Source organism: Stenella coeruleoalba, assembly GCF_951394435.1.
Source record: "Stenella coeruleoalba genome assembly, chromosome: 3".
NCBI lineage: Eukaryota > Metazoa > Chordata > Mammalia > Artiodactyla > Delphinidae > Stenella > Stenella coeruleoalba.
Window position 1 is genome coordinate 7,194,833 of NC_137148.1, and position 1,140,779 is coordinate 8,335,611.

At 40.5% G+C, this 1,140,779-nt stretch overlaps 2 protein-coding genes and 1 pseudogene across 8 annotated transcripts; 1 reads left to right on the forward strand and 2 right to left on the reverse strand.

The window, feature by feature from the left end:
• The first annotated feature begins 76,864 nt into the window (after positions 1 to 76,864).
• LOC307184351 (methionine aminopeptidase 1-like) lies at positions 76,865 to 78,017 on the forward strand (annotated as a pseudogene). The gene has a single exon. The product of its transcript is annotated as a methionine aminopeptidase 1-like (transcript).
• A 348,833-nt stretch (positions 78,018 to 426,850) lies between these two features.
• On the reverse strand, positions 426,851 to 904,724 carry SEMA5A (semaphorin 5A). Of its 6 annotated transcripts, none has more exons than XM_079918532.1 (24): positions 904,244 to 904,724; positions 787,760 to 787,826; positions 782,580 to 782,674; positions 730,916 to 731,112; positions 684,428 to 684,527; positions 667,380 to 667,425; positions 605,378 to 605,440; positions 594,442 to 594,540; positions 592,623 to 592,836; positions 573,148 to 573,433; positions 568,124 to 568,259; positions 559,616 to 559,820; positions 529,185 to 529,392; positions 513,545 to 513,662; positions 505,156 to 505,337; positions 499,505 to 499,648; positions 488,868 to 489,015; positions 455,143 to 455,368; positions 453,685 to 453,903; positions 449,904 to 450,074; positions 448,227 to 448,382; positions 446,780 to 446,827; positions 441,772 to 441,983; positions 426,851 to 434,383 (listed from the first exon to the last, which is right to left on the reverse strand). In XM_079918532.1, exons 4-24 carry the CDS (start codon positions 731,034 to 731,036, stop codon positions 434,264 to 434,266), a joined length of 3,222 nt encoding a protein of 1,073 aa, XP_079774658.1. In that variant the 5' UTR covers positions 731,037 to 731,112; positions 782,580 to 782,674; positions 787,760 to 787,826; positions 904,244 to 904,724; the 3' UTR covers positions 426,851 to 434,263. The 6 variants fall into 6 exon arrangements, with proteins under 6 accessions (XP_079774658.1, XP_079774660.1, XP_079774659.1 ...); XM_079918534.1 differs by lacking the exon at positions 904,244 to 904,724 and adding an exon at positions 798,461 to 799,175; XM_079918533.1 differs by lacking the exon at positions 904,244 to 904,724 and adding an exon at positions 795,185 to 795,944.
• An 80,511-nt stretch (positions 904,725 to 985,235) lies between these two features.
• TAS2R1 (taste 2 receptor member 1) lies at positions 985,236 to 986,131 on the reverse strand (the record flags this gene model as incomplete). Its single annotated transcript, XM_079917519.1, is given in 4 exon segments — positions 985,236 to 985,517; positions 985,521 to 985,597; positions 985,600 to 985,849; positions 985,853 to 986,131. Coding segments are annotated over 4 exon segments (888 nt in total).
• Positions 986,132 to 1,140,779: the final 154,648 nt, after the last annotated feature.

The window sequence follows — 1,140,779 nt, forward strand, 5'->3', positions numbered from 1 at the left end:
CAGATGGGTTCAAACTCAGGCCGTGTGTCTTTAGAGACTGAATGTTTCATATTTGTTGAACAAATGAATGCTGTTAGTTAAGATCAAAATTTTTTAAAAAAAGGACGAGAAGGAACAGGGAGGGAGGGAGGAAAGGAAGGAAGGAAGGAAGGGAGGGAGGGAGGGAGGGAGGGATGGAGGAAGGAAGGGAGGGAGGGAGGGAGGGGGAGGGAGGAAGGAAGGAAGGGAGGGAGGGAGGGAGGGAGGGAGGGAGGGGAGAGGGGAAGGAAGGAAGGAAGGGAGGGAGGGAGGAAGGAAGGGAGGGAGGGGGAGGAAGGAAGGAAAGAAGGAAGGAAGGAAGGAAGGGAGGGAGGGAGTGGAGAGGGGAAGGAAGGAAGGGAGGGAGGGAGGGAGGGGAGAGAGGAAGGAAGGAAGGAAGGAAGGGAGGAAGGGAGGGAGGAAGGGAGGGAGGGAGGAAGGAAGCAAGGAAGGGAGGAAGGAAGGAAGGGAGGGAGGGAGGGAGGAAGGGAGGGAGGGAGGAAGGAAGCAAGGAAGGGAAGAAGGAAGGAAGGGAGGGAGGGAGGGAGGAAGGGAGGGAGAAAACCCAAGGGGAAGATGTTTTACGAATTCTTTGGATAAAATGGTCGAATTTCGGATAGGTCAAGGCAGGCAGGGGCGGCCTCCTGAGATAAGTCTCCTCGGAAACCAGGGTCATGTCTGTCTGAGGAAGAAAAAGCTCTGCCTCAGCAAATAGGAGGAAAAAAAGAAAGAAGTAGTAAAATAAAGGACAATGAGTGGGTAAGAGGCGGAGAGGCCTGGCCTGACCTAAACACCCCACTGGACTACATGGGGGCGTGTCAGGAACTCAAAGGGGAGGGGACCCCAGCGGCCGCGTCGCTCCCATTGAAGAAAGGACCTTGCATCCCACGGGCCGGACGTCCCAGGTCACCTGCGCTCGCACCCCGGGCGGCCGGACACCTGGACCCGAGGAGAAGCCTCAGCCATCATCCAAGTCTTCAAGCTGACAGACCCGCTCCCACCAATGCCGGGGGGCGGGGCGGCCGCCCAGGCACCGCCCACATGCCGGGCGCACTGTGATTGGCCCCAGCGCTGCCACAGGCACAGCTTCCTATTGGTCGTGCGCGGGCGCAGCTGGAGGGGGTGCAGCTGGCGCAGTCGCCGCTCTACCGGGGCGTCCAGGCTGGGCGTACTCACGTGCGGACCTGTTTTCCTTTTCTCCCCGATGCGTGCGCCCCCCCAGCATGGACCCGAGGTTGAGCGGCTCGGGGTTGGCGAGGGCACCGGCTTCCCGGGCCCCGCGTCCCTTCCCCGGCCGGGCTGGCCGCGCGTGGGTCGGTCAGGACCCCGGCCCCTCGTGGCTGCGGGCGGCGCGCGCGGAGGGCGGGCTGCGCCGGGGACTTGGCCTTGAGGCTTCCCACTGCCTCTGGGAGCGGGTCCCCGGCGGCGCCGCGGCGTTTGCACAGCGGAGCCGGTCCCGCAGGTCCCTGTGGGCCCTTCCTCTGTCGGCGTCTTGGTTCGGAACACTTTTCTAGATGGGGTCAAAGGGCACATCGGGGTGCAGGGTCAGGCGAGCGTGTCCGGATGGGGCGCCGGAGCGTCAGGAATGTTGAGAGTGCGGACCCGGCCGGACGCAGGCTCATACTCCGCTGTTTCTCCGCCGGGCCTTGCCCTGCGGTTGCCGGCGAGCCGCCGCCGAGAAATGCGGGGTGCAGTAGCGGCTCTACGAGGTCGTTATGGGGCTGAGGGGCTCATGCTCTGAAGCTCCTAGGACCGTGCGTGGCTCCTGGGAAGTGCTCCAAGTTGTCAGCTGTCCTAAGAAACTGTGTGTTTATCATCACATTTTCCCAATACACGGTGATCCCTAACTGTGTTTTGCCTTTTCTGTATTATTTGGGGGGAGTTAGAGTGTCATTCATGCATTTATCAAATAAGTATTGACATTTAATGTCATTCATTCATTTAACAAATTTGTACCTGCTGTTTGCCCAGTGCTGGTCTGATGCCTGGGAGCAGAGTTGAGGTAGATATATTTAGCGAATTTACTTTTTAATATGTTGTCTAACATGATGATTTTACTAATTACTTTCTTTAAGGTTTAGTTTGCTTTTAGTCAGACGTAATTGTCCAGTGGAGCATAAATTTGATTTTAATTCTCAGCAGTCCAAAAGCCTAAATTAACGGTTTGAGTTTTAGTTTAAATCTTTCTTTATGATCCTTTCCTGACAGTTCCCCAAGATGTAGATACCGTGTAATGAGTGTCAGAGTTCTAGGAATGAGTTTTATTTTACTCTTGGTAATCTCCTGTGGAAAAGCATAAATGTTTGAGTGTATTGGAATGTTTTTCAATAATATGCTCTTTTTGAGTATACTTATTGTGTACGACAATTAGTTTGCTCGGCACTAGAATGAAAGGTCCATCAAGAAACCTTCAATTGTACTTGAATTTTTTTTTTTCTTTCTGGAAAGAGCAAGAACAACAAGAAAGCCTGTTTTTGTAAGCTACACCATGTTGCAATCACTAATTGCATTTAGCAGATAAATATTGTTATTTTCCCCACTTTAAAGATGAGTCCTCTAAGACCGGGTCAGTTTGGTAGCTTGCTCAAAGTTACACATCTCATGCATGGCACATTCCAGGGTTCAAACCCATGGAGTCTGGATTCTGACTTTGAAATTGGCGCTTCTGAATTAGGGATTAATTTCTCTATTACTCCTAGTTTAATGGTGAAGATTCTCTCTTTTTAAAATAATTTAGAGTTAATGTCATTAACTCTAGTCACAAGTCTAATTTAGCACATCTTCAGCAGAGTAGGTACAGATTTATCTTACTCTTGAATTTTTGTGCCACAGTATGACTTGCTTGTCTTCTTTTGTGAATGAAGGGACATTTCTTCATTTACAAAAGAAGGACATTTTCCTGTTGTTAAATATGGCCCTTTTGGCCCTTCCTTCATCATATATGCTCTGAAGGGCCAAAAGCATCTCAGAGGAAAGGGAGATAAATCTAGTATATTTTTACTAAAACAAAATTTTATTTGCATTTTTATGTGGATATTGTTGCAGTCTTCCAGAGTTGAGAAACTTGATATCTTGCAAGTCTGTTAACTGTTTAACAGTAAATTTTATTTTTATTTTTATGCTATGTAGCCTATAGCAATCAAAGTCTCCTCATCGCTTTACAGACATGCTATATGATGACAATTGTTTTTTTTTTTTTTTTTTCCAGTACGCAGGCCTCTCACTGTTGTGGCCTGTCCCGCTGCGGAGCACAGGCTCCGGACGCGCAGGCTCAGCGGCCATGGCTCACCGACCCAGCCGCTCCACGGCACGTGGGATCCTCCCGGACCGGGGCACGAACCTGCGTCCCCTGCATCGGCAGGCGGACTCCCAACCACTGCACCACCAGGGAAGCCCCTATGATGACAATTTTTAAACCTTTCTTAGAGGAATGGCCATTTGTGACCTTGTGTTTATGTCCTCTTTTAGAGAGGAATTGTTTCTTGAGTCTTTGGAACACCCTCACCTAGCGGTGTAGAATCTTGATAGGTGTTCATATAAACACCTTCATCTGGTGCCTGATTCTTAACTAGAGCAACCCATCAGAATCTCCATGGGACCCTTTACACACGACATGTCTAAGTCCTACTTTCTTCCTAGAGTCCAATTCAGTAACTTTACTGAGGGAACCCAAGCCCCGTCAGTGGGTTATTTTGATACGGATTGAGGACCATTTGTGTAAATTTGCTGCATGCTTTTTTTTTTGCTAATCACATGACTCTGAATCCATGCTAAATTTTGCAAATCACGTGAAGTAGCATTACTACTAAGCTTTAGCATTAGTAAGCATTGGACTGGGATTTAAGATTGTTTATGGACTTACAAGTTTGTTGCCAAAGGTTATTGGAAAAATTCCCTGAAGGAGAGAGAGAGGATGGTAGTAAATCCAGGCTTATAAGTAGATGTACACATGCCTGTGGTGATCTAATGACCCCACTCTACACGCTTGGCCAGTCAAGCTTCTGCAGAAGTTACTGCCCAGGGCTACCAAAGACCTATAGAGCAGTTTCATGTTCTAAATCGAGCTCTTTGTCTTTAGACTTTCACATTATACTGTTTCAGACAGTTCAGGCTACAGTAACTAGCAGAGGCTTTTATACCACAAAATGACTTGTGAGCCACTATAATTAGCAGCCGTGGTACTTCAAAACTTATCCCACCAATACTCCTACAACACGGAAGTCAAGAAGAGTGTCTCAAAGGAGGAGAGTAGTCAACTGTGTTGAATGCTGCAAAGAAATTGGATTTAGCAACTGGTGACCTTGGGGAGGCCAGTTTCAGTGGGGCAGGAATAGAACCACAAAGGGGTTGAGGACAAGGTGAATAATACAAAGAACTTAAAAAATATATATTTTGCTATGACGTGCCAGGTTTGAATCAAATCCATTAATTCACTGCATACTAAATGCCAGGCACTGTTAGGATGTTGGGTGACACAGGATGAACATGATACATGCCCTACCCTCAGGGACTTACTAACTGTTGGGAAAGTCACAAGAATACTTAGGACAGTAAGTGTTTTGTAAGGGGCTACCAGAGCACCCGGGGGCGGGGGACTTCACCCTGTCTTGTGAGTTGAGTTCAGACATGTAAGCCACTTAGAAAAGGACCAGGCACATAGTAAGTCCTCAATGTGTCATTAATAACAATAGCAACATATACATAGCACATATTGTATATTAGCATAAATGAGTTGTAACTCACTTAATCTTTACACCATTCGTAATCAATATTATTCCCATTTACAGACAAAGAAACTGAGGCATAGAGAGAAAAGTGCCAAAGGTCTCACAGCCCTTTAGTGTCAAAGCCAGTATTTGTCTCTGTGCAGTCTGATTTCAGTCAGGGTAACTTAACCCACTAAGCTATGCTGCCTCTTTGTGAGGGTGTATGTGTAAATGTAATAGCTAATGGCATTTCCTGGAGATGCATCCAAGCTGAGATCTAAAGCCCAATGAAATGGCTGCGGGTGGAGACGGTCCAAGCCGAGGGGCAAAAGTGACAAAGGCTTAGAGGTGTGAAGAAGAGCTTGGTACTTTCAGGATGAGTAAGTCCTGAAGTGTGCCCAGAGAAATGAGACAGGAAATGAGCACAGGTTAGCAAGACCCAGGTCCTGAAAGTCCTTCGACTCCTATTAAAGAGTTTAGTTTTACTCTGGGGCAATAGGGAGGAAGCATTTGAAAGACTTTAAGTGTGGAAGGACTTGACCAAATTTGCATTTAAAACCGTCTCCCTGACTGCAGACCTGAGGGTAAGTGCCCGGAGATGAGTCCGGGGGAGGGACTGGTTAGGAAATGTTCAGTTTTCGAAAGAAAGAACCGAAGGGGTGATCTGGTGACTTAGCACAGGGGAGAGAGTTTAGTGAACTAGGGGGATTTGGTAAGAAATTTGTTGTAAAAAATTCTGCACCCTGGGCTTCCCTGGTGGCGCAGTGGTTGAGAGTCCGCCTGCCGATGCAGGGGACGCGGGTTCGTGCCCCGGTCCGGGAGGATCCCACATGCCGCGGAGCGGCTGGGCCCGTGAGCCTTGGCCGCTGAGCCTGCGCGTCCGGAGCCTGTGCTCCGCAACGGGAAAGGCCACAACAGTGAGAGGCCCGCGTACCGCAAAAAAAAAAAAAAAAAAAAAAAAAAAATTCTGCACCCTAAATTATTAGTCTTTATTTTTTTCTTTCTCCGTTTTCTTCCTTTCTTCCTTCCTTCCTTCCCCTCCCTCCCTCCCTCCCTCTTTCTTTTCTTTCTTTCCTTCTTTTTTCTAGGCATGATAAATAGCCAAGGATTTAAGTGATGAATAGCTGGAGCTAAAAACCTGTGAGCACTGAAAACTGTTGACTACTTAAAGCAAAGGGAAACAGTATCTTCAGGACTTTGGGTCAATAAAATCAAAAATTAAAAGAAGATAAGGTCTTTTTTGGCTGAAAACTCTGAAAGACCATTTTTTTCTGAAGCTACAACTTCCTTTTTTAACATTTCCATTTTTGTGGAAGGGGGTGGGTAAACACTTAACAACAAAAAAGAAACCCTCCTGATTTGATATTGCATATTCCTCATCTGCCGTCTCCTCCCTTCCTGTGCCTGTGACCCTCCCCAAACCGGTCTAAGGCTCACTGATTCTGAAAGGCGTGACCCTCCTTGACTCTGATGGATGTGCTGATAGTACAGTGACTGCAACACAAAGAAACCAGATAGCAAACAGGTTGATTCTGTCTTTCTATGTGACAACTTAAAGGGTTTTTTGTTGTTGTTGTTTGTTTTCTAAGTTAAAAAAAATATTAACTGCAAGTTGTAAATTTTGGTTTATAAAGTACAAATTTTAGTTCGAAAATGAAATATTTTTCTAAATTTGTATAAGAACTTTAAACTGAGACTTACTTTTCCTTTTTGTTATTCTAAACACTAATGACTGAATCAAGTTACTGCATGATTATTACTATTACCAAGTATTGCATTGATTATACTTTTGTTTATCCTGAAGAGAGTGTTAAACCACATGCTCTGGGGACCAGATACGTTAGATTCTTGGTTAAGAGTTTGATATGATATCGCTTATATGTGGAATCTAAAAAAAAATGATACAAATGAACTTATTTACCCAACAGAAACAGGCTCACAGACTTAGAGAACAAACTTATGCTTACCAGGGGAAGGGTGGTGGGGAGGGATAGATTGGGAGTTTGGGATTGATATGTACACACTGCTATATTTAAAATAGATAACCAACCAACAAACAAAAAAAGTGCCATCAGAGCAAATTCAGATTCTGCCACATTGTGGCAGACCTTGGGCAAGTGATTTACCTCCCAAACCCAGGGTTTATCATCTGTGAAATGCGAATTATCCTAGTTCCTGTCTCATAAGGTTATTGAGAAGTAAAATTGTCCCAGCACATAGAAAAAAGGAAAGCCATTGCCTATAGGAAGTTCAGGTCTTCTGAGCAGGAGCTGTCTTTACTCCTTGCTTGGCACCCTGTAAATAAACCCCCTACTTTGCTGAAAAAAAAAGAGTTTGGGGAGAGGAGGAAGTAGCAAATGAGACTGAGAAGAATGGCCAGTTAGGAAACTCAAGAGTATGATGCACTAGAGAACCATAAAGTGTTTCAGGGAGAACGTTAGCGGCGTCTGGGTGCATCACTGTGATAGGTGTAAGGGGCAAACTGAGAAGTATCTATAGGATTTAACAACATTCAGGTCACAGTGACCGACAAGCAATTATAGTGGAGTGGAGGGCACAAAGCCTGACTAGAATGGTTGTAAAAAAAGCCACCAGGGGGAGAATGGGAGTCCCTGGCTATTAACATACAATCCACTTGTATGCGTGAATTCAAGACACTGAAAGTAGATAAACAGATCTTTAAACTTAGAGAGTTTAATAAAAAGAATAGTGGGATAAAGAAGAAGGAAGGAAATGAGGGAAAATTAAGCAGAGTAGAAAAAAATTTAAGTTAATCATTAAAATCCAAATCTAAGTTCTTTGAAATGATGAATAAAGACAATGAAGGAAAAGAAGAGAAATAAGCATCATGGTGGGAAATATTATCCAATGGGGGTTCTGCTGCTGTAGCAAAGGAAAGACTCCTTTAATCAGAATACCAGCAATCTGGGGAGGTGGTAGACTCAACGTCCCCACAAAACTATCTCCAAAGATTCTGCTCGGCCATGAACCTTTTAAAGGGAAGCAGGGAAGTAATCCCAGTTAATCACTGAGATAGGGTCAGGGTTGTCACCATCCCCAGCTGTGTGCAGGCTTGTGGACTCCTCATGATTACGCTCTAGACGTTATCTTGTTCACACAGCTTGGTCATACAGTTTGTTCAGGAGTTTACTGAGGGGAAGCTAGGGAAGAGATCTGGTCATTGGTTAATTACTTAATCTTCATTTCTACTTCTTTGATCCAAGGAAAGAACCGACAAATTAAGCAAGGTATTGTGTGATTAAAAGATTTAAAAGGTGTGCCAGAGATGAGCAGAGCATGAGGGGTGCCTGTTTTAAAAGCTAGTTACGGGCTTCCCTGGTGGCGCAGTGGTTGAGAGTCCGCCTGCCGATGCAGGGGACACGGGATCGTGCCCGGGTCTGGGAAGATCCCACATGCCCGTGGAGTGGCTGGGCCCGTGAGCCATGGCCGCTGAGCCTGCGCGTCCGGAGTCTGTGCTCCACAACGGGAGGGGCCACAGCAGTGAGAGGCCCGCGTACCGCAAAAAAAAAAAAAAAAAAAAAAAAGCTAGTTACAATATAGCTTTGCTAAAGTGACCCGAAAGTGACGCGAGACAAAAGGGCTTCCTGCTGAGGGCGGTTTCCTGCTAAGAGCTGCTTACAGAAAGGGGGACATAACTGTGTGTGTTTTAGTTTCTACATATATGAGAATTTTTTTGTGTATATTATGTTATTAACCACTAATTTAATTAAAATTTTTTTCAGAGCATGTAGTGTATATAATATCAATTGTCCAAATTCTGTGGTAACTTTATCTAGGTCTAGTTTATGTTTAGTCTTTTTTTAAAGTTTCATGTGTGTTTATGAAGAATATTTATTCACGATTTGTCAAGTGGACAATTTTATATAATATATGTATATATGTGTATATATGTATATAAACACCCTTATTAAGTCAAACATTAATTATATTTTTTAAATCTGTAATTCGTCTAATTTTTGGATTACTTAACCTAAAATTATTAAAATACATATGTTATATTTCTGCCTATAATGATGTCTGTACCCTTTTTTCTCTGTAGTTTTGTCTGTTGACCTTCTGAGAGCATCTCTGACACTAGATTAACCCTCGGGGAAACACTGCATTTTGCATTTGTTCACTCCCCCTACACTCTTATAAGGTTTAAGCTCACTTTTCTATTTTTCTTTCATGAAGGAAACTGGGAGTGGTCATGACAAGAGCCTTCTTTCACTTATGGCAAGTTTAGAGTGATAGATTGAATTACTGGTCCCAATTCTCTGCTTTGGAGAATGGCCTCACGATAGGCAGAGTGCACTTGCACACTCCTTGACTTTAGGCTTGTCCAAGTGACTTGCATTGGTCAGTAGGGTAGTAGTAGATTTGATGCAAATGGAGGTTTGAATGGTACTTGTGTGGAGCTTGCCCTCTTAAGCTCCAACAATCTGCCATGAAACGAGTATATCCCAGGCAGCCACTGACATTCAGCCTAGCCCCCAGAATGAGACACATGTCACAGACCAGATGCTGTGAGCATTAGCTGGTCCAAGAAGGATGAGAGGTACGTGAAATGAAATTGAACCTTAACTTCAGCATGGATCCTAGAACCCAGCACCTGGATAGAGTTCAGTCTTCCCTGGCCAAGTGAAGTCAATTCATGAATCAATGAGATGAGAATAAATAATTGTTATTTGAAGCCACCGAAATTGGGTGGTTTGTTACATATTGCAGTTGTGCCTATACCTGGCTAATATGCCCAGCAAATCATTAAAATATGTTTTATTTAATGTGTAGATACTTAAGCAAAGAAGGAGTCTTCACAATATCTACTAGAAACAGAAAAACAATTTTCCATTACTTGGTCCTACTTCCTACAATGATGTATGCTTCTTCATCCAAAAGAGTTAGTTGAAAAGCCTTAACCTACATATCAAGTTATGTAACAAAATTATATAACTTAGTAATTTATATAATCACATATATATCAAACTGCAGGTAACACAGAGCATGGCTGCAGTGCGTTTCTGGTATCAACCACCAAGCAGCCCAGCCTGACCAGGTGTTAGATGCTGTCTGGGGACTTCTTAACAACAATTACCCTACTTGCGTAGATAGGACAGAGTGAATTGTGATTGCTCTAGGTCAGTTTTAGTAATTCAACTACACCTGCGGGAGACTGACTTGGAAATAGACAGACACATGATCTACCCCTTGTCCATGATGTAATAACTATCATTTACTGAGCATTTACCATGTGCCAGGCACTGTGCTAAAGATATTTCATTGATTAACCCAATCTCCAAAGCAACTTAAGAGATTCGCACTAATCTTATCCCACTGGGATAAGTTAAATGGCAGGGATAAGATATAGACCTAGGTGATTTTCAGGGTCTGCACTAGTCACCATGCCTCTCCTTTGCCACGTCTATTCATTCTTTCACCCAACCAGCAGACTGACATCCTTGGAGATACGGCGTGCCATGGTCTGTATAGGTGGAATGGAGGAGAGAATAAGAACACAAGGTGACCCCTCTTCCTGAGATTTGCACTTTAGTCAGGGGAAAAAACATGTTAACAAGTAAACGGATTGTGTGTATATGTGTGTATAATATAAAACTGGAAGAGAGAGAGTCTGGGGTGATGAGTTTGGAGTTTATTTTAAATAGGATTATCTGGAAAGACTTCTCTGAGTAGATGCCCTTTGAGAAAAGAGTAGATTCCACTGAGGGAGTGACAATGGGGAAGAACAAATCTGACTCCACACTGGATCTGTTTCTTTAACCTTTGTATTCTATTGCTTTCGCTACAAGTTAGTCACTAAAGGGATGTTGCCTTCAGCTTAAAGTAAACATAATGGCCCATCTCCAGGACATTGCCTCCTATACCTGAGTGTTAAGCTAAAATAGCTTTGTTTAGCTCACTGGAAACACCCTGACCAGGCGCAACTGTGAATAACCGCAGGAAAGAAGAAATTAACACATCCCCTCCAGAGTCTGGGTGGAACCAGGATAAATTTGCAACGTGTTGCCTATTTTACTTTACCTCCTCACCTCCCCCTCTTTGCTCTATAAAAGAAACTAGCATCCAAACCCAGGCAAGGTGGGTCTTTGGGACACCAGTCCACCATCTTCTTGGTCTGCTGGCTTTCCTAATCAAGTCGCTACTTCTTGCTCCACAAGTCATCTCTTGACTTATTGGCCTGTGGTGCAGAGGGCAGTACGAGCTTGGACTCAGTAACAGTGTCAAGATCTTGAGGAAGAGCATTTTATTTATTTATTTATTTTGGCCCTGCTGTGCAGCATGTGGGGTCTTAGCTCCGTGACCAGGGATCGAACTCCTACCCCCTGCAGTGGAGGCACAGAATCCTAACCACTGGACCACCAGGGAAGTCCCAGAAGATCATTTTAGAGATACTCTGTTGTACTGTTTGATTCCTAGCATCAAATGGTATTCATAACTATAGAGATTTTTGAAACTTTATTGCCCAGACTACTATACATATTCTGCTTTGCTGTAATTTTGATGCAACTAGCTGTTGCACACAGTTCTTCTTAAGGCACTGCCAATTCTGGTCATATCAGTGACTGCTGGACGGGATTTTGCAAGCCTCTGTGCCTCTCAACAGGGAAAAGCCCACCTTCCTGTCTGAGGCATAACTCAAACACTCTGCTACTTTAATTTTAAATATGAAGTCAATGCCAGAAAAAACAATACACACAAACTTTACTTAAAATTCCAGATGCTCTGCTAAACAATCTTCTTTAATTATCTCACTCCTCACAACCACCCTGTGATGTGTCTGCTATGAAAACTCTTGAGATTTGGCTATTTCCTCTCACTATTGGACTGGTCATACAGCAGTCATTAAAAGTCATCTCCTTCTTGCTAGCTTTTTATTTCACTGTTCACAGCTGCTCTCCATGGATTTTAGGGTTGGCTGCTGATACACCTGTTATGGATGTATTATAGAATGTAAAAGTAAAACTGAGACAGGCTTGAGAGAGATTTTGGTTTGGGAGAACAGGATTTTGACGAAATTAGTACTTATCCCCATCACTCCTAGGGTAGATGGATAGAAAATGTCTGTACAGAGGAGTTTGTCCATTGAGGTTGCCAAACCTACAGAGAATGCAGTGGTAGCATGAAGGAGGCCCAGATAAGCATAGCTTTCCAGTTCTTTCTACTAAACATGATGCTTAGAAAGAGGCTTCCTTCCTGGGAAATATCCTGTCCTGTGGTGCTGACATGTTCCAGAGGATTAAACTCAGGCATAAATGTCAGCATCGTGTTTCCATGTGGATTATCTTCTACGTGAAAAACGCATTTTTTAAAAATATTTCCTTAAGACCATAAAATTTTCTTCAACTTTCTTTACTTTCTGCTAGTTACAGTTTCAGTCAGTTTTGTGGCATCACATTTTGTTGTTATCCCTCCTAAAAATTGTTTTAAAATATTTCTTTTTTATCCATCTTTGTATTTTGGGGGGATTTTTTTAAATCACCATCATCATCATATTTTTAAGTGGCCACAAAATTAACATGTAGTTCTTATATCTCATAAATTATAGTATCTCCTTTTGTCCAGTGTTGCAGGGTTGTCATGCTATTCTTTCTACGTTTAAGTTAAAATAGAGACTCAGTTTCACTGCCTTTATCTGATCAGCCTTGATAGCTCACGGTAATGGCCAATGATAGAGGTTAAGTTTAAGATAATGATTAAGTTTAAGATTTTGATAAATTTGTAAAGGCTTAATTCAGTTTCACATAGTGTTAAGAGAGCATCACACTTGGACTCACATGACCTGTATTCAAAGTGCTTGTGCATTCTGCAACATAGGATGAGCGCTTTTTTATTCTCCAGGCTTCAATTTTCTCATTTGTGAAATGAATCTCTGGCTTCTCTTTCCACACCACTAACTCAGTGGCCAGCTTTCCCTCAAAATAATGCTGCTTCACTCAGTGACTCAATTGTCCTGTAAAAATCACACCAACCTCCTTTCAAAAATTATTTGAGGACATCATTGAAGAGTCCATGAGAAACCAGTAACATTGATTGTCTTCAAGGAGAGGAACAGCAAGGCTGGGAGACAAGAGGAGAAATGAGATTTTTCATTGCACCCTATAAACCTCATGACTTTTGTTCATATAGACTTACTACCTGTTATCACAAGGAAACAAACAAAAAGCAAAATTATAAATAGGAGAAGTGACCTGCGGGGGAAAAAGCAGTCTGCTCTGTTCGGTTCTATGGTTACGGTGACTCAAAACAACACTTTACTAAAGCTGTAAGGGTAGAAAAAAATATCATTAGAATTTTCTTCTGTCTTTACTATTCTACCAGTAGGAAGAAGAGCTAATGAGCAACAAAACAGCCAGAAGAAAGACTGAAAAATATGAATAACGTATTAAGCCTCTCAGCATTGGAATTCTTGCATTTATTCAATATTTGTTTGGTGTATATATTTCAGTGAGAACACTGACAAATCTAGAGCTAAAACTTGAGATCCTAACAGTCTTACCACACACACCCCAGGAAGTTGTTCCACAAAATATTTACTCCCATCTTACCATAGACCCCAAACATTAACTGAGCAGTTACTATATGCCAGGCATGATGCTACCCTCCGTGGGTAAAGACATTTACTCATTTATTTTTACAAGGATTTAAGGCAGAAAATGAGAGACCTTGTTTCCAGTTCTTTGGGAAACAGGATCCAATTCAACACTAATTTTTTGTAATCGCTTTGAGTAAATAGACACATTTTAAACCCTCTTGTACATTTTTGACAAATAATCATGAATTTTTTTTTGAAAGTATTCTGGAGGAAAGTTGTGTTTGAACACCTGTTCAGTGGAATTAACAGATTGTAATATAGAGTGAATGGTATCTATTCTGGCCATTGCTTATTCTGGCACATAGACATGGAAACATTTTATTTTGTTAAGGATAATTAATCTGTACTGAGACTTCTCAGAGAAGTGAATACATAAGAATCATATTTTAAAATGTACTTTAATTTTGGAAAAATATCCTTTGCTATGTACTGTTAAACATGTTTATGTCAACATAAATAGTACAAAAGTTACAACCATGACTTATATTCCATGAATATTCCTTAACTGCCTGCACTGAGATTCAAAACTGAAAAATAAAAAAAAGCACCTCATTATACCATAAATTGAACTCCATGGTCTCTACCCAGACCCTCTGCAATCTCAAAACCTCTCACTGATTTCTGAAAATCCCCCCACTTTGGGAAGAGAAAAAAAGTCTTGGCATTTAATTCAGGACCAGACAAGATAAAGAGAAGTGAGCCATTTAGCTTTTGAATGATGGATGGTCATGGGTTTACGTTTTAGATAAGATTTCTAAGAGAATGACTTAAATATAGGTTTTTACTGGGAAAATCTTAATGAATTCTCACTCTTCTTTTTTCCCTTGACTGATATTCCTGCCCAGCTGGAGACTCTCAATTTAATGAGGTGATACTCTATTTCTGAGCAGCAGGTCCTGCTTTGAAACAGTCCTGTTCTCTTCTGAAAACTCGAAGATGCTTTCATGCAAGGACTACCGATTAAGAAATTAGTCCTTCAAATGAAGAAAAGAAAAGTTCCATAAGGGGCTTAGCATTGAGAAAGTTTAATTTTTAAAGAAAAAATCCTCCCCTTCCCTAATCTTCCTGGATGCTCTGACTTTGAAGGTATTTCCATTAACAGTAACCATAGTTCTATGCTTTATTTTCAGTCATCATCTTATATTTCTGAATCTGTAATTTGCATTTCATAGAGATAACAGGCAAAAGGGCATTTCTGGCCTTCTGAATAATTAATCATAACTTTCTAGCAGTGCATTCCAAAAAGCCAGGAGGGAATAACTATTTACAATAAAAGCTGAAGAGTAAGGATGTGACTTACTGAGTTATCTCAGTCATTCAGACACATACATGGACCACCTGAACTTGGAAATTTACCTAACCTAACCTTAACCCTCCTAACCCTACCCCTAGCCCCTAACCCCATGGTTTTGAGCTTAAATTATAGGTGTCTTTTGTATTAGTTTGACAGAGGGATGGTTTAAGTGTCCTTTAAAATGCTTTTTATGGTATAATAGTTTATTGGTCAAGAATTAATGACTGATTCTAAGAATGACCTCAACGAAAATTAGCATGAGTCTATTCAAGTTCTATTCTACTCTCGTACTTTCCACTATAATTATTTTCAGACTCTAGAAAAAATTTATTATCTGCTATTTATTTTTGAAACATCTACAAGAGTAAATGGTAGATCTTAAATGTATTATATGTATAGAAGATTTAATTACAATTTAACCGTTAAACATTCTTTAAAAATCTTTGTTGAACTGTTGCCACTCCTCTTCTCTCAATGTAAGGGCAATACAAATTAAAATTAAGAGCTTAATTCTCCTGATTAAAAATAAAGAATTTACTTAGGAAAACATGTGCCTGTAAGTTCTTTCTTTCTTTCTTTTTTTTTTTTTTTTGTTTTTATTGTGGTATGCGGACCTCTCACTGCTGTGGCTTCTCCCATTGCCGAGCACAGGCTCCAGATGTACAGGCTCTACAGGCCATGGCTCACGGGCCCAGCCGCTCCATGGCATGTGGGATCTTCCCGGACCGGGGCACGAACCCATGTCCCCTGCATCGGCAGGCGGACTCTCAACCACTGCGCCACCAGGGAAGCCTTGTGCCTGTAAGTTCTTTCTGTCTCTTTGAAAGGTACGTAAATCTTTTTACAAGCTAAATAGGCCTCTTGACAACTTTATAACCCTAGAATATCTTTCTCCAGGCCCTGGGAACGGTCTCCTTGAAATAAAATCATCTAGGAAGATATGTTCCTATCTCCCAGTTTCAGGCAAGTGTAGGAACCTAACTTTGGTGGGCACCTGACTCCAAGTTGCAAAACTGCTTCTGTCATAAAGATATGAGGAGTCTATTTTCCTTTGGATAAGGCCAATTAACTAACAAATGGTAACCTCCATTAACAAGTGTATTTAGGATGAACTATGTGTGACAAATAGAGCCGTCAACTTAAGGACAAGTTATTGATTATTGAGGACGTAGGAAAGAATTTTCTCTCTCCTTCAAAGGTTCCTTTGGCTGGTCTAATTATCAAATCGACCTGAGACAGATTAACAGGAAAAAAAAAATTTAATTTTGTATGTATGTGAACCTCACATATCTAAGAGGTTCAAAGACCTCCACATACATGAGAGGTTTATTTAAAGACAAGTAGGTGGGCTTCCCTGGTGGCGCAGTGGTTGAGAGTCCGCCTGTCGATGCAGGGGACACAGGTTCGTGCCCCAGTCCGGGAGGATCCCGTACGCCGCGGAGCGGCTGGGCCCGTGAGTGAGCCGTGGCCGCTGAGCCTGCGCGTCCGGAGCCAGAGGCCGCAAGAGTGAGAAGCCCGCGTACCACAAAATAAATAAATAAAGACAGATAGGTAAAATGAGGTGTATATGCCATCCTAAGCTAAGGAATGAGATAGGGACCTGGGGTTTCTAAGGACAGGAGGGTAAGTCAGAGGATGATAAGAAGAAGAGTAGATGCTGGGTAATTAGATGTTTGCCCTGCCATACAGTGGGCCACTCAGATAAAGTTTATCAGTTTATCTCTGGTAGTAACTATTATGCTGGGAAGGACCCCCAATTTAAGTCTTTCTAGATAGTTAAAGGGAGGCAGAGTTTTCTCTTGAGCCTGGAGTGTCTCTATTGCCTTTGGCTCAACATAATCCACATGTCAAGGTGCCACACTTTGGGAAGCTCTTTCTGAACCCCTTCAAGAACAAATATGTAGTGGACTGTATGGGCTTTGTTATATAAAATGCGAGATTTTTTCTTTCTTTGAAGTCTGAGCAGATGGCCTGTGATGTACATCACATTCTGGTTTAATGCTAATTCAATAATAAGACTGTTTTCTTTCTATATTACCTTTTTGAAGAGGTCTTCTGGGTTGGGAGAAGGTTTTGTTTTTAATTATATTTCCCCAACATCAACAATAATACTCCCGCCATTACTCTCTCCCCACATACAATTCACACAATTTCTACAGAAATAGCCTGTGACAAATCTGGGGACCGAGGGAGGCAGGAACTCAAGTACTGGATCTCTAAAATACCGCAGTGATAACTTTTACTAAACCTTATGCTCATATGACAGAGAAGAAGATAGTGACAATGGGTAAAAAGTGCATCGCACACTGAGAACATGCACCTGTGGCCATCATTTATCGTGGAGATTACTGGACAGTGGTGGTGAGATTTGTCTCTTCTCTCGATTTCTGGGACACTAAAAGGAGTATAGCTAGCCAGTGTCACAAAGAATGAGTTAAATATGTTTTTTATCTTATGTACCTCTTTTTCTTAAATTTATTTGCCTTTTTCTTCCATATAAACATAATATTTCCACCTCTTCCCAATAATAATAGTAAAAGACAGAACAGAGAAGCCCAAACACATTTTTTTCCCAACAGTTATTTTGCCAAATATATCTCCTTTTGACATCCATTTCTTGTGAAATCCCAACTATAGTATTTTGTGTACATCTTTGTGATCTTTAAGTGGAAATGACAATGTTCCCTGCTTTTAACCTGGGTGTGTTAGGATATGTGCAGCCAGGGTCTTTGTCTCACCGAAAATGGGAGAAAAATCTTACAAGTCATTGTTTTAGGAAGTGTTAGAAAAGCAAACACAGTCATTAAGCACAGTTAGTGACTATTTTCCTTTATTCTGTACATAATAGATTTGTTTTCTTTCTGTTTCTTTTCACAGGAGTCAATAGCCTTGATAGTCCTTCTTTTGGGTTCAATTTCAAAGAAGTTGTGCCTGCTTTTAAACTTTCAAAGTCAGGCTTAATTATTCAAGCAGATGCTGACTGCTCTGTGAGACTGTCAGACAGAAACTACTTAAGGAAAAACCACTCACCCCATGGTGAGCTCAGTTCCTCCAGAGAAGAAAATTTCTGGAGAAATGTCTGGCACCAGTCGCTAACGTGCACTGTTAAAATACTACAAAAAAATCGTGTAGTTTTCTTAGGTTTAAGTTTCACATATCATCAATTCACAGATGAGGACTCTTCTATAATATGTGGTCAGGTAGTAACATTTACAATGAAATACTTTATCCAGAGAGTCCAATTATCTATCATTTGGCTTTTAAAATACCATGGTCATAATAAATCCTAGTGTTTATACTCCTCTAATAATAAGGCTGTTGGAATTCTCCTACCTTCACAAAAGCCATCTGGTTCTGATTTTCCCAGAGAATTTCAATAGAAAAAGAAGTCTGAATACTATATCAGAGCAACCCTGCTTACACAAACTTTTGAGAGATGTAATCAAGGGCTTCCGTCCCTTAAAAATAATATAAAAATGGTTACGTACCTATTCCAGCTCAAAAATAACTCCTCAGCAATGTTTCATGCTAATCTGTCCTTAACTTAATTTAGTGCTGTGATTTCACATTGCAATACATGTATCAGAGATTATTTCTGATAACATAATGAGGTTTAATTTAAACTTTGTAATTACAAGTTCGAAATTAGCTTTGTTGCCAGGGTCTTGACTGTGTTCTGTTCTAATGAAAAGATAAGGGGATGAAGTTCTAATATATCTGTTTCTAATTCTTCCAAGGGTCAGAACTAGTGTGGAGGAAACCCCAGTACATTTGGAGAGCAGCATATCCCTGTGAATTCTGCTATCCATTCCACAGGTAACTAGGGACTTGTGTCCGGTGTCCTGTACTAGTCTGGGACTGAGGCTACAGAGATTCCCTATGGATCTTTGACCTTGGTATTCTAGTGAAGGACAGAGAAGCAGAGTGCTCTGGGAGCCCAGAGGAGGGGTGCCTGGGAGGGGCTACTCAGGGTGAGGGAGGGAAAAACATGTGACAAGAGGATACAGGGCACTTCAGCAAAGGGGAGCAGAGGTGGGGAGACATTGGGCAGCATTTTACACAGAGGGCACTTGGCACAGTTAGGAGGCCTCCTCAGAGGGAACAGGGGCTGCAAAGGGCTAGTGGCAGGTGATGGTGGGGGGAGAAGTAGGCAAAGGCCAGTCCAGACGAGCATATGTGACACTACAGACCTCTATCCCCAGATGATGAAGGTATGCTTTACTGGTCTCTTGTGAATACATTTACTAACATCAGTAATATGCCTGGTTTATAATTGATAATGAATAATAATAATATAATATTTTAAAAGCTTTTATCAGTTTTAAGCTACTATGTGTATAATATAAACATATATATACAGTTGGGCGTGAATGTGCAGGTCCACTTATACATGCATTTTTTCCAATAAATACATACTACAGTACTATACAATCCTTGGTTGGTTGAATTGTTAGATGCAGAACTGAAGATTACTGTACATTATATGTGGATTTTCCACTGTGCGTGAGTCGGCATCCCTAAGCCCCGTGTCGTTCAAGGGTCATCTGCAGTCTTAATCCTCCCAGCTAATATTAGTGCAAAGTCAGTTGACATATATGTTCTTATGATGCACACAGAAACATTGCAAACTGAACAGGCACAAATTTCTTTCTTTCTTTCTTTTTGTTTTTACTTTTTGTTTTAAGTTCACTTGTTTAGTCTTTTTAAAAAAATTTTGTTGGAGTCTAGTTGATTTTCAACGGCGTGTTAGTGATAGGTGTACAGCAAAGTGAATCAGTTATACATACACATATATCCATTCTCTTTTAGATTCTTTTCCCATACAGGTCATTACAGAGTATTGAGTAGAGTTCCCTGTGCTCTACAGTAGGTCCTTATTAGTTATCTATTTTATATATAGTAGTGTGTATATGTCAATCCCAGTCTCCCAATTTATCCCCTCCTCTTCCCCCCTGGTAACCATAAGTTTATTTTCAACCTCTGTGACTCTATTTGTGTTTTGTAAATAAGTTCATTTGTGTCATAGTTTAGATTCCACATATAAGTGATATCGTATGATATTTGTCTTTCTCTGTCTGACTTCACTTCACTTAGTATGATAATCTCTAGGTCCATCCATGCTACTGCAAATGGCATTATTTCGTTCTTTTTTATGGCTGAGTAACATTCCATTCTATATATGTCATTTCTTTCTTTTTGTATAAATCAGATGTAAGAAGCTTGCTATTTGTATATTTTATAGATAAAAAAAAACTCTGGGTTTTTTTGCCTTTTTGAAAAAGTATTTTCAAAGACTGGCTCATAATCAGTCATTTCATATGAGGGTTTTTGACTCTTCCCAGCTCCATTTTCTCACAACTACCGCTCTTTATTTAACAGTGCATCAAGCCAGACTTCAGTAAAATGCCATGGAGTAGGTCTCTGAGTCTGACTTGTGCTTCTCTGGCAGCATCAGGCCTTACTCTAGGCAATATGTGTTGGTTGAACCCACGTGGGCGTGGGATCATGCAGTGATGTCCAGCCCTGACTGCTCATTTGAATCAGCTGAGGGCCTTTTAATGTAGCATCTTAAGCAAAAGAGAAAAAGTAAAGTGTTTTACTTTTTGAGAATGACATTCTGAGAACAGAAATATTGCAACATTGAGAAACCAACCAGCAAAATTAGCCTCAAGCTCTACTATTTATCATTTCTGACCTGTAGAATCAACTCTATTCCAGAAAACTGACAGGTGCAGGGCTTGACTTATGATTTACTTATGCCAAGACCTAAAAGAAACTTTTAAGACCCTAGATACTAATAGCTCATACACTGACCTATAAGATATTGGATCAATGAAATTCAAAGTAAATTCACACTTGAGTTGCAAAACCACATTGTACTAAACAAAGTCATCTATCTCAATGTCTTGTTTAAAATATTTCATATCTTGTCATTAGACTGCATTTTAATAAGATGGCCTGAAATGATTTGGAGGCACAGAGATTTAGGAATAATTAAAATATAACCCAAAACCCTGTTCTTTCCAAAGCTTATTATAACCACTTTTTCTAATTGCTTAAAATAAGATCATCTCGGTCATGCCAGCTGTGAGTAAATTAATTAATTCATTTTAAGAATAAAAAAAATATCTGGAGAATATAGCTACCACTGAGCAGATTGCTCTTCGTGCTTTTAAGAAATGGAAAAATAATGCATTGATAAATAACCACCATAGATAAATTTGTCTTGGCTTTATTAAAATGAGATTTCCCCCCAACATTAGTTATATTTAATATTCTTAACTCTCAAGGTAAACAATGATAATAGTTTGGTATATATTCTTTCACACCTTTCTCTGTACTCCTACAGATGTATGCTAACATATATGGGTGTTTTTTAATAATTCCTATTTAAAAAAATTTATTTATTTATTTATTTTATTTTTGGCTGTGTTGGGTCTTCACTGCTGTGTGCGGGCTTTCTCTAGTTGCGGCGAGCAGAGGCTACTCTTCGTTGTGGTGCGCAGGCTTCTCATTGTGGTGGCTTCTCTTGTTGTGGAGCACAGGATCTAGGTGCGCAGGCTTCAGTAGTTGTGGCACGCAGCCTCTGTAGTTGTGGCCCACAGGCTGTAGAGCACAGGCTCAGTAGTTGTGGTGCACGGGCTTAGCTGCTCCGCCACATGTGGGATCTTCCCAGACCAGGGCTCGAACCCGTGTCCCTTGCATTGGCAGGCAGATTCTTAACCACTACGCTACCAGAGAAGCCCTTAGATGGGCTTTTTTTATGGGCTTTTGTTTCCTATTTACAAAAACAGAATCTTAATTAACATATTATTACTTTTACTTTATTATTATTGCATACTATTACTTATTATTAGTCTGCAATCTGCTTTCTTTGAAATCAACTTTACCAAGGTATAGTTTACATACAATAAAGCACTCTCATTTTAAGTGTACAGTTCAATGAGGTTTGATATAAACTTATGTAACCATCATTATAGTCAACATATAGAACATTTTCATCACCTCAAAACATTCCTTTGTGCCCAAAGCATCTCCCACCCAACACCCTGACCCAAGCAAACACTGATATGATATACTTTTTGTTACTGTAGATTAGATTTGTCTTTTCTAGAGTTTCATGTACCTAGAATTACAAAGTATACATCCTTTTGTGTCTGCATTCTTTTGTTCAGCATGATGTTTTTGAGATTCATCCATGTTGTTGTGTATATCAGTAGTTTACTACTTTCTATTGCTAGGTAGTATTAGTTTATATGAATATACCACAATTGTTCTTATATTTCCCTGGTGATAGACATTGAGGTTATTTCCAGTTTGAGCTATTATGAGTGTATCTGCTGTGAATATTCTGGAACAAGTCTTTGTGAGAATGTATACATATTTTTTCTCTTGGGTAAGCACCTAGGAGTGGAATTTCTGGATCATATGGTAGGTATGTAAGAAAGTACCAGACTGTTTTCCAAAGTAGTTGTACCATTTTACCAGCAAGGAATGAGAGTTACAGTTTCTCCATATCCTTTCTCACCAACGCTTGGTATCAATACTGGGTTTTGTTTGTTTGTTTGTTTAACCATTTTAATGAATCTGTAGTGGTGTCTCTACAATGAGATTTTGTTTGAGTAACTGTTTGAAATTAAAGGGAAGAAGAATGATTTTGATTAAGATGTTAGAAATTAATGTATGATACTAACTTGTTAATCCTATAAATACTCTCCTCTTCTCTTGGAAGTAAGGGTGCAGAAAGACCAGTCATTATAATCCTTTATGTCCTCATGCAATTTCTTCACTAGAAGCTGGAGAGCCAGTTCAGATTCAAGTGCTAAAACAATATGCTTTTACTCTTCATTTGGGACTGTAACAATTAGGATACAGACAGTTGCAAGTAACATCAGTGGCTTAAACCTAAGGACACGTTGATTACTTAACCTGAAGCAAAAGGCATGTTGTCCCTAGGGTATTAATTTTCCCACAGTGGCAGGACTGTGATTGATGCTAAGCAACACCATGACTTTTTGGCTCTTCCCCCTCAGGGTTCCAAAAAGGCTGCAACAATTTTAGCATCATTTCTCATGTGACCACCTGTGTGGTAGGAAGTAGCATAGTTGGGCAGTATGAGATTCCTCTGACTGACTGGACTCTCAGTCCCTTCCAGAAGCCCCCAGCTGACTTCCCCACAGTTCCCATTAAAAGAGCCAGACCTGGAGGCCACTCCCACAATAGAATATAGGATGTGAGCCTCCCTGGCCTCTGTAGTTGGAGGTAGTTCAGGCAGGAGGGCCTGGGAGGGCCTGGTGGCAGCCGTTCCTACCGTGGGTATTACAGAGACTTTTGGAAGGAAGCGCATTCTAGAGAACAGTGAGACACACCACTATGGTGTGAATAAAAACAGTAGCTGGATTACCTGAACTGTTAAATTAAACATGCCTAATGAATCTTTCTGAGCTGCTCTGCTTCTAGCAAGCATGTCTCTTCCTGTCAGTCACATGAGGTCTTAAGTAATAGGGACTCCACATCTACACACCGACCTGGGTCAGAATATCCAGGGAAGGTTGCTGAAGGCATATCTCTGGGTTTGCAAACCCTGGATAACTGGATTGTTCAGCCCTGAATTTGGGTATCATTTGGAAGGAGAAAACTTTTAAATTCCTTCTTAGTAGGGAAACTTATTCTTAGCACCTTCACTTCCACCACCTTGTTTTAGGACTTCATTACCTCTTTCCTAAATAATTGTAATAGCCTCTTGACTGATTCCCCTCACCCATCCTTCCTGCCTTCAAGTTATATTGCAAAGATCTACCAAAATAACACAAGAGCAATGATTATCACATACCTTTAGTGACCTGCTCTGTCTACAAGATAAAATCAAATCTTCTTTTCTGGCATTGATCTTCTTTTTCACATGTTGGCTCTAATATGCAATTTCAGCCCCATCTCTCATCATACTTCAGCCAAGCTGGGGTCCTCACTTTTCCCTTTCTGTCACCTGTGATTGCCCATCTGTTCCTTTGTTTATCCCATTTCTGTTTCCTGGAATAAAGTTCACCATGTCTGTATGGAAAAGTCCTTCCTATTGCAAGTGGAAAGCTGCCATTTTTTCCATGTCCAACATACATTTTTCAGAGACCAACATCCAAATTTTTTAACTCTGCTCCAGCTATTCACAATTTGTGGGAAGATTGGTCAACGTGAGATGTCTACTCTGGGAACAGGTGGGTGTGGGACCCAAGACAGACTTGTGGACCCTTCCAGAAAGGTGCCTGTTAAACAGGTAGCACCAAACACAAATGGCATTCACCCATGACGTAATCACCCCAGAGGCAGCACCCTGATGAGAATCTCTGTTCATTTTCCTTTCAGAGCCCAGCCCTTGGAAGCCTCTAAGCTTACTGCCTTTCTGAGCATGGCTGTTCCACCCCCTTTCTCTGAGTTGCCTCACTCACTTCCTGTACCTCACTTTTTGTTATATTTCTTAGGCAGAGTAAATTGTGTTTCATGCAAGCAAAGGTTCTGGTCCCCTGTTTCAAAGACTGAGTCAATATCTCTGAGTGCTTTCCACAGTATTCTGAACAGACGTGCTTTCCTACTGTGCACAATTTTTCTTTGTGTGGTCACTTTTGCTTCCTTGTATAGCAGTTATCTGTGCAGGTTATTGACGTGTTCTGACGAGGATGTGATGTGAGTCTGTCAGAGACGGAAACCGCATCTCAGTCATTTCTGCACCTGGTCGCCATCATCAGCACTCTGGAGCTCTCTGTGGAAGGAATAAGGACAGTTTTTGCCAGGACTCTCTTGTGTTTTGATACATTGCCTCACAAGCTTGGTTATTTCCTGAATGTTCCATGTCTTGGCAAAATATGTGTATTAGGATGTCTCTGGCTGCTGTAACAAATTAACACAAATATAATGGCTTAAAACAACATATATCTGTCCCTTTCCAGTGATGGAAGCCAGACATCTGAAATCAGTATCCCTGGGCTAACGTCAGTGTATCAACAGGGCTGGGTTCTTCTAGAGGTGCCAGGGAAAGTGATTTCCTTGGCTTTTCCAGCTTCTGGTGGCCCCCTGCATTCTTTGTCTCACGGCCTCTTCCCCACAGCGTTCCAACCTCTTGTCTCTGGCCAGGGATCGGCAGCCCAAGAATGAGGGACTGGCATTGGGCAGGTCCTTTCTTCTCTGTGGGGCTGTCATGGGCGGAACTGTGTCCCCCTCAAATTCACATGTTGAAGTCCTAACCCCAGCACCTCAGAATGTGACTGTATTTGGAGACAGAGCCATTAAAGAGGCAATTAAGGTATAATGAAATGAGATCACTAGTGTGAACTCTAATTCAATATGAATGGTGTCCCCATAAGAAGAGGAGATTAGGACACATACACACACAGAAAGAAGATCAGGTTAGAACGCATCTATCCATAAGCTGAGGATAGCAATCTCAGGAGGAACCAACCCGGCCAACACCTTGATCGTGGACTTCCAGCCTCCAGAATTGTGAGGCTATAAATTTCTATTGTTTAAGCTACCCAGTTGCTGCTACTATGTTACAGCAGACCTAGTGATACAGACTGAATGTTTATGTCCCCCCAAAATTCATATGTTGAAGCCTAATTTCCAATATAAGGGGATTTGGGAGTGAGGCTTTGGAGGGTAATTAGGTGATGAATATTATTAGTGCCCTTATAAAAGAAACCCCAGAGAGTTCCCTTGCCTCTTCTGCAAAGCAAGGACACAGCAAAAAGACCACCCTCCCTGAAGTGGGAAGCTCTCACTGGGCACCAAGTACACTGGCGCCTTTATCGCAGACTTCCAGTCTTCCAATCTGTGAGAAACAGATTTCTGCTGTTTATAAGCCACCAGTCTATGGCATTTTGTTACAGCAGCCCAAATGCACTAAGACACCTCGCTAACTAATACAGGGGCATAGTGTGTTGAGCAGGGAAACTCAGTTGAAGCCTAGTAGCTCCATTGGCTGAACTGGGAAACATCTGAGAGATGAAGAGAGAAGGCTCAACTCAATGGCCACAGGGACACAAGGCTCTTTCCAGGGTCACATGAGGCCTTGGCTCAGGAACCCAAGAGTTTCCAGAACCTTGGTCAGGGTTGATTCACATTTGGTTTAGGCCCAGCCTGCAAGTGAAAGTCCCATGGCTTGTGGGTCTGTAAAGGCTTTATGATGAGTAAGTTATGAAATATTTTTTTGTGTTGCTTTTGTGTATCTAGAAAATAATGGACAATGCTTGTGATGCAACACAAATAAAAAAGCACTGCTTAAAACTATATAATCTATATGAAATTAAATTAAAAATTTGTCCATATCGATGTAAAAGTATATTTTAAGTTCTCCTCAATTTCTCTTACAATTGTTCCTGGGGGGCTCAGGGGTGCTATGCATTTTCCAACAATTCTAGAAGAGTCTGCAGTTTACCAAAGCACACAAAATTCAAAGCACTGTTTAAATATAAGTTTATAAATTTTAAAAAAGTTTAGTAGAGGTAACTGAGTGTTATCCAAATGTTAAGGAGGATATTATGAATCAAAAGAGCCTACATCTATGGAAAAGAAAATATCATTTGTTACCTATCAAGTCTCACCTCTTCATGTACTGTCAGGTCACATTCCTGGATTTTTTGTCAGGTTTTGATTTGTTCCTCATAAGTCATCTTTTTATCTTTTCATGAGTTCATTAGAAAGAGTGTAAAACCATGATTCCTCAGGCACAATTTCCTCCAACAAGGTGGCTGGGGACAGTTTTAATAAAACATTCATTTCAGGTCAGTTTGCTGTTCATGGTGCAGTCAGCTGGTCTGGGAACCGATGCTTCTTTTTGGTGTTATTGACATTAGGACAGGAAGCACTAAGCAAAGTCTGAATGTATGTCCTGATCTGGAAATATCTTTAAAGATTTATTGGGCCAGATACCCTGAACGTTCCTATTTAAAATCATGCAATACAAATAAATATCCATTCCCTTGATGATACTGACAAACAGAAAATAAGCAACCTCTCAAGTTTTTCCTGAAATCGCCCTCAACTTCTCTGGACCTTGCTCATAGGGTTCTTAACAGTAAATGACTTAAGCAAACATGCCGAATATCTCATCTTATTTTTCTCATTATCCTACCCTCCTGTCTGTCAGAGGGAACAGGACTGGTAAGCTTGCCAGTCACTGTGAATAAAATAATGGAACAAAGAAAAATGTTCTGGGGCTCCCCTGGTGGCGCAGTGGTTGAGAGTCCACCTGCCGATGCAGGGGACACGGGTTTGTGTCCCGGTTCAGGAAGATCCCACATGCCGCAGAGTGGCTGGGCCCGTGAGCCATGACCGCTGAGCCTGCGCATCCGGAGCCTGTGCTCTGCAACGCGAGAGGTCACAACAGTGAGAGGCCCGCATACCGCAAAAAAAAAGAAAAAAGAAAAATGTTCTGGGTAGTATTAGCTATAATTTTTTCAGTGTGGGCCATATGCCAGACAGCAGCCTGGGCACTCTCATGCTTTGTTTTCACAATATTTCAGCAAAGCTAGTATGAACTGATCCATTTTACAGAAGGAGCAGGATAAAATAATTGTCAAGGCACTTTCTGAGTCAACATGCCTTCCCTATATGGCACTGAATCTAACTGAGGATGGGGTGCTGAGGAATTGGGTCTTGTGGATATTGCGCCACCATGATTGAATTGTATGTAAATACGTGTTTAATTAACCATCTTTCCACTAGACTTGAGTTTCACAAAGGCAGGGATGGTGAATGACTTTTGGGAATGTATTCCCAAAATATGGTAAGAGTTCTGGGACTTAAGGGAGGTTCAAGCCATATTTAAGAACGAATGAGTGTATTGGGTTTTCAGTGCTCCTAACATCTCTACTGAGAAGACTGCCTTGAATAGCAACCTCTACTATGGAGTGAACCCACCATCTGCTTACTCTTCATCCTGCACCAGTTTACTCTTATTTACCAGATTCCACTCACAGTTGCTGGCTCTGTCTCCTTTACTCTGAGGGACCTGCCCTCCCATCTTGGCTTAACAGTTGCTGTAACATTTGGGAAAGAGGAAGGTTTGTCTCTCATCTGCTTTCAGGCCACCCACTTGTCTGCGGTTCCTTGAGTATCTGTATCATGACTGACCCCCACGTTCTTTAAAGGCTGTGGGTCACCAGCTTCGCACTGGATTGTGCAATCTTCAGACCTCAATTTCCCTCATGTGATGCTGATCTCTTGAAAACAGACACCGAGAGTCCTTGATGTTCCAGGTGGACACACATCAGCTCACACGAGCTCTTCCTGCCCAAAGGAGTAGCAGGTGTGGCCCATTTGGGGTTCAGTGTCCAGAGGGTCATTGGTGGGTAAAACATGTGTTATCTATGGACAAACTTGGATACAGCAAGAGAACTGACCATGGAGAGAAAGAGAAGCCTCTCCCTAAGATTCCCATAATGAGCAGGGGGGCCCACCCTCACAAGGCGAGAATTCACCAGGAGACAGATCAGCTTCTTCTCTTACTGCTTCTCCACATTCATAACATACTCCATGGACCTCCTGGGAAAATACCACCACCTCCACCCTCAAAACCAGTGTCATGTGCCTGTCTATGACAGCAAGCAATGCAACCTTACACTTACACCAGGATTCAGATTTAAACTTGTTTACTACCTTTTATTGATCTTTCAGTGGAGAAAGTGTGCTTCTACCAGCCATCTTTGCTAACGGTACTGGAAAATAGAGAATGATTTGTAAGGTTAAAGAGAATAAATCTTGCTAAAAGTGATCGTAACTTTCATTTTAGACACAGAAAAATGTGAAATAAACCCAATGGCTAGTATTGGATTTATTTTCCTGAGTTCTGTTATATATAAGCGTTAAATCTTTGTGTAAGCCATTTGCATACAAACGCTGGACGTGCCCACAGTGGGATGCAAACTTGGTGACACAGTTACACTGGAAGAAGCCTAAGTGACTGAATTACATAATTATACCATTTGCAGTGATAGCATTTGACTCTTCTCATTGGAAAAAAATGTATTGGTACCATTTTTGCATTTTTCCGTTGAATATTCTTCAGGGGTTACATTTTTTTCTTTGTGGTTTTGGGCTTGTTGAGAACTCCTCACCTCCTGCATATGTAGCTATAAAAGGACTTGTGTGTCCCTTGTGGCTTATTAAGGTCAAGATGCTATTAGGTATAGCCTGGTCATTTAAGGTTTTAATTTCCATGCCCATTTTCTCAAGTGCTCCTGTAGTTTGGCATCCTTAAGCAACTAGGCTAATGAGGTCCTTTACCCTTGGAGATCACTTTTTTTGAAAGGAGAAATTCTCTCACCTCTGTTGGGTTTCATCTTCTCAGTCAACTTTCACATCAAGGTAGGAATCACAGTGCTGTAGCGAGACCAGCCTCTTCCAGGTCTAGATTGAGCATGAAAGCCACCTATGAAGCTTTCTCTTGTTTTGTTTCTGTGTTTCTTCAAAGCTGTTCTGTCACCTGTATATTCTGGTTAAGCAGTTCAAGCTCCCCTTGCATCTTTGCAGTGGGGTCCTGACATCAGGGCAGCCTTCAGGAGCCCATGCTCAGAAGGATCCCGGGAGTGGTGCAGTGCTCTGCCATTGTTGGCTTGAGTCTTAATTTTTAAAGAAAGGGCTCTGCATTTTCATTTTGCACTGGAACCCACAAATTCTGTAGCTGGTTCTGCCTAGAGTCGAGACCTAGGTAACCTCCTGAAGCAGGCTTAGCATTAGTCCTAATCACTTCTTCCACCTTGACTTTGTAGGAATCTCCAAGTTTCTCCATGGCATCCTCTTTGGGATTCATGTCTCACCTTTTTGAAATTTCTGCCTTCTTTGGGGGTCAGTGAGCTGGGAGGATAGTACTCAATTATCTCAGGAATAGCTTACTGTCCAATGAGTTACCCAGCCCAACCGTGTGACATTTTACATGGGAAGAGTGGTGACTAATGATGACCAATTCTGGAATTTCAGATGTCCCACATGAATTGTGTGATACTTTCGTCTAGAGGGAAATGTGTTCACCCCTAGTGGTAACTGCCAAGGACACTTTTCAAGTACCTACCCTGTGTAAATGCTGGTCCCTTACTGTATTTATTCTCTCCTTATCTCTCCCTCCCACTTCCACGCTCCATGCAAAGGACATGCTTAGTGAACGTCTGGACTATTTTAAATAAATGAAATGCTCCGTGTCCAGACTATTCTGCAGAGAGGAGAAAGGGGTCAAGAACTGCAAATCTGAGGGAGAATTAAGAAAATAGCTCTGACTTCTCAAGGTGCTGGCACCTGCTCATCCCCCATTTACAAACCCTCCCTGTTCTGTGTCCTAGTTTCTCTTTCCCTGTCATCACCCTCTGTCTCTCCTTCCTCTCAGCTACTCTCTTCAGGATCCCTTCTGCGGAATCACTGTTTGGGTACAAAGTTGTCTTTCTTTTCTTTAGTGGGAGGAGGAAGTGCCTATTCTCCATCTTCGTCCATCTGCAAATGTGGCCTTGGGTGTCTCCCTGAGATGCTTGGTTAGAATCTCTCACCTTCTGGGCATGCTCCCTATAAAAACACTCATGTATACCTTGGGACACCTTTGCCTGAGAACTCCCATCTGGGGCTAAAGATTAATTTAAATCTGCTTCTTATAATATATCGACGTGGCTGTTGTATCTTGGTCAAGACATATTTTCCTTTTTGTAACACAGGCCTTCTGAAAGTATCCACTTTCTCCCCTGGTTTCTAGTTATGACCTACTTATATTAACCCAGCAGGAAGCATCCCCTAATCTGGATTATGTTGGTGTTTATTAAAGGAAATTTTAACCAAATAATATGCATTTTTGCAGTTTCATATTATAGTATTCAAAGTTGAAACATGTTACCTTCCTGCTATCACATTTAAATATGGAGCAGGGAATGGACATCTCCCAAAGAAACTCCATGTTCTTTCTTTGATGTTTAAAATTCTATAAATATCTCATATTGTCTACTTTCTGAAAAAATAGTCTGCCTCAGCTCCAGTAATGAGCCCTTCATTTATAGTGATTAATTTTGAATGTTAAAGATTAGTGTAAGAACCTGTTTAAACATTTGCCAGGAGCTAAAAAATTAATTTAAAATAATTGATTTGAAAGCCTGTAGAGACATTCGTTTCAAGGTCAGATTCCCTGGCAAACATTCAGCCACTTCTGTGAAGATCTGGATGGTCCTGGAAAAGTAGAGTCAATCATCACAGTGAGGTGTGCTTTAAAGGGCACTTAAAACCTGCACCCAGAAGTCCATTTCACTGGGCTGCTGTGGAGATTCCTGCTGCCTTATCTTATCCCCACAGTTATTCCCATGGTTACCTGGCTAACTATGCTTTACCTATGCAATGCAGTTTTTTTTAAAGAGTGAGATATAGCTATATAGCCAAGATACATGACTACTTTAAAAAGAAAAATCAGAAGCGTGTGGAGTTTGATTATTGTTTTAGTAACAGTTTTTGCATGACATATTTTTTCTGGAAGGAGACATTGGAAACGTAGTCGTGGTTAATATTACAAAGAGATTGAACTTTGTGGTTTTATTTTATTAATTATAAATTTTTGAACTGTTTGAACTTGTAATCATTAGCACAAGTAACATTTTTATTAACATCAATATGGTGTGTATTCATACAGGCATAGCTTATGCAGAAATACCCCAACATCTCAAGGACTTCACATCACAAAAGATTATTTCTCACTCCATGTGGTTTGGCAGGAGGTCTTGGCCCTCATGGTGGAGGTCCTGCCATCTGGACCACATGGCCAGATGGAAGAGGGAGAGAGGCTGGATTGGAATCAGCACAAGCTCTCCAACAAGGAAGCAGTAAGTAGGCATGACACTCCTACTCAAATTCTGTTCCCTGGTACTGGTTTCAAGACCCTACCCAATTGCAAGGAAGGCTGAGAATTATAAACGTCCTTTAAATAATTCCCAACCTTAGGGGACATTACTGTGTTAGGCAGATAGATATTGTTTCTGAGACTACAACAGATGGCATAAAAATGTTTCTTGGGGGGCGCCTCTGATAACTGGCATTTTCCTGTTACTACAATGTAATGGTTTCATGTGCTATGTCCTATTTACCATTTCAGTGAGGATACTTCCATTTCAGGTGTGGCTCTGGCAATATGGCTGCCAGATCTCTTAATATCATGTCCTCGTGCAACTACATTAAATGGTATGAAGAGAAATTTTTTTACTTACTAGTTTCTCTTAGTCAGCATATTAATAAGGGTTAGGTTCAGCTGTATGGCTCCAAAAGCTAAATTTTGCAGTGGCTCAAATACACGAGATGAAATATTATCAAGCTGATGGAAGCAGGGGTGTTCTTACACTTTTATAACTCTATCGAGTCCCAGGTTTCTTGCACTATTACACTCTGCCAACCCTAGGGTTTGCCTTGTACACCATGGTACATGGTGGCCACAGGAGGCTCAGTAGTTATACCTGCTTCATACAAGCAGGGATAAGAAAAGAAACTAATAAAAAGAGACAAAGTTCTACACATGCTGTCTTTTGAGGGAGATTCCCAGGAGCTTCCCCTGACTCTTTGCTTACTCACCATTTTCCAGAGCTCAGTGATATCATCCTACTTGATTGGGAGAACCTTGGTAACACTACAGAATACCATACTGTTTTTGTAGGATGCTTAAAAACGCTTTCATCTTCTATTTTCAAATATGAACCTGGCCTTTAACTAGAGGATTGTTGGAGTGTTTGGTGACACTGATTCCAGAGTTTTGCCTCTGTGTTTCTGTGAGACTTCTAGCACTGATACTTATTAGCCACTTAGAAAATTTAGTGTGTGTCATTCTTCCCAGATGTTACTTTCCCAGTGGTTTCCACTGAATAGAACCTGGGCCTTTTAGAGGGCCATTGACTGAGATCATAGTCAGAAATTGAACCTTGAAAAACTAATAATTAGTATCAGTTAGGATAAGCCAAGCTTATCAAAAGAGTTTACTGACTAATACCCCAAATATGGAGATAAATAAGCACAGGAGGAATGGTAGAAGTAGAAGGCCAAAATTTTGAGACCTCTAATAAAACAACAGTTAGGCAACTGACTGCCAGCCATGGCTGCTAATACAATAGCATCAGTGAACAGTTGATTGTCATCTGGGTGATGGATATACTAGGCAGAAGCACTGAAACACACTAATTGTAACATCAGTAAGAGTGGCATAAAGAGAAACCATTTATCCTCTGATAACGATGCAACTGAGAAGCACTAATGGAACAGATTTTTGGCATCGTTACCACCTGCACCATATGGACTGAAAATAGAGTGTTTTCCTAAAGGAGTACCCCCAAACCTACATCTTTCCAAAAGCATAGTTGGGTACGAATTGGGAGGAACTGCATGTTGTGTTGAACCAGAATATCTCTTCCTTGTTTCTACTCACTGGGAGACAGACGTTTCCCACTTTCTTCCCTGAGCATTCACCTTCATACCAACACAGCCAAGATGTAAATGATGAAATTAAAGAGAGGCAGTGACAGGTATAGACACAAACACGTTGGTACAAATCGTGAGAGAATGCAAACACTAAACTTCTGCAATTGAAATTAACAGACAATAAAACTTTCTTCATCAAAAGACTCTAATTTAAAAATATGCCTAATTACATGTAAACCAGTTAAGGGATAGAGACAGAGAATAGGAAAAGTTTCCTATGGTTGTAAAGGACGGGGTCTCCTTGGATTACTTAAATCAAGGGAGAGGGTTAGGAGATATGGTGGACGGTTAGTGGTGGTGGCAGTCATCCTAAGAACATATGAGTCCATTAAAGGGGGAGGGGGAGGGATAAATGAAGAGTTGGGGATTATCAGATACACACACTATATAAAGTAGATAAACAACAAGGACCTACTGTATAGCACAGGGAACTATATTTAATATCTTGTAATAACCTATAATGGAAAAGAATCTGAAAAATATGTATATATAAATGTATAACTGAATCACTTTGCTGTATACCTGAAACTAACCCAACATTGTAAATCAACTATAGCTAAATAAAAAAAAAAAAGAATATATGAGAAATCAAGAAACTTTGGTCTTATGCTGAGACCTCTTGGAAACCCATAAAGTTGCATAAGCAGTTTCTCTGAAGCATTGGTCAGCTGTGCAGACAGGCTGCAGAGAGCTGGGAAATACAGTTCAGTATAACACAATCACCCCAGTGCCTTCCTAAAATCCTCTCACTCAAAATGAAACCCACATGGTTTGTAGTCTCTCAGGCCTCATCGCAACCCACTGGCATCCTCTTCACTCTGCAATAACTATGGGGATTTATCTGTGTTCATCAACTCACCCAGGGGCCCATCTTGCTCTTCCTTCTGCCTGGAAGACTCTCCTTCCAAGTCACGGTCTTTGGCCGCACACTCAGTCCCCATTTCATAGATCTCCTCCAAGAGGACTGTCCTGACCACTCTTGCTAAAGCCTCCTTTTCCCCAGTTTCTCACTGTTGTACCCTTAATTCTAGCACTGCTCTCATCTATGGTTACCAATGAAATTTTCTTTTCAATGGACCTGAATGAGTGTAATCTATAAGCGCAGACATTTCATAATCTGAAAGAAATGAATTTAAAAAGATGAGAAACATTGATTAAGGACCACAATTGCAGCCTGATTTTATGCTGTTGGTTATAGCATGACTGTGCTAATGAGGGTAAGGAGAACTTGTTATGCGCATTACGGCTGCTTTCTGTGAGTGAGAGCTGGCGAGATCACGGAAGTGTAAAGTGTAAAGTGAAAAATGTGACCAGAAATAATAGTTCTGCAGTGACAAAATGAAAAAGGCCATAACAGCTATTGCACCCCGTGAAGGCTGGATTTAATAAAAAGCCCGCATGTGCACAGTAATAGTTTTTATGGTTAGACATTTATAGCTACTAAAATCATTATCAAGTAATTTCCCACAGAAGACAGCTTTGTTTCTGTGAGTCTGAAATCCTCCCCAGACTCCATTTAAAATCACTGATTTTATGATTTTATTTTTGTAACACTTTTTTTAACTGTAATTTCAAATTTACAGAAAGATTTCAAGATTAGTATAAGGAACTTTCATATACCCTTGACTCAAATTCAGGAATTGTTTGTTTTGCCCCATTTGCTTTCTTCTTCTCTCTCTCTCTCTCTCTCTCTGTGTGTGTGTGTGTGTGTGTGTCTGTCTGTCACACACACATAAATATTTTTGTATCTCTTTTTCAGAACCATTTGAGAGCAATCTGGGGACATTCTATATTCCCTCACTAAACTTCTTCTCTTGTTTCCTTGTCTAGTGAGGTGACCCAAACCTCATTCCTGAAGAGTCTGGATCATTAGCAGTCCTGCCTGAATTGGATTATTATAGTTTCCCATCAACTTTAATTACATACTTGAAAGTCCTAAAAGATGCCCTTGATGACTGCTTTCCAGACACACTCCTCCCTGCCTGCATTATGCGGTAGTTACCCACTTTTCCCTTCATAGTCAAGGTCATCACCACCACCAGCACAGTGACCGCCTTCTCTGTCTGTTGACCCAGAGGAATGAGATGCTCAAAGAGCCCAGGAGGCAGTGCTAACTTCCAGTTTGATGGGATCATCTGTCGTGCCCCCTTGTGAAAACATTCCTCCCTTTGGACTTAAGACCTCTAAACAGCAGAACCTAAAATCCTAGCCAGGCAGGCAAATAAACCACTGCTGAAGTCAAATTAAGGAGCACTTTTTTCTATATAAGGTAGGGTGATGTATGTCAGGGTGTGCTGATATATAATAGTAATGGAATACTCAGAGCAATGAACCCAAAGATGGCAGCTCTGAGTTGCAAAAAGCTACCTGTCAAGCAGTGATTAAAATTAGTGGCTGCCGGGCTTCCCTGGTGGCGCAGTGGTTGAGAGTCCGCCTGCTGATGCAGGGGACACAGGTTCAAGCCCCAGTCCGGGAAGATCCCACATGCCGCAGAGCGGCTAGGCCCGTGAGCCATGGCTGCTGAGCCTGCGCGGCCGGAGCCTGTGCTCCACAACGGGAGAGGCCACAACAGTGAGAGGCCCGTGAACCGCAAAAAAAAAAAAAAAAAAAAAAATTAGTGGCTGCCATTTGCAGACAGAGAAATCAATACTGATGACTGTAAGATTTGCCTTCCAGGCTGGAAACAAATGGTACACAGCACTGCAGTGAGAGTCCCTACCAGGAGCTCCTTACACAGCAAAGAGCCCATGTATGGGGGCTTCTGTATTCTTTTTGATGCTCATGACCCAGAGGCAGTCTTTAGTCAATCTGGAAACACAGCAAATAAACCATAGGGAATTTTTTAAAGACTAGAGTTCTCTTGTTTCTAATTTTTAATCCTTCCATTCATTTTTAATAGAAACCTGTGTTTCTACCTACCACATAAGTAGACAAAAATGATGGAAACTTCAGTAATAACAGTACTTTCTGAATGATTGTTCTACAAAATAAAATATTAGGAATATCACAGTGTATATGGGTAGTCCTGAGAAAGAGATGCAAAAGTTTATGTGATTTAGAAAATGTACCCAGAGGTCTTGAGAACTATTACTTTTAAATAGAATTTTTAATTTAGATAATTGTAGATTTACATGCAGTTGGAAGAAATAATACGAAAATATTCCATGAACCCTTGGCCCGGTTTCTCCCAATGGTAAACATCTTGTAAATGTGGTTGTGTAAATTATCACAACCAAGGTATTAACACTGATATAAATCACTGATCTTATTCAGATTTCCTCAGTTTTATATGTACTTGTGTGTGGTATATGTTCAGGAGAATGTGCATTTTAGTTCTATATGATTTTAACACGAGTATAATTTGTGTATCAGTATCACAATCAAGATTCTAAACAGTCCCATCATCATAAGGGTCTCTCATGTTGCCTTTAATAACCCCTCCACCATCATCCCTAACATATAATGATCAGTGATCTATCTTCTATTTCTAGAATTTTACCATTTCAAAAAAATATTACACACATGAAATCATGTGGTACACAACATGTTGGTATGGGTATTTTTCATTCAGCACGATGTAGTCTATCCACAGTATTCTGACGCATACTACAACATGGATCAAACTTGAGGACAACATGTTGACTGAAATAAGCCAGTTACTGATAGACAAATAGTATATAATTCCACTTAAATGAGGTATCTACAGTAGTCAGGTTCACAGAAACAGAAAATAAAATGGTGGTGGCCAGGGGCTGGGGAGGGGAAATGGACAGCTATGGTTTAATGGGTACAGAGTTTTCAGTTTTTCAGAAAAAAAAGTTCTGGAGATTGGTTGCACAACAATGTGAATATCTGTAATCCTACTCAACTGTACACTTATTAGAATTGGTTAAGATGGTAAATTTTATGTTATGTGTTCTTTATCACAATTAAAAAATAATAAAAATTGTATAAAGACATATAAAGGACTAATACCTATCTTTCTCAAACTATTGCAAAAAATTGAAGAGGAGGCAACACTACCAAATTCATTCTATGAGGCCACCATTACCCTAATACCCAAACCAGGCAAAGACACTACAATCTGAAAAGGCTACATACTGTGTGTTTCCAGCTACAGTAAGTCCCCTACATTAGAGCCTTCAAGTTGCGAACTTTCAAAGATGCGAACATGCATTTCATCCACTTCAGGCGTGAGTGAAATTGCAGCTTGCCCTCCGTCTCTTATTGCTGATGATCCTTCAGTTCTACCATCTCCCACCTCTTCTCCCTTCTCCAGTCAGTAGCTCTTCCTGCCTGTCCACGTGATGCCAGCCCCTGGATGCCAGCTATTGTACTGCACTACTGTACTTTTTCAAGGTACTGTACTGTAATATTAAACATGTTTTCTTTATTTTTTTGTTTGTTTTTCTGTATTATTTGTGTGAAAAGTATTATAAACCTATAACAGTACAGTACTGTATAGCCAATTGTGTTAGTTGGGTACCTAGGCTAACTTTGTTGGACTTATGAACAAATTGGACTTACAAATTCACTCTTGGAATGGAACTCATTGGTACTGTATATACATTCTAGAAAAGGCAAAACAAAAGAAACAGTAAAATTATCAGCGGTTGCCAGGGGTTGGGGGTGTGGGGATGAGAGATGAATAGTCAGAGCACAGAGGATTTTTAGGGAAGTGAAAATACTGTATCTGATACTCTCATAATTGGTACCTGTATGCATTTGTCCAAATCCATACAATGTACACCACCAAGAGTGAATCTTACTGTAAACTGTGGACTGTGGGTGATTATGATGTGTCAGTCGGTGTAGGTTCATCAGTTGTAACAAATGCTGCACTCTGGGGGGGGACGTTGATAGTGGGGGAGGTCAAGTGATGGAGGGGCAGGAGGAATAAGGGGAACCTCTGTACCTTACTCTCAGTTTTGCTATGAACCTGAAAAAGCCCTAAAAAATAAAGTCTTCCAAAAATTATAGAATTCACAGACAAAGAAAAAACTCTAATGAGTTCAAGAGAACATGAGCTGATAGCAGTGGGGAGAAGGAAAAAAAGGAGCATGAAGGCTTAAGAGACCAAAGGCAAAGGCACAAGAATGAAGGAGAGGAAGTGTGAGTTAGGAGATCAGTTAGGAGCAGAAGATGCACCTTTAACCCAGTTAATCTGTACAAATGCAGCATTGACCTTCACTCAGGTTTTCTTTTACAGGCTCCCAGCAGGGGGCAGACTTCAGTCTTATTTCCATCCCCCTCTGTCTTCAGGTTCACAAAGCTTTCTCACATCCTAAACGATCACAACTGTCTATTACAACCTTCTCAAGGTCTTTCATTAGAACCCAACTGTTATTGGCCTGATATAAATGGGAACGACTGTGCATTTGTCGGCAGCAACCTGTGGCTTATGCAGAAGTGAATACTGTGTATATCTATAAGGTGCTATTATCTCCTTGAGCACCAACAGCAGCCTCCTTGGCATGCCTAGAAGAATCGACAAGCACTCATGTCCATAGCTGGACTCATGGACTCATGTCCATAGCTGACCCCGAGCTATGCTCTGGGACTAAACAAAGACTCCTCTCTGCTTGTTGAAAAGGCCTGGTGAGCTGGATGAGCAACTCAGATCAAATAAAGTTGGGGAAAAAGAGCAACTCTGTAGAGAGGATGTCTCAGCAAGCTGACCACTTAAAAAGAAAAGTAAATACTGCACTGATGAATATTATGAAGAAAGGCTTTAGGTAAGCGGAACTATTCTCTTAAGAAAATAGCAATTAACACATATGAGATAGTTGCAGAAAAAATTTTAAAAGAAAGAAAAGATATTGATTTCTTCCTCTTCTGTAATAGTAATAGAATAAGAATAATGCCAAACCTCTAAATGATGATTTAGCAGTTTTACTGAAAGCTAAAGACGAAACAATTTCAAAATAAAAATGACAACAGGAATCCCTAAATACTATCTCCTTTTTAGCTAGGCTCCAGAATAAGGAAAAAACAGAGTAGCAAGAAAATGAAATCTTTATCATTAAGGCTGGTTTCATAGTCTCTGTAAACCCTGGAACCAATGAAAAGAAAAAAAAATCCAAAGAGGGAGTATTTAGTTATTTAATGAATAACATATGATCTTTCTCCATGTCCCTTGAAAGGAAGAGGGTAAAACTTTATACCTTTCATCCCATAAATCAGTGGTTCCAGGATGTGGTTCCCAGTCCAACAGCATCATCACTTGGAACTTGTTCAAAATGCAAATTCTGTGCCTCTATCCCAGGCCTACTGATCCAGAAACTCAAGGGAGCATCTCATCAACATGTGTTAACAAGCCCCCAACTGTTTCTGATACACACTAAAGTTTGAGATCTACTGCCCTAAACCATGTCCATATTCCATTTTTAAGCCTTTCTGAAGATTGTGTAAGATGGAAAATATCATATAACTGGACTCAATGCATTTATAATTCGCACTTCCAGAGACTTACAACTTGGGAGTCGTACTGACACCTCCCTACTACAGGAATACTGGCATTTGAACAATGATGTCCTGGGAGAATTTTCCAGCAATGAAGAAAATGGGTGTGAAAAGTAAGAGGGAGTTTTATCACTCAAAATCATCCCATTGTCCAGAATCAAGACAATGTTCCAGGACTTTTCTCTGGGGATCATCCTCTTCCTGAGAAGTGGGACAGGAGAGAGATCATTATAATCAATACAGACTAAAGCAACATGAATTCAAAGAGGATCTTAGCGCTGTGGTTGACAGGTTTGTGATTGGAAAGTAGCTCACCAGATAATGTTTGTCGTGGTGATATTTTATATACATTTGTCTCCAGTATCCAAGGGGTTGGTTCCAGGACCCCTGCTGATACAAAAATCCCTGGGTGTTCAAGTCCCTTAATATAAAATACTAGTATTCAGCCCTCCATATTTGCTGGTTCTGCATCCAAGGACTCAACCAACCTCGGATGTATTTTCTGATTGATTGGCAGCTGCAAAACCTGCCAATAGGAGGGCTGGCTCTATTCACTACTTTCTTTCTTATTTATGACTTTTAATGATTTTCCCTTAATTTCCTGTGAGTGAAGAGTTTGATGATTCTGGGAGTCTTTCTCTCTCCCTGTTCCTCCCATAATGTTCCAATATATTTCAGTTTACTTGAAAAAAAATTTTTAAAGGCTTTAAAAAATGATACAAATGAACTTATATACAAAACAGAAATAGACCCACAGACATAGAAAACAAACTTATGGTTACCAAAGAGGAAGCGGGGGAGGGATAAATTAGGAATTTGAAATTAACATAGACACACTACTATATATAAAATAGATAAACAACAAGGACCTACCATATAATACAGGGAACTATACTCAGTATTCTGTAATAACCTATAAGGGAAAAGAATCTAAAGGGAAATAGAAATATATGTATGTATAATTGAATCACTTTGCTGTACACCTGAAACTAACACGACATTGTAAATCAACTATACTTCAATTTTAAAAAGGCTTATTTTTTGCACTTTGTGAGAGCAATTTAATATTTTTAAATTTAGATTTATTAATATTTAATATACCATAAAGCAGTCCTTCTAAAGTGTACAGTTCAGTGGATTTTATTATATTTAGAAAGTTGTGTAGGCATCATCACCAATTCTATAACTGGGAAATGCAGCAGTTTCCTTTTTTATTCCTGTGAAATATGTTGCTTCTCTTTAGTGTCCTCATGAGGAAGCTTCAGAGAGTGGAGTGAATTCAGGTGCATGTGGTAGCACCTGTTGTAGACTCCCAGGAAGCAGTAAGTAAATCTGAAAAGCACAATAGCATCAACTAGATAATAGCTTGAGTTTTACAGTCAGCCCTCCATATTTAAAGGTTTCACATACAAGGATTCAATCAGCCACAGATCTAGATTATTTGGAAAAACTTTTCAGAAAGTTCCAAAGAGCAAAACTTGAATTTGCTGCATTTGGGCACCTGTTTACATAGCATTTACATTGTATTTACTACTATTGACATAGCATTTCCATTTATTAGGCATTATAAATAATCTAGAGATGATTTAAAGTATATGGGAGCATGTGTGCAAGTTATATCCAAATACTGCACCTTTTATAGAAGGGACTTGAGCATCGCAGATTTTGGTAACCATGGGCATCCTGGAACCAATTCCCTGCAGATACTAATGGACAAACTACTGTACTTTGCTTCTTAATTTCTGTAGTACTTGAACATAGAAATTCCAGATGATTACATAAATGGCATGATTTTCACTCGTCTTTTGGTATAGATCTGCAGGATTTAGAGAAATGCCAATCTTTTAAACTTCACAGAAACAAGAGTGAAAATGAAAGGATCTCCAAACTTTCCTCCTTTTCCCAGATGTTTGCTATTATCTAGTTCTTATCTACCAGGCAAGAAGGCTGGCAAGAATCAAGGGCACCTTGGAAGGGAACCGCTCTGAGGCCCAAGCATTAGGTCTGCAGCATGAGGGAGACCAGATGTATCTCTCTGCTGCCTGCACGCACTGCACCTCACATCCTTCTGGATCTGTGTCTTCCCCCTCTCTGAGTTAACATCTGTGATCCTACCAAGTCTCATGTGACCAAATTATGTCAGCTTTGATCCTGCATAATTGTTTGGAGCTCTCTTCTCTGAATCCAGATGACCAATCCTGCAAACATAGTCAAAATGTCTGAGCATTTCCCAATCCTCCTGGAGGCCATTCAGCCAGATACTGTCCAATACATCCACCTGGGAAACTGAAGCAGAGGGAGATCCATTTTGATGAAACACAGAGCAAGACAGTTTTGATATTAATATGAATGAACATAGAGAGATGTAAACCATGACAGAGTCTTCTGCTGTCTGGCCTCTGAGGCTTAAGTAAGAGCAACTACTTCACATTGTTTGATCAACACAGTAAGCCACAAGGTCACCCCAGACATGCAGAGGGCCAGGGTTTCTGAGGGGACACCAGGACGCTCAGCATCCAGTCCCTTATTCCAAAGCTGTGCCTGACTGCTGCTGTGCCGGTGCTACATGAGAACTGTGTTACCTGGGCCACGCTTCTCTCATGCAGGGGAGCGAGAAACCAAGGCCTGAAAATTTGCACAACTCAGAGACCCTGAGGCCACCCCACAGACCTAAGTCCTTTTATCTCAAATCAGAAGAGAATTTCAAAGGGTTGGGACTATAACAACACTGATTGTTGTTATCTGGTTGATTGGGATTAAGGAAGACATGCATTTAATGGTTTTCCAACTTGGTAAAAGAGTGAAGGTAGCATGTATTAGAGATAGCAAAATTAAATACATTTATCGAGAGCCTGAGAATCAGACACCATTAAATTACTCCCAAATTTACATTTTTTGAAACTTTTTGAAGATGCATTTTCCTATGTGATTTTTAAGAAGGGGGTCTTTTTCTAAGAACTAACTGAAAGTTATTTATTTGGCATCCAAGAATCATCATGAGTGTTCATTCATTTATTTATCCACTCATTTATTTATTCACAAATATAATAAATTTTACAGAGCTTCTACCATATTCTCTGCCTTGTGCTGGTTGGTGGGGAGATGGGGCAGCCATGGGCTACTTAGTGGGGAAACTCAACATTACTTCTAGAAAACGCAGGCAGATCCTAAATGTCCCTTAGATTTCTCCCCTCCCCCCACCTTTTATTCCTGCTGATTGACCTCTCTACCCTAAATAATTGAGGTATTAATTATTGACACTCTGACAAAAGACGGATTCACATTTTCCCCTCCCAATCCAAGGAAATAATATTCAATATTGAAGCTCAATTTCATTTACATGGAGAAAAGATTTACTCAAGAAAGATATTTCCCTGGGCTCTAAATTTTTAGATAATTTTTTCAAACTCACAAGAAAGGAAAATATTATTTAAATACAATTTGGAAAATAGATATATCTTTATTAACATAATTCTAAAATCATCAAATTTCAGATGAAAACATTTCTAGTTTGAAAATTTAAGGATATAAGCCCAAGCTCTAATGGATTTAAATATAAAAGTGTAGAGGTGGCACTGTTAGAGATTTTCTTCACAAGTGGATATGATGGATTTTGTAGTGCAAGAGAGCTCCTGAACGTCTGCGACGCTGAATCATATTTTAACCCTTAGCTTTATGACAGAAGAAAACATTAACTGTAATCTTACTTACATTGCTTTTGCAGGTTTCAGAGTTTCTCATAAAATCCTGGAATCTTCAATCAACACTCCGAAGCACAATTGTCCTATTCAGGCTTAGTCTTGTGCTTCAGCTGCTTCTGAGATAGGACCCTGGGAGGTGCTAATAGTGACAGGCTTTTAATCTGTCTTTTTTAATAGTCACATTTTTTATAAGGTCCCTGCTGCTGCAGCACTTACTGGAATAGCATTTTGAAGTTTGAATATGGTGTTGTATTTAGTCTGAATATGTGAGGACCCCAAAGGCGTAATGAGGTACAATTAACTCTCTCTCCATTCAGACAATGCATCCAACCCTATTAAGCATGGAGTTGGATGGTCAGATGTAGCTAGTTTGCATATACCAACATCCCTCAGGGATATATGCAAAATGACACATCTGTAGGATATTGGCAGGAATCATCACTAATAGATATAATAAAGCGTGCCAAATAACATTAGGAAAAACTAAAATTTGGGAAGGGCAGACTAAAATGTCAGAAATAGACACAGTGCCACCATATATTGTGATGTTTAATTGTATGGGAGTTGCCATGCGTTGTCAAAGCATGCTGATCTTAATCCACTGCTAAAAGTAGATTTCACACACACACACAAAAGGTAACTCTTTGAGGAGTTGGATATGTTAATTAGCTTGACCATAGTAATAATTATAATCATTTCACTGTGTATATCAAATCATCACATTGTACACCTTAAATATGTGTAATTTTTGTTTAAAATTTTCTACTAAAAATTATTTTAAAAGTGACCATAATTCATAGTGTCTTTGGCATCCCAAGAGATTAAAATGTTTGTACTGGAACTAAGTAGCCTTTCCACAGGGCTGGTTTCAGAGTTAGGGTGTGACATATGAATAGTGTAAGAAAATTTATTCTGTAATATTTTATGCAGTTTTGTGCCATTTTGAATTTATTATGCCAGGGACTTTCAATCTGATTTATTTCTTAAGTTTCAAAACCCACTAAATTTGAGGAAAGAACAAAACTTTTTGGCACTGTGCAACTGCTAACAAATTCATCTTAAATATTCCACTGAGTACCTAAAGAAAAGCTTGAGTGCACTTGAGGAATTCAGTCATGTATTGGACATCAGACATACTCTGGTATGCTAACAGAAAACTACTATAGCTATTCAATGAATTTGGTAAGTAGCAGGATACAAAATTTATGCACAGAAATATCTGGCATTCCTTTACACTAATGATGAAAAATCTGAAAGAGAAACTAAGGAAACACTTCCATTTACCATTGCAACAAAAAGAATAAAATATCTAGGAATAAACCTACTTAAGGAGACAAAAAACCTGTATGCAGAAAACTATAAGACACTGATGAAAGAAATTAAAGATGATACAAATAGAGGGAGAGATATACCATGTTCTTGGATTGGAAGAATCAACATTGTGAAAATGACTATACTACTCAAAGCAGTCTACAGGTTCAATGCAATCCCTATCAAGGTACCGAGAGCATATTTCACAGAACTAGAACAAAACATGTCACAGTTTGTATGGAAACACAAAAGACCCCGAACAGTCAAAACAATCTTGAGAAAGAAAAATGGACCTGGAGGAAACAGACACTCTGACTTCGGACTATACTACAAAACTACAGTAATCCAGACTGTATGGTACTGGCACGAAAACAGAAATATAGATCAATGGAACAGGATAGGAACCCAGAGATAAACCCACGCACATATGGTCACCTTATCTTTGATAAAGGAGACAAGAACATACAATGGAGAAAAGACAGCCTCTTCAATAAGTGGTGCTGGGAAAACTGGACAGCTACATGTAAAAGAATGAAATTAGAACACTCCCTAACACCATATACAAAAATATACTCCAAATGAAATAAAGACCTAAATGTAAGGCCAGACACTGTAAAACTCTTAGAGGAAAACATAGGCAGAACACTCTATGACATAAATCACAGCAAGAACCTTTTTTACCCACCTCCTAGAGACATGGAAATAAAAACAAAAATAAACAAATGGGACCTAATGAAACTTAAAAGCTTTTGCACAGTAAAGGAAACCATAAAAAAGATGTAAAGACAACCCTCGGAATGGGAGAAAATATTTGTAAATGAAGCAACTAACAAAGGATTAATCTTCAAATTTTACTAGCAGCTCATGCAGCTCAATATCAAAAAATCAAACAACCCAATCCAAAAATGAACAGAAGACCTAAACAGACATTACTCCAAAGAATGTATACAGATTACCAACAAACACATGAAAGGATGCTCAACATCACTAATCATTAGAGAAATGTAAATCAAAACTACAATGATGTATCATCTCACACTGGTCAGGATGGCCATCATCAAAAAATCTACAAACAGTAAATGCTGGAGAGGGTGTGGGGGAAAGGGAACCCTCTTGCACTGTTGGTGGGAATGTAAATTGATATAGCCACTATGGAGAACAGTATGGAAGTTCCTTAAAAAACTAAAAATAGAGCTACCATATGACCCAGCAATTCCACTACTGGGCATATACCCTGAGAAAACCATAATTCAAAAAGAGTCATGTACCAAAATGTTCATTGCAGCTCTATTTACAATACCCAGGAAATGGAAGCAACCTAAGTGTCCATCTACAAATGAATGGGTAAAGAGGATGTGGCACATATATACAATGGAATATTACTCAGCCATAAACAGAAACGAAATTGAGTTATTTGTAGTGAGGTGGATGGACCCAGAGACTGTCATACAGAGTGAAGTAAGTCAGAAGAAGAAAAACAAATACCATATGCTGACACATATATATGCAATCTAATAAAAAAGGTTCTGAAAAACCTAGGGGCAGGACAGGCATAAAGATGAAGATGTAGAAAACGGACTTGAGGACACAGGGAGGGGGAAGGGTAAGCTGGGACGAAGTGAGAGGGTGACATGGATATACATACACTGCCAACTCTAAAATAGATAGCTAGTGGGAAGCAGCTGCATGGCACAGGGAGATCAGCTCAGAGCTTTGCAACCACCGAAGGGGTGGGATAAGAAGGGTGGGAGGGAGATGCAAGAGGGAGGAAATATGGGGATATTCATGTGCATATAGCTGATTCACTTTGTCATATAGCAGTACCTAACACAACACTGTAAAACAATTATACTCCAATAAAGATGTTAAAAAAAACAAAGAAAAAATATACAGCATATCAAAATATGTTGAAATCAAATAAAGTTGTGCTAAAAATGAAAGTAACAGCACTTAGAAATGAAGAAATGTCTGAAATCAATTATTTTACTTCATAGAAAAGAAGAACAAGAACAAAGTAAATAAAAAACAAGAAGGAAGTGAATAAAAAATAAGAACAGAAATCACTGAAAATAAAAACAGAAAAGTAGAGAAAAATCAGCAAACTCAAACTGATCCTTTGAAAAGATCAGAGATCAGTAAAACTGAGAAACCTCTAGCAAGACTGATAATGAAAAGAGAACACCCAAGTTACAAATATTTGGAATGAAGAAGGATTTTCACGACCAGTCTCACAGACGTTACAAAAATAAGATACTACTACAAATTGCACTATGCACATAAATTAGACAACTTTGATAAAATGGATTAATTCCTTGAAGAGTACAAACTATCAAAACTCACCCACGATAGACCAAATAATTGAATAGTCCTACTAATATAATGAAAATTTAATTAGTAGTTAAAAACTTTCCAGAAAAGAAATTATCAGATTTAGATCGCCTCACTGGTGGAGTCTACCAAACTTTAGAGAAGCAATAACAAGAACTCTGTCCAATCTCTTCCTGAAAATAGAAAAACCACTTCCAAAATTATTTTTGAGTGCCTCATCTTCCTGATACCAGAACCAGGCAAAGACACTACTTTAAAAAAATAAATAGAATTATAGACCAATATTATTCCTCAGGAACATAAACACAAAAAGTCTCAACAAAATATTAGCAAACTAAATCTATATCTATATATCTAAATCTATATATCTATATCTATTTATGTATCTCTCTCTCTCTCTCTCTCTCTCTCTCTCTCTCTCTCTCTCTCTCTCTCTCTCTCTCTCTCTCTCTCTCTATATATATATATATATATATATATATATATATATATATATATATATATATAGTGTAAGCCCTTGCCACCAAATTGGGGAGTTTGGTTTACTCCTGTGAAAAAAAGATAGTCTACTATTTAAAAAATATCAATCAATATAATTTACCACATTAATATTCTAAAGAAAAAATGCCACATGATCATATCAGTTGATGGAGAAAAAGCATTTGGTAAAATTCAACATCTGTTTGTGATAAAAAAAAATCTCAGCAACCTAGAAATAAAAGAGAATCATTTAATTCTGAAGAAGAGCATCTACAAAAGCCTACAGCTAACATCACACATACATTGAAGGGTACAGGAGCTCCGAATGGGCAACGCTGGAACAATTTGGGCAAAATAAATAGACAAAGTATCATTAAACTATAACACAAAGTATAAAATAAATATCAATGAGTTCATACTAATATAATAATTGAATAAATTAATAAATGATGGAGAAGAGACCAATTTTTTGTGAAGAAGAATGCTGAATAATTTATGTAGATTCTTCACCCTCAAGAAGAGGGAGCCCAAGCCCCATTCCTTACACATAGGCTGTGCAGGTGGCTTCCTTCCAAAGAGTACATCATGGAAAGGGAGGAATAAAGAGTCACTTTACTATGGAGAAACTTGCAAACACAACTTCCACCAGTGATCGTCAAAATCAACAGTGGTAAAACATGTTGATAATATATGTCCCTGATGTGATAAAAATGGCACTTAAACTCTGGTTTTCCTCTCCAAGATCCATAACCCCAGTTTAATCATTAGAAAAATATAAGGAAAAAGTCAAATACAGGGACATTCTCTAATACCTCACCAGTACTCTTCAAATTGGTCAAAGTCATCAATGTCAAAGAAAATCTGAGAAAATTTTACAGCCAAGAGGAGTCTCAGGAGAAATGACAAATAAATACAATGTGGTATCCTGGAGGGGATCCTAAAACTGAAAAAGGACATTAGGTAAAAACCAAGACAATATGAATAAAATATGGGCTTTAGTTTAAAATAACATATCAATATTGGTTCATTAATTGTAGCAAATGAACTATACTCATATAAGGTATTAATAATAGGGGATACTGGATGCAGGGTATATGGGAGCTCTCTGTAATATCTTCTCAAACTTTCTGTAAATCTAAAACTGTTCCAAAAGCTAAAACTGATTTGAAATCAGCTAATGCATTCCACCATCTTATGAGAATAAATGAGAAAAAACATAATCTTATAATGTATACATAAAAATAACTTGACAAAATCCAACAACCATTTATGATGAAATCTCTTAGCCAAATTGAAATAGAACATTCTAAATCTGATAAAGAGCATATAAAAAACCCTACAACTAGCATCACATTTAATGATCAAATATTGAATTCTCATCTCACTATGATCAAGCACAAGACAAGATGAAACTCTTACTTCTCCTACACATTAACAAAAAATGGACCAAATATTTTAATAGACATTCCACAAAGCAATATGTATGAATTGCCAATAAACACATTAAAAAGTTATCAATCTCATTTATCATTGGGGAAATCTAAATTAAATCCATGATGAGATATCATCTCAAACTGAAAAATGACCACCAAAATGGCTAAAGTTTAAAAGATCTAAACCACCAAATGTTGGTGAGGAACAGGGGAGCTGGAACTCTCATGCAATGTTATTAGGAATGTAATATGGTACAAACACTTGAAAATGTTCTGGCACAGAAGATATTTGGATGGTTTCTTAAAAAGCCTAACATATGCCTTTTCTACGACCCAGAATTCTTCTCCTATTATTTGTTCCAGAGAAATGAAAACATGTTTATGGAAAGACTTTCCCAAGAATGTCCATAGCAGCTATATTTATAATAGTTAAAAACTGGAAAACATCACTTGTATCCATTGATAGATGAATGGATAAATAAACTTCGGTACATTCCTGCAATGCAACATTACAATGAATAGGAACAAATGTGTGACCTATGCAAGACCATGGATGAATCACAAAAATATGCTGGGCAAAAAGCCCTACACACAATAGACTACACGATTCTATTACACTTATACGAAATTCTACACAAGAAAAACTGATCTTGGAAAACAAATCTGAACAATGATTGCCAATTTGAGTGAAGTAGAAATGAATACTGACTGGGAAGCGGCATAAGGAAACTTCCTGTGGTGAGATTAATATTGTATATTTTGATAGGGGTTTAGATTACATGTATACCTTTGGAAAAACATCAAATGTAGACTTATTATTTTTTCATAGTGTATAAATTTTACAGAGTCTCTATAAACAAATATTGAAATCTAGTTATTGGCATACATGTTTAAGCATCTAAAAAGTTGTGTACTGATGTCTGCAATTTATTCTGAAGTGCTTCAGAAATTAAGTGATCAATATCAATATGTGATAAAGCATGCATAATAAAATGATAATGGTAAAATCTAGGTGGAGGTACTTAGATATTCATTGTAAATATTTTTCAATGTTCTGTTTTTGCAATTTTTCGAAATCAAATCTTGGAAAAATTACAATTCTTTATACAAATGTCATTTTCCCACCAAAGCAGAAGAGAGGCTGATGCAGAAACTGCTTTTAATCAACTCACTCAATCTTAATAAGGTCACTGAGCCCCTTGTTTACCATTTTATATTTTTATATTTTATATTCATAACTTTCCCTATCTCTCCTACTGCTGTAATCCAACAATAAATTTATGTACTTTTAAAGATTATGATATCCGGGCTTCCCTGGTGGCGCAGTGGTTGAGAGTCCGCCTGCCGATGCAGGGGACATGGGTTCGTGCCCCGGTCCGGGAAGATCCCACATGCCGCAGAGCGGCTGGGCCCGTGAGCCATGGCCGCTGAGCCTGCGCGTCCGGAGCCTGTGCTCTGCAACGGGAGAGGCCACAACAGTGAGAGCCCCGCATACTGAAAAAAAATAAAATAAAAAAAAAAAATAAAAAGGATTATGATATCCCAAGAGACTTCAGACTAGCAAACCTAATTGTTTGGAAGGCTCTTATTTACTGACCTATATTTATGTGCCGTGTGTGTATGGTGGGGAGCATACAAACAACAGTAATTCTCCACCAGGAGGCACATTTTAATAACTGCTTTAAGGGAGCAAAGGCTTACAGGGTCTGCTTCCAGCATGTTTCTTATTTACTCTAGGGTCTTAGCTAAGATTTTAAACCCTGAATATAGCAAAGAGACTACATCTTACCAGAGTGCTGTGAAATTACTCATGTATTAGAGTTACACTATTTTCTCCATCTATTATCTTCTCAGCCAGCACATGGTATCCATGCCCTTGAAATCGAAGTGGAAAAGTTTTTCACAATTGGACAGAAAAGGTGGTTTTTAAGGACTACTCTTTGAAGTTGAGTTAGGATGTTCTAAAAGAACGTGTACAGGGGTGGTCTATTGAGGGCTGTCGATTGGGGCAGTTACTGTTAATGTGCCTCCATTTGTACAAATAGTATGATTAGTGTAGGGAACCTCAAGGTGTATGAGGTCATGCTTTGGTTATTGCTGTTAGCAACCCCCTTAAAACTTAGTGGTTTAAAATATGATTTATTTACGCATGATTCTGCAATGTAGGCAGGGCTTAGAGGGGAAAGCAGTACTCTGCTCTACGTGGTGTCACCAGGTGGCTCGACTGGTCTGTAGTATTTGTTTCCAAGATGGTCTTAATCACATGGCTAGCAGGTTGGTCTGGGTTCTGCTACTTGTGGGTGCCTTGTTTTCCTCTGTGCCTCTCCCCATCACTTACAGCATGGCAGTCTTGAGGAAATTAGAAGTCTTATCTGGTAAACTGGCTTATCCCAGAGCACAAGAGTCAAAGCTGCCAGATATTTTTAATAACTGAGCTTGGAAGTCTCAGAACATCACTTCTGCCACATTCTACTGTTTAGAGCGCTCAAGGGCTAATCCAGATTCCCAGGGAAGGAAATAGATTCCCCTTTTGAATCAGGGGTCAGGAGAGACAAGAAACCATTGCCAAAGAGCATATGTGTTGAGAGATAGCATTGTGGCCATTTCCCTAACACAATCTACCACATGTACCACATCTAACACAGTCAGGTTTTAATGCATTCATTACATCCTATTACTCATAGGTTTCCTGACTAAAGGGAGACAACATTGCAGAAAAGCCAGCTAACCAAGGATGCAGAAATTTATTCTCCAACAATTCTCCTTACGTATGTACGGATTCCTCTCACCTCACCTCTCCTAAATCTCTGCTCCTCAAATACACCTCTTGCTGGGCTCAAGAGAAATTTGTCTTGACTTTTAAAATTAGACATTGAAGTGTCTTTGCTTTACCTTAACTTGTATCTATAATAGTTATTTAGATTTCTCAGTGGTAAGATTTGTCTTTTCCCTCATCTTTTTATCACACTTCCTCTTTATTAGCTTTTGCCTAAGGCCGCCAAAGTTACCCCTTTCCTGATTCATGCCCCAGCTATTTTTCTAATCAAGGAGGATCACATCTTTATACCATGTAAGCCACTCTTTGAATCCCAAGTCAAAAAGTGGGGGTAGCAGGAGAAGGGGGCGTCAGAATTCTTGAAGGGCCAAAGAATACGTAGCACCACATATGTTAATTTAGTGAAGTTAAGAGATGTTGTTAGTCAATTAAAATAGCCTGTACACACTGCTGTATTTAAAATGGATAACTAACAAGGACCTATTGTATAGCACAGGGAACTCTGCTCAATACTATGTAACAACATAAATGGGAAAATAATTTGAAAAAGAATAGATACATGTATATGTACACCTGAATCACTTTGCTGTACACGTGAAATGAACACAACATTGTTAATCAATGATACTCCAATATAAAATAAAAAGTTAAAAAAATAGCCTGTAAATTGGCTCAAATTTTCCCAAGGCTTCCAAACTTCCAACAAGTTCAACCATACTCCAAGGATAATGAACAGCATCATCAATTTCTCCTCATTTCATCTAATAAAGAAAATTAGTGTCTGACAACAGCCAAACACCCTAGTCCTCACAAATCACCTTGGGCTTCTTGTGCACATGAAATTATATAAAAATAAGAAGATGTAAAGGAATTTCTTGCTTATCTTAGGAAAGACCACCTCTAACAGGTTGAAGTTTGGAGGTGACTAACATGCAAGTTATGGAGATCATTTTTTTTTCTATTTTCTAGTCTTTGCTTCTTCTTTGTAATCAATTTTTGCCCTGTCATAAAACTGGCCATCTTGTGTTTTAACTTCACTTCCCCTCCATTTGCTGAAGTGAAGTAAGGGGAAGGATGAAAAAATAGAAGACAATTTTCAAAAGTATCATGGGCCATTGAGTAACCTAGTTTTGTGTCTCTTGGCTTCTACCTCAACAAAATTACTCTCCTTTTTAAAAAACCTTTTATTTTGTATTGGAGTATAGCTGATTAACAACGTTGTGATAGTTCGTGTGCACAGCAAAGCAACTCAGCCATACATATACATGTATCCATTCCCCCCAAAAATTCCCTCCCATCCAGCCTGCCACATAACATTGAGCAGAGTTCCCTGTGCTATACAGTAGGTCCTTGTTGGTTATCTGTTTTAAATATAGCAGTGTGTACATGTCGATCCCAAACTCCCTAACTGTCCCTTTCCCCCACCCTTCCCCCCAGTAACCATAAGTTTGTTCTCTAAGTCTGTGAGTCTCAACGAAATTACTCTGATGAGCTTATCTGGTTAATATATACCTGCACACAAACATACACACACACAAAGGCATATGCACATATTTCTCTTTGCTTTCCTCTTTCATAGCTTAAAATATTTTATTACTTGATTTGTGCCTCAACTTTGGATTTGTAAATTCTCAGATTTCATGTCAAATATATTTCTTTTCACAGATAATGAGTTTGAAGTCTTTATGAACATGTAAAGGTATTATGCTATTTTATCCTGGTAATGAGAGTAGAGGAGAATAAATGAGAAATGTGACTCAATTATGATGCAAATTAGAGTTATCAGATTAGGGGAAGAATTATGGCAAGATGGGGTAGAAGAGAAAAAATAAACTATGCTAAGACTGGTCATAAGCAGAGCAGATTTGGGGTAAAATACAGAACCTTTAGATTTCCTGTCAAAATCATCACAAGATTCATCAGTGGTTTGAAAGAGGCAGATGTGTGAGCAAATAATCATGGTAAATGTTGTCCCTGATCTAACAGAAATCTTTAAAGATGCTATGAGAAGAAGATGAAGAAACCAGAACACTTGAAAAAGATTTCCTGGAGGAGGTAGAATTCAATCTGATTAATTAGGAGGATGAGAAGTGGTAATGGCCCTTTGGGAAGCTGGACGAGCAAGTGCAAAGTATAGAGATACCCAGAGCACTGCCTGGTTAAGAAGTGGTGGAAATCCTGTGTTCTGGTAGCTTCAGGTGCATGTCCTGGAGAGGTTGGGAAAGGATATTGGGGCTCACGCACCTGACAATGTTGAATAGGCAGAGCTGCTCCTCACTCTAGGAAAGAGAAACTGAGGACAATGAGGCTCAAACATTGGTGCTGGGGTCAACAAAAGGCTGGTGGAGTTTCAGAGAAGGATGGAGAGAAATGGGCTAATGATTTGAACTTACTATGAGGGCAAAGGCAGCAAAGCTGAAATGACTTTGTGGGCAGTGTCCCCAGACCCCTAATTTTCCCTCCAAGAGAAATAACCCAAGTTTGATTTTGGGGACATTTGAACAGAAGGTGTAGGGAGGAATTTCCCCGAATCCACACTGCCTGGAAAGAGAAGAGAAGGGAGAGAGTGACAACTAGCTGAGAAAAGAGACAAGAGCAGAAAAGGCATGTGCATCTGCCCGTGAGGTGGCAGTCAAAAACAGGAGCTTTGGTGGCAGAGGTGACAGCTGAGGGAGAGAAGAGGACCCCAAGTGGGAGCAGGACTGAGACCTGCAGTGGAACCCCCGTCTGCAGCATCTGCACAAATATTAACTCTCCAGCCTGACAGAGAAACTGTTGGAACTAGTAAAATTTTATTTTATTACAAAATAAAAGCATATGTACGGACATTGCAATAAAGCATATCAGGGAGTTATTAGAAATCTTCAGAGAGTTAAAATCTCTTGTTTTGAAAACTGCTGCAAAACTGCAAAGCAAATACCCACAAGCTTAAAAGTAGAAATTAAATTTAAGGATATCATATTCGATGGTAAATAACACTATCTCATATGAACCTTTAGATGAACCTATTATTGATGAGGAGGATACTTTTAAAATGAATTGCTATGTTATTGAAGATACAGTGATTAACTGCAGAAACAGAAGTTTTGAATTGTGTGCAAATCATGAATCTGCTTTTGGGTTCTTGTATTTCATCCACAAGTTACAGGAAATGCCAGAGGAAACATTAAAACATGATCATGGAAATTTACTTTTAAAATGAAATCGGTACACACAAGAACCTGCACACAGGTTCTTGTTTATAGCAGCTTTATCCATAATCACTAAGACTTGGAAGCAACCAAGATATCCTTCAGTAGATGAATGGATAAACAAACTATGGAACATTTAGACAACGGAATGTTATTTAGTGCTAAAAGGAAATGAGCTATTAAGCCATAAAAAGACATGGAGGGACTTTGAATGTTTATTACTAACTGAAAGAAGCCAATCTGAAAAGATGATTCCAACTTTATGATATTCTGGAAAAAGCAACTACAGAGACGGTAAATAGATCAGTGGTTTCCAGAGGCTGAAGGAAGGAAAGGATGGAATTGGAGGAAGGGAGATGGGACACAGAGGATTTGTAGGGCAGCAAAACAGTTCTGTATGATACTATAAAGGTGGGTTCATGTTACACATTTGCCCAAGCCCACAGAATACAGAATACCAAAAGGGAACCCTGAAGTTAACTATGGACACTGAGTGATTATGATGTGTCAGTGTAGGTTAATGGACTATAATAAATGTATCATCTGGTGGGGGATGTAGGTAGTAGGAGAGGCAATGCATGCGGGGGCAGAAACTCTCTGCACTTTCTGCTCAATTTTGCCTTGAACATAAAACTGCTGTACTATATAAAGTTTATTTTTTAAAAATAGCAAACTGAATTTATATTCGAATACAAAGCTCATAATATTTTTAAAAATTGTTCCACAAAAATGATTATTTTTAGGTATACTAAAAAATGTATTTCTTTTTTTTGAACACTGAAAAATTTATTTAAAACCATACAATTTATGACCAAGTGACAATACATTTTAAATTCAAAGTGTTTGCTGACACGTTAGTACTTATTTTTATTAATTAAATTTTTTTAAATCATATTTCAAAATAATTTAACAGAAATTTATCCTACAGTTTTCACAGCATATAATAACCTTCAGTCATAGTTGCATCAACAAAAGATTCTACTTAAAATTAAAAAATAAAAAAAAAGTTTTGTGACCTTTCATTTGTCAAGAGCAAGTGATGTTGCTGTCAATTATGTCAATAGAAAATTAAATTGTTTTTCTGAAGAAACAAGAAAAGTCTCAAACAATCTAACCTTACACCTAAAGGAACAAGAGAAAGAAGAACAAACAAAACCCAAAGTTAGTAGAAGGAAAGAAATCATAAAGATCAGAGCAGAAAAAAATGAAATAGAGACAAAGAAAACAATAGCAAAGATCAATAAAACTAAAAGCTGGTTCTTTGAGAAGACAAACAAAACTGATAAATGATTAGCCAGACTCATCAAGAAAAAGAGGGAGAGGACTCAAATCAATAAAAATGAAAACGAAGAAGTTGCAATGGACACAGCAGAAATACAAAGCATCATAAGAGACTATTACAAGCAACTCTATGCAATAAAATGGAAAACCTGGAAGAAATGGACAAATTCTTAGAAAGGTATACCCTTCCAAGACTGAACCAGGGAGAAATAGAAAATATAAACAGACCAATCACAAGTAATGAAATTGAAACTGTGATTAAAAATCTTCCAACAAACAAAAGTCCAGGACCAGATGGCTTCACAGGTGAATTCTATCAAACATTTAGAGAACAGCTAACACCCATCCTTCTCAATCTCTTCCAAAAAATTGCAGAGGAAGGAACACTCCCAAATTAATTCTACGAGGTCACCATCATCCTGATACCAAAACCAGACAAAGATACTACAAAAAAAGAAAATTACAGATCAATATCACTGTTGAATATAGAAGCAAAGGTCCTCAACAAAATATTAGCAAACAGAATCCAACAACACATTAAAAGGATCATCCACCATGATCAAATGGGATTTATCCCAGGGATGAAGGATTCTTCAATATACACAAATCAATCAATGTGATACACCATATTAACAAACTGAAGAATAAAAACCGTATGATCATCTCAATAGATGCAGAAAAAGCTTTTGACAAAATTCAACACGTATTTATGAAAAAACTCTCCAGAAAGTAAGCATAGAGGGAACCTACCTCAACATAATAAAGGCCATATATGACAGACCCACAGCAAACATCATTCTCAATGGTGAAAAACTGAAAACATTTCCTCTAAAATCAGGAACAAGACAAGGATGTCCACTCTCACCACTATTATGCAACATAGTTTTGGAAGTCCTACCAATGACAATCAGAGTAGTAAAAGAAATAAAAGGAATGAAAACCAGAAAAGAAGTAAAACTGTCACTGTTTGCAGATGACATGATACTATACATAGATAATCCTAAAGATGTCACCAGAAAACTAATCAATGAATTTGGTAAAGTTGCAGGATACAAAATTAATACACAGAAATCCCTTGCGTTCCTATACACTAACAATGAAAGATCAGAAAGAGAAGTCAAAGAAACAATCCCATTCACCATTGCAATGAAAAGAATAAAATGCGTAAGAATAAACCTATCTAAGGAGGTAAAAGACCTGTACTCAGAAAACTATACGACAGTGATGAAAGAAATCAAAGACGACACAAACAAATGGAGATATATACTATGATTCTTCACATGGAAGAATCAACCATGTGAAAATGACTATACTACCCAAAGCAATCTACAGGTTCAATGCAATCCCTATTAAAGTACCAATGGCATTTTTCACAGAACTAGAACAAAAAAGTTCACAATTTGTATGGAAAAACAAAAGACCCTGAATAGCCAAAACAATCTTGAGAAAGAAAAACGGAGCTGGAGGCATCAGACTCCCTGACTTCAGACTATACTACAAAGCTACAGTAATCAAGACAGTATGGTACTGGCACAAAAACTGAAATATAGATCAATGGAACAGGATAGAAAGCCAAGAAACCCACACACCTATGGTCAACTAATCTATGACAAAGGAAGTAAGGATATGCAATGGAGAAAAGACAGTCTCTTCAATAAGTGGTTCTGGGAAAACTGGACAGCTACATGTAAAAGAGTGAAATTAGAACACTCCCTAACATTATACACAAAAATAAACTCCAAATGGATTAAAGACCTAAATATTTAGACCAGACACTATAAAACTCTTAGAGGAAAACAAAGGCAGGCCACTCTTTGACATAAATTACAGCAAGATCTTTTTTGACCCACTTCCTAGAGTAATGGAAATAAAAATAAACAAATGGGACCTAATGAAACTTAAAAGCTTTTGCATAGCAAAGGAAAGTATAAACAAGGTGAAAAGACAACCCTCAGAATGGGAGAAAATATTTGCAAATGAATCAATGGACAAAGGATTAATCTCCAAAATATATAAACAGCTCATGCAGCTCAATATTAAAACAAACAAACAACCCAATCCAAAAATGCGCAGAAGACCTAAATAGACATTTCTCCAAAGGAGACATACAGATGGCCAAAAGTCACATGAAAAGATGCTCAACAACACTAATTATTAGAGAAATGCAAATCAAAACTACAACGAGGTATCCCCTCACACTTGTTAGAATGGGCATCATCAGAAAATCTACAAACAATAAATGCTGGAGAAGATGTGGAGAAAAGGGAACCCTCTTGCACTGTTGGTGTGAATATAAATTGATACAGTCACTATGGAGTACAGTATGGAGGTTCCTTAAAAAACTAAAAATAGAATTACCATGTGACTCATTAATCCCACTACTGGGCATATACCCTGAGAAAACCATAATTCAAAAAGACACATGCACCCCAATGTTCATTGCAGCACTATGTACAATAGCCAGGTCATGGAAGCAACCTAAATGCCCATCAGCAGACAAATGGATAAAGAAGATGTGGTACATATATACAATGGAATATTACTCAGCCATAAAAAGGAAATGAAATTGAGTCATTTGTAGAGACATGGATGGACCTAGAGACTGTCATACGGAGTGAAGTAAGTCAGAAAGAGGAAAACAAATATCTTATATTAACACATATATGTGGCATCTAGAAAAATGGTACAGATGAACTGGTTTGCAACACAGAAATAGAGACACAGATGTAGAGAACAAACGTATGGACACTAAGGGGGGAAAATGGGGTGGAAGGTGGTGAGGTGAATTGGGAGATTGGGATTGACATATATACACTAATAGGTATACAATGGTAAGTAATAAGAACCTGCTGTATAACATAAATAAATATATAAAATTCAAAAAAAAAGAAAGTTAAATTGCTTTGGATACTCATTTTGATGAGTTAGTAAAGGTATTTTCAGAAAAGGGAGACACAGAAACCTTATGCTCAGTCAAGATATCAAATTAATGAAATATTTTTATTATTTATTTGTTTTATAAAATTATTGCACCAGAATATATTTTTCAATTTATGTTTGTGTTGTTGCTTTTGTATAAAATTACTCCTATGAAATTGTATTAATAATAAAATATTTCTAAATAAAAAGAGTCTCTGTTTTAGTACCTTTAACTGTACTTTTTTTTTCCTGCTTTTTGAACAAGAGGGCCCACATTTTATTTTTGCAGGAGCTCTACAAATTATGTCTCTGGTTGTATTGGGTTGGCCAAAAAGTTCATTTGTTTTTTTTCTGTAGGAGTTATGGAAATGTACTTATAAATGTACTAAATACATAGGATATATTTATTTGTCTACCTCAAATGTATTTTCATTTCTTCATAGAGGTAGTTTAAGCTGCTCAGCTTCCTCCACATTACTAATGTATTCTGGCTAATTTTCTCTTTCAGATTAATTACTCTGGATGAATTGCATGGGCCTATAGGGTAAACAAGTCTAATAATTTGTCAACTTCCTCCAGCCCTCTGTGTGCTGTAGTTTGTAATAGAACTTGTCACTAATGTATTTGTTCACGTTTGTGAACGTTTCTTCCTCCCAGTGAATACAGGAACGTTGAACCCATCAGCCTGAGGTGGTGTTGCCTAATCCCCAGTTTAAATATGAGCTGGCAGAGCATCAACACTGGTTCTTCAGGAACCATCCCCAGGACTGGTTCTTGGATACCACGAATGAGTTTGCATCTGGAGTCTGTGGGCCCAGAAACTGAGGGGAACTTCCTTAAACACTACTTTGATCCCAGCTGTCCCCTGGCTTGTAGCAGATGCCAGTGCTGTGCCAACTCACTCTGTGTCACACCAGGCCTTGAAGATCCTAAGAACAGGGCACTACTGTCCCTTCAAATTGGGAGAGAGTGTGCTTCAGGCCTGGCCAGCAGCGTGGCTGGTCTAGGGGAGCCGTGGAGAAAGTGCATGGACAGGGTTCAACAACCAACCTTCCAGGGTGTGAGTTCATACAAATTCTGATTAGTGACTACTGCTACTGTTTTAGGAGAAGGGGAGAGATACTCTGCCATGTGATATAGGATGAATAGTCAATCTCGGAATCTAAACTATTTTGTTAGAAGAGGCAGAGAGGTGGTGATGGGAGTGGCCTGGGGAGATGTGAGTTGCCCCACAATCTCATACTCACTCCCAATCCAAGATATGACAAACCTACAATATAAGAAATATAAAAAGCAGAGGATGTTTTCAGATAAGCACTCCGAGACCCCTCCTTACACCCAGGTTGCTTCCCTAAGCCCTTTCTATACAGAAATTCTAGAACCTCCCCTGGGGAAGAGGACTGATGGGAGGCACGGAGGCAGACAGTGCCCTCCCAGGAGAAGCGTAGATTCCTGATGTTCTGTGATATGGAAGGTTCTGGAGCCAGGTACAGAGGGAAATTTGCTCACACCATGGTGACCTGGTGCCCTTTTGGTAGTCCAACAGAGACGGAGGTCTCAACATAACCGTGCAGTGTTTACTCAGCGTGAGGCTGGTCTTTCTCCAAGACGTGATTTGGCAGTCTGCTCACAATTCTCTGTATCCTCTGAAGACTTAACTGCCACTCTGTTCTCTGCTTTGGATGCTTAACTTCAGATCTCTAGCTGAGAAGTGCCAGTGCCTTCCTTTGACTACACACCATACATAATTTATCTGTAACAAATCTCTCATATCAGCCCTTATTATCTCTCTTAGCTTTGATTTATGACATAAGACGTATAACTGTGTCTTTTACTCAGTTCTCCAAACTGATATGGAATTTCTCCTTCAGTAGTAAATGTAAGGCTCCGTTTTCTGAGAGAAAATTTATTAAACATGATCCAAGCAGAGGTGGATTGCTGGGGGGCCGGTTTTCTTCCTGTGAAGAATACATGGGCTATAGGTCTGTAACCATCTCTTCAGCATCCTGCCGGGAGGGAGAGGAGTGACTCCCCTGATTGGCCAGTTCCGGAGAGTAACCATGCATGCTCAGCTAGGATCTGTTCTCTGCCTTGGGAACAAGCTAGCTGAGGCCACCGCTGTCCAATGTAAACTGAGACTCAATGAGAACATCTGTCTTATTCTGGAATGCAGTGATCTCTCACATAAGCTACATCCTCCAATTTAGCCCCTAGCAATAAACAGGTTATAATTTAACCACCATCTTTATTGAAGGTAGATAAAGGGAGAGAGGTAAGTAGAGCATTGCTATTTATTGTAGGCCATGGGATAACCCAATGTGTGTTTTTTGGTTAGCAGAGTCAGTTGAATTCCACACCCATTTACCACTGAACAGTACAGTTGTCTCTACTGGGTGAAGATTAACTTGACCTAAAATTGCTTAGTTTTCCTCACAATTATTTACAGAAGTATAATTTGCATACATCCCAAGAAACCCTTAAGGATGAAACCCTTAAGGCTAGTTAATGTTTGAAGATGAAGCACGGGATAGTGATTATTTCTGGACAATTCAATTATGAAGAATGTATGCATCTAGGCGGTGTTGCCTCTGGGTCCTTCCTGCTTTCAGGGTTTCTGGCAGAAATCTACGATGAAGGACCTGCTACTGGTGAACTAGTAATTGCTGGGTTCAAGTGTGTGTGGTGGCCCATACTTCATCCCTACAGAAAGCTGCTCTGCTACTTTGAGATCCTCATTATTGCATTTTGTTAATCCCAGCATTTCAGAATTAATCCGTGCTTCATCCAAATGCAAAATAGGTGTTAGTGCTGCAAATGAGCAGAAAGCCAAGAGGAAAACAAAGAACAATGACTGAGAAAGAACCAGTCATGAGACAGGTTTTTGATGAATTGTGGAGCAGTCTTGGTGGTAATGTCATGGTTAACAAATCACTTGTTGCTGCACTATTACACTATTTTTATCCACAAAATGTAGTCACTATATTTTCAGCAAAATTTATTCTAAATCTAGCATAGATGGGGAATTCAAAAGGTGCTCCTTGATTTGAAGGACTCATGGGTGTGGAGAAACTTGCCTCTGAAACTCAAACAAGTAGAATTCTACACTTGTGCAAGAGATCAGCTGAAGGTACAAGAAACTTCCCTGAGAGGTGATTTAAATTCTGTTAATAAAACCAGTGTATCTTGTCATTAAATCAGTAAGATGAGATGGTTTTGAAAATATGTAGCATTCTTGTATTTTCTAATGATGTGTAATCAATTACTACAGTGTTATCATGGCCTACCTGGATTCTCTGTTCTGGGTCAATCCAGGTTACAATTTGATGTCTGTTGGGATGCATTCTCATCTGAAGGCTTGGCTATGGAAGAATCCATGTCCATCTCATTCAGGTGGACAGAATTCATCTCCATGGACTGTATGACGGAGGGTCCTGCTTCCTAATGAATGGAGGCTGCCCCCAGAATTGAGAGGCCACCCACAGTTTTCTGCCACATGGTTCTCTCCATAGGAAGTCGTGACATGGCAGTTTGCTTCTTCCAGTCCAAAAGGAGCCTTTCCTCATAAGTTCTATTTCCTTATAAGGTCTCCAGTTGTCTTTTAAGGGTTTTCACCTGATTATGTAAGGCCCACTCAAGATAAGCTCCCTTTTGCTTAACTCTAAAAAATCAGCTAATTTATGATTTAATTATCTGCAAAACCCATCAATTTTGCCTTACCATGTAACTTAATGAAGGGAGTGAAAACTATTCCTTTTGCCAATAACATAGCCTAATCAAAGGATTGACATCTATCACGTGTCATATTCTATTGGTTAGAACCAAGTCACATTTTCTGTCACACTCAAGAGGAGGGGATGAATCCTCGAAGGTCAGCATCAAGCGTATCTGCCACAATACTTTATAGTTTACAATATTTGCTATAACTTGTTATGTGGCAAATTGAGTAGATTTTAGAAAGAGAGAATTCAATATCTTCTTAGATTTACCCAGTTCGTCCCAGAGAAATGAGGATTTGACTCTAGCAAATTTTTATTGGTTATGTGAACAGATAAATACCACTCAAGTTTTCCTTGACTAATGAAAGTACCCCTTAAGAAAGTCACTCCCTCCATTCTAACTCTGCTCATCAAACAAGGTTGTAATTTACATTTCGTTCTTCTGAATGAACATACACATCACAAGAGGCTGTTCTCAGAAAATTAATAATACCAACAGCTCTAACCCTGTTGTGAATGATTAAATTGTCACTCTGTTTTTCTCTCCATTTTGAAATGTTTTTAGTTGAGATACTGCCTCCATGCTTGATCAACTGGAGTGAGCTAACTTTTTCCCGTAGAGACCCATATAAAATACCTGCACTGAGCAGCTCTGTCTGAAGTGAGCAGGACAGTTTCTTCTTCAGCATCACTCTATCTGCATTGCCTCTCTCTGCACTAATGTAATCTTCACGGTCTTCTGTCAACACGGATCTAGAATCCATGTTCTTCTGTTAAGGGAATGGTCTCTCAACAGGGCCTTTTAGCAGTAGAAACATCTCCCAATACAGAACCATTTCTAGGTGGTGATAAATGAGGGAAATTAGTATAGAAGCAGACAGCTGACAGAAACCAAAGTGTCTGGGTCTGGCTTTAAAACAACATAGTGTTAAGACACAGGTAGAGTGTTTTTCTCTGTCCTGCTGCTGTTACCCCTTTAAGAGTGGAGGCAGTGACTCCCCCCTCTGCCCCCAGAGCTGTCACTTAGGGAGTCATGGCAGTCCTGACTTGTCAGCTTTGAAAATTCTCCAAAAGCCTTTCCATGCATTGCATGTTACTGCTGCACACAGTAGGTCCCCCTTGGGAACTCACAGGCATTTCAGGTTTGAAGGAATGGGGCTCAGTCTCTACATGCACCACAACTAACTAACTGAATATCAAGACCCTGGATCCAGCTTTTTGGACCCAGAAATCTTGATTTCTGAACCAACACTCTCACCAACCACTGCTGTCTCTGGCCTTAGATTTCCCAGCCTGAAATGCAAATCACATTAGTGCAAATTTACCAGCTCCATTTGAACTCAGCCTCAGAGAGCTGAGCAACATCATTAATAGTGAACTACGTACTTCCTTACCAGTTTCCTCTCCCATCCTAAGTATGGGGGAAGCTCTGGAGATCAGGCCTTCCTTGTGTGTCTTCGTTTGAAGGACTTTTCCTTCCCCACCTCATGTCCTTCAGTGTTTGTTAAGATCCCACCACGTTTATTCTCTCTAGTCTTCTCCCTTTATTCCTCTAACTACATTTCCCTTGTATTGGGGATGAATCTGTCCACCACTCCAGTCCCTGTTTAAGATTTCTTCATTCCCTCATCAAGAGAAACACTCTTGAAGATACCCAATCCAGTAGGAACAGACATTAAGTAGTATTTTTGCAGAAGATTTTAAGAATTTAAGGGTATCATGAAGGTGTTCTCTGGCTTTTGTAGTTCATCTACGTTGCCAAGACATAATATTAAAAGATCATACATTCTCCAATACATCATACTTGACAAGTGAGCTCTTTTTGAATATATATGATTCTTAACATTTGCTCCATTTACAAAAAAAATTATTTTTTCCTAAGGCTAGATGAAGTAAACGGTCAAAACCAAAACACCAGAAAAGAATTACTGTAATGAACAAATTTTCTAAGATTTGGAATCTTAGAACTGGAATCTCAGTATGACAAACTGTCTAATTCTAAGAATGCAGTATTGATTTCAATCAAGTTACCTATTTGAAGGTCAAAGTGGAAAGTACACACAGAGTGACACCTGGAACATCTTTTATTTTATTAAATGACACAATAGGATGTCTTACCCACCTTTCACAGAGATCTTGGGAGAATTCCCCATGTTCAGTAAGTTACAGTTAAACGAAACTATGTGAAACACATGGTAAAGCCAAATTCAGTGACTACCTTGTTTAGAACACTCATCTCTGGACCCTCCCCCAAAATGGCACAAGCACGAGAAACTTCCCAGGAAATACCATCCAGCACTCCTGCTGCACAATCTCTCCACCTGTTGTCTTTTGGCCAGTAATCCTGAATCACTAGTTCCCAAAATAAGTTGTGTTCGAGTATCTTTTTAGCTTAATTTCACATTGTTAAGCCTAAGAACACAAATGTCGCATATCTGTAAGCAATCATCTGAATCAGGTTTTGTTTTCTGTCTTTGGAGTCTGACAGTTAAGGCCTTCTCTGGCGTGGAAAATTCTGTAATTCTCTTTTTGGACAGAAGAGTCCATAATCAACCTAAGGATGTGCTATGTTCAAGGAGAGACAAATGTCGACCTGAGACAGACAGAAGAATTTATTTGATGGAATAGAGAATGCAGCTTCTGCCAGAAGCTCCTGATGATTTTTGTTCTTCAGCCGCTGTTCTCAACAATTAATTAATCCACTAATAAATATGTACTGAGTCCCATTATTAAATATCTATTACATTTATACTTGTGTTAAAGGCTCCAAAGGGAACAGAAATTAGATTGATGAGATATGCATAATGATGATTGCAGAAGTCTCAGAGAATTTGCAATAACAGCCACCTCTGTTTCTTGTTTTCCTTCCATGTGCTGGACACTTTTCTAGGGGCTTCACACAAATTATCTGAAATTGTCCTTGGGGTGGTATTACTAGCCATCTTCTAAAAACAAGGATGGTGGGACTTCCCTGCTGGCACAATGCTTAAGAATACTCCTGCCAATGCAGGGGACATGGGTTTGAGCCCTGGTCCGGGCATATTCCACATGCTGTGGAGCAACTAAGCCCATGCATCACAGCTACTGATCCTGCACTCTAGAGCCCACGAGCCACAACTACTGAGCCCATGTGCCACAACTACTGAGCCCGCAAGCCTAGAGCCCATGCTCCATAACAAGAGAAGCCACCACAATGAGAAGCCCACACACTGCTACGAAGAGTAGCCCCCACTCGCCCAACTAGAGAAAAGCCCATGTGCAGCAATGAAGATCCAACGCAGCCAAAAATAAATAAAAATTTTTAAAAAACATACAAATAAAAAAATTAAATTAAATTAAATTGAAACAAGGAAGGCAAGGCTCAGAATAAATTTACCCAAATCTTCACATACATAATACATGAAAAAGAAAGCATCACTATTATATTAGCATGACGATATAACCAACAGATAATTGGTGAGGGCTTCTTATGCAAGTGGGATTATCAGAGGAAGAGATGTGTATCTGAGGAGTTGGAATGAAAATAGGATGGATTTGAATTGAATAGTTCAAGTTTTTTCAGGCTAAGATGGAATAGTTTTAATCTTGGGACCTGAAAATTAGAGAACATTTATCTAGCCATGGTCTTGGTATTGAAAATAGGTTACTTAATATCTATAAGCCAATTTGTTTTTCCACTGAACTGGATAGAAATGGCCAATTTTAACCTCTGTGATTATGCTGTTTTCTTTATGTTTTATGACATTTCCAATTTTTGAAGCTAATGATGAAAAACAACGAAGATGTCAATGATAGAAAACAACCATGGACAGAGCACATTGTATGTTATTTGCCAAAAGTATGAGAGTGGGGGAGGCAGTTATCTTCACTTTCCTCAGCTGTAGAAAAAGGAATAACTAATATACATGATGTGAAAATGAATGAGATGATATATGTAAAGTACTCAGTATCTTTGAGGCATATGTAAAGATAGAATTAGTAGATATTACCTTTGGATGGGAAAATTCGTCTTTGTCTAATTGCCGTCAAATTCAGCTTTCAAAATAAAAGTTCTTGGGTAGTATCTCAATTCATTTTCCTGGTGAGATCCTCCTCTCAAATAAATCCACCAGTTTTCAAAAGATCAGGCAAATTATGTAGCCAACTTTTCATCTTGCTCAAATTTCAGCACATTTGAAGATTTCTGATATCAGTTTCCCAGCACCAGTTATTGAAGAGAGTGTCTTTCCTCCATCTAGAGAAAATGCTAATCCAAAAAGATACATGCAGCTCAATATCAAAAATACAAACAACCCAATCCAAAAATGGACAGAAGATTTAAATAGACATTTCTCCAAAGAAGATATACAGATTGCCAACAAACACATGAAAGGATGCTCAACATCACTAATCATTAGAGAAATGCAAATCAAAACTACAGTGAGGTATCACCTCACACCAGTCAGAACGGCCATCATCAAAAAATCTACAAACAATAAATGCTGGAGAGGGTGTGGAGAAAAGGGAACTTTCTTGCACTGTTGGTGGGAATGTAAATTGATATAGCCACTATGGAGAACAGTATGGAAGTTCCTTAAAAAACTAAAAATAGAACTACCATATGACCCAGCAATCCCACTACTGGGAATATACCCTGAGAAAAACATAATTCAAAAAGAGTCATGTACCACAATGTTCACTGCAGCTCTATTTACAATAACCAGGACATGGAAGTGACCTAAGTGTCCATAAACAGATGAATGGATAAAGAAGATGTGGTACATATATACAATGGAATATAACTCACCCATAAAAATAAATGAAATTGAGTTATTTGTAGTGAGGTGGATGGACCTAGAGTCTGTCATACAGAGTGAAGTAAGTCAGAAAGAGAAAAACAAAAACTATATGCTAACACATATATATGGAATCTTAAAAAAAAATGGTTCTGAAGAACGTAGGGGCAGGACAGGAATAAAGATGCAGGCATAGAGAATGGACTTGAGGACACAGGGAGGGGGAAGGGTAAGCTGGGACGAAGTAAGAGAGTGGCATGGACATATATACACTACCAAATGTAAAATAGATAGCTAGTGGGAAGCAGCCACATAGCACAGGGAGATCAGCTCAGTGCTTTGTGACCACTTAGAGGGATGGGATAGGGAGGGAGACGCAAGAGGGAATAGATATGGGGATATATGTATATGTATAGCTGATTGATTCAGTTTGCTATAAAGCAGAAACTAACACACCATTGTAAAGCAATTATACTCCAATAGAGATGTTAAAAAAAAAAGATACATGCACCCCAATGTTCATAGCAGCACTATTTATAATAGCCAAGGCATGGAAGCAACCTAATTGTCCATCCACGGATGAATGGATAAAGAAGATGTGGTATATATACACAATGGAATATTACTCAGCTATAAAAAAAGAATGAAATAATTCCATTTGCAATATGGATGGACCTAGAGATTATCATATTAAGTGCAGTAAGCCAGACAATTATCATATGATATCACTTATATGTAGAATCTAAAAAAATAATACAAGTGAATGTATTTACAAAACAGAAGTAGACTCACAGGCATAGAAAACAAACTTATGTTACCAAAGAGGATAGTGGGGGGAGGAAAGATAAATTAGAAGTTTGGGATTAACATATACACACTACTATATATAAAATAGATAAATGACAAGGACCTACTGTATAGCACAGGGAAGTACACTCAATATTTTGTAGTAACCTATCATGGAAAAATATCTGAAAAATTATATATATATATGTGTATATATACACACACACATACACACACACACACACACACACACGTATAACTGAGTCACTTTGCTGTATACTTGAAACTAACACAACACTGTAAATTAACTATAGTTAAATAAAAATAAAGATTGCAGAAAGTCAAAAAAAAAAATCTTTAGGAATGTCCAAGGTTATAAACTAGTGCTGGTATTGAAAAGTTTTGCTTTTGGTGGTGTTTATCATCAATGAATTTAATATTATTCACCATTAGGAGTTCTTGGCAAATGATATATCATACACACAGTTAAAACATGAAAAAGAATGAGGCCTTTAAAGAGTTCTAAGGACCTAAACAAAACTTAGACCTGGCTTTAAATTCTGACTCCCTCAGAGATCTTTTCAGATTGGAAATAATTATCTTCCCTTCAGGAAAAAATGGAATGAAATCTCTGCATTCTGGTATCTCTTTCTACTTCTACCTGGAGGATTAAACTGACGGAAACTGTAATCAAAATGTTGGATCTCAGTTAACAGTTCTAGGACAGGAAGCTTGATCTGACCCAGACAGAGACAATTCTCAGTGAAATCTCTTTCTCATTTTGTTGGCGCAAGGTCCCATTTGAACAAAGTTAAATTCAGAGAGTAAGTGGCTTTTCAGGTATGCTTTTCGGGGTGGGAGGGACAAAGTCTAGCTTGATGTCATGATGGTGAAAATTTGTAAGACTATATTTTCTGTAAAACCTTTTACAAACAACTTTTCAATGACAGCTTTAATAAACAAATCTTAAATCATGCAGAGTTCTTTAACTATTGTATTGGAATATTTTGTTCCTTTGAAAAAACTTTAACGCTCATTGGAATATTCTGTATCAATTCCAGTGAAAGCAAGGAGTTCTTTTTCAGTCGTCATCTCTATCCTACCAAGGAAACAGAATCTTCTTAATAAATAAGGCCAGTAATGGTAATACCATGACACTCTCAACTGCAAACTTGCATTTACCAGATGAATGGGGAGCTATTCTGGCTGTTCCCTTACTTCCACAAAGAATCTAAAATTTTAAGAATTGAGCAAAGAAGATTCATAGAGAAGGAAAGGAAATATTACAATTTGTAGGACTGAAAAATGTGTACTAGCTCTATTCCCATAGACTATTTTGGATTTTTTTGAGATGCGAAGGATTTAGCCACCAACTCGTACCATCCCAGAATCTCATCAAAGAAAGATATCAGGCTTATGTTTTGAAGCCAAGAAGAACCAAGTCACAAATTGTGGTCAGAAGGATGCCTGGAAGAATATTGCTGACTCTTAGTTTAGGTCCACAGTCAAGCTCTTAAAAAAAAAATCCTAGCTTCTCACTGTTTACTGGGAACCAGCAGGTTGGGTCCCCTGGTCTGAATACACCTGCTGTAGGTCACCTATTCTCTTTGCACCTAATTTCTATTTTTATAAAATGAGACTAGCCTCCAAGATGCTTTGCAGTTCTATAGCATCAAAGTGGAAAAATGTGCATGACAACAGTGAACTATTCAACACATACTTATTAAACATCTGCTACAGAAGAAGCTGGACAATCTAAAAATGAACAAAACATAGTCTCCTTTTATTTATTTATTTATTTATTTATTGGCTGCATTGGATCTTTGTTGCTGTGCGCAGGCTTTCTCTAGTTGCGGCGAGAGGGAGTTACTATTCATTGCGGTGCATGGGTTTCTCATTGCGGTGCCTTCTCTTGTTGTGGAGCATGGGCTCTAGGTGTGCAGGATTCAGTAGTTGTGGTGCACAGGCTTAGTTGCTCTGTGGCATGTGGGATCTTCCTGGACCAGGGCTCAAACCTGTGTCCCCTGCACCACCAGGGAAGTCCTAGTTTCTGACTTCTAAAGCTTATAGATAGTAGTCTCTGTTGAAAATTATCATTTGAAAATTTAATTATTTTTCTAACTACTATTCTTAGGATAAATTACTGGTTTCACCTCACTGTACAGAGTTGGAATAAATTACTGTCTCAGCTCTCTTTCCATATATTTTACATTAACAAGTGTCATTTAAGAGAATTTTTAATGTAACACACCAGGTAACATAACCAGGTAAAACATTAAAATTTAGTTCTTGGAAATTTAAGATTTATTGCATCCCTCCACCAGTGGGGGACTACTAAATAACCAAAGGGAATTTCCATCTAGGAGACCACATGCTGGAGTAGACAAATAAGGAAGATAAGATTACAAACCAATAAATAAAAACACCTGCATGATTTGACTTTACAAGGGCAATGTGCTCTATGATGGAAGGTGAAGACGTTGATTATACAAATCAAACATACAACGAAGAGAAGAACCTGGAATCTGAGAAGAGGATCCACAATATGTTCTGGATATTTTTGCAAGAATGCATGTTCTCTCCTTTCCCTTCCTATATGAGCTGTTCCAGAAATGCCAGAGATTATGCTTTTGGGTGGAGCTACAGTCTTTGTCCAGGTGATAAACTCTGTTCCCTATGCTACCATAAATGTGTACTGCCCTCCTGCCCAAGTGGGTTTTGGAAAGCAATTGGAGAAAGAGAACAGATGTGAAATGTTTAAGTTGTAAATGACTGCAAAGTATGATTCTACTTCTTAAAAAACAAAACTGGTAACACAAAATTATATTTGTTCTTTGAGAAAAACATCTAGGTATTGTATTGGTTGTCAGTGACTTAACAAGATGGGAATACAATAAGATTCCTTCCAATGCCAAGATATTTATGGTTTTCATGTGAATGATATTCATTCAACACTTTGTGAACACAATTGTTTATAAACTGACACTTGTAAAAGTGATTTGTTCTATGTCATGCCTTTTGTTTTCTGTCTGTTATCTGTCCAATTCTTCTGAGATACTGAGAAATCAGAATTTGTCCACCTCAAAAGGAGAATATTTATCTTACATCCTCTAAGACCTCCATATAAGAATAAGCTCCAACCAAGTATATAAAATTTTTCTGGATGGTTAAGTAGTTGAAAATATTAGCTGAAATTATGAATTGTATTGATTTCACCAGATGTTGTTCCAATATATAGAGTATTTTTAAAATAATTTTAAGGTCAATAGGAGCCTCTATACTGTGCTTCAGTACACAGCTTTCTCTATTCAGGTGAAACTTGCAAATCAGCTGCGTGTTGCTTTCTTGGCATTCCTTGCAGCCCTCAGCCTTAGAGCCCTGTAGAGAGCAGGCAACCAGTGAACCATGTGGAAGTAAATGCTTCATCTTCACAATGCTGGTGAAAAGAAAATATACTTCAGTTTTTATCTCATTAAACAATGTAATTTGGAAATTGATAAGATCAAAATAAAGAGGTTAAAAATAAGGACAAATAATCAGAAGAGTGAAAGGAACAGTTAAATGCAATCTGGAAACCATCCAGTTTTTTTTTGCCCAGTGCTTTTTATAGACTGTTGTTTGTTCCAATGAAAGTCATCACTGAATTGTCTGGTAGAAATAATCTAAATCTATCTTTTCAAATAAAACTTTTGATTTAAAAATAGATTAGGAGAAATGTCTATTTAGGTCTTCTGCCCATTTTTGGATTGGTTTGTTTGTGTTTTTTTTTTAGTATTGAGCTGCATAAGCTGCTTGTATATTTTGGAGATTAATCCTTTGTCACTTGCTTCGTTTGCAAATATTTTCTCCCATTCTGAGGGTTGTCTTTTCATCTTGTTTATGGTTTCCTTTGCTGTGTAAAAGCTTTTAAGTTTCAGTAGGTCCCATTTGTTTATTTTTGTTTTTATTTCCATTTCTCTAAGAGGTGGGTCAAAAAGGATCTTGCTGTGATTTATGTCATAGAGTGTTCTGCCTATGTTTTCCACTACGAGTTTGATAGTGTCTGGCCTTACATTTAAGTGTTTAATCCATTTTGAGTTTATTTTTGTGTATGGTGTTAGGGAGGGTTCTAATTTCATTCTTTTACATGTAACCATCCAGTTTTCCCAGCACCACTTATTGAAGAGACTGTCTTTTCTCCATTGTATATTCTTGCTTCCTTTATCAAAGATAAGGTGACCATATGTACGTGGGTTTATCTCTGGGCTTTCTATCCTATTTCATTGATCTATATTTCTATTTTTGTGCCAGTACCATACTGTCTTGATTACTGTAGCTTTGTACTATAATCTGAAGTCAGGGAGCCTGATTCCTCCAGCTCCGTTTTTCTTTCTCAAGATGCAAATCAAAACTACAAGGAGGTATCACCTCACACTGATCAGAATGGTCATCATCAAAAAATGTACAAACAATAAATGCTGGAGAGGATGTGGAGAAAAGGGAACCCTCTTGCACTGTTGGTGGGAAAGTAAATTGATACAGCCACTATGGAGAACAGTATGGAAGTTCCTTAAAAAACTAAAAATAAAACTACCATATGACCCAGCAATCCCACTACTGGGCATATACCCAGAGAAAACCATAATTCAAAAAGAAACATGTACCACAATGTTCATTGCAGTGCTATTTACAAGAGCCAGGACATGGAAGCAACCTAAATGTCCATCGACAAGTGAATGGATAAAGAAGATGTGGCACATACATACAATGGAATATTATTCAGCCATAAAAAGAAACAAAATTGAGTTATTTGTAGTGAGGTGGATGGACCTAGAGTCTGTCATACAGAGTGAAGTAAGTCAGAAAGAGAAAAATAAATAGTGCATGCTAGCACATATATATGGAATCTAAAAAAAAAAAAAAACTGTTCTGATGAACTTAGGGGCAGGACAGGAATAAACATGCAGATGTAGAGAATGGACTTGAGGACATGGAGGGGGGAAGGGTAAACTGGGACAAAGTGAGAGAGTAGCATTGACATATATACACTACCAAATGTAAAATAGATAGCTAGTGGGAAGCAGCTGCATAGCACAGGGAGATCAGCTCAGTGCTTTGTGACCACCTAAAGGGGTGGGTTAAAGAGGAGGGTGGGAGGGAGACGTAAGAGGGAGGAAATATGGGGAGATATATATATATATATATATATATATATATATATATATATATATATATATATATACATATAACTGATTCACTTTTTTATACAGCAGAAACTAACACAACAATGTAAAGCAATTATACTCCAATAAAGATGTTAAAAATAATACCAAACAACTCTTGGAAGTTTATCAATTAGAAAGAAGCACAATTTCCCGTATTGCCTTTCTCTCCTAATTGCCTCCGTAATTGCCCTTTCCTATTATTTTTTACCCTTGTAATACAATACCCTCTTAACTGGTGTCTCTAACTTTTGTGTCTCCCTTCCCCAGTCTTTATTCCACATAGCAAATAAAGAATTATGTTTGTGAAGCACACAAAAAAATAAATAAGTTAAATTAAATTAAAATAGATTACGATTTACAGAACATTTGTAAAGATAGTACAGAGAGTCCCCATATGTCCTACACCTAATTTCTCCTATTATAAACATTTTATATTAGTAATGTAAAGTTATTAAAATTAATCAACCAATATTGATATGTTTTCTCTTAACAAAGGCCATACTTTATTTGAATTTCCTTGGCTTTTACCTGATGCCTTTTGGTAACAATACAAGGATTTTTAGTCTAGGATTCCACAACACATGTATCTGTCATGTCCCTTAAGGCTTCACTTGGCTGTGACAATGTCCCAGTCATTTTCATCACATCATATCTAGGGTACATTTATCACCATGACTTACCACTGTTGACGTTAATCTTGATCATCTGCCTGAGGAGTGTTTGTAGTGTTTTTCTGCTGCAGAGTTACTCCCTCCTATTTCTGTGTTGTACTTTTTGAGACGTCACTATACACAACCCACAACCAAGGAGTGGGGAGTTATATTCTACCTCCTTGAGGTTGAAGTAACTACATAAATTATTTGAGCTTCTTCTGAAAGGAAATTTATCTGTTCTTCAATTTTATTTTCTTACACAGTCATTAGTTTATATTGATATGGACTCATAACTGTCTGGTGTACACTGGGTTACAATACAATACTTATTAATTTTGTTGTTAAAATTCTACAGCTTTAGCCATTAGGAGCTCTTTTAGTCTCCTGTATCTCTTTGATGTACTCTCATCACTGGGCTTTTTCAAACACTTGCTTTCTGGCACTATAAAATGCTCTAGGATTATCTAGGATTTTTCCATGTCCCAGTCCTAGAATCAGAATTTTTTTTCAAGTATCCTTGGTTCTTTTCATTGCAGAATGGTATTAGAAAACAAGACCTGCCTGATAGGTGTGCTTGTTGCTACTGAGGTGTCATTGCTTCTGGACCCTCTCAACTGACAGAGCAAGGAAATATATGTGTTTATACTAACCTGTCTATATGCACATATCTGTAAATATCTCTGTATGTATGTGTATATATATTCATACTGATTTTTACCACATGGATCATTCATGCCTTCCCCCTTTGCTTATCTATAACCTTCTATTCCAATAAGCAGAAATCTGGTTCCCACCATCTGCTATCCATTTATTTAATTATTCAATGCCAGTTGTTCAATTCCAGTCCACGTATATAATGGCTTCACAATTTTTAACCTGTAGGGAACAACTTAATCAGCTATAGCATAGTACTTATGTACAGTTTCCTTTGCTTTTTCTGCATCAGTTGATAAAGTCATAAGATTTTTATTTTTTATATATGATAAATTACACTGATTTTTGAACTATGAGCCAGTCTTGCATACTTGGAAAAAAAATGTCACTTGGGTCATGATATATAATACTTTCTATATATTGTCAGGTAAAATTTGCTAATATGTTTTGAGAATCATTTTGTTTACATTCATGAGAGATATTGTTGTGCAGTTTTCTTATGATGTCTTCATCTGATTTTATTGTTAGAGTAATGCTGGACTTGGATAGTAGGTTAGGAAGTATTCTTTTGCTTCTAATTTTTGGAATAAATTGTGCAAACTTGGTATTATTTTGCCTATGTCAAAGGCAGAAGTATTTATCTAAGGAAATTTACAGGAAAACTTTGATGGGATACATTAGATTTGTTTCCATTACAGCAGATTCTTTCAGAGTGAATAAAAGTTACTATCAGTTCTCATGATTTCCTGAAAGAATTTGAGATTACTAAAAAATAAAATCAATGTAAAGCAACTTCACATTATATTATAGATTTGAAGAATATGCTTGTTTCAGGGAAAATTTACTGAGATTAGTCTAATCAACATGCTGTAGTCTGGTGCAGGAAGAAGGAAGAATGAGGATTTCTGCTTAGCTGATAAGTTAGACTACTTCATACCTGAGAAGCAACAATGAGTATAGATGGAGGTTTCTTCTTTACTCAGAACGGTGTCGACTCTCACCATGATTTACCAAGTATGGTCTCATTTTTCCTATTGTCCAATCAACTTGTCCAGTTTGGCATTAGTCCTGGATTTTTTATTTTTAAAGAAGTATTGTTAATGGTTGTATGAAAATAAATTCAGATGTTTGAGCCAGACTTCCACAGTGTACATCCAGCTTCTCCTTTGGTTGTCATCTAACCCCATAAATAAACCTATATGTTCTACATGACACTAATTTTTTTTAAATAAACAAGTCCTCTATGTTTTGCTTGTTTTTGTTAAAACCCGTTTGGAAATAGTTAATCAAATATCAAATAAATGTTGGATCGAAAGACATCAACTTTGAAAGCTTTGAGTGAGTTCCAGGTAGGGAAAATGAAGTTTACATGTAGAAAGCATTTATCTCTATGAAAACATGGAAGAGACTACAACATACATAGATTTATAATTGCACTGTGGAATACTTGGCCTTGTGGGAAGAGTCTTTTGGTGGAGTTTCCATTTTTAATTTGATATGTTATTACTAAGTACTGCAACAGAATATTAAAATACCTGTGGACTTTCGGCATTTAGACTTGACAAAACTTTCAAAAAATCGTAAACACAAGGAATAGTACTCTGGAAAACTGAAGGTGCTCTTTGTACATGGGAAATATTCACACATTCACTTTAAATATTTTTGTGTTGAGAATACGCTCTACTGAACAGATTTTGCTCTTAGGTTAGCAGGTACTATGGCACTTAGAGAAATAATATTTTTTCTATTAAAACTATTATGATCTATGGAAAAGAGTCAAAGTTGTTAACAATTTCAAATGTGCTAATCATAAGACGCAATTTTGAAAATTAAGACTAATATAACCATATTAATAAAATACACTCTCATAATTATGCACTTTTGATGTGAACCAAAAAATATTATATATTTGAATATGAATTGTGGTGGTGGTAAAAGCATTAACAGACTAGACGGGGGGTGTGGGTAGGTACTGCTGTTGGGAGCTGAGAAAAGAAACTATGGCTGCTCTCTTGTGTGCACCATATTTTGAGTCTGAAAAGAGGAAGCCAAAGCTGGGAGGAGCTCGGTGAGGGGGTCCTCCAGCAGCCAGGCAGCATGGCAGCCTTGGAGATGCGTGTGTGCGAGACGGATGGTTGCAGCAGCGAGGCCAAGCTCCAGTGTCCCACCTGCATCAAGCTGGGCATCCAGGACTCGTACTTCCGCTCACGGGAATGTTTTCAAGGAAGTTGGGTTACTCACAAGTTACTACATATGAAAGTAAAAGATGAAAAGGCCAAGCAAGAAGTGTCTTCCTGGACTGTGGAAGGGGATATCAACACTGACCCATGGGCATGTTATTGATATACTAGTAAACTCAGACCACATTATCCACTGATATCAAGGCCAGTGCCAAGTCATAGTCCAAGACCAGATTATGCTGATCACCCTGTCTGAATCTGAGCAGGCTCTTAAAGGTACTTCTCAAGTTAAGTTACTCTCATCTGAAGATATAGAAGGGATGCTACTGCTATGTAGGCTTGCTAGAGAAGACTATGTGGACATTGATGCTGGGGTGATTAAACCAGGTGAAACTACTGAAGAAATAGATCATGCTGTACACTTAGCATGCATTGCAAGAAATTGCTATCCTTCTCCCCTGAATTATTATAATTTTCCAAAGTCTTGTTGTACTTCAGTGAATGAAGTGATCTGCCATGGAATTCCAGACAGATGGCCCTTGCAAGAAGGTGATATTGTTAATGTGAACATCACTCTTTATCACAATGTTTATCATGAGGACCTGAATGAGATGTTTTTTGTTTGAGACGTGGATGAGCAAGCATGGAAACTTGTTCAGACCACGTGTGAGTGCCTGATGCAAGCCACTGATGCAGTGAAACTTGGTGTTCAATACAGAGAATTGGGAAACATTATCCAGAAGCATGACCAAGCAAATGAATTTTCAGTTGTTCAAAGCTATTGTGGGCATGGAATCCACAAACTTTTTCATACAGCCCTCAATGCACCTCACTAGGCCAAAAATAAAGCAGCTGGAGTGATGAAGGCCAGCCACATATTTACAATTGAGCCAATAATTTGTGAAGGTGGAAGGCAAGATGAAACCTGGATGGATGGCTGGACAGCAGTGATGAGAGATGGGAAGCTGTCTGCCCAGTTTGAGCACAACCTGCTGGTCACGGACACTAGCTATGAAATCCTAACCGCGTGACTCGATAGCTCGTGGCCTCATTTCATGTCCCAATTTTAATTTCTCCTGAGATGGTACATCTTGGTGATAACTTCTGGCTGTACTTTGCATTTTATTGAGAGTACAGAATAGAAGATGAAATTTTTTAATTACTTGTTTTGTTTTGATTATAGATAAGGAAGGACTACAGCATTTGATGTGTGTCCTCAAGAACTTGTCTTGGGTCTGAAAAAGCCAAGAAGAATAAAGGAAGCATTTCTCCATTCTTCTCAATGTTCCCCTCTCCCCACAAAAAAAGTCTCTGCACACCCATTTTCTTATGTTCCCTTTGAGCAATTTTACTTAAACCTGCTCCTAAGTTGATTTTATCACTGCCACAACTGGGTCATTAGAGTCAGCTTTTTTCCAGGTGAATGTTGGAGACGAGAATCCTTGAAACTTTATCAGCATACATTGCTCCCGATTTTTTTATTATATATGTATGGAACTATATATGTATACATTTTAAATTCCATATATGTAATTACTGAACACTATATGACCTGGGGTTTGTGTTGATTCTGCTCTGACAAGGTCAAAAGCTGTCATGAATGGACTTGTCATTTCCAGTGATTTAATCCCCATCTGGGAATTAGCCTCCCTTCCCCCTGCTAATTATTTACTTTATAATTGTGTGTAAGGAAGCACTCGGTCAGCGAGACTTGCCAATGTGGATTCTGTGAGTGAATGGATGTGGAAAAATTCACTTTGGAAAAAGGTTATCAGATTTTAAAAAATCTAGTTTATGGCAAAAATAGCCATGTTCCAAGTGGAAGCTGGCTGTGCAGAGAATGAGATTTTTTGTAATCCATTGCTATTTCAGACCTCTGTTTGGTTCTAATGGGAGGAAAAATGCTCCCTTCCCCTCTCTGTCTTATTGCAAGGTCATCCCTTGGAGATATTCAGAAAAAGGTGGAAGGTGCACTGTGGATGTCGATGGGGAAAGACAGTTCTGAAATCTCTCCAGCAGTGAGCAGAGTCTGGAAATTCTAACGTTTAGTAAACCTGGTGGTGATGAGAAACGAACCTCTTTGGAGACTGGACTGTTCCCTTGCAGAAGGGTTACAGTTGTCCTTGGTGTGCTGAAAACACACTTCTCCTTTACAAAGTTTGGAATCTCATTAGAAATGACCTCAGCTGCCCAACATCTGTGTTCCTTTCAGTAGTTCAGTCCAAATGGGAGTGTATCCGGTGAAGACATATCAGATCAAAGTCATTGTCATTAGAGTGTACTTGATTACTGGGTATCTGGTAACTTTATTGTAAGATAATTTGATATCACTGACATGTTACACTTGTACAAGAACACCTTTCCCAGAGTGCCTCAGACCTTTATCACTTTAAAGGAATTATGATAATGTTTTCATTACTTTTATTATTTTAATGATTTAGTAAAGTGGCTGAATTTGGTATAGACTTTTGGGGGTATGTGTGTGAAGCTTTTTAACAAACTGTAATATTTGTGAATGGAATGCCTTGCAACATGAATGTTAATGTAATGTGTAAAGTGAGATTTTAAAAGTTTGAATGATTATCCTGCCAAAAGAAAAAAAAAAGCTGATAAGGGATTGTGTACACCCAGGTGGAGGGTGTAGTCATGCATTCACATACAGCCTGCACGTGAAGCAAGCGGACCATGCAGAAACAAATGGCTTCATGATTTCATTAGCTCCATGATCAGAAACAATATTAATTAATTGAAGGGAGAGCCAGACCCACCTCCTATTCCCACTGAGATACAGATACTGTCACATAATTGCATTTCTTCCCCACACCCAACTCATCCCTACTCCTGGAGAAGTGAGAAGATGCAGGTCGCACCACACCTTGTCTTCTCTCTCTCTCGAGAGCTCACTATAACTGGGCAGAAGAGAAGAAATGGCAATGATTGATTCCTAAATGTAAGAGTATTATTTACCCCAATAGAAGTGATATTTAATAACTGCATTAAACTACAAACTCCAAAATGACTTTATTTTTTTTTAATCTAATCTCTAGAATGAATGGGGAAGAGTGAGTAGGACAATGGCAATGTGGCTTAAAAGGGGCAAGGTTGATAATGATTACTAGAATAAAACCTGTCCTATCTTTGCACTTCATTGAATTCACAAGAAAAGATAAAATACTCTGAACATCCACCCACATTCTAATGCCAGATGATTCAGAATTGGCCTTTACCTTTCCTTATTCTCTGTCTTACAAGCCTTATTGATTTTATTGGGTTGTTTTGTTTTTGTTTTTATATTGAGCTATAGAAGCTGTTGGTATATTTTGGGAATTAAGCCTGTGTCAGTCACATCGTTCACAAATATTTTCTCCCATTCCATACGTTGTCTTTTCATTTTGTTTATGGTTTCCCTTGCTGTGCACAAGCTTTTAAGTTTAATTAGGTCCCATTTGCTTATTTTTGCTTTTGTTTCCATTACTCTAGGAGGTGGATTATAAAAGGTCTTCCTGCAATTTATGTCAGAGAGTGTTCTGCCTGTTTTCCTCTAGGAGTTTTATAGTATTTGGTCTTACATTTGGGTCTTTAATCCATTTTGAGTTTATTTTTGTGTATGGTATTAGAGAATGTTCTAATTTCATGCCTTCATATGTAGCTGTCCAGTTTTCCCAGCACCATTTATTGAAGAGACTGTCTTTTCTCCATTGTATATTTTTGCCTCCTTTATCATAGACTAATTGACTATCAGTGTGTGGATTTATCTCTGGGCTTTCTATCCTGTTCCATTGATCTATTTGTCTATCTTTGTGCCAGTACCATACTGTCTTGATTATTGTAGCTTTGTAGTGTCTTTTCCTTTCTGTGTATTTCCTGAGAATGTTAACTTCTTTCCAGCACCACCACCATCAGCCCTCACCAGAATTAATGCAGTTTTCTCCCAACTGTTCTCCCTGTCTCCATGTTAGCTCCTCTCCAAGTTATATTCCACACAGCAACCATAATAACATTAAAGAGCATAACCACACAGGAATTAATCAATTCAATCTATTGCTCTTTTATTTCTATGAAGTGGCTTCTTCAGAAAATAAAATCCAAGGTCATTTACATGATCTATTTGGCTCTGTGAACGACCTTTATCTACTGTTTCAGCTTCATTTCCTACCACTCAATTTTTTTCTCACTATACCCCAGGTGTACCTATCTTCTATTTCCTGATAATCCAACATCAACTCTTATCTCCCAGTACCTTCATACTTGCCCTCTACCTGGGTTGTTCATCTGCTATGCTTCACCTGGATAACTCCTACTAATCCTTCCTGCTTCAACTAAGTATCACTTCCTTCATCTTCCCACGCTTGAATTCTCCCAGACCATTTTTAGTCTGCTAGAATTAGCTATTTTCACTTTGCACAGTTCATTATGATTTTAGTTAAATACATTGTGCCACTATGTGTTTCATATCTGTTTTGCTTTTAGACCATAATTTTTATAGCAGAATGAGAAGGAGTGAGGGGAAACCCACACCAGCCTTGTTAACTGAATATTTGAAAGGACATGGACCAGATGGCATTCTTGAGTGTGTTATCTGGGAAAGAAAATTCTCTGTTATCCAAGTGGTGATGGAAGCATTGGCCATTCAACACCATGGGGAGTCTCCCTCTTTCCCAGTGGTTTTATAACTTCTTATAAGTCATTTTGTCAGCCCCTCCAGAGCCCAGCATAAGCTGACAGAGTCAGGAATCTAAGCTGGAAAAGTGTGACTCTGTTGACTAACACATGAATCCATTCCAGAAAACAAGGATTGTATTACCAGTTTCGTTAGTAATTTTCTCTGTGCTCCTGAGCAAAGTACTCAGCATTTTCAAGCACAACTTCATCCCTTCAGCAAAATGCTGACTTGGCTCCTTAGGGAAATAATATATTGTAGTGCATTTCAGATTTTAAAAAAATGGTATTGAAATGCAAAGCAATTACTTTCTTATGATGTAATATTGATCATAATCCAGCTATCTTATTGACCCAACAACACATTAATTATTGATATCAATTGTTTGTCTGAATCTAATTCAATTAAATGTTGTCGTCATCACCCTCATGGTAAAGTTGCGTTTATCACCAGGACTGCTAGACAGTTTGAATGCCCTGCCAGGTGTTGCTTTGTGAGTGGGTTGCTTCATAGCTAAACACATGCCAGAGAATGATGGGCTTGATTCTAGTAGGATGTGAAGGGCACACTCAAATGCCTCACTAGATTTCTCCTAAATTGTGACATGTTCAGTAAAACACTTAAACTATTAAAGGGACTCCTTCCAAATACTCCAAGGGGGCGGGGGCTTGGCTGCTTCCCCAAATTTCTAAAGGCACCTAATTCTTCTTGATTTAAAAGAGTATCACTACTTAGCAAACTATATGTTAAGTAGATTCAAATTAACTAAACTAGACCACCTGATTTTATTTTTATTGTCTTATATATCCAAGCTTGTTAACAGAAATTACAGTGCCAGAAAAAGAAAGGAAGAAAAACTACCTTGCTTTCTACCACAAGCAAGAAAGCAAGAAAAACTACCACAAGCAAGGTGATGAATGTTAACTAGATTCATTGTAGTGATCATTTTGCAATATATACAGAGTCATTATATTGTACACCTGAAACTAATATAATGTTAAATGTAAATTGTACTTCAGTTACAAAAGAGAAAGTCCAATGATATATAACCAAATTCATCATTAAAAAATAATATATTCTTGAGATGAACACTCTCCTGTACCAGGCAATTGATTTTGTTTAATATATAGAAAAATCAAATATATATTTGTGGATTTTGACATTGGGACCAATTCACAAGAATTATACAGCACCATATATTGGTTTAATAAAAAGAAAAGCTTTAAATGATCCAAGAATAAGGTGAACTATATAGTGAATTCCTGGTCATAGGGAATATAGGCCTAATGGTCACTGTCAGATAAAAATCCCATATGATCCAGATGGTTTATTAAAGGATGTCTGATAGCACCCCTGCCTTCAAAGTTCCAAATGTGGGCCATAGAAATAAATTCTGCCCCTAGCTAACATTCACAGCCTTGACTATTGCTATATTAGTTATCCACAAGAGAGTTCATGTTCAGAGTCTCTAATGAACTTGCAGTCAGATGGTGCCTGGAGCTGCAGTACTCTGAAGGCTTAAATGGGCTGATGGATCCAATTTCAAGGTGTCTCTCTTGCATGCATGGCAAACTGGTGCTGGCTGCTGGCCAGGAGACCCAGTTCCTCTCAATGTGGGCTATTTCACAGGAGTACTTGGATGTCCTCATGACGTGGTGCTCACCCCAAAGGTGAAAAATCCAAAAGGTCAAGGAAGAAGCTACAATGCCTTTATAACTTAGTCTCAAAAGGCACATATTGGCACTTGGATAAATGTGGGAGGGAACGACAGATTGGCATAGATATTAGGAAGCAAGGCTCATTGGAAGCCATCTTGGAGATTAGCTACTCTAGTCCAGCTTCTGCGTTCAATCTTTCCTGTCTATCTCACATGTAAAGCACACGTATGCTTCGTTGAGAGACAATTCTTCAAAGGTCTTTCACATTTGTGCACACCTTATGAGCAGAAGGACTGACTGCCTTTTGTTTCACACTCTCTTTTCGGGGGTGTTTGTATAATGAGCACCATGAACAATACAGTTTTTTTCCTCTAGAGGAAAAGACAGGTTTGTTTATAACCTTAAAATGTAGTATCTTCCTCTGAAGCAAAGTAGATGAATGCTTATTTTATGGTAAGATAAATATAATGTCTTCCTCTGGACGAAGGACAGGGAAGCTTTCTGTTATTTAAAAATATGGGTTTCCTAAACTCAGTGTTTCTCTCCTGTAATGCAACCAACTCTGCGTGCAGATACCTACCTGAGCCTAACTGCATTGTCTCCATGCTACTTGGGTGTAGGGAACTGACACCATTATACTTATGGTCATGCTTCTTGCTGTGCATTGAGTAATAAAGTGCTTTTTCTCTGACCAGGGTACCAGCATCCTTGAAATTGTGGCAAGGCAACATGTTACCATGTAAGTATGGTACACCATCCCCCAGTCTTATCCCATTACAGCATCAGCTTGAAGACCAGGATCCTGGCATCCAAATCAGATCCAGGTGCACAGGTGTAACCTCAGATACAGCTCTGCGAGGGCAGCTCCTTGAATTTAGTTCCTCTCAGTCTGAAGACCTATGAACTAGAGGCAAGTTATGTCTCCATATACTCAGCATGCAGTGGGGACAGGTGTAGCATAACTGCTGTAGACCGTCCTCTTCAAAAAGGGGGAATAGGAGGCACACATGAATAATTTCCCCATTGTAAAAATCTCCATAGGAAAATCCTGTGGGGCACATAATGCCAGTTCCTTGACGAGGGCTCAGTATGACTGCCTGAAACCTTGGTAAAGTCTCTGGGCTCTTGATTCTGACCTCTTAGGCATCCTTCCTTTTGGATTAGAGATAGCTAGTGTTTGCCCTGAACTACCTGAGTAGCTTTCCTAGGTTGCTTTTTGTTCATAGTAATTGAGGAATCCACAGCCTCTTTGTATTTTATACTGACTCTGTCCGTTTTAGTCCAAGCTGGTGGTGTCTCATCTAGTACAATTATAGTAAAAGTTTGTGGGTCTTTTATGGATTTTTCAGGGATTCATTTTACTGGAAAATAGACACACAATTCTTTTGCTTCCTATAAGCCTGCTGTAGGACAATGCCTTATGATTCTTAGAATTTGTATTTGTTTTTAAATTGATGATACATGGGATGTATGCCCTTAATATCATTAGAGGGGCTTTGGTCTGTTCGAGGCTTCATCTTACATATTTCTGGGATCATTACAAAAAGCTCAACATTTACATCCTGGACTTTACCAGTGAACAATGTTTTACTGACAGTGTCCTGGGTTTGATCTTTGCCTGGAAGCCTTTTTAAAATTTTAGGATCTTTTACTATCTGGAAGACTAGCGATGAGAAATAGTTTTATATTTGAACCCAACAGCCCTGGTTCCTTTACCTTTAGCAGTTTTTTTTTTTTGTTTTCCTTTACCTTTCTCTCCTCTCTTACGTGTTGCTATTTGTTGCTACAGGAAGCTGGGCAGCACTTCAATACCTTGCCTAGAAATCTCCTTAGATAGATCATTAAGTTAATTATGTACTCTGGTGGGGGGTTGTGGTTTCCCACCTTACACAGGAAATAGTATTACTAAATTTCCTGCCATTTTAAAAATGTGATCTCTCTCCTCCATTTTCCTCAAATTATGTTAAACACTCACTGAGAGCCTTCATGAAGGCCATCACTCACGTTTAACAGTCTCTTCAAAGCTTCTTAGGATTTTATTAACACTCTTCCAAGGTACTTGCAGCTTCTGCCCACTGCTGGGTTGCACCACCAATCCCACATGTTTTAGAATTTTTTTTTTTTTTAATCACATCACTTCACTTGTTTGTACCAAAATCTGTACTAGTTACCTATTTTTGTGTAGCAAACCATCCGAAATTTGTATCTTAAAAAATAATCATTCATTATCTCCCAAGGTTTCTGGCAGTCAAGAATTCAAGAACAGTTTGGTAGAGAAGTTCTGACTTGAAGTCTTTTGTTGAGTTCCAGTCAGATTCTGGCCTGGGTTAAAGCTATTTGAAGGTTTGACTGGATCTGGGTTATTTTCTTTCAAGATGTTTCCCTGACTTTTCTATGAAATAGTCACTGGCTTTGGGTCAAGGACCTCTATTCCTCTCCATATGGGTCTCTCCTTGGGGATGTTTGGGTGACCCTACAGAACAGTGTCTGGTTTAGCCCAAAGAAAGTGATTTGAGAGACCAGGGTGGAAAGTGTAATATTTTTAATGACCTAGTGATAACTTCCATAAACTTCACTGATCACACCAAGCCAGCTCTGACTCAATGTGATGGCATGTAGACCACATTAAAGAAGTGAGGACCACTGGAGATCTTCTTGCAGGACCACTATTACTGCTACCAGTCATGAATCTAGAAATTTAAGAGTTCTCCATGACCCATGAAGAAGAAAGTGGTGAGAAGAAAACCATTTATGTGCTGGGTATTGTTGATCAGAGGACTATAGTCAGACTCAAAATTTTGCAATTCAAATGTGGAAACAAGGGATGATCCCAAATCCTGTTATCAGGTTGAAATGTGCATGTCTGTATGTCTGTGTTTTTAACTTTTTTACATGAAACATGAGATTTAAAAAAAATATATAGATATAAGCCATTTATTTTGAAATAATTTCAGATTTATAGAGAAGCTGTAAAGATAGTATGGCGTTCCTGTATACCTTTCACCCAGTTTTCCCTAATATTAACATCTCATATAACTGTGGTACATTTGCCAAAACCAAAACATTAACGTTGGTGAATCATACGGATTAAACTGCAGTTTAGTTTGGATTTCACCAGTTTTTCCACTGATGTCCTTTTTCTGTTCCAAGATTCAGCCTAGGAAACCACATTACATTTAGAGAATGTAAAGTGTCACATCCCCCTCTTGAACCACATCTCATGTTCCCAGCTCTCCTGCTCCCTCTCTCCCACCACAATCATTTCAAACCTTATTGAGATGTCCAGTCCCTCATCTCTTTCCTTTTTCCATTCATTCTCCTCTTGGCTTTACTTAATTCTCTATACACCTGGACCACAGGTTTCACTACACTGGTGGTCATTCAGTTTTCACTGTATCAGTTCTCCACCTTCCACAGGTTTTCACTGTCCATCAACAGAAAACTCCATCTCTGGATAAATGAAGTCTCCAAATCTCCCCCCAACCCATCCTTACATTGGTGAGCACTCTTAGAGAATACATACCTGCAGATTAGGACCTCTGAAAGTTCACACTGTCTAATCACCAAGTTTCCTCAGTGCTCCCTGGCAGTTCTCCTGAATAGCCCTCATCACCATCCCCTATTTAGAATGGCTCTAAGAGTCAATCACTATTTTACACTTTTTATACTATTACACCTACCCCCATCACCATTCAGAAAACTCTCTCTCCAACTTCACTTAGGAAATACAGGAATTAGGAAGAACGTACCAGACTTCTTCCATAGCTGTACCCACCCTGACTCCACACTTTCTGGCACCTGCTCTCATCTTTCCTTACCCCCTGCTCAGTGGAGGAGGCTCTGATTTTGACCATGGACGGTCATCCACATCATACTTGTGATGTACACTCCTTCTGCTCCTTGGAACCTCACCCCATGAGTCATCCCAGCTCTGCATCAATCTGTAACCTCTCCCCACTTGCTGCTCTGCTTCCTCCTGCCCATGGATTCGTGTTCATTTCCTGCCTCAGAAAAACTCTCCTGCAATCCTACTTCCCCCCCTTGCCTACTGCCCTAAAGACATTTCTTTGGTTTTCAGATGCTGTCTTGGGACCTACATGCATTGTTTTGGCTTCACTTTTCATCATTCACTCCTCAATCTTGACAGTAGAGCATATGTCCCATTGCTCCATGAAGCTGATCTTGCTGAGAACACTAGAACCCGTATACTGTCAAATGTCACTGCACATCATCAATTATTTTTCCTGAGCCTGCTGCAGGATTGGACTCAATGACCTAGTCTTCCTTCCAAGGCACTCTGTCCTTTAGCATCTAGATGACAAGGACTCTCTCCTCTCCTGATCTTGCGGGTTGTTTTTTCTTCCTCTTAATTCTCTTTCTCAATCTCCTTTGCAAGCTTCTTCTTTTCCACTTTTAATATTGGGGTTTCATCCTGGCTTCATTTTCTATTCTTTCTTCATGGTTAATGAAATGATCATACCAACCCCTCCTATAAACTATCACCCCTCTGGCTCCAGAATAAAATATACCAGGCTTAGGTTTCTTCATACCTAATTTATTTATAGAGCATGGATTTTCAAGTAAATAAGTTTTTTAAAACTTTTTTTTCTGAAAACACATGTGTGAAAGTTACAAATATTCAAAAATATTTGAATTTGAAATAATTATTAAATTAAAATAATTTTAAAATTTCTTAAATTTTACTGACATTTTCTAAAAACTGGTTAATTACAGTTTGATATTATTTGAATGCTATTTCCTAGAGATACATATAGGGTAAAATTTTAAATACTTGTCATTTCTTCTTTTATTTTCACTCTTTCCTCATAAAAAATGTCAAATATTTATTCCTATTTGTGTTCTTCCCAGTGGTATTGCAAACTTTGGAAATATCATCAAAGTTATACCTGCAATTTGAATTTTCTATGTAATACTTATGCCAGAAATTTTAGTTTTTGCATAACTTAATACTCAAAAAAAGTTAGCCATAGTATTAGTCAATTTTTCCTGTATAAGAAACAACCACAAACTTTCAGTAGTTTACAGGGGTCCTGGGTCTGAAGGTGAGCTGTGGCTAAGCTGCTTTGGGCTGAGCTCAGCTAAGTCATACATTCCAGGCCTCCAGAATGTTTCCGGGGTGCTTTCCAGGTCTTCATTTGGGGGGCACAGGCTGAATAGGACAGGGACCACCTGAGGCCCAAGAGCCAAGCCCAACTTCACAAACACATTTAAAACTTCTGTTGGATCAAGTCCATTAATGTTCCCTTGGCTAATATAAGTCACATGGTCAAGTCCATCACCGATTTGGTAGAGAGGTGCATTCCACCCCAAGGAAAGGCACTGCACTGTTCCTTCCACATATAGTCCTACTATGGTGAGACAGTGCAGAATAAAGATATAATCTGACCCGCCAATACCAGTGTATAGCTATTAGGGTGGCTCTTGAATGACCATTCTGATCATGGGGCATGAGCAGGAATCTGGCCTTCTTTCACTATAAACACTAAACTTATGTTCAAGAAAATCATCTCCAGCATCTTCCCTCTTTATCAGCCAGAGACAGATCCTCCAAAATATGTATTATGCTCCAGCTTTTTTCAAGACACCAAAAATTCCACAAAAATATTTGACCTTTTCAGTGTACTGGCTTTTATCTTTTTAATTTAATTTTCTATAATTTGTTTCTGATGTGCCCTATATGGGAACTCACTCAATTTAAACTATCAGAAATCTATGGGTAATGAAAAATCACCAACAATTTTGAAAGACTGCCAAGACACAGACCAATTCTCCAACCCTGTTCTCAGACCCTTGAAAAAAGATGTACTCCAGCACAATTATGTCAGGGGGAAATAAGGAAGAAATGACCACTTCACCCAGTTCTAAAACATATCAGATATAGCAAATATGGAGTTACTCCCTATAATGCAATCTGTGATATTCTTAGGGTTAAAAGAATGAGCAAAAATTCCTCGGTATCTCATTCCCTGGATTATATTTTACTCAGTAAGACTGATTTTCATAAATCCATTTGGTCAGGAGTTTCCATTTACAGCCTATTTCCCCATAGCAATTTCATAAAATCCTACATTAATAAAGTCTTAATAAGCATTATCACCTCTCCCAAATGCCAAACACATTTGGGGAATTGTTAAAACAAGTTATTTGTTATGAGTTTAATCAGAAGATTGAATCAACTAAAAGGCTTTCAACTTCCGAGAGGAAATACAGATGTTCATGGTTTCCCATATGCACTGGACCCCAGACTCTTTTCCTGTGGAGCATCTTAGACAATAGATTTCTGTAGAACAAGAAAGGGAAAGGCTTATCTAGGGAATGACCCATGAGAACATAACCCATATGCAGGGGGTGCTATCATGGTGATTGGTCTCCAGTGGGGCTTCCTACTGGGAAAGCAGTGTATGCCCAGCCTCAAGGGACTGACAGACCCCACCCGCTTCAGATGAATACCTTAAGAACAGAATTTCATTAATGAGAAAATGTAGGGGGAGAGGGACGGGCCCTGGGATCCCAACCATTGCACGTTGCCTGAGAGGGTCCTCAGGTTCAGGTGGGGTCATTGTCTGTAATCACCTATTTGTCCCTTCACCAGTGTTGCATTTGTTCTGTTTCTAACAGACTTTGAAAACCAAATCAATTAGTCTTTTCTCTTCTAGATTCAGCCTCTTCCTATCACACATGGAGTTAATTTGTAGGCAGAATAGAAGCCTGTGTTCCACTCCATCTAAATTCTCCTTTCTGCTGTGAGCTTGAGCCCAAATAGTGGAAGGCAATATGATGATACTGTCTAATAAGGCAGACAACAAAGTACAATGAAGATGTTTCTCCTTATGTCTATAAATGAGCTATTATCAGAGGTGGAATCAGCAGGAAATCCTTAATGGAAAGAGATGAAGGTAGATTAGATAGACCATCCTGCACAGGCAACAGGGGTTGCACAGGTAGCTGAAGGACAGGGGGGAGGGTAGTAACTATGTCTATCCCTGGCACAAGGGACTGAATGTGGTGCAGACTCAACAGACTGCTTTTAAATAAATGGTAACTACAAAGAACTGAGAATTGTCCAGCAGATGCCTCAGACGTAGAGTCTGATGAATGTTGTGGGAGATGAAAAAAATTCTATTTTTGAATAAAATTTCCAGAGCAAGTGTTAGGTGATTTGCCAAAAAGCACAGTTTATCTTGATAAACCGTAATATTAAAAAAGGCAAAAAGTACAGCTGGCATGATCATTTCCCAGGTAATCAATGCATATGGAAAGAGGGATCCTAAAAAGGGGAAATGATGAAACCTGGATATTAATGTTAAAACCGAGACAATCTTCTGCCTTTCGTTATCATAAAGTGGCAGGCAATTAAATTAAGAGGGAAAACTTTTCTTAATTAGAACTATGCCTTGGCTCAGGGACATTCAAAAATGATATTTTGCAATAACATGCCCACAAGAAATCACACCCTTTCTGAAAAACAATCTGAGATTAAAACTATATTTTTAACATATTAAAATTCAAACCCTATATGAGAATATAAATTAAAAAGTATTTGTACATGTGTTCAGCTGTCTGGAGATTCCCCCTGACCCCAGCTGCCTCCAGTCATATGCTCCTGCAGGTAATAACTTTCAACAGGCTCTAGTTTCCTCATTCCTCAGATGGCTGTCATTATAACATTAATCATCATAAAATAATTTACGTTTTATGCTGACATTTAAATGTGCTTATATATCTATATCAGATTCTCTACCTCTAAGATAAACAATTTCTCATATTGGATAGGAGAAGAGCAGAGTGGGGGAGAGACAAAATGAGTGTGTATTGTCAACTTAAAAAATATGTACAACCTAGAAGTTGAGGGTTATGTTTTATTACTATTTTTTTTATTGAAGTGTGATTTTATTGAAGGTTGATTTACAATGCTGTGCAATCTCTGCTACACAGCAAAGTGACTCAGTTATACACATCTAGACATTCTTTTTTTATATTCTTTTCCATTATGGTTTATCTGTGGTGACCTAAATGAGAAGGAAATCCAAAACAGAGGGGGATATATGTATACATATAGCTGATTCGCTTTGTTGTACAGTAGAAACTAGCACAATATTGTCAACCAACTAGACTCCAATGAAAAAAAACAAAAAAGAGTAATCCTAAGAGTTCTCATCACGAGGAAAAAATTTTTTTCCATTTCTTTAATTTTGTATCCATATGTCATGATGGATGGTCACTAAACTTATTGAGGTAATCATTTCATGAGGTATGTAAGTCAAATCATTTTGCTGTACACCTTGAACTCACAGTGCTGTACGTCAATTATGTCTCAATAAAGCATGAAGAAAAAAAATAGAATAGTTTGCATCTACCAACCCCAAACTTCTAGTCCATCCCTCTCTCCTTCCCGACTCCCTTGGCAATCACAAGTCTGTTCTCTCTGTCTGTGAGTCTGTTTCTGTTTTATAGATCGGTTCATTTGTGCTGAGAGTTATGTTTTATTTGGAGAAATTTTTAGGACTCCAGGCCCAGGAGAGAGCATATCAAGTAAGGGAACTGCTCCGAAGAGGTAAGGGGAGAGCTAATATATATAGGAGTTTTGCAACAAAGGGCAGGTAGTCTGAACTTCAAAAGATTATTGTTAATTAAAGAAACTAGATATCTCATGTTAAGGTATTTAGTGCTTTTCTATGTATGGGAAGGTGCAAGAATCTGGGCTCACTGCAATCATTCCTTTGATATGCACCTTAGCTACATCCTGAGTTTCCTCAGGGCTCACCGTGAGGAGTGGCTGCAGTGTAATGGCTGCTGGGTGGCAGGTGTTCTTTCTTTCCTTCCTGAGTTCCCTCAGGACTCACCAAATCACATCGTCACTGATGAGCCTGACATCCTTTGTTTACTGATATGGCAAGTAATATTCTATTTCTCAGTATAATATGTATAAAATTGAGAGCATTTCAAACATCCTCCCATGTGCTTGAATAAACACACCAAATAAATTATGAATTACAGTTAAGATTGACTCTAATCTTTCTCAAATTGGGAATTTAACACAGCACTGAACAAATATCATTATTCCCCTGAGATAGTAAGGGCTGGGTTACACAAAACCTGCAGCCTTCCTGCTCAATGAAAATAAAAATATTGCAAATCTAAGTCTAGGGGATTTAAATTTACAAGTTCAAATTTAAATACGCCACATGCTCAGGTATTTTTCTCTTCTTCTTTTCTTGAGCTGCAGTGATACATTTTGCAGAAATTCAGAAGTGCTGTTACCCCCTTAAAAGTAACTGCCAAAAATTACACTGCTGCCAGCCAATACACGCCTTGGAGTGAAGAAAACAGCAGGCTGAAACCTCTAATCCAATCTGAGTGAGATGGCATGGACTCCATTTCCTGCTTTGTCCCAGTAGCTGTTTCAGATGTGGCAGCTGACCCACCAATGGAATTGTTGTTTGTGCTTGTAAGGAATGTCACACACATGTGTCAGGGTTGGCCTTGTTCCCAGTGGCCACCTCGCTGTGATTCCAGGGTTCCTGTGGAGGCTCATCACCCTTCTCCAAATCTCCTCTTTTTCTCCACTCCCTTGCCAAAGTAAAAAAAATGCACAACGTGAGAGGTGTGAGTTAAGTTTTATGTGGGGGAAAATGAGGACTACAGTCTGGGAGACAGCATTTCAGATAGCTCTGAACAACTGCTCCCAAGAGGCGGGGGGGTAAGTTCAGTATAGATGTGATTTTGGTGAAGGGGGAGTCCATGCAATCAAGCACTTTTTTTTTTTTTTTTTTGCCGTACGCGGGCCTCTCACTGTTGTGGCCTCTCCCGTTGCAGAGCACAGGCTCCGGACGCGCAGGCTCAGCGGCCATGGCTCACGGGCCCAGCCGCTCCACGGCATGTGGGATCCTCCCGGACCCGGGCACGAACCCGTGTCCCCTGCATCGGCAGGTGGACTCTCAACCACTGCGCCACCAGGGAAACCCAAGCACATATTTTTTGCAGAATGTTCTGCTAGTCTCATGAAAGTTTCTGCTAGTCACAAGTAGACATCACCATGAAGGATTTTAGTGCTTTTCTAGATACGAGGAGATGGAAGAATTGGGCTCATTAAATTGTCTCCTGAAAATATCTAACTATCTGAAGACCTGTTCTGCGAGTTTTTACCAGAGCACAGAGGGCGTCATTTCTGCTCTCACCCTGAACTCCTTTCACGGGGTGTTGAAAATCAGCATCTACAGCGGCTCATGAGAGGTAGATGGCAAGTGACAATTTGTAGTTGACACCCTGAATCTTTTACTGTCTCAGCATTATAATCTTATAATAAAGGCCATTGTTGTGTGGATTATTTCCAAGATTAAGGTAAGGGCCAGCACTCTTTATCCAATTTTACTGTAGTTGGATATTTCCCATTCCTCTACATTCACAGTTTTAATAAATAGGACCAGACCCATGACTGAGGGTTTGTCAGAGAGAGTAGGGTGGGTCCGCGGGAGAAAAAGTGGATATGTGAAGTACCAGTACACAATTTTTCTTCTTTGAACATCTGTCAAAAAGCTAACATCTGTCAAAAAGCTTTCTAGAACTTCATGGGGGAAAAACAGATGGAATTTGCTCATAAATTAGTCCAAAAGGAAATCCATAGTCAGATTCAGAGTGGAGTTGAGCTTCCTTCTCAGTATTACACGTGGAAAGAATAACCGTGCTTTTGATCATCAAGGTCCATTTGGCAGACGCTTCTTATGGTCACACATTCCTTTGATGAGGAATTGGGACTTTGATCATTTGGGATTGACATTCAGCATTCTGTTTGCTCAGGCAGTCCTGGGTGTCATTTCAAAATCTAATTTGGATTTTGATTTGATTGGGAAAATGCTTTTCTCATTTGGATGTATAGTCCTCTGATGCTGGTAAAACTAATAATAACATTCTTAATGAGCGAAGTTGGTAGAGCAATTATTAACGAACTTTGGTCAGAATTGACATTAAGATCAAGTAAGATGGGACAAACAGAGAACCAATAGTAATTATAGTCTGTGTTAAACACTACAAATCTAAAAGGAAACAAGCAGTGAATTAAGTAAGAGAGTTTAATCTATATAGATGCAAAAGACCTGTCTCAAACTGCAGAATTAAAAAAAAAAAAAGACAATTTAAAATCCTTGGAGACCATTAGGTCACAAAGTTCATTTTCCAGCTCTGGACTCCTGATTTTTCAGTTATTTGGGGATTTTTTAAAAATGTATTTTATTTTTAACTTTCCTAAGCAGAGATTTCATAGCTATTCAGATCACCCTTTAATATTAATGTGAAGCAACAGTGGCTCTGACGCCATAGGATTTAATTTAGACGGGGTGGTTTCATAAATCTATCAACAGTACTGGGGTGGAGAACCAATTTAGTTATTTTCTCCTTTGGGAGACTATAGCATGCTGCAGTGATAATTTGAGATGCTGAGCCTTGAGTGGACCTTGTTTTCTATGCTGAGGAGCTAGCATTTTTTGATAGCTGTTTTATGTTACTGTCTAGACGAGATTACCCTTATATGAGACCCAGAGGAAAAAGGCATTAGTTCTAAGGGAGGGAACCATAATTTGTTCAGGGGAGGGGGGATTTCAGTTTGGAAATACTGATAATCAGTGGATGTTAGGATATGGTGATAGTCAGGGGAGCGCTAATGACATTTTGATAGGTGCATTCTTTATGGTAGATTACCATCCCCCACACTGTAGGACTTTTAGTAAACCTACCCTCCTCCCCATTGTGTCCCACTCAGGCATTACAGCAACCGAAATAGCTCTGCACACTTCTCCCACAGAGGGCAGTATTAACCACACTTGGGGTTGAGGGTCTTACTGGGACTAGACCATGTAGAGCTTTCGATCATGTTGGTTTAGAGTCTCTGAGAAAGAGATCTCAATCCCACAGCCACATGACATTTTATTTTAAAGGGTCCCTATGGGCTATGGCTGCATGCGTTTGGGTCAGAGCCAATTCTCACAGGCTGCAACAAAGTTGTCGAGCTAAGCTGGCCTAGGCCAAGCACAGGCCATTCATTCTCAATAAAACCAAAAAGGCACTTGGGTACCAGCAAATAAGTATGTCTTGGGGGTGATCATAAGCAATGGTAGGCATGTGAGCTGTCACTTGACATTGAACTACAAGGGCAAAGACATTGGGCCACAGAAACCTGAAAAGGCATTGTGGTCCACAGAGGGCTTGATTAGCAGGTGTACCTAAGGCAGGGCCTCCTGGTATAAATGCTTAAGGGGACAGTCTATTCCTCTCCAACAGACACCATGAGGAGGCCCAGCTCTACACATGACTGGGTGGGAAATTTTACCTAATTCAGGAGTTCAATATTGCCATCTGATCTAAGATACATTTTCCAGTTGCTCTCCTGGGTAGGAACACATAGGAAGTGACCTCAAAGCCCCAACAGTTTCCCTGCTCAACAGAGATTCACATTCTGTAACTCACGCAAACTGTTGAGTATATTGTGATGATCAATTAATCTGAAATGAAGCCCTCACACACTAGGGTTTTGAGGGCTGGTGGAACTGCTGGAAATATTGGGTGGATTATTCTGAGGAACATTATGGCTTCACAGAGGAAGGAATTAAATTAATATCATTATGTCATAAAGTATGAGAGTTTGGACAGAGAATGTTAATGGTTTCATATTAGATTTCATATTAGATAAACGTGATTTCAAAGACTGAAGATAGCATCTGACATGAGAAGTGAAAGGGAGTTATAATATGGGTTAAAACAAGACTTCACATCTGTGTTGCTTTGTTTCTTTATACAGCAGGTACACAAAAAGACCAAGTCACGTTTTGGGAGAATTGGTGTGGAATTTGGTAATGAAGAGTTCTGTTTCACTGAATTGTTTGAAGCTCTTTTGAGACAACATTTGCTGTAGTATTATCAAAATTCACCTGTGATCCAGCTCAGAAGTGAAGACTTTGGAGCATAATATGATGGCAGGTGTTAGTACCTTCTGGAAGGCAGTCACGCTGCTGAACAGTTTGCGCTGGTCAGGGGTGCTAGAGGAATGTGGACTAGTGTGTGGATGAGTTGGCCTCAGAACACAGAGATGGAATCCTTTAGATCCTTTTGATTGTTGCCCATTTCCCAGTTGCCCATGTCCTTTTGGCCATATCAGCCACAGCAGTGTAAATATTCATAGTCTATTAGCTTTAATCATCAATCAGTACGTAGGACCTACTCCACCTACTGATACTGGTAGCTACCCAATATCACTATCAATTCCAATATCCAATATGAATATCAACCCCAGAGTAGCAATTATGATACACAGCTCAAAATGGTTCGTTTTCTAATCTTCAGAGGTATTGACATTTGAATAATTTTTTAAAAGCCAGCGTAAAATTTCCCAGTTTCTCTCCTAAGCTAATCCTCTGCAATCCCATCAGGGATGTGAACCTTATCTTTAGTAATCACTGCACAGTACCACTCGGAATCTTAAAGCTCCTGTGGTTTGTAGCCACCTGGATCTCAGAGGCACCATCTCCCAGACAAGGGGACACAGGTTCCCTGTGGTTTCCCAGCTCCGTGGAGACATCTGGGTTCTGGGCATGGCCCAAGGCCCAGGAGGATTTAGTGTCATTGGTGCTTTAAGATCTTGAGAGTGTTTCCCTGAAGTGCAGACGGCCTCTCCTCACCATTCTCAAGATGATGCATTTGATCAGTGCCTTGGGAAAAACTAAAGCAGGGGTCACTTTAATCTTCATAAACCATCTTTATGGCTCCTCTGGGGGTTAGACTTATGGCTTCCTCTTGTGGAAAACCCCTTTAAAGAAACAAAATGCTAAGCAGAAATGCTCATGTCAGATGTACACAAATCCTTTGTGAAACTGAAAAAAAAAATTCAGAGGATTTTTATTAATCTTTACAAACTGACAGAATGAGAAGGACCATTTTTGATGTTATGTCCCATGTAATGACGGCTTCCTGTCTTAGTCTGCTCAGGGTGTCATAACAGAATACCATAGACGGGGTGGTTTAAACAGCAGGATTTTATTTTCTCACAGTTCTGGAGGCTAGAAGTCCAGGAACAAGGTGCCAGCAGGGCTGGTTTCTCCTGAGGTCTCTGTCCTTGGCTTCCAGACCATCACCTTCTCTTGCTGCGTCCTTGTGCGGCCTTTCCTCTGTGAGCACACACTCCTGGTGTCTCTTCCTCTTATTTGTCCTGTTGGATTAGGGCCCCGCCCTTATAATCTTATTTAGTCTTAATTACCTTCATAATGGCTCTATTTCCAAAGACAGTCACATTGAGGATTAAGCTTCAACCTATGAATTTTGGGGGGACAAAATTCAGTCCAGGAAACCCTTCATGCTATGGGCTTTCTGCTTGTGGCATATGATGTGCTCATGTTGGAAATCAGGCTGCAGGGTTCACACTTAATTGTGCTCATGTTAAAAGCATTAGGAGGGAGCTTCCCTGGTGGCGCAGTGGTTGAGAGTCCGCCTGCCGATGCAGGGGACACGGGTTCGTGCCCTGGTCCAAGAAGATCCCACATGCCGCGGAGCGGCTGGCCCCATGAGCCATGGCCGCTGAGCCTGCGCGTCTGGAGCCCGTGCTCTGCGGCGGGAGAGGCCGCAGCAGTGAGAGGCCCGCGTACCGCAAAAAAAAAAAAAAAAAAAAAAAAAAAGAGCATTAGGAGGCTCGTCATGTTAACAAGCTTGTATCTGTCTGTTGGTCTCAGATCACTTGAATTGTATAGGGATGGACAGGAAATGTAATAAAATGAGATAGAGAAATGCATTCCCAGCACATTTCCGAGCGACTTAGGGTCATGTCATAGTTAGCTTCATGAGTCAGAGGCTGGCACTAACAGGGCTCTGAAATCAGGATACCACATGGGTCAAATAACATCTCAGAGATGCGAATTCGGATACATGTTCCCAGGAGACACCACAGACCGAGGTCCTTCCCAGAAACGCCTCCTCCAATCATCTGAGTTAGAGAAAGCTGATCCATTGTCACTACCTTAATAAGAACCCGAGGTATAAGCCTTTGAAATAATGTGTTCGTAAGACTGTATTTTTCTTCTGTTGAAAATTTCCCTGGCCCTTTCACAATAAAATAAGTCTGTGAGATGGACAAGAGTGGCACCCAGCTTCCTCATTCTCCCTGGACTGCAGGGTCCACCTGGGATCTCTCAGACTTTAATTCTAGGATGTATAGATATAGAGGGACTGGCTGCATGTGGGGGTAGTCGTTGATCCCTTGCTCCATTACTCCCCAGATGCTACTCCTTTAACATCGCGAAAGGCTCAGGCCCTGGGGCCCCTCCACCTGTCACCAGGAGCTTGTGCTGGATTCACTTCCTTCCCAACGGCCCTTGTCCTTTGGCAGTACCTGCCTGACAAAACCCCAACCTTGGAGGAGCCCCTTTCTCTCCCAGCACCTGGACAAGTAAACACTCTGAGAAATTAACTGATCCATATGGGATCCAGATTTCAGAGCCTTGTTGGTCCCAGACTCTGACCCATGGAGCTAAACACACACAGGATTTAAACTTGCTTGGACGTGTTCTTGCAATTTCTTTTTCATCTCATTTTATTACCTTTTCAGCCAGTCCCTGTACAACTCAGATGATCTGAGACCGATTGACAAATACAAGCCTGTTAACCTGCTGCTCTCCATAATGTTCCGATATGAGTCTAAATGAGAGTGAATCCTATAGCCTGGGCCAGACTTTCCCTCATTTCCAGGGCGAGCACATCATTTTTCACAGGCAGAAAGACTTGATGTGACTGACCGTTATTCAGTGGACATACGTTAAAAATGGCTCTCAATTTGTCAATTTGCATAAATTAATAAAAATGCTCTGATTTTTTTTCCGTTTCATGAAGGATTTGTGCAATCTGAAATGAACAATTCTGCTTCGAGTTGTCTTTCTTTAAAGATGTTTTTCCATAAGGGGACCCCGTAAGCCTAACCCCTGGGATGTCTCACCCATGCTTAGTCATGCACACCATCATCACTACTGCACATAACTCCCTCTACACAGATCACCAGTTTCTCTCTTCTCCATAGCAACCAATCTATGTCAAAATGTCTCCAGTCTCCTCAACTCCTTGACGCCTCTGTTGCCCTCACTCTCAGCCTGTAGAGGAAATGGGAACCAGCAGGAATGATCACCCTCAGTTGCTCTGACCCCGACCTTACCTGCATCCTTCCCTCCTGTTACCTGGGGTGCATGTGTTTCCTTCCACCCAGCCCAGTTCCTCCTCTGAGACTCTAGACCCCATTACCTCTTCTCTGTTAGGAGTGTAGATGAACGTAATGTTTCTAAATGTTCTAATCATTTTATTAGAGCAAATTATTAGTGATTGAATGGCAGGAGACACACTGTTTGAGAATTTTGGTGTATGTTGGTAAATGGCCTCCAGGTAACCTGAACCACTTCACCTCATACTGACTGTGCATGAGTGTACCCACTGCCTTACCTACTCCCTAATTCATTCTGGGTGTTGTAATTGAAAAAAACAAAACCAAAAAACTTTTGCCTGCCCAGTAAGGGGGAACTGGTATTTTATTATTTAAAATTTGTAACATTATACTAGGGAGTAGACATTTCTTACCATTTTTTTTCTTTGCAAGTGCTTATTGACCTTTATTTCATTTTTTCTCTTTTGTCATTGTCTAGTATTCTTTATCCCTTCTCCAGAACACTTTTAAATATTCCACGGTGGCATCCATAAGAGGTTTTCAAGATTACAAACAGATGAAATATTAACACCTTTTCTGTGCTTATTAGGTTTTAGGAATAATTCTTAGTACTTTTATTCTTTTATCTTATTTAATACAGTAGCAATGGCCAGAGCTGAACTTTTTACTCTATCAGGTTTCCCCAATGTGTATATAATTGTCCCCATCCTATCCAATACTCAGCCTTGCAAATGAATTTGTAATGAATCTCTATTGGTTTCATAAATGAACAAGTCAATGAAAGTATGGACGTTTATATGTGACAGTCCAGATCTGAGTATTTTCTTGCAAACTTCATATGGCTCAACTCATCTGCTGAATTATAAATCACTATTTGATTTATATGAATGTAGTAGACAACACGAATGTCGTTTTTATTTTCATTTTTTGGCTAAGACCAAAGAAACAGATAAGAGTCTAGAGGTAGCAAGCAGATGCTGATAATAAAAGACCAGGATGCCCTGTTGTGAACTCTAAGCGCCGCTCCCTGCGGAGGGCGCCCCCTTTAGGCAACATTGGGCACCTCACGTTCGCTGAAACCAGCAGAGGCTCCACTACCAGCAGCACCCCGGCGGGTGTAGTCACAGGCCTCCAGCTCTGAGCATAAGCCTCAGGTTTCCTTATTGGTTTGAAACACACTGGGCCCTAACTGGGCAGATAAGAGAGCGGATACCTGAGAAGCTGTGTTAAGTTTTCCTAAGTAGCATGATGCGCGCGCGTTTGGAGAGTCCGACGTTAAGGATCTCAGCTTCTTCGGCTTCTTTACCTGCGCCAGGTGTGCCCTTTGCGGACGGCCGGTCTCTCTCCGACTCGGCTGGGCTGCAGGCCCCCACCTCGCCGACGTAGCCCCCGAGCTGAGGGTGGAAAGTGAATCTGTGAGGCTCTCAGGTGCGGGAACGACGGTCCTGGGCCAGTTCCTGCATTTCCCGCCGAGAAAGCTGTGACTGAGGGTCCGAGGCGTCTCTTTTTTTTTTTTTTTAAACAAATTTATTTATTTATTTATTTATTTATTTATTTATTTATTTAGGCTGCGTTGGACGAGGCGTCTCTTGACTCCCGCGGGGCCGAGCCTCCCCGGGGCCCAGGCGCCCGCGGCCATTTCCCTCCACGGAGCCCAGGCCCCTCCGGACAAGGGCTGGGAAGGTCAGGAGCTTGGCCAGACCAGCCGATCCTCGGTCCCTCGGGGCCGTGTCTCTGCTGAGTCGCTTCAGTCAAAAAGCACCCATGTCACCCAATTTATTGTCAATGTTACAACCTTACCGATTGCCATTTTGATACAGGATTTTAGCCGAATCTCCCTTTACAGGTCATAACTTTGCCAGATAAAGTTGACTCATTCTTTTTCTTTAAAGTTCAGTTGTCAAATTCCATTGCAGCTTCGAGTTATCAAAGTACACTTTTTTTTTTTGGATGGCCTCAAAGTTGTTTTTTCCTCCTACCTTTTGGAAAGTTGCCCTGCATGGAACTGAGAAGTCCCAGGGGAATGACCCTGATCACAGCCAGATCTGCTGTGTGAGATGCTTGAACAGGGCAGGTTCCAATCCCCGGGCTGCTGGGTTGAATGACACACGAGTGGGATGTGCTCCTTGACAGCACAGATCACCGGCACTTGCAAATCGTCTATTAGAAATTACAGGTGATGTGACGGTTCCTAGTGGTGTTTGTTACCATAACTGTACAAAGTGGGAAACCCAACAGTACCAACCAACATAGGCTTATTCAAAGTGGGAAACCCAACAGTACCAACCAACATAGGTTTATTCAAAGTGGGAAACCCAACAGTACCAACCAACACAGGTTTATTCAAACCTAACATATTGAAAGACTTTGAATTTAGAAATAATGGCATTTATGAAATCATTCCCTAAATGTTTATTGAACACTTGTGATGTGCAGTTACACATCTTCCGGGTAGAAACAAGACCTCCTCTTCTTTCTCTTGTTTCTGTATTTTTCCATGTCCACAGCTTCACAGGTTCCAGCAGGTTTCCGACCCCAGCAGGGGCCAGCGCAGTCCTGGGGGCCTGATGGGCAGGTACACCCTCTCCCCCTCCTCACATCACGTGACTGAGGCTGAGCCCAGCTCCTCCCATCAGCTCCATCTGGTCTGTCAATCACATTATCATTTCCTCAGGTCAGGAGTTTGCACGTTACCAGGGTTTGCCTTCACCGGGGTCACTTTGGATTCAGCATTTCCTTGCACACCTATCCACACATCTAGAGAATTCTTCACGTTCTCTTTTCCTTCTGTAATTTCTGCTCCTTCCACCACCACCTGACACTCACCTGACACTCCTCCTGTTACCTGGATCATTGCAAGTGTTCCTTAACTAACCCCGACTTCATTATTGTTCCTCCAGTTTCCCTCCCAGCCTCCTCCTACCTTTCCCTAATACACGTCTATCCAACCTGCTGCAGCCAAGTTGATCCACTTCGATTGTCAGGTTCACAAAACGTCACGAGATTTAGGACCATTTGCAATATGGCTCCAGCATTTAGTTCCATCTTTCTTTCCAAACTCTTCTTTCCACCAAATCTCTGCTTCAGACTCATTGATTAATCTGGGACCTTTAAAATATGCCAGGTGCTTTGCGTTCATTCTCTTCTCTACTCTTTGTTGTCTTTCTCCTCCTATCATTTTTTTGAAGTTAAGCTTGTTCACACTTTGTGAGTCTGTCCATCTCGCATAGCTCTGATTTTCCTAGCCTTCCGTCATCCTCCTCTTCTGGGCTCTAAATTATCGTCTGCTCCATTAACTGGGCCTTTTCAGTCATGCCTGTGTGTTTTCATAGCTTCCAAAAAACTACAGATGAGCTTTCCTGTGTCATCAGTTATCCTGCCTCCATCCAGGGCTGGGCAATATGGCCTTTTCTCTTCATCTTCATCGGTTTATGCCCCTTCATTAGCTTAGCATAGCTTAGCATACATTCATTAGGCATCTATTACAGCATAGGCCCTCTGCTAGGTGCTGGAGTTATAAATACTGTAACTTCCCTGGTCCCAGGACACTCACATTGAAGTAATGGCTACCCACATAAAAATAGGCAAATACATTTCAATGAAGAACATGTTGCTATCATATCATAGCACCCATCATCATAGGGTGCTATGATAATAGGTTTGAGTCTAAAGCGTACTGATTTTAATCAATTATTTTTATTGAAGTATAGTTGATATACAATGTTGTGTTAATTTCTGCTGTACAGCAAAGTGATTCAGTTATACACATACAGACACATATATATATATTCTTTTTTTAAATATTCTTTTCTATTATGGTTTATCATAGGATATTGAATAGGTCTCTGTGCTATACAATAGGACCTTGTTGTGTATCCATTCTCTATACAACAGCTTACATCCGCTGATCCCAACCTCCCACTCCATCCTTCCCCCAACCCCCTCCCCCTTGGCAACCACCAGTGTGCTCTCTATGTGTGTGATTCTGTTTCTGTTTCGAAGATAGGTTCATTTGTGTTATATTCTAGGTTCCACATATAAGTGATATCATATGGTATTTGTCTTTCTTTTTCTGACTTACTTCACTTAGTATGATAATCTCTAGTTGCATCCATGTTGCTGCAAATGACATTATTTGTTCTTTTTTATGGCTGAGTAGTATTCCATTGTATATATGTACTACTTCTTCTTTATCCATTCATCTGTTGATGGACATTTAGGTTGTTTCCATGTCTTGCCTATTGTGAATAGTGAAGTATATTGATTTTAAAACCTGCTCTATTATTTATTATTTCTCTCTCACATAGTGTCTGTGTTCAGTTATCTTCTCACTAAGATGAAATGAACAATAGCTCTATCACATGGTGATTGTGAAGATGAACATGATAATTTGATGCAGCACTTAGCTCAGCACCTGGCACCTTATACAAGCACAACAATGGTCCAGATTGTCATTATAACTCAGCCCAAGCACCAGGGAAACCATCTGAGACTTACGAGCAGGGAATGAGGCAGGGGGTGTGGGGATACAGGCATTAGGGTTACAGGGTAAGATTTGAAAACTTAGTAAAAATTATTTTCTCTGCTGCTATTCTGACTACTTATTCTCCTGATAAAAATTTGCTCCACAGAAAGATTTGATACAAAATCAAGAAAGGGGGAAAAATGAATTAAAATTCAGTTTTAGAACACACAATGTGTTTAGGCAGCAGTATTATTCCTGGAAATACTCTTTTAGGAGAGAAATTTTCATATTCCTGTGTAACTCCTCCTTAGAAATGTTAAGGAATAAACTTGGATAACCCAGTCTGTAAAATTCTCCTCTAGTTCAAAAACACACCCCTTCTCCCACTTGGGACAGTAGAAATCAAAGAGAAGTCCACTCTTTCCCAGCCAAGGAACTGTGGGGAGGAAGGATAGGAGGCATTGGTTCTGCTTTTCCCACCCCTGGAAAGTCAGGAAACCCCTCTCCCCAACCCCACAATGATGTGTGAGTCCAATATCCTCTCCCCTGAAACCTGGACTTCCATGAGGTAGAGAAACAAGGAGGGCAGCCCTCATAGACACTGGGCAATTTCTGAATGAACTAAATGAGTTGTTGGTAAGATGTTTGGGCACCGAGTAAGCTGTTTGGGTATGGAGCTCAACAGGACAAAAAGATAAGTTTTGGACAAAGAAAGAGATTAAAATTTCTTTGCACATTTTTTTCTTAGTCAAATTTGCACCATCATTCCATTAGTGGGGACAGAGATGAGAAGTAGCATAATGACTGTGGGAAAAACACTCAAATTCTGCAGTCAGAATAAGGCTGGATGTGTCATCTCTCTTACAGTCATGTCCAACGTGTAAACCCTCAAGCGATGACAAGAATATAAGTGACCTACTGGGAGTGTGTGCTTTGTGCATTCCAGGGCTGGGCCGAGTTGTATTTATTTTTATTTTATGACTTCTACTGGCAAATGGAAGACCTCCCTAAAGTAAAAATAGCTTCCTTTGTCATCTTATCATGGTTTGTTTCTTGTCTAATATTTTGCCTCATAATTTGTTGCTAGCATGATATATTTGGAAGCCAAGAGCAGGACACAGCAGTTAAGGGGGTCACAGGTCATGAGAAGGAAGGAGGAGATCTTTTCACAGAGAGGATAGAGTGGGGGAAAAATTTGAGAAAGCTCTGGTTATAATTGCATATTTTTGAAAAAAAAATACAGTAAAGTGTTCTGAAATATTGCCACATCCACTGTTCTCAGGGATTAGTGAGTGTTGGAAAGGAGCTGGGAGAAGGAAGCTTAGAGAAGAAACCAGACGTGATGTCCTGGTACAGCTGGTATCCTGCCTGCCATGACTGAATGTTTGTATCTCCCCCAAATTCACCTGTTGAAGTTCTGCCCTCAGTATGATGGTATTTAGAGGTGGGACCATTGGGAGGCCGTGAGGATAGAGCATTCATGATGAAATTAGTGTCCTTACAGAAGAGCAGAAGGTGGCTACCTGCAAACCAGGAAGCAGGCTCTTACCAGACACCAAATCTGTCAGTACCTTCATCTTGGACTCCCCAGCCTCCAGAACTGTGAGAAATAAATATCTGTCATTTAAGGCACCTAGTCTGTGGTATTTTGTTATAGCAGCTCAGGCAGACTGAGACACTGTTGTTGTCTTCTGCCTGCCTTTGGGTGTGCCCAGGCATTAACACTGCAAGCCCAGGTTGGAAAGAGCCCTGTGTGCTTATTTCTCAGGGATTTGCTGCCAATGACAGTGTGAATGAAACATTCTTTTGTTAAACAGATTGTACCATGGTTCCTCAATGATTTTGATGCAAAAGTATGACCTCCCAGGGCACAAAGTTAGCAGGTTGGCAGATAATCACTGATGACCACGGGGTGGACATGATGTAGGCTGGTCTCTCCTGAGTGTAGGTAGGAGCTATGACTGCCTGGACATCTCAAGACTGCCCACTGCCTTTTTCAGCCACCTCATCCACTGGCCCCTTAAACGTGCCCAAAATCCCCAGAGTCAGAATCTGTGTCAGTCAGGCTCCAACCAGGAAAAGAAAAAACAATCTCAACATTGAAAAGCTTAGAGATTTAGCTACACAGGAAACAGAAGATGGGAGAAGCCAATGGGAGATAGTAAGACAGCTAAAGAAATTTCTCCACACGGTCTGGGGGCACTCACAGAGGGGCTGGTGTTTCTGGAGCCCAGGAACTGGGGTTGCCTGGCAGAAGCTAAGATATGGCCAGTCCGTTGAGTGAAGCTGGATCTAGAAAGACCAGCTGTTACTAGAGATGACACTTGGAGCAGAGGAAAAAGGTGGGGAGTTTCCTGGTTTCTTCCTTCCTCCTGCTCTGCAGTTGCCCCATTGGCAGGAGCCAGGGAAGAGGGAGCCTGGGATCGGCAACCCTCTGCACACGGAGCTCAGGGAGTGAAATGCCTAAGGATCAACCCAGGATGACAAAGTATTTATTGAGCATTAGCCAAATCCAGCGTTGTGTCAGGCACCCCTGGAACATGCAATAGAATCAGACTGTGAAGAGCTTATGGCCTAATGGGGGGTTGGAGCTGCCCACAAAAATCAGAGTGGAAAGTCGTAAATGCCAGGAGACACTGCAGGTTAAGTGCTGTGGGAATTTAAAAAAGGGAAGAGTTTACATCTCACTAGGAGATCACGAAATTGACATGGCAAAGTAGAATCTGAGGTGCATCTTAAGAAGAGGCTGAGTTTGTGTGTGTGAACATGGGGGAAACACACCCAATCCAGGCTGAGCGAATGGGAGATGAGATGGCACAGGGCTTGTGCAGGGAACTCTGGATGGGTCATTTGGGCTGGAGCCCTGGATTGTGAGGGGGGAGGTGGAAGGGTGGCGGGCCTTGAAACCAGGCTGGGGGATGCTTTACATGGAGTGCCATCAAGTCCACTGATGGAACAAGGGTCACAGGGAGTACCACCCTGGAGTAGACGCTATGCATTTTCTCTGTCTCAGAGCAGGCAAGAAAGGTCAATGTCAGTCCTACAAGAAGCCCCAAGGATGGACCTGGAGGGTGCCCCAGGATGAGAGGAACTTGGGGTATGCTGAAGGAGGAGGTGATATTGAAGGGAAGACTGATTCAGGACTTGTATAAAATCCCCCTTCCAAAGAACTGTGGAATTTTATCAACTTTCCTGTTCTGTAGAATGGGACTGACTTCTTCCCTGGGTGGTTTGGAAGGATTAGATGAAGCAATGTGCAAAGTTGCTGCTGCAGTTCCAGCCACAGCAGGCACAAGTCACATGATAGTTTTATTCTGCTTTGGTAAAACGCAGATTTGAGGAACTAGGACTCCGTTTTCCTAGGACAGTTTTTCTGTTTTCGTAGGAACTAGGATTCTGCTTTCCTAGGAAACGAGATGGCTGGGGGTCCCACCCTGTCTTGCATCATGAAGCTGATGTAAATGAAGCTGTGAGCCTGCTGAGTGTCCCCTCCCAGGCAGGATGACCCAGGAAGGTGTATATGGTCAGCATCCACTGTATGGTATACATTTCTCACTCCTGCTGGGTGTGGGACCATCTCCACTGGAAGAGGCTGAGTACAAGCCACACATGGGATTTTGGCATGTCTCAGTGACTTTTTCCCAGATTCTCTCCCTGATTCACCAGACATAGCCTCTTCCACCATCAGCATCCTCCACCAGGGTGGTATATTTGTTACAACTGATGAACCTACACTGCTACATCATTATCACCCCAAGTCCATAGTTTACATTAGGGTTCACTATTGGTGTTGAGCATTCTATGGGTTTGGACAAATGTATAATGACATGTATCTACCATTGTACTATCATAAGGAGTAGTTTGCTCCACCTACTCGTCCCTCCCTCTCCCCAAACCCCTGGAAACCACTGATCTTTTCACTGCCTCCATAGTTTGCCTTTTCCATAATGTCATATACTTGAAATCATACAGTATGTGGGCTTTTAAGACTGGTTTTTTTCACTTAGTAACATGCATTTAGGTTTGCTTCATGACTCTTCATGGCTTTATAGCTCTTTTCTTTTTATCACTGCATAATATTCCATTGTCTGTATTAACCACAGCAATAGATCCTTTTTAAATAGGAGAGTCTTATTTTTTAATTACAAAAGTAATACCTATATAATTGCTTTAAAGAGCAATTTATAAAACAAAGTTGTATTGTTGGTCCTATAAACTATAGAATTTTAATATGTTTGACAGTAAAAGCACCAAGGAGATGCATAGAACAGAGCCATATTGGAGTAAGAAATGGCATCATTTGGTAACTTGAATACACAGGAATAACTAAAAAAACAGGACTAATAAATAAGAAGGTTCATATACAAACACTACAAATATATACTTGTTCTCCTTTCTTCTCTCAGCTTCTTTAAAATATGTGAAAATATATAAAGTAATAATCATAACAAAGCACTTCTGGGTTGAAAACATTAATAGTGGGAAAATTTGATACCTCACTTTCAGTAATAGATAGAACTACTAGGCAGAAGATAAATAAAGAAATAGAAGACTTACACTATGGAATAAAGCAGACTTAACAGGCATCTATAGGACACTTCATTCAACAACAGCAAAATACACATTCTTTACAAGTGCACCTGGAGCATTCTCCAGAATAGACCATATATTAGACCAAGAAACAAGCCTCAATACATATAAAAGTACAAAAATCCTACAAATTATGTCCCTGAATATAATAGAATGAAGTTGAACATAAATAACAAAAAGGAATTTTGGGAATTCACAAATATATGGGAATTAAACAATGTACTTCTATGTAACCAATTATTCAAAAAAGAAATAACAAAGGAAATTTAAAAATACTTTGTGATAAATGAAAAGGAAGACAAAACATATCAGTACCTAAGAACTGTAGCTGAAACAGTAGTGAGAATGAAATACAGAGTTTTAAATGCATATATCAAAAAAAAAGAAAAGAACTCAAATCAATAACTTAACCTTCCACCATAAAACCTTGGGAAAAGAAGATGAAATTAAACATAAATAAAGCAGAAGGAAGGACATACTTAAGGTTAGAATGGAAATACATAAAATAAAAAATAGAAAAACAATATAGAAAATGAACAAAACTAAAATTTGTTCTATGAAAAGATCAACAAAGTTGACAAGCCTATAGCTAGACTAATAAGAAAAAAAAAGACTCCACTTTCTAAATCAGGAATAAAAAGGGAATAATAACACTAATTTCAGATAAATAAAATATCATAAGGGAATACTATAAACTGCTATAGGCTAACAAATTAAATAAGTAAATAAAATGGAAAAAGTTCCTAGAAGGACACAAACTACTGAAACTGACTCAAAAAGAAATAGAAAATCTGACTAGATGTACAACAAGTAAACAGATTGAATTAGTACATTACAAACTTCTCACAAGTAAATGCCAGGCCTAGATGGCTTTACAGAATACTTATAATTAACATTTAATAAAGAATTAGAATTCTTCACAAACATTTCTAAAAGCTAGAAGAGGTGAAAACATTTCCAAAGTCATCCTATAAGGTTGGTATTAACGTGATACCAAAACCAGACTATGGCATGACAAAGAAAAATTCTACCCTCCAATGTCTCTTATAAATATAGATGCAAAAATTCTAAAAAAAATACCAGTAAACAAAAAGATACGTCATGTCTAAATGAGATTTATCTCTGGAATGGAAGGCTGATCTAGCATATGACAATCAATTATTTTAATACACCATATCTGTAGACAAACTTTTAAGTACACACACACACACACACACACACACACACACACACACACACACACCCTGATATCTAAACTTCCTGCAAAGCCACAACAATTAAGACAGTGTGGCACTGACATAAAGGCAGACATATAGGTCAAAGGAAATTGAGTTTTCAGACATAAACCCTCACATTTATGATCAACTGATTTTTGACAAAGGTACCAAAACAATTCAATGGGGGAAATAATATTCTTTTCAAAAATGGTCCCGGGACAACTAGATGTGCATATGCAAAAGAACAAAATTGGACCTCTACCTCATACCACACATGGAAAGTTGTCAAAACAGATTGAAAACCTAATGTAAAAGCTAAAAGTATAAAATTCCTAGAAGAAAACACAGGAGTAAATCTTTGTGACCTTGCATTAGGCAGTCCTCTTATATATGACACCAAAGCCACAAAAGCATCAACAACAACAAAAATAGCTATACTGGATTTCATCAAGATTAAAAACTCTGTGCTGTAAATGATACAATCAAGAAATAAACAGGGCTTCCCTGGTGGCGCAGTGGTTGAGGGTCCGTCTGCCGATGCAGGGGACGCGGGTTCGTGCCCCGGTCCGGAAGGATCCCACATGCCGCGGAGCGGCTGGGGCCGTGAGCCATGGCCGCTGAGCCTGCGTGTCCGGAGCCTGTGCTCCGCAACGGGAGAGGCCCCAACAGTGAGAGGCCCGCGTACCACAGAAAAAAAAAAAAAAAAAAAGAAAGAAAAAAAAAAGAAAATAAACAGTCCACAGAAAGGAAGAAAATAATTTTCAAAAAATATATATATGATATGAGCTTTTAACCAGGATATATAAAGAGCTCTGACAACTCAAAAAAAAATAAAAGTAAAAATTGGCAAAAGGATCTAAACAGATGTTCAAATGGCCAATAAGAACAAGAAAAGATATTCAGGGATTCCCTGATGGTGCAGTGGTTGAGAGCCCACCTGCCAATGCAGGGGACATGGGTTTGTGTCCCGGTCCGGGAAGATCCCACATGCCGCGGAGCGGCTGCACCTGTGAGCCATGGCCGCTGAGCCTGCGCATCCGGAGCCTGTGCTCCGCAACGGGAGAGGCCACAACAGTGAGAGGCCCGCATACCGCAAAAAAAAAAAAAAAGAAAAGAAAAGATATTCAATATCGCTAGTCATCAGGGAAATGCAAATCAAAACCACAATGAAAGATCACATCACTTACACCAAGATGTTTAAATTAAATTAAAAAACAAAAGAAAATAACAAGTGTTGAAGATGTGGAGGAACTGGAACTCTTATTGTAAAACATTGAATCTACGTGGGAAAACAGTCTGGACGTGCCTCAAAAATTTAAACATAGAGTTACTATATGACCCAGAAGTTTCACTCCCAAGAGAAATGAAATATATGTCTACACAAAAACTTGTACATGCATGTTTATATCAGCATTATTCGTAAGAGTCAAAAAGTGGAAGAAATCCAAATGTCCATGTGGTATATTCATGCAAAAGAATATTATTCTGCAATAAAAAGAAATAAAGTCCTGTATATCCTACAAAATAGATGAACGTTGAAAACATTATGCTAAGTGAAAAAATCCATAAGGTAAAAGACACACCCCTCACTCTATGATTTTCATGCCTGTGACATAACAGCTATTCTCAACCAAAATCAATGATCAAACAGCATTATTAGTTATCTTTATAATTAACTGCAAAAACAAAGTACTATAGTGCAGAAGTCGAAGAATACACTAGAATGCATAGTGTTCAAATAGAAATAAAGAGGCAATAAGAGAAAGTCAAAGTTTTCTCAGGACAATTGATCCTTTCTTAATTTAATTTTTAAAATTCCTACAGCTATTTTTGTTTCTTATTCTTCTGGATTTTTAAAAACTTTTTCCCCCAAATTTATCTTTGTAAATAAATTTATAATTACCAACTTTAATCCAAGAGCAAGCAGTTCATACATTTTCATGAAAATCAATATATAGTAAAATGACCAAATTATAACTATTTATAAAGTCTATCATACATACAGGCACAAGCTACTTTTTATAAATGTTACATACTAAGAAAACAAACTTTGTACGGCTGTAAAGATTCATATTTTCATGGATATTAGTCCACAAAACATATTTATCTGAATTTAATTGAATGATGGGCCTGAAAGTTATTCTTAATACACAGACACATAATTAATTTATTTATCTAGTCTGGATTTCCTATTAAAACTTCTTTTTTGTTTGTTTGTTTTTGTGGTATGTGAGCCTCTCACTGTTGTGGCCTCTCCCGTTGTAGAGCACAGGCTCTGGACGCGCAGGCTCAGCGGCCATGGCTCACGGGCCCAGCCGCTCCGCGGCACGTGGGATCTTCCTGGACCAGGGCACGAACCCGTGTCTCCTGCATCAGCAGGTGGACTCTCAACCACTGTGCCACCAGGGAAGCCCCTATTAAAACTTCTTATAGGCTGTGGTCGAGTAAACTTTATAGTGACCGATAAAAAATTATAGGACTGTCTTCTGAAGTGTGGATTCGAGCACAACTTGGATGTACCAATAAATGAATTCTGGGTATTTTGGGACACAGCAACTCCAAAGAAAAGCTGTTGAATTCTCAAAAGTGCATTTGTATGGTCTACATCCTACATTTAGCTTTCTCCAGCACGAATTCTTGAAAAAACTGGTGCCTCAGTTTCTCACTTTGAACAGGTGGCCTAGCTTCCAGAAGGAATATTTTTCAGTGCCTGGAATACTGAGCAGAGTAACGTACACCCTGATACCGCGCAGGGCCAGCTCGTACCAACTCCCAAGGGCCAGTTGTGAAATTTTCAGGAATTTTGTGAGCTGGTTGACATCAAGCTAGTAGCTTGAAATAGGCCATCGTGGGACTATATACACCACAGACATTGGCAAGGACACTTTTACTCCACTCCTCGGAAGGGGAATATTGAAGGAACACTTCCAACTTCTCTCTTTCCCTCCAGAGAGACTTTCCAGAGTCTGAACTGAGCCTGAGTGTCTTTGGATCTCTGTACTTCACCTCATTCCAGACCAGCTACCCCCGGAAGCTCTTGTCCAGTGTGTGCTTGGCTTATCAGGGTGGCCACTGGTCTGAGACTGTACAGTTCTGGCTGTCATTGCACATGTTTCTTCCTGGTGGAATATTAGGAAGCCCACAGTGGCCACACATCTAGATCAGTTGGGGCAGCAGTAACCATGGTTACATGAGGTTATATCTATCAGATCCTGGATCTATCTACACATGGTTACATCTATCAGAATCCTGGATCTGTCTTCAGTTGGTGCCAAACTCAGAAGGGGAAGAAAGATGCATAGCTTTGGCCTTCAAAGATACTCCCAATATTTTCCTCTTCAAATTAACCACTTTCTTATTTTGTAATTAAAGTTCTCCCAAATTCACCATCTCTCCCCAAAACACAAATCCATAAATTCAATTCCCTTCTACTTCTTCTCCATTACAAACTTTACTTTTTTTAATAATTTTTTCAAAGACTCAACAGCCTTGTCTTCAATTTTCTGCAATCCAGTGTCCTTCACTTGTAATTATCTTGTGTTATACTCTGACACATTTGCTTGGATCTGAATCATCCAGCCCCACTAGCTGGAAATGACTTCCTTTCCTTTCATTTTTGTCTCTCACATTTCCCAGATTCCAGGTCGTCCTAACCTTCTGCTTTTTAAATCTGAAAGTCCTGTGTAGGAGCCTTACTGTGAAGGTTAATTTTATGTGTCAACTTGGCTAGACAACGGTGTGCCGATATTTGGTCCAACATTATTGTGGATGTTTCTGTGAAGGTGCTTTCAAAGATGAAATTAACATTTAAATCATTGGACTTTGAGTAAAGAAGATTATCCCCCATAATGTGAATGGGCCTCATCCAATCAGTTGAAGGTCGTAACAAAGACTGACCTCCCTTGAATAAGAAGAAATTCTGCCTCCAGACAGCCCTTGAACTTGAACTGCAACTCTTTCCTGAGGCTTCCCCAGTTATGTTTTGGACTCTCCGAAGTAGAGAGAGTCAATTTCTCAAATAGAGAGAGAGAGAGAGAGGTCATTATCTTTCACACACCTCCCAGTTCAAACGCCATTGTTCTCCTGGAACTGTTCATTTTTCCCCATCTAAACCTTTTCTGCAGTTATGGTTTCAGCACTGAGGGAGTGAGGATTTGGGGCCTAGATATAGAATCGCCATCGTTTTCTCTGAAACCTAATTATTTCAGAGACCTCTCACTTAATATTGGTTTCTTTGCAGATGCAAATCTCAGTTCAGATACCTTGTTCCCACGAATAAGACTTACAGTAAATTATGTTCTTAGAGATTAATTAATAAAACTGATAATCTGGCCTTCCCTGCATATAGTTTCTTGGAAGCTGGCCTCGTATTTGTCTGCAAACTCCTCAGCACACATCTCCTCTGGGAAGGGTTTTCCTGCTGCTCCCCTCACCCCTTCCTCCAGACTTTGGAGAGGACCCATGCACAGAGGGCAGAAGCTACCTTCCTCTCTGTTTGCTTTCCTCACCTCCACTTGTCACTGTCCTGTGCCTACTTTTCTTCCTGGCATCCCCGTCTTTCATAGCAGACGTTTAACGTGCACAATCCACTCCTTCCAACCACACACATATACACACTTAGACTTGATATTCACTGCTCAGTGCAAACTCTAGAAAAATCAGCATAATTATCTGCATTTAATGGATGAGAAGACTGAGACAAAGACTTCCCTCAACACTCACATCTACTAAGTGACAGAATGGAAGATGCTACTTTTGTCCTGCCCCTACACACATCTGACCAGGTACCCCAAGGGTCTTTCTATCCAGTCTACTGACCTGTAACTTCCCAGGATGAAGTTCCTTTCTTGACACTGAATGGATGGTAAGAGAATCCTGACTTCTTCCAAAATATGCGGCAAACCATGGACCTGCATTACTCAAAAGTAGCCTTTTAGGGCTTCCCTGGTGGCGCAGTGGTTGAGAGTCCGTCTGCTGATGCAGGAGACACGGGTTCGTGCCCCGATCCGGGAGGATCCCACATGCCGCGGAACAGCTGGGACCATGAGCCATGGCCACTGAGCCTGAGGTCCAGAGCCTGTGCTCCGCAACAGGAGAGGTCACAACAGCGAGAGGCCCGTGTACCGCAAAAAAAAAAAAAAAAAAAGTAGCCTTTTAAATAAATTAATTACAGTTATCTCTACATTTCTGGTATAGAATGACCAATGACTATTAAAAAAACTTTGTGAAAATATTTTTTAAAATCAGATGTATAAGTATTTGTTTTCCAACTCACAAGGGATTCCCACTATGGCTTCTCTCTAGCTCCTACAGCTATGTCTTTAACATTAGATTAAATATTTAGAACTAAATTATTGTTTAAGAATGAATTGGACTGATTATGATTTTTAATACATTCAGTTGGACAAAAATCAGTTTGTAATCCACTATGAATATTTATAAGTGAATTGCTTCAACCAGGGCCAACCTAAGATGCCTTAGAGGCTGAGTCCCATCTGCTTTTTGATGTTGCATATTTTCTGAAAAAACCAAGGAATATGGAAGTATAATTTGCAGTTAAAAATAAAAATTTACACTAATGCTCAGATTTTATGATGGAAAATCTAAATCTTCCAGATAAAGTATAAATAGGCATAGTTACACATGCAGAGTCTTATGTATACAACTCCATTCACACAGCCCCATACACACACACACACACACACACACACACACACAGAGTCACTCAGTTGTGTACATACACATGCATTCACATGCATAAACTCCTTCCTCTTACATTGTGAAAGAATAAATGAAAGTTATTATGAGAAACTAAAAAGCATATCAACAATTAAACCACAAATATGACAACAGCAACAAAACAGCTTAAAACTAAGTCCCATGTGACCTCTCTGCCTTGGCTTTAATGCTAGTGGACATGAACTTAGCCAGTCTGACTTCACCTGGGATGCTCTCACATTTATCTATCAGCGCCTTTGAGGAGCAAACACAGATATGCTCTTTTGTTTCTCGTGCTCTTTACCTCAAATCTACATTTCACATTAGAAAATAATCCAACTTAATGGCTTCTCCTGGGACATATCTCTAGATTTATACATTTATTGATAGAGTGGTCGAATGGAAATTTAATCTAATGTACATTTAAGTGGAAAGAATAAGAACAGGCACATTCATTATTTCTATTTATCCCAAGTTAATGTTTTGAGACTCTACAGCTGAATATTTTTTAATGAGTATTAAGTGAAACAGAGATTGCCTCATAATTTAATGTTTCTGCTAATGTGTTTCTTGATTTTAAACTACTATAAATTCATTGCAATTAAGTGGCAGAATTATTTAATGTGATTTTGCCCGTCTGAATCGATTATCGTTTGTCCACAAGAAGCTGTCTGGCAAATACCAAGAATGTATATCACTGACAGGCAAATGGATTTCCCCTCTGAGCAAAGCGTAACATGTAATTTTAATTCATTATCTGAGGATGTAAGATCACATTAAATATATAGAAAATAATCATCCTGACCAGGAGCAGCTGAATTTCCACTATCAAAATATTTATCTCTATCACGTAACACTTTATCTTGAAAAACAGAAGAAAAGTGCTATTTTTATCAGATTCGCCATGTGTATTTGTCAGATTCTAGAATGTGTCCTACATTTGTCCACAACTCTTTAGCATTAAGCCAATAAAGAGACCACATGACTCCCTCTTTCTACTACGTGGACTAGCTGCTGGTCCCCCTTCTACCTCTGTATGTTGTATGAGTACCAACATCCTAAAAGCCCTTTAAACTCTGATATTTTATTAGTTTCTGAAAACAGATCTGTTGGCTTTTTAGCACACCAGAGTTCCATTCAGGATACTTCCTTCGATTCTAGAACATTCAAGTGGAAAGCAATCTACAAAATCTGTCCACTGGCCCATTTACCAGATAAGAACATTGAGGCCAAGAACTGGCAAATGACTTGCTCTTGTGTAGCAGCACAGCAGCTTTGAGTGTTTAGTATATATTTCTTTCCCTGGGCTGCCTCTTCAGGTACATCTTACCTGTCCTTCTCCACTGTCCATGCTGAATAGGTCAGCACAGACCTCTTCCCCTGAGGGCTGCCTACCCTAGGAAAGACTTCTGAGACCTCAGAGGGCTGTGACTGGTGGCCCCAGGGTGGTTCTCAGCAGCAGCCAGGCTTCAGGCTGACCTTCTCCATGAGGCCCCAGACTCACTCCATCATGTGCCCACTGGAAACATTCCCCATGCCTCACCTACTGCTGACTCATCACCAACCTCAGTGAATTTCCAAAGGGAAATCCACAGGAGGGTCTTGCTGAACCTCCTACTGGCAACTGCAGAATCACAACCACCTTTTGAAAGTCAAGATTCCCTGAAGGAGCTCACTCAGAACTCTCCACAACTGAGCACATGAAAGAGAGACACACACACAGGCACAACAGGCTCCCATCACATTCCTTCATTCAGGAAATGTTTATGGGGCAACTACTGTGTAGGCTTTGGGGATAGATACATTGGTGAATGTGGACGACACAGTCCCTGCCCTCATGGTGGTGGGGAGGGAGCAGATTATAGAACTAGTCAGTATGTAACAAACAATATTACTGCAGAAATTGTAAGTTTTCCAAAGGAAATAGTCAAGGTGAGGAAAACAAGACAGGTTGAGAAAGCTCTACATCAGGTGGATCTTGGCTCTAAGGAGGTGATGTTTGAGCTGAATTCAGAAGCATAAAAATAAGCTTCTCAAACTCCAGTCACTTTTACCTTGACCCATGAAGCTCCTGCCTCAGTGGCCTCCACTGAGAACCCTGAATCTCCAAACTTGTTGCTGCCTCAGGGCATTTGCTTGAGTGTTTCTCATTCCCAAGGTGCTTCCCTAGAAATCTCAAGGTCAGCTCCTTCTAATCTGGCTCTCAAGTTTCATGTGACCTTCTCAAAGAGGTGGGCCCCACTACTCCATATAAAGTAGCCCTTGATGTTCTCAAACACACCACCCTGTTTCCTTAATTTTTCTTAGGATTCCAGAAATAAATTATATGACCTATCTTTTATCCAACTTTGGTTAAAATTCTAGTTGAAACTGGAAATGTGTAGCAGTTAAAAAAATTTTTGAGAGAAACTAGGAGTAGAAGTTATCAAGAAATATAGTGGACAAAAATATATTAAGTGTATAGACATAATTTTTATAATGTTGATAAGTTAATATATATAGTATAAACATATTAAGTGTAATGTAAATTCTACACCTCTTTAAATATTAATTAAAACCATTTTTCTGGTTATAGAAAGTATATGCCATCATAAAAACATTTTGAAAAGGTAAGAAAAAAAATTGTAACAAGAGGATGTCTCATTACCAATAAACAGAGACAAGTGAAAGACCCAGTAGCTCCTAGTAACTGCTCTGATGGAGCAGAGGTGATCCACAAGTGTCAGTCAGTGCAACACTCATTAAGTGGTTTGGTTATATCCAGTCAAGCTGAAGAAGAGCAAGCTCACAACGCAGCCATGCTCCCAGGTAGATAACCTAGGAGACTTTACACTCCTGCACAAGGACATGTGCACAACAAGTTCATATTGGCATTGGGGATGCAAAAACAGGAAACTACTTCAATTCTTATCAGTAAAATGGAAAAAAAAAATTTTTGTCTATTTCTTCACATGTGCAATTTTGTAGAAGAGTGATTATAGCCGTACACATCAACATGAAAAATCTCACAAACGTGGCATAGACCGAATGAAGCAAATCCCAGAATACATATGTAGAGTTTAAAAACCTTCAACACATTTTGTTTAGCTATATAAACCTACACAAATACATATATTATAAGACTACTATGTACTGACTATTAAAAAAAGCGACACGAGAAACAGGAATTTCAGAATGGTGGCTCCCTCCTGAGACAGGAAGGGGAATGGGATTGGGAAGGAATACAGAGGGCTTCCAAGGTGTGGGGATTGCCCACATATCAGGTTGAGTGGATGGTATGGGAGCATTTGTTGTGTTGTTATGTTAGTTGCGTATGTAATTCATATAAATTCATTTATGAAACATTTCATAATGAAAACGGGGTCTAGAAGAAGAGAAACCAATATAAGAGCTTTTAGAATACAAAATTCTGAGTTAACTATTAAATTAATATAGACATAAGGAAACACAGAGACTATGAACATATCAGTTCTCCTTAAAAAAATTAAATCTCTACTTTCTCTGTATCTTTTTTTAAGATGTTGGGGGTAGGAGTTTATTAATTAATTAATTTATTTTTACTGTGTCGGGTCTTCGTTTCTGCACGAGGGTTTTCTCTAGTTGTGGCAAGCGGGAGCCACTCTTCATTGCGGTGCACGGGCCTCTCACTATCGCGGCCTCTTGTTGTAGAGCACAGGCTCCAGATGCGCAGGCTCAGTAGTTGTGGCTCACAGGCCTAGTTGCTCCACGGCATGTGGGATCCTTCCAGACCAGGGCTCGAACCTGTGTCCCCTGCATTAGAAGGCAGATTCTCAACCACTGCGCCACCAGGGAAGCCCCATCTCCGTATCTTTTCATTGTCGTTAATTAATTTTGAAACTTTTATTTTTCACCCCCTCTCAAAATACTGGTTTTTAACACAGGCTTTTGGGCTTAAAAACAATATTTTCCCTTTTTTAAAATTGAGGTATAATTGAGGTATAATATAATTATATTAGTTTAGATGTACAACATAATTATTGGGTGTTTGTATATATTACAAAATGATCGCCACAATAAGTCCAGTTAACCTGTTGCCATACATAGTTAACAAATTTCTTTTCTTGTCATGAGAACTTTTACGATTTAGTCTCTTAGCAACTTCCAAATATGCAGCACAGTATTGTTCACTATAGTCACCATGCTGTTCATTGCATCCCCATGACTGACTTGTTTTATAACTGGACCTTTTGACCTCCTTCACCTATCTTGCCCACTCCTCAGTATATATATCAAGTAAACTTGCCAAAACCTTTGTCACTGAAATTTCTCTTAAATTTATAAACTGCTTGTCTTGGAGTTCATTTTGATCACCAACCTTCTGCTAATTAAGAAGGGAGAATGACTTCTCTACTGCGGTTAAAATGAATTTAACCAGCTTTCAACAAGTTAGTCTTCAAAAATAAATTACTAGATATACGAGGGTAACTGCAAAATGCAATGTTTACTCAATTTCCTAGAGCTCTGTTACGATAATTTCCTGTTTGTCTACTTGATTATTTTTCCACCCCCTCATAGAATGTAGACATTATGAGAGGAAGTTTCCCCTGTGACACAGTTCTTAGAATAGTATCTAGCTCCTAGTGAGCCTAGATAAATATTTGCTGAATACATAAAAATTAAAAAAAAAAAAAAAAACCTCTTCAGAGATTTTATAGGCAATGGGCATACATCACAAGAGAGTCAAGTAAAGCCCAAGTCTGAGCTTGCTACACACAGAGAAAGTTTTCAAAATTATTGTCAACTAAAATTTTAATGAATACTCTTCATTCCTCATGACTTTCCCCTAAGAATAAAAGATGATATTTCTGATGTTCTTAACTTGAAGGGCCATGGTTTTCCCATTAACTTTCTAAATAGTCGATGGCCATTATCCTTGGTGCCAAATATCAAGCAGTGTATTTTTATAGAAATTGTTGCAATGATTCTATAGACCTTCAGTCCTGAATCCTCACATATAATTTTATCAATATTTTTCTACATATTTCTACTGATTTTTTCCTTAGGTGACTATGTTCCAATTCCTGTTATCAGCTTCAGAGAAGATAGAACTAGCTTTTGAGTCACACCTGAGCATGGAAGATCTACCTTGTTCATCTCCCTATCCCCCAATCCCGGTTCAGATGCTGACCAGTGGCCCATGAGCGCTTTGACAGAAGGAAGCAGCAGTTACCAGGGGTAAGAGAAATCACAAAGGACTACCACAAAGGGCATTAAGATAAATCAAAATAGACATTTTAAAATTCTTATGCCAGACAAAATGGCAGGAGTCGCCATGGCTTTGAAGCCATTGAACAGGTAACTGAACAAGATGAGGATGAAAACTGTCAATACAGAAAGAACTGAGCTGTTAAAATGGCAGGTTTAGAAGGTTCAGGATGAGAAAGCAGATGCTGAATAGACAATGAGTTATAAAACTGGCTAATGTATGCAGTTTGATGAGTTTGGACGCATGCATAACCCATAAGGCCATCACCATAAACAAAGTAATAAATGTATCATGGGCGTGTGTATATGCCAAAACTCTTTAAGTTGTGTACATTAAATATGTTTTTTTGGTATATCAATAATATCTTAATAAAGCTGTGAAAAAAGAATTTTGGCAAAAAAAAAATCCCTCTACACTGAAATGTAGACTATAGGAAATGGAAAGATTCCATTATCTTACATAATGCAGAATTCAAACACAGTCAAGAGAAGTACAAGGAAAAAAATTATATAGGCCATTCTCACTTATGAACACTAGTTTTAATCCTAAGTGAAACATCAGCAAACTGAAAAAAAATTGGCTAAGCTTTTGTAACTTTGAGAAAGTGTAGGTTATGTAAAGCAGACATCATTGTATGGCATGAAGATAATCAGATAATATAAAAGGCTACACTTAAAGATTTGACAATTTTTTTTAAATGGCTAAATATAAGAGTGAAAATTAAAGGGAGATGAGACTGGTTAACTAATAAAAGCAGTAGGTAATTTTTTAGCGTTAATTTTGGTTTACATGGGATATCATTTCCAGTAACTCTACTGTATATGCCTACTGGATAATTTATTCATTCCTGCTTTCTAATCAGCTGTTTATTGGAGGTCAACCACATGCCAGGAACTGGGGGTTGAAGGTTGAATAAGTTTCCACCTACAACCCCAAGAAATACATGGTGTTATCTGAATAATCTTTTTGTACTGTATCCTTGTTGAAAAAATATTCCACCATTATACATTCATCTTATTTTTTAATTTGCTGTACTGTTAAAATACGAATACTCCTGTGTGGGATGCTAACATTGTAAATATAACCAGTCATACACACTTCTAACAATTCTAAAAAGTAAGTTAAAGAAAAAATAGCAAGCATTATCACCCTCTTTCTTGACAGCAGATTTATTGGGAGTGATGGAGAGGACAGAAGAGAAGGCTATGAGAGCTTTGGGCGTCTCTCCAGGTAGAGGTACAGAGGCCCCTGCCATGTATAATGTATGGAAATAGTCTCAGAAATGTCTACCTTATATTTAAAATTTTTCTTAGCACTGAAAACGAACATGATTCTTCATGATAATATAACACATTTTAAATTGCATATTTTGATTAGAATCTTCATAGAATTTGACTCATTTGCTAATAAATAGCTGAATTAAATATGCTAATTGTTATGGATTGAATTGTTTCTCCCATAAATTCCTACTTGGAAGTCCTAAGTCCAGTACCTCAGAATGTAACCTCGTTTGGTATAGGTTCTTTACAGAATTAAGATGAGGTCATTAGGTCAGGCCCTAATATGACCGGTGTCCTTATAAGAAAGGGAAATTTGATACAGGGAGAACCCCATGTGAATACAAAGATAAACATCTGCAAGCCAAGGAGAGAGGCCTGGAACAGATCCTCACTCATAGCCCTCAGAGAAAAAAAAAAAATCTGCTTACATTTTAATTTCAGACTTCTAGTTTTCAGAACTGTGAGGAAATAAATCTGTATTGCTTAAGGCACCCAGTTTGTCATGCTCTTGTGACAGCCCTTGCAAAGTAATATACTAACAATATCTATTGCAGAAATAACTTTGCTTTATTAAATATCAGACTTACATTCATATAGCTTGTGGTTTAGAAGGGCTATGTTTAATGTATACTGGGATATTTACAAAGATCATAGAAAATCCATGGAGTTCACTGTGACTATTCTCTAAGTGATCACTTCTAGCAAATTAGGAGGCTTGCAGTTTTGAACTGGTTTTTCAAAATTTCTGGATTCTGTTGTTATAATTCACAAAATGAAAGAATTTGGTATAAATGTAACAAAATATGTATAATATCTATATAGGAAAAACTACAAAACTCTGATGAAAGAAATCACAGAAGAATTAAATAAATAAAGAGATATTCCATATTCATGGATAGGATGACTCAATATTGTCAAGATGTCAGTTCTTCCCAACTTGATCTATAGGTTCAATGTAATCTCATTCAAAATCCAAGTAGGTTATTTTGTGGATATCAAAACATATTCTAAAGTTTATGTGAAGAGGCAAAAGACCCAGAATAGCCAAAGCGATATTGAAGAAAAACAAAGTTGGAGGATTGATGCTCTGCAACTTAAGACTTACTATGAAGCCACAATAATCAAGGCACTGTGATATTGGTGAAAGCATAGACAAATAGATTAATGGAACAGAATAAGCCCAGAAATAGAACCATATACATTTAGTCAACTGATCTTTGACAAAGGAGCAAAGCAATACAATGGGGGAAAAATAGTCTTTTGAACAAGTGGTACTGGAAGAGCTGACATCTACATGCAAAAAAAGGAAAAAAGTCTAGACACAGGCCTTACACTCTGCACAAAAATTAACTCAAAATGTGGATCAAAGACTTAAAAATGTAAAACTTAAAACTATAAAACTCCCAGAAGATAACATAGGAGACAACCTAGATGATCTAGGGTATGACCAGGGTATTTTAGATACAACACCAAAGGAACAATCCATGAAAGCAATAATTGATCAGCTGGACTTCATTAAAACTAAAAACGTGTTCTCTGAGAAAGACAGTGTTAAGAGAGTGAGAAGACAAACCACAGACTGGGAAGAAGTATTTGTGAAAGACACATCTGATAAAGTACTATTATCCAAAACATACAAAGACCTCCTAAAACTCAGCAATAAGAAAACAAACAACCCAATTAAAAAGTGGGTCAAATATTTTAACAGACAAGCCACCAAAGAAGATACAGATGTAGAATAAGCATATGAAAATATTCTCCACATCATGTGTCATCTGTGAAATGTATAAAAAAATGACACCACTACATACCTATTAGAAAACCCAAAATCCAGAACACTGACAACACCAAATGCTGACAAGGATGTGGAACAACAAGAGCTCTCATTCATTTTTAATGGGAATGCAAAAGGTACAGTCACTTTGTAAGACAGTTTGGCAATTCTTATAAAACTAAACATATGTTTATCATATGATCTAGCAATCACACTTCTTGGTATTTACCCAAAGGAGTTGAAAACTTGAGTCCCCACAAAATCCTGTATTTTAATATGTATATAGCTTTATTCATAATAGCCTAAACTTGGAAGCAACCAAGATGTCCTTCAGTAGGTGAGTGGTGCATGGCACAACCTGACAGTGAAATATTATTCAACACTAAAAACAAATGAGCTATCAAGCCATTAAAAGACATGGAGAAGCCTTAACTTCATATTCTAAGTGAAAAAAGTCAATCTAAAAAGCTATATACTATATGATTCCAACTATGTGACATTCTGGAAAAGGTACAGCTATGAAGACAGGAAAAAAATCAATGGTATCCAGGGGTTGGGGAGGGGAGAGAGAGATAAATAAGCAGAGCACAGAGAATTATGCAATTATGAGAGATATGTCATTATATATTTGTACAAAACCATGGAATGTACAACAACATGAGTGAACCATAATGTAAACTATGGACTTTGATTAATTATAAACCACTGTAGATTCATCAGTTGTAATAAATGCACCAATCTCTTGGGAAAGGTTTTCTTTTTTTTTTTTGCGGTACGCGGGCCTCCCACTGTTGTGGCCTCTCCCGTTGCAGAACACAGGCTCCTAACGCGCAGGCTCAGCGGCCATGGCTCACGGGCCCAGCCGCTCCGCTGCATGTGGGATCTTCCCGGACCGGGGCACGAACCCGTGTCCCCTGAATCGGCAGGTGGACTCTCAACCGCTGCGCCACCAGGGAAGGGAAGCCCACCAAGTCTCTTTTTCTAAACGTAAGTGGTCTTCAAAGAAATGTTTAGCTCAAACATTTCAATAAATTTACTTCAGCCATTTGAAAGCCAGCAAAACTTTTGAACATAGATCAAACTTGCCAGAGTAAAGAGAAATCAGCCACAGAAGTTTGAATAGGGTTAAAGCCTGCTCTTAACTACAAAACCTTTTGATTTTATTCCCTCACCTAGCACAGGGCTGCTCTCAGCATAGATCCACAAACTTTATTTTATCTTTAGACACTGTTTTATAAACTCTGTATCCTCCTTAACACTGTGCTGTCCCCATTGACTGAAATATCCAGTTGCAGGGGACACATTTGCTCAGGGTCTTCAGCTCTGCTCTTCAGCTCTGCTCACACCTGGTGGGAAGGTATGCCCTGATTCTGGCTCAGCTAGACCTGGGCCCCAGGCCTTCTCTTCTTGTTCTAGGGCCTCCTGCACATCCTTTAATTCCTCTGTGCCTCAGTTTCTACAGTTGCATAATAGCACAACTCTTTGATGATAATACAGCTGTTTGATAAAAATAAAACTATATTCAACAGGCATAGAATTTTTCAGGTGAGCACCTGAGGCCCTGAGATAAGGAACAGTTTCCCTAATCTAGTGGCAGAGGTGGGACTGAATCCAGGTTCCCTTCTCTTAACCTGCGAGTTTTATAGGGCACTGTCACGGCCCTTTCCTAGACTAACCAAACTGGGAATCACTCCTAAATTTCCTATGAGAAATTTGGTGTGTAAAATGTGGTGGACAGTCCTTAGGATATTATTCATATTTTATGAAATGATGGTGTCAGATTTGGATGGCGCCCTTTAAAGAACAAGGTGTAAAAAGTGAAGGATGAATCCTGCTCAGAAAGAATGTCTCCAATGATACAATGAGGCAAACGCTTGGATAGAGTTTTCTCCCATTCTGCCTACACTCAAGCCGAGAAATTTTTGTACCAAAAAAAAACAGCCGTCACTGAAAATCCAAGACCCACTAGCTGAGGCTTTCCTACAATGCAAAGGAGTAAATCCTTCCCATTTTCACTCAGTCCAGGGTGTGTCCGCAGTAAATGCATTTGAAATGCACTTACAAATCTCTTAGACTCATTACACTAATGAAATTCATGACTTTGCCCTTGAAATGTTCTCATGCATAGTGTGTGGCCTTGCAAATGTTCTCATGCATGGTGGCTCTTGATTTTTCTAAAATCCTTTGGCTTTGGCTATGATCCACACAATTTAGCTGTGGGTTATCATGTATTATTTTATAATTGATTCACATTGTTCTCTAACTGATTTCTGTCTGAGTCACGTCACTGAAACCATGTCAAGAATCTCTCCAGAAGCTTAAAGAGACTGAAGGAAAATTACCATCTTCTACTGGGAAAATCATATAAGCAAACCACTACTATAGATAAATAAACATGAATATATATATTCATATATATGAATGTTAAGACCAAGATGGTCTTATAACATTTCCTTCAGCTTGACTAAATTTAAACAGGCTTCTTTTTGACTCCAGACCTGACCTCCCTTTACTTAGAGCGTTTACTTGGGAAAATTTACCAATTGTTTTCCGTTCTCTTTGAGATGTCAATTTTTAAAAGGCCTCTTGCCAGTTTTGCAGGCCAGGGATGCCTTTCTCAAGGACCTGGGAGCGATCTCTCTGAAGTGCAATCAGCAAGGAGGGTAGCACCCCTACCCCCAGTCTCTGTGGGAGGGTAGGAACCTAGCTGGAAGGCTCTTTGCTCCAAGTTGTAAAACCACCTCCTCACATGAAGATAGAGGAAAGTCCACATTTTGTCAATGAGCTTTGAAACCCTTTCCCAGTTTCCTAACTCTTACCCTTCCCAAAGGCAGCAGTCACCATGAACCTAAAGCACTGCTTCTGGTGTCCCTGGGAAAGGGAAGAAAGAGACACAGCTTATAAACCAAGACAGCTGTGACGGGTCCTGAGTAATGTCCACATCCTGCTGGGTTGGAAGAGCAAGACTCACTGCCCTGGCAGAGGAGTCGTCTCCAAGGTGGTAACCTGCCCACTGGAATCCCTTCCCTTGCCTGTTGTTCTCCAAGGACCCTTTGGAGAGACGCAGGGGAGGCTGTCCCTTCTGGAAAAGCACCACTTAGAAACCTGTTTCTAAACCTGTTTCAGGTTGGGGCCTCAGGGTCACCATAGGGTATAAGCAACCCCAATTCTTTGTTTTCAGCGGACCCCCCGTGTCTTTGAGAAAACAGTCCTGTGAAGGTAGATTGTCTTTCTGTTGATTTGCATTTGGTCAACACAATTAATTAGGGACCAATGCTGAAATATTGTTCCTGGATCAAGGGCAAGTCTGGGATATTCTGCCTCTTAGAAATAGACCTGAATATGGGCCCAGCTCCACAAAGTTCAGTTTAATATGTATCTTGCTCTCTGCCTCAAAACAACAGTTAAGAAACAATGGAGAGTCTGCACTTTGTCTGGAGGTGGAATCCTAGAGGAGGCCATGCACAATTCTGATATTTGTTAGACGGGGATTGGGCCTGGGAGAAGCAGACATGAGCCAGATGCCCTTCGCATCTTCAGATATATTTCCTGCCCTGGAACTGCTATTGGCACTGTAAAAAATTAATAAACAGAAACTTCAATTAAATAGAGTCAGGAGACCAGAAGGGGGAGCTCTCATGCCCTGTGACTATAGCAGAGTCCAAGAGGAAGAAGGAAGATGCCTCTTCTTTCCTAGCAAGGATCCAGCCAATGAAAAGCCATGGACTCTTTATTTACTATGGCCCTTCCAACTTTCTTTTCCCCTGTATGGAATTGCCCTCCTTCCCTGGCTGTGAGGGGACTAACACGTGGCTCACCATGGTTGCAGACCAGAATTGCAATTCTCTGCTGATCCCAGATAAATACATCTTTGCTGGAGAACTATCTGACAATTTATCTGTTTTATGTCAACAGTACCAATTTTAGTTTAGGAGTTGGGAGCTGGACTTTTCCAACATTAAATACTATGATCTCAATGGCCATCCTAGATTACGGTCCTAAGGAGAAAGGTCTTCTTTCAGCAAAGCTGTGTTTTCTCCCTCTTCTAATTTATTTCCAATGCCTTAAATGTTTTCTATCAAGTCCTTGAAAGTTCAGCCACCATTGACACTTGGTGTGCATTCCAAAACAACAACAGCAAAAAATTTAACAAAATGCTGTGCTCACCCATAGCAGGCTTTCCTGCTCTGTCCTCGGGAAAAGCCTGGAGTGAAAAATGACCTTTGCTTCCTCCACGTGTCTTGCCTCAGCCAAGCCCACAGTTAGCATCTCTCACTTGTCCCACCTCAGCTGCAGGTGTCATTCTCTGGACCAGTTAGAGTTTCCTGAGTGCAACTGACACACTGCCACTCTGGCTAATTGTGATTCCGGGAGGCTGAACAATGAATCCTCAGAAGGACAAGAGCCAGAGAACAGTGGAGTCCTGGGAAATGAGATGCAATGGACAGTCCCTTAAAGGTGCAGAGATTCATATATTTTTATCCTTGATTCTATCTCGCAGTCAAGATTCAAGTTCCAGAACAGGGAAACTCTGATTGGCCTTGTTTAAGTCTCATGCTATCTCCTGTGACCAGGGGTTATGGAGAGGGCAGTTTGATAGATATTCTCACTGTGCAGGATTTGGGGGAAATGGGATGACCAATGCTTGATTTTTCTGGGAATTGCCCAGTTTTATAACTAAAAGTCCTACACACTGGGAACCCTATCAGTCCCATGAAAAGTGGGGTTAGCTGCTCACACTGAGGGAGCCACTCACCTCCTCAGGGAGGGCTTGCTTCTCATAGGAAACTGAGACACTATTACCTTAGGCAGAGTGAATGATGGGCTGGCCTAAAACTGTTACTATCCATGACCAAAAAACAAAAATTAGTGTTATTACCAAAATACGTATGGATTCTGGGCAGGCCCCAAATTGTAAGTGTTAACTCGTGCCCTCTTTTGATTTCTGTTGTGGTATGTAATTTTCTACATGCTACTGGGTCACCAGAGTGGGAAACATGCGAAAGAATGAGAGCGCCAACATGTGGACTTAGTTTTCCATCCTTGGAGCTCTAGACTCCTTTAAAAGGAGGGAGAGTTCATTAGTTAGCCAGGAACATCAAAGCACTGTCATCGCCTTTTTCCTTGTGTTTTTTTTCTGATTCTAAAACAAGTTTCCTTAAAAAGCATGGGTTTGAAGGACAGTGTGTACCTGCTCCACACGGACCACATTGTGCTGTCAACAAATTCAGGATACATCAGCTCTAACTCAGCATCTGTTCAAAAACAGGCACAAAAACTCACGTGGAGTTACAAACATGACCAGGCTCTAGACCACAGCTCTGAGGAGCATGCAATGGAGTGGCCCCAGTCATGGAATCAATTTCCTTGGAATCAGTTAACTTTGCTGAGTTTCACGGCCACAAACTGTACCTTCCACCTCCTGCAAACCTCCCTCCAGTGAGTCTCCAGGAGTCCAGAGGAGTAAGTTTCCACACATCTTTGAAACTATCCTGCCTCTCCTGTGAAATCTGTAGACCTCTTGTTCTCCTTAGTACAGTCTGTGAATATGGAGTGTTCCATACCTACATTGCACAATTAAATGTAATTTCTGTGTCATGATTAAAATTACCAGGTGACTAATATTTAATGATACATCAACTTCACATTTCATCAGAATTCTTACTTCTATTTCCTATTTCATCAGAAAAGGTATATTTTAATATGTACAACTGAGGTAGCTACACTGGGGACACCTAGGAACTCAGCATTGCCAAAGTCATATGTGATGTCTGTTCAACAATTGCTGAACATTGTTTTTAAAAAGCCAAATTTTAAAAAGCCTCCTTGAAAATTTAACTTACGCTTCTACTCAGAAGATTTTGGAATGTAAGAGCTAAAATATTAGTCCTTAGCTATTCCTTTAGACTTAAGAGGATTTACTCATTTTTACTTCGTTTTGATTTTTTTTGCTTATGTCCAGATGCTTCTTAATTGTTGTAAAAGTAGATCTTTCTATTTTATTATATTCTTTGCATTCTTTAATCCTAAAGCCATGCACATCCCAAATTTGCAAGGGATGTCCCAATTTATATTATTCCATTTTCTGCATCAGAAAAATTAATCAGATATTCCAATGTTCAGTGTTCAAAGCACATCTCATGGACAACCTCTTGCAATAAAAATGGCACAAAGCTGATGTATTGTACAATTTGCCCCAATTTTTGTTTGGGAGAAGAGGATGATACTCTACAGATGTTGCCCTGAGAAACCAAGGCAGGAGCTTCAGCTGTCTCTCTGTCTGAAAGTTGCTAATATTAAGAGCAACTTTGATGATCACGGGAGCATGGACAACATACACTGTGTTTTGTTTTTAGTGAACAAAGATGCATAATGTAATGAGTGTACAGATCCTGCAATTAGCCAGAACATTTCCTGTGAGGCAGGTAAATGTTCAACATATTACTTGGCGTAAAGAAGATACAACAAAAACGGGGGACACAATGCTTTGTGTTACGGGGTGAATTGTGTCCTCCCCAAAGAAAAGTTAAATCACTAAACCCCAGTACCTATGAACGTGATCTTATTTGGAAATTGGGTCTTTGCAGATATAATCAAGTTAAGATGGGGTCATCAGTGTTAACCCTAATCCGGTATGATTGGTATCCTTATGAGAAGATGGAAGTTCAGATTTAGACACAGACACACATGTGATGACAAGGCAGAGATTAAGGTGATAAAGCTGCAAGCCAAGGAAAGTCGAGGACTGTCAGCCACCAGAGCGAAAAAAGAGTAAAGGAAGGATTCTCCCCTACAGCTTTCTGAGGGAGCGTGGACCTACTGACACCTTGATTTTGGACGTCTAACTTCCAGGACTGTGAAACAATAAAAGTCTGTTGTTTCAAGCAGCCAGTTTGTGCTACTTTGTTACAGCAGCCCTAGGAAACTAATACCTCATCTTTAAAAAACAGCACTGCACAGAGATTTGTTGATCACCAGCTTTGTAATAGACAGTGGGTAATTTCTGGGGATGCAAAGACGAATAAAATGTGGCTGACTTCTGGAAGAAGTGTGTATATTTTACACTAGTTGGACGTTTTGCACAGCTGGGCATGATGGCTGACGGAAGCCCTAAAAGGCAGTTTTGATTTCTTGGTGCCGTCATGCACTTTAAAACAATAATTGTATTGTGAACCTCTTCCCAGGGCTGTAAGATATTTCAAAAAGGTGTCGATTTATAATGATAAAACCTAACGACAGACTGTTATGCTAACTGTAGTTTTCAGCTCCTATATTAAGGAGAAATTTCTGTAGACTAGAAGATTAAGGGTGGGGATTATAAATCATTGCTTCTCAATATGTTATTTTGAAATCTCCTGTAGGACTCCAGAAAAGAGAAATCTGTGTTCTTTACTGCCGTCTGGTCCTGAGTCTGTATTTCTTGTTGGTAATAGCTCTTGATTTTTGCATAGCGGCTTTGTGGAAGTATATCTCTTTCTGTCAAACGTGTGATGTTTGATCTTAGGAAAATATTAGTGGCAACTGGTAAATTTGGGATGTCTACCTTTGAAATTGCATTAAAGGCAAAAATACCGTCTATCGTCTAAGGCTTTTATTTAATCCCAATTATCAGAATCTTTAATAGGAAAGTAAATTTGAGGATAAATCCACAGTGTAAGGAATCCTGAGAGATTCTGGCACTATGGGGAGGATTGCTTTAAAATTATTGCATGGATTCCTCTTTTAGTTTTTAACCCTTAACAATGGTGTCATGACAAAGTAGATCACGATGGATCCATCTTTCTTCCATATGTTCTCACTGTTTAATATTAACACCCGCCCTGGGGTCTTGTAAACTAGCCGTACACTTTTCTTAAGGAATATTACAAGTAAAAGAAAGGTTAGCCAACATTTCTCACCCCATTTTATGCAAATGCACTAAATTATGAGCTCTGAAAAAATTAGGAAGGCTATGGAATCAAATACTATCTCTTTCATTGAGAAAATTAAAATTTAATACTTAGAGATATCATGCAACTACTGGGTATTGAACTCTGTCTCTTTTTTTCACAGAAACATATCTGGAAAAGTTCAAATAAGGACTTAGATTTAGATATTATCTTCTTACCCTCCTTCCATTGGAAAAAATACATATCAGGCCCAGAGTAGTGATGTTTTTATGATTATACAAATGGAATTATATATACTGAAACCAAGAGTGTCGTTTTAAAATATACCCTAATATTTATTTGGGGTAACCCATAATATGAATTATACTGACATCTGAGAGTGTGATATTTCATTTCCTATAGAATAATAGAAGAAAATTAATTTTGATTACTCTGTGAGAAAAAGAAATTTTGGTGAATATTTTCGTGTCTATAGTTAAAGCTATACTTTTAAAAAGCAAATAGAATTTAATATTGACCAGATAGTATCATATCAGTAGTATCATTATTCTTCTAAGCACTAAGCCAACTTTCACACAGAATCCTAGAGTTTAGAGCTTCCCCTGTCCCATGCAGAGATCCTGATGGGAGTGAGGGAGCTGCTGTGCTACACCTACCAAATAGGGTGATAACACCGCCCCCATAATTACATTGCAAAACACCACCTGACCCCAAGCACATGGACTGGTTTGATTAAATTCTGGCTGATCCCTGTGGCATTTGATGATTGTGTCCCTCTTAGGCAGTGATGTTGGGGGAGTCATTTAATTTCAAATATTTTCAGTCTATGACTTGGGAAAACTAGCAATTTGTCACCAGTTTCCATCAGAGAATATGCAGAGCTCAGTGGTTTTTGTTTGTCTGTTCCGAATCCTGAACAAGACTTTTCACATTTGGAATGATTTGGGAATCTTGCAGAAACACAAGGGAGGAGCCGTAACACTTCTGCATCTCCCCGTTGAGCATGGCCCCAGTATTATTATTTATTTCATGCTCCTTTGGAGTAACTATAAAATCACTTCAAAAGGTAGCAGCTTGGGCTTCCCTGGTGGCACAGTGGTTGAGTCCGCCTGCCGACGTAGGGGACACGGGCTCGTGCCCCGGTCCGGGAAGATCCCACATGCCGTGGAGCGGCTGGGCCCGTGAGCCATGGCCGCTGAGCCTGCGCGTCTGGAGCCTGTGCTCCGCAACGGGAGAGGCCACAACAGTGAGAGGCCACCGTACCGCAAAAAAAAAAAAAAAAAAAAAAGGCCTGCGTACAGCAAAAAAAAAAGGTAGCAGCAACATTTAACCTACGTAAAGTATTTTTTGTTATTGCCAATAAAAGTATAGACATATATAAAAGATATATTTTGAAGAGTTCTACTTTGCTTTGAATTAATTATTTGATAAACTGCTAAATTAAAAGAAATACACATAACATGTGAAAAGAAGACAGGAAAGAGGAACTTGGATCTTAGTCAAAACAAAAGACTTTAGCTTCATAAGGAGATTGGGATTGACATGTATACACTGATGTGCATAAAATGGATGACTAACAAGAGCCTGCTGTATACAAAAATAAATAAAATAAAATTCAAAAATTCAAAAAAAAATATATATACAATATGTTTATCTGGCAATTGGAAATAAATATCAGAGCAGTGTTTAAATAATATGTTTGTTAGTTTACTAAAATACTTCCCCAGCAATTACCTTGGGGAATTTATTTTAAAAATATGATTCTTTAAGGACTCTTGTTAGGAAGAAAAGTAGTGTTAATTATCAAATGAAACAACTATGTACCTGTTGCTAGCTAAAACCCGTTTGAATTTACTACAACTACAGATCTTCCTCAACTTATAAGTGTTATCCTGATAAGTCCATCATAAGTGGAAGATACTGTAAGTCCAAAATGCATTTAATACACCTAACCTACAGAACATCTTGGCTTAGCCTAACCTACCTTACACGTGCCCAGAGCACCTACATTAGCCTACAGTTGGTCAGTATCACCTAACACAAGACCTATTTTATAATAAGGTGTTGAATGTCTCATGCAATTGATTGAATATTGTACTGAAAGTGAAAAGCAGAATGGTTGTCTGTACAGAATGGTTGTGAGTATATCACTTGTTTACCCTCATAATCATGTGACTGACTGGGACCTGTGTCTGCTACCACTGCCACGCATCAGGAGAGAGTAAGTATCACACCAAATATCACTAGCCTGGGAAAAGATCAAAATTCAAAGTATGTTTTCTACTGAATGCATATCACCTTCCCATCATAATAAAGTTGAAAAATTGAAGTGGAATTATGTTAAGTCACGAACCGCCTGCATAACTGAGGGCAATATTTTTAAGGGGATTCTGACTTATTAGTGTTAACTTTTAAACCATAGTTTAAAATAGATTAATGCTAGTGAATATAGACAATAATAATGAACATATGTTAATGCCTACTCCAGCAAGTTACCTAACTTCTATTAGTATATAAAACGAGGTTGAAACAATACGTGTCTCCTTGGGTTGCTGGGAGGAGTAAATGAGTTGATATGCTATAGCAGTATTGATTAGTATTGCTATTGATCAAAGAATGTGTGTGTGTGCGTGTGTGTGTGTGTGTAATGTAAATAGCCCTACACACTAATTTTCACTTCTCATCATACCATATACATTTTCACATTGTGCTACAAATTACCCTTCTATCAATGTCTATGTATAAATCTTTTCAAAAATAGATTCTTAGAAAGTTCTAACATCAAGAAAACAATTGCTGTACAAAAAATGTAGGCACCTAGAACATGTTACCCAATTACATAACAAATATCTATATAAAACAAATATCTATAATATAAATATATAAATACATATAAATAAATATATAAAAATATATGAATTATGTATATATATATATATTTCCTTTTTTTTTTTTTTTTTTTTTTTTTTTTGCGGGCCTCTCACTGTTGTGGCCTCTCCCGTTGCGGAGCACAGGCTCCGGACGCGCAGGCTCAGCGGCCATGGCTCACGGGCCCAGCCGCTCTGCGGCATGTGGGATCTTCCCGGACTGGGGCACAAACCCACATCCCCTGCATCGGCAGGCGGACTCTCAACCGCCGCATCACCAGGGAAGCCCTATACATTTCCTTTTCACTTCAAAGTAAAAAGTGAGTTGATGGCCTAAAAGATGGAGGCCTGGATAATACACCTTTTACAGGTCTAGACTCTGTTTTGGTCAAGTGTGCAGAACCCGACCAATGCGGGGGGCCTTACCTAAGTGCTCCTCTTCTTGCAGCCTTCCCCATCAGCCCTCCACACTGGGGTCAATGCCATTGTCAGCTCTTTGATTCTTTAGTTTGCAGCTTCTCTAGGGCAACAGCTACCTCAGATTTACCTTTAATGAGTCTATCTGGTTCCCATTCAAGTCCTGTGAAGTTGCCCATGAGGACAGGCAAGTTTAAGTGGGTCAGACATGCATGTAAGGGGAGGTGTTAATAGGTTACAAAATGACTGGACGTTGGCGGATGCTCCTGAGTGAATCAGGGAGGTCTGGGCAGTCAAGGAAAGAGTTGCGGAAATAAAGACTAGCTGGTGGGAATGAGCACCGTCTAGTTATTCACAGCTTTTGCTACAGCAAAAGTGAGTCACCATCACTTGCATTTGGCAGAAATGTCTCATCGTGGAGAACAAGGAAGGCCTGTGCCCTGAATGGAGGCTTTTGGCATGGGGAAGCTGGAGGTGGGCTAACTAGAAGCAGAGGGCATCCTTTGTGACTGGTTAGGGTGCATATTTCTCTGGTTCGTCCTATGTGGGAAGTAGGGACAAAAATTAGGGACGTTGTCAGTTATTAACCAAATCCTACCCATTTGGGGCTAACGGTTACAGGGGTCATTGTTTGGCTTCCCAGATTATTGCTAGAGACAGTGGTCTGACTTCCTACAAGTCTGATGTAGACAGCAGGCTGGCTTCCTGAGCTGGTTCCTTGGTTTCCTGGGCTGGTTGCTGCAGATGGTGGGTGGGTCCGAGTTCTATTGCTCCATATGGTCCGTGTATTCAGTCTCTCAGCCCGAAGACTATGGAGGCTCCTCAAGGCACAGAAATGGGGTCTGACACACATGTCACAAACACAGCTTTCATTGCTTTGCCCCTTAAATACACCATGGCTGCTCCAAGCAGTTGTGGGGTTTAGCAAACTGATAATCTAAGATCTCAGAATTTCTCTCACCCCAGCTTCCACACATTGCCCTGCAGAAGTGTTTCTGTAAAGAGAGATCATTATTCATCTTCGTTCTGTTTATGGCAAAGGAAAAATACAAATGCTGTACTTATCGAGAGATTGAAAGGATGACAGACGAAAATTTCCTCTTCCCCTGAGACTTTACCGAATTTCACTAATAATGTTCTAATTCAAAACAACAAAATCTCAGTTTTTATCAAAGAAGAGCAGACTTACATCATTTCTAGCAAAATAAAAGTTGGTTTGTGAGTTTGAATTTACATTCCCCACATCACCTGAAATTCTTAATCCCAGCAGGTATGTAATTAAGTGATTTTCCCCCGACTGCAGAAATAGCAGATCCTTGCTTCTTTTGCTGGCTGTCGTACCAATGTGCTTTGTCTGCATTATGGATACATCAAACCTCACAAGTTTGGCATTTTGACAAAATCTTTGACCCCGAGTCTTGATGGTACTCATTACTGGCTTGCTCTGTCTATGTTTCTGCGAGCTGTATCTTGAGAGAAGGCTCTGTTGCACTGGCTGAAGCTTTTCTGAGCCTTGCAGTGAAATCTGGCAGTGACCTAACATTGACCTCCCTGGGCTGGGGTCTTGCCTTCAGGAATGTGATCTAAAAGAACATATCAGCAGCCTGCATCCCAGACTCCTATTAAACACCAGATGTAAGTTCATGAATAATTTTCACAATCCTGACTCAACTACGTGATGATTTGGAATCTATGCTGCTGTCTCTTCTAGAACAGAGTGTTTGTAATATCTACATGTTGAAATGTGCAAATTGTGTTTTCTGAGAGCCAGTGGAATAATCATTGTATTTTGTGAGGTGGCTGAGTGAGATGTGTTGGCACCTTCCTTTGGGTGACCATTCCAGTGAACTGCTAGAAGTTCATTATCTGTGATTTGTACATCCAGTGGGCAGTCTCTCTCCAAGGACTTTTCCCTGATCGGAACATTAATCCATCAAATAACTTCAAAAAGGAAAGCTGGTGTGAGAGGTGACAGGGAGAGGTGAAACAAGATGAGAGACCTCATGCAGAAGAGTCACAGGTTTGAGCAGGAATCAGTCTACAGACTTAGGGACCAGAATGAACAAAGAAAAGACATAAATTGTGTGCGAGTTTATTCGCAAGGATCAACAGACTGACAAAATTATTTTGTGATAAATAAATAAGCAAGGCTAATGAGTTCCATTTCTTTGATTCATTCAGAAAATATTATGTCACTTATCAATCATGTGTTGGGCCTCTCTAGGCACCATAAGGGATACAGAGAAAAGACACACAAGCTGAGCACAGACACCATGAAAACTTTTAAAGTAAGGGAGGAGAAACTTGAGTCCGAAACCTTTTCCTGAAGACAAAGTGAAAGCTCCTGGAGAATGGGTAACAATGATTGTTTTAGAATTCAAGAATCCGATAAGTATCCTGGGGGAGGTGTTACTTGAGACAGGCCTTGAAGATGAGATGGATTTCAATAGGCAGAAGAGGGGGGAGGAAACAGCTGATATTCCAGAGAAAAGTAATGACATGAGCAGAGACAGAGGCAGAAAAGTGGAAATTTGTTGAGTACATTAAGTTGTGGGTAATAAACAGGGTGAGTATATGAGAAGATTCTCATCTGTCAGATACCTTAGGTGGTTTGTGTCTTCAATGTTAGAACATTTCACACAAGCTATTACAGATTCCAGTGAGCTTTCATATTTAAACAGAAGCAATGCTATTTTTTCTACCACCCCTCACAATTTGATTCTTAGTTTTTGTACTACTTGTGTTGAGAAAAAACTTTGCACACATCTTAACTGCACAGTTTGGTAAGTGCATACAGGCGTGCAATGCGCATTCCTGCACTGATACAGAACACTTCTATCTTCCCAGAAATCCCCACCCCTATTCCTCCGCAGCCAATCATCATCCCCATCCAGAGGCAACCGCCATTCTTATTTCTTCATCTAGGTTAGTTCTATATAACTAAGATCATACAGTGTGAATGTTTTTATGTCCGGCATATTTCACTCAGATTTATCCATGTTGTTTTGCGTATCAGAAGTTTTGTTTTTAACTGGTCAGTAGTAATTCATTGAGTTAATATAACTCAATGTGTTAATCAATTCTCCTGTTGATGGGTATTAGGTCTGTTTTCAGTTTTGGGTATTGTAAGTAAACTCAAGTCACTTTGTGGAATATTCTCCAAGCATATTATTAAAATGATTGTGAAGTTCATCCATGTTTCTATGTGTATCTGTAGTAGTTGTTCTTTTTTACTGCTGAGTAATATGGGTTGCATTGATATACTACAATTTTTTAAATCTATTTACCAGTTGATGGACATTAGAATTGTTTCGGGTTTTGACCATAATTAGATAATATGAATATACACATACAGGTTGAATTGTAGCTATCTGTTTTCATTTCTCCTGAGTAAATACTAAGGAGTGGGATGGTGGAGTCCCATAAGCACATGGTAAATATATGTTCAACTTTGTAAGAAACTTCCAAACTGTATTCTCAAACTGGCTGTACCGTTCTGCATTTCCACTAGGTAAGCTTGAGAGTTTCAGTCATCCTTCTTCTTCACCAAGACATGGAATAATCAATCCTTTTGATTTTAGTTATAATAATGGTATGTATAGTGGTATCATATTATGGTTTTAATTTGTGTTTTCCTAACATCTAATGATGCTGAGCATCTTTTCTTATGCTTGTTGGCCATTCTCATATCTTCTTTGGTGAGATGTCTGTTCAAATATCTTGCCAATGTTTAAAAATTGAGTTAGTTGTTCTCATTATTATATAAGATATTGTTCCCTTATTATTATATGAGTGATTATTGAGTAAAGTTCTTTCATATTCTGGATACAAGTTTTTCATCTGATGTGTGCTTTGCAAATATTTTCTTCTTAAACTCTGGCCTGTTCTTTATTATGTTAAAATATTTTTTTAAAGAACAGAAATGTTTGATGTTGATGAGCATCAATTTATCTCTATAAGATATTTACAGTTTACAATGAGGTAAATTTGTCCATATAGGTAACCATTTTTTTGCACCATTTGTTAAAATACTTTGCTTTTCCCCTTGAATATCTTTGAAAACTTTGTTAACAACCAATAGTCAGAATAAGTGTGGGTCTATTTTTGGACATTTTATTCTGTTTCTTTGTTCTACTTTTGTATCTTTTTGCTTTAATATTATTTTAACTGGTTCATTCATCAAGTTACTGGAGAATATATCAATATTTCCCTCAATAATTAATGTCTTAAAACATTTGTTCAGTTACTCTATTTATTTGTGATTGACTTCTCAAGTTCTTGACTTCTCCGAAGGGGCATATTCAGATGAAAAACAGACTTAAATCATGCCGATGTGAAACTGGAGTTTAACTTTTGTATATGATGTAAGTGATTAATTCCTCATTTATCTGCCATTTTGAATAGTGTATAATTATGTTATTCTTTTCATCTCCTTTTTCTAAAATTAAGGAGGCTTTAAGTTGACATTTCTTACTGTTTTCTCAGACTACTGATAGGCTTTAGTGCATACACCTCAAGAAATAGTGCCTGGGTTGAACACAGCTTTGTCAATCTACTACACAGTTCAATTTCTCCTGCTGCCTAATCTTGCTGCCTCCCTATTCGTTTCATAGGTGTCGATCCCTAATTTCCAATTTATATCCCAAACTCAAATCAAGCATCTGATTATGGAGAAACTGATTTGAGTCAGGAACATAAATCTGTCAGAAGGGGGTTTAAAATAGAACATTCAGTGAAGACTCCTTACTTCATCTATCTTGTAACAACTTCATCAGTTCCTTCATACTAATGCTTTCATCAAATGACCAATTTTGGGGGGGAGAATGTGTTCTCTTTTTGACACAGAAAGATGAACTGTGTTTGTACAGTTTGGGGGACGAGGGAATCAGTCAGCATCTGTGTCATTAGTTTTGACTCACTGATGATCACTGCTGCCAGTCAGCCTCTCTGGAGCTCCACAGAACAGTGTTATACGTGTCATAGGTGTGTGATACTTTGGGAGTCATTGTGATCCTTACCCTATTTTGTTTTACCATGCATGTTTGCTAAGATTGTGCAGAGTTTCTGAGAACAAACCAACAGATAACAAACAAGGCACCACTTTTTCCTGTCAATCATTCACTCAATTATGGCAAAATGCCCCACGGATGATGGAAGGTAGACAGCTACCTTATTGGAGATACCTCCTTTGTGTCAGCTTAGATGTGTCCCCGAGAGGAGGGGGAATAAAAACCAGGAGTAAAGTCAGTTCAGTCTTGTGAAGATGGACCCAAAGTTCCAGTCTCTTGTGAGGCAGATATCTCCCCATGTTCTGGTACCTCCCTTTCCATCTGCCCACATCACCCACTGCACTTCCAGCACTTGAATTTAACAGACACTGAGTGAGGCCTTCACCATTTCAGATGCCCCTCCCTGCCTCCTTCCCCCTGCCCAGGGGTGGAATCCACAGATAGGTCATGGTTGAAAAAGGAACCAGAAACTTAAAAAAGAGGCCAAAAACAGGGCAAAATGGGTTCAGAAATATAGGCCATGAGGACTTGAAACCAGGAAGTTTAATGCCAACTATACAAATTAGACCTCAACTGGAGAAATTTCCTCTAAGATTTGTTTTTATATTGTACTTTTTTGTTTTAATTAATTTTTATTGGAGTATAGTTACTTTACAATGTTGTGTTAGTTTCAGGTGCACAGCAAAGTGAATCAGTTATACATATACATATATCCACTCTTTTTTAGATTCTATTCCCTTATAGGTCATTACAGAGTACTGAGTAGGGCTCCCTGTGCTATACAGTAGGTTCTTATTAGTTATCTATTTTATATATAGTAGTGTGTATATGTCAATCCCAATCTCCCAATTTATCCCTCCCCGTTCCTTTCCCCCTTGGTAATCATAAGATTGTTTCTACATCTGTGACTCTATTTCTGCTTTGTAAATAAGTTCGTTTGTAAGATTCCATATATAAGCGATATCATATGATATTTGTCTTTCTCTGTCTGACTTACTTCACTCAGTGTGACAATATCTAGGTCCAGCCATAATTTCCAAACCTTTGATTAGGGAGCTCAAGAGGATTTCAGTTCACGGAATTTTGGCGATGGGCTCTGAACTAGAGTTTGGATTAATTTCTGAGGGCATCTCTTGAGGGGTGATGTGCCAGGAAGATCAAAAAGAAACCACTTGCCTTTGGGCACAATGGGAATTCCAGGGACAGTGGTCATCATTGGAGGGCATTACTTTAGGCCCAGGCTATAAACTCAAACCTGAGATTTTGGAGACTCAATAATTCCTTTTCATTGGTTATTGAATGCGGCAGGGGTCAGTGACAATCCAGGTGGAAATGAAATACAAACAAGAGATGTGAGGGGCTCATTTTCCTGACCCAGATCCACTGCCCCAAGTAATACATCTTCTGAAAAACAATAGAGATTAAAATTTTAAAGGTTTCTAGGCAGCAAGAAAAATGGAAAAATGAACCGCTTTTTGATGGTTTAGGAAGTTTGAGGAGGAAAAGTCATTTCTAGACCTATAATTATGAATACATTTCACATATTTATTTTCTTAAATTAGCACTGAGTACTGGATTTTATGTGTGTGTGCACTCTCTTTTTACAATTGATTGGCATGTGTTGACATTTTTCACATTTTCACAGCAACCAATTACCTGGAAAATATTTAATGTTTACAGAAAATGTATTCAGTGATTATGTAATGGATTGTTAGCCCCTGCTCTTCTTGTTTATAAATAGCTATTTCCTTTTATTGTTCTTCGGGTTTGCTACCAGAGTCCAGAACATGTAAAGTTGATTTTTTTGGTACTCAGGGGACAGTAGATGCTGTTAGCAGGTGAGTGTGTGGGGATTGAAACTGGAGGATGGGAGATGGCATTTCCCTTCACAGAAAATCTTTCTCATCTAAAGTAAGGATGTGGTAAGAAATATGTCCAGTGCTGGGGATGATGTGGAAGACTACACTGATGCTCCTACAAAGTTGGGTTACGTATCAGAAGAGGCACATAATTTCTAAATCAACAAGAATATTTGTATAGTGGCTTTCATCTGTGATGGTTACTTTTATGGGAAACCTGACTGGGTTAAAAGATGTGTTAAAACATTATTTCTGGGTGTATCCATGAGGGCATTTCAGGTAGATATTAGCATTTGAATCAGTAGACAGAGTAAAAATGACCACCTCCACCAATGCAGATGGGCACCACCCACTCTGTTGACAGACTTAATAGAACAAAAAGGTAGAGGAAGGATGAACTCACTCTCTCTGCTTGAGCTGGGACATCCATCTTCTCTGTCCTCAGACACAGGTACTCTTGGTTCTCCAGTCTTTGGACTCTGACCAGGAATTATACCTTCCGTCCCCTGATACTCAGGTAACTGACTCCAGTTGGGACTCACACTATCAGTTCCCCTGGTTCTTATGCCTTTGGACTTGAATGGAATGACTCCAGCAGTTTTCCTGGTTCTCCAGCTGGCAGACAGAAGATCCTGAGACTTTTCACCTCCATAACCTGGTGAACCAATTCCTGTAATAAATCTCTCCTTACATATCTCCCTATACATCCTAGTTGTCCTGTTTCTCTAGAAACCTTAATTCAGCATCTCTCTTTCCTGCTAGTCTATCCCACGACATGGAGAACACAGGTGGAGTAGATCTTACGATTATCTCAGCACTTAAATGAAGAGGCAGATCAGAGAACTTAGGAGCCTGCCTGAGGGAACTCAGGACCTTGGACTTCACACTCAGAACACCCCTCACCAGCCTTGGACAAGGTTTGTTCTCCTGCTCCTAGAACAAGTCCAGGCTGTAATAAGCCATTGTTTAGCTTCCTCATGAGAACCTGGTGAGGCCGTCAGGGCTGGACCCCAACAGGCTTTCCACAGGCAAGGAGCTCCCCATCAGTCCTGTGAGGTCTGAGGAGAAGGGTCTAGTTTTAAGTAAAAAGCTGCATTCACTCACAATGAATTCACACCCTTGTTTCTCATTGAGAAGTTTTCTTTAGCTTTTCAATGTTAATTTTTATAAGAATATCATTGGGTGATTGAAGTGAAAAGAACGTTAGAAGAAGCAAGACAGCTGCTTCCAACTTTCTTATGGTTTCTTTTTCTAATGGAATAAGTAACATCGCCTCTAAATGTATTTTCTAATTAAAAGTAACACATATCTACAAACGATGAATGCTGGAGAGGGTGTGGAGAAAAGGGAACTGTCTTGCACTGTTAGTGGGAATGTAAATTGATACAGCCACTCTGGAGAACAGTATGGAGGTTCCTTAAAAAACTAAAAATAGAACTACCATATGATCCAGCAATCCCACTACTGGGCATATACCCTGAGAAAACCATAATTCAAAAAGAGTCACGTACCACAATGTTCATTGCAGCTCTATTTACAATAGTCAGGACATGGAAGTAACCTAAGCGTCCATCAACAAATGAATGGATAAAGAAGATGTGGCACATATATACAATGGAATATTACTCAGCCATAAAAAGAAAGGAAATTGAGTTATTTGTAGTGAGGTGGATGGACGTAGAGTCTGTCATGCAGAGTGAAGTAAGTCAGAAAGAGAAAAACAAATACCATATGCTAACACATATATATATGGAATCTAAAAATAATGGTTCTGAAGAACCTAGGGGCAGGACAGGAATAAAGACGCAGACATAGAGAATGAACTTGAGGATATGGGGAGGGGGAAGGGTAAGCTGGGATGAAGCGAGAGAGTGGCATTTTACCAAATGTAAAATAGATACTAGTGGGAAGCAGCCTCATAGCACAGGGAGATCAGCTCAGTGCTTTGTGACCACCTAGAGGGGTGGGATATGGAGGGTGGGAAGGAGGGAGACGCAAGAGGGAGGAGATATGGGGATATATGTATATGTGAAACTGATTCAGTTTGTTATACAGCAGGAACTAACACAACATTGTAAAGCAATTATACTCCAATAAAGATGTTTTAAGAAAAGGAAGGTATTACTCCAAATAAATTATGCATTTGCTTTGTAGGTACCTCACAAAGAAAAGAAAAAGTAACACATCATGTTTGGTTTTTGCTTTTGCTTTTTGGATCCCTATTTGGCTAGTTATGTCAAAGGAGATTTGAAAAATTAAGTGGAACTACTTTCTACTTGCTGTATTTTTCTCTAGGAAATATTTCTGCCTTATCTGTTCCTGTTCCGCCTTTATCCATCTTCTAAATACATGTTCTTTTTCCTACAGAATACTACACATTTCTTCCTGTGCTTGAAGGAACATCAGACCTGAGAAAGAGAGAATTGGAAGAGCTCTTACATCACCGGGTCCATGTCTTTATTTCTCCAGGAATCACTTTATTTCATTTCTTTTTCCTTGGGTTTCGAGCCGCCCCACCATTTACCGAAGTTCAATTACTTCATATGGTCTATTTCTTTCCTGACTTTATTTGCTTATTGAATATATTAATTCATACTTATAATGAATATATTAATTCATACTTATGATAGTCATTGGACAATATACTTATTTTTAATGAAAAAATAAGTGAGGTAGGTAGAACAATAGACCCCCCAAAAACCTCCATGTCAAATTGCCCACAGTTGGTGAATGTGATATGTTACATGGAATTAAGGTTGCAAATGCAAGTAAGGTTGCTAATTAGCTGACTTTAAAATAGGGCAATTGTCCTGGGTTATCCTGGTGGGCCCAATGTAATCACACAGGCCCTTAAAAGCTGAAGAGGATGGAGGCAGGAGAGTGAGTTAGAGGGATAGGACAAAGGAAAAAGAGGTCAGAGAGATATGAGGTGTGAAAGGGACATGACACACTATTGCTGGATTTGGCAGGGGAGGAAGGGCCTGAGGACAAGGAATGCAGGCAGCCTCTGGAAACTGGAAGAACAAGAAAATGGATTCTCCCTTACAACCTGCAGAAAGAAACCAGACCAGCCAACACCTTGATTTTGGGCCAGGGACACCCATTTCAGACCTCTGGCCTCCAGAATAGTAAGGGAATGAATTTGTATTAAGCCTCCAAGGGATGGTTTGTTAGAACAGCCATAGGAAACTAATCCAATGAAGAAGATAAAGGCACGTGGGAAGGTGACAGTCATGATTAAACCACAGCTCTCTAGTAACGAGCTAGCTGCTCTGTTGCCTCTGAGTCCATCCCGAGGAGATGGAGCCTGCATGGATAGGGGACTGGTTGTCATGGGAACATATGTGCAAAAGCCTTCGAATTAACATGACCTTTTCTTCAAATGATATATAATGATTGCATTTGTGTGTGTGTGTGTGTGTGTGTGTGTGTGGTGGTGTGTTCTAAAATTTTGTTTTGACATTCATATACATTTTTAATATGCCAGGAGCCTAAACACTGGGTATGGGGAAGTTCAGTGATGTCCCACTGAGCATTTCTGAGAATCTTCATCTTCAGAGAGCCTGCCATCAATCTCTGAGTGTTTTATTACAGTGATTTTGCCATTGTTCCCTCAGGCAATTAAGACCAAGAAATGCAGCATATTTTCTTCTTATCTTTGGGGAACTTTTTATTCCCTTTCTAACTATACACAAAACTATGGATAACACTGCAGGCTCCTTTCCTACGTTTTCCATATATACATTTATATTTATATATATTTTATATTTTCAAAATATAAAGCTTGAAGAAATGAACAAAATAAATGTAATCATCTGTGTAAAATAAAATTTAAATGATAAATCAACTGCCTCTTTAAGCAATGAATGCATAAGATTATATAGAGTATACAGTAGTTCCTGGCATTTAAATTATTCTGTAGAGTTAAACCAGTGGCAAATATTTTCCTGCTGTAGAGTAGTCTGTTTATATTTTCACAGCTATTTATCTTTTTTCCATGTTTGGTTAAAATTATTATTCTTGAGGTGCTCTATACATTCTATGTTTTGGAAACCCTGCCTGTCTTGTATTTGTGGTGTTTTTAGTGAGCACAGCTAGCACGACATGACACTATTGCCTGTCCTTTATCCTTTATTGAATTAAAAGGTATAAATACATAATATGAGACTGTGTTTATAAATATTCATGGAAAGGCAATGTGATTGGTGTCACCAATTTTATGCAAATTTCAAATTTCCATCCTTAAACACTTTTTGTGATCGTTATGAAAATTAGTGAGAACCATGCATAACCCCATCACAGCAGATTATCTGTGTGGATATTTTTTTACACTAACTTACTGAGACCTTGAATTCTATTTTTATTATCTTCAAATGACTGACTTAATCTTTCCAGATAGCTGTATAACCATTGATATAGACAAAGAAAATATGCTGAGAATTTTATAAATTATTACGTTCTTAGACATTAGGAGTTGAAGTTTGTCCCCACTCCCAGCCCAAATTCGTATGTCTAAGTCCTAACCCACCAGTACCTCAGAGTGTGACTGTACCTGGAGATGAGGCCTTTAAAGAGGTAATTAGATTAGATGAGGTCATTAAAGTGGGTCCTAATCCAATGTGACAGGTGTTCTTGAGGAAGAGATTAGGACACAGGCACACACAGAGTGAAGATGATATGAAGATACAGGGAGAAGAAGGCCATGTATAGGCCAGGGAGAGAGGCCTCAGGAGAAACACCCCTGTGGACTTCTTGATCTCAGACTTCCAGCCTCCATAATTTGAGCAAATACATTTCTGTTGTTTGAACCTCTTAGTCTGTGGTACTTTGTGATGGCAGGCCTAGCAAACCAATAGACTAGATCAGGATCTTGAAAACCAGCAACTCAGCTCCTCCAAATGAAGCAGAGGATGGAGGCTGTCGTTCAATAACTACCATTTCTTCTAGACAACTCGCTAAGAAAATTGGTGACATTGACAGTGATTTTACAAGTTTTAGAATTTTTAACTTATTTTTTTACATTTTGACTAATATGTCCCTGAAATACATTCAAAACTAACTAGAACTTAAAAACATATACATTTTACATGAATTTATTTTACTTTTGTTTTCCATTAATACTCGTATTAAATTTTCTTAATCTGTTTGATCTCTTTTATTTTCTAGATTTCAAGTTTATATTTTTGTCCAACCTTTGGATTTCAGAAATTCCCAGGCAAGAATAACTGGAGAAACCAGAGTCTCAACTATTTTTAACATTTGCAAGCATTATACGCTTGTTTATAATGAGAGTGTTCATTCAAATTAGCATAGATGATGAGAGTTCCCACTTTTATTTTTTTCTTCAACTATGGGTTCTACCCTTTCTAACTATAGAAGATTAAAATTAGCCATAGGAGGCAAGAAATCACTGGAAAATTGAGTAAGGGAAAGAAATAAATTGGAAAACGGTAAAAGTAGGATGAGGTAAAGATACTTTGGCATGTGCACTTCAAAACAAAAGCAATTTTGGACAATAATTTTCAAAGTTACTTTCTTATTGCAGTTGAGAGCAGTGACAGCCCAGGATTTTTATTATTTATTATTTCTTCAACCTTTTTCAAATTTCTTTAACATTTTGGTCATGTAGCTATTTACCATATTTGGAAAGATTCTCTAAACAATTGTTCATTGTCTCAAAAACTACCAGTGTTTAAACCATGCAGATGCATTTAGGTAAAAAAATAAATAGAGGCAAGACTGGGTTTAAACAACATGAACTATAAACATTAAAAACATGGTTCACTGATTGTTGGCTACTAATGCATTGATTGTGTATTTGCTTGTTTTTGTCCACAGGGGTAAGAAAAGTAGTAAGGCAAGTGTGCTATTGATTACTTTCTTCAAGGAGGTTTTTTTGATTTGATCACCTCTGGGTTACAATCTTTTTCTGACCTTTAGAGTAATTTATAATTAATGCCTATTTAGAAGTAAAAAAAAGTCATGGATATTTAATGTATAATAACTTAAGTGTTCAGAGTCAATTAACCATTGTACCATGACCCAAGGATAAATGAATTGCTGGAAAGAACAGTGCTATTCCAGTTTGTTCAACAGGGCTGTGAGCATGAGCTGTTTTCCCTTTAAAATTGTTCTATGAGCTTCTAAAATGTGAAGGCTGCCACATGCCCTTTATTTTTCCAATAATCATCTTTTTTTGACAAACAATAATTAATTCTGTGGTCTCCCTTGGCATTATTAAATATTTCTGCTAATACAGACTAATTGCATTGGAAAAGTAGACCAATCCTGGCAAAAATTATAAATGTACAGGTAATATCTAAAATTGTCTTTTTTTTTACTTTTCAATGAATAAAAAGAAATTCTATGTATATAACTCTTAAAAGTGACTTAGGGGGCTTCCCTGGTGGTGCAGTGGTTGAGAATCTGCCTGCCAATGCAGGGGACACAGGTTCGAGCCCTTGTCCAGGAAGATCTCACATGCCGCGGAGCAACTAAGCCCGTGTGCCACAACTATTGAGCCTGCTTGCCACAACTACTGAAGCCCGTGCACCTAGAGCCTGTGCTCCGCAACAAGAGAAGCCACCGCAATGAGAAGCCCGTGCACCACAAGGAAGACTAGCCCCCGCTCCTTGCAACTAGAGAAAGCCCACACACAGCAATGAAGACCCAACACAGCCAAAAATAAATAAATAAATTTTCTTTAAAAAAGTGACTTAGGGCATTTTTAAAATTCTACATTTACCTTAAAAGTTTTCTTCTGAATTTTGAGCTGTTATTTTATTTTTACTTGTATTAATTTATTAAAAAATTTGTTTTGAACACCTACTATATAGCAGGCTATCTTCTAAGCTCTAATATGTTACTTAAAATATACCAGTTCCCAATGAAAACAATTTAAATTGAACTAAGAGGAATATCTGATCATCTGTCTAAACTTATTAGACTCTCTAGATTGTCCTGATGTATTCTCTGACATCTCAACTAAGTTGTCTCATTTTTACTTCTGTTACAGGCATATAATAGTTCTAATATTGATTACAGATTAATATGGTAGATTACTCTTGGGTCATAGTAGGAAATCAGTTGATGCCATCCAAAATTCAAACACAGTTAAAATAGCAACAGCAAAAATAATTCCAAATTTTATGTTTGTGATAATCCTATTTATTAGCCTTAGAGAATTTTCTAGAAATTATTCCTTCTTAAAGTTAAGAGAGATCTAATATAAATTCAACAATTTTTTCAACGTTGCATCTTCTAAATTCAAGTAAAACCAAATAAAATATAATACTTTAATTACAATTGTTCTATACAATCAAATATATATCTTTATATTATTGTTTTTCTATTCATTCTTCTGTATGATTCTAGGCAGAGGGTATTGTAGGATGATATTTAGGTAACATTAACAATGGTTATTTATGGGTCAGGAGATAATTATTGATGTTAAATTTCTTCTTTGAACTTTCTATACTGCAAGGGAATATCTGAGTGATAATGCAGTATTCCAAAATGAAAATAGGGATTAATTTCCTCCCCAATAAGTGTATGACTTTATTATAAAGCAAAAGTCTAGTCATGTTATCTAATGGTACAAGTAAAATTTAACCATACTTAGTTGATAATTTAAATGCATTGATTTACATTCTAAAAAATTGTGTTTAGGCCTATTTCCTTAAAATCTCCAAAATATACTTAATCACTCCAAGGGTATATTTCTGGATGCACTTGACCAACTCTAAATGACTGCTTTGGATGAAGGTACATGATAATGGCGAAGAAAGAATCATCAAAAGTAGGAAAACACAAAGCCTGTTTTGGGAGGCAGGAACAGCCCATGTGGTCTCAGGACTAAGCCGCAGTAGGTATCCCTAGGGGACCCCGGTCTTTAAGGTGGGGTGCAGACAGACTGCGGGGGATTTTCCGTGTGAGGTCCATGAGTTTGTGGCCAATTACGGAACCACTGGACGTTTTGATGAATAGAACCTCATTCACTCGCTCATTCATTCACTCAACAATCGTTTGCCGGCCGCCTCTCCAGCAACATAATGATGGAGACAAACGGGAGAAAGTCATGGCTCCTGCCCTCGTGAAAGTCTGAGTCCCCAAAAGGAGACAGGACAGTGAGCCAATAATGAAAGTCCCGGGAGTTAAGGATTAATAAGGACACGTGAACAGGAGCCCAAGGTGGGTGGGATGAGTTTTCCGGGGGCTCATCCTTGAACCCGGGCAATAAGGGCCCCGTGTGTTCTGTGGGCCACCGGGTCCTCAGGGATCCACGTGCAACAGTGCGTTCAGTGCGCACCAGGCCGGTGGACTTACCCCTCGCTGCCCTCGGATGCAGAAGCACAGAGAGGGCAGGAAACTGCCCAGGTGCACACAGCCCTTCTGCGGTGCAGGTGGAATCCTTACCGCACACGAATGCACTGGTAGACCCCATAGCCTACTGTGTGCATTCTGATTTTCATTCGATATGAAAATTTGAGTAAACTGCCGAAATTTAATTCGTTCATTCGGAGTGTTTTGATTCTGCAGAGTTAGACAGGAAATGGTAGTGCTCTTCGACTGTTTTTTCAGCCATGTATCCTAGAGCAGAGGTCAACGCCAATTCTTTGAGGAAGACATTAAAGAAGGAAAAAGATTATCAGATTAAGTTCTGAATTTTCCCCCAGTCTTCAACAACTCTTTTGTTTCTACTGGCTGTTTTGAAAGAATTGAAATTCAAAGCTATTGGAAAGAGGAAAATAGGTTGATTTAAACCAAATGTCTTACTAATTCTGTCTGTCTGAAATATCTACAGTTCCTTAGTGGCACATACATTTACGCTAGAGGAAGGAGCCTTGCGGGTCACGAAGAGGTCATAGTGCTTCCAAAAATGCAAACAGCTCCACTGCTCCCACCTAAAACTTGTCCCAGGGCACAGGGATGGGGGCGGCTGCTGCATCAGGGGGGCGAACACGGAGCTGAAGGTCCAGGAGGAGACTCTGGGGCTTACAAAGCACCCGCTCCCGAGTTATCCTGTTTGTTCCTCATGAGGGTCCCACGAGGTACGGGACTGCATCATCTCCATGTGACAGATGTGGAAGGAGGGATTCTGAAGGGCCGGGCTCCTTGCCCAGAGCAGTGTGGCTCAGTTAGGGGCACAGATGTGGAAGGAGGGATTCTGAAGGGCCGGGCTCCTTGCCCAGAGCAGTGTGGCTCAGTTAGGGGCACAGATGTGGAAGGAGGGATTCTGAAGGGCCGGGCTCCTTGCCCAGAGCAGTGTGGCTCAGTTAGGGGCACAAGGGTGGGAGACGGGCTGTGGAGAGGCGCCCCCAAGAAGGATGCAGCCCAGGGATGGCACTGGGGAGCAGGTCCGCAGCTGCAGGTGCACCCACACCGCTACTGCTGCTCAAGGCCTGCTGGCTGGAAATACATTATTAGACGCCAATTAGACTCTCTAATTACAAGAACGTTTATGTTCTTTTTGCAAAAAGAACCCATGGATTATGACTAGTTAACTCCTGTAATCTATTGTGTCCCAAATCCTATGTAGCTGGCCTGTGCTGACTTACAGGTTTAAATGAGTTTGCAGTGTCAGCCACATCATAGAATGTGTTTTCTTGTTTGGGTCATAAATTGTACCTAAGTGCAGTGTTGAAAGGTCAGTGTATGTTTTAACAGCACCGTAAATGTAAACTTGGTACAACAGAGTGTCGTATTGGCTTCAAGGAAGAAGTAGCATTCAGTAACTTTGGGATATATTCCATTTTTAAATTGCTCTCTATTGTGAATATTTCTATGAACTTGGCCAAGTTTTCATTTTAACCAGGATATTTCTCTCAGGAGCCAGCCACCTGTATCATTCTTTGTTAAGTAGATACAGAATCAAAATAGGCTAAACAATATTACTGGTATTTATGCTACAGAAGACATTTCTGTCCATAGTTACTCAGACCTCAGTCATGCCTCCTGCATGACTAATAAATGTAAGGGTTTTTTAACTGATCGTTTGCTGCATAGATCTTTGGATGGAAGTAGCTTACACTGTGGCAGGAAGACACATTTTTGAGCAGCCTTTTGCCTGGATTTCAAGGCATCTTTTTGTAGTATGGGAATCTGAGTTGGGGAAACATTTGAGAACATATTTTGCCTGAATATTAATCATCTTTTGAATGTGGAGTTTTCTGCATTAAGAGAAAAAACACAGCAAAACTTTTGTTTCATTAAATAAAAAATTATCATAAATGATATATTTACTAAACCAGAGCTTGCTGGAAACCTGGGACACATGAAGGTCACCCTGTTTTTCTCTACTTTGGGGACATCTGCAGCAGAGGCACGGGAACATCCTGATATTTGTAAACACTGCTGCAGAAGTCTGGTCACTAAGAGGGGACAACAATTCCTCAGTTACTTACCCTGGAAGGAAGATCAGCAAGGCAGAATGGCATGTCTCTGTGGTGTTTTGCTTTCACGGAAAACTCTCAGGTGTGATAGTTCATTGGATACGTAAGACTGCCTTTTGTTAATCTTCCCTAACTCTATACAAAGCACGGGACACTGGTACCTTTGAAGAAGAAAAATACAAGTTATGTTTGAATTGGTTTGAACCGGGGCTGAGAACAGCAGGATATTTGCTGGGAGATGGAGGACCAGGTCGGCCTCCGTCTGTTGCTCTGGGATCAGAGGATTCTCACAGTCAGATCTGGAAGACCGCAATTGTCACTGTATCCTTTTTTTCCTTCTAGAAAGTTCTTTCTTCTCCTCCATAACAGACTTCTAAAAAGCATCTGTCATAAGTACCAATTATTTTCTTTGTGTTTAAATTCGTTTTTCTGAAGCCCTTCTGTTGGAGAACTGAGTTGCATTTTTTCCCAAAGACTGGAAAGCAATGTATGTATTGAAACATTGTCTGTTTGTCACCTCTGAGGGCCTGGTCATAGTGGGGCAGGCTAGATCAGAGATGACCATGAGCGCAGAGACCCGGACTGGTCAGGGGCAAGCTGTGATGCCAGAGAGGTCCCAGGAGCAGGCAGTGGGAGAGACTGCTTAGGTTCAGCAGGGAGGTGCCCCAGCCAAAGGAGAGAATGTGTCTTAGTAAGTACTTTTATTCTGCATGTAGTTAAGTGTAATATGATGAGACCATGAACCAGGAAGAAAGCAGGAGACTCCTTAATCTGAGCAAAAGCTTACATAATGACATTGAACACAATGTTCTTTCTTGTCATCTGGCCGTGTATCTTACCAGATCTCCCTGTCTGGTAAGATCTCCTGACAATATAAGCCCTCCTTCTCAAATATTCTCTCCTACTTGACCAACCTCTCTGAGATCAATCAGTGTAATCAAAGAGGGGACTATAATTTTCATATTTAGAACTGAGCGATCATCTTCATACATCATGCAAAGTAGAGAGTGGTTCCAAGTTAAGAAGACAATGGGACGTATATAAACAAACAAGCAAAGAATGCCAAATGTTCTAGCCAGCACTGAAGACTTAAGCTGAAACAACGAACACTGACATATTTAATGTTTTTGAGTTTCAAAACCTTGGAAGCAAGTCTTCTGAATTTCCTGACAAAGATAAAATATAATAAGTTTCCAGGAAGATGCATGAGCTACACCTAGGCTTAGAAGGATTTGCACCCTTTCCTGTAAATTTGGGTAAGAAGACTGAAATAATGGACGCTTATCTAGATGAGAGGGTAAAACACTCACACACACACACACACACACACACACACACACACACACACACAAAGACTGATATTCTTTGGGCTGATGCAGTGAATGGAGTGAGATAAAACCAAGTTTTAACTTTAGGTTCAAAATTGAAATTAGCTAAATTTTTCCTAAGTTGGCTTTTTAGTGTTGAACTATTTGACAGCTCAATAATAATTAATTTCAGACCTAGTTTTGTTCACAAAATTATCATAAATTACAAGAAAAACAGATAACTGTAATTTTGATCAATAAAATATATGTTTAAAACTTTCTAAATAAAGCATATATTTTGTGGTACAGAAAGTCATGATATCTATTCAACATCTTTCTAACTGCTGAACTTAAAAAGAATAATGGCTTATGTTATTTTATTTTATTTTTTTATTATTTTATTTAGGCTTATTTATTTTAAATTTTGCCCTGTGAGAATGCACTTGTGTCTCTGTATATATAAAGAATATTTCTACTTTGTGTACATTTTATAAAAATAATACAATTCACCTTCCTTTCTCAAGAATTCAGATATTTTGCAATATTTTTGACAAAATTCTTTCACAGATAAGGAGAAAAGAAATAAGCATTGGAGAAATGATTACAGAGACTTTTATTCTGAGGAGAGACCTCAGGAAGAATATTGAGCTATATATTTTTTTCAAATTGTCAAGGTTTTTCAAAGATGACATCACCTCTGCAAATGAAGCCCATAGATGTTTCACCTGACATTGTCCAGAAGGTGAACATTATGTACAATCAAACAGCAAATGATTCTTCTTACTCTTCATCTGTCATATGATTCATCTTATGGTCTGCAGATCCATAAGGAAGGTGGTATTAAAAAGTTTAATGCATCCCACATTTAAAAATCAGCTAGTAGGGCTTCCCTGGTGGTGCAGTGGTTGAGAATCTGCCTGCTGATGCAGGAGACACGGGTTCGTGCCCTGGTGCAGGAGGATCCCACATGCCGCGGAGCGGCTGGGCCCGTGAGCCATGGCCGCTAAGCCTGCGCGTCCAGAGCCTGTGCTCTGCAACGGGAGAGGCCACAACAGTAAGAGGTCTGCGTACCGCAAAAAAATAAAAAATAAAATAAATAAAATAAAATAAAAATCAGCTAGTAAATGCCACTTCTGTAAAGGCAGCCAACAACCCTCTAAAATCTACTCCTCCATATAAGCAATAAGAACACTGGCAAAAATTGGCAACACCAACATTTTCAAAACTCTGGAAATTAACCAAGTTTTAAAAAAATTTATTCTACATAATAACCGAATATTGGTAAAAAAACAGTGGTATTTTAATGTAATGTAACTTGGCTGATTTCTATCACCCTCCATGATAGCCTTAGAAATGAACAGCCTAGCAATCACTGTAGCAATGAAAAACAGCATTCTAGAAGTCACTGAAAAGGGCACAACAGGTGGAACTCCCCAAAACCCCATCCTAGAGAATTGTTATTATTTGGCCTGTCAATTTTCTATCAATAGATACCCCAACTCATAGGCCTACTCCTGACCCAGGGTTCAGTCAGTATGAACAGCCTTTCCCCTGGGATTGTTTCTTGAAAACAATTAGCAGTAGTTGGTTAACACTGCAGCTGCCTAAGGTGAACCAGTTGGGACAAACAAGAAGTTGACTACAGAATTTAAAAGGAAAAACTCTAATCTCTCACCTGTGGCTAGCCTTGAGGCTTGGCACAGCAGGAATAAAAGGAAAGGCCAAGTTGTAAACTGCCTGCTGGAGAAATTAAAGCATGCCCCAACACGCACAGAGAGCCCCTCAGCAAAAGCTGGGGGACTTCTGGGTTTAAGTCATTCTGGAAAACTTCTGTCAAAGAGTTAGGTGACCACCAAGCTTACTGAACAGAGACTTCAGTTGTCATACACAATAAAGAATATGGCCTTTGTTGAATTACTTCAGGAAAGTCAGTAAACAAGCAAAGAGAAAAAATAACAACAAATCCCTGAGAAGGGGAAGATGCTGATTTCCACAGTTGGCACGTTAAATGTTTTTAAATGTCCAATTTTCAACAATAAATTATTTTTTCCATTTTATTTTATTTTTTAATTAATTTATTTTTTTAACATCTTCATTGGAGTATAATTGCTTTACAGTGTTGTGTTAGTTTCTGCTGTATAACAAAGTGAATCAGCTATACATAAACATATATCCCCATATCTCCTCCCTCTTGCATCTCCCTCCCACCTCCCACCCCCCATCCCACCCATCTAGGTCATCACAGAGCACCGAGCTGAGCTTCCTGTGCTTTATATCATGTTCCTGCTAGCCATCTATTTTACGCATGGTAGTGTATATATGTCAATCCTAATCTCCCAATTCGTCCCACCCTCTGTCCTTTCTCTACGTCTGCATCTCTATTCCTGCCCTGCAAGTAGGTTCATCTGTACCAGTTTTCTAGATTCCACATACATGCTTTAATGTCTGATAGAAGCTATTGTGTATTCAAAGAACTAGGTATCTAAAGAACTGAAGGAAAATAGAAACAATGTCTCACCAAATAGAAAATATAAATGCAGCAACAGAAATTGGGGGAAGAGGGGTAGTGGAAAAACCAAATAGAATTCTGGAGTTGAAAGTACACAAACTAAAACTAATAAGCATATTTGAGGGAACAGATAAAAGAATCACTGAAAATTAAGATAGGACAATTTAGATTATCTATCGTGAGGAACAGAAAGAAAAAAAATAAAGAAAAATAAAAAGCACCTCAGACACTTGCAGGACACCAATAAGAATGTACATTATGCATAATGGAAGTCCCAGGTAAAGAGGTAGAGAAACGGGCAGAGGAAAATTTAAAAATACTAATGGTCTAAAATTTCACAAATGGGATGAAAAACTTTATCTGAGAAAAAGAAACCCAGTGAACTCCAAAGTGGATAAACTTAAAGAGATTCACACCAAGATACATTGTGTTAAAACTGTTGAAAGCCTAAACAGAATCTCAAAAGCAGCAAAACAGAAGCACCTTATTGCATGCAAGCAACCCTCAATAAACTAAATGGCTGGTATCTCATCAGAATCCGTGGTGATCAGAAAGCAGTAGAATGACTTACTCAACGTGCTGAAAGTCTGTCAGCCAATATTTCTATATAAAACAAACAACACCATCCCCTTCATAACTGAACATTCCCAGGCAAACAAAAACGAGGAGAATTAGTTACTAGGAGTAATGTCCTACCAATAATACTACAGGGAGTCATTCAGGCCCCTGACCTGTCTCCCTAAGTCCCTGATCAGCACCCGACTCCTGGGTATAGCCGCTCCAGTAAGAGTTTGTTCCCACAGGTGGTTTGTCTTTTCAGGGGCGGCCGAGGAGCGCTGAGAAGCTGGAGCGGGTCTGTGGGTTGCACCTTCCCGGGTGGGGGCGGAGCCAAGAAGAAGGAGGAGCTTTGGCTGATGGGCCCCAAGTCCTGGGCTCTCAAGATATGGCTCGACCTCCCTTAGTGGCGATGGCCTTGCGCAACTACAGGGACTGCCTTTTCTAGGCCCCAGGGTCCCTGAGATATTTTGTTCATATAGAGCCTATGAAGCTCTTAAAAAGTGACTAGGGAGATCAGCTTGGTGCTTTGTGACCATCTAGAGCGGTCGGATAGAGAGGTTGGGAGGGAGACGCAAGAGGGAGGAGATATGGGGATATATGTATATGTGTAACTGATTCAGTTTGTTATACAGCAGGAACTAACACGACATTGTAAAGCAATTATACTCCAATAAAGATTTTTTTTAAAAAGTAAATGATTAAATTCTGAAAAATAAAAAAGCAAATAACAAATAAAGGCATGCTCTCTCTCTCTCTCTCTCTCTCTCTCTCTCTCTCTCTCTCTCTCTCTCCCCACCTCCCCTTCTCCCCCCCCCAACACTCTCTCTCACCTTCTTACCTCCTGCTTCACTGATTTCAATTCTCTCATTTTGGTCTGCCACCATAACATGTAAAATGACAAAGTCCTTTATTCAGTGAGAGGAAGGTACAATTTAGATCCAAGATGATTATCTCAGAATCTGCTTTGTGTGTGTTGCTCACTGTAGCTGTGAAAATTCCTTTATGTTTTTTCTTTCTCATAATAACTATGCTTTCATTCTCCACAGTATGAATTAACTGACAGGACCTCCTGCTGCTTATTATCTTCAGTTATTAGGTGGAGGTTTAGTTACTAAGATACCTGATACCTCATCTCTCTCCAGGCCTCATTATATGCATGTGCAGCTCTCCAGGAAGATTTAGAACATAATCACACCATCTTTATTTAAAATAGACAATTCTGTTAAAAAATACCTAAATGTTTATCATAAATAAGCCATCAGTTTTCTCTAGTGTCTTCTAAACTTACTTTTATGATAGACACAGATATTTTCTTAGCTATTTTTCCAGCCAGAGAATTGTAAGAGGCTTGAAGATGATGGCTGGAACTCAATGTCCAATTCATGAAAATGTACAGAGAAGGAGAAAAGGCTCCAGCAATTAAATCACCCATGAATCTTATGAACAGAGTCAGTAATGTTATCCACAGCCTTATCTTCATCCCAGGTGCCTGCTGTTACCAACACATCTGTCACTCCTCCATGATACAGCACTTCTTCTGCCACCGTATCTTTAATTGAAGAAAATTTGTACTCTGAATGATGATTGCTCATAGGAAGCCGTGAACTGTCAATCACTACTTTGAAATTGAGTCTCTTCTAACCTTGTGCTTGTCCATGGTTAGCTTACTTTCTATGTTTGGGTTTTGTCATTGAGTGTTTCTTTTTTAATGTTTTCTTTGATCTTTCAAATTTGATTCCCTAAGACAGAAAACAGGGAAATCCGCACATACACAACTTACAGCAGCAGGCTAGTTTAGTGCAGTGGCTGAATGGGTGGACTCCGTGTATACTGACCAGTTTCAAGATATGACTCTGGCACTTCCAAGCTGTGCAACCTTGGGAAATTACTTAACCTCTCTGTGACTGCCAGTTAATTTTATGCATCAACTTGGCTAGGCTTTGGTGCCAAGTTTTTTGGTCAAACATCAGTCTAGATGTTGTTGTGAAGGTGATTTTTAGACATGATTACATTTAAATCTCTAGACTTCGAGTAATTCAGATTACTCTCCATAGTGTGGGTGGGCCTCATCCTCATCCAATCAGTTGAAGTCCTTAAGAACAAAGACTGAGGTTTCTTGAAGAAAAGGGAATTCTACCTCGAGAATGCAACACAGGAACCCTACCTGAGTTTCCCACCGACTGTCCTGCAGAATTTGGATTCAATACTGCAACATCAAATCTTCCCTGAATTTCCAGCTTGCCAGCCTGCCCTACAGATTTCAGACTTGCTTGATTCCACAAGCATATGACCCAATATCTTAAAATCCTTCCCTCTCTCTGTAGTTCCCTCACCTAAAACCCAGTCATTACCTCACAGAAGAAGTGTAATGATATGCTGCCCTCATTTTAATTTTTTTCTTTGTTTATGCATGAAAACAAACATTTATGGGAACTAGGGATATAGAAATTCAGGATCTAATGAAACAAGAATGAACACAACTCTACGTGTGAAACTTTGAAATAGACCATGATTATGGATTATAATTAAGGCTATTATGGTAGAAGAAATATTATCTCCCGTTCCTCTCCCACATCCTGTGGGTAAGTTGGGCTTGATAACTGAGCTTATGGACACAGAAGTCATTTGTGCAAATGTCTTTGAAGAAAAAGGTACAAAGAATCACATGGAGGTGAATTTTACAAGAGGAGGAATGGTGCAGAAAGACCTTTAAAAGGGACTAGGCACCAACTGTGCATGAATTGTGTGGTGCATAACATTCCATAAGAACATTTATGCTTCTGGTCAAGGTGGGACAAACTATAGATCTTAATCCTCAAGGCAGGAAGTTTGTACTTGATCCAACCTCTTCCTTAGTGTCTAGAGTTTATCAATTGAACTTGTATGGAAATACAAAACAGGAATTTGTGATTGGTTCATTTCCTTGGTCAACATGAAGATCATATAAAGAAGTTCCAATAATTTTTCTTTGGACTCTGTCATTATTGTCTTATCCTACTCTTTCATTAAACCATGCACAAAGCTTTACTGAGTCTCCCACCTTCTACCCTCCACCCCCTTGTTAGACCCTGAGCCAAGCACTGAAAGCACAGCAACTGAGATATGATTTTGTTTCCGTGACTCATTGAAACTCAAATTTTAGTGAATCAGCAGAACTTTCTAAGATGGCCTTCTTCACTTACATGCTTAGATTTTAGTGGCTTTGCTGTTGCAGAGAGAATTCATTTGTAATTTCTCCAGACTTCATCATTCTGCACTTCCAAGTTGATATTTCTTTCTATCCTCTTGCGATTGATCCTAATGAAAGACATGTTTTTTCCATGATAATTATACAATGGCTCTCAGTCATAAGGACTGATTCCCCAGGTGGAATGGGGTATTTTTTTTAATAGGTAGGGGTTTGCCCATCTTCTATGGAAAGTTCGAACTTTGCAGTGGTAGAAGCTTATATTGCATGGCTTCCAAGAAACCTTTACCAACGGACCCAGGTCTACCCTCCTAGGAGTCAACACCTTTCCAAGCTTCAGGTGGAGTTGGAGTGGGGACAAAGGGTCCTTTACTAGGTTGCCCAGTGCTGGGAAGACTTGCTTGGATAGCGCTTATATCCAGACCTTTTTTCGGTCTGTCTGTTATAAGTAATTTGTTGTGTTGAAAGGAACAAAACCTGGGCATCAGATGGACCTTACTTTGAGTTTTAGCTTCACCAATTACCATTTGTATAATCTTTAGAAAATTACTTATATATGGTAATCCTCAGTTCCTTCAATGTAAAGTAGAATTGAAAATATCTACCTTGAATTACTCCAGTGATTAAATTACAGAACAATAACTCTAACGTCCATGCCGTGACCCAAGCTTGCGTATATGTAGGGAATAGAAATGATCCACATGGTGAATGGATTTCAGAAACTTCATATATGTGTCTGAATCTCAGTGGAGAGATCGGGGCCAAAATATAAAAATGGAGCCTTCAGCATATAGGTGAGAACAGAAGACATAGATTGAGAGGAGATGAGAAATGAATGTGAAACCCTGAAGGGCCCCCAAATGAAAAGAACCGGCAGGAAAAGTAGAAACCAGGTGTAATGGCTAAGATCAAATCAAGGAAAAGAATGCCAAGTGTAGCCAAAAATTTAAAACTAAAATACACTTTAAGTTCTACTCAAAAAAAAAAAAAACTTTCACAACACAAATGAAGGAAAATATACAAGAAAAAAAATCATATTAAATGTTTTGCTTTTGCCATTATAACAACAGTATTAGGTGAGCAAGCTCACATCATTGCTTTGACCCTTCAGGGAAGAACATAAGACGGTCCATCAAAGCTATGATGAATTGGATTAAAGGATGAGATAATGTAGAAATTTCACAATTCCACTGTCTCTCCATTTTGCTTGTTTTAGTGTAATGGTCTAATGCAATAAAATGTAAGCAATATGTATGACTTTTATAAAAACATGACACGAATACAGTAACAGAACAAACTCTTAAAGGTTTCATTATTTCAATATGTATTTTGGCAAAAATCAACACTTTTCTGTGGGTGTGAAAATAATAGCAGTAATTACTGCAGGAATGATAACTCACATTAAAGTTGTGAATATCAAAGTGTGGTAAAATAGTATCTTTAAAAAGTGATTGATTGACATACCATACAAGCCAACAACTTTATTAAAGAATCACATTTATTTGAAGGTACTTCAGTGATATTAGTAACAACATGGCAATATGTTCCAAAATTTACTGTTTCTGTCAAATTCCACTGGCTATTTTGAGGCTAAGTATGAGCACAAATATTATAAATTTTCTCAAAGAAACCCAGTACACAATTTCCTGTCAAATAAAACATTTTGTGGAATTCTTACTGATATTTTCAAAGAGTGAATATGATCAATGGGGCAAATTCAAGATTTCTGTTACCATGTTTCAATCTGAGATTAAATCGTGATGAAATTGGAACATGAAGTTTTCACTGAGGAATAAGGACATAAAAAATAGAATATTTTGAAACTTGGACTGCCTGTTAAAAACATAAAGCACTGAGCATCTAATATTTAAAAAATAATTTTGTTAAATATTTTGTTAAATTAGGGAGTCTAAAACTCTCTAATGGTGGTGATAATTTGTTTTAATGTAATCTTGATAGCTGTTGTGAACGTAATTTTGTACAAATATGTTTAAAATGTATTTTAAACATATTTTGATAATTTTTAGTAAGGTTGAAAATTTGTATATTCTACAGCCCAGTAATTACATTAGTAGATAAACTTTAGCTCCTTTTACCAGAAGTTAAGAATATTCAAGAGGCTGTTCACAAGAGCAAACTATTCAGATGGCAACGGGATGATGGATTCACACCTTGGAATATTAAACAGTCCTGAAAAGGAATTTACCACAGCTACAAGCTGTAGCATGAATTAAATTTTGTGACGACATTGAAAAAAGAAAAAAAAAACAAATACATGAAGACTAGATATAGTAAATTAGCCTTGGAATAAAATTAAGCAAAGTGGTAACAAAGCAAAATGATATTCTTTTAGGCATATACATATATATGGCTAGATAATACACAGGTTCTAAAGTTTGCTCTTGGAAGAGGTGAAGTGCCTTTGGTGTTCAAATTGTATCCCCTCATTTCTTGGTACAACTTTGGCTGTATCCATATCTGTGTGGACTCAGCCCCCTGTCATGTAGGGGGACAATAACAGAGGCTTTCTGTATGCTTCTCAGTAGCTCTTTGCATAATCAAGTCCCTGTGACCTAGAGCAGTGACCTTGAAAATCCACCCACTAAGATTGTCAACTTTGGTGGGTTGGCATGGGTTAGGAGTGGAAGGTGAAGAATAGTCTTGTAAAGGAATAACCATTTAGATATTATAAGAACAAGAAAATAGCTCTGCAAACAATTGCTACCAAAAGCAGCTTACAAAATATTTAAAATAAACCCCAGCAAGGAATGTTAAAATCCTTTTGTTAAAAAATATTAAACTATATTGAGTAGAGTTTCCTGTGCTATACAGTAGGCCCATGTTGGTTATCCATTTTAAATATAGCAGTGTACACATGTCAATACCAATATTATGTAACAACCTAAATGGGAAAAGAATTTGAAAAAGAATAGATACATGCATATGTATAACTGAATCACTTTGCTGTACACCTGAAACTAACACAACATTGTTAATCAACTATACTCCAATATAAAATAAAAAGTTAAAAAAAAAACAAAAAATATTAAACTATATAAAACCTATCTGCGCCCTGAATGCATGGAGAGATATACAGTCTTCCCATTTAGGCAGACTCAAGAGTGAAAAGAAAGCAATCTGGCCATAATTATAATATAAAATCAACAAATTTTGATATTTACCTTGATAATTTTTTTTTTTTTTTTTTTTTTTTTTTTTTTGCGGTATGCGGGCCTCTCACTGTCGTGGCCTCTCCCATTGTAGAGCACAGGCTCCGGACGCACAGGCTCAGCAGCCATGGCTCACGGGCGCAGCCGCTCTGCGGCACGTGGGATCTTCCCAGACTGGGACATGAACCCGTGTCCCCTGCATCGGTAGGCAGACTCTCAACCACTGTGCCACCAGGGAAGCCCTATTTTTTTATTTTAGTTTATCTAAGGTGTTTTACAATGTTGTGTTAGTTTTTGCTGTACAGCAAAGTAAATCAGTTACCCACATACATATATCCACTCTTTTTTAGATTCTTTTCCAATACAGGTCATTACACAGTATTTAGTAGAGTTCCCTGTGCTATACAGTTGATAACTTAATTTTAAATTCATTTAGAAAAAATCCCCAACAATGATCAAAGACATGTAAAACAATAAAGGGACTTGCCTTACCAAGTAGCAAGGTACATTATAAATCCAGACTAATTAAAACATGATATTGATATATAAATATGAAATTCAGTCATTGAAACACAATGAGATAATAAAAATAACATGATAATGAGATAATACATATATATGAAAGCAATTCATCATAAAGATAATATTTCAAATCAGTGATGAATAAAGGAATACCAAAAATAAATTCCACAAGAAAGCAAGTAATAAATGTAAAAGAAAGCAAAGCTATAAATGTATTATAAGAAAATAAAAGGAATTACTTTTTAATTTTGAGGTAAAAATAATTTTGTAAGCAAATAAAAAATGGGAGTTTTTCCCTTTATCTCAATAACGATAAGAAAACAAAGGTAAATTTGACATCATGAAAATATGCTTGAATAAACAAAGTCACTATAAATTTAAATATGAACTAAAGACAAGAAATATTTGCAGCATGTATAAGGAAAAATGATTAATATTTAGAGTATATTTAAAAATCTATAAGTATTCAAAAAACATAAAAATCCAATAGACCAGGGGACCATGAGTGGAGAAAGAGAATTCAGAAAGGAGGAAACCTCAAGGATCCACAAATAGACACAGGGTCCAATTCTATGCCTCAGAGCGAGAGATGTGAAAATAATATCAAGATTTCTTTTTCTGTAAGATTTGCAAGATCAAAAAATGTAAGAATGGCACCATCTAATTTTGTTGACAATGTAGGGAAACAAGCACTGTCATTCACTGTGATGGATTGGTCCAGCCTACAAAGGACAACTTGAGTCTTTATAGACATGACCAATGTGCTTCACTTTTAATTCATTATTTTCACTTCTCTGTATCAAATCTTAAAACATACTTGCATGGGAAAAAAACAAGATAGTAACAAAGTTTTCATTGCACCTTTGTACTTAATATTAAAATATGGGGGGAAAACATTTTGACAGTCATCTCCAGGGGAATAGTTATACATCCACATCATGAAGAAGTACAGGGCAGTCTCCACATTAGTCAACCTCTCACAAATTCCATATTCCTCAAATGTAGCTATGCTAAAGTGTAGTGTCTGTCTTCCTTGAACTTTAAATATAACATTCCAGAGTTTTATTTGGAAGTTATATATACATATATGTGTAGGCATATACACAAATTTGTATATGTATGCATATAAACCTTTAATGTGTAAATGTATATATAAATAATAAATAAATTTGCTTCATATATGTTTTTTAAACACAAAGCACTTTTCTAGCTATATTGTTTTGTAATTTGTATTTTTTTAGTTATTAAGGTTGTGGAAATATTCCTATAAAACCCATACGATTTTTCCTTATTTGTATTAACCTTGGTTTAAAAACTCTTAATTGACTATAAAGCACAGGAGAATGATGTGTGTGTGTACATGTGTGTATGCATGTATGTGTACTTGTGTCTGTGCATATTAATTTTTAATTGTTAAACCAAACTTGAATTCCTGGATAAACCCAAATTGATCATGTGCATTTACTTTTTTCCTTTGTTTATTTCATTTTTCACTTTTTAAAAACTGAAACATAGTTTATTTACAATATTATATTAGTTTCAGGTGTACAACATAGTGATTCAATATTTTTATAGATTATACTCCATTGAAAGTTATTACAAAATAATGGCTATATTTCTTTGTACTGTATTATATATCCTTGTTGCTTATTTATTTTATTTTATTTATTTTTTTAAAAATTTTATTGGAGTATAGTTGCTTTACAACGATGTGTTAGTTTCAGGTGTACAGCAAAGTGAATCAGTTATATATATTTCCATTCTTTTACAGATTCTTTTCCCATATAGGTTATTACAGAATATTGAGTAGAGTTCCCTGTGCTGTGCAGTAGGTCCTTATTAGTATCTATTTTGTATATATAGTACTGTGTATATGTCAGTCTCAATCTCCTAATTTATCACTTCCCCCTCCGTTTCCCCTTTGGTAACCATAAGTTTGATTTCAAGATCTGTGAGTCTGTTTCTGTTTTGTGTTTTTGTTTTTCATTTTAACTTGCTGACTTTGTTAACAATTTGTGCAGAATTTTTGTATGCACATTCAAGAAAGAGATTGTCCTGTCTTTCTTTTCTATCACTGTCCTTCCGAGTATTAGCAGCAGTATTTTAAAATTCATGTTTTTGTATTTTCTGTGTGATCTAACAGAGGCTTATGCTTATTTACTATTCAATATGCTTATTGGCTCATACTGCTTATTTGCGACATAATACAGTTATTATACTTTTCATTATACTCTAATAATAATAATACTGGTATTCGCCCTGGAACTCTTATTTTGTGGATATATTGTAATTTATTCAGCTTTAACCCTGAGCACAAAATCTTTGTTCTTGTGAGTCCATTCATTCTGTGTGGCTTTAATGAGCTCTGTGTTAATGGGCCTCATGGTAAAAACATCATGCACTGCTTTGAAGGGTGAGAGGCAAAGGTGGAAAATAATTAGTATCTATTTTAGGCCTCAAGGTCTTTCAGTGACAATAGGAAGAGGAGAGGGCAAAACAGAATAATGAGGAAAGAACTTTGCCCAGCAGGACACTGGCGTAATTAATTTAACCCAAGTTAATCTGAAAAGAGTGGAAAATGGACTCAAGATGCTTATACTCACATGCATGTATTTTTTAATCACTAAGTTTTTATTGGAAATTTTGCTTTATCCCAGTAAATAACAAATTTATTTACTTTAATGAAGATACTCTATAAACCTGAAGCAAAAAAAAGGAACACTATCATTTATTCATTTTAATGCATCCATTCTTTTTTTAACCAAATGATAAACATTGACAATAAAGGCATAAAATATGAAATAAAATGGAAGGGAAATACTTCTAAACAAATATTGTTCCAGCAATAATAAAGTCATTTTCTTCATGCTTTATCAAGATGACTCATATGTGATTTTTAGTTATGCTTATTCTTTAATTAGTATTTTTGTGATGTTTTCAATTGGGACCATAAAGCAGATTTAAGGTCCTGTGTGCATTTCAAATAGCCCTGAGTGATCAGGAAAAATATGGAGAGTTCTTTACTAGTTCCAAAGAAGAGAAAAAATAATTTAAACAATATATGAGCATTACAAAGAGATTCAGTCTTGGGTTTGTAGATTTTTCTAAGAAACAACTTTCTGAAGAGATTACAACCCAAGACAATATCAAAGTGAAGCAATTAAGTAATTTATCATGATGTCTCAATGAAAGAGTCTCTCCAAAATCAAAGACTTCTAATGGTCTCTTTTCATCTCAGTTCCTGACCTGGAAACTTCACCGAGCCCCTTCTTGCATGAGGACCTCTTTATTAAGAATATGTGCACAACACGTGCTGTAAGTAACGTCACAACGTACAGCAAACTAGTCCATGATCCACTGCATGGTTGTATGATGAGCAGCTGTGATGGTGAATAAAGCAATGAGAGACGCACAATCACAGAGACTCACTTTCTCAACGGTGTCCATTTAGAAAGCCCCGTGACCTTTCTAGTATCATTTCCTCAATTGTAAAATAGACATTATTAGTCTCACTTTATGGGATTTTTAGTAAAAAGGATCTTTTCTTGGAAAACTTTCCTCACTATGGTAGTATTAATTTTAATTAGGTTACATCAAATATTTCCTAAATTCCCATCTTAAGATACTGCAACTGATACTTTGGAGTGATGCTGCCAATCATTTCTCATGAAGTACTAGGTATTGGATCTTACTCCGGGCATAAATCTCGGGATAAACAGATTTATCTGTGGATTTATCTGTAGCCTGTGGACTCCTGTGGGTGGGTGTACATTTGGAAGGAGTGAAGTGCACTGAACTTAAACCAGGAAAATGGTATGTTTCCTTTCAACTACTGAGATAATTGTAGATTCACATGCTATCTCAGTTTGGGCTGCTGTAACAAACTATCACGGGTGACTTAAACAATAAACTTCTTTTTCTCATATTTCTGGAGCCTGATATGTCTTATACCAAGGTGTCAGCAGATTCAGTGGCTGGTTAGGGCTCTCTTCCTTGTTCATAGATGGCCATTTTCTCATGGTGACCTCACATGGTGACCTCTCAATGGCAGATTGAGAAAGAGAGGGAGACAGAGAGACAGAGAGACAGAGAGAGAGAGAGAGAGAGAGATTGATTGGCTGAGACCACTAGCACTTGTTTCATGATAAATAAATTTGGTTTATCTTCATTTTCTTCTCAGCTCCTAGGTTGTGATAACTACCAACAAACTTTTTTGTCATTTGATTCCCAGCTTTTGTAAAGGTTACTCTATGCATAGCATCAATTTTGGATCAGGATATGACCATCTGCCTTCCTAAATGCCCCTAAATGACATCTGAGCTTCTGATAACCTTCACTGCTCCTGATCTCACACCCCTGCTGAGAAGCACCTGTTTCTACGCTACACTCAATGCCCAGTGCCCACTGGGGTGACACAGGAATGATTTTTGTGTCAGTTCCTCCAGACCTCCACAGACCATGCTGGGAGCTGCCTTCAGATGGTTATTATTCTCAGCTTCAGCCATGGCCCCATTAAAGGCAGAACTTTAGAGATAAAACTTCCTGGATCTCATTATCCGTCCCTACTTCAGACATGAACTCTGAAATTTGAAGTATCTTCACGTGGCTTCTGCACCTTAAAGACGCCATCAGTATCTCCTACCTGAATGAAGCCTGCACAAATCATGGCCCTGAGATGCACAACTATCTTTCAGTTAATTGAGTTCATTTTCTAGTTTGCAAAAAACACAATTAAGAAATTGTGTATGTTATATTTTTTTGCAGGTCAACTTTGAAATGATAGGTGTTTGATCTGCTCTAAATAAAATGAGAAAAACAGTCCATGCTGAACTATTCATAGGCAGAGGTGATGAACATATGTTTCTAATTTGAGCTAGGAGAAAAGCAAAAATATACAATTTTAGCAAAAGCTTAGCTCTTGACAACCACTCACAATATATTTCAGCTAAGAAATGAGCATATGTTTCAAAGTATAAAGAAACTAGCTGGCTTGATATGGAAATGAAGCTCCTAGGCTCAGTTTCATGACTGCTGTAGTCTTGTTCTTTTCTGAGGTTGAGTCTCCAATATTTTCTGCAGATTCTCCCATCAGCAAAAGGAGGCTGCTGATCCATGCAGGTGAGTACTGTTGGGATGGCACGGGTGCCATCACTATTTTATATCACACTTTAGGTGGGATGAGTTTCACAAGGAGATTATTAGGTATCTTCAGAGCTGCCACATCTGGATGTGATCAGGTAGCTTGATTTACTTCAGGGAAGTGTGAAGTGTGATGGGAGAGGTTATTGATTGCCATCTGAATGGCAAGGAAATATGGGCTCAAAGTGGAGAAGGAGTTTGGCCACTATGATGCTTGGCTTCTTTTTCAGCCAGAATTGCTTTATTCCAGTCAAACTATGGGCAATTTATTTTATTTTTAGCACATCTGTTTTTTTTTAATTCCTAACCCTAGGTATACAATACTGGCTTTGCATTGTAATTTATAGATAAAACATTGCTTTTAAGCTATCTCTAATGACTGAGTCAGACTCTGAGATGTACAAGGTCCTTAGATGACCCCTGCACACATTACAGTTGAGGAGTGGCAGGAGGCACAGTAACAGTCCCAGCTATTTTCCACTTGTCTCTTAAAGGGCAGCTGAGCCAGGAGCAGAGGACTGGAGTTGAGGCCATGCACAGACTCCTCTGCAGAGGGGGTGGCAGAGGTCCCAACATCATACCCACTTTGACCTCAGCTAGCCTCTTGCTTGGTGACCCATCCCTTTGGTGTTGCCTCACGTACTGATTATGTATCACCAGCTTCCCTGGAGTCATAATTCATTAAGATGCCAGCACTTTCTTTCCAAATAGCATTCTTCAAATGCTGCTTCTCATCCCAGCAGTAATGGCCAGGTATGTTCTTTATGTCTCTCCTACACCCTCACCCTTCTCAGACCACTGGGATTTTTATGAAGCTGTATCTTCCTCTGTAGTTGCAAGGAGACCCTTGTCTGAGGCTTGTCTTCTTCCCTGCACCACTCACTGGAATGTGACCACAGGTTCTCTGCTCCCAGAACCTGGTTTTTTAAAGAAGGCTCTGTAGTATCTTCTCTTGGGGGGCTGGAGGCTAGAGGAAATATCCTCCAAATTCATTTAGATCTAACTCTTATCTTTTCCAAAATTATTTCTCTCTAAACCTTCAATTCCATTCAGGCAGAAACCCTGTTCTGTCTGCCTGGATCCTCTCTAAGACCCTTCCATCCCCTCTTGGATATATACTAACTTTAACTGATTTCACTCCTGAGTTGGAGGTGAATGGCCATCTCTGTCTCTCACCTGCACTGAGGTGGTCATAAGTGAAAAGAAACAAAGGTGTGGGCTATTTTCTCAAATTTACTTTCTCCTATGAAGATTAAAGCAGCTGATATGAGGGGTCCTGCCATCTACAAGATGAACTTTGCCAACCCTGTTATCTAGACCCCGCTTGAGGTCTAGAAAGATGATAAGCACATTTATCTCTAGAAAGAGATAAGCACATTTTGGGTTTTAAAGAAGTGGCTCTAGATGCAGGATGAGTAGAGGTCAGGAGAAAGATAAAGACAAGACCAAAGGGCTGGAGGCTTTCACCAAGGACTGGGTCCAGATCTGCCCCCGGGTGCCACATCAGTGGACTGCCTGTGCTGTAGACAGTGGGTTAGGCTAACCTAATTCCAATTGTCTACTAGCTTACTTAGTTGGGAAAAACCATTTTGAGTAGCGGAGTTACTTTACAACCCAAATGCTATTTGGTTTCCCATTATTTCTGCAGTCCTTAAAGTGAGTAGTGGTCTACTATCAGACTTTGCAGACAGGCTTCGTTCCTGAGAGTGCACAGCACACCTGCTCATTGGGAGTACAGGTTTGTTTGCACAGGTGTGTAAGTGTCCAGCTCCTTTGGGGGGACTGGCCTGTACAGGATGGTTCCCCCTCATGGTTCATGAGTGTTGAGACCTCACTGGTGAGCAACACTAGTCTTCCACTTCCTCAGAATGGAGGCCTTGTCTTTACTTCTCTCTCCTCATCCCCTGCAAGGGAGTTAGAAAGGACTCACTTCTCCTTATGCCTTCGATTGAAAAATATCATGGTAGGATGTGTCAATCATTCTCTCAACCAATACTATGACTAACCTTTCCAAATAAGGTGTGGAATTCGAGCTATAGAGCATTCCATAAACACATTCCATAAACACAAAACAGCATAAAGTCTGACTCCTGGTGTTTAGTGACATGTGGGACTTTGTCTCACCCACAAGTAGAACTGGAGTAGTTTATGTTCTGGGATGGACCCCAGACTGTGTGCTTGAGGACATGTCTCTGAAGAACCCACCCCCCGCACTGTACACACAACTGTGTACATCTTTTCTCATATCTTCCCAGAGCCCTTTTCACTTCTCTTCCCACCTGTGCTATAAATCTCTTTTGTGGGGGTCAGCTGAATTATTTACCACAATTTGCTGAAAAAATGCCCATAAACCAGATTTGCTAGAATGACCTTCCCATCCATCAACTTGGCCCTACGAATCATCCCAGTTAAATGGTTGGACAAAGTTTCTTGGAAACTGACATTATCTTCAGAGTATGCTCCCTGAAAATGGAGCAAGAGAGAACTTCTACAGGAAACTGTTATTTAAAGGGAATTAGATGTGTACTTGTGTTTCTCAAGCCCATCCCCACAAATAAAAAGAGACTCGTGATCTGTCACTTTTGTTTCATGGACAAGAGACTGCTGCTCATAATGGTAAAATTAGGTGCTCAGATGCTCGTGAGAGTGTAAAAAGTGTGTTAGTCTGTAAACCAGCTACTGCTGGAAAGAACCTGTGCATTTGAAAATAACAAGAGTTGATGGCTAACCAGCATCCTTGGAGTACTTATTATCCCAGTGAAACCAATCATTGTATAATTGAGCCACAAAGATCTTTCAGGCCACTGAAAAGGTGTCACCTCTTACTACACAGCAAGAACAAAGCTTGTAGGAAAATACTTTTGTTTGGAAAAATTACTGGAGATTCTGGAAGCAAAAATGAACTTCCACGTCACATGTTGTATTTCAAACGTATACACCTTGAAATGTAAGTTACTTTTATATAAGAATATATACCTTGCTCTTTAGTTATCTAGAGGATAAAAGGGACTTTTAATATCTACTTCTATAATTCTTTATTGAAGGTAGGTGAAGTTCAGAAATTTTGATTAAAAAAATTATTGTGGCGTCTTTGTGGATCAGTTGAGGTAAGTAAATCCGTGGGCTGCCTCATGTTCTTCCTTTAGTCATGTGTCTTGATTTTAGTTATTTTGTAGGGTGTGGTTGTAAGGCTGCACGATATATTAATATTTTTATTTGGTTGTAGGATTATTGTCTCAAAGTTGCATCTTTAAATTACCTTCAGCTCAGAATGATTCCTTTCTCACTTGTTAGAATAACAGTATTAATAGATAGTCTTAATAGCATGATAGTCTTAATAGAATTTGATACTTGAGAAGTGAAAATATACTTCAATGCAATCCATCTGAGCTTTAAGTTTATATGAGATTATAATATCAGGCCTTGTGAAGGGAGTAAAAAGATAAGGGAAAAATTATTACATCCATTGGCAGTAGTAAATCAGTTAATTTAGTAATTTATTCAATAAAATGTTTGGGTTTCAATTATGTCTTTGCTCCTGTGTTCGCTGGGTATAAAACTTCAGAGGCTACAATCTGTGCCCTGCCAAAGCTCTTAGTCCAGTACAGAGTTACCCAAACTCAACACTATTGATATTTTGGTCAGGATGATTCTCTGTTGCAGTGGAGAGTGTTGTGTGCAATTCAGCATGTTTAGCAGCATCCCTGGCCTCCACCCACTAGATGTCAGTAGAATTCCCGACCCCAGTTAAGACAACCAAACAAGTCTTCAGAGTTTGTCAAATGTCCCCTGGGAGGCACAATCATGGGTGACTGTCCTAGTTGGACAGAGAGTTTAAGGTCAATGAGAGGTGATAAGTGCTAGGAGAGCACAGGGTGCCTAAAGAAAGCTGTGAACTGACCTCACATCAGGGCTAAGAGAGGCAGAGTGTCCTTAATGGCTTGTTTTGATGACAGTTCATTCAGTAGAAGTAGGCTAAAATTTTTAACTTAATCTGGTAGAAACTGAGATATTGTGCTGGCCAAAAAGTTTGTTTGGGTTTTTCCATACCATGTTATGGAAAAACCCAAATGAACTTTTTGGACAACCCGGTACCTCTAAAGCCTTATTCTCCCTGAAGTGATAAGATGAACATTTTTGTTATCAGCCAATTTCTCTGTTCTGAGACTTGAAACTTGTTTATGACTTTAAGATGGGGAAGATTTTCCTAAATATTGTCCTAAGCTTTTTCACAAGTGTTTTGCTTCTTACATTCATACAATATATTCCCACAATTTTAGACTGAGGCATTGATCCAATTTTATTTCCTTCATGTGGTGAGCAAGTTTTTCAGCCTGGTGATCCTGATTGGTGGTGCTAGGCTCTAAACAACTGTGGTTTGCACTCTACACTTCTTCTATTCTTCCTTATTAGCGCATTTATCTGTATCTTCCTAAGAGCCAGTCTTTGGCTTTGTAATATTACCTCCTATCTAGTAGAATAAGTCCTCTCTTTTTCTTTTTCAGAATTGGTTCATAAATCTAGGAAAACTTGTACTACCATAAATTTGAAAACCATCCAGTCTCCCCAAAATCGTTTAGGTTTCTATCAGTCACATTAATATTTTTTTGTTTTATTTGGGAAGGATGGATATCTTAACAATGTTTTTCCATACACCTTTTATCTACACTTTATTTCACTAAATAACTTACTTTCTAAAGAGCCAGTATGCCTAGGGTAATTCCTGGCTATGTGAAAATCTAATGTTTATGCAAACAGTATACCTTACTGAATTTTCTAATAACATTTTCTGCATTGCCTTAGGTTTATGTTTTGACCGTTATTGCTACTTTGTACTCACACTTTATCAGTATTCTGTTGATTCTTCTGATTTTTGTATGTATCATATTTAAATATACCCTGCAGATAACAATATTTGACTTTTTTCTCCTAATTCTTATGCTCCTTATTTTTCTTTTCTTGAATAAAATTATCTAAATGAAAATCTTTATAGATTCAGCTACATTATAATTGGAGAAAAAAAACAGAAACAAGAGGCAAGTGATTATCCAGAAATTTATATTTCTTATATAAATTGACATATGACTATTATCTAAAATATTGTAGTAATTCTTAAAATCAATATGGATAAAGAAACATAATCCGGTAGATTAATTATCAATAAATCTAAAAAGGCAACTCATGGTTTAAAAAATCTGAATACCCAATAAGTTTGAGCATCTCTCCATATGCTTATTAATAAATGAGAGGATAGTACATTTAAACTTGAAATATTATTCTGTCTCCCAATTGTTAAAGTTTAAACAATTACAAAACTCATTGCCAAGGAAATATGTAAGCAAAGTTTTAGTGAGAGCCTGAACTAATGCAGCAAATCTGAAACAAAATTCAAGCATTTAAATAAACCAGGGTATATGTTTAACTTAAAACACAGTGGTTCCACTACCAAGGAATATACTCGAAGGGAGTTCTGAGTGAATAATTTATTGTGCATAGTGGAATGAAAAGGAGATGTTAAAATTATCTGATCTACAGCAGGCATAAACCATGATCGCCCCAGGCAAACCTGGATTATCTGGTCACCCTCCCCATGGAACGCTCATGTAAGTTCAAAGACATCTAAAGAATGCTAATTTCACCATTGTAATATTGAAAAAATGGAAAAGTCTAGATCTATCAATAAACTGGACAAATAAATCCTGGCATATAAATATCTTGAAATACCATAAGATAGCCCAAAGTAGTACATGTCTACATATCAATATAGATTTACCTGAAAAGCAAATTGGAGATGAAAAAAATGTAATCTCTTATATATGGAATTATATGTTTCTATAAAACATATACATCAAAAACACTATTTGCTCATTATTTATTTGTATATACATAGTATCTTAGTCTGTTTGGGTTGCCATAACAAAATACCATAGACTGGGTGGCTTAAACAACAGAAATTTTCTCGCAGTTCTGGAGGCTGGAAGTCTGGGTGGCCAGCATGGCCAGGTAATAGTGAGAGCTCCCTTCCTGGCTTGTAGATTGCTCTTCCCTGCTAATGCTCACATGGCCTTTCCTCAGTGTGTGTGAGATCGATCTCTCTCTTCCTCTTCTTATAAGGCCACAAATCCTATTGGATTAGGACCCTACTATTATGACCTAATTTAACCTTAATTACCTCATAAAAGCCAACAGCTACATTGGGAGTTAGGGCTTCGTCATATGAACTTGGATGAAAGGAACAAAATTTAGTCCATAGAATATAGTAAATCAATAGATTTTTATTCATTTATTATAAGTATCCTTTATGAAGTTTTTATGTAGACATTGGTTTATATGAACACTAGTGTTTCACACATATAAGTATATAGTACATATAAGTATATAAGTACTTATATACTTATAAGTATATAAGTATTTATAAGTACACATATAAGTATATAGTACATACTATAAATACTTATAAGTACATAAGTACTTATAAGTATACATATAAGTATATAGTACATGGGAAATAGATTAGGATTCAACATATTCAAGTTGCTGTCCATGTGGAAAGGGTAATAAAATAAAGATGCAGAGGAAAGGGTCAAAAAATAAGGCTGTCCATGGACTGATGGATGACAATGTATCCTATACTGGGAAATATAATTGATGGTATAAATTCAATTCTATACCAGTGAGGATAAGCAGATTACAATATATGAATTTAAAACTCTAACAGTGTGTAGAATGAAAAGTCCTTTGGTAATATATCTTGGAAAACTCCCAAGTCTAATTCAAGGTTTTGCTTATTTTGACCAGAGATGGCGGTTAGCAATTATCATTTCATCCATTGTACCCTGCATGGATTCCAAAGAAAATAAAGCTAAAATTCAGTGCAATGTTTTTTTTTTTCAATCTAGTGTTCCGTGAAAAATAAATAACATGGTATCACAGTAAAAAGAATAAAAATCTAACAGTGTGAAATGTAATCAAGTGCATGAAAGTGTGGAGGGGAGTAAAAATGAAGGGTAAAATGAAACTATTATGAACCAGCAAAGTTGAATTCATGAGAACTTACAATTGTACTCTAAGTAAAAATAAGGTCATATTTTAATAGATGTTAAGTGGTAGAAATAATACCAGTTGAAAGCTAGCACACATGCATGATTTTGCCCCATTTAGATGAGGGCAAATCCATTAATATTTGTGATATTTGTAGCAATTAATAACTTGAAGATAAGATATAAATAAAATGAAGAACTCTAATTTAGATGTGGTGTACTTAATGTGATTCATTTATGATAGAATAACATTTTCACTTATAAGATTAGCACAGGCACATGCTTTCTTTAATCCAGGACAATTCTCATCAGCATCTCATATAACCTCCATGTTGTCACGCCCCATGCTTACTTCCCTGTTCTCATCTTACTAATTTTTGACACAACAGATATTTCTCTAAAAAACTTTTTTTTCCCTACTTCCTCATCTGTTTCTTTCCAATCTCACTTGCTGGGTTGTTGTGGGTTTTTTTCCCCTCTTCAAACCTGCCTGGGGCTGCTGTTCTCTCTTCTCTCTTCCCTTCATCTGTACGTTCTCTCCGTAAGTGGTTTAATCCATCATATGCTGCTGACTCACAAATCTGTATCTATAGTCCTACCTTTCTCTGGATCCCTGGTCTTCTACAAACAACTGCACACTTGATATCTCTCCTAGGATGTCAGATATGTATATCACATCTAACATACCCCATATATAACTCTTGACATCTCCCAACTTAGTTCTATGATTTCCTCATGTTAAGAAACAGCACCAGAATTCACTGAGTTGCTGAAATCCCAAACTTGAGTCATCTTCCTTACCCACCCACTTCTAAACTCTTAGCGTGTCCTGGTGAGGAGGTCCTGAACTATGCATCTTTCTGCATTCTCACTGCTCTCTCTCTAGTCCATCATCTCTAACCCAGATGCTTGATGGGGAATGGTCCCTGCTTCCAATCTTGCCTTCCCTGTAGTGTCCCTTCCATGTAGTAGGTAAAATGACCTTTCAAAAATGTTAATCAGATCATATAATTCTCCAGTTTAAAAGCCTCCCAGGGTTTCTGATCTTACTAAGGATGAACTACCAACTCCTTACCTGGGCGATTCTGGATCTATAGCAGTTGGTCACCGTCTGACGTTCTGACCTTCATTCACTGGGCTCCCTGCTGATGTCATGTCCCAGACACACAGGCATTCTTCGTACACTGCAGTGCACCGCTGTGTGGCATTTATGGCTCTAGCTCCCTCTGCCTGGGATTCTCTTCCCTTGGAGCTATACCTGGCTGATGCTGGCATGTCATTCAGTTCGCAGGCCAAATGCTTCCCCTGAAGAGAAGTCTTCCCACATAATCCAATCTAAGCAGGACCCTCACAGCCCTTCCCCACACCGATCTTGCTATCACGTTGCCTGGATGTATTTTTTTCATATTATGTTTTCCTTTTTTATTGTAATTATAATTATCGTCTTTACTTCTTGAAGTCCTTTGGAGTCTCCTTTATCCACTAGAACTAAATTTCACGGAGACAAAGATTGTCTCTTCCATTCATTAATATATATTAATATGTTCCTGCTGTGTAGAAGGGACCTGGCATATGGGGAACAGAAGGGCTGATATATTTGAATGCTTGTTATGAACCAGACATGGTTCAAAGAGTGTTACCTTAAATCACTTATTGCTTTAAACAACCCTGTGCAGTAGATGTGATTAGGATTCTGTATTACAGAGGAGCTGTAGTAGACAAGGACAACGGGCTTCCTGGGGATGTATTGCTAATAACAAGCAGAGCTTGGATTTTAACCTAATACGTCTATGTCCAGAGCCCATACTCTACATGGAACATTGTTACTGTGTCTAAGTGTAATGAACTAAGTTGAATGAAAGAACAAATAAAAATCTTTTATTCATGCTGTCATATATTATGTTAGTTCTTATTTTAAGACTGTTCAGATTACCTAGTACCCTCAATGTTAAATGTTGGAAATGCCCCAGCCACTGGAGGTGGGAACAGTATATATTATATAAACAAAACTGAAACCATAAAATCCATTGATAAAGTACTATGTATGCTTATTTCCTCATGAACAACTGGAAACATTGAGAGTAATGATTTATACCCACTACCCTGAACTTACAGGCTAAGATCCAAGAGGCCTGAGATCCCTCAGTGAATCCTAAATTATCCAATGTTTTAGGAACGTTGTCCTGAGCATAGATTTTTCTTACATGTAATTATTCTGTCTTTGTGGCATAGTCTTCCATGCTCCTCTTCAGTTTCAGTGGATGACTGTACCTGGATGGTGGTGAGCCAAGGTGCAGCTTACTCCCAGCCCCTTCAGAAAATCAACCCAACACCCAAAGTGTGAGATGTGTTTATTCTTATCATTGTCCCCAGTCTCCCATCCGCCATTGCTACTAATAGTCATTAATGAACAATACCAATAGGTGGATCCATGAGTCTAAACCTGTGCCTTTAATTCATGATTTATGCCTTGTATATTACAATGTATACCGTGTGGACCCCCTGTGCAGATTCTACTTCACTTTGTGACTTTGCTTTCATATGTGCATAACCGCAAGGAAGTCAGACAAAATGACATTCCTGCTAACTACCGAATTTCAGCAAAACTCCTATAAGGCTGCTTATTTTGGACAAAACTTCTGTTCATTTTAGCTGTCAGTTAATAACATACATCATCATGGCAACACACTCTAGGTTTATAGAACTGAGGCGTAAGATTTCACTTTTAGCTACTGAAATAGCAATTTTCATCTTAAAGAATACTGAAGTATGAAAGCTTTTGAAGAAAGGTTTCATATGATTGTATAAAAAAGGGATTCTAATAGGCATAAATCTATCTCTACAGACCCGTTTGCTTTTACTGAGCCTGGCCTTATTTCAGTATGTATCATTATTCCTTAAGACAGGCTTTATGCTTCCTTCTCTATATTGAGCTATTTATGAAGGATGTCTCTGAATTGAGATAAGGTTAATGAGAAAAAAATATCACCTACAGCATCTGAACCAGGGAAGGGACATAACCTCATGTCAATTTTTTTTAAGTATGGTCAAGGAAAAAGACCTTCTGGAGAGGAGAAGGTAATACAACATGGCTTTTCCCCTAACCACAGCCCTATTTGTGTCACAGAGCTGTACTGTGAACTGATTCAGTCCCAGCAGTGCTCACTAATACTAAGACTTGGAAATAATCAAAATGAAGTTTCATGATTAACTTCTTCCTCTTCTGACTGGGGGAAAATGAGTGAAAATGAGTGAGTTAGGAAAGCAGACAAGAAGACTGCTCTCCTCTGTCTGAGTTGAGACTCCATAGCTCCATGGTGAATTGAGAAATGATTTGAAAAATTAGGGTATTACCCTTAGGGAACACACACACACTCACAAACACAACACAGTATATAGTAATGGCCCTGATCTAGAATATTTAACATACTCAAAGGAAAAAACCACAGCCAAGTGATCTAGGTAAAGAGGAGACCACCAAGGTGGGGTTCTCTCCTCTCCAGCACCCAAGTCATTCCCACAGGCTACATGCAAGGGCACTGCAATTCTGGACAGAAAATAAACTGCTACCCCATAGGATGGGAAGAGAGTCATATAGCTAGCATATTACCTCGAGAGGACCAATAGGATGCCTGCCCAGATTTGATTATCATGAACAGGATAGAATGTTGAATATGCAAACATAGAACAAGGAGAAATATACATCAAAGGGGACAGGAGAAAACAGAAAAAATTAGGACAAAACTTAACCCAGGATGGAGGAAAATGCTATTAATTATTTCCTGATATGAAACTCAATAAAAAAATTCATATGAGAAGCTTAGATATAAGACAATAGGAAAATGAAATGCCGTGGGAGATTTCCAATAAGGAGAATAATGTTATGATTTAAAACACCATGATTATAGATCGAAATAATGGATTAGATCAAGGAACAGAATAGTATTATAAATATTTAATCACTAACATAGAGGAAAGATTGAGATCATGATAGAACATATATGAAAACAACAAATTAAGAAAATGTGGATGAATATGGAAGACATACAGTAATTTTTATTCCTAAATTATACATTTCAGCATATGAAACAGATATACTTAAAGACATATTAAAATTTTCTCCAGAAATTAAAATATACTGAATCAACAAGTCAATTGATAACATCATACTCCATGGTACTTGGATACAAAATGCTAAATACTAGCACATATTTGAGTTAAGTGATTAAATCTCAAGGAAAAAATCCTTGAGGCATCCAGGGAGAAAATTAGGCAGGTCATATTGTCAAGATTTGAATATTGGTCTAGGCAACAACCATAAAGTTCTGGGTGTGTGTGACTTAAGGACACTCTACATAACGAAGCCTGAGATAGCTCAGGAAACATTACTCTAGAAGCCCTCAGAAAAACTAAACTGACTTAACAATGAAATTCTTCCAGTTAGAGATAAATCAAAATAAATATCTCAGAGACTGAGAAACCATGAAAAGTTGAGTAATAAATTCATTTAGATATGGCACTAAAATATGTTCACATGATATTTTAAAAGCTATAGAAATAAAATTAGCATGAATACTAAATTTGTGTAACATTTACAAAGCTAGAGAAATTATAGCTGTGGAATGTGAATATTCTATAGTGACCAAAGATCACTTCAATACTTGATTATGTTAGGACTTCCCTGGTGGTCCAGTGGTTAAGACTCCAGACTCCCAATGCAGGGGACACAGGTTGGATCCCTGGTCAGGGAAGTTCTGCATGCCATGGGGTGTGGCCAAAAATAATAAGTAAATAAATAAATGGCATAAAAAATAATTGATTACATTAAACAAAGAAAATGTATATTCTAGGTTTGGGAAATATAAATAAATGTTTATACTCATTTTTTAATTTCTAAAAATAAAAATGTAGAATTATTTTGGTGATGAGTAGGTAACTTTGTAAGTTTTAAGAAAATGAGGTTAATATATAGAATTTCTTACAACAGAAAAAAAGAGAATGGATGGAATGGCTAATGACGATTTCATAGAAATTGGAAATCACAAGTATCTCTAAATTACGGTAATAAGTGGCCTTAAATATAGTCTTTTCTCTTTCCCACACAGATATTAATGATATCTCTCTATGCAGAATATGGAGGTGAAAGCTAAGTTTTATCAGCTTTGCAACCAGCCAGTTCAATTTGCCTGATTGTTTTGCAAGTGAGCCTTGTATCCTGTGCCATTCCATGACTTCGGCTGACTTCCTTTGTGTTCCTTGTCAGAGTTGTTCCAATGCTTTGGGGGATATGAAAATAACATACAAAGCCCTGATTTTCCCCAAATGACTCCATCCTGTAGCCAACTGTTGCCATTATTAAGGTCACCCATGGGCTGGTGACTGAAAGAAAGGACAATATTTCCAAAAGCCCGTAGTAAACTAATACTTCTCATATATCACTCGCATATTTACCTAAATTCATTATCTCATTGACAGTGATCCATCTGTGATCCTGTTGAAATACTGAACTTGATTTAAAATCTTGGTACCTCAACAGGATTAGCTCAACACCAAATTAATGGGCCAGTAATAGAATTGGCCACAATTAAGAGCAAGCATCTTGCTCCAAAGCCATCAGCACCCAGTCTGTGAATGGGAGGCTGATGTTTTTCAGTACTGCTGCTCTATTCTGTAAGCTTTAAATGGCTTAGCTTAAATTTTATTGGATCTATTTATGTTTAAATATTTTACAAAACAATGTCATTAATTTGCTTTCTGTTATTAAACACACACACACACACACACACACACACACACACACACACAAATGGTTTGTTTATCCTTCTGAAATCCTCTCTGGAAGATGAATTCAGAGATAGAGACTTGAGGAGTTTTACTTCCTACCAATAAGAACTTTCACACAAAGTTGCCTATTTTAAAATATTATTGGAAGTGCTCAGTAGAAATAGACATGTTATTTTGGGTAACTTTATTAGGCAAAACTCTCATGCAGCTTTATTTTCTAGTCTTCCTATCCTATTTCCATCTCCCTCTAGTGATCCCGTACTCACACTCTAAGGCAAGGTTGGCATCACTTCTTGGCCTTAGCTCCAGACACTATCCCACACCAAACCAGTCACCTGAAAATGTATTCCTACTATTCTTTGTGAGCTAAGGTAAACATTAAAGTCTAAAGATTCTCTTCCTCCCAAAACCTTTTCTTTTCATTCCAACCCCAATCATCTCCCCCTTTTGTGAATTTCTGGAGCATTTAGTTACCCCAGTGAAACCTAGTTCCAGGTCATGTGTTAGGTTTCACTTTCTACTGTTTCTAGCGGGCCATCTATGTCTTGTCTCTAAGCGGCTAGACCATGTCTAGAAGAGGCAGGGCCCATGCTCCTGCAGACCTGAACACAAAGCTGAGACCCTCTGTGTACTAGACCGTCTTAACTGTACAGTGTCACAGCCAGGAGGATTCTAGCTAAAAGCTTCCTGGCCTGAGACTCTAACAAGGCTCTCATCAAAATTTATAAAATAAAATAATGTCAGAACCCAGATAAAGCGTCCAAACATATACACTTGTTTTAGATAGCATGTGATTGGCTCCAGCCTTTGTTCACAAATCTGTATCCCAAAATAATTACCCAACAGTTCTGAATAAAGAAAATATTCTCATTTGAGAAATGTTTTATTACATTTCAAGGCAGGTGCATTATGTCTTCTTTTAAAATCCAGTATTCAGCAAGAGTGCAATTTTATATGTGTTGGTTTATAGAGTCTAAACATGGTTTATGAACAAAATGAGAGAAACAAGGTGTCAGACAATATGAACGATCTCCCTCCCAACCCCAGACAGGAAAAGCAAAAAAACAAAACAACCCTGGCGTAATATGCCAAATGTGTCACCATAATGTTAGGTGTCTACAGTCTACATAAAAAATATGTTAAAATTCACAAAGTTCAAAATGATGAGTCTTTTCACTAGATTTTCCTCCCTCAGGGAAATTTAATCTTACAGATTTCAGTGGGAAACACACTTTGAAATAAAAAAGGACACTACTTTATCTTCCTCAGCAAAGCTGTCACACGATTCTCTGCACGAGAAGAAACACTTATATTAGTGCAGACTTGTTTGCAGGATGTAAATGTTAGTTGTTAAAAAATAACCTTTCTTTTAACTTTTTAAAGTTATTCTTCTAGAATTTATTCTTCAAAAAAGACACTTTAAGCCATCTGAATAGCATCTTCGAAATTATAGCATCCTAAAATCCTTAGAGTTTTTATTTCTTCACTTTTCACACATATTTGAGATTCTAAGCAAATATTAGAACATATTCAATCAACAGAAGCAATTTGTTAAGTACCTACTATGTGCCAAGCATTGCGATGGATGCTGGGAATATGCTAGTGAACAGGACATCCCATCTTCCTGGGAGACAGACAATGAAACCTGTAAAGCTTAATCATGTGATAATGTGAGACACACAGGGAACTAGGGAATGTGACCAAGGTCAACTCAGCCAGGTCTAAAGATCAGAGGAGGGGGCCCTGATAAAGATATATTTAAATTGAGCACTGAACCAGAGGTGAAGGATGCAAGTGGGGGAAGACTGTTCCAGGTGGAGGACACAGCAGAGATGAGAGAGAATATGGCAACTTTGGGACAAATGAAGGAAGTCAGCAGACCCGAACCCTGGAGAGGAAGAGTGATGACAATGAGGGAGGAGAGGCCAGATCTGGAGGGTTTTAGAGAGCCCGGTAGTTTGTACATAGTCTACACAGTAATGGGAGGCCATTAAAGAGTTTAAGTACCAAAATTATGTTTATAACCATCCCTCTGCTGTAGCATCTAGAAAGGCAGAACTGGAGGCTCATGATAAATCAGAGAGCTGGATCTATAGTCCAGGAAAAAGATGACTATAGGTCCTGCCAGAATTGAATAGGAAAAAAATGGAGGGTTGCAAGAGATATTCCAGAAGTAGAGTTAAACATATTAGGTGATTGTAAGGACTTTGACGATGAGGAAGAAGGAGAATATTAGCATACCCCGTAAGGCTGTGCAGGTTGGGCACTGAGCAACCCGGGGTACCATTGTCATCACATCTATATTAAAGTCTCTTGATGAAGCTATGCATTATGGTGGAATCTGAGAGACCGATGATGAAAGGCTATGTCTTGTTCTCTAGCCTGGCCAAATGAAAATGGTGGTGCCATTTATTGCAAGGTAGGAGGCAAATCAGGTTCATGATGGGTAGGTGGGTAGTGGTGGTAATGACCAGGGGAGATGACAAGGTGACTGCTAAACAGTTTGAATGAAGATGGATGCTAGTCAAGTGTCTGTGTGTCTGCTATTCAGGATACTGGCATGATGGTGTATGTTTGAAGAATCTCCACATTCAGATGATAATGGAAGCAAGAAAGTTTCCTGAGATGAGACAAAGAGTGTGTAGGGACTAAAAAACCTTTGGAATTTCAACATTCATTGGTAAGGGAGAAGCAAAGGATGAAGAGGTGGGAGAGGTAACTGAGAAACCAGGGAAGGTTGGGGACACAGGGTCCATGGATGAGAGGGAGGAAGGGGCAAAGTAGCTGAGTTTAAAAAAGGGAAAGTGTCCGCAGGGTATAATGACACAAGGGTGGCCTTGATTAGAATGGTTCCATTAGAAAGAGGAGCAGCATCCAGGCTCTAATGGCTTGAGGATGGAATAGAAAATGCAGAAATAGAAACAGGAGGTGTTGACAACTCTTTCATGCAGTTTAATTAAGGAAATTAGGGTGAGTAGGGCAGTAGCAGAGGGAAAGGTAGAGTAAAGGGAGGTTTTAAAAATGCAAAACAGGAGTAATTTCTTTTTAGCAGGTTAAGCAAGCAAAGTTGAAGCGATTAGCTTCCTGTTGAAGCAGATACATATCGTGCTTTGTAATAAGAGAGAATGTTATCCCACACACTTCTTATTTCTGTTTCACTTGAGTTAGCTCAAATCAAAAGGAAATAAACTGATACAGAAAGACATGCAGAAAGAAAATTTTCAGGAAACAGCTTGAAAAATCGTATGTTCCCTAATACAATTACTATTTTATCACTTTTTGGAGAAGTTCTTTTTCCCTTTTCAATTTACCTGCTCGGTGGCTTATAAAATTTTAATATTAGTAGTACAGGAAACTCAAATAGTGATACATACACGGCAGCAAAAGAATATCAGTTTTATACCAAGTTAGTTATAGAAACCTTGAAGCTGAATTTCGAAGCAGTAGCTGGATTTTTTTTTTTTTTTTTTTTTTTTAGGTACGCAGGCCTCTCACTGTTGCGGCCTTTCCCATTGCGGAGCACAGGCTCCGGACGCGAAGGCTCAGCGGCCATGGCTCACAGGCCCAGCCACTCCGCGGCATGTGGGATCTTCCCGAACCGGGGCACGAACCCGCGTCCCCTGCATCGGCAGGCGGACTCTCAACCACTGCACCACCTGGGAAGCCCCTGGATTCTTGAAAGAAGCGTCCTCTGCTACACATCCACAGCCTGGCAACCAGAAGTCCACATTTTTTTTCTCATAATATTCAAGGAAAGAGTAAAAATTAGTTATAAATAGAAATCCAACAATTTTTGATCAGAAAAGAAATTTCAATACTTTGAGTACTTTCAATATATATTAAAAAGAAGAGAGATTATAAATATTGTATTTATCATTTCAAGAAATTATCCAGGGAAAGATTATTTCCAAGAAAAAGTATTTGAAGAAGTTTCACAGATTACTTCATGAGAACAACACATATAATACTTTTGAAAATAGTAATTTTAAATAACTTGTGATTGCTTCTGTTGAAATAGTTTAATTCCTGTTGAAGGAATTTTCATGTTAGAATTGGAGAAACTGTCTAACTCAGTATTCATTGCAGGACCTAAAGCAGCAATTCCATATAATTAAATGCTATTACATTATATATTTGGTTTTCCAAGCCATTTTCTTTCTCTTGAAGATTTGGTGATAATTCGTTCTTTCTCAAATGTATGCCTTTCATTTACACCAGGGAATTTGGGGGGTCTTCTGTGTGATTCATTTTCAGTGTCTGCGTTGGCACATCCAAATGGATGGTCCATTAGCTGGGAAGCATCCAGCCTGTCTGCATTTGGCATCTTAGTCACCTGGAGCACCACCTGTCAGGCTAACATGCTGGCATTCTCCCATATTATAATCAGGTTGCAAAGCCCTACTCTCCGTTAGTGTGAGTTCACTGATTTCTCTTGAGGTGCTAGATTTCTTCAGCTTGATGTTTGTGTATGATGGATGAAATAATCGAATCCAAGCATGGCTTCAGAGACACTGTATTGTCCAGTAAATTATTTTTATTTTGTAGAAACTGTCCCATTCTGTTCTCTTTACTCCTGCAGTGTTTAAGAAATTTTCTGTTTTGCTACATCAGTTTACCAAATTGGAGAGAAATGACAGAATATTTAATGATAATATATGGGAAGAATAATTATAAATAATTAATACATAAGGTGATACATTTGTTATTGCCTAATTATTAGGAACATTGCTCGTTTTGATTCTTTTTGCATTCTAACTTTTTAATGCATTTTTTGTATTTCCACTTCCCAACATAGCAAAATATAAGCAAAATTATGTGACATTTCACATAAGAATAAGAAGCACTTTTCTGTCAACCCTCATCACCTGACAGTCAGTTCCTGGCTCTATCACCCCATAATAATTGCTTCTAATTGACAAGAAACAGTAGGATTTTAACCACTGTTAAAAACAAAACTGTTAAAACAAAACTGTTAAAACTGTTAAAAAACAAAATTTTTTTTGATTCCTTACGTTAGAAGTTTTTGCTATTCTAAACAAAACTCTACTCATTTTTGAGTAGCAAAATCACAGAGGCAAGATAATTCCATATATAATATATATAATATATGTAGTTCTCTCCAAAGATCCTGATTTTTTTTCTTAAATTAAGTAAACAAAGTGATGCAAAGTATAAAAGGCTCCTAAAGCATATTAACCATGGTCAGCACACTATTCCTCCAGAGTGTCTCTTAGTTGAGAAGGACATGTTCATTCTCAACAACCAAAACAAATCTCTGCATTTGTTAGTCCCCAAATACAAGATTCTTGCTGTTAACTGAATAGCAAGGCTGGTTTTGAGGGTAGGAGGGATGAAAATCATTGGCCTCATTCCCCTCTTTTACTAAAGGAGGCTCTTGTTAGCATCTCCTTTGCATTCTCTTGCACTGGGTGTAATTTTTGATGAAGGCTCATACTTAGAAAGAACTCGTATATTTGTTGAATTGAAAATAATGTTCACATTTCTGTATTGACACCGTCTGAGACTTTGTGGGAAGGAATTAAGGAACCAGAGGGACACTGTCCTCTCAAAAACTCAAGCAGAATCTCACATGACCCAAGACATCAGAAGGGATGGCAGGAAGTAGCAGACTGAGAGGGGAGGGCCGAGGACAAATCTGAAAAGGCTTTTCTGTAATAACTAATACAGAACCTCAAGGCATCACACAATAAAGTGTTCCACTGCAGACAACACTCCAGGGCATTTGTTGATCTAGGCATCCTCCATCTTGTCATGCTGCCACCTCAACATACGACTTTGAGTCTGTCACTTGTGGGAAGAGAGAGAGAGAGTCACTCAGTAGGTCTTAAATGTTCATGCTCAGAAGAGACAGGGACCATGCTGCTTGTATCACATTGGCCAGAATTTGTCACATGTCCTTACCGGAGAGCAAGGAGGCTGGAAATGTGGATGAGGTTTGGGCTGTCCAAAACACCGGGGATACCTCTGATGCACCAGATTAGATGCTTTGCCTGGGGTTTTTCTATCAAGTGCATCATGTCTAAACCTTTATCAAGATGTCACATGTGGTGTGTCAAATCTCTCCTCCTCTCTCTCTCTATTTTTCTGCTCTGTGTAAAGTAGTCAGACAAGGAAAGGTGGCCATGCAAATAGGAAGTGAGATATCATTTTCTCATTTTTGAAAGCTATGTTCTTTAGAAAATATTAATTGAGGTCTTCAGTTGAGGATGTGAAAGATTTGAAATTTAAGGAGAGCAAATATGGTGTGGAGGTCCGAGGAAGAGTAGTAGGGTTGTCTCATAGGGTAGAGTGTCTTCCTGAGATTTGCTTGTGGGTCCTCATTTGAAGTGAGTCTGGCCGGTACAGACACCGTTTTCTCAGTAATCTCTCAGCCGTGTGTGTGCACTTGTCTTCAATTCTGGGAAATGCTTTTCTATTGTTTAACTATTGTCTTCTCTTCATTCACTGTTTTATCTCCTTCTGGTGCTCTCATTAGAAAGATATTCGAAGATCTGTTCTTTCCTCATGCCTTAACTTTTCCTTCATTCTGTCAGTTTAACACTCTTGCTCTGTGTTCTGAGAAAATTCCTCACTTCCATTTTCCAGCTTCACTGATTTTCTACCTATTTTGTATTTAAACTACCTATCACATATCTGTTTTGTAAAAACTGCTAATTTCCTAGTCTCTCTATGATACCCTTTTCTCTTAATACAATATTCTCTTTATACAATCTGGGATGATGACTACATTAATTTTTAATGTCTACTTTGTTGGTTTTTAGACTTTTGTTTCTTTCTTTAAGAGGGTACACACTTCCATTGCTCTATTTCATTCTTGGATCCATTTCACCACATCACAAAGATGCTTGTGGATAAATGTTCACCAACCTATAGTCTTAATTGATATTTATTTTACACGTGTTAATATGGAAATAGAAATATTTTATATTTATGTTTCTTTGCCCATATATTAACATTTATATACAAATATTTGAGTCATTTATAGTCCTTCTAACTACCTTGTAGTTTTCCTCATATATTCAGTATATCTTTGTTTTTGGTTGAATTGGCCAGTCTCTTAATGAAACTGGTTTTTCTGTGTTCTTTTTATGTACTACAGTCTATTTTTTGATTTACAGCTTATAACCTAGAAAATCACATGCTTTCAGTGTCAAGACTTCAAAACTATCTGCTAATGTTGGATGATTTTCTCTCTTGTGAGTTTCCAGCTTTGGCTGCAGTTGTAGCATTTTTTTCTGGGTTATTTTCAAATATTGAGCTATAGTCTCTACTCCTTCTCAACAGCCCACTTTTACTTTTCAAAACGTTAATACCTCTTTAACAAAAAGTGTACATGATTGGGCACATGGACGGTCATAAGGTCAAATATTCTCATGACTTGTGTGTTATTTCCTAGCAATGATGGATATGACCAGTGACAGATGTGATATTAAATGATTCTGTTAGAAACACAACTTGGCTACCTTGTACCTCAGTTTTTAGTTGCCTTTGTTGCTCATTCAGGCAAAGAGTTTTGAAGGGAAATTTTCCTTAACACATTACCTAAATAGACAGGAAGCACTCCCTAAGAGTACCAATGGCCCCCCAAATTGGGGTTTACTCTTCTCCTTTCTTCTTCCATCTCAAAACTTCCCTAGGGCTCCAGTTACTGGAACAGGACTTGATTCTTCTATCTGACCCTTCTCTAATCCTGTTTATCATATCTGCGCTATGGGGAGGGTTTGGGAATAAGCTGGTTATGAAGTTTCACTGACATATTTATAAGTGAGGCACAGAGAAATCATCGGTTTATCATTGACTCAACTGCACTAATTTAAGGAGAAAACTTAAGCAAATTGTGGGTTTTCTTGTATCTAAGGCTAGTTTTAGGGTCCCTCATTAATTTAATCAGCCTCTTCTCGAGGGAAGAAATATACTACAAATAATACATCAATTATAAGGTACCATCTAATTTTTTAAATATTAAATGCTTTAAAAATTATGTTTTAGAATAAAGGTATGCAATTGTGAAATTATGTCTCATTTTGATTCAAGATATATATTGTATGCAATACCTATCAATTATCTGAATTCTGGTATTTCAGAGAAAGGGTACAAAAACAACATTTGGTCAGGGCTGGCTACATAATTTGTAGGATGAAGTAGAAAATAAAAATGTAGGCTTCTTGTTGAGAAAGCAGAAAAAAATATGTGAAATGCTAAAATATGAAGGTTTTTCCTTTGTTCTGTGGTATCTTTATTTGTTATACTGCTTTTTGTATTTAATGTCACTGTAAGTAACAACAGTAAAAATGATAAATGATTAGCAGGTGTTTTACCATTCATTTTTATATTATGCAATACCAATGTTAAATTCAAATATAAAAGAATTTAATTCATTTGCAGAATCACCGAAATTATACAATTCATATTTTATATCTCATACACACATGCATCTTTTGCTCTTATCAGAAACACTGTACAACATTAAATCACCTGCTTTTTGGTTTTTGTCTTCACTTCTTGATGTGCCTGCTTTTTACCAACATTCTCTACCTCTGGCTTATCGATGAGTGAGGAAGGACTGAAAGGAAAAGAGAACATGGATTATTCTATTTTTCTCTTTCCTTGTCATCATTTTTAGCATAAGTGGTTGACTAATACAGGAAAGTAACATAGGTTAAAAAAAAGATATGATTATGTTCCCTTATCAATTGTGTTTCTTACAATAATATTGCCTTCTTTCTCTGTTTGAAGCAAATTCTTGTTCAAAGCAAAGTCTGGTTTGAATGGAAAGATTGGCTTCTCAGGGCTGCCAGTGCCCCCATTTACTTAACTGTAGACCTAACATGCTCACCTTGTGTTCATGTTGAACCTAATTGAACCACCAGCACCATGAGTCCGCAGAAATGCTGTGCTCATTGAATATTAAGAAGGCTATCTGGACACAGACTGTACACCCTTCCTAAGAATAACTCAGAATGGATCACAGACCTAAATGTAAGATGAAAACTATAAAACACCCAGAAGATAACATAGGAGAAAACTTAGATGACCTTGGGTATGGCAATGACTTTTCAGATGCAACATCAAAAGCACGACCCATGAAAGAAATAACTGATAAGCTGGTCTTCATTAAAATTGTGTTATGGTAAAGATAATGTTAAGAGTCAGAAGACAAGCCACAGTCTGGGAGAAAAGATTTGCAAACAACATATCTGATAAAGGCCTCTTATCTAAAATACATAAAGAACTTTTAAAACTCAACAATAAAACAACAAATTTTTTAATGTACCAGGAACATAGGAGGGAAAAAACCCAGTACACAAGGTGGCACCCTTGCCAGACTAACTGTGCATTTAGATAACCATAAACAGAACTTAAAGAAAAAACCCCCTATTTAAGAAAAAGCAGTGGACCCACACATTTGTGTCTTTTAATTTCACTCCCAAGCTTTAAAGAACCTAGTGATTGTTTCCCTGTGTCTGCTGATGAATCAAAAGCAAAATAATCTTTCCTGAGTGGCGCCTGAATTCTGTCAGTTCTGCGGCATATTCTCCGTACTTGCTTCAAGGAAAACTTTTCATGAACTCACCTCCCAAGCCACCTACTTTCTGAATCACTTTCTGAATAACAAATCTTAAAATAGAATTAACTCTTCTGGCTCTGGTTGGCTCTAAGAACTTTGATGACCTTAAAGGAACATGAGATATTGACTATCTTCTGCTTTATACATATACTTATTTTTACACGTTTTGTAATTCTAATTCAACGGTAAATGAAATACAAGACAAAAATGTCTTTTTTCATTTTATTGGTAGGAAGGTACCTAATTTATCTCTTTATGTAACTCGTTAGCGTGCATCTAGTTTTATTTCTTATAGCCTATACCTGTGTCTTAAACCTCTAAAGGTTATTTCTGGGTATGTGATAAAATAAATGTGCTTCCAGGCTAATTGCCACCAATTATAGAATTGAAGTGAGAATATCAAAAATTGATGATTGGGACTTCCCTGGTGGTGCAGAAGTTAAGAATCTGCCTGCCAATGCAGGGGACATGGTTTCAGGCCCTGGTCCGGGAAGATCCCACATGCCGCAGAGCAACTAAGCCTGAGCTCCACAACTACTGAAGCCCACACGCTTAGAGCCCACGCTCTGCAACAAGAGAAGCTACCGCAATGAGAAGCCCACGCACTGCAACGAAGAGTAGCCTCCACTCGCCTCAACTAGAGAAAGCCCGCGCAGCAACAAAAGACCCAATGCAGCCAAAAATAAATAAATAAATTTATTTTTTTAAATTGATGATTAATGTATTTAAATTGTATTAAAGACAGAATGTAAACAAAAAAGAACATTGCCCTCCTTCAAGCCAGCACTGATGCTGCAGCTCTCACCCGTGTTCAGGTTATTCTTTAATCCCATGCTCACCAGTTTTCTCACCAAAGCTGCATCTCCAGTGCTGGACATCCACACTCCGATTTGTCAGCCTCACCTAGAGTTCAACAAATGCAAAAACAGATTCACCATCTAACTTCTCCTCCTCTGACTCTTCCCTTTTCCTAAGGATACAACTTTTTCAGTCCATCACCCTTGGTTGAAGCCTTGTCATCTTTTTTTTTTTTTTTTTTTGCGGTACGCGGGCCTCTCACTGTTGTGGCCTCTCCCGTTGCAGAGCACAGGCTCCGGACGCGCAGGCTCAGTGGCCACAGCCCACGGGCCTAGCCACTCTGTGGCATGTGGGATGCTCCCGGACCGGGGCATGAACCCGTGTCCCCTGCATCGGCAGGCGGACTCTCAACCACTGTGCCCCCAGGGAAGCCCACCTGTCATCTTTTTTTAAACTGTGATCCTCATTTTTGATTGATCAATTTCTTTCATCCCCTTGGGCCATCCAGCCACCAAACCTTTTCCCTTCTACCCACTGCACAGGAATTAACATATCAGACCTGAGACTTCTATCCTTAGAAAGACCTGCTTGCAAGGTTGGTTCCTGGCTGGAGTCTGGGAACTTGGCTGGTATACAGTGCCCTGCACTGATACAGAACTTCCCCTAAATGATAAGAATGGCTCACAGTGCCTAGGCTGTTTGTACAAACAATGTGGTCCATGCTGAACTAGTCCTTTCCTCGTGGGAGTCAGGGATTATACATGGTAGGCAGAGAATGCCTACTTGAGCAGCCCCTTAGGAAAACCCTGGGCACTGAGTCTCTAGTGAAGCTTCCTTGGTAGATGACACTTCTCACACACTGTCCCAACTTATTGCTGGAGGAATTAAGCACATCCTGTGTGACTTCACTGGAGAGGACTGTTGGAAACTTGAGCCTGGTTTCTTCCAGGTTTATCTCCCTGTACGTTTTCCCTTCACTGATCTTGCTTTGTTTCCTTTTGTTGTAATAAATCTTAGCTGGGAGTTTAACTCTATCCTGAGTCCTGGAGTCTTCCTAGTGAATCCCTGAACCTGGGAGTGGTCTTGGCGACCACTGACACACGAGTCATTTTGTCCCACTCTTTTCACTCCTCTTTAGATCTTTATTGTACATCATATGCTTCTATTTATTTGAGCCAAAACCCTAGCTTGCCTCTCTGGCTCTTGTCTTTCCACCTTCAAAATAACTCTAGATTATTATTATTATTAATCTTATAATAATTAATTATTATTAATAATTATTGTTATTCTAATTCTTAAATGTAGTTCACGTCTCTTTATTACCCCACTTTCTCACTGGGGCCGTTGTGGAGGAGGGTCCATCTGCAACCATCGGGCCCTCATCTTGCCTAGTCCATCTTTCCTAATTTTCTAAAATAACCCATGACAGACACAAGTATAATCACGATATCCCCCATTCATGACACTACAAAGGCTCCCTGAATGACAGTCGCCTGATATGTCTCTGGAGGCCCCATGTCCCTAACTTATCACTTACTGAGTCTTAGCTTGTCCCTATAACCCACCCATAGCTACCAGTCACGTCAAACTGCTCCCTGTGTCCTGGATACACCAGATCACTTAATTGCTTCGGGTCTCTGAAAAATGCTCCGTCTCCCAGGGATATTTCCACCTTACAGCAACACCTGAATTTCCAGAACTCACATGAAGAGTATTCTCCTTGTGAAGACCTTCTTATATCCCATTATCCTCAGGAAGATTTGACCATTTTCTGTGTGTTGTGCATCCACTCCTGGCATGGCTTCCTTCTGTTCTAAGACTCATGTTTGTATACGGGTGTGTGTGTGTGTGCCCACGTTCACAGGCACACATATATCCTTCCTCACAAGAAGCCCAGATGCCCCATACATGCTCATCCTGAGTCACTCATGCCAGCTCAGTTACTGTCCTGGATTAAGCATATAAACCTCACTGAGGACTGAATGATTTTGCTCACCCTCTTCATCATAAAAATTCATTAAGACCCAGGAAAAGGAAACATGGCAGCAACTTCAGCATGAATTAAAAATAAAATTAAAGTTGTGAAACGAAATAGGTGTAATGTAGACAGGATGCTGTTTTCATTCCTTTTTGATATAGATATATCCAGGCAAATAGTGTGAAGTTATTTTCAATAGTCAGGTACATAAGGTAAATGATTCATATTTGTTTCAGATGAAGCTGTTTAGGATAATGCTTTCATATTACCTTTCACTGTTTAAAGCAGATTGCCAAAATATATACAATGATTTATTTCTGTGGTTGAACTGGAGAAAATCTGCAATATATCGTATAGAGAATAATAAAAAAATAAGGGCATGAATGATTCTGATGTTTTAACTTGTGTGATATCACATATTTCATAAGGTAAAATAACACATTTTTTCTTTAAAAGGAAGAAGAAGATACAATTTGGACCAGTAAATAAAAATGTACCAGAAATTACAAGGAAGTATGTTTAGCCATATGAATATGAAAGTTGAATTAATGATAATAAAATAGCAAAAATTTTGAATTCTTAAAGTAAACGTAATAAAAGACAAACTTTCATTCAACAACCTCCTGGCAAAAGAAAAGTGGGTGAATTTGTTACCGGGTTGGCGTGCATTGTGTCAAATAGCTTCAACCGAGGAGGTTAACAGGAAGATCCGGACCCGCAATCTCGGTCCTTGTGATAGCAAGCAAAGAATTGCAGACTACCCCTTCTGGTAAGGGCAAAGCAAAGGGAGAGCAGGCTGTTTCTGCCAAGTGAAACCAGAACTCCTGCACAGCCTTAAGGGTGTTTATAAGGAGCTTTCTGCAAGGAGGCGGTGGGGTCGGAGGGGGACGGGGTGGGGGCAGCGATTATGGATGAGAGACAGGTGATCATTATTTGATTGACAGTCCCGAGCTACGTAACAAGTTCATTATTGCGCATGCCCTTACCCATGAGTCGCTAAAAAAAAAAAAAAAAAAAAAGCCCACGGTGTGTGTGGGGGTTGGGAACACATGCAGATTTTATTATAATGATGGTATAATGAGTTTGGGTTTACTATGGGTCAAATGCCTGTCTGGTCTGGGCATGCGCAGCCCAGGGAGGTTCCCTCATGTTCCTGTGCTCTGTCTTTAAGTTGCCCACCACCCGACAATAGTTTCATCCATTCTAGGTGTGGTCACAGGAAGGTCCCCAGACGGTTGGGATGTGACTTAACTCTTCCCCTCTTGTCTTTTTGCCACTGTCACCTCCTTGCTGTTCATGTCTGACTACCTAACAAATTGGTTGTGAATATTGAATTTAATGTACATTATTAGGTATTATATGAGTTTTCCTCACTGAGTTAAATGTAGGTGAATGCAGGTAAATATAAAAGGTTGAAAAATCATTGAGTTCATAAAATCAGCATCTGAAAGAGTTTCACATTGTGCAGAGTAAGATTTGATAGTTGTTGAAGTTCAGAATTGTTATCATTACAATAGGACCTACACAATCTTTTTAAATATACACAAGGTACATGTGTTATGACTATTGACTTAAAAATCAGTCTGATTAGAACTAGCTAGAAACCTGATTCCACAGGGCTCTCAGCTATAGTTCTGGACTGTAGCTCACGAGCAAGTTTCTCCAAAGCACTCTTATGTGATCAGTAGGCCCTGGGTGTCTTGATTGTGCTTGAGTAGTTTCCTGAGGTTGCATTCAGGATCAGAGTGAGATTTGGTTATCACTTAGAAATTAGGACTTGGAAGAGGGAAAAGATATGGGAACATATGTATATGTATAACTGATGCACTTTGTTATCAAGCAGAAACAAAACACCATTGTAAAGCAATTATACTCCAATAAAGATGTAAAAAAAAAAAAGAGACATGTTAAAAAAAAAAAAAGACATTAGGACTTGGAAGGGGTGGGAAACTGCTAAGGACTGTGTATTTGCCATCTGTGCTCTGGATCTGATATCTAGGTCATTTCTGGTATGTTTTATTTATTGGTTCAAAAGTATACCTTCTTTTTAAATAAAAAAATATTATTTTACCTTATGAAATGTATATGAGATTACACAATATCTAGCACAGCATATGAATAGCAAACATTTGTAGAATAGTGAATAAAATTTAAAAATTAAAATTAACTTTATAATAAGAGGAATATTTTGGGCTATATCTGGACCTCTGATAACTGTTGAAGAAATTGGAGCTTCGTGAAAAGTGTCATAGCCAGCTCATAATTCTCCAATAAAAATCTTGACCAGGAAAACCTGAGTATTTTGATCTCAATAACTTAGATTTCCATGTATTTCAGAGAGTACAAAAAATAATCAAGTCATTCTATAATAAATCCAGAAAAAAGTGTACAAATTAGGTTCAATTTTCTTTATCATTTAATTGATATTCTAACCTACAAGAGTAATCTATTTAATAAATTTAAAGTGAAGTCATCATAATTTTTTGTAACATTCAGAATCACTTTCTTTTTAAAGTGAGTATACTCGAATTGGAACCAGAAAGTTTTTTTGTTTGTCTGTTTAAACTTTATTTATTTATTTATTTTTGACCACCTGGCATGGATTGAGGGATCTTAGTTCCCCAACAAGAGACTGAACCCAGGCCACCACAGTGAAAGTGCTGAGTCTTAACCATTAGACTGACAGGGAATTGAGTATATATGTATGGGTTTAAAAAAGAAGAAAAAATAGGTTAGAAAATACTGAGAACAAGCAGATTATGTAGTATCTTGCTGACAGGAATTCAATCTGAGTAAAACTCAAAGGTATTTGGAGGGTTTTGAGCAGAGGATTTGCATGATGTCATTTACATTGTAAAGGATCACTCTGACTGCTGTGTTGATAGCAGACTTTGGCGGGGGGCGGTCATGGTTGGAAACAAAGACCATTATTATTGTTACATGTACTAGTTCAGTAATTCATGTATGAAATGATGGCGGCTTGAACCTGAATGATATCAGGAAAGGTGCTGAGAAGTAGTCATATCATAAGTGTATTTTGAGATGGATTTGCCAGAGAACATTTCCTGATAAATCAGATGTGGAGTGCTGGAGAAAAGGAGGGGTAGGGGGGGGCTCAGAAATGAATACCATACTTTTGCTTGAGCAAGTGGAAAGATGGAGCTCCCACCAGAATTTGGGTAGGTGGCATAATTATGGGGAATTATTGAGTTCTGTTTTGTACACATTAAGTTTAAGGTGTGTATTAGATGTTCCAGTGGATGTTGAAGAAGGAGCCAGTGATATGAACCTGAGAGCTTGAGAGAGAGATGTGATCTAGTACATAGATGCATTTGAAGTCAGGAAAGTAAAGGAAATCTAAGAAAAGACTATTGATTAAGAAAGCAAAGAGGACCAGGGACTTGGAGCCTTGAGTTTCTCCAACACTAAACATCAGGGAGAAAGGGAGAAAACGTTAAAAGGGACTGAAGGAGGAAACTAAGGGTGAGGTGTCCTCAAAGCCAGGTTACTAAGGATGAAGAAGTGATGCAGCTATGTCAAATGTTGCCAAATAGTGTAAGGACTGAGAATTGATCCTCGGAATTCACAGCACGGAGATTATTGCTGATCTTGGAGAACAGTTATGGTGGAATGGTGGGGCGAAGCCTGCTTGAAGCAGGTTTAAAAGATAACAGGAACATAGGAATCCAAGACAGCTTGTACAGAAAACTCTTTGGAGAAATGTCATTATAATGGGAAGCAAGGAAAGGGGCAGTTGTTGATGGGAAAGTGTAGTGAAGAGAATATTATTTTTTAAGGTAGAAGATGAAACACCATGTTTGTGTAATAATGTGAATGATCCTATAGAAAGAGAAAGTTTGATGATGAAAGAAAGAGGAGAGGGGAGATGTATCAATTTTTGCTCTGGAGTAGGTAGAGGAGAGGAGAACAAAAGTACCAGTGGAGGTACCTGTGCTAGAAAGGAGTTGTGTAGTTCATAAGTACAACAGGAAGTTGGGGTAGGTGGGTGCAGTTGGTGGTTGATGTGTGTAACTGCTAGTGGGCATCTGTGAAAGTTGTTTTTATCAGTGAAGGGTCCTGGTCATCTGCTGAGGGTCAGTGTGGGAAAGGAGAAGTGGCATTGTTTGAGAAGAGAGCCCAAGGTATGAAATGCTCACATAAGAGAGTGGCTAAACAAATGGAAAAGAATATGTAGTATGATCACCAGGTAGCATCGAGGGCCCAGTTGACGTTGATGATCATGAATTAGATACAACGCCATTCAGGGTGTTGTTGCATTTTTATCCAACCTTGATCAACTGCTTGGGTGCAGTGCAGAGCTGGCAGAAAGCCAGCAACGAACTAGAGCACAGCAAGAGAGGCACAGGAATTTCAAAGATGTATGATGCAGTAAGAATATAATTTTACTGCCTTAGCTTAGGATTATATTTTTAACTTCATTTCTTATTTGTTTTACTTCTTTACCTTCACATAGTTTGGTCTTTACAAAGTGGCATATGTTCTTCTAAAATTGCCAAGCAGCTCTTAGAAATGTCTGTCCTCTTTAAGAGTTTATTTTCCAACATATTACCTTTGTGTTGGTCTTCAGCACTTTCTCAGAAAACTGTTTTTCCTCATTTCCTTCAGTTATCCTAAAACAAGGCCAACCTTGGTCCACGATATCAGAAGACACCTTGGATTGATCACTAATGTATGGTTGACAGCTAGAGTCTCTTCTTCAACCCATAGTGAGAGAGACAGAAGGATGCTCACAACTCCCATTCTTATTACCATTTTTTCCACATATATTAATTTTAGTATTTACTGTATCTAACTGTAACTAGGTGCTTTTAATTTTTGTTTTTAAATTATGATTCCCATTTTCAGGGGTAAGAAAACTGAAGTTTAGAGTAGTGAAGCCACACTGATATCTGCTTTGAAAATTCCTGTGTAATAGCCATGGAATTTAAACTTTCTTTTTGTTGTGTTGATGACCAGATCATCTTTACAACCATTCTATAATATTGTTTGCCTGTAGTTACATCTACAAGTCCAAACCTATAAGTGAGTTTGTCATCCCTACTATGGATTTCCCAAATTTCCTAGCCATGGAATCTCTGAGAAAAACAATATAGTTTGTCATAACAGAAAGATAATTAGAAGAACAAGTTAATTCACTGCGATCTATGCTGATCACAGATTGCTTCTTTTTCTTTTTTTTTTGAATTTTATTTTATTATTTTTTTTATTTTTTTTGCGGTACGCGGGCCTCTCACTGTTGTGGTCTCTCCCATTGCGGGGCACAGGCTCCAGACGCACAGGCTCAGCAGCCATGGCTCACGAGCCCAGCCGATCCGTAGCATGTGGGATCTTCCCGGACTGGGGCATGAACCCATGTACCCTGAATCGGCAGGTGGACTGTCAACCACTGTGCCACCAGGGAAGCACCTGAATATTATTTTATTTTATTTTTTATACAGCAGGTTCTTATTAGTTATCCATTTTATATGTATTAGTGTATATATGTCAATCTCAATCTCCCAATTCTTCATGGACCAAACTTGCAGCTCTTGGCCACAGATAATGTCTTGGCAAAAAGTCCTACTGCAGCTTTCTTGGTCAGAAGTACTCTTAAATACTCTCTTATTCTAGCTTTCATTGAGTAAACATATGCTCATTTATCATTTCTTCCCCAATACTGAAAAATGATTTTCATTATGTTAAATGCTTCTTTATTTTTCAAACTATGAATTATTCATTTCAAACTTATTGCCTTGAGTGAGAATATTTATTATATATATATATTTTTGTTGCTGATGCCAAATTAACAAGTTTTAGAATATAATGATAGCAATTATTTCTACCCAAGTCTTTTGGACATTTGAACATATGGCTATTATGTGCATGGTTTTTCATTGTGTAGCATAATTTTGCACTAAATCAAAGATGTTTTTGGCAAGATCATTATGGAAAAGCCAATAGGATTTTGAGATGTGTGTAGGTGCCACTTGGTTCAAGTTTTTGTCCAATATATTTTAATTTTGAGGCTGATAAATGCTTAATTGTCACATTATATCCAGACACAGTGAATATAAAAAAGCTGTGGCTGAAATCTAAAATGAATGGAAGGGTTCTTTAATCTCATTAGGATTAAAATAGGAAAACAGTCTGCACATCTATTTCAATAATCTCTTGTATAAAATTTTAAATTATTTTAAAAGTGTTTACTTGAAGATTATAGACTTTCCAAATCACAAGTAAACTTCAAGATCATAATGGACTTTAACTTTTTTAAAAGAAGTTTCATAGATGTTTGTTTTGTTGTTGTTGCTGTTTGTTTGCTTCTTAGATTTTGCTTTGAATGATTTTTCACTCTGACTATTTTGTTACTCTCAGTTCCTTGATTCATAACCTTTATCTCAAGGGCTCTGAATCCCCAGAGCATGAGTATTTGAAGTGAAGACTAAGAATGCCATATGACCTGGATACTATACGCATGACACTAAAGAAGTCAAGGTCAAAGGTTTAATCTTCATAAATTCAAGTTAATACCACACAAATTAAAATGAAACAAAATGATATGTACAGTTCAAAAGAAAATTGTATAGTTCAATGTAACCCCTCATACCTACCAAAACTAAGTAAATAAACAAACATATGTCTGTATTAACGATGGTCTGATAACGTACTTCTAAATGAATTCCCCACAGTAATATACAATAATTAAAATTAGGTCCTATTAGGTTTATTTGTTCTTCTAATTATCTTTCTGGTATAACAAACCATTTTGTTCTCAGGGATTCCATGGCTCAGAAGTTTAGGAAGTCCATGGTAGGGATGACACACATCTCTCTCCTGGATGTCTGGGGGCTGGGGGCACAGCTGAGAAGACCTTCATGACAGGAAGGTGGGACACCTTGTTCCTGGTAAATTTTTGGAATTTGGAGATGAGATAGGGAGGTTAAGAAAGTAAAGTGAGGATTTATTTAAGCAAGAATATGGTCTCAGAGGGAAAGTAGGCAGACTGGTGAGGAGATGCTTCCCTGGGTTTCTTTGGCAAGCCTATTATGAGGGGCATACAAACGAAGGGGTGGAATATTCACTGGGGAAGGAGGAGTTTGGGGATCATATTCCCTGATTTCCATCCCAGCTCCATCTTTCTGAGTGGAAGAAGGATTTTTGTCCTTAATTAGCTTAGTTCAGAAGTGTCATGGTGTCAGTGCGTGATGGGTACTTCTTATCTGCAAGGCTGATTTTATTATAATGAGAGAATAATGAGCAAAGGTTACATTAAGACACAAGAGATTCCCACCTTTCTCCACATTTCTTTGTCTTTTTCCAGGACATTTATCACCCAAAATGTGTGGTTTCCTCTCAGTCTGGAGGTTCCTGCTTTTCTTTGCTGCCCATTGACCCCCGGGGTTTACAAGATGCTTGACTTCCTGCCACCTGGCCTGTGCCCCTCTTTCTCTTCTCATATCTAGTTACCTGCCTGCTGTAACAACCTGGCTAGAAACTCACTTCCAAGGTGGCTTTCACCCTCATTGTTCTGATGCCTAGACTGATACTACCCGAAGGCTGTTACCACTGAGGACCTTTCTCCAAGTACCCAAATGAAGCCTCTCCACATGACTTGGGCTTCTCACAGCATAATAACTGAGTTCTGAAAAAGAGCATGTTCAGGTGGGGCCTCAGGAAAGAGAGCTTCCCCATGATACAAGCAGAGGTTACATGACTTTCTGACATAGCCTCAGAAGTCAGGTGTGGATTCCATTCACTGTATTCTACTGGATGCAGGAGAAAATAGTCCACTCAGATTCAAGGGGAGGGGACATGCCTCCACCACTTCCTGGGAAGCATGACAAGGTCATGTGGTATAAGAAGATGTGGAAGGGCAATGATGCTGCAGCCACTTGGAGAATACAGTTTGTACACCTGAACGCTATTACCATTTGCTTCCATCTCCCAGGATAGTCACATGTATACAGAACACATTCAAACACCACATATGAAGCCACGCCTATGCAAATAACACAAATATCCTGAAATCTCCCTTGAGCCCTCTGATGCTGCCACTTGGATCTTGGCTTACTCTTGAGATACCTTACATGAATTATTTATTAAAAAATCCATATTTAGTTATACTATGACAACAATTCTCTTGAGCATGTTAACAGCACGTGTACAACACAGAGTAATGAAGATGAAAATCAGTGTTAATGATCTCAGTTCCAGACCAAAAGTGGTGAGATACATTTTAAAGTGAAATGGAGCCAAATCAAAGGATATGTACTATCATCTATTTTTTAAGTGTTAGGAGGGAATTGGGGCAAATATAAGATGTTTTGTAATATTTTCTATATGCACTGTAAATTGATGTTATATCAAAAATAATCTAAGAAAAAGTATTCAACCACAGCCTACTATAATATACATTTTTGTCATTTCCTTCTGCATAAATATGAAAGAGTTCTCTGAGCACAGAGGGTCTGCTGAGAGCAATTTGCTTTGCTTAGACTGCATTTTTTAGTTCACTACTTAGAAGTTTTAAAATAAAATATGTTACATACATGGAATATATGAAAACATACAGAATTCTACCATACTATATACCTTTTTTATTTTTACTGAATGAAAGTCCTTCCCCCTTCAGGAAAACTTCTGTAGTCAAGTGAATATATGCATGTAATTAATTGGATTACCAAAATATAATTTATTGGATAAAATAGATACATATATGTATTGAGACTAAATAACTGTCCTTTAGATTATTGCATAAAGCAGTACTATAGTACCTGCAGTTGACTTATTAAAAGAGTAACATAAATTTTAAAAATTAAACTATTTAATTAGGTACGTTGGTGACACCTAAGCCTAATCAAAAGTAATAAAACAATATTTATGGAGGAACTGTTTATTATTTTTGGTCATGACATTTTTTTATTAGACATCAGAATCCATGCAGATACCTACACCATTTAAAGAACATCTATATTGGGGTCGAAGGGAAGATGGCGGAAGAGTAAGACGCGGAGATCACCTTCCTCTCCACAGATACACCAGAAATACATCTACACGTGGAACAACTCCTGCAGAACACCTACTGAAGGCTGGCAGAAGACCTCAGACCTCCCAAAAGGCAAGAAACTCCCCACGTACCTGGGTAGGGCAAAAGGAAAAAAGAATAAACAGAGACAAAAGAATAGGGACGGCACCTGCACCAGTGGGAGGGAGCTGTGAAGGAGGAAAAGTTTCCACACACTAGGAAGCCCCTTCGCGGGCGGAGACTGCGGGAGGCGGAGGGGGGAGCTTCGAAGCCGCGGAGGAGTGCACAGCAACGGGTGCGGAGGGCAAAGCGGGGAGATTCCCGCACAGAGGATCGGTGCCGACCGGCACTCACCAGCCCGAGAGGCTTGTTTGCTCACCCGCCGGGACGGGCGGGGCTGCGAGCTGAGGCTCTGAGGCTAGGGTTTCGGTTTCGGACGGAGCGCAGGGAGAGGACTGGGGTTGGCGGCTTGAACATAGCCTGAAGGGGTTAGTGCACCACAGCTAGCCGGGAGGGAGTCCGGGGAAAAGCCGGCACCTGCCGAAGAGGCAAGAGACTTTTTCTTCCCTCTTTGTTTCCTGGTGCGTGAGGAGAGGGGTTTAAGAACGCTGCTTAAAGGAACTCCAGAGACGGGCGCGAGCCGCGGCTAAAAGCGCGAACCCCAGTGACGGGCGCGAGCCGCGGCTGAAAGCGCGGACCCCAGAGACGGGCGCGAGCCGCGGCTGAAAGCGCGGACCCCAGAGACGGGCGCGAGCCGCGGCTGAAAGCGCGGACTCCAGAGACGGGCGCGAGCCGCGGCTGAAAGCGCGGACCCCAGAGACGGGCGCGAGCCGCGGCTGAGGGCGCGGACCCCAGAGACGGGTGCGAGCCGCGGCTGAGGGCGCGGACCCCAGAGACAGGCGCGAGCCGCGGCTGAGGGCGCTGACTCCAGAGACGGGCGCAAGCCGCGGCTGGAGGCGCGGACCCCAAGGCGGGCGGGAGACGTTGGGGCTGCTGCTGCCGCCACCAAGGGGCCTGTGCGCGAGCGCAGGTCGCTCTCCACTCCCCTCTTCCGCGGAGCCTGTGCAGCCCGCCACTGCCGGGTTCCCGGGATCCGGAGACGACTTCCCCGGGAGAGCGCACGGCGGGCCTCGGGCTGGTGCAGAGTCACGCCGGACTTTGCCGCCGCAGGCCCGCCCCGCATTCCGTGCCCCTCCCTCCCCGCCGCCGGCCTCCGTACGCCAGAACCCCCGAATCAGCGGCTCCTTTAACCCCGTCCTGTCTGAGCAAAAAACAGACGCCCTCCAGCGACCTACACGCAGAGGCAGGGCCAAATCCAAAGCTGAGCCCCTGGGAGCTGTGAGAACAAAGAAGAGAAAGGGAAATCTCTCCCAGCAGCCTCAGAAGCAGCGGATTAAAGCTCCACAATCAACTTGATGTACCCTGCATCTGTGGAATACATGAATAGACAGCCAATCATCCCAAATTAAGGAGGTGGACTTTGGGAGCAAGATCTATGATTTTTCTCCCTATTCCTCTTTTTGTGAATGTGTATGTGTATGCTTCTGTGTGAGATCTTGTCTGTATAGTCTTGCTTCCACCATTTGTCCTAGGTTCTATCCGTCCATGGTTTTTTTTTAAAATTTTTTTTTCTTAATAATCAATTTTAATTTTAAGAACGTTATTATACTTTACCTTCGTCCTTTCTATCTTTCTTTCTTTCCTTCCTTCCTTCCCTCCTTTAGACAACGAATCATCCCAAATTGAGGAGGTGGTCTCTGACAGCAAGATTTATGATTTTTCCCCCTTTACCTCTTTTTGTGAGGGTGTATGTGTACGCTTCTGTGTAAGACTTTGTCTGTATAGCTTTGCTTCCAACATTTGTCCTAAGGTTCTATCCGTCCCTTTTTTTTTTTTTTTTTTTTTTCTAATTAAGAATTTTTTAATTCAATAACTTTATTATACTCTATTTTATTTTTACTGTATCTTCTTTCTGTTTTCCCTTCTTTCCCTCCTCCCTTCCTTCCTCCCTCTCTCCTTTCGTTCCTTCTTGCCTTCTTTCCTTCCTTGCTTCTTTCTTTCTTCCTTCCTTCCTTCCTTCCTTCCCTCCTTCCTTCCCTCCTTTAGACAACGAATTATCCCAAATTGAGGAGGTGGTCTCTGACAGCAAGATTTATGATTTTTCCCCCTTTACCTCTTTTTGTGAGGGTGTATGTGTACGCTTCTGTGTAAGACTTTGTCTGTACAGCTTTGCTTCCAACATTTGTCCTAAGGTTCTATCCGTCCTTTTTTTTTTTTTTTTTTCTAATTAAGAATTTTTTAATTCAATAACTTTATTATACTCTATTTTATTTTTACTGTATCTTCTTTCTGTTTTCCCTTCTTTCCCTCCTTCCTTCCTTCCTCCCTCCCTCCTTTCGTTCCTTCTTGCCTTCTTTCCTTCCTTGCTTCTTTCTTTCTTCCTTCCTTCCTTCCTTCCCTCCTTCCTTCCCTCCTTTAGACAACGAATTATCCCAAATTGAGGAGGTGGTCTCTGACAGCAAGATTTATGATTTTTCCCCCTTTACCTCTTTTTGTGAGGGTGTATGTGTACGCTTCTGTGTAAGACTTTGTCTGTACAGCATTGCTTCCAACATTTGTCCTAAGGTTCTATCCGTCCTTTTTTTTTTTTTCTAATTAAGAATTTTTTAATTCAATAACTTTATTATACTTTATTTTATTTTTACTGTATCTTCTTTCTTTTTGTTTTTACTTCTTTCCCTCCTTCCTTCCTCCCTCCCTCCCTCCCTCCTTTCGTTCCTTCTTGCCTTCTTTCCTTCTTTGCTTCTTTCTTTCTTTCTTCCTTCCTTCCTTCCTTCCTTCCCTCCTTCCTTCCCTCCTTTCCTTCTTTCTTTCCTCATACGTCTACTAATTCCCTCTACTTTTTCTCCCTTTTATTCTGAGCCGTGTGGATGAAAGGCTCTTGGTGCTCCAGCCAGGAGGCAGGGCTCTCCCTCTGAGGTAGGAGAGCCAACTTCAAGACACTGGTTCACAAGAGACCTCCCAGCTCCAGATAATATCAAACGGCGAAAATCTCCCAGAGACCTGCATCTTAACACCAGCACCCAGCTTCACTCAACGACCAGCAAGCCACAGTGCTGGACAACCTGTGCCAAACAACTAGCAAAACAGGAACACAACCCCACCCATTAGCAGAGAGGCTGCCTAAAATCATAATAAGGCCACAGACACCCCAAAACACACCACCAGACGTGAACCTGCCCACTAGAGAGACAAGATCCAGCCCCTTCCACCACAACACAGGCACTAGTCCCCTTCACCAGGAAGCCTACACAACCCACTGAACCAACCTTAGCCACTGGAGACAGACATCAAAAACAGGAGGAACTACAAACCTGCAGCCTGCAAAAAGGAGACCCCAAACACAGTAAGATAAGCAAAATGAGAAAACAGAAAAACACACAGCAGATAAAGGAGCAAGATAAAAATGCACCAGACCTAACAAATGAAGAGGAAATAGGCAGTCTACCTGAAAAAGAATTCAGAATAATGATAGTAAGGTTGATCCGAAATCTTGGAGATAGAATGGACAATAGAATGGACAAAATGCAAGAATCAGTTAACAAGGACCTAGAAGAACTAAAGATGAAACAAGCAATGATGAACAACACAATAAATGAAATTAAAAATACTCTAGATGGGATCAATAGCAGAATAACTGAGGCAGAAGAACGGATAAGTGACCTGGAAGATAAAATAGTGGAAATAACTACTGCAGAGCAGAATAAAGAAAAAAGAATGAAAAGAACTGAGGACAGTCTCAGAGACCTCTGGGACAACATTAAACGCACCAACATTCGAATTATAGGGGTTCCAGAAGAAGAAGAGAAAAAGAAAGGGACTGAGAAAATATTTGAAGAGATTATAGTTGAAAACTTCCCTAATATGGGAAATGAAATAGTTAATCAAGTCCAGGAAGCACAGAGAGTCCCATACAGGATAAATACAAGGAGAAATACGCCAAGACACATATTAATCAAACTGTCAAAAATTAAATACAAAGAAAGCATATTAAAAGCAGCAAGGGAAAAACAACAAATAACACATAAGGGAATCCCCATAAGGTTAACTGCTGATCTTTCAGCAGAAACCCTACAAGCCAGAAGGGAGTGGCAGGACATACTGAAAGTGATGAAGGAGAAAAACCTGCAACCAAGACTACTCTACCCAGCAAGGATCTCATTCAGATTTGATGGAGAAATAAAAACCTTTACAGAAAAGCAAAAGCTGAGAGAGTTCAGCACCACTAAACCAGCTTTACAACAAATGCTAAAGGATCTTCTCTAGGCAAGAAACACAAGAGAAGGAAAAGACCTATAATAACGAACCCAAAACAATATAGAAAATGGGAATAGGAACATACATATCGATAATTACCTTAAATGTAAATGGACTAAATGCTCCCACCAAAAGACACAGATTAGCTGAATGGATACAAAAACAAGACCCTTACATATGCTGTCTACAAGAGACCCACTTCAGACCTAGAGACACATACAGACTAAAAGTAAGGGGATGGAAAAAGATATTCCATGCAAATGGAAACCAAAAGAAAGCTGGAGTAGCAATTCTCATATCAGACAAAATAGACTTTAAAATAAGGACTATTAAAAGAGACAAAGAAGGACACTACATAATGATCAAGGGATCGATCCAAGAAGAAGATATAACAATTGTAAATATTTATGCACCCAACATAGGAGCACCTCAATACATAAGGCAAATACTAACAGCCATAAAAGGGGAAATTGACAGTAACACATTCATAGTAGGGGACTTAAACACCCCACTTTCATCCATGGACAGATCATCCAAAATGAAAATAAATAAGGAAACACAAGCTTTAAATGATACATTAAACAAGATGGACTTAATTGATATTTATAGGACACTCCATCCAAAAACAACAGAATACACATTTTTCTCAAGTGCTCACGGAACATTCTCCAGGATAGATCATATCTTGGGTCACAAATCAAGCCTTGGCAAATTTAAGAAAATTGAAATTGTATCAAGTATCTTTTCTGACCACAACGCCATGAGACTAGATATCAATTACAGGAAAAGATCTGTAAAAAATACAAACACATGGAGGCTAAACAATACACTACTTAATAATGAAGTGATCACTGAAGAAATCAAAGAGGAAATCAAAAAATACCTAGAAACAAATGACAATGGAGACACAACGACCCAAAACCTGTGGGATGCAGCAAAAGCAGTTCTAAGGGGGAAGTTTATAGCAATACAAGCCCACCTTAAGAAGCAGGAGACATCTAGAATAAACAACCTAACCTTGCACCTCAAGCAATTAGAGAAAGAAGAACAAAAAAACCCCAAAGCTAGCAGAAGGAAAGAAATCATAAAAATCAGATCAGAAATAAATGAAAAAGAAATGAAGGAAACAATAGCAAAGATCAATGAAACTAAAAGCTGGTTCTTTGAGAAGATAAACAAAATAGATAAACCACTAGCCAGACTTATCAAGAAAAAAAGGGAGAAGACTCAAATCAATAGAATTAGAAATGAAAAAGGAGAGGTAACAACTGACACTGCAGAAATAAAAGAGATCATGAGAGATTACTACAAGCAACTCTATGCCAATAAAATGGACAATCTGGAAGAAATGGACAAATTCTTAGAAATGCACAACCTGCCAAGACTGAATCAGGAAGAAATAGAAAATATGAACAGACCAATCACAAGCACTGAAATTGAAACTGTGATTAAAAATCTTCCAACAAAGAAAAGCCCAGGACCAGATGGCTTCACAGGCGAATTCTATCAAACATTTAGAGAAGAGCTAACACCTATCCTTCTCAAACTCTTCCAAAATATAGCAGAGGGAGGAACACTCCCAAACTCATTCTACGAGGCCACCATCACCTTGATACCAAAACCAGGCAAGGATGTCACAAAGAAAGAAAACTACAGACCAATATCACTGATGAACATAGATGCAAAAATCCTCAACAAAATACTAGCAAACAGAATCCAACAGCACATTAAAAGGATCATACACCATGATCAGGTGGGGTTTGTTCCAGGAATGCAAGGATTCTTCAATATACGCAAATCTATCAATGTGATAAACCATATTAACAAACTGAAGGAGAAAAACCATATGATCATCTCAATAGATGCAGAGAAAGCTTTTGACAAAATTCAACACCCATTTATGATAAAAACCCTGCAGAAAGTAGGCATAGAGGGAACTTTCCTCAACATAATAAAGGCCATATACGACAAGCCCACAGCAAACATCATCCTCAATGGTGAAAAACTGAAAGCATTTCCACTAAGATCAGGAACAAGACAAGGGTGCCCACTCTCACCACTCTTATTCAACATAGTTTTGGAAGTTTTAGCCACAGCAATCAGAGAAGAGAAGGAAATAAAAGGAATACAAATCGGAAAAGAAGAAGTAAAGCTGTCACTGTTTGCAGATGACATGATCCTATACATAGAGAAGCCTAAAGATGCTACCAGAAAACTACTAGAGCTAATCAATGAATTTGGTAAAGTAGCAGGATACAAAATTAATGCACAGAAATCTCTGGCATTCCTATATACTAATGATGAAAAATCTGAAAGTGAAATCAAGAAAACACTCCCATTTACCATTGCAACAAAAAGAATAAAATATCTAGGAATAAACCTACCTAAGGAGACAAAAGACCTGTATGCAGAAAACTATAAGACACTGATGAAAGAAATTAAAGATGATACAAATAGATGGAGACATATACCATGTTCTTGGATTGGAAGAATCAACATTGTGAAAATGACTCTACTACCCAAAGCAATCTATAGATTCAATGCAATCCCTATCAAACTACCACTGGCATTTTTCACAGAACTAGAACAAAAAATTTCGCAATTTGTATGGAAACACAAAAGACCCCGAATAGCCAAAGCAATCTTGAGAACAAAAAAAGGAACTGGAGGAATCAGGCTCCCTGACTTCAGACTATACTACAAAGCTACAGTTATCAAGACAGTATGGTACTGGCACAAAAACAGAAAGATAGATCAATGGAACAGGATAGAAAGCCCAGAGATAAACCCATGCACATATGGACACCTTATCTTTGATAAAGGTGGCAGGAATGTACAGTGGAAAAAGGACAGCCTCTTCAATAAATGGTGCTGGGAAAACTGGACAGGTACATGTAAAAGAATGAAATTAGAACACTCCCTAACACCATACACAAAAATAAGCTCAAAATGGATTAAAGACCTAAATATAAGGCCAGAAACTATCAAACTATTAGAGGAAAACATAGGCAGAACACTCTATGACATAAATCACAGCAAGATTCTTTCTGACCCACCCCCTAGAGTAATGGAAATAAAAACAAAAATAAACAAATGGGACCTAATGAAACTTCAAAGCTTTTGCACAGCAAAGGAAACCATAAACAAGACCAAAAGACAACCCTCAGAATGGGAGAAAATATTTGCAAATGAAGCAACTGACAAAGGATTAATCTCCAAAATTTACAAGCAGCTCATGCAGCTCAACAACAAAAAAACAAACAACCCAATCCAAAAATGGGCAGAAGACCTAAATAGACATTTCTCCAAAGAAGATATACAGACTGCCAACAAACACATGAAAGAATGCTCAACATCATTAATCATTAGAGAAATGCAAATCAAAACTACAATGAGATATCATCTCACACCAGTCAGAATGGCCATCATCAATAAATCTAGAAACAATAAATGCTGGAGAGGGTGTGGAGAAAAGGGAACCCTCTTGCACTGCTGGTGGGAATGTGAATTGGTTCAGCCACTATGGAGAACAGTATGGAGGTTCCTTAAAAAACTACAAATAGAACTACCATATGACCCAGCAATCCCACTACTGGGCATATACCCTGAGAAAACCGAAATTCAAAAAGAGTCATGTACCAAAATGTTCATCGCAGCTCTATTTACAATAGCCCGGAGATGGAAACAACCTAAGTGCCCATCATCGGATGAATGGATAAAGAAGATGTGGCACATATATACAATGGAATATTACTCAGCCATAAAAAGAAACGAAACTGAGCTATTTGTAATGAGGTGGATAGACCTAGAGTCTGTCATACACAGTGAAGTAAGTCAGAACGAAAAAGACAAATACAGTATGCTAACACATATATATGGAATTTAAGGAAAAAAAAAAAAATGTCATGAAGAACCTAGGGGTAAGGCAGGAATAAAGACGCAGACCTCTTAGAGAACGGACTTGAGGTTATGGGGAGGGGGAAGGGTGAGCTGTGACAGGGCGAGAGAGAGTCATGGACATATACACACTAACAAACGTAGTAAGGTAGATAGCTAGAGGGAAACAGCCGCATGGCACAGGGATATTGGCTCGGTGCTCTGTGACAGCCTGGAGGGGTGGGATAGGGAGGGTGGGAGGGAGGGAGACGCAAGAGGGAAGAGATATGGGAACTTATGTATATGTATAACTGATTCACTTTGTTATAAAGCAGAAACTAACACACCATTGTAAAGTAATTATACCCCAATAAAGATGTTAATAAAAAAAAAAAAAAAAAAAAAAAAAAAAAAAAAAAGAACATCTATATTTTCAGAACTGATTTGTAAAGTGTCCAAATAAAGCTCTGACCTTGTACTGCTTCTTTCAGACTGAATGGGGTCAAAAGTTATTTGCTCTTCTCTCTCTCTCTCTCTCTCTGTCTGTATTTTATTATTGTGTATTCCATGCCATGTTATTACAGCTCATGTATCTGCTACTGCACTTGACTATCCAATCAAGTCCATTACTGCACTTGATTATCCACTGCACTTGATTATCCATTATCTATACTGCACTTGATTATCCATCTTTCCATCCCCAGTGTCTAGCCCCATGAATAACAATCTCCTACCAAAAACAGGAATATTCAGTCAAATTTATTATTTGGTTGAATAAATGAAAGTATGAATGTTAATTCACTTCTGAATCTGCTACAAAAATTGCTATTATCTATCAATTTTCTAATTTTTTTTCTGGTAAAATCGATCATATTAAATTTATTAGAGTTATCCAATTAGATAACCCAGTTAAAGCTAGGTTTCAGTCATTTCTTAACCTGGACTTGTACTGGATATCCAGTGAGAATTGTTTTATCAAGTCACAGTGTTCCCAGGGTTTTCAGAGTGATCCAATCCTTACCTTTCATTAATAAGCGAGTGAGGCAAAGCTTAAAATATATCTACTATATTCATTTTTCCTATTTATTAGATATTTGGTACAATACTATACACACATGTGTTCACCCTGGATTTTTGTACTAATACACATAGCTGATCATTCCAAAAGAAGATGTAGAGTTGTTTTTAGTCATTTTCATAACTGCAGAGGTCTCCACTGGGAGAATGTATTCATGCAACCAGGCTGCTACACATGGACATAGTTTTAATCATTTTTGGTATTACAAAAAGTGCTGCAGTAAACAGCTCTATGTATATATCTTTAATTTTCTGCTAGTTTATCTTTGGGATAGATTTTGAAAAAAAGTTTTGAAGACATGCTAAATTGTGCTGTATTTTCAAATACCCCTCTGACGGATAAATACTCAGAAGTGGGATTACTGGATCATATAGTAGCTTTTGTTTTTTTTTAATTTTCTGAGGACTCTTCATACTGCTTTTCATCATGGCTCCATTTTACATTCCCACCAACAACAGTGCACAAGGGATCCAATTTCTCCACATCCTCAGCAACATTAATCTTTAAAAGAAAAAAGCAATCCTAACAAGTTGTAGTGTCAACCCTGCCTGACCCTTGGGTTTTCTCTTTTTTGTAATGCCAGTGCCTGACTTAAGCTTTGATTCCTGAGGCATCTACTTCAAAGACAGCTATCTCTAATAAACACGTTGCCACCACAAGACTAGATAAACACTCAGAAAGACAAATATCACGGGATACCGCTTATATGTGGAATCTAAAAAAGGGTACAGATGAACTTATTTACAAAACAGAAATAGAGTCACAGATGTAGGAAACAAACTTATGGTTACGGGCAGGGGTGGGGGCAGAGAAGTGTGTGAGCGGAGAGGGATAAATTGGGAGATTGGGATTGACATATATACACTACTATATATAAGTAGATAACTAATAAGGACCTACTGTATAGCACAGGGAACTCTTCTCAATACTCTGTAATGACCTATATGGGAAAAAAAATCTAAAAAAGAGTATATATATATATATATATATATATATATATATATATATATATATATATATGCATAACTGATACACTGCTGTACAGCAGAAACTAACACAACATTCTAAATCAACTATACTCCAGTAAAAATTTTAAAAAAACAAAAACAAACAAACAAAAGAAGACTCAGTTCTCCTCCCTAAGTCCCCTACCCCCAGGCTCCTTTGTTTTAGAGATTTTGATTGATTTCATTAACTGACTATTCCTATCACTTGTTTTAATCTTCCTGCACTTTCATTCCCACTCTTAGGTTGTAAATTCACCAATGAAGCGTGAGCCTGGGAGACCCTAGGCCCTGACCCTCAACCCCAATAAAAGCAGAACCCCAGACCTGGGTTCTCCCTCTCTGTCTCTACCAGGTACCTCCCTGGGCGGCCCCACATATGGCAGGTAATTTCCGGATCTGTGAGCAGCAAAACTTTGTTTCCCCAAAGTTTCTTGGTTATTCCTGAGAGTGTCTTGCAATCATAATAAGAACCACAAGGACCAGTCCAGCCATGAATTTGATTAATAATAGTTTGAGACCTGAAACAAAAGACAGGTGTGAGGTGATCTTTCATTGTAGTTTTGTAACAGGGAAGAGCCAATTTTGACTCCATGTTGCATCTGTTTTTTTGACTTTAGCCTTTGCTTTTCATTGCTTTTGTTATTATAATCATACGTAAATGACCTGCCATAGGGAACCCTACCCACCTGTGGATGGCCGCAAGAAACGAGAAATTAACACATCCCCTCCCGAGGCTGGCCATTCCAGATGTTTTGCAAGACCCTGGCCCTTTTTACTTTACTTCCTCCCTGCTTCTCCCTCTCTATTCTGCCTTTCCACTTTACTCCCCTGTCTGATTCCATAAAAGAAACTGACATCCAGGGCCCGGTAAGATGGTTTTGGGGGACCCTACTCTGCCATCTTCTTGGTCTGCCGGCTTTCCGAATAAAGTCGTACACCTTGCTTCTACACCTCGTCTCCGATTCATTGGCCTGTCGTGTGGCGAGCAGAGCGGGCTTGGACTCGGTAACAGTTTTGAGTTGCATTTCCCTGATAATTTGTGGTATGTGAATGTAGACTGAAAAAATACACGCAACCTGAAAGTTGAGAGTTATGCTTTATTGGGCAGAAATTGTTAGGACTTCAAGCCTGAGAGGCAGCATCTCAAGTAACCCTGAGAAAACTGCTCCGAGGAAGCGAGGGGGGAGCCAGGTTATATAGAAGTTTTGCAACAAAGGGCAGGGAGTCTGAAAGTCAAAAGATGATTGTAAATTAAAGAAAACCAGATAGCCCAAGTTAAGGAATTTAGCGCCTTTCTATGTATGGGAAGATGCAAGAGTCTGGGCTCACTGAAATCATTCCTGTGACATGCACCTCAGCTATCTGGGGCCAGTATCCTGTGCTTTCCCATCCTGAGTTTCCTCAGGGCTCTCTGTGGGGAGTGGTTGCAGTGTGATGGCTGCTAGATGGCAGGCATTATTTCCTTCCTGAGTTCTCTCAGGGCTCACGCTGGAGGCCTGCAATTGCTGATGGCTGTGACATCCCTTGTTTACTGATATGGCAGGCAATATTTCATTTCTCATGAATGCTCCCTCAATAAAGCTGCTAAAATTAAGATAAATACAAGTTATAAGCTATATTAACAAACTTTCAAAGGTACAAGACTTCGTTGGCAGGGTTAAACTGGTAGGCAGGACAAGGTATTCAATGGAGCACCTCTTGATTTCCTTTGACCAAAGGTTGGGTACAGTATTCACTAGGGAAGGTGATTTTAGCAAGCGGCTTCAGAGTCTAACATGCGTTATATCAAGACCCAGTTCCCATTTTTGCCCTCAATTAGGGAGTGTGATATTTTCCTTTCTAATTTGTAAATAAAATTTCAACATTTGTGTATTCCAGTGGAAACCCTTATAGATTTTTTTCTATCCCTGAATTTATTCAGAAGCCATAGGTGTATCTGCAGAGTCTCAGAGCTGAGAGGGAAGTTATTAGTCAATAAGTCAAGAAGTATGACCATAGTCTTCCGAAATGAGAAAATATACGTCTAGATGTTTTTGTTGTTTGCCAAGTCAGAGGCTACTGGATTCTGGAATAGAAACTCATTATTTCAGTTCAAAACAGCTGTCCCACTGTATGGGGTGGAGGGCGGTTCCAGGAGCTGTCCCTCCCAGCCCCCAATCTCAGCCTTCCCCCCAGTCCGCAGATGCTCACATGCTTTATATAAAGTGGCAGAGTACAGTTGGCACTCCATATCCATGGGTTTCCCATCTGCAGTTTCAACAAACCACAGATCAAAATTTTGAAATTTCCACCCTCTCTTGAATCCACAGTTCTGAAACCCTTGGATACGGAGGGCTGATTGTCTAAACAAAACACAGGGAGAAATGGTTTCATAAGCCAGCATTTGAGAAGTAATAAGAGCCTATAGGACATAAGCCCTAACAACAACAGCAACAAAAATACACCAGGTAAGTACAATTTGGCTATACGTGTTTGTAGTTACCTGATAAATCCAGTTAGTGGCATTTCCTATCATTTTGAAAAGAAGCTTACGAAATCCACTTATGGGATAATATAACACCTCATTTGCCTGAGCAAATTTTTTCAGGAAATAAGCCAACATGCTATAACATTATGTAGATTATTTAAATCTAGCTTCTTTTTTTTTTTTTTTTTTTTTTTTTTCTGCAGTACGCGGGTCTCTCACTATTGTAGCCTCTCCCGTTGCAGAGCACAGGTTCCGGACGCGCAGGCTCAGCGGTCATGGCTCACGGGCCCAGCCGCTCCGCGGCATGTGGGATCCTCCCGGACCGGGGCACGAACCCGCGTCCCCTGCATCGGCAGGCGGACTCTCAACCACTGCTCCAACAGGGAAGCCCTAAATCTAGCTTTGACAATGCTGTTTCCCATGATATTTTTTACCTTTATTTACTTTTTAATCATCATTTTGCCCTAGAAATAAATATGTGTGTGTTTGTGTATATATATATATATATATATATATATATATATATATATATATATATATATATATAATTTACTATACAGGCTACTATTGTACTTTTTATTCTAATGCTCATAAGAGCTAAAAATTATATTCACTTTCATCGTGGTTTCACCAATTTACATTCCCACTAATAGTATATGAGGATTCCCTTTTCTTTATATCCTTGCCAACATTTGTTATCTGTGTTCTTATTGATGATGGCCATTCTGACAGGTGTGAGGTGATATCTCATTGTGGTTTTCATTTGCATTTCCTTGATGATTAGCAATGTTGAGCATCTTTTCATGTGCCTGTTGGCCATCTGCACTTGTTTTTTGGAAAAATGTCTCATCAGTTCTTCTGCTTGTTGTTTAATTGGGTTGTTTGATTTTTTGATGTCTAATCAGTTCTTCTGCCTGTTGTTTAATTGGGTTGTTTGATTTTTTGATGTTGAGTTGTATGAGCTGTTTATACTTGTTGGATAGTAATCCCTTATCCCAGTGTGAATTGGTGCAGCCGCTGTGGAAAACAGAACTACCGTTTGAGCCAGCCATTCCACTCCTGGGTATATAGCTGAAAACAAAAACACTACTTTGAAAAGATACATGAACCCCAATGTTCATAGCAGCATTATTTATAATTGCCAAGATGTGGAAGCAACCTAAGTGTCCATCAACAGATGAATGGATAAAGAAGTTGTGATATATATATATATATTCAGTGGGATACTACTAAGCCATAAAAAAGAATGATTTTTGCCGTTTGCAGCAACATGGATGGATTTGGAGGGCATTATGTTAAGTGAAATAAGGCAGACAGAGAAAGACAAATACTGTATGATATCACATGTGGAATCTAAAAAATACAACAGGGATTCCCAGGTGGCTCAGTGGTTGAGAGTCCGCCTGCCAATGCAGGGGACACGGGTTCGTGCCCCGGTCCGGGAAGATCCCACATGCCACGGAGGGGCTGGGCCCGTGAGCCACGGCCACTGAGCCTGCGTGTCCGGAGCCTGTGCTCCACAACAGGAGAGGCCACAACAGTGAGAGGCCTGTGTACCGCAAAAAAAATAAATAAATAAAAATAAAATAAAAAATACAACAAACTAGTGAATATAACAAAAAAATAAGCAGACTCAGAGATATAGAGAACAAACTAGTGGTTGGTTACCAGCCAGGGTGAGGAGGGGCAGTATAGGTGTGAGGCAGTGGGAGGTACAAACTATTGGGTGTAAGATAGGCTACAAGGATGTATTGTACAACATGGGGAATATAATCAATATTTTGTAACTGCAAATGGGGTGTAAACTTTAAAAACTGTATAAAAAATTTAAACATCATTGTGGTTTCAATAAAAATCATAAATACCACTGTTCACTTTATTGGACGTTCAGATACCAATGACAAATTGAAATTATAATGGAGTAATCATAGTTCAGGCATACAAAACTGGAGGAGGTCAGCCACTGAGTTTCTGTTCTCAGACACATCCCTGCACCACTGAGAACTTGAAATTTCTGTGAACTATACCTAACCCAAGGACATCAGTGCTTTTAAAACAATATCTTCTAGCTTCTACCTTGTCTCTTAAGGTTGTTTCCCTTGTAACTATGCAACCATTTTGGGCCCCAACCAATCCCTACTTAACAAGCACCCACTTACCTCTTACCAGCTTCAATATAATTCTTGATAAACCACTCACGTAATTAACTGTGACCTTGTGGGTTTTGCTTTTATAAGCCTCCCCTATTTTGTAGTCCGGCGGAACAATTCAAGTCCTTCTTGAATCTGTGTCTCATGGGCTGCCGTCCTAACCAACCCCAAATAGATGCCTTTTTATTTCAGTCAAGTCTCCATTTCTTTGAATTTTGGTTAACGATACTAACATGACTTCATTTTCTGTAACTGATTTTATTCTGGCCATCTGCTTTTACTAGACTTTTTTTTTCAATAAATCTGTATAAGAAGACCCAAAGCTGTTGGAATTAATTTCAATATATAATCAATTTATTGTATATATGTTTGTTTCTCACTTTTTCAGTGACATTATTTGAAATAACAAGTTTATATTCATTATTTGAACTTTGGATCTGTCCTATAGTAGGTGTACCAAGTCAGTATTGACAATATTAGCAGCTATTAATTGGCTGGCTTTACATTTGTGTTAGTTCTGTCTGCATAGTGTTTATTCTTAACTCATGGTTAAGAAAACTATTACTTATAGATGTTTCTGACATATTAACTTCTTTTTGATAGTGCCAGTCTTGGTTATTATTGTTGTTGTTCCATGGTTGTGGTTCTGGTTTCCATGACAATTTTTACATGTCATTGTACCATTATGATCTATGAACAATCACTAGATAAACTATGAAAATTATATTTTTTCATTACATGAGTTATTAGTCTTCATTTTAAATTTTACTTTCATTGGAATTAGAGTAGTTTTTATTATTGTTAGCAAAAAATGACCTTTCCATTATAACAACTCAAAGGGAAGCATACTAAAATCATAGCTATAGCTATGTTCCTTTAATTAATTAGGACTTTAGTCTCTATCCATGTTCTTAAGGGAAGTAAAAATGTATTTTTTGACATTTAACAAAAGCGTAGGAGAGAGCTTCTTGCTTTCTGTTAGATTTAATGTTAGATTTAAATACTTTCGTACATACCAATATGTTCAATGACTATTCAAAAAATAATATAGACTATTTTATGGCAAATTATTAATTGCATCTGCAATTAATAATTGCATCTAATTATTAATTGCATCTAATTATTAATTGCAAAATTCTCTCCTGACTTGAATCCCATCATTATGAGATTCTAATTCGAATATCCATTAGTATCCAATTTGGTCTTTCTGAGAAATATTGGTTTGAATACACAACATTGATTCTTTCTTGTTGGACATCTTGCTCATTGTTCTTCATCCCAGGAAGGCTGCTGTCTTAGAATTTCAGTGGCTCTTTTATTGTCTGTTTTAGACCTCCCTATAAAGTTTTTGAGGCTCCTTCCACAAATGGCAGAGTCTAACTTCTCTCCCCTTGAATGTGGACATTTGTAATGAAAAAAGAAGCAAAATTAAAATTACATTACCGCTGAGACAAGGTTAGATATAGTGATACTGCTTTTGCCTGGCACTCTCTCCCTCTTCAGATATGTGCCTTGGAAACCCTAAGGCAACTAGTAAGAAATTTGCCTACTGTGAAGACACCATGCTGGAGAGGCCTCATGGAGAGGACACATAGAAGGAGAGATGCCCAAGGCTTAGCAGTGCCCATCTGTTTGAGTCTTAGCTCAATCCTCTGACGTGGGTGGGCAAATCTTCAGATTATTCCAGTCGATTTTAAGGCTGCCCTACTTACTGAAACTCCTGAGATGACCCTGCCCCTTTCTGCCCTGTCAAAATTCCTGTTCCATAAAGTCTGTAAGCATAAAAGATGATAGCTATATGCCAAAAAGTGTGTATTTGTTTTGCAGTCATAGTAACTGAAACCTTTCTGAAATACATTCTTTAAAAGACCTAATTAATCCATTGATATCACAGGTCCCTTCAGATGTTCTTTCTCTCTCCCATCTCTTAATTTAAATCAACTTGCTAATCAATAATGGAGTATAAAGGACATATCTGAACAATAAAATAAATAACTTTATTTTATTTTAGAAGCTAAGTATAAAGCTACTAATCTTTTCTACACTTTGAACATATTTAATTCCAATAAAATATAACCTTTATTTACATTTATCTTTAAATATTACCTCTTTCCTTTTTAGACAATGATCATTTGAGTTGGAATAAAGCCCATAAGTGTTTTCTAAGAGACAAATTTTATATGCAAATCATTGAGCCTCCTTCTTAATGAAGTTTATCATTCAATATCCGGATAGGTGAAATTGTTCAGCAATGAGTACCAAGTGCTGCTGAATATTTACAAAGATGAGGAATGAGAGAGACTACAGGTTAATAGTAGCCTTTGTGAGAGACACTTGAATGGAATTTCATGATAACCAGGAGTTTGAAGGATTAATAAGATATGGAAAGTAAAGATAGTGAGTATAGCCAATTCAAGATTTTAGCTGTGAAGTTGAGAAGAGATATAAAACTGCAATTCCTAGCAAACGTGGAACCAAAGGAAGGTGCTGATTTCCTTTTTGTTCTTTTTAAGATGACAAATACTTGAGCAGGTTTAAATTCTTTATTGAAGGACTCAGTTGGAGAGAAAGATTGACAATACAGGTTTTAGCAAAGACAGAAAAGAGATCAAGATCCCTAACTAAGGGAAAATAGGCTTCCTCATTTCCTACTGAGCTCACAAGGACGGATTTGTTTAGAGAAGAATAAAGGGTATCGCTTTATGTAAGATAAAATAATATTAAGTGCTAAATAGAAGATTAAACTGAATTTGCCAAAAAATATAAATCCTAGAGTCTTGAAAGGATGAAAGGAGATAGAGAATAATCTAGAAAAAGATTTCTATATTAAAGGACTTGCACTAGGATACTAAAGACTATGACTTCTAGTAAAAGAAAAGATGGGGAAACTCTTCCATCTCCAGCTCTTCCAAGCTAAGACTAAAGAACTACAAATATTTAAAGTATCTTCCACAGCTAACAAGGAGGACTTCTGGCAGAGATGTCCATCAGGTGTCCTTCCTTTTCTCCTCCTAAAAGAAGTAAAAACGATATTTTCATATTTTTAATGATCGAAGCCCTCAATTCCAGGAATATATTATACTACTCTTTTGACAGTATTTCTTTGACATGATGCAAATGAATAAATCTTCTAAATATGATAATATTTGCCACTACCTTTTTGTCAAGTCATAAAGAAACTACATTAAGTTGTATAATTAGAAGATCCACTTTATACCTACAAAATGTATATTCTGTGTATGTACCCATGAATCTATGAATAAAGATAAAATATACATATAGCATTTTCACTTACATTCAATTGCTTTGACAAATAAAGCTATGGATTGGTTTAAAATTCCAAAAAAACTTTGCGGAGAGTGAAGAAGTGCTATAACACAGTAACATTTTGGAGCCATTTCTATTGCACATAGGTGTTTAGGTAGTATTTATTTCTCAAACAGACTTATCTCAAAAACACTATGGAATAAACGAGATTTAAAACGTCTTATTATCTTTGCTATGTGTAAAATTATTGTGTTTGTTGGTTAAAACCTCCAGCCATAACACAAAAAACAAATCATAAATAAACATTTATGAGACTCTAATTTGGAAGTATTCTTCAATTTCATCAACTTGCATTGTGCCATGGAAGTAACCCCTACTTCCACCAAATATCATTTGGACATTACTGTCTAAAAAAACTATTTTTATCTAGGCAGTCCTTATTATTTTTCAAGCATAAAGCAAGTAACTTTAGCATTTTTTTCTGTCAGACTTTATCATTATTACATTTTATTTCTTAACATCATTCTGAGTTTGAGTGACAGGAGGAGTCTGCTGAAGATCTAGTCCATGGTCCACACTAAAATCCTTAACTATAGGAACTTTGTGGAAGTATAACTGTAGTTATTAGCATTTGTTTGTTTATACTTGCACCCCAGCTCACACATGCACAATATACAAGGAATAAAACAAAGACAAGATGTAGAAAACTGTCAGGAAAGGAACCCAAATGAAAAGATAAAGTAGTCCCAGAAGTTCAGCAATGTCTGGACACACAGGGTCTTATAAAGGAAAGACAGAAATGAAGTGAACAAGAATAATGGTTGTTACTGAGAGGTCAGAACCAGTACTTGTGAGTGCAAAGGTAGCCAGTCATCTCTAGGGGACAAGATAAACAAGGCTTACCTGCCATTAGAAGTTGGTATTGTTGAAAGAGCCATTGGCTTGTCAACTAACTGATTGTTACAATCAGCAAATCACTCAATCCTTTGAGGTTCAGCTGCTTCATCTGTAGAATGCCTGGGACTGGTAAAACAGGAAATATAAATTTAAAGGCAGTAGTACAGGATAGAGAAGTCCAAAGAGTAGACATTAGAAGCAGAAATTCTGCTTTGCCTGCTTCTTCGTCAACATCACTTGGATAAGGAGATATATAGATATATAGATATATATATACACACACTCACACACACATATATACACATATATAATTTCATAAACACACATATATGTATATGTATTTGATTTACTGAAAATTTGTTTAGAATATTTGTCTCGATGTTCATAAGGGATATTGGTCAGTGGTTTTCTTTTCATGTGATTTTTTTTTTTTTGGTTTTGATATTAGTGTATTAGGTGCTATATAATGAGGTGAGAATTATTCCCTCCTTTTCAATCTTCTAGAATAGTTTGTACAGATTTGGTATTAATTACGTGTTTCTTAGAATTCTCATTGAAGCTATATGGGTTTGGTGTTTACTTTATGGAAAGGATTTTACCTATATACTCAATTCCTTTGATAGGTAGAGTTCCACTTAATTTTTTAATTTCTTCTTGAATAGGTTTGGTAATTTATTTCATGCAGTTGTTCAGTTTTATCTAAGTTATGAAACACTGTCACAAAATTAATCATAATATTCCCGTATTATTCTTTTAATATTTTAAAATTTTAGGGCTTCCCTGGTGGCACGGTGGTTAAGAATCCGCCTGCCAATTCAGGGGACATGGGTTCGAGTCCTGATCTGGGAAGATCCCACATGCCGTGGAGCAACTAAGCCCATGCATCGTAACTACTGAGCCTGCTCTCTAGAGCCCGTGAGCCACAACTACTGAGCCTGCGTGCCACAACTACTGAAGCCCGCGCTCCACAAGAGAAGCCGCTGCAATGAGAAGCCCGCGCACCGCAATGAAGAAAGTAGCCCCCACTTGCCGCAACTAGAGAAAGCCCGCGTGCAGCAACGAAGACCCAACACAGCCAAAAATAAATAAATAAAATAAATAAATTTATTTTAAAAATTAAAAAAATAAAAATTTTATAGGGGGGACCTTGAAGATGGCGGAAGAGTAAGACGCGGAGATCACCTTCCTCCCCACAGATACACCAGAAATACATCTACACGTGGAACAACTCCTACAGAACACCTACTGAAGGCTGGCAGAAGACCTCAGACCTCCCAAAAGGCAAGAAACTCCCCACGTACCTGGGTAGGGAAAAAGGAAAAACAGAGACAAAAGAATAGGGACGGCACCTGCACCAGTGGGAGGGAGCTGTGAAGGAGGAAAAGTTTCCACACACTAGGAAGCCCCTTCGCAGGCGGAGACTGCGGGAGGCGGAGGGGGGAGCTTCGAAGCCGCGGAGGAGTGCACAGCAACGGGTGCGGAGGGCAAAGCGGGGAGATTCCCGCATAGAGGATCGGTGCCGACCGGCACTCACCAGCCCGAGAGGCTTGTCTGCTCACCCGCCGGGGCGGGCGGGGCTGCGAGCTGAGGCTCTGAGGCTCGGGTTTCGGTTTCGGATGGAGCGCAGGCAGAGGACTGGGGTTGGCGCCTTGAACATAGCCTGAAGGGGTTAGTGCACCACGGCTAGCCGGGAGGGAGTCCGGGGAAAAGTCTGCACCTGCCGAAGAGGCAAGAGACTTTTTCTTCCCTCTTTGTTTCCTGGTGCGTGAGGAGAGGGGTTTAAGAAAGCTGCTTAAAGGAACTCCAGAGATGGGCGCGAGCCGCGGCTGAAAGCTCGAACCCCAGAGACGGGCGCAAGCCGCGGCTAAAAGCGCGGACCCCAGAGACGGGCGGGAGACGCTAAGGCTGCTCCTGCCGCCACCAAGGGGCCTGTGTGCGAGCACAGGTCACTCTCCACACCCCTCTTCCGCGGAGCCTGTGCAGCCCGCCACTGCCAGGTTCCCGGGATCCAGGGACAACTTCCCCGGGAGAACGCACAGCGCGCCTCAGGCTGGTGCAAAGTCACGCCGGCCTCTGCCGCCGCAGGCCCGCCCCGCACTCCATGCCCTCCCTCCCCGCCGGCCTGAGCGCGCCAGAGCCCCCGAATCAGCGGCTCCTTTAACCCCGTCCTGTCTGAGCAAAAAACAGACGCCCTCCAGCGACCTACACGCAGAGGCAGGGCCAAATCCAAAGCTGAGCCCCGGTGAGCTGTGAGAACAAAGAAGAGAAAGGGAAGTCTCTCCCAGCAGCCTCAGAAGCAGCGGATTAAAGCTCCACAATCAACTTGATACACCCTGCATCTGTGGAATACATAAATAGACAACCAATCATCCCAAATTAAGGAAGTGGACTTTAGGAGCAAGATCTATGATTTTTTTCCCTTTTCCTCTTTTTGTGAATGTGTATGTGTATGCTTCTGTGTGAGATCTTGTCTGTATAGTCTTGCTTCCACCATTTGTCCTAGGGTTCTATCCGTCCATGGTTTTTTTTTAAATTTTTTTCTTAATAATTTTAATAACGTTATTATACTTTACCTTCGTTCTTTCTTTCTTTCTTCGTTCGTTCTTTCTTTCTTTCTTTCCTTCGTTCTTTCTTTCTTTCTTTCCTTCGTTCTTTCTTTCTTTCTTTCCTTCCTTCCTTCCCTCCTTTAGACAACGAATCATCCCAAATTGAGGAGGTGGTCTCTGAGAGCAAGATTTATGATTTTTCCCCCTTTACCTCTCTTAGTGAGGGTGTATGTGTATGCTTCTGTGTAAGATTTTGTCTGTATAGCTTTGCCTCCAACATTTGTCCTAAGGTTCTGTCCGTCCCTTTTTTTTTTCTAAATAAGAATTTTTTAATTCAGTAACTTTATTATACTTTATTTTATTTTTACTGTATCTTCTTTCTTTCTGTCTTTTTTCCTTCTTTCCCTCCTTCCTTCCTTCCTCCCTCTCTCCCTCCCTCCTTTCTTTCCTTCTTACCTTCTTTCCTTCTTTGTTTCTTTCTTTCTTTCTTCCTTCCTTCCTTCCTTCCTTCCTTCCCTCCTTTCCTTCTTTCTTTCCTCATACTTCTACTAATTCTCTCTGCTTTTTCTCCCTTTTATTCTGAGCCGTGTGGATGAAAGGCTCTTGGTGCTCCAGCCAGGAGTCAGGACTCTGCCTCTGAGATAGGAGAGCCAACTTCAGGACACTGGTCAACAAGAGACCTCCCAGCTCCACATAATATCAAATGGCAAAAGTCTCCCAGAGGCCTCCATCTTAACACCAGCACCCAGCTTCACTCAACGACCAGCAAGCCACAGTGCTGGACAACCTATGTCAAACAACTAGCAAAACAGGAACACAACCCCACCCATTAGCAGAGAGGCTGCCTAAAATCATAATAAGGCCACAGACACCCCAAAACACACCACCAAACGTGAACCTGCCCACTAGAGAGACAAGATCCAGCCTCATCCACCACAACACAGGCACTAGTCCCCTCCACCAGGAAGCCTACACAACCCACTGAACCAACCTTAGCCACTGGAGACAGACATCAAAAACAGCAGGAACTATGAACCTGCAGTCTGCAAAAAGGAGACCCCAAACACAGTAAGATAAGAAAAATGAGAAGACAGAAAAACACACAGCAGATAAAGGAAAAAGATAAAAATGCACCAGACCTAACAAATGAAGAGGAAATAGGCAGTCTACCTGAAAAAGAATTCAGAATAATGATAGTAAGGTTGATCCGAAATCTTGGAACTAGAATGGACAAAATGCAAGAAACAGTTAACAAGGACCTAGAAGAAATGAAGATGAAACAAGCAATGATGAACAACACAATAAATGAAATTAAAAGTACTCTAGATGGGATCAATAGCAGAATAACTGAGGCAGAAGAACGGATAAGTGACCTGGAAGATAAAATAGTGGAAATAACTACTGCAGAGCAGAATAAAGAAAAAAGAATGAAAAGAACTGAGGACAGTCTCAGAGACCTCTGGGACAACATTAAACGCACCAACATTCGAATTATAGGGGTTCCAGAAGGAGAAGAGAAAAAGAAAGGGACTGAGAAAATATTTGAAGAGATTATAGTTGAAAACTTCCCTAATATGGGAAAGGAAATAGTTAATCAAGTCCAGGAAGCACAGAGAGTCCCATACAGGATAAATACAAGGAGAAATATGCCAAGACACATATTAATCAAACTGTCAAAAATTAAATACAAAGAAAGCATATTAAAAGCAGCAAGGGAAAAACAACAAATAACACATAAGGGAATCTCCATAAGGTTAACAGCTGATCTCTCAGCAGAAACCCTACAAGCCAGAAGGGAGTGGCAGGACATACTGAAAGTGATGAAGGAGAAAAACCTGTAGCCAAGACTACTCTACCCAGCAAGGATCTCATTCAGATTTGATGGAGAAATTAAAACCTTTACAGACAAACAAAAGCTGAGAGAGTTCAGCACCACCAAACCAGCTTTACAATAAATGCTAAAGGAACTTCTCTAGACAAGAAACACAACAGAAGGAAAAGACCTATAATAACAAACCCAAAACAATTTAGAAAATGGGAATAGGAACATACATATCAATAATGATCTTAAATGTAAATGGACTAAATGCTCCCATCAAAAGACACAGATTGGCTGAATGGATACAAAAACAAGACCCTTATATATGCTGTCTACAAGAGACCCACCTCAGACCTAGAGACACATACAGACTGAAAGTAAGGGGATGGAAAAAGATATTCCATGCAAATGGAAACCAAAAGAAAGCTGGAGTAGCAATTCTCATATCAGACAAAATAGACTTTAAAATAAGGACTATTAAAAGAGACAGAGAAGAACACTACATAATGATCAAGGGATCGATCCAAGAAGAAGATATAACAATTGTAAATATTTATGCACCCAACATAGGAGCACCTCAATACATAAGGCAAATACTAACAGCCATAAAAGTGGAAATTGACAGTAACACATTCATAGTAGGGGACTTAAACACCCCACTTTCTCCCATGGACAATTCATCCAAAATGAAAATAAATAAGGAAACATAAGCTTTAAATGATACATTAAACAAGATGGACTTAATTGATATTTATAGGACACTCCATCCAAAAACAACAGAATATACATTTTTCTCAAGTGCTCATGGAACATTCTCCAGGATAGATCATATCTTGGGTCACAAATGAAGCCTTGGTAAATTTAAGAAAATTGAAATTGTATCAAGTATATTTTCTGACCACAACGCCATGAGACTAGATATCAATTACAGGAAAAGATCTGTAAAAAATACAAACACATCAAGGCTAAACAATACACTACTTAATAATGAAGTGATCACTGAAGAAATCAAAGAGGAAATAAAAAAATACCTAGAAACAAATGACAATGGAGACACAACGACCCAAAACCTGTGGGATGCAGCAAAAGCAGTTCTAAGGGGGAAGTTTATAGCAATACAAGCCCACCTTAAGAAGCAGGAAACATCTCAAACAAACAACCTAACCTTGCACCTCAAGCAATTAGAGAAAGAAGAACAAAAAAACCCCAAAGCTAGCAGAAGGAAAGAAATCATAAAAATCAGATCAGAAATAAATGAAAAAGAAATGAAGGAAACAATAGCAAAGATCAATAAAACTAAAAGCTGGTTCTTTGAGAAGATAAACAAAATAGATAAACCACTAGCCAGACTCATCAAGAAAAAAAGGGAGAAGACTCAAATCAATAGAATTAGAAATGAAAACGGAGAGGTAACAACTGACACTGCAGAAATAAAAAAGATCATGAGAGATTACTACAAGCAACTCTATGACAATAAAATGGACAATCTGGAAGAAATGGACAAATTCTTAGAAATGCACAACATGCCAAGACTGAATCAGGAAGAAATAGAAAATATGAACAGACCAATCACAAGCACTGAAATTGAAACTGTGATTAAAAATCTTCCAACAAACAAAAGCCCAGGACCAGATGGCTTCACAGGCGAATTCTATCAAACATTTAGAGAAGTGCTAACACCTATCCTTCTCAAACTCTTCCAAAATATAGCAGAGGGAGGAACACTCCCAAATTCCTTCTACGAGGCCACCATCACCTTGATACCAAAACCAGACAAGGATGTCACAAAGAAAGAAAACTACAGGCCGATATCACTGATGAACATAGATGCAAAAATCCTCAACAAAATGCTAGCAAACAGAATCCAACAGCACATTAAAAGGATCATACACCATGATCAAGTGGGGTTTATTCCAGGAATGCAAGGATTCTTCAATATACGCAAATCTATCAATGTGATAAACCATATTAACAAATTAAAGGAGAAAAACCATATGATCATCTCAATAGATGCAGAGAAAGCTTTTGACAAAATTCAACACCCATTTATGATAAAAACCCTGCAGAAAGTAGGCATAGAGGGAATTTCCTCAGCATAATAAAGGCCATATATGACAAGCCCACAGCAAACATCATCCTCAATGGTGAAAAACTGAAAGCATTTCCACTAAGATCAGGAACAAGACAAGGCTGCCCACTCTCACCACTCTTATTCAACATAGTTTTGGAAGTTTTAGCCACAGCAATCAGAGAAGAAAAGGAAATAAAAGGAATCCAAATCGGAAAAGAAGAAGTAAAGCTGTCACTCTTTGCAGATGACATGATCCTATACATAGAGAATCCTAAAGATGCTACCAGAAAACTACTAGAGCTAATCAATGAATTTGGTAAAGTGGCAGGATACAAAATTAATGCACAGAAATCTCTGGCATTCCTATATACTAATGATGAAAAATCTGAAAGTGAAATCAAGAAAACACTCCCATTTACCATTGCAACAAAAAGGATAAAATATCTAGGAATAAACCTACCTAAGGAGACAAAAGACCTGTATGCAGAAAATTATAAGACACTGATGAAAGAAATTAAAGATGATACAAATAGATGGAGAGATATACCATGTTCTTGGATTGGAAGAGTCAACATTGTGAAAATGACTCTACTACCCAAAGCAATCTATAGATTCAATGCAATCCCTATCAAACTACCACTGGCATTTTCCACAGAACTAGAACAAAAAATTTCACAATTTGTATGGAAACACAAAAGACCCTGAATAGCCAAAGCAATCTTGAGAACGAAAAAAGGAGCTGGAGGAATCAGGCTTCCTGACTTCAGACTATACTACAAAGCTACAGTAATCAAGACAGTATGGTACTGGCACAAAAACAGAAAGATAGATCAATGGAACAGGATAGAAAGCCCAGAGATAAACCCACACACATCTGGACACCTTATCTTTGATAAACGTGGCAGTAATGTACAGTGAAGAAAGGACAGCCTCTTCAATAAATGGTGCTGGGAAAACTGGACAGGTACATGTAAAAGTATGAGATTAGATCACTCCCTAATACCATACACAAAAATAAGCTCAAAATGGATTAAAGACCTAAATGTAAGACCAGAAACTATCAAACTCTTAGAGGAAAACATAGGCAGAACACTCTATGACATAAATCACAGCAAGATCCTTTCTGACCCACCTCCTAGAGTAATGGAAATAAAAACAAAAATAAACAAATGGGACCTAATGAAACTTCAAAGTTTTTGCACAGCAAAGGAAACCATAAACAAGACCAAAAGACAACCCTCAGAATGGGAGAAAATATCTGCAAATGAAGCAACCGACAAAGGATTAATCTCCAAAATTTACAAGCAGCTCATGCAGCTCAATAACAAAAAAACAAACAACCCAATCCAAAAATGGGCAGAAGGCCTAAATAGACATTTCTCCAAAGAAGATATACAGACTGCCAACAAACACATGAAAGAATGCTCAACATCATTAATCATTAGAGAAATGCAAATCAAAACTACAATGAGGGCTTCCCTGGTGGCGCAGTGGTTGAGAGTCCGCCTGCTTATGCAGGGGACACGGGTTCGTGCCCTGGTCTGGGAAGATCCCACGTGCCGCGGAGCGGCTGGGCCCGTGAGCCGCGGCCGCTGAGCCTTCGCGTCCGGAGCCTGTGCTCTGCAATGGGAGAGGCCACAACAGTGAGAGGCCCGCGTACCGCAAAAAAAAAAAAAAAAAAAAAAAAAAAAAAACTACAATGAGATATCATCTCACACAAGTCAGAATGGCCATCATCAAAAAATTTAGAAACAATAAATGCTGGAGAGGGTGTGGAGAAAAGGGAACACTCTTGCACTGCTGGTGTGAATGTGAATTGGTTCAGCCACTATGGAGAACAGTATGGAGGTTCTTTAAAAAACTACAAATAGAACTACCATATGACCCAGCAATCCCACTACTGGGCATATACCCTGAGAAAACCAAAATTCAAAAAGAGTCATGTACCAAAATGTTCATTGCAGCTCTATTTACAATAGCCCGGAGATGGAAACAACCTAAGTGCTCATCATCGGATGAATGGATAAAGAAGATGTGGCACATATATACAATGGAATATTACTCAGCCATAAAAAGAAACGAAATTGAGCTATTTGTAATGAGGTGGATAGACCTAGAGTCTGTCATACAGAGTGAAGTAAGTCAGAAAGAAAAAGACAAATACCATATGCTAACACATATATATGGAATTTAAGAAAAAAAAAATGTCATGAAGAACCTACGGGTAAGGCAGGAATAAAGACGCAGACTTACTAGAGAACGGACTTGAGATTATGGGGAGGGGAAGGGTGAGCTGTGACAGGGCGAGAGAGAGTCATGGACATATACACACTAACAAACGTAGTAAGTTAGATAGCTAGTGGGAAGCAGCCGCATGGCAGAGGGATATTGGCTCGGTGCTTTGTGACAGCCTGGAGGGGTGGGATAGGGAGGGTGGGAGGGAGGGAGACACAAGAGGGAAGAGATATGGGAACATATGTATATGTATAACTGATTCACTTTTTTATAAAGCAGAAACTAACACACCATTGTAAAGCAATTATACCCCAATAAAGATGTTAAAAAAAATTTATAGTAATGTCCTCTCTATTATTTTGATAATTTTCATCTTCTCTTTTTCCCCTAATCTGTCTAGCTAGACATTTATCAACTGTATTGATCTTCTTAAAGGATAAAAATTTTATTTTGTTGATAATTTATTTTGCTGTTATCTATTTTATTATTTCTGTTTTTTTAGCATTATTATGTTTTCTGCTTACTTTACTTTGATGTGATATTACTTTTCTAGTTTCTTAAGGTAAAAGCTAAGGTCATTGATTTTATACCTTTCTTTTTTCAATAAAGAGTTTATTAGTATAAATAGAATTCCCTATGTATACTGCTTTAGCTATATCTCAGAAGTTCTATCTGTTGTATTTTAATTTTCCTTCAGTACCAAAAATTTATAATTTCCCTTTTGATTCCTTTTTGCCTGATGTATTATTAAGAAATGTGTTTTAGTTTCAGAATGTCTGAGGATGTTTCTCAGATATCTTTCTGTTAGTATTATACAAATCAATTGTATTTGGGTCACAAAACCTACTTTAAACCACTGAAACTCTTAGGAATTTATTGATGCTTGATAATATGGCTGACACCATGGTCTACATGGCTTGCCTCCATATTTGCAGGTTCTGCATCTGCTGCTTCAACCAACTTCAGATTGAAAATATTCAGAAAAGATTCCAGAAATTTCAAAAAGCACAACTTGAATTTGCCATACACTGACAACTATTTACATAGCATTTACAATGTATGTACTGGGTTAGCCAAAGCATTCATTCGGGTTTTTCCATATGGAACAATACAGCTATTTATATTGCCTTTATCTTGTATTATAAATAATCTAGAGATTATTTAAGACATATAGAAAGATTGTGTGTAGGTTTTATGCAAATACTACATCATTTTAGTTAAGGGACTTGAGAATTCACTGATATCAAGGGATGACTGTGTTGGAAAATGTTCTGTGTTCACTAAGATTGTGTATTCTGGTGTGTGGAATGTTCTAGAAATGTTGATCAGATCGAGTTTGTTGCTTTAAGTCTTCATCCTTACTAATTTTCTGTCTTACCTGCTCTATCAATTATTGGGTACTGAGTGTTGAAGTACCAACTATAATTGTGGACTTGTCTCTCTCTCCTTTCTAAAGTGCTGTAAGTGGGTGCATGGTATAAATTATTGTGTCATCTTGTTGATTAGACATCTGAGAGTAATCAGAAAAAGTGAACAGAAATCTATTATCTCAATTGCCTTCGAATGAAGTTGACCGTATTTAAAAGGAAGTTGTTTTTCTGTTTAAGACACTGATGAGTTTACACAGACAAATTAGTGATTTAAAGGATACAAGATGGAGAGGCAATTTAAGCTCTGGGGGGAAGCTCAAAGGGAAGATGCAAGAGTCAGCATATTGATCAGGGCTTTGCAGAGAGAGGGGATCAAGAGGGTACCCAGTGGCAGGGGGACCAAAATGGTACCTTGCAGAGTTGAAATGTCTAAGATGGGACTGGTGTTTTCTGTGGGGTGTCTGGCATAAATCTTTCCTAAAACTGATGCACAGAATCTTCATTAAATTCTGCTTTTATACTAATGCTCTCTGTTCGAACAGCAACTTTTTGCTCAATTCAGAACAGTTTTGAGTTTTAAGTCTGAGTCACCATGGTGAGGCCCAAAGACTGACCAAGTGCAAGAACACTGGGTCAGTGTGGCCATCAGAATGGGGATGCCTGAGAGTCTGAGGGAATTTAGGAAGCTTTGGACTTTTTCAAACCATGGAATTTATGGCTGAAGGTATTCACATATGTTCTAGCTGGAAGAAAAAGTTACAGCAAAAGAAAGGATTTTTAATCATTAAATACACTAGATTTACCCTTTTCAGAAGTGGATACAAGGGCAGTCCTAAATTTAAAAATTCTAAAAATTGTACTGCTTCCTGTACTTACTAGACGAAATCTCAATGGTGAAGCATATCACTGCAACTTTGAATGATTTGCCATTTGTCTGTGGTCAGATGTTTTCTGGTTATAGTTTTGAGAACCACAATATATATAGGCTTACGCATTTATTGACATCAGAGGTTCCACACATGTGCTTATAATGAGTCACAGGGTCATTTGAAGGAAATTTACATTTAGCTGAGGAAGCCTTAAGAGCCATTACTTAACATGTTTTGAGTTTTGTTTAGAGTTTTCCATATGTCCAGACTTTAACAATCTGTCACCCAGATTAAAAAAATCAGTTGCAATCACCCAAGTTTGCTTCAGCATAAAGAATATATACCCAGAAATGTTTGAAGATAATTAAAATGAAAACCAGCAGCTTAGAGCATACTATGAATTAAGGTATGCTACCTGATTGAAGTGAGAATTTTTTTGAGAAACAGGTGGGCACTTTTCTAAAATGTCAATAGCTTTCACTGATGTACAGGGTCTTTAACTCATTCAGTCCAAATGTGGAGATGGTGCTGTGGGAAAACGAGCGTGGGTGTGTTGCCAGCCGTGAAATGCCCCCAAAGATGGAATGTTCTCAGAATAAATGTTGAAAAGTGAGTAACAGTTTTTAATAAGTTAATTTGGAGACATCATGAAAAACTCAAAAATTCAACACCCATGCCTCATTCAACCTGTGGAATTGGGGCTAGTTCTTCCCAATATAACTTTACTGTATTTGAAATATACAAAGAAGTTTAAAAACAGAGCAGACAAAAATCTATAATTATACTGGAAGCTGGTTTATAAGAATGATCAAAGCACTGGCTTCGTATTTTGCTGCAATAGGACCTCATCATGTATCTGTAGGGCTGTTATTTCACTTCTCTGAGGATGACTGGTTCTTCATCTAGAAGACAGAGATGACGATTTCCTCTCCTGATGAGGTTACTTTGAGAACTAAACCAACATGGTACACGTGGAAAAAACCTCAGAACCAGGCACTGTACATGGTCAGTGTTTAATAAATGCTTGCTCACATTGTGAGCAAATTCCCTTGTCAGAGGAAGGACATTTGGCACCTTTTGTACTGATTCTATGGCACACTACACCTCGGGGACGTACGTTTTAATGGCTTTCATAAATATCTAAGTAAAGGCTTTTCGTTCATAGCTTTTTAAAATCATTCAAAACATTTAAGCACTGGGAAAATGGGTCTGTGTCCTGAGTAAATATAAGCAAAAGGCATAATAAGGGGTCGGTTTATTGTTTGGGAGAGAAAATGATCATTGCCTTAAGGCATCAACCTCTATTATTATGTTAGTGCAGGAACTTTTTGTTATGAAGTACTTACAGGATGGAAATTCAGGGACATGCAGTTTACTCCATCTCACTAATTGTCACACTAAAATGAATGAATGGTTTACTTTATAAGCTTAATGAACTGTTATAAAGGTCTGATTTACTAGATTATATCCCTACCATAGAGATTAAGTAAAGGCATTTGATTTTGCAGTACAGTAAAATTGTGTCATCGGGCAATAAGTGAGGTCCAACAGATTCAATCATGTAAAAATGCAGGTTGTATTTTTATGAAATTAGAAGAAAAAGATACTTTGCTGTTCATACATGTCATCATGAAAAGCTCCAAATAAAAGCTAGTGAAACATACAGCAGCCACTGAACTTTCTCTGAATGGAGGAAATCCACAACATCAGACATCAATCACTTCTTATCAAGTTCCCTGTAATGAAGAGCTTGAACCCAACCGCATTTGACAACTGGGGCTAACAGAAGGACAGAGGTTGCCGGTGTGTGTTCTTGAATTGGAATTTACTGTCTGTTTCAATGCATCTCTTCTTGCCAGTCCATGTGCAGTGAGGATCTTTTACCAGCTCCCACTCAGATGTGAACCTCATTGTTAAGATGACACTCACTTTTCTCTGACTAAATTACGTGGTCAACGACCGTTCTCGCTTGAGGGTGAATTGTCAGTAAAATCTAAAATTCATGTAACTCAGCTCTGGCTGGATTGTCACACTCCAAAGCTCCTCAGCCCTTCGGAAGAGGGGATCCCAGAAGGCACCTATGCCCCACACCTCCTGGGAGGGTGACCATGGTCTTCATAGAGCAGGATTCTGCCCTGTGACTACACTGAGGTTGACACCTGGTGACAGTTCTCTGCAAGCCCAGGTAACCTCCCACAAGCACCATGGTCCATTCTGTGGGACTCAGTGGTCCTTGGGTGTAGCCTGGGCTGGACATTAGGACTTCTCGTCAGCCAGGACAATTTGGTGTGAAGAGTCAGATTCCCAGCTCTCTCATTTGTCTGCACAATACTGAGGTGAGCTCTACAGGAGGGTTGAGTACTAGTCTACATCTACTAATGCCGCCAAAATCTGTAGGGGATTCTTTTTAAAACTGTGCTTCTCTCAGTCAGGGTGCCATTTTTTTTTCATCCATAATTCTCCATATATATACATGAAGGAAATACAAAATAATAATAAGAGGGCTATTTGGGTTACCTGTAACTTATATTCTTCTAAACTCTAAATGAATGAATGAATGGATGAATGAATGAATAGCCCTCTCTCTTTCAGAATAGGTCTCTGACCAAATATAACCTCCCTAAAGAGGCATCTGCTGACCTCCAATTTAAATTAGGATTCCTGTGACTCTTTAGGAAAGGATAAGTGCTTTTCTTCAGAACACTCATCTCTACCTAACATCGTATTTTAATGTAATAGTAAGAATTATATTTTTCTATCTCTCCTGCCAGAATGCTACTCCTTTAAGGCAAGTGACTGTCTCTTTGGTCCCCTGTCACATTTCAGCACCTGGAAGAGCACCCGGCACAAATAACAAGCTCAGAAATATTAGATGCATAAATCCCTGGATAAATAAATGAGTGATTTGAGCACAGGCAATGATGATTCCAGCGCTCAGCATTTCCCCATGGTAACAGTGCTTTGAGGATCCAAAGGTGATTAAGACAGATCCCTGCCATCAAGCCACTAATTCTCCTGGAGTACATTGGCCAAGCTACGATTTTTAACAACTTTATTGAACTCTAATTTGCATACCAATATTCCACCCACTGAAAATGGACCCAGTGATTTTAGAAAATGTCAATAATCAAGCAGTCACCATCCCAGTTCAGTTTTAGAACACTTCCTTCAACCCCAAAAGATTCCTTGTGCCTATTTTGCAGGTAATGCCCACTCCCAGCCTCCACCCCAGGCAACCATGAATCTGGCTTCTGTCTCTATATTTGTGCCTTTCCTAGAAATTTCATATAAATGGAATCATATAATAAGTAGTCTTTGCCTCTGGCTTCTTGGACTTAGCATAATCTTCTTGAGGCTCACCTCTGCTGTTGCATATATCAGTAGTTTATTCCATTTTATTAATGAGAAGCATTACAATGCATGGTTATGCCTCATATTGTTTATCCATTTAACATTGGATGGACATGTTTTGGCTGTTGTGAATAATACTGCTTTGAACATTCACGTACAATCTTTGTGTGGACCTAGGTTTTCATTTCTCTTGGGTAGTTACCTGAGATGGAATTTTTGGGTCATCTGATAAATGTATGTTTAATATTCGGAGAAGCTACCAAACTGTTTTCCAAAGTGCTGTTTTACATTCCTACCAGCAAGGTACGATAGATCTACTTTTTGTAAATCTTTGCCAACAATTGGTATTGTCCGTCTTGTTGATTACAGCTTCTCTAGTATGTATGCAGAGTTTTCTCACTGCAGTTTTAATTTCCATTTTCCTAATAATGTTGAACATTTTTGCATGTGCTTATTAGTTATCCTCATATCTTCTTTGGTGAAGTGTTTTATCAAATATTTTCCCATTTTTTAACTTGATTATTTTATTTTTATTATCGAATTGTAACAGTGCTTTATGTATTCTGGTTATGAGTTCTTTACCAGATAAATGGCTTGCAAATATTTTCTCCTAATTTGAAGAAGTCCAATTATCAATGTTATTTTACAGATCATGTTTGTAATACCATACGTGAAAGTCATTGCCTATCCTGAGATAAAATCAATTTCATCCTCTTTTCTTTTAGAAGCCAGATAGTTTTGACCTTGTAGCTATTAGTTTTCCTTCACCTGTTGTCTTTTCTCTCATCTATCACTTTTATTCATTGAAAACTTTTCCTCAGATTTTTGCAACCCAGGAATAATGGGGATCCCATTCTCTTCTTTAAATAGAATGAGCAGCTGTCATTTGTTTGTGTTTGCTTGCTTTATCTGTTTGTTGTGGTGAGAAATTGCCTGGATGCAATGGTAGCTTCCACGTGTGACAGCCAGGCTCCTCCAGGGGCTATGGAAAAGAAAGAGACACTGATCATTTGAGCTACATGAATCACATGGGGTGTATATTTTTAATTTTTCTGGCTTTACTGAGGTATACTGGACAAATAAAAATTATATAGGTTTAAGGTGTACAACATGATATTTTGTTATACATATACACTGTGAAATGATTACACCACAATCAAACTAATTAACATATTCATCACCTCGCATAATCATAATTTTTTGTGTGGAGGGGGAAAACACTAAAAATCTCTCTTGGCAAACTTTAAGTATACAATACAGTGTATACCTATTACCTATACTCACCACACTCTACATTAGAGCTCCAGAACTTATTCAATACCAATCCTTTGTATCCTTTCACCAACATCTCCCAATTTTTCCCACCCTGCTGCCCCTGGCAGCCATAATTCTATTCTCTTCTTTTGTACTTAGACTTTTTTTAAGATTCCACATGTAAATACAATCATACAGAATTTTCTTTCTGTTTCTGGTTTATTTCACTTAGCATAATGTCCTCCAGGTTCAGATATGGAAATGAGCGTCCATTGATGGATGATCAGATAAACATATGACATATCTAATGAACTTAAAACATACAGCAAGAAGCAAGAAGAAAAAGAAGCAAGGGGGAAGAGAGTAGGATACACGCACAGTGTCAGGAGTTCAGCTGATCTGGGAGAGAGAGAAGCAAACTGTCAGGTGTGGCAGTAGCTGATTCAAGCAGGAAACCCAGAATGAAAGAGGCAAGCCTTAATCACTTACTGTGATTAAAGCAAGTGTCCAAAACTGGAGAAAGTGTCAACTTGCCATGTTCCATTTGTCTCATGGAGAAGCACACCAATCCTGGGTCAGGTGGTCAGTGCAGACATGGGGGCCATTTACTTTTGAGGGAGCCCTGAACAAAGGCTCCGGCAGATTTATGGGCCCTGTTTTATGGGCCCTGAGGTCAGAGGAAGGGCACAGAATTGAACAGTACTAGGTACTGAGTCAGATTAGAGAAGGCATTTCAAGGTTTCCTGCTTCTCCCCTTCACGAGGAGGTCTCAGCAGAGAGGTCAGAAGAGGACTTCTGTGGAAGGCTGCAGGAAAAGAGACAGGAATGAAGAACAAACAAACACTGGGCTTGCCAATAACCAGTTGAGCAACTGTAGCTTTTATCTGAGAGCCTCAGACAACAAACATGGAGCCAGATGTTTCTACTAGAGAGTGGCTAGTTTAAGGATAGCGTAGCTTTCAATCTGAGGTGACAAGATCAGTGCCTTATGCAGAGATACAATTTACTTGGTTCATCCATTCTTCCCCATTGAATTCCAGCACAGACCTAACACATCTTACAAGCTACTTGCTTCTTTTTATTTTGTTTTGTTTTGTTTTTAAGCAGGATGGAATATTCCATCATCTCAAGATCTTGGAAGAAAAACCACTGTTGTCCTCGTATATGAATAACACGCACAAGATTTTGTCAAATTACATTGACAGTATTTAAGAAGTACATCAAAATAAGCTTGGATTCTTAACACTGTAAAATCAAAATTAAAACCAGAAGATGGTATATGACAACTGTCTAATTATTAGACAACTGTCTACATAAGCAATTCAAAATGATTGGATTTTTTTAAATGTAGAATGAAGAGGAAATTTTTTAAACTACTTTCAAATTCATTTGCTAATTAAAATTTTGCTTTGTTAAATAAAAAATGACATATGATTTTTATTTAGGTAGAGAAAAAACTCAGCAATGAGGAATAAAAAAAGGAATCATTGAAAGAAATGTTCAAAGCAGTGGGAACATGTGTCATTTCATAGCTGTATTCATATCAATCTTTTCAAAGTAAATTTTAAGTTTTCATAGACTGTAGGGGAAATTAACATATATATGGCAATACATGAATATATGATTTATGTGGGTCCATACATTCATTAGTCTTTTTTCCACAAGAGAAATGAGAAAGTCCACAGAAGACCTTACAAAATTGGCACATCTATCTTCAAACCTGAATGTCTTTTTCATGCTTTCTTGTGTGTCTTCTAGTATATATATAATAAATTACTTTTCCCAAAGTATTACAACGGTAGGTATGGTAATTAGAGTGAAACAAATTGCAGTGGTCATTTAGTAAGATGATAAATTGGTCAGAACCAATTAGAGGCAGAAAACTTAACATTAAGACTATGATGAATGGGTGAGTGATGGTAAGACTTATCTATGAGATGGAGCTTGACAAGAACTAACTCTCCATATTCAAAGCAACAAACTCTTCATGGTGAAATTGAAGATGCCCGTAAGTTGAAGGGAGATGGATTTCAATTTCAATATATCATGCCAAGTACTTCATTTTATGGCAAAATTACCTTTCCCCTAAAAAGAGGACCCTTACTCCTTCAAAAAACAAACTGCATATTTGAAAAAAATCCTATCCTTTATCTTTTTATCCCAGAAAATTACTTTTTACTTCTATGGCAAAAGAGACATTCCTTGAACTCTTATTTTACTTCTCTACTATCTTTAAAGTTTTTAAATGGATTAAATTCCTCCCCATCCCATCATACGACTTTGTTGATCCTGTACCATTAAATAGCTTTTAATTTTATCCAATGGAAACTGTATTAAGATTACTGAAAAGAATAAACTTATAGTAGAAATTTCAAATATACTCTGAATCTAAAAATGTGGTAGTGAATGTGACTGCAAAAGGGAAAACTATTATTTTAAAAGTAATAATTAATTAAAATCTCAAATGAGGACTTCCCTGGTGGTTCAGTGGCTAGGAATCCGCCTGCCAATGCAGGTGACACGGGTTCGAGCCCTGGTCCGGGAAGATCCCACATGCCGTGGAGCAACTAAGCCCCTGCACCACAACTACTGAACCTGCACTCTAGAGCCCATGAGCCACAACTACTGAGCCCACGTGCCACAACTACTGAAGCCTGCAGGCCTAGAGCCCATGCTCCGCAACAAGAGAAGCCACTGCAGTGAGAAGTCCGTGCACCGCAACGAAGAGTAACCCCTACTCACTGCAACTAGAGAAAGCCCAAGTGCAGCAACGAAGACCCAACACAGCCAAAAATAAATAAATAAAATAAATAAATTTATATTAAAAAAAAATCTCTAATGATTTTATGACATTGACTTGTAGAGTATTGTTAAATGCAAATACATACAAATATACCTGTATCCTTTTGAATGAGAATTCTCATCCACTACCAATAGTACCTTCTTCTGGAATTAAAGAGAGCTCCAAGTTGATTCAAATTAATCTTTTACTTGTACCAACTTAAAACTATAAAACTATTTATGGGTAAAATTATCTGTAGAAGTGACAGATTACTAAAGATTAATATTTGAAAATACATTATAACTTAATGCATTTTTTACTCATTATTGCAGTAACTAAAAGTAAATTACATCAGCTGTGTAACAATGGTTACAAGAAGGTTCTTTTTCCCACACACACAGGATTGTTACAGATAAGGCCATGTAAATGCAGTGAATGTCAGCTCCATCTCTGTGATTGAATAAAAGATGGTCAAAATTAATCAGCTTTTAAAAACTAGGAAGGTAGACCCAATTTCACTCCATTTCTTTTGCTGTTTTTTTTTTCTGTGCTTAATCAAGAAAAGAAAATTTTTTTCACATTTAGTTTATTCACATAATTAATTACATCTAAATATGGATACCTTTTTGATAAGTCCCCTAGAGATATTAAAAATGTCACAGTAGGACTTCCCTGGTGGCACAGTGGTTAAGAATCTACCTGCCAATGCAGGGGACACGGGTTTGATCCCTGATCCAGGAAGATCCCACATGTCGTGGAGCAACTAGGCCCGTGCACCAGAACTACGGAGCCCGCGCACCTAGAGTCCATGCTCTGCAACAAGAGAAGCCTCTGTAGTGACAAGCCCACGCACCACAACAAACAGTAGCCCCTGTTCACCACAACTAGAGAAAGCCCATGCATAGCAATGAAGACCCAACACAGCCAAAAATTAGTTAATTAATTTTTTAAAAATGTCACAGTACACCACCATTTCTCACAGCATACTCTACTAGAGCTATTATAACAAATAATTAAAAAGTAATTCAACAAGAGTAATTTTAAACTTTTGAATGATGGCTGACAAATGGGGTATGGGCTGATGATTCATGGGCAGGTGAGAACAAGTCAGGTTCCTTATAACCTTGCTCATGGATGCTTAGACTTTCTGGTGTCGTATTCTAACTTTAAGCTTTCCTTGTCAGATAGATTTCTACAACACATTATAAGCACCTCCAAAAAGATAAGAAATTTATGAACATCATACATATGTGAAAATGGGGTCAAGACAGCAAGGTAAAGTTCTGATAAGCTATCAGCATTTTAATTTCCCCACTTTTCTATGAAAAAGAGTGGATAGTTAATTTAAATTCTCTTTTCAAACAGTTACCAGAATGTAGAATGTCACTTGCTCTGGATAATCTTTAAGAGCTTTATTTGGCATTGTATTTGTTCACTTTCCTTTCTTCAAATCTAATAATGTTACCAAGTCCAACACTGTATTGCTTGCCAAATGACAGGCCAATAAGTCAAGAGACGAGTTGATAGGGAAAGGAATAGTGACTTTATTTGGAAAGCCTGAGAAGATGGTGGACTAGTGTCCCAAAGAACCATCTTACCCAAGTTGGAATTCAGGCTTCTTCTTTTTTAAAAAAAAATAATTTATTAATTTATTTATTTTTGGCTGCATTGGGTCTTCGTTGCTACGTGCGAGCTTTCTCTAGTTGTGGTGAGCGGGGGCTACTCTTTGTTGCAGCACGCAGGCTTCTCATTGCAGAGGCTTCTCTTGTTGCTGAGCATGGGCTCCAGGCATGTGGGCTCAGTAGTTGTGGCATGTGAGCTCAGTAGTTGTGGCTCACAGGCTTTAGAGCACCGGCTCAGTAGTTATGGCGCATGGGCTTAGTTGCTCCGCGGCATGTAGGGTCTTCCCGGACCAGGGCTTGAACCCATGTCCCCTGCATTGGCAGGCATATTCTTAACCACTGAGCCACCAGGGAAGCCCCTCAGGCTTCTTTTATACTAAAAATGGAGGGAGTGTGGCTGGTTGCTGTAAACTTCTTGGTGCCAGAATCCTTTGTTCTTGCAGCTGTCCCCATAGGTCTGGTAACAATGCTCCTATAAACCTCCAACAAGACAAATGTTATTCTCTGTTCTGCTACTTTTTATCTACACAGTGGGAAAGTGTTATACCTTTAAAGGTCAGGGCCTTGAGAATGGCCTACCCTGTATATTTCAGGCTATAGGCAGCATTCTTTTACAGAAGGTGCAGAGCCAGCATGACTAAGCACAGGCAACAGAGCACAAGGGTTAGAGCTAAAAGAATAGATCCAATATGGAGTCACGTTTCTTCTTCTTTATTACAGTAAGATAAATCAAAGGCTTGCCCATAGTAAAAACAGAGCCATGTGATATTCCGGGCTCCACAGGCCCCCTGCAATTAAAGGACCCAGGGGATCAGGCATTTTCAACACTGATAATGGATTCTATGAATGCTGACAATATCCATAAGGATTGTTTGGTCCTTCTGACTATACTCTAGGATTTCTAGGCCCCTTGATCCTAGAGAGGGTGCCCTAGCTGAGGGATACCCAAATTCATCTTTGGTTTGTCCTGGTACACCTCCTATAGTGCATGAATGCTCTGTGGATAGCAGTTAGAAGAACAAGATGCAGATGATCAGGGAGATCTTCAATTCCTGAATCCTATCATCTTCTCTTCATGGCAACTTGAAGAAGATCCAGAGAGCTGTGGACCCACAGAAGACAAGCCTGACAAGAGAATACATATTGTACCATTAAGTCAGCACTCCATGGCCTGAAGGCATGGTCCAGTGCCACCCCCTAGGAACTGGAACTGTAGTTAACAAACATACTTTGCAGGGCTGGAGGCAGGCCCAGGGCTGGCTGAGCTGCTTCCTGCACACCTTTCCATCTTGACTTGCCCCTGAGTCAAGGATTTTATTGACCCTCTGATGATGATGAAGTCAGTCTCAGGAAAGCAGGACAGTCATCAAGAGGAAGGTAGCCTAAGGGCAGGAGAGCAAGGCTGACCCTTCCTCATGAGTTAATTTTCTGACTATTCCTGCAAAGCTCTCATGTTTGGTAAATCTATATTTCATCTCTGCAGATCCAGAAAGGACACTTCCTGGGCATAATCTTGGAAAACAAATAAATCAATATGGAATTCAATACAAAACAGGAAGAAAAATGAAGTACTATCTGCCATCTTTTTTACATTGTAAAACCAAATTCCAGCCAGTAGAACTGGAGACACAAGAACCCATTGGGTGAAATCAAATTATGTGATTTACCCTTAGCACGTTATACTTGATCTAGGGAGCAGTTGTCTATGAGAAACTGAGGGCATTAATCCCTAATCAAACTTGGGATAAGGCTAAATGTGTAAAATCCCTTCTACACTTTTGACTTTGCTAGAAAGATCTTGCTTAGAATGACCTATTAATTTGGAGCTCTACCCCAAGATAAAGTCAGCTGGGGTAAATAAATAAACCATGTAAGCAGAATAATGGTTAGAAACACTTCTCACTGGTGATTCTATTTCACTGCTGAGAGAACTTTTCTGGTAAAAAACAGAGTTAATGGGATACTTAGCTCATCTGGAAACTTAATTCTCTTGAATGAGCTGAGAGGAAGTTAACCAGGTGTGTTATCCCGATTTTACTTCATCTCTAATATTCCGTTGCCTGCCCCAGGTCCTACATTCAGTTCACCCCCATGCTTTTGCTTTATCTTCTCCATATTTTCCTGGACTGGCATTGTCATGAATGCTGCTGAGTTCTCACCTTATGTATGAATACAGTATGTAATAAATTAGGATGACATTAAAAAGAGGTGGCTCATTAAATCGTGATAGGATCTTACTATTTATCATCCATGTTTGATCATTCTTCTTTCAACTTACTGCCCTCTGGCCCCATCAGGGTTGATGTGAAGCCTGTTTTAGTCACACTGGGCTCTTCCAGCTGTGTCCTCACATGTCCCTCTTCATCACCCTCCCACATCTTTGCCCAGACTTGAAAACTGCAAAGAGTATTAATCTGATGATCACGGGCTACTTTTTCCTGCAGATGTGGGGTCTGGCCCTGGTCAGCATCTGGGTGGCCTTGGACAAGTAGATAACCAGAGTCTCAGCGTCTAAAGGAGATGATAGTTCCAGTCTCAAAGGCAGCTGAAATGAAACGACTCAGTGCATGTGAAAGACTTACCTATATTTCCACATTGTTGGCTATCATTAAGGTTCCCCACCCCCACACTCAGCACCACTGAAGTTTGCTCCTCCTTTTCTGGACATCTTTAACATCCTCGTGCCTCAAATTTATGTCCCACTTCTTTCTTACAGCCTTTCTTTGAAATTCCAGTCCCCACTGGTCTCTCATTTCCTTGAACTTCTACAAAGACAGTGGCTCCTAACTTTATACCTGATTCTATTCTTCCTAGGTTTGCTATGTCCTTGAGTCTGGATCTGAGTTGTCTTCATTCAGGATGTGTCTAGGCAAAGCCAGATTATATAATGTAGTTTTCAGCTGAATGAGTAGAGGCTGGGCATGCTCCTGACTCTCTTTCTGCTCTCCATTGTCCTTCATAGGTTCTCCGTACCTTGAGTAAGAAAACATTGCTTATTAAAAGTCTGTAATGGGCATGTAGTGGGCATCATACACCCTCTTGGTTTCATAGGTGACTGTTAATTAGCAGACAACATAAAACTTTTTTTTATTTTTTTAATTTTTAAATTTTTTTATCATAACAGGATTTTATTTATCTTTTAAAATTTATATTGGAGTATAGTTGATTTACAATGTTGTGTTCATTTCTGCTGTACAGAGAAAGACAAATATCATATGATATCGCTTATATATGGAATCTAAAAATATGGTACAAAGGAACTTATTTACAAAATGGAAATAGAGTCACAGATGAAGGTGGGATTTGACCTAGTAAATAATTCATGCTTAGGCATCAATAACATGAGCTTTTAGGAAAGAGCAATAAAATAAACCTTAGTATAACCGCTTTTGTGATTGGCATCTAATCAGATTTGGACTCTTTTAAATCGGCATCTAATTAGATTTGGACTCTTTTAAATATGTTAGATATGCCAAATCACCATATTTGCTTACAAGTAGCCTGTGTATTATGTAGCTTCTTAAAATATTTTCTTTCAATTAGAATTGTATCTTATTGTCATGCTTTATTCCTACTAACTTAGAAGTCTGCCTTTAGGAACAAAATAAAAACGTAGGGATTTTCCAAGTTTTAAATACATCCACAATTATTTGCTATATAAGTATGCCCAGAATGCTATTAGTTGCCAAATTAGGCCAGAAAGAAATGAACTATATTTGAAAATTCTCGGAAATACAGTCTATCCAGATATAAGCAGTTTCCAGAAGCCAAATAATTGTGATTGTCCAAAAGTTCTTTGATAATTTGTCTGCCACTCTATAGAGGGCTTTCAGGAAATCTTGTTCAACACTCACAACCAACACCCTAATAATTATGAATGCCTGCACCATGCCCTAGGGGTGGAGAATGCCATCATTTTCTGGAACTCCATAGTTTATTTGCATTTACTGATATCTATGTTTTTTCATATCATGTAGAATGAACAACTTGAATAGTTTAAAGTGCTCTCCCAGACATTATTAAAAAACTCACAACATTCCTTCCAGATAAATAACTGAGCAAACAAACCTCTCACTTTGTTATTTATTTAGACACAAGGTTAATAGATAGTAAAATCTAAAAAGAAAGATGCTAAGACAACAAAAAAAGATAGCAGCCTGGAAACTGCAGGGCATCTTTTTGAGGCAAGCTAGACCTAAAGTCTTGATCTGTGAATGATGTAGAGAAAGGCCTGGGACAGCAGTGGGAATACTTCCACCAGCTCACGTGCTTGGCAAGTTCTCTGCATCCAGGAATCAAGTTCTCTCCATGTGCTCCTGCCTAGGGAGCTGCAGGCAGCGGGCTCCAGTTGTCCTTCTGTGTTCACTGAGAAACATACAGGCTCCAGCATTCTGAGGTCTTCCCCAGAAGGCTGATGACTTCACTTGGCAAGATTCTTTAACATTGTTAATTGCTGGGGACCCTCAACTCTACTTGGTTCTACCACTGCTTAGGGTACCTGCACCTCCCTTCGGCCTTATCTGTATCAACCAAGTTCTCTTCTCACAGCTGTGGCCCCATTGGGTCCTGATGGTGCAAAACTGAGATCTGAAACTGCACATTCATCCCTCTGAATTCTTATCTCCCTGAATGAATAGAATTAATAAAAAGAACCCATCTTCCTACTCCTTGTAGTTGACATATAGATTGTAAACATTCATTAAGATATTTGTTTTAACTGTGTGTGCTTTTTATCTATTACGATTTATTTGCTTTTTGAGTTATCAGACAGTCCCTCTCCTCCCCACTTTTTTAATGTGCTTCAGTCCATCAGTTTTTTTGATCAGAAACATTCTCCCATCTGCATCCCTATAAATATTTTTAAGCTTTGTTCTGTGACACAGTTTCTTAGAAAGTTACTTAGAGACTCGTTGATGTTTTGGGGTCTTGCTTTTTAAGACTTAAAAGCAGGGGAAGAGCTGTTTAGTCCAGGGCTGATTATTTCAAACCAGAGGCAAGACGCTTCTGAGTATTCCACCCAATGACCCAGGAATTAAGAAATGTTTGAGTCTGGAAATGCACACTATTTTCACCCCTGTGTGACTTTCAAGTAGAGGTCTCGCCAATGATTTCAGGAGAGTCTTCCGTTACGTGCATGTGCTGATAGCTCTCTGCTGAATAAAGGTCCTCCACGGGTCTCCAGAGTTCCCGTTAGAGGCAGGATCTCTCCCCTTTGGTGTTCTGTCCTAAGAACTACGATCACCTTGCTCTCGCCAGATTTCTGACTCTATCTCCTTAATGAAGGAAGACCACTGAGTTCCCGCTGAGATCCCAATCCCTGCCCCAAGGCAGGGAAATTCTCCGCCAGCAGGAAGCTGGAGAAATTTCACTGCTCACCTCATTTGGATCCTGTCTCTGAGGAACCAAACCCTTGGTTTCTCAATGTCTATTTCACATATTTTGCTTTGCCATATTTGTCTACATATTTCTGTTGTTTCAGACAGGAGTGTAAATCTACTCCCTTTTGCTCCATCTTGGCCAGAAGCAGAATCCAAGTACCATTCTATTTTAATTACTATTCCTTTCTGTTACGTGGTTGACATCAGGGGGTCTTGTTCAAGCTTGTTCCACTGCAGTTTTGGAAACATTACACCAATTCATACACATTTATTTTTCAAAAGTTCTTTAGAATCAGTTTATCTATATATAAAAACAATCCTCTTTCATTTATTGGTGTCCATTAAAGGCATAGGCTAATTTCTGGAAAAATGGTTTCCATACAATAAAACCTTTTATATTCCAAGAATAGGATGTGCTTTCTTATTATTCCAATCTTGTACACATTCCTCAGGAGCATTTTTAAATTGTATTCCTATGGAATGGGTACGTATTTTGGTTTATTCCTACATATTTACCCACTTTTGTTGGTTTTGAAACTTGATTCTATTGTTTCTTTATATTTATTGTGTTGTTTCTATTTGGGAAAGTTATTGATTTTTGCGTATTAGTTTTGTACACAGGAACTGACTGAATTCTGTTATTTATTCAAAAGTTTTTATTTGCATGTTTTGTTATCTTTTCATACAGTTCTATATATCATAGATACCTACTCTGAAATAATGTATTATTCGTTTGTATATTTCAATATGCACACAGCCTAGGTCCCCTTGCTTTTGGACAACCTTTATTTCTATAAAGTTACTAAGTCCTGGTTCTACCTCTCACTTTTCTCCACGTCGGTTAGAAAATTGTAGTTTGAGGGCTTCCCTGGTGGCGCAGTGGTTGGGAGTCCACCTGCCGATGCAGGGGACACGGCTTCGTGCCCCGGTCCGGGAAGATCCCACATGCCGCGGAGCGGCTGGGCCCGTGGGCCATGGTTGCTGAGCCTGCGCGTCCGGAGCCTGTGCTCCGCAACGGGAGAGGCCACAACAGTGAGAGGCTCGCGTACAGAAGAAAAAAAAAAAAAAAATTGTAGTTTGTGAAAAATCTCATTGATAATTCCTCTTTGCTCTTACCTATTCTTTTCCACTTCAAAGGAGTATCACGTGAATATATAAGGTAAATTTCTTGAAATGATTAAGACTGTTCAAGAGAGAGATTTTGCTTAAGTATTAAGAGTTAGCAGAGTGCTTTGTCTTATAAATGTTCACAAATAAAGAGATAGTAACATAAGAATGGTAAGTGGGTTTGGCTGTGTTAAGAATTTAAGCTACGTGTTCACGAATTAAAGATTCATTCTCCTAATTTACATTAGGAGACATTTAGGTACATGACTTGGAGAAATTCAAATGCAAATATGTGTCATCTCATGTTGCGCACTGAGAAAGGACACAAAAGAAAGTAGACGTGCTGAGGGTTACAAGGGTGAACAATTTTCACTGTATGCCAATTTTTTAAAATTTTCTACAAATATTGTGATGTTTATTAACTATAACAGATTAATGCTACAGGGGATAATCAATATCCAAACTTTCAGCAGTTCACCATAGAAATTTGTTCATGCATTTCAAGGATCAGTTGGGATAACAGAAGCAACACTAAGCATTTTGGATATAAAAGGTTTAATATAGGAAATAGCATCTTATACAACTTCTGAAGATCCAGAAAGCTGCCATGGCCGTCTCAGGCAGCCTGATACACTGAAGTGTTTCTTAGTCTCACCTGGAAGCTGCAGAAGTTCTCAGAATCTCCAAGAAGCTCCTGTCAGCTGTGGGGGTCAGTGGCAGTGTGGAGAGCACTCTTCAAGGGATCACTGGCAAGCCACAGTGAACCTTGCATCCACCCAGAATCTGCCTGTAGCTGGTTCTGAGGTGATGGCTCCTCCTCTGCTGTCTTCTAAGTCATGTACGTATACTCTCTGTGGCAAACTCTAACCTGGACCCAGACAGGAAAGGGAAGTCTCTGCTTCAGCAACACAGAGGTGTTTACAAAGGGGTGATAGACAACAGAGAAAAAGGCAAACTCATGTAACGGTGCAGAGGGTAGTGGGTAGTCCTGGCTGGTGTGCTCTCTGGTAGTTGGGAGGATGAGGTAATACTCGCCTGTCCACACATGTTCACTTTCGTCCCCAGCACTTCACCACTTTCCAATAACAGGGATAGGCTATATGGCTCCACCCAGCCACAAAAGGGGCTGTCTCTCAGTGACTATCCATAAGACGGAAGGAGGAAGAGTAATATGAGTGAAAAGTTAGATTAACAAGTAAATAATTTAAAGAAAAAAATTCAATTAACCTACAATCGGCAAAAAAATAATGCTGGATCTAGTATGTAATATGAAATAATAATTTATCAAACATAAATTATACTGTTCACACCTTAGATTTTCTTATTCGTTGAATGATTACTTCTAATATCTTAGAAACAGTCTAGTGTTTTCTTAGGATACAAATATTAGTGCTGAAAATCAAAGCTGCAATGAGGTACCACCTTACACCACTCAGAATGACCATCATTAAAAAGTGTACAAGTAACAAATGCTGGAGAGGGTGTGGAGAAAAAGGAACCCTCCTACACTGTTGGTGGGAATTAAGTTGGTGTAGCCACTATGGAGAACAGTATGGAGGTTCCTCAAAAAACTAAAAATCAAGCTACCATATGATCCAGCAATCCCACTTCTGGGCATATAACTGGACAAAACTATAATTTTCAAAGATACATGCACCCCTATGTTCACAGAAGCACTGTTTACAATAGCCAAGACATGGAAACAACCTAAATGTCCACCGACAGATAAATGGATAAAGAAGATGTGTTATATATACACAATGGAATACTACTCAGCCATAAAAAAAGAATAAAACAATTCCATTTGAAGTAACATGGATGGACCTAGAGATTATCATACTAAGTGAAGTAAGCCAGACAAAGACAAATACCATATGAGATCACTTATATGTGGAATCTAAAATATGATGCAAATGAACTTATTTACAAAACAAACTCACAGACATAGAGAACAGACTTGTGGTTGCCAAAGGGAAGGGCATTGAGTGAGGAATGGAATGGAGTTTGAGGTTAGCAGATGCAAACTATTATATAGAGAATGGATAAACAACAAGGTGCTATGCTATAGCACTGGGAACTATATTCAATATCCTGTAATGAACCTTAATGGAAAAGAATATGAAAAAGAAAATGTGTATATATGTAAATGTATAACTGAATCACTTTGTTGTACACCAGAAAGTAATACAACATTGTAAATCAACTATACTTCAATAAAATTAATTTTTAAAATAAATAAATAATTAAAAAACAAATATTAATGCTGAACTAACCCCAAATTTTATTTTTTTATATTTTTTTTACATCTTTATTAGAGTATAATTGCTTTACAATGGTGTGTTAGTTTCTGCTTTATAACAAAGTGGATCACTTATACATATACATATGTTCCCACAACTCTTCCCTCTTGTGTCTCCCTCCCTCTCACCCTCCCTATCCCACCCCTCTAGGTGGTCACAAAGCACCGAGCTGATCTCCCTGTGCTATGCAGCTGCTTCCCACTAGCTACCTATTTTACGTTTGGTAGTGTATATATGTCCGTGCCATTCTCTCACTTTGTCACAGCTTACACTTCCCCCTCCCCATATCCTCAAGTCCATTCTCTAGTAGGTCTGTGTCTTTATTCCTGTCTTACCCCTAGGTTCTTCATGACATTTTTTTTCTTAAATTCCATATATATGTGTTAGCATATGGAATTTGTCTTTCTCTTTCTGACTTACTTCACTCTGTATGGCAGACTCTAGGCCTATCCACCTCATTACAAATAGCTCAATTTTGCTTCTTTTATGGCTGAGTAATATTCCATTGTATATATGTGCCACATCTTCTTTATCCATTCATCCAATGATGGACACTTATAACCCCAAATTTTGTTGTATAAAAGTATTGAATTAATATGCTAACTTTTCTCTGCTGACAGTCACAATGATCCTTGTCCTTAAGGGAATGGTCACATTTCTGGGAACTTGCAGAAAACCTACCTACACTATAAAGTGACGAAGAAGATCTGAAGTTTGCTGATAAAACACAATTTTTGTACAAACATAAAGGAGACCCTTTTGAGCTTTACTCGATCACATATAGTATGATTATGTGAAGTTTTACAAATAAATCATTTTATAACCTTGTTTTGGCTAGAAAATAGAGTCTTGGATTTCACTCATTATTGTGAGAAAAATTAGAGGTTACCTGTGGAAACTTTTAGTAAGCCATGAGAGAATGAACATATTTATGTTTTCTGAAGCACCTTCTATTAAGTCTGGAAGGAGATTTGAAAAATTACTTAAGCTAGGAACATGTTATACATTTAATTCACCTAAATACATCTCACTGAATGGTTTCTGAATGAATGGATGAAGTAAATTATTTATGTAATGTGTTTACTTCTCTGTCTCTATAACAAGGCTCTCAAAATCAGATATTTTATTGCCTTCACCTAACAATATCTGCCACATTAATTTTTGTGAATGAATAAAAGTGGAAATTACAGTCAGATGTGCCTGATCGGCCCTTTTCCTCTCAAATAAATATCCTAATATTTCTCTGTGCAAAAGGATCTTAATTATGCATTCACATCACACCAATTTACTTCTCTTATGCTACTGTCCCCTTACGCTATTGAAGTTCAAATAAAATCTACATCATTAATATTACCCAGTCACCTACTCTATATTTACCTTGCAATGTCACATGCATTCTTACTACAAAAATACTACAGAGATAGATACACTGTGTTTCCCCAAAGCAGCACTACTTTTTAAAAGCACAAGAAGAGTTTTACTGTATGTCTCCAGTTCATCTTGAGTTATTACCTAAATAGCCTTAACCATTAGTAGCTGCCTGAATTATAGCTTCTTCAGGGATTATCTGAAATTTGTTTAAAATTTGAGAACAATTAACAGAAACACTGCATTATGGTGGACAATAATTACAGCTCTGACAAAGGTATTTTACAGATCATATATTTCCAAACAATTTTTTTGTTCTAAAATAAACTTAGCACAAAAAGTCTTGTCTTGTAGATGTGTTATCTAAAACTTTTAGGCAAAGTGGATTTAAAAGTGAATAAACCACAAGATAATAAAAGCACATTTCCATGTAATCTAAGGTTGAGAGTAATATAATTTAAATTCTACAAAGCAACTTTTCATGTATGGGGTTTTCATACATGTAATTGTAAAATGCAATTCACAATGGTGAATGGAAGTGGCACATATAGAGTTTGTGGATAGTCAGGTCAGGGACAATCTAAGCTTATAGGAAATTGAGTACCTGTCACTTTATGTGTTTGTAAAGAAAACCTAAAATGAAAGGTAGTAACAGAAATTCATAACTTCCTCGAAAAGGGGACATGAAGTGTGTGTGTGCGTGTGTGTGTGTGTGTGTGTGTGTGTGTGTGTGTATACAGACCTTGAGAGCAGGTGCATCTTACAGCCCTCTCAGAACTGTGTTGCCAGGTAGAATAGATTCCCTAGTGTACTTTCCACTGTGACTTACAGTAATAGAGGCAGTTTCTCAGGATAGATTGTAGCATCCTCGGCATTACTGTGTTACTGGTCCTAATCAGCTGTTACATCGGTGTTAGTTTTGGTCATATAAATAGGACTGCATTTTTAAATTATTATGACATATTAAGTAAATAAAAATATAATTGAGTGGGATTAATGTTGTTATTTTAATCTAAAATCTGATAATATATTCTGTCACTGGCACATATTTTAATTTGTCACTAGGCCTCCATGACAATAGAGAAGGTAAACCTGTTATTTGAGATATCTATGCCTTTCCCCTAATTAACTATGGAGAAATCAATTATTACAGAAGGCACACAGTAATTATTGTCTTGTAATTTTATCTCATAGATGACTAAACATTTTGAAGACTTAACTATAAATTAACAAAGAAAAGATAGACATGATAAGGAATATTACAACAGGTTATTGCACCTGTTAATTAAGCAGAGGAAATTGATATTTGTCCACCAGGAAATATCTGTAATCACATAGTATTATATAGAAAACAATTATATTGTCTTGATGAATAAATGAAAATTGATGTTTTTATACCCCAAATTGTTGGTCTATATTTTACCTACATTTGATGATTTTTGAAACATGAATGAAGTTATTCACTCTGTTAAAATGCTAAATTCACTCTATAATTATACTAAAGGATAGTATGCCAACTTTCTGTTCTTTGGCAGATTTTTAGATTAATGAAATAATAGCTTAGCATTTATTATAGTTTTGTATTTCTTATATAGTAATAAAACAAACTAGTAAAGCTTACTTAAAGCAATCTATTTAAATAATTGAAAGTCTACAGAAAGATCTAGACAGAATGTGCAGCTCAAATTGCAAATACTCCATCAGAGCTAATACCAATGTAAACTCTGGTCTGCATGAAATCATTACAAACTAAACTGAAAAAAACTGATATGCACTTGACTGAGCTATTCAGTGTTTAATACCTCCTCACGTGTGCATTTTATTTTTCGATGCATATTTTTGTCAGTTCCTTAGTGCATTTATATAGGAACACTTTTTTTCCCTGGATTAAATTGAATATAAAGCTCCTTAAGGACATTATGTTGAAAAATACTGAGTAGCATTACAAACTTTCCACATAAGAATTTAACCTACAGGAACAGCAGAGGTTTCAAATGTTGTGAATTATTTTAGCAACGCCAAACCCTGTCAAACAACACTCAAACTTTGCTTAAGGTTAAACATTTTTACTTATAGGGATAGAAATTAACATTTAAATATTTAAGTTGTATTTTTTATGTTTCAAATTTTTGAATTTTACATATTTTTTATTTTATTATGTATTTATTGACTAGTAACAAAGTCATATTCTTATGCATGGCAGAATTTGCTTTTTTATATACAAAGAAGTGACAAAAATAACTTTGAATTGAAACACTTTTTTTGTACATTTTTTAAACATCTTTATTGGAGTATAATTGCTTTACAGTGGTGTGTTAGTTTCTGCTTTATAACAAAGTGAATCAGCTATACATATACATACATCCCCATATCTCCTCCCTCCTGTGTCTCCCTCCCACCCTCCCTATCCCACCCCTCTAAGTGGTCACAAAGCACCAAGCTGGTCTCCCTGTGCTATGCAGTTGCTTCCCACTAGCTATCTATTTTACATTTGGTAGTGTATATATGTGTTTGCCACTCTCTCACTTTGTCCCAGCTTCCCCTCCTCACCCCGTGTCCTCAAGTCCATTGTCTATGTCTGCGTCTTTATTCCTGTTCTGCCCCTAGGTTCTTCAGAACCTTTTTTTTTTTTTTTTTTAGAGACACATGTTTATAAGTATGCCACTGGTAAAGACAAAAGACATAGCAGAAAAAAGAGGAGAGTAATTTCAAAGAGGAAGAAAAGACAGAGGTGTAAGCACCAGGTAAGAGACTGTGGGCATAGTGTTTTGGTTTTAACATTTGCAGGATCATCACCCTTTTTGGTGAGCACTCTCTGTTAGGACCCTGATAAAACACAACTAATCTCTTCAGCACCCTCAGGCAAGCCCACGGAGGAGCTCTGGAGCCAGTTTGTTCATTCGCCGCTATTCATCTAACTTCTGAAAAGACCCAGTTATGTTTGTGTCATAGGAACATCTTTAACACTTAATTTTATTACTATAAAAATGCCAATCCATTGTTTCTGACTTCCATTGCTTCCATTAAGAAGTTAGCTGTCAGCCTTGGGGTTTTTCCTTTGAAGATCATGTGTCTTTTATTATTTCAGTAATGCCAAATTTAAATGTTATATTTCCTTTGATTTTCAACAGTTTTACTATGATGTTCCCAGGTGTTGTTTTCATTGTGTTTTTCTTTTCTGGGGGTTCTCCAAAGTTTTTAATATGTGGGTTGGTCATCTGCATCATCATGACTTTGATTTTTGCTCTGTATCCATTCTCCCTCTTCACTTTTTAAATTGGTTATGTATTTATTTTATTTAATATTATATGGTAGCTCTATTTTTAGTTTTTTGAGGACCTTCCATACTGTTCTCCATAGTGGCTGCACCAATTTACATTCCCACCAACAGTGCAAGAGGGTTCCCTTTTCTCCACACCCTCTCCAGCATTTATTGTTTGTAGATTTTTTGATGATGGCCATTCTGACTGGTGTGAGGTGATGCCTCATTGTAGCTTTGATTTGCATTTTTCTAACGATTAGTGATGTTGAGCATCTTTTCATGTGCCTCTTGGACATCTGTATGACCCAGCAATCCCACTACTGGGCATATACCCTGAGAAAACCATAATTCAAAGAGACACATGTACCCCAATGTTCATTGCAGCTCTATTTACAATAGCCAGGACATGGAAGCAACCTAAATGTCCATCAACAGAGGAATGGATAAAGAAGATGTGGTACATATGTACAATGGAATATTATTCAGCCATAGAAAGGAATGAAATTGGGTCATTTGTAGAGATGTGGATGGACTTAATGTCTGTCATATAGAGTGAAGTAAGTCAGAAAAAGAAAAATGAATATCCTATATTAATGCATATATGTGGAATCTAGAAAAATAGTATAGATGAACCTATATCCAGGGCAGGAATAGGGGTGCAGATGTAGAGAATGGACGTGTGGACACAGGGTGGGAAAGGGAGGGTGGGATGAATTGGGAGATTATGTTTTACATAGAAACACTACCACGTGTAAAATAGATAGCTAGTGGGATGCTGCTCTATAGCACAGGGAGCTCAGCCCAGTGCTCTGTGATGACCTAGATAGTCAGGACTGTGGGGGTGGGGGTGGGTGGGAGGGAGGTCCAAGAGGGAGGGGATATGTATATACATATAGCTGTCCACTTTGTCATACAGCAGAAACTAACGCAACATTGTAAAACAATTACACTCCAATAAAAAATATTATATATAAAATACATACATACATACATATATACATGTATAAATATAAGTTTCTGCTGGTTTAATACTGAGTCCATTGTTTCAGATATATATATATATTTTTCACCTTTTGAATGTCCTTTGGCTAATTTTGTAAATTCTCAATTCTCCATTCTTTCATATAGTTTGTATATATTTTTTAATATTTTCTTGAACATATAAAGAAAGTTTTTATAGATCCTTTTGTACCAGCTCCAATGTCTGAACCAAATATGATCCGGCCTCCTTGGGTTGTTTTCTTTTTCTTTTTTTATTTGACATGTAATTTTTTTTTACCTTTTCATGTCTCATATTTGTTTCTTATTTTATGTTAGACACGGTATAGAAAAAAAAACTTTGGGGCCTTCAGATGCAGCTGTCTCCAAAAGGAAAGATTTTAGTTGAAGGGCTGGTAACCTCAATCCAGTCAGGATGTGGGGCTGGGCTAAGATTTAGTCCTATTCACTTTTATTCTCATTTGTTCCTGTTCCCTAGGTGTAGTTTTCTAGGATTTTAACTGTGGATATCCATCGCCTTAACTCTAAAAGTACTGTTGGAAATTCAGCTTTGCCCTTTAGAAATTACCAGCTTGACTGTTGGGCCCACACACTGTGGTAATTTACTAATATCATGCAGAAGAGACCAGATGTGTGTTTGAGGAATTCCCCCAGATTGGGGCTTTGTTCCTAAACACTGCAAGACTATAAGATATTTTACTGTGCATTGGAAAAGCCTCTAATATAGCTCTGACATATTTTTCTTCTTTGTATTACTAACATCCTTCCTGGCATTTGGTGTATGTTAAGGTTATTTACATTTTTATCCATTCTTTCCAATAATTCTACTTCACATGGCGTATGATATTTTCTTGTTTTTATTTCATAATTTTTTTTTTTTACCGTGGGGTAGCTAATTCATGGCTAGTTTATTTGAGGAGCAATTTCAGAAAGCCCATGAAAGAGAGTGGGGAGAGTAAGGTTGCTACTTATTGTTGCACAGCAAATGAACACCAAACTTAGATTCTTAAAATTACCGTTTCTTTGTTTTGGGGGGTAGGGGTTGTTGGTATTTTTGTGGGATTTTTTTTTTTTTTTTTTGCTCTTGAATTTTTGGATTAGGAATTTGGGCTGGACTGCTAGAGCCCACATTTTGTCCATCAATAAATTACATTTCTTCCACATGAAAAATTCACTTATCTCTACCCAAGAACCATCAAAATTTTCATCCTGTTATAGCAATGGTCCTTGGATTGTTACTACCCACATCACCTGAGAACTTGTTAGAAATGCACATTTTCACTAACTCTCTCCCCAGATCTACTGAATCAGACCCTTTGGCAATGATCCCAGCTATCTCTATTTTAAGAAGCCCTCCCAGTGAATAAGATGCACCTATTTAACATTGACTAAGAACGTAGTGCTGAAGTTTCCAACATTTCTGGTTTGAGTGAATGAATGCATCAGCTATGATTCGGGGAAACACAATTTGAAGTCTGTAAAGAGTCTTGATTTAAACACATTGGGTTTTTTGTGCTTATAGCATATCCAAATGACCATATCCCAGCGGAAAACTGAATACATGCCCCTAAAACTGAAGGCAGTGATAAGGGTTGAAGTTTTAAATTTGAGAATAATTAGCAAACTGTTGAATAAAACTGCTATTTTGGACAAGGTTGCCCAAGGAAGGCATGCAGAAAGAGAATAACAATGGACCAAAAATATAATTCTGGGGATTCACATTGTACAGTAGGTATACAGAGAGATGGAGAAGAGAGATCTGAGAAAGGTAAAGATAAGGAAAGATTGGAATTAATGGAAAAAAGCCAGGAAAGAGGAGAGGTATGCAAAATTTATTAGTCAGATGGTTTCAGTTCCCTATCAGTAAAAATCCATTCAATTTTTGTAGGCCAAAGGCGGAAATTAGTTCATTTAAGTAATAGGGACATGTGAACGAGGATTGCTTCAGCTCAGATGCCTTCAGCAGTTCAAAAGGCGCATTAATATAGTTTGTTCTCGGTCTCCCTTAGCTTTACTTCCTCAGTCTCAGGCTGATTCCTGCCTTGGGGTGACCATCAGCAGCTTCAGTGCACATTCTGAGAGATTCAAGTTTAGTTGAAAGGAATGTTTTATTTTCCAAGAAAATTCTGGGAATCAGTCTGATGGCATCATCCTTGAATCAAACACCAAACACAAAACTCAATGCTTGCCTGGGACGAAGCGAGAGAGAGGCATGGACATATATACACTACCAAACGTAAAATAGATAGATAGTGGGAAGCAGCCACATGGCACAGGGAGATCAGCTCAGTGCTTTGTGACCACTTAGAGGGGTGGGATAGGGAGGGTGGGAGGGAGGGAGACGCAAGAGGGAAGACATATGGGAACATATGTATATGTATAGCTGATTCACTTTGTTTTACAGCAGAAACTAACACACCATTGCAAAGCAATTATACTCCAATAAAGATGTTAAAAAAGAAAAATTCAACGCCTGCTTTGCTTTGGCCTGGGTTACATACCCATCCCCTAAAGCCAGGATTAGCCACCAAAACACCATACACTAAAAACACAAGGTGTGTAATTCTTCATGGAAAATACAGGTTATTTTAATGAATAAGAGGCAAGTGTTGCCAAAACTCGATCTCTGTTCACTGGTGCCGAATAAAAACGTGGAGACAGTTTTGGGTGAAGTAGAAAAGAATAGCTTTTATTGCTTTTCCAGGCCAAGGGGGCCACATTGGGCTACTGCCCTCAAGACTGTGTGTCCCACCCTGGAGGGGGTAGTGAGGGGTCTTATAGTGTTAAATGAGCAGGGTGTGGTCAGCTCATGGACATTCCTCTGATTGGTTGGTGGTGAGGTAATCAAGAGTTAGCATCATCAGCTTTCTGGTTCCAACTGGTCTGGGGTCTAGGTGCTTGTGGGCAGCATACAGTTAACTTCTCCCACCTGGTGGGCGTTTCAGTATCTGCAAAACAGTTCAAAGGACAGGGCTCAGAATATTATATATAGTCCTTGAGGAAGAACTAAATGTGCTTGACTTTGTTTAATGGTTAAAGTATTATTACTTTGTCTTGCTTGCTGTTTTCCTTTCTTTCTGCATTTTCTCACTTCTCTGATTAAATTTATTCATTGACTAAAGTTTTCCTACAGACAAAAGGCAGGTGGAGGACGTGGGTGGGGATGTATTCTGGGAAGGCCTCATAGGGTCCTGCTCGGTTACACAAGAAGCACACATATGCCCACAGAACATAATCAACGGAAGTAACCGAGTAAACATCTTCAAGGGGTGAGCTATTGGTAGTGGCAAATTCTACAGAAAGATTCATGAAAATCATACTGACTAGTGTTAGTGGGTCATTATCCTCCCAAATATTATTGTCTTTAAAACTACTAATGCAATTGTTTTCCAACACCTGTATTAAACACGGGGTTTTTTTTCACACAAGCTAACTTTTTTCTTGCAGTACCCAACTAGATTATTATTTCAACTCTTTAGAATATATTATTTTTTGAATCAAGTTTTGTCTGATAGAGACATTTGTAACAATTTCTCCCAAATAGCTCTGATATAAAGGCAGTCCTGTTCAATATTATTTGCCAAGATAAATAAAATTTAGTTATATTTTTAAAATCATCTTTTCAAAGATTGATCTTGACATCATAATAGCAAAAAAAATGTATTTACTGAACCACCATAAAGATGTTTAAATTGAAACCCAAACACATTAGTGAATTAGTCCATTATTTTCTATTTGTTTTCCTTACCAACACACATATTGAAACGTTCAATATGTTTCACATATTTTGGTAACTATAAATTTTTCAATATTTTCTTCTTAAATAAGTTTGTTATTTAACAATTATTTAAAATTGAATACAGGAAATAGTTGATTTGGAAGAATCAGTCAAGAATAATAAAAAAAAAATAACTAAATTTCCGCTGCTCTGATGACAGACCCAGCTTTGTGTTCAGATGCAGATATTTTCTTTCATAATGTTTTCTTAATTTTTCTCCTCCCCTCACTTTATTATTCAGCTTAAAAAATTGCTTGTGAATATTATTGTTTGGGGGCAGTTCGCTATAAACTCCTTCAATTTATTTGAGAATAATATATTTAAAATGACTGAAACGTGAGTAAATTGTTGAATTATGAATTTTTCAATTTAGTGTGTCACTGATGGTATTTTGTAATGTAGCTTTCCATACTCAAATGAGGTTGTAGGTTGTTATGTGACACTCGTTCGTGACATTTCGCATTCTATGTGCTGTCATAAAACCTTGCTCTTTCTTTAAACCCCCTAGTGGCAAAGTGAGAAAGGCTGGAGAATTAGCAGAAATAATTTGTCTCTCTAGGACTTAAAAGAAAATCTTTCTTTAGTTTACGTACTTTTAAAATTTGAGGCAGTGTCTTACTCATTTGTTTGTTTTCAGGAAATATACTGAAGCCTTTCCACACTCGTGAACTCTGATCAGAGCTGAGGGTCTCTTTATAGGAGTGGTAATTATACCACATATCTGCATAAGGAAATAAATATCCATAACACTATCCTCTAACAGTCAATGTTTTCAAGGGATTATTGTTAATGCAGAAATCTCTTTCTGCATATTTTTTTCTCATGAAGTAACATTTTAAGTTATCACTAATGAATGACTGATGCTTCTTTCAACGTATATTTTACAGTTTTCTAAAATAATGTAGGGAAACCAGCTAACTGCCAAATTCATTTTGCAACCATTAATACTCTATAAATCCAGGGTAAAGATGATTTTTAAGGATACTTATTCAAGTTTTCTCAGTCATGATATTTTACGTTCAACAAGGTAATATTTTAGTTTGATGATTTCAGTGACTTATGGTCACATTATGCTAGCGATTTACAAAGATTTATTTGATTAGCTTCCAATTTTTCTCTCTCTTCTCTTTCCTAATTGAAAATATCTTTAACTCATCTCAGTCATGATCATATTTTATATGATTTTCTATATACAGTGTTCTGACCTTTCTATATCAATTCAGATTTACTTTCAGCTCCTAGTAACAAAAACCTGACTTCAGACGTCTGTACTCATAAGGATTCATTCCCTCACATAAAAGGGCAGTGGAAGGAAGTTGGCTGTCCAGGGCTCAGAAAGCAGCTCCACTAAGTTGTGAGAGATCTAACGTATATGAATCTTCTATCTATTTTGCCACTTTTAGCATAAAGCTTCCAGCTATAAGAACACCTCATGTACCAGGATGGCAGCTAGAACAGCAGCACCCATGCCCATCACATCAATATTCCTGAATGTTGATAAAAGGAAGCCTGCTGTTAGTATATTCCCCCATGTTGGACACCAAAGTTAATGAGATAAAGACAAATTTTTAGAGTGAGAGTGAATACAATGTTGAAAACATAAATTTTTACTCACAAAGTTTCTTAAATGAGTAATTAGATGAAAGATATGTTTGGACAATGTGAAGGTTCCTGAAAAACAATTTCATTTTATTACAGGCAGAGAGTTTTCCAGATCTATGTTTATAAACATGGTCATATAAAATTGTGGTTTAACAAATCATTCCTTCAGAAAATTTAAGCTCTTTTTTTTTCCTTTTTCAGGAGATTCAAACCTCAAACGTCAATGCTGCCAAAAATGGTAATGAACTGAAGATGGTCTACATCAATGAGTATAATTTGCACACCCCTGTGTTAGCAATCTATTGATCATATCCAGCAATAAGAAAGTACATCACCAGTGACTTACAATATATTTGGACCATTAACAGTTTAACTTGTCAATCACCCTACCAAACTGATTTATCCCTGAAGATGCATATTTATTTATAAGATTTATTAAAATATTCCTACCTATCTATATGCAGGGCATAAAGTTTATAGTGGTTGGACTATTAAATAGTTATAAATTGTTACCTCATAGAAATTAATTTTATTTAATGGCCGTTGATTTCCCAATAAACAGCTTATTATGCACTTCAGCATCTTGTGAAATACGCATCTTCATAGTTCAGTGAATATATGAAGCACTTAAAGTGAATATTCTTCTAGTGGAAGCAGTAATGTTCTCAGTAACAATATTGTAAATTGCTCGTGCTTTGCTAGCATATTTCTCTCCACATGCTTCTGCCACACATACTTTATTAATGCGTTACATCTGCCATTAAAATAAAGTGACTTAAATCACTCAAAACAGTACTATCCACTTAAGTTATTCATCCCATTTCAAATACTTTGTGCAAAGGGGAAAGTTAAATTAACACTCTGAAACTCATGAAATCCATGCCCAAGATGGTTTTTCATGGATTATTCTGAAAATAGCCTGGTATTAAGTTTATGCCTCGTTTATTATTTGTCTTGGAATCTCTGAAGATTTTGAGGTGCCTATGGCTTCATTTGAAATCCACCCTCTCCTTAATATTTTCTTCTTAAATTAACTCAAAGAATTCTGAGAATTTTAGCACCTGTGTGCTGAAGTGAGCACAGAAACACGAGGACTGTCTTCTCAATCTAGTTTGAGATTTTAGTGCTCTGCTTTGAAATGTATCTACTATTGGTGCTATCAAATCTAAAGAATTCTAGTCCTGGACTGCCTTGCCTATAAGCGTGTCATGTTTCATAAATGGATTTTTCAAGTGTTTTTGTCTCAGTTAATCACATTCAGTCAATTAACAAGTATTGACTTAATATCTGTTGTATCTGAGGCATAACATTTACATCTGAACTGTGTCTTCTGCTGACATCTTACCGTCTTAGAGACTTTGCTCCTGTATTTGAGCCGCTTTTTTAAGCTCCACATCTGTGCTGATCTAAAACTTTACCTGCTGATGACTTTCCACACACCTGCCTCTAGGACAAGCCTGGCTCTTCACCTTCTCCCAAAGACCTCCATTCCACTCAACCTATTCGTTTAGAAAATTCCAGCATGTTCCTGGTGTTTCTTAAATTACTCCTGAGCAAGTTTATCCAACTACATATTTCATTTGCTAGTGTGAGGAAATAAATTCATAGATAAGTTTGAATCAACTGCATGTAAAAATCATCAATAAGAACAGGGAATGGGATTTTATTCTGGGATTTAGAACTGAAACCCTAATGAATTTCTGATAATTATTTATAATAGTTTATCAGATAGATTGTATTGCTTAATTCATGGTGTTCTCATGATCTTCTTCTTTTTTTTTTCATTTTTTGTGGTACGTGGGCCTCTCATTGTTGTGGCCCCTCCCGCTGCAGAGCACAGGCTCCGGACGCGCAGGCTCAGCAACCATGGCCCATGGGCCCAGCCGCTCCGCGACATGTGGGATCTTCCCGGATCGGGGCACGAACCTGTGTCCCCTGCATCGGCAGGCGGACTCTCAACCACTGCGACACCAGGGAAGCCCCATGATCTTCTTTTAATAGTACATGGAAACCAATGAGTGTATTGTCTAAGCTTTATATACTTCTACTCACTAAAAGCCAACAAGCTTCTGACAGAGCTATATATTCTTGTGGGGAAAAAAACAGATTTTAAGTGCTGGACAATAACTTGTCATTTTCCTTGACTTCTTATCCAGCTTTGTCTTTGGCACTTGCCATTTAGAATAAAGCATTTTACATTCATTACACTTTTGTGACCCTTGACTACTCTTGTTGGAAAAGCCAAGCACTTCGAGGAATAAAATTGTACTGAAAAAATCCATGAGATCATCTCATCTCTCTAGGCTGTCAATTCAAGTCCTAGTTCCTTTGGGAAATTGTTCAAAGGGACCTCAATGTCATTTCGATACAAGGATACTGAAATGTGTCTTTCATTTCACAGGAAATAGGAAAAATAAGGGGAAATTACTCATACCTCTATGATTTCACGGCACCTTCAACAGACCCAGTGGAGTGTATTTTTCTGTGTTTACTTGATTTGGCATCTAACTCCCCAGTAAGGCTATAGTTTTTTTTGAGGGACCGTTAAAAAATATAAAACCTCTCCAGTATCTAGCATAATATTTGTTATATCAATAGTGATCAACACTCACTTGAATAGAGAAATATCATAGCTGCTAATACACAGTACAGATGCCTGCTTTTAATTGATTTGTTAGATGCCATTTCTAGTTTAGTTTAGGTAAAGTTTTTATTTCTTATTCATTTAGGCTTGGTGCAAACTTGTACTTTGTACATGATAGTCATGTAGCTGAGAATATATGCTTTTTCTTTTTGTGTTGATATGCAACACTGCAGCTCAGCAGCCTTACACAAAGTTTCCATCCTATGGCTGAAGGTCTTCAAAGAGGAGATACGGGCTAGATATATTTTAGCGGGATGTTCCTATTTTCTTGATACTCTTGGCTCAGTGAGAAGTATTGTTTGTCCTTTACTCTTTGTTAAATGCAAGAATGAGTATGGACTTCTAAGAAATGCTTTTTCATGTAAACTTCTAAATATTGCCTCACATTCACAGCTTTATTAATTTTGAACTTCTCGTGTTTCTGTAACTAACATTACTTTGTCTTATGTGCTGTCCTTCTTAGATCTTACTAGATTTCACGGTAAAGGCTTTTACGGATTTTTGTATTCATATACAGATTTTAATGCTAGCACATATTAATCTGAATAAGATAAGCTATGTTGAAGTAATGAACAAACTCCCAGTCTCAGTAGCTTAAGCAAGAAAGGTCTATTTTTAGCTGATGGTATAGATGCAATGCTGTTGAGCAGGGGACTCCATAAAATCACTCAGGGACTCTAATCCAAAAAGTCATATTCATCCTTTTCTGGCCCCATCAACAGGAGCATGAGACCTTCAGGGTCACTGAGGCAGAGAGAAAGCATAGGAGTCTATGCTTTCTTTCCAGCCGAATGTCAGTTCTTGCAGCCACTGGCTTGAAGTGTGGACGTGTGGCTCACTAAGAGGTTGGGTTGTGTAGTCTTTCTTGTGCCTGAATGCAGAATTGCATATTGGTAAGCCATGGTAATGTGGAACATGTTTCTATATGTGTTATGTTCTGGAAGAATTGCAATAATTTATAGTGGCTACTTCCTAGGATTTCTGTGATGATTAAATAAGTTAATATATGTAAAGCAAATAGAGCTAGGCACATAGTAAGTACGAAAACCTGGCTGCTGGTATAATTATTATACCAATTAGGAGGAATAATGGTGGTGGTATAGTGGTCAAGATAGTAACAACAATCGCATTTACGTTAGTAGCAAGAGTAGTAATATTGGCAATAGCAGTAGCAGCAGCAGCAGTAATAATAGCGACCGTGGGGATAGTAGGAGTAGCAGTAGCAGTAGTCATACAAGCAGTGGTGGCAGTAGTTGTAGTGGGAGTACTAGTAATAGTAACAGTAGTAGTAGGAGTAGTATCAGCAGCAATGGCAGCAGCAGCAGTAGTATCAGGGGAGCAGTAGTATTTGAACTACAGACAGACCTTGGGGATATTGCAGGTTTGGTTCCAGACCATTGCAATAAAGATAATATCGCCGTAAAGCCAGCCACACAGATTTTTTGGTTTCCCAGTGCATGTAAAAGTTATGTTTACACTATTCTGTAGTCTATTATGTGTGCAATAGCATTATGTCTAAAAAGACAATGTACATGCCTTAATTTAAAAATACTTAACTGCTAAAAAATTCTAACCATCATCTGAGCTTTCAGTGAGTCACAGTAGTAACATCAAAGGTCACTGATCACAGGTCACTATAACAAATATAATAATAATGAAAGTTTGAAATATTGCAAGAATTACCAAAATGGGACACAGAGACACAAAGTGAGCAAATGATGCTGGAAAAATGGCGCCAATAGGCTTGCTCAATGCAGGGGTGCCCCCAAACCTTGAACTTGTAAAAAGCTCAATGAAGTGAAATGCAATGAAACAAGCTGTCTGTAGAGCAAGAGTGGGGTTAGTAGAAGCAGGAGTGGCAGTAATAGTAAGGTAGCCACAGCAGCGGTCGTAATAACTGTACTATCAGCTCCCTCAGCACTTGGCAAAACTCGTGTATGTAGGCATATATACAGCCCTTTACTTTTTTAACACTTAGCTCTTAGATTCCATATTCCATTTTCAATTTGCTTAGTTTATTGTTCTATTCAACTTTCCATTAGACATTTAGTTAAGCATTAACATTTTTACCTTCATTTATTTAAAAAAAATGTTGAAATATTCATTCTGTGATTGCACCTTATATGCTCACAAGACCGTTCTAATATCCTCTGAGGTGCTTAGATTCTTGGATACCAAAACTAGATTTTTCTGGGCTTTGGTGCTGGCTCCCACTCCTGAGTTTTCTCTGTTTCCTCAACTATAAAGTGTGAATCACAATAGTACCAACTTTGTAGAATTGTTTTAAGGATTAAATGAGTTATATATATGTGAAGTACTTTGAACGGTGGCAAGCCTAAAACAATTGCTCACTGAGAATTAGTTCTTACTGTTACTTAGATGGTGTCTCTTTTCCTGTGCTATTTATTTGCATCTGCTCTCTTTCTCTCTTAATCAGACTTGTCAAAGATTTCTCTATCTTTCACTTAATTGATTGCTTTTAGTTTCTGGCTCTTATATTTTGTAATCCACTCTCTTCTGCTTTCTTTGGCATTTTTCAGTTGTTTTCACCAAAGTCCTACAGTTGTGTAATTAGTGAATTTAATTTCAGTGTTTGTTCTCTCAATATAGGCATTTAGAGCTATACTTCTTTTCCCTAACAGTTTGCTTTGTATTTCCTTAAGGACCAATAACGTACAGTATTTTGTCATGTCCTTATTGGCCATTCATATGTCTTCTTTGTGTTGTGTCTGTTTAAATCTTTTGCCCATATTTATTAGGTTTTTTATTATTGAATAGTAAAATATTTTATTATTTATATTATATATTATGTTATACATATTTATATAATCTAGGTATACATTCTAGATGCTGCAAATATCTTCTAGTTTATGACTTATGTTTTCATTTTTTTATGACATCTTTAGGAGTGTACACATTTTTTATTTACATTTCCTTTACCATTTTTGATTTTTGTATTCTAAGAAACTTTTGTGTGCCCCAAGGTCACAAAGATTTTCTTCTATATTTTCTTTTAGAAGTCTTACAATTTTACACTTAGGTCTTTGTATGGGGTGAGATAGAGTCTATCCTCCCACACCCCCTGCATATAGGGACATCCTACTGCTTTAATACCGTTTCTTGAAAATAATACACCTGTATCTATTATTTTACTGTTTGTTTTCTTTTGATCTCACCAATCTGATATATCTTTTTTGTTTCCTCTTTTAATTTCTTTTGGATTAATTCATTAATTATCATTATCTGCTCTTTAGTTGTACACTCTTTTACATTCAGGAGTTGCTTTAAAGATTAACAACATACTTCAATGAATTATTTTATCTTAAAATAAGTTATTTTATCTATATCTTCTTATACTAGTATTTGAGAATACTTTAACTTCATTTACATCAAAGACTTTTTAAAATTTTATTGTGCTTGCCTATTTTATATTTACACATATTTTATATACTACATGACATTATTATTGTTGTTTTATAATGTTAAAATTCATTTATATTTACCAATAGATTTATTCTTTCTGTTGTCCTTGATTCTATTCTAATTTCTTTTTTCCATCTTGGATTATTTTACTCTGGCGAGAAAACTACCTTTAATATTCCTTTTAGGGGATATCTGCAGGTGATAATTCTGTTTTCATTCACTTTGTCTTTATTTATTTTAACTGCATATTTGTAGGGTGTTTCCACTTGATATGGGAATTCTAGATTGGAAATTATTTTCTTCAGCTTTTAATACTGTCATTTTATTTTCTTCTGACTTCCTTTATGTGCTGACAATAGCAGCTGTCAGTCTTAATCTTGCTCTTTGGAAAGTGCTGTATATTTTTACTTCTGTCTGCTTTTCATAATCTCATCATTTTTTACCAGGACTTGTCTAGGTGTGGTTATTTTGTATTTAAGCTGCTTGCACTTACTAAACTTCTTGAATCTGTAGAGAGTGATCCCTTTATTGATTTGGGGAAATTATCAGATTCCTAACTCTTTCTCTCCTTTTCTTCTGGAATTCTGATTATATGGAAGTCAGACCTTTTGACTAAGCAACCCCCTCCCAGTTTAAACTTGGGATATTATCTTATTCCAGAAAAGGTTCACCCTATCCTATGGTAGCTAGCTGGAGTGAAGCAAATAATTTTGTTCCAGTATAGATCTGGCTCAAATTTATGTTGAAATTTGGAAACTTCTGCCTACCGCTGATTCACCACTGCTACTACTGCATAGCTCTTCAGTTGTCAGACTTAGAGTCTAATGTATTGCCAGGGTTCCAAGCACATCTTAGGTACTCAGCTCTAGTTTCTACCTCCTCTACATTGCAAATCAACTGAAAAATACTCTCTGGTGTTCAGCTTTTATCAGCTTCGTTCCTCATGCTTCACCTGTGCAGTTTAAGAGTTTTGCACTGCTCAACCCTTCTCTTTTCTCCAAGATTTTGGCCTCTTGAACATGAATTGTCTACCATTTTGGTTCCAATTATGCCTTTGGAATAAAATTCTAGCATAGCAATTATTGGGTAAACGTCTTAACATTAATAAAATTTTGACACATGTTGCTAAATTGTCTTTCACAAAGATTGAATCAATTCACTCTTTTACCAAAGTGTATGGCATAAAGTGTATTTACTTGTAAAGTGATTATTTTCTATAGTCTCTTGCATCAATATAGGCAATAAATGAAGATGAACAAAATTGAAGGAGTGGTTTTATCTGTAAGAAAATCCTTCCATAAGTAAGAGGGGAAATGAGTGGCAGAGATTCCTTTTAGCTTAATAAGAGAAGATAAACTAATGGCGCTTCCTTGATGAATCACAAGCATCATATAGACATCACCATAAATTTAGCATTAGACAGTATATCAAAGACTCATGTTACAGAGAATTTATCATTTCACTCACATCATTTGGCTGTGAGAAGAGATAAGTCTTTGCTTTTTCCTTCTACGGGTTTGTGTATATTTTTATCAAGGCATAAATGTTTATGTGTTTTAATAGACTCTAAATTATCTGAGGTTTGGGACTCTGTCAGTTCTCCTCCAGTTACATGTCACAGCACCCAGTGCACTGTGGGTATTTAATAAAAGTGTGTTGAGTGAATATTTCTGGAAGGATGCAGACTTAGCAACATCAGCAAAATCTTTAACCTAAAATATGTCATCATATTTGCCTTTTTCTAAGAAATATCTCATAAGTTGGTAATAGATTCCTCTTTGTAGGTCAAAAAACATTACTGGAGCATCCAAGACACAGAGAAGCCTGGACCAGTCAAATGGGTCAATTATCTTGTTAAACATATTATCTTATAATTTTAAATTTCAGAATCTTTTCTTGCTAGTACAGCTAGTATCCGAACAAGAGGGAATTGTTTGTTTTTACAATATTAAAATTAAGACTTAAAAATATGGTCTGGGAGGGCTTCCCTGGTGGCGCAGTAGTTGAGAGTCCACCTGCCGATATAGGGGACATGGGTTCGTGCCCCGGTCCGGGAAGATCTCACATGCCACAGAGTGGCTGGGCCTGTGAGCCATGACTGCTGAGCCTGCATGTCCGGAGCCTGTGCTCCGCAATGGGAGAGACCACAGCAGTGAGAGGCCCACGTACTGCAAAAAAAAAAAAAAAGAGTATGGTCTGGGAATCTTTCATGATTCATGCCCTCAGACTCCCAGGGTCTATAAAGTATGGACACATATGAGCCTGAGAACAAATTGTGACTCATGCAAACTAGAGGAAAGGACTCAGATCACACACACACACCCCACAGTGTAGTGGGGACGTCTGAAGAATTATTCACAACTGTTTCACTCACATCTTTTAGTCAAAGTTCCCCTTGTCCCATAATAAAGGCCACATGGCTTTGTTCACCCTGATAGATTAAATGTGTCTGCAGAGCTTCAGGCACATCCTCACAAATATTCTCTCCAACCACACGTTTTACAGGGCAATGGAGCCCAAAGTATCGGTGAAACTATTAATCAGTATTATTCTTTAGAACTCTTAAATTACAGCCTTTAATATCCTTGTGACAGTCATGATTTGAAAGGACCTAGACTTCACTGTTTTTATTTGGTTAAAAATTCCCCCAAATTCTCAAAAACTTAATGTCTTAAGACACAAAGTTTCTTCCAAAATACAGGCATTTTGTAGAATTAAATTAGAAGAGTATCAGGCCTTAAGGGAAAGTCCTTGTCAAATAACCATCTCAACAATGTTGGGGAAAGATTGTTTCTGCTTCAATGATTGGGTCACCATTTACTATTTCGCTAAGCCAGGTGCAAGTATAGTTATAATTGGAAAGTAGTTTACCATATAAGATTAAAAAGCAACATGAAATGTATGGACACCAAGGGGAGAGAGTGGTGGGGGGGTGGTGGTGGTATGAATTGGGAGATTGGGATTGACATGTATACACTAATATGTATAAAATGGATGACTAATAAGAACCTGCTGTATTAAATAAATAAATAAAATATAATTCAAAAATTAAAAGAAATAAAAATAGAAATAAAATAAAAGATATAACTTGCACTTTGCTGAGTGCACAAATCTTAAAAAAAAAAAAAAAGCAACGTGGTGCACATTTAACGATAGTCAGGTTTATGATCAGGCGTGCTCTTACCTATAAAGCTGCTAACTTTCAAACCTTAAAGGGAAAAGATAAACACCAGTGGCCAAAACACCAGTGTTTTGGTTATACAACAAGAAAGCCTGGACAATGAGAATTTTTTCTGGGTTGGTTCCACTGATGCTTTGTCCTTGAAGTCAGAAAGTACCTTATCATTAAGCGACTGCATTTGAAAATTCTATTGATATTGAACAACTCCTCTGGCCACACAGAACCCCATGAGTTCAACACCAAAGACAGTGAAGTGGTCTACTTGGCCCCAAACAAAACGTCTTTAACTCAGCCCCTGGATCAGAGGGACATAAAAGCCCTTAAGGCTCATTACACATGGTACTCTATGGAAAGCGTTGTCAATGCTGTGGAAGAGAACCCCGACAGAGAGGACATCATAAAAGCTGGGAAGGATTACACCACTGAAGATGCCGTCATTGTTATAGAAAAATCCACAAAAGCCATCGATCCTGAAACAATAAGCTCCTGCTGGAGAAGTTTGTGTCCAGATGTTGTCCATGATTTCACAGGACTTACAACAGAGCCAATTAAGGAAATCATGAAAGAGATTGTGACGATGGCTAAAAAGGCAGAGGAGAGAAGGGTTTCAAGATATGGATCTTGGAGAAATTCAAGAGCTAATAGACACGCCACCAGAGGGATGAACAGAAGACAACTTGATGGAGATGAGAGCTTCCGAACCAGCCTAGACAACAAGGAAGAAGACGTAGAGGAATCAGTGACAGTGGGAATTCCCTGGTGGTCCAGTGTTAGGACTCTGCACTCTCATTGCTGATGGCCCAGGTTCAATCCCTGGTAGGGGAACTGAAATCCAAAAAGTCGCTCGGCATGGCCAAAAAGAAAAAAAAAAATGTAAAAGCAGCAGTGCCAGCAAACAAGTTGACATTAGACAATCTGGCAGAAGGGTTCCAATTAATCAAGATTGTTTTTGGCTTCTTTTACAATGGGGACCCTTCTATGATATAGGCACTGAAACTAAAGCAAACAGTGGAAGAAGGCTTGGTACCACATAGAAACATTTTTAGAGAAATGAAAAGCCACAAAGTCAGAAATTACGAGATATTTCTGTAGAGTTACACCAAGTGTGCCTGCCTGTCCTGCAACCCCTTCCACCTCTGCCACCTCCTCCGCCAACCCCAAGACAACAGGACACACCCCCTTCTCCTCCTCTGCCTGCTCTGCATGAAAACAATGAGGATGAAGACCCTGATGATGATCCACTTCCACTTAATGAACAGTAAATAATCTCATGCTGTACAGTTAAGAGACGCACCTCTTGTGTATGTGTGTGTCTTCATGTGAAATCTAGTAACTGTATGGCAAGAACCGTATGAGATGCTTTTGTACCATCCTCATCATCGCCTAAGTATTCATTGTGTAGAGCATTGTATGTAAGACTTGTACCAAGGCTACACTTACATGGCACAAGGTGAGTGATATTTAACATAAAATTAATAACATGCTATTTTTCTTACTGCTTTATAACTTTGCTTTCAAAGAATTACATTGTTGTACAGTGTGCCTCTCTCTTACTTGGAGAAACTGAGTATCAGCCTATCATCACAGCTAGGTAGGTGTTTTTTTTAATGTAACAATGTTTCCAATACTGTATTATAAATATGACTGTAATACTGTATGCCATAAAAATTTTATAATGACTTAGTCATTAGAGTATAGGCTAAGCTACCATGAAGCAGTTGTATCAATTACACTAGGCTACCCTAAAGCAATCTTATTGCTGCTTCTTCATTATCAATGCGTAAGTTGTTATACCTGCAAATAAATATGAATTTATTTTTCACACGGTCTTTTCATTTTGGCATCTAGTGTTGTAATACATATAATGACTACATTGTTTTGTATCATGTAAGATAATACTGATGTAGGTACTGATAGATAATTCATCTTGTAAACAGATGATGTAAACGTACGTTATCAATACAGTACAGTATTGTAAATATATTTTCTCTTCCTTATGATTTTCTTAATAACGTTTTTTTCTCTAGCTTACTTTATTCTAAGAATACAGTATATAATACATAAACATGCAAAATGCGTGTTAATCGACTGCTTATGCTATTGATAAGGCTTCCAGTCAACAATAGGCTAAGTTTTGGGTTAGTCAAAAGTGATATGTGACTTTTGCCTTTACCTACCCAGAGATCATAAAGATACTTTTATATGCTAAAAAAAAGGGAAAAAAAAGTAAATAAAAAGCTCTCTCCATCAAAAAAAAAGTCTACAAATAACAAATGCTGCAGAGGATGTGGAGAAAAGGGAACCCTCCTACACTGTTGGTGGGAATGTATATTGGTGCAGCCACTATGGAAAACAGTATGGAGGTTCCTCAAAAAACTAAAAGTAGGGCTTCCCTGGTGGCGCAGTGGTTGAGAGTCCACCTGCCGATGCAGGGGACATGGGTTCGTGCCCCAGTCCGGGAAGATCCCACATGCCGCAGACCGGCTAGGCCCGTGAGCCATGGTCACTGAGCCTGCGCGTCCGGAGCCTGTGCTCCACAATGGGAGAGGCCACCACAGTGAGAGGCCCGCGTACCACACACACAAAAAAAAACAAAAACAAACTAAAAGTAGAGTTGCTATATGATCCTGCAATCCCACTCCTGGGCATTTATGTAGAGAAAACTATAATTTGAAAAGATACATGCTGTTCACTGCAGCACTATTTACAATAGCCAAGACATGGAAAAAGCCTAAATGTCCATGGACAGATGAACGGATAAAGAAGATGTAGTACATATATACAATGGAATACTACTCAGCCATAAAAAGAATGAAGTAATGCCATTTGCAGCAACATGTATGGACCTAGAGATTATCATACTAAGTGAAGTAAGTCAGAAAGAGAAAGACAAATACCATATGATATCACTTATATGTGAAATCTAAAATACAACACAAATGAACTTATCTATGAAACAGAAACAGATTCACAGACATAGAGAACAAACTTGTGGTTGCCAAGGGGGGACAGTGGGTGAGGGATGGATTGGGATTTTGGGAAAAGCAGATGCAAACTGTTATATATAGAATGGATAAACAACAAGGTCCTACTGTATAGCACAAGGAACTATAATCAATATCCTGTGATAAAACATAATGGAAAGAATATGAAAAAAGAATTTATATATATGTATAACTGCATCACTTTGCTGTATGGTAGAAATTAACATTGTAAATCAGCTATAGTTCAATGAAATACATTTAAAAAAAATAAAATAAAAATACAGAAAAAAAGTGATATGTGAACTTTCACCTGCTTAGGAGGTCGACACCCCTGACCCCAAGTTGTTCAAAGTGGGGGCTGTATACTTAAACCGTTTACTTAAAAGGAGATAAACTTGAAACCTCAAGACAATCCAGAGAACACGTTTTAATAACTGGCACCAACATGATACCTAGAGTAAATAGGAAGAAGAAATAATTGACTAATGGGTGTTTTCTCTCCCTCCCTCCCTCCCTCCCTCCCTCTCCCTCTCTCTCTCTCTCTCCCCCCCCTCTGTCTCTCTCCGTCTCTGTCTCTGTCTCTGTCTGTCTCTCTCTCTCTCTCTCTCCATCTCTCCCTCTCTCTCTTCAGTATTGCATACTTGAAATAGTACGTAGGAGTCTGTAGGAAGAAGCAAAAATAGTAGCATATCCGGGATAATTCTCAATCTAAATAATAACACCCCAATGCTCTTATTTGGCTTAAAATTATCTCTCTGTACGTAGAAATGGAAGGGCTGGAATTTCTAATAAAATATACAGGTTCCATATAATATCCTGGTATTGTTTTAAAATTGAGGACACACAAACTCTTACAAGTGGGAAAACTCTCATGACACTGTGTCTATCCAGTGTGTTTGGAGCAGTTGAATTATTCAACTCTATGCCTATAGAGTTACCCTACAAGTAATAGAGTATACCCCTATTACCCCTGCCTTACCTAAAGTCGTCATTAGGTAAGATAAGCAATGCCAAACACTGAGAGGAGGCAGAATTTTTCAAATGCCTATTTCAAATATTTGTGTCAGTAGCTGGAGAATGGGGGAGGACTCTTTTTCTCCCCAGCTTTACTGAGATATAATTGGCATATATCATTGTGTAAGTTTAAAGCATACAATGTGTTGATTTGATACATTTATATGTTGTGAAATGATTATCACAGTAAGGCTAGTTAACACTCCTATCACCTCACATAATTATCGTGTGTGTGTGTGTGTGTGTGTGTGTGTGGTAAGAACATTCTCTTAGCGATGTTCAAGTATATAATAGAGTATTGTTAACTATAATTACCCTGCTGTGCATTAAATCTCCAGAATTTACTTATCTTATAACTAGAGGTTTGTACCATTTTGACCAACATCTCCTCATTTCTTCCCATCCTCAACCCATAGCTATCACCATTCTACTCTCTGTTTCCATGAGTTCGGCTTTTTTATACTCACTACATAAGTGAGATCATACAGTATTTGTCTTTCTCCCTCTGATTTATTTCACTTATTTCAATACCCTTCAGTCCATCCATGTGGTCACAAATGGCAGGATTTCCTTCTTTTTATGGTTGAATAATATTCCATTTTATGAATATACCACATTTTCTTTATTCATCCATCTGTCAAGAGACACTTAGGTGGTCTCCATGTCTTGGATGTTGTAAATAATGCTGCAATGAATATGGATGTGCAGTTAATCCCTTCGAGATAGTGATTTCATTTCCTTTGGATGTATACACAGAAACGAGAATGTTGGATCATATGGTAGTTCTATTTTTAATTTTTTGAGGAACTTTTGGGAGCACTTTTGAAACCTGAAAATTTCTCTTGTATATTCATTAAAATTTCACATTGTTCCTGGTCTTATTCCATATCTTCTCTACTGATGTATGAAATACTCCTTAATGCATCTAAATACAAAATATTTTCTTTACATAAATTGGTAAGCAATCATATAGTTATTCCCATTTAGAACTTGTTAAATGCAGTAACATACACAAACAAGATAAGGTACTTGGGGATATGACACTGTCAGTGGATTATATGATCTGTGCCAGTTTTTTTTTTAAACACAGATTCCTCCTAATCTTCCTCTCATTTCTGATGACGTCTTTATAAGTCACCAGCTGAAAATTACGTATCAAAAATATTTGTTTAATATACTAGTTGGATCCCATTTCCCTATTGGTAAACTTGCTTAGAAAATTAAAAACACAAAGTACTTTAAAAAATATATTTTCTTGGAAATGTTTCATATTTAGAGAGAACAGCATTTACAGCAAAGCAACAAAGAATTAGATGTCAAGATTGAGGATTTTTGGAATTTTCTTCTTAGATTTTTAGTGTAACATTTTAAGCATGTCACTTATGGTGTTAAACCAAATATGACAATGACATTATATATTTTGAAGATAGATACTTTACATTGGAGTTCTGGGAGTTAAAAATGCTGCTCTTCCATCATTAAAAATCCTGAAATTGCTGTTTTAAGAATGCTCTGTTCAGTAATACATTTATTTTCAGACATCCCTATTTAGATGAATTTAACTGCTGTCACAATAGTGAGTCGCTGAAGTCAGATAGAACATTTTGCTGACAAATCCTAATTTTCTTATATTGTTTGTATTCCATAAAAAATATTCAACATATTTGAGGCCATGTTAACCATAAAATAAAATATTAATGATATGTTTTCCTGTGGATATCTGGAGCATCACTACATATGGTTTTGTTGTCAGTTGCATAAAAGTATAAATCATAGGTACTTAAATATTGATATATGCATCAGTCCTACTCTACTCCATTTACACTTCCAATTTAAAAAATATTAATTTTTACCAATGCAGTAAATGAATGTTTCCATATAATCATATCTTTACAATCTGATTTATAAAATTATATCATTGCCTGAAATCCCCACGTTTATATACTACCTTCATTCACTGCAAATGTAAGATGCCGCAGATAGTGCTAGCGGTGCTAACATGTCTGCATGGAAGGATAGAGTATGGATATTCTGAGGGGAGAGAATAGCAAGTTTGTCTTTCACTGACAGTAATAGGCAATATAGCTAGATTCTTTCACATGACAGCCACTGACCCTGGGCCATGCATGAAGTCCAATTCACTGGGAAAGTTAAAGCAGTTTATCCACCAGACTGCAGAGACATTTTGTAGTTAGACAGTCATTTCCCAGCATGTTCCCTTGTGTATTGTCGTTGATTTGAATTCTTGTGGGCCAGCATCCCACTAACCAAATCTGAATTTCTTTTCTTTGACATAGCTGATGTCTGGTGCTCTGACGGCAGACACCCTAGGTCACCTATCGTGTTTAGTACATGCATTCAAAAGTGGAGTGTTACTGTCCTGTGTTCTTCTAGGCTACTGCTACATCTAAGTGCTTATATAATATTTGAAGGCTCAAATTAAGAAATTTATGCCCTCCATACATTTCCCAAAGAAATGTGCATTAACTGATCATATCAAAACTTACACTCAAATATCCTATTCTAAACTTTGCTCCTAAATATTTACTTTGGTTTGTTTTTGAGGGATAATAAAAATTACACCAATTTGTCACTTTTATGTCACTATATTTATCATAGGAAAGTAAAAGGGAGGAACTGGGAAGGAATGGTGAAGAAACCAGTCATACCCTCCAAAAAGGGTATTTAGTAAGCAGTAGCTTTAGGAAAATACCTTTTTCTCCTAGCTGATGGAGAAGCTTTATAATGACTTAATTTCCAATAAAGTTCATATAATTAATAAAGTTGTCACTAAGTAAAAGTTGGTCAAAAACAAGAATGCTTCTTTTATCTGTGGAATTTAAAAAATGCTTTTTTATATACTAAGGTGATCTAGATCATTTTAAATACAATGAAAAACATACCCACTTTGCTGAAACTAAAGTTTCAAAAGCATTATCAGATTAAGTGCTTAAATGGCATACAGCAAACATAGCCTTGATGACTTGAGGCTATTCATAGGAACATTAAGTTTTGCGATGTCCCAGGAACTATAGGCCTTTCAGATGTGGCACTGTTCTCATTAGCCTATATTTGCCTCTGCTCTTGAGCTACCTCGGCTCGGATTCTCAATCTTACCTTCACCAGTTTAAATCCTCTGGTTGTCTTTTGCTCCCCAAATCATCCTCCTAGGCATGTCTTTATCAAATGCAAGTTAGTACAGTCAAACTTCCCTATTTCTTTCATTCTGATCTCATGTGACTGCCACCCATAGCTATTTATAGCCAGTTCTCTGTCAACAAGACATTGCAGGTAGAGGTCAGGGAGCAGCTTACTATTTAGTCTGAGGCTCATAGAAGGGGTCAAGGCTGGAGACTGACATTTAGAAGTCATCAATGTGGAGACAGTATTTGGTGCCTATACATTTAGCGTCACTGGATAGTGTCTTAGTTCGGGCTACTATAACATAATACCATAGACTGGGTGGCTCAAACAACAAACACTTATTTCTCACAGTTCTCAGGCTGGACATCCAAGATCAGGATGCCAACGTGGTTGGTTCTCATGACAGCCCTCCATCTTGTTCAGACAGCTGTTTTCTCATTCTGTTTCACATGGACAGGAGAGCAGAGAAAGAGCAAGCTCCCATGTCTTCTCTTATAAAGGCACTAATCTCATCACAGGGGCTCCAACTTCATGACCTAATTACCCCCCAAACTCCCCACCTCCTAAAATTATGACCCTGGAGTTTAGGATTTCAACATACAGATTTCAGAGGGACACATTCAGTTCATAACAGATAACCTGTGATTTCCTGAGAGGGAGAAGCACCAAGGTCTGAACTCTGAGTTACTCAACCATGTAAAGGTTTTACCAAGAGATTGGGACCAGCAGAGGAACTTCTCAAGGACTGGCCAGTAAGAACAATTGAAAACCAAGAGAATAGGTCTCAGAGAAGCTGAGAAGTATAGTGTTTCAGGAAGGAAGGAGATGTCAAAGGTTGAAAAGTTTATGAAGAAGAGGATTTTAGGCAAAAAATGGTAAACTCATTCTCCTTTAAGGCATTGGTGCTTTGGAAGATCAACTGTCCATGCACACAATGAAAATACCTACAACTCTATCATAAATGTAGGACACTCTTTCTCTCTCTCATTAATGTGAATAATTATAAATCTCTTCATCACAGGTATTTTAGAAAATGTTAGTTTAAAACCTTTCTAGTATACTTTGAAGGCTAGAAGCCAAGTTGGAAAAGCATTTACTGTCATGGAACCATCTTCTGTGCCAACTGGCTTAGTGGGAAAGGTGCTGATGCACAGCCAGCCAATATAAAACAAAAACAAAAGCAAAACCCTTAACTGATCATTGAGATAAAAGCAGATGTTGTAATGGCGTAACAGAGGAAATGAGACTAGAAGGTAACCATTCATTCTCTCAAGGTGCCTGGGTTTCATCCTCTGTGGTGCAGTAAAAGAGCACCCTTTGATGTCAGTCGTAGAGACAGGACTCTGATTCTGATTAATCTCTCACAAGCTGTGTGATGCTGGCCAAGCAGATCAACTTCTCTCATCCTGTTTTCTTGCCTGGAAAATGGGGGAAATCATATCTACTTCATGGAGTTTGTATGTAGACTAAATTAGATATTTCTGTAAAAAGTTTAGAAGGGCATTCAACTGTCCCTCAATAAACATCCTCACCCCCAACATATATTGATATATTTCCACGTTATCTGAATAACAACTAACCTTTAATATATTTTTAGATGAATAAGTAAAATAAATTTCTCTTATTATATACTAACCTTACTCATAATCTCCTATATGCTTGTTAAATAATGATGGAAAGATAATCTTTGTCTCCTCTCTGTTATGTTTTAGCTCCTGTATCCCCCAACTCTTAATATTTTAGTTGATTTTTTTTTCTCAACGTATTTTGCAAATAAAAAAGCTTCAGGTCATAGAGGTTGAGGGACTGGCTCATAATCATATAAACAGTTTGGAATGAACAAGGGAAGGGAAGTTCATCCAAACCTTCTGTTCTGTTCACTAGTCAGAGATTCCGGAAAGCATGAAGATTGTATCAGATTAGTTAAAACTGTTGCACCGCTAGTTGTATGTTTACCCTAATATTGTGTACTTGTGGGTGTTTAAGACATCATATCTGTAATTTAGACCTTTATAATACTTAGGAAAATTGGGATAAACCCCATAAGGCCCTATTAGGAGTTATTCACATAAACTTGCAGAAGAGGGACATTCAGTGATCACAGATAGTTATCTTGAACAGCACCCAGAAGTGACTTTTTATCAGTTATCATTTATTTTAGAGATATTAAAATTTTTTTGGTTAATACTACTTTGAGGATCTAAATAATTCATTTTTGCTGTTATTTTTCTGTCATCTCACAGCCAAAATCCATTCAACTTATTTTTAACATGAGACATTAAGTGGGAGGTTTAATTAATTTTACAATAGTGAATCACATGATTGAGTTTTTTAAAGTGTGTTGTCTTCATTTAAAAGTTCACTGTAATTTCATGACAAAAGATTAAATCCCAAAGTCACTTTACATAAACTGGAGAAACAATTTGGCTTTCCAGGTGTGTGGGATGTTTTTACTTTAACAATTAACTGACCGAAAAATAAACATTGTCACCTAAAGATGCCAATTACTGTTGTCTGTTGGCATGGAGGATTTGACTCAATATGCCTTGTCTAGAAGCACTTTGTTATCGATAACATACTGCTGCTGTACCTTCTCAAATTCAGAGCTAATCCCATAATATGCTTTAACTTTCATTGAAAGTTAAACTGGTTCCAAACCAGTTTAATTAAAGCTTTGAGGTGTTATCATTATTAATATTTTAAAGCTAAATATTATAGATCATGTTCATCCACACACAGTTTATAATCAAAGAGAATTAATCATCCTTGATAACCCGCTGACAGGTCAATTTGAAAGCCTGCCCCATTTCTTAGTTCAATTTTAACCTAAATAATCAGCCACGTTTCCTAGTTCATATTTGAAAGTGCTGTCATCCATGTGCCTGAAATTATAAATAAATGGATGAATGAAAAAATAAAGAAGATGAAACAATACCTCCTTTGTCCTGTATAGAAGTATTATCAGCATATAATATAAAATTTAAAGATACAGAACACAAAGACAAAAGCATCACATTCAATGCCCTCTCCTGAGAAAAATCACTTTTTACCACTTTTACAACTGTGATGTTTTCTGCCTGTAACAGTGTATTTATAGAGGTGCGTATGTACCTACGTGTGCGAAGTTATACAAACACAAGAGGATGTTTCCACATACATATGGGTATAGATAGTCGTTTTGCATATTCTATGTTCTATTTTTCTATCAGATATTTCTATTATCTTTCATTTTCTAATACGTGCTTATGTTCACTTAAGTGGTAAATACAGTCCCTATGCAAAATCCACCTCAGGCTCTTCAGCAGCTTGTTCCTGCCGCGCGGGAGAGTCTACCTGAAGGTGAGGGTACTACCAACTTTACTGTCACTTCTGTTCAGCAGCCACGCTAGCCCACAGTCTGCACCATATTTCATTTTACCCATAGCATCTTAAACCCTGCTTTCTAAGGACATGGTCTTTTTATCTCGCTCTCTTTGGAAACAAGACTCAAATTATACTCTTAAATTTTGGATTTTTTGCCCTTTGGTTTCTCAGAGTGAGAGTGATCAAAGAAAAAGACCACATGAAAGGAAACATTAAAAATTCTGTACATTTTTTCTCTGCCCCAGACAACACTGTTTTGCAAAGGAGAATATGCTTATGATACTAATAGAAACATTTATCTCAATAAAATGAGTATTGTCATTGTAGAGATTGTTATTAAGGGCAGAGGTGGTATTTTATATGTCTTGAGAGGTCAATTCTTTTCTCTTTTTGGAAATTTATTTCTTTTGGCTGTGTTGGGTCTTAGTTGCTGCACGCAAGCTTTCTCTAGCTGCGGCGAGAGGGGGCTACTCTTCATTGCAGTGTGCGGGCTTCTCATTGCCGTGGCTTCTCTTGTTGCAGAACATGGGCTCTGGGCACGCAGGCTTCAGTAGTTGTGGCACGTGGGCTCAGTAGTTGTGGCTCACGGGCTTAGCTGCTCCTCAGCATGTGGGATCTTCACGGACCAGGGCTCGACCCCATGTCCCCTGCATTGGTAGGCGGAGAGGTCAATTCTTATTTTAAAAGTTTGGTGTTTTTCATTGGTAAATCTGTGTTTTGTTATTTATTAGTGCATTGATCTCTTAACGTCATTATTAATAACATATTTACAGTAAATAGAATTCTCTCTCTCTCTCTCTGTCTCTCCCTCCCACTTTCTCTTCTCCCTCTCTTTTTTTCTCTCCTTATTCTGACCTTCCAAATGTCTTCTCCACCCAGCTAATTCTAACACTGTGCTCTTGGACTTCAAATATTCCTGAGCTAGGGATAAGAGAAAAAGAACAAAATTTAATTTTTTTTTTCCCCAAGGACAAAAGAAACAAGGTTCTGTGACAGGGCAGAGAAGACAGCAAGTTAAATAATTTATCAAAGAAAAGAAAGCCCTGCCCATCAGCCTACAGAGAAGTTGTCAGCTCATTATCTCTGTGCTGACTGGTGAACACACTGCTATACCAAGGTTAAAACCAAAAGCGGTCACCTCACATTGTCTTCAGGCAAAATATTCCCAAAAGATAAAGCACAACTTTTTAATTTCTCCTGAGGTTAAAAAATAAAGGTAAGAAAATGAGCCAATTTATTTAGGAATAATCAAAAACAATGTTTTCTTTATTAATCTAAAATGTTTAATTACTTACCATACCATTTGACTATTATACATTGATCACATGATTAATCTAATGATCTTGATATTCATAGTAAGAAAATCTTGTATAATATGCACAAAGTGAATCTAGTGAGTTGAGTTTAAGTTGGAATGATATTTAAAATTTTTGAAAGAAGAAAACTTAAGAAACATATAAAGATATGTGACAGATTTGCATAATTATATAATATTTTTATAAGTTACAGAATATGTAAGATGGGCCATGATTCATGATTTAAGAATGCATCACATCTATTTCCTAGACTGCATTTCTCTCCTAGGGTCCTAGGAGTTTTGCTTTAAGACGAGGTGTGTCTACTTCATAAAGAGGGACCATGAGAACTGTGCATTTCATAGTCTACAGAGACTTTGAGCCTGGCTTGAATACATTGGGTTCTCTTATCTGATTTCACCCTCAGCTTATGATTAACTTTGAAAAATGTATATAAAGATACAATGTAAGTAAACACTGGGAAACATGCCACACCTCCACCCAACAACAATGCTTATATGTAGAATGTTAGAGGTTTCAGGCATTTTCATATTATTTGCTAAGAGTTTTTAACTTTGGCATTCATAGTGAATAGATTGTTCAATATTTATTCCCTCCAAAAAACTATTTTTTTTCCTTTACAAATTTCTAATGGATACTTTTCAAAAAATGTTAATAGTTTTCCTTTTTTATTAAGTGAATGAATGCACATATGAATGTATTTTTAGTAGAGCCTATCAGACATCTTAACCTTGGAAGCCTCAGAGATGTCAAGTCAGACAACACATATTGAATAATTCCATGATGCAAAAGCAATTTCAGAAACTGTTTGTCCCAGCCTGAAGCATTCCATACTGTGTTGCTCCTTGAGTTATTACATTTGCTCTTTATGTTTTTTTTTCTTCTTCTTCTTCTGCTGTCTGCTGACATTGCTCAATGCCAAGCATATCCATTCATTGAGGAATCTTTTCAATGATGTATGGTATCTGCTGTGTTCTGGGAAGCTGCATGCCCAAACTGAAAGTACGGGAAGAAAGTAAATGAGATATCTGAGAAGAGGCACATCGTGTAGTGCCAGAAGCTAAGTGCTCAAAGAAAAAAGGAAGAAAGAAAGAAAAGACTAGAATAGAAATGGGAACACACTGTCAACTGGACACAGGAGCCAACTGAAATAACCAATAACCAAAGCTGGAACAATCTGGGCATCAAAATTAATAAATAAGTAATGGATTATAACCCAAAGTAGAAAATAAATATCCATGAGTGTATATTAATATAAATAAATGATTGAATAAGTAAATAAATGGGAGGAAAAATTTCCTATGCAGAAAAATTCCAAATAAATTATGTTTATACTCTGTCCTCCTTCAGGTGGAGTTTACTCCCCACTCCTTAGATGTGATCTTCACATAGTGACCTTCCAATTGTACAGCAGGGAAAGAGGAGATAAAAGAATAACTTTACAGAAGAGAAATCTGACAAACGCCATCTCAGCCAGTTGAATAAGGTCACCAACGGCCATAAATCATGTTGAGATTATATACCCTTGATATTATGTGATGAGAATGGCACTTTGCCTCTGTGGTCTTTGTCCCAATAATCCATAACCCCCATCTAACCACAAGAAAAATGTCAGACAAACCCAAACTGTGGGATGTTCTACAAACTACCCGACCAATACTCCTCAAAACTGTCAAGGTCAACACAAAATACAGAAGTCCTGACAAACTGTCACAGCCAAGAGAAGCCTTACTAGATATGATGGCTAAATGTAATGTGGTATGCTAGATTAGGATCCTGGGACAGAAAAAGACATTAAATACAAACCAAGGGAAATCCAAAATAAATTGGGACAACTGCATAAAATAACTTGAGTTAAGAATAATCTATTGGGCTTTCCTGGTGGCACAGTGGTTAAGAATCTGCCTGCCAATGCAGGGGACACGGGTTCAAGCCATAGTCCGGGAAGATCCCACATGCCATGGAGCAATTAAGCCTGTGCACCACAACTACTGAGCCTGCGCTCTAGAGCCCACGAGCCACAACTACTGAGCCCACGTGCTGCAACTACTGAAGCCCGCGTGGCGAGAGCCCGTGCTCTGAAACAAAGAGAAGCCACCGCAGTGAGAAGCCCGCACACTGCAACAAAGAGTAGCCCCCGCTCGCAGCAACTAGAGAAAGCCCGCGCACAGCAATGAAGACCCAACGCAGCCAAAATTTTTAAAAAGTAAATACAAATAAATGTATTTATTTAAAAAAGAATAATCTATTAACGTTTGTTCGTTAGCTGGGATAAATGTATCATACTAATATGTGCAATGTTAGGAATATGCAAGCTGGGTTGGGGTATACGGCAACCCTCTATACTATCTTTGCAAATTTTCTGTTAGTCTAAAACTATCCTAAAATAGTTTACTATTTAAAAATAGCAACAGCTTATTTCATAATACTTGAGTGTGTTAAATCCCCCTATTATTTATGGGAGGTGTCATATAATCTGCCACTTTAAATCAGTGTTTCCCAAACTCTAATCTGCGTAAGAATCACTAAAGTCTCTGTTACAATCTTATAAATAGTTCAAAACTGCTGTATGTTGGCTTTCCCTGTAAAACTACCTATTCCCGCACCCCTCACTGAGAGACTTTAATTTATTTGCTCTGGTGTGTGCCTGGACAACAGGATTTTTAACCACTCCCCAGTGATTTTGACGTACTGACAACAATGTGAAGCCCTGTCTTCGTCTTATATTGCAGATGATAGCAGTGTTTTTTCCCCCTCAGGATGTGAATAGCTGACCAGTTTTTTACACATGAACCTTCCCGGTTTCTACTCCACAAGTTAGAATGATGATCTCAAGGTTTAGGTCAAGAAATTCCAATTTAGCAGCAAATTGCTCTTATCCCTGTGTGACTTTCAATTGGTTGATAGTGTAGAGTCTTAAGGAAAGAGAGAAGCGTGGGGGGAGAGAATGATTTAGGGAGGGAGGAAAGAGGAGGGGGGACAGAGGGGAGCCAAAAGCAATGGAAAATAAATTTTAAAGACTGAGAAGAGAATAAGAAGACAGAGGAAGAAGCCAAAGTAAAGAAAATAGGAACTAAAAGTTATTGGGTTTATGTTTATCCATCTTCCATATATTATGTTCAATATATTGCCTTATTAAAGTCTCATAAGAACACATTTTTGGTGGTATTGTTGTTCCTATTTTACACATGAGGAAAAGACTCAGTGAGGGTTAATAACTTGCCTTGAGAGAGTCTGTGGAGCTGGGAGTCTAGCAAGCACCGAGGAGGGGTGGGAGAGAGGGGTGTGAAGCAGGTGTTGCCTGCTGCCTGGGAGAGGACAGAGGGAGTTGATGATGCAGCTGGAAGATTTATATCATCAAAGCAATAAAGTCAGGCAAACCCACAGCAATTCTTGTGTCTGAGTCAGTGCTTCTATGGAGAAGTGCTCTTGTAAAGTCAATACACCCATTAAATAGCTTAATATTAGAATAACTGCATGGATCGACGTAACGAGTGCTTGTCTTGACCTTTCATTGGTGTTTTACTTAAGTTGTTAAGTATTTCCTTTTTGAAATAATGTTTTGTTTAATATAATCATAAAGAATGTGTGCATTCACCATGTATTATCTAGCTGTGGATGCTTCCTCTCTTTTCCAGGGGGGTTTCTTCTAGCGCACCTGTAAAGAAGTACCTGAGTCAGGGGGACTTGTATCAGAAGAGGTAATAACCCCATGTGGGCTCTTCTGCGCGGGGCACTGCACCAGCTGGGATGAGTACATGGTAGGAGTAAGTATACATGAACATGAGTGTTTCAGGTCCCAGGATCGAATTCTGAGAAGTGATTGGGAAAAGCTGTTGCAGAAATGGCCACAATAAGGAATGAGAATATTTAATGATCCTGTAGAATATGTAGACACTAATTGCAAATGAGAAACATCAGGAAAAATACCTCTTCCTATTTGGAAACATTATCGTAGTGATACGTGCTTTGCTTAGGGAGAGAACTATAGTACTATTTAGCTCAGGAAACATGAAGAGAAATGTGTTCTAAGAAGAATTGGGAAGCATCCCTTGATAATGATGAAGAGCTCAGCATATGCCAAATGGAGGAACTCATTCATCAATGGGTACCACTTGTATTGCTATATTCAGATGAAATGAGGGTCTTGGCTGCAGACAGTGAAAAGGAAACAAATGGGGCCAGCTGTATAAATGACTTCAGAGGGAGATTCCCTCTCAAGCTACCTGAAAGACAACAGAAGAGAAAGCAAAATCCTGCGGTGGGTGTTAAGGTTTCATTCACAAAACTCTCTGATGTTGCTAACTGTTTACATGGAAAGAAATTAGTCTACAAATGACTGAAAAAAACCAGGAAATCAGGGGGTTAGGGAGAAAGGCACGATAAAAGAAATGAAAATAGAACTTCATAAAGATAAGAAATTTACATTTGTGGAGATATTTTCAGAAGAGAACACATGCTGGAGTAATTCCCTTTTTTTTTTTTTTTTCACTTTTTGTTATTGTTTCCTATGAGTGGCAAACCAGGCATGTTTTGGGTTCACTCCTTTGTATATATTAAAATATGGTATATATATGCAATGAAATGTTATCCAGCCTTTAAAAAAGGAAATTCCACCATATACAACTACATGGATAAACCTGGAGGACATTATGCTCAGTGAAATAAGCCAGACACAGAAAGACAAATACTGTATGATTTCACTTACATGAGGTACCTACAGTAGTGTGACCCTGATCTTGAATTAAAGTTGTTGAAGTGTATGACAAATATTGACAGCCATGTATGTACAGAGCTGTGAATTGTTCATTCATTAACAGCATGAAAACAATAAGATAATTCCCTACTGCTGACCTAGTGCCCTGGCAGGTAGACAGGGAGTGTAACTCTGGGTTCCCCACTTGGAGGTCTGGTACCATGAGGATGTGCGTGCCCTCTGGTAGGCTACTCCACGGCAGCATGCCCTGAGTCCACTGACAGACCTGCCCTGGGGATGTCTTCCCAACCTCAGACCTCAGATGATGCAGACTCGTGTGTGTGTGTGTGTGTGTGTGTGTGAGAGAGAGAGAGAGAGAGCGAGAGAGAGAGAGCGAGAGTCTAATTATCAGCCAATATCTAATTGATTTTGTCTAATTATCAGCCTCCTTTCAGTTTCAGCCCCACTTCATCCTTAGGAAACCCAGGGTTTCCTGGTTCCTGATATAAGACAGCATTAACTGAGTCACTGTGATAACTTGCTTAATATGGTCAACAATTTGTGGAAATAACAGAACCAATACCACTCATCTACTAACCTGAAGTGCTAACGTTACCAGAGATGTGCCGTGGCTTGTCCATCTCCCTAGATGTTGTATAAAAATATTTGAGAAAATAATGTGTAAAAATCATTCTGGTGGGCTTCCCTGGTGGCACAGTGGTTGAGAGTCCGCCTGCCGATGCAGGGGACATGGGTTCGTGCCCCAGTCCGGGAAGATCCCACATGCCGCGGAGCGGCTGGGCCTGTGGTCCATGGCCGCTGAGCCTGTGGTCCATGGCCGCTGAGCCTGAGCGTCTGGAGCCTGTGCTCCGCAATGGGAGAGGCCACAACAGTGAGAGGCCCGCGTACCGCAAAAAAAAAAAAAAATCATTCTGGCATTATTAAATGCCAGAAGCTATTTAATATTAGAGACTGGTGAGGTTAGATCTTGACCATATAGTTCAAAATGCTGATTTAGACTGAAAGGCATCCAGGCCAATATAATTAAATTCAATTTATTAAAGTAGGAATCTTTATTATAAATATTCATATTTAACATATTCCATAGAATTTTTAACTTAAATTAGGTAATATTCAACCATAAATCATTTTAGAGGTCAACCTTTTCTTTTTGTATTTTGAACTGGAATGGAGGGAGTGACCCTGGGAGGTGACTGTTTTGTATAATACATAGCTTTGTTGAAGTATAATTGATATACAAGAAACTGCACATATTTAAAGTATACAAGTCAGTTAACCCCAATATATACACCTGCAAAACCAGCCACAATCAAAGCAATAGCATACTCATCACCTCTAAATTTCCTCCTGTTCCTTTGTGTTTGTTTTATTTTTCATTGTGGTAAGAACATTTAACATGAGATCTACTCTCAAAATTTTAAGGGCACAATACGGTATTGTTGACTACAGGCACAATGTTGCACATCAGATCTCTACTCTTTATTCATCTTACACAGTAGAAATGTTATACCCATGAATAGCAACTCCCCATTTCCCCCTACCCCCAACCCCTGGCAACCACCATTCTACTCTCTGCTCCTATAAGTTTCACTTCTGTAGGTACCTCATGTAAGTGAAATCATACAGTATTTGTCTTTCCGTGTCTGGCTTACTTCACTGAGCATAACGTCCTCCAGTTTTATCCATGTTGTGGTATATGGTGGGATTTCCTTTTTTAAAGGCTGAATAACATTTCATGGTATGTATGTACCATATTTTCTTTATCCATTAATCCATAAATAAACATTTAGGTTGATATCTTGGATATGACACCAAAGACAAGGGCAACAAAAACAAAAATAGACAAGTGGGACTACACTAAACTAAAAAGCTTCTGCACAGCAAAGGAAACAACAGAATAAAAAGGCATCCTACAGAATGGGAGAAAATATTTGCAAAACATGTATCTGCTAATAAGCTGATATCCAAAATATATAAGAAACTCCTACAACTCAATAGCAAAAAACCACCAACTAATCCAATCAAAATGGGCAAAGAATTTGAATAGACATTTCTCCAGAGAAGACATACAAATGGCCAACAGCTATATGAAAAGGTACTCACTATCACTAATCATCAGGGAAATGCAAATCAAAACTACAATGAGATAGCACTTCACATCTGTCAGAATGGCTATTATAGAAAAAAAAAAAAATACTGGTGAAGATGTGGAGAAATTGTGCATTGTTGGTGTGAATGTATTGATAAAATGGTGCAGCCACTATGGAAAACAGTATAGAGGTCTCTCAAGAAATTGAAAATAGAACAACCATATGATCCAGCAATCCCACCTTTAGGTACATATCTAGAATAATTGAAATCGGGATTGAAAAGATCTCTGAACTCCCATGTCAATTGCAGCACTGCTCACAATAGTCAAGACTCTGGGAGATCTTGCTGCCACATTAACTTAACACATCCAAACATGAACTCACAAGTTCTTGAGCAGACCAGTTCCCAGACCAACCATCTGTTGACCATCAATTTTCTACCTGAACATCTCTCAGGTTCTTTCTCTCTCTCTCTCCACCCATTCTCCTGGCTATCCATTTGGGACCCCGTTGGAAGAGGTGTGGACACAACCCAGTAGATAGAAGCCCCCATCAGAGCTAGTCAGCAGTCGACTGGGGGAAATGATGGTCAGGATTCCTGGGGTTGCAAAAAAGCTTGCTAGAGGGTGAGCACCATCGTGGGTACCCCAGGCATACCTTTGGTAGCCTTGAAGCAAGCAAGTAGGAAGCCCACTGGTATAAATATTTTTAAAGCCCTTTCTCATGCAGTGTCCCTCCAGCGTCCCACCTCCTGACATAGTTTAACATCTTCTTAGTTGGAAAAGGAGAGCTACTTAATGTTGCTTGTTATTTTATCATGGAGCAAGATGAGGGTGTATTTGGAGACGAGGGGCAATAAATTGATAAGTGACCCAGCTGCTTTCCTGGCATTGTCTTTGGTGTGTTTTATTGGCTCATACATTTTTATTTTGTGTTTTCTGTCTTCCAGAGTACTTAAATCTGACCAATGGAGGCCCATCTCAGCACTAGAAGACTGAGGACTGGTTCACACAAAAGGCACTCACAACATGGCAAATGAATTGATAATTCAGTAAAGAAAGCAGGACGTGGCGTGCATCTGTGGATGAGAAGAGCTTAGTCATCGTGATTCATTTGTTCAACAATACTGGAGTGTTTAGAAGTGTCACTGTCAGAGAAAAATGTGAGCACCTTAGTTTGTATAAAAGAATCATTCATTTTAATAACAAGGATATAAACATATAAACAACATATTTACACATAAGAACTTGGTTATAATCACAATCAATAAATTTTTGTATTGTACTGGGGACCTCATTACCAAAGTGTAAATCGATCTCAATCTCTCTCTCTCTCTCTCAGAATATTTTCATAATATGAATAATGTCATAAAGTATGTTTCACAAATTCAAAATTGTAACACTCTACTTTCATAAAACTAGATGATCATGAAACTGGTTATGCCAAATATATTGAAAATCACCTCTCTGCCCACTTGTGATTGTGGCTGAACCTGGATCATTCTTCACTGATAATGCCAGGCCATTATCTTCATAAAGTTACTGTCTCCTGCCTAGGGAGGACAGGATGAGAGATGGCTTTAACTTCCCCTGACAATCAATGCCAGAGTGTGGAGACAAGCCCACCACATAAGCCAGCAAACCCAAACTCTTATTCAAACAAGAGCCTGGATTGGAATCCGCTGAAAATATCCTGAAGGATGTTAAGAGTTGCCATAATCTATGTAATGAATTGGGCTTTTACAACTCCTCCCGAGAAAGGCTTCCTCCTAACTGGTATTCGAGGAGTTTTTTGAGACATGTACTGTTTCACTGTGAAATAAATAGTGACCAAAGTATAAGTGTGGGGAGATGTAAGGAAGGGGAGCTAGAGAGTTGGGGGAGGGTGTCAGTCTTATTGGAATGAGGACCAGGACAGCCACTTATTTGGCCATTCAGCGGTTTAATTTGTGCTACGGTTACTTGGGAAAAATGGAAAAATCTTTACTCCAAGAATTGTATTTCTTTTTAGATATGACTAAGTCTTGATGACAAAAAAATTAAGTTAAATGAATTATTTTGTTTAAAATCGGTAAAATAAGTTACAATATTTTCTTCCAAGAACGACCTAAAATAACTGTTTATATATTCAGCTTCAGTAAAATGCCACCAGACCTCATATAAATATAGGATATCCAGCACTTAATGATGCATGAAAGATTAGGAATGATTACAGACCTTCCTATTAGTTTTATTCACATGGTAGAAGCTCATTAAATGCTGAATAATTGACAGAACCTGTAGACTGAGACACTGGACTGGAAATCAAATTCCATAGGTAATTTTTTTTTCCCCTGGATGATTCCTCCACATTGCAATTCCTGAGTTGTGAGGAAGCTCTCAAAAGAGATGTCAGTGTCCTTTGGAGGATTATTTACATTTCCAATATAGTGTGAGTTAAAAGACCCTCAAAGAAAAATGGCATAAAATAACCTGGGCCCCAGGGGACCCCATAGGAGGATGCGACTGGAGTGAGTTACTTGAAGAATGTAAGGCAAATACCACCCTGTCAATAAAGACAAGCTCTTTCAGAAGATGAGTTGTGGGAGAATGAATCATAAATAGGTTTTCAGGTGTCTATCAGGAAATAAGCCATTACTTTTTCCCAAGTGAAGCAGTTGGGGGCAACAGAGCAGAATATTGCATATCTGGAAGCTGCCATGAGCTCTGGGTACCATGACAACCAGGACAGCATTGGGAGTAACAATCATTCCCAAAGTAAATGGATCACAACAGGTTTCCCTTCTGAACTCAGAGTACAGAGGCTAAGAGGTATAAATGGATCATTTATTTCACTAACTTCATGCATGACATTCTGAGAATGTCCAGAGTTCTGGAGACCATCAGGCAGGTCCAGGGCTATGGGTGGGTGATGGAGAGCTAATTCAAGCAGTCTCTCTTCCCTCCCTTGCTCTGTGAAACCTAGCAGCATCTCACTTTCACCCTGTACAGAACAGCACGGCTCAGAATCTTTACCAACTGCCACTGGGAAGCAGACAATAAGGGAATGAAGTGGAGATATTTTGAAATCAAACAACTTCAGATAACTTATATTTTGCATAGAATGTGAGTTATTTGCTATTATAGAATGATAATTTTGAAATTCCAAAGACTTTCATCACCCATTCTTCCTGGGATCTTAGTAACAAGAAGAGCTGGGTGGCAGGACACTGAGTGATCCCCTTGAATTAGTTCTTTGATTCTTATTTTTGAGTGGCATTTCTTTTAAGATAATAAAAACAAAAAGCTCGGATCTGGGCTTATGGAAATACGAGTGGACCAGAATCAGAATGTACCACATGAGACATATTGATTGAAAATTTAATGTGCTATTTGCATTCTTCCTTCTATCACAGTTTTCTCTGCATTAAAGTGGCAATCTGTCTGTTAAAGGCTAAATGAATTAGTTTTTGGTATAGTCAGGATCACTCCACAGCCTATTTAAAAAAATACTTTTGAACTCCCTTACTCCAGACCCTCTCAAGTTATGGCTACAATTCTGTACCCAGTTCTGATGTGTGGGATTTTCCCGCACACCAAGCAATTCTTCTCACCAGCTGGATAGCCTAGGATTCAACTCAGTTCTGATGCTATCTACCTGAAGACAGCATCAGATTCCACAGGTTAAAGGTTCAGTCCTACAAGACTGGTGACGTGGTGTCCACGTCAGACACCAATCAAAAGGCCAGGTTGTTATCTGGGCTTCTGACCAATTTGCTATGGTTTGGAGGTTCCCACAACTGCATCCTTGGTTCAGTTAATGTGCTAGAGCAACTCACAGAACTCGGAGAAATATTTTACTTACTAGACTATCAGTTTATTATAAAAGGATATACCTCAGGAACAGGCAGAGGGAAGAGACACATAGGGCAATGTATGGGGGAAAGTGCGAAGCTTCCATGCTCTCTCCAAGTGTACCATTCTATCAGAATATCCACATGTTCACCAACCTGGAAGTTGTCTGAACCCCATCCTTTTGTGTTTTTATGGAGACTTCTTCACATAGGCATGGTTGATTAAATCTCCAACCTCTTTTCTCTCCCTGGAGGTCAAGGGGGTGGGGTTGAAAGTTCCAACCCTCCAATCTCAAGGTTAGTTCCCCTGGTAACCAGCCCCATCCTTAGGTGCTTGTCAAAATTCACCTCATCGACATAAACTCAAGTGTGGTTGAAAGGTGTTTGTTATAATTATAAATTCCAAGGGTTTAGGAGCTCTGTGCCAGGAATGGGGACCAAGACAAAACACATATTTCTAATTATAAATCACAATATTTTAGTGACTCATATGTTCCTGTGGGCCCAAGGCATCTTCTCAGATACAAGAATTCTGTAAAATCTTTATCATGTTGTGTTTTTATCTCATTGAGAGTCCTGATTTTTTCTGTATTTTAAGGAAAACCTTTTCTTTTAAATTTATAATCTGTGTTGAAGGATCTTTTCATAGAATAATTGATACTTGATACTTCAGTATTCTATTCTATTTCATAGAATAATTGATACTTCAGTAAGTCTTTTGCAAAGTGGGATTGCATGTTCTTGCTATTTTATTTCAACTTTAAAGGAAAATATTACTCAAGTTGGGGAAATGTGCTCTGTTCACATCTATGCACCACTTGTTCCCAGAACTTTGGCATATAACCCAGAAATACTAAGCAATTTGCCTCTTCCTGGGAGTCCAACATGACTGCCTTGTTTCACCCACTCTCCTGAATGCTAAAATCAGCACCTGTTAACACCAACATTGAACAGTAAAATACTAATACTAAAAGTGAACAGTAAAATCTAACAGGTGTTGAGAAAGTATCAACCTGTACGCTTTTTTTTTTTTTTTTTTTTTTTTTTTTGGCGGTACACGGGTCTCTTACTGCTGTGGCCTCTCCCATTGCGGAGCACAGGCTCAGCGGCCATGGCTCATGGGCACAGCCGCTCCGCGGCATGTGGGATCTTCCCGGACCGGGGCACGAACCTGTGTCCCCTGCATCGGCAGGCAGACTCTCAACTACTGCCCCACCAGGGAAGCCCCAATCTGTACGCTTTTAACGCAAAGAAAACACTTCAGATTTTTACTTTCAGTATTCAAAGATGTGGACAGGGAACAGAGAATATGACTAGAGCAAAAAAAATAAACTATTTGGAGGCTGAGTAAATAAATATATGACTGCTGATTAGTTGTAAATCCATTCAAGCATTAGAATTAAACCAGAGTGTTAGGAGACAATCCTCCATGTATTTCTCAAGTCTCTGAGAGTCATGTGAACCAATTCGATAATTGACTTTATTCTGGACTATCTTTCCAAGGAAGTTTGTATAGCAAACAGCTTTAGAAGATAGTGATAGAGGGCACACTTACTGCTTAGTAAAATAAAGACAGCTTCTCCCCCCAAGCAAAGAGTAGGCATGTTTACTGCCTATTTTAAGAGATTCGGGTTCCTGAAGCACAGAATTCCTCTTTTCGAATGCAATCCATGTGTGGGTACAAATATCATCTAGCCCTCCTCACATCTTCCTGTCGCAAGTGAAAAATGTGTGCTTGAGCTCATCTAATATGAAATAACAGAGATATATAGCTATGGAATTCAGTTAACGAAAGGTTAATGCAGACTGCTCTGGTTCCAAAGACAGACCTGAAAACAACTGGAGGGATTTGCAGGAAGGTCAGCTTCTGGAAATTCTGAGCTCATCAGAATTGAATTGGTTAGTTTTTGAGGAAGTGTACCCCCAGGTTTTTAGCAGAGTCTGCACAGTTATGTGAAGAGATGGGATCTGTGCCTCTGGTGGTATTCGTTAAATGAGCTCCAAGTGGCCTCATTATATTCCTTTACTCTGTGGCTGGAGGACCTGGCTGTTGAGAATGTGGAAACCACAAAGGCTCAGCGCTCAGACCAATGTGTTCTGCTTATTCCGTATTAAAGCACTTGCAGCCACTGAAAACACTACTAAGAATGCTAGCAATGTGCCTGCTTTCCTATCCTATCACCTTATCATCGCGAATCATCTTTGTGTTACCGAGTCCACTCCCTCTGCTAGCCGCAGGACAGGCCACTGAATCGGAGAGGAGATGTTGAAGCAGGGAGTACGACTTTATTCGGAAAGCTGGCAGACTAGGGTCCCCCCAAAAACCATCTAATCGGGGTCTGGATGCCAGTTTCTTTTATAGAATCAGAGAGGGAGAGGCAGTGAGGAAGTAAAGTAAAAGGGCCATCAGTCTTTCACATCACCTGGAATGACCAGCATCGGCGAGGGTATGTGTTAGTTTCTTCTTTGCTGCAGCCATCAGAGGTGGGCAGGGTCAGGTTGTCCCCCAGTGAGCTGAACTGCAGAGGGGCAGGGTTCCTTGAGGCAGGCCGTTATGTATGAGTATAATAACAAAAGCAACGGAAAACCAAAGGTTAAATTCAAAGAAACAGATCCAACATGGAGTCTTTGCTCTTAGCTCTTCCCTGTTACTTTTGTTTCCTTTTTTCTTCTGGATAAATAACGGGAAACATTCATATTGAGAGGAAGATCATTCATCAATAAAATATGTCATATGCCATTTATCTGGGATTCACCTTTAAGGATTATCCCAGTATAAATTTTCATGGTGGTTACACAACACTCTGCATTTGTCAAAACTCAGAAATATACCCCCAAAAGAGTAAATTTTACTGTAGATTAATTAAAACATAAGTTTTTTAAAGCTGACTTCTAAGATTTCTTCCAGATCTAACAGTCTTTATTTAAAGGAAGATTTTCACTTCCCAGAAATGTTTTCCAACATTTCAGCAGAGACTGCCTTTGAAGGTTTGCCTTAGTAGGGTCCTGACTTATACTGGAGATCTAATTAATATTGAGAGAGGGCTACACCGTATTTTTCTTGGGCTGAAAAGAGTTTCAAATTAGTAGTAGTCATGAAGTTGGCTTTCGAAGGAATGGAGTCACTGACTGAGTTGAAATAGCTTCCATTGGAGTTTGCAGAAACGCAGCATGTTTATTTGATGCAAAGTAACACCTGGTGGTGTTTTTTACTTCCATAAATGACTGAAAACAAATTTCTAAATATACTGACACTAACAATCTTGGGGCGCTGTGCAAAATGTTTCAAGTGGATTGTTACACTTAACCCTCACAACAAATTTGCAGCCTTGATACTGTATGTTATTTTCGTCTTTTGCAGAGGAATAAAATTAATTCACTCATGCATGATCATTCAACTATAACAGACAAGGCTGAGATTTGAACCCAGGTCTGGCTGTCTCAGAAGCTCACCTTGTCAATGACATACAGTAGGTCACATACATCTCAGTTTCTCTGAGCTCTATTTAAATTGATTTTGAAGCTCTCTCAGAGGCTGGATAAACTTTGTAGCCTTCTTAGAAAGCAATAGGAACTCACCCCTCTGTTAAGCATAAAATCCTACAAATAGGGTGTGGAAATGCTGCTTTCTATGACTTAAATAATCACTTTACTTGACTTTTTTTTTTTAATCTTCTTTTAAATTTTTAAAAGTTTTGGGCCACGTTGTGTGGCACGTGGGATCTTAGTTCCCCGACCAGGGATCGAACTCGTGCCCCCTGCAAAGGAAGCACGGACTCTTAACCAGGGGAAGTCCCTGACTTAAATTTTAAATCAACATTTAAATCCACCATTGTTGCTTCCCATTTGAAATAAGGAAACAAAGCACTCTTTGGGATTGTGAACATTCTCAGCCAATGTGCCTGCCTATGAGGTTTAACAAACCCTTTGTGATTCTCCTGAAGTGAGACGTGCCCCATGGATGCCTGGAGGCTCCAGGGCTGGGATCTGACGACATCATCCAGTGGCTGCCCTTAGTTTTCCTGGAGGGACAATATGTGGCTTGGGGGCCAGCAGGGGGTGACACATTAAGGTGTTCAGCCATATGTTTGCTTCTGCACGTTACACTGAACCAGAAGTCACTCTCCTCTGTGTTTGTCATGTTAAGTTGTCTTTGACAGATTATTTTTTTTGTCTTTGTTATTTTTTCTGTCTTTGACAGATTATTTTTTCCAAATTATTTCTGGAAAAGTTCAGTGGCTTGTGAACTTCATGCTTTTTTTCTGATCTATAGGCAAAGAAGTTCTGTTCGTGATTCAGCGATCGGGGGTGGGGAGAGGAGGGGATCCTTCTTTGCCTGTGAAGCCTCCAGGTGACCATCCTGTACAACGACGGGAATTGAAATTACTGACCTCGGTAATTCAATCTATGTTGCTGTTTAATCACTTTCATACCATTGCTTTAGGGAGGTTCCAAAGTCCTTTTCATGTGTTTTCTACAGATTCCTTTCCCACAACCATATTCTGTTCCCCCTATAAAATTACCAGTACTTGGGAAATATTCAATACAAGGAAAGCTTCTGTATTTTCCATTACTACCACTTTGTTTTCTGTTATAACAATCTGGTTTATGAAGCAATAGAAAGGACCTATGTTCACTTAAGAAAAGAGAATAATAAAGTCACCCCAATCCATTCAGTTTCTTAGTGTCAAGGTTTAGGTGAAAGGGAGATAAGTCTATGATAATGGCTTTAAGATATTTCTCTTCTTCCACAAAGCTATGTTCACATATCTATGGACCTTGCTCAGCAACTGTCTGGAGAACAGGAGCCACTCCATAAAACATGCTGCGTTGTGTGTGTGAGGGAGGTTTTTCCTTTTGCCTAATTTGGAAATGCATGTTGCAGTGGTTCCGTACAGAACATTAAAATCACAGGGCTGTGAAGCGTGAGTTCCTCTCACTAATTTATCATTTATTTGCACTTGGATCATTCTCTGACACTGAACATCTGGTCAGGAGCTTACTGGGCCCAACACGTCCCCCCAGAGCTTCTCTAGCAGGAGAGCAGCAGGCTGGCCTCAAGACCAGTCCAAATGAAACTCTGTGCGTTTCCTTTTAGTAGCAGGTGCTGCCTGAGCTACCATAAGCCTGACAACTTAGAGAAGGAGAGAAAAAATACAAAGCGATAATGCCACAAAAAGTAACTGCTGGCTCAGTCTCTTAAGACTCGTAATTTCACAACTTCTGCTGAGAACATGAATGGGGAATTAATTAGCCATTGTTGTGACTGATACTGAAGTCCATAATTTTTCTTTTTATGGGACCGATGTGTTATCTAGGCTAGTTTGCAGAAGTTTTATAACAAGAGGTTTCACACCAGCATGAAAAATAAATCACATGTGATGAAAACCTATTAAAAACATTCAAATAATCAGTCTGCAAACTGCCACTCCCAGTCACTGAAGTTCATCAAAAGATAACCAAACAAAGGAATCCATTGAGAGCTTCAGCTCAAATTCCACATTAAAAAAAAGGACGGGCTTCCCTGGTGGCGCAGGGGACAAGGGTTCGTGTCCCGGTCCGGGAAGATCCCACATGCCGCGGAGCGGCTGGGCCCGTGATCCATGGTCGCTGAGCCTGCGCGTCCGGAGCCTGTGCTCCGCAGCGGGAGAGGCCACAACAGTGAGAAGCCCGCGTACCGTAAAAAAAAAAAAAAAGCAAGCCTGATCCTATCACTTTTCTGCTTAAAATCTTCTAATGAATTCTTATCAGATTTAGGGTAAACGTCAAACGCTGGCTCATCAAGGATCTGTATGTCTGGTTCTGCCATTTCTCCAACCTCCAGCCTCACCACTCTCCCCTCTCCCACTGCAATCTGACGTGAGAGCCTTCTTTTTGTTCCTCAGCCACCTCAAAGAGCCCATTTGTAGGACCTTGGGAATAACTATCATCCCTGCTTGATCTCTACATAGCTGGCTTCTTCCTGCCACTCAAATCACAGCTTAAATGTCACTCTTTAGAAAAATGTTGTCTGCCCCACCTCCATCACATAACGCTATCGAAACTCTCATTATTACTCTCCTTACTGGCATTGTTCTTGTTAATTTGCTTGTTGTTTATAGGCTGCCTCTCCCAAATGTAATTAAGGTACATGAAAACGGGCTCTGTTCTCTTTGATCAAGTCAGACTGTGCCTGACACCTAGAAACTCAAATACTATTTAAACAAATTAATTGTTGTTTCCCCAGTACCTCACAACCGCACTTGGCACGTTCAGTGAAGGTTTTGAAGGTTTTTTTTTTAATAAATGAATCCTGGAAAAAAGAGCCCAAAAGACACTCAAGAGTCATCCAAGTGTCTCATTTCTCTTCACTGTATCACTTGAGTAGGCAGTAACATGTAATTTTCATAATCTTTGAATCAAAATACCTCTGTGACAGCTGGCAGCCGAGTACTCTGATATGCCTAATATTCTCCTTCCGTTTTGGACATAGAAGCCTTATCTCAAGATTTTCAACCCGATTTGTCATGTATTGTTAAAAATTGTCACTAAGTGTTATCGTCCCCCATGAATCACAACCATGTGTCCTGTTTGCCTGAGGATGGAGATTAGTGCACCTGTCTCATCAAAAGAAGATTAGACTCCTCTTTAACTGGGTAGGGGGGCATTTCCTTCTCTACTGGGAAACATTTCACTCTCAGATGCAGCAGTCTGATTAGAAAAATAGGAGCGTATTTGCAGATAGGCTGCAATAAGCATTTATTGTAGAATAAATAAGTAAATTAAGTAGATATTCCTTTACTTCCCCACAGAAAGCAAAAAGCTAGTTCAGTCTGAATAATGCACACAAACAGATCTCACTAAAACAGCCATTTATCAAACTGACTCTTGCACTCATGGGGATGAGGGAGGAGAAGAGGAAAATGAGGGTATTGAAAACATCATCACCCAACTGGGGTCTGAGCCCGAGAGTACAATAAGGTGGTCAGCAGTCTCGGGATAAACACGGCTTATTATACTGCAGCACTGATTTATCTCAAATTTTGGAGAAAATGTTAGGCAATTAAACTTACAAGTTAAGATCATCATTTTTTTAATTAAAATAACACATTCTTAGGAATGCTAAGAAACAGAATGCATGTTCACAAGAATTTATGTGATACAAGATGAAACTGTAAAGGGAGACCCTTTAGGCTTAAGGACTGTTTAGGTTATATAATCTGGGCCTCTGGGGAGTTCCCACTGCCATTCATTTCCCACTGCTATTAGAAATTTCAGCAGAAAAATTCAAGAAGCCCAATGATGAACAAGACCACCTTCCTACTGCCTTTGCCCTAAACCCCAACAGACACATCCACCTTCCAGCTGTGCTCTTTCCTTTCTTGGCAAACCCTAACTGGCTCCTCCATGACCTGCTCATGGGCATTCCCTCAAGGAGATTTTACCATAAGGAAGACACGTAAAGTACCCACCTCACATTCCACAAGCTGCCTAGACTTGCCCATTCCACTGGCCTTCACGATCTGCTCCACCACCAGGATGGAAGCTCCATCACTCAAGCAGCCAAGGTTCATCTCTGCATTCCTGACTTCTGGTACCATCAGGCCTCGATAAATGCCTGAAGATTTCATGGACTTACTTTTCTTCTTAGATAATTGTGCTGGACCCGACGATAGAATAGTGGACAAGAAAGTCTTATGAGCAAAAAGAAGCGTAAAGAGGGTAGGATGTGAGGGGTATAACGATGTGAGATGATACTGGAGAGGTAAGGAAAATCAGACCATGCAGAGCCTAGAAGGTCAAGGCAAGGGCTTTGGACTCAGAAGAGGTGCAATAAGAAGCCTTGAGAGTTTTCATGGAGGGCACCCATAAATTAGCAAGTTATTGCAATGTGCATATGATGGCTGAAGGACATTTTGCAAAGTACTTTTAAATCTTAAATTCATATAGTCTAAAATAATCTTAAATGTGTAGAGTTTATATGCAATTAAATGGATGCAGAAAAAGCTGGAATAGGAAGTGGTTTCATTTATTTTAAATATTTAATATGATTTAATTAAATTTTCTTTAAATTTAAGTAAAATTTTAGCATCAATAAAAAATTTGACATAAAATATTGTATTCAATAATTATGTTTATATTCTCTTCTAATTTAGATGCGTAATTCTTAATGTCTAACTTTTTGTCACATTTCCTTTAATTTAGATGTTTGAGGAAAATAAATTCAACTTTGTATACTTCAAATACAATTACATTTTACTTTTAGTCTTCTAGATTATGAATATCGATAGGCTAAAAAGTGAATTTGTGTCTCACAAAATTGGTGTGAAAATCTTGACTATAAAAACAGTAATTTTGTCTCAATGTTATTATTTATCCAAATATTGTCATCCTACTAACAGAATACTCAGACATAGGCAATTATAATTTGTTTCAGTTATTTTAATATTTTGTTCACTTTCAGTTATGTAAAAAACATACCTTTATTCTTTTTCAATGTAATCATTTTAACAATATATCTGGAAATGTAGGATGAGAGAACATATTTTATTGGACAAATTGTTAGCTTGATTTATATGTATTATCTGCGACATGGTTTGTCCCCTTGTCATGGGTTCTGCAATGTTAGGGACAGATCCACTGCCCTTCACAGTGAAGCACGATCAACTCTTACCCAAACTGGTGATTCTTTGCCTTTGTCTTTCTACTTCAACTCTGATCCAAACCCTGACTGTGATTAACACAACCGTATTTCATGTGCCTCCTACACCTGGGAGCTGATCTGGGTGGGGCAGGGTCTGGGTGGGAGTTTGGGAATTCAGAATCATACAGATGGAGCTACCACAAATTGGTCCTGTCACATTGATTGGCCCCTCAGTGCTTCACCACAGATACTGTGTATCCCATAAGGCTGTTTCTCCTCTGATGATGATGATTATTTCCATCCTCTGCTCCTCTCCAAAGTGAATGCTAATGAGTCAGAAGAGTTCATTGACAAGAACAAGTATCTGAATTCTATCTCCACTATTTATTTAACTTGGGTAAATTCCAGAGCTTCTCAGAGCTCAAGATTCCTCACTTGTAAAATAGAGATAATAACCTCTATCCTTCAGGGTCACCATAAGGATTAGACATAATCAATAGAAGGTGCCAGTCACACTTGATATGATACGTAAATGGTAAGAGTGTTACCAGATCCCCCTCCTCAAAAAACTCTCAAAGAAGACGTCATTACTTCCCACTAACAGAAAACAGGAGCCATGGAGCAAGATCTTTCTCAACTTCCTGAGTGACCTGTTAGTAATTACTCATTTTTTTTCTCCCTTCTCTTCTGTTGCAGATTGTCCCTGCCCCCCATAATGTAAATTTCATACTCTTACTTTCAATGACTACATATCCTCATCCAATCCCCACTTTATTGTATCTTTATCTTCCACTGCCTATTGGTTGATACTTATTGGCTTTTAAACTAGCTTATACAATACAAAACCCAACAATTTTCTCCAAAGGAACATTTTGTGGCTTAGGTCTTCTGTCCCAAACCATCCCTCCTCCCTTATGATCACATTCTTTATGTGGTTTTACTGGTAGTGATTTTTACTAAGGTGTGCCCATGGAAGTGAACAGGTCAGATGGGTTTTACCCTTGATTCTACCAGAGTTTCTGGTTTCATCAATCCAGGGCCACTTTGTGTGGTCTTGTTGCACTTCATATGGTTGGTATTCCTGATCTGTGCAGGTAATGCAAATTCAGACTCCACACCGCTGTGTGGCCAGAACTCAATATTAATTTTCCATAATTCAACAGCTATTAACTGAGCACCTGTGATGTATGAGGCACTGTTCTGGATGCTGGTTACAGCCTTGAACCAAAGAGGTAAAAGACCCTGTCCTCATGAAGCTTACATTTTCAGAGGGTATAGGGTCTCTTACCCTGGGTTACAGGAGGAGAGCAAGCTCTTTTGCCAGTTCTGGGTGGTGGTGGTTTTCCTTACATACTTGGACTGGCAGCATTGAAAGAGCTCCGTCTCTGGCCGGGCAGTCAGCTCTATTTCCCCTTCTTGGGTAGACTCAAGGCCACAAAACCACCTTCCCATGGGAACACTATCTATGCAGGATATATGTTTAGAACCCTATCCCCTTGTGCTGGTATCCAGATCCTATATCACCTTAACCTGCTATGGATTCAGCTTGAGTTCTGCAACAGTCAGTGTTTCTCTTACTTTTGAGCTAAGCAATTTATTAAGGTCATTTTTATTATTTAGTACATCTCAGGGTATCCACAGAGCCTGGAAATAAAGATTTTTTTATACTAAAGATGCCCTAGATGATGTTTCATATATTAATCTATGTTTGCAGACTTTATGGACACAACTGTCTGTAGAGAGCAGGTTTTGATTCCACTCAGTCCACCAAGCCACTGAAGATACATTCAGAAATCCTGCAGTCTTCACATTGGGTACCCTGTCCACCTTCCCACTTCTCACTTTAGCACATTCTTATTGTGGAGCAGTAGAAAAGGAATGAGTCACAGACCCTGTCCTGATGAGGATATACCACTCTGCACAGTCTAAGGAGCCAACGCTCTCTCCTCCTTCTCTTTCAGGACTGTGATCTCTGAGTCCATCCATTGTATGTTCTCTATTTTCTTCCAGGGTTTTGTCTCTGCCACCTAAGCACTGGTGGGCTATAAGCCTTTGTCCTCAGGACTCTTTGTTTCTCACTCTCCCCTAGGTGGTAAACAATATTTGTTCTGCGTGCCCAGCATCTCTTCCTCCATCCTTGGTTACAGTGGTCCTCTCCACCTAGGGAACTCTTTTCTTCCTCCTCCATGGTTGCTGGTGGGACTGTTACCATGAGTGCTCTGCTCTCCATGACAACAGGAGGGGAAGAGTGAGCCAACCTGGCCCATTGTATAGCAACTCCAATATTTCAGGTATGACAGCTGGGCAGTAAAATACCCCAAAACTCAGATTCTTAAAACCACCTTAATTTATATTCAGTAATGTGTTCTGTGAGATCATAGAGTAGGTCTTCTGCTCTAAGTGAAGTAATCTGGTGCTGGTAGATGTTCCACCTGTAATTCCTTAGGTCTGTCCACTTCTCAGTCTCCTTCTCCTGTAGCCAATTTACATCCCTCATCAATTCTTATGGCAACAGACTCCTTCCATTCATCTTATCCTATCCCAGTGCTGTTCACACTGTTGTCATGGTGATATTCCTGAAGCACACATTTGATCATGTCCCTTGCAGGACAGAATCCTGCAAAGTCTCCACTTAGACTTCAAAGAAAATCCAATATGATGATGTAGCATGAACAAACCTGTAATCTGCTCACTTCTGTTATCTTTTCCAGCCACACCCCTTACCATATTTCCCCTTGCTTCCTCTGGGCTTCACCCATACTGAAATTGCTTCAATTCTCTAAATATATTGCACTTTCTCTAGAAACAGGGTTTTGGAACTCTGACTAGATTCCCTTTTTGTCCTTTCATCTGATCCCCCCACTGAGACCACTATAATGCTTGTGTCCAGGGGGTTTTGGTAAGATTGAGGCAGCAAGTGGGAAGGAAACTATGAGATGAATATTAATCCAATATAAAAATGGACTTATCCCTGGACTCAAAAATTATACTTCTAGTTACCTAGTAGAAAAATTACTCAGAGTTGCTCCAAAATTATTTCACTGAAACATATTCCATCACAGCAAAAATTACAAACCATCTACATGTCTCTCCCTAGAGAACAAATGTATGGATACCAAGGGGGAAGAGAGGGGTGGGAGGAATTAGGAAATTGGGATTGAAATATATACACTAATATGCATAAAATAGATAACTAATAAGAACCTGCTGTATAAAAAATAAATAAAATAAAATTCAAAAATAAAAGAACCTATACGTCTCTTGATAAGAGACTGATTAAAAAATGTTTTGCACATTTATACAATGAAATATAATACTAGGCCCCTGCTAGAGCCATATGTAATAGGACTAAGAGAAAAATATTATTAAAGAATATGAAGAAGCAGGGAAGCTGAGCACTTGGGAATGCTGCACATAAGAGACTGTTACTTTCTCTGTTGATTGGAATTTTATTATTTATTATCAGAAAGAATGTATATGTCATTTCTGGAACATAGAGGTAGAAATGAGTTTAGATGTATCAGCAAACAAGTCTTAACTTCTAGGTCAGAATTAGAAAACTTTCATCCTATAATAAAATCGTCTATTTTTCCCTTTGACTCTTTCTAGTTTAATTTTCTGTCTGCATTTTGCTGCTAAGGTGCATGAAAGATCTATGGAAAACAATCAGCTATGTTTGAGGAGTCACTTATATTCTAAACTCTTGTCCTTAGTCACTTATAACTTCTTGAAAAATATTAGGTTTGGACCTAAAATTTCTCTAGCTGCCTTCAAGCCAACAATAAATTTTATTTTAGAAAACTTAAAGGGGGAAAAAACTTAGCTCCTTTCAGTTATTAATATTTAAACCAACTGTGGTTCTTTATGCACAGAGAGAAAAAAGTAACATTTAAAGCCTTCTGCCCTTATTGATTAAAACCTGAAAAGGTTTCCATTGAATTGACCTCAGATGAGCATGGTTGCAGTCTGAATTTTTTTTTAGTTTTCTCTATTTGTACCTACATCCACATGAGTAAAAGTGAGCAGTATTGCCTTTGTGACTTCTCTGTATAAACATCAATTTCCATGTGGATCCATGCAGATAAATAAGTCTTTTCATGGAACCAGACCATTGTTTAAGTCTTTCCTTACATGAACACATTTCTTTATGCTTGCTTTTAATTATGGCAGCAAGTCAATATGGCATCTCTCATATTTTTACATTATTCTCTCTCTCTCTCTCTCTCTCTCTCTCTCTCTCTCTCTCTCTCTCCCTCTCCCATCTGTTCTTTGACTCCAGTAGACATTTTTTCTCTTAAAATGATGAACGCTAACATGGGTCTATTTTATAGGATACTATTTATCTAAACATTTCTTTCCACCTTCCTTATTTTAGCTCCTTTGTTCCCATGCCCTGTGATGCTAGATGGTGCCAACTTGTAAGCCATTTGAAGAATCTGCCATGTAAACTGAGTAAACTGAGGTTCCCACCTTCTCTCAACATGCTTTTAGAGTAGATGTGTTCTTCCTCAAATCACAACATTATCTGGAAGCCTCGGGTGTCCCAGGTCTGTCATCAGCATCTTCTTCCAGATTCCAAAACCCCTTTGCTCTTGTGGCCTCTCCCGTGTTTTGTGTCTTTTTAAAACTAGTTCTGTTGTGATTTCTGGAGGGAACAGATTTACTTCTTATAGCTTGAATTCCATCTTCCAACTTATCCTAGAAGTTGTGTATAAACTTTAATATGAGTGCAATGTAATTCTGCCTTGTAAGTGGTTCTGGTAAGCTGAAATGGGCAAAGAAAATTTGACCATGACATCCACGATTGATTCCTTATTATCTTAGGCAGAATATAGGCTAAACTCTTCAGAACTACGTGTAATAGACAGAATAGCATTTTATACAATAACAAATTAAACATATTCCAAAGCAGCAGTACTAATGCATCTAAGTTCCTGTGTTACTGAAATATTAAAGAATCATTTAATATCTTACATGTTAAGATGCAAAGTTAAAACCTTACCTGTAAAATATACAAATAAGTTAAAAGAGAATTATGTAATGTCTCTGCATGAGGTGGATAATTATTGATAACTTCCCAGCTCTAAGGTATTTGTTCTAAACCATGAACTAGAGGAACATTTGAAGTGAGTTTTATGGTACATTTTTTATTATACAATTCAACTTCTCCTAAAAGTACAATTAGAAATTTATGAGAAAGGAATCAGAACTCATTAAAGAGTAAAGCTGATATCAAATTTCTAATTTGTGGACTTTCAAACTTTTGGCCTTCTAAATTTACTTCTGAAAAACATAACTCATTCCAAATATGTTTTTTTGGAAAATGGGTCTATACTCCTTAAAAGTGCATAGAATGAGGAATGCTGGAAAAAAAGTATGGCAATTATACTCAGAATGAAGGTAACTGTAAATTGAAGAAAGGAGAATTAAAGAAAACAATTTTATTTATTTCAGCTTTCCACTGAATTTCTCATTTTGCATAAGCAGTCACACAGAAAATTAATTTAATACATGATTAAAATTTTGAAACATTTCTAATTGTTTTGTTCTTCACTGATTCCTAAAGTGCTTTATGAGAATAAAATTCATGGTTATAGCCATTGAAAAGATGCATGTTTTTTTGCACTATCCAGAAATAGCATACATTATTTTCAGTCCTCCTCAGACAGTTATTGGAAATATGCTTGTACATTATCAAAGTGTTTCTGCATTGATATAATAATAATTATTCTTCTGTCCTGTGACATACAAGTTTTGAGTTTAGTCAACAGAGTTTAAATGTAACAACTTCTAGATTTGTCCCCATTCAATTAATAGTTGCAAATATCTTAGATATATATAAAGTAAAAGGTTACTGTTTTTTAGAAGGATGACAAATTCTTTTGACTTTCAAAAATACAAAAACATAGTGCATGCATTTTATCTCAGAGAAATACTAACGTATGGCATATTGTAGTAAATTTCTATTTATGTGAAATTCTCTCTCTTTAAAAAAAATTCAGGGGGTATATCATAACATTCAGTATTCAGAGTGACGTTTCTAAGGCCCTGCAAAATCTTGACTCTTAGATAAATGAATGCTTCTCAACCTGCCAGTTTCTCCCAGGATCCCAATCAATTAAGAACTTCTGAAAATGGGGCTCAGGCATAAATTTATTTTTTAAATTTCCCTAATCATAATGTGGATACAAGGTTGATAATTATTGACAAAGTTCATCAAATAGAGGTGTCTGTTATATCTCAATTGTTATTTTTCTGATAAATGTATATATGATAAATAAATACATGTTTGCATATCAACTATTAATCAGAAATTTAATTCCAAATAATCCTGGATAAGTTTGTATTTTATATTTGTTTGTTTGATAGAATATATTAAAAATAAAAATTTAATCTAAATACACACTGTAGAAATGAGCTCCAAGGCCCTCAGAGAAACTATAGAGCAGAGAAAGGATTTATCTCAGTGATAAAACTCACCTACAGATCCTGGCTGAAAATTAAATGACCTCAGATGAATTATTTGCTTTTTTCTTTTGTTTACTTCTGAATATTTCAATTTTTAAATAAAGTGATGCATGTAAAACTAAAAAAAAAAATAAAAAATAAGGAATAAAAATTTAATATAGAATAATAAGGTAAAACTAGGGTGCCTTGACATATATCATACAAGAGAATAAATATAAACTCACTGAGTTCCTCCAAAAACACTATGAACTTAAGGGACAAAACTACTGCCATTTTAAGGTAAGGAAACCAAAGCACCGAATAGCAAAGTAACTTGCCCATAGTCACAGGAGAGGGAGGAACCAAGGATGAACCCAGACAGCTGGCTTCAGAAGTCCCTTCCTTTACACTTACACCCATACTTTCCTACTCATATAGCAGTGATTTCCAATGAAAAATAACCTTCCTGGAACATCCATTCCAAAGATGTCTTCCTTCTGAGTCTCATAACTCCTGAATTGTTTTCTATTACTACCTCTCAAGATAACCAGAGAAAATATTTTCATTCTTTTTTCTAAGGACAGTACCCCCGAGTCTTGGTCCCTATTATTTCTATGGGGTATCCTGGCTCAATTTACCATGTACACACAGTTCACCAGTAGCTCCTTCAAACAGCTTCTACTCTACAGCAACGTGAATGTGGCAGATGCTCCAAGTCCATGCCCATATCCCCTAAGGCCACCCAGAATTTACCTGCAGCTTTGGAAGAGAGCTTCCAAATTCACCTATGGCATCATTGCTCATGAACCCTTGTCCTTCTGCCTAAGGGCTGTTACTGAGAGCAGGAGTGTCTAGACTCACACAAGTGGCAGGGAGTTGATGTTTCAAAAAACAATCCTTTACCATGAAGGGAGGGAGAACAGTGGATAAGAACCCAAGGTTCCTTCCTCCTCAGTGGTATAATTCTGTGTTGTGTTTTACACATTCTCTCAGAGGTTGCCCAGTGAGAGCCCTCTACCCTGTAGCCCATGGTGATCGCCCCCTTATTAATGCATCCCTTACTGGCTTTCCCTATTCCCACTTTGTGCTCCTGGGGTCACCTTCAAATAGATTACATGCACCAAATTCTTGATTCGGAGTCATTTCTTGGGGGAACCCAAACTAAGGTGATGATAGATCACTCTTCTTGTTCTCCCCTTCCATTCCTTGTTACTCTCTGTCCACCTCCTAAGGAAGCTCTTCTTGCTCTGTCCATTACTTGAAGGATGGTATCCTCAGGATGCTGCATGGACCCTATTCTCATCTCACTTCCAGAGGGAGCTCATCCTTTCAAAATTAAATTATCTTAAATTACCATCTGTATGTTTATTGTTCCAAAATCATTAACTTCAGCTCACATGCCTCTCCTCTGTTTTATCATTGTCTTTCCAGTCAGTTATTCCACAGTATTAACTACACACTTAGGTTGTGTCTGGCACTGTTCCGGCCATGAATATGAGAGCTTCAAACAAAAATCCTACCTCAGGGGGTTCCCATCCCATTATGGAGAGAGAGAACACCAACAGACAATTACAAAGTATAACTGACAAGATTATCTACTGAGCATAATAGAAATACAATGGAAATTGTGTCAGAGATTCATGGAGTTGAAGGCGAACTTTGGCTAAGATGGCCCAGGAAGACCTTCTGCAAAGTTAGTACCTGAGATGAAACCTGAGTTGAACAATGCCATCAGGTACCAGATTGTCTTTGTGAGAGCTCCACTTAGGTGTCTAGCTATTGAAAACTGAGCACAACCAATACTAAATGTGTGATTTTCACCCAGCTATGCTTTTTCTGCATTCTTCCCCATGGTCAATTCTATCGGTCCAGTTTCTCTGGACAAGGGAAAAACGAATGACCCATTTAATTCTTGCTTTTATGATAAGTTAGGTGCGACCAGGGCAGTGTTTAATGTAGACTTAAGTATTCCTCACTATGAAGGCAGGACCCTTTGAGCATAACTCTGTCTCTGTGAATTAGATGTTGTAGTCTGGGTCATGGGAGCAGGTGCTCTTCTATCTGATTCTCTTGGCTGTTTCCTCCCCCAGATTTGAGGAGTTTATTTATACATATACACTATTCAGTACTCTGTGAAACATACTCTGTGAACATCTCCAGATCAAGACCCTCTGAAGACCTCTGGGTTTCTTTCTCTCTACAGGTCTTTTTCCTCTCTGATTCTCTGTCCTGGCAACTCTAGCCAGCTTGGTCTTCTGCTGATATTGGAGGAAGTAGTCAATTGATGTCAATTATATCCAGTTGATTGATGGTGCTATTGAATTCAACTGTGTCCTTCCAGATTTTATGCCTCCTGGGTAGCATGTGTCTACTTCTGATAGGGGGTGTTTCCAGCTATAATAGATTCATTTATTTCTCCTGTATTTCTATCAGTTTTTCCTCATATATTTTGATGCTCTGTTTTTAGATGTATACACATTAAGGATTACTATATCCTCTTGGAGAATTGACCCTTTATTGTTATATAACACCCCTCTTTACCCTTAATAATTTTCCTTGGGCTGAAATCTGCTCTGTCTGAAATTAATACCGCTACTTCTGCTTTCTCTTGAATAATACTAACATTGTATGTCTTTCTCCTTCCCTTTACTTTTAATCTATACCTGTCTTTATATTTTAAATAGGTTTCATCTAGACAGCAGACTTGGGTCTTATGGTCCACTATGAGCATCTCTTTTAATTGGTATACTTATAACGTTTACACTTAATATGATTATTGATGTAGTTGGATTAATATCTACCATATTTATTGAGATATAATTGACATAGAACTTTGTATAGTTTTAGGCATACAACATAATGATTTGATATATGTATATATTGTGAAATGATTACCTCAGAAATTTAGTTAACATGCATCACCTCACATAGGCACTAATTACATTCTTTGTCACGAGAACTTTTAAGATCTTCTCTCCTAGCAACTTTCATATAAGCAATACAGTATTGTTGACTATATCACCATGCTGTGCATTACATCCCCAGAATTTATTCACTTGTAACTGCAAGTTTGTGCCTTTTGACCACCTTCACACAAAGCTTTCTGTTTTTATTTGTCATCCTTGTGTTTGTTCCTATTTTTATCTTCCACTCTTTGTATGCCTTTTTTTGTTTTAATTGAGCATTATATATATTCTATTTTCTCTTCTTTATTAGCATATCAGTTATATTTTTCTTTACCTTTTTAGTGGTTGCTCAAGAGTTGGCAATATACATTTACAACTGATTCAACTCCACATTCAAATAACATCATACCACTTTATAGATAGTGCAAGTACATTATAACAACAAGAAATTCCTAGTTCTTCCTTCCCATCCCTTGTATCATTACTGTCATACATTTTACTTATACATAGGACATATATATTTGCATAAATAATCAAATGCATTGTTGCTATTATTTCTAACAAAATGTTATCTGTTAGATTAATTAAAGGTAAGAAAAATAAAAGTTTTTATTTTACCTTAACTGATCCCTTCTTCCATACTCTTCCTTTCTTTGGGTAGATTCTACTTTCTGAACAATATCATTTTTCTTCCCCTTGAATAACTTATTTTAAAATTTCTTGCAAGAAAAGTCAACTGGCAACAAATTCTCCTAATTTTTGTTTGTCTAAGTTAATCTTTATTTCTCTTTCACATCTGAAAGATACTTTTGCTGATCATAGAGTTCTAGATTGGTGGGTTGTTTTTTTCTCTCAACAATTTAAATATTTCTTTCCATTTTCTTTTTGCTTATATGGATTATGAGGAGCTGACGTATGTAATTCTTATCTTTGCTCCTCTGTAGGTAAGGTGTTTTTTCCTCTGGCTTCTAGCAAGATTTTATCTTTGATTTTCTGAAGTTCGAGTAATATATGCCTAAGTGTATATTTATTGGCATTTATCCTGCTTGGTGTTCTCTGAGCTTCCTGGATCTGTAGTTTACAATCTGACACTAACTGGGGAAAATTCTCAGTCCTTATTGCTTCAAATATTTCTTCTGTTCTTCTCTCTCTTCTTCTTCTGGTATTCTTTTATGCATATGTTACACATTTTATGTTATCCCACAGTTCTTGGATATTCTGTTCCATTATTTTTTGCCTTTTTTTTCTCTTCTCTTTTCTGTTTTGGAAGTTTCTCATGACATATCCTCTAGCTCAGAGATTCTTTCCTCAACTGTGTACAGTATATTAATGAGTTCATCAGAGGCATTCTTCACTTTTGTTACATTGTGTTTGTTCTCTAGCATTTTGCTTTGATTTTTTTCCTTAGAATTTTCATCTCTCTGCTCACATTACCCATATGTTCTTGCATGTTTCTACTCTTTCCATTAGAGCCCTTATTATATAGATCATAGTTGTTTTAAGTTCACAGTCTGACAATTTCAACATCCCTGCCATATCTGGATCTCAGTCTGACACTTTCTCTGACTCATCACATTGTGTTTTTTACCTTTCTGTTTGTGTTATAATTTTTCTTGAAAGGTGGACATGATATACTGGGTAAAAGGAACTGCAGTAAATAGATCTTTAGTAATGTAGTGGTAAGGTGTGAGGGAAGGGAAGTGTTCTATAGTTCTATGATTAGTTCTGAGTCTTTTATTGAGCAAGTGCCCTTGGACTGTGAACTTCCACCAGTGCTTCTCAGTTATTATTCCCCTCCTAGGTGGGCCAGGATGGCTAGAGGGGGCTGGATTTGGATATTTCCCTTTCTTCATGTTCAAGGCTAGAGGGAACTAGAGTTGGGCATTTCCCTTCCCCCAGGCTTCTTAGGCTCTAATAAAACCCCAGTAAGGTAGGCTCTGGTAAAATAATTGCTCTTGAAGGCAAACCTTGTTAAGAAGATAGAATGCTCTGATGTATTTCAAGATGCTTACTTTTCCTCTCTCCCTGCTGGAAGCCAAGGGGATTTTTCTTAGATCTCCACTGTGAGAATCTGTTAGAGTTCTAGGAAGTAAAGCTCACAAATGCATGGGGACCTCCCTATGACCATGTCCCCCTGAAGTTTTTAACTCACAGATCTGTCCATACTTAGTCTCCAGCAATTTGTCAATTACTGTTAATGTTTTCCTACCCCAGCACCGGTTCTCTGGGAGATTTCTGCTCAGGGGTTTCTGTGTAGGTTAGTTGTGATTCTCTGCATCTGCCTGTCTTTCCAAATTTGGAGGCAACAGTTTGCCCTGTGATCTCACATCTCTGAAGGATCTAAGAAGAGTTGTTGATTTTTCAGATTGCTCAGCTTTTCACATGTTGTCAGGAAGTAGTGGCCAATTCTGAACTCCTTAAATGACAGACCAGAAAACAGGGGTCTCTGATTCCACTTTGATTTTTATGCTACTTCATAGATTAACAAGTAAGGAAAAGAATAAAATTTTAAATATAAACTCACTTTTTAAATGATTAAAGTGCCATGAGCTGGATATACAGTTTTCTTGGTTGCTTTTTTATTTTATTTTTTTTTCTGGTGTGATGTATATGGTTTGAAAAGAAAAGAAAAAAAACAATTCAGTATTTATAAGTCCTGGTATTAAATGTATCTTCATTGAACACTATATTATGCTTTTAGCCAACACTGAAGAGTAACTTATAGGACTATATCCAGAAGCATGTTATTAAATATCTATGAAATAGATATTTTATACTTTTTGGAGTCTTTGCTCACTTGGTAAGACTTCTTAGCAGAAAAGGAGGATATAAAATTTGGATCCTTTGTGAAACTTGATTCTATTTAAGAGGTGTTTCCCCCCACACACACACAAATCAGGCATCAAATCAGTAGTCAGATATTTTAATGGACAACACTATATTAATTTTAAGATGAGTTTTAGGAAAGGAAGACATTTCTGATATTAGAGAAACATACTATCTTTGTTAAGAGTGCTTCTGTAGAGCCTGCTGTCCATGGAAAAAGGAGACTTTCACACACCTGGCCATCTCACTGTGGAGTTAACCCAGGTCAAAGGAAATTCTCCGAAAAGACAGTTCCCAATTGTACCATCTCTTTAAAAGGTCATGTCACATTTAACCACAGCCTGACATGAATATATTGAGCAAAATGTTTTTTAAAAAAATTTAAAACGTTTGGCGCAATATGTGAAGAAATCAGATTAATACTTTACTTAGAGTCTTTTTGAAGTGATTGTCATATGTGGGTACATCACTATTGACTAACCCAAAAACCTCTTTGCACTTAAATAGACAAGATGCAAATATATGTCCTCAACCTCCAATCAGGTCTCATTGCTCTCTCTTTTCCTTGGTTTCTTCTCTCTCTCTGTATCTCTCTCACACACACACATGCACACACACATATACACACACAAACAAGAAAATCTAAATTCAGTTATCAAAATTCATCCCTTCTCGCATCTTATATTAATTGTTCACAAGTGTTAAAGAAAGTTTATATGGTGATCTCTGAGTTATTCAGATAAAACTTCAAAATATTTTCTAATTATATTCTGTTATATTAAATTAAATTAGTTCTCTAATTTAATAATATTGTGTTACTGTGTAATCAGTTACAGAAGATAAATGATTTCTACACAAAGTCCTCAGTTTGATCCTTCATATAATGAATAAATATGAAATGGGACTTTTAAAATATTTATGTTTGCATTATTTAAAAAAATACTTATTTTTTAATATGAAAACATTGAGAAATCTAAAAGAAAATTGTCCTGAAATTTTGTCTAGAATTAAGATTAAGAGTAAAAAGTAGTTATTTGATCATTCCACAGACAAAATATAGAAAGTTCAGAGTGAAATTCTCTATTATTATTAAAATTGCAAAATTTTATACCACAAAAAACATTATTTCACTAAAACATAGAAAGGATAAAATTATCATTCTGTTCATGCTGCTTTTTGATGAATAGACTATGAAATATGTAAATGCAATTTAATATACAAAACAAAAATTAATATTAATTCCTTTACATGTATCAATACTTTTATTAAGATCATTGTCTGCATTTAATTATATTTTCATTTTGTTTGAAGCTCTAAATTCTTACTAAAAATACCACTTAAAACACACTATAAAATAACAGTTGTGGGCTTCCCTGGTGGTGCAGTGGTTGGGAGTCTGCCTGCTGATGCAGGGGACGTGGGTTCGTGCCCCGGTCTGGGAGGATCCCACATACGTGGAGCAGCTGGGCCCGTGAGCCATGGCCGCTGAGCCTGCGCGTCCAGAGCCTGTGCTCCGCAACGGGAGAGGCCACAACGGTGAGAGGCCCGTGTACTGCAAAAAAAAAAAAACAAACAAACAGTTGTTAGAATAATAGCCTTTTGTAATTAAAAAGGTTTTTTGAGGAAAATCATATAATATTGTACCAAATATTTCATTAGTTTCCCAATATGCACTTTTTCAGAAGTTATCATTTATAACAGGGGAATTAATCCAGAAAATTCATCCTGAGTTATTTTTTCCCTACTGATCAATGGCAGAGCTAAATACTGATGCAATTGGAATATTTCCTACTTACATATATTTTTCCTGAGGATAGTTTGAAATTACTTACATTTCAGTCATTAATTTAAATAGCTTGTATCACAAAAAATTCAAACAGGACACACAGAGCAGCTCCTTGTTTATGGTTTACTTGTTGATTGATTGAGCCATTGATTGATTCACACCGTATGTACTTTCAGAAAGGCTTTAAGGCAGTTCGCATTAACGCACACGATGTAGTAAGATAAAATACAATTAAAGCTCAACTGGAGCTGGAGAGTGGGCCATTCTTTCACTCGTGTGCCTCTATCCTGCCTTCCTCCACAGGTCACACAGTGTTACTCAAAATCCCTAATTCTTTGAGAGAAAAAAAAAGGACCCACCAAAGCGAGTCGAATCTGACTAAGACACATGGTGCTGAATGTTCTAGAATGTCCCCTGTGGGAATTCTGACCATTCATGGGTCTACAATTTGGGCAATTTTGCATCTGACAGACGTATTTCACACGCGACCACCTGACTATTCTTGTATTATACCTCTTTGCAGACTCTTTTACTTCACTTTTTAAAGTGGAGAGGTTGTCTTCCTAATCACAAGCTCACACAGAAGGAATAAGAACTGGAATTTATAATACTAGTGTTGCAGAAGCTTAGAAAATGCAGACTGAAATGCTCTGTGCTGTGGGACCAACACCTGCTGGCCATCCAAGATAAATAGCCATAAGCACCTGGAGCAACGAAGGAGAAAGCCACAGCCTCTGGCCAGGCCACCAACACATTCACTTTCTCAGGGAATCAACTCAAATAGGGCCTAATCAAAAGATAATTATAGCTACACACGACCTCTTGATCTGTCCTATTTGGTAACATAAAAATTTCCACCAATAAAATTATATTCATTACTTTTATAAAAGTCTCCATTACTTGAGCAAATTTACTTGCTTCATAGATGTGTAGTTTTATACCACTTCTCAAAAGTGAGGCAAAATGAAAATTTTCGCAGGATAAAAATTTGTCCACCTTGACAAACTGGTGGTTTATCCTTTTCTTTCCTAAAGCTGATTGGACAAGTGAATCCTAGAAAATGTCATCAGACCTCTGTGTTTTCCCTGAATTCTATTCTGTCCCCTCTTCACTCAGACCACCAGTCAACTGATTATCCACCAGGTGCTTAGGGTGTGGGAGACCCATGCTAGATCTCAAAGACACAAACCCTACAGCACCTATCTCCATCTAGGTGTTCCTGAAGCTCTAGGTCCATCGGAGTAGATTGTCCAAACAAGTAAGTAAGTAAATCAATAGGGAAATGATTAGAAACTGTGATGTGCATTACAAAAGCATGAGAACAGTGATGTGGAGTGAACCGCACAAGTCCCAGGAGGCTGGGCTCTGGGTTGGGCCCCCAGCAGGGTAAGAATCCAGAGGTAAGAGATGGGGGTGGGGGAGTGGATTAGGAATTAAAAGCGACTTCTAGAGGTTGTCATACCGAGTGAAGTAAGTCAGACAGAGAGAGACAAATATCATATGATATCGCTTATATGTGGAATCTAAGAAAATGGTACCAATGAGTTTATTTACAAAACAGATATAGAGTCACAGATGTATTTAAACAAACTTATGGTTACCCAGGGGGAAACGGGGTGCAGGGAGTGATAAATTGGGAGATTGGGATTGATATATACATACTACTACAGTATATATAAAATAGATAACTAATAACAACCTACTGTATAGCGCAGGGAACTCTACTCAATACTCTGTAAGACCTATATGGGAAAAGAATCTAAAAAAGAGTGCATATATGTATTCGTATAACTGATTCACTTTGCTGTACAGCAGAAACTAACATAACATTGTAAATCAACTATACTCCAATAAAAATTAATTTTTTTAAAAAAGTGACTTCTAACTCTATGACCCTGGGCTAATAACCTCTGACCTGTTTCCTCACACTGTGACTATTGAACTTGACATATAATACAGTAGGAGTGAGTAAATATTTAGTCTGTTCACCTTCCCTTTCCATTGCTCTCCCTTTTACAGTGCACTTCTTCTCACCTCCATTCATACCCCAACCTGCATTTCTCTCTATTCTTGAAGAACTCACTGGGTCCAACCCAGGACTCATCCTACTCTTTAAGTCCTTTCTAATCCGATGACCAGGGAACCCCATATATACCTGAGTTCATCTAAACAGGAGACGTGCCCTATGCCAACATAGCCTTTAGTCCAGCTTTCCCTTAAGTCAGCCACACAGGAGTCCAAACTGGGGAGCTATGGAAGGAGACAGTCACAGAGAACACTGCCATTTCCAGCTTCAGAGCAACAAACCTACACATGGCCTGTGAACATTCCAGGGCTTTTGCTGTACTGATGAGGGCACATCCTTTTTACCTGAGGATTAGCTACCAGTGCTCCCAGTCACAGGTGATCTAGGGTCCTCGATTCTTCTGTTACAGACAAACTGGCCCTTGAATTTTATGTGTAATATATATATACCTGCACTCCCCACTAGTGAGAGTTATTGTATTTTTTATTATAAATCTGTGTTGTAGACAGAATAATGCCCCTCAAAAATGTCCACATTCTAATCCCTTGGTCCTGAGAATGTCACCTTACATGAAAAACCAGGGGCTTTGCAGATGAGATTACATTAAGGATCTTGAGATGGGGAGAAAATCCTGGATTTCCTGAGTGAGTCCAATCTAATGAAATAAGTCCTTGAAAGCAGAGAACCTTTCCAGGCTGTGGTCAGAGAACTACGTGACCACAGAAGATGGATCAGAGAAATACAATGCTGCTGGCTTGGAAGAAGGAGGGAGGATGTTTTGTATTCTTTCATGGATGGTCAGTCAGGTATGACCAGAAGAAGACACACAGGAGAGATGCAGGAAAGCAAAGTGTATCTCACTACAGGTCCTAGAGAGACAGAGTTACCATACATCATGAGGGAGTCACATGGAGGGAGGACGAAGGGAGATGACTCCACCCAGCAGGGGGGGAGCCCAGAGTGAGGACCCTGGACCAGTGCCTTTAATGGGGTCAGGGTGAAGTACATGAGCAAAGGGCACGAGGGGGTCTCATTGGTGCATGTGAATGTCACTAGGTCACAGTCAGGGGAGGACAAGAGGGGAAGCTGGTCTCCTGGGAGGAGTATTCACAGTGTGTTGGTGGGAACCTTCAGGCAGCAGGAAAATACTGTAAGTTAAAATTCATAAAACTGATGTAAATGGGAAGGAAACCTAACAAAGAGTCGATATATGTATATGTATGATTGATTCACTTTGCTGTACAACAAGAAAATAACACAACATTGTAAAGCAACTGTACTCCAACAAAAATTAATTTTAAAAAATTAAATAGATAAGTCAATATAATTTATTTATTTTTGTGGTGCTTCAACATCAACAATACTAATTGGGATGGATGACACTTGCCACCTGGGTTGTGGAGAAGTTTAGGTGACTAGGACCATGTGACACAGCCCCTGAAGGCAAACTTTGATAAAGGCAACAACTAGGAAGAGTCCCGTTAGGCATATGATGAGGGTTTAGTTCCCACTTAGTACTTTGTGGGAAGAAGTACTCAGGCTCCTCTCGATTAAGGGAATCTGTTGGAAGACTTGGTTATGTTATGAAAGACCTTTATCTCTTGGCCTATTCCTCATACCTTGGCCTGCACCCGCGTTTTATGTACATTCAGCTGGAGGTACCCTGAATGGCACAAACCCCTCCTTCCCTGGCTAGTAAAACCAGTCACGAGCCAGTCTCTTACCTATACCCTTGGCCCCTGGGGACCCTGGCAAATATGGGAGAAACGTCTGACGTCCAAAGCTGCCAGGGGTGCTGATATAACCAATGACCCTCCTAACATATGTCAGCCTGACCACTCTCCTCCCTTTGGTCCCCTCCCAGTGCTACAGAAGCAGAGGATCCCCATGCGGGCTCTATCTGGAGATATGCCAGGGTTGAAATCTCTGTTCATCACCTCTGGATGTGACCTGGGCAATTACTGAGCCTCCCTTGACTTTAGCTTTGTCCTCTCTAAGATGGGGATAATAAGTAGTATCTACCTTCTTGTGTTACCATGAGAATTAAATGAGTTGATATATTTAACTGCTTAGAAAGAGAGTGAGCATGTAGTTAGGGCCAGTAAACTGTATTTTTCCCATGGTAATTATACCTCCTGACATTCATCTGAAAGGGGAAAATTTAGAGGAAAAACAAAAGCAGTCAAAAAACACAAGCACAAAAAACATTGGTTTAGATGCAGAAAATTTTAGGACAGAAAGAATCGTAGATATACTATCTAATCCAAATTCCTCATTTTCTGAAGTAAGGAGGAAACTGTTTTGTACTGAGTACCCTCAGTGAGTTAGCAGCAGGACCTGGCTGGAATGAAAAATGGAACCAAGTGCTGGATCAATGCCCTTTCTATACCACTGAGACTTCTCTGCAGACTCTTCTTCCAGAATCCAAGTGGAGAATTTATTTGAAAACCACCAGGGAAAACCAGGGTGACAGCATGTACATTCTGATGAGATATATTTGCTTTTCTCTCTTATAATTCATTTTTTATTTCTAGTTTTCTACCTATGAGAAAAAAGAGGAAGAACTACTTACTATCAACTATTCCACATTGTGCAGAGACGTTAAATTGTCTATAAACATCTTCTAAATCAGCCTGGATAAAGAAAAACCATCTAAGTCATTTATCTTCTGCAGCACACCAAGTTCTGACAACTCTGTAAATGTCACAAGACAAAGATTTTGTTGTCACCTGTTGGGTTCAACAGGTCTTTGAACTCTTCATATGAGAAGGGCTTTTAAAAAATTCTTCAAACACCAGGACACACACAAAGACAATTATACCAAGGAAACAGTTAGAATTGGGTGGTCTAGCTCTCATTCTAGGCGCTTACCAAGAGTATTCTAAGTAAAATGGGTAAATATTTACATGATGAGGATTGAGAGATGCATGAGAATTGCCCTTTAAAAGTCAAAAATTTCCTTTTGCCCCCAAGAAAATAAAATTTTATTTCTTGGGTACCTGGAAGCAGAGGTCTGGAGGAAAGGAGTGAATACATATAGGGCTGACCTTCCTGATTTTAAATTACTGAGATAAGCTTGGGGTCAAATAAAAATATATCTCTTGTCACAGATGTAGAGAACAAACTTATGGTTACCAAGGTGGGGAGGGATAAATTGGGAGATAGCGATTGACATATACACACTACTATATATAAAATTGATAACTAATAAGAACCTACTGCATAACACAAGGGACTCTACTCAATACTCTGCAATGACCTACATGGGAATAGAATCTAAAAAAGAGTGGATTTATGTATATGTGTAACTGATTCACTTTGCCATATAACAGAAACTAACAAAACATTGTAAATCAACTATATTCTAATAAAAATTAATTAAAAAAAGAAAATGTAGGGACTTTCCCGGTGGTCCAGTGGTAAAGAATCCACCTTCCAATGCAGGGGATGCAGGTTTTCTCCCTGATTGGGGAACTAAGATCTCACAGGCCACGGGGCAACGAAGCCCGTGCGCCACAAATACTGAGCCCCTGCACCTAAACCAAACATCCTGCATGCTGCAACTAAGACCCGACACAGCCAAAAATAAAAAACAAATAAATTAATAAATTAAAAAAAATATATATATATATATATATATATTTTTTTTTTCTTTGCAGTACGCGGGCCTCTCACTGTTGTGGCCTCTCCCATTGTGGAGCACAGGCTCCGGACGTGCAGGCCCAGCGGCCATGGCCCACGGGCCCAGCCACTCCGCGGCACGTGGGATCCTCCCGGACCGGGGCACAAACCCGTGTCCCCAGCACCGGCAGGCGGACTCTCAACCACTGCGCCACCAGGGAAGCCCAATAAAATATTTTTAAAAAGGGAAAAAGTACCTCTTACCCCAGATGTGCAAATTATAAATGTTTTAAGTTTCTTTTTGCTTCCCAGGCTGTTGCTAAGGTGCTATTTGGTCCCTATGCACTGGGTCGCTTCCTCTCTCCCCAGCACAGTTTGGCTCATTACTTTTTGTTTGTTTAGCTTGGCTTATTCCTGTTGTTTCCCAACCTCAACTTCAGGTGTCACTTCCTCCAAGACACCTAGCTGACCCTCACTGTAGAGGGCTGGGGGTTCTTCTGTATGAGACCCTGTTCAACCACTGTCATAATGATTATCACACTGTGTCTCCATTGTTTTGTCTATCTGTTCCTCTGAGCAGTGAACTCCTAGAGCACAGGAGTCTTCCATCTCTGTCTCCATGGCACAGAACACAACTCCTGGGGCATAATGGACGTTCGGAGAAGACTTTACTCAAACTCCAGCCCTTTCTACTCTCTGACACCATCAGGGCACATGCGCTAGCTTCCATACCAACCCTTTATTATCCCCTCCTGAAAGAGTTATTCGAATGCAAGTGATGGAGGGTCAGGTTCTAAGGGTAGCACTCCATCAACTTTGATATACAATAAACAAAGAGATACTATGAAGCCACTCTAACTAGTAACAGATGGCTTGTAAAACACCTCATGTCAGATTACAATTTATAGGTGTTTTACTAATCTGGAGCTGATAAACTAGTACTCGTGGATAAGGAAAAAGAAAGTTCTGTGGAACAGATATGTCCCCAAAACCCATGAAGACACAAATATTACCTTGGCTCGAGCATGTTACCTATGTTCCCCCATATTACCCATGTTAAACACAAAGATATGGGGTGAGGGGAGCAACTCTCAAGAATCCCAAGTTAAATGTTACTTTACAATAATATAAGTGTCTGCCTATAGCAAATATATAATGACTCCCCTCCAAGGTATGCTAAGTACTAACCATAGAGGGATAAGGTATAGTGAATTCAGGAACTACTTCTGCTATATCTACTTAGATTTATTTGGTAGCCAAGTCTACCCTGTTTTCCTGACTGTGATTTTAAAAATGTAAATATTGACTCATACTATAAACTCAGATCACAGTCCTAGTTCACAGAACTACAACAGGAGTTGAGTAAAATCGGTTGAGGAATTAACATCAAGAGAAACTTTAGGAGATGAATTCTAAGCTGAAAAGAAATGTTCTGCCTTTGTTCCATGGTCATCAAAGTGAAAAGCGTTCTAGGCGCCATGGAGTGCACCTAATGACCATCCACGTGGAGGGACCCATCCTGTATTCAGTTGTCTCCTGGCAGTCATGTGTGTACAGAGCACCAAACTGGAGATGTCAGCCCCCTTAAGGGAGAGCCAGATGTCAGTGCAGGGTTTCAGAATCAACACTGGCAGAGAGAGATGATGCTTTAAAATCAAAATGCTGTTCAGAATTTTTAAACATCTACTTTCTCCATGGAGGTCAGTGCTGATGGCATCTCCCATGGTAATTCAGTCCTGTGAAACCCCAGTTTGATGTTCAGTTCTGTTGTGGTGCATTTGCTATTACCCTGTGTGAGGGTGTGGACCTCACAGGGGGAGCTGGGCAGGGAACATAAAGGCCAGGCTCCAGCCTGGCCCCCATATTGCACTTGGGTGCAGGAAGCTCTCTGCGCTGAGTTTCGTCCAGTGACGATGACGGTGAGGGAGGACCTCAGCCCAGAGAGTCCACCAGAGAGAAATATCTGTCAGGATCCCTTGGGGTGTTTGAAACAGAAGAGAGCATGAGAAATGGACACTGACAAGGAGTGAATGATGATTAAAAGCATCAGATATGAAAACCAGGGTGCAGTTTTACCTCAATTGTTTCAATGCTGCTCTCTCATTAAAGTCCATGAACAACAAATGTCTACATCTTAAGGCTTAAGGAGACTCATAAGAGTGAAGGCAACTAACTTACGCAATAAGTTGCAATAATTTTTCTGAGATATCGAGGCCTCACTATCGTCTGTCCCTGGGTGAGGTAAATCATAAGAACGTTACTTTTCTACACTGATGTCCCCTGTGAGCCCCCATCCAAGCCCATGTGAGCAAAGCTTCAATAGCAGCTTTCCGTGAATGTGATTTACTGGCTCATGGAGAACTGACAGGAATGCTATGGACTTGCACATCAATGTCTCAGTCTTTTGTGTAAAAACCTTCAACATCACATAAAAGGTATACAATTAAACATGCGGGATGTTACAAAAGGCAATGTTCCACATATAACAGAAAATGTGCCAGCCCTCTTGGGAAAACAGAGCCCATCAGTAAAGTGGGTTATATTTTTACTCTGAAATTACTGGTTAAAATCAGAAAGTAAACAGGAGAGAGAAAAGGGGAGAGATGAGAGAATTTCATTATATTTGGATTTTTAGTTCATGTATAATTATTTCTGTAGGCTGTTGGATTTTTTCCATTGGGATATGGAATTGGTCCAATATTTTTTATTTAATAATAACTATATTATGAGATCAGCAGAGATATCGTGCGTGTATTAAGGACTTTGTTCTTTTTATCCTACAAGCACTGAAAAAAATCATTGGAAGGTTTTATTAAGGGCAAGACATGATTAAATTTACTTCAGAATCTAAAAGAACATTCCCCATAGCGTACAGAAAATGGATTAGAGGATCAAGAAAGCTTGTGTTGTTGGATTGGACTATTTCCATGTTCCTCTTTGGCATTAAATGTCATGATTCTAAGATGAGGGTCTCAAAGCAGCCTTTTTTCCTTGTATGTGAGTCACATGAACTTGACTAAAAGTTACATTCTGTAAAAACCCTTGAAGGAATGGTATTACTTTTTCCAAAGATGCAAAGAACAGCTTTGAATCTATAAGACAGCAGGAATTCTAAGAGGCCAACAACAAATTCAAACAGGGTATTCAACAAATTCTGCAGCTAACAGAATATCAGTGTTCTGTATCGAATGCCTTTCAGGATGGCGAGATTTCAAGAAAGTTTATATGACAACTGCAAAGATCAAGATCGTATTGTATTGTAGGTCATTTTAGAAACAGTATGATATATATATATATGTCATTTGCCAAAACTGAGAATTTCAATATAGGGCATTTACTAAAAGGATGGAAATTGTGTGGATGAACTAACTTAGTACTTTCATTGGACCAAACTCAAGGAGGTTTTGTGAATACTCAGATGTTCCTTTCCCCCAATCAATCAGCTATGACGTTCTGGTTATCTATTGCTGAGTAACAGCTAACTGTATTAAAACAATTTGTCATCATCTCTCACAGCTCTGCCAATTGATTCACAGTTCTGGTTCATCTGGGTATCTCCTTCTTGGGGTCCCCATCAGTTGAGGCAGGTCAGGGCTGAGCCTGGAGACATCTGAGGCCCTCTTACTACATGCTTGGCATCGGTCCTGGACCCAAGATGGATAGAAAAGCTGGGGGTAGACCAAGCACCTCTTTCCATTTGTTAAAAACAATCTTGGGATCCTTGCATACACAGTAGTTTCAAGGGGTCAAACATCTTACATGGCATTTGGATTGCACCAGCGCAAATGGTCTGAGAAATCAGGCACAAGTTTCATAGTGTCATTTAGGTTTCTTGTAACTTAGTCTCAGAAGTCAGACAGCATCACTGACACTACATTCTTTTGGTTACACAGAGTCAGCTTGACTTAATGTAGGAGAGAGCTACCCAAGGGGCGTGAATGCCAGTAGGCATGGTTAGGCATGGTTCATTGTGTCATTGTTCATCAGGGCCATCTGGAAGACTAGTTACAAGGAGGTTATATACATCTACTGGAGGCTAGTGGAGCAAAGAAGCTGTGACAATAAGAGAGTATAGGTTTTCAGCCGAATTTCTTTGAATAAGAGGGATGTGTGTTACACAGTATATCAGTGCCGTGATGCCTCATTGAGCACACCCCACACTGGAAGCCAGTTTAATTAAAAAGGAAACTCATTATTATTTAATATTTGTTCATATTTTGGGAGGAAGCAGAGAGTAAGATAGGCACTGAGCATTGCTATATCTTCCTCCTAGAAAAGGATTAAACAACTGAAATATCTCTTGGAGTCAGCAGGTTAAATTTACTTGATAAACATTTCAGGAATGGTTATTTATTGCCAGGAAGTGAGGAACCAGCCCACTTCTTAGAATCTATCAGACCCTTGAATAGTCCCAGCAGTCAAGGAAACTAGTAAATGCTTTACCTGGAAACCAGAAATGTCATTTGCCTCTATCACCAATCAGGAAGATGTCCTCTTGAGATGTTGTAAAATGTGCCGCCTGGTAAAAATTAGCCCCGATGATGGATCTCTTTCTCCTCATTTTCCTCATCCTTTGGTGGCTACTGTCACAGGAATCACTCCAGAAACTCAAAAGCCCCAGGGCCTTTCTGTTAAACGCTGCAGTTATCTAAATTCTCATGATTATGAAAGCTGAATGTCAAAAGAAAAAGAACAATTCCAAAAGTGGTCTAAAAGTACCTCCTTGTTTAATTTGTCTGCCAGACAAGTCAGCTAGTCTCCAGCAGGACAGAAGCCGCCAGCAGGACAGAAGCCGCCTTTTCAGGAAGTGTGGAAGCCGATGACTAATACAAAGCAACTCGACGTGAGAATTTAAGTCAGGAAAGAAAAATGCATATGCGATTGGAATCCCAAGAAGGAGAATCTCTATGGGCACCAGGAATGATTCCAAACTCTGGAGAAGAGCCTGTGAGGCCCGAGGCCCCAGGAAGACCTGGGCTTAGATGCTCAGGGGGAACCTCAGCCATGGGAAGACCCGCCCACCACCGGGCCCCGCCAGTGGGGTTCTGGGGCTGTGGAGGGGAGCTCCTTTGCCACCTGCTGGGCCACTGAAGACCCAGGAAGGTGCAGCGATAAGCAGTAGGACAAGAGGGATGCTGCACACATACACAGAAGGTAGAAGCATCTGAGGACGAGCTAGTTTATGGACGTGTTCTCAGGGGATGAGACTCAATGTGGATTTGCAAATACGTGAAAGAAAGTCATCAGGTTACTCACATGCCACATATTTAAGCTTTTCCTTTTTTGCTAGTTCTAGAATCTGAAGTGAGTCAGTGTATAAATTGACTCTGTCTTGGAGCAGTTTAACAAACAGGAATAGATACGCAAGGCAAGCAGCACATCTCCACCCGGAGGACCAGGAGAGCAGCCGAAGGCGGGGCAGGCAACCAGGCTCATTTCTCTTCTCACCAAAGTCCTCTTTGTGTTGGGCGAAGGGGATGCTTTGTGTCACCTCCCAGGGAAGGACGTGCTGGGGTGCTGGCGCCTTCAGGGCCCGGTCACCCTCACTCCTCAACCAGGGACACCACGCGTGCTAGGGAAATGGCACATTCAGGCCCAAACTGACCTCAGGAAACAAAAGTATGTTTGGCTCTGAATGGACTCTGTCAACACAAGGACTGTTCCCAGCAGCCGTGCAAGGCTATTAGTGAACACAGTCAGCACTATTCTTGGTTGATTTATTTCTCCTTATTTCACTTTGCTAAGTCTCCCCAAATTCCCGGGATCAACAGAAGAATGCAGTGTGGGGAGGGGTAGACACAGAACCCTGCGCTGGGCCTTAGGACTTGTTTCTAGAACTTTGTAGTTTTACAGCCTTGCTTGTCAACTCCATCCATTTGGATTTCATCCTCCTTAAACAAAAACACAGGGTTTGGACCAGCAGATCTCTGACCTTCTGTGGCATTTAGAGGAAGCCATGAAGGATCATGAAGCATAATCAGGATATTGTTGATTTCATTCATTCATCATTCACTTATTCCATGTATGGCTTTAAAGCCTGACATATGCCAGAAAGTTATGATAACAGAGATGATACAATGTGGCCCTGGTTCTCAAGCAGCCACCACCATAATGAAGAAACAGAGGCACAATGTCTTTGATTATATTAACTGATATATTAAAAGTAATTAAAGTTTAATGTTTACTAGAAAAAAGAATGACCTCTGACCTGACTCTTCACAATTTGACACCACTTGATTCCACGGCTGTCAAAGACCCACACCCATGAAGCTCCTGTGATAACGGGAGGAGTGAAACCAGGCATCTCTTAATACAGCTTGTAGGGGTTCAATGAAACAATAGCTCATCAGGTGAGCAGGACAGATTAAAGTCCTACTACCTTCTCTGTCACACTTTTGACAGGTCACTAAACCCTGAGACAGTTATAGGATCCAACTCAGAAATTAAGACGTCTAAAGGATACCCCCAAAGTGAGACTTCAATAAAAGTGTGACAAACACTCTACATGACACGCGACATTCCCCCAGCCACTGTCACGTGCGATATTGCATTTGATTATGTCAGAATCGTGTGAGGTACACAAATGAGAACAAGCTAGGTTCTGGGAGTTTAGTCTTCCCAAATTTTCCCAGCTGGTAAATGGTCTCCGTGAAGTTCTTTCAGGTGGAAATGCTGTCCTGTTTGTTGAAACAAAGGATGCCAACCCCAATCTGGCCTTCGTTCACTTAATGTTTTTACCCGGGGTTCACTACTTGGGGTGTGTTATCAGAAGTCCCGCTCACAGGCACAAGAGAACAGCTTCTCGTGATGAACTCTAGCCTGCTCCCCCAAGGCAGCCACTTTAGCATTTATAGCCACTTCTTAATCCTCATGGCTTTTGCCCTGTGTCGCTTTTGCTTGACCTCTAGAGTTCAAGCTGTTCTATGCTGGGTTTTGCTTTTTTGTTTTTGTTTTCTTTTCCACTAGGCATGCTCTGTGAGGCATCAGCTCTCTGCACAGAGTGAGCTCAGGGTGACTGTCATTCGAATCTATGGGCAAAGGTCTAGAGAGAGACCACGCTTCACGGAGAAGCTCAACACACTAAGCTGTTCGCAGGTCATCAGGGAGAGGACTCAGATGTCAAGGGCGATCAGATGTCCTCCTATAAGGTCAGAGCTGAGAACCACAGACTCCAGTAAACTGGGAGGAGAGGGGGTTGGCTGGGCTTGGCTCTGTCACCGTCCCACTCCCACGTTAGCACGGGAGGGGAAAGGCAAGGCTGTGGGAAAGTCTGGGTACAGGCCCTTGACCGCCCAGAGTGTGTGGGCAGCGCTGGGTCCTGCAGGCGTGCCTCCTAATTCCCAGCCCAGAGCCCTTTGACCTCCCTGGGACCCTGTGCCTGGCTTTTCCCTTTGTCAGTTACAATGACCACATTTATCCAAGAATGGTGCCCATGGGGCTTTTCAGAGGACCTTGGGGAAAGGGTATTTCTTGCGAGGTCAGGATCCTTGACACTTAGAGCTGAAGACTGACGTGAGACTAAACCACACAAGCCACTTGTTCCCAACAGATACGCACCTCAGTGCTTGTTGTGGGAGCCTTGCAGGTGGAGCTGGGGCACGTTCTCTGCAGCCCTTACTTCTCCTGAGCTGCAGGAGGCTGAATGCAGTCATTCCGGGGATGAGAAGTGAACCGGGGAGTCTCAACTTTCCTCCACATCCAACAGCCTCTGACGGGGCGGGTCCCACACAGGCTGGGGCTGAGACCCCGGGCTGAGGAATCAACAGAGCAGGGCAAGTGCGTGAGTGCACGTGTGTGTGTGTGTGTGTGTGCATGTGTGTGTGTGTGTGTGTGTGTGTGTGTGAAGGGGAGGGAGGAGAGAGAGGTGCGTGGGAAATGCCTCTGAGAGTATGTGTGTTTTTAGCATAGGTTTGAAAATGTGTTTGCTGAGTGGATGATGAGTGTAAGAGAGTGTGAGTGGGTGCGTATGAGAGTGTGCAAGTGTGTCTGTGAGCACCTTGTGAGTTTGTGTGGACGTGAGTGAACCGTATATGAAAATGCGAGATTGTACTTGTGACTAGACGGATGGGTGTAAGTGTGTAGGAGAGCGTGAGAGCGTATTTGTGTGTCTGTGAGTGAGTATGAGTATGTGGATGTGAGAGAGCTTCTGTGTGAAAGGGGGTGTGTGTTTGCGTGTTCTATAGGATTGGGGAAACGTGGTGAGAAGGGACGTAGAGTCAGGCATTTTCCTAGGAAAACACAGACCCTGGCATTTCCCCTAACTCATGCTCGTATGTCTTGCTGAACCACAGGCTCCGAAAGCCTGTAAAAATGATGTGGCAACCCTACAAAATGAAAAATAGGATCCCTTGTAAATACAGTGTCCCGGTGTGCATTCTTGTCCTGGCCCTGCAGCAGGCAGCTCTCAATCCAGGTGTGGGTTTGCAGTGTGGCTGGAAAGAAAGTCCGCTAGAACCACCTGTGCAGATCTGGTGTCCTGCTCTCTTGTTTTTTCAGCCTGTCCTGTAGTCCCTTCATACTTTCAGAACATATGATGCTAATCACTTCTGGGCAATAACTTTCAAATAGAAATGATTTGGAAAAGGTCTGTTTGCTTGTTTTAGATTCTGCTTCCATACACCTGTTAAAGCAACTTACGTAACAAAATCAGCAGAGACTAGAAAAATTTATGAATTTGCTGTTTCTGTTTTGCCCTGAAGGAATCCCCATAATTGGGCACTGGCAGCTCATTTGAAATTGTTAACCGGGGAGCACGGCTGCACTATTTTCCCTTGTAGACAGAACACCCCTCCCCTGCTGGGGAAGGTCTTTCTCTCATGGGCATTGAAGGGCTGCCATGGAGCAAAGGAAAACTCTCATCACGGCCACCTCTTCTGCCTAATCTCTCTGAGAAAATGAGTGTTGTCAGCTCACATCCCCCCAGACAGCTTCTTTCAATCCAGGACTTCTCTAGAAGAAGGAAATGCATTCACTTAGGGAGAAGGCAAAGATGCAGGAACAAGGAAAGAAGACAGACTGTTGGAACGTCCCATGGGTGAGAACCTGGGCCCAGGAGTCAGGACCCAAGGTTTCCTCTTCAGGCTTGCATCTTGACATGTGATTCCAATTCTGAAATATTGACATCCCATATAGATACATTTAATAATTATTTTGAGAAATCTTGCCTTAGTCTATGAGAATCAAAGATCATGTTATAAAAGTCTATTTAACTACAGACTATTGAGTCACAGACAAAGAGCTATCAGTGGTAGCACCTCAACATGGGAAAGTTTCTGTGTCGATGATGCTGAACTACAGGCCCAGGCAAATGAGGATGGAGACATTTCAACCTTTCCGTTGGCCTTTGTCTTGGGTCCATTCTGCAGCTCCCTACGGTGGCCACTGCGGTCATGGTGTCAGGAAATGACCTATACAAAGAGAAGGCAGAGCTGGGTCAGGGTCTCCGTGCTCCCAGACATTGTGACCCCGCCCTGTAATTACTTGGTCTTGGCTGCTTTTTCTTTTCTGAAAATGCAAATAATGTCTCTCCTTTATCTATTCATATCGGTATATGTGTCATTGATATAGTTGATCCTACTGGAAGAATATTCCTCCTGATTTGTTTCTTTATGGATTTTCGCTTTTACGACCCCCATGGTTCTAAGATTCAACTCAGAGCCAAAGAGAACATACCTGCTAATACTGAGAAAGGCATTTCAGTGTCATTTCTAACATTTTAAGAAGCCAAGATATTTTCATTTCCAAGAAGAACAGCACCTGCAGCAGGGACTATGCCTTGAGCTTTTCTTACTGACTAAAAATAGAGACCCGGGGCTTCCCTGGTGGCGCAGTGGTTGAGAGTCCGCCTTCCGATGCAGGGGACACGGGTTCGTGCCCCGGTCCGGGAGGATGGCACATGCCGCGGAGCGGCTGCGCCCGTGAGCCATGGCCGCTGAGCCTGCGCGTCCGGAGCCTGTGCTCCGCAACGGGAGAGACCACAACAGTGAGAGGCCCATGTACCGCAAAAAAAAAAAAAAAAAAAAAAAAAAAAGAGACCCGGAAGGATTTTTAAAACCTCTAGATTGAAGAATGTGGGGAAGAGTGCAGTTCCACATATTAGTGACGTCTCTGGAAAGTTACCTGGGTCATCTGTACAGGGCCTGTCTTAATCTCTCTACACCAACACCAATGGACTTGCACTGGTTTCCTCCAGCCTCAGAAAGTCAGCCTCAGAAAGTCAACATTCTCCGGTTAGGTGTGTGCTACAAAGAATTGAGGGAGAAACAAGGAAGACAAAACTAAGATTCCACATTGAACACTAGAGTGTTTTTCACTGTAAGGTCACTACATTCAGATGAAAATCCCTGTATATATTGCTGTATGGTGACCAGGCCTTGTATCCAGTGAGAAAGGTATCTCCTTCAGTGAAGCTGAATATGAATGTTTTAGCTTTAAGTTCCTTAAAGAGAAACCAGATTGCTGGTTCTGAGAAGATACTGAAACTAAAAGATCCGTGTGATGTTTAGATAAAAAAATTCAGACTTCCAAAATGGTATATTCTGGAGCGTGGAATTTAGAAGAAGCAAAGTACTTTTAGTGAATGCTGGAGCGAAATTTAAAAATATGCATCCTGGCATAGTTGAAAAGATTTTGTTCTTGGAATGTATGGAAAATGCAAGTACAGTATTGTGTTACCCTACTGATACAGGTCCCAGGAACATAATGAAAAGAAGAAAGAATGCATTCATATATACCAATTTAGACATTAAGAGAGGAAGCTCATTGAAGGAAAGCTATAAGACATCTAATTGCCAATCAATGAACTATAAATTAAACTCTCATCTAAACAGAGATACATCTATTTAAGTAGAGCTAAAAATAAGAGTATTTCTCATATTGTTCTAAGTGTACCACAACCATTTTAGTTTTGTATTCATTGTCTCCATAGTATTTTGGACAACTTGATACGCGCTTTCCATGTTCTGAAACGAGTAGCGGAATTTGAAGCTGTGGAAGCGTACCGTACCATTGCCTACACTCAGAAAAACCATTGCCACTGAGGCAAATTTGCTACTCTTAAACATACCTTCTTGCAGCTGTGTGTTTTAGTCAAGAAGGTAAGCCTGCTTAGTGGAAGGTAAACCACACTGCTTGGATATTCCATTTGCTTTGAAAGATACAAAGAATAAAATACAGGAACTGAGTTGGTTCCACAGTTGCTGCCATGACAAATGACCAAAAATATAGAGGCTTAAAACAGCAAATTTATTACCTCACAATTCTGTAGGCTGGAACCAAGGTGTCAGCAGAGCTGTGTTCTTTGCTGGACACTGTGGAGCTTCACTCCTAGGCTCCTGATGACGGTTGGCAGAATTCAGCACCAGGTGGCTGCAGCATTGAGGTCCCCATTTCCTTGCTAGCTTTTGCCTGCAGGTCATTCTTAGCTTCTAGAGGACACCTGAAATCCCCGGTGCATGACTGCCTTCATTTTCAAAGCCAGTGTCAAATCCCTCTCAGACTTCAAATCTCTCGACATTCCTTTCTGCCTCAGCAGAAAACAGTTCTCTGCTTTCATGGGCTCATGTGATCTGATTGGGCCCACCTGGATAATCCAGGAGGATCACCCCATCATAAGGTCCAGAAATTTAATTAGATCCGGTAAATCCCTTTTTATTTTTAAGTGTACATTTCTGTAATTTTTAAAAGCATGCACAAGAGAAGCCATGTGTTTCACATAAGAATGTCCACATTAATAAAACATTCCTTAGTTTTCTAAAACTATTATAGCAGTCTGAAATTTATTGATTAAATATATCCCAATTTTTAATGTTAAATTGAAATCCCTAAAACTACTGGACATGCTAGACTTTTTCCAAAACCTAAAGAACAGAGACTCTGAATATGGTGTGTACTAAATAAAATTTGTTTTTAGCTCTACTGAATATATTCTATAAGATGCACCATTATTGTGCCTTTACAAACAGGATAACTTTCTTTAAAAACTGACCAAAATTTTCAACGCTTATAGCTCTATATGACAGATTACCGTGCAACACTATTCTCATTGTGTGACTATAGACATATTACAGAACCCAAGAGCACCAGGTAAGCAAAAGAAATACAACTCTGAGCCATCTGAACAAGATATAATGGAAAAAATTCATGGGATTCAGACATTGGGGTGCAGACATCTCTGTGTAGCCATTATTCTTTCTGTCTTGGGTACTCTTTTTAAATAATACAGAAAGTTTAACAATTATCCCCATATAAGCATCTGCTATTTTGGAATAAGATATTAGAATGTTCAATTTAAACTATTTGGAGTTATTTAATACTGAATTACATTGTTCAAGTATCTTGGTAAGGATATATGTCTCATATTGTTTCCATTACTTATGTCTCTTACTGCACTTGCACACATAATTTGTATGTTTGTATTATATATAAAATATAGCATATGTATACATGAATGTGTGCATATTAAAAGTATAAAATAAAGGTCACCAAATTTTCTTATCCGTATTGAGTATTTCAATCTCTGGTGATTCATTACTTTCTCCTTTCTACTGTTTTTTGATGTTTGTTTGTGATTTTGTTGCTCTTGTTTTTTGTTTTAACGGTTATCATTTATTTTCTAAGTCATTAGCAAGGCTTTTAAAGACAGTTTCATTGGGGAAGAAAATTGCTCAAATAAACATGAAGGAGATCTGTCTCTCTTCTCCTACACATTTTCTCCTACAATATAGTGAATTATTTTAGGGCTTGTACAAAATGTAGTGGGTTATCTCGCAACCCAAATGCTATGACTGTTAATAGGGAAAATTTAAATTAATAGGGGAAAACTAAAATGATTATAGTTCACATTTTATTTATCTTTATAGTGGTCCACATTATTTTTAAGGGCATAATATTTACGTTTATATTTTGCATGTACATTTTTGCATTCATATTTACTAGAATCAAATATTTAACTTTCAAATTGCAAACTGGGTTGATTTCTAAGAAATATATTCCAATGTGATCCCACAGAGGATAGATAGTTGCAAAGACAGGGCCAGATGCTAATACCTGATGCTTCAGAAATCTTCATTCCAAAACAATGACTAAAATACTGAGAAAGGGGCTTCCCTGGTGGCACAGTGGTTGAGAGTCCGCCTGCCGATGCAGGGGATACGGGTTCGTGCCCCAGTCGGGGAAGATCCCACATGCCGCGGAGCGGCTGGGCCCGTGAGCCATGGCCGCTGAGCCTGCGCGTCCGGAGCCTGTGCTCCGCAACGGGAGAGGCCACAACAGTGAGAGCCCCGCGGACTGCAAAAAAAATAAAAAATAATACTAAAAAAAAAGACTGAGAAAGCACCCAGCACATCTGTATTTCAAGGGAAGCCTTTGGCTTTTCTCAGGCCACAGAGAAAATATACTAAAATGCTTAAAAGCCTGAATGATTTTTGTTGCTCTAATAATTTGTCACAGTTAACACTGGACAGGAGAAAACTTTGCTCCTGTCTGTCCAAGTTTCTAAACAAAGCACTGAAATTCAGGTCACCATATTGCCAATACTCAATATGTTTTCTTCTTTTTTAAAAAGTAAATTCTTTTTTAAACAACAGCTTGTAATTTCTGTTCAAAATAAAAGGCTGATTTCAACTCATTTGCCATAGAAAGTTTCTAATGTAAGAAATTCAGAGCAAAATAAATTGAATTAAATTTCTTCTAATGCACTGCTTAGTGACGGCAAAGACTTTCGGCAAAGAGAAAATTACAGCACTAAAGGTTACATAAAAAGGAACCCTGAAAATAAAATGACAGAGAGGAAATATTAAATATGAGAAAACCTGCCCTGAGCAAATACTGTGCATTGATGTCTTGATTTCATGGCATTTCCAACATCGTTTGTAAAAATGTTCTACAAATTGCCTTTAATATTTTGAAAGGAACTCGATAGATTCAGGCAAAGTTGAGGAACAATATCCACCAGTGGAAGCTAGGGCACCTGGCTTTGGCACCAGAGTTGGCCTCATGGCCTCGGACCCCGAGTCTCTGCCAGCCTGTGAGTCCTCCTCTGACGTCACCCAAGTGCTTGACGTCAATGAGTTGCAGCAATGAGTGACGTCACCCCAGGCAGGGTGAAGGCAGATCAGTCTCTCCAGCCTCACTCACAGGAATGAGAACACACGAACAAGGATGTGGTCACGGCACAAACAGTTCAGTCTCCCCGCGACAGGCAGGGGGTGACGGGGAGACCAAGGAGTATGGTGCAACCCCTCCGCCCCATTTCCCCACCTGCCCTCTGCATCAGTCGGGGAGTCAATGAGCAGATGCCTCATCGGAGCATCACCCCCGTACCTGGTAAAGGCTGTTTGGAGGACACAGGCTCCTGCAGAAGAAAGGATGCTCCTTGAACCCGGGAACAAGCCACTCTCCCTCCTCCGCCCAGGCCAAGGGCAGGGTCTGCAGGGCAGACTCACTGGGTCGGGCAGGTGCCCCCAGAGAGGCCAGGACAGGATGGCGCCAGGCAGCTCAGCTCGCTCTTCCCAGGGTCCCAGCTGGACACGGCTCTTCCCTGGGTGCAGGGGGGAGAGTGGGGAGAAGCCGGGAATCACACTAAAGAGCTCCCTTCCCAGGGTGAAGAATCAGGGATGGGACTTGCCCCCAACACACGGGCTTTGGGGTGAGACACCTCTGACCTTGACTCTGGACCAGCCACCCAAGGTAGGCAAGCTTCCTGATTCTCATGAGGTTTCCTTTCCTCATATGTAAATGCAGATACAGTTCATTATGTAGATTAAGGAATGGGAGATGAAATATGTGAAACAGCAGATGCTTAGTAAGTTAATATAAAAATTGTGACTCTGAGCCAAATGTATATTTAGTCAGTCATGGTTTTTTGATACTTATTCATACATTAACATCTGGCTGGTTACAGTTACTCCACACCACAGTGCCACTCCACTTAATCTATCTGCATTCATTCTGATACAAAGCAGAATATCCTGGACAAGGATAATGGCATATTTTCAATCAAATGCATGCAAGTGTAACTAGGTTATAGCCAGGTGCTATAGACTGAACGTTTGTATCTCCCCAAAATTCATATGTTGAAACCTAATCCCCAATGTGATGTAGTAGGAGGTGGGGCCTTAGGGAAATGATTAGGTCATGAGAGTGGAGTCCTCGTAACAGGGTTAGTGCCCTCATAAGAGAGACCCCAGAGAGCTCCCTCACTCCTTCTACCATGCGAGGACACAGAGAGAAATGGCTCTCTCTGAACCAGGAAGCAGTTTTACCAGACACTGAATCTGCCAATGTCTTGATCTTGGACTTCTCTGTGTTCACACTGTGAGAAATACATTTCTGTTGTTTGTAGGCTACACAGTACATGACATTTTTATTATAGCAGCCTGGATGCACTAAGATACCAAGTTTTCCCCCCCAAAAGCCCTCTATTAATTTTACCTTCTTAATCTGGCTTAAATTTGTTTACCTTTCTCCACTTTCTCAGATACAGCCTTGGTGAAGGCAGCTCTTACCTGTCCTCCTAAATAGGCTTCTGGTGACTGATCTGCTGCCTTCAATCTCTACCCCAGCTAACTGAGAGAGATTCATCTAAAACTGCAAATCAATTCAAGTACTTCCCTTTGCCTCAAGACAAAATCTAGGCTCTGCTTCTCTCTGCAACTTTATCAAATGCAGTCACCTCCTAGAATCTGGGCTCCAACCATCCTTGCTTTAGACTGAGTCAGTTTTCCCCGTGTGCCCACCCTCTGGACCTTTGCCTTCTCTCATCTGCATCCTGCTCTCCTCTCCTGGCCTGGTCAACTTTACTAGTTTTTCACCTTTGTGGGTATATCAGTCTTCATATTAGACGTGACTTTCTCAGGAAAGCCTTCTTTGACCACCCAAGGCTGGAGTAAACACTTAATATTCAGGCCATAATCTTATATTTCACTTTATGTTATAACTTAATTTTTAGCTGCCACTCCCACCAGACTGGACACTCTGCCAGAGCACAGAGCAAATGACTTCATGAGTGTTCTCACTACTAGGCCCAAGGATAAGCATATATTATGCCTTGAATAAACACTTGTCCAATTGACTAAGAATGAATGAATAGGATAAAAGTTCATGACTTTATTTCAGTGACTCTCCTCTCTCTGTTCCCATTCAATATTCCTATTTTCCCAGTCACCACCTTTCCATCCCAGAGATCAGCTGTGACATTCCTTTACACTCCACAACCCCTAGTGTAATTAATGCCACACTTCCTTCTTTATCTGGAATAATCAGGGTAAGATTCAAAGTCAAGGTCACTACTGTGACATAATGATGCAATCAGTAGAGTTCTCAGCATAAATATTAAAACTATAGACCCACTTGGTGCATCCCTTTGAGAATCTTTTTTCTTGTGTTTCTTCCTCTTTGATTTCTCGTCTTTTGCGTCCTGCTTAGTACTTCCTCCTTCTGCATGTCATAATCATCTCTATTCTTTTGGACTGGTCAACTTGAACATTCTTTTGGCTTTCATATATTCATTTATCAGCTAAAGGTGGCTACATCTGCACAAAACTAACATCCGGAACTTTAGAATGGACAGGAAAGAACCCAGAGGAAAAAGATTCAAATCTTTGACCAGCTATATGAGACTTGAGAAAGTAAACATCTCATTCTTCTCCTTACGAAGTGGAAACCTGTGGAGGATGAAAAAGAGGGGCAGGTCTAGGTGTGTGAAAGATGCTAAAGACAAGTGTTTTTTATTCACTCTGGCTGTCCTGTACAGGTCAGAACCAAGTCTGTGCAACTAACATCCAGTCCATACTGGTCCACCAGGCGCAAGTCTTCCACACTGTGTTCCTAGATCAAAGAAGAAAGTGATAAACATTTGCTTACTCTTCCCTGCTGATCTCCTTCAGATCCTTGCAGAAGTGGGTGGCTGTCAACTACTGGAGGTTTTAAAGACCTTGTATCCAAGCTATTTCTCCATGGTTTCTACACAGACAAGGAGAATATCCTTGCCTCCTGATGAGGGGCAATCCCCCTCCTAGTGTCTCTGACTTTATCTTACCTTGCACGATTAAGCATGACTTCTATCTCGTGTCTCCTTTCTCCTCTCTGGTTGCCCCCTTCCTTTAGCATAAAGCAGTCTCTATTAGTCATCATCTCTAACAGAAATCTTTCCTGAATCTTCTCATCATTTCTTCCTCTCATGCAGCTGACCTATCTCTATCCTTTCCTTTTCTTCCAAACTCCTACAAAGAACCATCTAGAGCCACCGAACCCACTTCCTTAACTTTCATTAATTGTGTAAGTTCCAAACTCTGTTATCTCCTTGAAATCAAATTGGTTCTTTCTTATTTTCTGGAAATTCCATTTGCCAAGGTCAACAGCAGCCTGTAATTTGCCATATCCAATTATTTTCTTTTCATTCGAGGGACCTTTTTCTAAGCAGGCTGTTAAAATGTTCTGGGGGTTCTTTGGACTTTTGAAAGCATGGCCCTCTCCCTGACATCTTTACTGACAGCACTTCCTCACAGTTCACCTCTCAGTCACTCAGGTCTTCTCCTCTTCCACTCTCTCCCCTTATCTGGTATCACTCAGAGGTCTAATATGAGGCCTAATTTCTTCACCGTCTCTGTGCCATTTACAGATAATACTATCCATCCCCATGTCTTTAGCTACCACTAACACCTTTTAAATGTCTTTTAGCATTTTGACTTTTTTTTTTTGAGGTTTAAATCCACATTTCCAAACTGCATAGAGAACAGTTTCATGAAAACATCTTAAGGCAACTGAAATGTAAACTTCTAAAACCAGATCTTATTATCTATCCCTAAACACACTCTCTTCTCCTATACTCCTTATGGAGCCAGGATGGTTTTGTTAATAACGGTTTATTAATTATTTAAAATCATTACTGTTTTCCATAGGGAAGGCACTATAACAGAGGCATTCTTATTGAGCTACAGAACACTTTGGGGTGGATGTAAAGCTGAGTTTATCAGTGAAAGCTGGAGTGAGTTAAATGCTTGACATAAATAAGAATTGTGAGTGCCCACATACTTTCCAGGAGAAAGAATGAGGAATTAATACAGGATAAGGGAAGAAGAGAAAAGAGCAGGCAAAATAATAAACTGCAGTTTGATTTGGTAAAGAGGAGTTAGTGAGAGACTGTCAGGGTCAGGGTAGCTGAAAGGAGACACAGGTCATTGTGAGTTTCAATTCATACCGAGTGCAAGGTGAGCTCTCTCAGCATTCCAGGAAAGAACCTTCCAACCAATTTAGTGATTGCCTTAGATAGAGGGAATAAAGCAGAAAGGATTATTTCTTGGGTCTGGAATGTTACCAGGGCAACGACTTAAGGACCATCTTAAACCAGACAGAAGACAATCAAATTCATAGAGGTAATATGTTGACAACAAAGACAAGGAAATGTGGACCCTGATGAAAATTTGGAGACATCTGGGGGATGTGATCAGACTTCCACAGTTTTTGGAAAAAGGGTTGGAATCAATCTTTTCTGATATCTCCCCCCAGAGTGGATTTCCTCAACTGAGTTCACAACTTGATCACAACCAGCTATCTGAGTCACACTCAACTGAGAGATATTCACCATTACCACCTATGTCCTCAACAGGTTCTGCTTCTTGACCTGTTGGTCTTTACCCCATTCGTCACCATCTTCTTGCTGCTTTCTAGCACCAGGTCCATCTCTGCAGGCTTCATCTCCTATTTTCCCATGACAGCTTTGTTCTGGTGGGATCCTGCCAATGGGAGGCTCCAGAAGGAAATGAGAGGGTAAAGAGAGGGAAAAATCAGAGCATTTCTTCCCTCCATCTATTGTTGGTGGAGTCTTTGTCAGCCACTAAGTCTCCTCTGTGGATCCAGACAGAATTCTGTGCTTGTCCTGCCACTGGGTGACCCCCAACCCTGGGCTCTGTAGACTGTCTCCTGCCTTTGAGCTTCCAGCCTGCAAAGGAGTAAAGTCCTGTCCTGTGTGGCTCATCCCTCGGTGGCCTCACCAACACGTTCAGATTCTCAATTTCTCCATCACATGTATAAGCAACGTTGTTTAAATCTTCTCTGCTTTAAATACTCAAGATGGTTTCCTTTTTCTTGTTTAAAGCCTCACTGATAAATTACTTATGGACGAAGTTTCCCCAAAAAGCCCTAATGAGACATATACACTTGTGTTTCAGTTTGGATGACATATTTCAACCGATATCATTTTTCAAATTTAATATTAGAAAGATATCTAATGTATTAAGTACATAATCTATACTAAACAGGGCTATGTGAAGGGTAAAAAAGCTCTGGAATGTAAAATGTTTTCTTGGCATTTTGAACAAACCAGAGAAAGGAACAAAAGTCGTTCATCCATTCATTTCTCTGCACCTATTTTTTTAACGAACGTTTAACAGCATCTCCCATGAATCAGAAATTCTCCTTTGTTTCTGCAGGAGAGGGATTAGAGGCGTGTGGACAGGGATAAATGACAGCAAAATCAGAAACAACAACAGAACCTGTTTCTGCCTCTGAGGAGTTCAGGTTCAATTTCAGGAGGAGAGCATAAACAGATAATTACTGCCTCCAAAGAGGTTCTGCTCCCGCGTAAATCAGTGCCAGCTGGGGAAGGAAGAAGCCCACAGTCATTCTCATTCAAAACACAGAAGTGTTAACTACTAAAAACAAAACAAAACAACACCAAAAAAAAACACACAGAAGTGCGACTTTTAAATAAATATGTATTATCTCCCGTGTGTTTACTCTTACTGCAATTCGCTTTTCTGCATCTTCTGTTTGACTTTCTTAAGCTTGTTGGATGCTCTGTCCTGCAAGCCTTGCATTCTCACAGCTGCTGGGGACTGAAGTCCATGTTTTTGTGTGAATTTGATTTATCATACAGGAAACAAATGTGTGCTCTGCCAAAAGGACCAGAGCAGCCACATAACAAGAGACCTCTTTTAAAACTGACTACATTATGTATTGCTTTTTTTCCAATTCATTGAATATTTCCCAGAGCAGAAATACATTTAAATTTGTTATTTCGTAGACTTATCTGTGTACCACCAAACACAATACTTCATTTGATTTGAAAGCCAAATGCAGTCTAAGCTGTTCCCCATATCTTTTATGAAATGTTACAGCATGGAGCAAACCTTGAAGAATCACAGATTGTGAGTGATGTCGTGTGGATCACCTCAGGATCTGTGGAGCCAGACCCATCTCCATGATTCATAGCTATGGGCATAATTTAAAAGGGGCACAAAAACATTTTTGGAAATCAATTGTGTGACAGACTGTATATACAAATGGAAAATGTCAGACCATATATGGAAATAGAACTCTGACGCACAGTCTGCAGCAACCAGCCCAGGAAACCAAACCATTATCCACATAAAGAGACCAGGAAGCCAGCCTGCTCTCTGTGTCACACTTGTAGGAAGTCAGGCCACTATCTCTAGTGGCTAATCCTAGAAGCTAACCAATAACCCCTGTAACAATTGGCCAAAAGGAAAAAAGACTTGGTTAATAACTGACAGCTTCCCTAATTTTTGCTCCCACTTTAAATTGAGTGTATTAACCCAAATACACACCCCTAACAGTCACATAGGATACCTCACTTCTAGTGAGCCTGCCTGCACCTTCCCCAGGCCAACAGCTTCCAATCAAGGCACACCTGAAACTGTCCCTTTTTTTTCCAAAATAGAGTTTCCCACTCCTCTGCCTGCCTTTGAGTCTGCCAAAATGCAAGTGATAGTAGCTGACTCCCTTGTTATGGCAAGTTCTGAATAAATAGCTTTTGCTTTTCTCATTTGGTTGGTCTTTATTTTCACATATGATTTCTCTGCTTTCTCTTTGCACGTGCCAAAGAGTTCATTACTGTGTTGAACAACGCACTCAGGTTTTAAAGCAAGATTAATTAACAGAGCTTCAATAAGCTACTTCTGAGAGCGATTGTGAAACTGTTTATCATAGCATCTTGACTCTAAACCTGAATATATCTAATAAATCCAATAAATGTACTAAGAGAAATTCCCTACTGGGGTCTATGTCATTTGTGCTAAGCAGAAATGTAAGTTCTTATGGGGACAAAAGCTAAAGAGGTGAAATTAGAATGTGCCTGGGGAGCAACTCGGCCATATGAAAGAGGATCCTTAACAACCACAATAACTGGGGAGAGGGTCAACAGGACACCAGGATAGGTCTGGAAGCCTCATTAGAGTGTGCCAGTTACAACAGGAGACAGTCCACCCACAGCAGAGATAAAGAAGAATTTCACAACTTTAAAGGGATCTGTGGTTGGAAGGAAAAGGCAGTCTGTTTTGTGATGCTCTAAACTACAGTACAGGGATTAGCATGTTGAATGTATATGGAAAAAGGTATTTCAAATGTATGATTTGGGGTGGGCATTAGACTGGATGATTTCTTATCTGTCTCTCAGATTTTATGATTCCACACGACGATAATTATTATACTGAGACAATAAAGTAGCCAGATATTTGCTTTGCAAATCTCCTAACTAGTGTACTTCTACTGAACAAATCCAGGACATTGTTTTGAATTCAGGAAGGAAGTTTTTCTCTTAACAGTAGCAAGAGCTTGCTTTATAAGAAGAAATGATAAATAAATCCAATGTTTTATTCTAGGTGAAATCCTGGAACAGAATAAGGAGAATAGGGAAAAACTAAGATAATCCAAATAAAGTATGAAGTTTAGTTAATAACAATGTATCAATATTGGCTCTTTAGTTGTGATAAATATGCCGGTACAACGTAAGATGTTAACAATGGGTGAGAGTGGAAGGAGATCAAGATGGTGGAGTAGGAGGGTGCTGAGCTCACCTCCCCCCCACAGACACAACAAGATCCACCTACATGTGGAGTAATTCTCACTGAAAATTACCTGGAGTTTGGCAAAATGGCTCTTCTACAACCAAAGATAAAATTAAAAGAGTCCATTCATACTAAAACGATTTTACAAGAAGTGTTAAAGTGTCTTCTTTAAGTGGAAAAGAAAACACTACAAAAAGAAGTAAGAATTTATAGGAAAAGAAAAATTCCACTAGCAGAGGCAAATATAAAGTAAAGGATGTGGATCAACCACTTAAAAAACTAGTATGAAGATTAAAAGACAAAAATTATAAAATCAATTATAATTACAATAAACCATTAAGGGATAGACATGAAGATATAAAATATGACATCAAAAGCACAGAATGTAGGGGAGGGGAGTAAAAAATGTACTTTAGAATGTGTGTGAATTTAAATGATTATAAGTTTAAAACAAGTAGATACAGTTACAGGTCAACATATATGTAGCCCATGGTAAGCACAAATCAAAACCCTACTATAGAGACACAAAAACTACTGAGAAAGGAACACAGGCATAACTCTAAAGAAAATCAACAAACCACAAAGCAAGAGACTAAGAGAAGAAGAAAGAGCAGAGAAAAACTAAAACAAAATAAAACAAAACTCCAAAAAGCAAGTAACAAAATGGCAATGCAATGTGTACACACCTATCAAAAATCACTTAAATGTCAATGGACAAAATAATCAAATCAAGACATAGGGTGGCTGATTGGATCAAAAAACCTGGATACACCTACATGCACCCCAGTTTTCATGGAAGCATTATTTACAATAGCCAAGATATGGAAGAAACTTAAAAGTCTATCAACAGATGAACTGACAGAGAATATGTGCGACACACACACACGCGCACACACACACACACACACACACAATGGAAGAATGGATGAAATTTTGCCATTTACAACAACATGGATGAACCTGGAGGGTATTATGCTTAGTGAAATAAGTCAGACAGAGACAGACAAATACAGTATGTTATCACTTATATGTGGAGTCCAAAAAATAAAACAAGCAAATAAATATAACAAAACAGAAACAAACTCACAGATATAGGGAATAAACTAGTGGTTACCTGTCAGGAGAGGGATGGGGAGAGGGCAAATTAGGTATAGGGGCTTAAAAGGCACAAACTACTATGTATAAAATAAATAAGATACAAGGATACATTGTATAGCACAGGGAATGTAGCCAACAATATATAATAACTTTAAATGGAATGTAATCTATAAAAACATTGAATCACTATGTTATACCTAAAACTAATATAATATTGTAAACCAACTGTTTTTTAATAAAGAAAAATACAATAGAGGAAAGAGTATAAAATATACAGGAACTCTCCAAACTACCTTTGCAGCTTTTCTTGAAATCTGAAACTATTGTAAACTTAAATGTTTATTATAAAAAAATTAATGCTCCTTGAAAATGCAAATGACTGAAAGTGCATAGTTTTTTTAATTTTCTCTTTCACTAGGGTTATTCAAGTAAGAACATTGTCAAAGTCATAACATATCAGAGATATTAGATTAAGTTCTAACCTAAATCTGTGAGGTGGGAAATTCAAATAAAGTGAACAGAGCTCATGCTACACAGACAATTCACAATAGTCAATATATTTAGGAAAGTTTGAGATTCAGTCATTGCCGTAGTTTCAACCCCAAACCATTTTTATTTAATAGTTTTTCCAGTTTTCAAGATTAATGTTAAGGCATGGGAGTAGAAATCTTTATTACAAAATGTATAAAATATTTTTAAATGGGCAGGTTCTTTCATGAGATTCCACTTATGGATTTGGATTTCCTTTCTAAATAGTGCGGGAATTTTACTTTTAGTCACTACACTAAATTAACTGTTATAACCAAAGACTCTAGATAATGGCATATTATTTAATAAACAGCCACTAACAATATTCAATTATCGGGGTCTTCCTTGGTGGCGCAGTGGTTGAGAGTCCACCTGCTGATGCAGGGGACATGGCTTCGTGCCCCAGTCCGGGAAGATCCCACATGTCACGGAGCGGCTAGGCCCGTGAGCCATGGCTGCTGAACCTGTGCGTCCAGAGTCTGTGCTCCGCAACAGGAGAGGCCACAACAGTGAGAGGCCCGCGTACCGCAAAACAAAAAAAAAAAAAAAGAAAAAAAAATGTTAAACACAAGGGATGAAGGAAAAAAAATAAAATATTTGTAAGCAATTCAAGCAATCAACACTGGATTTCATTAGGAATCCATCATAAGATATTTTAATGCATGAAAGTTAAATTATAGGAGACAATTATAGAAAGATGACTTACTTTTGCATTTTGAAGTATGTATATATGCTGGAGCTTTAAAAAAGTTTTATTGAGGTGTAATTGACATATAATAAACCATATATAGAAACAGTAAAATATGTGCAAAAAACATAAGACTATTACCACAACCCAGATAGTGAACGTATTCACCAATTGTGTAAGAGTCCTTGTGCCCTTCTGTAATTTCTCCCTCCCTTCAGTGTTTGCCTCCCATCCCCAGGCAAATACCGATCTACTTTCTAAAGTTTCTAGATTTATATATAATTAGATGATAGGTAAATACACACACACACAAAGAATATACTTCTTTCACCCAGTCTATTTTGTGATTTATCAATGTTGTGTGTATTACCACAATAGCCCATCCTTTTTAATTGCTGAGTAATATTCCCAATATTTTATGGTATGGATGTACCAAACTTTGTTTATCCATGCACCTGTTCATAGACATATCAATTGTTTCCAGTTTTTGTCTGTTGACAGTAAACCTACTACTATAAGCATTCACATATGAGTCTCTGTATGGACATAAGCTTTCATTTACATTGCCTAATACTTAGAAGTGGAATAGCTAGGACATATGATAGGTGAATGTTAATGTTCTTCCAGATGGTCATACCATTCCATGTGCTCCTCAGGAGTGTATCTCTGCACCATCAACAATACTTTTTGTGGGCTCTCTAAACTTTTAGCCATTCTAGTTGGTATATATCTCATTATGGTTTTAATTTGCATTTCCCTAATCACTAATGAGGTTGAGAATTTTTCAAGTGCATATTTGCCATCTATATGTATTCCTTGGTGAAGTGTGTTTTGATATATTTTGCCCATTTTATTATCAGGTTGTTTCCTTTTTATTGAGTTTTGAGGGTTCTTTATATATTCTGGTTACAAGCACTCTATCAAATATGTGACTTGTAAATATTTCCTCCCAATCTTCTGTAGTGTCTGTTTTAATTCTCTGAATATTGCCTTTCAAAAACCAGAAGTTCTTAAATTGGATGAAGTAATGTGTATGTTTATATTTTACATATCTACATGTGTGTGTAATTTTATTACATATAAATCACTTCTTCCATATGTTGTTTGCTTGTTCGAATTTGCCCAGCACATTCTCATTCTCCAGGAATCCTAAGAGCCAAATGTTTAAAAGACTCACCCTCCCCCAAGGAAGTGAAGTATATCTTCTCATGCCTTAAGTGTGGGCTTCATATAGCAACTGCCTTCTGAAAAGTACAATACTGAAAGGAGTAAAAAGAGTAATTTCACAGTGAAGAAACCTGACAAAACTACCTCAGCCAATTGATCAAAGTTAACATCAGTAGTAATTAGTCATGTTGATAGTATGTAACTTTCATATGATGTGAGGAAAATGGCACTTTATCTCTGTGGTCTTCCTCCCAAAACCAAGAACCCCAGTGTGAGAAAAATAGACACAACCCAATGCAGGGGGATCCTACAGTATAAGGGACCAGTACTCCTAAAACTGTTACGGTCATCAAAAGCAAGGAAAGTCTGAGTAACTGTCACAGCCAAGCAGAGCCTTAAGGAGACATGACTGACTAATAAATGCAATGTGATAGCCTCAATGTATCCCAGAACCAAAAAAGGACATTAGGTAAGAATTAAGGAAATCTGAATAAAGTATGGACTTATAATAATGTATCAACATCAGTTCACTAATAATAACAAATGTACCACACTAACGTAAGCTGTAAATAATAGAGGGAATGGTGTGAGGCACATGGGAGCTCTGTGTACTATCTTTCCAAGTGTTCCTTAAATCTAAAAAGGCTCCATTTTCAAAGGTATATTTTTAAAAATTGTCTAAGGACTTGGACTTAATACCTTTAAGCTCTACTTTGGATGTAGATATTACGAACTGAAGGGTCATTTTCTATATTTCTTGTAATAGAAATTGGTTACCAACTGCCATAAAGCTGCTGGTTATATAAGAGAGCAAATGTTCCTTTTCCTGTTCCTTTGGTCCAAGTGAGTTATTATCGTGAAAAGTCACTGCGTATGATTTACAAAAGTAGATAAATATTTCACATCAAAGCCTCCCATGGCTTATAGAATTTTCTTTGCTTGAGTGGTTTCTGAGGATGAAGTTCAAGCTGGAACAGATATTATAATGAAATCTTAGTGAACTTTGAAGAGTTCCGAAGGATTGAAAACATTTAGTGAAACAAGAAAAATATCACTCCTTTCCATAGATAATGCTGTAAAAATATAACCAACTGAACTATTATGTTAAATAACTTTAGTGACATTTAATATTTTGACAGTTCTGTATTTACCATATGAACATAATGTGAGGATTTAATTACACGGTTGCTATAAAATCATTAAAAACAGAGTGGTAATAACAGGAAGAAATAGTGCAAGGTGGTATGTCAGATTCTGGTCTCCACCTTACTTGCTATGTTATTTTAGGTAAACCATTTAACCCAGGGTGTTCATTTTTTTCCATTCTGTAAAAAAAGGGATAATAAAGTATCCACCTCCTAGGATTATGAACTACTGTTATTTTTGTCATATCATTTACCCCTAAATACATCTTAAAACCTACTTTATAGTGCTATTCTTTTAAAAGTCAATTTTCTTTTAAATGAAATAAAGAAGAAAGAACCACTGTCTTTTATAGTTAATCATCCATTTATCATGTATTGTGCTCACCATTCCTACCTCTAGTTCCAAGTTTCCAGCTGGCCTCATGGCCTTCAGCCTGAAGGACAGTCCATACTTACCATTTCCTGTGTTACAAATTGTCTCAGCTTTTGTTAACGTGAAGGTATCTTGATTTCTTCTCACTTTTGGAGGACTTTTTGGCTGATAAAATTTTATTTTTTAACATTCAATACTTTAAAAAAAGTAATGTTTCTGTAAATCAGTTTTTCTTATCTTTACGTGCCCATACATAATGTGTCTTTTTTATCCTCTGGCTGTTTTCAAGGTCCTTTTTTTTCTTTTCTTTGAATTTGGTTTATACCATTTTGACTATGGTATGTGTTGTGTGAGCCTTTTAATACTTATTTTGCTTGCGTTTTACTGACATTCTTGCATACATAAATAAGTTTTTTCATCAAATCTTGAAAGGTTTTAGCTATTATATCTTCAAATATTTTTTCTATTCCAATTTTACACTTTTCTGTTTCTGAGGAACAATTACATATACAATAGATAATTCGATATTATCTACAGTTCCCTAAAGAGTTTGTCATTCTTTCCCAATCTAGTTTTCTCTGTTTTCAGATTGGATAAATTCAATATTTATATTCATATTTTAATAGCATAGATATTTACTATTTTATACATTTTATAGATAAATATTATAAATGTTTAATATGCAAAATAATATAATACATACACAATATATTACATATTATTTTTATATGTTATATATTATAATTTACAATATAATTATTAGTAAATATATATTATATTAATATGAATATATTATAATATAAATATTTATAATTCATGTAAATGATATATAAATATATTTAACCTATAAAATTTAGACATATTTAATTTATATTTTGATTATACATAAGGTGTCTAGTATATTATATAAAAATAATGTATAAATATTATAATATTCTGTTATATGTTTAATATTTTATACATAGTTTATGTAATATATTTAATATAAATATGTAAGTATAGATGTTGTATGTGACAATATGTATGCATATATTTCAATATGTATGCATATTTTTGCTTTAAATAATATGTTAATTTTTTTATGACTCGGATGCTTAGCTCCTCCATTTATCTTTTTGCAGGTTATAATTATGTAGCAGTTACCACTGTCCTTCCTCAGTAGATTTGTATTTCCTTGATATCCTGAGCTCACACATGGCAATACAACTTGCTTTGGTCAATGAAATGCGATTGAGAGTGACATGTGACATTTCCAGACATTGCTATAAGAGTCAGTGTGCCCTTCATCTGATATTCTCTTTTCTCTCTGATTTGTTGTCTATCCGTCTTCCAGAAAGTTGAAGTCTCATCAGGCTGAGTTTGGCATGAAAATTACAATCATGCAAAGCAAAGATCTAAAATGATCTGAGGGAAGAATAAATATTTGTTGTTCTAATCAATGAGATGTGGGTGTCACTTGTTACTGTAGCCAAGTTAATTTATCCTGCTGATACCTTAGATAATATATGTACTAACGTATTACAGTTTTAGAATAACATGTCATTTTTAACTACATTCCATTAGATATTTCTTGGAATTTTATTACTCACACAGAATAATTCAAAGTAATAGACATATTTAGATCATTGAATCATCCCCTTCAAAAGGATAATGTGTGTTTCCATTTATGTAAATCTTCTCTTATGACACGAAGGAGGCATTTTAGTGTCTATTATAGCATAATTTATGTCAACCTTTTTCTAATGAACAGTAAGTATTTTTATCTTTAATCTATTAATAGTAGGATAATAAAATTATTCTGCATAAATATTTGACATGACGTCTAATTAATCCCTCATCATAAATGCATAGAGTAGGATTATTAAATTAAAGATGATAATGATCTTTAAACTCTTTTTTTTTTGCTGTATGCGGGCCTCTCACTGCTGTGGCCTCTCCCGTTGCAGAGCACAGGCTCCAGAGTCTCAGGCTCAGCGGCCATGGCTCACGGGCCCAGCCGCTCTGCAGCATGAGGGATCTTCCTGGACCGGGGCACGAACCCGTGTCTCCTGCATCGGCAGGTGGACTCTCAACCACTGCACCACCAGGGAAGCCCTAAACTGTTGATTACTGCCAAATAATATCTTAGAAAAATTGTTTGAATTTACTTTCCCACCAGCAATACATCTATACTTGTAATTTCATACATACAATATTATTATTATTATAAAATTTTATCTTTTCTTCAGTAAAGCATTCAGATGGGTGAGTAGACGGATAGAGAAATAGGTAGATAACATGTGTGTTTTGTGAGTGTTGGTGAGGAAACCTCCGCAAATAACAAGTATTTTAAATGCATGTATGTATATGTGTGTATACACACGCACGTGTATTTTTCACCTAAACAGTGAAATATACAGATATATATACTTACACATATTCATATATTGTTGGCTGTTGCTAGCAGAGTTAGAAATCATTATTTGGTCAGTCTTACTTAATTTGTAGCCTCTAACTTCCTATTGGAGCACAATGCAAATCCCAGACATCATATAATTTTACCTATAAATTCTTCACCCAAGAATCTTTCACAGATAAGAATGCAGCACCATTACTGCTATTAGCAAAATCATAGTGCTTCCTTATATTGATAGCTATATAATATTCACTTTGTTCAAATTTCCCCAAATATCTCACAAATATTTGATGTTTCAGACTTTTTTGTTTTTCTGTTCCATTTATCAATGGGATTTTAGATGAAAAAAATTACTTAAAATAAGACTGCCTTTAACATGCTGTGCATATATCCTTGTAAATGTGTGATTCGTTTTATCTTTGGTCTCTACATAAAAGTGGAACTGTGGGATCATGCAACAATGCATCTTCTCCTTTTTTGGGGGGAATGATACTAAATAATTCTCCAAAGTGTTTATACTTATTTATCTAACCAGTAATATAAATTATTTTTCTTATTTCTTATTGATCTACATCCCAGCTAGAATTTACTTATAATAGTCCATTATCTATTGCTAGATCTGCTTTCTCTAATTATTAGGGCAATCGAGAATCATTTCATGTTTAATTAAGGCTTTTGTGTTCTATCTTGATTTTTTGTTTAGATCCTTGGATATTTTTCTCTAATAAGAAGCTTTGTCTTATTATTATTAACTGTTAAGATCATTTGTAAGATACCTATATATATTCTGAATATTAATCCTTTGTAATAAGCAATATAAACATTTTCTTCTAATCTTTGTTTTGACTTTTACAAGGTTTAATGGCACATAGAAGTCATGTAGTTTTACACTGTAATGCAGTCAACCTCTTCCTTTATGTATCTTTTTGTTTCCTGTATAAAAATTATTCCATATTACAAGACCATAAAGATATTTTATATATTCTCTAAACATTTTAAATGGTGCTTTCACATTTACATGTTTAATCTATCTAAAATGTATTTAGGATATTTCTCCACTTGGTTAGTCACTTTTCTCAAAACCATTTTTTTTTCTCATTTTTTCCCCAACATTTCTGCTATTCCTAGGTCTCATTCATGTTTCTACTTCTTGTTTACCTGTTTTTTAAAAATTTATTTATCCCTCCAAGAAGAAAACTCAAAGATGGTGTAATTATAATTTTCTGATAAATTATGTTATCTTGATTAAGTCAATTACTACTATTCCTCTTTTTCCTTCAACATTCTTCTTTATTGTTCTTAAAATTTTATTCTTCTACAGGAAGTTTAAAATTAGCTTATCAAATTTGATTTGAAAAATCTTATCAGGATTTTGATTGGAATTTATTAAATTCATACATTATTATAGATAAAATTAACATTTTACTTTGATTATTCCTGTATTTCCCCATTGTGTTATTCTTTTTTTTCTTTTCTTTTACATAATATTTCACAGTTTTCTCCATATGTTACATCCATCTTTTTTTACTGTTCTATTTCTAGGTGATTGCAGTAGACTTTTCTGCTTTTTACCCACATTTCCATTCTCTCCTCTAGACCCTTGGAAGGATTAAACTACCCCACCTTGAAGTTAGATGTGGACAGGTGTCTTGATTTGACCAATGAGATTTGGACAAAACTGATGTTTATGATTTCTAGATGTCAGCATTTAAGAATCAGTATCTTGGGCTTCCCTGGTGGTGTAGTGGTTGAGAGTCTGCCTGCCGATGCAAGGGACACGGGTTTGTGCCCCGGTCCGGGAAGATCCCACATGCCACGGAGTGGCTGGGCCCGTGAGCTATGGCCGCTGAGCCTGCACGTCCGGAGCCCCGCAACGGGAGAGGTCACAGCAGTGAGAGGCCCGCGTACCGCCAAAAAAAAAAAAAAATCAGTATCCCATTGCTTATGATCCTATAATGAACTCACAGCAACCAAGGGTATCTCATGTTACACACGGAAGCTACAGGACAGTGGTGCCTCCTTCAGCCTGGATGGTTGGTATACGGGGGATATGAAGGATAATTGATCTGGAGACACAACCAGACTTGCAGTGGACCCTGAATCAGCAAGAAAGATTTCCCGTGCTAAACTTCTCAAGTTGGGTGTTCTACAGCATAATTTATCCTATTGATATAGTACCCTCCCAGTAAATTTTCTATGTAGACTATATATATATACAGTAAAAATATTCTTTCTTCCTTTGTAACCCCTATACCACTTATACATTTTCCTCATCCACTTGCATTGGAAAGAATCTTCTGTGCATTATTGTACATGCACTGAATGCTCATTGGATAACAAGGGGACAGAGGATGACTTTGTTTTGCTCCTTTGCTTAAGGGAATAGCTATTAAGGTATCTCTAAAAAGTACTACTTTTGTTGTAGGTCTCTGACCACTGATCTTTATCAGGTAACAGAATTTTAACTTTTATTTCTTCTTTATTTGATAAGTTTTTTTTTTTTTTTTTTTTTTTGCGGTACGCGGGCCTCCCACTGTTGTGGCCTCTCCCGTTGCGGAGCACAGGCTCAAGACGTACAGGCTCAGCGGCCATGGCTCACGGGCCCAGCCGCTCCGTGGCAATGTGGGATCTTCCCAGACAAGGGCACGAACCCATGTCCCCTCCATCGGCAGGCGGACTCTCAACCACTGCGCCACCAAGGAAGCCCCTATTTGATAAGTTTTTTAAATCGCATATGAGGCCGAATTTCACCAAACATTCTTTATATATCTTTCTCATAAGACTTGGAATCTGGTGATAATTATTCAAGGTAGTTTTGTATTCTAGGTCCTTTGTTTTTACACGAAAGTTTAGAATGGACTTGTAATTTTCAACAACAAAAAAAAAAACAAAGCAACAACAAAACCCACTGTGATTTTTGAATTCGTCAATCTATTTGGGGAGAATTAATAGTAATAGCAATATGGAATGTTTGTTAACTTCATTATATGTCATTAGTTTTATATAAAAAGAGTGTAGACTCTAGGTATGAGCTGTTTTGGTTTATTTGTTTGTTTGTTCTGCTTTTTTTCCCCCAGAAAAGATTATCCCTGTCCTGTTAGGCAGGTGTGATGAGGGGCTGATTTCAATTCAATCAGGAGATGAAGAAGGTCCCAGGTGATAGCTGCATTCGTGACACCAAGTCCTCTTCTGGTTTCTAACATGTGTAGCCTGTGGGCTCTGCTGTTAGACTTGTTGCAGACTCTTCCTCCAGGGGGACTTTGTCTCTTGGACTCCAAGAGGATGCAGCCCTGCTGTTTACCCTCCCTTCCCAGTCCAACACTAAGCAAATGCCCCATGGAGAAAAGCAGCCTCCTCCTAGATGGGGTCCCCCTGACGTCTGACCTAGCAGCCTTCCCACTCTGCTGGTGTCTTTCTCTTGCAGAGTCCTGTGCCCTGAACCAAGATCATTTCCTCCAAGAATTGCCAGATGGCCCAAGAAAATAATGTCCCATATCTCAGCCCATTGACTGAGGGCTCTTCTCCATAGAGAATTTTATTTTAACTGGTCCTCTCTCTGACTCTCCTTTATCTTTAAAAATTTGATTTCTGTAATGTGTCCACCTTTTTTCTGGTTTATGTGGTAGGGGGCAAGAGTTTGTCACTAGCTACTATATACCCTTTAAAAGAGGAAGTTCTTGTAAGATTTTTGAATGAATTCTTTGGCAATTTTGAAGAATTTTACCATGATTACTGGTATTTTGAGATTTTGTACTTCTTGAGCTAAATGTGGTAATACTGTTATCAGAGCATTATACATTCATACTTTCATGCATTCATTTGTTCATTCATTGACTTTTAATTATATTAGCATAGAAATGTACATAGCTGTCTACTACATCATGTTGTTACAAAGTTAATTCATGTTTTCACTATTTCAAATTAATCAGTGATTTATTTGTTTAAGCACCTTAATCTCTTTTTATCTCATTTTCAGTTTACACTTTTACTTTCCAAATTTTATTCTCTTTGCTTTAATGTGTTTGATGTTATTTTCTACCTTTTCGAATATCCCTATATGTAAGAATACAGAGTGAAAATTTCTGCCCAAAATAATGTTATAAACATTAAATGAGATAATAATGTAAAGGCTCTTAACACAGGTCTTAGCCCATTTTAAGGGCTCAACATCATAATGATATATAAGGCTTTATTTAATTACATCTTTGACTTATACTATATTTTTGATACATATTACTCTCCTTATAATTGTTACTTTATATAACTTTTAATTCAGTCCTTAGCCCATTTCTGATCCTAAACTTATACATATAATATTTATATAAGCTATATATGGCCACATATGTATATATTTTTATATAGAGATACACACATATATATCTAGAGGTGTACACATGTACATATAGAATAGAGAAGTCACACAGAAGGGAAGATTATATTTAATTGCTCTCCTTGATAAAATCTCACCACGGACATCTCTCAGTGGTCCCCTCCTTTTGGATCTCCCCTCTCTCCTGCAATCGGCAGTCTCCTGCAGCCTCCCCATCCCTCCATCGCCCACTGTGTCTGAGCATCTCTCTCTAAGGAGCCATCCCCTAGCACCCATAAGGCAGTGTTCTGTTCATTATGATTTGGGCTCACACCCCTCTGTATTCCTTCGTTACCTTTATTCTAAGCAGGAGGATACGTTTCCTGCATTCACTTACAGCAAATGAAATAACTATTTGAATTATAAAACGTTATACAAGTTTTGTGTTGTGATTTTTTGTTACAATAAACTCTTAAAGTCAATTTATCTCCCTTCATCCAGTAGGCCTTAGGAAATGGAATTCTACATCTTCTCGCAAACGTCCAGTCCTTTACCATTTACAGAATGTGCGTTCCCACCTTCATTAGCCCGAGAGAACAGCTGCTCTGGGGGCCTTTCCCAGCACTTCTCCGGGAAGACAAAGACGTGAAAGTCCTAAGGCTCTGTGATCATTTAATCCTACTTGTAAACTGCTGGCTGCACGAGCTATGGTCTCACGTTACTCCGTGCACTCCGAGCCTTGCAGCCATCCTTCTTGCCCCTTCACTTCCTTTTCCTTTTCAGATGTAGGATGGAGTTCTCGCCCAGCTGGGAGTCCCAAAATACTATCTTTATCGGGTACAGACACGTCGTCAGTTGTTGGTAGCACCCCGCCCACCAACCCCAGCCTGACAGTCCCCACTCCTTCATTCAAGCAACTCTGAAGAACAGTCATCTCCGTGGGTTATTCGACCCCCGGAAGAGGCTCACCCTTCTTCTGCGTTCTGAGGCCCAAAGTCACATTCAATCTTTGCTTCTCCATAACAGTAACTACAGCACAGGGCTGCTTTGTCCATGTTTCCCTGCACCCAGGCAAGTGGAAGGCCCCCTCCTGTGATCATTTCCTGTGGATGCCGCCCTCACCTTCCCACACATAGCTCCCAGCCGGACCCCTGGGTGCTGTGGGCCCTCGCACCTCTGTGTGTCTCCGAATTTGCAACCCGAGGTGATCAGGGGCAGTAGAGACCATTGCATCACTATTAGCAAAATGCTTTGTCCAAAGTGGAGTCTAGATTCACTTCAGAAAGTGCTGGGATGTGGAGCCGGGCAATCTTGGGTCCTGAGCAGAGAGAAATCCATGACTTCTCTTCTCCTTAGGCAACCATGTTCTCATGACAACCAGCTTTTTAATGGGTTACAAAATCAGGCAGAATACTATACATTAAAATTCACAAATACTGAAGACAATTAGAAGCAAGAGTGTAAACCCATGATCTTTCAGGGCCTTGCTGCCTGAATCCCTTCCAAAGAGAGGGATGCCCTTTCGCTGGCTGGAATGGCAGCACAGGTGTCTTAAGGATAATCTTTGGAGTAGGGATGAGCCATACGGGAAACCAATGCACTCCATGATGGAATCTTGTAAAAAGCTGCTGAGAGAAGTTCGGCCAATCTTTCTGACCTTCTGTTCTTCTCTCAGTACCTTTCCCAGAGGTAAGACAAGAGGAGAAACTTGCAGCAGTGGAGTGAAGCTTTCTTCTGACCCATTTATTATTTGCCTGCCCATTTGCTGGAAGCGCTTGCTAGCACTAAACCACCAACAGTCCCCTGTTTTTTCTGTTTTTAGCTGTTGTGTGTCATCTCATGCATCACATCTCCATTTTAGCAAAGGCACAATTGATGCAATGCCAGAGACTTCCCTAGCTGCTGTCATTAGCCAAGAATTCTCCCTCAAACACCTGTTACTCTGCAGACAGAAATATCATTAGAGTATATCAACCTTAAGGAAACATCTTGAACCCTAAAACAGTGCTTCTGGAGAGCAGTGCTACTTTCTTTGAGGGGCTGAAAAAAATGAAGTCTTTCCCTCCTTGGCACTTTCACAGCACAGTCATTCAAGGGAGGGGTGATTCTTGCATATTTCTGTGTTCCCCGTGAGGACACAGTTGACTGTTTATGAGGCAACATCTCCTAGAGTCTCCATTTTCATCTCACTTGTTAAAATATACACACTTGCCCTGATTCTAGTCAGTTTCTTCAAGAGAGCAATTTCTCTGTCTTACAGCAACACTTCTTAAAATCTTCCTCCTGGCATAAATCTCAGGGCAGAGAGAGAAATGGACCACTTAGATGTCAGGGTGAAAGTATAGCTTCAGAGAAACTGAAATTCATACTGAACCCTCATGTTTCACCTGTAAATACCATGTGAATTTTTACCATGTGCCATTTACATTTATTTTTTTCAGAGCAGTAGTATTTTGTGTAACTCATCTTCAAGCAAAATTAATTCTACCTGAAAGTTCCCCATCTTCATCTTGCAGTTTCTTGTCCTCTCTGACATATTGAGTCCCAGTTTTTAAATTAAGGGTTTAAGTTTCTTAGTTTCTCCTACATGGAAATACTGTATCTCTTAAGTAGGAGATCATGGAATAGTTTATCAGTCAACTAGTCAATTACAGTTTAGTATGAATAAGCTTGTAAGATCTTTCTTAAGAGAGAGTGAGTGTAGAAGAAAAGGTAGGATAATTATGAGGATGCTGGTGAACTAAAAGGGGAGAATGGATAACACTGAGTGAAGATAATGACACGGAGCTGAACAGGAGGACCAACGAATGACTGTGAAGCAACACACATCCGACTGTTATTTTAGGAACTAGTACTAGGGATCAGAAGCTGGCCTTACTGTTTAGTTAAGGCAATTTTAATAACTTCTATAAGCAGTAGTTCTTTTAATCTTACAAACTACATTCCTAATAACAGCAATAAAACGTAGAACATATTCCCAGATTAAAATGAGATCTAATAGGAAGTAGATATGAATGATTGAGGCAAATGCAATGTCATCTAAACATGCCTCGCAAGGTTGGCACCTGCTCTAGGAGTTCAGTTCATGGAGAAGGGGCCATGGAGCTTTTTAGAGGATGAAGATATATTTAATAGCCTCATATGGATAATGTGGATAGGAAATGGATAGACTAGAAAAAATCAAGTTGTACAGGAAAAGAGCTCATGGCACATTTGAAAAATCACCAATTTTTAAAACCAACTTCATTTTTTTAGAGCAGTTTTAAGTCCACAGCAACATCAAGCAAAATTATAGCAATTTCCCATATACCCCCTGCCCTCATCAGCAACTTCCGCATTATCAACATCCTCCCTCAGAGTGGTACGCTTGTTATAGAGCTGATGAACCTACACTGACACATCATTATCACCATAGTTCACATTAGAATTCACTCACGGTGGTGTACACTCCATGGGTTTTAACAAATGTGTAATGACATGTATCTGTCCTTATAGCATCATAGAGAAGAGTTTCACTGCCTTAAAAATCCTCTGCGTTCTGCCTATTTATCACCCTCTCCTTCAATACCTGATACCATTGCTTTTTACTGTCTTCATAATTTTGCCTTTTCCAGAATGTCATATAGCTGGAATTAGACAGTACGTAGCCTTTTCATATTGGCTTCTTTCACTGAGTAATATGCACTTAAGGTTCTGCCATGTCTCTTCATGGCTTGAGAGCTAATTCCTTTTAAGTGCAAAATAATATTCATTTGTCTGATGTACCACAGTTTATCTATTCACCTACTGAAGGGCATATTGACTGTTTCCAGTTTTTTGGCAGTTATGAATAAAGCTGCTATAAACATCTATGTGTGAGTTTTTGTATGGACACAAGATTTCAGCTCATTTTGGGTAAATACCAATGAAGACATTGCTGGATCGTAAGGTAAAAGTATGTTTAGTTTTGTAAGAAACCACCAAACTGTCTTCCAAGGTGACTGGACCACTTTGCATCCCCACCAGCAATGATGAGAGTTCCTGTTGCTGCACATACTCACCAGCATTTGGTGTTGTCAGTGTTTTGGATTTTCATCATCCTACTAGAAATCATCAGTTTTTAACTTGGCTGGAATTCAGGGCATTTGTAGGGGAGTGGTAGAGGCTAAATAAGTAAATTGAGCTCAGGCTGTAACTGACCCTAACAGCCCTCCTAGAGAGACCACATCATTCACTAGACGCATGATCTAAGTGTCCTCTTCCCATTTTCCAAAGGTCAACTCTTTCCAGGTCCAAGTGGAAAGAGGACAGAGTTTATCTTACAATCCTCCAGTTTGGGGCTCTGGACTTGCTTTTCCCTGGCCTCACCCAGTCCCTCCCAACCTGCCCATACCCCCCCGCCAGTGTCTCTCTGCTCATTCCCTCCCCCACAGTTCCCTTCCTGGCCCCTTCCCACACTTCTCATTCTCTGCCCCCATCCCACCCTCCTTCCTACTTACCTCCTTACCTCTCAGCCCCTGCCCATCTCCTCCTGCACTTTTCCTCTCCCACTCTCCCCAGTGGGGCAGATGCTGCACAAGAAGATGTTCCTCTGCGAGTGTAACAGGAAGGAGGCCTCAACTGCCTTGACTTCTCTTCTTTTACACCCTGTCGCCCGACCCCACCCGAGGCTCTACCCTGGAGGCCCTCACAATGTTTTACATTTATCTGAACACACCATGCACATCTTCATACACCCTTCTGTCTAAGAAACCTTTAAATAATATCGTCTCATGCTCCTTTTAAATCTTAATCTATTTTTAGAGACCCAACTCAGATATCTCTTGTGATGCCTTTTAATCCATCATTTCTTTGTATAACTGTAGCACTTTATTAATATCCTTATTATAGATTTTCTTACCATAAGTGAACACATAATACATTTCTATTTTCCTTCTAGAATATGATCTCTTCAAAATTAAGGACACCATGTTTTTCATTGTTGTATTCCCAGGACCTAGCATAATGCCTAGAATATGATAAAATTTTGGAAACATTTGGTTTTTGTCCCTATTGAGACTGAGCAGGACCCTGTAGGGCTCCTGGGAGTGGAAGCCTTTCCATGTCCCCCATTTCTTGTTTGTAAGAAAGAGACTCCAGCCTCCATGACCTTCCCTGAGCTCCAAAGGGCAGATTCAAACAGTTGCTAATCAGAGAAGGGAGGGGATGCAGAGACAATGGAGGAGCAGTCAAGAAACAATAGTGCAGCCTTAGGGCAGGGTCCTGGTTCTGCCTCAAGGGATACAGATAGAAATATTTTTGACTCTTTATAGAACCAAACCCCCAACAAATGGAGTTAGCCTTCTTCATTACAGAGAAGATGACCTGAAGCCAGATTAAAGGAACCAGAGAAGCTCATCAAGAGATTACCTGAGGAGCTTCCCTGGTGGTGCAGTGGTTGGGAGTCTGCCTGCTAATGCTGGGGACATGGGTTCGAGCCCTGGTCTGGGAAGATCCCACATGCCACGGAGCGACTGGGCCCGTGAGCCACAACTACTGAGCCTGCGTGTCTGGAGCCTGTGCTCCTCAACAACAGAGGCCGCGATAGTCAGAGGCCCGCGCACCGCGATGAAGGCTGGCCCCCGTTTGCCACAACTAGAGAAAACCCTCGCACAGAAACGAAGACCCAACACAGCCAAAAATAAATAAATAAATAAATTTATAAAAAAAAAAAAAAAAAGAGATTACCTGAGACCGAATTAAAGGAGTGCAGGTCCTGCACACATCTTAATCTTATCAGCAACCCTGCCCTTGAACCATTGTTATAAAACTCCTTACCAAATTGGGTAAGGACTCACAGTTTTCAAAGGCGGTGTCCCGCTGTGTCCCACTTTGCCTGGCAAAGCAATAAAGCTATTCCTTTCTACTTCACCCAAAACTCTGTCTCAGAGATTCGATTTGGGACTGGTGCACAGAGACCAAGGTTTCATCAGCACCATCAAGCACTTACATTCTATTTTGTGTTATACTTCCATGTTGGAATTTGAGATACTACTAAAGCAAAGTCAGGAAAATTTATATGATGTCATTATTAACTTTGAGAAAATGTTCTTTATTTGCATTATTATTTTTTCAGGGCCTCCTTTTTTCACAGAAGCTTTAAAGGTTATGTTCAGCACAGCTTGTCTAACTACTGTGAACTCTGAGCTAATGGACTCTGAATGAGATTTTACAACATAGAGTACTTTCTATTGTGGAACAACATGATTGACATATTAATAGCCAACATAACAGCATTTAAAGTTGAGGATTCAAGACAAGTCAATCACTTTAAATACCCAGTAACTTAACCGATAGACAAACAATGACATTGGTAACAGTGGTCCTAAATATAATTTCATGTACTTTAAATCCTTAGATATTGTCTTCACCAATATGGGGGAAACACATGACAAATACACTGGTAGTGAAGATTAAATAGCAGTTAAAAAAAAAAAAAACACTCACGGCGAATGTATCAGACTCATGAGAAAACCAGCTGGATATTCTTTTCATGGTTCAAAAATCTTGAGATAATGTAATGTATATAAGATTACATCACCTTTTTTCTCCAACAAAAATATATCCCTTTGAAAAGAACAAAAGACAAAAATTCTCCATACTGAGCTCCTCTACATTTTCTGTCTTTTGTCTCCCTGCGTATTTTTTTTCCAATGTCAATCTTTATAAAATCATATTTGCTTCCTAGCCTGGTGCTTGGGCTTGGCTGTCTACCAGGGTTATTGTTGATGTTGTGATGCTGTTGATTCTGTAATTTAAGAGGATATCCAGATGAACCATTTCTACTTCCTGCCACCTGGTGTTGAAGGGCATGTCCTGGCTGGGGAATCTATTCCATGAGATAAGCATTACATCTTTAATTGCTCTTCAAACAGTCCTCTGATCCATAACAGTCCTTTGCCTCTTCCTGAAGAAGAATCAGTCCTTCCTTCAAATGTTCCCAAGTCACAGAGTCACTAGTACCAGTGTGACAGCACAGAAGGAAAGAACAAGTTTCATATACTAGAGGGAGCATATATTTCTTTTCTTCCTTTCATAAGTATATTATTTTTCATCTTAATAACTGAGTTTACTTGGGTAATTAGTTTTCAAAGAGGCTACTTTAACTCAGTTTTTCATTGATCTGAGGATTTTTTGTTTGTTTCTTTTTAAGACTGAGGAGTATTCTACATCATTTTTCATTAATGAGTTACTGTGATTTTCTGCAACAAATTTTCTCAATAGTTTTGTTCCATGAACAGGTGGCTCGGAACCTTCATCATTTTGTTGCACTGCTTCCTTTTCCTCAGTTCATTCCTATGGCTTCTTAGGGAATTCCTGATGATCGGGTGAGAGAAAATGGAAAGATTCAAGCCTGGTTTACAAATGGGTCTGCACAATAAACTAGTAACACTTGAAAAATCAACAACTACAGTATTACAAGCTCACTTGGAGAACTTTCTCTCACCACTGTCTTTCAAGGTCACCTCTGAGTGCTGGGGCAGACCCTTTCTCCCTCTCATCCTCTGCCTAGCACAGCCTACCTAGATGTCCAGTTGCTCTGAGACCTGGGGGTCTTCAGTGTTCTCATGAAGCTGGGGCAGCAAGAGGGTCCTCCATGGTCTTTGCAGTCTGAGGTCATGAGCCCGTGGGAACTTCCCCAGAGAGGAGGACAAAGGGGCAGTCTTGTGTGTTTTGGGGGACACATAGGGCAGCCTCTAAGAGCTTCCAGAAATAACTGGAGGACTCTTGGGGGAAAGGATGGATGCTCCATCACTAACACAGAAGGAATTTATCAATTCAATGGCTACTGACTACATCATTGTTTCACACAGCTGTGTTACTCTCCCCATGAGCAGTTCCCATGGTCTCTTGGTTAGGTGGTTTATACAGCAGACTTCACTTTCTCCTAAAGAAATGTATTCATATTCTTATCATTTCTCATAATTCCAGAATTCCACTCCCCAAACTGATTAAAATTGAAAAAAAAAAAAGATGATTCCCCTAGCACTATTACTGATGTTCGATTCCTAGCACTAGTGAAGGTACTTCGAAACGAAGTAGAAATATATCAGGATAACCTTTCCAAAGAGCAATTTAACAATCAGATAAAAAGCCTCAAATACATGCCTAACTTTGAGCCAGTAACTTCTTTTACAGGAAATGTCTTGAGAAATGGAATATTTCTTGCCATACCAGTAAATAAAGGATGTCACAGTCAACATGATTGCAGCTACCTCCAACTGTGAGCTGGTGAACCCTGAGGGAACTCAAGAAGGAAAAGAATACCTGCCATCTAGCAGCCCTCAGACTCCAGCCACTTCCCACAGTGAGCCCTGAGGAAACTCAAGGTGTGAAAACACAGGATACTGGCCCCAGATAGCTGAGGTGCATATCAAAGGAATGATTTCAGTGAGCCCAGACTCTTGCATATTCCTATACATAGAAAAGCACTAAATTCCTTCATACAGAGTGAAGTAAGTCAGAAAGAGAAAAACAAATACCGTATGCTAACACATATATATGGAATCTAAAAAAAAATTTTAAATGATCATGAAGAACCTAGGGGCAAGACGGGAATAAAGACACAGACCTGCTAGAGAATGGACTTGAGAATACAGGGAGGAGGAAGGGTAAGCTGGGACAAAGTGAGAGAGTGGTAGTGTATATATGTTCATATATACACTACCAAATGTAAAATAGATAGCTAGTGGGAAGCAGCCGCATAGCATAGGGAGATCAGCTCGGTGCTTTGTGACCACCTAGAGGGGTGGGATAGGGAGGTTGGGAGGGAGGGAGACGCAAGAGGGAAGAGATACGGGGATATATGTATATGAACAACTGATTCACTTTGTTATAAAGCAGAAAGTCACACACCATTGTAAAGCAATTATACTCCAATAAAATTGTTAAAAAAATAAATAAAAGTGCAAAGGAAAAAATAAATTATTAACAATAATATTTTGATGTTTAGACTACCTGCCCTTCGTTGCAAATCCTGACTCCCCCCTCTCCTCGTCAGAGCAGTTCTCTCAGGGTTACTTGAGATGCTGCCTCCCAGGCTTGAAGACCTAAAAATTTCCACCGAATAAAACATAACTCTCAACTTTTAGGTTGTGTGCTTTTTTCAGTCAACAGTCTTAAGACGTACTTACAAAGATAGTCATCTCAGCCTTGTTTGTAATAATGACTCTTGGAAATGACCTAACTTCCCACAAATAGGGATTTTACATTTGTGACATGGAAGCTATGGAGTCACTTGGCATAATGGAGAAGAATACCTAACAGCTTGTTTCATGGAACAAATTCATGTACAATGTTAAGAAAGGAAAAACAGGTTAAAGAGTATTTGGCTGCATATTTATAAACATATGTATAAATGCCTGATCATGCAAACCCCTCACTGGAATAGGCACATTCTGGATATGGGTTTGCCTGGCTAGCGTCACCATCCATAGATTCACAAAATCTTTATCTATTATCATGGTGTCCACACAACAATGCTTTTGATCAAGAACTCACTTCACAGCAGTAAACACTGCAATGGGCTTATATCCATGGAATGGACTGTTATCATTACATTTCCCCTCACGTGGAAGCAGGTGGACAAAATGAATGGTGGAATGGTTTACTGGGGACTCAGGTATAGCACCAGTTTGATCACAATACCCTAAGAGAATGACGTTCTTCTGTCTTACAGGTGCAGTTTATTCTTTGAATCAGAGACCATCATATGGTGCTCTCTCCCCCATAGCCAGAATGCATGAGTCTGGGGATCAAGGGTTGAAAGTTGGCATGTCTCTTCTCAATATTATCCCTAATAGGCAACTCACAAAAGTTTTGCTATCTGTTCCAGACACATTGAGCTCTACTGGTTTTGGGGTCTTATTGCCCAAAGGGTAATGTTTGAATGAAGGGATACAGCAATAGCTCACTGTGTTGGAAATGAGACTACATCTGGACATTTTGGCCTTCTTATGTCATTGAATCAACAGAAAGAAAAGGGGTAACTCTACTGACTGAAGTGATTGATCTTTATTACCATCAAGAAATACAATCACTGCACAATGGCAGACAGGGAATACAGTCTGTAGAACCCATAGGAATTCTCTGGGCCGATGCTTAATACTTCCATGCCCAATGGTAAAAGTTAATGGAAGACTACAGTAATCAAAATAGTAGAACTCTTGAGTATCAATACTATAGAGGCATGAAATTTTGAACCACTCCACTAGCTAGAGAACCCTGACCAGCTTAGGTTATGGCTGAGGGCAAGAGAAATGTGAAATGTTATTGGAAGGAAAGAGCCAGAGATAATCAACTACAGTCTTGTGACCAATTTTTTAAATGGGGATTATCGTATTGATATATTTGCATATCTCCTCATATTTTATATATATTTATATTATTTGTAGATACTAATTTGTTTTCTTTTCCCCTCCTTTCCATTTTTATTTTATAGGCAAGTTATTGGCAGTAACTTTACTAGAAGTCTTTAGTGGTTGTTTTGGGAGAGACTAGCTTGCCTTTTAATTATCCATGCTTTCCTCCTTCCTCAGTCTTAACACTCAAGTAGGTAAGAAAAATTATTCCATAGGACTTGGTGAATATGCAAATGAATGGTTATGCCCACGCAAAGTCAATTATAATTAAATTTATCATGCTTTCAGCTTGGTCTGATTCATTACAGGAAGGTAAGTTTTCAGGCAACTTTGAATTAATACTAGAATAGAATTTTGGTCTCTAGTTCCTTCCCTTGAAGCACTATTAACAGTCAGCCAGTGGCTGTGATTTAAATGCATTCCATTTGGAAGCCAGCCAGAGGAACTTCCCTACAGAATTAAGAGGAAATGAAATAACTTAGCATTTTCATAGGCTTATTTCAAACTGCACACCATCAAAATTCATTGAAAAATGTGTTTAAAACTCAGCTTCCGAATCTGTTCATCCTTGTTTGGTCACATTTCTAATGCAGTCGTTGAACTAACATGCATCTTCCCAAAGTCACAGATGAAATCTCTGAACTTCCAGCAGTGCAAAAGTCAAGCAACAATGCAGCTCAAAATACATGACATTACTAGCCTCAGTTTCCTTTTCTGTAAAATGGGGGTCAACTTATCAATTTCAAGATTTACTGGATTTAAATGAGATACTATTTTAATACCCAGTACCATGACCACCTCATAGTAGGTATGCAATTGATATTTGTATTCACCTCCTTTTCTACTCACAAACTTCAAAAACTAACATCTGCTCGGTCTAGGGCTCAAGTTTATTCTCTGTTTGGTTTCAGTTTAACTTCTACCTTGCCTTCAATTTTTCTCCTAAGTCCTCAGCTCTCCCCTGAACCGTCTTGGTATCATCTTCCAATCACTGTGAGTTACCACCTCCAGCCTTGCTTCTGCCCTGGCTGCTCTCCCTCCCTTGCAGGCTCTCTGCTCTCTCCAGCTCCCACACCTTGGCGACCCCCAGTTTTCCACCTGCTACCTCATGAGGGCCTCTCCCACCTGCTGCAGCCATCTATTGGATCTTCATAGCAGAGTCACCATCTCATTGTGAAGGTGAGGCCAGGTAGCACTAAAGTTAACGGGGTGGGTGAGGATCTAGAACACCTGACTTACTTACTAGTCGTGTGACTTGGGCAAGTTCCTTAATTAATCTTGAGGAGTCTCATACCCCTGTCTGTAAAATGGGATGACAGTGTGCCTGCGTCATAGATTTGTTATGGGTAAGAATCAAATGATGGGCACACCTGAAGTGCTTAGGATAGAGCCCTGCAGGTGGCACATGCTCACTAACCCCAGCGCCCTGCATCATGCAATGACACGGATCCTCTACTAGGGGACCTGGCAACAGATGACTCATCCCAAAGCTCTCAGGGAAGCAGGATGCAAAGGGAACACCTTCTGGTATAAGCGAAATCTCACGTGTCCACCATTGACAACAAATAGGTTTCCAAAACAATGGAAACTGAAAATGCTACATTATACTTTCTATATTTCATGTGGTACCACTTGATTTCTTTCATTTTATATTTTAATTAGCAGCATGATTCCTCTAGGAAACTGAGAAACAATTAATTAAAAGGTAAACCGCCTGCTCTTAATTTTAATTACATTACATATTCTATACATCATACTTTAGTTGAAAAATATTAACCCAGACTCTAAATCCAGCTTGAAAAATTACTGGCCACAACACCCTAGAAAAATGTATTTCCCTTCAAGAGCCTTATTGTTTTTATTTAATGAAACACAAATAAAACAGCTGCCCTCACAACCTAGTGTATTTACTGAGAGTTCAGATTGAATAATTTATATGAAAGCTGTGTGAGGGCTTTGAACTACTATTGAGTCACAGAAGTCTATCAGGAAGCTGAACTTACAATGTTTTAAATTACAAATTGCCTGGTGACAGGTTTTCAATGTGTCAACTGCTCAAAGTTGCACAGAGCAATGGGTTGTTACTTTAGTCCAGTATGGCTTTTTGGAATTCATGATCAAATCAAACTGGACAGGGGGATGAAGTGTGGCCTTTTCTTTCCAATCTCCTTAAGTTAATTATTAATGAATCAGGTTTGATTTGTGTGTTTTTGTGTAGGAATAAGACACACAGCCATTTATGTTAATGTCTAGACTCTCAGAAAAACCATAGAGAAACGACATACGCTTCTGCTAGAAGGGAGTGATTCAACGATTGTTTAAAAGGCAGAAAGAATGCACGTGATTCCAGAATTTTAAGTCTTCTTACTGTTTCCAGCTCCCTGTGTCCAGCAGGATTTCCCTTCACAGCACACCAGAATAACAAGAGTGTCACGATTGTGTGGTGCTGTCTATCTACCTGCTGTGACAGTGGCCATGAAGCAGGAGATGGGTACCATCACCAGATAAGCAGTGCTGTTTGTGTTTTTCTGCTGCTCAAATGCTGTCTAGTTTTGCAGAAGTAGAGAGAAGTCACTGCAGAGGTTGAGAGCCATTTAACTCTCCAGCATTCTATTGCCCCATGTCCGTACACGGTAGTAAGGATTAGACGAGAATTCACAGACAGTGTCATGGGAATCCTGTGTCAGGCTTTTCTTCCCTCTGTACCTGCCTGGACACACACTCCCTGCCTGCAAGCAGCTGGACTCCACAGGATTCCTTGTGCTAGTACAGGAGGCGACAACAGGTGCGTCTGCCTTGAGAAAGCTTGCGATTTCTGTGGTTTCCATGAGCGCTGCTTTCTTCTAAGTAGGATAAAGCACACAGAGTACCATTAGAAGGACCTTCATGGGGTTTGCCAAGAGTGAGAAAAACAGGGGCCCCTTAACCTCTCCCCACCAGAAGCTGCGGAAAGTGCAGGAGATCAAGGAAGGGAATGGAAAGAACTGGAATCACCAGACATTTTCATGTTCCCTTAAACCTCCCCAACAGCACTCTGAGTGGGGTTATCATTCCTCCCACGAAGAAGCTAGGAGGGATAAGTCACATTCTTATAGTCACGCAGAGAGGGCACGCTGTTCCTGGTTGCCTAGGTACAGACTAGATCTCTTGGAAGACCCTGCATCCCCCTGGCAAAGGAGGGGACCAGTTCACCTCCAGGCACCCATCCCCCTGGATGTGAGATGAAGGAGGGCAGGGGAGGTGGGGAGAATTACTCTGTGGATTCACAAAACTTTTGCTTGGGGAGAATATCTCTTTTGTCGAGATGAGCAAAAAAGGTCTTCCTTTCTCCCTGTCAAGGGCTTTATCATTTTTCTCCTTTCAGTAACTTGGAGCCAACAAAGGATTGAGAAGCACCGGGGGAATGCCCCTCTCCCGTAGCTCAGAATGAATGACAGGTGGCCCATGGGAGGGGGAGGTTTTGATGAAATGCCTCTTAGCCAAACCATTCACCTGGTAAAATGCTGACTCCTCCGTATGTCTGCCTCAGCCTTTGCCAAGACATTTCTTGGCCAGTACGAGCGCAAGCCAAGATTCTTATGCATTCCTGGAAAGGAACAAAAGAAATACTCATTTAGTGAATCTGAAACTACAGAAAATTGGTCAAGTTAATGATATACACGTCACCATTTATCATAGAACAGCTAAATTTATTCTGGATGTTGCAAGAAGATGCTATTATGGGACATTCATTTTCTAGTTGAAATTATCTTCTATATAGCATGCATTTGTTGGCAGCAATGAAAATCTTTCAGATCAAAAATATAATGGTTTGTAACTTAGCCAATTCAGAAGTCCTGGTTTAGTAAGAGGCAAGCAAAGTCTGGATTGTGGTTGATACTGTGCCTCAGAATGGTTTACAAATCGAAACTGGCAAGCAATTGCTTTGTCCATATATTATTATTATTAAACATTTATCATTGAATTCTTAATTTAAATACATTTCAGTTGCTTGCATTGGGAACACCTCATAAATGTATAAAAAAGAACGAGATAATTTGGATATTATGGCATACATGTTTTAAAAGATTCTTTGAATACTGTGATTTTGCAGAGGTGACCTTTATAGCTTAATATAAATTTTGAACACAATATAGTAAGAGGTGTGACATTGGAGCTTATATACTTAAATATTAATCGAAGGTGTGTGATACCAGGAAACTGAAAGGGCAGATACAGGTAGGTCAGGGCAGCAAACATATGACACATGAAATGTCTTCTGTAGAAATCATGAAGAAATTGTGCTGACTCCATGGTGATATGAGGGCAGTAAAATTTGCATTTTCAGAAAAAAGAGATTGTAATTGTGCATTAAAATTGCATACTTAGCATGTTCCTGGTACTGTGCTGAGGATTTTACAGGAATGTCTCATTTAACCTTCAGGATTTATCAGTGAAAGAACAGCAGGACTCAGCAACAAGGAAAAGCAGTGAACTTCAGATTCGACTTAATAAGGTGGTATTGAAAATTACTTTTATGAATGGCAAGACATCCCCTGCCATCTAGGAAGAATTTTCTGCAAAGTGAGCGTTTCTTGACAGTGTATGCATGTCAAAGAGTTTCAGTTATTCTGAGCACCCTGTAAACTGGTATAGTGTAAGGATAATGAATAAACAGAGAAAAATGCACTAAGGAGGAAAGGAAATTAAATAGGATCAGATCATCAAACGAAATGGAGGACTTGCTCAGCCACACCCGCCAAATCCCAGAGTCAGACCAAACACATGACACCCTATCTTATTCTTATTACATCATGAGCTCATCTGGGTCAGTGGTTAATTGAAGCAGAAGCTGAAGAATTTCTCTCTAAGGGATTGAATCATGAATGTATTTTCAAACTTTTTTTTTCTTGTGTGTGTGTGTGTGTGTGTGTGTGTGGTACGCGGGCCTCTCACTGCTGTGGCCTCTCCCATTGCGGGACACAGGCTCCGGGTGCACAGGCCCAGTGGCCATGGCTCACGGGCCCAGCCGCTCCACGGCATGTGGGATCTTCCCAGACCGGGGCACGAACCCGTGTCCCCTGCATTAGCAGGCGGACTCTCAACCACTGCGCCACCAGGGAAGCCCCAAACATTTTTTAGTACCATAAATAATACAAGTTGGACATAGAATGAAACTGGGTCATCCATCACACCTTTTGACCCATCTAGCTGTGACTTCGGGATACTCAGTTTTGGGGACTCTCATTTTCCTTATCTGTAAAATTTGGGCAATTGATTACCTTGTCCCTTTAAGGTAGATGATTCCATGGCTCTGAAGAATATATCCCTTGCCAGGGAGTTTTATAATAGTGCTACACAGAAAATGTCAAAACATCCAACTTTCCTGCCCAATAGGTGAATTTTGTTTTCACTTCGGAACCCAATGTTCCCATAGAAAGATTGACACACCTACCCCTAAATAGAAGTAGTCGGGAATAGCAGTATATGACAAGTTCTCGAAATGGGGCCTGAGGACCCTAGGGAGTGCCTGAGTCCCTATCAGGCAAAATACAAGGTCAAAACTATCTTTATAATTATTCTAAGACATGATTTGCCTATTTTACTCTCATTCGGGTAGAGTTGAGTTTTCTAGAAACCCCATGCATGATGTCACCATCACTCTGATAACTAGTAGAGTGTATGTTTGTATATTCCTGTATTTTCTAGAGTTTTCTAAAGTAGTATATTTAGTATACAAATATAAGTGTGTACATTTTCAGAGATCAACTCAGTTGATCTCAGTATTCCTACATCCAGTTCTATCTTGAGCTATGCCTGCTAAATTTTCTTTAACCTCAGTATTATTAAGTAATAGTTACTTTCACAGCTGGAAATTTTCCTTAGTCATATGCAGAAACACAATAAGAGGCAAGTACAATTTGTTTCTTTTGCAATATATTTTTATTTTTTTATGAAAAACATTTCTAAATTTTAAATTTTTATTTATACCTTTATTTATTTTAGAATTTGATAATGTATTATTTTAAAATACAAGATTATTTATATTACCTTTTCATATTACCATATGACCCAGCAATTCCGCTCCTCAGTCTATACCTAACAGAAATGAAAATATATGTCCACACAAAAACATGTACACAAATGTTCACACAAGCATTATTCATAATGGTCAAAAAGAGGAAACAACCCAAATACCCATCAAGTAAAATGTGGCATAGCCACACAATGGAATATTATTTGGCAATAAAGAAAGAACGAAGTACTGATACATGGTACAACATGGCTGATTCTTTAAAGCATTAAGAATGAAAGCTAAATAAAAGAAGTCAGTTACAAAGAATCACAAGGTGTATAAGTCCATTTACTTCAAATGTCCAGAGAGACAAAGTATATTAGTGGTTGCCTAGGGCTGTCGGGAAGGGGAAGTAAAAAGGGGAATGACTGCTAATGGGCAGGAGAGTTTTTTTCAGGGTGACAAAATGTTCTAAAATTGATTGTAGTGTTATTTTTCTGGATTTTGTGAGTTTATAGCACTTGTCATCTTTTTTAAAATTTATAATTCATTGTGATTTGTTCTCATTCTAAATAGTCTCTTCTGTAAAAATAAATAAATAAATAAATTTTGTTCACAAAATCAGAAAAAAATAAAGTTAAATAAATAAATTAATTAAATTAAATATCTGATTATTTATATTATCTTTTCCTTGTGTTTGATGTTCCATCATTGACCTAAGAAGGTGTTTCAGCACTCACTTTCTCAAACTGTAGCGGCACTGTCTGTATCTAAAAATGCTGAAAAAATGGGATTTCCATGTCAGAGTACTCTGACTTATGAGAGAAAAGAATCTACTCCAAAGAAACTGGGTAAAGCTATATATAAGATATTAAAATAGGATGCAGACAATTTTTCCTCTGGTTTCATAGGTTTTAATAATTGACTATATCGAATCTCATGTAATAGAACATTTTAAATAATATTATGGTGCCAGGTAAGTTGCAGCATCATTTTGAGACTAATCATTCAAAGATTAAAGAAAAAGGAATTGACTATACTAAGTGTAGATACAATGAGCTCATTAAGAGACACAAACTGTTACAGACTTTCACACCAGAAATGAGAAAACCAGGAAGCATCTTCCAGGGTGAGTTACTACAACGTATTGGCTGAGGGACCACAAACATCTGAGAAATGCACTGCTGAATGCATTGTCACTTTCCCAGGATTCAGTAACTTTTTGATTCACAAATTTTGCTACAAAGACTGAGTCAATATCTCAGGGACAGAATTGCACTTTGCCTTACAAATGGCTAAATCTATAGATGTGACAGGACTTGCTGTTCTGCTCACATTGGTCCAATATGAGCACCAAATCATCATTTAAGAAAGATTTTCCAGTACAGTAAATGAATATTTAACACAAGACTTAAGTGGTGCTGAAATATTTGAACTATTGAATAGCTTTTAAAATCATAGTTTATCCCAGAACAAAAAAAGTATTGATATTTTCACTAATGATACAGAAGCAGTGGTGGATAAAACTGCTGGCACATGAATCAAAGACATTGCAGGAAACTGTACTAGCAGGCTGTATTCCTCCCTACCACATACCCCCATTAAACAAAAGAAACAAATTTCAAAAAGAGTTATAGTTAAGAATGTCCTAGATGAAGCAGTAAAAGTTATTATTATTAAATTTCAACCCTTTAGTATACATCCTTTCAAAAATATTTTGGGTGTTAAAATGGGAAATGTAATGGTTATCTCAAGAAAAATCACTTGTGTGATTTTTTAAAAAATTAATCTATTTATTCTTGGCTGCCTTGGGTCTTTGTTGCTGTGCGCGGGCTTTCTCTACTTGCGGGCGAGCGGGGGCTACTCTTTGTTGCCGCGAGCAGGCTTCTCATTGTGGTGGCTTCTCTTGTTGCGGAGCACGGGCTCTAGGCACACGGGCTCAGTAGTTGTGGCTCACGGGCTCTAGAGCGCAGGCTCAGTAGTTGTGGCACAGGGGCTCATTAGTTGTGGTTCACGGGCTTAGTTGCTCTGCGGCACGTGGGATCTTCCCGGACCAGGGCTCGAACCCGTTTCCCCTGCATTGTCAGGCGGATTCTTAACCACTGTGCCACCAGGGAAACTCCTTGCATGATTATTTGAATTACAAATAATACTAGCTATTTTTCCACAGAACACCTTTTACATTTGAAAAAATAACTGACAGATCAACTATGGTTTTTCGAACATAGATATTTGGCATATACTTTCTTAAAAATGAATAAAATGAGGCATTAACTTCAAAAGAAATAGCTGACAAGACTCGTTTTCAATGACAAAATCTGAGCTTTCAAGTAAACACTGAATTTTGGAAACTTTATGTTGTCCACTGTGAGCTAGACAGCTTCCTGATATTTTAAAAATGTTTCTTATGAGCTCGGTAGCCATATTAACAAAAGTGATTATTTGCATGATGTCTCAGTAGATGGAACACTCATAAACAAAAGCTCTTTTGGATAATTCCTTAATGTTTTAAGAGTATAAAATAGCCCTGGAACAACAACAACAAAAATTTGGAAAATTAGTGTAGTGAACTGTTGCAGGAAAACAGAAGAGAATCAGTGGAAAATAAATCCTGGTCAGACCTACCAGAAGAGAGACAATTTTCTTACTTCAATTCAGCACCTTTGTGAGGAGGGACCAACAGTATTTCTAATATGGAGCCACTCTAATATCAATATGGTTGAACCAGAGCTGTGTAAGCTGTGCCTGAGGAAGACCAGATCTCACTGTGTGATGTGGGGCTCAGCCTTGCCTGGGTGAATGACCAAGGGACATCGGTATTATTGTTACACAGTTCATGCTCACTCTGCTCACCGTACGACAGGCCAATAAATCAGAGAGGGGGTGTAGAGGCAAGGAATACGACTTTATTCGGAAAGCTGGCAGACCGAGAAGATGGCAGACTAAAGTCTCGAGATAACCAACTTATCGGCGTTTGGATGCCAGTTTCTTTTATAGCACAGAGAGGAGGAGGAGATGAGGAAGTAAAGTAAAAAGGCCATAAGTTTTGCAAATGTCCCCTGGAATGGCCAGCCTCAGGGAGGGGATGTGTTACTTTCTTCTTTCTTGCAGCCATCCACAGGTGGACAGGGTCCGGATGCTTCCCTGAACAAAGGCACTTTGGTTTAACATTCAGGCAGAGGGGCAGGGTTCCCCGAGGCAGGCCATTATGTACAGACAGTATCCTTTCAGTGAACCAAAGCAGCGGAAGCAAAGGTTAAAGTAAAAGAAACAGATCCAACTTGTAATCAGATTTGGCTCTTCCCTGTTACATCATGGCCGATGAAAGCGCTAATGTTGGGATAACAGGTACTACATGTGAGTCCTGGCTCCGTCCATAACCATTCTGTGACTTAAGTTGGGCCAACTGAGAGTTTTCTTATTAACGTTAGGATACAGCAGTACATAACTCATAGGGTTGTTAAGACAATGCACATGCATGCAATGTCCTGACAAGAGTGCCTGAAATAGAGTGAAACCTTAGTAAATGTTCTCTGCCTGCAGCCATTTAGCACCCAGAGTGGCCAAACGGAAGCCATCTTCCTTAGAGCAGTGGTTCTCAAACTTGAGCGTGTTTTCGACCCTCAGCAGGACACTCCAGGGCCTTTGCAATCAGGTGCCCAGTTCTTTTACAGGCTCAGCTCCCACTACTGTATGAACAGACTGTGATCTCAGTAAGTCACCTGCCTGGCTGTTCCCATTCCTGGGCCCCCTTCCCCTCCCTAGTTTCCTCCAGTTAAAGTGGAGCAGCTGTGCTACTTCTATCAGGAGCCTCATGCACAGCCAGAATCAGTGTCCCCATCTTCTGATCCATCATCACCCTCTGTGGTTTCTTATTACAGAATTATTTGTTATAATGTGTGTCATTCTTATATATGAACATACCCAACATTCTATGTGACACATAGATGACAATCGGGAACTGTTTCCTGAAGTGAACTGAGAAAATTTCCTCAACAAGGTGGCATATTATCAGAGAAGATAGAACCTTCTCAACTTCAGGGTAATCTTCCTGATATCAGTGTCTTGGTATGTAATGGTGGCATACCAAAAATGATAAGACATTGCAACAAACTCTATTGCTTTTAAATTAATGTGAGAAAATATTTCAATAAAAAGTCATGTCACTCTTTTGATGCAAGTCCAATATAATGACCGAAGTGACTAGTGACAAGAATATTCTTAAAGTATTAAATGAGTAATCACCTTTTATGTTTATGTAAACTTTCAGGAAGCAATTTCTGAACTTTATTAACTTAGAATACTATTAGATCATGTCCAGTCCCTGGTCATACAGGCAGTTCTTTAGAGGCCAAATTTTGCACCTACAGAAAGATAAAAAGAAGTCAACTCAAAGTGTGGCCTTGTCGCCTTTATTCAAGCTTGTTTCACTTCAAGTGAAAACTGTTGCTTCAGTAGGATGGTAAAGTATATGTCATTCACATTTAATATGCAGAAAAACTAGTAGACACTTCTAAAAAAGTCTAAGATCATAATACATGTGGAAAGTGAGTGTTTTATGGGATAAAATCGTTCTTGGTTGTATTTGGTTCACTTGAATGAGTTGGGGCACCAAAGATATCTATCACAGGCCTAATATTATGTTGCTTATTGGAACAAGTTTGGGCTTTGAACTTGGTCATCGACACCTGTCTTCACATTCTAACCCTTATGTGTTTGGCTATGATGCAATTTACATTATTTCTCTGTGCCCCAATTTTTCTAACCTATACAGAGAGAAGGAGATTTTCACTTCTTGGCATTGTTGGAAAACTAAATGTGATACAGTACTCAAAGTGCCTGGCAAAGGAATCATTATTTTTCTGTTTATTTTGTTTATTTGTTTTTCTTTTTTTGGACTGTCACAGGCTTCTAGGATCTCAGATATTTTAGAGGCTGCATGGGTGATCTCATTTCCTTATTTATGAAGGCATGTAGAATATGGTACTGATATTAGGGGCAAAGGATGAATTAAACAATGAGTAGTATTTACTCAATAACAGATCATTGCTACAAAGAAATTACTGGACAAAGACACCAAAAAAACTGGGTTTGAGACACTTGCAAAATGGGCCTAATTATCTTTTTCTTCTCCCACAGATGTTTGCAAGATTCAAATCCAATAAATGGAAGTACTTTGAACACACACGTATACACACATGTGCACACATGAAGGATATTGATTTTATTCTGAAAATTAAAGAGGAATTAGATTTAACATAAAGGAAAATATGCAACAAACTATAAAATAATCTAATTGTTCACCATTTTCACTAGATCCTCTTCAAGAACTTAGAATATGGATATTGAACACTCCCACCATGTATTCTTTCAACCAAATTATACAGCAAACTCTGTGCTGGACTCTGTGACAGGCAGGATGTCCATGCTATGAACAAAAAGAACACTATTCTGCCTTCAGAGAACCCTTTGTCAAGCCAAAAAGACAGACATTTAACAAATACGAAACAAGAAAACAAAGACAACTTTAACTGCACGTGTGTTAAGTCCTATAAATGAAAACAATTATGAAAAAGCAGTTATGAAAAAGAACCTGGGGAGGGGGCGGGACCCTGATTTGGACCCAGGTCAGGGCAGTCTCTGCCTGGGTGATGTCTACCCTGAGATGGGAAGGATGCATGGAGGTGAGGCAGGTGAGGCAGTGGGCGATCTCCAGAGGGGAGCAGCATGTGCCAACACCCTCAGCTAAGACAATGGGCCACCGTGGCTGGACGTTAGAGCGCAAGGGGGGGTATCGGGAGTTGGGGTGGAGAGAGGACATATGAGAGGTTGTTTAATTTAAACCATGTGCAATGGGAATCCATGGAGGGCTGTCACATGGGAATGGCACGATCCAGTCAAGGACTGCAAAGGTCACTCGAGCTGCTCTGCACAGAGTACACAGGAGGGGAGCAGGTGGGTGAAGGTGGATCAGCAAGGACAGCATCCTTGCCACCAGGTGTGTGGGGGGAGGAGGGCCTCTCACTACTGGGAGGGGAGGGAGAGGAGAGCCTCTCACTATTGGGAGGGGAGGGGGGAGGAGAGCATCTCATTACTGGGAGGGGAGGGGAGAGGAGAGCATCCTGGGTACTTGGATGAGAGGAAAGAAGACTGGACCCAGAGGGAGGGAAGGAGGTAAGTGGAGTCGGGATATATTTTGCAGGTAGGAAGGCCAGGTAGGTTTGCTTAAATTATAACAGCCAGACTGCATCATCATCTATCTCGCTGTGTGGGAAAGGCAATTATATGAGCAGGAGGAAATAGCGTGACTCTTTTAAAAAGAAAATTTTGCTTGACTAATGGCTTTTGAAAATTATTTACAAATATGATTTAAAATGCTGTATAACTCTATTTTCCTCATGGGAAAAAAAAGCAATATTCTAGTAATTTCTCAAAAAACAATTAAAGCAAAGTATTGGGTGATGCTAAGAGTGATAATTGGCAATTACTTTAGTCAATATTATTGTTTCATTTATCCCAAAATTGAAAGTTTATCATCATAATTCTATAATAATGATTTTTATCATTAGTTTTTGTGATTATACTTCAGCACTATTATTATACATTTTCATTTGCTACTTCTACTTTTCTAAAGTTTCCCTACATATATTTTTACAGAGATATTTTTATGTTAAATGTTTCAATATATTAAGCCTTCAATAATTACATTACTCACAGCTCTATTTTTATCTTATTGTCTTTTTTTTAACTTGATTTTATAGCAAGGGTATTGCAAGATATGGCAGGTTTTCATAACCATTTTAAAAATAGATGTACTTAGGATGATATTTCTCTGTAATTTTGATAAAATAATCATAGCATTATGACTAGTTTGTCAAGGAATGGAAAAGGAACTTTTCACTGAAGATACATAAATCATACACATAAATCATACAGAATTTTACAATAAACTGGCCAGCCAACTAGCATCTGAGATAAATGTCTTCAGGTTTTATTCATTACCACATTTAAGCTTGTTACCTCCTCTGCATTATTATTAAGAACTCAATTATCCCTCCTCCAGCTCTGTCTGCACTCATGGTACTGCCTTTTGGGGTGCTGGGCAGGGTGGGAGGATGCATGTTCTCTCACATGAGGTACTTAAGCTGTCTGAAATTCTTCATCCTCTTTGTGATTTTCTCACAGCAAATGTTTCCATATACTCCTTTCTTTTCAACGTATCCAGTGACTGATTCTGTAATGCATCTTTCATTCACCCAGGCACTTGTAAAAATAACGTCGTTTGCTCCGTGACATCAATAATAGAACTACACCTGCTATTTGCTATGACTGAAGATGCTACCTATCAGCCAATTCATGTGAAATACATTGATCATAGCAGCAACACAAATAAAGTTTTATAACAGTTTCATGTATCTTAAGATTCTGAATCATGGCCAAAGCAGTAAATAATTAAGAATCAATCAACTCCACGGAGATTAATAGTTTCCAACTTAGCAGGAATCTCAGGAAGCCACCTATGGTACAGGGAGAAAGGCTTCCAAATTCCCAAGAACTTCAGTTCATGACTTTATGGAGACACTTAGCCCTCCTGGAGGGGCAATCTTGGGGAAGAAAGAACTGGAGAATAAATTATCTTGGCTTCTCTTAGATGTTTTCAGTTTGGTCAGAACCAGCAAACCTTAAGACACCTGCTTAGGATCAAAGATGCCAAAAGTGTTTATCTTCCCTCTGAGCCCTTAAAATTCATGTAACTCCAAATACTGGGGGTAAAAATAGGGCATGTTGAGTTGCTTTGGTTCTATAGATAATATTAAATTACCCAGGAAATAAATCTAATTTTGTTTCTTCTCATAGTTCTGTCCTCTCTACAGAACAACATAATTATAAGGAGACATTGCATGTAGTTTGTCTTCTCCTAAAGAAAAGAAATTCTATTAAAAATAACAATGAAAGTTTTAAACACTCTTTGCATAATTCTAGAAGGTTGACATAAGCCTCATATCAGTCTCTCATTTTTATTTTATCCACAGAGCAATGCAGTGAGAAAGGCAGAGGGGTCATTGGCTCTATTTCACAAATGGAAAAGATCAGACAGGAAAGTTGTATAATTTCCCAAAGGACTTGAAGCTTAGACACGGGGGAGAGAGATTCAAGGCAAGATGTTCTAATCTCTTCCCCCAGTAAGCTAAGCCTCCTTACTGCTCCTTTCTTCCCACTGGTTCGCAGTGCTTTGGGACAGGGACTCATGTAAATTCTATTGGTTTAAGGATAAAGCTACATGAAAATCACAAATGTATTTAAATAATATTAGTACCTATTTTCATTATATTACTTTGTGTTGGCTTGACTAGGTTTCTAACAAGTTATCAGTGGATTTGCACTCTTCTGATAATTGTATCAATAGATTAGTTTATTGCACTCCAACCCTCCCACCAAGAACAACTAGAGACACTGACAAAATAAAAGGGAATATCTGTTTGAAGGCTTTGTAGAGCTACCAAGGCAGGAGAAGCCAAGATCCCAGAGATAAAAGGAAGTGCAGAGAAGCAAATTGACCATGAAACATGATTTTTTCCCTTGAACCATTTGTAAATTAAAAGACTAGTTCCCACTGGCTCAGAAGCCAATCAGGTAACTAAAGCTGAGAGGTTAAGAAGCTGAGCAGAACATTCAGAAGTCTCATTGTATTAGAGACACCAAAAATGGAGTTCAGATCTCAGCAAGAGGAGAATGCCTGGCAATTAACACAGGCATTCAGTGCAAATCCTGAAGGGCTACATACTGTGAGTGAGAACAAACTGAAATGAACCATCCCTTTAAGAAGAATACAGCTCAGCCTCTAGTTAGTTAATCCCTGATCAGTTTCAATTTATGGTTTGCTTCTGAGCCACTGGGTTCTGAATTTTTAGTTCACAAAATCTCAAGGGTCAATTGGTACTTAACAATGAATTATCTGCTTGTCAGAAGTAAAAACAGATCATCTCTAAGGATGATAACAAATTATCTTTACAACATTTAAAAATATATGTGTGGCGTTAAATTTTAAAAAGTACTTAACACACCAGGAGATAAGACCAAATGATAGAAAACAAACAAAAGGAAACAGACACAGAACCATGAGAAATCCAGACATTTTAATTTATGTTATCAGACACAAACTTTAAAGTATATACACACATACTAATATGACCAAGAAATTAAATGGCAAAATGGAGATTATCAATAAAGAAATTGAAGCTATAAAAGTAAATCTAATGGAAAATATAAAATTAAGTGTATGGTATAAATATAATTAAAAGCATAATAGATTGTTTGACAACAGGATATTGAGAGCTGAAGAAAGGATTATTAAGTGGAAAGACAAGTCAAAAAAATAGACTAAAACTGAGGGAAAATATGGTTCAGAGTATACAAGATAATATAGTTCATGATGAAAAAGATCTAACATTATTATGTTTAAGTGGAGTTTCAGAAGTAGAAAAGAAAGAGAATGCAGAAAATCTGTATAGGAAAAAATAAATGACAAGAACTTTCAAAAACTGATAAGCAATATACACTATACACTAAACAAAAAATGTGAAGAGAAACACACCCATTAGAGTAAAAACTTTTAAAATTTAGAGCAAATAGAAAATCAAGAGTGGATAGAGGGGGAAAACAAAACAGAAACTTCAATGATGAAAAAAGTTTGACAGAATTTCTCAACTGAAAAAATGCAAACCAGATTACCTGATAGTAAAATCATCAACATGTTGAAATAAAATATATGCCAAACTAGAATTCTATCCCCACCTAAATATCATTAATTTTTAAAAGACAAAATAAAGATATTTTCAGGCAAATAAAAACTGGTGGAATTTGTAACTTCCACACCAAATAAATTATCCCAGATAGGAGGACAGAGATATAGAGAAGAAAAAGAGCAAGAGAAAGAATTAAATATGTGGGAAAACACCTAAATGAATATTGACTTTCTCAATTATAATTTTTCATTGAGTTTTAAATATCTAGAGTATGAAAATATACGGCAACAATAGCACAAAATATGAAAGAAGAGCAAATAAAGTGTTCTAAATTCCATGTAGTAGTAAAAGTAAAAAGTATGGATTCAGGTTGTAAACTCTCTGGCATTTGTGCACCAAGAGACATGAATAAGAATGTTATAACAGCAGTATTTGTCATAGAAAAATGAAACCTGGAAACAACCCAAATAGTCATCAACAGGAGAATGTCTAAATAAAGTATGGTTCATTCATACAGTGGAGAACTATACGGTGATAAGAATGGACACACAATATGAATGAATGCCAAACACACAAGAAGCAAAGCACAGCAGAATACTACTGTTCATGACTTTCCTTATAAAATTTTCAAAAATCATTAAAGCTTAGCTATGCTATGTGAAGTGAAGATAGTGTTTTCCAACTCAGAGAAGAGACAAGAGCTGGTGATAGGGAAGAGCAGAGGTGAACTTCTGATGTGTTGGAAATACTCTATCTCTTGATATGGGTGATGTTTACATGCTGGGTTCCCTTTGTGATAATTCATTACATAGAACATCGATTATTTCTGCACTTTTCTGTACATATGGTATACTCCAATAGAAAAGAAAGGAAAGATGTCTTGGAAACTAACAAGTAACGATAATCTGTGGCTCCTGATTCTCAGGGTAATATAGAATGCCCTTTTCCAAAAGCCACCAGTGTTTGTGCCAGGCTGGAACCTCTACTGAACCAAAATATCTGCTTTTGCTAACTCCTGCAAATTCTCCTGTGTTTTCCCCAATGTTGATATTTTACTTTTTACTGAGGCTGGAAGGAATAAGGGAGAGGATGAGCAGGGAGTGTGAGGATCGTGTGGGATTGCATGAACGTGAGCCGTACAGAGTAAGCCGCCCACTTGACTGGCCTGGAGCTGTGTTTATAAAGCAGTTAAGTTAGAATACATTTGGTTATATTAAGTAAAATGTCTCAAATTAAATTTAAAAATTAGAATAGAATTACTTATATTTATAACCATACCAGCATTATTCATTTATAAGTTTACTTTTGCTGGAACATTACCCAAAGTGTAAGACTGGGTTGAAATGAGTTTACAACTCATTAGCAACTGTATTAAAAGATCAGAAATCAACCACTGAGATTTTTTCTAGTAAAATATAGAATAGAGAGTACACACAAGTTCCACTACTTCTCACTAGAATACTATGAGTAATACTTTTATAAACTTAGCTTTTCTTTATTTCTTTGAACACCCTTCTCTCTTCTATTTTTTAGTATGGAGTGATCTGGAATAAAAAAGTTTTTCTCCAAATCAGAAGTAGGCACTGTACAATATCATTGTACATTCCTTCTTTCGTTCATTTCGTGGTCTCTTATCTATTTGTCTTATGAAACTCCTGAGCTCTATGAGTCAGTATTGAAATCAAATTCTACCAGATTCTTACAAAAATAGTACATGGGAAAAGATATAACCAATAGACACAGAAGCTACATCATATTCAGAGGGGATTTTCTTTCTATCTTCATTCAAAGTCATTACTAAAACTCTGCGAACTTAAATCAATGGTTTATTTTACAGTAAAGATAGCAAATATATAGGAGAAGTTATCTTTCGATTAAAATAAACATCCCAGAATGGGATGAGAATTTGTTCTCATCCAATCCATTTGAGTCTTTAAACTATGACCAGTTCACTTTCCCATTCTCTATGGGTTATTTCAAATATTTTCCCTTCTAAAACTCCACTTCCATAGAAGCTCTCCTTTCTAGCATCTTTGGGAATTTAACCATTGCCTGATCTATGTCAGATTTTTATCACCAGTTCCACGCAGAAGTGCTTTCACTTGTATTCATCATTCATTTCTCCCCTTCTGTCCTTGGGAGCAGATGCTCCTGAATTGAGCCAAGCTTCTCCCCAGATACCCTGTGGACTCACCCACTTAGCCACTGCCTCAATTCACAGCAGCCCTGAACTAGCAATTATCTTATTCTGCTCTATATTCAACCTCACCACTTTTTTTTAATCTCCTCATCAGCATTTTAAAATGCTCAAGATTCTCCCTTCCTAAAAAAAAAAAAAAAATCCCCTTGACCTTATATATTCCTCCAGTTACCCACATACCCCTCATTTCACACCAAAACCTTCTTGAAAATTTGCTACATTTTTTCCCTCCATTTCTTCACCACTATTCTCCCAACTCGATCATAGCTCTCATTTCTCCCAACATGCAGTTCAAACTACTGCACATAAGGCTCTAGTGACTCCTTGCAGTCAGACCCAATGAATGTTTCACATCTCTTCCCGCCCAGAACGTGATCCTCCTTTCCCAGCAGCACCGTGTTCTACCCAGAGTCAGAAACCTAGCAAGGGGTGCCACAGAGATGAGAAGAAACATCACCTTCCTGGTTCACTGCCTATCCTCATGGGATCCTGCCGTGTTTCGCAGACGAAGTAAATGCCAAACGCTTTTTAAGGTTCTTGAAATATTTTGGCAATTATCTTCCAGAATGTTACATCAGTTTATTATTCTAATTAGAAGTTCACGAAAGGGCTGGATTTGACAACCCTGGGATATTTTCATTCTTTCTTTTTGTCTTGGCCAACGTGGTGAGTAAGAAATTGTATTTTATGTTTTTGAATTCCAATAAGACTGGGATCCTTTCCCGTAGCTCTTGGCCCTTTGTGTATTTGGGGCTTGCATTTTTATCTTTGGCTCCTTTCCGTATACTATGTCTACTTCTTCCTGGTTTGTAAACACTCTAAAAATTTATATGACTCTTTTGAGTACATTTTTTAGCTATAAAATATACCCAAGTTATATATTATTTTAAGTCTATTTACATATATATATAAAATACAATCAAATAAAATCAGCTCAGAGTATGGTAGAAGATCACCAACTGTCATTAATAAAATACCAGCATCATGGTAGACCCAGCTTTGGGGCTGGGTAGATAGTAATAGGGCCAATGAATTACATCTTACTCAGAGTGAGTTTTTTACTCACTCTGAGTTTTTACTCACTCAGTGTTTTACTAGTTCATTCTAGGACAGACACTATATTGCTTCTCAATGAAGCTCAGAGTTCTTGACTTCAGTCAGTCTTCAAGGCAGGAGGATTGCAGTCTTACTTTATAGTGAGCTGTGAGGTGTCTCCAATCTCTCCCGTGTGGGTGTATGTCACTGTGATGAGCAGCTGCTCCGCCCCTCCTCTGGGGCTGGGTCAGGGACAGTACTGGACGGTCGGAGTGAGCTGCAGAACTGAGCACAACAGCTATCTCATCAGGCCCCAGTATACATGAGAGTCAAACACTGGCTCTTTACAATTATGTGATCTCAGTGCTGAAAAACAATGATATGCAGAAATCCGGACTAAGCAAGAGATTGTTTTCAGCTCTTATCAGACAGACTCCACAGGGTTTCCTGGGCGCTCTCACCCCAGCTCTCTCCACTCCTTACCTGGAAGATGCAGCCGACCTTCCCAGCCTCCCTCCCTGCAGGGCTCCCTCCCAGCCCGAGTTACACAAAGTCAGCTGATACGTCTCCCCAAACTTTGACTTTGACGCTATCACCCTCTCCAGGCTCTAAAGGATAAGAGTAGGTTTAGGATACCTAGTTCAATGTCTGGCACTTACTCCCTGAAGAAAGTATGCATTCCTTTTCCAAATTTTGAATGATAATGATAATTCTTTTTTGTTTTATTCGCTAGTTTGTTATGTTTTTTAGACTCCACATATAAGTGATACCATATAGTATGCCTTTGTCTGACTTATTTCACTTAGCATAATGCCCTCTGAGTCCACCCATGTTGCTGCAAATGGCAAAATTTCATTCTTTTTTGTGGCTGGGTAGTATTCCATTGTATATATATATACCACATCTTTATCCATTCATCTGTTGATGGACACTTAAGTTGCTTCCAGACTCACAGATTTAGAAAACAAACTAGTGTTTACCAGTGGGGAGAGGGAAGTGGGGAGGGGCGATATAGAGGTGGGGAGAAAAGGGTCATTATGGGATTATATGAAATCACATGTGTGAAACTTTCAAAAATTGTAAAGCATTATAGAATTTAAAGAATCTTTCATTCAATAAAAAAAATAAAGATACTAATAATTCAATGAATCCCCTCTTTACAGATGGAGTGTAAGCATCTCAGTACCCAGTTGAAAGCCTTGCATTCCCAGAGGTATCAATTTGCAGACAAGATCCTCTGTCCCCCTCTTCATTCTCCCCTAAAGGACCCATGGACCCAACTCACTTTGACCTGCCTTCTGCATTTACTAGGAGTCCTGGCTCCTCCCTGGGAGCCCCCTCCTGACTCAGGCTGGGAAAACCCTATCTTTCACCCAGACACTGCTTTTCCTCCAGCCCACATGCCCACAAGGACCTCAAACTCCCAGTGTGGGTGTGATGAGCAGCTCAGCATCCCAGAGCCTCAGAAGATGCTGCATCTGGACAGGCCCTGACCCCGGGTCAGAATTTTAAAAACATCTGGAGGCCAGTCAATGCTCCTTCGAGTCTGAAAGCACTGATGCGAACACCCTCCACGTGCGACTAACCCACAGCTGTCAGCACCTGTTTTCTTAGCTGCCGAGAAGCAGCCCTTGGCCTCTCCTTCCCTTTGCCCCTGGGCTCTCCAGGCATTGGCAGTGATCACAAATGCACTGGGCCTTAACCCCAGTCCCTCAACCTCCTGGCTTACAGGCCTCAGGGTTGCCTCCCTCTCTTACCCGGAGCTTCTGCTGAGGCAAGTCTGGACCTGCCTGCTGGTACCTGGATTCCCTTATGTCCCACATGGGGCCCAAGGCTACACCTTCCCACGGAGTCTGTGGCTCAGCCCCTGCTCAGCCACACACGGCCCTGGCCTGACAGACCCCAGCGCCCCCTGCTCTTCAGATGACAAGTAAATGCACCCTTCATCTGGGCCTCCCCCTGATGCAGGGTCCCACACACAGGATTTCTGAGACTCCTGAAGAGGAAGGGCTTTCCTGGGACCACCTGATTGCCCTGGGCACTGCTGGTATTAGCAGGAAAATCAGAAATCACAGAAGTACCTTCTCTCTGACACTCCTCCCTGTACCAGAAAACGCAAAGAGAAAACCCAGTATGAGCAACCGGGAAATCTAAGCTTATATGTGGGATTATGATCTGCCCAAGACAGCTTGTTTTAGTGAGGCAAATGCCACCTGCAATTTGTGGTGAGGGGAATCCAGTATTCGGTCCAAATCCCCCGAACATTGGTTTGGGTTTGTAACTCCAAGGGAAAAAAGGACAGAAACAAAATCCCCCACTTTGCTGCCCTACATTCTATCCCCTCAACGCCCACACATGATTCTTAGAAAAAAGGAGGCAAGTACAAATAAAAAGAAAAGGCCAAATGGCAAGAGTATTCACGTCTGATTCCTGTTGCTTTCGGAATGGTAAAAATCGCTTAACTCATTCAAATACAGAAGCCACTCTGATTAGTTCCTATGTGATCGTAGCACATAGAACACTGATAAAAGATTTGGTTGATGAGTTAAGCTATTAAACATTTATAACAGTTTATATTCATTCAGATCAATTCATATTGACTTCTCATGAAGTCTGATTATATAGATCAAATTGAGGAAGAAATTTTGTGATCACGCTGTTACTGTCAAAGATGGTAATTGCCAACATAGATTAAGTCAGGTAAAAATGGCCTTCATTTCATGCCTCAATTATGCATTTTCACTGATCCTTGCAATTTTCCATTAAGAGGACAAAATAGAAAATCATTCAGTCTAGCCATTTGACAATAAAGATAACTACTAAGAAGGCTAGTTCTTCCTAATTGTGGCATGTCATTTCTTCTTTGATTTTGCAGAAAAGTTGATTATTTTCTTCTAAAATCTCTTTCCTTTTTTACCAAATTTGTAATCATAATAACCAGTAAAACATGTTGAGACTACTGTATCACTTTAAAATAAGGTGAATATCTGTCAAAATGTGTGTGTGTATGTGTGAAATATGAAAGTATGAAAGGTTAAATGTAATCAGGGTAAGTTAAAGGAAAAATGAGTAGATAGTAACTACCTTATATGTGTCTAGTTCTGTGTTTCTTCTTGTTTTATCTTCTAATAAGTGCCTGTGGTCACATTTGGTTGCTGTTTTTCATGATGATTGTTAAGATGTCTGGAATTCTGTTGATACGTCTCCTCATATTATTTTGTAACTTGTTTCAGAGTTTCCTTCAACTGCAAGTAATAGCAAACTGAATAATGAGAATAGACTAATTAAATTTTCTCCAGAGGCACCAGAAGGGTAGATGCATTCTGGTTGGAGGAGTATCTCTAAACTGAACCTCAGAACCAAGTTCCTCCTACCTTCCTGTTCTGCGATCCTTAATGTCTGACTTTCATCCTCATGTTCACGAAATGGTTGCTGTTCCTCTAGGCATCACATTTGTAGTCCAGGCAGCAAAAAAGAAGGTGGGAAAGGGTAAAAAGAGTGTGCCAGCTGAGTCTGACACTTTTTTATCAAAAACAGAGCAGCTTCTCCAGAAGGCCCACCCCCAAATTTGGATTCTTTCTTATTAGGCAGAATTATGTCACATGGTCACCACTAGCTAGAAGGCAGCCTGGAAAATCGAGATTTTTTTAGCTGGACACATGGCTGCCCAAAATGACATAGAGGTTTCCTTAGAAATGGAAGAAGAGGGGTAATAAATATGGGTAGACTAATTACAGTGTCTTCTGCAGTTCCCGCTATGGTTAGGGTATAGTTAAATGGTTATTCTAGATGTAATAATTAACACTGGATATGAGTTAGAGATATGTAAGACTCATAATATTTGTGGTCTGAGAAGAGGGAGCTGTGATCCAGTATGGAATCATCAAACACTGTCTGACTAGTGTGTGGCAGTGCTCACGGGATTGTCAGATGAGCCCCTGGAAAATGGCTCTAGTACAGCTGCCGATGCTGTTAGTGTGTGTTCCCTGGGTGTCCTGGTAGGAGAGTGGGTGGGAGAATGGCAGGGTGTGAACCGGGAGAGAAGGGACTCTCGAGGTGCAGTGTGGACGGGGAATGACTTATAGAAACCATGATGAAGGCTCACTCCTGTGCAGGGCTTCAGATACTGCATCACCGTTTCCCTTGATTCTGTGTTCATCACAAGTAAGTATATTTTCCTGAAGTCCTGCAAACAGAACACTGTCTAATTTCTCCACAGGACACTGACCACCCCAGGGGGACCAGTGATGGTCATTATAAACACAAAAATTTATCCAACATGTGCTAGTAACTGAGTTAGATTTTTTTATTGATACTGCAGCAGATGCTGTGTTGGGTTCTTCATCTGCAGGGTCTCTTCTAACCCTTGTAAAAACCCTGTGAAGCAGGAATTATTAACCCCATTTACACATGTGTACCCATGACCAGGCAGATCTCCTGCTGACCCAAGTCCACATGTCTACAGCATTGTATTATTCAGGGTTCTTCAGAGAAACAGAACCAATAGGATGTAAATATATATATATATACCTGTGTGTGTGTGTGTGTGTGTGTGTGTGTGTGTGTGTGTGCATGTGTGCACCTGTATGTGGGTATATGCACATCCAGAAAGCAGGGGAGGGGAGAAATGGAGAAACAGAGGTACCCGCTGATCAGGTTAGAACCTCTTGGTCCAGCCGTGCCCAAACTAGATTTCTGCTCTGGGAGCCATTAAATTCTCATTTTACATTAAGCTAGTTTGAGCTGGGTTTCTGTTTGGGTAGAATCTTTTCAACTGCATTTAATAAGCATCTCTTCTTCCTCTGCTGCCAAATGGATAACAAGCTGTACACATTTCCCTTTGAGGGGTTCTCCTTTCAGCATACATGAGCCATCCCCAGGGTCGGGCGCGGGGGGAAAGAACAGGTCAAGTGCAGCTATCACAAAAAATAAAACATGCACAAATACACCAACACACAGTTCCTAGCCCTGAGAGAACTGTCCCTGCAAGGCTCTGCATGTGTAATTTTGAAGTCATGATTTAGCAAAATGGATTTGTACTCTTGTATAAAGAAAATGAATCTGCTCACTTTCTCTTCATCATATCTCCTCATTTTGGTGTTCTTTGCCAATGTAAAACAAATTAGGATTCTTAGTAGAATAATTGATATTCTTAGATGGTGTTAAATTGTTTTGCATCAGGAAAATAAACCGAGTTTCGATCTGTGATGATACACATAATCTTTCTTTCATATGGAAGTCCTAATACGATATGTCAGATGGCATTTATACTCTCTCCCACCACTACTATGACAATTGCATCCCGAAAGGAGCACTTTCCTTTCCACTTAGTCCACTGTGAAAACCTCTGCCTCGTCTCTATCCCTCTGTGAGAATAAACTCTTTCTCAATATGCCCTTTCATGCAGTCACTTTAAAATACAACCAATCTATTCTCTCTTTAAAATATCTATTTTAAAATCTTTATAATTTCTGGAACTCATTGTCCATGTTTCATGTTGACAAGAAAATCATCTGATTATATGATATATATTGAATATATTCCATATGCACACAGCCAGACTTACTCTTCAGAAAGTAGTTTAGTAGCATAAATTGAGGACAAGCGAATTTACACACCTAGAAATAGATGTGGAGTTCTTTTATTCCTTTACTAATTTTCCAAAATGGTTGTCCTGGCACCCCAGCATTTTAAATCTGGCTAAATAAGGGAGAGCTAAATTCCTCTTAATTGTCTCAGATGTATCACCATGTCCCATAACTTCTGTTTCTGAGCAGGACATTCTCTCCCCTGACCAGACTTCCCTCTGCTGGCACTTAGCATCTCCCAAATCCAAAAATAACAGCTAATTTACAGGCCGTTTTGTTTCCACTTCTACCTAGTTCTGTGCCAGTTGTTAAGAACCATTTAACTAAATTACTGGTGAAGATGATCAACCTTAAATTGACAATATTAGAACCAATTATTAAAAGCACACTTAGTGATTTGTTTTGTTTGTTTTCTCTTTTTCTCCTTTGGGCTTCAAGAAGTAGAAAAGGTTTGTGTATTAGATTCAATCATAAGCAAATTTGTCTTTGACCTTGTTTCCCAAGGTGGGGAGGCGTGTGGCTAGTTGAGGGTCATACAGATTGTTTTTGAGTTGGAAAAAGGCTTTGATACGTGTGAAAACAACCACATTCAGAATGGACAGGGTCACAGGTGGAACATCATCTGGAATGTGGGTAGTGGGGTGTCATTTGCATATGACACTTGGGGAACTCGGTGAGCTCCAAGTGAATTTTTACTTGTGAGTCTGCCAACAACTGTGGCTATAAGGACATAGCTGTGGAGTCTCCAGCGATTATCTTTGGAAAACCAGGCGAGATCCAAGAGACTGCTAAAGCATAGAAAAAGATACTCTTTTTTTTTTCGTTAAAAAAAATGGCTAAAAGGAAAACCTTCCAAAAATCGAGGCATAGATAGTCAAATTTAACACATAAAAGTACTGGAATGAATTGCCAAAGAATCCATTTGTACTCACTTTCACAATCATAAGGGATTCAGTCCAGGAATCTATGGAACTTTGTGAGGACCTTATTCAAGAATACCAAACCAATTTACTCAGCTATTATGACACGCCTGAAAGCAGACAGGGCCAGTCTCCTGCGAAAGCCATCGATCCCTCCAGCTCTCAGACCGCAGCTTAGAAAGTTTGGTCCTTGAGGTCTTAGAAGAGAAACACAAATCCCCTGTAAAATTAGCCAGCACTGCAAGCCAGTAAGCTGAGGATATAACCAGACATAATTCCCAGCAACTATTTACTAAGAAAATCAACCCTGGGCAAAAACAAACAAACAAACAAACAAACAAACAAAACTTAAGAAGAGGCTCTCAGTATGCCTATAATAAAATTAAGCAAAAGAGAAAACATAAGTTGCACTGTATTAATATATCTCTATTGGAACTTTGCCTTCTGGGGCCTTAATTACTTAGTCATCTTAATTCATCTTATATTTTACTCAATAATCCAATAATATTGTTACTTACTATTATTATTAGTAATATTGAAGAGATACTATTACTACTATGTATATGCAATTTCACATGCAACTGAACCCCAGTCATGATGCCATCACAATTTCTGATTTTAAAGAGGAAGGATCTGGGTCTTCATCAGTTCACATAAAGTGTCCCAAATACATACAGTGAGTGGCAGGAGCAGAGATCTGAGTCAGGTTGTCTGAGCCCAGAGCCAAGTTCTGTGCACTTAGGCATCGCTGCCTCCCAAATTCCTGTACTTATTATCTGGGATTTAAACATTGAAAAGGATCTTGAAACCAAGGTCACTAATTTCATCTCTGCTGGAGGCTTGACTTGTGTAGTTGTAGAAAATCCTCCCTCTGAGATTGTCTTTCTCTCAAGATGTTTAAATCAACTTTTGTAGCAGGTGCTTAAACTAAATGTCCACAAGGCCAGGCAGGTAACCTGAATGTGTGATTTCTCCGAGTATAAGAAGATACATTTCAAATATCTTCACCCATCTGGTAGGCTGTCTTTTTGTTTTGTTGATAGTTTCCTTTGCTGTGCAGAAGCTTTTTAGTTTGATGTAGTCCCATTTGTTTACTTTTTGTTTTTGTTTTCCTTGCCTGAGGAGACATATCTAGAAAGATATTGCTAAGACTGATGTCAAAGAATGTACTGCCTCTGTTAAGTTTTATGGTTTCTGGTCTTACATTCAAGTCTTTCATCCATTTTGAGTCAGTTTTTGTGTACCGTGTGAGGTAGTGGCCTAGTTTCTTTCTTTCTTTCTTTCTTTCTTTCTTTCTTTTTTTTTTTTGGCATGTGGCTGTCCAGTGTTCCCAACACCATTTATTGAAGAGGCTGTTCTTTCTCCATTGAATGTTCTTTGTTCTTTTGTCATAAATTAATTGTCTATATGTGCTTGGGTTTATTTCCAGGATAAAGAAGATGCAGAATATATATAAAATGGGATACTACTCAGCTATAAAAAAAAATGATGAAATCTTGCCATTTGCAACAACATGGATGGAACTTGAGGGCATTGCGCTAAGTGAGATAAGTCAGAAGGAGAGAGACAAGTGCCACATGATGTCACTCACATGTGGACTGTAAAAAACTAATAAACAAACAAACAAAAAAAACAAAATAAATGAACAAACCAAACAAAAATGAATACATAGATACAGAGAACAGAGTAGTGGTTACCAGAGGGAGAAAGGTGGAGGGAAAGGTGAAAAGAGTGAAGGGGATCAACTGTCTGGTGACAGATGGAAAATAAAATTTTGGTGGTGAGCACATCTCAGGATACACAAAATTAGAAACATAATGTTGAACACGTGGAACTTATATAATGTTAGAAATCAATGCTACCTCAAATAAACAAATAAAAATACAAGATGAAGAGGTCTGTATCTAAACATACACACACACTCACACACACAGGTGTGTGCTCACACAAATACTACCCCAGGCATTCAAATTCACTTTTATAGCACAACATAGGCTGACTGAAGGAAAGTGCTCCACAATCCAGATTGCACTTGTGGGCAAAGGTTTGTGGTCCTATTTCTGATGTCAGCAGTAAAATCAAGTGAGAAAAGTGCTCATTTAAAACTTTGCTCAAAGTACAATTAGTGAAGAAGATTCAGACTTTGAGGTACCTTTGTGAATGCTCTGAATAAGTAGGTTGTAAATGGATATTCTTTCACAGGATTGAAAAGGAAAACTATTGGAATGAAGTAATAAACTTATACTGTTATTCTAAGGGCTATTACACTGAGCTATAGTGGAATAAAAATTGGGCCATACTAATATTCTAATTATATGCATTGTTGAATGCTGCTGCTGTTACAGACTTCTAAGTTTTTCAGAGGTTAAAGTCTTCTGTTCTTATCTGATGTGAACAATCTTCAGTTATTATAAATGAAAAACTAGGGATGCCAAAATGAAATATTCAACTCATGCAAACTCCTTGAGCATTTGAATCTATTCTGTAGCAAGTTAACTGAGAAAGATAAGGTTCTGAGCTTCTATAATTCATCTTTTTTAAACTGTAAAATAGTCTAGTGTTGAATCAAAAATGAATGGGGATTATATTTACCAGTGTTGGAGAATATTAAGGTACAATGTACAATGTAAACCTGCAACTGGGATTACCATGATCATCGGGCCACTTCAACAATCATAATGTAACTACCTTTCGGAATCACTGTTTTGGAAGAAATAACCTTTTAAATTTGCACTTTAGCTGCCTTTGGTTGTCTATACCTTACATCAGCAAAACGTTGTGTTGACATTGGATTCACACTAATTTTCAACTGTAAATGGAAAAAAAGAAACATAAAGAGAGGTAGGCCTGTATCAGAAGATGTCCATGTGAAGGCAGAGACACTGAGACAATGTCCTGTGAACCTGGAGGATTGGAGTGACACATTTACAAACCAAGGAGTGACAAAGATTCCCAGAAAACCACCAAAGACTAGGAAGCGGCAAAGAAGGATTTCCCTACAGTTTTCAGAAAGAAAATGTCCCTGCCAACACCTTAAGTTCAGACTTCCAGCCTTCACAATTTTGAGACAATAAATTTCTGTTGTTTTAAAGCCACCTAATTTGTGGCACTTTGTTATGGCAACTGTGGGAAACTAATACAGTGGAGAACCAGAAATGCACCTCATCAGTACAGTTGCCAAAGACATTGCCATTTTACATTGGTTATCTTATTAATAACATTCAGGAGGTGGTAATTTTAAATAACCTCTGAGATAGAAAAGAAGTGTAGGCAACATGTACTTAGTTGACATGCAGGAAAAGTGGTTGCTTCAATTCCTAGCTCAGTTAATCTGCCTGTGAATGGCAAAGCATTCAAAAGATTCAGGAACAGTGGGTAGAAACTCAGATAAAGAGAAGAGGACTCTGTGAGTTCCCATTTTTTACAGCTTTTAGCTGAGGCCAGGTTTCAGTCAGGGCCATGCTGGGTGTCTAAAACCCAGATGGAAACACAAGGCCTTATTGGCTTGAGAAATGAAAGGACAGAGTTCAAAGTGAACATGGAAGCTGGAAAGAGAGAAAGGAAATCCTGATATTGGGAAAGCCATAGTGGAAGAGCCCCAAATTCTGTATATAAACTACCCACATCTCTGGCTGACTCCAGAACTATCCACATGTAGTTCTACATGTAGACTAAGCTAAGTTCATCTAAGGCTAAAAAAACACAACAGAGATTTTAGCTACTGTCCATTTCTAGGGAGACAGGGTGGGGAATTTGAGTTTAGTCACAACAGAAAACTAAATCAACACTTTTGAGAGGAATATGTCAGATTTCATACTTTTTATGATATCTCAGTCATAATGCACATGATACAATCCAAAATTACCAGATGTACAAAGAAACAGACAATGTGACCGCATACTCAAGAGAAAAGGCAATCAATGGAGACTTCCTTCCCTGCAACTTCAGCAAAAGAAGAAAAGAAGCAAAACACTCAGCTATAACCACTTTCTGGCATATAGAAGCTAGGTAGAGCCTTCTGCCTTGGAGTACCCACAATATTCTCTTTTTATTTTCACAGTTCCATTGTCAAGTGCCCTTACTTCAAATCCTCATCAATTAACTTTATCCTTTATTATTAGAGTGATGGACAAGGATAGCCTGAGTGGGAAAGAGTGGAAAAGAGGAGGAAAGAGGAGGGAAAGCAGTTTTTTTTTCCTAGTTAGGTGAGTTTGTTTTACCTTCATTGGACTTGAAGATATGACACTTATGGGAGCTGCTAAGGAACAATTTTTGAGCTTTGGTGATCCTGCTGTTCATTTACTATACTTTGCAGGTCTGAGCAGAGGAGGTAACTATGTCCCTGTCAAAGATTGTGCATTGTCTCCATTTACCTCCAAGTCATATTCCCTAGTTGCTTTATTAATTTCACTCCGTAAGAGCTTAAAGGGCCCTGGGTATCATCTGATCTACTCTCCTCTTTTAAGAATTAGTCCCAGAAAGCTCAATATATTTACAAAGTTAAACAGCTGGTTAGTGTCAGTACTGGACTACAGCACCATACCTTAGTGCCCAGCACCTATGTTCTCTGCACTTCAGCAACCTTCCACCAATCAATCGTTTGATTAATATATTGAATGTAATTTTGTCACATGCCTATTAGGTACTGAGAATTGTCCTGGGAGATGGAAGTGCATTAGTGAACGTGATAGTGGAGGTTTATGCCCTCGGTCTATACTCAGCATTCTGTCTTGGAAGCTATACATCTCCTGACTTGGACTTTTAATCAACTGATAAATTATTTATATTTATTTTTAAATTTATAATTATTTATTATAATTTTCACTTCTGATAAAGGAATTTCATTTGTTGATTTTCCTAAACTGTTAACCCTCAGCCCCTGTTTAAGTGAGTTAGTTAAATAAAACTAGAAGTTAAATAAAACCAGGCATTGTAAAAAACAAAATGATACCTATTTAACCTTTGCTATAACTAGGCTTGCTTCTAGGCATTGCTCCCTTCCATTTATGCTATTAATCATTCATTAATGATTAATGTCTATGAATCATTCATTCATGTGACAATGGACCCATTAAAGACCATTTGAAATGATACAAGTTACACTCCATGGAATATTCTCTATTCCAGAGTCATTTAAACACCTTTTACTTGCTATCTTCTTGCTGCTTTGTTCACTGCTGAGAACAAAGAAAACAACAGAATGAGTCATTACTTTTTACTTACTTCTTTTGGTAAAATTCATTGTGATCTAATAAAAATTCATTTTTCAAAAATTAAAAAAAAAATTTTGCATATTAATATAAGATTCTTGTTGCTTTCCATGATTGTTTGTCTTCTCTTTGTTGAAACTTGACTCATGATATTTGGCCTTCACTGATTGGCTGTAACTATTAAAATTGAATTCAACTAAACTGTAACTGCAAAGCAAACACTAAAATCATGTGGTTATTCATTTGCTCTAAGGTGACTGAATATGTAAGTTATGAGTGTTTATGCGTGTATATGTGTGGGTTTGACTATTTTATTACATCTATGTTATCAAAATAAAAAATAATGTGATTTTTTTTAGAATGAACATGTGGATTACCTTTTATGATACACTAGGCTATGATTACTTCTCATTTATATGCTGCAAAGAAGCCCATATCTTAATCTACACTGTTGTACTATTCAATATCTAATATCCAAAACCTAAAAATTGGTTAGCCAGCATTTTAAGACATTAATTATACTACTCTCCAATTTACTCAATAAAAGAGTTTCGTTAATAAAGTATTACTGAATCTTCTAGTCCTTTAATCTGTGCGTGTACTTATATAACAACAGGAGGAAGAAATTTCCTTGAAGATCTAATCAACCCTTGAGGATATTTTTCAGATTCTCTTCAAAGTTTCCTTTGTCCTACTTTCCAAAAGTGAGTCATTATTTCTAAGATTAGACTTCTATTCAAAAGAGCAGAATATGCCCAAAGAACTCTGCCTTCCACTCAAAAATATAGAAAAAATGGAAGCACACATACAGACGCATACACACACTCAAATATAGGTTAAAAAAATAAGCAAAATTAAGGTAATATATCTTTGTATATTTCTACAGAGGGGAGCCAAATATTTAGATGTCTAAATATTCTAGAATTAGAAGCAAGCAGTGGAGGCTCACATTTAATTTGTTCAGAGCAACAGCAATTGAATGCAGCCCACTAGTTGCAGGAGACCATAAAATGCCTCCCTACATGAAGGGAGGCCTAAGTCTGAGTTCTTTTCTTACGAGCAGAAGCTGAACATGCCCTGGGAACCCAGCTGCCATATTATAGGGAAGCCCAAGCTGTCCCACACAGAGATCACAAGGAGAGTTCACCTTCAGTGGAATCCCAGGCCCTGGCTGAAAGCCAGCATCAACCAGCCAACATATGAGTGAATGAATCCTCAGATAACTCTAACCTCTGGGTCTTCTACATGAGGACCCTGATATTGTGGGGCTGAAACCAATTGTCCCTGATGGTCCCTGTTTGAATTCCAGACCCACAGAATCTCTGATTGTAATAAATGTCTGCTTCACACTGCTGAGTTGTAGGGTATTTGTTACATAGCTGTAGTAACCATTCACAATTTATCTCTTTATAATTTACTGAATGTTGATGATTTTGCCAGAGCTCAGGACAAGAATATGATTTATTTTCTCCCAATGTTTTATTTTCATTAGAGAAAAATGCAAGTAGATATGCACCAGGCCTGCTCTGCTAATCTTTTTCATTGGTGACTTTTGTCAATATGTATTTGCTATTTAAATTTATGTAAATAAATTGTACAAACTTTCCATAACCAGGGTTTCTCAGGATATTTTTTCATTAAGATTCATTATATCTCTTAGGTGGAGGTGAGGTGGGGAGAGTGTTTTTCTCACATTTGTTCCTATATTCTCCCCGAGTCCAAGGTTTAATTAGACTCTGCTTTCTGTGTAAGAACGCGATACTCATGACACTTATGCTCCACTTCCATCGACACATACAATTTTGTCTTAAAAATAAGTAAAGTTCTAAGACCAAGTCTAAGTAATTTCCACATCAACCAGAAATTAGAAACTGTGAAAAGTGAACTCAAGTCTGAATACATAATCTTTTCTTACTATTTAATTGAAAGTTGGCTTTTATATAAATTCTACAGTCCTCTAAAGACATATTACAGGGTGTTCTTTGGCTAGCTTTATTTCTTTGAATAAATTAATATTTTTTGAGTCACTTAGCATTTTTGTCACTATACCCTTTTTCCTGAAGCCAATATTACCAATGCAGTCATCTGACTGGCAACACAAACAGCAATTACGGTGGTTACTTATCAGCTGTTATTCATGACTGTATCTTTTTAGTATTTTCATTAGACAAATTTCTCTCTAATCCACTGGCTTCACATATCATGTAGATTTGATGTCCTCCTCACTTGCACTAAGTATACATTTCCATAGATGATAACATGAGACACAGACTCTTTCAGAGTGGACCTCAGGAGGTAAATTCCAGTGCTGTGCTGAAATTACAGTTCTTATGTGTTCTGCTGAGGGTAATTTAATGTCACTCTATCTTAAGTTACTAGCAACGGTGATATAAAATAAGATCTGGTTGAACACCTCGGGTGTCTACTCAGGGTGATGAAGATGGAGTGAGAGTCAAGATGCCCTTGGTGTTAGCCAAGCCTGGACATATAATGCCCCCAAATGTGTGATGATGAGTTTTCTATAACACCTAACAGAGTACTTCCTATTGTGAATAATTATGTTGTTATTTTGCATGTGGAAACACGCATGCTTCCCATAAGTTATCCTGCTCATAGTTATGAAATTCTACCCTCTTGACAAGCGAACTAAACTCCTCTCCAAACTTTTGTATTTTTAGAGATGTTTTCTGCTCTCCTTTTTCTTTAATTAAACAAAAATCTAGAGACATAGACTATCATGACTACACGCCTCCTTATTTACAAAAAGGCAGGACACTGTCCACTACTAGTCACATCACTGGCAATTCAGTCCCACGTGTCTACAAGGAGCTGAGTTAGAGCAGTTGCAGCAAAGCATCAACTTGCATGTTCTGTACAATTCAAACTATGTGGAGTTAAGAATTCTTATAATATGATTTCAACACATTGAATGGTCTACTATTAAAGTGGGAACAAATAGTTTGTTTATTTATTCACATGTTTATTTAAAAAATTTCTTAATCTACCTTTCAGGGAAGACCTGCTGTATCTTATGTTAGACACATTAGATGTGAAGGACATAATAAGATAAAATCCTTTCATTCGCCAAAAAAAAAAGTCTAAAAGAGAAAAAAATAGATGCTAACTAGAGAGAAAATAATCTACAGTCTAAGGCTGCCTTGTGTCCTTTCTTGAGTGAACTCTTCCATTTTTCTAAATTCTATAGCAGTGTTTGTCCTTGCATCTAATATGACGGGCATCTGTCATGGAAATGGGAGAGAGATCATCAAAGTTTGGGGAAAAGATTATTTATGGTTGATGTTGAAAGAAAGCAAATTAAGGACATTGTTTTAAAATCCAGCATAAAATTTAAAAATCTTAAATTTTAAAATTCTTATACCAATCAAAATATACTCCCCAATTTTAGGCATCCAATGCGTACTTACTTCCAAGTATTCTACTTCACAATCTCACACAAGACTTCCATTGAGATAATCATTTTCGGGTGAGGAATGACTGCCTTTAAGTGAAGCAATGCCTTTCTAGACATAAGATGATTTCATGTTTGAAATTGGAATGCACAGGTGGAAATTTCTTCCCTACTTGAGTTGCAGAAAGCACATGGTTAGCCCCTTCTAATAAGTTAGCCCCTTCTAATAAGCTACTCATACTACTTTGCTGAAATCAAAAGATGTGAAGAAATGATCTTCCTTCTTTCCTTCTTCAGGACCCCGTGGGAACCTGGCTGGCCCTCCTCTGAATGAAGCCATCACTATTTACCACTCTTCTGGAACTTATCAATGTCTCCCTGGTGTTCTTACATAAACACATAATAAAGTATGAGCTTCTGCAGGGCAGAGTCTGTGATCATCTCGCATCCCAAACAGCCCCAATGACGGGGGTTGACTCTCTGAGGTTGACTCTCCACCGTGGCTTCTTGAATGTGAAAGGACTAGTTCCAGGATCCTCACGGATGCTTTAATTCCATCCCATCCTCAACAGGGCAACAGCTGCTGGTGAACAGCTCCCTTATATTTAAGAGAGACATTTTTTCCAGAACTTGGAAACCCCTGTTATTATTATTATTATTATTATTATTGCAGTACGCGGGCCTCTCACTGCTGTGGCCTCTCCCGTTGCAGAGCACAGGCTCCGGACGCGCAGGCTCAGCAACCGTGGCTCATGGGTCTAGTCGCTCCGCGGCACGTGGGATCTTCCCGGACCAGGGCACGAACCCGCGTCCCCTGCTTCGGCAGGTGGACTCTCAACCACTGCGCCACCAGGGAAGCCCCACCCCGGTTGTTTTTACTTGTCATAATGCACACTTGTGCTCCACAGATCTGCTCTCTGCCTTTTCGTTAAAATACGCTTGGCTCAGTCTACAGCACCTCTGCTTCAGCACTCCTGGTTCTGTCTATTATCCCAAACCCACATTAAGTGCAGCAAAGCTCCATGAATTTGTGCACGACCCAAGAAGACAGGTGTATTGATACATCTCCTTAATGAGGCTGGAAGATCAGTCTTGTCTGTAGGCAACTAGCGTGAGAGTGAGGGCAGTGCCAAGCATGTCATCTGTGTTTTCATGCAGCTCAGGGTGCTTCGTGCCCTTTGCCTGGCTGAACTGAGGGGGGGACCTTAGGGACCTGAGTGACACTGACAGGAGGGAGACAGCCGGCATAGACCCTCCCACACCGGCTGCTACAATGTGTGTTAGGCCAGATGCACACCCAGGAGACCCCACCCCAGGACGCCAAATGTAAGAAGAGTAGATCCCAGCCCTGACTCTGTCCCAATGACATCTGGGACCTGGAAAGTCACTTTGCCCTCCTGCTTCGGTTTCCTCAGGGGTGGAATGATGGGGCTGTAACCAGATTACCTCCAAAGGCAATGCAAGCTCTGGTACTTGGTTCTTTAAAAATGTCAGAGACAAACACAGTCATCTTGAGTTCTATCAGCTGCCCAAGAGTTTTGTGACTGTAAAGGATGTACCTCTGTCTAGAAAGAGAGTTAAAACGAGATGTGTGCAGCTGCAGCTAGTGTTTCCTGTGACAGAGAAGCTTGAAGATGGTCATAAATGATCACAGGCCTGTGAGGAAACAAAAGGCATACAATATCCCAGGATTTCTATTTTTCTCTGAGGAATTTACAGAAGCCAAGGCCCTTAGATTGTATTCTTACCTCATACAAAAGAGAGGAGTGTACCCCAGAGCAGCACAGCCTGAGGGATCAAGCTGTCACTGGAATAGGACTGTGAATGCAGTTTTTGACAGTAGTTTTGTTTTATGAGGAGAAAGGTTTCTATCTCATTTAAATTGTATTACCTTGAAATCCACGAGAAAAATAATGAGATGGTAAAAATCAAAGAATCATTATCAAAATATGTTTATTGTATGCTTGGTCACTTTAAAGCATAGAAACACTTTACAGTGATTCTGCTATGGGTGTCACTTTTTTCATAATGTTCATGAAAATTTTGTAGCTATAATTTGGAATTAAGTTTTCTTTAAAGATACACATCCCTAAAACCTATCATGTGTAAAATATAAGTATTATCAGATATAAGATGTAGCTATTTTTGGTAATATTCTTCTATGACTTGATTACTGATGCAGGGGGTTGTTACAAGGCATTCTCATGTCCAAGACACTCCTCTATGAGGTGATTTATGGATGTGGCCACCTTGGTCTTTCCTCTGGGGAGTTACAATCTGCGAGATAAATGCACACACGGATAACCACAAAACGTCACACTGACAGGTAAATACCTATAATAGTACTTCTTGGTGAAGGTTGTTCCTTCTTAAACATTAACTTTGTGAATCCTCTTCACAAATCTGTGGAAGAGAAAAGGGTAGATGATATTATTCCAAGTTTACTAATGAAGATGTAACCTCAAATCACCCAAGGGCAGAGTCAGCAACTGAGAAATGCAGGATTTTACTTCATCCCAGTACACCAAGCTATACTTACAACTCAGGGGTGAGCGTGGTTATTGTATGCCCCTGTTGAGATCAGTAACCGGAGAAAGCTTTTGATTTGAGTCAGAAGGAATAGGTGTGAGTTATCTTAATGGAGCCCAGGGTGTTGACACTTCAGATGGAGGAAAGAGTATGAGCAAAGGACATGCGTGACACAGTGTAAGGGAACAACACACTGACTGATGTATGAGGCACCCGGAGGGGAGCAGGGGCAAAAGGGCACAGAACAGAAGGCTCATGTGTCAGATCTGAGCTATCCGGTGGCGCTTGGTCACAGAGAATTAGTCCATGGAAACTGAGAGTCACTGGAACCATGCTAGCAAGCCAACGATGGGTCAAGTAGGTGATTTGGAGAAAGTACATTGGAAGCATCTTTTTGACTTAGCCTGAAAGAATCTAACTGGAAATAGAGTGAATTTGGAATTAATGAGGGTGGAGGGTAAGAAACTCCACTGAAATTAAATAGCAACTCAACGATAAGCCACTTTTACGTCTAGAGGGCTGCCATTTCCTAACCACCCCAGCTTTAAAACCTGCCAATCCTAGTTGGAGAGATTGGGTTTAGCAAACATGTATCTTCCTTGCTTAAGCAAATAAGAAACTCAGTGGATAGATATATGATAGATGATGATGATGATAGATAGATAGATATTTCATGGTAACCTCTTCCTTTGACAAGTGGCGGTTCCACCAAATTTCCTTGAAGAGTCTCTCTTGGTCTCATTCCAAGAAACCTGAAACAAGAGGAGAACCCAGAGGGCCGCTTGATCCCCACAATTGATAAGCCTTTTGAACTGCTGCTCGTGAGTCCCGAAACAGTGATATCAGATCTGACCTATTTCATGGAGCTTTTACTGTTGAATTTATTTTGTTAGTCTACAACTTGTCTTAAAAAATAGGCTTTTGAATAAAGGAATTTGACCTTTCCTGGGGAGGTGCAAAATTGGGTAAATATCGTCACAACTAATCTGATTCTTGCACTGCTTGTCTCACTTTTACTTTTTGTTCCCTTATCTGTACCAAGTCCTGTCTTGTATGTTTCCTTTTTTTCTGTATCATGTCTGTTGAGTGAACAAGGGGCTGCTCTAAGGGGAGATGCAGGCATGGGCCAAATAAGCCTCCAATCAAACGAATCCCATGGGTTGATGTTTGGAATCTGCAAGAATAATAACCAATTTGGGCAAAGGCTAGTGACGTTTGGATCTCCTCTTCTCCCCATACCACCAGCCAAGTCTATGTGAGGACATTCCTTGTCTTATCAAATCCTGAAAGAAGGTCACGTTGCTAACTACATATTCTGAAGTCAGTCTGCCAGGTTGTATATCATATGGCTTTTTGCTAGCCTGTATTCTTCAAAGACCCAAGACAGCATTCATTAGTTTAGACTCCTGACAGACTATAGTCTCATTCATGTTTGCCATGAGCTTGTCTTCATCAAAGCCACAACCTCCTCCAAAGGAACTCCTGTTTCCTACGTTTGTCCTCTCAAAATAATCCCTGTGACTACCCTGATCACTGGCAATAGTTCATTAAAGAAGACCTAGAATTGCAACAGGCATTAAGTAGATGTTTTGGTATATAAAAGGTACATTTAAGAGGAACTCTAGAAAACAGATAAAAAGTGAAACAGTATGGTCAGCTTTCTCTGATTGGATTTGGAAGCATCAACAAAAGGAAAGACTCCAGGGGAGCCTCCCTTAAAAATTCTATAGGAGGGCTTCCCTGGTGGCGCAGTGGTTGGGAGTCCGCCTGCTGATGCAGGGGACACGGGTTTCTGCCCCGGTCTGGGAAGATCCCACATGCTGCGGAGCGGCTGGGCCCGTGAGCCATGGCCACTGAGCCTGCGCGTCCAGAACCTGTGCTCCACAGCGGGAGAGGCCACAGCAGTGAGAGGCCCACATACCACAAAAAGAAAAAAAAAATTCTATGGGAAAACCAAGGAAGAAACTGCACTGCCACCCAAGCCTTCTGAAACCTACACTCTTGCATCTCTCTACCTCTGATTTTGTCTTCACTGCTCATTCACACCACTTCCATTCCTTCTACTCCTCCTTCTGACTTTCTTAAAGTGCTACATTTTGCTCAAGATTTGCTTGTATCTTTACTTTTAAATAGAAAAGAAAAATCACATTGAAAAACTTCCTCTTAAAATGTCTAGATCCAAAGCACATGAATTTATACTCTGGTCTAGAAATGAGTTGAGGACTTTAAAGTTATTTCCCTAACGTTTAAAAGTATTTATGCCTATTTCATGAAGACAGACATTAGTGACAGAATTCAGGATTTTGTTACATAATTATTGTTGTGGACTACTATGTCTGTAGTTCCTTTCATTCTTAGGCCCTTGGAAGGGGAAAATGGTTAAAGCAACATTGTGGGGAGTTCCAGGAGAGGATTTAAATAATCTTACTGCACATAAATCAGAAAATGGGCTTTAGAAAAGGAAATGTATTATCTGAGGCCATTTAGGAAGTATTTCCCTTAAGTTCAGATGGAGCAAAAACATAAAATTATAAACAAAATAAAGATAAATCAAAACAAAGGTGAATATCTTTTAAAATAGGACAGAAATAGTTCAAACAATATTCTGGGGGGACTTCCCTCATGGCACAGTGGTTAAGAATCCGCCTGCCAATGCAGGGGACACGGGTTCAAGCCCTGGTCCGGGAAGATCTCACATGCAGCAGAGCAACTAAGCCCATGTGCCACGACTGCTGAAGCCTGCGCACCTAGAGCCCATGCTCTGCAATGAGAAGCCACTGCAATGAGAAGCCCACACACCACAACGAAGAGTAGCCCCTGCTCGCCGCAACTAGGGAAAGCCCATGCGCAGCAACGAAGACCCAACGCGACCATAAATAAATAAATAAATTTATTTGGAAAAACCCCCAATATTCTGGGGTACATAAAGAGTTGAATTGAAGAGAGATTTATTCCTCTTTAAATGAGGTTCAAATATTAACAAGAGGCTTAAAAATGGAATTGGAGATTGTCAACTTAGATGACTTTGAACATTTGGATGAATATCTTCAAAAAGCCCTAGAAAGTATTTGCAAATCATTATCTGATAATATGTTAGTAATCAGAATATGTAAGAACTCCTAAAACTCAACAACAAAATGACAAACAACACAAACAACTCAAAAATGAGCAAAAGACTTGAATAGAGATTTTCCAAAGAAGACATACAAATAGCCAATAAGCCTGTGAATGAATGTTCACTATCACTAAACTCTAAGGAAATGGAAATCAAAGCACAGTGAGAAACCACTTTACACTCACAGGATAGCCATTGTCCAAAGTATAGAAAAAAACAAGTGTTCACGAGGATGTGGAGAAATTGGAACCCTGATGTATTGCTAATGAGAATGTAAATGGTTCAGCCACTGTGGAAGACAGTTCCTCAGAAAATTAAACAGGATCACCATATAATCCAGCAATTCCACTTCTAGTTGTACGTCCAAAATAATTGACGTCAGGGACTCAAACAGAAAACTGGACACCAGTGTTCACCAGAATTATTCATAATAACTAAAAGGTAGAAACAACCAAATATCCATCGATAGGTAGATGGAGAAGCAAAATGTAGTGTATACATAAAATAGAACATCATTCAGCCTTAAAAAGGAATGAAGCTATGATGCATGCTACAACATGGATAAAACTTGAAAATATTATGCTAAGTGAAATAAGCCAGACACAAAAGGATAAATATTGTATTAGTTGACTTATATGAGGTATCTAAAATAGTCAAATTTGTAGAGACAGAATAAAAGAGGGGAGACTAGGGGCAGGAAGGAGGGGAATTATTCTTTAATGGACGCAAAGTTTCCGTTCGGGATGATGAAAATGTTCTGGAAGTAGTTAGTGGTGATGGCTGTACAACAGTGTGAATGTATTTGATGACACTGAATTAAGCACTCAAAAAGGATGAAACTGATACGTTTTAGGTCATGTATATTTACCACAATTTTAAAAGAGAGAAAGTCCTAGAAAGTAAGCAAGCTAGGAAACAAAACAACTGTGTAGCATTCTATATAAGAAAAGCTGGATCCCCAAACAAAAACATGACCAAAAGGCACTTTAATTTTTTTAAATTAGGAGACTATGGATCAGGACACTTGTAGATAAAATAAGCACAAGGACTCCTGGAAGGACCAGGGTCCCATGTTGTCTAAGAAATAGAGAACAACTTTAAAAATCTTCCCAAAGATGCTCTGGACACATCACCACCCCCAGATTCCATGTCTGTATTCCCCAAATCCTGTGTTGAATTTGTACATAAGTGTAAAATAACATGACTTTTTTTTGTGGACATGAGTCCCTCTATAGCTACCATTTATTCTGATCACTGATGATTTAGAGCATCGATGACTTGTGTGTGGGTCTTAATTTATAAAAGCAGTGCAGTGACGACATGCAGAGGTCAATGACATTAAAAGTTTAATGTTACTCACAGTCCCCTTAGAAATGAAAGGCACAGCATGCCATGCAGGCCACAATGGGAAACATCAGAGTCATTCAGGAGGGAGAAAGGAGAGAGGGGAAGGCATAGACCAGAGACTTTACTGGAATCTCCAGGGGAAAGGCAAGACAGGGAAGAGTAAACAGTTTAGGATTTGCTAGTTTTAATAATTCCAGCCAGCTTTGGGGCACAGGAGCTATCCCTAGTTGTCTGATCCCCTGGCCCTGGGTTGATTTAGGGCAGGGGAAATACCAGCCTGGGGTCTGAGAGTCAGATAAAGGATGTGGCTGGGGGTATGGACTTGGGATTAGTTGTTTCTATATGAAACACATAAGCTTTGTGAACTCAGAACTTCTCTAACTTCCTTTATAGCTTTGCCTGAATTTGTAACAAGAAGAGCAAATAGTAAAATTTAAATACAAGATGATGATTACATATTATAGAGTATCATATGTCCCAGACAGTTTTTCCTAGAATGACCACCTCTTTGTGAATCTGATGAGAACACAAAACACCCAGCCACCCCCCTCTCATTCTCCCGAGACACACAAATTATAAATGGATAACTTACTCAAACTCCTGCAGATCAGAAAACCCACATGACATTCAGCCTTCTTTGAAAAGAAAGGGAGCCAGCTCCTTTCATATCCATCTACTTTCGATCTGACCTCTTTTACCTTTAGAACATGGCCCGTATTTGCCTGCTACTCATTTTCATTCCCAGGATTCTAGACAGGATTTCCCAAACCATGTACTATGGAACACTGTGCTCCATGGAAAAAAACAAAGTTGTAAATAAATAATTTGGTGGAAACACTAAAAAATTAATGAACAAACAAACAAACAAAAATAAATAAATGAAAGGGAGCCAGACGTCGAGGGAGAATCATCCAGTTTGGTTTAAATACTCCTTGACTTTAACCCATGTGTTGTTTGCAGAGTCATAGCTGCTTCCATGATGTGAAAATGCTGAAAACAGAAGAGACGACCTCATAATAGAAAGTACATAAAATTTGATTTCTCCCATGGTGGTGGAAGGATTAAGAGCCATTCATTTGATTTGCAAGCTAAAACCCATTAATGTACTATTTCTTGTCAGTAAAAGTAATATGATCATGAATGTAAAACATTTCCTCAAATGTTATTCAAAGTTAATTTCAATTTTAATAATAACAATTCTTTCCTGATCTTTAAATGATTCATAGTAACTGATTATGCAATATAGGAACCACTGAGTTGTCCCTTCTATATTGGCATAATTTAAGAGACAGTAAAAGCACTTAATAATTTCAAATGTTTCTTTAATATCCTAGCTAACATTCTTGTTGCTAATAAGCTGTTTTTAAGTTGCATTACTCCTTAGAGAATATGCTTAAATATAGTCCCCCTTCAAACTCTATCGTAACAGTTTGCTAATTAAAAATAGAGAATAAGTTATTCCTAAAACTATCGACAGAGTAGCAAATACAGAGTTTGAATAGAAATAAGAAGATACTACACAATTCCTATCTATTGCAGGTTTACCTTTCTTGAGACCCAGATCATGGTTGATACTGAGTGCAAAACTAAGCACGATGGGGCCTTTATGATTGCTGTAATCGGAGGACACATTCTCTGAGGAAATCAACAACCACTAGGATGCATAAGCTGTACATTTCAGAGACATGGTATATACTTAAGGCTGCATCAGTAGGTTTCCCAAGAACAATTATCACACTCCAATGGGATATTGATAACGGTGTGTGCAAGGTTAAAATAGAACCAAAACGACATTCTAACACCCCAGATTTAGCAATTGTAAGGCTGTGACCCACCATAGGTGTATGTCAAGGGGGAAGAGCAGCTTCCAGAACCCAAAGAGAGAGTTGTAGTTACAGAAAACAGTCACCCATAAGAAGCAGTGCCTTCAGTGAAGGACCACAGCCGCTGTCCACCCATGGTCCAGTAGGCAGTGAACTGGGATGAATTATTCAAACTTTCTTTTCCTCCCAAGCTATGATCTGCTCCTAGGACCTCTCATTGCACAAGTTCAGCTGGAATCCTGGGGACAAGGGAACCAACTGAAGCAGTGCATAAAGGCACAGAGCCGTGGAGATAGGAGGTGGAGAACAGATCTGGAGGAACAGGTGGAGAACATCCAGCACACGAGCTTTGCTGCTCTTCACGTCTAGCGGAATCCTTCTTCCCTTCAAAGGGCAACAAGAACATCACCTTTCCATGAAGCCTGTCCTCTTGGAAACGTCAGCTGCTCTTCGAGCCCTTTATACTGACCACACTGTATTGTTTCTCACCCGCAGAGCTGCTCAGTGTGGCCTCATCGTGAACAGAGACACTGTCTTATTCATCAGTGTCTTCCCAGCACCTGGCAGGATACCTGGCATAAAGGGTATAAGAAAGGTTTGTTGATCGAATAAATGTATAATTTATTGGCACAATAAAACTGTCTGATATTAGTTAATATTATGAAAGGACTTTTCATTCAGTGGGGAAATTATAACCACAGTGGAACCCGGTTCTTCCAGAAATGCCCCTAGTGCTGTGTTCACTTCAGTAACAATCTTATTTTTGCCCCCTAAGGCCAATTTCATGGAGTTTTCAGAATACTGCATTTCCCTGTCATTCATTACTACCATATGTCCTCAATCAGACTCAATATCCTAATGAAATGTATCCATCACGGAGAAACTCCTAGCTTCCTATCTTCCCCTAAACCCTGTGCTCTGCCCTGATTGTCCTTTGATCCTGGTCCAGAGACGTACTCCCCTGAGTCATCTCCAAACGCAGAGCAATTGCCTTCAGTGGTCACCAAATTCATTTTGACTAGTCTCTCTGAATCCAACTAAGACTGAGAGAAGGTTTTCTAGCAAATTCCCTAAACAATTTAAGAATCCAAGTCCCTTTTCCTCACCTTCAACTCCAGCTGAGCTCTGCCCTCATTGACTGGGTCTCAGGGTTCCTCTTTCCCTTCCCAAGTTTCGTCAGGAGAATTCCAAATCCCTCTCTCTGTGTCTCTGGAGGCCTTCTCATGAATTGAAGTGGCTTTCTTATCAAAATATTTCTTCCAGACAAATTCAGCACAAAGCTCAGTCCATTGTAACCACCAATGAATATTAATTTGCAGAAGAAATAATAGCTAACATTTATCTAGAGCCAGCTCTCCTTTTTTTTTTTTTTTCGGTACACGGGCCTCTCACTGTTGTGGCCTCTCCCGTTGTGGGGCACAGGCTCCAGACGCGCAGGCTCAGTGGCCATGGCTCACGGGCCCAGCCGCTCCGTGGCATGTGGGATTCTCCCGGACTGGGGTACAAACCCGTGTCCCCTGCATCGGAAGGCGGACTCTCAACCACTGCGCCACCAGGGAAGCCCCAGCTCTCCTTTTAAATGAACTCATTTAGTCCTCACTAACAGCCTTATGCAATAGCTGCGATTATTCACCCCATTTTATGGGATGAGAAACTGAACATAATCAATTTGGCTTGACCCAGCCTGAATAAATCACCAGCAAGAGGAATGGGGGACCACCTGTGCTTTGTCCTAATCAAGACAATTCCAGCTGCCAGCTCATGAATATACACGCTGCACTGGTGGATTGTACTTAATGCTGAGGAATAAACAGAAACAACTCATTTGCAGGTATCAGAGCACAGTGGCCAGGTGCACTGACTGGGGGGCAGGCCTGCCTGGGTGCAGATCCTGGCCCCTCCCTCATGAACCATGTGACTCCGGAAAAGTTACTTCAGCTCTTGGAGCTTCAGTTTTCTGATCTGAGAGGTAGGGTAATAATGGGACATACCTCAGTAGGCATGGTTTAAGGATGAAATTAGCTTAGGTGGCTTAATGTTGAGAAGCAACATACGGGCTGGTACACTGCCATTTCCAGTTAGATTTTACTGCCCAAACGCATAGATAATATTTACTATCTGTTTGTTAAATGCCAAAGTGATGGTATAGCTTCAGACTAATAATAAAATTTCTCAAACTTTCATATTTTAGGAGTCTGTAATATTTTTCACAGAGAGGGGGAAATTGGGGCCTGCCCGCTGGGTTGTGGAGGACACAGGGACCTTATGAGGGAAAGGTTTTAAGATCCACAATGAGAGCATGTGAGGCATGGGGTGAATGGGCCAGGACAAAAGAGGAGCTAGAAACTTCAAAGCTGGAAGTGTATTACTTTTCCTAGTAGAAAAACAGGTAAAAACAATAATTTGTAATAGTAATTGAGCATTTTTAGGTGTCAGTGTGCTTGGAGGTTTACAGGAGTTATGAGCAAGTAATAGTTTCATACTCATCTTCTAGATAACGAAACAAAGACAGATGTTCAGTATGTCAAAATTATAGAGCTAGTAAGGAGAAAGAAAGAAAGAAAGAAAGAAAGAAAGAAAGAAAGAAAGAAAGAAAGAAAGAAAGAAAGAAAGAAAGAAAGAAAGAAAGAAAGAAAGAAAGAAAGAAAGAAAGAAGAGAGAAAGAAGAAAGAAAGAAAGAAAAGAAAGAGAGAAAGAAAGAAAGAAGAAAGAGAGAAAGAAGAAAGAAAGAAGAAAGAAAAAAGAAAGAAAGAAAGAGAGAGAGAAAGAAAGAAAGAGAGAAAGAAAGAAGGGAGGGAGGAAGGTCCAGCCGTTTCCCATGCTGCTGCACTTTCCATCTTACCACTGCTCCTTGCTGCTCACGGGGCTCTATTACACCCCCAGATAGCTCCAAAGTGAAATAACACCACCAGCCACCTCCCTGCTTTTATTTAAAATGCATTCCATCCATTGCAGGCTAACCACGTTTCACTTTGCTCCTTTCAAGAAAATCCATGGCCCTGAGCACTTGCACAGCGTGTCTAAGGAATTCACGGCAGCGCAAAAGCCAATGCACGTGAGACGGCAGTTTGCTCGGGGGGTCAAGCCCCTCTCAGCCCCTCAGTAGGATCCTTTCATTCCATTCACACACATGGTGTTTGAGTTTGAAAATGGGAGGGGAGAGGGGATATTTTGGTGAGGGGAGACTAAACTGAGAAGAGGAGAACTTTGAGGGGTCAGGGGACACCTGCTTGCTGAGGTCCCTGGTGCTGGTTTAAACCTCCCAGCAAGAGAGGATTCAGACGCTCCAGACTGCTGACCTGGCTGAAGAACTTTGTCACCCGGGTTGCTGAGCAGCTGACCTTGTGTCCAGAGTCACAAAGCAAAGCACCTTGTTGCGGGGAGACCCCTCCTGCCTCCCGGCTTCTTCTCCCCACCAGCCTGCAGCCTGGAGGTTCAGCAGCTCTGAGACAGAGACTGGGACAGCAGGGGGTCTTCCAGGGGCTCTGCAGGCAGAGCCGGTGGGACAGCGTGGGGCGGGATGCGGGGGGTTGCCAAGAGAGGAGGACAAAGGCACAGGATTGTGAGGGTACATGGGGCACCCTCGAAGGTCTTTCAAAACTCACTGGGGTGGAAAGGATCCTTGCGGCAAAGGACTGATGCTCCATCACTAACACGCTAGGGACTTGGCAACCCAAAGACTGCCAACCACGTAATTATTCCACGCAGCACACCACTGTCCCAGACCCAGTTCTGGTCATCTTCCAGTTGAGATGGTTTACGCCTTTCATACAGATGGACCTCAGCTTCTCCTAATTATCTGCATCTTCTTAGCACCGCTCACAATTCCAGAATGAGGTTACAAAGATTTTTTTTTTTTTTTTTTTTTTGCGGTACGCGGGCCTCTCACTATTGCGGCCTCTCCCACTGCGGAGCACAGGCTCCGGACGCGCAGGCTTAGTGGCCATGGCTCACGGGCCCAGCCGCTCCGTGGCATGTGGGATCTTCCTGGACTGGGGCATGAATCCGTGTCCCCTGCATCGGCAGGCAGACTCTCAACCACTGCGCCACCAGGGAAGCCCTGTTACAAAGATTTTTTAGAAAAAGATGATACCCCTTAGCACTAGAGAAGGTATGTGGAAAGCAGGCGGAAATACAAATTGGGATAACCTTTCTAAAGGGCAATTTTGTAATCAAAAGCCTCAGATACCTGCCTAACTTTGACCCAGTAATTTTATTTACAGGAAATATCCTACGACGTACTTACAAAGATAGTCATCACAGCCTTGTTTGTAATGACAGTTGGAAACTACCTAACTTCCCCCAAATAGGGGTTGTACATTCCTGACAGGGGAAAAAAGGAGCCACTTAACATGATGAAGAAGCAAACAGCTTGTTTCCTGGAACATATTCATGTACAGTGTTAAGAGAGGGGAAATGGTTTGAATGGTATTCAAGTCTGTATTTCTAAAACCATTTGTATATTCCTAATAAAATGAACGTTAAGTGATAGCCGTCCTCTCTGGATGACAGGTTTATATGGCAGGTACTGCTTTTTATCCACATATTCACCCTCCTGCCCTTTGTCCCAAGAGAATCCTTCCTTTGTTTAGAATTGCAGTGTACCAGGTAAAGAAGGATAATTTCTAAACTCCCCTGCACCTGGAGGTTTAACCAGATGAGATGGTGCGGCCGTCTGCCAACAGTTCTTAGGAATATTTTGTTACTCCACAGCAGGGCCACCCTTTCCTCCTCATGCCCTCCTACCTGCTTCCTGTCTGGAGTAGAGATGACACTTGGAGTTGCAGGAGGGCAAAGACCACTTGCTAAGAAGAGTAGAAACACTATGAATAGAGGTGCTATAAACATCTGTGCACAGGTGTTTGTGTGAATATAAAATTCACTTCTGTAGGAATGCAATTGCTGTCATATATGTTATATATATGTATATAGATATACACCTATATATATGATTTATAAGAAAATGATCAGTTCTCCAAAGAAGCCGTACCATTTTGCATGCACATATCAAAATAGTTTATCAAGGAATGAGGCTGGATGTGCCGATTGCTAGTCCAAAGACCTTTCTTCGAACTTGCCGTCTGCCACATTTATGTTCAATTGTTCATATTTACTCTATGTTCTCAATATGTTCATATTTTCTCTAATATAACTCAATATGTTCATATTTACTCTAATATAACTCAGTTATGAATGAATGTCATAAACGTTGCTATTCTTGTCTTAACATTGTCATTCTTTTAGTATGCTTCTACATATAGGTGTCAGCACCTTCTCCTCCCTTAAATCTGTGACTTAGAATCATTTCTATCTTGTCCAAGTTCGAGAAGCGCAATGAGACATACTACAGGTAGGTGCCGTGAAGGCTCCACAGCCAGCAGCAAGTGGAAACATGGTGAGGTCCTTTAGACTCTGTAAGAGTTGGTAATTAAAGTTTCTAAAACCTAAAATCATGGCTTCCATCTTTAGAAGGTTTCTCTCCTTGAAAGCACTTAAAGTGTCTCATCTTCCTAGAGGATGCTGGAACCTTATATTTTCCATTTCTCATCAATGCATAATCTCCATGAACACAACAGTGATTTTTCACAGAGGCTTGACATTAAAGGTACTGAAATTCTCTCTAGGCATGACCTTGAGCAGCTCAAAACCATAACATAGAATCTCTGTCTCCTTAAGAAATTACCTCTGTCTTCTAGTAAGTACTTTGATTATTTTGGGCTAACATGGAGAAAATATACATGGTGTAAGTTCAAGATCTTCATTAAGTTCAAGATCTTCTTATGAATCAGAGCCATTTTAAACATTGCTTATCTCTAATGATACAGCAGAGGGAACTGACCAAACAAACAGTCTTGAAAAATATTACAATTATCTTTTTAAAAGATCAAAGGGCTTAAATGCCTGAAAGAGGAAGCATGTTTCTATAGAAAGAGACATTTTAAGTGATGTGTGTTAACATTTAGGGTAAGCAAACTGACTGAAAGAATAGATCTCAAATTGCATAATGGCTCAAACACCATAAGAGTTTGGTTCTTGTGTACATATGTTACCCTGGTCAATGAGGCCAGGAGCCGGGGCAGGTGGGGGGAGGGGCATGAATTATTGATATATTGGTATATCAGCAACTAATTATCCTGAGTCTTTTGAGGGTCCCCAGTGGCAATTCCAATGCCTTAGCCAACACACAACTCCCAAGGACTCATGGACACCTCCAGTCAGCACTAAGAGACTCACACTGGAAGTGAGATATATCCTTTTCCGTTGCTCACAGCCCGTTGGTCAGAATCCTTACCTGATTCACTTAAAGGCACTAGGATAGGGAAATGAAGTCTCTCTCTGCATAGCCACTTCCCAGGAACAACTCTGGCCTATAATTGGGGAACACCAATCTTTTATGGACAGTTAGCTCACTTTGACAAACTATTGTTCCAGAATTTGTCATTTGTTTTATTCATTTATAGAATACCGGGACATTGAGATATGCCTTAGATATTTTTCCCTAAATCTTTTCCTGTTTATTTTCCCTGAGTGTCTAATCCTTTTAGCTCTATCAACTGCATTAAATCTAAGCAAGATAGTATAAGCTGGTACCCGACAGTGCTTTTGAGTATTAATATACAGACGTAGCTGTATATTAAATCTTTTCATTGTTTTTGTCATGACTCTTAACTTCTATTTTGTATTTCATAGCTGTGGTTCATTTTGTCTTATTTCCTCAGTTCTCTCTTCTAATTACTGTCTTCTCATCATTCATATCTAATTTACCATTTACCCTTCTTTTGAGATCTTTTTCAATGATTATAGGGTTTTTTTTCAGAATTTTGATGGATTTTCTGACTTTCCATTTTCTTTGTTCATCATGCCCTATTCTTGGCTTATAGATTCTACCATTTCTCTTATCTTTTCAGACATCTTAAACATACTTATTTTCAAATCATTTTATAAGATTTGAAGTAGTCTCAAACTAGAAATAACCCAAGTGGTCATCAACTAATGGCAGCGTCTGAATATCTCTCAAGGTGGGATCTTCTCTTATGGGTCCATATTCTTTCCTTACCTTGTGTGAGAACTGTTTCAGGGAGACACGCATTGCCCTCTGATGTGGAGAATTTATAATGAAACTTTACATTTGTCTCTGTCTGGTCCACAATATTTTATCAGTTTCTAGACTTAATTTTTTCCATTGGCATTACTGAAATATATAAATAACACAAAATAAATTTTAAGGGTAAACTTTCATCATTGTTGACAAATATGTACATTCTTTTAACAATTATAGTCATTTATATCACCCTAAAATGTCCCTCTAGCTCCCTTAGAAAGAAGGAGCTCCCTTCCCGCCACAGCCCAGATAACCCCAAATCTGTTTTCTGAAGCAACAAGGATACACTATACAGCACAGGAAATTATAGCCATTATTTTCTCATAACTTTTAATGGGGTATAATCCATAAAAATACTGAATCACTATGCTGCACACCTGAAAGTAATATAATATTGTAAATCAACTATACTTCAATAAAAAGAAAATCTGTTTTCTATTACTATGATTTTGCCTTTTCTAGAATTTCATATCAACAGACTCATAGATCACGTAATGTTTTTGTGTGGGGGGCTTGTTTCACTTAGTATCATGCTCTTGAGATTCAGTTATGTTGGTGTGTATCAGCAGTTTATTCAGTTTCGTTACTAAGCAGAATTCCATTTTATGAATATACCACAATTTATCGTTCACTAGTTGCTGGACATTTGGAATGTTTTTACCCTTTTGCTACTGTGAACAGAGCTGCTATGAATTTTGCATACAAATATTTGTGTCATATTTTCTCCTTTGCATGCTCGGTGTTAATGGGTGCTGAAAATTTCAAATTTGTGTTGTTTAATGTTGAGCTTTATTTTATTCCTCTATAGAGTATTGGGACTTGTTCTGATGACCAATTATGTTTCATTTCAATTGCTTTGATCTTTTTAAGATTTGCTTTTAAGTTTGTTAGAACATGAGCAGATTTTATCATTATAGACTACCCTTCAACCTTTATTTCTATATTAGATTTTTGCACATCACACAGGCTGTGGGTTCTTCATTGTCACGGGCTACTCTTTTCCAACCATAGCCCGGAACTTGGTCTCACATGGGCCTGGGATTCCTAAGTAGTGAGCACAGGTTGTTCATCCTTATGTCATGGATGGGCCTGACTTCCCAGTTCCTGACCCTATATCACGAGGTCAATTCTAGTTTGCTCCAGCTCAAAAGAATACCATCCTTGCAGAGACATTGCCTGGTTCCATTGTGCCCTACTTCTCTACAAGAATGTTTATAACCTCAAGTCTAATTTGCACAACCTTCTGCTTTAATAGAGCATTTAGTTTAAGAGACAGCAGGCTTTATGGTAGAACTTTCTGGATGGGAAACCCTTAAGTATCACAGCTTTTTCTGTAGATATATTCTATTTCCCTAGAGACACTCTTTGACTTTGTGCAGAATGGGTAGCATAGGAATAGGGGACTTGGTAAGCACTGGTTACAGTACTTTACAGGTGATGTAAGAGCAATGCAGACCTGCTTTTCCAAAAGAAATAGTTTCCCTCTTCAAAACACATATAATCGTTAAAGGGAGAATCCAATGTAATGGAACAAACAATGATTGTCTTCTCAAGACAAAACTGGCAATATTCTCTCTAACGAATCCATTTGTGAGTTACATGTGTTAACTTGCTTTTGTTTTAGACTATCAAAATTTTGTAAATGCCCAGTTACGGCAGTAGAGATGTAGGATTGAGACACGCCGGGTATTTTCCCTAATCCCTTTCTCTCTGTTGTTACCACGCATCTAGTCCTTTTCTTTCCATTAGCCACAGTAAGCTGGGCAAGGAGAGTGAGCTGCCACCCCTCAGGTACTAGAAGCAGATTCAAAGCGCATTTCCACCTGGGCTGGGTAGCATCCCATTGTCTCACTAAAGGATCACCTTCACAAGCCCAAAAAACTTCTTAAACTGTTCGATAATAGGGTTGATTGTTACCTAGGTCCCATTTTCATTTTATTACACTCTTGAAAATTGTTTTCTGCAAAGCTTCCAGAAAATAACCTGACCACATTGTAAAGTTCACAGTGATGGGTTTTAAGATAAACAGGACGGCTGGCTATTTTCTAAGCACTGAGAGCTCACCCTGGTGAGCGTCCTGGTCTCCAGGCCTGGCAACCTGACATTTGCTGACTGCCAAGGATCCAGGGCCCAACACAAGCCCAGCCCCTGCCCAAGGGGCCTTCCGTGTTCTCAGCACACCTATCTTCCCTCCTTCTTTCTCTCCCTCTAGATCACAAAGCCGTTTTCCCTAGCTGTGCTGCGTTTGTTGCCTCCGGGTCTATGAAAGGACCATCCCTTCCCGGTGATGTCTTCCAGGCGCTGATTCTTCCCAGGGCAGCCATGTGGTTGGGAGTTTGGACGGTACCTGCGGCCCTGGCCATGGGTGAGAGCTTGGAAGAAGGAGGTCTCTCTATGCCTCGCCGTACCAGCTCCACTCTTAACTGTTCTAATTGTGCTTCACATAAATTTTATTTTAAAGAGAAAGGAGCCGCACAATTTAAAACAAACAAAACAATAAGGCCACTCATTTTGCGCTGTTTGTGTTTTTGACAAAGGCTCCCAGCGCCGTCCGTGGCGGGCCCCTCCTGACCTTTCTAACTTCTCTCTCCTCTCACCTGGCTCCACAGAAACGCTCTGTCCCCTCAAACTCTGCTTCCTCCCGGCCTCGCAGCAAACTGCCCCAAGCAGCATCTCAGGCTTTCACCAACTAATACTCTCTGCTTTGCCTGGACATACGGCTGTTGATTGTGACACCTGCCCTTCCTCTGCTCGGTCCCCGCCTCCCGGGAAAGAGGCCACAGGGCTCTCAGGAGTCTCCTCCTCCCTGGTCCTGGCGACTTCACACCAGAGCCTGACGCCTCTCCTCCTTCCAGGCACCCAGGGCTGCGAGCAGAGGCCCGGCTGCCCCGCATCTGACAGCCCCTCGCCGCTCCTGTGCCCACAGCAGCCCCCAGAGTGGCCTGCTAGCCGGGAGCCAGCAGTCACCCCAGCTTCACGAATTCCAGTTTTGCATAACTTTAGACAGAGGTTTGCGTTTTCAGGAAGGCATCTTCCGATGAGATTGCTCCTATGAAGGAGTAGGTTTGTATTTAAATTAGGCTGCTATCAAAGGGATGATTTTTCTGAATTACGTTTATCCGAGCAGGTGCCGGTCCCTCCCCAGGGATGAGGCGTTTGGATGCAGTCAGTCGACCTGATCTGGCACGCGGTCTCCCTCTTGCGAGGACAGGGACCTGCGGATGAATGGGAGGAGGAAGAAGGAAAGAGAAAAGCACTGAATCTGGGTATCTCTCGATGAAGGCCGATCACATCTGGGTGCGGGCAGTTGTGGAACTTACTGAGATGCCTGACGCCGCCGTCCTGCTGGCCGTCCTCAAGCCAGGCATTTCCCACGTGGCGCTGGCGTTTCTCCCACTGAACGTGCGGCGGCTGTGCTGTCGTGATCACGTACACACCGTCCCACACTCCTGCCGCCAACTGCGCACGGCGATGCGAGGCTGTCCTCTTGCGCATGCGGAGCTAGCTTGCGCCCGTTTCTAGGCACATCTGGTTTAGCTGTGAGCACTCTCTGGTCCGGGTACCTTTGGGAGGTGACGCGCGGCAGGTGGGCTGGAGCAGATGTGCTCCCGCAGCTGAAGGACACCTGCGGGCTCCGCGCTTCGGCCTCGCCTGCCCCTTGGGTGCTCCGCAGGTGCTCGGCCCGCGGCCACCTGCACCCCAGGACCTCGGGAGCCCGGGGCCGTGTCCAAGGGCAGGACGCGCACCCGTGGCCACACCGCAGGAAGGGGTCCCGTTCTCCTCACCTGGGCCCACTGCCCTCCCTGAGATCAGCACCTCCGCTGCTGCCTCTGCTTGCGGTTGCTACCACTCGACACCACCCCCCCCAACCCCGGGGGAAAGGCAGGGGTCTCGCCCAGGGCACTGCTCTCGTTCCCAAGACCCAGCGCTCAGGGGACGGAGAGCTCTGGGCCCAGACACAGCGGCGGGAGACAGTATTCTCCCCAACTCATGCCGCTTCTCAACACCACACCAAAACTGTGCTCCCCAAGACGCCCCAAGATACCTGCCTTCTCTTTAAAACCCTTCAAAAGCAGATAAACACTCACAGAAGGAGTTTCACCCAAAAGCCATCTGTTTCCCTGGGCGGTGGCCTCTGCTGAGGCTGAGACTGCTTCCAGGATGAGAAGCCCCGGCCCTGCCCTCCTTCCCCCCACCCGCTGATCCCATCACGCCTCAGCCCGGCTCACCGCAGCGCTCTCAGAGCCTCTGCCCGCCTCACCTTGTGCCCAACCCGGAGGTCCCCTTGCTTCTCACCACAGCAGGCCCGGGACCCTCCCGACTCCCCTGTATATCGAGGGAGAGCACGGGGACCTCTGTGTCACCTGGTCGCACTGGACGCCAGGAAGACTCGATTTCCTCTGATGGCTTCCTCCTCACTCACACCTTGGCTGGAGCACTGAGACTCACGGCCCAGCCTCAGTTCAAAGGGGAGAGGAAGCAAGGAAAACAAATAAACAGGAAGACTGGGAACAGAAATGCAAACTAAGTCATTTCAAAAGTGTTATCCTGGGGCTTCCCTGGTGGCACAGTGGTTGAGAGTCCGCCTGCCGATGCAGGGGACACGGGTTCGTGCCCCGGTCCGGGAAGAACCCACATGCCGCGGAGCTGCTGGGCCCGTGAGCCATGGCCGCTGAGCCTGCGCGTCCGGAGCCTGTGCTCCGCAACGGGAGAGGCCACAACAGTGAGAGGCCCGCGTACCGCAAAAGAAGAAGAAGAACAACAACAAAAAGTGTTATCCTGGTTCATGTTCCAATCAGAGCAACACCTGAGTCCCTTTCCAGGCACAGGATAGGGGCTTTTACCCACTTTCCTACGTTGATCTCCCATCACCGGCTGTGGTGGGTTCTCCGCTCTCCTTCCAAAGAAATCTCATCACCCAGGTTCTGGTCACATGTCTAGGGCCCTTCCATTGGATGCCTCGGCCGGATTGGCGAGAGGCTCTGTCACCCGAAGCTGCTGCCGCCCCCGGTTTTCTTTTTTTTATTTATTTTTTATTTTTGCGGTACGCGGGCCTCTCACTGTTGTGGCCTCTCCCGTTGCGGAGCACAGTCTCCGGACGCGCAGGCCTAGCGGCCATGGCTCACGGGCCCAGCCGCTCGGCGGCATGTGGGATCTTCCCGGACCGGGGCATGAACCCGTGTCCCCTGCATCGGCAGGCGGACTCTCAACCACTGCGCCACTAGGGAAACCCTGCCCCCGGTCTTCAAGCTGGGTCTGGACCTGGCTCTGTCCTCCTCGGAAGACAGTATCGTCAGGGCAGTGGGCAGCCACTTACTGTCAAATGTCTAGACTTTCAATTCTTTTGTGAATGGCTCTCCTTTGGACTGAATCACAATAGCTAAAAAGACATGTTTACATTTAGTTCTGTTTTCTACAAAGTTTTCTTTTTCTGCTGCTCTCAAACACCAGAATCTGGCCAAGGCTACTTTGTATTTATGTGAGTCTGTGCAAGTAAGACCCCACCAAGTGGCTTTAGAGTCCCTCCTGTGGGTGCAGTTTGCATGGCTCCATTCTAGCTGACTTTACTTGTTCATGTATTGCCTCTTACCTGGAGCCCCCTCCATGCAGGGGAACACTTCTGGAAAATTCCAGGACGCAGGCTGTCTGAATTTTGGTATTTTACCACTTTTCCATATCCTGATTTTCATAAAACTTCTGAAAAAACTGAAGCAGTGAAAAATCAAAGTGAAAGATCAAATGAGAAAACATAAAATACCCAGGTCATAAAATATGTTTTCTCTAGCAGGTTTTTCTCAAGTTCTCAAGCAGCCTGTGTGGTGTCATGATGACCTTGGTCTCCACTTTCTGAAGTTCAGAGGTTGGATTTTTGTTGTTTTTTACCCCGTAGGGCTTCCCATCATCATTTCTCTTGACAAAAGAAAAATAGACTAGAGACAGCTAAAATATTCAAAACTACCTGTTTTTTAAAAACTTGTTACTTTCTCTGGTTATCTCAAGGTCAAGGAGCCCAAGGTAACTAGCAACCTTGACTACCGGCCACAAAAAATCTATCTTTTCCATAATTTTTGAAAAAATTAAAGTACCTCACACTCTTTGTTTATATAATACATACTCATCATGAGAATATCGCCTTCGATGTACAGAAAGCCTCCTTTCCAAGAGCTGTAAGAATACCATGTGTCTGAGCAAGTCCTTTCATTATACCGTGAAGAGGATACAGGTTGTTCTATATCCACAGAACAGAGCAATCGAGCATCTAAATGTTCCCTTCCTGTTGGCACCTCTGCCATGGATAATCATTACTTGCCTGTGTTTTGTTGACCCTTGAGCAATCCCCTAAATGTCCATCTGACCAGCCAGATTCTTTGTTTCCCTGCAACGGTCACGTCTCTCTTCTGATAATCACTTGGCCTGAAAGCACATTTCCCCTCTTCAAATGCTGTGGAGTTTTTTTTGTTTTTTTTCTTTTTAATTGTATAACATCCTAGTTGCCCCAAGGAGTGTTCAATAAAGTACCACTCTTTCAAATATTATTCACATTATCCTTCCATTTACAATGAAAGCAATAATAGTAATGACATGTTTGTTCAACACTTTGTATGCGGCAAGGCCTTTTGCTACATGCTTGTTTGTGTTAACTCGATGAATCATCAAAAGGACCTTTCAGGCTTCCCTGGTTCCGCAGTGGTTGAGAGTCCGCCTGCCGATGCAGGGGACACGGGTTCGTGCCCCGGTCCGGGAAGATCCCACATGCCGCGGAGCGGCTGGGCCCATGAGCCATGGCCGCTGAGTCTGTGCATCCGGAGCCTGTGCTCCCCAACGGGAGAGGCTACAGTGAAAGGCCCGCATACCGCAAAAAAAAAAAAAAGGACTTTTCAATACAGGAAGACCTCTGAGATGTGGATTAGATTCCAGACCATTACAACCAAGTGAATATCCCGATAAAGCCAGTCTTACGAAGTTTCTGGTATCTCAGTGCATATAGAAGCTATGTTTATACTATAGTGTAGTCTATTAAGTGTGTGATAGCATTATGTCTAAAAAAATACATAGCTTTATTAAAAAGTACTTTATTGCTAAAAAATGCTAACTATCATCTGAGCTTTCAGTGAATTATAATGGTTTGCTGGTGGAAGTTTTGAAAATTTGTGAGAATTACCAAAATGTGACACAGACGCACCAAGTGAGCAAATGCTATTGGAAAAATGGTGCCAAGAGACTTGCTCCATGCAGGGTTGCCACAAACCTTCAGTTTGTAAAAAATGCAGTATCTATGGAGTGCCATAAAACAAGGTGGACTGATGCTCTTGTTGTCTCCATTTACAGATGAGACACCGAGGCGCAGAGAAGAGAATAGCCCCAAGGTCACAGCCACAAGGACAGAGTCACTGTTTGAACCCAGCCCAACACGGCCTCCCTGTCATCAGGGATCCAAAGGCACAGCTGTCTTAGCCAACTCTGTTTTCCCATTTTTCCAGCACAGACCTTGTGCCTAGTGGTCCAGAGATGGAGTATCATGGAGAGAATGGAGCACATGCCTCATCCCCTCACTGGCACATGTCATGTGGTTTTCTAAAATATGAGTGATTTTCTAAAATGTGATCAGGTAAAGAATTCAACTGCATGTAAGACTCCTTCCTCTTTCCATCCTGATTCCCCACCCCCTTATCACATTTCCCCTTCTAGTAGGGGGCACTGGAGTGGCTGTGGGCATTTCCGGGAGGGTTTGTGGGGAAACTGAGGTGGGGACTACATTCAGTTGGACTTCAGGAAGAGTGTGCACGTGGTTTGCAGTCACCTCCACGTAAAGTGATGTTATTGCAGAGTCTTGCTGTCGATGTGGCAGCACTCAACCTCCCTCCGTCATGTCACCATGTGCTGACACAAAGATGTGGCATTGGAGGGCCCGTCCTGCAGTGCACAGCCCCCAAGTCTGTGAATAGTGAAGAAAGATTTGGAAACACAGAGCCATAAGCTGGTCTGCGTAGGTAATCATCCTACTGTCTTAGCTTGTACCTGAAGGGAAGTTGGTAGAAATGTTCCAAATGTTAAAAATGCTAAAATTTTACATGTGGTTACACATAACAAGGTAGTCCACCTTGATTAATAATTATTTTCTATTCTCTCAGTAGAATAGTTTTTGTCTGGCAGTTAACACACATACTCGGTTATTTTTCTTCAATTTATTACATATGTAGTTTCTGTCATAATTTTTTTAAATTTGAAGTTTGTACAGATTTCTTTTCTAAATCTGAATGAACATGAATTTTCATCCTTGACTTCATCGTGTGAATTTTGTATTCCTTTTCTTTCAAGGACACTCAAATTACATAAGCTTCAGATGCTTTAAAGTGGGATCTATCCTGAATATGTCCTACAAAATGCATGTGTCACAAAGAGTTAGGTTAGAATGACTTGAAGCCCATGGAAAATGTTTCTCCCAGTTCAGAATGGAGCCCCTGCCGCTGTCCTGTGTACGAGTGTGATGAGTGTGTGTTCCCTTGTCTCTTCAGCAAACAGGAGCATCTCCTAGATTCAGAATGGGGACTTTCCAGCCTCCGTGCTGATCTGCGAGTGTGTGCACTTGAATCCTCCCACTGGATGGCTGTCTAGTCCTGGCTGCCCATCTGTCCTCCGGATGGGAATGTCCTGGCGCCATGTTGCTTCCCCCAACCATGCTTCTCTCAGGGAAGGGCGATGCCTGGCCACCAGGGGGCGCGTGTCTCAGGCATCTAGTAGCAGGAACAAGGAGGTGACAGCAGTGCTGAGGTGAGAGAGAGGAAGATGGAAGAAACTGAAGAGGAAGAGACCTGTGGACAGACCTCTGCACAGCACTTGAGTGTGGCTGTCTTCACTGCTCCCAGCTTTCTAAGGAAAGGTGGCCCATGAAACTGTAATCAAACCCAGGTTTGGCCAATAATTTGAGAGGCAAGTGTCAGCAGAAAGGAAAGGTGCTTTAATCAGTAGAAAGGAAAGGCGCTGGGAAGTTGGTGGACTTGTGTCCAGAGACGAACTACGAAGATTCCGCTCAGCCAGGTTGGTTTTTAAAGGGGAAAATGGGGTGGGGTGGGGGGAGAATCCCAGTGAATCATTGAGGCAGGATGTTGGGTTCTGCATCTCCACTGCGTGCAGACCGGCTGACTCTTTCTTCAGACGTTATCCTGCCCAAGTGATCTGCCTGCAGGACTGCTTAGCGGGGCCTACTGGGGGTAGAGAGCTAATCTTACTTCTTTTTATCTAGGAAAAGTATCAACAGGTTAGACAAGACATGGTGAGCATTCAGGAGATCGTAAGTCAAGAGTTAGTTTCAGTTGCTTAGTGATCTCACTCTTATAATTAGGTTCTTTTAAGGTTAGAGGGGAAGAGAAATGGGCAAACAGGAAAGGGGCAACAGAGCTGCTTTCAAAACCACCACTGTGACGAAAAATTCACCCTCTGGCAAAGGCCACGGCAAATACTTGACAAATATTGTGGAGCGCACATGCAGTAAGATTGAAAAATCATATGAATTTGATTTGAATTCATTTGGATCATATGAATTTGAAAAATAATATGAATTTATTATTCATAAAAGATGCAGAGGTTTGGGTTATAGTTCAGCAAAGTTTTCTCTGTGCTTTATGGTAAGACTCATTTTCAAAATTTTAAAAATGGCTTTTGAAACTAGAGATGAACTTTTGCACTTCCTGTGTACTCCATGAGGGATCATTTCACAAAGGGTTATTACTTTTTGACTTTGTTTCCTCTGTTACGCTTTTAGTAACTGGTCTAAGGAGCTCTGAACTGCCCAGAACTATCAAATGTTTATCAAATGTGTTCCTGTTGTTTTCAGATCTGGTTCTGATTGTGATCGCAGGGGTGGGGTGAGAGCTTCCTATACTCCAGAGGAAAATGTATGTCAAGCCGATTAATGAGAGAAAGGCCATTTCAGACATCACTTTCTGTTTGATTTTATAAACAAACTCCTTTAAAGAAGTAAACCAAGTATAAACAAGTGTAATTCCAGAAAATAAACATAGTTTCAGATACTATTTTAAGGAACATTTCTTCTTACATTAATGCCCTACGGTTGTGCAGTCAATACATTCAATCATCCCTACTATTCTTCACAAGCTGGGCTCATGGAGGAACTTTAAATGGAAATTTACATTGTATATTTCAAATATGTCCAGAAAGGTATTTTAAATGACATTTCAATTGTATTTGTTAAGAGTGAATGAAGTAGATTCTAAAAAGAGGAGATGGATACGTGAGCATTGGGTGAGAATGTCTAAACATTAGAGTCCATCACTGTAAATACAAAGATTCAGAAAAAAAATCACAAGGAAGAGAATTGTGGGACCGCATTTATTCCACTCACTTTCTAAACTAACAGTCAAATGTAGGTTCTTCATGGAATGCTTTAAGATTTTAATATTTCATCTAATACAGATACTCAGAATCCAAACTGATTTGGTCTGAGATGGGGTCTGGGTGATATATATATTTTTCAAAGTCCCCAGATAATCCTAATATGCAGCCAGAACTAATAATCTCCTGGATTGTCAGGAAAAACAGACCTCCCCAAAAAGCTGTAGGAAATTATTCTTCTGCCCTTTTAGCGCTGAAGGACATCCAACCTTCCAAAAGCAGAGAAGTCTTTTAATGTGTAGTCAGCCTGGATCATCTGGGTAAAGACAGATTTTATAAATTAATATTTCATTAGTTGGGGTTAAAAGTAGTTTAATCATTATCACATGTTTCGCTAGTTTATATTTTTGTATAGCTTTATTTTATTATGTTAATGTTTGTATCCATATTAAATGGGCCTTTCAGCTTTGTGCTAACTGGAAATTATATATATGTGCAATTATACACATGTATGTTTATATTTACATGAATGTGAGTAGATATTAGACATATATATGTGTGTGTGTATATATATATATATACACATATATATATACATATGGAGAGAGAGCAGGAGATTTCATGGGATCATGAATACTGAAATACGTCTTTCAGGCATCTTCTAGCTGTGTTCATGCTAATAGTCAGCAGTTCATTGTAGAAAAACCTTGTTTTATGCAAGGAAGAATGGAATATGGTGTGCTGTAGAGAAAGCGAGCTTAATATAACAGTAAACCGATCATCAACAGAACAGGTTATCAACTCCTTGTAAATGAAAAACCTGATCGATTTTCCTTGGCACACACTTCTTATTGTCCATGGAAATACTTGTAAAAGTTGTCCACGGCGTCATAGAATCATCACAAAGCTGGCTGGTCTTGTCTTGGCCTCCACACAAGAGGCTGTGGCATCTGATCACACAGGAGCGTGTTATGGGGTTCTCCCCAGAGGTCGTCTGCAGTCTCAGTACAATGAAACGCTCTCCTTCAAGTAGTGATCGCGCTCAGCACATCTGGGGACACAGGGGCCACTGAGGCTACACAAAGAAAAATGCCACTAAATTGTTTCCTAAATGGTGGAATTTATTTCAGTGCTAACTTACAATGGAATGAGATAAACTATTTACATAAAGCTTACGTACAAAAAATATAATACAATTTTTACTGTACATAATCAGGATTCTCTTATTTTGTCCCCCAAATGTTGGCAGATAGAGATGAAGAGGGGGCTGGTACGGAAGGAAGCTTGGGGGACTGTTGGCAATACTCGGGATCATCCTTCATGAATTTATTATTCATAAAAGATGCAGAGGTTTGGGTTATAGAACCTGGCAACTCGCCAAGAGCAGGGAGTGAGCGGGACACTTTCACTTTGGGGATACCAGTTCAAAAATATGCCTGTTTTCCTCTGAGTTGAGGCTGGGAGCCCGTGAGAGTTGGTTTCTGCTGACTGGTTGGGAGACACCTGCCCGCCCCTTCCCTGAACTTATGACATTGATCCAGGGCAGCGGGCAATGGGCGCCCTGCCTGCACTGCCTCAGATGGTGTCTTAAACTGATTTTGAAAACAATATATCTACCAGGTGTCATTAAACAACTTTTGTAGATATAGACCTGGACAGCTCTCAAGTGAGCATTTAAGACCAGTGAATTGATAAACAGAAAAAAATGAAGACCACTGGAAATCGGTATTACACATTTTTAACAACAAGGTTTCCAGTGAAACCTTGAAAGTCAAATGTAAGGGCTGAAAAACTCCCATCCCCCATTGGTCCTGAGGGGGAATACCCAGAAATCCACAAGCATTCCAACAGGGCAACCAAAGCTCTGTTTTTCTCATTCCAATAAACGGGAGACAGTGCTACCTCATTCTAAGAAAGCTCCATTATGATTAATATATATGGTCTTTTAAAAATTAATTTCAAGATCAGTAACTTTCTGTAAGTTTACCAAGGGGTCAAGGTGGCTTCGGGAAAAGGTTCCATGAAAAAAAAAAAGAAATAATCCCAAATAAGTTTATTTTGTATCACAAAACAGCAACAGCAAATTAACACAGAATGAGGCATTTAACATTTCATAACATCTTCAAAAGTCACATCAAGTGGCATAACACACAAATTTAGTTACACACTTTTGAAGAATCTTACATTGGACTGAGTTTGTGCACTTCCCTTGCAGACAGTGTAGAATTTTGGTGGTGGATGTAGGTGCTTGTGTTGAAGGTTCATAGTGTGCTTTCTCCCAAAGTGCAGAAGTTCAAGTCTGATTTTGGCCAACAGTCATGGTACAGGGGAAAAGGAATCAAATTTAGCAGAGAAAACACTGTTAACTTTCTTAACCCAGACTAAGAATGAAAACTTTGTGAACTTATGAAGCAAGTTTGACATTGAGTTCAAACAAACAGCAGGCCATATTCTAGGTGGTTCTCATTCCACTCACCATATCTGTGCCAGTCATCACCAGCCTATGTCTGATTTTCCTGTATCTACAGACTTGCCTGAAGACAGACAGTAACAAAACCCTCTAACTTCTATAGGCATCCTATTGACATTCCTACTACAGAACGAATGTTAAGGTGTTTTTTGGAAAATGTAAAATTAAAGTGATGTCAGTTTCTGGAAGGCTGGGTTCACCTAAATTCTGAACACATCGTGGCACCCATTCTGGCATCATAGCCGCAGTGCGGGTGGAAATCATATCTGACGATGATGTGCTTCTTGTTCATTTTCTATTCCTGAGTTCAAAGAGGCATATAAGAATGATTTTTTTCAAAGTATAGCCAATCAGTCCTCTGCTTTCAACCAATAATATCCAGATGAAATGATAAATCATTATCTTAAACAAGGCACTGGCAACTTTTAATAGGAAATTAAACCATCTGCACTTACTAATCAGGCTCTTTCTTAGTGACATGTGAGGAGGATAGTTTGGATTTTCTGAAATCCAGATTTTGCTCTCCAGCTTGTATTTATCTAAAATGGGGATCATTTTGAACTATAATATTTGGGCCATTTTTGGCATTAAGTTGCCAAAAATCTGAGAAAGTACAGGATCGTGTTTGAACTGCTGGCCTCAGATTTCTGACTGATATGCAAGGAGTGGAATGAATTCTATTGCCCATCCAACACGTTAGTTTAAGAAATACCATAGAGTGGTTTTCTATCTCAATTTTTCTCCCTTCTGGTCTTAAAGTATATTTCTCTAGTTACTGTCATCATGGCAACAAAGTAAAACATGTTTGCCTGAATGAAAATTGGTACTGAATCATGGGAAACAAGCTTGATAGCTTTTTTTCTTTTCTATGGCAAAACTAATATGGTCTTTTGAAAATACTATATGAGACACCTTTCACTAGGAACAGTACATTCATGTCAGGCTCTGATTTTGGTTTTGATGATGCTCTTAGACCCTTTGCAATGTGAACTTACATTTTCAAAAGAGAACAGGTCGCCATTCTTAACGCTTCTGAAACATGTACCAAATTTTTGATGATGCAACATATGATCATTAAAAAAATCCCACTTTGATCCATCTGCTACAAAAATATCTATAACACATCTTTAACATAAAACCATAAAGAAGATTATGGAATAGTCATTTTAAAAATCCCTGCCAATGGTCCAACTTTACGTCTTGTTCATTACTTTTCAATTTCCAAAAGAGAAAATAAGCAAGGATGAAAGCAATATATTTTCTTGTGTTTTATCAGGTTATCAAAATGGATAACCAGAATGCATTGGTTCTGTATTTATAGAGTTACAAAACATCTTTAAATCAACTAATATTAATGACTTCAATAGGAGAGAACAGCAGAAATAAATTCCACAACGGCCACTGGTCTCCAAATATTTTATCCTACATGGTAATACACTTGAAATATTTGGCATTCCCTTTTGTACATTTCTCAGGCCAAGATGAATGTTCTCCCACTTCACACCCATTGATCAGAATGGCTTTCTAGTGTCTGATAATAGTTAAGGATAGGTAATCAGAGGTAATCAATTTTGGTAATGTCATGTCAACATGAATCACCAAGCCAACATAAATTACCATGAAATGATAGAAACAGTAGAAGGAATACATGTGCTGGGCATGGCCAATGAGATCTGGGTACTCCAATTTGCATCATCTTAAAAAATAAGAGCAGAGAGTTTGTATATGAGTAGATTTAAGGTTAGTGTTTTAATTCCCTGCCTTCACGGACAAGGATTATTGGAGCTGTGAGATTTAAGCACAGCCCTGCCACATGGAGAGCAGACTCAGTGCTTGGCATCCACTACTGCTACCCTACCTGTTGCCTCTGGATAGATGTTCCAGAGTCACTTTCTGAAACAGAAAGATAGAATTAAATATAGTTACCCCAAAATGCCACACATAAGAAAACTCCACTGAAATATAAAAGACACCCTGGGGCTAAGGAAAGTTGATGCCCGCAGGGCTAAGTCAATGCTGAAATTGGTTTGACAGTGTTGGGGTAATGGACATGATTGATTCTAAAAGTTAGGGAAATCTCATAAAGGGGCACTGGGATATTTGTAAATTCAGACACTAAGGAGGCTGCATCTCCAATGTGCATTAAGGACGTGTTTACACAAAATGACTAGCTGAACGCAGACCTGATATATTTTTTAATAAAATCTCCTTTGATCTGTGGTTACACAAACAGCATCCCTTCAGGTAGCCCCTGGGATTCCCCTGCTGAGACTTTGTCCATAACTTGAAAGGCATCTGACTCACGAACTCTCTCAAAGTCTCCAGTGGGAACTCTCACCACACAGGCTTTGATTCTCATTAATTTCACCCTTTTGCAAATAAATAAGGAAATAGAGGCACCTTCGCCTGCACTCTGGGCAGTTGATCCCGCAAGATCCAGGGATCAGCCCACAGGACTGCGCAAGCGGATCGTGGGTCCCCACCTGGGACTGTCCAGGACACTCGGCTGGGAGGGACCAGGTCCCCTTCTTTTCAAGGTCACCTTCTCCCACATTCGCTTCCTTTCTCTTTGCATCACTGGTGAGTCAATGGGGCCAGACCCGTGTCTCATGCCGTTCCCATGGGCTGAACCCTCCTGGGGACAGAGGCTTCTTCACGGCAGGGGGCCCTCACGTCCACTCGCCCTTTATTCCTCTCAGTTCCTTTAAAATCTCTGCCCACCCTTGACACACACAGGGAACCCTCTTTTTTCCCGGTATTAATGCTGATTCTAGTCAGAATCTATAGGCTTAGTGAAATGTCTCTGAAGGAGAAGGGAAGTTCAGAACCTCCCATAAGCGTCCAGGGACAGCAGCACAGAAACATGCCTAAAGCGAGTCAGACAACTGGGTAAGGAAACACCCAAGTCTGGGGATGCTGGGTCTTCACGCAACAGAGGCTGATCCTGTGCCCCCCAGAGCACCTCAGAATTCACAGGAGTCCATCTCATTCAGGGTGACAAAGCCCTCAGTGTCATCAAAGCCATCATCTTCAGAGCTATTTGGGGAAGGTCACCCCCTATGCAGCGAGCAGGGATTCTGTGGCACTGCAGGGTTGATATTAACAGTGACTAATCTAGTCTAGAGAAAGCACTGAGCACGGGGAATCACTTCCAAAGAACTTAAATGTGAGATTAAAGCCAGTTTCCTAATGAAAACCAGCCAAACTTCAATTGTACCCAGAAATAACCCTAGAAATTAAACTGTGATTAATGTCATTTGATGTTAGGCTCAGAGAGATGCAATTTAAAAATATTAGTCTCTATCTGTACCGCTTGAACCAGAACGAAAGGAAGGAAGGAAGGAAGGAAGGAAGGAAAGAAGGGAGGCAGGGAAAAGATAAAGAGAATGAAGAAATCACACAGTAATTTAAAAGGTGACAAATGTTGGCAGGAATCCCAGCCATCCCAACCTAAGGAAGAGGTGCTTTATGAAGGTTCCAGCAGAAGTGGTAGGTACCAATGTGAAAGCCCATCACATGGCGGCTTGATGAGGGCTACGGAGGGGAAGCATAAACACATAAGCAACAGCTCTACACTGATGGGAAAACAAAAGTTATTCCATAGATTCTTAAAATACTTGGATTATAGCTAAAACTAAACAAACTGATATCCTGTTAAGTAAGAAGGCGGGATGGAGGGAGGGAAAGAGGACGAGAGGGAGAGGAGAACAATTTTCTTTTGAATAGAGTGTCAGGGAACAAAAATGAGTGAATTTCTTTGCAGTGATAATTGTAAAGATTTATGTAATCAACAACATGAAAATTCCGTTGTAGGGAAGGGTGGTTTCCCTAGTCATTGCACAAGATTGATTAAAGACCAACTTTGATGTCATTTGGGAAGCATTTCCCATCAAGTCCAGTGATACTTCTTTGAAATATCAGTATCCTCTTTCCTAGGGGAAAGAGAATGAACTTTTAAGCCTTGAAAATATTGCGGGGGAGGAATTAAAAAACCGGCTAAAATATGCTACACAAATGAGGACATTTTTCTTATAGGAAAGTGATGAGACGGGTTGAAGCATCCAATGAAAATCCAACCCAAGGAAAATTAGAAAACTATCTGGCTAAATTTCACTTCCTAAGTGTGGACTTTGCGTAGAAACAGAGCAATCTCAGACAGCATACAAGGAATACGGGAGATGTAGCATGAACTTCCCACTGGAAAGACCCGGAAAATCATTCATTTGAAATCTATCAGACCTCCCAGAGCCCAAATGCAATTTAGACTTTAATTTTAGCAGAGCCGTTTCTGAAAATTTGGGCATATAAGAATATTTTGAACTCATCAACATTCATTACTAAACATAGGATTTTTTCAAATCTTTAAATTGGATAGGGTGAAAACCTAACCAACCTGTGTAGGCTAAAAGTCTGTGTCCCTCAATGCCCACACTGTAAGTTTTCCCAGATCTGAAGTTTCATTTATCAATAAGAACATGTCTTTATGTCCACCCAGGCCTTTATCATGACACCCAGAGGCATAAAATGAATCATTTCAATCTTGTTCTTACTTTCAATAATTATTCAACCAACTGCCATATGTTATGCATCAGTTTTTTGCGAGTAATCTACCCTGTTTTTTGTTTTTTTTTTCTCCTGGGGACCCCTCTGGATAGTATCATAACACCCTGAAATGCTTACGAATGATCGAAGCTCAGAACCATGGAACCATTAAAATCCTTACTTGCCAACACCCTGACCTCTCAAGGTACTTCTTGAAATGCTGCTGCCCCCATGCAGGGAGAAGTGGGAGTGGATGGATGGCAAAGCAGCAGTGAGATCAAAAACAAGAGGCACCAGAGCTGAACATCTCCTCACCTGAACTAGAGGAAGCAAATGACAGCTTGGTACTTGGGGAGCACTTCAATATGTACAGCAACAAGCTGCAGAAAGCCAGCTTTACACATCATTAATGCTCTTGGTAGGGGCTGATGGCCATACATTAGTTCTATCAGGGAGACGGAAAATAAAAAAGTTGCTTTTCATTAAATGTCATGTTTTTCAATACTTTCTGTAACAAGGAAAATAAAAAAAAAGTTGTCTTCAATTATATTTCAGTCCTTTCAATACTTTCTTCATCAGTATCATGAATGTTCAAGATTTTTCTTTGCAGAGAGAGGGGAGGTGTAGAGTCTGTTATCCAAATGCTAAACAAGTGGTTATTTTACAGAGTGGTTCTTTAGGATGTTACTGTGGACCAGACAGGTGGGCTACCAGGCCGATGCGCGACAAGGAGCTCCCTGAAATGCCATGAAATCCACAAGTCAGAATAAGGCGAGCTTCACGACAGCATGTAGGACACGTTCCCCCTTCATCGTGTCTGTACCTCTGCTCTTTACACTCACCTACCCCAGGGACAATACAGTAATGGCAGCAAGACCAAGGGTAGAGCATCTCACACCTCATACCATCACCTTTGCAGATATAAGCCAGGTTGAATCCCTGGGTGACCTCAGGCAAGAAGCATTCCAAGTCCAAACACACACAGTATCATTCAGATTGAGAAGATGGAGATCCATGGTGAGTCACTGTATGGCCACATTCAGATTCTTCATTTTATCAATACTATAAACCGTGCGGAGGTGGGGAGGCTCTCATATAAAGTGCCTAATTTCTTGAATTAAAACATCATGAAGATTTATGCTCAAGGTCAAGAAGATGTTCACATTTCTAAAGACCCCTTCCATTGTGGGTGGTACAGTTATGAAAAAGCTCAAGAAAACAACTGACTTGTTAGAAAAATGGACTGAACACAATAAAAAAAACCCTGCACACCATGGCTCATTAAACAATGATCAAGAATTGTAGACCAGATTTTCATGATTAGATTTTTGTTGCTTTTAAGAATGTGTCTTTTTGGCAGCAATGGGACACTAGTGGCTTGAAATGCACTTGAGATGTACCCAAACTCCATCTCTGAAGTCTTGGAGACATGGGCAGTCATGGAGCACAGGCCTTGAGGAACTGGGGCAGTTACAGGAAGCCAAAAATAGAAGAACTCTTAGTACTCATCATAGTTATTGAGATCTGTAAAGTAGGCATTAGAATAGGTCTTCCCAGTGAGATGTGGGTTGAAGTATTTGTTTCTTTCCTCTAAGATCAAGTTGTTTTTGTTAAATGCCTGTAAAAAATGAAATAGAAGATTTAGGAATATTCAGTAAGTAGTATTTCAGAAAGAGAATATAGTTAGGAGACAATTACAGTTGACCCTTGAACAATGTGAGTGTTAGGGGCACTGACCCTCCTCGAAGTGGAAAACCAGAGTATAACTTACAGTCTTCCCTCCAGATCCGTGGTTCCTCCATATCTGAGGTTCCCCTGTACCCTCAGTGCTGCATCCTGGATACAACCAACCTCTGATCGTGTAGTACTGTAGTATTTAATACAGTAAGTTCCTACATACGAACCTTCAAGTCGCAAACTTTCAAAGATGCAAACACGCATTCCCATGTCCAATCACATAAGTTAGTTCACGTGTCTGGCGTACATTGTCACATGTGTGCATCCTCTACAAGTGGTTGTGCTTTTGTGTACTTTACTGTACAGTACTGTATAGAGTACAGTGGTACATCTTTATTTCTTGCCTGTTCACCCGATGCCAGCCCCTGGATGCCAGCTGTTGTACTGTACTACTGTACTTTTCAAGGTACTATACTGTAAGATTCAAGTATTTTCTTTACTTTTTGTGTTTGTTTGTTTTTTATGTATTATTTGTGTGAAAAGTATTATAAACCTATTATAGTACAGTACTATATAGCCGATTGTGTTACTTGGGTACCTAGGCTAACATTGTTGGACTTTCGAACAAACTGGACTTACGAAGCACTCTCAGAACAGAACTCGTTCGTATGTAGGGGACTTACTGTATTGAAAAAATCTGCATATAAGTAGACCCGCACAGTTCAGTATTGTTCAAGAGCCCACTGTATGTGGAATTCGAGCTCTCTCCTAAGGCTCCATTATTTTAAGATGTGTTTTCTCACTTCTCACTTGCTTCCTCACATCATTTGCTGAGGACTTGCCTGGTAACTAGAATGAGGCTGGTAGGCTTTTAGACCAGACTGCTTCTGAGCTTTACTCAGAAAGTCTACTTTTGAACTTTAGTCAGGAAGTTTCCAAGTGTTAGAAAACCTAAATCAAAATCTCCCAGAAACCTAAAACTCTAGTGATTTCAAATTCATAAACGCTTTGAATATTACCACTTATAACTGGATAGGTGTTTAAGCAGCTTTTGGATTGTCGTTGGTAAGAGATTTTGAAGGAAAATATTTAAATAAATGCACGGGATTCTTAGTTTCTCTTCATTTTCTACACTTGTTGGAAGGTGACTACCGTGGCCATTTCTGACACAGATGCTCTTCCTCATTAACAGTCATGAAAGTTACCCGTACTTTTAAAAAGCTGAACTGTCCGAGAAAGAGGGTAACTTTTAAGAGGACCAAAATAAAGATGTGAGGTCGTAGGCACGTCCAAATGCCCAGGACTCGTCTGGGCAAGGAGTCAGAAGACAGTTCTAGAAAGATTCATTAGAGACTAGGCAGCAGTACTTTGCCTTCAGAGCAGCAAGGTTTCTGATGAAGTGCCTACTGGGTCTTCAGTGAGAACAGAAGACCAGCTAAATTATCTTCTGATGCTTGAAGCAGTAGTCACCACAGATAAGCTGATGGGATGGGATCACGTTGAGAGGGGCCACATTCTTGGGTCCTGGAGGTTTCTTCTTGAAGAGTCTTGGTTCTGAGAGGGTGCGTGGGGCGTGTTATTAATTCCTGGTACTTCACTTCCTGGCTCTGTTATCTGATCAGTATAAGGTGCTGATGGACTCTGGATCCTGCTGTAAGTAAGACCCATGAGTAGAAGTGAATTGGCTCCGTCTCTGTGCATGTGGGTGCCTCATGGCGGGGGTGGGGAGGGCAAGTGTGAACACTGCAGCTCCCAGCACACGAGACCTTCCAACCAGTGGCAGTTGTAAGGGCTGAAGATATTCCGTACTCCCACATGGGAAGGAAACTGAATTTCAAAGGAAACCATCATAGCAGAGAGAGGGCATCAAATACTCCCTAAGAATATTAAGGGGAACCACCAACTTAACAGGAATATCAAAATTTAGGTAACTTAATGAAATATTGCCATTTGCAGCAACATGGATGGACCTAGAGATTATCATACTGAGTGAAGTAAGTCAGACAAAGACAAATATCATATGATATCACTTATATCTGGAATCTAAGAAACAATACAAATGAACTTATTTACAAAACAGAAATAGACTCACAGACATAGAAAACAAACTTACAGTTACCAAAGAGGAAAGGTGGGGGAGGGATAAATGAGGAGTATGGGATTAATAGATACACACCATTATATATAAAATAAAAAGCAAGGATTTACTGTATAGCACAGGGAACTAGATTCAGTATCTTGTAATAACCTATAATGAAAAAGAGTCAGAAAAGAATATGTATGTATAACTGAATCACTTTGCTGTACACCAGAAATGAGCACAGTATTGTAAATCAACTATACTGCAATGGAAGAACGAAAGAGAAAAAAAAAACAAGAAAAAAAATGAAAGTAACTTAGCTCATGAGAACTCCCTGCATTCATGTGGGTGGTAGGGGAGGTTGGGTGCAGTAACAAGAGCCTGTGATGTCTTTCCAGCCACATTCCTGACCTCTTGTGTAGACACAGTAAGAACAACAGCCACTATTTGCTGGATGCTGGGTTTCATGTACCTTAGTCCATTTAAACCTCACAACAATGATACAGGAGTACATAGTGTGAACCCATTTTAAAGATGGAGAAACTGAGGTTCAAAGAAGTAAGTAACTTGTACTCTGAACCAGGATGCAAAATGCCTCAAATAAAAACCACTTTTATTTTGCCAGGCAGTGTTCAAGGCATTGTGTATAATTTACCTCACTTTATTCTCATTATCTCCAATTCACCAAGAAAAAAAATGGAGGCTCAGTTAGTATGAATACTTGGGAGAAGTCTACCTGGCTGGTAAGTGACTCATAAACCTAGATCTGTCAGGCTCATCCCTTTTCCACCTTTTCTTCCTTAGAACAAGAAGGAGACTGGTCATTCACTCTAAATTTCTGGGTGAAACACTGGGTTATTAATCACCCACTCAGGAAATTTAACACAATGCATCACCTCCCCCCACCAACTGCACCAGCATCAACATTACACAGAATTGAAGAAACTTCATTATGCTTCAAAGTTATTAGAAGATAGTCTTTATAATAATGTAACAGTTGTTCTCAGGATGCCATCCTGGGGATTCCTATAATGGACCTGTACATGGACATGTATATCTGATTGACCAAACCCCGTCCACATTTCACTGCTCAGCATGTGCAGGTCCTCAGCACGGAGCTCTTCTCTTTGGTGGGACTGCTCTTTGGGTGCTGAGGCACAGTGGAGGCAGATCTGGATGGTGACCAATCACTCGATAGTTTCCAGCATTTTATTTGTTGCCACTTCCATGTCCCATTTTTAACCTACTTCCCAATATGAGAAGCCACCTTTTCACAGGAACAGCGAAGCTTAAAAGGCATGTCAGAAAATGCTTGCTTGCTCCCTTTGTAGCTGTTGAGATGTCTGCCATGTGGCTGACAGGGTCCTGGTGCTCCGGCCGGGTGTCAGGCCTGAGCCTCGGAGGTGGCAGAGCCAATTTCAGGACACTAGACCACCAGAGACCTCCTGGCCCCACGTAATATCAATCGGTGAAAGCTCTCCCAGAGATCTTCATCTCAACGTTAAGACCCAGCTCCACTCAACGACCAGCAAGCTATAGTGCTGGACACCTTATGCCAAACAATTACCAAGCCAGGAACACAACACCAACCACTAGCAGAGGAGCTACCTAAAGTCATAATAAGTTCACAGACACCCCAAAACACACCACCGGATGCGGTCCTGCCCACCAGAAAGAAAAGATCCAGCCTCATCCACCAGAACACAGGCACCAGTCCCCTTGATCAGGAAGCCTACACAAGCCACTGAACCAACCTCACCCACTGGGAGCACACACGAAAAACAATTTGAAATATGAACCTGCAGCCTGAGAAAAGGAGACCCCAAACACAGTAGGTTAAGTAAAATGAGAAGACAGAGAAACACACAGCAGATGAAGGAGCAAGGTAAAAACCCACCAGACCTAACAAATGAAGAGGAAATAGGCAGTCTACCTGAAAAAGAATTCAGAGTAATGATAGTAAAGATGATCCAAAATCTTGGAAATAAAATGGAGAAAATAGAAGAAACATTTAACAAGGACCTAGAAGAACTAAAAAGCAAACAAACAATAATGAACAGCACAATAAATGAAATTAAAAATTCTCTAGAAGGAATCAATAGCAGAATAACTGAGGCAGAAGAACAGATAAGTGACCTGGAAGATAAACTAGTGTAAATAACTACCACAGAGCAGAATAAAGAAAAAAGAATGAAAAGAATTGAGGACAGTCTCAGAGACCTCTGGGAAAACATTAAATGCACCAACATTTGAATTATAGGGGTCCCAGAAGAAGAAGGGAAAAAAAAAAGGGACTGAGAAAATATTTGAAGAGATTATAGTTCCCTAATATGAGAAAGGAAATAGTCAATCAAGTCCAGGAAGCACAGAGAGTCCCATACAGGCTAAATCCAAGTAGAAACACACCAAGACACATACCAATCAAAATATCAAAATTAAATACAAAGAAAAAATATTAAAAAGCAGCAAGGGAAAAGTAACAAGTAATATACAAGGGAATCCCCATAAGGTTAACAGCTGACCTTTCAGCAGAAACTCTGCAAGCCAGAAGGGAAAGGCAGGACATATTTAAAGTGATGAAAGGGAAAAACCTACAACCAAGATTACTCTACCCAGCAAGGATCTCATTCAGATTCAACAGAGAAATTAAAATCTTTACAGACAAGCAAAAGCTAAGAGAATTCAGCACCACCAAGCCAGCTTTACAACAAATGCTAAAGGAACTTCTCTAGGCAGGAAACACAAGAGAAGGAAAAGACCTACAAAAACAAACCCAAAACAATTAAGAAAATGGTAATAGGAACATACATATTGATAACTACCTTAAATGTAAATGGATTAAATGCTCCAACCAAAAGACATAGACTGGCTGAATGGATACAAGAACAAGGCCTATAAGACACTGATGAAAGAAAATTAAAGATGATACAAACAGATGGAAAGTTATACCATGTTTTTGGATTGGAAGAATCAACATTGTGAAAATGACTATACTACCCAAAGCAATCTACAGATTCAATATAATCCCTTTCAAACTACCAATGGCATTTTTCACAAAACTAGAACAAAATATATCACAATTTGTATGGAAACACAAAAGACCCCAAACAGTTAAAGCAATCTTGAGAAAGAAAAACGGAGCTGGAGGAAACAGACTCCCTTACTTCAGACTATACTACAAAGTTACAGTAATCAAGACAGTATGGTACTGGCACAAAATCAGAAATATAGATCAATGGAACAGGATAGAAAGCCCAGAGATAAACCCACGCACATATGGTCACCTTATCTTGATGAAGGTAGCAAGAATATACAATGGAGAAAAGACAGCCTCTTCAATAAGTGATGCTGGGAAAACTGGGCAGCTACATGTAAAAGAATGAAATTATGACTGATTCACTTTGTTATAAAGCAGAAACTAACACACCATTGTAAAGCAATTATACCCCAATAAAGATGTTAAAAAAAAAAAAGAATGAAATTAGAACACTCCCTAACACCATACACAAAAATAAACTCAAAATGGATTAAAGACCTAAATGTAAGGCCAGACACTATAAAACTCTTAGGGGGAAAACATAGGCAGGACACTCTATGACATAAATCACAGCAAGATCCTTTTTGATCCACCTCCTAGAGAAATGGAAATAAAAATAAACAAATGGGACCTAATGAAACGTAAAAGCTTTTACACAGCAAAGGAAAACATAAACAAGATGAAAAGACAACCCTCAGAATGGGAGAAAATATTTGCAAATGAAGCAACTGGCAAAGGATTAATCTCCAAAATATGCAAGCAGCTCATGCAGCTCAATATCAAAAAAACAAACAACAACCCCCAAATGGGCAGAAGACCTAAATAAACATTTCTCCAAAGAAGATATACAGATTGCCAACAAACGCATGATAGGATGCTCAACATCACTAAACATTAGAGAAATGCAAATCAAAGCTACATTGAGGTATCACCTCACACGAGTCAGAATGGCCATCATCAAAAAATCTACAAACAATAAATGCTGGAGAGGGTATGAAGAAAAGGGAACCCTCTTGCACTGTTGGTGGGAATGTAAATTGATGCAGCCACTATGGAGAACAGTACGGAGGGTCCTTAAAAGACTAAAAATAGAAATACCATGCGACTCAGCAACCCCAGTACTGGGCATATACCCTGAGAAAACCATAATTCAAAAAGAGTCATGTAGGGGGCTTCCCTGGTAGCGCAGTGGTTGAGAGTCCGCCTGCCGATGCAGGGGACATGGGTTCGTGCCCTAGTCCGGGAAGATCCCATATGCCGCGGAGCGGCTGGGCCCGTGAGCCATGGCCGCTGAGCCTGTGCGTCTGGAGCCTGTGCTCCACAGAGGGAGAGGCCACAACAATGAGAGGCCTGTGTACCGCAAAAAAAAAAAAAGAGTCATGTACCACAATGTTCATTGCAGCTCTATATACAATAGCCAGGACATGGAAGCAACCTACGTGTCCATCAACAGAAGAATGGATAAAGAAGATGTGGCACATATATACAATGGAATATTACTCAACCATAAAAAGAAACAAAACTGAGTTATTTGTTTTGAGGTGGATGGACCTAGAGACTGTCATACAGAGTGAAGTAAGTCACAAAGAGAAAAACAAATACCATATGCTAACATATATATGGAATCTAAAAAAAAAAAAAAGGTTCTGAAGAACCTAGCGGTAGGACACGAATAAAGACGCAGATGTAGATAATGGACTTGAGGACATGGGGAGGGGGAAGGGTAAGCTGTGACAAAGTGAGAGAGTGGCATGGACATATATACACTACCAAAGGTAAAATAGATAGCTAGTGGGAAGCAGCCGCATAGCACAGGGAGATCAGCTCGGTGCTTTGTGACTGCCTAGAGGGGGGAAATAGGGAGGGTGGGAGGGAGATGCAAGAGGGAGGAGATATGGGGATATATGTATACATATATACAATTATACCCCAATAAAGATGTTAAAAACAAATAAATAAGGCAGGTCATCCAAAGAATTTGAAGAATAGATACATGTATATGTATAACTGAATCACTTTGCTGTGCACCTGAAACTAACACAATGTTGTTAATCAGCTATGCTTCAATATAAAATAAAAATAAAAAAAATAAGAGGAGCCACTTACCTTGTCCCCCACCCTGTCACCTATGCCACCACCACTGAGCTTTGCCGTCAGGGTCCACCTGCCTTCTCTGCACACCTGGCTGCAGCGGAGGCTGCTGACCCCTTACCTTGATGGCCTCCACCGAGTCATACTTGTCCAGTTTGTTGATGTGGTTAGTTATGCTGGTGTTGAGAGGGACAGGCGCAACGGGGTGGATGACGGTGGCATCGTGGGACTGCTGCTGGTACCGCTGGCAGTAGGTGTAGACAAGCAGCGTAAGAAGGCAGCCCAGGATGGAGCTGCTGAGCCCCACGGCGATCATGTGGAACAAGTTGAACTCTGGGAAGACAACGTCAAAAGTGAGGCCACCCTGGAAAAGGACGCACTCCTCCCCAGCTCAGTGGGCTCAGAGGAAAAGAGAAGGACGCCATGGAAAGCTCCACACTCCTTCTAAAACTCAGAAAATCATAGGGCCTTCCTTTGGAATGTCGTGGCCGCCAAGACACTTCTCTGCAGCGAGCTCAGTGTAGTTTAAGTCAACGCTCTTATGGATTATAACCACCGTATAATATGGTGATCTTTTAAAGATCACCAAATACGCTAGCAGAGACACTTTTTTCTTTAAAGGCTTGTAAGAGACCGTTCTTCTGTTTCAAGTGCAGCATGATCTGTGGTCTGGGGGGTTTCTAGGGAACATGTTTTCCGTTTTCCTGAACAGGCTGAGTCCCTGCTTGCAGCCTGGCTGTGTCCTGGGAACAAAGCAAGGATGTATCTAGTACTTCCAATCACTGCTCACCTGCAAGCCCGACTATTTCCCCCTCCTTTATCATTTCATTTTATTTAAAAATGTGTTCTGATTATATCGTTCTTATGTTTTCCATTACGTTTTTTGGAATATGAAGATACACATATTGTATAACATTTGATTGCATGAAAATAAAAGTGCAAAAGGATATACAAGAATAAATCTTTTTTTCTTTCTGAGAGGAAACCACTGTCACCACCTTCTCCTGTGCTCTTCCAGAGACACTCTGTGCACTTGCATGCTATGTGTGCGTGTGGTAAACATTATCCTGGGTACCATTTTTTCACTCACATTGTATTTTGGAGACCTTTTAAAGAAAATGGCTTACTCCAAAGAAACAAAGGATTTGTGTCAAAGGAATATGATCTATTAATGGTCATGAAATGACCCTCTTTTTTTAAAGTGTTTTTTCTATCTAATAGCATCTTTAAGTAATTTTCTTTGAGTTATAAATACACGATGTTGAATAAACAAGCTGACATGGACTCATGTCTCTAAGACAGGATTCGTTTGAGTGACATCAAGGTAGCTTAACCAAGAACTGCTTAATCTCTGACAAAGAGCAACAAAAGAAAAAAAGATATTCATTGTGTGTTGGTAAAACACCTTACAATCAAAATTTTAAGGCTTTCAGGGAATAAAGACAACATCTGAGCCATGACCATGAAGCTGAGATTACTGAAAATCAGGTAAAACAAAACAAGACCTCAATTTTTCTATGCTGTGTTGGCACCGTATAGCTAACCAGTTGCCTAAGGGTTCTTGGCCCTATGTCTCCACTGCACATCCTGGGGATCTGGCTTTTATTCCAAGGTGTCCCCTTCATGCACCACCAGAGGCCTGAGTGACACCCTTGCTCTCCCTGCACCCAAATGGGACCACTGAAGATGCCTGCTGGGCACCCCTGTGGATGCCGGGTGAGACTGCTGGGCCATGTGGGGAGGTTCCCAGGGCTCTCGGGGAGAGAAGACCCGTGAGTTTGTCTACTACACCCAGGTTCTGGGATGTTTTCTCCTTAAACACCTGGGACCCTCCCGAGGACTCTCTGAGCTGTCCTCGCCTCACCTGGGATCCACAGCACAGGTGGAACATCCTTCATCCGTCCCTAAACCCTCTAAGCTTCTCCCTTTAAGCTGTGCCCCTTTGCTGTTCCTGGACACTGTTTTTCGGGGCCCTGGGCCCTGGAAGGCAGATTCGCTCCAGGAGGTGGATGAACACCGCGCGGAGAGGCAGCCTCGTCCTCTGTTCTCTGTGAACCGGAACCAACGTACTCCACCCACGCTGAGACTCCAAACAGGTGACTCCTAACACGCGCCTCAGGTGTCTTCAGCACCTGGAGCTGGATAATCCAGGAGGACGTTACTAGAATATTCCACAGATATCACCCACTCCCTGACATCCACCTCAATTTTTCACCTCTTGATTATCCTCTCACTGGTTTAACAAAGTGAAAGGAATCGCTAAATCTTTGGCTGTTCCTGATTTTGTCTGAAGACTCTAGGGCTGAACCTGGGACAGCTGGATAAAGCATCCAGGGGCCATTCTACCAGCAACGCTAGAAGCTTCTACTCTAACCCTGAAGTTGCCCTCAAGATAAGCAAGAGTGATTTCATACCTGTTGTCATCTCTCGATACTTTAGCCGTTTGGACCCCCCAGGGTCAATGCAGCATATGGATAAAAGTACTTCTGCTGCACTGATAAAATAATATATAGAAGATGTATGGCTCTCTCCCTATGCAGGTACTTTGTTATTAGTCAAATGAATCATTCCTGAAGGTGCCTGGGGAAGGCTGGGGCCAGCTGACATCTTTATGATGATTATACAGTCTTTGTATCTCATGCAACTAAAAATAGCTAAGTCGGAACATTTCCATAGGCCTACATTTTTTCTGCATAAGTGAAAAATCAAGCCTATTAAATCTCTTGAATCTGCTTAGCATGGCTCTTTGCTTTGAATACAATGCTTTTTCCTGTTGATTTTGGTCAGTAAAGCTAGAAGAGAAACCAACTACCCAGCGATTCAACTGGCTGATTTTCTGTGCAAAGTTTGATTCTTCTCAACAGACTGAAAAAAGCATCCCCAAACATCCTTGCTAGGTGATTGTGTTTACCTCTCAGCCCCACAATTAGCCCCATCGGACCTCTTACCCACCTACTCTGCTGTGTCAATGTCAGCAGCCTAAGATCTAAACGATTGGTTCTGAATATTATAGAGTAATTAAAGTGTCTGTGATTGAATCAATAGCACCTCAAGGCTTGATCTGGTGCAGCCTTTGGAACAGCTGGTTCAGACACGCAGAAGCTGCCTTTTAGGATGCAAGCGAGCCTTCGGCACCCTGTCCTCCCGGGTGCTCAAGGCCTTGGCAGGACTCCCGTATCTGAACCCTGAGAAGGCTGGCCGAGGAAAGTGGTTTTTGACCTTGTGTTAGGCCTGGAGGGCATGCTGGCTGCCCCCAGGTTCTGCCTTGACCTCCCTCAGGGCAGGAACACTCTCTACAAGCTCTGCTCCAGTGGTGACCCCGGGTGTTGTCCAAGAGTGTCGCCTGGCCGGGGCTGCTGTGGCTGCCTACCCCAGATACCCTCCTCTGGGACACTCTGCACCGGGCCCCTTTTCCCGTGGTGCTCCGGGCTTAAAGCTCACGCTGGGATCCCCTTGCCCAGATCCAAAGCTGGCTTCACTCAGACTGTTTGTGTGAACCTCATCTCTCTGACCCTCATGACCCCTATTTATAAAATACAGATAAAAAGACGTGGCTGCTATCCCTTTCCTACAATTCCCCAAACAAAAATTTCTCTGAAAACTGATTTTTCATCACTCACCTGGCAGCGAAGCCTGACCTGACCTGATCATTTGCTGCAGAACCAGGGTGATTGGCAGCTTCACTTCACCTACATTTCACGGCAACGTCATTAAAGAGGTTGGTTACGGAGTGTGACCCCCAGACCTCGCCGTGTCATACCTTATAGGACCCGTATTACCCATCTGTAATCTGAAGGATGCTGACTTCCAAACCCTGCTCTACCTCCAAAGGTTTTACATAAAGAACAGTGGGCTGTGGCACCCACGCGAATGCTCTTTGTGAGGGTGAAATAGGATACCTCTACGGTGTCTGGCACACAGTGACTGCTGACCTAAAAACACTACAGCTATAATTCTTTTTATGTGAACCAGCCAACATTCATCTTGCAGCCGGATCCCCAAGTAGTGGCTCACTGAACTGACCCAGTCAGACACCAGACACTGCCCTTCTCAGGCACAGGGCTCTCTTGGGATATGACTTTTGGTTCCAGAGGGGCTGGGGCTGTTTGAGTCCCCGCTGTAAGCTCAACACCCCTCACAAAACTGACACAGAGCGGGTGCTCAGGAAAGATGATTGAACAAACGGATTAACAGATGGCTGACTAAACAGATAGAGCGTCACAGATAGCAGATTCTTAACCAGTGTAGTTAATAAATAAGTACATTCCTAAAACACACCGATGAAAATCCAGATTCCTTCTGAGTGTGAGAGACCAAAGCCCGTTGGGTTGAGCTGCCTGGGACCTCCCGCTGGAATGGATTATGTTAGAAATGGTTAGGAATAGTCATCAGCTGCACACATGAAGATGCTGGTCTTGTGTGTGGTTTTTGGCTCTGACACCAAAGGTGGACCAGGGCTGGGCTCTGATCAATGGACAGCCAGTCCCTCCCATCCAAACAGGATAGAACTAGATGGGAAAGTCCAAAAGCATTATGGATTTGACCCAGAGAATGTGATTTCTGTCATTCAGGGTTGCAGGAAGTTAGAAAAATATCTCTGGAGATATAGGTATAGCCTTTTGCCCATAATAAAATGCTGACATTTTATCATTTCGGCAGTTTGGAGATTTGAGGCTGGTTTCTATGGATTTGCACTATACATATAAAGAAAGTGGTTGAATTCTGTTTTACTCATAGGAAATCTAACTGTAGCTAATACCCAGATCACTGGGCCATAAAGCTTATGTCCACTCGACTCACCTGAAGGGCTTATTAAGCCAGAGTGCTGGGCCCCTCTCAGGGAGGTTCTGACTCTGTACATGGTGGTGCAGCCTGAGAATCTGCATTTCTATCAAGTTCCCAGGTGATACTGATGATGCTGGTCTAAGGACCCCCTGAGAACCACTGATCCAGATGTCAAATATGGACTCCTTAGCATTTCTACTGCCAAAATATAAGGTGTTTGGATTCAGGAGTTTCTCCAGTTTTATTTTGTTTTTTTCTTGGCCAGTAGCTGAAACATCATATGAAACATATGGCAAGAGAAATGACTGGAAAATACCTGAAATTAATTAAGAAAAAGAACTTACCTCCACACCTTTTCTCTTCTACGCTGCTGGATCTTGCCACAGATACTTCTGGAAAAACAAAGTTTAATCACAATGTATAAAGGGTGTAGGGAAGGAAGATCACATTAATGATTCATTTATGAAATGTCTAATGATTTTGAGTTTTATGTGAGTCAGTTTCCAAAAACCTGATTAATTGTTTTTAAAAACATATTTCTTTCTTTTTTTTTTTCTTAACCAACCGGAGATGTATTTGGTCAAGGTCACCTTGATTGGAAAGGGGTGAGATTCATTATTACAAAAAGAAAATGCTATGGTCCCTTGGGTTGAAACCAGGGCACTAGCTTCAAAGTAAGGCTGGCATATGGGCTGATTTTCTGTTACAATGTATTCTGCCAGCTGTGGAACCCCACAGTGTTTGTCTGTAGTATTTCTGCCTCAGATTTTTTGTCTCATCAAAGTCAGTGTTGTCACATTGCCTGGGGAGGGGGACCACTCCACCAGAGCTCAGAGGAACTTGCCAAAACAAATAACCTTCCTACTCGAGCCCATTCATGATCTTTGCCATGGCCCATGTGAAACTGACAAGTAGGATGCCAACAAAAGGAGAGCTCCACCTAAGTGTTTAAGCCCAAGGATAAACACCATTTCAAGAGTCCAGAAACACTATTCTCTCCTGTATTGATTTCTCATGTTAACAAGAATTAAAAATACGTCTATGGTTGAAAAGGAAACAACAATAAACACTCTTGCAGTTCTAGACCACAGAAGATTGAGGTGTCTTCTGAGGCTGAAGCTGATAGTTTTTTCTAAAATAATATCTTTCCTTTAGTGAAGGAAAACAAGGCATTCCCTGTTATTACCTTGTAAGAGGTTAGTCTCTGCTTTTGGCCCACATCAGAGTGCTACGGCACATGGTGGGCATATATGTAGGCCCGTGCCTACAGTGAGCATGTGATGGGTGACTAGCTGTCACTAATAACTAAACATCGATTTCACATGGAAAAGCCTGTAGCCAAAGGGCCAAGCCAACCTCTTCTCCAAGACGAGAGCAAGGACAGCCTCCCATTTTCCCAAATAAACTAAGGTTGTATGAAGAGAATGGCCCTCTTTTCTCTGTGCAAACACATACGCACAACCTTGCCAAAGCATTTAACTTAATATTAAAGTAACCAAATAACCTATTTTCATTTTTTGAACAAACTATTCTGACCGTGTTATAGGCAATAAATTGTAGAAGAAGACATTGTGCTTAAAAAAAACCTTAAAACTCATGGCCTGAATTCAAGTCTACAGACGCAGTTATCTACAAATCTATAATCACCTTGAAACCACAAGAGTTGATTGAATCATCTCTGTTTTAGCAAACAGGACCTCATAGAGCAGATAAAACTCCCACCTAGGAATCACTGTCTCTCAAAATATCGGAAATGATTTTGTTTGCACTCATAAGCATCTCCCCTCTTACCCGGGAGGAAATTGGAATCAAAAACACAGGGCCGGCTCTCCGTGGTGTTTCCGGAACACTGGCTGCCCACAGGGAACAGAAGAATGCACTGGCGGACGCGGACCTGGACCCCAGACACATCACACTCGGACCATTCTGACCACTCCGACCAGCTCTCTGCAGGGGCCAGAAGACAGGAGATGCGGCAACAAGACCCACTAAGATCCATCAGTCTGGAAGTTGGGTCAGCTTATGTACATAAGGTTTCATATGATGTTTATAGTGGGTCTGTGTATACATAAGATGGACTCGTATCTTATGACCAGTCCAGTAAATAAAATACAAAGGAGCAAGAATAAAAGAACTCATATACCTTTGATTAGAAATAATGTGCTTAAAATACATTTTCTAAAACTCACATTACTTTAATGCTCTAAATTAACTGTATTAGACACTCCATAAGCTAATGCATGAAGCCTGGCTGTGCATGACCCTTCCTTGGTGGAGAAGAGATCATCAATGCCGACCCCATTCCTACGGGGTCACACTCAAATCCTTCTCCAGAAAATTTCTACAGGCCTCAGTGCTCAAGCAAGAGAAATGACAGTGTGTTCATGAGAAAGTCCTGGTTGTGAAAGGGGTTCAAGCTACTACAAATACTTTCTTTCCAGTTGTGAAAACAACTTTGCAGGGTCAGCACACCAAAGGCAGGCTGTACTCATGGTAGAATTCACTCTATCCCTTGTTTACTGCCACTGAAGCACATCCACACGCAAGTCATCAAGGCCAAAAGATGAACTAGCTAAAGTCACTTTATCCCAAAAAGGTAGATTCGCTAAGATGTGTTAAATTCACCGGACCTACAGATGTGTGAAAAGAGAGAATTAATACTCATTTTATGTAAGGAGGTTAAAAAAATGAACTCTCAATATTATTTATGAAATATTAATAATGTAAAATAATGTTTTTCTATGCAGCTTGGTAAATTAAAATTGGCAACCAAACTTGTGTTTTGATCCATTGTAAAGGGTATAATTTTCCTTAGAAATTTGTAAAGTGCCAGTTTTGGCAATGACTGAGAATCTGGTTTCTAGACACTTTTCAGTATACATGGAACCTTCAAGGAAAGTCTGCAGGAGCTAGTTAAAAACGTGTGTGTGTGTGTGTGTGTGTGTGTGTGTGTGTGTGTGTGTGTTTCGAAGTCGAAGTTAGACTCAGAAGAGATTGTCTCATTTTCATTCCAAGCGGTCCCTACATGGCAGAAAACAAAGCTAATTCTTGGATGGGGTGGGCTGCTGCAGGGCATCCACTGGGCACATGGGCCAGCTGGCCTCGGAGCCCGGAACCCCCATGCCCACGGTCCTGGGGGGATTCCTGTGAAGCCACTTCACAAGGGCTCTCCTGCTTCCCCACCTTGATTCTAAGCAACTAAATGTCAGCTCCCATTACCAGCTTAAATATTTTAAGAATACTTGGTTATCACTGGTTTCTGTAACTAGTTCTGCAACTACAGCATGGTGGGAATGATTCCATTGCAGAACAATGTATTAGGAGGTCACATCACTGGCAATAGTGTGGCATTGACGTGTTCCCCTCTTTTGGTCTTATCGTGATGTGGTTTCATCGTTTCACCATTTGCATACCAGGAAAAGGGTGAGTCTGCCCTGCTGTCTGCACGGGCCTGGCCGGGTTGCTTACCGGGGCAGGGCTGCGTGTTGCAGAGAGCCTCTTCCGTGTGCAAGCCCAGGCAGATGTCGCCTCCATAGGCGGGGGCTGGGTTTGTGCACGAGCGGGTCCTCATATAATGTCCACCTCCACATGTCGCTGAGCACTTTGACCAGGAGGACCAGCAAGACCACACGCCATCCACTGGGAAGGGACACAAAGTCACACCGCTTCTGAAATCTACATCTGACCCATGCGATGTGGCTACAGAGAGTCTGCACTGTGTGAACGTGTTGTGCGCACCACTGACCATCACAGGAGGGGATTCAGGACCTTCCACCTGGCTTTTCACATTCCTCTCTACGCTTCTTCAGTTCCTCCTATTCTTTCAGGAAATAGTTCTAAGCATGTAAAATGCAAGCACAAGGATGACCAAGGAGTGCATGTACATCTGCAGTACAAAACCCAGTCTCTGGGAAAGACCATGAACTACAGAACAATGTTCTGTAGTTGTTCAGGTGAAGCTCCAGCTAGCGCTACCTCTGCCAGCTGCCCAAGACAGCTGGCAAGACAGTGTCTTATCCTCCTTTTGTGTCACTTGCAGTTTACAGAACAAACTGTGGACTCAAAGATTTCACGGACAGAGAGGCGAGGAGTGTTCTTAGCACACCATAGGTACTTAACTGATGTCATCCACAGAACACACACCTGTCCAAATTCACTTTGATTCAAAAGGTCTCCCCTCCATGAGATTCTCACTCACTGTTCCTTCTTCCTTGCACTTACTGTTTTCATAATAAAGAAGAAATAAATTATCTTATTGAATTGGAATATGACTTAGGAACAAAGAACCATCTGCTCTCCTTTGTCAGCCAAGGTCTGGAATCAGTTCTGAATCAAACACGAATTGAGAAAAAGGAGTGATGGAGAAAGACCAAGCTATTTCTCAATGTTGGGAATAAATTATGTCAGTGAAAGTACTAGTTAGACCAAACCACAGAAGAAAAAGGATCATTTCAACATGGGCTCAACTTTCAAACCTTACCTTACTGCAAGTTTTGTCCACATTAGAATTGGAGATCGAATTTTTCATTGATTAATTTAAGAGGTAGTTTTATATTTCTCAGGTCTTCGATTAATTTTCAAACTTAATCATAATGAGAAAACTTGTTTTTAAAGAAAATATACCACCCCTTTGTAACTGTTTCTTGTGGACCCAAGAGGACAAAGGAGGAGCAAATGCATAGGGAGAAAAGAGTCCTAAATGAAGTAAAAATAGCCTATAAGAGCCCTGAGTCTTCCAACCCCTCCGTGTTGAGTTGCATCCTGGCCTGTGTTAGGAATTTTCTAGGAGGTGGGAGAGAGAATTGACATTTGCCCCACTCAACAACCCCTTGAACTCATGCATTCCCAAGTGGAAAGTGAGAAGAGCCACTCTGAATATTTTCACATCCCTCTGTGGAAACTTGGCTTTCAAAAAGAAGATGAGGACAAAGCTATTTCAAGACATTAAGGTTACGTGTACCTGATACTGTCTTGACCATCAAATCAACGAAAATAAAAACGGCCAGTAGATCATGTTAATGGGAAGTCTCGGACACGGGCCCGCGCCTTGCACTCGAAGGCCAGGGCAGCATCCGAGCATCTGGAGGAGTCTGTACATTCAGCCGACAGCAGCATGGACCTGTGTCTGGAGCCTGGGGAGGCAGAGTGGCTGGAGGGATCCTGACTTTCCCATGTGGCTTTCCCTCCCCCACTTTACAGGATGGATCCTCATCTAATCATGTTGCCCCAGGGGTCCCCTCAGCCCCCGGGGAGGAGCCCTTCCATTCTCCAGGCTGGGGCTGTGGGAAAGACATGTCTCTGTGACCTTTCCCAGCCCCTCAGCATCGCTTGGCCAGGAAAGCTGGGTAGTTTGGAGGGAAGCATCTCCTGAGGCTGGAGAAACTCAGGCAGAGACAGCGGAGGAGGACTGGAGAAGCAGGGACATTACTGAGTGGCCCAGCTACAAAGCTGGGAGCTGTGTTTTCAGCTTAATGTACGTGTTGATTCATCCATCCATCCCTCCGTCATCCACTCATCCATCCATCATCCATCCACCTATCCCTCCATCATTCACTCATCCATCCATCATCCATCCACCCATCCACCTATCCATCCCTCCATCATCCACTCATCCATCCATTACCCATCCACCCATCCACTCCTCTGTCCATCCATCATCCACCCATCCAACCATCCATCTATCCATCTATCCATCCATCTAATAGATGCTAAGTACTGCTATAAGCCAGTTCCTTGCTTAAGGAACTCAGAAAGTTGTTTGTACCAACTGAAAAAGATGCTATATTTGCAGTGGTGTGTGCCTTTAAAACCAATGTACACAGTATTTGGAATGACCCCTCATGCCCCACCCCTGCTTGTCTATATGGCCAACTCCCATCTGTCCCTCAAGGCCCAGTCCAGGGGCAGCCTGCTTGGTATAGCTGCCATGATTCCAGCTCCATGGGTCCCCAGCTGATGTAGCCATTGCATCTTGTCATCAACCCAACCATACTGGGTTGACATTATTCACAGGATCCTTCCTCACTGAACTCTTAAGTTCCTTTCTGACCTGGACCAGGTCACTGTGTCTTTCTTTACTCAGTGAATAGCACACAGCAGGTGATCCAAAATTGTTTGCTGAAAAACTGAATGAATAAAGAAAGGAAGATCAAGTAACCAACTGCTTATTTTCTCATCATTCAATAACCATCACTGAGAGCTATTTTGAGTGTGTGCCAGGCCCACGCTGGGAGCTGAGGGCACTGCCGTGAGTGAGATGGTCCTGCCCTCCTTGGGTGGTCACTCTGACAAAGTCAAAAGGCAGGATGCACAGCCAGAGGCCAGCACTCAGGATGGCCGTGAGGCATTGGGCTAAATTAAAGATCCTCTGACTGTGGGAAGGTCAGGAGGAAGCGATCCAGGTGACAGAGCTGCACTCAGAGCCGGGGCAAGAGGAAGGCACAGATGGTTAGAGCATTAAAGGTGACAGAGGAGCCTTCGGGGCTGTATTAGCAGACAACGCCCTGAGCGGGGGCGAGGGGGCTCCTTAAGGTCATTTTATTAACCCTGTGCTTCTGTGGCAAGCCTGCGGAATGAAAAGCCAGGGGTCAGGAGGAAGACCCAGACAACACAGCTCCTGTGGGTCTCCAGGAGAGGATGCTGCGTGTTTAGAGGACTGACCTCAGGAGGATGTAGACCCCTGTCAGCTGAGGGCACCAGGGACAGGCTTGGCAAGGCCCTGCTGGGCCACCCCGATAACTGTCACTCTGGTGAGGACTCTGTGGTATGGAGGGAGGTCAGTTCTGGGGGGCGCTGGGCACATCAGAGTCTGGGAGGGACCAACCTCCAGGTTAAAGACAGGACACCGCTCTCTGGACCATGGCAGCCCAGCCCACTTCTCAAGTGGTGCAGTGCTTGGGGCCACAATCCCTTAGAGGGGCTCCTGAGCATGCTTCAGTTTCTGTTAAAGCAGAAGAAATAGATGAACATAAGCCAGCCTAGGTGCTATCTGTCTTTATACCAATGTAGTTGGAAGATTATAACTATATCTATCTATATCTATATCTTTATCTACATCTATATCTATATTTATAACTGTTATATATCTACATCAATATCTATGTCTATACTTATATCTACATCTACATTTATATCTATCTATCTATCTACCACAAATTATGTCTCAAACATAAAGCCAGGGAAGCTGAGTGAGAAAGTCTTCCAAGGCCCTTGATGTTTCGGTCTTTTCCAGATTACTCGATCCACTCACCTGGGCAGGGCAAGATGTTGCATTCCTGGTATTCCAGGGAGGGGCCCAGGCAAGGCATGCCCCCAAACTTGGGCTCCGGGTTGTTGCAAACACGCTTCCGGTTGCGAATGCCCCTGCTGCAGTCTCGGCTGCACTGTGACCATGAGGTCCAGGCTGACCAGGCCCCGTTGATGGTGTGAGAAGAGTATCTCCCAGCACGCAGGAAATCACCAGAAAGGCCTGCAAGGGAAATGGCCAAAGCACGATTCTGTTAGGAACTCTTAGAGTAACCATAGTCCAAACTAACTTTCATTCTGTAGCACTGTCTGCTTTGCTTCTGCAACTATACTCTCAAATATCAGTGGAACACTTTTTACACACCTCAGAAGCACAAAACTAAATAAAAATAACATTGCAGTTTGCATGATAATCTCCTATAACTCAAGCTTCTTTCTCTGCAGTTGCTATTAACAGGGGTGCAACTAAGAACTCAATTTGTCAATGTAGCAAAGTTCTTATACAAGTAATAGGGTTTTATGGGTAATAGGTCACTTATTGTTCTGAGAAATTTCTTACAAAGAAAATACACCTTTCTCACTTCCACTGGGAATTCTACAACAAATTGTCCTTGTGCAATTCATGTTCATTTTGATGGAAATGCCTACTGACTTAAAATATGAAAAAATATTCAGTCATTTTCTCAAAGGTAGGCAGTGTGACACAAGTTTTAAGAAAAAACTCTCAAAATATGCCATGAAGTTCTGGGGAAATGTGAGAAGGCAGATGTGTGAATAGTTCTATCCATTGTTAAGTTTCTTGGTTGTCTACTTAAAAATTCTGGCTCAGAAACCTAGGCAGATGCTCTTCAGAGAAAATAGATTAGAAACCTTTTTGTCTGATGAGAGAGTAGTTTGTGGTTAATCAATAAAGAACACACAATTTAGCCTAATTTCATGTGATCAGAGGCAAACAGGTCCAATTTTGTATTCTCAAGATATCAATACCAAAACGTATGGCTAGTCCTTAGAACTTGAAGCCATTAAGATACAAGAAGGATAAAGTATTTTTTAAGCCATGCCCACAATATACTTTTGGAGGAAATATAAGAAGTCTTTTATAAATGTTTATCAAAATTTTTCCTTAGTTTATATCATTTAAAATGAATATTAGTGTTGGTTTTATATGTATCTGAGAATGGAAGGATTAAAAAATATATGTTCGGATAAGAGAATAAAGTTAAAGAAACAATGTCATTCATTTTCTCTTTTTTTACTTTGATGTCATAAGAAGTAAGTTCACAGCCTGCTCTGAAATAAGGGAATAAGTGACTGAATTGGAGACAGGGTTGTCAGATTTAGCAAATAAAATACAGGAAGCCCAGTTAAATTTTAGTTTAACTGGGCTCTTCTATGAACTTAGAGATAAGACAGATCACCTGTCCCTGGAAGCGAGTCAGTCCCTATAGAGTCACTTACTCACCGTCGGTGGAGCAGCTGCTGGTTCCATCACTAGAACAGTACCGCATCTCAATTCTCTGCCTTCCCACTTCCAGCAAGTTTGGATCAGGCAGGCGGGCCTTGCACGTGTACCGAAATCGCTGCTCGTAGTGGCCCCCATTGTCAGAGATGTTGACAGGCGTCCAGGGCGTCCAGGGTGTGGTCTTTTTCAGCTCAGGGCATGGGTTGGTATTACAAGGCTGGTACTCCTGGAGGAGAAAACACATGAAGTATGCTTATCATACTGCAGAAATAGAGCCAGGGGCATCCTTCCTTAAGTGAAGGAGAGGGCTCTCTAAAACTTCAGGTCCTGACACCCACCAGCTACTCTGCAAAGTTAAAATCACACTTTTTTGTCAAATTAGGCATTGAAGAGAATGTTCGGTGTTCAAGTTAACTGCAAAGGAATCTGAACAGTTTCTACATCAACAATGAGAATGAGATAATAAATGTAATTGTGTGTGAATAAAAATGGTGATTCCCCCCAAATCATCTTCCTTTCATTGATAAGTGACCCAAAATGCTGAATATTCTGACGTTAACTTTAGCTTTTTTTTTTTTTTTTTAAGATAATAGTTAAAATGAGGGAACCAGAATTTGATTTTTGGACCTCATTATGTTCAGTCTAAGATTTATATTTTAAGCTCTGGATCACAGATTCAAAGTGTTAGAATGGTAGCTTTCCAGTTGATAACACAATACATGATAACTTTTGGTCTATAAGAAATTTTCACAAGATTTCCCTAGTTAATACATTGTTGGCATTTTTCAGTCTCACCTCCCTTCCCCAGTACCAGATACCTCCATTGTAAGCACAGCGGGGAGGACCCTGGCAAGTGGGACATACCATTTTTGGGCGGTGGACTTTAGGACTATAAGTTTGGGTCTCTTAATCTGGCAAGAATTTTAAACATTATGTCTTCAGAAACACGACCAAATCTAAGGGGCACAGGGTTTGACCTTGAACATAGCACTAGATGTTTCATTAGAGGGAAAATCCACAACATATAATACATTCAATTATGGCCATACTTTTTTTTTTTTTTTCTTTTTTGCGGCACGCGGGCCTCTCACTGTTGTGGCCTCTCCCGTTGCAGAGCACAGGCTCCAGACATGCAGGCTCAGCGGCCATGGCTCACAGGCCCAGCCGCTCTGTGGCATGTGGGATCCTCCCGGACCGGGGCACGAACCTGCGCCCCCTGCAGCGGCAGGCAGACTTTCAACCACTGTGCCACCAGGGAAGCCCTATGGCCATACTTTTAAAATAATTTTATTAATGTTAAACATACACAGAAAGGAAGAGTTAAATAGCTTTCTAAGATGTATTATGAAAAAGAGAACTGTTTTATCCTTCCCCCATCTCTTTCAGTTATCTAGATACTTATCCCTTAGAGCTAACAACAAGAATTTTCCAGCATCAGGCATTATCCATTAACTGTGCACTATGGGAAAAGATTTAGCTCTTTATTCTTTACCCCTTTACCCCTCTTCCTGTGTCTCCAACCCAGATGCAGCCTTCCCATCTCCCATCATCTTAATGTAGTTATGCTGCACTTTTGGTTAGATCCAAATCCAGTGTTTGCACTTATCGCTAAATGAACATTATCCACAGGTGACTGGTGCAGAGAGCTGATTGGTTTCTGTTTCGTGTCCATTTCCCTCCCAGTCCGACTCAAGGACTCGCCTGGTTTGTCGGGGTAGTTGTCTAGTTTCTATGAACTTGTCATGAATTCACTCCCCATCAGGTATTTTGACACAGTAGGAACTGTGATGGCTGATTTATGCTTGGAAAATAAAAAAGTCTCGGTAATATTGTATAACTGAATTCTGGTAGGAGAGAAAGTAGCCATGTGTATCCACACCAGAAGCTTTAACTGGAAGCCTGTTAAAATATTTATTTTGTCATGATTCTAATTAGTCTAACTAGTTTTCTTTACGCAGGGCCTATCTTTTAAAATTTTTTTACAAGGGACAATACTCGAGGGCTCTTCATGTTTGTGACTTCATACGCTTCTAACAGAAAACATGTAGAGTAATCATCACCACTTTCCTGATTTAACACCTCTTGCTTCCCATCCCTGACCCACACTGATGCTCCCCAACCCCACACCAACACACACTGGAAGACAGATGATTTCATTTTCCTTTGTTTACAGCATGTGTTATTATGGCATCTTTTGGATGCTGCCTTTTAAGTGAAAAAATAATAACCCCAATGGATGCCATAAACTCAATCATGTGAAACACTAGACAGAACACGTGTGTGCTCTTTTTCACTGGAATGGAGACCACGTAATAGGAATGCAATCGGCCTTGTCTGGGACCTTCCAGGCCCAGTGTGTGGCAACGCTGCCAGGCCCAGATTGAAAATGCCATATGCATTCCCTTCATCACTCTGCGTCAGCCTGGCTGGGCAAGTGTCCAGGGGCGGCTGGCTCCTTGCCTAACTGGACTTAAAACATATGCTGTTTATGGACCCCTGCTTTTTGCATTAACAAGTTTGACATCACCTACAAAATAGTAAGATCCCGTGTCTCAATAAACAAACACAGAGGGTCCTCCCAGTCATTCTGAGCTTCCTCGCACTAGAAATTTCACCTCTTCTATGGAGATGAAGTTTTTTTTTGAAACAGATGAATAGAAAATATATTTTAAAGCCTGGTTGGCCTCTGTGTACTGGTAAAATGCTCAGAAGGGTGGGGGGATGGTGGCGGCTGTCACATGTCCCAGAGGTGGGTACACCTCACGGGTGAAGAAGATCGATTCAGGCCCGTTAGACCTCAACCTCTGATAACAAAGGCTGTTCTTATGTTCCATTAGCTCCTCACTGTACAAAATCCAACAGGAGTCTCAGGACCTCTCCTTTCAACTGCCTTTTAAGATTTGATTATGATGCATTCATTTAAAATATCAAATTATGAAACACTGAGAAATGGTATGACTGATCTGTTTTATATTAATGACCAAAATTATAAAGTGGTTCAATTCAGTGATGAGTAGTTGTATGGCTTAACTGAGCCTGTATGCTCCAAGTTACTGAGGAACTGCTGCTGTGAGTAAACTAGAGAGATGGTGACAAGCCAAGCAAACCCAAATTTGAATGGAACTTGAACAGCATTATAGTTGATGCTTAAAAGAGAAATTATTTTAAAAGGGATTTCAGGGAGCTAATTATTATACCTGTCACATAGGAGTCTTAATATTCTGGTGGAAAATATTAGATAAGAATGGTTAATAAATCAATCCCACTGCTGCTATATATCCAAAGGAATTAAAATCAGGAACTCAAAGAGATACCTACACTTCCATGTTCATTACAGCATTACCCACAATAACCAAGATATGGAAACAACATAAGTGTCTAGTGACGAATTAATGGATAAAGAAGATGTGAGACAGACAGACACACAAACACACACACACACACACACACACACACACACACACAGTGGAATATTATTCAGTCACAAGAAAGAAGGAAATCCTGCCATTTACAACAACTTGGTTGGACCTTGAGGGCATTAGGCTAAGTGAAATAAGTCAGACAGAGAAAGACAAGTTCTGTATGCTCTCACTTATATGTGGAATCTAAACATGCCAAACCCAGAGAAACACAGAGTAGAGTGGAAGTTACCAGGGGTTGGGGAAAATGGGAAAATGTGGGTCAAAGGGTACAAACTTCCAGTTACAAGATTATCAAGTTTGGGGATCTAATTTACAGCATGGTGATTATAGCTAATAATACTGGATCCTATACTTGAAAATTTCTAAGAAAGTAGATATTAAATGTTCTCACCACAGTAAAGAAATGACAATTTTGTGACAGGATGGAGGTGGTAGCTAATGCTATGGTGATAATCATTTTGCAATTTATAAATGTATCAAATCAACACATTGTGCACCTTAAACTTACATAATGTTATGTGTCAATTATATCTCAATAAAGCTGGAAAAAAATAAAATAAAGACAGCAGCCAATGCAAGGACAAAAAAGAAAAACAAAAGGTCAAGAACAACAAAGGAAAAAATAAACATGGTTACTACATCAATTTTAAACAGTTCTCCTAACATGTTGCCTATGTTTTATATGTCCCAGTCAACAGTGATACAACCATCCATTTAAAAGTTTAATCTGGAGACCTGGGAGGCACCTGCCTGTTCTCCCTCACCTCTAGGCCAAGTCCTATAGATATGGCCTCTTAGGCTCCTTCTCTCCTCCCCTTATCAACTGTCTCTTTTCTAATTCAGGTCACCATCATCTCAGTCCTGTCTCACAGAATCAAAGCGTGTATTTCACTGACATTTAATTGTGTATTTATAAGTCTGCCTCCACAAACAGATTGTAAATTTGTCAAGAGCAAGAACTTTGCCATATTTATTTTATATTACCAGTCCTAAGTATAATACCATAATTTTTTGGTGAATGGATAAATCAATTCACAAATAAGCCCATTCTGGTGGAATCTGCATAAATCTGGGGAAAAATTAGATGGTTAAGCAGGGCCCCATTTTACTGTTTATTTTTCCTTTGAGAAAACTAAAATATCTTGCATTCCATAGGTTGAAAGTAAAATAGATGGTAACAGGCCAAGAAAAATTTTGATACCATGTGTTTAGCACAAAATAAGAAAATTACCCTTGAAGTGTTTTCATCAATAGCTGAATATGTGAACTAAATATATTCTCGTATGGAATACGTATGGTTTCCATATGTACTTATCAAATTCTCTTTCAGTAACTAAGTTGTTACACTCTGAAACAGAAAGCCATTCTGCACCAGAGGAACAAGAGCGTAATGCAGCTGTGCTTGCGAAGGGCCAAGGTACTGAAGCATAGGTACAGAGGTAGATCTGTGATCCCAGGAGCTTGAGGAAGCAGAGCACAGACTGACAGGAAATCCTGGAAATTAGTTTCGTGGTCCCAGCAAGAAAGAGAAAGAAAAGGGAGACAGCGCATTCAACATTATAATGCCACGGAATGACTTCTGCTTCCAACCAAGATGGGGTAACACAAGTGGGATGAACTCTTTCACCAAGAATAACTTTAAAATACATAAAACAATAGTTTGTAAGACATCGGACGTTAGGCAACGAAGGGCAGTGATCACCAAGTTTCGGAACCATGAGGTGAGCTCCACAACTGACCCAGCCTACAACCTGGAGAAGGTTTCCAGGTGATGGTGGAGGAAGAAGAGACCCAGGCACAGACTAGTGAGTGGGGAGACAGAACTGGGAGGTAAAGGAAGCCAAAGGGGCCGGGGTTCTCAGCAGGAGAGGGCTGCACAAAGAAGAAACTCCAGTTATGCACAGCTCCCTCGTTAGGTAGTCAGCTGAGTAGAAACCCGTGAATGTATGTGTATGAAGAGACTACACATGGGTGGGGAAAGACCCACCTGAAAAGATCAGAGGGAAGAGTGCACGCCACTCACATAGGGCTGGGGATACTGCTTGCTCCTAAGAGCCAGACTGAAAAGCTTCATAATTCTCCTCGCATCAGTTAGGGTACCAGGAAGGGTCTTGTCTCCACCATGCGGAAAAATCACCTCAGACTAAACTCTGCTCTCATCTCACCTAACAAAGCTTACAAGCAAAACCCAAAAAGATCAAACTAGTTTCACATAACTTGATCTTGTCCCAAAGGACAGCTCTTGCATAATCTGGGGAATACAAAAGTGTCCAACGTACAACAAGGAAAAGGTCACAGTGTCTTACATCTAATCTAAAATTACCAGGTATGCAAAGAAGCTGCTAAAAAAACACAACTTACACTGAGGAGAAAAATCAGTCAATTGAAATTGGCACAGGAAAGCCATAGATGACAGAATTTGTAGTTAAGAATATGTAAAACTGTTATAATAACTGTATTGCATATGTTCAAGGAGCTAGAAGAAAGACAACCTGTTAAGTAGAAACATGGAAGATATAAGGAAGAAATAAAATCAACTATACACAACATTCTATGAGGTCGACTTTAATCTGGTATAAAAAACCAGACACAGACATAAGAAGGAAAGAAAACTACATGTGAATATTCACCATTAACTTAGACACAAAAGTGCTTAACAGGACTTTAATAAGCAAAACTCCAAAACTATTTAAAAAGGTTAATAGCTCATAATTATGTAGGGAGTATGTCAAGGGTGCAAGGTTCATTAACATTTAAAATTGGATCAAGGTAATTCACTTTATTAACAGTCTAAAAAGTAAACCCATATGGACATCTCAATAGATACAGAAACGTCATTTGATAAGATGCCCAAACCCACTCCTTATAGAAACTCTCAATCAACTAGGATAGAAATAAATTTCCTAAGTCTGACAAAGGACATTTATTAAAAACATAAAAGCAACATCTTAAAGGTTAAAGCCTCTATGCTTTTCTTAAAGCTGAAGAATATAAGATCAATATAAAAGATTAAGTCTGTTTCTATGTACTAGCAATGAGGAATCATAAATTAAAAGAAGGCCATTTACAATGCTATCAAAAACATGAAATACTTAGGAATAAGTCTCATAAAATATGTGCAGACTTGTACACTTAAAGGAAACTTAATCTTCTAAATGATCTATAGAATCAATGCAATCTTAGTCACAATTCCAGAAGGCCTCTTAAAAAAAATAAAATTTGACAAGCTAATTCTAAAATTCACACAAAAATACAAAGTATCTATCAATAGAATAGCAAAAGCATTTTGCAAAGAAAGGACATTGTTGGAGGACTTACACAACCTGACTTCAAGATTCATTATAAAGGTACAATAATCAAAATGCTGTGGCATTAAGATTGAAAGATTGAGCAAAGGAGTGGAATGAAAAGCACAGAAATAAACAGCACATGCATATGGCTTATTGATTTTTCAAAAAAGGTGAAAAGGCAGTTTAGTGGTAAAAGCAGTCTTTTCATCAAATGGTGCTGGAACAATTTGATATCCATATGTGAAAACCTGAACTTTGATCAATAACTTGCTCTACCCATGATAATAAACTCAAATGGATCACAAAACAATATCTAAAAACATAAAACATATAGAATAAAACCTGGGAGAATATTTCTGTGACCTTAGGTTAAGCAAAGATTTCCTAGATACAATGCCAAAAGCATCAGTCATAAGAGAGGTAAAAATAAGTTGTGTTAATCAAAATCAGAAACCTCTACTTTTGAGAGACACTGACTGTTAAGAGAATGAAAGACTAGTCACACATGGGAGAGAATATTTGCAAATCAGTTATCTGATAAAAGGCTCATACCTATTATACACTTAAAAACTTAAAACTCAACAATGAAAGAAGAAAAACAGTATAAGCATTGTCAAGCGTTATGGAGAGACATTTCACCAAAGAAGATATACAGATGGCAAAAAAGCATATGTAAAGGTACTCAACATCGTTGTTTTTTGTTTTTTTTTTTTTAGGAATAAAAGTAAATTAACACAGATATAGGGAACAAATGTATGGACACCAAGGGGGGAAAGTGGGGTGGTGGGGTGGTGGTGTGATGAATTGGGAGATTGGGATTGACATATATACACTAATATGTATAAAATGGATAACTAATAAGAACCTGCTGTATAAAAAAAAATAAAATAAAATCCAAAAAGAATAAAAGAATAAAAGTAAATTAAAACCACAAGAAACCACCACACACTTATTAGAATGGCTAACATGAAACAGAACAAAAGAAACCTCGAACCTGACAATATCAAATGCTGGTGAGCTTGCAGAGCAACAGGAACTCTCATATCCTGCTAGTAGGAATGTAAAACGACACAATTGCTTTGAGAACTACTTGACACTTGGCTAAAAGCTTAAACATACACTTACCATATGACCTAGACATTTCCCTGCTAGATATTTACCCAAGAGCAAAGAAAGGATATGTCCATACAAATATTTGTACATGAATGTTCACAACAGCTTTATTTGCAATAGCCAAAAACTGGAAACAATGCATATACCCATCAGCAGGTAAATATCTAAGCAAATAATATCCAAATACGAGACTACTCAATAATAAAGAGAAATGAACTGTTGTTATATTCAGCATAGAAGAATCTGTAAAGAATGGTGCTACGTGAAAGAAGCTCCCAAAAATGGAATGACAATGTATGATTCCGTTCACATAAAATCATGAAAAGAGAAAACTATGTAGAATCAAAAAGATGAGTGGTTACCTGAGACTAGGGAAGGCAGGGAGGTATATGAGGGAGGGGTTACGAAAGGAAACAAGGAAACTTTTGAGTTGATGAACACATTCATTCTCTTGTGTTGATGGTTGCATGGATGTACATATCTGTTAAAATGTATCAAATGCTAAACATGTGCAGTATATGGTATACCAATCATACTCAATAAAATATTAAAAGCTATGTGGTCACTGAAAGACAATTCTCTTTCTAAAAAATGGCGGTTATTTTGCTAATTTAGAAGTGATATTCAAAACAGTTGTGTTTGCACGTACCTGCACACAAACTAAGATTACAGTTATTTTATGGCGTTCATGCTGGAATATTTGAGACCAAACGTAACTACTAAGTATTTGTAGATAAATGTTTCACAAATACAAAATGTGCACGATCAAGCCAGTTTTACCTGTCATCCCACATCCTACATTGTATGATACAAAATGTTATTTTCTATCATACAATCAGCCAGTGTAGCAACGGCCTGCTTAGCCTACATATACATGGGCATCAACTGCATTCTTTGATAATCTTATTCCTCTTACAATCAGTTTCTTTAGCTTCCGTGCATTTTCAGGGTGATACAGGTCTTTGAAAAGGAAGGAGTTAAAATTATCTTCCATGGGGTTTGGAGATGTTTGTGAGTCACAGGATGGCTTGGTGGAAGTAGCACTCAGTCCAAGGCCACCTTCTAACTTACTGTATAATCCTTGGCAAATCTTTTGAACATGGCTTAATCCGTTCAGGCTGCTATAACAAAATAGCACAGACTGGGTGGTTTATAAACAACAGGAATTTATTTCCCACCATTCTGGAGGCTAGAAGTCCAAGATCAGGGTGTCAGCATGGTTGGGTGAGGGTCCTCTTCCGGGTCACAGATGTCTCTTTTTATCCTCACATGATGAAAGGGGCTAGCTGGCTCTCTGGGGCCTCTTTCATAAGGACACCAATCCCACTCATGGGGGCTCCACTCTCATGATCTAATCACCTCCCAAAGTCCCCACCCCCTACGACCATCACCTTAGGCATTAGGTTTTCAACACATGGATTTTGGGGGGACACAAGCATTCAGCCCACAGCAGAACACACTGCAACAAACACCAAATGAAGGGTTACACAAGATGATCTCAAAGTACTTAACAAACACATTTTGGAATCCACAATCTTGCTTTTAATCTAGTGGGCCAACCCCAAATAAATACTCAGTGCACGCACTTGACTCTGGTTCATAGAAGGTAAAACGATTTGATACCCAAAGGCTACATGACAGTCTATGCTAGCTACTTTGAAGAGGGGATGCTGATTTAGAGATTTTAAAGAATGTTCTTGTTTTATTTCCATTACTATTATTAGTCATTAAAGGCCCAATGATATAAAATAGAAATACTCTTTAAAATGTGAAAGCAATATTGGAACAAAAAGAGTGAATATTTTTAAGTAGAAAATCCCACTGTTCTATTGCAGTAATTGCTTGCATTTCAGCAGACCTCCTCTGGGTAGCCACAGTCCTCTCTTTGGCCACGTTCATACATCTTTACTGTATCACTCGTTTGCCTAAGGGTCTCCGAATCCTGCAAGCGTTCTGAGGGTAAAGCCTGGGGCTGATGCAACTTCCCTCCTCATTTGGGTGACTGGCAGCACCTCTGGCTCCAAAGGGGGAGAGGATTGAGACGAACATCTCAAGGGCTTTCAAATGGGTGCATTTATCAATACTTTCAACAAGCAGTCAACCTGTGTTCTTCTAAGTGCAGAAAAAGCAGCAGAATACTCCTCTGCTTTCATATTAAAAAAAGATGTGTGCGCCTGTGTGTGTTAGATTATATGCGTGTGCATATCTATAAAAATGGAGCTGGCTTTCCTCCTTACACACACTTTTAGGCATTCCTTTTTATAACACTGTAGAAATCCCAAGAGAATAAGAAAATCAGTGCTGTCGCTGGTAATCTTTTTTTATTATAGAGGCTGTGATTTGTGGGCACTCTATAAACTTACATCTCAAAGGAGAAGATCCATTTATTTGGTTTATTCTCTCACTATCATGCCCTTAAATTCTTAGTCCCTGAGGGCGAACATCAAGAATTCAGATATCTTTTTTTTTCTGGCAACTACCTTGCAACAAGAGGAGAAACTACTTTTAGTTAGGAGTGAAAGCCTACCACTGGGAAAAATGTTTCCTTCCCAAACTGACCATTGAAATGGGTGCCTTTGAGCAAAAAAGTCCACCCTTCATTTCCATTCCTCCATTTTTAAAGAAAAAAAAATGCTTAACTGTAATACACTTGCTTCAGAATAGTTGGTCCTATTTTAAGAGTTCTTATGAGGAATTTCGGAAGAACAAGAGTAAATAACACAAACCAAACTGACGTTGTGTTATTTAAGATCGAGGCTTTGAAAGGACAACTCATGGGGCATTGCTTTTACACTAATACATGGGGGCAGTTGCCCTGGATTCTTTTTAGTACAAAAAAACAATAGTCACTTGCCTTCTTACTAGAAAATGATCGTGTGTGTGTGGGGGGGGGGGTGGGTGTGTGTCTCACCACCTCACTGTACATATACAACTGTAGAAAAACATGGCTTAAGAAAAGAAAGAAAAAATACTCCCTATCATCATAGGATTTGGATGTTATGGTTATAGCCATATTTGTGTGGGCTAAAGTGGCTTAATTTCTTGGCAAGAAGATGCAAAATCAAATTAGATTAATGGAGTGGTTATGGAAAATTCAGTCATGAAGATACAGGCTAAAACCATACTCATGGCTTGGGCAAACCTTAATTAAAAAAATTAAATGTATTAAAAGCTGTTACTTAGCAGCCTAGGCAACCGTTGGTATTTTACCAACACCTGGTTATTAGTCTGTGGTTTGATAAGTAAACATTTATTTTATATATAAGTTAATTTCTAAAATAATTTGTTTTGAGCTTTTGAGAAATGTATTAAAAATAAATGTGAGGGCTTCCCTGGTGGCACAGTGGTTGAGAGTCTGCCTGCCGATGCAGGGGACACGGGTTCGTGCCCTGGTCTAGGAAGATCCCACATGCTGCGGAGCGGCTGGGCCCGTGAGCCATGGCCACTGAGCCTGCGCGTCCGGAGCCTGTGCTCCGCAACGGGAGAGGCCACGACAGTGAGAGGCCCACGTACCGCCAAAAAAATAAAATAACATAAAATAAATAAATAAATGTGAGTCAGATGGTGCTGATAAATATATACAACTTGTTTTCACCTGACCATTGACTGCAAAATGATTAAATACCATTTTCCTCTTTTAGATAATTTGGATGCTTTTATTTTTTTCTTTATTCTGCATGTGTAGCTAAAGGGACATAGGCCAAAACAGAATGGTAATGTCTTTTTCTCTTTGCTTACTCAGCTGACATCGGTTTTCTTCTGCCTTTCATCAGGCATGGAGGGTTGAGTGGTCCTACTTGGAGCCTGGGGAGCAGCTGGTCTATTTGTCATAGTCACCTCCACATGCTTCCTTGATTGTGGCACAGCTATGATCTTAAGGGTGCCCTGACAGTAAGCACCCACTCGCAGACTCTGGGAGGCAGAATTCTCACACGCCCCCAAGAGCCCCACCACCTGGGTATCACATCTTACGTAATCCCTTTCCTGTGAGTGTGGGTGGGTTCTATGAAAATGATGGCATAGGGAGGTTCCTCCTAATCTAAGACCTCCTTGTAGTGGACAAAAGAGAGATTCTCCTGCTGGCTTTGAAAATATTGGCTGCCACATTGTGAGGGGATCACATGGCTAGGACCTGAGGGCAGCCACTGACAACATCCTCCTACCTACAGCCAGAAGAACACGAGGACCTCAGTCCCCGAACTTCAGGTCACTGTGTTTGAGTGAAATAATGTTGGGTAAATGTCTTTTGTTTAAGGGCACGAACAGAATTTAAGATGGTGTTCTGTTCCTTCTATGGAAGAGCTTTTCCTAAAGTGTATCTTCGTGGGGTGCTCATGGCACTACAGAGACAAAAGTATCTGTTGTCAGGAGGGACTGAGAAGCTCTGGGTTCAACAGAGTTAAACGGGTTTCATCAAACCAGGAGTGCTCAGAGCTGATCTTGGAGCCCTTTTCTTAGAGCTTCTCAGGGAACCAGAGTGGAACAGAGGGCACCTTAGCAAATGCTGTCAGAGAGGATGCTACCAGGAATCAAACAAGTTCTCAAAAGGTGAGAGCAGTTTTCTCATCGGAGCACTGATTCTACAATCAACTTTATTGATTCAAACTGAAAATAGGGGTGTATCCCCAGAGTTCTGAAGTTGTATGGAAGTCATCCCTCTTCTGCCAAACCTAACCAGGATTTAACAGACTGAGGATGCCGTCCTACGTTCATAAGATCCTTAGCCCACTTGACTCCATGTTCTAATCAGGAAAGCCATCTAGAATATCCCTCTCCTTCAAGCCTGTGGGTGGGCGGCTTTCCAGAAAGTGTATGAGGTATAGGGAGCTGGTACTTCATTTGTCTTGCTCCTCCAATGACTTCCAGTCTGAGGTTATCTATAAGTGGGCTAATCAGTTCTTATTGTGAAACTCTTCGCTCATTTCCAAGTTCATTGTCTTATGTGATAACCAGGGGAGGCCACCAGGTCTTAACCTTAACCTAGGGCCTCAGCTTTCTCATCTGAAAAATGGGCACATAAAGAAACATCATTGGGACTTCCCTGGTGGCTCAGTGGTTAGGAATCTGACTGTCAATGCAGGGGACACGGGCTTAAGCCCTGGTCCGAGAAGATCCCACATGCCGTGGAGCAACTAATCCTGTGCATCACGACTACTGAGCCTGTGCTCTAGAGCCCACGAGCCACAACTACTAAGCCCACGTACCACAACTACTGAAGCCCATGCGCCTAGAGCCCGTGCTCCACAACAAGAGAAGCCACCGCAGTGAGAAGCCCGCGCACCGCAACAAAGGGTAGCCCCTGCTCACCGCAACTAGAGAAAGCCCACGTGCAGCAACAAAGACCCAACGCAGCCAAAAATAAATAAATAAATAAATAAAATAAAAAGAAACACATCATAATTATCGGGGACTGTTAACAAGATAAGGTGTTCACAGTGATTAGCAGGGATCCTGGCACATGGGGCATCTTTGGTCTGCACAGAAGCCTGGAAATGAAGATGGGATGCAGAACGTGAAAATATTAGGGGTTCTGCAAAGTTGGTCACTAGCAATCTTGAGAAATCACCCTCTGTCCAAGAAAATGCGGATGGTCACAAGAACCCCTAATGATCCCAGCAAGGTTACACACAGGGAATGGATTTGCCTACCTGACAAAAAAGGTTTAAACTTAACCTGCATCCAAGTTTCCAGGTACATCATTTCACTCGCTTGGGAATGTGATCATCCAGTAGAAAATTATCTTCGACATTTGTTCTTAACTGAGTTTACATGAAGCTGACTTTCTATCAGCTCACATTCCTTAAATAATTAGTTAAGATTTCATGTCCTAAAAGATAGTAGTAGGAACATTTATTTAATCTAAAATTCCTACACCATGAATGATGCATTTGGAACACTCACTGCTAAGGTCAGAGTTCTTCTGTCATTTCCTTTCACCAGTATGGAAATGTTCAGAACTCTTGGGTATTCTTTTGGCTGTCTAAGTTGGGATCCCATCATTTAATGGATCTGGGAAATGAAAAACACGTATGTTTTATCAACATCTTTGCTTAGAATTTAAAGCACAAGGAACCCTTTTTTGGCTCGTCTTTTGGCCAATTTACCTTGGGAAATTATGTTCCTCAAATAAAGTTGTGTAAATGACTTTCTTCTTATCATTCAGATTAACTAGGTTTCTATTACCTCATGAATCTTTCCTGCCAGAAATTATGGGTAATGTCCTAAGTATCTAAATTTAAACAATTATATTTTTGAAATTAAAAGTCAAAGTAATATTGTACAAATGACGTTTTCAATGAACAACACAGTCATGAAAATAGAAGTATCATGTTATCCATCCACTCATCCATTAATCTTTATTCCAGTCATCACCGTTGGAGCATCTATACCTCGTGCAAGATGCTAAGCTACATCCTCAGGGGGTCTTAGATGTTAGTGGTGAAAATGAACAGGGGAAGTTCAAGGTGGACAGGTGAAAGTGCCATTAAGTCCCACACCAACTATGTGTTATGGGAATTAAGATGCAGGAGGGACTTGATCTTAAATCACATGAGGACACAGTAATTGACACTGTGGCCAATGCCATGGGCCACTCGGCCTGGGGTTCTGTGTCTGACAGACCGACCAGTTTTATACCAAGGGGTGTATTACTCCCCAGCCACAGCATCAGAGGTTGGATGCACCCAACAGCTTAGTTGCCTTGAGCAACCAATTCTGGCTAAATTATCCATGCCTTCATAGTACGATGTCACTGCTAATACAAAACAAATGAAAACCCCAGTACAATCTCATCCACTTTAAGTTTCAAGTTTTGACTACAGAAAATAAAAAAACTAACAGGTTAAAATATAAGTTGTCAAAATAGTTGGGTATGTGTCCATATTTTTTCTTAATAAAGTTAAAATTCGTTATGCCCCAATTTTATAAATGTTCAGAATGTATGCACGGGTCCCAGCAGCAGGCCTGATGAAAAGAGGAAAGTGCGACAGTAACCTGCTCAGGACTGTGGTCACAACTGATGGCCAAGGGTCATTCCAAGGCCTGGGTGGTGTCTCCAGATCTTCCTTACTCTACTGGCTTTCCTCTCAAAGCTGGGAGCTACATTCACAAGAGACCACCAACCTCCCAGCAAAGGAGACTCGTTTCAACCTGAGGATAGAGGTGTTGCTCTTTCTTGGTAGAGTCACAATCTCAATGCAGTAATATAAATATATAGCGACTTTCCTAATATCGTTTTCAAATAGACTATCACAAAAGTGAATGATGCTTCTCAAATAATCACAAGAATGAATATTCTGTCTAAATGAAGTGACAACATCATAACACAATCATTTGTCTAAGACCGCTCTTGATGGATTTATTTCTAAGATTTATAAACTTCTCTCCCAGAACTTAATTTAACAGTTTATTGATGTCTTGGGGATATAATTAAATTTATTTATTACTGACAATACTATTAATGCATTCGGTTTGTTGCTGTTGCTGTTTTCCAGAGCCTAAACACATTTCTCACGTTTGCCTGAATTTTTTTTCCGTGACCTGAGTTTTCGGCCACAGCTCTGCTGTCTTATGCCCCCGCTTCTCGCGGTCCTCTTTCTCCCTCCATCTATGTGATATTCTGGACAATGGATCGTTAAGCTGATTGGAGCACACAGCAAAGAGAACAGGCAGAACTTGTGAGGCCTTGGAGTCTGTGCCACAAGGCTGGACAGCAAAACCTTTGTACACACCTGCTTCCCAAACCTGGCCTGACCCTGGCTGCCAGCATTGATGTGGCGGCTTTCCCGTTGCTGAGGACTGCGGTCGAATTAGGATATTCAAGATGTTAAGTTCAAACTTATAAGTTAAACAGTTCTGGCCTTTAATATCCTTAACATGTGGCTATGATGCAAAACAGTTTACCTAGAAGTTTGCTATAAAAAATAATTGTCCAAATCAACTTTTAATGACTGATCTACATTATGGATTTTCATCTACTTAAATACAATTTGAACATCTATAAATTCCTAATATATAATATGGTGATTAAATTATTAAGTGGGTAAAATTCCATCAAATCCATATATTGGTCAAAGATATTTATTTATCCTGACATAATTTGTACATTCCTTAGATTTTAGCCATACAAAACTTCCCCAATTGTCACTATATAAACACACTTGTATGTGTGTGTGTGCGTGTGTGTGTATATATATATATATATATATATATATATATATATATATATATGAAAATAGAAAAACTTATAATGGAAGTCACTTATGTGGAAGTTCTTATATGAAGATTATCTAAACCAATAAATGTGGCTACAAGTCTCTTGTTCTAGAATGTTACTTCTTTAATAAAGCAGGGATGTTTCTTGTTTCTTATTGAAAGTTATCTTTCAGGACTATAGAAAATGTCCCAGTTAAAATATTTAGGATTCTGTACTGTGAATGACTTTAAAATTCATTTTTTCTCTTCTAGGAAACGTTGTAAAATTTAAGCAAGACTACTGACTGCTTTCTGCTTCAATTCATATTCATTTAGGCCAAAAAAAAAAATCATAAGGTGGCTGAATAAAAATTCCTGTCCTTCCAAAATATGACTGAAGTATCTCTAAATTGCTTAATTTTCCTACAAATTTAAGTATATTGAATAAGAAAAATAACTGGTACGTTAGGGTGACTATAGACATCTAAGTTTTCTCTTATGTTGTGACAGAAAAAAGTTTCGTTTTCTTCTTTTCGATCATTCCTCACTGTTAGAGGTTATTTGGCTTTATTATACCATGAAAGGTCCTTGCCCATATTCAGACAGAACATTACAGTCAGGGGAGTGAGATGTGAGGTTTTTTCAAACAAGAGTTTATATGGGCAGGCAGGAATGACACCAGCAGCTAGAAGCCTAAATATGTAGTAATATATAGAATATGCAGTTATATATGAAATATATATAATTTCACAAAATTATAGTCAAGGTCATATACAAGGAGGCTCTACCGTAAGACAGTCTGAATGGTGGAGGCGGCAGCCTCGACAAACACTGGCTAATTAGTGTTAATGCATTTCCGTGACTCCATGTTACCAGCAGGATAAAGCCCAAAGTGCTCAGCTTTCCAGACTCAAAAAATTAGATCCACTGCACTGGCTCAACCCCTCCCATCCTGTGGCCTGTATCTGAGCCATGTGGCAGATACATGTCTTAAAGACCCACAGATACACACTGTGGCTTCAGGCCTCTCTGCCTTTGCTGCTGCTGCCTTTACTGTAACATATGATTCTCCTACAGTTACCTGAAAACACCACTCCCTCCTTCACGTCACATTGTGCCCTGGAAAGTAACAGACGAAGGATGCAGCGCCACAAGGACCTGCCCGCACAGGGGTGTCTCCAGTGATCTGTGAAGACACCTGCTACCTAGTTCTTGTGTTCTGTTTCTAGCTCAGCACTGGACACTTGCTGCTTGTCACACAGCAGAAGACCTCCCGGCCCTTCCTCCATCAAATATGGCACTAATGGGGTCCATGCATCTGAAAACCAGCCTTAGCTCCTGTATTTTTGATAACTTTTCCTCAACGGTCCGCAAAATCTTTAAAAACACGGAATAATCTTTCAATCAATAAACAATACACGAACAGACAAAGATCAAGCGGCCACGGTTCACGTGGGGTAGGGGCCAGGAGCTCGTCCAGCTGGGCAACAGCCCTGCCCCCAATGCCACCTACAGGGGCTCAACGGGGTGCCCTTTGCCAAATACATAATAACGTCTGGCCTACGGCTAAAGACTGGCCATTAACTAGTAGCCCCTGATCTTTGAGACACAGGTAAGTGAGCTGGCAGGAATCCTTGGGATAAATCATTCTCATCCTTGACCTGACAACTCTTATTTCTTTGCCTTGTTGTACTGAATTGGCCATGATCTCCAGAATAATATTAACATTAGCAGTGCTGGCAGGAATCCATGGCTTTTCTTTGACTTTAATTGAAAAGCTTCTAACCTTTCACCATTATGTGTGATGGTGTTTGCTGTATCATTTTAATAGGTATCCTTTGTAAGGTTAAAAAAAGCTCCCATCTGGGCTTCCCTGGTGGTGCAGTGGTTGAGAGTCCGCCTGCCGATGGAGGGGACGCGGGTTCGTGCCCCGGTCTGGGAAGATCCCACATGCCGCGGAGCAGCTGGGCCCATGAGCCATGGCTGCTGAGCCTGCGCGTCCGGAGCCTGTGCTCCGCAGCAGGAGAGGCCACAACAGTGAGAGGCCTGCGTACTGCAAAAAAAAAAAAAAAAAAAGCTCCCATCTATGCTTTGTTTGTTGACTTTTTAAAAAACTGTTATGAATGAGTGTTGAATTTTATCAAACATTTGTTCTGCATCTATTGGAATGACTCTGACATTCTTTCTTCTTAATCTTATTAATATAAAATATATTATTTATAAATTCTCCATTTGCTCATTATAAATGTCACACTATGAATATGAACATATAAGTGCAATGTAAATATTTATATATGTAAAATTTATATTTGTACATAAAGTCTGATGAATTAAGGTTGTACAAGGTTGCACAATAAGTACACTGCAAAAAAGAAGATCCTGGCAAAGGGGCATGTGAGAGCTGAAATTCAGCCTGCATCTTCTCCTAAGCCATGAGTTTTGGCAGAGGGCTGTCTGTCCTCAGAGGAAGGAGCCTAAGAACCTGCTGGCTGCCTGCCAAGACCTGAGCCTATGCCGTTGTGATCCTCAGAAGGGGAAATATGTACTACTTCACACAAAGGCACTTTACAGGTTAGCAGTACTTCTGGGGCTCATCCATTTCTAGCCCTCGAGGTCCATGTCATTTACCAAGCAACTCAACCACTGGATATCTTATCTTGGGAGAACTTGCTACAGGATCCTCTCACTTTTAAACAAATTGTCCCTTTCTGTCTACTGCTCAGAATCCCTGCCACCATCTCTACGAGCTGGCACTCTGATTTTTAATGCCTTTCCCCTACTCAAAGAGGTGGCCACGAGAAAAGGGACACAAACGTTTACGTGAGGGAGAGAGATACAAATACAACTTAAAATGATGAAGACCTGACGCTTCTTGCAAATATGATGATGGTTTGGGGACCTCTGAAGAGAATGCTTGATCTCCGCTCCTGGTTTAAATTTGTGACAGTTCTCCCTTCATGTGAATTTTTCCAGGGCCTTTCACACAATTCATTGAGCAGCTAGTTTGTGCCAGCTACCGAGAAGGTGCTGAGGACGCAGGGCTGAGCCACAGAGACAGGGCATCTGCAGCTGGTGGCTTGGAATCTCACAGTGTTCTCTGCAAAGGATCCCCAACCCCCTGGGGAATCTCCCCTCGCTAGTGGAGAGGACCACAGAAAAAGCATCACCCAGCTTTCTCGAAATTCAGGCTCATCAATGATTTCACCCTGGTCCAGTTACAAGGACATGATTGACAACTTAAAACTGTGCCCAGCAAAGTTCTGTCTTCCACTGAGACATAAATAGAATGTTTGCAAAGTGTCAGATTGTAAACCTTTTTTTTTGGCCAGGGATCGAACCCGTGCTGTTTGCAGTGGAAGTGCAGAGTCTTAACCACTGGACCACCATGGAATTCCCAGACATGTCTTTTATAACACTAGACCCTTATCCTTTTTAACTTGAGTACATATGCTGAAAGTTAATTAAGATGCCTTTCAAACAAATGTGGCAAAACCCGATAAATGTGTAGTAAACTCATAGCCACACCTACTCAGGGGCCTCCCCTACACAAATATTAGTCTAAAAGCAACAAAAGGGAAATTTTAAGTTCTGCTAAAGGACAAGGAACAATGAGTACTGGGGAAAAAGTTACAACTTCTATGGATTATATATATTTTTTTGCCAAGATCCCAGTAAAAGATAGAAGTGAAGAGTCAGAATTTGAAAAATTGACAATTTGTATCAGGATGGAATTGGATTTCCTTTGGCCAGATTCCTTTCATTAGGCTGTGACTCCTGGGTCACATCTAAGAATAATACGATCTATGAGCGCCAAGGATGACGAACAAGAGAGAGCGGGAGAGGCCCTGAGAAGGTCATTTAAGACATATGCACCCAAGGAAAAGGCTGCCAAACCCTCACAAAGGCGCCCACGTGGAATGAAACCTCCTTAACAGCCCCAGGAATTGGGGTTTACAGGACCTAGAATCAGCCCCAATGGACCAGAAGTATGTACATTTCCAGTTTACTGGCTGTGCAGGCTAAAGGGCCCGTTTGCTTCAATGAGATCCGCAGCGCATGGAAAACATAACAAATGCACTGGAGGTGCTTAGGCAGATCTCTATTCCGCAGGGTAAACAGGGGGAGTCCCTCAGTGGATACATGGGGGGTACCGGAGGCAAGGCACCCCAACGTGCACCCTCGGGGAAACGCCAGGGCCTCAGCCAATTCTAGTGCCAACCCCTCCTGTTGGAGCAAACTAGTGGGGACACCATTTGTATTTGAAGTCCCACTGAGCGCTCGTCTTCCTAACTCTCACTAACCCCTAAAACACCCAACTGACTTCTCCTAAAATAGTGAGGTGGGGCTTGTCCAGGGAAACCCATCCCGTGTACAGGGGGCTTAAAATTGCACACTTGACTCCTTGCATCCTCTGGACACCTGTAGCTTATATTCAATATGCCACGGTCTACCAGGAGTTTGTGCTATGGGGTTGTTAGTATTTCTCGTCCCAGGCTGAGAGCTCCTTGAGGTCAAGAATAGCAGCTTACCCAGATTCATATTCCACCCAGCCTACATCCCAGGCCGTGGCTCATACACAGAGTTGTTCAAGACTAACTTGTCGAGGGAATAGAGCTCGACTCCACATTGACCGGGAGCATGAAGTGCACCAAAGGAAATAATACAACACTTGACTAGCATGCAGGACGATGGTCTGCAAAGGGCTCAGGACCATTACATTTAATTTCTTATTTACAAAGGAGAGCTCAAATATTGGAATCCGTGCAACTTTAAAACATTAAATTCAGATTTCCTTTTCTAATTGGGTGCTCTGTAATAGTTATATGTACTCAAGTCTTGCCTATGGGGGTGTGAGAAGGTCTTGGAAGGTCACTGCCAAGTATAATCTAATATCAAAACCAATTTTAATGAACTTCATACACTATTACTGCAGGCATACTGGCTTTCAGTGCCAAATTTGATTCGTTTGGAGCAGCCTTGTAAAACTAATTAGGAAGAATTCGAAATAGTTTAAGAATATGAACAAGAAGTGAAATGTTCCTAAGCTAATATCATGGAAAGAAAAATTAAATATGAACGAAAGGCAGCTCCACTGGGGTATGAAGAGTCTCTGTGAAAGAATAACCACAAAATATGTTCCTTTATAAGAAACTGTAAGAAAGAACCAAAGAGTAGACAAAAACAATATAATGCACAAGAATGATCACGTCATTTGAAAAGATGTTGCTAACATTTTGCCAAATTGCCATCATCTTTTAAAAAAATTAGTATATAAATTTAATAACTAGTTTCATTTCTTCATTTTCTTACACTCTGCTAGGTATTGAGGATATAATCGCAAATAAAATAGATATCGTCCTTGACTTTAAAAATCTCAAATATCTTCTTTTTTGGTATTAATAAGTTTAAAAACAAATTAATTTATCTCATAGTAATGTTATGGAACTTTCCCCTTTGAAATAGGACTAAACTCAAGTTTCTATGACATATTTGGGGGCAACACTGACCTTAATTTATATTTTTTTAGGTTTATAAGCACCTACTAACGTTGAAATAACGATTGTGGGAAAGTAGCAAATTTAAGAATAAGGACTATACATCTACACACCCACACGGATTTGCACGCCTAACATCAGGTATGTATTTACAATTAGATGGCTGCTTTTAGATAGTAAAATCTAGACGATTTTTTTTTCTTTTTTGCTATAAGGAAACATAATCGAAAACATGATGTGGCTTACCTGCTTGAAATCACTGATGGGTTTATATTGTGGAAATATTAACACAAGAAAGTTATCCTAGCCCCAATTATGTAACTGAAGTAGCAAGTAAGTAAGAGTCAAATGGCTATCTATGCCCTTTAGTCTGATACCCAAGACCTATCAGGAATGAAACACCTTACTTTCCCTGTCTGCGTCTTGCCATATTCCCTCATGCATCCTCAACCACGCAAATGACACTACTTACGGATCGCAGTGTATTCCCCACGCCCTTTGATTCACAGCTTTCGTTCATGTTTCTTTCACAGAGAAGCTCCCATTCCCATCTCAACTTGGCCAAATCCTAGCCACACCTTTGGGACCCTTGACCAGCCAGCCAGAGGTAACCTCTCCCTCCTCTGGACTCACTGTTTTCTCTTAATGGTTCCATTGGCATTCCTGGCTTCTTCCTTATATTCTGGCCATTAGGTTTATATTTTTCTCCCTTGGTTCGGAGTTTTCTTGTATGCATCTGCATACCTTCATCTTCCATAGGACCTCGTACAGTTCTTTACACACAGTAAATAGTCAACATTTTTGGTTGACTACTTATATAGACGAAAAGATCTGAAAATTCTACAGAGGGTAGAATGGAAGACATGAATCAGTAACTGATGTCATTGAGAATGTGCTTTTCTTCCATATGTAAAACCGTCTAGAAATTAACAACTACATATGAGATCACACCAAGCTTTAGGGAAATCAATTATCAAACACGACTCATGTAACAGGCAGAGTTCCTTTCCACCCTTCACTTTCAGATGTCAAGGCTTATCCCTAAAAGCTATTAGCAGGGGCAAGAAGATAAGAGAAGGAAATCAATTACGTAAGCTTCCTAAGGAAAACTGCTTGGCGAACATCAGAGAGCTCCTCCTGATGTCTGGATTCCATCTGTTGCCCCTGCTATTTTTGTCTCTCTCTCTTTTGAGAGGCGATGCCTCATGTGCTCCTGCGGAGTCTGAATAATTTTATAAGGTAGATTCCACAGCTTATTTCTTACAGGCACTGCCATTTCTTTTTCCCACATGATGACACTCGAGTTCCTTGAAAGACTGCTTTTCAATAGTTGTAAACTGGGCAATTTCATGGGACTAGGATAGACTGGAACAGATGTGGAAAACCTTTCACATCATGATAGAAGCAAGATCCCAAATAGTAGTGTGTAGGATGTTACTTTCTCACGCAGCTTGGCTTATATAATAATGCAAGAATGTGACATGGTACGAGCCAACTCCATCTTCAAGAGCCTTTATTGCAACTATTTCTTTCAAACCAGAACCTCATGAGATTCTGCATGTCAAACAGATCTTGAAAAAAACACGCTGTGGAGTGAATTGAACAGACAACTGTTCTAAGAATATCTGTTATTATAACACATCCTTAGATCACAGAGCAAAATAATTCAGCTTTTTAATTATTCTGACAAATGCTGAAGGCTTCTAAATGGAACCTTGTATTTCTACTTAGAAAAAAATCTAAATGGAGCAGTAGCTTCTTTATTCTTTCTTGTATTCACATAGATGAGTTCTGAGCTAGGCTTTTATGCTTAGAAGATTTGAGGATTAATAAAGGGATAACACTTGGGCAGAAAGAAACCATGGCATCTGTGAAAACTACTCAGTGCTTTAAACCATTTTTTTTCACGTTCCAACATCTGTTACTTCCTTCTTTACTTAATTACAAGTTGCTTTGAAAATTATTATGTATGTGCGTTGTTTTAACAACTGAAATTATACATGTTCAGTAATTCCATTGCAGGCACTCAGATGAAATAATAAAAAATAGGAAATGCAAATCTTAAGCAAAACACCAGTTAAAACATATTGTTGATGTAATTAAACACTTACGCTACTTCCTCCAAAAGGAACAACTGTAGGCTATGAATAAAACCAAGTGACGAGTATAACAAGTATAACGATCAAAACTTATTTTAAAACTCTCCGGCTGCAATAGCATACATGTGAACTCTTTCTACAACACACCTCACTCTTGCTAAATCAAAATTGGCACTAAAGAATATTCTGAACGACAGCACCCACAAACCAAAACAAACTAATGAACAGACTTGTGCGTGGACCAGTTCAGGTTAAGCTTCACAAGTGAAGAATCCTTCCCAAGTTTTAAGCAGGAACCATGAGTCCCTTACTCACTGTGGTATCCCCAGAGCCTGTTATAGGGCAGAAGCTTAATAGTTATTCAATAATAATGGCATGAAAATGAGTAAAAGAACTAAGATGCTCAGATTCTAGCTACATTAGTATGAGTGCATGCAAACATCTATTAAGACTGTGATGTATGCAGGTCTGGCAAACCTGAGTCAGCACAAGAGGCACAATCAATTAAGTAAATGACAAAAGGCTTTGCCGATCGGAGGGATGTCTCCCCAGGCTTTGTTTGCTTGTTTATTTCCTTGCTTTTAGAGGGGATTTTAGAAATGAGTCAGCTGAGTCAGTATGTTGGCTTCTATAACATAGAACCTACAGTAGATCAGACCCCGGCTTCCCTCCATCTTTCCCATCAGTTGGTTGAGCAGAGTTAGCCTCAAGTAGAACCACAGGTCTCAGATTGGGACGGCTGGATGGACAGGATGTTCTCATGCAGCCATGGCTCAAGATACTGTAAGATACGAAAATATCTCCTGGAAACACGGCCCCAGCCGCTGCAGTGAGGTGCTGGGCCGAAATATGATTTTTTTTAAATTGGGGTGGGGAGGGAAATACCCAAATGCAACAGTGCATCCTTGATGCTACAAACTGCACATGGAGGACAGGAAGTCCTCAACTCCAAATGAGAAGGACGGCAACACAGCACATCATATAAAGGCCAACTTGACAGGATAAATAAACGGCTTTTTAGAAACTATGAACAAGCAAAGCCTTTTCAGACTCCAAGAGAGCGTTCTCTTGAATTGCAGTGGCAAGTGCCCGGCACAACCAGAAGGAGACAAGGTGAGCTACAGAAATTGACCAAAAATAAGTGTCCAAATTGACAGAGACATCAAATCGACTAAATTACCCCAGGAGTGTTCTCTGTGGATAACCCACAATTAGCCCAGAGTGTCAACAGGCCTACCAAGACTGAAGATGCATTTGGAAAAGACTATTCCCTAATTGTTTTTATAGGAACTTCTACTAAGGCTTTCAATTTAGAAAGCCACATTTAATTACTCATTTTGTAGCAGGTAAAAATCTGGCATCATTTCAAAGAGGCCTGGGTTTCCTATAGCTGAGTATTTATTTATGCCATTAGAAAATCAGTTTCTTCTGTGTGTACTGTGTATTTGAGTAGGCCTCCAAAAGATTTTTAAGCTCATGGTCATTTAGTGGAAATTGTTATGGCTGAGAATTCTGTTACTGTGTTTCCATAAGTAAATTTTAGGTATTTTAATATCAGGTATTGGAAAACCTTTATCGTGGAATTTATTGGTAAACTGTAAAGGAAGAATTTGTGTGTGTGTTTGTGTGTGTACGTGTCTGTCTCACTTAAGTCACTTTTACAACAGAAGACCTCTATTCATGAAAACTTCTCTTTTCAACTAACTTTGCAATCACTGTATTTGAATTGTCATAGGCAGAAACAAACCTGATTCTTTGCAAAGAAATCTGGGCAACAGACGCTTCCAACATTATAAATAACACATTTTTGTGAAATGCTCCAGATCTCCACACCAACTATAATTACCAGAGATTGTAGAATAATTTTTGTGCTCTAGAGGCAGACTTTTGATGGAGTAACTCCTACAATCCATCATTTTCTCTTCTCTCCGTCTGCATCATACATCATTCTTGAACTTGATGACCAAACTTCCAGGTCTAAATTTCAGAATGCTTACACTTCTTCAGCTCTCCACTGAACTACTCCTTGATTTTGTGCACTGATATTAACTTTTTCGAAATACTCAAGCCTCTTTTAACAACATGTGGCATCTTTACACTGACAATCTTTCATCTTTGCAAGCTCTTCACTGAGATCTCACATAACAAAGGAAAGCCAATTTTGCATTCCCATGCTTCGGAAGGTGTAATATCCAGCCAGTTTTAGCTAGGGAGAGCGATCATTCCCCTTGCAGAAGAATATGTGGAAATACACGTGAATGCATTTCATAAGCACAGTGCAGTGGAAGAGTGACAGTGATGAAAAATATTATTTTTAATCTATAAAAACGTTTCACTGTTTCCACTGATTTAGAATCAACTATTTGAGTTTTGCTTAATTTTATTTATTAAATGGTACTTCAGAAAATAGCCTTTTTAGAATTATGAAATGGTATTTTCATAAACAATGGATAAAGTTAACTGTATCTAACCCAGAAGGGCCACTGGCTCATTAAAGTAACTAGAGCTTCCAGACAGCTCCATGAGAAGCCCATGCAGGAAGCCCAGGCGAGAGGTCAGCGTCTGTGACCGAGCTTTCAAGGTATTGCTGGGGCAGCAAATAAACATGCAGAAATGGATCTTGGTCCAAAGTGAAATAATAACCCTTTAACTAACACATGCAGCTTGACGTCAACTGGCAATGCTCAAGTACCTCAATCTAGCATAAGCTGGGCTTACCTTGTACAAACTTAACAAAAGCAAACAAACATAATCGGACAAAGAGAAACGTGCTATGTACCTCCTCGCAGAAATGTTCCCGTCCTCCACGGCAGGACTGTGGATCTCTAGAAAACCACCTTTAAAAGTGAGGAAACACCAAACCAGAGTGCAAAGGAAACCAACCACCCATACCATCAAGCAGCCAACTCAAAAACTACTTGTTCAGGTTTAAAAACTTCAGTCTCTCCCAGCTGAGGTTTCCTCCATACTATGCAGAAAGGAGGTGCCAGCTATCCCATCTGAAGAGACGCAGGTGCCACTGCAAGGAGGTTATTATTCTCTTGAAGGTAACTTAGTACTAAAAAAGGAAAGAAAAATGGGGCAGTAAAGATAACTATCATTTAGGAGAAAAGGAAATGAGTCTTCTAATAACTCCTTTTTTAACGGATCCAGCTTTGTGGGCGGGGACATTACCTCCTGTCAGTTAATCAGCTCTTGTTCTAGCATCTTCTGAGGAGGCCAGAGCATCCTGGACCTTTCAGCTCCTTAGGGGCAGAAGACCTGGACCCAGGGTCTTGCTCTGACAACCTCAGGGTTTCGCGTCCATAAACTATTTTCTCTGGGCCCAGATTTTCTTATTTGGAAAACCAGGAACACATGAGATGACATTTCTCAAAATATTTTGCGAACTCCACTGTGCTACACAAAAACAAGTTATCTTTGTAATATTGTCATTATTTTCATACATTACAACCTATTTAAACTTCCAACTGCCAGGTTTTACTTGCTTCTAAATGTATCCATGGTGCCATTACTTGACCCAAACAAGTGTTAGTGTGTCATGTCAACTCTGATTAACCTTCACGGAATCCCTTTGACAGCATGTATTGATTTTAATGTCTTTATTCTCGACCTTTCAGGGGCTTCTGTGGTCCAGTTCCTTTGTATCTAGGATATAGATATCTCTCCTATATGCTCCCTGCTGATATATGAAATCACAGCTTTTGTCAACTGCTTTACACCGTGTGTGATATTTCAGTAATAAATATAGTGCTGGCAGGAGTAAGTCTGTTTCTGCTTTTGAACGATCTTTGCTGTATGTGACACAGTCTTTAGCTTTATTCTTTCACACATCTGCTAAACCTTTGAGGGAGTTCCGAGTTACATTAATTTGAGAGGCAATTCTATTTATGTACTATAACATTTTGTCTTTCTTCCTTTCTTGTGTTGTAATTTTCAAACAAAACATATAATTAAGATTTGGGTTGTGAGTTCAATTAATTTCCATGATCATGAGAATCTATGAATGGAATTTTCATGGTTGGCAGAAAGGATATTATTGCAATATTATGGACATCAAGGGTGCTAATGAAGAAGAGAAGCGTTATGGAAAAAAAAGAAAAACCCTCCTCTTTCTTTTAAGATACACTTTGTACTTAATAAGAGTAAAGAAAAATAAAATCTTATCATTTATTACTTAATGTTAATCAAAAAATATTATGCAAATGTAGTTGTGTATTTAAATTCTATTTGTGCCCGAAGAACCAGTTCTCAAATGCTGGCCTAGTCACCCACTAGCACCTGGGTACTGGCTAAGTTCATTAATCTTTCTCAAGTTGAGTTTCCCCATCTCCAAGTGGAGAAAATAATAAAAACTGCCTAGCAGGGACACAGGGAAAATAAACATAATCTATTTTGATCACTCTTAGTACAGTGCACGGCCGCAGGTGCTCAATAAAAGTTATTTGATCATGTAACACAGAATTTCTGTCTATCATAACACACCTAAATAGTAACTCCAGTGTGCTTGGTTATAGTTTCAATATTTCATTTGATATCAAGCAGTAAGTTGGGATTTGTAAGACTTGATATAACAATTATCATCATGGCTATCATATACGACTGAAAAAGGTTAAAAATTAAACAAAAATATGCCAAAGGTAATTAAGCCCCAAGTGGCTATTCTAAAATGATCTAATAATTTTACGTTAAAATAATTATAACCTCAAACTTCTAAGTCACTGCTGTGGTCTAGGCTTGAATCCCAGCAGTGGGACCTGGAACAGACCCTGACCCTCTCTCTCAGCCCATCTTCTCGCAGGTAGAAGGGAAAGAGTGAGCAGAATGGTGCCAGTTCTCCCTGAGGCCCACCCCTCTAGGGGCAGGCTCAGTACCCTCGGGCACTTTACCCTGGGCTGTCTCACTTTCCTTCATCCATAAGCACTGGTGTAGCAGAGTCACACTGACAGAGTTGTAACAGAATGAGAGCAGATAGATCGCACCCAGCTCTCAGCAAGAACTCAATAAAGAATGCCATTTCTCCTTATTTCTATTGCCATCCAGGGTTACTGTGAGCACTTTGTTATGTGACACAGGAGTCCAGCCTATCATAACGTGCCTGGATAACAACCCGAGTTTGTCTAATGATAACCTCATTTCAGTAATTCATGTGACACTATGCAGTAAGCTAGGATTTATAAGACTTGATCTGACAATCATCATCACGGTTACCAGGTATTATCAAAAGAGGTTAAAAGTGAAACACGTATGCCAAATATAGGTAACATAAAATAATTTAAATTTAATATAAATTTATATATCTATATAAACACAAATTATAAATTACACAAATATTAATATAAAAGTAACTTTAAATAGAAAAACATAAAATGTGGCTTGTTAATGGTATATTATTCAAGAATAGAAGCATTGTCCTGGAGATTGTGACTTGATGCCAATAATGATGGTGACAATTTCTATTTCTGTTTGCCTATGTTGCTTTGTCACTGAGTAGGATATATAGACATGTACCTCATACATTCTGTGTATCCTCCGAGACAGCCAGGTATTTGCATTCGAGGATGCAGCCTGGAGATGCGAAACAGGGCCCCAAGTGTCCTGCCGACTCAGAGGCAGAGCTGGGGGCTGGCTTTTCCTCTCTCACCTGCCTACTCGCTCTGGGAGGCCACAGGCGTGGAGGGATGCTGTGGAGAGCTGGGGAGGTGCAGCGGGGACCGGAGGAACCCAGCACTCCTGAGGGTTCTAGACAAGCTCACTTGGAAGTGGTAGAAAATGTCTGTCCATTAAGGATCCTGATGTATCTCATTCCAAACTCATCAGACACCTCCGCCACCAGGGAAGGACACGTGTGCCACCAGGGTCCAGAGAAGGGGTACCAGGATCACAGAATCAGTCATTTCAGGGCCAGGGAACTTGGACTCTAGCTGGCTTTGCCCTGCACTTCGCGGAGGAAGACAGGGGCCCCGAGGATAGTGGGTGGGCCTTGGAGTCACACAATTAACGACTGCACAAGATCCAGGCTCTCCCTCTGTACGCGTCAATCAGCTCCCCAAACAACCCAAGCCTTCATGGGCCCTCAAGCCTCCAACATCTGGAACTTATTTTTCTTTAACTTTACTTTTTATTATTTGATTTTGTCATGGTAAACATGACAGACATTTAACATGAGATCCACCTTCTTAAATATTTCAGGGCTCAGTACCGTGTTGTTGACAGAAGGCACAATGCTGTAGAGGATACCTCTAGAACGTGTTCACCTTCCTTAGATGAAACTTGATTTCCCCATTTCCCTCTCCATGCAGTCTCTGGCAGCCACACTTGCACTCTTTGATACTATGTATCTGACTATTTCAGATACCTCCTGTAAGTGGACTCACATGGTATTTGTCTTTCTGTGACCGGCTAATTTCACTTCTAGCACCAATTTCACTTAATGTCCTCGAGGTTCCTTGATGTTGCCACACAAGGTAGAATTTCCTTCTTTTTTAAAGGCTGAGTGGTATTCCGTCGTACATCTCTACTGCATTTTCTTTATCCATTCATCTGTAGATAGACATTTAGGTTGTTTCCGCATCCCGGCTATTGTGAATAGTGCTGCAATGAACATGGGAGTGCAGAGTGCTTTTCAAGATCCTGATTTCAATTCTTCTGGATGTGGAGAGATCGGAACCCTTGCATGCTTTGGATGGGAATGCAAAATGATGCAGCCACTACTGCAAACATCGTGGAGGTTCCTCAAACAATTAAAAATAAAACTACCATACGATCCAGCAAGCCCACTTCTACATATGTAAGCAAAAGAACTGAAATCAGAATTGTGAAAAGATATCAACATTTGGAACTTTAAGAACAGAGTTTCACAGAAAAAACAAATGGCTCTCAATGAGGGTCTTTAACTGTCTGAACTGACCATCTCTTACTGAGATTTAAATAAAGGCGTGGAGGTTTAATCAAAGACAAGGATGTATGAATATCATGGGTGAAATATGGGAAATCTTTTCATGAAACTTCAGTTTAAAAATGGTGGCGCAAGAAAAGTTTCTCAAGTTTTTTTATCCCGTTCATACCTGAAACCGAAACCAACTCTTTTTTTATTGGCTGCTGTAGTGCTCAGGAAATTCAAATTGTTATACTTTTCACAAAGCTGTCCTTTACTGTGTAAATAACATTCCATTAGTATACAGTCATTTGTAATAAGCTTGGACTCAGAGAAGCAGCTGAAGCCCAGGAATAACAATTAAAGAAATGAGAGTAGGAAAGAGAACTCACAGGGAAGGTGAGACCTTGTGGCTGATCATCAGGTGCATCACCGCACCTGATACAGCAGCTCTAGGAGGGATGAATGATCACCTTCTTCTTAGTGGGGGAGACAGAGACTCAGAAATATCACCTGACTTGTCATCCAGCCAGATATCGGCAAGGAGATAATCAATTTCATGAATCCAAAATCCATAAATTATACTTACAGCCACTACCATTTTTTCCAATTTAAAATGTCCTTACATTTGTTTCTTAATTCTTTTTTTTTTTTTTTTAAAGGAACAGATCTAATATGGAATCAGATTTGTTCTTCCCTATTACACTAGCTTCTTTGGTTGGAGAGTCCTGCAGAAAATACATGGACTCCTGTATTTTTTTTTTTTTGGCTGTGTTGGGTCTTCGTTTCTGTGCGAGGGCTTTCTCTAGTTGCGGCAAGCGGGGGCCACTCTTCATTGCGGGCCTCTCACCATAGCAGCCTCTCGTTGCGGAGCACAGGCTCCAGACAAGCAGGCTCAGTAGTTGTGGCTCACGGGCCCAGTTGCTCCGCAGCATGTGGGATCTTCCCAGACCAGGGCTCGAACCCGTGTCCCCTGCATTGGCAGGCAGATTCTCCACCACTGCGCCACCAGGGAAGCCCCCTTAATTCTGTTTTTTAATGTTTAATTTAATTTCTATTTTATATTAGAGTACAGTTGATTTACACTGTTGTGTGCCACTATCTTGGTAGAAGACAAAACATCAAAAACAAACATACTTCATGGCCAAAGATTTCTAAACTGCAACCAGAATATGATCAACATATTACTTTACCTAAATAGCTACTAGTTTTTTTAAAAAAATCTTACAAATTGAACTGATAGGAAACATTTTCTAAGCAAAGAAACCAAGCCCCTCCTTCATTCTGCTTATGTCCCTCATTTGGCATTCCTGCCTTAGAAGAGACAGAAACTGGAATAAATAGAAAAAAAAAGCCATGCAGGAAAAAAATCAATGCTGCGCTTCTATCGTAAAAGAATAGATTGCTCCAGTGTACCATAATAACACCTTCCTGGAATTACATGGCCAGTAGATTAACTATGGTGGGGAAGAAAAAGAAAACGAAACTAAAATACCTAAAAACTTATATTAGGCTTCTTAGAAACATTCATGATATTACTCTGGATTTGAAAACTGATGTTATATTTTTTCATAAACCATAATTCTGTAAATTTAGACACAAATAAAGCCAAAATACATGAACATTTTGGAAAGACATTCAGTTTTTACATTTATAATCATATGTATCACACACACACACACACATACTCCAGTGACTACGTAGGAGATAGCCTACTCTTTCCTTAATATAATTTTTCTTTCATTAAACTGTTTTTAAATGTAATAATTGAAGTCAGTTTGCAATAAGAAAATGAAAGACCTGAAATGTTTTCTGAGTTCTTCGTATTGCAAAGTTTTAGAGACTAAAGTGCAAGATCAACTCAGGTCATCCATCCCTGTGGTTTCCCAGCAGAGGAGACAAACCTTGATATGGGAGTGGAGATCCCAGTGTTAAATGTCGAGCCACCGGGAACAGGACTGATATATTTCAGCAAAGAATAAATCTACCACATTTGAACTGTTTTCCTAGAACATGTGACTGTTCACAGATTCACCTGCCACATTTTCATAAATAATTAAAAATCTTAGCATCTGAAATATCAATAACTACATCATCCTAAACTGGATACTAAGATTTTCCTTGGTTGAAAGCTAGTTCAGGGTGACCTGGAAGAAAGTGCCTCTATAATCAGTGATAGATTCGATTAAAGTTACTGCAAACTTTGCCAGTGCGAAGGGGAAGAAATCTAATTGCAAATCCCAATAACAGAAATCTCCTTGGGTTGGACGTAATATCTGGCAAAGCACCTAATAATCCTCTTCTTCTCTCCAAATTTCCCAAGGCTATCTGGAGTGTGTGGTCTTTGCATCTCACAAAAACAACAACACAGAAACATCCTAAGCCTCAGGAGCCAAGGTTACAAAATTGCTGCAAAGACCAACTGGAAGACCAGTGAGGAAGGGCGCCAAGCCAGACCTTCTCAGGCTGAACCTCTCCACCAAAGCACCTGCACTGTCTTTGCAGCCACTCTGCAGTGCCAGCACCAGGGGCAGACAAATAAAGTGAAAGCCCAGCAGCCTTTGGTGCTCAATCATTCTGACAGATGACACAGGACGAGCAACAACAGGCCCTTGACAAGTGGAATTTTATTTGAGAGTCTAAAGTGTTAAGGGAAATAGGACCCGTTAAGGCAGAAGAAAAACAAAACCATCGTTTGTCTTTTATTCCCTCAGAATTGGCACCAAATGTGCTCTGACAATGGCCCCATAAAGGTTCTCAATCCTCAGTGTCTCAGGTTTGTCCACATTTTATAACTTAGCGCAGGCCTGATATGATGACCTTATTCCATTTCCCAAACCAAATATAGTGCCCAGAGTTAAGCAGACTGAAGTTTCTGTACTAGCTCAGAAATGAGAACTGGAAAACTCCTGGGGCAGTATATCCCACATGAGAATATTTATTCCAATCAGCCTTCAGGATACTCTGAATTTCCAGTATCTCCTCCAGACATTCTCATTAACCAGAAAGACTTACGTGATTCACAGCATCTAGTGCCTCGATGTGTCATGTCTATGAAGCATTTAATGTTTGCAGTATATCTAGTGTCTGCTGAGGATCTTGCGTTTGCAGAATATCTTGTGTTTGCAGAGCATTCAGAGTTTGTAGGACACCTTGTGTTTCCAGAGCATCTCGTGTGTGCTGACTCTGGACTCCCAGCTCTAGACTGTGGGCTGGGGATGAGGAGGGCTACTCACCACACTACAGCCCGCACAGTCAGGACCATTCTCGCAGGTTCTGCGGCGAGCTTGAATGCCGCCTCCACACTGTGCTGTGCACCGTTCCCAGGGACCCCAGCCTGTCCAGAACATGTGTGGGGGGCACAGCAGATGCTCATTGCAGTATCTGTAATGAGGAAACCAAGAGGAAAAAAGCAAGGGTTTAGTGGAACGTGAGGCCACAGGCTTTCCACTCTCTGGCCCTGCACGGAATGTTGAACCCATGGGCATGCTCTGCGTGAGGGGCGTTTCGTGTTCCGGGTGGTCACCCAGGGAAGGAGGCGGATGTGGCGCTGGCCATGCTGTGTGTGCACAGACAGTGGGATGCGGAGGAGACAATGAAAAAATGTTAGACTCACAATGCAGGATGGATCTTCCTGTGCAGCCAATTAGAGGAGAAACAAACAAAAAACCCTTCAAACAGACACTCAAAAAATGAGAACACATAGAAAATACCTAAGTAGGGCATGTATCTTCTAAACATAAACACTGAAAGATAAAGTAGGTTATGAATATAAAGGCAGCAAATTGTATTTGGAATTCATTTCTCATCCTCGAATCAAATAAAGCCTGTAATCCTACTAATATAAGTCAAAGAAAAGTTAGTCTAATTTTAGCATGAAGCTTCAAGTCACATACTGCCAAGTTATTGTATTTTTAAATTTATTTGTGGACTCTCAGAATGATGTCCAGCTACCTTAATTTAGATGACCACCTGTTACCCAAAAAGAGTTGAATTACTATTGATAATTAGTCCTATTTTTTAGTGATTGACTATACTTCTACATGTATATTCATACTGCCAATTTTTAGCCAAATATACATGGCTTTCCTTAGCCTTACAAGGATCAAATTTCTCCTCATCTTTAATACTACAAGTGAAATAAAGCGAAGGGAGGAAAACAAACAAAAAATAAGAAGGAAACAACCTGGCAAGGCACAGGTTTACAGCTCATAGGGAAGATGTTATTCTGAATGTTGCCACACTTAGTGAGACACATTTGGCAATTGTGTCTCGCTAAGTGCTCAGAAACACAAAGAGTACTTCCCTATCACAGGTGTGTCCAACCTGAGATGCATACAGGGAAACAGACCCAAGTCCAGGATGTGCAGGATAGAACACACTATCTTTATTTCCTTATTGAAGTAGACTTAATTTACAATGTGGTGTTAATTTCAGATGTATAGCAAAGTGATTCAGTTTATATATATATATGATATACATTATATATATATTTTTTCATATTCTTTTCCATTATTGTTTATTATAAGATATTGAATATAGTTCCCTGTGCTATACAGTAGGTCCTTTTTTTTTTTTAACCTATTTTATATGTAGTACTGTGTATATGTTAATTCCAAACTCCTAATTTCTCTCTCCTCCCTTTCCCCTTTGGTAACCCAAGTTTGTTTTCTATGTCTGTGAGTCTGTTTCTGTTTTGTAAATAAGTTCATTTGTATCATATTTTAGATTCGGCATGTAAGTGATATCATATGGTATTTGTCTTCCTTTCTGACTTACTTCACGTAGTATGATAATCTCTAGGCCCATCCATGTTGCTAGAAATTGCATTATTTCATTGTTTTTTATGGCTGTGTAGTATTCCATTGTATATGTATACAACATCTTCTTTATCCATTCATCTGTCCATGGACACTTAGGCTGCTTTCATGCCTTGGCTATTGTAAATAGTGCTGCTATGAAGTGGGGTGCATGTATCTTTTTGAATTAGAGGTTTTTTCCTGGATATATGCCTCAGAGTGGTATTGCTGGATCATATAGCAATTCTTTTCTTATTTTTTTAAGGACACTCCATACTATTCTCCATAGTCAGAAAACACTATCTTAATGAGCAAAAAATAGAGGTAAACAGCTGATTTCCAGAATGTAAGAGAGGTAATTCGGGGAATGTAGTTTCTTGACAGCAAATGTTGATACGATTCAACCATCTTCCCATCAAACCAGGGACATTTAATGAAGAATGTGATGGATTCCGTAACAGGTAGAGCCATGAAAAGCAAGAAGCCAGGCCAAGCTGAAGGGAGTCAACAGGATGAAGCACAGTGAGCATCAGTGGGCATCCTGGAAAAGAACAGAAGGTAGGAGTGGGAAGAGTGAAGTGAAAAGGGGATTGAGGGGCTTCCCTGGTGGCGCAGTGGTTGGGAGTCTGCCTGCCGATGCAGGGGACACGGGTTCATGCCCCGGTCCGGGAGGATCCCACATGCCGCGGAGCGGCTGGGCCCGTGAGCCATGGCCGCTGAGCCTGCGCGTCCAGAGCCTGTGCTCCGCAACGGGAGAGGCCACAACAGTGAGAGGCCCGCGTACCGCGAAAGAAAAAAAGGTGATTGAGGAGAAGTGAATAGAAAAAGGCAAAAGGAGTGGAATGATCTATCTTTACACAAATAGGGTGGAAGAATTTGAACTTTATTTGCAAGGAGGCAAGGAAATCCCACCAAGCTCCAGAGACAAAATAGCACCGTCAGAGTTAGAGTGAAGGCTGGACTACAGGAGGTGGTGTCTCCTCATCCTGCTGGCGCTGGAGCCCCTGAGGTGAGAGGAGTTCTCCATGCCTGAGTGAGGGGTCTGAGCCTCCAAAGGCTCAGGGTGAGGGGTCACGTGCAGGACGAGTTTCTGGAGCAGATGCCGGCCAGGAGGGCATAGATGCCAGCCACCTGAGGGAGAGATAGCCCAAGGTGAACAAAGAGGGTGGTGATGGCAAGGGAAGGGACGGGACATCACATCCACGGCGTCTGGTAGAATGGGAAAAGATGGCAGTCGTGTGGACTACAGAAAAGCAAATAAGTAAACAGCAGAGTCCAAAGTCAGCCTCTCAAATGTAAGGAGGAGGCATGCTTCTAGGGAGAGAGGGTTGATATCTCACAGCGGAAGGAGCCTTCAGAGAGTCGAGAACCAATCAGGAAATGGTTAGGTCTCTAAATCTCCACATGAAAGAGTAGCCAGTGCAACTGAATACTTATCACTCTTCCTTGTGTGCTTGATTGTTTAAGACAGATAGTCCTCTGGGGCCCTGAGTCTGGGAGCTCAGGACTCTGGACAGTTTCACATGTGGGAAGGAAGGGGAAGGAGGCTCCTAATTAAGAGAGTGTGACCTCTAGATAGAAGAGCCAAAACAACACTGAGGACGCGATAGATGAAAAGCATCTGACCTCAGGAAGCCTGTGCAGATGTGTAGTTACCATAAGTAAAGCAAAGCATCCTGACTCCTTAGTGATTATTAGCATACATGTTGGTGCAAGGATTGTTCTGTGAGGCAACCGCCATTTGTTTTAAGAACGCGTTTGGAAGAAGTAAGTCAAGAAAGCTCAGAACGTCAGAACTTTCAGCATTTAATTCAAAATATCCATGTGTAGCTTCTCTCATTGTGGATAGAAGGCCACCTCCTGTTTCCAAGGTGATTTTGCCCATATTTAAAAAGGAGTCCTTGACTCCTTGACATGAATTTCAGCTTGCAGAAACAAAAACAAACCAACAATAAGAGTAGGGAGGGCAAAGGAAGATCTTACCAAAAATACTTATAAAACCCTCGACTTTTAATAAAAGGCACAGCAACTGAGCTCCCACTTCCCCACAGCAAAATAAATCATAATGCATAAATCCTTTCTCATCTCTGCCTACAGCAGGCCCTCCCTTGAACACACTCAGCGTATTATTACAGCTGAAAGTCCACAGCTGGATAATTTGATAACTGCGTGTAGCATAGAAATTTCAACCAGTGTTATAAATGATTTACTTGGCCTCATTTTTAGGTGGTCAGCAATGTGCTTTCCCCCTTCTCTTTCTCTTTCTATAGTAGTCCCATGACAAAAGGCACACCAGGATATGTGACTGTCGCCCTCTGCAAGGGAGGTCAGAGGGAACTAGAAATTGCCAGTTTGTCCCTTTATGTCTGGATTTCACTCACGAATTCAACCTGGGAGAGTCTGCTCAGAGGCTAAGCCCTTACAAGCTCCTAACTCTGGATTCTCTGCAATTTCAAGGGAGTACTGTCCCTCTGCCCCCCTAACTCCTCCACCCAACAAACACGTGCCACTGAGAGACGTACCTCTTGTTAAACTCCTGATTGGGCCTCTAGTGTCACAAACAACAATGGGCGTCTAAACTTAGTTACCTTGGTGACTCTGGGTGTGCAAGGATTTTTATTAATTTATGGATAAAATAGCTACACAGTAGACCAGCCACTGGTTCCTCATTCTCTAGTCCTTAACACACAGCTGGCTTTTACCAAATGATAAGCTAAACAGTTTTGAAATTTTATTTGCTCTCCTGGACCTCTAGCTTCTTAAAGCACTGACAGTCACAGATACATTTCATGATGCATTAAAAATTAAGATTTTAATTTTACCCATGACTACTCCTTCTCATTTTGCACTTTAAAAATGAATTAATAGTCCAGCAATATTTCTCCATAAATTATCCATTTTTCCACAAACGTAGTCTCTGTGAAGAGCATTGTCTTTCACAATCCTGTATAGACTAGACTTTCAATACCGTATCATGTTCCTTGTCCTACTTCTTCATGCTACAAATTGTGTTCTGCTGTGGTTCAATCCACGTTGGTTTCTCACTGAAACCTCTGTTAGCCTGAACCAATCAGAGCACTGTTAGAACTATTTTCTTCTTGGATTGCTTTAAGTGATTGTTCCTTGGCTGGGCCACACTGGGATAATGGAATCTTTTGTGGCACCAGAGAAACCGTACATGTATTGAGTCCTCCATAATATTATTTTTTACCCCAAGGGAAAGCTAAGGGAACCAGTAGGATAGAGTGATGATAATGACTTGCAAAGAGCATCACTTTGGTTCATCACAGGATTAAGTAAACTTGCCCATGAAGACGAAGAAAAATCATATAATAAACCTCCTTGGTTCCTGGGTCTCTTAACTTTGGTAATGCAGTGGAAAGACTCTAGCATGGTCTTCACAAGCCTTGCTTCCTGGAATTCACATCCTGTGTAAACCCCTCCCACTCAGTGTGGGTGGGACCTGGAACTTGCTTCTAACCAATAGAATATGGCAAAGATGACAGGCTGTCACTCCCATGAATATGTTACATAACAGTGTAATGTCCTTCTTTCAAGAAATTCTCTCCCTTGCTGGCTCTGAAGTAGTAAGCAGCCGGATGCGAAAGGCCCAGGTGGCAAGGAATTGTGGGCAGCTTCTGGATAACAGCTTCAGTCCAACGACACGGAAGGAACTGAATGTGGCTGACAACCACGGGATTTAGGAAGCAGTCCCCTCCCCTCTCCTACTGAGCCTCAGATGTGACCACGGCCACAGTCTACACCTTGGTGCACCCTTGTGAGATCCTGAAGCAAAGGACCCAGGTAAGCTCTGTCCAGACTACGAAACCACAGAAACTGTGAGCCAATAAAGCATGTGGTGTTTTAGGCAGCTAAGTGTGAAGTAATATTATTATGAATGACAACTAAGACAGATCTTGGCACCTAGGCATGTAGTGCTAGTGTAAGAAATATCTAAAAATATGAAAGAGGCTTCAGGACTAGAGAATAAGTAGAAACAAGCAGAATTTTGAAAAGCATGGTAGAGAAAACCCAAACCACCTTGAACAGACTGTCGGTATACATGTAGACTTTGAGGATGCTGCCAGTGAAGGTTTAGAAGGAGATAAAATAAAGACGTAAAACTCAACAACAACAAAGCAAACCCAATTAGAAACTGGGCAAAGGCCCAGACATTTTCAAAAAAGGTATACAGATGGCCAATAAGCACATGAAAAGATGCTCAACATCATTCATCTTAGGGAAATGTAACTCAAAACGAGACACTTTATACTTGCTAGAATGGCTATAATCAAAAAATGAAAAATAACAGGTGTTGGCAAGGATGTAGAGAAATTGGAACACTTGTACGTAGCTAGTAGGGATGTAAATGATGAAGCCAATGTAGAAAACAATTTTGCAGTTGCTCTAAAAGCTAAACATGGAATTAATATATGACCTAGCAATTCTATACATATATATACACACACACTCCTACATATATACACAAAAGAACTGAAACAAGGACTTGAACAGATACCCGCATGCCAGTGTTCATGGCAGCATCATTCACAGTAGCCAAAAGGTGGAAATAACCCAAATGTCAACTGATAGGTAAATGGGTAAACACAATATGAGGCAGCCATGCGGGAAAATATTATTCAGCCTTAAAAAGCAATGAAGTTCTGATACATGCTACAACATGAACGAACTTTGAAAACAATATGCTAAGTGAAATAAGCCAGTCATAAAAATATTGTATGATTCTACTTATATGAAATCTCCTAAATAGGTAAATTTATAGATTAAAGGTTATCAGGGGTTGGAAGGAGGAAATAATAGGGAGTTATTGCTTTTTGGTTTCAGAGTTCCTGTTTGGGGTGATGTAAAAGTTTTGGAAATAGTGTTATGGTTGCACAATACTGTAAATGTAATTATGCCACTGAACTGAACAGTTAAAAATGGCAAATTTTATGTGTTTTATATATATATATATATATATCTTTAGCTCAATAAAGAAACTAAAAGAAGATAGGATCATATTATTAGAAGCTAGAAGAAGGGAGACCCTTGTCATACAACGAAGAGAGCTCCCAAATTTGTTACCGCAGTTATATGGAAAGCAGAATACATAAGAGTGACTTGGGTTATATAGCTAAGGAAATTTCCAAGCAAAGTGTTGAAGGTGCCACCTGGTTTCTTCTTGCTGCTTATAGTAAAATGTGGAAGGAAAAATAATTGAGGGAAGCAATATTAAATGGAAAGAAACAGGTCTGGATGGTTTTGGAAATTCTTGGCCTCTCCTGATGGCAAAAGATGCTAAAACGAAGAAGCAGCTTCTGAGCACTGTCAGGAAAGGTGGACATAGAGTAAAAAGCTGAGGATGTGAGTGTACAACCTTTTGTTAAAACCTCAGAAACATCAAAAGATCAGAGTAGTGTTCAGTCATACAAGGAGTCCTTTCAAAAGGTCAAGAGAAAGAGTCGCAGATCTTTTCAGTCACAGGCAAGCTGGAGGGTGTTGTCCCTCAGCCATCTCAGCAGGAACCCCAGGTAGAGAAGGGCTATCTCAAAAAGATCTATGGGTGTAGATCTCTTCAGCAGAGTAAACCCCAAGGAAATTCACAGAAGACTTATAGAGTTTATTTCAGCAAAAAGATCGCCAGCTTAGACTGAAATGTATGGAGAAAGTACAGATGAAATGAGGCTGTTGGAAACGCAGACTTGTACTGGCAGGAAGCAGGCTGATTAAACTGCCCAGCTGGAAGCACATGCTACCTTTCATGAGAAAGGAAGGATGATTCAGGAAACAGAAGTGAGAGCCCAGAACACAGAGCTAAGAATTGTGGAGAATCATGGCCAAGCCTTGAAACTTAATCAAGCAACTCCATACACTTGTCTGAATAGATTTCAGAATTTCAAGGGAAATTTCTTTGTACTTTCCATTTCCCCCCTTTTTCAACAGAACTCTCTGTAGCTGTAACCCTTTGCCTGTCCCACCATGGGTTCACTGGGTGTGTTGGTGGCAGACAACGTGTCTCTCATTTTAAAGATGGACAGACTGAGATGAACTACACCCAGGAAGGCTCATTCACATATGGGTCTGACTTAAATAAGGTTCTGGACTTTGGGGAAATGATTGAATGGTATAACATTTTGTGGAAACTTGGGAGGGGAGAAATGCATTTTGTACACGTCAGGGACACAGAATCGATGCTGGCAGATAAACTATATGGTGAGCCCAATGATCCCTGCCCTTCTGATGTTCGTATCCCGTGTCATGTCCCCCTCTTGATTGAGGACTGGGTCTGTAACTTTCTTGTAGCCAATAGAATATGGAATGGTGGTGGTTTGTCGCCTTTGTGATGACATTACATAGGAGAGTGATGTCCATTTTGCAAGGAGATTCTCTTCCTTGCTGGATTTGAGGAAGCAAATGACCATATTGGGAAGGCTCACTTGGCAAGAAACTGAGGACCGTCTCAGGCTGACAACTAGTGAGACGCCCAGATCCCAGACTGACAGCCCACAAGGCACTGAATGCTGATAACAACCACATGATCTTGGGAGTAAATCCTTCCTCAGCTGAGCCTCAGATGAGACCACAGCTCTGGCTAAGCAGAGAGCCCAGATGAGTCATGTAGGAACTCCTGGTCCACTGAGACTTGAGTTAAAAAATGTGTGTTGCTTTAAGCCATTAAGTTTGTGTCACGCAGCAGGAGACAAATACAGACAATGACATTTGCATTTTGATAATATTTATACACAGAGGTCCATTGCTTCGTCCTTGCTGGTAGCCTTTTTAGGAGTCAGTGCTTCTATTCAGTTTCTGCTACTCAAGAAAATCACTTTCCAGGAAGTTTCAGAACAGAAAAACAAAATGCCCATGCCTTTTAAAGTACAGCTAGAATATAAGTTACATATTTTCTTTATCCATTATGTAGAAAAAATGATGTAGCTATTTCTGAGATCTCTGTTGCAATAAAGCTCTCATTGAATTTTTCATATATTGGAGATTTTATCCCAAATCAAAAGTCACTGACTGTAGTCCTAACCTTAACTTCGGGACTTTCCCAGGAGAGCCAATTTATTCATTTGTGACCACTCAGGAGTTCTTTATGGTTGACGGTGTTCAAATAAACACAATGTGATTTTATTAATGATTGTGTATGTCTAGTCCATCGTCTTTTGTACCTTCTCAGGGAGACAAGGCTCTCCTTTAATCTCGAGTTTAGTTCTCAAATTTCCCTTTTTTCAGAATCAGAACAGTATTTCTTTATATTACTTAGGTAGAGAGACTTCCTGCATAACATGGCAAAGAAACCTAAGAACCGTTTGTTTGTGAAGACCAAGAAACTGATATCGTGTGTTTGTCTTTTCTAGTTTTCATTATTTTCTTGAATCCTCCCTAGAAAGGCAGTTCCAAAGGGAGACTTCCCCGGGCCACAGGCCTTGTTCTTATCATCCAGGCATCTCTTACTTAAGTCCCAATGTTCCCTTCTTAAGCAAATATTCATCTAGCCCAAATGAGTGTTTCTTCTGTAAAATAAGAATATTTTAAGTGTAAGTTCCCCAAACACATTAGCCATCCTGATCTCTTTCTGAAAATGAAGCTTTATGAGCACTCGTAAATGGATACGGAACATACACCTATGTTAACCACAGAATTAACCAGCTTCTTCCTTCCTGCGTGCTCAGCCTGGGAAAGGTGATAACAGGTGTGAGGTTGTGGAGGTGCCGTGATCTTAGGAGTGGCTTCGCACAGATGAAGGCGACTTTGCCTGAATGGGCTCTATTACGTGACAACGTATAGCATTTTACAACTTCCAACCAATTTAAATCTTATAACCCTGGGAAATAGCAGGGAGACAACTTCCCCATAATCGGCTTTCCCACTTATCAACTGGGGTCAGATTGGAAATGACAAGCTTATGCAAGTCTGTCACTGGGGACTACTACAAAAGCGACCCACCCTGCTTTGTAAAAGTCATCCTTCATTTTTCTCTCTGAGTCAAAAGAACAAAGTCTTAATTGGTGATTTAGGAACACAGTGAAGAAAGAAAAAAAAAATGATTCCAGTTAATTTCAGGTTGTGATAAGTATTTAGTAAAGAGTTACCTATACACTAAGCCTGTGGTTTTGTCTATATAAATATTAATCACATAGCAAATAACTGCATACAGTATTTTCCGGAGACTCCCACTGAACCCATTTCACTGGCTATAAGCCTTACTACATTCTAATTAAAAAGTACTGAAAGCCAGCTTGTTTCTCATGGATCAATAGGATAAGTTTATGTGATATGGGGAGTAAGAATCCTGAAAGTGATGTGAAATTCACCTACTTGGATTTTCTCCCATAAACGAGAATGTACTTTAAATATGCAAGAAAGAGTCAATTATGACAACTGTAGATTTTATGAGGCCAAAACCAAATGTCTGAGTCTATAGAAAGCAACAAACTGTTAAATGCGAGACTGAACTCAAATGTCCCTATGATGTGTGGAAAGCTTAAAATACACGTGGAAAAGGATCCCCCCTTCTGGGTTGTCCTGCAGCTTCACTGAGGGTACCTGTTAATAGACAAGTGCATAGTTGTAAATATAACCAAAATACTGACTATGTTCTCACCTACATGCCAGTGCTTAATTTAGTTGTGATGGAAAACTTACCTCATCCGAGCAATACCATCTGGACCCAGGACCAGCTCAGGCCCTATTCAGGACTGGAGGTTTGAGACTTGAATTCAATTCTAGTTGAATTCTAACAAGAACAATCATTCTCCAGCAGACCCATAGGCTTAGTCTCTGGGGAGCCCAGCACAGAGATGCCCACTGTCCTTGCATCTCCAGTCCCTTGGAAACTGCTCAGCTGAATGAACTGTGCAGGCTCCGCGGCGGCCCAATGGTGCTGTCAACCCCAAGCTTTGGTCAAAATTAAAGAATGCCAGGAAAAGAGGAGGGTCATTCAGCTCAACAGAAAGGGATGCCACAGATAAGCCGAGCCGGATCCAAAACTGAAGCTGCAGGGGAACCGACCGCACTGGGATGACAGTAAGCGCGAGAATGGCGATGCCGGGAGCAGAGAGGGTACATACCTTTCCTCGCGGTTCTGTCCCACACACACCCGGCCCCCGTGTCGCGGAGTAGGGTTGCTGCAGGACCTCTGGCGCACCTGGAAGCCGATCCCGCAGGTGGTGCTGCAGGGAGACCACAAGGTCCAGGGGGTCCAGCCTCCACTCCTGGGGGAGGAAGCCACGGGGTCATTGGGTCCAACTGGCTCGGAGCCCAACCTCTGTCTGCACCCGCGCCCAAATTCACACGTTCCCGACACGGACCACTGACTGTGGGCTGTGAAGGAAAAGCCCGCAAAGAGCCATGGGAATAAAGGTCCTATCCAGGAACCTCAATCACTGTGAGGTTTTCTTCCCCACGTATCTGATTTTAGAATCAAAATAGAAAATCTGAGAGTCAGGTTTTAGCAATATTAGGAACAATTAAGAAAGTTTAGTTATGAAAACATTAAACTATAAACTAATGAAAAATAACGTTATTTCACCGAAAAGCAGTTAGAGATGAATCCCTGAAACCTGAGAGTTTATGAATTTAGTTGACTTGTACCATGTCAGTTATCATCTATGAAAACTGCACATTTGAACAAAATACTCATCTAAATGTTTATTTTAAAAACCTGTTAACATCAGTGAAAATCAGTGACTTTCTCGATGGCATTCACATTGATAAAGAGCACCGTAATGTGCGAAGTTTTAAAACAAGCTTTATTAAAAATGAAGAATGGGTATTTTAAATTCAGATTCTTGGCTATTTTCTTGCAATTTGACAAAGACGTAGTATATAAATAGGAAGTGCAAATTGCATATATCTTTATTTATGTTGTTATACATATAAAATAAGGTAGATATATTAAAAATGTAAAATAAAAGAAAATGAACCACTTTTATAAAAGTGGTTTACAAAATAAACTGCTCCTAGCAGCTAGAGAAAATTTTTGTTTGATATTGTATTTTTTCCTTAACATGGCTGCATGTAGAATATTCATAATTTAAATATCTCCCTTAGCAGTTTGTCCCTGCTGTTTAAAAACAAGCTATAGGAATAAAAAAAATTTTTTAAGTATTAAAATATCTGTTAAATCCAGAGTCCAAACTCCCACATACATGGTTTGCGGCATGTAGAATTTTTTTTATTTCTCTAATTGCATATGTGTTTCTAAATAGCTGTTACCCTCATCTATAGGATTGATAGTTCCACTGAAAAAAGTCAACTCACATGAATTCTTATTTTACTTTATATGTTCCTTTAAAAGCATGGCGGTCCACAGCTCAAGGTACAAACAACAAATTACATATGTAACTTCTAACACAATTTCAAATGAAAGTTCCTCTGAGAAAATATTTAGTGTATTTCATATTTCCCTACTTTATTTTCTGAAACTTAAAAATAATCTCAATAAAATATAAAGTGATACCTCGATGTACAATACAATAACAAAGCTGCTTTGTGATAATTTAACCAAAATAACACAAAATAAGACAGACTTCCCAATTTGCTTCTAAAAGTAATTAGTATCTTATACGTCATTACCTACACAATTTTAAAAAATATCCAAGTAATTCATTGAATTACATGCAAAAATAGCAATTTCAACATGAATAAAATGACAGTTTTACTTTCAAAGTTTCTTTATGTATGAAAAAAATGGTTAGATAATGCAGGAAACACTGCTTCCAAAATTGTTTGGAAATTCTTAATTTCCTAAACCTTTTAACAAACGTGACATCTGATGATATAGTCTACTTACAATCTATGGAACCTGCTGTATACAGGGAGGTAGGTAAGTGGAAGTGTTTGTAAATAATAGGAGTATAATACCTGAGGGAATAAATGAATATATTGTCCATGAGTGTGACTATTCTACGGAGCTGGGTTTGCACAACTTAGAAACGCTGCTTAGCGGCAGATGTAGTAGCAGGCAACCAAAGAAGTAAGCATATATCAGCAGATGGATCATTTTTGTGATTAAGTCAGTCCAAAACAATCCACTTATGCATTTAAAACATTACTAAAGCAGGTTCGTTTATTCGAATTTTAGTCTTGAAATAACCACTAATTGTATCACGGCTCTGCTTAGTGAATGACATTCCACAGCTAGAACCAGAGCCGAGGAGGTATTGATAAACAAGTCACAGTGAGGCCTGTGATCGTCCTTGTTTTCCATGAAACAATATAAAAAAGAATATTACTCATTGACTATAATCTTCCAACAATAACAGTTCTATGGCTTTTATAAAGTTTCCGCCAGGCATCCGTGGAAACCAACTTAGCGTTCTAGAAATAATGCAGCACGTAATGCAAGGTTGAGATGTTGTAGTTTTCTGTAATAACACAAATAATGTCATCTCTGTAGCCCTGATGGGCTCCTTTCAACTTTGTGCAGTGATCTGAGCTGGCCTATGGAAAAGGTGAGCAGAGGGCAAAATCCGCCCTTGTGGCTTGCCTTTCCTTATCTGACGGACCTTCTCCCCTTGGGCAGGCAGAGCCCTCACGCCCTGGGTTCCCGTATGGTGTGGTCACCCAACGTGCTTTTCAGTGTTAGTGACGTCACAGACAACTCGCCCAGAGGTCTCTGCATTCTATATAGGCTCCTGGAGAGAAGATAACACTTAATAAAAATATCCTACATGAAGTGAGGCGGAAGAGTTCGGAGACTGATCCAAGAAGCTTTCCTGGTGCTGGCTTTTTAAAATTTTTTATCTTTTTTATTGAAGTGTAATTTACTTCCAATGTTGTGTTAGTTTCAGGTGTCCTGGTGCTTGTTTTAAAGTATGAAATATTGCTGTGGTCACAGTGCTATAGGTGATGCGGGGAAGGGAGGACCAAATTGAGTACAGTTGTAAAAGAAAAATCAAACAACAAAACAATATACAAAGGAGACAGGGAACCTACTCCACGGATCACACTGTTTGAACCATTCTCTGGCAGATGTTAGCTGAGCTGGGACGTTCGGAGCAGAGCTGTGTGATTAAGGACTTGGCTTCTATCTCCCAGCTACTGGGAGATAGTGCGCAGTAGTGGACGCTGTGGTCTGCCTTTCTCCAGATGCTGAGGGTGTTGGTGGTTACGACTCTCAGGTGAGAGGATCTAACAGCATCAAAGAGCTGCCAGCTCTGGAGCTTCCTGTGCGACCAGCTGAGGTCTTTGTGCGGCCTGCAGCCCAGCTCTGCCCAGCTTCCTGCTCCCCTCCCCCACCCCAGCTGCAGATGCTCAGAGCCCTCTGCAGTTTCATTCCCGCACACAGATGATCTCGCTGTCACTGGTTCTCTGGACCAACCAGGATGGACACAGGTTTTGCTCCTAGAGAAAAGTCCCCTAAGAAGGTATAAGTAGGGACTTCCCTGGTGGTCCACTGGTCAAGACTCTGCTCTCTCAATGCAGGGGCTGCGGGTTTCATCCCTGGCCGGGGAACTAAGGTCCCACCTATATGTATGTAGAACTGAATCACTTTGCTGTACACCTGAAACTAACGCAACATTGTAAATCAACTATATTTCAATAAAAAAAATTTTAAAAACAGAAGGTATAGGTAACAAACGTTGAGAGTTGCAGACTTATTGTATTTAGATGACAAAGTCCTGTCAAGGCTTCAAGCCTTCCTTGACGTTCTACCTTTCTGCTTAGCTAGTTACAATTCTCTTTCTCTCTCTGTTCCTCCCTCCCGCCCCAGGAATTAGAATTCAGAAGTGACATACACATTCCTATGTTCATTTTAATTATAAAATTAAACCAGATTTTCCTGATTGATAGGAAGTCTGACTTGACCCTGGTTTGATAATAAAGTCTGGCTTAGCTAATTACCTTATCTTGTGGGTTCATTTCCATAAATTGAATGCCTTTAATCTGTGGCTCCAAGATAGTGAGAAAACAAATTTAAATGATGATACAATAAAAGCATTTAATCAAAGATATTGTATTTGCAAAATGTATCGAACTAGCAATATTTTGAATTTCCCAACAGTTTCTGAGTATATTGGATTAAACAACTACAATAATAAATAAAGAAGAACAGGTTTAGCTTAGCATCATTAGGTCAGTCTTCGTAAAGACTTTTGGATGTACTTTGCACAAATTGAGGAAGCACTTGACGTTGCTGACTGAGCCAAAAAATATGGGTTTGTAAGTTAGGTGGTTTCCAGTTTTCTGCTTCCAACAAAATCGAGGCCAACATAGACAGGTTATCAACTGATAAAGGGCATTAAAAACAATCTCTGATGTTAGATTACCATACTTTGGGCAGACAACTTCAAAGGAATATGTAGACTAGGAGTCCCCTGCTGCTAGAACAAAAAACATTTGCTGCCAACCGGCCAAATCCACTTGCTCCATTGTCTCCATCCTTTGACAGCATCAGTGGCTTCCAATGGTTAGAAGCAAGTGAGCGGAATGGGCCGTCTCTCCAGACCCTGCCCTGAGGTGGTTCATAAGAAAGAAGGCAAATCTCAGATAGAATCTGGTGACACACACGAAACTGTGACATGGCCTGTTTTTGTAAATGATGGAGTTCCAGCTTCCTATCCCTCAGGCATGCTGAAATGTTCACTCATGAGAGAGTCACATGAAGCAGATGTGATGCTGCTGACAGCAGACAGCTGCTCTAGCCAGCTTTCTACTCAGAGCAGGGAAAGGTATCCTACTCCGTTATCAGGGCAGACGCTACCCCCAATCCACGCAAGGACAGAGATGCATGCACGGTGTATCAGCTCATGTCTTCTTGGACACCCCTTAATTCATCAACCTAAATTTATCCCTAACAGCCCATATACCAGTAAGTGACGCTCTCATGCACATTTGGAAAGCAATATGCACTGTTAGAAGCGGGCTCCTCTGCAGCGTGAGCACCAGTGTAGGATAGTTTTGGTAGTTTCAGAAGAGTCCCCTAGAGTGACATTCCTGAATCTGTAAAGGACAGATATAGGGTAGCAACTAAAGTTCCCGTGATGTAGCTGTGATGGGACAGCTGTCACTCACAATGTTTGTACTTGGACAGTGTGGTTTCCGGGCGTGGTGGTCTTCATAGCAAGTTTCTCACCTGCCCCCTAAAAGAATGGTGATAAACTAGATACCTCTCAACCACTTGTAAGTTGGCATCGAATTTTTTTTTCGTCAAAAGCTTCAAAAGTTGCAAAGGTATAATTTCTGTTACATCATTATTTAAATGTGTGAGGGAATTTAAATGCCATAGTGATTTGATAGCCACTTTCCCATTTAAAAACTTGATGAGCAGGGTCTAATTAAACATTCAGAAATTTTATGCTTTTCCTTCTTCTAACATCGTGCACTCTCAAAATACTTTCCCTCATCTAACAACGAACACATGAATAGGTTTAGATTTATCTCAACATATAAACAGGCTTAGAATCCAATTTGTAATTTTTTAAATTGAAGTACAGTTGATTTACAATATCGTGTTAGTTTCAGGTGCACAGTACAGTGATTCAGTATACATACATATGTATATTATATATATGAATATGCATATATGTATATTACAAACCTAATTTGTAATTTTAAATCTACTCTCATAGATCACACCATTTTTAAGTGGTAAGTGTCCCTCTTTTTCTGACATTTCTCTTGAAGAGGGAAGGCACGTATTAGAAGTGATTTCCTAAATTCCCCTGCAGGCTGAGCTCACACGTGAGTTTAAGCCCGAGTGTTGCGAGGGACACACCTGGAACAGTTAGCGATCTCCATGCGGGGGCCCTCGCACTGCCAGCCGCCGCACTGGGGGGCCGGGCTGTCGCAGGAGCGTGTCCGGCAGAGGCAGGATCCCACGGTGCTGCCGTCTGTGTGCGTGCATGGCGTCCACGCTGACCACGCGCCGAAGTGCCCATCCACGGTGAGATTCCTCGTCTAGGAAGCAGATACAAACGTGGATGTCAGAAAGGGTCAAGGCTGCAAACATCATAGGGAAAAAATGAAAGGTCTCCCACAAGACCATCAGAACTCATCTGGAATATTTCACATTACGATTAAAAAGAGAGGAACAGGGATGTATTTTGAAGTAAAGCAGCAGAGGTCATCGGTGGAGACAGTGATGGAGGAGAGGGAGGGGAAAAAAGAGGCAGAGGGGAGGAGGGGGCAGAAGAAAAGAGGAGTAAGAAGGATATGGTTCTATCTGCCTCCCTCAAGGAGGAGGGGGAGATGTAACGACTTGTCAATCAAGCGATACTAGGCTTGTTCACTCAAGTGAGAAACCCAAGGAACAAGAAGAATTGGAGTGAAGAATCACATCTGTACTACTCTGTTGCATTTTTATGTACCTTAAAATAATGCAAGATTGGTCAGCTAGCATTATGTAAGACCTGGCCTCAAAAGTCACCTCAAACTGACAACATTTAATTTATAACGTATTAAAAGAGCGTGTATTAAGCAACCGGAACCTACTAGTTGTTAGGCGCATCCCCGTCAAACCCATCCTATATCCACCCTCCAAGAGTTTGTAAGCTGGCCAGGAGGAGCTGGACCGCTCATCATTACTACAAGTAAATCCAGTGATGGAGCTCTGAGCAGGGGCCGTGGGCGGAGAAGGGGCTCTCGGCAAACTCGCAGGATCCTTAAGGACGGTTAGGAGGCTGCGCTGCGCCCTGAAGCACGAGAGAGGCACCAGGTGACGGAGTCGGCTGGGGCCGCCGAGGGGAGCAGCCTGAGTGATGACAGAGGGGAATGATGCTGCTGTGTGGTATTGAGGGCAAGCAGACTCTAATGTCGCTGGGACGCGAGCAGTTGGTCCAGAGGAAACAAAACGGAGAGCTGAGCTAGGAGCCACGGCAGGGTCTGAACAGGGGGCCCGGATGCTCTGTGATGTGGACGTTCTGAGGGCCTCCAGGGAGGGTGGAAGGCAGGGGCCTCTCTGGCGGGCACCCCGGCCCATGGTGACTAGCTCCAGGACAGGTGGAAGACCGCACGATGTCACTGTAAATCTGACCAGGGAATTTTCTCAGGAGCTAGCGTGTCCTCCAGATTTGAGAGTTTTGGGGCCCAGCCTTCAGATCACCCAGACCCCAAAAAGGAATCTCCCCTCTGAAAAGGGACAGAAGAAGGCCTAAAGTCCAAACCTCCTAAATTTAACATGGGGCCTTATGCATTTCTTAGAAAATATGACGAACGAAGAGAAGGGATCACAAGTAAGTTACGTGCTTTCACGTTACTCTCTGCTGCCCCACCTTCTCACCCAAATGGTCCCACCCTGGATGATTCTGGGGGATTAAAGACTCATCATTCACACAGGAGAGGACTCCACAGATGAGACAGTTAATTTCTCTGGGGCAAACTGTACCTGCACGACACAGTTTCAGAACAAAGCTGACACCATATTTTGCGTGTGAAAATCCAAGTGAGCTTTACCTCTGCTCTGTATACAAGTACAACAGGAAAGAGTAAACATTAAGCATGTTTATCTCCTCTGACCTGGCTGGTTGCCCATCTCCAGCTGCCACAGTTATGACTCTACCCCTCTTGTTTCTTATCGATACTCCAAGACTTTACACTCCCACTAACCACACCTGGCGATTTCTATAAGAAGCAGGGACAAAAGGGAAAGGATGACACTGCATGGTCCTCTGGATTCAGAGTGATTCACCGGATCCCACCCAGAGTGAGGCGATGTACAAAGGCAGATTTTTCCTAAGAGGAAAATATCCCCATTTCTAAGATCCTGGAACCTCCCCCGTCCCACCAGGATAAGAATACAGCTCCTACCGTACGGTGACCTCAGTGTTTTCTTGGAGAACAGACCCCTGCGTGACAAGGGGGTTCACACCACGAATTCCTCCCTGGATTTGTTGTTAAAGCAGCAAAGACCCTGCCACTTGCGAGTTTCAGGATTCCTCCTCCATCCTTTAACAGCCCTCTTGCTGCCTCTGGCCGAAAGGGCTCTTGTGCAGGTAGAAAAGGGATCAGCAGATGCGCGCACTGGGGTTGACCATGCTCACAAGTCCAAACGCCTGCCCGCTATGTAAATGTGGCTATGACTGTCTCACGGTAAAAAGCGTGAAGCCCTTGCTCGTGGGGCCAGCATCAGTACTAACAGTGATCACACGGCATATTTGTGTGCTATCTACACAGTATAGGTCCATACTATTTTGACTGATCGTGATCATTACTATTACTTTGTGAATGTGCTCTGAGTCTGGGGTGCCCCCTCTGCTGCTCTGCCCTCAGGGCGCCGTGCGGGGCTGGGCATGGGGGCTGACGCACCAGCTACCTGTGCTACGGGGGTGGGGGAGGCGGGGAGGGGGGCGGGGGCGGGGGCGGGGGACCATCCGTCCCTAGGAAAGAGGGATGATGAGAGTTTCTACCCTTGGGCTGTGCTCGGAGGCTAAGGAAAACGGCACCTGAGTACTTGTCAAGTGGTTGGCACAGGGACTACTGTCTAGTTAAGGGCCGACCAGAGGTAACAGCGTTGCACGGATCACACAGAAATGATGCTGAGTTCCATTTTGATTTCACAAATGCAAATATGGTTCTATCTGCCTCCCTCAAGGCATCCAAATGATGCTGTACCTCAGACAAGACCCAGATCTGGGCCACAAGGAAGCCAGTTCCCTAGTCTTCCCCATCTGCTTCTGGCATTTAGGTGATGGCTGGAAGGGGAAATTGGGGACAAGAATTCTTATAGTGGGATAAAAAGGAGAAGGGGGGCTTCTACTACTGCTTGACACAGTTTCACATTGAAAACATTTCACAACTTTTATTCAATATCCTGGTAGGCTTGGGCCATTGGCTGGCTTTGTACAGGATATGAGGGACTCCTTACTGAGCGGGTTATGGGTGAACAGATAAACTGTGGAAAGGGGGGATTATCAGAGCCCAGGACTGGACTGTGCTTCCAAGGTGCTGCTCTGCGTGTGATGTAGGGGTACATAGTTGTGCCTGTTACACCCCAAACACACACACAAACATATATGTCACAGCTCATGGAAAATCGTGCAAAAACCTACGGAGCTTAAAAGTGAATCTTTAAAGCAACATGAAAAACCAATCAAAAGAGAATATCACCATCCATGTAGTTTATCACATCATGTTGACTCTCAAATTTGACATCAAAAACGTCCTCCTTCTCTGAAGGCCTGCTGTGCTGTAGACTACACTCCAACCCAGCCCAGAAGGAGGCAGACGCCTCTAGAATGTTTGCTGGAGGTTCAGGCAAAGGGAGCCCACGAGTTTCAGAGTATAAAATATCACGGCTTCATGGTACCAGTGAGGTTTCAGAGGTGACGATCCAAGTCTTAAGCACATGCATTTATGATGGTCCTGGCAGGAGTGTGGAATGAACGTGATGAGGGCAACCTGGGCAGAGGTGTGGGTGGGATTAAGAGAACCATCAAGGGATGCGGAAGCCGCAGGGAGCAGAAACACGGGGAGCTACGACCGTGCTCATCGCGCTGGCCTGCTGGGGAGAGGGGAGGACAGGTTATGGGGGCCTGAGGGAAGAACAGAGCCTGGGAAGGGGCTGCCTGACAGGGGCTGTGATGCGGCATGAAGCCCTGGCCAAAGCTGCAGGCTGAGCTGAAGGAGGGCAGGAAGGAGGACCCCAGCCTCATTCTCCTGCCCGTGGTGCACACTGGCCAGACCCAAGACAACAAGAAAGCCTGGGAGGAGAGAGAGAACAGTCTCTCTGAAGTGGGGAAGCTCAGGCCCTTGGGGCAGGGGTGGGAAGGGGATGTGGACTGACTAGCACAGACCAGCATCACCATCACCAGAGGCTCTCTGAGACTTCCAGTTCCTAACATTTGCCTCCTTGTCTGTGATGGTGAAAAGGGTTATGTAAGTCAGGGAAGTCCTTGTGATTTTTGAATGTCTATGAATCCCCCCAATACTGATTAGAAACTTTTGTAGGGGCAGATGATTTGGGGACCTGCAAAGATGGGTTAATTCTCTTAAATCCCCCTTGGCTTCCGTTTCCTTGTCTAAAATGCAAAGGAAACAGCACAGAGATTGTTAGGATCCCTATAACTACAAGAGATCATGAATATACAAAACTCAAAGATTTGTGAAGTCAGGGGGAAATACAATATGATGGTGATGAATGAATAAAGATGGAAGCAGCAATCATTCGGAATGTTGGAAGACGACATTTTATGATGGAAAAATATGTAGAAACTGGCAAACTAAAAGAATAAGTCAGTGACTTGTAGAAAGGGGCCTGCGGGGCCATGAGTTGAGTGCCAGCTGAGGTAGCCTTTGTAGAAGCTAAGCTTATCAGTGAGGTGAGGTACTGCACTGAGTGACTGACAGGCATTATCTCACTGCATCTTCACAGCATCCCTAGAGCGTACATCTCACTTTATAGATAGGAAAACTGAAGCCCAGTTGTCACTCAATTAGCTCAAAGTCACTCTCGTTGTAAAAGACCCAAGAATCAGTCTAAACAAGCTTAATCCAGAGCCTGTGATCTCAGCCATTTCATTGGGTAACGTGATTCTTAGAACTTTCTTTGATGAGACTCTTATGGAAATCAGCTTCATGCACTTTTACCACCAGTTGTGTAACAGCAAAGTTCCCTTCACCTAGGAAATAATGGACTTCCAAGAGCTGGCTAGAGCCAACTTTTGTTAACAAGCATAATCCTTAATCCCACTTTTGATTTATTCATGTTCAGTTCATTAATTCCCAACTGATGAAGGATGTAGATGCAGTTGATGAGCATAGAGGTCCCTGGAGCATATCTTTAGGTTCTTACTGTTCTCCAACCATCATGTTCTTATGACTAAATTGAAGTCTTATATTTTCTATTTGGATATTTTTTCAGAAGTTAAAATGTTTTCCTTTATTTACTTTTAAGGCTCAAGTACCTTTGGTCAGAGACTGTAACAAAACAGGATATTGGATGCACTCTTTGGAGAGGCTTGTCTCATGTTATGACATCAACTTAATATTGTCCTTAAGTCTATCTGTATAAATGAAGTACATGAAGGGAAGATAGCACCTCTGAAGAGAACTAAGATGGAACTCTGTGTGGCCTCTGCGAGATGGGTGAATAGAGGTAATCTTTATTGCCTCTGAATCCCACTTCTTCCATCTATGAGACAAAATGGAAGCAATAGCATCATGAACATTAAATGAGATACTCCACTGAAAGTTGCCTAACATGGCACTGAGCACACGATCAAAACACCCAATTAACCTCAATTCCCTTTTCCTTCTTTTACAGTTGATTTCAGTGATACCTCTCAGGCTATATGAACATAATATGCCTATGACTAATGGGTCACCAATCACTGAGTCCACTGATCAGCCACTGCTTTGGAAGACATTGACAGCTGGGAATTACATCATCTTGTAGACTAGGAATAATGTCAGAAGTACTGGATTTAAGTCGATTTCTTTCTCAGTGTAGTTTCAGAATCTTGTGTAAACCCTTTAGTCTCTGGTCTATGGTACTGGCATCTAAATAAAGGGCTCTGGGCTTAATCACTGCTAAATTCTCCTTTCACTCCAAAGATGATAATTACACAGTAGCCAGGGAAGAATCTGTTATTTTAACACATTTAGGTGCTTATTGGGTCTACGTATTTTGCTAGTCACTGCACGACGTATCTTGGAATAGAGACTCATTGTATGATATGGTATGCTAATAACCATATGTCCACACAGGGTGTGGATGACATTCACGCATACATAAAGCCCAGGTAGATTTTTAAGATTATGCTATCCTTGTTAAGCAATATTGCAAGTTATGCAGGACGGATATATTATTTGAATCACGCTAGGTATGTAAATTTAGATCTTGCTTGAGTACTTCAAATCTCTTAAACCGAGAACAATGTTTTTAATTACAATAATATAAGAAAAGAGAATGTTAACCAATATGTCGGTCAACTATTGCCCTGTCTCCTGGACAAAAGAAATCCATAAACATTTTTAAATAAGGATCTTTAAGTGGAAACTAGTTCTCTGTCTTTACTCTGCTCCATAAAGTCAAGCCTTTCCTCCATTTCAGTCAAAAATTAAAAAAAAAGAATAATATAGAAGCAAATTACTATTTTAATAGCTTTTAAAAATACTTCTCTAAGTCTGCTCTATATTAATGCTAATCATTTCATCTAACTCATTTCTTTCTAAGAGATTTTTTGAAATGGATGTATAATTAAAACAATATTTGGGTAATATGGGATTTCCCATTTTCTATCTGGTAGCCTATATAAGTCAGAAAAAATATGTTTTTCTTTCCTGTGGTTTGCTCAAAGTGATATAAGTTATTGTCCGTTGTCAAATGCTTTGCATATTCTTATCAGTAGTATATCTTGATAAATGACAAATTACACTGGATGAAATGACAGAGATGGTTTTGTATAATGAAATCACCTCAAACCAGAAGAAAAAAAGACCTTGTTATGTATGGTTTAGGAACAGCGAATCAGAGATCACGTCTCAACTACATTTTTCAAAAAGAGATAGTGGAGGGGCAGCTGTGAAACCAGTGCAGGTCCACATCGCCCTCTGACCTTCCCTGAGTTTATAACAGAAGCTGTCCTCTCAGCAGAAAGAAGCCACTTTAGTGATAACCCTCCTGTCGCTTCTTAAATACCAGGTCTTTCATTTTCTGACCGCAGAAACATACAAGACGTACTTGTTATAAACTAAGTGGATGAGTGTGTATTTCCCCTTAGGTAACTAAGCATGTCCCAGATATCCACTAAAACAGCCTTGAGTCCTGGACCAATGGCTTTACTGCTTGAGAAGAACTGCTATTATCTTCTGCCTTTTTTTTTACCATTAAAACTGTAAGATCAAACATCTACAAGAAGATGCGCTGATTCTTCTGAAGTGTGTGTCCGAACTTTAGAGGTACATTTCAGATAGCGCACTTTGTGTTTTCTTTAGCTGCAAAGAATTTAAGGTGAACACCTTGTGCTTTTAAAGTGTGTTGCAGACATTAAGAAGGAACTTCACACAGACAGTGGCATGTTTTAACCAGTTTCACAAGACACCACAGAAAAGTCTGCTTCTAAATTCAGAGATCCAAAGCTGAATAACCCAAAGGAGTAGCAGCTAACCCCACTGCAAGGCTTTGCTCAGAGCCTGGATGTGGTGATACACCCGCCTCTGCAGCGAAAGGCCTAGATCTCCTGCCAACATTTGGGGAACAACACTGATTTAATAGCCCTTGCCTCCCTCATGACACTCTGCCTGATTTTCTCACTTACAAACTTAAGGACAGGCTTCCTGACACGTGGCTCAGATAATGGAAAGTGCAGGTTCCTTCATAAGAAACGGACAGACTGTTCAGACGCCTCAGGCAGTTCTGAACAGAAGGAACAGCACGGATTTAAAATAACAGCCTGTGTCCCTTGCCTTCTCACCTCTGTCTTGCAGAGGTGCGGCCAGAAATGACAGCATGGAGATCAGCAGTGATGTGACAGCCAAGGGACTTACTAAATTTTCAAATATATTGAAGTTAATAGCTGTTGCTCATGTTCTCTGAGAACAGAAAGAGACTTGGAATGACTTGATTGAGGGCTCTGAAGACAAAGGGGAAGAAAGGCTGGATCCTATAAGTGAGGATGCAAACAAATAAATTGGCAAAGGAAAGTGTGAAATCTGTTTTCTTGGATTCAGAGTCCGGCTCTAAACACAGGGGAATTTCTCCCTATTCTGCAGGGTTCCCTGTGGGAATGTACATTAGGCTGTTTCTCCCAGGACTTTTTGTGACCCTGAGCAGTAGTGAGGAGACTGTCCCACATGGCGTTCCATCGTAATATCCTTTAGTTTATTCTTTCAATTGCTATTTTATTAATGCTACAAAGGGCAAAATAGTCCACACCAAGCTCTGGAGATAAAAATCCAAGAATAAAACAGAAATGTTGCATCCCATTTTCAAATCAGCACTGCTTTCTCTTAAGATATTTCTCTTCAAAACAGACAGCAAGGTGTCAGCAGGATCCCATGTGGCTCCGTGCAAGGAGGGGCTGAAAAAGTTAAGAGAGCACAGACTGGATTTGCGAGGAAGGTTCTAATATGAAAATGCATGGACACCACGGAAGCGTGGGTTAGGATTGTAGGACAGCTTGGTTCCCATGGACAGTGTTTCCAGAGCTGGACACACGGACACTCACAGGACAGGTGGAGATGCTCTGCTCCCACTGCATCATGCTCAGGCTCTCCTCCAGGCTCGTGCATTTCTTCATCACCAAATCCCAGCCACAGTAAGGGTCCTGGGCCCCAATGCAGGCACTGGAAACACACCAAAGGGTCAAGAGAAAGGCAGGTTTATCTAGTACCGTAGATGCAAGCTAAGAATTGACTCTTAGGCCTTGACATGGGACGAGAAACAAAGTTTTCGTCTGCACAGTAGAGAACATAGCTAACTGCATACGCCAGTAAGTATCTAATTAAAATTAAATAAATTAACTTTATTTGAAATATCTATTTTTTTCTAAGATCCAGGGCTGACAACCAAATGATTGTCCATGCTAACATGAAGCCTTTTGGTGTCATGAACAATCTAGAGTCAGAATCTTGCAAGGCTCCAAAATACTAGTTGTCATCACACCATCATCATCCTCACCCCCTTAATGACAGGTACTATTTGTTGAACATATACCGTGGTATATAAAATGATTGCATCCTTTATACAGAAACAACTTTTATAGGGATGTATTAATGTTTTCACTTTATTTATCATCATCATCGTCACCACCACCACCATCATTGCTACTATCATTATCATCATCTTCATCCCCTTAATAATGGGTATTATTTGTTGAATACCTACTGTGATATATAAAATTATTATGTCATTTAACCATTTAAACAACTCTAATGAGGGAGGTATTATTATTTTAACTTCATTGATGAGAAAAAGGAGACACCAAAAATTTCTAATATTTGCCCAAGGACAAACAAATACACCCCAAACCCTGCAACATGGTCGGTTCAAATTTAATAAAATAGAGAAGTGTTCCTTTTGAGTACCATAGCTTAAAAATGCATTACAATTTTCAATTTAATAGTGGTTTAATATAGCCCTGTCTACAATATTCAACATATTATATCAGAAATACTGTAGATGGTAGATATTTTATTTTAGCTTTGTCTAAACGAAAGAGTTCATATACAACATGGGCATCATTAGATGAAGATTTCAGCCCCTAAGTTATAAACACAATATAGTGTAGATGTGGGGAGGGAGGAAACAGAGAGAGATGACTGTGACAGTCAAAATTACACAGAAGATGACCCCACAGAAATGCAGGACATTGGACACCTTTTCTCTGAAGGGTCAAGAGATCAGATGTGCAGGAAAGGGTTGTGAGGGAAGGCAGGTGAGTTCAGCACGGAAGTGCCAAGGTCTTCTGAGTTAGGGCAGAACTTACAAGGGGCTGAATCTGTTACAGAGTTACCAGTTTACCAAGAGTAGGACTAGAAATCATAGCATAATCATCAAACATGGGGCCAGGGAGGCAGTCGAAGTAACAATAAGTCATTAATATTAATGATATGAAAAACCCCTATTAACACATCAAATATGTAAACCTTGCATAAAGCACTGTTCTAAGAACCGGACCTCGATTTGCTCATGTAAACCTCATAAAACCTTTAAACAGAGTACCTCCATCAGCTACTCTATTTATTCTCGTTTTAAAACGAAAAAATCGGAGCAGAGAAAGGAGAAGTTCAAGTTCCACAGCTGGGGAAGATACATGTAAAGATAATAAATGAAGCAATAGAGGTATAAAACTATTACTGAGGGCTTCCCTGGTGGCGTAGTGGTTGAGAGTCCGCCTGCCGATGTAGGGAACACGGGTTCATGCCCCGGTCTAGGAAGATCCCACATGCCGCGGAGCGGCTGGGCCCGTGAGCCATGGCCCTGAGCCTGCGCGTCCGGAGCCTGTGCTCCGCAACGGGAGAGGCCACAACAGTGAGAGGCCCACATACCGCAAACAACAACAACAACAACAACAGACTATTACTGATTAAGTTACCATGCAATTATTGTGTATTAACCAGCCCAAGAAGTTCAAATGGTTAAAACTGGCGCTTCTCACAGCAGGACTAGGGCTGGGAAGGAGTGTGAAACAGTTACCTGTCACCATAACCTCACTGGAACTTTTTGACAAGTGACCCTGTACCTGTTAAAAGATAAACTGAGGTCGATTAAACTGTTCAAGAGTTCATTTGAGCAAACATCGGCAGCGCCGAAGGGGCCCTGGTTAGGAGGCTCCGCCCACAGGGGCTGAGGAGAGCCTTTTACCGGGAAGATCCAGAAGCAAAGCTCGAAAGTTATTCGATCGCCTACAGCCTGAGCGGTGCCTTATCTGGGAAAGCCTGGCTGTGCTCTTGCCGTTGGTTGTTCTTAAATTTCATCTTTTCCGATTCCAGGGCATTGACTGGCGTAGGCAGGACCAGAGTCCCAGTCGTACTGAACTAGCGTCACTGCTGGATTCCACGGTGTGCATCACACATCGGAATCCTCTCCGTGTTTGATCCCATTTTCCCGTCAGGGGGCAAAAAGGGCAAGGCTACACTTCGGGAATTATTCAAGAAGCCTGAATTCCGTTTCATGTTTCTTATTCAAGCAGTATGACCATGAGACAAACTTAAATTTCCCAAAACGAGGAAATTCCACCAAGCCCCTAACGTTGCGGCTTCCCCCTTGCAAAGCTGTCTGTAGAACTGAAGCAACGCCACAGGGTTACATGGAATATTTTAAGCTGTTTTCAATGAAAAGCTGTTTGTAATAACGTCTCTTTCTTCCGATACTGCAGATGGTTCTGTAGATTCTTAAGATTACACTTAAAATACTAAAACTTCTCTACAATCACAAGTGCCCATTCATTAAAAATACCGTTTATATTAAATACGTTTTCCTCACTTAAAATGTTTCATACCATGGGGAACATTCTGACGAACTCTACCTTTATTCTAAATTATACCTTAAGAAAAACCAGTCATCATAACTTACTGTTTTTGGAAGTTGCGTCCCTTAAGGAGATCATGTGGAAAATCACAGAATTCCTATGAACGGAGCCATCACGAAAGTGGCTTTTCTTTATTCCACTTTGAAAATGTTTTTCTTTGTGTGATGAATATTTTTAATAATTTTTTTCTTATTTTGTTAAGAACCTTAGATTATTCTCACGTGATATACTGCCCTGGTATCTGAAAGTATCTGAATTCAGAAAACAAGTTGGTCAGAATCTGAGGTTTAATTTGAGAACACATTTATTGAAAGCGTATTTTAGAGCAAAAGCATATTTAGATGTAGGCCTTAATTCTAGAAGGATAAACTACTTTCTTTCTTACAGGAAATTAATCTAATGACATTACAGTTTATAGAAACTCTTCTTTTACTTTTTTTGGTTTTTGTGGTACGTGGGCCTCTCACTGCTGTGGCCTCTCCCGTTGCGGAGCACAGGCTCTGGACGCGCAGGCTCAGCGGCCATGGCTCACGGGCCCAGCTGCTCCGTGGCATGTGGGATCTTCCCGAACCGCGGAACGAACCTGCGTCCCCTGCATCGGCAGGCGGACTCTCAACCACTGCGCCACCAGGGAAGCCCTCTTCCTTTACTTTTTAAAGTTTGCGGTTACGCTATTTGTTGAGTAATAGAAATAAATGGGTATATTCATTAAAATCTTCCACTGTATTTCTGCAAAGCTGGAGCTAATTACTGAATATGATCCCCTTGCATATTAGATTATCTAAGTATCTATGACTTCATCTGGCTTGTTTCTGCCACACTAACTGCCATTATGTCAGTTTATTTCTGATATTAAGAACTCTTGCCTTATCAACAACACGTATTCATTAAACATGGGATTTCAAAAGTATTTCCATCATTCATTTATTCAGCACACACTTAGCACCTGTCTTGAACTGATTTTGAGAGTGTTTCCTGGGTGTACCGGGAAACAAAACTGACACAGTCAGTTGTACCCAAAGAACTCACCTCTTAGTGAAGGAAATAAACATTAAACAACTGCCCAGATAAATACCAGCAGCCAGTTGCAAAGGAAAAAACAAAAGGGGGAGGAGGAGACATATGGGGAGAGCCAGTTAAGCTGGGACCAACGAGAGGAACAGAGTGACTGACGTGATACTTTTCAGCAAAAACAGAGCGTTTCGGCAGGAAGACCAGCATAGGGAGAGCGTACAATGTAGGAGGGAGTAAACTTGAGAGTCTGAAGAAATGCCTAATAAATGGAGGTGGCGCTTTGGCGGAAGTTTGGGGTGTAGAATCTGCTGAGTCCTCAAGCCTCCCTCCCTAAGCATTTAGGTTCCCTTGTAAGTGCTGCACCTTCAAAGTGCTTCCCAAATTCTGCACAAAAATCACATGTCAAACGTCAGTATTTTTATTTGTATTATCATGGTGATGACACTGAGAGAGAACAATTTATATATTTGTGAATAATAGTGTCTTAATACCTAAGACAATCTCAGTTGCCTTATTCTTAACGGCTATGTCACCATATACTTCAGGTTCTGCTTTTACTTTGAGTTGCATTAAAAACATTACCTCACTGAAAATAAGACTGGAAAATTCCAATTGGACAGTAATCTTCCTGAGGAATACATTCTAAGACATCCACAAGTCCCTCAGTTAGTAAATCCAACCGGAGCATATTTTTTTTTCAGTTTCCTCTTCTGCAAAACTAGGATAATACCTCACTGGGCTGTTCTGAGGATTAACTTACATCATGTGGTAGAAAAAAACAAAGTTTTTTGGAGATGGGCTGCATATACTTATTCTACTTAATCTATAAACATAATTACAAATTAATACATGCTGTCAATTTCTGGGAGTGTTTGAAAACATTCTATACCAAAAATACTAAATCTGTGAATGCCACAGAGTCTTTATTTAATAAGGTGATGTGAGACACCACAGCGTGTTCCATTAAACGGTGCAAAGTATTTCAGCTATATGTTTGGATCCATTCACAATGATTTCTTTTGCTACTTGCATGTGCAAGCACAGTGCCATGTGTTGAAGACACAAGGATCACGAATGAACTTGCAGTCTAGTGAGGGGGGAAGATGACGTTCATGACCATTGCTTGACAATGTCATAGTGAGGAATGACTATTGAGAAGCCCTGACAACCGGTGCTATAGGAATCAGAGGAGAGAGCTGTGGCCCAGAAGAGTTTCAGGAAGAGGTGCTATTTAGGCTGGCCTTTGAATGCAGCTGGGGTTTGGCTGAATAAGAAACACATCCCTGGTCACAGTGGTTCCAGGAGAGACAACAAGGAGTCCTGTGCACATGGCATGATCCTGTGGTCTGAGCAGCTTGGCTGGGTCGAAGTTTCCTCAAGATTCCAGAGAAGTGTACTGATGTGATTAAAATCTGGGGGTTTTGCTTAAGCAAGGGAAATTTGGCTGTGGTGAGTAGGATGTGTCAGATAGTGAAATCTACTAGAAGAAGAATTTATAATTCCCAAGAAGAACTGAGAGACAAGTACAATTGCAACAGCATTTTTAAAAGTTAGGACACATGCCAAGTAAGCAAAGACACAATTACCAGTAAAAATATATGTTTACACTCAGCTAGTCACTAACATTTAATATATTAAAAACTGTTTGCTATTGGCTTATCATATTGGCTTATCATTAAATTACACTGATTAAATTAAATGAGGATTTTTTTCACATTTCAATTTGCTTTTTTTATTAATTAATTTTTTAAAAAGATTATTATAATAATAATTTAAAAAAAAACTATAGTTCTTCATGCATCCTTTCCAACATGTTAAAGTGAATTATTTATGAATGAACCTTAGATGATGGTGATTCCATATTGACTATAGTATGAATTATCACTGACTGCAGTGCACTGTAGGAAGTAGGTGCTCAATACGTTTACTGCATGGCTGTGACGTCACTGTGCCTCTACTGGTTCTCTTTACTTCTAGCCCCAAGCTGTAGGAGCAGTCTCATGCATTCTAGAATCAACTTATGTTTGTTGTACTCTCTGAGAAACTTCTTCAACTTTATCTTCTAAACTTTTTATTGAGTTGCTCATATTAGTTTCTTAGTGCTCTTAAAACAAACACCAAATTTAAATAATATCAAATTTAAATAATTCATTTGTACTGCCAGTAATATTAAGCAAACGGTTTTTAGTTAAAATCTTAGGGACTTCCCTGGTGGCGCAGTGGTTAAGAATCCGCCTGCCAATGGAGGGGAAATGGGTTCGAGCCCTGATCTGGGAAGATCCCACATGCCGTGGAGAAACTAAGCCCGCGAGCCACAACTACTGAGCCTGTGTGCCACAACTAGTGAGCCTGCATGCCTCGAGCCTGAGCTCCGCAATGAAGAGTAGCCCCTGCTCGCTGCAACTAGAGAAAGCCCACACACAGCAAGGAAGACCCAATGTAGCCAAAAGAAAAAAAAAAAATCTTATTAGGTAGATATAAAAATTTTACAGTGAGACATTATGGGAAAATTGATAGTTTAAGAAAACAGTGAAAAAAGTAGAGGGCATTTGAAGTAAGCAAAACAAAAATGCTTTCTGGAAATCTAGCACTTGCAGTCAGCTTTGGTTTCTAATGTGGACAGTCCCATTTCACCTAATTTTCCTGCCCAGATTCCTGAGCTGTTTACTTTGGCCTCTGGGTGGGCCTTAGTCACTGGGGACTTTTCTCTAGAACAAACACAAAATTTTTCTGGAAAGGCCAATTCTGCCGCCTGAGGGAAGCTCTCCAGGGAAGGCAGCCTGTCTAGCCTTGTACTCAGGAACAAAAGGGGCACAGAGACTAAACATGAGCCCTTCACAGCTCAGGGATGTTGAAGTAATTTCCAGAAGTGACTTGGAAAATGCTGTGTCCCTGTGCCCGGGAGGGAAAGCATCCACTGGCCCCTTCATTCAAGGAAAAGCCTACACTCTGGTATTTGATCTTCTGTTGTCTGTAAACTAGAGGTAATCGTAGGTTTCTCCAAGTCCACTCTCTCAGTCTACCCTCCTCTCCAGCCAGTCAAGGATAAAAATGAAGACACAATTATTTCTTGTCCATCTCATGTTTCTTCAAGAGAAACCCTTCTGTACGTGAGGGTTTAGTAGGCAGAATCAGAAGACACGGAAGAGGTAGAAGGGTCAGCAGTCACACCTGAAGGCTGTACGAAGTGTCAAGTTATCCATCTTAAGTTTTACACAAAACCCTAGAGGACAATACGTCCAGAGAAATTTTTATTATTATTATTATTTTTTCTTATATTTTTCTTATATTTTTCTTATAATTCACTCGACTTAGCAGTTTGCCTGCGACTGAGTGGGTGAGGCTTGGGCCGAGGCGTCCTCCTGTGGAGCACAGCCCACCCCAGGAAGGACATCCGCCCCTCTCAGCAGAACAGTTGAGGCACGTGTGGTACCCACCTTGCATCTGGATTCTCTGTTGCCCTCCCCAACCACTGGGATGGGCAAAGGTAAGCACTTGGCTCTCCTCACACCCGGCCCTGTCCAGCCTCCATCAGCCCCGCTTGTATGCATAGGTACCTGCTCACTTGAGATGGGGGATTACTGAATACCCACCGACAGACGCCCCTGCCCGTTGGCTGGGGCCATGCTGACATCACTCACCTACACACAGAACGTGCTCGAGGTAGAGTCTCACAACCGCCAGAAAATCCATTTGCCCAAACAGACCAGAGCGAGGTAAATAACTTAATGCAAGGAGCGGAATCTGGCCTGACGGGCCCTGTACATCTCAGAAAATGTGAAGTTGTTTAAAGGTGGAAGAACGAATTCACAACAGATTAGTTTGCCCTCTGTTAGGTCCAGAGGCAACGTGAAGTATATCTGGACAATGAAAGCAAATCATGTGTACGAGAGCAGCACCGGCTCAGCAGGACGTACGTGAACTGAATATAATGCCCACGCGGCATAGGAGAGGAACCATCTCATATTGGATTCTTCTTATTTGCCAGACCCATTAGATGGTCTCTGTCTTTTGCTCTAGTAACCCACTGAGTAACCTCCTCATAATCACACACCAAGCCAAAGGCTTATCCAGGATCCACCTGCATCCAAAGCTCATGATCTTTCCGTATGCGAGCTGTTTTGCAGACACATAGGGATGACGATTTCCTTAAGAATCGTTAATTCACTGGACCAGGCTGCAAATACAACCTTAGGAGGAGCTCAGGGTATAAAAGCCAAGGTGTTTCTGCTCAGAATCGCTCAGATGCAAGGATCTGGAGCTGAGAAAAACTGCTGCAGCCCAAGCCTCCCCATGGAGTTCTTTACATAGCGTTAAATCTGGGAGCTCAAAAGTAGGAGATCTGTAGAGTAGACATTAAGTAATGAAACCTCGCAGCGTGAGCCCTTCAGTTGTGCCTCTCAAACACAACTGAGGTACAAAAGGTTGGTAACTGTACTGATTTTAAAACTTTATCCAAGTGACTATCTGGATTGCCATTTAGAAGACAGAAACATGCTCTTTTAGGAAACTGAACAGGAAGTGGAACCTGAAACTGTTGGGTGGCTATAGCATATCTACAAGATGGCACTCAAATATTTTCTTTGCTTTTATTGTCCACCTGGATCATATGTACGTTTATATCATTGTCAAAGGTGGATTTACCATGAAGCTAAGGAAGCTTGAACTTCCTTACTTCATGAGACCCTTTAGGATTCTGTGATTGTAGGTGACATGGATGGAACTAGAGACTGTTATATTGAGTGAAGTAAGTCAGACACAGAAAAGACAAGTATCGTGTGATATTGCTTATATGTGGAATCTTAAAAAAATGGTACAAATGAACTTATTTACAAAACAGAAATAGAGTCACAGATGTAGAAAACACACTTATGGTTACCAAGGGGGAAGGGGGAGGGATAAACTGGGAGATTGGGATTGACACATACACACTACTATAAATGAAATAGATAACTAATAAGGGCCTACTTATAGCACAGGGAACTCTACTCAGTACTCTGTAATGACCTATATGGGACAAGAATCCTAAAAAGAGTGGATCTATGTATATGTATAACTGATTCACTTTGCTGTGCACCTGAAACTAGCACAACAATGTAAATCAACTATACTCCAATAAAAATTAAAATAAAAAGCCACGGCCATATCTGATTTCTCTCTGTATTCCCTGCATTCAGAATAAAGCTTGCCTGGAACTGTTCAAAGAATGTTTGATAGATGAAAAACAAAAGATTCTGTGATTGGCCTCCGTCATGTTTGTATTTATAATTTGATATTCTTTTCCTTAGAATAGAGAATCCCTCCCAAATTGTGTGTCACACCACACATAACCTACATTTTTCCCTGATTATTACAGAACAGTAGTATGACTTACATTTCTTAATTTACTAGTCTAGTTCATGCACGTTCATATTCTACGTATCACATTTTGACTGTTCCTTTTCCACCCCGCCCAGGACTTGGGGGTGTAACTAATGAGTTTCTGGAAGACGCTGTGTTCCAGCCCAAGCCCACCTCGGACCCCCTCTTACAATGTTGCAATTAGCATGTTAGCATGTATTTCACGGTTGTAATTAGCACGTTGGCATGCATTTCACGGTTGTAATTAGCACGTTGGCATGCATTTCACGGTTGTAATTAGCACGTTGGCATGCATTTAGCAAGCAAGTTGGCATGTGTTTCACAGCTATGATTAGCACGTTGGCATGTATTTCACAGTTTTAATTAGCATGTTGGCATGTATTTTGGAGTTGTGAACAGCATGTTGGCATGTATACTTTCGGTCTTTTCCTTCTATGTTTTAAACAGTATTAATGATGGCAAACAAATAACGTGTCTTGCTTTTTTCAGGTAATATCATATCATACAGATGTCTTCCCTGTCATCATTTAATGCCTTCAGAATAACCCACTGAGTGAATACTCCACCGAGTCAGTATATCATAACTTGGTAATTAATTCCCTTACTATTGGAAATTTAACATTGGAGCACTGGTTGTGATTCAGATATAGCTTAAAAAAATAATTGTACAGCGATGGCAGGCTTGGAGATTAGGTCCTAGTGGAGCCCAGGGTCAGACTTTAATGATAAATCGATTTGGGGATAAAGTCTAAGGTAACTCCAAGGCCCTTTGGCTTGAATCCACAAGAGATATTTGGGAGATTTTATTTATGTCAGAATTCCTCATTAGATTCTGAGCCCCGCGAAGACAGGGTCAGTGACGTCTCATCTATCATCATACACTCAGAGCCTGGCTTCTTGCTTGGTACACATAAGATTCAATAAATATACTATAAGTGAATTAACTAAGGAAAATCCACAGTCGTTAGAGGCTACACCAAAGCCAAAGCAAACAAAACCTCAAGATGTTGAGATTAGGAAAATATTAAGTTTATTTTGAAGGGAGCATATTTACTTTGTAAAATGGGTACATTTCAAAATGTCCTTCTGATGTTTGTATGATTCATAACTGAATGGCTAGGGCTGTCTTACTGGGGCACCTTGTGGGAATCCTGCAATTGCTCTCTATACATTGTGTTTCTCCCATCAGGCAGATGCTGTCTTTAGAGAATATGTAATTCATAAAGGTGACAACCTATTAACTCCACCTTTTAAACTGTAGCTCTTTCAAGCAATATATATCCTGCAGGAATCTCATTTCCACACTAGTTTTCTTAATGAGGTGTTAATTTTTTTATTACAGGCTAACTGAACTAAGAATGACTAGACACCCATTCACAAATGGAGCCAACGTATTTTTCTTAATGGTTTCCTCTTTCCCTCCAGTTTTATAAAGCAAAATTTAGAAGCCATGTCTCATGTTATATACAGGCTATGCCTCTTCCAGTTCCCAGCTTTCCTTCTCTCTCCAAATAGTTTTTACAAAAAAGCAAAAATAAAATAAACACCTAAGGACGAAGGGTTTTCAATCCTTTGGCTAATGTTTTATATCACTGCACTTTTCTGTAAAGGGAGCTTTACTGTTACACAAGAATTGAGGTTTTCTTTTTAGGTTATAAAGAAAAATAACAGAAAGGGGAGAGGCAGAGTGTCCATTTGTTAATTTGATAAGTATTTACTGAGCCTGTCTCAGGCCGGACACATGCTGAAGGCTGTACAGAACCTGGAAAGACAATGCCCAGCCTTCAGGAGCTCACATTCCCAAAGGCTGAAGGAAGAATTCTAATTTCTGTTCTCTGACTGATGATTCTTTGGACATTCTCTCTCTGATTCCGATTGCTCCCTCATCTATAAAATGTTAACACTACAAGCTGATAGGTTTATCTTACCTCAGAATCGTGGTGGGTGTCAAACAGAAACTAAAGAATATATGAATGTCTGAAGCGTCGAAAACGCTCTGTTGTTAATTTACTAGGGTTTAGAGTTAAATTATGTAATTTAACACTTACTTTATGTAATTTAACACCGAAGTTTAAAAATTAGTGTATGTAATGATGTAAGGCACATTCATTCATTCAAAAGGCGTACACGATAATGATCTAATTCAGGAATCAGCAAATGACAGTGCACGGCCCTAATCCAGCCTGCTCCCTAAAGTTTTACCGAAACACAGGGTAGGCGAATGCTTGGCCCTGGTGCCCTGGTGGCTTTTCATGTCTCCACATAGGGCAAAGCTTAACTACAGCTAAGCTAAGCTTTGGCAGAGCGCCCTGGGACCCGCCCGATCACGCGCATGGGAGGATTATGAGCGCCTGCTACAAAGCTGTTTTCCTCCCACCTCCCTGTGCTCCAGGGAGGCTGTCAGGAGATGGTTTCTCGTCGCCTCCTGGGTTCTAATGAGGTATAAGGCTTTTTGCCCCCTACTCTCGCCCCTACTGGGAGGCAGCTGCAGGCTATAAAACCGCAGCACAGAATCAGCTCCTCAGCAGCGTGGGGCCCGAGATCTCCCGCGCATTGTCATCTGGCCTCTTCTGTTTTGGTGTCATCTGTGGGATGAGGGACCTGGGTAACTGACACCTTTTCTGCTCTTACTTTTGTTGTCTACATAAGTAATAAACTGACTGAATCTAAAAGTGAATCCTTCCTTTGCCCGATGAACCTGTGTGCCTTTTGCTGACACACAGCCACACCCACTCACTATGGTCTGTGGCTGCTTCCATGCTACAAGGACAGAGTTGAGCAGCTGCAAGAGAGACCCTATAGCCTGGGAAGCCTAAACATCTTCTGTCTGGTTCTTTACAGAGAAAGTTTGCCAACCCACTGATCTAATTAATGCACAATCCTTAAAATGGTTTTAAAGTCTAAATCAAAAGCCTTTCCATCACCACTTCCCCAAGCTTTCCTTTCCTTAGGCCTGAGGAGCTTCAATCAGCCAGACTAACTGAAGGTTACACTATTTCCTTGGGGGTGGTGGTGTGGGGAATAACAGCTTGATTTCTGGACGTGACTATTGCAGCTCAAGTCCTGTGATCATTCTTTTCTTCTTGAAGCAGGGAGATAAGACCTCTATCAGCTCTTGGCCAGTCTGTTTTCCTCCAAGTGGCAAGTTATGACTTTATGTTGGTACTTACGTCAGTAGGAATTAAGTTAGTGGCTATTCTTGCCTGCTTCACCTCGTGCATCCCTATGAAGACCTTTTACCACTTTCACGCTGCTATTGGGAGCCCCTGGCTGGGCACCGGCCTCAGGTGAGGGTGGTGTCAGCTTACCTACCTTCCATTTCACATGCTGTACCCATATGCAGCCCTTTCCAGATTCCCATCTTCTTCAGAATTCAGCAAATATTCATTCATTTCATGAAACTAACACATGCGTGTGGTAAGTAAGTCTTAGAGTGCCAAGGATACACAGGAAAGGTAAAATTTCTCTCCCACTCTACATCCCCAGAAGTCACCATCCAACCTGATGAGCTGTTTTATGATTTGCATAGTTTTTCCAGGCTATTTCTTAAATGGATTGTGCAAAAAAAAAAAGGTTAAAATCAAAACAAAATCTTTCTGCTTAGTTTTTGAGGTCAAACTCATCTGAAATATATGTTTAAAATATTGTTCTTTCCAAACAGCTTTCCGAGGAAAACAGCTACGCGAAGTTAAAAACACTGTGCAGTTGGCTCCAAGTTTCAATGTGTGCACAGTGTGGAGGGCGCAGGCGTGCACTGTTTGCAGCCCCTCCTGGGTCCAGGGTCACCTCTAGAGCAGCTAGAGAATGGAGACTCCTTTTACAGTAACCCAGGGGTACAAAACCTCTTTTTGGTCTCCTTAACCCAGCCTGGTGGCAGGCATGATAAGGCAGGCACTAATGGGAAGAAGCTGGGAGTACTCGTCAGTACACCTGAGTTCAGCCTGTCCTGGTACTAACTAGCTCTGGCTCACAAGAACACCGCGAAAAATGCCATCGAATGGCTCATCCCTGGTTTCCCTGGTGGCGCAGTGGTTGAGAGTCTGCCTGCCGATGCAGGGGACATGGGTTCGTGCCCTGGTCCAGGAAGATTGCACATGCCGCGGAGTGGCTAGGCCTGTGAGCCATGGCCGCTGAGCCTGCGCGTCCAGAGCCTGTTGCTCCGCAATGGGAGAGGCCACAACAGTGAGAGGCTCGCGTATCGAAAAAAAAAAAAAAAAAAAGGCTCGTCCCTGCTGAAATCTGACCACTGAGCATGATGTCCTCATTGTACCAGGGGCAACACAATGAACCAAAGATAAAGTCTGGGCCTTGGGGTCAGAGAGTCCGGTTCTGAACCTGGGTTTCACATCACATGAGCTATGTGACTTTGGACAGGATGCCAGAAGTCCCAGACACCATTTCCTCCTCTGAAAAATAGAGATGATACTTGACTTTACTGTCAGGGTGTAATGATGAAGGAAAGTGGGGATAAGATCCGGCGCAGTGCCAGACATGTAAAAGAATCTTGGGAAATCGTATCAACTGTTATCATTTATAAGCATTTTAATTGATATCAAACTGCATTGCCGCTGAAAAACAGATATTCAAAAAAATGAACAACGTGAATATGATTTTGAAGGAGACAGGTAATTTAGTTAAGCTCAATTTCTCTTCTAAACACTTCAAAATTCATTTATAAAAATGATTTTCTGATAACAAAATTACTTACATTGTACTATGAAAAATATATTGAACAAAGAAATGAGTACTTATTGTTACTCAATTGTTATCCTGTCCCTATGCCGTGTATTTCTTTAGGCGTATTTCTTGAAAGTTAAAATTGCTTTTGTCCAGAAAAAAAAAAAAAAAAAACACTATCTTTCTCCATAATTTATAAAAAAGAGATCTGGTCATGTAGACACCAGTTCCTTAAAAATGGATTTTTTTCTGCAATGAGTGTTAGAGAGGTCTTCCTATCTTTCTATAAGAGGAAGATAGCAGAGAAACATGGGGAGAAATCCTGAGAAACTCTTGGGTTGAAATGTTTAGATTTTCTTTTCTCTAATGGAATACTTAAGGGTCAAATACAAACTGACCCACTCTGGGTGTGAGCACACAGAGGACCACAGTCTACCAGTTTACAATAAAGTTATCATCTCTCACTGCTTTTCTCTGAGCGAGTGGACAAGCAAACAGCAGGGAGATTCAGCTCTAGATATAACTGTAAAATCTTGTCCTCCCAGGAGCCTGATAAAGACAGGCAAGGGGCTTATTCTCCTTGAAAGAAAAAGGGGGAACTGTCAACTCCTCCTGGGCGGCTGGGCCTGGTGGTGGTTGATGCCTGTGGATTCATGGTTGAACTTCAAGTGCAGCTGCCTAGGAGACATGAGTGTGCAGACGATGCCTGGTCTCCCTGACCTGATGCAGGACCTAGTTGCCTAAGTTGCACCTACAAGTTGCTGAGCTAGCAGAGCACCAGGATAAAGGTGAATTGCCTTGTGCACTGCAAACCAGAAACTCTCATTTCAGCACCAGAAATACCTGTGTATGGCACAGGCCAGTTTTCATGCCTGTTATCCCCTGTCATGTCCCCCCAGAGCATGCTGGGCTGCAGCTGGAGGACTGGTGCCCTTCCAGCTTCATTTAACTTGTGACACTCCTGTTAAAGAGACCCCAACCCTCCCTGTCGCCCACTGAACCATCAGCAACTGGGCTAGAATAATTCCTGCCCTAGGCTATTCCTGCAGGAAACACAAATCAGAACCCATTTCAAGCAGCCATCAGTTAAATTTAGGGAAAAGGTGTTATATAAAAGATAGCTGTTAATCAATGTCACTATTTGTTATTATTAGTCACAACAGCATCATTAGTACTTGGGAGGTCCCTAAGGTTATTTATTTCTCGACACTCTGATACCAAAGGAGGCATCACATTATATACCTCATTGTCTAAAATCATCTAGAAAGGAATATTGGAACGATTTTTATTAAACATAAAAACCTTCCTTCTACATAAGAATACCCATTTTGCCCATTTGCATTTTACATTACATATATTTTCCCATTTGATTCTACAGCAATTCACATGTGTTAGATGAGAAAGTGAGGTTTAAAATGCTTTAGTGGCCAGGTTAAAAAAAAATATGTGTGCGTAGCAGATTAATTCAGGAACACCAAATATGGGCATCATCACTGAATGTTATAACGCACCGAAAACTTTATTTTAATCCTGACATCTGCTTACAGATGTTACACAGTGGCTGCTCCCCCACAGATACTGATGTGTTAACTGTCATCACAACAGCCTGGTTCGCATCAGAGCTCTCTGCATCCTGGGATGCAGGATTCACAAGGATGCTGAGGTCCTCATCCCATTCAACCACGGGAAATCTGAAAGCCCTCGGGGCTCCTGTGCCCTCTCTCTTGGTGGCGCCTCGACAAGGGGCGCCAGCACGCCACACGGTCCCCTGGGGCTGCCCTACCTGCGCGTGTGGTGGAATTGGCACCTCTTCAGTGGGATCTTGGCCACGTGCTCCCGCAGACCCACGAACAGGACGCTCTGGCTGTGGAGGATCTGCAGGCTTCTGATAGGCTCCGGCCGCCTCTCGGGGAAGAGCTCCATCTCTTCCAGCAAACAGCTGCCCGAGGTCTGAGTCAGGGGCGCCCGCACTTTTTTAATGGTGCCGTAATCTGCGGAGGCGACAGGGAAAGAAGAAAGTGAGGTCAACGGGTCGCACCAGCCACTCGCCAGCTGAGCCACCGGGGTTCTCCAGCCTGGCTGCACGCAGGGTCATCTGCTGATGCCAGGGCCCTACCCTGGACCTGTTCAGTTAGCCCCGCTGTATGTGGGACCAGGCGCCAGTATTTTCCCAGCTCTCAGCAGCGCGGACATACAGCCAAGGACGAGAACCACTCGGCTACGAGCTGCCTGGTCCCGATGCAAGTCTAGAGACCCAGAGCACAGTAAGCTCACTGCGGCTCAACGCAGCCAGCTTTACACCATCCCCTGGAGAACATCAGGTGAGAGGAATCCCTGGATTCTCAGTGAGAGACAGAGGAGCTGACCCTGCTGCCCCAGCACAGAAGACCCCACATGATGGACAGTTGCAGATATGCAGGGAGCAGAGGACCACCTGCTTCCCTCCTGCCCTGGAAGTACATCCTTCTCTGCCTTTCTGTCTGGATCCCCTCCTTCCTCTCTTTCTCCCCCAAGCTTGTTCTGCGGGATGCTCTTCTGGGTCTCAGCTCCATGGCTTCTTCTCTCCTGTACTAATGAACATCATTTCTGACTCGGTCCCCTCCCCACTCGAGCTTTTCTGCTCACCACGTGCTTATGCTCATTTATTTTGGCTATGAGCACTGCCCGAGGACAAGTGTCCTAGAGTCCCTGGAACCACAAAGACTCTCCAGAGTGGCTGTGATGGGCACAGAGAAGGGTCCTCTCCACCAGGGAGTGGCATGGTGCAGCCAACCCCCAGGGTTGGGACCCAGACTTGAAACGTGCTGTCGTCCTTGGCGTGCTGTGTTGAGGCCCCCAAGGCCAGTATGCAAGTCCAGGGTATGAGACCCAACCCTCTAGAAGCACTTCTGAAAGCCGTCCACAAGTTCCTCAAATAACCCTGAAGGCACTGACTTCATAAAACCCATGGGGATCTGAGTTTCAAAACGTTGTAATTCTTATTCTGTAAACACAGATAATGAGGCTATCAAGTCATCTAAAAAAGGCAATAAAATCAAGAACCTCTGGCTTCAAGGCTTCCGATCAATCTGCTAATCTCACAAAAGATTTGGACATTAAATACCTTTACAGTTTTTCATTCCTAGGAGAGTCCTTAGAGACGAAGGATGTTTACATTTAGAGAGAAAATACCTAGGTGGATATATATTATCCTGGGTTCATTAAGAAACGTATATCCGAAACATCTCCAGTGAACATTTATTGATTATGAACTGACTGCTATAAGCACTATGCATGTGACAGTGTATAAAATTATGCATATATTAATGTGTGCAGTATCAGTAAACCACTGCTTAATTTTATTTTAGGTTAGCTGGTTAAACATGTCACTTTTGAGAAAATTCAAGCACAAACAGGATAACTATGTATACTGGGAAGATTAAAAATATAGTACCTGTCTTCTTTTTTAAACATCTTTATTGGAGTATAATTGCTTTACAATGGTGTGTTAGTTTCTGCTTTATAACAAAGTGAATCAGTTATACATTTACATATGTTCGCATATCTCTTCCCTCTTGCATCTCCCTCCCTCCCACCCTCCCTATCCCACCCCTCTAGGTGGTCACAAAGCACCGAGCTGATCTCCCTGTGCTATACAGCTGCTTCCCACTAGCTATCTATTTTACATTTGGTAGTGTATATATGTCCATGCCACTCTCTCACTTTGTCACAGCTTACCCTTCCCCCTCCCCATATCCTCAAGTTCATTCTCTAATAGGTCTGTGTCTTTATTCCTGTCTTGCCCCAGGTTGTTCATGACCTTTTTTTTCTTAGATTCCATACATATGTGTTAGCATACGGTATTTGTTTTACTCCTTCTGACTTATTTCACTCTGTATGACAGACTCTAGGTCCATCCACCTCACTACAAATAACTCAATTTTGTTTCTTTTTATGGCTGAGTACTATTCCATTGTATATATGTGCCACATCTTCTTTATCCATTCATCTGTCGATGGACACTTAGGTTGCTTCCATGTACTGGCTATTGTAAATAGAGCTGCAATGAACATTGTGGTACATGACTCTTTTTGAATTATGGTTTTCTCAAGGTATATGCCCAGTAGTGGGATTGCTGGGTCATCTTTAAGGGAAGAGTGTGTGTTTGTGAACGCACAGCAAGGGAGTGGGCGGGAACAGAGAAAGAGGGAGAGACGGGGAGAGGGAGGGGGGAGAGAGAGAGGCAGGGGAAGTCTACGCAGCAAGGCAGCATTTTAACAACTGCTCACACTTAAAGTGTGCAAAACAATTTGTATGTATTTACTGTGTAAGTCAATCTAATTTTGACCTGGAGACCACAATTTCCAGCTGGCGGGAAATTCAACCCAGTGATGTTTGGGTCTTCCTGCTTGCATGGGGCAAAGCATCAAAGATGAGCCCGGCACCACGGCAGGGATGGGAACAGGTGGCAGCTTCAGGGAAGGTGACCACAGCGTAGTGTCTCAGCCCCAATACCCCGAGAGGAGGTCTCCCCCGGCAGACGGAAGTGCCAGCCTCCTGTGGACCAGTGACAGGCACGGAGCCTTTGCTGCCCTTTGGGACATCCCAACAATAGGACGCGGTCCGAGATAGAAGTTAGGAGCCAGGGCCTGTCCCCATCCGGTGAGCTGCAAGGCTCTGATGAGTCTTAAGTAGAGACTCTTGGGAATAAACACACTACTCTATATAAAATAGATAACTAGGGCTTCCCTGGTGGCGCAGTGGTTGAGAGTCTGCCTGCCGATGCAGGGGACACGGGTTCGTGCCCCGGTCCGGGAAGATCCCACATGCCGCGGAGCGGCTGGGCCCGTGAGCCGTGGCCGCTGAGCCTGCGCGTCTGGAGCCTGTGCTCCGCAACGGGAGAGGCCACAACAGTGAGAGGCCCACGTACCTCAAAAAATATATATATATATATATAACTAATAAGAACCTGCTGTAGAGCACAGGGAACTCTACTCAGTACTCTGTAACGGCTTATATGGGAAAAGAATCTAAAAAAAAACCAAAAGAGCAGATATATGTATATGTATAACTGATTCACTTTGCTGTACACCTGAAAGTAACACAACATTGTAAATCAACTATACTCCAATAAAAATTTTAAAAAGAGAGACTCTTGCGATAAAACAGAACATTTTAGAGCAATGCAGGGGTGGAGGTGAGGAGGGCCAGAAGAGGCGAGAGTCCAGGTGGCGAACTGCCATCTTTTGACGGTTACCGCGCTATTTTCATGGGAAACATGGGTGAGAGAACTAAATCCTATTCAACAGGTGCACAGAGACTGCTGGCTGTTTATTATTTATTTTGCTGATGGATTATTACTCTGAGAAACCAATCAATAACAATTCAAACGTCAACATGCTCATACGCACTTGGAATTCTTAAGCAGTTGTGCGGGGAAAAAACACATTTTCAAAGATCTTTAATCATTTGATTTAAAAGAGCTAACCATCATTGGTCAAAACGTCTCAATGTGTATTTCTGCACGCCTTGTATCTGACTTTCCAGTTGACTGGGATCTAACAAAACTAGAGGACTTCTTAGCATTTCAGAGAAGGGTACTCAGCGTGGACTTAGGTGCTCGTCCACCATCTACGCCTCTGCTGGGTCTTCTTCACTCTGAGCCACTCGATCACGCGAGGAGGCTCATGAAGTTCCCCGTTCTGTTGGCAGCAGGGTCAGCACATCCGGACCCCAGGAGCCTCCTTCTGTTCCCTCGACGCCTGCCCTTCCTCAGCCGGCACCTTGGCCACACTGTTCACACACTGTCACCTTAGTGTAGAAAACCTTCCTCACCTGGACGCCCCCAGAACACTCACCCTGCGCTCCTGTCTCTGGCGTGAGCATCTGGACACGTGCACGACCACACCCCTCTCCTGCCTCAGACCCTCTGCATCAGGTGTCAACACGGTACCAAGTCACCCATGGGCCATGTGAGGCCCGAGCCCAAGCTGGTGTCAGTAAATCAGCTTTACTGCATGTGGGCAAATGGACCCAAGTTTGGTTTGGTAACAGAGCAAGGATGTGGCAAAGCCACTTTTTTTGTTTGTTTGTTTTTTCTTTTAGAGGCAGAAAGTCAGAGCCTGACTCCTAAGAGACCGAGGCACAAAGATCCACTTCCTATGAGAGGACAGAACAGCAGGACTTGGGGAGGTCCCTCAGAGTGCTCTTATGTTTTGCTGTCTTTGCTTTATAATATCTGCCACAGTTTAACTACTAAGTTAGTTGTTTTGTGGCTTCTACACTTGCTGTTATTAAGCTCCATGAGGGCAGACACTATCAGTTTTGTCCCCTGATGTCTGCAGAGCAGCCACCACTGTGGCCTATGTGCTGGATGAGAGACTGAACTAACGAGTGAGGGAAGGAAGGCAGGAAGGAACGCAGCTGTCATGGGAATGTCATTATCACTTGTACATTTGCTAAAAAGACTCCTGATGAATATCTTTGCATTGCAACGTTTAATGAGAGGTACGATATCAGTCAGATCAGTCAGTGTGAAGGTGAAACAAGAAACAGTATTTCCCCAATTCCCAAATATTTCAACTAAAAGTGTCATAAACTAAATATGAATGAGGAAAATCATTTTCATTGGTTTCAGCTGAGAAAATGTCGGCTCTGAAAATTCGCCATAGAAAAATAAAACCATATACACCTGAAACTCAATACTCTAATCAAAGCCAGGGGAAGGAAAACAATCAATGCTAGAAATACAGAAAACCTTCTCGATCAGTCTGTAAAATTTTGAGATCAGAAAGGAAAGAGAAAATTGGCATTTCCTGTCAATTGCAGATCACTTCCCCAAGGAGAGAGAAGGAGAGCGAGCTTCTGGAAGTGCAGAATCGGAGCTGACAGCAAGACCACGGGGTTGGCACCGCCCTGGCCCAAATTCTCATAATATTCACCTTTTGTGAGAATGTGAAATACTAATTACGTTATGGACATACATTTGAGGGTCAGATATTTGTAGTTTATCTCTAAAATTGAAAACCACAGGTACTCGTGAAAGAGAGCTACTGCAAGATTTTTCATTTTCAGGCCGATGACAGCTGATATAGTATGGTTGTCATTTGAAAGACATGAATAGTTGTAAGTATATGAAAATGTAAATACTGTGCTGAAGAACTCATATTTGCCTAATTTCAGCAGAACAGGAAGCAGGCTTATACTTTAGGGGGTGGGCAGATTCAGTAAAGCATGCCCACTTAAATAGATAAACCATTAATTTTTTTAGTATTAGTACACCCAATTCAATATTATTCATGGTTTACCTGAAATTCAAATTAAAGTAGGCATCCTATATTTTTATTTGTTAAATCTGGCAGCCTTATTATATCCACATCTCATGCAATCATCTCAGCAAGCTGGTGAGGATGTGACAAACATATGCATGAGTATTCCCACTTTACAGATGAGAAAACTGAGTGTCAGAGAGTAGAAGATCTGATATAGATTTCCTATGAACTGTACTTTTAAAATCCCGTAAGGGAGTCAGACATGAAATGGAGGTTCACGTCAATGCTAATGAACAAGAGAAAGTAACAATGGACCCCAAATAAGCATTAATTAAAAAGCCAGTGTGATACCTAGGAAAGGGTAGTTATATTTATTTTTATATTTTATTATTATTTTTTTTTTGCGGTACGCGGGCCTCTCACTGTTGTGGCCTCTCCCGTTGCGGAGCACAGGCTCCGGACGCGCAGGCTCAGAGGCCATGGCTCACGGGCTCACCCGCTCCGCGGCATGTGGGATCTTCCCGGACCGGGGCACGAACCCGTGTCCCCTTCATCGGCAGGCGGACTCTCAACCACTGCGCCACCAGGGAAGCCCGGTAGTTATATTTAGATTGTTTGCATACTCTTTTTATTCCATGAAATCTTCTGGAAGTCATGAAACGTAGCCAGTTGGGAGGTAGTTAGAAGGAAGGCAACATCCTGATCCATCGGAAGCTGCCCACGTGGAGGACAAACACGGTCAGCAGCTGCTTCAGAAAGCACCGGGGCCTCCTGGTTACCAGGACCACATTCCTTCCCACAATCTAGGCAAAGACAGGCAAACACGGTGACTGATGTCCATGCTCCCTCACACCGTCTATCTGAAGAGTGAGGCATGCAGAGCCAGATCAAACATGTCTGGATGAACAGAAGTTGTATGTACACTTAAAAGGCAGTATCTCTGGGAATAAGAGAAAGGGACAACTATCCCCCAAAACAACAGCCATGCAAGGCACCGTCACCAGACCAGACCTTGAACAAATGAAGGGCTTCACTGAAGTGCTTGCCAGGGATATGAGAACTCTTCTGGGCACAAATCATCAGACTGTAGGTCCAAACAATTCCTAATACTGATTTTTGCTGGTGACTAATAAAGTCATGGAAGACCAGAGGCACATCTGATGGCAGGTGGAAAACACAGAGGCAAAATTGGATTATCGTAATAAGAGAGGTATTCATTTCAACCTCAGTATTCTGAGCCATTAGGAAAATGACCAAAGGAAAAAGCAAAAGTCATAAGCAAAATCGTATACTAAGGTAAAGCTGGAACATTGTCACATGAAACAGTAATAAATCCAATTTTAAAAGTGATTTCTGGGGAAGAAATATTTACATAAAACTTATCAGAAGACTGGAGGGTTACTTGAAAAGGACATGAAGAAATCCCCCCCAAAATTCCAACCACAAGAAACGATCCATGAAACACTGAAGTTTGCTCCACGACCTCCAACCCACAGCAAAATATGTGCACGTCCTATAGCTAATGAGCTACCAAGCACCTTAGGGGAAGAGTAAGTAAAATGAGAACAAAACCAGGGCTTCCCTGGTGGTGCAGTGGTTAAGAATCCACCTGCCAATGCAGGGGACGTGGGTTCGAGCCCTGGTCCAGGAAGATCCCACAGGCCACGGAGCAGCTAAGCCCTTGTGCCACAACTACTGAGCCTGTGCTCTAGAGCCCGCGAGCCACAACTACTGAAGCCCGTGCGTCTAGAGCCCGTGCTCTGCAACAAGAGAAGTCACCTCATGGACATATATACACTACCAAATGTGAAATAGATAGCTAGTGGGAAGCAGCCGCATAGCACAGGGAGATCAGCTCGGTGCTCTGTGACCACCTAGAGGGGTGGGATAGGGAGGGTGGGAAGGAGACGCAAGAGGGAAGAGATATGGGGACATATGTATATGTATAACTGATTCACTTTGTTATAAAGCAGAAACTAACACACTATTGTAAAGCAATTATACTCCAACAAAGATGTTAAAAACAAAAAAAAGAGAGAAGCCACCTTAATGAGAAGCACACTTGCCGCAACTAGAGAAAGCCCGCACACAGCAACGAAGACCCAATGCAGCCAACATAAATAAATAAATAAATAAATTTTAAAAAAGAGAACAAAACCAAACAAACAAAAATGTATGTTTTTCTGCAGAAAAAAATATATTTTGGTTTCAATGAAAAAATGTTCTTAGAGCAAAGTGTGGTAGTAAAGAAAGCTGCCCGGACACATTCCTAACGCATTTCATGGGAACAGAGCGACTTGCACATGGGACCTGAGGAAGCAACAATGACTAGACTCCCCACAAAACTTTCGAGCACTGATGGCTGGAGGTGAGAGCCCACAGAGTGAGTCTAGACCGGCGTCATCCAACGGAACTGTAGCACCATCCATGCGAGTAATTGAAAATTTTTCTAGCAGCCACATTTAAAAAAGAAAAAAAAAAGAGCAGGTGAACTAAATTTAATTACAAGTTTTTATTTAACCTGATGTATCCAAAATAGTGTACAATCTTCCAATACGTAATCAATATAAAATGATTGAGCTATTTTGCATTTTTTTTTCTACTAAGTCTTTGAAATGAGGGTTCAGATTACCCACGTTTCGGGTGTGCAGCAGTCACATCAGGTTATGGCTATGGTATTGGACAGCTTAGAGATGTAGAGAGGTGGCCCAGTACTGCCCTGAAGAGCCAGGTGCCCACCACTGCCCAAAACGGGCAACAGCTTCATAACCCACAACATGGCAAGCTTCATTTCACATATTTAGCCTTGCCATATGATTTCCACTGAAGAAAGGGTTCCAGCAGGAAGGGCTGAGAATAACTGAACAAAAGGTTCCATCTCCACAAATGTTTGAGAACGCTTGCACTAGAGATCCTACTGCAGGTAAGGTGATGCAGGTCCTCAAAGGTTAACTAAAGGCTCATGGTGTCCAGCCAGTGAGTATAGCCCTGATATTAGAACCTGGCCCCTAACCCCTCACCTGGCCACCTGTGTCAGCCGCTGGTAATCTGCCCACAGGCAAATGACAGATGTCCTGTGAGAGTGAATGCAATTACTGTCAGCTTATATCAGAACCTTATGGACTGCCACAAAGTAAGCACAACCACTAAAGAAGATTCTTTCTGTTTCTGTTCATTTTCTTTGTAGAGTTTTCCTTTAATTAGAGGTTAAGCTTGTCCCCACTCTTTTGGAGTAGAGCTTCCGTATCACTTTTCTGAGAAAACCAATGACCCTGACTGCCCTCCCAAACAGAACTGGTGAGGGCGAGGAGACTGTTCATCGTTCACAGCCTGGATAATCAACATATGAAAGCCAGTGCAAACAAGAAAAAAAAAAAAAAAAAAACTGATGTATTTATACCAAAATTAAGCTAACAAGGAAAGAGAAGCATAGATGTAAACTTGATGTACAAATAGAAAACTACAGACCACTTTTATTTTCCTAATTCAGTCAATTTTCAGAATCCAAGATAAGTCCTTGGGGGAGAATACGAGAGATCCCACTGGTATGGGTACTCTAATTGCAAATCATCTACCATCATTACGATTTCTAAACTAAAATTTCAAACAGTCGTAGGACATTAGAGTTGGAAGGAACCTACAACAATATTTTGAATTTTGCAGGTGAGGAAAGCAAAGCCCAGAAACGTTGAGTTCCAAAGATCAGACGATTTGGGCCAAAATGTAGGTCCTCTGCATATCAATCAAGAGCGGGTTTCTAAATTTTTGAAGGTATTTTTGTTTTGAAAATATGGAAAGTATAATATACAATCCTTATAATGGTGCATCAGTAATAGTATGGCTGATAAGTTTCTTAAAAGATCAGGTGGTCTTATCAGACAGTGTATTAAGCAGTAGTGGTTATTCAAGACAAAGATTAAGCTATGATTTACAGACACGCTTATCTTATCCCAGAATTCCCTACACACGTAACTAATATATAAGTGGTGCCAGGACAGACCTGACTTCTCTACCAGGCTAGGGACTCTCATCTCCTCAAGTTCAGGAAGCAAACATGAGAATAAATGGATGAAAAATGCCTAGAATATTCTAGTTCAGTTATTTTTTTTTAAAAAGGAGGATTTAAGGTGACAAAAGATTGGTTTAAACAAAAAACTTTTACAATAAAAATGACTCTCTAACCACTAATTGCTTTATGTGATGTAAACTGTATGTAATATAAACTCTAATGGATGTAATTCAGTTATTAGTGGTTGAAAATTCACTATATTTTTGACTTTGGGGGAAAATAGCTGGTCTTTCTCTAACTTTCAGCGATCAGTTTGCTAATTAACATGGATTCAATAGTTTAAGCATGATTCTATTCTGCCTCTTGATAGGGATGTTCAAATATAGCAATCTCTCATTTGGTGTGAAATATACCTTATAATAAAATATGGATTATTATGGGCTGGATTGTACCCCATCAAAATTCTTATGTTTAAGTTTTAATTCATAATACCTCAGAACGTGACTGTATTTGGAGATAGGGCCCTTAAAGAGGTAATTAAGGTAAAATGAAGTCATGTGGGTGGTTCCTAATCTAATGCGACTGGTGTCCTCGTAAGAAGAGGAAATTAAGACATAGACTTGTGCACCCAACATGTGAGGATACGTCTGGAAGATGCCTGTCTGCAAGCCAAGGGGAGAGGTCTCAGAAGAAATAGACCCTGCCAACACCTTGATCCCGAACTTCTAGCCTCCAGAACGGTGAGCAATCAACTTCTGTTGTTTAACCCACCCAATCTGCAGTACTCTGTTATCTTTGTTAAGGCAGCCTGAGCAGGCTATCAGAGGGACTCCATGTCAAGAGTAAGAAGATCTTGTCACCCAGATAATTTGCTCAAAGCAATTTCAAAACTGGACTGCAAATTATTTTTCCACATTTCCCTAAGATATTATGACTCAAATTCTAATGCAAAGGCATTATAAACTATATTAGACATTTTTCTTTTTTCCTTGTATGATTGCAACATAAGATTCATCTTAGTAACAGCCTGGTATTATCAAATATTGTCATGTATTTCACTTAATCCCCTATACATATGATCCTGGGCTAGAAATGCAGCAGGAGATGATACAGAACACGTAGTATTGTAGAAAACTGATGCATTTTGATAAACATCATAAAATAATTCAAATAGCTGAAGCCTTGCTCACAACCTTTATGCTAACAACCCTGGTGATCTTTGGGGGACAATTAGAACTAAATGAGTGCTCAGGAATGAGCTTTCCAGTATTTGAGGGAAAGGTCATTTGTTATAATGAATTTCTTTTTGGAGGATGTCTAGAATTTTAGTTTCACCGAAATTTTGAGGGTTCATGAAAATATTTTTTTTTTGGAAAGAGGGAAGGCAGAAAGGAAGGAGGGAGAAGGAGAGGGAAGGAAAAGAAATATGATCAGCTCAATATAACATTTACTACTGCTATAAATAACAATAATATTTTTTGATTTTTCATAATTGTATACGATCAGACAGCCTTCTGCAATTCATTAAAGCTTCAACAATGAAACAATACTAAAAGAAAAAACTCATCATGTCCTATGGTCCTACGTGTATAGCGGCATCAACTCTAATGAACTTGAGAACCCTGAACAATGAAAAAAGGCCGAGAAATCAATTCTTCTTGAGTATAGCAGCCCGAAGCACCTCCAAAACACTTTGGAATAAATATATATTTCCTCTAAGGTGCAATAAAACACTTAAGAGGGTAGAGCTGTAACATACTGGATACATAGAAAATTTTTGTTTTAAGAGAGGGAAAAGTCACACCATGAAACAAAGAGAGGGCTAGTTCAGGGAAATGTGATATAAAAATGAAGGATTATTGCAAAGCCCTGGACGGTTAAATCTTTTATCTTGACTCTGTTCTCCTCTTACTACGTTTCTAAGTTCTGTTGTATTTTAAAGGGATGTTTATTATTCAACTTGCCATGTGCTGAATCCAGTACAGAAATTAAATCTGTGAACGGGACAGGCAGTTCTGACCATGGTTGCCTGTGACAGGGCTGGAGATTCACTGCCGACACCAAGGCCACTAATCAGGGAAGCTGAATTACCTTATTTCCAATTGTGCATTTGACTCTATTTGATTCTCTGCTGTTGTATCCAAGAGACATTTTTCGTGTTTGTCTCATTGACCCAGAGTTACTGCAGAGTAAAAGGAAGCACTTTGTATTTGCATCTGTTACTGTTCTGAGCATTATCAGTGAGGTAATGATGAAATGCCCTCTTCCACTCACCGGGCAGCATGTTACCATAGCAACAGATCATTAGAAAAGTTCATCAATTCAGCCAGTTGTGACTCCAAAGTAGCAGACAGCTAATATGTGTCAAAAGTTCTTTCTTTTAACCCATAATTGAGCAAATGAATTAAATTGGTCTTGGCACTGGGAGCTCAGTATCGCATTTATATAGTAAAAGGGAATTAAAAGAAGAAAACAAGCCTTCTTGGCTAGTGTATGCCTGAAAAGGAGATTTTAATTAACTCACTTTATCAGATTCAACTAATGGCTTATTTTTTCTCAAAAACAGATATGTTAGCCAGCTTAAACATCCTAGTCATAAATTATATGCAACATTCTTTTATCCCAAAATATTATTTTTAAACCATATTCCTGCATCCTTACCCTCGGCATATAAATTCCAGGTAGTCAGGTGCTGGGGGCCCTAGCCTGTCTTATTCACTGTGATCTCACTGGTGTCTGTGCCTGACACACAGTAGGTGCTCAAGCAGAGCACATGGTTCCGTGTGAGGACCCTGGAGCCCGATGATCCAGGTTAGACTCCTGTCTCCAGGTCACTCACATCTGTGTCTCCTTCACACTGGGGTCCAGCTCACAGGCCAGGGGCCATGCAGTGAGCTTATCTATGCAGAAGGCCTGGACAGTGCCTGGCACGCAGGATGCGTTACCTGAGAATTCAGTATTATTATTTTATTGCTATGTTTAGCTTATAGATTATAATCCTTACCCAAGTTTTGTCTAAAATGAGCAAGCTCCCTGCCTCTGTCAGTACTGGCCGCACATAAAGCAGAGGGGTGGATGATAGCTCTACTGCCTTACTGAGAAACAAAATGAAACAAAACACTCCTTTAAGTACTCCAAATCATAAGCTGGTGCTTTTAGGAAATTTACCAGTGGAGTTTTCTGTGAATAAAAAACATATTCCACTTAAAATGAGAGTGCAACTAAAAGAGTCCTCTGGGTATCTTTTCTAAGCTCTCCTCTAACCCCAGAGCTTAGTTCTAACTCTCATCATTCTGTTAAGGAGACAATTCAAGTTTCTAGAAGGTAATAACTTACCTTAGATTTACTCTATCTAAATTACAAAACAACGACCCAGTTGGCAAAGTCGGCAGCCCTTCTCTGACAGTCACCAGGCAGGAACACAGAGTCTAAATTACCCTCTCACCCCAGGGGTAAAATTTATACTGTGCCTGGTCCCATTAGGTGTGGACTGCGATGGCTGAGAAAAATCTATGCAAAGAACTTTTGTAATTTTGCATCATTAATTTGGAAGAGAAAAGAGAGCTCTCTACTCAACGGAATGAGAAAATTATTTTGTCATTTTCCTGAATCATTACATTACACTAATTATGAACTAGTGGCTGAGATTCCAAGCTATTTTTTTAACATCTTTATTGGAGTATAATTGCTTTACAATAGTGTGTTAGTTTCTGCTGTATAACAAAGTGAATCAGCTATATGTATACATATATCCCCATATCCCCTCCCTCTTGCGTCTCCCTCCCATCGTCCCTCTCCCACACCCTAGGTGGACACAAAGCACGGAGCTGATCTCCCTGTGCTATGCGGCTGCTTCCCACTAGCCATCTATTTTACATTCGGTTGTGTATATATGTCAATGCTACTCTCTCACTTCGTGCCAGCTTCCCCTTCCCCCTCCCCGTGTCCTCAAGTCCATTTTCTACATCTTCATCTTTATTCCTGTCCTGCCTCTAGGTTCATCAGAACCTTTTTTTTTTTTTTTTAGATTCCATATATAAGTGTTAGCATATGGTATTTCCAAGCTATTTGGGAGCTAGATTTTCACATGCTTTCTTCAGGCATGATCTCACCCACTTCTATAGTTTCAAAGCCAATCTGAGGTCTCTGTTACTGATCCAAACCTTTCTCTTTGGCCTCAAAGAAGAAGTTCCAACCGACTGTCAGACCTACCACAGGAAACTGGAACTCAGCATATCCCAAAACTGAGCTGTGTCTCCCCTTTGGCTCAAATCTGTTCATGCATCTGAAATCCCTTTCCATTTGTTAGGATAAAATTTTCAATCTGACACATCCCACATTTTAGCTTCACCTTCTGTCTCTCTATCCACAATGCCAGCCTTTTAGAACACTTCCGCCTTTCAGAACACTCTATGCCTTTCTATATCTGCAGGTTTTCCACATCCCGTGCCTTCTCCCAGGAAGGTCTGTCCAAACCTTCTCCCACCTTCCAAGGGCCAGTTCCCCCTCTCCTCTGTGGGGTGTTTCTGACCCTCTCAAGCCAGGTCATTGTTCCCAAGTCTCTGTGTCTCTGGGATCTAGAGGGAGAAACCCTTAACCAGTCTTTGAGGAGAGGATGGAGAAGGGAAAGGCTACACTTTTCAACTGGACCTTGAAAGATGAATGTGCATTCACCCAGCAGAGAAGGAAATGAGGGCAGGTCGAGGAGGGAGGGTGTCCTGACCAAAGTGGGGAAGACTGGGGACCGTGGCTCACAGACGTGTAGGATTAAATGTTCCTTAGAAGGGTGATGCATTGGGTTGGAGCCAGAGAATGAACACTGCGGAACAGTCCAGTTTACATGTGTTTGTGCAATGCCACAAACTGGATCAAGTGTAATGAAGCTCTGAGCTCTGCAAAACACTTTGGCAAGCAATTTGGAATAGTGTAGCAGAATTGAAGATTCCAGTACCCTGTGAATCAGCACCTTCAGCTTCCCAGCCCATGGGCCATGACTAGGTTACACATATACCATGATATAGACCTCCTCCACTCCTGAGGCAGTGTGGGCAGCTCTGCCCCGCTGGGTTGGTGCCCATGGTAGCAAGTAACCTTGATTTTTCCAATGTGCCGTATACAGAATGTCATTTTCTATGGTTGCCATGATTGGGAAGCCCTGTCCTGGACACAGTTCTTGGTACAGGCTCCAGGGGATGTGCACAGGGATGCAGGGGCAGATGTAGCAGCACCACTTACAACAGCAAAAGACCAGAAATCCCCCAAAGGCCAGTCAACAAGATTACCTTAAATTCAGGCAGATGATGAAAAAACGTATATAGTGGCAAAGATGAAGGGACTTCAGTTGTGTGCATGAACATGGATGAATCGTTAATTTAAAAACTGTTGAACAAAATTTTAAAAAGAGAATCTTAAGAGAATATGCATAGACCCATTTACCTAAAGTTCAAAAGCATATAAAATTAAGCTATGCCATCTAGGGAATAAAATATGGTGACATTATAAAAGAAAGCAAGGAAATAATAAAAACAAAATTCAGGGTAGTGAATACTTTGGAAAGAGGGCATGGGTTTGGGGTGGTGGTGAAAAGGGGGGCCTTTAGAACACCTGTGAGCTCTACTGTGTGATTTGGCTGGTGGGTAAATTGGTGTGCCCATGTTATTACTCCTTATACATAAAACATATATCTAAAATAGTAGTCTATAATTTCCCCCCAAAAAAACTTCTTAAAAATGGAAAACTACTATATAGAATGAAATTCTTGACCTTTGCAAACTTGGCTTCTTAGGTGGACGAACACACCTATCTCTTATACCATGTGCTATACACCCCCCTCAAGACATACACACACACACACACACACACACACACACACACACACACACACACATGCTTACACCATAGGAAGATAATTTAGATGCAAATATATTACAATAGAAGTTAGTATTAAAAACAAAAGGCAGGGCTTCCCTGGTGGCGCAGTGGTTGAGTCCGCCTGCCGATGTAGGGGACACGGGTTCAGGCCCTGGTCCGGGAAGATCCCACATTCCGCCGAGCGGCTGGGCCCGTGAGCCATGGCAGCTGAGCCTGCGCGTCCGGAGCCTGTGCTCCGCAACAGGAGAGGCCACAACAGTGAGAGGCCCGCGTACCACACACAAACACAAAAAGGCATTATAAGTATGTAATAAGGTGCACACACTTCTATTCCCTAATATTCCTCTGGGATGGAGGCAGGTATTCCCTGGAGCGTGTCCTGAACAGAGCTTGAGATGGGAGCCGACACGCTTCCCTTTTATCTGCCCTCTGCACCGGATATGGGGAGAGGTGTCAAGGAAGAAAGGCTCCAGATGAGATATGGGTAGAATTTTCATTGGGAGCCTATTGAGAAAGGGTGAAAAGATAAAGGGGTGGGAGAGAGAAGGTAGGGAGATGGCGGCAAACTGCCAATAAACCTTCCCGGTGACCATGGAACCTTCATGGCGTCTTCTAAACTCACACAATACTTGCTGTGTCTTGTTCTTTTCAAACACAATCTGGAGAAGGAGACGACTTTGTGTCTGACAGCGTGAGAAACACAGTCTGCCTGAGAGTGCACAGGACTTCGTGAGCATAAGCTCAAAATTAATAAACAGAAATTGTGGGGAGAGTGGAGGACTTCCAAGGCCATGACATTGGGAGTCTGAAATAAGGAACCAACTATTCAAGGGGCAGGTAAGTCCCAGCTGGTCTCCACTGGGCGGGCATGATGCGTGTCATTAAATGTCTGTGGTGGGGGGAATAGGCTTGCATTGTGACTCGTTACCTGAGATGAAAAGCTGGGGTATTCAGCCACTAAACATGCCGCACACTAACGACGCAGATTCTGGGGCTCTGGCCTGCTGGCTTCAGTGCTGACTTTCCGATGCGGCTCCCGAAATTTCTGTGGGTGCCGATTTGTGACCCACGTGGCATCCCAGTCCAGTTCTTACTCAGGCAGAAGACAAATTAGGAGTCCTAACAAAATTCCCCGAACTAGGATTCAAGTGGCTGAGGGCCAGTGTGGTCCCAACACCAGCTGTACATCCTCCAACCATGAAGGCCAAGGTGAGGGTCCCAATCAGACACCAAGAGAGAGAGGACCAGGGGGGAACAGGTCAGTGTCTGGAGCAGGAGGGAGTGGGCACCAACCACAGGGCACAGGAATGGCCCTCTGATTCCTGGGATGAGAACATATCAGAGAAGACGGGATGCAACTCAGACACTGTAGAGAAAACTGGATCACAGGTCACAAGATAAGATGTCAAAGGCCCAGTCACTAAAACTGGGTGAGGGGTCACAGCCCAGCCAGGGAAAGAAGACCTGGCACTGGGCTCGGGCCCTCGTGTTCCTGGCACACCTGGTGCTCAAGGCAGGAAGGCCCCAGAATCTGAGTAACCCAGAGGTACAGGTTAAGGAACCCCGGCTTTGAAAGTTAGAGGGTCCTGAAGACAAGCTGCAGGTGAATCATCACAGGTCAGCAATTCAGTGAAGACCAGGACAACTGGCTCTTATCCAGTCCATGCAGAGAGAAATTAATGCTGCCCACAATAAAAAAAAAAAAAAAAAAAAGAGCCAACATTATGTAAGCAATACAATTTCTAATTTAAAACAGAAAATTAAAGTTTAACTCAAAGAGCAACAGTGCATTGTGAAGACTGCCTTTTAAAGACCCAGTTTACCAAGGACAAGTCAAGGTCTCTGCCAATGGGGCTATCTTTCACTTTGAACCAGTGTTCCTTTGCTATGGTCAAGATCAGATTTTTAAAATTAATTGATTATACCAGTGAGGGCCTACATTCAATGCCTACGCTGATAATCTTTGAGATCACTTCCAATACTACAGGTAAGGATTTCGTTTTTTAACAGATTTTGAATATTTAGACAATTATTGAAATTTGTATCATTAACACAAATACATGAAAATTGAGGGCATGAAAACCTCATATCTGTTCTGGGGGTGTGAAGACCAACTTCTACTGGTCTTAGCTCAGGATCATTGTAAGCAACTTTTACTCATTATAGATAATTCTCAATATTTTAGCCTCACATGATAACAATGCTTAACACATATTTTCTAGTTAAAGAAAAAAAACACCTATCTTGAGCAAATTTTCTTTTCCTTTCTCTCCACTCAAGTTTAATTCCTCAAATAGAAAAACTTACATATTTAATCAGTTTCATTATACTCAGTTGGAGGGCAACATTAGACTAAAAGTAGATAACAAGAACTGCCCTCTGAACATTGTTTTAATCTCAAAATGCCTTAAAAATTTCAAACAGAGTTAAGCTTTTGTAGCCTTCAGAAATTAAAAAAGTGATGATAATTATTCACTTGGTCAAAAAGTTAATTTGCATTAAATGCTCTTAAATGGTTAAAAAGCTCAGAGTGTTTTTTCTTCTTTCTTTCATATTTGGGCTTAGTTAACACAATGACAATGGAGCTTGGTGACTGGAAGGATGGCTGGATGGCCAGATGGACATCTACCCATTTATTCAGCATTGATTTAGCATTTACTATCAGCCAATGCACAGCGGGGGAAGGTACTTTTTTCCTTCATGTTCACTTTTCTTTGGTCTACAAGAGTAACTTCGTACATAATTATAATTTCTGATATTCTTGACTTTAGGAGTTGGTTAGGTTTGGGCTGCCTTGATTCTTTACAAGGTCTCATTAGCAAAAGTCACGTCCTCAGCTTCTCTAAGGAAATACTTACTTATCCAACAGGTAAGTCAGATAAGACCAAGTAGGAAGAGCATTTGCCCCTAGGGACATTGGCTTAAAAATTATTCCATTCTTAACACTATACGAATTGTATGGTTCCTTGATAAGAACCTCTGCAGCATCTTTCTGGAAAGACAATTCTGTTTAAAGACCATAAAATACCCTACTTAAGAAACATCGATTTGGCCACTTCAATATTTCAAAGAGGAAAGGGGGATGAAAATATTATAAACAAATAATTGGACAGCTTTTTAATAGCACCGTGGGATTATCCAATTTTTTTGCAAGAAATAAATGAAAAGAAATTCTGATGTTGACATCTCTGCGAATGACAAATACCGCTTCCCACACCCACACAGGTTTGTTTGCAAACCTGCACTGTCAATAATCACACCACCATCAACTGTTTGCACCAATCCCAGTTTGCTGCAGGCATCCTAGTGGGAGGATGAATTCCTTCCACCTGGGTTAATTTACCACTTCCTTTAATGGGCTCCAGGTGGGAACTATAATATTAGCAGGTATACCTCGCCCCCTGTACCTTAGTGCTCTCTTACTCCTAGGTCTGTCAAATCTCTTCCTTTTTGCACTAAGGGATTTCTCTACCCACATCTCCTCTGCAAAGAAATGATGGGGTGTTTTTTTCTTCCAGTCACTCTCCTGTGTAACAACTTCTGGAAGAAAGCCTGTATATAACGTCATTGCTAATGATATTTCATCTTTCGGTGGAGACTGCACTTATTCGTTCCTGGTCCTTCTGTGTGCACTGCTGTCTGCTTTAGAATTTAATTACCTGGAGGCCATGGCCTAAATCTGCTTAGTAATGCTTGGTCATCATTGTTAGGCAAGGGTCATATATATACAAGCCAGTAAGGAAGGTAGAAAGTGCTTAGACGAATGAAAAAGGTAGATGGTCAAAGCCAAGGTGTAAACAATCCTACACGTAATTTGCTGCCGTGATCAGATGTGGGTCCACTTTGGCCCAAGCAACCCGACACCTTTGCAAAGCTTCCATTACCATGTCCTCCTGCATGTCAGACGGAATCATTTTAGAATGATTTACTCTGAAGACCATGTTCCTTTCAAAAAGTGAGAGGGGCCAGCACTCTGGCCGAGTTTTCCTAGTGCAAAGATTCAATTTGTTAACACATCATAAACAGAATCAAATCATTCCAGACTTTATGGTACTAAGAAATGTCGCTTTCTGATTTAACAGCTTAGAGAACGATAGTGGTGGGCCAGTTGACGGCAATTTCACAGATTACTTTAATGCTCACCAGCAATGTGGAGGGGTGGGAGAGTCCTAAGAGTCTCTTCCTTGCATTCCCAAAGGAATCACAAAACTGCAACTTGATCCTGTGTGTTCACAGAGGTCCATGTCAACCTCAAGCGTCCGACAGGCTCTTCTTGTGGGAATCCTGAGAGTTCCCCAGTAGTCCTGGAATAACTGGGTGTCAGAGAGGCAGCACTACCTGGGGGAGATAGGCAGTCGCCTCCCCGCCTGTAGGGCGGTGTCAGAAGGATTCTCCTGACAGGGTGTGTGTTTATCTCTATAGTCAGGAGAGGCCCACGCCTCAAGGTCACAGTACAAAGAAAGGAAGGAAGAGAGAGAGAAGGCAGACATGGTGATGGCCCTTACATTTTTAATGTTGTAAGATATTTCATTTGTTTTTTTGTTTTTGGCTTGTGAGGGAATTATCTGTTAAATGCCATAGAATATATGGCATTTCCCCCCTGCCTTTCACTTCTACATTATTGATTTTTTTTTTCCAGTGCAGACATTAGCTCATGGAGCGCCGGAGCCAATGAAAAATGACTTCATTCTGCCATGAGCACTTCAGCCGGGTCTAGATGACCAGGCACAGAACAAATAATTGATGCAACTAGGCAGCTCAAACTAGAGCAAGAGATGTTTTTTTCCCTTTACATATGAACAGCCCTAGTAATTCAAAGTGTAGATGTTTGCCCCAAGGAGAAACATTTTATATTTAATTTGAAACTTTCACAAGCAAACTTATATTTAGGAGCTCTTTTGTTGGTTTGTTTGTTTGGTGGGAGTGGGTAGCAGGTATGGGGTAGGTGTTTCAAGAGACTTCCTGTAGTAGCAAATTTCTAGAGTGGCTCCACAATTACATGGGTGTGTGTGTGTGTGTGTGTGTGTGTGTGTGTGTGTGTGTGTATATATATACACACACACACATATGTACACCTTCTTCCTGAGTGGCCCAACCTGTGATGATGGTATGTCACTCCTGTGATTAGGTGACATTATGTGGCAACAGTGAAGGGATTCTGCGGGTGTCATTAAGATCCTAAATGAGTTGATTTTGAGCTACAGTGGGATTATCCTTTGTGGGCCCGACTTGATCAGGCGAAAGGTCTTCAAAGAGGGGCAGGACCTTCCCTGAGAAGAAAGGCTCTTTGCAGCCTTGACAGAGAAGCCTGGCTGGGAAGGAGCTTCAGGCAGCCTGTAGGACATGAGAGTGGCCTCTACCAAGAGCCAGCAAAATCCTGGGCCCCTCAGTTACACAGCCACGAGGACATGAACTCTGCCAACAGCCTGAATGAGCTTGCATGTGGATTCTTCACCAGTCCAGCCTTCAGATGAGACTGCAGTCCTACCTAACATCTCAACTGCAGCCTGGTGAGACCCTGAGCAGATAACCCAGCTAAGTCCAGGCTTCTGACCCACAGAAGCTGCAAGATAATATACGTAAGTTTTGTTAAACTGCTAAGATTACATATATATATATATATATATATATATATATATATATATTTAGATAAAATCCCTTTTAACAAGTTTCGTATGAAGAGAAGTAGTTAACAAGTGTTGGTAATAATTGTACAATGTATTTAATGTGTTTTGTCCCAGACGATGAAATGAATGAGGATGAAGTAGCCATTTAATTGGGAGATTTATTACCTATGGAGATGTTGGTTTTTAAGATCAACTAGAAAAGTTCTTTTATAATAACACTTGCAGGTTCATCATCACATTGGCAGACAAGTGAGTCTTCTCATAACTGAATTTCCAGGATAAAAGTATCTGCAAAAACATATTCTAAATTATGCATTCCAATCAATGGTGATCTACATTAGACTCGCCTTACCGCGGCATGGCTTGTGGGATCTTAGTTCCCTGCCCGACCAGGGGTCGAACCCAGACCCCTTGCAGTGGAAGCTTGGAGTCCTAAAAACTGGACCCCCAGGGAAATTCCTCACAGTAAGTGGTCTGAATGTTTCTCTGCAGAAGTGGAGATCTATAATGCACAAAACAAGAAAACCTGGGACATCGGGTGGATGTTGCCAAAACCTGTTTGGCGTTATGACATCATTTCACACAGAAACAATGATATACTAACTAGAATTTTGTAGAAACAGGAGGACAGCAGGCCTGGGAACATGATGCAGGACGTGCCATGACATCTAAAGAGGTTATATCAAAAATGCACATCGGGCAGGATTTATATGAAAAGATGAGGTGAAGAGAGATAGTTTGTATTTCTTTCGTCCACAGACTGCAACACTTTACTACCTGGGGCAACTGTCAGTCAATCCTGATCATGTGAAACATGAAAGACAGAATGAAAGATTTACATGGGTCTAAAACAAAGAAAGGCAGGAGAGAGAAAGCAGACAGAGAAGAAAACAGCAAAATTGTCTCCTCTCTAAAGGCAGAAGTGTATTTCATCAATTTAGAGTAAATTGGGACATTTACTAATTAAATGTCCTCTCTAAAGGCAGAAGTGGATTGCATCAATTTAGAGTAAATTGGGACATTTACTAATTAGCGTATAACTTCAGATTATTTTGTGGTTGGGGAACTAGGCATAAAGTACTAAAATTACTCAGAAAACATGTTTAAAACCAAAACACATTAAAAAGTAAAAATTAAGGTTCCTATATTTAGTAAAACAAAACAATTAATTGTTGTTATACCATTTTAAGTGATTTGGCATATATTAAATTGTATTCAATCAACAGATTTTTCATTTTAATTGGGCCTGACATAAAGTAATACTAAAATACTGATTTTGGTTTTTGTGGTGTATTTTTTTTATGAATAATGAATGGATTATTACTGTATTTATAAATATGCATAAATACAAAGTCATATCCTCAATATATTATATAATATTAGGTGAAGTATAAAATCTATCCCATGTTTTCTAATATTGACTTAAGATCCTGGAGGATTTATGAATAGATAATGCTGCTTAATACACTCATAGAATTTATCAGATCCTAATATAAAATACTAATTTTGTTTGTTAGGTTTAGGACATTGAGAAATGTCAGGGGAGCAGGAGAAAGCCAGGCTAACGTTTTAAATTGGCTGCAAGATCAGGTGCAAAGTGCAAAAGTATACCCAGGTGGATTAGTGTCCTGGGGCAGCTATAATAGAATACCATGTTCTAAATGACTTAAAGCAATAGGAATTTATCATCTCACTGTTCTGGAGGCTAAAAGTCTGAAATCAAGGTGTTGGCAGGGCCATGCTCCCTGGAGACTGAGTAAAATCCTTCTTTGTATCTTCCCAGCTTCTGGTGGTGGCTGTCCATCAGTGGTGGTCCCTGGCTTTCAGCCACATCCAATTTCTGCCTGTGTTGTCACATGTCATTCTCCTGTGAGTGTCTTTCTCCCTTTCTTATAAGAACACCAGTCATATTGGATTAAGGGTCCACCCTACTCCAGTATGACTTAATCTTATCTAATTACATCTGCAAAGACCCTATTTCCAAATAAGGTCACATTCTGTGCTATTGGTGGGTTAGGACTGCAACATATCCTCTGTGGGAACACAATTTAACCATAACACCAGGTAACTGGAATTTTCCTACATTGTTGTTATTCATTACAATTACTTTATCATTAAACTCAAAATTCATTAAGTTTTATCAAATAAGCACTAGAATGACATAATGCTCCCTTTCACCTAGGGAACGCCTTACATAAATGGGCACATACAGAGAAAATCCAGATTAGGTTTGGATTTCCAATTTCCAGTGAAAAGGACAGAATTTGGAGTGATTGTAAAAAACCTTTCCCCTATAGGATTTTCACAATTTTTTTTTTTTTATACTTCTTTTGACTGCACTGAAGGCCATGTGGGAACTTACTTCCCTGACCAGGGACTGAACCCGCACCTCTTACATTGGAAGCGCAGAGTCTTAACCACTGGACCACTTAGGGAAGTCCCAGATTTTCACAAATTAATGTTTGCTTGTGACACTTAGGTAGTTACAAATTGCTTATAAATATTAAGGGAGATAATCGTAACGGCAACAGTAAATGTATTACTTAATTTCTGGTGCCTGTAAAGATTTCCCTAGGGTCCTTAAGTCTTATGTACTTTAGTTCAAGGCAATACCTGAGGTCTCTACCTCCCTCATTATTATTATTATATTTGTATTAAAGCCTTACTATGGTCTATAGAGCATATACCATTTATCCCTGCCTTTGTTTGTAACCGGACAACTCTGCATGGTTGGGTGAATTCTTCCTTAGTGTGATTGCCTAGAAAGCAGAGTATGAAGCAAGGATTAGAAGCTGATGCATCGTTAGGGGTACAACCCCAGGGCTGTGTGAGTGAGGGAAGAGATACAGCAGGAAGAGGGGAGTAGTGCCGCGTGAAGGGTCACCATGGGCTACTCCTGTATGCTGAGCCACAAAGAGATATCTGCTTGGCTACGTGAAGAACCCATTGAGTTCCTGAATAGCCCATTGGAAGGAAAAAAGAGAAAGGAATTTATTAGGTGGTTCCTTCCCATATCCTGCCTCTTGTTGGTTGAGATTAGCCTCATGGGAGTTAATACCCCTGCACTTCCGCGTTGTATCTCCCAGATCCTTTAGCATCTGCTTGAGAAGCTATATCCCAGGCCAGTGGTGTGATGTCTCACCCATGTCCAGAAGTGGCACGAGGGCGTGGCCATCAGCTGGTCAGCCCCAGTGGGAAGAACCTCATGGTCCTGCCCAGGCATTTATCAGCCCAGGTGACAGCTGAGAGGGAGCAAAAGGCTGAGGGTCCAGGAGAAAGGAAGGCCAAGGAAATCTGAGGAGGGGCTTAAGACATGTCCAGTTCATGGACCTTCTCTGAGTGCTCTGTACACACGATGCTTCACCAGCTCTCAGAGCCCTTCACGTTCTATAGGACACTTTAATTTTTCTTTCATCTGAAATTAAAATGGATCCTCAGTTCACCACCCACCCTTTTTCCACAACTTCTTTCCTGATATTTCCATTCTGATATTCTTCTTTCACTAGAAATCAGGGTTTTCTGTTTTGATAGATGCTATATCCCTAAATTCTCCATGTACCTTTATTTTTGAAGGAAAGATTAGCCTAGAATGAAACTCTTGAGTCACATTCAATTTTCCTCCAATGTTTACATATATTGCTTTACTTGAAATCTGGTCTTGAGTGTTCCATTATTTTGTTTTATTTTGTTTTCCTTTCTTTCTCAAAGCTTCTCCATCATTTGTTTGGCTGAATCTAGCCAGTAATTAGCCTTGTTTTTGCTTGTAAAAGACACTCCTGATATTTATTCTATTGCTTGAGATTTTCATTCTGCGGCATGTCTGTCTGTTTTCTTTATTGCTGGTTGAATATAATACTCTTGATTCATATTTTCTTTTTTTTTCAGAATATTTTTGACCACATTTCACAGATTTATGCAGTCAGAGGGTGTTCTGGAGCCACCTAACATTGTTTTCCATTTGTAGGTATTTTGTTCTCCTGAGTACCTGAATAATTCTTTCTTTACTTTTGCAATTTAAAGACTTAACCTGACTACATTCAGTGTTCCTTTATTCTGAGTCAATATTGCTCAGATATGGTGTGTTTTGAAATGTACAGACTCAATTCTTCCTTTATTTCAGAGAAATCATTCCTAGTACTTTTGCCTGTCCCTGCCTAGACCACCAGGTTCTATTACATATGATTTCTGACTTTTTTTAACCTGATATATTGTAGTCATTCTGTATCAGCTTGCTGCATCCTAAAACATTTTCTTTCAAATCAAGTCACATCTGTTTTGCTAACTAGTTAGCAAATCATACCAGCAACTACAGAGATGAACTGTAAACATGTCTGCTCCGCTCATGTTGGATAACAGATTTTATATCTGCATCACAAACAATTAGAAATCCAAGCACAGAGAGAGACAAGGTACATTTATTATAGAGAAGTGATTCTAAATTAAAAAAAAAAAAGAAACAAACAAAACAAAACTATTATTCCCTCTAGAACGGCAGTACTTAAATACGGACCAGAAATGCCCAGCATTGAGTTGATCTGGGATCCTGTTAGAAACACCCTACTCTCTGTGCTGAATCAGAATCTCATGCGGTTGGGCTCAGGAACCCACATTTCTCGTGCCCTCGAGGTGAGTCTTAGCCATGCCCTCGTTGAACAGACACTGGTCTAAAATAGCGCTCCAGAAATAAGAAGGGTTTGAGTAAAGGGAATAAACAGTTACGGAAAAATAAAATAAATGGTTAGCAGAGGTGGCAGAGGGTTCAAAACTATAGAACGTGGTACCTGAACAAAAACAAGAAAGCATATGGGAGAAGGGGCAGATTGGTAGGCACGCTGGAATTGAGATCAAGTGAAAATAAAGTAACATATTTCACCCTAGAGAGGACAGTAGAAACTCTGAAACTGAATGGTATTTCCAGGGAGATACCATAGAATTAGAACAACCATAGCTAAGGGCAGAGCAACAGCCATAGGTGAGGGGCAGAGAGAACACATGGAGCTGGCAAAGGAATATCACAGAGGGAGAGGTGCCAGACGAGACAGGGCTCCGCAAGTCAAGATTCCCAGAATACACGGATGGTCAACATGATGCTAATTTTATCTTTGTAGAGAGGCACTGGGCAGCTGTTTGGATATAAGACACAGCCATGTATAGATCTCCAGTCATAAATATCCTAAAGGAGTTACCATTGCCATTTTGTCTCCTGCTCTGAGAAGACCTTCAAAGGAATAACTTACAAAGTATCAGCACAGTCATGGCCCAGATAATGTGCCTAACCGTGGCCGGATTTCCAAGAGGAGAGAGACGGGAGTAGCATGAAAACAGACCCAGAAGGGGGCCGGAAAAGGCTGTTTCACTCAGGGGGGTGGCCCCTGAGTGAAACAGCCTTCCCTGGTGGCCAGCAGGGAAATGCCATTCCAGCTGCAAGAAGCAAAGTGAACTGCACAATGAACAGAGGTTTTTTCACTTCAATTTTTAGATAATACTGACAAATAAAATTAACCAGCTTTCAAATGGCCATGGATAGGAGTTCTCCAATTTGTGCTTATTCAAGTAAAGTCCAGGTGAGAGAAAATAAGTTATCACAAAACCTGATTCCCAAACCCAAGCTATCAAACTGATTTTATCAGCAAGTTAGGAAGTATTCCATCTTCACATTCCCTGGTTGTGAATGTTACCCTCATGCTCTGTCGGCTGAGCACTTATTAATTCCTGACTGAGGTACAGCATGTGGACACAGTTTATCATCAAATGCATCCAAGGTTTGACTTGACGTAAACTACTTGGGCAAGATATAAACAAAAGGCCACATAAACATCAGCCTTCTGAATTTTAAAGGTCAAATTCTGTAATCTTTGTCATCCCTCCTTGTTAGGAGTTGTTCAGCTCTTAGCTGGTTTAGTTAAAACAGACTGGCGTTTTTGGATATTCTTTCTAATATTCCATTTTTACATTTCAGTGCCTTGGAAATAAAGAAGAAAGCTATTTGCTGGATCATTAAAAATAACATCCTTTAAAGCTAAATTTTATTCTGAACTAAAACTTGTAAAAGAAGAGATCACCTTCAAAATGTATTCATCAGTGCTATAAGAGATAAATGAAAAGATCCAGAACTTGGTTGAGACATGAACTTTGTACTTTAAGAGGTCCTAAAGTTAGAATCATCAAACCAGTCTAAACAAACTTAAATAACATCTATGTATCCAGATGCTAGGAGAACTCTGCATGTCTGCCCTGAGTCCCTTCATGTGGTTGGGAGCAGGGCTCTCTTCGGGACCCCATGTATCCATGGTTATTTCCCTGCTGGAAGGGGCCTTCACCCACTGCAAAACCCCTTCCCCTTGAGTTTAACAAACAACCTGACTAGTCAGTCATGGAAACTGCAGAAGAGTTCTATGTATGGCATCGTTCTCCACAATCCCATCCTGTGATTGCTGTTAGTACATCTTGCTATGCCATGACTGAATTTACAAACAGGCAGCAGATTAAAACAAAAGCAACAAATCAGGTCTGCAGATGAATCTCTGTAGGACACATTTGTTGAGTGGCTTGCAGTCTATCATTATCAGAATGAGAACTGCAAACCTGGAGCCAGGATCAGACAGCCTGGGGTAACCATAGCTACTTCAGGCTGAGCTAATCCCCTAGCTTTAGCGTGGGAGGGGATGGGAACCAGAGGGGGAGGGGAAGAGCAGCAGCCCAATCATGAGATCATTCAAAACAGACTTGAGCAAGCAAGTTTCTAGAAGGCTGTACTGTTTAAAAAGTCACAGATGCTGACTATAATTTAATCTCAGATTGGTAATTTATCTAAGTTGTTCTGTTGGAATTTGATTTAGATTCTGTTCAAACATGTTGTTTGTAATAAAAATCCTCAAATATTTTATCCCAGTGGCCATGTTTTAAGTTGACAGAACAAGTTGCTCATTGCTATGGACTGAATGTGAGAGGCCCAAAATTCACACTGAAGCCCTAATCTTCAAAGCAATGATATTTGGAGGTGGGGACTTTAGGAGGTAATTAGGTCATGAGGGTGGAGCCCCATGATGGGATTAGTGCCCTTATAAGAGACAGGAGAGAGATGATCTCTCTCTCTACCAAGTGAGGACACAGCAAGAAGATGGCCATCTACAAACCAATAAGTACAATGCAAACAAACATGACCTTCCCATGGTCTTGGTTGTGGACTAGGTCAGGTTTCTCAAGTTGAGGTCATAGGCTGCTCTGTGCTGACCTGCCCAGGCCTGCTCAGGACCAGCCCATCTCCCTTCACCATCCCTCCTCCAAGTACTGATGAGGAACTCAACAGCCTCCTAGATTTCCAAGAGGACTCTATTCTCTGTGGCATCAACCAGAACATTTATGGGAGAAAATAAAATAGGAAAATTTTGGAAATGTCCATTTCATTCATTCCTCAAGCTACCACACCCTATGGGGGAATTAAGATGAAAATAGCAGAAAAAGGGTCATGGTTCCTTATTAGACTCTGGTGAGCAAGATAGACACTGTGATGGTAATTCCTTATCTGCTCTTAAAACAGACTTGAGGTCCCATCCCCTCGGGCTAACACATCAATCTTCTACAGGCCTTCACTGAATAGCTTCCGGAAGCCTTGCTCATGGTAGCTGTTTCCCCCTAACCTCCTCCATGCTCCCTCCCTGTCCCCCACTCCTCCCTCAGACTGACCTTTAGAGGCACCAGTGGCCTCCTTTGGTGATGCAATGGTCACATCTCTGTCCTTAGCTGAGCTGACCACACAGTAGCACCGGCCACAGCTGACCACTGCTGCATCTGGCTCTTTGGCTGTGTCCCTCCTTGTGCAAACCCAGCTCTTCCTCCTTGGTCAGCTCTCAGCTTAACCTCATCGGCCAAGCACAGGAGACTTCCTGGCTCTCCTACCACATCACTTTAGTCACACCCACTGCATAAGCTTGGCATCACTTGTCACGATTTCCTTAGTGGTTGGTTCATTATGTGCTGTCCCCGCAGGAATATAGAGAAAGATGCTGCTGGTCTGCTCACCATCTCACTTCATCAGCACTCAGATGAACCGCAAAATAGTAAAAGCTCAGTAAATCTTAGCAACTTTGTAAATAAAATTAACCAACTGATGGATATAAGATATTATTAACAACAACAGTGGAAACTGTGTTCTATGAAAAAGTGCCAACTATACAAAACACTGGACAGAGGATGTAGGGATGGGGTGGACTTCACAAAGTGGGATTTTCTATACAGGAAGACCTGAAGCAAGAAAGAGCTGGGCAAGTTTATAAAACTAAGACCCAGCCATGAGGCCAGCCTAGGGCACCCAGCACTCTTCACGTAATGAACAGCGATGGAACCTGCCTTCAACAGGTGAGTTACTGTGGAAACCGAAGAGGTCTAGTTGTCACTGATAATTTGATAAGCATTGTTGCCTGTGTTTTCTGTAAAATATTTTCTTATTTATGCCCCCAAACATATTCTTCAGAATGCTTCTACCTACAATCCTACAACAGGAATATATTGCTGTGAGCACTGTTTGTAAACCAATTGGAAATCATATGACAATCTCAGGATAATATTTCACCAGACAATGTCCTCTAACAAATTTCACTGTCTTAAATTATCTGAATTAAAATGGTCTTTCCAAGAAAAGATGTATTTTATGAGTAGTTGAGAAATACTAGTTAAGAAATCAGTATTTACAATAGCCAAGACCTGGAAACGTCCTGTCCATCAACAGATGAATGGATAAAGATATGATTATACATATATACAATGGAATATTACCCAACCATAAAAAAGAGTGCAATAATGCCACTTGCAGCAACATGGATGGACCTAGAGATTATGATACTAAGCAGAGTAAGTCAGAAAGAGAAAGACAAATACCATATATTACTTATATGTGGAATCTAAAACACGACACAAATGAACTTATCTATGAAACAGAAACCAGCTCACAGACAGAGAGAACAGACTTGTGGTTGCCAAGGGGGAGGGTGGGCTGAAGGAGGGAAGGATTAGGAGTTTGGGATTAGCAGATGCAAAATAGTATACATATTATGGATAAACGACAAGGTCTTACTGTATAGCACCAGGAACTATATTCAATATCCTGTGATAAACCATAATGTAATAGAACACAAAGAAGGATACACACACACATATATAACTGAATCCCTTTGCTGCATAGCAGAAATTAACACAACATTGTAAATCAACTATACTTCAATGAAATTGAAAGAAAGAAATCAGGCATTGGTTTTCCAATAAAAATTATAACTAACACAGTGAAAAAAGATGATGAGATTATTTTCGGAGGATGACGAAGATAAGGAAGCATCCTGGGCTTTGCTGCTTGGAGGAAAGAAGACAGGCCCAAAGCTTGACACTGAGATCTCATGTTTAGAATTTAAAACACAAAATCAGGAGATGATAGAAAGCTCCTCAGAGGAGGGCGAGCTCCTACCTGTGGCCAAATAAATGATGTGGATGAGCGCGTCCCTGCCCTGCACTAGGTCGACGGCCACGTGGGAAAAGCGGCTGTTGTCCTCCATGAAGGAGGGCACTGCAGTCACTGGTTGTACCACCTCATGCATCAGGATGAACTTCTGAGCATCCTGCAGGTTCCTTTCCGTCAGGTTCACGTATAGGCCCTGGTCCATGGTGCCACACTGCAGAAGAAGACATACGGTTACTGGAACCAGCCACCCCAGCTGGAGGGCAACTGGGAATCTGAACACCTGAGTGGGCCAGGTGTGCTCCCGTCTCCATTTCTGCCGAAGTCCCCATCCTTGGTGTTCCTCCCATTTTAGGTTTGAACTTGTTATATTTGGGGAGTCTCTCCACTCCCATCATAAATGAACGATGAGAACAAATGAACTTATCTACAAAACAGACTCACAGACTTAGAGAACCAACTTATGGCTATCTGGGGGGGATGGGTGGGGGGAGGGATAGTCAGGGAGTTTGTGACTGACATGTATACACTGTTATACTTAAAATGGATAACTAACAAGGACCTACTGGATAGCACAGGGAACTCTGCTCAATGTTGTACAACAACCTAAATGGGAAAAGAATTTGAAAAAGAATAGGTACATGTATATGTTTAACTGAATCACTTTGCTGTACACCTGAAACTATCACAACATTGTTAGCCAACTACACTCCAATATAAAATAAAAATTAAAGAAAAATAAATGAATGATCAGAAGCTTGAAGAAAATGGAGTAGAAGTCGTTGCTAACTTCAATTCTAACAGCATATACAGAAAATCTCCGCATCGCATGTGGAGTCCCTTGGGAGCTGTCCGGCTAAGTGCACACTACTCAATCTGTCACACAAATCAGGTTCCCAGATGGAAAACACAGCAATCAAATGCATCACGTAGATTTGCTGGTTTTCCTTGGAACGGCGGGTTTATAAGCAAGACATGGATTCCACCGAGATAGAATTAGGTCATTTTAATCTGTAAACTATGTGATATTGTTCTACTGTCTTTTACATGGGCTACAAAACACTGTGCTGGCCTTATTCCTTTGTGCCCATATTCTGAGCTAGAAGAAGCAAAAAATTCACATAGAGTCAAGCATCCGAGAAAAAACATGGGGCAGGGGAGCAAAACTTCCCACCCCAAAATGTCTTTCTGGCGTGTGGATTATTTCGAGCTGAAAACAACGAAGACCCAATAGACTCAGGAAGAAACTTTGACCTTCCCCCTAAATGCCTAAAACATTTAGATGGAGGGCCTGTTCCTGGAATAGAGATATCTCCAGAGATATCAGCAAAGAATATGGGCTAAGTGTGGTGGGAGAAACGCAGCAGGGCCTAGAGATCAGAGCCCCCTCGGGGTCCCATTGTCTCTGTAGGCCCAGCAAACACTTATTTACCAAGGATTTGCTTTTCTATCTCCAGGTCAATTGCTTTCCTCCCCTTTGAAGTCTCAAACCACTACCCTCAACATGCTCTTTCATCTTTAGCTAAAGATGGTATTTAAGATGAGGGTTTCGGCCACTTGGGTGAGTTACTCAGTTTTCCTGGGTCCCTCTCACGTATACATGTTATTAAACTTTTGTTGGATTTTCTCCTGTTAATCTGTGTCATGTCAATTTAATTCTTAGACTGGTCAGAAGAATCTAGAAGGGCAGAGGAAACTTGCTTTCTCCCCAACAGTGATGAATTTTCAAGAAGAGAGGGGAGTAAGATAAAGGAAGTGAGGAAGGAAGGGAGATGGGCAGAGAGGAGTGTAAAGGAAGAAATCAGAAGGAAATAGGAAGGAAGGAAGAAGATTCTCAGGTAGAAGAAATACCACAAAGAGGAATCTGTGATACACAGGGAAAAAAAAAATTAGGCCTGGAAATTGCTGAGAATTAAACTGAGAGCTGTGCTGCGAAAAGGCTGGCAGGTGTTATGTAGGATGGTCCTGGGCAAGGATGAGGTTAAAAGAGGGGTAGGAAAGCAAGCAAAGCTTTCCTGGGGCAGAACATAGAATCAGAAAATTATCACCAAGCTTTCTCATTTCTTTCATAAACTTTAAATTGTGGTTCCTAGAAAGGCTGATCCTCAGCAGAACTCCATAGAAGTAGGTTTGATGGAAATGAATTTCCCTGTTCATACCATCTGAAACTACCTTTATAACATGTCATTTCTAATACTTGGTTTTATAATAGGTTAGAGGTGCAAAAGTATAAGATGGACACGGCTTTTTAAGAATAGACGGTATTTTTGTAGCACTTGATACAATATCCTACACGCCATAAAATGATAGGCTGATTTAGAATTAAAGTATCTTGGAGCAAAATGGATTCCAAGACTGGTCCAATGCTTAGTTGAATGTCACACGCTTGCAGGGGGCCCCAGGTACCAGGTGGTGGGATGGTCAGGTGAAGGTGAAGGGTACAGCTCTGTGGTCTCAGGTGAGGCCCTGCCTCTCAGCCTCTGCCTCTTTACCTATAAGGTGGCTAGAAAAACACTTCCTCTGCTCACTTCACAGGGCTGCTGTGAGGCCAACTGAGACTATCAGTGGAGAGCATTTGTAAGTTAATTGAAAGTGCCTGTAAGTGCCAAGGAACAAGGCCGTGTGCCTGGCACAGAGAAGCCATTCAAACAATGGTAAATGGTCAATGCGTCCGTCTAGTAGCAGGGCAGCAATTCTATGGGCCATTGAGCTGCAGGGGCCCGAGGGAATGAATGAATAAATAAAGGGAGGAAGGAATCAGTGGGTGAATACATAGCAGTTGTATTGGGGCGGGGGGTGGGGGGGGCGTGCCAGGAGATTTTCCATAATTGACGTATTTAACAGTAACACTTGGAGGATGGAGACAGTGCCTGTTGACCAATGTGTTACAAAATGCTCTGAAGTCTATCCAGGTGAGTTCTAGTTCTGAGAGTGACAGTGTGTGGCGGTTTTCTATTCCTGAAATCAGCAGCAATACTTAAGTCATGGGTAGCAACGAGCAATCTGACTGCTGGGTGAAGTTTCGCATGCAGGTTTTGTTTCCTATGCACAGTGTAAAAAATTGGCATCAGAAAGATCAGGAGACATAATATAAAACTGAGGACCTCTGGCTGCTCTTGAAGAATCTGGGGACCTAAGTGACACAGAGGCCTGGGTGGGCTGGGGCTTCAGAGCAGGAACCCCGACAGTTCCTTGTCGTTTTCACGATGCTTTATCTTACTTAAATCAGCAACCTGCATTGTCACTATGATATTGTGATTTATAATAAGAAATATATATTTGGCCTTTGTCCCTGTTCTGTCACAGAGCTCCTAAAACCCTTGAAATTTCCTAAGTGATGAGAGCAATACAGGTGTCTTTTGTTATGTTAATAAGGTGACTTTTGGACCTCACCTAATGATGGGGGCTAGTCCTCAGCGGACCCAACCATGTGATTAGAGGGTTGGAACCTTCAGTCCCACCACCCTGACCTCCAGGAAGGTTGAATCCATCACCAATGACCAAATGATTTCATCAATCACGCCTATAAGGAAGCCTCCATAAAAACCCCAAAGGATGGAGCTCTCAGAGCTTCCGGGTTGGTGAACAAGAGGAGGTTCAGGGAGCGTACCCACCTCAGAAAGAGCTCCATGCCCTTTCCCCATACCTTGCCCTACTTGCCCTGGGAATCTCTTCCATCTGGCCCTTCCTGAGTTGTGTCCTTTGTAATAAACCAGTGATCTAATAAGTAAAATGTTTGAGTTCTGTGAGCCTCTCTAGCCAATTAATGAACCTAACGGACCTTGGAATGTCCCACCTGTAGCCCACAGGTCAGAAGCATGGGTGACTACCCGGACTTCAGAATGGCATCTGAAGTGGGGCTCAAGGGGAGAGTCTTGCAGGACTGAGCCCTCCACCTGTCATATCTGATGCTATCTCTGGGTGAACAGTGTCGGAATTGAGTTGACTTGTTGGACACCAAGTTGGTGTTGGAGAATTGCTTGGTGGCGTGGGAAAAAAACCCACAAGTTGGAACCGACCGACAAAATCTTTAGCCAAGAACTGGTTTTAAACTATACTCTGTACTCCACAGTGTCCTCGTTTCTTTTGCCAGTCTATAATGAATATCTCACCCAAGGATTCTTTTTCAAACATTTTGAAAGCTATTTAAATTTATAGCATATATTTATTGGATCATAAGGAACTCACTTAGCTCTCTAATGGGCTGCAAATGTTCTCACTGAGCCTTATACGTCGGGCTCCCGCAGTGTCTGTGCGACACCCCGGGTACTCTGTGCAAGAGGAAAACAATAAAAATAGTAAGAACACAGCCATCGTCCTCCTGTGGCTTACCACCCATAACGGTTGTCTTGCTAACACCTCTGAAAGTAATAAGATCAATACTTGTACTAATTCTTAATACAATAATACTTGCACTCTTGTTTATTTTTTTCAAGGATGACAGAGCCATCCTCATCCTAGCTTGCCAACCCTTGGTGGGCAAGTCCACGATCACCTAGCCTCATGCTGAGAGGGCCTGATTTTGATGGTACCCTTCCTCCCGTCTTGCTGCAAACATGTATCCTGTACCAAAGGGTGCTGATGGCTTGACCAAGTTCCTCCATCTGGTCCTCCAGCAGAGGCCTCCTCACCTGCCTGACCACTTTTGAGGGTCTGTTTTCCATTTTGGCTCCATCACTTTTGATTGGTGCTAATCAAAACCACCAGAGTCTGTCCCACTGCAGGTGTGCCACTGGATCTGAATAATGTTTTCTGGAAGTGACTGATGCTTTTCCTAGTGAGGGCTGAGAGCCTGGGTGACTTTGGGGACTGAGGCCTCTGACAGGGCAGCCTTTCACAGCACCACCTACCATGGTTTCTAGATTGCAACTGATAAAAATAGTACTTTGCTTTGTTTTGTTATTGTTTTCAAGGGAGATTTCTGTATCAAATCTTGAAAAATTATGCATTGTTTCTTCTAACCCATTCTTCCTCCTGAACCTGAATCATGTTTCTGCTCTCCTAATTAATTAGCTACTTCTAGTACATAAGTAGTGCATAAAATTCCAAATGTCAGTAGGCAAACAATAATAAAAAATCTAACCACTTCTAACTGTTGGTTATTGCAAACATAAGGTTCATTATACACAACTAGTGGAGGGATCCTTAATTCAAAACACATTCCCACCCTATGCCTGCCTAGATGGTCTCATGGAAGTCAGTAAGGTTGCCTTAAGTTAGCACGGTTATCAAGTATGGTAAACCGGAAGAAAACATTTCGTACCTACTTGCACCAGGAATTATACAAAGGATCACCATAATCTATATCTCTCACTTCGTCCCAGCTTACCCTTCCCCCTCCCTGTGTCCTCAAGTCCATTCTCTACATCTGTGTCTTTATTCCTGTCCTGCACCTAGGTTCTTCAGAACCATTTTTTTTTAAGATTCCATATATATGTGTTAGCATACAGTATTTATTTTTCTCTTTCTGACGTACTTCACTCTGTATAACACACTCTAGGTCCATCCACCTCACTACAAATAACTCAATTTTGTTTCTTTTTATGGCTGAGTAATATTCCATTGTATATATGTGCCACATCTTCCTTATCCATTCGTCTATCGATGGGCATTTAGGTTGCTTCCATGATCCGGCCATTGTAAATAGTGCTGCAATGAACATTGTGGTGCATGACTCTTTTTGAATTATGGTTTTCTCAGGGTATATGCCCAGTAATGGGATTGCTGGGTCATATGGTAGTTCTAGTTTTAGCTTCTTAAGGAAACTCCATACTGTTTTCCATAGTGGTTGTATCAATTTACATTCCAACCAACAGTGCAGGAGAATTCCCTTTTCACCACACTCTTTCCAGCATTTATTGTTTCTAGATTTTTTGATAGTGGCCATTCTGACTGACGTGAGGTGATACCTCATTGTAGTTTTGATTTGCCTTTCTCTAATGATTAGTGATGTTGAGCATCCTTTCATGTGTTTCTTGGCAATCTGTATATCTTCTTTGGAGAAATGTCTATTTAGGTCTTCTGTCCATTTTTGGATTGGGTTGTTTGTTTTTTTGATATTGAGCTGCATGAGCTGCTTGTAAATTTTGGAGATTAATCCTTTGTCAGTTGCTTCATTTTCAAATACTTTCTCCCATTCTGAGGGTTGTCTTTTCATCTTGTTTATGTTTTCCTTTGCTGTGCAAAAGCTTTTAAGTCCGTGCAAATCTTAAATTCTACCCAAAGAAGACACACTCAGGTAAGCAAGTTTCCTGCCTGAAAGGCACGCCACATTCTGCAGGTTTCATTCATCACACTGCATGGCCCAACTCCCATCTCATAAACGTGAGTAAGCCCTGGCATTATAAAACCAGATGCCCATGGACTCAGGAAATGAGGGGATTTGCTCTTTGCTACAAATATATCCAGACAAAGGGGCTAAAAGTTATCCACTGCCTGGAGTCGGTTAGGTATCACAAAGTTTGTTAAGTCACTGTTCACCGTGAAGACATTTGCAATTGAAACGTCAAGACATTAAAAGAACCCTATAAGTATGGTGAGCATCTTTGTTAATTTTTTTTTTTTTAAACTTCAGGATTTTACAATCGACTTTCTTAAAGGGGATGATACATTTCACCTTCATGGTTTTTACAAAGGGCCTTTTTAAACAGTTACATTACCCCAAGATCCAGGGGACACAGGTGGGGTTAAGATGCAGAGACTCAACAATGGGGCAAAGAGAGTCAGTGTTCAGTTAATAATTACATGAACTGTATATATCAGGAAAAGTGACTACTTCATGTTTGGTTCCCACTAAACCGTCAGCTTGCCTGAATTTCTTTGTCTAGTACTGAACTTGGTTAGTAGCGAGGCTTGGATAACAAATGTAAATCTGATCACTCAGTTTCCTGACTTATAAGTGGGGCTAATGATGCCCACTTCATAGAGCTGCTGAGAAGAGAAAATAAGACAAAGCACCTAAAAATAAATAATCCTACAATAGTCCTCCTTCTTCATTTTATTGATGAAAATTAGGATGGGAGATGCTAAATAATTTTCCCAAGTAAAGCAGTAAGTGGTAAAGTGGACATGTAAACCCATCCCAATTGCCAGCCCTGTGATCTTTAGGAAAAAAACCCTCAAAACAATTAGAATTGAATGGTCCCTGCCAAAGTCCAAGTAAAGCATAAAGTAACTGAACTTTTCCCTACTAGCAGTTTTCTCAAAAGCCAAAGAGGTTCCATGTGTTGGGATAACAAACCCATCAGAATTTGGAGGCCTGGATACAGGACCCAGTTCTAGTACTGATTAGTTACGAAAACTATAGTTTCTCTAGTCGGAGGAGGCTGAGGCTTTGTATCTGAGGACTGGGGTTGGGAGCCCAGCTCGGCCACTAATCAGCCAGTGTCCTCGGCCTAATTATGTGCTCTGAGGTTCAACAAATGCCCTTCTCTGTCTGTGGGAGAAGCTGTTACCAATCATAGCACAGTTGCCAGAATGCGACGAGATACATGGGAAGCACTGAGCCCAGTGTCTGGAACTTGGTGGTTCTAAAAATTACACCCATGATGATGATGATGACAATGCTATGAAAGTTCTTCTCAGAAGAAAGGCCCTCAAGGGAAGCCTGCTGTTATGCATGAATGTCTCCCCAAAATTCATATGTTGAAACCCTAACCCTCAGGGTGTCTGTATTTGGGGTTGGAGTCTCTAAGGAAGTGACTGAGGTCAAATGAGAAGTGAGAAGGTGGCCGTCTACAAGCTAGGAAGGGAGCTCTCGTCAGAAAGTGAATTGGTCAGAACCTTGATCACGGACTTCTAGCCTCCAGAATTGCAAGAAAATAAATCTCCCATCTGTGGTATTTTGTTACGGCAGCCCGAGCTGACTAATACACTTGCTGACTGACCAAACATGAGTAGATGGCTTCATCTCTTTGGGTTTCAGCTTCTTCTGAACATGGGTATATGGGAGGAGATGATGTACAGAGCCCCTTACAGCTTGAACATGTGGCAATATTGTGATTTGTACGTGAATGGCCTCCACCTGCTCTTTATTCCCTCACAGCTGCCCCATGACATCCCATTCACCCCAGCGGGAAATCTCACCACATTCCCAATTAGAGCTCAGATTCTGTTTGTGCATCTCCGCTGCTCTGTGTCCTGGACCCCATTCATTACAGCGTCATTCATTAGGAGTCAGAGCTTCTGAGGACACAGAGTCCACCATCATTAGTACTAATTGAAGCTTGGATTCCCAACCTGCTGCATTGTGCTGGCCTTTTGCAGTCCAGGCTCAGGCGTCACAGCTGACAAAAGGCCCTTTTTCGGTCAGGCGCCTCAGTAGACAAAAGGCCTCGGTCTATTTACATGAGACAAGCCGAGTGTGGGGCTGTCCCCAGGGGCTGGGTGGCAGTGGCTCACAGCCGTACTGTGCACGCGCTGGGGGGTTAAATCGCCCCAGCCAGTCTGTCTACACAAGTACTCTGCATGCTATGTGGGGGGATGATGGGAAGAGTGCCCCTTTGTCCCCAGAATTACCTGGAAGTTGGGGTTAGGGTTGGGATACGGTAGCCAGGCGGACCGAGAGCTCTCCTGGTACTTGAAGGGCCCGTTAAAGGCCTGCGAGATGGCGCTGAGGTTGAAGACGCACACGGCAGAGGCAGCGATGCTGTTCCTGGGAGCCGAGGAAGAGAAAGGAGAAGGCAGGTCAGAGAGCCCCACTGTGATCCCTGTCCCAGGACCCTCTCACGGGCTCTGGGTGCCAAGGAAGCACCTTCTAGGGGAAGACTCACCATTAGTCTCCTAAACACCCCAAGGATGAAGCTGAAGCAGTGGATGGTGTCCCCCTGGGGTTTCCTTATAGGGGAACAAACACTTCACTCTAGGAACACGGGTATTTAGCAGTTATGACACTCATAATTCTGCCAGATGAGATGAATTCACCCAGCCACAAGGGGAGTGACGAACGCTTTTGTCCCCATCAGCCTGGCAGGGCTCTCCCCACATGTTCACCTGCTTACTTTAGCTGGCAGTGGGGCAAGCTGCTGCTGCTGCTTTTTAAAGGAGCCCCAGATAGGGCTTCCCTGGTGGCACAGTGGTTGAGAGTCCGCCTGCCGATGCAGGGGACGTGGGTTCGTGCCCCGGTCCGGGAAGATCCCACATGCCGTGGAGCGGCTGGGTCCGTGAGCCATGGCCGCTGGGCCTGCGCGTCCGGAGCCTGTGCTCCGCAACGGGAGAGGCCGCAGCGGTGGGAGGCCCACGTACTGAAAAAAAAAAAAAAAAAAAAAAAAAAAAAAAAGCCCCAGATAGTTGTGGTTATATGTTATCCTTTAAAAAAAATACCAACTAAAAGCATTTTGCAAAAAGTGCCTGTCAGAGACCCTTCATATATATATATATATATGTATATATAATGTATCTATATATATATTTTTTTTAATTTAAAAAGAATTTTAAATTCAAAGGGTCAGAGAGAAACATTTGACACAGCACTGACACAGGACATCTTGAAGCCTTAATTTAGAATTCAAGCTGTACAGAATTGAAGGCTATAAATGAGAGGCTCTCAGAGTCCCGTGCCCTTTACTAAGTGGAAACAGCAATATTTTTTTTTTGTTGTTAAATAAATCTGCATTGTGAGCTCAGCTATGGTTTTAAAATTTCGTGTTAATGCTTTTAGCCAATAACATGTCTACTTATCCATTTTTTTCCCCCCTGAATCAAAGAAAAAGTCATGAAACTCCAAAATGGAAATATCTACCTTAAACTTGGTTCATCTGAAAAACACTGAATAGGTGGTAGACACCTTCTAAAGGCTTTACAAACTCCAACTCATTTAAGCTTCATAAGGTAGGGGAAATTCATTGTTAGGAAATTGGGACCCAGTGAGGTCAAGACACCTGCCCCAAATCACCCAGCCACTAAATGGGGGAGTTGGACTGAAACCCCAGGTGGGTTGGTACCAAAAAAGGAAATTTTTGAATTCTTTGTGACAGCTCTGTGTGGATGGTAATAAAAAACACCCCCCTGGAAGGTTAGAGCCTTGAGAGCAGGGGTGCGTGTTCCCTCTGGAAGCTCCAGCACAGAGAAGAAAGTCTGGTGGGAAGATGCGTACCCCTCACTGCTGGCAAATAAACTGATAAACGATAAATATGAACTTATTCATATTGCTAATTTTACTCTTTTTTAAGAAGATGAGAAGTCAAATTGTGTAAGGAAGAATGAGCCTTTGGACATGTGACTGGACTTCAGAGAGAAGTCGAAGACAGCTCTGCTGGAGCAATAACGGCCAGCCAGACCCACAGGAGAGGTTCTACCTGGGGACCAGGTGAGCACGCCTTGGCCCTGGCACAGTGACAGTCGAGGGCGGAGTGTTAATAATACCTCCCTGAGCCCTCTGCTGAGTGCCTGAAAGGGAGCACCTTATTTACCACAGGGAACCTCTAGACCCTGAGACCAGCCTGATTTTACAGATGTAGGAACCAAAGCACAGGGAGGTTACTGAACCCAAGTCACAGGCTGAGGGGAAGTAAAGCAGGATTTACATGGGGCCCGGGGGTTCATGCCTTTGACCCCATTGCTATGCTTCTTCCCGGGAAGGGAAGAAACTTATCGTCTCCCTGCTGGCATCCCATTTCTCAGTTCGCTGCGTTCACTCACCCTGAAGGGGGCTGGGCGGGGTCTCTGGTGTCACTCTGGATGTCCCAGTGGCTGCCAGCCTGAGCATCCCTGACAGGTGTTGGTGGACACTTCTTTTTGCCCCTCAGTGAGCTGAGGCCCATCGGTACAGCACATGTATGCCATGTGCACAACCAACACACACACACGCACTTTCCTGTTCTCCGTCTGCCCTTTAACTTGCGGTGATCTGAGAAGGGTCAGGGGCGAGGACTTGGGTGACTCCCCAGGAGCTCTTCCCCCGCTCTTCCTGGGATGGGCCTCCTGCTAGAACTGTGCATTACTCACCTTGCCTGTCCCTGCACGCAGGGGAGGCCAGCCCAGGTCTAGACTACTGTGACCTTGGGGCTGCGTCTGCTTAAAGCTGGGGTCGGTAGTCATAAGCCCATTTGGCTAACAGACCTTCAGTCACATATCGCAAGCTGGCCTCTATCAGTAGTCATGGTGATAACGTGGCCTTCATCTAATGCTCTGTTTTATTTCTTTACTTGTTTACAGCCCAGGCAGGTAAAAGTGGAGGTAGCCCCCCGGCCCTTGGTGAGCCCAACAATATGGGAAGTTAGACTTTCCTTCCTTAATCTGCTGGAAGCCGCTGGTAGAAAAGTAGAGAAGTTCCTCCTAGCTCTTCATCTCCTAAGGAGGGAAGAGAAATCAAAAATTTTGCCCTCCCCCACTCCTACTACTACATTATCTGAGAGCCAGCATTTTTAGCTTTCCAGGAAAAAAACAAGCAAAACCTTCAGAGATTCTGTGGCAGGAGTGTACCACTTCCTGCAGCCCAACTCATGCCCTAGGGGTTGAGAAAACCCCACAGCCCTAGGGACAGAATGGGATGGAAGAGTGAACTTTATCCCCATTCCCCAGTGCTAGGGACCTTGATGAATATACAGGGACAAACCAACCCTATGAGCAAAAGCCCGAGAAAGCTTAGCCAGGGCATTTTTAGTTATCAATTCAGAGACAGGACATAACCGGTACCTTGAACTGTCATTTTCTTTCAATACGGAGCAAGTCTTACCAAGAATGCAGTCACCTCCTGAGAGGGTAAGAGCCAGGCAGAGACAGGAGAGGGAGCCCAGGAAGAACATATTATGGGCTTAGAGATGAAAAGATCAGAAAGTTGTTCCCAAGACCTAGTGACAATAAGTATTCAAGAGAGAAAGGGAGGTCTAGCAATTCTATTTCTGTTAGTATAGACGCCCATATAGGATGATTTCCAACGTGATGGGCATTTGCAACACTGAACAACTAACCTGGAATAGTCTGAAACGTATTTTTGCAAGTATCCAAATTGACTATCCACCCTCTTGGAATGGCCCAGACACAGTAATTTTATAACTTTTTAAATTGCTTGTTTTTGCCTGGAGCCAGGGGAATGAACAGCTCGGTAAGCCAAGCTCCCATTGTGTGTAAAACGGATGTCAACAGAGCAAGCGCACATCCGTCTTGTGCAGCCTATACTACTTCTTAAACAAGGTTTCAGAAGGCAAATCAACCTCAGAAGCTATACACTGATTTTTTTTAAAAGAAACTTATCAAGGAGAGAAAATAACCTCTGGGGTTGAAAACCAGATTTACAGGAAAGATGGGCGTAGTGGGGTTGGGGACGGGGAGGGAGCCGTCCATTTTAGTCTAATTTTCCTAACTTCATGTCACAAAGAAGACCCTTCATGAGTAAACGTCATTATCAAGCGAACGTTAACACTTCAGCTCAGCTGTAGGATGAACGGGAGGGGAGAGGAACAAGGAAGTAAGATGCAGATAAAGTGATTCTTCAGAAATGCAATTCATGGGCAAGCTTCTGATTGCAGAAGAGATGACAAAGTAAGTTAGCAAGACTGGGGAAGCTGAGGAAACATCACAGAGTGGCCGACTGTCCTGGTTCGCCCAGGACCGAGAGGTTTCCCAGGATGCAGGGCAGTCCTCGGTGTTAAAAGCTGTGCAGTCCAGGACAAGCCCAGATGGTTGGTCATCCCACCCCGTGGATCGGCACTTTTAACCCAACCTGATTCATACTCTTTACTTTGCATACAGATATTTGGCTTTTGTCCAAACCATTAGGTCACCAGGTAAGAGATTTCAAAGGTGACGCAAAGCAGGACCCACGCTGCAGAATCATCACGCCCACAGCCAATGCGGAGAAAAGTGGAGCTCAGAGCCTCTGTGATTCCTGGGGGTGGGGTGCGGTCTTGTGGAGTCTTAACACACCAGCTAAGAAGAGACATTAAGTGTGGGGTTAATCTACACTCCACCAGACAAAGAGTGAATGAAAGACAGGCAACTTCATATGCTTTGCCTGGTCCAAACAGAAGTACCTCCCCACAAGAAATCAAATACTGTAAGTTTTTACAAAAGTATTTAAAAAGTAGAATCATCATTTTAGAAATGCCTAAGTTAGCCATCATCTAGAACATTAGTTTACAATGCAGCTATGGGAAAATGAGGAGGTGCATTTCCTACATGAGCAGGGGTCCAGGTAAGAGTTACATTATCTCAAAGATCAAACTCTCCAGACAGCACTGCTTTCATTATGCAGTGACATGACTTGTGTATAGGAAAAAAAAAGACATCTAATACATTCCAGCATTTCAAAAAGTGCCCAGAGCACATCAGGAAGGAAAAACTTACAGAGGATAATTTGATGCTACCATGACATAAGGATCGATCAAAACTTTCTGATTAGCTTTATTTTCCTAATACCAGTCTCAGAAATCACATCACTTTTTGTAACATTTAATGCATACGCAAAATTTCTTTTGGCCGTTAGCCCAGTAAAAGAAGAAAGATTACTTTTAAAGCAACTTGTAAACCTCAAAGGTCAGAGAACAGTAGACTCATTCAGAAGGAGTAGAAAAGCAGGGAAGGAATGATTTCCAGTTACGTACACGTTGGTGGTAAAGATGCCATAGATCAGATCCAGCTCAGGCAGGAAGAAGGTGCCCTGCAGCTCATTGTAGTAGAAAGGGAGCTCGCCAGGGCGGGAGCAGTTGAGACGGGCCTTCATGAACGTGGTCCATGTGTCCTCCAGCAGGAACCGGCCCCCGATGTCGTTCTTGCAAAGGCGGGCAGCTCGGGAGAACACGGTCTTCCCACAGTCATGCTCCACGGCATTTTCGCGGAAAAAGAAGTAGGTGAAATTCCCGATGTCATAAGATGACACGAAGTTTGGTTCTAGAAACAACAGGAAAGAAGAAAAGTCTCAACCTACTGGACAGCACAGCAAACTCTGCTGGATATTATATAACAACCTAAATGGGAAAAGAATTTGAAAAAGAATAGATACATGTATATGGAGAACTGAATCACTTTGCTGTACACCTGAAACGAACACATTGTTAATCAACTATGCTCCAATATAAAGTAAAAAAGGTAAAACCAAAAAACGGGAAAGAAGAAAAGTCTCAGCGTCCATGTGCTACTCCTTTGTGTCTTGCCTGCTCTGTATTTCTTCCAAGGAGACCTGATTTTCTGCGGAAACCCACGGTTCTTATAGAAGAAACAGGAAGCCCTAAGAGCAACTTAGTGGTCTATGCCACTGGGTAGGACTCAGTACATGAGCTCTAAGTGACAGGAAATTGCCAGCGTGATTCCAAACATCACACATAAGCATCCTGAGTTCAGGCAGCACTTAGGTACATAACATTAACACCACCAAAAATGGGCAGCAAAAATTTGCAATACACTCTAAAGCCACAGATAGTACTTCACTTGTAGACTCTTACATAATCTTCAGAAACAGTGGGAGAGGAACTGATTTACAAAACGAAACAGACTCACAGACTTGGAGAATGAACTTGTGGTTACCAGTGGGGGAGGGATAGATTTGGAGTTTGGGATTGACACGTACACATTGCTATGTTTAAAAGAAAATAAATAAATAAAAGATTAAAAAAAGGAAAAATAGGGCTTCCCTGGTGGCACAGTGGTTGAGAATCTGCCTGCCAATGCAGGGGACACGGGTTCGAGCCCTGGTCTGGGAAGATCCCACGTGCCGCGGAGCAACTGGGCCCGTGAGCCACAATTACTGAGCCTGCGCGTCTGGAGCCTGTGTTCCGCAACAAGAGAGGCCGGGACGGTGAGAGGCCCGTGCACCGCGATGAAGAGTGGCCCCCGCTTGCCTCAACTAGAGAAAGCCCTCGCACAGAAACGAAGACCCAACACAGCCATAAATAAATAAATAAAGCGAACTGTCAACAAGTAAAAATAAATAAACACTATTATATTAAAAAAAAGGAAAAATAAATTAGACACAGTGAGAGACTAGCAACTATAACAATAAAATAGAACAATTATTTCAATATACTATAATAAAGGTTATGTGAATGTGAAAAGAAAAAGAAACAGTGGGAGGAAATGAGATTAAAACATGAAATGTGATTCAGAATATAGGAGTCTGGTATCATGTTTGTGTAGAAGACACCAAAATTCTTTGATTTTACTTATATACACGAGCATGACTTTGACATAAGTTATGTGCTTTTAGTAAGGACTTTAAAAATGGTTTCCACTTGTGAAAACCGAAACTATAAGGTTAGTGTCCCGAATCAGCTTTAGCAATTCCTGTTACTATGGTGACCATGTAAATGTGATGATCAATTCTTATCTTCCTATTTCTGGGTTGCTGGGGCATCCATTTAAAGGAGGGAAGTGTACTGAGATGGAGTCATTATCTGGAAGCTTTCTGACCTCATGATTAGATTAAAATTAGGAACTTAGAAATGAAAAAAAATTATGGCAAACTTTTACTTAATCACCACTCTCATTAGGCATTCAGGAATTTATTATAGATTGTCCACTGAATTCCATTCATAGCATTGGAAGTGTTATCTTCACAACTTCCTGTTTGAGTCTATTGATGATAAGGATGATACCCTTTCAGATACAGGTGTGCCCTAATACTGATCTTTAATAACCAGGTTTGATTCTTACTCTTCTCTCTATTGCTAAGAGCTTTCCACTCCATTAGCAAATGTCTTAATTTATGGTGCAATTAGGATAATAGGACAATATCCTTTGGCGTTCAAAATTAATGGAAAGATATACACAACAGCTATATCCACAAGGACATATTTCGGGGATAATTAGTTCTGTAGGACAATTCAACTGGCCTTGTATTATTCCAGATTCAATCGGACTGTATCAACAGACATGCTATTGGCGGGACAACTAAAAATATGTTTGGCTACAAAATGACCCATTAATGTTAAGAGGAACACCCACCACAGGCTCACCTGAAATGCAGACAATGATTCAGAGGCTGACAGGCAGGTGGCACTGAGTACCCTGCTATTCTGTTCAGAAAGCCCAGTTTTCAGTCAAATTCAACTGAATTTCAATCAATATTTGCTGTCATCACAAAATGCTTCAATTTAATTCAACTTCACATTCTAAAAATGTAACAAATATTCTCCATTGTATATGTCATGTACTTTTCTCTTCAGCCCATGATATTGTTCTTAAGTCATGTTAAGTACGTTAAGTAATAGAGAATTTCATAAGAACTGATTTTAATTTATAAACTGTCAAACATAGTGTCTGATCACTTGCTTTAACTTGAACTGGATATTAAAAAAAAACCCAAAACACCCTGGATTGCATGAACAGGTATGAGATGGAAGTTAGAAATATTTACTGTGCAGTACGCTTTAATATCCTGGAGAGACGCTCACAAAAACAGGAGGTTCCACATCTCCGGCTTGTGTTTTTGGAAAGTAAAGCAAAATATTGGGGGATTTTTGAACCTGTGTTCACTGTGAGTCTCACAAAGAGAATTACTCACTGAAGCAGATCCCAAAAGCAAAGGTGTGAAACAATTACAAAACTGTATTTAGTTTCTGAAGATAATATTCACATGTGTGTCTAATTCTGAAGAGAAGGCTAAATGATATGAGAGCAGGTTCTGCAGCCAGGCTCTTATAACCAGACTGCAGTTTGGTCCTTGTACTGAAAACAAACAAAAAACCACCATCATCAACAACAACAAACCTTATCTAAAATGAAGACAACAAAGAAAGAAGATGCAGGACAGGTGCGTCTAGCTACAGGTCCCAGCACATGTGGACGAGGTATGAGGCAGAGTCCACAAGGTTTATCAAACACCCTCATGACTACCTACTTCTGCTATTAACTTGGGGACAAACAGCATGCAAACCACATAGTAAACAGTATGTAGGAAGTCTTGCGTAGGAAGTCGAGGAGCTGAAAAAGTAAAAAGATCTGCCTTGGTTTCTTCCAGCTCAAGGCTGGCCTCTAGTTTAAAAACCCTGTCGAGTGCGAAACTCTTGCGTGAGGCTCTGAGCTGGGTGCTCCCCCTTCATAAGCTCAGTAAATGCACAGGAATTATAGAGGGAGATACTGTGTGACTCCTCCCATTTCATAGATGAAGACACTAAATCCTGGAGGTTAAGGAACCTGTCCAAGTTCACACAACCAGCAATGGTGGTTGGGTTATGTCCCAAATCCAGACCGTCTGACCTCACAGCCTACACACGTACCCTTATACTACACTGAAGAAAATAATGGACTGCAAGAGAACAATCAGTTACATTAACAACAACATTCAAGAACAGGACTTGGAATTCTGGGCAATGCTTTAGAAACCAAAGTGGTGAGTGGATTTACTCAGAACCAAGGTGAGGAGGGCTTGGGAACAGACCAGAGGGGAAGACAGATGCCCGGATGAATGTTTACTCTGGAGCTATTAGAGACATCAAGGATGCCACAGAAAGAAGAGCAGGAAGAAGAAGCCAACAGTCCACAGGCTTATTAAACAAGAATATTGCTGGGAAGCGTTTGCCCCGACTCCAGAGATGACGTTTCCAATGATGCCCACCAGAGCCTGGGAGTGCCCTCCAGGGACCATGAGAGCCTCTCTCTGTGCTCGTCATTTTCACTGTCCAGCCACTGAACAATTTCACCCAGATACCTCATATGGGAGGAGTACTGAATCATGGCAAGCAGATTAGCCCACGGCTTCCTCTTTCCATGGAGAACCTCCAATGTCTCCAAACCACTGCAAACCCACTTTATGATAGAGTGACAAAGAGCCTTTTAGATAGAAATGCTCAACTATATTTTTTCCTGCTGGGAAAACAAGGGAAGAATTTGTGCCTTGTACGTAGTGTATGTGTTTCTCTAACTCACCACATATTACAGGTCCTTTTAGTTGGGGAGCTAAACTACATTTGGAAACACATCCTGCGGCCCCACAGTGGTCCTGCAGGCAGATGATGGGCCCTGACTGGGTGACCTGCTGTCACATCAGGAGGCTCCCGAGACTTTGGAAACTCAGCCAGCATCCTATTCCTTTTCCAAAGATAGAAGAAAAGCAGAAATAATTGTTAAATAGACAGCCAAGTAGCTCTTGCGTTTATAGATCTAAACCTGGAGGTAGGGGATGTTTGAATCTCACCAGGCAGGATAATAAGATGCATATTGTTTCCATTCCATTGTTGAAGTTCTGTCTCTTGTTAAAATGCAATTCACCATAAGCTAGTATCTGTCACTCCTGAGTGAACTGAACGAGCCGTAAATCAGTCAATGGCCTCCCTGTCTACAATGAATGTGAGTGCATGAAAGAGCTCCTTTATTCATTATTATTATTAGAGCTACACATGAATAGAAGGTGCTGATAATTCAGAATAAAAACAGACATGAGTATGTGTCAGCTTATTACAAATATATGCATGGAAAAGCTGGTTTTTTCCTCATGTTTTTAAACATATTGAGTTACGGACTACAGAGTGTTCTACAAAATATGTCAGGTTTTAAGAAGAACTGTGTTATGATATGAGGACCTTTATTTGGCACATTGACTTACATAATAGTGGTCATGCGAGTACTGGGAGTACTGAGTAGGGAAACACAATATAGGGAAACACAATATAAATAAACAGGAACAATGAGAAGAGCAAAAGTATCAACATCTCTGAGAAGATTCTGACCGTGTAAAACCAAACACTGAACATCCTGATGGATCCTTCCCCTCTGTCTTCTGTCTATTCCAACGCCTACTGCATCTGTCTGGAGGGGCACCAGGTTCAATGGTCCAATCTGATGACTGACTAGATCACTGAGAGGCTCTCGATATAGAAATATTTGTCTAAATTGATGAAAATGGACATTAAAAGGAAAGGAATTTCAATTTTCCAACTCTATAAAAATCTTACTAGCATCAAAATCTATCAAAATTATTTTGCAATCAAAGGCCACCTTGTGATACACCTGTCAAAGGCAGACTAGAAAATGGTGGGGTGGAGCCTGTATGGGTTGGACCCTCCCATCCCAGCTTGAAACCCTGAGCTGGACCACTGACATCTGGAATGTTCCTTTATCCTGCAACAATTCGACCTAAGGATTAAAGAGACTGGTACAAAGTAGCCTCGCAATAAATGATGGTTGTAATTTTTATTTCATGATTTACTTTTTTTTTTTTTTTTTGCGGTACGCGGGCCTCTCACTGTTGTGGCCTCTCCCGTTGCGGAGCACAGGCTCCGGACGCACAGGCTCAGCGGCCATGGCTCATGGGCCCAGCCTCTCCGCGGCATGTGGGATCTTCCCAGACCGGGGCACGAACCCGTGTCGCCTGCATCGGCAGGCGGACTCTCAACCACTGCGCCACCAGGGAAGCCCTCATGATTTCTTTTTGATTTCCTTTTTAATAATTTCTATTTAGTGGAACTTCACATAATGATAATGAGTAATCAAACATGGATATATTAAAGGTGATCAGAATTTGGGAAACATAAATAAAGCCAGGCTGAGTTTTTAAAATAGCAAGCGATTCCACAAAAAAGAAAGGAGTTAATGGAAACAATATTTAGACATGACACACAGTGAGCCAGAGGTTTTCAGTTCCCTAATTTGTTGATGTCGGTTACAACGAAAACCATTTCTGTGCATATTCCTAGATTTCAGATACTCTCTTTATTGTGAACAGTTTCCCTTGTCACAGCTACATGAACGTGTGCTGCAGAGGGTTCCAAAGTAAAGCTAATTTTATCTAGAGATTCATTAAGAGGGGATAATTAAACCAAAACTAAATTAAGTAAAAAGTGGTTTAAAAGCCATTGATATACTAAAATTCTTTCCTTAAGATTTCTAGGAAAAGATTAGATATATAGATAGATAAATAGATATAGATAGATGGATAGATATACATGTTTGTGTGTGTATGTTTTTTGTGTGTGGCATACATATGTATAGGATTGAGGTATATGTATATATGGCTCAATACTTCCACCTACTGGCTGTATGAACTTAGTCAAATTACTTAACAACCTACATTCTCAGTTTCCTCCTTTTAGAACGCTGATAACAATACCCAATATGTAGTATCATTGTGAAAAGTCAAAGGCAATGCATGCCAAGTGCGCACCACTTGGTCGCTAATCATCAAAATATAGGTCACTATTTATTTATATATATAAACTAGCATATAAACAATAAATACATAAATTAATAATAAACATATACAAAAATATATAAATGAATACAAATGCATATGTTGGTAAACATACCATCAGTATTTACTTAACAAGTTAACTCATTAGATTTGCATTCTGTATATCAAATTAGGGTCTGTGTTCCTTTCAGAAAATCTGGAACCAAACACGGTGGAGGGTCTGTGGTAGAGGTGGAGCCTTGCGTGCCAGCCAGAGCACCTATATCACCAGGTACTTCCTTACCACCCACTGTGGGGCTGTCCTACTGTCCTGGGCCCCAGGTATTCCGCAACCCATGCCCTCAAGGCCATTGTAAGGCAACAGACAAGACACAGACCAATGAGCCATCACAGTGAGGAGAAGACCATGGGGGCCAGGGCAGCGAGGTGAATTCGAGAATCAGAAAGGAGGGGAGCAGGGAAAGGGCAGATGCCAGGTTCGGATGGGGCTCCGGGCCAAGAGCAGGACAGAGAGAGCAGCCGGAGAGAAGACCCTAAGGGTGGCCAGGAATGGAAGGAAGCCAGTGTTGGCACAGAAGGAATCAATAGGACAGGCGGCAGAAGGCTGGGCCGGGCCAGCGATCCACAGAAAGGAATCTGGAATTCAAGGGCCACTGGAGAGACACTGAAGAGTTTTAAAGACAAGCTTATGGCCCAGATTTCCGTGTGTGTGGTGGCAATGTCAGGTGAAGGTGGGAGTGGGAGGTGGTCCAAGCGTGTCCTTAGTGATCACTGACATAGTAACATGAGCTTTGGAGCCCCAGGTCCTTCACTCACTGAGGCCCCGGCAGAAAGAAAGCCATTGCTAAATCATCTTGGGAGGACGAGAAACATGGCTCCAGCAAACGTGATTCCTTCCTTCTTCGGGGGACCATAATCTGTTGAAAGTGTGTTACTTATATAGATTTGCAGGTTCAAGTAGGAGCAACTTGTACCACAGGGACACGTTGCTGTCTCTTCCCAAATAAGAACTGCCACCTGTCCATCAGCTTGTACCCTAGGAGCCCAGACTCTCACCGAGCATCCTCCCTCTCTCAGGGTCAACAGGAGCTCCATTAACTGGCTATTGGTCCACCTGTTCTAGCTCACAGGGCCAGAGACATCCTTCTCTATCCTGCTGGCTCGCTCCATTCCAAGCACCAAGCCCCTGGCAGCCTTTCCAATCTCCTGTAAGATTCGACTGAATCACACAGTCCAGGGGCTCAATTAGTTATAAGGAATTTCATGACTATGTATTTCTGAACATTTTCAAAGCTTCAAGTTTCCATTGACCATGTTTATTTTTTCTTGATTATATTTTAAATGTATAGGTTCACTTCTTTCAGGAATTCATCATTTTACCTGCTGAATTGTAAAACGTAAGGAGTTTTTAAATTGGAATATTAACTTAAATTCAAAGATCTTAGAGATATTTTAATGCCTGTAAAATATTTTTAAAGACTAAGGGGAAAACATGCAAGATTTAATCGAAAGAAAATACTGGGCTACAACACTGTGCAGTTAGAATAAGTAAACTCGTATGACGGCTTGGTCTTTGTCTCCTGAGCTGATGAGGGCCAGGGCGAGAAAGAAGACAAAAACACAGAGATTATACCGTCCAGTGTTCAGCAGTGAATGAAAAAATGTGAGAGGCCACTGACTGAGGGAAAACAAGAAGTTTAATACAATAATATGGAGACAAATTTACTGAAACACAGAGAACTGAGTATCTTATAAACAGGATGACAATATGATTTATGCTCCAAATTGGAAATCTTTTGAGAGGGAAAAGGAGTAATGTTAATCATGCCAGGTGTCAGGAGTGATCCAGGACCGTCACCAGGAAACAGCTATGATGTCTAGACAATGAACATCAAAACATTTTCGTGAGTGGTTATATAAGTACTAGTAAATTTCTATATAGCATATTGTGTTCTCTATAATGGGGCATATCTTCTTTGCGTGGATCTGTATTTTTTTTACGCAGGTCTCCATATGCCTTAGTGTATACAGTTGGTGCCTCTGGTGTCATAATATCTTAATGGGGGAAGGAAGAGTGGGATTTATCCATTCTCTTTTTTTTAATAAAATTATTTATTAAATTTATTTATTTTTGGCTGCATTGGCTCTTCGTTGCTGCACGTGGGCTTTCTCTAGTTGTGGTGAGCCGGGGCTACTCTTCACTGCAGTGCACGGGCCTCTCATTGCGGTGGCTTCTCTTGTTGCAGAGCATGGGCTCTAGGCATGTGGGCTTCAGCAGTTGTGGCTCATGGGCTCTAAAGCACAGGCTTAGTAGCTGTGGCACATGGGCCCAGTTGCTCCACGGCATGTGGGATCTTCCCAGACCAGGGTTCAAACCCGCGTCCCCTGCACTGTCAGGTGGATTCTTAACCACTGCACCACCAGGGAAGCCCCATCCATTCTCTTTTGAAATGTGTAAATTGGAAGTCCAAATTGAAACTGAGCAAGACCCTTCCCAGGACAAACGCCCCACCCCCACTGTCCTCTGCCTGCCTCTTGTCTGTAAAAAAAAAAAAAAAAAAAACATTTGCCCAAAGAATAAATTTAATCAGAGAAATGGGAAAATACAGAAGCAAAGGAGAACAGTCAAGCAAGACAAAATAATAATCGTTTAGCCATTAAACAAAGTCAAGGACCTTTATTTCCTCCTCAAGGGCTATAGATAATATTCTGAGCCATGTCCTTTGAGGTGGTTTGCAGATACTGAAGTCCCCACCAGGTGGAAGAAATTAACTGTACGCTGCCCACAAGCACAGAGACCCCAGACTGGGTGGAACCAGAAGGTCAGTGATGTTGACTCCTGGCTACCTCACCACCACTCAATCTGAAAAAGATCCACGAGTTGATCATGTACCTTGCAACTCTCTCCTCAGCACATGGCCCCTTCCTCATTTCCCTGTTTAATCTTTGAGCAAAACCTGGGGAGTGGGAGTTGGCTCCTGGGGACATGAGTCCACCTTCTCCCCAGAATGGCTGGCTTCCTCAATAAAGCCATCTTTCCCTTTACCTAACATTTGTCTCTCAGTATTGGATTCTTGAGGAACATGCAGCCGAACCTGAGTTCGGTGACAACATGACTTATTGGCAAGTATAGAGCCTTCATCACAACACTAAAGGGATTCTGTGGCTGCCCAGCTTTCAGGAACTCAGCACTCAATGACTGGGACAGAACACACTATTTTCAAAGAGCACAATAATTGATTCCTTCCTGTCACCTACCAGATGTTTGTGTCCATAAAGGGCTGTGTTAAATAACCCCACAGGCTCTTCTTCTTTGGGTTTAATAACCCCAGCTCATTCCATCTCCTTTTGCAAGTTTTCACCAATCAAGAAGCACCAGCCACTATTTCCAAAGTCCCTGGATCCTGCTTCCATGGCAACTTGTGCATAAAGATGTAGACATCAGGAGAGAGACGGAGGCAGCTTATGGTGGCAGTATTTCCTAAGATGTTGACTAAACAAAGGGGAGGCCAGAAGTCTACAGAGGGGGAAGGATCTGTCTTCAAATCCTAGCTTGTGCATGCTTCAGCATGTAGCCCTGGTTCAGATAACACCTATATGGAGTCTCCCAACCACCTGTAAGTTGTAAAGAGCCACTGTGACTCCCCCTTGCACCTGGAGTAACAACTGGATGTACCAGAGGCTCCAGCAGGTGCACGGACAGGCAAATGGTATGCAGGGAGGCCATTTATTTAAACTCCTTTCTGACCCTATAAAGATCATCAGACTTGGTTTACAACACTCCTTCCAAAGGGTGTTTACATCCATCCCACACAAGACAGACAATCTGCCCAACGCCCTCTGATAGGTTTGATCAAGCCTGAACATTAGAAAAGGGCAGCTCATCATGCTGGGTCTCATGTCACACAACTTTGCTCCCATGCTCTAAGTCCACGTGCCATCACCTTCACAAGTTGAAACTTCACGAGTCAGCTGTCAGCTGTTAGCCTTTCAGCTGCAGTACTGAACAGAGCCCACTGTTCACAAGGACGGCCCTCTGAAAGCATCTCCCCAGGTGCTGTCTGGTAAAGTACAAAACTAGGCTGCTGACGACACAATCGTGATTTTTGTTCTGGGTTTTACCTAGCTTCTTTTCCTTGGTAAACACTACAGATTTCCTAAACAAGTACACTTCATTCCCAGGCCCCTCTTGTCTTTATTTTGCTTATCTGGGAACTGCCTGCATTTATGAATTTCCTGCTTTAGCAAATCTTGTCTGTCCAGGGAGAGCCTAGTGCAGACTGTTCACACCTTCAGGGACTGCACTGTGTAGACTGCCAGAAAGTGATCTCACTGTCCCCAGGATGGAGCCCAACAGGGTCACCCCAGCCTGGCCATGTCTGGACCCCCAAGAAGTGGTGTCTGCACCCAGGGAGAAGCAGGGAGCTCCACAAAGCACCTGTCTTCATGATAAGCAGAAACTATTTTTCCTTGAGTTAAGCACAGAAGGATTTTTTTCCCTCCAAGTAAGTTATCTTTAATCACTAGAAGGTTAATCATTGTATTTTAAAGACCTCAAAGAGTCTATTTAATGTGTGGGTAACATCGATAGAGTTATTTCAAACTAGGAGAATTTGAGATAGTTACAGACAGAGTTTTCTTGACTGGAAACATAATAGCTCATTAAAAATGATACAATGGGGCTTCCCTCGTGGCTCAGTGGTTGAGAGTCCGCCTGCCGATGGAGGGGACACGGGTTCGTGCCCCGGTCCGGGAAGATCCCACATGCCGCGGAGCGGCTGGGCCCGTGAGCCATGGCCGCTGAGCCTGCGCGTCCGGAGCCTGTGCTCTGCAACGGGAGAGGTCACAACAGTGAGAGGCCCGCGTGCCGCAAAAAAAAAAAAAAAAGATACAATGGATTTCAAGTGTGTTTTCCTCCAGGTGGAGGTCAAGTCTGGAATCTCAGAGAATGGGAGGAAGCAGCAGAGTTCTGTGGAGAAAACCCAAGAGAGAGACAAACGCTGCCTCCAGGGAAGGAAAATAAGCAGGTTGCTGCCTGCCAGTGAGATTAGGCCCCCAAAGATGTCCCTGCTGAAAGCTCACTGACAGATTCCTTTTTCCAAGTTCCTATCGAGGTTTTAGTCCATGTGTAAGCACGCAGTTCCCCCAGAACCCACAAACGCAATCTGTACGATGCTACTTTGCAGACGTATTTTTTTTCCCCTTTTCATGGGTTGACTGTTTCCCCGGTTTGATTGCCAGTTTCTTGAAGGCAAGTTTGACAGCTTCTCTATTTTAAGCATAGACCATTAAACATGTATTACCCTGCTGTACCATAATCATTTAATAAGGGTTATTAACAATTAGTATTTTAATGCGTTAAGGTTGTTAAGGTACTTCTCTAAACACGTAAGTTTGTTTGAAGAGCGATTTTTGCACAGGGGAAAAAATCCGATTTTGAAACTTATAGTCGTGACCAAACATATAACTCAATGTTTCAAGTTCCTCCAGAACATTATCCAATTAATCATACTGTCTTTGATAACTAACTGAATACATAATGGTTGAAAATGGGAGTCCAAATGAGAATGGCAAAAGAAGATTCTTTACATGTTTGGACCCGCATCAGTTTCAAACATACAAATCTATATATTTTTTTTTTTTTTTTTTTTTTTTGTGGTACGCAGGCCTCTCACTGTTGTGGCTTCTCCCGCTGCAGAGCACAGGCTCTGGACGCTCAGGCTCAGCAGCCATGGCTCACGGGCCCAGCCGCTCCGTGGCATGTGGGATCTTCCCGGACCGGGGCACAAACCCGTGTCCCCTGCATCGGCAGGCGGACTCCCAACCACTGCGCCACCAGGGAAGCCCCCAAATCTATATTTTTAAAGTTCTGGGTTACAACTAATATGACACGTTCCCTTTGTTAACAACAAAATTCATATTTCTGCCACTTATGAAATGTGCCTATCTCCTAGTCATTCAACAAATATTGATGGAGTCTCAACTGTGTTTCAGGCACTATATGAAATGCTGACCACACAACAATGGATCCCACCTAATCCCTGCCCTCAAGGAATTCAGAAACTCATGGGTGGGGAAAACAAAGATGTAAACTACTCATCTATTAGTTCATTTATTCAAAAATGATGTAGTGGGTGTTTACTACGTGTCCAGCACTGTTGAAAGTATACGGGATCCATCGGTGACCAACAAGTAAGCCTGGCCACTAGGGAACATTCATTCTAGTGGAGGAAAGGAGACAAGTACTAAAAGCATAACACTAAGGATAAAAGTCTAACGTGGCTAAGGGGAATCAAGAGGGCCAGACGGAGGAGGGGGTCGTTTCAAATAAGGTGGTCAGCGGCGAGCTCCCATTGAGAAGTGGCATTTGAGCAAAGATAATGGAGCTAAACCCACTGGCCAGCTGGATTGCCTGGGGCTGAGAGCTCTCCAGATAGAACAGGGACCAGCAAACTACAGCCGTCAGGCCAGATCCTGCCCGCTGGCTATGAATAAAGTTGTATGTGCACGCAGCGTGCATTGGTGACGGCTGCCTTCATACTACGATGGCAGAATTGAAAAGCTGCAACAGAGACCATACGGATGCAAAATCTAAAATATTCGCTCTCTGGCCCTTTATAGAAAACGTCTGCTAATCCCTGGAAGAAAGGAGGGAGTCAGTGGCAATGCATGTAAGAGGTTAAAGCAGGAGCAAGGGTGGGTAGGAGAGAGCACAGGGAAGCATCGGGGGCTGGCCAGCACTGCCTCAGCTTTCTCTGCAGGTGAAATGGGGATGCGAGCGGGGTTGGAGCAGAACAGGGGCCACACGCTCCAGCATCGTGGGGTGAAGACAGCCATGCACAACGCCCGTCAAGAAGGGATGAAAGGGACCCACCGAGTCTTGGGGAAACTGCAACTTCAACTGAAGCTACGGAGGAGCAGGAATTACGGATGAGGCAAAACTCAAGGGAAGAAAGAACAGTATAAACAGCACGTGGGAAGGAGCATGGTGAGGAAAGCACAGTGCAGCCAGGGAAATGCACACTCCGCCTTAAAGCATGCTGAGAGGGCACGTGGGCAAAGGAGCAGCGGAGTCAGATCACACAGGCTGGGAAAGAGAAAACCCGATGAAGGTGTCACAGCCAGCCCTGCTCTCCTCTCCACGTCAGCCCTTGCTGGCAGCCGATGCACGGCCACCACCTGGGTCTTGCTGCACTGGTGCAGGGGCGCAGGCGGGACACCTACTCATTGGTGGACAGCTGTAATGGTGGTGGTATCATAAGACGATGCACCTGGAACTCTGGTATTAGATCCAAGGCACTTAGCTTGCTCAGGGCAGGTTGCTGGAACCCTACCATGTAGTATTTACGCTGGGTCTCTGGGAGGTGCGGTGGGAAGATTAGAGGCTTGGTAGGTCCTTACTCAGGGCTCTCTGTATCCTGGCAGGACGTCACCCTGGACAGCCTGATGTCACCACTCTCCTGAAGAGTAGCCCTGAAGCAAAGGAGGTCCCCAGAGGCTTGGGTCCCTGAGGGGTCATGACTTGCCATGTTTGTCTACATGTTCTGACATTCTGAAGAGCATCCTTTGTGCCGTGGGCTTCTCTTGCTCTGGAGGGTCACAGTGCTGAGTTTTGCCAAGCCTTCACTGCAGCCCTTTGAGGGAGTAATTCAGACACAGAATGAGGGGGATGAAATCCACTTTAGAATGCTGCCTAAGAGAGAGGCACCCCTTCCCCAGAGATCGCGAGGTGGAGGAGGGATGCACAGTGGATAAGGCTGCAGTTTAAGTGGATGGACTGTCCACCCCAGTGCTCTGGAGCATGGAAGGAGGAAACGGGTGCAGGCCGGCTCTGCCCTGGGCGAAGACAACAACCCCTTGAGCCCTACCTGATGACTTCTGACGCTTTTTATTGGGAACAAGAAGGGAACACTGTCTGTCGAGAACGAGGAGAACACAGTGGAGACCAGGAGACGAGTGTGGCCAGAGGATTCACCCGCAACACAGAAAGAGACGTAACAGTGTCATTGGAAAATAAGACGCAGAAGTTTAAGATTTCAACATTTGAGCGTTTCCTGATTAGGGCACTATTGCGGGTTGCATTGTATTCCCCCAAATATATGTTGGTACCTATAAATGTGACATTGTTTGGAAGTAGGGTCATGGCAGATATAATTAGTAAAGACGAGGTCATACTGGGATAAGGGGGGCCCTAATCCCATAGGACCCATGTGAGGACACAGAGCCACAGGAGGAAGACTGTGTGAACAGAGGGAAAGACTGGAGTGTTGCTGCCACAAGTCAAGGGATGATGAGGGCTGTGGAGCTACAAGAGGTGAGGAAGGGCCTCCCCTGGAGGCTTCAAGGAGAGCACGGGCGGCCGACACCTTGATCTTGGACCTCTTGCCTCCAGAGCTCTGAGAGAACACATTTCTGTTCTAAGCTACCCAGTTTGTAGCACTTCGTGGCAGCAACCCTAGGAAACAAACAAAACAAACACAGCCAGCGTCCAAAACGTCGCTGAAGGCATGGCTTGAGGCAGTGAAGTTGGTTGGTGCCTAGCTGCTGGCTGAGGCGGGAGATGCCTGGCACAGGGCTGGAAGAGGCAAACAAGAAACGCTAGCGACCGCTGTACCGCTCATGCCATGAGTTTGCCCTGTACGAGTTAATTAACCCAATTATGGAAAGGGTCTACCTCCCTGTACAGGCAAATTATCCTGTACACAATTTAATCACAGCAGGGAAGCTGAAAACACAAATTCTGCTGACCACGGTTCACAGGTGTTATCCCCCACACCTCCCCTGCCGAGAAAGTTCTCTTTCGTCAACAGAGAAATGTTGGCAGAAAACTGGTAAATGTCCAGACCAAAGACAGGAGCTCTGCTTATCATAACCTGTAAGCAGCTGTTAGCTGAGTGATGGCCTCCCAGGGACCCTGAGCCCTGTAGACACCTGGAGGTACTGAGGATTGTGCAGTAGGTGAATGTGTCCGGGGGACCTGGATGTGGCAGCAGCAGGACATGGCAGTCAGGAGAGTCCAGCCCAGAGGGGCAGCAGGGGGCACAGTGGGGAAAGCACAGAGGAGGCTTGTCCGTGTCAGGAAAGATGGGAAACAAGAGGCTGGTAGGTGTCAGTAATCAGGAACCACAGCCCAAAATGTTCCTCCACGAACCCAGCCAACAGACATTTACTCACTGCCACTACGCATCCGATGTCGTATCAGACTTTGGGGAGTTCTCAGTAATTACGTCTATTTATCGAGTACCTGCTGCATGCCACCAATATTCGTCATATCTTCATGGTCTGATTTTTTATCTCACAACTGCCAGGTCCGGCGGCAAGTTATTTCCAGGTTGCAAGCGAGGAAACCGAGAATTGAGACAAATGAGCATCCTGAAGGGTGAGCACTGATTCGCCGGCAGGACTTTCTACCTCCAAAGCCTCCATCCCCTACCTTCTTATACGACCACTGAGCCCACGAAAAGACAGTGACCTCTGCCCAGATAACCTTGTAAGTTAATAGGTGTTTGCTACCCTTCTCTCTATCTCCTGCTCTTGACCTGGGATGGAGGGCTGCCCTTCCCCAGCTCCTGGGGCCTGGGTTCTGGGGTCTGCAAGTAATAAACCTTGTGATTGTACTTTCCTTGCGTGAGTGTACTGAAACCACACCTTCAATCAAAGCCCCAGGGTTTTCACTTCCCCAAAACGGGAGGTTGGATGCTGAGGAAGCTGCCTGCCAACCCCACGTGGAAGCTTGTACCTCTTCATTCAGCAGGTCATAATCTGCATATTCTTAACACACCAGCCCTGGGATTTTCCAACACTAAGCTCTATCAAGAACAAATCTAACTCCTAATATCACACAGGAAATAGGACTCTTCTTGGGTACTGCGGAACTAAGGGTGTTTTTAGCTTCATTGCATTTCTTTGCCTTTGTCTCATGGAAGAGGGAGGAGATCTGAGCATTTTTATAAACAGATGGTGATTATCACCAGAGAGCAAGAAATTTAAGGATATGGAACAAAAGGATAACAGGTAAGGCACCAACCTCCAGTAAAGAAAGAAAATTACTCCAGAGCACAGTGGAAAGAACAGAGACAGGGTGTCTGGTCAAAGGGCAGATGGAAGGAAAAGTGTGGATTCCAAGAACAGTGAGAATAAATGTCCCTGCATCCGGGCCCAGCAGGGGCACAGAAGCAGAGCTCAGTGGGGCTCAGAGGCCAGAATCTATGCTGGAGGGAGAGTCAGAGCAGAAAACCAGGGCTAATCAGAGGTAGAAATGATACCCCAGGGTTCAGTAGAAGAAAGTGTCCCAAGAGAACACAGGAGAGGGAATCAACACTCAACTTGGGAGCCTCAGGGCTCTCTGTGCTCTGCCCTGGGAGTGAGGGCCTTCCTAGTGGCGAACAAGAGGGTGACACTCCCTGCGGACGGCGGGACAATTCAGTGTCGTGCGAGTTATGATGACGCCGTGAGCAGAGTGGCGGCTCCGCCATGTTCACCTTGGACTTACTTGCAATCGCCACAGTCGCTGGATAATATCATTTATGATTTTAGGACATATATGCCTACAGTGACTGTGGAAACCCTGGGTGAGCTCTTCAGCTGTCCTTATGACATCACCTGACTCTCAAATGGGAAAGATTACACCCAGAAGGTTAACAGCATCTGAACACCTGATCAGCCTGGGCATCTAAGTCACATGGAAAGAAACAGTGTTTCTAACTCATGCCATAACCTGAATTATTTTCCCAAGATATTCTTCAGGGTGTCGCTTCCGGGGAAAGAAAGAGATTGTACTCCGAATTAATTTTTACTTTGCTTTCAGCAAACTCTAAATGCAATGCTTGTGGCTGGGGAATAAGTCATTTTGATTTTTAAGTGGAAACTGCTTGGCCAGTAAAACTCAACAAATGAATAGAAAGAACTTTAAGCTACACAGATGAAAGAAAGCATCAGAGCGGAAAGGAAACCTTCCACAGAGAGTCGAAAGGTCCAGTTGAAACCAGTTCAACAGAAATAATGTTAACCTAGGGAATCTAGTTAGTGCTTTGGTTTGAGAAAACAATTCACGTTGCCCTTTGGAAGCTCACGGAGTCATTCAACTTGCTGAAGAAACTGGATGAAGACTCTTTTCTCTACAAGGGAGTCTTTTAAAGGCAAACTGTGATGGCTGGTTTGACTATCTTCTTTGACAAAATGCTCGTGTGTATATATACACATATGCATAAATATGCAGACGTGATCATTCTAAACCAGTGGTTCTCAGAGAGAGGCAATATTTCCCCCAAGGAATATCTGGCAGTTTCTGGACAAAGTTTTTGTTGTCACAGTTCAGGAGGCGGGCCATGCTGTTGCAACTAGCGGGTATAATGCAGGGTTGCTGCTAACCACCCTGCAATAATCAGGACAAACTCCCTCCCCCCAAAAAAGAATTATCTGGCCCAAAGCATCAATAGTGCTGAGGTGAGAAACTCGGGTCAACAATAATGAGCTGGTACCTGACGAAAAGCCAGTAAATCTTCGTAGGACTCGAAAGCTCAAAATAGTAAATATTATCATGGCAATTACAAGATTTCATCTTTATGCGAACTATCAACTAAACGACTGAGGGAATGGATTACATATGGTGCATACATCTATCAGTAACATTGTGTTTGCTAGTGTGTGTGTGTGTGTGTGTGTGTGTGTGTGTGTGTGTAACATTGTGTTTGCTAGTGTGTGTGTGTACCCATATGCAGAGGGCTGAATTTCAGCTGGCAGGTCTCAGTACCTAGCCAACTTTAACTTCAATTTGGGTGGCTGGAATCACTTTCTATTTGTTAATTGAGCAAGTGACCAAGTTCTAGCCCAGGATTCAAGGGAAGTCTTGTGGGGGTTTCTGATTTCTTCAAAAAAAGGACACAAGGAACGTGGTTCTTCTTCCACTGGATATTGTCATGTCTGGATGCAGTACCAGGAATTGTAGCCGCAGGTTTGCACCCATGAGCAGAGCTAGCCTGAGGACCAGCCTGACAGACTGTGGGTGGCAGAGACAGTGGTGACAGGACTTGGGTCCCTTACTAACTCTTGAGTCATTGAAGTGAGCAACTCTGAAGACACCTACCCTGACCTTCCAGTTGTATGACTTGACACCCTTTTTTAAAAAACTGTGGTCAACTTATATGTGGAATCTAAAAGAAAAAATGATATAAATGAACTTATTTACAAAACAGAAACAGACTTCGAAAACAAACTTATGGTTACCAAAGGGGAAACGTGGTGCGGAGGGATAAATTAGAAGTGTGGGATTGACATATACACACTACTCTATATAAAATAGATAATCAACAAGGACCTACTGTGTAGCACAGGGAACTCTACTCAATATTCTGTAATAACCTATATGGGAAAAGAATCTGAGAAAGAATAATTACATGTATACGTAGAACTGAATCACTTTGCTGTACACCTGAAGCTGACACAACATTGTAAGTCAACTACACTCCAATATAAAATAAAAAATTAAATAAGAAAAAAAACTGGTCAAGTTATTTGGAGCTACCTAAAGCCAAACACATTCTTTTACACAATTGCCTGAAACTTTCATGAAACGCTAGTAATTTCCCTTTTTAGGTATCTAATAAAGAAGTTAAGAAAGAATGCACATGAGGCTACAGATATCTTTGACATGACATCGGATTTCCTAAACTGCAAACAATAATATGAAAAAGCAGCTTCAGTCTGAGGAACGCTCATATCACCATTAGCTTTATTATCATGTCCTAAGTGTGGAGAATATCACTTCTCTTCCGAGTTGGCAAAGAGCCATCTGATACCTTTCCACACTGAAATCCAAAAGCGGGTACATTTTGATTTCTTTAGAAAATGAAGAAATTATTTTATTTTTAGAAACGGTGACAGTTTGCTGTTGAACACCACGTCACCGGGCATCACAGACCAACGAGAGGGGAAACTGGGAGTGAAGGTAAGACTTACCGTTGAGCCATTTGGAGTTGTACTGCGCGGTGCGGAGAGGGGGCAAGACGCCCAGACTTCGGTAAATGGCGGGATCGCGTCCGGGGAAATCCATGGCCGTGGCTGCGTAGACCTCCCCGCCCGCCGTGAGGAGAGCCGTGGAATTGTGCCGAGGGCTGTAAGGACAGCGCGCCATGCCGCTGATCTGATCATGGATCTCCGTCAGGTTACTCAGCTAGGTGTGAAGACGAGACAGAGAAACAAATTATCGCCCAGGAAACCCCTTTAAGAGCGTTAATGGAGCATATCCACCCAAACTGCAAAGGAAGCATGCACGATAAACTCTCGGGGGCTCATACAATGGGACAGACTTCTGCACTCTGACTCGGATGAGAACAGTACACGGTGGTCATCCTTAGACAATCTACCAAACAAGCGCTCTCATCATCCTTTGAGAGTTACTGAACCTCTGGCTTTTGGATACTCACAAAAGATGAAGTGAGATTATTGTCTATGACTTTATTTATAATGCATGGGACAGTGCAGATTTTTCCACTTTAATTTAAAAACCCAACTTCAATATTTATAGAAATACAAATTGCAATAAAAATTATGTACAATTTTATCAATAAAAGTGAATCGAAATATTATGAATAGCCCAAAACTGCATTCATGGGTAAGGATGTATGGACATTTAGCTCCACGTAGCCCAAATTTCCAAGCCTTTAGTTTTTAGTTTTCAGAGAGGCAACTCAGTGCCTTGCAGTCAAGTGGTGGGAATCCAGCATTTGAGGAGCTGAACAATCAGTGCATGAGAAAAGTTCTTTGGATGGGGAGGGAATCTTTGCTCTCCTCTGGTTTCTTTACTCTTACCTGAGAGGTACAAGAGCAGAGGGGTTAGGCAGGGGGGCTCAGATACACTGCCTGCTTTATTAGACGTGTAGCCCCGGGTAACTTACTTCAAGTCTTTAAGCCTTAGACGCTTATAAAGTGGTGACCCAAAGGGTAAGCACCACGTAGGGTGGATGTGAGGATGAAGTTGTAAGGTGCTTCGGACAGGCCATGGTACCTAGGGATCTCTCTGTGAGCATCACTTCTTATCATCAACATCCTCCCTTTCTTTCCAATAACTGAATGTTATTTGAAAATAATGAATACTAAAGGAGGATGGTAAGCTCAGGTCTTGAGAGAAAGTGTGTAACCAGGAAATTAACATAGTGATATTTCTTCATCATGTTCCTGGAGGAAGATCAAATGAATATCCCATATAAGGAAGATTACACGTGTGCTCTGATAACCCGGCAGTTCTACGGGTATAAGACCTGGATGCTGAAAATTCCCCTGTCAATAATGACAGGTTAAAATAAAAAGACAGAGGGTGGCATATAACTTTACTTTTCCTAGGGTTCCATTTGTTTGCTAGTTTGCTTTACTTTTTTGACACTCTTCTCATCCAATTTGTAAACTGTATTTTCTTCACTTGGATTATGATTTTAGGTTATTTTAATACTTAACAGCCTCCCTACGATAAAGAAGAAAAAAAAATAAGAATACGTTTAGGATTATGTTTAGGGTCTGGTGGGAAATAAGCTGGTAGAAATAGTCTGAAAGCATATTTAACTTTAATTAAACAAGCTAGAATTATTACCAGTTCTTTATATAATAGTGTTATTAGTAATAGATCAGTCCATCAAATATTTACTCAGTTTGACAAAAGATGTTTTTTAAAATTAAAAAGCAACTCTTTGGAGAATAGAAACATGTTTAAAACTAGGGTTTTAATAGAATGCTTGGATTTTCCAGGTATTAAAATCTGTCAAAGCTCCACCTGAAGCCGTACCGTGCGGTTGGTGCAGACCGGCGTGAAAGCGTTGGTTCCACAGGTAAATAACCTGTCGCCACCCACCAACAGTACCCGGATGTAGTTCTGACATTCCTCCTGAAAAAATTAAAAAAATCACAAGAAACTCGTTAAGGAGGCCTGAGCGCAAGAGGAACGGTGAATATGAATACATCTTGTCTAGTTAATAGATTAGACGTTAATTAACCAGTAAAAACAAACAAACAAACAAACCAAAAAATCCTCTCGGATACTGACCAAAACACAACAACAGAACTCTAAAATAGTCTGACTTTCTCTGCGCACTTGCTCAATCGAGGATGTTTGTTCAGTTAAAATCTCAGAGCATGTGTCTTCTTTTGAGGAATGGGCTTTCATTTTGAGTTGCAGCAGATAACAGTGTGAGCCCTAAATTGCCTTTGACATATATTAGGAAAATAAATAAACACTGCTCATGAAACAGTGTCTTAGAAAACTTCCCCAGGAACTTGAAAAAACATGGTGAATGCTTCTCCAGATGCTAGGGTCACATGTGAAACTCTGATTGCAACTTGCAAGAAGTTTCACATAAAGTTCTCAAAATGCATACACAGCAAGAATCTATAAACATGTTTGATTCTTTGATGAAAAATTAAAATATAACTAATAAGTCAAGGATGTCTGGAACAAGAGGCATGAAAGCTCATGCTGAGGGATGGCTCACAGCTGAATTTTTTTGCTGTGATTGCAAAACATACATAGAAGTCTAGGACGTGGTCACAGTAGTGCAGGAACTTTCAGGTAGAAAGCTCTTCATTCATTCAGGCAGCAAGCATTTACTGATTAGATACTCTTTGGCAGAGACTGTGGAAAAAGTCACAATCTAGGCCCATAGCGCAATATTAAAATACACGGAGCTGTCCACGTACTCTAATGAGGAGTCACCGGAGAACAGCATATTGCTAGCCCCAGAGGAGAGGGGAAGGGAGGAGGTGCAGGAAGGCTCCCTGGAGGAGATGACACCTGAGATAAGTTTCAAAGGAAGCGTAGGATTTGCTGAGGCTTCCTTGAGGAGGTACCCCCTGACACTTGCAGGATTTTACCGAGCAAAGGAGGGAAAACACATTCTCAGCAGAAAGAATGGACTGTGACAAGGCATCATGGTTGGAGAAAGCACCGTGCTTTCACTATGTACAGAAGAGGTAGACATAAGCTGGGGAGCCAGACACAGGCCAGGTGTGCCAGACCAGTGAGTTAACTTTTTATTCTGAATGTGAAGGAACCGTTTTATGTTTTTACTGCATGCAGTTGTTTTTTAAACATCTTTACTGGAGTATAATTGCTTTACAATGTTGTGTTAGATTCTGCTGTATAACAAAGTGAATCAGCTATACATATACATATGTCCCCATATCCCCTCCCTCTTGCGTCTCCCTCCCACCCTCCCTATCCCACCCCTCTAGGTGGTCACAGAGCACCGAGCTGATCTCCCTGTGCCACTGCATGCAGTTTTGACCTGAGGTGATGTTTGTAAATGAGGGACCACTCTGGACCATGTGGAAGCTAGTAGAGATGTGATAGGGCAGTTCAGGAGACAGGTAAGGAAACTACTTCCATAATTCAGTCCCTCCTGCTTCCGTGTGAAAGGGCAAAGTCAGACTCCAGCAAATGAACAGGAAATGGTGACTGACCAACCAACCAGACCTAGAAGATGCTGCATGAGGATATATCGGTTTGACACACGTTTCCCCAATCAGGAGGATCTGGATCTAACGGCACAGCAGTGCTCTCTTCAGTGGAATGGAGCCTCAGTCTCCACGAATGTTGATTTGCCATAACTCAGCCTGTGGCATGGCCTAGCTGTGGATATAAAATGAGCTAAAATATTTGAATTTGTTTTCTAACTGTAAAGTAAAATATCGAAGGTAGATAATTTTCCTAATACTACTACTAACAATAAAAGCAACAAATTATCCTGCAGTCTAAAAAACAAACAAAAAAACAACTAATACTAAACTTTCTTTGATTTTTTTGTATGGAAATATGTTAATATAAATGTTTCAGACATTACATGAAATTTCTAAAAATCTTATATGTTCTGGTATAATGTTATAAGTCATAATTCTAGTTATTACTTTAAAATGTATATCTCAGAAATAACTAAATTTCCTTGCCAATTGCATTATTATGAACCTCCATCAAATCTTTAACCGTGGTCATTTTTAAGTCTTTTGTCTTTTACAGACAGTTCTGGGTGTACTCTGATGCTTTTGCAAAAATGTTCCTATAAAAGGGTTTCATCTTCAAGGAATTCATGGAAAAGACTCTGACAAGTACAGGTTTCTGGTAACTGACTATACTGCTGAACTGAATGAAGAAGCATTTTCAGAACTCTAATGGAAAACTGATGAATTCATAAAAGTGCTAACAAAAGATCAAGATGAAAAAAAATTAGTTACGTGGGACTGAGTGAACTGATGAGGATGATTATAATTTTTGTGACTTTCTGTTTGAATTAAAAAAAAAAAATCCCACGAGGACTCAGAGGCAAAAAATATACCAATCAATTTTCACTGCAAAGTGAAGGAGCTGTTACAGTGGAGGATTCCTGGACTGAATGTCAATGTTATGACATAGTGTGAGTGTGTTTCGTGTTTGGTAATTGCAATCATTGTTGCTTCTGTTGCGGTCATCCATTTACAATGCTTGGTGTCAGTCTATTTATCTCCTGTAAAAATAAAATACAGTGTGTGTGTGTGTGGAAAAAAAAAACAACAAATTATCATTGGCTGCTAAACTGAAGATACTTTGACTGAGGAAAAAAAAAAGACAGAATGAAAGATCGAAATTAACTATTAGACGAATTAAGAAATGAGTGTCAAAGGAAGACAATAAATTGAGTAACTGAGAAAGGTACACCTGATAGGGAGGCTTATTTTGTTCCGTTCTGTTTTGCTTTTATACCTGGGGAAAGGGAAGGAGAGTTCTGAAGAGAAAGAACAAACCAAGACATCAAAAAGGCACATCGTTATCCCTTCCCAGGGTCAGGGAGCTCTCACTCAGAGAACACAGAGGAGGGGTGCGCCGCCTCAGAGACCAGAGGGGCACAGAGTTTGCAGAGACAGGATCAAGGTCAGGGTGGAAACCCCAGACCTAATGGCGTCTGAGGGCGCTCCAGAAAGACAACTCGGGGAACACAGGGCTGAGATGGCTCTTGATGGCCGGAATGGACAAAGCAGACACAACAATGACACTATAATAAAGAATGAGAGAAAATTACAGACAGTGGAGCGATGTGGAGATTTTGTTTGTTTTCTGTTGCTGCTTTTAGAACTCTCTCAACAATGAGTCAAAACATAAAAGAACTTTTCGCGTTTTGTTTTTTTAAAGCAGGAGACTGACACAGGTAGAAATGCTCTAGAGGCAGTCATATCACCGTGAACTTGGCCAAGGGTAAGTTATTCCAAGAGAATCATCCCCATTGAAAAGAGGTGCTCTCATGGCTGAGTCTTACAGACCTGGTGAAGAAAAAGCAAGGGCCTCTAATCAATTTTGGGAAGAGAAACAATAAAGATAACAGATGTGGTGTTTATCTTAATCTCCCAAAAGAAAGACAAAGTGAAAACAGGACTGTAGGTCATTAACCTTCCTGAAGGCCCATTACAAACTTGATGAAGAACTAGAAAGATGGCTGGGGATGTGATACCCAGGATGCTGACGTGCGTCAGAGCAGAAGGACAAATCCAACTGGTTGTCAAAAAAAATCCTGGAAAAAAGTAAATGAGGGAGGGCACAATATTATTTCAATTAGAACAGAGAGGGACTTCCCTGGTGGTCCAGTGGTTAAGACTTTGTCTTCCAATGCAGGGGGTGAGGGTTCGATCCCTGGTCGGGGAGCTAAGATCCCACATGCCTCGCGGCCAAAAAACCAAAACATAAAACAGAAGCAATACTGTAACAAATTCAAGAAAGACTTTTTAAAAATGGTCCACATCAAAAAAATTTTTTTAAAGAATTAGAACAGAGAATTTAAAAAGTATGTTCTGGAAATCACGAGAATGCACTGTACCCTCTGGGAAAGGTTACCTGGGCTGTGTGTCTCCCCGATGCTGATAGGCTCCCTCATGTTGAGTGAGGATGTAGGGAAGGAAGCAGGTAAATGTCAGGAAACTGGACAATCGGACATGGAGGCTTATGCGGTCTTTACTAAGAGGATGCAGGCATCACCAGCTCCGTGAAAGCCGTAGTTGCTTACGTACGGTAAGTGGGGCCTGAGGAGGGTAATGCTTTAGGTAAGCCCAGCATGCAAGGTTGGAGGGAACAGAGAAGAGGATGGGGGGGGGGAAGAGTTCTGTCCCATCACCAGTGAGGCTGGACGAGCTCTTCTCACCCTCTGTGTCCAATAGGAGGAACCACTGGAGGCGGGGTGGTACTTCCGTGTTTCTTCTTAACTGTCCAAGGCTGAACTCATTCGCCCGACAGTCTGGGTCAGCTCAGCTCAGCCCCTTCCTGTTTCACTCCCCTAAATGTTCCCTCATGGTTAATTCACAAACTGCTCAACTGATTCTATCTAGAAACAGACTGGATGTGAATCCTAAGCAAATAAATACATTGCAAATAACAACTTTCTCTTTTTCTTTCTTTTTTTTTGATGAGAGATTGGAGAAAGTCCAAGCAAAACAGAATGTAAAAACAGAAATGAAAGAAAGCAGAAGTACTTTGCTTTGGAGCAGAAGATCAATTTATGAATCAGTGGTGGCGCAGTGGTTGAGAGTCCGCCTGCCGATGCAGGGGACGCGGGCTCGTGCCCCGGTCCGGGAAGATCCCACATGCCGCGCGGCGGCTGGGCCCGTGAGCCGTGGCCGCTGAGCCTGTGCGTCTGGAGGCTGTGCTCCGCAATGGGAGAGGCCACGACAGTGAGAGGCCCGCGTAACGCAAAAAAAAAAAAAAAAAAAAAAAAATTAAGAATGACAGGAAATGGCTGAGTGCCAGGCCCTGTAATACTGAGTCTCCTCATGATGGTGATCCCCAAATCCAAATTCTCCTATGGGAAAATCTATAGTCTATAACTTTGTCAGTCTTTGCTACAGACAGGGGCTTTTCACGGGTTACCTGAACCTACTAGAAGTACTGCTTGGACCACGTGTTTTAAAATATAACACAGAAGTCCTTTCAGGAGGTTCTACTCTAGGTTTATCTTTTAAATGAGCTTATCTAAATGTCCATGATAAGAATCTCACCTGAGAATTTGTTTCTTTTATACCATTTCTGTAGCTCAAAAATGGCATAAGGGGATTTAAGGAATTCCAGTTTTCCAGGAAGACACAGTGCACATTCCCAAGGCTCCCGGGAGCCTGCCAGCACATGGCTTCTGTTGTTACAATGAAACTCATCTACCTCACTTTGATAATAGCACTTAAACATTAAAATAACCCGCTTGTGCCTGCAGTCCCACCGGTGGGTCAACCTGTCCTTGACTTTGAAGCAATTCCTGCTTGAATTGAGAGCTGACATGCACAGTTGCTGACTCACCGAAAGAGCTTTTAGATGTGACAGCCGATGCCCACTTGATCTCAAGGACATAAGACCGAGGCCCCAGCAGAGAGAGCATGTGTTTGGGGACAATTTTCTTCATGAAATAACTGGGTTTGCCCTGCAGCACTTCATCATATTTATTTCCCAAACAGATGTTCTGCTTGAAGAAAGACTAACTGTGGGTCTTGAAAAACTGGACCATCCAATCAGATGTAAATATATATATAAACACACACACACACACATATATAAGACATATATACATATATAGGAGACATATATATTACATATGAATATATACGCATACATATTACAGAAGCATTTATATAAATATATAGACATACTATTATGTCCATATTTAGATATATAAATATAGATATTTATATGTATATCTATAAAACTATAAATATACGGATATACATATATACGAATATATATTAAAAGAGTGTATGCTATATAAGTGTATTAATAGAGTATATTATATATATTTATTTACCTAATGAGATTGTTTTCAACTGAGCTCTGACTCCAAGGGTAACTTGTTACGGAATCAACATTTGGTATGTGTAATCTGCACAGGTTGTTAGTGTCTGATCTTAAAGAACCCTCCGTTTCTGGAGCAATTATACAGAACAAAGGCAGTTCTGTAGTGTACTGCCTGCACCAGCTAACTCACAGCTTTCCAAACATTGGCACCTTGGATGAAAACGTTGTTTCACCCCCTACATCACAGGTTCCCAGGCGGGATGGCATCATGTTTTTCTTCTCTGGAATTTACCTGTTTATGAGCAGAATTTGACAACCTGGGAAGCAGGACCACAGGACACAGCAGGAAGAGCAATACACAGAGCACTGGATTCGAATCCAAACTCTCCCACTAACTTACAAAATCGTTCTAGGAACTTGGTGTTAAAAATACTGAAATGAGATCACAAACGAGAATCTTTTGAAAATTATAAAGTATAATATGTGCATAAAGGAGCTCTTTCACTCCCTTAATAAGCGGTTGTGTTTCCTCTGTAAAGTTCCTAAAGGTCATGGTAGGAAGGGCTTTGGTTTAGACATAATAACCCCAAGCAGACAAGGAGCTTTTGTTAGATCACAAGAGAATCGACTATTTACGTTTAAAATAACATTTGTGTAAAACACATTTAAATACTTCTAGAAGCCAATGTCTAGAGTGATGTTTCAAAAATAACTAAATCCAACAGATTTTATTATGAAACCTTTTTGAATCCATAAACAACACAGATTTCCCACTCCTGTTTTCGTAGATAGGATGTTTAAGCCATTTCAGGTCAAGTCACCCCTTTTCTCCCAAGTGAGCTGAAAATTTTAAGTAAAATAGAATTCAAAGCTCACCAAGAATTGACAGTCTCCGTCCTCCCTTCTCTGCTACACAGGCTCAAATCAAAGATCTGGCTACATTTTCTTGACGTTGATTCCCTAAATGGTCATTTTAATCGACTGAACGTGAAATGATGTCCGTGTCGGTCCCAGCAACATGGGGAACACGAGGAAATGTGCCCTCTCTCTTCTCCCCTCTGCAGCCCGCGGAGGAATGCTCTCCCCAGAGGACTGAGTGGGCGCACCCCTGAAGGCCCAGCGCCTCATCCACGCTCCACATTCTTGGCTCTGCAGTAAAAGGCATTATGTGGAGAAGCACAGACCACTTTTCTTAGGGTAGGAAAAAATGAGTTCAGACAAAATGGCTAGCATTTTTCGCATTTTTGAGATGTCACATTTTGCATTACTCTATTTCAGGAAGAAGGGAAACTTTGTAAATTTGTGTGTAAGTTTCCATATTACTCTAACGCCAACAAAAACAGAAAACAATTGAATTCTTATTTCTAAACTCAGGGCTACTAAGAAAATCTGAATTCCACTCCCCCAAAGAGATGTTACATTTCAGTCAAATGGACTCTATGGAAATGTCTCCTGATTTGGCTCCTTGAAATGTCAGAACAGGGAAATTAGGGTTGAATGAATTCTGAATTCAGGGACTAGACCTTTGGAGCTGTTTGTTTCCTTTCCTTCTGTGTTCCAGGAGCTGGGCTCAGGATCTCTGATGGCTGTTGTGCCAGGTGCCACTTTAAGAAAGCCACAGAGATGCTATATAAGAGAAAGGAACTAGTAACAGAAAATGAAGAGCCCTGGATGTCCCTCTACTCTCACCAGCCCTGGACCAGCCCAGCAGCGCTACCTAGGCTGCTGCCTTCATAGACCTATCACATCATTTTGTGCACATGAACTTCATCGCACATGGTTCTGCTACAAAACCAAATTCTATTTCAACCAAGCGTAGGTTGTTCAAAACTGTCTGTGAGTTTATCAGTGTACTTCATGCAACCTAAAAGAATATGCCATTTCTCTTTCTCACATTGGCACTTTGAAATTCATCTTCATCTGTCTTAACACATTCATCTTAAAAAAAAAAAATCCCATCCACAAACACAGTTTGAATCGATTTATAATTACTGGGGTTTGCCATTGTTCTTAGCCCATTGAAACCAGAAACATGTGGAACTTAAAGGTACGATTTTCTTTGACAATGTTTGTTTTGCTCATTTTCTTTCTGTTTATCAGGAAACCTCAATTATGTATAATAATGATCTGTCCTTTCTGTGAATCAAAGATATATTCCTAATAAGCATGAAAGATGGCCTTTCCTGTGTGTTCTCTGGTTTTTACTTGCTTAATTTCTAAGCATCAAACAACGAATGATCACAGCTTAAGGAAAAATATGGGACAATTTTGATTCAGCAGAAGCAACTTTTCACCCCATGGAGTAATAATCTACTAGTATAAGGCTATCACACGGATTGTTTTAAAATTGTAGACTCATAGACTATTAGCAGGAGAAACCTTGGCTAGATTAAGTAATTGAATGTTTTCCTTTAACACACAGGAGACTGAAGTCCACAGAGAGGACATTTTTTTAAAGCCCTTGAAATGAATAAATAAGTGTGATCTAGATGAAATATGAAAGTACTCTTAAAGGGAGAGCAAAATTCAAAATAGACAATGTAAAAGTTGCCAATACAATACCATCTTGGGAATTACGCCTGGGATTTTCACCCAAGTCACTGTTCGGCAATGTCTGGAGACATTCTTGGTTGATCTTGGTTGTCATGATGGGTGAAAGGAATGACTGGCATGTGGCAGGTAGAGGCCAGGACAGACTCCACCACAAGAAGTGGCTCCGGCATCGGGAGTGGTGAGGGCAGAAGCCAGATGAAGGCTTACGTGTTTGCTCGCTCCTTAGTGGAGTGAAGTCAAACAGCCGCTACAGGCTGTGTCCTGGGCTCAACAAGAATTCATGTGGCCCAGCTCAGGGGAGGGGGCTGAATAACTAAAACGCAGCCTGACCAGGAAATACAAACGGCTACTGAGAAGTGATGCAGAGTGGGGTGGGACAGGTCAGGCAGGAACCCCTGAGGAGTGGGGACACACAAGTCCAGGGAGATGGGGGAGGGAGGCAGGGCGGGGAACAGTTAGATGGGGCCTCGGAAGGGAAGGGAGGCCCAGCCACCCGCCGACCCAGGGCTACCAACTACACATGTCCTCAGACAGGCCTTAAGACAGGCAGGTGTCCACAAAGATTTTGGCGGGGTTTCCCAAAACTGAATAGTGCTGCTTGTGGGTGTATCACAGCCCCAGCAAGAAGGAAGGGGAGGAAGAAGCCCTAAAGTACCAGAGGAAGATGAAGACAAGAAGAGAAAGGAGAGAAAAGAGGAAAAGTAAAAGGGAGAAGAAAGCATGGGCAGAATGAGGTCACAGACGGTGCCCAGGGACCCTGGGGGCACTGATGTCGCCAGACAAAGGGATCAGTGTTGGCATGAGAACCTTGGAGAGCGAGGCCAATGCTTCCCATCAGTGGATCTTGCTAGAGGAAAGAAAGTCGTTTTTCCCACCCTCCCCCCCGAGGCAGATCTGATTCCCCAGCTTTCACTCCTCACTACGGGGGTCTTACTTGAAGACTTTCTTGTGCTCCGAGATGAGTGAGAAGCAAAAAAAAGGGCAGGAATCCACCTGTCCTATCAAACATGTAAGCGTTACAGGGAGGAGAGGAAAAACCAAATAGGAAGAACGTTTTCAAAGGTTTCATACATAATTTATACAAACTCTTCTGAATTTGTTATAGAGGTAAATAAATTTACTATGTACTGATTTATTTATTTTGGGGGGTAACTTAAGAGACGATATTCTGATTCTTTGGAACCTGGTGCCACTTTCAAATCTTCTTGTGCCTCTGATGCTTTATCTCAGAGGTACCTTCCGAGGTTAGATATCTTTCAATAAACAGCAGTCATCAATTTCTGCTTTTGTAAAATGTCTCCAAGTGTTTCTCTAGCTAAGATCGCATTTTCTTCCTTCTCTCCTTCCTTCTGCCTAGTTCTTTACTTCCTAACTCTTTCCTAGTTTTGGGAAAGCCAATGACTAAGTTTGCTGAGACCTGCCTCCATGTCTGACTCTCAAAACTGTTGAGTTAAAAGACAAAGAAACAGGAAATGAAATTGGGTAAAATAAAGCGCGTAACCCTCTTGGACAAACACAGGTGGTGTAAGCATCTTTTAGCAGCGCCCTCTCCGTTTGCTGTATTTTTCCTCAAGCCCTTGGCCCTGGGACCACACTTTGTGCAGTGAGCCCTCTTTGCTGCTCCCTGTGAGTCTGCTTTACTCGGTGACCCAAAGTGTGATTCACATCGGAAAGGCCCACGTTCCAATAAAGTATTAGATGATCACTAACAGAATGAGACATAATGAGCTTATGCACCAGCTGCAGAAGCACTTCCTCAAGATGATCCAGTGGGATTTCCTCAGAAACAGACTTCCTTGGAAAAGAGCTTCATGTCTCTTTCTAAGCCCACCAGTCGTGTGAAAGTAGGCCTGCAATGTGCACAGTAGCTCAAGAGATGTATTTCCAATGTTAGCTATAATCTGCTCTTTCCTTAGGAACTTGGCCATGTAGAGTTTCATATGGAGAGAGAGAGAACTTATTTTAAAGACATGTTAAGATGAATTATAAAAAACCTCAAGTCATTTTTGATATAGTAATTATATTTATCATATAGCTACATTCTGGAGTTAGCTGTAAGATATGATTGGGGGAAATTAAAATAGTATTTTCAAAATTCAAGCCCATATCTTTCGAAATGACATCATAACCAATTAATTTCTTATCTTACTCTAATGACTGGGAGTGCAAATTATATCTGATCATATGTTCTGAATCCTAACAGCTGATTGTTGTTAATCTTGCTTCAGTGTTAAAACCTTGAGAACTGACTGTGCATATATTTTGAATCTTGCTTCTTTTTTCAGTTTCCATGGCATCATAAGCGGGAATAGCCTTCATATTAAACGTTCCACGTACTATCCCTCACAAAGGTGATGACTACCCATCATGGCATCTTCCTTACCTGGGACTTGCCTTTGCTGTAACAGGCCTTCTTGGTTGCTTCATCACACTCCCACTCCACAGCCTATAGGAAACACCAAAACGACAACAACTGAATAAAAGGCCTTTGACTGAGTAAAAGGGAAAAAAATAATAAGGTATCGGTAACCAGATTAGGTAAGGTGGGCACACCATGACACCAACATTTTCATACTAACATAGAATTTACACCAAAAACATGGAATTCAGTCATGTGGGTTTATACTGAGCTTTCAAATTGAAGCATTTTAAAGGACTCACCCCCTAAGTACTTTCATTTGTGCAGTAATAACGTGCTTTAAAACTAGTCAGTATAAGAGAAGCACACGCCCTGAGTTGGTGACTACTTCACTGATTACAGACACACTCATTTCAGTAAAACTACAGAAGAGATTCATAGGATGCTGAAAAGAGAAGCCTTGAAACAAAATGATCTACATTCTCATTTAGAGGTGCATGTCTTAGTTTAACCGTCTGTCATTTACCAATATTCACAGATAATGAAGCAAGAGTGATTTTGCATATCCTTACTCCCCAAAGACATATATAAATGATGAAGAGTCAATAAAATAAACCGCTCACGCAAAAGCCCATCTACTACTTCCTCCCAATGCCAATAATTTTTATACAGTTATTAGCTCTGGCTAAATACTTAGAGCCATGACTTTTAAATTTTCTCCCTCACTTTCCAAATCTAACTCACGCTGATCAGTGTGATATGCATTCTTTCACATCTGATGCTAACCCACAAGTGGACCTGTGATTAGTTAAGGTAACATACAGAACCTACTTCACAGGAAGAAATGATACCTGCAAACATTAATGGCCAATATGTTGAGACTGTGAATCATATTTTGAAAAGATCTAAGTATCTGAGATATTTATCTTTTCCATTATTTTATGGAATGTTTACTTTTATAGGGCAAAAATGTTTTCTCCATTCTGTCCACCTGTTACTACAAGTATGTTCTATCTTACTATTAGAGTTGGATTTCTGAAGAATTCAAGATTTCTGAAGGACCAGTTAAATCATTATCAGAAAAAATTGAAGCGAGGGACAATTTGCTTTTAATTTGGACTATTGTTACACAATAAACTAAACGAAGCCAAAAAATACTAATGTCAAATATTATGAAAGAGAATAATGCCTTCACTCTTACTTCTAAAAAGAAGGTTTTTGTTTTTTGGTTTTTGCTAATTCTCCTAAACTGAGAATAACAAAGTCATATTAACACCATTATCTAATATCTACTGTTCTCCAAAGAATGTTACACAACAGAGATTAAAACATAAAACGCTGCATCTTGCATCTTATCTTACTTGGCAAATATGAATTCATACGAAAAGTGTTCTTTTCTTTTGTATAAAAGAGAGAACCACTTCAGTGCCTTTCAAACAGAAACAATACTATAACTGTTTTCCCTTGCGCAGACTTAGAGATTTTTGTCTGTGTCAACATCTGATAAGAGAAGTTGTTCATTCTTCCTGTGATGTTTTCCTGTTCATAATGTTTAGTGGCAACAATAAGGTTACAGCTAATTAGCATCTAATGCAAACAAATGGCTTGAATTCCTTACTAGAATGACAGATACTTTTATGAGACGTGATGACACCTCCAGAGAAGAGCTAAGAACTTCATGTACAGTTGCATAATTATATATCCCCATGAAGCACAGATAAAACAAGCGCACTGCTGTTATTCTGAGTGGAGCTTTCCTTTAGCACATCCCTGTATAAAAGCTCATTCTGTTGTTTTCATTTAAATAGAGATATCCATGCCTTCGCCCTTACTTAAACTCAAAACAGAATTGATACACTATGATACATTCTTTAGCAAAGTACACCCCATAATAACTTGGATTTTATGTATCATCAAGAGGATTTAGAGTTATACATCACAAGGAGGAATGTGTGCTCTATAATTACTAGGAAAATTATTAAGTGAAATGATTTAGATAAAGAGGAATTCCTAGTGGCTCTCACTGGTTTACTGATTTTGTTGAAAGTTAAATAGTAATGCTGCCTTCAGTAAACTCAAGAGCTGCAAGGGGCAGAGTTACAAGAAGAATATTTATCAGATGCCATCAAAATTCTTCAAATCCTTCTGCTGAAATGGCAAACAATCAGCTTCCCAAGTCTGCCTAATGTCCAAGTAACCTTTGCATTTTCAAGATAAACACTGGCCAAGGATTGGAAGGGGATAGTAAGAGGAAAAAAATGTGAGAGCTCTCAAAGATATTTCATTGCTTTATCCAGTTTCGCCAGAAAGAGCAACTGCTCACACAAGTTTATTAAGCCCACAGAAAATAGGAAAAATCTTATAGATTTTTCTGAAGACGGTTATTAAAAGTAGCAAAGTTACTTTCCTGAGGCATTTTTATTACAATATATCAACTTTCCAGTACTGTTCAAATCCAGAATTAATTAAAGACCATGATTGTATAGCTTTTCTGTTGATTCACTTTCTACCTGACTAGAAGGCAGGATAAAGGGAAATTATGTTAAGAATGGAACTGAACTACCTATTGTAGCTGAACACATGTGATTGGATGTCACAGAATTTGAAAAACAATGGAGTAGGAAAATGTGTCTTTTCAAGATTGGCCTAAAACTGGGTGTTCCAGACGAATCACCTACTGTCTGTTCACTCAGCAAACTAGATTTTACCTCTTTGACCACTTGGCAGCAATGGAGAAAAACACTTTCTCTAGAGAGAAATAGGAATATCAATGGAACTCTCCAGTACCAGATTTCTCAAAGTTACTCAATTACTCCGTTTGAATTAGATTATGTTTTAACCTGGTCACAACTTTTCTTTATTCCACAAGATGTATTCTAATCAATTAAACTTCTTTAATCCAGCCTTCTTGTTCTATTATCAATGGAGATTCACTGTTATTCTTTCATGCATCATAATTTTGGAACAAATCCCACTGCTGATTTATGAAGTCATCTTTCTGGTTGACTCCTTCTAAGACACTTTTCTACCCACACAAACCTATGTTTATGATAGTCAAAACGAAGGCTAGGGCTTCCCTGGTGGCGCAGTGGTTGAGAGCCCACCTGCCGATGCAGGGGACACAGGTTCGTGCCCCGGTCCGGGAAGATCCCACATGCCGCAGAGAGGCTGGGCCCGTGAGCCATGGCCACTGAGCCTGCGCGTCCGGAGCCTGTGCTCCGCAACAGGAGAGGCCACAACAGTGAGAGGCCTGCGTACCGCAAAAGTAAATAAATAAATAAATAAATAAATAAAATAAAAGACACAGAGTTTCCTGTTTGTGGCACAGCTTTTTTTTGGTCTGTAAATAGTTAGAAATAACATCTGTGCTATTCAATAATTTGCAGAGGTGTTGCTTTATGCAAATACACTCACCATTCTCTCTTTCACTTAATAAATATTCATTAAATACCTACTAAGTGCAAGACACTGATAGATAATGAGTGATAGAAGGAAAAACACACATACAGATAATGTTTGCACACATCAGGTATTAGTCTACAATAAAATATAAGTGAATTCCATCAGCCTCGATAACATCATGCTAAATCTGAGAATGCATCTGTGGTCATTTTCATTGTTGCAGTAGCCACGTTCATCTCAGAATCCAGTGGGACACTGGAACTTACAACATCATCAACTTTCAGGAATTGTCAGTGCTATGGACAGACCTAAAAGGAAAGTGAGTAGGTTTACAGAAAATCATTTTACACCTGCTGAAACCCTGGGGATCTATGGAAGCACCTACTGCTTCATGACACAGCACACATCTCCCTGTTGTGTGCACACATTTGCTCAGGTTATGATAAACAGAGCTGGGATCTCAGGAGTAAATCAGATGTGAGAAAGAAAAAGATTGGCTCCTTTTATGATCGAGTTACATACATATAAATCCACAGTTCTCGGAAGTATATAAACAAAGTTGTGTATCATCACATTCTGCAGCGAGAGAAGTTAATTAGACAGGGACCAGCAAAGGCAGATACTTTTCATAAAAATGAAGAGAACAACATTCTAGGCAGATGGACCAGTACTCTTTCAGCAGATGGCTTTGCTAATTAGATACTGGCAAAAGAGAACATTAAAAAAAAAAAAACTAGTTTAATTACACAGTGCCAAAACTTAACAACCACCTGAGGGCTTTTTTTTAATATGTTTGCATTCATAGTCTTATGGTATGGATTTCTGTGAAATGCTGGAGAATGTTAAATTGTCATGGCGATTATAAACAAATTGCCGGGGAATGTGAGACTGTATGTGTTCAAAAGAGAAGCAGAGTGCAAACGAGTCAGAACTTGAAACAACTGTGATTTTTATGTGACCTGACTCAAGTGTCAATCTAGTTATCCTTAAGCAAAGGCATCTTCTTTGCTAATGGCTTTTAGTGGTCACAGATGATGGGTTCAAAACAAGTGGCACTTGGGAATTCCCTGACGGTCCAGTGGTTAGGACTCCACGCTTCCACTGCTGGGGCCCTGGTTCGATCCCTGGTGGTCGGGGAACTAAGGTCCCGCAAGACATAAAGGGGTAGAGTTGAGTCACTTTGGACGGATTTGTCCAGCTTGCCTCTCTGCCTTTACTCCTTAGCAGATATTTGGTGTATCCGTTCACTTTTAATATCAATTTGCCATACCCCTGCACTTATGCCCATGGCAAATATAGGCAAGTCCATTTCATTCTTACTGGTGGCCTCCAAATCAGAGAAGTGGAAGGGGACTTTCATCATATCTTCTAACTACTGTTTTTTGTTATTTTTTAAACATCTTTATTGGAGTATAATTGCTTTACAATGGTGTGTTAGTTTCTGCTTTATAACAAAGTAAATCAGCTATATGTATACATATATCCCCATAACTCCTCCCTCTTGCATCTCCCTTCCACCCTCCCTATCCCACCCCTCTAGGTGGACACAAAGCACCGAGGTGATCTCGCTGTGCTATGCGGCTGTTTCCCACTAGCTCTCTATTTTACATTTGGTAGTGTTCATATGTCAGTGTTACTCTCTGACTTCGTCCCAGCTTACCCTTCCCCCTCCCCATGTCCTCAAATCCATTCTCTACGTCTGCATCTTTATTCCTGTTCTGCCCCTAGGTTCTTCATAACCATTTTTTTTCTTTTAGATTCTGTATATATGTGTTAGCATACAGTATTTATTTTTCTCTTTCTGACTTACTTCACTCTGTATGACAGACTCTAGGTCTATCCATCTCACTACAAATAACGCAGTTTCATTCCTTTTTATGGCTGAGTAATATTCCATTGTATATATGTGCCACATCTTCTTTAGCCATTCATCTGTTGATGGACACTTAGGTTGCTTCCGTGTCCTGGCTATTGTAAATAGAGCTGCAATGAACATTGTGGTACATGACTCTTTTTGAATTATGGTTTTCTCAGGGTATATCCCCAGTAGTGGAATTGCTGGGTCGTATGGTAGTTCTATTTTTAGTTTTTTAAGGAACCTCCATACTGTTCTCCATGGTGGCTGCATCAATTTACATTCCCACCAACAGTGCAAGAGGGTTCCCTTTTCTCCACATCCTCTCCAGCATTTATTTTTTAACTACTGTTTTTTGATTCTTACAAAACTGAAGTCATCCAACATTAGAGAAACATCTAACCTCAGACAGTCCCATAAATATGTGTTATAACTATTTTTTAAATGCTTATATCAAAGCCCAAGATTTTCTTCCACAGAATGATACCACATCAGACTTCCTTTGATCACTGCTGGGTGGAGCTGCCAACCTGTGAAACGCTCATTGGGGCTTTTTGTTTTCTAATTGGGCTTTTTAAATTGAGGGCTGTTTTTTTTTTTTTTTAATTGAGCAGACAATGTATTCGATTCCTAGGGGCTTTGTAACAAAGCACTGCAAACTGGGGGGCTTTAAACAATGTACATTTGTTTTCTCACAGTTCTCAAGGCTAGAAGTCTAACATCAGCCAGAGTAGATTCCTTCTGGAATCTCCAAGGGAGAAGAATCCCTTCCTGGCCTCTCCCAGCCTCTGGTAGCTGCTGGCCATCATTGACCTTCCTCGGCTTATAGAAGCATCACTGCAGTCCTCACCTCTGTCGTTACCTGGTGTTTCCCCTGTGTGTCTCTGTCCAAATGTCCCTCTTCTTATGAAAACGTTGGTATTTGAATTAGGGCCCATTCAATTCAGTAAAACCTTATCTTAACTAATTACACCCACAAAGACTCTGTTTCCTAAAAAGGTCACATTCTGAGAGTCCAGGTGAGCATGAATTTTGGAGGGATCCCATTCAACACAGTACAGACAGCCAGACGTCGTGACGTAACGAATTCTGAAACTGACAATTGATAGCACACTGAGGGCCATTGCTCTGCTGCAAATTAGCTTCCAAATCTTACCAAAACACTGGTAACATTTCATAAGACTTTGGTTATGTGCTAACCACAGCGCTAGGTGCTTTCTATACGTTTACCTCATGTATAAGTCTCTCTATAATTTTGTGTGGAAAATACCATTACGGTAATATTCCGGATGAGGACAGTGGCTAAGCCACTTTCCAAAAGCCACAAAAATAGTAAGTGGGGCACCAAGATTCAAATTTGGTAACTTGGCGGGAAGCCTGGGCTCTAAACCACTCTCCCTTCACTGAAATTGTCAAAGTAAGTGACCTTCATTACTGATTGTCACAGTTTCTTTCTTTCTTTTTCCCACAATTTAGAAAAATATATACCAAAAGCACAGAAGTGTGTGCACATCTAAGGTCAGAGCTGTAGGCATTCAGTAAATATTAATTAATCATAAAAGCCATCGATTCCCCTGTCATGGAATGTATTCATTTTTAAAGCCTCTGGACACGTTCATGGTCCTAGTATTGATTTTAAAGGGGACATGATTCATCTAATGAAATTCTAGAGTTAATAACTGTATGGCCAGGGTATGATATAAAAACCTTAGGTTGATTTTGTGAAATTACACAACTTGAATATGAGAACACGGTCTGCTCTTGACACAGCGCAACGTTGTGCTTTTAAAACGGATGTTGAGATACCATCCCCTCTCTGCCACAGCCCTCCAGGGGCCCTTCATTCACCTGGAGTAAAAGCCAGAGCCATCTGGAATGTTCTGTGAAGTCGAGCCACTTATTTTCTCTCTCTCTGATTTCCTAGTACCCTCACTCCCACAACCCCGGTCTGATCCTCAGACAAGGCAGACCTGTCCCCTGGGGCTTGTGCACCAGCTAGTCCCATTTTCTGGGACCCACACCCGGCTAATGCCTGTGCCTCCTGCATGTCTTTGCTCAAGCGTTACCTCTTCACTGGGGCCTATATAATTATGTAGGACAAATGGCAATTGCTCTCCCCACCCCCGACTAGAAGGTGACTTCCACTTGGACAGGCATCTTGTCCTTTTGGTTCACTTCTATGTCCCCAGGGCCTAGAACAATGCTTCACACACAAGAACTCAGTTGTTCAACAATCCACTTGCTGAATAAATGCATGGGTATAGAATGCTCTCCACGCGCAGCCTTGCAAGTGGCTCCAGGTGCCCCCAAGTGGAAGGGACAGGTGAGGCTTTGGAGCCCTTGAGCGACTGGGCAAGACTACCATGCCCTGCGCTTCTGCGGCCAGCGCCCTGTAAGGATTCCTCTTCCAAACCCTTCCCTGCATCCTGACAAGAGGAAGAGGAACACCAAGGTGGGTGCAGAATCCACTAGAGCACGGATTTCCACACTTTTTCTGCAGAAGACTCATTTTGTTAAGTAAATTCTTATGCCTAATCCCATATAAAAGAATGCAAAAGCGGTATGTACTAAATTCTTGTTATAAATATAATGCACGAGGATAGCATTAAATCATTTAAAAAATGTGAGGCCAAGTGACCACTGAGTCATAGCACTCTCAGCATCCAGTCATTTCGGCCGCTTACTTTTGAAATAATACTGACGTATACAAATTAAGTAGTGTTAAACAAGGTCACCTTGGACTCTCAGTTAATTTGGAGTAGAATTTGAAATGATAGCAATTTATTCCCTGCTCTACAATACCAGGTTATCCAGGTAATATACAATAAAAGTTGCTTCACTGAGGACCGCCAATGCCTTACAATTTTGTATATGGGGCTTCCCTGGTGGTGCAGTGGTTGAGAGTCTGCCTGCCGACGCAGGGGACACGGGTTCGTGCCCTGGTCCGGGAAGATCCCACATGCCGCGGAGCAGCTGGGCCCGTAAGCCATGGCCGCTGACCCTGCGCGTCCAGAGCCTGTGCTCCGCAACAGGAGAGGCCACAACAGTGAGAGGCCCACGTACAGCAAAAAAAAAAAAAAAAAAAAATTGTATATGGTATACTTTAATATAATGACTTTTTAAATAGTGGAATTAAAACATATGCCATGCATAAAATCCCTTAGCATCTATAGACATCTGGGGCTCCAGGAAGCATATTTGGTTCTAAGGAACAAGCATCTTTGATAAGCAATTTAAAGTGCTTGGAATGAACCTGAGGATGGAGAAAAAACAAAATAACAGAAAATGAGTTCTAATAACCCGACTCCTGAACATCAGTGAGCCCCTCTAGATGATTTTGTGAAAAAAAACTTGCATTAGGAAAGAGGCCAGTATCAAAGGACATTATAATATCTGGTGTAATATTTAGAATTATGTTTGTCAGACACTGATACACCAAACAACTGTTATCCTTCCAAAATGTTGCCATCAATGAAAGCGTTGCTGGAAGGTAAGCCTAGTAAGAGCAGCTGCTCTCAGTTTCAAAGAAATTATTTTCATGCATCCAAGAGGGTTTGGTTTGAAAAATGGCATATTGTCCAATTTGTTAGCCTCAATGTAGGCAAAAGCATCTAATTACTAGAGAAATGACTAGTATTTTTATACATAAATTTGCTAAAGTGTTTGCATATAAAATCAATCAAGCATGGGATAAAAGTGTTGAAGTCAGAGTGGACTGACTTCTCAAGGACAAGCTCCCTAGCTGAATATTTCCCAAATGTCTGAAAACTGTTGCTTCTAATGCCAAGTTTTCAAACATACAATTACGTCCTCCATCACCCGGATGATGCAATTCAAACATCACAAAATTTGTTATGTTCAACAAAAATTGTCATGTTCACTAGAAATTAACTATATATATATAATAACTGAATTAAAATTAGACATTGTAGCTAATGTAACATTTATTCTGCCCATGCAAAGAAGTACCCTGAAAGGAATAAATTGATTATATAGTCATGAAAAATATCAGACCAAGATGAGCTTTTTAACACTACTTGAAGACTTTACAGGACAATGACAAGAGGTCTTGTAAAATAAAAAGTAAAAATATAGGAGGAGCAGCATATTGGCATGGGATGCTCTGTAGGACCTCAATCGACTGGAAGGATAAACAACTTTGTGTCGTTAATGTTGTGTTGGAAGTGTCCTCACAAAGCTAAATTTGTAGTATGGCTTTGACCAAAGCATTCTTATGTAGAGCACTTGACTACTGCAGTCACATTTCAGATCCATCGGGAAACTGAAGAGAAACAATTCTGGCCCTGATACAGAAATGAGTTTCCCAGCCATACAACAAGATTTTATTTAGGAATACAGTTAAAAGATTCCAAAGGAACTGTATCTCACAAATAACATGAAGGACCAAGGTTGTTATTTTGAGGCAACATGAAACAGACGTAGAAAAAGACTTCAGCAACCACAACGTGAAGATGCAGCAAATAAAGATGTAGACCCCTGTAATTCTTTGAGTTTTATTTATGTGTCTTATAAAACTTAGAGTTTTATTTGATTGACGTTAAAAAATAGTTTTGTCTTTTCAAGACACATTTGTGATGGTGTGTGCTAGGTTTCTCTCGCTGGAAGCACAAGGTCACTTTTATTGGGTTCATCAGTTTGGGTCCTATATTGTATTCTGGCTAGGTCCTAATGAAGGCATTCTACCTGAACTGTGACCTTAAGAGTCAACATAAATGTAAATATATGGGTTTGTTTTTAATTTTTCCATCAATATTTTCTATCATTTTTTGAAACTAGCTTCATGAAAACAAACAATACTTCACACCAGATTCCTTTTCTCCATGGTTCTGAGTTAGAATGCGTTACTAGATTCACTGAAGTACTTATAAAGGCCAGATTATGGATCCTTACTGGGGAGTTATTTTATACCAACCGAACCACTCATAATTTTATTATTCACGCTATAAATATTTGCTTCCTGAGAGGCACCCTACCACTACAAAGATGGACTTTACTTCAACTTCAGAACATATGGATCTATTTGCCAGATCACAAGATATATGGAAAACCCTTTTTAGCAGCCTTATTCAGCATCAGTTCCATAAATTTCAGTTTACAGCTGAGAGAAATGAACATTAAAATGTGTTTTGTGGTTTATAATATGGGCAGTTTCATTTCTCTCTTATTTTACGTAAAATGTGTAACAGGGTGATATACTTCTGTTCAAGAAACATTATTTATAATATTACCACAATGTTAAAGGAGAACTTAATGAACGTTATTGATATAGTCACTTCCCAGTTAATATTTAACAGTCTCATAATTTTATGAATACCTGGTTGAACTTACGCAATCAAATAAATAATTTAGCATCCAACAGCAATGTGTGATTTTGCCATTTATTTCTTCAAGAATTTGTCTCTCTTCTATAGTATAATCAGTTTATTTATGTGCCAGGGGGAATATTATCATAACTGTTACTAAAGTCTTTGACGAGAAAGAGCTCTATCTCGTAAACAAGGCCAAAAGTGCTTCAAGTATCAGAATGAGAGCTGGTGATTTTTCTGACATATGCAATGTCTACGATACTTGGATTGAAAATGGATATTTTTGTTATAATTTTACAATAACTTGAGATAAACATCACTCAGTTCCCCTTTACCCCTTTCCATCTGTTCTCAGTAGATCTTTTGCTCTGTGATTAGCCTGAGTTGGTGATTAATTGCCAGGTGTCGCAACTTTACCCAATTTTGTGTGAAGGAATCTGATTTTGATCTCTATGGCTCTGAGTAGCATCCACAAACACAAATTCGTGTATGTCTTGGGGTGGGGCCTTGTTGGTAGATTTGAACAATGGCCCCTGCAAAAGATATCCATATGGTATTCCCTGGAACCAATGAATGCCACTTTGTAGGGCAAAAAAGAACTTTGCAGATGTTAAATTAAATTAAATTAAGGATCTTGAGATGGGGAAATTATCCTGTATTATTCAGGTGGGTCCTAAAAAAAATCAAATGCTTCCTTATGAGGGAGGCAGAGGGACATTTGACAAACAGCAAGAAACAGGCAATGTGACCACGAGGCTGAGATTGAAGGCATGCAGCCACCAGAACCTAGAAAAGGCAAAGAAGAGATTCTCCCCTAGAACCTCCAGAGAGAGCGCGGCCCAGGAGACACCTTGATTTTAGCTCCATAACAATCATTTTGCACTCCTGGCCTCTAGAACTGTGAGAGAATAAATTTCTGTTGCTTTAATTCCCCAAGTTGGTGTTAATTTGTTACAGCAGCCATAGAAAAATGAATGCAGACATAATTACACATGAATTACTCATATGTGCTGTGCGCACACGCATGCGCACACACACACACACACACACACACACACACACACACACACACACACAAATGATTTTAACGTCATCAGGTGAAGAAATTCACCTCCATGTTTCTGCCAGACACCTGAGTTGGTCTCTGTACATAGGAAAGATGCAGTTTCCGTTATGCAAGGTCTGTTGGGGGGATACTTGCAGTGGTTTGGGGAGCGCTGAAAGCACCTGACCCAGGTGTGGTTAGGGATGAATCAAGGGAAGTTTCCCAGGACGGCAAGGCTTGAGCTCGACTGTGAAGGAACTGACAGTGGATGTTCATGAAAAGGGGAGGAATCAGCTATTATGAAGGCCTGCAATGGGAAGAAAGTGTGTGTCTGTGTGAGGACCTGAGTCCCTGGGGCGGGGAACAGAGAGGGCCGTGGCTTTCTGAGTTGGATGCAGCTCAGGACAGGCCTCACGAACCATGCCAAGGAGTTCAGATGTTTTTCCTGAACTACAAGAAGCCACAGATAAGATGTTAAGCGAGATGTTGGCATGGTGAGATCAGTAACTGAGAAAGAAGTCTCTGGGGATGTGACAAGGCCTGGAAAGGAGCGAGGTAGGTGAACAGGAGATTGGCGTAGAGGCCACTGCAGGCAGCCAGTGGGCAGATGTCGAGGGCCTGAAATAAGCGGGGACAATGGGATACAGAAGAAGTGTTGAGTGACCAGCCACCTAGTCGTGGGAAGAGCACTGCCTGTTGAAAAAGTAGATGTGAGGGAGGGAGATGCCCACTCACCTGGCCAGACAACTGGTGGACGTCAGTAGCTCAAATCTGTCTAAACTACACTATGAAACTGATTCCACCCACTCCTCCGGCTAGGTCTGGGCTAAGCACTGTACACAATTCTGGACTGCCTTCTTTCAACCCCACAAGTAACTCCCGTCTTAGAAAAATTACACTACATTTACAATGCCGTTTGAAGTAAAACATAATAGAGCCGTAAATCTACTATCAAAATCGCAAAGTAGTTGACAAAAAAACAAATTCATAGGATGCTTTGATCATCATACTTTTGAATCAAACATGCTTTAGTTCATTGGTAATAAATTCTGGTTTTTCAAAACCACCTCAAGCAAAAACAACAACAACCAGAAAAGCAAACCATATTCATCAAGTGAAAGGTGTCACTAACATTATAGGAATTCATAGTAGTTCAGTGAAAGAAATCCTTTTTCAAAGTCACACAGTGACTTATTTGCTTAGAATTCTGCGTCCTGAGATAAGCAAGTGAGATGATATAAAAAAAAATGACACAAACGGAAATGAAAAATGAGGGAAAACTTATAACCCTTGACTTACAGGACATTTAATAAAGCTCAAGAAGTTGAAATTTGTAAGTAGAAAAAATAAGGAAAAAACAATAGAAAAGATTCAGCTTTCACGTCTGTTAGGAAGATTTCTCTTAGATGGTCACATATGTGGAAAATTCTGAGAAAGAAACATGCTATTAAAAAGTGAAATAGGTATTCACTTCCTAATCAACCCAATTCAGAATTCACGCTGGAGTTTCAGGTATACTTGGGTTTCAATTATTATAATTCTCAGGGGAAATTTAATGCCATTTTTAGGGAACAATTTGGGCCTGACTGATTTTTCAAGTTGTGACTTTGAACGAATTCATTACTGCCGACCTTTTGAATCAGCATAGTGAGTTCAGCCAGACCCAACAGACAAACATGTATGCAGAAAGCTGTCAGTCAATCTGGAGCTGACACAATGTTCCAAGAGGAGCAATACAACGGCAGAAACCAGGAATCAGACAATGAGTGACAGTAAGACACCCTCAAATACCTGCCAGAAAGATATATTGGGGAAAATATTCTAGAATTCCTGATGGGGATGATGTCTGCTGTTCCCTCACTATAGTCACATGAAGCAGGCACTAGTATTAAGTTCATCCTACATAGTAGATCAAAAGGTAAACGACGTACAAAGTTCTCCAAGCTATTAAGCAGATGACCTGGGATTTGAGCCCAGGCCACCTGGCTTTAGCATCTCTGACGTCCGCCCATGGGCTATGGTCCCTTGCTTTAGAGAGTAGGGCACTAGGACCGCCCAGATTCCTGATGCCTTTCTGCCTCACCAGAGTCCTAGGCAAAGATGGAGTTTGCTTGCTTTGAACTTTTCAGAGGAAATAAAATGTGTTGCTTTCTCTTTGTAATAAAAAGAAGAAAGGCTCTTGGTGGGAAAACGGGAAATAAAATGATTTGGTTGAAGAGATGACGCCTGTTCACTCCGCCTTTACTGAGATTTTGACAAAACCATTCCTAGTTTCAGCGTTGACTCCGTACCATACATACTCATTCATTTGAACGCGTTGGCAAGCATCCCCCTGCCCGTCCCCTTTGAGCTCTGAAAGGGCACGGAGAACACAGAAATAAACTTAATTGAGAATAGTCTATCACTCTGCAATTCTGTTGAATTGTTCAAACTCATTTGAAATAATATTCAAGGTAAGACACAGAGCGTATATGAGAGGATAAGTGTGTCTATAATCCCAAGGAACCACAGGGCCTGGGGCACTCCTGGGTGCTTATACTCGCTGGGAGCTGGCTGAACCGGTCTCTCCTAGAATGTCACTCTTCCTCGTGTCCAAACAGTCTCAAGATTCCCCTTGCTGTCCTCTTACCAAAGGACCCAGCCCTGCAGAGTCTTCCTAAATGGTCCCCAGGTTGTCAACCCTGCCACCATTAAAGGGCGAAGCCAAACCTTCCTCCGGAAGCCATCACACAGGCTGTAGCAAAGCACTGGCTCTAAAGTTAGTATTTTCTAGCACAATCATACCCTAAAACAGCCCTAACGTCCCTGAAATAAGTGATGCTAACAGAGGTACCCTCCTCATTTCCTGAGGCCTACAGGTCTGATTGGGCTGAATAATTAAGCAAAGCTGCTTTTTCTTACTTGTTTTTCCAAACAGGATCACTCTTTCCCGTACACGTCTATATGTGCTCTCACCCAAGGGAAACTGGTCTAATGGATTATGATGATGGATAATTAGGTCTCTTAATTATTTTCTTAGGATTATTGTAGCTGTGAAATTCAAGCCACGTACACATACATTCAAATAGCAATGATACAATATTTAATTGCTTTTTAAATTTAGAAATGATATCTGGTTTTGAGAACTATCTCTGTCCGAGCGTGTTCATCATTTTTCTTTGCATATTCAAAGACCTTTTCCATCTATTTATAACCATTTTGATTGGTTTACCTTCTATGGTGGTCTGACAAATGTCATTTGTCATTGGTTAGATTTGTGTTCATGTTAATACACAATCTGGGTGATTCGACCAACATATAATGCTTAATTACCCAATTTTAATCGAATCTATTTAAAACATGGATGCAGTAAGTCCAAATGTGGCCTATAAAACCTCAGAATTTCACCTTTTCTAGATATCCGACCCTGGGCGTTTCTACATTTCATCCCTAGGGCTTCTCTGTCAGTTCTGGCTTTTCCTTTAAACAGTGATGAGTCTCAGGAGGGAGAAGCTCTTAGCTTCAGGACGAAGCCTTTACGTTGCCATTACATCAGTGATAAACAAAGTTATCATTGCATAATAGTCCTAAGACGGCAAAGCAAACTTTCTCTTCTGATGCTTAACAACACTAAGGACGGTCCTTGAGGCTTGTCTGTGTTTAATATGAATGAACTCGTGAAACAGGAAATATGGATAAAAGTCCTGTGTAACCCTTAATCATTTGTAATTAGTTCTATGCCAAGAACACACCCCTCCCCCAGACAGGCAATGTTAACTATCCAGTCATATTTCTACCTAACCCAGTTTACAACTTGTAAACTTATTTATCTAATATTTTACTGACAAAGAATATTCTGTCTGTGACAAAATTTGGGATCCAACGGGCTCCTTTCCAAACCCTCCTGCATTTTAGGAATTCCGAGCCTAGCAGAGGTGACAGAAAAGTCAAGAGTGATTATAACGCAACTTGGGAAGTAAAAGTGTACCCTGGGAAAGCATGGAGAAAGGAAGACACTGGGTAGAGGAAATGGAGCGTCACACGAAGAAGCTCAGCCAGGCTCACATCTGAGCAGGGCTGGAGGAAAAAGGGAGGCTCCTCGGGTAAAGGAAAGGGGCAGATGCTACCTGGGAACAAGGCAACAGCATGTGTAAGGTCTGTGAGAAGTGAAAAGGCATCTCACGGTCAGGGAACTGCAAGAACGCTGTACGGCTGAAGGCCCTGAGGGACGGCGGGGACCAGCAGGCTTTGATGCTGGAAAGGGAGAAAATTCAGACCGTGAAGTTTCTTAGATGATGCAGTTTGAAAACAGACACGTTTACATTTAAGGGGTTTAAGTAGGAAAGTAATATAATAGTTTACCTACATTAAGACATTAATCACAGTATGAGGCAGGGGAAACTACGGCCCGGAGCATTGCAAACAACTGACCGAAGTCAGGAATATGATCAGATAAGCAGTTCAGAAATTGACTGAGGAAAACAGATTGAAAAAAATGAGAAAACAGAAAACAACTCATGAAAGAACATTACTTAGTTTAAGCCCATGGGGGATAAAGCGAAGAGGCCAAATTCAAGAAGCCTGAATAAGGCAGAATCAGGTGTAGAAGTGGGCAGAATGTACAAGTACAGGCCCCATAACGGAGACGGGAAACACCACAGACATCGAGTGCTGTGGACAGAACGTCTTGAGTCTGTTGTCGGAGATCAGTTTGAGGTGCTGCATTCAAATGGTGGTGGTGCTATGAAAAAGTATTCTATTGTTCAGGAAGGAAGCTGAATTGGAGGTAAAGAAAAAAACGTTTATTTTGAGCTTTATATTGTCTTTGCTGGGGAACACAGGGGCTATAGTGATATGAGTGGCTCAGAGGTTGTGATTTGGCTGTTGTTTTGTTCTTTTCTGGGAAGGGAATGGAACAAGAAGTTGCAATAGCTCACACAATCACGAATCTGCATTCTACATGCTGATTAACAGGCAGGGTCCATGCCCAGCTGCCGATCGTATTACCGTTATAACTGAGGATAAACCAAGACCCTTGTGTGAAACACTCTTGTTCAGAGTGAGAGATGAGTTACTGGAACACAAAGACGCATGGCCAGAGCACGGTGACATTAGGATGAAGAAAACTCAGTGCAGGTTGTTCTTCCGCAGAACAGAGTGAAGCGTCCATCACAGCAGTTGACTGTCTAAGCGTTTTGTTAATGACTTCTCAAAAGCATTAGAGACTTGACCTCTCTTCTTCTAGAACCACCTTCTCCCCACGCTCTTTGACTCTTATTGTCAAGGCTGTCTTCTTCACTCACTAGTTGCTTCTTCTCAGCTTCCTTTTTCGGTTCTTCCTCTGCTGTGTTCCCTCCAAATGGTGGTCTGCCCCTGGCATCTGCCTGGCACTCTCATCTTTCCTTCTTGAGGACGATGACCTGGTCCCATGATGGTGAAAACCATCAGTACAATGTCTCTCCATTCCTATCCATTGCCAGGAAGTATTCACTCTTCTAACCCTCATCCATTTCCAGGAACTATTCATTCTTCTAACCCTGTCTTGGATATATCCCATGGGATAATCAAAGGGGGTCTCCAGCTGAATGTATCCAAATCACTATGCATGGTTTCCTTCAGTGTGTCCCAAATTGTTTCTCCCCACCGTGTTCCCATATCACTACCCACTCAGTTGCTCGAGTAAAAAATATATGAGCCATCCTTGATTCCTTTTGTTTCCTCATTGCCAACATCCAAGCCACCAGCAAATCCTATTGACTGTAACAGATATAAAAAGATATCAACCCATCCATTTCTTTACCAGTATCTCATGTCTAAACTGCTGCAACAATTTCCTAACTGGTGTTCTTCCTCCAATCTTGCCCCGTTATAACCCCTTCTCTACACCTCAACAAAAAGTATCTTCTTAATATGAAAATTAGACCATATTGAATACCTTCCTGTGGCTTTCCACTGCACTTAAAATAAAACCCAGAGTCCCTGGCCTTGTTCACACACTTCATGAGATTTTACCACCACTTCTCTGACCATGTGACACCATTCCTCTGCCCCTTGACCACTAGAAATCAGTAACTCGAAACTTCTTTACATTCCTTGGCTCACCAAGGTCATGCCCTCTTCTGGTCCTTTGGATCAGCTGGTCTCCCTTTCCAGAAATCTCCTCCCCTCACCTCTGCCTGATTCCCCATCATTCAGACATTACCTCAAACATCGCTTTCTAAGGGTGGGCTTTTCCCGACCACCTTATCTACAGAGCCCCACAGACACTACCTATGGTATCACTGCATTTGATTATCTAATACTTTCCTTAACTATCAATTGAGTAAATGTTTGTCTCCAATGGTTATCAAATTTCTAAGAGAAGAAAGTCCTTCTCTCTGGCTCACCTCTTTACTCCCTGCACTCAGAAGTCTGCCTGCCACATAGGACATCCTGATAAGAAAATATTGAAAGAAAAAATGAATCTAGGAGTTCAGGAAGGCACAATGACTTTGCCTTTAGAAACTTTCCGAACAGAAGATAAAATTTTGTTTTGGGGTGGCACGTGGGATCTTCGTTCCCCAACCAGGGATCAAACCCGTGCCCTCTCCAGTGGAAGCATGGAATCTTAACCACTGGACCATCAGGGAAGCCCCTGGAAGGTAACAATTTTAAGGCAAAAAACCTCATTGCATTTGTTATCACGTGACCTTGTTTCAAGACCATAGGTTTAAGATGAGTGTGAAGTTTAGGCAAATCATTTTGCACATCTATATAATGGGAATAATAATCCCTGTTTTTCTTGTTTCATTAGATTGTTGTAAGATGTGAAGAGATGGATGTGAAGCTCTCTATTAACTCTAGGGCAAAGTAAGTCAGTAGTAGCTGGGCCTGGGATCTTCTGTCTTCATTAGGCATTGGAAAGCTCATTCTTGTACTGATGGATTTGCTGCCCATTGAGTGGGTGTGGCATAACCAGGGTGGTGGCCATCACCACCTGGCCCTGAAGAGTTTTGCATCTGGCAAGAGTATTTGCATCAGAGAATGACTCCTTTGCAAGGTAAAAAACACAGAGAAAACTTCTTAGCTGTCATCTCTATAACTTCCTCATAGCAGCCTGTAGTAAGACATTCAGATTGCTCTACAGATGAAAATCAGCTCACTTTTTGCTTTCAATAGGATACATGGTGCATGTACTATTACACTGGAGAAAGAGCCACACAATTATTATAACAGGAAAGAGTAAAGCTCAACATACCTGGCAAACTATATATATATAATATGTATGTCTTTTTTTCCTACCAAATTAAGTTACACTGAAAGCAAATCAAATGAAATAAAAGCTTCTGTGTCATATCTACAAATGTTCATCAAAACAGACAGCTCCAGCACAAATTGTGTGGTTTATATTAGGGACTCGGACTCTGTATGGCTCTAAAAAATGGATTATAATTTCTCCTTGGAACAAATGAGGTCAGTGAATAATGTTTAGAAAAAATGAAGCCCCCTACCTTCTTCCTCCCCCGACGTGAGCCACAAGGCAGCCCTAGCGATTCTGAAGCCCGGCACTCGGACCTTCAGCGGCGGGCAGTGGTGCTGGCCGTGGCTTCCAGATGTTTGACAGGGGCAGCAGCAAGAGGCATCAGTGGGATGTGTCCACAAGGTGCAGGGGTAGGTTACAGAAGAGCGAGCAGAGGAAGGCGGGCTCTAGAGCACTCTACACACGGCAATGGAGGCCCCCAGGAGGCGCAGAGAAGGCTGGAAGAGGACAGGGTGGGCCCGGGTGATGTCACTGCACCCTATGACCAGCCGCCGGCGCCTACAGCAAAAACCCAGAGGTTTGCCCCTGCTGAAGACTCATTTCGACTCAATACTGAAAACTGGCTGAGAAGGGTCACTGAGGAGAAGAGTTGTCAAATGTCACACTGCTACAATAAAATAGAAATGTTCACGCTGATTTGGAATAGCTAGAGAAGTTACAAGTCTTGCCCTTTTCCCATCACATAGGTTCCCCAAATGCTAGTTTGAGGTGTAACTCTATGTATTCATTTTAGTTCTTAAATGAGAGGGCTTGGTGAACCAAAATTTCACTACACAATAAAAATCCTAACTACTGGGTTAAAAACGTATAGCTCAAACTTACTCAGTCTCAGGGATGGTGTTATATTACCTAACGAACACTGATAGCCAAGCAGGCAGCCTGCCAAACAAGGGGAGGGACAGCAGGTCTGTCTGTCAGTCTGTCTTCTCCACTTGCAGACTCAAGGCCCAAGTCATTACCGCCATGGGCCCTCTCTCTTCATTTGCTCCAACCATCCTTGGGTCTGCTTGGGGGTGGAGAGGCCTGAGCAGAATCCTGATGAAGCTGAGGACCCTGTGGGACCTGCCCGGGTACAAATCCTTTCCATGTCCCCCGTTTCTTGTTTGTAGCAAACAGGCTTCATTCAGCCTCCTTGACCTTCCCTGAGCTCCAAAGGGCAGATTCAAACATCTGCTAATCAGGGAAGGGAGGGGATGCAGAAACAAAAGAAGAGAAGTCAAGAAACTACAGTGCAGACAAGAGAATGAAGCTAGATGACTTATTCAAGGGCACTAGGCCAGCCAGCACTATGCTATTGATTTAGATTAATAGTTTTTATTTGGCCAGTTGGATTGACCCCCAGAAAGTGAAAAAAACAATTATCAAAGAGCTCGAGTCAAATACAAAACGGATATGAGCTTTTATGTTAATATAATTTCCTGATCCTGGTGCCATATGGCAAAAAGGAGGTTGCACTGATTGAGAAATGGGACATTAAGTGTTTAAATAAATAGCACAAGGCAAGCAAGTGATACAGTTTTATAAAGTACTTTGAACTCTGACTTCCAGTCAAGTATTTTAACCAGAACTCTCCAAGCAGCATTCATATATATCTTTAATATTTATTTTTGATTTAAATTCCAGGGTAACTTTATTTTTTTTTCTTTTACCTAACAAGTATGTATTTATTTGACTTAATGTCAGGAAGCTTAAATACATTTGTATTGGCATAGTTACTGAGTTTTAAGTGTCCAAGCTATAAATTTCTGAATATGGAATTTCAGATTATAAATAAAAAATTCACATTTATATTCTTAAAACAAACGAACAAACAATAGTGCAGCATTGGGGCAGTGTCCTGGTTGCTCCTCAAGGAATATACGTAACAATACCTTTGAGTTCTTCTGCCCTCACCCAGATGGAGGATGGTAACTTCAGGCTGAGTACAAGATTCCCAGAACACTGCCCTGTTACCTCACCTCCAACCAATCAGAAGAAAGTCTGCACACAGTGGAAGCTAACGAAGGCTCTGAACCCCCCGCCCAGATGATTCTTGCTTTAAAACTTTCATGGTCACGCAGACTCTTTGGACTTGGTTTTCGTACACTAGTCTGCCTTCTCTTCAGGTTGTTGGCTTCCTGCATAAAGCAATCTTTCCTTTCCAACCAACACTTGTTTCTCGAGTATTGGCCTGTGAGCAGCGAGCAGACGAACCTGAGTTTGTTAACACTGGCAATGTGAGTTGATGGAATCTTTTCATTTCTCTCTCCCTTGTTATTCTTTATTGGTTAATGGGTATAAATAGCAGCAAAAAATCTTAAAAGGTCATACTGAGTACTGAAACTGAGCACGCCTAAAACTGAGTTCCCATGCCAAGGTTGATTAACCTCTCTATCCAAAACTGTACTTCCTTGTCCCATTCCTGTTTCCCTCAGGATTAAAGAGTATCAAAGAAAATAGGAGATTGAAAGGAGCAGAACCCCGAGGCGCCTTCCCGGGCACAAAAGCCCCTCCATGTCCCTCATCTCCTGTTTGTAGAAAAGGATTTAGTCTCCTAGTTACTAATTAGGGAAGTGAGGGGAAGCAGAAAAAACAAAAGGAAAAGTGGTCAAAAAAGAAAAGCAATGATAACTTAAACAACAGTTCAGTGATAAAACAGAGACTTAGTTCCCCCTCAAGGGTTATACATAACAGTCTTTATGATGCATGTCTTTGAGTTGTTCTGCAGAAAATAAGACCCCCAACCAGGTGGGATGGTGACCACACGTTGACCACAACACATAGACCTGAGACTGGTTGGAGCCAGAAGATTGATGATTAAGATTCCAGAAACATCACCCTGTTCCCTCAACACCAACTAATGAGAAGAAGGTCCATGAGCTGCAGCCTTCACGCCAAATGTTGCCTTTAAAAACCCTTCCCTAAAAACCATCAGGGAGTTCGGGTCTTTTGAGCATGAGCTGCCTGTTCTCCTTGTTTGGTGCTCTGCAGTAAACACTGTGCTTTCCCTCCCCACAACCTGGTGTAGATTGGCTTTCTTGTGCGTCAGGCTAGCAGACCCAAGTTTGGTTAGTACTAAGAAGCATTTATAAATGGCATTTAATACAGAGCCTTAATTAAATTTAATTATTTAAAGAAACATCCTTTTTAATCCCCTTCTAATCCTTCAGGTATCTGCCTTTAACTTGGAAATACAGCTACAGTGGAAGGGATAAATGCAAACAGCTACTGGGCAACAGTTTGCTTTTTATATTCTTAAAAGGTTCATAGTAACACATCTTTCCATGTGTGTGGACAAGAAATTGTTCTTTGCTTTGGAGGAGATTTGAAAATAAAATTTCAAACAAATGCTTAAAGAATTCCAAATGATTTGAAAAGCTAAATCCATTCAGTCAAAAATGGATTTAGATTAATAGTTTTTATTTGGCCAGTTGGATTGACCCCCAGAAAGTGAAAAAAAAACAATTATCAAAGAGCTCGAGTCAAATACAAAATGGATATGAGCTTTTATGTTAATATAATTTCCTGATAATTTCGCTCCAAAAACAAAAAAAAAAAAGATATCTGCCAAAATAGTCTGTTCAGAATATTAAGTTGCTTATTGCAATATTTGGAGAAAGCTGGAACAAACAGTGCTATGCATTGAGCAATTCATGAAAATTTGTTATCAGTGTGTGATACAATGAGAAATATATATTTGGTCTTTGTCCTGTCCTTCTCACCCTCAGTTCCTGACACAGAGCTTCTAAAACCCTTGGAATTTCCTGAGTGATAGGAATATCTTTCATTATTCATAACAAGCTACTTTCAACCACACCTGAATTTATGCTAATAAGATGACTCTTGATGGGCCCAAAGATGGCTTCAGGATGGGGACTCATTGCCGGGTGAAGCAGCCCTGTGATTATAAGGTTGGAACTTACAGTCCTGTCTGCAGGAAAGGGGAGGGGGGCTGGAGATTGAGTTAAATCATGAACACCCAGAGATGATTTATTCATCCATGCTGATGTAATGAAACCTCCCCCAAATGCCTAAATGACGGGGTTCAGAAAGCTTCCTGGTTGAGGTCGGTGACCACTTCAAGGCGCTGGGAGGGTGGTGTGCCTGGGGAGACTATGGACTCTGCTACACACACCCTCACCCGATGCATTGCCTTGCCCGATGCATCTCTTCCATTTGGCTCTCCCTGAGTTGCATCCTTTATGATAACCTGGTAGATGAGTAAAAGTAAAGTGATTCCCTGAGTTTTGTGGGCTGCTCTAGCAAATTACTGAATCTGAGGAGGGGCTGGTGCAAAGCCTTGATTTACACCTGTTGGTCAGAATACAGATGACAACCTGGATTTTCTGAAGCAGGTATCAGTCTAGTTGGGCTGCGTCCTGAAGCTGTTGCAGGGTCTGGCGAACTCCAGGAAGTTGGTGTCAGAATTGAATTGAATTGTAGGAAACCCAGTTGGTGTTAAGAGAGTTGGAGAACTGTTGGTGTGGTAAAAGTACCCCTCATTTGATGTCAGAATTGTTGTGAGTAGACACAGATCAGACAATGAAAAGAATAAAATTGTCCCTGCTTTTTCACTCTGTCCCCCAGGTTCACTGAAGACACTGGAACACATGTATCTTGCCACTTAACCTTTATCTATGACTTGAATTTAGCTTGCAAAACATAAGAGAACATGCTCTTTAATGCCTATGACTTGTGATTACATGGTGAAAATCAAGTTGTTCCTATTGATTACACTTGGGTTTTTAACCATGAACTGCTCTAAAAGACGTCCATCTTGGCATGGGTTTTCCCTCTTTCACTTTGGTGTTTTTTAATATGCAGAAATGTTGCAGAAACAACCTCAAGTGCCATGAGGATTTCTCTTTTCTCAAACACATGCTCACCTCATCTCTCCCTATCTCCCCTGCAGAGATTAAGAGGTGAATTTAGCTTGTAAATCTACTTTTGTTGTCTTTAAGCAAATTGTAGGGTTGGAAACTCTCAAATGGTGGCTATGTGCCTACTTTCTTTTTAGGAAATATGGGTCAGTAATGAAAGATGTAAACAAACTTAAATTCAAGTCTATTTTGGGGAATTATGTTGTAAGACCAGAAGAGAATAAAACATATCCTCAAAATAGATCACTTAAGTTTTAGTTTAGGTCTATTATTTCCTATTTGAGAACATTTCACATTTGCCCAACACAGTCCTATAAGCCAGGAGGAATGGGACTCGTGGAATGGGGATAAAGATGATAGAAAGAAACAGGGGCAAAAAAAGGAGGGAAGGGAGAAAGAAACAGAGGCCAGGAAGAAGAGGGGAAATGGGTAACCTAGAAGCTAAGAGGGTGACAACGAGGAAGAGGGAGGTGGAAGGCATTAAACACTGGGCCTCCAAGTAAAAAACACATTTTGTTTCAATAACGTTCTAAGAAAATCCCAGAATAAGGTACCAGAATCAGCACTTGATGTTAAAACGTGGCCACACATTCCGGGAACCATTGTATAAGGAAATAAATTCAAAACTGATGTCGGATGAATGATTTGAGTAGAAAATATCCTCTGGTCCTCAGTTTTGAGATTCCAGGTTGGTCAGCAGTGGGGCATCCTCACATTTACACCCTCCCTCTCACTTCACCTGTGGGTAACGTTCAATGTTTCCTCAGTGGATGCTGGAGACTGAGATGGAAACACAAAAAAGGAAGTGCACCTCTAGTTTTATAATTTTGTGTATCCTATTTGAGGACAAAGAAAGCTACCTTCCTCTCAATAACGACAATATCTCTTTAACAAAGGACCTTCCTTGGTACCTAATATGTGATGTTCTCAAGATTTGCTGCCTCGAACGTGGAGGGAAGTGAAGTGAAGGAGGGTGGCCTGTGGCCGAGAATCAAGTGTCTTTATCTACTAAGTAATTTATCCTTTATTTGGAGCCCCCGAAAGGTGAATAAGATTGTCTTTGATCTAAAATTCCTTCTAATCTGACTCTTGGGATTCTCCACTGTAATGTATACACACTTTAATATTTAGGAATAGAAAAGTACGGAAAGAGTATAAATATATGAGCTGAGTGACCAAAACAATGTGTGAGTGGTCCATTGGGATTGCAAAGAAGTGCATTTTTTCTTTTTTCTCGAGTGTAGTGGTGTAAGGCCTAAAATTAAGGTCTACTGTTATGTGCTGCCTCCAAATCTGGGGGAAACCTGGAGGGTCTCGAATGGTGTCACTGCCAAGGTCTCCTCTGCTCTGCCCCAGTGAATAAGGTCCCTTGGCCAAACGACCCTCCTATCACAGGACCAGGCACTGTTCCTGCTCATCCTTGTGTCGCGGCTTCAGTTCCCTGTCAGCCCACACGGTTATTCAAACAAGCCCATCACATCCTCCTGTGGGAACCAAGGGGCACCCCACCCTTTGATACTATAAAGCCTGCTTCCCACAGCCCCGGTTGTTCCCTCTCTTCCCAGTGTGGCCCTGTGCGGCTGCAGTGTCTTCCTACCCCAGTTGTGAGTACACGTGACTCACAAACTGTTATCATCTCATCTGTCCAGTGCTGGGTGTCCTGTGTTCAGCCATCTCTATAACCCCGATGGCAGGGGATCTCCTTTCTCACCATTGGGGTGAAAGAAGGCAATTTAAACAGACATCATCTCCAGGGTTAGGCTAAATGAAGTTCAACTGAGCTGCCCCCTCAGCTTCCTTCCAACCTTCATAGGATTCGTTTCCACCCACATTGAATGTCTGGGGTCCAGACACGGGAGCAGCAAGCCCGAGTCCGTTCACCACCACGCGCTTGCAGGAATGTGAGGCACTCCACTGGCATGCTGTGTTTTCATGTTGAGGGCCTGGCATCTGAAAAATGTGGGAAGGAGAAGGGCAGTGCTTTGCGGAGGACGACTAAAGAGGAATTGCTAAGTTTTAGTATTCCTCTTCCCACAGCAGCCCCTCCTTCCAAGCCTCTCCCACATTTTCTCCCACCTCCACCAAAAAACCCACTTATCTTACATTTCCCAACCTGCTGGTGAACAAAGGACATCAGTGCTCGACTGCTCACTGTGTGAGCTCTGAATGTTGCTGGCTCTACGTCTTCCCTGAGGGCATCACAGGAGAAGCTGGATCCTTCAAGTCTCTGAACACAGGTTGATGTTTCCAAGGAGAGAACCATCTTGTCCACAGTTTTGTGCTTTGTTTTGATGTTTCAGATAACATGGAATGTCAGAGTTCACCAGGGCACATTCCAAAGCATTGAGAGGGTTTCTGTACTTTCTAAGCATCCTATAAACAGAATCTATTGGCAAACCTCTACTTGTAAATACTGTTAATAAAGAGGATGAATAGAAACATATAATTTGGGGGATACTCTGTCATTTGTGACAATCTCTAGAGGGCTATGTCTCCATGAATGTGACTACTACACATTTACCAAGTCTCTATCCATATAATGATGTAATGCTTCATTGAATAAGCCCTTCTTATTTAATGTAATTTTAGGCTACAGTGGAAACTTTTATCAGGTCCCTTAAGACATTACTAGAAAACGATATGTTACGTTTAAAGCAACCTCTTCCCACCCTCTTGAGAAAGAATGTAGGAAGATTACAGCAGTGAAATTATTGCAACTACTCTCTTTTGATAGGAGGAGGCAAGCATGATCAGACTAAATATATCCTTGTTTCTCCCAGAGTGATGCAGAGAATTCGATCCATCCCAGAATGCCCGCCACACTCTAGCCTCCCTCTGAACAGACCTTGTGTAACTCATCATTGTACCCCCAGGTCAGACTGCTGAACAAATTAATACAAATTCAACTGTATCAAAGCAATATTAACATGCAAGGTTTCAGAGGCTCTGGACATTTGAACAGTAAGTTCAAACACTGAACATCAAGCAACTAACTGAGTACACAAGAAAGGAGAGAGACTTAAATTACGGCCCCTTGTTAAATTTTCAGAGAACTCCTTAAAAATCCCATATTAAAGGTTAGCAGGCTGAGGTTCAGGCTGAGGGAGATATCTCATTGAACCCTGCCCAGCTAGAAAGTGGCAGAATCAAGGTGAATTGCTAGGTTACTGGCTCATAACACTAGGATCTTACCATGTCCCTAGGTACCCACACTACAAACAGTAGGATGAAGCTCTTACCTGGCTTTCATATTCAGAAAAGATTAGATTCCTATTTCATAAAACTATAAAGAGGTTGAGCTGAGAATCCAACCATACTTCATAGGCTCTTGGGTTTGGAGAGAGCCATGTGACTTCAATCTCACCTATATCCCTTGTACCTGCCCCTCTATGTCACGCTGCCAAGCTGTTGCCCTATCCACTTGATAAATCCTGTTGGCTGAAAACATCAGTTTCTTGTGACAGTCCATCGAATCTTCAGCCCACTTGGCTGTAGGAAGCTCTTTCTTTAACTGAGCTGATATCGATCACCCCATAGCTTTTACCTATTAGTTCTGGTTCTATGCCTTAGAGACACAAAGATAAATTCTTAACCTTCTTCCACATGATTGTCCCTTTCTTGTTTATGGACCCCTAAATCATCCTCCTGGGTCTTCTACTCTCTAGACCAGTATAGCCAAGTTCTTTTTCTCATTTCTCCGATAATATGGTATCCGATTCCTTTTATTATTCTGGTCCCTTTCCTCTCTCTTCTTTCCGACTGCCTGTGACTCAAAAATATAGAATTCAGCCAAAATGTTGGGAGATGATATGACATGTTTCAGATTTGCTTCAGAATAATCTATGGCTAGGGGTGGGTGTGGGAGAAGTGGTTAAGGGAGTAGATGAAACAAGATTTGCAAAATATGTGGATAAATTTTTAAACTGCTGAGTACACAGAATTTCATAATGCTAGTGTCCTTATTTTTGTCTAAAAGATTTTTAAACAGTATAACATCCGAAAACACACATGATACTTCAGACATGATAGGATTTGTTACAAAAAAGCGAAGGCAACACATTCTGTATCATAATATTGTACATTGATTAATGACAAACATGATTGCTTTTTTTTTTTTTAGAGCCATGTAAATTTTGTTGATTTGTGTTTCCTGAAAAACCTATGCTATTTCCTATTCTTGATTAACGTAATCGGTTCTTGGTTTTAAATATTATTTTGGAAGATTTCATCTGTTAAGCACCAATGGACCGTAAAACTGTTAGTCAACTTATTCATTTTCGACTTTACACAAATATTTTTAGCACATCATTTAAATCCTAATCTGAATCACTTGTAAAAATACTGAGAGGCCGAGGTTAGAAACCTAGAGAATGAACTTGCAAAACATTTTCTGTGTGTGGAGGATGTGCACAGTTAGCAATTCAGTCTGGAAGGCTGATTCAACAGACAATGGTAAGACCACCCTTTCATTGAGGAAAACACAGAAAATGAGGTCATGGAACTCTCAGGGAAGGAAATGTAAACCTTACTGCTTATCCTTTGTTTTGCAATAAACTTCAAAATTTGTTGGTAATGTGATGACACTGATCCGGAATGTAAAAAATCTTAATGACAATGGAACTAAAAATGGCATGTTGATAAATATTATTGTCCCTGAGCAGTAAGAGGTAGGACATATTGAAGCTAGAAGTGAGGGAAAGAGATAATTGGATGTCAATAAAGAATTTATTTTCCTTCTGCTGTGGCAAATTTCATTTATATCACACTTTATAAATAAGCACCTTCAACACTTCAACAGATTGCTGCAATTTATCATGAATTTTTTAAATGCTACCTTGTATATAGATAATGCGTCAGCCCCAACTGTTTGATTTGTAATTGCTTAATAATTGGGGGATAAAGTGTATTTATCTCTGTTTTAAACATACTAATTTATTTTTGAAGTAGGTATATTTCAACTTGTTTTAGAGACAATGACAATTTCATGATAAATAAGCTAGCAAGGTGTACAACATTTGCATCATACAATTATCTTCTGAGAGGTTAAGCAAAAACACATTTTTCCCCCTCTAGATTGTAAGATCCAATCTTTAGACTAAAGGAACTACCAAAAATGCATCCCTTGGAATCATCACAGAAAGCCAGGCATGGAGGGAACTGTACCAGGAGAAAAATTATTAGATGAAGAGCTGAGAGCCCCATGCCTCAAATTTGTTATGTCACAGAATCACCTGAAGTCCTCACCTGCAACAAACTGCCAAGAATAGAATCCCCATCCCCAGTTTGAGACACCTTGGTGGCAGCTGGAGGAAAGGAGATAGGCAGGTAGATGACATAAGGGAAAGTTTAATACTATCTCTGGTAGGCATGAAAGAAACAAACAAAAAAAAATAATGCTAATAACAACCTATTGTGTTGCAGGTGTGACTCTTATCTGACTCAGGACAAGACACTAGAGAAAGCTGTGGAGTTCAGAGGGAAATATAAGGACAGTGTTTGTGTGCTCTTTTTTTTTATTATTATTAGCTATGTAACCTTGAGCAAATTGTCTAACCTGTCTAAGTTAGTTTGCTCATCTGGAAACATGGAAAAAAAATAAACAACCTCGTTACTAAAAAACAGTGATACAAAGTTCAAAGGAGATAATGTCCATGAAAATACTCTTGTATTTTCACAAAAATAGACTATAAACACGTTAAGTACAATTATCCATGTAATATTAGCAAAAAAAACCCATAAAATATAGAATGCAAGATTTTGTATGATAAAAGATGATCTTAAGGTTTCTATAAATGTGTATAGGATTTCTCAACATATATTCTCTACTTCTACTTATGCTGGATTAAAATATAAAAAATCTACATGGGCATAAAGTAAGGGGTAGTTCTAAGGGTCTTTTCTGACTCAGAGATCCAGTGCTATTAAATTAAATTCCTCATGACAATGAACTCCAGTCCCCTTTTAATAAGTGTACAGAAAGGAGTTCGTAGAGCAGATCTGAGACTGTGATCCCTAGAACGGCCTGTTTGCAAAGTTGGCCTTCAGCTGGTATCTGGGAGCTTGGATTTCAGGAGGGGTTCCACCCTTTCCCAAGAAGAATGGTTCACTGTGCCTAAACCATTTATGGAACAAGGTGGTTTATGCGGAAACCTGCTTTCCTTCAAGGAGTCTGGAGGTTTAGTAGGTCCCAGGCAGAGGGTGCCTATGTGACCAACCCTCATAGAACCCCTGGGCACTGAGTCCAATGAGCTTTCCTGGTAGACAGCACTTCACAGGTGTTTTCACAATCTTTTGCTGGAGGGATGAAGCCCATCCTTCATGGCTCCCCTGGGAAAGGATAATTGAAGTTCACGCCTGTTTTCCCCTGGACTCTCCCCTTGTGCCTTTTCCTTCCACAGACATGGCTGTGTATCCTTCACCGTAAGGAACCACAGCCCTGAGCACAGCTGTGTGTGGAGTCCTATGAATTCTCCTGGAGAACGACAGAAGCTGGGGGGTGGGGAGGGGGGCTTGGAGACCCTCCCCCGCCAAACACAATAACTTTACAAATGTATGCAGAAATGAAAAATTTCAGAAGTAGATGGCCAGACACTTGAGCAGTAAGATTTCATAAGTCAACCTGAAACAATCACAACCATGTCTCTAGACTCTAGTCAGAAAAGAAAGCGTGAGAGGGCTGGGAGCAAGTCCTGGCTGCTAAGACACGCAGCCTTCACTTTGAAACACCTTTTCAGGTCGGCCTGAGCGCTCCTGGCTTGGCCCTCGATGAACCACTGGAGAACATCAGCCTGGACTCATTCTAGTCAGATACAGAGATTTCTCCAGGACAAGGTGATGAAACTTTGTTTTATCTGGAACTTTTGCTTAGGAAGAAAGTACTAGGAAATGTGAAGTTGTTTTTAAAATAAATAAATATATAATTATATGTGGATGGGTGTTTGTGTTTATACCTTATAATTTAAAAATCTCTTCATTAACTTAACCCGATTCCTGGTTGATAATATTAGTTAACATGAATTGAGAGTTTCTGGGCAAAATAAAAGCCACTTTGTAAGTCTCATGTAATCTGCACAATAATGCTATGAGGTAGGTGCCCTTGTCATCCCCATTTTACAGATGCGAAAGTCAAATATATTATTATTACTGAATTAAGATGGGTTATCAAAATTTAATTTCTAATATTTAATGATCTTTAAATCTACCTTTACCAGATTGACCTGGTAAAATAACAAAATCCAAAAGCAATAGACAATTACTATACTTTGATAATGGCCTATTTACTTCTATCAGAATAAAATTTCCATTTTCCCTCTAACACAGAATGTCTCTCTACTGGAATTAAAATATTCTTCACCTCATTCAAGTACCTAAATTAATCCAGCCAACAGCTCCTAGGGAAACTATGTTTTCCCTGCTATTCTCGGATATGTTTATACCAGTGGTCCCAACTGGGGATGAGTCTGTCCCCTTAAGGACATTTGGCAATGTCTGGAGATGTTTTGGTTGTTACACTAGGAGGGGGTATGCTCCTGGCATCAGTGGGTGGAGGCCAGGGTTGCTGCTAACCATAGTAGAATGAATGCCTAGGACAGTCCCACAATGCAGAATTATCCACCCAAAATGTCTACTGTGCCAAAGTTGAGAGACCCTCGTTCACAGGACAAGTAAATGCCATCCCCATATTACTGAATATTTAATTGATTTTCTACTGATTTATTGATTGACAGAGCTATGGAGAGGTAACTAAGGAATACCCAGATTCTTACAAATATTTCTAAACAGTAAGGTAAAGAGAACCATGAAACTGGATTAAAAGAGATCAAGAAATGCTGCTGTCCCTGACAGGGGAGAAGACAGCTATTTGACATTTGTCAGGTCACTTAACCTCTCGGAATACTGGGGCCTCTTAAGGAAAGTGAGAGATGGCTCGTGTCTCATTTCCTTCCCACTTGACCACCAGAGCATCATCGGAATTCAGGTCAAACAAGGTTCATTCTCTGGAGCAAACAGATTAATGTTAAACACACTTCTTTTTTTTTTTTTTTTTTTTTTTTTTGCGGTACGCGGGCCTCTCACTGTTGTGGCCTCTCCCGTTGCGGAGCACAGGCTCCAGACACGCAGGCTCAGCGGCCATGGCTCACGGGCCCAGCCGCTCCGCGGCATGTGGGATCCTCCCGGACCGGGGCACGAACCCGTGTTCCCTGCATCGGCAGGCGGACTCTCAACAACTGCGCCACCAGGGAAGCCCCAAACACGCTTTTAAAACAATAATGAATACAAATAAAATTTCAAAGACCCAACAAATAGTGGAAAGTACAAAAAGAAAAATGAAGCAAAGAGAAAATGAAGGTGGGAAGGATGAGGAGCCAGAACAAGCAGTGAGGCCTGTGGTCATGCTGGCAGTGAGCCATAGATTTGTCCCTGGGCTTTTCAATAAGGCAAGCGAAGGGGACCCAGGACCCCATCAAGGCAGTGACTGGAAATGCAGTAAATGCATGTTCCCACAACTTTCAATCAAAGGAACACACGTGTACAAAATGACACACTCTCTTTCTTTGTGAAATGAGTATTAAGGGAAATCTACATTATACAACATTTATTTATAGCTAAATCCACTTAATTTACTACCATTTCCAGAAGTGGTGTAATCTCAAGGACCATAGGTACACTGAGGCATTACCCACTTTCTGGCAGTCATACCTGGCCAGATGGAGAAGGGAATTCCCAACTGGGCTCCCTGCCATGCCATCGGAATGGTCCTTCTGAAACACATATTCCACCATGTCGCATGTGTGCGTCCCCATTCCATGACATAAAACCTGAATTCCCAGTGGTAGGCAGAAAAGAGATGTCCATGCCCTAACCCTTGGAACCTGAGAATGCATTAGGTTACATGGCGAAGGAGGGATTTAGGCTGCAGATGGAATTAGGCTGCTAATCATTTGACTTTGAAATGGGGAGATTATCCTGGATTATCCAGAGAGTCCAATATAGTCACAGGGGTCCTTGTAAGTGAAAGGGGGATGCAGGAGAGTCGGAGTCAGAAAAAGAGGTGTGATGGAGAAAGCAGAACCCAGGGTGATGAAATCACTACCTTTGAAAATGGAAGAGGCCATGAGCCATGGAATGTGGGCAGCCTTTAGAAGCTAGAAATGGCAAAAGGAAAAAGATTGTCCCTGATGGCCTCCAGAAGGAACACAGCCCTGCTGACACCTTGATTTTACCCACTTTGAAGTTCTGATATCCAGAAGGGTAAGATAAAAAATTTACGCTGTTTTAAGCCACTAACTATGGGGTAATTTGTTACAACAGCAACAGAAAACAAATGCACTCTTGTTTTAGACTTCTATTGTTTTCTAACAAGTTGTCATAAACTTAGAGGCTTAAAGCAATACCCATTCATTAGCTCACAGTTCTTGTGGGTCAGAAGTCCAGATGTGGCTTAACTCTGTTTAGGATCTCACCAGCCTGAGGTCGAGGTGTCAGCTGGCACTGAGATCCCTTTTAAGGCTCAGGATCCTCTTTCAAACTCAAGGGCTGTGGCAAAATTCCATTCCTTGTGGTTGTAGGACTGAGGTCCTCTGCTCCTAGAGGCTGCTCATCAACATTTGCTGTGTGGCCCTTTCCACAACATGGAAGTTTGCTTCTTCAAGGTCAACAGCAGAGCATCTGGCACTACCTTGGAATCCCTTTTAAGGGCTCATATGGTTAGGTCAAGTCCACCTAGGATAATATCCCTTTTTGATTAACTTATACTCCACTCATTAGTGTTAATTACATCTGCAAAATCCCTTTACCATATAAGGTAACCTGATCATGGAAGTGAATCCTATGATCTTAACAATGATGCCTACACTCAATGAGAGAGGATTAGATAGGGAATGTCCACCAGGGGGCCGAATGCCGGGAGCCAGTTAGAATTCTCTCTACCACACTACTTGGCTGGGAAAACTAGGTACTTGACCAGCTTGCCCCTGCCGACATATCTTCAACCAAATCCCACAACACAGGCAAATTAGTAAGTTGTAAGCGACTGCCCTGGGTATGCTCATGGTTACATAGAACCTGTGTAACCTCAGGCATGCCCCTCCAGTGACGGCCCCAGTGACGGCCCCCAAGTGGTTCCCCCAGCTCCCTCTTACCCATCTCAAGGAGTGCTTAAACTTCACCTTGTTTTCATGGTCAAAGTATCTAACACAGTACGTGGGATGCATGGAATTAATTACTATACACCTTAATGCACACGATCCATGGTTTTAGTAAAAATATGTATGTAATGATTTTGTCCATATCAAATGTGTTTTCCTGATTGAATACTCCAATTCCACATGAAAGCACATTGTAATGAATATCTAGCAATGCGCTCATTTTCAGAAGACTATAAAACAGTAGCTAATATAGAATTGTGAAAGAAACTAATAGTGACAAGGGGAAAGCCAAAGACCTTCATTTTCATAATGTAAACTCAAACCTAGATCTGCTTGCCTGAAAAGTATCAACTTTGACACATCCTGAATGAATTATGTACAGAAGATGACCCTATGGGAGTTAGCTGAACCCTTGAATAAGGAAAGACCAGAATATAATTACTTCCATTCCTTTTGTAGGACGGATCGGGTTGATTCAAATTAGACCCTATTTATCAATAATTATTAACAATCACTAGTGATGGAATTGTTTTCCTTTATTTTCTAGCTCAAGAACTCTTTCTTAGGGTCACATTTTGAGAAAATCACAAATGGAAGAGACTCCCTGATCATGGGCTAGTGAGAACCTAGGGGGCTTCTATGTGAAATGAAGAACAGCCTTCTTCCTTGTTCTTGCAGTTTTCAGCTGGAAGAAGCCTACCAGTTCAAAACGGATACGCTTTAATAAATAGCTCTCCTTGTGCCAATGCACCACACATTGCTTCAATTATAGTTCTACTCCAGTGCTGGGGGAGGAGGGATCAGTCCTCACAGCCAAGCCTCAGGAAATGTGATGGTAGCACAGGAAAGAGGGCTTCCCCTCGGCCAGCCAGATACGCTCGGCCAGTCTGGGACAGCCGGTCCAGCAAGAAAGCTCACGTTTCCTAATAATTCTATTCTAATAATAACACCAAAGGAGAGGAAGGCAGAAAGAAACATCTGTAGTTGTGTGCTAAATTCCTCACGCCTCCAACACTTCCCCAGCCTCCACCCCGGCTTTAATTAGAAGCATTTACACCTCCTCACAGGTTTCCTTTGCCTTCCATCCACTAAGCCTAAGATGCCTTCCACTCTAGTAAGAATTTTGAGCATCTCTTGTCAGAATATGTTCCTGCCCACAAAATGCTTGCATTTCAGGATGCAACTCACCTACCTCCATCGTGTGGTGCTGGATTCTGCAAACCATCTGGGAAGGGGTCCCAAGCATCAGTCGCTGAGATGGGAACCAGCCAAGATGGCGGCCTCTGTGAGTTAGCTTGAAAGGCCAAAATGCCTAGAGCTCTTCCCCTCCAAAGAACACGGGATTAACAAGGAACTCCTTACTTAGTCTCTCTACATCCTAATGTCCAAATTAAACACATCGTTTAACTCAAACCATAGTCGCCCCGTTAAAGCCATGAGTCATGAGACTCAAAACCAGCCAGGCCTGGTTCTTCTCTAAGCCAAACTTAGACATCAGCTCTCTAGTTTCCAGAACAGCTGTTTCTGGCTACCTGATCCATCTCTCTGCCAAACAGTCATCTTGGGCAGGCAGTGGTGACCTCTGATGCATGGAGGGCTGATCTCAGGAGCGCAGGTGAGGAGTACACTCCCCAGGGGGTCTCAGAACAACTGTCTCCCTCTGAGGAGGTGGTACCCTATGAGGAATCATGACCCATACGCTCTGCTGGGGGCTGCTTCATGGGGAGTGGAAGAAATACCATCAAAACACGTGAATGCCTCCAAGAAAACTGAGGGAGAAGGTATAAGCTTTGAGGCAAATCTTCTATAGAGCTGCACTAAATGACACTTATCTCTTTGTATAAAGCTTCCAAGAATATAGAGAATTATACCACCATCCTGACCAAATACAGATGCTAAATTAAAGTGCTACAATTCTATCTGTAATGTTATATTGAAAAGAAATTACAAAGAGATTTCTCATGGAGCTATATTTGAAATGTACCTGTGTGCTGCATGTAGGTGGGTTACCCTCACCTGATTGTATCCACATAAAGTCAAATTTTCAAATAATTACAATTCTTAAAGAGCTATTTTTAAAAATTATATATATATATATATATATATATATATATATATATATATATATATATGGAATAGTTTTTTCCTACCATTTTATTGATAGCTTTATTTTCCATAGACTCTGGAAAATAAAGTAGACCTTTCTCTCTACCACCCAGTCCAATAGGTTAAAAAGGGTCAGATCCATCTTTGTGGCCTTATTTGGAATTCTCACATACTGCTTTGGGCAACAGAATAGACATTGGGGGTCTTCTCCTTAGCTCTCCATGCTCAGTGCCAGGGAAATACTCCTTCAAAGAGTGGCCCCAAAAGACATGGGCAGTCTGCTTCCTGGTCTTAGCTGATTGGACCAGGCATGGACAGTTAACCTATTCCACTCCAAATAAGATACTCCTTAGTCCTTTGCTTTCAATCATCATTTATTGAACAATCATTTATTCAAATGTTCATATTCAACCTCTTCCTATCTCTTACACACACACACACACACACACACACACACACACAATTAAGACTGCAAAACAGTAAATTGATGTCTGCCAACACCTGAAGTAGAGCCAATCAGCAGAGAAGAAAACAATCCGTGAGTCTCCTGAGATCTGTCTGGGCCAGCGTCCTCCCGTACTCTGACTTTGGACCCTTCAATCTTTGAACACATTCCCCTTATTAGTTACAGTCAACACATGCAAGCCCATTTCAGCCCATTGCTTTTGTTCTGCATGCACCCTTTACAGTGAAGGAGACAGCACACACTCCATAGCAGTCAGCAATGCAGAAGACCAGGAACTATTGGATCGTGCATGCATGCACAAACTCACATGCACACAGGGAGAAAAGGAATAAGGACATTCATTTTTATATGTAACTCAAACATCAGCATGATCTGAAAAATACCATCTGTATCCACACTTGCTAGGGTTAATTAAATACCTGTTAAGTGGTTTCAGAGTCAGCAAAAGTATCAAATGTTATTTTTAGGCTTCACACAATACACTAAATATTATTCAATTCAAACAAACTAGGCACTTACTCAAGTTCTTTTCATACATACGTAGTTCTTACAGGCAAGTATTTCTGTGTACACTGTAATTATTTTTAGACGAATATAACTAGGAGTTTTCTGTAAATAGAATTTAAATAATAATTTAAGTGGCAAAGTTTTTATAATTTTATCCATTGTGAAGCTTTGTCATTTATATGCCTTTAAAAACTCTAGGCTTTTGAAAGGAATTATATCCATTTCCCAACCTTGTGTTACTCTAGTACAGAAATTAGCAAACCACAGCCAGCAGGCTAATCTGGCTCACCACCTATTACTATAAATAAAGTTTTATTTATACAGCCATCAGTTCATTTACGTATTGTCTGGGGATGGTTTTTGCAACACATGGCAGAGCTGGTCAGTTGCACCAGAGATCACATGCCCTGCCAAAGCTTCAAAATTCACTATCTGATCCTTTACAGAAAAAAAATTACCAACTCTTGCTGTAATCAAATATGGCAAAGCACTTTGAAAATCTTTATTCCTCAAACCCTAACTTAAAAAATTTAAATGCTGTCCTATTCAACTCAATTAAAAATGTAGACTCTTAAAATCTCTGTCTCTCTTCAAAACCTTGATGGATGGGGAGAACTAGAAAATAATATAAGACTAATTTAAATGCATGATGTATATGCTGTGTTCTAAAATAGAATTAAAATACTTCTAAGCCTGGGAAAATCATAAAATACCCTTATGGGATACTTTATTAATCAAGGGTCATATAAGAAATATGTGACATTATCACATGAGATAATTTGAGGAAAGCTTAATAAGAGGACTATAAATTAAAATGTGAGTGGGTAGAAGGAAACACCAGAGTCCACAGCGGCTACCGGGGGCCCAGACGGACAATGAGAGAATACTGGGTCCCTAAAGAGAGAGCCAGGCAGTACAGAGCTCTGTGATCTGAGGCCTTGGGAAGCTGGCCTTTGGTCAAAAGCCACAGTCAGTCTGAGGTAACGCTATGGGAATGATAACCCTGGCCTCCCTCTCCTCTCTACCCAAGTTCTATGTGACTTCTCCATTGGCCCCATCCAACCAACCGGAAGCTTGAAGGCACAGCAATATGAAAGTGGTCCATGCAGCAGGGCCCCATGGAGAAGGAGAGAGTGTACTGGGAGGGGCAAGAGAAGATGCCCAGCACAGGTACATGTTCTTTCAAGGGTGATGAAACGGGAGAAAATAAATGCAATGCAATTCTCAATGGTGTTTGTATTTCTAGCAAACACAGTCTCACAAATGAAATTCATTTTCTAAAATGAAGAATAAGGGGGTTTCCCTGGTGGCGCAGTGGTTGAGAGTGCGCCTGCCGATGCAGGGGACACGGGTTCGTGCCCCGGTCCGGGAAGATCCCACATGCTGCGGAGCGGCTGGGCCCATGAGCCATGGCCTCTGAGCCTGCACGTCAGGAGCCTGTGCTCCTCAACAGGAGAGGCCACAACAGTGAGAGGCCCACGTACCACAAAAAAAAAAAAAAAAAGAATAAGGGTGTTCTTTTTTCCAACATTAAACTAAAAACCAATTTTACCAAAAACAGGTTGCATAATGAAGTGGCTGGAACCGAAAAGTAGTCTTGATAAGATTACAATTAATCTGGCAGTAGGGAATTCACAAGTTTTAAACTAGATCTAATTAATACCATGTGGTATTTGAAAAAAGTAAAAATGACAAAACAAAGTAAACAAAACAGCAGAGAACATTTAATCATGTTCTCCAAGCAAAGGTTTTGTTGTCTAAAAATTATTTTTAAATGAAGTGGCTTTTTGCTGGAAAGAGAACCCTAGCTGCAGTAATATTTTATTTTTAACTTTGTATTTTATATTGGAGTAGAGTTGATTAACAATGTTGTGCCAGTTTCAGGTGGACAACAAAGCGATTCAGTTATACATATACATGTATCTCTTCTTTTTCAAATTCTTTCCCCATTTAGGTTGTTACATAATATTGAGCAGAGTTATATTTTAATCAGTTGTTTACGCTTCCTAGAGACCAATACGTGATGTTCACAAAACATTCTGAATATGACTACCAGTATTTCCCAGAATGTTTTGCCCATACACTCTTATCAGTAGTAAGACTTTTGACATTTACTCTCTATCAGTGTATATTTCATCATTTATATATTATACACACATATTATACACACAGCTGTGCATGTGTACATATATATTTTCATTACATTTTAAAAGAATTACATACAGATACAGTGAAAGATATTATGTAGAACAAATGTTATTTTAACTGAACAAGTTTTTTAAAATCTTGGAATAATAATTTATGATATAGTGATACAGTGATTTAAAATTTTGTTTAGAGAGTTCGTTTTCATATTCAGTTTATTTTGACTTTTAGTTTAAAACTGTTATAACTAAAGTAGACATCTCAAACAGATGGGTAAATCCAATTGCATTCTTGACTATTCTTACTAAATTTTGATTTCTTTCAAACCCATCTTCTGATTAGATGATTTTTTTGTGTGTTGAAATTTGCCAGTACATTTCCATCCTAAAATCTCTTGCTTGAAAACTCATAAGAACAGTTTAAAATGAGCACAAAGCACACTGAAGCCCTCCAGTTGGAAGTTTTACAACCAAGTTAAACGTGTAGATAAGAATGTTAAAAAAAGAATTTTCTAAATTTCCAAATCTAAAGTACGAATAAGGCCATTATTATAGTGACACTTTTATTTCATTTTCTTTCTTTTTTTTTGGCCATGCGGTGTAGCATGTGGGATCCTAGTTCCTTGACCAGGGATCGAGCCTGTGTCCCTGCATTGGAAGCATGGAATCTTAACCACTGGACCGCCAGGGAGGTCCCTTTTATTTCATTTTAAACCACAAATTCCTGTAAGGATGGAATTGTTTTAAAGTGTCTGATTAAAAAATTACTTTTCCATTGTATTAGTTTTTATTGAAAAGCAGAATCTGTCTCATTCTTGAAATAAAGATTGTATTTTTTCCAAAAACACCTATTTAACACACTATTAAAAATCACATAAAGTTCAGCAAATTTGGACCACTTTTCTTTTTAAAAAGGATGGATAGATAGATAGATGGATAGATAGATAAATAGATGAATGGATAGATATTGAAAAGATAGCTGATAGATAAATAGATGAATGGATAGATATTGAAAAGATAGCTGATGGATAAATAGATGAATGGATAGATATTGAATAGATAGTCGATAGATGATAGACACACGTTCATATATTTGTATATACATACGTTAAGTTTAATTGTTTAATATATTATATTAATATGACAATTTAAAAAATATGTTGCCACTAAGTACCTATGGAACCTCTCTATGGAACACAAAGTAATGGTCCCTCCACACTTCATTACAAAACATTATGAAGATCCTACTGCATAAATAACATAATGCAAAAATTCACTTTCCTAGCACTTGTAAATTAAAGTCCTTCCCCATTTGTCCATGATCCCCTCAGGATACCCCAGAAACTGACCCCGACGTGTGTCAGCAGCTTAACATATTGAGAAAGCGAGGGCACCGCCATCACCTTGCATATTAATATTAGTAAATTTTATGCTACTTACTTTTATATAAAAATAATAGAAACAGAAATTATAGCATTTCTTCCCATCTATTTTTGAAATAATTGCTTTTGACCCTAGACTCCCTGCATCAGACTCACCTCCAGGTGTTTGTTAAAAATGAAGATCCTTGGTCAAGGGGGTCAGAATCTATGGGAGGCGGAGTCACAGGACACAGGCCTTAAAGAGACAGGCAGACCGTGAGCCCTACAGATGGCTCCACAGTGTCTCCCCACCACAGGCCCTTCTGCAATGGGACCTGCAGATCCCCCCTCCAGAACTGGAGTCCAGTTCTCCACCACTTGGCATCCCTACAGGCCTGTGACTGCTTGACCAATAGAATACGATATAAGTGGCCCTGCCCCCGCTAGCTCCCTGCTCAGTCCTAACTGGCCTGACAGCCTAGCTTCCTGCCTCGTGAAGCCAGCTGCCAGGTAAGAAGTAGGACTGTCCTGAGAGCAGCAGCGGGAGAGTCCCCTGGGGATAAAATGACAAGGAGGGGTAGGCAAGGAGATAGATGGGAAGAGCTGGGGGCTGGGGGACAGAGAGTGAGGAGAGAGGGAAGGAGAGAAGGAGGGGAGGAAGAAGAAGTGGGAGGAGGAAAAGGAGAAGGAGAAGAAGAAGAAAGCAGAAAGGAGAGGGGAGAGAGAGGTAACCCAAGAAGCAATGAAGTGCAGACACAGTAGTGGATAAACCAGCTTGAATAAGGAACTTCCGGCTGCAAGGGCCTCCATTGATGCCATGTTGGTCATACACCAACTCCCCAACTTAGGCTTTTGGAATTTTCCGATTCACAAAATTGTGAGCAAAATAGCAATAAAATGGCTGTTTTAAACCACTAAGTTTTGCGGTTGTCTTAGGCACCAATAAATAGCCAACTGAAGCAAGGACTCTGCCACAACTCTGGGTGTCTAGTAGGGACACTTTCCCTGCTAATCACAGGTGCGCATGTCAGGCCCACCCTCCTGTGGAGTCTGCGCTCAGCCTGCAGCCCCAGAGACAAGCTGGCTTTCACCCCTGTCTCAACAGCCTGCCCAGGCTCCCTTTGCCCAGCTGGGCAGAACCATAGCTGGGGCAGGGACAGTCGTGGTACTTAGAAGATGCCAAATATTAAAATAATGATGTTTTTAAACGTATGCAAATGTTTAAGCCCCCTTTTCCCTTAGCAAATGCCTTTGGCCCCAAATTTACAAATGAATTCTGTGAGTCTCCCAGCCCATGTATGGTCTTCATCTTAAAATACAGCAGTTACCAGAATACACTTGATTTGTAAAGTTTGTGATTAAAACAGTAAAATAATAGTGACACCCATTTAGTCCTTATGACAGACCAGGCTGCTTGCACACTGTTATCTGCATTCACTCATCAGAAGAATCTGCAGGAAGGCATCACAATTATTCCCAAGAGGAAACTGGAACACAGTGAGTTTAGGTAACTTTCCCAAGGCCACACACAGAGACAGGGCGCACCCAGAGAGCATTTTCCAAAACTCCTCTGCACTGCCTCTAGTTATTAATACAGAAGTTGTAGATGAAATGCCAGATGGCTAAACTTTGCTGAATTTATAGGAAGATGAACTACTCTAGAATTCCTTGTAAGTTTAACTAGTTTTCATGGTACTTTATTAAACAAAAACTAGCACAGAAAATAATATTTGTTTGAATGTCCTAAGTAATGTAATAGGTATGCAACTGCTTCTGTCATGGTAATTCCAAAAGCTGAGCAATTGCTGTTAGCTTCAACCAGCAGCTTGATAGCCTCCCTCAGGCTCCAGGGAACATACGGAAATGCCTATGACATTTTGGTTGTCATAATTAGGGGGGAAAGGCACTGGCATGTGCAGATAGCCTCCTCCCTCCCCCACCCTTGTCATGAAAAAGGATTATCCAGCCCAAAATACCGGTAAGGCAAGGAACCCTGGTATGGAAGGTGATCTGAGCTTTGCCCTGTCTTCTCTGTCTGGTCCATGGTCAGTGATCCCGTCTGCCTGCTCTGAGCTCCCCTGTCTGATGTCACACACTGGCACTTAATCACAGAGGGCCTGGGATAGCACTACTACTATTACTATTACTTTTGCAGGAGCATAAATCTTACCTTGTCAACTAGAACATAAGATTCAACTGAGTTGTCATGTCCCTTTCTTCCCTGACAGAACGCACTGCAAACAGTCAGCACCTGATATCTATTTGTCAATATGATTTACCTTATGCTTTCTGTTTCTTGAAAACTTGAAGTGAAGGATTGAAAGCAATCAATCATTGTTTCCCTCTGAGAAAATGTCTTCATTCAACGTCTTTGACTTCTTAAAGGTTTATGAAGTCATCCTTTCCACCTCCCCCTCCAGAGGCATATGAAAAACAAACTCTCTCTAATTTTAAATTGCAAGAAAAAGTTATCATGAGAGAAACACAAATGTGAATTTTTGAACACGCAGTGTTGACAGCCCGCTGTTTTATATTCACTATATGGACGACTGGTTAATTGCTGCTTTTTCGCAATAATAATAATAAATCTAATGCGTGTCATTAAATTCCACACTGTTCATACCTCTGTCACAGTTTGCAGAATGTTTCTTTCATGACTGCCTCTCCTATACCATTTGCTCATCTAATTTCCTTTTTTCACTTTTCTCTCTCCTCTTCCTCCAAATTTAAATTTATTTAGATCATTTCTTGATCGGCCATATGCCTACGTTAGCCATGCTACACACGGTATTCAGAATTAAGATACTGTTAACCCAGGTTAGTCACTGATATTCAGGTGGAGTTGGAGGGGATGTTGGTATTTTTTGCAAAAATCAATAAATAAGTAAATAAAAAGGTGAATGCTATTGGCATCTATGTTAGCTCTGCATTAACTATGTCAGCTCTATATTTTTCTCTGAAGTATGTTTTTCTTGATTTGCATATCATAATGACAGTCTATAAATTTCCCCCTCTCTGACTTATCACCTGGTAGTACCTCTGCCAACAGAGGTATAAGTGGTTCGAAAAAATGTTGGCTTTTAACTAATCATATAATTGAAGGGAGAACAGAGACAAGAAAATGCAATGGGGAACAGAAGCTCAGATCACACACAGCAGTGGATAACCTCCAAATCTTGTCTTTGAAAGATGGCCAGAAGGAACTGGGCTGGTCGCCATGCATCTGTGATGCAGGAACCCTCTAACCACCACCCGGCTCAGCTCCAATGTTTCTGCTCAGAAGTTGAGCGCTGGAAGGGCCATGACTCTTTGGAGGAGCTACACCTGGGAATAAGCCTCAGCACATGCAACCTGTATCACTTTGGGGAATCAGACATGCCCATGAGATATTCTCCATCGACATCAGCAAAGTTACCCCAGACGCGGGCAGCAACCCTTGCCTTGGGCTCAGAAGTCATGGTGCTGCCGGACACCACGAGATGGACACTGGAACTCATCTTTCCGTTCTCTCTTGGATTCCTCCTGCTGTTCCTCACACGAGGATTGACATTATGCCTCCTTCATGTCATGCCCACTGGTGCCAAACTCCCTGCTTCACATATCCAAATACTCAGTGCTGTCCAGATGCCTTGGCCAAAAGCTCTTCATAGATCCAAGGACCAGCCTGCTTAACCTCTCAGAACTCCAAACCCTGCATCTCTTATCTGCTTTGTCCAAGGACACTGGAGTCCTAACACCTCATCCACAGAGCAGACCGCTGCCTCTTCCTTTACACTGAGGACTCAAGGCACAACTGGTTTCCCCATGAGCCAACAATTTAAGCCCCACTTCCAAACCTACCTGGTCCATAATTCATTCATTCATCCACTTATTCATTCATTTTCTTCCTCACCCTTTCACTTTCATTTGCTCTGTTTTCCTCCTCTTTTCCTCTCCTTTTCTATCCCCACTAAGATTTTGAACTGCCTCTTCAAATACCCACTGGACAGCCAGCAGGATGCCTCACCATCACTCAAGGTCACTAGCATCAAAGCAGAATGTCCCATCTTCCATCTCCTCAACCGACCCGACATCCAGGTCCTCCAAGCCTGCTCTTCTTACTGCTCTCCAGTACTTCTAGCCTTAGATGCACTATTTTCACAGCCCATGTTTGGATCCTTTCCCACAAAGTATGACTGACACCAGTGCTCAGTTCATGTTCATGAACTTTCCCAAAGTTCATGTTCAAAGCAGGAATTCCAATGGCTCAATCCTTATTCAGTAGGCGTGGAGGGGATTTGGGGATTTCCACCTTTAAAAGCCTATTCAAGTGAATCCGATGATCTAACAGATTCTAGAACCACCGTGTTAAAATATCAGTGAGCCTCTTGTCTAACTTGCATTTGTAACATGCATGCTAGTGGAAAAGACAGCGCACAGAAATAAACTAACCTTTGTGAGTTAGAATTAAGTGAACAAAGAGAGAGGTGAGAGACCAAATAATTCACAGTGAGTGCTTGGTAGAATTTTCCAGTGGTTCAGGTGGTATGTGGAAGCTAAAAGGGAAAGGGACGGACAAGGGGGAAGGGAGGAAGAGGGGTCGCTGTCCCCCATCCCGCTCTTCAGTATTTATGTTAGAAGGTTAAGAACATGCGGTACAGCCAGGAGGTCTGAGATCTCATCTGGAGTCCACCAAGTTTACAGGTGTGTAATACTGACAAGCTTTCTTCAAATGCAAAATCAGGATAAAGATGGTGTCTATCCAATAGGAGCCCTGATAAGAGTCTAAGAGCAATGCATGCTGGGCTCTCAGCACACAGATATATATATCCCGCCACCAGGGAAGCCCCTAAAGGGTATTTTAATAGGATGAATGATAATTAAGGACTCAAAACTTCAAATGCTACCATGTTAATTTAAAAGGGGATGTATAACTGGGGCAAGGAAATAGAGAATAGAATCCCACATGAGGAAAGGAATAGGGTCTAAAAAACACCAGTCATTTTAGAAGGTCAGGAAAAGGTTATCAGTGTATGAAATGTGTAATTAATATACTATCTATACCTCCATTCATAGGCTTATCATATCTTAGAGGCTGACCTATGAATCTTCACATATGCTGGCTATATTTAAACTGCTTTGACAAACTGAAATTCGTCAAAACCCGATAAAACAGGTTTCTTTCTAAAAGAGCTAAATGTGATATATTTATACAGAGCTCTCCAAGCGTCAGGCTGAATGTATATGATGTGGCATACTCTATAACTATGAAATATACATTTTCCACAAAAATAGATAAGTCCCTGTGTTCTATTTGAAAAATGGTACTTTTCACAAATGTATTTATTAAAAACTAATGTGCCTTTTCTGGCAGAGTTCACTCTCACTTTGAACGCTATGGAAAAAAGTTAATAATTTGAGGCTTCCCTGGTGGTGCAGTGGTTGAGAGTCCGCCTGCCAATGCAGGGGACACGGGTTCGTGCCCCGGTCCGGGAGGATCCCACATGCCGCGGAGCGGCTGGGCCCGTGAGCCATGGCCGCTGAGGCTGCGCGTCCAGAGCCTGTGCTCCGTAACCGGAGAGGCCACAACAGTGAGAGGCCCGCGTACCGAAAAAAAAAAAAAGTTAATAATTTGGGGCTTGAAATTTGACTTATGACCTAATAAAGGTAAAAACAAAATTAACTGAAATTTACAGGAAGATAACAATGCTACAGTAAGACAAATAATTTCACTAGCAATTTACTTATTGCATACGTGTCATGTACACTAAAGGGTTTTGTTCAAACTGAATCACCTTTTTCTCCTCCTTTCCAATTCACTTCAAGTCTATACATCTTCTCAAGTTTAATGCTCCTGGATCATGCATTTTCTTTTTGTGTATAAAAAGAAAATTCATGTTTCCTTGACCATGAGCAATGAGCTTAAGATCATACATATTTGCTTCAATCATGCTTTAAAATGATAAAGGCCATTTTAATTACGATTTCCTTGTGGGAAAAATCACCTATGATTAGAACTATACTTTTTTTTAAGCATTTAAAAATTTTTAATTGTAATATAGTTAATTTACAATGTTGTGTTAGTTTCAGGTAAACAGCAAAGTGATTCAGTTATACATATATATATTCTGTTTCAGATTATTTTCAATTATAGGTTATTACAAGATATTGAATATAGTTCCCTGTGTGATACAGTAGGTTCTTGTTGTTTATTTATTTTATATTTAGTAGTGTGTATATGTTAATCCCAAACTCCTAATTTATCCCTCCCCCCACCCCTCTATCCTCCTTGGTAACCTTAAGTTTGTTTTCTATGTCTGTGAGTCTATTTCTATTTTGTAAATAAGTTCATCTGTATTACTTCCTTAGGTTCCACATATAAACTATATCATATGATACTTATCTTTCTCTGTCTGGCCTACTTCACTTAGTATGATAATCTCTAGGTCCATCCATGATGCTGCAAATGGCATTATTTAATTCTTTTTTATGGCTGAGTAAAATTCCATTGTATATATATACCACATCTTCTGCATCCATTCAACAGTCAATCAATGGACATTTAGGTTGCTTCCATGTCTTGGGTATTATAAATAATGCTGCTATGAACATTGCAGTGCATTATCTTTTAGAGTTTTCTCCAGATATATGCCCAGGAGTGGGATTGCAGGATCATATGGTAAGTATTTTTTTAGTTTTTTAAGGAACCTCCATACTGTGGAATTATACTTTTATTCACACATGTAAGGCTAATAAAGGAGCCATCAATGTGAAATCTCTATTTACCAAAAGGCAAATAAGTTACACTTTCTTTTCTGACTCAGGGAACACTTTTACATTCATGGTTACGTGTAATTCCATTTTATACTCAGTTGTCAAAAGGTATTGTATTATTATGTGCTTGGTCAAATCTTTATAATGCCGGATTTTTTCTTTTTACACTTTATAACTTTGATGCTCAAGGTTAATTTGGTGACTTGTTTTTTCTAATTACAGAAGGAATTCTGCATTTTAGAAAGTCTCCGACCAACTATAAATGTAAAACATCATACAGAAAGTAACCTGGTCCAGATGGAATACTTTATTTATGATTTTTAAGTTTCAGGATTAGCTTATGAAATAATACCTCTGCAATATTTTATAATTTTTAAATTTCAAGGTGAGTACGGACAGCAAAAATATCAGGCAGGGAAACAGGGAAAGGAGATAAGGGGAGGGAAAGACAGAGTATATTCTGGGCCTCAGTCATCACGCTCCAAACTGCATGGGTTCAAAAAACCGTGTAAAAACACTCTCCTCTCCTCAAGGAGCTTTAACTGAGCTATGGCAGAAGCTACAGGATCTCCCTCTGGAGGACAAGACAAAGGAAGCGATACACGACAGGCAAAAATTAACAGTTAAATTTCAGAGAAGACAGCCAGCATCACTGGATGCTCCGTTAGGAGGGAACAAAAGGGTGGGGGAAAAGATGAACAACAAGGTGGCATAACTGAGTCACTTTGCTGTACAGCAGAAATTAACACAACATTGTAAACCAACTATAATTCGTTTAAAAAACAGAACGAAATAAAACAAGGTGGCATGGTGGTTACCTAAAAGAAAATCTAACAACAGCTGAATGTTGTTGAAAAGTGATAAATTCAACTTAAAAAAAATACTTTTTTCTAAATTCCATACCATCAACTAAACTATTCCACTGGGGGTGGGGGGCTGTTGATTTTCTTGTTCACACACGTGTGCAGAATTAAAGAATATGTAGATATGAACTTAGGTGACCAAAATGTCACCTATCATTAAAAATGATATTGGTAGTGTTAAAGGTTGAATTGTGCCCCTCCCCCAAAACGATAGGTTGAAATCCTAACCCCTAGTACCAGTACCTCAGAATGTGATCTCAACTGGAAATAACGTTTTTATAGAGGTAATCAAGTTCAGATGAGGTCATGAGGGTCTGCCCTAACCCATATGACTGGGGTCCTTCTAAAAAGGGGACATTTGGACACAGAGATAGGTAAGCACAGAGCGAAGCTGATGTGAAGACACATAGCGAGAAGATGGTCATGAGACTAGGGTGACATCTACAAGCCAGGGACGCCAAGGACTGGTGGAAAACACCAGAATCTGGAAGAGGCAAAGAAGGACCCTCCCCTAGTGCCTTCAGTGAGGGCACGGCCCTGCTGACACCTTGATTTCTGGCCTCCAGACCTGTGAGGGAATATATTTCTGTTGTTTTAAACCACTCAGTTTGGTTGCTCTGTTACACCGCTCCTAGGAAACTAGTACAGGTGGTTAGAATGAAAGCATCCCAATCCAACCTTTTTTAGAAAGGTTTTTGAACAGTTCTCTCAAACAACCAAAAATGCATAAATAACAAAAAGTATTTGCATAGCTTAATTTCCTAGTGCTGTACTGATTCCATTTTTTAAAAGAATCTTAAATATGAGTTCTGTTTTCTGGCATAGAATTTTGAACAAGGTTTTTAAAGGAAAATATCTGTAATTAAGGTGCTTTTTCAAGATTGTGGGAGTAGCTGATATTTTTGCAGCTTTAAATTACAAAGTGACATCTTTAGTGAAAACGGATGCTGAGATTTCAAACACTTTAAAATGGCCCCATTGTCGTATGATTTCCAAACCATCATCATAATATTTTAGCGATGAGCTCTCATAGTCTTTGGCTCTGCCCACTGTAGAATGGAGGTCATTAGCCTAAGTAAATACTTGCCTCATGGAGCTGTTAGAAGCTTGGGATCTCTTCAGTTAGTCATTTGGACAGGCTTGATAAACCAAGCCCACAGTCAACTGGCCATTAAAGGCACAGAATGAGCTAGATTTGTTGCACCCTCAACATTAATTAAACATGGATGGGGAGCTTAACTGTTCTGAAGAAGGGGACAACCATAGCAATTGAACATGTAAATCTCATAATCTTAGAGCTGAACGGGCCCTTAGAGATCACCCATCCATCTAGTCTAATTTTGTTGGGTTGGAGGAGAGCAAATTAGAACAGGGACAGGACTGTTATGAAGCTACAGATGGCATGGAGGAGGACAATTAAAATAATAGTTGCCAGGAGTTGATTGGGAGGAGAATATAGACAAAGACGTAGGGTCTGAACAGGAGAAACAGCACATGGAGACACAGGGGGGAGGTTTGAATTCAGCTGGAGGAGATCAGGCCAACACTCATGAAGCAGGAAAGTTGGGAATGATTAATTGATGCCCATCTTGTCCTGGGGACTTTCTCAGAGCTGACCTTGCATTTTTATCTGCTCGATGTCTCAGGCTGGGCACTGATCGATAGACCAAGGAGGGAGGGCAGTGAGGGGGGAGAACAGGGCAGAAGAGCATCACAGGCGGTCGGCAGCCTAAGTCCACCTTCGCAGGGTGGGGCTTAGGTACCAACTTTAAGCATTCCCTTAGGCACAGCCTTAGGCAGAATTTCATCATTTGTAAACACCTGTCACTTGAACAGGTTTTGGGAAGGAGGCCATCAGTGTGTAACACCATCAGTGTGTACACACATCAGTGTGTAACTGCCCTCCTAACTGAAACTATAAAAAGTCAAAAAATCTTTACAAGAAAAACTGGGCAGTGATTATTACAAATGGCAGAGAGAAGAGCTAGGCTTCACATTTCCTTTTTCCCTATGGGGCTGGACAGCGGATATCCCAATGTATGAAATACATCGGAGGAGAGCTCCTGAAACCCTTCAGGGGCCCAGCTCAAGTGAGAACTATAGACGCCCAAGGCTGTTACCCTGACACATTACTCTACTGAAACAAAACAGAAACAGAAGGAAAACTGCATTCCCACCCTCTCTGTATCCAAAGGCGTTTCCAGTATGCTGTGCTCTCCCATAGCTGCCTCAGGGATGTGAGGATACCTGTAGCACCCGCTGGTATAGCAGAGCAAGCCGAGCTGTGATCATCTTCAAGGAGTCGTCTTCCAGGATATCACTGAGAGGCGCATTAGGACAAATACGCTCTATGCCACCATCAACCTCCTCGTGTGTCTAAGGTATGTCCACTCCAGAAAAGGGTCAGAAAGGCAGGTTTCCATACTGCGTTTGTTTTGCCAGAAAAAATCCATTCCTTTCACTTCGAGTACAGGAAAGGCAGAATTTACATTTGTCTCTGTGCTGTCCAATTTCCCGTTTTCTTATCTTTGCCTTTCAGTTGAAAAACATTTATCATCCTCATTGGGTGATGTGGGGATAGAGCCATGCTTCACAAGTGGGGATGATTCTGCCTCCCAGGGGACATTTGGTGATGTCTAGAGACAGTTTTGGTGTCCCAACTGGGAGGCAAGGTGCTACTGGCATCTAGTATACAGAGGTCAGGCCTGATGCCTCTACCCTACATCCTAGAGTGCACAAGACAGCCCCCCCAGAAAAGAACCCCAAAGAATTATCTGACCTAAATGTCAATAATGCTGAGGTTAAGAAACCCCGAGACAGAGGAAAAAAGGAAGAGTCGTTAAAAAAATGCTCGCAGCTATAGCACAAGGAGAAGCCTCAGAGCACCATGAATAGGTAGGATCTCTTTGAAACAAAGAGGCATAAACTCGGAAAGATGTCTTCTAAAGACCCCCTGAATACTACCCGCTTTGGGTTGAATGGTGGCCGCACAAAAAGGATATATCTACCCAGAACCTGTGAATGTGACCTTGTTTGGAGAAAGGATCTTTGCAAGTCTAATTAAGGATCTCAAGATGAGATCCCCCTAGATTATCTGAGGAACCCTAAATCCAATGACGAGTATCCTTATACAAGAAAGGTGAGGGAGATTTGAGACACTCTGACGCACGGAGAGGATCATATGAAGATGAGCGAGAGAACAGAGTGACGCGCCAACAAGCCCAGGAACTCCTGGGGTCGCCAGAAGCTGGAAGAGGCAGGAAGCTTCCTCCCCTAGTGTGGCCCTGCTGGCACCTCAATTCCAGACTACTGACCTCCAGAGCTGTGAGACAATAAATATCTCTTGTTTTAAGCCACTAAATTTGGGGCAATTTATTACCGCAGCCCTAGGAAATGATTATGCCACCCAAAGGATCGTATGTTCAGACTTAACTTGTATGCTTTCTAAAGGACAGAACTGCTGGTCTAAATGTGACTTCCAAATGAATTCTTTGAGATCTGCATTTATGAGCCAAGTGTGTTTCTCAGAGCTAAGGGACTCCCTTAACCAATGGTAACATTTATTGTAAACAGAAGAGAATCACACTTGGTGACCCAAATCACACTTTAGACCCAACGCTCTAAGACAGCCTCTTTTCTCAAAGGGTAGACAAATTTCAGGTGGTATATTCATACGCTTCAGGAGTCTTAAAATAAGAGTACACTGGCATTCTAATCTATCTTGAGAAGTGTTAACATTAACATGAGACAAAATTAAAATCATTTTAACCAAGCCCTTAGAACTTGTCACTATCACTGTGACAAGTGATAAAAACTAAACTCCAATTGGTTTAAGCCAAAAGCAAAAGGTTTAAAATATGTTGTAACTGGGAAGTACAATATGAGAAACCCAGATTCAAGCACAGACAAGCCCAGGGATTCAAAGTATGCTGTAAGAATTCAAAAGTGCTGATTTCTAGTTATGATAGCCTCTGTTGGGCCTTATTCTTCAGCAGACACCACATGGGGACAAAACGGCTGCACATAGCCTACAGTGACATCATCCTTCAAGCTTACGCTTGCAAAGAAAAGAGATTAGCCTTGTTTCTTTCAGGGCATATTTGAAAGTCCTTTAAGGCCACTAATTAGCTGCACTTGGGTCGTTTACGGAACCCTGGAGCAAGGAGACTGGATACTCTTACTAGTCTTCCTAGGTCACCAGCCTGACTGCAAGATATAAGAAATAGAGGTCATGGGCATTATTTCCTGTGGCTGCTGTAATAAAATGTCATAAATTGAGTGGTGTAGATGAATAAAGTTTATTCTCTTAAAGTTTAGGAGGTAGTTCTGCCACAAACCAGGTGGGTGACCTTGGCTAAATCACACAAACTCTCCAAGCTTCATCTCCTCCTCTGTAAAATACTGAAAATAATACCTACACCTTAGTGCCACTGAGAAAACAAAACTGAGATGATGTATGTGCAGAGCTGAGTACTCAGTAAGGGCACAGGAAATGCTGTCGCCTAGTACTGTTGTTGTCCTCATTATCTTTTTTGTTTTGTTTTGTTTTGCTTGCGGTACGCGGGCCTCTCACTGCTGTGGCCTCTCCCGTTGCGGAGCACAGGCTCCGGACGCGCAGGCTCACTGGCCATGGCTCACGGGCCCAGCCGCTCCGCGGCATATGGCATCTTCCCGGACCGGGGCACAAACCCACGTCCCCTGCATCGGCAGGCGGACTCTCAACCACTGCGCCACCAGGGAAGCCCTGTCCTCATTATCTTATGACAAATTAGGTCATTAAAGTTACATCGAATAAGCACAATGCCAAGTTTTCCATTACAGGGAAAGTTTTCCGTAAAGAAGGAGGAACCCAGGAGTCAACATTTAAGCAGTGACAGAAGGAAGAGTCAGCAGAAGGATGGCACATATTAAGATTTTAATGCTGGAAGGGACTGCAGGGATGATCCAGCCTACTCCTCTCCCTGACTCTGCTCTCCCAACGCACCGTCAAGATAACTGAGGTCCAAAGAGGTTAAGTGGTTTGTTCAAAGTATCCCTTCTTTGTTATTTACAGAAATGTTAGACGCGTGGATACATCTGTGTGTGTAGTAGAAAATTAGAATTGCTGGAATGGCGGGGGGTGGGGGAGTAGGCGCAGACAACAGGATCAGTTCAGTGCATCCTTAGGTGCTAATCTTGTTTTTCTAGCACCTTCTGGGAGAAAATGCTAATGCATGCCGATGGATGTCTGAAGGTCTGAGTCTTCTGCTTCTCCCCGGGTATGCAGACAAACTATAATCCCAGCCTCCTTGCAGTTGGTTGAGGCCATGTGATCTAGTGGTGGCCACTGGGAGGGAGGGAGGCATGCCATCTCCTGGCCTGGCCCATGGAGGTCGCCCCTGTGCGATCCTCCACACTTCCTTCCGCGCTGCTCTGGAGGCGTGGGTTGAAGATGGAGGCACCACGAGCAGAACACCCTGGGCTCCTGGATGGCAGCATAGAACAGAGCCCCTACAGCTGCTGCCCTGGACAATCATCACGAAAGTAAGGAATAAGGCTTCTGAGTGTGCGTTTAGCTACTGAGGGTGAAGGGCTGTTTGTTAACAGCATTCGTTCAATGTGACTACTATTCTCTGAAACTAGTAAACTCTGAGTCCTCATCTACACAAAATGTACATCAGCAACTATAAATCCTCTTAGAAGTTATGACAAAAGGAAAGTAAATGTGTTTCAATAAACAGGTAGATGAAACAGCTCCTGACAGGGAATTTTCACCAAGGGAGTGGAAGAGACAAGAATCTGGGGATGAGTGGTGACACTATGGGTTCCCAACCTATGGGTCACAGTCTAGGGAGGACCATGAAATTATAGCCCAGGGAGTCAAAATTAACACTGTTGTCCAAACAACCAAATATTGTCCTAAGAAAAGCAAAGACAAAGAATTACACTGCATTATCCTGTGTTCACTGACCAGGAAGTACTCACTGAGAACTTGATCTGTACTAGTACCAGGCGACAAACTTTTCCTTAAAGGATCAGATAGTAAATACTTTAGGATTTGTATCCCAGACGTTATTTGATACAACTGGTCAACCCAGTTGATGTAGCAGCCATACACAACATCCAAAGGAATGCACATGTCTGTGTTCCAATAAGATGTATTAATGATGACCATGGGCTGGCGATATGCAAATGAATGGGCATGGCTGTGTTCCAGTAAAACTGTAACTATGGTCATCAAGTCTTAGTTTCTGAAACCCTGAAAGGTTTTAATAAAGATCTCTAAGCTCTTTAATCTCTAAGATCCCTGCCACTTCTATAACACTATGATTTCAAGAACATATTTGATAAAGAAGGCAAAAAAGAAATAAAGTTTAGAATCATGACTGTGGATAACTACATGGGAGACCACTCTCCCCCTGTCCAATATAAATATAAGACAAGATTTAAAAAATTAATCAATACAAATATCTCATTTGAATAGTTACTCTAAATTACTAATTAAAATATCATTCTTTAAATTATACAGAAGAATTCCAACAGAAGGTAGTTGTATCAAATTGTTATGACCCATTAGAGAGGGTACTGGTATTATAAATTGACTCTATTTTTAAATTTAATTTCATATTAATAAAAGGAAGCAATTTATACTCAAGAATCCCAGCAGCTTCTTTAGAAATGGCCACTGAGGGCTCATACACGTGTTTGGTTAAATATACAAAGGAATCTAAAGAGGAAAATACCCCAAGCATATCAAAGATCTTCTGGATTCAATCAAGACATGTTAACATCACAGATTCAAAAAGTGGCTTCTTCAAAACATGTGGAAGCCGAGGCAGTGATCACCTAACATAGGGTTTCTCAACCTTGGTGCTATTAGCATTCCGAGCCAGGAAATTCTTTGCTGAGAGGCGAGGGGCTGACCTGTGCATTGTAAAACATTTAGCAGTGTCCCTGGCCTCTACCCACTAGATGCCACTAGCACGTCCCCCTCCAGTGGTGACAACCAGATGTTTTCAGCAGGTAAAACAGCCCCTAATTGAGAAACACCGATTTAGAAATGACTGGAGTTGAAAGGCAATTCCCCAAACCCAAATATACAAGAAACAAAGTTAACATTTACCTTAACTTTGGAGAGAATTCTCCACCAATATTGACCAGGTCGTCAGAGACATAACAGTTTTCAATTTAGAAACCAGAGAGAGGCAGGTGGTAAACTGGAACACAGATTGCAATTTTTCTGCTTATTCCAGCAGTCGTGAGTGAGAAACAAGCTGTGAATTCCTTTCCCTCAGTAACAAAGCAATATAAAAATGGATTTTGAGCAATCTCCCAAAAGACTGTTAGGAAGACATTGAGGTGAAATGAGCTGCAGTCTCTTTGTGTTCTTAGGACCGTGCTCAGCACACCTCTACCTCGGGCCATCCCAGGCACGATCCCAGATGGGCAAATGCTGTCAATTCATCTTAGGGCCGGCTGCATTTCTATATTTTCCAAAAAGCTTGTTCTTGTAACATAACCGCTGTGATCAAGGCAAGAAGAAAAGTGACGCTGAAGAGATGGATCTGTTACCATGACAAGAAGTAGGAGAGACGCCTGATGGGAAACCTCCACATCCTCTGTCACTGTGCCTGAAAGTGACTGGTTTCCAAGACGTGATGTCTACATTTCAGCACACGGTGAGTTGCAAGATTTATCACAGCCTCCGAGTGGAAAGACACCTTATAAGTGACGTCACATGAATATTTGATTCTCCAGTCATTGATGAAAAACAGGTTTTGTTTCCTTCAAAGCAACTCTTGGTCTTTCACTTTAATACACTGAGGTATGTTTGAAAAATCACAATATTCCATATAGAGCCATTCTACCTCATGGTATATTTATATGTGAATATTTTTGTGGTGATGCTAAGGGACTTACCTCAAACAGATAATGTTCACTGGGGGTAATAATAACCATGTACCGACCTGATCCTTGCTCAAATCTTGACTGCTTCAGAAACTCCACTAGTGACGTCTCAACTTTATTAGGGAGAAAAAGGGAAAAAGAACCCTTGATTCGGGGTTCTGTTGATGCCCGTTCCGGACTGTGGTCAGTATCAAGCTTATCAGGCAGTCTGACCTCATAGTTCGTTTTCTCACTCTAAAGCCACTTCACAAAAGTCCATTTTTCTTATCAGTGGGTTTCCACATGGTTCCACAAGCTGAGTCGCAAGGCACAACCACGTTGGATGGACAACGTGCTCCTGTGGATAATGCCGGCAGCCCATGGCCCACCCTGCCCTCACCGCTTGGGCAGGAAGAAGAGCTGGGACTCTTCTTCTCCTCTCACTAAAAACGGAAGTTGGGATAATCAAGTCACTGTGTGGGGACCACCTTGGTGTGAGGAAGGGAAGATGGAAGGATGCACCACAGGTGTGCATCATGCTCCCGCTGCAGCTGGGAACTGTGCTGGCTGAAGTACACACACTAGCGCATCGAATTTGGGGGTCATTGACTGGGGGGAGGGGCTTAGAACTCTGTGAAAATCACTAAATAGAAGGAAAAAAAAGGAACCTTGTTCAACAACTGCTTTCTCATTACTGATCCTAAAACAATGTCCAGGCAGAAGAATTTAGGGCAGAAGAAAAGTGCAGAGCAGTATCGAGCAGACAGGTGACTGGTACATAAGAAAGGAATGGATCAGAGTCAGGAAATACGTATACTGTCCTAGAAACTTCCTGTGGGGTGAGAGTATGCACACGTGTGTTTTAGGATGCCTCTTCCAGCAGGCATTCCTCACTGCTCTCGTCGCTGGCTTTCATTACTTTCCTTCTCTTGAATTTAGGGACAAAAATATGAAATTCACCCATGCCCTACTAATGATAAGTTTTAAAAAGTTGCAGAGTGAACATATGTATTAAATATCAAGGGATTCAAACTTTCACAGACATTTGTCTTGAGTCTATCACCTGCCAGGTAACTGCATCTAATAATCTACTTTCATCTAATACTGAGGAGACAACAATTCAAACCCTCCTCACAGCACAGAGTGAATTTCAATCTGAGACAAGAGGGGCTCGTCAGAAATAAAGGCTGAGCCTATGAAATGCATCCGAGGGTCATCAGCCCAAACAGACTCAAGGTGGGTTACAAAGAGGTGACAGTTAAAGTGAGACCGAAGGATTGGCGGTCTTCTTCTAGATCGAGGAGAGGATGGGGTTAAAATTGTTCACAAGAAAGAGGACATGAGCAGATGCTAAAAGTTGGGAAATGGCCTCCAGTCTGGGAAGCTATAAGCAGCTTGGCATTACAGACACAGGGAAGTATCCCGAGGTGATGGGGGGCTGCCCCTGGGAAGTGGACCCTGCTGTCAGGCAGAGAGGGGCCAGGTCAAACGAAGCGTTGTCTGCTGTTAAATAAGGGCTGTCACTGATTCTCAGTTCTAATTCTCTCCACTGTTCATGCAAATTGCTTTTCCATCCTCATTTTCCCATGTTTCAACAATTACTTTCTATCTTCAAAGAGAGAAGGAAGGAGAAAAGTTTTAGCCTACTATATCCAAATTAATCCGGATGGTCCCTGGAGAAAACAATATTTCTACAACATAACTGAAGGCGTACAAGTCATAAACACTTCTGCTTCTCATGATCTTAAAGTGCACTGTCCAGTTGGGTAGCAACAGCTCCACTGAGCTCTTGAATGGTGGCTAGTCCAAATTCACATGTGCTCTAAGAGTGAAATACACCCCAGAGTTTGAAGACTTAATACAATTAAAATAAAGAAATGTATCTCATTATTTTTTTGTAATTATTACATGTTAAAATGATATCGTTTGAGATATAACAAGCAAAATATATTAAAAATAATTTCCCCCGAAGGGATTAAGAGGTACCAACTACTATGTATAAAATAAATAAACTACAAGGATATATTGCAGCACAGGGACTATAGCCAATATTTTATAATAACTATAAATGAAATATAACCTTTAAAAATTGTGAATCACTATGCTGTATACCTGAAACTTATATAATATTGTACATCAACTATAGCTCAATAAAAAAATTGTCCCCTGTTTCTTTGTACTTGTTTCAATGTGACCATCAGATAATCTTAAACTACCCATGAGGTTCACATTATGTCTTTACTGGACAGTGCTGTTTGTAACACCAGTACAGCCCTTTCTTGATCAGTGTGCTTAGCCTTTTTTGTTACCCTTAGAAACGGTCATTTAACTTAAAATAAAGTATTCATAGAAATCAAAAGGACAACTTAACTGGAGACATGTATGAAAAAGCAGTCTGTCCTAAAGAATTCCCAGAGTCCTCTCTCCACAGTGAGTGAAAGGTAAGCTGCAGAGCATCGTACACAACCACGAAGCACAACAGAGGAGGGTGGCGCTGTGTGTACCCACTGCACCGCGTGGTCTGACGTCTGTTATTAGGGCCGTGTTGTCAAAGCTTCCATTCGGAAAGCCCCTGTCGTCCTGCTTGGCCCTATGTCAGCAGCCTGTGCTCTCTCTTACCAGGAGGTGATGCTGATGAGTTTTCCAAACCTCAATAAGAACACTTCAATTTCATCAGTAACCTCAACCTGATTTCCACCAAAAGGTAGTCATGACAATGAGAAGCAATAATGAGGAAACTACAGTTAGTTCCCTTGCCCCTAAAATAACATTATACACACAGTAATGGCAAATGCATCTCCTGATTTTTTGCAGCTATTTATTTCAAAATAACATCGAGAAAAGTTGCAAGCAAAGTTCAATGGACTCTCATAAACCCTTCACCTAGATTCTTAGAGTTCCCTCATTAACATTTTATCGTACTTGTTCTATCATTCTTTCTCTCTGTGTGCATGCATGCATGCGTGTGTGTGTGCATGTGTATGCCCATAAACATATATATATATATATATGTATATACACATAGAGTAATTTTTTAAATCACCTCAGAATAAGTTTCAGAAATGATACTCTTCACCCTTATTTATCTCAGAAGGTTTGTCTAAAGAACAAAGACATTCTCCTTCATAATCACATTACAGTTACCAAAGTCAGGATATTAATACATTTCTACTATCTTCTCCGCAGACAGTAAAATTTCACCAGTTGTCCCAAGAGTGTCCTTTACAAGAAGAAAAAATTATTTTCCTGTTCCAAGATGCAATTTGAATCAAATGTTTCATTCAGTTGACATGTGTACTTTTTTTCCCCTTTATGATACAATAGCTCTTTTTTCTTTTGACTGGGTGATTTTTGAAGAGTAGAGACCAGTTTTTTGTAGAATGGCCTTCAGGTTTGGTCTGTGTGATGGTTCCTCATGATGAAACTGGTTATAATTTTTGGCTTTAATATCATGGAAATCTTGCTGTGGCCTTTTCAGTGCATCTAATCAGGAAGCTTATACTACCTCTTTGCCCCATTCCTAGCGAAAGTACCTTTAACTAGCTGGTTATCATGGTACTGGTCAGCTATCTTCATTATCAAGTCACAGGTTTTCCTCTGGCAATTAATATGTATTTTATAGGTAAAGACTTTGAGACTATATAGCTATCTTGGTCATCATCAAACTCTCACCCACAAATTTTGCATCCATTGATCATTTTTGCCTGAATCAGTTTTTAGTGTGAGTGTTGTCAAATTATAATTTTCTAATTAAATCATTCCTTCAACATTTATTAGTTGGCATTTTAGAGTAAGGAAGAGCAGTCCCTTCTGTCTCATTTGTTTATTCATTTATTTTTATGTTAGTGTTTACTCATAGTATTTACTCATAGTTGATTCACTGTGTTATAACCTGATACTATCATTACTTATTCTAACAATCAAATTGTCCCAGATTTCTTCAGTGAGCCCACATCAAGCTGGCTCCTATAACCTTTTGACCTAGTCTCATCATTCTTTGAGTACTCCCTTAATTTCTGAAACATCAAAATCTTCCAGACTCATCTGGAACTTTGGTTGTCCAGGCCCTGGAATCAGCTACTTCTCCAAGAAGGCTTGGTTCTTTTTTTTTTTATTTTTGGCCACACAGCATGTGGGATCTTAGTTCCTGACCAGTGATCCACACCCCCTGCAGTGGAAGCTCAAAGTCCTAACCACTGGACCACCAGGGAAGTCCCAAGGCTTGGTTCGTTTCAATGGAGAATGAAATTTAGAAACCAAGTACTGGGTATTAAGTGTGCTCATTGCTATTAGAATGACAATATTCTAGACCTTCTCAGCCACAGGAGCTGGGAAACTAGGAAATCAATGCACATGGATATGGAAACATACGTTGGCGCACACACACATATCTGCACATTTCACTTTTGCGGCACACACAATATGCCAAATAATATACTATACCCTGAGAATCAAAATGAGCATAATCCTATCGAATGATCTATATATTTTATAAAAGATTATTTAAAACCAGAGCTTTAAAATGGTATTCTGCATTAACTGCTGATCATTCTGAGTTCTTATTAATACACTCATAATTTTACCAATGATCAACTCATTTAAAGACTTCACTTATATTACCAAATTGCAGTGGAAAGACAATTCATTGTCCAGTGTGATGAAATAATTATAAGAAGTTATTATTTATTGTTATCACTTTTAAAAAACAAAAGTGATTAACATTTGTTGCAAAAGTACTATGCCTTATCTCTTGTGCATGCCTTACTCTATTTAATTCTAGCAAAGACAGTATGGGGTTGGTAGTGTTTTGTGGTCATTCCACAGATGAGGAAACCCCCAATTGCTGGGAGTCACAGAGCTAGATCACAAATCCAGGTCTATGGGTTTTCAAAGTGCTTTACCAATATTAGTTTTCTGGGGGGTACTGGCTTATTTTAAAGGCCTGGTGAATAAAACATAGATCTACTATTAAACCCTAGATCTAAAGTTTCCTGAATGTTCCCAAATATCAGCATCACATAAGAGAAGAAAATAATATAAACTTCTCTCCAATCACTTCTTAGAACTCTGGTAGATGAGGGTGATTAAAGAATTTTTCCGAACTACACACAGCCCAAGGATTCTGGCATGCTCCATGGGGAATTCCAGAATCTTGGTGAAGTGGGTATTTATGCCATGACCCTGTCCTTCTCCAAGGAGACCCTTCTAAAAGACTAACAGGGTGAAGTGGGCCTTTGTGGTTCAGATCTGCCACTAAAATAAACACTCTATCCAGGCATAAGCATCTCAGGTTCCTCCTCCTTCAAACCGCAAAAAAACACAAGTAGGTAAATTTCATTTTTATCTATCATCACTAATTCTTTGTTATATGTGGTTTTTTTGTTTGTTTGTTTGCGGTACGCGGACCTCTCACTGTTGTGGCCTCTCCCGTTGCGGAGTACAGGCTCCGGACGTGCAGGCTCAGCGGCCATGGCTCACGGGCCCAGCCGCTCCGCGGCATGTGGGATCTTCCCGGACCGGGGCACGAACCCATGTCCCCTGCATCGGCAGGCAGACTCCCAACCACTGCACCACCAGGGAAGCCCTATATGTGGTTTTTAAGCCGTAGAGTCATATTTATTTAATTATAAATAATAAAGAGGAAACAAAGGTGTTTTTCTAAAGGGGGCTGATTTTTACAAGAATATGGTGGCTGGATGCATCACACTAAATAATCAATGATGATTCTAACTAGGGGGAAAAGGCCACTTCCTAACATTGAGGAAATGCCCTTTGAATTATCTATCATTTGGGGAAGAGTAAATCAGGGTGATACCCATGAAAGGAGGAGAGGCCGCACAGTAGGAAGAGGGCTAATTGGGAATTAAGGCAGGTGATGACTCATGTCAAAGAGGGCAGCCAGGCGTCCCATGGCCTGACCTGCTGAGGAAGGAACGGTCTGCTCTGGCTTGATTAATACCTTCACATACATCTGTCTTCATCCCCTCAAACATGGAGCTAATTGAGATAAAAAATGAAAGTTTGAGAAAAATAAATTGCACCTACCTGGATCAGAGACAAATCCTCAAGCTGTAATCTGAAGAGGTAGTTTCTACAAAATACAAAAAGAGAGCAGTTTCATTTTTAATAGATCTAAAAAAATTACAGTACGTAAAAATTATGAGAATAAGGGGAAAAAAACCCAACAATTTTTGGCTTCTGAAGCAATCTCCTGTTAAGACTGTGTGTCACACAGTTTTCCTTGGAACTCAGAGTTCAAAGAGGCGTTCAATACGTCAACAGAAACACACATTTGAGACTGGTGAGAAAGCTAAGAAATAAGGGGTGGGGACTAAGGTATATCTAAATTATTAATCAGCTCTCTTAATCGATGTGAAATGGACAAGCGGAAGTGGGTCTTTAATGCTGAAACTGAGTTTAAGTTAAGCAAGATGATATAAAACCACTCTTCACGAGCCTTTATCCTGACAGATCACCTACATTCACCATGTTGTATAATTAAAACACATCCAGGTTTTGAATGCACCAATGGTCTGAGCATTACACCGCTCTGCCTCGCTGGATGGATTCAGTGTGTAATAAGTTTAGAAGCATGAACTTGTTGTCTGTCTGACTGTTTGAAAGAGTCAGCTCTGGCTGCCCAAGCGTGAAAGAGGAAGCCAGAGAAAAGGAAGCGATCAGCTTTCAACAAGGAAGGGGAAGAACCGTGAAATACACAACAGAGATCCGCAGAGCTGGGGGTGGGGGTGGGGGGGGGGTGTAGCAGTCACGTGAGACTTTGAACTGCAGTGGTGTGACTTTTAGAAACAACGGATTGGCCTCCAGCTCAAGCCATGAAGGAACATCTCCTTAACATCATGTAGATGAGAAGCTGGTGCAGCAGGAAAGCAACCCAAGGATGGATGGCAGAGAAGGTCCACCCAGGTGTGAGCAACGATGGCAGGGAGAAATTGGCATGTAGTGGGAAGCAGCCCCTCAGAACGCATGAGTGGGGAGGGGTCTCGGAGAAGCTGAGGCTATTGTTATAATGGACTGGTCCAAGGTGATTACTGTGGCATCAGGAGAATAACAAAACTCCCCCGGCACCAGCAAGAAACAAAAGTAAATGACTTTCATTCTCTGGGAAGGCGGGCAGATGTCAGAAGTGAACACGCTGTCCCAGTAGAGGTGACAAGGGACAGCCACGACAGGCCATGGGCACAGCCCTGAGAGAACCAAGAAACATCCCTATGGTGTGGATGCAACGGGGAGCACAAATCAACAGGGACGACTCCATCCCGGGCAGGCTGCTACCAGTAGCACGCATGCACTGCCGGAGGAACAGAAGGGATTCCAATCACCTTTAGGGCGGGCTCACGAGTCCCAGGCAGCGCCCCCTGCGCGCTCAGTGTTCTCACAATGTGCCCCCCGCCACGGGAACACTGCCATCCCGCACGCTGAAAACTGCCTCCTCAACCACTACAATGGCTTGTTTAACACACTCTTTCTGAGCCTCCAATTTAACCTCCGAAACAACACCAGAGAAGCAGTGCGTGGCACGTGGCGCTTCCCTCACAAAGCCATTGGGAGAAGCGTCCCCTCTCTTTCCTTACAGTCGAATCATCCCTCTATGCAGAGCTCAGGATGCCTTTGAGGAGGGAATGTGGCAGCAGAGTCTACTTCTGTTTAGTCTGCAAGTTTTCCACCAGAAAGGTCGTCCTGCGGCGGAAGGAATGAGAACTCAGCGCAGACACGGGGGAGCGGAGCCGAGCTGCCAAGGTAAACGCCACTGGAGGCTGCCTGGCATTCGAAGAGTTGCCAGGCTCTCACGTGATGTGGAACAGATACCAGCACAACTGCTCTAAGAGACTTTAGAGATCTACACGTACACACAGATAAATCTTTCAGATGAGGGGCTTAGAAGAGGCCCCAGAGGCAATTACTGGCCCCGACGCACTCGCACTCATTGCCTCTATGAGCGCCACGGCTCCCTACCCTCAGGCTGGCTACATCGTGGACTTCCAGCTGCAGGAAGCTGCCAACACTGCCCCTCCACTACGGGGGGGCAGTGTTGCCTAGTGGTTAAGGACATTTGTGTCCATCAACAGATGAATGGATAAAGAAGATGTGTGACATATATACAATGGAATATTACTCAGCCATAAAAAGAAACAAAATTGAGTTATTTGTAGTGAGGTGGATGGATCTAGAGTCTGTCATACAGAGTGAAGTAAGTCAGAAGGAGAAAAACAAATACCGTATGCTAACACACATATACGGAATCGAAGAGGAAAAAAAAAAAAGGTCATGAAGAACCTAGGGGCAAGACGGGAATAAAGACACAGACCTACTAGAGAATGGACTTGAGGACACGGGGAGGGGGAAGGGTAAGGTGGGACGAAGTGAGAGAGTGGCATGGACATATATACACTACCAAACGTAAAATAGATAGCTAGTGGGAAGCAGCCGCATAGCACAGGGAGATCAGCTCGGTGCTTTGTGACCACCTAGAGGGGTGGGATAGGGAGGGTGGGAGGGAGGGAGACACAAGAGGGAAGAGATATAGGAACATATGTATATGTATAATGGATTCATTTTGTTATAAAGCAGAAACTAACACACCATTGTAAAGCAATTATACTCCAATAAAGATGTTAAAAAAAAAAAAAAAAAAAAGAACATTTGTGCAAAGGCCAAAGCTCTGCCACCAGACAACCTGGGCGGCCAGGGGGAAAGCTGAGCACTGTATGCTTCAATCTTTTCAACTGTAAAATGGAGCTAACAGTCATATCTACCCCCGATGTTGTTGTGAGGTTTAAACCCAAGGAAAACACTTAGAATAATGGTGTCTGAGCCATTATCAGCACTCAATTAACAGTAGCTACTTCTAGGCAGTTTACGGAAAATATTAAAATTTCCAGCCATGTTGAAATTCTCAGCATCTTCTCCATTTAGGGAGAAGGAAAGAGCATTTCCGCCCTCCAGCAGTGGCAGGTTACGGGCATAAGCGGGCACATTTACCTCTGTGTGTTCAGGTATTGGGGTTGTTGTCAGTAGGGATGGTGGCGGCACCACTGGATTTTTAGGAAAGAAGATAACATTGTTTATCTTGTCTTGGTTCTGGGACCCAGTCATCCCACTCTTTCCAACTCACTGGCTCTTTTAAGAAAAACTTTTCTACAAATATTCCCAAAAAAGAAGCCATTCATATTTTTAATCAATGAATTGGTTGAGAGCTTTGATGATATTGCAAGGCTCTCTCTCTCTCTCTCTCTTTCTCTCCTCCCACCCCTGCCCCACACACATACACGTATACAAGCATGAATGCCCACACTACAGTATCTGTCTCTGAGAACTTTCTAGAAAGGCAGCTCTCATACACTAAGGAAGAGCTGGAAGGCCTTCACATAACTGAGGAAAGAAGATGGTAGTGTCCATGATTTTCTGTGGAGCTATGGGCAGGGTGACTGGACAGAAAAGTTCCAAGTCTCTCTCGTTGTGCTAAGGGTAGAAGGAGGTATAGAGCTCATTCTCTGGGTCCCGTTTTCAGGTGTTTTTCACGGAGGAAGTGTTATGGTCTGAATGTTGATTTCTCCCCAAAATTCGTATGTTGAAATCCAACCCTCAAAGGTGACGGTATTAGGAGGTAGGGCCTTTGGCAGGTGATTTGGTCATAAGGGTGGAACCCTCACAAATGGGATTAGTGCCCTTATAAAAGAGGCTCCAGAGAGCTCCCTTGCCCCTTCCACCATGTGTGGACGCAGCAAGAAGTTGGCCATCTGCAACCTAGGAGAGGACCCTCACCAGAACCCAACCAGGCTGACACCCTGATCTTGGACCTCCAAGCCCCAGAAATGTGAGACATAAATCTCTGTTTATAAGCCACCAGTCTGTGGTATTTTGTAAGAGCAGCCCAAATGGACTGAGACAGGAAGACACTGATTTACGATGACAAACATGCCACACTCTCAGCCTATTTCTCTCCAACAAAATCTAACTCTGCTGGCCACTTCTGCCTCTCAGGTCCCAACAGTCTGAAAAGGGACCCCTCTCTTCCCCCAGGCATTACCTAGGTGGATTTCAACCATTTACTCTTCCTTCCACAGACATCTGAGAACTATGGTACCCGCACAACCATCTCATCAGTAATCAATCAGTATGGCAGAGGTATTCAATAGGTGAACAGAAGGGGCAGAGAAGAGGGGCATGCTTACTAGGAAAAACAACACAGTAATTATGAGATACCATCACCACCACCACCATCACCATGCCCAAGACCCTAATAAAGAGAAGCACCAAGGTTTTGAAATTGTCCTTTGGTATTTCCTGGGTTACAAGATGTAAGGTGGTGATCTTTTAACCCATCCTCAATTTTTTTTGACCTAAAAAAATCATAGAACCCAAGAATTTGGAGCTAGGTTGTCATTAGAAAGTATATACCCCTCAACTTTTAGATGAGGAAACTTCTGTAAATTAGGAGGTGCACTGTGATTTATCCAAGATTATTAGGATTCAGAGAAAGGTCTATGATTAGAAACAAGACCCCCCACACACACTTTGCTGTCCCTTATCCCATTGTGCCAAATGGCGTCACTAGTCAGTCATCCAATGTCCCTTTCTAATTTAACTGGCACCAAACACACACACACACACACAAGGGAATCATTCTTACGGTACAATTATTTCGTCATCATTGTTCATTCACAGGTGCATTTACAAATCATTTTGAGACAATTCAAGTCTTAGCACTACTCATAACAAGCTTTTGACAAAATTCAACACCCATTTATGATAAAAACCCTCCAGAAAGTAGGCATAGAGGGAACTCTCCTCAACATAATAAAGGCCATATGTGACAAACCCACAGCCAATATCATTCTCAATGGTGAAAAACTGAAACCATTTCCACTAACATCAGGAACAAGACAAGGTTGCCCACTCTCACCACTATTATTCAACATAGTTTTGGAAGTTTTACCCATAGCAATCAGAGAAGAAAAAGAAATAAAAGGAATACAAATAGGAAAAGAAGAAGTAAAGCTGTCACTGTTTGCAGATGACATGATACTATACATAGAGAATCCTAAAGATGCCACCAGAAAACTACTAGAGCTAATCAATGAATTTGGTAGAGTAGCAGGATACAAAATTAATGCACAGAAATCTCTTGCATTCCTATACACTAATGATGAAAAATCTGAAATTGAAATTAAGGAAACTCCCAGGAGGGGAGGTGTGGAGAGTGACCTGTGCTCGCACACAGGCTGCTTGGCGGCGGCAGCAGCAGCCTTAGCATCTCATGCCTGTCTCTGGGGTCCCCGCTGATAGCCCCGGCTCCTGCCCATCTCTGGAGTTCCTTTAAGCGGCGCTCTGGATCTCCTCTCCTCGCGCACCCTGAAAAAATGGTCTCTTGGCTCTTAGGCAGTTCCAGACTTTTCCCGGACTCCCTCCCGGCTAGCCGTGGTGCACTAACCCCCTGCAGGCTGTGTTCACGCTGCCAACCCCGTCCTCTCCCTGGGATCCGACCAAAGCCCAAGCCTCAGCTCCCAGCCCCCGCCCGCCCCGCCGGGTGAGCAGACAAGCCTCTCGGGCTGGTGAGTGCCGGTCAGCACCGATCCTCTGTGCGGGAATTTCTCCACTTTGCCCTCCGCACCCCTGTTGCTGTGCTCTCCTCCGTGGCTCCGAAGCTTCCCCCGCTGCCCACCCCCGGTCTCCGCCAGTGAAAGGGCTTCTAGTGTGTGGAAACTTCTCCTATTTCACAGCTCCCTCCCACTGGTGCAGGTCCCGTCCCTATCCTTTTGTCTCTGTTTATTCTTTTTTCTTTTGCCCTACCCAGGTACGTGGGGAGTTTCGTGCCTTTTGGGAGGTTTGAGGTCTTCTGGCAGCGTTCAGTAGGTGTTCTGTAGGGGTTGTTCCACATGTAGATGTATTTCTGATGTATTTGTGGGGAGGAAGGTGATTTCCGTGTCTTACTCTTCCGCCATCTTGAAGCTCCTCTCAACAATTTTTTTTAAAAATTGTGAAGGATGAAACATACATGAAAAATTTGTGGAATTCCCTAATCACCTCCCTGGACCTCAGAATCTGACAAAACATAGAGTGGATTCCAGTATTCTCAAAACCCTGTCCTTAAACTATTTGGTCCCAAATACAATGCCAAGTATTTTTGCTTGGAAAAAATCCAGCTCAGCTAGCAACATGAGGGACCAGAAATCTCCCAAGACAGCTTGATCCATCACAGTTTAGGTCAACGACCTATGAAGTTAAAGGTTACAAAAAGAAAGAAAATCTTCTAAAGGGAATAAAAAATGGATACTCCCAAATGCTGGGTCACTCGGGCACTAAAGTAAGATCTATGGTTCCCTGCAATTGGCAGCTCTCCAGGGCACTGCAGAAGAGGCAACCACTTTATCTTACAATTGTAAGCACACAGAGGAGGAAAAACAATATATGTGAGGTTCACAAGAAAGGCTACCAACCTTTCCAACAAGAAGGAGTAATGCTTCTGGCTCCCAGCCAAAAGGAATGCTAACCAAATGTTTCACATAAGGTCAGTTTCTCTAGTAGGGCAATGCTTTGAGCAACCCAAAATATTTAAGTGGCCTCATTAATCTTCCTAACACCCCTAGATGTAAATAGGTAGTGATGAGGAATACAGCCATATTCTTCAGGGAGAAAGGCAGTGGTGCAGAAGGTTAAGAGATTAGATTCTAGGAGCGTATTAGTTGTGTAGCTTAGGGAAGCTAGTCTCTGTTGCCAGGTCCCCCCTCTCATCATAGAAGTACAAAGCAAGAGTTTAACCAGGCTGTAAAGGTTCAATTTTATGGCCATAGTAAATGAAAGTATGGGATCTTCTTTCCTTGGTGTGAACTTACTTTTTTTCAAATGCCTTGGAATAAAATTTGACATTGCACATTCAAATGTAGTAACCGTATTACTTTTAGGAGTGATATATGAGGAATACAGAAATCCAATCAACTGAATAATTCAAATCACAAAGCCATTTAATTTGGCAGATACAAACTGACAATTGTGAAGTCCATTCATCCTTCCCCCACTGGACACCTGAGTGTGTGGTCTCCCTCTTCACCAGAGTGTATTTCTTTTTGACCATAGGACTGAATAACTCATTCCTACCTCTCATCACGTCCCCCAGTGGCCTATTAGCAACAAATCACTAAGCACAACAACATAGTCTCTGAGGTAGCAGTGATGGCCTTAATAGACAAAGTTCATTTGTGTCTTCATGTAAAGTAATAAAATTCAGCCAGCATTAAAGAAAAGGTTGAGCCATCATGAGCATATTAACTAAATGACTCATTTTATCTAGAGAGACTATAAAACTCAACTCTGACCTCCATTAATTATGAAAGACACAGGTGTTTTAAAATGACATTCTCTTAGAATAACTCAGTTGGTCTCTGATGAATATAGCTATAAAATCAAAGGAAAAAATTCCAAGTTCTTATTGAACATGTAGGTCAGAGGCTTGCTTATAACTGAGGAGCAGAAGATGGAATAATTAAGAAAGACACACTTGCACTTGGCACTAAGAAAATCAAGTAAATTGAAAAGAGACAGTAAACCTATAAAAAATGTTTTAAACAACAGTGATAGAAACTTATGTTTGTTGTTTAATAAAAGTTTAGACCATTGTTGATGATGAAACAATCTGAGGATAGAATACCCACTGCACGTAAACTGTGACCACTTGGGTAAATGTGATAGTGAAGCTAGTCTCACCTGTACCTGTGCCAGCTTCATCTGCTCTGTGATTCCGTTCACTGCACGATTCTATCCTAACTTTGTCAATAACCCACTGGCACAAAGCCTGACACTGTGATTTCCTACATGACTCCCGAATTTTCAGTTGCATTGATAGACCTAAAGATTAAAATATAAGTGTGACTTTGAAGCTAAAGTAGTAACTATATCCTTTATAGCACAAAATGTTTTCATAAAAATTATTTTAATTATCTACATGTAAATATTTAATATCTCAATCACATCAAAATTTTAAGAATATGAAGATTTAATTTCAGCATGTAACCTTGTCATGTACTTCACAAACCTATCTATTCTTGCTATTCCTAAGACTTTCACTATGCCGATTGATTCTAAACAAATTCTAGGAGCCTTTATTTTTTTCTGTTATTATAACCATTCCGAAAATATCTCTTTAAAGTTCTTTTCCCATAAGTTTCTGGGACCTTAATTCAGTTTTAATATTACCAAGTTATTTTAAAGATACAGTGCTATATTTAAATAGTGGTATCACATTCAGATCACAGTTTTTGAATGCTGATTTTTTTTACTTTGCTAATGTATTTTGAAATATGGTGACACATGTATAATATTATAATGTCATATTATGAGCTACCTCCTCAGTCAGAATTTTTTCAACCCTCTTCAAAAAAAATAAATATATGTACTTTAGGCTATAAAACATTTTAAATAATTCTGATTTTATTATTGTTGTTGTTACCATACGTGTCTAGTACTCACTCTCCCAAAATTGTATTGGCTTATCTCATTACCTAGCCCAAAAAGTCTATTTTAAACCCCTGAAAAGTCTTGGTTACTATATATAGGTTTCAAAGAATACATCAAATCCAAAATCAAACCATTTTAATAGTGCTCTTATATGTTTAAATACCAAGATTAAAAGGCACAGAAGTAGATGGATAACCTCTTACTATTTTGCAAGTAGAATCAAATAACAAAGGTGGATTTTTAGTGGCATGCAACAATTAAGACCAGTGCTGTTAGCAAATTTCAGAGATAAGAAACCAGAAAAACCTTTTCCCATAAGCATATTTAGGGACAAAGTTACTAATCAATACTGTCAGTAATCACACTGATAATTTAAATTTTATTATGTTCTAAATATTATGTGCAAATCTCTGAGTGCTTTGAGGGTTACAGATGGTGACTTAACTGCTCTAAATTTAACTCATGACTTCTGCTTTTGCTGGTCCATTGGGTATTTGATTTGTTCCTTTCATTTTTCAGTTAATAGAGATCATTTTTCATTTGAAAAAATACCATGTTATTCTATGATTCCTTTCACCTATGCTTTCCTAGGAATATTCACTCTTCAAATTATCTCCATATACACTATTTTTCTGGGTTATCTTCAGAGTTAGTAAAATCTGAGATTTTTTTTCTCATGTAACTTCAAATAATCGAAGAATTACAGCTCATTTCTCAAATGCTCAGTCCCAGCTGATGTCATTACAACAAGCCACACTTTCAAATCTCACTCCCAAATCTTATCTTTGACCCTTGCCCTCAGCCACCAATCGTGATTGGCCATCAACCACTGTCAAACTCAGCTCTGAAATACTTCTCAAATCTGACTTGTCTCCATTTGCACTTTCACTGCCTAAGCTGAAGTTCTCACTACTGTCTCCTGATGCCTAGCCCCCGATTGCTATCCATACCTCCAAACTCTAGTGCACTCTGCACGCAGTTACGGTGGAAGCACCTCCCTAATGCAAACCTGAGCACGTAAATGTACGGCCTTAGAAATCTCCTGAGTTCCTACTGTCTTTAGCAGAGGTTCTCAAATTTTCCAGGCCAGGAGATTACCAGAGGCTTGATTAAACCAAATATTCCAACATTACTTCTAGAAAGCCTAATTCAAATGTTCCGAGGAGAGGCATGGCCATCAGCATTCTTGAAAGATTTCTCAGACAACTCTCCTGACTGCCGGAATTGGAACCACTGGGCTAGAGGATGAAATCCCAGCTGCTCCATAATATAATTCTCCAGCCTCATCTACAATTACTCCTCCTCTCCGTCATTAACAGGTCCAGTCAAGGTGTGTTCTTTTCAGTGTCATCAGGATCTCTGACTTCCCCGTTCTATGGTCCTTCTGGCAGGAAGACTCTCTCCCACCTGCCAGACCCCTAATTCCTCTCCGAGGCCCAACTGAAAAAGCACCTTCGCAGTGAACCCTTTTCACCCCCAAGGACCATCACCTTTCTTTCCTCTTGGTGTTTCCAAGGCCCTTTATTCAGGCCTCCCTGGAGAAATTAATTGCTTGTATTCCTCATATCCACCAGGCCAGGAGTGAGGAAACCTTTTCGTGGGCTAAGTAGCAAATACTGCACCTTTGTGGTCCTGTTGGAATGACTCATCTCCGCAGTGAAAGCAGGAAGGCAGCCACAGGCAATATGCAAATGAACAGATGTGGCTGTGTGCCAATAAAACTTTATTTAAAAAATCAGGAGGCCAACCTAGGGGCCTTAGCCTGCCAACCCTTGCACCAGGCTCTAAAGTCTTTATCAGGTAGAGACTGCTGCATCTTCGTTTCACCAATGTCTAGGATACTCCCTGGCACACAGTAGGTTCAATAAATATTTGATGAATGAAGAGTAACTATGTGAACTAATTCTGATGGACCCCATGTGGGACTGGTTAGGAAACAAGCTCTCAACACTCAAAACTTGCAGCACATACATGCACTCAAAGAGGCTGGTTAATTTTTATCACACTCCTTTGTTGACTCATTCAGGGAATATGGGAAAAGGGAAGACTGTATGTATATTTATAACCTAATAAGTCACTATTCTGCTAGGTCTATCTTCTCCCCACCTCCAGCAGAGAAGAAAACGCAGAGACTATTTTGTTTTTAATAACAGCGAAAGGAAGACAATGGTTGGGCGTCTTTCCCACAGGAGTGTCTGCAGACCACCTGTTTGTTAAAAGCTCACACTCTGGGACCACCTTCCAGCCCCCTGGATCCGCAGAGCTGGAAGGAGGGGCAGAGGAAGCTGCCTTCTGAATGAATGCCCCGGGTGATACTTAGGTACACTGCTGTTGGTAAATTCTGGGCAGAAAGGTACCACAGCAAGTAGACAAAGAATGGATTCTCTTTTTTAACACAGATTAGGTTAATTAATCAAACAGGCCTGTTGGCCGACAGGGGAGAAGAGGGAGACGGAGGAAGATAAGCAAAGAGAATCTTAAGAGCAAAACACGCCTATGAATCAAGAGCCAACAGGGAGAAGGAAATATTTAAACCTTAAAGTGCAGTCGAAAAAAAAATCCTGTTGGGCTGGGCTAAGAATGAAAAGCAGAAATAACAGCTCCATCCTTCCTTTCATCACCAGCTGTTTTCCTAAGTCGCATTTAATGTAAATACAATGTCAACATCATCATTACCTCGGATTTCTTTGCATGATGGGGGTTTACTGCTTTTTGGATTCACTCCTAATTGCTGATTTCACTCCACTTAGCAAGAGTTCCCTTTAATTGTATAAACTTGACTAAAATGTGTCCTTTGGAAAATGGAAAGAAGCTGTGGCTACTGCAAGCAGAATTGCTGATCTCGTAAAAATCTCCAGTTTTTCTTTGAATTATAGACTGCTTCCAACAGATTAATGCCAAGGTAAAACTTTAAAAGAAAAACAGTAATTATAACCACCAGAAAAAGAGAGAATTCTATTGGTCAGTTTTCAAAGGTGACACTTATGTGACTCTAAAATTTAGCTCCACTTGTTTAGAACCAATGGCAAAATCATTTTGAAAGGAGCAATTTACACTAATTACATAGAAGCCTGCTCATTCATTTAATGTGATCTTATGAGAACTTATGCTTGGAATACTTAAAGCAAATTCAGTCCCAGCATAACAAAAGAAAGTTAATCTTTCCCTTTTATCTTTATTTCTGAAGATTCAAACCATGGGCAAAACAATCGTTTAAAGTAATACACTAAAATTTGTCAAGACCAATTTGCTGTGACTATAGGAAAGACCAAGATTTGTCTTGAAAGCACTTGGGGTTTATTTATTTATTTATTTATTTATTTATTTATTTTGCCGTTTGCGGGCCGCTCACTGTTGTGGCCTCTCCCATTGCGGAGCACAGGATCCAGATGCACAGGCTCAGCGGCCATGGCTCACGGGTGGGATCTTCCCAGACCGGGGCACGAACCCGTGTCCCCTGCATCGGCAAGCGGACTCTCAACCACTGCGCCACCAGGGAAGCCCTAGTTTCTTATTTTTAGTAGTAAACATGCTGATTAGAAATCCGTGCTATTTGTCACACAGATACGTGTACAGAAATATCTTTCAATATACGGAAATAGTCTATTGACCGCAATGGCAAGTCAAAGAGTTCCGTACAAGGCACACACATGGCTCTCGGCTGGTACTCACATGGGTACCAGCATCCCTGCTATCCTTTCAATTGATATCTTCATAATGTTCCCGTTTTAGTAGAGTTGAAATTAAAAATTTCCCAAGACATACATAAATCTTGTATTTGTCATCAGTTATGATTTTCACCTGACTCAGTGTTGGGTCTATGAGCGTCAATCCCATCACCTTAATCATCGGCAGATGGGTGAGCCTCCCGGACTCACAGGCACTTGCGTGAGAGCTCACAGGTAAGTGTCCTTCCTAAAATATCATAGGTTGCAAGACTATGCCCTTCAATGATATGTTTCTATTACACTGAGGCTTGTTAGAGAAGAGTAAGATAACCAGAAGTCAACTTACAGGAACAAAATGAAGAAAGACCAAGAAACAAACAGAAAAGCTGGAAGAAACTCACTTTCTCTTTGATGAGAAGCTCTTTTTTTCATTACTATTGTATAGCTTTACACTACAAATATATGGCTAATCTGTCAATGCCCTGATTATTGTCAAACACTGCTTTGTGTATGGATCAAGTTAGTTGCCATTAGGAATAACATTTGAATTCGGCACAGAATCACTTGTCATGCATACACTGAACCCAAAACACTAAAGACATATTCATTTGGAGAAGAAAATGTCATCACTCTCTCTCAGATCTGCTGTTACAGTCCTATACACCACGAAAGTGAAACTTTTATCAACTTTGTGAACTATTATTACTGTCATTACTTTTATAATTATACACAAACCTCTAAACGTCAACATAGTCTTTCATTTGGAATTTTCATGTATATATAAAGTAGAAACTTTTTTTAGTGGGTTCTTTTAACAGAGAAGTATACAAATCATCCATGAACTATTATTCCAGTAGTGTAAACAAACAAATCAAATACTGCGGGGACATTACTGAAAAGGTTAACTGTGATCATTTCTGAAATTGTGTTTTTTCTTTATGCTTTACAGTATTTTCTACAGTCTCTAAAATGAAAGTGCCTGAGTCTCATCACTGAAAATACAAACATGATTAGTTTTTAAAGAGGCATGGGTAAAAGAGAATATGAATATCAATGCTTTTAAAATAATATGAAAGATTATGTGCACCTTGGAAACGGTCAATTTAAGGATCCTTCCAGAAATTGCATGAATTCAGATGCAACTACCTTCGGGTACTATATAACCACAAATCACCTAAAGAGAAGTGGCTTTTTGGGTTGGTTTTGTTTTTTGTTTTTGTTTGTCTTTGTTTTTGTTTTGCAGCAGGAGAACTTCTTTTTGCAAAGAATTTTTAACTGGTTTCAATTTCAGGAACATAAAGTATCTCTGGTATAAAGTGAAACCATCCAATAAATGGCTTTACAAGGCCTAGTGCTAACTATGAAAAAACAAAAATACTATCACTGTATTTTTCCACTGCTCATATATTTAAACCATTACGGATTTCTGCAATATACACCTGCTATCTAAACTTCTTTTGCTAGGTCAAGCCCTCCTAAACAGGAATCTGAGTGCTGGGTTATTTTTAAAATTGTATAACTGGCTCACACTCCCTCTCAAACCTTCTGAGCCTCATCCCAGCAACTATCTTATGTAAAATTGCTATTCTCCGCACTCAGTGGTATCTGCCTGAAACGCATATGCACACGCATGCGGAAACCCACAGATACCCACACAGCTGCCCCACCACGTCATGCTTACAGGATGCCTGTCATTGTGACAATCTCTCTTCCTGGATTATTTCATTTAATCCTCACAACAGCTGAAAGGGGTAGAAATAATTATATCAACTTTAAAGATAAGAAAATTAGACTCCGAAATGGGCTCAAGGTCATGCAGTTAAGCAAGTCCATCTACCCCTTTCTTTCGTTTCGTTACTGAGTATCCACAATGTACCACGTCCTGTTCTAGAATAGAAATACAGCCCATGCTCCTAGGGTTGCTTATCTGAAATTCAAGTTTAACTGCACATCCTGAACTTTTATGTGCTAAGTCTGGTGATCCTATATTGCTCCTGGTCAATATGCCATAGTGCAAGCTAGGTTGATTCAGTGGGTAGGCCAATCCCTCCCATGGCTGGTCTGGGACTGTGGTGAAATGAGATGGATAGAGACCTTGAGAAACTCTGGGATGGAGACTTCCAGGAATGCTGGGATAGAGACTTCCGGGGACACTGGGATGGAGACCTCCAGGGAGGCTGGGATGGAGACCTCAAGGAATAAGAGAATGGAGCCCTCTGGGGATACTGGGCTGGAGACTCTCAGGAATAGGTGTCCCCTGGGGACAGTTCTCAGGTGCTGTCTGCAGTCAGGACAGAACTACGGTGATGTCTCTTCCAAATCTTCATTTTCTCAGTGGCTTCTCACATCCCCATTAGGAGAATCTGTGTCACTGACCAAAAGCCTACCACCTGCAGAGTGTAGGCATATATGTGACACTGCCCTGTTTGTGTAGTGCCAAGGACCTCCAGAAACAATGGAGTGTCTTTCGAGTCAAGCTCACAGGAAAACTGTTTCCAAAACTCTTTAGAGTTGAATGAGACATGCAGGATTCAGCTACACCAGTTGAGGTCATAGTTGCACCTGCTACCCCAGCAGGGGGCCCTTCCCCTTGGCTAAGGGTGAGAGTCCGTTTTCCCTAAGGATTAGCTTTGGGGTTTAGAGACTGCTACTCCCTGTGTCTTGCCCAACTGTAGACATCTGGAATAAATCTGCTACGACTCCAGCCCCCCTTTCCCTAAGTGTCCTACCAAATGCAGAGGGTCACACATAGAAATCAAATCCTGGAAATAAATATGGTGAATCAATAGGTATCTTTGAGCTTCTGCCCGGAGGAGAAAGTGTGCTACATTTTAGAGAAAACAAGAAAAGACAGCCACATCCTCTACCATCTGGTACGTCACTATCTGAGAATGGGAAAGGGGAGAGTGAAACATGAACAGAAATAATGCAATAAGTGCAGTAATGAAGAGAGATGGCAGGTGTGCCAACAGAACCGTACAGAGCAGGGAACATAGCAGCTCAGTCCCAAAGGAGGACCCTTGAGCCAGATCTTTACAATGAGTATGAGTTCACCCAGTGGATAACTTGAGATGTGGGTGGGTGGTTAGCTAATATTCTAGGAAAGCAAAAGAGATCACCAAATCCCAGAGGCAAGAAGGAGAACATTCTATAGTTGTGGGCAACATAAATAATTCCTCGTGCCTGGACTATGTGAGAATGAAAAGTGTGTCTCTATAGGATGTAGGACGATGAGCCAGAGGGTCTGATGGGCCACACCAGAAGAGCCTAATGAATCCAAATTAATCCAGAAGATCCCTGGAGAAAATAGTATTTCTATAACATAAGGGAAGGCATACAAGTCATAAGAACTCCGGTAGGAGCTACTGAGGCTTGTATTTTTAAAAGATGACTTTGGCCATGGTATGCAGAAGGAGGAGAAAATCTGGAGGCCAGGAGACCAGTTAAAAAGCCCTGCAGGGCTTCCCTGGTGGCGCAGTTGTTGAGAGTCTGCCTGCCGATGCAGGGGACACGGGCTCGTGCCCCGGTCCGGGAAGATCCCACATGCCGTGAAGCGGCTGGGCCCGGGAGCCATGGCCACTGAGCCTGCGCGTCCGGAGCCTGTGCTCCGCAACAGGAGAGGCCACGGCAGTGAGAGGCCTGCGTACCGCAAAAAAAAAAAAAAAAAAGCCCTGCAGTGCGTGGCCCAGGCTCCCAGTGATGGAATTTGATGGAAGTCAGCATTAGAAATCCCCCAGCTAGTCCCAATGGGCTGAAGTAAGTATAAGAGTACCAAGTAAGCCCATCCAATCCATACTCACTGTCCAATCAATAAACACTAAAAGAGATACAAGTGACATGTTAAGTGCCAGGAACTAAACCGACTTCTGTCTGTTCATTTAAGTTATGACCGTACGTCTTGAGTCTTCAAGTGTTGGGTGGATGAACGAGGTCTTCTTAAGATCTGAGAGCAAAGGCAGTGATTCTAGAAACTGTTCAGTGTTTGTCCAGAGCTTAAGCCAGATTTAGCTTCACTCACGTAGAAATTGCACAACCTCTCTTGCTATGAAACGTATGTTTCATAATCTAGTACATTTGGACGAAACAGATAACGTGCACTCCTCTGCCTAAAGTGCTTTCCTTGAAGGCCAGAAGAGTCCAAAATCTACAAATCATCTCTTTGGGTTATTATGTCATTTTTCCTAAGAGATGAACATAAAATATTTTTTAAACATCATCCTCAAACACACTGGCAGGATAGGTGATTGGAAGGCAGGGATTACACATGTTTTCTAAGGAAGTCATGGTAAATACGAGGGATGCAACACAAGATCTGTTCTGATTGGGTTCCAGTGGCCTCACCTTCAAACTAGAAGGTCAGGCACTGACCTGGAGACAGGAGCACATGCTCCTTAAGAGAAATAAATAATAGCAACTCCCTTGAATTCTCAATTGACTGGTAAATATCATAATGGGGGTCACAAAGAAAGGTAGTGATGCGTGTTGGAATGGGTATCAAGGTCTTCTGATGTCTAGAATTATGATGAAGAGTATACTGACAAATAAGAACATGGTTTTTGGACTCAAACTTTGACTGAAACCTGGGTCCATCTTTGATTCAACATAATAAATGTGTCCCTGGGGTAACATTTATCCACCTTCTGCCTCAGTTTCCTCATCTCTAAAATAGGGATGGTGACAATACCTACCTCTCAGGCTTCACAGGTGGAAAAAATAAATGAATTCATGTTAGAACTGCTCCTGGCACTTGGGAAACACCCAATAAACTCCTGCTATGAAGAGCAGCAGCCATCTTATTAGTTGTAGCACACTTCATGACACTCGTATGGAATCTCATTCTTAGATTAAATACTACTTAGCACTCGTCAACTATGGCAGAGAAACTTGTGTAACTGCAGAGATGTCAAATGAAGTCCGAAAATATCTGCGGAGGCAAAATGTAAGCTCTCTCACCTTGCTCCTACAAGAAGTTCTTTCTGTCCTGGGTCAAATGTTAACTGCGAGAAATCCACAGCATTCTTCGCTCTGAACTCCTGCAACCAGGGGCCAATTTCTAAAGAGGAAAAATAAATAAATAAAAAGATAAAAATGAATTTTCTTCCCCCCTCTGGGGACCACAGACAACGCACATCAGGTAGCAAACGTTACAGTTCAGAGGATTTGAAGGGCCCCCCAGGTGATCATTTAGGGGCCACTGGAGGTTTCTGTCAGGGTGTCACATAATCCACACTGAGAACGTGTAAAACATAGAGGGCAGCCGCCCAATAAAAAGGAAGCGAAGCATCAATGCTTGGTTGTGATTTACAAGCCAGATGTGCATTTTCCTTTTGCCTCTGGACTGGGCAGAAAATAACACAGCACTCAGACGATTCATTAGAGGAATATTGAATGCAAACAAGATCATTTCCTGTGCAGCTTGATGGGAAGGAGCCAAAGATGTGGGAAAATCACAAAAGCCACAGAAGCACCATCTGCCTTCTTTCAAAGTGGACATTCCATCTCCCTGTCCTTTAGATTTCTATTTGGGCCCCAAGATTAGACTAGTTAAACACTCTCAGTCCTTTCTAGATGAGAAATTCACAGTCAATTCTAGGCCTCATTTGCATTTTTTAAGGGAAATCAGAAAATAGCCACTCTTTAGAGACAGGTTTTTTACAAGCACTGTTAACTCCTATTAAATGTCCTCCAGCCTAGAGTCCGATTATTACAACATGAGAGTATTTGAAGAGGGATAGAACTCAGCCTTATTAGCCATTTTTGCAACTTTCATTAGCTCATTTCTGACACAGAAAAAATCTTCAGTGAGTTGTCTGCCAGTTGTGCTGAACCTTATTGTTATCCTTGACAACTAACCATGTGATCTGATTGTCTTTTTTTTTTTTTTTTTTTTTTTTTTTTTTGCGGTACGCGGGCCTCTCACTGCTGTGGCCTCTCCCGTTGCGGAGCACAGGCTCCGGACGCGCAGGCTCAGCGGCCATGGCTCACGGGCTTAGTTGCTCCGCGGTATGTGGGATCTTCCTGGACCGGGGCACAAACCCGTGTCCCCTGCATCGGCAGGCGGACTCTCAACCACTGCGCCACCAGGGAAGCCCCTGATTGTCTTTTTCCTTGAGTTTAATATTTTGAGTGATGTCACACTGAGTAAACAGGTGCATGACAACTGGCAAATCGACAGTTATTGGTTTGCGGAAAAAGTGTGTAGCACAGAAATAATCTCTTCCACAAAACCAGATGCTAAAAAAAGGTCTAATATGGAAATATGCCCATGTCTTAACACATGTCTTGTAGAAAGGCCTTTGTTGATGTAAATGAGGTAGATTATTTCCAAGCAATAGCTTTGTGTAACAAATATGGCTTTTCTCTACTATCAGTTATTGGGGGAAAAAACGGACATGAACTGAAAGTTCTATTCTGCTTAAAGGAAACCAGTGTTGAGTTATATAGAGATCTGTATTTGGTTTTTGATATTTTCATGTTATCTTGACTGTTTTTAGTATTTTATATAACATTCTTCATTTTATAGGCAAGTCAATTTTTTTTAAAAAATCCTTATTTATTGCAAAATAAGTACAAGGTCCTGGAGCTATAAAAAGATGTTAATAAATGATCTGTTCCAGGAGTTTTTAATTCAGTTAGGGAAGGAGCACAAATATCTTCTTTAAACACAGTATCTATAGATACAAGATCTTTACAGGTATTTATAGGGTTACAGGAAGTATTCATACACAGAAAGGAGAGATGACTGAGGGGCTTAGGGACCAGGAAAAGAGAGATCTGACCAGAGATTCACAGAACAGATGTATCCTGAGGAAGCAAGAGTGCCATGTGGAAGACATGGTGCCCTCTGTGGCTGTAACTGGTATTGCTCATGTTCACTCCTATGGGGCCCCAGATCAGTTTCTCTGCTCTTGGGCAAGAACACTATGGCTCTTATGTTTGCATTGCTCACTGCAGTTCCTGCAGCTCAAGGTACAGTAGCTTGAATGTATAGGCAATACTAAATGGGTGGAATGAAAAAGTAAGAATAAGCTAAGGTTCTGTCTGTCCGTTTTTTTTTTTTTAATGAATTAAAAAAAATTTTTTCTTAATAATTTTTTTTCTAATTTTAATAACTTTATTTTATTTTATTTTATCTTCTTCTTTCTTTTTTTTCTCCCTTTTATTCTGACCTCTGTGGAGGACAGGCTCTTGGTGGCCCAGCCAGGTGTCAGAGCTGTGCCTCTGAGGTGGGAGAGCCAAGTTCAGGATGCTGGTGCACAAGAGACCTCCCAGATCCATGTAATATCAAAAGGAGAAAATCTCCCAGAGATCTCCATCTCAACACCAAGACCCAGCTCCACTCAACAACCAGCAAGCTACAGTGCTGGATGCCCTATGCCAAACAACTAGCAAGACAGGAACACAACCCCACCCATTAGAGAGCGGCTGCCTAAAATCATAATAAGGCCACAGACACCCCAAAACACACCACCAGACGTGGACCTGCCCACCAGAAAGACAAGATCCAGCCTCATCCACCAGAACACAGGCACTAGTCCCCTATACCAGGAAGCTTGCACAACTACCTGAACAAACCTTAGCCACTGGAGACACAAACTAAAAACAATGGGAACTACAAAGCTGCAGCCTGCGAAAAGGAGACACCAAATACAGTAAGACAAGCAAAATGAGAAGACAGAGAAACACACAGCAGATGAAGGAGCAGGTAAAAACCCACCAGACCTAACAAGTGAAGAGGAAATAGGCAGTCTACCTGAAAAAGAATTCAGAATAATGATAGTAAAGATGATCCAAAATCTTGGAAATAAAATGGAGAAAATACAAGAAAAGTTTAAAAAGGACCTAGAAAAACTAAAGAGCAAACAAACAGTGATGAACTACACAATATATGAAATTAAAAATTCTATAGAAGGGATCAATAGCAGAAAAACTGAGGCAGAAGAACGGATAAGTGACCTGGAAGATAAAACAGTGGAAATAACTAAATAACTACTGCAGAGCAGAATAAAGAAAAAAGAATGAAAAGAATTGAGGACAGTCTCAGAGACCTCTGCAAAACATTAAACACACCAACATTCGAATTATAGAGGTCCCAGAAGAAGAAGAGAAAAAGAAAGGGACTAAGAAAATATTTGAAGAGATTACAGTTGAAAACTCCCCTAATATGGGAAAGGAAATAGTTGATCAAGTCCAGGAAGCACAGAGAATCTCATACAGGATAAATCCAAGGGGAAACACACCCAGAAACATATTAATCAAACTATCAAAAATTAAATACAAAGAACAAATATTAAAAGCAGCCAGGGAAAAACAACAAATAACACATAAAGGAATCCCCATAAGGTTAACAGCTGATCTTTCAGCAGAAATTGTGCAAGCCAGAAGTGAGTGGCAGGACATAGTTAAAATGATGAAGGAGGGGCTTCCCTGGTGGCGCAGTGGTTGGGAATCCGCCTGCCAATGCAGGGGACACGGGTTCATGCCCCGGTCTGGGAGGATCCCACATGCCGCGGAGCGGCTGCGCCCGTGAGCCATGGCCGCTGGGCCTGCGCATCCGGAGCCTGTGCTCCGCAGGGGGGGAGGCCACAACGGTGAGAGGCCCACATACCACAAAAAAAAAAAAAAAAAGTGATGAAGGAGAAAAACCTACAACCAAGATTACTCTGCCCAGCAAGGATCTCATTCAGATTTGACAGAAAAATTAAAAGCTTTACAGACAAGCAAAAGCTAAGAGAATTCAGCATCACCAAACCAGCTTTACAACAAATGGTAAAGTAACTTCTCTAGGTAGGAAACACAAGAGAAGGAAAAAACCTACAATAATAAACCCAAAACAATTAAGAAAATGGTAATAGGAACATACATATCGATAATTACCTTAAATGTAAATGGATTAAATGCTCCAACCAAAAGACATAGACTGGATGAGTGGATAAAAAAACAATACCCATATATATGCTGTCTATAAGAGACCTATTTCAGACCTAGGGACACATACAGACTGAAAGTGAGGGGATGGAAAACGATATTCCATGCAAATGGAAATCAAAAGAAAGCTGGAGTAGGAATTCTCATATCAGACAAAAGAGACTTTAAAACAAAGACTATGACAAGAGACAAATAAGGACACTACATAATGATCAAGGATAAATCCAAGAAGAAGATATAACAATTGTAAATATTTATGCACCCAACATAGAAACACCTCAATACATAAGGCAAATACTAAGAGCCATAAAAGGGGAAATTGACAACAACACAATCATAGTAGAGGACTTTAACACTGCACTTTCACCAATGGACAGATCATCCAAAGTGAAAATAAATAAGGAAACACAACCTTTAAATGATACATTAAACAACATGGACTTAATTGATATTTATAGGACATTCCATCCAGAGACAAAAGAATACACATTCTTCTCAAGTGCTCACAGAACATTCTCCAGGATAGATCATATCTTGGGTCACAAATCAAGCCTTGGTAAATTTAAGAAAATTGAAATCGTATCAAGTATCATTTCTGACCACAACGCTATGAGACAAGATATCAATTACAGGAAAAAATATGTAAGAAATACAAACACATGGAGGCTAAACAACACACTGCTTAATAACCAAGAGATCAATGAAGAAATCAAAGAGGAAATCAAAAAATACCTAGAAACAAATGACAATGAAAACACAACGACCCAAAACCTATGGAATGCAGCAAAAGCAGTTCAAAGAGGGAAGTTTATAGCAATACAATCCTACCTTAAGAAACAAGAAACATCTCAAATAAACAACTTAACCTTACACCTAAAGCAATTAGAGAAAGAAGAATAAAAAAAAAACCCAACGTTAACAGAAGGAAAGAAATCGTAAAAATCAGATCAGAAAGAAGTGAAAAAGAAATGAAGGAAACAATAGCAAAGATCAATAAAACTAAAAGCTGGTTCTTTGAGAAGATAAACAAAATTGATCAACCATTAGCCAGACTTATCAAGGAAAAAAGGGAGAAGACTCAAATCAATAGAATTAGAAATGAAAAAGGAGAAGCAACAACTGACACTGCAGAAATACAAAGGATCATGAGAGATTACTACAAGCAACTATATGCCAATAAAATGGACAACCTGGAAGAAATGGGCAAATTCTTAGAAATGCACAACCTGCCAAGACTGAATCAGGAAGAAATAGAAAATATGAATAGACCAATCACAAGCACTGAAGTTGAAACTGTGATTAAAAATCTTCCAACAAACAAAAGCCCAGGACCAGATGGCTTCACAGGAGAATTCTAGCAAACATTTAGAGAAGACGTAACACCTATGCTTCTCAAACTCTTTCAAAATATAACAGAGGGAGGAAATCATTCCCAAACCCATTCTAAGAGGCCACCATCACTCTGATACCAAAACCAGACAAATGTCACAAAGAAAGAAAACTACAGGCCAATATCATTGACGAACATAGATGCAAAAATCCTCAAAAGAATACTAGCAAACAGAATCCAACAGCACATTAAAAGGATCATACACTATGATCAAGTGCAGTTTATCCCCGGAATGCAAGGATCCTTCAATATACACAAATCAATCAATGCCATACACCATATTAACAAATTGAAGGAGAAAAACCATATGATCATCTCAATAGATGCAGAAAAAGCTTCTGACAAAATTCAACACCCATTTATGATAAAAACCCTCCAGAAAGTAGGCATAGAGGGAACATTCCTCAACATAAAAAAGGCCATATATGATAAACCCACAGCCAACATTGTCCTCAATGGTGAAAAACTGAAACCATTTCCACTAACATCAGGAACAAGACAAAGTTGCCCACTCTCACAACTATTATGCAACACAGTTTTGGAAGTTTTAACCACAGCAATCAAAGAAGAAATAAAAGGAATACAAATTGGAAAAGAAGAAGTAAAGCTGTCACTGTTTGCAGATGACATGATACTATACACAGAGAATCCTAAAGATTCTATCAGAAAACTACTAGAGCTAATCAATGAATTTGGTAAAGTAGCAGGATACAAAATTAATGCACAGAAATCTCTTGCATTCCTATACACTAATGATGAAAAATCTGAAAGTGAAATTAAGAAAACACTCCCATTTACCATTGCAACAAAAAGAATAAAATTCTAGGAATAAACCTACCTAAGGACACAAAAGACCTGTATGCAGAAAATTATAAGACACTGATGAAAGAAATTAAAGATGATACAAATAGATAGAGAGATATACCATGTTCTTGGATTGGAAGAGTCAACATTGTGAACATGACTATAGTACCCAAAGCAATCTACAGATTCAATGCAATCCCTATCAAACTACCAATGGCATTTTTCACAGAACTAGAACAAAAAATTTCACCATTTGTATGGAAATACAAAAGACCTGGAACAGCCAAAGCAATCTTGAGAAAGAAGAACGGAGCTGGAGGAATCAGGCTCCCTGACTTCAGACTCTACTACAAAGCTACAGTAATCAAGACAGTATGGTACTGGCACAGAAACAGAAATATAGATCAATGGAACACAATAGAAAGCCCAGAGATAAACCCACGCACATATGGTCACATTATCTTTGATAAAAGAAGCAAGAATGTACAGTGGAGAAAAGACAGCCTCTTCAATAAGTGGTGCTGGGAAAACTGAGCAGCTACATGTAAAAAAATGAAATTAGAACACTCCCTAACACCATACACAAAAATAAACTCAAAATGGATTAAAGACCTAAATGTAAGGTCAGACACCACCAAACTCTTAGAGGAAAACATAGGCAGCACACTATGACATAAATCACAGCAAGATCCTTTTTTGACCCACCTCCTAGAGAAATGGAAATAAAAACAAAAATAAACAAATTGCACCTAATGAAACTTAAAAGCTTTTGCACAGCAAAGGAAACCATAAACAAGACAAAAAGACAACCCTCAGAATGGGAGAAAATATTTGCAAATGAAGCAAATGACAAAGGATTAATCTCCAAAACATACAAGCAACTCATGAAGCTCAGTATCAAAAAAAAACAAACAACCCAATCCAATAATGGGCAGAAGACCTAAATAGACATTTCTCCAAAGAAGATATACAGATTGGCAACAAACACATGAAAGAATGCTCAACATCATTAATCATTAGACAAATGCAAATCAAAACTACAATGAAGTATCACCTCACACCAGTCAGAATGGCCATCATCAAAAAATCTACAAACAATAAATGCTGGAGAGGGTGTGGAGAAAAAGGAACACTCTTGCACTGTTGGTCAGAATGTAAATTGATACAGCCAATATGGAGAACAGTATGGAGGTTCCTTAAAGAACTACAAATAGAACTACCATACGACCCAGCAATCCCACTACTGGGCATATACCCTGAGAAAACCATAATTCAAAAAGAGTCATGTACCAAAATGTTCATTGCAGCTCTATTTACAATAGCCCGGAGATGGAAACAACCTAAGTGTCCATCATCAGATGAATGGATAAAGAAGATGTGGCACATATATACAATGGAATATTACTCAGCCATGAAAAGAAATGAAATTGAGCTATTTGTAATGAGTTGGATAGACCTAGAGTCTGTCATACAGAGTGAAGTAAGTCAGAAAGAGAGAGACAAATACCGTATGCTAACACATATATATGGAATTTAAGAAAAAAAAATGTCATGAAGAACCTAGGGGTAAGACAGGAATAAAGACACAGACCTACTAGAGAATGGACTTGAGGATATGGGGAGGGGGAAGGGTAAGCTGTGACAAAGCAAGAGAGAGGCATGGACATATACACAGTACCAAACGTGAGGTAGATAGCTAGTGGGAAGCAGCCGCATAGCATAGGGAGATCAGCTCGGTGCTTTGTGACCACCTGGAGGGGTGGGATAGGGAGGGTGGGAGGGAGGGAGACGCAAGAGGGAAGAGTTATGGGAACTAATGTATATATATAACTGATTCATTTTGTTGTAAAGCAGAAACTAACACACCATTGTAAAGTAATTATACTTCAATAAAGATGTTAAAAATTTAAAAAATATATTCAATAATAAACTGTTAGATAAAGTAAAATATTTTTATACCAGTAAAAGCGAAATAATACAATTACCAAAAAAAGCATAAAGTATCTTTTATTTACACTTTTATTTGCAAACATGACACATAAAACACAGCATTTTAAAATGCTAACAGTGCTTTGCCAGATCCTTTTTGTTTTTAGCTGCATATCTGCTCACCATGAGTCTAGTGTTTATCAAGTCTCTTCATATGTTTCTTTGCAATGACATATAATAATCCATTTCTCACAGGTTCACTATAGGAAAGATCCACAAACTGCAAGTTGTACAAAATATTTGTTCTCTGGAATTGGGTTCTTCTAAACTTTACTGCTTCACCTTGGACAGCATGCCTGGTGGATTTCTAAGAAACCAAACAGTTATGATAGTTCATTTTTCTTGAAGTGCTCCTGATTTGGGTGTTCTTAACTCAAACGCAATTTGAAAACCACAAGTCTCAAATTAGGCTATGTTTTACAGCCTGGAATCCATGGTATAATAAGTATTCACAACATAAATAGACATTAAATAATAACCACAAATCAGTTAAATTATAGGAAAGAATGCATATATTATTCTAGGAAGGGCAAAAGCAGAGAGCCTGTATCAGGGGGTATTTGTCAGATGAGGCTGGCCAGGGGCAGGCTGAGGGCATGCTTCACTCTGAGAAGGACTTGCTTGTGTGACTTTTGGATATAGCATTTCTCAAAGTTAGATAATTGCAGGATAACACAGAACTAAATAAATGCATTTCATACTTATCCTGGGTATGTATTTTAAGAAAAATCTTAGGAAACAAAATTTCAGTGGGATTAACTACCATTTCATAACGAAATGAAATGTACTCCCTTTCTGAATAAAGTGTAGGATTTGTGATTTCCATTGTTTCCCCAACTTTTCATTTGTTTGCATGATTTTCTAGCCATATCAGAAACACTTGTTCATTCTCAGGATCTAAATGTAAGTGTTAGGTGAGAACCAGGCTTCTCTGGTCCCCCAAATTCTGAGTTGTCCAGTGGTTACCAGAGACACACCTGGCAAGGCATAAAGAGAAGCTTCTGAAAGTTGTTAGTGAGCTGGGTTCAAAATCCACCTGGTAGGGGGCGTTGCCTTCTCCTTTGTTTATAACTTTTAAGATAGTGGAAACCTGTTTCATTAAACCATCTAGAGCCCTTCTTGCTGGTGACTGCAGGATAAGAACCAAATTAATCAGTGGCAGGTTTTTACTGCTGGATAGCTCACACAAGAAGCAATTTCTATTCATCCATCCATCAAGGAAGACTGTTTCTTTTTTTAGTTAAAAGATTATGCAAATTCATATGCAAACTAGGCGAGACCCTCAAATTCCTGGCCTGTGGCTGGCTTTGTCCTCCAGGTTGCGAAGTTGGTGCCTGGGCTGTCCTGCCCTGAACTCTGCTTGGCTTATAAACACCCTGCGTCACCCACAGGAAACTTTCCTGGTGCAGAAGGTCTTAATTTTGCCTTGTGACCTGAAGCATATGACTGCGGGCTATAAAATCTAATTGCAAAATCTTAATGTTGTGCCAGAGGACATTAAAAAGTAATTTCCTTCAGATTTACAACTTCAGAATTACAAATGATGTTAATATGATGAAAAGTATAAAAATGAGTGATTCCTATTCAACAGGCACTTAGATTATTCCAAGAGTCAGCCATGTGCTTGTGTGTAAGCAGTCATGACGAGAAGTCTGAGAGGCACAGGTAAAGCCATTTGCCACTGGGTAACTACAGGGATTGCAGGAGACAGTTTCAGGAATTTCTTAGAATCTTAGGGTGTTTGGTTTTAAAATATTCTTAGACTTTGTTCTGCCACATGCTCAGGAATCGCCAGACTTTGGCTTTAAGACAATAAATCATTTGTTGAAGCTAACATCTCTTTCTGACAATTCAGGCTCAGTTTCTTCTCCCTCTCCTTGTTAGTGGAAACAGCATATGTTCTCATCTAAGACTCTACCACCACAGACCTCAGGAGTCAGGGGAAGAAGGAGGCCTCCACCACTCAAGAGACAAGCTAGGGTTGTCCCAGGAAGTCTCCTCATTTGAAGAAATGTGAAAAAGTCCCAAGGTGGTGTCTGCACAAGTACTGATTCTATCTGTACATCAGAACTAGAATGATTTCCAAAAGAGACCCAGATTTTTCCAGGAGCTTTAGGGTTAAGCACTAAGACAATACATACCAAGAATATTCTTAGATAGTTTACGTAGTCAACTAATATTTCTTGAGTACCAGCTACATGAAGAACCCACCGTAGGTACTGGCTAGGATACAAAGTCATGTAAGACAGACCTCTGCCCGTGAGACATTTATAATTTAGTTTAAAAAGTGAGATATATACACAAGAGAGTTAAGCCAAAGAAGAGAAATGCTTGCTGGTACCAAGGAAAGTGTGATGATAAATGTTCCAAGGCAGCACTGTCCAATGAAAATATATTGCTACCTACACATGTGAATTTTTCCAGTAGTGACACTGAAAAAATGTTGATTTTCTGTTGATATTGCTACTTACACATGTGAATTTTTCCAGTAGTGACACTGAAAAATTGTTGATTTTCAACAATAGTTTATTTAACTCATATAGCCACGATATTATTTCAACATGTTATCAAAATAAAAATTTTGGAGACATTTTCATTGCATGTGTATGTTCTAAGTCTCTGAAGGCCAGTGTGTATTTTGCACTACCTACTGCACATCTCAGTTTGAACTAAGCACATTTCAACTGCTCAGTAGCCAAACATGGCTGGTGGCTACTCATTAGACAGCACATATCCAAGGTATTAGGAAAAGGACCTCCTTGATAATATAGAGGCATGGTTCTGTTACAGCCATTACTGAAAAGGAAATTAACTCTGGGTCCTCTCAGAACCAACTGCCAGCACCAGTTGCCTCATTTTTTTTTAACAAACTATAAAACAGGAAAATAATAGAACAATAGTATGTGTTGGGAAGAATATATAAATTAATTCCCAGGAAGCAGCCCGAAGAGTACCTAAAGCATGGGAGGGTCTCAAGAAATACCAGTTCCCAACTTCACCACTGGGGGCAGTAAAGGGTGGTTTTCACCCATCTCACAATTTTACCACGAGGATGGCTCTATTAAATCTTTTGACAACATCCTGCGGACGAGGCCACATATCTGACATCAGTTTTGCCTCCTCTTAGAACTATATTCACTTTCATGTACTGGGGTTGACCAAAAAGTTTGTTCGGGTTTTTCTATATGCTGTTATGGAAAAACCCAAACAAACTTTTTGGTCAACCTCATAAATCACATTCTATCAATACCTACTCAGGATGGAAGACCCAGGCCAAATTTAGAAAGGCATGAAGAACCATTCAAAACCAACTGAAAAAGTAACACCCTCTGTCAGAAATCCATTAATCCAGTGAGAGGTTGTTCAGAAACGGGTTGACTCAGCAGGTCTGGGGCATTCAAACCCTGCACTTTCCAAATAAAGTCTGATCCTTTACCAGCTCCTGGGAGATAATCTCTAAGACCTTGGCATATTCTGCCTGATAAGAGTGATTCTGTATACCTGGGAGCCCTGATTAATGGTGGAGACCTTTGACCATGGTGTTATCAGTATGACCTCCATAGGGACAGGGGTCTAAATAACTAAGGTCAGCCACATGGGTGTTCCATGCCTACCGACTGAGTCAAAAAAAAAAGTAAAGCTCAAGTGAGATTCCCTGGTTGGCAATATTCCATACATTTTCCCATACATTTTGTCACGCATCTTGCTAAGAGAATTGAGTGCTGTCCAGATGATGCCACTGGGAGAGAACAAATAGAAAATTGCACCTGTTTTCTCCTGGACTTTGCTCTATGTGTCTTCTACCTTTGCTAATTTTAATCTGTATCCCTTTTTTGTAATAAACCATAACAATGAGTATAACAACTTTGCTGAGTTCTGTGAATCTTTCTAGTGAAATCATTGAAACTGAGAGTAGTGTGGGGGACCCCAAACTCAGAGGTTATCCTCCTTGTGATGATAATCACAGTAAATAAAATAATAAGACCCATATAAATATTCCTGGAAGGTATTCTAATACAGACATGTGGGTTAAGGTGAGTCAGAAATACACAGAAATCACTCTCTCCCTATATCACAGGATTATGTAACCTGCTTTTCTAAGAAGAGATACTAGTTCCCTTGAACAGCTAAGACTCTCTTAGGTAGTCTGTCTACAGCTTTTCCAAAGGGGCAATTCTTTCCTAGGATCAAGCTCACCAAATTCTTTTTGTGAGTTGTAATCGATCTATGGCTGGAAAACAGGTAAATGTTATTCATCATATTATTAGTACATTTCACTGTGATTTTCTTCACATATTTTACAGCCCCTGTCCTGTTTTTTGTTTTGTTTTCTTTTTGTTTTTCTTTTTGTTTTCCAATCCACTACAAGAAATTCTCTGCTTAGGAATTTTTACCTTGGATTCTTCCACAGAAACCAACAAGATAACAATAGATTAACGAAAATGAGCAGACATTCCATTAGAGTATTCATTGTTGTATTCAATAATTAACACTGGGCTTCCCTGGTGGCGCAGTGGTTGAGAGTCCACCTGCCAATGCAGGGGACACAGGTTCGTGCCCTGGTCCAGGAAGATCCCACATGCCGTGGAGCGGCTGGGCCCGTGAGCCATGGCCGCTGAGCCTGCGCGTCCGGAGCCTGTGCTCCGCAACGGGAGAGGCCACAACAGTGAGAGGCCCGCGTACCGCAAAAAAAAACCCAAAAAAAAACAAACAAAAAAACATAATTAACACTGATATTCAATGAAGAAAGAAAGCCAAAATGCAACTGCTTTGGAGAGGTCTTTTAGGCGGGTTGGATAAAAGAAAGTCAGATTCCAAGTCATGAGTGTCCCAGTCCTCTCGTGCAATTCACACACACATTTGAAGGCACATTCTTAGTCTATGATGTCCCTGTGAACTCCCACCAACAGCCTTTGGAAGGCCATCCAATCTCAAGTGGCAAGGCTGCACTCTGCATGCACTGGCTTCCTCTGCCGGCAAGGTTCCATGGGCCACGGCCAACTGCCTTTGCTGGCCATCAGCCCCTCTCAAAGCCCCCTGCCCTTCACTTCTCTTCTGTTTTTCCCCAACAAACCCCCCGCTAGTTGCACCACAATCAGCTCTTCACTGAACTCATTCCCACTTCCCCACTTTGCTAACTCGATTCCACCTTTTCCGAACGACCTTCCTTCCTGCTCTCTAACAAATATAACAGGCTGGGAGCCACTTAAGAGTAGGGTGCAAGTTTATTAATATCTGTGTTTAGGATGTACTTCAATAGGCCTCAAATATGCAATGAAAATGAACACTGAATAATATAATGCTGAACATTTCAAGGCCCAGTGCAGTCCCAGAATCTACCTGCATCCTTCTTTAATAACTCTCACTAGTCATTCTCTATCCCTTCTGGTCCACCAGACATCACCTGTGTAATGTAATACCTCTTAGTTGTTGATTATGTTTCAGTGGCACTTATGAACTATACCATTCTTTTAATTGTTTTATATGTGACCAAGTTCATATACAAATAATGTTGTATATTTATCTTTAAAAGCCATTTTTACCATTTGGTAAAGTTGTTAATATCTAGGCTCTAGAACAGGGACCGGTAAATGATGGTCCATGGGCCACCCTGGACCCATTGTCTGTTTTGTAAATAAGTTTTCATGGAACAGAGCATTCTTTTATGTATATTCTAGGGCTGCAATTGGGCTACACTGGCAAAGTTGAATACAGATTGTCTGACTTCCAAGGTCTAAGATATTTACTATCTGCCCTTTTACAGCAACAAAAATGTATTTCAGCCTCTGCCCTAGAAGATCTTAAACTAAGAAGAGCTCAATAAATATGTACTATAGATAATTAAACATAGTAAGTATAATTCTTTAGTAACAGACACAAAAAATAATACACAACCTTTAAGTAAGAAGGAACCTCTAGACACATCTACTCAAATGCCCCATTTTAAGGATGAGAAATCTGGAGTAATCATTCACCCTACATGATTTGCTCTGTAACACTTAGCATCCATAATTAATAGCATTTCCAGAATATTTTATTCCATTAGTTTCATTTGTCCTTTAGTATCTTTCAACTAAAGCAAAAAAAAGCACACAGAAAATCATTATTCTCCTCATGGACAAAAGTTGAGTGTTCCCTGCACAGAATCATTTTGAAACACCAGCTAATTACTATATTTCCACTTCCTCCCCCCAAAATAAATGCGCCTTTTGAAATTCCTAGCATGGCCTATCAGCTGATGTTATCTATGGTTCCGGAAAACTTATGCATCTCCCTCCCAGGCTTACTTTGGGACCAGTAGCACCAAGTCAAACACTCAAGATGTTAGACTGAAAAAAAAAAGTGTTTCAGATTCTAAACAAAAGCTGACATTTGTGGGTTTTTATTCCCAGCAAAGGTGGATTTCTGCCTGACCCAGCATCCCCCAGAGAGCTGCACTCCATGCATTCAAATCACCAACCTCCACAAAAATGAGTTCACAAGTGGTGCACAGTCAGAGGAGATTAGGGAGGATAAATGCTCTCTTTCCCTTTGTTTTGTCCACTCTGGGCTTATTTTGGTGACGCTGTGGTTGTTTTCATTTCCGGTATTAACCTGACAGGCACCATAAGGCTGATTGTGTAAGAGCTGCTCTCCTTCCCAGCAGGCAGCCAAGCCACTGTGTGGACAAGCCAGGAGCTGGACTTCTAAATTCCTTGGAGAGAGTTGTGAATTCAGTGTCACAGTCACATTTCCAATCTTGTTTTAAGTTTTTCTTCACAAGTTCACACTCTCATTCCCTGATGTACCTCAAATGATTTCAGAGACCCTTCCTGCTCTGTGCCCAAGGTTCACGGCGTTCCTCATGGTCAGCTTTGATCACTGCTCGATCCCATTCATGTGTCCTCCCTGGACCATCCACTACCAGGCGTGTGGTGGCTTTCATCTGGCAGACACGCAGCAACTCTGCATCTGGCCCTGTTCTAGGAACCAGAGACACGGTGGGATAATAGACAGAGAAGGTTCTTCCTCTCGTTAGATGCATATACCAGTGAGGAGGACAGAAGCAGGAACATAACTAATAAGCGCCATGACGTAAATTGAAAGGATGGCTTTTTAGGATGTGGCTTGGAGCTACACTATGCACAGCACAGAGAAGACCGCTCTGTCGAGAAGGGCACTCCAGGAGAGGGACCCGTCTGCGGAGAGGCCCCGAGGTGGGCATGAGCCAGGGTCAGCGGGCAACACAAACGAGGCGCGTGTCCTGAGAGCTGAGGCCAGGAGAGGCCAGAGGGAGGCAGGGCCAGCTCCGGCAGCGACTTGCAGGTGGAGGTGAAAAGTTCAGACTGAATTCTACAGGAGCGATTGGAGAATTCTTGCTGTAAAGGGCCAGAGAGCATTTTAGGCTTTGCAGGCCATGTGGTCTCAGTCACAGCTACTCAACTCTGCTGTTGTCACTACAAGCAAATACAGATGAGTGGGTGGAGCTAGGCTCTAATACAACAATGTTCACATCGCTGGAGGTGGGCCAGATCTGGCAACGCGTGGCAGTTTTCGCCAACCCCTGTCCTATGGCACAAGGAAGCCAAGGTGTGAGGGAAGCGGGTGAGGATAGAGGGAGAAGCATGAACTACTTTGCATTTTTTAATTATTTTATGAAAAAATTTTTTTTCGGCCATGGCACGTGGAATCTTAGTTCCCCGACCAGGGATCGAACCCACACCCCCTGCAGTGAATGCGCTGGAAGTGAGGAGACTTAACCACTGGACCGCCAGGGAGGTCCCAGCTTTGCATTTCTTAAAGTGCCTATGGTTACAGCGTGGAGAAGGACCCCAGGGGACTTAGAATGCAGGAAAGGGGCTTATACCTTAGCAGTCCAGGGGAGCCTGAGGGAAGGGGTGAATGTAGGAGGGGTTTTGAACTAGCTGATTGGGGAAAGAAGGAAATGTGAGGAATTAAGGATGACACCCAAGTTTTCCCCTAGACGACCCAATCTATGGGGACATAGATGTCCCCATAGGAGGCTTGAGAGATGAGAAGGAAAATAAGTTTGGGAGTCTGGAAATCTAAGTGGAGATCCCCACTAGAAATCCCAGTGTCGATACGAGTAGGTAGGCGCGGGGCAGTTCTGGGGCTCAGGAGTGGTTGAACTTGAGAGAGAGAGATCTGACATCCATCCACACAGAGATTATTTGATATGGTTTTCGACAAAGATGTTCAAGGAAGCAAGTTATTCCCACATTGAACGTCAGCAGAACACCTTCTGGAATGTTGAGCAAAGGAACAAACACACATGCAAGGATGAATGAAGGAACTCCACACTCTGCATTCATAGGGTCATGTTAGCCCTCCCCCATCATCTCCAGCTCCTGTAGAGTTCACTGTAGAATTTCAAATCTAATCACCCAGATGGTACTGATCTTAGAATTAATTTGACTACTTAACCCCCTCCCTGAAACCAGTAAGCCCTTTATTGCATATGTGCTTTTAAGTGTCTCCCAATTAGATACTGTTACTAGCGCCATATATATAAATTCTAATGTGCCTCCTTGCCCTTTATAGGTCCAGTTAGGTTCCTAGCCTCCCTGAAGGTGCATTTCCTCTCCATGGGCTCCCTTGAAAGACATAAACTCTTTTGGTGGTAATTAGATGGGTAACTAACATCCTTTTTGAGCCAGTTACTAGATATTTGCTCTGATTTGTTTCTGCCTTTTTATGTTGTTACACCCATTTTATGTGTATGAGCAGGAAAAGGACTATGTGTGCCTGTGTGTGTGTATGTGTGTGTGAAGAAAATTTAGTTCTGCCTGTCTTTGCCTCAGGGTATGGAATGTAACAGATGTTTCAGGAACTACAAATCTTTATGCTTTAAGAAAAGGATGAAGGAGGTGGAGTGGGCTAACTTGAAGGCTCTTTTGGATTCCAAATCAGACCAAAAAAAAAGGCTTTGCACACAGTTACAAGAAGAGCAAGCAGAAAAGAACCCCTATGAAGTTCAAAGGGACCTGAGTTTAATCAGACAAAAACAATTTCTATAGCCTCAGGAACCCACTCGGTGATCGAGGAACTTGTGCATTAGGCATTAAAGCCAGCACGCATTTGTATTATTCTCTCTTCATTTGCAACGAGTGTTCAAAGAAATTCACCTCCTAAAACAGACACTGAAGTGGACCAGACCCACGAATTAACATTGTCACGAAAAGCAGCTTCCTACTCTGTGCAAGATGTGGCCTGTCAATTACAGTCCCTGCCGAGCTCCCCTCTTCCTGGGGTCCCATAGCCTGGTTCACTTTGACTCTTCCAATGATGCACTGGATATGACCATCAAGCTACCTCCTGACCTCACCAATGAGCCCGACTTCAAGAAAAAGCCCTGAAAGAAGGGGCAGCAGAAGCTGGCAAGATGTACAGTCCTTTTCCTCTGAAAAATCTTTCTCCTTCCTGGGCCCATTCACACCAGGCTTTGTCTGTTTCCTGCCTGAAGGTCACATGCATGGCCAGAAGTCCATCTTATTAATTACAACTGTTGGCAAGCCATTAAAAATCTCATTTCATTTTACCGTTCACCCTCATTTTAACTGATTTTCATAATTATAATTCCATCTTTGATATACTAGACCTATTAAATTTAATGCCATACAGAGATTTTAGAACTCCTGAATAAAAGACCAATGCTGGACTGTGTCCACCAAAAAAAAAAAAAAAAAATGTAGTCCTTGCTTGAGAATAAGTGAGGGGGAAACTGCAGAGAGTTCTATTTTCATGTGGAGAGAAAGAAAAGTCAAGTTAATTGCATATGGTCAGTATAATAATGCTGTCCCTCTGGAAGGGCTATAATTAGGCAGAATTGTTTTCACAGGCGGGACCCACCAAGCCTATGACTCCAGTTTGCATTAGTTCTTTTTTAAATTTCCCCACCTGTTATAAACATTTCTATTTTTATCTTCCCAAAACATAAACACTACTACATTAAAGATGCCCAAGCATAAGAGATCCTGACAATATTTTTATAAACTCTAGGAATAAATATAAGCCTCTTTTCAAATGTTGTGTCTATTAAAAGGATTAGGGTGACGAGAGAGTAGTATTGTGACCCAAGGAGCCAACACTGAATTGGTGACATGGAGACGAAAAGCCCCAGGTGAAATGTCTCTTGTGACTATGTTAGTACTTGTACTAAAGGGAGACACACAGAAAAGTCTTCTGATGCCCAGTGTAAAGATGAGAGGGTCATCTGAATCTTTCATGTCTTAACATTTATTAGGCCATAAAAAGAATGAAATAATGCCATTTGCAGCAACATGGATGGACCTAGAGATTATCATACCAAGTGAAGAAAGTCAGACAGAGAAAGACAAATATCATATGATATCGCTTATATCATATAAGGATGCGTCCCACGTGCACACATGGCACAAGCTTTGCCCTATCAGAACCCAGGATGCCTTGTCAATTTGCCTGTTCATGCAACTGTCTTCCCGCTTCCCGCATTCCCAGAGCCTAATACAAAGGCTGACACAAAGCAGGCACCCACTGGGGAAAAATGTATTTAATGAATGAGCGGATGCTGGTTTAGTGAATAACTGAATGAATGAATGTTGAACACAAAGATGAATGAATGAACAGTAGTCCTTAGGTAGCCGCTCTGCGATGAAAACCATCAACCTGGAATATAAGACAAAGTTGAGGATGTAGACAAGTTCTTTCAAGTACATGTGGGTGGGCTGTCTCTCTGTAGTATAATAAAGACCGCTGGAATCTAGCAAAGGAGACCCTTGTTTTGGCATGAGGTACATAATGAGATACTCTTGCCTCAAACTTTTTGACTCCAGGGGCACAGCACTGGCTGAGAGCCCCTTGTAAATCTGGCAGCCAGCAGGGCAACGAGAAGCTTCTGTTAACCTGAGGAGGGGAGCATACATATGTAGGCGAGGGTGGAGCACGCATCCCTGCCACCCAGGCCCCCAGCTCCTCAGGGCCACCCAACCCACCCCCCGCAACCTGCAACACACACACACACAAACTGAGGCATGCACAGAAGTCTGGAGCAGCATAGAACAAGCTCCTTCCCTCCAACGCTAAGGGCTGCAGAATTTTAGAGACTGACCTATGCATTCCAGCAGGTCAGGGTTCCAGGCCCTGCTTGGCTACATATGCACCACGGGCTTGTGGGCAAGCGACTTCACTCCTCTTAGCCTGTTTCCTGGGCTACATAAAAGGGTAGAGGCAGTGCCACGTTATAGAAATTTCATAAAGACTAAAAATCTGTGGTATGTATTACAAAAGACTCAATAAATATTAGTTGCTGGGTTGTGAGGCATTGTTGGAATTCGAGACCGCTCTTCTTTATTTTCTTCATGATTATCAGCCCTGTTTTCCTGCCATAGATTCCCTTTGTAACACAGTGGCCCAAATAATGAAGTGGCCAGAGAGGGAACTTCCAAATATCCATTCAGATTAAAGCTGAACTCATGACAAGCTGACATCCATGGAATCCGGAATGAGTCCTTTCTCTCATAGAGGGCACTTTCATACCCATAATAATTATTCCCGTACACCCAATTTTGCCCCTTCCTTTAAAAAATTCAAAAAGTCATCAATGCCAGCTTGCTCTGTCTTTACGTTTGACACCACATCATGGTGGCTTGTTGAGCAGTGAAATATCCACGTTAGTGTAACTCAACCATTTTCTTGAGGGTGAGGGAAAAAAATCAACAAAAAGCCATGGAAAAAGTTACCCTTTGAGGACAAAACATCCACCCAGTTTCATAAAAACCACGGAGGCAGAGGAGGCAGAATGATCTGGAATTCAAGACTGTGATAAGAAAGTTATTCCTTTGACAACCCTTCATGATTGATTCTCCTGAGGTCATGGTAACAGCTTTTAGAATTTTTGTTGTCCTAATTTTATAGGCAGATAATAAGACAATTTTTGGTTAGTTTTTAAATTCGAGATAAACAAGAATTTCAAATATGACATCATCTCTTGGCAATGGCCTTGGAGCCCTTTGGGCAGTTCAATGACCTAGTCACCCAATGAACCATCGTTCACCTCTGTAGTGGGTATCATATCTCATCTGTATTGTATGGACACTAATCCCAAGTTAGCATCAAGCAGGGGCACAAATACTTGGAGATAATATTCAGGGCATTATCCACAGGGATGGGATTTTGATTCTGTTAGCAACCCTAAGAAATCTGACAGACTGAATATATTTCAAAAGAGACAACATTTTAATAGTCTAAAAATCAGTAAAGGTGTTTTTCGAAATAAATATATTAAGAAAATAAAGGCAACTATAAAGAGAGGTTAGATTAAGAGAGACAGAAAAGAACTATCTCAATAGTATTCCCCCAAACAAATAATTTTTTATTACAACTCATACCTTGCTTTTGACAACAAGACAATAGCTACCAAATGAAATGAAGCCTTGAGGAATTTTACTTTGGATGATGGTGAAAATAATAAAATTACAACGAAAATAATAAAACCAGTGATGGTATGTATTTATTGCACACAATATTTTAGGCTTTAAGCTAAGAAAAAAGGTGGTTATTCTACAACATACCTTCCCTGAATCTTGAAATGTCCTGAATGAAGCAAATATTATTATCTACATTGTAAGAAAACTAGAATTCTAAAAGTTAAAAGGCAAAGAAAAGCAAAAACCACAAATAATGAATACTTTTTATTTCATAATTTTCTCTCAGTCTATGATTTACCTTTGAAATGCCTTTTTTTTTTAATTTTCTTTATCCTATTGGAGGAAGTAAGCCCTCTGAAAGCAAAGAATTAAATATAAAGTCATTCTCTCCACCATATCTGTGAAGTCCTTGTTTTGGGTACAATAACAAATAAAACAGAAATCTCACCCTCTAAAAACCCCAAGTCTATGCAGAATCACATACTTTTCTCATTGAAAATAAGGGAAGAATATATGGCTCTTTTTAGAGAGAAAGGAGGGAAAGTGATAAAAATTAGACCATGGAGACTTCTATTTTTTTTCTGTGACGTAGGACTGAGTCATCTATTTCTTAAGTGTTATGATTTCTAGATAAATACTTAAATGAATCCCTGACTCTGAATTCAAAGAGAGATTAATCTATCCTTCTCTCTGTACTACATTTGCATGGATTTCCTCAGGATATTTTTCCAATTCAGATACTCTCCTTTGGTACATCTGTTTTGTGTCTCATCTATGTCCTGGCCTCTTGCCCTGGACATTTTGATTCTACTTGGGTAACCCTTACACACTTTAAAATCTGTTGGGGGTTGGTCTCCTATATAGGTCTCGGGGTATAAGTTCTGCATTGATTGTGTCTGCTGACTCTCTTGGGGCAATTTATGGTCTCAGTGTTACATGTTGTTTGACTCTGAGCTCATCTTCAGCAAGAGTTAGTCCCGCAAGAACCTATGATCCAGGAATGATGGAGGCATTTCTAGAGAGCAGAACACTAGAGGGCCCTCCCAGGGCCCAAGGTCTGGTGTTTTCCTCTCAATTGTCAACTTCTTTGTTTGTGGCCCCTCCCTCACAGGATAGTATATGTTTGGATCCACAATGGGATCCCATAAAACAGGCGTGATGTTTGAATTTCCCCTTCAAGGCTCTGTTTCCACTCACAGCCAGCTACCCTCCCCCTGCTTCCCAGGGGCCTGCTTCTTCTGAACTTCCACTTGGCAGGTAGGACTTGTGGCTTGTAGCTTTATACTGGAAGTTGAGTTTCTATTCTTCCTGCCCATCAGAATCCCCACCACCCACTTCTTCTATTCCTAAGCGTGTTTTAAAACCTCAGCCCCTGAGGCTTTTCAACTTGGATTCCTACTGAGAATTCCAGACCTGACTCTTATGTTTGATACCTGTCCCCCAAGACTTTCCCCTTTTTGCTTTTGGAGGATCTCTGTATTTTATAATGCCATTATATGAGGATTAGGGATTTCTCCCATCAACTCATTTTACTGTTTTGCTGGAAATCTTCAATAAGAACCGTCTTCTTTATGTTTTTGCATCAATTCCTCAGGAACTAAGAATATTACCCCAAAATGAACAGAGACAATTATCCCCAACATGTTCATGTCCATAAATATTCACATTTTAAATCTTCAGGGAAGAGCTGTGTAATTTTCAGTCCCTACTTTCTATTTAACATCTGCTTTTTTAAAATAGAATTTAAATTACTATGGTAAATCTCATTTAACCATTCATTATATCAAAACAATAAATAAAGAAAGAAAGAACATAAAAACCAAGTGAACACAAAATTAATCTCTGTGCTCCATGATTTGGGGATCCAGCCCACACACATCCTACTCTCTTTACAGGGCCTCCATGCTAGATAAATACAAAATGCGAGATGATTTCAGTGGTTAGGAGCTGAGGTTAAAGTAGAAAACCTTTTATCTCCAACTCAAATCTTAATTTTTTTTTACAGTTTTATAAATCTTTTTTTATTTTAGCCACCAGTCTGGTCAAAAAGATATCTGTGATAGATGCAAAAATCCTCAAAAAAATACTAGCAAACAGAATCCAACAGCACATTAAAAGGATCATACACCATGATCGAGTGGGGTTTATCCCAGGAATGCAAGGATTCTTCAATATACGCAAATAAATCAACGTGATATACCATATTAACAAACTGAAGGAGAAAAACCATATGATCTTCTCAATAGATGCAGAGAAAGCTTTTGACAAAATTCAACATCCATTTATGATAAAAACCCTGCAGAAAGTAGGCAGAGAGGGAACTTTCCTCAACATAATAAAGGCCATATATGACAAACCCACAGCCAACATCATCCTCAATGGGGAAAAACTAAAAGCATTTCCACTAAGATCAGGAACAAGACAAGGCTGCCCACTCTCAGCACTCTTATTCAACATAGTTTTGGAAGTTTTACCCACAGCAATCAAAGAAGAAAAAGAAATAAAAGGAATAAAAATCAGAAAAGAAGAAATAAAGCTGTCACTGTTTGCAGATGACATGATACTGTACATAGAGAATCCTAAAGATGCTACCAGAAAACTACTAGAGCTAATTAATGAATCTGGTAATGTAGAAGGATACAAAATTAATGCACAGAAATATCTTGCATTCCTATACACTAATGTTGAAAAATCTGAAAGTGAAATTAAAGAAACACTCCCATTTACCACTGCAACAAAAAGAATAAAATATCTAGGAATAAACTTACCTTAGGAGACAAAAGACCTGTATGCAGAAAATTATAAGACACTGATGAAAGAAATTAAAGATGATACAAATAGATGGAGAGATATACCATGTTATTGGATTGGAAGAGTCAACGTTCTGAACATGACTATAGTACGCAAAGCAATCTACAGATTCAATGCAATCCCTATCAAACTACCAATGGCATTTTTCACAGAACTAGAACAAAAAATTTCACCATTTGTATGGAAACACAAAGGACCCCAAATAGCAAAAGCAAACTTGGGAAAGAAAAACAGAGCTAGAGGAATCAGGCTCCCTGACTTCAGACTATACTACAAAGCTACAGTAATCAAGACAGTATGGTACTGGCACAAAAACAGAAAAATGGATCAATGGAACAGGATAGAAAGCCCAGAGATAAACCCAGGCACATATGGTCATCTTATCTTTGATAAAGGAGACAAGAATATACAGTGGAGAAAAGACAGCCTCTTCAATAAGTGGTGCTGGGAAAAGTGGACAGGTACACGTAAAAGTATGAAATTAGAACACTCCCTAATACCATACATAAAAATAAACTCAAAATGGATTAAAGACCTAAATGTAAGGCCAGACACTATCAAACTCTTAGAGGAAAACACAGGCAGAACACTCTATGACATAAATCACAGCAAGATCCTTTTTGACCCATCTCCAAAAGAAATGGAAATAAAACCAAAAATAAACAAATGGGACCTAATGAAACTTAAAAGCTTTTGCACAGCAAAGGAAACCATAAACAAGACCAAAAGACAACCTTCAGAATGGGAGAAAATATTTGCAAATGAAGCAATTGACAAAGGATTAATCTTCAAAATTTACAAGCAGCTCATGCAGCTCAATATCAAGAAAAACAAACAACCCAATCCAATAATGGGCAGAAGACCTAAATAGACATTTCTCCAAAGAAGATATACAGATTGCCAACAAACACATGAAAGAATGCTCAACATCATTAATCATTAGACAAATGCAAATCAAAACTACATGAGATATCATCTCACACCTGTCAGAATGGCCACCATCAAAAAATCTAGAAACAATAAATGCTGGAGAGGGTGTGGAGAAAAGGGAACCCTCTTGCACTGTTGGTGGGAATGTAAATTGATACAGCCACTATGGAGAACAGTATGTAGGTTCCTAAAAAAACTAAAAATAGAACTACCATATGACCCAGCAATCGCACTACTGGGCATATACCCTGAGAAAACCATAATTCAAAAAGAGTCACGTACCCCAATATTCATTGCAGCTCTATTTACAATAGGCAGCACATGGAAGCAACCTATGTGTCCATCGACAGAGGAATGGATAAAGATGTGGCACATATATACAACGGAATATTACTCAGCCATGAAAGGAAACAAAATTGAGTTATTTGTCATGAGGTGGATGGACATAGAGTGTGTACAGAGTGAAGTAAGTCAGAAAGAGAAAAACACATACAGTATGCTAACACATATATATGGAATCTAAGAAAAAAAAAAAAAAGGTCATGAAGAACCTAGGGGCAAGACAGGAATAAAGACACAGACCTACTAGAGAATAGACTTGAGGATATGGGGAGGGGGAAGGGTAAGCTGGGACAAAGTGAGAGAGTGGCATGGACATATATACACTACCAAACGTAAAATAGATAGCTAGTGGGAAGCAGCCGCATAGCACAGGGATATCAGCTCGGTGCTTTGAGACCATCTAGAGGGGTGTGATAGGGAGGGTGGGAGGGAGGGAGACACAAGAGGGAAGAGATATGGGAACATATGTATATGTATAACTGATTCACTTTGTTATAGAGCAGAAACTAACACACCATTGTAAAGCAATTATACTCCAATAAGGATGTTAAAAAAAATGAAAGATATGTGTGTATGAAATTAATATGTGCTAGAAAGTAATGAATTTTTTTAAGTCTTAAGTTGCTGAATATTTTTTAATTAGGCAATTATTTTTGAGGTGTTTTTTGCTGTTTGTTTTTACAAAATTCTGCTTTGAGGACTTTTTTTTTTATTGAAGTATAGTTGCTCAAATCTTAATTTTTACATGCAAAACCATCTGTAAATGCTTAGAGGAGAAATGATGACCTGCCCCGATACCATTTGGCACCCCACTTGGCCCTAGGGAGTACTTCAGGAGGATCCCTCAGTGACTTACTGGTCACATAGGAACGCTATTTGTGAATGAGTCTTTTTTTGTTTGTTTGTTTTGTTTTGCATTTTTCTTTCTTTTTATATGGTTAGGAAACCCACTCATTAAAGATCCCAGAACGCCACAGTACATTTCATTAGAGTAGGAATTTTCATGAGATCTTATAATCGTGTTAGGTTCTTTGGACATTGTTTGTGTGGTTCTGTGTCCAGAGGAATTGGGTCTCAGACTATCAAAGGCATAAGTCCTTCTAATCTACACATGAACAAACACAGCACACAGGAAATCATTGCCAAGTGCTGAAAGAATCATTTGTTTTACTCCATCTGACGACGGTTGCTGTCCTCTCCATGCGTGCTGGTCCCTTAACGTTCTGCAGATGATAAAAACAAACAGCAGAATCTGCACCTAAAAAACACTTAACGGCTTCTTCCGTCACATACCGCAGTAGTAGAGGGAGGTCACCATTATATGGTAGGGCAGGAACAGGTCAAAAGCAAATTGCTGGGATGAGAGAAGTTCTAAAAGGCCACACGGTGGGACTGGCTGGAAAGTAGCTCCAGCTCTGGCAAATGCTTTTGCTTGGCCTGAAGTCACAGCAAGAGCTGTTGCTACATAACAGAATTACACATCTTTTGAGAGATATCGTTCTCTCACTTGGAGTTTGAAATTCTTGGCAACATCAACTGAAGTTTCATGTAGGTATAAACGTAGAAGAAACCCAGAGCGTTTGAGAATTACGAAACAGGCCACAGATGGAATATTATCTAACTATATGCCCCAGCCCCGCCCCCTGCTAAGCAACAGTTACATGGCTTTTGCCAAGAGCTACAGACCTGCAATGGGTCAGTTGCTCAGTTGCAATGAAAACAATTTTAAATTCATGCAATGGGATGGCTGAATCAAAAAATTAAGTAAAATAAAATAAAAAGGCATCTCAAGTGATCAGAAAATAAATGAGTATATGGAAATAGGCAGGGCATGAGGCAGGATATAGCTGGGAGAAACAGTATTTCATTGGTTGCTTAAAAAAAAAAGGTTGCTTAAAAAACCAGGGGTGCTCAGGTTTGGCTCAGGAAGAAGGGGAAGTCTTAAATAAGAACAGTAATGATAAACACATGCAAAACTCCCTATAATCTTCCCACTTTTTCTTTCACTGCTGTGTACATTAAATTTTCTCATAGCAGGCATCTTTAACAACCAACTATGAAAATTATTTCCATATGATCTTCCTTTTTTCCCCCCCTCAATTCCAAACATTGCTCTCAAGAGCTTTCAAAGCTGAATTAAATCAGAGAAGACACTGAGTAGTTTTGTGAAGACACATTTGAGACTGAAGAATTTATATCTCATAAATGGTGTGAATAATACATTTGACCCTTAACACAAACTTATTTTATAGCCTTGCAGGAAATTCTCACAACATATCTATATTAGACAGGCTTCACAGGTCTAGATGAAACTTTTTCATATGAAATTTTCATCATAGGAGGGTTACTTGTATTCATAAGGAATAGACTGATAGAATTTTAAAGTTTTCCCAATGAGAGATGGTAGCCTTGCTTTTATCATGTTCCTTGAGGGGAAAAAAAGCCTAAGAGGTTTCAAATAAACAGCTTATCAATATCACCTAAGAGTTAATCAGACCAAAGATAGAGTGAGATTAATATTACAGGAAGGGTGAATTCTTTTGTACCAGCTCTCATATTGCATAATTATAATTTCCACAATTTTGCAACATGATTTCTTTGAGAACATTCTTAGTCACTCAAAGAGACTCAAATTCCCACTGCCCACTTCAAGAGACACGAAAAGGCACCAACAGATCTTTCTATCCTCTCAAACTTTTCATGAATCATATTTGTCTCAAGTCATTCAACAATATTTCTTTTAAAAAATAAGAACACACAAAAGTGAGGAATTCTTGCTCTTCTTCATGGTGTCTCAGATTTGGTTGGAAACAATCTGCTAGGGGAAATTTTTTCTGTCTCCTAGCATGAGAGTGTCTAGTCAGTGTTTCAGTCAAAAAGAGTGTTGAGTACTACTCCTGTTCAGAAATAAATACAATATAGAGTATACACTCTGTTTATTAACCAGGGTTTTAGAATATAAAATATTCTATGACACATATATAATGATTTATTCATGGGACAGATACACAAGAACCAGTGGCACAGCTCTGGAGACAAAAGCTATGAGCTGCCTGACATTTCCTCCTTGTGAAATTGAAGAGGGTGCCAAAAAACTCAGCAATCAAGATAATAATTTAATGCAATATTTTTAAAGGTGTAAATTAACACAAAAAAAGCTCATGAAGAACAAACTATCAATATTTTAAATAAAGACATTGGATCTCCATAGGGCTTGGAAGGAGACTGTACTGATCTTGACTATTTAAAATCCGGATAGTTTGTTCATTACAGATTTTTTTGTCCTTTGTATTGATTTTTAAAAATATATATTGCATTAACGTATCTTAATTACTGAGTTTTTTTTTGGTGGCTCTTAAATATGCATCCCAGGTGAGTTCCTCATCTCACTCTATCCCCAGGCCTACTGGACTCAGGGGTTAATTCATGACTTTTCCCATTCCATTTTGCCAGACACTTCCTTTCCCTTTACAACTTGAGGCAGCCGTGTGACATAGCTCTGGCCACTTGCATATAAACAATTCTGCATATGGCTCCCAGGAAAGATTTTACACTTGTTGATTTCTGATATGAAACAGATGGGTCAAGAAGTTCCTTATCTCCCATTCTCCTGCTGCTGTCAGCCTCTGAATGCTGACAACAGCCATCCAAACATGCAATAAAAACAAAAATCAAAGGCCAACTCCATGAGGACGATTGAGCAAAATGACAGAGCTTGGGACATTGTTTACATTTCTGAGCTCGGATGCCTAATTCTTTAAGTCTAGTCAGGGAACCATAAATATCCTTACAATTTAAACCACTATTAGGTCAGCTGTCTGTTAGTTGAAGCCAAGATATTTCTAACTGATATTGTAAGTTTAATAGCCAGTGAGCTTTCAGAGTAGGAGTTTCTAAACTTCACTGCGTTAGTGACTTAAAATATAAATTAATAGTTCATCTCTGAGTTGTTTGCTTCTAGATAGAAAAAGTGCCATGTCTAAAATGAAATTAATTCCACATTAATACATTAATTAATTGTGGAAATATATGAAAATGAAAGGGCAAACCATTCTTTACATATGAAATAAATTCATTTTTCCTACTAAACATTTGTGATAAAGATGTGGTCAACGTCAACAATGTCAATAGAAATCTCAATTTCTACTTTGCTTTTATAATACAGAACTTTACATCACTATTGTTTGAGGCATAAGAGAGGAGGGAGTTTTCTTAAAGACCTAAGGCCCAAATGTCCTTTGGGCTACCTTATTATCCTAGTTTGAAGAGCAATAGTATCATAAGTATGGTAAAAACCTTTGATATAATAGTCCAGTATACTCATTTTTCGTTTAAAGAAACTGAGATCAAAAGGAAAGACAACAAGAGATTTCCATTACATTAGAGAAATAGTTAATAGCAGAATTATAACAATTACACAATTTTCCTTTCCCTAGCCCCGTTTTCTTAAAACATGAACCATGATGCTTTCCAAAAAACTGACTCAGAGAGGATGCCAGGACACAGGGCCTTTGCGTAGACACACAAGAACAGCAGCCTATGCCAATATTAATTACGTAGTGCTAGAAGCCAAAGGTCCATACCTGTGCTATCCAACATGGTCGTCACCAGGAATACATGCCTTTTTATATTTTAATTTTAGTGAATTAAAATTAATAAATTTTAAAATTCATTGCTTCAGTTGCGCTAGCAACATCTCAGTCCTTAACCGCTACACATGGCCAATGGCTACCATGTTTGCCAGTGCAGAGCGTCCTTCCATCCTCACAGGAAGTTCTATTGGACAGCACTGCTTTACACAAATGGGTCCTTTAATTGCCCCATTTCTAACTGTAGCAGTAGGGAAAAGGAAAGGACCACCTATAGAAAATCAGCCGTGGAAAGAATAAAGAAGTATTATGTGCACTATGACCAAAATTACTGTAGCTAAATGCATGCCTCTCTCATTTCCTCACTATGCTTTTAATAGCTGCTAATTCCAAGAAGTATTATTACCTCTTAAATTGAAAAGTAACTTACAAATCAGCAGTTCTCAGATGTGATGACATCTTCTCAAAGTACACGAGTCAGAAATATTTTCCTCCAAAGATTATGCTTGGGCGGGGGCCGTGTTTGAAGAAGCAGCTTTCTATATAAATGACCTCTCTTATACCAAGTTAACCTGTGCTACAGGGTTTTTGGCTTTTAAAATAGCGCTGGAGGGAAAAACTTTAATGGTTAAACAGCTTATGTGGTGGTTTTTCATTGAAGACCTATCCTGGATTTTAAGTAGCTCTGCTGATACACGCATACGTAATACACACACATCTTACTAAATGTTGCATAACATTATTACACATAACGATTTTTCTCATCATAAAGTTCTCACATAACGCTTGGCCTGAATGCCAAGGAAACATGGCACTCACTGTGTTTTGACAAACTCAGGTGATTTCTTAAGCAATTTGATCCTACATTCTGACAAGTCCATTCTTTTCCATTAGAGTTGGAATGAACATAGTTTTTAGTTATTTTTTCCATTTTATTTATTTATTTTTTACATATACGTGTATCTATTCTTTTTCAAATTCTTTTCCCATTTAGGTTTTTACAGAATACTGAGCAGAGTTCCCTGTGAGAACTAACATAATTTTTAAAATTCACTTCCCTGAGGTATAATTTAAACACAATAACATTTACCCACTTAAATTCAATTACTTTTACCAACTGTATAAACCTATCACCACCACCACCTCAATCGTGACATAAAATGATTGCATCAACACACACATTTTCTCAGGAACCTTTGCAGTGGATTCCATCCCTTGTCCTGTACCCAGGCAACTATTAATATGTATCCTGCTACTTTAGTTTGGTCTTCTATAGAATTTCACAAAATGGGACAACACAGAATATGTAGTCTTTTCTATCGGGAATCTTTCACTTAGTATACTACTTTTAAGTTTCATCCATTTCATTGTCTGTGTAAGTAGTTTATTTCTTTGTATTGTCTGGTAGTATTCTATTTTACATAATTAATTTGTAGCCACCCCCACTGATGGACTTTTGAGTTGTGTCCAGTTTGGATTAGATGGGATGAAGCTACTGTGAACCTTTGGGTACAAATCTTCCTGTAGACATTATTCAACTTTTTAATTATCCTTGGGCAAAGAGCTATGAGTGAGTTTGCTGGAATTTAAGGAAAGTGTATATTTAACTTTTGAAGAAACTTTATGTTTTCCAAAGTGGCTGCACCATGTTGCATTATCAGCAGCAAAGCATAAGAGGTCCATTTTCACCACATCCTCCTCAATGCTTAGTATTATCAGTCTTCTTAATTTTAGTCACTCTGCTCAATGTGTAGGGATATCTCACCATGGTTGTCATTAGTATTTTCAAATTGCCTAAATCTCTAGTCCATTTATAAATGTTGTAAGAGTTTCTTTATGTATTCTGGACACAAGAACTTTAGGAGATATATGTTTTGTAAATATTTTTACATAGCATCTGGATTGTTTTTCCTTTTCTCAATGGTGTCTTTGAAGAGCAAATGTTTTTAACTTTTATGTGGTCCAGTTTATCAAATTTGCTTTTATGGGCTGTTTTGTACCCTAACAAATTTTTGCCTAATCTAAGGTCTGAGATAGTTGTTTTTCAAAAAGTTTCTTCTAGACAGTTTCTAAGTTTGCCTCTTAACTTTACGTCTATGATCCATTTCAGTTAATTTTTGCACTGAGAGGTCCAGTTTTTCCAGCACCATTTTTTGGAAGAACCATATTTCCTCATTAAATTACCATGGTCACTTTGCTGAAAATTAATTGACAGTATATATCTGGGTCTATTTCTGGCCTCTGCTTTCTGTTACATTGATTTCTATGTTTATCCTTGTGCAAACATCACACTGTCTTGAATTCAAGTACTGTAAGACTTCCAAAATTACTCTCCTTTTCAAAAACTCTTTCAGCTTTTCTAAGTCTTTTGTATTTCCATGTAAATTTTAAAACCAGGTTTTCAATTTACACAATAAAACCACATGAACTTTTTACTGGGTTTGTAAGAGTCTAAAGATTGCAATGCATATGTTACAGTTGAATTTGTATCTTAACATTAAATTTCTGATCTATAAATATTTATCTTCAATTGTTTTGGTCTTTTTATTTTCTCAGCAATGTTGGGTAGCTTTCAATGTTTGGCTCCTGAACATATTGTTAAAGATATCCTTATTTCATATTTATGAGCTACTATAAATGATATAATTTAATTTCAGTTTATAATTATTAAGTGATAGCATATCACAATGCAATTGAATTTTTTTTATATTATGTATCTGGAAATCATGAGACATTCACTTAATAGTTCTAATAGGTCTTTTTTTTATATTATGTATCTGGAAATCATGAGACATTCACTTAATAGTTCTAATAGGTCTTTTTAAAATTTCGGTGACCGCTCTTATTCTTTCTTTTTAATCTGTATGCCATTTGTTTATTAAATTACTTTTATTATAATATATTATTTATTTATCTAATATTACCTTTCTCAGGGGCTAGTACAATGATAACTAAAAGCACTAAAAATAGTAATGGTAAACATCCTTGTGGGGAAAGCATTCAGCCTTTAACTGTTAAATATTATATTATATTTAGATTTTTTTTAAGGTGCCTTTTGTCACATGTGGCAACACCCTCTACTTCTAGTTTTTATCATGAATGTGTGTTGAATGTTATCAAATGATTTTTCTGTATCTATTAAGAATTTTTAAAAATATCTTTGGTCAGTTAATGCACTGATTTACATTGATTTTCAAGTGTTAAACCTTGGAAATCCCATGCAATCTTATATTTATGCAATAAAACCCACTGGGACATGATGTATTATCCTTTTTACAAATGGCTGGATTTGATTGCTGAACTGTTATTAAGGATTTTTGTGCCTATGATTGTGGGAGATATTGGTCTATAGTTTTATATATTAAAATGTCTTATCTGGTTTTGGTAAGAGTAATAATGACTTCTTAAATAAGCTGAGAAGTGTTCCATCCTCTTCTACTCTGGAAGAGTAGAATCAGTGTCCTTTTTTTTTCCTTAAGTACTTGTCAAAATTCACTATTGAAGCCATCTGGATTTGAAGTTCTCTTTGTTGGAAGAGTTTTAAGTACAAATTTAATTCCTTTAATGGATACAGAATTAGTTTATCTGACTTTTCTTAAGTGAACTTGGAGAGATTGTTTATCTTTAAAGAATTTGTCCACTTCATCTAAGTTGTCAAATTTATTGGCATAGAGTTGTTCATTGTTTTCTATTAATCCTTTTTAACTTCTGTAGGTTCTGTAGTGATGTCTCCCCATTCATTCCTAGTATTGATAAATATATATCTTTCTTGTTCCTAACCAATCTAGTTAAAGGTTTATTGATATTATTGGTCTTGTTAAAGAACTAGGTTTTAGTTTCATTGATCTTCATTATTCTTTATTTCCACTTAAACTGACTTATACTCATCTTCATTTTCTGCTTCCTTCTGTTTCCTGTAGGTTTAATTTGCCTTCTTTTTTGTAGACTTCCTTAAGAAAGATCCCAAAACCATTGACAGCAGATCTTTCTCCATCCCTAATATAAGTAAATAATGATATAAATCCCCCCACCCTGAGCTCTGCTTTACTATATACCACAAATTTGGATAAGTTGTGCTTTTATTGTCATTCAGATGAAAATATTTTAGAATTTCCCTTTAATTTCTTATTTGACCTATGAACCAGTTAGAATTATACTGCTTAAATTCCAATATAATTTTCTATATACCATTTTGTTACTGATTTTTAGTTTGATTCTGATGTGCTCATTGATTACACAGGCATGATTTCAACCCTTTTTAATGTATTGAGACTTGATTTATTCTGATCTATGTCTGTATTCTCCATTACTGTGCTATGTCTTGGAAACTACTTTCAGTGAGCTGAGCCAATCGCTGGACTCATTTTGTTTATTTCCTTTCCCTAAGAAATTACAATCCTGTGCCATCCTCTGCCTGTTGTCCATTGTCTGAAAATTGTACTTGGTAATATTTTGTCTGGTTTTCTTGTTTAAATCACGGAGGTAAATCAAATCCCTTTTTCCCATCATGGTCAGATAGAAAAGTCCCCTATATCATTTTTCAAATTAAAAATCATCTGTTGACCAAATCTTGGTCAAACAAGAAACATATATGACAGAAAATTTCTGTCAATTCATATACAATTTGCAAAATTAGTATTAGATGTTGTGGTTACAAACTCTATCATGAAAGTAAAATTCACACATTCATATATTTTGCATTGGTTTGCATTTACAGTCCCAAAACTAATTATTTTGTGTTAGGGATTTATACTTTTATCCATGGATTTATCAGATAAGATTTTGTTTTCTCACTATGAAATGGAGAAATTATTTTCATGCTGGAGCTTTACTTTTGTAAATATGTTTTTTTTAAGTAGGGATGACCCTTTGGAATTAAGAAATAAAAGCATTCAAATGAGCTCTAAATTTGAATGAGTCATGCTTTATATTATTCTAGTCTATTTTTTTTAATTCAGAAAATGTTTGAGTCTGGCTTGAACCATCCATGCAATGATTTGAAGTTTTCTCTTTAACTACTAAATTATAACTTCTCAACATACCTTTGCATTTTACAGTAACTAACATTAAAATCAGACAAAAATAATAAAGACTAAATATTCAGATTTCTTGTTCCCTTCATCACTGCTAGTTCTCAAATTGCTGTGCCTCATAGAGTTTTCAAAAAATCGCTCCCCAGAAATACAGACTTGTATACGCAGCTGATTACTTGACATTTCCACTTGGATGCTAAAGAAACATCTCACACTTAACATGTCCAAAACTGAGCCTCCCAAACTCCTTCCAAGTGTGACTCTCTTACAACCTTTCTCATCTCAGTAAATAGCACTTCCACTCTGATCAATCGCTCAAGCCAAAAGCCTTAGAGTCTCTCTTGCTTTTCTCTTCCTCTCACAGCACATATACAATCTGAAAGGAAATACTTTGGACCTGACTTCCAAATACACTCCATCCAGAATAAGGCCACTGCTCCCTGGTGCCCACTGTTAACACTCTCAACTAAGCCACCACCATCACCAGCCTAGATCACCCACCAGTCCCCAAAACGCTCTCACTGCCCTAAATCCCACACGCCCAAGCACAATTCAGGCTGTCCTCAGCACAGCAGTCAGAGTGACCCTTTAAGTCATGTTAGTGCCTTACACTATCATTCCTCTGCTCAAGATCTTCCAGTGCCCACCCCCCAAAATAAAGGTCAAATTCATAAAGGCCCTACAGAACCTGGCCCTTATTATCCTTCCAATCTCACCTCCATTACTGCCTCCATTCAGGCCACACTGGCCTCCCTGCTCTTACTCAGACCTGCCAAGTACCCTCCCACCTCAGGGCCCAGGCACTTGCTCTTCCCTCTGCCTGGAACGCTTTTTCCTCAGTTATCCCCATGGCTTGCCCCCTCACCTCCTTAAGCCTTGACTCAATGGGTCATTCTGTATACTGCACAATTTAGTCAGGAGAAGAGAAACCACACTAGGTACCTCAAACAGAGAACATTTAATATAGGGAATTGGTTGTAAAGGTATTGGAAGATAAAGAACAAAGGAAGAATGCATGCCACACAGAGATGAGCAGCTGCTAACAAGCTGGGCTGGACCCCACAAGCCTGTTCCTGCTGCTGTGCTCTTCTCAAGCAGCTGTGACTCAAGCTGTGACTGCCTACTCCCCAAGTGGGGACTTAGGATCGCCTCAGTCCTCAGCCACGCTATGCAGGCATAAATATGATCCTCACTATTCCTCCAGCCTCCTCAGCAACTGCTGGTTCCTCCCATTCACACATCCTAACAGGAACCCAGCTGGGTCAGAAGGCTGAGAAATTTCACTGACTCTCTGACCAGTTGTACAACGTGAAATATAAAAGGGACAGCTGTGGGGACAGAGGCAACAGGTAAATGCCAGGCACACCTGGTTACCCTGATGAAAACGGCAAGACCCCTCCCTTCCTTAATGCATTCCCTGCTTTATGTTTTTCCTCAGCCCTTAGCACCATATAACCCAGTCTATATTATATCATCTTATTACTGTCTGTCTCCCCTAATAGAACGTAAACTCAGCACAGGCCGAGATTTCTACTGTTTCGCTTATTGGGGTAACCCCGTGACTGAAACCATTTCTGGCACATCATATGCACTCAATAAAGATTGATTGAATTATTAATGAACTGGAGCTTTGGTTTTATCTTCAAACAAGCAGAAGCTAAAGACTCTGTGTGATGAGGTGAGGGACTCCAGTGGCACAAAAATAAAAAATATGAATAAGAATAACAATCATTAATCACCCTCTGAGAGCCACCAGGAGCGCTCCACCAGTCCAGCTGTTCCTGGCACCAGGGTCTCGTTTCATTGATTTTATTTAATAGGGTTTGTAGTGTATCTAACACGCAGTCCAGAGGTGCTTTCAAGGTGGCAATGGTTAAATAGCATTACGATAAGTTTGTCATCTTACAGATTGGAAGAATCTATTCATTTGGTGTGTTAGCATGCATTATCACCGCACTCTTGATTATGAATGAGAATGCTTCCTGCCTCACGTGACACATGTGATGAGGCTTTCTGAAGTCTATCCCTGACTTACATGAGGGAAATGGGAAAGCAAAAGAGAAATTAAAAAAAAAAATAACTCCTTTTCTTTAAAAAGCTTCAGGAAAATAAAAGGTTATGGTGCTGACTAAATTAGTACACAAACTAAATAAGTTTTAGAAACCTCAGTGTAGTCTTTTCTTTGTTATATTGATAACAGAAAAATGTCAGCACTGCTGTCTGCTGAAGTGGGAGTAATGTTTTGTCTCCTCAAATGTGACCATGGCAGATTACCCTGCCTTGATATTAGAAGAAGACAAGAAGTCATAAATCCAAGAAAAAATATTGCTTAATTAAAAGTTTATTCACCCTACATTTAATCTCCAACTCTTACTCATAAATAAAAAAAGGATTAGATTTTTATCTATCATCATTGTGAGAAATGGACAAATTGCCCATTCAATGCTTAGAAAGACTATAATATGCTTAAACATAAATAAAATACAATAACATACCATTTGAGGCCCAATGAAATGATTGTTTTAAATCAGAGTCCTGACAATAACTTCACAAACTCTTATCCCCAGTTTTAATGCAATCCCTTTGAACTACTTAACTTATAAAGTATTCCATTTGCAGTCTCAGAATAATAGAAACTATTTCCCCACCCAGACAAATCAATCAAAAATTGATTATCTCAAGATAAAATATAGATGTGGAATCTTACAAATTATTTCATTAGTGGCGCTAGAACACAAAAGTAATCCAAAAGTTATTGATCATTCTCAAAACTCAATAAATTATTTTCATCAGAACTTAATCAGTGTTTATAAAAATCATACAACAGGGACCCTCAGCTTTCATCAATCGAAGATCAATAACAACACAAAAGTACAACACAGGTATTGCAACCAAGTCACTCAATGAATAATGCATAGTGGTTTTACCATGAGTGCATTTTCTTCTAACACCTCTATGCACTCATGAATGATCATTACATTCCTACATTGTAGAGTTGAAAAGTGGTGTGTTTTTTAATATTCCATTTTTTCAGATAGCAAACTAGCAACAGACTTTAAAATAAAAAATGTATTACCAAGTGCAGCTTTTAACTTATAGAATAGGCAGTGTACTTATACCTTAGTTGTTTCATTTGCATATAGGTTCAAATATTTTGCCCACATAACTTTGAGATTACATTACATGAAACATTCATTCATTTGCATGATAACAGAATTTATATTATTGATGGGTCAAATGACTTTTTATAGGATCCATAACAACGCTTTTCTTTCCCAAATAAACGCAAAGGAGGATAACTCATAACCCGTTATGAAACCAAAGAGAATCACACTTGATTTATGTAAATTTTAGTTTTTACAAAGAAAAGCATTGAGTTCAAGATACTTTTCAACAGTAATCGGTATCTTGCTATTATTTAATCAGATTCACATGAAAATATTAAAATGAATTTTATGCAATCTATTTTTAATTAAAATAAATTTTCCTAATTCTTCCTTGGAGAAAGTGGGCCATTGTCATGCAGTCATACACACTTATGATTTATAAAGGTCAAATGGCAGATCTGAGACTAGAAGAACAGGGAGAAATACTGTAAGCAATTTTAATCAAGGTCTTTACATGCTCAAAGACTCTGAAATCTCTGAAACCTGACAGGGACTCTAGAAATTATCTACAACAGCCCCTCCTGTGATGATGAGCATCCTAGATCCTAGGAGAAGAGATAAAATCCAGCCAGGATCATGAAGCCACATGCCTATCTGGGGCATGAGACACCGCACAGCAAAAACCCAGAGAGAAAATGGAGCAGCGTGGGACATGTATAGAGCCCTGGGATGTTCATGAGGCCATGGGATAGGTATGGAGCCCCAAGACAGGCATGGAGCCTTGATATGTGCATGGGGCTGTGAGGCCACATGAAGAGCCACACAACAGCTATAGAGCCATGGGAGATGCATGAGGCCACGGGACAGGCGTGGGATCCTGGGACACACGTAAGGAGCCCCAGAACAGGTATGGAGCCCCAAGGGGAGCAGGTGGTGAGCCAAGCAATGCCAGTGGTCCCGAGGTCTGTGAGCCAGTCAAGGGAAGAGTGGTAAGAGGCAGGTCCATGGGCAGGGTTGGCAGTTAACAGGGAAAGAGGAAATGTGTACATGACACCCTCCAGACTGGGAGAAAGACAGCCTCTCAGAGGTAGGGAAGAGCTGGGGCTCCCAGTAAGTTAACATAAAGAAGAGCCAACAGAAAGTTACAAAACTTGCCACACATTTTTATTGTCAACACCGAACACATCAATGCCTTTAACAGGAGGCAATGGAATATAGTAATACCATTTGAAAGAAAAACACAGGATCCGTGAAAAATCATCATTCATCCTGTAGTATGGGAACAGAACCCGAGTATAAAATCCTGGGTTGGCCCCTTTCGGTCATGGTTTTTTGAATCACCCAAGGCTACATGTGGGGATAAGGCAGTTGTTTAAACTCGAGGGCCACATGCCACATCCCAGTCCGGTCGCAGTGATGGCGCAAGCTGGAATATCCATTTCGAGTCCCTCCGACCTGGGGCCAAATGTTGCTAATCTAGTGTCAATCATCCATACAGTTCTTCCATAAGTTCCAAAACAATTCTCAGGCCAAACAACAAATCCAGAAGTAGGAAGACACTCAGCAGGAACATCCAGGAGTTACAGATAGAGATCCCAGGGAGCTGAGAGGAGAATTAACAGCACCTGGCCTGATTCTGCAGGCAGAAGTCATCTTGGGCATTAATATTAAGTGCTGTCAATCTCAGTCCTGGGCAAATATGTGGACAAAACTATAATTCAAAAAGATACAGGCATCCCTATGTTCATAGCAGAACTATTCACAATAGCCAAGACATGGAAACAACATAAATGTCCATTGACAGATGAATGGATAAAGAAGATGTGGTACATATATACAATGCAGTACTATTCAGCCATAAAAAAAGAGTGAAATAATGCCATTTACAGCAACATGGATGTAACTAGAGATTATCATACTAAGTGAAGTAAGTCAGAAAGAGAAAGACAAATACCATATGATATCACTTATATATGGAATCTAAAATACGACACAAATGAACCTATCTACGAAACAGAAACAGACTCACAGACATAGAGAACAGACTTGTGGTTGCCAAGGGGGAGGGGACGTGGGTGACTGGATGGATTGGGAGTTTGGGATTAGCAGATACAAACTATTATATATAGAATGGATAAACAACAAGGTCCTACTGTAGAGCACAGGGAAATATATTCAATATCCTGTGATAAACCATAATGGAAAAGAGTATGAAAAAGAATGTGCACATATATAGATGTATATGTATATTTTTATATATATATATATGTGTAACTGAATCACTTTGCTGCACAGCAGACATTAACACAACATTGTAAATCAACTATATTTCAAATGAAATAAATTAAAAAAAATACTAAGTGCTGTCAGCTAAGACACTGAAAAAAGGCCTCCAAATTAGTCATGATATTAAAACTGCAAGACAAAGTAAGCCTGAGTACAGCATGACTCACCCCAGCGGTGGTCTTTCTCTGTGTGTTATGTGAAATTGCCCGATTCCTATAACTGGAGCACACTCTCTAAATTGCGAGCGTGCTGGGTAAACTTTAATCATTAAACGAACAAAAGCAGAATAGGGCACTATCGCCTTAAGTGGACATTAAACATTTAAAACTCATTTTGGATACAGTTATGAGATTCAGTAAGCGTGCTGAGAAACATGCAGTTTTGAAGGGTCACGATTTCCCCCCCTTTATTGGAACAGACGTTTAAGCAAACGACACAGACCTAAGTGTGAAGGGTGCGTCTGTCATGGGTCAGGGTGTTTTAGCAGCCACTGCACGAGCAGGGATAAATATTCCAGAACATGCAGTCAAGGGAGTACCCTTGCAAACACAGCAAGCTGTTAGGGCTTGTTGAGCAACGAACTCCACAAGACAAGTGGAGCCCGAAGTGGTAAATACTTTCCCAAGGCTGGGAAAAAAGATCCTGCCAGCACCTTCTGCCCAGCCAAGTAAATCATACAAGACTTCAATGAAAGGTGCTTACTTGTACTGAGATGTTCCTGCAGACTCTTCCTGAGCAGCCTCCTGTGCAGAGTGCCTCCAACGTATAATGCTAAATCATGAAATTTTAAATGTACCCAGAAACCAAGATGGTAAACATCAAGACGATCCAGCCCTTCCTTTATTTCTCTCTTACAAGTGTTTCATCATACCTTCTCAAACTTTCTTGTATTGAGCACAGAAGAGTGTTTATGGGGCATAGCCACGGCCACCTGCTCAGCTATAACAGGAGCCATTTCAAGGACTGACTGGGCTCCAAACAACCGCAGGGAATCTTTTATGTCTGTTTTTGATCAACAGTCTTATCCTTTCTTAAGAGAAGCACTTCCTTCCTAAAGTACCCATACTCTTGGCCCATGGCCTGCATACTCCTTTCTCAGCCAAGATGGAGGTCCCCAGGTACTCCCTCCCTCTAACTGCCCTGCATCCTGGGTGCCCTGGCCTCCCTCCCTCTGGGCTGGCTGGAGGTGGGGTCTCCTTCCTGTGAGCTAATCCCTCGCCTGTGCCCAGTATCCTATCCCCTCCTATAGCCCCGGGGACTTTGTCTAGTCAATTATATCCCCCGTCTTTTCTCTCTTCACCAGTACCATTTAAGGATGATTAAGTAATGCTCTCTTAAAAGCCGTTCCCTGTCCTCATGTCCCTGCCAACTGAGAGAGTAATTTTGATGTCTATTTCTTCACCTTACCTTTGTCCCTTCACTCATGAGCATCTAGTTTTATTCCCAGCACTGCTGCGAAACTGCTCTGATAAATGCCATTTGCTACGGGTTGATGTGTCCACCCCACGCCCACCCAGAGATATGTTGAAGTCCTAACCTCATGTACCTGTGATGATTGTGAACTTATTTGGAAATAGGGCCTTGATGTAATTAATTAAGATGAAGTCATGCTGGGTGACGGTGGGCCCTAAACCTAATATGACTTGTGTCCTTATAAAAAAAAGAGAGGGGGCTTCCCTGGTGGCGCAGTGGTTGAGAGTCCACCTGCCGATGCAGGGGACATGAGTTCGTGCCCTGGTCCGGGAAGATCCCACATGCTGCGGAGCGGCTGGGCCCGTGAGCCATGGCCGCTGAGCCTGCGCGTCCGGAGCCTGTGCTCCGCAACGGGAGAGACCACAACAGTGAGAGGCCCGTGTACTGCCAAAAAAAAAAAAAGATGATAAAAAATAAAAATAAATAAATAAAAAGAAGAGAAAACAGACACAGACGCACAGAGAGAATGCCATGTGACTACAGACTCAGAGAACTGGAGTGATGGGTCCACAAGCCAAAGAACGCCAAGGACTGCTGACAGCCACCCGAAGCTAAGAAGTGGCAAAGATTCTTCCCTAGAGCTTTCAGAGCGTGGCCCTGGTGACACCTTGCTTTTGGACTTCTAGCCTTCAGAACTGTGAGAGAAGATATTGTGATTGTTTTAAACCACCCAGTTTGTAGTATGTGGTTACAGGAATACTGGGAAACTAATACACCATTGCTGACAGAGTTTCTGGGAAGGTAACCACCTGTCCCAGTTTTCCCAGAAGACAGTAGGACTTTCAGTGCTATATCCCAAAAAAGTCTCGGGCAAATCAGGATGAGTTTGTCACTCTACCTTCTGGCCCACAGGTGCCTTGAACTGGCTACATCATCAGACACTCTGACGGCCACCTCCCTCTTGAAAAAGCTCTCCTTTCTTGGTTCCCATGATACCTACTCTCAATTAGTTAACTCCATCCGATGGCAGCTAGGAACTCAGCTTTCTCGATCTAACATCATTTCAGATTCCCCTCCTTTATCCCGTCTGGAACCAACAGCCAAGAGCTCAGGGCTCACTCTCAGTGCCTCCTGCTTCCTCCTGTCTTATATCCTTTAAAACATCAACAACTCCCTCTTCAGATCTCCAGAATCCACCCAGTTCTTTACATTTCTGCTACCACTCCCGTAGCTCAGGCCCTCACCGCTGCCCCCTTTGGTCACGGCAGCGGCCCCAGAATTTGCTCTTCCTGCCAGCATTTCTCCATCCTCCAAGGTGAGCCTGTGCAGACAAGAGGGGGACTTCTTGAGATGCCTTTTGGTGCCGTGCATTATTGATTCCTCACTGTAAGTTTCATCTCCGTCTACTTCCTCTCTGTAATCTGAACTGACATTTCATGGCTTACTGTACTCGACACTTGCCAAAACCTGCCGTGCGCCCCTCATGAGATTCATAAACACCTTCTAACAATCATCTGGGACTCAGCTCTGGCACTGCTGCATCCTAGAAACCCTCCTTAACCATTCCTCTACAGCCCAGGCTGTCTGGTTCCGACACCCCTTCCCTGGGCTCACACAGCACCCGGCAAAGACACCCGAGAGGACCCTTAATACAATGTAATGCAACGGTCCTTCTGGTTTAGATTCCTCAAGATATTCTAGGCCCTTAAAAGGAACTAGTTTTTTTACCTCTATCTCCCCCATATTTAGCACAGACTCCCGGTACATATACAGGCAGTTATTAAATGCCTGTTGAACGTTCACTCCAAATTTTAAAAATGAAAATTAAAAATATGTTGAGATGCCATTTATGAGCTATGGGGTTTTCCCAAATCCCAAAGCTTAACGGTGCACTCGGTTGGAAAGTCTAGTGCGAAACAGATACTCCTATCCAGGGCAATGAGAATGCAAAATGGTGCAACCTTCATGAAAGGAAATCAGGGAGTATCTAGCAAAACTACAACTGCATTCACCCCTTGACCCAGCAATTCCAATTCCAGGAATCTCTGTCAATGTTACACTTGCAAAAATATCAAAAGATGTATGTGCAGGAGTCATTACACATTGTAACACTATACCTGATCACTTCTCCCAGCAGGGAGTTGCTGAGTAGACTAGAGTTCATTACATAGAGGAGAGCTATGTGACCATGAGAAGAAGTGACATAAACCCATACTACTGGGACATGGACTCCAGGGCATATCATGATGTCAAAAAATGCTAGATAGAGAAAACTCTGTATACATGCTACTTTTTAAGAAAAGAGGGTATGAATATATATGTGCATGTGTATGTGTGTGTGGAGTTTGGTTTATATTTAAAAAGAAGCATAAACTATAAACTATAATTAAAAGGTGAGCTAAAGGCAGAGAGAGTGAACAAGGTAAGGAAAACAGTTCCTCTAAACACCGCTTGTTTTATTAATTTGACTTTAAAACACTACAGAATAATGTAATGTAAATTTTGAAAATCTCGAAAAATCAAAAGTGAAATTAAACAAATGAAATTAACTGGATTTTGAGTTGGTGGCACTACCATACAAAGGGAAATTGTTTTGATTTCAAGGTGCTAATTTTGCTTCCATTTTCCAGTGAGATTTATACCCTGAGGACTAAAAGAAAAGAAGAAAAATCATCCGAAAGGGTTTTCTGTATTCAATAAGGACTAAAGTTGCACAGAACTTTTATTCTGAAATGACTAAGTATGAATTACAGGAAAAGGCAAAGGAATAATTATGCTGACCTGCAGAGACAGGATTCTGTGCACAGGAAAGAAAGATAGAGACATAAAATAGAAGAGGATCAGAAAGTCCCTAGAATCCTGGAGATGAACTGGAAGTATCCAGAGCAACTTCTGGTGTGTTTTAAAGAACATTTTCCTTAGCTCTATACACTGAAAACACCTACTTTGATCACCGCTATGCTTGAATCAGATAAAAATGGCTGATTCTCAGGTCAATGGAAGGAAATGGATAAGAGGAGTCTTATTATCCTAGAGAATAATCAAGCCATCCAAGGCCACTTGGGTTGTTGCCAAAGAACTCAGGGGCCAACCTCAAGAGGCTCCCCTAGGCCTGAAATGTGACAATTTCACCATCTGTAAGAACATAAGCTGCAAGTGATGGAAATATACCAAATATTGAAATCCATGTATTAAAAATAATTCTAATAACCACTTTTTTTAAAAAAAAAAAGCAAACATAACATTTTATTTGTCCCCTCTGGGTAATGCTGGAGAGCCAACTAAGTAGGCTCTTTACAAAAACGGTAAAGGGAAGAAAAGTAAGCATTCACTCTGCCTTTCCTATGTCAGCTGCACCCTCAGGATATTCAAATAGTTGAGGAGGAAAGGCTACTTTATGTAGAAATATTTCAGCCATTAAATGAAAAAAGAATAGTAAAATTAAAAACTCCCAGTTTTTCACCCATGAATGAATCCGGAGATTTAGGCCGTGATCCTCGATGACTGATCATTTCACATCCCGTTGAAGGACACAGCACCACCCATGACACAGCAGAGACACAAAGATGCACACCTGAATCTGGGCAGCCCCCGGATATCACTACTAATTTACAGACACATTCAGGACAGAAGAGCGTCCGAATGACAGCAATGGGAAACTGGGCAAACCCTGGACTGTGGAAACTCTGCAGGATGATGGACTCAAGTTTCTTTAAAAATTAATTTGCAAGGGGAGAGCAACAACAACAAAACACAGTGAAGGATGAAGAGACTCAAGACATACACCAGCCAACTGCAATAGACGACACCAGCCAACTGCAATAGATGAAGGTCCTTCCGTTCCTGACTCAGTTCAACTGTTACCAGAACAAGGCACAAGCATTCCTGTGACCATCAGGGCTCTCACAGTACTCACTGGATGTTTGCTAATTTTATGGCATTGGTTTTTGTCTGGGTCTCTGATGTTTTGGTGTGATTATAGCATTATGAATTCCTTATCTTTGATAGCCAAGAAGTGAAATATTATGAAACTATTATATCATTTATTGAATTTGCTTCAAAATAATTTGGTGAATGTGGGTAGAGCACGGGTGGGGATATGCAAGAAAAAAGGTGGGCCAGGGATTAATAAATACAGGGGCTGGGTGTTCTTAGACTCTTCTATTTTTGTATATATTTCAAATCCTTTTGCGATACAAAAGTTACAAAATAACAGACCACAAAACTATTCATTGGATGAATTATTAAAATACAATGTCTGATTAATTATACTCAGTTTCATGATATAAGAGCAAGTTCCTTGAGGACAGAGACAAAGACTAGTTTACTTATCACCTTAAATGCTTAGAAATGTCCAGGGTGTAAAGAACCCTAAATAAATTTTGATGAATTAAAGAAGAAAAGAATGTGTATACACACTGATCAATTGATCCTACAGATATGTAGGCATATTTGAGACAGTAAACCAATTCTGTCTGCCATGCAATGCCAGATAGAGATAAAGGCGTACATTGTGTGGTGGGACTAAGGCTTTGTTGGGAAATGCTGAAATGAAGAATTTTTTTGTTTTGCTTCGTTTTGTTGTTATTTCTGTGGGTCACATTTTTCTCCCCCTGTTCAAATGCCTAGGAGGCTGACAGCACCTGTTAAGTAAAAGTGGCCTCAACAATGGGACGTTCTGCCTATGATAATTCTGAGCTTGGATTCTTCTTTCTTTTTTTTTTTTTTTACATCTTTATTGGAGTATAATTGCTTTACAATGGTGTGTTAGTTTCTGCTTTATAACAAAGTGAATCAGTTATACATATACATATGTTCCCATATCTCTTCCCTCTTGTGTCTCCCTCCCACCCTCCCTATCCCACCCCTCTAGGTGGTCACAAAGCACCGAGCTGATCTCCCTGTGCTATGCGGCTGCTTCCCACTAGCTATCTACCTTACGTTTGGTAGTGTATATATGTCCATGCCTCTCTCTCTCGCTTTGTCACAGCTCACCCTTCCCCCTCCCCATATCCTCAAGTCCGTTCTCTAGTAGGTCTGTGTCTTTATTTCTGTCTTACCCCTAGGTTCTTCATGACATTTTCTTTTCCTTAAATTCCATATATATGTGTTAGCACACAGTATTTGTCTTTCTCTTTCTGACTTACTTCACTCTGTATGACAGACTCTAGGTCTATCCATCTCATTACAAATAGCTCAGTTTCGTTTCTTTTTATGGCTGAGGATTCTTCGTAAGATAGTGATCAGTTTCAGAATATGAAACTCTTGTGATGGGGGATTTTGTATTTTTGCTCTGATTTTAAACAATGTCTAAAACAAGACTCACAGAATGATAGAGTGATAACCACTGCTATTCTGAGTATGCAACGAGCATTTAAATGGTGCCTTTGCAATCAGAGAGTGCTCGACCCTCACCTTTATAGGAGATGACCGGGTGCTCTGCTCTCTGGCACTGAGATGCGTCTGTCTCCGGCTGGGCGAGTCTCCACCATCCCAGGCTTGAGAAGAGCCACGCAATGATGCAGGGTCCCTTCATGGTGGGCAGGAGACCTTAGGCTCTGGACACTTGTCTTTAACCAGAAGCTCGTTGTCCCGTCATGTGGGGAAAGTGCCTAAAACACGCAAAAGAGAACAAGTGCATTAACATGGGTTCACGTTTTCTGGTGGCTGGTCTTTTAGTAAAGCCCCATCACGCCCTTTAAAAAAAAAGAGCCTTGCAGTGCTTGGACAAACACACCTTTTTCTAGGAGATATTTCAGAAATGTAATAATGTATGTCTCAATCTAGACCTCTTTTCCTCCCAATAATTTTATGAGATAACCCATTGATTATAAAAGAAGAATGTTCAAGTTTAAGCTCTATCAAGTCATCATCGTCCCCACCCCCATGAAGAATTCAGTTTCAGAGTTGTGACCATCGATTGGTTTTCCCTTGGAACATCATTCTCGCCCGGTCATGCAAATGCAGATCTACATGTGGATGCCCTAAGAATCCCTCCCCTTCCCTTTTCAAAATACAAAAGCCCCTATTAAATAAGGCCATGACCATTGTCCTTGACTAATAACCTGATGAATACTATCTACCCAGCTCTTAAAAATCATCCACAGTGGGTGCCTTTCTCCTTTGAAATTTACAGATGACCTTCCTGCAAAGTTTTTGGCTAGAGATCAAGTGTGCATCAAATAAAACCTATACGGAGCACCTACTGGGTGAAATGAAATTGCCGTGCTGGGAGCTGGGAAACTTTAAAGATTACGAATAATTTAAAAGATTAATAAGCTTTAAAATAAGACAGGCTTATAAAAATAACCATAATCCAAGCTGTTAGAAAATCATAAAAAGAAGCAGGAGCGCTCTGGGGGTTAGGAGAGAGAGTACGACTGCTACTTAGAGAGATCAAGGGTGGGTCAAAGGAAGACTTCATATTTGAGTTTAATCGTGGAGGATAAAGAGGATTTCAACAGATGGAGACTTCTGGAAGTAATCCAGAAGAGGATGAAGTGATGCACTGGAGGGCCAAGAGGAATGAGTAGGCAACACGTGTTGGGAACAGTTTACTGTACTTGACCCCAGGGGATAGAAAGGGGAGAGATGGAAAGCAGCTTAGAGAGAATGTGGGGTTAAGATTTGGAAGGTGAATGAATGATACTAAGGTCTGAGGTCTCTATTTTTAGGCAATAAGCTACCACAGTATATTAACATTAGAAGAAATAGTAATCATTCTCACCATAGCATACACAGGAAATCGGCTAAAGAAGAGCAGAAGGGTCGAGAAGTTAAACTGAAGATACAGCAATTGTTCAGAAGAGAAAGAAAGGAAGCTGTGACTTCAGGTGGGGTCAATGTGAACAGAAATTAAGGTAAACCCAGCAAACACTCAGTGTGACGGGTCAGGCAAAGTACAGAAAATTAAAGATGTCCACAGCTTCTTCGACCTTGCTCCCACTGAAGGCTGGATCTTCACCCCCTCTCTTGAATCTGGGTTGGCTCTCTGACTGCTTTGCTCAGTCAGATACAACAGAAGTGATGGTACCCTAGTTTCTAAGCCCATACCCTAAGAGGCTAGCAGTTTCTACTTCCTGTCTCCTCTGCGGCACTGAGACACTGGGTCAGAAGTGATGGTACCCTAGTTTCTAAGCCCATACCCTAAGAGGCTAGCAGTTTCTACTTCCTGTCTCCTCTGGGGCACTGAGACACTGGGTCAGAAGTGATGGTACCCTAGTTTCCAAGCCCATACCCTAAGAGGCTAGCAGTTTCTACTTCCTGTCTCCTCTGGGGCACTGAGACACTGGGTCAGAAGCCCAATGTCCCTGAAACTGTCATGCCAGGGAGACCACATATACGTCCTCCTGGTGATATTTCCCACTAAGCCCAGCTTCCCAGCCAGTCCCACCAAGGCACCTGATATATGAGTAAAGCTGAAACCCACTGAGTAACTTTAGTATCACAAGAGCAAAGAAATCAACTAGTTGAGCGCTGTCCAATTTCCTAACCCCCAAAGTGTGAAATATAATAAATGGTGGTTGTTCTAATCTGTTAAACTGGGAGGAACAGAAAGCAAAGAGGCACAGATGGACAGAAGATAAAGAATGTGAGTCACTTTGAGGACAGTCATGTCATTTTTTAAAATATGATAATCAACAGAAGAAGTTTTAGAGGAGGATATGATCATTTGGTTTTGTGCATGTTGGGTTTAAGATGCCAAGAGAATATTTAAGGAAATGCAGCTGACTGTGGAAAATCCAGGTTGGATGCTCAGGAAAGAAAAGAATTCAGAGACAGCATATAATCTTTGCAATGTTTAAAAGCATGGGTGTGGTTGAGCCTCACCAAGGGAAAGCACGAGAGAAAAAAAGGGCTAAAGAGAAGTGTTTATTTAGAATTTGTTCAAGAAAAGTAACCACACGAAGATGAGACAAGAGAACAGATATAGCGCATCAAGTGAACACAGCACCATGGGAGCCAAGATAGAAATAACACATTTTAAAAAGAGGTCTCAAATGTAAAATAGATAGCTAGTGGAAAGCAGCTGCATCGCACAGGGAGATGAACCTGGTACCAGAGCACCTAGAGGGGTGGGATAGAGAGGGTGGGAGGGAGACGCAAGAGGGACGGGATATGGGGATATATGTATACGTATAGCTGATTCACTCTGTTATACAGCAGAAACTAATACAACATTGTAAAGCAATTATACTCCAATAAAGATGTTAAAAAAAATTTTAATAAAAAATAGAAAGAGGCCTCGTCCACTGTACCCTGATGAGGTAGAGTGAAGACTACTGGCTTTAGTCAAAGGACATATATACACTACCAAACGTAAAATAGATAGCTAGTGGGAAGCAGCCACGTAGCACAGGGAGATCAGCTCGGTGCTTTGAGAACACCTAGTGGGATGGGATAGGGAGGGTGGGAGAGAGGGAGATGCAAGAGGGAAGAGATATAGGAACATATGTATATGTATAACTGATTCACTTTGTTATAAAGCAGAAACTAACACACAATTGTAAAGCAATTATACTCCAATAAAGATGTTAAAAAAAAAAAAAAAGGACAGTCAATGGTCAACTCTGCGGTCAGTTTCAGAAAAACAGGAGACAGAGTCCATGACATGAGAAACCAAGAAGGGAACAGATGAAGAAAAAGTGCGACAGAATATCTGTGGTAACTTGAATGCTAGGTAACCCCAGAAAATTCAATGAAATCAGGTAAGCATGGAAGGACCAAAGTTCAGAAAATTTTAGGGTACAGAAAACAGATCATTAAATGTGGCTTCTTTTCTGAGGAGTGGAGTGGAGAAGAGACTGGTGATTTAAGAGGGAGAGGTGGTATAAGATCCAGAAAAACAGGGGTGGCAAACTATTAAGGTTCCAGTAGAGAGGGTGGTTATGAAAGGGAGGAGAGGGGCCTCTTCTTTAACAAGGGGTGTGCACACGAGTACGTGGTGATACGTCAACATAGAGAAAACACGAAGTGGAGGGTACATCGAATTTCACAGTCTCCATATTTTGCGCCCCATTGACTCAATCCTCCCATGGATGGAAATGTCCAAATTAGGCAGAGAAAAAAGTGAAGGGGCTGCAAATCATGATGAGGCAAGAGTATGGTTTCCAGAGGAGGGAGAGAGTCTGAGCATGAACGTGGGGGAAGGAAAGGAGAGAAAAACTGGGAGCCAAGGATACATCTGTCCAATGGGTCCATAATCCCTGACCAGGCCAGTACATTGTAATGGGCAATGGAGGCACACGTGCTATTTTTTCCTGGGTTTTAAAATTGAAAGTATGATTCATTTCACTCTTGGAAAAGGGGTCACAGTCTGCAAAACTGGAGACTGCTCTTGAACTCCAGTCTGGAGGCAAATACATGAAGCAGCCCATCTTTCTTCTCCCTCTGACCTGAGACTTAGGACATGACATTTTACCAAATGACATATCTTAATAGGAGTTTGGGATGAACACATAGACAATACTGTATATAAAATAGATAATCAACAAGGACCTACTGTATAGCACAGGGAACTCTACTCAATATTCTGTAATAACCTATATGGGAAAAGAATCTGAAAAAGAATGGCTAGATGTACATGTAGAACTGAATGACTTTGCTGTACACCTGAGACTAACACAACATTGTAAATCAACTATATTCCAATATAAAATAAGAAATTAAGTTTAAAAAGAGTAACACCCATTAGAGGCGTTTTATTTTATTTTTTTATTTTTATTTTTTGGCTGCGTTTGGTCTTCATTGCTGCGCGCGGGCTTTCTCTAGCTGTGGCGAGCAGGGTCTATTCTTCGTTGTGGTGCACGGGCATCTCATTGCGGTGCGTGGGCATCTCATTGTGGTGGCTTCTCTTGCTGTGGAGCACGCATGGGCTCTAGGCACAAGGGCTATTGTGGCTCACGGGCTCAGTTGCTCTGCAGCATGTGGGATCTTCCCGGACCAGGGCTCGAACCTGTGTCCCCTGCACTGGCAGGAGGATTCTTAACCACTAAGCCACCAGGGAAGTCCTGTTAGAGTTGTTTTAGATGTAATTTTGATCTGTTCAGAGCAAGGAGATTTGGAGCACCCTCAACAGTACACTCGGGAAAGGGCTGCAGGTAAAGTATCACTGCCCCACATCAAAACAAAATGGTGATGATAAAAACTTATGGGAAGGGGCTTCCCTGGTGGCGCAGTGGTTGGGAGTCTGCCTGCCGATGTAGGGGACACGGGTTCATGCCCCGGTCCGGGAAGATCCCACATGCCACGGAGTGGCTAAGCCCGTGAGCCATGGCCGCTGAGCCTGTGTGTCTGGAGCCTGTGCTCTGCAACGGGAGAGGCCACAACAGTGAGAGGCCCATGTACAGAAAAAAAAAAAAAAATTATGGGAAGGATAGTGAAAGTAACAGTGAACTCTCAGCAAGTGCTAGCTAGCTGTGTGGCAGGCAGGACACCAAGCACTTATACCCCCACCTGGCAGCCAGCAGGCACCCAGAGCAGTATCTCTGACACATCAACTCCCACTGAACAGCGTCCATCACAGAAATGAATGGAAGCATGGCCGTCTCGACCTCTGAGACTGAGCTCAGGTCACCCTAGGGCTAAAAGCAAATTCCTCTCTTGCAGATAGTTTTCAGTGTGTCAGACCCAAGCCAACAGAGAATCCCCTTCTGTTAACCATGAAACAAGTTATACAGACAACTGCCAACTGGACCTGTCCTGTATTTCCAATAGCCATGCATTCCCATCTCAATCCTAACATCTTGCCTCCCGAAGGAAAGCTGAAGGAGAATAATGCAAGTGCCTGACACGTTCCTTCCCTGGGATGTTGAAAGTGATGATTAGAGAAGAAAATGCCCTGTCAAGTGAAAGAGCTGCTAAAATGGGACAGACCCATGGTCCTATGGGGATGAGATGAAATTATATGTTTGCCACGTTAAGCTAAGGGAAGCACATTTAATGAGAACAGGTGATTTTTAGAAGTTTATAATTTTCGGACTATAACACGTTACCTTTGTTCTTAAAATAAAGGTACTGTAAACAGTCAGCCTGGTAAGGTACCAGGGAGGGGCATTCACAGTTTTCATTTACATTAGGGTTTTCTGAGTATCCTACCAAGCAAAGCTAACTCGTTGAATAGTCCTTTACTCAAAACAGGCTCAGATCTACATATCAGGTCCTTCCATCCTGGACTCTCACCTCTCAGTGGACTATGGTGGGGTGGGGAGAAGCATATTTATATCAGGGATTTTAGTGCTCAATCTATTGACATTTCGAGCCTGGTACTTCTTTGTTCTGGGAGCTGTTCTGTGCCTTTAGCAGCATCCCTGGCCTCTCTACCCACTAGATGCCAGTAGCAACCCCCCAACCTGTGCCAACCAAAATGGGCTCCAGACTTTGTCAAATCGCCCTGGTTGAGAATCTCTGATTTGTATGTAACAAAATACCTCTCCCTCTTTAGAAATTAAATAAGCCATCATCACTTGAAAGATTATTTTTAAATATGCTTATATAAATCACCCAACTGAATTCGTATTGAGTCATTTCAGTAAAATTTCAATAAAAACGAAAGTCATGTTAATTATAACTCTTTGCTACATTGGGGAAATATATGATGAAGGAATTTTCAAAGGATCAATTTCCATAAAAGTTGCTCGAATTTCATCCTACCACCTCTGGAAAATTAAAAGTACGTTTGGTGACAATACTAAACAAGTTGATTTTGCCAATAGGAAGATTCATTACAGCAGGCCACTTTGGGCTACAAAACAGAAGCATTTTTGTTGCATCTACTTCAAAATCTCTGAAGCCTTCCCTTTAGTTTCCTGATGTGGGAGTACGTTCCCTCTATAAGCTTGATCTAAATAAGCAAAGTTCCATATATACATGTTTGTGCAATAAATAACATTTCTCATTCACACCCACACTGCAGATGAATAGGCTTTAGGGAATAGAAAATAACTGTTCCTTTTAGTTAAAAAAAAAACTGCTGTCAGATAAAATAGAAATCAAAAGAATGAAAGCTTACACAAGAAGTTAGGCTTCAGGAACAAAGTCTAACTAGTGATGAATAAAACCAGAGCCAAAATAAGCTTCACGTACTTTTTTTCAGGGGAGGCTGGTGTTCCTCTGAATCTCTGACCCACCGTAAAGTTGGAAGTGGCCAGATGCATGGGCGCAACTCAGAGAGTCCACAGAAACTCTGCCAGCCCGGCTCCTACCTGATGGCTTTAGGACCTCCATTGCAGACAAGATGGAGAAGTCAGGTGAGAGAACTGACCAATGAGCTGCTCGGAGAGGACCAGGAAGCCGAGCCCCACACCCACTGGAGCACAGCAGCCCTTGGGAGGATGCTTCGCGTGCGCATCTCAATTGTAAAAACTTACAGTCTGTTGTAACATCAGGAGCACAACGACAGGATTTATAAGAAGGGGATGGACAGCTCTTCTGAAAGGTCTGTGTTTGCCCTCATCTTTCCATCCATCTCTTGGCCCTATTCCATGGGATCAGATGAAACACTCCCCCAGAGACTAAAGCCCCAGCCCGAACCGAAAGCAGCAGAACCACTGAAGAAATCAGTCCATCATCTGAACAAACCGTGGAGCCTGATTCCCGCACGCCCTGGCACAGCCAAACATGGTGTTACAACATCTACTGCACAGTCGTCAGCTGCTGCCAGGTAAACAGCCTTGCCCTATTCAAACCCTCTCAGGATTTTCCACTGCTTTCCGAAGAGAATACTCTGCCCTTCCACCAACGAGCCATCTCCTCCTAATTCCACCTCCACTACTCCCAGTGCCAAGGCTTCCCTTCAGCCCCTCCCGCCTAGCCACGGTCCTCTGGGTAAGCCTTGCACACTCTTTGCATGTTTGCTGATGCCTCGGGCCCCACTGCTGCCCCAAGTCTTCCCACTACCCAAGGTCAAGGCTGGCCTCCACCTTCTGCACACACAGCGGCCGCCTACTCCAGCCAAGGTGGCAGATCCTTTCTGGGAAACCCTGAGGAACCAGTTACAGTGCCTGCTTCCTCACCAAGGTTCCATGGAAAGTCATATAACCTTTCGCGTTTCGTAAACAAGCTGCGGGTTGAACACGCAGTTACAGCCCCAAATGTATGCAATCCGACAAGCTGAATCGGCCATCTGAATGAATCAGAAGTCACGCAGCCGACGTTCTATTTAGCAGCATCCAGAACTCACGCATCCCTTGCCACTGAACAGGCACCACTGTCAGAGGGTTTATGCAGCCCCTTGGCACACAGGAGACAGGAAGTGAGTCAACAACTCACTGAATCCGCGAGGTGGAGGGGCCGGCTGAAATCACCTCATCTCTCCCTTCACTTTGCAGCAGAGAAAGCGAAGGCTCAAATGGATTGAACGGATCTTACAGATTAAGGTAAGATCAAGTGTGCAGTGTCAGGCCACGTCAAAACAGGAGAAAAACCCTCTGACCCTTTGCCTGGCACACTCAGCCTTCCTGCTCACGCTGGTGAAACCACACATTTATGGCCGCAAGTTCAAACAACCCGAATTACCCCCAGAAACACAGTCTTCTCCCCAGAGTAAAGCGTAAGAGATGAACCCATGGCCTGGAAACAGGGGGCATCCTTAATCCAGACAGTCATACTGAAGGATGCCACCTGTGGGCAAGGGACAGCCCTCCAACACAGAAGAGGACACAGTCTGGGCATTTCCAGCTCACAGGTATAAGTAGTCAAGCAAGTAAAAGTCCACCTTTTGATAATTACCAAATTATCCTAGAAGTAGGAGCAAAGTCTTAGGGAACATAGAAAAGGGAGGAATCCCTCTGAATGGATGAAGAAGACAGAAGCTATGGCTTCTGAAGGGGTTCAATTTCAAGTGTTCAAAGAAGGGGGAATAAAGGTCAGGGAGCATCTAAGCCTTCACTGTCTTCATGGCTGGAAGGAACCTGTTGAATGAATCTGTGCTCTTTCCTAGTAGTAATGTCAGACATTCTAGGTACTGAGCAGGAAATGGGATTAAATGAAGAATCAATAAAACAATAAACTTGGGCTTCCCTGGTGGCACAGTGGTTGACAGTCCGCCTGCCGATGCAGGGGACACGGGTTCGTGCCCCGGTCCGGGAAGATCCCACATTCCGCGGAGCGGCTGGGCCCGTGAGCCATGGCCACTGAGCCTGTGCGTCTGGAGCCTATGCTCCGCAACGGGAGAGGCCGCAACAGTGAGAGGCCCGTGTAACGCAAAAAAAAAAACCAACAAAACAATAAACTTAAGTTAATGCACAGTGTTCAAGTAAATAGATTCTTCTAAACATTTTCAAAAACAATAACCAAACATTTTATTCTTTGGGAAATAAAGCAAAATTAAAGTTTTCTTGTTATTGCGTTGAGTCTATAAGGGCAATCAGGATGTTCACCAGACATATTGCATCTTCACTTTTTAGGTACATTTTTATGAAAATTGGATCCTCTTTATATTATTTTAACCCATGTACCGTCACTGCCAAATTTCAGCCAAAAGAGGTTTAACACAAATGAATTAGTGCAACGTTTTTAGGAATGTCTTAATGAAAACACTGACCGCCCTCAAGTACAGAAACACTGCCAGATGCCACCTTCAGGTAACTGAGTAAGAAAATGACTTTATTACTCATAGGTTTTCATCGTATCTGAACTGAGATGAGATAGGATTTTATGGCTATATAAAATGACTTCATGGAATAAAATGGGAAAAAGCAAACATTGACGTATTTTACACATTTCAATAATGGTTCAGCTCCAGCGACCTTATTTTATATCTCTCTTCAAAGGGAACTGTTATTACACTTTTGTCTTTTTCCCCTTGTTTAGCTCCAGATCGCCTGGAGGGACCATAAAAATAAATGAAGTCCATTTGATAAAATTATCATTTACACAAAGGCAATATTAATTTTATCTGTCAGCAGGTTTTAAAACTAAGAGAAGGTTCATTCAATCTACTTCTGTAATAGGTAAATCAACAGGAATACTTTCTAAGAGTGAAAAAAAAAACCCTTAAATAACGGGTGTTTCAAGGCAATATAACTATATTGACAATTTCTAAAGGATTTATCTAGAGAGAGGAAACTCATAGGGACAGAACAAAATAATCACATTATAAATGACTCTCATAATGTGACAATTACTATTCATAGCTCCCGTTCATTTTTAGGTGAGATAGGCAGGAGCTGCAGTGCCACTTTGTCTCTTGTCACCTAGAAGGTGTGATGTCTATGATGACCTGCAAAAGCATGCAACACTGGCAGGAAGAAAAGAATGCTCCCCAACGTTTCTGCTCTGGTCAGCGTCACTGGTCGCCTTCTGATTGCCAAGTCCGGTAAGCTGATGCAACTGGACATCTGTCACCATGGCATCTGCGCCCATGACCTCTCCAACTGAATATCTCCGCAAACCCTCTCCTCCCTGGTTTCCTTAACACCCCAATCTCCCTGTGTGCTTACTGCACCCAGAACTCTTACTCCCGTCTTCCCTTTAAATGAAAGTGCACCCCACCCCAATTTCTCTCTCTGAGGACTCACCCACCATTCTCTCCTCCTTCATCTTCCCAAAGGTCATGTGTCATTTTGTCTCTGTGTTCTGACAACTCTTCCCTTTTACCCATATTTAGAATCATGCCCCACTCCCCACCCTAACCAACCCTCTCTATTTCTCACGTCTACATGGTTAGCTGTTTTTGACAGGTTTCCCTGCCTCTAGTTCCAATTCTTAAGCTTCATCTCTGAGTAGCCTTCTCTGACTTTTTTCCACTCCCCACCCCATCCCCATGTGGCCCCTCTGTACATCAACACTCATTTCTACTATAGTCGTTATCACCCTGAACTACAATTGCCTGTGTGTGTGCCTCATTCTAAAATAGGCTGTGAAACTCTCAACCTCTGGACAATACAGGATGTAGTAGACACAAAAAGTTACCACCTGAGGAATGAGTTAATGGAGAAAAACAATGTAGATCAACATACACCTCTCTACCTTCTAATCAATATTTATGCTTCCATTAAAATGCAATTCTTGTTCCCTTTCCTTCTATGACTCTACTATTCATTGTCACAGATGTTTTATTCCTCTATTAAAATTCTCTTAACATCTGGTCCAAATATGAGGATTCCCACGGTTTTGAGAAATGTCCTTTCTAAATGTCATAATTTTCCAATTAGTGGTCAAAGGGATGAAGGGATTACTATAGGCAGACCAGCTAAAAAGAGGAAGTCTCCCAGGTCTGGAAACATGAAAGCACATGGAAGATATAACTGAAGTGTGTGAACTCTGAGGGGTTTGAGTAACTTATTCTGGCACACCATAATTTGCTGGAACCACTTGAAAAATCAAAAGACAAAAAAAAAAAAAAAAAAGGAATATATTACAATTCACAGCAGAAGTAAATTCATTATTCTAGGGTGAAAATGCAAATACCTTGAAATTGTATCAGATAAATTTACAGATAATAGCCTACTGATACACTTGGGAAAACTAGGCTATTTAGTGAAAAGGCCTCTGATTGGTGTTTTCAGATTTCAGTTGGGAATGGCCCTTGTGTGTGATGTCTGATGATACCTATTAGGCCAGTGGACCAATACACCAAAGCTGATTCATTTGAGTTCAAATGTGTCGCACTCTTTGGTCTAAGGACAAAAAAGATAGACCTCAAGAGCACTCATTACATTTTTGGGGTCCGTTTATTAAAAACAAGAATAAGAAATCCTTACAAAAATAAAAAATAACTATATTGTACTGCATATTTGAAATTTGCTAAGAGAGTAGATCTTAAAAGTTCTCATCATAAGAAAAAACTACTGAGCCATATCATATCAAAATCAAAGATTCTGCTAATCGGAGTACAATAAAATACAAGAAACTGCAAAGAAGGTTATGTGGTGATGCACAGCATTAATACATCTCTTGTTTTCCTGAAATAAGCCTGTAAAATAAGTATTAGCATTCTCTCCTAGTCTACAGATGTGAAGACTCGAGGAGGTCCCACAGATAAACAGAAGAGCTAACAATTCTAACAGGTACATCCCTGGCTCCAAATAAATGGTCATCTCGCTACACTGAAGGTACCATCCCAGCATATACCGCGTTTCTGCAGTTATCATTTATTGACTAGGAGTCGGGAGCTCTGCTAGACACATGGATCCTCTGGTTAAAAAAAATTAGCAGGTGCTCTATTTCTACCAACTGACTTCAGTTGGGCCTGAATATGTGTTTCCTGAGGGACAGAAATTTCGTGAAGTGACTGGCAGCATCATTCACCAATCCTGGAGCCTGAGACCTCACTGATCATAATTTAATCCAGATGGTGATGAATGTGCACCAGCCCTTGAACAACTATGAGATGGCCTTAGCATCTAGTGTCACCCTCTGCTCACCAACTACACATCCTCCTGGGAGCTCAAGTTATGGAAGAGCAACCATCAGCAGGTGAACATAGATGTGTATCTCAGCTCCAACCTGACCCTGACACTGCAACTTCCATCCTCTCTTCTCTTCTACTTGAGTGCAGAGAATTACCTCCAACCAAACATGGACCTAACAAACCCTCAGTTGCCCCTCTTCCCCAAATCTGCTTCCTGCCTGAGTCCTCCCCATAACAGCTAGAGTCATTTTGGCTTCTCTAATTCCCCCACCTGCCACTCTACACCATCAGTAAACCCTGTCCTATGGATCACACACCTGGCCCCCTCTCACCTCCATGGCTGCAATCCCACATGAAGCCACTTCCTCTCTCCCCTGGACTCAGCAGAAGCCTATCTAGTCGGGGTCTTGGGGCTTTCACGCTTGCCTCCCCTGCAACAAAGCCTATTATCTACATTACAACCAGAGCAATCTTTGTAAAGAGACTAAACAAGTCAAACTCAGAGAAGCAGAGAGTAGAATTGGCTGCCAAGGGCTGGGGAGTGGGAGAAACGGGGAGATATTGATCAAGGGGTACAAAGGTTCAGTTATGCAGGCTGGATACGTTCTGGAAATCTAATGGACAGCATGGTGACTATCATTAATAATAGCATATTGTGTGCTTGAAATGTGCTAAGAGAGTAGATCTGAAATGTCCTCACCACACACACACACACACACACACACACACACACACACACACAAAGGTAACTAGGTGACGTGATGGATATGCTCGTTAGTTTGACTGTGATAATCATTTCACAATGTGTACATATATCAAAACATCACGTTGCAGTTTGTCCTAATGATATGGTATGTTCATATGATTTCCTAATACTGGAGCACCTTTGCATTACAGGCCTAACTATAACTAAATCAAGGCAGATTGTTATTTTATTACAACTGATTAATTCACTTTACTAAGATCTTAAGTCAGTTGTGATTGTGTATTACCATTTTTAGGTTTTGTTATCGAAGTTACGTAAGTTTCATAAAATTGTTTAGATAATTTTCCAATAAAATTTCCACCTTATTTGCTCTTAAAAAAAAACCAGAAAAATACATCATGTTGTACGCTGTAAATATATGCAATCTTTATTTGTCAACTGTACCTCAATACAGCTGGAAACAAAGAATCAACAAAAATAAAACATCTGTATTCTTTAAAGGGTTGTCCCCACCCACTTCTGCACTTTCCCCAGCACTCCCATGCGCCGTGCTGGGGCCATGCACACGCATACACGCATCTCTCTGGTATTTTCGCCCACCCAGCTCATCACCTTTCAGATGCCACTTGCTGGTCCTTAGGTCCAGAGGTTGTTTCTCTAAGTCCTTCCAAGGGGTCTCCTTCTCATTACTCAGGTGTCCTTCAATGTCACCTCCTCAGAAAGACCTCCCCAATCAGGCCAGCTGAAGCACAGCCTCTTCCCCTCTACCAGATTCCTCTACGTTCACTTCTTCAAGTCACTCAAAACTACGTGAAATCACTCAACTGATGTATCTGTTTATGGCCTGTTTAACCCACAAGAATATCAGAACTGGAGGACTGAGCCTGGGTCTTGCTTGCTGGATGTCCCCAGGACCCAGAAGACAGTATGATATTAAGTATTATCAACTGACCGACTAGATCCTAGAGGGGATAGAAACCAAGACATCCTTGAACTAAGTGATGGAAAAATCATTGTAAAGGCCTGGATACTTTCTGCCAGTGCCGCTGAGGAGTGCTCACGGCAAGTTTCAGGGGCGTTTCCATGGAAAACTACAAGTTCCCTCACAAGGAATCAATCTATTAGGTGAGATTTCAGGAGAACAAGTCAACGAAGACCATGAATTAGCAGCCACAGAAACATCGAACGATTAGCACATAATGCAACGCGGGGACACGCAGACGTGCTGTGAACACATGGTGTTTTATTCTTCAGTTCATTAGCCTGAAACGTGGAAAGGTCATTGAGGACATTACAATAAAGATCTCCGTGGTTTAAAGTAATCCCCAACTGTGTTAAATTCTGCACTTCAAAATATTAAAAGCTATGTGATGGTGGATATGTTAATGGAAACACAAAAAGAATGATTCCTAAATACAAGTCCAGGAAAAGCAATGACAGATTGCATCAATTTGGCATGCTGTTCCTTAACGGTAAAGGGGGCTAAACACCGCTGCAGGATGCCTGCTTGCTTGATTTTGCCTTGTGAAAATTAAGAACTACCTATGGTACCCCTCAGCCTACAATGTCCCGGTGACCCGCCCTGCCCACCACCGCTAGTTTGGAAGAGGCAGCATTGCAGAGATGAAACATAGACACTGGACCCAGACCACCTGGGTTCCAATTAGCTCCAACAATAACCTTATGTCTCAGGTTCCATTATCTGTCATATGGAGATAAAAACCCGTAGCTTAAGATTATATGAGTTAATTTGAAAGAACATAGAAAATTCCCTAGCGATTAGGAAGCACTAAAAAAGTTTTAATAAGTAAGAGCTATTTAAAAAAATGCTTCTTAAATCTTGCAGGAAAAGAAAATCTCTAACCACCAAATTAGTGTCTTCCTACAAAGAGATGATAAAATCAGTTCACTGTTTAAAAAGAGCTGTGATGGTGGGTGGCCTCAGCCTTAGGAAAATTCCACATCTCCCCAGGAAGCTTGTAAAAGAACATTCATAGCAGCATTTTTCATAATAGCAAAGACCCAGAAATAATACAGGTGTCCACTAAGAGAATGGAAAATTTTATGGTATATCATATCACGGGGAAAATGGATGGACACCAGCTACATACAACATAAACAGATAATGGAAACATCACAGTGAGAGAAAAAGTCAAGAATAATATATAATATAGTAAATCACTATTTATTGCAAATAGACAAAGAAGCAAAACTAAACAATAAATTGAATTTGTTAAGACTATATTTAAACACAATATTGTAAATCAATTATATTTTTACTTTACAAAGATAATAAATATCATGGAAACATGTTTTAAGACAATTTAAAAATGTGACAAATGAAACATAAAAAATATATTTAAAAAGCAAGGAAACGTAAACAGAAACTTCACAGTCGTGCTCATGTGAAAGTGAATAAATAATTGAATGAACAATGGAGATAATTCACTATTTCATCACCTCTCCATGATCAAACCACTTGGATCAATTAGACTCACTAATCTCCTCAGCATCCCGCCCCCAGCTTGTCCACTTCCACCTTTCTGGCTGGAACACACTCTTCTATGTCTGTATGAGAACCTCATGCCTCCTCTGAGGTCCAGATCAAACACCAGCTCCCCCATTCCCATAACCACTTCCCCAGTGAGAAACAAGGTTGCCTCCACTGAGCCTCCTTGGGATAAAACTGTCTTCACAGCCCTCAGCTCACACTGTCCAGCTTCTTCTGCCTGTGACATGGCATCCCTGCTGTATGGGAGGACCACGCAGGAGAGCCTGTGCCCTACTTGCTACCATAGCCCCTCAAAGCCCACCACATTTTTTTGCACATAGAAAATGTCTAATATTTTTTGAATGAATGGGTCAACCAACCACTTACAAATAGTGGAAAGAAGGGTCCAGCTAACATAGGAGGAGGTTGGAGAACAGGTGAGTTTTGGAAGCATGGGAATCATGTGACTGAATTGGAAATAAAAAGATCACATTTTGGGCAGAGAAACAGAATAAAGTCTCAGGGTAGAATTTACTGAGGATGGGGGTAGTAAACACGTTTATCTGCATGAAATTTAAAGACCAAAGATATAAGTAATGAAATCAAATAAATCATGGCACATCCATATCCTATTAGATAGTATACAGCTTGTAAAACCAATGTAGTAAAACTCTGTACACGGACGTAAAAATCCAATAATGATGCTGAGTAAGAAAATAAAGTGTAGATATTTATTTTTCTCTAGAGAGAGAAAAGAGAGAGAAAGAAAGAGAGGGGTCCCAGTTTTGACTGAAATAAACCAGATGATTTTTATGTTTATATGTTGACACTGGAGCCCTAATGTCCATCTTTAGATTCAGCTCAGGTTGACTCACTGGGTATAAGGGTTAGAAAATGATGGGAGAACAGGAGCTGAGGGCAGGACAGAAAGCAGGGCATGTTTAAAGAGGGAATGGTTAGAAGGTAGAAATGTTGACAGAGCAGAAGCCAACTTCCCATAAGGATTCTCCAAACAAAACAGGAAATTCCTATTATTCTCATTTGAAGTCGGGTGAAGAACACTTATGATGAAAATACATGACATGCTGGGGTAAACCATGAGTCAGTATAGACATTTCTACAACTGGGACCTCCAACTCCTTTACTTACTACACTCATTTTACCTGGGAAGAAAAGGGAATCTTCACTCTAGCTAAGAAAATGGGATTGGTTTTATCAGCCTTGACAGATGAACCATAACATGCAAAGCCCTCTGTTCCTACAGAGAGGAAATGATCAGGCGGACAGGCTTTGACAAATGCTTTCCATCCTGACACGGCCATCCTGAATTTTTGTTCTCAAAGTTGCCCCTTTAGCTTGGTAAATAGCACATACTGTGAAATCATTACAGGAAAGTTAGGTCACACGTTTGTTTTGTTGATATGGGATAGATTGTGTTTCCGGTTGAGTGCCTAGATGAAAGTGACATACCTTCTCTAACACCATATGTACGAGGCAAAATGTTATGGTTAATCTCGCTATTCTGGAAAATTCACGCGGTTCTCTTTGATTGCAACCACAGGACCACAAGAAGCAGGTCCTTACCCACAGAGATAAGACTGGAGGTGGACGAGGCTGTGTTTTCGCTCACAAACACTTCATTCTGGAAAGTAGGATGTTTTCCAAGCACAAAACTCGCTGTTTGAGGACACCCCCTTGCAGCAGGGACAGATCTATCGAGTTGGTAACTAATCTCATGAATCATAATAAATTGGCAAGTTATGGAAGAAAGCTACATATTTAAGAATTCCAAAAGAAAAGCTCGTCTCCACCTTGCAGAATCCGGTCTTGCTTTAACAATTGCTATTTTTGAAACGTGAACAACCAGGCACTTGGCGGTGGCTATGGCTGCTTGACTTTGACACACCAACACACACACACACACACACACACACACACACACACACACACACACACAGAGAAAAATCTTAAGGGGCTTAAAAGTATTCATACACTTTGCTTTGGAGGTTTCACCTCTAGGACTTTCTCCAAAGGAATTCATCACATAAGTCAACAAAGATTTACTTTGAAATAGATCCCTGCTAGTCTGATTATTATGTATTACAACCATGATCTGGAAGCTTCTGTTTAGGGAAAGGGAAATATAAAATAAAGAAGATCAGGAAGGTCTGATCTGTTTTTAAGAGAAAAACAGGAAGAGGATACTGTTTTTAAGAGAAATTTTAAGGACATGAGAAATACTCAAGATACAATATTAAATGTATGGGCAGAAAACTAAACTCTGTGCCTAGCATATAAACAAGTGCATGTGTGCACACAAATGCGAGCTCACATGCATGGACACACAGACATTCTCATACTGAAATGTAAACATACAAACGCTGGGAGCCTGGGTGCTGAGTCTGACTGGACATTGGATGCAAATCCCAGTTCAGTTTCTTGCTGGTTGTATGGCCTGTATTTCTGTCTTCAAGTGGAGATAACCTTTGAGGATTTAATTTTTTAACCAATGTGAAACACTTAGAACAATGCCAACCCCATTGTAAGTGCTCAATAATTGTTAGACACCACAACGTGGATCTGAATTGTTACAATTAACATCTGGAGGAAAATACACCCGATCATTAGAATCATCTGAGATGTGCGGTTCTGCATAATTTTTTAATACTTTTGGGGGTTGTTTTGCAAGTTTGCTGCAGATGGGCATGTATAATTATTATCATCAGAAGAAGTGTTTACGTATTCTTTTACTGAGAAAATGCTACAGAGGAGAATCAAGATGGGTTGGGAATGTAAGTCCCCTCTCTGACTCTTTTCATCACCAAAGGACAGAAGCAGCTCTATCTAATAAGTCCAGTCTCTGAATATTTGTTACACGTGTCACGCTTGAAGATGCTAGCAAGAACAGGGAAGATGGCTTCGAAAATAACCATTAATTATTTTTAAAAGGACCAGATTCTTGTATCTCATCAGAGCTAGGTCACCCTATGAAAAGCATCTCCCTAACTCAGGAGCACCTACTACAACTGAGTGGTCCCCTTCTCAGAGAAGAGCTGATCAGTGCTGTAAGCTTCAGAGAAAAATACAACAGAACAAGATGACATACCCAAATTCTCTGGAGGAAATTCCTCATGGCCAAAGATTTTGCTCACAGTAGGAAACTAGAATTTCAATTAGATTCATTACCTAAGGAGTACAGTGACCCAAGACCTGCTGGCTGAAGCCAGCGCAGAAGAAAACAAATCGGGAAAAACAGGATAATGTTTGAAAGCCTAGAAAAACCATGACAACGGTGTGGCATCAAATGTGAGATCAAACGAAGGGTGTTTGCGGTGGTCATCCACAGCTTCCTAAATGGAAGTCAGAGCTAAAGTGTTCAAAAGCATGTCGCTGGAGTCTTCATTTATCTTGTGAGTTTTTCCCATGCGCCATACGGAAGATAAAATACAATGAGATCATAACCCTTCAAAAGCTTAGTTTATCGTCCAATATTTTTCTGTAGTGGTTAATGGTGATTCTCAGAGATTAGAACAGAAGAGGTTACAGGAAGAGGCAAGAGTACAGACACATTGAGAAAACAATTTTCTAGCAGGTGAGAGCCACAGGTGAGTAGCCCGGTATAGCTTAGGATACCGAAGAGCTGCAATCCACGTGTGCGGGGGACCAACCCCTTCCGCCTCTAGGTAAGTAGTCTCCACCATTTACCAAATCTACCCACACAATGTTACTATTTTCTGCATGCAATGACAAGAAATACTTTGGAAAAAGCTGTGAGAGTTTGTGGATCACAGACCCGCGTTTTACCCAGTGAAGATACTATGACTCAGAGAACTCAAAACCTTTTGGCTGACAGTTACCAGCAGTCTAGAAAGGGGCAGCGCCAGAACATGAATTCACATGTGCTTGACTCAAAAACCACTGTGCCATCCTGTGTCGCCAGTGGTATAATGACCGACTGCTTTAGGCAGACTGACAACTTTGCAGCCGCAGAATACCAACCCCACTGGAGAAAGTCCCACACTTAAAAAATGTGTGGAGTGTATGCTACATTTCAAATGTAAGATGGTACTAAACTATTTGTCTCTCTGTAAAAATGAATCCCAATAGTCCAGCAATTCCACTTCTAGGTATATACCTAAGAAAAATTAAAACATATATCTACACAAAAACAGGTACATGAGTGGTGATAGTAGAATGATTCATAACAGTCCAAAAAAGAGGAAATAATGTGAAAGTCCACCAACTATTTAATGATGATTAGAAAAAGAAAATGTGGACTGTCCTACAATGGCATATGATTCAGCTAGAAAAAAGAATAAAGTGCTGATACATTCACAACCTGGATGAACCTTGAAAACATTATGCTAAGTGAAAGAAGCCGATTACAAAAGGCTGCATGTTCTATGATTCCATTCATATGAAATTTCTAGAAGAGGAAAATCCATAGAAACAGAATATACGGGGCTTGGGGAAAACAAATGAGGAAATTTTGCTAATGGATACAGGTTTTCTTTCGGAGGTGATGAAAATATTCTAAAATTAAATGGTGGTGACTGCACAACTCTGTGAATATATGAAAAGAGCTGTAAACTTTAAAAGGGTGAATTTTATGGGATGTGAATTATATATCAAGTAAAGTTATTATAAAAAAATTCCAAATTCCAACTCAGGCTACCATGTTCTTGTGATGATGAAGCTAGGAGAAAGAAGGTTTGTGTACAGCTGATTTCCAGGAGGGATCTTAGGGGATCTTTTCAGTTTAGGGGAGGAGGGCCACCAGCAGTGATGGAGGTGGCAGTGATGGTGGGGACCCCGTAAGTAAGGAGAGACCTCTTCATATATAGAGCTTTTCATAGGCTGGAAAGAGCTGTGAGAGTTTGTGAATCACAGACCTGCGTTTTATCCAGTCAAGATACTATGACTCAGGGAACTCAAAACCTTTTGGCTGAAGGTTACCAGCAGTCTAGAAAGGGGCAGCACCAGAACGTGACATAAATGGGGGCGGGGGGCAAGGGTGGATGAATTACTGGTGTATAAAGAAGTAAAAGAGCCATACAAGGGCTTCCCTGGTGGCGCCGTGGTTGAGAGTCCGCCTGCCGATGCAGGGGACACGGGTTCGTGCCCCGGTCCGGGAAGATCCCACATGCCGCGGAGCGGCTGGGCCCGTGAGCCGCGGCCGCTGAGCCTGCGCGTCCAGAGCCTGTGCTCCGCAACGGGAGAGGCCGCAACAGTGAGAGGCCGCAACAGTGAGAGGCCCGAAGAGTCATACAAAACCCAATCTGAAATTGACATTGTTATTCAATACTTTGAGGTCAAACCACATTTTTAGGTTGAAATGCACTAATTATCCAGATAGCTTGTTGCCACATACATACTCATGAAACAACTGACTCTGCAATAAATTTAAATATCTTTCACTATTTATAATGAAAAATTACTTTATAATTTATATTATCCATCATTAGGGATTACCTCATCATTTATATTACTTATATTCTATTACTTAATAATTGTATTGGTGGAGAACTGGCTCTAAGCCCAAGAGTTGATGTCCCCAACATGCCATGTGCATGCACCTTTGGACAATCTCCAAAGACTATGCCCACACTTCCTCACCCGAACATATTTAATAGAAATTCCTATTCTTTTCCCAGTGTTTTTCCAATGTGAGAGCAATTATATCAGATAGCTAAGGAAAATTTTTACAGTACTGTATTTCTCATTTTCCAAAGAGAAAAGTAAACAGAAGAACCAATGAGCATGAAGGTGGCTGGGTGGCATCTGCACCCTTGGTCCTCTTCTCAGCCTTTAAATATTAGTCTCACCCCTCCCTCCACTGTCCCCACAGCATGAGGTCAGAGTGCTGTGAACCGTCAAATTAGCATTTCAGATCACAAGAGAGTACTATTTTCCCCAAATCACAACCCTATATAAATCTTTAGCCAGCGTATCTTTACAAATCTATTCCTAGACCACAGAGCAAGATTCTCACCCTATGGGGATTTTCTGGGCAGGATTCTGAGCACATGGGAGTTTTCCTACGGAATTCAAGGATAAGAATAGGCCTGGGGTTGCTAGCTAAGCACAACACAGCCTAACAAACAGCTGCCTCTTCTGACTGTCACCATTCCTTCCAGAGCAACGTCTCTGAGCAGGCCAAGCGTGTCTTCAGCACGCTCTGATAAACCAAATGCAAGCCTGTCCCAGTCCAAGTGGGCTCCACATATGGCTCACTAGACAGTCCTCTGCACTGGTCTACAGCATGGAGACTTGTGTCCTTATTTGCTGTAACCACGTGCTTAAAATGATTAACTCTGCACACAAACACTCTCTCTCTCTCTCTCTCTCTCTCTTTCTCTCTCTCTCTCTCTCTCTCTCTCACACACACACACACACACACACACACATACACAGGACTCAGATGTCTAAACCCTTTCCTCTTGGCCCACTCTTTTCACTGAATGTCAGAACCCGTGAAGGAGGATCCATGAAACACCCACATATCTTATTATTAATAAAGTGATTTTGCCCATGGCCAGGGGCTAATTAGTTCCACGTAAACATACAATCACAGAGCAACAAAGGACTTTGATATTTTGTCTCGTCTACTGACACTTCTCTGGAATTTTTAGAAGCAGCATGTTTCAAACTCGTCGTCCATCTCAGAAGAGATGCTACAGCTTTATCTCAAATCGGATTATTCCACAGGTCTAGCCAACGACTTTGGGAATCAGACAGATGTGAGTTTGAATTCAGCCTACCTTCTAGCTTGAGAACTTTGGAAGAGTTTCCTAACCTTTGCCAACTCTCTATCCTCATCTAAAATACTAGGACCATCTAACTGTCATGGTTTGTGTGAGGACCACACAAGCTGATGCTTTTAATGCTCCCAACACGTCACCAGGCATATATTAACGATACATGGTGAATGCCCCTCTCTCCCTGCCCCAGCCAGTGTTCTGGTTGAATCATGACTTGCTTTTTCTTTCTCTTCCATCTATCCCCAACATGGTTTAAACGCCTCTGTCCTGACCCTCTGCATTTGATCCTGGGGACAGTCCCTGAGCATGGCTGGCAAGACGCAACACAATCTTACTCCAAACTCCCGTCTCACCCTCCACCAGGCACCACGCATGATTCAGAATTCTTCAGACACCAGCATGCTTACCCTTACACACCCTTTCACTCTTTACGCTCAGAATGGCTTCTCCCAACTACAACTCCTCCTATCCTGTGAAGGCCCAGCTCAGATGCATCTGCAACAGCATGTTTATTTACCCACTCTCATCCCACATGAGAACTAGTTGTTCCTTGGACCTTGCACTCAAAACCCATTGCGTGTATCTTTTATCACGCCACTTACAAAGTGATATAATTCTTCATGGACTTGGTATCCTCAATACAGCATCAGCCCATGGGCAGAGACAGTCTTATGAGTAGACTTTATTTTTATCACAATAGACAACTTAGATATTAAACATTATGGAGACACAGTTAATGTTTGTGAGACAAATGAGGAGGTACAGGAGTGGTTGGGAAGTCCAGCTCCACCATCAGCCTTCCTCAAAGTCATAAAGTCAAGTGGTTTCAACTAGTCCTCTCATATATATATATGGGAGAAAAGCAGGCCTAAGTTTGCAGCTTGGTTACCCATAACTTGCTAATACCAATGATAAATCTCTAAGCCAAGGCTAAACCATTTATAAGATTTAGTAACAGCTCAAGGTATCTAACACTATATCACTAGGTTCCTTATTTAATCAAATTATTTTGAAATGTATATTTGCAACGATGAGTGATTAGAAGGCTCCTCTTATAAAGGATCATTCCAGTGTCCCATTGGCACATAATTTGAAGACAAATAATTTCCCCTTATTAGGCAGAAATCATGATTAGACTAACCTCTGATAGCTAGTTCTTGAGATCACAGGATGAAAATAACCACAAATGAATGAACAAACACTAAGGCCTTCCAGGTAGACCATCTCAGGTGACCTCCGAAGGTTAACTCATGTAAGGGGGATGCTGGCATTCCAACCCTAAACCAACAAGCAATGGGCTGTTTGGCTGTCTCCCTCTTTCCAACAGGTACTAGATTCCAGAAGGGATTATACAGCCGCCCAAAGAAAGGGTGACTAGAGGGTAACCAGCTCTCAGGCATGTTCTCTCACGGATTTACTAAGGAGCCATGTGGTTTGGAAGCAGTTTCTAGAGTTACAGAAAGTTAATCAAGATACTCATTATTTTATCCTACCGTGAAATAACAGGCCCAAGCAGCCAACTCCAGGAACGTCCCCGGAGACTGTGTTTGCACACGTCAGGAAACAAAGCAGGGTGTTCAAAACACCTGCTGTTACAGCATTTGTGTCCCTTCAGAGAATCTGAATAACACTTAGAAAATGGCTTCACAGAGAAATGGTCTCCCCAGAGATCCAAAATTCTGCAGGAATCCCACAACGGGGACTGTCCTACATGCTCTCACAGAAATCCTCCCTATCATCCAGGGGCTATGGCTTGGTCTATCTCAGGGCTTCTCAGACTTTCCATTCATACGCAGCACCTTTCCTAATTTTAAGCCATATTTAAAGGTAAGTTTCTGAAGGTCCAGGACAGCATTCCTTCCACACCTGGTCACCTTCCTTCACTCTCATGGAACTGAATGATTTATAATGTATAAAAGCCAGTGGGGTTCCAGTGGAGAGACACAGTGAGAAGAATACATTACTTGGAGCTGGGCAGACGTGAGCCAAACACAGAAATAAAAACCTTGGCTCAGTGACTTCAGCTCTGTGAGGTGAAATAAGGATACCACGCCCACCTCGCTGGATGATTTGCAAGGACTAAATGAGCTAATACAATAACCTGCAAAAGGTTGCCAGGGTGCCTGGTGCCCAGCTGAGGTCAGTCATGAATTCGTTTGCATGGTCTTTTAAAAGGGGGACTTTGAATCTTCTAGATTCTCTTCCATATCACCCATTACTCCTTACTGCTGAATGGACTACCTGGAGGACGTGCGTGGATAGACAATGTCTGTAAGAGGGGACACCAGAACAGCTGCCCTAAGTACACACAGCCTGCATCTTACACACTCACATGACAGGCCAGCAGGAGAAAGGGACCCACAGGCCAGCAGAAATGACCAAGAATGATGAACGTCTGGGCTCTCCCTTTACCTACCAGGAAAAAAGGAACTTTGGTTTTCTAATTCCCCATGATGACGCTAATTCATGTCCCCTGGCTTAACTAGTCAGAGAAATGGACATGGGAGAAAGAATTTGTTAGAAATTAGATAAACAGAACACAGTGAAAATGACACCACCAAATCAGCTCTGTCTCAGAGGGCTTCACACACCCAAGAGCGGGAACCGTCCAAATAGATACATTTTCCTAAAGGCAACTGCTTACTCATCATTAAGTTTGGCAAAGTCATGGATATCTATTTATAATATCATAAGAAAAAGAGAGCATAACATAGGCGTTTCAAAGTTTGGCTAGCGGGAATAGTCTCATAAAGACTCTACCCTAGATTTATTAAAAATAAATACAATAATTAAAGCCTAGAGAAGTAGAAAGCTAAAAATATTTCCTCAGACATGAAACAAACTATCCTCATGTCAATATTCAAATCCAGTGAGATTTGAATGTATTTCTGCTTTGACAGTAAAAGAAACACTGATTTTTCTCTTCGATGAAAGGAATTATGGATATCAAAAAATAGTATTTTGATTTGTACGAATGCTTCAAGTATCAAACTTAACCAAATTTGGGAAGAATAAACACATACATAAGTTGATTACTAAGAATTGATAAAAACACCAAGTGGAAATGCGTAAGATAGCTGTAGCCTTAACATTTAAACTGGAAATGTTTGTATCTAGAGAACAGACAGAGGAGATATAAAAAGAAATTAGTCCAGTGCAAGAAGGTTTCTTGTGCTACACAGATTTCAAAGAGGTCTTCAAGTAAAGATTAGATGTTCACTGTCATGAAATTTGGAAAATGGAAAACAAGAGATTCTAGAATGAGAAATGTATTCTATCAAATTTCTCATAGAATAAACACTACATACCAGAGTTTCTTAACTGCAGCATTATTGGCATTTGTTGGGGCAGGGATGTTGCGGGGGGAGCTGTCTGAGCACTGGAGGCTGTTTAGCAGTATTGCTCCCCTCTACCTAGGAGATGCCAGTAGCTCAAGACAATAGTCTTGACAATCAAAATGTCTCTAGACATTGACAAATATCCCTGGTTTGGGCGCGTGGGTGGGGCCTGGCATCACCCTCCCTCCCACTGAGATCACTGCTACATACAAAGTTAGTATCTCAAAGAAGTTTCCGAGTTGTGACATAACAGGAGGACTACACGTAAAAAGGGAGCGTACCAATCTTTTCTTCGTACTTCCATTTTCTTGTCTACTTACTGTGCCAATATGATCCCGTAAACAGAATGTGCTACACATATTAATGCAAACCGTATCCTAATCTGTACAACACACAATTTCGCCACAATGAACCATGGGTTTCACAAAATAGTTATATAACGGAAACCAGATAAATGTGCTTGTTACCACAGTAACAAAGACAGCACAGTTTGGTAAATGAAATGAACACTGTCAAAATTTGTAAGCAAGGCCTTCACCTAATCCATTTCAAAAACCTGAACAGGAACCCTGAATGTCCTAAAGAAGCGTCCTTTGATCTCTCTCAGCTACCTGGCTGCTTTTGTCTCGCTTTGCAGATGGGTAACAGAATTAGAAGCCAAGTACGCACCCGCGGAAGAGGCTATATGACCTTCACAGGGGTCAGCCATGAAGTATAAGAAGAAAGAAAGCTAGCTGCCTATCCCCGCCTCTCTTCTCCCCTTGCAGCTAAGGGCTTTCTGCCTTCAGTCCCAAGAGTCAACTGAGCCTTTTCTTATCAATTGGCCTGGAAGCTCTGGGTGGGGACAGCACAATAGTTACTTAAGATAAAGAGGAGAGTCTCCTGTCCTGTCCCAGTACCATCACCACCACCCCGCCATCATCACCACCATTATCAACATCAAAACCACCATCCCACCATTAACACCATCAAAACCACCATCCCACCATTAACATCACTTCCACCATCAATACCACCACCATGATGATCACCACCACCACTGTTTCCATCATCAGTACCACCACCATCACCACCATCACGATCACCACCACCACCATTTCCATCATCAGTACCACCACCATCACCACCATCACCATCACCACCATCACCATCACCACCACCACCATTTCCATCATCAGTACCACCACCATCACCATCACCACTACCATTAGCTGGAAGGTACAATTCCTATAGCAAGGAATCCTGCAACCCTGCATTGTGCTCCAGCACAAGCTAAGCCCTTCTTAGACATAAGCCCACTAAAGTTTCCCAGCACACACTTCTTACCCACACTAGACTTTTCCACTTCTAGAACGTCAATATTTCCAAAACTTGCCCAAGTTGTTTCCTTGGCCTGCAACTTCTGCTCTACACAAATCCTTAATCTACCACTTTATGAAGCCAACATGGAAACACATTGGACATGCAGAAAATACTGAAACTGTTCACAAATTGCAGAAATTCTCTCCATGTTACAAAGCAAGCTTTCCAGTGGAGGAGCACTCATTTATTTAACTCTTACACAGTGCTTCCAGGTGCCAGGTGCTGTTCTTAATATTTTACAGTTATTAACCATCTTGCCCCTATAACAACCCAATGAAACAACTACTATCATTATTATCCTCTTTTTAAACTAATAGACTTTATATTAATTTTACATATATTAATTATGGATAATTAATATATCAGTTTATATTTTTAAAGCTGCTTTCATTTCGTCATAAAATTGAGGGAAAGGTAGAGATTTCCCACGTGCCGCTTGACCTCACACATGCAGAGCCTCCCCGCAATCAACATCCTCCACCAGAGTGAACCTACACTGACCAACCGTTATCGCCAGAAGCTACAGTCCTCTTTTCACAGATGAGGAAACTGAGGCACGGGGACATTAAGAAACTTGCCTATGGTCATAGTAAACGGCAGAGCTGAGATTCGAACCCAGGAAGCGTCTCTCCAGGGTCTCTAAACCACTCCAGTCTGCAGCCACTCTAAACTGAAAACAGTTCCAAAGCTAATTTTATGTTATACCTTTTGTAATATGTAATACTTTTTGTAAATTTGTAAGTTACACTTTTTAAATAAATGTCACAGACTCATACCGAGCTCCAGGAACCTTCGGTCTGCTGATTTGCAGTCTTTTTTCCTAACAACAGAACCCTATATTCAAAAGCCTTGAGCCCTCCACCCAGAGCACTTTGGGGTAAATCTGGGGCCATTTTAAACACAGTTTAGAAACCACCGATTTTACTTCGACCTTTTCTTTTTGCAGACACAGACACTGAGGCCGCAAGAGGGAAAGTCGTTTGCCAGAGAACCACGGAGCTAGCTGATAACAGAGCTGAAACAAGGACACAGGAGTTCTGGTACCAACCAGCCACGCTTCAATTATTCCTTGGCACCCTGGCTAATCGACAAAAACATAAAAGTGCAGTTTATTATCTGAACGTTTAGAGATGTGGCTAAAGACACATGGAAACAATTCCACAGGAAAACCAAAAGATAACCACTCACTCAAACATGCCTCTCTAAACCTTCAGGGTCAAATATCCTAGTGTGAAATCTAGGACCCGGGGCTGTATCTCTCAGCTATGGAGTCCAAAGCCCTTTTCAGGCAAATCTGGGCAACCAAGTCACCTGCACAGTTGGCCAGGGAGAAACTAGAACAAAAACTTCGGGGATCTGAGTTGATGGCTGGGCAAGAACTAAAACCCGGGTCCTCTGTCTGTCTGTCCATCGGTGTCCAATGTACCCACAGCCCCAGGCTCTCCCTCCCAGCCCACACCTGGGAAGAGCCATTTACCTGCGTGTGGAGGAGACACAGCGGCTCCCAGGTAGCTGCTCCGTAATTGATCTACGAGTTGACCTTGAGACCTTCACATCTTAAACCTTTCCACGACTAAGTTCCTCCCTGCGGATAAGTATTCCTCCCTCCCTGAGGAGTTGTTGCGAAATGATTGAACACACCTGGCCACGGAGTGAAAGTGCCTCAGACAGAGGCACGAGATGGGGTGTCTGTGCTGTTACCAGGACGGTTTCCGTCCCTCATTCATGCAGCTGCTCAAACCAAAGTCTCCAGGCAGAGAAAAAGATTTCTGGAAAAACTGTGGTTTTAACAAATGAGTAAGACCACCTACTGCTCTGTGGTCTCACACTGAGATTAAGTGTGATCCTATATCCTTTGCTTAGGGTTTTTTCCCCTAGATCCAGGCATGATGCAAGCTTAATAAAAAATGTTATGTATCTTCCTGTAAAAATAATTTGATAGGAAAAAAACTCTTTTCGCTTTTATTTTATCATGAGAATTTTTCTTTCCTAGAAACTTAATTAAAAGTTAGTGCTAGAGGGCTTCCCTGGTGGCACAGTGGTTGGGCGTCCACCTGCCAATGCAGGGGACACAGGTTCAAGCCCTGGTCCGGGAAGATCCCACATGCTACAGAGCAACTAAGCCTGTGCACCACAACTACTGAGCCTGCGTGACTAGAGCCCATGCTCTGCAACAAGAGAAGCCACCGCCATGAGAAGCCCGTGCACCGCAAGGAAGAGTAGCCCCTGAGCACCGCAAGGAAGAGTAGCCCCCGCTCGCCGCAACTAGAGGAAGTCCATGCACAGCAATGAAGACCCAACACAGCCAAAAATAAATAAACAAAAAATAAATAAATTTATTAAAAAAAAAAGTTAGTGCTAGAGGTTTTATTTTCTGGCATCTTTCATTTGTTCTCATTAAATAAAGGAAAGTGTATAAATAAGAGATAAGCATGTACCTACACCTATAATAGGGCAAAAGAAATCGTACGGTTGTGTCAGTCTATTTATTAGCAAGTAAAAAATGATAACAATAATGATAAAGAACTCCAGTGAGAGCCTAAGATCTTATTAAAATTATCCTATGTGTAACTAATAAATTTTCTCTGACATTACATGGGCTCCAAAAGGTAGGACCTTTCTTTATTCACCTTCTCAAAGCATTTTGTTCCATTTTCCTGGGGCTGTTTTAATGTTTGGTTTCCCTGGGCAGTCAGCTGTCAATCTCCCCAGGATTGGGATTTCCATTTCATTGGTCTTTAATCTTGCAAAGCATCCAGGCTATTCTTTTCATAGATTATAAATAAGTAAATAAAACAATCTGCAAGTAAGGAAAAAAAGGCATACAAGCTGCTTACACTTCCACAGCAAAGCATTCTGTACCTACTCACTTTATTTATTCTTGAGTTACAGCAAATGACAATTTCCATCTGGACGTTTTTTTCATAAAAGGCATTTTGCATCTCATCCTGTGATAATTTGAAAAACTGTGTACACTGTGTAACCATAAATAAAATAGCTTACAGCACCACTCCAAAAATTATTCTCCAACGTCATGCATACTAAAGCTAGCTGTTCCAGCCCAGCCAAAAGAAACAGCGTCAGATGGCTGCACGATGGACGGGAAGAAATAAAATGGCATGTCTCTGGCATGTTCTCTGCTATGCTGCCGATTATCTTGTGGGGCTCCAGACTTTGATAAATCTTCTTAATTGGACACTTAGCCTGGCCACTGGGTTAAAGCAGTCAAGTAAGAGAAGACTCTTTGTCATCCATTTGTACTCTGTGCCTTGTCTATACCACGGGTATTCTCTGAATTCAGCCACTTCAGGGGCCATACATATCCAGCCCATATCCAAGCAACATCAAGTGAAAGCAAAAGTGTGACCCCAGCTGCAGCCTGATAAAAGCCACCTGTCTCACATATACTATTCTCAACTACAATAAGCTGGGCAATTCTCTTAAGTCACCCATAGACTGATAGTCAAGTCACATCATTACCATGTTTCACCCACTGCCAGAAGGATGGCTCATCCCCAACTCAAAGAATTAAACTGTGCTGTGAACTACCCACAAGGAAGGGATGGAAGAAGAAAGAAAGAAAGTTAAACTTGTGCCTACCAAGTAGAAAGACTTACACTGAATATACAGTTATGATTAGAAAATACCACAAATTATAATTTACAGGAGGATAAACTGAGGCTCAGTAAGGTCAAATGATATTGTGACTGCCAGTACTAGAGCTGTATTTAGAATGAGACACAGGGTCTTAGCTAAATCCATCCCTGGAATTAAAAGACAGTCTCCTTCAAGAAGGCTGTGTCCTGTCCTTGTAAATGATGGTGGAAATTCAATCTTGTCATGGATTCCTTTACCCTTCTCTTCTTCTGCTGCTTGTTCCCATTAAGCTAGAGAATTCTTTCTATGAAAAAAAAATATAGTCAACCACTTCCCAGATTATCCTATATGTAAATGACTTATCTTTGGAATGGCTATCTTGATTGACTAAGAATCTTTAGACTTTCATATTAAGAGCATCATATAAAGCAAGGAACTATGAACCACTTTTACTGTGATTCCTCTACCACTTTACTATTGTTTTCAACACTGAACAGTCCCCATTGTTAATATTTTCCTGTATAAAGAGACTTCATTACCAAAACACAGAGTTCATCCATCCATCCATCCATCAGCAATCTCTGGTGTTTCATCCACAGTGTCTACCATTCCATATAACCCACCATGTGAAATGTACGTGGAATTATTGCTAGCAGGTGGTAAAACAAATTCTGCATTCCCAGCTAGGGGCCATGAGGTCAGGCGGCCATGTGTTGGGCTCCTTGGGGCCAGAGTGAAGAAAACTCTGGGAATGACAGGCACGTCCCCAGGAGAACGGGATATAACATTATCCAATGACAGGACAGTGGGCAAAAATCTTTCCCTAAATCACTATTAGAGTACTCCAGGGAAAGAGAAAGGGCATGACTTAAACATATACCACCTATGATAGCAAATGTAAAAGTATATACTTGCTAGAGATGGGACTAATTGGAAATAAGGGAGTTGGGCTGAGAAGAGTGAGAAGGAATTCAACCGGCTTCTGCAGACTTAGATGAGATTTAGAAAGTTTAGGTGAGGAGTATGTAAGGCTTACATGGCATGCCCGTGCTATCGGGGAGGGTGGAGCTAGGACTCACATCAATGGGCTGGTGTACATTGCTATGTTGGGATACCTTCTGGTACATTCAGTCCGACCTCCTAAAGGAAGAAGCGCAAGACTTACAATAGTATGAATTGGAAAGAATGAAGAGGTGAGCTGGAGCGTGTGACAGAACCTGGGTAGAAGAGGGAAAGTTAGAAGAGAGAGTAAGAATGAATGCTTGAAATCGCTGCATAAACTGGAGAAATTAAGTCATGATGTATTTCCACCCTGTTGCATATACTTGGTTACAGGAATGGAAAGACAAATGATAGCAGATATTATTTCACAATGTTTTGTTATACATGGACAACAAAAGCTCTATCTGCTTAATAAAAATAAATTACATAGGATTAATAATTTGTTTCTGAAACATTTCTGTACTCTGTATTTCCCCAACAGTCTAGCATTTACAAAGCTTATTACTTCCCCTTTAAATGAATTTCACTGAATGCAAGCAAGGTGTGTCCCAATATAGGTATGTAAAATCTCTATAAAGTAAAACTCATCTGAAGAACTTAGGAGACAACATCTCTAACTTTTTTTTTCTATCTAGTAGAATCTGATTCAAAATTATCATCTACTGTATTTCCTGTTTATCTAAAAGGATATCCAACTCTTTTGTCAATGTGAAATGAAAATTGATTATGTTATTATTTTAGGAAAACACATATTACATGCATAAATAGACATTATTATAATCATCATATTTCATTGCAATAGTATCTGAGACTTTAAAGAATACCATCAAACAAAATTAATTTCATTTACAATAAATAAAGCATAAGATATGGAAAACCTTACTCAGTTGTGTTCAAGATCTAGCAATTCACTATGAGTGAGAAAAAATTACTTCATCTAAGATGAGAGTTTTTCTCCAGCTCTTTCTTCTGATGCCTAGACAGTATATTGTCTCCAAATGAGCATAAAATTAAAAAGTCCCTCTGATTAGATTTTATAACATAAATTTACATTCAGTGCTCTAAGTATCATGAATTCTGCATATGTATTAAGATGGAAATTATGTCCATTTTCAAATGTTTATAAGGCATTTGCTTGAATGACGGTTTTATTGTCTACTAATCATAATATGAAAACACTGGCCACATTCTTTACTAGAAACCTTCACACAATGATACAAGAAAGTCATCCAAAACCCTTAGCAAAACCTACCAGATCTACTGATGAGAAGAAAATATCAACCACAGGTGTCATTCACAACTAAGAGAAGAATATTTCCCCAAATCAGAACAAGGGTTTTTAAGTTAGAAGATCCTGGAATGAATCTACCTTCATGATTCTATGTTGGGAAAGTTAAAAATGTCTGTGTCTCAGCTTTATCTATTAAATGGGAATAAAATCCTTTACTTTGCAGGGTTTTCACCACGACTGACGTAACACTCAAAAAACTTCTAGAAACATGCCTGACACATAGCAGCTCTGCTGTAAATATTACACCATTTCATAGATGGCTATTCAATAAATGTTACAGCATTTCATATATATGTCTCAATTTTGTGTGATTCATTTGCCATCCAAGGCTTAGTGCACTCGATGCTGAGTTGGAGAAGATCTGGTCCCCATGGGTCATGATGGATCTGTAAGCGGATGGGCATTTGACCCAAATAAAACAGAGACTTGTATTTTTCAAGTGCTAAATCAACCACTTCTTGACTTATCTAGTAAGTGCTTCCAATCAGTAGTTACTTTTAAGATGCAGCTTTCAGAAAACTGTTTCCTTGAAGTAAAATTTCATTAAAGAATGAAAAAAAAAAGTCTCTGGCCAGTAGACAAGAAGCTGTACCAACCAGAGGACCTTGACTGCTCACTGACTAGGGTTCATCAGTTGTAAGATGGAGCTCTCCTACCTAATACAGTAAAGATGATCACTGAACACAGACACATGTAAGAAGTATTGGGCCTTGGAGTTGTTAAAGGAGAGCAAGAGGAAGGACGGAAATCTAAACACTCTGTTGCACATTCCAGAGGACAAACACTTACCAAAGAAAACTTAAAGGATCTTAATTTAACTTAGTGCATGTGTTAGAAGATGAAAAATTAGCATTTCTTTTCGCATTCCTTTAAAATCAGTATTTTTATAATTTTTTCATCCTCTATCTTTTTTTCTTTCAGTTGGCAAGGTGTCAAAAGGCTATAAAGAGAGAAAATACTTCCAGATGGTGGGTCTAAGCAAATTGGGCGGAATTTTCCTTTAAATAAAATGGAAAATGTATGTAATAGAGGACACGCTGAACACCTATCAAATCAAAACGACTGCTGCCTGCATCGTTATAATTCACTCACTGCTTTACCGCCTCCCTCTATTTCAAAGAGTTTCCCAAATTCACAACATGTTCTGCAATGTTAGAGTTTGCATCAGGTCTCTGATTCAGCGCAAAGATACAGACTGTGAAATCTTCCGTTGTTAGAAAACATTCTTCTTGGGAACACAGTTGAGAAAGCTGAGCAACAACAAAATAATATTTAAAAAGAAATTTGTGTCCTTTCAAAGTCAGCTTTAACCTGTGCTCGCTCAGCTCAATAAAATCCATGGGTCTCAGGGGTTACATCAAAAAAACTCACTTTGACACTCCAAGTATACATTTTACTCTAATCATTGTGTTGTTTTGGAGGGTTGTCAGTTAAAATAAGGGAGGCAAATGAAATGATGGTAGAGGGTCATCAGATCATAGATTAACTCTCCAAGCTCTTAGAAAAACTTACTCTTAATTTCTTCAACCTTCAGTTGGGGGGTTGAATTTTATTTGTTTCACCCTTTCCACTCTAAAATCCATAAATGACGGAGAAAAGCGTTGAGATTTGGAGATGGGGGAAGTCAGGGAAGGTAGGGGTTAACCAGTGGCAGCGTTGGTCCACTCTAACCCATTTCTGATCACTGGTAACTACGGGGTGAGCCCCCAAGTCATTATTCATCAAAGGCAGGCCCCGCACTACCCAGCAACTAGATGCAGGCGAGCCTCCCAGGGCCCCGAGGCGGGGGAGAGCAGACACTGTTAGCTGCAGGTCTTGCCCGCCTCCTTCCCCAGGCAGGACTGTCTCGCCCGCCCGTGTACTGGCTGGAAGCTGTTGGCCCAAGGTCGGGAATACTGTCAAAGGCAACAGGAAAATTGCAGTGTATCGAGTCCAAGCCCTGGCCTTCACAGACGTATGGCTACACGAATACACACAACGTTTTCAAGACTTAGATTTGTCCTGCTTCTAATTTAGAAGAGTACGTTCAGATCAATAACTCAAAACCAAGGGCGATTTTACTCCCTCCACCTGGGAACATCTGGGAATGTCTGGAGACAATTTGGGCTGTCACAACCAGGGGATGCTACTGGCATCTAGTGAGTACAGGTTGGGGATGCTGATAAATTTCCTAGAATGAACAGGAAAGCTCCCCATAAGAAGAAACTAGCCTACCCAAAGTAGTGCCAAGGTTGACAAACTGCTCCAGCCTAAAACAAGAAACAAAACCCCCTGCAATTTAGGGAGCACTGTGGCCTGTGATGAGAGAAGGACTTGGTATGACCAATTAGCGGTCGTAATGATCAGACCCCCTCCATGACTGCAATGAAAGCCTTGCCGTTTGCTCACAATTCCTGTCCCAACAGGAAAGCTCCTTATCCCCTGCGTGTGACACGTATTCTCCACAGCTCACAAGCTGTAAGCTATGGAAAACTATAAGCTCCTTACCACTGAAACTTTTCTCAGCTGCTAAAATCGGAAGGCTGCTACAGTCATTGGACAACTTCCTAATTATATTTTATATCCTATACAGATTCTCTTTCTATTCTGCCATGTAACAAATGAGAGGCAATTTATAGCAAGCATTTCAACTCTCTGCTATATTATTTTAAGATGCTGCTGCTTTTACATTTTACCCCAAAGAAGTCCCACTAGAATATAAAAACCAGTTGGACACAATTCATGAACAATTGTTTTTCAAAGGACATTTTTTTCAACGTTATAAGCTGCAACTTCTAATTAAATATTTGATTCCACTGGGTTGTATAGGCAGAATGTATTTATTGTTTCTACTTAATGCACATCATTTGCTTTGATAAAACATTTTTTAATCTCTCACGTAAATCTACATTTACTTAAGCCCTGAATGGGATCTCAGTTTGTGCATTTTTCTTTTCAACTACCCACACCCATCTGACCCCAGTTATTCCTTGGCACTGCCTATAACCTGCAAAGTAGGAACCGACTATTACTTCTTACAGTTTTCAAAGTTAAGAGGAATAAGAATGATCCTGAAGGTTCAGCCCACCTGATTCCATAACTGCATTCCTGTCTCTGGAGACATTTTTCCTTCACTTCTGTGCTGTATCTTTATTGCCACAGATACTCAGATCCACATGACCCTGGCGTATCAGTCATTCTGTTTGATAATTTCATTTTACCATTTATTAAAACCCTCCTGTCTTAGTCAGCTTGGGCTGCTATAACACATTACCAGAGACTGGGTGGCTTTTTTTTTTTTTTTTTTTTTAGACTAGGTGGCTTTAAGAGCTAATATTTATTTTCACAGCTTTGGAGGCTAGGAAGTCCAAGACCAAGACGTTAGCAGCTTTGGTGTCTGGTAAGAACCCTCTTCCTAGTTCACAAAGGCTGTTTTCCTGCAGTGCCCAACACTGCACAGAAAGAGAGGTGGGTGGGGGAAAGAAAGGGGGGAGGGGGAAGCAGTCTCATGCCTCTTCTATAAGGGCACTAATCCCATTCATGAGGGTTCCACCCTCAGGATCGAATCACCTCGCAAATGCCCCACTCCTGACATCATCACATTGGGATTAGAAATTTAACATGAACTTCAGAGGGACACTACCATTCAGTCCATAGCACTTTTATATGAAAGATGGAGCAAAATTAGGGCACACGCTCCATTTTCCAAGTTCTTTTCCTTGGTAGGAACAGCACTGGACTTCAGTCCACAATGATCAGACGCCCTCCCGTGATTCCAGTCAAAGCCTTGCCATTTGCTCGAAATCCCTGCCACCCAACAGGAGTGTTCTTTATCCTCTGCATGTGACAACTGCCCTCCCTAGATGACAAATACTGAGGGCATGCTAAATGGCAAGATTCTTAAGATCAGGAACTCTGATATCTGTCTTTATACACAGAAAGCAACAAACTTGTCCTAAATACGCTCCTGATGTTAATGAGGACGAGTAACGGGGTTTACTCTACTTGAAACACCCTGGTGCTGAGAGGGGCTCAGGTGGCCAACCACCTGAGTATCTTAACCATTTAGGACAAAGTAAAGCACAAATAGAACATGTCTTGGCCAGACTGTGTGCCTCATTTAGGAAGTAAAGGCAGAGGCAGAGGAAGGGTGGTACAAAATCATGATCACGGTCATGCTCAGTGAGGGAAACCTGCACCTCTGAGCTAAGGATCAAAGGGGACAAGGTGATGACGGACTTTGGATGCTGACTTCCTAGCTACCTTGTCTCCTGGGTACAGCTGGGCAACCTTTGTGATGCTGTAGGTGCCCAAGAAGTCGTAGCCCATGGACGGACCCAATAGTGTCTTGACAGCGGGGATAGCGCTCGAGGCCTCAGGACTTCCCTGGGGGTCCAGTGGTTAGGACTCTGTACTTCCACTGCAGGAGGTGGGGGGGAACGGGTTCAATCCCTGGTTGGGGAACTAGGAACCCACATGCCACGTAGCATGGCCAAAATAACAAAAACAAACAAAAAACAGGCGGCCTCAGCTTTCCTGGGGTCTGCATCCATGCACAAGTGCACAGCAGATTTAAATGTTTATAAATGACAACCACATGACTTCTGTTTATTAATCTGGGGAGCGTTTCACTTTCCTCAAGAACCCATGTATGTCAAGATACAGCAAAGCCCAACTAAATCAACATATAACCAGTAAAAACAAATCAAGTTTTCAGAAGGGCAAATTAAGAACAACTTTTGTTTGTCTGTGGTGTCAGATAGAGAAAAGTTACAACTAAGCAGACGCTCTTTGATGTGCATCCTCAAAGCCCTACTAGTACATCTGCAGCCAAACCCCTGGCTTCAGGACGTGCTCTGCTGGGCCCCTGGCTACCATATTGGTTCCAGATGGAGTTCAAATACTGGAAGGGAGTTTGCCCAAGGGCAGCACCACTGCATTTCTCCTTGGTGTTGTTTGCTGGTACATGTGCTCACATGGCACTAGAGTGAACAATCATGAACCAAGCACAGTGCACTGGACATTTTCCAAAAGTGGACCAGAGAGTCTACTGAAACTCATGGGGATGCCCACCTTTGTCACTGGCTCACATGTATGTCACCATGCACATGATACATATTGTCACTGTGCATCTTTCTCTCCCCCACCCCCTTGCCAGTTTCCCTTCTTTTAAGTAATAACAGCAGCATTCACGCACAGAGCAGTGCAGGAGGCTGTATGAGGTTCAACCTTTCTGTTTATGCAGCACCTCTTGGTAAAAGGTTACACCATTATAATTTACCTGAACTATAATATTTGTCACTACCCAGAATACCCAAGAGAATTATGGTATTTGAACACATAGAAAGGGAAAAGGAGACCCAGGAAGCATTTTTGACTTGACCGGGTTACTCATGTGCTGGAGAGAAGGGGAAATATTAAATATCTGACATTAAATACCTAAGAGAAGACTTAGGATTTCTAGTGCACTGCTGGTGAATGTTTGCCTTCTATGAAGGGAACTTTCAAAGGAGAATGAGGGCTTCCCTGGTGGCGCAGTGGTTGAGAGTCCGCCTGCCGATGCAGGGGACACGGGTTCGTGCCCCGGTCTGGGGAGATCCCACATACCGCAGAGCGGCTGGGCCCCTGAGCCATGGCTGCTGAGCCTGTGCGTCTGGAGCCTGTGCTCTGCAACGGGAGAGGCCACAACAGTGAGAGGCCTGCGTACCGCAAAAAAAAAAAAAAAAAAAAAGGAGAATGAAGGCTATGAAAACACAGTGAGAAAGGATACCTGACATAAGGAAGCAATGGCTGGGGGGTGAAGAAGAGCCTACACCCCTTATAGGAATTATTTTAAGCACCTCGCTGATGATCTTACTTATAACCAGACTCATCTATAACCAGAGCAACAGGATTAGTGTTCATGACCCCAGATTCCCCAGCCTTCACACTTCTGCAAGCTTAATGCCTACTGTAGGGCCAATTCTCAGAAGCTGCTTCTCCCCCTACCCACAGAGCCATCCTTAGCAGTCTGGTGGATACCCGTCTAGATCTTTCCCCATGTTCACCTATCACACACAAACATGGTACACAGACTTGGGGGATGAATGTCTTTCTGCTTTATAACATGAGATCTACTTTTCTCACTAATTAGGAAAATCTCTCCATGTTAACCAGGAGTGATTTAAATTAGTCTTTACATTAGGCTGCATCATATCATAGGCATTCTTATAATATAATTGATACATAATATATAATCAGTTGATACATACTCAATATTTGATACATAATATATAATCAGTTGATACATATATACATATATGTATATATATGTATGTGTATATATATGTATATATATGTAATATATGTATATATATGTAATATATGTATATATGTAATATATGTATATATATGTAATATATGTATATATGTATGTGTATATATGTATATATGTAATATGTGTATATATATGTATATATAATATATATAATATATGATACATATATAATTGATACATAATATATAATCAGTTGATACATACTCAATATTTGGGGTAGTTTTTATAGATTTTGGGGGGCAAAGGAGAGCACTGAAAACAAAGGTACTATAGACACCAAATGTACATACCCTTATACATGTATGCTGGTGTTTTCATTTTTATACTCTATATTCCCAGGAGTGGTAGCGCTGCCTCAAAGAATGTGTACTTTTTAAATAAGAATTGTCAGACTGCTTTCCCCAAAATATAAACAATTCACATTTCCCTCAGGAATGGGTGAGAGTCCCCTTTTATTAGCATCCTTACTACCAGCAGCAAGTGTTTTCTTCTCTTTTTCTTTTCTTTTTTTTTTGATAGTTGGAAGTGGATGGAACATTATTTCACCTACTTACTGGACATCAGAATTTACTCATATGTGAATTGCCTATTCATATCTTTGCCCATTTTCTTGTGGGCTGTTTGAATTTTTCTTATCAATTTACATAGCTTTTTGTATATTAGAGATATTAACCTTAAGGCCATAGTATGATTTACAAATATTGTCTGTATGTGATACTCAACTTGTTAGATTGTTTACATCATCTTGTAGCATAGATAATTTCTTTAAATGGCAACCAGATTACATTCTAGTCCTTCAGTTGCCAAAAAAACAAGAGGAAATCAGCAGAAAATTCCCAGTCTGCAACTGCTAAAATTAAGACTCAAAAACCCACTGAAACATAAACTTGGAAAGGATCCAGTATAAATAAAATGACATGTCCAAAAGTGCACTCTTCACCATTGGCACAAACGTCATTTTTCCCCTTCCCTGGCTGAGAAGAATGTGACTACCCACACAGTAGATAATGTGGCTGGTCCTGCCTGCCCCTTGGGGTGGATGTTACTAAATGTAGCGCTATTTGTAATTCTTAAATCTGGGCAGATTGTTTGGGAGTTTTCAGCTACAAATACTACTCTGTGCTGTCCAGAGGATGGACTTTTTTTTTTATCAGAACAGATACATGGTATGTTTAGCTCAGAAACTATCTCCAGCATTGGGAGAATCAGGAATCCCAAAAGTAAAGCAATGTAGCTGTGTATATGAAATGGGGTGAATCAGAAGGAGAAACTTCTCTCTGTCTCTTTAAAAAAGGTATGTGGCATCAGGGTTTTTCTCTACTTTAGAGATAAAGAAACGAGAAGGCTAGCGTGAGGTACGGTCCACCAGAGAACCGGTTCCTGACATTTTCATTGAGAGTTTGTTTTCCAGCTCTGTCATCTCCCAGAATTTTGCCAGTAATCAAGTCCCAGCCTTTTTCGTTAGGTGGTAAAGTGGGAGAGAAATACATTTATCATTTTAGCTGATCCTTGCAAGCATCTTTTAGTGTTCTTGGGTTGTTTCATCTTGTTGCATTTTTATCGGACTCTCATTGGTATCAACATTAAAGATGCTGTATATTGTTTCTAATCCCAAAAACTGTGGAATAAAATCAGTCTTAAAAAGGATATGAAATGACACACTGGAAAAAAAGTAACTTAATCTTTCGTTCAGCTCATCAGTTTTAACAAGTGCTTGATCACTGTGCCTTACAAATTATGGGTGTCCTTTTCACAACGGTCTCTGTGTGGACTCTGGACGCTCAAACCCATGACTTCTCAACATACAACTCTATATCCTGGCTTACAGCAGAACACATCCGTCTCGGGGAATCTTAATGGCCAGTGTGAAATCTTATTGTCACTAACTAGGAAAAATGAGAGTCCTCAACTTTACATTCATCGGCTCAATGCATTTCTCTTTGACAGAAATCAAAATTCTAAGCCACTGATAAAATTCTGGTGGCATCCTAAGATTTGTATCTTTCAGCCTTTTACAAAAGGTATTAACAATGCAAGTGGGGTTCACTAGAATCCTTGCAGGGAATCAGACACTGAGTGGCTCTCTGGCCTGCATCATTATCCGCTGCATTACTATTAACAGCATGTCATAGAGTCTCTTACCCAGCACATTGCAATGTTCACAGAGATTCATTTAGTCAACAGATATGCAGATGGCTGCCAGAACTGACGTTCACAATGTGAAATTCGCTGGCAAAAACATTCCCCAGGCCTCCTAAATACTGAACTTTCACTAGCCCACGGTCCCTGGAAAAAAATATGATGACAGTAATGAAAAGAGCACACTGAGGGATGAGGGAATAGTAGCACACAGTTTTAATTTCAGAAAGTAGCATGTTGTTAATAAAGAAAACTGGGTAGGTCGTTAAAACCCACGTCACACCTTGCCCCATGCCTCCCAAGGCTCAACTGGCAAGAGACTGTTTTTGAGAAACGGTGGGAACCAGAACTGCTGATCGGAAGAAAAAGCAAAATAAAGGCTGAAAAGAAATTACATTACATCACATACAGTTGACCCTCTTATCAGCGATTTCCATATCTGCAATGCAACCAGCCACAGATCAATCTGGGGAAACTGAGGACCAACTGTGTTCACTGCACTCCACCATTTAATATAAGGGACTTGAGCATCCTCGGATTTGGGTATCCGGGAGGTCCCAGAACTAATCCCCTGCAGGTACCAAGGGACCACTCTACTTCACTGTAAGGACATGACCTTATTTCCCATAACCAGAATGGCCTTTTAGGTTACAACAGTGAAGAATTTTGCTGCTAACATGTTGAATGAAATCCCTCAAGGGCAGAATTACCTTTGGGACTTTTTGTCCCTTTCAAGATCACTTCTGAAGTATCAAAGCACTAGTACGTCAAGTGGAATATTGTGAAGTGCTCTCCAAGGGATACCAGCCCCCTGCTCAAAGCCTCCAACACCCACGGTTCTGCCTGAGGTGCCCTTTTACTCGCTACAGTCTCTCCTGGGTGAAAGGCCTGGACTTGAAATACTGTCAAATATGGAGGTGACTCCACAATACTGGTCTCTGGTCCCAATCATCCCCAGACAGTCCAGACTCACATATATGATTGCTTATTCTCTCTGACCTTCAACCCCAGTTTTATATGACCCTAGGATAATCCCTGACTTTCCTTCCAAAATCTACACAAGTCCCCAGAACTTCTGTCTCAGTAAATGGTCCACAATCCAACAACCTACTCAAACCTAAAGCTTACTATGGCTCCTAATTTTTCTTCCCCTCTCCCCCAGTGCCCAAGCCACCAGAGTACCTCTGACCCTGCTTCTAGAAACGTGCCACATCCATCCAGTTTCTCCACCAAAACCCTAGACGGTACCACCACCATGCCTCGCCCGGTCCCCTGTGATGGCCAGCTAGCTGGTCGTCCTTCTTCCCCTCTTGCTGCTCTACAATCCGTTTTCTCCATGGCGACCACGAAAATTTAAATGACAATTTAAAAATGCAAATACATCCTGTCCCACTGCTACTTCGGCAAAGGTTTCCCAATGCCCATAATAAATATCGAGGTGTCCTGTCCTGTCATACAAAGTGCTATGCACCCTAACACTTGCCCATCTCTTGCTCTGCATTCACACCACTCTCCCCTTCCCCACTGCACACAGGTGTCCCAAAGTTGCCCCCTAGTCACTGCCTATCACGTGACCCTATCTAGATTCTCCACATTGTACTTACCACTATATGTTACTATTAGCGTTTATAATCTAACTCTCCCCCAAAACATACATTCCATGAGAAGTAGGAGGCTTCATATTAGCCTGTATATCATCAATACCTAAAAGAGTTCCTACCCTGTGTGTACTCAATAAAGATCTGTTTGGAGAGATCAGGTGGGTGGACACAGGTTATTTCTCCTTGTCACTTTCCTTGCAATTTTCAAGAAAATGGTTAGTGTGTTACAACAATAATAGAAACACAATTTCCAACCCGACATTAATTGGGATGCCCCTGATGACCCCCGTGTACAGGAAGAGATGCTTCAGAGGCACCATGTGTTTATACAGATGTTTTATCCATGATGGATTTTTGTTTAAGATTAACCACCAATCATGTGTTTTCTGCAAGGAAATTACACAGGGAGAGTGGGTTCCAACCCTCAAAATACTTGCTGCCTCAGTGAAATAAAACCAAGATACTATGTGCAGAAACCTATAGCTGCTTTTAAATAACATTTAGGATAGGTGCGTCTATTGCTTTATAATTCTTCTCTGTAATAGTCTGCCATGGGAGCTCCCTTGGTGACCATTATAAAATAAAGGGTGTAAAACACACTGTGGATTCAAAGGTTATAAATTATTCACTGGGGTCGGCGTCCAAGTAACCTCTAAATTACCTTAGCAAGTTTCTTAACCTCTCCACGCCTTGGTTTACTCATTTCTAAACTGTGGATAATATTAGAACCTGCTGTGTATGGTTGCTGAGAAGATGAAACGATATAAATAAAGCAGTTATACCAGTGCCTGGGATGTAGGGTGTGCTCAAATAACTTTAGCCACTGGTATGAATTATTGCTAAGTTAGTACCAGTGGTTTATAACATGTTCCATATTATGAAATGCTGGAGAACCTCTATCAAATTTCTATTATCATTTCCACATTACAAGGGGCTGTTCAATGACCTCCTCTTTTTAACTGGTCCAAGTCCTTCAGACCCAAACATGCAGGCAGGTGGAGGTGACATAGAATATTTACACTCCACACTTTCTACGCTCGGGGAACTGGCCTGCATTCAGAAAAAGAAGAACCTACTCCAAATCAATAGTCTTCACAAACCATGCACCTGTGGTTAGAAATGTTAGCTGTAGGTATCTCTGACCAGTCAGGATTTGCTTAAGAAAACAAAAATGACCTTGTAAATGCTCTTCCATAAAAACAAAACTTGAACCAGAAAATAACAGTCAAAGTTAGAGTATACATGACACTTAACATTATAACCACAGAACAAAGTTAGACCATCATAATTCACTTTTCTTATTATTGCTATTATTATGACATCCCAGAAAAAACTTCTAAGACCTTGACACCACCCTAATTCCATCTGGATTATGAAATAATCTTAGACGAGCATAAAAGCACATAAAATAGAAAGCTGCAAAAGAAATGTAATCAGCTCCTAGAAATATAGCAGTGGAATGATCAGGTTAGCATATAACTACATATCAAATAGAGTTAAGAAGGAATTCCAGAAAAAAAAGAGAAAAGTCATAGTTGGGAGCAAAGAACTAGATTTGCCTACTAAAAATATGCTTGCTTCAGTGAAGATATTTCAGAATGAGCATTTGTATGGGAAACACGTGGTCATTCCATGCTTCACTGATGTTGTTCCTTCTTCTTTGGGTCCTACTGTGTGCCTGGCCTGTGGAAGCTTCCTACCTGCTGGTCACAGCTCAGCTCAGAACATGTGTATGTGTTCAGGGATGGGGGATAAAAATGGTGGCCGGCGGTCCACACCATCCAATGAAAACCATTGTGTGTATATGTGTATGTGCACGTGCTTGTAGCACCAAGTCAGTGAAAGATCATTTAAAAGGTGCTGCACAGCTGTGGATCCTTCAGCAGCTATCAATTAACTTATCAGAAACTCATAATTAAGCCACGAAGCTGGGCTTTAGTACACTGTTTTAGACATTTATTTCATTGATTGTATTCCTGCCTTAGTGACCTTCATGAGCTCAAGGCTAGTGCTATCTGTGCCTTTATCTACAAACCTATATATCTATCAACATATCTGTATCTATTTATATCTATCTCTCTATCTACCTACCTGTCTATAGATATACATATTCAACTGACTCAGAGTTGTGCTCCCAGCATAGCAGGGACTCTGTAAAGGCACATCAGTGCTGTTGTTTGAACATGCACATCCCTGATATCTGCTTTACAGGAAATACGACTTCAGAGTTCTGAGCCTGGTCAGCCCCATAACCTAAGAGTCATGCTACTCTGTGCTATTTTTACATTTAATAATACGTACTCCTTGAAGACAGATACATATGAAATTCCAGTGCAATACTAAGAGTGCGTGTGAACACTCAATTTAAGAAAAGTTAATGCCAGGAAGAAACAGACACCTGATCCTGCTGCATGGTGGAGGGGGCCATTGGTCTTGGTCTATGTGATACTAGACTACTGCCAACTTCTCCTCTAGTTATCTTCTCGACTCATAGACAAGCATCAGGGAGAAACAGACTCCGGAAGGATTGTGCAGTCTTTCCTCTCTAAGAAGTACTATGAATGATGTGCACTTACACTAGAAAGCAGCAAACACTCTGGAAAAACAGTGGAATGAATGGCCTCAGCTGGACAATATGGGGACAGTCCATAATGGCTACCACAAATCTAATTATTTAATTATTGCAAAATCATGAAATAAGCATCTTAAATCAAACATAGCATAATCAGAAGGCTGGAGGAGCACATTCTTATCACACTCTTAAGGACCATTACAGTAAATCATGTTTTACAAAATTTCGGTTGGAATCACTTCACTAAATAACACGTACGTATTCAGTGCTTATTGTGTGTTGAGTATGGGGAAGATGAACACAATCAAGTCAAGGGTTTCCTGGTCTGAAAAGGAAAGACTGAGTGTTTACAAGGAACAGTACAATGAATCCAACTTTAAATTACCATTGTAGGGACATGCCCAGGAATGTGGGGACACAAAGGATGTGCCACGTAATTTATCTAGCCATGGATACAGAAGATAAGGGTCTATAGAGGAGGTGACATGTGAATTGAGAATCGGTGAACAAGTAAGTACCCACCTGCTGGACAATATGGGGAAAATTATACCAAATACACTAAACTCTGGTTGGGGGTAGAGGGTGAATAATCCCATTCCTTCCTCTTGCAGACAATCTCATGTACTTCCAGTTCTGTATCCTAATTCGAAGTAGGGTTTTTCTTATCCAGTTTGAAAAATCCCAAAAGATCCATCCATCCATCTACCCAACCAATAAACATTGACAGCTTTTATGTCTCAGGCCATTCGCTATGCCTGAAGATAGAGCAATGATCAAATAAGGCAAAAATCCCTGCCCTCATGGAGCCTACATTATGGGTAGGGCAGAACTTATTCAAATGGTGAGGATGGCGGGGGAAGAGGTGAAGTCAAGGCACTGAACCCTTCGGACTCCAGTAGGGAAGGGAGATGAGCAGTTGAGGTAAATGGCCAGAGATGTGGAGTGACACCAGGGAATGGTGGTGTCCTGAAGCCAGATGGAGCAAGTGCTTCAAGGAGCTGAGAAGGAGGGATTATACTGTACAAACGCTGCTGACACTGTCACGTGTGATGCTGCCTGCACGTCGACCACTGGATGTAGCAACATAGCAGGATTGATGGAAGGACTGTGTGGTCCAAGTGGGTTCCAGAGGAAGTGGACACACAGGAATTGAGGATAATAATTACAAACAAATGCTTTCAAGGAATTTTTCTGTACAGAGAAGAGAATTAGGTCATAGCTGGAGGGGAAATTCAAGCCAACACTTCATTTATTTTTAATGGTTTAATGTTTGCATTCCTATTGGAAAGATCCAACAGAGCTGGGAAAATAAAAACTGATGATGCAAGAAACAAAGGGTCTTTGAGTAGAAGAGAAGGAATGGGATTTTGGTGTCCAAGCGGGAGTCTTGGCCTCAAGTAGAACTGTTCAGAGTGGCCACCAGGTGGGATGTGTGATTGGCCAGTTGGGGCAAGAGCCTCACCATCACTGTAGCAAGGATGTGACTTTCTATGGAAGGAGGAAGAAGAGCTCTCAAAGGCTGTGAAGCTGTGAGCAGGGCGGTCACCTCCCCCCATGCCCCCCAAAAATTCTGAGCAATGATAAACAATTTAGATACACCCACCTAATTCCTCAACGCTGGAAGTGGAAGATCTGATCACTATTTTGAGACATTGTTATACGAGAATATGCTGGTATTTACTTCCCAGAACCTCCTGACCATCTCTCCAACCTTTGCTTTTTCTGCTTTGGTTTAACCAAGAGTGGTTACTGCCCAAGCTTTACGCAAAAGCAAATGAAACAAAATGACTCTGCTCCCTTTGTGGCCTGGGAGGCTAAAACAGACACAAACACACATGAAAACCGCATGAAAGGCCCCAGTGGATAAAACATGAACTGATTAGGTTTGTAACCCTGCAGCTATAGAAGCCTCTCCAACACTCTGATCTGGAGACCACAAGGCAGGAAAACCTCAAGTCCCCTGAAATCCAAAAATCCAAACATGGGGTCATTTTTATGCCCTTTGGAGATTTCTGCCAAAAAAATATCTTACGCACAGTTTAATCAAGGGGGCAGTATCCTCACACACACACACACATAAAGCTTCAAATCCAAGCAATTAAGCCCACACACCTCTGCCCCTCAAATCGGTGTCTGAGAATGAACAGTACACATATGCCATTCCCAGCCCGACTTAAACACAAAACGAAGGAAAGAACATGGATTCTGAACTTCACCACACATCTGTGACTCACAAATATGTATAGTAGTCACAAAGCCGGGACAATAACACACTTGGCAGTTACTCCCCTAAACAAGCAATTAAAAAAGGCCAAAATTCCAACAGGGAAGAGAACAGGAGAGAAAGCAAGGTTTCCCCAGCTCCCTAACGGGAACTCCAATTTCTCCTCGCGTGGATAATGGAAGCAGACAATTCTCCTGTCCATGGACTTAGCTAATGTGGAGTGAGATGCACACAACAAAACAGATCAGATCTGCATGGGGCCTTTCCAGATCACCTCATGGAGATTTTCCATCCGGCTGACTAGGCAATGGGACAAGAATAATAAGATGTGGAGACCACAGCTTTAGGATTCCAGACTTTATTGAGAATGACAGGCTAAATCTTGATTCCCCAAATACAACCACGCAGTGTGTTTAAGCAACAGCTTACCTTGCATCAATAATATACATAGAAATGCATTGCAAATACCACAAAATAGAATTCATATCAGCACAGCAGCACCACCTGAAACAATGACAGCAAAACTCAGAATTTTACAGCCAACAAATCTAGAAAACTAAGGAAAGATGGAGACTTGAGTTGGGGTTCAATCTTTCCAGGTTCACGTCATCTCAGAAAGAGAAATCTAGCTAATTCTCTATCTTTTGGAACTTATAAACTATGAAACCATTATGGTAGGCACATGAAAATTAATAATGAAATTAATATTTTAGGTAAGTGCTTTAAAAGTCAACAAGTGAAGACATCAACCAATACACATGAGATTCAACCAGTGTTGCCTTGGTCTTTCAGATGCACCACAGAACGTTTAATGCAAACACCAAAAGTTAGGAACAGAAATGAAACAAGAGGAAAAACACTGAGATATGACTTAATACTGCTCAGCATAATGAGTTAAGTTCTATTAAATAAAAAATGTGAAATACAGTTGTTAAAAAAATAGGTAAAATGCAAAAGTTAACCATTCCCTGACCAAAAGAGGAAAGTAAAAGAATGAAAGAATTTCAGTTGTCTGGGTGTAAACTTGGTCTCTATTTGTAGGATGAAGCAATGTGTCATTGAGATCTCTCATTCCTACAAATATTTTGATTGTCTGAACATATTCCTTAGATTAACATTGTCAGATAACTTTTGTCAGAGAGCTAAAAGAGAGGCACAATAAAACTATGAGAATTACAAAAAATGATAGCTATTCTTAAATAACTGAACTCTTTCCTGAATGAAAGAATTGAATATTTTTAATAACATCAGAAGAAAGTAAAGGAAAATTTTTATTAAATTTCTAAGCACTGGTGAAACAATTATGAAGGAACTATTTGGCAACACTAAAATAAACTTCTTTAAACTTAAAAGGATAAAGCTAACAAGCAAATAGAGTGGGGGGAAATGACAACAAAGGGTTAATATTCTTTTTTTTTTTTTTTTTTTTTGCGCTAAGCAGGCCTCTCACTGTTGTGGCCTCTCCCGTTGCGGAGCACAGGCTCAGGACGCGCGCAGGCTCAGCGGCCATGGCTCACAGACCCAGCCGCTCCGCGGCATGTGGGATCTTCCCAGACCGGGGCACAAACCCGTGTCCCCTGCATCGGCAGGCAGACTCTCAACCACTGCACCACCAGGGAAGCCCACGGTTAATATTCTTAAAAATAAATTCTGTTAATATCTGTAAGAAAATGCTGAATCTCAAGAACTAAATGGGTATAAAATAAGGACTAACAATTCTTTCACACATGTAAGTTCCCTTTCTACTTTCTCTCTCTCTCTCTCTGTCTCCCCCTTCTCAAAAAATGGCTAATTATCACAAAAAGTTTTTACAAATCTACCAAATACCATAATGACTAAACAATAGAACATATAAAAGGAAGCAATACTATTAAATTGATTAAAAAATTAATGATGATAATGATAGTAAGGTTTTAGCAAAACAAACTCTCTAACATATTATTGGTGAAGTATAAATGTCTAGGACACTTCTGCAAAGCCGACTGGCAATCTGATTAAAACTCACTGGCTCTGAAATAGCAAAGCAACTACAGCTATTCTGACTTAATGAATTAACCTTCAATTAAAAAAAAAGCTTTATAATAATAGCTGATATTATGAAGCATCTACTTTATGCTCCAAAATTTCTACTCTTCATAAGGTAGCGATAGCGTGAGGTGTAAAAAACCAGAAAGCAGCAGTGGAATCCAGGTGTCTGCTACACTCCCCTTGTCATGATCCTTTCACATTGTCTATGATTTTTGTTAACTGAAAATCATATATACCTCCAGCAAAGAAGAAGCAGTTAAATTACATTATAGTGTCTTTACATGATAGAATATTATGATGCATTAAAATGAGATTTATTAACAATTTTCAATAAGATGATATAGGCAAAATTTTATGTCTAGTGTTATTTCAACTCTGTAAAACATTCACAAAAGACTACATTAACTGACAGCAGTGATTGTCTTTGGTGGAGGCATTATGGGTGAATTTTCCCCTTCTTTTACATAATTTCCATAAGTAGCATTCACTATTTTAATCCTTTTTTTCATATTTTTAAACTGCAAAACTACAACATTCCTGAGAAAACTTTAGATAGTGAATATATGGCTCGTAAAGGGCAAACACCCTCAACCCCAGAGATAATCTACTGAGAGTTTGGTATGTACTGGTCTATGTTCTAGCAGACTTTGTAGCACACAGGCACTTGTGTGCAGAGACGGTGTGTGTGTGTGTGTTTAAGATGAATGGGATTCTATTGAATATATTATTCTGCAACCTGCTTTTTCCAGTTAATAAGGTACCATACACAGCTTTCCAATACTTTTATAATCTGAATTTTACTTTTTATATCATTGCCATTAAAGCGAAGAACACTTTTCCGTTACTTGTGGAACAAGTACCAAGGGACGAGGGGCTCTGGAAAAAGGCACATCTTCAAAAGTGATCCTACATCAGGCTCACGGGCTTGCTACAGTTACTTATTTCTATGAAAGAATAGGACAGGTCCCTGCTTAAACTCCTTCAGGAAACACAAATTAACTGGCTTTGCTTTACCCGTCTTGCTAGATGATAAGCAGTGAGATAGAGAGCCAAACAAGCCTTGAGGTGTCAGAAGTATCCTTTTGTAAGAAAAAGTTAAACAGAAAAAGTTAAACAAAAAACAAACCTACTTCATCTGATGTATGTGGCCAAGGGTATGGCCGTGATTTAAGTATGTCAATCTTGTTCAAACTTGACTCTTGTAAACATCTGCTTTTGCTCAGAATAAAAGATGAAGATTTGATACCAGAACACTTCTGTGCAACATAATTACAAGACAGCCCAAGATAATTGCATATTTGCCCTAATATGTATAAGCAGCAGCATGTATAAGGCTACAAAATAAAAATGTCACATTTAGAAATTATATGGAGACCAAAATAGGAAATGCTACCTGAACTTATTTTGTAAATGAGCTATACATTCTGGATTACCAAAATATTCTTGATCAGGCCCTGTTTTGAGCAGAGCTATAGTCTAGGTGCTTGGACTTAGACTAATACACTAGAGGTGCTTGGACTTAGACTATACACTAGAGGCATGCCGACCATGGAAAGCATTGCACCAAATGCACTCACTCCAAGGAGTAGGTTTTTGCAGCTACAGTAGACTTCATTAAAAGTGGGTTATGATTAAATTCTGAGCATCCAAGCTAAATTTTGTTAAGGGACTCATACCTACTGGCCACTAAAACACTCTCACTCTCTGCACTGGGATCTTTGAGCACTGCATGTAGACCAGGGCTCAGTGAACTACAGCCTGTGGGGCAAATCCAGCTCAGCTTGACAACAGTCTTTGTAAATAAGTTCTACTGGAACACAGCTACGTTTGCTCATTTACATATATCATCTGTGGCTGCTTTAGGCTACAACACAGCGCTGAGTTGGTGTAACAGAGATGATATGGCCAGCAAATCCTAAAATGTTTTCAGAAAAGGTTTACCATCTCCTGATACAGACTGCTGTTTGAAAAACTGATTTCTCACTATTTATTGTGAGCTTTTCTTTAAGGACCTGAGTATTTCCAGTACAGCATAAAAGTGTGTCTGTCCTTATTCTCAGGAGCCATTTTTAGTGCTAAGAGGTAGTACTGGGTTAGGGCTTAGAACATAGGTTCACATCACAGCTCTGCCTCTGACCGCTTGTCAGATCTTGAGCTGATTACTTAACTTCTCTGTGCTTTCACTTTCTTTCTGGAAGCCTGCTCATTCATTCACTGCCATTCTTAACAGCAGATATAAGTGATGCTCACCAACCATCACAGTACCTCAATCTATAAAACCGTTGGCTTCTTCATTTCCCACTGGAGCGTCCGACTTACCAAGGAGGGAAGGGATGGAGTGTTTCCTTGATCATGTATCACACAAAGGATCCACAGTCACTCGGCCAGGGCAGCCCAACTCTCACATACCAGTGCTTCAAAAAAGAAAAGAAAAAAAAACAGAGATTCTATTAACCCATTTTAAAAGAGGCCATGGTCATTTTTTATCGTTTCTGGAAAGTTCCATGAATGCCTTGCACAGCCAGCTGCTTTGGCAAGGCTGAGCACAGAACAACAGAACAACTTGGAAATCACAAATGTGACAGCCCTAGCCTCGTATCCCATGCACCAATGGACTTCTTTCTTCAGAAAAGAAGAAATAAAAATTCAAATATTGTTAATATACGAGAACAAATCTCATGAAACTAATAAAAGGACCATCATTCCACACCTGTTTCAATTACTTTTAGCAGTTTGAACATCAAATTCAGACAGATGGTGTGAATCTACCCATTTTATGATGGCTCTTCCATTCTGTTTTGGGGAATATATTGTACCTTAAGTAATGCATTTCAAAAATAGGAGATAAAGGCAGAAGGTATAGAATAAACTATACTAGATTTTGAGCTTGTATTTTTATTTACATATTAATTTGTTTGATGCACAATATGATAACTTTATTTTAAAAAGGAATTGTAAACCATGAAAATAATTCACTTTACTAAAACCACGTAAAGTTATCCAATCTGCTCATTCAATTTAACACATAAAAATCCTGAAAACTTGATATCGGAATGTGATGAAAAACTACCACAAAGCACCAGCCTCCCTAGAACCATGTATGCCAGACATTGAAGAAATGGGTTGCTTTCCATTTCATATTCAAAAAAGAAATGTGTCCATTACTATTTAGTGATGCCTGTCACTTCATATATTACAATTTGGGGGCTCATGCTTTTTCTGTTGTCCTAGTCCATGTAGTGTCTTTCTACTCTCTTCAATCCGCAGTTTCTGGCTGCCATAAACCTCAATCACACTGATGTTGCCTATCCCAACACAAACACTTGTGTAGCAGCTGAGGATGATGATGAGAAAAGGGGGAGAAGTTCCCAGAACATTCTGGAACATTCTGGCTAACCCTCTATGCCATGATTCCTACACTGTCTACTTAGTAATAATCTAAAGGCCATCTGCCTGCAGAAGATCAACAGAATTACATCTGGAAATTTATAAGATTTTCTATCTGCTGAAATGCCATTTGAAAGTCCTGAGGTTCGGAGGTGAGAGGGCAGTGGCTGGGTGACAATGTCTCTCTATGAGGCTCCTGGCCTCCATGAGGTGCCTTTGGTAAGTTCATGGGAAGCAAGTGGGTGATCCAACATATTCAGAACTTATTCAGAACTGCCCGGGAAGGCGCCCACAGCCCAGGCGCATTCATGCACTGCAGCATCACTGATCCCTATGAGGTCCCAGCTGAGTCTTTGAAAGTCTGTGACTTCATACTTTGGAAAGGAGGAGGTGCAGATGCAAATCCTTGAGGCCAATAGAGGAGTCAGGGAGCTCTCCCCAAGGTAAGAAGGCATACTCAGCCCAGGAAAAATTCCTAGGAGCAGCCAATTCCTTTCTCACAACACCAATAATATCTCCTTTGGGTGTAGCAACAAATATGTTAGTTGGGGCTTCTTTATTAAACAGCATGCTTGAATACAACAACTTCCGCTCTTGAGCCCTGAAATCTATTTTACAATTAGTACTAAAATTTCTTTGTATTTGTTTATCTCTTAATCAAAATTTAACTAATAAAGTTGGACAGGTCCACCGGTTACTGCCATGAATACCCAGCAATTCCTACAGACTCCCATGTGTCAGAATTAAATTAAAAACAGGGCTGCTAATTAGGTCTGGAGGCTAAGCGCCCCCATCCTCCCTCAGTGAGATCATAAATTAGCGGATGTCGCCTCTCAGCTAGGACATCCAAGAGTCACGCCTACAGAGAATGGCCAGCCTCTTAAACGGCAAAGGACACAGAGGCCAAAGAACACATTGGAAGAATCCAGAAGCACTGACACAACCCCACGACAGATACCACAGGAAGAGAACATCCCTGCTGAATCCAGGCAGGGACCGCCTGCAACCTGGACAGCCAGACACTCCAGGCCCAAACTTCAGACTTCAAAAGCGAGTCCCTTTCTTGTGAAAAGGCGACACTCAAGGCACAGAATGCCCATAGAGAGTTCACACAGCTTGGGGGACAGCAGGACTCCCTTTAGAATCTGAAATCTAAACCAGAAACTAGTTGCAGCAGCAGGATCCAGGGACACACACCCTGAAAGGCTGTAACTATGGCCGTAGTTACATCAAAGGCGAAAAGCGTGTTTTACCACCCTGGCCCATGACAGCCAAGCAAACAGCATCAGGACCTTCTACTATGGAGGGTAAACCCTTGCCCGGGTAGGCATGCCACCCTCTAAAGGAATATATACCATTCAACATGACACCCACGTGTTTTAAGCAGTGTAGGGTCGGGAGCGGAAACCACAGCAACAAAGCAGTGACCTTGAATAGGCTAAGCTGAAGTCACAGACATTGGCCCCTCCAGGTCTGGAAGCTGAGCTCTCTCATCCTCTCCCAGTGAGGTCATAAATTAGCTGATGTATAAACGGTAAATCACTGCCGTATTTTCCAGAAAACTGAGGGAAACTTCAAAAGGTTAAGAAGCTACAAAGCCCCCGAGGGTCATCTCAGACTGAGGTTGGAATATTTTAAAGTGGATATTTAACTCCCCATTAAATAAGAAACTGCTTATGTTTTATTAATATATATAAATGTCCCCATTTGACTCGATTCCATATTACCCTTACTATTTTCTCTTTTACTTAATATCAACTTTAGTAGAAACAATTCCTGTGTCCTCTGCCTCATGATTCTCGATTAAAGCCTCACCACAGCAAAAGAGCCGCCATCAGCAATGTGCGGACCAGCTGGGGAGCGCGCAAGGCCAGTCCATCTGAAAGGCCACTCCCATGCACAGCTAAGTTGTAAGAAGGCTCAAAGGAGCAGCTCCAAGGAGCTAATAGACTAGAAAAGCAGACAATTAGGGCACATTAACATGAAAAAGAGAGGAGACTTCATCCAAAGGAAGGGGGTGTCATGGAAGCCTCAGTAAAACGCCAGGATGAGAGTGGTATTTAGGAGAATCAATATGGCAGCTCTGAAGAGAATAGACAAGAATGGGAGGAACCACGGGCGAGAAGCTGCCACAAGAGAACTGTAAATTTTAAAATATTTTTTTTAAAAGACTATAAATCATAGCCCATTTTTGCAAAACATTAGCTGTATAGGAACATCAGTCTAGAAACTCAGTGTGGACCCATGAGGAATGAATGTCTTTGAAATTACGACAATAACAAACTCTGAGAATCAGAATCTTCTCACTAGGAATGAAGATACAAAATAAGTAAAGGATATTATTGTTCCCTCCCTCGTCCAACACCACTCAGAGGTGAACGAGGAGTTGAAGAAAATGGGTTGACTGTCTGTACACGCCATGCCGCTCCCCTTCCTGACAAGGTCCCTAACTTCGCGGTCCTGCGTGACGTCACCTCTGACAGTCTCTGCCGTTCCCTTTCAAACACGTGTGCCTCGCTGGATGGTGCTTGGAGAAATCAACAGCAGACACTGAGGGTATAGAAGGATGCTGCCTGAAAGTAAGGCAGGCTCCTGTGGGCTGGGAGGGTCATCAGAAACCCCCAGGCATCCAGAAAAAGAAAAGTGCTGGCAACAGGAACAGGGAAAGGGGCAGGAAAGCAAAAATGGTAGAGAGGAGAGGGGGAAGAGGGAGAGAGGAAAGGACACTTAGAAAAGCAAGGAGGGGAAAGAGAAGCAAATACACAAGCAGCAGCCTGCACAGACATGGGGATGCTCTGAAAGGTGCAGACTTCTAAGGACATAAGTGATCACGGGCAGGCTGGGCTCCAGGCAAGAGGGACGAGGGCAGAGCCTCTGCTCCTAAGTTCCTAAGCAAAAATCCCAGCATTCCAGAAAACAACGTGAAGATTGAAGATGAAAAGCCAAACGCACATAAAGCTTGAGGTGATGAACAAAGCATCTGGTAAAGGCAGCGGTCTGTACGGGGCCCTTCTGAGCGTGCTCTGGGGAGCGGCCACCTGCCCCTCCCCTCCAGGCAGATGGTGGCTGGTGTCAGGAGCTGGTCCACAGGGCCAGATCTCCCCAGATATCTTTACACTTAAGATGGGGTCAGGATTCACATTTTGAAAAGTGTTTTGTTTTTAAGACAGGTCTGTTGTTTGTTCAATATCCCCATCCAAACTTTGAACATTATTTGACATTATGATGTATAAATGCTGAAAGCAGCGTTAGAGAAGTGATGAGGTGGCCCAACTCTTAGGGTTTTTTTCTTTTTGGAAAGGTGTTCCTTCACCTCGAGGTTTGCCCGCACTGGCCAGTGTTATGGAATCTGTGCTGCACCCCAGTCAAATTCTGTTTGCAAGCAGTGTCTGAATCAGGTAGCATTCCATAGGGACAACATCAGTGCAAATAGCTGTGGCTTTAGAAGGTTAGAGATCTTGCACAAACATGCATGATACAACAAACGTACGGGGAGAAAAAAACACATTTAAAATCTTCACAGTTGTAACTACACAACAATATTGTATCTGAAAAAGCAAAATGGATGTTTTGCCTTACTTCCCACATCAGTATACACGGCCAATCAGACAGTTTCCTGCGTCACAGTTGGGTTGAGGATGTATCAAAGAATGGCATACATAATGCCACCATTGCGTGTAAGAGTCCTGTCCTCAAAGAATTCACCCTTTGGCTTTCCCCAAATCAGAAATCATCTCTTCAATAACCAACTAATTCATTTCTATACAAATAATGCCACATATTGATCAAGATCACTTAGTAAAAAAAATCTCTTTGATAATTATCTCACCTACATTTAGAAAAGACAAGTACCAAACGTCACCATTTCCCTTCTTTAAATTTCTGGCTGTCTTAGGGTCAGAGTAGGAACCCCTGGAGACCAGCCCCAGCAATGGCCGAGGCTTCAAGGACAGTGTGTCCTCACGTGGGGACACAGGACCTCACATCTGGGTCATTTCATGACACAAGCATCTGGCTCCGAGACCAGCAGAGGTAAACCCTACTTCCCTGAGCAGAAGAGACACTTATGACAGTCGTATCCAAAGAGCAAGATGCACAAGGAAAAGACATACCCTTCCTGCTTGGAGCCTTCCCACACAGATCTGCGCCGAGACCCTTCTCTCCATGAGACAGTCGTCACTGTGAAATGCGATGGTTTAGAAATATTAGACACAGCTGAGAGCTACAGAAAAGGGAGGCGGAAATTGGGGATTTCACTTCTCAAAGCGTTGACTAATCCTAACAACATATGGGAAGAAAAAACCCAATTGTTTTCCATCTCGTCTTCCTGCAGCTCATCCTTTGGTGAGTATTTAAATCTGGTAGGAATTGCTGACCCTGGAACAAATATATTGTCTCAGTAACTGACTCAAAGCTTGTGTAAAAAACTCTATTCCTCTGTTCCCACACCAGACAATAAGATACGTTCTGAGCTGCCAGGAGGCATGGGAGCAGAGAGAAAGAAAGAGCAAAAAATGACAACTTTATTCAAGCAAACAAGTTGCCTAAAACTAAGCGACTGCTCAAAATGAGCAACTTCTAAGATCGGCTCTCTAAGGACACCAACGTCCCCGAATGGTGACTACTTTCTTCTTTCTGCCGCCATGTGCCTAGTTTTCAAAGGACAGACTCACTTTTCATGCAGGCAGTTTTGAAGCTCTTGCACAAGTGGTTAATTTGCATGGGCAGTTGGCCTCTCAGCTTTCATTTTGACAGCTAAATTGATCCGTCCTTTGTAGACTAGAATATCATTACCCAGAAAGAGAAGGCTGTCGGAGGCTTTTTGAAAAATCTGGTCTCTCAATTCCTACTTATTCGGAACAACACACTCAACAAGACTACCCTGTAAGCAGTAGCTTGCCCACACAAAAGAGATTCAAGATTCAACTTGGGCTCGAAATTCAAGATTTAATTCTAAGATCAAGATTTAACTCAAAAAGTTACTTAACTACTGTTGCTACTTCTGTTAAAGCAAACAGGACGGGCTTGGGTTCTTAAATCAGCCCTTTGGTCATTACATAGGAAAAAGGAAATGCCTGCCACAGATTAAAGTCACAACTGACACCGAAACCTTCTCAGGACGAAGCTGAGCTAAGGCAGACAAAGGTCCCATGCAAGAGCATGAAGGAGAAGACGGTTTTTACCCCTGGAAAGATGGCAGACTGTGAAATTCACAATGAACTGTTACTGAAACGGCAATGGGGTAAATCACTCAGAAAAAATATTTTCCTAAAAAAAGAACAGATAGAAGAAGTCTTTTGGAACTTTCCAGCTACAAAGGATGCTCTCTCTCCAATTCAGTAGAGAGAAACATAAAGACATTCTCCTTTAACTCAGTAAGCACAAACAGATTAGTACAAACCCATACGAGCCAATCCAATATGCATGCTGGGCTGTGTCAGTTCTGGGTTCTCCACGTCTTCATTTATTTTATGTGCTCAGACTCTAATGCTGCTGTTTTACATGGGATACAGCAACCTGGGCCAAGCAAATCGTGTTTTGATTTAACAGTGAAACTATGCCCTTGTTTTTTGGCTTAAATCCAGCAAATGCACTGAAATCATTTCAGAACGTTCATATCTCCAAAGGCATGAAGAATAATGGACATTTAGTGGCTATATGAATTTACATTCCCACCAACAGTGCAAGAGTGTTCCCTTTTCTCCACACCCTCTCCAGCATTTATTGTTTCTAGATTTTTTGATGATGGCCATTCTGACCAGTATGAGATGATATCTCATTGTAGTTTTGATTTGCATTTCTCTAATGATTAATGATGTTGAGCATTCTTTCATGTGTTTGTTGGCAATCTGTATATCTTCTTTGGAGAAATGTCTCTTTAGGTCTTCTGCCAATTTTTGGATTGGGTTGCTTGTTTTTTTGTTATTGAGCTGCATGAGCTGCTTGTAAATTTTGGAAATTAATCCTTTGTCAGTTGCTTCATTTGCAAATATTTTCTCCCATTCTGAGGGTTGTCTTTTCGTCTTGTTTATGGTTTCCTTTGCTGTGCAAAAGCTTTTAAGTTTCATTAGGTCCCATTTGTTTATTTTTGTTTTTATTTCCATTTCTCTAGGAGGTGGGTCAAAAAGGATCTTGCTGTGATTCATGTCATAGAGTGTTCTGCCTGTGTTTTCCTCTAAGAGTTTGATAGTGTCTGGCCTTACATTTAGGTCTTTAATCCATTTTGAGTTTATTTTTGTGTATGGTGTTAGGGAGTGTTCAAATTTCATTCTTTTACATGTATCTGTCCAGTTTTCCCTGCACCACTTATTGAAGAGGCTGTCTTTTCTACATTGTATGCTCTTGCCTCCTTTGTTGTAAATTAGGTGACCATATGTGCATGGGTTTATCCCTGGGCTTTCTATCCTGTTCCATTGATCTATTTTTCTGTTTTTGTTCCAGTACCATACTGTCTTGATTACTGTAGCTTTGTAGTATAGTCTGAAGTCAGGGAGCCTGATTCCTCCAGCTCCATTTTTCAGGAGAACAGTATGGAGTTTCCTTAAAAAAGTAAAAATAGAACTACCATACAACCCAGCAATCCCACTACTGGGCATATACCCTGAGAAAACCATAATTCAAAAAGAGTCATGTACCAAAATGTTCATTGCAGCTCTATTTACAATAGCCAGGACATGGAAGCAACCACATATATATATAATGGAATATTAGTCAGCCATAAAAGGAAAAGAAATTGAGTTATTTGTAGTGAGGTGGATGGACCTAGAGTCTCTCATACAGAATGAAGTAAGTCAGAAAGAGAAAAACAAATACAGTATGCTAACACATATATATGGAATCTAAGAAAAAAAAGGTCATGAAGAACCTAGGGGTAAGACAGGAATAAAGACACAGACCTACTAGAGAACAGACTTGAGGATATGGGGAGGGGGAAGGGTAAGCTGTGACAAAGCAAGAGAGAGGCATGGACATATATACACTATCAAACATAAAATAGATAGCTAGTGGGAAGCAGCCGCATAGCACAGGGATATCAGCTCGGTGCTTTGTGACCACCTAGAGGGCTGGGATAGGGAGGGTGGGAGGGAGGGAGATGCAAGAGGGAAGAGATATGGGAACATATGTATATGTATAACTGATTCACTCTGTTATAAAGCAGAAAGTAACACACCACTGTAAAGCAATTATACTCCAATAAAGACGTTAAAAAAAAAAAGAATAATGGACATTTAAAACCTGCTGAAATCAGTCCCAATGACCTGTCGGGTTTTCCATTGTCAAAGGTGGGCTCCAAGACTAAGGAAGAAGACAACTCCTTTCTTCATTACTGCGAGAGGCCAAGTTGCTCAGAGATGCATTTGTTTCATGCTTTTGAGGCTACAGCAGAATTAACACTATATGAATCCCTGGGTGTGTTGCATAACCCAAAATTTACTTGTGTTCTATTTGCCAGCCTCTCAATATAAATTACTGATAAAAATAAGAAATAGGCTACTCTGTATTGAACCAGATGGTGTCTAACTTTCCTATAAACATGGCTGTGTTTAGAGTGTTTACACATGTAGGGGACTAGAAAGATTTTCATTTCTTTACATTTGGCAATGAGTCATGTCACCCGTTTCAGCACAAACTGTACTGAAACTTCTTCCCCAGGAAGAACCAGCATAGCTTCACTAATGTTTAAAAACAACCATGTCAGCTGCCTTAGATTAGTCATGAAGCCGTTCTTCACATCCTGCAGCCTCCAGCAAGGACAAGATCTGATCAAATCGGACTCACTAAATGGAACCAGAAGGCCGGGCGCGTCCTGATGCAAACCTGCTGTAGAAGAGACACTCTTTTTTGTATGAATCAAAGATGCTTTCTCCATTTTCTTTGCAACACACACCCTTAAACATGTCAGCCCACGACCCTGACTTAAATGCGTCCCCCCTACCTGCGTCTCTCTCCCATCCTTGATTAGTGACACCATGGACCAAAATATCTGACCTGGGACAGGAGTGTTGAATAATGGGGAAACTTCTGAGCTTACTGACTATTAAATGAGCCACAGTCAATTGCTAACCACCACATTCAATACAAGCCCTGCTCCACTGGACTAAGTGGAAAGGAAACAAGACTGGTTTGAAAGACAGACGGCATTTTACAAAATTGTGTTCCGTTATTTTCCATTGACAAGCTCTACCAGTAAATGTGACAACACAGGGAGAGTGATCCAGGTCATGTCTGACCCATACAAACCCCCAGGGACTGTTTTTCCTGTCCCTTCTCCCTGCCTCCAACACGGGGTGGGTTTGGGTTTCCTTTTCATAAACCGTCAAGAAGACAAATCCCTCCTCTTTGGGATGGACAGGATGAAACTGACCACTGCCATTGCTTTGTTTTTTTTTTCTTTTGATTTTACAAGCTACTGAGAAAGTAACTCCCCTCTTTGTGGTACATACGAAGTTTATTTATGAATCTGAATCAAGAACTCTGTATTTCTTGCCCTTTTGGATTATATCTTGTTGGCTCAACCTCGTCACTCAAGCCAATCATCCTAAGAGCCGTTCCTGCATCCCAGCTGGTTCTCTGAAATCCACGTGTCCCCTGTGTCCCCATGCGATGCAGTCACCCCTCCTCTGTTTCCAGGATACCCAGTGCCTGCCTCTGGTTATATCACATCACCCTCTGTTGTTTATTTGTCTGCTTCCCCCATCAAGGGCACTCATCCTGTCCTATTCAACTTTGAGTCCCCAAGCCCAGGCTTAGGCAGACGGGCAAACATCCGATAAGGTTTCCTTCATTTTACTTCCAGGCGTGTGCAGATGATAATGGACCCACGGACCCAGGGGGAATAATTCTAAAGTCAGCTTCTTGAGATACTCTTCCAACTTGGCATCACATCATCCAATCTGACAGCAATCAAAATCACCCAGAAAAAACAGAGCACACCAAACCTAGGTGGGATCGAGATGCTGCCTGGCCCTCCTCCAGGTCTAGAAGATGCCAGGCGCTCAGCAGGTGCCCGGGTAGGAGATGGTGGGTGGCGGCTGTGTGGGAGAGAAAGTCCTGAGGAAAGGAAGTCACACCTTCCTGGACCAGAGGCTTGAGGCTTGCCTTGATCCCATCTCTGCTCAAAATAAAATTCTCCTTTCGCCTCTCTTTAGGATTTCAAGTCTCAGAGGCAGCTTTCTGATGTTACTCCTACAGGTTTGGGTCCGCTTTTCTACATCCTGTTTATGCTCTTGTAAGATCCAAACTTATCCCAGACTCTCCTGTGCAAAGAAGCCAAAATTGCTCTCTTCTTATCTATGAAGCCGACTGACATATACAAGGGTCCTTCTGCAGACTCCCTGGGGGAGCTGCCTCCACTCCCCCCAAAACCTCTCTAGGTGCTCAGAGATGTCCCCATGGAGAGATGGCCACTCACATGAACAGAGTCAGGACAGGAGAACAAGGCCAACCCGGTGGCCAACAGTGACCAGTCAGGAAAATGCCTTTCCTTAGTGATATACACATTATTTTTTGTAAATCGAATGCTTATACTGATAATTCCCTTAGTAAACCCATTTTTCACAGCTACCAGGTGAATTGCTAAGTAAAAATTACTCTAAGTTCTGAACTAATAGTGTTCATTTGAACAGGAGTGTTTCCTACATAGCAATTCTGTAGCGATTGATTAAAACAAAATCCACAGTGTTTTGTCCTTGGGCTTCCGTTCTCTCTATAATCACGGGTTTCAGGCCCCTTCACCCACACAGTGTCCTGAACATACTTGACCCTCAGCTGATGGCCTGCTCACCCTATGTCCCTTCTCCCCAGTTAACTGCAGAATAAGGAAGTATAAAGCAGCTCCCTTTCACCCTCTAGTTTTCCACGTCACACATAGCTTTAGAAAACATGAACGTGCTCTGGACAACGTGAACATGAAATTATGACATGCTTTACCCAGTTAAAAACTTAAAAGCATTTTAGATAATTCAGTAGCAGAAAATCAATCTGTGCTTAGGGACATTTTATGCTTGACTTTAAAATGTGCATTTTAATCTCAATGTTATGTTTTTTGACTCCGTTCATACTTAGGCCTACAAAAGTGATGCTATTCCATGAGGGTAATGAGCCTAACAATTGAATCCAGCTTTAAAGAAAGGTCTATATGACTCTAGTGAAGAGGACAAAACAGTGATACAGAAAATAAAGTCAAGTGACAGCAGGACACAGACTTGTCCTTGCTTTGGGATTTTGTTTTTCAAACTATATACTCATGTTAAAATAAGACATTCTTGGGCTTCCCTGGTGGTGCAGTGGTTGAGAGTCCACCTGCCGATGCAGGGGACACAGGTTTGTGCCCCGGTCCGGGAAGGTCCCACATGCCACGGAGCGGCTGGGCCCGTGAGCCATGTCCGCTGCGCCTGCGCGTCCGGAGCCTGTGCTCCACAACAGGAGAGGCCACAACAGTGAGAGGCCCACACACCGCAAAAAATAAATAAATAAATAAGACATTCTTGTCACATCAGGTTTCTCATCCACGTCCCCTCTCTTGGACCAGCAGACAGCTAGCATCTCAGCACAGTGTTAGTGCAAAATCTGTCTCTCCTCACACATTTCACCAGAGGAACTACCATCTAATTATGGACCATCCCATCAATGCAGCCGTCACCGTGCACAGCAGGGAAATTAAACCATAAACAGAACCCCTCATTCGCATGGAAAGCTGATAGCAATGTGGGAAGATGTGATAAGACCCGTTATTATTCTTGGAACAAAACATCTCGCCTTGTTGGCCGTTTACATGGTCATGTGCTTCAGATTGCCCTGGGGCAGGGCTATGCATTATTTACTGACAATTTCTCAAGTGGTGCTGCCTTTCCAAATATTGTAAAAGAAGCTGTAAATCAGAAGAGTAGCATGAAATTTTGGTTACAGCTGCTTGTCTCAAAGACTCCTAAGGTAAACCACCAAACCGTAGCTTGATGTAATAGCATGGTCTTTACCCACATTCCTTGACAAACTCCTCACCCCCAGCACACTAGGTCTCTCCTAATTGTATATTCTGGGGGTGGGGGGCGGACGCAGGGGTCTTTCAACAGAAGCTAAAAAGATGCAAATTGATCATAACCACCCTGAGATGAGAAAGACCCAGCTTTCATGATTTCCCTCTGCTGTGAACCTTGGGAGAGGTCAACCTCCCCATCGTCATCTTCTTCTCTTGGCCATGGATGGCAGATGGGAACTCCACTTTGCAGACAAGGCACCTGACAAAGTGTGGACACCAAGTAACAGTTTTGGTTCTATCTGAACCATACAGTAGTAGGAAAAAAATAATCATCATGGCGGAAATCTGAATAACTGAAAGGTTTTAGCCCTACACCTAGTCCATCTGCCATCAAAGGACAAACTGTCAATAGAAACAGACTCTTCCCCTCGTTCCCCTGCTTCACCTTTCCCACCAGCATCTTTTCCTTTTGTCAGTCCTACAGCCCATACCACAGGCCCTACAGTGCTCCTTATGGCTACAGCAGACCTTTAAAGAAAGGAAAGGGCAGAGAACTTACAACGACACGAGCTCTCCTCCCTCAAGGACATTCACTTTGGGAACTGTCATTGCTCAGAAGACATCTTCATCCCTGCTGAAATCACCAGAGGGAGACCCCTTCTCCTCGATTTCAATTTGCTTTGACAGACACACAGTGATCGAGGAACCGCAGGCTTCCCAAAGCAAGATGCTGTGCAGGAATTTCAGAGCCGGCCTTGGCTCGTCAGCAGACGTCGGCAGCTCGGGGAGAAAGCTCTGTTGCAACTCAGCCAGGGTGCCAGCCCACGTGCCAATACATGATCTCACAAGAAGAAAAGCATCCCCGCCCAGATTATTCCAGCCCGGCCCCCGATGGCTCCCACCAGGGCACGGAGGCCAGCACTGTGTTTCAGAAGGAAATTTCACAGCCTGTTAAAAGAAGAATCATGGTGGGCTCCCACAAACAAGGCCACATCTTTAACCTGGAGCAAATGAAACTTTCTTTTACCTTCCAGCCACACTCTCCCTAGGCAAAATTTAAAAAGAGAAACTAGAGATGCAAAGTAACCATTGTCGCCACTTGCTTGGTAGATGTGCCTAGTTTCCTCACCCAGCTTGTTATTCAAGGTGCTATTTATTACAAAAGCTCTAAAATCATCGTTCTCCTCCAGGTCAAAGCAGAAGCACTGATGTCCAGAGATAAAGAGGCCACACAAGGACAGGCAGGAAAGTGTCCAAAGAGGTCCAATTCCATCAGGAAGAAGGAATGTCTGAGAGCTGCTTCAAAGGCTGGGAAGTTTTCCACCAGTGACACTGCAAATACCAAGGACACAGGGATTGACAGAAAATCCTGCTTCCTTACCAGGAGCTTAAACATCTACTTTGCACCTATGGGATTGAGAGTACAAACGGAGTTGGACAACTCCAAACATTACTTCTTTCAAATGGTAACTGATATTCATGAGAGAAAAAGAAAATACAGTCAATCCTCATTATTCACGGATTCCACATTTACAGATTCCATATTTGTGAATTCACCTACTGGCTAAAACTTATTTTTTAACCACAAAATGTGCTGCTGGCTGTAAGTGCAAAGGTAAGGGATCAACTATATATTAAATAAGGTGTCTTTATCAGAAATATGCATTAAAATGAGGTTCTTTATTCGTAGGTTGATGAAGATGTTGGGACCAGAAGCTCACAGGAACCTAGCCCCGTATGTCCCCTAGGAGCAATGATTCAGCACTAGCCAATTCAGGGTTCACGATGAACTTACAGGGCATGAGTACTATGAGTCCTCTGTAAGGACAGACTGGAAATAGTGAAGGTCATGAACAACAGACAGAATACCATAACCATGTCCCAGCTCTACATGGGAATGTCAGATGCTGGCTGACGTAAGATGATGTGAAGGTGGGCGGCAGGATTGCGTGAGTGGAGTGTATGTCACACAGAGGAGGGGCTGCCTCGATGGACAGAGACGAAGGGTCAGGCAATGGAAACTCCAAAGACACAAGCTACCTGACTGTTCCTGAGAAGAAAACGACTGGCCCTCTGCCTTCTCAGGAGTCCAGAACTCATCACGCTAGGAGCGAACTGTGGGAGCCCCTGGTGCCTGGCTGTCTGGCATTAACCTTTCTAGAGTGACAGTCAGACCCCTCAGAAACAGATATCAGGATGATTCTGGGCATCAGGGATGACAGGCCAGTGGCCAAGGTCACTTGCTTGCCGACTGGGGGCTCTGGCTTTGGCTGGCAGGACTCTTTAGTGCCCTCATTGTATGATGTGAACCAGATCCTTGGGTTCTGCAGCAGATGATGATCCTTGCTCCCTCAATTTAAAGGCTGATGACAGTCTAAAGAGTTGATTGTGCCTCATTACACTTGAGATAATAGATGCCTGACAACCGAGGCTATTAACTTGAAGTTCCAAACACATCACACTGGCCCTCTCGCATATTCCCATCAGTCACATGTCAAACAGGAAAGTGTTTTCTTGCTACACAGTGTATAAAGGAGAAAACGTTAAACTGGTACAGACCAGCGAGTACTGCATTTTTTTCTAGTCCATGAAAGTCTTAATTCAATGGAGTCACTACACTACAAAGTACACTGAGACCTTTAACATTAAAAAACAAAATAGGCAAAGCAATCCATAAAGGCCATAAAATAAAAAGGCCCAAAGCCTTTACTTTCTTGTTTCCTTATGGTTTTACAGGCTTTTTCCTCCAGAAAATCCTCCCCTTTATTACAATATTAAGAATTATAATTAATACCTTTTGGAATGGAACTGATTTCCTTGTAAACTAGATTCCTCCTTTTATAATGAAGAAAAGGAAAGAAAACTGAACACCTTCCCCCCACCTCCACCTATACACAGGGAGTTGTCCAAAGAAAGAGAGTGAAAAGAACAGAAATGGCTCACATGTGCCCTCAGACTGAGAAAACATACTGAAAAAGCAATGCACAAACAATTTCCCAAGTTCAGAAAGAGTACTTTCAGCCATGATCACAAAAATATAAGCCGGTAGCCTCCACAAACACATTCATAGAGAAAATCCGAATCATCTATAAATCAAACCCAAGAATGATAGCTATGAGTCAGGTACCTGCATTTTTATTTCACCAGCATCAGACAGGGCTGTATCTTGCCTACACCTGAAGCTGTGATTATTGCAGACTAACCACACCTCTCGAGGAGTTCCCTGGTTAGTTAGCAGACCAGGGGCTTAGCTCTCGAGACCAGGAGGTAATGTGCCTACATGAACAGGCCAGGACAGGAAACGGGTTTCAGACTGGGATCGAGCAATCCTGTAATAAGAAATCGTGAGAACTTTGTTTTTAACGACTATTCCATCTGGCTTTTCAGCCAAAACTGGCTCTAAAAAGCCCCTGCTCTCTCCGAATACTAGATGCTAAAAATAAGGACGTGTGTATACGTTAACTGAGAGTTTTGGAGAGATCTAGTGGCAGCATGAAAGGACGGCTTAAGCACCACTAAAATTTTGAGCTGAAAAGCAGAGAAACGGTTGGAATTTGACTAAAACTTTCAGAAGACCCTTCCAGGAAGTGTGAGTCAGCAGGGTACACGTTATCTGGAGAGCCTCAGAGGCACAAAGCACAGAGAGAAGAACGTGCTCAAAAAGAGTTTGAGGATGACCAGAGAAGGTACTTAGAAAGAATCAAGTCTCCATCTGCCAATTACAGCAGAAGTCAGCTCTTTGTTTCCAAGAAGCCCGCAGTTACGGGACTTAGATTGGGGCATAAATTCTAATTAAAGTAAATCCTTCTAGGTTCCCTGCAGAATTTCTACTCACCAGCTTCATCTTTCAGCAGGGTTTGAATTCCTTGTAACCGAGCTCAACAAAGAGCTGCTCTGTCCCCAGCTGGGCCAGGGAGGGACATACGTGTCATGGTCACACTGTGCCTTCCTGGGCAGTTTAATCTCTCTTCTACAACCCACTGCAAATAATTGCTGCTATAAAGACAAGCGTCAGGAATCTGAGTGCAGGTGAGAATCAGGATTTGCCTGGGGAAGAAGAGGGGGTAATTGAAAGCAGAGAACAAAACATCAGAAAAGGAGAAAATGAAAAACCCTGACTTTCAAGGGAACTCAAGGAGAACACAGAGAGGGGAGAAGAAAAGAGGACCATTTCTGGTGAGTGGGCAGAGCCCCATTAGGGGCACCTGTGACTTTGGGTGCTAACAGAAAGCAGATGTGTCCGTGGCCTTGGCCTCCTGTCCCTTCAACCCAGTTCTAAAGCTCCAAACAGTACCCCAAACCACAAAAGGGCTGGAGGAGACAAGGGAGGACTAAGTGGGTCCAGCTGCAATAACAAAACAGAAGGGTCCAACCGCGAAAGCTTTTAAAAATAAACGGTGTGATTCCAAGCGAGGGGGAAACCCAGCTCTGGGGAACTTCAAGCAGCCCTGGACCTCACCAGACCTCATTTTAAAAACCATTTAGAACTGCCTTTCAATGAGGTGTTTAAATGACCACAGAGGGGCCTGCCTCACCAAAAGAGAATAGGATCAAACACGGAAATCCTCAGAAGAACTCTACTCAGACTGCTCTACAAAGAGACTCAACTGGCCTTTCCTCTCCCCATGGAAACTTCCTTAGTCTTGAACAGGCCTCAAAGCCCCCAGGGCTTAATACTGTTACCCCCTAAATTTTCTGAATCAATCCTAACAAATCAGCCCAACCATGTACCTATTTCAGAGCTTTTGGGAAATAACTGGTCTCCCTGTTTCTGCTAAAAACCTGCTGCTTCTAAGTTCAACTCCTGAAAGTATATGGCCCAGAACTTTCCAAGTTACTTTAAAAAGTAACAGAACATGTCACCCACCCATAATGGCTGTGCCTGAATGAATCCACAACTCCTTCTTCTCTAAGGAAAGTTGGAAAAAGGCTCCCCAGAACACTAGAAATGGCACCATGACCCAAGTTAAAATTCTGTTACTACTTTCTACCTGGGTAGCATGGACACGGTTTTTTGTGGATTTTTTTATTTTGTTTGATTACCTTTCTTAAGTTGTTTCCTATGTAAAAGCAGGGAAATAACAGCAATCAGGTTAAAAGAAAGTTATGAGCTTCCAAAACTATGCATGCCAAGTTCCTAGCTCAAAGTTGGTACTCAATAATTCTATAACAAATGGAATTGTTCCTTAGACCAAAAAAGGGACGGCCTAGAGGGCCAGGGTTAACTTATTCTATGAGCCTGTGTCCACAGATTTACCTTGGTGGGTTTCATTGTTTAATCTATAAAATGAAGTTGGTATGTTTAGATAATTTTCTTTAATGCCAGTTTCAGGTCTAGAAAATCTAGTTGTCTGGGAATTTGGTTTCTTCCTCTGTATTGTGAAACTGCAAAGACTCATTCTATGCCTATCACGACATTTTTTTTTCTCCTAGCAACTTTTCCAGAATAAAAAAGCAAAAACTAAGAAACATCAATTTGATGCCCTCTAATATATAAGGACCATGTTCTGAAAGGGTCACAGCACAAGTTTTTGATATGAAGTACAAAAGGAAAAGGAAACTTATTCTCTAAAACTCAGCGCCTCTCCTTTCATACGAGAATGGGGCAGAGCAGTTATGCCTTACCATGTGGAAAGGTCCAGAGAGCTGATGACAAATGGGTCCCATTTTTTTTTCCCTAGTGATAATAGTTTTGTTCTAAATCTTCAAGTGGGCTACCTTCTAAAAATTGATCAGACCAGTCTTTTGTTCTTTCTCAACGATTCAGGATAACATAGAAAGTATAAACCTGAGGTAACTGCCTGAAACTAAGAGGACCATTTGGCAATGAGGCACTTTCCTCAGATGTTCAGCTGCTCCACTGTGTAAGCACATCAGTAAAAAAGCAGGTAATGAAATATGGACGCAGGCACCCATGCACGTGTGGTCCAGCATGTAGGTTCAGGCAGCTAATGGTCAGATCGCGCATCAAACCGTAGAAGGTGGCTGCAAACTGTTCTGGGGCTGCATGATGAGTCCATTAGCTGAAGCTCCGGGATGGACCAGGGAAAGTGTCTGCAAATGGCTGGTTGTCCATATGTAAAAGTCAAATTTTCTATGAAATATATTACAAGAAGCTTTGGATTGCCATGGATGGCAGTGCCAACTCCATGGAACATGTCTGAGCATCACTACCTGGGGGACCCAATGACAGCTAACAGGCAGGTGTAAGAAGCCAAGAGGCTCAGCCAGGGAGTCCCAAAGGGGTACACATTTTATAATCAAATTTGCATCAACAGTGACATCCTTTAAAACCATCACATGCTACTATCAGCTTCAGTCAGGAGAAGATAAGCTATGTTGGATGAAAACCGATTCAGGTAGGCTTAGAAGACTAAGCTCTTGATTTCATCCATTTTCACAAGATAAAATATGGACCAGGAAGATTTTTAATCAATGCTGGTGGCAATAATTAAATACAGTGCATTTTATATATTATAAGGTTAATATCTAATTTTTTAATTTCCCATAATTACATTGTTTTCCTTAAAAACTGGAAATGTCTTCCAGAAAGCTATTGATGGATCATGTTTCAGGAAGACTCCAAGACAGCTCCCAGGATACCTGCCTTGCAAGATCCCCCTACTTGAAGGTAGGTAGGACCTGTGACTTGCTTCCTCCAACAGAACACAGCAAAGGTGACAAGCTATGAATGATTACATGACTCTGTTATATTAGAGTGCAGCACCTGCCTTGCTGGAGTCTCCTTCTCCCTAGCTGGCTTTGAGGAAGCAAACAGCCAAGCTGGAGAAGTTCACGTGACGAGGAGCTGTGGGCAGCCTCTAGTTGCTGAAGGAAGCCCCTGGCAAGAAGTGAAGCCCTCAGTCCTACAACCACTAGGAAATGAACCAAAAAGTAGATCCTTCCCTGTCAAGCCTTCAGATGAAACCTCAACCCCAGTCAACTGCCTTTGATTGCAGCATTGCTGAGAAGCCAGAGAAGCTGTATCCAGACTCCAGACCCACAGAAACAGTAAGATAATAGATGTGTTCTTTCAAGCCACTAAGTTTGCTGCATTATTTTAATATATTAATAAGATAACTGATACAGCCCATTAGAATGATACAAGCAATTTTATTTAAAATAAGCATATATAGGATACTATTCCATTGAACTGGTCTATCATAAACTATAAATATACATTTCTTAAGTGACTGATTTTCATAAGATTATTTTTAACTACAGTGCAAAATCAAGCATTGTATCAATAAATGGCTGATCCTTATTTTCCACTCACTACTCCACAGTGGTTCTAAAGATAGCAAGGCCTTAACCTAGTAAGAGAAATAAAGTTGCATATGATCAAAACAGCAACATTTGATCATTAGTTACTAACCATGGATAGTTCACTTTTAAATTGACCTGTGATTACTATAAAATGTCACATCTATGGGCTTCCCTGGTGGCGCAGTGGTTGAGAATCTGCCTGCTAATGCAGGGGACACAGGTTCGAGCCCTGGTCTGGGAGGATCCCACATGCCACGGAGCAACTAGGCCCGTGAGCCACAACTACTGAGCCTGCGCGTCTGAAGCCTGTGCTCCGCAACAAGAGAGGCCGCAATAGTGAGAAGCCCATGCACCACGATGAAGAGTGGCCCCTACTTGCCGCAACTAGAGAAAGCCCTCGCACAGAAACGAAGACCCAACACAGCAAAAATAAATAAATTAATTACTAAACTCCTACCCCCAACATATTCTTAAAAAAAATAAAATAAAATAAAATATCACATCTATTATTATCAAAGTTTATTTTCAAAATTCTGATAGTTTGTATAAAGCATTTCTGAGAACACACACTAGGAGATTTTGATTTTGATGTTAACAATAGTATAAATGAAGGATCTGGTTGTCTGAACAGGCATGAGAAAGGTATTGCTAAATTGTTTTATGTAGACTGTTTCATGTTTGGGAGGTATATTTAGACTGCAGGATGTGTTGAAATAAACAGTCAGAATAGAAAACTAAAAACAGAATTACCATATGATCCATCAATTCCACTCCTGGGCATATATCCAGACAAAACTATAATTCAAAAAGATACATGCACCCCACTGTTCATAGCAGCACTATTCACAACAGCCAAGACATGGAAACAACCTAAATGTCCATCTACAGATGAATGGATAAAGAAGATGTGGTACATATATGCAATGGAAGAGTACTCAGCCATAAAAAAGAAGGGAATAATGCCATTTGCAGCAACACGGATGCAAATAGAGATCATCATACTAAGTGAAATAAGTCAGAAAGAGAAAGACAAATACCAAATAATATCACTTATATGTGGAATCTAAAATATACAAATGAACCTATCTTTGAAACAGAAACAGAATCACACACATAGAGAACAGACTGGTGGTTGCCAAGGGGGAGGGGGTTGGGGGAGGGATGGAGTGGGAGACTGGGGTTAGCAGATGTAAGCTTTTATATATAGAATGGATAAACAACAAGGTCCTACTGTATAGCACAGAGAACTATATTCAATGTCCTATGATAAACCAGAATGGAAAAGAATATTTTTAAAATGTATATATAAATATATATATATACGTATAACTGAATCACTTTGCTGTACAGCAGCAATTAACACAACATTGTACATCAACTATACTTCAATAAAAAATAAATTAAATTAAAAAATAAAAAGATTTGTTTCTTATAGTTATGGAAGCTAGCAGTCTAAAATCAAAGTGTCAGCTGATTCAGTTCCCTGGTGAGGGCTCTCTTTTCGACTTGCAGACAGACGGCCACCTTCTTGCTCAGATGGCACAGAGAGAGAAGCAAACTCTCTGGTGCCTCTTCTCACAAGGGCGCTAATCCCCTCATGAGTGTCCTACCCTTGTGACTTCATCTAATCCTAATTACCTCCCAAAGACCCCATCTGCAAATGCTACCACATTGGGAATAAGGGCATCAATATACAATTTTTGGAGGGACACAGTTGCGTCCACAGCAATAAGCATGAAAGTATTTTTTAAAGCATGTTTATGAGTTAGTTTAAACTCATGATTGGATGTTTAAATACATGCTTTCTGTCTGTATTCTTTTAAAGAGTCTAAAAATGCATGTAACAAAATATAGTATCCTAGATTTCCAAGTAGGAAAATTTTGCTGCTTACTCAAAGCTAAATGTTTTCAATCACATCTTCATTTGGGGAGGAAAAGGGGGAAATGTTTTCCTCATCTTGACATGTTTATCAATTCGAAACAGAACCAAATGTTCCATGTTTACATTTTCTAGCTCCCAGAAATTATGGAATTCCTTAGTTCACAGAATTCATTCTTCTCTTGTCATTGAAAGTGTACAATACAATCAAATGAAAATAAATACTGTATTAAGGCCATGTATTCCTCTACTTATAATAAACTGATAAGCCTTTGTCATTATGTTTTGAAAAATTTTAGATTATCTGTTGCCTTAAGACTTAAATTTGGTTCTCTATCATCTATTTTGCTATTCTTATGGAGAGTACGCTTCCAATTATTCCCTCTGTTTGCTGTCTTAGACATCCCTAAGCCTTGCTGAACAAGTAGCACAAGGCTTCTATTTGGAACTAACCCCAAAGATGGCTAAGTAAACCAAATATGTACAGTCTACTGTAATTTACATCATTTGTGGAAATGCTTATTTCCTTAGTCACAGGCTTTGCCGTGCATTAAGCATAGAGATTTCCTAGCACAGAAATGATATTTAAAAGCTCTAGGGCAGAAGACCTAAATAGATGTTTCTCCAAAGAATATTTACAGACAGTCAAGAGGCACATGAAAAGATGCTCAACATCACTAATTACTAGAGAAATGCAAACCAAAACTACAATGTATCACCTCACACCAGTCAGAATGGCCATCATCAAAACGTCTACAAATAACAAATGCTGGAGAGGGTGTGGAGAAAAGGGAACCTTCTTACACTGTTGGTGGGACTCTAAGTTGGTACAACCACTATGGAGGACAGTGTGGAGGTTCCTTAAAAAACTAAAAATAGAGTTACTATATGAGCCAGCAATCCCACTCCTGGGTATATATCCAGAAAAGATGAAAACTCTAATTTGAAAAGATACTCGCACCACAGTATTCACAGCAGCACTATTTACAATAGCCAAGACATGGAAGCAACCTAAATGTCCATCGACAGATGAATGGATAAAGAAGATGTGGTACATATATACAATGGAATATTACTTACTCAGCCTTTAAAAAGAATGAAATAATGCCATTTGCAGCAACATGGATGGACCTAGAGATTATCACATTAAGTGAAGTAAGTCAAAGACAAATATCATAGGCTATCACTTACTTGTGAAATCCTAAAAAATGATATGAATGAACTTATGTACAAAACAGAAATAGATTTACAGACATAGAAAACACACTTATGGTTACCAAAGGGGAAGGGGGGAGGGAGGGGCAAATGAGGAGCTTCGGATTAACAGATACACACTACTGTGTATAAAACAGATAAACAACAAGGTCATACTGTAGAGCACAGGGAACTATACTCAATGTCTTGTAATAACCTATAATGGAAAAGAATCTGAAAAAGAATATATATATATATAACTAAATATATACATAACTAATATATATATATATAAATCACTTTATTGTACACCAGAAACTAACACAACACTCTAAATCAACTCTACCTCAATAAAAAAAAATTTAATTTAAAAAACACAAGTGTCTTTATCTTTTATTCCCTATATATTTCCCCTTTGTCTTTTATTCCCTATATATTTCCCCTTTGTCTTTTATTCCTCTTATATATTTCCATTGTTATGATGGTTGCATTGCTACATACAATCTTGGCCTAAAGACTGGAGACCGCTATGACCAACCGTGACCTCCACTCTAGTGCCAGGAGCATCTGTATCCCAAACCTGAACTAAATGTATGGCAAGTCTTCCAAAAAAGAAGGATGCACCAGGCTCTCAAAAAGACTCATATTATGGGGAACACTCAATTTATTTAAAACAAGAAAGTCTTATTTGGGAAAGACACGACCTGAAAAAACACAAAGGATTCTCAAGTGCAAAGTAAGGCTTCCGACACAACCAGTGCTAGGTAACAGTTCACTGAAACAAACAAAAAGAGAAGGGAGATTTGGTGATAAACTGCATTTGAAAGAGTTGCTTTAGATCCAGAAAAAAACAAAGCTACACATCAACGTAAGGTATCTCCTAAACAGGAGAAGTTGCCAATAGCCTCTGGGAAGGACAAGAGATCTGGACAATATTAATAATTAAGCATGGTTTTCCTAGCAAATGAGTTTGTTTTTTTTCTTAAATTTAGTCAGTAGCAATCATTCTATAAAGAAAACATCCTTTCTCCTGGGTATGAAGTAAACACAGCAGAGCTGCGACAAAAATAAAGCAGCCAGAGTTTAAAGCATACAAAAATCTGGGGCTAAAAATGGATGCTCTCATTTGCCCGCGAAATTATACGTTTGGCGGGTGCTCCAGGCCACCAAGGTCTCCTCTGCCAATGTGACCTTCCTCTGTCCCCAAGGAGCTAGCTCTCCTCCAGCAGAGCCTCGCGATAGGAAATAACAAGGTATGTTTAATATACACACAGTAGGCGCTGAAACCACCGAAGTCATTCCAAGCCAACAGATGCGTCAGTCAAACCCAGACTGGAACACGCTGCCTACGCAGCAGTGCCCCTCACCCCCGAAAGCGTTTTCACGGTCTGTATTTTGTGGCTTTGGGGAACTGTTATCTATGTTGTTGTTACTGGTTGGTAAGCTACACTCTAAAGGCAAATCCTGTGGAGTCTTAAAATCAGTGATGCTATATAGCAGGTTTCCTCCACAGTGGAAGCACTGACATTTGGGGTCGGCTAATTCTCTGTTGTAGGGAACAACCCGTGCATTTAGGGAGACTGGCAGCATCCCTGGCCTCTACTCTCTAGAGGCCAGCAGCACCCACTACTGCCCCCCGGGCTATGAAAACAGAACCATCTTTAGACATTGCCAGATGTCCCCCGGGGAGCAAAATTGCCACTGGTTGAGAGTCACAGGGCTAGAAGCATAGGATGGTATAACTTTCAAATGCAGGCATTGAAAAGGATGGGGTAAATCTATTTGCTGCCCTAGAACTATCTTTGAGACAAAGAGTTACATGAAAACAAGCACGAGTCAGAACAATATCTAAGTTCCCATTTCTTACAGAGTCTGTGTGGTATGTTTCCATCTGCTTAGAAAACTTCTGGAGAAAAACCTGAGACTTAATCCTGCTTGTCTCTGGGGAGGGGGATCTCGTTTACATTTTTCTACCATTTAAATTGTTTGCTATACTCCTTTTCATCATTTAAGAAATGATTTTAATAACTTTCCATATTTTTAAAATTGTAGCATTCAATATATTTTCCAAAAAACTAGGAGTTTTTTGTTTGTTTTATCTTTTAGTAAAATTGCAGTTTATTTATTTTATTGAAGTATTGCTGATTCACAACATTCATTTGTTTTGGTTATACATACATATATATATATGTATGCAGTGATTCAGTTATACATACAAATATATATTCATATAGATATATGAAAATATATACCTATTCTTTTTCAGATTCTTTTCCCTTTAGGTTATTACAAAATATTGACTATAGTTCCCTGTGCTATACAGTAGGTCCTTTATGGTTATCTATTTTATGTATAGTAGTGTGTGTATGTTAATCCCAAACTCCTAAATTATCTCTCCCCCTTCCCTTTCCCCTTTGGTAACCATAAGTTTGTTTTCTATGTCTGTCAGTCTACTTCTGCTTTGTATCAAGTTGCAGTTTAACTGGGGCTTGAACCTCGGAGCCTCAGCTGGGGAAGCTGGCTCCAGGGGCATGATGCCACCAATGCCAGCCTCTCTCGGCACTGGCACTGAAGACCGCTGACCATCACCGCCTACTCTGAGTGGAAACGGGGAGAAAATGTGTGAAAGTGACACAAGTGCCCATAAATGATTGCTCGCTGTGAGGTAACCGTAGCCCTAGAACAAGATCATGACGACTAATGGACTCGGGCCTCCTTTCAAGCAGATGCGGGCGGCCAGTCCCACCCGCTGGTCTGCAACCACCCGTGACTGGAGGTTTGCTGCACCATGCCTCCACGGAGTAGTGTGGGGAGAGGGGCATGTCCAGGTTCCACGGGTCTCCTAGCATCACCCAGAACCTTTTGTTGCATCATCAGTTTCAGGAGACCCAGTTCCATCATCCAGGACGCACATGAAGGCTGGATGACACGCAGTCGTTCAGTGCCGGGTTCTGGCTGTCCATCAGAATGAGTAAGGAAGCATCAGAATGCAGGGTCCCAGGCCCATCCCAGACTCACTGCATCAGAATCTCTACTTGTGGGGCCTCAGAGTCTCAGTTTTAACAGGTTACCAGGTGATTCCTAGGAAACTGTCTTCTTATTTGTGAATTTCCTTGATTTTCCCGTTAAGATCAGAATCTTATGGAAAATACAGTAACTTTTCCAAGAGCTGAAATCTCAGGATTTCCCCCAAAGCCTCCATGGATGATCTTGAAACAGGTTGAGAGAAATTTATTCATCAGAGAACTGTTTCAATCACCCACAACGAGCTAAGTTAATATAATCAGTTTCAGTCCATTGGGCTGACTGCCTGTAGATATTTAATTACACCATTTTGGGTCCTAGTCACTGCCTGGAGTTCTAGAAGCCTGAGGAAGAGCGTGGAAGGCACTAACGTGGAGAAGCGAGAACAAAACTTCTGGGAGAAGCTCCGTGTGGCCCAAGTGTAGACACCCTGGCAGGGAGTTTGGAGATGAGGTTACAAGTTAAAGTGATGCTAAGCTTTGGACCAGGAAGGCCTTAAAGTTCCCCTCGGTTTGACTAAACTTTAGGCACCTTTCTTCCTGACCCTGGGCCCCTGACCACCCTTTTCTTAGAACATTTACTTTAGAAAACTTAGAGTCATCAATACTTTCTCTGCCCCTTTGAGATACAAATCTTCTCACTGCCTCGTGCCAGATTTACAACCCAGGATTGTCTGTCTCAAAGACCCAGGGGCCATCCCTTTGAAATGTGACCCTCAAGGAAGATAGGGCGCCTGTCTCCCAGTCTCTGTGGGAGGGTGGGCTCCTAACTGCTGTGTGCCAATTAGTAAACACAGGTGGTCTCATCACACCGGCCGGCCACCTCCCTAATGCCCTCCACTACTTCTGCATTAGCTCTCCCCAGTGCCTACAAACTCTTCCACTTTTCATTTCAGCGGGATTGAGTTCAGTGTCTCTCCTCTGTTGCAACTGTCTTGACCCCTATTGCAATAGCCTTGAATAAAGTCTTCCTGATCTAAAGTCTAACTTCTCCAGTACAACTTTTCTTTGGCATTATCGAAGGGACCTGCATATAAGCCAAGTCTACTTCTTATTTTATCTCAAGAGCGATGGGAATTCAGTGAGGTCTCAGAGCTGGGGGTACACAGATCTGAGTGGCAGTTTATAAAGGTAATCTGGATACCCTTGGGAGATCACTTGGAAACAAGGATTAAGCCACTAAAACTAAGAGGAGTCACGAGGCCAGTGAAGGAATGATACCTCCATCTATCAAAGCAGAGAAAGAGAACAGAAAAGAAGGGCTAGAATTTTGGGGGTGCGGTGGTTTATGAGGTAGACTTGGGCAGCTATTAGAGAAAGGGTATGGGAAAAAAAAGGATAGACTGTAGAATGAGTCTGAGATCTCTAGCTTGGAAAGCTAGGTAAATGTGCTTCTATACAAAGACAAGGAAATCCAATTACCAAAGAGTCGTTAAATGAATACAATCTGTTCTTATGTTACTATAACATTATTTTCAATGTTTATCATAAATATTTCGGAGTTAATGAACTGGGACTGGTTTCACCTGAGTAGTTGGCTGATTTTTTTTCTCATCCTTCCTCTTCCCACACTGCATTAAATAATTGGCATCCACTCCCAACAGGCGTTTCTAAAATACTCTTCAAAGTCACTGCCAAGAGGGAACCTGTGTTTTCAGATCAGTGTGTCCCAGATTTATCACAGGAGTGGGCAGATGTGACGGAAAAGGAGAATGAGTCCTGGCAATCCCAACGCAGAGACAAGTTTCACTGTCTGTAGTGAGTACCAGCAGACAGCAGGCAAAGGCATCCTCACAAATGAGTGTCCAAATAAATCCTCTTCCCCAGACACAAAGTTTCTGGCCTTTTCATCTCATGAGCCGTATAAACAAAAGGAATCCGAAGCCGGAAACAGGGAACTGAGCTGCATGAACTGTTCTGAGCCCAGCTGAGCCTTGGCTTAGTCCCAGATTATGACTTTGAGTGTCTTCCACTTCCACAGGTGGGAGCTCTAGGGCACTCACGGGGGGATTCCAAGCTTCCACCTGGCTGTGCTACTCTGCAGAACTCCCACAGCTTAGATGGAAAACTCTCTGTTTCCTGGCACAGACTAGAGGGCTGTGAGCATGGGTGGCTTTCTACCTGGACAGAATTTGGTAAATAAGCCTCAGGAGCCTAGAAGGCAGAATCAAGCTGAGGCAGGTCCCAGCAGCTCTGGGCCTGGCGGTAGGGGCCAGGGTGGGTGGAGAGGCCAAGGCAGGCCTGAGCCCATCCTGGTCCGGCGTGAGCCTGGCACCATGCCTGCAGGAGGCTGGTTCCTTGTGCGGAATTACTCAATGCTACAAATAGGGGAACATTGCTGATGAAAGTTTTACGGGTTTATTAGTAATCGCACCATTCAGGGTACTAAAACTTCAAAGTCCTAAGAAGTCCCACTAACCCTTACAACACCCCAGTGAGCTAGGGAAGCAAACAGGGATCATTATCCCCATTTTAGGGAGAGCAGAGACGGGTAAGAAGCTTTGCTCAGAGCTATAGGAAGATCAGCGTTGCTCATGTCTTGGTGACCACCAAGTCCAAATTCAGAATGGCAGCCTCCACTGACTCATGCTAGGAGGGTCAGCTAAGGAGTCTTTCGTTACTCAGAATGAAACTTGTGACCAGATTTTATTTAAAATAAAAGAAGCAGACATTGTGTTTTTTGTTGTAGCTTTAATAACAGTAAATGACAGTAATTTTGCCAAATTAGAAATGTCTGACTTGAGGCACTGGCCAGCTCCTCTACTGCCGGAATGTAGACTAGATGATTTTGACAGATCTCATCCAGAGCTGGACCAGGATCTCCAGGCCTCCTCCCTGATGTTGCCCCATACTGCTTCCATGGCAACCTGAAAAGCTTAGGCATGAGTACTAAACCACCCTCAGTGTTGTTTTTCAATCTCCTTTTAAACAAATTATAATATTTTTCTGAATATTTACCTATATTGTGAGAAATTTTGGAAAATACAAAAAAGTAGAAAGAAAATAAGAGTCGTGAGGGATCTCTTACTGGTGGATTATAAATGACCTCTGGGAACCTTTGGGGGCATGTGCTACCTGTCAATTTTTAGGTATGTAAATATATTTCTATTAGGTAAAATTGGAGCTACTTTCCCTATTTTGACCCAAAGCCTTGAATAGCATTCAAACATATGGATTAAATAACTACATAACAACCCACCAAATGGTGGTATCCATTTATTTAGCCAATCTCCAACTATTGGGTACTTTGGTAGCTTCCAGTTAGTGCTAGCGTGACTCTAGATAAACATTTCAAATAAAGCTCTCTGATTATTTCTTTAGGGCAAACTTGTAGAAGATGAATCACTGAGTCAATGGATTCACACATCTTTAAAGCTTTTCCTATATGTATCAATACTACCACACTATTCTCCAGAATGTTGTATCAATTTCCACTTTTGCCTGCTTTAAGAGGTTAATTTTTCTGATCCCTCCAAAATTCCTCTACTGGTGGGGCTTAAGAGTGGCCATGGGTTGCAATCATGGCTAGAACGTTTGGAAAAAAACATGTTTAAAGGAAACATAGGTTTCAGTCAGATGGAATGCTTATTTGGGATGGCTAGTGAGGGCTGCCAGCCAAGGGAGAAAACTAACATGTCTCCATTCCTCCAAAAAGTCACCCCCATTCATTAAGTGACTATGGAAGACAATTCATGTTCAAGGCCCTTGCAAGGTGTCCCCATTTTACGCTTGAGAAAAATGAGGCTCACAGAGATTCTCTAACTTGGTCATAACATGATGGTGCCAACATGGCAGCCCCCGGCGGTCTGCTCCCTCCCACCGAGATATAAATGGGAACCCTAACCATGCTGGGGGCTCTGAGCGGTGTGGGTAAGTGGCCCTTTTGATCATGGCTATTGTCCCTCCTCTTCTTCAAATACTAATGGCAGAAAAGTTTTCAATCCTAGACCCAAAGCAACCTTTATCCTGCAATGAACCTCTAACAGGCCTGTACTGAAGGAGTAAGAACCCTGGGTACTTGGAGTACTTTTACTTATACCCTAAGGCACGAAGGGTTCCAAAGGCAAGCTCTGAGTCAGACAACTGTGGGTTTTAGTCCTGACTCTGCAACTTATGACATGTATGACTTTGGGCATGCCACCCACTCCTCATTTATTAAATGAGGATGAGTAAGAGTTAAGGAGACAGTGCAGGGACCTCCCAGGCAGTCCAGTGGTTAAGACTCCACACTCCCAATGCAGGGGGCATGGGTTCGATCTCTGGTGAAACTAAGATCCCGAATGCCATGTGGCATGGCCAAAAAAAACAAAAAAAGAGAGAGAGAGAGAGAGAGAGACAGTGTACACAGAGGGATTATCCCAATGCCCAAAACATGGTAAATGCTCAAGAAATGCCCTCTAATAAGAATTCCTATCATTGCAAACAAAGTGATAAGGATGTAGCACAGGTATTTGACTCAGAAGGAGACAGGAAATAATCTGGCTTCCACACGCTGCAAACTCTATCCTCAGGATGTCACAGTATTTCCCTGGGCTGCATTACCCAGGCAGGTACAATTAGAGAAGGTCCGGGAATGGCAAGTTTCTTGTCCCTGCAATGCTGGCCTCAAAAGAATTCTGCAGCAACCTTGTGCAATGGCTAAGAGCTATGGCTCTGGGGAAACAGACAAGACTAGATTCCACAACCAACTCTGTCCAACACTATCGGGCAGCTTTGAGCACGTACACATCCTATATAAGCCTGTGTGTAAAATAAGGATCATCACAGTTCCTACCTGTTGGGGGAAGTAAATGAGATGATACTACACATGCAAAGGTTAGGGTGACCGTGCCTGACACATAAAGAAACAAAAAAAACTAATCGTGAAATCTGTTCACTTGTCTTCCTGGAGCCCTCCTCCCAGCACCTGGTAGAATATCTCACCTCCCCACCTCTTTGAAGTGGGCTATGAACACATAATTTCTCTGGCTGCTATAAGTGGATTGGACTGGAGTCCCCTTGGGTAGAAGACTTTAAGAGACAGTGGTCCATATTACCATGTTCTCTCCCTCCCCATCAAAATGACCAGCAATAATCCAGGTGACAGTGGCCCCAGAAGTCAGCCTGCCCCCGAAGAGTGAGGATCGGGGTAGCAGAGCTTCTGGAAACCCCAGAAGCACACAGAGCATGAATGAGAAACAGACACTAGCTAATGTATGGAAATTTAGGGATCCTTTGTTACTGTAACTTAACCCATCAAATGGATGCTGATGTAATTATGTGTAATCTGTCAGACTAGTTCAGAGGATGGAGAAAAGAGCCCAACTTTTGATCAAAACTTTAATAACTGTGATCGAGGACTTTCTCAATTAGAGTAGGTGGCTAAGGAGAAAAGCTTTTCCAAAGCAATGGAAAGTCAGAAGCGAGAACTTTGTTCAGGACCCGGTGGGAGCAGACTCTCCCCCCTCTCCTGCAGGTCAGGAACCAGGAGAACCCAATTCCCTCACCTCCGAGGATCACACCCCTAAGTCTACACGACGAGTGATGTAGGTGAATTGAGGATGAAAGCGTGATGGGGTCTAAAACCAACAGGGCTGATTCCTAGGTTCCTGCAGGGCTATGCGTCTCCCCTCAGCGCTGCCCAGCAGGTGCCCGGAGACAGATCTATTCAGGGGATGTTGCACAGGGACAGAACGGATTTGCTGGGACTGGGCATGCACACCCCATCTCCCCAAGGTTTCTGCTATCATTGACTGAGTCAGTGAGGGAGAGAACGGTGTGACTTCTTTCCGCCAATCCATAACCACCAGAGACACAGGAAATGCTACAGTATCAGGTTTAGAACTAGCCACGACTTCAGAAAATTCAAAAAGATTGTTGTCAAAGCAACTGGTTTGGGGTTCGGTTACAATAAGCAAGAGAGATTTGTTAAAACACCCAAAACATGCAGCATAATTCAGTTTTACAAGTCATGTGTAATATGTTGAATAACTGTTGCTATTAACAGCTATTAACAGTTTCGTCAACCAGTAAGTCTGCATGTATTCATTTTAACAAGATTCATTAACGACCTTGCTGAATGATACAGTTACAAGCAAACTCATTTACTTAAAATTAAATGCTCTGTGGTACACTTTTAATTTCCAATTTAGCTTGAAGGAATAATACAGAAAAGTAGAAAAAGTAAGAAGTTGCTGCTTTTAGTAAAATGATGTAAAATACTCTTTACTGTATGAGATTTAAACGCAAATTATTAAGAATGGGGCTCTACAATTTTTAATTTTAAAAAAGCTATAAATTCTCACTTTTGTCTCTCAAAAGTACATACAGCCAGTCATGTTTTCTAAAGGCATCTGTCCTTTGGGAAATTTTTCTTCCGCTTCTCCTCTGAAAGCTTGGCGGTGTTTGCTTTTGTTTTTTTGTTTTGGTTTGGTTTTCTTCTATCTGCCTCTTATCATTTTTGAGCATAGAAAAGACATCATATAGTGCTCTGGAAGAGTTTTTTGTTTTGATTTTTGTTCTTTTATAGCACCTCCTGATAGCATTACGTGACTCTGGAAATCTGTTCTGTGCTCTGCGAGTAAGGTATGAAATGGAAAGTTCCTGCCCTGTGTTCGAAGAACACAGTCAACCCTATTGAGGCTGTATTGTATTCTTTCCTGTATTGTCCTATAGGCACAGAAATAATCCTTGGCTTGGTCTGGGGCAACAGCCAAAGGAATTATCTAAAACAGCAGAACCCGAGGGGGATAAGAAGGTTGGGAGGCGATGGGGGGAAGCAGTCAAAAAAAACTGTATAATAATAATTTTTGTTCACTTCCAGATATGTTCTTAATGTTTTCATAGGCCTTTTTTTCTTCACTGTGTAATCTGCATATATTCATTGTAGACATTTATAAAAGTATAAAAAAAAGAAAAAAATCCTTCACAATCTGACCACCAAGAAATAATCACTATTATCATTTTGCTGCATTTCTTTACAGTCTTTTTTCTTAGAAATGTATATATATATATATGCACATATATCGCATAAATTTATATAGGCTTTATAGTTATTGAAAAGATATGCATAAAATATATTTCCAGGCATATAAAGTGAAACCTTTTAAGTGCAGGATTTTTAACAACTGCATAATATTCATGTTATTTATGCAACATTATTCATTTAACTGTTTCCTTACTGCTGGCCATTTCTTTGATCCATATTTTAAGTTGTTTTTTTTTTTTCTATTTTTTCCTGTCTATTGCCACGGTTAACAGGAACGATAAACATCAATAGGGAATGAACTACCAGATCACCTAGTCAAGTGAATGATTTAAAATAACAATAAAAAAAAAAAGAACTTAAAAAAAACTACTTGTAAGCACCAGTTTTACAGTGAATTATACAGCTTTAATTCGTACAACCTACTGGAAGAATATGGAAATCAGTAGTGAAAATGAAGACTACTAACTGACCAATAAGCCCAGCAAAGACCAGTACAACAGCAAAGGTGCTATGACTCTGGGTTCTGACTCTCCAGGGGATCAGACCAGACACCTGGGGATCAGACAGCCAAGACCAAGTTTCCCACCCAAGGAAAACAGCATGTAGGGCCTAAGGATCTGATCCTGAAATTTTGGCCGAAACTAGGGTAGAGTATATTAAGTGGAGAGAGGAGTGAAGAAAGGGAGAAGCTGGTGGGGGGCGGCGGGGGGGGGAGAATGAGGGGAAGAGGAGCCTGGGGAAAGGATGAAAGGAAGAGAGAACAAAGCAATCCAGGAGATGGCAGTGTGATGGCCCAGGGTGGGTCAGCACAAGGACCCTGACAAATGTCCAGCCTGGCCAGCTGACGCATACTGAGCACATGAGCATCTGCACACAGGTCTTGGGGAAACCACAGCCAAGGACTGGAGACCCCATAGGCCCTCCTGGGCTGGGGGCAGGGGGTCAGATCAGCAGGGCAGAAGCCCAGATGCTGGAAGCTGGAATAGCAAAGCTGGGAGTCAGTGATCAAAAGACAGGATCACCAGAGTGACACCACTAGTGATGCCAAGGAGTCCAAAGATGCTGTGAGAAGCATGGCCATGATGCCCACTGCACATGGCATGTGATTGCTTGTTATGGAGGACGCAGGACACATACCATAGTTATCTGCCTCCAAAAAAATCTACATCTATAGCTACATCGATCTATCTATCATCTATTTATCGTCTATCTATCATCTATCTATCTATATCTATCTATGCCAAAGAGCTTTTTTTTAATTGAAGTATAGTTGATTTACCAAAGAGTTTAAATACTAGAAAAATGGTGGACAATATGATAAAGGAAGAGCTAATAAAAGCTGCGGATGTTGAAATGTGGTATCACCTCACACCGTTCAGAATGGCCATCATCAAAATATCTACAAACAATAATGTTGGAGAGGGTGTGGAGAAAAGGGAACCCTCCTGCACTGCTGGTGGGAATGTAAATTGATACAGCCACTATGGAGAACAGTATGGAGGTTCCTTAAAAAGCTACAACTAGAACTACCATACGACCCAGCAATCCCACTTCTGGGCATATACCCTGAGAAAAGCATAATTCAAAAAGAGCCATGTACCACAATGTTCACTGCAGCTCTATTTACAATAGCCAGGACGTGGAACCAACCTAAATGTCCATCTACAGATGAATGGATAAAGAAGATGTGGCACATATATACAATGGAATATTACTCAGCCATAAAAAGAAAGGAAATTGAGTTATTTGTAGTGAGGTGGATGGACCTAGAGTCTGTCATACAAAGTCAGAAAGAGAAAAACAAATACTGTATGCTAACACATACATATGGAATCTAAAAAAAAAAAGAAAATGGTTCTGATGAACCTAGAGGCAGGACAGGAATAAAGATGCAGACGTAGAGAATGGACTTGAGGATATGGGGAGGGGGGAGGGTAAGCTGGGATGACGTGAGAGAGTGGCATGGACATATATACACTACCAAATGCAAAATAGATAGTTAGTGGGAAGCAGCCACATAGCACAGGGAGATCAGCTCAGTGCTTTGTGACCACCTAGAGGGGTGGGATAGGGAGGGTGGGAGGGAGGCGTAAGACAGAGGGGATATGGCGATATATGTACACATATAGCTGATTCACTTTTTTATACAGCAGAAACTAACACACCACGGTAAAGCAATTATACTCCAGTAAAGAGGTTAAAAAAAAAAAGCCGCAGACGTTGAGAGAAAGAGGCCCTTTCCAAGGTGAAGAGTTCAGTCTCTTAGGGCTGGCTCTGATCTGACGATCAGATGTGCCTGTGAGCAGAAATGACTGTCTGTTGAGTCAGAACACCTCGAGAAAGGCCGCTCTCACACACCCAGCTGAGGCCAAGTTTGAACATGGCATGTGGGGTAGGGCTGAGCCTGAGGGCAGGGTTAAACCAAATCATCTACCAGTTAGTGGGGTTCTGGGGGAGAAGCCAGACACATGGGGACACCAGCTGTGACAGATGTGAATCAAAGGCAAGGACAGGCCTTCCCGCCAGGAAACAGGAGTCTGGCTTGAAAAAGACCAAGAAGTCAATAGGCACATCTGAGAAGTACCTTAACTTGTTTTTGTAGGACATTCTGATATTTCATCTGGAAGAGTCTATACATGTTTTAGAGATTTATCCATTCACCAAGTAATTAGGAGAGGAATACCCACCCATGTGCAAGGCGCTATGGAATTAATCTTCTACCTCAAAGTTAATTGGATTTTGCCCGGCATCTCAGAATCTTTTCTGTCATAGGGTGCAAACAGCCTCTCCACTATGCACAGTGGCAATGCAGCCTTACAACCACCTGTCACCTGCCATCCAGGCCCTGCCTGCCTGCCCTGCCTTCACTCTGGCCACACCAGTCCACTTTGGCCAACTCTCGACCACTGGATTCTTTTTTTTTTTAACTGAATGGAAGATTCTTTAAATTCTATTGTGCTTTACAATATTCAAAAGTTTCACACATATGATTTCATATAATCCCATAAGAACCCTTTTTTTCCCCTGCCACTATATTGCCCCTCCCCCTTTCCCTCTTCCCGCTGGTAACCACTATTTTGTTCTTCATATCTGTGAGTCGGCTTCTTTTTTGTTTTATTCACTAGTTCATTGTAATTTTTTAGATTCCATATATAAGCGATATCATACAGTATTTGTCTTTCTCCATCTGACTTATTTCATTTAGCATAATGTCCTCCAAGTCCATCTGTGTTACCGCAAATGGCAAGACTTCATCCTTTTTTATGGCTGAGTAATATTCCATTGTATATATGTACCACATCTTCTTCATCCATTCATCTGTTGATGTACACTTAGATTGTTTCGATATCTTGGAAACTGTAAATAATGCTATTAACATTGGGATGCATATATCTTTTCAAAATTAGTGTTTTTGTTTAAGATCTATGTCCAGGAGTGGAACTGCTGGGTCATATGGGATCTTTTCCTGTCTCCATGATTTCACACGTAGAAAGCTCCCCACTGCCTGTATGACTGATTCTTTCCCGTTCTTCTTGTCTACTTTAAATTGTCCTCTCCTCAGAGAGACTCTTATGAACAGCCTTGTCAAAATCCAGCATGCTCATTTCCCATTATCTCAATTTTAATGATATATTCAACTCTTTGTTTCCATATTTGGTTTCTAGTTCCTCAACTAGACTTTAAAACGAAAGAACCAGGACTTCCCTGGGGGTGCAGTGCTTAAGAATCCACATGCCAATGCAGGGGACATGGGTTTGAGCCCTGGTCTGGGAAGATCCCGCATGCCGCGGAGCAACTAAGCCCGTGTGCCACAACTACAGAGCCTGCGCTCTAGAGCCCGCGAGCCACAACTACTGAAGCCCGCACACCTAGAGCCCTGCTCCACAACAAGAGAAGCCACCGCGATGAGAAGCCCACGCACCGCAAAGAAGAGTAGCCCCTGCTCGCCGCAACTAGAGAAAGCCCGCACGCAGCAACAAAGACCCAACGCAGCCATAAATAAATAAGTAAATAAATAAATTTTAAAAAAAGAAAATAAAAAAGAACCACGTGCACCCTGCTCATTAATCCATTCCCATTTGCCCACCACGTAATCGGCTCTCTGTGAACACATTCTCCAATGTATGCATTTCAGACTGTGACACACACAAAATAAGTTTTGATGAAAATGCAGCTCTTAAAATAACATTTATTTCCTATATCATAATGATTCAAAAACTATGTCAGAAACATGCAAAATATAATTCACTTGCACAGTACCGCATAACTTTATTTCTATTTTAACCTAATTGTCCTGAGCAACAAAGTAACTGAGGACCACAAAAATAGAAATGGGATTAATTTGGCCAATAAGTAGTATTTTTTTAAAGCTTGCCTGGAAGCTACTCTATAGCAGGAAAAAATGTCTCATTCACATTTGTGCCATCAGTGTTGAGCAGAGCACATGGCGATTAATAGGTGCTCGATAAATGTGTTCTGGGTGAAAAGGTTTTCCATTTCAAACTAATATATAATAGTCATCTTTAAAAGTATAGAATTATATACAGTGCAAAAAAACCTCCCCTCCTTCCTCCCAATCCAATTCATTTTACAGTTAGCCAATGAGAACGGGTTAATGTATATTCTTTCATTTTCCATGTATTTATGACCAAAAGTGTGCACACGAAAAGATTTACACATGCTATTTCATAACTTACTTCATTCACTCAATACATCATAGACATATTTCCATCGTTGCAAAAATAGATATGCCCCAATCTTTTTAAAGGACATGTATTACTCCATCCTTTATAAACCATTTATAAATGTCCCTTCTTGTGGACATCTGGATTTTTCTACCATTAAAAATAAGAAATTAGTGAATATCTTCTACCATTGCACAATTAGTTGAGCATAAACAGAGGATAAATTCCTAGACATGTTACTGCCTGGTCAATTAACCTTGACAGATATGTCCTAAAATGCCCAGTGGCTGTTACATTCCTATCAGTCCTTGCACACATTCCATTTTTTTTAAATGTTTGCCAATCCAATAGGTGAAAATCAGTTGACAGTTTAAATGTTCTTAATTATGAGTGAGGCTAAACAGCTTTTCATACTATTAGCTGCCTTTTCTATTTGTTTTCTAACTAATAAAGATGATCTGATGCCTCCTCGCCAGGCAGATGCTAGACACTTGAGGGTGTTGGAAGACTAACAGCCCCGTGGGCAGGAGGCTGTATAAGTCAAGACTGCAACGCACACAGAGCCCGATCCACCTGCCCCTTGAGCTGAATTGGCCCAACACACCCCTAACTCACCCAAGCTTCCACACAATATGCCTGATTCGTCTCTAATTGCATGTGTGTCATTTCAGCTGATGTATTCTCCATTATTCTTTACCATAACTTTGAAGAAGACAAAATAAAAATGCCTGCTATCATTTGGAAATAACAGGGCTTCTCTTCCCAAGAGGTTCAAAGAGAAGACACAGCAGAGATGTGGGATGGGCATGGACCCTGCTGCTTGTCACCGCGAGCTGGATACACAGCTTACCATTCCTGGGCCTCAGTTTCCTCATCTGTGACAGCATCAACCATGCAGGAACGTTGTGTACAGTGCTCTGAACTTTAATGTGGATAAAGTGAGAAATCAAAGTGGATATTATTGGCCATGTGAGACAGGGTTTTCATGTTAAGCCGTAAAATCCCTCTTGGGGCATTATTTCTCACTTCACACAGGAATACAGAACAGGAGGCATATCTGCTCTCTTTCCCCACCATGAATCATGACTGCTGTCTATCCATCTCAAGGCGGGAGTCATGCTGGCCGTGGTCATTCCCCCACTAGCCCACCTCCACCGGATGGAGATGCCAGCAGAACGTGTAGGGCGATGATGTTCACTCCCACTCGCATCATTACCCCCTCTGCCAGCCTGGTACCTGAGTATAACTGGTGCTCACAAAATGCCTCTTAAAGAATGAATGAAACGTCCACCCAGGAAGCTCTCTGATAAATGCTCTCTTTTTTTCCTCCTTAAGAATCTGTTTAGACCAGGGGTTCTCAACCACGGCACTGCAGGCGCTTGGAGCTGGATGATCCAATGTCGTGAGCGGCTGTCCTGTGCAGTTGGCAGCATCCCTGGCCTCCACCTGGACACACCTGGCACACACGCCCCAAGTGTGACAACTACAACTGTCTCCAGACATGGCCAAATGTCCCCTGGGGGACAAAATCTCCCCCAGTTAAAGAACCACCGGTTTAAACCAAAGGAAAACAACCAAATATGTTTTTGTTTATTTTTAAAAATGCAATGCTACAACTTGCTTAAGTTTTACTATGTTCCTGAATCCAGAGCCGTTGTGAGAGCTGAGCCAATAATATAAACTATAAGTTAGCAAAAGAAGTCCTCGGGGCTATTTACAACTGATTGGAGAATATTAACCACCTGAGACAAATCGGTCATTAGCTACTACTGATCTGGTGGGGGACACAGCACTAATAATTCAATAAAGCAAAGGTTGCAGGCAATAAAACCCCGGGGTTATTTATTTAGCTAATTAGATTCGTTTTTGGTGGCAACCCTGCTCTTGTGAGTGGGAATAAGCCATGTGTATTTTTCAATTAATCAGGAATATTGTACATCGCAAATCTGCTCTTATAACCTTTCAAGCTGGAAGATGTGAGGTGTGAGTGGTCCCCCAGCCTGCGGAGGAGGGAAAAACCAGCTTGGAAGGGGATGCAGACTCTTCACTTAGCTGCCTCTCAGGGAACAGAGAGGCACGGGAGAGGTGTGTAAATCAGACACCTTGGCCGCAGCCTTCCCGCTCCACTCCCTTGCAACCTTCCATCGTCAGTCCAGGGCAGGACAGACGGGAATCCCACGAGGTGAAATTCAGATGTGCTGACATGTGGACAGACACAGTTTATTACTGTTAGGGATGAACAATCCTATCTTAACCACTAAAAGAGACTGGAAAACATGGTATAAGCATATGTCTGGTATCATAAATGCAGGATTGTTCTGTTTACACCCTGCTCTCGACTTAGGATATGAGAACCATGGGTCCTGGAAGTGGACGTTTTTGGGAGGGAGGGGGTTATTTTGGTCCAGGTCACAATGTGTCCTATCAATCAGGAGTCATCTCTGAGCCCTCTAGGCTGTGATTGCCAAATTGGGGGGGAAAAAAATCACCATTAAAAAGACTATCTAAACCTACATACTTTTGTTTCCTGGGACAAACCAATGGAAATTCTAGAGATTTCTGCCTAAACTGCTGAGATTTAGAAATGTCTTTTTTTTTTTTTTTTTTAGTTGCTTGTTTCCATTTCTAGTCTTCACTTCCTTTTCTCCTTCTCTGTCTCCTTTCCCATTTTTCGGTTCTACTCATCTGTTCAGAGGCCAGATTTATATTTTTTAATTAATTTTTATTGGAGTATAGTTGCTTTACCTTGTTGAGTTAGTTTCCGCTGTACAGCAAAGTGAATCAGTTATACATATACATATATCCACTCTGTTTTAGATTTCCTTCCCATTTAGGTCACCACAGAGCACTGAGTATAGTTCCCTGTGCTGTATAGTAGGTTCTCATTAGTTATCTATTTTATACACAGTATCAATAGTGTATATGTGTCAATCTCGGTATCCCAATTCATCCCATCTTCCTTCCCTGCTTGGTAACCGTAAGTTTGTTTTCTACCTCTGTGACTCTTTTTCTGCTTTGCAAATAAGTTCGTTTGTACCATTTTGCTAGATTCCACATATAAGCGATATTACACTATATTTGTCTTTCTCTTTCTGACTTACTTATAAGGAGAGGTGCCTGTAAGCTCGGAGGCACCAGGAAAAGCCAGATGCTAACAGAGACCCGCTGCTCCCTGAAAGGCCACTGACAAGATTCCAATGAGGATGTGGCCTCCTCTCTAAACAAAGAGCATGGCCCTACAAACCCCCCAGAGAATGACTTCAAAGGCACAGACACATCTATTTCAGCCTCCATGTACACGCAGGGTCAGCCGCATGCCCCTGATGAAAGCACAAAGTGGAAGTCACATCTCTAAACCATCTCTGTTTCCCTGAAATTGAACTGATGGTTCAGTAAACAAAACATAAAGAGTCTCTGCTCCTCATGAAATTTCACTAACCTCAAAAATTATCTTGGTCTACCCAAACATACTTTTCTTTTGTCCTTTAATGTGCTTTTGGTTGTGTTGCCCAAGGTCCGGGAGGTACACAGGCAGATTCGGATGACACTGCTGTGACCTGAGGGCTGAACAGGGCCTGGCATTGCCTCCATTTAGGTGATGGCTTTGTCTGACTCCAGAAGACCTTTGTCATATTTTTAAATGTGGCACCTAGGAGCAGTATCCTATTACTTCATCGCAGTCGCAGGGCCTTATACCAACGGAATCGGAGGCCCCCTAATACAGAGCAGTAGCTTATAGGAATGGAACTCGGGGCAAATAAAGTTTGATTGAGGAAGAGAGAAAAATCAAGATATCCACAAGATACCCACTGCCTAGAGTGGATATCCTTAGAGGTCAGCATTCTGTGTGGGAGGGAGGTGGGAGGGGAAACAGCCCCTTGTGGGCACCCAGTAACAAGTGCTGTGGATATACTGGTCACTGGAAGAAAACAAGGGGCACCCAGAGGCGTGCTGGTCAATGTTTAGTAACAGGATTTCCCGGGGAGCCCTTATTTGTAGTATTTGCCAATTACCATGGTGTAAACACTCCCACCAGGGCCCACTTCAAGCTACCAGCAGGAGGTCACTGGACACGAGAATGGGAAGAGATGCACACAGTTGGCTCTCAGGAGATGAAAGGATGGACCCAGCCCGGCCCACCACTGGCAAAGGAAGTAAGAACTGAAGGGGAACAGGTTTGGGGCCCTGAGACCCACTTCCCATGTGTGGGGACTTGCTCTGTAAGGGGCTTTGATCTTGATACAGTGGGGCTTTACTGATCATGGTCGTTGAATGGAGCTTCTTTCCTTTCTCTCTCTCCACTTGCCCTTATAAAATTCTTAGGAATTTAAAAATTCATGAAGAGCACATATTAACTTAAATCCGAACCTCAAAGGACTGTCCATTTTCTTCCTGTTGTGCCCCTATTGCATTAAATATTGCATGAAATTATCAAGCCACTAATTTGGATTCAGATGCACTTCAGTTATGCACAGATTTCCTGTTAATGGCATTCACTGACCAAAGATTATCACCTTCTCATTCTGAGACTTGCTGGTCTGTCTTCACCTCTCCCTCTATCACCCCCTTCTCTGTCCTTTCCTTCCCTCCTACTGTTTGCTCTCTTTGGGGGGATCCCTCCATCTCGTCTCCATTTTTCTTTCCTAGTCTCTCTCCACATCTCTCTCAATCTCTCCTATTCTCTCCTCTTTCTCCTCTTCCCCCTCTTCTTCCCCCTTTACCATTCACTGCCCTCATACCTCTCTCCCTCTTTCCCACTCTTCTCTCAACTTCTCAGTAAGGCAAAGATTTATATGCCTATCCTCATAACATACCTGGCAACCCAGGCCCTGGTTTCCAATCATGTTTAAAAGAGTGAATGACAAGCCAGACTGTAATGGGGACAGAAAGAAGTCAATGAATCTGAGCACAGCAAATACGACCCCTTAACAAAAGCCCAAATGAAGCTCAGAGTGCATGAAAAAGTACACATTATCTATACAGACTTAATATAATGTACCAAAAAGAAGCAGAACAGAAAGCATGTACAGACACAAGAGAGTAAATCACTAACCATTTGAATAAAGTTAGCTGAAAATGCTGCAGTAAGAATTCTGAGTGTTATTTCTCTTTTATTTTCTGGTTTCCCCTTGCCGTTGTAGGTACTAGCCAAGCCCTTAAATTCTTACATATCAAAAGGTTCAGAAGAGAAAAGTAAATTAGACCCAAAGATTGAAAAGCATAAGTCACAAAATGAGTGCAGTCTAAAAAAAATAAATACTCTAAATTTAGGGGGAGCAAAAAAAAGCAGCTGTGAGGGATTAGACAAAAAATAGAAAACCTATTAAAGATATAGATAATGTCAAGGTCAATTACTCCCTTCTGCCTGACACAGACAGTGCAGCCAACATGTGCCTGAACAGATAGAAAGTAATATGACTCTAAGTGTGACAATTCTTTGGGAGCTAATTCTTTATTCACGGAATCATACTGTGCAATGCAGGGGTCCCAGGAAATACTAACTCAAAATGATGTCCCCTGAGAATAATAAAAAAAGGAGAAAATGAATTGTTGATATCCACAGACTTTGCAGAGGAAAAAGGAACAAATTTCCAACTTGAAAACATTAAAATGCAAGCAATTTTATACAGAACTTTTTTCCAAAGATTAAGGCAAAGCAGGCATTCCATGTTCTTCTGCTAAATAAAAAACAAAAGCTATATTTATAGTTCTTAGAATCATTTTAAAAATATGTCAATAATAATTAGCCACTAACATTACTTCATTGGCCTCCCACAGTCTGAAAAATATTAAAATTCCTTATGTGATCTCTTTGTTTTAACACACTCCTTATTTAGCATGTCGTCAGGAGGCTGTAAGCAAACAACTATTTAGCTAGCTGTCACAGTCAACATTCAACATCTTTGAAGTTAATGATACTAAGTGGAAACTCTAAAAGAACTGTAATTAAAGAGCGTGTTTTAATAATATGACTGAAGAAGTATTTTACATTTCAAGCAAAGTACCAGAAATAACTAAGTAGACTCTATGGTATCCTATTTGAAGTGTCATTTATCATTATATATAAGCATATTTATTGTTAGAAATTCATTTATTCACAGTTAAATATTATCTGAATCATTCATATACTTAATTATTGCTACGGTCTGAATGTTTGTGTCTCCCCTGAATTCACATGTGGAAATCCTAACTCACAAGGTGATGGTATTAGGAGGTGAAATTGATTAGGTCATGAGGCTAGAGCCCTCAGGAATGGGATTAGTGTCCTTATCAAAGCAGCTGAGAAAGTTCCCTCGTCCTTCCACCACATGAGGACGTGATGCACAGGCACCGTCTATGAATCAGAACTCAGACCTTCACCAGACACTGGATCTGCTGGCACCTTGATCTTCGGCTTGCCAGCCTCCAGAACTGCATATGATATTTATTATAGCAGCACAAACAGACTGACTGTGAAGTAGTCATTAAGAAAGCACCAGACAATACCAGGTAAATCAGTCTTGGTTCAACTACCATTTCATTTGGTCCAGTTCTCAAAGTGGATGATCTAAAGCATATGCATTGTCGGGGTCTAGGGAGGTCCATCCTTCAGGGCCCCTGAAGTATGGGTCATCATCTCCTCCGCCCCTACTCTCCATCACACACGTTCCTGTAGAGTCAGTGCAGCTTCTGTTCACCAGACACCCATGGGTAGGGTTGCCAGACTCAGCAAATAAAAATATAGTATGTGCAGTTGAATTTGAATAGAAGATAAACAACACACAGTTTTTTTAGGTTAAATGTAAATTTCAGATAAACAGTGGATACTTTTTTTAGGTTAAGTACAGGACAGATTTATACTAACACAATTATGCATTGTTTATCTGAAGTTCAAATTCAAATGGGCACCCTGTATTTTATCTGGCAATCCTACCCAGGGAAAGCTGTGTGAAACCATGTATAGTTCAGGGTCCTGACCCTGGGTACCTGCCTCCTCTTCCCATCCTGGGATCCTGGAGATGACAAAAAGGATGTGTGCATTTAAAAGAAACTGTTCATGAAAGTGCTAGAAGATGAAAATGCCACGCGGGCCAGAAATCTTGAGGAATCCCTGAAAGACAGAAAGGAAATCAGCTCACATAAAAAGAGGAACTCACAGCCTCAAATATGACCTGAAAAGACTGCTAGGAAACACCATGGTATCTCTAGGGCTTCTCCAAGTTCAGAAGCAACAGATGCAATGACGAGCAAGAGAAATGAAGGCCTTGGGGATTAGTTGGGGAACTCCATTCAGAACCTCTAAACAACGGTCCCTTCTACCTCCACCCGGAGCCAAGTAGCATGAGCGTCTGCTCTTGGGATGGAACCACCGGCATGAGTACTTGGACCAAAGAGGCAGGAAGGTGCCCTGAATGACTGCTGACACTCCGAAGGCACAAGAAAATAAGACCTACTGTATACCCAAATTCACTATCCTCAGTCAATACACTCCAACTACGGAAAGCAAAACAGCAACCACAGATAGAAGATTCCAGGTTCTTAGGATGATCTAATGACCAAGAACCTCAGGAAAACCAACATCAACACCGGGAGTCACCAAAGAGCTATATGGGTCCTACACATTCTTTTAAGTTAATTCTTCGATATTTTGTATTTGCGCTGCCATCATGAATGGGATCACATTATGCTGTTATACATTCATCATTTATTGCTGGTAAATAGAAAACTGTTGACTTTTGCATATTTATTTTGTAACTTGCAACCTGACCGAACTCTTATTTCTTCCAATACTTGTAATTGATTATCTTGTGTTTTGGGGGCCAAAACACAATATAACATGGAATAATTTTATATTTTCCCTTTCAACATTCATATTTTCTTATCCCCTTTTCTATCTAATTGCATTGCTTAAAATTTCGAGTACAGCATTAAATCACACTGGGAAAGCCAGCATCATCCTTTTCCCACTTTAATGGGCAAAGAAGAGTTACCTCCCCCGCCATTTCTCTTAGGAGTTATGTTCTGCCTGGAAACATATGCTCTACCAGTGCTCACCTGTGAGGCTACTCCATCCGCACTGCAGCTTGAATCACTCGCTCTTTGGTTCCTCTTTGGAAAGATGAAATCTGTCTAGAGGGGCATCTCTACCTGCAGGTGAACTGAGATGAAGCTGGAATTCCCACACTTCCGGATGGGCCCACTGAGCATTTTACAACTTGTAAGTACCACTTGTAAAATAACTCCAGATGTTAAATACACTGCCTGTCACAGGTAAGTGTGTCGTGAAAGGCCACTTTGACCTGCCGTATTCTAATGTCACTATATTCTACAATTTGTGACCATATTTTTCATTACTGCTCTCAGGTCAGGAGGATCAATAACTAGTCTCAGCCCTGTGTCTGTTGATACCAGCACCTGTATGGAGCTTCTGCCGGCCACACACCTGCCGAAGACCGTGTCCTCAACTTAATTTCTAAACTGACCTGGCCCGTGTTCTCTAATGTGCTGCTTGTGTGTCCCCAGAACACAAGTATTTCCTACAATTATTTTCTTTTTATATTTTCGAATAGAATTTGCCCATTGCAGAGTCTTTTCCGGAAACAGAAAGATATTTAAATCTATTTGAAATCCACCATCGGGTTAAAAATCGTGGAAAGGAGAATGTTAGAAATCTATGAAGTTCCTTCTGAACTGAGTAAATTTTAGTACGAACTCTACTCCTGTGTTCTTTTGGACTTTAAATCAACACGGCCTTTTTCGCAAAAGCACCTTTTGAAATGCTCACTAGTTGGTTGGTTTGATAGGTTTGGTTTCTGTTGTTATTTATTTTGCGTTAAGCTGCAGCGAGAATCTGCTTAACACTTTCATGACTATCAGCCCTCTTCGAACAACCCAAAATCTCTGGTGGGGCTCACACACCATCTTCTTGCAGGCTTTCCCTAGGTCCAGACAGGAGGTGACACAGACCAACATTGCATCCAAAGAGTGTGCTTTCAGCACTTTGCCCCAGTTAGAAAAAAAAAAAAAAAAACTAGATTTGAATGCAGAATGAAACTAACAATGGCAGGCTTTAGTTCTAACGAAAATTGTTCAAAAGAGAACAAAATGTTAGCTTTATCATAAAACCTGTTTACAGGCCCTTATTAAATGGCAGGTGCTATGCTTAGCCCAAGTTACAAGGGTTCTTTTATTCCCATTAAAATTGCGCAAAAGGGAACAAAACATCAGCCTTTCCATAAAGTGCATCCCCTTGGTCCCTCCTAAAAGACAAGTCCTCTGTGAGGCTCAAGAATGTAATCAAGAGGCTGCCATTGGGAAGAGAGCCAGGGCTTGGCAGATACGGTGGTAATGTATTTTGCCACAAATAGATGGTACGTGCTAGATATTGTGGATTACGCTGTGAATGGTCCGTTGTGTTCATTCTGAGTATCAGAAATTTTGAGAAAAACCACTTTTCAAATAGCACGGTCAAAATAATTCAAATAGAATAAAGGAGTGAAGTAGGTATTTAGCACTTAAGAAATGAAAGTGCCCTTGAAGCAGAGCTGGGAGGAAGATGAGAGCAGCTCCAAACGGGAACAGCAATCCCAACTCTGCACATGGACGGATGCGTTACTTCTAACACTATCATCCGTTACGATTCATTACAAATTTCTATCTAATAGGCTACCCAAGTGAGGCTCTGCTCTAAATACACTGCCTTCAAACACCACTCAAGACTTCCAATTTTTAGCTATGTAATGCTGAATTTTAGTCGCCACTGCTTTACCCTCATGCGGTCTTTGGTATTTTTCTTCTTGCTACGTGATCATGGAAAAGATACACAAGGGAGCCAATCGGCACAGACCATTTGAAATGAAATATATGAGAAACTTATAATTAGAGACGGGAATGGTTCTCTTTTGCTCCCCACACAAACTGAATTCCTTCGTGAGAATGCCTAGGTAAAACAGTCAAACATATTATGTGTAAAGTGTCTGAGCTGATTTCTTCAAAGCAAATGCACTCAACAAATAGGACTGCCAACTTTCTTCTGCTCATTTGCTAAAAAAGAGCAACGTTTGCAATCTGAGAACATTAAAAAGGCCCCATTTGAATTCACTAAAGGTCTCATGCAGCAGAGAACAAAAGGCAAGCATAATACATCTTATTTAAATTGACACAAGTTTTGTTTTAGTACAACCCTAGCCTTACACTGCAGCTTCCGGAGACTATAAGTCAGATTTTGAGGAGTGAGTAAGATGGAAAAATAGAAGTTCATCTTCCTCTTTCACGTGATCCATCATTAATTTCTTGGTATCAGGGAAAACATCCTGTGAAAATAATTTTACACGAATATTATGCCTTGGCCATCAGCATTTTATGTCAAAAACATTAATAAGGCAGATATATAATAAATAAATAAGTGTATTCCTCCTTCAGGGTGGTATCCAGTTACTGTACTCACAGGGGCTGGCAGGGAGGGTCCTCAAAGGTCCGAAGCTAAAGCCTAATCCCACATCTGGTGGGAGAATGGGGCTGCTCTGCTGCTGCTTCTTGGGGAGAACTTACTCAGAAGGCCTCACGGGGGTGGAGGTGGGAGGCCTGTGGCTGCTACACCAGGTGGGGGACAGTGTCCTTGACGATAACCACCCATTTCACACAAGCCTTAAACCTGACTTCTTTTTTTTAACTTATCTCCCAGACCTGGCAAGTGTCAGTCCTTCTTATGCCAAAGCTCACGCTGTCTCCACTGCCACACACCGCCTGCCTTTCCACTGTGTCCTTTTCTGGACCAACAAAGAGACTACAGCAGAAACCTTGTCTCTTCTTCTTCAGCCTCATGGAATGGCTTGTAAGACAGCGCTGGCAGACGTGGTGGCAGATCCGCAGCAGAGAAACTAGGAGTCTCCTGGCCCAAACCAGCCACTGGCAGCCCTCCTTAGGTGTCCACTGCCCGTGGCCTGCACTTCACTCATGATGTCCTCGAGTTCAGCCTCGGACAGAAGGAGACGTACTTGTGTCACACACCCTTTTGCCTCAGTTTCCCCCACCTGAGAACTGAGGCTGTCCCGCCCTGCGTGAAACTCGTCCCCAGGCTCTGACCATAGCAGCTACTCAACCTACATCTGGGGCTTTGAAGTTCTTTTATACTGATGTACCTAGATTATCTGTACAATTCAACGACTTGAATAGATGCAAATGGAGGTATAACATTTAAGGAATTGAAAGTTTATGAACAGGTAATAAGCACTGGCAACTTCTCTGATTAAAGCCAGGTTCAGATTTCTAACATCAACTTTTCTGTTTTATTTTAATCAGACCACCTTTCAACTGCCACTGCCAAACGAATGTTAAACTAGAAAGAAAAAAATAAAAAGAAAAGCAAAAATAATTTTAAAAAAGAGGGAGAAAAAAATTTTATTGTCACTGCCATGTTATCCATCAGAAAGGGACAAAGGTCCCCTAATTTCTTGTAGATCAGTTGGTTTGTCCTACAATCATAGTTGAGATTGTTATTCAATATATTTATTGAGAGAAGAAACCACAGATACAATTAATTGACTTTCCAGTAGTGGCCCTAATTTATGGACATTCACACTCTTCCTTGGCGTATCTGTGGTTGGGCTTCCTGAAATATAGACAAAAGGCACCGAGCAGCTTCGATAAAGCCCATCGGTTCCTTTGGAAGCTTCATTCACTCATTCAACAGCTATTTATTAAGTGTATCAGACATTTTTCTAGGCACTGGGGATCCATCAGTACACGTCAGATAAATAGATCTGTTCTCATGGTGCTCATATTATTATAGAGGAAAAAAAGACAGTAAACAACATAAGAAGTAAATGTTAGAATAAGCTGGAAAGTGAAGTTCAATGGAGAACAGTCATCTCCCATTGACCACTTGTGTGCCAGGCTTTGTGCACACAACACCAAGAAGGCATTACTGACACCTTTTCTGGAAGAGAAAATCGAGGCTCAGGAAAATTCAGAATCTTGCTTAAATTCATACAGATTGGAAGCTGACTCACAAGTGGAGATTCAAAGGCACATCTGGATAACATTACAGGGTGTTTGTCTAATCATTACACTATTGGATTCTTGGGAAGTCCTAAAGGGACCTCATTAACTATCTGAATAGGGAAATCAGGTCCCACACCAAATGCAATCTGGGTAAGAAGTTAACACAAGGGAACTGGGCACCAGATGAGCCAATGCCCCTCAACATCCCCAATACTCAAGCTTCTCCTCTCTGTCTCCTTGGTTTCTGCAACACCCAAATTCCACTTGCTTTTCATTTTTACAGTAATCTTTATTGAAAAGAAAATAGCATAAAAGAGATTTCCTTTAAAAGCATACTGTCTTATCCAGAGTTGTCAAAACATGGGAGGAACCAAGATGTCCTTTAGTCGGTGACTGGATAAATAAACCATGGTACTTCCAGAGAGTGGAATATTATTCAGGGCTAAAAGGAAATGAGCTAACAAGCCAAAAAGACTGGAAGCAACCTTAAATGCCTGTTACTAAGTGGGAGAATTGAATCTGCAAAGGCTACATTCTATATGAGTCTCACTATATGACACCCAGAAAATGGTTAAACTATGGAGACAGTAAAAAGATCAGTGGTTGCCAGGGGTTAAGGAGGAGGGTAGGATGAACAGAAGGAATGCAGAGGATTTGTTCCGGCAGTGTAACTACTCCACATGGTATTACAGTGATGGATACACATCATTATACATTTGCCAAGACCCATAGAATGTACAACACCAAGAGGGAACCCTAATGTAAACAATGGACTCTGGGTGATAATGATGCGTGAATACAGGTTCATCAGCTGTAACAAGTGTACCCTCTGATGGGGGATGTTGATGGCAGGGGAGATTGTGGGTGTACAGGGCGGCAAGGGGGTGTATGGGAAATCACTGTACTTTCCACACAATTGTGCTGTTCACCTAAAACTGTTCAAAAATAAAGCCTATCGATAAATGTGTGCATATAGATATACACATATATATGTATTATATTTATATATATGTATTATATAATTAGATTTATATATGTATATAAATCTAATTATATAATACACATAATTATATGTATAATTGTATAAATTTAATACAATTATATAATACATATAATTGTAATTATATGAATAAATGTATAATTTATACATTTATAAATACAGGTGTACATATATATACAGGTGTACAAATATATATATATATACAGGTGTACAAATACAGGTGTGTGTATATACATATATACACATATAAAAAAATGTTAAAAAGCATACTGTCATCACCACATATTTATTCAGAAAACTTAGATTTTCAAAACAGCTTCCCTCTATCTTACCCACATATGCCCCATTTGATTACTGCAAGACTTCTAGAATGATGCCCCTGTAACATTAATAATTAATTTTTAACGTATTTATTTCTATGGGGAGAATGTCAGTACAGTCTATTTATAAAACAGGGCTAAAAGCCTGTTTTACAGAAACAGAATAGAACAAGGGAAGAAGAAGAGAAAAATCTCATTAGGGCCTGACAGTCCTTGATAATGGGATTAAAGTTATTTTCCTCCCAACTACAAATGTGCCAAGATAAGGCCATATTGTGTTTTCTCTTCTTAGAAACGTACGCTACCTCCTTGCAGGGAACTTTCCCACACTATCTTGTCCCTGACTCCCGGGAAACAAAAGATGAAAAATGTAACCAGGTGATGGCTTTCATGCAACGCCAGCAAGAGGCCAGCACCTCACAAAGTGACACACACGCCAGCGGCAGCTCAGAACTGACCTTTATAGAAATGAACGTTTTCGAAAAAATGTTTTCTAGCGGTGAACCAACATATTCCCTGATCTTATCTCTCAGTGCACTCAGGGTCAATGCAACAGATGTAGGGTCACCATACTCTTCACAAGTAGCATCTGTTTCTAGCATGTGCTAAATATTCTGCCTACTTTTAGTGAAATTTTAAAAATACATTTTTAAACATGAGTGAGCCATGTTCTTATCTGGATCTGTACTTCCAAATGTCCTCCATTAAGACAGAGCTTAATTATCCCTTTTTTAATAAAACCAAATTAAATCAGCAACTATCCACAGAGCTCTTTCCTTTTGTGTAATTAGCCAAGTGTTATACGAATAATAATATATAAAAGAAATGCAAGGTGTAGACCCTGACCTCAAGGTGCTTTACTTATGGAGGCTGAGAGAGAGCTAAAAGGATACCAAGAAGTTAATCTTTTAACTCTCAGACTCAAGACAACTATAGAAATCAACTTAAAGGGAATACAATATTCACTCTGAAACTGACAAGGTATACTGTATAATGAAAGAAATGTCTGCTTCTCAATGTAATCTTTGTGCTTTCCAAGTGAGTTCCCAAAGACTGGAGCCTGGATCAGAACAGGATCTATGCAGGAGACGTGTGGATACGATGGAACAGTGATTCTCCAACCAGCCTGCTCATCAGGCTCGCCTGGGAAGCTTTCTAATCAGCCCTGCTCCTAGCCCCAGGCCTCCGATTTTCTGATTATCAGGTCTTTGTTGAGTCAGCTTCTGCCAATTCCCCTTCTCTCATGGCCCCCGCCGACCCAATATTTGTCTTGTACTTTAGAGTCTGCAAAATTTCTTTAAACCTCCTAACTTTGAATCTTGTATGAGATCATGATTGCCATCATTTTAGATGAGAAAACACAGGCTATGTGGCACATTCCTATTTGCAGCCAGCAAATAATAAATGCCACAGGTTAAATTTAGACGTTATTCAAGATATATTTCCAAAACAAGTATTTTGTCCTAGAGACTGGTGTATATTAGTGGCATCAACTCACATTCAAAAAGTCATAATTTCCAAAGTATCTGGTTAAAATGTTCACGTTTCCCTCTCTAAGAAATAATAATAAACTCTCCTTTTGGCTGTTTTTACTTTAAAAATTTTTGGGAACTGATTGTATATTTTAAAATATTCATTCCGAAGGGAAAACTAGGAATTTCAGGAAAAGAAAAATATTTGTACTTAGGTGCATGAACCTACTTTAAAACCAAAGTAGTTGTAAAATACTTCAAAGTGCTGAAATTCTTTATGCCCTTTGAGACTGCCATTATTTCAGGTACAACAAAAATCTGTGTTCCTTCTAAGGCATGGGGCTGCGACATCTTTAGCCCTACCTGCAGTACACTGGGGTCCTGACGAGATGATTAATTACCCAGAGGTAGTGATTCAAGTACCATTACTAGGAGTCAGCAGGCAGGCACGGGCAAGGACAGGGTCTCTGAATAACAGCTTCACCCAAGAGCAAATTCAAGAGCCACCTGTGAAGCATTCTCACAAGAGAGAAAGTCAATGAGGCAAAGCTGGAAATGTTCTGGGTTGGAGAAGCTGATCTGACAGGTACCTCTACTGCCCTGACCTTCACGATTTCCCAAAGCAAGAAGACTCACTCCTTCATTTGCAGCAAGGACCGTGCCTAGAAACAGAATCTGTGTTTTCCACCATTTGATATGTATTTGTTGACTCCCTACCAAGTGTCTGGCCCAGTAGGAAATGCTGGACTATATGAGGTAGCAAGACTGAGCCCCCAGTGAGGAATTTACCTGATTGAGTAACTAGTCCCTCAACCAGTAAGTAGTCACGTAAACAAATGTGTCTGCATGAGGCTGAGGAAAGGACTGGTAGGGACCATCCCAGCCAGAATAGTCAAGGGATATTCATGCATTTTTAAGTGATTCTTGGCAAAGCAAACTAATATTTTTACATTTAAAACTGGACAGTAAATAATAAATCAGTCTATTTGAGTTTTAGCCTCAATTCTTCCAGTTTAGCAACTTATCTTTTTCCCTAAGCTCTACTTAGAAAAACTAGGAAATGAGCTTCGAATGTAATTTTCTTTGTTTGTATTTCTGAATATATCTCTGCTCTTTAGTTAATGCACAGGAGTATGTGATTTCTTATTTGATAATTAAAATGTAATAATTCTTTCTTATTAAAAATTTCCTTCATGCCAGTTCAAAAACTATGGTATGTAAGTTCATTTGTATCTTTTTTTTTTCTTTTTTCAGATTCCACATATAAGTGATATCATATGGTATGTGTCTTTCTCTGTCTGGCTTACTTCACTTAGTATGATAATCTCTAGGTCCATCCATGCTGCTGCAAATGGCATTATTTCATTCATTTTTATGACTGAGTAATATTCCAGTGTGTGTGTGTGTGTGTGTGTGTGTGTGTGTGTGTGTGTGTTTACACACACACACACACACATCCCACATCTTCTTTATCCATTCATCTGTCAATGGACATTTAGGATTTAGGCTATCTACAAAACAGAAATAGACCCATGGACACAGAAAACAAAGTTATGGTTACCAAAGGAAAAAGTGGGGGAGGGATAAATTAGGAGTTTGGGATTAACACATACACACTACTATATATAAAATTTATAACCGGGCTTCCCTGGTGGCGCAGTGGTTGAGAGTCCGCCTGCCAATGCAGGGGACACGGGTTCGTGCCCCGGTCCGGGAAGATCCCACATGCCGCGGAGCGGCTGGGCCCGTGAGCCATGGCCGCTGACCCTGTGCGTCCGGAGCCTGTGCTCCGCAACGGGAGAGGCCACAACAGTGGGAGGCCCGCGTACCGCAAAAAAAAAAAAAAATTGATAACCAAAAAGGACCTTACTGTATACCACAGGAAACTATACTTAATAGTTTATAATAATCATAAGGCAAAAGAATCTGAAAAAGAATATATTATATATATGTGTGTGTATACACATATATAAACTGAATCACTGTGCTGAACACCTGAAACTAACATGACATTGTAAATCAAATACACGTCAATAAAATAAAATAATTATTAATTTTTAAAGCTACAGTATAAATTCAAGTTGCAAAGATTCTTCTAAGCATTTATTTAAGGTTTTAGCTGGCTGAGAATTTATCCTCAGAGTAAAAGTAAGAAATGCATGTAAACTGTAAAGTGCAGAAAAGGTCCCACATTCATTAGAAGAAAGTGTTTTAGTCACCGTCCTGCTCCCATCTGGACCACAGTGCGTGACCGACTACAGAAGCTGGCGGCAAGGGGTTTGCCTTTCACAGTGTGGGGTTAGCCTGCTGGCATCTCCTGCACATGCAACACCTCCCCCCATCACCTCTGGGATCAGAAGGCTAGTGGTCTTCAAGTGGACAACTCTCCTGGGATGGGCGGGACAATCTGACATCACCAATAATGGACGAGTTTTAAAAGGAACAAAACCTAGCCATTTCCTAAAGGTCCAGCTAGGGTTTGCAGTGAAAATACATGTGCAAGTGTTTCAGAAGAATTTTCTACTAATACTGCTGCTTTATTTTACTTATCCTTCCTATCAATAAATAATTAAACAGCAGATATTCCAAATGTTTCTTTTTGCTAAAAAGAATCAAGAACACACATTCATCAATTCATTCAACAAACATTTATTTACATGAATGAGCCTGCTAAGTAGCGAGCATGGTACTAGACACTGGACATGAATGCCCTCCAGATGCTCACGGCCTAAGAAGGACATCAGAAAACTATATCATTGGTGTGAATAAAAAAGAAATACATGATATGACGCCATGTTAGGACAAGAAGAGAATAATCAGCTTTGTGGAGAGATCAAAGAAAAACTTTCAAAAGTTAGGAATAATCAGTTGGACAAGGACAAAGATGTATGAAGTCACAAACCTCTGAGCTCCCAAGAAAAGCTGTCAGTGGATACTTGTGAGTGTTGGTGAACAATTCTCTGTGGGTGTTCATGCTTCCTTTTCTTTTAAATTGAAGTATAGCTGATTTACAATATTGTGTTAACTTAGGTGTACAGCAAAGTGATTTGACTATACATATATATGTATATATCTATACTATATTCTTTTTTCCAATTATTTTCCATTATAGTTTATTACAAGATACTGAATATAGCTCCCTGTGCTATACAGTAGGTCCTTGTTGTTTATTTTATATATAGTAGTGTGCATCTGATAATCCCATACTCCCAATTTACCCCTCCCCGCTTCCCCTTTGGTGACCGTAAGTTTGTTTTCTATGTCTGTGAGTCTGTTTCTGTTGTAAATAAGTTCATTTGTATCCTTTTTTTAGATTCCACATATAACTGATATCATACAATATTTGTCTTTCTCTGTCTGACTTTTTTCACTTAGTGTGATCATCTCTAGGTCCATCCATGTTGCTGCAAATGGCATTATTTCACTCTTTTTTATGTCTGAGTAATATTCCATTATATATACACCACATCTCTTTTATCCATGCATCTGTCCATGGACACTTTGGTTGCTTCCGTGTCTTGACTCAATAAATAGTGCTGCTATGAACACTAGGGTGTTCATCTCAAGATGCACTGACACCTTTTGTTCTGGACTATCTTTCCAAGGATGTTTGTATAACAAGCAGTCTTCAAAGACAGCGATAGTGTCTCTTTCCAAAAGCAGAGGGCAGATTTGTACAGATAAAGAAAAATACGGTTGACAAAATGGTAAGCTGGTAGTGAACCACAAATGCTGGGCTTCATCGTGGACAGAGTTCACTTCAGACTCAACACCCTCCCATGGATACTTCTAATGAAATAATATGGGTGTCACGGAACATTCTTGGTTTTCAAGTCAAAATCCTAGGTGTTAAAACTAATCTAGTCTTAAGTGTATTTTCTACAAGTTTGTCAAACAGGCTCTATATGAAAACCATTTTTTTACACCAAAGGAAGCTGTCCAAGTGGAAGGGGGAGCTCCTGTAAAAATTCAAGAGGCCATTTAACAGAGTCTTCTTTACATCTTATAAGAGACTGTCTTTAAGAGTGTCTAGGGCTTTCTAAGAGATTCTAGTGGCCAAGCAGTCTCAACAGGGAACATTACAAGGGAGTTTCCTGGGGCATCATCTCTACCACTTTATTAACAAAAGTAATGCTGATGCACACAGTTCCTCTAAGAGTCACATCTATAGGAATGTCTTTGAAAGAGAAGCTTGAGGAGGTGAGAGCAGATGCTCTGGCCCAGCTCAGGCGCCTCCCTCAAACCTTCATCGCACTATAATTATAGGGACACGAAATGAGCAGACCCTTGCATGACCCCAAGTTGGGGCCAGTTCAGACTGATCCAAAGTGCAAAATGTGTCGCTTCTCTGCCTTCTCCTACCATCTAACCAACATCCGGTCAAAATGCAGATGTTCCCAGATTTTAAACCATATCAAATGTGGTAGAGGGGAGCTCGGTGGGGAGGAACAGGTACATGAGATGTACATGACTATTTCCAAGCCATCTTTACTAACGAAAACAAATCTATCATGGTGTTAAGAGCAAACTACAAGTGAAGTCCATTCCAGCTCCACTACAGTACCTGTTTATAATTTTCAAGGCAAAAGAAAATTTCGCCATCAGACTTGCTTAACAGGTCCCGATACCTGCCCTGATACATCCTATAGAGACCAACATAAAACGTGGCTCCTCTCAACCAAGTTGAATACTTTGTTTCCCCAAAAGTAATGACAATTCACGCAATGAACCCGCCCTTTAAAATTCTGTGAGAGCTTTCCCCACCTCTGAGAAGGCAATTTACACGACAGGGTTTTCCGAGGTATTGTCAGTGCTGGAGAAGGGAGAGGACAGAAATGGACTCTCACAATTTAGGCTGCTTCATTTTTCTTTACAGAATCTGTTTGCCCCTGATAGACTGAATATTCACTTGTTTGCTCATCAATGATCAGCTGCCCCTCCCTCGTCCACACACACTATGATGTAAGTTGCATGAGAAATGTAAACTCCTGGATCCCCCAGCATGCCTGGCACACAGTGGGCACCAAATATTTCTTGAATGACCATTTGAGTAAATGTGAAGTCCTTGAATGAAGAATGATTACATATCCTGATACAATGTGTTTTGGAGCAGCTACCTGGAACAGTGAAGCTGCAGTGAATACAGTTCCCCAAAATAACATTATATGCATTTTTCAGATCGTGAAACACGTCTAATTTAACCCAGCTAAGTAAGTGGCAGCATCAAGATTGAGGGCTGTTGAAATCTGAAGCATATGCTCTGTCCAGTCAATACACCAACCTGCCCACCAACAGACAACCCAAATCACTGTCCTGGAGCAGTTGGTCACTTGCCTAAAGAATAATGAGCTTTTAGAGCTGCTTTGATTCTTCATTCTTTTATTTTTAGATATACATTTTCTAATTTACAGATTAGTCCATGAGAATATTTTTAAAGTCAAAAAAACCATGCACACTCTGCTACCAGTTACCGGGAAGGAAAAGATTCTGAGCAGCCTGAGATAATCACTGTTCATTTACATTTTAATATGCATGGGAAAAAAGCCTTAAAATAGCCTTGCACACGAATCCAATATTTGTCTTTTAAATTAGTTAATCTGGTATGGGCTTCTAAATGCAGTGCCTCGTTAAAGAGAACATAATACGGTAACTTTTTTCTTTCTCCTTTTAGCTTAGTGTATCAGAGACTTACAGGGACATGATGTTTCTCTCTGAAACACCTGGAGCTGGTGAAACCGTCAGGCTATGGAACCATCAGCATTCACACTTGACAGAAAACGATGACTTCTAACGGTAACTGGCCTGTGTATATTTAACGCCAGTGGTTTCTCAGGGAAAGCATCACCATCGTTCATACTGCCTCAAAAGCTGTTATGCTCAAATATCTTTTTATCTTTACTTTAAAAGAAAAAAAAAGGCCTGCATATACATATATATTTTGGGGGGGGGGGGGCTGCACCCCGCAGCGTGAGGGATCAAACCCGTGCCCCCTGCACTGGGAGCGTGGATTCCTAACCACTGGACTACCAGGGAAGTCCCAGACCTGCATGTTTTTTTTTGTTTTTTGTTTTTGCAGTACGCAGGCCTCTCACTGTTGTGGCCTCTCCCGTTGCGGAGCACAGGCTCCGGACGCGCAGGCTCAGCGGCCATGGCTCCCGGGCCCAGCCGCTCCGCGGCATGTGGGATCTTCCCGGACCGGGGCACGAACCCGCGTCCCCTGCATCGGCAGGCGGACTCTCAACCACTGCGCCACCAGGGAAGCCCACCTGCATGTTTTTGATGCTTGCTGCTTTTCCATGATATTTTCAAATATAGAGTCCACCCTGTGTGACACGTTCACCTGGGGATAGATGCTACTCTAATGGCAATGATGGAAGATGTATCCGAGCTCAGGTCATTATTTTCTAGGACATGTCAGTAATTGGGCACAACTCCCATTATCTGAGACTTGAGGTTGAGTGTCATAGCTACTCTGGTGACAAATGTCCGAAGGGAGGTTCCCAATAAAGATGGTGTTAGCTAATATTTAGCCAGCACTTCAAGCTAGGAGGCATCTGAGCATGATGGTGATGGTTCAGGTTCAACACAGCCCCATAAGGAAGTATTAACTCTTGTCCTCACTTTACGGAAGAAGAAAAGTCAGGATTTTGACAAAAGTCACACAGCAAGGAAGTCTAAGCAGTGATTCAGCCAGAAGCCTCGCTGTAAAGTTGCTGCTCTTAACCATTGGGCTCATTTGCCTTCATTAATTTCTTGCTAAAACTGCCTATTTCTGATGTCAGTCCCTCTTTCCCATCACGGGGTGGCCTCTCGTCTCACTCCTGGCTAGTGCTCAGAAACAGATGGACTGCACTGTATTCTAAGTTGTAAACTGTGTATTGATTGTTGGGATGTGATGCATGCAGAGCTGGGTACAGTGATGGACACCAAGACTTCATCCCAAGTCAACTGCACAGAGGCCGAGGGCAACCCCCCAGTACAGTCCATCTATCCCTATAAATCACTTGTAAGTCATTGGAGTTTAGGCTCCAAATGAAACTAGCCAGTAATGTTCAATGAACTGCCCCTTATTCTCCTCAACTGAATGATAACAGCTGAGTATGAAATTATTGAGTAATTGAAAATTATTCCTGCATCCTTAATATGTTTCCATTGCCTACAAACATTTTTCTTTTGATATTATAAGAAACTCATGTAACTAAGATAGCTGAGAGGACCATTTATCACATTCTGCTGTCACTGGAGATTCACGGTCACCTTTTAGGTGTGATGAGCTGCCATGGATCCCTTGGCCGACTCCTCACTTGGGACAGGACAGAGGCTGGACCAAGATGAAGGATGATGGCCGGGGACACTCCTGGCTCCTCCCAGCCACCCTTCCTAATCTGCTCAAGTTCAAAGGTGTTTTAAACAGGTGTGCTCCAGGGAAAGGACACTTCACTGTACTCCAGGAAAGTGCTACTTTTCCCCTGGGTCAGAGAGGTAAGGACATGAGGGAGGAGGGACAGGGCAGATGGGGCCACTCGGGAGCTGGGCAGCCCGGCAGCTCTGGGTGAGGCTTTCAGGCTCCCTATCTCTGGAACCACGGTGAGCACCAGTAGCTTCCCTGAGCGGACACCGGCCTGAGAAGCCAGGCGTCAGCCCCTAAGCCAGAGAGCCCTGGGTGCTGGGGAGCTCCTGATGGGTGCTCCTCTGCGCTCCCATATTTGCTTCTTTTGTACGGGCTGGTTCATCTTTTTCCCCAGATTGGCCTTTCCTCAACAGTGAAGGAGTCAAGATTCAAGCAGAGGTTTGCAGGGAAATGGGCGAAGAAGGAAGCTTTGCCTGCTTGAGGATCGAGTTCCTCACGCAACAACAAATGTGTCCTTGCTTCATATGGGGGTAAAGGGTGGGAGGAGAGGAAGTGGAGGGGGCGGGACAGAAGACAGAGAATAAGCTGGGATTGGGGCACAGGTGCAGTAAGGTGCTCTGTACCTGGCCTTGGCCTTGGCTTCTGTACTTTCATCTCCCTCTGGAACCTGTCAAATGGTAAACCCTCAGAAACAGGTTTCAGGTATTCCCAAGCTCCCTGCTGTCAACCTACAAATCTTACAATGCTTAATACGAAATTTACCCTGATGAGATGTCTTATCTGTTCATGTAGAATTGAGAAACCATTTCCTGAAATTGGGTGCAATCACTGCCCACAGAGTACAAATTCTGAGCCCACACTCAAAGATGCATCTGTTACCTATATTTGAAAGAGAGTTTCTAGAATCACAGCACAATTACGACAATACATTTGATAGCATCGTTATCAGAAATAAACACAGTCTAAAATGTGGCAATGCCACCAGAAAGGAAAATGACTTTCAATTCACCCTCCCTTCAGCTCTTTTGAGAAAAATTACACCAAAAATCTGTCATATTTTCAGTTCAGAAACAAATTTTAGAAACTGTAAAACAAATTTCAGGAAGTTATGACATTGTTTTAAAAGGCAGAGTTGCAGTTATTCTTCAATACGCTCAGACTCCTGTGTGGATTCTAACACGGAAGGCACTTTGTCACTGAGGCAGGTCCGTTAGGGAGATGAGGTGTCCACAGGGTCCGTTTCCCAGACCACAACGCGGCACCAGGGAGCAAAACACCGTGAAACAGTAGCTGAGCCTCAGATCACAAGTTTCAACAGGCGTTCTCTGCAGTTGCTCATTTCCCATGGGTATGCCATCCAAGTACGACAATAGCCAACTCTGACCAAATAAACACATCACGCCTGGGGCCATTATGACTCAAGACTGGACGGCTGGAGTTGAACTAGAACCATAACACCAAAGGTGATGTTTAGCATGGCTGGAGCTGGGCTGGGTTTACCATAGTTCGCATTTGTTTTCCTTCTGTGTTTATTTCATGTATTTGTTTTGTGTGTATGATTAACAATTACAGAATTCACTCTATCCAACAGATATATCAGTGACTGCAAGGTAAAGGAACGTGATGAAAATGTACGCATGCTGCAATTATGATAATGCCACAACCCAATGAGTAAACGCAAAGCAGTGGGTGTAAATACAAGCACAGAAAGGTCCTGTGCTCTCCCGAGGGTGTGAAGATGCTTGTGATTTTGTGGTGCCACCTGGTGGAGCCAGGGAGGTGGGAGCACCGATCATAAAAAAGGGGTGACTGCCCCCCACCTGCTTCCACCACCACCAGGAAACATCACAGGAATACAAAGCATTACCACTACTAAAACTTCAAAGACCTTTATGGAACATCCTGAAAACAAGGATTTTAGGGAAAACATCAAATAGCTTTTACTGTCGTTCCTTTACTTGCTTTCTATCCCTACCTGAGTTATTTTTCCCATATTTAAAAAAGTCAGCAAATGCCAAAAGGAACAGACAAAAATAATGGGTGTATTTGGTAATGAATGCACGACAAAATCACAGGAATTGAACTGTTAGAAACGGCACAAAGAAAGCTTGCTGCCGATGCAACATGAAGAATGTCTCATCGATCTAATTATCTGGATATATGTTTTCTTCTCCCCCCATTAAACTGCAAGCTATCTGAAATCAGAGAAACACCACTTATATTTCTGAGTATCAGCCGATGCCTTATATACAGAGGCTCTATAAATAATCTATGTAGGAGCACAAAGTTTGACGACTGACTTCTTTTCCTACGGTCCAGAAATGGACACTTCGATTCTTTAGTATTTTATTTTTCGGTTATCGTTAAGGATAAGGAAACTACAGCCATTGCAGATAAATAACAAAACCACTGTCATCAATACCTGAATAGCGCCATTACCTTCAAAGTGTTTCAACCTGGTTATGTATCATTAACTTCCACCCACTAATAACAAAAACCAAACTCCAGGGCACGGCTACTCTCCCCGTCCCACAGGAAGGTGACGAGAAGAAACAGAGATAAGAAAGTGTAGGGGGACTTCCCTGGTGGTCCAGTGGTTGGGACTCCACGCTTTCAATGCAGGGGGCTTGGGTTCGACCCTTGGTCTAGGAACTAGGCTCCCACGTGCTGCGCAGCACGGCCAAAAGAAAGAAAGCTTAGGAAAAGTGAGGGGAAAAAGGCTGAAATTAGTGCTGTCCTGAAAAAGAAAAGTTTTATTTTACAGGAATAGGTATATAAGTAATTAGAAAACTATAAGGAGAAAATATATGGGATGTGAAGCTCCACAAACAAGCATCCATCTGTTACTCATATTTTAATATCTTCTGTATCACCCTACAGCACAACATATGCAATTAAGAAGAAACTGCAAAGCAGTTGTTTTTGAATAAGTCATTGGCAACAGGCCGACCACACAGAGCCAGATGCAAATCAGTCAATTCAGCACCAGTTGATAAAGTCTTGATTAATCCTCAGCTCGTTTTGTGTTATTTTAATTCATTATTAAATGCAACACACAGTTCAGACTCCACCCTTTGCAAAGTCACCCCATACCGATCGTGACGGTGGGGCAGCTGTCATCCCCATGAGGCCTCAGAAGCGATACTCTTTCCCAATGACAAGAAAACTTCTGTTCATAAGACACATGTGCAGATCTATGTGGCAAAGCACCAAATCTTCCAAAGGCTTTGAAATTTCATCACTTGGTAGTAACCACTGATAATACTGATATTTGGGGATATAACTGGCCAAACATTTTTCTGTGTGTGTGTATGTTTCATTAAGCCATAGACATGTATTTGTTTTGTTAAAATAGAATAAAATAATACAGATTTAAAAAAATCACACTATTTCTTGATATGTGTGCTTTTTTTTTTTTTTTTTTTTTTTGCGGTACTCGGGCCTCTCACCGTTGTGGCCTCTCCCGTTTCGGAGCACAGGCTCCGGACGCGCAGGTTCAGCGGCCATGGCTCACGGGCCCAGCCACTCTGCGGCATGTGGGATCTTCCCGGACTGGGGCACGAACCCGTGTCCCCTGCATTGGCAGGCGGACTCTCAACCACTGGGCCACCAGGGAAGCCCCAGATATGTGTGCATTTTTAATCAAAGTGTGCCTTGTTATTCTACCCAGAACACTCATTTTCTCCCGACTGGTCCAGACACCACCCTTCCAACCCTGGGGACTGCACTGAGCTGATCCACGTTGATGGAGCACAGTGGCCATACAGAGGTGCCCTGAGGATGGAGCGCCAGAGAAAACCCAGGACACCCAGTTAAATTTGTATTTCAGATAAATAACAAACAACGTCTTAGTATAACTAGACCCGAAGCAACACTTGGGACATACTTACACTAAAATATTTGTTAACTCAGGCAACCCCACTTGCACAAATTCAGGTTGTGGACTGTGCCTGGCCCCGTCCTCGTTATTTGTTTCAGAAACGGAAAACATCAGTGGATCTAGTTTCAAGTTCCCTTGCTCCCCTGTGAGTCTCTCCCTGCCTTTTTGGTGCTTGCCAACACATCCCTTCTAAGCTGGGCCTTTACTCCATAAGAATCTTTCATCGATATCTTCAGAAGCTACACTGTTAATTAAAGGTCAAAATAAATTAATTCCCCAGTGAAAGAATTAGCTATCCTTGCCTTTATGCAAAAAACCTAGACACTTATTTAATAGCCCCTGTGTGAAGCTAGAATCTCTTACACTGATTTTCTTGATACTTATAATGATGTTACACAAAGATAACGGAAAAAAATTAATTACCAACGTTCTAAAACAGCTTTTCTCCAATTAAAACATGTCTGGGGCTTCCCTGGTGGCACAGTGGTTGGGAGTCCGCCTGCCAATGCAGGGGACATGGGTTCGTGCCCCAGTCCGGGAAGATCCCACAGGCTGCGGAGCAACTAAGCCCGTGCGCCACAACTACTGAGCCTGCGCTCTAGAGTCCATGAGCCACAACTACTGAGCCTGCGTGCCACAGCTACTGAAGACCCTGCACCTAGAGCCCGTGCTCTGCAACAATAGAAGCCGCCGCAATGAGAAGCCCACATGCTGCAAGGAAGAGTAGCCCCTGTTTGCTGCAACTAGAGAAAGCCTGCGTGCAGCAACGAAGACCCAATGCAACCTTAAATAAATAAATAATTTTTTTTTTAAATGTAGGATGCTGACATAAAAGAACTAGACTGCTGATCAGTCACCTGTTACTCTAAAGGCAATTCAAATATACACATGTGTCTGTATGAGTGTGTGTGTATAAAATACTCTATTATAAAGTATATATACACAAATATAGACACGCATTTCTTTGAGTGTTTTTCTATGTGTTGAATTTTCTTTAAAAAATAGAATACAAAGTGGGCAAAAGAAAGCATCCAAAAGCTACATCAGTAATTGGAAGAGTTCAGGAACATGGCGCAGACATTGGCATCGCCCTCTCAATATCCCTTCTCTCCTTCCCCCCAGCTCAGTCATCCCTACTCAACAGTCCTGGGGCATCCACATGCCCACCTACCCCTCCCTTGCCATCAGGGTGACCCTGGATGGTTCCAGGCCACTGGGAGGCCAGCAGGAGGCACTGGGGGGAACTTTGGGAAGCTCTTTAAGAGGAGGGAGAACCGGCTGCCCTGCCCCTCTTCCTGCTGGAATATAGGCTCTCAGCTGGAGGGGGGTGGGGGGCAGCCTTCTTGCACCCTCCAAGTGCCAGGCATGAAGACAAAAGCCACACACCAAGGATGGCTGAGGGAGGGAGAGAGGAGCCTGGGTCTCAAAGGTCACCCAACGGGCTCTGGACATGCAGCGTGCTACATGAGAAAAACACAGGGCTTAGTTGGCTAATCTGCAATAAATCAAGTTTGCAGATACATGTGGCTGAACATTTTCCAAACTGTTACAAAAGGGGAAACTTAAAAAGCTCTCGAATCTACCTGCAGAAAAGGTAACTTGTTCAATTTCTAGATTGTTCTGCAGTAATTCCCAAACATAAGATGCAATTCAGGTATGTACACTGTTTTCATGGCATAAGAACAATACTGAAAACAATCAAAGCTACCGCAGAAACGAAAACAGACAAACATCTAATCATGAGCATTCTGAGCAAACTCACTCTCTGCCCTTAGAAGAGGCACAAACTACTATGCATAAAATATTACACAACACAGGGAATAAAGCCAATATTTTATAAGTCAAGTGTACCCTTTAAAAATTTTTAATCAGTATATTGTACACCTGTAACTTATACAGTACATCACCCATGCTTCAATTTAAAAAAAAATTAAATAAATTTATGTATTTGTTTTTATTTTTGGCTGTGTTGGGTCTTCATTGCTGTGCACACACTTTCTCTAGTTGCGGCGAGCAGGAGCTATACTCTTCGGTGCAGTGTGCACTGTCATGGCTTCTCTTATTGCAGAGCACGGGCTCTAGGTGCCCGCACTTTAGTAGTTGTGGCACGCAGGCCCAGTAGTTGTGGCACACGGGCTTAGTTGCTCCATGGCATGTGGGATCTTCCCGGACCAGTGTCCCCTGCATTGGCAGGCGGATTCTTAACCACTGCACCACCAGGGAAGCCCTAAAAATTTTTTTAAAGATGTCATTTTTTAAATAAACATGGCAAGACTGCAGAAGCATCTGAAGGTTCTTTGTTAAGAACTGAGAAAAAAAACTGATGGGCCCATACTGTACAGCACAGGTTTCTCTACTTAAGGCACTATGGTGTCCTAAATGGGAGGGTAATCCGGGTGGAGGGGGGAATATATGTATGTGCATGGCTGATTCATTTTGCTGTGCAGGAGAGGCTAACACAACATTGTAAAACAACTATATTCCAATGAAAATAAATAAATATTTTTTTTAAAAGAACACATCTCTGGATGATGGACAGTTTTTCCTGGAGGGTAGGGTTCACTGCTCCGTGGCACTTAACATGGAGGCCAGGAAACATTTCCATGCATAACTGGCCTTTAAGAAACAGCAGAAGCGGCCACCTATCTGCAACGCAGACCAAGCTGTGCTTACACCTGAGGACTCGTTCTCGTCGATACGTGTGCATATCAGAGGCACCAGGTGGCCCGGGGTAAGAATGCCTGGCTGTGCCAGCAGGTTCCTGAGCACACGTGACTGAAGAAACCGAGACATCCACGTGGTGGCCAAGCCGACAGGACGGACAGCAAACCGCGTGCCAGAGACAGCAGAGCGCTGGCCTGGACTCCCTTCCAGTCGTGCACGAGTACCTGGACACATCCTGCATCTCAGGCTTACAGAGTTTCCACGGGCTTCCTTGAGTGTCAGCCAGCCTCCTCCTGTGCAAGGAAACACGTGCTGAGCTTGCCACCTGGCGCGCTCCTAGAGAAACCAGAGCGCGAGGTCCTGGCGGGAGGCCCCGGCACTGCAGCCCCCAACTTCAAGGAGAGGAGCAAGTTCAGTGTGAAATCCATCAGGGACAAACTGCCTGGGAAAACAGAGGCAACCCTGTAATGAAATATCCTTCCCAGAGGGAAGGGGGAGGAAAGAGGAAAGAGGAGCGAAGATTGGGAAGGCAAGCATGGGGAATCAACAGGGTTCGTTCCGTTCTCTGATTCCCTGGATATTTTCACAAAGGGGCACTGGAACGCTAAGCCCCGACTCAACCAGTACTGCAAAGTTTTCCTCCAGAGAAAACGTCTTCTTGATCATCTTGCACCGTGCTCTGCACATGGTACGTGCCCAAATAATGACAGTACAGAGAATGTGTGAATCCCTGGAATAGAGCTGTCAGTGCAGGAAACAGAGCCTCTGGCCTCTCCCACATTTAAACAAACAAAAAGAGATGAGGAAGAAAGAGAGTATTTAAAACATTTTTATAATCCCACCCACTTGCAGGACAGGTGTGCGTAAGAGGGGGGACTCCTGATCTCCACACCCCATGGGGAAGAGACTTCCTAACACTGTGCCCGGTGCCCTGCTGGAGGACAGCAGCTCTTTCCTCCACAGGAACACAGAGCGTGACCTAAGGCAGAAGGGATGGCTTCAGCTGAGAAGAGGAGGCTGAAAGAGCCCCAGGACCCCAGCACAGGTTATTCCTTGGACATTCACAGCAGGCTGATGGGGAAAGCCTTCCATACCTGAGAGCCGGTGTCCTACGAGGCTATGTATTTCCATGAAAAACTCCCAGTAAGTGGATTTCAGAGCCAAACACAGAAGGCAGGTGTCACAATGCCCACGTCCATTCCATTACTATATACACTGAGCAGACTGTCCATGTCCTGGGGCTACCCTCAAATGCTCTGAAACGCACATGGGGACCATCTATGTGTATTTCAAACCACATACTAAAGTTATGTATGTTCAAAATTTTAAAATAAACACTTCCAACAGAGGACAGCTTGTAATGGACGAAAGTCAGCACAAGGGCCCTACTCCAAGATGATGTCACTCTTGACTAAGGACAGAGGAGTTCACTGCCCGACAATGGGGAAATCATACAACTGCTTGTTGCAATGGGATAAAGATTGAGTCATTAATTTCTTTCAAAGCCTACACTTGGTATCATTTGCGACAGGAAGTGTCCAGATGCCTGGCATGGAGAAAGTGCTCAATAAATGACAGTTGACATTAACTGTGACTCTTAAAGGATGTTAACCAGTTACAGACGATGAACTGGAATCTTCTCCATGTTAATGTTATTAAGCCAAGAAAATACAAAGGTTTATTTTTATAGTTTCCACAAAAGACGATGTTAATTCTTTCAAATACAGTACTCGTTTTACAAATGTTGAAGCATCTACTGTTTTCCAGAAATTTCTGCCAGCCCCAGAGACGCATAGGGAGCCAGACAAAGTCCCCATTCTCAGAGAGGACGGCTGCATGCCAGAGGACAGAGAATAAACCAATAAATACATAGATATATGATGTAATGGTGGGTGATCAGTGCTAAGAACAACAAAGTATGGTGAGGGACAGAGAGAGATGATGGGTGGACCACAGATGGAGCCGTCAGTGGAGCTGCCCCAGAGCAGGAGGTAGTGGGGCAGAACCCTTCCTGAAGGAAGGCAGGAGCCATTGCACCACCGGGCAGCTCAGGGACGAGCACATGGGTGAGCGCGGCTAGAGGATGGGTGCCAGGGAGAAGGCCGTGAATGAGGACAGGAGGGGCCAAGGGCCAGGCCACGTGAAGCTCTGTCACTGGTGAGTCCTGAGCAGAGACGCCATATTGCTACTGATGACATCAGTGGATTACGTCATGGTGCCAACCGAATGCTGAGGGGCAATTCATTGGGTTTCTTCTTTATCCCACCGTCATTTTTCAGTCTATCGCCTCCTCCAAATGCTTGGACGTCCCCCTCTCTTTTCATAATCCCCTATGCTTGGTCTAGCAAACAGCTTGATGTCCAATCATCTCTGGCATTACAGTAACTGCAGTTTTCAGGGAAATCAAAGTTCATCACCTAGTAATTTCTCCTGACCAAAAATTGCAACAAAATTCAGACTGCTGAAGAATTGAAAGTCTAATTTAGCTTCGTTATATTTCTTCTATCTGGGCAGAAATATAAAATAACATGTGGGGGAAAAAAGAGTTCTGGAAACATCTAGTATTACTGTAATAATGACTGAGCAATTTCACATGGAGGGGCCTAAGGATGAGATGCCCAATTTCCTCCTCCTATCCTGGATCTAGCTCTTATTTTAATAGTTCACAGAAGGCAAATGCATCTTGATTTCAACAGAGAGCCCATTTGGGCTTGGTTTATCCAATGAAGAAATCCATTTAGTAGAATTTTTAAAACTATATTTCACATGTCTCTGACTCAGACTTTCAAATCACAACCTCATTTCATCAGTGATTTTCACCAATTGCCAGTGGGAGCTCTCAGATACAGCTTCACTGCCAGGGGAACAGGAGATAGTCTGTAAGATAGATGGCAGCCTCATCTTCCCCTTGGGGACAGGTCCACAGATTGTCAGAATTTCTTGATGACATGGTGGAGGCAGTTAACTCTCCTCTAGTCCATTTGACTTCCCTGAAGCACTGGGAGGACAGCTGCTTAATCACCCTCTTCCAGAAAGTGGAGCAGCCAGAGAGCCAGTGCCTATACCCAACTAGTCCCAGTCCTTGAGGCCTGAGGACCTGGAGAGGCAGAGCCCATGGCACCCAGCACATCTCCACTGGCATCTTTTCCCGAGAGGAAGAGCAGATTCATAAAACTAAGACAGTGATCTCTTTTCTAACTGCTGCAAGGAGATACAGCGTGGGCTTGAGAATGGGGAGCATGATTTTTCTCCATTGTTTTTGACTTCCAGGTTTATAATTTCAGAGATTAATGATAAGAATAGTCTCAAAGTGAGCAATCAGAAATGTATCCGGGTAGATTAATGTCACACAAGCAGCCCTTCTCCACATTCACCAAGAACACAGCCAAATGAAATATGCCCCAAAAAGCACCTTGGGCCACCGAGGTGGGTTCTCAACCCCGTGGGAAACTTTCAAGTATAATTAAATTAACATATCCACCCGGACTTCCCTGGTGGCACAGTGTTTAAGAATCTGCCTGCCAATGCAGGGGAAACGGGTTCAAGCCCTGGTCCGGGAAGATCGCACATGCCGCGGAGCAACTAAGCCCGTGCACCACAACTACTAAGCCTGCGCTCTAGAGCCCGTGAGCCACAACTAATGAGCCCACGTGCCACAACTACTGCAGCCCAGGTGCCTAGAGCCCATGCTCCACAACAAGAGAAGCCACCGCAATGAGAAGCCCGCTCAACACAACGAAGAGTAGCCCCCTCTCGCCGCAGCTAGAGAAAAGCCCACGCACAGCAACCAAGACCCAATGCAGCCAAAAATTAATTAATTAATTAATTAATTTAAGGAAAAAAAAAATATCCACCCAGAATAATTTATATGATGGCTGCAGACAGCTGAAAGAAGAGAATTTAGGCTTCCTCTTGCAATCATTTAAAGATTAATTTACCATTAGACAGGGGCCAATTTAATTGAAAAAGGCTAATTTTATAGTAGCTGTAATGGGGACACTCTTTTATCAGACTACATGTATTAATTTCATACCATTGGTTAGGAGTTGCTAAAATTACCTGACTTCTTATTTTGTTCATGTCTCCATTTAGCTGCTATAAAATGTAATCATGCACACTTAAGGTCCCAAGTTTGTTAAACAGATCTGATGTTTAACTCCCAAATTATTTTTTTAACCTAATACCAATATAAAAGGTCTTTTTAAAAAACTTTTGGGCTGCAAATAGCTATCATCAGACAATCTTATACCTGGTCCAGTTTTTAGAGAGACAACCGCGGAGAATCCCATTTAAGGAGGAGGCCATATGTGATGGTGGGGAATCCCTGTGGGGCTTTGTTGCGCCCCTTACAAATTGTGGGCAAAGGTGGCAAGTAGACATGTTGAGAACGTGATGAAATCCATCATAAACAAAGTCTTTAAAAGCCAAGGCCAACAGGGAGCTTTCTGGAACATCAGATTCCAGTTATGAGGTCTCAGAACACAACCAGCGTCAATTCCCAAGAGCGCACTATTATCCTGAAGACCTGTCTCCCACCTACGTGCCATCCCAGGACCAGCATATTTTTTACTGGGGAGCACTCCACTGTAACTTCTCTGAAGCATGAGCCTGTGCCAAAATAATCTTGAAAATTAAATAATTACTGAGGATTTGTTTAAAGCTGGTCGTCTTATAAGTTTGCTACAACCAATAATAACATGAAATGGGTGTCAATTCCTCGTAGAAAAACGTCCACTCTTGTTGGAAAAAGGATGAAATTAGTGAGGTAGCATAGGTGTTATTTTACTAGGAAAAAAATACTGTTAAGCAATGACATGGTTGTGTTCCATCACAATTAGATCTAATTATGTTTATTGCCATGATAAAGGAGCACGTGCTTTGGAGAGACTGAGTTTTTAACCATCGCCTCAGACTATCAGGTCATCAGGTTAAAACCATCCCAGAATATTTGGGGCAGATTTACATGTTAACAAGTTCCTTGGAGAGAGGGGATGTGAGCAGTCTTAGAAAGCAAATGCCTTATGGCACAGTACGACTTCTCGCTGACCGTTTATGAGTGCCATCATCTTGTGGGAACACACATGCCTTAATCATCTTCTTCAGAATAAATCAGCTGTCTTGTCAAACTTGCTTTTCCATGCCTTCTACACAATATGGTTACAGATGTTTATTACCTTGTGCAGGATGTACTCCTGATGTCTTTCCTTATTTCCTGGCTTCCATATTTGATGCACTATGGTGCACCTAAAGCCCGTGACATGAATTCTCAGTCGGCCTTGGGGGGAAGGAAACAGACTCCTGTAACTGCCATATGGTACCCCAGGCAGGACCCAGTTTCCACCCTAGAAGTGTCCACCATGGAAAGCTGTTCTTCCAAAACAAAGGAAAACTTTAGAAACACAGTGTGGGGAATTGTTTGTAGAACATGATCATAAAGCTATCATATCAACTGGAGAGAGATGAGTCCCTGCGAGTGGGTTGAGTCTTGAGAGCCAAATATTTGAATGCATTCCCCCCAAGCCCCACTAACAGCAACAGCTCATATGCCTTCTCTAGTTGCTCACCTTGGAACAGAGCAGCCCTTCTTCTAAGGATCAAGCAGGAGACCAGTGAGTGTCACCTCCCATCATGAAGGCCCCTCCTCTTACCACATCTACTAGTCACCAAATTTTGCACATTGAGCCTCCTAAATTCCTGCTAAATGGACCATTTCCCTCTCACCCACTGTTACCTCTCCAATAAAAGCTGCCACCATATTGGGCATGGGCTATTGAAGAGGCTCCCAAACTGGTCTCCCCACCTCCAATCTTGCCTTCCTCCAATCTATTCTCCACCGTGCGGAACAGATGGTTTGGAGAATCCCACAGATGCACGCCACTGACCATGGGACAGACGGTGGCAGGACAGACACTGGACAGACAGAACGTCTCCAGGTCTTCAGCGGCTCCAAGCTTTCTCGCACCCCAGCTCCCTCTGCCTCTCCTACCACCCCACCTAGGTCCTCTCCTTCCCTGGGGTGTCTACATAGTGGCCTCCTTTTTAAGGTCTTCCCTGCCACCTCCCCACTGCTATACACTCCGGAGCCTTCTCTATTTTCCCTTCAGCAACCCTCCTCCCACTTCAATGCAGTTACTCTATGACTTTCCCATCTTCTTTGGCACAATGGAAGTTCTGTGAGATTCTACTGCCATATCTGTCTTGTCCACTACTGTGTTCTTGGTACTTATTACAAAGTAAGAGCTTAAAGTTAAGGACAAATGTAAAGTGAATTATAATGAAGGACAAAGGTTCAAGACAGAGTCTCACTGGCCACCCTAGAGGATGCTTATCAGAACCCTTGTGGGTGCAACAGTAAAAGCAGAGTATTTGACAATGAAATCATGCGCCCAAAAGAGAAGAGAGACCGAGCAATCTGCAACCATTGACCAATTCTGGACAAGCAGAAGGTATCGGGGTAGGTGCAAGGAGAAGCCCACTACCTCTCTCCAGAGCTGCATTACTAAAAGTGGAAGGCAGAGGATGATGGGGGCCGAGGACATAAGAAATGGATGGGGGGACAGGACTTGGGAAGTCCACTTTTACATTTCTTCCAAGACCCATTAAGCATCCACTGCCCAGCACTTAGTGGGCACTCAACAAAAAAATGTTGGATGAAAGAATGTTGGTTCTAGAGCCCCAGGGTCCCTACAGTACTGTGGTGTCAGCCCATCCACATGGGCCCAGGGGGTTATCATTCTAATATTCTAAATTCTGTCAGCAGTCTCCGTGTTTCATCTTCATGCTTAGTTTCTGGGGAAGATGATATACAAATCAGCTCATTTCACTAGACAGTTTCTTTTCAAATGATTTCTTCCTTCATGCATAAAATATTTACTGAGAACCTACCATGTATCACTCACTCTTCTAGGAACTGGAGATATATTATTGAATAAGATAAGGTGCCTCCAATCATGGACCTTAGTGGAGAAGACAGAAGAAAAACAATATATAAACTAGAAAGCATATGATTTCAAATACTGATAAGAATGAGAACGTAAAAAAAGGCAAAGCAGCAGCAGCTCTCTCATGGGAATAACCATCGTATTTCAGATAAGATGTCCACACAAGGACTCTCTGTGATAGGTCAGGGTGGTAGGAAAAATTAATTTCAAGGAATCTGGAAAAATCTTGGAAAGAAAAAGCCTTAAGACTGGAAGACATACCACTTTAGCCCCGTGGCTCCTGGAACAATCCTGAGCTACAAACTCATATGCATTTACCCATTCAGTCTTCCGTTCATTTACTATCTCATTTATTCCTTCAACAAAGGGTCCACTGAGGATTTACAGGCTGCCAGCACTCTGGTAGACAGTAATAATCTACTATAATAAATGTTTGCTGCTTGACTGGAAAAATTAAAGTGAACCTGATCATATAAAATCTCTAATATTTGACAAATTTTGACCTACAAAATGGCAATTTCATATGATTCAGAGGTGATGTTTTATCCCTAAATTAGTAAGCACAAACTATTGGGAGGTAAATAACATGTTTTAGAACCTGGATTTTTCAAGTTTTTTGTAAAAGCTCATTTATACATCATCACAAAATATTAGTATTTTTAGTCAGCTAAGGAGTCTCATCTCTGGGTGATGGGATAATTTTTAAGGGATCCTTTGTTAACCTTGTTCCATTTACAGTTATAGCTGAAATGAGTAAAACTGCACGTTCTTTAAAATTTTTTTAAATTTTATACTTCAGACCCTTGTCTCAAGTTAATGCAAAGTTAACAATATTTTACATGTATTGATATACAATAGAATTCCTTCCGTTTACCTCCCAACAAGAATTTCAGCCTAAAATTATCTTTCCAATCCCTCAGGTGAGATATGTTTTAAAATATAATTTCAGATAGCAATTCAAGGAACTAAGTTAAACAAGTTTGGAAAATGTTTTTGGTAACAACCATTACACACATTAAAAAAAAAAGAAAGGAAAAAAAAACCTGCTACAATAAATGGAGTCATAGTACATTCAGCCTATCACATCAATTCCAACAGACACATAATTGGAAGTTGCTGTTTAAGTCATTCAAATTTCAGTCCACATTCTGTGAGTTAGAAATATTCTGAGTTCTTTCAGTAGCCATTAATGGCTCTTTAATTTATGAGCTCATCCAAACCCTTATGGAATTCAGGTACAGTGAGTAATTGTAATAGATTCCTTAACTCTTGGGGTGATGAATTTTAGAGGTGTATTTCCCACTGCGCAACACAGTCCTTCCACAGCTAGGCAAGAGTGTATCGCATTCAAGAGATTCCATGATGTACTAACATAATGAAGTTCCTCTAATCTACGTTATTCACAGTGATACAGAATTGGACTATGTCCTATTCTCAGTTCACTGTATGTCGAGGAGATATATCCTTTCTACAATAGTCTAACCTTTTTATCTGGATGATTCAAGAGGCAACCACAACTACAAGGGTGAAAACTCTCTGACATTGTAAGTACCTGTGAATATCATTCCAGATTCTCAGAATCCAAGAAAAGAAGTATCTCTGATATACCGGAGACACAACAGCCCTGATGAAAGAAACTGAGGGCACCAACTCTCTCAGAAGACCCCTCCGTCCAACCTGCAAATGTTCCAGTCTGTTTTGTCTGGTACCTACGTCCCAAATATACTCTAAAAACAAAGCTAAATTACCCTGTTAATAACCAGGAAACAAATGATTTGAGGGGAAGTTACGATAAATAATAGTATGTAACACAAATGCAAACAATACCTTCCTCAGACAAAGTGTGACTTCTCGTCGTATCTGTTCTTCTTGCACAGACATCTCGTTCTCTCTTAGCCAGGAATGAACAATGGAGAATCTGGAAACATCCTTTATATAAGTTTGGGGATGAATGAAGGCAGAGGGGTATTCATCGGTCTTAGGTTCATGATAACAAAGGTTAGAGGAAGTCACAACCGTGGCTCCCAGAAGAGAGAGGAGCTGAACTAGCCCAGGTCCACCTCCCTTGCTTCACTGCATGGGAGCAGACCCAATTCTTCTCACTTTCACCCCAAAAAAGTAAACAAGTGTACAAAAAATGTACCTTCCTTCTACTTCAGCCCTGTTCAAAACACCCTCACAATTAAGCATTTCTTTTTACATAAAATTATATTTTATGAAGTGTTTGCATGGACCTAATTTTTAGATCCTCCAAAGAATCCTAGGTAGGAAGCAAGGTGCAGACTGCTATTTTGCAAATGAAGAAACAGAGGCTCATGCCTTGAAGGGATTGTCTAGAAATATGTGGGTAGGAAATGATGACTCAAAAAGTAGAAACCCTGGTCTTCTAATTCATAACCTAGAGTTATTTCCTTTCTTTTTTATTTTTTTTAAATTACGTGTTCATAGCAACTGAGCAATCTCAATGCACACGGAGTGGATTTAAAACGCAACCCTCATGTTCAATTCCACTGCTGTGGACAGTATTCTGGCACCAGGGACAGACCTCAAGAAGAACCTGGTCTCCTGCCAGCAGGAACACTGCGATGCATCTTGCTTCTCCTTTTAAGGCATTTTAAATTAATGCCTTAGATCCCATCTCTTTCTGTTCCACTCGCAACCAAATGCTTTCAACAAAAGCGCCCATTTAGTTTAGCGGCAGATTATTGTTATCTATTTTTGAACGTCAGGTAAACTTAACCTGAACAAATATGTTCCTCTGCATGTTCTTCCTGAATCGCAGTCAGAGTTTTTCGGTAATTAAGCATTTTTTCTACAGCACTGTGAACCAAATAGTGCTGTGTGCCAAAGCAAGGAAAGCATTAATGAAAACGGAAAATAAAATGAAGCCAAGTTCAAGTAATAAGAACGTTCTGCCTTATTTCATCTAAACGAGATGCAAAAGAAAACTATGCAAAGTAAGGAAGAAAGTGCGTTCCTGGTTGTCGATGTGAATTCCCCAATAAAATCTTTTAGGAAAATAAATCTCCCATCTCAAGAACTTAAAAAAAAAAATAACGGTCACATGGGTTTAAGGTGTGTTTTGGTAAATTTAAGAACATTAATGATTCATTCCTATAACATTATTAAGCTGGAGAATTTTACTATCTTTAGAGGGGAAAAAAATAATCCAGAGAGGGAGCTTCCCTGGTGGCGCAGTGGTTGAGAGTCCACCTGCCGATGCAGGGGACACGGGTTCGTGCCCCGGTCCGGGAAGATCCCACATGCCGCGGAGCGGCTGGGCCCGTGAGCCATGGCCGCTGAGCCTGCGCGTCTGGACCCTGTGCTCCGCAACGGGAGAGGCCACAACAGTGAGAGGCCCGCGTACAGCAAAAAATAAATAAATAAATAAATAAAATAAATAATAATCCAGAGAGAATCCTATCTCTGCATCTCATCCAAGAAAGTATCAAATCCTCTAGATTTCATCAAATTACTTAAAAAATTTGTTTTTCTTTCTAAAATGTGTTAAATCAATTTAAATATATATATATATATATATATATATATATATATATATATATATATATCCTAGAGAGTAGTCTTCCAGAAAACATCAGCCACTGGGAACACATATTTGTTTGAGGGGGCTGGGCGGAGAGGGAGAAGAGGAGGGAAAAGGTTGGGAAGAAAGACAGTATCACATCCTCAGCAAAATTTACAGTCTCTGACTGTACTGCGCCCTGGCAGCAGCAGCCCCTTGCACGAAGCAGATGGTACAGCACAGAGCTGTGCCATAAAGTGCCAGGAAACTAAAGAATCACTGATCCTGTCTACTTGCAAAGCCTTCCCAATCTATACCCCAGAGTCACCTTCTGAATTTTTGCATTTAAATCTCCCCTTATTCCAATCACTATGACTATTATAGTTTCACACAGCCTCCATTATACATTTGAAAATTAACTTTATTTTTTAAAAACTCAATGCCCTCAGATGCAATGCTTACGAATTAGATAGTAAAGTGACATATTAGTTTCCTATGTAAGAAATTACGATAAACCTGTGGTTTAAGACAACTTAAATGTATTCCCTTGCATTTCTGGAGGTCAGAAGTCTGAAATGGGTTTCCCTGGGATGAAACCAAGACCCCGGCAGGACCTCGCTGAACGCTCGAGACGGCAGCCGTTGTCTTGCCTTTTCCAGCTTCTAGCCCTGCACTCCTGCATCCCTTGGTTTCATCCCTTCCATCTTCAAAGCAACAACAGAGCATCTTCAAATCGCTCTCTGCTCCATCTTTACTTCCTCCTCCTCTGTTTCTGTAGCAAATATTCACCTGCTTCCCTTTTACAAGGACCCTTGCGATTACATTCAGAACTCACATGGATAATCAGGATGATCTCTCAAGGCCCTTAACTTCAGCACATCTGCCAAGTGCCTTCTGTCATGTAAGGTAATGTTCAGAGGGTCCAGGCATTAGGAGGGCGACCTCTTTGGGGTCCACTATCCCGCCTAGCACAGCAGTATATGTTTACCTCTCAGTATCATCCTTCCAAACTATTTGCTAGTCACCTTCCCAATGAATACATGCTTTCTAATCACAACAATCAGATCGTTGAAATTTTTGATTAGTTTAATTTCTACTCCCACTTAATCATTAACCCTGTACATTATGAAACTCCTGGAGAAAAACTACAGGATGGGATCTTTGATTCCTTCATTCTGCGAACAGAGAGGGTGGAAAGTTTCAGGTCAGATTCCTCAAAATGTTTTCCCTGCACACTCAAATCATAGTTTTATAACAGCAGTCAAAACCCAGCTAGAATTTGGTCCTATTTGGTAATTTCTATCTGTCACTAAAAAAATAAAAGTTTATTAATTTAACATTAAATCCACTGCCCAAACACATTACAGTCATGGCATGTAAGAGGAAAATATCATCATCTGAATGTGATCATGGGATATCAGGGTTACAAAATAAATAATTGAATATTTGAGCCCAGACCCTTGGTTATCTTCAAGGTACTGCTAAGCTGATTAACATTATATTTTTAGCTAATAGGTCAGAAGGAATAAAACTTTCCAGTTGTAATTTTAAATTATTTCAGCAAAGGCCAGATGAAACAACCCGCTTCAGTTGGTCACAAGGGACCGTGTGAAGCACGCTGCAGCCCCCAGCTCATTCCTACTGGAAGGTCACAGCCAGAGAAGGCACAAGAGGGTCTGCAGCTGCTCAGGCTGGTGAGCGAGCTGTCCCCGCACCCCACCTGCTGAGCAGCGCCCGATGCCTCTGCCCGCTGCATCACCCCCCGGACACAATTTCTGGTTGCATTTATTCTGTTGCTGCAAACGTCTAGGCTCCTTAGGTAGCTCTGCGTGTCCTTGGTGACACGTTGTCCTGTAGCCATGGCCCTCGGTAGTTTCTGGAACAAGCACCCCGTCTCTTCAAGAACTTGGTCAGCTCTGGAGGGCAGAGCACCCATCCTATCCTGCGCTTTCTGAACAAAGGCTTCCGAGGTACAATTTGATTCATGCCGCTGGCTCTTCCCTGGATGCTAATTTAACTGTTACTAGGTTAGGGGACAACTGAGGTTAAATAAGTAAAGTACACATTACTGTGATCAGAATATAACTGCCTCTCCTCCACCTCAGAAAAATTAGTCTCCCTGGTCGCAAATATTTTATGTAACTCTGTGGTCTCTAATGTTTAATAAGATGAATAATGTTGCTGTTGATGACAATAAAAATAATACATATATAGTGTGCACCGGGCAGGGTTCTACATGCTCTTTTATATTAATTCATATATTAATTCATGAATCCTAACAAACTTCCTAACAGATGAGCATTAGCATCTGCATTCTACAGATAAAGAAACAGCGCAGGGCTTCCCTGGTGGCGCAGTGGTTGAGAGTCCGCCTGCCGATGCAGGGGACACGGGTTCGTGCCCCGGTCCGGGAAGATCCCACATGCCATGGAGCGGCTGGCCCGTGAGCAATGGCCACTGAGCCTGCGCATCCGGAGCCTGTGCTCCGCAGCGGGAGAGGCCACATCGGTGAGAGGCCCGTGTACCACAAAAAAAAAAAGAAAAAGAAACAGCACAGAGAGGTTAACTCTTTTGCCCATGTCACACAGCTAGTAAGTGGCCCATGTCCAGACAATTGGTGTCCAGAATCCATGCTTTTAACCACTACCCCAAACCACTTCTTTATTTAAAACATTTAGCATAAAAAGAATTCTAGAAGTTTATTCGTATTATTTTTTAGATTCCACATATAAGTAATATCACATAATATTTGTCTTTCTCTGTCCCCAGACCTCACTCCATCAGATGCCATCAGAGTGGTGCCTCACAGACAAACCAGTGACAGAAGTCTGTTCTCTTATTAGTTCATTTGCTCCTTCATTTGTTATTTGAGATTGGTGGATTCAATCTGAAAGCAATCGCTTTTCATTCCATCAAATGCAGTACTCATGCATTCAACTCACTTTAACCAAAGAACCCTTCTGTACACCTACTCGATGTAAAGTATCATGCGAGGCACTGCAGAGGGTACCAGGCTGGACTCGATTCCAGCCCTGCCTGTGAGGAGGTACACGTGCACGCACATGCACACACACAACATACACACACATGCATACACACCACACACACATACACACACACCACAAACAGACATACACCCCACTCACACACATGCACACGTACATACCTCACGTACCACACAAACCACACGACACACACACAAACCCACATACCGACACCACACGTATGTACACACATATACTCACAAACATACCACAGGTACACACACCACACAAAAACATATGCCACATGCATGTATAAATACAAATGTACACCCCACAGGAACATGCATGCACTTACATGTACATGCACATTCACACGGGCATGCAGATATGCGTGCATATGCACACACACATGCACACAGGTACATACATGTTCACATGCACACATACATACATGCATACACATACCGTACGCCTAATGTGTCACCCATGAAGAGCAGGAGTCGTCTTAGTAATGGCAGGGAAAACTAAACGGCCTCCACAGGTAAGGGATTTGGGAGCACCATTGCTTGGGTGGAGGGGGTCCCAGTTAGAATCTCTAATAAAACAGATTCCTCGTACCCACGGTTTCTACACGCTCTCACAGTGGTCCTTCCACATACTCAGTTGCACAGGTTAGAGTCCATATCGGGCAAATTTGAAAAATTTAGAAAACTGCCTTCACTTTAGTGTGAACCAAAGAATCTCCCCCCAAAAGGAACCCAGTGCGAAGAGGCATGATGGTCTGTAAGGTCTTCCATTTACTGAATGGTTGACCATTTCCAAAGATGTTGCCTCATCAAAGCATCCGGAGCCCCAGAGTAGGGACGCCCCTTGAAGAGTGCCAAGGGGCAGCTGAGTGGAAGCAGGTCTGGCTGCCCTGGGCACATAACTGGAGAAGCAGCGACCATGCAGTCCTGAAGCCACGCTGGAGTGACACCTCATGGGACACAGGGAACGCCCTGAGAGGCACTATGGAACCACGGATCCACATACACCCTTACTTAAAGAACATGCCCTCCGCCGTGAGACTCTGAAATGTGCGTAATATCCTAATGGAAGGAACACAGGTACCACAGAACTGAAAAGAACCTCTCAGTGCTACCAAATCCTGGTATTATTCCCACATCAGCTTCTTTGGAAGGAAATAGAGAAAAAAGTCAGTCATATCAGTTCCTGATTATTTACTTTCTTCTCGATGACATTAAAACAGGAACATCGGGCTTCCCTGGTGGCGCAGCGGTTGAGAGTCTGCCTGCTGATGCAGGGGACGCGGGTTCGTGCCCCGGTCTGGGAGGATCCCACATGCCGCGGAGTGGCTGGGCCCGTGAGCCATGGCCACTGAGCCTGCGCGTCCGGAGCCTGTGCTGCACAACGGGAGAGGCCACAACAGTGAGAGGCCCACATACCGCCAAAAAAAAAAAAAACAAAAAATAAAAACAGGAACATCTACAACTTCTTGGTTGTAGTACAGACAAAAGAAAAAACAACTCCCAAGTCTAGGTGGATGGGAAAAAAAGCCCATCATTGCTGTCACCGTTCAAATAACCAAACACCAGTGGAAAAACAAATTCTGCGATGCCTGTGGATAATCACATTTTTTTCTAAATAAAGAACAGGAAGATTCAGCAGAAATTTTGCCTAGCCTGTTCAGTAAATGTCTGTGGAGGAGGAAAAGGGAATTTACTCAGAGGTTTTTCAGGGCTCTGGAGCTTTGTGTAGCCTAATTGTGGCTAGTCAATGTGAGGGCCCAAGACAAGTAGCATCAGTTTCATATGGGAGCTTATTAGAAATGCAGCATCTCAGGCCCTGTCCTAGAGCCCTGGATCGGGATCTGCATTTCTACAGCATCCTCAGATCCTCTGTGTGTACCTTTCGGTAGGCAAAGCAGTGGAATAAAAACCAGGAGTGCAGTCAAGACCAAAAAAAGTCACTTATAGTTTCCTTTTTCAAACTTTTGACTATAATTAATTTCTCTAATTAATAAAGCTAGCCTAGCAATGACTTGGAATTCCCTGGCTAAAAGGATGAGTTTTACTATAATTAATCAGTGCAATGGTCAGTTTTTGTGCATCATTAAAGTTTACAAAGATTATTTTCCCAGCTCATTATGAAGAAAGTAATATCACAAGAGAATCGAGGGACTGCAGCTTACCAATGAGCGACGCCCTCCCATCTGATTTCCTGTTAGCACAGCAGCTCACGTTTGCAGACTTAGAACACAAAAAAAAGCAAGCAAACTAACACAAAGGAGATTTTCCCCTTCTGGTCAGGGTTTATTGTAGCAAAAGGTGAGAAAGGTCGAGACAAGCAATGATTTGCACCATCCCATGGAAAAGAAACATGAGTAGTAACTATGGCAACCAGACAAAAACTTCAAAAATGACTTGCAACTTACAAAAGGCAGGGCAACTCTATTTCCCTCACACACACACAAAAAAAATTAACCATGGGCAAATCCACAGAAACTTTTCCCAGAAAGAGCCCAATTTGCAGAAGACAGTAACACAAATGTTTTACTTAGGCACCTTCACAGATTGTTTGATTTGCTGTGGAATTGTTAAATTACATATTTTTACCCTTGGGTTCTTTAGGTGTGACTTCATTTAAATCTAGGTTTTCATGTCGTCTAAAGACAACATGGGCCCTTACTTGAGTCAGCTCATTCTCTGGGTGAAAGGCATATTGTTTTGCAGGTGAATTAACTGTTGAAGGTAAGTAGGGCGGCATCTCACCAATTTTCAAGATTTCAGGAATTCACGTAAATTCTGAAGTGTCTAATTTGCACCTTAGGAAGATGAATGATCTCAAGCATCCTGCCCGTTATATGTTTTCTAAGTTGGTCTGCTATAGATTTCCTATGGAAGGATCAACCTAAGTTGACATATTATTTACAGAGAGAAAATGAAGAAGGAACACTTCAATGTTAATGTGAATTTACGCACTGCCTAGAGATGTCTGTCCATCCGATCCCATTGCCGTAAGCCATGGGTTTCTGTAGACTCTCCCATTTATCTATTTGATGCTCTCTCTCCCTCACTTTCAGACCAGATATTACCTTCTCCCTTTTCACATCAGCCTGTGCACTGCCTGATGCTTGATGGAGCCCCACCAGGAGAAAATGGTCACTCCATTAACAAAATGAGAAGATACTGAACCACAACAGAAAGGAGTTTTAAAAACCTGTAGATATGAGTCTCAATGATACATTTACAGTCCAGAATGACATGTTTGTCTTTCATTTATTCTTTTCATTCCACATCAGAGCAGAAAATATTTTGGGGGCTGGATAAATGAAGGCTCACTAGGGGCACCTGCCATCTTAATTCCCGCTCTCTGGGTTAAATGAATTACTCTGGCATATTATAAAGACATAAATACAACACTGATCTCCATCCTTCCTAGTGTATTTATGTGAGCTTTTGCCTCATTTTGCGTGTTTGTGCTTGGTTTTCCTCCTTTCTCTGCAAAACACGCCACTGCTAATCATCACTGTGTTATTACTTACCGGCAGACTGGGCAAATAAACACTGACATTGTTTGCGAAGCTCTCCTGGTTGTGACTTTTTTTGAGTGCCTCATTTTCAACTGACATCTAAAAAGAACCCTAAAACGTTTCAAAATTCAATATTTGATTCTACTATGTGCCTAGCACACTTCTGATGGATTGTCCCCCCAAAAAAATTTCTTTAATTTAACGCTGGTTGTTTATGTGGTATTAAAATAGAACAATACCCTTGAACTTTCCGTTGTTCAACTCAGGGTTTACAAAGCGAGAAAAAGCTTTCCATTCCCCAAAACACAAAAACAACCTGAACTAGCTGCTGTGACCATTCAGCGCCATTTTAATCTGGGGCTAATTCTCTAATTGTCTCATTTATTTTTTCTAACCACATAATTAACACTGAAAGAAACCTTTGAGAGGTTTGCCACTGAGTGCTGTGTGTCTCAGTAGAAGGAAAAATTCCTTAGATAGGTTTCCAATCGCGGTGCGTGGATGGAAGCCAAAAACCAACGAACTATCACAAAATCCACACAATTAAGTGCTGAAACCAGTAGGGCCCAAGACAGCTAAGACCATACTGAGACCAGCACAGGCTGGTTTTTCTGGCCTGTAAATGGGATTGCACTTCAGTGCTTTCTATCACATGATCATTACATGCTAAGGCATCATTTGTCCAGGATCTAAAACATCGATTACATACCCTCTTCCTTTTGCTTTCGAGTAATATGTTTCTGATGGATTCTGATGCATTTCCCTGATTGAAACCAATTTCAATACTCCTAGACTGTGTGCTTCTGCAAATACTGTCACAACACATACAGTAACCAAAGTTCAGACCTTCGTGAAGAAAAGTGCTGAAGGAAAACAGCCGCACTGAACCCCACAATCCTCAGAATATAAGTTTGTGAGAAAAGTTGGCAGAAAAAAGCCAAGTGATTCGCACCAATGGTACTGGAGGAAGGCCCATCACCGTGGCCCAGGATCAGGCTTTATTCACCCCAAAATTGTAACCTCAGATGTAGAGGAGCATGGTCTAAAGGCTGTGACCTTTCTTTTGACAAAAGGACACATAACCTACACAGGACGCTGGTGGTGACGAGCCTCATGGGGAAAAGAGAGTAGGACAAAGGGTAGCAGAAGCGGGGTGGGGCGCAGAGGGCTGAGATGGGATGTTGGGGAGGCCACCGGAACAAGAAGACTCTGCGCAAGCACGGGGGGAAGGACAGCCACAGGGGTCTGGGACAGTGAGGGTGGGAAGTTGGGGGAAGTAAGGACCGTGGAGTGGAGCTTGTTTAGGGCCTTGAAGCCCTCCAGAGACTCTGGATTTATATATCATTCCATATTTTATGCCATCTCAGCCAGGTAATCAAGGTCAACATCATGAGTGACAAGTCATGCTGATGGCTGGACCCTCGACACCCAAGAGGATGACATTTCACCAGTGTGGTCTTCCTCCCAAAACCCGGAACTACGGTTTGGTCCAAAGAAACACATCAGACAAACCCAAACTGAGAGACATTCTATAAACCATCTGAACAGTACTGCTCAAAACCGTCATCACAAACATGAACAAGGCTGAGAAACCGTCACAGCCATGAGGAACCTAAGAAGACACATGACAACTAAATGTGGGATCCTGGGTGGGATCCTGAGACACGATCCCACAGGAAAGGACAGGAGGGAAAAACTGAGGAAGTCCAAGTAAAGTACAGACTTTAGTTAATAAGAAAGCACTCATGCATCAATGCTGGCTTTCCTGGTGACCAACGTAGCACTCTAACATAAGATGGTGTATGGGAACCCTGTACCATCTCGGCAACTGTTCTGTAAACCTAAAACTATCCTAACATTTTATATTTTAAGCTTATCTTGTTAAAAATATGCAAAGGTTCTCTGTCTAGAAATAATGATTCTGGAATACAAACTAAAACAAAAATGATGGATACGTAACAACTATGGAATAAATGATTCAGGATTTAATGCCTCTCTGCACGTTCCTGCTGAGTGGTTGATCAAATCTATTTGAACGCTCAAGGGCAGCCCATTCCATTCCTTTATGACTCTAAATTATTATGGGTTTTTTCCCCCATTGGCCCTAGTTCTTTCCTCTGAGGCACAAATGACAAGGAAAACCTCCCTCCCTATCAACAGTCCTTCAAGTCTTTCAAGAATGCTCTTCAACTCAAGTACTTTCTTGCCTTCACTCGTTCCAAGCTTCCCTGCATCAATAATGCGTGTCAGTGTGTCCCTTATATGTCCATGGTGTGTCCCTGATGTGTCCATGGCTATCATGACTCCAGGGAGGGGGGCCAGCCTGGCATCTTCGAGGGAGGAGGTCACAGGTGAGACTGTCTGCTGAATATTCACACAGGTACCTGAGATGCTCAGGTAGGGCTGCTGCCACACCTGCCCCGAGCCCCTCCTGCACCTTCTCTAGGCTCCAGGGCATGGGCTCAAGGTGGCCTCTCTGTATAAGAGCCCCCCTGTCGGCCTGGATTAAACCTTCTCAGAGACCTCACTTCTTCCCTCGTCTGTCACCTTCATAGCCAAACACAGTGCCTACATCCACGGATCATTCAATAAGGGATGCTGACAACTTCCAGAGAGTAAAGCAAGTTCAAGCTAATGTAATAAAGGATCTTATGCCTCTGGAGCAGCCAGGTGTGCATACGAGGGAGAAAATGAGGAAAAGATTAGGGGACAAGGGAGAATAAAGGAGGTATATCTGGAATGATGCCCCACTCTCCTGAATGGTTTTAATTCCTGAGCTTCCAAAATGAGCAATTTTAACCTGGAAGGTTAAACTAAGCCTTTGAGGTTTATCATAACTATAGAATTAATCATATTTAGCAGAAAGTGAAATCTCCTAAATATGGTCTCCAACCAACAAGTCTTAACATAATTCAGCTTCTCCCTTTTATGTTTTAGTTGTGGAACTTCATCACAGCTCTTGATCAAATTGACCTTCTGCTGAAATTGAATTCACACAGCTTTTTACATAGTCAGGACCATGCAGCTGCTTATAACAATATTTAAACAATTTATTGGAGGTAACTCTTTTTTCTTTTTCAAACTACTATGCACATGCATATTTTGAGCTTAAGTAAAATAAAGCTGTAAGCAATTTTACAGGATAAAGCAATTTGTAAGTGATAAGAGATTTGATTTACATAGCTAATAAAAGAGTATTTAAAATCTATTAGAAGCTGAAGAAATCTGTCCTTTACTTAGATAAAATGGGAATTAACTCTTCCCAAGTTGAAACATACATAAGAGAACTGTGTAACTGCCAAACTGAGCTCCCACAAAGGACAATATGATTTGAGTAGAAAAACTGAATGTTTTAAATGTTTCAACATTTAAATGTCACGTCTATTTCCAGAGCCTTATCATATCACGGTCCTTTTAGAGATGTAAGCTCCTGTACCATCACCTTCCTTAGAAGAAAGTGGTTTCAATTTCTAAAATGAGAACTTAATCATGCTCATGGATCCCATAACAATGCAGGAATTGTAAACATTTACAAAGTGAAAAACCTTCACTGCATACTTTTCAAATCTTAGCTGTAATTGTAACCCCTCTATATAGTATGCGATTGTTTATAAAAGCCCAGAAATCAAAACCATTAAACACATTCTAAGTGTTTCTAAATTATCATATAAATATATAAAAAGATATAAAGAGGGACCAAAGGGAAGGTGACATGAGTCTGTTTCAGCAGTGAATTATCAATTATCAGCCATCGTTACCGCATATAATCACCTCCTGGGTGACTCTATTTTGTCAGCAGTTGGTCTGGAAGAAGTAGCTCCCAGGCAAATTAAAATCAGCAAATGTTCATTAAGTGCTCAAAAACGTAACTCTCCATTCTAGGTCCAAAGCAAGTAACTTGGGACCACCCCAAGAGGCAGGAAAGTCTCTGTGGACCTGACTCAGCTCAACCATCAGGCTGCCAGCAAGGTGCCGTCCCTGGTGCCAGGCACCCCACATCCCTCCCTCATAGATGGTATACTGGGCTGAACAGTGCCCCCTAAATTCATGTCTACCTGGGACTTCAGAATGTTATGTGATTTGGAAATAAGGTCTTTGCAGATATAATTAGCTAAATTAAGATGAGGTCTTTCTGGATGAGAGTGGGTACTAATCCAGTGACTGGTGTCCTCATAAGAAGAGACACAGGGATACACACAGGGCGAATGCCACCTGGCGACAGAGGAAGAGCCTGGGGGGATGCGTCTACAAGCCAAGGGACACCAGGGACTGCGGGCAACCATAGCGAGGAAGCTAGGAAGAGGCACGGAAGAGGTTCTGCCTCGCAGCCTCGGAAGGAAACAAGCCCGCTGACACCTTGATCTCAGACTTCTGGCCTCCAAATCTGTGAGAGAACGAATTTCCATTGCTTTAAGCCACCATATGTGTGGTGTAGTCACCCTAGAAAACAAATATAGGTAGAATCGACAACCATGACAACAATTATGAAAATCCCCTTGGTCACAGTGTAAAGACTTAGGAAATCTCAATCACTACTAATGTGATAATAAATATAAACATCCTTAGGGTAACCAAAAGAATATTTAATAAGCTATAAGTTTTCTTCCAGTGAAGGGGTTTTGAGTTTAGGGTTCTGCATTTCATCATGAACTAAACATACACTTGCTGCATGACCAAAATATTTCAGGCTTTGACTTGGCCACCACGGAGACTAAAAAGCTTAAAAAAATTAAAATAAATAAGAACAGGAGACTGAGAGAGATTCAGATGACTGAGAGAGATTCAGATGTATTTGGAGTAGAAATGAGACACATTCAGATGATAGTGAGATTTACAACAAAGTATACAATATATTAGCTTGAACCATATGAAATTGCCAACAGTTGACCTTTTTGGAACTACAAAAATAGCTATTTCATATGCTTTAAGACAGGGATCAAAAACTGCAGCCCATGGACCAAATCTGAACCACAGCCGGTTCGTATAAATAAAGTTTTATTGGAACACAACCATGCCCACTCCTTTGCATGCTGCCAACAGCTGCATTCATGCTTCAACAGCACAACTGAGTAGTCATGACAGGGATCACGTGGCCCTCAAAGCCTAAAATATTCGCCAATTGGCCCTTTACAAGAAAACTTAGGCAAGCTTGTTTAACTTCATAGTTACATCAAATGACTGGCAGAGACAGCAAGGTCAACAGAAGTTCAGGAGGAGGCAAGATGAATGCAATGTGTTCCCTGAGAGCCCAGACTTGAGCTGGAAAGAGCCGGACTCTGAACCAGAGGGAAAAAGGACTCTTCAAGGGATGGCAACAGATGATACTGGCTGTGCTGGCTCTTGGGACCCAGATGCCCCAAATGGCACCCCCAGTCACTGGGACAACCAAAAACACCCCACCACTTGCTTCCAGGCAGTCTCTGCTGAGCCCCCTGGGATGAAGTGAAGCTAGAATGAGGAAAGTTTGGTACGGTTTTCAGGGATGTCAAAATTCCCAGAACACCAGACGGAGAAATGGTATCTTCTTACTTGAAGCACGAATCAATAGAGGGGTGGGACAAAGGTAAGATAGATGTGTTACGTTAGGGAGAGAAGTTCTACAGATGTAAAATAATTAAATCTAGAGCAAAAACTGTATTATTTGGAACATCTATCCTTGTGGCCCTTTGTAGGATTATATAATGAAGAATAATTATTCCAATGTTTGCAGTAATTATATTTTAAAGAATTCTGGCACATTTCAGACAATTGGGAACCCCTTTGGATTATCAAATTGAAAAGTAATCAAAAGGAGCCTCATTAATAAGCCACACGTTTCTTCCAAAATATGACCTGCTACAAAGCTTTTATTTGCCCTGTACATTGAATTGCAAAGTTCTTGCTACCAAACGCTTCCCAAAGATATAAAAACGTTGAAAGGAAGAGAGACATTTGTCTGTGTCAGGAGAGCCCTCCTCTTTTCCAAAAGCACATTAAAATCTTGTGGTAACAGACACTGAAGATGAGGATTCAGCTAGAAAGCCAAGTGGGATGTGTGTGTACAAACCAGTCAGTAAATAGATATTTGCATGTTTATATATCTGAAATTACATATATGTTGAACCCCATTTATGAGGACTGTTCATAAACAGAGGTCAAACAGTTTACTGGTTTTATCAAAACTAATTCACAGCATACAGGTGCCTGTCATTACATAAACCAGCTATCCACTGCCCAGAGAAGACTTCAGTTTGGAAAATTAGAATCATCCAGCTTAGAGAGACTGATGTAGAACACGATTGCTCCCAATTTCTATCGGAAATGCTGCCAGCCCTTAGGTACCTGCCAGAGGTGACTTCTTCCCCGAGAGCCACCAGTGACTGAAGAGCACTGGGCTTCAGGCTGCCAGTTCAGGCCCCTGATTCCAGCCCCACTAGTGGCTGGTGAAGTCGGGCGACTAAAGGGCCAGGATTCTGGTCCTGTTTCAGCACACGATCGTCTTTCTGGTGTCATGATCTGCTTCACCCCTAGTGTTTTGTTTTTGTTTTTAATGAGGAAAACAAAAACAGAAACAAAAAGAAAAAGTAATTTACCTCCCAAAGCTGTCAAAGGAATTCAGAATTTTTTTTCAGTTTCAACTTTAATTTATAACCTGATGCATAGCAATAAATATGACCCACAAAAACCAAAACACTTTGGAGGTTCTCAATAATTTTTTTTATGTTTCCAATTGAATTTATTTACTTATTTATTTATTTATTTTTAACATCTTTATTGGAGTATAATTGCTTTGCAATGGTGTGTTAGTTTCTGCTTTATAACAAAGTGAATCAGTTATACATACACATATGTTCCCATATCTCTTCCCTCCTGCGTCTCCCTCCCTCCCACCCTCCCTATCCCACCCCTCTAGGTGGTCACAAAGCACTGAGCTGACCTCGCTATGCTATGAGGCTGCTTCCCACTAGCTATCTATTTTATGTTTGGTAGTGTATGTATGTCCATGCCACTCTCTCACTTTGTCCCAGCTTACCCTTCCCCCTCCCCATGTCCTCAAGTCCATTCTCCAGTAGGTCTGCGTCTTTATTCCCGTCTTGCCCCTAGGTTCTTCATGACCTTTTTTTTTAGATTCCATATATATGTGTTAGCATACGGTATTTGTTTTTCTCTTTCTGAAATATTTTCAAATGAAGCAACTGACAAAGGATTAATCTCCAAAATTTACAAGCAGCTCAATATTAAAAAACAAACAACCCAATCCAAAAATGGACAGAAGACCTAAATAGACATTTCTCCAGAGAAGATATACAGACTGCCAACAGACACATGAAAGAATGCTCAACGTCATTAATGATTAGAGAAATGCAAATCAAAACTACAATGAGATGTCATCTCACACCAGTCAGAATGGCCATCATCAAAAAATCTACAAACAGGGCTTCCCTGGTGGCGCAGTGGTTGAGAGTCTGCCTGCCGATGCAGGGGACACGGGTTCGTGCCCTGGTCCGGGAAGATCCCACATGCCGCAGAGTGGCTGGGCCCGTGAGCCATGGCCGCTGAGCCTGTGCGTCCAGAGCCTGTGCTCCACAACGGAAGAGGCCACAACAGTGAGAGGCCCACATACCACAAAAAAAAAAAAAAAAAAAAAAAAAAATCTACAAACAATAAATGCTGGAGAGGGTGTGGAGAAAAGGGAACCCTCTTGCACTGTTGGTGGGAATGTAAATTGATAAAGCCACTATGGAGAACAGTATGGACGTTCCTTAAAAAACTAAAAATACAACTACCACACGACCCAGCAATCCCACTACTGGGCATATACCCTGAGAAAACCATAATTCAAAAACAGTCATGTACCACAATGTTCACTGCAGCTCTATTTACAGTAGCCGGGACATGGAAGCCACCTAAGTGTCCATCAACAGATGAATGGATAAAGAAGATGTGGCACGTATACACAATGGAATATTACTCAGCCATGAAAAGGAACAAAACTGAGTTATTTGTCGTGAGGTGGATGGACCTAGAGACTGTCATACAGAGTGAAGTAAGTCAGAAAGAAAAAAAGAAATATCCCTAGTGTTTTGTGTGACTTTATGTGAGCTTTGTGTGACGCCTCAAATAACAGGATGACTACCTACCATACAGGGATGGCAGTGACATTCACCCGAGAAGCTGGGGAGGGAAACACACAAGGCATAGTTCAGAGCAGGGTTACTCACAGCCGGCTCAGCTACCATCGCCGGGCCTGCTGCCCTGGGAGGAGGGAGCATTTCCCAGTCCTGAGAACCTGTGTGGAGGCCCCTGATGGGCGCTAAGGCCTTGGGTGGAAGGGTGCAGCCAGCCCATGGAGACCTCTCGGGGCACAAGCCCTCCTTCCCCCGTTCTCCAGGGTTCCCATCGGGGGATGCCAGCCAGAAGCAGAGAGCTGGCCAGCCTTTGATGTGGTCCACGCAGATGAACCTTCCAGAGCCCAGACAAGGCTAAGACAGGATGTGCAGTGGCAAGCAGAAGATACCAGAACAAAAGGATAAGTCATCATCAACCTTTCCTTCATCTTTTCCTCACCTAGGGATAGGTGGGATAGAGAGGGTGGGAGGGAGATGCAAGAGGGAGGAGATATGGGGAAATATGTATATGTATAGCTGACTCACTTTGTTATACAGCAGAAACTAACACACCAGTGTAAAGCAATTATACTCCAATAAAGATGTTAAAAAAAATTTTTAATTTTTTTTAATTAAAAAAAAAGAGATACTTGTTTTCATGTAGAGTATAGCAACAATTTCCATTCCAGCAATTGTTATTTTTAGCCAATTCCGTTTTTTCCTTCCACCTTCCTTCCTTCCTCCGCCCTGTGTGGCATTCCCGTACAGGTGCCCTCAGAGGGGGGCTGAGCCAAGTGCACTGTGCCACATGCTCTAAAGTACAGGAAGATGTCAACCCACAACGTGGCCTGTCGAGAGAACATCTATTCATCGAATCATCACAACAGTAATACCTGCTAACATTAAGAGCGTTCACTATGGAGCAGACAATTTACATCCATCAACAGTCACGAATGTTCACAAAGACCCCTACAAGGCAGGAACTACTCTTATCATTTTAGAATTGAGGAAAGTGAGGCACAGAGGGATTGAGTACCTTCCTCAACTTCTCATGGCTCTTTAGTGGCAGAACTGAGCTACAAACCCAGCCATCTCCATCTAAAACCCACTCTCGTAACCACTACATCTCATAACCTACAGTGAAAAGGTTTACAAGACCTTGATGCTTAAAGAAATCCTACAACTAATCTTCCCTGTGGAGTAAAAAAAATCCATTTAAGTGAAAAGGATCACCCATTTGGTGATTTATAAGTTGGCCACTGCATGTTGTATTTGCTGAAGTACCCGTGTGCTGGCTTCCAAATCCTGTCTACAGAAATGAAGTCGAGGATGATTGACTTAAGCGAGCGATTACACATTTATTTCGTCGGTTCTCATACGCTGAGGAATGGGGTGGCAGATGGTACTTCTCCACAGATGGCCTCAACACACCCTGCCCCCAACACATGATCTTCTGCAGTGCACCTGCCCATCAGTAAGCAATCTATTCCTCCAGCCTCCTGAGTCTGGGCAAGCCCTAGGACTGCCCTGAGTGATAGAATACAGTGGAGATCCTTGGTTCTGGGTACAGTCTTTAAAAGGCCTGGAAACTTGGGTTTTCTGCCTCTTGAAACCCACGCCTTCACGTGAGAAGAGGGAGGCCATATGTCCAAATGAAGCCATCTGCAACATCCAGGTTTACAAAGCCCCTGATGAGGCTAGCCCACTAGTCCCAGCTGCCATATGACAACAACAGCAGGAGAAATGGGAGGAGAACCGCCCAGCTGAGCCCAGCCCACCCAAAGGACTGTGAGAGGGAATAACAAAATATTGTCTTAAACCACTAAATGATGAGATTATTTGCTACATAGCAAATAGATCATGGAAGCAAATGAGTTTATCAATTTAATGTATTTTCTTTTGAGAAGAGTGAAAGGGTAAGAGGGCCCTGAGCCAAAAATAAGAGAACTACATTGTTTCCTTAAATTCCCAGGCAGAAAAACAATTTGACCTGGAAGCCAGGCATCTATAGGAAATTTCAGTAAGACCCAGCTCCAGAGGTGTGGAAAGCTTTCATGATAGGCAGTCTTTTCCTTTTTTTCTTTTTACAACTAGCAGTTTGTACCTTGTGACACTTTTCACCAATTTTGCCCACCCTCCTCCCCTACCTCTGGCAAACACCAATCTGATCTCTAGATCTATGAGTTCTGGAGTTTTGATGGTTTTGTTTTTTAAGAATCCACATATAAGTGAATCATTCAGTATTTGTCTTTCTCTATCTGAATTATTTCTGGAAGCATAATGCCCTCAAGGTCCATCCATGTTGTCATGAATGTCAGGATTTCCTTATTTTTTATGGCTGAATAATATGTGTGCCTGTGTGTGTGCGTGTGTGTGTGTGTGTGTGTGTGTGTACACCATATCTTCTTTATACATTCATGCCTCATGGATACTTAGGTTGTTTCCATGTATGGCTATTGCAAATAATGCTGCTATAAACGTGGAGGTGCAGATATCTTTTCGAATTAGTGTTTTCCTTTCCCTCAGATAAATACCCAGAAGTGGGAAAGCTGGATCAAGTGATAGATCTATTTTTAATTTTTTGAGGAACCTCCATACTGTTCTCCATAGTGGCTGCACCAATTTACATTCCCACCAACAGTGCACAAGTGTTCCCTTTGTTCAACATCCTTGCCAACACTTATTTCTTGTCATTTTGATAATAGTCATTTTGACAGATGTGAGGTATTATCTCATTTTGATTTTGACTTGCATTTCCCTGATGGTTAGTGATGTTGAGCATCTTTTCATGTGGGCCATCTGTATGTCTTCCTTAGAAAAATGTCTATTCAGATCCTTTGCCCATTTTTAAATTGGATTATTTGGTTTGTTGCTATTGAGCTGTATGGGTTCTTTATATATTTTAGATATTATCCCCTTATCAGGTATATGATTTGCAAATATATTTTCTCCCATGCCACAGGATCACCTTTTCATTTCACTGATGGTTTTCTTTGCTGGGCAGAAGCATTTGAGTTTGATGGAATCTCACTTGTTTATTTTTGCTTTTGTTGCCATTAGGTAATTTGTAAGGTATGGCAATTATATTTGCAGGTCTTGGTGCTTCCAGAAAGTCCAGAGAGATAGACAGAGGGCAGGCTTTTCTGAGCTTTGAGACTCGTTGCGCTGTATCCAGATGGTTCTGGCTATTACCATGAGTCTTCCTTCCAGTTCCGAAAGCACAGCCTGCTGTCAGCTACATCATGGTCTGACGAACTGTCCAGGGATGGCAGCCAGGCCTTGGGTACGAAGAGCTGCCTGGGTCAGGGTGCCAGCCTTGCCTCACATGTTTCCACCAGTATCACTGAAGCAAACATTCCACGGTGTTCTTTCTGGCTGCCAGCCTTGTCAGCACCTTTCTGAGAGGTCAGGATGCCACTTGGCCAGACCCGGGAGGCAGCTGAGAGCTCCCCCTTCCTCTGCCTGCTCCCCACCAGAGACACGGCTCCTCCCAACATCTTCAGGATATAGGACCGTGGCCTTCCTTTCACGGTGAGCTACTGAACCAAAGTTACCACTAATAAACTTCAATTAAAACAAAATAAAACATGCAAGCTCTTTATACCATGAACATTTCAAACTTTGACCTAGAGGCCTAGGCCAACATGATTAAGATATCTACTGATCTGGAGTCAGGATTTTTTTTCCACATTATAAACTGATAACTCGCATTTAAAATACTGGCCTTCTATTGATATTTCGATCCTTGTAAAATTCCATGGGCACATTTGCAAGTAACTCTGAAGGTGGCCTTCATTCTGTTTAAAGCTCTCCAGCAAGAAGGGGGTGGGGGATTGTGAAATAAAAGTTCTTTGGGGGACTTCCCTGGTTGTCCAGTGCTTAAGACTCCATGCTTCCAATGCAGCGGGTGCGGGTTTGATCCCTGGTCGGGGAACTAAGATCCCCCATGCTACATGGAACGGCCAAAAAATAAAGAAATTTTTTAACTAAAAAAAAAAGTTCTTTGGAGGCAACCTGATGTATGTTTAAGTTCTCTTTTTGCTACTTAACTACCCAGATTCTCAGTGCTTTATACTTTCCCTCAGATCATGGAGAAGTGTAGTCTTTGGAGTAGTTGTCTGCAACTTAACCACCATAAAACCCAAAAGGTGTCGTGTTCAAATAGACGCCACACAGTTTCCAAAAGGCTCAGTGGCCAGTGTGACCTCTGAAGAGAAGGCAAAGTCAGAGAATCAGCCGGGCAGACAGAAGTGCTGGGGGCATTTCCTCAGAACACCCACTTGCTGTTCCTGACCCCCGCATGCTCTAGCTCTCTTAGACATAACTGTTTCTGGAGATGATATCAAAAACCAGTCAGGGGGAACCCACAGGCGAGAGAGAGAGAGAGAGAGAGAGAGAGAGAGAGAGAGAGAGAGAGAGACTGTCAGTTAAGCATGCTCCACTGATTATTCTGGAGTTCACTGGCTTTAACCAAAGGAGTAGAGATGCCTGAGTATTTCCAACAGAGACTGAAACTAAGAAGCACTAAACCAGAAATCTATAGCTTAGAGATGAACTTTTTAAATATTAAAACGGTCAACTGAGAGGGGACCTTCAAGATGGGAGAGGAGTAAGATGTGGAGCTCACCTTCCTCCCCACAGATACATCAGAAATAGATCTACAAGTGGAACAACAACTACAGAACACCTACTGAACGCTGCCAGAAGACCTCAGACCTTCCAAAAGACAAGAAACTCCCCACGTACCTGGGTAGGGAAAAAGAAAAAAGAATAAACAGAGACAAAAGAATAGGGATGGGACCTGCACCAGTGGGAGGGAGCTGTGAAGGAGGAAAGGTTTCCACACGCTAGGAAGCCCCTTCGCGGGCAGAGACTGCGGATAGCGGAGGGGGAAAGCTTCGGGGCCACGGAGGAGAGCGCAGCAACAGGGGTGCGGAGGGCAAAGCGGAGAGATTCCTGCACAGAGGATCGGTGCCGACCAGCACTCACCAGCCCGAGATGCTTGTCGGCTCACCCGCTGGGGCGGGCAGGAGCTGGGAGCTGAGGCTCAGGCTTCGGTCGAGCGCAGGGAGAGGACTGGGATTGGCGGCGTGAACACAGCCTGAAGGGGTTAGTGCACCACGGCTAGCCGGGAGGGAGTCCGGGAAGTAGTCTGGAGCTGCCGAAGAGGCAAGAGACCATTGATTTCGGTGCGCAATTAGAGGGGATTCAGAGCACCGCCTAAACGAGCTCCAGAGACGACTGTGAGCCGCGGCTATCAGCACGGACCCCAGAGACGGGCATGAGACGCTAAGGCTGCTGCTGCAAGAAGCCTGTGTGCGAGCACAGGTCACTATCTACACATCCCCTCCCGGGAGCCTGTGCAGCCCGCCACTGCCAGGGTCCCGTGATCCAGGGACAACGACCCCGGGAGAACACACGGTGCGCCACAGGCTGCTGCAACGTCACGTCAGCCTCTGCCGCCGCAGGCTCGCCCCGCACTCCGTGCCCCTCCCTCCAGCTGGACTCAGTGAGCCAGAGCCCTGGAATCAGCTGCTCCTTTAACCCCGTCCTGTCTGAGCGAAGAACAGACGCCCTCCGGCGACCTTCACGCAGAGGCGAGGCCAAATCCAAAGCTGAGCCCCTGGGAGTTGTGAGAACAAAGAAGAGAAAGGGAAATCTCTCCCAGCAGCCTCAGAAGCAGCGGATTAAAGCTCCACAATCAACTTGATGTACCCTGTATTTGTGGAATACCTGGATAGACAATGTATCATCCCAAATTCAGGCGGTGGATTTTGGGAGCAACTATAGACTGGGGGTTTGCTGTATGCAACTGATTGGTTTCTGGTTTTATATTTATCTTAGTTTAGTATTTAGAGTTTCTTATCATTGGTAGATTTGTTTATTGATTTGGTTGATCTCTTCCTTTTTGTTTTTAAAATGTATGTTTTTCGTTTTTCTGAGTGTGCATGTGTATGTTTCTTTGTGTGATTTTGTCTGTATAATTTTGCTATTACCATTTGTCCTAGGAGTCTATCTTTTTTTATTTTTTAGTATACTTTTTAGCACCTATTATCATTGGTGGTTTTGTTTTTTGGTTTGGTTGCTCTCTATTTCATTCATTCTTTTTCTTTTTTTTTTTTTTTTTTTTTTTGTGGTACAGGCCTCTCACTGTTGTGGCCTCTCCCACTGCGGAGCACAGGCTCTGGACGCACAGGCTCAGCGGCCATGGCTCACAGGCCCAGCCGCTCCACAGCATGTGGGATCTTCCTGGACCGGGGCATGAACCCATGTCCCCTGCATCAGCTGGCAGACTCTCAACCACTGCTCCACCAGGGAAGCCCACATTTTTTATTTAATAATTTTTTTAATTTTTTATTTTAATAACATTATTTTATTTTTTTCTTGCTTTCTTTCTTTCTTTTTTTCTCCATTTTCTTCTGAGCCGTGTGGCTGACAGAGTCATGGTGCTCCAGCGGGGTGTCAGGCCTGAGCCTCTGAGGTGGGAGAGCCAAGTTCAGGACATTGGTCCACCAGAGACGTCCCAGCTCCACGTAATATCAAATGGCAAAAGCTCTCCCAGAGATCTCCATCTCAATGCTAAGACTCAGTTCCACTCAATGACCAGCAAGCTACAGTGCTGGACACCCTATGCCAAAAAACTAGCAAAACAGAAACACAACCCCACCCATTAGCAGAGAGGGTGCCTAGAATCATAATAAGGTCGCAGACACCCCAAAACACACACCACACGTGATCCTGCCCACCAGAAAGACAAGATCCAGCCTCATCCACCAGAGCAAAGGCACCAGTCCCCTCGACCAGAAACCTTACACAACCCACTGAACCAACCTTAGCCACACAAGCTTTAAATGATACATTAAACAAGATGGACTTAATTGATATTTATAGGACATTCCATCCATAAACAACAGAATACACTTTCTTCTCAACTGCTCATGGAACATTCTCCAGGATAGATCATACCTTGGGTCACTTATCAAGCCTTGATAAATTTAAGAAAATTGAAACTGTATCAAGTATCTTTTCCGACCACAACTCTATGAGACAAGATGTCAATTACAGGAAAAAATCTGTAATAAATACAAACACATAGAGGTTAAACAATACACTACTAAATAACCAAGAGATCGCTAAACAAATCAAAGAGGAAATCAAAAAACACCTAGAAACAAATGGCAGTGAAAACATGATGACCCAAAACCTATGGGATGCAGCAAAAACAGTTCTAAGAGGGAAGTATATAGGAATACAATCCTACCTCAAGAAACAAGAAACATCTCAAATAAACAACTTAACCTTACACCTAAAGCAATTAGAGAAAGAAGAACAAAAAAACCCCAACTTTAGCAGAAGGAAAGAAATCATAAACATCAGATCAGAAATAATGAAAAAGAAATGAAGGAAATTATAGCAAAGATGAGTAAAAGTAAAAGCTGGTTCTTTGAGAAGATAAACAAAATTGATAAACCATTAGCCAGACTCATCAAGAAAAAAAGGGAGAAGATTCAAATCTATAGAATTACAAATGAAAAAGAAGTCACAACTGACACTGCAGAAATAAAAAGGATCATGAGAGATTACTACAAGAAACTATATGCCAATAAAATGGACAACCTGAAAGAAATGGACAAATTCATAGAAAGCACAACCTTCCAAGACTGAACCAGGAAGAAACAGAAAATATAAACAGATGAATCACAAGCACTAAAATTGAAACTGTGATTAAAAATCTTCCAACAAACAAAATCCCAGGACCAGAAGGCTTCACAGGTGAATTCTATCAATCATTTAGAGAAGAGCTAACACCTATCCTTCTCAAACTCTTCCAAAATAAAACAGAGGGAGGAACACTCCCAAACTCATTCTATGACGCCACCATCACCCTGATACCAAACCAAAGATGTCACAAAAAAAAAGAAAACTACACGCCAACATCACTGATGAACATAGATTCAAAAATCCTCAACAAAATATAGCAAACACTCCAACAGCACATTAAAAGGATCATACTTCATGATGAGGTGGGGTTTATCCCAGGAATGCAAGGATTCTTCAATATATGTAAATCAATCAATGTGATAAACAGTATTAACAAATTGAATGAGAAAAACCATATGATCATCTCAATAGATGCAGAAAAAACTTTAGACAAAATTCAACACCCATTTATGATAAAAACTCTCCAGAATGTAGGCACAGAGGGAGCTTACCTCAACATAATAAAGGCCATATATGACAAACCAACAGCCAACATCATTCTCAATGGTGAAAAACTGAAACCATTTCCGCTAACACCAGGAACAAAACAAGGTAGTCCACTCTCCCCACTATTATTCAACATAGTTTTGGAAGTTTTAGCCACAGCAATCAGGGAAGAAAAAGAAATAAAAGGAATCCAAATAGGAAAAGAAGAAGTAAAACTGTCACTGTTTGCAGATGACATGATACTATACTTAGAGAATCCTAAAGATGCTACCAGAAAACTACTAGAGCTAATCAATGAATCTGGTAAAGTAGCAGGATACAAAATTAATGCACAGAAATCTCTTGCATTCTTATACACTAATGATGAAAAATCTGAAAGTGAAATTAAGGAAACACTCCCATTTACCACTGCAACAAAAAGAATAAAATACCAGGGAATAAACCTACCTAAGGAGATAAAAGACCTGTATGCAGAAAGCTATAAGACACTGATGAAAGAAATTAAAGATGATACAAATAGATGGAGAGATATACCATGTTCTTGGATTGGAAGAATCAACATTGTGAAAATGACTAGAAAATGACTATGCTACCCAAAGCATTCTACAAATTCAATGCAATCCCTATCAAACTACCAATGGCATTTTTCACAGAACTAGAACAAAAATTTCACAATTTGTATGGAAACACAAAAGACCCCAAGTAGCCAAAGCAATCTCGAGAAAGAAAAATGGAGCTGGAGGAATCAGGCTCCTGGACTTCAGACTATACTACAAACCTACAGTAATCAAGACAGTATGGTACTGGAACAAAAACAGAAATGTAGATCAATGGAACAGGATAGAAAGCCCAGAGATAAACCCACATACATACGGTCACCTTGTTTTTGATAAAGGAGGCAAGAGTATACAATGGAGAAAAGACAGTCTCTTCAATAAGTGGTGCTGGGAAAACTGGACAGCTACCTGTAAAAGCATGAAATTAGAACACTCTCTAACACTATACACAGAAATGAACTCAAAATGGATTAAAGACCTAAATGTAAGCCCAGACACTATAAAACTCTTTGAGGAAAAAATAGGCAAAACACTCTATGACATAAATCACTTCAAGATCCTTTTGACCCACTTCCTAGAGAAATGGAAATAAAAACAAAAATAAACAAATGGGACCTAATGAAACTTAAAAGCTTTTGCACAGCAAAGAAAACCATAAACAAGATGAAAAGACAACCCTCAGAATGGGAGAAAATATTTCCAAACGAAGCAAATGACAATTAATCTCCAAAATTTACAAGCAGCTCATGCAGCTCACTATCAAAAAAACAAACAATCCAATCCAAAAATAGACAGAAGACCTAAATAGACATTTCTCCAAAGAGAAATACAGATTGCCAATAAACACATAAAAGGATACTCAACATCATTAATCATTAGAGAAATGCAAATCAAAACTACAATGAGGTATCACCTCATACCAGTCAGAATGGCCATTATCAAAAAATCTACAAACAGTAAATGCTGGAGAGGGTGTCGAGAAAAGGGAAACCTCTTGCATTGTTGGTGGGAATGTAAATTGATACAGCAACTATGGAGAACAGTATGGATGTTCCTTAAAAAACTAAAAATAGGGTCTTCCCTGGTGGCACAGTGGTTGAGTCAGCCTGCCGATGCAGGGGACACGGGTTTGTGCCCCGGTCCAGGAAGATCCCACATGCCGCTCCGAGTGGCTGGGCCCGTGAGCCATGGCCGCTGAGCCTGCGCGTCCAGAGCCTGTGCTCCCCAACGGGAGAGGCCACAACAGTGAGAGGCGCGCGTACCAAAAAAAAAAAAAAAAAAAAAAAAAAAAACTTAAAATAAAACTACCATACGAGCCAGCAATCCCATTACTGAGCATATATCCTGAGAAAACCATAGTTCAAAAAGAGTCATGTACCACAATGTTCATTGCAGCACTATTTACAATAGCCAGGACATGGAAGCAACCTACGTGTCCATTGACAGATGAATGGATAAAGAAAATGTGGCACATATATACAATGGAATATTACTCAGCCATAAAAAGAAACTAAATTGAGTTATTTGTAGTGAGGTGGATGGACCTAGAGTCTGTCATACAGAGTGAAGTAAGTCAGAAAGAGAAAAACAAATACCACATGCTAACACATATATATGGAATATAAAATAAATGGTTCTGAAGAACCTAGGGGCAGCACAGGAATAAAGACGCAGATGTAGAAAATGGACTTGAAGATATGGGGCGGGGGAAGGGTAAGGTGGGACAAAGTGAGAGAGTGGCATGGACATATATACACTACCAAATGTAAACTAAATGGCTAATGGGAAGCAGCTGCATAGCACAGGGAGATCAGCTAGGTGCTTTGTGTCCACCTAGAGGGGTGGGATAGGGAGGGTGGGAGGGAGACTCAAGAGGGAGGAGATATTGGGGATATATGTATACGTATAGCTGACTCATTTTGTTATAAAGCAGAAACTAACACACCATTGTAAAGCAATTATACTCCAATAAAGATGTTAAAAAAAAAGTCTGTCGGCAATTCTTTGCTGTGTTGGGTTATCCCATGAAGAGACAGATCATGTGTTTTAAAAAAAGTTATGTTCACTTAGGCCTGCAGGTAACAGGATGAGAGTTCAGATATTTCCTTTTAAACTAACAGCCACATTTTTGTTTACATTTCGAGGCTTTCATAGACGCATACAACTTGATGGATAATTATAACATCAACACCTTTATCCAAATTAAACATCCAAAAGGAAAAAACCCACATCATCAATAAATTCTTCAAGTCTCAAACAATGTCCTGGAAAAAAAAGGGGGCTCCTTTAAAATAGGCCCTTTATTTCCAAGATATTTGCTAACATTCATCCCCAAACGAGGTGCTTCTCTTTCAGGCTTATATAAAAGACAAAGGGAAGAAAATAGAACAGAAGTGAGTTAATTCTTCTGGCTCACAAACATCTCTGCAATGAGAAATGATGGATGGACCCCACCGGCACACAACCTGAGTGATTTAAACAGTCACTGGCATTCTGTCCTCATGGAACCCACTGACGATGGCTCAAGTCAGAGAAAGGGAGCATTTGGGGTACACGGAGGAAGACTTCCGGAAGAGAGAAATAACCCTGTCCAGCAGCACACAGTGTAACTAGGGATCTTGACCAACAAGCTGAAATCCCTCTACAAAGGAGCGTTCACATAAACCTGGACGCTACGCTAAGGGGCTCGAAATCAGCGTGAGAGAGGCAGGCGGAGTGTGCGGGCATCCCTGTGGAAGGCTGGCCAGGAGTGGGTCTTAAGCAGCTTAGTTATCTGACTTTGCTCCAGCGCCAATCCCCCTCTTCACATCCTGAGGCTCTTCAATTTCGGGGAAGGTCAGCATCCCTTCTTTATCCTGACTGCAAAGTGCATCAGACACTGGAAATGACAGTTCTGCAATGAAGGGGGATTATGTGATTTCTGTCTCCTAAAACACACCAAGAAACCCATCTCACGTTTGGAACCAGTGACATAAACACCTTTCTCCAAATCATACAGTGAGCTAATCATACAGAGGTCTCAGCATCTAGCCCTGGTGAGGAAGGACTCTGAGCCACCCCACAGAGATGCCTGCAAACTTCTCTAAGGTCCTGAAGGGAAGGCTGTGAACAGTTCCATCTTTCCCTTAGCCATCTTGAAGCCATTTCTGGGTTCCAGGTCCTCTATGCTCACAGAGAACCATATCTGAAGGCACGTATCCCGGCTACACGTGCTCTGAATAGGTGCAGCTGTGCACCCAGAGTGGAGGGTCCTCCCCAAAGCCCTGGACCAAGTACCAACCGTGTGTCCATGCCAGTGGGGCATCTTCCCAACCTCCTTAGCTCCCTTTAGTCCCAGCAAGGAAGGAAGCTCTGCCAGAGCGTGGAGACAAGAGTGGTATTCCAAATGTTCCCATGCCCCAGTCTTCCGCCTGCTGTCGCCTCATGCTGGCTCGAGGTTCTAGGCAATCTTCAAAGTTTGCTGGTGTCTGAAGCATCATTCAGGTTCTTGAGGAACACCGGAGAAAAATGGCATCCATGCCACGACAAGGAACATCCACCTGGAAAATCGTCACCAAGAGAACAGAGACCATCTCTGTCCTCTACACACTCTGTATTCCCAGAGCAGTGCCTGGGATCTGTCACAGAGAAAGTTTCTGGTAAACATTTCTTGGATGACCAAATGTCATCTTTCACCTGGTGCTCCTCTGGAGCTGGACTACAGTATAAACTGATGGCCCACATCATAAGGCAACACTCATGTTAGTAGACAAAGAGATGCAGTGGACAGCCTCAACAGTGTACCCCATATTCTGCAATTCTATGGAATGGTTATATCAATTAGAAGGCAGTCAACAGTCAACAAATGAGACATTATGCTTCAATCAAGTGCATTTCCCTTCCTTCGAATCAAATCCACCTCCCCGGCTGCCATGTCAATTTAAATTAAGACAACAGAAAGGGTTAGTCAGAATAAAGCTATTAAAAATTAGCCCATCCTCTATCAACTATAGATTACTTTACAACCAAACAAAAAATCTTCGGGAAAAACAGTCATCAATGAACACAGCAAAGGATAATTGTATGCTGCGAATATATTTAATAAGGAAGTGTTTCTCTACACATAGGGAAATGTAAACTTAATTCTTCCAAAATGAATCGGTCATTTGTCTCTAGAATGATTGGGGGGCAACATGTGTAAGAAGAGATCTTTTCAGGAGGGTAACTGTATCTTTCCTTTTTCTACAGATGAAAGACCCGTGTGATCATCAAGCCTTTCCTGCCCTAGGGGTCCCGTCAACCTTCTCCTTTGACCTTCTTTTCACGTAAACAAAACAGAAGAGGAAAAAAAAATCTCAGCTGTCCTTTTTTATGACCCTACCAATAAAATTAAAATGTCCCTGTTAGGTATTTAACCGTTCTCATCACCAAGAGACTGTCACCTTCCAAAAGTCTGAAAGTGTTCCCAATTTTGGTCAACACCCACTTTACCTAGCACGTAATTCCATAGCTCCTGACCTCTTGGCTCACAATGAGAGGCTGTCCTTTTGTTTTCTCCAAAGAATGATATATTGTTTGACCAAAGCAATCAATGCTAGCGGTAGATTTAGGTTGACAGTTTAAAGACATGGAGCACGCTGATCATCTGAACCCCAGACACTGTGGTGGCCAAGATCCCATGACTAATTTTGGATCATTGGAAATCAGCCACCACAGGATACATTGGAACTCATTAAAAATAGCCCAGCTACCCCTCGGAACATTTCAACCTACTGTGGCAGCCACAGAAACGTGCTTCTCATCTCAAAACTGGCTTCCTCCTGAGGAATGCAGTAAAGGAGGAGCATTTCATGATAGGGAAATTTTCAGGGTGCTCCTAAGATTTTTTTAAACAGATTTTTCACTTTAGAGCTAACAGTTAAATAATTTTAAAAAGATTATTAATATAAAATTGAATGCCTTTTCTCTAAGTATAAGCAAGCCATAGTGCATATTGTAGATCAATAGAAAACAATTGATACTATTTTCAGAACACTCCCTGGGCCTCCACTTCACTTAAATGTGAACATTTAATTAAATAAATCCCATTAATCATCTGGAAGCTAATGTAGGAAAAGGAAACAGCTAACAACCTCCCAATTGCTCAGAAAAGCCAAGCACTTCAAACATGTATATTTTACAAGTTTCAAATGTACCTCTAATTATATCTTTATATGAACTCCTTTAGCTTTCAACAAATTCTTAAATGTCTAATGCCAAACTCTTTGATAGAAATACATTTATAATACAAATTGTGTTCTTCCCACATAGAGGAAAGACACAGGGGTGGATCTGGCTGGCAGTGATGGTCTCCTTCACCAGGGGTTTTTTAAAAAATCTCACATAAACTGTAACATATTTGGGTCACACGGCCATTAGCAGGCAAATTGGCTAATTGGCAGACATCAAGGTCCATCCCAACAGCTAGGTGTAAAAAGACAGGGTACATATATACAATAGTATATTACTGAGATTGGTTCAAGGTGGCAGAGTAGAAGAACGTGCTCTCACTCCCTCTGGTGAGAACACCAGAATCACAACTAACTGCTGAACAATCATCGACAGGGAGACACTGGAACTCACCAAAAAAGATACCCCACATCCAAAGACAAAGGAGAAGCCACAATGAGACGGTAGGAGGGGCACAATCACAATAAAATCTAATCCCATAACTGCTGGCTGGGTGACTCACAAACTGGAGAACAATTACACCACAGAAGTCCACCAACTGGAGTGAAGGTTCTGAGCCCCCGTCAGGCTTCGCAAACTGGGGGTCCGGCAACAGGAAGAGGAATTCCTAGAGAATCAGACTTTGAAGGTTAGCGGGATTTGATTGCAGGACTTCGACAGGACTGGGGGAAACAGAGACTCCACTCTTGGAGGGCACAAACAAAGTAGTGTGCGCATCGGGACCCAGAGGAAGGAGCAGTGACCCCAGGGGAGACTGAACCAGACCTACCTGCTACTGTTGGAGGGTCTCCTGCAGAGGCAGGGGGGTGGCTGTGGCTCACAGTGGGGACAAGGACACTTGCAGCAGAAGTTCTGGGGAGTACTCCTTGGCATGAGCCCTTCCAGAGTCCGCCATTAGCCCCACCAAAGAGCCCGTGTAGGCTCCAGTGTTGGGTCGCCTCAGGTCAAACAACCAACAGGGAGGGAACCCAGCCCCACCCATCAGCAGTCAAGCATACAAAAGTTTTACTGAGCTCTGCCCACCAGAGCAACAGCCAGCTCTACCCACCACCAGTCCCTCCCATCAGGACACTTGCACAAGCCTCTTAGGTAGCCTCATTCACCAGTGGGCAGACAGCAGAAGCAAGAAGAACTACAATCTTGCAACCTGTGGAACAAAAACCACATTCACAGAAAGATAGACAAGATGAAAAGGCAGAGGGCTATGTACCAGATGAAGGAACAAGACAAAACCCCAGAAAAACAGCTAAATGAAGTGGAGATAGGCAACCTTCCAGAAAAAGAATTCAGAATAATGATAGTGAAGATGATCCAGGACCTCGGAAAAAGAATGGAGGCAAAGATCGAGAAGATGCAAGAAATATTTAACAAAGACCTAGAAGAAGTGAAGAACAAACAGAGATGAACATTCAATAACTGAAATGAAAACTACACTAGAAGGAATCAATAGCAGAATAACTGAGTCAGAAGAACAAATAAGTGACCTGGAAGACAAAATGGTGGAATTCACTGCTGCAGAACAGAATAAAGAAAAAAGAATGAAAGTAAATGAAGACAGCCTAACAGACCTCTGGGACAGCATTAAATGCAACATGACATTCGCATTATAGAGGCCCCAGAAGGAGAAGAGAGAGAGAAAGCACCCAAGAAAATATTTGAAGAGATTATAGTCAAAAACTTCCCTAACATGGGAAAGGAAATAGCCACCCAAGTCCAGGAAGCACAGAGAGTCCCATATGCGATAAACCCAAGGAGAAACATGCTGAGACTCACAGAATCAAATTGGCAAAAATTAAAGACAAAGAAAAATTATTGAAAGCAGCAAGGGAAAAACGACAAATAACATACACGGGAACTCGCATAAGGTTAACAACTGATTTCTCAGCAGAAACTCTACAAGCCAGAAGGGAGTGGCATGACATACTTAAAGTGATGAAAGGGAAGAAACTACAACAAAGATTACTCTACCTGGCAAGGAACTCATTCAGATTCGATTGAGAAATTAAAACGCTGACAGACAAGCAAAAGCTAAGAGAATGCAGCACCACCAAACCAGCTTTACAACAAGCGCTAAAGGAACTTCTCTAACTGCGAAACACAAGAGAAGAAAAGGACCTACAAAAACAAACCCAAAACAATTAAGAATATGGTAATAGGAACATACATATTGATAATTACCTTAAATGTGAATGGATTAAATGTTACAACCAAAAGACACAGGCTTGCTGAATGGATACAAAAACAAGACCCATATATATGCTGTCTACAAGAGACCCACTTCAGACCTAGGGACACATACAGACTGAAAGTGAGGGGATGGAAAAAGATATTCCATGCAAAGGGAAATCAAAAGAAAGCTGGAGTAGCAATACTCATATCAGATAAAATGGACTTTAAAATAAAGAATGTTACAAGAGACAAGGAAGGGCACTACAAAATGATCAAGGGGTCAATCCAAAAAGAAGATAAAACAATTATAAATATATATACACCCAACATAGGAGCACCTCAATACATAGGGCAACTGCTAACAGCCATAAAAGAGGAAATCGACAGTAACACAATAATAGTGGGGGACTTGAACACCTCACTTACACCAATGGACAGATCATCGAAACAAAAAATTAATAAGGAAACACAAGCTTTAAATGACACAGTAGACCAGATAGATTTGATTGACATTTATAGGACATTCCATCCAAAAACAGCAGATTACACTTTCTTCTCAAGTGTGCACGGAACGTTCTCCAGGATAGATCACATCTTGGGTCACAAATCAAGCCTTAGTAAATTTAAGAAAACTGAAATCATACCAAGCTTCTTTTCTGACCACAAATATTAGAAAGGTATAACCTTCCAAGACTGAACCAGGAAGAAATAGAAAATATGAACAGACCAATCACAAGTAATGAAATTGAGACTGTATTTGAAAATCTTCTAACAAACAAAAGTCCAGGACCAGATGGCTTCACAGGTGAATTCTGTCAAATATGTAGAGAAGAGCTAATACCCATCCTTCTCAAACTCTTCCAAAAAATTGCAGAGGAAGGAACATACTCAAACTCATTCTATGAGGCCTCCATCACCCTGATACTAAAATCAGACAAAGATACTACAAAAAAAAGAAAATTACAGACCAATATCACTGATGAATATAGATGCAGAAATCCTCAACAAAATACTAACAAACAGAATCCAACAGCACATTAAAAGGATCATACACCATGATGAAGTAGGGTTTATCCCAGGAATGCAAGGATTTTTCAATACACGCAAATCAATCAATGTGATAAACCATATTAACAAATTGAAGGAGAAAAACCATATGATTATCTCAATAGATGCAGAAAAAGCTTTTGACACAATTCAACGTCCATTTATGATAAAAAAAAACCCTCCAGAAAGTGGGCATAGAGGGAACTTACCTCAACACGATAAAGGCCATGTACGACAAACCCACATCAAACATCAGTCTCAATGGTGAAAAACTGAAAGCATTTCCTCTAAGATCAGGAACAAAACAAAGATGTCCACTTTCACTACTATTATTCAACATAGTTTTGGAAGTCCTACCCACGGCAACCAGAGAAGAAAACGAAATAAAAGGAATACAAATTGGAAAAGAAGAAGCAAAACTGTCACTGGTTGCAGATGACATGATACTATACATAGAGAATCCTAAAGATGCCACCAGAAAACTTCTAGAGCTAAACAATGAATGTGGTAAAGTTGCAGGATACAAAATTAATGCACAGAAATCTCTTGCATTCCTATATACTAATGATGAAAAATCTGGAAGAGAAATTAAGGAAATACTCCCATTTACCATTGCAACAAAAAGAATAAAATACCTAAGAATAAATCTACCTAGGAAGACAAAAGACCTGTATGCAGAAAACTATAAGACACTGATTAAAGAAAGTAAAGATGATACAAACTGATGGAGAGATATACCATGTTCTTGGATTGGAAGAATCAATATTGTGAAAATGACTCTACTACCCAAAGCAATCTACAGATTCAATAAAATCCCTATCAAATTACCAATGGTATTTTTTACAGAACTAGAAAAAAAAAATCTTAAAATATGTTTGGAGACACAAAAGACCCTGAATAGCCAAAGCAGTCTTGAGGGAAATAAACAGAGCTGGAGGAACCAGATTCCCTGACTTCAGACTATACTATAAAGTATAGTACAAAGTATAGTATACTAGAAAGATTACTACAGTAATCAAGACAATATGGTACTGGCACAAAAACAGAAATAAAGATCAATGGAACAAGATAGAAAGCCCAAAGATAAACCCACACACCTATGGTCAACTAATCTATGACAAAGGAGGCAAGGATATACAATGGAGAAAAGACAGTCTCTTCAATAAGTGGTACTGGGAAAATTGGACAGCTACATATAAAAGAATGAAATTAGAACACTCCCTAACACCATACACAAAAATAAACTCAAAATGGGTTAGAGACCTAAATGTAAGATCAGACACTATAAAACTCTTAGAGGAAAACATATGAAGAACACTCTTTGACATAAATCACAGCAAGATCTTTTTTGATCCACCTCCTAGAGATATGGAAATAAAAACAAAAATAAACAAATGGGACCTAATGAAACTTAAAAGCTTTTGCACAGCAAAGGAAACCATAAACAAGACGAAAAGACAACCCTCAGAATGGGAGAAAATATTTGCAAATGAATCAATGGACAAAGGATTAATATCCAAAATATATAAACAGCTCATGTAGCTCAATATTAAAAACACAGGGCTTCCCTGGTGGCGCAGTGGTTGAGAGTCCGCCTGCCGATGCAGGGGACACGGGTTTGTGCCCTGGTCCGGGAAGGTCCCACATGACGCGGAGCGGCTGGGCCCGTGAGCCATGGCCGCTGAGCCTGAGCGTCCGGCGCGTGTGCTCCGCAATGGGAGAGGCCACAACAGTGAGAGGCCCGTACCAGAAAAAAAACACACAAACAACCGAACCAAAAAATGGACAGAAGCGCTAAATAGACATTTCTCCAAAGAAGACATACAGATTGCCAAGAAGCACATGAAAAACTGCTCAACATCACTAATTATTAGAGAAATGCAAATCAAAACTACAATGAGGTATCACCTGACACCAGTTAGAATGGGCATCATCAGAAAATCTACAAACAACAAATGCTGGAGAGGGTGTGGAGAAAAGGAACCCTCTGGCACTGTTGGTGGGAATGTAAATGGATACAGCCACTATGGAGAACAGTATAAAGGTTCCTTAAAAAACTAAAAATAGAATTACCATATGATCCAGTAATCCCACTACTGGGCATATACCCAGAGAAAACCATAATTCCAAAAGACACATGCACCCCAATGTTCACTGCAGCACTATTTACAACAGCCAGGTCATGGAAGCAACCCAAATGCCCATCAACAGACAAATGGATAAAGAAGATGTGCTACATATATACAATGGAATATTACTCAGCCATAAAACGGAACAAAACTGGGTCATTTGTTGAGACATGGATGGATCTAGAGACTGTCATACAGAGTGAAGTAAGACAGAAAGAGAAAAATAAATATTGTATATTAACGCATGTATGTGGAATCTAGAAAAATGGTACAGATGAATCCGTTTGCAGGGCAGAAATAGAGACACAAATGTAGAGAATAAATGTATGGACACCAAGGGGGGAAAACGGCTGCGGGGTGGTGGTGGTGGTGTGATGAATTGGGACATGTATACACTGATGTGTATAAAATGGATAACTAATGAGAACCTGCCGTATAAAAAAATAAAGAAAATAAAATTCAAAAATTCATAATAAATAAATAAATACCTTGTCACAAACAAAACAAAAAATAGAATATTACTCAGCCATTAAAAAGGATGAAATAATGCCATCTGCAGCAACATGGATGGACCTGGAGATTTTCATACTAAGTGAAGTAAGTCAGACAGAGAAAGCCAAATATCATATGATATCACTTATATGAAGAATCTAAAAAAAAAATGATACAAATGAACTTATTTACAAAACAGAAACAGACTCACCAACTTAGGAAACAAATTTATGGTTACCAAAGTGGAAAAGTGGGTGGGAGGCAGGGAGGGATGAATTCGGAGTTTGGGATTAACGTGTACACACTACTATCTTTAAAATGGGTAACCAACAAGGACCCACTGCATAGCACAGGGAACCCTGCTCAATATTCTCTAATAACCTAAATGAGAAAATAATTTGAAAAAGAATAAATACATGTATATGTATAACTGAATCACTTTGCTGTCCACCTGAAACTAACACCACATTGTTAATCAACTATACTCCAATATAAAATTTAAAAAATTTTAAATAAAATAAAAAGACAGGGTAGCACTCACCTTAAGAGTAACAGTGATAAACACGAGGGGTTCCCATACCCTTTCAAGCAAGCAGCCTTTCCTAACATGCTTTTGACTTGTTATCGTAAGTCTACCCCCGCAGGCTTAATTAAACTGGGTGTTCACTCAACGGTGCAATTAAAGAAGAACCCACAAAGGGCACTTGGCCCTGCGGGTCTCCCACCTCCGTCTCCGATCTGAGCCGTGCACTAATTGTGCCCTTTGCCTGGGCCTCTTAATGATGATTTTTGCCAAGCGTCCAATCACGATTTTTATTCTTCCCACTTAGCCCCATCTCCAACGACCTCCAGGCAGGAAATCTGGGCCCCGAGGCCAGTTCTTCTGGCACACATACACTTTTAATTTAAAAATGAAAAATTAAAAGCCCATTGAAAGGCACTTAGCGGCAAATCCAAAACTTGCATCAACGTTCACGCACTACCACCAGAAATGAAAGAGACTCCACATTACAGATCACCCAGGGGTGAACTCGTAGCCTCGCTTTGTGGGTCACAACCTCCATGGTGCCCACTCCAAGGGGCAAGTTGGCCAGTGTCCCAGTCCACTGGGGCTGTGCTCCCACGCAAATGCGTGACATGGTGCTTCGTGGCTCTTCTGCAGATCACAAGCTCACTGATGACGGGAAGGATCAGAGCTGTGACTGCTTTTGCAAAAAAAGGATCACTGGGTTGTGAGAGGAGGACAGAAAAAGTCAGTATAGAATTTATTAAAAGGAAAAAAAAAGACTAAATGGAACCAACATTCTCTGGAGCGCAGAAGGATTTCCAGCATTCAGGGCACTCTCTTCCTTTCTGTGTCCTTTTTCATGTTGACCCCAAACCAATGCACCAATGGAGCTGGGCATTCTGATAGAGGACAAAGATATGGGTGACACTCTGGAGAAGTATGAAACAAGATCTGCACCTGACTGAGTTTCTCCTCTAATCCATACTTACTAGGTAAGAGGCCATGATATTCTTTTCCCTCTTGACAGAAAAGAGCAAAGTAATTGGCCACCAGAAGAAAAACTGAGATTTCTCTGAAAGATTATCAAGGAACTCAGGGTCCCAAAGATTAAATGAAGAATGTTTATCTATTTCCCAAACTCACTCCAAAGCTAGTACTACTCCCATTCACAAACCCAAACAAATAAATCAGATATACTTCTAAAGTGGGTTTGAATCTAAAGTGTTTGATCTTCTGTTATTAGTTTCATTATATGAGAAAAAAAAAAGTCCCTTTTAAATACTACGTAGGCCTTGGGAAGTACTATTCTTCCTAATCAAAAACATAAGGTATGTTACTCTCTGTATTCTCTTCCCCATGTTGGGCAAGTCAGTCTCTCCTCTAGCCATGATTTCCTTGAGCCTCCCTCAATAAACAATTAATTCATTGACAGACACTCTTCTTAAAAGTGTCTTCAACGTATTTGAATTGACAAGGTGTCTAACCACTATGAAGACTGACTATTCCCCTCTACGGTCTAACTGGGGTTTACAGCTTTAGCAACTAACGTCCAAGCACTGGTATTTACTCCACGGAGTTCAAAAGAAGTGGACCTTACTGCACAGATTCCTGGGTCAGGGATGAGTGAGGTGTGGGACACCCAGAAGGCCCTTCTGCCAGTACCATCTCTGGGGGGTGTCCGCCAAAATCCCCACCGTGAGCCCTTTACCACCACGGACTTTCCTCTGCACCAAGATAAACCACAAGGAGATGGAAACCCAGCAGGTGGGCCTGGAGAATCTGTTCGAACTTAAATAAAAGTTTCAGGCGTCAGCTTTCAAGTGAATGAATCTTTGCAATTCTTACTCACCAGCTTGCAGTTTCCTGAATGATTTTCTTTCACAAGCTGGCAATAGAAGCTAGGAATTCCATCACTGCTGGCACACAGGGAGTAAATCTGGCTCCAGGCCTGACTTAGGACTCTGCTTGGGAAGCCTTGACAGCCAATGTGCCCTGCCTGGAGGTGCAGAGCTCCAGGACCTCCCATATCCACCCTCACCCAGCCCCACCCCCAACTACGGCACAATTTCCATTCACGAGGGGCATTTACACTGGTTTCAGATGTGCATTGTAAGGAAAGTGGGGATAGACAGGTGGAGTGGAAAATATTGTCAACTGAAGCATCTGGGTTCAGGTATCCTCACCTTCCTGGCACCAGCTTTGTGACCAGGGGCCAGGGAATTGAGAGTTCAAGGTGGAGAAGAGGAAGGGCCTTGAGAAGCATAGCTCCAAGGCTTCCGATCTCTTCCATCAGGACTCGAGGCTGAGGGACGGAGAGGTTCCCACTGCCTTCTCACAAGTGCTTCTCTCACCCGATAAGCCGATGCATGTTTCTCCCTGCCTGAGAGCACCATCAGATGTGAAACAAATGCTGGGATGAAATTAAATAGCCACCGCATTCCCCTCATACTTGTAACTGACCTAGATGAGGACTGACTTATACGAGCCAGCCAACATGAAGCAGCCCAGGGACAAGACTGAGCCAAAGAACATGTCTGTCGATGACACCTACGATATCACAGCATCCAGCAGCAGCTCTGAATCCCCAGAGCAAAGAGGCAGGTACTGGAGATGCCACTGCCTGGACAAAGCCTGGGAGGTCCCTTCCACATGGGGAAGGGAGTTGAAACAGAGGAGGGAAGGGCAAGAGAGTGAAATTAGAGGCAATTCATATGTATCTCTACCCATAACCTAACCTCAGCTTGTGCTTTAAACTGCAAAAACATGTCAAAGAAAAATGGAAAGAGCCATAAGTGATCCTATGGCTCTTCTTCTAATGGGGGAAAAAAAGGCGCTCTCCACTTGAACCATTCAGGCTCTGGGCATTCAAAACTATGCATTGCGCCACTGGCTCTGGCTGTTAGAAGTAACCTCACCAGGGGAAGCGAAAGCTCTGCTAAGTGAACAAGGGTACAGAAGCAGGTGTTGTGCACTTTGGTCCATCCCAGGAAACCAGCATCCCTTGGCGAGCAGAGCCATGCTCTGGGAGTCCCAGACCCTGCAGCTCTAATGAGATCAGGAGACTATGTTTTCAAAGACTTCCACCCCCACTCCTGGAGCGATGTCCATGTACCAATAAAACTGGCAGAAGAGAAGTATCCTCTAACAAACGACTGGGAATCGGGGTGTAGCAAACATGGAGTAGCCAGGTGGGCCGATGAGTTTAATGGATTTGATTCGGTTCCGTGGTCTCATCTGGAAACAACCTGGGTTTGATTGTTTTCATGACAGAGATCACAGCTCTGATACACTTCCCAGGAAGTGCCATGGGATCAAAGAGAGGCTGTTTGTCCTGGCATCTGGTGGCCAAGGCACTAGGCTTTGTGAAAACCCTGGAAACACAGACACAGTTCCCAGGAAACACAGCAGGATTTGTTTAGGTCATGGGGTTTCACGTACTCTAACTTTAGAAATTATGTCCCAGATTTCTTTTTTTTGTAAACAACTTTACTGAGGTATAGGTTACATGATACAACATTCACACACTGTAAGTGTACAATTCGATGATTCTTAGTAAACGTACAGAGCTGTGTGACTATCCCCACAATACAGTTTTAGAACATTTCCATTGCCCTGAAAAGTCCCACCTGCCCATTTGCAGTGCCTTCCAACCTGCAGCCCCAGCCTCAGGCCACTGCGAATCTGCCTTCCGCCTTCACAGGTTTACCTTTTCTAGACATTTCCTATAAATGGAATCATACGACATGCAGTCTTTTGTGACTGGCTTCTTTCACTAAGCATAATGTTTCCAAGTTCACGCTTACTGCAGCTTCTATCAAGAGTTCATTCATCTGATTGCTGAATAGTAGTCCATTGTATTGCTGCTAGACCACATTTTATTTATCCACTCATCTGTTTCAGCTTATTAAATCTATAAATCCAACTAAGTGACAAGGCTTATGGGCCTCATCGCAGAAATAAAATAAGAAAGGCTTCCCTAGTTCTAAAATATTCTAGAATTTCTAAAAGTCTCTGTAATGTGTGAAAATACATCATGAGGATACAATACATTCCCTGGAATTTTTGTGCCTATGGGTGGGCGAGGGGAGGGGAGCTGGTCTCAATAAGTAAACAACATCCCTGAATTTCACTTTTTTATGTTTAATAAACTATTTGAATACACATAAAGTGTTTTATGCTAATCTCCAAGTCCAGCAAGGTCATCAATTGACGGAACAAGCATTTACAACGGTGCAAATAGCCCTGTATTAGGATACGTGAAGTGCACAGTCCTTGACTCACAAAGACATCTTTATTTCAAGACTCTGCAAATAAATCAGTTTGGGGGTATTTGAAACACTTTTCTCCACCTAAATAGTGTTCAGTTTCCACGGTTGGCCCCCAAAGTCTTAGTAAGGTCACAGCCTTTATCCAGGACACTATATCGCAGTCTGTACTATTTATATACCACATAAAGGCATCTACTGATTCATTCATTCACCACACGTATGAACCCAGGGCAGCCTGTGTGCCAGGCGCTGTTTTAGACATGGAAGACTCACCAGTGGCAGTCTCATGTGGCTGCTAAGCTTCCATTCTCTGTTGGTGAAAGTCTTTAAGAAATACAGCATGGGGCTTCCCTGCTGGCGCAGTGGTTGGGAGTCCACCTGCCAATGCAGGGGACACGGGTTCATGCCCCAATCCGGGAAGATCCCACATGCCGCGGAGCAGCTGGGCCCATGAGCCATGGCCGCTGAGCCTGCGCGTCCGGAGCCTGTGCTTAGCAATGGGAGAGGCCACAACAGTGAGAGACCCGCATACCACAAAAAAAAAAAAAAAAGGCAATACAGCAAGTTGGGTTGGAGCAACCCAACATCCTCATCACTCTTGTAGGGAAGTCCTACCCCACTTCCTGGCTACTCCTCCCCTTCTATCTTCTGGAGGACCTGCTTCTAAGGTGGGGGCCCCCAGGGGCGATGCAGGCCTGGCATCCTGACCCACCACTGCTGCCTGGCCGTCTCCAAGTCCATCCACATGCTCCGCCCACATCCTCTGTGCAGAGCCCTCCCAGGACCTCTATCTGACACCCCTCGGTCACACGGGGACAGTTACGCCACTGTGAACTGCTGCTGCCCTCACCACCCCTCTCCAGCTGGCCTGCAACCTGTCCAACCACCGCTGACATAGCTCCAGCACAGTAGGCGGGCCCGTCCCGTGGGGACCTCTCCCTGGCCATCAAGTGCTTCACTGGAGGCCAAGGCCTCTCCCAACTGCCCTGCCCAATTAGGCAAGTACTCTATTAAAGCCCGGGCTTCTGGTAATTTATTCTACCCAGCTTTCCTAGCACTAACTTTCCCAAAGTCAAGTCCACAGCTAGAACAGGCAGGAATTGACAGGCGTCTCAGAAGCAAATTCTTACTCAGTTCCCACATGTACCTCGACTGGCATGAGCCATGGCTTAAGAGCAACGTCTGCTGAACAAAGAAAGGACGGTTGACATCCAGAGCAATTATTTTTGCTTTATGCTACCAGCTACACACAATGTTCTCAGCTTTACAATCGGTAAAGTTTTACAGCAGATCTAAATCTCAGCCCTGTAAAAGGAATCACAGAAGCAGGGTTTGATGCTAAAGCCCATTTGGCTGCAGGATGTCCAGCCATAAATGCCCCTGGCCTCTGTCGGGGATGCTGGCCTGGCACTGAGTGCTTGAGTGGTCCTGGCCGTGGGGCAGCTGCATCCTTGGTGGCTGACTGAGCACAGGTTTGGAAGCCCTCCCCAAGATGTGTCACATCTCCAGTTTCTTTTACAGGGAGGGAAGTTCTTTGTATGGAATTGTATTGGGGTCAGCTGGTGAGAAACAGATCTCTTCCGGGAAGTTACAGCAGGCACTAGCCATCTTATGTTTCTGCAGACAACTTACAGGAAATGGCTTAGCAGAATTTTTCTGACTGCTTTTTATTTTTTCTGACTCTGTTTTTCTTTGCATAGGCATATCATATATCGTTGCCAAGTGTTGGGTGAATGTGAACTGATTGAAAGAGGCTCTATTTCCTGTGAACAATTTGTCCTTGCTCCATCCTGACGGTCACTTTCCTAGAACTTATTTAATTTCACATCTCAGCAAATACAGTATTATTTCTCCAGTAGAGTTGCCTTCTGATAGCATCAGTCTCCTGGTTATTTATCATACATATCTGTAATTGAATTACCTATTGCAGTAATGTAATCTACTCTCAAATGGACATAAAAATGCAACATAAAATAAAATTGTTCCAATGTGTACCTCCTCGTCATTCTACGTGAATCCTAGTGTAGCTGATTCCCCAGAGAGATGGTGACAAGTAATGAATGACAGATAGGAAGATAAAGATTAGTGAGTCCATGGCCTTCCAGAAATAAAAGAAATTCACCCTCTAAAACTTTATTCTTTTTTAAAATATAGTGGTTTTCAATATTAATCAGGAAGCCAATTCTAGTACATGTAGAAAAAAAAGAGTAAAGAATGGAATGATTTACTTTTTTCCAAATGCAACAGTACTAACCTAATATATTTTAAAACTTAGGAAAGAGAAGCAAAGTGCTCAACTTTGCTCTTGTCAAACAACCATTAATCTTGGACAATAAAAGAAGGTAAAGAAAAAAAGACAACAGCAATTCCTTTGAGAAAAATTTCTGTTTTCTTGAGCCCACCATTGGGTTCATCCTATTTTAAATGTCACACCCCAGGGAACTATATAACTTGTCTTTGAAGTTGCTTCGGAATACTCTGTGAAATTCAGAGCCAAGTTTCCCTAGCTCTAGAACCTTTAGATGGCAAAGCTTAATTGTGTCAATACCAGTACATTATAATAAGTTACTTGTTATACTGGACCTTCTCTTGGATCAAGTTTTTGTTTGCTTTGTTCTGTTTGGCATAAATTCTGAATCAAAACAAGTTTGTCTATGTATATTCCAGCTTACTTTAATTTTGTTCCTCTTTTCTTGTCGTTAGAAATTGATTCTAAGATACCCAGTACCTGATAAATTCATCAAAGAAATCAGTGATATCTTTAGCAAGCACAACAAAAGCTGCTTCTTCGAACTGCTTCCCAATGAACTAGCTACTCCTCACCTGTTGAATTTATCTTTAATATGTCACCAATTTGTGCAGGAATTAGAGACAGCAGATTGCCCCCTATCTACAGCTGATCGTTTCTACAAGGCAGCAAGCAGAGTGATAAAAGCCAGTAATTTTCAACAAAACTTCTGCATCTCAATTTTAAAAGGTTGCCAGAGACATATGTGAAAATGTCTACTTTATCAACAACAGTACACAAAGATAGTATAAACAGCTTAAAGTGCTTATGTGTACTCATCTTAGGACTTAAGAAAATTGTTCGCTTTCTCTATATAAATATGCAAATAGACACGTGTGGGCAGAAATGTACCAGGTTCCGTGCACACACTTTGCACTTCAGTGCAACTCAATTTGCTCCAGGGCAAAAGCTACATTTTAAAAAATTTTATTTAACTCTAAACATAAAAACGTGTCACTTTGGTGTTATAATTATACTCTAAGCAATTTGTCTGCGTACCTGTAGCAACAATGTCAGGAGCATTTTTAAACACAAATATGGTGTGATTTTAGAATCAAGAATTATGGGGGATTTACTGCAGGATGTGGGACTTTTCTCAAACACCTGTGCATAGACTACTCCAAAAACGGAATCCTTGACTCTGACATATTATAAACTAATTAACTTGTTCTGTCTCACAAACTGGAGGATTCTGTGATCCAAATTTCTTGTTAGGGATTAGTTCCTAACCTTAGTTAACTCTAGAGTTGCTGATCACTTGTTTCCATAATGGAATGCCTTTAGACCTTTGGCCGGACCTTTAATGAAGGTCTGTTCCCCCCTCCACCACTTTCCCGTATGCATATCAGAAGAAAAGCCTTAATTTCAATGACTTTATAACAACAAAAACAGACATTTGGAATCATTAAAAATAATCACGAAGTTAATAAAAAATTATGTAATGATTCAGCTAAGCAGCTCTCTCTAGTATCAGGGGCATATGAGAGAGTCCCAAGGAACCGGCATCTGTTATTTTGAGCAATTAGCATACAACACAGAGAAAAGTTTGCTGCTTTTTAACATCTCCGATCAAGAATCTAAAGTGAAGCAAGATTTCTCACTGCAAAGCTGTGAATGGGGATTCAGAAGGTCTACAAACGCTAAAACTTAAGCAAAAGTTTAGAACATGCGTAATTCATCATGCCCCACTGGCCGACATCTTTTAACAGCCGCTGCACTATATGTTTCTATGTTTCATTCTATCCAGACATGGAGAAGGAATCATTTTAAAAGGAGACAGCAGTGAAGAGCACAGGTTTATTTTTACCAAGTTTTGAACATCTCAGAAACTTCTTTTGGACAAAGGCAAGCTTTACCACCCAGGAGACCAAAGTCTTTGCTCACAGCAGGAATCTCACAGCTGTTTGCCATTAAAACAACCAAATAAGTTACTGTAGTTTGTAAAAGGCATAAAATGATTAGCATCATCCACCTTCTCCCTATTAAGGAAGTATATACAAGGCTAAAAGCATGTAAAAGCAGGTATCAGTTCATCACCCCCACAATTCCATGAGTGTGCAAATGATGAGAGTGACCCGTGCAGCACTGTGGATGAGCTGCTATTTCGTGGCAAAATTTCTGCAAGAAAGAAACTCAAGAAAAAAGCTTCAAGGGGCCCAAGCAGTTACATTTCGGACTGCTTTTTCATTTAAGACAAGCATGGCAAAAAATCTTTGGGGGTACAGAATCCCTGTTTCCTCTGCAGTAAACGCAGACATAGACAGGAATAGTTATTTAAATGATACACAAGGTAAGGTATTATCTGCCTGAACTGAAAGTGTGAATTGGTCACTCAAAATAGCGTATGATAAAGTTTACCCTCTCTTCAATAATGAAAGTGGCATTAACTAGCAATTAATTTAGCAATCCTAATTAGGTGTTAAAAATCTTCCCTGGTAAAGTCTGTTTTTGTCTTTCTGTGTCTCCTTAGGAAAGACTAACTCTATAATTAATAACATATCTGTCGTTTCCAAAGGTGGCCATCGTGACAGAACTCTTCTGGATAAGCTAACTGTGACATACAATTGTTTTGCTTAAATAAGAGATTCAACATAAACCTCAATTTAAAAAAAAAAGATGCGACAATTATTTGTAACTCCTGGCATTTTAACTAATGTGCACCTGAGAACTTAATGTCAATATTAAACATAACTCACCTTATCTTCACTCAATTTCGATTTCTTTCTGAGTAAATACAGCGGTCACAGGGAGGAAGACAGATGCACAAACAGGAACAGTTTACAAGGATACGTTTGTCTCTGAAAGGAGTCTTTCTACTTAAGGGCCTTGAGTTTGGAAACCACCTTTCCTGTCCCTTCTTCTAACAAGGCTGACAGCTCCCTCAGGTCAACTGACCAACTCCTCCACCATCCTCCACCTCTGTGAAATCACTGCAAGATCCGCCTGGTCTCGCTCTGCTGACTCGGACCTCCACCCACTCACCCAGCACCGAGGGCTCCTAGCATCCTCTCGCCCTCTTCCTGAGCTCGCTCTCAGCGCCCCCTGCCGGGGATCCCGGGGACGCCGCAAGCGCCGGAAAGTTAAATCCCAACTCTGAACATCCGCATCCAGGTACAAAGCGAGGAAAGGGCGAGGAGGTGAACGCGCTTCCCGCCAAAGCCCGGGGAATCGGGATCTGACTGAGCTAGGCCGGGCACCGAGCGCCGCGGGGAGCGATCCCGGGGAGATCACTCCTCGGCGGCGTCTCCATCGCACGTCTTCCCTCCGGCGCCCAGATCTACCTCCGGCCCCGAAATCCTGAGCCAGGGGATGCGAAATCGTGGAGCGGCGTAGAGATGCCCGCGGAAACGGAGTGGACTGGCTACAGCCCATGGAGCAAGTGGTTCCCCAGGCCCCTACATCCCTGGCCGCGGCGTTCTGTGCGACCGCCAGCCTCAGTCTCCCTCATTAACCAAAGCGCTCGGTGGAGTTGAGCCCAAGTCCCACCGCCTCCCGGGTTCTCGCGGGCGCCGCAAAGCCCCAATAACTCGCCCAGAAAAACCTTGCCCCGGGCGGCGATTACCGGACTGCGAAGTGTCGGCCACCGGGACCCCTGCTTTTAGCTCCCGACAATGCGAGCCTGGACACGCGCCGGCTGCATGCAAAGACCTCCAGTGCGCACCTTATGGAGGTGTTGGGTAGGGGTGCCCTCTCTCCCACCGCCCGGGCGCCCACCGGGTCGCTTCCGCTCCTTACCTCTGCACACTCAGACCTCTGCAAAGGCAGAGACACAAACTTCCAGCCCGTGTACTAGCTCAACTGTGCGCGCCCCTGCACTGACGGTAGTCCTGACCCTGCCCCCGGGCTGCCCCCCGCCCAGTGCCTGCAGATCGACCCGGCCCGAGATCGACTCGACCCACCCGCCGACCACTGCCGCCCCCGGGTCCTGGCCCCAAAGGGGCTCGGTCGGGGCTGCGGCTACGGCCACGCGGGGACGGGGCGGGGGGGTCGCTCACCAGGTGGGAGGCGCGCTCCTCGTGCCAGTCATCCAGCGCCGGGGACCCGGAGCAGCTCTGAGAGGCTTCTTCAGCGCCCGGCGAGGGAAGTCGAGGCAGCAGCCGCCGCCCCCCGCCACTTGCCCAGAACCACCCCCAACTCGCAGCGCTCCGGGCTGGGGCGCCGGCTCGAGCGCCAGGCGCACCGTCCCCGGGCGCACGGCCGGACCGGGGTTGAGCAGGTTCGCGCCCAACGGGGTCGTCGGGCGAAGAGGCAAATTTGGGTGCTCCAGCCAGCTCCGCAGAGGAGCCCGAGTGGGAGAGGAGAGCCCCTCGGACTGGCCACAAGGGCTGGGCCGCCCCAGCCGAGAGAAGTGGAGGGTGGGGGCCGCCGCCGGGGAGGGACCGCGAGCGGCCAGGGGCTGTGGAGTCCACCCGCGGCGGGAGCGCGGCGCGCGGGAGCCGACGCAGGGAGAGAAGCCGCCGCCGGCGCCGCCTTCCCGGCGAGTAGAGCTGCGCGGGGAGTACTGGCCGGGAGCGCGGGGCCGCCTCGCCCCGCCCCAGGCCCCGCCCAGGCCCCCGCCCCCTCTGCCGCGCCTCCTCCTCCTCCTCCTCCTCCCAGCCCGGCTGAAACCCGAGCGCTCCACCCCGTTTCTGACCTCCCTGGGCCCCTCCCCTGACACCTCCCCTTCCCGGGACCGGACCCCCTCCGCTACCCCGGCGTCCCCCTGGACTCCAGGGGCCCCACTGCTGCCTGCCCAGTGCGACTGCGCCCGAGCCTGGACTTTCAGGGACGCCCTCTCCCCCGCCTTGCAGAGACTTTCTGTAGCTCCTCCGCCCCCGGTCCCGCAGCTCCGACGTGGCTGCTGCGGGGGGAGGGGACCTGGGGAGAGTTGGGGGGTCGGCATAAAGGGCCGGAGGCAGCGCGGGCGGAGACCCGAGATGTGGCGCGTCCACTCCGCCGGCCTCAGCTCCAGGTACGTGCGCGTCCCCCGGCTGAATCCGGCCGTGTGATGAGAGCGGGGGCAGGGGCCGCGGGGTCCTCCCGACTCCGACTCTGTGATTTTGTTCTTTCTGTGCGACATCCTCCTGCGCGCTCTGAGCTGGAAACTTCTTAAAGACCGAGGGAGTTGCTGCGGATTCTTGGAGGAGCGATTTGGGGGTGCGCCTCCCGGCTAGATCGGCTCAGTTTCAGCAGAGTTGAGTTAGAGAAACGAACAGATGCAGCGAACCAGGGAGGCAGGTCAGGGGTCCCCAGGTGGCCACGCTGAGCCAGAGAGGGGGCCGCCAGATGGACAAAGTTATCTCGACCAATTATGGGGCAAATGTTATTGATACTTGCTGCCCTTTTGCCGAATCTTTCGCCTTTATCGAGCGAGTACTCAGGTGAAAAGATTCTTAATTGGAAAGCAGAGTACCTTTCAAGACTCCTGAAATTTGTTGCAAAATTTGTTGATACTCTATTGCAAAACTTCGGTAGGGAAAGCTGTAGGGCCGCGCCTGACCCTTTCCTTCTGGATGGGGGTGGGGAACAGTCTCTCTGGGCCCTTTTTTCTCCATCTCGGCCTCAAAGGGTGGCTTTCAAGTTTCCGTTGCGTAAGGAAACTCATGAACGTCCCCACCACGACCCTCTTACCGCAGTGACAATGGAAAGCTCTACGGCCCACATTCACACAGCCGCTCCAGGGCCAGTGGCCGGGTCTTGGGATTCCCGATAGTGGGAGTGGCCCAGCGTGCCCAAGACTGTGCCCTTGAGTTCAGCTACAAGACAAAGAACCCATCTCTAGCTGCAAGGTGTCATGGCTCCTGCTGTAGCCACGCAGATCCAAGAGAAAAAGAATCGGAAAACAAATTGACATTGATTTGTCTTTAGTTTCTAGAAATATTTTTTTTTAATAAAAGAATTAAATGAAAGTAGTTCCGCAGGTTTCCATGGAAGCTCAGCCCAGCCTCAGAACTCCAGTCTCTCTGTAGCGCTGGTGATGGAGCTGCTGTGGGTACTCAAGGCCTCACTCGGATTTCCTTTAAGACGTCCGGAGGAAATGTCAGTAGCTGGGCGGGTCTCGGAGGTGCATTCTTCCTTGGGTTGTGCTGGGAGCGCTCAGCCTGGTGCCTGGCAGCTGCCGGGCTCCTGGGGCCTTAATGAAAAGCTTAACACGCCTCCTTCTGTGCTTGACACGTGGGGCACTAGCTCCATTCCCGACATTCCGATTCTCCTGTTTACGTGGCACAGAGGCCCAGGAGCGCTCCCCCCCGGAGGAGGAGGCTGGCCAAGGTCTAGCCCGACTGCTTGTCCCTGGGGAGGTGGGAAGGGGAGGGAGGACACTGCCCTACACCTGACCTTGCAACCCTTGGGTGGATATGCTGACCTTGTATCCTCCAGATGCCAGGGCAAAGGGAGAAAGAAACTAGAACCCAAATGTGTTTAACTACTCCTTGTTCTTTGCCCCTCAACACTACAGTTAAAGGCGTTAAAAAAAAAAATTCTCTGCATATAGAGAGCTAAGCAGTGGGAAGGAAGTAGCTATCTACTCCATAACCCAGGAGGGCTAGTAACATTTAATTCAATAAGTTATGTAACTTTATATGTATGTTTGGGGGGGGTCGATTTTACAGGTACTTTACAGACTATACCAAAGCATTATTAAAATATGTATTTTAGTGATAATGAATTACAAATACATTAATAATAAAAATAAGGAATGGGAGAAACCAAATAATAATTTAGGGTGCATCCTTAGTTTTAAAGCAAAATGGAACTAAACTGGTCATGACTTTGCCTTGTGACCTGGAGAAAGTTCCTGAACTTTTCTGAGGTATAGTTTCTTCATCAGGAGCTTAAACAAACCTGATGTCACATAGGTCCTTGTAAACAGTAAAGGAAAAAGAAAGTGACGTAAGTGAAATACTCACCCAGGGCCCAGCACAGAAGTAGGCGCTCTACAACAAAAATTATTTAAAAGAATCCACAGGTGTTTCCTTTTTCCAAATGCAATTTCTGGGATTTTTCCTTAGAACTACTCACCGAAGAAATTCTGGCATTAAGCTGCTACACATCACAGTCAAAACTGGAGGTGATCATTTCAAAACAAAACTGTTTAGTTCTCTTCCTTTAAAAATGAAATCATAGCTTTCCCTAAACTGTGTTAGGTAAGCCATGCAGTTAATGTAAAAGAATGAGAAATCCAACCAAACGCGTGGTGGAAATGATGAATTCTGGGGCGCTGATTCATGTGATTTGAAAAACGCCATCCATTTCCTGATTCACCTCAGTTTCTGGGTGGAACTATGAAGGATCTCTTATGTCTCTGAAGTAAGTAATTGATTTTGTCTTGTCTTTTCTTCCCTCCCTTGTGCTTGAATTCCAGCCACATGGTTAAACTGCCAACTTAGAGGAGAGAAGCTGGGAGGGGGCTGCAGAGAACATCACCCAGAAGAGATCATGATGCTGCTGTGGGTCACAAGTGACCTTAAGGGAAACCTTGCTGTTGGTGATCCTTACAATGCGATGAGATTATATTAATATCATGAAAAACTTCAGCCCAGAAGTTGTGACTCTAGACATTTACATCGTAACTGGATTTTCCTACCAATGAGGCGGGAACACGTTACAATCACCATCAACATATGTTCTCTTTTCCCCCCTGTTTTCCTTCTTTTAGATCCATGACATTTAAGAACTGGAACAACTGCTGGATCATCTGATCAACCCCATCAGTTTTTTTTCTTAAAATGGCCAAACATTGATAAAAAGATATCTGTTTGAGCATCACTAAAATTGCACAATGCTGCTTTTTGTTCACCAATTTTAAGTATTTGGAAGACCCATGAATAAGGTTGCAGGTGACATTGGGATGCTCCCCAGAATTTTTACAAATGAAGAATCACCGAGAAAGGAGAGTTCAGGGAGTCATCAGCTCCTACTCACATCCCTTGAACTTCCCCAGAAACTCTTTAGGTTTTTTTTAACCCAAGAAACGCTCACTCCCCTTTTAGTGTAGCAGCCCACTCCCCTGGCAGAGGTAAGCAGACCAGTTTTATTCCAAAAAAGCAGCCCAGGAACTAGGATAGAATGGAAAAAATAGTTATGACACATCTGAGCATGGGCATGGGACAAAGTGCAATTTCCTGGACCTTGAATGGAAGGACCAGGTCAACCACGTGGGCACCAGCGCTCTGCCAGTCTGTGCACTGGACATTCCATCGTGTCCCCTTCTCTGAAGTCTCAGTTTCCACCCAAGTCCATCCAGGGCCTGCTTCAAGCTTCCCACGTCTGGCCAGGTGAACATGCTTTGCCACTGCTGGTTGTTCCGTGCAGATTAGCACAGAGTAACCTGGCCCTCGCCCCATCCAGGTGAGCTCTGCTCACCAGTGAGCTCTCTTGATCTCACTTCACAGGTGAAAACCACCTTCCCAGACGTCACAGCCACGTTCAAGGGAACAGCCTGCTTAAAATCTATCTACTGCGGACCTCAGCAAGAACTCAAGGATACAACGATCAGGGCATATATTCAACAAGAAATGCTCACTTATTTTTTACTTAGAAAAGCTTAGTAATTAATCTCACTTCCAGTAAGGGTCTATTAATAAAAGATGTTTTTTACCTCAGCTATGTATCCAGAAGACCAAAGTATTCTAGAAATCTGAAGTATTTTTCCTGGTGTTTATGGTTAAATGTCTAGATATATTTTTCTAGCAACCCACTTTCCTTAAAATAAAATCGGTATGCTCAAAATACCTCAAGTCGCCTTTTTATAAGTATTGTATGGGCGGGGGGTGGGGGGGAAATGCTAAGTTTAAAAGATTGCGGGAATACCTACAGGAAATGCAAATGGTTTGCAGCATGGAGATAAAACACTCCTGAGTGTAATTTTCTGACACTGAGCCTTGTATATATCTTGAGTATCTATAAGCAAAGAAAAACTGTACTTTTAAATATATATATATGTTTGATACTTATTAATCAATGTCCTCTATATTCCTCTGTCTTTGGAAATAGAGCTTTGGTGGGGAAATAAGTACATTTGGGAATATATTTTTAAAAATAATGCTTATCCTACACAGATTTAGAAACACAAATTAGTCTGTCTTAGTTAATTCCATCATTTACCAGGGAGATCAACTCATAATGATCTTGAATTCAATGAAAAGAATATCTACTAAGTGAAATTACACCAGTAGGCAAAGTGTCTTCTGAAGCAAATCAGCAGGAAGATGAACTGTTAAGGATCCTGTCGCACCGTCTGTCAAATCTCATTTCAGACCCTTCTTTCCATTCCTGTTATCGTTGCCTTAATGCGGAATGTCAACTTCTCTCACCCAAAATACCAACCCCTCCTCTTACCTGTCTCCCTGTCACCCCTAGTCTATATCACTACACCACAGTGATCATCTGCAAACAGCAACCCCTGTCCCCATCACCCTTAATAACATAGACCCCCTGATTATATTTAAACTGTAATCTTCCTGGCTTTGAAAATAATTTTTTTTCTTGCACCTAGGTTTGACTGTGGAATTTAGCCATGACGAATAAGATGTAAGTCCCTGGGATTCCAAGGAAGGCTTCATAAAGGGGGGCAACACCTATCTGGGTGTACTCTTTCTTGCCCTTCCCTCCCCCTTCCAGATTCCTGCCTGGAACTTGGTTGTGATAGTTGAAATTCCAGCCACCATCTTGGACTTGTAAGGTAACCTTAGGATATAAGCCATGAGCTAAGGATAGTAAAGCTGGGAAGAAAAAAAAAAAAAAAAAAGGCCTGAATCCCTAGTGACTTTACGAAGCCTCCTTATCAGCCCGGGATTGCTACCTGCAGACTTCATAACATGAAAAAGAAATGACTTCCCCTTCTGTTTTATCCATCATTGTCTCTATTCTGGTTTTCGCAGAAGAATGGGATTTCTAACTGACAGAACATGTACGACTCTTCCAGATCCAGTATCCCTGCAGGTTCATCTCTCAGCATTACTACCCATGCAGCCCTCCTTCTCTCCATCCCTCCCTCCCACACTGCTTTTCTGCTTTCAGTATAGCTTGTTGCTTGGCATGTGCCCGGCATTTGGATGCAGGTTGAGTAGAAGGGAGAGCAGCATAGCCAATGCCCGCCCTGTCAAAATTACCTTGGGGAGGTGGGAATCAATGACTGATCTCACAAGTATGTCAGCATAAGCCCTGGGAAGTGCTATGAAAGGCAAGTTTAGGAGTGTCTGCTTTAGTCTAGGGAGTCAGAACAGGCACCATTGAGAAGGTGGCATTTGAGCTGACATTGGAAGGATGAGTAGTGACTAACAAGAAAATGGGGGAAGAGAGTAAGATTCCAGGAAAAAGCAGAAATATTTAACTTTAGAAGTTAACTCATACACAGTTGTTAAAATATCAAGGATAGTAATCGTAATTACAAAAGAACAACCAGAGATACAATCTTCTAAAACGGTAGAGAGGAAAAACGATGAAATAAAGACACCTTGCTCAATCCAGTAGAAGGCTAGAAAGGGAACGAAGACAACTGTAAAGAAAAAAGTTGTAGAAAGAAAAACTAGAAGAAATTAAGTAAATATATAAAATCTGGTTATATCAGAAAGCACAATACACAAAGGGGAAAATACACCAGACAAACATCAGTCAGAATAAAGCTAGTTTACAAATGCTAATACCAGAAACACAGATATTTAGATTAAAATATTTTTCAGTAAAAATATTTATTATCTGAAAATGATTCAGTTCATTAGGAAATACAGATACGTATACAACTAACAAAAGAGTTTCAAAATATAAAAAGTAAAACTCTACAGTATTGTAAGGAAAATTCACAAATCCTCAATCATTGATGCAGCATATTTCTCTCACTAAGTGACGGATCCACGGGAAAAAAGAATTGTATGAATTTAGATATCCTGAGAAAAGCAATTAGCAAGGTTATTCTAATGGTATATCAAATGCTCATGCAAGATTTAGAAAAATTAATCAAGTCTGGGGCTGCAAAGCAAGTCTCAATAAATTCTGAATAGTTAGTACCATGATTAGGTTACAAGCTAATAATTTAAAAAAGAATTTAGAAAACTTCACATTTGTCAGTTGTAAGCCATATTTCTAATAACACATGTGACAAAGAAGACATAATGGAAATCAGAAAAATTCATATGTTGCATAAAAATACAACATGTAAAACTTATGTGATATAGGTAAAGTCATATTTACAGAGAAATTTAGCCTTAAGTACTTATATTAGGAAGGAAGCAGTGAAATTTTTTTCTTCCAGCTTTATTGAGACCTAATTGACATGCAGCACTGTATATGTTTAAGGTGTACAGCATAATGATTTGACTTACGTCATAAAAAGATCGTCACAGTAAGTTTAGTGAACATCCATCGTCTCATATAGATACAAATTTAAAGAAATAGGAAAAAAATGTTTTTGGGGGGGGATGAGAACTCTAAGAAAGACTGCAATTAACAAGCTAAATGTCTAACTCAAAAACCCAGAAAAAGAACAGAGCAAGGAAAATAATGTAGTTACTATCACATTTTAATGAAATAGGCTATAAAGATACAATACAGGGAGTGGACAATACCGAAGCTGTTTTTAAAAAATCATAAAAGATTAATAAAATAGACCTCTGAAAAGATATGTAACTCACTAGAAAAAAATCAGCTTTAGAAAACTAACTAAAGAAGAAATGAAAATCCAAAAACACTTATAACCATTAAAGAAACTGAATCAGTAAAAAGAACAGGGAAACAGGTCTGCATGGTTTTCTAGGAAGATTCTACCAAATATTCAAGACACAATTAATCCCTATTCTATGAAAGTTATTCCAATGAATACGAAAACCATAGACCAAACTCCCCAAAATTCAAGGATGTTTTATCATTAGAACATATACCAATATAAAGCACCTCATCAACAGAATAAAAAAGAAAAATCGTATGATCATTTGAGAAACTACAAAATACGCTTTGATAAAATTCAACATATGTTTATCATTTTAAAAAACCTCTTAGCTATGAGACTAGTAGTAGAGACCTAAATGTAAGGCTGGACACTATAAAACTCTTAGAGGAAAACATAGGAAGAACACTCTTTGACATAAATCACAGCAACATCTTTTTTGATCCACCTCCTAGAGTAATGGAAATAAAAACAAAAATAAACAAATGCGACCTAATGAAACTTAAAAGCTTTTGCACAGCAAAGGAAACTACAAAGAAGACGAAAAGACAACCCTCAGAATGGGAGAAAATATTTACAAACGAAGCAACTGACAAAGGATTAATCTCCAAAATAAATAAACAGCTCATGCAGCTCAATATTAAAAAAACAAACAACCCAATCCAAAAATGGGCAGAAGACCTAAATAGACATCTCTCCAAAGGAGACATACAGATGACCAAGAGGCACATGAAAAGGTGCTCAACACCACTAATTATTAGAGAAATGCAAATCAAAACTACAGTGGGGTATCACCTCACACCTGTTAGAATGGGCATCATCAGAAAATCTACAAACAACAAATGTTGGAGAGGGTGTGGAGAAAAGGGAACCCTCTGGCACTGTTGGTGGGAATGTAAATTGATACAGCCACTATGGAGAACAGTATGGAGGTTCCTTAAAAATCTAAAAATAGAATTACCATATGACCCAGCAATCCCAGTACTGGGCATATACCCAGAGAAAACCATAATTCAAAAAGACACATGCACCACGATGTTCACTGCAGCACTATTTACAATAGCCAGGTCATGGAAGCAACCTAAATGTCCATCGACAGATGAATGAATAAAGAAGATGTGGTACATATATACAATGGAATATTACTCAGCCATAAAAAGGAACAAAATTGGGTCATTTGTAGAGACGTGGATGGATCTAGAGACTGTCATACAGAGTGAAGTAAGTCAGAAAGAGAAAAACAAATATCATATATTAACGCATATATGTGGAACCTAGATAATGGTACAGATGAACCGGGGCAGGGCAGAAGTAGAGGCATAGATGTAGAGAACAGACGTATGGACACCAAGGGGGTAAATTGGTGGGGGGGGGGGGGTGGTGAGATGAATTGGGCAATTGGGATTGATATGTATACACTGATGTGTATAAAATGGATGACGAATAAGAACCTGCTCTATAAAAAAATAAAATAAAATTCAAAAATTCCAAAAAAATTAGACTAGTAGTAGAAAGAAATTTAACTAATCTAATAGACTATACACACACCAAAAAAAAAACCCAAACTTGACGTTTAATTGTGAAAAGTTGGAGATATTTACTTGAAAGAGAAGATCAAGACCAGCATGCACATATCAACACCTTTATTCAACGCAGAAACAATGGTTGAAAAGGAAGGAACAAACTTTAAATTGCAGACTGTATAAGTGTCTCCAGTAAAAGCACTTAAGAACATCTACAGATAAATACTTAGAATAAAGAGAAAGTTCTGCAAGGTTGCTAGATAGAATCTCAGCATACAAATCAATTGTGTTCCCATAAGCCAGCAACAAATAGCAGAAAATATAATTTAGGAAAGATAACATTAACCAAAAAAAAACAACTGTTACCTAGGAATAATGTTGGCAAAAGATATGTTGAACCTTTGAGGAAAACTTATAAAACTAAATTTTAAGATCCTACAGATGATCTAAATAAATCAATCCTATCTCACATTTAAGGGTGGAATGATTCCGTGTATAATATCTTGAACATGACATATTCATTTCGAAATGTCCATCTTCCACAAATTAATCCTTAAATACAATGTAGGTCCAATCAAGATCTCGACTGGCTCTATGGAACTTAGGTAGATCCTAAAATGTATAAGCAGGACAAGAGCAAATGTTTAGGAGTGGTTACATAACTTCCATAGAAAATGAACAAGATAGATGGGAGTCATTAGATATCAGTACTGTTCATAAAGCTATAGCAATTATGACATGTATATACTGGCACAGAGAGAGACAGAGAAAACAGTGGAGCAGAGCCCATAGACAGACGCCCACGTATGCCAGCTTTAACATGCGACAAAGGGGCTCACTGGAGAGAAGTGGGGCTCAAATGGGTCTAAGGCAATTGACTATCCCGATGCAAAAACATTTCATCAGATACTTCCCTCAAGCCAGTCATAGAAATAACTTCAAAGTTAGATTAAAGCCAAAGTGAGAAGCAGAATATTCAAACATTTAGGAAAACATGTTAAGCATCTATCTATATGACCTCTGGGTAGGGAAGCAGTTCTCAAAATAAGATACAAAGACCAGTCTTAAAGAAAATAAGAAAGATCAATACAGCAAACAACATTAAAGTTTAGAACTTGCATATGACAAAATACAACTTAAAGCAAGCCATAGCCCGGGAGAATTGTCAGTGCATACAAATGACAGAGGATGGTAGACAGAATATATCTTCTAACTCCCACCCATCCACTGGAGAAGGAGGAAGCAATAGAAAAATGTGCAAATGGAACAGGAAGCTCAGTGGCCAATAAACACAAGAATAGAATACAACCTCCCTAATAATCATGGAAATTTAATTAAAGCAAGATGGCACAATGCCAAACCAATCAGAGTGGCAATAACGAAAAAGTCTGGCAATGCCACCTGCTATCACATATTGACTAGCGGAACTTAGAGGTGTAAACGGGTACAATCACTTGGGAAGGCATTTTGGCCACCCCTATAAAGTTGAAAATGTACATTCCATACAGCTCAGTGGGCAAAGTTTCAGAGGACATTCAGTATATTGCCAGTTCATATAAAGTAGTAAAACCAAAAATCATATCTGTATAACGTATGGATATATACACAGTAGTTAAATAGCAACAGAAATGATAAACATTCATGTCTGGGGAGGGAGGGGAGAAGGAGAATTTAGAAAGATAAACAAGGGACACCAACTTTATCTGTGATTCTGTTTTCCATTAAAAAAAATAAGATATGAAGCAATATTGAGAAATGTTAAGATTGGATAAAGCTGGTTTGGTGGGTGTTCATTAGATTATTATCCTTTTCTGTATGCTCACAAGATTTCGTAATTCAATAAAGAAGGTTCATGGGAAGTAAGAAAGTGCACACAGTAGGCAAAGAAAACTCATTAGAGCAGTTTTGTCCTGAAGAGGAACAAAAGGACTGGTGGCAGCTGGAGAGATGTGTGTACAGAGGGCTATTTATTAAAGTGGGTCATTTGAAGCATGTTTATACATTGATTGAAATACCTTCAGAGACAGAAAGAAATTGCCTATGTAATAGAAGAAAAAAGGTAATACCAGGAACAAAGTCCTTGGAAAAATAGGAGATAATAGAATTTGTGTTTGGAGAGAGCAGGGGTTTGTCTTAGCGTTGTCATGGGAGAGAGGGCCAGGGAGAGACCAGGCACAGGCAGGAATGGACTTTTGTTGGTACAGATGCACGCCTGCCCTTCTGATAACTTTTGTTTTCCTAATGAAGTATGATGTCAGGTTCGGCTGGGGAGTAGGTAGAGGGCATGAAGTTTAGAGAAGAGAAGCTGTGAAATCAGCATCTTGGAAATCGGGAAAACAAACTTACTGGGATCTCCATGCTGCACTGAATGACAAATGAGGCTTGTGGTCGTCATCATAAAATGAACCGCATCCACATGCTAGTGACATTTTCTCCAGCAAAGTTCAGCAGCCAAGGCACTGGTGTGGGGAAGGCTATTGATTGGGTCCAACCAGGAGATGGTTTCTCCAAGCAACGGAAAAAGAGAAAAGCAGAAAAACGGAAGATGTTTATAAGCAAGTGACTTTACAGTTTTCAATGGAAGCCAACTAAGGAGGACGTGGGGACAAAAATGATGGCGTCAGTGGACTGGAGGATAAGATAAAGTCAGGAATCACTGCAAGGGATCCCTTTGAAAGTGAAGTAGAAGAAGTTGTTATGGGGGAGGGGTAGGTTGAGGAGGTGCAGTGCATCAAGGTGTTTCCATGGAGATGGGGGCCAAGGGGGAGAAGTCAGTGGTTGTTGAAAGTGGGGAGGACAGATGGGTCATGGAACAGAAGCCCAGCATCTTAGATGTGTGATCAGTGTAGGTGCTGAAATCCCCTGGAGGAGCCTTCAGTTAGAGAGGCAGGGTGACCCAGGCAGGTCAGCAGACAACAGCCACGAGAAAGGGGCACCACCTTATTCATTTTACAGAGTTTGAAAATATGGTTCAGAGAGAATGAGTCTCTATGAAGTAACCCACAAGCTAATAACTAGAGGAACCCAGAAGGGTTGGACACCAAATGCCACCCTCTTCCCATTGTACTAAACTTCTCATACAAGTTTCAACACAGTAAACCTGAATAACTGTGCAATGGAATTCGATGTTAATCTCCTGTATCTCTTCTAGAAGGAACTGATCATCACAATCCTTAACCAGTGTGACTAATCAGAAATATCTCGGGAGTTTGTCAACAAACACAAGCCCAGGCTGACCCTCAACCCAGTGAATTCGTCTCTAGGGGGTGAGTTCAGATATGTGATTTTGAAAAAGCTCTCTGGGTGAGTCTGAAACACAACCCATATTGACTGGGGTTACTGTCAGTTCAAAAGCTTACTTCTCTCTAAATCATGAGTGGTTCTGTTAGTCCTGAGGAAGAAATGATCCAATAGAGCAAAGGCTTGAGTGCTCAACTGGGAGTGTTTTTCTATCCATCTCTAAGCTTCTGGAATTCTTGCTCTGAGTAGCCTATAGAGCAACTCATTCCATACTAAGCTGTATTGAGAGACACGTTTTTCTGTTTAGAATCTTATATGATCAGAGCAGATTCTTCATATTTGCTCACCTTGCCCCAAAATTCATTAAAAATCAACTTTTATCATTGATTTCTATAGAATATTTTGTTTATCTGTAGTATCTCCTGCAAAATGTTGACTTGATTATTAGTTTAGAGATTGCCTGTATTATGAGAGCCTCTGTCTCTGTCTCTCCCTTTCTGCCTCTGTCTCTCTCTCACACACACACGCACACACATACACATACTTTTCTCTTCTGCTAGGATCAGATTTTGCAGCTTCGTGCATGGATGAAAGCACCTTCTGTGGGATATGGACTGAGAAAGGATTCCCCACTGAGTAGCACCAAGACCATTCTGACCATTGTTTACTCTCTCCCTACCCTAAAGTCTCAGCTCAACCAGCACAGGCATGTTTCTTTAATCATGCAAGCATAGGAGCTACAATAATATTTATTTCACCTTTCACTGCCCCCAGGAGATGATATCATTCCAGCTCACCCCGGGGGAAAATGTCTGACTCTCGGGTGGGTGAGGAAATGGCCTGTAGGTACCTCATTCCCAGAAAAGTATGCCACACCTGCCAGCCTCCACCGAGCCCCATACTGCTACCCTCTCCGAGTAGGCAGGATTGTCTTCTATGTCATTCCTCAGAGCCTCGTGCGTTCAGGGCACGTGATTCATCTATGGTGACTGCTCAGGTGAAGTCACAAACATCTGAGGCTCAGACAGTCCCCAGCCAAGTGTCTTACAGTGTGTCTTTCATGTATCAATAGTTGACATGTGTTGAGTATTTTCTGTTTACCAGGCTCTGGGCTTAAAGGTTTAAGCTATTAACCTGATAAGTCCTCACAAAATCTCTGCGTGCTGGAAACGATTATTATCACCACTTTATGGATGAGAACACTGAGGCAGAGAGATTAAGTCATTTCCCCCCCAATCAGACAACTGGGAGGGATAGATGGGATTCAGATGGCTGTCCCGAGGCTGGATCTTCTCTACCACCACTACTACGCACTAGACCAGAGGTTGGTGAACTTTTCCTGTAAAGACCAGGTAGTAAATATTTAGGCTTTGTGAGCCATGGGGGTCTCTGTTGTAACTCCAGACAAGAGATAAATGAATTGTGTTCCAACAACACTTTATTTACAAAAGCAGGTGGAGGGCCACTTTTGGCCCCCAGGTGGCTGATCCCAGTGGCGCCCAAAATTGAACATGCCTCAGAATCATTGGGAGAGTTCATTAAAATCAAACTGGTGCCCAACACCCTCCCGAGTGTCTAATTCATTAGGTCTTGAGAGAGGCCCAAGACTACATCTTTAACTGTCTCCAGGTGATGCCAATGCTGTGGGTCTGGGGATTGCCCTTTGAGAACGGCAGCCACGGAGAATGTTAGCACACACGGCCTGCATGTTATCTTCCGAAGGTAAATCAGAATTACCATAAAGTCTTGCCATTCCTATAACTTCCCCTTTGCAGTCTTTACTCTCAGGAGTTTTGTTTCCTTCCCCTTTGCAGTCTTTACTCTCAGGAATTTTGTTTCAGGAACATCAGCTCTTCAGACCTGGACCAGATTTTATCTTCTTGGTATTCACAGTGCCGGCATAGTGGCTTATGTTACCGGAGTTCAAAACTGTTTTCTTGTAGAGTGAAAACAAAATGAATGACTCTAGTGCTCTGTTAGATTATTTCTAACATTTTTTAGAATGTGACAAAAATACTAAGGATTTCAGTCAATTGCTCAGACTCAGAGCATGACATGACCCAGTGTGGGGAAATCATTTGTATGGTATAGTAGCTAATTTTTCCCACTTCACAAATTTAAGGAAAATCTACAGTTTAAAACAGTCCTGAGTTTTGTCCAAGTCCCGTTAAATGTAGCCTGCTCGGAGTTGCCATTCTCCACAGAAGAAGCCCTTGCCTGTCAAAATATGCCTTAGAGATTGGAGACAAAAGGAGTTGTAGGTTCTAGGATTTCACAAAAGGCATTAGCAATCTAGGCAACAACAGATCTTACTGTTAAAAGATTGGGTTAAGGCTGACTGGACATGTGTAGAAATAACTCGAGCACAGGATACCTGTCCGGACTGACTCCCCTTCGGGGTAAGTGGCCAGATGTAAGGCAAGGAGCAAGCCACTTGCAAATCTCAGTGCCCTGGCCGAACCATAAGGGCATCAGGGCCCCTGGTTCTCTTTATTTAGAAAAACGGGTGGGACATTTAAATGTTCTCCAAACTATTTGAAATAAAAGAAAAAGGAATCTTGTTTAGCTTCAAAGTATGATTTTTCCTTTCTTTTTTCCCAGTTCTGGGAGAAACTGAATGCAGCAGCAGAGTGAAAAGATTGTTCGCTGTGTTTGGGACCCAAGCGTCAGGGCTGTCCTGCGTCCAAATGTTAATTTGAACTGACAGAACACTCTCAACACTTTAATTTTATTTCATAACAAAAAAGGCAAACTTAATTTCTAAGTGTTTTTATTCCAGGTTTAATGGCTCCTATTCCCAAGGTCGGCAAACAGATGGAGTCGAAGGCGAGAATGTATAATTGCAGATTAAGAAACTGCAAAATTAATATTACTTTGTTAATGTCAAGATAAGATTTGAGAGCCAAATGGGATTTTCAAGATCATTGATCTTGAACTTCATCACACAGATGAAGACACTGAGCCTGGAGAGACTATGTGTCCCTTCTGGATTCCCAGAGCCAGCTGGGGACAGAGCGACATCTGATCCCGGCCTCCTGGCACGTAAACCAGGCCCCCTGCCCCTATGCTTCACTCTCGCCAGTAATTCCTTACAGGAAAGGGGCTGCGATTTACCTCTCACTGCTTCATCTTCCGATGGGCGTGTATGTGCACAGGTGCACACGCATCTATAATAATTATTTGGCTATACATTTGAGTTTAGTCCCCCATTTTCAGATATTTCATAATTTATTTGGATCTGTCAGCAAAATATTGTACAAAGACCATGAAAGAATTATTCAAGTATGACTTAACCTCGTTATGTGTGGTAACAAGGATTTAATTGGACTTTATATGACAGAGACGCAAAATAACAGGGGCTTAAACCCTGGGGGCAAAGGAAAAGCCAGGGCTGTGATGATAGATCACTTCCAAAATTCCTCAAGAGCCTGGCTCCTCTCTGGGGCCATTCCTAGTGGGCTTCCCATGTCTTCACGGTCCAACATGTTTAACCACCACCCCAAAATTCCAGCCATGAAAGAAGGGAGGGGAAGAGAAAGGGAATGCAATACTCTTTCTCATGTGGACATGCCCTGGAGGCTGCACACACATGACCTTGGCTGGAACTTAGTTACATGGTCAGATACAGATTCTGAGTCACCATGTGCCCAGCTAAATATAGTGTATGGAATTACATACTATAGAAGAAACAATGGTTATTGCTTTTGCATTAGTTCTGTCTTAATTGGCCTTTCTGGCCATCCAAATATCCAAGCCTAATCATCTTCTCATGTGAAGACACATCCAACCCCTAACCCAGGCAGGCAATCCCATATTGTCATTGCATTCGCCTCCAAACGTGTGCTGTCTTCACCAGGTCCAGGCTTGGTCCCCTAGTCTAGCAAGTATACATTAAAAGATAAGTTTTCTGCCCATCCATCACATCCAATATACAGTGGTAAAGTAGGAACAGGAAAATTCAATGAAAAAAAAAATCTCCCATATAGCAGCCACGGGTTCTTACTAGTTAGCAAATCCTTCTGAAGTCGCCCTGCCCAGGAAGTGGAGTCAACTCTCTGGTCACTTCATCTGGACACACTGGGCAGAGCTCTCTGGAAGGAGATCCTCGTCCTTTGTCTTGCATGGCTTTGTCTGCTGGGGGTGCCTGTGTGGTCCCTTTGCCCTGTGGTCCCTTAGCCTGTGTGATCCAGCTGGGGCAAGCACAGCCTCCAACAGGATGACAGTGGGTCACCAATCACATAGGTACGCAGGCTCGCCTTGTGGTTTCCTTAACAGCACGCTTTCCTCAGAAAAACGTAGCAGTGACTGACATTTCAACCTTAAAATTCAGCATTTTTATTTCCTCACTTCTGTACTCTGCCAGAATTCAAGGAAATGGTGACTGCCTTGAGGGTGTCTCAAGGAAACATGGAAATGGCCTTGTTCTGGCCTCTCATTGTCTGACAGGAAACTCCTTATTTGAGGAACGTGAGAACAATTTCCGAGCTCTTGCCTTTGTAGCCTTCTCTAAGCTGCCTCTTGTCACTGTTTCAGTCTGGGGTAGGGTATGGATTTATCAGCCTTACCAAGTCCCGAGAGGACCCTTAGTCAACTCAACTGACTACGGGGGAGTTAGTTGCTTCCTCAAGAGAGAATGTGACTTAGCAGAGCTGAGGTCCTTCCGTTTTTGCTGAATGTCTAGCTGGCTCTAGTTGTAATATACCTCTCTTATGTGTCAAGTAGCAGCCAGAACACACCAACATTCTGAATTTTCTGATCATTTTCCTGAATGGTGGTGATGGCATGTGTTTTGCCTTCCAAGATACTGCAGAAAACAATATCACTGAATGTTTTGTCACCGCATAACAAGGATCACAAGCTTTCCAGCCTCCAAGATCTGTCTTTGCCACCCACTGTCAAAATGTTTCCTCTAAGACAATGACATCAATTTTAGTTTCTAACAAAGGCAACGTTGCAGTCCCAGGAATCAAATTCTTCTCTATAGATTCACCCAAATTTATGATGGCTTGGAAGTTGACTGCTTTCTCACTCAGAATCTAAACTTGTATCTCTGTTCCACAGGGTCACCAGGCACCCAGGATCTTTTTCCTGGTCTCCTTGCCATGCCTTGGTAGCTCTCTGGTCTTCAAGGCTCAACATTTCTTAGGACTATGTCCACCAGTAAGGAGGCAGAACAAGGGACGCTATGTCCCTGCAGATTTCACACATCATTTCTCTTCAATCCTATTATTCAGAATTAAATCTTAAGAATAAACTCATTTTTCAGCATGGCTTAGTGCCCAGACAAAACTCAAGTGTTTTATTGCTGGAGAAGGAAGGGAAGTTGATATCGTGGGACCTCTGCCACATCACGGAATCTTTTTAATGTGAAGCATAAATATTTAGAAAACAACCTATAATTAGTTTATAGATGTAATTGCAGGGCGACTATATATTTTTACCTCTGAATCTCCCTCCTCTAGAAAATTGGTGATATTGCCAACAAGGAAATTTTAGGAAATTCCTTATTCGAAATATTAGGGCAACCTCATCCTCCACTATCATTTGATCTTCCCTCTGTTCCCAGACAGTGAGCATCCACCCTGAGTGATGCCAGAACAGGCTGTCCTTCTATCTGAAATGATATTAAATTGAGTGAATAAGTCTTTAGGTAACTGCTTGAAGTTCTTATTTCAGATACAACTGGTTTAACTCCTTATTTTAACATGCCCATTATTTTCAATGGGCATAATTTTCATTGTTAGAATGTATGTGGTCTTTTTGTAAGAATATTGAGCTTATTTTCTGGTTTCTTTTGTGGCATTAGTCATCTCAAGTATGCTAATTTTGTCCTCAGTATCCTATATTTCTAGTGTCTGAATCTACTGTTTGTGTTTTCTGCTCACTTGTGCACATGGTAGATTGTTCTTTTGTGATTTTTAAGTTTAGATTGTGAGTGTGTGCTCAGTGGGACTTTATCTGTGAAAACCCTGAGTGTCCTGGATTAAAATATTTCCCTTGGAGAAGGTTTGGGGTTTCCCAGGAGTGATACCAGACTGAGGTTATGTTTTTGTTGTTAATTTCCTCCTTTGGGGATCCCATGTGTAGTAACGTCAAACTCAAAACCCTCATGAAAGAAAGCTCAGGGTTATAATTTTTAAGAGAAGAGTTTTTCCCACCATGAGCCCAGGAGAAAATCACTTTATTTTCTCTTTGCTGGCTAGTGGACTTTTCACATTCCCTTTCACTGAGGATATAGCCAATCAAGGGATTTGGGGGTGGAGGGCAGGGAAACAATGTCCTCATACGCTCTTGCATGCCCCAAGGCCTTATTTCCCGTGACCTTAAAATCTAAACCCCTTGGTTATTGGTCACCAGGATAGGCATGCCCTACCTACCCTCTCCCACAGTTCACACAAAGCAACCAAGTGAATTTCTATTCTCTTTATTTTTAACCCTTGAGGGTTTCCTCACTTTGTTGTGAGCACAGCTATGCATTTTAAAGAAGTTTGGTGTATTTTTATCCAGCCCTTCCTGGTGTTCTGCACTTCAGAATACCTAGTGGGCCATGTTTCCATAAAAAGAAGTCAACTCCTTATTTTGTTCATGTAGCGGAAGTTACACACTTCAACCTAATAAATTACAGCAGAAGCAACAGGCTAAAAGAAAATATTTGCAACATTTGTCACAAAGGCTTAGTGTGCTTGTACATCAGGGCACATGTGGCTATTTGAGCTGGATCCCAGATGCTCCTAGGTATAGACAGCTGTCCTACCTCCCTTCCCAGGCTACTCATCCCCTCTCTTAAGCCTGGCAAATTCTTGCACCCAAAGGACAGCCATCCGCAGAGTTTACAGGAATGACACTACTGCTTTGCCACCCTAGAGAAGACCATTTCTCTGTTTATTCCCAAGAGTATTCCTGACCATTGATGGCAGCTGTATGGTTTCCCAATATGGTGTCTTGATGGTACACATGGCAAGTGGAAGGCAGACCAAGGTGGACAGAAGTCAAAGAGCAGGTGGTGATGGCAGCTCACTAGCTCGGCTTATTAGCATGTGGTCGGGGGGCTTCCCTGGTGGTCCAGTGGTTAAGACTCTGTGCTTCCACTGCAGGGGGCATGGGTTCAATCCCTGGTCAGGGAGCTAGGATTCTGTTGTCACGCGGTACGGCCACAAAAAAATATAAAATAAAAATAATTAGCATGTGGTGGGATTCCTCTGGGGTCTCTCAGAAGTAATAGGGAGTGGATGCTTTTCGGTGAGCTGATTCCTGGCAATCAACCTGGGGGCGACTAAGTTTCCGCAATTGATTGGGTCCCTAAAGCTAGGGTAACTTTATACTGCTAAGACGTTGACCACCTGGGTGATGCTAATTACACAGAGTGCTTAAGAAAAAGAAAATCTCATATAAAAGATGAATGAAGGATAATTCATAAAAGGACCAAGAAAATAGATATCAAACATACACATTAATTTTGCTAAAAAATTAATTAACAATGAGATATCATTTTCATCTACCAAATTGACAAAGGTTATCAAATATGTATTTTACCTTATTTTTCTGATGGGCATGTAAATTTATATAAATAGAAATATTTAGCAAGAGCTTTTAAAATGAACACACCATTTTACTCCAAATTAATTTAAAGAAAGAGTAAGAGGTTTACAACAGTTGGGAACAGAGGTTCTCACAGTGGCACTGTTATACACAGTAAAAAGATGGAAGCAACATAAATATCTCACAAGAGAATTATAAATACATGTTTTGCCATCCATTACATAGCTAGTATGGAAACATTTGAATCTCACTTTCTTCTCAAAGCCTATTTCAACTCATGGGAAACTGCTTATGACATTCTTATGAAAATTATTTACAACATAATTATGTTATGACATAGGTGAAATACACTGGTTGTAAAAATACACAGTATGTAAAAGTATGTAAAATATATAGTCCTAATTTTGTATTTATACAAGTATTCATGACAAAACAACTAGAAGTACGTATACAGATGAGTGATTATCACTTTCTCCATCATGAATTTCTCCATTTTCTCAATTTTTCACAATGAACATGGGTTATCTTTATGGTCAATGAAAAGGACAACAAAAGCCATTATTGTGATTATATTGTCGCTATCAGTTGGATTTCCATGGCTCTAGAGTTTTTACTCCCATTTTCCCTGATATACATGTCTGGAGAGATGCTCACAGAGAGGATGGCTCTGTGTTCCCATGACCAGGACTGGTCCCTCCTGGTCACTGTCCAATGCGAGGATGATCCATGGGGACCACATTGGCTCTGGGTTTGGAGGGGTCCCACTCACAGTCAGGATGTTCCCTGAGTTGTTTGTCGTTATTGAAGACTCGTACTTTGCGTTCCTTTTCGTTTTTTTTTTTTTTTTTTTTCTTTTTCCTTTGTTCGGAATCATCTCTTTCTGAGTTGTTCTGCTAGTTAGCAATTTCATCACTCTTCATGCTGAGGTGCCCGTACATATTAGGTTCAACCAGATGAAAGTGCTAATATTTAACAATATTTTTTACTTCTGTAGAAAAACTTTCAACTGGTTTAACTTACTTCAATTGCGTCTGTTCCTCATTTAGTGGAAACATCTTTCTCCTGATTGATTAGACATTCTAGTTAGCTGGTTGCCCCACGTAGGCAATGATGCTGGGTAGAGCTGTATGGGCTCTGAGCAGTGTTTTCACATAAACACAAATTGGTTGATTTTTACTTAGTATTTTTAGGATAACACTTTCCCACCCATCATTTTACAGGTTCAGGTTGGAGTACTGACATTGAAATGGGATATATATATATGTACAGTTTCCACCTGCCTTCAATTTAGAAGAATAAGCCAGAAAAAAAAATTTTACAACATTTTATAAATTGATTAGATTTGTGGGGTATTTCAAAATAAATTTTAATTCAAATGTTAAAAGCTACAGATGACTGGAAATAATGTAAAAACAGAAAATCCAATTTTAAAATACATAGTTCATGTCAGAGTAGAAGAAATATGCATCTCAAATTATTCCTGAAGTTTTCAAAGAAGAATAAAATAAAATGTGATCTAGAAACAAAAGAAGAAAGATGTTAGCAGTTCTTGGGCAATGATTAGCAAACGGTCAAGCAATTACATTTTAAAATAATCTATATTATCTTTCTAATATTATTTTGCTTTTAATCTTGGTTTAAGAAATGAGGTTGTCTTGGTGCAAAGTGATGATACAAAGTATTCTTCGGGCAGGCAGTTGGGGTGTACAAGTCTGAAATTGGAGAGCGAGGTTTGGGAGTCTTCAATTGAGATATGATTGGACACGCTAAGAACAGGGATACAGGGATGGAGAAACTCAAAGTGCAAGGAGTGAGCCCCAGAGCTCAGAATTCGGGATTCGGGGGTGAGAGCAGGTGGAACCAGCAATGAATTCAGGAGTGCCCAATGAGATAGGAGGAAACCAAGGGTGGCTTAGTGACCTGGAAGCCAGGAGAAGGAAGCAGGTGCAGGGAAGGGGTGGAAATCAAATCCACTGATGCTGCTGACAGGTCAGCTAAACAGAGAAACACCCACTGGATTTAATCACATGAATCGATGAGAGCAGTTATTGGGAGTAGAGGGGCAGAAGTCTGAGAGCTGGTGAGAGAAGAAATGGAGGAGTGTGGACCATTTTTCAAAGGTTTCTTGCAACTATCTCCTAACATTTATAGATAGAATGAACAGTAGAAAGAGGCCCACTTTACTAAATATTTTAAAATGTAAATGCAATTAATTAGCTGTTACAGAAAAGATGCTCAATCCTCATACTGGGAAAAAAAAAAAGATACTTTTAACGCAAGATGTTGCCATTAGAAAAAAACAAGTAAATCATACCTAGGATCTCGCTGGAGATTTTCTTACCACTGCATGTGGATCCACAATTTCTCAAAAGTTATCATTATAATTATCTCAAAAGTTTAAAAGAGCTATTTTTGAAACCTGGAAGGCCAGGTTTGAATATGATATTAGAACTCCGTCAACCTCTGTTTCAGATCTGGGAGAAAGGACTACCTGTATCATTTTCAGGACAAAGTGCAAATGAAAACTGGGGAGGGGCGGCTCATGTTCAAGAATGATCAAGAATTTCAAGATGTGGCCATTAGATGTGGTTTCAAGCATTAAACCAAATGTGAAGCCGATCTGAGCAAGGCTGTGTGACTGCCCGGGCTGTACAGCCCCTTCTAGCAGGGGTTTGGGCTAGACCTCCTGGGGCAGCGCCGCTTCACTGACATCTGGGGCAGAAGGGGAGGGAACGGCAGTGGTGTTCCCTTGGAAGCTCTCAGCAGCCATACATCAAAATGGGGTCAAACTTTTTCTCCTCCTCCAAGCATTTGTGCACATGTCGGTTTCCCAGTGATGCCTACCTGACGGTTCCATTTAAAATGTCACCACCCCCCAATACACCTAGTTACTCTGTGGAGCTCCAACCTCGTCCCCCATCCCCAGGGCACCTATCACTTTATAACAAACTCTACATTCTATTTTTATTAGGAAAAGAATACTTTCACTAGAAAATAAGCTCCATAAGGACAGGGATTTTTCCCTGTTTTGTCCTGAAAACAGTGCCAAGCTGATATTAAGTCCTCAATCATATATGTTTCTGAATGAGTGGATGGCTGGATAAATATAAGGTCTAATAAATCAGCCTTGATGTGAGGGCTCCCTGCCAAAGCCTCCGACCCAGGACATCTCATCTCGCGAGTCTTAAATTGCACCAGTGCAGCCCAACCCCTCGCTCTTCCTATGGTCCTCTCTAAAATGCAAACATTGCAAGGGTCGAACATTATTTAACACTAAGATTGTGTCAGCATTTTACTGCTTTTGACTCCAGAAGAAGGTAGAAAGACTCACAAAGCAAGAGAGTGGAAATATCACCTTTAAAGTTTAAAACTGAAAACACCAGAAGTTAGAGAGTGACTGGGCAGAAGAATAGGTAACACTTTAAAAGTTGATTTCACAAAAGCAGTCATCAGACACCACTGTGTGATTTTAACTCGAGATGCTCAAGTAGCTCTTGCTCTGATTGTTAAAACAGGAGAATGATTGGCTTTAAGAGGATTTACTCCTCCAGGGAACCTGAGATTCCTGGATTGTCTGGAGGAACCAGAGTGCTTGTGATGGGGGAGGGTGGTGGGAAAGGGGAGAGCTGTTAAAGGGAGAACATCCAGGGGTCCAGAAAGGAGGGGATAGGAGAGGCGTCACGAGCAGATTTCATCCTTTCCCCAGAGCCCCTCAGTGCCAGGCCTGATCACCTGAGTCTAATTGGGAAGCATGGACTTTAGAGCTCATTTCAGGTTAAACGATGAAATCAGTCTCATGTCAATTCATCTTTCTTCTACTGTCCACATTTATTGAGCTTCAGAAATAGGGGAAAAGCCAAGTGAAGAGCTCCTTCCAGGCTACCCACATTTTACTGTATCTCTGCCTTTTATGATCCACCTGAGTAAGTTCTACCTACGCTTCCATGGAACTGAACTCACTGTGTTTCTTTATTATTTAAGCTCTGAATCAAGATTAAGCCTGATTTATGGGCCTTCTCGTGTCTGCTTATGGGGGCAAGATAAGAGAGTAAAATGAAGTTGCAAAAATGACAAGAGGAAATAAAGTAAGTTCATCTGATCCAACCCTACATTCACCAGTACCCCGCATCAAAATCAATCTCTTTATTTGATGGTCCTGATTCTGGAATCTGGATTCGCCCCAGCTGTGAGGAGAGCCTGCAGTCTTTCATCCCCTGCCCTGGATTACTTTCTCTACTCTGCCAGCCTTCTCTGTGGATTAGGGAAATGGCTGTACCTCAATCTTCATACAAAATGGAAAGGAGGCACACCAAGGAATTATTATTTCTACCTTTGAGATAGAAATATATTAAAAAGAAAAGCAAAAATCCTTAATCACTGCCCGGAAATGATCATGAGTTTTCCCCTGGGACATGGAAGGTCACACTATTAGATAATGGTGTCATGCATAATATGTCAGTCTTTGGGCTTCTGTATCAGTCATAACATCAGCAAGAGAAGAAAATCTTCCACACACCCTATCCAGCCAAAACTGGGGAAACACACCAAAGTCAAACTAAGGAGTTTTTTTAAATAGTTGGACCACTTGCTAAGGAACTCATTTGTATTTCAATAGCATTGAGGGGAGCAATAGTAAAGTTCCAAGATAACAAATCAGTAACTCTTGTAAAGAATTCAAGAATCACAATACCCTGCCCCAGGGTAAGGAGACTTGGCAAACTTTGCCCAGCTGATGTGACTGAGGTGTGCCTCCTATTCCTTAAAAAAGGAGTGATTATTGTGTGCTTTTCCTTCAAAGATAACTTTTTGGCCATTTGTTTGTTTTTGTTGTTTCTCTTGTTCTTGGGTCTCCAGATAAGACCCGATGGAGAGACTCTGTGAAATCCTGAACTTTGATTGAAAGGGCTCTGGGGAATATTTTCCTCTGCAAGAGGGTGATGTCTGCTGCGTGCAGAGGTGGGTAAAGGAATTTTTGTGACCGAGAGGCTGCACTGGGGTAACTTTTGCTACTGTTGTCAACTATTGGCTCCTTCTCTCCCACCTGCGGCGGCTGACAGGTGTGAGCTGACAGGATGTAGGCTACCTCTCAGCAGGAGCTCCAAGAGCCGCGCAGTGTTTGCCCCACCTCTCTCATTCTGCTCCTTTAGCCACACCCATGGCATGTCCCCATCAGGGGCCATTCCTCCAGCTCTGGTGCTGGAAAGAAGATACCTGAAACTGACCCACAAAGGACATCAAGTGTGAGCGAGAAATAAACCAGAGATCCGGGGGTTGTCTCTACAGCAAACTCTGAAAACTGATGGATGGATTCTGGAATAACCGAACTCTTTGTTTAATTGATTATTCCCATAAGGAGAACAAAGCAATGCTCTGCCTATGAAGTGTCATGTAATATAGTCAAAGGTATTTGTCAATTAAAGTTTTAAAAATCTGAAAGATGAAGGGCTGACAGCATGTAAACAACACATCTGGATTATATACTAAAATTTGCACTCAAGTGAAGATGTTGCCTGCCCAACTATTGTTTGACTCTAATCATCACGTTATGAGAATTCTTAATGCTTTTGAATTTAGAAGTACCCAGTAATTAGAACTTGCTTGCACTCTGCTTAACTGTAATGTGTGCTATTTGTGATTTTCTCAGGGAGTAATCAAAACTGACTTCTTCAAAGATGAAGCAAAATTCAGAAGTTCTTTTAGCTGGATATCTGTGAATTTAGAATGGGATATCCACCCATAACTGATTCAAGTGTTATTTGATATCTCTCCTGTTTTTATTTTGCTTTCTTTATTTTTTTTGATGTGGACCATTTTTTTGTTAAAGCCTTTATTGAATTTGTTTCAATACTGCTTCTGTTTTATGTTTTGGTTTTTGGGCCACGAGGCATGTGGAATCTTAGCTCCCTGACCAGGGATCGAACACGCACCCCCTGCGGGCAAAGCCTTAACCACTGGACTCCAGGGAAGTCCCCTCTCCTGTTTTATATAAGTTAATGTTAAAGGAGAATTGACACACTGGTATTCTTTGCCCTATTCCTCTCTTTTTACCCCAGATAAAAATATGAAGACTCAACAAATTATTTTTTTTTAAAAAAACCAACATTTAAACTCACATATTCAAAGTCATTTGTATAACTTGCCAGGAAAGCTGTTGCCCTCCTTTGATCAGTGGGCTCTAAACAGAAGTTTGATAAAACCTGTCAGTCTGCTTGTTAGAGTATCGATAACCTTGGCCTTCAGGAAGGAGGCTGAATGAAGATGGATGAGTGGCGGGCTCTGGCCAGGCAGCCTCTTCCACTGCCAATTGTGGATGCCGACACATTTCCCAGCGGCAGTCCTACCCAAGTGCAATTAACAGATGTCATGGCCAGAACAACTGTTCATCTCACTCTATGCCATTACTCTGACTTTGCTGCTAACTCTTAATCATTTTAATAAAATGACACCCTGCTATTTTTGTTTGTTTGATACACGCTGGAGTGACAATGTTTTCCAAAGAATTATTATTTATAATGTGATAAAATCCATAGGTTAGTTGTGAAAGGTTTTTGTTGTCTTTTTTAAATTGTGACATTGCATATAGTATGTTCCTTTTTTTCCTTTTATTTTAAATTAATTTTTGTTGGAGTGTAGTTGCTTTACAACAAGTTTTAAGTATTTTTAATTGCAGGAAAATTAACACATATGAGTGTAGTCCTGACAGTAAAAGAGGCACCTTGGAGTCTCCCAGTCAATAGGAAAATATAACCACACGTATACCTTATGTTTCCTTAAATATAAACACTTTATATTTGCTTAAAGATAAAATATAAACCCACCACGCATTAATTTACTTAAGTTGTTTTTTATTTGTATACTTTTTTCAATCTATACCTCAGTTTTATTAGGGCAGTGCTATAATAAACCCAACATTTGAGTGTTTTAAGATAATGGGATTTTTTTCCTTCTTGTTCATGTAATAGTACAAGGAGAAATTCCTGGTTAGTAGGCAGTTTTCCTCTAACTTGTGATTCAGAGACCCTAACACTTTCCATCTTGTGGCTCCACCATTCCTGGGTGCTGTGTTGGACCCCTGAAGTATTGCTTTCAACCAGCAGAAAGGCAAAAAGACAGTGGATAAGGCTCCTCTGCTTCTTAAATACCCCAGCAAAGACGTGATACCCATCACTTCTGCTCACATCTCACTGGAGAGAAATGGTTCATGGCCAGACCTGTATAGAAAGCTGAGCTGAAAAATGTCCTAAGTTGGGCAACCACCCACCATAATGTCTCTACATTATGGAAGAAGGAGCACAATTTGGGGTTTATAGCTACTTTTCCTGCCATAATCACCTGGTGGGGTAACATACTTTATGATTTTTTCCCCATATATTTAAAAACACTGACCTTCTTTTATGTCAGCAATATGTCAATTCTATTTTGAAATTCAAGGGATAACGTCTACATACAGCACTGAATTATTCACAGTCCGACTCCATCTTTCTATAGAAACAATTTGCATTCTAGTTCTCAAAGCATTGTTGTATAAACACTTGCTAATTAAAGTTTATCTAGTACTACTGGGCCCATTTGGAGAGTTTCAGTCTACACTCACGATTTGGGGGTGGGGACAAACATGGTATCATGAAAATCACACATTCCTTCTTTCAGATACCATAAAAAATCTGATGACCTCAGAAAGTTATTCCCTAGGAAGGAATTCAGATAATTTTCAATTATCTCATTCATTCATTCATCCATTCATTCAGACATATTCATTATTCTCCTACTAGGATCCAGGCACGAAGTCTCATTTTACATTCCGGTCAGTATAAAATATTTAATTTAATTACCTGTAATTTTTAATGTAAATTTGTTAAGGATTTTCCAAAGGGAAATAAATTGTGTTAACTGATTCTCCACCCCTCTCTCCAACATGTTGAACTTGTTGTTCATTTCCTCAAAATGCTCTGGTTTATGTGTCAGTCAGGGAGCTGTTCTCCTGGCAGTGCCCTATTTATTAAAACATAGACGTTGAGCTGGCTTTCCTTGTTGGAAGCCATGACTCACAGCCCCAGAGAACATACTCTCCACTTCCCTTCCCCAGCTCCTTTTTGTGCTTTCTGCTCACCCAGGGGACCCAGCGGTTCTGTAGCTTTTTAAGGGGTAAAAAGTCATTTTACTGAACAAAAACATTCCTCTCACTGTTCCTTGATCTTCCAAGGTAGCTGTCTCAGAGATGCACACTTCGAGAAATGGGGAAATGAGTCTATACTAATGACTTGATAATAAGTCAGATTGGCTTCCAATTTTTTTTTTCAACAAAATTAAAGGAGAACTTAATTGAATTGTCAGCTCATCGAATATTGAAAGTAATTTTTGATGATAGATTGTAATATGATTTCTGAAGTGTAGCTTGGAAGAGTTCAAAGAAATGAGCAACATAATAGAAATAGAATTGATACTGAATCTTCTTTCATTTTAGCAATAGGCAATATTCATCCAGAGACATATGAACTAAAAGAAAAAAAAAGAACAAAAAAAAAAAAGAAAAGAAAATGAAGGAAAAAAAATCACCCATTTCACTAATGATGCATTTGTTTTCAATAAAATGTTATGTTCTTTCTTATAATTACCAAAGTTTGTGAGACATTTTCATTTTTGTTCCATTATGCAATAGTAATTATTGTAATGATAACTAAATCCAGAAGTAATTATTCAAAATGTAGACCAGGGTTTTTAAAATATCACATGATATTCTAGAAAATTAAATTTAAATACAGACCCATATTTATATTGCAGAGAAGTATAATGGAAATGCAAATTTAATGAGCAAAAGAAATGATGTAAAACTTCTCCTGTAAAAGAAGCGTTTGTTCATGTAGTTTAAAGATAGCTGGTGGTGGATGTCAGATCACTTTGGGATTGAGATTCCACTGAATATATTTAAAAGAGAAAATATTAGGGTTTTACTCTAAGTTTCCAATGTTGACAAGACATTTGAAATTATAACCTTGCAATTATTTAAATTTATGATAAGACATTTTGCTTTTTTTTTTTTTTTTTTTTGCGGTATGCGGGCCTCTCACTGTTGGGGTCTCTCCCGCTGCTGAGCACAGGCTCTGGACACGCAGGCTCAGTGGCCATGGCTCACGGGCCCAGCTGCTCCACGGCATGTGGGATCTTCCCAGACCGGGGCACGAACCCGTGTCCCCTGCATTGGCAGGTGGACTGTCAACCACTGCACCACCAGGGAAGCCCTATGATAAGACATTTTGGATATTAACCTAAACATGTGTGAAGGGAAACATTCACACATTCAACATTCTGTTAGGAAAAATATTTGAAGATGCCAGTCTCGGTGTTGGTGCATTTACACATCGGCATGCACCAGATTGGACTAAAAGCACGCAGTGGAAGGATGCACAGATCTTCACCCAAAGCTCCTGGGGCTGGAGATGTATGTTTACAAAGGTTTTTGGTACCTGTATCATAGAGTACATAGCATCTTGTGGTGGGTTAAGAGTGGTCACCAATTCTTTTCTTTTTAATTTATTTTTATTGGAGTATAGTTGGTTTGCAATGTTGTGTTAGTTTCTGCTGTACAGCAAAGTGAATCAGTTATACATATACATATATCCGCTCTTTTTTAGATTCTCTTCCCGTATAGGTCATTACAGAGTACTGAGTAGAGTTCCCTGTGCTATACAGTAGTAGGTCCTTATCAGTTATCTATTTTATATATAGTAGTGTGTATATGTCAATCCCAATCTCCCAATTTATCCCTCCCCCACTTCACCAATTCTTTACCACGTCTCCCATTGAGAGGTAGAGTCCATTACCCTGGTCCTTGAATCTGGGCCAGTGTGTAACTCGTTCTGGCCACTAGAAGGCAGTGTAATTGACACCCTAAACATTGAGCCTGTGCCTTGAGAAAGCTGTAGCTTTTCTTCCATCTTCTTGGAGTTCACCCTCTCAAAATTCAGCTGCTGTTCTGAGGAAGCCCAAATGAGTCATAGAGAGAAGGTTGTGGAGGAGACCTGAGACATCTCAGTCCAAGGCCCGGCTCAGCCCTGGCTGCCAGCTGTGTGAGTGAGCCATCTCAGAAGTCCCCACCCAGGTGGACCTCTGAAGCCTTTAGCCCACAGCTGACACCAGCTGGAGCAGGAGAGCCACCCAGCTGAGCCCATCAAACCACAGAACCATGAGAGATAAGAAACTGTGATTGCTGCTTGAAGCCATACGTTTTGGGGTCCCTGTTTGCATAGCACTAAGATAACTGGTATACACCAGTATAGAGACATCTAGAAATAGTCACGATGTGGGATATTAGCAATTATAAATAGCCTCACATCAGTTCATGTCAAGTTTTCACTAAAACGTTTATTAGGTCATTTCTTGTAGCCACATGAGTTATGAATAAAATGGTTTTTGAAGCATTTTGAATTCTGGAGTTGTGGACATGGGATTGGGATTATGGGTATGTATAACTCTCATTGTGAATTTAAATCTGACCCTTAGTTTAAAACCCAGATGAAATCCAAAAAACTGCAACTAATAACACCTATCACAGGTTCCCTATAACCTGATAGCCATCACTGTATGTTCAGAGGTACATTTCCTCATAATTCTGTATATTTCCTTGTTGCCAAACTAGGTTGTATGCTCCCATGAGGCAAGGAAATATCCTTCTTCTTCCCTTTCTTTCTAGTAATTTCAAGAATCGGGTTTTACGCCCAAGGTAGAAATTTGCCAGTCTCACTGTTCCAAGGTCTCATTTTTATTATATGTCTACAATTATTCCCAGTTTGTAGATGAAGAAACTGAGGCCCAGAGAGGTTAAGTAAGCATCCCAAAGTCACAGAGCTAATAGATCGCAATGTCTAGACTTGAATCTGGGCAGGTGAGATTTGGAGCACTACAAATGCAGCCTGCATTTTGGAGAACCACCAACTGAGCTGGCAAACCCAACAGGCAGGCATTTCTCAAATGAGAGGAGGTTATATATGAACCTGTGCTTTTTTTCTTACAAAAACTTGACACAATTCACAGATCTTTATAAAGCAGCCAAATATTGTATTAGTTACTCAAGGCAATGCAAAGATAATTGACTATTCATGGAAATCTGTAAATATACAGATATAAAAATGCCTATTGCTCAATTAATTTTGTTGAATCATTGAATGAATAAACTATCAGTTCGATTTCCCTGGCTCATCTGTCAAGGGAGATCCCCTTCACTACGAAACTAAAACACAGATTCATCAAAGTAGATGCTCTTGTTAAAAGCAGCACGGTCCAAAGAGAGTACATAGTAAAAGAAATATAAGTTTAGTAACAATCACAGTATTCCTGAATAATGAATAATGCTTATCAGATATAAGCTTGACTAAAGTATTTTTTTTCTTTACACTTAACTTTTGTCTTTCCTCCTTTCCAAGACATCACAGACCTTCTCAACACCCCTATTATTCCAGTGCCAAGTCCATTTCATTCCAAGTTTCCTCTCTGTCCCTCTTAATTCTTTTCGCTCTCCTTGTTTTGCATCACCAAGATTCTTCAACCTGGGCTGGTAATTGACACTTCGTTCCCTCCTTCAAAACTGATTCAGAAACATCCCCTCCTGGTGAGAAGTTTTCCATTTTATAACTGCCTTCTACGGAAGCCAGGTTCTTTTTCTTCGGAACATTTATAAGCCAGCAGAACAACCAAACATTTAAAACAACGAGTGAGTAGATTCCCTAGAGAATCTAAATGAGTGTAACCAGTTTGCACTGCACTGAGATTATGACATAGCACGTTGGAAGAATGTACAATTTGGCAACATTGGCAGCAAATAATTGGCCTCCTTATTTTGGGAGCAAACACTTTTGGAGAGAGCCAGCATTCCACTTGCTAAATCACGTAAATCAAGGTGGAAGAGAAAAAGATTCAACTAAATCATCATTTGGGGATTTCAAGGAAAAAAGATAGTAATTTCTCCACATAAAAACTCTTAAACCACAATTATGATGAAGTTGAATGATTAGTAATAATCTTTCAGATTTAAAAATCAGACAACTTGATCACTGAATTGGAACAATCTCTTACTATTTAAATCAAAGTTATTAGAGGTTGAGCTTTTAAGTTTATGGCTTATGTTAATAAAATGAATATAAACAAATAAGGTTAATATTTGTATTTGTAACATAGCTTCATATATAAATGCACGTTTTGCCATTTAAACGGTTAACATCTAGAGCATTGTGTAATGCATATTTAGGTTCATGAAGAGATCATATATTTAGGTAGTATTGTTGATAAAGTATTTTTTGTCCCAAAAGACTGTTTCTGAAATAAGAGAAGCTTTCGTATTTCAAAACAAATGCAAATATTTTCCTATTTGCTGCTTACTCTTATTGTACCAAAAACCCACACGAAGGGCGACTTGCTTTTAGACTTCCTCATCTTAAATAAAGCAGAAACTAACACACCGTTGTAAAGCAATTATACTCCAATAAAGATGTTAAAAAAAAAAAAGTAAATTGTGGGACTTCCCTAGTGGTGCAGTGGTTAAGAATCCACCTGCCATGCAGAAGACACAGGTTCAAGCCCTGGTCCAGGAAAATCCCACATGCCACGGAGCAACTAAGCCTGTGTGCCACAACTACTGAGCCTGTGCTCTAGAGCCCGTGAGCCACAACTACTGAGCTGGCGTGCTGCAACTACTGAAGCCCGCGTGCCTAGAGCCCGTGCCCCGCAACAAGAGAAGCCACCGCGATGAGACGCCCGCGCACTGCAACAAGGAGGCACCTCCGCTCGCCGCAACTAGAGAAAGCCCGCGTGCAGCAACAAAGACCGAATGCAGCCAAAAAAAAAAGTAAATTGTGTTGACAATGAAAATCATCCTGTGCCTTGCTGCAGATCTGAATTTTCAGCGTGGTGGAGGGTGACGTGTCTGTGCCCAGTGGTGTGCATTGCACCTGGAGAGGTTAATAACAACTGTCCACACCTGGACAGTCTCCTCCTCCTCTGCCCAAGGTCAGGTCACAGCTGGGGCCTCAACTCAGAAGATGAAGCACATGTGTGAGACACAGTCTCCCTGACAAAGTTATTCCAAAAATTCAGGTCTTTTTGTAGCTTGTTATCTGATCCAAGAGAGCTGTCTGCATTTCTCCAAAGCCGTCAGCTCCTAAAGGCTGGTTAACATAACTAGTTAACCAGCACGGGGCCTCCCCCAGCACTGTTCTGGGCATGTAGGCTGGGTGCACAGCACTGATGAGGCAGACAAGGGCATCAGGCCTGTGTTCACAGAATGTCACCCACTTGCCTTAGGTGCCCGTTCTGTGGTTATTCTAAACCTCAGGTCGGTAATGATCATAAATTAATTGTACCAAGGTGCCTTCATCAGGGTGCTTCACAGACTGGAGGTTGCACCCTGATGAAGTAGCTGACCATCCCCACACTTCCTGGACAGCCAGCTTATTAAGAATATACCCTTGTCACCAAAGGCTGTTTGCTCTCTGCAGAGAGGGCTGCAAACTCCTCTTACCCATGCCAGGGGTAAATGTCCCTGAGGGAGGCTGGTGGGAATGTCAGGCATAGTCCAGGGAAACTGGTCACTGTTTGTGATTTGGGTGGGAGGAGTGGGCGTAGAAAAGACCAGATGGGTTGTTTCCTTCTGGTAGCCCTAGAAGGTTAGATTTTGATAAAACAACCCAACAGTAATAGTGCCATTTTACATCATTTATATCTGTTGGGATTAGGTTCGGCTGTATGGGACAGAAAGCCCAAATTGGCAGTGGTTTACACAAGTTAGATATGTTACCTGTCTTGCCTGTAAAAGTAGTCCAGAGGCAACAGTGATGGCATGCGTGAGCCTGCTCCCCTAAGTCTTCAGGACACAGGATTTTTCCAGCTGACACCGCTGCTATCCCCAGAATGTGCCCCAGGACCTCAGAGTCCCAACTGAATGCCAGAGCTCTAGCCATCACAGCCATGGTCCAGGAAGGAAGAAGGTGGCCCTGTTCCTTTAGAGACACTTCCTGTGACTAGCACAAAACACTCTGACTTACATTTCCTTAACCAAAACACATGGCCACATTTAGCTCTGATGAATGTGGGTAAGCAGTCATTTGGCTTAGCAACAAAAAGATTAGGAAAAAAATTAAGAAAAGGGGAAGGTGGAACGGAGGAGCAACTGGGGTTTCTGTTGCATATAACTGTAACCTCTTAGCATGCAAAGCACTTTCATTAGGCACTACTCTTGGAGAGTAATTTTCTTTTTTAAAGCAATCATATCACATAACGCTAGAAAAAAAAATAAGTGAAGAACGTTTGCCTATTCGTTATGATGACACGTAGAATTACATCCCGACTAGAAATTATTTGAAACCCTATAAAATGTATTAATTATATATTGAATCATCAAGTTTCTAAAGAACGTTGAATACTGTAAATATAACCATAGAATGAAAACAGGATTCTCATTTTGTTAAACCAGAGAAACAGCAAAAAATCTGTGAGAAAAAGTTATACTTACCCATCTGGAAGTTCTAAAGCTCAAATCACTAAAGCTTTCTATACAAGCATTTGGATTCAAGTCATAGAAGAATTAAACCTTATTTATTTACTTGGAGAGGGGCTTCTTACTACTATCTCCCCAGTGCCCTCCCAAAATATAAAATCGAAGTTTATGTTTTGAATTCTAAATCTGGTTGCTATGACAGTTACAATAATGACACTCAATTCCATTGGACCATACTGGTTTCATTTGTTTTTAAAGGAAAGGGTATATTTTAGTCCCAGGGAGACAGGGATGATGGATAGAGTCTCAGACAAGAGGTCGGAAGACTCGTTTCTATTCTCAGCTCCCAGCATTGATTTGTGTGGCCACAGGCTAGTTACTTAAAGTCTTTGGTTTTATATCTACTTTCCACAAAGCTTGGCTCCCTTTTACAGCTACTCCATAAAGCTACTCCATAAAGATGATAAGTATTAATTGGGGAATCTACTATGAAAATCTTTGAGGTCCTCACATTCTGAGTACTGCCCATCTTTTTTTTTGGATCTTTATTTTATTTATTTATTTTTTTAAACATCTTTATTGGAGTATAATTGCTTTACAATGGTATGTTAGTTTCAGCTTCACAACAAAATGAATCAGTTATATATATACATATGTTCCCATATCTCTTACCGCTTGCGTCTCCCTCCCTCCCACCCTCCCTATTCCATCTTAATTTCCCTATGTAGGTAATTCCTCTACCTCACCCAAGAAAGTGTAGTCCATGTAGCCGATATATTTGGAATGCTCTTTTCTTGGCAAGCCTTTCTCTCTCCAGACATCTGCAGACTTAGCAGCTTCAAAGAATTTTTGGATTCAGATGTATTCAGATTTTTTAAAACTCATTTATTATCCATTTGCAGCCAAGGTATGGGGAAGCAGGTTTCTCTGGACACTTGTGTGTGGAATTAGACAAGACCAAGAGAGTTCAACCAAAGCTCTGGGAAGTTCAATGCCAAGTCTCAGATCTAGGTAGAGATGTGAATGAAGAACACCTGGGATTATCCATTTCTGGCACAAGACGGTCATTTTCACCTGCCACACAAATGTGCCCAAAGAGTTTTTTCTTTTACTTCTGAATGGTTTCCTGTCACATTGAAAAATACGGTGAGATCATCAATTGCTCTCTTACAGTAGAGTTTGGAGATAAAACTACTCATGTCAAAATAAACCGGTCTGCTAAGAATATTTTTGTTCACTAGAAACTTTGAGACTGCCTACATGTCCACAACTGGAAAACCAACCCTTTAAAATATGTTAAAAGGTCTGTAAAAAATAAGAATATGTGAAGGGCCAGTATGATAAGTACCGTGCACAGAATCGAATTGCTGCTTGTGAAAGAAGTCATAGAGTTTTTACAGAGTTAATAAAAATCTATGTCCTGAGGACCATTATGATATTTGAGACCAACATTGGTCACACTTTATTTTTTTAATTGGGGTATAGTTACTTTACAATGTTGTATTAGTTTCTGCTGTACAGCAAAGTGAATCAGCTATATGTATACATATATCTCCTCTTTTTTGGATTTTCTTCCCATTTAGGTCACCACAGAGCACTGAGTAGAGTTCCTTGTGCTATACAGCAGGTTCTCATTAGTTAATCTATTTTATACATAGTATCAACAGTGTATATGTCTATTAATAGTGTTAATTAATAGTGTTAATAGTGTATAATTAATATGCACTAATAGTGTATATATATCTCCCAGTTCCTCCCATCCCCGCTTTCCCCCCTTGGTGTCCATGCATTTGTTCTCTATGTCTGTGTCTCTATTTCTGCCTTGCAAACTGGTTCATCTGTACCATTTTTGTAGATTCCACATATATGTGTTAATATACGATATTTGTTTTTCTCTTTCTGACTTACTTCACTCTGTATGACAGTCTCTAGGTCCATCCATGTCTCTGCAAATGAACCAGTTTCTTTCATTTTTATGGCTGAGTAATATTCCATTGTATATATGTACCATATCTTCTTTCAAAATTGATATCACTTTAGCTCATCAACTTTAGAGTCAGACAGACCTAGAATAAATCTTATTTTGGTCATTTACTATTTGTGTGATCTTCAGCAAATGCTCTCTCTGAACGTCCATTACCTTATCTATAAAGTTGAAACAATGTCTGCATTTCAGCACTATGAGGGTTAAAGAACTTTAGGGATGAGAATGCAACAAGGCTTTAACATCGTCAAGTATCAAAAAAGTTATTTCCTTTCTGTTTAGAAGTTGTCTCGGTGGAAGAAGGAGGCACATCCCAGGCAGGTGGGAGGATTTTATGCTCATGCCTGAATGACTTTGACTCCCTCCTTCCAATTTCTGTAAAACACATAAATAATAAAACAAAAACTGGAGTTCCATAATCAGTGCAAAACCCCATCAAGACCAGATGGAGTCTCTGTGTCTCACTCTTTGTTTTCTCTTTCTACTTGTTTGGAGGAACATCTTTATCCTGTGGACATTTAAAGAAATGTCAAGGTGTGATTAACATATACACACTACTATATATAAAATAGGTAACAAACAAGGACCTATTGTATAGCACAAGGAACTCTACTTAGTATTTTGTAATAACCTATAATGGAAAAGAATCTGAAAAAGAATATATATATATTCACGTATATATATATAAAACTGAATCACTTTTTTTTTTAAGATGTCGGGGGTAGGAGTTTATTAATTAATTTATTTATTTTTGCTGTGTTGGGTCTTCATTTCTGTGTGAGGGCTTTCTCTAGTTGCAGCGAGCGGGGGCCACTCTTCATTGCGGTGCATGGTCCTCTCACTGTTGTGGCCTCTCTTGTTGCGGAGCACAGGCTTCAGATGCACAGGCTCAGTAGTTGTGGCTCATGGGCCTAGCTGCTCCACGACATGTGGGATCTTCCCAGACCAGGGTGCAAACCCATGTCCCCTGCATTAGCAGGCAGATTCTCAACCACTGGGCCACCAGGGAAGCACCTGAATCACTTTTTAAAAATATTTATTTATTTATTTATTTTTCACTGCATTGGGTCTTTGCTGCTGTGCACAGGCTTTCTCTAGTTGCAGCAAATGGGGCTGCTCTTCATTGTGGCACACAGGCTTCTCATTGCGGTGGCTTTTCTTGTTGAGGAGCACGGGCTCTAGGTGTGCGGGCTTCAGTAGATGTGACATACGGGTTCAGCAGCTGTGGCTCATGGGCTCTAGAGTGCAGGCTCAATAGCTGTGGCACATGGGCTTAGTTGGTCCATGGCATGTGGGATCTTCCAGGACCAGGGCTCAAATCCGTGTCCCCTGCATTTGCGGGTGTATTCTTAACCACTGCGCTACCAGGTAGTTTCCAAAACTGAACCATTTGGCTGTACATCAGAAACTAACACAACACTGTAAAACAAATATACTTCAATAAAGAAGAAAAAATAAAATAAAATCATCATAAAAAATAAATAAAGTGAAAAACATAAAGAAAATGTAAAAGCAACTGTAGCTGGTGCTGGGGACACAGGACTCTGTAAGAGAGGAGAAAAGATTCTGTGTGTGCTTTTGACTTAGTTCCGCCACCTTGATAAGAGCATAACCCATCCCTGCATTCATGGAGCTTCAGGATGGCATGTAGGACCCAGAAGTTTCCCTGGATGTTCGTCTCCTTCTGTCCTTGCTCATCCACAGATATGAGCATAAGGTCTCAGGAATGTGGAAGTTGGGCTATCCTGGAGAAGGAGGAGCCCCTTAGCACCTTGGCTTTCTTTCCTATCCCTTGGTAGGCTGAGTGGAGCCCAGGGACTCCATAGTTAGGGAGTTTGGGATTGACATGTGCACACTGCTATATGTAAAATGGATAAACAACAAGAACCTACTGTATAGCACAGGGAAACCTGCTCAATACTCTGTAACAACCTATATGGGAAAACAATCTAAAAAAGAGTGTTTATATGTATATGTATAACTGGCCAAACAAATGAAGAGGAAATAAGCGGTCTACCTGAAAAAGTATTCAGAGTAATGATAGTAAAGATGATCCAAAATCTCAGAAATAGAGTGGAGAAAATACAAGAAATGTTTAACAAGGTCCTAGAAGAACTAAAGGACAAACGAACAATGATGAACAATACAATAAATGAAATTAAAAATTCTCTAGAAGGAATCAATAGCAGAATAACTGAGACAGAAGAAGGGATAAGTGACCTGGAAGATAAAATAGTGGAAATAACTACCACTGAGCAGCATAAAGAAAAAAGAATGAAAAGAATTGAGAACAGTCTCAGAGACCTCTGGGAAAACATTAAATATACCAACATTCAATTATAGGGGTCCCAGAACAAGAAGAGAAAAAGAAAGTGACTGAGAAAATATTTGAAGAGGGGGGACCTTCAAGATGGTGGAGGAATAAGATGTGGAGATCATCTTTCTTCCCACAAATACATCAAAAATACATCTACATGTGGAACAACTCCTACAGGACACCTACTGAATGCTGGCAGAAGACCTCAGACTTCCCAAAAGGCAAGAAACCCCCCATGTACCTGGGTAGGGCAAAAGAAAAAACAGAGACAAAAGGATAGGGATGGGATCTGCACCAGTGGGAGGGAGCTGTGAAGGAGGAAAGGTTTCCACACACTAGGAAGACCCTTCACTGGTGGAGATGGAGGGTGGGTGGAGGGGAAGCTTTGGCGCCATGGAGGAGAACACAGCAACAGGGGTGCAGAGGGCAAAGTGGAGAGATTCCCACACAGGATCAGTGCTGAGCAGCACTTACCAGCCTGAGAGGCTTGGCTTTGGAGTTCAGATCCCAGGGAGAGTACTGGGGTTGGCTGCATGAACACAGCCTGAAGGGGGCAAATGCACCACAGCTAGCTGGGAGGGAGTTCAGGAGGGAGCCTGGACCTGCTGGAGAGACAAGAGACCATTGTTTTGGGGTGCATGAGGAGAGGGGATTCCTACCCCACATGTCCACAGAAGGAAAAACACTGCCTAAATGAGCTCCAGAGACAGGCACGAGCCTTGGCTATCAGCTCAGACCCCAGAGATGGGCATGAAACCTTAACGCTGCTGCTGCAGCCACCAAGAATCCTGTGTGCAAGCACAGGTCACTATCCACACATGCGCTCCCCCACCCCTGGGAGTCTGTGCAGCCCGCCACTGCCAGGGTCCCATGACACAGGGACAAGTTTCCCGGGAGAACACATGGCGCTCCTCAGGCTGTTGCAATGTCACATTGGCCTCTGCTGCCACAGGCTCACCCCGCATTCCAATTATGACTACCGTACCCCTCCCTCCCCCCAGCATGAGGGAGCCAGAATTCCCTAATCAGCCGCTGCTTTAACCCCGTTTTTTCTGGGCGGGAACAGAAAGCTGAGGGTGACCTATAGGCAGAGGCAGGGCCAAAGCCAAAGCTGAACCCTGGGAGTTGTGCGAACAAAGAAAAGAAAGGGAAATCTCTCGCAGCAGCCTCAGGAGCAGAGGATTAAATCTCCACAGTCAACTTGATGTACCCTGCATCTGTGGAGTACCTGAATAGACAACAAATCAACCCAAAATTGAGACGGTGGACTTTGGAAGCAACTGTAAACTTGAGGTTTGCTGTCTACGGCTGACCTGTTTGTAATATTTGTGTTTATCGTAGTATGGTTTTTAGTGCTTGTTATCATTGGTGGATTTGTTAGGTCGATCTCTTCTTTTATATTTTTTATTACTTTTTTATTTTAATAGTTTTTAATTTTTAAAAAAACTATTTTATTTTATGTTATGTTATTTTATTTTACTTTATTTTTTTCTCCTTTTCTTCTGAGCCCTGTGGGTGACAGGGTCTTGGTGCTCTGGCCGGTTGTCAGGCCTGGCCTCTGAGTTGGGAGAGCTGAGTTCAGGACACTGGAACACCAGGGACCCCCACTGCCACACGTAATATCAATCAGCGAGAGCTCTCGCAGAGAATTCTGTCTCAATGTTAAGACCCAGCTCCCCGCAATGACCATCTAGCTCCAGTGCTGGACACCCTATGCCAAACAACTAGCAAGACAGGAATACAACCCCGCCCATTAGCAGAGAGGCTGCTTAAAATCAGACTAAGTTCACAGACACCCCAAAACACACGACCAGATGCAGCCATGTGCACCAGAAAGACAAGATCCAGCCACACCCACCAGAACACAGGCATTAGTCCCCTCCACCAGGAAGCCTACACAACCCACTGAACCACCCTTAGCCACTGGGGGCAGACACCAAAAACAACAGGAACTACAAACCTGCAGCCTGTGAACCACAAACACAGTAAGTTAAGCAAACTGAGAAGACAGAGAAATATGCAGCAGATAAAGAATCAAGGTAAAACCCCACCAAAACAAATGAAGAGGAAATAGGCAGTCTACCTGAAAGAGAATTCAGAGTAATGGTAGTAAAGATGATCCAAAATCTTGGAAATAGAATGGAGAAAATACAAGAAACATTTAACAAAGACCTAGAAGAACTAAAGAGCAAACAAACAATGATGAACAACACAATAAATGATTTTAAAAATTCTCTAGAAGGAATCAATAGCAGAATAACTGAGGAGAAGAACAAATAAGTGACCCAGAAGATAAAAGGGTGGAAATAACTACCACAGAGCAGAATAAAGCAAAAACAATGAAAAGAATTGAGGACAGTCTCAGAGACATCTGGGACAAGATTAAATGCACCAATATTAGAATTATAGGGGTCCCAGAAGAAGAAGAGAAAAAGAAAGGGTCTGAGAAAATATTTGAAGAGATTATAGTTGAAAATTTCCCAAAAATGGGGAAGGAAATAGTCAAGTCTAGGAAGTACAGAGAGTCCCATACAGGATAAATCCAAGGAGAAATATGCCAAGATGCATATTAATCAAACTATCAAAAATTAAATACAAAGAAAAAATATTAAATGCATCAAGGGAAAAGCTACAAATAACATACAAGGGAATCCCCATAAGGTTAACAGTTGAGCTTTCAGCAGAAATTCTGCAAACCAGAAGGGAGTGGCAGGACATATTTAAGGAGATGAAAGGAAAAAAACCTACAAAGTTTACTCGGCCCAGCAAGTGTCTCATTCAGATTTGATGGAGAAATTAAAACCTTGAAAGACAAGCAAAAGTTAAGAGAATTCAGCAGCACCAAACCAGCTTTACAAAAAATGCTAAAGGAACTTCTCTAGGCAGAAAAGACAAGTGAAGGAAAAGATCTACATTTACAAACCTAAAACAATTAAGAAAATGGTAAGGGGAACATACATATCGATAACTACCTTAAATATAAGTGGATTAAATGCTCCAACCAAATGACATAGACTGGCTGAATGGATACAAAAACAAGACATGTGTATATGCTGTCTACAAGAGACTCACTTCAGACCTAGGGACACAGATGGACTGAAAGTGAAGAGATGGAAAAAGATATTCCATGAAAATGGAAATCAGAAGAAAGCTGGAGTAGCAATTCTCATATCAGACAAAATAGACTTTAAAATAAAGACTATTACAAGAGACAAAGAAGGACACTACATAATGATCAAGGGATCAATCCGAGAAGAAGATATAACAATTGTAAATATTTATGCAACCAACAGAGGAGCACCTCAATACATAAGGCAAATGCTAACAGCCATAAAAGGATAAATAGACAGTTACACACTCATAGTAGGGGACTTTAACACCCTACTTTCACCAGTGGACAGATCATCGAAAATGAAAATATATAAGGAAATACAAGCTTTAAATGACACATTAAATAAGATGGACTTAATTGATATTTATAGGACATTCCATCCAAAAACAACAGAATACACTTTCTTCTCAAGTGCTCATGGAAAATTCTCCAGAATAGATCATATTGTGGGTCACACATCAAGCCTTGGTAAATTTAAGAAAATTGAAATCATATCAAGTATCTTTTCTGACCACAATGCTATGAGACTAGATATCAATTACAGGAAAAAATATTGTAAAAAATACAACCACATGGAGGTTAACAATATGCCACTAAATAACCAAGGGATTACAGAAGAAATCAAACAGGAAATCATAAAATACCTAGAAACAAATGACAATGAAAACACAACGACCCAAAACCTATGGGATGCAGCAAAAGCAGTTCTAAGAGGGAAGTTTATAGCAATACAGTCCTTCCTCAGGAAACAAGAAATTTCTCAAATAAGCAACCTAAACTTACACCTAAAGCAATTAGAGAAAGAAGAACAAAGCTAGCAGAAGGAAAGAAATCATAAAAATCAGATCAGAAATAAATGAAAAAGACATGAAGGAATCAATGGCAAAGATCAATAAAACTAAAAGCTGGTTCTTTGAGAAGATAAAAAAAAATTGATAAACCATTAACCAGACTCATCAAGAAACAAAGGGAAAAGACTCAAATCAACAGAATTAGAAATGAAAAGGAGAAAAAACAAATGACACTGCAGAAATACAAAGGATCATGAGAGATTACTACACACAGCTATATGCCAATAAAGTGAACAACCTGGAACAAATGGACAAATTCTTAGAAAAGCACAACCTTCTGAGACTGAACCAGGAAGAAATAGAAAGTTTAAACAGACCAATCACAAGCACTGAAATTGAAACTGTGATTAAAAATCTTCCAACAAACAAAAGCCCAAGACCAGATGGCTTCACAGGTGAATTCTATCAAACATTTAGAGAAGAGCTAACACCTATCCTTCTAAAACCTTTCCAAAATATAGCAGAGGGAGGAACACTCCCAAACTCATTCTACGAGGCCACCATCACCCTGATACCAAAACCAGACAAGGATGTCACAAAAAAAGAAACTTACAGGCCAATATCATTGATGACCATAGATGAAAAAATCCTCAACAAAATACCAACAAACAGAATCTAACAGCACATTAAAAGGATCATACACCATGGTGAAGTGGGGTTTATCCCAGGAATGCAAGCATTTTTCAATATACACAAATCAATCAATGTGATAAACCATATTAACAAATTGAAGGTTAAAAACCATTTGATCATCTCAATAGATGCAGAAAAAGCTTTTGACAAAATTCAACACCCATTTATGATAAAAACTGTCCAGAATGTAGGTATAGAGGAACTTAACTCAACATAATAAAGGACATATATGACAAATCCATAGCCAACATCATCCTCAATGGTATAAAACTGAAACCATTTCCACTAAGATCAGGAACAAGACAAGGTTGCCCTCTCACCACTATTATTCAGCATAGTTTTGGAAGTTTTAGCCACAGCAATCAGAGAAGAAAAAGAAATGAAAAGAATCCAAATCAGAACAGAAGAAGTAAAACTGTCCCTGTTTACAGATGACATGATACTATACATAGAGAATCCTAAAAATGCTACCAGAAAACTACTAGAGCTAATCAATGAGTTTGGTAAGGTAATAGGATACAAAAGTAATGCACAGAAATCTCGGGCATTCCTATACACTAATCATGAAAAATCTGAAAGAGAAATTAAGGAAACATTTCCATCTACCACTGCAAAAATAAAGAATAAAATACCTAGAAATAAACCTACCCAAGGAGACAAAAGACCCATATGCAGAAAACTGTAAGACACTGATGAAAGAAATTAAAGATGATACAAACAGATGGAGAAATATACCATATTCTTGGATTGGAAGAATCAACATTGTGAAAATGATTATACTACCCAAAGCAATCTCCACATCCAATACAATCCCTATCAAATGACAAATGGCATTTTTCACAGAACTAGAACAAAAAAAATTTACTATTTGTATGGAAACACAAAGACCCTGAATAGCCAAAGCAATCTTGAGAAGGAAAAATGTAGCTGGAGGAATTAGGCTCCCTGACTTCAGACTATATAGTAATCAAGACAGTATGGTACTGGCACAAAAACAGAAATATAGATCAATGGAGCAGGATAGAAAGCCCAGAGATAAACCCACACACATATGGTCACATTATCTTTGATAAAGGAGGAAAGAATATACAATGGAGAAAAGAGAGCCTCTTCAATAAGTGGTGCTGGGAAAACTGGACAGCTACATGTAAAAGAATGAAATTAGAACACTCCCTAACACCATACACAAAAATAAACTCAAAATGGATTAAAGACCTAAATGTAAGCCCAGACACTATAAAACTCTTAGAGGAAAACAGGCAAAACACTCTATGACATAAATCACAGCAAGATCCTTTTGACCCACTTCCTAGATAAATGGAAATAAAAACAAAAATAAACAAATTGGACCTAATGAAACTTAAAAGCATTTGACAGCAAAGGAAACCATAAACAAGATGAAAAGACAGCCCTCAGAATGGAAGAAAATACTTGCAAATGAAGCAACTGACAAAGGATTAATCTCCAAAATATACAAGCAGCTCATGCAGCTTAATATCAAAAAAACAAACAACCCAATCCAAAAATGGGCAGAAGACCTAAATAGATTTTCTCCAAAGAATATATGCAGATTGCCAACAAACACATGAAAGAATGCTCAACATCATTAATCATTAGAGAAATGCAAATCGAAACTACAATGAGATATCATCTCACACTGGTCAGAATGGCCATCATCAAAAAATCTAGAAACAATAAATGCTGGAGAGGGTGTGGAGAAAAGGGAACACTCTTGCACTGCTGGTGGGAACGTAAATTGGTACAGCCACTGTGGAGAACAGTATGGAGGTTCCTTAAAAAACTAAAAATAGAACTACCATATGATTTAGCAATCCCACTACTGGGTATATACCCTGAGAAAACCATAATTCAAAAAGAGTCATGTACCGCAATGTTCATTGCAGCACTATTTACAATAGCCAGGACACGGAAGCAACCTAAGTGTCCATCGACAGACGAATGGATAAAAAAGATGTGGCAGTTATATACAATGGAATATTACTCAGCCATAAAAAGAAACGAAATTGAGTTATCTGTAGTGAGGTGGATGGACCTAGGGTCTGTCATACAGAGTGAAGTAAGTCAGAAAGAAAAACAAATACCATATGCTAACACATATATGTGTTATATGGAATCATATATATGGAATCATTAAAAATAAAATAAAATAAAAAATGGTTCTGAAGAACCTATGGGTAGGACAGGAATAAAGATGCATATGTAGAGAATGGACTGGAGGTCATGAGGTGGGGGAAGGGTAAGCTGGGATGAAGTTAGAGAGTGGCATGGACATATATACACTACCAAATGTAAAATAGATAGCTAGTGGGAAGCAGCCGCATAGCACAGGGAGATCAGCTCAGTGCTTTGTTTCCACCTAGAAGGGTGGGATATGGATGGTGGGAGGGAGATGTATGAAGGAGGAGATATGGGGATATATGTGTACATATAGCTGATTCACTTTGTTATACAGCAGAAACTAACACACCATTGTAAAGCAATTATATTCCAATAAAGATGTTAAAAAAAAGAAAAGAATTCTGTACCACAATGTTCATTGCAGCACTATTTACAATAGCCAGGACTTGGAAGCCACCTAAGTGTCCATCGACAGATGAATGGTTAAGGAAGATGTGGTACATATATACAATGCAATGGAATATTACTCAGCCATAAAAAGAAACGAAATCAAGTTATTTGCAGTGAGGTGGATGGACCTAGATTCCGTCATACAGAGTGAAGTAAGTCAGAAAGAGAAAAGCAAATATCATATGCTAACACATATATATGGAATCTAAAAAAAAAAAATAGTTTCTGATGAACCCAGGGGCAGGACAGGAATAAAGATGCAGATGTAGAGAATGGAGTTGAGGACATGGGGAGGGGGAAGGGTAAGCTGGGACAAAGTGAGAGAGTGGCACTGACATATATACACTACCAAATGTGAAGTAGACAGCTAGTGGGAAGGAGCTGCGTAGCACAGGGAAATCAGCTCAGTGCCTTTTGACCACCTGGAGGTGTAGGATAGAGAGGGTGTGAGGGAGACCCAAGAGGAAGGGAATATGGGTATGTATGTATACATATAGCTGATTCACTTTGTTATACAGCAGAAACTAACACAACATTGTAAAGCAATTATACTCCAATAAAGATGTTAAGAAAATAAAATTAAAAAGTATCATTGTTTTACAATATTAAAAACAAAAAAACAGAAACAGACTTACAGACTTCAAAAACAAACATATGGCTACCAAAGGGGATGGGTAGGGGGAGAGATATATTAGGAGTTTGGGATTGACATATGCATACTACTATAGATAAAATAGTCAATCAACAAGGACCTACTCTATAGCACAAGAAACTCTACTAAATATTCTGTAATAACCTGTATGGGAAAAGAATCTGAAATAGAATGGATACATGTATATGTATAACTGAATCCCTTTGCTCTACCCCTGAAACTAACACAACCTCATAAGTCAACTATACTCTAATATAAATTAAAAAGTAAATTTAAAAAAGTTTCCACTTGTGATTGGTGAGGTATCAGACAAGATAGATTGGACAGTGCTGTAGAAACCACCTGAAACATCTCAGTGGTAGATGACATAGTTTATTTCTTGCTCACACTGTGTGCTGCCAGCTCTGCTCATCTTAATCTCTCAGAGACCCTGGCTTCCAGGGGCTTCCTGCTTTCATCATCTCAGATGAGGGAAAGGGAGCAAGGGGCTGGCTCGTAAAGCTTCCATCCAAACACACTCGTATTTCGTTGGCAAAGACGAGTCACGTGGTCCCCTTCAAGGATGCTCTGTTCTCCACAGGGAGGGGCACTGAATAAGAGTGGGTGCTGATGCAGTCTCCCACATGGGGAACTTTGGGGGAACTGAGAACACGAGATGCTGACAGTCATCACTTATTTTTCTTCCCTGGTGTAGTTTTGAAAGAGGAGCACTTTCTGTAATGAGGGGTTGGACACGCCCTCAGTCAGCCAGGTGAGCGGAACCAACCCTGGTTCTCAATGGGTGAGTATAGTCACAGTGAGAAACATTCCATCCAGGCAGTGATATACGTATTAACTCTGCATAATTAGAGGGTCTCCTGGGTGACCAACAATAACTTAGTTCTATTTTGTTCAATTTGTCCAGTGGATTACCCTAAAGAATGCCTAAAGAAAAATGAGAGCATAATCAAAATGTGGGGAAATAATCTCTTGATGGAGATGTGAAAGGTTCTGTATCTATTTGCTTACGGATAAGGAACAGGGGGACACAGTCCACAGACATTAAGTAGATGAGCTGGTAATACGTAAATAGATTTCCTCAGTCTTCCTAGAGAGGAGAAAAAAGAAATTATTTCATTAATAGCAGAGTCACCTTAGGTTAAACATTAGAAAGAGCTGACTCTGCATTTCATTGTCTAAGGAGGCTGTGAGGTGTTAAGATCCTGGCAAATATATTGGTAGTATCATTGAATTAATCTCCAGATCCACTCCCCTCCCTCAAATCAAATTTGGAAACATTTACTAAGGCTTTGCCCCTTATACACTAAATCAACCTCTTCTTTACCAGAGCAGTCAGCTGAGCATATGCATGGTCTCTGCAGTTCTATAAAGTTTAAAAGAAAACAAAATAAAAATGAATTTTATACTGCAGATATTAGGGGCTCGGAATAAGTTGTTAATTTTGGGGGGCGAATTATTTTGCCATAAAAGTAAGTTTCTGCATTTTCTAGAAGCCCTCATTCTGCCTGGGGATCTGATAGAGCTGCTTCTCAATACTCACATGCTCAGCTTGCAAAGGGAGAAAAATGATTGTAAATAGCTTCGCTTCTCCTCAGATGGAGTCCTTGAGGGCTTTGGAAGCTGAGGCTCTAATGAAGGGAGACGCGCTGCTCCAAACTCCAGGCGCAGAGCTGTTTCTGATAAGATTAAAAGGATGTTTTTTCTTACCAGATACATTCCCTCTGAATGCTATATTTCCTAAACAGAGTGGATTATATGCCAAATGGTGCAATTTATCTCATAGGAGCCCGATGACTTGCTTCTTAGTTCCTGATACAGTGATTAGCTCTGGATTTTTTTTTGGTCATATTTTGTCCCTTTTTTTTTTTTTTTTTTTAATATTCCCGCATCGGAAGACAAACTCAGAAGCTATGGGAAGAAGAAATTAATGTCCATTATGAATCTGCTTTATTATCAAATCATACTAAATTATGAGCCTAATTTAAGCAAATTATTTCAAATTTGGTGAATTTATTTCATTCTTCCCATTGATTTAAAACCAAAAGTATTATTATATTGATGCCTAATTATTTCTTGCCACTTGTTTTATAATACACTCAACCAACTAATTTTGTTTACTGTGATAAAATACAGATAACATAGAATTGACAATTTTATTTACTGATTGATATTTATTTTTATTGGAGTATAGTTGATTTGCAGTGTTGTGTTAGTTTCAGGTATACAGCAAAGTGAATCAGTTATATGTATACATATATCCACTTTTTTTAGATTCTTTTCCCATATAGGTCATTACAGAGCATTGAGTAGTTCCCTGTGCTATACAGTAGGTCCTTATTCCTTATCTATTTTATATACAGTAGTGTGTATATGACAATCACATAGAACTGACCATGTTAACCCTTTTTAAGTCTACAATTCAGTAGCATTGAGTTCATTCACAATGCTGTACCAACCACCACATCTATCCAGTTCCAGAATTTTACTAAAATTGAACATGTCTAATAATTCAAAGAAATCTCCCTTCCCACAGAAAATGAGTATCTGTTGCCAAAAGATTTTATCAAACAGTATTTTTTACCAAAATAATTTCTCGAGCGTAAGGACAGGAAATCATAAGGGATTTTCCTTTGGAAATCCCACTCTCCACTCAAGTTCCTCCGTGTGTTCCATCTAGGGTATCTCTGGGGTGACACCATCCTCCCATGCAACCCCCACCCTGGCCCTACGCCAGCCCCAGAGGGATGACCACAGAGCGACCTGCCATGGACACAGTTAAATCTAGAGAAGCAATCAGTGTTAATGAACTGCGCAACGGCTCCTTGTGTAACAACTCACTTGCAGTCTCAACCACCACAAGTGTGTGTGGGGGTATACCAAGGCCGATGCCTTCAGAACCAACTGAGAAGCTTGACATTTTGATAAGAGCAGTTGCAAAAGTGGGAATTGAGTCTCACACCTTTATTTAACCTGAAGGTTCTCTTAATTCCCTGCATAGCAGTGCCAAGAACTCTGCTTTCTGAGACTCAACTGGACTAAGAAGACATGTGGATTTGATTTCAGAGGGAAAAAAGGGCCAAGACAATGAAATGAGCACCTTTCCAAATGTAACGTTTAGGTTCATGAAATAATTTCATCCTATTCCTCGGCCCCCTCTCCCCACCTTCCCCATGCAAACCCCTCATCAAATCCCAAATGCATCTGGCCACTTTCAAATATGAAATAAGCCTTTTAATTCATACCAAAAATGCAGACTACAGCTTTAAACCCTTAATCATTCATGTGGAGGCAAAGGCTTAAGAAATCTGGGGTAAAATAATCTTTCTTTGAAATATAAACTCTAGAATTTTATAATGAAAACAAAACGTGTTTCCTAGTAAGGAAAGCACTGCATGTCTCACTTGAACCTGAGCCTCACTGATGTATCCCAGCACCTAGAACATGGTCTGGCAAGGAATAGGCACCCAAAAATATTTGCTGGATGAATAACCAGTGTTGTAGTGCCTCATGACAACATGGTATAACTTACTCCAGAGACAAGTATTGGGTCCAGGGGTGGTGGCAGGGCGAGCTGGATACCTCACAGTACAGTTTCCACTACCCTCCCTCTATCTCTTCTTATGCTCATTCATCGTGTTCCCTGACCATCCTCCCTCCCTGATGCCGGTTTCTCTATAATATTATACATTTAGACCCTGCTTTCCTCTCCTCCTTCCCAACACAGCCCTGTGCCTTGCTCTAGGCTGAATGTATATGTCCCTCCAGAATTCTTATGTTGAAACCTCATCCTCAATGTGAGGATATTTGGGGGTGGCATCTTTAGAAAGTGATTAGGTCATGAGGGTGGGGACCTCATGAAAAGGATTAGTGCCTTGATAAAAGAGGTCCCAGAGCTCCCTCTCCCTTTTCACCACAGGAGGACCCAGAGAGAAGTCCGCTGTACAGGAACCAGAATTCAGACTTCACCAGACACCAGCTGTGTTGTCATCTTGAGGCTGGATTTCCTAGCTTCCAGAACTCTGGTGTTAAGAGTTTTTTGGCTGCACCGCAAGACATGCTGAATCTTAGTTCCCTGACCAGAGATCAAACCCATGACCCCTGCAGTGGAAGTGTGGATTCTTAACCACTGGGCCACCAGGGAAGTCCCTTGTTAGAGTATTTTTATTGGAGCAGTCTGAGTGGCCTGACACCTGCCTTTTCTCCTTCTACTTAATTCCCATTTCTCCCTCTGTGGGTTTTCTCTTCCCTCTTGCTCTCATTTTCCATTTTGCTTCCTCTCTCCTGTCCATCTTCTCCCTTTTTTAACAAATACATGAAACTAAGTTGTATTTTAAATAGGTATTCTGATTTATTAAATATTAGGCTCCCAGTTCTTAATTTTTTCCTATGGAACATTAAGATTTTATAAGTGTCTGCACTGCAACAAAGAACAGTTATTTTTTATTTGTCTTCAGGAAACAAACAAAAAAGGCTGTCTCCATGATGGCAAGTGCTGTAGTGTTCCGGAAAGTTGGCCGGTTCCGTATGATGGAAATAAATTATTCTATTGCCCACATCTCCTACTTTATGAAGAAAATAGAACACAGACTCAGGGGAAAAAATAATGCTTTTGGAGATAAAGGATAACGTTGCTGTTTTAATTGGGATGACTCAGGTGGTGTCTTACCTTGTTAGGGGACTAGGTAGATGGCTTGTGAGGAATGCATACTATTATCCACAATCTCTGCTTTCCCATTTCCAGCTTCCAGTTAATGTTGGTACAACATACATTAAATTGAAGGGTATCCATGCATGCAGCAGAGTGCAATTCCTGAATTCCCGGGAGAAGAGAAGCCTATTTTTTAAGTTAACAAAAATAAGCATGAGCCTTATTTCTAGTGTTTTCTATAGGACAATCAATACTTACTTCTCATCATATATCTTTCTCCTTAGTTTAAAGGAATAACTGACAAAAGTTAATCAGCAATGTCAGCACGACACATCACACTTTTTATGTCCTGATGTCATTAAAAAAATTATATAAAACTGGAGGATTGGAAAAGAAAGCAAGATAGTTCATCCTTCCTAGTTTCAAATACCTGAGTTTTCAAGTTCTCCAGATAAGTTAAACAGATTCTTCCATAAAATGGAAGAAAGAAAAATCTTTTTCTGCTCACATCCTATCCATTTGTACTGTTTCTTTTTGCAGACTTGTAGAAGAAGCAATTGTTAGCTTGTCTTCCTAGTTGGTGGATTAACTTGCCTCCACTGTGTGTCTCTGCAGTTTTCCCATTCATTCAGATTATACCTGCAAAGTCAAGAAATATGATTTGACAATTAGCCTACCTGTGATTTCCAGAGCCTTTGTTCACCTCCTGTTGATTCCTAAGGTCTCACCAGGGAAGGTAAGCTAACATGTCAGTAGGCAAAGACTCTTCTTCAATAAGTGTGGGTGGGTGAAGGAAGGTTGAATCGCAAGAGAACAAAAAGGGAAGAAAATAGCATACTTTTTCATTTCTATAACCTTTGCTAAAATTTTTCTTCTGAGGTTATAAATTCATTTCTTTCAAACAAGAAGCTTTGTTGAATAAAACTTAAATTCTTAAAATTGCCATTAAGTGCACCATTTTGTTCAAGATGAACCCATTAAACATTTTCTTTATTGTAATTAAGTCCAATACACAACAATTGGAAACATTGTCCAAATACTAACAGCTTAGCTATCAGCTTTGTGTGAGGTGGGAAGCCAAAGAATAGATGTGTATTCACTAAGCCCCAAAGAGCTTGTTTTGTTTTGATGCTAAGAGAGCAAAGGCAGGTGCCTGAAACCCAGGACAACTGCTCTGTCTCCTTCGTATAAGCCTATTTAGCTCGGCTTTGTTCACATCTACAAATGCAATCATTTGGACCAGGGACGGAGGGAAGTCCTACAACCACACCAATGACCTGTAGAGGAGAGCAGACAACAAGGGAAAGGCCAAGGGCAGCCTGTGTGGTGCACCCAGATGGGAATAAACCTGGTTAATGGGCTGTTATGTAAGGAAAGCTGGTCACCCAGCCTCCCAGCACTGGCTGTTAGAACCTAGACTGTTTTCAATTACATTGCATGCCATCTAGATGTTTATCTGCAATGCTATCTGTGACTCTTTAAGGCACAAAAGGATTGACTGATAAAGACTGTTCATATAGAATGAAAACTACTTACAGTTTACTGAATCATCAGTTTAAGTCTATCCAACAGACTGTAAATAATATGGAACTGCAGGATAACCCGATTGAGGACATTAATTTTTTTCCTGTGGTTATAAAAAGAAAACAAGCATATTTCCCTTTCTTTTCTCAAGTGGAAAAGAGCTCTTGGAGGGAAAGAGCTGGATCCTTGCAGAAGAGGTGTGGAAAGGGACAGGGAGAGGAGAGTGGACCAGTGCACATGGCAGGACACACTGGGACTCGGGGATGGATATTGATGGGGAGTTTGCTGGTGACACCTGGCCTCCACGGAGCACCTCATCTTGTAGCCACCTATTAACGTAGTTTGTAGTGGCTTGAAGACTTACCCCTAAGAGCTGTGCCCTTTGAGGCTGCATAGAAGGTCCAAGTCGCCAGATTTGTTGCAAGGGAGTGGAAGTTTGCCTACCTTTGGGTGGTCCAAGGAAAAGTCTGCAAACTGTGGTGTGTGGACCACATCCAGGCTGCAGCCTGTTTCCTTAAATAAGTTTTCGTTGGAGTGTAACCGTGTCCATTTGTTTGCGTATTATCTATGGCAGCTTTCACACTACCAGAGCAGAGTTGAATAGTTGCGACAGAGACCACAAAGTCTAGAGTATTTACTACCTGGCTCTTTATAATAATAATGTGCTAATGCCTGAACCGTCAGCCTGGAATGTGGGTTTAGATGATGGGCATGTCAGCTGTTCTTGTCAGAGCCTGAAGTCAGGAGATCTTTTGTAAGTTGTCTGCATCACCTAAGTCCTCAAGGATACAGGTGAGATCCTAGGCCAGGAGAAGGATCGATACTGACTCATAAAACACCTTTCCTTATCATCCCAATTCAAGCCAGTTTAGTTCTAGGTTTAAATACGAGATGATATTCTATATTTCTAGGATGACATACATGTTAGAAATTAATGTGTTTCTTGGACTAAAGCACTGTGACACACATCCATACCCGTTACATACTGCATGAGTTTCCCATCGCTGCTGTAACAAATGACCACAGACTTAGTGACTTAAAACAATATAAATGGATTATCTCACAGTTTGAGCTCAGAAGCCCCAAATCAGCCTCACTGGGCTGAAATCAAGGTTTTGGCAGGGCTGTGCTCCTTCGGAGGCTCCAAGGGGAGAATCTGCCCCTTGCCTTCTAGAGGCCCCTGCAGTCCTTGCTTGTGGACACTTCTTCTATCTTCAAAGCCAGCAGGACAGCATCTTCTCTCCTCTCTGACCTCTGCTTCTCTGTCACCTCTTCTTTGACTCTGACCATCCCCCCACCCCACTCCCCTTTTACAAGGATCCTATGATGACATTTGACCCACCAGGTAATCCAGGATATTCTCCCCAGTAAAATCCGTAACTGAATCACTCTGCAAAGTCCTTTTTGTCATGTGAAGTCACATATTCACAAGCACCAGAAATTAGGACGTGGTGTCTTTGGGGGTCATAGTCAGCTGAATGAGGCTATGATACTGCCCTCAACATGTAAGGAATTGCTGAACAGCTATGGAAGGTTACAGGAAATGGGCCTGTTCTGGTCCAGTACAGAGTCTCTACTTTTTATCCATCTGCAACTCTCGTTCAGGAAAGGGGTGAGTGGTAATGGCACAGGTGGTCCCTTGTGGTGTCACCACCCCCTGCTGGGTGAGAACAGCCCCACCCAAGCGATAGGGTGAGCTCTTGGACTTGCTGGTTCTGCGACCTCGGAGGGGTTCCCTGACTCCTGCTTTGCTCCCTAAGATGGACTTCATTGTCTGTGTCACATCCTTCCTTGGCCACATCTTAGGAGGACTTTGGGAAGGAAAGCAGATAGAGTTTTAGTGGAACAATTCTTGTGGTTGCAGGTTTACTGACCAGGAAACTGTCTCAGGCTCAAATACGCAGAGGCTATTAGTGACTGGACTCCAAACAGCTTTAGAAAGCATTTTCTTGAAAGAAAGAAGGAAGGAAGGAAAGAAAGAAAAAGAGAGAGAGAAAGGGGGGAAAAGAAGGAAAGAAAGGAAAGGCTTTTAGTCTGCTATGGGCTGAATTGTGTTTCCTACAAAATCATGTGTTAAAATTCTAACTCCCAGGACCTCAGAATATGACTGCATTTGGAAATAGGGCTTTTACAAAGGTAATTAAAGTCAAATGAATTCAGATGGGTGGACCCTAAATCAATATGATTGGTGTCCCTGAAAGAAGAAGAGGTTAGGACACAAGCAGACACAGAGAGAAAACCATATGAGGACACAGGGAAAAGATGGCCACCAGTAAGTCAAAGAGAGAGGCCTTAGGAGAAACAAGTCCTGCCAATACCTTGACCTTGGACTTCTAGCCTCCAGAGCTGTGAGAAATAAATAAATTTCTCTTGTTTAAGCCACCCAGTCTCCGGTTCTCTGCTGTGGGTTCTCTAAGAACCAATACAGGCTCCAGGAAGTGGAAGCTCTGGAAAGGCAGGGGGCATCGGTGAATCTTTAGCAGCCAGTGTTCCCAGCAGCTGGGGACGGTGGCCCAGGAAGGGCATCTGGGCCACCAAAACAGCATCTACATAGCAGGCAAGGTGCAATCATAGGAAAGAGTGCAGATGCTGGAGAGTGAAAAAGAATGAGAGCTTTTCACAGCTCTGAGCTGTGAAACTCAAAACTGGGACACTATCAGGAATTTTTGAAGTTAGAGTTTGAAGCCTCTTTGCAGGCAGAGTATCTTTGCCTTAAAACTAGCATCCAGCGGTGGGGGGGGGAACACCCAATGAAAAACAATGGCATCCAATTAAAAATATGGTAACCAAAGGTAAGGATGAAGAACATCTGAATCTGCGTTGCTTTGTCATAATGGGTTACAGTCTTCCCTCTGGGTTGACATCAGTTTCATTCTCCTCTTTGCCTAAAGTATGGCCTGGAAAAGCTGATGAATTCCTAAAGCAGGATGGAGAGATAGGTCATGTTTTCTTCCTCTCTACCTAGATGCTTCTCAGTGTAGAAGCTTTCCACTTACAAGATACGCTACTTCCCTTTGTCCCTTAATCTTCTCAAACTTGGTTGCGGTCATCATCCTATTATTCACTCCATACTAGATGGATGGATTTTCCCTGGTTTCCTATTTTCCACCCTGGTGCTCCTGTCCCTTGCAGGAATAACAGAGCACTGTCCTTCTCTTCCTTTAAAAGTTCTGCCCTACAGAAATGCTTCTCTTCGATGCTCTGGTATAAACCATGGCATCGACCCCTACTCATGATTTCCCTGACCACAGATTCTTTGTGGCATAGATTCTTATTTCTCATTTCTCCTGTGATATTCCACCCTGTGTCAAGCACAGAATGAATAATGGAAACAACGTTAACCTTTATTTTCCATGCTTGGTAGAACTGCAGAGGTTTGTAGCAGATGGCGTCAAAAGGTGAAGGTACAATAAGACATTCAATTTCATAATCAAAGAGGTCACTTTAAACAAGATGGAACACCAGCTTGTGGGCTAATATTGACACAGTTGTTTAATCCAACAGTGACTCAGGTTATGTTTTTTAAGCAGCCTACATGTTTTCTGTTGCATAGGACACCAGACAAAGAAATACAAATATTTGGGTTTTTTGTTACAATCAAAGCTGGGAAAGTTTAGGGTGTTTTCTTAGTAAAATGTCTTGGTGTGGCTGGGAAGAGGTCTGTGAGGCCATGAGCAATTTCTCTATAAGAAAACTCTATGACATTGCACTTTCTGCTGAATTTAGTTTTCAGATACTGAATGCATATAAACTGAATGGACATTAATAAAAAGGATTCAGTGAGGGGGAAGATAAAAAACAACCAGATGAAGTCTGGACCTTTCTTTGTTGCTGATCTGAGGACTGCTACATCCAGAAGTGAATTACTATGAAGAGTGTAGCTCAAGCAGCAGAAATAATTAGGAACTATTAGGAGCTATTTGAAGAATGTAGGTGGGTAAGCTGATCCCAAGTAGGCAGGTGAAAAGATTTTGAGCCACTAACAATATTGTGCAAAGATGCTCAGAGCATGAATAACGAGCTGCATGGCTGGTCGTCCTCACTGTGTTCGTGAGTGCGGTAAGGCCATGGGGACTGGGAGCTCAATGGAAGAGTCCGGTGTGGAGAAAAGAGTCTTTGTTATTCACGGGACTGGTATTGAAATCAGCTCCATGTGTGTTTGGTTGATAGTAGCTCAACAGGAGGTGGATTCCACAGGAAAGAAACCTGAAGAAGAACTATGAAGGACGCAAGTCTATTCAATATACTTCAGTTCAGCTGGTGGTCTCCTTAACTAATGCCATGGCTCATCCCTTCAACCTCTGTTTACTGAAGGACTGTGATGTGCAGTCACTTGGTGGATACCAGGAGTGAATCAGGCAGTATTCAGGCTGCTGTTACAAAACACCACAGACTGGGTGGCTTATAAACAAAAAAGACTATTTCTCACAGTTCTGGATGCTGGGAGGTCCAAGATCAAGGCACCAGCAGGGTCATATTCTGATGAGAGTCCTCTTCCCGGTTCATAGCCAGCTCTTTCTTACTGTGTCCTCATATGGTAGATGGGGCTGGCGATCTCTTTAGACCTTCTCTTTCAAGGGCACTAATCCCATTCATGAGGGTTTCACCCTCATGACCTAAGTACCTCCCAAAGGCTCTGCCTCCTACCATCATTTCTGAAGGTGAGGGTTTCAATATACAAGCTTGGCAGAGACGGAAACTTCAGACCATAGTCGTCTCTTCCCTCATGGAGCTAACCTTCCCGAGGAAGAACAGGGGATCCTGCTACAATGTAGGCGAGGGGCTGGAGAATGCGGGGGAAGGGAGTAAGGTTTTCTACTTTGTGTTATAGAAGGCCTCACTGAGTGGGAGGTCTTTGAGCACAAAGTGGAATGGAATGAAGAAGTGAGTCATGTGGAGACCCTGGGGACGGGAGAGGAGGGAACATTCCAGGCAAAGAGACGATATGCAGAGATCTTCAGGTGACAATGAGGTTGGCAAGCTCCAGGAGCAAGAGGTCGGTGGGGCTGAGCAGGGATCACGAGGGAGATGAGAGATTCAGACAGTGGCCAGGCGTGTGGGGTCCTATAAGGAACCAGGATTCCATCTTTCATGGGATGGGAAGCTGTCAGTTTTTCATGATTAGAAAGAACTAGAAAGAGATGAAGTCCAACTGGTCGTCTCACTGGCCATCACCATAGTACACTGGAGTAGTAATCAAGAACCCGAAATCCCAGAATAGGCTCTATCACGTATTAGCACATTGGCTAAAGCAAATCACTTAAATCCATCTGGGACCTGGTGTTGCACAAATCCAGATGCTGAACTCGAAGACTCCAAGTTACTTTTTGCTCTCAGTGAGCTGTATAATGTATAAGTGAAATACGGTGATATCAAAATCTTTAATATTGAATTTTATTGTGCTTTACACATGATTTTTATTCTATTGCAATAATAGAATAAAAATGTTACAGGACCCAAAGGGTCCCAATTAGGTCATTTAATTTATTTTTAGCTTTGTATATGAAAAATAATGAAAAGCACAATAAGTTAAAATAACTCCATTGCATATATATGTATATTACACACACATCCTTCCACCCAGAAGGAGTGTTTCCATGTTGTAAGTGCCATCCCAATGTGATCAACACTCCCTGAAATTCTACCATGGAATTCCAGCCACTCTGTTTGTACCCTCCAGAGATGATCACTGTCTACATTAGTTTGGAACCTATCTCTGCTGGACACATCATATTTTCTGGCTTCACAGCAAATTTGAACACGCTTGGTGTGTCTGGGCACTTCTAGCCCTGTGAGTCCCACCTCCCTAAGGCAGATCCCAGAGGACTTGGGGTCCCAGCTCTTGGAAGCTGGACCCCACATGTTTCCAGCCTCCACCAAGCTGATCCTCACACACAGGCCCTGCTTTGGGAAAGAGCATCCTGAGAAAAGAGGCTCCAATGGAATCCACTTTTGGTGGAGGCATGTGGCTCCTGGGGGCAGCCGCGCTTTCCTACCTAGGCTCTGGAACAAACGTGGTGTGGGATCTGGGGCAGCTGCAACTGTGGTCAAGCCTGGAAGCAGTGCACACTGTAGCATCCCAGGCTTACTGACAGCAAAGGTCCCACTGTCACTGTCACGCCAGTCTTTGTACATGGTTTGGGACACAGTTCCTGTAAGCGGGGAGCTTATTTCTCAGATGTCTCAAGAATATCAAGGGCTCCTCAGTCTCTTCTTTTCTGCTGAATCTGCCATAATTAGTTATTGTTACTTGCAACTACTAACTTGGTCTGATCCTGGCTGCCCTAGCCTTGTGAAAACATCTCCCCAGAATCTATACACATATAAGCAACAATGTATTTTCATATTTAAGAATGGAAGTCTGCACTAGTTAGTTTAGACCCGTAATCTCTTATCAACAGCCATGATGTTCCGTGGTACTGTATCCTACACCATAATTTGCTTAACATGCTCCCTATCAATTTACACTTGAGAGATTTTCCTAAAACTGTTATATACAACATAGCAGTGAAAACTCTGACACATTTATGTTTGCCAACTTACAATATGGTGTTTGTATAGATTCCTAGCAGCAAGATTGCTGGATTATCATATATATATATATTAAAAATTTAATATATGAATTATATTTTAAAAGGTTATACTAATTCATACTCCCACTACAGACGTATGAAGAAATCAATTTTTCCCACACATGCTCTAACACTTGATGTTATTAGCCTTTTAAGATGTTGCCATTTTGAAAGGCAAAACTGCATCTCGTTTTACAGTTAATTTACATTTTAAAAACTATTAGTGAGATTAAGTATATTTTCATATATTTATTGGCTCATTTGTATTTTTCATCTTTGTTTTGTCTATTTATATCCTTTGTCTATTTTCTATTTTTTTATTAATAGAGATCACATTATATTATATATTCTAAATATATAATATATAACATATATATTGTGTATATATTGTAAATATATAATATATATAACATATGTTATGTAGTGTGCAATTTGTATGCATTGTATTGAAAATAATTTCTCTAAACCCCTCCCACTTACCTTGTAATTTTATTTATGATATCTTCTACTACACGCATTACACAAAAGTTCTATTCCAGGCTTGCTGAAAATGGTTCAACTTTAAGGGATCTAGAAATATTATTAAATATATTAATAAAAGTTTGAGTAAATATTTATAGCATCATATCCTGAAGAAAACCTAATCAAGAAGAAAATTTGGTGATTAAAAACTTTAAGTAAAATAGAATTTCTAATTAAATACTTCAAATAAAAACTTCTTAAAATGAATTTTTAAATAATACCAGATACTATTATAAAACCTTATATTAAATAGTAAAATCCTAAATGTATTCTTACCACACTTAGAAACAGGACTAATGTCAGGGATTTGCCTGCTAAAATTCAGTCTTTTCTAGAAGAATTTAGCTAATGCAATAAGCCAGAATCAAGTAAACTGTGTAAATTTTGGAAAAGAGGTGAAAGCAGTATCACTTTTTGCAGCTAATGTGATTTTATACCTAGAAGATTCAGGAGGCTTAACTAAAAGAAAACCTCTTAGAGCTAATTTTTTTTTTTTTTTTTGCGGTATGCGGGCCTCTCACTGTTGTGGCCTCTCCCGCTGCGGAGCACAGGCTCCGGACGCGCAGGCTCAGCGGCCACGGCTCACGGGCCCAGCGGCTCCCCAGCATGTGGGATCTTCCCGGACCGGAGCACGAACCCGTGTCCCCTGCATCGGCAGGCGGACTCTCAACCACTGCTCCACCAGGGAAGCCCAGAACTAATTTTTTAAAACACCACCATATGAAGATGTCACTATATAAAGTAAATATTTGAAAAAGCCAACAGTTTTATTCAATAACCATTTAGAAGTTGAAATGGTAAAAGATTCCATTCATGACAACTACTAAAACTACAAAATGACTAAAAATAAATTTATCAAGGAAGTTATAAGATTTTCTCAATATATTTTTTTGATTTGAAATATTTATTAAATGCTTAAAATATGGTAAGACTTTCATGAAAGGAGGCAAAACTTAAGGCACAAACATACACATATGTAATTTTTTCCTTTACTGCCAGATTTCCAGCCCCTTCTTGAGGAAGAATGGAATGAAAAGTGAAAAAAAGGAAAAGGAACGAATTATGGTAGGGGAGAGCAGATCCAAGAAGTAGCTCTGACGTACAGGTAAAAACCTGTTGTATACATACTGTCATATTGTTAGAATATTTTTCTGGGTTTTGTCCTGTCATGTTGCTGTCTTTCTGGTATGTTCTTCTGAACCCCCATCCCCTCCAAAGCCTTCGTCCCTCTCCCTTAACTATAGCTTCAGTCAATTTCATCATTCTAGCAAATATGCAGTTGCATGTATTCCTTCAACAGAAGTTTGAGTTACATTTTATAGATGACATAAAAGAAAGCTTCAGTAAATGAAGACATGTCATATCCCTGAATGGGAAGACTGAATATCATAAATGCATCTCCAATCGGTGTGTAAAGTTAATGCAACTCCAATCAGAATCCTAATGGTTGTTTAAGTATTCTGATCTTGCTTTTGAAATTAGACAAACTGATTATAAATTTCATATGAACAATAACCTTGATCATTTCTGAGAATGTTTTGGAAAAGAAATTATAAGGGACTTATTTTCCAGATACTTAAATGTATGTTAAAGCTACTCTAATCCAAACAATATAGTTTGGGAATACTGGCACAGGAACAGAAAAATTGATGAGCAAAACAGAACATAGAGTACAGAAACCAAACCAAAAATGCTTGAGTTTTTAATATATGATAAATGATACTAGAACAAATAGCTAACAATTTATAAAAGAAAAAAATATATATGCATTTATACAAAATTTAAAAATGATTTAAAATGATAGATTGATTAAAGATCTAGAAAGGTACAACCCTTTTAATGATATAATAAGATACAGGAGTTATGCTTCTTTTTTTTATAATCATTAAGAGGGGAAGGTACTTCTAAGCAAGACTGGGAATTCAGATACCATACAAAAACCAAAATAAAATAACCCCTTATCTCTTTGATTATATGTTAACTCCATCATTTTACAGATTTGGATATAAAGCCTACAGAGGAGAATAAGTAACACATCTAAGATAACTCAATTCAGTGGAGATAGGGAATAAATGGCTACTCAGGTGATTAGAATATTTAACTGGAGTAAATTATACACTTTTCTCTTTTCCAGTGGTTCTTAAACTTCAATGAGCATAAAAATTACCTGAAGTACTTGTTAAAACAGTTATCTGGGTCCCACTCCCAGTTTCTGATTTAATAGATCAGGTTAGGGCCTGAGAATTTGAATTTCTAATTAGCTCACAAGTGATGTTCACACTGCTGGTTGGGGCCTCACTTGGAGTAATATTTCACTATAAAACTTCTTTATACAAACTTTAATGGTGCTACGATATACACTAGTTTGACTACCATCAATAAATACACATTTTAGGGGTGTACTCATGTTATAGGACAGTGAAAACTTGGGTCTAGGGGGATAAGTAAGGACCAAGAATCAGGGTCAAATTCCTTCAGGAACAGAGCTATCAGGTCAGGCTGAGGTTACATAAAAGGAGCATAATTAAGATACTTCATGTATCAAAAGAAAGTTAAATGACATCAATGAAAAGGCAGGAAATTCTTTTCTCCAAATATTCTATTCTCCATGAAAGCAATGAGACAACTGGCAAAAGTTGTCAGAATCAAATTTTTCAGAACTCTGGAAATTAACCAAAGGCATGGAGTAATCTGAGGAACATTTATTAGAGAATAACTGGCTAAATCTCAGTAAGACCAGTGAGCCTCATGGCATTTACTTGCTCTAGTCCCATCTCCTGCTCTCCAGATCTATAATAACCTTGAAAAATGAAAGTCTGTATTTCCACTGCAACCTAGCAAACACTAGAGGTAACAGAATGGAGCTGGAGCTCTTGCAAAGCCCCAGTCCCAAATAACTGCCATTATTCGACCTGTCTCAGTGTTCCCTGGAAGATCTCACTTGCAGGGTTATCTGCATTTAACCTGACTTAGAGCTTGCCTAGTGCAAAAAGTCTTCTCCCCAAGGGGTGCTTGTTGCAAACAATTAATGTTGACATGTTTAACCTTGCAGCTGCCTGAGGTGGTGGATAACAGTTGGGAGAAACCCTAGACTAACCAAAGAGCTTAAGAGAAAAAACTGGGGAATGAGAAATTCATAGGGACTTAGCAAAGCTCTGACATATTTCTGGGAATCTAGAAAGACTGTGCACATGCCCTGAACTGTGTGCTTGCTCAGGAAAGCCCTAAGAAGGTCCTGCTCTCACCTTTGGCTGACCTTGAAGCTCTGTGCAAGCAGGAAAGGAAGGCAAAGGCAACATTATCAACTGCCTGACTGAGAGTTGAAGGAGCACCTCAAAACACATACAGAGACCCTTGGCAAAAACTGGGAGACTTCTCTTTCCTTTCATGAGGTTCCCAATGTTTCTTCTATCAATAGATAATTACTTTATGCAAGTCAGGTGACTCTTAGACCAAAAAACATTTCATGATAAACAGATTATCATTAGGTGCATATCTTATGGATATTTTGTGAAATGTTATGCCTGTGTTGCAAAAGTTGAATAGTTTTGTCTTTATATATTGCTGTCCTCAGTGTACGCATGTTTTACTTAATTGAACGTTACTGTTTAATATTTTCATCTTATCCAAGAGACCATGCCCTTTTGTATGACATGTTTTTTTTTTGAAATTTTGAATTTTATTTACTTTTTATACAGCAGTTTCTTATTAGTTATCTATTTTATACATATTAGTGTATACATGTCAATCCTAATCCCACTGCCCCCCAGCCCCCCGCTTTACCCCCTTGGTGTCCATACATTTGTTCTCTACAGCTGGGTCTCTATTTCTGCCCTGCAAACTGGTTCATCTATATATGGCATATTTTAATAAATGTTATCTGTCAACTTTATAAAAGTTTTGTTTGTCACTCTGGAAATATGATCACACGTCTTTGTTTTCATTCTGGCTTTTGCTTCCCGAGAATAAAAGTTATATTGTGGCCTTTTGATACGTAAATGCCAAATAGACAGCCTGAAAAAAAATAAACCGGGAGACATTGGTGTCCAGGCATTTAAGGAAATCTCTGTCCAATCACTAGCTGACTGCTAAGTTGAGCAGAGACTGCAGTGGCCACACATGAGGAAGATACAGACTTTGTAGAATTAGCTCAGAAAAGTCACCAGACAAACAACGGCAACAACAATCCAGGATGGGGCAGGGAGAAATCTGATTTTCAGAGTTGCCACATTATATTATTTTAATAGTCTGATTTTCAACAAAAAATTATGGGACATGCAAAGAAACGAGAAAGCATGGTCCATACACAGCAGGTGGGCAGGGGGTAAGCAATCAATAGAAACTGTCTCTAAGGAAGATCAGACATTGGACTTATTGGACAAAGATGAAAGATTTATATGATCTGAAGAGGAACCAGAGTATGGACAAAGACTTTAAATAAGCTATTCAAATATGTTCAAAGTGTAAAGAAGTCTGTGTCTAAGGAACTAAAGGAAAAAAATGATGTCTTCTCAAATAGAGAATGTCTATAAAGAAAGAGAAATCATTAAAAATCACATAGAAATTCTGAAGTTGAAAAGTACAATAACTAATATGAAAAATTCACTTCAAGGCTCTTGAACTTGAGTTCTGAGCAGGCAGAAGAAACACTAAGTGAACTTGAAGATAGTCAATTGAGATGATCTATTTTGAGAAACAGAAAGAAAAAAAAAGAAAGAAAAATGAACACAGTCTCAGTGACCTGTGGAACACAAGCAAAATTCTCAACATATGAATAATGGGAATCATAGAGGGAGTGGAGAGAAAGGAAGGGACAGAAAGGATATTTGAAGAAATAATGGCTGAAAATGTCCCAAGTTTGATGAAAAACAGTCTACTCAGCCAATTAGCTCAAGGAATTCAAAGTAAGACAAACTCAAGCTATCTACATATATACATCATCATCAAACTGTCAAAAGCCAAAGACTGAGGGAGAATCTTGAAAGCAGCAAGAGAAAAGTGACTGACTTTGTACAAATGATCCTCTTTTAGATTGATGGCTGATTACTCATTAGAAACCATGGAGATCAGAAGTAGGTGGCATGACATATTCAAAGCATGGGAAAAAAACCCTGTCAGCCATGAATTCTATATCTGGCAAAACTATCCTTCAGAAATGAAGGAGAAATGAACATAGTTTCATATTTCAAAAACTGAGATAATGTGTCTCTAACAGAACTACCTTACCAGCACTACTAATGTGAGTCTTTCAGGTTGATGTAAAGGGACATCAGACAGCAACTTGAATCCACACAAAAAAATCAGGAGCACCAATAAAGGTGAGAACATAGGTCAGTATAAAAGACAGTATAAATGATTGTTTTATTTGTAACTTTTTTCCTCCTATCAAATGTAAAGGACAACAGCATAAGGAAATAACTATAAATCTGTGTTGATGGGCATACAGTTTACAAAGATGTAATTTGTGACAATAATACCACACAGGGGCGGAGGGAATGGAGCCATACAAGAGCAAAGTCTTTGCATAACACTGAAATTAAATTGATATAATCTGAACTAGATTGTTATATGATAAGACATTACTTATCATCCCCAGGGCAACCACTATGAAAATAACTCAAAAATATATAGTAAAATAAATGAAAATAGAATTATAATGGTACACTAGAATACATGTATCTAACATAAAAACCAGCAGTAATAGAGAAATAGAGGAACAAAAAATGACATAAAACATATAGAAAACAAACAGTTAAACATCAGATGTAAAAGCAAGGTGAGCATTCTTGCCTAGGGTACAAGGAGTGGGAGGGGATTAATAACCAATACTAGGACTCGGCAGGAATGAAGAAGGACCAGGACAAGAACACATGTAGAAGAACACCTGGAAGCATAACCATGGGAGGAAATCCTGTCCCCTTACCCTGGAAGGCAGTTCCATCTGTCCCTCCTGCAGGCTTTTGAACCATTCCTACCTACTCCAAAGTTGGCTTCTGCTCAGCAGTGAGGTTGCCACGAAGAGAACGAAGCTTACACAAGCTGTGCTCTCCTCCAGGGATGCAGGGAGGTTTCAGCAGTTCCAGCTGCTGGCCAGAGGCATGGAGCCCTGCCCCATCCTAGGGTCACCTTTACGCCCTCCTTTGGGACCAGAAAACTGCCAGTGCCATGTTCCATCCTGTGGCCCCAGCATCAGCCTGTTTCTTGTGGATTCATGGAGCATCTTTGATCTCAAGGAGAAGGATCTGAAGGTGCTGCTCTGTCCTCTGCTTGGAGAGGACTACCCCTGGTGGGGGGATGGACCTGCCACTGAGGCAGTGACTGGGGGAGGCCATATCCAGAGAGCCTGGGGGATGGAGGCTGTGGACCTCTGAGGACTTGACCTGATCCTGCACCCACCCCATCCGCCTGCCAGGGAAGCCCCAAGGTCCCCGAGGGCTTCCCTTGACTCTGCATCCCTCCCTAGTCCCGCTGGGAGGACCCACTGAGCGAGAAACTGCACAGAAGGTCACCACTGTGACATTGTCATTTACGGAGGTGGTGCTGAAAGCAGCTTTTCCAAACTATCAACCATAAAAAACAAATTTCTGTCAACCTTGCTGGAGGAAAGATGGAATTAGCTTTCTGTTCTCTCTACAGAAAATGATATTGCTAAAGTATTGTCATAGGAGGAAGCAATAAAAATGTACGAGGAAAACTCAGAGAAGTGAGCATTGCAGATGTGTGGCAAAAAGTCGGTTACGGCTTCTACTAATAACAATGTCATGTGACTTTTCTGGGTTTTACGACCTTTGTGATATTTGTCAGCTTTTTAGTATGTAAATTTGTGTGATTTTTCTCTCCTGTCATTATCTAATTCTGTATAAGCTTCAACCCACACCTCACCTGGGCTGGGCCTGTCCCCACTGTGTCCAGATGGCCAGCAGGGGGCGCCAGGGCAGGCAGGGCCGCCAACTCAGCGGAATCTTCCCTTTATTGTATGAAGTCGGTCAGGAAAGTCTCATAATTTTTAAAACTTTTCCTTTACCTGTTTTACCTCCTTTGTCATCACTAATATCATTTCTCTGCATCTTCCTCTTTTTGATTTAATCTGCTTTCTCAGTAGTTTATTTTCTATTTTCTAAAAACAGCTTTTGCTTTTGTGATTTTGTTTCTCTATCTTCCAGTTCATTAATTTCTACTATTGTTCCCGCTCTTTCTTTTCACCAGTAAATATGGACCAGGAATTTTTGGGGGGAGGAATTGTGGATACAGCAAAGAACAAGCCAAAATCTCCCCATGATGGAGTTTTGTTGCAGGCAGGAGAGGCAATAAACAAACAATGAACAACTCATCAGGCGGTGATTGAGGAGATTTATGGAAAAATAAAGGTAAGTCAGGGGAAATGGAATGATGGGGAAGGTTCTGTTTTAGATTAAATGATCAGGAAAGGCTTCTTAATGGGGGTGACACTCTAGCAGACACCTGAATAAGTGAGGAGGAGAGTCTGACTGTGCATTTTTCTGGACCAAGGGAAGCAAGTGCAAAGGCCCTGGGGTGGAAATGGACTTGGTGTGTTAACTAGAACAGCATTGAGACCACTGTGTCCCATGCAGACCAGGTAAGGTAAAGAGAGGGGGAAAAAATTCAGGGAGGTGCCAGAGCTCAGATTTCATGGGATCTTATAAGCAACAGGGAGAGTATGGTTTTAATTCTGAATTTGAAGGTGAGACAATGGAGGATTTTGAGCAGCAGAGCGATAAACCAGATTTACATATTTTAGAACAGCCGCTGGTGCCCATAGGCCTCCTTTCGCTTTCAATTCTGCTTCTGGGAACTCATTCCTGGTGTGAAACCAGAAGCCTAAAGGAGCTGGATCCCGCGGGGAACGTCTGGGCAGGAGTTAACATGGGATGTGGGCCTGATACAAATGAGAGAAAGAGCTACAGGAGAGTCTGCAGGATTCAGACCAAAGCCCAGCTTTGAAGGTAAGGCAGAAAGTGGGAAGTCAGAAAGAGTCACCCACTTCGAACAAGTTCCAAAAATCAGAATAGGTAGCGAAAAGGCTGCTCAAAAGTCACAGGGTCTCTTTTCATTTTTATTATTTTGCTTTTATTATTAGTTTATTACACAAATAATACATGTTGCCTGTCAAAATCTTAGGAACTACAGATAAGAGAAGAAGAAATGAAATCATTCTGATTGGCAAATCTACAGATAGCTACTGAATGATATTTTGATACATGTAGTTCCAATTTTTCTATATATTTATGTATAAGTATATGTAAGTATACTTATATATTTTACATAAATAAAATCACATGTAATACCTTAACTCTATTTTTTGCCTTTTGTGTTTTATAAACATCCTCATGTCCGTTAAGTGTAGGTCAACATAAATATTTTTAATAGATGCAGGATTATTCCATTGTATGGTTCAACTGGGGTTTATGTAAACTCTCTCCTAGTCATTTAGGGTTTTCCACATTTTTGCCTTCATAGCTTCACGTCATGAAGCTTTCTAAATTTTTGTTTGGAGTACTTACTATTTCTTGATACTAAGTACTTAGATGTGGAGTTGCCAGGTCAAAGTATTCAGACTTTCCAGTCTCAAGGTACAATGGCCAACGGTTCTCAAAAAACTCTATGCTGATACCAAACCTGCCTGCACACCACGTCCTCCACCTGCAGAATCTCCAGCTCTGGCTACCGCATCCTTCTGCATCTTTGTTTACCTGCTAGCTGAACTATGGTTCTACCCAATCGCTGTTCCAGTTTGCATTTTGGGTACAAATTTCTCATGTACTTTCCAGCCTTTGTTGAATCGCCTACATCCTATCTTTTGCCGGCTCTGTTGAGCACACTAAATCTTTTCTCGTTGCTTCTGAGAGTTCTTACCATATTAATATGAATTCTGTTGTATAGGCTGTGATTGTTTCCCAATATTCTAATGATTATCTTTCAGATTATTTTTCTGTAGAGATATTTGAAATGTTTCTGTCATCAGATCTGCAAATTTTTGACTTTTGAGTTTCTGCTCGGAAAGAAGTCTCCCGCCCTCAATTCTATCAGGATGCGGTTTATCTTTCTGTTGGTATCTTTCTGTTGGTAAAGACTTATATTTACATGTTAACAGGCTGTCTGTCTTGGTCCCCCTAGCATTCTGGTGAGAAAAAAAAAGAAAATTAAAACAGAGTCATACTCAGAGAAAGACAAATATATGATACCACTTATATATGGACTCTAAAAAAAGGGTACAAATGAACTTATCTACAAAACAGAAGTAGAACTACGGAGGTAGAAAACAAATTTACAGTTACAAGGGGATAAAGCAGGGGGAGGGATAAATTGGGAGATTGGGATTGACATATACACACTACTATATATAAAATCGATAGCTAATAAGGACCTACTGTAAAGCACAGGGAACTCTACTCAGTACTCTGTAATGACCTACATGGGAAAAGAATCTAAAAAAGAGTGCATATATGTATAACTGAATCACTTTGCTGTACACCTGAAACTAACACAACATTGTAAATCAACTCTACTCCAATAAAAATTATAAAAAAGCAAAACAAAAGCAGAGTCACACTGTTACACTAGCTCTCCACACTGTTACACTCACAAACATTCCTCGTGACACTCGCCCTGCTTGCGCGGTCAGAGTCTCCAGAAAGCAATCAACCTGTCGCCGTTTGCCAGGACGTCTGCATGGGCTCCCATCAGATAAGGCACAGTCCCTCCTCAGGGGGAAGTGCTGTCCCCAGCTCTGAGAGTGGCCACACATAGCTTCTCAGGAAGGAGGTGAAGGGCAATAGCACTGCTGGCTGGACAGCCTGCCTGCTTGACTTGACCTCTCCCCCAACGCATCTAAAGAAGTGATGGATGACGGTGCTGGAGACACCCTTGAACTCTCTGCAGAGGCTTGTCTGCACCCCCAGTGACCCGGCAGGCAGACAGCGGACGCCGCGGAAGAGGAGCGTCTGACCTGGTCTTCCTCCACTGCAGTTGCCCCCATTTGCACTCTGTGCTCTAAAACCCACGCAGAGCATCAGATGGTGTTGTCTGAGCTTTAAGGACAGCATCCTCCTTAAGAGGAACTACAAGCAAAAGGATGAGGCTAGTACGTACCCATACCACTGAAATGTCCTTATTTGGGGGATATAACAGCTGTTTCTCAGAGGCCATAAACAGTGGTTTGAAACAGGAAACAAGGGAGACCATGTCGAGGGGAAAGCTTCTGGGAGAAAGACAAAAACAGAATTTGAATCTGGTTCAAATGGCAAAGTTCTGAGTTTTATCTGGAAGGTGATATTCACAGAGACTCAGTGCTCTATTATTTAATTGTATGATTAGTACCATAGTCACAGATTACTTTTAAATTATACAAGCGTCCATCTACATATTTATTAGTCCATTTTCCCTTTGTACAGTAAAATAAATGAGTTCTGCTAAGACAGTTGTTCCCACCTGGGGGTGATTTTGCCCCTGAGGGACATTTGGCAACATCTGGACACATTTCATGCTGTCACAACAGGGAGGGGAAGTCCCGCTCCTGGCATCTAATGGGCAGAGACCAGAGGCGCTGCCATGCATCACCTCCATGCATGGGTCAGCCTGTCCCCCCGAATGATTACCCAGCACCAAATGCCTATAGTGTTGAAGTTGAGAAACCTGGTCTAGAGCAACGAGGAAAAGCGTCTCCTCCATGGTCCCTTTCAGGTTTTCTCTTAGTTTAATCCAAGAAGGAGAATGTTGACCTATACCTGGAGAAACCTGAGTGATGCAGGAAGAACGTACATGAGGAAACAGGGCTCATTGCTAAACAGATGGAGAGGGTCTGGAAAATCAGCTTTGCTCAGGGGGCTAGGCCAGCCCCTTGCCCTGGGTCTTGTCACCCCCATAGTGTGACTTGAGGGTCCCTCATATTGTGAAAACCCACCAGCAGAGGCTCTGCGGAAACTTCCAGGCAGTCTGCTGCTCAGGGTACTGGGAATTTCCCGAGTGCTTGACTGCGGAAGCGCAGGTCTGCGGTGGCCCTGAGGCTCCATCCTCAGCCCCTACTTTGTAGGAACCACGAGGCCCGCAGGCGGCTCTCAATGTCCCTCTCCACCTCCTTCTTAGCTCCTTCTCCTGCTCAAGGTGAACTCTGGCCAGCCCTGGACCCTCCATCCTGTCTGTCACTGTCCCAGCAACACATCTAGAGGCTCTCCCATCTCTCCCTGCCCAGCGCCCCTCCTGCTGCCCGTGGTCGCCTATGACGACCCTGAGCCCACATACCAGCCTCTCTCCTGAGCCCCCCTGGCCACTCTCTTGTGCACGTGGCTTCTGCTTGCTGTCTCCTCCATCATCCACAGTCCTGTGTGCCACACCCGCTGCTGAGCATCCCACCCTCAGCATCCCCTCAGGGCCGGCGTTGCTATCCTGTCCCTCATGCACATGAGTTAGGAGAGCCGCTGGGAGTCATGGCTGTGCAGGACACTGCATCTCTGAGGTTCAGTCTTCTCATTTGTAGTGGGATCAATAACATCCTCCTCAGGTCTCAGTTTTTAAAATACTAAGATCAGGACAATTAGTGCACATCATCATCTTCATCATCGTTGGTACTTCCATGTATTATTGATTCAATATTAATTTCTAAATAATAAAGAAGAAGACAGGGGGTAATCATTTAACACACGTGTGACCTTCTTTCTGGGTAAACCTCACTCCAGGTAAGACTTTGAAGGACTCACACCCAGCCCAGGGTGTCCCTGTGCCCCAGCACTGCGGGGCAGCCCTCCAAGCAAGGCCTGTGGAGTCAGACCACCTGAGCCTGGATCCTAATGGCCGAGGCATCCTGGGCAAGCAACATCCTCAGGGCCCCATCCTGAATCTGGAAAATGAGGATGAAAGTGAAGCCACCTTGCACACCACCATGAGGATTTAACAAATAACTGATGACCATGTGAGGACAGACTGGCCGATGTGAAGCAAGAGGTAGTTGCCAACCCCAAGAGGGCTTCGTGGAGGATTGTCAATAACACCTCATGGTCTTCCACACACATCCTGCCTGAGAGCCTTTCCTGCCAGCCGGGGGCCACCCTGAGCCTTAGGCCTCTGCCCTAGAAGAATTTAGTGACAGCACACAGTGACAGCCACCATGGGCCAGGCTCTGTGCTGCGGGTCATTAAGTGGTTAGGGAGAGTCCAGTGACTCAAACTTGTCCCCTTTGCCACACAGAGCCAGTGCAAGACGCCTCCCATGCTCACTTTGAAACTCTCCGACTCGCTGAAAGAAGGTTTCTTGAGAAAGGTTAAAAGCTGATCCAGTTTTGTGTCAGACCATAGGAAAGGCTTCTAAAATGAAGATAAAATGCAAACGTTAATTATTTTAAAAGAGATTTGCAAATTGAAATCTCTCACTCTCTCTGCACCTATGAGATTAGCAAATATTAAAAAAAAAAAAGTCTTAACCAAACAGTGCTGCTCAGGACATAAAAATCCCAGCTGTCTTATGCATTACGAAGTGACAGTCCAGCAAATCTGTACAATCTTCTTATAAAGGAATTTGCTGGTGCACTTAATAGTCACCGACCTAGGAATCCTCTTTCCAATAACTTTTCCTAATGAAATTATGCAAAGAGTAGGAAAAATCATAAGAGCCAGTAAATATTATATAAAATAGTCAAAATGGAAGCACACTCAATGCCCCAAATAAAGAAGTAGATAAATAAAATATATTAACTCATCTTTGCAAAAAATATATGTTGCCTCTATTTCTAGGCATGGTGTTACATATCAGCTCAACAGAATATTCTGTAGTCATTAAAATAATCAAAAAGAAAAAAAACATTAGAAAGGAAATGAAATTTATAAAAATAGACCTTTGCCATGATGATAATAAGGTAAAAATTGAATATTTTAATTCATAGCATTTGAAAGGGAACATGGACAGATCCAAATGGCTGATTTATTAGGAGGTGAATTCTGGATGATTTTCTTCTTCACTACTGGTTAGTCGTTTCTACGTTATTTGCAGTAAATAAAAAAATCTAATTGAAAATGTAAAAATCCCCACTTCCAGCCCAGTGAGAGGATGGCTGGACCTTTGGAGCCCACAGTCCCTTCAGGATGCTCCACACTTGAGAGGGAAACCACCAGGTCTCATTTGATCTTGGCCCCGAAGGCTCAGCCCCGAGAGCCCAAGGTGCCTTTCTCAGTTAGTCTTTGCCAGCTTGTCTGCCCTGTTCTGCTTTATTTTATTTTTGTTCTCTCCAGTATAATTTAAAGCCCTGAAGAGAACATGCTGGAGAGTTATTTCACACAAGGTCCGTTCATTCTTTTCCTGTAAAAACAGGGAGAACTGAGAGCTATTCATACTCCGGATCCCTCCAGGAATTCTTTAGAAGGAGTGGCGCTAAGCCTGTAACTGATAAGCACATTCCAGTAGATCTGGGTGGAAGGGATGAAGAAGCAGCTGTGATTTGCAAGGGCAGAAGCCTGGAGGGTAACAAAGCAGGGAAAAAAAGAAAAGTACTACATTTGCAGCTGAAATTGCCCAGGTAAGCTAGCTGAACTAAACGCTGGTCACATTCATAACTGGACAAGGTCAACGATCCCCAAAGAGGCACCCCAGCTTGCTCCATTTGGGGTCTCATGTTGACAGATACTGGTTCCATCCAGGGAAGTGTTTTTTTGAAGGTTCTGGAAACAGGCCATTTGTAATCAGTTTATTCTCTCTGAATTATCTACCAGTGACTGAATCAACCTTTAAAATTCTCTGCTATAGCCAATCAAGTACAACTTCGACACCCTGAGGGGTAAGAATTTCCATTCCCTGGCAATTTTCCCCAAGTGCCCTCTGCCTATTAAAAAAAAAAAAAAGGAAAAGAAAAATAAAGAAAGAAAGAGAGAGAGAGAAAGAAAGAAAGAAAAAGAAAGGAAGAAAGAAAGAAAGAAAGGGAGAAAGGGAGAACGAGAGAAAGAAAGAGAAAGAAAGAAAGAAAGAAAGAAAGAAAGAAAGAAAGAAAGAAAGAAAGAAAGAAAGAGAAAGAAAGAAAGAAAGAAAGAAAGAAAGAAGGAAGGAAGGAAGGAAGGAAAGAAAGAAAGAAAGAAAGAAAGAGAAAGGAAGAAAGGAAGAAAGAAAGAAATTTACTTTTTAGGTTTATTTGTCTTTGACCCTTGAGATGAACTTTTTAAAGATGATGTCAGAGGACTTGATTTTTTTCTCTATTCTAAACAACCACTGCATATTCTTAGGTCAATGTCCTGTAAAGGCCTGTGTACTTAGAGGAGTAGGATCTCCTATTCGAATGGTAATTATCTATTTAGATTCTAAAAGCATCTAGGTTCGTAATATTTATCTATTCCCACAAGCTGATTCTAATGAGGAAGGCTGGTTTAAGATTTAACAGTGAGTTAATTCATGATGGAGAATTACCTTTGACTTGTTTTGCCCATGAACCATACCACAGCACATTAGGAATTTGGGATTAAGATATACACACTACTATATATAAAATAGATAATCAGCCTGGGCCTACTGTATAGCACAGGGAACTCTACTCAATATTCTGTAATAACCTATATGGGAAAAGAATCTGAAAAAGATGGATATACGTATATGTATAACTGAGTCACTTTGCTGTACATCTGAAACTAACGCAACATTGTAAATCAACTATACTCCAACATAAAATAAAAATTAAACTAAAAATAAAATAGTACACCCAGCCCTTGCCTGTTTCCTTTTCTGGTAGAATTTTTTTATTGTGGTAATACATACATAACAGAAAATTTACCACCTTAACTGTACAATTCAGTGGTATTAAGTATGTCACAGTGCTGTGTAACCATCACCACTATCTAAGAACTTCTTAATCATCCCAAATAGAAATTCTGTACCAATGAAGCAATAACTCCCTCCTCCCTCCAATCCCTCGTATCCTCTATTCTACTTTCTGTCTCTATGAGTTTGCCTTCTCTAGGTATCTCATATAAGTGGAACTGAAGCTGAGCAGGACCCTGTGGGGCTCCTGGGCATGGAAGCCTTTCTGTCCCCTGTTTCTTGACTCCAGTCTCCAAGATCTTCCCTGAGTTCCAAAGGGAAGATTTCAACAGCTGCTAATCCAGGAAAGGAGGGGATGAAAAGACAAGGGAAGGGTAGCCAAGAAACAGCAGTGCAGCCTTGGGGCAGGGTCCTGGTTCCACCCCAAGGGATACACATAACAATGTCTTTAAGGGCTTTACAATGTCAGCATTCTTCATACCATAGAAAGACCACCTGAGGCTACATTAAAGGAGTCAGAGAAGCTCATCAAGAAGATTACCTGAGACCAGATTAGAGGAGTGCAGGCCCTGCACACACCCTAATCTTATCAGCAACTCCACCCTTGAACCTTTGCTGTAAAACTCCTCATCAGATCCTCCCAGCTTGGGACACATAGTTTTTCAGGTCAGGAACCCACTGTGTCCCCCTTGGCTTAGCAAAGCAATAAGAGCTTTCTTTTCTACTTCACCCAAAGCTGTCTCCAAGCTTCGACACTGGTGCACAAAGGCCAAGCTTTCAGCATCAGAACCATACAGGATTTGTCTTTTTGTGTCTGTGTTCTATCACTTACAATGTTTTCAAGGTTCATGTATGTTGTAGCGTGTATCAGAATCCCATTCCTTTTTGTGTCTGAATAATATCCCATTGTATGTCTATTCCACATTTTTGTTACCCATTCATGGACTCTTGGGTTGTTTCCACTTTTTGGCAATTGTGAACAATGCTGCTGTGAATATCAGTTTATAGGTGTTAGTTCAAGTCTCTGTTTTCAGTTCTCTTGGGTATATACCAGGGAGTGGAATTTCTGGATCATATGGTGATTCTATGTTTAAGTTTTTGAGGAGCCACCAAGCTGTTCTTCACAGCAGCTTCCCCATTTTATATTTTACATATGGTAGAATTGTTTTTATTCCCAAATAGTTGGTGTGAGATTTCATCTCTCTCCCCCTTTATGTTGGATTTGTCCACTTGCCCCTGGGAGTGGATATGGCAGAAGCTTTAGAACTGCTCTGTGACTCCCCAGCCTTTGTTCTTTTCCCTCTGCCTCAAGGACAGTGCATCCCAAACAGGGGCTGCTCCTTCGGGACTCAGAACAGCAACAGGGCTGTTGCAGACTCACAGTCATCATGCAGCATATGTGAGAATGAACTCATAGCTGTGAGGACTGAAACACTGGCCCCGCTTGTTACTGCAGCAAAGCAGCCTGATACACCCTTCATTCCTCCTTTCACTCTTGTGCTTTTCTATGTTTTTATTTCCTTTATTTGCCAGCTACCTCTACACATGCTGCTTCCTTTATCTGGAATTAGCTCTCCTCCAAACTCTGTGATTGTTTGTTTGATGATTATCGGGGTGAACCGTAGGAAACTGTCATTTCAGCAGATCAAAAATGGCCCCATTTCAGCAGTTACATATGGTTTAACAACAAAAAACACCACTAGCGGCAGCCAGGCATGGATTCCATTGGTTCATTAGCATATCTCATTCAGCCTGTGATAATCCGTGTGCCCACTTCACAGATGGGGAAACATGAGCTTCAGGCTCGTCAAGTCACCCAATTCACGAGTGCTGGGTCTAGATTCCAAATCAGGCTTTAATATGACCCTCTATTGTTCAACAAGTTTCTTCCCAATGCCCCCCGCCCCATCCCAAGGTGCTGCTGGAGATTCTCTGTGACCATATCTATTTCAGCCCCCTTACTTGGGGTTTGCCTCCATTACTGCTCACAATTACATACCTGGAACTTTATTAAGCATGTGGTACCTATCATTATCATCCCCATTTTATAGATCAAGGAACAGAGTCTCAGCTCATTACTGCGCTTACGGCATTGCACAGACGTTGCCTAAATGACCCAAATAAGCAGGGGCAGTTCTAGCAAGAACGGAGGAGACCAAGTTACTGGCTTTGGAAGACAGTGGTTTGTCTTATGTATGGATTAGTTTCTGATCTCTATAAAGTATGACACAAATCTACTTAGCCTCCCAATTTAAATTATTATGCTCAAGGCTTCCTCTCTCCTCCCATAGAACCTGTTCTCCACATCCGTCATCAAGTAGTGCCATTAAGGACATCATGCCTCCATGATCAAAGGCACAAGTCCTTGACTCAAGAATTTCAAGTATGACAACAGACACACAGTGGTGCATATGCTAGAGAATATTTGTCATGAAACCGAGTTTTTTGACTATAGCTGGTCAATGCTTTCTGGAAGCCAATTCTCCAGGTTTCAAGTGAAGTAAAACGTATTAATCTGCAGTCAAAAGCATAGCTCTTGCTCTCCAAATGAGTGAGTTTGTGGCCAGAGGGCCTCCCATATATTTAGTAATACAATATCCTAGCTAGCTGTTAGCCACTTATTTTTTTTTTCCAATCCATTTCCACCTGCTTATCTTCAGAAGAATCTGAAGTTTCCCCAGTGGTTCTGGAATCTAGGTCATTCAGAGCGTGCTTACCATGTGCTGAGCCCAGTCTAGCTAAGGGGCCTTAGATACTCCTAAATTCAAATTCTACCTGGTTAACACAGGGTACGTGCTTATATTATATGACTTATACAAATCTATAGGAGGAGGAAATTTTAGTTACTAGAAACTAAAGATTTCACTTAAGAACATGCATTCCAACCTCAAAAATTGAAACAGTCACAAGGTGTGTTTTCGCTCAAGAATGTTGAGGTTGAAATAAAATGAATCTTCAGTCATCATTTTAAAAACAGACATGTTTTCAGAGATTTAAGTAGGTATTTTATTCAAAATTATGTTGTATTGCTGATCTTGTGGAGAAACATTTAAAACAGAAACAAATAGAGCACCAAAAAGAAAAAAAGGAAACCCACACTTCATTGATTTGAATGTTTTAAATTACAGGCTAAAATCACCAACCTGACCCCCAACCAGAATGATTAAGTAGATCCAGATGTCACAGATATGACGCCAAATGTTTAAATCACATCTCAAACGCAATCATTATTTCGTCCTGCAAAGGTATGGAGTGATGCATCGGATGGTCTAATGTATCAAGGAAGGGGGAGGAGATGCTAGCTTTAAATAGGAAGACAATGAAACAAAAGCCCACGAGCTATCTGAATTTATGTTGATTCCCCCCCCAAAATCTTGATGTTTTCAGCTCGTGGTGACTGATTTTCTCAGTCCCTACCCTTTTCCCAGCATAAAGTTTTCAGATGACAGTCTACAATGATTAGGTGGCAAAAGAATAATTCTTTTAAAAAGAATATACCACTGACATTAAGTTTGTGTTAATACAATCTCTAATGTGATTCCAAACGCATACCCTAGCAAGACCCTCTTTAAAACAGGTGAGTCTCCCTGTCCCGTCATTTGAATTGTTCTCCAATATGAGCGCCATCTGTCTGCAACATCTGTTATCTCACTGATTGCCAAAGTTGATTTGCATGACCTGGCTGGTTTCTTTCTTTCTTGGATATTTCTGACTACCTATCCCTCCTCTCACCCAACGAGATATAGGTCTACATGCCCAAAAAGTGTGGAAATCAGATTTCCCAAGCCTAAAATTAGAATACTTATAGTTTGACAAGAATGACTGTACTTAAGCACATGGAGCATAATATTTAAACTGTCTAAAGTCTCTAGAATGGGTGGTCCCTAACCTAAAGAAGACAAGTAAACATTAAATGCTAATGTCTTCCTCCCATTTTTAGGTCCAGATTATTCTAACTTCAAGCCTTTACTACATTTGAATGAGAGACTGAGAATTTAAAAGGCATTCTTAATCTGTGAGAGTTTTTAAATTGTTGTGTTTATTTACTGAGTCAAATTGTTGCAGCATTTATATTTTGAGAAATCTGTTGCTATAAGCACACAGATTTAACCTTCTTGGTTGGAGTCACAATCTTATGGTCACTGAAACCTCAGAGAATCCCTGGACTTTGGGCACTGAAGGGGTCAACATCAGAATGGAGAATGGGATGCAAAGTGGTAGCATTTTTCTCCTGGTTTGGGGGTGTCTGACCTCTCTCTGAAATGGAATGGAATGCTATTGCTGGCCCCCTTTTCAATAAGAGCCTGCCTCTTTGCCCATCTCCTTTGTTGCTGACTGAGCAGGAAGGCCACAGGAAGTAGGGGAAGGGTGGACAGTGCCTCATCCTGCAGTCAGCAGTCCTCTGGCTGGACCCATGGGCATGTGATCCCATAGCCAAGTCTCCTGGGCAACTGTGTCCCACTCCATCTCAAAAAATTCAGGGATGGGGTGGAGGACAATGCCGTATCATGATAGAGGCTAACCCCATGCTAAATGAGCAGGACAAAAACAATTTGTCAAGGTTAGGGAGTCCACATAAGGGTGGCTCCAGAGACACAAAAGACCCAGTTACTTTTGCTTCAACGATGGAGCAATTATTGTCCCACGCACTACCCATCAACGTGATAGCTAGGCGATGTTTCTGGAAGAAATATATTTCTAGGAAAGTGGACTGCAAAAGCATCTCTAGAAGAGTTTGCTTTAGCATGCATTATCTTTTTTATAACTTTGGTAACTTTCAAGCATACGAACAATCATATCTTCGTATTCATCTCATTAACCAACATTATTAAAGCAGGAGTTGCATGAAATTGAATGAGAATTTGGCATCTGAGTAAAAAAGTCACATGAGAATTGTATATTTACAAGTTTTCCCCTGAATATTTGAAATCTCTTCTGCTCTCCTTTTCTCCACCTGCAGGTATACACACCACGATTCAAGGATAAGGCATCTGAACTTGAGATGTACAGAAAATAAAAGTGATTCCTCACTGTCCCCTCCAAAGGAAGAGGCAATCATCACCTCTGTTACACCACTGCTCTTCCCAGAGCTGACCACCTGAGTGCACAATTAGCTATAAACCTCCCACCTATTGGGACATGGGAAAACAAAATAGCAGGAAGACCAAGGCTGTTATTTTGCTCTTTCCTCTGTGGGAAGAGGAAGAACAGCCTCAGAGCTTTCCCACACCCAGGAAGATGAATATTTCCCTGGATCTTCTGAAGCAAAGACCTCAGTTTAGTACAACCATGCCTGCATGTCTTAGGCTTATAAACCAATATTTGAATCCACATTATTGGTGATTGGCAAACCTAAACACATTTTCTATCATCATGTGTGAAGTTATAAGCTATAGCCAAAATGAGGAACATCTTTTGCTTCGCTGGGAGCAAAAGATTTCTGAGGTTGTTTTAGAAATATACATATATATCTTAGCTAGCATCCAATGTCATCGTCAAATAGAAAATGCATTTGTGACTTCAAGCAGATGGAGATACCTCCAGCCCACCCACCTACTGATGTCACTTCATGGGGAAGACATGCAATGTGATAGGAGCTCCCAATTGCCACCATCAGTTGAAAGGGTCCCAAAGCTGAGAACACAAGTGCAAAGTGAAATATATTTGCAAGCTATTGCCTGTTCAGTGTGTCCAATTAGGGGAAATGGAAAATGAGAGTTCAGCCCTTGATTTCTCTTCCTCTTCTATCTGTCTGCCTTTTTACCAGGTGATGGGACACGTCACCATGGAATCTAGGATCTTGGCACCATGGAGCAGGTGAGCCTGCTTACAAGGACAGAGAAAGACAGCCTGTCCTCAGCTTCCTCTCTGATCTGATGAGGAAAAATGGTTCTATTGTCTGTGACTCTAACAAATAGTGCAGAAATAATATCCAGGTAGACAAGAAATGAGCAATCAGCGCTTCCAGCCAGGATAAATCATCTAAGACCAGGCATCAGACACACAGGGTCCCCACGACATTCGTGCATCTTTCTTCCATCACAAGTTCAAACATGTGCTTCCCTTTTTCTTTAAACTTTTTATTTTGAGATAATTGTAGACTCGCATGCAGTCGTAAGAAATAATACAGAAAGATCCCTGTACCACTTACCCAGGCTTCAACAGTTAGGTAACATCTGGCAAGGGTACTGACATTGATGTAATCCAGCAACATGCATTATGCTTTGAAAATCAGTGTAACCCTTTGAAAAAGGAAAGAATCCATAAAAATGTCTCAGGTTGGACAAATAATCTTTAGATGATGTTTTGTATATTTATGAACAGACTTCTTCGTTTGTTTAGGGAGGCATGGCAGGCACTGTTAACTCACTGAACTGCCAGTGTTTTGACTGGATCAAAGTTCTCTCTCACTGACAGCACTTTCTGTGGAGGAGCAATTTCTTTGCATTTTGTTTCATTTTAGGATTTCCTAAAATTAAGGTAATAGAGTGTCCAGAGTGGTATGAACCAACCCACAAGATGCAGAACAGAAATATGAAGCTTCTAAAGTTGAAAATTTGGGAAAAGAGCAAAGCAGCTGTCATGGAGTGGCAGAGATAGAGGACCAGAAAGGACAGGATGGAGAGAAGAGTGCTGATGTGCACGCATGTGCGAGGGTTCCTGGGGCCTGTTGCTGTGTTTCTCATCTGTCAGGTGTGTCTCCCCAGAGAAAATATCAAGAGCAGAGAAGAAATAAGGAAGATAAGTAATGGCAATGAAAACTCAGCAAAAAGAAAGGCAAACTATAAAGCAGGTATTTCTTTGATTGGGTGGTTGCATTTGGGGAGAAAAGGCCCAGGAAGTGTTCTTTGGAAAATATCCACCTATGTTTGCTGTGGAAAACATCCATGCTAGATGCATATAGCAGGGACTCAAGTGCCAGCCAAGGAACCAACTTGGATATCCTCACCTTCAAGCGGAAGTGTGGGTGAGCAATGGTGGCAATCTCGGCACGGTAGAAAAGGCTGAGCCATGTGGCAAATCAAAGTCCCGATTCATTTATAAATGTGAGAATTACGAACTTCTCAGCAAGCTGAGAGAATTCAATCAAGGAAAGAACAGCCAGGTTAACGTAGAAGATGGCTAGTTGCAGACAAATCCTGGAAATCGCCAGGCAGGAAACAAGGAGATCCAATGGAATCATCTTTCTCTGCTTGATCAAGTGAGTGTCATTCACAACCACAATGATGCCATTTACTAAAACCCCAAAGAGAAATTTTATCACTGCCAAACAAAGGTGGCTAATGAGGTGAGACTCCAGCATTTCGAGAAGAAAAAATCACCTACTGTAAAAAAATTGATATAGTTATAGATTTTTGGACAGTTTGGATTATTCAAGTTTTCTATTTTTCTTCAACTAGATTAGAATCCGTTTGGAGGACATGACTCTTAACAATAAAGGTAATGAGGTAACAATGTGGTAGACATTTGTTTGTCTCACTGTTTTCTCAATTTAGTTCCGAGGCAGTAAAATAAGAAAGAGACTCTAGCAACAATTTGCTTCTTAATGATGGTGTTCGCATTTTCCAGGTCTACTTAGCTTTCAACTTCATCACAAGCAAATGGTGGAATCACCTTCAAGGATGGGAGAAGGGCTCCTCCACTATATAAGCAGTGGAAGTTTCTCAATCCTTCATCTCTACCATGAATATTTAATTGTGCCTGCAGGTGTGATTCTACTTAACATTTGTGAGTCTTCCTTTTTTTTTTTAACATGTTTATTAGAGAATAATTACTTTACAAAGGTGTGTTAGTTTCTGCTTTATAACAAAGTGAGTCAGCTATACGTATACATGTATCCCCATATCCCCTCCCTCTTGCGTCTCCCTCCCACCCTCCCTACCCCACCCCTCTAGATGGTCACAAAGCACTGAGCGGATCTCCGTGTGCTATGTGGCTGCTTCCCACTAGCTATCTATTTTACATTTGGTAGTGTATATATGTCCATGCCACTCTCTCACTTCATCCCAGCTTAATCTTCCCCCTCCCTGTGTCCTCAAGTCCATTCTCTACATCTGCATCTTTATTCCTGTACTGCCCCTAGGTTCATCAGAACCTTTTTTTTTTTTTTAGATTCCATATACATGTGTTAGCATAGGTATTTGTTTTTCTCTTTCTAACTTACCTCACTCTGTATGACACACTCTAGGTCCATCCACCTCACTCCAAATAACTCAATTTCATTTATTTTTACGGTTGAGTAATATTCCACTGTAGATATGTGCCACATCTTCTTTATCTTTTCATCTGTCGATGGACACTTAGGTTGTTCCTTGTCCTGGCTATTGTAGATAGTGCTGCCATGAACATTGTGGTACATGACTCTTTTTGAATTATGGTTTTCTCAGGGTATATGCCCAGTAGTGGGATTGCTGGGTCATATGGTAGTTCTATGTTTAGTTTTTTAAGGAACCTCCATACAGTTCTCCATAGTGGCTGTATGAATGTACATTCCCACCAACAGTGTAAGAGGGTTCCCTTTTCTCCACGCCCTCTCCAGCATTTATTGTTTGTAGATTTTTTTGATGATGGCCATTCTGACCAGTGTGGGGTGATACCTCACTGTAGTTTTGATTTGCATTTCTCTAATGATTAGTGATGTTGAGCATCCTTTCATGTGTTTGTTGGCAATCTGTATATCTTCTTTGGAGAATTGTCTATTTAGGTCTTCTGCCCATTTTTGGACTGGGTTGTTTGTTTTTTTGATATTGAGCAACATGAGCTGTTTGTATATTTTGGAGATTAATCCTTTGTCTGTTGCTTCGTTTGCTAATATTTTCTTCCATTCTGAGGGTTGTCTTTTCATCTTGTTTATGGTTTCCTTCAATGTCAAATGCTTTTAAGTTTCATTATGCTCCATTTGTTTATTTTTGTTTTTATTTCCATTTCTCTAGGAGGTGGGTCAAAAAGGATCTTGCTGTGATTTATGTCATAGAGTGTTCTGCCTATGTTTTCCTCTAAGAGTTTGATAGTATCTGGCCTTACATTTAGGTCTTTAATCCATTTTGAGTTTATTTTTGTGTATGGTGTTAGGAAGTGTTCTAATTTCAATCTTTACATGTAGCTGCCCAGTTTTCCCAGCACCACTTATTGAAGAGACTCTCTTTTCTCCATTGTATTCTTTTCTCCTTTATCAAAGATAATGTGACCATATGTGTATGAGTTTATCTCTGGGATTCTATCCTGTTCCATTGATCTATATTACTGTTTTTGTGCCAGTACCATACTGTCTGGATTGCTATACCTTTGTAGTATAGTCTGAAGTCCAGGAGCCTGATTCCTCCAGCTCCATTTTTCTTTCCCAATATTGCTTTGGCCATTCGGGGTCTTTTGTGTTTCCATACAAATTGTGAATATTTTTGTTCTAGTTCTGTGAAAAATGCCATTGGTAGTTTGATAAGGATTGCATTGAATCTGTAGATTGCTTTGGGTAGTATAGTCATTTTCACAATGTTGATTCTTCCAATCCAAAAATATGGTGCAACTTTCCATCTGTTTGTATCATCTTTAATTTCTTTCATCAGTGTCTTATAGGCCTTGTTTTTGTATCCATTTAGCCAGTCTATGCCTTTTGGTTGGAGCATTTAATCCATTTACATTTAAGATAATTATCGATATGTATGTTCCTATTACCATTTTCTTAATTGTTTTGGGTTTGTTTTTGTAGGTCTTGTCCTTCACTTGTGTTTCTCGCCTAGAGAAGTTCCTTTAGCATTTGTTGTAAAGCTGGTTTGGTGGTGCTCAATTCTCTTAGCTTTTGCTTGTCTGTTAAGGTTTTAATTTCTCCATCGAATCTGAGTGAGACCCTTTCTGGGTAGAGTAATCTTGGTTGTAGGTTTTTCCCTTTCATCGCTTTAAATATGTCCTGCCACTCCCTTCTGGCTTGCAGAATTTCTGCTGAAAGATCAGTTGTTAACCTTATGGGGATTCCCTTGAATGTTATTTGTTGCTTTTTTCTTGCTTCTTTTAATATTTTTTCTTTGTATTTAATTTTTGATAGTTTGACTAATATGTGTCTTGCTGTGTTTCTCCTTGGATTTATCCTGTATGGGACTCTCTGCACTTTCTAGACATGACTATTTCGTTTCCCGTATTAGGGAAGTTTTCAATGATAATCTCTTCAAATATTTTCTCACTCCCTTTCTTTTTCTTTTCTTCTGGGACCTCTATAATTTGAATGTTGGTGTGTTTAATGTTGTCTCAGAGGTCTCTGAGACTGTCCTCAAATCTTTTCATTCTTTTTTCTTTATGCTGTTCTGTTGTAGCTATTTCCACTATTTTATCTTCCAGGTTACTTATCTGTTCTTCTGCCTCAGTTATTCTGCTATTGATTCCTTCTAGAGAATTTTAAATTTCATTTATTGTGTTGTTCATCATTGTTTGTTTGCTCTTTAGTTCTTCTAGGTCCTTGGTAATTTTTTCTAGTATTTACTCCATTCTATTCCCAAGATTTTGGACCATCTTTATTATCATTACTCTGAATTCTTTTTCAGGTAGACTGCCTATTTCCTCTTCATTTGTTAGGTCTGGTGGGTTTTTACCTTGCTCCTTCATCTGCTGTATATTTCTCTGTCTTCTCATTTTGCTTATCTTACTGTGTTTGGGGTCTCATTTTCACAGGCTGCAAATTCGTAGTTCCCATTGTTTTTGGTGTCTGCCCCCAGTGGGTAAGGTTGGTTTAGTGGGTTGTGTAGGCTTACTGGTGGAGGGGACTAGTGCCTGTGTTCTGGTGGATGAGGCTGGATCTTGTCTTTCTGGTGGTCAGGGCCAAGGCTGTTGGTGTGTTTTGGGGTGTCTGTGACCTTATTATGATTTTAGGCAACCTCTCTGCTAATGGGTGGGGTTGTGTTCCTGTCTTGCTAGTTGTGTGGCATAGGGTGTCCAGCACTGGGTCTTGCTGGTCATTGGGAGGAGCTGAGTCTTAGTGTTGAGACGAAGATCTCTGGGAGAGCTCTCACCAATTGATATTACAAGGGGCCGGGAGGTCTCTGGTGGACCAATGTCCTGAACTCAGCTCTCCCACCTCAGAGGCTCAGGCCTGACACCCAGCCAGAGCACCAAGACCCTGTCAGCCACACAGCTCAGAAGAAAAGGGAGCAAAGGAAAAAAAAAGAAAGAAAAAATGTAAAGAAAAGAAAGTTATTAAAATAAAAAATATAGAAAAATTATTTAAATAAAAACAAGTAATTAAAAAGAAGAAGAAGAGAAGAGAGCAACCAAACCAAAAAACAAATCCACCAATGATAACAAGTGCTAAAAACTATACTGAAAAAAACAAACAAAAAAACCCCTGAAAAACAAATGAACAGACAGAACTCTAGAACAAATGGCAAAAGCAAAACTATACAGACAAAATCACACAAAGAAGAATACACATACACACTCTCAAAAAGAGAAAAAAATATATATATATAAAAAGGGAAGAGAGCAACCAAATCAATAAACAAATCTACCAATGATAATAAAGTCTAAATACTAAACTAAAATAAACATAAAACCAGAAACAAATTAGATTCAGAAAGCAAACCCTAAGTCCACAGTTGTTCCCAAAGTCCACCACCTCAATTTGGGATGGCCCTTTGTCTATTCAGGTATTCCAAAGATGCAGGGTACATCAAATTGATTGTGGAGATTTAATCCGCTGCTCCTGAGGCTGCTGGGAGAGATTTCCCTTTCTCTCCTTTGTTCACACAGCTCCCGGGGTTCAGCTTTGGATTTGGATCCACCTCTGCATGTAGGTCACCTGAGGGTGTCTGTTCTTCGCTCAGACAGGACGGGGTTACAGGAGCAGCTGATTCGGGGGCTCTGGCTCACTCAGGCCGGGGGGAAAGAGGGGTACGGATGTGGGGCAAGCCTGCGGCAGCAGAGGCCAGCATGATTTTGCACCAGCCTGAGGCTCACCGTGTGTTCTCCCGGGGAAGTTGTCCCTGGATCACAGGACCCTGGCAGTGGCAGGCTGCACAGGCTCCCAGGAGGGGAGGTGTGGATAGTGACCTGTGCTTGCACACAGGGCAGCAGCAGCCTTAGCGTCTCATCCCCGTCTCTGGGGTCTGCGCTTATAGCCGTGGCTCACACCCGTCTCTGGAGCTCGTTTAGGCGGTGCTCTGAATCCCCTCTCCTCGTGCACCCCAAAGCAATGGTGTCTTGCCTCTTAGGCAGCTCCAGACTTTTCCCTGGACTCCCTCCCAGCTAGCCGTGGTGCACTAGCCCCCTTCAGGCTGTGTTCACACAGCCAACCCCAGTCCTCTCCCTGGGATCTGACTTCCAAAGCCCGAGCCTCAACTCCCAGCCCCCATCTGCCCCGGTGGGTGAGCAGAGAAGCCTCTCGGGCTGGTGAGTGCTGGTCGGCCATGTTCCTCTGTGTGGGGATCTCTCTGCTTTGCCCTCTGCACCCCTGTTGCTGTGCTGTCCTCCATGGCTCTGAAGCTACCCCCTAGCACCCCCATTTCCGCCAGTGAAGGGGCTTCCTAGTGTGTGGAAACTTTTCCTCCTTCACAGCTCCCTCCCAGAGGTGCAGCTCCTGTCCCTATTCTTTTTTTTTTTTTTTTTTTTTTTCAGTACGTGGGCCTCTCACTGTTGTGGCCTCTCCCGTTGCAGAGCACAGGCTCCAGACGCGCAGGCTCAGCAGCCATGGCTCACGGGCCCAGCCGCTCCATGGCATGTGGGATCTTCCCAGACTGGGGCACGAACCCATGTCCCCTACAATGGCAGGCAGACTCTCAACCACTGCGCCACCAGGGAAGCCCTGTCCCTCTTCTTTTATCTCTGTTTTTTCTTTTTCTTTTGCCCTACTCAGGTACGTGGGGAGTTTCTTGCATTTTTGGAAGTCTGAGATCTTCTGCCAGCATTCAGTAGGTGTTCTGTAGGAGTTGTTCCATATATAGGTGTATTTCTGATGTTTTTGTGGGGCTGAAGGTGATCTCCACGTCTTACTCCTCTGCCATCTTGAATGTCCTGTCTGCGAGGCATCCTTTACAGAAAACTCTTTTGAAATCATCACTTGTGCTATAATGATATAGTACAATCGGCAACATAAGCCTCCTAAGTAGTAGTTCTCCAATATGCAATTGTTGAGCAAATTAGGACCACCCAAAATTTAAAACAGATATATATTAAAACATATGTGATAAAACACAGGGCATGACAAACCATCATGGCAAAGTAATTAAGCTTACAAGTCTGTGTATACAGTAGGTCCAAAGCTTAAAGGAAGGTAATATAAGAGCCATTCAGCACCATTCCCATCAGTAGCCAACCATCTGCAGGATAATACAGGGCTTGAAACCTTTTCCCTACTAGTTTTTCAAAACTGTGACAACTTTATGACATGAGCTGGTTATTCCAGGAAAAATGTAATGATAAAAGAGTACATGATTCAATTTGCTGTTATAACTGTCTTATGGACTGTTTCTGGAAAAATTATGTGAGCGTTTATTAAAATGTATTCTGTGTGAAGTGTTACGCTAAACCAGGTTTTCTCCATCTTGACACTGTTGACATTTGGGGCTGGATATTTAAGGGGAGTTGGTGGATGCTGTCCTGTGCAATATAGCATGTCTCCCAGCCTCTAAGCATTAGATGCCAGCAGTACACCATTTGCCCCAGGTGTGACAACCAAAAGTGATTCCAGACTTTGCCAAATGTTCCCTGGGTGGCAAAATCACATCCCACTGAACACCACTGTCTAAACGTGTGGGGGCAAAGGTGGATACAACAGTTTCTGTCCTCAAAGCATTCAGAAACTAAAGGCAGGTAAAAGCAAGTCACCTTGTACAGTGTGGCATAAAACGAACTTCAGTATTTGCAGAATTCACCAACAGAGCACAAAGTGGGGAGCGATTTATTAAACCTTTGTGGAATGGAAGCTTTTCCAACCTAGAAGTTGATCACAATGGACCCCGCAGAGCCCTAAATGGGGCATATGTCCCTATGGATACTTGTTACTTTGTCCGAAGGTGTCCTAAAGGGCTCTTAGGATGAATTTCACTTTTGGAAAACTGGAAGGGAAACCATATGAAACCATTCGAGGTGAGAGCAGGTACCTAGGTTTCTTTGTGATTCTTCTCTGAATATGCAGTGTCTGTGCCACCTAGGACTCAACTCTGTTCTTTGTGCTACAACATTGATGAGTTGTAGGGAACAGCCATGAACATCTTCAAGGAGGCGTCGAGGGAAGTTGTTCATGGGTGGGTCCTATGAAAACTGATCCAGGTCCAAGCACGACGATCAAGATAAGCCTTGTTCTTCTCCCTTGGGTGGAAAGAGAAGAATACTAAAAACTTTCCAATTTTACATTCTGCAGGCAGGAAAAGCAAAAAGGGCAGGGCATCCTCCTATGAAATGAGGAAGCCAGGAGCTCTCAAAACAGCAGCAACTACAGCTTCTGTGATTTCTCCATCAAACCTCCGTCGTTGTGCTTGTCACTTTCCTGCAAATGCTGGGTCCTTGTCTGTACCCTGCAGACTCTGGGAGGGCGTATCTGGGTTTTCTTCTCATCCCCAGAATTCCTTCTCCCTTTTGGTGTTTGGCAGATGGTACATTTTTAAGTAGAACAAAACTCAATTATATTAGGGTCTTCATCACAAAGGGAAGAGAAAAAAATATTACAAAGTCACTTTAAAAGAGAGCTTTTGTTTTCTAATTCTCTGTTCCTAAAAATGTCAAGTCACAGGACCAGCACGTGCCTCTTCCCTGTCGCCCCAGTCTTGCCATGACGTTTACATACTGAGCCCTTCGGCATGGTTTGCGCAATTCAGTTTCACAAAAAAGTCATGGTAACACTAAAGGGGGAAAATGTAAAAAAAAATTCTGTTCTGAGTCTAGACCAGCAAGATCGTTTTTCAGCACCAACTCGAGCCAGCGGAGGTAACGCACAGCACACGGAAGACTTAAGGGAAATAACCATGCCGGATTCTACGTATTCATGTGCTGTTTGTCTTTTGAATTCAATCACCTGGAGGGGGTATTTGGTTCTCAAATATTCTATTATGACTTTTGTGAGGACTAGCTTGGGGAGTAGCAGTAATTCTTCATAGAAAACCGTATTTCACGTAGACCAGGTCTTCTGGCACAGGAATCCCGAGGAGTAAAAAATAAAAATTCATGAGGCTTAAGCTACATTTCTTTTTCCATTCAATAATTTCCATCACCAGTCTCCTCAGTGAGCACACACAAAGGCTACTGAAGGCACATCAACTCGCATGAGACGCGCACTGGTTCCGTGGAAGGATGGGGGAATAAGAAACGTCTGTCTCAGGCGCGCAGCCTTCCTGCCGCTGTGGAACTGATGCCATACACACCCCAGAGGCTGCATTTCAGTGCTCGTGGGAAGACCTCCGAGGTCGCCTGGTGCAGCCTCCCCCTTAGAGTCCACCACATCAATCAAGATAACCATGGTTGTTGGTTGTGCTCTTGTGCTAAGTGAGGGTGAGCTAAGTATTTTAATGAGCAATGCAACAAACCAAATAGAGGAAAATGGTCCTGAATACAGAACCGCTTTGTGTCTTTGAAGCCATTTGTTTTAGTGAGAAGGACACATCAGAGAATTTCTGACTCTGAGATGAAAAACGTACAAAAGTCTGGCCTCACCTGTCAGTCATTAGCTCGGAATGGTGACAGTTTTACATGGACAAATGGCTCGGAACAGATGGAACAAATCCTGATGTGGAGGAATTCACATGATGATTACCCCATATTACCCTGATTAAATCTGCTCACTTGCACTCATCTGTAATGAGCAGTCATTAAAAGAGACAATACTAAATATTCTTGAGGTAACTGACAGGCGGAAAGGGTCGCTTATTTATATTCAAATCATTCAGCTCCTCCAAAGAAAGTGCTATTTTTTTTCACATGCAGTTAAATTGACATTGGCAAGCTTCTCACCAGGTAGAAGGCTATAATGATCATCCTTCTGCTTTCCAGCGAACACGGACATTTACTTTGGGATTAGTGTCATCATGAAAGTGAGCGATAGTTTTAATACCTTTCCCAAGTGGGTCTTCCCACTTCATTATCAAGGGAACAATTCCTGCTTTAAGGAACATGCATCTGTATTAACGTTATTGTATATTTAATAAGATTGTTCAAATAAGAAAGAAATAGACTCTGGGCAAACCAGGGCAGACATCCTTTCTGAACCTTCCCTGTAGAGAATAACTCAGCCCTTAGAAAGCCTATATGGAATTTATTCCCTCTAAAATTCACAACCTTTTTGTTGAAAAGCTCCAGAGTCTTTCAGACTAAGAATTCTTTAAATCCATTCATTTGCATCTCTCCACTTGAATCTGAGGTTGATCTTTAGGTCTAAAATTTTTGTCTTTAATATTCAGGTCACTCCCAGATGCTTGTCCCTTCTCTGCTCTATTTATCCTGGTAATATATTTCTGTGCTTTTCCTTACTCCTCTCAATGTCCTGAAATTTACTTGCATTGAAGCAAATAGAATAATGGAGCCATGTAATACACTGAATTTGTCTTACACGTAAAGAACTCAAAGTGCTTTACAAGCAAGAATCCCTTGTTAGTTACAATGAGGAAAGGGATGCTGCAGTTACATCACTTGAGTAACCGCTGGTTCTCACGATTTTGTCTTCAGCTCTGAACTGAGCTGGGGAATTTCAAATACTTCCTTGTTTCTTCCCTCCCTTCTCCCTTCCTCTCTCCCTCCTTCCCTCCGTATGTGTCAACACATATTTGTTAGTCATGTTATGACTAGGCACTATTCTAAGCATGGAACACATAGCAATGAACAAGACAGACAAAGTCTCTGTCATCTTGGACATTACATATTAGTTGGGACAATGATAAATGAGCAAATTAGGAAATAAATACTTCCAGGTAATGCAGAGAGAGGTGCACTTTTAGAGAGCATGGTCAGGGAAGGCAGACTCCTCCAGAGAGGAAGTGATAACTGAAAAGAGAACTGAATGAGAAGCAATCGTCTATAGATATTGAGGGAATGAGCATTCCAAGTGGAGAGGGCAGGAGATAGCAATGCCCCCTTGAATCAAAAAAAGAGCTTGAAGTGTTCCAGGAAAACAAAGGTCCAAACTTTGCAATGCCTGGAGAGCATGAGCAAAGGGAAGAGCCCAAGGAGGGGAGAACAGAGGGGAAGGCAAGGCCAGATCATGGCAGGCTTTGGTAAGGACTAGGTTACATCCTCATGTGATGAGAAACTATTGCAAAGTTTGTGTGAGTGTATGTGTTTGGCAGGGGAGGGGGTGTATTGGTCATAATCAGATCTATGTTCTAAAACATTTACTCTGACTGATGTAAGAAAAGAAAAGAGAAGAAGAAAGGAAAGTAAAGGAAAAGAAAAGAAAACATTTCCTCTGGAGAACAGACTTGGGAATCAGGAAAGAACTAGAGTGGGAACAGAAAGACCAGTCTGAAGGCTGCTGTGGTACACTAGGCAAGGGATGCTGTTGCCCCAGATGAGATTGGTAGAAGAGGGTGGAAAGAAATATCTGGATTTGAAATCCCAGCAGGGATTTAAGATGGTTTTGATAGGGGGAGTAAGGGAAAGAGAGAAATCAAGAATACTTTGGGGTTGTTGACATGCCCCACTGGTGACCAATGGTGCCATTTTTCAAGAAGGGAAGATTGGGGGGAAGTTAAAATCAAGAGCTCTATTGTAGGCATTTTCAGTCTTAGGTGCCTATTCCAGGAAAATATATTACTAAGCAGTGGGTGATAAATTTGGAGTTTTGGGGGAGTCACAAGGGCTAGAAATATGTACTTGGAATTTACTTGCATGTCCATGAGGCTGGACAAGATTATGTAGCGAAGAGGTTGCCAACTGGAGTGTCCAAGTTCTATAAATAAGAAATTATTTTGTGCACTCAAGTCACTCCAACTGTCCTGTCTGATGCCATCTCTCTGGGGAAGGAAGGGTAATGAGAGCAGAGTACATGAGTTAATACTTGCAACCCTGAAATCAACCCTACCAGTCATGGGATCCTAATCTCATTATATATGGCTGATTCTATTTGCTGTTTAATTTAGAAATACCACTCCTTTATTTACAGGGAAGATTGGTCTGGAGATTTTTCTGGTGCTATATTTGATCAATTTGATTATTCATGTTATGCTAGATTTATCAAAAAGTTGTTAAGCTTTTCTTATTTTCTATGCACCAGAACAATTCAAATTGCATGGGAATTATCTGTTTCTTGGGGAATGGAAAGAATTCGCAGTGAAAGAATCTGAAGCCAGAAGCTTTTGGGAAAGGGCAGAATCCTTACCATTTATTTAGCTCTTAAAATGCTAAACAATTGACAGACACAGTATCAATCTGCCTTCTTGACCACTCTATTGAATCAACATTATCTCCACTTTACAGATTATTAAATTGAGGTGCACAGAGGATTGGAAATTGCCCAAAGACATGTAGTTAAAAAGTAACATTTCCAAGATGTGGACCCAAATCTGACATTAAATACTATTTGTGTCCTTAAACATTAAGCATCACTTCCTCCCATGTTAAAGCTCAGTGACAGTGAAAATGCCTTTGAGCGGTTCAGGGATAAAGGTTGGACAATGGCTATTTTTGGCCTTCCCCACATTCGTTCCCTCCTCTTTACCCTGACTTCCTTTGGAGGAACCAACACCCCTGCATCAATCTTTGTATGTCTCTTATTTGGGGCTGTCCTCATCTCTGAATCCAGGAAGAAGCACATGACCAAGTGTTAACAGTTAACATAACCACTCAGCTGGCCAGGGGAGATCCATTCAAGGATGAGCATGAGGTCTAAATTCATCAAGTCAGAACGAATCCCAGAATTTTTGATATAGCAGGCTGGGCAAAATAAGCCTCTCTGTCTGAGATAAGATGTTTACCTGAAGATGCTGGCAGCCATCTTGCCACCATGAGGAGGGACCTGAACCTGCCAAAGAATGGATTCTATGCAATGAACATCAGTGCCCAGAGAAGAGAGAGCAAGACCAGTGCTCAGAACTCATCAGCCCCCAGAGTCAGCCCTCATATACTGTTGGCCTTGACATTTAAATGCACCTTTAAATTCCTAGTTTTTGCTGAAGAAAGCTTGAGGTGGGTTTTCCTCACACTGGATGTACTATAATATAATAGCTGTGGGCTATATAGAAAAGCAGAGATGTGCTTTTCATTTTTCACATTTAAGAATTAGAGCCAGAGAAGTGACTTTCCTACAGCTAGACGTTTAGTGATATTCCTAGGGCCCAAACCTGTGAAGTTAAAGTTGAGTGCTCTCTTCAATAAATGCAAAGTTTTTTCAAACATATTTGTAGGAGAGTTGTTTAGAAAAAATAAAAAATTCTTTTCTGAGGTTTCCCTATACATTTTTCCCCCCAATTTATTTATTTATTTATTTTTGGATGCGTTGGGTTTTTGTTGCTGCCTGCGGGCTTTCTGTAGTTGCGGCGAGCAGGGGCTACTCTTCGTTGTGGTGCTTGGGCTTCTCTTGTTGCAGACCACGAGCTCTAGGAACTTGGGCTTCAGTAGTTGTGGTGCGCAGCCTCAGTAGTTGTGGTTTGGAAGCTCTAGAGCACAGGCTCTGTAGTTGTGGCACACAGGCTTAGTTGCTCTGCGGCATGTGGGATCTTTCCGGACCAGGGCTTGAACCCGTGTCCCCTGCACTGGCAGGCAGATTCTTAACTACTGCACCATCAGGGAAGCCCTCCCTACACATTTAATGATTCTTTCCCCATCACAAACTCACTTGAACAGCTCAGGGTTTTATTGTGTTATAGGAAGAGTTCACAAAGCGTGAGGTTACCATACGGACATCAGTTTTATTCACTCCGCACTGCATAGACTGTCACTGGCATTGAACACTGAATGGCTATACTTTGTTCAGAGGATGCATGGTCCTATAGACTTTAATCTGCATTGGCGTATCTGTTGGTTGCAACCATCAGACTGGACACATGGATGAAGATGCTGCATATGATCTTGAAAACCATAGCGTGGTTTCTGCCCTGGTCCAATCTTGAATGGTTCCCTTTTAACCTAGGAGCTGAGACTCTTTCTCCTGCCCCACAGAGAAAGGATATCACTTAGGAATTACAATGAAATGTAATTGAAATGAAATGGTAGGACTGGGCATTCTGGGTTTTCATGCATAAAGACTTGTTTCTCCTTCTCCCCCTCAAGACAGGATTCCCCAGACATAATTTTGTTAACTTCTAGAAGACCCAGATTGTTGCTTCTTGCTTTGTTTCCCCAGCAGCTGGGAGTAGGCTTCATGGTCTCCCATGTCCTGTGGTCTGGGGACACGGCTCATCTCCTGCATCCAAGAAGAGACGTATATGTGTGGATATATATGGTGATACTCTAGAAACATCTGCTGAGTGAACAACAATGAAAAAATAAATAAACAAAGCTTCTCAGCTTTAGGAAGGTGTTGCTAGTCAGACTTCAGTATTACATAATCTTTGTAATGGCTTTCCTCTGGCAGAGAATATTATTCCATCTACCCACCATAGTCTAGCATCTACCTGTTGTGAACATTTCTGGGACAAATGAGCGGGATGAAGGATACAACCTATGACTAGGCAATAGAATGAATCGCACTGATTCAGAAGGAGTGAAAAAAAAAAAAGAAAACATGAACTTGACTTTCTGAATTCAATACAGTAAGGTTAATACAGAACCACATCACCCCAGATCTGCAAAGGATATTAGTGCTTATTTGTGCTAACTCCTTATTGTATGAAGAAAGAGAAAACAGAATCCCAGAAAAGATATACAATTTCTTTGACTTATTCCAGTGAATAGTCAGATGTAGTCTAGAAGAGTGGATACTGTGGATTTACTTCTCCTAGTTATGACTAGGGCAGCCTTCATGGGAGCAGGATGGAATAATGGTAGGACATTGATGAATGGGACATGGTGGCTATGGTCCTTCCAAGGCATGACTAATGACCATTTTTGGGGGGAGAGATGTACAAACCCCCCATATATGTGCCTGTATCCCACCAATGTTGACTGCAAAGTATAGACACAGGAACTTGCAGTCTTTTCTCCAAATGTGAGAAAAAAAGAACATTTAACAATGGTATCCAAGGCTCTTCAGCCATTCATAGATTAAAATTGGTCCAACATAATTTAAATTGCAAGGTAGTATATTAGAAATGGAAACCCAAAGGCAACCTTTCATTGCAAGTCTCTGTTGTTATTAATACTTACCCTTGTACATTTATAGCTCCCTACATATATAATAAATGATAGAGAATTTTCATTTTATGAAATATTATCCTTCCTCAATTACCCACCAATCTGAATATTGTCTTGTTATAGTTAAATTGATAATACCAATTTTTAAAATCGACTCTTCCTGCCAGGCACAAAACATGGTTTAGGTAATCATAGATTCTACTGTAGCAGAGGAGGTTTGGGTAATGTTAACAAATTAAGCAATCAGGAGTAGCTTATTTTTTTTTGTTAGGCTTAGGTGACTCTTTGTTAGGTTTAGGTGACTCTTTTTTTCTAGTTATGGCTTAACACAGTGATTTACAAGAATTACTTCCTCCTAAGAATTCACACAATCATGAAGAAAGAAATTTTGTCTATAAAAACGAGATGAGATCAAATATACTCCAAAGTAATTGTTGTCAGAGATATTCCGAATGCATCATACTTTGATCTAAAACAGAGAGAGAGAAAGTAAATATGACCGTGGATACACAGTGGTACAGAGCAGGGAAGGAGGGGAGAACAGCACGACACATGAGAGGAAAACATGATCTTAATTATATGGACTGTTAATTTATGCAGCTCAGATCTCTTGTGTTGATCCAGATTGCCAGGAACAGACATTTAGACCTCATTTTAGTTTCTAACCACTTTTAAAACTGATTTATAAAACCTATTTTCATGTCTTTTTCCCACCCAAACAATCGATCAGGTCTACAACAGAAGTGATCTGCATTGCTTCTGCATCATTTCAGGTGGGCCGAAGTGTGACAGGAAGAGGCCAGAACCACACCCTCTGTAAGGTTAGATGAAGTTCCCATGCACTGGGCCTTGGGGGACATGATGGTTACCCCCAAGCAGAAGCAGAGGCCATCTACTTTCGCTAAGTTTCCTTCAGCCCCATAATTGCCACTACTGGAGGGACAGCAGTAAGGAATGACACATACTTTGCAAAGCAGGGTCCTGGCAAAATGAAGACCTCAATTTCTTTTGACACTTCTGCCCTTTTCTGCTAGGGACTTGTAGCATCGTGTAGGAAGAATCTATAATAATGATCTATGCCCAGTGACATCTAGCAAACATTTGGATCTCAACCTCAATTCAGTGCTAGCAAGGCTGCCCACTCATGTAGGGGGGGCAGAGCAGCATGAGTACCAGAGCATCCTTGAAGGCTCTCCCTTCCAGCTTTTCTCCTCTGGAAAGCCCCTTCTCCATCAGCTCACTCCTAACTCTGATTTAAAACTCTTTTAGCTTTTGGCTCTGATAGTGAGTTTGTTGTGAGGTCCATAATTCCTCATTGCTAAAAGGGAGCTAGAAACACCTGCTTAATTCTGAGGGTCATCATCAAAAATGGACCTGACCAAAGCAGTGTAGGAATGATTTAACAACTGAAAGCTATCTTAAAGATCCACTAACTACTTCATTCAGCAAATGTACCAAGCACCTTGGCACACACAGGTCTTTGACATTGCACTTATTTTTTTGTCCACTGAACAAATACTTCCTGGGCACCTACTGTGTTATGTGCTTATTCATATGCCTCATTAGCAAAGTCTGGAAGCAGCAGAATGATTAAGTTAATATAACTACTCAAAAAACTGTTCACAGAAACAGACTCACAGACATAGAGAACAGACATGTGGTTGCCAAGGGGGCGGGGAAGGGATAGCTTGGGAGTCTGGGATTAACAGATGCAAACAATTACATATAGAATGGATAAACAACAAGGTCCTACTGTATAGCACAAGGAACTATATTCAATATCCTCTGATAAACCATAAGGGAAAAGAATACGAAAAAGAATGTATATACACACACAACTGAATCACTTTGCTCTACAGCAGAAATAAACACATTGTAAATCAACTGTATTTCAATAAAATAAATTAAAAACCAAAAACCAAAAAACTGTTCACGATTGCATTTGAAATAAGTTACTTGCCCCTATTTTCTTTTAGAGGCCATAATATGGCAAATGTTACGAGAGAAGTATAGTTGACAAGAGTTGGGAGTGTTTGTAAAAGATCTGTGCGAGTGCTTGCCGACTCCGACGTTGTAGCCTCAGCGTAGTGTCTCAGGGTTACTCAAGCTACCTCTTAGCTTTCCAAACTACTCCTGGCTGATGCCTCTCTGGAATGTAACCTTATCAGCTTCTAGTTTGCCAATTTCCTACAATTCAATCAAAAGTCAGCAGTCACATGTCCTAGGGCAAATCCTATCTCAAGTGTGGATCTTTAATGACACACAACTATGCACTGCATGTTCCAGCAAGGTATTCTGCGCTATGCAGAAGTGTATTAAAAGTGGAGCCACTTTACATTTGTTTTGCACTTGGGACTGAAGAGGTCAAACTATGCAAGCTGCATCCACTCTTGTCAATACTTTCAAGCAAAAGAAAATTTTATTCAAGTAAAGTTAGATTCATGACTAACAGAACAGCTAATATTCCTCATTTTGGAGCAAAGGCTGCATTTAAAAAAAAATAATAGGCATCTATGTTTTATCTAAAGCTGAGAATACTTAACAAATATGCCTGTCTGTTTTAAACCAGGTATAATAGCCTGCATATAAATATGCAATTAAAAAGCAGATTTAAGTATAAGCAGTTTACAGCCCAAATGGAGATAGTTATACAGTCTGCAATTGGTGCTGGAAATTCTCATACGAAAAATAAAACTAGTAGTAGAGGAATAAAAGACATTTAGTGATTTCCAAGGAGGCGTTTTAAAGACAGCCAATTCTTACCCAATTTCTACAAATGAAGGGTACATCCGTAAGACACTTTGTATTTTCTAAGTAAGGTGATAGAAAAAAGTCTTCCTAACATAGCTACAGAATTATCATCTTATTATATACATGCTGGACTTTTTATAGCTGCTTCACCATAGGAAATTTTTTTCCAAATGAAAGAAATCAGATTTTAAAAAAAAATCATCAACAATGTTTGCCCCTGAAAACACTGAACACCAAATGGCGGAGGTGGGGGGGAGCAAAATAACAATTTCACCTGTGCAGTGCATTTCCCATGTACCTTTGGCCGTGTAGAGTGCATGGATCCATGCTGGCATTTCTATAGTGTTGCCTGGTTCCTCTATGAAGCTCTAGATCTGCCACATCAGGGTTAATGGGACTTTATGCCTCTGGTTTTGCAGGGATTTTTGTTGGGTGTGGTGCACCCCATGCCAGGTGGACCCTGTGGTCTGCAGGTGTCGCTATTCAGGTAGCCTGAGTTTGACATGCTTGGAACACTCTTCTATAGCCACACGATTCAGGCCCTCTCCTAATTCAGGTCAAATGGCACCTCATCAAAAAGGCCTTATCTGATTTCCCGAACCCACACCATCATCACTCTTCACGCCCCCCGCCCCCCGCTTCAGTCTCCTTTCCTTCCATAACATTTAGCACTATTGAACATATTAACTTTTTTTCTTTTAACATCCTTATTGGAGTATAATTGCTTTACGATGTTGCGTTAGTTTCTGCTGTATAACAAAGTGAATCAGCTGTATGTACACATATATCCCCATATGCCCTCCCTCTTGCGTCTCCCTCCACCCTCCCTATCCCACCCCTCTAGGTTGTCACAAAGCACCGAGCTGATCTCCCTGTGCTACGTGGCTGCTTCCCACTAGCTATCTATTCTACATTTGGTAGTGTATATATGTCCATGCCACTCTCTCACTTCATCCCAGCTTACCCTTCCCCCTCCCCATGTCCTCAAGTCCATTTTCTGTGTCTGCGTCTTTATTCCTGTCCTGCCCCTAGGTTCATCAGTACCTTTTTTTTTTTTTAAGATTCCATATACATGTGTTAGCATACGGTATTTGTTTTTCTCTTTCTGACTTACTTCACTCTGTATGACAGACTCTAAGTCCACCCATCACACTACAAATAACTCAATTTCATTTCTTTTTATGGTTGAGTAATATTCTATTGTATATATGTGCCACATCTTCTTTATCCATTCATCTGTCAATGGGCACTTAGGTTGCTTCCATGTCCTGGCTATTGTAAATAGAGCTGCCATGAACATTGTGGTACATGACTCTTTTTGAATTATGGTTTTTTCAGGGTACATGCTCAGTAGTGCAATTGCTGGGTGGTATGGTACCTCTACTTTCAGTTTTTTAAGGAACCTCCATACTGTTCTCCATAGTGGCTGTATCAATTTACATTCCCACCAACAGTGCAAGAGTGTTCCCTTTTCTCCACACCCTCTCCAGCATTTATTGTTTGTAGATTTTTTTTTTTTTTTGCGGTACGCGGGCCTCTCCGTGTTGTGGCCTTCCCCATTGCGGAGCACAGGCTCTGGACACGCAGGCTTAGAGGACAAGGCTCACAGGCCTAGCCGCTCCGCGGCATGTGGGATCTTCCTGGACCGGGGCACGAACCCACGTCCCCTGCATCGGCAGGTGGACTCTCAACCACTGCGCCACCAGGGAAGCCCTGTTTGTAGATTTTTTGATGATGGCGATTCTGACCGGTGTGAGGTGATACCTCATTGTAGTTTTGATTTGCATTTCTCTAATGATTAGTGATGTTGAGCATCCTTTCATGTGTTTGTTGGCAATCTGTATATCTTCTTTGGAGAATTGTCTATTTAGCTCTTCTGCCCATTTTTGGATTGAGTTGTTTGTTTTTCTTGATATTGAGCTGCATGAGCTGTTTGTATATTTTGGAGATTAAGCCTTTGTCAGTTGCTTCATTTACAAATACTTTCTCCCATTCTGAGGGTTGGCTTTTCATCTTGTTTATGGTTTCCTCTGGTGTGCAAAAGCTTTTAAGTTTCATTAAGTTCCATTTGTTTATTTTTTTTTTATTTCCAATTCTCTGGGAGGTGAATCAGAAAGGATCTTTCTGTGATTTATGTCATAGAGTGTTCTGCCTATGTTTTCCTCTAAGAATTTTATATATATATATATTTTTTCTCTTTCTGTACGTGGGCCTCTCACTGTTGTGGCCTCTCCCATTGTGGAGCACAGGCTCCAGATGTGCAGGCTCAGCGGCCATGGCTCACAGGCCCAGCTGCTCCGCAGCATGTGGGATCATCCTGGACTGGGGCACGAACCCGTGTCCCCTGCATCGGAAGGCAGACTCTCAACCACTGCGCCACCAAGGAAGCCCATCCTTTAAGAATTTTATAGAGTCTGGCCTTACATTTAGGTCTTTAATCCATTTGGAGTTTATTTTTGTGTACGGTATTGGCAAATGTTCTAATTTCAATCTTCTACATGTAGCTGCCCAGTTTTCCCGGCACCATTTATTGAAGAGGCAGTCTTTTCTCCATTGTATATTCTTCCCTCCTTTATCAAAAATAAGGTGACCATATGTGTGGGGGTTTATCTCTGGGCTTTCTATCCTGTTCCATTGATTTATATTTCTGTTTTGGGGCCAGTGCCATACTGTCTTGATTACTGTAGCTTGGTAGTATAGTCTGAAGTCCAGGAGCCTGATTCCTTCAGCTCCGTTTTTCTTTCACAAGATTCTTTGGCTATTCGGGGTCTTTTGTATTTCCATACAAATTGCGAAATTTTTTGTTCTAGTTCTGTGAAAAATGCCATTGGTATATTGATAGGGATTTCACTGAATCTGTACGTTGCTTTGGGTAGTGTAATCATTTTCACAATGTTGATTGTTCCAATCCAAGAACATGGTATATCTCTCCATCTATTTGTATCATCTTTAATTTCTTTCATCAGTGTCTTATAGTTTTCTGCATACAGGTCTTTTGTCTCCTTGGGTAGTTTTATTCCTAGGCATTTTATTCTGTTTGTTGCAGTGGTAAATGGGAGTGTTTCCTTAATATCTTGTTCAGATTTTTCATGATTAGTGTATAAGAATGCAAGAAATTTCTGTGCATTAATTTTGTGTCTGGCTACTTTACCAAATTCATTGTTTAGCTCTAGTAGTTTTCTGGTAGCATCTTAGGATTCTCTATGTACAGTATCATGTCGTCTGCAAACAGTGACTGTTTTACTTCTTTTCCTATTTGGATTCCTTTCATTTCTTTTTCTTCTCTGATTGCTGTGGATAAAACTTCCAAATCTATGTTGAATAACAGTGGTGAGAGTGGGCAACCTTGTCTTGTTCCTCATCTTAGAGGAAATAGTTTCAGTTTTTCACCATTGAGAATGATGTTGGCTGTGGGTTTGTCATATATGACCTTTATTATGTTGAAGTAGGTTTCCCTCTATGCCTACTTTTTGGAGAGTTTTTATGATAAATAGGTGTTGAATTTTGTTGAAAGCTTTTTCTGCATCTATTGAGATGGTCATATGGTTTTTCTCCTTCAGTTTGTTAATATGCTGTATTACATTGACTGATTTGCATATATTGAAGAATCCTTGCATTCCTATGATAAACCTCACTTGATCATGGTGTATGATCCTTTTAATGTGCTGTTGGATTCTGTTTCCTAGTATTTTTTGAGGATTTTTGCATCTATATTTATCAATGATATTGACATGTAGTTTTCTTTTTTTGTGACATCTTTGCCTGGTTTTGGTACCAGGGTGATGGTGGCGTCATAGGATGAGTTTGAGAGTGTTCCTCACTCTGCTATATTTTGGAAGAGTTTGAGAAGGATAGGTCTTAGCTCTTCTCTAAATGGTTGACAGAATTCACCTGTGAAGCCATCTGGTCCTGGGCTTTGCTTGTTGGAAGATTTTAAATCACAGTTTCAATTTCAGTGCTTGTGATTGGTCTGTTTATATTTTCTATTTCTTCCTGGTTCAGTCTCAGAAAGTTGTGCTTTTCTAAGAATTTGTCCATTTCTTCCAGTTTGTTCATTTTATTGGCATACAGTTGCTTGTAGTAATTGCTCATGATTAATTGTATTTCTGCAGTGTCAGTTGTTACTTCTTTTTCATCTCTAATCCTGTTGATTTGAGTTTTCTCCCTTTTTTTCTAGATGAGTCTGGCTAAAGGTTTATCAATTTTGTTTAATTTCTCAAGGAGCCAGTTTTTAGTTTTATTGATCTTTGCTATTGTTTCCTTCATTCCTTTTTCATTTATTTCTGATATGATCTTTATGATTTCTTTCCTTCTGCTAACTTTGGTGTGTATTTGTTTTCTTCTTTCTAGAGTTGCTTTAGGTGTAAGGTTAGGTTGTTTATTTGAGATTTTGCTTATTTCTTGAGGTAGGATTGTATTGTGATGAACTTCCCTCTTAGAACTGCTTTTGCTACATCCCACAGGTTTTGGGTCATCATGTTTTCATTGTCATTTGTTTCTAGGTATATTTTTAATTCCTCTTTGATTTCTTCACTGATCTCTTGGTTATTTAGTAATGTATTGTTTAGCCTCCATGTGTTTCTATTTTTACAGTACTTTTCCTGTAATTGATATCAAGACTCATAGTATGTGGTCGGAAAAGATACTTGATATGCTTTCAATTTTCTTAAATTTACCAAGTCTTGATTTGTGACCCAAGATATGATCTATCCTGGAGAATGTTACATAAGCACCTGAGAAGAAAGTGTATTCTGTTGTTTTTGGATGGAATGTTCTATAAATATCAATTAAGTCCATCTTGTTTAAGGTATCATTTAAAGCTTGCCTCTCCTTATTTATTTTCATTTTGGATGATCTGTCCATTGTTGAAAGTGGGGTATTAAAGTCCCCTACTATGAGTGTGTTACTGTCGATTTATCCTTTTATGGCTGTTAGCATTTGCCTTATGTATTGAGGTGCTCCTATGTTGCGTGCATAAATATTTACAATTGTTATATCTTCTTCACGGATCGATCCTTGATCATTATGTAGTGTCCTTTGTCTCTTGTAATAGTCTTTATATAAAGTGTATTTTGGCTGATATGAGAATTGCTACTCCAGCTTTCTTTTGATTTCCTTTTGCATGGAATATCTTTTTCCATCCCCTCACTTTCAGTCTGTATGTGTCCCTAGGTCTGAAGTGGGTCTCTTGTAGACAGCATATATACGGGTCTTGTTTTTTATCCATTCAGCCAGTCTATGTCGTTTGGTTGGAGCATTTAATCCATTTAAATTTAAGGTAATTATTGATATGTATGTTCCCATTACCACTTTCTTAATCGTTTTGGGTTTGTTTTTGTAGGTCTTTTCCTTCACTTGTGTTTCCTGCCTAGAGAGGTTCCTTTGGCATTTGTTGTAAAGCTGGTTTGGTGCTGCTGAATTCTCTTAACTTTTGCTTATCTGTCAAGGTTTTAATTTCTCCATTGAATCTGAATGAGATCCTTGCTGGGTAGAGTAATCTTGGTTGTAGGTTTTTCCCTTGCATCACTTTAAATACATCCTGCCACTCATTTCTGGCTTGCAGAGTTTCTGCTGAAAGATCAGCTGTTAACCTTCTGGTGATACCCTTGAATCTTATTTGTTGTTTTTCCCTTGCTTCTTTTAATATTTTTTCTTTGTATTTAATATTTGATAGCTTGATTAATATATGTCTTGATGTGTTTCTCCTTGGATTTATCCTGTATGGACTCTGCTCTTTCTGGACTTGATTGACCTTTTCCTTTCCCATGTTAGGGAAGTTTTCAACTATAATCTCTTCAAATATTTTCTCAGTCCCTTTTTTTTTCTCTTCTTCTTCTAGGACTCCTATAATTCAAATGTTGCTTTGTTTAATGTTGTCCCAGATATCTCTGAGACTGTTCTCAATTCTTTTCATTGTTGTTTCTTTATTCTGCTCTGTGGTAGTTATTTCCACTATTTTATCTTCCAGGTTACTTATCTGTTCTTCTGACTCAGTTATTCTGCTATTTATTCCTTCTAGAGAATTTTTAATTTCATTTATTGTGTTGTTCATCATGTTCATTTGTTCTTTAGTTCTTCTAGGACCTTGTTAAACATTTCTTGTATTTTCTCCATTCTATTTCCAAGATTTTGGATCATCTTTACTGCCATTATTGTGAATTCTTTTTCAGGTAGACTGCCTATTTCCTCTTCATTTGTTTGGTCTGGTGGGTTTTTACCTTGCTCCTTCATCTGCTGTGTATTTCTCTGTCTTCTCAATTTGTTTAAATTACTGTGTTTGGGGTCTCCTTTTTGCAGGTTGCATGTTCGTACTTCCCATTGTTTTTGTTGTCTGCCCCCAGTGGGTGAGGTTGGTTCAGTGGCTAGTGTAGGCTTTCTGGTGGAGGGGACTGGTGCCTGTGATCTTGTGAATGGGCTGGAGCTTGTCTTTCTGGTGGGCAGGGCCACATCTAGTGGTGTGTTTTGGGTTGTCTGTGAATTTAGTATGATTTTAGGCAGCCTCTCTGCTAATGGGTGAGGTTGTGTTCCTGTCTTACTAGTTGTTTGGCATGGGGCATCCAGGACTGGAGCTTGCTGGCTTTTGGGTAGAGCTGGGTCTTAGCTTTGAGATGGAGATCTCTGGGAGAGCTCTTGCCAATTGATATTACGTAGGGCTGGGAGGTCTCTGGTGGTCCATGTCCTGAACTCAGCTCTCCCACCTCAGAGGCTCAGACCTGACATCAGGCCATAGCACCAAGACTCTATCAGCCACACAGCTCAGAAGAAATGTGAGAAAGAAAGAACGAAAAAAAAAATTAACATAAAATTAAAAATATTTTTTTTAAAAAAGAGAGCTACCAAACCAATAAACAAATCCACCAATGATAACAATTGCTAAAAACTAAACTATGATAAACATAAATCAGAAACAAATCACTTGCAGTCAGCAAACTCCAAATCTACAGTTGTTCCCAAAGTCCACCACCTCAAATTTGGGATGTTTCATTGTCTATTCATGTATTCCACAGATGCAGGGTATATGAAATTGGTTTGTGTGGATTTAACCCACTGCCCCTGAGGCTGCATGGAGAGATTTCCCTTTCTATTCTTTGTTTGCACAGGTACTGGGGTTCAGCTTTGATTTTGGCCCCACCTCTGTGTGTAGGCTTCCTTCAGTGACTGCTCCCTCCCGAGACAAGAGGTGGTTAAAGGAGTAGCTGATTCAGGGTCTTTGGCTCACTCAGGCCAGGGGGAGGGAGGGGTATGGATGTGGGGCGAGCCTGCGGCAGCAGAGGCCAGCGTGACATTGCACCAGCCTGAGGTGCGCCGTGCATTCTCCCGGGGACGTTGTCCCTGGATCACGGGACCCTGGCAGAGGTGGGCTGCACAGGCTCCTGGGGTGGAGGGGAGGTGTGGAGAGTGACTGGGCTTGCACACAGGCTTCTAGGTGGTGGCGGCAGTAGCCTTAGAGTTTTATGCCCGTCTCTGGTGTCCGCGCTGATAGCTGAGGCTCACGTCCGTCTCTGGAGCTCATGTGGGTGGTGCTCTGCCCTCTGCGGGCAGACAGGGAAGGAATCTCCTCTCCTCGTGCACCCCGAAGCAATGGTCTCTTGCCTCTTCGGCAGCTCCAGACCTTTTCCCGGACTCCTTCCCAGCTAGCCGTGGTGCACTAGCCTCCTTCAGGCTGTGTTCACTTAGCCAGCCCAAGTCCTCTCCCTGGGATCCGACCTCCGAAGCCCGAGCCTCAGCTCCCAGCCCCCGCCTGCCCCAGTGGGTGAGCAGACAAGCCTCTCGGGCTGGTGAGTGCTGGTCGGCACCGATCCTCTGTGCGGGAATCTCTCTGCTTTGCCCTCCGCACCCCTGTTGATGTGCTCTCCTCAGCGGCTCCGAAGCTCCCCGCCCCGCCACCCGCAGTCTCCGCCCGCGAAGGGGCTTCCTAGTGTGTGGAAACCTTTCCTCCTTCACAGCTCCCTCCCGCTGGTGCAGGTCCCGTTCCTATCCTTTTGTCTCTGTTTATTCTTTTTTCTTTTTCCCTACCCAGGTACGTGGGGAGTTTCTTACCTTTTGGGAAGTCTGAGGTCTTCTGCCAGCTTTCAGTAGGTGTTCTGTAAGAGTTGTTCCACGTGTAGATGTATTTTTTATGTATTTGTGGGAAGAAAGATGATCTCCACATCTTAAAACAAGTACATCTTAAAACCCAATTAAAAAGAGAATTTAGTATAATCTAAATTCAATTTAAAATATATATACAGACAAACCTGCAGAACCATACATCTAAAAAATTAATTGGTATTTTCTCCAGACAATGGAATTATGGGTGAATTTTTTCCTTTTGCTAATCTGGTGTTTTCTAATTTTTATTTGAATGAACATGACTTATTTGTGCAATTTTAAAGAACCAAAACATTAACCTTGTGCTTTGGAAGCTCTGTTATCTTTACAGTGATGGGCTTCACCTTGAAGTTCAATCTCTCAGTATTGAAATGAAAAACAGGTGACTGAGATCCTCTCTCTTCTTAAAAGTTTTATTTGCTTCTACTACAAATATTCCTGCCCTGATTGGTCTGAACACTGGCCTACGCTTTGCCTATGTTACCCTAGCAGGACAAGAGACTGGGATATGTTTAGAAAGAAAGTTTCAAAGACAAAAGTGACCTTAAAAACCAACAGGCCAGTGGTGGTGAAGAAATGTTCATCAGATACATTCAATGGTGTGGTCGAAACCTTAGAGATACAAGCCCATTCTTCCTTGTGCCATATCTGGGGCTCCTCAGCCTTCAATCACCACCATTCAGAGGCTGAGCTCTCAGCAAATCGGAACCAGTAAAGCAGACATTTGTATATTCTTTCTATCAGCCCTGGAAGGAAAGCAATAATAATAGCAAACACTTAGCATGTGCTTCCTATTTGCCAGGTACTGTTCAGAACACATTTTACCTGGGCTGACTTGGTTAACCCTCACAACAACCCTGGGAGGTAAGAACCATTATTAAACCCATTTTACAGATGAGAAACTTGAGTCTCAGAGAGGTTATAAGTAATTTCCCCAGAATATCCAGCCTGCAGTGGAACAGCCAAAATACAAACCCAGGCAGTCTGGCCCTAGAATCCATGCTCTTAACCATTTGATGCACAGAAGAATCACCCAAAATATTCATTAACACCATTTCTTGGACTCCGTCCTCAGGGAGTCTGATTCAGTAGACTGAACCTGCATGTCTGTCAAGCTCCCAGGTGGTGCCAGTACTTTGGTCTGAGACCCACAAGCTAAGCAGCTCTGCAGAAACAAAGGGTTGCAACAAAGTGCACAGTTACTTCCAGAAAGTAGCTGTACTTTCTGGAATTAAATCTAGTAAACAATTAATAATGGATGAGTTACCCACAGATCAAATTAATTTACCTCAAATGACTTCCTATTGATATAACAGTGATTGGTAGCAAAGTTAGTTGATAATCCAGTTTAAAAGCTGTTACTTATTCAACTACATTGCAGCAAGTATGAGATGATGCCTTCCCGTGACAAGCCTGCTGGGAGTCCAGAGCAATGGAAAACCGAGGGATATCACTTACTGTAAAACTGCCTGAACAGCACAACATGGTCTTCTAATCACTAGAGCCTCGTTTTCAGAAGTCATAGAAGACACAATATGAATACAACATCCCACAAAGCCCTCATGCTCCCTTTGCTCTTGGTCTACATCTGTTTTTCCTGGAGAGGTTGCCTTGGATACAAGTATCCTTACGCCTGCAAAGTCTACCCCCTGTGGCAAATTAGCAAATCGGCATTCAGTTTAATAAATCTGTCTGCTATTAACTTTCCTGCATGGCTCAAACTCCCAAAGATTTCATGGAGATTTGATAATCTCTGTGAAAACTGACAAAACCAGTCCCTGGACTCTCAAATTGGACAGCTGAATCCAGATTTGTGGTGACCATTGTGGGGGCACAGGGACCACCCTGAACTCCTGCCCCAGGGGGAGGAGAGCTTCTTTCTTGATAAAGACACTGGGACTGCAGTGACTGAGGTTGGCTTCTGAAAAGCCACCTGGACTTCCCTAATTATGCCTAACACTCAAGACCTAGACCAGCTGTCCTCCAGGAAGGATGACAGTACTGCATCCTTAATAATGATCTCAGGCTTGACCTTCCACTGCTTAGAACAATCAGCCAGGGCAGTAGCATGGGACTGCTTTCCTCCTGCTGGGAGGTCTTCCATCCATGTGAGCGCCCTGGAGAGCTACCATGCTGGTGGCCAGTGGACAGAACCACATGGCATCATTTGGCTCCACAGTCAGGTCTATCTGATGTATAAGAATTTGGTGAGTGAGCACATACCTAGTGATGGCTCCATGGCACAACAATCCAAAGCTATTAGAAGGGAAAACACATGATATGAACATTTTGTTAGGTCATAAGGTGTCAGGCCCAATAGAAGATCTTCATTTTATTACTGGATTCCCTTTTGTATTTATCATCCTGCCTCTGAACGAAATCCAAACAATGGTCCCAAATAAATTCTCTTGCTATTTGCACTCTCCATTCACCTATGCTTAGCGTGAAAGAGGGGGACCTGTCTGGGTCAGAACCATTCCCCACAGAGTCAGGAGAGGAGACTGTAGGATGTCCTTCAGGTCATCTCACTCTGCAGTGAAGACTCAGATTCACCCTGAGCCCCGAATTCACCAGCGAGTCTCTCAAGACTGGGGAATAAAAAGCACTAAGCATTCATCTACAAAGGAATTCCCACATAGAAGGAGGTAGTTAAACGTGCTTTTTAAGAATAAACAAAAGGTATTATGGAAAAGTCTGATATATTTCTAAACAAATTGGCAAAAAATAAGGCCTACACATGAAGCTCATTCTTCCTTACACAGACCATGCCCTAGCATTCACTGCATCCCCCAGATTTCCTAATCCATTCCCCAAATTGCCCAGACTGGGAAGTGAGACCCAGTGGTCATGAGGTATTTAAGACCTACACCTCTAATCATCCTATGCCTCTCTGTAGGCTGTGAGGGGCTGAATGATGCCCCAACCTTGGCAATAATGCCTACGTCCTGATCCCTGGAACCTGTGAATATGTCACCTTACATGGTGAAATGGACTTTACAGATGTGATTAAGGGACATATCTGGAGATGGGAAAATTACCCTGATTATCTGAGTGGGTCCAATCTAATTGCATGAGTTAAAATTGGAAGAGGAAGGCAGGGGAGTGAGTCAGAGAGATGGCAGCATGAGGAGGACCTAGAGGTAGGGAGAGTGTGCCAAGATCTGAGAGAGGCCTCTGGGAAGTAAGGGCAGCTCCCCGCTGACAACCGGCAAGGAAATGGGACCTCAGTCCTACAAACTCTAGGAACTGAATTATGCCAATGCCTGAATGCGCAAGGGACCAGGTTCTTCCCTAGAGCCTCCAGAGGGGAACTTACCCTGCTGACACCTGGATTGGAGCCCAGTGAGACCCACACTGGACTAGACTTCTGACCTCCAGAACTGGAAGATAATAGATGTGTGTAGTTTTAACCCATGTCGTCTGTGTTTATTAGCTATAGCAGCAACAGAAAACGAATACATAGTTTTCATGCAAATTTCCTTTTTAATTAAAACCTTTCCAATAGCTAAAACATGGAAGCAACCTAAGTGTCCATCGACAGATGAATGGATAAAGAAGATGTGGCACATATATACAATGGAATATTATTCAGCCATAAAAAAGAATGTTACTCAGCCATAAAAGAGAATGAAATAATGCCATTTGCAGCAACATGGATGGACCTAGAGACTATCATACAAAGTGAGGTAAGTCAGACAGAGAAAGACAAATATCATATGATATCACTTATAAGTGGAATCTAAAAAATGATACAAATGAACTTATTTACAAAATAGAAATAGACTCACAGACATAGAAAACATACTTATGGTTACTAATTGGGAAGGGTGGGGAGGAATAAATTAGGAATTTGGGATTAAAATATACACACTACTGTATATAAAATAGACAACCAACAAGGACTTCCTGTCTAGCACAGGGAACTGTACTCAATATCTTGTAATAAGCTATAATAGAAAAGAATCTGAAAAAAGAATATATATCTATATACATATATATGTAAAACTGAATCACTTTGCTATACACCTGAAACTTGCACAACATTGTAAATCAACTATATTTCAATTAAAAAGAAACAAACAAAAACTTTCCACTTTAACCAATCCTATTCTTTCCAGTTGAAGACTTTAATCAACCTGAACTCGGATTCTCTCTTGTAAACCAATCCCCTTCCTCAGTTGAGATAATTTAGAAATGTTTTTATAATTTTTATACTAACTTTTCAAATATATTAAAAGCATCAGTGGATTTCCATGCTGCATTTTAGCCCAAGTGATTCCAGCTTGACTAATCACAGCAGTGTCAGTTAAGAGTGATGTAATCCTGAACTCCAAAAGGAGAATGGATGCTATCATTCCTGACCCCGAAGGTGGTCTCAATCACGTCTGGCAATGACTGCATAGTGTATTCTGGAATGCATCAGGGCGTAGAGGGAAAAACAAAGATACTGATCTTCTAACCTCACAATCTGGTTTTAATATAATTTGTCTGCAGAAGAATCAACTATTAGAGAGTGATTTCCTCAAGTCCAAATTTTAAGACCCCTTTAATCTAGCCATCTGCTAAGATTATCTTGATAGGAATGAGGGAAATTTCAGTGAACATATGAATTTCTTTGTTTATAAAATAAAAACTGAATCACATTCTTGACCCAGTCTGCTGATAAAAATTGTGTTGACATATACACATCAGTACATGTGTATATGTATATACTTAATGTATATACAGATTTATACTATACACACACAATGATACATATGTGTATGTGTATATATAATATAGTCACATTTGTATTACACGCAAACACATAACTACACACACGCATTGATCAGGATAAGCTAGTTTAAGCTGCATCTGTTATCCATTGCCACATACAAACTACACTACCTTAGTGGCTCAAAACAACAAAACTGCATTCACTCACAGTTCTGTGGGCCAGTGGTTTGGACTGGGCTCAGCTGGCAGTTCTTCTGTGAGTTTTGCCTGGGGTCACCCATGTAGTTCAGTCTTCTGTGGCCCATCCAGGGCTGAATGGTCCAAGGCATGTCTATTCCCATGCCTGGAGGTGGATCCTGGCTGTCAGCCAGGTCTCTCTCTGCACATGGTCCCTCCCGAAGGATGCTGGCTACACAGGGTGGTCCAAAGGCAGCATGGAGGTCGAGCAGAAGTTACAAGGCCTCAAGAGGCCTTTGTTGGGGACTCCCTCAATGTTACTTCTCAGTTTATTCATCAAAGAAAGTCACAAGCTCTGCCCAGTTTTGGGGGCTGGAGAAAGAAATTGTACTCCCTGACGAGAAAAGCAACAATTCACATTGTGAAGGTGATGGAGGAATTTATGGCTATTTTCATAATCTATCGTAACCCCCAAATCTCAAAGGTTTATTTTTACTAATGCTGCATGCCCATCTTGGTCTGCTAGGGGCTCTGCTCCACATTATTCCTCATAAGGAAGGGCAGGGTGATGGATTTCTCCCTCGGTGCAGAGCACACTAGGTTGGTTACCATAGCTGAGGGAAAGATAACAGTCAGGTGTCTTGTGGGCAATTAAATGCTCTGTCAAGGAGTGACATGAGTCACCTTCAACCAGTCACGGTCCGAAGTAAGTTACAAGGCCACACCTGACCTCAGAGGAATAGGAGGCAAAGTCCTTATCATGTGCCTACAAAGAGGGGAACTCAAATATGAGCAAACATATATGTTAATAAGCAACACAACATATATGCACACACACATACATGCATACACTGTCAATCTGTTGGTTTCACACAGACATCTCAAATATTTGGAAGTGTCCAGAATGCTATCAGTGTTTTGGATATCTTCTATCTGTTGAGAAAGAAAAATAACAAAATTGGTAGTATTTTTGTCTTTTCTGTAAGAAATTTTGGTAGGAAGACTAATTCTCTCTTGTTTGTTCCAGAGATAATGATGAAAATGGAATTTACTTGTCAATATCCAATTACCTTTGATCAGATATGGAAGGATTTTATCCACAATCTGACTAAAAAGATATTTTGCCATTTTGTAGTAAGTCTTTAGACATTCCAAGCTACGGTAGTTCGGGTGTTCACAAATGTCCAGTCTCTTTCTCTTTCTGAGTGCTGGTTAGTCCCCCATCCAAGTAAAATTAAATGCTGTCATGTGACTTGATTTGGCCAATTAAATTCCACTTTATATTTGCATATGATTCTACATTACAAAACATTATTACAAATATTTTAACAAAGTTATCAAGACAATAATTAGAAGTTAGCTTGCTCTCATGCAAACTTTGCTAAGTAAAGATGATTCTACAAACAACATATGTGCTTTTAAAAAAAAGGCAAACCAAATACTGAATCACCTCGACCACCAGTTAGAATTGTTGGACCCAACTAATGGTAATATTTTTTAAAAATTTGAAATGAAGATAGAAAATAGTTTGTATTTTTTAATTGTATTTTTTCTTAATATTTTATTATTTTTCATGTTGGAATCTACAAGTCTGGAATGTAGTAGGAGGAGAGGTTTATAAATTCTAGTTGCATATAATGGCCCAACTTTTTTCAGGGACTTAATCTTTACTTCCTTCTTCTAAGAATGAGCTTTTCTCTTCATGCAGAAGATTATACTAATATTTAACTGAAATCTAAATTAGAGAATTTTTTTAACTTAAAATGCCGCCATAAATTAGCCACATTGGGTTTGCTCTCTTTTTCCTCGTATAATTCCACATTTATTTAAGAAGGTTTTTGCTATTTCTCACTAGGTTTTAGGTAATAGTCCATCTAAGGATTTGAGTGTCCAACACCAGGAAAGATATGCCCAAGTCCTACCCCCTAGGACCTGTGAATGTGACTATTTGGATGAAGAGTCTTTGCAAGTGTAATTGAGTTGAGGATTTTGAGATGAGATCACCCTGGATTGCCCAGCTGGGCCCCAAATCCAATAACTAGTGTCCTGATAAGAGACAGAAGGAAAGAGGAGAAGGCCATGTGAAGACAGAGGCAGAGATTGGAGCAATGTATCTACAAGCCAAGGAAAGCCAAGGACTGCCAGCTGCACCAGAAGCCAGGAGAGAGGTAAGGAAAGATTCTCCCTCAGAGCCTCCAGCACAGACCAATATTGCCAAAACCTTGATTTCAGACTTCTCACCTTCAGAATTGTGGGAGAATAAATTTCCTTTGTTCTAAGCCACCCAATTGGGGGTAATTTTTTGTCGCAGTCCTAGGAACCTAAGAAGACCCTCCATGTCTCTCAGGATTGCCTTCCCTCCTACATTTTTCTTTCTTTTTTTTTTTTTTGGCATTTCCCAACAAGGCAGCAGAACCGTAATCTCTGAATTAATGCTGTTTAAAATCTCAGTGATTTCATTTCACAAGACTTCCTTTGAGTTCTGTAGAAAAGTGACGGTTATCATACCACGTATACCAGGTGTCAATCACAGATGTGAACGTGCATCTTGTGCTTTACACAGACATTTTTTAGCTCTCATTTGCACATACAGAGTAAATGGTACAGAGCTGAAATAAAAATGAGCCCTGTGTTGGTCCTGTCCCTAACAGTTGGCTGTGTGAACATGTGGGCTATAAACTACTGTATATATTCTATACTGATTTCCTTTTTTTTTTTTTGCTCCTATTTTGTTTTCCAGGATTGAAAGTTGCCTCCAAAAGATGCCACAGTCTGAGATCAGTTAATGTTCTTCTGCCTATTAAAATGCAAATTCATACTTCTGCACAAGTGATAGATTTGGGTAAACTTTAGAGCTTTCTCCTCTCAATTCTTTACTGGTTTAATTGTGATCTGGATTGTCTATCAAAACTCAGCCTACCTCTCAAAGTTCAATTAAAGTGCCGTTTCCCTTGTTTAGTTTCTCTCTTTCACTCTTAACTCTTACAATCTATTTTTTATACCTGTGAAATGCAGCCACACTTATTGAACTCTTAGTAAGTGTCAGGTGCTATGCCAGACTGTCATGTAATGATTTCATTTATTCTTCAAAGAATACACCTACCATAAAGCCCTCTTTACAGATGAAGAAACAAATCATCAGCGTTCAGGAACTTGTCTGAGGTCACTGTATTAGTATGTTATTGCTGTGTAACAAAGTTCCACAAACTTAGTCGCTTGAAGCACCAATTTATTATTACACAGTTCTTTGGTCAGAAGCCCAACACAGCAGGACTGGTTACTCAGCTTGGAATCCTTCAAGGCTAAAAATCAAGGTGTTTGTCAGGCTGTGCTCCTTTCTGGAGGCTCTCTGGTAGGCTCTGCTTCCAATCTCAGGCCCATTGTTGGCAGAATTCAGTTCCTTGTAGTTTTAGGACTGAGGTCCCCATTTGTTTGACACCCGGCCTCCTCCATCTTCACGTCAGCAACAGCACATCGGGTACTTCTCGTACTTTGAATCTTTTCAACTTCTTCTCCTGCCTCTGCTGTTAAGGCCTCCTGGGATTACACTGGGCCCTCCTAGATAATCCAGGATAATCTCACTATTTTAAGGTCAACTGATTAGTAATCCTGATTACATTTCAAATTCCCGCTTGCTGTGTATGGTAACACATTCATGGGTGTGGTATCTCATCATTTTCAGTCCTGGAGATTAGGATTGGAATGTTCTTATGGATATAATTCTGCCTACCCATATTTTTCATAGCTTGTAAGGGACAGACCAAGGCTGTAAACGCAAATCTGTTTTATTCTTTGACCTATATCCCGCTTCCTCCTTAAACTCACCTTAACCTAGATCTGAGCTGTGGAAACACAAACAGTAAACTCTGAGGATGCTAGTGAGATGGTAGAGTGTAATGTCTAAAACCACAGACTCTAGGTCGTCCTGTCTGGAGTCAAATACTCAGTCCCCTCATCTGTAGGATGGGTGTAATGTCAATATCCGCCTCTAAGGGTTGTTATGAGAATTAAGTGACTTAATATTTGTAAAAGCCTGAGAACATTGCCTGGCATATGGCAAACATTGTAGAAGTGATTTGAAATAAATAAAAATAAATGAACATAAGGTGGGAGAGAGAAAGAGACAGAGAGGACAGCAATTGAGATGTGATTTTTCCCATGTTATTACACCATGATAGTTTATAACTTGTTTAAATGTTGAAGTATTTGTGATTGTAACACCATCCTACTTTTCAGCTAATACTGTAAGATGTATCTTCACCAAGTTTCAACCTACTTTTGGGGATAAGGAATATGATTCCTATGCATTAGATGCTCACTAATCACTTGAGGAGTTGAAATGGATTCAGGAAAATTATATAAAAGGGACTTCATGATTTTCTTTTTGATGTTTCCTATTTCCAGACAGGTTATTAGGTGGGAAAATAATTGTAAAAAGATATTTTTCTGTTCTTAAAAAAGTTTCATTTTAGAAAGGATTTGGAGAGTTTTATTTATTGAAGCAGGTGCTCTGACTAAGAGCAAAATCACAACATAGTTAATAAATAGTTAAAACAATCTCTGTGATTGAAAGACCCTTGTTAAAACTATGGTGTTATAGCTGACATAGCCGCCGATGTCTTCCATGGACAGCTCTGACGTATAATATGAAGATATCTACAAAGCTTGCAACTTCCCTACAATTCCATGTCCCCTGGTTGACCACAGCTATGGAAACTGCTCTTAATGTCTAACAAAATATCTTTATAATACTCATGATACCTGAGAAAGATAAGTCTTCATCTGTGAAATAGCACCTGGTAATTTATCAGATGATTGAGAGAAAAATAAGAACTATTCCTTTCTTGGAACTGATGCTTAGAAAAAAACCCAGATTTTTCCCAATGAAATTATATGTTATATTTGCATACTAGCATATTTACAGTACAAATATACTGGTTAAACCTTAACACTAAATAATAGTAGAATGAAAATAGGTTGCATGTCTTCAACTCACTAGAGAGTGAAAAACTACAGGAAACAATATCTAGATCAGCAGATGAGAGGGAACAAAAAAAAGGAAACAGGAAGCAAAAAGAAAGAAAGCAGAAGTAAGAACTAACAAATCAGTTACAACAATAAATAGGAGTCGAACTCAATTATAATACAAAAGATTCACAGATTCACAAAGCAAATTGTACTATATGCTATTCAAAAAGAGACACACTTAAAATAATATATGGCTTAAAAATAAAATGATGGGAAAATATGTAAGGCAAATGAAATTAAACAAAGAGAAGTAGGAATAACAATATTAATTAAAAAGTCAATTTCGAGGCAAATTTCTTGTAAATGGTCATTTTATGTAGTTAATTGATATGTTCCAAAATAGAAATTCATGAGACATGAAACATTTGTATTGATTTCTAGAGTTCATTTTTCCTATAAATATTTAATGCATGTCTACCATGTGCCTGACATCGTGTTAGAAATTGAAAATACACATTTTTAACAGAGGTGAGTATAGTCTCTGCTTTAAAAGTTTAAGCTTAAAAAAGTAAATTAATGTACTAATAATTTAAATATACATGTAGGAGAAAGGGATTGGAAGGAGAGACAACAAATGTTAAGTGTGTAGGCATTATGATTTCTTTTTTATTTACATGCTTGTTTATGCTTTTATCTACTTTACAATTTTTCTACACTAATAAATACTATAAAATCATCATATGATACTTGTGCTCCTAACCACTGCTCATGGCTTGCCCTTGCCTCCAGTCTCTCTGCCCAACTCAGAGAATGTTGGGAGATTCTCCTGGGATTGCTTCACTCAGTTCTGAGGAGAGCTGGTCCCTCACAAAAGATGACATCATCAATTATGCTCCTTTTTCAAAGTTTCTGGCATCAGGATGGCTTTTTATCCTGGTTTTCAATGCTGACTGAGATTGAGAGCAGACATACATAGAACAAAAATATGGAGTAACATCAATAACTGTATTTTACTGCAAGCTATGTCAGACCTTACAGAAGAGTCAAGCCAACACTTTCATACCATTAATCTTGAATAGAATATTATACTATGAAACATTTCAGATATTCAAAAAAGTATGAAGAATATTATAATGATCAACAATGTCCCAACAGCATAGCTTAAGAAACAAATGAGTACATTTCCACTTAAATATCCTACATATTCTTAGAACATATATGCCAAAGACTGAATGAATCTTCATCCAGTATTACATACATATAAGAATTATATATGGTTAGGAGCATTGATCCTGGGGCCAGATGGTCTGGATTTAAATCTAGTTCCTGCTATACAACTAGGTAGCTTTCAGTAAGTTACTTAATTTCTTCATGTTTCTGTTCCTCATCCATAATTTGAGAATAATAATGGTATCTACCTCATAAAGATTCATAAATATTGAGTTTAATATATGTAAATGCATTCAGGATAATTCTTACTATTTCTAAGAGTTTCCTCTCTTGATGAATGGTGCTGCTTTACTGCCTCATTGTCCAAGCCAGCTACGTTATACTTGCTGATAGTCACCAGGTTCTACAGATTTGTCATTTTTCTTGAATCCGTCTTCTCCTTTAAATTCCCCCTTCCACAATTTTGAAAATCATTTCTTAATTAGGTTACTGCAATACTGCCTCCCTTTCTACTTCTACTCCTTTTCTCATGTAACTCAGAAATTCATCATTTAAAAATTAAATTATGAGAATAAGACAAGGATGTCATCTGTCACCACTCCCACTCAAGTTCATCCTGGGAAACCTAGGTAGTGCAATAAGACAAGAAAAGAAAAGGTAAGTGAATTAGGAAGGAATAATTAAAACTGTCTTTGTTCACTGATGACATGATTGTTTGTGTAGAAAATCTCCCAAATAAATCAACAAAAATACTCCTGAGACTAACTAGTGATTATAGAAAAGTTGCAGGATACAAGGCTAATGTTCAAAAGTCAATTGCTTTCCTATATACTAGTAATAAATAATTGGAATTTGAACTTTAAAAAAAAATTACTTAGCACCAAAATAAGATACTTAGGTATAAATCTAGCAAAATATGTATAGGATGGATATACAGAACACTACAAAACTTTGATTAGAAAAATCAAGGAATCTATAAATAAATGGGGAGATATTTCATGTTTGCAGATTAGAAAACACAATATTATTACTATATCCATATTTCCCAACATGATATATAGCTTCCACAAAATCCCAGTCAAAATATCAGCAAGCTATGTAGTAGATATCAACAAACTGGCTTCAAACTTTATAGGAAAGGCTAAAGATCCAGAACACTCAACACTATACTGAAGAAGAAAAAAGTTGGAGGACTGACACTACCTGACTTTAGCACTTACCATAAAGCTACAGTAATCAAGACAGAGTAGTGAAAGAGTATATACAAAGATCCACAGAATAGTATGGAGGACCCAGAAATAGACCCATACAAATATCATTAGCTGATTTTTGACAAAGAAGCAAGGGTAACTTAACAGGGAAAGAACAGTGTTTTCAACAAATGATGCTGGTACAACTGGGCATTCATATCGCAGAAAAAGTGAATTAGACAAAGACATACAACTTTCACAAAAATTAACACACATAGATCATAAATCTAAATACAAAATACAATGCTATAAAACTTCTGGAAGAAAACATAGGAGAAAATATGTGACTGAGCTTAGCAAAGAATTTCAGATATAACCCCAACGGTATAATACATGAGAGAAAAAATTGATTAATTAGACATTACTGAAGTCAATATTTTGGATATATGAAAGACACAGTTAAGAGAATTAAAAGACAAGCCACAGACTGGAAGAAAATATTTACAAAAGACTTATTTGATAAAGGACTGTTATCTGAAATATATAGAGAACTCTTAAAACTAAACTATAACAGAAGGAACAACCCAATTAAAAAATGGGCAAAGATCTGAACTGACACCTCACCAAAGGAGATATACAGATTGAAAATAAACATATGTAAAGATGCTCAACATCATTTCTCCTTAGGGGAGTGGAAATTAAACCAGGTAGATACCACTACACATTTATTATAACATACAAAATCCAAAAACTGAATACTGAGTTCTGGAAAGGATGCAGAACAATAGGAGCTCTCGTTCATTGCTGGTAGGAAAGTGAAATAATACTGCCACTTTGGAAGGCAGATTGGCAGTTCCTTACAAATTTAAATGCTAAACATAGTCTTGCCATATGATCCAGCCACTGTGCTCCTAAGCACTTACCCAACTGACTTGAAAACTTATGTCCACACAAAATCCTCCATATGAATATTTATAGCAGCTTTATTATAATCACCAAAACATGGACGCAACCAAGATTCTTTTAATTGGTGAATGGATAAACTGTGGTACATCCACACAGTGGAATGTTATTCAGCAATAAAAATAAGTGAGCTATCAAGTTACAAAAAGACAAGCAGCACATTGCTAAGGGAAAGAAGCCAGTCTGAAAAGGCAAGATACTGTATGATTTCAACTATATGACATTATGGTAAATGCAAAACTATAAAGGCCATAAAGTGACAAGTGGTTGCCAGGAGCTCAGGGAGAGGGATAGAAGATTAAATGGATGAAGTGCAGGAAACTTTTAGGACAATAAGACTATTTTTATGAAAACATAATGATGAATATATGATGTTATGCATTTGTCAAAATCCATAGAATTTTACCAGATAAAGAGTGAACCTTAGTGTGTGAAAATTTTAAAAAAATCATTTGGAATGCTGGGCTATCCTAATAAGAGATACAGAATGTGACAAGAGAATCTAAATCTATTACAAATGTATATAATTTCTCCTCACCCTCATTAAAAGGGGTGAGGAGAAAAGTTGCTGACCTAAGTGACTTTGGAAATGAGCAGAGTTTCTAAAACTAAAGGCCAAAGGAACTGCTCATAAACACAGTACTCTAGTTGATAAAGTTGTTTCCCATGGGCTGTGGGTTAACGTTGATACTGCTCTACATGCACCCTAGAATTAAACAGATAAGTAAATGAATGGCAAGCGGTGGGAGAAAGGTTTCTCCCTGTAGGACTGAGAATTTACAGGTGAGCACAGGGAGGAGGCTAGAATGATGCCTGTGGTACTGGATTAGAGATGGAGACAGGAGTGTGAACTTATGTTTAGCCTAATACAAATGTAAATTGTTACATACAGAAATATTTATAGCTATGTGTATACATGAAGGTTAATATATACCCAGTTATTTCCTTGTTCTATCAGCTGAGAGAGCCTAAAAGAAACAACACCCTAGGAGCAATGAACACCCCTAGCACCCAAATCTTGGTATCTGATACCATCTTCCAGTAGAAGGAATCTGGGCTCCTTGAAGAAATGGCTGGTTCTAGAACTGAGGCAGGGAAAATACAAGGTAAGCCTGGAGCATCTTGTAGTCCCAGATAATGAGAAAGTACCAAAAAGGAAACACCCTCATGATGGGTTATGTCAATAAGACATAGGTGCCCCTTGAAGAGTTCCCAATAAACAAAGCTGGACAGTGTGAGCAATAAAATTAATAAGCCCTGAATCATAAAATACATAAAAAAAGGTAGCCTCTGAAGAGTACAATAAATATGCATGAGTAGGTACTGATAGAAATGACCAAATAAAGTTGTAAATGGGAAGAAGAGACCAATCTCCTATGCAGCGTATTTCCAAATAACTTACGTAGATACTCTGTCCCCAAGGAGCATAACTCCTACTCCTGAAGTGTGAATCATGCATAGTAACTACCTTCCAAAGAGCACAGTTTGGAGAGGGGTTGGGGGAAGAGTAACTTCACCATAGAGAAACTTGAAAAGTACTAGTTCAAGGTCAATAACAACAGTCATAAGTCATGTTGAGCTTATCTACCCTCACTATTATGGGATGAAAATGGCACTTTCCCTCTGTCATCTTTCTCCCAATAACCAATAATCCCAGGCTTATCAGGATAAGAATTCCAGGTAAATCCCAATATTGGGACATCCTACAAAATATCTGACCAGTACTCCTCAAAACTGTCAGTCATCAAAAATAAGGAAAGTCTCAGAAACAGCCAGAGCCGAGAGAAACCTAAGGAGACGTGACAACTAAGTCTAATGTGGCATCCTGGATAAGATCCCGGAACAAAAAAAAAAGGATAGTAGGTACAAATGAAGGAAATATGAATAAAGTATGGATTTTAATAAATAATAATATATCAATATTGGTTAATTAATTGTAACCAATGTACTATGCTAATGTAATATGTTAATAACAGGGAAGATTGGTAGGGAAAAGATGGGAGTCTTCTGTAATATGTTCTCAATTTTTCTTTACATTTAAAATTATTCTAAAAATTAAAGTCTGTGAAAATTTTTAATTAGATCATGAAAATTCCCTTTAAGTTCTTTAATATCCCCAGTCACTTGCAGGATAAGATCGAAACTCCATCCTTAGCACTGAATTCCATCACTTATTTTCTCCTCTTTCCAGCACACGCTCCATTTCACACTTGTGGGAGCTTTTCATGGTTCAGCAACAACCAAAACAAACAAACAAACAAACAAAAAACAAAAAAATCATCACTCTCTTCCACAGTTCCTCATGTGGAACTGGAAATTCCTTTACTCCAGATATTTCCTGACAAATGTCTCATCTTTGAAGATTCAGCTTAGCTGTCCCATCCTCAGAGAAGTCTTCCCTGGCCTCTCCAAAATGGACTGAGTGGATGCACCTTCTCTATGCAGTTTGGCTCTTAGGGAGTGCAATTTTTTGTATAGCCTTGCTACTTGCTACTCAGTGTGGTCCATGGACCAACAGCATAGGCATCACATGGGAGCTCATTAAAAATGCAGAATCTCACCTCACCCTAAGCCTACAAAATCAGAATCTGCATTTTAACAAGATCTCCAGATGATTTGTAGCCATATTACAGTTGGAAATGCTTTGAGCATACAAAATTTAGGTCTCTCCAAGCCCTTCACATGTGGTTCTCTGAATTTTTTAAATTGTCTGTATCCTTGCCAAGTTATGAAATCATTGAGGACAGGGGCCATGTTTCATTTGTTTTTTCTTTATCTCCAATATTATCACAACATCTGGGACATTCATGGGAACAGAACTGAATTAATGACTGGCTCAAGGACACATTAAATGAAAAGAAAGATATAAGTTTTATAGGTTAATACCTAACACTCCATTTATCTTTGTCAAAATTTAGGAACCACTGAGAGACAGGCCAAGGGTCAGACAGATGATGTACAAAACATCAAGTTTATTGCCGATAAAGCTGATTTGGGAGAACATGACTTTGCTCTACAACTAAGCAACTTCTTTACACCTTGCCCAGAATTAAGCAGACATAAAGCTTATCCAAACTTCCCCTTAGGGAATGGGGATCTGCTCTTATAAAACGTTAAGGCAAGGAGGCACAGACTTGTATTTTTCCCTCTCCAGGCAGAGTCCAAAGAGTGGAAACAGAGGTGCCTGTTCAACTTGGTCAGGATCTTCTTTCTAATTCTCAGGCAGCCCTGCTCCCTCCATCCTGTAGTGAATAGTTAGTAGGTTACCCTGATGAAGTGATAAGTTCTGCTACCCACAGTGGGAAATTCAGAGGAAAAAAGGAAAGAACAGGGATTATGGGAGAAAACAGAAATATAATACACGAGATAAGATCCTGAAGAACTAAAAATCACAGCGTGAAGATGGTGCAACTGACACACATATAGAATTCTGAAGGGCTTGACTTGGCTGAATTTTGCCTTCTTTAGGATGAGACCCTCTGACCTGCTCCACTGTGAACCAAACTAGATCTGAACTGTCTCCATGTGGTTTCCAGGTAAGCCAAGGGTGGTCTAAAATGCCTGGCTCAGCATCCAGCCCCAACTAGCCGCACCAAACTGAAGGGAATGAGGGCCACTATTGTTCCACTTCTTCCAGTGAGCTCACTTTCCAAAATCTCTTCCTCTATTGACTGGAAAATTACATAATATGACACATAATGGCATCGTTAATCCATTTGATAAGGATGAACTCTAAACAACCAACCAACAGAAATAAGTTGAATTTTGAGATGACCAGGGACATGGAAAGATCCTTGAATGTAGTCTAATACAAAACTACAAGAGCTCAGAACCATGTCATTTGAAGTATTATTTATTCTTTGCCTTTTGTACAGTTGAACTCACAAAATTTGTGTTTTTCCCTAAAACCTTTGGTTTATATGTATTATAGTATCATATGCATTATAAAAATATAATATTATAATGTCATATTATTATCATCCTCCATCAGGCAGAATACCATACTCTGTAAGCTTCCAAGTCTTTTTGGAAAGCCTTTTACAAATGATTTAAGACCCATGTGTACGTTATCTTAAAAAATTAAGATGATGATACTCACTAGTCATATACATTAAGAAAAAAAAACACAGTACAGTTTGGCAGCCACAATTTTGGAAGGTTTGAGTGCTGATATAATTACCCTGGGGGAGCAGACTCCTCCTGAGGCACAAGGGGCTTTAAACACAACTCAGCAAACCATTCTTATGCTCAGGCAAACATCCAGTGGTAGTTGCCTCTAGTTCTGTTAGAAAGAAATCTATGTTAGGAATATAGGATGTAAATGCTTAGAATTCATGACCATATACCTCTAGCTACTGTCCCTGGCAGACATCACTAATTGATCACAGCAGTCTTCTGTCTCAACCTAGATGGAGCCTTCTCAACCCAGAGCTTGAGGCAGCCACGATTAATTGATTGGAGTTCGCACATGAAATGAAAACTCTCTGCTTTCCAGAGCTAGGACCTTCCTCTCTCACCTGCTCTTCCCCCCATACACAGAGCTGCATGTACATGCCTCAGCAGCTTCTGCTTTTGCTGTGATTTTTTCAGAATGTCAGCTCAAGCTCTATATGCCTTACTGTCATATTGCCAACATCTAGCCAAGTGCGTGGCACATTTTTGTTATAAGATTAGAAGAAAGGGTCAAGGGAGGTGCCAAAAACTGAAACAGGGACTAGGGGAGAAGAGCAGGTCTGAGCTAAGCCCAGAACAAGTTCAGTTTGAACTGAGTGAGTCTGAAGTTTTGGTAGGACATCCCTGCCACCCTCGTCCACTGCAATCTACACCCCAAAGGACAGAGACTTTGGAGGGTTCAGATCTGCCTCTGCAGCTCATACAGGTCCAGACTGCATTTGCTGAAAGTAGGGTGAATTCACAGGGCACATGCACAAGACCTTTGCATGTGTGGGTCTGGAGAGCAAAGGTAGACTGGATCTGCACCAGGGGTAGGTATGAGAGGCATCAAGGTAAAGTTCACAGGCAAATCTACAGAGAACGAGACCTATAACATAACCTGGTAATATTCTCTTCTGATGAAAGCACTAGAGAGCAGTTTTATCATTTAAACAATCAAAGGGGAGACTATAAGAAAAAAAGTGGACTTTTGCTCTTTGAAATGGATTAATTGACCACACAATACAACCTTACAGAAGCATAGAATACACTTCATCTCGACTAAAATATGTCAAGGAAAAACACTTTTGGAGTGCTAAAGATACAATAATTAATATTTGTGTATTATATCTATAATATAGTTATATATTTATAGTAATCTCTATTACATATCACACTTTATACTATTGTATTATGTTATATCATAAATATACTTATAAAAATGAAACTGGACAAAATGAATCTTGGAAATCAAGTATGCTGGAACCACAAGCCCACTGGGTTTAGTCACATATTTAACAACTGGGCTGAAGTCTGGGCATATTAGTTTTGTTGTTATATATTAGCATCAGGTCTTGTTATATATCAGCACTGTGTATACTGCTGGTGCAAACCACCCAGCCAGAGCTGATGGTAATTGATAAATGACATATACTAGTATAATTCATACTATAGGGTGCCAAGGAGGAAGCCTAATTATTTCTACAAATCATTTTCAAGAAAAGCATAGTGTCTTGTCCTATATATAGAATTAAGTATTTCTACGTAATGCAGGCAAACTTTACAGATCACGCCACTTTGATTGTATCTTTTAAACAGCAGTTGAATGACTCTGTTTCATAAAATCTTCAATTCCTAGATTTATTCATCAGCACCTCAAAAGCAGATAACCGTCCTAAATGTCAGAGTGTCATCAGGAAGACAAAGCTGTTGCCACTGGGAAAAATGTAAAAAAAAAAAAAAAATTCTTATTCTTGAGGAAAGAAAACAGAATGTTGATCCAGCTGTCCTTACTATTATCACTAGGCATTTCCCAGAGACTGGATTACCAGATGGGAGATCTGGTCCACAGTGAACTCCTTCCTAGGGGCCATCAATCCTGAGAAATTCCTTGAGATTTTGCTTTGTCATGTTATTAATCACACACAGACCTGTAGTGCGATGTTCAGGGTAACTTTATTTACAAGAGTAGCAAGAAAAAAGAGAGAAGGAAGGAAGGAAGGAAGGAAGGAAGGAAGGGAAGAAGGAAGGAAGGAAGGAAAGGAAGAAGGAAGGAAGGAAGGGAGGGAGGGAGGGAGGGAAGAAGGGAGGGAGGGAAAAAATAGGAGCAAAGAAAAGAAATCATCTAAAGGTCCAACGTATGAGGAAATAGCCAAACAAATAACATTATATCCATGTACTGGAAACTAGCAACTATATGCCTGGGAAAATTTGCTTTTCAAAAACCTTAATGTTATGGAGAAATTCTCCTAATAAAATGGTAACTTTTTAAAGTTACTACGTTATAATTTAACGTATATATATACTACGTATATAACGTATATAACGTAGTATATAACGTATATAACATAGTATATAACGTATATAACGTATATATACTACGTTAGAATTTAACGTAGTATATACCCCAAAATTCCAATTTTATTTTAAAACACTTGTTACTATAAAAATGAACTAAACATTAATAGTAATTATATCTTGGTAACAGTTTAATGGATTATTTTTATATCCTTCTACCTGTTTTTCTGTATTTGTTATTATTCTGTATTACCCATCGATATAAATATCTAGTTACCCTTTGTGTGTGTATTTTTCACACATATAAAATATTCAATAAAAATTTTAAATCATGATGTTTTTGTACAGACAAGAGAAAGATAACTTGAGTTATTAATATATAATTCAAATACATGTCCTAATATATGATGTACTTTAATTCGGAGTCACTAACTTATGATGCCTTTTAAAAAAACCCACAGAACAAATGGAACTTGCTTTGGTGTGTCAATTTACAGAGCCTGCCATACCTAATGATCTCTTAGAAGCCAGTGCATTATGACATAACAGTACATCACTGGAAATGAGTCTTAAAAGCATAAATATTTACAGGCTGCAGAAATTCTATCCATGGTTTTGTTGCTTATACTAAACTATTGCCAGATGAAACAAGGGCCACCAGTGAAAGGGGACGCGTGGATGCTTTCACTCTACCTGGGAAAAGTTTTTGACTTTCAGGTGATGTTGGCGTCCTTATGCAGTTCTATCTTGTGATCCTCCTGCCAGTGAGAATCCCAGGAGAACTGCTTGATGAGACTGATGGACTGTGGTGGGGAGTGGAAGGGCCAGGCAAATCATGCCCTAGGCTCAGATGAAGGTTTAAGGATCCCAACATGGATCTGTTCTTTCTGCTCTCTACTGTCCTACTCTAGCCAACAGAGTCATTTGTGCCTGCAGCATATTCCCCAGCATCTCCAAGGGCCGTGCACAGAGCAGGGCAGAAATGGTTGTCCAATGACAGTAAATTTCCTGGTGTCACCAGTTCCATCCTTGTATTTCTCTAAAGCTTCAAGAAGGCAGAGTTGGTGTCGCATCCTCCTTTATGGCTCTCTGAAGCACCTGCAGAGACAGCTCGCCTGCAGTAGGTCTTCACTTAGCACTTGCTTTGTTTAACTCTAATTGAATGAGCCACTGAAGAATAGAAGGTGAGAGCCCTTCTATAGATGAGAATCGATGGGGAACTTCGTGGGTAGCTTGGTGCTGGATGTGCCTAGGTCCAATCAAAAAAGACACTGCGAGAAATCCCCGGAGTCACTGACATGGGAGAACGGACTCTTGCATAGAGAAAAAAGTAACCAAAAACTTCTTTCAAAACAAAGCAGCAAATTAACCATTGCCCCGTGCCTGGGAGATTTAAGTACCAAAAACCTCAGAACGAAGACATAATTTTTCATCCTGTGCTTAGATAACTATGCTAAGTGATATTAATTATCTATCAATAGAAAGCTGGGAACCCTTTAAACCATTAATGGAGTGACCTTTACAAAGCTTCAATATTCTTGCCGTGTACGGAAGGTTGATTTATCACTTGTGCAGGTTAAATGAAGTCTTACCTGGTTATATGAAAATGTGTCCTTTTCAGAAATAGAGCAATTCTAGGAGTCTACTGAAAAAGAATAATCTGTTGGGATTGTTTTTAAAAATAGAGATTCCCAGATATCCCTCAAAGATTCTGATTGAATAAATCTGAGACAAGGCTGGGATTTGCATTTTCGACAAGTACCATAGGTGAATTGGATGCAGGGATTTCTTTCCATTTTTAAAATTAATTTTTATTGGCATATAGTTGATTTTACAATGTTGTGTTAGTTTCTGCTGTACAGAAAAGTGAATTAGTTATACATATACATATATCCAGTCTTTTTTAGATTCTTTTCCTATATAGGTCATTACAGAGTATTGAACAGAGTTCCCTGTGCTATACAGTAGGTCCTTATTAGTTATCTATTTTATATATAGTAACGTGTATATGTCAATCCCAATCTCCCAATTTATCCCTCCCCCTTCCCCCCTTGGTAACCATAAGTTTGCTTTCTACATCTGTGACTCTGTTTCTGTTTTGTAAATAAGTTTATCTGTACCATTTTTTTAGATTCCACATGTCATACGATATTGCTTATATGCGGATGTGTGTATTTCTGATGTACGTTGGACAATGGAGACAGAAGAAAGAGACAGACAGACTTTGGTGTTAAGTAGATGCCCACTTCCACACACTTCTGGGGGCAAGGGTGAGTCCCCTAAGTTCTGGAAGGCTCAGCATCTGCATCTTTATTACGGGGATCACATCTAACGCCATGAAATGCTGGGAATGTGAAGAACCTTGCCCAGTAGATGCTCCACAGCGTATCATTCCCACCAGGTCCAGAAGCTCACTGTGTAACCAGACTGTAACAACTGTGGCTGTAGGAAGGCAAATCAGGGTAAAATGGAGAACTTGAGGGCCTTTCCATGTTGGCAGCTTCATGCCTGGGGACTGGCTGCTTCAGTACAGGACACAGATCACTTAGAACTGGACACTGGGAAAAAGTGCTCAGCAAAGATGGCCCTGACCATCATTACATGGGCACCACCTGCATCTGCTAATATAGGGCATTTAAAAGCTTAAGCTGGGGCTTCCCTGGTGGCGCAGTGATTGAGAGCCCGCCTGCCGATGTAGGGGACACGGGTTCGTGCCCTGGTCCGGGAAGATCCCACATGCCGCGGGCCTGTGAGCCATGACCGCTGAGCCTGCGCGTCCGGAGCCTGTGCTCCGCAAAGGGAGAGGCCACAACAGTGAGAGGCCCGCATACCGCAAAAAAAAAAAAAAAAAGAAAAGAAAGCTTAAGCTAACTAAGGTGCCCCTGCACTGCCCCAGTACCACTCTGAACAGAGGACTCTGATTCCTGCCCATTTACTTACTTTTATCAACCCTATTGCTTTGTTCTGGCCTGGCCAGGCTCCTTCCACCTATCTATCTATCTATCTATCTATCTATCTATCTATCTCTATCTATCTATCTATCTATCTATTTAACATTTTTGCCCATGTACTTAATTAATCACTCCTGTAAAAATATCCAAATATCCAATGGACTCCAGATACCTAGGGGTGACCCTTTTCAAAGTGTAGTCCCCAGACCAGTAGTATCAGAATTTCCTGGGAACATGTTAGAAATGCAAATTTGCAAGTTCCATCCCAGACCTACTGAATTTGAAACTCTAGGAGTGTTTAAGAAGCCATCCAGATGATTCTGGTACATTTTCAAGATTGAAAGCTATTGTATAGGGAGTTAACACCTACCATCATCCAGTTAAATTTACATATATAAAAATAAGCTCTTTTTTAACAGTTGGAAATTTCTCTCATTGTTTTTTCTCCTTGGGCTCTTCTTCCATAGATTTTTATTGTAGTGTAATACATTTTTTAGGCTGGAGAGTCTTGTATGGGTTACTCTATCATACTTCTCTGGAATAAATATAGATAGATAGATATAGAGATACATATAAAGTATCTTCAAAAATTTCCTCAGTCTATGAGTTTCTAAATGTTAAATATGTCTTCTATTATTATAATTTACATTATAATAAATAATTGAGAAAAACTATGTGATACCAACTTTGATATTATTCAGCAAAAACAGAATATTATTACAGATTCGTCTCTTAATGTGATGAGTGATGGTCTTTTATTCTCACATATAGAATGAGCTAGGAATTCTCATCAATTCTTTTCTTATTTAATGTCAAATGTTGAAAACTATGTATAAATAAGTAGATAGGAATAGAAAGAGTTTTGTTAAAACATTTTCACTCAATTCATTGAACTTTGTCTAAATTATATGACCAAAACAATATAGTAATATGGCATTAAAAATTATCTTTAATAATCTAATAACATGACTAGGACCTTCTCTACATTGAAAGCAAAGGATTTGAACCCATCTAACTGGTAAAATAATTTGTTACCTTATTATCACTACTTTATTATAATTTCTGGAATACACATTCAAAAAAAAATAACGTTACCAAGATTTATCAAATGACTTTCCTGAAGAAGCACTTTGTTTAATTTGACATACTCATAAGCATTTGGGAAAATAAGATTTTATGAATTATATTATTGCATAATAATTTAAAAATAAAACGCCCAGGTTTGTGAGTCTGACTACACAGCTTGTGCACTGACCAACTTAAGGGGATAACATTTGCAGAGACTCTTAACACAAGTGGCAGCCCTGGATAGACACAAAGTGGTGGCCCTCAAATGCTTTTTTCTTATCAGGTGCTTTAAGTCTATTCTCATTAAAATTAAGGACATAACTCAGCTTGCGGAAAATTGCCTTCCTATTATCTAATGAGTCAAATGAGTCATTGTCAACCCAATCAAGTCAGCCTTAATTTCCGTCAGGGAAAAAGAAAAGTCTGCCTTCATTTTCAGTTAAAAGTGTTGATCCTCCCTTGACCAACTATCTTACTTCTGAACTCTAAAGTGGAGATGGAGAGATAGATAAATAAGGCAGAGATACCCACTGAGGTTGCTGACCGCGTGCAATAAGACACAACTGGCTTCAGTTCCAACACCTTTGCCTCCATCGTGCTGTGACTCGTCCCCCTGAGCAAGCCATCCTCTGCCAACAATCAAGGAATAAAAGGGAGGTCATGAAAAAATGAATGAAGAAAACCCTTCTCACTACCCACACTACCATATAGCTGAACTCAGATCCTTCAAAACCAGGCCAAAGCCCCTCCCTCTAATACCATACTTCACTCTTTCCAGAAATGCGTGTAACCCCAGGAGATAACTCAGTCCTGTGGGTGGGAGGGTGTGAGTGCACTGCAGTGGGTTGAATGGCATCCCCTCAAAAGATACGTCCGCCTCCCAAACTCTGGGGCCTGGGAATGGGACCGTATTTGTAATGATGTTAAGGATCTCAAGACGAGATCATCCTGGAATACGCTAGTGTCCTCTAGATTCACAAGTGTCTTTGGAAGAGACACACAGAATGAGACAGACACACAGGAAACAGAGGAGAAAGCCATGTGAAGACGGAGGCAGAGACTGGAGTGATGCGGCCACAAGCCAAGAACGCCTGGGGCCACCAGGAGCTGGGAGAGGTGAGGAAGGAACCCCCCCCCCAGAGCCTTTAGAGGGAGCACGGTCCTGCCAGCACTTTGACTTTAGACCTCCAGCTTCCAGAACTGTGAGAGGATAAGTTTCTGTGGTCGGAAGACACCCAGCTGTGGTATCTTGTCCCAGCAGCCCCAAGAAACAGCACCCACGCTCTTCGATCGTGTGAGGCTCGCCAGGGCCACGCTTCCTAAATGTGCAGAGCTTGCTGTCTCTGAGCTTCTGGGAAGATTCCAGGAGGGTGAGAAATGTGCCTTCGGTCTGTATTATAGGTGATTATAAAAGGGGAAGGGAAAATAATGCTGGAATGACTGTGGAAGAGGTGAAGCGAAGTCATGTTCTGGAGTCAACCAGTGTGGGCCAATGTTCTAGTCAGGGAACAGGTAGGACGAGGGAGCCCTGCGATGCTGATTACTTGGTGAAACAAAATGAGATGTCTAGCGCTTTGTTTGAGGTCTTTTCTTAGTTTCTGATTCTACCAATAGGACTTACTCAGCTTAGACTTAAAAAAAATGTCTACAGACTACCTATCCCTTAAAAACGAAGCTTAGATTCAGGTAGGGGCAGATCAGATGATATTTTCCAGGAGGATTAAACAGGGGTGAAGTGCAGCCCCCCATGGCCCTTTCCCTGGGACTTGAATGCCTCGGGGCCATGGCCAGAGACACCGCCTGTGGGCCATCCTTTCTCTATTGTTTGGAGGGGGTGGAATCTAAAATATGACACAAATGAACCTATCTGTGAAACAGAAACTGAATCACAGACATAGAGAACAGACTGCTGGTTGCCAAGGGGGAGGGGGGGAGGGAGGGCTGGAGTGGGAGGCAGGGGTTAGAGGATGTAAGCTTTTATATGTAGAATGGATACACAACAAGGTCCTACTGTGTAGCACAGAGAACTATATTCAATATCCTGTGATAAACCATAATAGAAAAGAATATTAAAAAAGAATGTATATATGTATAACAGAATCAGTTTGTTGTTCAGCAGTAATTAACACAACATTATAAATCAACTATACTTCAATAAAAAAAAAAAGTCTGGTCTCTGTCCTCAGCTATTTTCATTCTCATGAAGAAGAGCAGTGGCCTTATACCTGGGCTGTGTCCTTAGCTTCCACGTCACACTGAACCCAGCTCCAGTGATTATCAGAGCTTGTGTTTCTTCTCTGGTTGTCAAGGACTCCAGCCTTCTAGGTGCCAGGCAGAGTGCACCTTGGCCTCTAGCCAAGGATTACCCATACCTCAACTCAGAGAAACAATATTGGCATAGGGTTGCCTGAGAATCAGAGACCACCCTTCCTCCAGACTGGTGATTCTTAAAAAGTGCGGGTCACTGTTCCAGAGCCTTCTGACCTTACGGAATTTCATAAGGCTGCACACTCAATTTTTGTGTACACACTCAATTTTATGGGGGTTATAGTCATTCCTATAAAACACAATGATTTTAAATATTAAGTTTTTATTCTTGAATTAACTCAAACTATCAAAGAGCCTAGTCACGTAGTTTGGTTACCTGTTAAGATGCTCAAACCAAATAGCAGTTTGGTTTGATACCATTTGCTTCCAGTAAGGGATGCTGAACTAAAGGGCGATTCTCACTTGATTTGTGGTCCAACTATAGTGGACCCTGTAGCTCATGACATCACAGGGCACTGTCTCCATGAAACAGTGAGAGGACTGAAAAGAGCTGTGCCTCCCTTGAATAACATGTTTATATTTTAGGGACACCAAGAATTACATGGCAAAGCATGTTCTCTCTGTGTGACCTGGAGCTGGCTTTGCAGCTCACCTCTTCATCCATAAGCCTCATCCTGGCCCCATCTTACTTTTTTTTTCTTCACCCTGACTTTCTCACTTATTTTTAAAAACTTATTTACCAAGAAATATGACGTTCACTGAGGACGTGTGAGACCCACGTTAAAGGAACGTGCCTGTGTGGACTTGTTGAATTCAGAAGCCGTTTCCCTCCCGACCTAGCTATTTCCACAAGAAGAGCTTTGAAAGACTGTTACCCAACAGTGCATGAGCCCTGGGCTTGAGCAAAACACAAAGTTGATGGTGAATCAGAGATGGCTGTCGGCCTTCAGTCCACCAAATGAAAAATAAATATATATAAACTTAAATACAGATAGATACATTGTACAATGACGATTTAAAACACTTGGCTTCTTCAGGCATTTTACAAAGCTTCCTCAAACCTTTTTCAATAGAGAGGCACAATAAAGAGGCAAATACCTTTCTTAAATTTCTTGTATCCCTTGCTCAGTGGTAGCACGATCTCTGTTGTGACGCTTTCTGTTGCCACACTGAGTTTGCTGACTACATTGCCTTTTTTAAAAAATAAGTTTTATCACACAGCCAGCAGTTAATCAATGCATGGGTCCATTTGGAGTTTGGTTTGTGTGTAGCGTTAGCTATCATACAGCAGTTTAAATAACATGGCCAGTTCTTTTTTTTTTTAATTTTTATTGGAGTATAGCTGATTTACAATGTTGTGTTAGTTTCAGGTGTACAACAAAGTGAATCAGTTATACATATACGTATAGCCACTCGTTTTTTTGTTTTTTTTAAGGTTCTTTTCCCATATAGGCCATTACAGATCATTGAGTGGAGTTCCCTGTGCCATACAGCAGGTTCTTTTTTTAAAAAAAAATTATTTATTTTTGCCTGCGTTGGGTCTTCATTGCTCTGGGCAGGCTTTCTCTAGTTGCAGCGAGCAGGGGCTACTCTTTGATGCGGTGCGCGGGCTTCTCATTGCAGTAGCAGGTTCTTTTTTTAAAAAAAAATTATTTATTTTTGCCTGCGTTGGGTCTTCATTGCTCTGGGCAGGCTTTCTCTAGTTGCAGCGAGCAGGGGCTACTCTTTGATGCGGTGCGCGGGCTTCTCATTGCAGTAGCTTCTCTTGTTGCGGAGCATGGGCTCTAGGTGCACGGGCTTCAGTAGTTGTGGCTCATGGTCTCTAGAGCACAGGCTCGGTAGTTGTGGCGCACGGGCTTAGTTGCTCTGCGGCATGTGGGATCTTCCTGGGCCAGGGCTCGAACCCATATCCTCTGAATTGGCAGGCAGATTCTTAACCACTGAGCCACCAGGGAAGTCCTGACAGCAGGTTCTTATTAGTTATCTATTTTATGTATAGTAGTGTATATATGTCAGTCCCAATCTCCCAATGTATCCCTCCCCCCACCTTATCCCCTGGTAACCATAAGTTTGTTTTCTACACAACATGGTCAGTTTTATGCTCAAGAACAATTTAGAGTGTAATACATTTTGATAGAATTAAACCAGCTATTATGACTCAATAACCCTCACCTCCAAGATTAAGCATAGACTATCTTCAAAGAAATTACTAGCTTTATTATTTTTTCCCCTGTGTGGCATCAATTTTAACAAAGCTATTCCAGCCCTAGTTTTACCATGCAAGGAAACTGCTTCTTAGTAATTCACAAGGGAAGATTTACAACTAATTAGGTCCCCTTTGCCTAATTTAAGACACAAATGAATCACAACATCAACCCTTTTAAGTGTAGCGTCTAAAGATGTTCGCAGCTGTTGACAATAAGAAAGCAGATGATAAACTGTAACAAGTGGAATAAACAAAATCAAACAAGTTTTTAATTCACAAAAATATGGAAGAAATTAAGTTGAGATCAAAGGAAATTCAAGTAGTTACAAATCAAACAAGAGATGAACCCACAGTGATTTTTTGTCTTTAGCTTAAGGGCCACCAAACTAAGACCTTGAAACTAATATTTTCTTCCAAAAATAAAGGTAAAAAGAATAAGAAGAAGGGATTGTGTTACTCTACTTATAAAATAAAACTTTTTATTAGTTTTGGTTTCCAACATTTTAATAGGTGCCGTTTAGTGTTTGAAGTATATTACTTCTTCTTGCCACCCGTAAATCTGTGAAGGGAAAAGTTAAAGGGCCAATTTCTTTCTAATGGGTTTATGTTGTTTGATCTTAATTTTACATCTTTTTCTATTATCTCATTTTAAATCTAGTTTTGTAGGTGATGATATTTTGGTAGAAAGTTGTGACAGTTACAACATAAGCACTGAAGAGGATGGTATGTGAAAATTAACCTGAAAATCAGTAAAACAATTATTCTTTAGCTCTTTCTCGCATATGGATTAGTTAGGTTAATTTTGATCATTACTATCCCATGGGAGTCATTCCATAAATTTATCTCTTTTTTAGTAGATGTCTTTAGAATTCACTGAATTTTCAATTTTCCATCATGTTACTTCACTAGTTCACCATTAAAGGACTTTTCTCAATTCCATGACATTGTTCAGAGTTGTATTCTTGTGTTCTGGGGGTAGACTAAGTAACATGTAAAATTATTTCTAGTTCCAGTGCATGGACAGCAGTGCTGATTCCAGAGTTAAACTGTCTGGATGCTCTGACCACTGTTTACCTGCTATGTGGCTTAGGGGCAGATTCACCTCTCTGTGACCCTTTCCTCATCTGTAAACAGGAGGGAATAATACTATCTATTACACAGAGTGTATTAATAAAGTAATTCAATAATTCACGCCTGCTGCTCAGGCAAGCTCTTAACAAAATCATTTCTGTCATTGTTGTTTATACTGTAACTAGTAGTAATATCATTATTGTTTTTGTTGTTTCAGTTTGTCATCTCATGATAGCCCTGAGAAAGTCTCAAGAGAGCCACAATTCCTCTCTCAATAAAACAACTTTGAAGATACAAGGGAACATGAAAACTCATAAACTAGATCTACATCTGACAGAGTTACACTTCCATTTCCAGCATTTGGAAAAAGTTTGCATCAACCCTGAGGCATATGGAACTGGTTTGAGATAAATTTGGGCCAAAGGAAAGTCTGTATGATCTTCCATATTCCCTACAGAGTGAGCTAAGGAGGGTGGGGGAAAGCTCAACCTAGATGTTGGATATTGAAGCTGTAAAGGTTGACAGAACCTCCTTCTGAATATCTAAAAAGCTGTGTGGATGCCCCCAAGGGGATGGAGAGTAAGGCTGTCTGGAGCTCAGAGACTCAAACTTAGAGAAATGGCGGTTCTCCATGACTGCAGCTGAGGATGACCACAGGAAGAAAAGACCCTCACACCCAAGCAGCACCTGTGAGAAATCCCCTCAGGATGAGCAGGGGGAATGGCATCTTGAAGATGCAACAGGGAGACCGACCACAGTCAAATATTTACCATAACAATTGAAGCATGATTCAGGAAATGGAGTGTGAAGGAGACAAAGCAAGTAGGAAGTTAGAAGATGTCACTGCTGAGAAACAGCAAGGAGAAGAACACAAAGAGAAAGGCTTCAGTGAAAAAGACACTGGATGAAATAAAGAGAGATTACCTGAAAAGTTTTTAAGTGAACTACATAAAATATACACTAAAGAAAGTAATAAGCCACAATAATGGGGTAGAAAATAATTATAGAGTGGATGAATTTAAGTGGGCTGCTGACAGTACAGAAGAAAACAAATGCAAGACAAAAAATAATAATTTAATGACAATAATTTATTTTGAAAGTCTCATGATATATTACCAAAGGCAGATGGAGAGTAGAACTTTTGTGATTTTTCCTATTACCTGGTGGAGTCAAGGTAAAGGAGAGATTTTAGTCTTCCCTTTGAAAATAGGAGGTTAAGCAACTTTTGCAGATACATCAAATTTTAAAATAACCTATATAACCATTGGTTTAAAATAAAATCAAAATCACAAGCTATAAACATAATAATAATAATGAGAATAGACCATATGAAACGTTAAAGCATATTGCCAAGTATGTAATCAGAGGAAAGTTCACAGCTTTAAATGCTTTCATTACCAATGAGATAAAACAAAGATAAGTGAACAAAGCAATCAACTAAGGAAGTTCAGAAGGAACAATAAATAAGAAAACGAAGGAGAAGAACAAGAAGGGAAAGCAAGAAAGAAAGAAGGAGGAAGGGAAAGCAATTGCAATAGGAATAATTGAATTCAAATTCAATCTAAAAACTGTCTTAAAGAAAAAATAGATAACCTCTTGAAACAAAAAGGAGATAAAACAGGAATAAATACTATCAGGAAAATGAAAGGGGAAATTGTCCCTCAAGAACAGAAGATTTTGTTACAGTTAAAAGAGTACTAGACTGTGGTGAGGGTAATTGAAGAAAACACAACAAGTGAGAAGATATCCATTCATGGATTGGTAGAATTAATATTGTTAAAACGCCCACACTACCCAAAGCCATCTAAGATTCAATTCAATCTCAATCAAAATTGCAATGACGTTTTTCACAGAAATACAAAAGACAATCTTAAAACTCACATGCAACCACAAAGGACCCCAAATAGTGAGAACACTCTTGAGAAAGAAGAACAAAGCTGGGCATCATACTTCCTGATTTCAAATTATACTGCAAAGCTATAGTAATCAAAACAGTACAGTACTGGCCTAGACTCATGGAACAAAACCAGAAGTCCAGAACTAAACCCCATATGTGGTCAACTAATATTTGACAGGGAGCCAAGAATACTCAATGGGGAAAGGATAGTCTCTTCAACAAATGATTTTGGGAAAACTGGATAACCACATGCAGAAGAATGAAACTGGACCCCTATTTTATAACACTCACAAAAATTAATTGGAAATGGATTAAAGTCTTAAACATAAGATCTGAAACCATAAGACTTCAAAAGAAAACATAGGATAAAAGCTTCCTGACATGGACCTTGGCAGAAATATTTTGGATATGACATCTAAAGCACAAGCAACAAAAGCAAAAATAAACAAGTGGGACTACATCAAACTGAAAAGCTTCTGCATAGGAGAAGAAACAACCAACAAAATGAAAAGACAACCTATGGAATGGGGGAAAATATTTGCAAATTATACACCTGATAAGGGGTTAATATTTAAGATATATAAAGAGCTCATACAACTCAATAGCAAAAAAAAAAAAAATCCAATTAAAAAATGGGCAGAGCGATTCCCTGGTGGCGCAGAGGTTGAGAGTCCACCTGCCGATGCAGGGGACACAGGTTCGTGTCCCAGTCTGGGAAGATCCCACATGCCGTGGAGCGCCTGGGGCCATGAGCCATGGCCGCTGAGCCTGCACGTCCAGAGTCTGAGTTCCGCAACGGAAAAGGCCACAACAGTGAGAGGCCCGCATACCACAAAAAAAAAAAAAAAAGGGCAGAAGCTCTGAATAGATACTTTTCCAAAGAACACCTACAGATAGCCAACAGGTATGTAAAAAATATGTTCAACATCACTAATCAGGCAAATGCAAATCAGAACCACAATGAGACATCACCTTACACCTGTTAGAATGGCTATTATCAAAAAGACAAGAGATAAAAAACATTGGTGAGGATACAGAGAAAAGGGAACCCTTGTGTACTGTTGGTGGGAATGTAAACTGATGCACCCACTATGAAAGACACTATGGAGGTTCCTCATAAAATTAAAACTAGAACCTTAATATAATGTAGCAATCCCACTTCTGGGCATATATCCAAAGAAAATGAAAACAGGATCTGGAAGAGATATCTACACACCCCATGTTCACTGCAGCATTATTCATAATATCCAAGATGTGGAAACAACCTAAGTGTCTATGAATGGATGCATGGATAAAGAAGATGTGTGTATACATATACAAAGATAAATTATTCAGTCTTGAGAAAAAGGAAATCCTGTCATTTGTGACAACATGGTTGGACCTTGAGGTCATTGTGCTAAGTGACATTGTGCTAAGTCAGACAGAGAAAGACAAATACTATAAGATATCACTTATGTGTGGAATCTAAAAAAGACAAACTCATAGAAACAGAAGGTAGAATGTTGTTTCCCATAGTCCGGAGGCGGGGTAAATGGAGAGATTTTGTTCAAGGATATAAACTTCCAGTTACAAGATGAATAGGTTCTGGGGATCTAATATACAGCGTGGTGATTATAGTTAGCAATACTTGATAATAGACTTGAATAGTTGCTAAGAGAGTGGAGTTTAAATGTTATCACCACAAAAAGAAATGATAGTTATGTGACACGATGGTAATTATATGATGTTAACTGATGACATGTTGGTAATCATATAAATGTATCAGAACAACATGTTCTACACAAAGTTATATGTCAGTTATATATTGATAAAGCTGGACAAAGAATATAGCATATAATATCTACAATGGAATTTAAGATTGTTTTTTAACAAATGGATTATTTCTGAGGAAATATCTGTGTGGGTATGTGTGTGTATTCTGAATGAAACAAAAGCTACAAAACACTACACACCATAAAGATTTCAGAGCTATTTTACAGATGAGTTCCTTGAAACTTTAAAGAAAGAAGTAGTCCCTATAATATGTAAATTATTCAGATGATAGGAAAATAGACAAAGCTATACAGTTCATTTTATCAAGTTAGCAGAAGAGCATTTGACCAATGTGTAACATATATAACACAAAGTAAATGAAAACTCAAGTCTAATTTCACTTGGAAATATGGGTGTTAAATACAATTTAATTATACCTGGAAAAAAAGTACCCCAGAAAAGAAAGTTGACCCCACCAATGCAAACTGGTTTAATATTAGGAAATCCACTAATAGAATTTTATAAATTAAGAGAACCAATGAAAAATGAAGAATTATGCTATTTGCCAAAAAAAAATTCATGGAATTTTATCACTATTTTAACACTTTTTTAAAAAAAAAGCTTGGGTAATATACAAATAAAAGATTACTTTCATAACACGATTTTTGTAAGTATCAAACCAACAGCTACCACACTTAATCTTAAAATACTAAGGACTCACTGGTTAAAATAAAGAACAAGATAATCATTGCTGTTATTATTTTGTATAATTCTGAAAGTCTGATTTATGCAATAAGATACAGAACAAAAATTAAAATGTAACCATTAGGAAGGATAAGGGAAAAGTTATTACCAACTGCAAAAAAGGAGACTTAAAAATCCAAGAAAATCAATAAAAAAAAAATCTCTGAGAATTATAAAGAAAACCCAATAAAGATGACAAAAATTAATCTTAGCCTCTGCCCCAGAAATATTTTATAGGCAGGCGACTTGTTCTCAGCACATTCAGAACATAAAGCATCAAGGACTAACCTCATTAAGGAAAGATAATGCTATTGTGAAAGACAAAATATTTTTTAAAAAACTGAAGGGGAAACATGCTATGTTCTCAGATAAGAACATGATGAATATTTTAACATGTCCATTTTCCTTAGTGAATACATAGTTCTAATGGAATGCTAGTCAAAATCCCAGTAGAATTTTTTCTTGGGACTTGGAAAACATGATTCAAAACCTCTTGAAAGAATAAGCTTGTATAAATAGCTTAGGTATTCTTTATTAATAGTTTTCAAATGAATTATTTATATGTGATTGTTACAGCAATATCATAACATAAGATGTATGCCACCTTTAAGTATTGTCAACATAATATCAAAATTGGAATCCTAAAATCCTGGTTAATCTATTTCAACGGTTGTACAAAAAGTGCCTTTCTGTAAAGTTGTAGTATTTAGCTTTGTTTTTAGTTAACATGAGACAAATTTTTCCATTGACTTGCGAAGTTTAAAAATGTGCAGGAAAACATAAAAGGAAGGAGGTAGATATCCTCACAAATACAAACACACCTGAGAATAAAATCAGCAGATTTTATTTTAACAACAAAGACAACAAATTCTTAGTAATTACACCCCGTGAAGGCAGAGAATATTCTGGAAACTCCATCCTTTACAGTTTGTGAAATTCTTGTGAACCCCAAAGTTAAGTGGCTAAACTGTATGCAGATACAGCCAGAAGTCACCGATTTCATGAAAGAATGTTATTTTTTAAAAAAACATTTTTCAAAGAAAATGACTCTGTATATGTTCTTTCTCAGTGTTTGTGTTCTAAATTTGTTTGCCCCATTCCCCCACATTTTAGTACATATAGTGAAAATGGAGTGACAGCCTGTTATTCTCTTTGCAAGAAAGGAGTTCTACAGTAAAGGAGACTTTCCTATTTAAAAACTAAGCTGAAAATAGATCTCAGCTTACCTCAGCGTGTGTAATACCCAGCTGGAAGAATTTCAAGAGAAATGTCAGATGGTACAATCCCAAAGAATAGATTGAAATTAGGATCTCGAAGAGATATTTGCATTCCTGTGCTCATTGCAGCATTATTCACAATAGCAAAGGTATGGAAACAACCCAAATGTCCATCATGAATGCATGGATAAAGAGAATGGATAAAGAATATATACTTATAATGGAATATTATTCAGTATTTAAAAAAGAAGGAAATCCTGTCATAGTCAACAACATGGATAAACCTGAAGGACATTATGCTAAGTGAAATAAGCCGGACACTGAAAAAAACACTGCATGATTCCACTTATATGAGGTAACTAAAATAATCCAACTCAGAAAAGCAGAGAGTAGAATGGTGGTTGTCAGGGGCTGCGGGGAGGGAGAAACAGGGAGTTTTTGTTCCTGGGTATAAACTTTCGGGTATGCAAGGTGAATAATTTCTAGGGCTCTAGTGTATAACATACTGCCTATAGCTAACAACACTGTATTGGAGACTTAAACATTTTAAGAGGGTAGATCTCATGTTAAGTGTTCTTACCACTGAAAACGTGGGTGCAGGGGCAGGAAACTCTTGGAGGTAATGGATATGTTTATTACCTTGATTGTGGTGATGGTTTCATGGGTGTGTGCATATGTCTAAACTTATCAGATTGTATATATTAAATATATATTTTTTGTATATCAGTTATATCTCAACAAGCTGTTTAAAAGGAAAATTATATAGGTAAACTGTGAATTCATTGAGAACAGGCCAAGACATATAAAAATAAACTTGTTCTCACAATCACCCTCAAACTATAGAACAAACATAATGATTAATAGCATCTGGTTCATGTAAACATACTGAATGATCTACCTTGTAAGTCCAGTCAGAGGTGTAATTAACTCTATGAACCAAAGTCAAAGTGATGAAGCTGAACGTCCATGAAAAAAATCAGTTCCCTCTGATGCTTTCATGCTCCTATTAATATGTAGCTGATGCAGCTTTTTGACTTCTAAGGATGTTTTTTTCCTCTGGGGAAGATTTATATGAGTTGCAATGATACAATCCTCTTTCATTACTTGTGCCTAATGCCTTGAGCCACTACCAAATAACAGAGATTCACATCAAAAGCCAAAGTGAGATTCTATCACCAAAACTCATATGGTGTCCGGGATTCTGTGATTGTTTTTTCTGGCATCTAAAAGTCGGTCTCTAAACACACTTACCCCTGTGGACCTTCATTACTCATGGAAAAGTCAAGTGCTCTGATGTTTGGCCATACTTGTGGGCAGCTTGATAGGACCCTGATGTGCTACAGGCCAGCTGTCCCTCTGCCACTTTGCCTCTCTTCTCTCAACAAGCCTATATTCTTTTAATTGTGACATGCTGTTTCTGATCCTTGACTACTTTGCCCTCTACAAAGACATTGTTAGCTACAGGCCTATAACACCTTCGAAGTAATAATTCACTTTTTTCTTATATCAACATAAAGTTAGCAGGGTCTGTGGGTCATCATCAGCCCAAGGAAGAACCACAACTATGCATCTTTGATGGAAAAGAATTGAGCCTATTTCTTCAAAGTTCTTCAGAGAAAGATAGCCTATCATTTCTCTGATAACCTATTTTAGTATCTTTTAAACTCCAAAGAAATTCTGGTGTTTAACCTAATCCCAATATATGAAAAACAGAGCTTCGCTCTGCCTTAAACAAAGAAAACTAATCCATAAAATTCTGAACAGATTTTTTTCTCATCTTTTTAATCACTGTCGTCTCATCAAGATTCTAAGTGAGTTGATTTTAAAAATGACTCTGATTCAGAATCCAGCTTATGTTTCCTAACATTGTAATTGAATCATTCATCAAGTTCACAATTTTGAAATAATGAGGTTTTCGGACCAGAAACTGTCTATTCTAGTTCCATTATGAGTACAATTTAACAAATAACGAAAATTGTGATCTAGGCAATGTATTGATAGAATTCAGTTACAGATTAGCCATAGATGTAAGGAGAAAAAAAAAAATATATATATATATATATAATGTATCTCCATGGAGATACCCTTCATTATCTTTGCCCTTATTTTCAATGTGTATAGTTGTTCAGGAAGCAGTAGAAAAGACAGACTGGGGAGGTCATTCCAAGGAATTTAAGGAATCCATATTACACAATTGCACAACAGACTTGGAATATAGTATATGAGTTTTCTAAGGCTATCATAATAAAGTACCACCAACTGTGTGGCTTGAAAATATATTCACACAATTCTGGAGGCTGGAAGTTTGAAATCAAGGTGTCATCTGGGTTGGTTTCTCCTGAGGCTTCCTCCTTGACTTGTAGATGGCCGTCTTCTCCCTGTGTCTTCACATGGTCTTCCCTCTGTGCATGTCTGTATCTTAATTTCTTCTTCTTATAAGGACACCAATCTGTTGGATTAGGGCAAACTCCAGTGACCTCATTTTAACTTAATTCTCTCTTTAAAGACCCTATTTCTAAATATAGTCACACTCTGCAGTACTGGAGGTTAGGATGTCAACATGTGAGTTCTGGGTGAGGGAGTGAGCATAATTCAGTCCATAGCATATAGGAAACACCAGCATTGCAACATTCCTCAAAAGAATGATGGGACTGATCAACAGTTCTGATATAGGGGAACACCACTGGCCAACTACTCTCTCAAAAGTAGAAGTGGTAAAAGCAAATTATGTTTCCCCACGTACGTAGGTGGTAAGCAATTCTTGTTGAAAAGGGGTTACTATTTCATTTGCAATAGGGCGGACGTATCACATAGGGAGTCTTGTAATGATATTCATCTCTTTCTTCCCTGAACTCTTCTTTCATTGAAATTCTTTCTCTTATGTCTGGCAAGATGAACAGCAACTTTTCTGGGACTAGGTTGGATAACTTTGAGTTACTTCATGGAGCAAACTACTTTTCTGACAAGAAAAATAAAATGTGACGGGGTGACACTGGTGTTTCAAAAGACTTATTAATATTGCATATGAGTATAACTTGGCACAATGACAAAGGGAAAAAGATGTTTGTTTCTCTGTGAAGCAAGAAACCAATGATCAGTATACATAAACTGAAGGAAACCTAAACACTGCAAATTAGAACCAATGATGATTTAACAAATACAAATGTTCAAGCATACCTGTATGTGTATTAACTCCAAATACTTTTGTAAAGTTGTTTCTTCATATATTGGAAAAAAATTCCCAATTCTTATTACAACAGGCTTTCCCATGTTCCATATGTCTTGAAAGATTATTAAACATTTCTCAAATCAAATTTACACAAATGTCTCTTCTTTCTTTCAATCACACTGCTACCATTCATGATAAAAATATTTCTCAAAAGTTAGAGTCTTTTTTAGAATGGACTATGTTAAAATTTAATATAATTAAAGTCTCTGCTAGAATGAGGTGAATATGACTTGCAGGGGACAAAACGGGCCTAAAGGTCACTTTATGTAGAACGGAATGAAATTTAGATGTGCCATCTCAAGAAAACTTTAGAAGAGATGGTGAGCACTGAATCTACTGTTAGAGCTGTGCGTTTTCCATCCTCTCATTTCTCTAAGGCAGTCAGTTGCAAGGCTATTTCCTTCCTCTCTTTCTTTTGAGCCTTGAAATACTCCTCCTAGTAAGAATCTATCAAAGGTTGTCCAATAAGTGTCAAATGCTTCTAAAACTTTTGCATCTGTGGGGGGGAAAATGCATTCACTTATTAAACATACATTTATTCAGTTCTCAGTCTTTCAGCTATTGTAATAGGTCAGTGCTTCTCAATCAAGGGCAATTCCCCCATCCCAACCTCAAGGGACATTTTCAACATCTGGAGACATTTGGGGTTGTCACACTGAGGAGGGGGTTTTTAACCAGCATCTAACGGTAGAGACAAGAGATGCTGATACACAGCCTACAATGCACAGACAGCACCCCCCCCACCGCCGCATCCGGCACACAAACAAAGAATTATCTAGTCCAAATGCAAATAGTTTTAAGGGTGAAAAGCCATGTGTTAGATCCTTGGAAATAAAAATAAACTCATAAAGTAGAAACTTATAAGTGCACAGAAACTCACCCAGCTGAGCCCAGTCTAAATTGCTCATCAGAAGAACAATGGGTTCAATAATTATTGTTTCAAGCCACTGTATTTGGGTGTGATTTGTTACATGGAAATAACTAATTGACATGAATTGGTCATTTAAAAAATTGGCCTAGATGAGAACATCCAGAATGATCTTGTCAAGCTAGAAGAGATGAGGGGAGAAGGATGCAGTGCTGGAGATAGGCAGGTTTTAAAGGAATGGTGGAGTGATGGAGAGAGCCAACAAAAGTGAGGGAGGGAAAAAATACACAAGAGAGACAGAGCTAAGTGAGCCAACAGTGACGAGAAATGAAAAGGAAAGGAAAGTTCCAACAACAAAGGGGAAAATAAAATCAGATGAAATGGAGAGGCCAGTAAGAGAAGCACTGAAAGGGCCAGTTAAACAATATCTCCTTTGACATCATCGCCTCTTTTTTTTTTTTTGGCTGTGCCATGCAGCGTGCGGGATCTTAGCTCCCTGACCAGGGATGGAACCCACACCCCCTGCATTGGGAACACGGAGTCTTAAGCACTGGACTGCCAGGGAAGTCCCATAACATCATCGCCTTAAAGCGAAAAAAAAGCTAAACCCCAGTAGATTGTTTCCAGCCTCATGTACCAGGGTACTCTTGGAGAGTTGATTGCTCTCCTGAGAGGAGATGTAGAGATTTGGGACTCTAATACCAGAATACTCATAATACCGGGATTAAGGGCACCCCCTCTGCCAACAACTAGAGGACAGTTCTTACTGGAGAGAGAAGATGTCAAAAGGAGGAGGGGGGTGTGAGAGGGAGGAGGCATGGGCATTCCATCAGGGGCCATGGCTGGTCTGTGGCTGGGGTGACTCTGTGTGTGACACTGTTCAGTAGAGACACAGACTCCAGTCCCTTTCAAACCAACATCCCCCAAAGAGAAGACTGGGGAAAAAAAATGAATAGATAAGTCTACAACACTGATCAGTGTTTTAGAAACGGAGCTCATCAGACTGGTCACACTGGGCATTCAGTAGAAGGACAGTCACTTTGTAGAAGAGCTATGAGAGCACCAGTTTGGGGAGAAGCAACAAGGGCCCCATGGAGACAAGAGGGGGAACATCCAGGCAGAAAGGATCCAACCATAAATACACAAAAGTTCATCCCACTCAGTAGAAGTGACTGCAAGGAATGAGGTAGACCAATCCTTGGTAAGCTAGGCTGGCCAGCCATTGAACAGGACTTAAGTGGCTACCAAGAAACCATGTAGCTGTTCTCAGAACATGAAAGCCAAGGTCTTTTGGGAAACTTGGCCATCCCCTCATTTTCCAGGTAAAGACTCAGAGCCTGGCTGACTTTGCATCTGTGCCCACAACTGCTCAGATTTGAGCGGATGATGAGGCAGGACTGACTATTAGAAGGAGGATTTGTTCATATTCTTATAAGATGAAGTGTCTTAGCCACTAGATGAAATTCTTCCCCTGGGAACAAGCAATATCCTATAAGATCAAGATTTTAGGGCTGCAAGTTTCAACTTTATCGTAGTGGAAAGTGATTCCAGAGTGGTCAAAGTTATAAAGCTGATTTGTAGTAAAATCAAACAAATAGTTATCTACCCTGAATTCCTAGTCTAGAAAAATTTTTAACTGTACTGTGTTCTATTTAAATTAAATAGGAAATATTAACTGACACTCTGATGGACAGGTAAAAAAATTACAGGGAAAAAAAATGCAGTGATTTCCCTACGATAGCAAACTTAGGATGAAATTTGAATTCAGATCACAAGTGTCGGACCCCATGAGTTTAAGAACGCCTTAGCTTTTTATTGTATGTTATGTTCATCTGAAATTTCTGTATCACCATTTCTTCCCTCAAAAACTTAACCCTCCTTAGAGTATCTTCTTTTTTATTGACCCATGTTCTTTATCCACTTCCTGCAGCAACAGCTCCACTGAGAAAAGAGTTTAGATATTATAAATCTAATTTGCTAAGTGAAATAGATCCCATGAGTTGCAGGCTGACTGTTCATGAGCTTCAGCAAGATTTAAATATTTAAATTTAAACAGTTAATACCCTCAAAGGACAATAAAAGGCAATTCATGATGAAGAAAGCAAATAAAATCATCCTAAAACTATAGGATTTTTTAAGAAGCAGACGCATGCAGATTTCAAAAAGAAGGAGAAAAATGGATATGAAAAATTAGTACCCCCCCCCCACACACACACAAATCAAACAAGTGGCCAGTTAGTGACCAATTTATTCAGGCCAACAGTGAACTGAGATTCAGCTTAATTTATGAGTAAAATAATGCAAATAAAATTATAGCTTATTTTTCACTATCAGATTGCCAGAGATAAAGAAGTTTGATAATACCCAGAGATGATAAGAGAGTTTGAAAACATTCTCACACATGTTAATAGCAATGTAAATTGGTGCAGTGTATCTGTAAACACTTCTAGTCAGATTGTAAAATGGACATATACGGTGGTATTGCCACTTAGAGCAATTTATCCAGTAGGTACATGTGCACAAATGTGCTTCCTAGTTTATTCACTGCAGATCGTAATAGCAGAAAGCACAAGCTAAATATCCACAAGTGGCCAATTTGACATTGCTCTTTGGTGGGAAGAAAGCTATACAGTCATTTTTTAAAATTTAAATAAATGTACATGTGTTCTTAGGGGTGGAACTTCAAAATAGAGTTACTGCAAGGAAAAAAAATGTGGAAAATTGTTCGTAATGCATATATACCTGTGTATAAAGAAACGTTTATATGCATTGAAAGTTAATAGACTATCATCAGGAAACTCTTAAGAGAACCCCAAGCTAATGGCTGGAAGATCTAAAGGATGTTTTTCTTTGTTTGATTTCTTTTTGTTTTTTGGCCACACCCCTGAGGTTTGTAGGATTTTAGTTCCCCGACCAGAGGTCAAATCCAGGCCCTCAGCAGTGAGAATGCTGAGCCCTAACCACTGGACCACCAAGGAATTCCTTGGAGGATGACTTTTAATTGTTATGCTGAACTGTTTTGTCCTGTTTGAAGTATTTCCTGTGACTATGCTTGTATTGCTTTTCTAATTACTACTTAGTGAAAAGAAGCCATATTACTTCAGATTGACCTCCATCAGAATTTAGGCCCAGAAGATGGGTGTTTGCTTTTAAACCCTCCTCAGACCCTCAACAAATAATTCTGGGACTACTACTACAAGCTAGCACCATTTTCCATGGTGCTAACAATTCAAGTGTGGTCACCCCAGCTTTAAGGAATGCCGAGGCTACCTCATGGCAGTGGGTGAAGGAGAAAGCTGAGCTGTGCTCATACTCAGGGCTAGGGGAATTGGCCTGGCCATCAAGGCCAGCAACCCAAACCCCAGTGCCCAGGTCAGGCTCCACTGCGGCCAAGACATCGATAAGAAGTAACCATCCAGTGGATAGACAGGGAGTATCGAGCGACTCCTGGAATGCTGCGGTCCCATCTCCCATGTAATATTCTGAGCAAACCCCAAAGCACTGGTGGGGACCTGAGCGTTAGATGCGGGGGCCATGCCCCATGCAACCAGGCAAGGGTTTAGGGAAAACCACCTTTCTCATCAAGGGGGAAATACTATTGGAAACCAAACAGAAGTTGCCCTGTGCAGCCCTGCAGACCCAGTGTATTTGAGTAACTGAGAAGGGCAGGCAGAAAAATAGAGCTCAGAGGATATTTGGGTGCTCAGAACTCACCACCGCATGCTGCCTGATAAAGAGTAGAGAGCATGGAGTCTAGCTCCGCGCACTGGCTACTGGTAGGGAGGGGGCTTCAGGCTTGGTAAGGCCTGGTTTACAAATAAGGTAGTGAAATTTTGAAGCTTCACTGAGCAGGACTGGTGACAGCAGACTCTGACATTAAAGGGATATTTTGAGATATTAAATGATGCTGTTTTTCTTGTGTGGGGCTTTTTCCTTCATTTTACTTTCCGTCTTTCCTCACGTCTTCCCATGCAAGATACTTATGAGTTATTCTGCTCGTTATTGCCTCCGGGGTGGGATGTGACAGAGTGAAGGACAGAAAAATCCCAAGACCTTTATTGCTGCTCCAAAGCCAAGAGAGAATTCCAGAGACAAAATTTACAAACGCTTGAGAAGAGAAGGATTTCCTCAAGACTAGGGAAGGATTCCCTCTGGCTGGTGGTAGAGATGGGAAGAGGAGTGAAGAAGCAGGCGCACAGGAGAATAGGGAGGTCTCCTAATTGTACCTCGAATGCCAGGTGGAGCTGCCAGATCCCTAGAGGACACCATGGTGGGCAATGTCTGGCCCTCATCCTTCAGGACCCTGGATGGCCTCACAAACGATTCTACACCCCAAACGGTCTTGGAAGACCAGAGAGCCTGCCCACCTGAACTTACCACTTACAAAGCCTAAGTGATGCCTCAAGAGCCACTGTGGAGCTCTCAGCCCATCTGTCCCCTAGCTTTGGCACTGTGTAACATTCTGGAGCCAGGGCACCAATCCTGTGGGGAAGTGATGCAAAATAACTCAGATTAACTGTTGTACCGAAGCTGTGAAGACGCCTACCGAGACTCTGGTGGCACTCGCTGGTCCGAACCACACTATTTTTTTGCTGCAGACACATGTGACTCTCTGCCTGGGGCTGCTTCCCACTCAGGGTTGCTGGCTGAGCTCAGCCGTGAGGCCTCCATCTGTAACTCTTATCTCTAGTGTCTACTGAAAGTGAGGGAACAGAAAAGACTCGACCATAATACTCTGTCTTTATGGTACAAGCTCCTACTAGGATATGTCATCATTTGAAGGTAGCCTAGAAAATGGAAATAAACTTCAAAGTCCAAAGGGGGAAAAATGAAGATCCCATAGAATATCCTTCAAATGAAATTAGCTGACCAACCAGCGCTTTGAGGCTTTGAGGCTACGCAGTTTAAATGAGAGTGAGCATATAATACGGATGGCAGAACCTGCTTGGCTACAGACCGTCACTTCCTTTTGGTTCTCAAATAAGAATGCTTGAAATGCTGGGCCACATGGCAGATTCAATTTTGTTCACTTAATTTTCATCACTCTGACATAGTTTTCTTCTGCAAAAAAATGGAGGTACCATTTTCTTCAAAGGCAACTTACCATTTAAAGAAATACACATAGAGAGGGAACAGAAAATGGAGATCCTCATAAAGCAATGCATTATCATACACAGTGATGTCTCTCTTTTTGTACAGTCTAAATTTCACACACATTGATTAAAAGCTTCACTAGGATCTGTCACTCACCATCTACATTGGAGTTTTGTAGCAAAACAAAGACAAGTAGTCTTTCTTTTTTAGCCCCATGACTGCTACCTTGGTTTAGGCTCTCAGCATCCTTCCCTTCATTCATTTGGTCACTTCCTCAGCATGTGTTAAGCATCATACTAGACATGAGGAATATGAAGATGAACTAAGCATGATTCTCTCCTTTAACCATCACCTGCTTGTCTTTTTCACGTGGATGTCCCACAAGCAGGTCAATTTCAGCAGAACTCATATGGACTGGACCCTGCTCTCCTTTTATCTTTTTCATTTTATCTAACATCACCATCATCTATACTATTTATGAAACAAAAATGTTGCATAGTTTTTATTTAATCTAGTCTTAAACCAATCAGTCTTAGAGCTTGAAATGCCCCTCTCTCCCCCTATATGTCAGGAATGCTTTCAGCAGCACATGACAGAATGGACAACTCATGGTGGCTTAAATTCTTAAGATATTTATTGTTAATGTAACAAGTTCTAGGGTTGATTGGTGACTCAACAATATCACCAGACACTCAAGGTCTGCCCATCCTCCCACTCCACCACATCAAATATAATGATTTGTCACCTCATTGTAACAAAATGGCTGCAACAGCTCCATGCATCATGTTCCCACACAGTTATATTCAAAAGCAGGAAAATTCAGGGAGAAGCCAGGGAAATTTTAGTACCTTCATTCTTCAGCTCTTTGATCAGGATAGAAAAATTTTCCTAGAAGTTCCCACCATCAGACTCTCTTATTGATTAGAAATGAGCCATTGAATCAGTCACAAGGTTTCAATGATTTTATTTTTTAAGTATTTGTCAACACAGTTACTCTTTCTTTTTTCTAATTACAATAACCCCTCATCAACATTCTATTGAATCAATATTCTCCTAAAAGGTCCCTACCTCAAATCTATCCGCTATATAAATGCTAGCCCAATATTTAGTGTGGTAGCCATACTTAAAGATGGCCACCAATGATCCTTGCCTCCTGGTATTCACACCCTGTGTAGTCCCTCCCACATTGTTCCAGAGTGGCAGGTGGCCAGTAGAAGATGACAGAAGTGATGGAATTTCACTTCTGAGGTTAGATTATAAAAGGCACTGTGGCTTCATCTTGGGCTCTCTCATCCCTTGCTCTGGGGAAAGCCAACTGTCATGTCCTGATGATGCTCAGCAGCTCTATGGAGAGGTCCACACAGCGAGGACTGAGGCCTCCTACCAACAGCCACATAAGTGGGCTTGGAAGTGGATCTCCATCCCCAGTCAAGCCCTCAGCTGACATCTTGACTAACAAGTCATGGGAAGCCCTGAGCTAGAACTACCCAAAAAAGCTGCTCCCCAATTCCTGATCCATAGAGACTGTGAGATAATAAATGTTTTTGTTTTGAGCCACTACATTTGAGGATTATTTGTTATGTGGCTATAGGTAATGAATTCACTTAATGTGAATTTGTCCTGTTTAAAACCTGTAAGTAGTCCCTACGACTTAGAGCAGAGGACTTGCCCTTACCAGCAAGTGATGTTTGGTCCACAGATTTAAATATTTTGAACTGACATTTCAAATTAGGAGATGTCGCATAAACATCAGAACAACTGGCCACACTAGCTCCCCATGTCTACAGAGCACCATGTGCTGGGCCAGGGGATCAGCTGTTTCCTTTAAAAATTCAATTCCAATTCATTGAGTGTCCTTCACTATTATTCCTTCAATGGTAGTAAGGACACATGATAGTTGCCATTTTTTATCCCTGCTTGTACCATTATTTGGGGCATAATGGAGACATACTCTTGTGTAACCATACCCCTGTCCAAAATGGGGAAAAAATAGACCAAAAATTCTCTGTTAAAAAAGCAGCTGGGGGACCATCTTCACAAAAAAGAATGTTCTCATGTGTTTAGTATGTAAACAAAGTGTAAGAAATAAGCAGGTCTCAATTCACCCATTTATCTTACCTGCCTGGTTCCCTTAGGCATCTGTATTTATGATCCCAGATCTACAGGGCAATGGTAGTTCATTAACACAGTTCAGCTTCTCTGGAATCCAGCCCAAGATCACTGATTTATCATGTTCACCACCCCTTGACTCATCACCCACTGTGAGGGTTTTATGTGTCAAATTGGCTAGGCTGTGGGACCTAGTTGTTTGGTCGAACACTAGTCTAAATGTTGCTGTGAAGGTTTTGTAGATGTTATTAACATTTAAATTGGTGGACTTTGAGTAAAGCAGATTGCTTTCTAAAATGTGTGTGGGCTTCATCCCATCAGTTGAAGGACTTAAGAGCAAAGACTGAGGCTTCCTGAATAAGAAGGAATTTGGTCTCAAGATACCAACATAGAAAACCCTGTCCAGCCTACCTGGCCTGCCACGTGGAATTCAGACTCAAGACTGCAACATCCACTCTCGTCTGAATTGCTCGCCTGTTGGCTTATCTAACAAACTTTGGACTTGCCAACCTCCACACCGTGTGAGCCAATTCTGTTTCTCTCCTTTCAGATACATATAGTTCTGTTTCTCTGGAAAACCTTGACTAATATACACACTGCTATTGACTGAATTGTGTCCCCCCCAAATTCATATTGTTGAAGCATTAACCCCCAATGTGATCTTATTTGGAGATGGAGCCTTTGTGACGTAATTAGGATTACATTAGGTCATGAGGGTGAAACCCTCGTGTTGGGATGGGTGTCCTTATAAGGAGAGAAAGATAGAGTAATCTCTGTCTTTTTCTGTGTCCCTTCTTCTCTCCCCCGCTCCACAGCAACACAGAGGAAAGACCCTGTGAACTTTTAGTAAGAAGGCAACCACCTGCAACCCAAGGTGAGAACCCTCAACAGATACCACCCCTGATGGCACCTTGGTCATAAAACATCCAGCTTCCAGAACTGTGGAAACATAAATTTCTGTTGTTTAAGACACCCAGCCTTTGGCACTTAGTTATGGTAGCCTGAGCAGAGTAAGACACCCACCTTCTTCATCCTTCCTGATTCTATCTTCCATGGCCTTGGTCATGCCACCCTCTTCCACCCAGGTCACCTTGCCCCCACCTTCACCACCATCACCGACTCCTCCTCTAAGACTCAGCTCAGCCATGATCTCACCCAGGAAGGTTCCCATGACCATGCGGCCTGAGACACGAGGTCCTCCCTTATGACACTTACTTTGCAGTAACCCCTCTATGCCCATGTCAGATTGGAATATAACTATCTCTTTTATGTGGCTACCAGAGTAGGAACTGACTCTTTTTCTCTCTGGTGAATGAAGAAATAAACAGATGAATCCTAACACATTGTCACCGAGGAGGACACACAGAGAATAATTTTACACACAGAGAGTCAGATTTATTTGCTGAAATGTGATGAGAAGTGGGATAAGAGACATACTTTACACACGGCGCCAGTTGCTAGCACAGCTGTATTTCTGAGAAATATATTTTAGTCCTTTTGCTCCATTTCTTTTGTAATTTAATAACTGAAGTACAAAGCTCATGAAAGCTGAGAACATGTTGGAAGGTCAGTGAGAAAAAATGTGTGTGGTATAGTTAGGAAAGATGAGGGAGTTAAACTAACAGGGGAAATTGATCTTTCTTACCAATGGTTGATGGCTAAATGTCTGTTTCAGCTAAAGACCAAACATTGGCTTATATCCACAAAAGGGTGGAACAATTAACAAATTCAGAGTAAGAATTCCTTTTGTTCCTCTCTTGTCAGTATAATTATTTGTTTAAGAATTATTTTGTTTAAGGTGAATAGAGTAATATTTTCATGTCAACATATAAAAGCAATGGTGGCACTGGTTCTGCTCTTTGAATGACAGACCTACACATTCAAACCTTTTATCTCAGCCAGCACAGAGCCTTGCATGCAGCATATGCCATGTGCATAAATGGCTTCATGTCAAAAATCAACATGTTCTGAGAAACCAGAAACTTGAACAAGTCACTAATGATGGGCTGATTATCCTCCCTGAAGGACAGTAGTTTGCAGTCTTTACTTGGTATTGCATCTGTAAATAGGCTGTAGATAATATCTTCATGGTTTCCAGGGAATCTGGTGTTATCCACACCAGTGTTCATGATAACAAACTCAGTGTCCCAACTGAACTTTTTCATCAGCACTTTCAGGAGAATGAAGTCTGCTTTCATTTAGCAAATGCATTTGATGCTATTGAACCATCTGATGCTGTGATGAAGTACAGAACACAGTCTCTGTAATCAGACAGAGCTCCAGCCATATCCAGGTTTGGTCTCACCAGATGTGTGATCTTGGGCGAGATGTTTTGCCTCTCTGAACCCCAGTACCCTACTCTGTAAAAGGAGGTAAACAAAAACCACCTTACAGGAACAAAATGAAAATTAGTTCAAGCATTTGGAATAGGGATTGGCACACAAGAGACGATCAAAAATGGTAGAAAGTGTTTGTAACAAAATATGGTTGACACCTTTCCCTTTGGTTCAGGATTCTGGCTGAAGCTTCAAAGGAATAGGGGGAAAGCCCCTCGTGGTCAAAAGTAAATGCTTAACACATTCCTTCTGGACTTATTAAAAGACTGAAGAGCCAGTCTAGTGACCAAACTGTGATTAGCATGATAATGCAATATGTGTGCAATATGCAACTTATACATCTATATTATTTATATACACATCATATATATGCTATATAGGATAGTTATATACACACATACATATATTTGAATAAATGAGTTCATTGAAGGGAATGAGCCAAAGGAGGATTTGACAACCAGGGAGGAGATTGCTGTGGACTGTTCCTCTAGGAGAGAGGGAAGTAGGGTGCTTGCCCACCCTTTCAAGCTAAGGAAAAGGAAGCTCCAGGAAGAGATGTCACAAGAAACTATACACACTTTAAGAGGGAGAGATTGGCATATTTCTACACATTACAGCCAATGCCCTGTATGCTAAGTAAAGCAAGAAAGGGAGCTCCTATGAGGGTTAGATCTGTGTTTCTTAGAATTGAGGGGTATATGTAAGAAGAAACTGTTGCCTGGTCCTCTCCTGGAGAATTTGGAAGATGAGAGGCTTGCTGGAGCAGTGCAGTGTAGGAGCTAGGGAGAGAGGACCCACTCGGGGCCCTTCTGTGCCCACCATCTTGAATGATAAGGATACTCGAGATGGTGGCCAAGCCACGAAGTTTGGAAGCACCCACCCATAGGGAGCCTACTGAAGTGAGGGTCCCCTCACCAGGAGGCCATTGGTATACCATCAGAACAAAAGCAGGAGGATTTCAAAAGGTCCTCAACAGAATTCACCCATATATTTGCAGAGGCCTCTATGGGGCTGCCCAACAACCACAGAACCACCTCCAAAAGAAGTACCAGCTTTGGAGAACCAATCACACAGAGGGGGCAGGTGGATTACAACAGCATCAAGCACTGAAGATTTGTCCTCTTTCTTCCATTCAGTTTTGCCCTGCCTCTGTCCTGGAGAGGTGAGGAGAAGGAAAAAGGCAGGAGAGGAGGGATGGAGCAGAAGGTGTCTCCCTTCCCCACTGCAGGACTCTGAGCTGGGGTTGGGGAGCAGCTCTGCACTGAATGTAAGATTCAAGCTTTTAATCTAACTAGATTTGTAATACCTGACAGTGAATCTTCTCTGAAACTGAGCCAAAGCATCAAGAAAACTGTATGAATCTGCCTAAGATGTCTTCAATGGGCAGGGAGGGAAACCCCAACAGAGCAAGATTGAAAATATGAGTGGGGGGAAAATGAAGTCATTTCCTGTGTGTATATTTCACAGTTCAGAGGTCACAATAAACCAGTTACATCCTATCATGTTATTATGGCATCCACCAAATAGGGAGTGACACACCCAATTTCACATGTCAGATACTTTTTTACTGCCAAAAGTCAGAACATGGCAGGGAGGGCTGTGGAGAACAGTGTATGGTGCCATTCATTTGTGAATCTTATTAATTTAAACATAACCTAAATTAGAGTGCCTAAATTACTATAGTGGGACAAAGCCCCAGGGACGGCAATCAAATTAAGTCAAATTCAGATTTCCACCAAATCTATGTTTTATAGTTTTTACCTGAACTTACTCCTGAAACTCTTTCCTCAAAATCACCCAAACATTGGACTAAATGGATTCCCTAATTTCTGCCCTCAAAATTTCCCTGAACAAGCCCCTTTTGTGTAGAGGCACAGAATTTCTTCATCAGTTGAAATTGCACCTTCTCTTTACTCCATAGTCTGTGAACATACTCGAGTCTTTCTCCAATGGGGGGAAAGACAACTTCTGATTTGAAATTTAACTCTAGGTTTGCCTAGATGTCAAGCTTGTTAAAAATACAGTCTTCAGGGTTGGGAGAACAAGGATGGGAAGGTTTTGAACCTTGGCTTCCCTTCCTAAACAGCCATGAAATCAATAAGGAAAACAAATGAAACTTAAAAGAACTCATGCCTTCAGCACTGCCAGAAGACAGAGAAAGTGCAACCTTTAGTTTACTTGAGAGTAGAGAAAAACAGCAACAAATTCCTGTGGTGCTCCTCTGTACACTCTTTGCTTCTGAGAACATGTGGATGAAGAGAGCAGAGAGGGGAGACTGGGAACAGCAAAAGAACAGAGGGAATAGGGGGCTTAGAAGAAGTACAGACAAAAGCAGCCCCAGAGAAAGGAGGTGAAATTATAAATGCAAAATTACTCAACACCAGTCAGGAGTTGGAGATTCATAGGACTGCTGTGGAAAAGGAGCTTGGAAGTGGGACCAGAGGGACAGCCTCAAAGAAGCATCACTTGTGGGAGAGATGCTGACATGTAGAAAAGACATGGTAATCTTTGGAGATGAGGCAGTGAAGGGAGAAAAGGAAATAACAGGGGGAAATAAGTATCCTGCAGAATAACTGAACAAAAAGAACAACATCCCTTGTTCTTCGTTCAGATGTCTCAATGTTATCCAGATGTCAGTACTCCCTAAGTTAATTTATAAATGTAATGCAATCCCAATAAAAATTCTAAGGAGCTTCTCAATGGAGCTAGACAAGTCAGAAACATAAACACACAAGAATAGCTAGGAAAACACTGACAAGGAAGAACTCAGTGGGTGGGGGAGTTTAGGGGAGGAATAGGCCTACCAGATGTTAAAACATAATACATATCCTATACAATTAAAACAGTGTGGTACTGGCACAGGAACAGACAGAATTGTGGAACAGAATGCAAAGTAAAGGGAAAAAATGCAAACAGATATCTCAAATCACAATAATCTCTTTAATAAATGATGTTGGGACAATTGGTCAGTCATTTGGAAAAAGATAAAATTAGATCCATTCCTCAAACCATACATAAAAATAAATTCCCAGTAGAAAAGTGAGCTAAATGTGAAAAAGAAAACTATATGCACATACATACTAAAAGAAAATAGAGGTAAATTCTCCTATAAACTGAGTATAGTAAAAAAACTTGCTAATTATGACTTAAAATTAAACACCATAAAAGATTAAGTTTAACTGTAAAAATAAAATAAAAATTTTCGATGGAATAAATACAACATAAGCAAAGTCAAAAAAGACAAATGGAAGAAGAGACTATTACAGAAAAAAGGATTCATGTTACTAATTTATTTTAAAAATTGTAGTGTTGTAAAGCCATCTATAAATTCAATCAAAATCCTAATGTAAATTTTTACATAAATAGAAAAAAACAATCCTAAAATTCATATGGAATCACAAAAGACCCCAAATAGTCAAAGCAATATTGAGCAAGAAGGACAGAGCTAGAGCCATCATACTTCCTGATTTCAAAATATATTACAAAACTACAGTAATCAAAACAGTATAATACTGGCAGAAAAACAGACATACAGACCAATGGAATAGAATAGGGAACCCTGAAATAAACCCACACATATATGGTCAACTGATCTTTGACAAGGATACCAAGAATGTACAAAGGGGAAAGGATTGTCTCTTCAATAAATGGTGGTGGGAAAACTGGATACACACATGAAAAATAATAAAATTAAACCCTTATCTTACACCATCCACAAAATCAACTCAAAATAGATTTGACTTAAACATAAGACCTGAATCTGTAAAACCTCTAAAATAAAATATACGGAAAGTTTTTTTGAAATTGGCCTTTGAAACAATTTTTTGAATATGACACTGAAGCACAGCAACAAAGGCAAAAATAGACAAGTGTGATTACACCAAACCAAAAGCTTCTGCACGGCAAAGTAAATAACAAATGAAAAGGCAAACTATGGAATGGGAGAAAATATTTGTAAATCATATATCTGGCAAAGGTTTAATATCCAAAATATATAAGGAACTCCTACAACTCAGTAGCAACAAAACAAAACAAAAACACACAAAACCCCCAAATAACTCCATTTAAAAACAGGTTAAGAAACTAAATAGACATTTCTCCAGAGAAGACATACAGATGGCCAACAGATATATGAAAAAGTGCTCAACATCACTAATTACCAGAGAAATACAAATCAAAACCACAGCAAGATATTATCTAACACTTGTTAGAATGGCTATTATCAAAAAGACAAAAGAAAACAAGTATTGACAGGGATGAGGCAAAAAGGCAACCCTTGTACACTGTTTGTGGAAATGTAAATTTGTGCAGTGACTATGGAAAACAATATGGAGTTTCCTCAAAATATTAAAGCTAGAACTAAAATATGATGTAGCAATCCCACTCCTGGGTATATATCCAAAGGAATTGAAATCAGGATCTCAAAGAGATATCTGCACCTCCATATTCATTGTAGATTATCCACAACAGCCAACACATGGAAGCAATCTAAATGTCCACTGAGAGATGAATAAAGAAAATACATTCTATACAGACTATGATATATTATTCAGCCTTAAAAAAGGAAGGAAGTTCTGTCATTTACAACAACATGAATAGATATGATGACGTTATGCTAAGTGAAATAAGCCAAATACAGAGGAACGGTAGGTTTATTTATCATAGTGATATGGACAAAGCAATTCTGACACTATTTTAGATATATTATAGGACTGAGCAACTTAGTAAACATGCTAATATTTTTGGAAGCCAGAGTTCTCACTACGGAAGAAGGGACATGTTTATATGGGAAATGGAGAAGGCAAGAAATAACCTTATGGGACTGGATTGAAATTACTGTGATTGTCTTCAAAAATGTGTTCATGTATGTGTGTATGCATGCTCATGTGCACATGAACAGATGTATATTTATATGCACACAGGAAGTGTTTGGCTGATCTTGGTGAAGATTTTCTGGCCGTGGCTCTAAGCTACAGGCTAGTCTGGGTCTGCTCTGTGTGTGTCTCATCCTCTATGGAGCAGTGGGTTGGCTGGGGCATGATTTTATGGCAATGACAGAAGGCAAAAAAGCAAACAGAAATTAGTTATGTCTCTGGAGCCCTGGGCCCCAAACTGGCTCACTGTCATTTCTACTCACATCCCATTTGCTAAAGAAAATCGAAGATCAAACTCAGTCAAGGAGCAGACAAGGATACTCAGTCTCCAGTGGGAAAAATGGCCAAGGCTCACCGGAAACAATATGGCCACAGGGAAGGACGCGTCTAGAACCCTCTAGAAGCAAAAAGTATGAAGCCATTTGGAAACTGTCTCAACTGACTCTTGGTAAGTGTTCCTGTAACTGAAATGATGGCAGCAGAAGCACGCAGGCATTCTGGTGAGGAGCCACTGGGGACCGACCAGTGTTCTTCATGGTGGAGACACAGGTAAGTACAGGTGTCAGGGAGGGGCAGACAGAGTATCCACCTGGAATATCTATTACGTGCAGGTTTTTAAAGAGCCTTTCTTTTTGGGGATGGAAGGCCAGATCTTCCACTCTCTAAGGTTTTTAGATTTCTTCCCCCACCCCACATTTCTGGGGAGCTTCAGGGGTGTCACACTGAACTTGGGGGGTTACTGCCCGCACTTCTCCTGATGCTGTCATTTCCAGTTCCTTTGGGCATGTGCAGTGGCTGCTACACTGCCCAGGACCCTACAGGTGATGTGGTGGCTCCACTGGGACCCCCGTATATCCCACCCCCTCACTTCCCCATCCCCGCCTTCCCGAGGCAGTAGCTGAGAACCAGGGGTGTGTGAGGTTTTCCCTGCCAGTGGGTAAACTGCTCACATCGATAGCTAATAAAGCCTGTTTTGGCAAAAGTTCTCTGACAGGCTAGGAGCAATGTATATACCAGCAAAGAGCAAAGGAGCTTTCCAAAACATGGCTCTTGTGAGAATAGTATGTTTGATACAAAGGCTACACACATTTTTTAATGCATTTGTTGTTTTTTAAAATGGTCCAGAAGAAAACTATATATGAGAGAACTTTCTAAAGCCAGAAATATGGAGGAGCTGTGGAGTATAAAGGTTAAAGCTACAGGCTCTGGTGTTAGGCTGGGTCACAGCCCTGGTGCTGCTAACCAGCTTTGTCATCTTAACTCTCCCAAGACCACATTTCTCCATCCATAAAATATGGCCCATCCTAAGCTTGCAGGGCTGTATACGAGTGAAACAGAAGACTGTATTAAAAGCCCTTAGTGTCCTGACTAACCCACAGTAGGCACTGAATAAATAAAACCTTAGGAGGCTTCCCTGATGGTCCAGTGGTTAAGACTTCACCTTCCAATGCAGGGGGTGCGGGTTCAATCCCTGGTCGGGGAGCGAAGGTCCCACATGCCTTGTGGCCAAAAAACTGACATAAAACAGAAGCCATATTGTAACAAATATAATAAAGACTTTAAAAATGGTCCACATCAAAAAAAAAAATCTTAAAAACAAAAAACAACCCTTAGTATCCTGACTAATCCACAGTAAACACTAAATAAATAAAACCTTTAAAAAATGTCCAACAGGGCTTCCCTGGTGGCTCAGTGGTTGAGAGTCCGCCTGCCGATGCAGGGGACACGGGTTCGTGCCCCGGTCTGGGAAGACCCCACATGCCGTGGAGTGGCTGGGTCCAGGAGCCATGGCCACGGAGCCTGCGCGTCTAAAGCCTGTGCTCCGCAATGGGAGAGGCCACAACAGTGAGAGGCCCACGTACCGCAAGAAAAAAAAAGTCCAACAAAAAGTATTATCATCATCATAGTTTGAGTGTTGCTGGAGTTTTTTTTTTTTTTATTTCTCTTTCTTGCTCATCCACTACAGATGTGTTACTCAATTTTGACAGATTTAGTTTTGAATATTTTTAGCCCCTTTGTGTAATCTCCTCCCTTTGCGGGTGGGCTGGGCATCACTTGCTTCTAATGAGTGATGTGCAGCAAGAGCGATGGTATGTTATTCCTGAGATAGCTTATACAAGACTGATTTCCCTCCCGTTTTTGCTTTCTCTCTCTTTGGTTCTCCTGGCTTGTTTGCTCTGCTGAAACAAGCTGCCGTTCTGTGAGGTAAGGGGCCAAGGAACTGATGATGGCCTTCGGCCAATAGCCAGAGAGAAACTGAGGCCCCCAGACAAACAACCGAGGTTGGTCGGTTGTAACGCAGTGTAATTTTTTTATGCGACAAATACCTAACTGATACATCTACATTGTACTAAACACGATAAGAAAATTTGGGTTTAACCTCCAAGAGGTGAAGAAGTTGAACTTGCAGCTTTCTAGGGAAACCCAGTGGATGGCATTCTTGCCAAAGCACTACACCTGCCTTTTGAGCAACGGCTATTTTGGAGGATTCTACTGAAAAAAATTAAAATGCTAAGCCTCACCGTCATGGGCTGGCCTCAGATCTGCAAAGCAAATGTTTAAATTCCCATATTCTTTTCACTTGTATCTAGTACCTAGGGTTCTATCTTCTTTCTTTCTATTGCCTATGCTATTTTCTGCAGAACTGATCCCTCACACAATCTCCTAAGCTTACTACAGAGAAATACCACCTAGTACTTAGAATGTCAAAAGCACATTGTGAGTGAGCAAGCATATTCACAGTGTATAGTGATGCCAAGGCTGAAAAATCGATGCTTGGCGTATACCCAGCACCATCGCTCCAGATTAGGCCCTCGCCAGCTGCCATCAGCTCGGCCTTGCCTATACTGCTTACACAGAGATGGTCATTCAGGGTGTAAAACGGCCCAACAGAGCAGCCCACAAATGTGCCTCTGCTTCAGGACAAAGACTTGCCCAGTTCTCGAATGGGCCACCTGCCTCCAAAGCAGATGGACACAAGGGAAAGCAGGGTGGAGATCAGGAGTGTGCACAGAAATATTTCCGTCTCGGGTAGCATTGGCATTTGGGAGCTTCCCACCATCTGCTGCCCCAGGGTTCCAAGTTTGCTAATCCAGCTTGCAGATGGGTTGACATTCTGAAATTCTTAAACCTTGGGGATAGAGTCAATGGTTCTCTGCGGTTGCCATGAAGATTGTGCCCATGCTCTATCAAAAGACAGCTGAGGTCGATAGCTCTAAGGCTCCAATATTTTACCAACTAATTATTATGGGCCTGTAGTCTTTTCCTAAGGGGAGAGTGCACTGTCACTGTGGACTTTGAGGGACAAAACCTTATTACCCATCTTTCCATTGTGTCACGGGGGGCCCACAGCACATTTTTTTATGGACAGAAGACAAATTGAAAAGATGAGGCCAACCTCAACTCCAGCCACGCTTATTCCCTGTGATCAGCCGTGGACAATTTCTTATGCACCATCACAACTACCACCAACAGCAACAACAATAACAACAAAACCACCAGCAGCACTACCACCAAAAACAGCACACTGACCACCACCACCAATGACAACAAAACTAACAAACCACCATGACCGACACCACCAACAAAAATAACAAAACCACCACCACAACTGCCCTCAGCAGCAGCAAAGCCACCATGGCCCCTATCAGTCACCACAACAACATCGCCACCACCATCCCAACCCACAACACAACCAGCGACAACAAAATTATCATCACCCCAAATAACCACAGAACCATCACCCCACATTTATCAGATGTCCTCTCTGTCAAGTACTGTACTAAGTGTGTAAGTGCTGCGTGTGGATTCTTGTACTTATTCCCTACTCACTGGGGTCCTTTGAATGGCTCGTTCTCTCTCTAGCTTTAGAACTTGTGCACATTTACCGTTTAAAATCCAGTACCTCTATCCTGTCACTCAGCGCACCACCACTTCTGACTCTTTGGCAAACTCTATGCATCTTTTAAAAGTTGACTTAAGCATCTTAGGGAGAATCAGGTGCCTCTTTCCTCTTTCCGTGAGCACTGCTCTCACAGAAGTTATCACGTGGTAAGGTAATTGCTTATTTCCGTGTGTCTCCTCCAACTGTGGTTAAACTTCATCAAGGAGACAGATTGTGTCTTCATCACATTTGTGTCTTCAATGCCAAGCACAACTACATAGTATTCACTGCAATGAGTAGTAAAGCTCTACTGGAAGGATGCGAAAGGGGCGGGGTGGGGGGGTTGTAGAGCAGGTGTGAGCTACATTTGCATCTATCATAATAGAAAGTCAATAAATAGTTTAATATTTACGTATAAATAATGAATCACAGAAGACATTTGTTTCGTGATACGGACCTAACTGCTAGAGGAAACAGCTCAAAGAGTTAAAATAGTTTTCCCGGAAAGTGGGTCTGGATTGAGAAGGGGGAAACCCTGGGAATTCTTGCTTTACATGAGAAGCAGATAGAACTTGGAGAGCATATTTCCATACGAAAAGATACGCTGCTGTTCACCAAATACCACGTTCCTGCCTTTTCTTGTTCCTGCCTTTTCTTTTTTAATCATCGTAACACCCAAGGCCTTCAAGTCACTAAGACCCCAAGCTCCCAGGTCTCCAGCAGGAGGACAGCAAGGAGCGTGGGTTTGATGTCGGATCTGGGCAGCTGTCCCAGCTCAGCCAGTTACCCAGCGTGTGATACTGGGAAGGTCCTTCATCTCTCTGAACCTCAGGTTACACATCTATGCGGTGAGGATGACAATTCCTACCTGACAAGATGCTTGTGGGAATTAAATGGGGAGATAGATGCAAACTGCTCAGCATAGAGTAGGGTTGCTCTTCCAACATCCCTACCCGCAAATATACCAGCACCAGTTTGCAACACTGATGAATTACCTGGGCAAAGCCACTGTCACTCCACCCAGACTGTGCACATTTGATTTTTTTTAAGATCCATAGTGACCTTTTATTGAAGTTTGTAAACCCCGTCTTTCTTTATCTCTACCATTGGTCCACGTGTGTGTGTGGTACCTACTTCTCCGATAAGAATTTTTCTGTTTTTGCCTCTACCTGCTGCTGCTGCTTTCTCTCTGTCCTCGGCATGGCTCTCCTTTAAGCTCTCCCATGCTGGGCCCAGTTTTCTCTGTGCTTCCTTCTGGAGCAGAGTTTCTCACCCTTGGCCCTGCCAACATTCTGGGCTGTATAATTCTTTGTTGAGAGGCTGCCCTGTGTTTTGTAGGATATTGAGCAGTATCCCTGGCCTCCACCCAGTACGTGTCAGTAAGACACCACAATTCATGAAAATGAAAAATGTCTGCTGACAAATGTCCCTTGGACAGCAAAATTGTCCTTACTTGAGAACCGCTGTTCTAGAACTGGGCTTTGTCCCAAAGCGTGTGCTTTTGCCCTAGCCCCTTGCCTTCTCCTGGCCTAGGTTTCTCAATCCCTATAAATGCCTCACCAGGATCTGCTGCCTCACTAGGAACATTGGGGAGCCCTCCACCTGCTGTCACAGCTGCTGGTCACCCCTGGTGGCACTGGTCAGGGATGACCCCACCCTGGGGCGGAGCCCAACCACCCTGCTTAGGGTTCTCCAGCAGGGCCAGGCCCAGGAAAATACTCAGGGTTTATTTTATTTAAAAGAAAGACAATTTATAAAGAAAAGAAATGTGGGCATCTGCAGGACAGAGAGCCCCCTACTGGTCCACATCTGCAAAGAGATGTCCACGTGTGAGTGAAACGCACTGACCATCACCAGCACAGAACCCAGGCTGATTCCACCTTCAAGGGGATCAGTGTCAGGTGCCTTCAGGACACCTGATGGAGACCAGGGATCAGAAATTGGCCACTCTCTTCACCCTCTCCACGCACCTGGACCTCAGGTAGGTAAGGGCTAGAGCTTTGGGCGACTCCTTTCAAGAATGGAGACATCAACAACTCTGTGTACTGGGGGCCTCACTTCACTTTCCTGTTATGGTAAAACGACTCTTTTTAACAGAATGTATAAGAAAGGTGAAGTTTTACAATCCCTGCTTATATACAATTATATTTGCAATTATATTTGAAAAATAAAACACATTTTGGGGGAAAAGAAGTGCTCTCCACTCTCTCAGTCCAAGGGGAAGCTTTTATATTGGATTCGGAGATAAAAAAAGAAAATGTAGTGTCCCAACAAAGTAAAACTGGGAACAGCATCACTGAAATAAAAGGGAGCATCCTCTGTCTGCTTTCCTTCATCCCTTTGGAATGATCTCGCGACCCTTGACCTGTGGACCTGGGGCACATCTCAGACAGTCTCCTGCAGGCCTGTGATTGAGAATCGCATTCATCCCTTTGCAGAAAGCCTTTCCCTGTGAAGACTCAAGGAAGAAACAGTTCCTTTCTCGGTGTCAGGAGGAGCAGACACTTTCCTGACCAGTCTACACCTTTTTGAAATTCAACTCTGAGACTGGTTTCATTTGTGTCTTCTTTTTGACCTCATCGGGCCCAGAACTAAATTTGTGATTTACCTCCTACTATGTGTAAGACTGTCTGACCTGCCAGGAGACCCTCCCTCTGATTCTGTTTTGATTTCAGGCCCCTTATCCTTTATTTGGCTTTCTAAAAATGCTTCTCTTAGATATTCCTAAATTTTTTATTATGTTGAAATATTGCATCTTCTTAAGCCATTTTCTATCTTTGCAAGGAGATACAATGTAAATGAATCACTCAATATGCAAAAGGAAACTTTCTCCCAATTTTTATTTCCAAGGGAAAAAAATACTGTTTAAATTCTGCTGCACCGTGGATGGACTACAAATGTAGTCTTTGTGCTTTTCTCAAGCACATCTTCCAACAAGACCTAGCGCCTTCTGTGAGCCATGGCGACGAATTGTATCCTTGTGCGGGTAACAACGGACAAGTTCCTGATATCGTGCAGCCAGTCTGAGTACGTGAATGGCCACATTTCTTTTTTTTTTTTATTTTTTTAACATATTTATTTATTTATGGCTGCATTGAGTCTTCGTTGCTGCATGCAGGCTTTCTCTAGTTGCGGCGAACAGGGACTACTTTTCATTGTGCTGCACGGGCTTCTCATTGCAATAGCTTCTCTTGTTGCGGAGCATGGACTCTAGGTGCACGGGCTTCAGTAGTTGTGGCACGTGGGCTCAGTAGTTGTGGCTTGCAGGCTCTAGAGTGCAGGATCAGTAGTTGTGGCGCACGGGCTTAGTTGCTCTGTGGCATGTGGGATCTTCCCGGACCAGGGCTCGAACCCGTGTCCCCTGCATTGACAGGCAGATTCTTAACCACTGCGCCACCAGGGAAGCCCAAGAATGGCCACATTTCTTCAACATGATTTTCCCTTGAGGGAGATCTATGAGCAAGTGTTCTCTGATGGCATGGCTTCAGGGCCAAATCCTAAGTGCGTACCATGTGAGGCCACCTGGCTAGATGCTGGGCAAAGAGTTGAAAATGGTTTGGGGAAACTTCTCTCTGAGGATTTTATAATTTAGGAAAAAATACTGATTCCAATGTAATTCTTCCAGAGCAGTGATAAGATCAATAAATCCAGAATTATAGCATCCTGAGAAGGTGTGCCTTAAGGCCTGGAGTCAGGGAGGCATTTCATCGGGCAGTCCATTTTGGACATGCTTGTGTGATACGGTAAATTTTAGGATTGTATTTCTGTGAAAAATGCCACTGGAATTTTGATAGGAACTGCATCAAATCTATTGATGACATTGGGTAGTATAGACATCTTAAGAATATTAACTTTTCCTATCCATGAACCACGGGGGTCACAGGGTCATTGAGCCCTAAACATACGGTGTGCATAGTGATACAGGGGGAACTCCTGAGAGAATGGGGTGAACCTGTTAAAGGAACCCTAGAGCCTACTGGGTGTGATCTCTCGTAGATTTTCCAAATTTAAAATTGTGACTTCTAAACAGAGGGACTGAACAGTAAGCCTTCATCAAGCAATTTTTCTTATGATAAGAGTGTGTTCATCAGCGCAATGCATTCCCTATGGAAGACTTGTCTTCACACTGGTGTACCTACCGACATATGAAGCTTTTCATGTCAACCGTGAGCAGCTGAGGGACACATTTTTCAATGTTTAAAACAGGATCTGCAAATTGCCCTGCTCCATCCTTTCGGGAAGGATCACCAAATTGCTTCACATCCATGGTAAAGCAGTAATTTCGAATTCTGGACACAGCGATTCCTGAGCTCCAAACAATACCCAAGAAACCATGCAGATGCTCCAGTAGCCCCAGGTGACCTGACCTGTGCTCCCAAAGTGCTTTGTTTGCACCCTAGTATCATGCTTTTCACACCGAGACAGCTCATTTTTTTTTCATCACCTTCCTGAGTTTTTAGGCCTTAAAGAGACAGAAAGCAGACTTTCAATAAATGGTTTAATAAATAGAGCTGATGAAAAAGAGAAACAGTTTGTCTCAGATAAAACTTTTCAGTACCATCTGACATTACCCTTCCATATTGGCTTGCACTTTTCACCCTTTCACTCTACTGGAGAAAGCAGGAGTAGAAGCTCAGGTAAGTAATGTCACAGCAGAAAGCAGTGAAGAGGCTTTAGAGTTTTACAAGTCTAGGTTCCAAGTAAAAAAATGTCTTTCCATCCTTTTCATCCAGGAAAGATAAGGATCCCCAGGCTGGAAGGAGAACAATCACAATAAAAGCAATGGGAGCTAAGATGCTGGCAGGGCTCTGAGCAAAGCATGGCACCTGTCCTTCCAGAGCCTGAGCCTGAGGAGTGTGGATAAGGATTCCAGAGTGATTTTGGGGGTTTGGGTCTGGCTCCACATGGGGGTTAAGGAAGCAGCAGGACCCAGAGTAGAAGTGCTTGTGTAGGGTGTCTTGCTGGAAGAACTAAAGAAGGCTTGCAGAGTTCCTGGGACCGCAGTGAGGGCAGGAATGGCTGAACACTCGATGTGCCCAAGCATGGCATGGAAGTCACCACACTCAGCCCCATCGGAGTTGCTCTTGCCCAGTGTGGGTGGAGGAAAGGCAGGTTGAATCCTTGGTAGCGATGTTCAGACAGTCGCTGGATCTATGGGTGAGCCATACAGAGATGGAGGATGATGCAGAGACGAGGAGCAGACATACAACAGGAGATGCTGAGAATTCTGGACATACAAGTGCCAAATGTCATAAGAACTCTGCCACCTTCTCTCGCAATCCTCTCAGAACTTATATACAACCCCAGGAATGTTAGGGTAACCCCAAGCTGGCAAACAGTTCTACCACCCCGATGCAATGGAGTCGTAAAGGTAAATTACAGAAAAACAAACAAATATCATTTCCTGCACACCAAGACAGTGCAGAATGAGATCTACCCAATGCCATGGACAACTGTGCCACCTGAAATCTAGAAATGAAGGTACAGCAGATCTGATTTTAACACAGCTCTCCTTGGTATCATAACTGAAACATCTAAGAAAAATAAGGGGGAAAACGAACAAAGTTCCAATATAACATTCTGTTTACATAGTATTTTCACTACCTGAAATCCAAGTGCTCGTAGACAAAATAGTCCAACCTTCCCCACACTGTCACTGCTGAAGAATGCCATTGAGTGTCGTGTTTTTAAATATTCAAGGGAGAAAACAGAACAGGATTCTAAGAAGTCTGCTAGAAGTCAAGTTTGCCCAAAACTAATTCACTGAGAATTCTGGAAGCTTGCCCTACCAGCGTGGCCATTTCTGTGTGGATGTGAGTAGTGAATGTGAAGTGGGAGCTGCTGGGATGCAGAGACACAGGGAAAGAGGAGCCCAATCCCAGGTGAGGCCAGGCCAAGAAGAGTGGAAGCAGAGGGGAGCTGGCACATCTGAACGTAGAGCTTGTGTCCTCTTCTATCCTTTTTCCAGCCCTGAGTGTCAAGATCTTGGGGCTAGGAGTTTGAACGACTCAACACACTTGCTTCTTGGAGAAAACCAGAGGCTTCCTAGAACCCAGAGAAGGAAGATTCTTGCAGAGACACTGAGGCCCGGAGGAGGACTTGTGAAGGACCAAGGGGAGGAGGCAGAAGGCAGGTCACCAGACCAGGCCAGGCTCCCGAGGGGAAGAAAACAGCAGCCACCTGTGCCACACAGGTACCACTACCTCTCTTATCCTCCAGTCCTGGCCTTTTCATCTCGTCTTGTAAAACCCCACACTCGGGGGTAAAGCCAGGGTGGACCCAGGTCTGATGGAGCCACAGACCCTGCTCGCCATGGATGTGTGCGTGTGTTTGGTAGGGTGGCTGTTGGAGAGTGCAGAAAAGAAGGTCAAATCAAGAAGGACTCATGCCCTCGCAGGGGCGACGCTCTCAGGGAGAGGCCTGTGGTCTCTGACATCACAGGGTGATCATTGAAGAGTAGGGCTCGTTGTTCTAATGGCCTGGCCTCTGCCTTCCGATCACCGAGCAGCTTGGAGAAAGTGATGCTCCAGTCGGTCTTAATTTCCACCTTCCTGACCAGCTGTGACAACACTTTGCTCCTAACTGGGGCCCCTGTTTATTCCTGGGCACATCCCCTACTGACACACCACCACCAGCCTCCCTGTCGAGGAGGGGAAGTCATGAAGAAGCTTCCGGAAACCAAAAGCCAGCAAAAGGCCCTTCCTGAACCAGAATGGAGACAACTAGGGTAGCGTGAGTTAAACCAGAGACAGAGTGGAGCAAGTAAGCACATACGCTTCTGGAAAGTTGTTTTAAAGTCTACCTTCACCTAGAAATTCTTTTAAAATGTTAGTGATTAATCATCAGTTGCCTATTATTTCAGAGAAACATCAACACTGTCGTCCTCCACGACACACTCGAAAGAACAAGGTTTGCTGCCAGTATGTGGGCTGACTCAGTGACCCTCGGGGGAAAGTGGAGGGGGAATCACATTTTGAGTTACAGTTCATTGAGCAGTGTTAAGCTTCTTTTTTTTTTCCTTGTTCTCACTTTTCATGCTGATACCCATGGACATTTTCCTCTAATTTTGTGTGATGAAACTACCGAATGTGTCAACAGTGGACAGGTTAGATGAAGGAGGCAAGAGTTCAGAAGAGGAAATTCTACAGGAGGAAATTTAGAGTTTATAAACATATAAATAACAACTCCTTGTTTTTATGTTTTTAAAGACATCTTGTATAACATACCAATATAAAATCATAGGATATAGTGGGAATGATTCCTATTCGACTATGTGCATGTTTAGATATTAACTTTTTCAAAAGACCTAAAGATGATTTTGACACATATGGATTCCAAATATCACTGCGACATGAAGAGGAGGCTCAGGCAGAACCAAGAGAAGAATTATACTTTGGGCTCTTTCGTCCAAGGTTTGGGTTCTCCGCCACTGCCGTCTCTTTGACCCTAATAGTGAGTTTGGGGGTTAGGCTGAGGGAAGAAATTTACATCCTGTCTGTGCATAAATGGCAATGGAGACAAAAGCCTCATCTTCACACGATGACCTTTTGGAAATAAAGTACAAGGCTTGGTATCTGATGTGTTTTATGTGTAACTACAAAGCAGCACATATAGGCAGGTGTGCTATACCTGTGCAAGTAAGCCAATGAGGTACAGACCACAGAGAGGGTTTGGAGTAGGATGGAGCCACGTAAATAAGGTGCGGAGGGGAAGGAAATATGTTTCAGAGGCAAAAGCAGGAGGCTGGGCTGCCTTCAAGGATTCTGGCTTTAATAACTGATGGATTGGTTTCCTGAGATGGGAAAGATTGCTGAAAGAATGGATGGATGGATGGATGGATGGATGAGTGGATAGGTGGATGGACGGATGAATAAACAAACAAATATGTAAAGATAAAAACACAGTAAAAGAGAATGAGTCTTCAGGACAAAAAGTAGTTCATCAGGCATATTTCTCCTGTATCAGTCAGTGTGCTCCAGAGAAACAAATCTTAAGATATACAGATATATAGATATATAGATATATAGATATATAGATATATAGTTATATAGATATATAGATATATAGATATATCACGTGCCTGGGGCCCTGACAAATGTGATATTTTTAGGGTAGACCAGCAGGCTAGAAACACAGGCAGAAATTGGTTTTTCAGTGTTGAGGCAAAATTTCTTCTTCCTAGGGAAACCTCAGGGTTGTGTTTTGTTTTGTTTTGTTTTGTTCCCTTTAAATCCTTCAACTGATAGGATGAGGCCCATCTACACTATTGAGGATAATCTCTTTTACTTACAGTCAGCTGACTATAGGTGTTAATCACATCAAACATTCCAAATGCCCTTTACAGCAGCACTTAGATTAGTGTGTGATTAAATAACTGGGTACTCTAGCCCAGCCAAGTTCATAAAAATAACCATCAGAGCTGCAAATAACTGCTCGATAGAAACCGCTAGACTTCACTAATGGTATAACTCAAAGGTCAGCAAACTACAGTCAGGGGGCCAAATCCTGCCCATCGCCTGTTGCTGTGAGAAAAATTTTTGGGAACACAGCCAGAACCATTCATTTGGTCATTGTCTACGGCTGCTTTTGTGTGGCAGCTGCAGAGTTGACTATTTGTGACAGAGACCAAGTGGCCCGCAAAGCAAACGTATTTTTGCTACCTGACCCTTTACAGACAACGTTTGTGGAGTTACTCAGGCAAGGCAATGCGATTGCTCGATGGAAAATATTCAGGATTCAAATAGTCAGCAGGTCTGAACCCAGGGCAGATCTGGGGAAATTTTAAAAGAATAGTCAAACATGACATTGGGGAAAGAAACCCAAAGCATTTGCATTTGCCTTCAAAGCAGCTCACAATCTGGCACAGGGCAACTGTTACCTCACTGCTCAAAAATGAAAGCTTGGGGCCTCTGGACAAAACGCCAACTCGTAAGAAATCTCACACAGGAAATAGCACCTGCAAGGCAAACCCGGCCCACTAGCTTGATTTTGCAAGTAGCAACTGGCTCACGTTTTCATGTAATTTTTAAGCAGCTTATCACCTTGAAAAGAGGGAAAAATAACTTTCAAAAACTTGTAATGCTTTTTTTCTGATGAGCATATGATGATATTTTAAATTTTAATGAAATAGTTTTCCCACATAATTATTCCTAAATTTTGTCTACCAGGGGACATATTTGAATATTTTATCTTATCAGTGGAAACTCCCCCCTTCCCACCATCCCATAGTTTCTTTTTTAGGGGTAAACTTTGCTGAAACCAACTGACTCTTATATCTCAATTCATCACCCTATATCTGAACCAAAATAATGTTTGTTGAAATACCAACTGAAAGGAAAATTTTTAGATATTTTTTATTGCCAAGGTGTGAGAAAAATACATAATAATATAAGCATATGATGAAATAAAATTAATTTTTACAAACGACAAAAAAAATCCCACAATGCTTGATCAAATAAAATTAACTCCAGTACTTTATCATGTATTGTAAATATAATACATGGTACTATTTACCTGGTGCTAGACCATGTTTTTTGCATAGAAAATCCCCTGTAATCCCTATATGGTAATCCTGGGAGATGCGTACATTTTAATCTCAGGTTTACAGGTGAGAAACCAAGCCAGGCTGAAAGACCCACCTCCAGCCCACATCCCAACCACTGCATGAAGCGCTATCCCTAACTTAACAGAAACTGCTACCCTGAAATAATCCATTATATAATTGTATTCCTCTTGGCTGACCTGAATAGTGTTTGTTTCTATCTAGGAATGTAACCTTTTAAAGAATGTATGATTTCATTGAAGAACCTGCACAGCGATCTCATATAATGGAAATATGCCTGTCCTTATGTTCTAGATGGAGAGCCCTGAAGCAGCCAACTTTCCCTCCAATATTTGGTCCACATTCTCTGATGGGTGACAGAGAGGACACAAGCACTTAGCATCTGAGCATCGGTTTTCTTTGTCACCCCTGCCAAGACTCCATTCATCCAATTTGCAGACCTTATACTGAAAATGCATCATAACTCCTCTAGTGTTCTTTGTATTTTGACTAGTTTCACCTTATTCTCAGTGCACAGTTTCATATAAAAGCATGGCCAAATGGTCCACTGCTTGTCCCAATGCATCACACAGGTGCTGTTGAAATGGGTACCCCTGCCTATCGGTCCTCTTTCTCTTTCTCACCTGCCAAGGCAAAGTCAGAATTTATCTGCAAGAGACCCCAACCTTCTTGAAAAGACTTGCTTGTAGCTTCCCTGGCTGGAGAACCACAGAAAGACAGATTGCACATGCGTCAATACACCACCCACCCCTCTGTGCTCACACATTGGTCCAGGGTCAGCCAGGAGTCCCATCTGCTCTCTTGTGGTGCAGACCCAAAGTGTCCAGGAATTAATGTCCCTTGGGTTGAGAGTGGTGGGTCACCACCCCAGCATCCTTGGTCCTCCTGTGGGATAACTTTAAGGTGCATCCTCTAGACCATCTCCCAACGGGCTTGTGCTCCACGTGGCCACAGTGGTAACTTGCTTGGAGATGCACATTTCTCCCTTACGTGCCTCAAAAAACCCACCTCCTACATGGTGTTACTTGGGATGGCCAACAAAGTACTTGTGTTGAAACCCTTTTCGCAGGATCTCCTGGGAATCCAAGCTAAGTCAGCATCATCCATGACTTACCCCACCTCCCCTGCTCAATGCACACTTCTCTTGAACTGTGTCTTATTTCAGTCCTGAGTTCCATCCTAGCAAGTCTTGCAGATCCCCAAGCGGACCTGGGTAGAAGAGGAAATCTCTCTGCTGTATCACATGCAAGGTCACAGAGAGGAATGACCCTGCCCGCCTCACTCCAGCCCTCACTCTCTATCAGGTGTTCCTGACACACTGTTCACACTGACCTTTCATTCAACTCTTCCCATTCATATATTTTGAGACCTTGGTTGATTTCAGCAACTCTACTCTACCATTTTTCGTTGTACTAGGGTCTTGACTGAGTCATACAAACGGACAAATTGTAGAGCCAGAGATATCACTATCCCTATAGATTCTGAGAGTAAGCAGTGGCCCTGGTCTTCGTTCTTTCCCAGTGTATTCAAAAGACCCACAATCTCACCTCCTGCTAGGATGTAGACTCTTCTTTCCCCATTAACAACTAGGGTGTTGAGGCGCATGATGAACCAATGTAGCTGTGAGGGCTTCTGGAATCTGACCAACGTGGCTCTATCACTAGCTGAGTGACTTTGGGGAAGTTATTTAACTTTTTGTAGCCTCAATTTTCTCATCTGGAAATTGGAAACAATAGTGATAACTATGGCATTAAGTCTTCATGAGATTAGGTGAAATAATGCATGACAAGCACTACTATTTTTGACAGCACCTGGCATATCAAAGTCTTCTGACTGATGTCAGTGTGGCTGACATCCTTCCCCCCTCCCGGGGCAGACCCAGCCTCTGGGGGGTGATGGTGAGGGTGGGAGAGGGATGTGGTCTCCAGCCTGACAAGATAAGCACAAAGAGGTTGAGGTGCTGCCGTTCCTTTTTCTGTCTCCTTCCAGGTGGCCCTGTGGACAAATAACAGGCAGGACATTGTGGACATGAAGCTGAATGATTATTCACACTGACTTAACCGGAGTAAGTTAGCAGTATCCCAAAACTCTGAAGAACAGAGGCTCAATTAGCCTTTCTATTCATAAGTCAAATTCCTCTCCTTAATGACTTGCATGAGCCAAAGTGTCCCAAACCCCTCCCAGACCTTCCCCAGGGTGGAGCTGTTTCTCAGCCGTGGGGCTGCCTCCTAAAGACTGAGTCCTTCACTTGTGTGTGTTTTGTCCCCATGTGATGCTATTTCCATCAATGGGGTTTGCATGCCAGGATGACCCAGAGGGAAGAACATGCACAGGGCCGTCTTCATCCAGCTGCTCCCACCTGGTTGGAGACCCACTTCACTCCAGCTGCCCTCATGCTTGTGGTTAAAAGAATATAAATCATTTCACCATTCTGCCTTCTCTTTCTCTCTCTCTCCCCGTGTGTGTGTGTGTGTGTGTGTGTGTGTGTGTGTGTGTGTGTGTGTGTGTGTGTCTCTCTTCCTGCCTCCTTCCCTCCTCCTGCAAGATTTGATTTGTTTTCTCCTCAGGGTCTGACATTGTTTTACTTCCTGGGAAATTACGACTTTTTCAGGAGTTATTACCATTCCATTCTCAGAGTTTCTAAGTCCATGGGTGAGACATGATCCAACCAGAGCTGGAGCTCCTGTTGGAAATGAGGAGCCAGTCTCTGTGTGCCCTGGCCTGGGAGAGTGGACACTCAGGCCCTGGTAGCTGTTCTGTTTCCTGAAAAATGAGCCAGAAAAATGAAGGAAGCAGATGGGGAGAGAGGAGGTCAGAGAAAATGGTGTCTCCTGGGGTTTAGATCCCTGATTCCAAGCTTTCCTGAAGTTAAAGCACAGTCCTTACTTTGGGTCCCAAAATGCGACACAGTATTATTCTAACAGAACCACCTTTGTTTAGTCTAAGTTGAGAATGATCATTAGCCAATCCAGCAATGAGTGTTATACTATTTAAACTGACCCCATTTCTGTTTCTTCAGGGCACTAACGAATGACCAACCCGCTGGTTGATGAGCCAATTCACGCTAAGGTGGTGACAGGGAATAACAGTCACCATGCTAATTTTGCCTTGAAATCTGACGTTTAGTGTCGACTTAAAGTAATGACTTATAAACCAAATGTCAGCTGCTGGAGACCCTCGGAGAACAAGCTTCAGTGCAGATTGGCCTTCAGACAGCACTGGGTGTCTCTTTCCCTGGGTGCACATATGCTAAGGCTTGAGTTTAATTTTTTTTCACACTATAGAGATAAGCTCTGCCAGTAATTCCCACGTCAAGCTGCTAGAAAAGCCAAACTCATATCATCATATTTTTCTGACTGTTTTAACTCAGTTTGAAAAAAAACACACAAATTTTCTTCAGTGCCTGTGTAGTTCTAGAAAAAGCTAACTGGGAACTAGAAACACAGAAGACTGCCTTTACCTTCCTCAGTAATGGAACTCGGTCCCTTTTCTTCCATGCCCTTCCTTTTCTAAGATACTAGTCCGTATTCACTTATTTGTAGAGCACAAGCTCCCTCACTCCTATGAGTTCAAATCCACTTGTCTTTCCCCTTTGGTCCTTTTTCTGGTGAAGTGGTTGCTCTCACAGTGAACAGTGACCCCTCTGGTTCCTCTGGCCCAGTCACCTCCTCAAGCCCTCCTCTGCCCCCTGCATTTTGGGTGGGTCAACAGTGCCCGGGAAGGGAGGGGCTTTGCCTTACCAGCCACAGGAGGGACTATTTATTGGGCAGTGGGAAGCCCGAACTAGATTCCAGATTCACTCACTTGAAAATGGAATTAATAAAACTAAGGATTAATAAATAATGATATTTTGAAGTAGTTACAACGCAAGCCATGTAAACCCATACTAACATCCAGAAAAAATGCTGGAATTCACTCTGGCATCTTTGGTAATACCCAGTCTTGTTACATCTTTAGCTGCATAGTCTGTAAAAGGCAAGTATGATTCCCAGCAATTCCTTAGAGTTATGGTGAAGTTTATTCATGCAAAAATTATATTTAAGAGATTCAAGAATAAAGGCTTTTAATGCTTAAAAATCTCTTTCTAATGCCCTTCTCCTTCTCCTCCTTTCAAGCCCTAGTAGCCAAAACATTCCTAATTCTAAATACATGAGTACTACTTGAATTTAGGGAATTTAAGATATCTCTCAATCAGGATGAGTCTTATAACAGAAGCCATGTCATAGTTTAACTAGCAGCATTTTTTTCCTTGGAAGTACATAAAATAATGGTGCATTTTATAACCAGTGTCATTTTAAGATTCTATGAAATACAGCAACTCAATGAGTCCTTCTAAAATTCAAGGTCTTTTCAGAAGCAGGTTAACTTTGTTATTGGATTTAACTCATATCTCAGTAGCTTTTCTCAAAATTCGCAGAAATCGTGTCTGTGGACCTCCTCATTGAACTGGGAAGGATTATAGAGGTCATCTGGCCCCATGTTCCTCAGGGGTGTTCCTTGGTGATAGAATTTAACCCCAAAATGTTCCATTGTTCAGTTAGTTAGGGAAATGTCATGACAAAGTTTCTCAGGTTCTTTGATGCCCTAATATAAATGATGGGTGTTCTAGTGTTCAGGATTTCCCTCACTTATTTGACCACTAAGCCTTTTTCTTAGGACTGATTTGTAGGTGAATAGAAATGCTGAGAAAATGAGGCCCCAAGAGATTATACAATTTGCCCCAAAGACCCGGCCAATAAGTAATAAAAGCAGGAATACAGTCTGGATCTTCCCATTCTAGCTTCAATGCTTCTACCACACAGCGCTATTTCATGCATCATTTTTCAGTGCCGCTAGTAAGGCACCATGGTACAGTTCTCTCTTTCTTAAAACACTGCCTTAAGAATTTCAAAACCAGCAAGTTAGTGGAATCTAGTTAAAGATAATTTCACACTGGAGATCAACAGCTACCTCAGTTGTGGGATTTTTTCGCGCACTGGGATGTCCATTGGAATTTGTCACCCGACTGCCTTCCAAGAGCCAAGAGCAGCTTTTGGAGCACGATTTCAGAGCAGGTACAGGTTCAGATACAGAAGCTAAGAGATAAGCAAACACACCTCCATTGCTACAGGTCCCTGTGCCTTGAATTTGACAGAACCCTCGAGCAGGTAACACTCACCAGCAGCAAGTCCATGTCGCTGGCTTTGCGATACCTTCACTTCTGATTATGAAAATATCCTGATTATGCTGCACTGTACCATAATCATTTTCATTTTTATTGTTTTCACTCAAAAGCTCCTAACTTATTAAGATAAGCACCATTAAACAAAAATCTGAGTAATTAATTCTTTTGATGCATCCTGGTGGCAGCAGAGAAACTCAAAGATGTTTATTAACAAAAGAATCATTCTCAGGTGAGACTTATTATAAACAGAGCTTAGCCCCAATGCAACCTCTCATTAAATCCTGATCAGGAATTGGGTATTTTTCTCTTCCCATGCCACACTTCATCAACCAGCCTCTGCCACTTGGGTAGGATCATTATAACTTCCCCTCCACTAAAATACCACAAATCACTGTTAACGTGGTGTCCCAGAGGGTAGTCAAACACAAGCACACACTCTTTCAGCATCCACAGACTCAGAGAACTTTGAAATCAGAAGAGAATCTCAGAGACCGTCTACCTTACTCCCTTCATTTGACCCATCAGAGAGAGAGATTCAAGTAAACTGAGATTCCCCAAAGGCCCACAGCTGGCAGTGCCACCCATCTCCCATCTCTTGTCCCAGTGAATTTTCCAGCCCACAACACTCCAGAGTGTCCTACTGAAGCCAGTGCCTGAAAGTCACCAACAGATTCCTGCTGTTCTAAGTTACTTATCTACGGCAAAACACCCACACTCTCCCCAGAATGACAAATGTTATTAATGTCAAATGTTGATGTGAAATGCATTAAAATAAGGACATTTGTGGGATATTAGAAAATTACCGAACAAAAGATTTACATGAAGAAAAGAGCGATTTTATTTTGCATTCTTTGGAAGACAGAACTGTGAGTTGATTGACATCTATGGCAGGCAGGGCATTCGATTTTGTCCTCAATCACCTCTAAGATACCCAGCGAATGTTGGACCTGTTGGGGTCTCAGTCCCACATCTGGAAAACAGGCTGACCAGCAGCTGACTTGAACGCAGTGGGGGAGGGAGGGAAATGAGCCAACTGACCCTTGAAAGCGCCTTGGAGATCCAGGAGCTCCTCTTCCATTCAGATGCCTTCCCTCCTGTAGGCGGGCTGCTTTACAGTTTAAGTGTCATTGTTAATGAGGTTTTCTCCCCTGTGTCATGTAACATACAACAGCACAAACAAGATTTCAAGTAAAAGATTTCCTGTTAATCTCTCAATGTTTTGTTAACACATGATCTCCAAGGAATAGACGTAGAAAGAGACCATTCAACTGTCTCCTTCACCTGCTGAGAATCACCCTCCTAAAAACATTAGCTGGGTGTCAGGTGTCATGGAAATGAACTTCTACCTGCATACCTACTCCTGAAGCATCATACAAAACACATGCTGAGTCTTTAGCGAAACAACTGTACTCCCCCCAAAATGTTTAGACACAATCTATCTGTCTAACGTGACATTTTCTACATGCAAAAACAGAAAAACCCAAGTTTAGAAGGAAAAATACTTCAGATGGGTAAAATATCTCCGAATTTGACCCTAACTTCCTAGTTTTCCTCACTTCTGTAGCTAAGATCTGTGAAAAACAATGCAAAGTTTAGTACTGATTTTCTTAAGAAAATATTTGAATTGTTTTTTTTCCATAAGCGGACTCTATTTTAACTCAAATTCCTGCCGTCACCATGTATCATATTAATAACCTCATGTGCCGAGAAGATTTGAAATGGGAGGTGTCACCAGGTTGGTGAGGCTTGGCTGAACCTAATTCAGCGTCATTCACAGGAGAGGCTGAAAATCTTTACCTGCCTGAAGCCCTAAATGGTAAAGGAAGAGAAAACCCAAAAGATAAATGAGAGATGCATGTCTAGGTTAGAACTGAACAGGGGAAGTTGGTGACATAGAGGGTCAGAGACGAGAGTGGTAAATTCAAATGTGAGGAGTGACTGGGAGACATTATTAACATAAACAAAAGCCCCCATCAGGAACAAGTCAGAAGGGCAAACTCAAATTTGCTGACACATGAAAAGCAATAAGTAATGCATAAAAATGCTTGTGCTCATTTCTTTTCCATTTTCTCCAACCAGACAACACGCAAAAGAGACTGTACTTGCAAAAAGTTCCAGATTAACTTTACCAACTACATTGTTTGCCTTTACTGTTAATTAGCGCCAGAAGCAACTCCCTTTTGCTCTTCTCTCTCCCAGGATTCCCTTCTGGAAGCTAATGAAGTTGAGAGAGTTCTAAGTTTCACAGTCTGCCTTGAGCAGTGCTATTCTTTTCCACTGGCAATACAGACAAAATAAATTAACTTGGAGGATTTGTTGATGGAAACAGTTTACAATCAAACACCCTACTGTTGACAAAATCATCATGACTGTCACTTCACTCCTCTATGCCAACTGCATACTTAGTGCCATTACCCAGTAAGTCATGGAAATATAAATGAGTGTGGATTATACAACACACAATTGCATAAATATGAATATTTTATAGAAACTAAGAACGTTGCAAATTGTACATGACACGCACTTGGCACTTGCTTCCAGAGGATCTTAAGATCTCTCACCCAGACTAAGTAAACCCTCTCATGATAGAACTTTAGAAAGATGTTTCTGGTGGATATTCCTGAAGGCAAGTGATGAGGGGGAGAGGAAGGGGAAATATTCTGTTTGGAACTGATTTAAAAATACATAAATTTGTTAGCACATTTTTATGTTTAGGACAGCCATTTCATTTATATATTTTCCTAAGTGGAATATAATTTCCAAAAACAATTTTTAAAGAACAGAGTTTAAAGTGAAATGCATCTAATTTGGTATCACCTACTATTCTGGATCTTTCATGTTTGAATACTTTGACAAAAATGTTAGACCAGACCACTCTGCACCCAAATTGCCTGTAATTCCTCCACCAGGGGTGCCCGTCTTCCTTTCCCCTCTGTCCAAGACCAGCTCAGGATATGGGTTTTTTTCTCCCTTCTTTGAAATTATTAAGCCTGGATCCTTGAAAGTATATCCTTTGACATTTCTTAGATTCTGTAAGATATGACTGTCAAACTCTTTGTTTGTGTTAATTACATCTATGACATTTCCATACTTCCACAAACCCTCGCCCTCTCAGTGTCCAAAACTGGGCTCAGAAGTCATAGACACTCCCTAAATGTGTAAAGGAAATTATTAAATAAAATGGCATGTTCTTCAGTTTCTATAGAACATAATATGGAAATGGGAAAATAATAGAAGAAGCGTGAGTACTCCTTTCAGCCAGGTGAGATCACAACATTGGAAACCATAAATTCATACACAAAAAAGTAGTGTGTTCATTAAAACTTGCTAATGGAGGTTGGTAAATACTTTATTAATCAAGATTATTTATTACAAATGTGGGTGTAAATTAAGAAGCTGCTGAGTCTCACATGGTATCACTGGATTATCAGCTCCACAAGGAAAGTTTTGTCTCATTGTACATAGCTTGATAGGCAGAATAATGGCCCCCAAAGAGGTCCACAATCTAATCCCCGGAAACTGATTGTGTTAGGTCACCTACTAGGCAAAAACAAAACACAAAGCTCAGTCTTAAGATCCAGGAACTGCTTATCTTGTTTAAATTCTCCACTTTGACTCAGTTATTATACTTTATGAACATTTGTAATGTAATGGCGAAGTTTCAGAGAACCTTTGAAATTTGCAACTGCACTAAACTAAAAAAAAAAAATCCACTTGTTCAAAGTTCAAAATACAGATTTTTATTCAAGAGATGAGGCTGGAGTGATAAAAGTTTGAAACTTCATCTTATAAGGAACTTTATCGTATAAGTTTTGAAGTGGCACCAAGCAATTGACACGATAACATTTGAGTTTATGGAAACTCATTCTAGGCACAGTACAGAGAATGAATTGTTTGAAAAAGCCAGCAGGAAGACCAAGTAGGAAGTACTGCATTAACTCTAGCAAGAGGATCAAGGGCTTGGCCTTGGAGAGTGGCCATGGGAGTGGAGAGAAAAGGATTAATTCTAGGAAAGTTTATGAGGTAATATTGACAGGAATTGGTGACTGAAGGAGGGAGAGAAAGAAGTCAGTGGGGATTACAAGTTTTGAGTTTGGACAACAGGGTGGGTGATAACCATTTAGTAGCTGCAGAGCATGAGATACTATGGCTGAGTATGAGATATATTATGCTTGGTCACAATATAATGAGCCCTGATCTGGACATGTTGAGGTTGTAATGGGGGAGAGGACAGTAAACGATTGTGGGAAATAATAATAATTGGATATATCAATCTCCAGCTCAAGGAACAGATTTTGTTAGAAACATAGATTTGAGAGTCATCAATACATGAATGCAGATGGAGACCATTGGGTATGACAGTACACAAGATAAATGTATAGATTAAGAATCTAGGGGGAAACTCTGGGGAACACTGTTTTTAAGGGGGAGGATGAAAGAAGAATGTACACAGGAGACTAAGTGTATAGCCAGAGAGAAAGAAAACCAGGAGAATTCCGTGTTATGACAGCCAACAGACCATTTCAAGATTGTGGCTATAATCCAAGGTGCCAAATGCTGCTGAGAGATGGAACAAGATGGAAGGGTGGGCATTGAGTTTTGCAATAAGGATACCATTAGGAACCAGAATGATAATGGTTTTAGTGGAAAACTGGGGACAGAGGTGTCCTGAAGGATGTTAAGGCGAGATGAGTGCAAGGGGAAGAAGAAGGAAAACAAGTCAAGAAGCTTGACAAAAATAAGAGAAGGAAAAAGTTGACTGATAGGGAATTGTGAAAAAACACTGTATTTCTAAAAGAGAGAAACAGTGATCTGAAGAGGGCAGTAGAGAAGATGAGGTTGATAATTTAGGTTGACTAGGAGATAACTGTTATCATGAGGGGATGGATCCAGAACAGAAGGGAAGGGATGTGCTATGGATGGCAATCCGAGATGTGTGTTCCACTCTGGTGAGAGGGAGCAAGGAAAGGATGGATGTAGGAGATTGAAGGTCAGTTTTTAGGTCTGACAGAGGAAAACTGATAAAGTTACCATCTGTTGGCTTTTTATTCTTTTGTTAAGTAGGAGCTGAGGTTATCTAAATGCTTAATTTTGAAAAGAGAGATAGATGTTCTAGAATGTAAACCAAAATTTTAATACTAAGAAATCCAACGTCCTCAAGTGGTACCATCTTAGCATAGATTTGAATTTTTAAAACCCTAATCGAGTGGTCTGAAGTAATTTAAAAAGGGATTGCAAACTTATTTGATGTTCAACATTATGGAAAAGCTCATTCATAATACAAAGAAAAAATTCTCAAACCTCTTTTTACTCCCCCATGAATCTTTCACTCTTATAGGTTCTCCAGAGCTTCTCAAACATCAGACACCAAACATGCTTCTTTATACCCAGCCTGTGACCACTTTCTTATCCTCTTCTCATTTCCTGCTCTCTGACTCTCTGTTATGAATATAAACTGAAGCTCTTTCATTACATTCTTTTCTCTTTCCTCCTACTTCTCAGGCTTTTTTCTCTCTATCCATTCTCTAGATTCAAAGGTTTGCATCATAAAAGATCCAAGAACAGTTCTGGAAAATACAGAATTTTTCTTGGAAGACTGGGACAGGAATATTTTTTTAAAAAAAAGGAACAAGGAGAAAGAACTCACACATTATTAAGTTGTGGGACAGCCATCTCAGTACAAGAGCAGCTTTTGTCGAATGTGATGTCAACATTGGAGAATGACCCAATGGCCATCAGCTTGGAGTGTAGACCCAACCACTGAAGGCTGCCTCTGAAAGGGGGCAGGGGTTAAGTGGATAAAAGGGTGATCAATAACTCTGAAAAATTGACCATGGCACAGTACTGTGGCTGACACTGCACAAAATTTGAATTATTGGTCATGTATGTCATGTATATATTTTAGGCATAATATTCCAGATACTGAAAGAACGAAAAGGAATGAACAGGAATATTGACCACATGACTCATTGGAGACTTGAGGTTAGGTTGAGCCAGTAACAAAATCCCCTTTATGGGTTTTGAATCGTATAATGAAGCTTAGTAAATCCACAGGGAAACAAGGAGATGGATTTCACTCCTCCATCCAGCTATTGAAGGGATTATTATCTTTGCACACAAACAAGAGGAACATCAAAACTCCTCCCTTGGGCTTCCCTGGTGGTGCAGTGGTTGGGAGTCTGCCTGCCGATGCAGGGGACACGGGTTCGTGCCCCGGTCCGGGAAGATCCCACATGCCGCGGAACGGCTGGGCCCGTGAGCCATGGCCGCTGAGCCCGCGCGTCCGGAGCTTGTGCTCCGCAACGGGAGAGGCCACAACAGTGAGAGGCCCACATATCGCAAAAAAAAAAAAAACAAAAAAAAACTCCCTTGCAAAATGCCTAAGTTCCTATTCAGAGTGGTTGTCTTAGTCAAGTACAAACAAACAAATCTCACTGACAACACAGCCAGATCATTTCTTGCTCATGCAAACTTTTTGGTAGATCCAGCAAACCTCAGGACAGCTGTCCTCCAAGTATGGAGCTGAGCCCTCCAGGCTGCTCTGAACCTGTGTCTCTTCCATTGTGCCCACTGCAGGGGAGAGGGTGCTGAAGGATTCTGTGTTGAACAGCTCCCTTTGACCTTCCAGAGCCCCTTGCCAGCATTCTCCAGCCTATTCAGTCACATAGGCTTATCTGTGTGACCTTGTTCTCTGGTTCTCATTTCATTTGACCAATGGGGTGTACCACACCAGCAGAAGCTAAGTGAGTTCGGGGTGTTATTCCTCCACTCGCAGTCTGTGACGTCATGGTGGCCTGGCTGCATCCCTCTACTGAGGACCAGAACTTTCTCTCTGTCTCTCTGCATTCTGATACTGACCCCTTCTCTTGCCTTTTCAAGCCCAAGTGCTGTAATGCCTCCCTACTGTTACTAGCCCAGAGTGTACCACAATCACTTGCTGCTTTCTTAAAATCTAGCCCACATGTCTGCAAACATTTTTGCAAACTTAAAATCCGACACACTCCTTTAGTAAACTCTCTTCAGTTACCCAGATTTTAAATGCTTTGGTCTGAAAATGGCCCATGTCATTTCCACTTGAAATCATTGACCAGAATTAGTTACATGCCCTGCTTAACTACAAGGGGCCTGGGAAGTTCAATCCCCTCAATTACTCCAGAGGAAGAAAAACCCAATATTGGTAAAGACCAGAGGTCTCTATCACAGAGGCCCAGCAATCAATATAGCGTGATTTACGTGATAATTAGAGAGAAAATGGTCACTTTGCCACTTTCATCATTAGAAACAGCACATAACTTATCACAATTCCTTTTTGGTGTGAAGAAAACTGGATCACTTCCAAAAGCAGTGATCAAATGACAAAACTGCCAAATTAACCACCAGTTGGCAATCAGATTGAGATAGCTGTTTCCTCTCAGGTTAGAGAAGATGAACCATTAGCTTTAGAAGAATAAGCAAGGCAAGTCACAGACCTCAAGCAGTAGTGATTGGATGTGCCCTCACATACAAAAAGTTGCAGAGTAGCTTTCAGAGAGCTATTACAGGGACCTCACTGGCAGTCCAGTGGTTAAGGCTCTGTGCTTCCACTACAGGGGGTACGAGTTAGATCTCTGGTTGGAGAACTAAGATCTCACATGCCACATGGCCAAAAATAAATAAACAAATGAATAAAGGGTTTGGACTTAATTCTTAAAAAAAGAATTAGAGTAGTATATAAGAGTCAGGGACCCCAGACCATGCTCTCCTAGTAACTGTCTGGATGCCCTTGGCCACATCTTCTAGTCTGGTTTCTTATGTGTAAATTGAGGCAACTGGATCAAGAGCCTTTTAACCTGTGATATATGGATATATCATGAGAGCTGCTAAAACTGTGCAAATTTTGGAATATATTTGTATGTTTGATTTTATTTTTGCAGAGAGGATTCACAGGTTTCATGAAACACCAAAACATCCTTTATCTCTCCCCTCCAGAAAAATGTTAGGACCAGTGGGCTAGATGATGTCCAATGATTCTTCCTGATCTAACATTTGATGATCCAATGTTCATTTCTGGTCAATATATTGGCCAGATGAAAAAGCATATAATATATGGTAGTTTCCCAAGGAAACAAAGGAAAGAGGAAAAGATTTAATATGACCCAGAAGCATGATCAATATCCACAGGCATACAGCAGAGGTTGGAAATCTTTTTTTAAAACAACGCTTTGTGTTCAGTTAGGAACACTTTCCATTCTGGCATTTTCAGAGTGTATTTGGGGTGAGGCTGAATACTTCTTTGGTCTTGAGAAGGGGGTTGAATGTGCAGATTCTCACAAGGACAGGTGAGCATGTGTCCTGTTATTTAGTGTCCTGTCAGCCAAGATTAACTTTTGGTAATGGCAGAAAATAAGTATGAAGGAACTTTTGTACTCAGTATTGCAGCCTCAGGCTTCTCACGTAACACACACTGTTTTTGTTCTTGAACACACAACTCTCATTTAGGGATTCTTAACTAAGATGTCAGCATTAAATTCTTGTCCAATATTTTCTTCCTATAATTTCCACTTTGGGTTTTAAAATTTTTTTGGTGAGACATGGGATTGGTCAGGTGGGTTAATTACAAAGTCTATGGTTCATTACCCCACTTCTGCATACCTCAAAAGCAGAATTATCAAAAGAGTGCTCCAAACATGGACTCAGAAACAGGCAAATCCAATGAGCTGCTTGGTGTTAGATGAATGATGTGAACTGGACAGACTGTTAAAAGATGATTTTTCAAAAGAATCATTTTCAAATTCACAAAATTACAACTGCTGTATAATGTAAAATGAACATATGTAACAGGTTCAAAGAAGAGGCTCAAGACCAGATATATGTAGAATATCAAAAATGCTAAATTTGTTGATAGATGCACAACTAGACACAAAATGTAATCTTTGTAATGATATTTGGATCATCTTTTCTACAGGGTAGAAATGAGTTGTATCATGACCAGACAAAATTCATCTGCATTTCTGTAGACAAGAGTCATTTGCATTTCTACCAGGTTTCTACAACTTACAGAGCTGTGGTATAGCCTAGACAAAGGCAATCAAAGGGGCATCCCTCTACATAATCAAATAACCCTGGAGGATCTGCTAGACAATTCCCAACATTCTATTTAAAAGTACAACCTTAAAAGTTTTTCAAATATTTTCCCAGCAAGCTTGCCCTGGGGATCATAAACACCATCTGCTAATATTCTGCTTCATCACAAAAGTGCTGGTCTCATTGGTTTGGCCTTCTTATTTCCATAGGTGCTGCCCAAGGGCTAATTAGCCATGTATTTGCTTTGTTAATTGAGAACCATGCCATTCTGAGCTACTACTAAGGCTGCAGAATTAGCTTCTGTCTGGAAGTTTTCATAAGGAGATTGAATTTTATTTTTTAAAGCCTCTGTCATTTGCTATCCGGAAGTTAGGAAACCAAAATTCAAAGAAACTTTCTCTACCAGATTTCACTGGCTAGGCCTACAAATTTGGGTGAATTCCTTCCTTCTCAATGTCCCCAAAACTTGCTAAGTTTCTTGGCCCAACCAGAAGTGACCTTCCTCACTATCTGTAAGGCCAGGACCCTAAGTCAGGCTAACCCTAAGAGATAAACTTTCTTCTTTAAAATAGCTTGCCATTCTTGATTAAATAACCGTTCTTTTCAAATATGACACCCCTTGAGTGGCCGTGGTTGTACAATCTAATTATATTCTGGTAAAAAGGTGGAGAGATTTGCATTAAGCAAATAACTATATTGCCATGAAAAGACTCAGTGAAAATTGATGATTTCTGAGGGATGAGTGAGAATCAGATACCATTTCAAAATGTTTTATTTCACTTTACAAAAGCAGAGTCTACTTATCAGTTAGTGATGATTGAGAAAGAAAAAGGACTTCTTAATATAAACATGAAAAATAGAACATTAACCAAATATTAAAAAAATTCCAAGCAACTAATCACAAGAAAATTTATGTCATCGGTTCATTCGGTCTCTTCTTCTGCTGAATCGTGGGTCACCAGCCTGTTTCATGAAGCCTTCTGCTTCCAGACTAAGAAGAGTCCTGGAGATCCTGCCTCAGGCCAGTGGTAGGATCTGACAGCCTTTAAATGATGTCAGTTCAGAAACCTGTACCCAAGAGTCTTTACTTGGAAGAATCAATAGATCAAAGTACCTGCTGTAGTCGTTTCCATGAGGACCTAAGACTATAGGCAAAACCACTCACCTGTACCTTATAGTAGAGCCTTCAGGCCAGCATCAGAATACAATAAAAATTACCTGTAGATGACAAAGACTTAGTGATTAGTACCATCAATAATATCAGAATGCAGGAGCATAAACTCCCTATTGGAGTACTGTACATAGTTGTTTCACAAAGATTGGATCAGTGCATCCCCTGAGAGTAAGACAAACCTCTAGAGTCTTCTCAGAAGACACATGCTGTCTGTAATATTTATACTAATAGCATTGTACATCAACAAACCCAAGAGAAGGCTTAATGTCTCTTCTAATTTGATGACTTTTCCCATTAGCTCTTGCGATAGCATTGAGCTAATTTAAGAGATATATAGTACATTAAAATAACTTAATTATTTCTAGTGTTTATCATTTTACGAGGTAAAAAATAAATCTTGGAGATTGCTCTGGGGTCTTTGTAAAATCTCAAACAAGTTTTAGGTGTAAAAGATATCCTGAAGTTTTTATTTTATTTTTTCTAAATATAGGAGCCGATCTTGGTAAGGCAAACTCAAGACAGCTGTCAGAGGAGATTTTGAGCACTTGATTTTGATTGGATCATAGGTGCCCGAGAACCAACTGCATGGTGACCTATTTAATCAAAGTGACAACAAAATGTTTTGAAATACACATAAAAGGTAATAAACTCGTAAAGAACCTCAGCTCTTTCACAGTGAGAAAACTTTGTTCTTTGTTTTCTTTTTTTAACAATCAAGGACATAATATAGTTAACATAATGCACAAAATGTTGTTCTGGTAGACACAGGTTCTCCGCTATGTAGACAGATTTTGCAAAAGGTAAAGAATTTTCTTTCATCTTGTAAACGAAGGTATTATGCAGTAAACTGATGAAACCAACCCATCAAAACTGAGCAACATTAGCTAAAATTTTAACTTATGCCTTCTTTTCAGATTCAGTTGTTATAAACCGAATCAAATAAAATTTATTTTTTGGGTCTTGCCTTTTTCAAGCTCTTACATATTCTGGAAAAAACTGACTCACATGAGAACAAAACTACTCTTTTTCCTTAGAAAATAAAGGCACACACCCACTTGCATTTCTCCATCATCATTGCTTGTAGTATAGTCTCAGTCACGTATGTTAATTATAACTCCTGACCAGTGTGAAAATTTTCTATTTCACAGAGAAAACTAGAGAATATATGACTAAGAACCATCTGTCACTCTGTAGCTTTTTAGCAGAATGACATTGATTGTGAGTATACGTAACACAGCTTTCTACTTCTATACTCATTTCTCTTATACCTTCTTAAGGTAGCACAAATGAACATATTCAGTAACATGACCCAAAGATACAGACCCTTGTAGCATATAGAAATATGATGCTTAATTAGTAATTAATTAGTAATTAATTAATTAGTAATTAGTAATTAATTAGTAATATGATGCTTCATTAGTAATTCCATATCACTTAGAAAATATCTAGCTATCTAAGAATTCTCCATTAATTAGCTGAATTTAATATTAGTTTAAGGTTTTAAATTACCTGAAGACCTTGAAAATTATGTTTAAGCTGACACTCTACAAAACATAATTACTATTGATATAAAAAGTTTGCTGGAATAATGATTCAATTTAGTTGAGCACAAATTACTTTTCATAATCTTTAACACAGTGTGGGAGTATTATTAGCTTATTTGATCATGAAACTGACATAATTTTAGGAAGTTCAGACTATGCTCTTTGTGAATGAGAAAATCAATCAACTAAAATAACATATATGCTTTTATGTAGTTAATACTGGTAAATGAGACAAAGGACATAGACTTCTTTTGAAAACCATAATTATTATACCAGTCCAATTTGCCAAACCTATATTTTAATTATATAAACTTGAATCCTTAAAATGTTTCTGATCTAGCAACATAATTTTTAAGGGTAACTCTCTTAAATTATTAGAAATTCAATTTCATTATTCTGTGGGAGCTTTAAGAATATTTTATTTATATAAGTGTATATTTACCTCTATAAACAATCAGAAGGGAATTCCTTTAGTTTAAGTGACATAACAACCTAAGTCATTAATACCCTCTGGAGAAAGGGGAAAAAATCCTACTAACACAATGAGAGGAAAATACCTTTCTCAACTACCCACACAGACACATAGACATGAAGACATGTAGAGGACTTACAGCTTCAGTTCTACTATATAAGTCTCAGGTCAAAAGTAAACACAGGCACACAAAAACTCTGTGGCCCACATCTCAAAGAGCTGTGCCTCATCCCAGAAATTCTTAATTAGAATTCAAAATAGACAAACAAACAAACAAAAAGGACTGAAAATATGAATCCTTTGTTGTATGTCATCCAAGAGAGAATAGATCACTATCCTCCATCTATAGAAATTAATAAACCATGGGTGATAGAACCAAATTTTCAATAGTTGACTCCAATGGGGAGTAAATTAGCTTCTGTGTGAACCACCTGTGTGAACCAGAAACAAAGACTAAACACAAAATCAAAGAAAAAGAAGAAAATAAAATACAGCATCAACAATGTTAAAGTTCTATGGTCACTTGAAACTCAGACTGGAAGCCAAGCAAAAAACAACAACAAAAAACCCACACAGGCTTCAGCAGTCCAAGGCACATGTTTCTCCAGCAAGACTGCTTTCCAGGTAAATCCTGACATCTCAGCGGGACATCCAAGTTAGAAAAGAATAGTTTTCAAATGTAAACTCACAACTCTCCTAAGAACATAACATAAACATGTGTGAAGGATTTTGTTTTCCTCTTCAATTAATGAGGGAACTCTGATATGTAAGCATCTATGTCTAGAATGTTTAGCTGGATTAGTGAACCATGTCATTTTGCACAGCTTCCGCAAGTCATAGGCATGTAGATGTCAAAGCAGACAGTGGTGACCCCATTCTCTAATCCTGTTGATGAAACACCATATCTGTCACATACTCTCTATAACTTCTAAAGCAATTATATATGTTCCTTATTTAAAATTTGATTTTTATAATTGTTAAAGTACATTCAAAGTTTAGTTGGATAATCAAGCTGGACAATCATCGCCAGTGTCCTGAGTAGTACATTATTGTACAAGGAAGCAGAAATCGTGGGTTGTTTCCAGCACAGACACTGACAAACAGCACTGCCCCCTCTAGCGGTCCAATATCTCATGCATAAAATGAAGGGTCAAGATGCATGCACTCTGAAGGCCTTTCCAGCTCCACGGTCAATGACAATGTTCTCAGTGAAAGGTCAGCAGGACATTGCATTGTACTCAATTGGGGTGCTTGCACAATTAATAATTTTCTGGTGTGTTATTTCTACTAATAAGTAACTTGGCCTAAAATACCTTTTATGTGTGCTTAGGATATTTTTTTCAATATCTGGAAGTCCAAAGTATTTCTGTCATAACTGTAAACAAACTTATCCTAAATGTATTAAAATGATCTTGGGTACTTTTTGTATATCCTACAAGCCCTTAAAATCTGAAGGCTAATCCAAATTGGCACACTTTAGAATATTCAAGAAGACAAAGAACTACTTTTAACACCAGCTTTTAGATTTTATGAAGATTTTGATGAGGAATAATAGTGTATAAACATTGACAAAACTTTGAAAGTTCCTTTCTATAGAATATAAAATACTCAATATCTAAATCCATGTCAGGCATGGGAGATCAGTGTGTAACATTGGATGTTTTGTGTTCTTATATTTATATTATAATGTTTAAAATGCAAGTATAACATTTAAATATTGGTCAACTTGATTTTACAAAAGTAAATCCTAAATCACTAAGTTTTATTTGTTCATCTATTCTCATACTTTTTCAAATCATTATAAGGAATTCCTTATTGTATATTAAAAACTCCCTTCCCCCCGCATCAAAATAATAATAATTTTCTGGCCCCTTCTACAGACATACTGAGTAGAATTTGGGTAAGATCCAGAAATTTGCATTTTAAATAATCTCCACATTATTCTTTCCCAAACTGAAGTGTAAACCTTTTTTCCTGGGAGAAAATAACCAGTTATGATTGAAAAATAGTTTTTCTGGTAAATGATACATTATTTAGTGCCTTCAAAGCAAAGGTCACCCATATTTAAACTTTTCTGGAATGACATTGAAAAGAAATTAGGTTGTCACTATTTTTAAGGTGGTAGAAAACGGGAATAGGAACATATATATCGATAACTACGTTAAATGTAAATGGATTAAATGTTCCCACCAAAAGACACAGACTGGCTGAATGGATACAAAAACAAGACCCATATATATGCTGTCTACAAGAGACCCACTTCAGACCTAGGGACACATACAGACTGAAAGTGAGGGGATGGAAAAAGATATTCCCTGCAAATGGAAATCAAAAGAAAGCTTGAGTAGCAATTATCATATCGGAAAAAATAGACTTTAAAATAAAGACTATTACAAGAGACAAAGAAGGAAGCTACATAATGATAAAGGGATCAATCCAAGAAGAAGATATAACAAGTGTTAATATTTATGCACCCAACATAGGAGCACCTCAATACATAAGGCAAATACTAACAGCCATAAAAGGGGAAATCAACAGTAACACATTCATAGTAGGGGACTTTAACACCCCACTTTCACCAATGGACAGATCATCCAAAATGAAAATAAATAAGGAAATACAAGCTTTAAATGACACATTAAACAAGATGGACTTAATTGATATTTATAGGACATTCCATCCAAAAACAACAGAATACACATTTTTCCCAAGTGCTCATGGAACATTCTCCAGGACAGATCATATCTTGGGTCACAAATCAAGCCTTGGTAAATTTAAGAAAATTGAAATTGTATCAAGTATCTTTTCTGACCACAACACTAAGAGACTAGATATCAATTACAGGAAAAGACCTGTAAAAAATACAAACACATGGAGGCTAAACCATACACTACTTAATAACAAAGTGATCACTGAAAAAATCAAAGAGAAAATCAAAAAATACCTAGAAACAAATGACAATAGAGACACGACGACTCAAAACCTATCGGATGCAGCAAAAGCAGTTCTAAGAGGGAAGTTTATAGCAATACAATCCTACATTAAGAAACAGGAAACATCTCGAATAAACAACCTAACCTTGCACCTAAAGCAATTAGGGAAAGAAGAACAAAAACCCCAAAGTTAGCAGAAGGAAAGAATTCATAAAGATCAGATCAGAAATAAATGAAAAAGAAATGAAGGAAACAACAGCAAAAATCAATAAAACTAAAAGCTGGTTCTTTGGGAAGGTAAAAAAAATTGATAAACCATTAGCCGGACTCATCAAGAAAAAAAGGGAGAAGACTCAAATCAATAGAATTAGAAATGAAAAAGGAGATATAACAACTGACACTGCAGAAATACAAAAGATCATGAGAGATTACTACAAGCAACACTATGCCAATAAAATGGACAACCTGGAAAAAATGGGAAAATTCTTAGAAATGCACAACCTGCCAAGATTGAATCAGGAAGAAATAGAAAATATGAATAGACCAATCACAAGCATTGAAATTGAATTGATTAAAAATCTTCAAACAGGGGCTTCCCTGGTGGTGCAGTGTTGAATCCACCTGCCAATGCAGGGGACACGGGTTCATGCCCCGGTCGGGGAAGATCCCACATTCCACAAAATCAAGGAAAAAGAAGAAAATAAAATACAGCATCAACAATGTTAAAATTCTATGGTCACTTGGAACTCAGTAACGGTTAGCGGCTGGTCCTGTGAGCAATGGCCACTCAGCCTGCATATCTGGAGTCTGTGCTCTGCAACGGGAGAGGCCACAACAGTGAGAGACCTGCATACCAAAAAAAAAAAAAAAATCTTCCAAAAAACAAAAGCCCAGGACCAGATGGCTTCACAGGTGAATTCTATCAAACATTTAGAGAAGAGGTAACACCTATCCTCCTCAAACTCTTCCAAAATATAGCAGAAGGAGGAACACTCCCAAACTCATTCTACAAGACCACCATCACCCTGATAACAAAACCAGACAAAGATGTCACAAAGAAAGAAAACTACAGGCCAATATCACTGATGAACATAGATGTAAAAATCCTCAACAAAATACTAGCAAACAAAATCCAACAGCACATTAAAAGGATCATAAATCATGACCAAGTGGGGTTTATTCCAGGAATGCAAGGATTCTTCAATATACACAAATCAATCAATGTGATACACCATATTAACAAATTGAAGGAGAAAAACCATACAATCATCTCAATAGATGCAGAGAAAGCTTTCAACAAAATTCAACACCCATTTATGATAAAAACCCTGCAGAAAGTAGGCATAGAGGGAACTTTCCTCAACATAATAAAGGCCATATATGACAAACCCACAGCCAACATCATCCTCAATGGTGAAAAATTGAAACCATTTCCACTAAGATCAGGAACAAGACAAGGTTGCCCACTCTCACCACTCTTATTCAACATAGTTTTGGAAGTTTTAGCCACAGCAATCAGAGAAGAAAAGGAAATAAAAAGAAACCAAATCAGAAAAGAAGAAGTAAAGCTGTTACTGTTGGCAGATGACATGATACTGTACATAGAGAATCCTAAGTATGCTACCAGAAAACTACTAGAGCTAATCAATGAATTTGGTAAAGTAAGAGGATACCAAATTAATGCACAGAAATATCTGGCATTCCTATAAACTAATGATGAATAATCTGAAAGTGAAATTAAGAAAACACTCCCATTTACCATTGCAGCAAAAAGAATAAAATATCTAAGAGTAAACCTACCTAAGGAGACAATAGACCTGTATGCAGAAAATTATAAGACACTGATGAAAGAAATTAAAGATGATACAAATAGATGGAGAGATATACCATATTCTTGTATTGGAAGAATCAACATTGTGAAAATGACTCTACTACCCAAAACAATCTACAGATTCAATGCAATCCCTATCAAACTACCATTTTTCACAGAACTAGAACAAAAAAAATTCACAATTTGTATGGAAACACAAAAGACCCTGAATAGCCAAAGCAATCTTGAGAAGAAAAAATGGAGCTGGAGGAATCAGGCTCCCTGACTTCAGACTATACTACAAAGCTACAGTAATCAAGAAAGTATTGTACTGGCACAAAAACAGAAATATAGGTCAATGGAACAGGATAGAAAGCCCAGCGACAAACCCACGCACATATGGTCACCTTATATTTGATAAGGAGGCAACAATGTACAGTGGAGAAAGGACAGCCTCTTCAAATAGTGGTGCTGGGAAAACTGGACAGCTACATGTAAAAGTATGAGATTAGAACACTCCCTAACACCATACACAAAAAATAAGCTCAAAATGGATTAAAGACCTAAATGTAAGGCCAGACACTATAAAACTCTTAGAGGAAAACATAGGCAGAACACTCTATGACATAAATCACAGCAAGATTCTTTTTGACCCACCTCCCAGAGAAATGGAAATAAAAATAAACAAATGGGACCTAATGAAACTTCAAAGGTTTTGCACAGCAAAGGAAACCATAAACAAGACCAAAAGAAAACCCTCAGAATGTTAGAAAATATTTGCAAATGAAGCAGTTGACAAAGGATGAATCTCCAAAACTTACAAGCAGCTCATGCAGCTCAATAACAAAAAAACAAACAACCCAATCCAAAATGCGCAGAAGATCTAAATAAACATTTCTCCAATGAAGGTATACAGATTTCCAAAAAACACATGAAAGAATGCTCAACATCATTAATCATTAGAGAAATGCAAATCAAAACTACAATTAGATATCATCTCACACCGGTCAGAATGGCCATCATCAAAATATCTACAAACAATAAATGCTGGAGAGGTTGTGGAGAAAAGGGAACACTCTTGCACTGCTGGTGGGAATGTGAATTGGTACAGCCACTATGGAGAACAGCATGGAGGTTCCTTAAAAAAACTAAAAATAGAACTACCATATGACCCAGCAATCCCACTAATGGGCATATACTCTGAGAAAACCATAATTCAAAAAGAGTCATGTACCAAAATTTTCATTGCAGCTCTATTTACAATAGCCAGGAGATGGAAGCAACCTAAGTGTCCATAATTGGATGAATGGATAAAGGTGTGTCACATATATATAATGGAATATTACTCAGCCATAAAAAGAAATGAAATTGAGTTATTTGTAGTGAGGTGGATGGACCTAGAATCTGTCATACAGAGTGAAGTAAGCCAGAAAGAGAAAGACAAATACCGTATGCTAACACATATATATATGGAATCTAAGAAAAAAAGAATGTCATGAAGAACCTAGGGGTAAGATGGGAATAAAGACACAGACCTACTAGAGAATGGACTTGAGGATATGGGGAGGGGGAAAGGTAAACTGTGACAAAGTGATAGAGTGGCACGGACATATATACAGTACAAAACATAAAGTAGATAGCTAGTGGGAAGCAGCTGCATAGCATAGGGAGATCAGCTCGGTGCTTTGTGACCACCTAGAGGGGTGGGATAGGGAGGGTGGGAGGGAGAGAGATACAAGAGGGAAGACTTATGGGAACATATGTATATGTATAACTGATTCACTTTGTTATACATCAGAAACTAAGACACCATTGTAAGGCAATTATACTCCAATAAATATGTTAAAAAATGATAAAAGTGGTAGTTTACCACGGTTCATTATACCTGACATAAGATTTAGAGTGCATACTCGGCTTCACGAGAGTGCAGCTGTAAACCAACGTTCAGTTCCCTTTACTCATTTCTATTGCCTTTTACTTCCTTCTTTCTTATAAATGGTTTAAAGAAAATTAATGGAACCAAAAGCTGGACAGTTGAAAAAAATCAATAAACTCAATAAACCTTTCACAATACTGACACAAAAGAAAGAAGACACAAATTATCAATATCAGAAATGAAAGAGGAGTCATCACTCTTGAACCCACAGGCATTAAAAGTTAACAAAAGAATACTGTGAATAATTCTATGTCCACAAATTTTATAACTTAGATGAAATGTTTTTCAAGAACAATTCTTTAAAAAACAAAAACTACCAAAACTTATATGAGAAGTTTTTTTAAATAGGTTTATATTTATTGAAGAAATTAAATTAATAATTAATAACCTTTCAAAATAGAAAGCACCAGACCCCGATGTGTTCACTGGTGAATGCTACCAAACACTTAAGGAAGAAATAATACCAATTCTCTACAAACTCTTCTAGAAGATAGAAGTAGAGGAAACAGTATCTAACTCATGCTATGAGGGCAGCATTACCATGATGTCAAAACCAGACAAAGACATTACAAGAAAGGAAAACTACAGACTAATATCTCTCATGGACACAGACTTTAAAATCCTCAAAAATATGAGAAAATAAAATCCAACAATGTATAAAAATAATTATACATTAAAATGAAATGTGAAATGCTTTAGGAAACATGCAAAGCTGTTTCAACATTCCATCCTTGTAATTCATCATGTCAACAAGTTAAAGAAGAAAAATAATATAATCATGTCAATTGATGCAGAAAGCATTAAGAAAATTCAGCACCCAGTCATGGCAAAAACTCTCAGCACACTGAAAAAAGACAGGAACTTTCTCAACTTTATCTAAAACATCTCCAAAAACCAGTAGCTAACATCATATAGAGACTAGATGCTTTCCTATATTTAAAAAATTTTTATGGAGTATAGTTGATTTACAATGTTGTGTTAGTACCAGGTGTGCAGCAAAGTGAATCAGTTATATATATACATATATCCACTCTTCTTTAGATTCTTTTCCCATATAGGGACCATTACAGAGTATTGAGCAGAGTTCCCTGTGCTATACAGTAGGTCTTTATTAGTTATCAATTTTCTACATAGTACTGTGTACATGTTAATCCCAACCTCCCATTTTATCCCTCCCCCATCCCTTACCCCCTGGTAACCATAAGTTTATTTTCTACATCTTTAACTCTATTTCTGTTTTGTAGATAAGTTTATCTGTACCCCCTATTTAGTTTCCGCATATAAGTGTTATCATAAGATATTGATATTTGTCTTTCTGGTTTACTTCACTCAGTATGATAATCTCTAGGTCCATCCATGTTGCTGCAAATGGTATTATTTCATACTTTTTTATGGCTGAGTAATATTTCATTGTATATATGTAGCACATCTTCTTTATCCATTCCTCTGTTGATTGACATTTAGGTTGCTTCCATGTCCTGGCTATTGTAAATAGTGCTGCAATGAACACTGGGGTGCATGTATCTTTTTGAATTACAGTTTTCTCCAGATATATGCCCAGGAGTGGGATTTCTGGATCATATGGTAGCTCTATTTTTAATTTTCTAAGGAACCCCCATACTGTTCTCCATAGTGGCTGTACAAATCTACATTCCCACCAACTGTGTAGGAGGGTTCCTTTTTCTCCACATCCTCTCCAGCATTTATTCTTTGTAGATTTTTTGATGATGGCCATTCTGACTGGTGTGAGGTGATACCTCATTGTAGTTTTGATTTGCATTTCTCTAATAATTAGTGATGTTGAGCATCTTTTCATGTGCTTTTTGGCCACCTGTATGTCTTATTTGGAGAAATGTCTATTTAGGTCTTCCACCCATTGTTGGATTGGATTGTTTGTTTTTTTGATATTGAGCTGCATGAGCTGTTTGTATATTTTGGAGATTAATCCCTTGTCAGTTGCTTCACTTGCAAATATTTTCTTCCATTCTGAGTGCTGTCTTTTCATTCTGTTTATGGTTTCCTTTGCTGTGCAAAAACTTTTAAGTCCCATTTGTTTATTTTGTTTTTGTTTTCTTGTTTTTTGCTTTTGTTTTTTTTTTTTTTTTTTTTTTGTTACGTGGGCCTCTCACTGTTGTGGCCTCTCCCGTTGCGGAGCACAGACTCCGGACGCGCAGGCTCAGCGGCCATGGCTCACGGGCCCAGCCGCTCCGCGCATGTGGGATCTTCCCGGACTGGAGCATGAACCCGTGTCCCCTGCATCAGCAGGCAGACTCTCAACCACTGCGCCACCAGGGAAGCCCTGTTTATTTTGTTTTTATTTTCATTACTCTAAGAGGTGGATTGAAAAATATCTTGCTGCAATTTATGTCAAAGAGTGTTCTGCCTATGTTTTCCTTTAAGAGTTTTTTTTTTTTTTTCAGTATGCGGGCCTCTCACTGTTGTGGCCTCTCCCGTTGCGGAGCACAGGCTCTGGACACACAGGCTCAGTGGCCATGGCTCATGGGCCCAGCCGCTCTGGGACATGTGGGATCTTCCCGGACCGGGGCAGGAACCCGTATCCCCTGCATCGGCAGGCAGACTCTCAACCACTGTGCCACCAGGGAAGCCCTAAGAGTTTTATAGTTAGATACTTTCCTCTTAAGCTGGGGAAAAGGCAAGATGTTCTCTCTCACCAGTCTTATAAGATGTCATTTGAGAAATTCTAAGTAGTGCAATAAGACAAGAAAAATATATAAAATTATACAGATTGGACAAGAAGAAATAAAACCACCTTTATTAGTAGATGATATGACTGTCTATGCAGAATATTCCAAAGAATCTACAAAATAACTTCTGGAACCAATAAGAGAGTATAACAAAATCAAAGGACAGAAGGTTAACACACAAAAGGCAATGGCTTCTTTATAAATGGTTTATCTTTCATTATGGGAAAATGTTAACCCAAATAAATTAAATTGCCACTCTGAGAAGGTTGTGGCCAAATTGAGGAGAAAATACACATTCCCCTGAAGAATTAATAATCTTCTGAAAGACTAGCACAACATATGCTTTTTAAAATTACTTTATATTCATTTTAGACTTTCTCTGGAGTTGGATGAGAGAAAGGATTCTAGTTAAGAGTCAGATATTAACTGGTAAGTGACCTAAATCAAGAAGATGGTCTTGATTGCTGTACTTTAATAACAGAAAGAAAAACCTCTATAGTTTGATGAAGGAAAATGGGGATTTATCCTTCCTTTATACAAATGATAAAATGGAAGACTTAAATCTCTATGCTACTTCAAAGGTTCAGAAGGATACAGGAAATTGTGTTAATACCTTTGCAAAATAATTTTGATAATTTTCTTCTTTCCTATGCATTTAGTTTAAACAAGGGCTATTTATCATTTTCTCTAAACTCTATCTGCTTTTTGAAATTTATTTTATATAGATGTTTAGTACCTTTGCTCAGTTATTCAGTGGGTTATGACTCTCTGTGCCTGTTCTCTGATGATGTGTGTGTCATCAAACACAAGAACTGAGACAGTAGTTATTTCTCTGTTACTAAACAGTCCAGTAATCACTGCAATAAAACCAAGCATAAATGTTCAGACCACATCTGGACATTTAGTTTGGCTCCAGACAGTTTTCGTTCATGAAGCCTACTTTACCCAGCTTTTTGTGGAGCTCCACTGAACAGTTTTCCAGAACCCTGATATCTAACAAAATCCCCAAATCCTGGAGCTAGTCCCATGTACTTCTCTGAAGAGATGCAGCAATAGGAGCCTGGAGGATTTTAAGGGATACTGTCTTTAGGCTGGTGCATGTGAGTCCCCTCGAGGCTTGCACTACCCACCATGATTTTCCTGAATGCTCAGAGCCCTCAAAGAGCCAGAAGAGTTCTTCAAAGCATCACATCCCTCTCTTTTATTTTGAGAATGTGAGACCCTTTCTCCAGCCTCACGTTGCTAATGATAGAAGAATATCCTGTCTAAATTCCTTCCACACCTACTGAGCAAGCTGAAACTGCCAAGGGTGGATCTCTAGCCTATCCAGCACTCCTTTCACTGTTCCCACCCCTGCCTACACAGCCCACAAAATAAAAGAACCCTAAGAAGCAAAATATCTATTGAAAGGAATTTCTACACATAAAGGCACAAAACAAGATATTGTACCTCTTATTCTTTCAGAAGAGCCAAAGGACCCCAATCTTGGATTATTACGATTACTAAAACCTAGTTTATATCACCAGCTTCACAGAGGATAAAAATACGTTAGATTTCACAGCATTTCCAATTAAATTATATCATTGGTAATGCATCTTACCCGACCCACAACAAAGACACCATTTGTGTTACTACCTGCGTAAGTGTGTGTGTACGTTGCAACACAGAGCTGGTATGTTGTCCTGGGAACTTTGGCTTTTCCAAATTAGGTTTCTGTGTGAAAGTTCGCAATGATCTGAATCTTTTCCTTTTGTTCCTCATTTTTAAAAGATAGCATAAAAGCTGCTAACAAATCTGGGCTTGACACCTACTTGGTAGGATTCAGAAAGGAAAGGGTGACAAACTTCAAACTTCACACCACTTGGGAAGAGGATCTCTTTCAAAAACACCCTTCTGGCCATTGAGAATGATTTGCAATTTGTAAGAGTTCCTTGTCTCTAACATTATGCTGGAAATATTTCCTCTGGGATGAGAAGATTTGCCTAAATTGGAAACAGAAAGAATTCTCTTTGGGGAATTCCTATCAGAAAGAAAGAAAAAACATGTCCCAATGCCATTTCTCAATGGAATTCTCTTCTACAAATACATGCCAAGATAATAAAAGATAATATTCCAGAAAGCCTCTTTATACACTGCCACTTCAGAGGAAAATATATGTGGATTTGTGATAACAGAAGGTAGCCGCTGAAGCACAAGTTTAAATTCACTTTTACTCTTCCTCAATAATGTCCATATCAAAACCTTGTTTAAGCTTAACCTTTGGAGAATCAGTTTTGTAGGATTTAAAATAAACTGAAGAAGTAGAATTGAGAAAGTCACAAAACGGGGGTGTTAGAAATATTATGTATGAGAGAAAACAGCAATGCCAGCATTCATTCCATGACTCCATGAATCCCAACGAAAATCTAGAAAAAGAAACAATCAGAAGGGATTGTCTATAAGTGCACCAGATGTGCACCAACATCTGAAATCCTGCTCTGCCAAGGGGCAGAGAGGGGAGGAAAGTGAGAATCAGGGGAACAAAGGGAATCACAGGAAGAGAGATAGTATGGGGAGCCCGGGGTACAACAGAGAATTAAATCCATCAAAACCACAGTGATGGGACATTGGACTCCGCCAGGAACAAAGGAGTAGGAAATAAACATGAAACAGATGATTTTCTAATGAACTGCTGTATGCTCCTAACCAATCTAGAGCGGCATTCTTTAGCTAGTAAAACAATATGGAAAATAAAAATGAATGTTTGTAGAAATTTGAAAAGGAAATTAATGTAAGAATCTAATTATTTCACAATTTAGGGAGGATAAAAGAGAGGACACAAAAGATTGAAGGGAAAATCGAAATGACCTCCTAGCCTTTATCCTCCCTAGATTTCCACAGGGATGCTACTCAAAAATAAATTAAAAGGTCATGTGTTTAACAGTCAGACTGCAGAAGGATAACAAGGGGCCCTGGGAGAAGAGGGGTGATAGTCTATGGGAGACAAAGTTGGGTTTTGAAATGCAAAATTCATCATTATTTTACCCTAATTCTGGGAAGGATTATAAATCACTTATGCATCTGAAATCCTCATAAAAGTGTGGCAATTACTTTTTGCCCCCTGTTAGGACTTACTTCTCATATTTGTTCCAACATTTTTCATTGCTTTTTAGGAAAACACTTAGTTCTATAGAAATTTCAAAGGTCACCTTTGAAAGTATCTTTCAGATTAAAATGCCCTGATAGGATTGGGGTTTTTAAGGTTAAAATAACTTCTGGCTAGCCTTTTTGAGCTGCTCCCAGCATCTTATTTAAACACAAGTATTAAATACAGGTATGTAAAGACCACCTGTAAAGACAAAATTCGCACTTCCAACAAAACTAAGATGCATAGTCAGTCAGCTTATCACTTGGGTCCAGGAAGAATTTCTGATAAGGAAAAGACAAATTTAAGAATTAGAAAGTATTTACTCATGTGTATGTTCATTGTCAACCTCAAAGAAGACTACCTTGGTTGAATGGGTCTCATAACCCCTTATAAGGCTGTGAACATGGATCCATTATCCCTGATCAGTGACCCCCTCCAGGTCATTCACACCCTCTCTGTCCTAACTCAGAGAAGCATCTGTATGGGAAACAATTTCTCCTGATGTATCAAACAAGAGCAGATGGCCCAGGACCAAGTGATCCCAGTTTTAGAAGCCAGACCTAAAGAAAGAACCAGAGATTTCAACTGAGATTTATGCATAAAAATTTTTTATGGCATCTTTTAAAAATTCAGTTAAGAAAGGAGCACCCCCCTGAACAGCCACTAGCAAGGGAAAGGTTAAATAAATCATGATATAGCCATGAGCTTACTTATGAAAACTGTGTCTGGGGAAAATTTAATAACATGGGAACATGCTCACAATACAATATCAAGTGATGAAAAGTAGAGTATAAAATTTATTTATAGCATGAAGCTAAATAGGTTAAAATAACATACATACACAAACATGTCTAGAGAAAGGCTAAAAGTTCACGTATAAATGAGTTAACAGTGGTTGTCTCTGGGTGGCAGAAACACAACATTAATTTTACTCTTCATACCACTAAATTTTCCCTACAATGAATATATATAGCTTTTAAAATAATAAAAATAGTATATAATTAATTTAAATAAAAAATAAGTGAAGTGTTGGTCGTGAGGCTTAAAACAGCATTGAACTTTGACTATCAATTTTTCTTATATTAACACAGACAAATTTATTGCTTTTTATGAATCTCAGATAATATATGCCCCCTCAGTTGAGATGGTATTAAGTGGAATAATTTAATTAAAATCACATATTTTAAGTGCCAAATACAACTGTAGCACAAAGTAGGTATGAATAAAGGCCAGCCAAACCTGCACACATAGAACAGAAGTAGTCAGTGATGTATCAAAAAAAAAATAGCCCATTCCTGATCAATATTTCAACTGCTACTTCTCCACAGGCATGGGAATATCACACCCACACTTGATTTTTAGGGTCCCACCATTTGGGAGGGGCTTCCAGATGCAGGAAACAACCCATCCTTTGCTGGATTGCCAGATGGCATGGAAAGCTTTGAAGAGCCCCTTCATCATGGTGGCAGAAACATGACAGCAAGACATACAGAGATGAAAATAATGGAAGACCTAATACAAGAATAAATGATCCAGTACCTAATTCTACAGCAAGTCCTCACATCAGTGCTCCCAGAATAAATTTACAGCATATCGTTAAAACTGTGTTTTCATGTCCCACAAGGACATAGACTAGATTACACTAAGACAAAAGCATCAGTGTGTCAAATACACAGATAGGTGGCCTAAGGCAATGAGAAATACGTTTTCATCTCATTCTATTAATATTTTATCTGAATTACCTTTCTTGTTTTCTGGTGCTCTGTGATCACATGCGGATGAGTTATTCACAGCTAGGATGCTACTTGGCCTTTCAGATTTATTCTTCATCATCTCCAAATAAAATAGTTAAGCTTTATACAGGAATACAGCACAAAAGCCAAAGATCTTATAATGCATTTTTTAGAGTAAATCATTATCATCCATCTAGAAAAGGAACATAGTGGAATATTTCAATTTCGTTGGTGAAAACCTTCAAGAATCCTAGATAAACCTGACTATGTAGGTGTTCAATATTTTTAATGCAAAAAGGTGTTAAATAAATGTTTACAAATGCTTACTTTAGATTCAAAATCAGTTACTGTGTGAAACCAAACATGTGGGAAAGAGTGGTTGAGAATGTTTTAATTTTACTCTTTTTTTAAAAAAATTGAAGCTGGCTGAAGATCAGACTAAGACAGACTTCAGGCCCTCCTTCTTGGGGATTTCCTTACAGAAAAAAAACAGAGATGTTGAAAGAAGGCAGGACGCAAAACAATTAACAGAAAACAGCCCATGATGTAGGATTTCCCACATTGTAGCTCTACCTGGTCCAGTTCTCAATCCCCCAAAGGATCCCAGGAGCCACCTTGGTTGGACAATTCTCATAACCCCTGATAAGGCTGTGATCACAGATCCATATCCATCCCCCAGCCTGTGGTGTCCCCATACACAACCATCAGCCAAATACAAAATCAGGCTGGTGTTCCCAATGTGGGCTAGACCTTGGACCACTGTGTTGATACATTTATCTGGGTAAGCCTGAGTTTCTCTTCTGTCCCAGCAAATCCTGTCTTAGAGGGTTGACTCAGATCAAGGGTCACTCCTTGTCTCTTCCCAAATTCAGGAAATAACCAGGGAAGGAATGCCATGAGTTCAGCTGAAGAAGTGCACAATATCGGCAGAGGTTAAAACACAGAGAGTGAGACAGTTAGCAAGTCCTTGGGGTGAGGTGGTTAGTTACAGTCTGGTCAGAGCTGAGAGCTCACAGAATCCCGCCTTGGTTTCCTCACACATCCCTGGCTACTCCCCCTTAGTCTTTCACTGAAATCCCCTCTCATTAACACTGAGGCTGGAGAGTCCTAGACTCAATCCCTGTCTTCTTTCTCTTTCATGTACAGTCTCCTCCTTTCCATGGGTCCATCTATACATCTATACATCCGTCTATACATCTATACACGATCTATACATCCGTCTCTCCAGCCTCGGCCTCTCCACAGCTTCAATGAGCATATCCGACTCCCTATGTCACAGATCCACAGAAGTTTCTGGAAGGCATGCGTACCTTATCATATTCAAAGCTTATTATTTTCTCCCCCAAACTTGCTCCTTTCATTGTTCTTCCCATCTTGGCAAATGGTATTATCCACCCACAGAGTCACCCAGACCTCAAATCTAGAAGCCATCCTTCATTCTCTCTCTGCAGTTCATGTGTAATTCATATCTGCCAGTTCCATCTCAAAAATATATCCTGATCCTGCTCTCTCCTCACCAATTCTCCTACTTCTTCCCACGTCTGAGCCATCCAGATCTTTTGCCCAACAGATGCAGCATCGCACCTGGCTCTGAGCCTCACATCTAGACCCAGACCACCAGGGCTTGACTCTTACCTCTGCCCCTTATTGGCTGGGTTAAATCTGTGCCTTCATTTCCACAGCTGTAAAATGGGGGAAATAATATTTCCCAGTCTCCTGGGGTTGCTGAGGGGCACATAGTGAACACCATCTCACAGGGTCTTGGTCTTCAATAGACCTCCTGACCGGTCTCTCTTCTTCTACTGTCGTCCCCTCACAGTCCACCTCCTTGGCGGCAGCCAGGGTAAACCAACATAAACAGATCACATGGCTCCCTCACTTCCACATCATCCTGCATTGGCTTCCACTTTTTTATTAGAATCAAATCCACCCTCTTTCCTGGGGCGCACGAGCATGATCTCTCTCCTGCACCATCTCTGACTGCATCTGCTACCAGGACCCTCTTGGTTCAATACCATCCAACACGTCCATCCATCCTTGTGTTTCCCGCACACACCAGTTACATTCTTCCTAGGAGCCAGTGTACTCTCTCTATCTGGAATGTTCCACCTGCAGTCTCCACTGGGCTGGCTTCTACAGGACTCAGCCCAGATGACACTTGCTCAGAGGATTTGCCTTGACCGTCCTATTCTGCCCTTGTCCCAGCCACTCTCCCTATGTCACTGCTATGTTGTGTTGCATTCACGACACTCACCATCCCTCTCTCCTCCCTAAAGGTCCCAGCTTTGAATCTCATGTCCCCAGACTATATTACCCACTAACCCTAATGAGGCTGCCAACTCTCTCTCATTTCTAGCAGGTATGATTTCCTAAGTCAGTGTCACTCTCCCGATGACACTCTCCTTTATTCTGGGCAATTTCAATACATCTATAGTCCAGCCTGTGGACTCTTGCTTAGTTCCTTGAATTCCTCTCTTCCACAATGCCTGAGCTCTTTCACCTTTCCTCCCTCTCTCTCTCCTTACTCAGCTCCCATTCCTCGGGTGATCATTACAATTTTTCTTTGCCCATATCCTTGACTCTCTTGGCTTCCTGCATTGTCATCCTTGCATGGCAAAACCACTACCTGGAAATCTTTCTCTGTCAATTGAATGTAGCTGGAGAAAAACACATGCTGACTGATCTCATTTGAAATTCATGAAGAATAACCTCAGGTGGACCTTTAGTAATGTCAAGCATATGATCTATTGACCCTGGTTTACTCACTTTCCCATTTCTCCTGAATGACTGCTTCACCAGCTTTTCCTCTTTCCTCAAATTCCCAAAACCTTATCTACTCTCCCCACTTTCAGCTAGTGACCTGGCTTTCTACTTGACTAGGAAACTGGAAGCACTCAGGAAGATGTTCAGACTGTCCCCACGCCATCTCTCTTCTTCCAAACATCTGTGTTTACATATTCTGCCTTCCATCTGCTCACCAAAGTCCGTGGTTCTCAGAGTGTGGCCCTGGACCAGCAGCATCAAGGGTTCTGAGAACTTGCAAGAAATGCAGATTCACAGGCCACATCACAGAACTCTGTTTGAACAAGCCCTTGGGGAATTCTGATGCAGGTGCAAGGTTGACAAACACTGCTTGAGAGAAACCCACGATTAGCTACATCAAAGGTCAACCTTTTGTGTTTCCCATCCCCTCTGCCCTACTCAAGGGTGTTGCTCTAGCAAGGCCCCCTTTCTCTCCTAAATACATTATGAACCTCCCCCATTTCTCTGAGATCATCCCCATCAGCATAGAAACCTGCTATGAATCATCTCATCTTACTGAAAGAAATTATTTGACCCTCAGACAGAAGCTGATGCTGCTGTCTTGGGGCAGAATTCCTTCTTCTGTAGAAAACTTCAGTTTCGCCCTTCAGGCCTTCAACTGATTGGGTGAGGTCCACCCACATTGTTGAGGGTAATCTCCTCGATTTAAGGTCAACAGATTTGACCACATCTACATCTAACTATGTGTATAAAATACTTTCAGAGCAATACCTAGATTAGTGTTTGATTAAATTACAGGGTACTATAGCCTAGCCAAGTGGACACATACAACTAACCATCCATGTGCTGTGACTCCCCGAATCGATATTTTAGTCTAGGCCACTTTCCTGAATCACAGACTTGTGTATCTGCCAGCTCAATATCTTCACTTGGAGACCCAACGCAATCTTCAAAGTTGAACTTTATTGCCAAATTCTCCATCTCACTTGGTGGCAACTTCATCCGTCCAGCCCCCCATTTGTAAACCTCTGAGTCATTCTTAAGGCTTCCCTTTCACACCCCTCAAGCAAATCTTGTTAAAGCTCCCTTTCTCACAGCTTCCTCTGAGACCACCTTGGCCCCCAGCACCGTCACCTCTGGCCTGGATGCTGTAATCGCCTCTGAAACGTTTCCACCCTTGTTCCCTAATCTCAACAGCAACCTGAGTGATCCTCTTCATATGTAACCTGAAACATGCCATTTCTTTGCTCTGGACCACACTCCATCTCCACCTTGTGCTCAGAATAAAAGGCAAATCCTCACCACAGTCCACCAGCCCTACAGGATCTGCTCACTTTCCCTCACTGACCAGACCTTCTGCTCTGCCCTTTATGTGGACCTCTCTGACCACACTGGTCCCTGGTGCTCCTTAGATACAGCAGACAATCTCCAGGACCTTGACCCAAGAACATTCTCTCTGCCTGGGATGCTCTTCCTTGGAAACCCACATGCTCACTCCCTCCTCCTTCAAGTCTTTACTTGCATCTCACTTCTCATCAAGGCCTCCTGAGCCTGTGATTCCAACCTGCACACCTGTCCACTCCAGTGTTCTGACCATCCTCATCCTGCTGACTCTCCCTTGGGTTCATAACCTCCTCACTACATTTATTTCACTCCTCACCTGCATGGTCTAGCCCTTCCTCTAGAATGCAGCCTTTCTCTTTCTTACATGGCATCTCCCATATGCACAGAGGACACCTGGCACGTGTGGAAGGAATGAGCCGTCTTATGAATGTATCTTCTCAATGCGTTTTTGCCTTATTTCTCTCCTGCACTAGAGTAGAAGCCCCTTGAGGACAAGAACTTGCCTCTCATTCAAGTGCCTTGAACAGTCCCTGGCACAGGGCAGACGCCCATCTTTAGGGGGTGCTGGGAGCTTGTCTTAGTCCATCAGGCAGGTATAACAAAATACTTTCAAACATACTATAAATCACAAAATCCAGTCTGCACAGTTCTGGAGGCTGAATGTTTGAGATCAGGGCACCAGTGTGGTTGGGTAGGGGTCCTCTTTCAGGTCACAGACTTTCCTTGTGTCTTCATGGGGCAGAAAGGGTTCTCTTTTATGAGGCATTAATCCCATTCCTGTGGCTCCAAGCTCATGACTTAAGCATCTCCCAAAGTCCCTACCTCCTAATACCATGACTTGGGGGTTAGGACTTCAACATACCAATTTTAGGGGGACATAAACAATCAGACCATGGCCGAGTTCCTCTGACTAATGACGGTCTTCAGGGATGAAAGACAGGCCAGTTCCTGTGAGTTGCACTAACTAATCATCCTCTTGCCCAGGTGCAGTGGGCTGGGCTTGCTGGCTTCTGGAAGGTTTGGAAATGAGCACTACTTTTAACAACACAATATCCAGTTTACAGACATTCCCCACTCTGCTCTTTTCCCTGCAAAATCAGATGCTCAATATCGTAGAGCATCACTTCTATGTGGAGTCTAGAAAAATGGTACAGATGAGCTTATTTGCAAAGCAGAAATAGAGTCACAGAGGTAGAGAACAAACTTATGGTTACCAAGGAGGGAAGTCAGGGTGGGATGAATTGGGAGATGGGGATCGACATATATACACTACTATGTGTAAAATAGATAACTAATGAGAACGTACTGTATAGCACAGGGAACTCTACTCAGTGATCTGTGGTGACCTAAATGGGAAGGGAATCTAAAAAAGAGTGGAACTGATTCACTTTGCTGCACAGCAGAAACTAACACAACATTGTAAAGCAACTATACTCTAATTAAAAAAAAAAAAAGATGCCCATATTAAGCTGATTTCTCCTGGGTGGGCATCCTGATGGGGTAGGAGAGGTCCCACCCACACAATACGTCCTGATCTTGCTGAAACTGACCTGAAAATTTGAGCCTCAGAACAGGTCAAAGAGAGGCCCCCAGAACCCAGCCAGGCATCCCTTTAGAACCCTGGATCTATCAGCTGCTCCATCTCCAGGCATCGGAGACCTGTCTTCCCATCACTCAAGAGCACATTAGCCAGAGACTAAAAGCTATGCGTATTAGAACTCGCATCTACCTCATCCGTGACTTCAAAACACTTTTAAAGGCAATAGCTTTTTCTTTTCCTTCTAATGCTGGAACTAAATGTTGTGTTGTCAAGGAAAAGGATTCCTACTTATAAAAAACATCCTTTGGGGAAAGGGGGAATGATTTTTATCTGGAAACCGATGGGGCAAAAGGGATAACAATTGACACGCTGCAACCAAAACCAGGAAAACTCTTCCGAATGAGGAGAGCTGGGGAAGGGCAGAAACTCCTGAACAAGAAGACAGAGTTGTGGCTCTCAGGTGGGTGTTGCTGGAGCTGACAAAGAGCGGGTGTCCGTGCGGTTTGCAGACGGTCCTCCCCTCCCGATGGCTGTGTAAGGGGCTTGTCTCCAGCCTCCATCAAATTGCTGCAGCCCCACTGCCTTCCCCTCTCTTCCCTCGATTGGCTTCTGAGTATGTCATTAACTTTTAAATCTGGCCATTTAAATGCTTGCATAGCCTGACTCCCCTTCACCTAGAAGAATCATTACAACCTGTGTCTCTCCTCATACACGTGAACCATCTCACTCAGGCACGTGGAAGGATCATCTCAATGATTCTACTTTAACTCCTTAGCTATTAAGAAAAGCAGTAATGTCAACAGGCTCAACTGGCCCTCGAAACAAGAGCTGCTCCCAAGAGCATCTTGTTAGCTTAGCTGTTGTAAAGGCCTGGCTGGCCCGGGGGACACCCCAGCCAGGGTCGTCATCCGGAGACCAGATGGCCTCGAGACTGTGTCCACCTGAACTCCACTGGGGCCAGAGGTGGGGTTCTACTTAGTCACCTTTGGGCCTGCCCTGCCCCTACAGGAAGTCCTTCTTCATGTCTCACCTGAACTCCTCAAGCCCATGTCCTCTTCTTTGCATGACCATTTCCTGAATAGGCTTTTGGGTCTGATTTCCTCTAGAATAAAAGTATTCTATACCTTTTTAAAGGAATAAGATTATTCCATGTTTTCTTTTTTTTTTCTTTTGGTTATTTCTAGAGCTTTCAAATGTAAACGTAAAACACCAAAACTATGTTATCATCTCAGAAAGGCCAGAATGTTGTGAAATATACAGTAGCCAAAATGAGTCTCAGTTCACAAGCTCATACTTCAGAAGAAACCACACGCAGTCAAGGAGGTAATGATCGTGACACCTTCAGAACGAACGGGTACTTGCTCAGCACTGGAGTGTCCGGGAGTCTTGAGGTTGTGTCATCCAGGGGTCATGATCCAGCCCCTGGGAGCTGAGCTGCCTGCATTCAAACCCCAGCTCCTCCTCTTGTTAGCTCTGTGACCTTGGGCAAGTGGCTTCACCTCTCTCTGCTTCAGTTTTACATCAGTAAAATGAGGGTGGCAACAGTAGCTAAGGCATTAGGAAGTGGTGAGGTTTAAATAAGTTAATTAACATAAAGAACAAAGTATGGTACTGAACATCTTGTACCATAGAAAGGTCTACTATGATCATTCATTCTTAATTTTATATAAATAAATATGATTTTGATTCTGAAAATCCATCTAACCAGACTAGCAGGAAACTTACTTCTGGTCTTCAGGGGTTCCTCTGGGGAAGGGAGAGCCTCTGAGCCCCTGGGACGTCAGCAGGCCCAGGTCTGTCCGCACAGACCCCTGCCAGGCCCTGTGATCTCCAGCAGGTCCTGGGCTCCTGGGCCAGGCTTGGACCACAGCACTCTGCCCAGGTCTCCCAAGAGTCCACATGCCAGGACACACCTCAGGCACAGGTATTCCCAGCACCTGGTACAAGGTCTGGAGTGTACCCTGCACTCAACAAGGCAAAGAAGAAATGACAACAGTCAGGCAGTAGGAATAGGATGGGGTCCTAGCCTTCTACTTAAGCATCGGTGAAAAGGATCCCTTCCCAAATCCCCAAGCTGCCCTTGAGGACCCAATGGAGCAGAAAGGCCCACAGTTCACTTTACAGGACATGAAATGCAGCCATATTTTCAGAGTACAGATAAAACTTAATCTTGGATATTGTAGCAGAAACTTGAATGACATGGAAAGATGTTCACAATATTTTGTTAAATGAAAAAGGTCAGGTTATAAAACAGAATCAAGAATTATGTCTGTATGAGTTTTCCAGGGTTGCTGTAACCAAGCGCCACAAACTTTGTGGCTGAAAACAAGAGAAATTTATTCTCTCATAGTTCTGGAGGCCAGAAGTCCCAAAATCAAGGTGTGAGCTGGGCCATGCTCCCTCCAAAGGCTCTAAGGGAGGACACTTCCTCGCCTCCCCCCCCAGCTTCTGCTGGTTGCCAGTCCTTGGAGCTCTTTTGTTGTGCTAGCGTCATTCATGCGATGCTCCCCAGTGAGTCTGTCTTCACATGGCCATCTTCGTATAAGGACAGGGGTCATACTGGATTAGGAGTCCACTCTACTCAGATGACCTCGTATGTCTGCAATGACTCTAGTTCTAAATGAAGTCATAATCTGAAGCTGAGGACTTCAATGTTTCTTTTTTGGGAGAGACAATTCAGCATGTAACAATCTCCCATGTTAAATTAAAGAACCTATGTCTTTTTCAACAACAAAAGATGAATGCATCTCTTTATGAAGCCATACATACACATACTTTTACCTGAATGAGATCTTACCCTACATGCTGTTTTCACCACTGCTACCACCTCCTCCCCAGTTCCCCCCATCACCCCACTCCCACGACCAGGTGAGCAATGTTGACACCTGTATCCTTCCATATGCCTATATTTACCCATAGGTTCCTGCCCATGCCTTTGGAGACATACACTCATGATGTAAATGTGCATCTCCAGGGGAGGGTTTGTTTTTTTAAAAAATAAAATATCTGCTGTGCCTTTTCTGAATCTTGTTTTTCTGACACTATAACATCTAGGAGAAATCCCTTCAAGCCATCTAATAAGGCTCTCTATCATTATTTTTAACAACTGTGTAGTACTTTCTACAGTGTGGACATTAAACAAACATTAACCATGATTATCTTAAGATACTTGGGGACAGAGATGCTCTTCCATTATCTCTGTTTATCTGAGCCTAGCACGGCACCTGAGATAGGATAGCTCTCCAATAAACATGTGTGTCTTTGAGTTGCAGCTAAGGCATTTTTCAGAAATGTCAACTCTAACTCCAGTAGAACTGAGACCTAAGTAATCTCATTCCTGCCTGAGAAGGACACTGACATTTTAGGGTCCAAGAGACTAGCGTTTAACATTCTACATAAACCATCACATTTAGTTATCCTAGCAGTTCAAGGGGGTAAAGTTCAGCTACAGATAAGGAAGGGGTCTCTGAGATGCGAACACCAAGCTGTGTAGCCTAGTGGTCAGACTGAGGACTCAACCCCTAATCTACTGATCCCGCAAGAACATCACTCAGGTTTTGTAAGAGAAAGCTCATCTCATTTGCTAGAACTGGCTCAGAAAAATCTAGATTTGGTTGTTCCCAAACCCACCTTGCAAAGTTTCATGACTATTGAAAATATACAAAACAACGAAGCAGACCAAAAATTTTTGAAGTTTTGGCTATCCAGGATGCAGCCACTCTGCAGAGAACTGTTTTAATTCTCCTTTGCTTATTTAAAATCAATGACTTGACTTTAGAGCCAAATGTGTTACACAAAAAGGGTCTAGATTCTAAGGGCAGAATAGAAACATTTGCTCACACACGATGGGGCAGTGAGTCATCAGGAAGTGGTGAGAGAGGCAGGAACCTGGGATTTCAGGCTCTGAATTGAGTGCAGACTGTGGTGACCTGTGAAATCTTATCAGGGCTAAAGTTGCTATGTATGCCTGCCATTTCTGGGAGAATATTTCCTAGGAAGATGTTTGAGAGCTTTAACAAAGATGTCATATGAAATTTCCATTCCTTTAGTTACTTATAAATTTATGTGTGACTTTGACAGATGCTGTAAACCTTGATGCAAAAAGTGACAAAGGACCATTGCTTAGGAAGGGATGTGAATTTCAAAGGTGAGTGCCTAGAATGTACCTTTCTTACCTTCCTTAAATAGCAGTAATGTGGTTCTCAACCCAGGCTGAACATCGTAACCACCCAGAAGGCTTTAAAAGTACTGATGCCTGCATCCCAATTAAATAGTATTGGATGCAGCTGAGCATCAAGATTCTAGAAAGCTCTTCAAGTGACCCTTGAAGTTGTGCAGCAGAAGTTGAGACCCACATCCCTAGAAGATTAAAGGATTAAATCTTTAGTTTAAGAAGTGGAAAGGATTAAAATTGCTAAAAAGTAGAAGGGCTGTTTTTGAAATAAGATAATGTTAAGAATGAGAAATAACCTCCTTCAAGTGGCAACACAGCCTTCTATGATCTGATCCACACCTTGCTCTTTAGGCTTCCCTCCAATGACTTCTTGCACTTTCTTGCAGCAGCTGAACTGATCTTTCTCTGCATAAACCACACCATTTCTCTCCTCCGTTCCTTCATGTGTCCTTACACTCTTTCAGGAATCTTTCCTTAAAGACCTGTGATCATTCTTGACAATTCAACCCATGGTCTATCTCAGTGAAGCTTCCCTATGATCCTCTAAGGTGTGAACTCACTGCATTGCATTTAGTGATCTGTTCTGGTGCAGGTCCACTTGACACCAGTGAACATCCTAAAAGCAGAGATTCTGCCCATTCATTTCAGGTTCCCATCACCTAAGCTCCAGGGGGCCCATCAACAAATGATTGTAAGATGAAGTCAGGAAGCAGGACCACATTAGGAAGCATTGGAATATCGATATCATCAATTGTAATATTGGGAAATGTATAGTCTTGACAGGTATACACATTTAAAAGAAAATTTGCTTTGTAGATGATAGCATCCAAAAGCTTAGATGAGAACATTATGGAAAAGGAGGGCAATATAGAATTAGTTGCATTTTATACAGTGTTTATAAATGTGTCTGCATTTCCCCCCTTTGTCCTTATTTTAAAAAGCCAAGTATCACTCTATGGGGAAGCTTTTCACAATGTATACATGTATCAAATCATGATGTACACTTTAAAAATCTTACAATTTTATGTGTCAGTTATACCTCAATAAAGCTGAATTTTTTTAAAAAAAGGCCAAGTAACATAAAAGCATCTTAGTAGCCAGGAATTTTTTCCAGCCTGTTGGAAATATGAGACACTCAATTTCTACAAATCGCCCTTCAGATGAAAGGCTTTCCCTTGGGGAGATTGCAATGCCCTGAAACATGGCTGCAAACATTTGCTGACCTGCCAATTGTCTCTTGCAAGCGAAGTAGCCAAATGGCAGTGATACTTCAGAAATATCAGAACCTGGTAATTTATTCCTTGACTGTCTTCCCAGACAATTAAGAACCGAGCATTTCCCGTGTGCTCAGTAACCCCTGGGCTACTCCTTTCCAGCAACTTCGCAAGAGACACTGTCAGAACTCCTTACCAACAATCAAGTCTGAAAGAGAGGTCTCTGGAGAGCGTCTGCATTTGAGCAAACAGTGCTGGAGCTGAAGCAAGGGCAAACTTCTCCTGCCAAGTGCAGCGCGTGCTGTTAAAGATGAAGTCCTTATCCAGGGTTTCTCACAATCGTGTGGAACTCTGGATTAGACTTTGCAGAATGACAGCAATTGGACCAACAGCGCTTGGCTGGCGGATGCTTTATGTATCCTGTCAAACTTAATGTGGCATGTTCCAGGCGATTCCGCAGTGCTGGGCACGGGGAGAGCCTGTTGAAGGCTGTCAAGTGTCCCACAGGATGAGGATGGAGCAGAATCACAGGGTGGTCAGCATTCAAAGGGGGTCAAGGGATCATCTCTGTCTGCCCCTTCATACTGCAGATGAACTAAGAGAGACCAGAGACTTAATGGGTTCTTGCTGAAGGATCACACAGATAAGTGGGTATGTGCGTGCCCGATCCAGATTTGCAGGCTTAACCGGAGTTCTCTGCCTGCATGCTCTAAATTGGCTGTTTGCACTGTCCAAACACAGCAGCTGCTTTTCAGAACTTTATTTGACTCTTCACCCTATAGGCAGCTTAAGGATGACTGACTGTATCAACTTGGGCAAGTCAAGTTGGAGCTGTACAGATGGTTTATATCCAATCACTTCTGCAGTGTATCCCTAATACGTATGGCTCAACTAATCCCCTCTGGCATCCAGTTATTTTGCTGTCACTCACCAAGTCTGGCTGACCCTTATCTTTGACCTAAAAATCCTCGAAAGTTAATTCTTGGAATTTAAAGAGTTTCCAACAGGTATGTGAGGGTAGAAGCACTTCTATTAAGATCTTTGTCTCTTCTTTTAAAAAAATAGGAATAAAGGAGGAGATAGGGAGCCGAAAGGAAATATAATTATAGTTCTCTTTGCCTTGCCTTTCATCTCAGAGGGAAATGTGGAGTCTTGTGTAGCCTGTGGGTTGATTTCAACTGAACCGCATTCAACTCACTAGAAGCTGTTAGGGTATTTTGGAAGAGACTACAGAGTGGAGGTTGTGAGTGAAAAAGTTTTGGGTTCTAAAACAAGAATAAATTGTCTTCAAAATATAGAGACAAAATTAAGAGAAAAAGAAAGATAGAAGTATGGTCTCAGATTAATTTCTCCCCCCCCACCCCGACCCATAGGTAAGAGCTATGCACAAACAGTGCCTTAGTTTATACAGGCCCCTGTGTACCCTGAGTATCTCTTTTCTCATATGGATCACAATTTCATAATGATAATAGCTGTCCCCTCCTGTTTGAAAGCAAATACAACAAAAGTGAGTTGGCAGATGCAACTCTCTTGACCTATCCCTCCCTCAAGCCGAAAAAACTTATCCATTGTTTTAAAAGAATTGTCATCTAAATAAGAAAAAGGAGCATCAGCTGCAAAGCGGGGAGAGCTTCCTCTGGGGCATTGGAGACAAAGTAATGCCTTCAAAAGCAAGGAAACAACGGGAGGCCTTAGATCTTCCCTCCAGGAACAATTTGACATTTGCTTTTGAAACAGCACTATTTATTCCTTACTTGGAAGATATACATACACAGAGTCCTTTTCTTCATTAAATTGCCTTGAAATGAACAAATCCTCTGACAGATTTTTAATTCAGAATGCTTGAGAAATGGGCACAAGTGATTCAGCATGTGAAACAAAATGAAACATGGCGCCTCAAAGTGGGACAGCTGTTTCATGGATTCTAAGACGACATGACTGCAAGATGCACTTTTAGTTTTCAAATGACTGAGAAAAACAAATTGTAAATTAGGTTACAGTGGGATGCCTTAATGACAGTGTGAATTAGATGCGCGAATTGATCACACCATTCTCTCCTTACCTGAACGCCTTTGTTCTATTCTCTGGGATTTGGAAATTTCTCTCACTTTTGGTTGCATTGGTGGCCCTGCACTAGACAATCCATCTGCATAGATTTCAGTAGTACTTTATTTCCACCTACTTCTTCTCTTAGGCCCCTCTATTAGTTAGCTTTTGATAAGTTATATGTGGTAAAAACTACCACCAAAATCCCAGGGGCTTACAACAACAAAGGTTCTGTTTTCTCTGGGTTCAGTGTGCTTTCGGGTTGCTGTGACAGCTCACCTCCACAGGTCTTCATTCTGGGGACCAGACTGAGAGAATGACCCCTACCAGGGACGTGCCATTCTCATGGAAGAGGGAAAGTGAACAGTGTGATGGCTCCCAAGTCTTCTGTTCAGGAATACATACATCACTCTGCTCACACGCCACTGACCAAAGGAAGTCACGTGGTCAAGCGTGGCATGATTTGGCATGAAGTAAGATCCTCCTACAAGTAGATGCAAGAAGAAGGGAGGGATCCAGTAGAGAAGGGCAGCAAATGTCTTGAACCAATATTATAATCTGCCATTAAGCCTTTGGCTGTCCCTCTGTGAGAAATAGGAGACTATGCCATTCTACTAAAAAGCCATGTTTGCTTTACTAACAACACATTATACCCTGCTACTCTGTTTTCATGCCTTTTTGTGTATTTAATAAATTTTACTTTAAATGCCAAATCATACGTAATTTTCTGAGATCTTTTGACCGTCAGATAAACTCAACTATATAGTTCCTAATCACACTCATGACTCACTGAAGTACCATCAGTGTGACAGCCAGGACCAAGTCTACCTGCACATGGGCAATGTCAGCTGTGTTGGCTGTTTCTTGGTCAACAGCAAACATTAACACATCATCAGCTGGAAGATTGCACATTTACTGAAATGTGGGGAAAAATTGAAATATTACAATCAACGAAAAGTGGTGTTTGTGTGTGTAAAATAAGATTTACTGATTAGTCTTTAAGTGCTCTGCATCCTTACTCCTCAAAAGATGGTTTGTGGGGCTTCCCTGGTGGCGCAGTGGTTGAGAGTCCGTCTGCCGATGCAGGGGACGCGGGTTCGTGCCCCGGTCCGGGAGGATCCCACATGCCGCCGAGTGGCTGGGCCCGTGAGCCATGGCCGCTGAGCCTGCGCGTCTGGAGCCTGTGCTCCACAACGGGAGAGGCCACAGCAGTGAGAGGCCCGCGTACTGCAAAAAAAAAAAAAAAAAAAAAAAAAAAAAAAAAAAGATGGTTTGTGGCTCAGAGCAATTGATGTCCCATGGAAGCTGGTTAGAAATGCAAAACTGCTGGACCCCACCCTAGACCCATGGCCTCAGAACATTAACAAGATCTGCAGGTGATCCTGTGATCAATAAAGTGTGATAAGTTGTATTATAAATGGCATTGGCCTCAGAGCTGTGAAGTGTATTACGCTAGAGTGAACACACATACACGCGCGCACACACACACACGTGCACACACACACACGCATGCATGGATCATGGGGAAAATAGGATGACTCCCCTCCTCACTCCTCTCTGCATCCTGGAGCCCCAGCACACAGGACAAGAGGAAAGAGCCTCTGAGGGTTATTCCATTCATCAGAGGAAGTGTGATGACACGGACAGATTTGGTATCTCAGTCCCTGCTGCACATTAAAATCACCTGTAGATGTTTTTTAAAAATACTGGTTCCGGGCTTCCCTGGTGGCGCAGTGGTTGAGAGTCCGCCTGCCAATGCAGGGGACACGGATTCATGCCCTGGTCCGGGAAGATCCCACATGCCACGGGAGCGGCTGGGCCCGTGAGCCACGGCCGCTGAGCCTGCGTGTCCGGAGCCTGTGCTCTGCAACGGGAGAGGCCACAGCAGTGAGAGGCTCGCGTACCGAAAATTTAAAAAAAAAAAAAATACTGGTTTCTGGTCCCCACCCTCAGAGAGTCATTTGGTTTGGGGCATCCGTGTTTTTAAACACTTCCTAGGTGACTATGGGTGGGGTTTCTGATGCAGTGGGGGACAGAAGATCTACTTGTGAAGTGAGCTGCTTGTGAGCTAGGAACAGAGCTGTCAAGCTCTCCTGTGAGCACATGAATCCTCACCGTTACTCTCAGGACCACTACATAAATACGTTCAAATTTAGGGGCAGGAAAGAGAAAGAGGTTGGATAGTGTTTAGAGCCACCAGGAGTCAGGATCTGAGTAGCACACCCAGGACTCCTGATCTGATTTGATTACTCCTTGAGCCTCAGTGCTCTGCTCTATTAAATGGGCTTAAAAATAATAACTGCCACCTGCCCTCCTCTGTCCACATTTCCTGGGATTCTGAGTTTACAAAGATGCTCTTTATGGTATGAAACTTATTAATTGTGCTACACAGATACAAAAGCATGCTCATTTTTGTACACATTTTTAGAATTATTCTTGGAATATTTTATCTCTCGAAAGAGGTACTGATTATTTATAGTTAAAAGAGATTGCCTCCTACTTTATATAATTTGAATCTGGGTAGACAACCTAAAATCAAGAGTTTTCAGACTGGGTTCCTTGAGACACTGGGATTTACTAAATTTGGATTGAAGTATGAGTAGCTTTTTCTTTTTTTGGTGATTTTATTTCCACACTTTAAATTTATGAGAGGATATTTTATCTGAATTTAGTTTCTTCTACTTCAAAATTATGTTTCCATATTATGATGACATCATGTGGGTCTGTGTAAAGGAAGCCTAAAATTACACCAGAAAATAAGCAGTCAAAATATTGCCACTAATGGGCAGAATATTTGGAATAGCATTTAACTATTTTGGTGTTATTATCATTTTCTTCTGAGTTAATCTAAGTATTTTTTATTGTATATATATGGGAGGTGTATACATATAATATTGATAGTATTTGCTTTTCCATGTAATTCAAGAAGCATAATTTAAATTCCATACATGTATATGTATGCACATATATATGTATATACATGCATGAACACGTGTTCACAGATGGTAATTTTGAAGAGGTGGTGAACTTCTGCTCTTTTATAAACCTCTTAGGTTGTCAAGGTCATAGATATAGAATGAACACCCCTGTTCCAGCTGATAGCTTGTAAATATGAAGACATGGGGTGGATTACATTATTACTGGAGCAAGAAGACTTTCTTCATGTAGTCTAACTTTGAAATGTCTAGTCTAACCATCTGAGTGGGTTACAAATGTAAACAACAATCAACTAGACTTTTGAAGAGGAAAAATTACTTGCACTGAAGCTACTGACAACAGACCTTTTATTCCAAAAGGACAAAATATTCAAAAGTGAGTATGAATGTTGGTGACCCCGCATTTCTTTGCTCAGGTGTCAATACTACATCTTTGGGAAGTTCCCAAAAGACTACTCCTGCTTGACGACTTATGAGGAAAGGTGGCAGTGATCATTAATCTCATGGGGAAAATGATGTGTGTAATGAGAAGAGATCTCTTTAGGAATCTTTACTTTGGGAGGGAAAATAGAGCTGATTAGGAGGAAGAAGATGAGGCCCCTATATAATCTTTTCCACTTTTCATCTTTAAACTGGTGATATTTTGATCAAAATGTTCATTTTACCTCAAGTCCAAATGTATGCTCTTGGAAGTGAAGACAATCTTAAGATTAAAAGCAAGAAGCCCAGGGAGTTCCCTGGCAGTTCAGTGTCTAAGACTCTACGCTTCCAGTGCAAGGGGCATGGGTTCCATCCCTGGTCGGGGAACTAAGATTCCACATGCTGCGTGGCATGGCAAAATATAAATGAATAAAATAAAATCCAATGTCTAATTATTATTATTATTTTTAATCTTTAAAAGCAAGAAGCCCAAATCTCTTCCTTATGTTGATAGGGATAACATAGCACAAAAGAGAGCAGCTTTATGAAAGAGAACGTCCTTGGGCTCATCTACAAATAGAGCGTGAAGGCAACCAAGAGGCTGCAAAGGACCACATTCAACCAACTAAAGTTCCAGAAAGAAGTGCTAATCAGAATAATGGAGACCTTTTTTTTTTTTGTAGATTTTATGGAGAAATGGTAGGGGGTCAAGGGAGATAGGATATGTGTTGAGGTATATTCTAGAAACAACTGGATGTTACCCATGGTGTTACGGGCTAATTGGTAAATAGTTCTTTCAACCCAAGTAACAAAGAGAAAACAAAGCTTTGATCACTTCAAAGGAAACCAAATACCACAAATGGGAAAACCTTAAGGACAGATGGAAAAGGAGAGTGTTAACTTGTGAGGGTGTAATAATAAAACAGCCCTTGCAAGACACAATAAAATGAGTCCAGGTTTCTGCTGCAGTTCTTCATTAAGGATGGCATCAAGTCCACAGTCTGAGGGAGATGAACCCTTTGGCATTGGATGCAGAATGTGGTCAACTGAAGAGAAACCAGGTGCAGCACTTAAATGGTGCAGAGTCTTATCAATTTAAGTCAAGACATTAAAGGCTATGAATCATTAGGATGCTAATTTTTAAAAAGTGGGTAAAGAGACAGCATGAAACATTAGGAAGCATGAAAAGTGATGCTCTGAGAAGTCCTATCACCTATGAGCCCATTGTTCTGGACATGATGCCAGATCTCTGTCTGGGTCCAGACTCTGCAAACATACCCTGGATCTTGAACCACTTTCCAGAACTGAGCCTTAAAGGTAAGTTAACTCCCTTGGGACAGTTAAGCAACTTTGTAATCAGGAAGGTGAAGAAAAAAATTCAGAGATAATGAGGCAGATCTAACCCACAATATTAGTACTTCTGTACTGAATTTAGGAATGAATTATGTAATCATCATTTTTTAAAAAAATCTGTATCATTTAAATCACTTGAAAAATCAATAGGATTTCAGCATATCAGAGCATAGCACATATTGGCCCAGAGGTTTGATTTGAAATTTTCAGTTGATTGTAGACTTGTGGTTTCAGTGTGAAAGGAAGAGAATTTGATTAAGTTTGTAAAGAGTTGTTGATAGTTTATTAGAACTTGGCTTATTCACTTGTTATATTTATAAGAGATGAGTAAGCGCTTAGAAGGAATTTACATACTAGATTTGTAAGTTTGTCCTGTGGGAGGTATGAAATATTTCAGATACATTAAATTTCGAGAGTAGAGTTTTAAAATGCTTAAGGAAATTTAACTATTTAAGTTTCTAAGTTTGATTGGTTGTTTAGGTGACTTCCATTTGTTTAATCCTATTTGTTTAACTTGTTTAAACAAATATTCATAAGTACAAGCAGTTATTTTATTTTATACCAAAATTATTAAATTTATTAGTTAAGACAAAATTTGACATTTTAACTTAACAGCTTAAGAAAAACATTAATTTTCCACGTTAAGAACTGAGCATTGATTTAAACAAAATTATTCTAAGTAGTCTTTTCTCAGATGAAATCTTTACTAAAATGTCCTTTAAAAAAATCTAAACTATGGTACACCTCAAATAGACTCAGAAAGAGGTCACATTTTGCTTTGAAATATCAGTAGGGTTGTTTTGGTTTTTTTATATAGTCATTTGAAGACTGATCCTAATATTGCAGTGAATTTTAAAGCCCCTACTGCATTGAAGGCTATATTTTTTAGTACAGTATCTACATTGCAACCATTCACCTTCCACTCAATAATAATGTAATAATGATATTTTTAGCATTTTGGTTCTCGAAGCACGTCCACTGGCTGTCTAATCAGTGTTTGCTACATAGCAACCAGAAGCAATTTACAATGTGGCTCTTACTTATGTCCACTTGAGAACTGGAGGCACATGCACTCCACCAGCATTGTTGTCAAGTGTCCTTAGACTGGACAGCTAAAACTATTGCATTTCTAGGAGGCATTTTTTCCCCCTGGGGGCTGGAGAGAAAAGCAATGGCTTCAAAAGCTAAAAGCTCTTTAACAAGAAAAGGGCTCAGCACCACATCTAGCACGCAGTAGGTGCTCAGCTCCCTGACATCAAGCCTTTTTTTTTGGCTACAGCACGAGGCAGGTGGGATCTTAGCTCCCCGACCAGGGATGGAACCCGTGCCCCGCCACACTGGAAGCATGGAGTCTCAACCACTGGACTACCAGGGAAGTCCTCCTGACATCAAGCCTTCATTGTCTTATTCCTTCAGGGGAATAAGGAGCCAAGACGGAAGGCAGGAGCCTTAGAGGGTTTCAGGCAGTGTCTCCGGGACTCAGAAGATGCAGCATTTTAGGGCTTCATGTTAAACCTGCCTCCCCTGGGCATGTTCAGCCCCTGGAGAACCCACCCTGGGCAAAGCAGGAACACTTTTCTCCAGCACAGTGCCTTTCTTCAAGTTTCTCCCCTCTGGTCTTTCCTGTGCTCTCAGGGGTCCCTCATGTGGGAACACTGCCCAGTTCACAGAGCCCCCAAGCTCTGGGTCAGGGTCCTTATCTCGATCCCTATACCCAGGGGACAATGGATGGTTCTCAGAGGGAGTCCTTGAACCTGTGTGCCCAAGTGGAGTACATGTAAATACTTATGGAGAGAGGACCCCCATTAGAGAACAGCTGCCACCCTGTTCTCTAAGGGCCTTACAGTCAAAAAGGTTAAGGTCAGCACTCCAGGTACTTCCCAGGTCCTCCCATTGCCAAACCTCCTGACCTCTGTCCATTTCCTGGGATCTCTCTGAGCTAGCTCTGCAGGCAAGTGGATGATAAATCAACCCCAACAGAGATGTCAGGGGCTGCCAGGGGCCTCAAGTTACTCTCCAAGACACAGCATCAACTGTACAGCAAGAGAGTCAACCATGGGGTGTGTCAGGCAAACTGAAGGAGATGAAAATGTTTCTAGATATACACAGGATGAAAGAACTCATCACCAACAGACCTGCACTACCAAACATTTTAAAGCTCTTCAAGCAGAAGGAAAATGACAACAGAAGGAAACTGCAACCTATATGAATTATGAAGAGTACTGGAGAAAATATGTGACCTTGGGTGAGGCAAAGATTTTCTAGATACCATGCCAAAATCATGATCCATAAAGGAAATAAAATTATAAGTTGAACTTCAGCAAAATTAAGAACCTCTGCTCTTTGAAATACCCTAGTAAGAGAATGAAAAAATAACCCACAGACAGGAGATAACATTTCCAAGTCACGTGTTGGATAAAGAACTTAATTTAGAGTATATAAAAGCTCAGTAGGATAATTTGGACGAGACCACACAGTAGGCACCCGAATGTTCACTGGACTGATGTGCCTTGCATCGCCCTCCACTCTGGACAAAACCCTTTGCACTGACTCATTGCTCACAGCCTCTGTCCCACCCCATCCATGGACCAGCCCCGCAGGAATGCAGGGATGTGTCACCACACCCACTCTTCATGAGAAGACCCTGCAGCTTCAGGGTGGAGAGGGCTCTTCAAGGTGACAGGACCAGCCAGGGTCACAGGTAGGACTTGCTGCATTACGCTGCCTCTTCTGAGCAAGGTGACCAACTGTCTTGTCATTAGCCCAGAAAGTCCTGCATCCTGGGAAACCTCTCAGTCCCTGAAAATTTGGGTGATTGTCCTACAAATGAAAATCCCCAAATTCCCCTCTTCGGGGGAAGCATTCAGAGCTCCGTCCTAAGCCAAAACAAGGGAGTGGCCCAGAAGCCTTTTAAAAGTGTGTCATTTGAAAACACACAGGATCTTTCCTGTGGGAAACTGCTCTTTTTTTTTTCTTCTTTTTTTGCAAAAGATCAAAGTGGCCCTCTTCCCTTTTGCCAGGTACACAGATCACCAGTTCCTCTCTAAGTGGCAGACGTGGCCATCTGGTGGGCGACCATTTTTGACACAAGCAGCAGTTGACTTCACATCAGAGTTAAATAAAAAGTTATTTCCCCTTCAGGCTGTCATGTTCTCATCCCCTCGTTTCACATAACATCCTCCTCCAAGCCCAAGCATGTCTCCCTTCATAGTGAAGCTAATGTTGCTCCAGTCATGGGGTAACATGGACCCATTTACAGACCGCCTTGTCTCTGAGCCTTCAGCGCCCTTGTGGGATCCTCCAGGGTCTGGGAGAGGCCTGGCTAGATCACCAATCCTCAGCCCCTCCAGAGAAAGAGCAGGGCAGGAGGTGGTCTCAGACCCATCCCCTAACATCTCCTTCCAGCGGGATCATTGTGCTCCAGCCCCCAGGGATGTTGGAGTCTTTGTTGTCATGACTGGGAGGCTTACCGCTGGCGTCCAGTGGGTCGTGGGCTGGAATGCTGCTAACACACCCTACGGTGCACAAGACAGCCCTCTACTGCAAAGAATCCAATGTCGGTTGTGCCGAGGGTAATGCGGGGGACTCTCAGGGGCTGGTCCTAGGGCACTTAGGGGACTTTGAAGATAACACAACCCAAAGCTTGCACATTTATCACCATCTCTGATGAAGATTCTCACTGTTACTGAGAAGGAGAAAAACATCTTCCTTTTTGAGGGAGAGAGAGAAGAGAGTATGAATTAATAGCAAAAAATTTCAGTCTATAGGAAAAATATATCTCCTATCCATCCCAGGAATTAGGACGAATTAGAGCCTAATAAAGGCTGTTGGCAATGATCTAATGGTGTTGATTATGTCACTGATGGTTTTCCAGCTCTTCTCCCTGTTATCAGTGTGTAATACCCTGGGACTAGGAGAGGAGGGAAAAAGGATGTTGTGTTGGTGTTGTTTTCAGCAGTATAACGAACTCTCTTTGAAACATTTTGCAAATGCCCTTTAAAAATGCATTGATACATCCACACAAAGACTTGTGCCAAATGTTCATAGCAGCATTATTAATAACAGGCAAAACAATCCAAGTGCCCATCGACTGGTGAATAGATATGCAAGATGTGGTATAGCCATTCCATACAAGTGAATACTGTTTGGTAATAAAAAGGAATGAAGGGACTTCCCTGGTGGCGCAGTGGTTAAGAATCCACCTGCCAATGCAGGGGACACGGGTTCAAGCCCTGGTCCAGAAAGATCCCACATGCCGCAGAGCAACTAAGTCCGTGTGCCACAACTACTGAAGGCTGTGCGCCTAGAGCCCGTGCTCCACAACAAGCGAAGCCACCGCTATGAGAAGCCTGTGCACCGCAATGAAGAGTAGCTCCCGCTCAACGCAACTAGAGAAAGCCCGCATGCAGCAGCAAAGACCCAACGCAGCCAAAAGTAAATAAATAAACAAACTTTTTTTCTTTAAATGGAATGAAGTACTGATACAGGCTACAACACGGATGAACCTCAAAAACATTATGCTAAGTGAACGAAGCCAGACAGAAAAGAACACATATTGCAAGATTAGATTAATAGGAAAAAAAATTTAAAAAAAAAAGGCAAATCTATAGAAATGGCAAACTAGTGGTTGCCTAGAGCCTGGGGTGGGGGGACAGGAATGGAAATTCACTACAAATTGGCCTTCATGATCTTTTTGGTCTAGTGGAAATGTTCTAAAATTGAATTGTGGTAAAATTTGCACAAGTCAGTAAATTTACTAAAAATCATTGAATTACACACTTAAAGCAAGTGAATGTTATGGTATGTAAATTATACCTCAATAAAGCTCCTACAAAAATATCTATCAGACTTGGAAGGATTTTTTTCCTAATCTTTGGTAGAGAATGTTATAGAAAGAACACTTAATTGGGAAAAAAAGACATTCATGTCCTCGTCTGATTCTACCCCTAATTAACTGTGTTACTGAAGACAAGGCTGATTGCTCCTGGACTCAGTTTCCCAAACTGTAAAGTGACCAGCAACCCTTGAGGTACTGTCTGTCTCTCATGCTGTGAGATTTGGTTAACTGACTACTCACATTTCAACAGGAAGAGCAGCTCCTATAGCTTAACTCATGAGCATAGGTCATTACTTTATAATAATCAAATCACGTTTGAAGCCCACTTCAGTTTATAGAGAGTAGGTGACTGTGCAGATATAAGGCAAGTCCAGGGCCACATGGACAGCTGAGGCACTCTCTCTCCCAAACCCTCCCTGTTAGCCATCAGGAGGGGCTCTGCTTCCTATCAATACCCCAGTCACAGACGAGGGTGTCACAGATGAGGATGTCTGCTGTCAGGCCAGAGAAGGGCCAGCGTGGGGTCTTCTCAGTCAGGTAGACTCATGCCCAAGGGGGTTCCTCTTCCCCTTCCAAGTTGGGCCATGGTGCCACTTCACCCACTTTGGACAACAGCCTGGGACATGCAACACAAACACAGACCTCATTTCCCAAGGCAGGACAGTTGCCTCACTTCACTGGGCTCATCCTGTTTGGGGGATGATGGATGAAGGTGAGCAAGCAGGATCATCCTCAGGGGAGCTCTCGCCTCTTCAAAGGGTCAAGGACTGCAAGCCTCTCACTATTGTTCTGTGCCCATATACCAAAAGAGGAACTAGAAAATATCCACCCCACCTATTGGGGGGATTCCCCAGGCAGAACTGTAGTCCCACCAAGTGGGCTGGGACACTAGAGCCTCCATGTGCAGTTGTACAGGTTGTTGACTGCACAATGACACCCAGCCAAGGGGACAGGGGTAGGAGGTGAAATCCATCTGTATTCTGCTTGCTAAGCTCAGTGCCCCATGTATGATGATGACCATGCAGAGGAGGGGCACGTTCTCCTAACTTGAACCAAGACACCTAATTTGAACAAAAACACTGTATGGGCAAGATGCAGCCCTGCACATCACTGTACTGTGCCCGCGGGGCATCGGATCTTGCTCAGTGTCTTCTAGAATCTCAGGAAGGACTGCTCCTGCCCTCTGCCCGCAGCCTCCTCTCCGGCTCAGACATGATCTGTTGGTCAAGCAGGACCCAGACACCTCTTGGCTGTTCCGACTCCCACCCCAATCCCCTTCCCTCCCACCGCTCCATACCCTAATGGCCCCAACTACCCTCCTTCTCCTTCAGTCAAATAGAAAAACCCTCATGTAAATGTTTTCAAATAAACCAATGCCTCTAAGTTGCAGCTGAGAGCTCTTCATGGTGCAGAGGTGACATAAGACAAGGGCCCTTGTGATGTGAGTGCACAGTCTGGCTGGGTGCTAGCGTTGCGCCAGGATCTCAAGGATCTCACAGGACAGCTCTTACTCTCCTTATTTCACAGATGAGAAAACTGAACCTACAAAAGTCAAACAACTCGCAAAAGCCACCGAACCCAGGGTGGTGGCAGATCTAGTCAACTCCACGCCTCCAGGTCCCTTTGATCCCTTAGTAGACTCTCCAGTTAGCTTTCCTCTCCCTTTTGTCTTTCAAAACCCGCCCAAGCACCATTCCCACTGAGCACTGCTCAGATGATTCCTCGCCCATGATGACCTTCACAACAAAACCATGTAAAGAGCGTCTCTCCTTCTAAGCTGCCTTTGCACTGCCCTTTCATCATGCATCTCATCCCCATTAGGGACTGTAATCTTGTTACTTTTCAGTATGCATCTTTAAAGTGCAAAAGATTAAAAAATTTTTTAAATTTTTAAAAATTAAAATAAAACAAACAAACTGATGATTACCAAAGGGGAAAGGTGGGTGGGGTGAGGGGAGATAAATTAGGAGGCTGAGATTAACACATATACACTATTATATATAAAACCGATAATCAAGAAGGAATATTCTGTAATAACCGATATGGGAAAAGAATCTGAAAAAGAATGAATATTTGTATATTTAGAACTGAATCACTTTGCTGTCCACCTGAAACTAACACAACAGTGTAAATCAACTCTACTCCAATATAAAATAAAAATTAAATTAAAATAACAAAATAAAATGATTTTAAATGATGCCAAAGATGAAGTCCCTTCATGAGACATTTTGGGAAACCCAAATTTATTGTCCTGACCCCTAAGTCCAAGCAGCCGAGAAAGCTCCATATTTCTGAATTTTGCAAACAGACAGAAAAACACCTTCTCACTACAAAGGTGGAAGGGCATTGGTCTTACCTCATATCTTTTTCAGATCACTAAATGAATGGGAGGCCACCCTAACTCAAAATATTTTCCAAAATACAGTCCCTCACACTCCTGAATTCCCACTCATGTCATACATGGTGTCTGTCATACATAGATAACCCCTTCTTCCCAGTTATCTGACATGATAACCTTCCAAGGAGAGTTCGCTTAGCAGGTAGAGGATACTTAGCTAGGCTGCATGGAATCGGGAAGATTTGCTGAGAAGGCCAAAAGCTTAGGGCATCATCAGACAGAGGGTTCACCCTTTACACCAGCTGGTGGCTGACACCATAGAGCATCTTTGTTTCAATGAGAACAAGAAGGAGAGATATACGGCAGTCCGGACATAACTAATTATCTCTTTTACTAAAACAATCCAGCTGTGTCCTTTTATACTGTGTTAACTTCACGAATCCTCTGAAATAATTTGCAACTCTGTCACTGCATTACTAAATTAGTGGGCATAGTTCTTCCAATTAAGCACTTAAGTCAAAAAGGAAGAGGAGAAAGAAAGAAACATCTCGCAGCATCTTTTGCTCCACTTTAAAGAAACTGAAGACTTGTCCTTGCCGAAGAGTGAGTGCTACATCCTGAGGGCTGTCACAGCTTCAAATGTGCTAACACATGTGTTCTCAAGTGCATTTTCCTCTCAGTGGCATTTTGAGGATATTACAAACTTACTGACACAGTATTTCAGTGGAAACTTTTTTAAAAGATTATTTTGTTATAAAAAAAAATCCAACAAGTGTTTTTGAATACACGTTGGTCTATGTGAAACAACAGTTAGCAACTTGGGGAAAAGGTAGAGACTGCAAAGGTGATGCCTTCACACACAAACTTGGCTGTGAACCTCAGAGCAGGCTTGTTTCTTTCTTCTTTGGGATCTCCTCCTCCTAAGTATTCCTAGTATATACCAGAGGTTCTGAACCAGGGGTGATTTTGTCCCCAGCAGGACATTTGGCAATGGCTGGAGACATTTGGGCTGCCCCAACTGGGAGGTGCTACTGACATTTAGTGAATAGAGACTAGGGATGCTGCTCAACATCCTACCATGCACAGGGCAGCCCCCAACAAGAGAATGATCCAGTCCCAAGTGTCAGTGGTGTCAAAGCTGAGAGATCCTAGTATAGAGAGAAGGTAATTAAGGTAATTTTACCTGGGTTCAGATCACTGCGAATGAGACATGGTTTCTGCCTGTGCTAATCTTGCAGTCTACTCAGGGCACATAAGCACACATTCCCAATGTAATGCAGGGGTCCTCTCCAGTACAGGGAGCTCTGTACTGGGGACTCTATCTTGTCGGGAGCAAGAGGGAATGTACTTGACACAATCAACAACTAAGGACAGGTCTGTGATGGAAGATTAGTAAGAACTGGCCAAACTAAGGAGAAGGGCAAGGGCAAGCAGATGTGTGGACACCTCCAAGCAGCTCCACCTTACCGGGTGGTAAGCAAGGGGAGATAGGGAAAGCTCCTGCAGTACCAACAGATGCCAAACGAGGACTCTGTCAAGTGAGTCATGGTTGTGAAGATCATGAGGTGAAGGTCATCACCCTGGTGCCTAGGTGGATATTGAATGTCGGGGGAGGCTTGGAGACAAGGAGATGAGGTGTGAGGTTACTCCTGCGGAGAGAAGAACTGAGCATAGGAGGTGGGTATGGAAAGTATGGATCAGAAGCAAGAAATAGGAGGTAAAATCTTAATGAATTTGCATGGAGGAAGTAAAGAAAAGGAAGACCCTACCATGACCTCCAAAATTCTGGCTTGGGTGACTGGTGCTTCCACTGGATAACTCTTCAAACTTCCTAGTCTCTTGGTCCCTTGACCTCCTTGCCTCCAGTGACCATTCTCCCCTCCCCCTCAGCCACCTGCACGATAGTCATGCCTTATTATGGGCAGAAATTTCAATCAGAACTTGAGGTTTTGGTCATCCATTTTTTGAGTTCCTCCTTTTCTGCTTCTAGAATATTTGCTCAGCCATCTTGATGCACCAAAACACCCAGTCCTTCTCATGTCACCTCTTTCTCACTCTCTGCTCGCTGACTCTTCTACACTTCACTTTTCTGCATGTCCAGCTTAAAGTCCTTGATCCACTAATAAAAACACTCGATGACACTCTCTGCCCTTTCCACCTCTCTCCTTTCATTGTCAATACCTGTCAAGACCCTCATCCTTCCATGAGATCTCTCTGTATTTCTTCTTACAGCTGCATGTGATTCTACAGTTGTCTCAAAATGAAAACTTTCATTTAAAAACCACATCTTAATCCTGGATGATGCCAACTCTCTGGCACACCTACAAGTGAAAAACTAAAGTTACTAGATATATAATTAGGCTGTTTCATGAGCACAAACCTTGTATGGAACCTCTCCCATTTGTCCTTTTCCTCTCCTTTGCTTATCCTGTATTTTATTATTGATTCACATGTATGTGAAACACATGTAGACCATAGGTTGATTTTTGCCATGGTCTCTGGGACAGAAAAAGCCCACTTTTAGCACATGTGCCAGAGAAAGTTACACCCCAGTCAATCTTCAAAGGACCCCAGTCTGTCTCCTGCTTCCACCATCCAAGGAAACGTCTCTCAGCAAGTTCCTCAAAGTCTCCATCTGCTGAAATCAAAGGAAGTGATTGAGCTATTACTTGACCTCTCATTAGCGTTTGATACAGTCCCTTCTCTGAAAATATTCTTCTCTCTTGGTTGCTGTGAGTCCTCTGTGGCAGGATATGAACATGTCAGCCTGTAGGAAGATGGAAACTTAGCCATTCTGGTTTTTCCTGCTCATTTTGCACTGCTTGTGACCTTGGCCCCTGTGACCTCTCAGTCAGCACCACTTTCACAACTCCCACTAACTCCTCTGCCTTGTCTCCCATGTGGGTCAGGAACACTGAATGTGGAAGAAGTGCTGGCAGGAACAGCAGTGGAAACCCTCCATGTGCTCTTTGTCTCACACATTCCCTTAACCCTGCGGCATCCTCGCAGAATGGGACTGAGCCTTCGGGGGCATCTAAATGCACACTTGTATGTGAACTTCCAATGAGAGCTGAGGGTAGAGAGTGACACTAAACCCTCATCAGGGCACCAGGCTGCTCGCAACTCTTAGTCTGTCACCAAAAAATTGGGGAAACCCCTTAGTTATGAATCATCATGGTAGGTACAGGAAACGAGTGGTGACCAAAACAAATGGTCCCTGCCCATAGACAGTTCATGGTTGGTGAAAGACAATGGTTTGTTAGCAGAGACTGTGCTTTCCATAAATTCCTTTCTCTTGCATTTTACCTGGGCATCTAGCTGCTCAGGTGATAACTACATGTCTCAGCCTCCCTTGCAGTTTGTTGTGGACCTGGCTAAATTTATTAACAGGATGTGAGCAGAAGTGAGGCATATCATTGTGGGCTGAATTGTGTCACCTCCAAAATTCACAGGTTGAAGTCCTAATCCCCAGTAGCTCAGAATATGATCTTAATTGGAAATAGGGTCTTTATAGAGGTAATCAAGTTAAAATTAGGTCCTTAGGGTAGGTTCTTATCCAATATGACTGGTGTCTTATAAAAAGAGGAAAATTGGACACCGAGTGATGCATAGAGGGAAAATGACATAAAGACATATAGGAGAAGATGGTCATCTCTATAAGCAAGGAGAAAGGCCTGGAACAGATTTATTTCCTCAAAGCCGTAAGAAGGAGCCAACCATGCCAATGCCTTGATTTTGGACTTCTGGTCTCCAGAACTGAGAGACAATAAATTTCTGTTGTTTAAACCACCCAGTCTGTGGTACTTTGTTTCAGAAACACTAGCAAACTAATGCAGGTTCCACTTTTAGGTCATGACCCAAGAAAGGGATATGGGTGAACTTCCTGGCCTATTTCCATCCCTGCTGGCCTGCAGATGACTAGATCTAAAGCAGACATCTTTGGTCCAGTGTGGAAACCACATGTTGATTTGGTAGAACCACACCTCTCTGAACAGAGCACCCTAGACTGTTCCACTCTGGACTGTTACTGAAGACAGTCTATCTTTTCTGAGCCACTGTGTTTACGGTCCCTTTGTTACAGTAGCTTAACCTATATCCTAAGTGATACATCTTGCATCGAGGACATGGCTAGCTGTAAATAGATTGACATGTGACTTCCAATGAATTACACTTGGCCTCTCATCATTGTTATACATTATTCATCATATTTATAGAATTTAAAGTACATCCTGTCATAGCCATTCCTGCCTCCTAAACCTCCGATTTCATTGGTCTCATCAACTAACTTGGTTTTCACTGCCAACCTTACTTCTCTTTCCATCTGCAAATAACTTAAAACATCTCTTCCGAGATTTTGTCTTCTTATCTCCTCAACCACAATATTCCCTTTAGTTCACTCCAATCTGGTTTTCAAGTTCAAAATGCTTTGTGGAATACAAGCCTGCCACTGCATGATTCTTCTTTTCTTTTCAACACAGGCACAGTTGAATGTGACTCAGCCATCATCATTACAGGTAAAGCACTTTCCCAAAATACTCATCCACCTTTTCTTTCTTTTGCTTTGAAGTAAAATCCCCTTTGAAATTAAAGGGACTTCTTCCCGAAACAGAATCCAGTAACAATGGGACTTGGCTAGACATTTTTGGCTTTTTGAAAATGTCGACATTAAAATGCAGATTTGCTGTTAATTGATACCTAGATGCCTGATTTTTCTTAGTCAATAGAAGTAAAAGGAAAAAGGCCAAAAATAAAAAAATACTAGCACAAAATGCTAATTAAACTCTGTCTTACTTTAAGAAAATTCCATGGCAAGAATTTTCTTTTATCTAAGCTGGAATATCTGGAGTAAAAATTTTGAACATCAAACACAAGTTGTTTCTGGGTTTTCCTTATGATGAATTCCATTGTTCCTAAGCCTTTTTCTCGTACAGACAGCCTATGAAAGTTCAAATAAGGGATCCATTCTGCATTTTAGATAAAAATTAAAAATCACTGAAGCACTTGTCTACAAATGCAAACTAATGAGTCAGTTCTACATTCTTTTTTACTCTAGAATGAAGAGCAACATGGATAAATTTGAATCATCCAAAAATGACATAACTTACCTTCTCTATGATCCATCTTTACTTACAAAATTTTAGGCTCAATGGACTAAGCAGAAGATAAAATATGGAAAAATTGTATTTCTTTCCCTGGCTCTGTCAGAGAAAGAGTGTGTGACCTTGGGAAAAGAAAATATCCTTTCTCTGACTTTGTTTCCTCATTTGCAAAACAGAGAAAGCAAAGTCCCACTTATTTACTAATAAATTATCTCATTACTGAGTGTAAACACTGTTATTGTTTAGCATTTATTTTTGCAATCTGTCAGGACATTTTGAAATTTCTGCATGAAATATACAACTTAATGCAGTGTTTCTCCTTCTCCCCTTCCTATGTTCTGTCAAAGGAGGCAAGGCAGAATGGTGAACACATGGGCCATGTAAATGAAATGCTATTTACTTTGAGATGGATAAAAGGAAATAGAATTAAGCTTTCTAAAAGCCTTCCAAATAAACTTCCCTTAAAGAAAGAATGGAAAAGAAGATTGTAACTGATCAAAGTAGTGTATCAGGTTCCCTGACACTGGAGATGAAAGGCATATTGGGGTAACCAACAGAGAACCTATGCTGTGTAATCTAAAGACTTTACAGGATGGAGGGGAAGCACCAGAAGTATGGCTCAGATACTTGTCAGCATGGAGAAACAAACTCCATGTCTGAAACCTTGAGCTCAGATTGACAATTGGTATAAGTGAACTCTTTCTCTTTCTCACGCTCGCTCTTTCTTTTCTTTATGTATGTACAATTAAATATATATACAACCTATGTTTTTATTTGATGGTGAAAAGCCAAGATGTCTCACAAAAAGGAGACAGAAAGTTCTACAGATCTTCAGACCCTTAGAGAAAGATTTCCTTCTGCTATATATGCAAGCTATCAGGATAGCAGAGGATCCACAGCAAGTAACCACCGAGGTCTGTGTTTTTCGTTGACTAAATTCTGGTCCCTGGCAAAAAAAAAAAAAAAAAAACTTTAGTAAAAACAAGTACAAGCATAAACATACTCAACAGCCCACATATATTTTTAGCTTCCCTTCAGGTTATATTTGCTAACTAGTTCATAAACTCCACAAAATGAATATGGCTTATATTTGTTCCAAAATTTTTTACCCTTCAGGAAACTCAAGGTAAAGCAAATCTATATTTATTTCCCAGGACTCTATAATTCTACTTCCTTTGAAATTACATATATAGGAAGTGGTCACCCTGTTAGGGTCATTAATGATCCTGAAATGTACCATCATAGAAACTGGCATTTTAATCCTTTTTAAAATATATGTGCATGCTTCAACTTATCAATAACCTGAACACATGGAGGAACCCACTTTGAACTGATTGTGGAATTAACTGTTATGTGTCAAAAGAGATAAATTTTTCAAGACGTAAGTTTCCTCTCTCAAGGGTTATATGTCTTTATTGTAAAACAA

Coding starts and splice junctions, on each gene's coding strand:
- SEMA5A (XM_079918531.1), bottom strand. CDS start 731,036: ATGAAGGGACCCTGCATCATTGCGTGGCTCTTCTCAAGCCTGGGATGG. Junction 605,441..667,379: donor AGGATTTGTCTCTGATCCAG/GTAGGTGCAATT, acceptor TGTTTCCTATAG/GCTGTGGAGTGGGAGTGTGA. Junction 455,369..488,867: donor ACTGTGCGGGCTGTAGTGTG/GTGAGTAGCCCT, acceptor TTTCTCCTCCAG/GAGTACCAGCCTTGTAATAC.